The sequence below is a fragment of the Heterodontus francisci genome, chromosome 6 (genome assembly GCF_036365525.1).
Source record: "Heterodontus francisci isolate sHetFra1 chromosome 6, sHetFra1.hap1, whole genome shotgun sequence".
Lineage (NCBI taxonomy): Eukaryota > Metazoa > Chordata > Chondrichthyes > Heterodontiformes > Heterodontidae > Heterodontus > Heterodontus francisci.
In genome coordinates, this window is record NC_090376.1 from 61,438,312 (window position 1) to 62,508,134 (window position 1,069,823).

Here is a 1,069,823-nt window from a genome sequence, read left to right on the forward strand (position 1 = left end):
TTAGAAAGTTTAGATGTACAAAGGGACCTGGGTGTCCTTGCTAATAAGTCACTGAAAGCTAATCTGCAGATGCAGCAAGCAATTAGGAAAGCTATTGGTATATTAGCTTTTATCGCAAGAGAATTTGAGTACAGGAGTAGTGAAGCCTTGCTTCAATTGTATAAAAACTTGGTTAGACCGCACCTGGAGTACTGTGTGCAGTTTTGGTCCCCTTACCTTTGGAAGGATATTATTGTCATTGAGGGATTGCAACAAAGGTTCACCAGACTTGTTCCCAGGATGGCAGGACTGTCCTATGAAGAGAGATTGGGGAAACTGGGCCAGTATTCTCTAGAGTTTTGAAGAATGAGAGGTGATGTCATTGAAACCTACAAAATACTGAAAGGGATCAACAGGGTAGATGCAGCTAAGATGTTTCCCCTGGTTGGGGAATCTAGAACCAGGGGACACAATTTCAAAATAAGTGGGAAGCCACTTAGGACAGAGATGAGGAGAAATTTCTCTACTCGGAAGGTTATGAATCTTTGGAATTCTCTACCCCAGAGGGCTGTGGAAGCTCACTCATTGAGTATGTTTAAAGTAGAGATTGACAGATTTCTAAATACTAATGACATAAAGGGATATAGGGATAGTGCCAGAAAAAGGCATTGAAGTAGATGATCAGTCATGATTGTATTGAATAGCGGAGCAGGCTCGATGGGCTGAATAGCCTACTCCTGCTTCTATGTTATGTTCCTAATAGTGAAACAGACTCAAGGGGCTGAACTCCTATGTTCCTAAAAACAGCATCGCAAATTGACAGTCTTAAAATAAAGTTTACGAAAAGTTGGAAACTTCTCCTAATTCTTTTACTCTCTTCATTGCATGTTTTATTAACACTGATGAGTAGCATTCATAAATTCAATGATATAGATTGGCATTGCTCTGTTGTCTCCAGCATGATGCCCCTTTAAACATAGAAAAATAGGACCAGGAGTAGGCCATTTGGCCCTTCGAGCCTGCACCGCCATTCAATACAATCATGGCTGATCATCCAAACTCAGTACCCTGTTCCCGCTTTCTTCCCGTATCGCTTGATCCCTTTCACCCTCAGAACTATATCTAACTCTTTCTTGAATATATTTAATGATTTGGCCTCAACTGCTTTCTGTGGTAGAGAATTCCACAGGTTCATCACTCTCTGGGCGAAGAAAACCCTCCTCATCTCAGTCCTAAATGGCTTACCCCTTATCCTTAGACTTGTGATCCCTGGTCCCATGCCAGCGGGAACATCCTTCCTGCATCTAGTCTGTCCAGTCCTGTTAGAATTTTGTAGGTGTCTATGAGATCCCCTCTCATTCTTCTAAACTCTAGCAAATACAAGCCTAATGGATCCCATCTCTCTTCATAGGTCAGTCCTGCCATCCCAGAAATCAGTCTGGTGAACCTTTGCCACACTCCCTCCATAGCAAGAACATCATTCTCAGATAAGAATAGTAAAGCTAAATTTGAAAAAGCTTCTCCGTAAAGAACAGACAAAAACGTATATTCCAAATCACCGTACTTTGACGGAAAGAAAGATAATGTAAGGTTGGGTTGGGCGCACATCAGCTGCACGAGACCATGCACCTGACTTCTCTCTGGGGCATCAGTTCGGGGGGCCGCGCGGTGATGAGAGGCAGCCAATCAGGGAGCAGGAACGACAGGCGCGCGGGGAGGGGGCGGGTTGAGCCGTGTGAGTGCGCAGGCGGTCTCGCGAGATGTGGCGCTTGAGCGTGAAGAGAGAGACTGAGAGAAAGAGAGCGAGGGGCGAGTCTGCGGAATGAAAGAGGAGAAAGAGAACAAGGGGCGAGAGCGGCGAGTGGAGATCCAGTTCAGAGACAGAGAGGAAGGGGAGAAACGCAAAGAGAAAGATGAGAAAAAGGAGGTGCTTGCTAAGGTGTGGGCGGCGCTGTTCGCTTTCTTACCTCAAGCACGAAACCGTTTTTTTTTGTGGAGAGCGTTATGGGGTCTCCATGGTGACGTGAGAGTTAAAATCATAAGGCGAAGGAAGCGAACGCTGACGATGATTGACAGCTCGCGAGTCAACCTGAACCACAATGACCGCACGCGCAGCTGCAGTTGTTGCCCCCTCAATGCTGTTCCCTGTCTTTTTGGTTTGTAACCTGTTCACTGATAACTCGTTGCTTTTCATCACTGTCGGGTGATGCACATTCTAGGCATCCATCTACTCTAGATTGGTAGTGTAGAATTTTCCAACGAATCATTTGGAGAAACGAGCATTGTTCTTTTCATGTGTTTATTATAAACTGGCTTCATAACCATGATCACTTTAAGTAAGATTCGTGCATTTTTAAATCGTGTGACATGGGACGGGATCTGCCAAGTAAGTTCATTTACTGTGACGTGGTGAAATTCCCCTTTTAGAGAAAAACGGGAGAATCGCTTTTTCTGCAATTCATTTTCCTGTAACCTCACATTGCACGTTTCAAAGTCGAATTTCGCTGGCGGGTCATTCATTTATGGAGAAAAGAAAGCCCCATTTCTTTAAAATATTTTTTGTTTTCATCGATATTTTAAGACCGGCACGAACACAATGAGCCGAACAACCTCCTGTGCTGTAAATCTGTTTCTAGAGGTGCGCTTATGCACTGAAGATGTCAGTTTTTTGCGCATAACTTTATTAATTATTTTTAGACAAAAAATTTTTTACTGTTGCATGATTTGTTTGTAAATTTATAGATTGGTAGACTAATTATAGGTACATTTGTTGCAGATGGACGTGTGATGACAGCCTGCAGGAAGATATTTAGTTGTATGATTATAGTGATGTGTTCAACCACTAAGTGGCAATATTTACATGTCACTTGAACAGAGTATGTACAAACATGTTTAAACTTTTCAGGTATTCTCATGTTAAATATATGATCAGTACTGTAGATCTGCAGACTCGTCTATAGGAGGACACCACGGAGGTTTGACTTATCTTTCATCAGTAGCCATGTCATATTGGAGACCGTGGGTTGAATTTTATTACGCGTGGGGGCTCATTTAAATGGAGGGGGCTGAGCGGCGCCCGATGACACAAAGGGGGCAGCTGCAGCGCCACCACACAGGCACCGGCACCATTTTTAAAGGGCTTCAAGCCCTTAGATGAAATTTCAATGTATAAAGCGACCGTTTTGTTAATGTCTTCAAATAAAGGTCTGTTGACACCTGTAAACTCCCCCCGCCCTCCCACCAATGAATAAGCAGTCGGTTTTTTTCCATATGTTTCCCCCAAAAAAGTGACTTCTCACTCATGGAAACATAGAAAATAGGAGCAGGAGTAGGCCATTTGGCCCTTCGAGCCTACTCCGCCATTCATGATTATCATGGCTGATCATCCAACTCAGTAGCCTGTTCCTGCTTTCGCCCCATACCCCTTGACCCCTTTAGACCCAAGAGCTATATCTTACTCCTTATACAATGTCTTGGCCTCAACTGCTTTCTGTGGTAGCAAATTCCACAGGCTCACCACTCTCTGGGTGAAGAAATTTCTCCTCATCTCCGTCCTGAAAGGTTTACCCCGTATCCTCAGACTATGACCCCTGGTTCTGGACTCCCCCACCATCGGGAACATTCTTCTTGCGTCTACCCTGTCAAGTCCTGTTAGAATTTTATAGGTTTCTATGAGATCTTCCTCCTCATTCATCTGAACTCCAGCGAATATAATCCAAACCGACTCAATCTCTCTTCCTATATTAGTCCTGCCATCCCAGGAATCAGTCTGGTAAACCTTTGCTGCACCTCCTTCTATAGCAAGAACGTCCTTCCTCAGATAAGGAGGCCAAAACTGCACACACATTCCAAGTGTGGCCTCACCAATACCCTGTATAATTGCAGCAAGACATCCCGGCTTACATAGAACAGTACAGCACAGTACAGGCCCTTTGGCCCACGATGTTGTGCCGAACCTTTAACCTACTCTAAGATCAAACTACCTACATACCCTTCATTCTACTATCATCCATGTACCTATCCAAGAGTCGCTTAAATGTCCCTAATGTATCATCTTCTACTACCACCGCTGGCAGTGCATTCCATGCACCCACCACTCTCTGTGTAAAGAACCTACCTCTGACATCTCCCCGAAACCTTCCTCCAATCACCTTAAAATTATGCCCCCTGGTGATAGCCCTTTCCGCCCTGGGAAAAAGTCTCTGGCTATCCACTCTATCTATGCCTCTCATCATCTTGTACACCTCTATCAAGTCACCTGTCATCCTTCTTCGTTCCAATGAGAAAAGCCCTAGCACCCTCAATCTTTCTTCATAAGACATGCCCTCCAGTCCAAGCAGCATCCTGGTAAATCTCCTCTGCACCCTCTCTAAAGCTTCCACATCCTTCCTATAATGAGGCAACCAGAACTGAACACAATATTCCAAGTGTGGTCTAACCAGGGCTTTATAGAGCTGCAGCATAACTTTGCGGCTCTTAAACTCAATTCCCCTGTTAATGAAAGCCAACACACCATACGCCTTCTTAACAACCCTATCAACTTGGGTGGCAACTTTGAGCGATCTATGGACATGGACCCCAAGATCCCTCTGTTCCTCCACACTACCAAGCATCCTGTCTTTAAGCCTGTATTCTGCATTCAAATTCGACCTTCCAAAATGAATCACTTCACACTTTTCCAGGTTGAACTCCATCTGCCACTTCTCAGCCCAGCTCTGCATCCTGTCAATGTCCCGTTGCAACCTACAACAGCCTTCCACACTATCCACAACTCCAGCAACCTTCGTTTCATCGGCAAACTTGCTAACCCAGCCTTCCACTTCCTCATCCAAGTCATTTATAAAAATCACAAAGAGCAGAGGTCCCAGAACAGATCCCTGCGTAACACCACTGGTCACCGAGCTCCAGGCTGAATACTTTCCATCTACTACCACCCTCTGACTTCTATGGGCCAGCCAATTCTGTATCCAGACAGCCAACTTTCCCTGAATCCCATGCCTCCTTACTTTCTGAATGAGCCTACCATGGGGAACCTTATCAAACGCCTTGCTAAAATCCATATACACCACATCCACTGCTCTTCCTTCATCAATGTGCTTTGTCACATCTTCAAAGAATTCAATAAGGCTTGTGAGGCATGACCTGCCCCTCACAAAGCCATGCTGACTGTCTCTATTCAAACTGTGCTTTTCCAAATAATCAGAAATCCTGTCTCTCAGAATCCTCTCCAATAATTTGCCCACTACCGACGTAAGACTGACTGGTCTATAATTCCCAGGGTTATCCCTATTCCCTTTCTTGAACAAGGGAATAACATTTGCCACCCTCCAATCATCTGGTACTACTCCAGAGGACAGTGAGGACGCAAAGATCATCGCCAAAGGCGCGGCAATCTCTTCCCTCGCTTCCCTTAATATCCTTGGGTATATCCCGTCTGGCCCCGGGGACTTATCTGTCCTCATGTCTTTCAAAATTTCCAGCACATCCACCCTCTTAACATCAACGTGTTCGAGCATATCAGACTGTTTCACGCTGTCCTCACAAACGACCAGGTCCCTCTCACTAGTGAATACTGAAGCAAAGTATTCATTTAGGACCTCCCCTACCTCCTCCGACTCCAGGCACAAGTTCCCTCCACTATCCCTGATCGGCCCTACCTTCACTCTGGCCATCCTCTTGTTCCTCGCATGTGTAGAACGCCTTGGGATTTTCCTTAATCCTACCCGCCAAGACTTTTTCATGTCCCCTTCTAGCTCTCCTAAGTCCATTCTTCAGTTCCTTCCTGGCTACCTTGTAACCCTCTAGAGCCCTGTCTGATCCTTGCTTCCTCAACCTTAAGTAAGCTTCCTTCTTCCTCTTGACTAGCTGTTCCACATCTCTTGTCATCCAAGGTTCCTTCACCCTACCATCCCTTCCTTGCCTCATCGGGACAAACCTATCCAGCAGTCGCAGCTCCCTAAACAACCTCCACATTTCTGTCGTGCATTTCCCTGAGAACATCTGTTCCCAATTTATGCTCCCCAGTTCCTGCCTAATAGCATTGTAATTCCCCCTCCCCCAATTAAATATTTTCCCATCCCGTCTGCTCCTGTCCCTCTCCATGACTATAGTAAAGGTCAGGGAGTTGTGATCACTATCACCAAAATGCTCTCCCACCGAGAGATCTGCCACCTGGCCTGGTTCGTTGCCAAGCACCAAATCCAACATAGCCTCCCCTCTAGTCGGCCTATCTACATATTGAGTCAGGAAACCTTTCTGGACACACCTGACAAAAACTGCTCCATCCAAACTATTTGCACTAAGGAGGTTCCAATCAATATTAGGGAAGTTGAAGTCACCCATGACAACAACCCTGTTACTTCTGCACCTTTCCAAAATCTGCCTCCCAATCTGTTCCTCCATGTCTCTGTTGCTATTGGGAGGTCTATAGAAAACTCCCAATAAAGTGACTGCTCCTTTCCTGTTTCTGACTTCCACCCATAATGACTGAGTAGACAAACCCTCCTCGACGACCTCCCTTTCTGCAGCTGTGATACTATCCCTGATTAACAATGACACTCCCCCACCTCTTTTACCTCCCTCCCTATTCCTTTTGAAACATCTAAACCCCAAAACATCCAACATCCGTTCCTGCCCTGTGATATCCAAGTCTCTGTAATGGCCACAACATCGTAGCTCCAAGTACTGATCCATGCTCTAAGTTCATCACCCTTATTCCTGACACTTCTTGTGTTAAAATAGACACACTTCAACCCATCATACTAGCTGCAACTTTGCCCTGTCAACTGTCTACCCTTCCTCACAGTCTCTCTGCACTCTGTATCTGCCTGTTCAACAGTTACCCCATCCACTGTTCCGTAGCTCCGGTTCCCATCCCCCTGCCAAACTAGTTTGAACACTCCCGAAGAGCTCTAGCAAACCTCCTGCCCAGGATATTGGTGCCCCTCCAGTTCAGATGCAACCCGTCCTTTTTGTACAGGTCCCACCTTCCCCAGAAGGTATCCCAATGATCCACATAACTGAAGCCCTCCCTCCTACACCAGCTCTGTAGCCACATGTTCAGCTGCACTCGCTCTCTGCTTCTAGCCTCACTAGCACATGGCACCAGTATCAATCCTGAGATTACTACTCTGCTCGTCCTGCCTTTTAGCTTCCAACCTAACTCCCTATATTTGCTTTTCAGGCTTCTGTACTCGAATCCTCTCTCTATGAAGGCCAACATACCATTTGTGTTTTTTACTGCCTGTTGCACCTGCATGCTTACCTTCAGCGACTGGTGTATGAGAACACCCAGGTCTCGCTGCATATTCCCCTCTCTGTGTATAGCCATTCAGATAATCTGCCTTCCTGTTTTTGCTACCAAAGTGGATAACCTCATATTTATCCACATTATACTGCATCTGCCATGCATTAGCCCACTCACTCAACTTGTCCTAATCACCCTGAAGCCCCTCTGCATCCTCCTCACAACTCGCCCTCCCACCTAGTTTTGTGTCATTGCAAATTTGGAGATATTACATTTAGTTCCCTCATCTCAATCATTAATGTATATTGTGAATAGCTGGGGTCCTAGCACCGATCCCTGCAGTACCCCACGAGTCACTGCCTGCCATTCGGAAAAAGATCCATTTATCCCTACTCTTTGTTTCCTGTCTGCCAACCAGTTTTCTATCCATCGCAATACACTACCCCCAATCCCATGCGCTTTAATTTTACATGCTAATCTCTTATGTGGGACTTTGTCGAAATCCTTCTGAAAGTCCAAATAAACTACATTCACTGGCTCCCCCTCATCAACTCTACTAGTTACATCCTCGAAGAATTCGAGTAGATTTGTCAAGCATGATTTCCCTTTCGTAAATCCATGCTGACTCTGCCCGATTCTACCACTGTTTTCTAAGTGCTCTGCTATAAAATCTTTGATAATGGACTCTAGAATTTTCGCCACTACTGACGTCAGGCTGACTGGTCTATAATTCCCTGCATTCTCTCTACCTTCCCTTTTTAAATAGTGGGGTTACATTAGCTACCCTCCAATCTGTAGGAACTGTTCCAGAGTCTATAGAATCTTGGAAGATGACCACCAATGCATCCACTATTTCTCGGGCCACTTCCTTAAGTACTCTGGGATGCATACCATCAGGCCCTGTGGATTTAATGGCCTTCAATCCCATCAATTTCCCCAACACCATTTCTCTACTAATACTGATTTCTTTCAGTTCCTCTCTCTCACTAGCCCTGTGTTTCCCAACATTTCTGGTATGATATTTGTGTCCTCCTTTGTGAAGATAGAACCAAAGTATGCATTTAGTTGGTCAGCCATTTCTTTATTCCCCATAATAAATTCCCCTGTTTCTGACTGTAAGGGACCTACATTTGTCTTCACCAATCTTTGTCTCTTCACATACCTAGAGAAACTTTTACAGTTTTTATGTTGCCCGCAAGCTTGCTCTCGTACTCTATTTTCCCCTTCTTAATCAATCCCTTGGTCCTCTTTTGCTCCCAATCCTCAGGTCTGTTGTTTTGCTGGCAAATTCCCCTTGTAAGCCATGGTTTGGCTACCTTTCCCATTTTACTTTTGCACCAGACAGGGATAAATAATTGTTGCGGTTCATCCATGCGCTCTTTAAATGTTTGCCATTGCCTATCCACCGTCATCCCTTGAAGTAACGTTTCCCAATCCATCATGGCCAACTTACGCCTCATACTTTCTAGTTTCCTTTACTAAGATTCAGGACCCTAGTCTCAGAATCAACTACGTCACTCCATCTTGATGAAGACTTCTATCATATTATGGTTACTCGTCCCCAAGGGGTCTCGCACCACTTGATTGTCAATTATTCCTCTCGTTACACAATACCCAGTCTAGGATGGCCTGTTCTCTAGTTGGTTCCTCAATGTCCATAAAATCATCCCATATACACTCCAAGAATTCCTCCTCTATGGTATTGTGACTAATTTGATTTGCCCAATCTATATGCAGATTAAAGTCACCCATAATTACTGATGTTCCTTCATAGTATGCATCTCTAATTTCCTGTTTAATGCCATTCCCAACATCACCACTACAGTTGTGGGGGTTGTATATAGACCCCCATACCATTTTTTGCCCCTTAGTATTTCTCAGCTCTACCCATACAGATTCCACATCATCAGAGTTAATATCTTTCCTCACTATTGTGTTAATTTCCTCTTTAACCAGCAATGCAACTCCATCACCTTGTGCTTTTTGTCTGTCCTTCCTAAATACTGAATATCCCTGAATGTTCATTTCCCATCCCTGGTCACCTTGCAGCCATGTCTCCATAATCCTGACTATATCATACCTGTTTACATCTATTTGCGTGATTAATTCATCCACTTTATTGCGAATGCTCCACGCGTTAAGGCACAAAGCCTTAAAGCTTGTCTTTGTAACATTACTTGTCCTCTTCCCAATATTTTTCACTGTCCCCCTGTTTTGATTCAGGCCCTTGATTTCTCTGCCTATCACTTTTCTTATTCCCCTTACTGTCTTTTGTCTTTGTCTTTGATCCCCCCTCCTCTGGCTCCTTGCAAAGGTTCCCATCCCCCTGCCATTTTAGTTTAAACCCTCCCCAACCACTCTAGCAAATACTCCCCCTGCCACATCAGTCTTGGTCCTGTCCAGGTGTAACCTGTCCAGTTTGTACTGGTCCCACCTGCCCCAGAACCAGTCCCAATGCCCCAGGAATCTAAAACCCACCCCCTCACGCCATCTCTTCAGCCATGTATTAATCCGATATATCCAGCTATTTCTACTCTGACTAGCACGTGGCACTGGTAGTAATCCTGAGATCACTACCTTTGAGGTCCTACTTTTCAACTTCCTAGCTCTCTATATTCTGCTTTTCGGACCTCATCCTTTTTTTTTACTTATGTCGTTTGTACCAATGTGTACCACGACCACTGGCTGTTCACCCTCCACCTTCAGAATGTCCTGTAACTGCTGTGAGACATCCTTGACCTGAGCACCAGGGAGGCAACATACCATCCTGGAGTTCTTTTGCGGCCACAGAAACGCCTATCTATTCCCCTTACAATTGAATCCCCTATAACTATTGCACTCTCACACCTTTTACTCCTCCCCTGTGCAACAGAGCCAACCGTGGTGCAACGAATTGGGCTGTTGCTGCTTTCCCCTGAGAGGCCATTCCTCCCAACAGTATCCAAAGCAGTATATCTGTTTTGCAAGGGAATAGTCACAGGAGATTCCTGAACTGCCTGCCTAGTCCTTTTGCTCTGCCTGGTGGTTACCCATTCCCCTCCTGCCTGTGGGGTCTAAGCCTGCGGTGTGACCACCTCTCTATATGTGCTATCCACGATACTCTCCGCCTTGTGGATGCTCCACAGTGGCTCCAGCTCCAAAACCCCGGCTTCCAGGAGCTGCAGCTGGACACACTTACTGCACACATGCTGGTCCCGGGCACTGGAATTGTTCCCGGCTTCCGACATGGAGCACACCACGGCTTTGAGCGCTCCTGCCATGACTTAACCCTTTAAATTCAAGTAATCCTTCTGGAAGATCTTAATGTCCAATAATATAAGTTTATCTAGGGCTCTTCTTCCCTGGTCCTCGTTACTACAGAACTCCCTAAAAAAAAGCTCTTCTTACTATGTGTCTCACCTCGGAACTCCGTACGGAGTTCTGAAGGCACGTGAGTTGTGGCCAGTGGTTGTAAAATTGGCATGGGACAGCCGCCAGCGGCAGGTAAATTCATCTGCATTTAATTACTATCATTTGAATATTTTAATGAAGGCCCGACCACCAAGCGGCGGGGTGGGTGGGTAGCACCAAAGCCTTGCCGCCGCCGCTAATATCCGACAGGGCCTTCTCGGCGTCATGGGTTAAGGCGGGCCGCTCCTGTGAGCAGTTTACGGGCCTCCCCACCATGATCCATGCTGTTGAGGGGCTTGTAAAAAAATGTTTTTTTAATTCTTGCACAGGATGTGGGCGTTGCCAGCAAGACCAGCATTTGTTCCCAATCCCTAATTGCCCTTGACAACTGAGTGGCTTGCTAGGATGTTTCAGAGGGCAGTTGAGGACATACGAATTAGGAGCAGGAGTAGGCCACTTGGCCCTTGGAGCTTGCTCTGCCATTTAATAAGTTCATGGCTGAACTGATTACTCCACATTTCTACCTAACCCCGATAACCTTCCACCCTCTTGCTTTATCAAGAATCCACCGCCTTTTGAGGAAGAGAATTCCAAAGACTCACGACCCTCTGAGAGAAACATTTCTCCTTATCTCTGTATTAAATGGGCAGCCCCTTATTTTTAAACAGTGGCCTGAAGTTTGAGATTCTCCCACAGGGGGAAACATCGTTTCCACATCCACCCTGTCAAGACCCCTCAGGATCTTGTATGTTTCAATCTAGTCACCTCTTGCTCTTCTAAATTCCAGCGGCTACAAGCCTAGCCTGGCCAATCTTTCCTCGTAAGACAGTCTGCCCATTCCAGATATTAGTTTAGTAAACTTTCTCTGCACTGCCTCCAATGTATTCACATCCTTCCTTGAATAAGAAGACCAGTACTGTGCGCAGTACTCCAGATGTGGTCTCACCAATGCCCTGTATAGCTGAAGCATAACCTCCCTACTTTTGTATGCAATTCCCCTCGCAATAAACAATAACATTCTATTAGCTTTCCTAATTACGTGCTATACCTGCATACTAACCTTTTTCAATTCGTGCACTAGGACACCCAGATCCCTCTGCATCTTGGAGCGCTGCAATCTCTCACCATTTCGATAATATGCTTTTTTATTCTTTCTGCCAAAGTGGACAATTTCCCACTTTCCCACATTATACTCCATTTGCCAGATCTTTGCCCACTCACTTAACCTAATCCCTTTGTAGCCCATATGTCCTCTTCACAAGTTACTTTCCTACCTATCTTTGTGTCATCAGCAAATTTAGCAACTGTACCTTCGGTCCCTTCATCTAAGTCATTTATATAAATTGTAAAAAGTCGAGGCACACCACTCGTTACATCTTGCCAACCAGAAAATGACTCATTTATGCCTACTCTCTGTTTCCTCTTAGCTAGCCAATCTTCTATCCATGCCAATGTGTTACCCCCTACACCATGAGCTTTTATTTTCTGCAATAGCCTTTGATGTGGCACCTTATCAAATGCCCTCTGGAAACCTAAGTACAATACATCCACCAGTTCCCCTTTATCCACAGCACATGTAACTCCCTCAAAGAACTCCAATAAATTGGTTAAACATGATTTCCCTTTCACAAAACCATGTTGACTCTGCCTGATTACCTTGAATTTTTCTAAATGCCCTGCTATACCATCTTTAGTAATAGTGTCTAACAGTTTCCCTAAGACAGATGTTAAGCGAACTGGCCTGTAGTTTCCTGCTTTCTGTCTCCCTCCCTTTTTGAATAAAGGAGTTACGTTTGCTATTTTCCAATCTAACGGAACTTTCCCCAAATCTAGGGAATTTTGGAAAATTAAAACTATCTCACTAGCCACTTCTCTTAACACCCTAGGATGAAGTCCATCAGGACCCGGGGACTTGTCAGCCCGCAGCTCCAACAATTTGTTCAGTACCACTTCCCTGGTGATTGTAATTTTCTTGTGTTCCTCTCTCCCTTCCATTTCTTGACTTACGGCTAATACTGGGATGTTACTTGTATCCTCAGTAGTGAAGACCGATGCAAAATATCTGTTCAATTCATCTGCCATATCCTTATTATCCATTATTATTTCCTCAGACTCACTTTCTTTAGGACCAACGCTCACTTTTTTAAATATCTGTAGAAACTCTTACTATCTGTCTTTATATTTCTAGCTAGCTTTCTCTTGTACTCTAATTTTACCTTCCTTATCAATCTTTTAGTTATTCTTTGCAGTTTTTTATATTCTGTCCAATCTACTGATCTGCCTCCCATCTGTGTGCAATTGAAGGCTTTTTCTTTAAGTTTGACCACGGGTGGCAGGTCCCACCCTTGGAATTTTTCTTTCTCATTGAAATGTATCTATTCTGTGTATTCTGAAATATCCCCTTAAATGTCTGCCACTGCATCTCTATTGACCTATCCCTTAACCTTATTTGCCGGTTCACTTTAGCTAGCTCTGCTTTCATGCCCTCATAACTGCCCTTATTTAAGTTTAAAATACTAGTCTTGGACCCACTCTTCTCCCCCTCAAACTGAATGTAAAATTCAATCATATTATAATCGCTGCTACCTAGGGGTGCCTTAACTATGAGGTCATTAATTAATCCTATCTTGTTACACAATACCAGGTCTAGTATAGCCTGCGCTCTGGTTGGCTCCAGAACGTATTGTTCCAAGAAATTATCCCGAAAACATTCGATGCACTCCTCATCTAGGCTACCTCTGCCCATCTGATTTTTTCCATTCTATCTGTAGGTTAAAATCCCCCATAATTATCGCTGTGCCTTTCTGACAAGCTGCCATTATTTCTTCCTTTATACCCTGTCCTACAGTGCGATTAATGTTAGGTACACCACTTCCACAAGTGTCTTCTTGCCTTTGATTTCTCATCTCTCCCCAAACTGCTTCTACATCCTGGTCTCCTGAACTTGGGTCATCCTTCTCTATTGCGCTAATACCATCATTAATTAACAGAGCTACCCCTTCACCTTTTCCTAGCTTCCTGTCCTTCCTAAATGTCTCACGCTTCAATATTCAGGTCTCAATCTATATCGCCTTGCAGTCATGTCTCTGTGATGGGTATCAGATCGTACTTATTTATTTCTATTTGTGCTCTCAGTTCATCTGTTTTGTTTTGAATGCTACATGCATTCAGATACAGAGCCTTTAGTTTTGTCCTTTTATTCTTTTTGTATCCTCTAACCTTATCTGTTGATTTACTCCTAGATTTGTATGCTCTGTCCCTTCCTGTCACAGTCTGTTTATCATTTCCCACATTAATACCTTTCTTGCCTTGTCTCTACTCCTTGATTCGCCATATCTCCCCAAATTTGATCCCTTGCCCCCACTATTCAGTTTAAAACCCTCTCTACTTCCCTAATTATTGGCTCGCTAGAACACCAGCCCCAGCATGGTTCAGGTGTAGACTGTCCCAACGGTACAGCCACCACTTTCCCCAGTCCAGAGATTATTACCTTTTGAGGTTCTGCTTCTTAATTTGGTACCTAGTTCCTCATACTGACTATGCAGAACCTCTTTCCTTGTCTTGCCCTGCCTGTGTCGTTGGTACCTACATGGACCACGATGACTGGATCCTCCCCCTCCCACTGTAAGTTCCTCTCCAGCCCTGATTAGATGTCCTGAACCCTGGCACCGGGCAGGCAACACAGCCATCTGGCCTCTCTCTCTTTGCTGCAGAGAACAGTTTCAATCCCCCTCACTATACTTTCCCCCTACTACCACTACATTCCTTTTTTCTCCCTCCACTTGAATGGCTTCCTGTACCATGGTGCCATGGTCAGGTTGCTCATCCACCCCACTCTCATTCAAACAAGCTGAAAGAACCTCAGACCTGTTGGACAATCGCAAAGGTTGAGACCCCTCCATTCCTGCCCTCTGGGTCCCCTTACCTGCCTCAGCTGCAGCCATACTCTCCTGTCCCTGACCACTGACCAAATCAGAAGACCCTATCCTAAGGGGTGTGATTGCCTCCTGGTACAAAATGTCCAGGTAACTTTCCCCTCCCTGATGTGTTGCAGCGTCTTCAAAAAAACCTGACCCGGGCCCGACAGGACCACATCCGACCCGAGCCCAACACGGCCTGAGTCCTTCCATTTTTTTCCCGACCCGACCCAACCGTCAGTTAACTTACCTTCTGTTTTTCACTTTCTTGCTGATCTGCGCACACTTAAAATAACTGTAACAAGACCAGCTTTCTGGTGCAAAAATTAAATTAACATTGGAGCCACTTAACTGCGATAGAGCGTGTCCAACCCGGCCCGGCCCGAGCCCGAATGCCGGACCCAGAAGTGCGACCTGACCCGAACCCGACACATGTCATCGGGTCCCGTCGGGTTCGGGTCAGGTAGCACGCCTTTAGCTCGGATTCCAGTTCAATGACGCTGAGCCAAAGCTCTTCGAGCCGCAGCACTTACTGCAGATGTGTTTGCCCTGGATCACACTGGCATCCAGGAGCTCCCACATGCTACAGTCGTGACACATCACCTGTCCTGCCATCCTTAATGTGTTTTAATTAACTACTTAATTATTTTGTTCAATTATTTACTTTATTTTCCCTTTTTTTATATATATTTTATTAAGCTTACCACTATTTCCTTTACTATTTTAAACGTTAGGATTAGGTGTTGCTATGGGTCTGGAGTCACATGTAGGTCAGACCGGGTAAGGATGGCAGGTTTCCTTCCCTAAAGAACATCAGTGAACCAGATGGATTTTTGCGACAATTGTTGATAGTTTCATGGCACCATTACTGAGACTAGCTTTCAATTCAAAATATTTGTATTCATTGATTGAGTTTAAATTCCACCAGCTGCCGTGGTGGGATTGGAACCAGTGTCTCCAGGGCATTAGCCTGGGCCTCCAGATTACCAGCCCAGAGACATTACCACTACACTACTACTATGCCACCGCCTCCCTTGGTGTGTATACCACTCCACCCCTCTCCGCTATGGAGGTTAGTCACAGGTTTTTCACTGATTCACTTTTTCATTAGCACACTGAACACTGTTACAAATTCTAATCTGGGCAATAAATGGAAATATAATTTTAATTTTGTTTTCTAAAATAATTATGGTTTAAACATTTTATTACAGTGAATACAATTTATTATGAATGTTTTGTAAAAGTGTAAATTGTAAAGATCTGCAGGAGATATTTGCAAAATCCTGTTCCTTTTATAGTTTTTTTCAATGTATGTATGTATATTTCAAGTTTTTTTAAATCATTCATTTTTAGGGGTTTGTTGCTTTCAATACAAGACTAATATCAGTAGGATTAGAATTAGAGTTGGAGTCTTTGTGCAAAAATGTTAAAATAAACATTGATTCTTGTTTGTAACCGTAATACTTAAAGCATTTAGAAATTTTTCATTTTACGTTTATCGGGCATAGATGTTTCTAAAGAAATAAGTAACTGACTAACAAGTAAAATACTTTGTTGAAGAAACATCCAATTATCTTTCGTGCAAAATAGTGTAGTTTCCATAATGCAAGAACAGATCTGCCGAAGTGCTGCCACTGAATGAGGTTAGTGAATTTGAGGTGTTTAAAATGCTACGAATTTGATGTGATAAATATGGAGAAATTATTTCCTCCGCTGGTGGAATGAAGAACAAGAAAACAAACTTAAAATTAGAGTTAGATCATTCAGAAGCAAAATCAGAAAGCACTTTTTTACACCAAGGGTAGTAGAACTCTGGGATTCTCTTTCCCCCAAAAGACTGTGGATGCTCGGACAGTCTGTGCTTTCAGGCTGAAATAGATGGATATTTGTTAGTTAAGGGCATCAAGGGATATGGAGAAAAGGCAGGATATTGAAGATGAGGTTCAGATCAGCCATGATTTAATTGAATGTCGCCACAAGCTTGAGGGGCTGAATGGCCTACTCCTGTTCTTGTGTTTCTAATTTACCACTTTTTTTTCTGGAATTGGTTCAAATTGATATGCAGAAAAATGTTTATTCATGATTTGGAGAATCTTAGCAGTGAATATGCATGAATGTTTGGATGAAAATGCTTTATCTATTGCAGAACTCTTCTGTCTAAATGGAATGTTCCAAATTAAAGATTTTGAACATTGTAAAACTGAGGCATTTAACTTTCTCCTCTTTCAGGAGATCACGTCTTTGGGTGGTGGGAAAAGTGTGTATATGTACACAATTGTTTGGGACAAACTGGATGTAACAGAGGGTCTTTCCTGTCCATCATTGTTTGTATGTTTGTGAATGCTGTTAAGCAAAGAGCATGGATCTCTGACAGAAGGAGCATTGAAGTGAGGCTTACCTTTTCCAAGCATTCCGTTTTTTCATGTAGCTTTGCAGTAATTCACCAAGCTAACATTTTCACAACCTTTTTGCGAATGTTTAGAATTGTGTTCAAGATTGCATTTTGTACTTCTGCCAATTCTATTTCTACTATTATGTGTCAACCCCTATATTTGGTTGCAAAATGTAAACACAATGGTATAGGACAATATGTATCTCACCTCATCTATCTACTTTGCGCTGTGCAGTCCCTGGCCTTAATGTTAATAACTTTAGATTTTAACTGCAGCTCTTATTTTCTCTCTGGCAATAGGTGCTGGCAACAGCATGGGTGTGCTGGCATTCTGGGACAGGGGATGAAGTGGGTTGGTTTAGGGTGGGGTCTGCACCTGCCGTCAGGATACTTTTTACCCTTGCTATTAACCTGTTTTTTTTTCTTCCAATAGACTCCCTGTTCTACTTTGCCATTTTTTCATGCTCCCGATTCTAATTAACTATACCTTATTTAGCTATTCTCACACACACACTGGGCTGAATTTTATCTGGGCTCCGCGGCGGCACCCTTCAAACTCGGTGGGGTGCCCGCATTTGCCGGCTGCCGCCGAGCCGCCATGATATTAATCGTGGGGGCTCACTTCCATTGAGGCTGTGCGCCACCCGCCCCAATATTACGTTGGGGTGGGGTAGGGGTCACGGGCGGATGGTGGTGTAATTGCCAGCTCCGTGTTATGCGCCGGCACAGCTGCACCGTCATGTGCTGGGGCCCTATTTAAAGGGTTGCCAGTACAGCAGCTGTGCCTGCATCAAAGAAGATTCCTGGACGCAGTGTGGCAAATTAAAGGGGTACAACATTTATGGAGAGACAGCAGTGTTACAGGGTGGCACCATGGTTCAGTGATGCCTCCCTGACTGCCCTCCTTCAGGCTATGCGCGCAAGGCAGGAGGTCCTCTTCCCCAGCGATGGCAGGAAGAGGTGGCTCAGGAGGTGAGCAGCTGTGGTGCTATTTGGCATGACTGGGTTCAGTGCCAAAAACGAATGAATGACCTGCTAAGAAGTGCGAGAGTAAGAAGCAATGTCTCAGGGCTCCTTTGAAACTGGGTGCATCACAGAGTGCATATGTGTGCCACTGCTTTGCTGAAGAATAGGAGTTGGGCAAAGAGGGAATAAGCACCATGAATGGTGCAATGTTTGGCACAACTTACCCTTGTCCGATGCTCAGGGAATGGCACCTAGGTAAGTGGCTCACTCAGAAGTGCACACCAAGAACCCCCCACCTTTGTGGCCAGCAATTGTCTTTTGACATGTGTCGGCCTGTTGACATGCCATTGTTAATATTTGCTCCCTTGCCCTTCAGGCAAAGACTGCCCACAATTCAAGGGAGTCCAACCGCACCAGAGGTGCTTAGACTGACGGATGCCGAGGAGGAGGCCCTGCAGCTGGCACCAAGGCAGCAGGCGTGCTCATTCGGGCAGATTGATATCGGGCTCCAGGGTGAGCAGATGTCTAATTGATATTTCAGATGGGCACAGTGTACTGTTGGTTCGGTAATGCAATGCTGCTGACATCGTAAAGTGTGTGACAGCAGAACCGACAATGTCCTTTTCCCATTTTGTCTTCCAGGTGAAAGAACAGGGTCAAACCCACCTGGGTATGTGCCATCCGCCACCTCGGAGGAAGAGCCAGACTCCGAGGAAGCACCGTCCCATGACACTAATACACCTTCCACCAGCGCAGTTACTGTCACTTCGATGGGTATCCGTCCAGCCTTAAAGTGTGGGTCACAATCTGGTGAGAGTACTGTACACAGGCCCAAGCAGCTGACTGAGGCTGAGACAGCCATGGCGCCTGACAGTCGGAGGCCCCATGCTGAGCCCCAGGCTACTGATGACCCTTTGCTCTCGACAGACCAGGGCAGGCCGGAGCTGTTGCAAAAGTTATGGAGCGGACGATTTTAAAAAAAAAAATTCATTCATGGGATGTGAGTGTCACTGGCCAGGCCAGTGTTTATTGCCCATCCCTAATTGCCCTTGAGAAGGTGGTGGTGGGCTGCCTTCTTGAACCGCTGCAGTCCATGTGGGGTAGGCACACCCACAGTGCTGTTAGGAAGGGAGTTCCAGGATTTGACCCAACGACAGTGAAGGAACAGCAATATAGTTCCAAGTCAGGATGATGTGTGACATGGAGGGGAACTTGCAGGGGATGGTGTTCCCGTGCATTTGCTGCCCTTGTCCTTCTAGGTGGTAGAGGTCGCGGGTTTGGAAGGTGCTGTCTAAGGAGCCTTGGTGCATTGCTGCAGTGCATCTTGTAGATGGTACACACTGCTGCCACTGTGCGTGGGTGGTGGAGGGAGTGAATGTTTGTAGATGGGGTGCCAATCAAGCGGGCTGCTTTGTCCTGGATGGTGTCGATGCACCCATCCAGGCAAGTGGAGAGTATTCCATCACACTCCTGACTTGTGCCTTGTCGATGGTGGACAGGCTTTGGGGAGTCAGGAGGTGAGTTACTCGCTGCAGGATTCCTAGCCCCTGACCTGCTCTTGTAGCCACGGTATTTATATGGCTATTTCAGTTCAGTTTCTGGTCAATGGTAGCCCCTAGGATGTTGATAGTGGGGGATTCAGCTTTGATAATGCCATTGAATGTCAAGGGGAGATGGTTAGATTCTCTCTTGTTGGAGATGGTCATTGCCTGGCACTTGTGTGGCGCGAATGTTACTTGCCACTTATCAGCCCAAGCCTGGATATTGTCCAGGTCTTGCTGCATTTCTACACGGACTGCTTCAGTATCTGAGGATTCACGAATGGTGCTGAACATTGTGCAATCATCAGCGAACATTCCCACTTCTGACCTTATGATTGAAGGAAGGTCATTGGTGAAGCAGCTGAAGATGGTTGGGCCTAGGACACTACCCTGAGGAACTCCTGCAGTGATGTCCTGGAGCTCAGATGATTGACCTCCAACAACAACAACCATCTTCCTTTGCGCTAGGTATGACTCCAGCCAGCAGAGGGTTTTCCCCCGATTCACATTCACCTTCGTTTTGCTAGGGCTCCTTGATGCCATACTCTGTCAAATGCTGCCTTGATGTCAAGGGCAGTCACTCTCACCTCACCTCTTGAGTTCAGCTCTTTTGTCCATGTTTGCATCAAGGCTGTAATGAAGTCAGGAGCTGAGTGGCCCTGGCAGAACCCAAACTGAGTGTCACTGAGCAGGTTATTGCTAAGTAAGTGTTGCTTGATGGCACTGTTGATGACACCTTCCATCACTTTACTGATGATTGAGAGTAGGCTGATGGGGCAGTAGTTGGCCAGGTTGGACTTGTCCTGCTTTTTGTGTACAGGATATAACTGGGCAATTTTCCACATTGCAGGGTAGATGCCAGTGTTGAAACTGTAGTGGAACAGCTTGACTAGGGGCGCGGCAAGTTCTGGAGCACAGGTCTTCAGTACTATTGCTGGAATATTGTCAGGGCCCATAGCCTTTGCAGTATCCAGTGCCTTCAGTCGTTTCTTGATATCACGTGGAGTGAATCGAATTGGCTGAAGTCTGGCATCTGTGATGCTGGCGACTTCAGGAGGCGGCCGAGATGGATCATCAACTCGGCACTTCTGGCTGAAGATTGTTGCAAATGCTTCAGCCTTATCTTTTGCACTGATGTGCTGGGCTCTCCCATCATTGAGGATGGGGATATTTGTGGAGCCACCTCCTCCAGTTAGTTGTTTAATTATCCGCCACCATTCACGGCTAGATGTGGCAGGACTGCAGAGCTTTGATTTGATCCGTTAGTTATGGGATCGCTTAGCTCTGTCTATCGCATGCTGCTTACGCAGTTTGGCACGCAGATAGTCCTGTGTTGTAGCTTCACCAGGTTGACATCTCATTTTGAGGTATGCCTGGTGCTGCTCCTGGCATGCCCTCCTGCACTCTTCATTGAACGAGGGTTGGTCTCCTGGCTTGATGGTAATGGTAGAGTGAGGGATATGCCGGGCCATGAGGTTACAGATTGTGGTTGAGTACAATTCTGCTGCAGCTGATGGCCCACAGCGCCTCATGGATGCCCAGTTTTGCATTGCTAGATCTGTTTGAAATCTATCCCATTTAGCACGGTGGTAGTGCCACACAACACGATGGAGGGTATCCTCAATGTGAAGGCGGGACTTCGTCTCCACAACGACTGTGCAGTGGTCACTCCTACCAATACTGTCATGGACAGATGCATCTGCGGCAGGCAGATTGGTGAGGACGAGGTCAAGTATGTTTTCCCCTCTTGTTGGTTCCCTCACCACCTGCCGCATACCCAGTCTAGCAGATGTGTCCTTTAAGACTCTGCCAGCTCGGTCAGTAGTGGTGCTACCGAGCCACTCTTGGTGATGGACATCGAAGTCCCCCACCCAGAGTACATTCTGCGCCCTCGCCGCCCTCAATGCTTCCTCCAAGTGCTGTTCAACATGGAGGACTACTGACTCATCAGCTGAGGGAGGGCGGTAGGTGGTAATCAGTAGGAAGTTACCTTGCCCATGTTTGATCTGATGCCATGAGACTTTATGGGGACCAGAGTCGATGTTGAGGACTCCCAGGGCAACACCCTCCCTACTGTATACCACTGTGCCGCCACCTCTGGTGGGTCTGTCCTGCCGGTGGGACAGGACATACCCGGGGATGGTGATGGCAGTGTCTGGGACATTGTCTGTCAGGTATGATTCCGTGAGTATGACTATGTCAGGCTGCTGGTTGACTAGTCTACGGAACAGCTCTCCCAACCTTGGCACAAGCCCCTAGATGTTAGTAAGGAGGACTTTGCAGGGTCGACAGGGCTCGGTTTGCCTTGTCGTTTCCGGTGCCTAAGGCGATGCCGGGTGGTCCATCCGGTTTCATTCCTTTTTATTGACTTCATAGCAGTTAGATACAACTGAGTGGCTTGCTAGGCCATTTCAGAGGGCATGTAAGAGTCAACCACGATAGGGGAGTCTATCCACTCCATGACTTCTGCAATGTCGCAGGCATGTGAGCACCTGACATCATCTATTGAGGCGGCAGCAGCCTCGTGGTGACCCAGAATCAAATGATGCACTCAGACCTGCTATCCCTCGCCACTACCGTCACATCTATTGAGCAGTGGCTAGGCGCGAGGGGGACCAGTGGCATGAAGAATGCCCCTGCTTATGGTCGCTCCCAGGAGGGCAGGGGGGTTCCAATAAGCTCTGAGATGGAGGAGGCGAGTCAGCGGAACATATCTGGGGTCCCCCCTCCAAGTGATACCAATCTGGATGCTGGCCCCCCTGCCCCTCTACCTGTGAGTGACACTGTAGCAGCTGCGACACCTGAGGAGGGTTCTGTGATGATGCAGGATCCTCCCAGCCAGCTGGGGCCCTCCAGGCCTCGTGTGCACATAGGACGACCACCAAAGTCATCCACAGCCAAATGGCAATCTGATCAGCAGCCTTCCTCTAGTCAGGCTGCCAGTGCAGAGGTTGCACCAAGAAGGGGCATCCGCAAGCATTTAAAGAAGATACACTGACACAAATGGGAATGCACGGGTGTCACAGCAATATAAATACATCTTTCACTAAATGTTCCTCATCAACATGTGTGTCGTTTTCTCCATGCGAATGATGTGTGCCAGCATGTAACGCCAATGTCACATGCCTTTGCACTGTTGGCCCTTCAGGGGAGCCAACGTATGCAACAACATTATTGCCATGCAATCATTACTCATGAGCGTCTCCATGGATGCAGTGATGTGGACATTAGAGGCAGCAGCTGGATGAGCAAATGGTTTACACAAGGATGCTGCAGATGTTGTCTGGTGTACAGCAGGTGAGTGAGGGTGATATGTGGCTTGCAGAGCTTATGTCGGTTCCTATGGAGCGGACAGTCTTTGTCTGATAAGCCACTGCTGTACATCCCTAGCTCACTGCTAGTGCTGCGTGCAGAGCCTGGGTGCCATCTGCCCTCCTATGTGTCTTTCATGTTGTAGGTCCTCCGTCTCCATAGTCCAAGGAGAAATCCTGTTGACGTCTCTCCTAATCAGGCCAGGCCTGGCCCCTATTGGGTGCGTAGTTATGCAGAGCAGTAAAGAAAGGAGCTGGCCTTATATGTCCTATACCTACAGCTATTGGAGGTGCTCTTTCAGCATGCCGATCTCCTGCTCAATGGTGACTCATGTAGCTCAGTGGCTGGCGTTGTATCTCTTCTGCAGCAGTGATGGGGTCTCTCGCTGGTGTCGGGAGCCATGTCTGCAAAAGATAGCCCTTGTCCCCAAGAAGCCACCCCTCCACCTGAGCCAGTTCAGTGAACAGCGGTGGCTGGCGCAAGACTCTGATGTCATGGCAGCTGCCTAAGAAGCGGTCACACATTTACAGGACGCATCTGCGGTGATCACATACCAGCTTCACCTAGATTGAGAGGGCTCCTTTAATGTTGACGTCTGCAGGTGGTAGCGTGGCAGGAGGCCTGATGGCCACATGAGTGCAGTCTATGAACATTGCAACCTATGGTTCTCCGGTAATGGTGCCAAAACCAATGGCCCTCTGGCCTGGTTGTGAGAGTCCATCCTGAAGCGGACATACTCACTGGCCCTCCATTCCAGGGCATTGGTGATGCCCCTAATGCAGCAGTGCACTGCTGACTGTGTGACCCCACAAAGGTCTCTTGGGCCCCTAAAAAGCTGCAGGGGCATCCAGCTTGAGAATTGCTGCCACTATGAGGAACAAAGGCATGGGATGTCGACCGGAGCCCATGGACTGAAGGTCATCTTTGACCAGGGCACAGAGACGTGTCACCACCCTCTTTATATGCGCAATTGCCTATGACACCTGTGCTCTGACATCCGATGGCATGTTATGTGGGGCCTGTAGATGCATGGCAGTTGTAATGGCGAGCTTCCCCTGGGGGCTGCTGCTCACGACCGGGGGCTTCTATGTGGATTGCACCTGCCTGTTGATTTTGCCTCTGATGCATACGGATCCTCACGAGCAGAGGATCTCACAATGTAGGATGAACCATACCTATTTCCATGTGATAAATAAAGTTGAACCCTTCATGTATTCCAAGGTTCCTAACAGGACAGGGATTGGTGTTGACAGGTACATCAGCTGCTTTCCTGGATCAACTATGTGGCATGCCATGGCATTGCTCATCTTGGCCAAAACTCAGTGGCACAGCTTGACCACATCAAGATCCTACCAGCTGAATCGATTGCCCCACCATCCATATAACCTTAATGCTCCTGCCCTTTCTGGCACCCTCTCCACACACAGGGTGCCTAGTGTGCCATTGCTCCTTCACGAACACAAACAAACCCAGAGCATACACTGTTAACGGAGGGATGGTACACAGTGCCTCCCTTCATGCCTGCAGAGCTTTCCCTCCAGTAATCCCAGACTTCCTCCCTTTAAGAATGCAGAGTGGGACCCCTGTGTATTTCACCTCCCCCCCACCCCCCCTTCTCCCTTCCAGTATGCAGAGTGGAACCTCTGTAATTCCCCCTCCCTCCTCCCTTCCAGTATGCAGAGCAAGACCCCTGTAATATCACCCCTCCCTCCTTCCTTCCGTAATGCAGAGTGCGACCTCTGGATAACAGAACTTGCCTTCGCTGGCGACAACTTCTGCCTCTGAGGACCCGCCGGCTTTTCCAATCGTGAATGGGACAGCACATGACGGCTGCCTGTTCAGCGAAAAATCCGGAGGTGTCCATGGAGAGGTGGAGAGCTGCATAATCTGCAGAGGTAAGTACCGTTTAACATACTCTAATTGGGGTGCCGCTGCTGTGCGGCGTCGGGGCTGCTCTGAGGTCCGCCTGCCGCCGGTAATTTGCGGCAGGCCCTTCTCGACGTCGCGGGTTGAGGCAGGCCTCTCCCCGCAGGATTTTACCAGCCCCCGTGCCGTGACCCGTGGCATTGAAGGGCCGGTAAAATTCAGCCCACTGTGTCTTGTGTATGAGTTTTATTTCTTTTGATTTTTCTAATTATTCCCCTTTTTGTCTCACCATTTAATTATCTATTCCCCACCTAAGCATGTTACAGGTCATGAAGTTTCTTTTCCTCTGTATGTGGTCATTGTATGCTCCCTTATTCCCCACATTTTGTTCTGTTCTGTTTCTTTTTAAATCCTGTTCATCTGTGACATCAGCCATTTCGGAGGAAGGTTCAATGCCCGAAATGCTGATTTGTGTTCTTTTAGTGGATGTTACCTGACCTACAAGCATTTCCAGTGTTTCCTGCGTTTGTTTCAAACTTTCAGCGCCTTCAACATTTTGCTTTTTGTTCAATATTTAACTTTACTGTTGCAGAAATCTTCACACCTTTTTACTAATTCCTTAATCTGTTTAAAACTTGAGCTGTGATCTCGCAACTAATACCCTTTTGGGTAATTGGTTTGATTGCAATGATTGCGCCATAGCTGGATCAAATTTGTGCATGATATTATCGATGACAAAAAGTCTTCCAACAGTAATGTTAACCCTAAGGTTTCTCTCTCCACAGCTGCTGCCTTACCTGCTGACTGTTTCCAGCATTTTATTAGAATCACAATGATACAGCACAGGAGGTCATTCAGCCCAATAGAGCTCTTCAATAGAGCTGTGCAATTTGTCCCACTCCCTTGCTTTTTCTCCATAGCCCAGTAAGCTTTTTCCCTTTTAAGTATTTATCCAATTACCTTTTGATAGTTACAATTGAATCTGTTTCCGTCACCGTTTCAGACAATGCATTCCAGATCACAAGAACTCGCTGCGTTAAAAAAAAAAACTTCCCCATGTTAACCTGATTCTTTTGCTAATCACCTCTGTGTTCTCTGGTTGCTAACCCTTCTGCCACTGGAAGCAGTTTCTCCTTATTTACTCTTGTTAAAACCGTTTATGATTTTAAACATCTCTATCAAATCTCTTCTCCAGTTTCTGCACATCATTGAAGTCTGTCATCCCCGGTATCATTCTGGTAAATCCCTTCTGCACCCTTTCTAAGACGCTGACATCCTTCTTAAAGTGTGGTTCCCAGAATTGAACACAATACTCCAGCTTGAGTTCTAACTAGTTTTATACAGGTTTAGCATAACTTTGTACTCTATGCCTCTTTTAATAAAGCCAAGGATCCCATGTGTCTTCTAACCAGCCTTCTTGGCCTGCCACCTTCAAAGATTTGTGCACATACACCCACAGGTGTCTCTGTTCCTACTCCCCTTGTAGAATTCTACCATTTCGTTTATATTGCCTCCTTCTTTCTACTAAAATGTGTCACTTCTGTGTTAAATTTCATTTGTCATGTGTCTATCCATTTCACCGTTCTATGTCCTCCTGAAGTCAGTTACTACTTTTGAGTTTTGACATATGCAATCTTTGAAATTATGCTCAGTATATCCAAGACCAGACCATAAATATATATCAAGAGGAACAGTGGTCCTAGGGACACCACTGAATGTTTCACTGCAGTCTGGAAAAACAACCACTGCCCTCTGCTTTCTGTCTCTTAAGTAATTTTGTATCCACAGTCCCACTGTTGCTTTAATCCATGGGCTTTAATTTTGTTAAGTCTATTATGTGGCAGTTTTCAGATGCCTTTTTGGAAGTCCACATACATAACCGCATTACCCTCAGCCCCACACTCTGTTACTTCATCAAAAAACTCATCAATTTAGTCAAACACAGATTTAACAAATCTGTGCTGGCTTTCATTTATTAATCCCTATGTTTCCAAGTGCCACTTAATTTTGTCCCACGTTAATGTGTCTCAAAGTTTTCCCACCACTGACTTTAGGCTGGCTGATGTGTAGTTGCCAGGCTTATCCCTCTTTTTTCTAAAAAAAAAAGGGCTATAACATTTGCAATCCTCTGGTGCCACCCCCATACCTAAGGAGAATTGGAAAATTGTGGTCAGAGCCTCCACAATTTCTACCCAAAGGTACATCCCACCTGGACTGTTGAGTTCTCTACTTTGAGTGCTGCCAACCTTTTAAGTACCTCTTTATCTTTTTCTATCCAATCTAATATCATTACTACCTCTCTTGCTGCTATATTTGGCATTTTATGTTTATATTTCAGATTTCCAGTATCTGCATTTTTTTCTTACGTTAGACATGTATATTGTGTATGCGCCTATTTATCTGTTTAAGAGGTGTTTGTAACTTGTCTGCAAAGTTAGCTCTAAGCAATTTCGTGGAAGCTGAATAGGTTGTTTTTATGCTGCTGTCCGAGAGATACTACAAGTGCAGAATCCTGAAGTATGCATGCATCACAGCTAGTAGCAACCCTAACACTTGCCCAGTTTGCTAAGTCAGCACTAGGTGGACCCAGTTTAAAAACAAAATTGTCATTGAAGTAACCAAACTTATTAAATCCAAGTTTACATTGGGGTTACTACCTGCTTCTTACTGAAGATATCACCAAGCAAATGAGAAAAAGTTGTTGGAGAAAATTGAACTGGAGCATTGGCTTCTGAAAGGGGAAGCTTAATGTATGTGAGAAACAAGGAATGGTGGACGCTTACTCCTATATCAGCTTTGTTATTTTTATTTCAATAGTACTGAGAACAGTGGGGTTATTTTGTGTGTAGTCTTGTTAAAACCTGTTCTTGGGCTTTTGTTCCTCTTTCCCTACCCCAGTTTAGACAAAGGGTAGGAAAATAATGAAATGGCATAGAATGGTCGGTAAAGACCCTATACAAAATAAACTCTTCAGTTCTCAATGTTGGAGCACTGCATGGCAGTAAATGGGTGTTCAGGATTCAGTGCTAGACCTAGTGAATAACTTATTTTAATTTAAAAAAGAAACTAGAAAGGACTTTAGAAGTTTGTATTCTTTTTACTCACCCCAACATTTAAATTCCCTTTTAGCAGGAAAGTACTGTAAATCTAAATAAAGTATTTGCTTTGTTCTCTTTTCTCTCGATTTAATAATATGCTTCTGGTGGGTCATTCTATGTCCTAATAATCCTCTGTGCAAAAAAATCTACTAACGTCCTTCATTGGTTTGATGATTTTGAAATATATATCCTCTTGTTCCCAGCTCACTGACAAATGGAAATTATTTTTTATTTATTTTTACTTGTCAAAATCTTAATTTTAAAACCCTATATCTGTTCACGGCTTAACCTTTTATTGTACTGAAAAGAACCACATTTTCTCTTCGTGGGGGCGGTAGATTCATTCCGAAATTCTCATCAAACTTGAATAGGCAGTCACACCTGTCGGCCCAGTATAGTGAGTAAGATCGGTCAGAGAAATGCTATCCTAACTGTGCTTTGTATAGGCTTAGCATACCTTTTTGCTTTTGTACTTTAATTCCCTATTTATAAAACCTAGGAATTCATATATGCCTTTATTTTTACAGCTTTATGTATCTGACTTGCCATTTTTAAGGATTGAGGTAGCTGGACTCCTGAGTCACTGCTCTGTTCCTCTTATTTTGCCACATGGTGCATATTTGTTCTAATTTTTGACTGAAAATCTATCACCTCACCTTTTTCCATATTAAATTTCACATGACTTGTATCTACCCAATCAGGTAACATGTCCATCTGAAGTCACTAAGTCTTCATGAACTTTGATATTGTGGCCCCTGTATGCAAGTTCAAATCTTTTATTGAGAACATCAACGGTCCTAACACTGATCCATAATGGGAACCACAGTTTACATTTCCAGTCTGAAAAACACCTAGGGCTGAATTTTACCGGCCCCTCGACACCATGGGTCGTGCCATGAGGGCCGGTAAAATTCTGTGGGGAGAGGCCTGCCTCAACCCACAACGTCGAGAAGGGCCTGCCGCATATTACCAGTGGTCGGGGGACCTCGGTCCGGCCACCCCCCCCCCCCCCCCCCACCTCCGTCTGGCAGCTGGCCCTTCATCTGCATTTGCAAATTGACAGTAATCATATGTAAACAAACTTACCTGTAGGTGGCGGCCGTCCCACGCCGATATTACAGCTGCCGTTCGTGCTTCGCCTGCCTTTGGAACTCCGCATGGAGTTCTGAGGCGAGAACCTGGTGGACAGGGTTTAGGAATAAAATTTTCAGGGCTGGAGGAGCAGGGAAATCAATTTTTATTGAATGGGGGGATGGTGGGAAGGGGTTAGAGGCCAAATGTTCGAAGTTTGAGGGGGGAAAGTTCGGAAGGGAATAAAGTGTTTTTTGACAATAAGTGCCACTTAAATGACCATTGTGGGGGGGTTGGGAAAGGGTCTCAGCATCTTTATTAAATGTTAATAAAACATCTCGTTTACTGTACCTGTAAAACTTAATATTAATTCTAAGGGCTTAAAGCCCTTTAAAAATGGCACCTGTATGGTGACGCCATTGCTGGGGACATGGCAGCTGCCCCCTACATGTCATCAGGGGCAGCTGCTCCGCCCCTTCTATTTAAATGAGCCCCCAGACGTAATATCGTGAATGCAGGCACGCTGCCGAGTTCAAAGGGCGCTGCCACAGAGCACGGCACCCAAATAAAATTCTGGCCCTATTTTCTATCCTTTAAACAACTTCCTACCTATGCTGCCCCATTCCCTTAGATGTGTTTCTATTTTGTCACAGAAGTCTGTTACCATATGTAGGCCCAATTGAGTTGTCAAGGTGTGGCCTATTCATTATTTTCTATTAATACTGCTGAACAGCAGAAAACCTTTTGCAAATTGCATTTTATGCAACTTTCATGGTTTAGTATCACCAAATCTGCCGTTTAAATTTTATTTCTAAAGAAGAAGACACATAGAGCTGTCCAAGTAACTTGGTGTGTTTTTAAATAGGTATATGTAGCAATGTTTTACTGAATTTAAGTCCTTTTGAGAATAGAAGATTTAGTACCCTTTTTTCAAATTTTCTTTAAAATTTTGACTGTCTTTTGCCTGCGCCATTCATATAACCTGGTATCAAGTCTGGAGCATAATCCCTTGTGTCGAGAGGTGAAATTGGGATGCAGTTGATCTGTTCTAGAACTCCCCTTCATAGCTCCTTAAGTGCATTGCAGAATTTGCTTTACCAATGGGAAAACAAGTCCAAATCTTAATTTTTCTTGACACAATAACAGGCGCAGAAAGTGTATGTTGCATGGTGTGTAGCCTTGAAGATTTTTTTTTTGTTCCATGTTTTCTCATAATCTTAAAACATGACAAAGCACCTCTAAAAGCCAGATAAAAATCAGGTAACAGGTCCATAACTCACATTCTTAACAATCTGATGATATCATTGGGATGTTTTACCCTTATACCTATGAAATGTGTGGAGCAGGTATTCAGATAGAGTTAGTGGAGACAAAAACACTAGAGTCAGGGGAACCATTTGGATCTCTTTGGATAGATGAACTAAGATGGGAGGAATGGTTTTCCTCATCCGTTATTATCTTTTGTGAATATTGTACTTCCTGGAAAATTGCCCTCATCTCTTCCTTCATATGTTTGCAGGTCGTGATTCGGCGTTTACCCCCTAACCTAACCAAAGCGCAGCTAGAGGAGCAACTGCATCCACTACCTACGCATGATTATTTTGAATTTTGTGCTCCAGATATAAGGTATGAATAAGAATTAGATCCCCTTATAAATGTGTAGTATTGTTTTAAAAGGAAAAAAATACAACAACTTGCATTTATAAGGGGATCCAATAATACACTTATTAAGTAGTAATGAAATGTAATTTGTGAGTAAGAATGATTAAGTAATTCGAAATCGTGATTGTCATTCTTGATGCGGCGGTGCACTGCTGACTGTGTGACCCCACAAAGGTCTCTGGTGGGCCCCTGAAAAGCTGCTGTGGCGTCAGGTCTGAGAACCATTGCCACTATGAGGAACAAAGGCATGGGATGTCGACTGAAGCCCATGGGCTGCAGGTCATCCTTGAGCAGGGCACAGAGACGTGTCACCACCCTCTCTACACGCGCAATCGCCTATGACACTGGTGCTCTGACATCCGATGGCATGTCATATGGGACCTGTTGATGCACGGCAAACATAATGGCAAGCTCCCCTTGGGGCTGCTGCTCACGACCGGGGGCCGCCACGTGGATCGCACCTGCCTGTTGATTTTGCCTCTGATGCATACGGATCCTCACGAGCAGAGGATCTCACAATGTAGGATGAACCATACCTATTTCCATGTGATAAATAAAGTTGAACCCTTCATGTATTCCAAGGTTCCTAACAGGACAGGGATTGGTGTTGACAGGTACATCAGCTGCTTTCCTGGATCAACTATGTGGCATGCCATGGCATTGCCCATCTTGGCCAACACTCAGTGGCAGAGCATGACCACATCAAGATCCTGCCAGCTGAATCGATTGCCCCACCATCCATATAACCTTAATGCTCCTGCCCTTTCTGGCACCCTCCCCACACACAAGATGCCTAGTGTGCCATTGCTCCCTCACCAACACGAACAAACTCAGAGCGTACACTGTTAACGGAGGGATGGTACACAGTGCCTCCCTTCATGCCAGCAGAGCTTTCCCTCCAGTAACCCCAGACCCCCTCCCTTTAAAAATGCAGAGTGAGACCCCTGTAATGTCCCCTTCTTCCTCCCTTTAAGAATGCAGAGTGAAACCCCTGTGTATCCCCCGCCCCTCCTTCCAGTATGCAGAGTGAGACCCCTGTAATCCCCCCCTCCCTCCTCCCTTTAAGAATGCAGAGTGAGACATCTGAAAAGAAACTTGCTTTCTGCCGCGAAACCTTCTACCTCTGTGGACCCGCCGGCTTTTACATTGTGAATGAGACGGCGCGTGACGGCTGCCCGTTCGTCACAAAATCAGGAAGTGTCCATGGAGAGGCGGCGGGCTGCATAATCAGCAAAAATAAGTACCGTTTACCATATGCTAATTGTGGTGACGTCGCTGTGCAGCGGTGGGGTGGCATCGAAATCCCCCTGCTGCCGGTGATTTGCGGCGGGCCGTTCTTGAGGTCGTGGGTCGATGCGGGCCTGTCTCTGCAGAATTTTACTGGCCCCCGCGCCACGACCCACGCCATCGAGGGGCCCGTAAAATTCAGCCCATTGTTTTCCACGTTCCCTACATTACAACAGTGACTACACTTTAAAAATACTTCATTGGCTGTAAAGTGCTTTGGGACATCCTGAGATCCTGAAAGGCACTGTGCAAATGCAAGCTCTTTATTTTACATTGTACAGTCTCTGTGACTTTAGTGTCCTTTCTAGAACTGGTTGTCCAGAAGAGCACATAGGACTGTAATTGTGACCTAACTATTGCTTTGTACAAATCTTTTTTTTACTTGTTCTGAACAAATTGTTTTAAAAGATTAAGTACCTATTACAGTGGATGATTTGATCCTCACTGAACAATTTAGATTGCAATATTAGATTAATATCATAAAGCTTTTGAACAGTTTTCTTTGTGGATCAGGGAGAAAACTGAGAATTTACTTGGAAATGTTACCTGTTTTCATTAATCTTCCTCAATAGATTTAATAAGTTGGGTAAACTCCATGATGGTGTAGATCAGTTAGAAGCAGATGAATGGATTTTTTTTAGTTTATTATTAACAATAACATATGCCAGTGCCCCACGCTAGCGAGAGTAGAAATAGGAAGGTGGGGAGGATCAATGCGTGGCTTGAGGCTTGGTGCAGGAGGGAAGGCTTCAAATTCTCAGGTCATTGTTGCCAGTTCTGGGGCAGGAGGCACCTATTCAAATGAGACAGGTTGCACCTCATCAGGACATGGACCAATGTGCTCACTAGTGTGGTTGGGAGGGCTTAAACTAAATTGGTAGGGGAGCTGGGCACCAGCATATACAAGTAGAAAAGAGGAATAAGGAGTATAAAGGAGTGAGTCTGTTGGATAGTACTAGAGAAGGAAGTAGTACCGTATTAGATAGAAGCAAACTAAGGAGGAATACAAAGTCAGGTTTACAATGCATGCATGTAAACCCACAGTGTGGCGAATAAAATTGGTGAGCTGCAAGCACAAATAGTCATGTGGGAATATGATGTAGTGGCAGTGATGGAAGTGTGGCATAAAAATGGTGAGGGCTGGGTGTGTAATAAGATAGGGTAGGAAAAAAGGGAGGTGGGATGATGGTACTGATTAGGGAAGACATTGTAGTGTCAGAAAGAGATGATCTTGAGGGGACAAGGATAGAATCTATTTGGTTAGAGATGAGCAGCAAAAAGAGGATGATCACGCTATTGGGGTATTCTATAGACCTCCAAATTGTGAGAGAGGGATAGACGAGCAAATCTGCAGGGAAATGACAGAGATGTGCAAGAACTATAGAGTGGCGATATTGGGGGACTTTAATTACCCAACTATCGATTGGGATAATGGTAGAGTAAAGGCAAAGGAGGGGTGAAATTTTTGAAATGTGTTCAGGAGAACTTCCTTGACCAGTATATTCTCGGTCCAACTAGGAAGGAGGCATTGCTAGATCTGGTGCTAGAGAATGAGGCGAGCCAAGTGGACCCTGGGGGAACACTTGGGTAAGAGTAATCCTTGTATCATAAGGTTTAGATTACCAATGGAGAGAAAGGAACAATCTAAAGAACTTCTACATTGGAAGATGGCTAACTTCAATGGGATGAGGGGGGATCTAGCCAGGAGAAAATGGAACCAAAGATTGACAGGAAAAACTGTAATGGAGCAATGGGTGATCTTTAGGGCAGAGATGTTTCAGGTACACACTAGTGTTATGATCGCAGCGTGAGGAGTGCACTGTTTATTCAAGTCCCACTTCTCCACAGCCCACAACATATATTTAAGTTTTCCCACTTACCGAAACAGTCAATCATATACTCTATTTCACCCCAGAATAAAGCACACCAACCAGGTTTCTTTAATAAACAACAAAATTATCAGTTTATTATAAACCAAGTTTTAACCAATAATGAAGTAAGACACACACAAATTGAAATATTAAAGCCCCTTATTTATCCTAGCCCTCTCTCGCTCTCTTGCGCTCACACAAACACATGGGTTAACTGAGAAAAATAAAAGGGATTTTTGTTTACAGCTGTTACAAGAAAATAGAAGGAATTAAAAAAAACAACTTCGACTGAAAAGAAGGTATGGAAAGATGTCCTTTGTTGTGGTTAGGTGTCCCAAAGGCATGTCAATGGCTTTCACTGGGATCTTCCTAGAACAGTGCTTTCAGGTGATGTTGAAGATCAGTTTGGGTAGGCTTTCCAAGAGATGCAGCTACAGAGGCTCCAAATAGGTCTTACAGCAGGAATGCAGCAACATTCTCACACATTCGACTTGCAAGGTTCCTTCAAAAATGCAGGGTTTCTTCAAATACAGGAGGAAATAGGAATCTGAAACTGGATGCAAGATTGGTTTTTGAGAGAGAGAGTTGAGCTGTTTTTCTTCTGTTGCAGGCAGAAACACCAACTGTCCTTTTAACAGTTCAAATTGAAACTAAAGCTTTCCAGAAAGCAAGCCTCCTGACAACCATAAATCTTGGCTTGTTATTTCTTCGTAAACATCTCCCCAAGTCAAAAACAACCCTTGCTGGGTTATTTGAAAACTGGTGCCTTCCAGTAACTCTTTACAGTTCAAACTCAGTCCAAAACTTCTGGTCACCTCCCTTTTTAAAAAAAAAACACCCAAAGTTCCAGCTTCTATGGAATCCCTCTCAGTTTCAAAACACAAATTCTTAAATTTAACAAAAAAAAGGAAACACTCGTAACACTAGGTACATTCCAACAAGGGTGAAAGGTAAGGGAACCAAAGTCAGGGCTCCTTGGATGACAGGGACGATGGAGAATATGATTCAACAAAAAAAGATGGTGTATGATGCATGTCAGGTGAATTCTTCAAGCGAGAACCAGGCCAAATACAATAAGTTGGGAGGAGAGGTGAAGAGGAAAATATGACTGGCAAAGAGAGAACATGAGAATAGAATGACAGTTAACATAAAAAGGGAACCCAAAAATCTTCTCCGGGCATGTAAATAATCGGGTAGTAAGAGGTGGGGTGGGGCTTATTGGGGACAAGAGGGTAATTTATGTTTAGAGGCACAGGGCAGGGCTAGAAGACTTTGAAGAGTACTTTGGTGTTTACTAAGGACGAGGATGCTGACAAAATATCGGTCGAAGCGGAGATGGTGGAGGTAATGGATGAGGTGAAAATTGTTAGGCAGAATGTAATGGAAAGGCTGGTTATGCTTAGAGTGGATAAGTTGCCTGGTCTGGATGGCTTGCATCCCAGGTTGCTAAAGGAAGTGGGAGTGGAGGCAGCAGAAGGGCTTGCCATAATCTTCCAATCTTCCCTAGATACAGAGGAGATGCCAGAGGATTGGAGTGGCAAATGTGACACATTTATTCAAGAAAGGATGTAGGGACAATCCTTGTAACTACAGGCTGGTCAGTTTAACATCTATGGTGGGTAAGGTTTTAGAAACCATAACCAGGGAAAATATCAACAGGCACTTGGAGAGGATTGAGTTAATTAGGGAGAGCCAGCACGGAATTTTAAAAGGCTGATCATGCTTGCCTGATACAGTGGTGCAGTGGTTCACAGCTCTAGTGACCTGGGTTCAGTTCTGGGTACTGCCTGTGTGGAGTTTGCAAGTTCTCCCTGTGACAAGCGTGGGTTTCCGTCGGGTGCTCCGATTTCCTCCCACAGCCAAAGACTTGCAGGTTGATAGGTAAATTGGCCATTGTAAATTGCCCCTAGTGTAGGCAGGTGGTAGGAGAATTGAGGGAAGGTGGGGATGTGAGAGGGAAAAATGGGATTAATATAGGATTAATATAAATGGGTGGTTGTTGGTCGGCACAGACTCGGTGGGCTGAAGGGCCTGTTTCAGTGCTGTATCTATAAATAAATAAAATAAAAAATAAATTGATTTTTTTTTGATGAAGGGAAAGTAATGGATGTTGTCTATATGGATTTTAAGAAAGCCTTTGACAAAGTGCCTTATAAAAGGCTGGTGACCAAAATTGAGACTCATGAAATAGGAGCATCAGTGTCAGCTTGGATAAAAAATTGGCTTAAGGACAGAAAACAGCTAGTAGTGGTAAATGGTTGTTTTCAGACTGGAGGATGATAGACAGCAGTGTTCCCCAAGGTTCAGGACCACTGTTCTTTAAATATACATAAATGTCTTAGATATTGGAATACATTAAAATTTCAAAATTTGCCAATGATGCCAAACTTGGAGGTGTGGCAGAAAAGGATGATACTAATCAACTGTAACAGGGCATAGGCTAGCAGAATGGGCAGACAAGTGGCAGGCAGAATTTACAAAGAAAAATATGAGATGATGCATTTGGCAAAAAGGGATAGGGAGAGGCAGTACAGACTAAATGGTACAGTTCTAAAGAGTGTACAAGGAGAGTGGGTCCTGGGGTTCATGTGCATAGATCTTTAAAGGTGGCAGGACATTGAGCGAGTAGTTGACAAAGCATATGGGATCTTGAGCTTTATAAATAGAGGTATTGAGTACAAAAGCAGGGAGGTTATGCTGAACCTTTATAAAGCTCTCTGATTAGGCCACAACTCGAGTATTCTGTCCAGTTCTGATCACCACATGTTAGAAAGAATGTGAGGGTCCTTGAGAGGTTGCAAAGGAGATTTGCCAGAATAGTTCCTGAATTGAGGGATTTTAGCTACAAGATTATGTTGGAGAAACTAGAGTTGTTCTCCTTGGAGGAAAGGAGATTGAGGGGAGATTTGATAGAGGTGTACAAGATTCTGACCGGTTTGGATAGGGAAGACAAAGAAAAGCTATTCCTATTCGCTGTTGGTACAAGGACTATGGGACACAGATTTAATGTTTTGGGCAAGAGATGCAAGGGGGATGTAAGGAAGGACTTTTTTACGCAGCAATTGGTAATGACCTAGAACTCACTGCCTACAAAGGTGTTGAAAGCAGGGACGATGAATGACTTCAAAAGGAAATTGGATGGGCATTTGAGGGAAATAAATTTACAGGGCCAAGGGGATGGAGCCGGGGAATGGGACTGATTGGATTACTCTGCAGAGAGCTGGTATGGATTCGCTGGGCCGAATGGTCTCCTTCTGTGCCATTATTACTCTGGCATGCAGATTTTTAGAAATTTCTGGGGAGTTTTACTTGTCGATCACTTTTATTGTGTACATTTGGAGATTCAGCATGAGATTGTGAATTATATATTTTTATTTTTCATTCAGCCTTTACCCTCACCTGTTCTCTAGAGCTTACATCAATTTTAAAAATCCTGATGACATAATTCTCTTCAGAGACCGATTTGATGGATATATCTTCATTGATAATAAAGGTAAAGATGCAACAAGTTTCAGTTACAAATCAAACAATCCAGATTTCCTATTTCTTACAGGAAACTCCTGTTGCTCGTTAAACTCTGCTGCATTTCCTACAACGTCCAACAGACAGCAACTTGCACAATGACTTGCACCAAACAATACTAGGCTGGACTTTTATCTGCACAAAAATTTAACCTCTTTGAACCCTGGGTTTTTAATCATGTTGCCACCAGAAGTTCATACTTTTCATAATTGTTCAGTTCAGTGGGACTTGTTGAATTTATCAATGTCATGGGCTAGTGAACTGAAGAAAGATTAATGCTGAGTTTCAGATCAAGCCACATTGGATTTTAGTCTTATAAAGTGTATTTCAGTCTAGAAATTTGAAATGTCCCAATGTTAAAATATATCGCACATTGGTCAGACCGTGGAGACCAAATCTAAGTGTGATGTAATCTTAAAGACTAAATTGTCATTGGTTATATCTGTAAACCAGTCATATTTTGATTATTTCTATCACCTTGACTTTTGATCGAACACATGAACTGCTGACATGCATACAGAATAATTTTGGTTTAGTTGTAACTTTATATAAACAGTGAATTATTCTTGTTCCTGTGATTGTAAAACCTCCAGGCCAGGAATACCCTGCTGTGGTTGAATTTGCTCCATTTCAGAAAATTTCTAAAAGAAAACTGAAGAAGAAAGATGCAAAATCTGGGAGCATTGAAGAAGGTAATTATCTAAGACCTATATAAGCTGAAAGCCCACAGAATAGTAGAGCACTGTCAAGTTTGTACTTCAGACTTTCATGTTCAATCACTGCTGCACAGCAATCAACAAAACGAATAGAATGCTGAAATAAAAACAAGAAATGCTGGAAATACTCAGCAGGTCTGGCAGCATCTGTGGAGAGAGAAGCAGAGTAGCAGAATAGAATGCTGGTCTATATAACCAAAGCTATGAGTACAAATTGCAGAAACTGAATAATTCCCTAGCAGATCTCATCTTGACAACCGTGTACAGTTCTGAATACTGATTCATTAAGGAAATATTCAAATATTGGTGGCAATCAAAGAAGAGCCATAAGGCTGATCCCAAATATCAGAAAACTAAGGAGCAATTTGGTCTTTCCAGACACACAAGGAGGTGATATTATTGGATACATAACACAGTACATGGTGTAGAAAAGGTAAATCTTAAGGTTTAGCTTTGACGTAAAGTTTAAGAGTGGGACCAAGACACACAAGTTCAAATTAGTAAACAGAGTTCGGACTCCTATCAGGATGATCTTTTTCGCACTTTCATACAAATGATCAACATATGACATGGACTTTCAGGTGGAGTAATGGAGGCAAAACCCCTGGAATCATGCCATGATGAGGGACTGTAGGGTATTTCTGGACAGATGAGCAAAGAATAACCTTCTTCATCTGTACCCATCTTGTGAATTACTATATTCAATAAGATGTAAAATATTAACACTTGATTCTGACTTTGTCAGACTTATTTAAACTTTGAAAAGTAATTTCTCTAAAATATATTGCATAAAGAATTTTTAAATGCTTGTCAAGTTTTTGGGCTTTAGGCTAGATAATTCCTTAGTGGGATAGGAGGCTGTGCGAGGGGCATAAAATCATGTAGGAGGTGGGGATTGCTGTGCCCGTCCCCTACCCACCCCCACTGCTATTTTACCAGGGTGGGAGTGGTGGCAAATAGCCTGCCTGCCCCAGGCCAATTGAGGCCCTTAAGTGGCCAATTAATTGTCACTTATGTAATAAAAACAAGAAATGCTGGAACCACTCAGCAGGTCTGGCAGCATCTGTGGAAAGAGAAGCAGAGATAACGTTTCGGGTCAGTGACCCTTCTTCGGTATTGTCACTTATGGGCTGTTCTCGCCACCGCTGGTGTTTTACCAGTGGCAGACGGGCACTTCAGCACCTGAGGAGGCTACCTAGTAATGCATGACAGCCCCCTTGTAGGCTGTGTGGGGGGGGGGGGCCTCCTGATTGGGCACCCTGTGTCCCACGGAGCTCCTCCCTGCAGCACAGGCCACCCACCCACCCTGTTCTCCAACCCACCCCCACCTTGTCGGGGCCTAGCTGATTATCCCCGGAGAGGCCCAACATTGCCCCATTTATCTCTTTGAAGGGCGACGTCCTTTGCCCTCTTCTTGTTAGGTGCAGACCCAACAGTGGTAGTTGCTCCTGGTGGCTCTGCTAGGACTGAGGAGCTGCCAGCCAGGGATTCCTGCCTCAGAGGGGCGGAAGTCCCAACTGAGACCAGTTAAGGGCCTGGGCCATGTAACATTAGCAGCATGGCTTCCAGGCATGATAGAGGTGGGCTCGTCCCTGACTTTTCAGCTGGTGGGAGGGGTCACCGCCTCAACGTTAAATTCCAGCCAGAGAGCCCTTACTGTCTGCGTCAGCTATTGGAATGTTTTAGATCACACCATGTGATTCTTCTCTGTTTGAAAGGGGGACTGAATATTCACTTGTTAGATTGAAATGCAGGTGTGAACGAATAAATGGGTTTATTTAAACGATATGTAAATGAACAGTAAATAGTATAAAACAATGGATTTTGCATCTCACTATCCTTCTTGATATGGAAAATAATAGGGTTGCTACTCACTTATGCTCTAAACATAGACCTTAAAACATAAGTACACTTCTTACATTGTGAAGAAAATTGCAATTTACAAACTAGCCCAGTTTCTCTCTGGCTGCCACATTCTTAAAATATAGGGCTCTCTGTTGTTGCTTGAAAGGCTGATATTGACTCTCCCTCATAAGAGAGGTTTCCCAAATAAATATAACTTCTATTCCTTTGGCATTATACTGAAACAAAAGGGAATAGAAGACTGTTTTTCTCAATTACATCAACAACCATTCATAAAATATTCTACTTTCTTACCAATATTAAATGGATATACAACAACAGTGACAAAGCTACTTTGTGATTGACCATGATGAGTCTGGCCAATTAAACAATTAACACCTCAGAAATTCTATTCTAGTTTAAATAGCAACTGTTAAGACCAGGTGACAAAGGGGTCGAGGATTTCCTCTCAGCCTTCACCTAGTCTTACCATAACAGGGTTTTAATTTTAAACACACCTTGTTTTTAGCTCCCCCTTGGTGAATCCTTGTTCACTGCTTTCCAATTATAAGGCAAAGAAACCAGCACAAACTGGTTTTCTTAGGTTTAAAGCAGAAAGGTTGAAATTTATTAAACTTAAACTCTAATTCAGTAAACGCTTATGGATATACGACGCGCCCACACTAGCATGCATACGCAATATACACATGCAGATAGAGACAGAGCATAGCAGAAGAAATAAAGTGGAAAAGTTTGGGCAATATCTGAAGAGGGTTTTCGTTACGGATCTTCGGGTTCACTGTAGAGTCCTTGATTGTAGGCAGATCTTGCTTTTTGTTGGGGCCCATTATTATTAAACCTTGTTCACTGTAGGAGACTTTTCTCTCTTGGGGCTCATGTGTCTTCAGTGGATTTGGAGTTCCGTGAGAAAGAGATGGGAGCAGACAGGAGAGGCTGTGGTGAGCCAGCCAGGAGAGGCCTTTTCAGTCCAAGAGCAAACAGACACTCTCAGTTCAAACTGTTTGGACAATTCAGAAAAACCAGGTTGCCAAGCAGGCTAGTCACGCGACCAGCTGGTCTGACCACGTCTGTTTGTGGATTCAGCTATCCCAGCAGTCAACCTTAAATTGTGAGCCCCTTCACCTTCAATGTCTGGTGCTCAAAGTCTATTGTGGGTTAAATTGGATAAGGGAAATAACTCCTTTTGTCGCCATAAGCACTCTCTGTTATTATGCAAATGTCTTTCCAGCCAAGGGCCTAGTGATTGTTTTTAAACAAGTCCTTTCTTCACTTCAACAACAGTTTTCAAATCAATGTTCATATGACAAAATGAATATGCCTCATTCTTGGCAGGTGGGGGTCTAGCATGACACAACCCAAAACCAACATCTGATGTCTGACTTGGTGTTTTTTCTGTTGAGAAATATTCTGTATGATTTGGTGTTTTCTTGCTGCTAGCAAAACAATTTACAAATTAAAAAATCATCAGAGGCAAATATCCATTTTTGTAACAATACTATGTAGCAGAAACTGAATATCCTGCCCTATGTTTGTTAAAGTCTGAAGAGGGTTTGGTCAATTAAGGAAAAGTTACCATGGACATTTAGGATGTGTTTTACAGATTCCATCAAAGAACTTCAATGGGAATCGGGAGGGCTGGGGGGACTCTCCACTGGTTTGAGCCTAGCACAAAGGAAGATGGTTGTGGTTGTTGGAGGTCAATCATCTCAGTCCCAGGACACCACTGCAGAAGTTCCTCAGGGTAGTATCCTAGGCCCAAACATCTTCAGCTGCTTCATCAATGACATTCATTCCATCATAAGGTCAGAAGTGGGGATGTTCACTGATGATTGCACAATGTTCAGTACCATTCACAACTCAGATACTGAAGCAGCCCATGTACAGATGCAGCAAGACCTGGACAACATCCATGCTTGGATGATTAAGTGGCAAGTAGCATTTGCACCACACAAGTGCCAGGCAATAAGCGTTTCAAACAAGAGAGAATCTAACCATCTCTCCTTGATGTTCAATGGCATTACCATCGCTGAATCCCCCACTATCAACGTCCTGAAGGTTACCATTGACCAGAAACTGAACTGGACCAGTCACATAAATACTGTGGCTACAAGAGCAGGTCAGAGGCTGGGAATTCTGCGATGAGTAACTCGCCTCTTGTCTGGACTCCAAAATGCATGTCCACCGTCTACAAGGCACAGGTTTGGAGTGTGGTGGACTACTCTCCACTTGCCTGGATGGGTGCAGCTCCAACAACACTCAAGAAGCTCGACACCATCAGGGACAAAGCAGTCTGCTTAATTGGCACCCCATCCACCACCTTCAACATTCACTCCCTTCACTACCGATGCACAGTGGCAGCAGTGTGTACCATCTACAAGAAGCACTGCAGCAACTCACCAAGGCTCCTTTGACAGCACTTCCCAAACCCACAACCTCTACCACCTAGAAAGACAAGGGCAGCGGATGCTTGGAAACACCACCACCTGAAAGTTCCCCTCTAAGCCACACACCATCCTGACTTGGAACTATATCGCTGTTCCTTCACTGTTGCTGGGTCACAATCCTGGAACTCACTTCCTAATTACACTGTGGGTGTACCTACACCCCAAGGATTGCAGCAATTTAAGAACACAGCTCACCACCTCCTTGAGGGCGGCTAGGAATGGGCAATAAATACTGGCCTAGCCTGCGACGCCCACATCCCATGAACAAATAAAAAAAAAACTTTGGGCCTCTTGAGTGCATCCAGTCATTCCTGTATTGGTATGTGTTAATAGGTAGAGCAATAATTTGAGACAGATTTCAAAACAAATGTGTTATCCTGTCTGATTATATGTTTGGATTTCTGGTTTTTGGGTTAAATTGATTGAATTTCCTCCACCACCACCCATCAAAAAAATATTCGTATCCATGTGCATTAAGCACAAATAAAACTCCCAAAGTGCATTCATTAAATTTTATTCCATAATTTGTATGATTTTATACATATCAGATTATGTTTGAGCTTCCTGCAAAATAGTAGGAAAAGAAAATTACTGTTTGGGATCATTATTTCCATCATACTTAATAGCCGTCAATCAATGTGCATCTGCACTGAATAATTTGGCCGAGTAAGCTGAATAAACCTCAAGGACAGAATTTTAACTCCCAAAGGAAGACAGGTTTGTGTATGGTCAGAGTGGGGTGGGGGGGGTGGGGGTTATAGAGCTGAGAAGTGGCATGTCCGGGTTTAATCCAGGTGGATTTTGGCGTGGGGGAAACCTCCCTTGCAGCTGTCAGGTAAGTAATTAAAGAGGCAATTACGTCAGGATTTAACCCAGCATTCTGGTTTTAAAAGCTTGTGCAGGGGTTTCCCAAGCTGTGTACAGTCTGCCAGGATCAACAAGGCAAGAGCGCAGAGGGAGTGCTTCTTTAGTGAACCTGTCAGGCTGGAATGCCTTCAAATAGTGAAATGGAATAGCTGCAGCTATATCAAGGTGAGAAGCTGCTGCTCAGCATTCTTCTGAGTGTGCTCTTACTGCTTGACAGCTGATCTCCAACTTCTTGGAAGTCAGTTCACCTGCCTTGGACTTCACTCACCTTGATCTGCACTTCCCTACTGTCAGCCTTCGCCCCGACTTGGGAGCAGCTTATGCAGCTCTACCTTGTACCTCTGATGAGGAACAAGAGGAGCAGCACCAGCTGCTGCCTTCTCAGCCTCATGCCATTCCACAGGACAGATGGGCACAGAGATCCAGCTCAAAGGAGGCAAGACCCCTGACACAGGTTCTACAGGCAGAGGATCAGCACTCTCGACATGTATGAGCATCAGTGCTTCAAGAGGCTCAGGCTTTCACAGCAGGTTGTTGCTGACATCTGCAGCCTCCTGGACCAAAACCTGCTTCCCAGTGGAGCAGGTGGACACGCATTGCCAGTTATCAAGATGGCTGACACTGAAGCCACTCCCCCGCCCTCACCTCCCCTAGTTCTCTGCCTCCCCCTGCGGTTCTGCGCTCTCCTACAAGGAGAGAAATCAGAGTTGTGAGCGTGAGAAACGGAGTGTGTGGAGAGGAGGGAAGGACAACATTGATGGAGGGTGACTGAGGCATGAACGTGTGTTCACTGTTCAGATGGGGATGTGAGGGGGTGCCTGGAGAGAGGCACAAGTGGAGCTGAAAGCAGTGTTGGTTTGAGCAGTATGGTGCAGGAGAATGTTGTGTAAGTCAGAGTCTAGAGGCTGGCATCTGAAAATGTTTTGCCACTCACCTTTCCTGCCCACCTCAGTTCCCTGAACTTCTTGGGGTACTGACTGCAGACCTGAGGGACCACACTCTTGCTGCTCATTTCCTTGGCCACTTCCATCCATGCTTGCTTTGTTGCAAAGGTTGGCTTCTTCCTCCTGTCTTTGGAAAATATCACCTCAGTTTAGTCCCTCAGATCCCAAAGGAGAATCTCCAGTTAAGAGCCCGAGACCCGGGAGCAGGAGGGAAGTGGAGAGGGTGGTGCAGCCTTTCAGGTCTCCTTTCCTTTCCAGTGTTTCTGAAGCCTCAGGAATCAATGTACAGTTCAGCCATTCTGACCCCCCACCCCCTGCTGCTAAGGTCTCTTTAACTAGAAATCCTTCCTTTGATGGTTTTGGCACGTCAACCCACCCACTTTCTCTGATTGGGAAGCCTGGAAGCAGGATGCTAATTCTGTGGGAAAGCCCACTTTGATGACAAGCAGGATTCTGTCCCGCTACCAGCCTCGCAGCTGCGTGTACGTCTGTTTAGATAAAATACAGCCCAAAATGTCTGCACTGAGTTGTTGACAGCATGGGGAAAAGAAACTAAAATAACAAACCTGCAAATCTTATTGCTGAAATGTTTCCCTAATTGAGTCAGAGTCATTATGGCACAGAGTAAGGCCATTCAGGTCATTGAGTCCATTCTGCTCTCTGTAGAGCATTCCACAGTCCTGTTTCCCTGCTCCATTTCTGTAGCCCTGCAAGTTTATTTCCCTCAAGTGCCCATCCAATTTCCTTTTAAAATCATTGATGGTCTCCGCTTCTACCACCCTAGTAGGCAGTAAATTCCAGGTCATTACAACTCGCTGTGTAAAAAAAGTTCTTCCTCGCACCGCCCTTGCATCCCTTGCCCAAAACTCTAAATCTGTGTCCCCTAGTGTTTGTAGCATCAGCTGATTGGAACAACTTTTCTTTGTCTATCTTGTCTAAACCTGTCATCTTGCAGACCTCTATCAAATCTTCCCTGAATCTCCTTTGCTCGAAGGAGAAAAACTCGGTGATGGTATTTATGCACATTCACCTTCCTTTTGACACCTATCTCTGTGGGTTCTTGCCCTGGTGACTCTCGTTCTTAAAAATTACCTCAGGAGGATGTGTTACCCTTCTAAGTACTGTTTTATCAATATTTTGTTGTCACTAGTTTCTTCAGACCACATGTTTCCAATATCAGAGAGGACAGGCTAGGTATTTTACTCCAAGGTCACTAATAATTTTGGGTTTTTCCCAGATATACTACTTGGATTTGGTCACCACCACTCCCCTAAATTAATCTCCTATCCCCTAGAAGCCAGAATATGCTTTTGTTTGCCTAGGTAAACAATGGAAATACCCGTGAATGGAACAGAGAACCATTGCCGTTGTACAGTGACTTGCTCCAATGTGCCATGTGCTGCTACTTGATTTGAATTTTCACATTATCAGACTAAAACTCAGCCTTTAAACCAACAGAGAAATTCATCTAACACTAAACAGGTAAAAAGACAGTACTGAGCACAAGCAGTGTAGGTTACAGTAATTTATAAAGCTTGCTATGCTCAACATATCAAAACAAAGCTGGTTCTGACCTATATCTCAATGTTGAAAATGGTTGCTCACTTGTTCATGCTAAGCATTATCAGGGAGTTAGAATAGCTGAATAGCCAAGACCTGCTGGGTGGATGAGCAAACTAACCGTGGTACAGAAAGCCATTCAAGCGGGGGGACTAAATGGAAATGTAGTGGTAGTAGGGGACAGTATAGTCAGGGGATATAGACTCAGTTCTCTGCGGCCAAGAGCGAGAGTCCAAAAGGCTGTGTTGGCTGCTGGGTGCTAGGGTTCGGGACATCTGCTCAGGGCTGGAGAGGAACTTGCAGTGGGAGGGGGAGAATCCAGTTTTTGTGTTCCACCTGGGTACCAACGACATAGATAAGACTAGGAAAGAGGTTCTGTATAAGGAGTATGAGCAGTTGGGGGCTAAATTAAAAAGCAGAACCTCAAAGGTAATAATTACCTGAGTCACGAGTAAAGTGATATCGGGTTAATAAGATTAGAGAGTTAAATGTGTGGCTCAAAGACTGATGTGGGAGAAATGGATTTTGATTCAAGGGGCACTGGCACCAGTACTGGGGAAATTGGGAGCTGTACTATTGGGATGGTCATCACCTGAACTGTGCTGGGACCAGTATTATGGCGAGTCCTAAACTAGGGTGGTAAGCTTTAAACTCAATAATGGGGGCGAGGGATCAAGTGAGGGAAGATGTGATAATTTAAAGAGAGAGGAGGAGATAGAGCAAAATATCAATAATGATAATCAGAGTGTGCCAAGAAGCAGCAGAGTGTACATACTGAAGAGCGTGTCAGTAGATAAGGCTTGAGGTTGTGAACTAATGGTGGTGGGGGGGCGGGGTTGGTTGGTAAGTTCAGGTGAGGGGAGATTTCGAAATCCACAGAGAATGGTCAAGGCATCGGAACAGTACAGCGTTGTGGGTAAAGACAAGCAGAGTGGGACAAGAAGGAACAGAGCTTAACAAAAATTTTACATCAGCGAATAAGGTTATTGCAGGGAGTAGAAGTAAAAAAAAATGAAATTAGAGGCTTTTTTAATCTGAATACGCGAAGCATCTGCAATAAGATAGATGAACTAGCGGCACAAATAGAAGTGAATGATTTAGATCTAATCGCCATTACGCAGACATGGTTACATGGTGATCGAAGTTGGCAAGTAAATATTCCAGGGTACACAATATTTTGGAAAGATAGACAGAATGGCAAAGTAGGGGGGTAGCCATGATAGTGACATAAGGACATGAGTGAGAAGGGATCTGGCCTCCGAAGATAATGAAATAGAACCAGTATGGGTGGAAATTAGGAGTAGCAAGAATCAGAAAACACTGGTGGGAGTATTTTATAGGTCCCCTAATAGTAGTTATACCATTGGATAGAGTCGTCTTCTTTGGCCTCCTTGTCTCGAGAGACAATGGGTAAGCGCCTGGAGGTGGTCAGTGGTTTGTGAAGCAGCGCCTGGAGTGGCTATAAAGGCCAATTCTAGAGTGACAGACTCTTCCACAGGTGCTGCAGATAAAATTGGTTGTTGGGGCTGTTACACAGTTGGCTCTCTCCTTGCGCTTCTGTCTTTTTTTCCTGCCAAATGCTAAGTCTCTTCGACTCGCCACGCTTTAGCCCCGCCTTTATGGTTGCCCGCCAGCTCTGGCGATCGCTGGCAACTGACTCCCACGACTTGTAATCAATGTCACAGGATTTCATGTCGCGTTTGCAGACGTCTTTAAAGCGGAGACAAGGACAGCCGGTGGGTCTGATACCAGTGACGAGCTCGCTGTACAATGTGTCCTTGGGGATCCTGCCATCTTCCATGTGGCTCACATGGCCAAGCCATCCCAGGCGCCGCTGGCTTAGTAGGGTGTATATGCTGGGGATGTTGGCCGCCTCGAGGACTTATGTGTTGGAGATACGGTCCTGCCACCTGATGTCAAGGATTCTTAGGAGGCAGCGAAGATGGAATGAATTGAGACGTCGCTCTTGGCTGACATACGTTGTCCAGGCCTCGCTGCCATAGAGCAAGGTACTGAGGACACAGGCTTGATACACTTGGACTTTTGTGTTCTGTGTCAGTGCGCCATTTTCCCACACTCTCTTGGCCAGTCTGGACATAGCAGCGGAAGCCTTCCCCATGCGCTTGTTGAATTCTGCATCGAGAGACAGGTTACTGGTGATAGTTGAGCCTAGGTAGGTGAACTCTTGAACCACTTCCAGAGTGTGGTCGCCGATATTTATGGATGGGGCATTTCTGACGTCCTGTCCCATGATGTTCGTTTTCTTGAGGCTGATGGTTAGGCCAAATTTGGTGCAGGCAGCCGCAATCTTGTCAATGAGTCTCTGCAGACACTCTTCAGTGTGAGATGTTAACGCAGCATCGTCAGCAAAGAGGAGTTCCCTGATGAGGACTTTCCGAAATTTGGTCTTCGCTCTTAGACGGGCAAGGTTGAACAACCTGCCACCTGATCTTGTGTGGAGGAAAATTCCTTCTTCTGAAGACTTGAATGCATGTGAGAGCAGCAGGGAGAAGAAGATCCCAAACAGTGTAGGTGCGAGAACACAGCCCTGTTTCACGCCACTCAGGATAGAAAAGGGGTCTGGTGAGGTGCTGCTATGCTGAATTGTGCCTTTCATATTGTCCTGGAATGAGGTGATGATACTTAGTAGCTTTGGTGGGCATCCAATCTTTTCTAGTAGTCTGAAGAGACCACGTCTGCTGACGAGGTCAAAGGCTTTGGTGAGATCAATGAAAGCAACGTAGAGGAGCATCTGTTGTTCACTGCATTTCTCCTGTAGCTGGTGAAGGGAGAACAGCATGTCAATGGTGGATCTCTCTGCTCGAAAGCCACACTGTGCCTCAGGGTAGACACGCTCAGCCAGCTTCTGGAGCCTGTTTAAAGTGACTCGAGCGAAGACTTTCCCCACTATGCTGAGCAGGGAGATTCCACGGTAGTTGTTGCAGTCACCGTGGTCACCCTTGTTCTTATAGAGGGTGATGATATTGGAATGCGCATGTCCTGTGGGACTACTCCCTCGTCCCAGCACAGGCAAAGCAGTTTGTACAGTGCTGAAAGTATAGCAGGCTTGGCATTCTTGATTTTAGGAGTAATGCCGTCCTTCCCAGGGGTTTTTCCACTGGCTAGAGAATCAATGGCATGACTGAGTTGGATAGAGTATTAAACAAGAAATTATTGGAGCTAGTAACAAAGGCAATGTAATAATTGTGGGGCACTTTAATCTTCATATAGACTGGGACAATGAAATTGGAAAGAGTGGTCTGGAAGATGAGTCTGCAAAATATTTTTGTGACTGTTTCTCGGAGCAATACATTGTGGAACCAACTAGGGATAAAGCTATCTTAGATCTATTATTGTGTAATGAAGCACGGTTAATTAGTAATGTCATAGTAAAAGATCCGCTGGGAAATCGTCATCATAATGCCTTTGAATTCCATGTTAAGTTTGAAAGTGACATACTCCAATCATACACAAGAATCTTAAACTTAAACAAAGCCAATTACGTAGGTATGAGGGGAGAACTGGCTAAGGTAAATTGAGTAAATGGACTAAAAGATATGATAGTAAATGAACAGTGGGAAACCTTTAAAGAAACAGTTCAAATTGTTCAACAAAAATACATTCCATTAAAAAACAAGACTCAGCAAAAAGACCCATCTGTGGCTCACTCAGGAAGTTAAGTATAGTATTCGATTAAAAGAGGAGGTTTACAATGTTGCAAAAAAGAGTAGCAAGTCTGAGGACTGGGTGTGTTTCAGAAACCAGCAAAGGGCCACAAAAAAGTTGATTTAAAAAAAAAGGAAAAAATAAAAAATGAGAGTAAACTAGCCAGTAATATAAAAACGGATTGTAAGAGTTTTCATAGGTATATAAAAAGTAAGAGAGTAGCTAAAGTAAGCGTTGGCCCCTTAGAATCAGAGACAGGAAAAATTATCATGGGGAATTAGGAAATGGCAGAGGCAGTGAACAAACATTTTGTGTTTGTCTTCACAGTAAAAGACACAAGTTTCATACCAGAAACAGATGGTAACCTAGGGGCTAAAAAGGGTGAGGAAATTAATATCAGCAGAGAAAAAGTATTGGAGAAACTTAAGGGACTAAAATCTGACAAATCCCCGGGACCAGATGACCTACACCCGAGGGTTCTAAAAGCGATAGCAGCAGAGATAGTGGATGCACTAGCTATGATGTTCCAAATTTCCTTAGATTCGGGAACGGTTCCATCAGATTGGAAGTTGGCAAATGTTACATCGCTTTTCAAGAAAGGAAGGAGAGAGAAAACCGGAAACTACAGGCCAGTTAGCCTAACATCAATCATTGGGAAAATGCTGGAATCTATTATTAAGGAATTCTTAATGCTCTTAGAAAAGCACAGTATGATTAGAACAAGTCAACATGGTTTTACTGAAGGGAAATGCTGTTTGACAAATTTATTCGAGTTTTTTGAGGATGTAACTAGTAGGGTAGATAAAGGGGAAGCAGTAGATATACCTAGATTTCCAAAAGACATTCAAAAAGGTGCCACACAAAAGGTTAATAGGCAAGATAAGGGCTCACGGAGCTGGGGGTATTATATTAGCATGGATAGAGAATTGGTTAATGGACAGGAAGCAAAAAGTGGATATACTTGCCATAGAGGGAGTGTAAAGGAGGTTCACCAGGCTAATCCCTGGGATGGCGGGATTGTCTTATGAGGAGAAATTGAGGAAGCTGGGCCTGTATTCTCTAGAGTTTCGAAGAATGAAAGGTGATCACTCATGGGATGGAAAGGCCAGTATTTACTGCCCACCCCTGATTCTCCTTGAGAAGGGGATGGTGAGCTGCCTTCTTGAACTAAACTAAAGCAAAATGCTGCAGATTGTTGAGTTTTTCGAGAAGGTGACCAAACAGGTGGATGAGGGTAAAGCAGTGGATGTGGTGTATATGGATTTCAGTAAGGCGTTTGATAGGGTTCCCCACGGTAGGCTATTGCAGAAAATACGGAAGTATTGGGTTGAAGGTGATTTAGAGCTTTGGATCAGAAATTGGCTAGCTGAAAGAAGACAGAGGGTGGTGGTTGATGGCAAATGTTCATCCTGGAGTTTAGTTACTAGTGGTGTACCGCAAGGATCTGTTTTGGGGCCACTGCTGTTTGTCATTTTTATAAATGACCTGGATGAGGGTGTAGAAGGGTGGGTTAGTAAATTTGCGGATGACACTAAGGTCGGTGGAGTTGTAGATAGTGCCGAAGGATGTTGTAGGGTACAGAGGGACATAGATAGGCTGCAGAGCTGGGCTGAGAGATGGCAAATGGAGTTTAATGCAGAAAAGTGCGAGGTGATTCACTTTGGAAGGAGTAACAGGAATGCAGAGTACTGGGCTAATGGGAAGATTCTTGGTAGTGTAGATGAACAGAGAGATCTTGGTGTCCAGGTACATAAATCCCTGAAGGTTGCTACCCAGGTTAATAGGGCTGTTAAGAAGGCATATGGTATGTTAGCTTTTATTAGTAGGGGGATCGAGTTTTGGAGCCACGAGGTCATGCTGCAGCTGTACAAAACTCTGGTGAGACCACAACTGGAGTATTGCGTGCAGTTCTGGTCACCGCATTATAGGAAGGATGTGGAAGCTATGGAAAGGGTGCAGAGGAGATTTACTAGGATGTTGCCTGGTATGGAGGGAAGGTCTTACGAGGAAAGGCTGAGGGACTTGAGGTTGTTTTCGTTGGAGAGAAGGAGGAGGAGAGGTGACTTAATAGAGACATATAAGATAATCAGAGGGTTAGATAGGGTGGATAGTGAGAGTCTTTTTCCTCGGATGGTGATGGCAAACACGAGGGGACATAGCTTTAAGTTGAGGGGTGATAGATATAGGACAGATGTCAGAGGTAGTTTCTTTACTCAGAGAGTAGTAGGGGCGTGGAACGCCCTGCCTGCAACAGTAGTAGACTCCCCAACTTTAAGGGCATTTAAGTGGTCATTGGATAGACATATGGATGAAAATGGAATAGTGTAGGTCAGATGGTTTGACAGGTCGGCGCAACATCGAGGGCCGAAGGGCCTGTACTGCGCTGTAATGTTCTAATTCTAATTCTAAAATGCTGAAAATTTGAAAAAAAAAACAAGCAATGTTGGAAATACTCAGCAGGTCTGGCAACATCTGTGGAGAGAGAAAACCTTTCACATTTCTATTATTTGCCAGTTCTGATGAAAGGTCACTGACGTGAAATGTTAATTCTGCTTCTCTCTCCACAGATGCTGCCAAACCTACTGAGTATTTCCAGCATTTCTTGTTTTAATGCCTGCTTGAACTGCTTCAGTTCAGGTGGTGTAGATACACCCACAGTGCTGTTAGGGGGGATGGGTGGGGGGGAACAAGTTCCAGGATTTTGACCCAGCAACAGTGAAAGAATGGTGATTTAGTTCCAAGTCAGGATGGCATCTTGCTTGGAGGTGCACTTGCAGGTGGTGGTGTTCCCATGTCCCTGCTGCCCTTGTCCTTCTGAGCGGTAAAGGTTACTGGTTTGGAAAGTGCTGTCGAAGGAGCCATGGCAAGGTGCTACAGTGCATCTTGCAGATAGTACACGTTGCTGCCATTATGCACCAGTGTTGGGAGGAAGTAAATATTTAAGGTGGTGGATGGTGTGTCAATCAAGCAAGCTGCTTTGTCCTGAATGATGTTGAGCTGCTCGATTGTTATTTGAGCTGCACTCAACCAAGCAAATGGGGAGTATTCCATCACACTCTTGACTTGTGCCTTGGAGATGGTGGACAGGCTTTTGGGAGTTGGGAGGTGATTTACGCACTGAAGAATTCCCAGTCTCTGACCTGCTCGTAGCCACAGTATTTTTATATGGCTGGTCCAGTTAAGTTTCTCATTAATGGTATCCCCCAGATTGTTGGAGCATTCAGCGATGAAGGGGAGATGATTAGATTCTCTCTCCTTTGAATTGGTCATTGCCTGGCACTTGTGTGGCACAAATATTACTTATTTCCTCTGGTTCTCTTCTAATTACCTTAAATCCTTGTCCTCTGGTTACTGGCCCTTCCACTGGAAAACGTTTCTGCTTCTTTAGTCTATCAAAACCCTTCATGATTTTGAACACTATCAAATCTTCCCTTAACCTTCCCTTCTCTAAAAGAACAATTAGTCTCTCCACATAACTGAATCTTTCATCCCTGGTATCATTTTCGTCAATCTCCTCTGCACCATCTCTAAGGCCTTGACATCCTTCCTATGGTGTGTGGTCAGAATTGGACACAATACTTCAGTTGGGGCCTAACTAATGTTTTACAAAGATTTAGCATAGCTTTAATAAAAACAAGAAATGCTGGAACCACTCAGCAGGTCTGGCAGCATCTGTGGAAAGAGAAGCAGAGTTAACGTTTCGGGTCAGTGACCCTTCATCGGAACTGACAAATATTAGAAAAGTCACAGGTTATAAGCAAGTGAGGTGGGGGTGGGGCAAGAGATAACAAAGGAGGTCTAGATTGGACCAGGCCACATAGCTGACCAAAAGGTCACGGAGCAAAGGCAAACAATATGTTAATGGTGTGTTGAAAGACAAAGCATTAGTACAGATTAGCTGTTAATACACTGAATATTGAACAGCAGCAAGTGCAAACCTGAAAAAAAACAGTGGGTAAGCAAACTGAACAAACTAAGATGAAATGAACTAAATGCAAAAAAAAGATTGTAAAAAATGTAAAAAAGAATGTTAAAAAAAAAAGGAAGAAAAAAAAAATAACTAAAAATGAAAGTAAAATGGGGGGCTGTCATTCTCTGAAATTATTGAACTCAATGTTCAGTCCGGCAGGCTGTAGTGTGCCTAATCGGTAGATGAGATGCTGTTCCTCAAGCTTGCGTTGATGTTCACTGGAACACTGCAGCAATCCCAGGACAGAGATGTGAGCATGAGAGCAGGTGGGAGTGTTGAAATGGCAAGCAACCGGAAGCTCAAGGTCCTGCTTGCGGACTGAGCGGAGATGTTCCGCTTATTTTAGCATAGCTTTGTTGTTTTTGTACTCTGTACCTCTTTATAAAGCCTAGGATCCCGTATACCTTTTTAACAGCCTTTTCAACTTGACCTGCCAGCTTCAAAAGCTTGTGTACATACATCCCCAGTTCTCTCTGTTCCTGTGCCAGTTTATATTGTCTTTGGCCTGCCAGACGTATACTTATTCATGTAATTTGCAGAAACAGTCTGCCAAAACCGATACCAAATGTGTTGCACAGTGGCCAACAATAAATAATATACTAAACGAATGCATTGCTGTTAGCAATCACACAAAAGTAGCCTGATAAAGACTGTTCTAGCTGGGAAGAGTGGATCCAACTAAATAGAAGACCCCCAAGGTCCTGCTGAGACCTCACTAATCAGAAATCTGGCAAAATAGAGGAACTGAACCTCTGGTCTGCTATATATTAATGTTTCAGTGGGTAAAAAAACCATGTCACCTCTGATTGCTAACAGTTTGAGAAAGCAGCGATCACATATTAGAACTGTTCTATGAAATAGAAATTCATCGGATTTGAATGCCTACATAAACATCACAGGCTGATAGAGAAAGGTTGAATCGAACATTGTGTCAAATATAAGAACATAAGACATAGGAGCAGGAGTAGGCCATATAGCCCCTCAAGCCAGGTCTGCCATTTAGTAAGATCAATGGTGATTTTCTACCTTGTTACAGCTAGGTGAGGAGGGGGGGGGGGTCCTCAGGCAACCCTTTCGCCCTTCCTCTCTTTTGACTGTAACAGGGTTTATTCCTTTGTTAAAACAGTGGTTGTGCTTAATACCTCTGTGTTGTTTGATCTTCTTCCGCTAGTGTAATTGCAAAAGAACCAATCAGACAGGTTTTTTTTTTAGTTTAAACAAGAAAGAGGTAAGTTTATTACACTTAACACTAACCCAATTTAAAATGCTAAAAAAATATGCTACACATTCACACGAGAGTCACACACACACAAATAGATTACAGAGGAATAGATTTAGTGGTTGGATTAAAGTCCAGAATAAATGGAATTTCAATACATTATGTACGTCCTATTGCCCTCAGATGAAGTTGTAGTCTTGAATTCCTTGCTAGGCCACGTGCACAGTGGTTGGCTTTCTTCGCTCAGGGCTCCTGAAGGCAGAATGGGTTGTTGATTCTCTTCCCTCGGTTTGCTGTCTGTAGGCTTTGTGGAGTTCCCAGTTGCAGCCGGGTCTTCTTGTGATATTTTCTGGGGGGAGAGAGAGCCACCTGCTTTGTTGCTGTCTGTTCAGTTACTGCCTGTCTGCTGTCTGTGTGACAAAACATACAGTTTCTTCAGAGCTGCACAAGCAGTCACATGGTTCTATCAAACCCCTTTGTTTTTAATGAGGTTTTTTCTGGAATCTTCTAATGAAATTCAAGGTGCTACATGTACTATGGTGAGCATCCACACTTGGAGGGGGTTGCCTCTTTCAAAGTCAGTGGGTAATAATGGCCTTGACCGTGCTGATCAAGCCATTCTAGGTAATTCAATCACTTAGAGCAAGCCATTGTTCTGGTTGAGCTTTTAGACTTTTCATCTTCAGTTCAATCTCCCAGTGTTTCAAATGTAAATTGCAGTGGCCATCTTGGCTGCTAATTTTTTAAAAGTTAACTTGTAGGAATTTTTCATTAAAAGTCTAATACAAGTTTCCAACCAATGAAATTAATATTTCCCATTTGGCATATAGGGTTTTCCTGGCATCCCTGTACCACGCAGAATGAAGTGCAACAATGGAAGCATTTCATTAAAGGAGCAGAAAAGAAAAAAGAGGAAAACGCACATTCATTTTTATTCACTCCCAAATTCACTTACGAATCTTAGAATTGTTGCAGCTGGTTTTTCTCTGCAACCGCAATGCTGATTTAATTTCCTTTTTTCTTGGAGTTTGTCAGGGATGGTTGTGTTGTCAAAAGGGTTTAAAGTTTCTTTAGTATGGATTTGCAATACCCTGGGGATGGGCATCTCAAAAGACATGTGGTCGTTGGGGAAGCTTGAGGTCTGCAAATTTTCAGTGTTGTTTAAGGCCAGTTCTCCTGTAAGTACAAGCTTTAACCCCTCAACTGCTGCTTCTGCAACACGAGGCTTTAATCAGTCAGGTTCCAGCACCTTGACAATTTTTCTCCCTGTAGTGGTAATGGGTAATGAGTTGGTCGTAAGCCCCTGTGAGGTATCAGAAATTTCCTCTGGCCCCTTGTTCTTGCTGAATTCTGAAGTGAAATTGTGGGATTTGATTAGCTTTGGACTTGGGCCCTGATCTTTGGGTTCTGCAGTGCAGAGATCCACCCTGACCTCACTTCTAGTTTTCTGGTGAGTTATACAAGTGCTGTTGATTTTAGGGCATTTTTGTTTCCCTTCTCCCTTTACTGTGGGGAGGGTCTCTTTGCTAATCTGCCCAGTGTCCTCTGGGGCATTCCTGCCCATAGGTATCTCCAGCTTTCACTGCACTCCCCTGCAGTACTTTGACTAGGTGATGCATACCCTCATTGTTAATCTGCCTTTTTGGGAACTTTCCTTGTCCCTGCAGGTTTCTGTAAATGCTGTTAGCAGCCTTGGTAGGGTGCTTCTTTGGCCTGTATTTACATAGAAGGGTGTGGGGTCTAGTTTTTCCACATCTCAGGGTTGGCTGACCGGACAGTAGGGGGTTCCATTTGGGAATCCTTCTGGCCCTCCTTTAAACTGCCCTCACTGTCCTTTTTGTCCTCTTCCTCCCTAGCTGTCTGACAGACCTGTGCATGTCTGTCCCCTTTTGTTTATGGCAGGGGTCCCTCACAATCCAACAGCACTCTGCTGGAGGGTTCCCCAAAAGCCGGAATGGGAATTAGGGGTGTAGGTTTTACTGCAGGTTGGGGCTTCCCCACAACCTGGCACGTGTGGCAAGTTTTACAGAACTTCACCACATCTTTATGGAGTTTTGGCCAGTCAAAATGCTGTCTTATGCGGGTTTTGGTTTACCATACGCCGACATGTCCAGCCATTGGAAGCTCATGGGCCATTCTTAAGATTTCTTCACGGTATCTCAGCAGCCCCACTATCTGGTGAACCACTGTCCATGCTCTATCCGCAGGTCTGTGAGGAGGTCTCCATTTCCTCATCAGCACCTCATTCTTTACATAGTAGCACTCGGGGACTCCCTCTGCTTTAGTTTCAATTTGGGCAGTCTGTGCTAACCTCTTTAATACTGGGTCGGCTTGCTGAGCCTCAACTAGGAAAGATTTGTTTAACCCATTCCTTGGGTCTTCTAACTTCCCAAGGAAGGTTTCAGACAACTAGACAGTAGGGTCATCTGTCTGCAGTGCCAGTTCAATCTCCTCTGAGGGAGCTGGTTTGGCCATGGCTCAAGTCACCACACAGTCAGGGGAAATTCTGGGGAACGTGTCTTTGACCTCTTTCAATCTCCCTACCACTACTGGGGAAGCTACCATCTTTGCCCCCGCCAGATCATTACCCAGGAGCAGGTCGACCCCGTCCACAGACAAACTAGGAACACTCCTCACCGTCACCGGTCCCGAAACTAGGTCGCACTCCAAGTGCACCCGATATAAAGGTAGGGGAATACCCTGCCCTCCGATACCATTCACTACCACTCTTGCATTCACTGCACTGTCTGGGGGAAAGATCATGCCTTTTCTCAGCAGAAGGGATTTGGAGGTCCCTGTATCCCTGAGATGACCATGAGCTTGCATGCCCCACTCAAGGGGTATGGAGTTACACTCCCTTTGGATACAAAATCCTGATAACCCTCAGGGATCTTGTTAAATTTTCCCACACCTACAGCAGTATGTTTCCTGGGTCTTACTGCTGTTGCAATTAAAGTCACAGCCTGCTCTGCTGTGCTTTCCATCAGGGCCCCTTCTCTTGCACTGGTCCGGTGTGCCCTGATTAATCCCACAGGTTTTCCCTGTAATTTCCAGCAGTCAGTTCAGAGGTGACCTGCCTTGTTATAGTGGAAGCACACAGGTCTTTGGGTCTCACTCGTGCTCTCAGCACCATTTCTTTTTGCCTTGAGGAGGGCCCCCTCTATGTCCAACTTTCCTTTCTCATCCAGGGCTATTCGGGCTCCTGTCACCCTCCCACCTTTTATGCTTTTCGGGTTGGAGGGGGTGGCTAGTTGCCCCTGGGGTAAGGACTTATGTATGAGAGTGAATTCTCAGCCAGAACTGCGGCCTACCTGGCTTGTTGAACATTTTGTTCCTCTTCGTGGTTTTAATAGAAAGGGGAAGCAAGTTTTTAAATTCCTCGAGCAGCATCACCTCTCTGAGGTTTTCATATGTGGTTGTACCTTAAGGGCCTTTAGCCACTTGTCAAAAACCAGCTGCTTACTTCTTTCAAACTCGAGGTAAGTTTGATCAGACTGCTTCCGGAGGGTTCAGAATTTCTGGCGTTATGCTTCTGGTATTAGCTCATATGCCCCGAGGATAGCATTTTTAGTCAATTCATAATCTGATGAACTTTCATTTGGCAACAGTGAATAAATCTCTTGGGCTTTTCCAGTTAGCTTGCTTTGTAACAACAGCTCTCAGCTGGCCATTTCAACTGTCTTGCAAGCTTTTCAAGTGACAAAAAAAAGGTTTCCACATCTCCCCCTTTGAACTTTGGAATCAACTGGGAGAACTTTAAGAGCTGAGCACATGGCCCTGAGCTAGGGGTAGCTTCTACACTGGCCAAGCTTTCACTGGGGGGTACCATGTTTCCCCCGGGTTAATTCAAGCCGCCGTAGCTCTCTTCCTTCTCCTTCTGGAAAATTCTCTTTCTTCCTCTTTCTTCCCTCTCTTTTTCCCTCTCTTCCCTCTCTTTTTCCCTCTCTTCCCTCTCTTTTTCCCTCTCTTCCCTCTCTTTTTCCCTCTCTTTTTCCCTCTCTTCCCTCTCTTCCCTCTCTTTTTCCCTCTCTTCCCTCTCTTTTTCCCTCTCTTCCCTCTCTTTTTCCCTGTCTTCCAATTCAATTTTCTTCTGTTCTAATTGTATTTTAGCTAACTTTACCCTGTCTGTTTCTGACTGCAACCCTGTTTCTGAATCTTCAGGTTCCAGTGAAAAATGGTTGGCCACAAGTCTTAGGATTTCGGATTTCTTAGCTTTCATACAGAAAGTAATCCCAAACTGCCCAGCTACATTCCTCAAAATTTCAATAGATAGGGCCTTTAACTTGTCCCAAGTATCACCCTGGCTTGGGAAGGTACTGGCCTCGGATGTGGGCATGTTAGTATTCTAGCAGCAAAAACCACAAGAAAACCTGTACTGAAGTGTTTTTTTTTTTGATGGGGATCAATTTGGTTTCCCAGGTCCAATTTCTCGTTTGTGGGTTACGATCCCGGATGAGCCCCCAAATTTCTGTTGCGACCATGTGGGGGGGTCTCTGGCTCCCCTTTCGCCCTTCTTCTTGTTTGACCGCAACAGGGTTTATTCCTTTGTTAAAACAGCGGTTGTGCTTACCACCTCTGTGATTGTTTGAACGTATTCCTCTAACGTATTTGCAGAAGAACCAATCAGACAGGTTTTCTTGAGTTTAAACAAGAAAGAGGTAAGTTTATTACACTTAACACTCTAACCCGATTTTAAAATACTAAAAAATACGCTACTGTCATTCTAGGGCCCCACCTGCCAAGAATGAGGCACATTAATTTTGTCATGAACATTGATTTTAAACTGAGTGAGGGGAGGACTTGTTGAACAGATCAGCCATGGCTGGAAAAGATATTTGCATATTAACAGACAGTGTTTGGAAGGACAAAGCAGCCATTCCCTGACATTCAACCCACAGTGGACTTTTGATCACCAGACGTCAAAGGTGGGGGAGCTCATATTCCAGGTTGACTGCTAAGATGGCTGAAAACACAAACTGACATGTTCGAACCAGTTAGTCACTTGCTTAACCTGCTGGGCAACCTGAGTCTTTTGCATTTGTATAAACCGTTTGGGAAATAAGTCTGTGCTCTTGGACTGAGAAGATCTCTCGCCTGTCTGCTCCCATCTCTTTCTCACAAGCCTCTGAAGACACATGAACCCCAAGACAGAAAAGTCTCCTACAATGAACAAGGTTTAAGAAGAATACTAGGCCCCAACAAAAAGCAAGATCTACTTACAAGCGAGGACTCTACAGTGAGCTCTAAGAACCTTTGTTTATAATGAGTTTTTTTTCTGGAATCTTCTAATGAAATTCGAGATGCTACATGCACCATGTTGAGCATCCACACTTGGAGGGGGTTGCCTCTTTCAAAGTCAGCGGGTAAGAATGGCCTTGACGACTGTGCTGATAAAGCCATTCTAGGTAATTCAATCACTTCGAGCAAGCCATTGTTCTGGCTGGGCTTTGTTAGACTTTTCATCTCCAGTTCAATCTTCTGGTGTTTCAAATGTAAATTGCAGTGGCCATCTTGGCTGCTAGTTTTTTAAAAGTTAACTTATAGGATTTTTCCATTAAAAGTCAAATGTAGGTTTCCAACTGATGAAATTAATATTTCCTATTTGGCTAATAGGGTTTTCCTGACTACCTCAACTGTACTTTCTTACCCTATCCCCATATCCCATGATTCTCTTCGTGCATAAACATGAACAGACTGTTGAACACCAATTGGAAGAAGCACTGAGGGTAGCAAGGACACCGATCGTACTCTGGGTGGAGGACTTCAATGTCCATCACCAAGCACCACTACTGACATAACTGGCCAGTCCTAAAGGATATAGCTGTTAGACTGGGACTGCGGTAGGTGGTGAGGGAACCAACAAGAGGGAGAAACCTACTTGACCTCGTCCTCACCAATACAGATGCACCTGTAGGAGTGACCACCGTACAGTCCTTGTGGAGACAAAGTCCTGTCTTCACATTGAGGATACCCCATTGTGTTGTGTGGCACTACCACAGTAATAAATGGATAGATTTCGAACAGATCTAGCAACTCAAAATTGGGCATCTAGGAGGCTGCAGCAGAATTGTATTCAACCAAAATCTGTAACCTCATGGCCCAGCACATCCCCCACTCTACCATGACCATCAAGCCAGGGGATCAACCCTGGTTCAATGAAGACTGCAGGAGGGCATGCCAGGAGCAGCACCATGCATACCTCAAAATGAGGTGTCAGCCTGGTGAAGCTACAACACAGGACTACTTGCATGCCAAACAGCAGAGGCAGCATGCAATCCCACAACCAACAGGTCAAATCTAAGCTCTGCAGTCCTCCCACATCCAGTCGTGAATGGTGGTGGACAATTAAACAACTAACAGGCGGAGAAGCACCACAAATATTCCCATTCTCAACGATGGGGGAGCCCAGCACATCAGTGCAAAAGACCAGGCTGACATTTGCAACCGTCTTCAGCCAGAAGTGCCAAGTGGATGATCCATCTCGGCCTCCTCCTGTGGTCCCCAGCAACACAGATGCTCGTCTTCAGCCAATCCGATTCACTCCACTTGATTTCAAAAAATGGCTGAAGGCACTGGTTGCTGCAAAGGCCAAGGGCCCTGACAACATTCCGGCAATAGTTCTAAAGACGTGTTCCAGAACTAGCCGCGCCCCTAGCCAAGCTGTTACAGTACAACTACGACACTGGCATCTATCCGGCAATGTGGAAAATTGACTAGTTATGTCCTGACTGCAGAAAGCAGGACAAATCCAACCTGGCCAATTATTGCCCTATGAGTCTACTCTCGATCATCAGCAAAGTGATGTAAGGGGTCGTCGACAGTGCTATCAAGTGGACTTGCTCAGCAATAACCTGCTCACTAATACTCAGTTTGGGTTCCGCAAGGACCACTCAGTTCCTGACCTCATTACAGCCTTGGTCCAAACATGGACAAAAGAGCTGAACTCCAGAGGTGAGATGAGAATGACTGCCCTTGATATGAAGGTAGCATTTGACAGAATATGGCATGAAGGAGTCCTAGCAAAACTAGAGTCCATGGAAATCAGAGGGAAAACTCTCTGCTGGTTGGAGTCAAACCAAGCACAAAGGAAGATGGTTGTGGTTGTTGGAGGTCAATCATCTCTGTCCCAGGACATCACTGCAGAAGTTCCTCGGGATAGTGTCCTAGACCCAACTATCTTTAGCTGCTTCAAGAATGACCTTCCCTCCATCATAAGGTCTGAAGTGGGGATGTTCACTGATGATTGCACAATGTTCAGCACCATTTGCAACTCCTCAGATACTGAAACAGCTGGTGTCCAGATGCAGCAAGACCTGGACAGCGTTCAGGCTTGGACTGATAATGGCAAGTAACATTCGTGCCACACAAGTGCCAGACAATGACCATCTCAAACAAGAGAGAATCTAACCACCTCCCCTTGATCGCTGAATTCCCCACTATCAATGTCCCGGAGGTTACCATTGACCAGTAACTTAACTGGACCAACCACATAAATATTGTGGCTACAAGAGCAGGTCAGAAGTGAATAATTCACCTCCCTTCTCCCCAATGCCTGTCCACCATCTAGGCACAAGTCAAGAGTGTGGTGGAATATTCTCCATTTGCCTGGATGGGTGCAGCACCATCCAGGACAAAGCCATCCATTTGATTGGCCATCCATCACCTTCAACGTTCACTCCCTTCACCACCGATGCACAGTGGCAGCAGTATATACCATCTACAAGATGCACTGCAGCAACTCACCAACGCGTCTTTGACAGCACCTTCCAAACCCGTGACCTCTACCACCTAGAAGGACAAGGGCAGCAGATGCAAGAATACACTACCACCTACAAGTTCCTCTCCAAGGCACAGACCATCCTTACTTGGAATTGATATATCACTGTTCCTTCACTGTTGCTGGGTCAAAATCCTGGAACTCCCTTCTTAACAGCACTCTTGGTGGACCTACACCCCAAGGACTGCAGCAGTTCAAGAAGGCAGCTCAACACCACCTTCTGAAGGGCTATTTGGGATGGGCAATAAATGCTGGCTGAGCCAGTGACGCCCACATCCCATGAACGAATTAAAAAAAAAGACAGAAGCATGTATTGTTAAGTAAAATTCTATGTTATCTCAAAGGGATCACAATTTGATTCAAATTTGAATTCAATTAATCTGGGAATTAAAAAGCTAGTCTAATGGTGACCATGAAACCATTGTTGATTGTTGTAAAAACCCATCTGGCTCACTAATGTCCTTTAGGGAAGGAAATCTGCTGTCCTTACCTGGTCTGGCCTACATGTGACTCCAGACCCATAGCCATGTGGTTGACTTTAAAAAAAAAAAATGCCCTCTGAAATGGCCCAGCAAGCCATTCGGTTCAAGGGCAATTGGGGATGGGCAATAAATGCTGGCCTAGCCAGTGACGCCCACATCCTACAAACTAATTTTTTTAAATTCCTTTAAATATATATTCAAACTGTTTGCAGGAGCTAGGTTGTAACATTTTTGAGTTACTATCTACGAAGTAGACCTTTTTAATGGCAATTAGAGAATTGCCTAAATTTCTCTGTACTTTCTTTTGTGATTTTGTTACATCATTAATTACAGAGAAAACCAAACATTCTCACTTATTAAAAAAGGAATTTTGCATCATTTAAAATCTACTTTATGTTTGATTCAATAATTGAACATAGTTTTTTTTATGCATCTATAGATCCTGAGTACAAGAAGTTTTTGGAAAGTTACTGTGCAGATGAAGAGAAAATTGCAGCCAACCCAGAGACGCTTCTGGGAGAGATAGAGGCAAAGACCAGAGAACTGATTGGTTAGTCTGAAGCTGATTTTTAGGTTCTACTTCTGGCATAATTTTTTGTAACTTATTTTTCTGTCAGAAGCAAAGCTGTTTCATATATTTTTACCATATTTTTAGCTCATTGGCAATAGCTGGTCAGACTTGAGTTCAAACAAATTTGCTTGAGATGGTCCCTTACATGCATGCTTTGTATTTATTTTTTTCCAGAAAAGGTTTTGAATTATATGAGATAAGATTTGAAATCAAATCTCTTAACCACAAAGAGTGCAAAGACCTCTTAGTCCTTATGCTCTGCGAGGTAATCTCCCGCCCCCCCCCCAAGTTAAGCCAGATATTTGTTTTTTTTTCTTTGCTTGCTACTTTACATAGTTCACTTCATTAATTCTTTTGATAGATATTTAGTCAGATTTTTCTCCTTATAAATTGCTTCTCTATTCATGTAACATCTTGATGTATGCCTGCTGGAAATCTAGTACTGATGGCTGAGAGCTGTCGTTTTGGTGATTTCAGGAAAGCAGGTGTGCCCATGTTGCTTTAAATCTTTGAAGAAGCATTATTGGTGCTCATTAGTATTCCCTTTCAGCACATTTACAAATTTACAGGTAAGCATGATGAATGGTGATTTATAATATTTAGCAATTTTTCAATACTGTCTTCCTACAGTGACCGAACTAAAATCTGTAATTCACCAACTGGCCAATATATTTTTCCCACTCTGCATCCAATATACTGAGCTACTATACTGTTCACATGTTTTACATTTTTTTGCCTAGTCACAGAATCATACATTTGACCCATTGTGCCTGTACTACCTCTTTGAAAGAGCTATCCAATTAGTCTTATTCCACTATTTCCCCATAACCTTACATTTTTTTCCTTTTCAAGTATATATCCAATTCCCTTTTGAAAGTTACTATTGAATCACCACCCCTCCAGGCAATGCATTCCAGATCATAGTAACTTGCAGTGTAAAGAAGTTGCTATAATCTCATCTCTGGGTCTTTTGCCAATTCTATTAAATCTGTTTCTCTGGTTCCAGATCTTCCTGTCTGTGGAAAGTTTTTCCTATTTCCTCTATCAAAACCCTTCATAACTTTCAACACCACTATTAAATCTCTCCATAATGTTCCCCCCTCTAAGGAGAACAATCCTAGCTTCTCTAGTCTCTCCACATAACTGAACCCCTCACCCCTGGTACCATTCTACTATATATGAACATATGAATTAGGAGCAAGAGTAGGCCACTCGGCCCCTCGAGGGGGCTCCACCATTCAATAAGATCATGGCTGATCTGATTCTAACCTCAACTCCACATTCCCGCCTACCCCCAACAACCTTTCACCTCCTTGCTTATCAAGAATCTATCTACATCTGCCTTAACAATGTTCAAAGACTCTGCATTTTGAGGAAGAGAGTTCCAAAGACTCTCAAACCTCAGAGAAAAAAATTCTTATCTCTGTCTTAAATGAGCAACCCTTATTTTTAAACAGTGACTCCTAGTTCTAGATTCTCCAATAAGAGAAAACATCCTTTCCACATCCACCCTGTCAAGACCCCTCAGAATCTTCTATATTTCAATTAAGTCGTCTCTTACTCTTCTAAACTCCAGCAGATACAAGACTAGTCTGTCCAACCTTTCCTCATAAGACAACCAGCCCATTCCAGGTATTCGTCTAGTAAACCTCCTCTGCATCCTCCCCATGGTCTTGACATCCTTCTTATATTATGGTCCCTAGAATTGGACATAATACTGTAGCTTCAGACCTACCAAGTGATTTACGATGGTTTTGCAAGAAAGAAAGAAAGCAAGAGCTTGCAGTTATATAATATCTTTCACGACCACAAGTCAAGCCAAAGTACCTTACACCCAATGAAGTACTTTTAAAGTGTAGTCACTTTTGTAATGTAGGAAACACAGCAGCCAATTTTCCCACAGCAAGGTCCCATAAACAACAATATGATAATGACCAGATAGTTTTTATTAATGATGTTAGTTGAGTGATAAATGTTGGCTGGCTCATCAGAGAGAACTCCCCTGCTCTTCTAAGCAGTGCCATGAAATTTTTTTCTATCCACGAGAGGGCAGACAGGGCTTTGGTTTAACATCTCATTCGAAAGACGGAAGCTCTGGTAGTGCAGCGCTTCCTCAGTACTGCACTGGAGTGTCATTCTAGATTTTGTACTCAAGTTCCTGGAGTGGGACTGGAACCAAAACTTTCTGACTCAGTGAGCCAAGACTTGAAAACTGAACTTCCTTGCTTTTGTACTCTATGCCTGTACTTGTGGAGCCCCAGGATCCTGTGTTCTCTTTTAACAGCCATATCAACTTGCCCTGCTACCTTTAAAGATGTGTGTGAACTCTTTCTTGTTGCACCCCTTTTATCCATCTTGTTTATATTGCCTTTTGTTACGTCCGAGGCGGGAAGAGTGCACTGTTAATTCTATTTTCACTTCTCCACGGGTCACAACATATATTTAGGTTTTCCCACTTACCGATATGGTCAATCATATACTCTACTTTTCCCAAGATAAAACACACTAACCAGGTTTCTTTAACAAACAACAAAATTATCAGTCTATTATAAAGTAAGTCTTAACCAGTAATGAAGTAAATCATGAACACACAGATTGAAATTTTAAAGTTCCCTTTTTACCTTAGCCGCTCCACTTACTCACTCACTCGCTCACTCACTCAAATAAAAGGGATTTTTGTTTAGAGTTCTGTTACAAACAAAAAAACACTTGGGCTGAATACTTGCTCATTCTTGAAGAAAACAGCAGATGAGATATGTTATGTTCCAAAACTGGCATACAGTCTAGCCTCCGGATACACACAGACAGGTCACTGGGATCTTTCAGAACCGTTCTTTTTGGGTGGCATTGAGAATTAATTTAGCAGGCTTTTCTTCATTGGACTTCTCAAGGTCTTTTAGAGAGCTGCTGGAAAGCTGAGCTGGGTTGGGGTCTTCTCTCCTTCCTTGGGAATTCTCTTCTGCAGGCTTGACTTTATAAACATTCAGCAACAATCTGGTCTCTTCCTCTGTGACGCTTCTTCAGTAGGCTCGGTGCTAACTTTTTCTCATTCCAGAAGATAAACACTGACACTACAACCAAAAGGTTGCAAGTTTGCTGCTCTCTCAGGTACGCGCTGCTGCTGCTCCCAGGCTTGTCCTGCCAAGGGGTGCGCAACTGCCACTTCTCTGCCCACACCTTCCCCAGTTACCAGGGTTTCTGTTCTATGTTTAACTTGAGTCATGTGACAACCAGTAATATTGTTGCCAAACTAGTTCTTTCAGTGTCCTCTTGATGACCCTCTTGGGGAAAAAAAACTGGTCCTACATTTCTTCAGTGTGGCTATGAATTCCTCAAAAAATACTTTTAACAAAAAAAAAAGCACTTTCATAACACTTTCCTTCCAAAATGGATCACTTCCCCCTCTCTGCATTAAATTTCGTCCATCATGTGTCTGCCCATTTCACTAATCTGTCCAAGTTCTCCTGATGTCTGCTACTATCCTCCTCACTGTTTTTCAAGTTTTGTGTTATTTGCAATCTTTGAAATTGTCATCTGTATTCAAGTCTAGGTCATTAACATGTAATGAAAACAGCAATGGTTCTACTGCTGACCCCAGTGCACAACACTGCACATTTCCCTCCAGACTGAGAAACAACCATTCACCACTACTTTCGCTTTGTCGCTTAACCAATTTCATATCCATGCTGCCCTGTCTCTTTAATCCCATGGGCTTCAATTTTACTATGTGGCACTTCTTGAATGTCCATATTTGCAACATAAGCCACACTACCCTCATCAACCTCTTGTTTCATCAAAGAGGTCAATCGAGTTTGTTAAATGCGATTTATCTTTAACAAATCCATGCTGGTTGTTAATTCATTCTCCTTTGGCCTCCTTGTCTCGAGAGACAATTTTTATTTTTTTTTATTTAGAGATACAGCACTGAAACAGGCCCTTCGGCCCACCGAGTCTGTGCCGACCAACAACCACCCATTTATACTAACCCTACAGTAATCCCATATTTCCTATCACTTCCCTAAACTAGGGGCAATTTACAACGGCCAATTTACCTATCACCTGCAAGTCTTTGGATGTGGGAGGAAACCGGAGCACCCGGTGAAAACCCACGCAGACACAGGGAGAACTTGCAAACTCCGCACAGGCAGTATCCAGAATTGAACCCAGATCCCTGGAGCTGAGGCTGCGGTGCTAACCACTGCGCCACTGTGCCGCCCAATGGGTAAGTGCCTGGAGGTGGTCAGTAGTTTGTGAAGCAGCACCTGGAGTGGCTATAAAGGCCAATTCTAGAGTGACAGACTCTTCCACAGGTGCTGCAGATAAAATTGGTTGTCGGGGCTGTTACACAGTTGGCTCTTTCCTTGCGCTTCTGTCTTTTCTCCTGCCAACTGCTAAGTCTCTTCGACTCGCCACGCTTTAGCCCCGCCTTTATGGTTGCCCACCAGCTCTGGCGATCGCTGGCAACTGACTCCCACGACTTGTGATCAATGTCACAGGACTTCATTTCGCGTTTGCAGACGTCTTTAAAGCGGAGACATGGACGGCCGGTGAGTCTGGTACCAGTGACAAGCTTGCTGTACAATGTGTCCTTGGGGATCCTGCCATCTTCCTTGCGGCTCACATGGCCAAGACAGTTCAGGTGCCGCTGGCTCAGTAGGGTGTATATGCTGGGGATGTTGGCCGCCTCGAGGACTTCTGTGTTGGAGATACGGTCCTGCCACCTGATGCCAAGGATTCTCCGGAGGCAGCGAAGATGGAATGAATTGAGACGTCGCTCTTGGCTGACGTACGTTGTCCAGGCCTCGCTGCCGTAGAGCAAGGTACTGAGGACACAGGCTTGATACACTTGGACTTTTGTGTTCTGTGTCAGCACGCCATTTTCCCACACTCTCTTGGCCAGTCTGGGCATAGCAGAGGAAGCCTTCCCCATGCGCTTGTTGAATTCTGCATTGAGAGACAGGTTACTGGTGATAGTTGAGCCTAGGTAGGTGAACTCTTGAACCACTTCCAGAGTGTGGTCGCCGATATTGATGGATGGGGCATTTCTGACGTCCTGTCCCATGATCGTTTTCTTGAGGCTGATGGTTAGGCCAAATTCATTGCAGGCAGCAGCAAACCTGTCGATGAGTCTCTGCAGACACTCTTCAGTGTGAGATGTTAATGCAGCATCATTAGCAAAGAGGAGTTCCCTGATGAGGACTTTCCGTACTTTGGCCTTCGCTCTTAGACGGACGAGGTTGAACAACCTGCCACCTGATCTTGTGCGGAGGAAAATTCCTTCTTCTGAAGATTTGAACGCATGTGAGAGCAGCATGGAGAAGAAGATCCCAAACAGTGTAGATGCAAGAACACAGCCCTGTTTCACGCCACTCAGGATAGAAAAGGGGTCTGGTGAGGTGCCGCTATGCTGAATTGTGCCTTTCATATTGTCCTGGAATGAGGTGATGATACTTAGTAGCTTTGGTGGGCATCCAGTCTTTTCTAGTAGTCTGAAGAGACCACGTCTGCTGACGAGGTCAAAGGCTTTGGTGAGATCAATGAAAGCAACGTAGAGGGACATCTGTTGTTCGTGGCATTTCTCCTGTAGCTGGCGAAGGGAGAACAGCATATCAATAGTGGATCTCTTTGCTCGAAAGCCACACTGTGCCTCAGGAAAGACACACTCAGCCAGCTTCTGGAGCCTGTTTAAGGCAACACGAGCGACGACTTTCCCCACTATGCTGAGCAGGAAGATTCCACGGTAGTTGTTGCAGTCACCATGGTCACCCTTGTTCTTATAGAGGGTGATGATATTGGCATCGCGCATGTCCTGTGGTACTGCTCCCTCATCCCAGCACAGGCAAAGCAGTTCATGCAGTGCTGAAAGTATAGCAGGCTTGGCACTCTTAATTATTTCAGGGGTAATGCCGTCCTTCCCAGGGGCTTTTCCGCTGGTTAGAGAATCAATTGCATCACCGAGTTCCGATTTTGTTGGCTGTACGTCCAGCTCATCCGGTCTCAGTGACAACATTCTCCCTGGAGTACAGTTCTCGGTAGTGTTCCACCCAGCGGTCCATTTGCTTGCTTTGGTCAGTGATTGTGTCCCCTGATTTAGAATTGAGGGGGGCAATCTTCTTGATGGTTGGCCCAAAGGCTCTCTTAATGCCATCATACATTCGTCTGATATTTCCTGTGTCAGAGGCCAGCTGAATATGACTGCATAGGTGTTGCCAGTAGTCATTTGCGCAGCGCCTGGCTGTTCTTTGTGCCACGATTCTGGCAGCTTTAAGTGTTACGGATGTTAACTCGCTGGGGGCTTTCTTGTAGTTCAACAGTGCAATGCGCTTAGCGGCTATGACAGGTTCCAGCTCTTCAATGTGAGATTGAAACCAGTCTGCATTCCGCTTCACACGATTGCCATAGGTGGTCATTGCTGAGTCATAGATGGCGTTTCTGATATGGGCCCACTTGGTCCCTGCATCCCCTGTGGGAGTGTTTTGGAGGGCTTTTTCAAGTGAATTTAGAAACTTACGTAACAGCTGTGGATGAGAAATTCTGCTAGTGTTGATGCGCGGGTGGCCCTTCTGCTTGGAGTGATGCAGCTTCTTTGGTTTGAGGCTAACCTTGCTGCACACCAGGGAGTGGTCGGTGTCGCAGTCCGCACTGTGGAAGCTGCGTGTGATTTGATGGCTGTTTAAAGAAGCTCGCCTTGTGACGATGAGGTCCAGCTGGTGCCAACGACGTGATCTTGGGTGCCTCCAAGGAACCTGGTGACAGGGTTTCGTGTGAAAGAACGAGTTGGTGATGCAGAGGTTATGATAGGTACACAACTCAAGCAGTCTCTGTCCATTCTCATTCATCCATCCAATGCCAAAGTGCCCAAGGCAGGAGGGCCATGAGTCATGGTCGGTCCCAACCCTGGCATTAAAGTCCCCCAGCAGGAATAGGTGTTGGGGGATGCTGCTAATGATATTATGGAGTTCCTCATAGAACTGGTCTCTAGCTTCAGGTGGGGAGCAGAGTGTTGGAGCATAGATGCTGAGTAGGTGTACTAGACCAGAGGCAGTGAACAGTCGGTTGGACAGTATGCGTTCCGAGCCATTTGAGGGTGGCTCTATCATGCTGAGCAAAGAGTTTCGATGGCGAAGCCCGCTCTGTGCTGTCTTGGTTCTTCAGGATCCCTACCCTGCCAGTAGAAGGTGTAGTCTTGCTCTCTTAGAGGTCTGCTCGGAGGGAGGCATGTCTCCTGAAGTGCTGCAATGTCCACATTGTGTCTACTGAGCTCGTTGTTGATGATGGCGGTCTTCCGAGAATAGTTGATTTCTGTAAGGTCTTCCGACAGGCCAGGACACATAGTTCTGACGTTCCAGCTTGCAAAACGAAGGGCTGGTGACTTCTTTCCTTTTTTGGTCGTGCTGTTTGGTGTGGTGTTACAGTCCACTTGTCAGGCAATGACCCTGAGCTCCAAGCACCCATTGAAGCAGGTGGACTGTGGCGGGACAGAACCGTACTGACCGGGGGCTGCCCGTTTTTGAGGCGGGTGGTAGCTGTCCAGTGAGATGCGATGACCTCTCCCACCGACAAAGGCAACCCGTGGTGCCCAATCTCTACGCCAATTTATCTGGACTTATAACCCGTAACTGCTGCCTTCCGTGTTGATTTGGGCACTGTGAGCCGACTATGGAGTGACCTCTCCATGGCGCATGCCTGGGCGTATGTATGGAGGTTGTGAGTTCTGCCCAGTAAGTTCTGGTCCCGACAGCCGTCCCACGCTGATATTCCAGCTGCCGGCTGTAACTTCTACGCCTTCGGATACGCCTTGGGCACAGGGCTTAACATGGTGGCCGAGTCTATAACATTTAGCAACAGAAGAAGGATGGTAAAAGTGCAGCTGAACAACGTAGTAAGTGCACATTCCAGTCCTAATGAATGGTCTGTATTCTGTAGCCTCTTTTGTGATGTATAGAGCGGCCACATGGTCCCGGCAGCGGCTCTCGCTCACTCGGTGACTCCGCCCTGTTTCCACACAAACTTTCCACACAACTCTGGCTCAGCTCCCGGATCCCGATCCCAGTAGTAGTACACCATTGTAAAAGGGACAATGGTGGGAGCTGATGCAATGTTTTATTACCTGCACCCCCTCCCGCTCACCCCCCCTCGCACCCCCTTCCCCCCACCCTCCTCGCAGCCCCTTCCTCCCCACCCCCTCGCACCCCCTTCCCAGTTCCCCCCTTGCACCATCTTCCCCTCGCACCCCCTCCCCCTGCACCCCTCCCAGCTCCCCCCGCACCCCTTTCCCTCCACCCCTTCCCACCGCACTCCTCCTCCTCACACCCTCTCTTCCCCCCCACCCCCTTCCCCCCCACCTCCTCCCACCGGCATCCACCTACCCCTGTGTAGGGGCCCCAACAACCCCACTGCCTTGTGGGCGTCTCGGGCGAGACCAAGGCTAAGGGAGTAAACCCTAACAGAAAATCCGGAGTGGAACCCCGACGGCGGTCATGTGTCACCTTTGGCATGTTTCCGGCAGTTCCTGCAGCCATACTGGTGCCAAATGTCATGCTCTGCACTCCTTTTGACCCCACCAGGAAGGCTGAGAGGGGGGTTTTGACGCTTGGGCAACTCACAACCTTCATACGTGTTAATTCATTAACCTATGCTTTTCCAAGTGACAATTAATTTTATCATAAAATATGGTCTCAAAGTTTCTCCACCATTGACGTTAGGCTGACTGACATGTAGTTACTGGGCTTATCACTCCTTTTTTGAACAGGTGTGTAACATTTGCAACATTCCAGTCCTCTGATGCCACTCCTGTATCCAAGGAGGATTTAAGGATTCTTGCCAGTCTCTGTTATTTCCACTCTTACTTCTCAGCAACCTCAGATATATCCTATCCAATCCAAATGACTTGTCAACTTTGAGCACTGTCAACCTCTTAAGTACCTCCTCTTTATTTTTATCCTATTCAATTTCTCTACCCTCTCCTCTTTCACTGTGACATTGGCAGCATCCTTTTTTGTGAAGACAGATGCAAAGTACTCATTTAGTAACTCAGCCATGCCCTCTACCTCCACAAGCAGATTTTGCTGTTGATCTCTAATTGGCCCTACCCTTTATTTGGCTATCCTTTTACACTTTATATGTTTGTAAAAGACTTTAGTGTCCCCTTCTATGGCAAATATTAATCTTTTCTCATACATTCTCTTTGTCCCTCTTATTTCCTTTATCAGTTCTACTCTAATGTATTCAGCTTGCATTTATCGTAAGCCTACTTTTTCTGTTTCATTTTAATCTCAATATCTAGTCATCCAGGGAACTATAGCTCTGAATACCCTTCCTTACCCAATCATAGGAATGTGTTTACTCTGTACCCGAATGATTATCTCCTTGAATGCCTTTCAATGTTCATTAATTGTTTTATCTGTCGATCTTTGCTTCCAACCAGATCCCCTTTCGACTGAATGAAATTTGCCCTCTTCCAGTTGAGTATTTTCACCATTATTTCTTGTCCCTTTTCCATAACTACTCTAAACCTAATGCTATTCATTCTGTTATATATTTTATTTGGTAAAATACAGAAAATGATCAACCAAGCTAAGATTGGCAAAGCAGCTGTCTCAGGTTGTGACTCAGTCATTGGAAAACATTTCTTCAGAATTTTACAACTAAGAATTGGTTACCTTGGTTTGAAAGAGATATTCATGTTGTCAGATTGTAGCAACTTAAGGTTAATTGGACAGTTTGCGATACAACATCAAAGACCTTGAACATTTCCAACTCCTCAGCATTTGCACCATTAGGAGGTGGCAACATCAGATGGCAAGACAAGATTTCAAACACTGAGGCCTTTGCTCATTCTAACTTGTCAAGGATTGAAGCCATGCGAATCAAAACTCAATTGAGATCCTTTGCCCTCATTTGGAGGATGTCTGTAATGACAGGCTGCCCAGGATAACTTAAATATCAAAAAGAACTCATACGTTGCTTTGGAAGAGAGTTCAAGCATCATGAGATACTGAAAGAAAATGTAAAGAATTCAAAGATCACTGTGGAATCTTGGGAGCAACTTGTACAAAGACAAGTAACTGAATGCCATCCGTCAAGCCAGATGTTGCTTTGAGAGGCAATGTGTTGGCACTAAATAGGGTGGGAGGGGGTGAAAAAATAGTAAAATAAGCTGGCAACCAGATTGGAATAACAAACTTAGTGCTATAGGTCTCAGCCTTGGCTTTGTGGAGCACTCATCCCTGAACTGGAAAATCATGAGTTTAAGCTCCACTCCAGAGGCTTGAGCAATTAATTTAGGCTGACATTTCAGTGCAGTGCTGCTGGAGTGCTCCACTGTCAGAGGTTCTGTCTTTCAGATGAGACATTAAAATGAGACTCTGTCTGCTTTTGGGTGGATGTAAAAGGTCCTATAGTGCGACTTGAAGAAGAGGAGACATCTGTATCCTGACCAGCATCACTAAAACAGATTTTCTGGTCTTTATTTCATTGCTGTTTGTGGGAGATTGCTGTGCACAAATTGACTGTTGCCTTTCCTTATTTTACAACAGGGACTGCAGTTCATTGGCTGTAAAGTGCTTTAGGATACCGTAAGGTCGAGAAAAGTACTATATAAATGCAAGTTCTTTCTTAAATATAGTTGCATCTGCCTCTTTCATATTGGACTAATGAACCATACCCAGAACTCATGAATTGAGCCAAGTGACCCAAATGTGCCACACTATAACCTGATTGTGATGGAATTATCATCATTACATCAGACAACCAACTATATGTATGTTGAGAAGAATAGCTGTCTTTTCAGTAAATCGTTTGGCAGTCTGGATACCCACTGTGACCTTTGGCAGTATCAATCTATTAATTGCATACATAAATTTGTCTGCTGTAAACTAACCATTAAAAATATTGCACAGTTTAACCTGTGAACAAAGTTTTATTCATCCTCCTTCACTAGTTTCTTTAACAGTTGCATCATTTGAATTATGTGTGTTAATCTATGATTCTTATTTTTAAAGAGTGCAGAAAAAAGGGCAGAGAAATCGAATGAGAATAGATCGATCTAGTTAAGGAACTAGACCCAGCACAGGCACAGTGGGCTGGATGACATCCTTCTGTGCTGAAAATTCTATGATTCCTTTCAGTATTGGGTTCAGTAACTACTCCACATCTTGGTTTATATGTACAGCCTGAAATTTTGTTTTTTGCATTGCTAGTGGGTACAGACCAATTCCTAACACTGGAGAATGTCTATAGCCTGGAACTTAAAGGTGTAAGCAGAACTTGGAAGCAGCTGCGTGTCTACAAGAACACAGGTGCGCAGTTGCTTTAAAGTCACGATTGTGACTTGCTGAACTACTGCATAATCGCACTTGCTTCAGTATTGCCAGTTTGAGATCTGTTCCACAATGTAAGCTGGGTGAATTCAAAGCATCAGCAGTCTTAATTAACAGAATGGCTTCCTCACTGATGTATCTATTCTTTAAAAAATGAACAGCAATTAACAAAACCTACTGATGTTGAAGTTAATCAGAATTGATATGTTTTTGAGAGAAATACTAATGATGAGACTCCTTTAAGACATGTAATAGCAATATAGTTTTGCATGAATAGCTTGAAATGATTTTAAGCTGTGCCGACATATTTCATTTTAGAGGAGTGATGGTACAATTAGTTGGTTTAGAAAACTAAATTTGATTCCTGCCTTATTCCCAGCCAGGAGAACCACCCCACTTCTGGAGTATATTAAAAACAAGAAGCTGGAAAAACAGGTGGAACTTTACTTTATAAACTGTATTTATTGTAAACTTTAGTATTTCGTCCTAAAACTGGTATTTTACTCAATTGAACCTTGCTATATTCCAGCGAATCAGAGAGGAGAAAAGAGAAGAAAGGAGGAGGAGGGAGCTGGAAAAAAAACGTTTGCGAGAGGAAGAAAAAAGAAAACGTAGAGAGGAAGAAAGGCGTAAAAGGAAAGAAGCAGAAAAACAGAAAAAATTAGCAGAGAAGGAAAGAAAAGAAGAAATAAAAATTAAGGTTCATATCTTTGCAATAGTAGATTATTAAATTCACCAGCATCTTTTAAAAATATTGTTTGGCCAAAAATGTTGGGGTGAATTTTACAGACCCCCTGACGTCAGGGGTCATGGCGGGGGCAGAAAATGCCTCCAGCAGAGGCAAGGCCACGTGGCAGTCCCCCCACCGCTTGGCGACGGGAGTCAAATATAAATATGTTACCCTCACCCCTTCCCCTCCCTCCCAGAACCGCGACAGAGTTCCCCTTGTCCTCACATTCCACCCCACCAGCCTCCACATCCAAAGGATCATCCTCTGCCACGTCCAGCGTGATGCCACTACCAAATGCATCATACCCTTCCCTCCCCTGTCAGCATTCCAAAGGGATCATTCACTCCGCGACACCCTGGTCCACTCCTCCATTACCCCCATCACCTCGTCCCCTTCCCACGGCACCTTCCCCTGCAATCGCAGGAGGTGTAATACCTGCGCATTTACCTCCTCTCTCCTCACTATCCAAGGCCCCAAACACTCCTTTCAGGTGAAGTAGCGATTTACTTGTACTTCTTTCAATTTAGTATACTGTAGTCGCTGCTCACAATGTGGTCTCCCCTACATTGGGGAGACCAAACGCAGATTGGGTGACTGCTTTGCGGAACACCTCCGCTCGGTCTGAAAGCATGACCCTGAGCATCCGGTTGCTCTCCATTTCAACACACACCCCTGCTGTCTGTCCTGGGATTGCTGCAGTGTTCCAGTGAACATCAACGCAAGCTCGAGGAACAGCACCTCATTTACCGATTAGGCACGCTACAACCTGCCGGACCGAACGTTGAGTTCATTAATTTCAGAGCATCTCGGGACCCCCATTTTATTTTGTTTTTTTCTTTTTTTCTTTTTTCTTTTCTTTTAGTTTGTTTGGTTTGTTTCTACTGTGCCTGCCCACTGTTTTTTTCATGTTTGTGCTTGGGGCCATGCTGTTCATTTTTCTGTCAGTTAACACCCTCTCTACACTAACGCTTTGTCTTTCACCACACCATTAACATGCCGTTTGCCTTTCACCACACCATTAACATACCGTTTGCTTTTGCTCCATGACCTTCTGATCAGTTATTCTCTGTGACCTTGTGCTATCAACACCTTCTCTTTGGTTATTTCTTGCCTCACCCCCGCTTTACTTGCTTAAAACCTTTCACATTTCTATTATTTTTATTTAAGGAATAAATTACCTCTGGTGCCAGAGGACTGGAGAATTGCAAATGTTACACCCTTGTTCAAAAAAGGGTGTAAAGATAAGCCCAGAAACTACAGGCCAGTCAGTTTAACTTCAGTGGTGGGGAAACTTCTAGAAAAAATAATTCGGAACAAAATTAATAGTCACATGGACAAATGCGGGTTAATTAAGGAAAGCCAGCATGGATTTCTTAAGGGAAAATCATGTTTAACTAACTTGTTGGAGTTTTTTTGAAGAGGTAACCGAGAGGGTTGATGAGGGCAGCGCTGTTGATGTGGTGTACATGGACTTTCAAAAGTTTGTTGCAGTGCCACACAACAGACTTGTGAGCAAACGTATAGATCATGGAATAAAAGGGACAGTAGCAACATGGATAGGGAATTGGCTGAGTGACAGGAAACAAAGAGTAGTGGTTAATGGCTGTTTTTCGGGCTGAATGAAAGTTTGGAGTGGAATTCCGCAGAGATCAGTGTTGGGAACTTTGCTTTTCCTGATATATATTAATGACCTAGACTTTGGTGTACAAGGCACAATTTCAAAGTTTGTAATGATATGAAGCTTGGAAGCATTGTGAACTGTGAGGAGGATAGTGTAGAACTCCAAAAGGATGTAGGCAAGTTGGTGGAATGGGCAGACAGGTGGCAGATGAAGTTCAATGCAGAGAAATGTGAAGTGATCCATTTCAGTAGGAAGAACACGGAGAGACAATATAAAATTAAGGGTACAATTCTAAAGGGGGTGCAGGAGCAGAGGCACCTGGATGTATATGTGCATAAGTCATTGAAGGTGGCAGGACAGGTTGAGAGAGCAGTTAATAAAGCATACAGTATCCTGGGCTTTATTAATAGGGGCATAGAGTACAAGAGCAAGAAAGTTATGCTGAACTTGTATAAGACATTATTTCAGCCTCAGTTGGAGTATTGCGTCCACTTCTGGGCACTACATTTTTGGAAAGACGTGAGGGCATTGGAGACAGTGCAGAAAAGATTCACGAGAATGGTTCCAGGGAAGAGGAACTTCAGTTATGAAGATAGATTGGAGGTTAGGACTGTTTTCCTTGGAGAAGAGAAGGCTGAGAGGCGATTTGATTAGAGGTATTCAAAATCATGAGGGGTCTGGACAGAGTTGATAGAGAGAGAAACAATTCCTACTCGTGAAAAGATCGAGAATGAGAGGGCACAGATTTAAAGTATTTGGTAAGAGAAGCAAAAGCGACATGAGGAAAAACTTGTTCACGCAGCGAGTGGTTAAGGTCTGGAATGCACTGCCTGAGTATGATGGAGGCAGGTTCAATTGAAGCATTCAAAAGGGAATTAGACAGTTATATAAAAAGGAATAATGTGCAGGGTTACGGGGAGAAAGTGGGGGAATGGAACTGAGTGAATTGCTCTTTCGGAGAGCCGGTGCGGACACGATGGGTTGAATTGCCACCTCCTGCAGTGTAACAATTCTGTGATTCTGTGATTGTTGTGCCCCTACTGTCACTATGGCTACAATTAACTAACTCAGCACAGACAAAAAATAAACCTTGGCCATTCTTGGCTGCATTCACTGGATAATTCACTGAGGCATCCAGGAATGCTCTATTTTTATTAAGATATTCAGTTTCACCCTCTACTCATTTTTCTGTTTCAGTAATGGATCTAACCTGAAAAAAGCAGCAACCATGTTTTTAAAGAAAAGTCCTGCATTGGTCAAGGTTGTTTTGGGAATCATTCCTTGGGGGAAAAAAAAATTCTTAAAACAATTTGATAACTGTATTTCACACACAACCTTGCTTCATGAAAAATTGTTTCATAGTGTTTGGGGTACACGGTCAGAGGGACACGAGGTGGTGAAGGTATTAGAGGTACAAAATCAGAATCAGCTAGAGTTAAATTGATAATTGAATAACATTTCCTGATGTTTTTGCCCTAAACTAAATTACAGAGATAAAACACTGTTACCTGTTATTGTGTTGCCTATAGTTACATATGTCAAGGTGCTATAACAAGACGTTCTGTTTGAACCATGGGATTTTAGATTTTTTTTATTTGGGTATATAAAACTTAATGTTACATTTTGGATGCCTTATAAGTTAGATGCCCGTAAAGTTTCTTCCACAAGACTATTACAAAAAATATGCCTTACCTCAAACCTGAAACTTAACTGGAGAAAACTTCTGTTTTACATTTATCCGACAGACTGTTGTGCAACTATTGTGGTATAAATGTAACACACAGAGGAATTTCCTACTCTTGTTACTTTGCCAATGGTGCATTTTTATTTCCCTTATAAAGCCTTATTTTTGCAATACTGAGGATCTGTTTTGAGTTATGCAGTTTTGTTTTGTGGCTTCATACTTGCCAGAAACTGCAAGTTCATTTCAATTAGTCTCCTTGTCATCAGAGAGAAAGGCTTTCCATTTCAATCGTGTCTGGAGTAGACTGATCTCGTCCCTTTTGGGATCAAGCTCAGATTCCAGAGGTGAAAAGAGGTGTGCTAACTCGGTGAGCTAAGATTCGAAGGAAAAATGTATTCTGCTGAATTGGTTCTAATTCTGTTCATGGGAAAGAGAGATGTCTGTACACTTATTGGTGTCTTTTATTCTTTAACTCCTTTCTGTGCTCTGGAACTGCGGGTTAGAAACAGCCTTGGACTGAGGACAGTGGAATCTGGGTGGATTGCACCATTTATTGCAGTGAGTGGAATTTCACACTGCCATAAAAGGAGTTCCACACTAAGGACTGAAGGGAGCGGTGACAGGTTAAAAAAAAAATGGCAGGCCACAGTACAGGCTGCCCCTTTCCCCGCCCCCCACCCCCCCAAACAATCACGTGGTGGGGGCAGCCTCAGCAACGCCGTGAATGGCATCAACTGCTTCTGCACAGGTGCTGGCGCAATTTTTAAAGGGCTGCCAGACCTGCCACAAAAACTGCAGAGTTGAACCCAGTACCGACCCCACTACACCGCAAATAAATTCTCGCCCCGTTTCCCCGCTCCCAAAACACTTACATTACAGAGTTGCCCCCCCCCCCCCAAAACACTTAAATTGTCAAGCTGACTCCCTCCCCCACAACTGCACAAAGTGCAGAGATCACCCCTCCCCCCTCCCCACACTAAAAATGCAGAGTTGACCCTGTTTTGCACCCTGCCGCACCCCACCCCACCCCCTCCATTACACTCAAAATCCTAAATTGCCCCCTTCCCCACCTCAGTGGTGCAATCCAGACTGGAAAGCAAAGGTGCGTGAGTGCCACCTGTCGCATGGGAGATCCTGGACAGCCGGTAATATTGCAGGGAATTGTATGTAAATGTATTCATGAGATTTATTTAAATATTTAAAGTCAGGTTCTGTCGCCGAGCGGCCGGGGGGGCCGCCACAGATCCTTGCCACCACCGGGGTGATAGGGCCCGGCAATCCCAGCATCGGGCTCTGTGGCAGACCGCTGCCACTGCAGTCTTCCAGCCTCCCCTGCCACAGAGCAAGCTGCCTCTAGCCAGCAGTTCTGGAGCAGAAAACAGAGCAACAAGAGGTAACTAAGAAACTGATAAGAGTACACATGTCTCTCTTCTTAACCTTTAGATCTTCTGTCAGGTTGTGATGCGAAAACTGTAATAGTAGAAATAACATCCACTAGATGGAGTTAAGTGGAGTCATTGAAGTGATTGAAAATTTCACACAGAAAGCTACTATCAAGGCTGTATACTATGTCCCTTTGAGACAATGAGAATTATTTTGATCTCAACCTTGACAATGAAGCCCTGCACATGTTCCATGAATTGCCATAGTATTATCCATTTAGTGTTACATGCAGCGATTGATTTCCTCATATTACACATCACCATATGAAGAACCAGTATGATTCAATGGAAAGTTATCAGAAAGTGCTAAACAGTTAACAATTAGCCTGCTTCTTTCAATTAAAAAAATGAAAGATATTGACCTAAAATGAAGAATAAGCAATTTGTAGCTCTTAGAACCACTTTTTATAGAATCCTAGGGGATAACTTCTAGTAGAAATTGTAGAATGTTCTTCCCCTTTAAAATAAAAGGCAGTTGAAGCAAGGGATTTTTATAAGAAAGTCAGTTAATTGAAACTCTAGAGTAGTGAAGAGACTGTTGGATTACTCACTTCATTATATAATAAATGTATTTTATATTTCAAACTTTAAAGACGTGACTTACTGTCATGCTCTGCTGAAGTGAAATCTTATGGAAGCATGAAATAGTGCAGTACCTAAAAGCAATTGCCAAACAGGTTTGATGTTTGTTTCCAGGGTATGTCACTGAAAGTTTACCTAGAGCACACACTCTTGAAGGTTTGGGGAGTTGACCCTTACCTATGAACATGATCTAAGGTACAAGAGCCAAAATAATCTAGGGTAAGGTTTAAAATGGCCCAAATATCTAACAGTTTTATAATCTGCCTTTTATATCAAGTTATATTGTAATCTTTAGTTGTTGAAAAAGGCTGATAAAGAAGAGGAACAGGACACAGACAAATGGAAGGAGAAAGCAGAGGATGGTGACAATGAAAAAGGAAAGTGGGAAAAGCCATGCTGTCCAGGAAACTTGCAAGGAAAGCGGCCAGAGATTACACAGAAGGATGTCAAAGATAAGTGAGTTACAACAGCAGTTTTTATTATGCAACTGTATTTGTTCAGTCTTACTTTGCCTGCTGATCTGATACTTCACTGTGGTGAAAGTGAACACAATGATGTTGATCTTTTCATACAGTCTGGACATTTATGAACTAGTAATCCAGAGGTCCAGGCTAATGCCCTGGAGACACAGGTTCGCATCCCACCACGGCAGTTGGTGGAATTTAAATTCAATTAATTTTAAAAATTCTGGAATTGAAAGCTAGTCTCAGTAATGGTGCCATGAAACTCATCAATTGTCATAAAAACACGTGGTTCACTAGTGTCCATTAGGGAAGGAAATCTGCCGTCCTTACCTGATTTGGCCAACATGTGACTCCAGACCCACAGCAATGTGGTTGACTCTTAACTGCCCTCTGAAATGGCCTAGCAAGCCGCTCTGTTGTCAAGGGCAATTATGGATGGGCAACAAATGTTGGCCTTGCAAGCGATGCCCACATGAAAGAATTTTTTTTTTTAAAGTAATGCTTTCATTTGTTAACCTATAAAAATAATCTGAAAACTACTGCAGTTATTTTTTGAGGACCTCCTTTGCAATTGTGCTGTTAGAATAAACAATTTAGCATTACAGGCATGATTACATATATAGCACAATAGAATATGATTATGATTTCAACATTTTAAAGCAAACTGGAAAATGCAGTGAAGTTTTCTTTATTACCAAAAAGTAAAATTTTTATTTTGATTGATTGCTTTTTCCTCTACCACTTTCTCAATATCGTACTACTTTCTCAATGTTTGTTTTACAGAATAGCAATATAAATGTTATACGTTTTCATTTACTTTAATTTAAAAGGTTTTACTCAGAGCCCTGATTTGATTTGGACAATAGCTGTAGATACTTTCACTACCAAAAACACATAGATGTAAGAGTTAATGAGACAATTTGCAGATAATTTAGCCCTGTAAAGGAGATGAACAGATGACGGATAACATTTATTTTATAAATATAAAACAAAAAATTGCTACAATTATAAAATTACTAGAATTTTTTTGTTTACTTGCAACTAATCTGGAAATGACTGTTAATGTCAACAGAGTGATCTGAAAGACAACAAACCACATTAGAGTGTTATCATAAAATGCTAAACCATTAACAATTAGCCTGCAACAGTTAGTAATAATCTATCGTCTTTCAATTTAAAATTGAAAGTAATTGACCTGAAATAAAGAATAAGCAATTTGTAGCTCCTAGAGCTACTTTTTATAGAACCTTGGGGGATAATTTTAATTTTAGGAGCTGTTGTAAAATGGGAGCTATTCACCCAATTTTTCTTTCCACAGAAGTCAATTAATTCATTAATCAGTCTATTATTGTTATGGTTACAGTATAGCATTGTATTATAATTTATACAGAGGCATCTTTAGTTTTCTCACTTATGCCATAAATTGCTCACAATGCTGAAGCTTCACCTTGTTATAGAACTAGGTTCTGGTGAAAAATATCCTTCAGAATTTTAATATCGTATAGCTACTTTGTATCGATTGGGCTGTGTAACAAATGATCAAAATACTCTAAGATTTGCTAACTACCTTAATAGAATTATTAAAAATATATGCTATTGTAGGCAACCATGCAAAAAGACTAACTTTCTAATTTTTTTTTTTACATAGACCACCAAACGATAGTGATAGAGAACGTAGGGAGAGGGAACGGGAAAGAAGATTAAGGGAAAAAGAACGAGAACGAGAGCGACAGAGGCGACGTGAGGATGAGCGCAGAAAGCAAAAAGAGCGTTATGAAGTAGAGAGAGCTATGAGAACAAAAGAAGAAGAAACAAAAAGAGGGAAGGAACATGGACAAGAAAGAGAAAAAAAGGGAGACAGCCTGAGCTACATGTTCAGCACTGAGAAAATAGACAAACTGGGTAAAGAAGACAAAAATGATGACATGGGATCTAAAAGGGAGCGGATAAGGAATAAGGTACCTGTCACCATTTTTTCAAGCTACTATGGTGTTGGCAACATTAATTGGAGTGGATATTCAAGCCCCATGTTCTAAAACACTGAAAATTAACTACGCACATAAAATTAGACGTCAGATGTTTTTTGAAGCATGGACAAAATCTAGCATTAAACAGGTATTGTGTTGTACTTTTTCAATACACTGTATCTTTTTAAAGTACTACATTAAAATTATTCTTATTTAAGAGAGGGCAAAAAATTATTTTCTTCAAATGTTTCTTTTTGTTTTACTATGTTCAGTTTATTTTAAAACATTGATTTAAAAATTGATAGTCTTCCAGAAATGGAGTCATCATTTCAAAAGTTAATAAAAAAAACTCAAACAAATTTCCAAGTAGCAGTTTGTGAAGGTTCATGCCTGTTGAAAGATTTATTTTACTTCAGAGAAATTGACAGAAAGGAGCAGAGTCAAGTCCTTTTGTCCCAATGCCACTGAAATTTCTGATGTCAAGCTTCATGAAGTCAGCACTTTCAGGAAGATTTATTAAAATAATCATCCTCTGAAAAATGTTTGGTAATAGCAAGTGTTCAAAACATAACATTTTTTAAATAAAACAGTTGCATTTTAACTAGGACTTTTAAGTTTTTTTTGTTATAAGCAAGAAAGCCTCATTGTTTTTGGTACATGGATTTAGAGAACTGATGAAGGAAGTGACATATTTCTTGAAAGATTTTGTAATTGCACAAAGGTCGCCTCGATCATCTTTCTTAACCATGTACTTGATACCACAGGGGGGTTGGAAAGATAGTTCCATATTTATATCAACAGAATTCTAAGTTATTTCATTTATTTTTACATTACACTTTCAAGAGGTGCTTTTTTGAAGAATTATTCCAGAAGAAATACAAACATTGAGAAAAACATGGCTTTCAAATAGGCTGTGCCATTAAACAAATTTCTAAAACTCAAAAAAACTATAAACCAAACTAAATTAGAATTTGAAGGAAATGAAGAATCAATCAGAAAAGTTACAAAAGTAGTCTCAGAAAAAAAACTAGTTAATACAGCAATGAAAAAGAAGCTAGTGTGAGTGGAGCCTTAGTATGCACTCTGTCATACTCTTTAAGGCATTCTGTTTTTACACAGCTAACCAGGTTCATGTCAATACTTAGTCTAAATATGAATAGGTTTATGTGAATTCACTTTTTAAAGTTAACGAGTAACTGCCGCAGGTTTTCTGAGTACCTTAATTTGCACATTAATTTTTTAACTAAATTTGGCATAATTTAAATTCAATTTTGCTTTTTCTTTTGGCTGCAAAAATCTTTCTATTGTAGTGTGATTTTCAGAGTAGGGAAATTGGCTGCCATCTCCCAATTACTCCTGTATTTCACAGCGGGGCATTATTTTCATTATATTATCTGGTCCACAATAAACAGAAAAAAAAGTTTAAGTGGAAGACCCCATATGCGAGGACAGGAGCGGTTAGAAAAGGTACCAGACACTTCTGTGTGTGCCATAATACATAAGAATTACAAATTAATTTGATTCAAAATGTTTGGAAACCCCATAGCTTGTTTAGAACAGTGAGCATGGATTCAGGAAAGAGAGGTTGTGTCTTTTGAAGCTACTACTAACATGGCGCATAAGACAAATGCAGTTGGTATTACATTATTTGTAATTTTAGAAAACTTTTGATTAGTGGCTATGATAGAGTCATGGAACAGAGGACAAATTATGGTGATGGATAGAGTATTGACTTAGACATGGGAATACAGGGTAACTATTTTTGGTCAGACAATTGTCTGACACTGTAGAAACCCATCACCATGTTTAAAAGTCTTCAAAACAAGCGAATAAGGATTATTGTATTATACATTCAAGAGCAAGGAATCATAGGTAGTACTTAAGTCTGTAATCTCAGATATTTAGTGCTATTGTCAGAGATGACTCATTGCAATACCTTACTGGTGTTCTATTCAATTCTCACAGTAAGAGATGCAACTAGGCTGAGCCCTGGAGACTTCCAGGTCATACACATCAGAGGATAGGCCCTCAGTCTGGGATTGCAATGGTAACTGATTTTGACAGCCATTTCTGAGTCCTTTGAAAAGAAGGCAGGCCTCTTGATTGACTGAAGACCTCTGTTCAATTGTTTGGTGGGCAGGAATGACATCTTACAGACTAGTAGTAGCGGTTCTTAGTAAGGGGCAGTTAGACAGAATGTCTATCAACTTTATAGCCAGCAGCTGCCTGTGTTTTAAACCTGTCTATGTTTTTAACCAGGAAAATTTCAGCTAGTAAGTGGCCTTCTGTTTTAGGATCCATGTTTAGAGAGAAAGCAAGTTCTGTTTTTATTGTTTTGTATATCGAGGAGTGTATTGAACATTATAGTGCACTGCATCATTTGTTGGTTTGAAGCCTGTGTCTTAAATTAGTAAGAGTATTTATCTAGTCCATCAACCATAAAGAGAGGAGAATTCAAAAGAAGCATGTGATACCTTCCAGTAGTCCGTATAAGGAATAAGGGTTCTCTATTAAGATATAAAAACAAGAAATGCTGGAACCACTCAGCAGGTCTGGCAGCATCTGTGAAAAGAGAAGCAGAGTTAACGTTTCGGGTCAGTGACCCTTCTTCGGAACTCTATTAAGAGTTCCCTTATTAAGGGTTCTCTATTAAGATCATGCTGCAATTTATTTAGATATTGGACAGAAACAAATATGTCTTGAATTGCAGGAATGACCAGTGATGCTGAAAAAGAAGTATCTAGTGTAAAAATCTAAAAACTGTGACACAAAGTAGAACTGTTTAAACATTTTTTAGCCACACATAGCAACTTTTTTCATGCTGGTAAAAGTGTGGTGAGTGTGCAATTCAATGGTGTTCCATTTCTGGCTTTTTATATCAGATATTTCTCTTGGGTTCAACAGCATAAGCGAGTCTGTACTTCCTTTGTCTTCCGAATAAAAGTAGCAAATCCAGAGATAAGTAGATAACTTTTGCCACTGTATTCTAGCTTACTGGAAGCACCATGGCCATGAAATTCAGCCCCATAGCGCCTGGTTTTTCAGTGCCATGGGTGTTGTTTTGCCTCCAAAATGGTGTCTGCAGTGCACATGCCTCCTGGTGCTGGTCACGCCAGGCACCATTTTAGGGACAGTGTAGCAGCGCACAGGGGGCATTCACCGGAAGTATGCAGAGTAGGCAGATCGTGATGTCAATCAGTTTGTAACGCTGATTTGATGCCAGCAATGCCATTTCGGAGCTCAATATTCCAGCTAACGTCATATCGTAAAACATGCATAGTTGAATACACTTTCAGCAGCAGAAAGTAACCCCACCAGAGATATTTAAAGGGATCATTACTTTCAGGTTAGTTGCTGATTGATTTCGACTGGCTCTTTCTGCACAGCAGAAGTGTTTGGTGGTTTGCAGAGTTGTTTAAAGTTGCTGAACTCTACAGGGAGAGGTGTGGCATGTGCTGAAGGACTTTGTCCTGACTTCAAAGATTCTGCATAAGCCACCTGCTGTCAGACATTGGTGCAGTAGTTTGTATTCCCCTTGGATTATAGCATGACATGGAGAATGAGCAGAGGAGACACGGAGCAGGACAAGTTGCACTAAGGAGGGGGAAGAAGGGCTTTCAGCTGAAGGCCATATCCACCCAGAGTGTTCAAGGAGCACTTCCCCCTACCAGGATCTCATCGAGGAACAGCATGTCAGACATTTCCACTTCACTAAGGAGGTCCTCACTGAAATCTGCTACCTGCTGCAGACACAACAACCTCAGAGCAGGGCAAGGACCACATTGCCAGTGGCTTTGAAGGTGGCCATGAATGTTTAGGCATCTGGCTCCGTCTAGGCTGGACCAGGCGATATTTGCAACATCTCCCAATTCGCTGTCCACTATTACATAAGGGATGTCACTGAGGCTCTGTATTCCAAGAGAGCTGAATACATTTCATTCTCTTGCCAAAGAGAAGCAGATGGAGTGAGCTCATGGCTTTTAGGATTGCTGGCTTCCCCACGGTGCAGGGTGCCACTGACCTCACACGCTTTGCTCCCTGGGTGACATATGTTAACTCTGACATGTAACTCCAGAAGGGATTCCACTCTCTTGTCATCCAGCTGGCATGCAACCATACACAGCGTATCATGCTCGGTATCCTGGCAGCAGTCATGATGCCTTCACTCTGCAGCAGTCTGCTGTAATCTGCATTTGAAACACTGTGACAACAGTGTGGCCACTGGGTGACGAGGGCTATCCACTGGACATGGGACCCATGACTCCAGTGCACAACCCATGCACATGTGGGCAGTATGCATATAATGAAAGCTATGCTGCCACACAAAATGTGATCGAACAAACCATTTTGGTGCTTAAACAACGACTCCACAGCTGGGACTGCTCTTTAGGAGCCCTGCTATATTTGGCAGACCACATGCCAAGATTTGTGGTGGTCTGCTGCATGCAGCACAACCTTACCATCATGAGGGCACAGCCCTTGACACCAGCTATACGGCAACAGCTGAGGAAGAGGAAGGGAGGAGGCAACGAACACATCCCCTTTCAGACCAGGTTGTCCGTTATTGAGTCATCTGACTGCAATACCAGTGAACGCAACTCCATTTCCTCATTCACCGACAACGCAAACCTCACCTTTCCTCTGTTGCTGGCCATCACAGCATCTTCTTGGCCCCAGGACTAAAATAAAAGCAACCCCACACACAAAAAATTCCAAACTAAATTTATAAGTCAAACCATGCCATATTGCATACAAAAATTAACTAATCACCCTTGTGAATTCCATTAGTGCCTATCTTCCATGTGCCTGCCCTAGTGCTCCTGTGCAATGCTACCCCAGTGGCTGCAGCTTAGATGGTGGAAAGCTTCTACCTTTCAGTAGCGAAGACTGCAGATGGCCTTACAGGACAACCTTGAGAGCTCTGGCCCTAGAAGGCCAGCTTCACACTGCACCTTGGCATGGGCTAGCTGGCTGACAGGCAATAGTGAGGGCACTTGCAGAGTGGCACTGTTAGGAGTTCAAATGCTGTCATTCTGAGAGAGAACAGCAGGTTTGGACTCCATGGAACCACTGCCACTCCCCCAGGATGGCACCTCAGCAGTCCTAGCAATGTGTTGGAGCATCTATTGCTGGATTGCTGTGACACCCTGCAAGCCCCTTTGAATACTGGTATCTGCTGCTATGATGGCAGCAGTATCAGTTTGCGTGTCATAGAGTCATACAGCACAGAAACAAGCCCTTCGACCCATCGTGTCTGTGCCGGCCAGCAAGCACCTAACTAATCCCATTTTCCAGCATTTGGCCCATAGCCCTGTATGCTATGGCATTTCAAGTGCTCATCTAAATACTTCTTAAATGTTGTGAGGGTTCCTGCCTCTACCATCCGTCAGGTAGTGGGTTCCAAATTCTAACCACGCTCTGGGTGAAAAGTTTTTCCTCAAATCCCCTCTAAACCTCCTGCCCCTTACCTTAAATCTATGCCCCCTGGTTATTGACCCCTCCACTAAGGGGAAAAGGTTTTTCCTATCTATGCCCCTCATAACTTTGTATACCTCAATCAGGTCCCCCTTCAGCCTGCTCTGCTCTTTAAGGAAAACAACCCTAGCCTTTTCAGTCTCTCTTCATTGCTGAAATGCTCCAGCCCAGGCAACATCCTGATGAATCTCCTCTACACCCTCTCCAATGCAATCGCATACTTCCTATAGTGTGGTGCCCAGAACTGTACACAGTACTCCAGCAGTGGCCTAACTAGCGTTTTATACAGCTCCACCATAACCTCCCTGCTCTTGTATTCTATGCCTCAGCTAATAAAGGCAAGTATCCCATATGCCTTCCTAACCACCTTATCTACCTGTGCTGCTGCCTTAAGTGATCTATGGACAAGTACACCAAGGCCCCTCTGACCCTCTATACTTCCTAGGGTCCTATCATCCATTGTATATTCCCTTGCCTTGTTAGTCCTCCCAAAATGTATCACCTTACACTTCTCAGGATTAAATTCCATTTGCCACTGCTCTGCCCATCTTACCAGCCCATCTATTTCATCCTGCAATCTAAGGCTTTCCTCCTCACTATTTACGACACCACCAATTTTCATGTCATCTGCGAATTTACTGATCATACCTCCTATATTCACATCTAAATCATTAATGTACACTACAAACAGCAAGGGACCCAGCACCCGATCCCTATGGTACACCACTGGTCACAGGTTCCACTCGCAAAAACAACCCTTGACCGTCACCCTCTGCCTCCTGCCACTAAGCCAATTTTGGATCTAATTTGCCAAATTGCCTTGGATCCCATGGGCTGTTAGCTTCTTTACCAATCCCCCATGCGGGACCTTATCAAAAGCCTTACTGAAGTTCATGTAGACTACATCAACTGCTTTACCCTCGTCTAAACATCTAGTCACCGCCTCGAAAAACTCAATCAAGTTAGTTAGACACGATCTCCCCGACAAAGCCATGCTGACTATCCCTGCCTCTCCAAGTGGAGATTCATCCTGTCCCTCAGAATTTTTTCCAATAGTTTCCCTACCACTGATAGACTCACCGGCCTGTAATTACCTGGTTTATCCCTGCTACCCTTCTTGAATAATGGTACTACATTTGCTGTCCTCCAATCCTCTGGTACCTCCCCTGTGGCCAGAGAGGATTTGAAAATTTGTGTCAGAGCCCCTGTTATCTCCTCCCTTGCCTCACATAACAGCCTGGGAAACATCTCATCTGGCCCTGGGGGTTTATCCACTTTTAAGCCCGCTAAAACAGCTAATACTTCCTCACTTTCAATGCTAATATGTTCAAGTATATCACAATCCCCCTCCCCTATATCATAATCCCTCTGATCTCTACATCTACATCGTCCTTCTCCATAGTGAACACAGATGAAAGGTAATCATCTAAAACCTCGCCTACGTCCTCCGGCTCTACACACAGATTGCCACTTTGGTCCCTAATGGGCCCTACTCTTTCCCTGGTTATCCTCTTGCCCTTAATATACTTATAAAACGCCTTGGGATTTTCCTTTATCTTGTCCGCCAGTGTTTTTTCATGTCCCTCTTCGCTCTCCTAATTACTTTGTCAGCATGCTGAGCTTGCATGGCTTCAGTCTGAGCTTCCATTGCAGCACCCAGGTGTTGTGTGGCTTCTGCTTGTGCTGTGATGGAAGCTGAGACATCATTCATCAGATGCTGCAACATAGATGGGTCCCCAAATGTTCTCATGCTGTTGGCCGCCACCTCCATGCTGGAGAGGATGGGCTCCAAGCTCTGAGCAAAGTCTTGTACCGAGTTGGCTCCAAGGCAGGTAAGGGATAAGATCTTATGAGGTGCATGACAGTTACTATGAGGGAATTGATTACTGTTGAGGCCCTGCTAGGTCAGAAGCAAGCTATTGTGATAACACTTTACAAAAAGAGCTATCAATATGGAGCCAGGCAAAAACACACGCATTAGCTTAGCATTAATACCAGGCAAAATAGTGGAATTGATTATCTTGGTAAACTTGAAGATTACATGCATGAGTTTGACAGCCACCGTGGTTTATGAAGGATAGGATTCTGCCTGAATATCCTGAGATATTTTTGAGTAAGTGGCACCTGAAGTAGACTGTTTATAGCCTTACAGCATACGCTATCTATACTTCCAAAAAAAGCTTTAAATTCTGCATGAATGCTGCTATTTAAGTTTAATGCAAAGGGAATTTGAGGTAATGCCGAAGGGTAAGTAGAAATTGTATGAAGTGTAGGGAAAACAAGTGCTTACAAGTGAATTAATGATGGGGTAGAGAAATTGTTGAGTGGAGTGCCCCAGCACATTGTACTTTAGACCCGTAGGTGGAAAAATTAATCATTGTACCCTTTGTTTGGGTAGAAAATGGGTGCAAAAGGACCATTTTCATGTTGCAACATTCCTGACAGTTTGCACCTGCACCTGCCACTATATTGAAAAAGGCAATTTTGCAGGTGTCCCTACCATTTACCTTAAGCAGATGCTGACCATTGCATATGCAAATCCAGGGCCTAATGCCTGTTTGAGGATCCTTACTAGAAATTTATGTGGAGCAGAACAGGCGCTGTTTCAATTCCAAATGCAGCCTAACCTTAAATGGACTGCTGAATGCCCCAACAAAATTGTATTTTTAAAATACTTTTATGTGGAGTGCTGCTGCAGCCCCCCTCCTATTTGCCGCCCCACCCTGACAGCCCACGATTTACTTGAAGCCCACTGCTGGCGAGGCAGGCACCCCAAATTGATCCCGTGGTGTTGCAGTTGTATCCCGCCTCCCACAATTTCATTTCTCTTTCCTTTTATTTCTCATTTACCAATTTTCTCAACTTTCTTACGTCATTTTGCTTCTACACCAAGTTTCTGTGGCTGAAGGGCTTTCAGCTGACTTCTTTGGTCTCACTGAAGGGCATCCTTCTCTCTCCACTTTGTTGCCCGCTTTCTATAGGTACTTTCATTTCTCTGCAGACTCCTATATAATTCAGCCAAAGCCAGAGCTCAGGATCTCTGGCATTCATGAGTCCCTGCCTCATTCTTCCCTTGCAAATCGGGCTCTCACATGGATTGTTTCTTGCTGTGTTCCTATCCTAGTTCTGCCACTCGGCCTCTCAGTTTCTCTCACTCCTCACTTGTACCCGCAGTTTGTACTGAGCTGGGTTTTTCTCCATATACTCCCATTGCATTTTCTTTCTGTCCTGTCAAGCCTTTGATGCTTCTGCTTTTCATCTTTTTTCCCTTGTGCAAACTTCCCACTCTTGATTTCCTGCACTCCAACACATAGGCAGGTATAAAAGCAAAATACTGCAGATGCTGGAAATACTCAGCAGGTCAGGCAGCAACTGTGGAGAGAGAAACAAAGTTAATGTTTCAGGTCTGTGACCTTTCATCAGTTCGGACCTGAAACGTTAACTCTACTTCTTTCTCCACAGATGCTGCCTGGCCTGATGAGTATTTCCAGCACCCAGCACTTTCTATTTTTTTATTGCATAGACAGGTATCATGGGTTCCAGTTTTTTCTCATACTGGCTTTCCCTCCACTAAAATGTGTGCACAGCTGCTGTCAGTTCACAAGGTAAGAACTAGAATGGTGTACAATTGTTCCAGTTCACTTTAATCCATGTGATGAACGTTGGTTAGTACTTTCTTGTTTGTCCAGTGTGGTGTTTGCATCACTGTGAGGAGGCAGCCAAATATCTACGAAATAGAGTTATATAAAATAAAATAAAGTATTTAAAAGTGTGAACCAGTAGCAGATGAAATTCAATATTGATTTAAGTGTATAGTACACATGGGCAACATATTCTTTGGTGTTAAGTTAACTAATGGTGAAGTTAATAGAGACCAAAGAGTAGACATAGCTCTTAATTTGTCCAATAACTGTGGAGCAACAATTCGCATAACAAAGAGAATGCAAAGCTATATAGCCAGTTCAGTGACTAACAAGTCAGAGGGTGGCATGTTAAAACTAGTGTTCTGGTTATGTTGTGCTTTGAGTACTGTGTTCAGATTTGGTCATAGTTGACATTCAAGCCCTGGGAAGAATCATGAGGCTAATACCTTATGTCAGAGAAATGAGCTCTGACGAAAAACTGTAAATGCTTGAGCTATTCAGCTTTGAAAAGAGGTGGCTAAAAAGGGGTATCAAAAATACATTCCAATGAAGGATTAAAGTGCTAATAGCAGCTTCACAATAACTGCTTATTTTCTGTAAAAGGTTAATAATCGCACCCAAATAATTTTCCTTTTTTAATGGGCATCTGTTGTGTACTGGTGTTTCCTGTTCCATTGTACATTACCTCTCATTTATCCACATTCAAGTCCATTTGACTTTCCTTCGCTTATTTCATCGCTTAACCATTAATTGGACATGGCCATTCTTCCTTTTGCTAGTCACGACTACACAGCTTTGTGTCATCAAAACTTTTTATAGTTTTATCACAAACTCCCTCTCATACATCTTCTATGAACAGTATAAGCAGCAGAGGCCAAGAATAAAACCTATTCATTATTCTAGTTACTTTCCTCCTCCCCTTCCAACAAAAACTTTCATTTACATAGCACCTTTAATATGTCAAATGTCCTCAGAAGCAGGAGAAATGAAAATGAACGCTGATCTAGGAAGGAGAAAATTCGAATGGGTGACTGAAGTCTAGGTGAAAGATAAAAATAAAAATAGAAAACACGCGGCAGGTCAGGTAGCAAATGTGCAAAAGGAAACAGTTAACATTTCAGGTCAATGACTTTTCATCAGAACTGGAAGATGTTCGAGATGTTTTAAAGTAAGTGCAAAGTTGGTGAAAGTATGTGATAGGGTGAAGAGCAGGAGTGATAAAATGACAAAAGGGATGGTGGTGCAAGGCAAAAGAGGATGGTAATGGGACAAATAAAGAAGTAAAAAATGGGTCCAGTGGAAGTGTAAATGTTTACAGCAGATTAGCAAATGGAAGAGGGAAGCATGGAAAATATGTTAAATTGGAAAAGACTCCTGTGGCCCGAGAGGGTGGTGGAGAAAGGTGGGTAGACCCTAGAGGAGCGGACCACCCCACTAGCCCTGTACTGATAGTGGATTCCTCAACCCAAGCACCAACCTACACCACCTCCACTCCATGGCCCTGGTGCAGCCACCCTACATGACCAGGCTGGGAGGAGTTTGCACAAGGCAAGGTAGTTACCAGGAGTGAAGAACGAGGCATTTTTGACTACTGCTGCAGGGCTTCAGCAACTGGTCCTATGCTAAAAATTCCAAGGGAGATGAAAAGAGACTTATAAAAAGCACTTTTCCAATTTATCATATTGAAAATTTGGCAGCTCTCGGGGATGTTAAGGCAGTCAGGAAAGCTGTGACTTGATACAAGTATTGACAATATTTTATGTCATTATTTAAAATAGTATTAAATTAGGGATGCAGTATGGGGCAATGAGGAAAGATTGTAAGAAGATTTTTCAATGAATTACCACATGTAAGTGAGCTGTCCTGACAAAGAGGGTTGAAGAAAATAGAGCAGGGAGGCTGCTACTGAATCCATGTGCATAGAATCAACCACAAAGATCTTCCTTCCCCCTTTGATACAGATGCTGGTCACCTGCCCATTACCTGTTCTGGCACATATTAAAGATGGTGGGACATAAGACTAGCCAATTTCCTCTGTTCCCACCTCAGTGCCACTAGAAGAAGGAGACAGTCTTTTGGATGAGATATTAAACTGAGGCCTGGTCTTTCCTTTCAGGTATACCTAAAAGATCTCATGACACTATTTCAAAGAAGAGCAGGGCATTATCCCCAGTGTCCTGGACAATATTTATCCCTTAATCAACATCACAAAAAAGCAGATTATCTGGCCATTATCACATTGCTGTTTGTGGAAGCTTGCTGTGCACAAATTGGCTGCCGCATTGCAACAGTGACTACACTTCGAAAAGTAATTCATTGGCGGTAAAGTGCTTTGAGATATCCTGTGGCCATGAAAGGCGCTATACAAATGCAAGTCTCTCCTCTCTAGGGGGACTGTGGCAGCAGGAGACAGAAAGAAGGATTTTCTTTGACTGTTAGGAAGAAGAGCCTTGCAACTTTCTCTCTCCCAAACGCTCCAAGTGCCTGTTCCTTGGTTGCTGGGATCATTCAATATCATATAGGGGGGGGCAGCTTCCTTTTTTAAAACTGGCCCAATATATTTTAAGTGCTGCAGCGACTTTTCAACTGCTGCACTGTGTCTTTTTCCTCCCCACAGCAGTAAACACCCATTGAAGAGCGGCGATACCGCTGGCAGTCTGCCCTTTTATATATAGTTGAACCTGCTCCAGGAAAATGGGTTCGGGTCACAATGGGGGAATCACCCTGATGTCAAACCAGCAGATGGAATTCCTTGCCCAACGCATTTCCAGTAGCAGTTTTGTCTTCAAGAAAAATCCCTTATCCCTTTAAATCTCTACTACTAGTCTGACTTAACATATAAGCAGCCAAATATATTTGAGTTGCTTATACAAATCTTATCATGTGGCATCAAAGTCAAATAAAACAAAATCTATACTTTTGAATTTACTATCCCTTTTTCTTTACAAATCTGATCAATTGTGAGTTTTCATTTTTTTTTGTCATTTACAGTGTATTCAGACACAGTTTATTTTACAAATGTTGATGTTTAGAAGTCGTACAGTCTATCTTCTGGCATGTTTTGAATTTTGAAGATTGTTTTCTTAGCCATAGGAAGCAACACAAAAAAATCTTTAACAACGTTTTGCCTAAAATTACTAAAACTTCTTCGTTAAATTAATTCTCTTAGCATGTAAAATTATGACCTATACAAAGAGACTTTATGCTGTACAATTAAACTTAACATGATTGAGTATGATCGGGAATTTTATGACAAAGGTTTTAGCTAATAAAAGTCCAAGTGTACTTGCTGTTGGCAATGTTAGTGAACATCTAGTCAATTATTCTCTGATTTTTATTATAAAGTGAAGTGTTACCATATTAAGTAATCCCTTACAGCACACATGAAACCATGGAATGGAGAGCTGGAGCATTTAGATTTTCACAGCTGCAAAAACACTGAAAATTTAAATCGGGGGAAAAAATGGTTTCCTGTTCTTTTCATAGACAGACTGGTAATTTAGCCTTCAGATCGACAGATGACTTCAAAGTGTAATTTTGATGGCTCTGCTAGTAGTTCAATTTATTCACAAAATAATGATGTGCATGAAAGAACCATCTTATGGAGTTTCTCATGTTCCCATTCTTGAGATTACATTGTTACACTGTAAAGAAATGCAAGATGCAGTGCTTATAAAACATGTATCTCAATACAGCCACATGAGTTTTGCACTGTACCACTTTTTCTGGTTTTGGTTGTACAGGACCGTCCAGCTATGCAGTTGTACCAACCTGGAGCACGCTGCCGAACTCGTCTAGGATCTGGTGGAAAGACATATGACTGTTGCAGTAAATCCTCGGAAGACAGCATAGAGAGAAAGTATGAAGATGATGTTGGAGCTGGTTCTAAGAGTTGTGAAGAATGAAAGAGCACCAATTACAGTCGTCAGTTGAGCAGAACACTTATTACAGCACGAAGACAGATATGTACGCAAAGCATCACAATGTATAAAGGCCATCTGAGATAGTGCTGATTTTCTAGGTTATCTGATAAAAGTACTGTAATTTAATGTTAACAATTTGTCAACTGTAGTTCACCCAGTTTAATAAATTAGATAAGAGGTAGCTTTTATTTAAAGTGAAATATTGTAAAATAAACTAAATTCAGTTTTGCACCATCTTATATGAAGTAGCATTCTGATTTGCTGATGGTAGAACTGGTGAATAGTAGCACCAATCATTTTGGATAACTTCATTAGACAGGGTGCAGGATGTATGTTAAGATTCGCATACTAATGGAATATTAGTAATTTATAGAGTATTCTGAAAACAGTGGGATTTCACTCAAGTTGCCTACATATGATTGGGGTGCTCACTGTTACCAATTAAGTATGGAATGATGAGTCCACTTAAGTATATCTATGACTATTTCCCAAAACATGTGACCTATAAGAACACAAAGGGTGGAGGTATGTTATTGTTTTCCTGTTGATGTGAAATGATTGTAGATGTGCATTGATGCAGAAGTGGCATTTTGACTCTGGAGTCAGATCCTGATCTGGCTCTGAAACACACTGAGGCCAGGAAATGCAGAACTCCCTCCGAGGTACAATTTTGTACTGATTTGATCACATTTTCTGCATTCCAACTTCAACCTAGCATAAAGGAGCATTTTAAAAGTACACCAGCAGTGCAAAACTTAATGTATAACATTGTTATTCGTCCAAGCACAAATACCTAATGCTTCTTTGTGACTGACCTCATCATAGCCCACTGGGATGAGCATTTGGTTATATAACTCCAGCCTCCCGCATGCACATTCACTTCACAAATATCATAAACCAATAGTTGCAATATTACTTCAACCCAAGATTCACAATCAACTTTAAGCCTTTGAAAAGAGATTAGGGTAACAGATGGAATAGCATTTGAGCTGGCTGATTATGCCATGTTCATGATTCTCTTGCAGTATAAATTTGGAAAAAGATGCACATAAAAAGCACAAGCTCCATCTTTAGTGAAAGCATGTTAATACTTCTTCAACATGGTTGTGAAACATCTAAAATGGTGATTTTTGAACTCCGTTGGATAATATTGTACTGTATTGCTCCACAATTACCATTAGTGTTACAGAAATACTTGTGCCATCACAGTCCATCTTGGTTGCTGCCTTTATGTTATGTCTGTTATGCTTAGATTTCATTCGGCAGTATGGACTTTGTATTATCAAATTAGAAATAGGTATTCTGTTTGCGAGTTTCTTAGTATTCTGGTTTTAATATCAAACCATCTCCTCTTGTTCCATTGTTTGTTTTAGTCAGCAACAATAGCAATACGATCTATACATGGTATTTTCAATAAATTTGGAATTGAGCAGCTATATTGCACAGCTGTGTTAAGGTGTAAATATGTGATATGTAAATTATTTGATCCATTATGAACACTTAATTTATTATTCGATCAATGAGTATAGGTGTGTCTGTGAAATAATTAAATGGTATGATGATGAATCTGCTTCCATGAAATATGTGTTAATGGAGAAATGAGTTAAATAAAAACTGTTTTGGAAGATCTCATTTTTAGGCATGATTTTAGGAATGTTAATTGCTACTGTACATTCACTTCCATTTTAGATTACCTGTGAGTATATTATGCTCTGAAAAATATATTTTGCTAAGCTAAGCTGGGGAGGTATATGGTGAACATGATTTTTAACTTTACAAGTAAAACAAACCTTAATGTTCCAATGATACCCTTTGTTTAAAGATTAGAACCACACCTGCCTCGTCTCTGGATTTTCCATATTTTTATTATAACGCCTCCCCTTTTCAAAGCTCTTTCTTGATAACAAGATTGCCTGTTCATATTTGAGGAAAAGCAAATTCCTATTTTTTAGAATAACTAAATTAGGTTTAAGAAATTGCGATTGAGAATGGGAAACTCTGATGCCAGCAAATGCTCAAGGGAAAGATGGGTGATGGGCAGGACCAGTGATTTATGGAGAGTGACTATGTCAAATTCAGTTTCTACTGACTGGGATTCTGGAATTTATGCTGGTATTTTCCAAACTGCATTGAGCATTAGTACCCATTTACAATTAGGCTCACTGTTTCATGGTGATTGAATCAATGCAATCTTGTTTTTATTACTTGCAATTATGATTTATACTTGTGTTTTGTGTTCCTGTGATTCCATTCACTTCCATGAAAACCACAAATCAGTAGCCTTAGTGATGGATGTCATATGGAGAAAACATTTAAAAGATGTTTGGATACAAAATATTAAATTCTGTGATTAACAAAAACTGGCAAAAATATATAAGCACAAGCCCATTTAATTTGTCTGAATCCCAATTTCACAAATATGCACTCACATCATAACTGTGTAAATATTTCCATTCCATAGCAAACATTCTGTGGTCTGCGGTGAGGTTGACAATTTATGCTGAACTGTGAGAAATTTTGTGATATAGGTTCAAGCTTATTGGCAGTTGGGTGAACTTTGTATCTAATATGGAATTAATATTTAAATGATAAAAAAAAAACCCTGACAATGAAACCAGAAAAAAATAAGTTTTTGCAGTCAAACTAAGAAAATGCATGCTACAAATTATAACTACTTTTAGACTATTTAGATAACCTGATTGGAGTACATTGTTGAGATTCCAAATTCTCACCTGTTGTGCTTTAATGTCTCCAAGTATAAGCATTCTGTTTCACCATTCTGAAACTATTATGTAAAATACGGAATGAGAAAAGTCCATTGATTGCATCAAGTTCTTGCTTCAATTGTATAGAACCTTGGTTAGACCGCACCTGGAGTAGTGTGTGCAGTTTTGGTCCCTTTACCTTAGGAAGGATATTATTGCCATAGAGGGAGTGCAATGAAGGTTCATCAGACTTGTTCCCGGGATGGTGGGACTGTCCTATGAAGAGAGATTGGGGAAACTGGGCCTGTATTCTCTAGAGCTTTGAAGAATGACAGGTGATCTCATTGAAAACTACAAAATACTGACAGGGTAGATGCAACTAAGATGTTTCTCCTGGTTGGACAGTCTAGAACCAGGGGACACAATTTCAAAATAAGGGGGAGTCCACTTAGGTCAGAGATGAGGAGAAATTTCTTTACTCAGAAGGTTGTGAATCATTGGAATTCTCTACCCCAGAGGGCTGTGGAAGCTCAGTCATTGAGTATGTTTAAAGCAGAGATTGACAGATTTCTAAATACAAATGACTTAAGGGGATCTGAGGATAGTGTGGGAAAAAGGCTTTGAAGTGGATGATCAGCCATGATCATAATTGAATGGTGGGGCAGGCTCGATGGGCTGAATGGCCTACTCCTGCTCCTATGTTCCCTAAGTATATTCCTTCCACAGGTATGGATAATTTGCTCCATGCTAGACTTTTTACACTTCTGAGAGAGGTACCTAGCTATAAGCAAACTGCAAAATATCACCCTAATTTCCAAAGGTAATCTAACCAAACCTCAGGATCCACTCTAGCATCAGAGACTAAATTATTAATCCCTTTACTGGTTTCATTCTATCCATTACTTTTTCATTGTTCCAGCAGCACAGGAATGGATAACCAAGAATTTCCTGGAATGTTCAGTGTAGCTGGTGTAAGAATGGATTTGTAATATTTTTAAATGGAGGACATTAATGCACAACTGGCATACACCAGTTTTATGCAAAAACACCACTCTGTGAATTTCCTTGATAATTTGCATTGCTCCAGAGTTACGATCGCCAAATCCCACTTGGCTCTTTAACATTGCTCTATCTTCAGGTAAAGAATAAGAGAACACACGTTTCCTGCATTTATGCTGGTTTAGAACAGGTGTAAATTTACACCCAGAATTCTAGGAGCAGAGGACCTGTAATCACTATTTCTGGTGTTATATAGGGATTTCTTTTTATTTCTCCTCACTGAGACCAGTTCAGTATTTTCTGTATATCTGAATGAATATCAAGGCATCAGAATGTTATATTAAAAACAAAACTTTAATAATTACATTTTCTTAAACATGCTGTGCTTCACATGCATAAATGACATTTTTATGGCTTCAAACTTTAATTTTTAGAATATCAATAATATAAAGAGCGACTTAAGGAAGGTAGCCTCAATTGTTTACATGGATTTCTACTTGTTTCACACCTGTTTTTGCATTCTGGTGTATGGTAATGAGAATTTCATGAAATTTCAGTGTAAGTTGGCTTCGGCAAGATTGATGTGGAAACCAGAGTATATCAGAACAAGGAAATTTCAGGCCATCATGTTGGACTTCAAAGCTATACATTGATCTGATAATATCCTACAAAAATAGAGTATTATTTGATCATCCATGGCTATGGTTTCTCTGCTAGATGTTGATATGGCTTTCTTTTCCAGTTTCTTGACACAGCATTAATTGTTTTGCTGGTAGTCTCTTCTCTACAATCATTACTATGTACGATGAAAAAGTTCTTGTAATCTTGTTTGAGACTGTATTTGTATTATTCTTGTGGTTCTGTGATCACAACCTAAATTGAACAACTTGCTTAATCTATCTTACCCATTTTAGTATTGATCATAAGTTAAATACTAATAAAAATACGTTAAATATTTTAATTCTCTCTATAACTTGGAAGTTTTAGGCCCGAATCAACAATGTTGCTCTTCCCTGTACTATCTGCAATGCATCAATAATCTTCTGTAAGTAGGGCGCACAAAGGTTTATAGAATATATATGCAGCATTATGAGTGAGCTGTACCACCTTGAAGTAATCTGTTAAATATTTTACTCCTTTCTTTTCTTTTTGCAGGCTGTTAAAAGATGTTACCTGCCGAAAGGTAGGAAATATTATGCAGTTTATTGGGTTACTCTGTAATATTGCAGCCAAGTATGATGAAATAATAGCCTAGCCTGGAGATTCCATTTGATTTTTTTCGGTGCAATTAGACCAAAATCAGTGTAACCAGTGCAAAAGATTGTGGAATTTAAACACAGGCTTGTATTCGGCACAACTTGAGTTTCCAGAGTCTTTTGTGGTAGTTTTAAAAACATTGCATTGGAAGCAGGTCCTGCACACAAAATTGGCCATATCCCCAGGTTGAATTAATCACCATTGGAAGTTACCACTAATTGCACTTGTTTGCAGGCCTTTGGAAAGGCTTTAAAAATGAAGCGGCTTCTTTTGGGCGCAAGGACTCTAAAAGATGCATTTTAAAGCTTTTGAATGTGATATTCATTATAATTTACTAAGAAACTGACTAAGATACCCCAATATAACTAGAAAATATTTTTATGTAACTTTTAAAAGTGAATTTCATTAATTTAGAATTGTGTTATTCAGAGCTGTTGGATTGGCATTGTGATTAAAAAAGCTTAACTTTTGTGATAAACTTTTTTTCAGCTGTCTTAATCAAACTTCAAGTTCTCACTTATAAATATATGAAGGAACATTTTTAAAGCAAAATTTAAAAAAATACATTTTAAAACGTTGGATTGCGCTGGTTCATGGCCAATTGTGTTCGTTATGCGTTTGAGCGGAAGGTTGGAGGGGGAAGAAAAGAGTTTTCACAAAGGGGGTAATTTGAAACACAATTGGTAATTGCAGTCAAAGTGAAAACTCTACCCCAATGTGTCCTACCTTGAAGCTATTTTAATAGAAAGTAACACTTAGTGAAATGTATATTGGTGGAAGAAGGGTTGTATTATGAAACAATTGTATTGACTGAGCATAATTTAAAATGAGTAGATATAATGTGCTGAAAACTCACATTTTGCCCAGCAAAATCAGCAAAGTACTGAAAGATAGAACATGAGCGGGTGTTCTTTTTGATCCTTGAAGTCAGTAGTAACAGAACCCAAAAGAGCAAGGGGCTGAGTTTTCTGTCTGCCTCCGTAATGGTATATCTTTGGCAGAGTAAATGTCCACTCAGCCATATCCTCTCCAGGCCTTGCTTTTGGCCTACTTCCTGGTTTACTGGCAATTTTTTTAAAAATTGGGCAGACGAGCATTTATGGCACTAGTGGGGCATCTGCCTCGTGTGTGTGTGTGTGTGTGTATGGGGGTGGATGGAACAGGGTTGGGGAGGTAGTATCATTGTGACACCTTGCCAAAGCATTAGTGAACCAATGCGGCTGGAATTTTCCAAAAGATAGTTGGTCCTGCCGCTGGGACCAAAAACAGGTCCTGAGCCCACATGAACGGGCAGTGGGACCCTGGGGAAGATTTTACCGGTGGCGGCTTCTTAATTAAGGATGACAGCCGCCTCCTCGAGCTGCCGGCCCAATCAGAGGGCCGGCACCTTGGCAGTGCCACGGATGGAGGTGAATCTGCATGGGAAGAGGAGGACGCCTCCGTGTTGAGGCGCCTCCGAACGTCAGGGAAGTTATTTTTCTAATGTGTGGGGCCTAGCAGGCAGGTGATTGAAGGGGTGAACACTCCAGTGGTGGTGTCAGGGCCACGAGGCCAGCCTCTGCAGCTGGGGGGCCCCACTGTGGGCCAGGGAGCAGCCAGAAAGGAAGACACCGCCCCCCCCCCCCCCCCCCCCCCCAAAACTGCTGGAAAGCTTCCATGGTTTACCTGGTGGTTTTTCTACGTAGCGGGGGCTAGTACCATACCATTGCTGTTCCCGCCATTGACAAAATCCTGTGGTGGCAGGAAGACGTTGGGCTCCCCTCCCGATACCATCTGCTGCCATTTTACAAGGCCTCCCATCTCCCGGCCCATCTCCAGAGGGGTGGTAAAATCTGGCCCCTGGCCTCAGCATCATAAGACTTTACAAAGTGGTCTATTTGAAACATGCTGATTTCAGGGCAGAACTATTCATTGTATTAAGTAAATTGGCCATTTAAATTTTACTACCTCCAGTCCTAGGTCATTGGCAATACTATGCACCAGATATACTCAGGCATCCTTTGTGCCCAGAATTGTTTGGGAAATAATTTGTATGCTGTATTCCTGCCATTTGATTTTCATTATAATATGTCTGACCATATTTGAGAAAAAAATTGTATACCCAACATTACTTCAGATGAAGTTGTCTAGAAGTCAGCTCCAGATAGCATGAACAACGTTGGGAACCTGCCGCAGAAATATGATAATTCACGCCAAGAAGGAAAATATGATGGGTCGCCTCTGGCGAGCAGAAGTCCTGTGCAGATGCATTTTCAAGTGAACGACAGCAGAGGAAAATGTAAGCCTAGATATATGTATCTTCACACAAACCATTTTTCAAATCATTGTAAACAAAAATTAGTTGATGTCTTAATGGATTTCTTGTGGTTATGGTCACAACAAAAGGTTGTTAGTTCTGCAACAGTAACCTCTCTGAGATTCAGGCCTGCATGGTTGTAAACTATAAGCTTTAACATACATTAACTAATAGTATTTTTATACAACTGTTAAATAGGAATTACATCAAACGGCGGCCTCTTTTCTCCACAATGACCAAGCTGATCAGACTTGCGACCTTCGTGGGTTACCGTTAAGTAAAGAGGACTTCCAACTGTTCTATTGCAGAAAGCCAGTTGATGAAAGATAGAATTGTAGTCAATCCTTTACAAACTTTTACATTTATTTAGAGTTACACATTATAAGCATATACCTCCTAACCCAACAACCTCAGTTTTAGGGCGGCACAGTGGCGCAGTGGTTAGCACTGCAGCCTCACAGCTCCAGGGACCCGGGTTCAATTCCGGGTACTGCCTGTGTGGAGTTTGCAAGTTCTCCCTGTGTCTGCGTGGGTTTTCTCCGGGTGCTCCGGTTTCCTCCCACAAGCCAAAAGACTTGCAGGTTGATAGGTAAATTGGCCATTATAAATTGTCACTAGTATAGGTAGGTGGTAGGGAAATATAGGGACAGGTGGTGGATGTTTGGTAGGAATATGGGATTAGTGTAGGATTAGTATAAATGGGTGGTTGATGTTCGGCACAGACTCGGTGGGCCGAAGGGCCTGTTTCAGTGCTGTATCTCTAATCTAATCTCTAATCTAATCAAAATGCTGTGGATGCTGGAAATCTGAAACAAAAAGAGGAAATGCTCAGCAGGCCAAGCAGCATCTGTGGAGAGAAAAGAAAGTTAACATTTCAGGTCTATGACCTTTCATCAGAACTGGCAAAAGTTAGAAATGTAATAGGTTTTGAGCAAGTGAAAGGGGGGAGGGGGAAAGAACAAAAGGGAAGGTCTATGATAGGGTGGAGGGCAGGACAGAGTAAATGACAGAAGGTTTCATTGTACAAAGCCTAAGCGTTTAGTAATGGGACAAGTTGAGACAAAAGATGTGTCTAGATGAAGTGAAAATGGCAATATAGCAGCCAGCCAAACACAAAGTAAAGGAATTAAGAAACAAGTGTGGGGTGGTGGAAATGAACCAGCATATCATAATCTCTGTCCCCATTTTTATCTTTATATTTTTCCCCAGTCTCCCATCCTCCACTAAGTTAAGCTCATCAAAACTCTATCGCCCATATCTTATCCTGCACCAAGTCCTGCTCACCCATCACCCCATACTTGCTGGCCTACTGTCCCCCAACCCCTTCAATTTAATTTCCTCATCTGAGGCAAAGGCTTCAGGGTCACCCAGACGTAGACAGAGCCACATAAAACAGGCAGGCAGTCAGGATGGATAGTCCCCTTGACTCAGCACTGCCTAGACTTGTTGATGGTTACCTTGGCCAGACCTAGATGAGGAGGTCTTCTGACTTGCCTGCTCCCCTCTTCCACATCAGGTGGCTGAAGATCAGGAGTGTGAAACTGAAGTGCATTGTGAAGTTAGGGAGCAGTTCCCTACAAGTAGTGGAAGAGAGGCTGCAATTTCTCGCACTCTGCCTGGAGGGCAAGGAAGAGTGACCAGGAGCATCCAGTACAGGAAACCCTTCTAACACAGAGTGGAAAGGCACGGAGGGAATTTCCGAGATACTGCCCAGTTGCAAGGCAGAGGCTCCCGAGGGAGGTTTCAGGGCCTCACCGATGAGAAATTCCGTCCGAATGGGGTCAGCCCAGACAGGATCACTCCACGTGCTTAAGCTTCTTCAAGACGCCTAGTAGAGTTGGGGCTGAGCACAACCTTTAGTGCCCAGATGCTATAAGCTGCAAACATGCAGTAAGGCATCCTGCATGTAATTGCCACTTGCAACATCCAGCCCACTCCTTCTCCATCTAGTACGTCTACGACCCTGGTCACCTTGGCAGCCAGGGCCCTCCTTTCCATCTGCCTCCCGAACCCAATCCCAGGAGCTTCCATAGAATAAACTGGTGCCAAAGGTTGGCAGGAATAATGGTAGCTGAACAATGGGCTACCGTCAAAGAGGAGATAGTTTGGGCACAGTCAAGCTATGTTCCCTCGAATAGGAAAGGTAGGGTAAACAAATCCAGAGCTCCATGGATGACAGCAAAGATGGAGATTAAGACAAAGAAGAAAAGGTGTGCTTGTGACAGATGCCAGATAGAAAATATTATTGAGAACCAGGCTGAATATCGAAGGTTCAGAGGGGAAATGAAAAAGCAAATAAGAGAAGCAAAGAGAGAGTATGAAAAAAGACTGGTGGTTAACATAAAAGGGAATCCCAAAGTTTTCTAAAAGCATATAAATAGTAAAAGGGTGCTAAAAGGAGGAGTGCAGCCGATTAGGGACCAAAAAGGGAATTTGCGCATGGAGACAGAGCACATAGCTGAGGTATTAAATGAATACTTTGCATCTGCCTTTACTAAAGAAGAAGATGCAACCCAGGCAATGGTGAAAGAGGAGGTAATTCAGACACTAGAAGGGTTTAAAATTGATAAGGAGGAGGTGTTGGATAGGCTGTCTGTCCTTAAAGTGTATAAGGCACCAGGATCAGATGAGGTGCATTCAAGGATGCGGAATGAAGCAAGGGTGGAAATTCCAGAGGCACCGACAATAATTTTTTCAGTGTTCCTTAGTCTCGGGGTAGTGCCAGAGGACTGTAGAACTGCTTGTTCAAAAAAGGGTGTAAAGAGAAGCCGAGCAACTACAAGCCAGTCAGTTAAACTCCGGTGATGGGGAAAATTCTAGAAAGACTAATTTGGGACAAAATTTATAGTCATATGGGCAAATGTGGGTTAATTAAAGAAAGTCAGCATGGATTTCTTAAGGGAAAATCATGTTTAACTAACTTGCTGGAGTTTTTTGAAGAGGTAACAGCGAGGGTTGATGGAAGGCAATGCAGTACATGGACTTTCAAAAGGCAGTTGATACAGTCTTGTGAACAGTTACAGCTCATGGAATAAACGGCACAGTAGCAACATGGATACGGAATTGGCTGAGTGACAGGAAACAAAGAGTATTGGTTAATGGATATTTTTCGGGCTGGAGGAAGGTTTGTAATGGAGTTCCGTCCCTTGCTTTTCCTGATATACATTAATGACCTAGATCTTGGTGTACAGGACACAATTTCAAAGTTTGCAGATGATACAAAACTTGGAAGGATTGTGAACTGTGAGGAGGATAGTGTAGAACTTCAAAAGGACATAGACAAGTTGGTGGAGTGGGCAGACAGGTGGCAGATGAAGTTCAATGCAGAGAAATGTGAAGTGATACATTATGGTAGAATATGGAGAGACAATATAGAATAAAAGGTACAATTCTAAAGGGAGTGAAAGAGCAGAGGGACCTGAGTGTATATGTGCATAAGTCATTGATGATGGCAGGACAGGTTGAAAGAGTGGTTAATAAAGCATACAGTATCCTGGGCTTTATTAGGGGCACAGAGTACAAGAGCAAGGAGGTTATGTTGAACTTATATAAGACGCTAGTTTGGCCTGAGCTGGAATATTGCCTCCAGTTCTGAGCACCGCTCTTCAGGAAGGCCGTGAAGGCGTTAGACAGGGTGCAGAAAATATTCAGGAGAATGATTCCAGGGATGAGGAACTTCATTTATGAAGATAGATTGCAGAAGTTGGGAATGTTTTCCTTGGAGAAAAGAAGGCTGAGAGGAGACTTGATAGAGATATTAGAAATCATGAGGGGTTTGGACAGAGTAGATGGGGAGAAACTGTTCCCACTCGTGAAAGGATCGAGAATGAGAGGGCACAGATTTAAAGTAATTGGTAAAATAAGCAAAAGCAACATGAGGAAAAACTTTTCCATGCAGCGTGTGGTTAAGGTCTGGAATGCACTGCCTGAAAGTGTGGTGGAGGGAGGTTCCATCGAGGCTTTCAAAACGGAATTAGCCAGTTAAATGAAAAGGAAGAACATGCAGGGTTACGTGGAGAAGGTGGGGGAGTGGCACTAGGTGAAATGCTCATTAGGAAAGCCGGTACAGACATGATGGGCTGAATGGCCTCCTTCTGCACTGCAACATAGTGATATCTGCTGCTTCTGATGGGGTGGGGGGAAATGTTGGGTGACGGAGGCTCGGCTGGAAGCAATCATGTTCCAGCTCCTGAGAACATCCTGGTACAAATAGGAACTAGGAGCAGGAGCGGGCTTTTCAGCCCCTCAAGCCTGCTCCGCCATTCTCTAGGATCATGTTTGTGGACACAAGTCCACTTTCCCGCCTACCCCCGATACCCTTTGACTCCCTTGTTTGTCAAGAATCTGTCTACCTCTGCCTTAAAATCATTCAATGACTCTGCTTCCACTGCTCTCCAGGGAAAGAGAGTTCCACAGATTCACGACCCTCAGAGAAACAAATTCTCCTCGCCTCTGTCTTAAATGGGAGACCCCTTATTTTTAAACTGTGCCCCCTAGTTTCAGTCTCTCCCACAAGGGGAACATCCTTTCAACATCCACCCTCTCCAGTCCCCTCAGGATCTTATATGTTTCAATAGGATCACCTCATCTTTCTAAATTCCAGTGAATACAGACCCAACCTGTCCAACTTTTCCTCATAAGATAACCCTCTCATCCCAAAAATCAATCAAGTAAATCTTCTTTGAACTGCTTCCAATGCAATTATATCCTTTAAGTAAGGAAACCAAAACTGTACACAGTATTCTAGGTGTGGTCTCATCAATGCCCTATACAATTGTAGCAAAACATTTCTACTTTTATATTCCATTCCCCTTGCAACAAACCACAACATTGCATATGCCTTCCTAGTCACTTACTGTACCTTCATACAAACTTTTTTGTGTTTGTGTGCTAGGACACCTAGGTTCCTCTACATCTTACAGTTCTGCAATCACTCCCATTTAAATAATATATTGCTTTTCCATTTTTCTGGCCAAAGTGGACAAGTTCAGACTTTCCCACATTATACACCATCTGCCAAATCTTTGCCCACTTACTTAACCTATGTATATCCCTTTGCAGTACGTCCACATGTTACCTTTTTATCCATATTGCTTGTTACTTCCTCAAAGAGCTGTAATAAATTAGTTAAACGTGATTTCCCGTTCAAAAGAACCATGTCGACTCTACCTAATTGCGCTGAGATTTTCTAAAAGTCACATCTGGGCTGGAAAACGAGTCCTGAACCCGAATAGCCGCCAACTTCCGAACAAGTATTTGTTATCCAGCCCATCCAACACCATCATCTGAAAACGTAAACCCAAACTGTGCCATGATATTTCTTCTACCAGCCGACGATCTGGTTGTTTGGAATCTTCATCGTTTCTTCAAGCAGCTAAGCAGTCGCTCGGTGGAGGGGATTTCATTGGACGGTTGGGATTTACATTGCTAATCAGATGTTAATGTTGGGCCAGCCCTGCTGGTTGTTTTTGTGGTTGGAAGGAGGCGCTTCGACTTTGTCGGTGAAACGGCGAGGTTTTGGCGCCTACCGGTTCACTTGGTGTTTTCGGGCTCAGTCAGTGAGCGTCGAGTAGGGGAGGGCGGAGAAACAGACAGACGGAACTAGCGATCTCCGTGCCCGGCCTCCTCCATTTGCTATCGTGCGCGGCTCAGACATCGCCTGGGCCGATCGGCTTTGCTTCAATTTCTCGACTGTTAGCGGCCCCTGAGTTGGGGCTACACCGGGGACGAGGTGAGTGGGGCCGTGGGCCGTATAGTGCTATCTCGGTGCAGAGCCCGCTGATTTCCACCGGTAGCAACATGGCGGCCTGCCATCTCTCTTTCTCTCTCCCTTTCTCGCCTTGTATCCGGACCGTTTACTTCAAATGCAATTTAAAAAGCGAAGCGCGCGGGTGTGGGTAACGGTCATTCGCGTTATTTTTAAACCTTTTCACTTTTGTAGTCGACTCTACTTTAGTATTTTTAAATTGAGAAACTGGCGTAGAAGGGCCCAGGCCTATAGTAGAGGACAAAGCAAAGCCGAGAAGATGAGGGAAATCCCGAAGAAATAATGCCAAGTTCGAGTGTAAATACCCACAAAATGGTCGCCCCAGTGAAACCACGGACCTGGAGGCAAGGAACAGATTCACCTGCAAGCATATGATTCTTTGAACCCAGAGACAATCTTGTAAGATTTGCATTAATATAGCGCCTCGACACGTGTTTGAGCCGATCAGATGTCATTAGTTACTTTGTGCAGTGACCGTTGTAATGCAGGCAAAAGTCTTAAGTGGAGTTTTAAAAGCCTGTAAAGTGTAAGATGGAGGACTGAAGGAATTGAATTCTCCCATATTTGGGGCCCTGTGAGTAGCAGTCAAGTAGTGATATATTAATTTCAATATTTAACATTTGCATTGGTAGAATAATGTATTTGGAGTTTAGGAGGAATGGGAGGAAAAATTAAGACAAGTGCTGACCACATATTGATAAAAGGGTAACTTGTAATGTGGCAAAGAAATGGGAGGTGGAAGCAATGTGGTACCTATTAGAACACACATTTTTCAAGCATCCTGTCCATCTGTACCTGTAGTGTGTCAAAAAAAAACTCATCCCATTGGATTATTTTTGTGTTTTTGCCTATTTAACCTAGGAAAAGCATCAGGCAACTAAAAGGCTGCTATTAAGTTAAATTTAGCTCTCAAATCTAAATCTGTAGCATGATGAATTTTCCCATTGCTTCGACAGATGAATGTTCAGCAACGAGACTGGTTCTTTATCTAGCTTGGTAATGCTTGTGTGATAAACCAAATATTGATTTGCAGATCCAATTGCAAATATTACATATGACATCACTGTTGGAGGGGTATGTAAAGGCACTGATTTTGCAGCGTGCTTGCTTGCCTGCTCTGTGGGGAACTGACTCTTTTCTTAAATGTTGAGATTGCTTGATGACAGTGACCTCTCCATTTAGATCTGTCCGTGGCTGTTTTTCATGTAGTGGGATCCAACTCACAGGCTCTGAGGTTGGCTTTCAGAATGTCTTTGTATCTAAGTTTGGGACATCCTGTGGTTCAGGTTCCCCACTGTACAATACCCTCTTTGGTATGTAGGAATTCTCCATCCGAACCACATGGCTGACCCAGAAAAGCTAAGTTCTGATGAACTTGCTCTCGATACCAGGTATGAGGCGCCTTGCAAGAACTTTATTGTTGCAGATAGATCTTAATCTTAAGCAGCAAAGGTGGAATGCATCTAGTTGCTTTGTGATGCTGGTAGATTATCTATGCCTCACAGCCATAGAGAAGTGATGTGAGAATTGCGGCCTGGTAGACTTTGATCTTTGTTTTGAGACAGACTCCATGCTGTCTCCAAAGCCTGTGGATGAGTTTGCTTTTGCCAGACGATGGGTGATTTCATCATCCAATATGGTGGTGTTGGAGAGGATACTCGCTAGAGAGCGGAACTTCTGAACTGACTTGATTGTGACTATGGGGTCTTGGAGTTTGTGGTCAAGAGCAGGTTGGTACAGATCTCTGTCTTTTTCACACTTAATGTGAGGCTGAAACATTCTGAGACTTGGGAAGGCAGTCAACAAGCATCTGGATATCCTCCGGAGTGTGTGCTAATAGAACATAGTCACGGTAACCAAGAGTTCACTTAATAGCTGTTTTTGATCTTTGTGTGAACTTTGAGCCTGTGCACATTGAAGAGGTATTGTCTGTCCTGAACTGAATGTGTACTCCTATGTCGAGATCTTTGAGTGAATACAAGAGCATGGCCAAAAAGTAGATGGCAAACAGAACTGGAGCCATTACGCAGCCTTTCTTGGTGCCATTGGTGACAGGAAAGACATCTGATAAGGCACCATTCTGCATCACATTGACCATCATGAAATGAGCGGATGGCCCTGATCATCTTTTCAGGGCAGCCATATTTGTACGGCACCTTCCACAGGCCTTCATGTTTTACTGTGTAGAGGCCTTGTTCTGTTCGTGGGACTTTTCCTGAATTTGACGTGCCGCAAAGATCATGTTGACCGTTCCTCATCCAGCACAAAAGCCACACTGATTCTGAGTACACTGAGTCTATAAGATGAGTGACAATCCTGTTGAGAATAACCCTTGCCCGAATTCTGTGGAGAGAAGTGAAATACCTCAATGATTGTCACAGATGGACATGTTTCCCTTCATTTTGTACAGGTGAGTTATGGAAGCATCCTCGTTACCTTGGGGCACAATGCCCGGGTTCCAGATTAAGTAGAAAAGGCTAGTGAGTTTCCTAACCACGTAAGCCCCTCTGTACTTCAGGTGGTATGCTATCTGCTCCTGATGACTTACCCACAGCCAGTTGCTTTATGGCCTTGGTGACTTCGGCTTGAGATGGAGCGAGGGCAAGCTCATGCAAAACGCCATGCTGTGAAAGTGATTCAGTGACGTCGTCGCACACTGGATTCTTAGCTCAGGAGATTGGTCAGAACATTTTAACAAGGAGAAATCTCATGTCTGTTCATTAGGAGCTGATTGCCATCTGCTGCGAGGATGGTTACTGTACTGTTGGTTTTGGGGCCGTAGACAGCTTGGAGGTTAATTTAAGCATTCTGGTGAACCTTCAAAAGTCACGTGTTGGAAAATGTTTGTTTATGTAAAATCAGTGGGGATTGGCTGCTTGGAACTCCAACTTTGTGGTTCAACTGGCCAATCCCTAGTTAGAGCTGGGGAGGATCAGAGAGGTCAAGCCTTTAGCTTTCTGTCCAGCTATAAAAGGACATGCTAGTCTGCAGAGATCTGGTAAGGAAGTCCGATATAGTGAGAAAGAAAGAATTTCGCTTATATAGTGCTCTTTATGACTGTAAGATGAATACATTTGAGAAAAGATTTATGAGAATGGTTCCTGGGATGAGAAACTTCAGTTATGTGGATAGATTGAGGAACCTGGGGCTGTTCTCAGAGCAGAGAAGATTGAGAGAAAATTTGGTAGAGGTGTTCAAAATCATGAGGGGTCTGGACAGAGTAGATGGGGGGAAACTGTTCCCATTGGCAGAAAGGTCGAGCACCAAAGGACACCAATTTAAGTGAATGGCAAAAAAAACAAAGGTGACACAAGGAAAATCTTTTTTACGCAGCGACCTGGAGTGTGGTGGAGGCAGATTCAATCGTGGCTTCCAAGAGAATTGGATAATTATCTGAATAGAAACAATTTGCAAAGTTTATGGGAAAAGGCAGGGGAGTGGGAATAGCTGAGTTGCTCTTGCAGAGACCCATACAGACATGACAGGCTGAGTGGCCTTCTGTGCTGTAACAATGCTACGATTCTAAGCCTGTGAAGTATTTTGAAGTGTAATTACTGTACTAGGGCAGCCAAATTGTGTACTACAAACTCCTGTTTCTGTGCAGCATTACAAAAAAATGAGAAAAACGTGTTTGTGGAACAAAAACAGAAAACGCTGGAAATACTCAGGTCTGGCAGCATCTGTGGAGAGAGAAGCAGAGTCAACATTTCAGGTCTGTGACCTTTCATTAGTGTTTGTGGAACAGACTCGAGTGCCTAAATGGCCTAGTACTGTTCCTATACTCAGTTCACTGTAAATGTTCTGTTCATTTATGTGCGTGGTTTATAATTTGCCTTGTCTCACTGGAGACTCTATTAGTTTGTCCCACATGGGCTTCTCTTATCGTGTGTAAGGTTATGATAAGCAATTCACTAAACAAGGTATTTTGTTATTACAACCCCTGAATCATGCTATGGTATGACCAGATATTGAGAAGCAAAGGTAAACTCAAGATTTCAGAGGGTGTGGGTTCTGATTACAGGAGAGACCAGTGGCACAGAATCTGAGAGAAATGTGACGACCAGAAATTTGTAATGCATTTCGCCACCATGTGTTTGAGACAGAAATTATGCAAAGATTAGATTGGATAGATGGAAAGAAAATGTGTATATATATGGGAATAGGTGAGTAATTTATTTTAGTTTATTTATATGGGTGGAGGATATACACCAACATTGAAATTTGCAAACATTGGGTTAGCTTTCACATGTGCTAATGATACACTACCTCTCCACTACCACTCTCAACTCCGTGACCACAATCGTGCTCAAGTGATAAATCTTTCTCATCCATAATTAACATTGTTAGGACTGAAGTCATCCATTTCAGCTCCCTGCAGAAACTCTGCATCCTGATTCCATGGCAGGAATTTTACGCCCCCCGCAGGAACGGACATGTGGTGGGGGTGTCGTAAAATTGAGTGAGAGGCAGGGCGGGCCGCTCCTGATGTCTTCCCGCCCTTGCAGCAATTTTATGAGGGGCAGCGGCGGCGAGAAACGGCCCATCCGTCCCAGGCCAATCTAGGCCTTTGTGGCCACTTAAGGGCCTCCTCCCACCACTGCTGATAAAATACCAGCAGTGGGCGAGTGGCTCAGGCTCTCTGGGAGGCTGGCAAGTAAAACCTGGTGGCCCATGGAGGGCCCCTACGGCCCAACTGCCCCCACTACACAACACTCTTTATCCCCCTCCCCCACTTGCCTCGCCAGGGCTCGGCCGATTGTCCCCAGCAGGGTCCCGGAGACTTGCCTTGTTTCGGGGGTCGGCGTCACTCATGCTGCTGAGGCTGGGTGCAGTCCCAGCAGTGGCCATGCTATCAGTGGCGCTGCAGGGATTGAGAGCAGCCAGCCCGCTGATTGGCCTTGGGCAGGAAGTCCTGCCTCCAAGAGCTGCTGGCCAATTAAGCGCCTGGAGTGCGTAAAATCCTAGCATGGCTCCCCAGGCCTGGTGGAAGCATGCTCACCCCTGACTTTTTAAGCCAGTGGGCAGGGCCTCCTGCTCAATGTAAAATTCCAGCCAATTTCTTCCCTGGCTGTATTTTCAGGCTGAACCTGCTGGTATGCAACCTGAGCTGAGCTTCAATACCCAAGATCACGAGTTTCAACTTTTACAGGTCACACAATCTGTCTTGAATCCCATCAAAGTTGGAAGCCTTATTGCGCATTGTCACCTCGAGATGCATATTCTTGCGCTTGTCTCCAAACTTTCATTTTTCAAAATTGCAGCTTGAATAAAAACTCTGCCTGCATCTCATCTCACAGTAATTCCCCTATCCTGACCAACCTCTATTGGCTTCCCATCCCCCGACACAGTGAATTTAAAATCATTGGCTTCATTTACAAACTTACTTGGTCTCCTCATCCTAAATACAACCTCCTCCAGTCCTACTGTTGCCTCATAAACAAGTCAAAAATATATAGTTGTGGGGGTCCCAACAATTGGTATTTTAATGTTAGAAAAAGCTGGAAAAAATCCCCAACCTCAAATTGGGCTGTCCTCCTTTCTGGAGCCAGTGCTTGCCTTATAAATGATGTGCGAGCAACTCAGGAGAAATTCTGTGTATATGATGTCCACCATGAGAGTTTTAGCTTTCTTTCTATTTATACCCTAACATAGTAAGCCATTGGAATGTTGTAGAAATCCAACTGGTTCACTAATGTCCTTCAGGGAAGAAAACCTCTGTTTTCCCTGTGCAATTCCAGTCCCACATCAAAGTTGTATACTCTTTAACTGCCTTTTGAAGTGCCCTAGTTAAGTGGCAAATGAGCATTTAAAAATACATGTAATGTCTATATTTTTTAGCATCAGCAAGTAATAGAAAAATTTCACTCAGTCATATATTTTGCTTCAGTAAATTTTATGCATTTTCAGTCAGTGCTGTTATGTGCTTTTTTAACAATGCATGTACACGATAGCATCTAGCTACTGTACTTCAGATGTCACAGTTAGCGATTCAACGGCCATTTCTTCATAGGTTCTTCTCATCTAGAACCATAAATTTAATTTGCAACTACCCTCGCAAGTTTCTGTACAGCTAGATTTCCCTATTAAAGCTACTTCCTTACAAGGATTTGAGTATCAGATTTCAAGGGATAGAACAGGTTAGGAGTTAAACATCACAACCATGCTGCAGGGTATTCATAAACAATGCAATGGGAGTTCTGTTAATTATTTACAATATATTTGAATGTTTTGTTTACACGCTTCCTGTACACTTATTCTTTCACAGTTTTGTGTCCCTCTTCTCTCTTGCATGTATGTAACCCCTAGAACCAATATCTTTGACAGACTTAGATTCATGAAAATGAGTGGTAGGTGTTCTGAAATAAAAATACAAAAATGTTCAGGTCAGGCAACATCTGTCTGAGAAACAAAGTTAACATTTCGGGTCAGTGACCTTTTATTCAGAACTGTAAAAAGTTAAGAGATGTAACCGATTTTAAGCATGTGCAAAGTCGGGGAAAAGGGGAGGAAGAGGGACAAAAGGAAGGTTGGAAGGCGGGAGAGATTAAATGAGTAATGGAATGATGGTGCTATGCAAAAGGAGATAGTAGTGGGACAAGTAAAGAAAGAATGGGTCCAGAGGAGATGCAAATGAGAATGGCAGAATCGTCATCAGCACCTGCCATCTGAAAAAATGGGGCAGAGGTTATGATCTGAAAGTATTAAACTCTGTTGAGTCCAGAAAGCTAAGTGTCTAATCAAAAGATGAGGTGCTGTTCCGAGAACTTGTGTTGAGCTTCATTGGAACAGTGTAGGAGGCCAAGGATAGAGAGCTCAAATGGAAGATGGGCAGGGAATTAAAAAGGCTGGCAACTGGAAGCACACCTGCTAAGAACATAAAAGTTAGTAGCAGGAGTCGACCATTTGGCCCTTCGAGTCTTCTGCCACTCAACAAGATCATGGCTGATCTTGTTACCTCAACTCAACCTTCCCACGTTATCCACATATCCCTTAATTCCCTTAGTACCCAAAAATCTATCGACCCCAGTCTTGAATATACTCAATGACTGGGCATCCACAGCTCTGAGATAGCAAATTCCAAAGATTAACAATCCTTTAAGTAAAGAAATTTCTTTTCTCTTTGTTCTAAATGGCTGATTCCTTATTCTCAAACTGTGTTCCCATATTAGATTCCCCAGACAGGGGAAACATTTTCTCAGCATCTACCCTTTCAGTGCTCTTAAGAATTTCATATGTTTCAATTAGATCACCTTTCATGCTTCTAAATTGCAGGGAATATAGGCTAAGTCTACTGAGTTTCTCCTCAGAGGACAATTCCCCCAACCAGGAACCAGCCCAGTGAACCTTCATTGCGCTCTTTCTAAGGCAAGTATGTCTTCCTTAGGTAAGAAGACCAAAACTGCACACAGTACTTAGGGTGTGGCCTCACCAGTGGCCTGTATAATTGTAGTAAGACTACTCTTGTACTCCAATCCGTTTGTAACAAAAAGTAACGTACCATTTTCCTTCCTAATTGCATGCTGTATCTGCATGTTAACCTTCTGTGATTCTTGTACAAGGACTCCCACATCCCTCTGAATGCAAATATTTCCCAGTCTCTCACCATTCAAAAGTTACTCTGCTTTTTTATTTCTCCTACCCAAAGTGGATAACTTAACATTTCACCACATTGTATTCCATCTGCCAGGTTCTTGCCCACTCACCCAACCAGTCTATATCCCTTTGTTTTTGCATCCATGTCGCTGCTTACTTTCACACCTAACTTTGTGCTGACAGCAAACTTGGATGTGTTGCTCTCGGTTCCCTCATCTAAGCCATTAAAATAGATTGTTTCTGGACTGAATGGAGGTGTTCCGCAAAGTGGTCACCCAATCTGTGTGTGGTCTCCCCAGAGTAAAGAGACCACATTGTGAGCAGCGATTACAGTATACTAAGCTGGAAGGAGTGTTTCAGGCCCTGCTTGGTGGGAAGGGAAGAAGTAAAAGGGCAGATGTTGCATCTCCTGTGCTTGCATGGGAAGGTGCTGTGGAAAACAGGTAGGTGTAATTGAGGAATGACCAGAGGGAATGCTCCTTTTTGGAATACTAGGAGGGGAAGACATGTTTGGGGGAGGCATCACACTGTAAGTGGAGGAAATGGATCCATTGAATATGGAGGCTGGTGGGGTATAAGGTGAGGACAATGAAAACCCTGTCATGGTTCTGGGAGGGAGGGAAAGGGTTGAAAACGGGAGTGCGAGAAATGTGATGGAAATGGTTAAGGGCCCTGTCAACCACGGTGGAGGGAAAAGGAAAATGAATTGGAAGCACTGGTATGGAAGGTGGCATTGTCAAAACAGATGAGATGAAGAAAATGGGAGAATGGAATAGGGCCCATACAGGGAACTGGGTGGGAAGAAGTGTAGTCAAGGTAGCTGTGGGTCGGTGGGCTTTTCATAGTTATTGGTCACAACCTAGAAATGGGAGAGAGAGAGAAGTCGAGGAATGGAAGAATCGGAGATGGACCATGTGAAAGTGAGGGAAAGGGTAAAAATTGAAAACCAGTTAATGAAATGTTCCAATTTTGGGTGAGAGCAGAAAATGGCATTAATGTACCAGAAAAAGAGATTGGGGAGATTGTAATGATCCTGTAGTTTTTTTCCCCCCGGAAGAATGCGGTGTGCCTTTATGGATGAAAAAGGAGCAGTGCTGCTTTAAGGCAACAAGCTCCAGAGACTGAGTCAAAGAATGCATTCTAGACTGTGATTCAAAGAGTGCATTCTGATTGCCATAGGATACAGCCAGTGAGGACCAAAGACACGAGATACATTGTTGCCGATTGACGTTTGAAACTAGTTGAAAAACTGGCTTTTGAGACACACAGCTGGACCAGCATATACTGAAAGAAAAGAGAGCTCTCCCTTGGTTTATTTAAACCCGATTTGTTATACTCTCAGAATTCTGATGTCAAGCCAGATTAATTTCTTAAAAGAAAATAACCAAATTCCTTTAACTACTGAACTGTAATTGTTGAAATTCATTGCTGGAAAAGGACAGCATCAATTCAACTGCTAAATTAGACTACGGACTGTTCTACTGTTGAAGAACCTTTTTTTCTTCCCCCATCGGATGCTGTGAAGACTTGAAGCAACCTTGGACTGTTCCACATTGGAAGATTTCACTTTGGCAGGAGCGTAAATAAGCAAGGACTCTAATTTTTCTATTTTAAATGTTTATATCTTAGTAGTGTTTAAGAATTTAGTTTTTCTAATTAAACAGTTAATTTGTTGATCTAAAGACACCTGGTTTGGTTAGCCTCATTCAGGGATTAATAAATGGTACAATTTGGCTGGGTCTTTGATTTGGAAACTTTAAAAATTAAATGTTAGGTGATTTGTGGGGGGGACGGGACTGAATCAACAGTCTGTTTCTCCCACCACAATCAGAATCGTATATTTTAATTGGGGGCTTTGACTTGAGCGGTCGGTCGTAACATATGTGTTCTGTTCCTCCAGCGTCTTTTACATTTGCTTCAGACATCAATTCTGGCAATGCTCGGGAAGTATGTTGAAGTACAAAGTGAGCAGCGACCCGCTGCACCAGGACACCCCTTTTCTTTTACTTTGGCTTGGGAAATGAGCAAATGCTGAGCACAACGAAAAACTGTTCCTGATATTTTTGCTAGTTTCTGCTTGATTGTTCTTCAGAGTAATTTGAAAGATGGAGGATAGATTTTTTGAAGTTTTATTCTAGTGTTTATGTTGAGGGTTTTTTTAAGGGGCTGTGTGAGAGACAGTGGGAAAGAGAGAGAACAGACCCATTTCAAACATGGAAGATTACAAAAGTTGCAAATTTTGTTTGTCTCATTACTACAAGGACTGCAGTGTTTCAAGGAGAAGGCCCACAACCACCACCTCGGTAACTAAGATGGGCAATAAATGCAACCTTGCCTGAATTGCTCACATCCCAGAACAAGTATTTTTTTTAAAGTGGTATAATGTTCCTGTTTTATAGAGTCATAGAGAGATACAGCACCGAAACAGGCCCTTTGGCCCACCGAGTCCCCTCCGACCATCAAACGCCCATTTATACTAATCCTACATTAATCCCATTTTTCCCTCTCTCATCCCCACCTTCCCTCAATTCTCCTACCACCTACCTACACTAGGGGCAATTTTTGCAATGACCAATTTACCTATCAATCTGCAAGTCTTTGGCATGTGGGAGGAAACCGGAGTACCCGGACGAAACCCGGTCACAGGGAGAACTTGCAAACTCCACACAGGTAGTACCCAGAACCAAACCCGGGTCGCTGGAGCTATGAGGCTGCGGTGCTAACCACTGTGCCGCCCTCCACTGCGCCACTGTGCTAATAAATAAAAAAATATGGCTTGTATCTCATTTGTTGATTACACTCAAAAGAGCTGTTTTAGTTCATATATTAAATAAACAGCAACAAATCACAACTGAATATTTAGGAAACCTAGTCATCTTTAAATTTGCCATGAGCAACACAAAGTTTGGGGGTGGGATGGATGGTGTTGCGGGGGTGGACTGGGGTGGCCTAACATGAAATGTGCTGTAGACTTGCATACTAGATATATAATATGCCAAAAGATTGCAGATTGTTAGATATATAAAATGTACAACAACATGTTGCTTCAGCTGCTGTACCTTTGTATCCTGTTTCTTGCCATAATTTTCATCACATCCCTCGGAATAAAATATTGCTTACTTTAATCTGAAGGGAGTTTTTCCAAACTAAAGCAATGAATTTGTGCTGATGAAAGATTGTATGCATGTAAGATAACATACCTTACCATTTTTTTTTAAAGATATTTAAAGGGAATGAAAATCTGAAGTTGCACTTAGTACTACTTGTTTTTCTGGAGGGCAATAATATAGATACCAGAAATTTATTTGATGTTTCCCTGGCAATGGACAACCTCAGTTAGTGTTCTTCCATACTAGACTACTCTTGTGACATTACTGATAGCAAGAATCCCCAGAAGCAGCTCCATAGGAAATGGTAAGAATTATGATTTAAAAAATGGTCTGAGCCATCTAATCCCATTGAATGTTGCTACTTCCATGAATTATAAAATAGCTATGACAAAATGTAGGAAATACTGAAAAACATTTATAAGGAAACTAGGTTGACTTCAGGTGTAGTGCCTTCAGTTTCTTATTTGGCTCATGACTTCAGTTCCATGTTGCATCAAAATGATTATACTTGATCCCTGTTGGTCGTTAACGTGTCCATGCCCTTCAGTTATTTATGACATCTTTTTGATAGCTATTTATCCTGATGCATATAAATTATTAACTGTTAAGTAATGAATGATGTGCATTTTTATAAACAAAGGAACAATTTTGTCTATTTCAAGAACACTTTTATATCTAAAACTTAAAATTGATACAAAGTTGAAAATGTTTCTTGATCTTTTTCTTTTGAATTTTTAGATGGATTTTTTAAAAATATGCACAGCTATTGACTATGGCCAAATGTCAGTAATTCCATCTAGTGTCGTGCTGTAATTGTTTTTTTTCTGTTCCTGACTTATAGGTGAGCTCAACTCCATTGTGAAAATTGGAATAAGGCTGTCCTCTTCCATAGTATTATTCGTCAAGTGTATAGCTTGTGGTCTGAGAGTTGAAGGAACTCCGTACAAACTCGAAGCCATTCCAGAAAATAATACTTGGAGGGCGTAGACCTATGAACTATGTAAGAAAGGATTTGCAAAATTTAAAGAACAGCAAGTACACTCAGAGGACTAAAGACAGAAGACTTCCAGACTCTTATCAGTGTAGTAAACCATTTCAGACATAAAAGCACTATGGATCTACAAATAGCAACGACGCATAAAAAGGAATTTGCAAAACAAAATGAAGATTGTGCTGTTGAAGTTAATACTAAAGAGAAATTGGAAACAAGCCAACTCAATAATATTTCTGGATGTTTAACTTGTGTGCATTGTGATTTCAAGTATACTGATCATGAAACTTTGGAAACACATCTTGGTTCCATTCATCCTGAATTCTCTGATTTAACACATATTGTGGTTTATCAGAAAAGTGCCAAATTGTTTCACTGTCAGTTGTGTTTCTTCACAAACAAGGTGTACAGTAATGTTTACAATCATGTTACCACACAGCATCCAAAGTTGAGCAAGAATGAAGAAATGCTACAGACAAAAGAGCCCCATGAAGGAGTCACCAATGAAACTAGTAAACAGCCACGGGCTGCAAAGAGAAAATTAAAAGAATCCAAAGTGATTGAGGAAGAAAAACCTGTTAAAAAGCGAAGGGGTCGTAGAAAACGTACAGAAACAGCTTCAAGCACAATTGAAATACAGCCTATAAAACCTACAGAAACAAGTTCAAGCACAATTGGAGTACAACCTGTTAAGAGGAGACCTGGGAGACCAAAGCGTAAATTAGAAGAAACCAAAAGTAAAAGTGTTGATTTCAACTGTGAAAAATGTGGTACTCACTTCAATACTGTTGATGAGCTTAATATCCATAAGTGTCAGAAGAAAAAGCAGAAGGATGGCAATGCTCCACTGTTTGAGTTTGAGTATTGTGATTACAGTGGCCGTTACCCAATTCAATATGAATCCACTCGTAAGCCAACAGTTTCAAATAATCCCAAAGAAGCAGCAGTTTCACGCAAATCTGAAAAACCAGCAGTTTCGAATAGTCCTGAAAAACTGACAGTTCCGAATAATCCTGAAAAACAGGTGGTTTCAAATAATCCTAAAGAACTGACTGATTCAAACAATCCCAAAAAGTTGGCAGTTTCAAATGATCCTGAAGAGTCTTCTGAAGAAAAGGATTATGCAAAAAGTTTACAAGAAAATGTTAAGTATGTCAGAGGAACCTTTTACTGCAGTACCTGTAGATTCCATTGTAAAAGTAAAAGTAGTGCTCTATATCATGTTGTAAGGGTACACGACAAACCTTATCCATATCAATGTGGTGAATGTGGAAGATGTTTTGTTATGGACAAGGAGCTTAAAAGGCACATGTCTGTTCATACTGGAGAAGCTTATTACAAATGTTCCAAATGTGACTTCGAATCTGATTATGCCAGAGCCTTTAAGAATCATGAGAAGCAGTGTACCTCTCAGCAGAGAGAAGATAATTGTTCTGAAAATATTGGTGCTAATAAGCAGCAGAATATAGATCAAGAAAGAAAGTTAATCAGTTCAGAATCACCTTCAGTTCAGCCCCACAGTTCACATAAGGAAGAAGTACAGCTGCATGAGAATTCTTTTCCAAAAGCGGAATCATCAGAAGCAGGAAAAAAACATTTACAGCTGAATGTTGGTAAGATTCCGGTTTCAAAGTTGCAGCTTCTGGAACCTGCAGAGTGTGCGGTGGCTCATCAAGATTCTGCATCTTCAAAAGATAACATTTTATCTTGTCATGAATGTGAAATGACATTTGAAGAGCAGGATATGTACCAGAAGCACAAACTTCTCCATTCTCTACAAAAGCCACTAACCAGTGAGTCCACCCATGATGATGTGGCAACTGTGAGTGATGTTATGGAAAAAAATCATGCAGAATGTAAAACCTTCAACTGTGATAGCTGTAATGTCAAGTATCAGAGTGAAGAGGATTTACAGTATCATTTGAATATTCATAAACCAAATGTTGAAGGCAAATCTTTTAACTGTGAGATCTGCACCACCAGGTTTGAGAAACAAATTGATTTGCGTGATCACCTAAAAGTTCACAAACAAAATATTTCGAAGGCTAATCAATCTATTGCGAATGACAACCGAACACTTTACAAATGTCATTACTGCCCATATAGCACTTACCTGTTTGTAAATTACATAGGACATGTCAGGATAGCTCACACAAAAAATTTTCCTATTCATTGCTCATCTTGTGGAGATGGATTTCAGCTTCCTGCTGAGCTAAAAAAACATACGTGTCAGCAGACACGAGGTGGAAATGTCCTATCTAATCAGGGTAATGAATAGAATAACATAAAAATGTTGAAATGGAAAGGTGTTCCAGTTCCAGGTATTACTAATCCCTCATCTTCGTAGGCATAAACAATCTCTACTAAAATTCTTTAGTTTAAAAAATGCACTCTGGGCAAGGAACAAATGGTAGAGAGAGCAGTGTCCAAATCTGGATTGCCAGTCTTCTCTGAAGTCTTATAGAATCACAAGGGTGTGTTGCAAATAAACTTGTGAAGGTTTAAAAATACGTTGTTTGTTCACTGGCACCTTTATTTTCTTTACATGACCTGAAACAGTTGAAAATGTGGGTATATATTTTCTCCTGGTTGCTAATGTGAACAAGTAATTTGCTGTAAGTTTAAAATGGCATTCTCCAACTCTGACTAGGATTGACTTTCATGCATATTAGCAACTGGAAGACTATACACTCCATTGTTCATTGCTTATAAAGTTCTGTATGCATTGCTGGAGTGATGAGACTTCTAGCCAAATGCATCCTACCAATTTAATTGTCTACTTTTGTTTTCTCATTTCAATTTATGAGCAAGTATGACTGGAAGATTTTTCAGTTAATTGGCAATACATCATTTGTGCCTGGTTATGCTTCATGGCAAATTAGTGAATTTCCTGTACTTTAATGTTCTGTACGCAGTTGATTATCATATTCTGCTTTTCTGTGTTAGTTAATTGATCTTCCAATATAAGATTTTTTTTTGTAGAAACAAACTATTTAGCAAACTTTTTAGATTTCCTGTTTTCATATTAAGAAAAGGTTACAATGAAAAAATATGCTGAATTACCTAACGTGTTATACAATATGTGTGAAAACAAATTCCAGGCATTGCTACGTACACAGAAGCTTAACAATTCGCGAAGGGTTTAAACAGGTTGTTCATAAGCCTCTGGGACTTCTAAGTGAGGTTGCCAAAGGATTTTGTTTCCAATAGCTGTACAGGTGTTTGCTTATTGTACAGACTTTTAATTTTGTGTTGAAGTCCTCTGCTAGTTCAGTGTCTTTACTGAAGGTTACAGGTTTGCTTTCAGTTTTTGAAAAGATTATAGTTTAAATTTTTGTGTACACTAACAGTATTAGCCACATACTATTAAGAAAAATTGGTGCTGTATCTTGCAGAGATAATTTCAATATCTGCTCTTTTTCTAGCAGTGATTTGTCTTTTCAACTATAAATAAATACATTTTGCAATACATTTCTGTATGACTATAATCTTTAACAACAAAAACATAGATAATGTGTGTTTTGTTAACCTAATAAAATTTGAAACATGATATTGTACCATTGTTTGTTTAATTTATGGTGTTTAACTTGTAATAAGTGTGAGATCATTTGTTCTCTGGATATCCCAGCATATTGCATCCTAAGCTGTGTGTCCTACATGGCAAATTGCTGATATTGTTGGAGGTCGGAGCGAGGCACCGAGTAGAAAATGGGCACTTGTGTCTTTTTAGTGGTTATATATTGTCAGGTGTATTTGCTGATGACTTGCCCACAGTCTTGGGTGGATAATGTGGGCAGGGTCACAGTAGTCTTTGATGTTTCTAAATAGTCATGCACAACAGCATATTTATCACATAATGTAGAATTTTTTGCTGTAAAAAGTAAGTTCATATCCCTAATTTATTCACCAGGTATCTGCTCAAAGTAGCCAGACTTGCAAGTTTGTCTAACCGATGCATTTGAATGGTTTATGGCAGAAAGGAATTGGTGCCCATTTGACAGCAAGTTGGTTGTTCTTAACATGTGGCAGGATTTTATCCTGCCCTTTGAGACAGGAATGGAGGTTGGGGGGCACACAAAATGGAAGGGGGTGGCATCGTGTGGGGTGCCCAACATTGTCCTAGCCCCGTGCCATTTTATCTGAAGACAGCCTTCTTGCCCCAGACCAATTGAGGCCTTTAAGTGGCCACTGTAGGTCAGGTAGATGAGACCTGGGTGGTCTCCTTACGGGCTCTGGAGTGGGGTCCCTTCTCTGGGGCTAATCCATGGTCCCCAGAGGGCTCCCCCACCCCTCACCAGTGCTTGTCTGACTGGCCCCGGCATTCCTGACCCAACTTACCTGTATCCCGGGTTCGCCAACATCTTTTCTGCTTCAAGCCTCCTGCAATACCAGCAGTGGCCACCACTCCTGATGGTACTAAAGAGTTGCTAGCCCTCTGATTGGCCAGGAGCTGGTGCCACAAAGGGACAGCATCCCTGACAACGAGCTGTTAATCAGATGCCCAGTGTGAAATTGCATCGGGTGTCCGACAGATGGCCAAGGCAGGGTCTCCCAGCCACCACCTCATCACCAGGATGAAATCCCAGCCGTGGCTTCCAGGATTAGCCTAGTGCTAATATTCATGGCGATCTTCCGATATTAGAAACACCTCTTATTGAGAGCTTGCCATCTGGAACGAGAACTAACATCATCTGTCAAAGAATTTAGAAGCCTTTTAGTAGTTTAAAGGAACACCACAATCAAAATTGGTTTGGTACCCAATCTAAAATTTTTCAATTGCATAAATGAGAGGCCTTTAACAGAGCAAAATGGTCTAAGATGTACCAATGAAGCAGTAGAAGTGCTTCTGGAACAAGTTTAGGCAGAGGAACAGGACACTGGGCCATAGTGATACAATGACATGCATTTATGTGTCTTTAACGTCATAAAACGTTCCAAGACCGTTTACAGGAGTGTTTATAGAATAAAATTTGACACTGAGCCACATGGGATATTAGGTTGGTTCTAAGGAGCACTTTGAAGAAAGAAAGAGAAAAGAAAGATAGGGAGTGAATTCCAGAGCTTAGGGCCTGGACAGCTGTCAATGGTAGGGTGATTAGCATCTGGGATGCTCAAGAGGCCAGGATTGGTGGAGTGCAGAGATCAAGCAGCGTTGTGGGGCTGAAGGAGATTACAGAGATCAGGAGAGGTAAGGCCAAGGAGGGATTTGAAAATCAGGATGAGAATTTAAAAATTGGTTCCCAATTAAGTACTGTCTCAATGTAGATGAATGAATGGGATTTGGTGTGAATTTGGACATGGGCAGCAGAGTTTTGAATGACCTCATGTTTGCAGATGGTACAACATGGGAGGACAGCCAGGAGTGTGTCAGAATAATCAGGTCTAGAGGTAACAGACATAGATGACAGTTTCAGTACCAGATAAGCTGAAGTAAAGTCGAAGTTGGCCATTGTTACGGAGGTGGAAATAGGTGGTCTTAGTAATGGTGTAGATGTGTGGTAGGAGGGTCATCTTGAAGTCAAATAATACACCAAGGTTGCAAACAATCTGGTTCAGTCTCCATTACCAGTGAGAGGGCAGGGCAAGGGAGCATAGTTTGTGGGAGGGATCAAAGTCAATGGTTTCTCTTCCCAGTGTTTAATTGGAGGAAATTTCTGCTTTTCCAATAGATAATTGAGAGGAAGCAGCAAGAGAGGAAGGTGAGGTAGAGCTGGGTAATGTCAACAGGCCCTAAGGAGACCAGCATGGTAGCAGTGATGGGAGATGGCCAGGGCAGTTGATGCCAAAATGACCACCCAGCATACAGCAATTAGTGCCAAAAGGTGTTTTAGTGACCTCGACAGGGCAGCAAAAGTAGGAGTTAGCCATACTTACCAAGAAAGCATATCAAACTTTCAGCCAGGCGTGCCTTCAAATACACGGGGTGGGGGGCTTCAGCATTGCGTTCTTGCATTTCATTTCTTACATTGGAGCCTCCAACACAATAACATTGGCCCCATAAAGTCACCAAGGGCCAGGATCGCCTTTTGGTTTGGTTTTTCAAGAAAAAAAACATAGCATCTGTTAATCAGAAATCCTGTTGTAAATGGAAGATATATTAACATATGGAATATTACATCACCTTTGGTTCAGTTGATAGCATGCTTGCCTTGCAGTCAGAAGGGTGTGGGTTCAAATCCCACACCAGAGATTTGAGCACTAAATCTAGACACACTCCAGTGGATGACTGAAGATGTGCTGCATGTTCGGAGGTGAGATATTAAATTGGTGCACCATCTGAACTCTCCGGTGGACACAAAAGAACCCCTAGTACTATTTTGGTGAAGAGCAGTATCCTGGCTAATATTTATCAACAGCAATTTGTGTTTATATCATGCCTTTAACACAAAACAGTCCAGTGTGCTTCAAAGAAGTGTAAGCATACAAAATTTGACACTCAACCATGTAAGTTTTTAGTTTATTCATTCATGGGATGTGGGTGTCGCTGGCTAGGTCAGCATTTATTGCCCATCCCTAATTGCCCTTGAGAAGGTGGTGGTGAGCTGCCTTCTTGAACCGCTGCAGTCCATGTGAGGTAGGTATGCCCACAGTGCTGTTTGGAAGGGAGTTCCAGGATTTTGGCCCAGCAGCAATGAAGGAACTGATATAGTTCCAAATCAGGATGGTGTGTGACTTGGAGGGGAACTTGCAGGTGGTGGTGTTCCCATGCATTTGCTGCCCTTTTCCTTCTAGTTGGTAGAGGTCGTGGGTTTGGAAAGTGCTGTTTAAGGAGCCTTCGTGCGTTGCTGCGGTGCATCTTGCAGATGGTACACTGCTGCCACTGTGCGTCGGTGGTGGAGGGAGTGAATCCTTGATGCCATACTCCGTCAAATGCTGCCTTGATGTCAAGGGCAGTCACTCTCACCTCACCTCTTGAGTTCAGCTCTTTTGTCCATGTTTGAACCATAGCTGTAATGAGATCAGGAGCTGAGTGGTCCTGGCGGAACCCAAACTGAGCATCACTGAGCAGGTTATTGCTAAGCAAGTGTCGCTTGATAGCGCTGTCGATGACACCTTCCTTCACTTTACTGATAATTGAGAGTAGACTGATCGGGCGGTATTTGGCCGGGTTGGACTTGTCCTGCTTTTTGTGTACCGGACATACCTGGGCAATTTTCCACATTGCCGGGTGGATGCCAGTGTGTCAAATAGGACACCACAGTTGCGAATGGTCTCATTTAGCCTCAGACAATTGCTGGGGAGAGAGAGTTGGTGGCCAGGCAATGGACTTTTTGGCGGGGATTGAAGGCAATGGATTCAGTTATCCCAATATTTAGTTGGAGGAAGTTTCTGCTCATCCAATGCTATATTTGCCAGACAAGCTGTGTGACAAATCAGAAGCAGGCATAGGGTCAAGCGAGGTGGTGATGAGATATCACCAACGTACATGTGGAAGTTAAAGTAGTTTCAGACGATGTCTCCAAGGGGCAGCATACAGGTGAGAAGAGGGGGACAAGGATAGGTCGCTGGGGGGCTCCAGAGGTAATGGTACAGGAGCAGGAAGAGAAGTCATTGCAGGTGATTCTCTAGCTACAATTGGATAGGTCGGAATGAAACCAGGTGAGGGCAGTCCCACCCAGCAGGATGATGGCGGAAAGGTGTTGGTCAACTGTGTTAAAGGCTGTAGACCGGTCAAAAAGGCCAGCAAGGCTAGTTACAGTAACAGGATGTCATTTGTGACTTTGATAAGGGCTGCTTCAGAGCTGCGGCAGGAGCAAGAACATGATTTGAAGGGATTGCAGAAATGGTGACCACAGATTGGGAGGTGACAATACATTCAATACATTGGAAAAGAAAGGGAGGTTGGAAATGAGGCAATAGTTTTCAAGGACAGAGGGGTCAAGGGTAGGTGTTTAGAGGAGGGGGTTGATGACAGCAGATTTGAAGAGGAGGAGGACGGACCTGAGGACAGGAAATTGCTAACAATATCAGCTCACACGGTAGCTAGGAAGAGAAGTTGAGTACTCAGCTGTTTGAGAATAGGATTAAGGGAGCAGGAGGTGGGTCTCATGAATGATAAGCTCAGAGAGAGCATCAGGGAAATGGGAGAAAAGTTAGAAAAAAATCAGAGTTCAGGCTTCCTCAGCCAACATCATTAAAACAGATTATCTGGTCATTATCTCATTGCTATTTGCTCTGTGCAAATTGGCTGCCACATTTCCTGTATTAAAACAGTGACTGTGCTTCAAAAGTACCTAATTGGCTGTAAAGCACTTTGAGATGTTCCAAGGTTGTGAAAGGCACTATATAAATGCAAGTTATTTTTACTTGTTTCTCTTTCCCTTCCTGCCTTTCACTGTACCAGTGACCCAACATTTGATTTCTATGACAGCTTCAGTAGGGGATAGAACATTCAGTACAGGTAAACAAAGACTCACTAAAATCCACCTCCAGCAGCTGTCACTTACATAGTATCAAGATGTTAGTAGCGCATTTTGTCAGTTAGGTGGAAACCAAAATTTGTCATTTGCATAATTAATAAAATCAATTCAAAAAGAAGTTATCACTAATGTTTCTGCAAAGTCAATGCTCTGAGTTTACACTTCAAATTCAGATTAACAAATTTGACTCCCAAGCAGAAAATGTATTTGAGTTTCATCTTGACCTGTTGCATTAAGTTGCTTGGCTCAGCTGGATGAGTTTCAGATGTTCTAGGCCAAGGAACCAGATGATGCCTGAGTTGGAAATGAGATGTTGCAGGTTGTGGGTAATGGGGAAGATAAGACAGGCACTTCCCATCTTGCCTTGCTTAGGTCACATCTCTCACTGGCTGATCATACAGCAGAGTTGATTAGTAGCTGTGATGATATGTGTGGCCTGGACTGTCCTGATGGAGGCGATCGTATGGTAGCAAAAGCCTAGGAAAGCGGAAACACAAATTAAAACTTTTTTACCTGCAGTCAATGTTCTTACATATGTATATATACATAGACTCTATGTTCAGCAATTTTCTTTCTGTCTGAACTACAGACTATAACCATGTTTTCATACTAAATTAGGACTGTTACAACCATGGATCACATAGTACAAAATGTTAGAAGGAGAAAGTGAATGAAAAAGAAAATATTGATATTGTGTGAAATAGATTGTCTGCAACTTCCAAGGCAGGGCCCAGACTTCAGACCAATGCAACATTTCAATTCTTTTGATTTCTGGATTAACTCAATTTTGTAAGGACTAACGTCTTTCTCTCTAGTTCCGTCTCCTGCTTCATCATTGTTTTTCTCTCACTTGTCCTTCTTTCTCTCTTTATTCCTGTCATCCTCACCTTTATAAAAAATCACTTTCTTGCCTTTTCCTCCAATCAGTTGAGCTGTTTGTGCTGATTAAATTGATATGTAATCAATCACTTCTTAATTATAAACTCATATAAAAGTCTTGATTCTGCTGGATTTAGCCCTACCTCAATATCTAATGGTCTAAAACTTCCATCTTGAGCTCTTAATATTGCCAGATCCTAACAGAGGAGCTAATCTGCCTCAACGGCAAACAAAAACATTTCCCCTGGGCTTATAATAGAACGTACCTAACGTCCAATGCAGCGTGCTGAACTTTTTTAAGTGAGCATCTTTTGAGCATCTTCTGTTTTTATTTCAGATTTCCAGCATCCGCAGTATTTCACTTTCATTCTAGTAATGTGGGAGGGATTCCAGCGATTTAAAAAAAAAAAAGCGTTGTGCTAACCCACTGCAAAATGCAGCCCCAATGTGCCAATGATTTAAAATTCTTGATAAGTCTAATAATAAAACTCATCAAATGGAATTGGAAAGAACTCCACCTGGTTTCACAATCTTCATTGTCCATTAAATATCTCAATTCCCAATCCAGTAAATGCTTACAGTTAAAGAAAAAAACCTCTGATTGTTTACTACATCTGCAGTCTTGCCTGTACCGGACTGAGCTTGGACAATCACATTTTCACACATAAAGCAGTGTTAGTTACAAATAAGATAGTCATAAATAACACAATACTCATGTGAAACAGTGAATTGAAATAAACTGGTGGCCACATGAATACTACCCCTATTATATTTGTGTTCTGAAAACCTATTCAGTCGCAGATACCTCACAATGAGCAGCTGGTTTACACTGATCGACAGTTTGTTTTAGAAGAAGCATTTATCATACACAGTGCCAGTTAATTTATTAATGATTCTTCTGAGGCATTGCTCACTGACAATGTTTTGCAAGGAAAGGAGCATTATACAAGTAACACACACTTGCCGCTTATGTGCTAGCCAGTATACAATTTTCAATCCATTCATTTTAATGAGCAGAAAATTGTGGACTAGTGTAATTGTGCGGGTTACTGTAAAAAGGGAAGTGGAGCAGAGCTAGCCCAGGAAGGGGGTAGCATCCGATGTTCCTGGTTTTGAAAGGAAGAAATACTTTATTGCTGCTGGTCAACACCTTTCTCAAATACTAATGATTTATTATAGTATTAAGATAAACTACTTTGCTATTTGCCTTTTCTCTGATTTCATCCAGTTTTAAAAATGAGATTTTGACAGTCGGCAAGACAAATATAATTTGTGATTGGCTCAACAAATTATGAATATAAGGACAAAATATTCCCTCCACCCAGTATAACTTCTGGCAGAGGATAAGAATGAATGATTGTGGAGCACTTAACCATTGCTACAAAGCTCCTTCAGTGACCCAGTTGGTAAACTACACTATCCATTGTGTAACTCAACTATAGAGAGTAGACGTTCTTAGGTTTAGTCTCCAATCTATTATTTCAGCAAGGGTGCTATAGTAGGCCTTGGAATTTTATAAACAAAGAGACAAGATCATCAGCCAGAGTTATTGCCTCTGATTACTATCCAGTATTCACTGCTGGAAAGTGCACCTGTCAGAGTGGGATTGAACTCAGCTGTGATGCTCTCCAGCACGGTCAAGTAACTTGAAAATAGTCAATGTCTAGGTGAACAAATAGAATGGCCACCTGAGTGAGGTAATGCAGAGTGCTTGGTGCTCACAAAACCCAGCACATACTTTTGTCCAGAGAGGAAAAATTGTGAGGCTGGTGTTACACAAATGTGCTTCGTTGAATGATAATTTTCTTTAATCCATTGACTGGAGATCTGAATTTATATATTTTGTTGACTGACCACTTATGCATACTCCAGCTACAATCCAAGACCCTGTTGAAGGAAATCATCTGCATCGCTGTCTCCAAGAGATTCACCAACCAGTCATCTACCCATTCAAACTAAAAGCTTCAGGACCACTGAATTCAGCTGAATCACCAAACTCCACAGACTATTTGATGGATTCTAACTCAATCAATCTACCGTTCCCCACTCTGTAACCTATTTGTGTGTGTGAGAGTGAAAATTGGCATGTTGTTTATTATTTTACTAGTTCGGTTTAGGTACAATAAAGTAAACCTCTTTCTTTGTTAACTCAAGAAAACCTGCCCGATTGGATCTTGTTATGATCATAGCAAGTATGTAATCAAACACTGACTGAATTGGCCAGTACATCCACTTTAAGAAAGAATTAAACCTGTTGTTGTCAAACAAGGAGAGGGAAAAGAGGGAAGCCTTTTGACCCCTCCTCACTTGACCGTAATATGGGAATATTAAAAAATAGGAAAGCAGCCGACAGTTGTCTCCTCTTAAATCAACACTTATTTATTAGATTTAAAGGCTGATTTTAATTAGGATTTGCTGTTAAAATTTGGCAATAATTTGTCAATAATTAAAAGAGAGTCAATTCCTGGAAGGTGTCAATGGACCCCAATGCATCCAGAACGTGACGTGATTTTAAAAGGCAGGGTTGGAGACAGGGAGACGGAAATCCACACATCTCCAATTAAGTGATTGTTGAGCTCATTAAAAGTGTTCAGAACAGCAGTTTTAAATTTTCAATTGGTAGGCACGTGGAAAATGTAGTGTCTGCGACATGTCGATGCAGCTGTCATGAACACACGGGGAGCCGTGAGGGCTAATAGATGCACTGATCAACAAAGTAAAGAAGCAGATAATAAGCTTCTCAACAAGTGGCACAGATTTGCCATCGATGGAGCTAAGGGGCTTGTGTTTGTGACCAGTGATTAGTTGGACTCTTGAGAGAGATGTGAGGCTGCTGTCATCACTAGGGCAACAAAGGAACGTATGAACACTAGCTAAGGGAGTTGAGATGGAAGCAGGCTACTCTGACATTGGATGGAGAAGTGAGGAGGAGCTTCAGCAGATGCAACCTCCTGGTCAAGAGGAGGCCAGAGGAGCACAGTGAGGGGCTGTAAGGGGAAGAAGGAGCTACCCAAGACATCGGGTCTACCACCCAAGCATCAGATACCTGTAAATGACAGAGCACCAGTGGCGTAAAAGACTGCGCCTATCCAGGCACTTGGGCTGCACTCTGATCTGCAATGACCTGATGCCTGGTGGCCCCAATGGTAGGCACATACCTGCAGCCGTCGAGATCACCATCGCCATGAATTTTTGTGTAGTTAGGTCATTTCAGGGATCGGCTGCGGACCTGTTTGGCATCTCGCAGTTGGCAGCTCATCATCCCATCAAGCAGGTCATAGATGCCCTGTTCCGGAGGGCAGGGGACTATATCCATTTTGACACTGATGGGCCTGTGCAGGCACTGAGGACATTGGGCTTTGCCATCATTGATGGATTCCCTCAGGATCATCGATTATATCCACATAGCCAACAAGGCACTGACAGACCAGCCAGCCAGATTCCTGAACAGAAATGGCTTCCACTCAATGAATGTCCAGCTAGTCTGTGACCACAGTAAGTGCATCTTGCAGGTCTGCGCTTGGTTCCCAGGCAGCTGTCTCGATTCTTTTATCCTTCGAGAGTCCTAGGTGCCACACCTCTTCAGGCTAACATCCGACTCCATGGGTGGCTGCTGGGGGATAAGGTTATCCCCTGAGGAGGTGGCTCCTGACACCCATACGGCACCCAGACATGGATGCAGATAGGTGCTACAACCAGAGCCATCTCCTAACACAAAGCTGCATTGAACAGACCACTGGCATCTTGAAGATGCGCTTTTGTTGCCTTGACTGGTTGGGTGGAGCCCTCCAGTATACCTGCCAGGGTGTCTTCTATTGTGGTCATCTTCTGTACGCTGCAAAGCATGACTAAACAAAGAGGCCTGGAACTGGATGAAGAGCAGGGCCTGGAACACCACTCTTCCTCGGAGGAGGACAAAGACGAGGAAGAAGAAGAGGAAGAGGAGGACAAAGTGGATGCTCCAAAGATGCCTGACACCCAGGCATTGGAGTATGACCACTGAGGTCATCCCAGGTCTCACGGCAATCAGTATGCTGACATGGCCACAAGGGCCATAGTAATTAGGCAATGTTTCACTTGAGCACCTCTCAGCTCTATGACACAAGACTCTGTAACTCACCTTTCATCAGAGAGAGAAGTCATCCAGCAAGTACACACATCTGAAGAATCCCATTGAGAATACCCATAAAGTGAAACTAGCAGCATGGCACCTTGCCTTCCCGATGCTCCTCCTGTGGCTGAAGATGAGGAGGAGGCAGCCTGCTTCACTGTATCAGCATCTGCCTGAGATGCCTTTGGCTTCCATCCTTGTCGTGGAGGTGCCCGTGGAGTCTCCTTCACAGGCTACTGCACCTGTGTCATTGCAGGGGCAGCCTCTGTCACAGTGCATTGCAGAATGGATGATTCCTGAGTCATGGCAGGTCGAGGAGCTGAGGGATGACGCCGGTGCCCTCTGTGGGGCTGCTCTTCGATTTCCTCAGCCCTTTCGGCGCCCTTGCATGCTGGATGAGGCCAGCAGCTGGGATGCAGCTCGCATCCACTCAGACCACCTCTGCGCCATCAGCGACACTGAATGGTCTATGCTACATAGAGCATCACTCTTTCTGCGCATATCAATGCGCTGCTCCTGCATCCACTCAGAGTGGTGCTGCACATGTCTCTCCAAGAGCTTGGCCACTCTCTCAAGGGAGGAGCTCATGTGCTCAAAACCCTGAGTCATAACGGAGCACATGCACTGCATGGACCCCTCCATTGTCTGCCCATGGCTCCGCAATGCCTCAGGGATCTCTGACATTCAGGAACTCATCTGCCTCTGATGCTCCGTAAAAATACTTCTTGTTTGTGACACACAAGGTCCAGCATCTTCACCCAGCACAGCATGGCTGTGTCTGTCCTCCGTCCTCTGAGGGAGACCAGCCATAGCTGACTCTGCCTCACTCTCCTCCGCCCGCTCATGTGTGATGTGTGGCTCACCCAGTGCACCCCGTTCTAATCTTGATTGAGGCCCAACTAAGGTCAGCATGTCTGCACTGGTGGGTGGTGCAGAGGAATGATGTAACGGTGCAGGCTCTGGAACATCTCCCACCACCGAGGAGGCCGGCAACGACTGGGCTGAAATACTCTGCTCCTGCTCTGCTATTGGCCCTGTGGGAAACACAAGAAGGTGGTGATGAGAATTCAGGCTATTCAGCAGCCGCCTCAGTACAACTGACCCAATAGATGACAGCAGTTGTATAGCCGCAGTGCGCATTGGTCAGGAGTTACCTCCATGCCCTTCACTTAAAGATAGAGCTATCAAATAACCCTGCTCTTCACGGCTTCCCATCTTGCCATTGCCCACGGCCTAATGTGATGGCACCCTCACACTTTCCAGCACCATCTCCTGCTTTGGGGTCAGAGTGTGGAGGCTCGGCACACCACCACATGACCAAGACATTTCTCGGGAGTTGTGCATTCTCATATCCTGCAAGATGAGTAAAGAATAATTTATGGGTAGGCCAGCCTCCCTCACCTATTCCAGCATGACATACACATGAGCTGTTGCGCTCCTCAGTGATGCCCCCTTCTCAATTGCGCCCCATATGTGAGGGTTGCTGATATTTCACTGATACAACTGGGCGCTTGATCTCGCAATGTTAGGGAGAACTATGTGCTCTCAGTCTGCTCAGCACGTCTGCATGCTGGTGTATACAGAGTAGGAGACCTGTCACCCAGGTGTTGCTTGCCACTCACCCTTCCAACATAATCAGGTCATTGAATCTTTTCCGACACTGGACCCATGTCCTCCGTCGTCACCTCCACTTAGGCCCTCTTTGTGTTTCTCCTTCCAGACACCAGCAACAAGATCTCATAGAGTCATAAAGTCATAGAGTTATACAGCACAGAAACAGGCCCTTCGGTCCATCATGTCTGTGCTGGCCATCAAGCACCTATCTATTCTAATCCCATTTTCCAGCACTTGGCCTATAGCCTTGTATGCTTTGGCATTTCAAGTGCTCATCTAAATACTTCCTAAATGTTGTGAGGGTTCCTGCCTCTACCACCCCTTCAGGCAGTGGGTTCCAGATTCCAACCAACCTCTGGGTGAAAATTTTTTTCCTCAAATCCCCTCTAAACCTCCTGCCCCTTACCTTCAATCTATGCCCTCTGGTTATTGACAGCTCCACTCAGGGAAAAAGCGTCTTCCTATCTATGACCCTCATAATTTTGTATACCTCTATCAGGTCTCCCTGCAGCCTTCTCTGCTCTAAGGAAAACAACCCTAGTCTATCCAGTCTCTCTTCATAGCTGAAATACTCTAACCCAGGCAACATCCTGATGAATCTGCTCTGCACCCTCTCCAGTGCAATCGCATCCTTCCCATAGTGTAGCGACGAGAACTGTACACAGTATTCCAACTGTGGCCTAACTAGCATTTTATACAGCTCCATCATAACCTCCCTGCTCTTACATTCTATGCCTCGGCTGATAAAGGCAAGTATCCCATATGCCTTCCTAACCAACATATCTACCTGTGCTGCTGCCTTCAATGATCTATGGATAAGTACACCAAGGTCCCTCTGACCCTCTATACTTCCTAGGGTCCTACCATCCATTGTATATTCCCTTGCCTTGTTAGTCCTCCCAAAATGCATCACCTCACACTTCTCAGGAATAAATTCAATTTGTCACTGCTCTGCCCATCTTACCAGCCCATCTATATCATCCTGTAATCTAAGGCTTTCCTCCTCACTATTTACGACACCACCAATTTTCTCTCCTATCTGACTCTGCATCGGTTAAAGCCTCAAGGGAGGCATCAGAGAACCTTGGTGCCACCCTTGGATGCCGTCTGATCATCCTGCTGCCCCATCTCATCAATGAATGGCAAGCCCAGTCATGGCTGCCATTCGCCTTTTCAAAGGGGCCTCGATTACTGTGCCCACCTCCAGATCACTCCCAGCATCACTAATTGGGTGCCAAACATGCCCCCATGCTAATTAGGCCCTTTGCATATGAAAATCACGTCGCATCACTGACATGATGCAAGGTTGGGACCCGGAAACGATCCGGGCATCGGGTTCCCGACCCCAGGTTAAAAATCCAGGCCATGAACTCTATTAAAGGAACCCACAGCAATTAAGTGAAGCACTTTGGGAGAAACGTAGGCAGGCAGTATATCTAAGAAAAGAAAATTGAAATTAAGTTTCAAATTAAGTTACAAGTAAATATTAGTGAGTAGGAAGAATCTACAGGGAATCTATATTTAAGATCATGAAAACCTGGTTTTCTCTGGGCATATAAAATAATATTCTTAAAAATATGATATAGTATGAATAGAAAAATTCAGGAAAGTAAGATGCAAGTGAGGTTTACTCATGTACAGAGAAAGGATCACTATACTCAGATTAAGGCTGTATTACAATTGATTTTAATTTACAAGTAACCTAAATCTGCGATGTTATCAAAGCCATATCAGCACTGTTGCTACTAATAAGCTATTTTGTTTGATAAATAGTATTCATATGGCTGGGGAAGCAGTTATAGTTCAATGTCGAGGTTAACAATCCATTCAATGGCTTCAGCTGATGCCGTGTGAATGGTTGTGATGCCACCAGGAATGGATCTCTCAGGGCAAGAGTTCAATATGCGGGTGACAGTCTGACTTGGATGGCCAAAGTCACAATTTGAGTTGGTCCTCATGTTCCACTTGTGGGGAAAGTGGCCATATCTTACCCGGTCTGTCCTCAAGTGGTTGAAGGTTGTCCAGATTTTCAGTGAGAGGTTGAAACCTTCACCACTCGGATCAGTTACCAGTTTGCGGTTGGTGATGTTAGCAGTCAACCAGGAAGTGCACTCTCGAGAGGTGGGGCTGTTGTCGGTTTGCAGGGTGTGGAGTGTGTTCCAGTAGGGGAGATGAGATTTCAGGCAAATGCATGGGATTTTTTGGAGGTCCTGTATCAATGGGAGTGCTTCATTAGCTGTCAGACGGTGGTAATATCATATTATAATAGAATCAGAGGGCTGGATTTTGTTCCCAGCCCGGTCCGGTTCTGTGGCAGTGGGGCCGGAGAATTGGAGCGGCAGCTGCCACCACGAAGCCCGACACTGGGATTGCCGGGCCCGATCTTCCCGGCGGTGGCGAGGCTTCATGGTGGCAGCTCCGCTGCTCGGCGACAAGACCCTACTTTAAATATTTAAAAAACTTCTTTACATAAATTTAAATTTAATTCCCCGTGATCTTACCTTCAGTTCCCAATATTGAGCACTTTGTGCGGCACTCATGCACCTTCACTTTCCCATCCAGGAGAAGCTGGCGCCACCAAAGTGGGGAAGGAGACAACTCTACATGATATTTATGGGGAAGGGGTCAACTCTGCATTATGTTGAACTGTTTGCAGGGCTGGCAGTCTTTTGAAAATGGTGCCAGTACCTGCTCCTGCATCAGGTGACGCCGTGAACGGTGTTGTCAATTCTACCCCCGCCACGTGATTAGGGGTGGGCCGTTGTCAATATGTTAAGTGGCCACCCGCCACGTAATCACAGCAGCACGGTGACGCTGATCCCATGCGAAGCGCCTGCCATTTTCTGCGTCCGGTGACGGGCCAACAAAATCCAGCCCAGAAAGTAGATCAATCCCAGGAACAGAAGAAATGTTTCCTAGGCTGTTAAAAGAAGCAAGAGAAGAAATAGCGGAAGTTATGATCATTTTCTAATCCTCTCTGGGTACAGGTGTGGTGCCAGAGGACTGGAGGACAGCTAATATTGTACTATTCTTTAAAAAGGGAGAAAGGGATAGACCGAATAATTATAAGCCAGTCAGCTTAACCTCGGTGGTGGGAAAAATATTGGAAAAAATTCTGAGGAGCAGGATAAATCTTCATTTAGAAAGACATGGATTAATCAAAGACAGTCAGCATGGACTTTTTAAGGGAATGTCATGTCTGGCCAACATGATTGAACTTTTTGAGGAGGTAAAAAGGAAGGTCGATGAGGGTAGTGCATTTGATGTAGGCTATATGGATTTTAGCAAGGCTTTTGATAAGGTCCTACATGGCAGTCTGGTCACAAAGAACAAAGAAAATTACAGCACAGGAACAGGCCCTTCGGCCCTCCAAGCCTGCGCCGATCCAGATCTTCTATCTAAGCCTGTCGCCTATTTTCTAAGGGTCTGTATCTCTTTGCTTCCTGCCCATTCATGTATCTGTCTAGATACATCTTAAAAGACGCTATCGTGCCCGCGTCTACCACCTCTGCTGGCAACGCGTTCCAGGCACCCACTACCCTCTGCGTAAAGAACTTTCCACACATATCCCCCCTAAACTTTTCCCCTCTCACTTTGAACTCGTGACCCCTAGTAGTTCAATCCCCCACTCTAGGAAAAAGCTTCTTGCTATCCACCCTGTCTATACCTCTCATGATTTTGTACACCTCAATCAGGTCCCCCCTCAACCTCCGTCTTTCTAATGAAAATAATCCTAATCTACTCAACCTCTTTTCATAGCTAGTGCCCTCCATACCAGGCAACATCCTGGTGAACCTCCTCTGCACCCTCTCCAAAGCATCTACATCCTTTTGGTAATGTGGCGACCAGAACTGCACGCAGTATTCCAAATGTGGCCGAACCAAAGTCTTATACAACTGTAATATGACCTGCCAACTCTTGTACTCAATACCCCGTCCGATGAAGGAAAGCATGCCGTATGCCTTCTTGACCACTCTATTGACCTGCGTTGCCACCTTCAGGGAACAATGGACCTGAACACCCAAATCTCTCTGTACATCAATTTTCCCCAGGACTTTTCCATTTACTGTATAGTTCACTCTTGAATTGGATCTTCCAAAATGCATCACCTTGCATTTGCCCTGATTGAACTCCATCTGCCATTTCTCTGCCCAACTCTCCAATCTATCTATATTCTGCTGTATTCTCTGACAGTCCCCTTCACTATCTGCTACTCCACCAATCTTAGTGTCGTCTGCAAACTTGCTAATCAGACCACCTATACTTTCCTCCAAATCATTTATGTATATCACAAACAACAGTGGTCCCAGCACGGATCCCTGTGGAACACCACTGATCACACGTCTCCATTTTGAGAAACTCCCTTCCACTGCTACTCTCTGTCTCCTGTTGCCCAGCCAGTTCTTTATCCATCTAGCTAGTACATCCTGGACCCCATGCGAAAGTAAAAGTCCATGGGATCCAATGAAAAGTGGCAACTTGGATTCAAAATTGGCTCAGAGGCAGGAAGCAAAGGGTAGTGGTGGATAGGAGTTTTTGTGACTGGCAGGCTGTTTCCAGTGGGTGCCACAGGGCTCAGTACTAGGTCTCTTGCTTTTTGTGGTATATATCAATGATTTGGACTTGAATATAGAGAGTATGATTAAGATGTTTGCTGATGATACAAAAAATGGCCGTGTGATTGATAATGAAGAGTTTGCTGTAGACTACAGGAAGATATCAATGGACTAGTCGGGTGGGTGGAACAGAGACAAATGGAGTTCAATCCAGAGAAGTGTGAGGTCAAGCATTTGGGAAGGCTACCAAGGCAAGGGAACACATAATTAATGGTAGATGCTACAGACAGGTGAGAGATGATAGGGATGGTTTCCCCTTTTTCACTTCTCAAATGACTGAAGATGGCGATTTTTAAAAAAAAGTTTTTTTTAGCCCTGAGTGCTTTAATTATCAAGAACCGATAAATGACAGATTTTCTCATAAATTTGAAAGAAAGATAAAGTTTATTATACAACACCCGAAATATACGCAATAACACCCACTCTCACACTCGTATAGATACACATACCTCAAGAAACATAGAGATTATAACGATTATGTGCGTTAGACCTGATGATTTCAAGAGTTCTCTGTTAAACTTACTTTTCCTCAGGGTGAAAATGTGATACGATGCAGGCCCGTAATCTTTCCCTTGTTCACTGAAGAAAGACTTGGGAGCTACAGGAAGACGGATGCGCTGTTGCAGACTGCTCTTGTTATATTCCAGCCAAAGGTAAATGGCGAAGTCCTGATACAATTTCTCAGGTAGGGAGTTCAAGGTCAAACTCCAATCTCTGCTTATATGTAATTTAAAGATGGTGATCTTAGGCAGGGTCCTTCCTCTTTGCTGGAATATAATGGAATTCTCAATTTTGAACTAATAACTGAATTAATCAACACTGATTCCACTCTTGATTGTTCCAGAATGCGCTGCAACTTCACTCGTGCTTTCTCCTGATTGGTCAGTTTGATTCCGAGCCGCTTTGGCATGTCTTAAGTCTGTTTGGGTTTATTTCATAAGTTCATTATATAGTTCATAATCTCTCCTTATGTGAGCGTGACATAGGATACTGAAAAATGTGGAGGAACAGAGAGACCTTGGAGTGCATATTCACAGATCCTGGAAGGTGGCTGAACATGTAAATAAGGTTGTCAAGAAGGCATATGGGATACTTGCCTTTATTAGCCAAGAAATAGAAAATAAGAGCTGGGAGGTTATGCTGGAACTGTATAAAACACAAGTTAACTCACAGCAGGAGTACTGAATGCAGTTCTGGTCACTGCACTATAAGAACAATATGATTACATTAGAGAGGGTACAGAGAAGATTTACAAGGATGTTACCTGGACTGGAGAATTATAGTTATGAGGAAAGATTGGATAGGCTAGAGTTGTTTTCTTTGGAACAGATGAGGATGAGGAGAGACCTAATTGAAGTGTATAAAATTGTGAGGGGTTTAGATAGAGTGGACAGGAAGGCCCTATTCCCCTTGGTTGATGGGTCCATATCCAGGTGGCATAGATTTAGGGTAAGAGGTAGGGGATTTAGAGGGGTTTTGAGAGGAAATGTTATCATCCAGAGAGTGGTGGGGATCTGGAAGTCACTACCTGAAAGGGTGGTAGAGGCAGAAACCCTCATAACATTTAAAAATTACTTGGATATGTACTTGGATATGCACTTGGAGTGCTGTAACCTACAAGGCTACAGACCAAGAGCTGGAAAGTGGGATTAGGCTGAATAGCTACTTGTCAGCCAGTGGGAACACAATAGGCTGAATGGCCTCCTTCCGTGCTGTAAATTTCTATGATTCTCTAATGTTAGTATTGTTTAATCTTTAGGACACTGCTGCAAGCAACCTAGGAGAAGTAGAACACAATGGTAATTTCCTGATATATTATATTTTCCTTTTTGGTTCAGCTTACTTGAAAGAAAATTCTGTTGTGCAGAAACTGTATAGGGAAATTCCATGATTTTGGAGCAGTTTGCCAATGTCAAGTCAGTACTTTTACCCCTCATGTGTTCATGCGTTCTTAACAAAAGACATGACAGTTTTGGCACAGAAACAGAAGATGAACTATGTAGTCAGATGATCAACTTTGATGTACATATCATAATATTTAACTGACATCTAATGGAAAAGCAGTCAACAGAACTACAGAATATTTATTGCACCCTTAGATGAACTTATAAATTTGCATGCAACCCTAGAGCTCATATGGCAATTGTCCACCAGAGGGCAGAATTACTTTACTTATCATTTTGTGCTTACATTTCACCCAGAAATGTGCCATTCATCTCCAATAGATGCCAACAATCCTTCAGACATTTTATGTGAACCATTGATGTCTATAATGATCATTTCATAAAACCAAAACAAGAATTTGCGACAAGCAAAATCATGACATCTTATTTGTAAGTTAAAGGTAACAGTCAAACAAATATTTTCCGACACACGTAATATAATTCTCAATAAGCAAAATGATACATAAATAAAGTAAAGTACAATTAGTACAGTGCATAAAAAACAAAAATTACTTGGTTTTGGATGCTTCTTATTTCTAAAATAATGCAATTACAACACAAATATATGATTTAATGCGCCCACCCCACCCCCCACCCCCCAAAGCTTAGTGGATATATAAGTTGGTTTGGATTTTGCAGTCAGCAGCAAAAGAATGGCCCTCGCCTTTTACCTTGCTGATAATTGCCCACAGACTTTTCACAGGCTTGTCAATAGAGGTTTGCTTTAAGCTGGTGTCTTTTCCAGTGCAGCGCTCTCTGTATGGGATCTGTGGCATCAGTGAGGCTCTTCAAACAATCAGATTGAAGAATTCTTACTGAGACATGCGGAGTCCAAACCAGAAAGTATGAAATAGAAGCCTCTCCCGAACAGCACTGTGGGTGTACCTACACCACATGGACTGCAGTGATTCAAGAAGACAGGTTCTTCTCAAGGGCAATTAGGAATGGAAAACAAATGCTGGCCTTGTCAGTGACGGCCACACCCCATGAAAGAATTTTAAAAAGTACAGCAAGTGAAATAAAGACTGCAAAATACAGATGTTATTAAAGGAGAGCGATTAAAAGAGACACAAGTAAAATAAATAATTATTTTTTTAAAAATCTCCAACACTAATTTTCATAGGGAGAGACTCCACAATTGTAAAATTAATCTCTTAGGGTCAGAGAGGTTGTTTAGCAGTAGTTATCACTTAACAAACCATTAAAAACTCACTTCTGAATGCACCAGCCAGAACTTTCTCAGATGTTTCTAGTACAGAACTAGTGGGCAGGTGTAATCCAAATTTCATGCCGTTGCAGTCATTTCAATGCAGAGTTTATTGTCAAGAACTGCATAAGTGCATCCTATGGAGAAGCGATATATCCCTGACAGCAACTTTTGGATTTCCATGTTTAATTATGCATGCACGCATTCTTGAAGTTGCTGTCAGATTTCCTTTGCTATAACTGTGAGCACATTGCAAATTCTGGGCCATTATATGGTGCAGTGTGGAGTCTCTGGTTGGGTCCTGGTCTGTGCTGACTTAATGCATCTCAGCTGGACAGTGGAGGTGCTATAATTGGCCTCAGCATTTCTAAGATAGGGAGAAGAATATCATCCAGGGTTCTCACTATTCTTTAATCATAAACTACTTGTTCTGATTAAATGTCCAGTGAATATAGGATCAGGCTGGGTTGTAACACTAGCCAATTACCCATCGACACTGGCTATTTGGATACATGCATGAGGAATGGCCTCTTGAATGAAGTACAAAAGGTTGCAGGAACCTGTAGAATTGCACTATGAATAAGTGTTCACCTTTGTTGGGGAGAGGGTTGGAGGAAAATATGGGATCATCAGGGCTGGGCAAGCTATTGCATTTTCTGGCATAAAATTACCTTGGATCCATTAAAAGAAAGGGGTGAGTAAGTTTGGGGATGGACAGAGAAAACCTGTTAAAATGATGGTTAGAGGAGCAAAGTGGATTCATGAAATGAACATAGCTGAAGACATAAAATGTTACAGCAACAAATTCTTCAAGAGGACTGCTCAAGAGGAAGAAGATTTGAGAACCCTAAAGAATGACAATGAGGCTGAAAATGAAGATGAAATTAAAATAGAGAAGACACTAATAATATGCCCTTCATTATAGAAATATACCAACAATTTAACAGCATCGGCATCAATGAAAAAGGTGGTCTGAGACATGCTCCGGGGCTTACAAAATAAAGATGGGTGATTACATTCATCGAGCACACACAGTAAACTTAATTATCACTTAAAGAAAAATGGTACAGTTTCTTCAATAGAGTTAGACCAAGACTGTCCAAAAGGCAGCTCCTAAAACTCCTGTGAATTATTGCCTCCTTGATGCTTGTGCACAAACCTGACTGCTGCAGATTTGCACTTCAGCTCTTTAAAGTTCCTCAGCCTGGAGGATTGGGAAAGATCAAAATGGGCCAATTGTACCCCAGCATTTAGAATCTGATTCTTCCAAGGAAGGGATGAATGAAGGGATAAAGGAGGGTGGGAGGGGCCTCACTTTTTTGTGTCTGCATGGAGGTTTCATTTTGCAAGTTTCACATTTTGTGCTTGTGAAATTCTCACATTTTTTGTCTAAGGACCTAACATTTTGTAACGTGGGTTCAAATCATTACATAATAATATGCATTTATATGTAGCCTTTCAATGCCTCAAGATGTTCCAAAGTGATTCATAGCCAATGAAATGCTTTTGAATTTTAGCCATTGTTGTTACGCGGGTAAACGTGCAGACACTTTGTGCACAGCAAGGACTCCAGTAACAGCAATGGGATAAACAAGTCTGATTTAGTGATGTTGGTTGAGGGCTAAACGTTGACCAGGACACCAGGAAAATGCCCCTCCTGTTCTTGCAATAGGGACAAGGAGTTTTACACCACCTGAATAGGCAGATGGGGCCTTAATTTAAAGTCCCATCTGAAAAATAGCATCTTCATCAATGCAGCAATCTCAGCCTAGTTTATGCACTCAAAAAGCAGAATTTTCCAGCCCATTGGAGGTGGGTTTGGGAGTGAGTGGGGTGGAAAAGTCTTGGAAATTGTTGTCAGGTCAGGATCCCAATATACTCTCGCCCTCTTCTTGCTTTCCCCAAAGTGGCATTGAAGGCAAGTGGGGAGCCCCTAAGGTCTATTGGATAAGTAATTAATCAGTGCTTAAGGTTATTAAAAATCAATTATGAGCTGCAGTAACGTTGAATCCTGAATTTCCCAGGCAGGGAAAGGTTTCCTGAACTGTCATCAACTCACCACAGTCACTGAAACGAGTGCACAGCAGAAAGAGCTTCTTCAGTGAAACTGACAAGCTGAGAAGGCTTTGATCAGTGAAGCTGAAGCACTCCAGTCATGCCGTTGAGAGACTTCTGTTCAAAGCACTTTTTGTCTCAGAGTGCTATCATTGCCTGAAAGGTGATTGCCAATTGCTTGGAATGTACTTCACCTGTCTAGTACTTCACACCTTCAGCTGCACTTCCCTGCTGCCAGCCTTTAGCACAGCATGGAAGCAGTTTATGCAGCTCCATCTTCCACCACCTCTGAGGGGCTAGAACAGAGCCGACATCACTGCCAACTGTCCCAGCAGGAGCAAAGCAGCACCAGCTGCCTTGTCAACAGTCATATGCCCCTCCATAGGGCAGTTGGGATGAACATAGAGATCCAGCTGCAAGGAGGTGAGAACCTCAACACAGGGTCTACAGGCAGAGAGGATCAGCTCTCTCAACATGTCTGTGCACTAGTTCCTCAGGAAGCTCAGGGTCAGGCTGTCAGGACTGGTCACTGCTGATATCTTCAGAATCCTGAAACAAGACTTCCCTCCCAGTGGAGCAGGTGGGAACGTATTTCCAGTGGGTGACAATGTACCTGTCACGGGAGGACCACCACATTCCCAGGTACCTACCTATTGCCAAGTTGAGTGCTATTTTCTCCTGCAAGGAGAGAAAGAAGAGAGGTCTGTGTGTTCAAAATGGCTTGTGTGGATAGGAGGAAAAATGTCATTTATGGAGAGTCACTGCGAGACATGGGTGTGAGAGGGCAATAGGATGAAGGTGAGTGTGAGTATTGGCTGTACAGATGGAAATGTGAGTTGCCTGAAGGAGAGGAATGAGTGAAGCTGCAAGGTGTGTTGTCCTGAGGAGTGCTGTGCAGCGGAACGCTGGGCAAGTCAGAGTGTGGAACTTGGCCCCTGAAAGTAGTATGATATCCACCTGTCATGCCCACCAGAGGCCCTGGATCCTCTTGGTGCACTGTTTCCAAATTGGAGAGACCTGACTTCCTCAACAACTTATATCCATGCCTACTTGATTGGAGAGGTTGTCCTCTTCCTCCCATCCTTGGGAGAGCTCACCTCACTGCAGCCCCTGAGATCACACAGCAGGACCTCCAGGTAGGAGAAAGGGACCTGGGAGCAGCATTCCCAGGCCTCCTCTCCATTCCCGCCATTGCTGGAGCCTCACAAATCCAAGTGCTGGTAAGGCCTTGTAACCCATTCCATGGTCCCTTTAATTAGAAATCCTTCCTTTCACAGAATGGCTGCATCATCCCACCTACCCTCCCTGATTCATCGGGGTGCCCAGAGGCAGGATGACAACTGATTTGCTTTGATAAAGAGCAACTGTCAGGTCCACAATTGAGAGAATCGGGTTCCAGATCCAAAATTGGCCCCGCCCTTTCTGCAAGACTAAGGTGATTTGATTCCATCCAAACTCTCTAGACTTTTGCTCAAACCCAAGACCGTCTGACAGCTGAGAGTGCTATCATTGAGCCAAGGCTAAGGTCATCCAATGTGTAAAGCTAATGATCGGACTTCATCGTAGCATGTAACTATGTAAGAAGTGTAGACAGTTTTTCACGGGTCAAGTTTATGTTGCAGATTAGCAAGCTAGGGCAGTGACACTGAACCCAAAATAATATCTAAGGCAAAAGTATAACATAGGGTATGAAGGGATATGGGAGCTGTGATTTGTGAAGTATTAACATTAATTATGATGGAGTTGATGGCTGCTCGATATAATATAATATCCATATTCAAAAAAGGTGACAAAACAGACTTGGGCAACAACACATCTAGTTCTTCTACTCAAATTATGGGTAAAACTATGGAATTGGTTATCAGAAACAACTTTGAAGATTACATACATGACAATAACCTAATAAACAACAGCCAAGACAGCCTAAAAAGATCGGTACAATATATATCTATAGCCTCTGCTGGACAAATCATTGACATTAAGGAAATCCCAAGTAGACTGTGGAATTCCTTATAATATGATGTATCCAGCTTTCAGAAGGCTGATAATGTTCCACACAAACTTAAAGCCAAAGTAATGAAATGGAGAGAGAGATTAGGGATAAAAGATAAAAAGCTGGGAATAAATAGATGTTTTGTGGATTGGTAAGACATAGTGGCAAGGCTCGGGATCAATATTGGAACTTCTCTTGCCTGAGTGATCTGGACATAACCATGGGGAAATAATATGTAAATTGCTAATAATGCCAAATTAGAGAACTTAGCAAATTGAAGAAGAGTGCAGGAGGCTACAAGAAGACACAGATGAAAGACAATATATTTAATAGAGGAACAAACAGATCTAGTACTGATAGACAAGCCATTAAAAGTGGTATTGCAGGTGGAAAGAGGGTAAATGGCATATTAGAGCTTGAATAATAAAAACAGGTTGGTGATAATGAATCTGTACAAAATATTGGCTAAGCTATAGAAATATTGGGGCTGATTTTCACCTGTTAAATCAGCATTAATAGGACGGCAATAAACTTACCATGCCATTAATCCCAAATGTTCTGGCCACTGACATTTTTAAAGGTGAAAGATTTTGGACTTTTAATACCAGAAAACTAAAAGAATGGGTTAGAAACCCTGGATTGTTCAAAGAGCGGAAGTTGGTTAAAAGTATTAACAATAAAGGATAGAACACAGAATTGTTGACCTGACTGTTTAGAAGGCATGCCAAGAAGATTGAGCAAGTTTGAAAGTATTATTATTATTAACCTGACTCTTTAGAAGGCTAACTGAGGCAATGTACTTTCACAGCGATAAGGAGCAAGGTTAAAGATAAGAGGCTTTGAAAGTCTGTGAGAAGCTGTCATAAACATCTGATGCTGTAGCATCAGTTGTTTTGAACCATGGGAAGGAGAGAGTGGGGAAAGTACCAGAAGCTTATTTTTGCCAGTAATCATGGTGTCAAGCAGCCCCTGGGAGCACCATCCAATTACGGGCAAGTGTGGCCTGAGGATGCAGGAGGGCCAATCAGAGCGTCCAAAGTGAAGGGCGGCCAGCAGACCCACTGTGCACACTGTTTACTGCTGAGATGAATGGAGGAGAGGGCAGCAGAAGATGGAGGCGCCATACCCCTGACCGGATCAGCAGCTAATTCCCTATGCCCAGCACTAACCATCTGCAGGTGTCAAGCAAACAATTGCAAGAATTTGCCTGAATATGTCCTGAGGTTTGCCAATTTTGTCCTTTAAAGTGACCGTTTGCATATGAATTTGATGGCATTCCAACCTCCCACTCTGCTCCCTCCTCCTGTGAGCTGCAGATATAACCAGAGGTCCCACGCACAGCCAGCAAAATTCCATAGCCTTCCAGAAATGCCTGCTAATTACCTCCATAATTATCTTCATTGGCTTCCAGCCACTGTCAGGTAGTTGGCGTTACTGTGCAAAGTTGGTAAAAGTGTGAGGAGGCGGGAACACATCAGGGAGCCAGCACAAAGCATTTTTCTGCCATTTTACCAACGCCCCACCCGGTTACCTCTAAACCCGCCTCCAAGGTGCTGGCAAAATTGACCCCTTAATCTTTCCTGCCTTCTACCCTAACACAGACCTCTCCTTTTGTTCTTTCGCCTTACCCCCTGTGACTCCTTTCCCTGCCTTTGTACTTGCTTAAAAGCTGTTACATCTCTAACATTTTCCAGTTCCGAAGAAAGGTCACCAACTTGAAACGTTAACTTTGTTTCTCTCTCCACAGATGCTGCCTGACCTGCTGATACATATCTTTTATTCATTCTGGGAATATGGGTGTTGCTGCTGGTAAGGTCACATTTGTTGCCCATCCCTAGTCCCCCTTGAGAAGGTGATGGTGGGTCTTCTTCTTGAACCACTGCAATCCATGTGGTGACGGTACATAATAATGTTAAGAAGGAAGTTCCAGGATGTTGACCCAGCAAAGATGATTGGAACAGCAATATATTTCTGTCTGGATGGTGTGTGACTTGGAGGGAACTTGGTGGTGATGCTGTGTCCATGCACCTGCTGTCCTTGTCCTACTAGGTTGTGGAGGTCGCAGGTTTGGGAAGTGCTGCTGGAGAATCCTTGGCAAATTGCTGCAGTGTATCCTGTAAATAGCACACACTACAGCCAGGGGTGCACCATTGATGAATGGAATTGATTTTTACATTGCTTGATGGGGTGCCAAACAATCCTACTGTTAAGTCCTGGATGGTGTCGAGCTTCTTGAATGTTGTTCGAGCTGCACTTTAGCCAAATGGAGAGCATTCCATCACATTCTTACCTTGTCCTTTGTAGATGGTAGGGAGGATTTTGGGAGTCAGCAGATGAGTCACTTGCTGCAGAATACCCAGCCATTGATCTGCTCTAGAAGTCATGGCATTTATGTAGCTGGTCCAGTTGAGTTTCTGGTGAATGGTGACCCCCATCTGTTCAGCTGCATCTGCTATTTGCCCCACATTTCCCCTTTCCACCATCAAACCTTCCACCTGGCTCTCTCCTCCCTTGGCCATTTACCTCTGTCTTTCTCTAGTTTCTTTCCTACCTCCTCCCCTCATACCCTCACAGAGCTCATCTTGTCAATGAGACCCACCTCCTACTCCCTTAACTCTATTCCCACTAAACCACTAACCATCCATCTTTCTTTCCCGGCTCCACAGTAGCCGATATTATAAATGGTTCCCTCTCCACTTCTTGTTTAAGTTACTGAAAGCTAGTGTAATTTATTATCACTCATCGCTGCCTCAGCCAATCTGTTGCTGAAGCCCTCATCCATGCTGCTTTTACCTCCAGACTCAGCTATTTCAATGCTCTTCTGGCCGGCCTCCCATTCTTTACTCTCTCTAAACTTTAGCTCATCCAAAACGCTGCTGTCTGTATCCTAACTTTCACCAAGTTCCATTTTATCAGCCCTGTGCTCACTGATGAGACCCACCTCCCAGTCCAGCAATGTCTCAATTTTATAATTCTCATCCTTGTGTTCCAATCACTCCGTGACCTCACCTCCTTGCTATCTCTGTAACCGCCTCCATCCATATTACCCTCCAAGATCTCTGCTTTCCTCCAATTCTGGCTTCTTGTGCATCCACGATTTCCTTCACCCCATCATTGATAGCCCTGCCTTCAGCTGTCTAGGCCCAAAGCTCTGGAATTCCTGCCTAAACCTCTCTGCCTCTCTACCTGTGTCTGCTCCTTTAAGACACTCCTTAAAACCTAACTCTTTGACCAAGCTTTCGGTCACTTAATATCTCCTTATCTGGTCCAGTGCCAAATTTTGTCTGATAACTCTTCTGTGAAGCACCTTTGGATGTTTTGCTACATTAAAAGCTCAATATAAATGCAAGTTATTGTTGTAGTGCACACGTACCAAAAAAACATAATCAAAAAGGTTAATGGAAGAAGAAGATAAGAATGTTGGCCTTATCTTCAGAAGGTTGGAATACAAAAGTGAGGAAGTTATGCTTCAGTTTTTCAAAGCTATGCTCAGACTCCATTTGGAGTATGGGGTTGTACTTTGAGAGCCACACCTTAGGATGGATGTATTGGCATTGGAGGTGGTATGGCACAGATTTACCAGAATTATACAAGGTGGGACTCAATCAGTTAATGATGATGACCGGTTGCATAAACCTATTTTGTATTCCCTTGAGTTTAGAAAGTTGAGGGGTGATCTAATCGAATTATTGAAAATGATAAAGACATTTGATAGAATAGAGACAGAGAAGCTATTTCCTCTGATGGGGGAATCTAGAACAAGGGAGCAGCGTCTTAACATTAGAGCTGGGTCATTTAGGAATGGAATCAGGAAGCCATTTCTCACACAAAGGGTCATGGAAATCTGGAACTCTCTTCCCAAAAGGCTTTGGATGCTGGGTCAATTATAATTTCCAAGACTGAGATCAATAGATTGTTAGATAAGGTATGGATTAAATGCGGATAAATGGAGTTGAGCGTAAAAGTTTGGCTAACACTCCAGGTACCAAGGGAATGTTACGCTATCGGAGGTGTTGTCTTTCAGATAAGACTTTAAACTGTCTGCCCTCTGAGGTGGACATAAAAGATCCCATGATATTATTCGAAGAACAGCAGGGGGGTTCTTCCCAGTGCCCTAGCCAATATTTATCACTCAACCAGCATCACCGTATGTGGGATCATGATGATCTCAAATTGCTCTATTGCCTATATTACAACAATACTTCAAAAGTACTTAATTGCTTGGAAAGCACTTTGAGACATCCAGAGGTCATGAAAGGCACTATATAAATGCAAGTCTTTCTTTCTCTACATGAGGGCCCTTGCCAGTGACGCAGGCAGCTGTACTCGTGAAACTGGGAAACTACCCCTGCAAGCCTGATTGCCCCTTGCAGCTTGTTGGTAATATCCTGATGAAGCCCAATTTCACGTGAGCCTTGGTTTTCTTGAACATGCTCCCAGTGTTTTAAACAGCCTATTTCAAGCATGAAAATGGGCCGAAACAAACTTCAACCCCATGGTTTTTCTAGATAGAGGAGCAAAGTTGGCCCTCATGGATTTTCTCATCTGTATTTTTCATGTGATCTGGTGATAAGCTCTTTCTTTCTTTTCTTTCTTTTGGGCCTCCTTATCTCGAGAGACAATGGATACGCGCCTGGAGGTGGTCAGTGGTTTGTGAAGCAGCGCCTGGAGTGGCTATAAAGGCCAATTCTGGAGTGACAGGCTCTTCCACAGGTGCTGCAGAGAAATTTGTTTGTTGGGGCTGTTGCACAGTTGGCTCTCCCCTTGCGCCTCTGTCTTTTTTCCTGCCAACTACTAAGTCTCTTCGACTCGCCACAATTTAGCCCTGTCTTTATGGCTGCCCGCCAGCTCTGGCGAATGCTGGCAACTGACTCCCACGACTTGTGATCAATGTCACACGATTTCATGTCGCGTTTGCAGACGTCTTTATAACGGAGACATGGACGGCCGGTGGGTCTGATACCAGTGGCGAGCTCTAGATCTAATTAAAGCCTCAAGCAGAAGCAGAACACTGTTTCCTCAGTATCTATTGAGTAGTATTAGTCTGCAGAGTTAGCATCACAATATCAAATAAACCAACTGGACTGTCACATTGCAGAGTTTCAACTGAAGTGCATATTACATAGAACTTACAACAAAGAAACAGGCCATTTGACTCAACTGGTTTAGACTGGTGTTTATGCTTCACATGAGCTGAAGTTTTGCAGTGTTACCAGAGTTTTGTAAGGATCTGTGCCTCTTATTGCACAATGGAATACACAAATATTTATACTTTACATTGGAGTTTATAATAAAAGTTGTGTTAATTCTCAGGGCAGTTGTTGCGAGGATCTACTGTTGGCACAAAGCCACGCTAATCTTGAGTGCAGGATGCAGAAATCAGAGTATAAATTTGTAGACATACCTTCAACTTGCAATTGTGTATAGCCCTATAGTGTAAGATAGGTAGGTATTGATGTTTAGCTAGCCTACTTCTTTTCCTGGAAAAGAATTTTCATAAATTTTCAGAAAGGTGCAACAGTTCATCACCACTGTAATAAAATGTGATCTTGCAATGTCATGGTGTCTGTAAGTACAGCATTTTGGACCTTGAAGTTAGACTTTTCAAATATTGGTGTAGGGAGCCTAACACATTAACATAAACAGGTTAAGGTCCTTGATAAAATAGCAGACAAAAGAATTTCATACAAACATGTTTAATGGCCTTATGCCAACATTCAAAGAACCCAGCTTCACAGCATTAGTGTTCCTTCCAATTCTATATTTTGAGCATATTGCTCTACTTTTCAAGTCTCTAGTGTGCTCAATGTCTACAGTATTTTGCAATATTTTGATTTACTTTTCAAGTTAAAGCTTGTATACTATGTACTTTAACATTTATGATCAGTATTTGGCTCAAGGAGAAACATTCTGAGCCAAGGAAAATAACTTGTGGCTGCCTTTATGATTTATGTCAGTTGTCATGCAGCCCCCGCCCCCCCACCCCGCCAAGAATGAGGCACATTAATTTTGCCACATGGACATTAAGTTTCAAATTGTTGCTGGGAAGACGAGAAGGCCTGTGACAAAGGGTTGCCAGACCCCTGGTTGGAAAGACATTTTTGCATATTAACAGACAAAGTAGACAAAGGAGCTATTCCCTGCTCCAATTCAATCCACAAACAGACGTGGTTAGACCAGTTAGTCACATGACTAACTGGCTGTTGCAGAGTTTGAATTGAGAGTCTGCAGAAAGCAGAATGCCCCTGGACTGAAGCAGACCTCCTCTCCTGTCTGCCTGCTCCCATCCCTTTCTCACGGAACTCCAAAACCCACTGAAGACATATGAACCCCAAGAGAGAAAAGTCTCCTACAGTGAACAAGGTTTAAGGAGGATACTGGGCCCCAACGAAAAGCAAGATCTACCTACAATCAAGGACTCTACAGTGAGCTCAAAGAACCGTAACAACAACTCTTCAAATGTTGCCTCAAACTTTTCCACTTTATATTTTTTCTGCTCTTTCTGTCACTATCTGCAAATGTGTATCGCGTATGCATGCTAGCGTGGGCGCGTCATGTATCCATAGGCGTTGACCGAACTAGAGTTCAAGTTTAATAAATTTCGATCTTTCTTCTTTAAACCTAAGAAGACCTGTTTGTGCTGGTTTCTTTGCCTTATAACTCGAAAGCGGTGAACAAGGATTCACCAAGAGGGAGCAAAAAACACGGCGTGTTTATAATTAAACCCTGTTACCGTAAGACCAGGTGGAGGTTGAAAGGGACCCCTAGACCTCTTTCTCACCTGGTCATAACACAGTAGTTACAAGTACATCTTTATGTGAACATACACAAGGGAACAATGAAATGACCCAAATGTGGTTCTTAATGCTTGTGTGCTTTACTTTCTAGAACAAGTAATTTGTCACTAAAATACAGCTGTTCAACTTTTCATTTCACAATTTTTAGGTTTTAAAGCTAGTTCTCCTTTTGGATTCAGAATCACTGGTCACTCCCACAAACAGTTTGCACATACCCTACATTCCAGATTTCACCTTTTCTCCCCAAGATCTTGTCAAATGATAGTGCGAACCAGGGATTGTAACAGCTAACCCTTACTCTACATATCAGCTACTGAAATGTAGCATATGCCTTGTGAATTTTCTTTTTTTTAATGGAAGGCACAGTGAAAACATTCTATTAAGACAAGGTGCACCTTCAGACCATTAGTTGGTTTATTTACATAAAATACATATTGAACAATGTCGGCAATGAGAATGTACATTTTCTACCTTTCTTTGGTTATGAAAATTATAGAGACACAATTTGCTTTCTCTCTGAATATGTGCTCACATTCACTAGCTCAACCACTTGAAGCTAAACTTGTTTACACTTTTGAAAAGACAACATTTTGCTGCTAAACTACAATCACCCTGGTCTGGAAGAGAGCAAACTGGAGGGAATTTTATGCTGGCGTCGGGGGAAACCGATGCCAAGATCCCCGCATCGTTTCTTTTCCAGAAGGCCTGTCAAATTTAATGCCAATCAGGCATGTAAGTAGACAGTGGAGGGCCTTCCATAGGATTTAGGACCCCGTCGCCCAGAAGTCCCGCCCTTGAAGAGCTGCTGGCCAATCAGAGGCTGGCATTTTCAGCCACTGCTGTAGTTGCACCTACCGGAGGCCGAGAAGCTTCGCTGGAGCCAGGCATCAGATAGGACAGGGTGAGAGGAGTCTCGCGGGGTGGGGGGGGTCACGGGGAGGGAGTGGGTTGGCAGCAAGAGCAGGGGTTGGCCCTCAGCAGGCCCGTTGCCCCTTCCTGATGCCAGGTCCCTCGTTCAGGCACTAAGTGCCTTTGAACGAGGGCACCCCCCCCCCCACCCCAGCTGGAGCCGGAAAGCAGCTGCACTGTTTTTCCTACCACGCTTCCCGGGCGGCGACAGGGCCGCCTGCCGCATGGGTAATTTTAGGCTGTGGTGGGAAGAGGCCCTTAATTGGGGGTTAATTACCGACCTAAATTTCAGCAGAGGTGAGATGGTGGCAGCAACCACCACCACCACCGCCCAACCCGGTCATCATCCTGTCTGGTTTTATGCTCTCCCCGCCTCCAAACCCGTTGTGGGTGAGAGCATAAAATTCCACCCATTGTCTATTTCACTATGATTGAATGAAGACAAAGCAGATAATATTTCTTGATGATATTAAGATCTGATATGACCATTTCAACTAATAGACTACTGAGGCCTTCCCATTGCCCACAGCTGCAGTTATTTATATAAGTTAGTAGTGACTTTGCTGCCAAGTCTAGGGTTGACCTACTATGAACGCTCCCCCTCCCCAACTAAAAACCTTAGGTAACATTTTAACAACCTGCATGCCGATCCTTAGTGGTACAGAAATATTGCCCTGGAATTTTCTGGGCCATACTGCCATAGTAGTGGCACAATTATGACGAGAGTCATTATGACAGCCACTAGTATCCCAGGAAACTCTGGCGTTAGTAAGTAACACCACTGTTCTTGAAACCCCATAATTTGCTGGGACTTCTGACCCACTCCGTTGAAACAATCGCTGAAAGCCTCTAAAATTGATTATGACGCTCCACCCCCTGTTGGGGGCGGCACAGTGGCGCAGTGGTTAGCACTGCAGCCTCACAGCTCCAGGGACCCGGGTTCGATTCTGGGTACTGCCTGTGCGGAGTTTGCAAGTTCTCCCTGTGTCTGCGTGGGTTTCCTCCGGGTGCTCCGGTTTCCTCCCACATGCCAAAGACTTGCAGGTTGATAGGTTAATTGGCCATCATAAATTGCCCCTAGTATAGGTAGGTGGTAGGGAAATATATAGGGACAGGTGGGGATGTGATAGGAATACGGGATTAGTGTAGGATTAGTATAAATGGGTGGTTGATGGTCGGCACAGACTCGGTGGGCCGAAGGGCCTGTTAAAGTGCTGTATCTCTAAACTAAACTAAACTTGTAAACAGCAGTAATCCTGGATTTGAATTAATTTTCTTGCCGCTTGCAGGAATATTGTGAAATAAAGATTGTGCTGGGTTCAATGATTGCAAAGGTTAGTCCCAGGCACCAGAAAGAACAGGAAATTCCAAACCATTGTAAGTTTTTAAAAAATCCAACTCAAGCAATATATGGAAAATCCAAATGGAAAATACTGCGAATGCTGGAAATCTGAAATAAAAAAGAAAATGCTGGAAATACTCAGCAGGTCTGGCAGCATCTGTGTTTCTCTCTCCATCGTTGCTGTCAGACCTTCTGAATATTTCCAGCATTTTCTGTTTATTTATGGAAAATCCAATTTGCTATATTGCTTCCCTGTTTTGAAAATATCCCTTGAGTAGATAAGACACAGAAGGCACATTATTCTAAATGTGGTGTTGAACTGCTTCCTGTACACATTAAGCATCCCTTTCTGGGCAAGGATTCATTTCCTGGATAAAGTGTATTTAAAATTCAGATTGTGCAGTGCAGCATGAGCTTTCTCTCTGCCTTTCTCCAAGCCATCAAGTGAGATCCAGTGGCTGCAGCTCTCTCAGTGCCACCTGCCTTGTCTTGCCTAATATCCTCTGGACAGTCAAATCCCTAAAACAATTTCACAAGTCACTTGCCACCTCTCTGCAAGCCTCTACTGTGCTAACAGCCAATTCAATAAGTTCTGCAATTCAATAAGTTCAATAATACTGCATCCGCAGTATTTTGCTTTTATTTTAGTGTTTAATTCACTGCCACTTCTCTTCCAGGAATGCCTACCTTGAAGAAGTTCTGCTCTTCTCTCCGATGGGATTTTCGTTTGTCTCTTTTACCTTGTTCACCTTCATTGCTTTCTATTTCCCTCCTGGTGTTTGATAAGGTATCTACCAAAACTCGTTTTCACAGCCACATCTCCTTCCTCAGTGAATGTCTCCGGCTCCGACTGATTCCACGTGGATTCCAACTGCAGTTTCACCCATCATGCTTTGAAACCACCCAGGATCACAGGTATCTCCGAGAAATACAACGTTCCTCGGACTGCTACTCTCGCCGCATCCTGAGATCCACACTCAGTGCTATGCGCCGCCATATGCACACAATGGACCTCTCTCTCCAGCAGCACCATCTTACCTTATCTCAAATCTGTTCTACTCCGCAGTTTCATCTCATCTTACGTCTCATCCGACGCATTAACAAAAAACTTTTTTTCTTCCTTTCAGGTGTTAAGGAACGCAAGCTCCAGCAGCTGATGGGGACTAATGCCCCTCCAGATCCTCCTTTCACTTCCCTCTGACCCCACCCCTTCTGATCTGACCCCTTGCCGTGTATTCACTATACCCTCTGACCTCCCCCTCTCTGATGCTGAGCGTTCTGTACTCAGCAAAGGTCTCAGTTTTATCCCCTTACGCCCCCACCTCAATGAATTTCGCGCTCGGCATGACGTTGAGCTCTTCTTCCGTCGCCTCCGCCTCCGGGCTCACTTCTTCGACCAGGAGTCCTCCCCCCGACCAGCAGACCCATTCACCCGCCTCCAGCATTCTCCCTCTACCTGGACCCCTCTCCCTGGCCTCTTACCCGCTCTTGATCTCTTCATTGAAAACTGTCGGCGAGACATTGGTCGTCTCAATTTCTCTGTCCCCCTCACTCACTCTAACCTGTCCCCCTCTGAACTTGAGGCACTCCGTTCTCTCAGGTCTAACCCCGACATGGTCATCAAACCTGCAGACAAGGGTGGTGCTGTTGTTGTATGGCGTACCGACCTCTACCTTGCAGAAGCTCAACGCCAACTCACAGACACCTCTTCCTACCTCCCTCTGGACCATGACCCCACCACTGAACATCAAGCCACCGTCCAAAGGACTGTCACTGACCTCATCTCCTCTGGAGATCTTCCCTCTACAGCTTCCAACCTCATAGTCCCGCAACCCCGGACAGCACGCTTCTACCTCCTTCCCAAAATCCACAAACGGGACTGTCCCGACAGAATGTCATTGTGTCAGCCTGCTCCTGCCCCACTGAACTTATTTCTTCCTATCTAGACTCTATCTTTTCTCCGCTGGTCCAGTCTCTTCTCACCTACATCCGTGACTCTTCTGACGCCCTACGTCATTTTGACAATTTCCAGTTTCCTGGTCCCAACCGCCTCCTCTTCACTATGGACGTCCAATCGCTCTACACCTCCATCCCCCACCAGGATGGTTTGAGGGCTCTCCGCTTCTTCCTGGAACAGAGGCCCAACCAGTCCTCATCCACCAACACCCTCCTCCGCCTGGCTGAACTTGTTCTCACATTGAACAACTTCTCCTTCAACTCCATGCATTTCCTTCAAGTAAAAGGTGTCGCTATGGGTACCCGCATGGGTCCTAGTTATGCCTGTCTTTTTGTGGGATATGTCGAGCATTCTTTGTTCCAGTCCTACTCAGGCCCCCTCCCCCAACTCTTTTTCCGGTACATCGATGACTGTATCGGTGCCGTTTCCTGCTCCCGCCCCGAACTGGAAAACTTTATCAACTTTGCTTCCAATTTCCACCCTTCTCTCACCTTTACATGGTCCATCTCTAACACTTCCCTTCCCTTCCTCAACTTCTCTGTCTCCATCTCTGGGGATAGGTTGTCTACCAATATCCATTATAAGCCCACTGACTCCCACAGCTACCTCGACTACACTTTTTCACACCCTACCTCCTGTAAGGACTCCATTCCATTCTCCCAGTTTCTCCGTCTCCGACGCATCTGCTCTGATGATGCTACCTTCCATGACGGTCCTTCTGATATGACCTCCTTTTTCCTCAACCGAGGATTTCCCCCCACTGTGGTTGACAGGGCCCTCAACCGTGTCCGACCCATTCCCCGCACCTCTACCCTCACCCCTTCCCCTCCCTCCCAGAACCGTGACAGGGTTCCCCTTGTCCTCACTTTTCATCCCACCAGCCTCCATATCCAAAGCATCATCCTCCGCCATTTCCGCCACCTCCAGCGTGATGCCACTACCAGTCGCATCTTCCCCTCCCTTCCCCTGTCAGCATTCCGAAGGGATCGTTCCCTCCGCGACACCCTGGTCCACTCCTCCATTACCCCCACCACCTCGTCCCCGTCCCAGGGCACCTTCCCTTGCAATCGCAGGAGGTGTAATACCTGCCCATTTACCTCCTCTCTCCTCACTATCCCAGGCCCCAAACACTCCTTTCAGGTGAAGCAGCGATTTACTTGTACTTCTTTCAATGTAGTATACTGTATTCGCTGCTCACAGTGTGGTCTCCTCTACATTGGGGAGACCAAGCGCAGACTCGGTGACCGCTTTGCGGAACATCTCCGCTCAGTCCGCAAGCAGGACCCTGAGCTTCCGGTTGCTTGCCATTTCAACACTCCCCCCTGCTCTCATGCTCACATCTCTGTCCTGGGATTGCTGCAGTGTTCCAGTGAACATCAACGCAAGCTTGAGGAACAGCATCTCATCTACCGATTAGGCACACTACAGCCTGCCGGACTGAACATTGAGTTCAATAATTTCAGAGCATGACAGCCCCCCACCTTACTTTCATTTTTAGTCATTTTTAGTTATTTTTTCTTCCTTTTTTTTTTACATTCCTTTTTACATTTTTTACAATATTTTTTTGCATTTATTTCATTTCATCTTAGTTTGTTCAGTTTGCTTACCCACTGTTTTTTTCAGGTTGTTTTTCTTCAGGTTTGCACTTGCTGCTGTTCAATATTCAGTATATTCACACCTAATCTGTACTAATGCTTTGTCTTTCAACACACCATTAACATATTGTTTGCCTTTTCTCCGTGACCTTTTGGTCAGCTATGTGGCCTGGTCCAATCTGCACCTTCTCCTTTGTTATCTCTTGCCCAACCCCCACCTCACGTGTTTATAATCTGTGACTTTTCTAATATTTGTCAGTTCCGAAGAAGGGTCAGTGACCCGAAACGTTAACTCTGCTTCTCTTTCCACAGATGCTGCCGGACCTGCTGAGTGAATCCAGCATTTCTTGTTTTTGTTTCAATAAGTTCTCTGTCTGAAACCACACAAGTCCCCTGATTCTGTTCAAGTGGGAGAAGTCCAGAACTTCCTCCTGCTCTGACAGCGATTCCTACAGCTAACTGGATTGTACAATCGAAGTATTTTCCCCACCCTGGCTTCATCTCTATTAAGCAGTATGGATATAACCCCTTAGGTACTTACATCCATGGTTGAAGAGAACAGAATTTCTCTCATCTGCTTAAGCAAAATATTCTAGCCAAATTCCAGGTATTTCTGTAGTTTCCCAAGGTCCCAAATGTGAGTAACTCTTTCCTTCTCATCGTGGTGATTGTGTATTTGTTGTGGATGCACGATAGTGAAGAAATATCCTGTCTGCATCCTCTTCATAGGGCTGGATTTTGTGCTGGAGGTGGGGCTCCCGGCGCTGGCCGAAAATGCGGGGGGAGCTCCGTACCTTCCCCCACTCCCGGAGTCATCCCTAGCCTTTTTTTGTCAACCTCTGAGGAAAGTTTGTCAAAGTTTGTCCCTTTAAAGACTTGAAAGGGACAGGGATCTCACCTCCAAGAGCTGCCGGCCAATCACAGGGGCGGCAGCTCAGAAGTATTGGCAGCACTACCGGGAGTGGTGGCCACTGCCTGTACTGCAGAAGCCTCGGACCCAGGCCCAGCACCAGAACCCTGGAGAAGAGGAAGTGAGGCAGTGCCGCCGGGGCCACAAGTTGCCCATGGAGGAGGGAGCACCCCCCAAGCCTGCAGGAAGGATGCCTCATTTTACAAGGTCCCCCCAATGCTGGTAAGATCTCAGTGGCAGCGGGAAGTGGCCCTTAATAGGCCAGTTAAGGGCCTCAATTTGCCTCGGGCGGGAAGGTCATCGTTGGCCTATCCTGCCCCTGGGATGATCGCTGGGCAACAGGGAGGTGACGGGCCCTCTGTCCTGCCGCCTCTCCCGCCACCCACCTTGATTCTCCGTGCCCTCCAAATCAGGCATCCGATCCTGCCTTGTGGGGGTGGGGGGGGGGGGGCGGTGTAATATCTCAGCCATTGTGTTCAAATACAGATAACAAGGCATCTTTTTGAAGTCTATAATCACTGCACTATTAACTGTTTCATATCTCAGGATCTTACATGGTCTCCTGGACTGTGCTACAGAGACCAGCAGTTGTTGGTCTTGTTGCCCACCTGCTTTCATTTAAAATATCTAATGTCTCTTTTTGTAACTCATTTCTCAGACTGTTGGTGTTGCTGGAAAGGCCAGCATTTATTTCCCATCTCTAGTTGCCCTTGTCAAGGTGGTGATGAATCCTTTTCTTGAAGCGTTGCAGCCCATATGGTGAAGGTGCTTCCACAATGCTTTTAGGAAGGGAGTTCTAGAGGTTTGACCCAGCAAAAATGAAGGAATCGCAATATATGAAGTCAGGACAGTGTGTGACCTGGAGGGTACTTGGAGGTGATGGTGTTCTTGGGCACTTACTGTCATTGTCTTTCTAAGTGGTGGGGTTCATGGGATTGGGAGGTGCTGCTGAAGAATCATTCATGATTCACTGCAGCTAGTACACACTACAGCGACGGTACATCAATGATAGACAGTGAATTTTTAAGCACGTGGATGGGGTGCTAATCAAATAAACTGCTTCATCCTGGATGGTGTCAAGCTGCTTGAGTGTTATTACAGCTGCACCATGTTGGTAAGTGGAGGGCAGTCCAACATACTCCTAACCTATGCTTTGTAAGTAGTGGTGAAGCTTTGGGAAATCAGCAAGTGAACCACTCTGTGCACTTTACCTAGCTTTTGGCCTGCTCTAGTTTCCATGGCATTTGTGCGGCTAATTCACTGAGTTTCTAGTCAATGGTGACCCCCAGAATGTTGATGATGTGAGACTCGTTGATGGTAGTGTCAATGAATGTCAAGAGAAGGTGGTTAGACTCTCTTTTGTTGGAAAAGGTCTTTGGCTGACCCTTGTGCAGCACTAATATTACTTGTTGCTTATCAGCCTAAGCCTGCATGTTTTTGAGATCTTGCTGTTTTTGGTCAAGGACTGTTTCATTAACTGAAGACTTGTGAATTGAATTGAACACTGCAATCATCAGCAAGCAGACCCATTTGACCTTATAATGGAGGATAGGACATTGGTGAAGCTGAAGTTAGGTGAGCTGAGGACATTGCCTAAGGAACTCCTGGAGTACTGTCCTAAGGCTGAGATGATTGGTCTCCAACATCCACAATCATCTTTCTTTATGTCAGGTATAAATCCAGCCACTGGAGAGTTTTCCCCTGATACCCGTTGACTCCAGGAGTCCTTGGTGCCAAACTCAATCAAATGCTGCCTTGATGTCAAGGACAGTCACTTTCACCTCACCTGTTTGTGTCCTTTTATGTTATGTTTGACTGCATTGACTGAAATTCACTGTATTCGGGCTGTGCATGCGGTTCACCTGACCAAATACTTATGCAATGGTTTATTGATGCCAGCAAGGCCTTAAAGTGATTGGCAGCAAGCATAATGTAGATATACAAGAATGGTACCTGTTCTCCAAAGGTTAACCTATGAGGAGAGATTAAACAAATGAGGGTTGTATACCTTGAAATTTAGGTTAAGGAGTGATTTAATTGAAGTTTTCAAGATATCAAAGAGAATCGATAAGGTAGATTGGGAGAAAATATTTCTGCTAGTTGGGGAGTCTAGGACTAGGGGGCATAGTCTAGAAATTAGAGCCAAACTTTTCAGAACTGAAATTAGGACACACTTCACACAATAAGTCGTAAAAGTTTGGAACTCTTCTTTTCTGCAAATGACAATTGATGCGAGAACAATTGTTAATTTTAATACTGAGATTGATAGATTTTTTTAGCCAAAGGTATTATGGGATATGGAACAAGGGCCCCATGGTCTCTGGAATTAGGCCACAGATCGGCAATAATCTCATTGAATGACAGCAGAACTGGCTTGAGGGGCTAAATGGCCTACTCCTGTTCCTATGTTTGCTTAACTGATAAGAGTGTTTTGCGTTCCTGGTTGAGCAACCGTATATTTATTTCATCTGGAACCACTTGCAGAATTCTATTCCATAATGTTTGGAAGAACCAGATACCAGTCCCCACTTTCTCACAAGATTCAATTAACTCTGCATCAAGATTTTCAAGTATCCAGAAGATCTAATGATTTCCCTGAGCACTGCTTAAACTTGGGGCAGAATTTTCAGTATGGAGGCAGCTGGGCACGAAAATTTGTGCCGGAGTGCTGGTTTGCCGGCACCATCCCAGCCAAGCCATTTTTCCAGTCAGGATCAGGGACGGAAGGGCTACCCACCCACAAGTGATGGTCGCCAATTCAGGTACATTAATGGGCAATTAACAGAGGGCAATTGGAATTTTTCATTAGGCCTGTGGGCCCTGCCATGTCGGGAACAGGCCAGCTGCCTGGAGGCAGCCTCCCGTTGGCAGGCTGGGGTCGGGGGACCACTGCTCCTGGTGGGCTTTGAGGTCCTCCTTCCCTCCTCTTTATCTCTTACCTGAAACGGTCTCCTATTGGCCATCCAGCTTCAAAAACCGGCCCACTGTGCTTAATTGGACAGTGAGTGCGCCCTCTGGCCACTAATTGGCCAGTTCAGGGAAAATCACTGTCTGGTGACCAATGAGTGGGCTGGAGTTCTCAGGGGTCACCGCTTTGAGGGTTGCAATTTCTGTAAACTGCAGTGCTGGAAGAGAGCACAAAAACGCATGGTTCTGCTCCCTCCCGAGAACAACGTGATTGTGTCCATAGGAATCAATGAGTTAAAACTCTGGTGCGGACGAAGTGAATAACTGACATCTGTTATCACTTACTGGCTGCTATGTGAAGATGTTTTGTGTGCCAGTCGAGAAGTTGGGCGGTGTAGTGTGTGTGTGGAATTTTGGAACAAGCAAGGTCATTTATTGTTTGATTTAATTATTCTTGTCAAGCAGTTTTTTTTCCCACTCCCACAATCTGTTTCTCGTTTCGGTATTTGGAATTTGTCACGGTAATGTCCCAAGGTAATGTTTTTTCCATCTCGTCGAAATATATTTAGATTTTAAAAAAATTTTGTTGCCAATATTTAAAAAGTCGCATTTACCAAAAAAGGAATCATGCCTTTTTTATTGTCTCAATGTTGTTCAACTTAGAGTTTCTACAATTGACTAAAATAGTGAATGAATTGCAAACCAATGAAACAGAAATGAAAATATATTTAACCTCCCAGAATGAAGTAAAATATTTATAAAATAGATAATTCTAGTTTCTACAACTACGAGTATTTTATTTAATGTCTTGCATCCTAAAGCACTTCACAGAGAGACGCAAGGGTAAAAAGATAAAAAACTAAAGACGATAAACCGAATACCTAATAGCAGTAAATTGATGAATGTTCATGGGAGCCAGGACATATTGAGAACCGTCAGCAAAAGCAGCCGGGTGTCATATTAATAATGTAATATTTTGCATCAGATTTTTCACTCAGTTGCGGCATAATTGCTTTTCGAATACATTTTTCTTCATTAATATTAGCAGATTCAAAATACTGTGTACGTAGAATCACAGAATGACGCAGCACAGAAGGAGGCCATTTGGCCCATTGTGCCTGTGCCAGCTCTATGAAAAAGCATCTATTTTATTAGCAAGACCTGACCAGCTCTACAGCAACCTTTTCTGAGTCACGGTGGGTTTGGCTTTCCTTTGAAGTGCACAGTAATTCCTAAAGCATTTCCGTTGAACACCTGGAATGAAGTCCTGGAAGAAAGAGTGGCCACCCACTCACATCTACATAACTGATTCATGTGGGTGGCATGATTTGTACATTGGAAACTGGCACAGCGAGATCCCCACCCATTTTTACCTAAGCCCTTGTAGACTAAATTATGCATCCTAACGGAAGAGAACTTCCATAAATATCCAAACATTTATATATTTTTCAATAACAGGGCTGACTATAAAATATTTTGAGGGAAATTGAGGAGAAAAATATTTTGCTAAACAGTAACATCTGTGATTGATTATAGGCAAATAGCAGCAAAAGGGACAAAGGAACATCTGCAGCCTTTTAAAATTATAGTTACAAATTATATTTCCAAATGGTTAACAAATTAAACCAGTACTATAGCACTAAATAAATACATTTAAAACTCCTCCAAGCATTTGGATATTAATCATAACCGAGACCAGCTGTCTGCCATCGTTTGCAGTTTTTTTTTAACTGGAAGAGCAAGATAGCTAAGGTTTATATAGTAAACACTATTAAACAGGGACGTTATGTGCACAAACAGAAAGCTGAACTCATGTGGTACAAAGAGTGTTTTGTTATTTGCACTGTTTCAATGGTGACCTCACTCTGTGTCTTGCATGGAGTCAGCAATACTACAGTGATGTTGGCACCGATCATCAGAATCAAGCTACTAAACTGGTTTAATATATTCACAGGCAATTGCTATGTGTGGTGCATATGGATGTTAAAATTGTAACTTGGGCAGCTTTTTTTAGCACTTCGTCAAGTCGAAAAATACCACAGGAATAAGAAATAGAATTATCTGTTGGATGACGGGCTTTTGTTTTATGAAATATTTTAAAACTACAGTCTCTATTTAGAATATCAGGAGGAAATGTGTTCAGATTAACATTTCAAGTATGGACCCTGCTGACAAAGGCAAACTTGATGTGAAGCAGAAAATTATCTGGAATGTTCAGCAAGTTTACTTTAATGTCTGGTTAGAGCAAAGGGCGTGGGAAATGCGTACATGATTTAAGAGACGACTTTGTATGAGACAAGCTGTATGTCAAGGAAGCAGATATATTAACTCAGGAAAATTCACTGAATTGGCAGCACCATGAGTCGGTTCTGTAATAATTTCGGAGGGGAAGTATTTTCTTTGAATTTTTAAAGCTATATTCTGAGGCTACAGGAAAACATTAAGTTCCTGTGTTAAATCTCTGAACAGCTTTATTTCCCAAAAAGTTAAGCTTCCACGTCAAATATTGATACATTTTATTTAAACAAGAGTTAATAAAGCTGTTCACATTTCAAACTCGGCCCTCTCCCAAAAGACAATAATCTTCCACTGCCGTTGACAAAAAAATTAGGTTTCTGGGCATTAATTGGACAGATATCTGCTCATTTGGCCTGCTTCATATCTACCACATTTTATGAACGTTGGTGTCTGATGTCAGTGGTCCAGGAGTAATATTAAATTGGCATACCCTTTGAACAAAAGACTATAAATATAACATTGTCAGACTATTATGATCAAGCAGAAATTAATAGTTGAATTTATGTACATGTAGGATAATTACACAGAAGCAAATGACACACAGAAGTAACTAGAAATACAAAATCGCCCCAGTGAGTTTTAACCCCTCAGTCTTGCAAGTTTCATGTATTAATATTAAAGAAACAATTAACATGAACGCAAGAGACAACATCGTTGTAAAGAATTGGAAAGGTCAGAAGGTGCCTTGTTAATATCAATATATTGGACAATTATTGTTGTTTTCTTCCCCAACAGCAAGACAAAAAACTCTTTTCAATTGAAATGTTGTGATGCTCCACTGGCAGCATGGATCCATGATGAAGGCAGGTGTGCATCACAAAATTCAGCGACTTTCATTGTCTGATTTGTATGTCAAATTTTGGCTCCAATTAGATTCTCCGCATTGCTGAAGAGCAGTGATACCAAAGTAGTTGTTGAGTATACCATGTGGTTCTACTGTTTGGACCACTCAGGACGGGTGCTGTTGTACAGTCCAGCCAATGTAAGGTCATCACCATAATAATAAAAGCAAAATACTGCAGATGCTGGAAATCTGAAATAAAAACAAGAAATGCTGGAAATACTCGGCAGGTCTGGCAGCATCTTTGGAGAGAGAAGTAGAGTTAACGTTTCAGGTCAGTGACCCTTCATCAGAACTGGCAAATATTAGAAATGTATTACATTTTAAGCAAATAAAGCATGGGTGATGCAAGAGATAACAAAAGAGATGTTGATAGGACAAGGTCACAGAGAATAACTGACCAGAAGGTCATGGAGCAAAGGCAAATGGTATTTTAATGGTGTGGTGAAAGACAAAGAGATGGTGTTAATTGACAGAAAAATGAACAGTCCTGGCCCAAAGCACAAACATGAAAAAAGTGGGTAGGCACAGTAGAAACAAACTGAAATAAAATAAACAAAAAAGAAAAAATAGCTAAAAATAAAAAGGGGGGCCCGTCATGCTCTGAAATGATTGAACTCAATGTTCAGTTCAGCAGGCTGTAGCGTGCCTAATTGGTAAATTAAATGCTATTCCTTGAGCTTGCGTTGATGTTCACTGGAACACTGCAGCAATCCCAGGACAGAGATGTGGGCATGAGAGCAGTGGGGGTTTTGAAATGGCCAGAAACCGGAAACTCAGGGTCATACCAGGCCTGCTGAGTATTTCCAGCATTTCTTGTTTTTATTTAAGGTCATCACCATGTCTGATGTACTTTGTAACTTGAAAATCAGAAGAGGTGTGAATATGTAGCAGACTGAGCCAGATCAAAGCCCTTCATTTCTCCAGGAAGTAGCCTATTTAGAGGCAGTTGGCATGCAGGGAGACAGAGCAAAACAAAACTCCCTGATCAGTAACTATTTTCATATAGGATTCATTTTGCCATTGTGCTGTTGTAATTTGAAATTATACATATTGTAAGCTCTATGATACTGACACACAATCCATCCACCTAAGTTGCTCTGGTTCTGCCCATACTATTACTTGAAATATTTTTACTAGCTTATTCAAAAGAACACACCGCATACTAACATGAGGTAAAATGGCATAGATTTATTGGGTGCTTTTTACATACTCCTATTTTCTCTATGTCCGATGACTGTACTTCCCCTGGACAAGGTACTGCAAGGTCAACTCAATTTAACTCTATGACAAAGTGCTGCATTAGGAGGAACAAATGTAGGGTGCTGCATCCCTACTGGGATGGTTGTGACCTTGATCCCTTGGGCACAGCGTCATGCAACGTCCCTGTAACTTCTGAAATCACATATATCACTGTAGCCAAGTGTACCTGCCTGCTCTAACAACTTAATCCTTTGAGGGGCTTGGCTGGAGATGGAAATAGTATAGTCTCCGGGAAAGTAGACTGCAACGTTTCCCAGCTTCCCAGCCCCGACTACAGTGTTCGGCCTTTCAGCCCCAAAATCTGCATGAAGCAGTCTGTCACGTGTGCCTCAAATCTGGTTGAAGCCCGCAATCACTGTCCTTTCCAAATGATCAGTTTACCTATTGGGCCTGCCATCAGAAGAGAATAAAATGGTTTTGTAATATTTTTTGAGTTCACCAACAGCAGCCTACAGCATCTATCAGAAAATGTGTCAGTTTATCTAGCAGGCTGTGACAGATGCCTGTAACTGGATGGTCAAGGTCATTCATGAGAAAATTTGGTGCCAAACTTGCACCATTCCTACTTTGGGGCTTCCCTGAATATGTCACTCACTCCATGGTGCTTGTTTTTGAGTAAATCCCTAAAGCAGAACTACAGTGATGTCCAAAGTATAAAACTGCACATTTTCTGATAGATGCTGTAGGCTGCTGATGGTGAACTCAAAAAATGTTGCAAAATCATTTTATTCTCTTCTGATGGCATGCCCAGTAGAACATCAGGCCCTTGTGGCTGGTAAATACTGTGGGTTCACAGCCTGCCTTTGTGTTTTCCCCTCTTTCTGCTTTGTTGTGCTTCACTCAGTGCTCCTTCCTCAAATTAACTATAGTCTCTGGGCTGCTAGTATCTGTGTTGGTGCCAAGGGCAGATGCAATTCTTGTTGCAACATGCTGCAAAATGGTCTTGCTCAGATGCCACTCCCTCCAGCCTCCTTATTTTGGAATCGCTGTGCAGGAAAGGAAAAGAAGTGTGCATTAAGATACAACTTTGTGCGCTGTGTAAGTGAGTAACAAATGTAGCTTTTTCTGTGAGGATTGAGTAAATAAGCTAAATAAGAGAATGCAGATGATGTTTAATGCAGAAAAAATGTAAAGTATTGCACATAGGAAGAAAAAAATAAATATATAGACAATGAATGGTCTTGAACCAGCTAAGATGATGCTAAAAGAGACCTGGGAGCCTTAGTGACTCAATATTCAACATGCTCAAGCAATGCACACCAACAATCAACAGAGGCAATCGACTGTTGAGTTCCTTAGCCAGAACAGTAGAATACAAGTCAAAGTAATAAACACAAAAAATGTTGGAAATACTCAGCAGGTCTGGCAGCATCTGTGGAGAGAGAAACCGAGATAACATTTCAGGTCAGTGACCTTTCATCAGAACTGTCAACAGAACAAGTCAAAGTAAGTTGTGACCAAACTGTGTAGTACCGTAGTAAGAACTCAACTTGAGTATTGCATCTAGTTCCAGTTGCAGAACAGCAAGGGATATATTTAAGTTCTGGTGGAAGTGCAGACAAGAGCTAAGAGTATCCCAGTATCAAAGGTCTGAGTTCTGAGGAAAATGGAGAAACTAGAAAACCTGGAAAAGAGACCATAGTGATCTATAACATAGTCATGTGACTGGAAAAGGTAAACCCAGAATACGACCTTAATTTAAATAGCGTGAGTTGGACAAGGGGACCGAAGGCCCTGTTCCTGTGCTGTAATTTTCTTTGTTCTAATTAAAGGTAACTTTAGGACTGATAACATAAAATTCTTCTTTACACAAAGAGTGATTAATAAATGGAATAGACTTTCAGGAAGAGTGGTGAAATCTTTTAAGAAGCAATTTGTTGCTGAAATGAAGGGACGCTAAAATCTTTGGAAGGATGAACCAAGATAGACTGAATGGCCTTTCTTGTCTGAACTATTTTGTGATTTGTTTTATTTGAAAATTGCAACATCTGGGGTAGGATTTATGGAGGCCAATGGGGCAGGAACGGAGGTGGGCAGGCATGTAATTTTGCGCCACCAGCTGATGTGCTAGTTTACAGGCACCATCCCACCCCCAAGCCATTTTTGGGAAGGCCGGATCAGACGCAGAATGGCTACCCACCCGCAATTGGTAGGTAGCTTAAGGTAATTAAACGGCCAATTAAGGCAATTGATCAGAGGCCAATTGGAATTTTCCAGTCAGCCAGTGGGCCCCCTGCAGTGTCGGGAGCACGGCAGTTGCCTGGAGGCGGCCTCGAGGTGGCAGACCAGTGGAGGTGGGGGCAGTGCTCCAGGGTGACTTTGAGGTAGCCCCCCCCCCCCTCTAAGAAAATCAACCAGACTTCCTGCTCCTGATTACAATCCATGGAAGAGGACAGGATTTAGATTGGCTTCACGGGGAAAAACAGCTTCTTCACACTTACAGTTTAGACTCACAGAAGAAGAATGATCACTTGATGAAGTACATGAATATTGGTGCTTATTGGATATATTTTCATTCATAATTCCCCTGGTGCAATCTTCATATGGCAGAAGTGCATATCGTGAAACTGGGCACATCCCCCTTGCGATTTTCCATCTATTAAAATTAGGAACATAGGAGCAGGAGTAGGCCATTCAGCCCATCAAGCCTGCTCTGCCATTCAATACGATCATGGCTGATCATCCACTTCAATGCCTTTTTCCCATACTATCCTCATAGCCCCTTATGTCATTTGTATTTAGAAAACTATCAATCTCTGCTTTAAACATACTCAATGACTGAGCTTCCACAGCCCTCTGGGGTAGAGAATTCCATAGATTCATAACCCTCTGAGTAAAGAAATTTCTCCTCATCTCTGTCCTAAGTGGCTTCCTCCTTATTTTGAAATTGTGTCCCTTGGTTCTAGACTCCCCAACCAAGGGAAACATCTTAGCTGCATCTACCATATCTATCCCTTTAAGTATTTTGTAGTTTTCAATAAGATCACCTCTCATTCTTCAAAACTCCAGAGAATACAGGCCCAGTTTCCCCAATCTCTCTTCATAGGACAGTCCCACCATCCCGGGAACAAGTCTGGTGAACCTTTGTTGCAGTCCCTCTATGGCAATAATATCCTTCCTAAGGTAAGGGGACCAAAACTGCACACAGTACTCCAGTTGCAGTCTCACCAAGGTTCGATACAATTGAAGCAAGACTTCACTACTCCTGTACTCAAATTCTCTTGTGATAAAGACTAACATACCATTAGCCTTCCTAATTGCTTGCTGCACCTGCATGGTAGCTTTCAGTGACTTATTGACAAGGACACCCAGGTCCCTTTGTACATCTACACTTTCTAATCTCTTACCATTTAAGTAATACTCTGCACATCTATTCCTCCTACCAAAATGGATAACCTCACATTTTTCCACATTATATTCCATCTGCCACGTTCTTGCCTACTCACCAAGTCTTTCCAAATCCCCTTGAAGCTGCTTTGCATCTTCCTCACAACACACATTCTCAACTAGATTTGTGCCACCTGCGAACTTGGAAATATAACATTTGATCCCCACATCCAAATCATTGACATATATTGTCAACAGCTGGGGCCCAAGCACTGATCCCTGCGGTACCCCATTAGTCACAGCCTGCCAACGTGAGAATGACCCCTTTATTCCTACTCTCTGTTTTCTGCCTGTTAACCAATCCTTAATCCATGCCAGTATATTACCTCCTATCCCAAGTGCTTTAATTTTGCTAACCAACCTCCTGTGGGGGACCAAGTATATCATGTCCACCGACTCCCCTTTATCAATTCTGTTAGTAACATCCTCAAAAAAACTCCAACAGGTTCGTCAAACATGATTTCCCATTCATAATTCCATGTTGACTATGCCCAATCAGATCATTATTATCCAAGTGTCCATTTCTCACATACTTTAGAATAGATTCTAGCATTTTCCCAATGACTGATGTAAGGGTAACAGGTCTGTAATTCCCTGTTTTCTCTCTCCCTCCCTTCTAAAATAGTGGGGTGACATTTGCGACCTTCCAATCTACAGGAACCGCTCCAGAATCTATAGAATTTTGGAAGATGATCACCAATGCATCCACTATCTCCATAGCTCTTTCAACACTCTGGGATATAGACTATCAGGTCCTGGGGATTTATCAACTTTCAGCCCCATTAATTTCTCCAATACAACCTTCTTACTAATACTAATTTCCTTCAATTCCTCATTCCCCCTAATCCCTTGGATCTCTAATTCTGGGTGATTTCTTGTATCTTCCTCAGTGAAGACAGACTTGAAGTAATCATTTAGCTTTTCTGCCATTTCTCTATTTCCCATTATAAATTCTCCAGACTCTGCCTGTAATGGACCCACATTTGTCTTAGCCAAACATTTTTTACATACCTACAGAAGTTTATACAGTCCGTTTTTATACTTTTTGCTGGTTTACATTCATATTTTTTTCTCCCTTTCTTTATCAGTTTCTTTGATTCCTTTGCTGTCAATTCATTTTATCTTAGCATCTATATCCATATCTTACTAAGAATCCTAACAAATTATCAGCTTCAGAAGAGAAAGGGATAGAAAAAAAAACCCTTATTGTACTGATGCTTTCTTTATCTTTGTTATGACCAGGTGCGAAAGGTGTCTTGGGGCCTTTTGCTGACTTTACCTGGTCTTATTGTCACGGGGTTTAATTTTAAACACAATTGTATTTTGAGCTCCCCTTTTTGTGAATCCTTGTTCACAGTTTTCCAATTATAACAAAAAGAAACCAATTCACACAGGCTTTCTCAGGTTTAAAGAAGAAAGATGAAATTTTATTAAAACTTAAAATCTAATATGGTTCATACCTACTGATATACGACGTGCCCACGCTAGCATGCACACACAATATACACATGCGGATTGGATCAGAAAAGAGAAGAAAATATAAGGTGGAACACTTTGAGGCAATATCTTGTTACGATGCTTCGAGCTCACTGTAGTCCTTTTGTAAGTAATCCTGCTTTTTGTTGGGGCCTAGTAGTCTTCTTAAAACCTTGTTCACAGAGGAAACTTTTCTCTCTTTGAGTTTCACGTGTTTTCACAAGATTCAGTTCCATGGGAAAGAGATGGAGGCAGGCAGACAGGAGAAGAAATGTTCTCAGTCCATGAGCAAATGGCCTTCTCTTCCAATTCCTTTGTTGGGAGTTCAAATTCAAAAAAATTCCCAGGTTGCCCAGCAGGTTAGTCCTGTGACTAGTTCCTTATATGGAACAGTCTCTCCTGCGAGGTTTGTGGATTGCACCTTAGCAGTCTCTAGAACGCTTGCTCCCCTCACATTCAACGTCTGATAATCAAAAGTTCATTGTTAGTTGAATGAGTCAGAACATAGGCCTTTGTCCCTTGTTCCAACATTGTTGGTTACTATGGAAATATCTTTCCAGTTAGGGACTTGCAATTTTAAGTTTTAATATTCATGTGACAAAATTATGTGTGCCTTAATCTTGGCAGGTGGGGGGTTTGCCTGACACCTCCACACCCAGGGGAATAAAATGCAATTTGAAGAAAAACGGCGCATTTCATTACAGAGTTTGCGAGCAATATGAGATACAGAAAGAAAACCATGCCTTTCTCTCATTCATTTCCATTCATTCACCAATCTTAAACTTATTAAAACTGGTCTGTTCTGGGTGCCAGGGCTGCTTTACAAAGACTCTTGACTTCAGTGGATGGGTTGTTCCCTTTTCCTCTGCATGTGGGGGAGGAGTCTTTGTTACTCTCCCCTTTGTTCTCTGGGACACTCCTACCTACAGGTATTTTTGCAGACTTATCCTGTGACACTTCGACTCGGTGAGGCATCACCCTCATGGTTTCTCTGCCCCCTAGAGGTCTCTTTTTTTGTCTCTACAGGTTCCTATAAATGCTGTTAGCAACTCTGGTGGGGTGCTTCTAGAGTCTGCATTTACATAGGAGGATGTGGGGTCTAACTTTTCACATTTTTCTGGGTTGGTTGACCGGGCGGTAGGGGTTTTCATCTCGGATTCTTCCCAGACTTCCTTGAACCTGCCCTCTTGGTCACTTTTTCCCCTTCTCTTTCTAAACTTTTTCCAGCCATGTGCCTGCCTGTCCCTTTTGTTCTCGGCAGGGTTCCCTACAGTTCACCAGCCTTCTGCTGGAGAGTCCTCCTAACACCAGTACAGGACTTAGGGGTGCAGGTTTCACTGTAGGTTGGGGTTTCCCCTCAACTTGGCACATGTGGCAACTCCTGCAGTACTCCACCACATCTTTGTGGAGTTTTGGCCAACCTAACTTATGTCGGCCTTATGTCGGTTTTGGTCTTTTGTATACCGGCATGTACAGCCACTGTAGTCTCGTGGGCCCTTCTTAATATTTCTGCCCATTACCTCTGTGGCACCAGTAACTGGTGAACTACTGTCCACTCCTTGCCCTCAGGTCTGTGAGGAGAACTCCATTTCCTCATCAGTACCTTATTCTTTAAATAGTAGCAATCAGGGATTCCCTCTGCTTCACTTTCAGACTGGGCAGCCCGTGTTAACTCTCGCAATACTGGGTCAGCTTGCTGAGCCTCAGCTAGGAAAAATCCATTTAATTCATTCCCTGGGTCTCCTAACTTTCCAAAGAAAGTCTCGGACAGGCAACCCACTGGTCATTTGCCTGCAGTGTCAATGCAGTCTCCTCTGGGGGCGCTGGTTTGAACATGGCCTGATCCACTACACATTAAGGGATTCTGCAGGAGACCATCTCCTGCCACCGCCCTGTCTCTCTGACCTCCTGCGGTCTTTCTTTCACTACTGGGGAGCTACCACCGTCACCCCTGACAGATCATTACCTAGGAGCAGGTCAACCCAGTCCACAGGCAAACTAGGGACAATCTCTACGGTCACCAGTCCCGAAACTAGGTCACACCCAGTGTATAGGTACACTGCCCTCCAATACCATTCACCACCATTTTGGTATTTACTGCACTCTCTGGGGGAAAGGTCAGGCCTTTTCCCAGTAAAAGGGATCTAGTGGCCCCTGTGTCCCTGAGAATTACTATGGGCTTGCTTGCACCACTCAAGGGATATGGGGTTACTTTCCCTTCAAACACAAAACCCTGATAACCTTCAGGAATCCTACTAACTTTTCCTGCACTGGTCGTAATAAGCTTCCTGGTTTACACTCTTACTGCAGTTAAAGCCACAGCTTGTTTTGTGTTTTCCATCAGGGTCCGTCTGCATTGAGCGGATGTGTCCTGATTAACCCTACTGGTTTTTCCCTTTAGTTTCCAGCAGTCAGCTTTTAAATGCCCTGCCTCATTACAATAGAAGCACACAGGTCTCCGGATCTCACTCTTGCTCACAGCACCTTCCTTTTTGGCTGGAGGAGGGCACCCTGTGTCTCCTGCTTTCCTTTCTCTTGCAGGACTGCCTGGGCTTCTATCGCCTTCCCACCCTTTGTCCTTTTTGGTTTTGTGGGGGTGATTAGGAAAGGTTCTCCCCTGGGAAACCGACTTATAAATTAAAGCAAACTCATTGGCCAGAACGGCTGCTTGCTGGGCTCCCTGAACCTGCTGCACCTTGACTTGAGTTTTTAATTGAGAATGGGAGTTTTTAAATTCCTCTAACAGGATTACTTCTCTGAGAGTCCTATATCTGAGTTGTATTTTAAAGCCCTCAGCCATTGGTCAAAAGCCAGCTGCTTACTTCTTTCAAAATCCAGACAGATAAGTTTGATTGGCTTGTTTTTTGAGGGTTCTAAACTTTTGGTAATAGGCTTCGGGCACTAATTCATATGCCCTGATGATAGCATTTTTGGCCAGTTCATAATTTGATGAACTCTCATCTGGCAACAAGGAATAAACCTCATGGGCTTTTCCGGTTAGTTTGCTTTGCAGTAAAAGAGACCAGGTCTTAGCTGGCCATTTTGACTGCCTTGCCAGTTTCTTCAAAAGACACGAAAAATGCTTCCACATCTTCCTCATTGAATTTTGGAATTAATTGAGTGAGTTTTAGCAATCTTGTGCCCAGTCCTGCATTGTGCTCCTCCATCTTGGCTATGCTTTCACTAGGGTTAGACTGTTGCCCCCTAGCTAACTCAAGCAGCCTCAACTCTCTTTGTTCGCATTTTTTCTGGAATATTCTTTCTCTCTCTCTCATCTCTCTCTCGTTCCTTCTCCTGCCTTTCATTTTCTTCACGTTCCTTTTGGAAGGTTCTTTCTTTCTCCCTGTCCTGCCTCTTGCTCTCTTTTCCCTCTAATTCAAGTTTCCTTTGTTCCAATTGTAACTTTGCTAGCAGTACCCTGTCTGGGTCTGGTCGAACACTGCTTCTGCTTCTTCAGATTCAAGGGAAAAATGGTTGGCCACTAGCCTGAGGAATTCAGATTTCCTAGCCTTGCCATGTACAGTGATCACACACTGCTCAGCCATTTTTCTCAACTCCTCCGTAGACCGTGCTTTTGACATCCCAAGTTACTTCATCCTGACTTGGAGAGCTACTCACTTCAGTTGCAGACATGTTAATATACAATCACACACAACCACAAGAAAACCTGTATTGATTTGCTCTTTTTGATTGGGAACAATTTGGCTTCCCATTTCAATTTTCACTCGTTTGTGGGTAACAATCCGGACGCTAGCATACAATTTCTATTATGACCAGGTGCGAAAGGTGTCTTGGGGCCTTTTGCTGTCTTTACCTGGTCTTATTGTCACAGGGTTTAATTCTAAACACATTATATTTTGAGCTCCCCTTTTTGTGAATCCTTGTTCACAGTTTTCCAATTATAACACAAAGAAACCAATTCACACAGGCTTTCTCAGGTTTAAAGAAGAAAGATTAAATTTTATTAAAACTTAAAATCTAATACGGTTCAAGCCTACTGATATATGATGCGCCCACCCTAGCACGCACACGCGATATACACATGCAGATAGAAACAAAAAAAGAGAACAAAATATAAGGTGGAACAGTTTGAGATAATATATTGTTAAGGTGCTTCGAGCTCACTGTAGTCCTTTGGCAAGTAGTCTTGCTTTTCGTTGGGGTCTTCTTAAAACCTTGTTCGCATAGGAAACTTTTCTCTGAGTTTCACGTGTTTTCACAAGATTCAGTTCCGTGGGAAGGAGATGGAGGCAGGCAGACAGGAGAGGAGATGTTCTCAGTCCATGAGCAAATGGCCTTCTCTTCCAATTCCTTTGTTGGGAGTTCAAATTCAAAAAAGCTCCCAGGTTGCCCAGCAGGTTAGTTGTGTGGCTAACTCCTTATATGGAACAGTCTCTCCTGCGAGGTTTGTGGATTGTACCTTCGCAGTCTCTGGAATGCTAGCTCACCCCACCTTCAACATCTGGTAATCAAAAGTTCATTGTTGGTTGAATGAGTCAGAACATGGGCCTTTGTCCCTTGTTCCAACACTGTCGGTTACCAGGGAAATATCTTTCCAGTCAGGAGCTTACATTTTAAGTTTTAATGTTCATGTGGCAAAATCATATGTGCCCCAATCTTGGCAGGCGGGGCGGGGGGTTTGCCTGACAATCTTCCTTCTTTAAATTATAAGAAAATTGTAATATTTTGGCGTGGATCAAATAAATTATGATTTTAATGTTTTGAGAATTACAGGGTTTCTAAGTCCCTTATTTAAAAGCCTTCTTAAAATCCACCAGAAATGATTGCTGACTACGTCAATATAAATCTTTGTAGGGAGCAGATTAGTTCTGATCTTTCTGGTTAGCGTTGGCTGCAAATGGAATAACTTTGGAAACTTTAATCTCAGCCAGAGATTATGCTGTCAAACAGCTGGTCAGAATGTTAATCACAGACAGAAAAGGCATTGTCAATCTCATTAAGAACCTAACAATAGAAGAATGATGTAATTAATCAGCATTTAGTGGATCTCCAACAAGAGAGAATATAACCATTTCTCCTTGACATTCAATAGCATTTCCGTCGCTGAATCCCACACCATCAACATCCTGGGGTTACCATTGACTAGAAACTTAACTGGATCAGCCATATAAATATTGTAGCTACAAGAGCAGGTTAGAGGTTGGGAATTCTGCAGCGAGTAACTCATCTTCTGACTCCTCAAACCCTATCAGCCATTTACAAGGCACAAGGCAGGAGAATGATGGAATATTTCCCATTTGCCTGAATGAGTGTAGCTCCAACAACACTCAAAAAGCTGGACATCATCCAGGACAAAACAGCCAGCTTGATCAGTACCCAATCCACCATCTTAAACTTTCATTGCCTCCAGCGCTGGTGCATCATGGCAGCAGGGTTCACCCCTTACAAGATGTACTGCAGCATCTCACCAATGCTACTTCGACAGCACCTTCCAAATGTGTGACGTCTACCACCTAGAAGAGCAAGGCCAGCGGGTGCATGGGAACATAGCTACCTGCCAGTTCCCTTCCAAGTTACGCATCATCCTGATTTGGAACTATATCATTGTTCCTTCATTGTCACTGGGTCAAAATCCTGGAACTCCCTCTCTAATAGCACTGTGGGTGTACCTACCCCACATGGACTGCAGCAATTCAAGAAGGCAGCTCACTGCCACTGTCTCAGGGTCAATTAGGGATGGGAACTAAATGCTGGCCTCGTCAGTGATGCCCTCATCCCATGGATGAATTAAAAAGAAGTTTAATTAACATTCCCTAGATATTCCTAACAATTAAAGTAGATACACAATAATTGCATGTCAAAATCCCAACCAAACATAAAAGTTATTACGATAACAACAATTGAAATCCCATGTGGGAGATTGATTTGGAAACATCATAATAGGTATACCTGAAGAACATTAGCAATAAACATTGTTTGTATCTTCAGTTACCTTGACCTACTGCAGCTTTCCATTTTTATTTCATTAATTTTCTTTCCTCATCTCTGCTGAAAGTATTGATTCCTTATCTGAAATATGGCTGTACAGACACCTCATAATAAAGGATTCTCTAGGCAAGAGTGATCATAACATGCAGGAATTTCACATTCAGTTTGAGGGTGGGAAGTTTGGGTCTGAAACTAGTTTCTTAAACTTGAAGGCATTTATAAGGGTATGAAGGCAGTTGGCTAAAGTGGTCTGGGAAAGTAAGCTTAAAGGTAAGACAGTAGAGAAGCAGTGGCAGACATTTAAGGAGATTTTTCATTACTCTCAACAAAGATATATTCTATTGAGAGAGTCTATGAGAAGGATGCTCCATCTGTGGCTAACTAAGGAAGTTAAGGATGGTATCAAATTGAAAGAAAAGGCATATAATGCTGCAAAGATTAGTGGTAGGCCGGAAGATTGGGAAAATTTTAGAAACCAGCGGAGGATGACAAAAAAAAGGGAGAAATGAAGAGTATGAGAGTAAACTAGCAAGAAATATAAAAACAGACAGTAAACGTTTCTACAAATATATAGAAAGAGTAGCTAAAGTAAGTGTTGGTCTCTTAGAGGATGAGACTGGGAAATTAATAATGGGAAAGACGTGTTATGATCATGCGCTGTGATGTGGGTGGTTCCCACTGTGCAACTCCCCACCTGACCACAGCAAGTGTGTTTGTACTAGAGTTAGCCCCTTTGTGTTTTTTTTCAAACAGACAGCGACAGGTTTTCTTGTAGGTTTTAAAAAAAACAGTCAGTTGTTTATTGATCAATACACCCCATCCTGAAATTGTCGCAACCACATCCACTCACACACAAAGAAAAGACAGGGAAGGGAAAAAGGCTTTTTTTGGTGGTGGGGGGGGGGGGGGGGGGTGGGGGGAGAGGGGGGAGGTTACAATAAATCTGTTGAATTCTCTTGGAAATTAAGTTCTTGATGGATGCAGGCCCACACTGATTATACATTTCTCACTTGATTGAAGGTTCAATTGAAAATGATGGGTTACTTCTAGTTCTCACTGGTGCTTAATGTAGATGTTGGATTCTGCAGCAGGGCCGGCATGCTTTCTGGCTTGGCTGGAACACAAGCTGTTAGGATGTTGCTTTTTCTCTCTCTCTGGCTGTCTTTTTTTTTTAAGGCAAATCTGTTATCACTCATCTCCTATTAGGAGACACACTGGTCCAGAATGTGGTTACTTCACACCTCCTTTGTTTCAGAAGAAGACATGCAATTCTAGAATGTTTTAGGATAGGTGTAGGATGGGTTCAATTGACACCTCTAAGCTTTGAAGATTTGTCCTTTGTCTTTGTCAGACAGTTTGAATACACAAAAGGCCAATCGTTTTTTCTTCGGTGGTCATTTTGGACCATTGTTCACTTCTTAAAATAAAGGTTCAGTTTTTAAAGACAAAGTCCTTTTTTCAAACTCTTCAATTAATCCATGATTGTTGTATCATCACACTTCCGGTGGGCATGACAGAAGGAAATGGCAGAGACTTTGAACAAGTATTTTGTATCTGTCTTCACAGTAGAAGACACAAAAACCATCCCAAGTGTTGCAGAAAATCAAGAGGCAAAAGGGAGGAAGGAACTTAAAACAATCACTATCACTAAAGAAAAAGTACAAGGAAAACTAATGGGACTAAAGGCTGACAAGTCCCCTGGACCTGATGGTCTACATCCTAGGGTCTTAAAAGAGGTGGCTGCAGAGAATATTGAGGCATTGATTGTTATCTTCCAAAATTCCCGAGATTCTGGAAAGGTCCCAGTGGTTTGGAAAACCGCAAATGTAACATCTCTAGTCAAGGAAGAGGGTGGGGGGGATGACAGAAAGCAGGAAACTATAGGCTAATTAGCCTAACATCTGTCATTTGTTAAATGTTAGAATCCATTATTAAGGATGTAGCAGCAGGTCATTTAGAAAATCATAATACAATCAGGCAGAGTCAACATGACTTTACGAAAGAGAAATAGCATTTGACAAATTTATTAGAGTTCTTTGAGAATATAACAAGCAGGGTGGGTAAAGGAGAACCAGACGTTGTAGTGTATTTGGATTTCTTAAAGGCATTTGATAAGGTGCCACAAAGTTACTATATAAGATAAGAGCTCATGGGGTTGGGGGTAATATGTTAGCATGGATAGAGGATTGGCTAACTAACAGGAAACAAAGTAACAAAGTCGGGATAAATGGGCATTTTCAGGTTGGCGAACAGTAACTAGTGGAGTGCCCACAGGGATCAGTGCTGGGACATCAACTATTTACGATCTATATTAATGACATGGATGAAGGAACTGAGAGTATTGTAACCAAATTTGCAGACCATACAGAGATAGGGAGGAAAACAAGTTGTGAGGAGGACACAAAGTATCCGCAAAGAGCTATAGCTAGGTTAAGTAAGTGAGCACAAATTTGGCAGATGGATTTTAATGTGAGAAAATGTGAAGTTGTCCACTTTAAAGGAGTGCAAAGGAAACCCGACCGAACCCGAATGCCGGGCCCGGAAGTCCGACCCGACCCGGCCCGAACCTGACACATGTCGGGGTTGGGTCGGGTAGCAGGCCTTTACCCATGTACTGTTGTAAAGGCCTGCTACCCGACCCGACCCCGAAGGGATCTGACAACCCGGGCCAGGTGATGTCAGGACTGGGGTCGGGTTTCCTTTGCACACCTTTAGTCCACTTTGGCAGAAACAATAGGAAAGCAGCATATTATTTACACGGAGAGAGACTGCAGAATGCTGTGGTACAGAGGGACCTGAGTATCCTTGTACATGAATCACAAAAAGCATGCAGGTGCAGCAAGTAATTAGGAAGGCAAATGGAATGTTGGCCTTTATTGCAAGTGGGAATAGAGCATAAAAGTAGGGAATAAAAGCAAAGGTCTCAGTTTTATCCCCTTACGCCCCCACCTCAATGAATTTCGCGCTCGGCATGATGTTGAGCTCTTCTTCCGTCGCCTCCGCCTCCGGGCTCACTTTTTTGACCAGGAGTCCTCCCCCCGACCAGCAGACCCATTCACCCGCCTCCAGCATTCTCCCTCTACCTGGACCCCTCCCCCTGGCCCCTTCCCCGCTCTTGATCTCTTCATTGAAAACTGTCGGTGAGGCATTGGTCGTCTCAATTTCTCTGCCCCCCTCACTCACTCTAACCTGTCCCCCTCTGAACTTGAGGCACTCCGTTCTCTCAGGTCTAAGCCCGACATGGTCATCAAACCTGCAGACAAGGGTGGTGCTGTTGTATGGCGTACCGACCTCTACCTTGCAGAGGCTCAACGCCAACTCACGGACACTTCTTCCTACCTCCCTCTGGACCATGACCCCACCACCAAACATCAAGCCACCGTCCAAAGGACTGTCACTGACCTCATCTCCTCTGGAGATCTTCCCCCTACAGCTTCCAACCTCATAGTCCCGCAGCCCCGGACAGCCCGCTTCTACCTCCTTCCCAAAATCCACAAACGGGACTGTCCCGGCAGACCCATTGTGTCAGCCTGCTCCTGCCCCACTGAACTTATTTCTTCCTATCTAGACTCTATCTTTTCTCCGCTGGTCCAGTCTCTTCCCACCTACATCCGTGACTCTTCTGATGCCCTACGTCATTTTGACAAGTTCCAGTTTCCTGGTCCCAACCGCCTCCTCTTCACTATGGACGTCCAATCGCTCTACACCTCCATCCCCCACCAGGATGGTTTGAGGGTTCTCCGCTTCTTCCTGGAACAGAGGCCCAACCAGTCCCCATCCACCACCACCCTCCTCCGCCTGGCTGAACTTGTTCTCACATTGAACAACTTCTCCTTCAACTCCATGCATTTCCTTCAAGTAAAAGGTGTCGCTATGGGTACCCGCATGGGTCCTAGTTATGCCTGTCTTTTTGTGGGATATGTCGAGCATTCTTTGTTCCAGTCGTACTCAGGCCCCCTCCCCCAACTCTTTTTCCAGTACATCGATGACTGTATCGGTGCCGTTTCCTGCTCCCTCCCCGAACTGGAAAACTTTATCAACTTTGCTTCCAATTTCCACCCTTCTCTCACCTTTACATGGTCCATCTGTGACACTTCCCTTCCCTTCCTCGACCTCTCTGTCTCCATCTCTGGGGATAGGTTGTCTACTAATATCCATTATAAGCCCACCGACTCCCACAGCTACCTCGACTACACTTCTTCACACCCTACCTCCCGTAAGGACTCCATTCCATTCTCCCAGTTTCTCCGTCTCCGACGCATCTGCTCTGATGATGCTACCTTCCATGACGGTGCTTCTGATATGACCTTTTTCCTCAACCGAGGATTTCCCCCCACTGTGGTTGACAGGGCCCTCAACCATGTCCGGCCCATTCCCCGCACCTCTACCCTCACCCCTTCCCCTCCCTCCCAGAACCGTGACAGGGTTCCCCTTGTCCTCACGTTTCACCCCACCAGCCTCCATATCCAAAGCATCATCCTCCGCCATTTCCGCCACCTCCAGCGTGATGCCACTACCAGTCGCATCTTCTCCTCCCTTCCCCTGTCAGCATTCCGAAGGGATCGTTCCCTCCGCGACACCCTGGTCCACTCCTCCATTACCCCCACCACCTCGTCCCCGTTCCATGGCACCTTCCCCTGCAATCGCAGGAGGTGTAATACCTGCCCATTTACCTCCTCTCTCCTCACTATCCCAGGCCCCAAACACTCCTTTCAGGTGAAGCAGCGATTTACTTGTACTTCTTTCAATGTAGTATACTGTATTCGCTGCTCACAGTGTGGTCTCCTCTACATTGGGGAGACCAAGCGCAGACTGGGTGACCGCTTTGCGGAACATCTCCACTCAGTCCGCAAGCAGGACCCTGAGCTTCCAGTTGCTTGCCATTTCAACACTCTCCCCTGCTCTCATCTCTGTCCTGGGATTGCTGCAGTGTTCCAGTGAACATCAACGCAAGCTTGAGGAACAGCATCTCATCTACCGATTAGGCACACTACAGGCTGCCGGACTGAACATTGAGTTCAATAATTTCAGAGCATGACAGCCCCCCATTTTACTTTCATTTTTAGTTATTTTTTTCTTTCTCTTTTTTTTACAATTTTTTTTTTGTTGCATTTTTTTCATTTCATCTTAGTTTGTTCAGTTTGCTTACCCACTGTTTTTTTTTCAGGTTTGCACTTGCTGCTGTTCAATATTCAGTGTATTAACAGCTAGTCTGTACTAATGCTTTGACTTTCAACACATCATTAACATATTGTTTGCCTTTGCTCCGTGACCTTTTGGTCAGCTATGTGGCCTGGTCCAATCTAGACCTCCTTTGTTATCTCTTGCCCCACCCCCACCTCACTTGCTCATAACCTGTGACTTTTCTAATATTTGTCAGTTCCGATGAAGGGTCACTGACCCGAAACATTAACTCTGCTTCTCTTTCCACAGATGCTGCCAGACCTGCTGAGTGGTTCCAGCATTTCTTGTTTTTATTTCAGATTTCCAGCATCCACAGTATTTTGTTTTTATAAAAGTAGGGAAGTCTTGCTACAACTGTATAGGGCATTGATGAGACCGCACCGAGAGCACTGTGTACAGTTTTGGTCTCCTTACTTAAGAAGAGATATACTTGCATTGTAAGCAGCTCAGTGAAGGTTCACTAGGATGATTCCTGGGATGAAGGGGTTTCTTATGAGGAAAGTTTGAGCAGCTTGGGCCTTTACTCATAGGAGTTCAGAAGTTTGAGAGGTGATCTTATTGAAAAGTATAAGATTCTGAGGGGCTCGACAGGGTAGATGCTGAGAAGATGCTTATCCTCGTGGGAGAATCTAGAATTAGGAAGCACAGTTTCAAAATAAGGCATCTGCCTTTTCAGAGGAGATGAGGGGGAATTTCTTCTCTCAGAGGGTTGTTAATCTTTGGAATTCACTTCCCGAGAGAGCGGTGGAGGCTGTGTCATTGAATATATTCAAGGGTGAGTTAAACTAATTTTTGATCTACAAGGGTTATGGGGGGACAACCAGGAAAGTGGATTTAAGGCCACAATCAGATCAGCCATGATCTTATTGAATGGCTGAGTAGGCTTGAGGGACCGAATGGCTTACTCCTGCTATTTCCTATTTCTTATGACAAGGTCCGCCACTGTACCCCAATCAAGTAGCCATTATTTACATGAGTGACAGCAAGTGCTGGTAGAATACACAATTGTGGAAGATGTCACGACCAAGACTAATCCTATCTGCTCTTATTGTCCACAAACATGATTTTCAAGTAGAGATTATGGATAAATATCAGGACTGAGAACCTGGCCTTTGTCTACTTCCCTTAGTGAGGAGCACCAGGTTGAGATCAACTCAACGCAGCTCAAAAATGGGATTTTCTTGGCCTCCAATGCACAAAAATAAGAACGATTAGTAAAGAGCCAACAAGTTGTAGGTATGATGAATATTGTTAATCCTGAATTTGATGTAAATAGGGTATGTCATGCTGGGCCCCCATCTGCCATGAATGAGGCACATTCATTTTATCATTGATGAACATTGATTTTAAACTGTTACTGGAATGAAGAAGGGACTTGTTAAACAGATTAGCTGTGGCTGGAAAAGACATTTGCATATTAACAGACAGTGTTTGGAAGGACAAAGCAGCCATTTCCTGACATTCAACCCACAATGGACTTTTGATCACCAGACATTGACGGGGGTGGGGGCTCGCATTCCAGATTGACTGCTAAGATGGCTGAATACACAAACGGACATGGTTAAACCAGCTAGTCACATGACTAACCTGCTGGGCAACCTGAGTTTTTTGAATTTGTACAAACAGTTTGGGCAGAAAGCTGGTTGCTCCTGGACTGAGAGAATCTCTCTCTTGTATGTTCCCATCTCTTTCTCACAAGCCTCTGAATCCCCTGAAAACACATGAACTCCAAGAGAGAAAAGTCTCCTACAGCGAACAAGGTTTAAGAAGAATGATAGAAAGTTTAAGGCAGAGAAAAGGGCCACTTGGCCCATTGTGTCTGTGCCGGATGAAAAATGATCCACCCATTCTAATCCCACCTTTCAGCATTTGGTCTGTAGCTTACAGCACTTGAGGTACATATCCAGACTCCTTTTGAATGAGTTAAGGGTCTCTGCCTCAACTACCCTTTCAGGCCGTGAGTTCCAGACCATCACCACCCTCTGGGTGAAAAGGTTTTTCCTTGTCTCCTCTCTAATTTTTCTACCAATCACTTTAAACCTGTGCCCCCAAGTCACTGACCTCTCTTCTACGGTGAATAATAGGCCCTTCACCTCCACTCTATCCAGGCCCCTTAAAATTTTGTACATTTCGATCAGATCTCCCCTCAGCCTTCTCTGTTCCAAGGAGAACAACCCCAGCCTATCCAATCTTTCCTCATAGTTGCATTTTTCCAGTCCTGGCAACATCCTCGTAAATCTCCTCTGTACCCTCTCTAGTGCAATTACATCCTTTCTGTAATGAGGTAACCAGAACTGCACACAGTACTCAACTTGTGGCCTAACCAATGAGTGATACAGTTCCAGCATAACCTTCTTGCTCTTGTATTCTATACCTCGGCTAATAAAGGAAAGGATTCCATATGCCTTCTTAACCAACTTATCAACCTGTCCTGCTACCTTCAGGGATCTGTAGACATTCACTTCCTCTACACTTCTCAGTATTTTCCCATCAATGATCTATTCCTTTGCTTTGTTGGACCTCCCCAAATGCATCACCTCACACTACTCCAAGTTGAATTCCATTTGCCACTTTTCTACCCATCTGACCAGACCATCAATATCTTCCTGCAGCCTATAGCTGTCCTCCTCGCTATCTACCACATGGTCAATCTTTGTGTCGTCCGCAAACTTCTTGATCATGCTTCCTACATTTACATCCAAATCGTTAATATACACCACAAAAAGCAGGGAATCCAGTACTGAGCCCTGCGGAACGCCACTGGAAACAGCCTTCCAGTCGCTAAAACAGCAGTCAACAATTACCCTTTGTTTCCTGCCACTGAGCCAATTTTGTATCCACCTTGCTGCATTTCCCTGGATCCCATGGGATTTTATTTTTAACCAGTCTGTCATGTGGGACCTTGTCAAAAGCCTTGTTAAAATCCATGTAGACCACATCAACTGCACTACCCACATCTATCTTCCTTGTTACTTCTACAAAAAATTAGATCAAGTTGATCAAACAAGATCTTCCCTTAACAAATCCATGCTGACTATCCTTGATTAACCTGTGCCTTTCTAAGTGACAATTTATCCTGTCTCTCAAAATAGATTCCAATAATTTGCCCACTACTGAGGTTAGACTGACTGGCCTGTAATTATTCGGTCTATCCTTCGCTCCCTTTTTAAACAGAGGTAGAATGTCAGCAATTCTACAATCGTCCGGCACCACATCTGTATCCAGTGAGAACTGGAAAATGATGGTCAGACCTTCTGCTATTTCTTCTCTTGCTTCAACAGCCTAGGATATATTTCATCTGGCCCTGGTGATTTATCAACATTCAAGGATGCTAATCCCATTAATACTTCCTCACTCCCTATATTTATCGCACCTAATACTTCACGCTCTTCCTCCTTAACTGCAATATCTGTGCCATCCCCCTCTTTTGTGAAGATAGACGCAAAGTATTCATTACGAACCATACCAATATCTTCCGTTCCTACACAATGGTTACCTTTTTGGTTTTTTCTGGCCCTACTCTCTCCTTAGTTATCCTCTGACTCTTAATGTATTGATAAAACATCTTTGGGTTCACCTTGATTTTTCTTGCCAATATTTTTTCATGCCCTCTCTTTGCTTTCCTAATTTCCTTTTTGATTTCATCCCTCCACTTTCTATACTCCTCACGGCTGTCTGTAGAATACTGGGCTCCAATGAAAAGCAAGATCTACCTACAATCAAGGATTCTACAGTGAGCTCGAAGAACGATAACAACAACTCTTCAGATATTTCCTCAAACCTTCCTACTTTATTTTTCTTCTGCTCTTTTCTGTCTCATGCTAGTGTGGGGCGCGGCATGTATCCGTAGGCGTTAACCGAATTAGAGTTTAAGTTTAATAAATTTAAACTTTTCGCCTTTAAATCTAAGAAAGCTTGTTTGTGCTGGTTTCTTAGCCTTATAATTGAAAAGCGGTGAACAAGGATTGACCAAAGGGGGAGCTTAAAAAAAGTGTTTAAAAATAAAACCCTATTACAATAAGACCAGGTGAAGGCTGAAAGGAAACCCTAGACCTCTTTCTCACCTGGTTGTAACAGGTAGCTAAACAAAGGAGTCGATTTTTCTTTTATGGAAGACGTGGGTATGAAGTCTGCCAATTCTGGACGCACAGCTCCTGCTGGCAGATTATAATCTGGATTGGAAACATCATGTCTAACTGCTCACACCTTCCAAATAAAAATGTGAATGCAAAAGTAGAAGAACCTTGTGGAGCAAAAATGCATTTGACAGAAAGTTCTATTACATTATATTGCTATGCTGCTGGAACACTTTAAGCTGAGTTGAGTGTATGTTTCCATCAAGACAATGAAGTTCAGTGCTTCCATTTCTAACATCCAGTGCCAGAGGATCTCTGCCTCTCAGGTTAGGCATAGCATGGCCAGATGCAGAATGTAGGTCCTCTATTTTTTCTGCAATTCTGTGCATTAAGGTGAAGCAAAGTCAAGGTGAAAGATTTTTGTTCTAAGTCCCTTTTTAAAAACGAGCAAACGCCTCCCCTAAGTTTCTTAGATTTTTTTTCCCTTCCAAAACATTAATAGTATTGCCAATATTGAAAATATTAAATTGGATCTCCTACCCTTCTGGCTGCTTCACCAGCATTAATTAGAGACAGCACGTCTGCACATCCAACTGCGCTGTTAAAAGGAACACAACTTCAAATTAGCCCACGGCCCATCCAATTCTGGAATACAAGTTGATAAATTTCTAACCTGAAGCACAGTTTTCCATGGTTAGATGGCTCCAGAGCAGCACTGAAGCCAGTTCGAAGTCACGCCCCTTGCTACAATGGTTGATTTCCAGGTCGATTCCCCAGAGATAGGATAGCAAGGGAGATGAACCTATTTGAAGGCTCCATGTTGGCAAAGAAACTAAGTCAAAGCAAATTTAAAGAGTGTTATTTTCTTGTATAAAACAGGGATTATTTTGAAGAAAATGTAGATCCACCATATCTACCCTTCCTTTTAATCATTAACTCAGAGGAGCATCTGGTAAATGCACAATGAGCTCAGTGGCTTCCTCTTGTGCTGTAAATTCTAGCATCATATTATCACTTACTGCAGTAATGTGAAGGTTTCCATTTCTCACACCAGGCATCCATATGCCTTCTCTGAATGAGAATGCCAAATTAATACAGCTTTGATTTGTGGTCCTGTCCCAAAGGAAATTTGATGAGGTTACTCTCATTTCACATTGCCACACAAAAAGCAAAGAAAGGAAACTTTTGTCCCATTAATTGAGAGTGAATTCAAACTTATATATCAGTGCCAATCCATTGCATTATCTGGTCTCCCAAAATTAAGATTATTTCATGTCAATCATGATTTACACAGAACTTATTTTTTCAGTGTTTAATCACATAAAATAGCAACACGTTAGGAAACAAACCATATTTCAATTCAACAAAGAGATGAACCATTTCTTTTGTGCAGTCATGTTTACAAGTATAAAGTGCTATGGTGTTTTCAATGCAAAAGCAAACAAAAGGCATCCAGACCCTTTATCCATTTCCAAATTGAAAAATTATGCAGCATTCATTGAAGCAGAAATAAATATGTTTTTAGTACTTTTATCATAATCTTGCTGAATTATAGTATTTTAAATATCACATTATTGCTAATTCTGGGGCATAAATGGCTGATATATCAACAGTCTATACCTTTTGAAAATGTCCAGTTTTCGCAAATCTATGTTAATAGTTTTGTGGATGCTGTTTTGTGTGCTGTAGTGCTCTGGTGTACTTGTCCTGATAACTTATAGTTTGATCCATGCTAGTCACATGGGGCTAATAAGGTTGACACCCAAAAACAAAACAAAGCTGATTTCATACCAGCTTGCTTATTCTGGAAATTAGCCTCCCTCTGCTTTGTCATAGCCTGACTCTGCTGTTAGCCGTCTCCCTTCCCTCTCCTGCCCCAACACTGCACCCACTGTCCCTTACTGGCTGCTCATGGTCTGACTGCCACTCTATACCCAGATGTGCCAGACATCCCAGTTTGACCTCCTTTTCAGCCCACAAACAATTAAAGAGAATTTGTACTTATTATGCTCAGAGAAATCAGTGGTAGGATCTGGAACAGTCTTTTTTCCATTTCTCAGCATCAAAAACTCTCACCAGTTATGGTAAGTGCCAGATGTAGAACATAACTCAATCTACTCTTACCAAACAATATCTCCAACATTAGGAGGCACCTCATCCTGCAAAAATGTGGATTTGTAAGTTTTTCACATCAGCAATTCTTATGGTTCTCTGAATAACACTGCCAATCTGTGCCATGAACCCATCACCAGTAGTAATTCAGTTGAGATATCAGATTCATCATCCCTTTTTGTAGGAAATTTATATGTAGATGAAAAGTATTCCAAACCATGTTTTAACCCATGTCAGGATTATGTGACGAATGAAACATTTTGTGCAAGAAGCATGATCTGAAAAACATTTCAAGGGCTACTAAAGCAGAATGGCTTGTACTAAAAAACAAATGTCTAAGCTGCCAGACATTGAAGAACACAAGTTAATTGTTTTACATTGAGTAAAGAACTTTGCTCAGTGATACAAGCAACCCAGTTGAGTGTTTTGTGTAGTTCAGTTGAGCTAGTTTTTTGCAGTTCAATGACTATGAAAACACTGACACTAAGCTTAAAACTGTTGCATCTTTTAAGGCCCTAATAAACTAGAATTTGACTGCAACATTCCTATCTGACATACTCTAATCCAGCGGAAACATTTACAAATCACAAAATTCATCACATTAAGCCGCTGTTTCTATTGCATGGGAAATGCGGTACCAATTTTTAATGCACAGTAGATTTTAAAACAAGTCAATTTGCTTAATCTGAATAAAGGTTAAGGACTTATACTTTTCTCAAATCTATTACATTTTAACAATGAGATATGCGGTTTATAAGTTAACATAAGTAGCTCACAAGGCAAATTGAGATATATGTGAAAACTTTCACAGTTAATTCCTTTAGCAACATGACCTGTACAGGTATCTTTTATTTGATTATTGAATTTAATGTGCACCTCTTCCTAAATTGCATTTCAGCTTTGAAAATAAATTGCTGGTATTTTCAGGGCAGTATGAACATGTTTACTGCACCAACATTAGGTTCAACAACACGAAGAGCTTGATCTCATGTTTTTCCAGCAGCTGCACTAAGGGTAACTGAGAGTTCAACCATTTATTGGCAGCATACTTTGCAAATAAAGCAAAACTATAGGACTTCTCTGGAATTCAGCAGCAAATTAAAAGGACCAGCCTGACTATGGTTTCTCAGTACACCATGAAATGTAAATTTCCTACTTGCCCTCTCAAAACAGATTCCTTAAATCAAATTCATTACTATCGTTAAAACAGCGTAAAACTTTCACTTTATAGCATCCTCCTGGGGGAAAAAACAAAAATAGAGTTCTGTCAATATGTTTTCATCTTAAAAAGGGGCTGAATTATCCTATTACATAACCTATTTCATCAATTAGAGTCTTTAAGTATTAGAGTTATAACACTAGCTATCTTATCAAGCATAACTAATCATCATTATCACACTCGAAGCAGCATGTCTTGTGTTTGCAGCAGCTGGATTTTTATATTGCAGCAACCAAGAAGTACCTTTTCACTATATCAAGGCAGCATTTCAAAAATTAAACCCTTCTCCATTCTTTTTAAATCATTCAAATTATTTCCTATGTGATTCAAAATTACTTTCAACAGAGCTATCAGATTGATAGTTTGGAGGCACTGTAATGTCACCATGGGCCTGAAACTGATGGAGCCAGGTGTCACAATATAGATGTATATATACAGTATTCCAACACTATTACACTAATATTGACAACGTTCTAGAAATCTACTGTATTTTTCTGTTCGACCATAATATTCTCCAGTTTGAGTGAATGTATTATATTTCTAAATACTGTAACAATGATTTAAGAGAAGACAGCTATCAAGTATGACTCCCAGATCTACTGAAAAAGTGCAATTTAGTACTGTGATAATACTTACAGTCGGAGATATATACAAATAGATGATTCACAATAATTCATTGGAAGGCACCTAACAAATATGCACCAAATATACCCATTGCCCAGAGTGAAAAAGTTCAAGTCGGCACCATTGAATAACTGAATAATAAGTGTAGCGTAGTAAAAATATTTTAGTTTACTTTTTAAGTGTTATCACATTCGGCTCATCTCAGAATTCCTATAATCTTTTCTAATGGTTTTATCCAAAAATATTTGACTTTGGTCTGAGTTTCAACACACTTTTTGGATCTCTCTGATCGCCTGTTCCTCGAAGCGAGGGTGTAGTATGAATAATCTGTGTTTTAAATCTTATTCTATTGAGTTTTGTCTTTTTAGTCGAGTTTTTCCGGCTGACCGCTTTTGCAGGGGCGCCATCATAATAGGTTTCTTCTTCAAGAGCATTGGCCAATTTGTGTGTCAGGTTGGTAGGAAGAACTTTTGATAGTCTCCAACGGCCACTTTCATTCTGTAATGTGTTTTCGGGATCAGAGTTTCTAGATGCACCAATAAGATTCCTCAATTCTTCGGAAATCTCTTGGCCTAGGTATTGCCATGCCTTTTTACCACTGTAGTCCCTAATATCTACATCAGCGTCATAGGCACCAGTCAGCAGTTTCACTACTTCTGTATGTCCGTGCATGGCAGCCAAATGTAGAGGGGTGTAACCGCCACTAGATCGAATATTAATATTGATTGGAATGTCATGTTTTCCTGCATAATTGACTAGCATTGCCAGTAATTCCGGTTTACCATGTTTTGCTGCCCAATGAATGCATGTAAACCCCGTGACAAAATCTTTCCAAGTGATCAAAGTGGGATCAGCTGCCAGTAATGCTTCGAGGCTATCCCATCTGCCTTCCGAAGCATGCACCATCCACTCATGTTCCAAGGGATCAAGTGCTACTGATCCAGTATCTTCATCGTCCAGTTTTGAAGAAGTTAAAGAGGAGGAGTCGCTTTCATTTTTACTAGATCCCGAATCGCCTTGCTTAATATTTGGGAAGGCGACAGGGTTATTGTAAACAACACTGTGTCTTAGCTGAGGTGAACTGCTAATCATTAGTTCTCTGAAGTTTTTCCTACTCGATCTGGGTGTATATAACAAGCTTTCACTGTTTGGACTCGATGCATCGGTTGAGTTCTCAACTGTGTTTCCATCATCACAATGACTGCTGGACCGATTTACCGCAAGGCTGCGCTGTAAACGCTTTCGGGAAGATCTTCTTAAATTAATATCTGGGCTTGTCTTGACTTGAGTGGGTGAAAAGTTGCATTTAGATGCAAATAATAGTTTGTCATCCTTTGACTTAATATCGTGCTCTGCGGAGCCCACGTTTTCATTTTTTGGGGATTCTGGCATCTGCTTTGCAGTGCTTACAGTGCTCTTTCTGTTATCAGGATTTGAGATGTTTGACAAAATAAAGGCATCAGGAAGCAGATCCCCACCCTTCTTGGCACTCTGAACACCCTTATTGTAGTCTTGATTTGGCAATGTTTCGCCCAAATCAGTAATTAATTGAAAGGGCTCGGTCACCAATTTCGTTGTTCGGTAATGCTCGGTTTGGACTTGATTCCCCCTTTCTATCTTTATATCCGACACCAGTAGATTCTTATTTGATGAAGAAACGTGTTCGTTAGTGCCAATTGTATGGGAGTGCCGCGCAACTCGCCCATCTTCTTGTGCACTACGCCGGTCCATGGGTACAGCCTGATTATTTTCATTGCATTCTTCAAGACAGGAGTTGTCCAAACATCCATTGTCAACATCTGGCGGTGAAAGTACCGATTTAGACGAATCTGTCAAAGCTCCTCCACCTGCGCTTTGTTTTCGCGCTGATGACCCGATGTCGATTGCTCCACAATGCTTGTCACCATTTTCCATACCACCACCAGCACCATCATCGCCTTTACTGCCATGCCCCCTACCACCAGCAGCCGCTTCAGACCCATTGATCTGACCCCGGTACTTCTTCTTTAAACAGATGTACTTCACCCCGTCTTCTTGGACCACTAGCCCCAATTTGTTCACGAACTCTTTGAACAGTCCTCGAGCGTTTGCCTTCGTGTTGGGGTTGTTCAAAAAAATTGTGAAATGTTCCAGCAGCTCCGCACTCTTCACTTTCCCTCCTCTCGCCAACAGAAACTGCCACACGGCGTTCAAGCTAAATTCCGTTGCCATTACGATATTTCTTTCAGCAGCGCTTTTTCAACAGACGGGCTTGAACCTCTCAGACACATCATTGTACCCGCCGTCTTTTTTTTTTTCACTCTCGCTGGCTTGTTTCCAAGCTGCTGCTGAGTTACCGTGTGATAAGCAAGCAGGCAGAAACTCTCCCTTTCCGCCCCTCCCCCCTAGCAACCAATCACTGCCGGTCTGATACCGCCAATCAAGCACCAACCACCAGCGAAATAGGGGATACAAGGCGGTGAACAAGTACAACGGCAAAATATTAGATACGTCAGCAGTTTTGAGTGCGTTATTTTTTTATTTTCTATAAATTGTCACAGCCAAGATTGATTGTGGTTGTTTGTGTTTTTCAAAACTATTTTTTTGTGTTCGCATCTCTTTAATCCTCCCTCTTCAGTGTTTGGTAGAGCCCTGCATTGTGCCTTGATTGCAGTTGGAGCGAGCATCCGCGTTCCAGTTCCAACCGCCACCGGTTCATACCTGTCGTGCTGCAGCTCCAGCCCAGCAATGGCTTCGGCAGACATCGTTAGGCAAATGGTGAGCAGCTTTTTATTCGTTCATTTTCAACGCAGAGGCAATGAAACAATTTAGTTTGGGTGAGGTCACTGACTGGGAGTTTTCACTGGCCCGGGCGGGTCGAAGCGCAAATAGTGATTTTTGTTTAGTTGGATTTGGTAACTTTTTTTATTTGCTGGTGATCATGATTTAGTTGCTATTCATGGCGTGGGTAAAGTCTCAGCCGCTGTAAAAGGGCCGAGTTGTACAAGAGTTTTAGTGACTTGCACCCCAGCAGAGCGCATTCCACAGTCAGGGAGAGGAATTCGATCCAAGGGTGCAGCTCTGGGAGTTTTACCGACTCGTCCCAGTGAGGAGGGGGGAGGGGGATGAACACATTTTTAAAGCTTTGAATTTGCACTGTTGTTCAGAGATCTTGTACAATATTAGACGATATTCCCTTTCATGTGAGTTTTTTTTTGGGGGTGGAAATAAGTCGCCCACTAACTAACCAGTAGACAGGCTTCCTGATAAGTGACCGGAATGTTTCCGACAATTCTTAGATGAGGCGGTGTAGATATTCGTGTGGAATGTGGCTCTGGGGGATGGGGGTAGGTTCCATCTCCACTGCCCGAGTTGGAAACTGTCGTAAGTCATACATTAGGAATCCCAGTTTTTCATGGGTCTTTTAGCAAAATGTTCGTTTACTTTCAGTATCTCCCAGTCCACTTTCTGAAACGAAATACATCCGTTTAAAGTAAAGCAACGTTGTAGTCGTGTAGTTTCTTGGCTTGGTTTACAACTTCAGTTATGCTCCGTTTTTGCACCACCTCTAGTTTATTATGTAACTTGAGTGATGCTTGCATCCACTAAGAAAGATCTTGTCCTGACCCACAGTGAGTAGAGAGAGTTGCTTGTGTGCAGATGACATTTTAACTTTTTTCAGCGTGTTTGTCATTCACAAGATAGCAGACGAGGGAAGGGTTCTTTATCTTGTTACACGTACAGGGAACTTTTAAATAAAGGTCGTATTGATAAAATTTTTTATAATCATTCACGGGATGTGAGCATCGCTCACTACCATTGAGAAATGGTAGTGAACTGCTTTTGTGAACTGCTGCAGTCCATGTGGTGTAGGTACACTGTTGTTTGGAAGGGAGTTCCAAGTTTTTGACCCGGTGACAGTGAACAAACGATGATATTGTTCCAAGACAGGTTGGTGTGTGGCTTTTAGGGTAACTTGCCAGTGGTGTTCCCATGCGTCTGCTGCTCTTGTTCTTCTAGGTGGTAGAGGTTGTAGGTTTGGGTGGTGCTGTCGAAAGAGTCTTGGCAAGTTGCTGCAGTGCATCTTGTCGAGTACTGTTACTGGTGATGGAGGTAGTGGATTGGGCGCTGATCAAGCCGACTGCTTTGTCCTGGATGGTGTTAAGCTTCTTGAGTGTTGGAGTTGTGCTCATCAGGGCAAGTGGAAAGTGTTCCATCACACTCCTGACGTGCCTTGGAGATGGTGGACAGGCTCTGGGGGGGGGGGGGGGGGGTTCTATTATGGGTGTTTTTGTTTAGCTTAGCAATTGTTTAAAGTACAAGAGTAATTACTGTGCTAAATTATAACATTAACAAATTTGATTAGTCCGTTGATCAAAGCAGCGAGCAGCTGAGCCTTGATTTATTTGTTTTGTGCTTAATTGACTCAGCTCAGTTTGAACAGTGGCAGCAGTGTTGTAATTAGGAAAAATAGACCAAGGCTCTGATATTGGTTGTAGGTGTGATCCTTGCTGAAGTTGCATTTATGTTAACATGGTGAGGGGAGGATCGGGCTCAGCTCTGATGCCTCATTCCCTCAATTAAATTGTCTGATAGTCACTCATCAAGCTTGCATAAAAATGGATGACAGCATAACCTTGTCTCAGCCAGGGTGAGAGAATTTGGTGAAAAAGGAAATAAAGCTTTTGAGTTAAGATTTCTAGGAATAATGTTTGGGGTGTGACTGCAAGACATGAGAGATTTCAGATGACTGTTATGAGTGAAGCTTGTGTTGTCTATAAATTATTGTCTAATCCTGAAAATTAGGCATGTCTTTTTTAATGTAGTAAAGGCAACCATATTCTGTGTTCTTTTGACAGTGGCAGATATCATGTACAGAACACTGTAGTGTAGCATAATCTTGCATTTTACATTATGATCAAATGATCTGTAGTTGAGTTATTGAAAGGGAAGTGAAGTCTGGGTAGAGGACTCATTTCTTTCCTTAAACTTGGGCTTTTTTTCTATTTAGAGACTTGACATATCTAACTATTAGCATATTGACCATCATGTTAGACCAAAGTTATGATCTTATTTGCATCTGATGGAGCTGCACCTTGAAACTTGAGGGTTGACCCTGTCAGTTACATTCCTGTAGCAACTTGGCAGCAAAGAAATTGCTGTGATGCGTCATAGTTGTGATAAACTTTAGGCTTTTTAAGTGTCATGTTGTACATTTTGTACATTTTTCTATTTGCTTATAGTGAGTTGAAGGATAAGCTGTTGTACATTGCATGGCATACAATATAAGGGCCATTGATAATAGATGTGTCATTATGCAAAGTGCAGGTACAGTTAAAATGAAATTTTCAAAAGGTGCATGCTGGATGTTTGAGTGGAGTTTAGTGTTTTACAGGTAAGGGGGAAAGTTCAGGTTGGGAAGGTTGTAAAACATTATGAACATACGAATTGGGAGCAGGAGTAGGCCACTCGGCCTGTCGAGCCTGCTCCACCATTCAATAAGATCATGACTGAACTGATTACTCCACATTTCCACCCACCCCAATAACCTTCCACCCCCTTGCTTATCAAGAATCTATCTACCTCTGCCTTAAAAATATTTAAAGACTCTGCTTCCACTGCCTTTTGAGGAAGAGGTCCAAAGTCTCACGACCCTCTGAGAAAAAATGTCTCCTCATCTGTCTTAAATGGGTGACCCCTTTATTTTTAAACAGTGACCCTCTAATTCTAGATTCTCCCACAAGAGGAAACATCCTTTCCACATCCATCCTGTCAAGACCCCTCAGGATCTTATGTTTCAATCAGGTCGCCTCTTGCTCTTCTAAACTCCAGTGGATACAAGGCTAGCCTGTCCAACCTTGCCTCATGAGACAACCCACCAATTCCAGGTATTCGTCTAGTAAACCTTCTTTGCACAACTTCCAATGCATTTAAAGCCTTCCTTAAATAAAGAGGCAAATACTGTACACAGTACTCCAAATGTGGTCTCACCAATGCACTGTATAACTGTGGCATAACCTCCCTGCTTTTGTTTCAATTCCTCTCCCAATAAACAATAGAATTCCATTAGCTTTCCTAATTACTTACTGTGCCCCCATACTAACCTTTTGCAGTTCATGCACTAGGACACCCAGATCCCTCTGCATCTCAGCTCCGCAATCTCACGATTTTGATAATTTTTTTATTCTTTCTGCCAAAATGGACAATTTCACATTTTCCTACATTATACTCCTTTTGCCAGATCTTTGCCCACTCACTTAACCGATCCATATCCTTTGTAGCTGCCTTATGTCCTCATTGCAACTTACTTTCTTACCTAAATTTGTGTCATCAGCAAATTTTGCAATCAGACCTTTGGTCCCTTCATCCAAGTCATTTATATAAATTGTAAAAAGTTGAGGCCCCAGCGCTGATCCTTGTGGCACACCATCTTGCCAACCAGAAAATGACCCATTTATGCCTACTCTGTTTCCTGTTGGCTAGTCAATCTTCTGTCCATGCCAAAATGCTACCCCTACACCATGAGCTTTTATTTTCCACGATAATCTTTGATGTGGCACCTTACCAAATGCCTTCTGGAAATCTAAGTACAGTACATCCACTGGTACCCCTTTACCAACAGCACATGTTACTACTTGAAAGAACTCCAATAAATTGGTTAAACACGATTTCCCTATTAACCACGGATGGTGGGTCCTCCCCTTGGAATTTTTCTTTTGTGTTGGAATGTATCTATTCTGAAATATTCCCTTAAATGTCTACCACTGCATCTCTATTGACCTATCCCTTAACCTATTTTGTCAGTTCACTTTAGCTAGCTTTGCTTTCATGCCCTCATAATTGTCCTTATTTAAGTTTAAAATATTAATCACAGGCCCATTCTTGTCTCCCTCAAATTGAATGAATGTAAAATTCAATCATATGATCACTGCTGCCTTCACTGGGGTCATCAATTCTATTTCATTGCACAATACTAGGTCTAGTATAGCCTGCTGTCTGGTTGGCTTCAGAACGTGCTCTCCTGAAAACATTCTTGTGAACTCCTCATCTACGTTAACTTTGCTCATCTGATTTTTCCAATCTAAAGGTAGATTAAAATCCCCCATGATTATTGCCGTATCTTTCTGACAAGCTCCCATTATTTCTTCCTTTATACCCCATCCTACCCATGTGTTTAATGTTAGGGGGGCCTGTACACCACTCCCACAAATGACTTCTTGCTTTTATCATTTCTCATCACGACCCAAACTGCTTCTACATCTGGTTTCCTGAACTTGGGTCATCCCTCTCTATTGTGCTAATACCATCATTAACGCAGCCACCCCTCCATCTTTTCCTAGCTTCCTGTCCTTCCTAAATGTCATGTACCCTTCAATATTCAGGTCCTAATCTATGCCATCCTGCAGCCATGTCTCTGTAATGGCTATCAGATCGTACTTATTTATTTCTATTTGCATGCTCAGTTCATCTGTTTTGTTTCAAATGCTATGTGCATTCAGATAGGGCCTTTAGTTTTGTCCTTTTTTAAAAAAGTTATTTTTGTAATGTCTAGTCTTGACAGCTGATTTGCTCTTAGTTTTGTAAACACTGTCCCTTCCTGTCACGGTCTGTTTATCTTTTCCCATACTAATGTCTTTCTTGCCTTGTCTCTTTTTGATTTACCATATCTTCCCAAATTTGATCAGGGAAGAGTGAGTGCAGAAGGAATTGGTGGTAAGTGGGAGTTTGGGCTCAATGAGGATCAATGAAAGTTGGGGCTGTTGAATTTTGTGGTGAGATTGGTGAGTGGGAAGTTGACAGGGTAAGGACAGAGGAATGGAGGAAATGCATTGGGGCGCCAGTGCGAGAAATCTCAGCATTTATGGGCGTATTTGTTGAGTTTGTGAGAATTTGGGTGGGGTTGATGGGTGAACAAGTGAGGAATTGTTTGTGTGGGAAAATTGAGCTGATTGTCACAGGGTGTGCAAGTACTAAGAGTAATGGGAATAGTATGTGGGAGGGCATGTTACAGGGAGTCGGAAAGTGGTCCCAAGGTGTAGTAGAAGTGACAGTGAGGTTATGGGATTTAGGATTGCTGAGGTTTCATGATGTGGGAGTACTGAGGGGCTGGGGTGTAAAATTGAGGATGGTGGGACAGGTGTGTTGAGTATGGGAAGGGGTGTCCCATGGTTTAGGAGAAGTGGGAGAGCAGTCCAGAGGTGTTGGAGTATTAGGGAGGTTCTGGTGCTTGGAAACTGTATGAAGGGACTGTGATGTTGCGTGAGAGCTCCTCATGATTTGCGTCACTAAGCTAGTGTGGTAGTATGCTTGCGGTAGCATGCTGCCTGAGGCTGACCATTTTAACAGCTTCATCTTGGTGCCTGTCGTGGATCCTGCTGTTAATAGGGGCAGGTTTTAAATTTAGGTTTTTTTAATGTATTTTTTTTCCCTCACATCCTTGGGACTTTTCAAAGTAAGTTACAACCAGAGGGTAACTTAGACAAACAGCAAGCGAATGAATGACCAGATAATTTGTTTGTGGAGGCTTGGGGAGGAATGTTGGCCAGAATAATAAATAACTCCATATTCTTTGAATAGTTCCTTGTGACCTTTCAAACTTAAAAGCCCATTCTTGCTGTCAACCGGAAGAAGCTTTTCTCACGGTGGACATGAATTCCCTATCGGGGCTCACCAGTCACTTGATATTATCCCAATATCCTAACACACCCAAACCTTAGCCTAGTGTTTACTCCTGCACTCAAAAACCAAAAAAAGTTAGGTTCCAGCTCAGGAGTACTGGTGTTTGATAGTGAGGGATAACTATGGGATTCCCTGTAAGCTTAAATGATTCATAGTTCTACATATTTTTAAATACTAGGGACAGAGGAAAAGCAAAATTGTCACATCCAGCTACCAAATCTATGATCCCAGAAGCTGATCTCCCCAGCATTACCACACTCGAGGATTCTCACAGTTGATGTTTTCAGATCTGAAATTGATACTCTAGTACCACCAGCATTGTCAGTACCCAGAATCCCCCTCACACCACTGCCATACTCCACTATACTGCTTTGAGCTTGGAATCCTGTGTCTTGACTCCTGAAGCCCAGAACCCTTCATCCAGCGTTCTGATGCTCTGATCATCTGGTTTCTCCCAAATCCCAGGAAGGTGCCGGAAAAAATAAGGGAAATGAATAGAGAAGTCCAAGAGTGATTTTATAAGGAGTAACAATGTGCGCGTGTTTTTTTGAAAATACTTTTTTTCTGTCCATATTCCCCACGTGCACTTTTTCCTTTAGAAAATAGTATGATAAAATGTGCTCTGGACTCAGCTGCTCCCCTGCCTCCCCAAATTTCTGCTTTTACCTTAACACTCTAAGACTTCTCCTGTATCCCAAGGTGTTTTATAGGTATTTTAAGGGCAAGCGGATAACCAGGGAAAGAGTAGGGCCCATTAGGGACCAAAGTGGCAATCTTTGTGGAGCTGGAGGACTTAAGTGAGGTTTTAAATGATTGCTTTTCATCTGTGTTCAGTATGGAGAAGGATGATGTAGGTGTAGAGATCAGGGAGGGGGATTGTGATATACTGGAACAAATTAGCATTGAAAGGGAGGAGGTATTAGCGGTTTTAGCGGGCTTAAAAGTGGATAAATCCCCAGGCCCAGATGAATTCCAGGCTGTGTGAGGCAAGGGAGGAGATAGCAGGGGCTCGACACAAATTTTCAAATCCTCTGTGGCCACAGGAGAGGTGCCAGAGGACTGAAGGACAGCAAATGTGGTACTATTATTCAAGAAGGGTAGCAGGGATAAACCAGGTAATTACAGGCTGGTGAGTCTAACATCAGTGGTAGGGAAACTATTGGAAAAAATTCTGAGGGACAGGATTAATCTCCACTTGGAGAGGCAGGGATTAATCAAGGATAGTCAGCATGGCTTTGTCCGGGGGAGATCATGTCTAACATACTTGATTGAATTTTTTGGGGAGGTGACTAGGTGTGTAGATGAGGGTAAAGCAGTTGATGTAGTCTACATAGACTTCAGCAAGACTTTTGATAAGGTCCTGCATGGGAGATTGGTTAAGAAGGTAAGAGCCCAAGGGATCCAGGGCAATTTGTCTATTTGGATCCAAAATTGGCTTAGTGGCAGGAGGCAGAGGGTGATGGTTGAGGGTTGTTTTTGTGGTTGGAAGCCTGTGACCAATGGTGTACTGCAGGGATCAGTGCTGGGCCCCTTGCTGTTTGTAGTGTAAATTAATGATTTAGACGTGAATATAGGAGGTATGATCAGTAAGTTTGCAGATGACACAAATTGGTGGTGTCGTAAATAGTGAGGAGGAAAACCTTAGATTACAGGGTGACCTAGATGGGCTGGTAAGATGGGCAGAGCAGTGGCAAATGGAATTTAATCCTGAGAAGTGTGAGGTGATGCATTTTGGGCTAACAAGGCAAGGGAATATACAATGGGTGGTAGGACCCTTGGAAGTACAGAGGGTCAGAGGGCCCTTGGTGTACTTATCCATAGATCACTGAAGGCAGCAGCACAGGTAGATAAGGTGGTTAGGAAGGCATATGGGATACTTGTCTTTATTAGCCGAGGCATAGAATATAAGAGCGGGGAGGTTATGATGGAGCTGTATAAAACGCTAGTTAGGCGACAGCTGGAGTACTGTGTATAGTTTTGGATACCACACTATAGGAAGAATGTGATTGCACTGTAGAGGGTGCAGAGGAGATTCACTAGGATGTTGCCTGGGCTGGAGCATTTCAGCTATGAAGAGAGACTGGATAGACTAGGGTTGTTTTCCTTAGAGTAGAGAAGGCTGATGGGGGACCTGATTTGAGGTATACAAAATTATGAGGGGCATAGGGTAGATAGGAAGAAACCTTTTCCCTTAGTGGAGGTATCATCAATAACCAGGGGGCATAGATTTAAGGTAAGGGGCAGGAGGTTTAGAGGGGATTTGAGGAAAATAATTTTCACCCAGTGGTTGGAATCTGGAACACACTGCCTGAGGGGGTGGTAGAGGCAGGAACCCTCAATATTTAAGAAGTGTTTAGATGAGCACTTGAAATGCCATAACATACAAGGCTATGGGTCAAGTGCTGGAAAATGGGATTAGATCAGTGCTTGACGGCCAGCACGGACACGATGGGCTGAAGTGCCTGTTCCTGCTGTCAAACTTTGACTCTATATCTATCTGCCTCAGGTGTCACCGGGTTTCCCTTCTGGAAGTCAGCTGTGAGGAGGATGTAGAGTGTGCAGAAGGTTATAGGTCGATTTAACTGATTACACTCCATCGGCCACCTTGCCGAATGTGGGGAAGGGCAGGACTGGGTATTAAATATTTCTGGATGCAAGGTATTCAGGAAAGATGGGAAAAGAAAGGAGGAGGGGTGACAGTATTAATTAATGAGAATATTAGTGCTGAAGAGAGAGGATGTCCTGGAGGGATCAAGGATAGTGTTATGACCAGGTGAGAAAGATGTCTAGGGTTTTTTTTACTGTCATCACCTGGTCTTATTGTAACAGGGCTTAATTTTAAACAGTGTTTTGAGCTGCCACTTTGTGAATCCTTGTCCATAGCTTTCCAATTATAAGGCAAAGAAATGAGCACAAACAGGCCTTTTTAGGTTTAAAGAAGAAAAGTGAAATTTATTGAACTTTAAACTTAAACTCCAATACGGTTAATGCCTATGAATATACAACATGCCCACGCTAGCATGCACACGGGATGCATGCAAATAGGGACAGAAAAGAGCAGAAGAAAAATAAAATGTAGAGGTTTGAGTCAGTCTCTGAAGGGGGTTTCTTATTACTGTTTCTGAGTTTCCAGCTCGCTGTCGAGTCCCTTGATTGTAGACAGCTCTTGCGTTTCGTTGGTGCCCAGTATTCTTAAACCTTGTTCACTGTAGGAGACTTTTCTCTCCTCTTGTTCATATGTCTTCAGTGGTTACTGAAGTTGGTGAGAGCTAGATGAGAGCAGACAGGAGAAAGGTGTTCAGTCCAGGAGCTAACAGCCTTCTGATTTTCAAACATTCTGGCAATTTCAAAATTCAAACAACTCCAACAGCCAGTCAGTCATGTGACTAAAACAGGTCCGATCACTCCTTCTGTGTTTGTGGATTCTGCTATCTTAGTAGTGAACCTGGAATGCTAGCTCCTGGTAATTGTTGGTTGAATGTCAGGGCATTGTCCTTTGTTCCAGCACACTGTGTTGCTATGCAAATGTCTTTCCAGTCAGGGGTTTGTAATTTTAATTTTTAATTTTCATGTGGCGAAATAATAGCTTCAGTCTTGCCAGTTGGGGGGTTTGCCTGAGACCTCCACACCCAGGAGAATGAAATATGATTTGGGGAAAACCAGCACATTTCATTACAGGGTTTGCGAGAAATATAAGGTAAAGAAAGAAAAACCATGCTTTTCTCTCATTCATTTCCATTCATTCACCAATCTTAAAGCCTATTAAAATGTTTTTTTCTGGGTGCCAGGGCTGTTTTACTTTCCCCCTCTCTTTCTCAGGAGAGTTGGTAGTGGGCGGGTCTATCATGCAAAAACTTTTCACTTCAAGGGATGGGTTTTCCTTTTCCTCTGACTGCGGGGGAGGATTCTTTGTTACTCTTCCCTTTGTTCTCTGGGACACTCCTACCTGCAGGTATTTGTGCAGACTTGGTTGCAGTCTCCTGTGACACTTTGAGTAGGTGAGGCATCACCCTCACGGTTTCTGTGCCCCCTACAGGTCTCTTTGTCTCTGCAGGTTCCTGTAAATGCTGTTAGCAGCTCTGGTGGGGTGTCTCTAGAGACTGCATTTACGTAGGAGGATGTGGGGTCTAACTTTTCACATTTTCCGGGGTTGGTTGACTGGACAGTAAGGGTTTTCATCTGGGAGTTTTCCCAGACTTCCTTGAACCTGCCCTTTTGGTCACTTGTTCTTCTACTGGAGGATCCTCCTAACGCCAGTACAGGACTTGGGGGTGTAGGTTTCATTGCAGGTTTGGGTTTCCTGCCACTGTCCTGTCTCTCTGACCTCCTGCGGTCTTTCTTTCACTACTGGGGGTGGGGGGGCTACCGCCTTCACCCCTGCCAGATCATTATTTAGGAGCAGGTCAACCCCGTTCACAGGCAAACTAGGAGAAATCCCTATGGTCACCGGTCCCAAAACTAGGTCGTATTCCAGGTGCACCCAGTGTACAGGTACAGGCATACGGTTTCTCCCCGGGAAACCGACTTAGCAATTAAAGCAAACTCATCGGCCAGAATGGTCGCTTGTCGGGCTTCCTGAACCCGCTGCTCCTCTACACGAGTCTTTATTGAGAATGGGAGAGAGTTTTTAAATTCTTCTAACAAGATTTCTTCTGAGAATCTCATAGCTGAGCATGGATACGAAGCTGGCTGAGTGACAGGAAATAGTGGTGGTGAACGGTTGCTTTTCAGACTGGAGGAAGGTGTACAGTGGGGTTCCCCAGGGGTTGGTACTCGACCTACTACTTTTCTTGATATAGATTAATAACCTACACTTGGGGAGATAGGGCACAATTTCAAAATTTGCAGATGATTTAAAACTTGGAAGTGTAGTGAACATGTGAGGAGGATAGTGATCGACTTAATGAGGACTTAGACAGGACATGTAGCAGATGAAATTTTAGCACTGAGAGCTGCAAAGTGATGCATTTTGGAAGGAGAGGCAATATAAACTAAACAGTATCATACTAAAGTGGGTGTAGGAGTAGAGACAGCTGGGGGTATATATGCACAAATCATTGAAGGTGGCATGGCAGTTTGAGAGTCCTTAAAACACAGGATTTCATATGCCTTTTTATGTAAAAGCAAGGAAGTTATGATGGCCTCAGCTGGAGTATTGTGTTAATTTCTGGGTGCCGCATTTTAGGAAGAATGTCAAGGCTTTAAAGAGTGCAGAAAAGATTTACGAGGATGGTTCGAGGTGTGAAGGTCTTCAGTTACGTAGATAGATTGGAGAAGCTGGGGTTGTTCTCCTTAGGATTGAGAGGACATTTGATGTGGTCAAAATCATGAGGGTTCGAGACAGTAGATAGATAGAAACTGTTCCCATACCCTCTGGACTTGACTATTCCAATGCCCTCCCAGCCGGTGTCCCACAGTCTACTGTCTGTAAACATGAGGTGACCCAAGGTTCAGCTGCCCATGTCTTTACCTCGCACCAAGTCCTGTTTTCCACCCACCCCCGCCCCCTCCTTGCTGACCTGCATTGGCTCCTTGTCAAGCAATGTCTTAATTTTAAAATTCTCATACTTGTCTTCAAATACCTCCATGGCTTCGCGCCTCTCTATCTTTGTAATCTTCTCCAGCCTCATAGCCCTCCAAGATATCTACACTGTAATTTTGGCCTCTTGTGCATCCCTGATTTGGTAGGAAGAATGGAAAAACAAATAGTTTTTGAAGGACACGACTAGTAGTTGTTGCTTCTGAGGATCCTTGTATATGAATGACAATTAACATGCAGGCACAGCACGCAATTAGGAAGGCAAATAGTATGTTGGCCTTTATTGTAAGGGGATGGAGTATGAGTAAGGAAGTGTTGCTGCAATTTTATAGGGCCTTGGTGAGACCACACTTGGAGTACTGTGTATTGTTTTGGTTTCCTTAGCTAAGAAAGGACATGCACACCTAAGAGAGTGTGCACCAAAGGTTCACCGGATGATTGCTGGAATGAAAGGGCTGTTCTCTTGAGGAGAGATTGAGTAGAATGGACCTTCTTGAGTTTAGAAGAATGAGAGGTGATGTCATGGAAATGTATAAAATTCTCAGAGCTTGACAGCATAGTTGCTAAGAGACTTTTTTCCCTGGTGGTGAGGCTGGCACTAGTGGATATCGTTTCTGTATAGGAGCTGGCCGTTTAGTACTGAAATGAGAAATCTCTTCCCTGTGGGGTACAGAATTCCAAGAATCAAAACCCTCAGTGCTGTGGATGCTCAACCAATTAGTATATTCAGGACTGAGACAGATATTTCACTAAAGGAATCAAGGCATATGGGAATAGTGTGAGAAAGTGAAATTGATCTCGAAGTTCAGGTTAATCTTATGAATGGCAGAGCAGACTTGAGGGGCAGCATGTGCGACTCTTCCATTTCTTAGATCCTCATGAGGCCCATCACCCATTTGCTTGACTTCCTTACTGGTTCAACTCTTGACCACTGAACTATACTCCTTCTTGGTCCAGTGTTTGAGATAATCAGCTGCTCTTCTCAGGCACACCTTCTCCCCTATCATAACTGTAGTTACCCTGGTCCTTTTAAAAAGCCTCAACCATTCCATCGTCTTCTCATCTCTGGTTCCGCAATGTGCATTACTGCACAACTGTGTCCACCATTCCTTGTTTGAATCCCTTTTTGTCTACTTCCATTTTCCCCCTGCATCCTACATAAACTCCAATTCATCCAGTGCTCCACTAACCCCATGCTGATAAGTTTTTTCAGTGGCAAGCGAAAGTGGGTGAGGTAGGACTGGTAGGTGGACTGCTGAGTCTTTTGCCCCACCAATGGAAAAGTTCATGAATAACTAGAGTAGAGGACAACATTCAAAGTGTTGAGCAAAGTTTGAGATCGGAAAGTCTCTTCCTATCCCCACTGTAGGATAGTGGATATGAGAACAGATTTCCAAAGAACATGGATGATTTGGGATTAAATGACCCTTTTTAAATGGAGCTGTGAATTTCTCTGGAGAAAAGGGCGGCACAGTGGCGCAGTGGTTAGCACCGCAGCCTCACAGCTCCAGGGACCCGGGTTCGATTCCGGGTACTGCCTGTGTGGAGTTTGCAAGTTCTCCCTGTGTCTGCGTGGGTTTTCTCCGGGTGCTCCGGTTTCCTCCCACAAGCCAAAAGACTTGCAGGTTGATAGGTAAATTGGCTATTATAAATTGTCACTAGTATAGGTAGGTGGTAGGGAAATATCGGGACAGGTGGGGATGTTTGGTGAGAATATGGGATTAGTGTAGGATTAGTCTAAATGGGTGGTTGATGTTCGGCACAGACTCGGTGGGCCGAAGGGCCTGTTTCAGTGCTGTATCTCTAATCTAATCAAAAAAGGGGTTGAGCATTTATAGACATATGAACAGAACTGCTTGAGTTTGTCATGTTAAGTGAAAGGCCCAGGTGTTCTTTTGAAGTAGGGAAGCTGGTAATGGGGTGGGGAACCTTCATGATAGAAACTTGTAAAAGGGCAGTCTTTTGTTTGCAGGACTATTTTTTGCTTTGTATCTAACTGTTTGTATTCTTTGTAATTATATGCAGTATTAGGGAAGCTTGGTTTGTGATGGAATTACTCCTGGTAGATTCTTGTACACTATTCCATAACAGCGATTCTTGACAGCGTAGCTGGCCGGTGATGTCATCCGACTGCGCCAACTTGCGCACATGCACAAACGGGCGCCTGCTCTCTGCGTGTGCCCTGTGTTCCCCATTGCCAGAACCAATTGGCGCATGCGCGGATGACGTCATCGCATAAATTGCCAGGACTGGTACACGCATGCGCGGATGACGTCATCGCATAAATTGCCAGGACTGGTACACGCATGCGCAGATGACGTCATTGCATAATGTGGGTGAGAGAGCAAGCGGGGTGTGGGGGGAGGAGCGGGGAGAGAACTTGGGGAGGAGTAGGGAGGGAGCAGCCCAAGACCTTGGTGGTAGCGGTGGACCCGACCCGCACGCTCTCCCTCCTGCCATTGTGCGCTGCCAGGTGTTTCAGTTGCCTTTGTGTGATTATTTGAGCAGTGCCATTTTTAGTCCTGGCAGCTGCTGACGTCGCAGTCTTTGATGTTTTAGTGGCACAGGCGGCATTTGCACATGTGCTACTGTAGCGCCTAGTGGTAGGGTTGTCAGCAAACGCAGCCACTCCATAGCTGTGAATTTTAGAAAAACAGTTGGAAGCTGAGAATATTTTAATTGTTGACTAGCTATTGGATGTACTATTTTTCTCTCTCTTGCAGAATGAAAATGTCCGCCCACTTTCCTTGTCAGGCCATGTTGGATTTGATAGTTTACCGGATCAACTAGTTAACAAATCTACCTCCCAGGGATTTTGCTTTAATATTCTTTGTGTTGGTAAGTACTTGATGATTTTGTATTCCAACTCTCGTTGGTTGAGAGTGATCAAATAAGTGTTCAAATGATAACTATTTGATTAGGCGGATACAAATCTGCTATTTCCTATGGTGGGGGAATCGAGAAGAAGGGGGCACAATCCTAAAATCTGAGCAAAATTAAACACTTTTTCACATAAGTGTAATAGAACTATGGAGCTCTTCATCAAAAGGCTATGGTACCTGAGTCAGTAAAATTTTCAAGACTGATCGGTAAGGGTATCAAGGGTGAGTAAATGGAGTTAATCTACAGATCAGTCAAGATCTAATAGAATGATGGAACAGGCTCAAAGCAGTCTCACCCCTGCTTTCCCCTACCCCCATCCAATAGTCTTCAAACTAAGATGGCTGTTACTGGAAAAGGAAGGCACATCAAAAAAACTGCGATAATTAGAACCCCCCCCCTCCTGCCCACACAACTCTGGTAATTGCCCACACTTTCAGGAACAAGATTAATTGATCTCCAAGAAAGTGCAAAATTTGAGTAGTGCCAACAGCATCAAAGAAACCTGAAACTGTGATTCTAAACCGAAGCGCTGGGGGAAGAAAAGTTGGTAATCATTGATTCTCGCATCCATAAAGCATGCAAAGTCAATGATAGTTTGCATTCACAGGCCAAATGCCTGTGGGTATGAACAACTTTTTCTACAGCAACTAGTGGCATTAAAATTTCAAGACCTGATGAGAAATTATGAAGTGGCATTTGAAACCCCACCAATGTTTGTTTCCACAGCTTCGCTGATTTGTGGTGAAACTTTCCTATTTTTCCAAGCTAAAACTAAATTGTAAATTTACTGTTGATTTGGCATTGGGAAGAAAGAAAGTGGCTAAGTTGTATATAGTTAAACTGTAACAAAGTTAAGCCTTTGCAATTTGGAAATATGCTCACTCCTCCATTGCTTTGAGAAAATCTTTGCATACAAAAGGTCTTGATTGTCTTATCAGCGGAGAATCTGAGCTTTTCAGCTAAAATATGACATCTTGTTTTTGGGCAAAGTTGCTATTCATATGAACATCTAACTTTTATATCCATCTGTGCACACTCCACCCAATGCTACATCTCACATCCAGTCTCTGTATCTTGGGATCATTTACATTTTTAAGGTCCTCTGTCTCAAGAAGCAATATTTGGAATGAAGAGGAAAAACTTGCCCACCTAAGTTGAGTGAAATAGACTCTTCTTTCGCATCACACAGCATGAAAGAAGGGTGGTAACTGCAGACTTTGCATTGTTATCCAAGAGCAGGCCCCACAAAGGATGTAATTGCACTAGAGAGGGTATAGAGGAAATTTACAAGGATGATGCCGGGACTGGAAAATTGCAGCGATGAGGAAAGTTTGGATAGGCTGGGGTTGTTCTTGACTAAGTGGTATAGATTTAAGGTGATTGGAAGAAGGAAGAGAGGGGAAATGACAACATTATTTTTCTCTGTGAGGTTGGTGGGGGTCTGCCACTCACTGCCTGATGGGTGATAGAGGCAGGAACCCTCAACGCATTTAAAAGGTGCCTGGATGTGCACCTGAAATGCTGTAACCCGCAAGGCTATGGACCAAGTGCTGGAAAGTAGGATTGGAATGGGTGGCTCTTTTCCTTTGGTCAGTACAGATAGAATGTTCCAAGTGGCCTCTTTTTGTGATGTAAACTTTCTATTTTTCTATGAACTGTATGATATATTTGAGTGTCTGGTATCATTTGCTGCTGTGTTTTTGCCAGGTCCTTTGAGTCAATGACACATGATCAGACTCTGAAAATAGTGCCTTTGCCCAAAGCCTGTGCAAACATTGGCACTTTTGACAATGAACAGAGGAATGATGACTGTAGTGAATCACCGGTTGTGACTGATGCCAGAGACTTTAGTGATGTGGAACACTTGGCGGTGCAAAATCTGGAATCTGTTTTCTTACTGAAGATACATTAAAACAATTCCAACTGTTATACTGACCTGGGAGGATGTTTTAAAAATAAATATATTGGGTATGATAACTTAGTAATTATGGTACTGGACTGAAAATGCAGATTGTTCAAATCGCACCATGGAAATTTGTGAAATTAAATTCAATAAATGTGTTAATTTGTGGGTTGGAACAAGAAAATGACTAGAAGTTGCCAGATTGTCATTAAAAACGCACCCGGTTCACCCCTGTTCAAGGAAGGAAACCTGCTTCCTTTGGCTGGTCTGACCTACATGTGACTGCAGTCCCACATGATGTGGTTGACTTGCTTTATCCTCAGGATAAATAGAGATGGGTAATAAATATTGCCATTCCCAAAATAGATTAGTATTGATTTTGTTGAAATATGTAAAGTAACTGTAAAGCAAGTGTCTTGTTTTAAATTACTGTTGTGTAATATTTATTTTGCAAGTTGTGCAGCTTTTCTGAGAAATTAGGATTGACTATTCTCACGATCAGTGTAAAAACCCTAAATTCTTTTGAACTTAAAATTTTTTTTAAGACAAATGAACATATACCAAAATAAAGCTCCATATTCTGAGTTGGGTGAGATGGACAGCTGTTTGCTTTAATTACTGCAATGTAATGCATGCACACCTTAAACTTACTACAGCCCAATATCTTAACTTGCAATAGACTGATTACCCAAAGGAAAACAATGCTATATATAACTGCAGAAATAATATCCAAATAAATTGTCAAATACAGAAGTATAATGACCCAGCTGACCATGGGAACTGCAGTTTGAGACCCTGTTCTTTAGGCTATTAACCTGCTAGAATTCTGTTAGTATATTTAAGCAGATCACTAGGAAATACTGTTTCCCATTTGCAGAAGGAGTTACTTTCTTTAAAACAGTTGAAGTATAAAAGTGTGTATATATAGTAACTAAAAGAGTAACCTCAACTGGCTCGAAAGTGTTTTCCATCTGCCATTGTTATTTCTGTATGCCCAATTGATCCCCAATTATTCAGTAGGAATTATGATGTGACATTTGGATTACATCTAGCGTAGTTGTCCTCCATCCACTCTCTGCCCCAAAACACAATGCACTGTTCATTTTTAAAGGTCTAATCGGAATGTTGATACAAACAGCAGTATGTCATTGTGACTGTCAGGAATAATGAGGTTACATTGCAACATTCTGCCATTCTTTGAAGTCATTGTTCTAACAGCAGCTAGGCATATGTTAATTATCCACCTGTTTAATGTTAGTTATTTTAAAATAATTGCAATCAAATGTACTTGGATGATTTCTTAAAGGCTTGCTGAGTAAGTATGATGTGTATCAATGAACAATGCAGATGAAGGACTGATCAATTCAGGTCAATAATGCCCAGGTTTGATTGCTGTTCTCATCTGTCTAAGGTGACCTTGAGGCTGGGGTTGGGATGGTAGCAACACAACATTGCTGGTATAGTGTGGGAAAACGTTAGCTGTGATCTCTATTTCTCAGAGAGTAGACATATGAACACTGGTGGACAGGATCAAACTTGGGTTTGATGTCCCATGGGGGAATATTCTGTTTATATATGAGACTGTATGGAAGGAATGCCCACTTATTAACTACAAGCCGTGAGTTCTGCTGAACTCCGGTTAGATTAGATTAGAGATTAGAGATACAGCCCTTCGGCCCACCGAGTCTGTGCCGAACATCAACCACCCATTTATACTAATCCCATATTTCCCTACCACCTACCTATACTAGTGACAATTTATAATGGCCAATTTACCTATCAACCTGCAAGTCTTTTGGCTTGTGGGAGGAAACCGGAGCACCCGGAGAAAACCCACGCAGACACGGGGAGAACTTGCAAACTCCACACAGGCAGTACCCGGAATCGAACCCGGGTCCCTGGAGCTGTAAGGCTGCGGTGCTAACCACTGCGCCACTGTGCCGCCCTAAAATGCACAGGTTACTTTTCTCATGTATTATAAAGATTTTTTTAGACACGGGTGTAGGGGAACAGAAGGGCTTTGGAGTGAACGAAGGTAGCAGGACATTATATAAGGTTAAGAAGGCATACAGAGTACTTTATTAGCCAAGGCATAGAATGTAAGAGCATGAAAGTTTTATGCTAGAATTGTATAAAGCACTAGTTTGGCCACAGCTAGAGTACTCTGTACAGTTCTAGTCACCTCATAGGAAGGATGTGATTGCACTGGAGAGGGTACAGAGGAGATTTGAGGATGTTGCCTGGAATGTAGAATTTTAGCTGAGGGAAGATTGAAAGGAAGGGGTCAGTTTCAATGTCGGCTTGCAGGGCAGCCAGAAAGATAAGTTACATGGCCAGTGGTTTAGTGCGAATTGAGTCAAGGGAGTAGAAATTGGGTTTTGTGTATTAGATGAGCCTGTAGGAGGAGTGATCGGAGGGAGTGTAGATGTGGTCTAGTCAGATCTGGTGATGGATAGTTAAATCACTTGCATGCTAGATACATTTAAGTCTGCATCTTGGACTTGAGGGAGTGAAGATGGGGGCCATATCGGGGCTGACCGGGATGGGAGAGAATAAAGGTTTTTCTGATGTGCATCCAAAGTGAAAGAGTGGTTGAGCAAATCAATAATTGCAGTATCGTGGTGAATGGAAGGTCAGAAGGTGGGCAATTTGGAAGTGACTTGGAGAGTTTATTTTCTGGACGTATGTAGAAGGGTTGGGGCTGGCAGAAGGTAGGGAGATATGGGTTGTGCAAGAAATAGGTTTCTCTAGTTAAGGGAAGTTCCTCAGCAGCCTGCTTGAAATGGTACAGAGCAATGTTAATCATGTTAAGTTTTTCACCGAGCTCAGTATATGGCCAAGGACATCATGCAACTGGCCTTTGTGTAGGCATAGCTGGGTAAATGTAATTAAATGATCATGAGGTATCCACGAATCCCTAAAGTGTGTTATATAAACAGGCAGTTGAGAAAGGAAGGAAGGAAGACAGATTGAGGAGAGCTTCCCAAAGTGGATCCATGCAAGCTTTGGCTTAACACCTTAGTCAGCTCGAGATGTGACTGAAGAAGAAATCATTACTGCAGGCTGCAAAGATCAAACTTGACCACAAATCCCAGGCAGTGCCTCACATGTCCTTGAGGCCCTGCAGGAAAAGGTGATGGTGGATCCTGTTGGATGGTTCCCTGAGCAGACTCCTTTGGCAGAACGCCTCCTTACCAGAGCTTTCAAACAGGCACCAAGATGTAGCTTGGCTGATGGTGAGAAAGGCCCTCCCCGTCAAATCCTTTCTGCATTTTCTGAGTCTCAGCACCACCACACGCTGCCCTTGAGGCGACTGCAGTCGGGAAGAGACTGTCACCCACCTACTTATGGAATGTGTCTTTGCAAAGTAGGTCTGGAAAGAGATGCAGTATTTTTGTCGAGCTTCATTCCGAGCAGCTCCATAACACAGGATTCCGCTCTACTGGCTGTTCCCAAGATAAACACCAACTGCTGCTGGAGGACCATCAATTCTGTGAAAGATGCCCTTTGGTCTGCCCAGAACTTGCTGGTCTTCTGGTACAAAGAGCTGTCAACAACTGAGTTGCAGACTGGCTCATTCCAAGGTCTAGGGCTATGTGCTGAGGGATGCACTAAAGCTTTGGGCAGCTGCCACAGAGGCTCAATGGGAAAAAGTCACTGTCTAAGACCCTCTTGCCATTGTATACTGAGGGGCTGGAAGCTGTATAAAAACACCTCTGGCTGTATGCACCAGAGAATGTTTGACACGAAGTGTATATGTACATTGTAAATATAACCCTGTAATGGCAAGTGTAGTGAGGCACCTTGTACTTTATTGAAAGAAACTGATCTGCCTTACACTATAATGTCAAATTTGAACTGTTAAGTGATGTACTTAGAAATTTTATGAATTTATTTTTTGGGGGAAAATATCAAGCTATTGTGCCTCATCATTTATCCAATCTGGGGCTGGTAAACTGTTCTCACCTGTTAGTTTGTATGTCGACAATGTCTGTCCTGATTGCGTTGTATTTGCACTGTTGCTCCTCCATAAAACTGCTCGTCTATCCTTGACTGTTTGGGTAATCTGTGATCCTTGGTCAAATTTTAGTGGAGGCAGGAGTGGGATCACAGAAGCAGGAATTATACAGGCCTTGGTTTGAGATTTGGTCAATAGCATATGACCATCATTAAGATTTGGGTAGGAATGCTTAAGGAGGGGAGAACATATTGAATGTGAAACCAGGGGTTACATTGGCATGTCACAAGGAACAGTTGATGGCCTAACCGAGACAACAGGCAACACCTGAGACGATAGACATCTTAAGGATGTTGGAGTACAAGGGAGATTGATTGAGTTCTCGGCAAGCTGTTGCAGGACTGCAGTGATTGAGCTGGGGAGTGGGACTGACTGTATAGCTCCATGGAGAACCAGCATGAACTTGATGGGACCAATGGCCTTCTGTGGTGTAAGTGACTGTTTCTGAAGACGCCCAGAAATGCGCACTTAACCTAACATAGGCCGAGATGGACACAGTTGTTCGCCTCACGGTTAAATAAAACAAAAAACAAAGAATTGAAGGAACAAGTAGACAAGTTACAAAAGGAAAGCAAAGGTTGGCAGGAAAGCATTGTCATCTTGCAATGTTATGGTAAGAACAGAAAACATGTGACAAGGTGTTATTAGCTGAAAAAGGTGGAATAAATACTGGAACAAAATATTATTGGCAAAAAATACCAGACTCGGTGAAAAGTTAGATGCAAGGGGGCCTTTGAGGGAATCAGACCATCACCACCTCCCTGAAGCCAAACGTGTGTGACCTGCTAAAATCTGATCCCTTCAGGCACAAATTGGCCAACAGCAGGCAGTGGTGGCTGCTGTCTCCAAAACCAGATGGGGCGACTCAACCACACCCCGCCCCCATTACCCTGCTCCACCTTCTCTGACCAAGGACAGCAAGATAAATGAGAAAATGCTGGTGTATGTGGTCACTGAAGCCAGATCTGCCAAAGGTTTGACCAAGAGGGGGCCAGTAGGCAACCATCCATGACCATTGATGATTAGGGGAGACCACAACCACATGGGTTCCCTACCCCTGTTGAGGTCAGGGTGTGAAAAGATGACCTGGGGACCGTGAACATGGACACTAGTTCCCTTGACATCATACAATGGTGGCGAATTTTTGAGGCCACTCCCCTGGAACTAGAAAGGAACAAGCTTAAACAGGTCCTCCTGGGTGTGTATTCCTCAGTTAAAACAGGAAATGGGCCAGGTAATCCTGGGAAAGGGCACAGTGGTGGATATTGAGGCTGACCTGTGCAGAGCTCTGGGCAAAGAGGGCATCGACTTCCAAATCCTGGCCTGAATGCCTTCACAAACAAGCTGCTTGGCATTTTCCGGCACACAAGGGATGGTAGAGGGGACCACTTTTTTCCCCTGGGCTTCAAAACCCTCTTTGGACAGTCTCCAACCATTACCATTCCTGCATTGCAACAGTGTCTACACTTACAAAAAGTACTTCATTGGATGTAAGGCGCTTTGAGATATCTGGTGTTTGCGAAAGGGGCTATATAAATGCTTGCGGGCCCTGGGAACAACTGCGCACCCGTTGTGGAACTACTTTGGAGTAGAACCATGCTGATGTTCCCAGAGCATCCACTAAAGCTAAGGCAGCGCCTGTTGCGGCCCCGCTACCTAAATAGAGATCAGGACTGTCTAAAACTGCGATGGAGGCGGGTGCCCCGGTGTGCTGCTTTAATTGCTAGCGCCTGGGTTACTATGTCCATAACGGCTACAATAGGTGCACTATTGAGACTGACAGCAACAGTGAACCCTGCTATCCTTTGAGACAGATGAGTCCTGACGCTATCTAACAGCGGCTAGGGAAGAGAGAGGCAGCAACAGGGGCCATGCGGCTTAGCATGGAGGCATAATTGGTTGCCACGGTGCATTGATGACCTAGACAATTGGCTCAAGATCTCTAGTGACTCCAGCAGGCCCCTTGGAGAGGTTATTTCCCCTTTTTGAAACAATGGTGATGGGAGATTAGTCTGCACTGTTGATACTGGAGGCCGTCAACAACTAATGTTAGCTGAAGTCTCCTCCACCACCATCATTCACTGTCCCCACCCTGACTTGATGAAGGGCGTGCCCAGACTGAGACATAAGGATCCCTTCCCCTAAAGATAAACATAGACAATATGCTCAAAAGCTATTGGTAAGTAATTCATTATGCCAACAATTGTATCTGGATCCTTAAAAACGGACCCCCTAAAGTGGCACTCTATTTGCAATTGAAAAATCAGGATTATGGACCTGCCATCTCCAATGACCCAGAGGTACAGGCAATCCTAGAGTTGGCGGGTGTATTCGCAACCCATTATCGCGATTGTGGAAATATGACCAGACCCAAAGAAATTAACTGCTCCCGTGAAGCAGTACTCTTAGTACTCTTACCCAGCTGAGAGTATACCATATATTCGAGCCACCATCAAGCTACTGTTGAAACAGTGTTGCTTGCAGAGGCCAGTTAGAAAACCAGATGGCAGCTGGCAAATGACTATTGAGTACTGCATACTCAACTGGGTCACCCCTGGTGGTTCCCTGGTGATTTGAGACACCCTTTCTACTTGACCAGATTCCCAGTGGCATTACTGTCTTCTCCACTCTGGATATCTCTTATGGTCTCCTGTTTGCTCTAACGTCGATCATCACCTTGCCACCACAGACTGCATCCAACATATAACCCTTTGACTAGAACTATTGCAGCCGCTTTTGGAGCGGAACTGAAGGTCCATCTCAACTGGTGCAAGATTGTATCCCCTTTTTAGTTCTGGATCGGATTGTCTGGCGTCAATCCAGACTAGCATGTAGTTAAAATCATCCAGCATCTAACACTGCCCACCTCCAAGACTGCTCTGCATTCTTTTATTGGACTGGTGGGGTGGGGGTGTGTATCAGCAAGCCTTCATTCCTCAATTTGCAGCGATTGCTGCACCAGTTTATGAACTACTTAACGGTGATGGCAACCAGGTCCAACCCGGTTAGACTGAAGAGTGCATGGAAGCAATAATGCAGTTGAATCTCTCATCCAGGCAACATATCTTATCTCACCTAATCCTGTCAAGCCCTTCCACTGTGCAATATGCTGTTCAAGTTACCAGTTCTCATAGTTAGCATCGGCATTGTCAGACCAAATTTTATGAATGCCTTGCTCTCACTGTTATAGGCGCAGAATTTTTGCACGACCAGCAGTAAACCCTTGCTTCATGCCAGCTTAGTTTAAATCCTAGATGCAGTGTTGTGAGAATGAGCGGGGCCTATCTATGGAGGTAAAGTTAGAGAGAGGCAGCAACAGGGGCCATGCAGCTTAGTCTGGAGGCATAGTTTGTTGCCACGGTGCATCAATGACCTAGACAATTGGCTTAAGATCTCCAGTGACTCCAGCAGGCCCCTTGGAGAGGTTATATCCCCTTTCTGAAACGATGGTGATGGGAGATTAGTCTGTACTGTTGATACTGGAGTCCAGTTCCACAGAACCGCTCGCCAAGGGTAACTCGATGGTGGAAGCGGGGACCACAGAGAAAAGCCTGGCTGCTGTCCTATGCTAAGAAAACCAGGGCAGACTACTACTCATTGCATATGCACCCAGAATCTTAAGTTGGGGGCGGGGGTTTGTTGGTGCTGAACTCTGCTTGTGAAAGACACTTGTTTAGCCACATTCTATCACTTCATCTGTCTCTGTCTCTCTCTTGGCTGCACACCACCTTGCTTGCTGATCCCTTTTTTCCTTACAGCCTGCCAGTGGTAGGAAAGTTTTTTACACCCGTCGGAGTCCATAAGTCTGACCATAGAAAAACCACCTGAGCCTGCCTTTGTTTCTAGGTGTTAAAAATTGCAACTAGAATTTGCATTTTTAGAGCCCCTGGTTCCCTGTTTACGATCTAAGAGTCTGGGAGAGCGAAACCTGTTGTCCTTCAGGTGTTCACACCTTTCACTCTGCTTTTGAAAGTGTCTTTGATCTGGATTCCTTGTTATGGTAACCAAGCTTCCTGGCATGTCTCTGGGCAGAATTGGTGTGAGGTCACATGTTTCTCCACATCCATTTTACACTGCATTAAAGATCACCGTTTTTAAAACATAACCATACTACAAAGTCCAGCGTTCATAACAATGTCACAAGGTTTTTCACAAGGGCTCGTTATGTGGGCAAAGACATAATGTAACAGGTCTTTGTTTCGGCAAAGCTGGACCTGATAGGATGGGGAAGGATCCTCATGATCCACGTATCTAAACAAACCTTCTGTGAGAAGGTTTCAAGATGCCCATGCCAGAGATAAGTGAAGGAATGATCTCCTGGAACTGGAAGGGCTTATTTTGAGTATCTGTTCCCTTTGATTGGACAATTGAATGGGTAAATGTAATTAAATGATCATGAGGGTATCCACTGATCCCTAACATGAGGTATATAAGCAGGCAGTTGAGAAGGGAAGAAAGACTGATGGAGAAGAGCTTCCTGAAGTGAATCCATGCTAGCTATGCCTTAACACCTTGGTCAGCTCAACCTTAAGATGGATCCATGCTAGCTTCAGCTTAAACACCTCAACCAGTTTGAGAGGTGACCAAAGAAAAAATCATCACCAGAGGCTGCAAAGATCAAACTGTTCTGCATCGTCATCTGTCCGTCCGATCTGGGACTAGTAAACCGTTCTCACCTGTTACAAGTCATATGTCTACTATGTCTATCCTGATTATGTGTTTGTATTTGAACTGTTGGTCCTCAATAAAACTGTTTGTGACTCCTTGACCCTTTTGGAAAATCTGTGATCCTTGATCAAATCTTAGTGATGAGGGATACAAGATAATGATCGGAGATTGATGAGAAACCATGGAAAGATAGCAAGATAAAAGAGAGGATAGAAAAGTATATTTGTATGGTCACTTTTTAAATGTTACTGTAAATACGAATGTTTTCTGACAATGTCTTTTAGAAGTTAAATTAGGAGGACCCCTTTAGGGGTGGGTCATTATTCTCTGGTGGTTGCTGTGAATGTTTAAACATTTTCAAAGGATCCCACACAAGTTTGAAAATGCTGAGTTTATGGTGACTAAGTCCGTTTCTGTTTTAATTACATGAGATTCCAGGATTTTTACCAAATGTTTGAGGGATCGCATTACACAATTTTCCTCATTTTACAATTAGATGAGTTATTTTATGGGGATTGAATGAATCCAATTTTGTTCTAATTAAATGAATTTTTCCATTGGTGTTTTAGGGATTGAATTCAGTGATTTCTGTGACAATTCTAAATCAGTGGTAGGTCTTAGTGTTTGAATTAATTTGTCTGAAGTTTCTTGCCTTAAGATTTGTTTTTTGATCCACACAGATTTCATTTGGGCTTTTAAAAGTATTTAAAGTTGCATTAATGTATTTTACAGCTCCCTTTAGTTGGAAATGAATAGAATTTCCATTTATTTTTTAAAGTCTGTTTGTGACCACGAATGAATTCTTGTACAAGTTCATAAATTAACTGAAGAATTTTTATTATTAAAAGTGCAGATGACACAAAACTTGGCAGTATTGTGAACTGTGAGGAGGATAGTGATAGAGTTCAAGAAGACATAGGTTGGTGGAATGGGCGGTGGTGTGGCAGATGAAATTTAATGCAGAGAAGTGTGAAGTGCTACATTTTGGTAGGAAGATTGAGAAAAGACCATATAAAATAAAGGAAACAATTCGAAAAGGGGAGCAGGAGTATAGGAACCTAGGCATATATATGCACACATCATTGAAGGTGGCAGGGCAGTTTGAGGATGTGGTTAATAAGGCATATGGAATCCTGGGCTTTATAAATAGCAATATTGAGTATGAAAGCAAGAATGTTATGGTGAACTTACAGAAAACACTGGTTCGGCCTGAACTGGAGTATTGCAACCAGGTTTGGGCATCGTGCCTTTAGGAAGGATGTGAAGGCTGATGAGAAGGTGCAGAAAAAATTCAGGAGAATGATTCTGGGGGTGAGTAATAGATTGAAGAAGCTGGAGTTGCTCTTCTTAGAGAAGAGGAGGTTGAGGGATATGAGAGGGGTGTTCAAAATCATGGAGTCTAGACAGAGTAGATAGGGAGAAACTGTTCCCATTGGCAGAAGGGTTGAGAACCAGAGGACACAATTTAAAGTGATTGGCAAAAGAACCAGAGGTGACATGAGGAAAAACATTTTTACAAAGTGAGTAGTTAGGATTTGGAATGCAGTGCCTGAGAGCGTGTTGGAGGCAGATTCAATCATGGCTTTCAAAAGGGAATCGGTTAATTATCTGGAGAAGATTTGCAGGGCTATGGGGAAAAGACAGGGGAGTGGGGCTAGGTGAGTTGCTTTTGCAGAGAGCCGGCATAGATACGATGGGCCGAATGTGCTGGAACCATTCTCTGATAAATTATATGTAACATGCTGCATATAATTCTAGAGTATCTGTTTATATTATTGCAGCTAATTCCACATTTTTCTTTTTCTTCTGGAATTTCAGGAGAAACTGGCATTGGAAAGTCCACCCTTATGGATACCTTGTTTAACACCAGTTTTGAGAGTAGCCAATCAACACATTATGAAAACAGAGTAAAATTGAAGGCTCAGACATATGAACTACAAGAGAGTACTGCTCGCTTAAAACTAACCATTGTAAATTCAGTGGGCTTTGGAGACCAAATAAATAAAGAAGACAGGTAAGTGATTTGTAGAAAAAATTTCCCCTGGAGACTGTTGGGAAACATTTGTTAGTATTTGACTACAACTATAAAATGACTATAATTGTTTTCCTAAGTTAAATTTGTGAGATATTGTACCAGTAATATGAAAAATTGCAGAATCACGTCTTTTTGGTATATGGTAAGTAAACCTAATCCATCACCTGTCCTTTATTGTTCAATTCCATGTGGTTCCATTTATACCTGTCCAAAGATGCCCAGTACTTCCCCCAACAATAGCTTTTCTTCTTGCTGTCTGTCACCTTTGGAGATCCTGAAGGATATATTCTTGGTTTCCTCCTTTTGTTCATTTACTGTTTCTTGGTAATATCATCTGAAGACACAGGATCAACTTTCACATCACATCCAGCACTCCACTTGCTTCAACCCCATGACTGCTGTGTTGTTTGACAGCCTGTGCTACATTATCGTGGACAAGACAAAATTTCCTTTAACTGCACTATAGGAAGACTACAAATCTTAAGGCAAGAAATTTCTTAGACAAATTAATTCAATCATTAAGAAAGAGCACTGAGTGTAAACATGGTAATTTTCTGCCCTCAACATAAACTTTGCTCTCCTTTCACTGATTCCATCTCCCTCCTGGCCATGTACTCACGTTGGACAAGATACATTTGGCACCCTGCTCGACCCAGAACTGAGCTTGAAACCACACATCCTGTCCATCTAAACTGTTTATTTTCAACTCTAACATTGCTGGTCTCTGCCCCTACCTCAGCCCCAGCACTTAGGAATCCCTTATCCATACTCCCTTGTCACTTAAAGGTTCAATTTCTCTATTGTCCTACTTGCTGTCTTGCCATTCACTAAAAGCTGGCAACTTGTCCAAATATCTGCCACCTGTACACTATGCTGCTTACACCACATTAAACTTAAAGTTCTTGACCTCAAATCATTCCATCGTCTTGCCCCACCTTATCTCTACAATCTTCTCTAGTTTTGTATTCTCACCCATTCCGTTTCGTCCTCTGACTCTGGCCTTTAATGCATTGTGCCCTCCCTTTATCCACAATTGAATCATAGAAATTGATGGTAGATCCTTCAGTGGCTTCAGCCATACTGTCATTCTCTCCATCAACCCTTCTGCTTCTCTAATTATCTCTTCACCTTTAAAACCTACTCAAAAAAACCCTTTTTTTCCAACAGGTATTCGGTCACCTTTCCCAGCTGTCCCACCACAGTTTGCCATCTATTTCTTTATTTTGTTTTTATGCACCCAGGTTGAAGAAAATGGCGTCAATCCCATAACAGCTCACTGACTTCTGTTATTTGATTCAAGCCCCTTCCACCAACGTCCCCTTAATCCCCCAGCCTCTAATCTCCCAGGATGAACATAAAAGGAGAGAGAGACAACCCATTCAGGGGTTCAATCTCAAAAATTCCTAACCACCTGTTCATGCTTGGGTTAGGCAAGCACCTGCTTTCTCAGTTTGTAAGGGTGGCCACTGGTCCTACTTGATCCTATAGCCTCGTGTCATCCAATGGCATGATATTCATGCCTTTAATAATCTCCTGCATCAGATATTCTTTCCAGTGAGCCCAAATCCAAGGCATCAAGTCTGTCTTCATATCACAATGATCTTGGGTTGGAAATCCTCTTTGTTTCCCTTGTCTGCATCTTTTCCAAAATCAAAATGTACTTGTGAAGGTGGAGCTACTGAAACTGAAAGCAGTACTTTAGATGTGTCCCCAAGACCTGATATTATCATGTTATGGTGATAGTTTTTGTACTGAATTGTCTGGGCATTATAGCTTGGGATCCTATTTGCTTTGGCTGGATTCTTCTGGCACTCTGCTTCTAAATCTTCCCCCTCTGTTACTTATAACTTACATTGACTCATAATATTCTTCCCTCTAACTATACCGATGCAACTGCACACTTTTTTATACATTTAAACATTTTGCAAATCTTGAGCCCACTTCCCCAATATATGCAAATCCAGTTGCAATCAATTTTGCTCTTCTAGATTACTGACTCTGCCACACAATTTAGTGTCCTCTGCAAATGTAATCACTGTGCTGCCTGTGTCCACCTCCAGATTATTAATCATTACTCTGCTCATGATGGGAGCCCACTGAAAAGTTGTATCCCATTTTAAATGACTTACTGTTTAGGCAATTATATAATCAATTTTCTCATTTCAAACACCACTCTTTATTTCATGTCTAATTTTTTGGTCAATTATTGGTCAATCAGTAACCTTTGGTTACTGAGCTACTTGCCAGAATAAATGGAGCAAGTAGGGAGGAACTATCAAAACTGCTCAATTTTTGAATAGCCCTAAAGAAAACCATGCCACTTTCTCCAATCGCGCCACATAACTGAAGTCCCTCACCCCGGTATCAGCCTGGTAAACTTCATCTGTACCCCCTCCAAGGCCTTCACATCCTTACCAAAGTGTGGTGTACAGAATTTGCACTATGTTCCAGCTGAGGCAGTTTACAAAGCCATGTGCCCTATATGCTTTCTTAACTACCTTATCAATTTGCCCTGCCACCTTCAAAGATTTATGAATATGCACCCTAGGTCACTCTGGTTTTGTATCCCCCTCAAAATAGTACCATTTAGATTATGCTGCCTCTCCATAATGTATCTTCCAAAGTGCATTACTTCGCACTTGCCTTCATTTAAAAATGCAGCTGCCACGTGTCTGGCCATCACTAGTCTGTTTATGTCCGCCTGAAGTCCTCACTATTTACGTTGTATCATATGTGAACTTTGAAATTGTATTCCTATACCCAAGTCCAGGTCGTTATGTATAATGAGAAAAGCAATGGTCTTAAAACTGATCCTAGGAGGACCCCACTGCATACTTCACTCCAGTCAAAAAAAGATCCATTCAACACTGTCCACTAATATTCATGAAAGCCCACCGACTCCCACAGTTACCTCGAATACAATTCTTCACACCCTGCCTCCTGTAAGGACTCCATTCTCCCAATTTCTCCAGCTCCGCCACATCTGCTCTGATGATGCAACCTTCCACAACTGGGTTTCTGATCTGTCTTCCTTTTTCCTCAACCGAGGATTCCCCCCACTGTGATTGACAGGGCCCTCAACTGTATCTGGCTCATTTCCTGCACTTCTGCCCTCACTCCTTCCCCTCCCTCCCAGAACCGCGATAGGGTTCCCCTTGTCCTCATTTTTTCCACATCCAGAGGATCATCCTCTGTCATTTCTGCCACCTCCAGCATGATGTCACACCAAACGCATCTTCCCACCCCCCCCCCCCCCCCCTCCCACTTTCAGCATTCCGAAGGAATCGTTTCCTCCGTGACACTCTGGTTCAATCTTTCATTAGCCCCGACACCTCGTCCCCTTCCCACGGCACCTTCCCATGCAATTGTAGGTGGGGTAATACCTGCCTTTTTACCTCCTTGCGGAACACCTCCGCTCAGTCCGAAAACGTGATCCTGAGCTTCCGGTTGCTTGCCACTTCAACAAGCATCCCCCGCTCTCATGCCCACATCTCTGTCCTGGGCCTGCTGCAGTGTTCCAGTGAACATCAATGCAAGCTTGAGGAACAGCACCTCATTTTCTGATTAGGGATGCTACAGCCTACCGGAGTGAACATTGAGTTCAATAATTTCAGAGCATGACTGGCCCTTTTTCAGTTTTATTATATTTTATTTCATTTCATCGGTTTTTTTTTCACCATGTGCCTGCCTACTGGTTTTTTTCATGTTTGAGCTTTTGGCTAGGGCTGTTCATTATTCTGTCATTAACACTGTCTCTGCACTAATGCTTTGTCTTTCACCACACCATTAGCACACTCTTTATCTTTGCCCCATGACCTCTTTGTCAGTTAACCTCTCTGGCTCTCTTTCCTATCACACACCTTCCCTTTTGTTCTCTTTTTCCCTCCACCCCTGCTTTACCTCCTTAAAACCTATTACATTTCTAACCATTGCCAGTCTGATGAAAGGTCACCGACCTGAAACGTTAACTCTGCCTCTCTCTCTCCACAGATGCTGCCAGACCTGATGAGTATTTACAGCACTTTCCGTTTTTATTTCAGATTTCCAGCATCCTCAGTATTTTGCTTTTATTCCATTCACCACTGCTCACTGCCTGTCATCCCTTCACCAATTATATAACCAAGTCACTACTGTCCAGGTACTCCTATGTGCTTCTAATTTCTGAATCAGTCTGTTATTGGTACTTTATCAAATACCTTTTAAAAGTCCATATATATATCATCTACTGCACTACCTTCATCAAATGCCCTCTTCTACTTCATCAAAGAACTCAAATTGGGTTAGACAGGATTTGCCTTTAACAAATTTTGTTCTGGCTGCCCCTTTTAACCCATGTTTCTCAAAGTCAGAATTAATTTTGGCTTCAGCAGTGGTCTCTAGTAGTTTGCCTACCACTGATGTTCGACTGCTTGGTCTATAGTTACCAGGTTTATCCCTCTCCCCTTTTTGAATGGGGTATAACATTTGCAGTGCTCCAGTCTTCTGGCACCAATCCCATATCAAAGGAGGATTTAAAGGTTGTAGTCAGAGCTACTGCTATATTCATCCTAGCTTCCCCTCAGTAATTTAGGATGCATCCCATCCAGACTTGGTGATACTAACCTATTTAGTAATTCCTTTTTATCTATTTAATCCTATCCAATATCTGTCCTTGCATCTCTAGGATCACCTGAGATGTGTGCATCTCACATTTGTGTAGGAAATCCTCACTCACTGATCCTCAGGTTATATCCATGTTGTTGAATGATGCATGTCCCAACTCCATCCCATGTGTAATTTAAAATGAGAAAAACTGATTAAACAAATTGAATGTTGAAATGTGGCCTATTTCTCCCCAATCCTAACCCCCGCAGGCACGACTCTTCCAAGTAAATAAACTTTCTCTTCCAATGCCATGCTCTTTTTTTACGCCTTCCCCTCATCCCCACCTTCTGGCTTGGTAAAGAACTGTGGAACATTTTTATGTTAGGTGCTCTATTTAAATACAAGAAGTTTTTATTATCCGCCTCCTGAGAAATTGTCTTTACTGGAATCTTTGAATTAAATCAAAGTTTTAACTACAAGTGAAAATGAGACCTTTTGGATATATTGCTGTGGATCATAATCAATGATACTTTGGCTCTTAACTCCATACATACTCAGTTTAAAAAATGTAAAGATTTGCACTGATTAAAAGTTAGTGTAACTACTGCAAAAGGTGACCTCTTTGGTACTCACTGTCAATGCTAAGCAGTTGGCTGTATCATTGATTATGTACTAAGTTAAAAGTCCCTGTGTTCAAACGACAATATTTTAACCAATTGTATCACCTAATCCAAAATGACCAAGCAGCAAGCAATAGCAATGAAAAATTTATAATCTGCATATTCAGATTTTCATTGGCATTCATTGTCCTCTATTTCACTTGTTTACTTTTGGGTTTTCTTAGCTATAAACCTATCATTGACTACATTGATGCAAAGTTTGAGGCCTATCTGCAAGAAGAGTTGAAGATTAAACGTTCATTGCACAATTATCATGATTCCCGTATCCATGTCTGTCTGTACTTCATTTCTCCCACTGGCCATTCTCTTAAGTCACTAGATTTAGTGACCATGAAAAAACTGGATAGCAAGGTAGGTCAAATTTAGCTTTTAAGAATAAGGTTCTGTTGGGATGAAATTCTTGTTGAACATCATTGAAATTGAAGATGTTGTGTTACTCACTTTTTTCACACTTCCTCATTACTTTTGAGATAATATTTTAAAGGCTTGCTCGGGTCTGCAAAAAAAAAAACAGACCTGAGCCCGACACAACCACATCCGACTCGAGCCCAACCCAGCCCGAGTCCTTCCATTTTTTTTTCCCGCACCCGACCCGAACATCAGTTAATCTGCCTTCCATTTTTCACTTTCTTGCTGATCTGCACAAACTTAAAATAACTGTAACAAACCACCTTCCTAGTCCAAAAATTAAATTAACAGTGGAGACACTTCTCTGTGATAGAGCGTGTGCGACCTGGCCTGACCCGAACCTGAATGCCGGACCCAGAAGTGCAACCCGACCCAACCTGAACCCGACACGTCGGATCCGTTCGGGTCGGGTAGCAGGCCTTTATATTATTTCCTTTTATAATATAAAGGATTGGTGAGTTGATTACCTAATTCACCTGAGCCACAGCACTCTTACCTTTGAGTCATAAGGTGTGGGTTCAAGTCCCACTCCAGGACTTGAGCGCAAATATCAAAGCTGACACTCCAGTGTAATACTGCCGTGTTGGAGGTGCCATCTTTCAGATGATACATTGAACGGAGGCCTTGTCTGTCCTTTCTGGTGGACCTAAAAGATCCCGCGACACTATTTTAAAGAAGAGCAGGGGAGTTATCCCCAGTTTCCTGGCCAATATTTATTCCTCAATTATCACAAACATTATCTGGTCATTATTACATTGATGTCTGTGGGAGCTTGCTGTGTGCAAATTGGCTGCCACGTTTCCTACATTATAACAGTGACTACACTTCAAAAGCACTTCATTGGCGGTAAAGCGCCTTGGGATGTCCTGTGGTTGTGAAGGCACTATACAAATGAAAGTATTTTTTCTACCTCCTGTTACACTATGAAGTGATGTGATATTAATGCTGCCAGGCAGTTGCAGTTCTCCAACCCACCCCTCATAGAGTAACAACAAAATCCTACTTTACTTTTTTTAATCTCTTAAATTGGCAAATCCAATAATTTTAAAATAAGGAATGCATGTCCTTCTAATGTTAATGCTGGTATGTGTGCATATATTTGGAATAATACGTTTTGCACTAAAGGAACATTGCAGGAATAAATTCAATGAAGTCCTCCTGCAATCTACTACAGCACAGTAATTTTTTAAATAAACATCTTATATGTATTTGCTTTGCTGTTCAAATGTGCTGCCTGTGCTAGTATTTTTTTTGAACTCTGGAAGATGAAGCAACCTTTGCCATTTTATTTGAAAATTATGAAACTATGTGTAGAAGTCGTGTTGGAACAAGATACATTCTTGCTGGCTTTATCTTGCACCCATTTCCTCTTCAAAGGAAAAATCATATGTTATAAATGTGGCATAATTTATTTTTGCACAGAAGTTTCAAAAAACTCAAACATTTTCTATTGCTGTTCTGAAGTAATATTTCAGAACAATTTTGAATGCTATTTTTATTTGCCTTCTTAGTGAGTATCTAGAAAGTAATCTGATTTAAGGGATTGAGATGCATGGGAACAACAGCAAAGTGATTTATGTCTTCTGAACACTTCTGATTTAAATTTAACTGACTTCATTCTTTGCACTTGTATTGGAACTTTTTTCAGTGCAGGAGCTGCAATGTATTTATTTTTTTTCTGTGTACAGAGAATTAATGCTAACTTTATTGCTGAGATTTGGCAAGAAAGAATCTAATTGAATATCAAGAAATTGTATGTTATATAGGTCCTTTGTGACGTGATTTTTTGCTCACTTTGGGGTTGTCATAAGGGTTTGTTTGAAGATGGTCCTTCAGCCCATTTTGATTATAGAATAGAAAGAAAACAGAGTTGGTATTCTGTTACATTATCTAGCTGCTCTTAGATGAGTCCAGTATACTGACCTCAACCACCCTTCTTGGGAAACCATTTCATATGTTGATTTATTCTCTTCCTCCTTTTTTGTAAAATGCTTCTTGATATTTTTCCTAAATTTGACCTTCACAACCTCAAACCTGTGCCACCTTGTTTTCCTGCCCTGGAAAGTAACCTTAAAGTATCTGAAAGTAATGTTTTTGCATTACTTTCAATATCTATTAACTATTTGTCTGGTTCTATGTCTCTCCGATATGCCTCTTATTTTGGCTTAAGTACCCTATCTTATCAAATGGTCAAATATTGTCAAAGGTTAGGAAAGCTCTTCATACAGAAACTTAGTATAATATACTCTCCTAATTTGTCATTTTGTGTACATTATCAATGCTACATGTAGAAAATTAAATAACTTTTATTTTGCCCAACACTTCCAAGAAGCCACGTGGGGTGATGAATAAAAGTATTTATTAATAGCTACCAGCACAAATAGATTTAAAATGCTTCAATTGATTGTAAAACTGATTTGTAGGTGGCTTTCCTATCTTAGAAACTGGCTCGATCCATAATGGCCATTTTATCATTGTGCCTTTGCAAGTAATGATGTAAGGCCTGAAACATTGAGTACCCTGGTATTTCGCTGTTAGGTCGGATCCTTGTTGATGTAGATTTTCTTTTGTGCTGAAATAACTAGATTTTAGTAGAGGGTGATCAAAAATCTAAGATTTATTGCCTTTTTCTTAACCTCTTTAAAACTGCCAACAGAACTTGTAAATGCTGTTTCTCAATTTTTGATTTAATGAAAGTAATTAAAGCCTACTGTACAATAACATTTTGATTTTATAATGCCTATTACAATTCTGGGTCGAGTTCAGTGGTATCAGTTAACCCTATAAGCCTATGTGGTCTGAGTGTCTTGCTTTATTTGGAAGTTGACTCAAACTGACCGATATCTATTTGTATGGTAGCGTGTCACATTATTATCCCTTTTGTGTTCTGAACTGGATATTTGTATCATTTGCGCATGTGCTACTTCAATCTCCAAAGGCATACCAAGCAAACACTTGAGATGAGGGTTGATATGAACCATTAAGCTGTTTCATTTCACAGTGAGTGAACATACAGAGCAATAGTTATGATCAGTAGATTTAATTCAATTGATACTTGTCTTTGTGTAAGACAAAAATAATGAAATTGATTCATTTCCTCACATACATGGATTGTCTTGCTTGTCAGTAACAAATGGACTTCTTGCTTTCCTTGCACATTATGCTTAGTGTAGCTTTTTACTGGGGCTTACTGCTTTGCAGATATATGTTGCAAAAATCTCCATGTCTGTGTGAACTTTCTTGCTATGCACAGCCAGAAAGCTGAGGCCTGTCAGACTTTCTGCCAAGTGCCTTGGACCATTGATTTCCCAAGATATTGGGATCATAAGAAATAGGAGCAGGAGTAGGCCATTTGGCCCGTCGAGTCTGCTACACCATTCAAACAGATCATGACTGATCATCTATCTCTATGCCATTTTCCCCCTTATCCCTTGATGTCAGTAGCATCCGGAAATCTATCGATTTCTGTCTTGAACATGCTCAATAATTGAGATTCCACAGATTCCACCCTCTGAGTAAAGAAATTCCTCCTCATCTCATTCTTAAATGGCCTGCCCCTTTATTCTGAGACTGTGTCCCCTGGTTCTAGACTCCCCAACCAGAGAAAACATCCTATCCATATCAATCTTATCATGCCCTGTAAGAATTCTGTAAGTTTCAATGAGATCACCTCTCATTCTTCAAAACTGTAGAGAATACAGGCCCAGTTTCTGCAATCTCTCCTCTTAAGACAATCCTGCCATCCAAGGGATTAGTCTGGTGAACATCCGTTGCACTCCCTTTATGGCAAGTATATCCTTCCTTAGATAAGGAGACCACAATTGTATACAATACACCAGTCTCTCCAAGGCTCTATACAATTGCAGCAATACATCTTTACTCCTGTACTCAAATCTCCTTGCAACGAAGGCCAACAAACCATTTGCCGCCTTAATTGCTTTCTGCTCCTGCATGCTAGGTTTTAATGACTCATGAACAAGGACACCCAGGTCTCTTTGGACATCAACACTTCCCAACCCCCCTCCATTTAAGAAATACTCTGCCTTTCTGTTTTTTCTACCAAAGTGGGTCACTTCACACTTATTCACATTATAGTCCATCTGCCATGTTCTTGCCCATTCACTTAGCCTGTTCAAATCCCCTTGAAGCCTTCTTGAATCGTCCTCACAACTTACATTCCCACCTAGTTTTGTGTCATCAGCAAAGTTAGGAATATTACAATTGGTCCCCGTTTCCAAATCATTCATATAGATTGTGAACAGATGTAGTCCAAGCACTGATGCTTGCGGTACCCCACTAGTAACAGCCTGCCATCCTGAGAATGGCCCGTTTATTCCTACTCTCTGCTTTTTGTCTGTTAGCCAGTTCTCAATCCATTGCAGTATATTATCCCCAATCCCACGTGCTCTAATTTTGTTCACTAACTTCCTGTGTGGGACGTTACTAAAAGCCTTCTGAAAATCCAAATACACCACATCCACTGGTTCTCCTTTATCTATGCTACAAGTAACATCCTCAAAAAACTCCAACAACTTTGTCAAACATGATTTCCCTTTCACAAATCCATATTGACTCTGCCCAATCATAACATTATTTTCCAAATGTCCAGTTATCTCATCCTTCTTAATCGATTCTAACATTTTCCCTACTACTGACGTTAAATTAACAGGTCTGTAGTTCTCCGTTTTCTCTCTCACTCCCTTCTTAAATAATGGGATTACATTTGCTACTTTCCAGTCTGCAGGAACACTTCCAGAATCTATAGAATTTTGAAAGATAACCACCAATGCATCCACTATCTCTTGAGTCACCACCTTCAATACTCTGTGATGTAGCTCATCTGGTCCAATTAATTTTTCTAGTACTACCTCTTTATTGATACGAATTGCTTTCAGTTCCTCATTTTTACAAGTCCCTTGGTTCCCTAGTATTTCTGGGAGATTTTCTGCGTCATCCTCCTTGAAGACAGGAACAGAGTAATTGTTTAATCTCTCTGCCATTTCCTCATTCTCCACCACAAACTCTTCTGTCTCCATCTGTAGTGGGCCAACATTCGTCCTTGCTGATCATTTCTCTTTCACATACCTAAATAAGCTTTTACAATCCATCTTTATGTTTCTAGCTAGCTTGCATTCATAATCTCTTTATCTTTATCAGTTTCTTGGTCCTCCTTTGTTCGATTCTAAATTGCTCCCAATCCTCTAGCTTACCACTTTTTCTGGTGACCTGATAAGTCACTTCCTTTGACCTAATGCAATCTTTAACTTCTTTTGTTAGCCACGGTTGATTCACCTTGCCTGTTGGGTTTTTGTGCCTTAGAGGAATGTATATTTGTTGTAATACTTCTTTAAATACTAGCCATTGCCTGTCTACCATCAAATTTTTTGATGTATTTTCCCAATCCACCATAGCCAACTTGCTCCTCATGCCTTCATAGTTTCCTCTGTTCCGAGTTAAGACCCTAGTTTCAGAATGAACTATATCTCTTTCAAACTTAATGTAGAATTCTATCATATTGTGGTAACTATTTCCTAATGGCTCCTTTACAGAAAGGTTATTAACTAGTCCTTTCTCATTGCATAATACTAAATCTAAAATAGCCCGATCCCTAGTTGGTTCTTCAACATACTGATCCGGAAACCCATCTCGTACACTCTCCAGGAATTTATCCTCCACAGCATTAGTGCTAATTAGGTTTACCCAATCTATATGTAAATTGAGTCCCCCATTATTACTACATTGCCCATGCTACATGCAGCTCTAATTTCCTGATTTATACTGCATCTAACATTACCACTACAGTTTGGTGGCCTATAAACAACTCCCACCAATGTTTTGCTGCCCCTTGCATTTCTTTGCTCCACCCAAACTGTTTCGACACCTTGCTCCTTCAATCCAAGATCCTCTCTCACTAATGTACTGATCTTGTCCCTTTTATTAACAGTACTACCCCACCTCCTTTTTCCCTCCAAAATAACGAATATCCCTGAATATTCAGTGCCCAGTCCTGGTCAGCCTGTAACCACGTCTCCATAATGGCAATTAAATCATACCCATTTACCTCTATTTGTGCCTTCAAATCATCTACATTGTTGCAAATGCCGTGTGCGGTCAGATAGAGTGCCATTAACTTTCTCTTAACATTATTCCTCATTCCGATCCTATTTGTTTCATCGGCCCTTCAATTTCTCTTACTACGTTTCTACTTGCTTTCCTCCAATCTGAGCTCCCTCTGAGGTTCCCAACCCCCGACAATTTAGTTTGAACCCTCCCCAACAGCACAAGCAAATCTCCCTGCGAGGATGTTAGTCCAGGTGCTGCTAAGGTGCAACCCGTCCATCTTGTATAGGTCCCACCTACCCCAGAATAGATCCCAATGCCTCAGAAATCTGATGCCCTCCCCTCTGCACCAATTCTCCAGCCATGTGTTAAATCGCTTAATCCTCCTATTATGTTCAGTAGCACGTTTGCGCTGTTTATTGATAACCAAAGCAAGCTAACTGTATAATATTTAGCTTTGATGTTATTAAAGTCAGAATAATTTATTAGCATCTCAACTACCTTTCACTTCGGAATTTTTTTTAAGTTACCTAAATAAAGTCTCTTTAAAATATAACATTTTAAAGTAGCTTTGCCTGCTCCCAACCCCCAGTACTTTGTGACGAAAAACTAAAGGATTCCAAAACATGACAGTGCCGCTTAGATATACGAATAAAAGGCTACTGTTACCTGAAGTGTGGTGAGAACAGGTGCTGTAATGGATAGTTTTATTGTAGGTCACACCAAGCTTCAGATTTCATATGCACATTATACTTAATTGGTTTTAATCTTTTTATTGGATTATGTTGGTATTGGAAGAAAGGTGAACATGTATTCCTGCTAAGAGTTGTACTTGGTATTTAAACAGTTGTTTATTTTGTATAAGTTTCATGGAGTTTTGAAATTTGCTAATTTGAATTAAGGGTGGGGAGGGAGAAATCCAGTACATGTGAGTTTTTAAACATACTTGACTAAAGTAGGTAGTGTTAATTTCTATCAATTCCAACTTGTTTTTATAAAAAGCAACCATTTAAAAAAAAAAGTGTATTTCTGAAATGGTAACAAGTTAGTTGCAGACAGTAAAAACCTGGCAAAGCTTAACACCGTTGTTATTAGTCTGTAATCATTTTGGAAGGGAGTTCCAGATTTGTATTATGCCTTATGGGAAAAGTGCTTCCAGATTTCACTTCTAAAAGCCCTAGCTCTAATTTTAAGATTGATGTCCTTTTGTTCTGGATATCCTCACCAGAGACAATAGTTTCTCTGTAGCTATCCTATGGAATCCCTTTATCATGTTAAATACCTTGATTAGATCGCCTAACCGGTTAAATTCAAGTGCAGCTCGATGACAGAGTTTGGGGTGACCTTGGTTCTGGACTGGAGGCGATGCAGGTTAAACAGTTTCCCGCTTGTCCTGTACAGTAGATCTACTCTGGCAGGGCGCTTCATGGAGATGAGGTGTTGCGGCGAGGAAGATGGAAAAAAAGAGTGTTGGTGCGATAACAGCCTTGCTTGACCCCAGTTTTCGCTCTGATTTGGTCAGTGGCAGATCCGTTGGCAAGGATTACAACTTGCATGTTGTCATGCAGCAGGCAGAGGATGGTGACTAATTTCTCCGAGCAGCCAAATTTGAGGAGGATGTTCCATAATCTGTCCCAGTTGATAGAGTCGAAGGCCTTGGTGAGGTCAAAGAAGGCCATGTATAAAGATGGGAGTGTAGAATTCGAAACACACAGATCAGCCATGATCTTATTGAATGGCTTCTAATTTGTATGTTCGTCCATGGACACTGTACAGCAAACATCTCAAAGCCCTGGAGAGATATCACCAGCGGCGTCTCTGCAAGATCCTGCAAATTCTGTGGCAGGACAGGCGCTCCAATATCAGTGTCCTCTCTCAGGCCAGCATCCCCAGTATCGAGACACTGGTCATGGCTATTCAGTTACTTTGGGCAGGCCACATTGTCTACATGCCTGATGCAAGACTCCCAAAACAAACTTTGTACTCTTGAGCTTTGTCATGGCAAGAGGTTACCAGGAGGGCAGAGGAAACACTACAAGATGTCCTTAAGGCCTCCCTGAAAAAATGTGACATCTCCACTGATTTGGGAGACTTTCTTGCCCGGGACCGCCCAAAATGGCGAAGAAGCATCTGCGAAGGTGCCAGCCAGTTCAATCAATGTTGACATGCCCAGGGAGCGACCAAGCACAAACAGCGGAAGGAGCGTTCGGAAATTCGAGCATCACATCCACTCGCCTCATCAAACACCACCTTCTCCACCTGTGGCATAGTGTGTGGATCCAGAATTGGTCTATTCAGTCACCTAAGGATCCACAACCCTGGAGTCGAGGAAAGTGGTCCTCGCTCCTGAGGGAATAAAAACAAGAAATGCTGGAACCACTCAGCAGGTCTGGCAGCATCTGTGAAAAGAGAAGCAGAGTTAACGTTTCGGGTCAGTGACCCTTCTTCGGAACCTCGCTCCTGAGGGACTGCCTAAGAAGAAGATGACGACGACAATCCAAGTGTCTGTAATCCTTTAAATACTAGTATCATTCTGATGAACCTACACTGTATTCATTTCAAGGCCAGTATATCGTGCCTGAGGTTGGTGCCCAAAACTGAAAGGAGTACTTCAAATGGGGTCTGACCAAGGCTGTATACAAATGAAGCATTACTTCCTCATTTTTGAATGTTAACCCCCTTGAGATGAAGGCCAATATTTTATTTGCCTTTCTGATTACTTTTTATACCTGTGCACTAGTTTTTCGTTATTTATGTACATGGATACCTAAATCACTTTGTTCCTCCATAGCCTCTAGTCTCTCGCCATTAAGAAAATGTTTCCCTAAGTGAATAACATCACAATGCCCAAGTCTCTCGTAAATAAATGCTTCCATCTACACAACTAGCTATGCCTCTTAATGTAGTGTCATCTGCAAACTTGGATATACAACTCTCTTGTCCTTCATCCAAGTCATTAATCATAGAAATTATAGAAAGTTTAAGGCACAGAAAGAGACCACTTGGCCCATTGTCTCTGTGCCGGCTGAAAAACGATCCACCTATTCGAATCCCACCTTCCAGCAGTTGGTCCATAACCCTGCAGATTACGGGACTTGAGGTGCTTATCCAGACTCCTTTTGAATGAGTGAGGGTTTCTGCCTAAACCAACCTTTCAGGCAGTGAGTTCCAGACCCCCACCACCCTCCGGGTGAAAATTTTTTCCTCAACTCCCCTCTAATTTTTCTACCACTTTAAATCTGTGCCCCCAAGTCACTGGCCTCTCTGCTAAGGTAAATAGGCCCTTCATCTCCACTCTATCCAGGCCCCTCAAAATCTTGTACAATCAGATCACCTCTTAGCCTTCTCTGTTCCAAGGAGAACAACCCCAGCCTATCCAATCTTTCCTCATAGCTGCATTTTTCCAGTCCTGGCAACATCCTCGTAAATCTCCTCTGTACCCTCTCGACTGCAATTATATCCTTTCTGTAATGAGGTGACCAGAACTGCACACAGTACTCAAGATGTGGCTTAACCAATGATTTATACAATTTCATCATAACCCCCCTGCTCTTCTATTCTATACCTCAGCTAATAAAGGAAAGGATTCCATATTCCTCCTGAACCAACTTATCGACCTGTCCTGCTACCTTCAGGGATCTGTGGACACTCACTCCAAGGTCCCTCACTTCCCCTACACTTCTCAGTATTTTCCCATTATATATAGGGTGAAAAGCTGAGGCCTTAGTACAGATCCAGAGGAACACCACTTATTACATCCTGTCAATCACAGAACATTTGGTGTATCCCTACTGTCTCTTTCCCAACCATTTATTGCCTTGTATCGCAAAGTTACCTCCAATTCTGTGCACTTCAAATTTTGCTAAATATCTCGTGTGGGACCTTATCAAATGCCTTCCGGAAGTCCATGTAAACAACATTGTAGACTCTCCATAATCCACCGTGCAAGTGATCGGCCCAAAAATTTCAACTAGTTGTGTAGATCAAGTCTGACTAATCAATCCCCTCACACTTCACACTTAAATTTAATTCACCATTCGTTTGTTTGCTATGCAAGATAGAGGCCTGCTTTAGGTCGGAAAAAAGAACCCAATCCGAACCACTGTGGGCCTGAGCCCTACCTGGTCCGAGTCCCTCCGATTTTGCCCAGAGCCTGACCTGACCATCCCTTTACTTATGTTCCTGATATCAAACCTGTAAGAAGCTGCAGACCATGCGTAAGAAGTCAGAGTGACGTCACTCGCTCGCTGTGCAGACTCCGTTTCGTCCTGGGCTCCCAGCTCGGGTAAGTTTTTATTTTTAATACTTACCAGCAGAGCACTTATCACGTGTGCCCGACCCGACTCGATCTGGACTCTGCCCGACCCAACCCGAGCCCGAATGCAGGTCCTGGAAAATGGGCCCGACCCGACACGTCGTCCGGTTCGGATCAGATAGCAGGCCTCTGATGCAAGACAAACAGGTTGGCAGAGTGGGCATATAAATGGTTGATTTAGTTCGATATAGTCAAATGTGAGGCAATTGACTTTGGTAGGAGGTTTAAACACGTAGAAAGTCCTACAAGAGAAGGGGCGGTACTGGACCTAATCCTAGGGAATGAAGTGTTAGTGGGGGAGCATTACAGGGATAGTGACCATAACTCTAAGATTTAAGGTAGTTATGGAAAAGGACAAAGATGGACCGGAAATAAAGGTCCTGAATTGTGGGAAGGCCAATATCAATATGATAAAATAGGATCTGGCCAAAGTGGACTGGGAGCAGCTACTTGGAGGAAAAGTCTACATCAGACCAGTGGGAGTCATTCAAAAAGGAAATAGTGAGAGATCAGGGCCAACATGTACCAGTAAAGGTGAAGGGTAGGACCAACAAGTCCAGGGAGCCATGGATGTCATGTGATATAGAGGATTGGATAGGGAAAAAATGAAGGCTTATGGCAGATTCAGAGAGCTGTAAACAGCGGAGGCCCTAGAGGAGTATAGAAAGTGTAGGGGGGGGCGGTACTTAAAGTAATTAGGAGAGAGAAGAGGGGGCATGAAAAAACACTGGCGGGCAGGATAAAGGAAAATCCCAAGACATTTTATAAGTATTTTAAGGGCGAGGATAACCAGGTAAAGAGTAGGGCCCATTAGGGACCAAAGTGGCCATCTCTGTGTGGAGCCGGAGGACGTAAGTGAGGTTTTAAATGATTACTTTTCATCTGTGTTCGCTATGGAGAAGGACAATGTAGGTGAAGAGATCAGGGAGGGGGATTGTGATATACTCAAACAAATTAGCATTGAAAGGGAGGAGGTTTTAGCGGGCTTAAAAGTGGATAAATCCTCAGGCCCAGATGAGATGTATCCCAGGCTGTTATGTGAGGCAAGGGAGGAGTTAGCAGGGGTTCTGACACAAATTTTCAAATCCTCTCTGGCCACAGGAAAGGTGCCAGAGGACTGTAGGACAGGATTTATGATTATTTGGAAAAGCATGGTTTGATTAGAGACAGTCAGCATGGCTTTGTGAGGGGCAGGTCATGCCTCACAAGCCTTATTGAATTCTTTGAAGATGTGACAAAGCACATTGATGAAGGAAGAGCAGTGGATGTGGTGTATATGGATTTTAGCAAGGCGTTTGATAAGGTTCCCCATGGTAGGCTCATTCAGAAAGTAAGGAGGCATGGGATTCAGGGAAAGTTGGCTGTCTGGTTACAAAATTGGCTGGCCCATAGAAGTCAGAGGGTGGTAGTAGATGGAAAGTATTCAGCATGGAGCTCGGTGACCAGTGGTGTTCCACACGGATCTGTTCTGGGACCTCTGCTCTTTGTGATTTTTATAAATGACTTGGATGAGGAAGTGGAAGGCTGGGTTAGCAAGTTTGCCGATGACACGAAGGTTGCTGGAGTTGTGGATAGTGTGGAAGGCTGTTGTCAGTTGCAACGGGACATTGACAGGATGCAGAGCTGGGCTGAGAAGTGGCAGATGGAGTTCAACCTGGAAAAGTGTGAAGTCATTCATTTTGGAAGGTCGAATTTGAATGCGGAATACACGCTTAAAGACAGGATTCTTGGTAGTGTGGAGGAACAGAGGGATCTTGGGGTCCATGTCCATAGATCGCTCAAAGTTGCCACCCAAGTTGATAGGGTTGTTAAGAAGGCGTATGGTGTGTTGGCTTTCATTGACAGGGGGATTGAGTTTAAGAGCTGCGAGGTTATGCTGCAGCTCTATAAGGCACTGGTTTGACCACACTTGGAATATTGTGTTCAGTTCTGGTCGCCTTATTATAGGAAGGATGTGGAAGCTTTAGAGAGGGTGCAGAGGAGATTTACCAGGATGCTGCCTGGACTGGAGGGCATGTCCTATGAAGAAAGATTGAGGGAGCTAGGGCTTTTCTCATTGGAGCGAAGAAGGATGAGAGGTGACTTGATAGAGGGGTACAAGATGATGAGAGGCATAGATAGAGTGGATAGTCAGAGACTTTTTCCCAGGGTGGAAAGGGCTATTACCAGGGGGCATAATTTTAAGGTGATTGGAGGAAGGTTTAGGGGAGATGTCAGAGGTAGGTTCTTTACACAGAGAGTGGTGGGTGCGTGGAATGCGCTGCCAGCAGTGGTAGTAGAAGCAGATACATTAGGGGCATTTAAGCGACTCTTGGATAGGTACATGGATGATAGTAGAATGAAGGGTATGTAGTTAGTTTGATCTTAGAGTAGGTTAAAGGTTCGGCACAACATCGTGGGCCGAAGGGCCTGTACTGTGCTGTACTGTTCTATGTTCTACTAGCACAGATAAACCAGGTAATTAGAGGCCAGTGAGTCTAACATCAATGGTAGGGAAACTATTGGAAAAAAATTCTGAGGGACAGGATTAATCTCCACTTGGAGGGGCAGGGATTAATCAAGGATAGTCAGCATGGCTGTGTCCGGGGGCGATCATGTCTAACAAACTTGATTGAATTTGTCAAGGAGGCGACTAGATGTGTAGATGAGGGTAAAGCAGTTGATGTAGTCTACATGGACTTCAGTAAGGCTTTTGATAAGGTCCCGCATGGGAGATTGGTTAAGAAGGTAAGAGCCCATGGGATCCAGGGCAATTTGTCAAATTGGATCCAAAATTGGCTTAGTGGCAGGAGGCACAGAGTGATGGTTGAGGGTTGTTTTTGTGATTGGAAGCCTGTGACCAGTGGTGTACCACGGGGATCGGTGTTGGGACCCTTGCTGTTTGTAGTGTAAATTAATGATTTAGATGTGAATATGGGAGGTATGATCAGTAAGTTTGCAGACATCACGAAAATTGGTGGTGTTGTAAATAGTGAGGAGGAAAACCTTAGATTACAGGACGATATAGATGGGCTGGTAAGATGGGCAGAGCAGTGGCAAATGGAATTTAATCCTGAGAAGTGTGAGGTAATGCATTTTGGGAGGGCAAACAAGGCAAGGGAATATACAATGGGTGGTAGGACCCTAGGAAGTACAGAGGGTCAGAAGGATCTTGGTGTACATATCCATAGATCACTGAAGGCAGCAGTACAGGTAGATAAGGTGATTAGGAAGGCATATGGGATACTTGTCTTTATTAACTGAGGCATAGAGTATAAGAGCAGGGATGTTATGATGGAGCTGTATAAAACGCTAGTTAGGCAACAGCTGGAGTACTGTGTACAGTTCTGGTCGCCACACTATAGGAAGGATGTGATTGCAGTGGAGAGGGTGCAGAGGAGATTCACTAGGATGTTGCCTGGGCTGGAGCATTGCAGCTATGAAGAGAGACTGGATAGGCTAGGGTTGTTTTCCTTAAAGCAGAGAAGGCTGAGGGGAGTGCTGATTGAGGTATACGAAATTATGAGGGGCATAGATAGGTTAGGTAGGAAGAAACTTTTTCCCTTAGTGGAGTTGTCAATAACCAGGGGTCATAGATTTAAGGTAAGAGGCAGGAGGTTTAGAGGGAAAAAATTTTTCACCCAGAGGGTGGTTGGAATCTGGAACACACTGCCTGAAGGGGTGGTAGAGGCAGGAACCCTGACAACATTTTAAAAATATCTAGATGAGCACTTGAAACGCCATAGCATACAAGGCTGCGGGCCAAGTGCGAGAAAATGGGATTAGAATAGATAGGTGCTTGATAATTGGCATGGACCAAAGGGCCTGTTTCTGTGCTGTATAACTCTCACTCTTTGACTTAAGGAGAATAAGCAACTAACTGATACAAAATACTTAAATGTAGCAGTACAAGTTAACCAGGCTGGAAGTAGTGCAAATGAAGTATTGGTGTTTTGTTTCTGGAGGAATAGAATGCAAAAGCAGGAATATAATAATTTAACACAGACCCTTGGTTAGACTGCACTTTTATGGACAGCAGCCATTATTCCAAAGAGGATATTGAAGAACTGGAGAATGTGCAGGAAAGATTTGCAAGCATGCTACCAGAATTGAGTGGTTGCGACTATCAGGAAAGATTGAGCAGTCTGGGGATTTTTTTTTGGAAAAGAGAAAACAGGAGAACTGGTATGGACCTTTACAATTATGATTTGGAGCAATTGTTTCCACGTGTAGGTGAAGGTGGTATAACTATAAGATGGCTACTAACAGCTCAAATGAAGAATTGAAGAGAAATCTCCTTAGATGCTGTGATAAGAATATAGAACTTGCTGTTACCTAGAATAATTGAAGCTGATAACATTGATGCAAATAAGGCACAGCTTGAGGTATACATGAGAAGGAAATGGAAAGGGTTGTGAGGGCAGGGTGGGAGACGGTAATTAGAGTATTCGGAGTGTGGATTCTAAACACCAGCATAGACCAGTTTTTTTTTAAATTTAGAGATACAGCACTGAAACAGGCCCTTTGGCCCACCGAGTCTGTGCCGACCATCAACCACCCATTTATACTAATCCTACATTAATCCCATATTCCTACCACATCCCCACCTTCCCTCAATTCCCCTACCACCTACCTATACTAGGGGCAATTTATAATGGCCAATTTACCTGTCAATCTGCAAGTCTTTGGCTGTGGGAGGAAACAGGAGCACCCGGCGAAAACCCACACGGTCACAGGGAGAACTTGCAAACTCTACACAGGCAGTACCCAGAATCAAACCCGGGTCGCTGGAGCTGTGAAGCTGCGGTGCGAACCACTGCGCCACTGTGCCGCCAGTTGAAACAAATGGTCTGTTTTTGTGCTGTAGATTCTATGTAATTTTGCTTGTGACAGTGTTGAGTGATTCATTGGCTTACTGCAGAACAAGTTTGATTACCTGGATTATTGGATCAGTATCTGCCTGCAACATGTGTGTACGTATGCAGGGAATTGCTGGTATTGAATGTCTTTAAGTGAAAGCTTTGGCTTGAGACATGTAAAAAAAAAAATTACTTTATTAATGTTCCTGCTGTTTCTGAAACAGTATTTGTTTTGCATAAAATATGCTTCTCAAAATTATTGCATTAAGTGCAGTAAGTCTTTAAAGTGTAGCCACTGAATTTTGAAACCATATTGAATGTATATTTTTACAATGCTTAAACACCCATATAAAATCCCTTTTAATTACAACTTGACCTAGTAGCCACTTGAGTTAGAATTGCATATTGGAACTCCAAGTTGTATCATGGATAAAATATGTAGGATTTTGCTTGAGTTGTTCAATAAATTTTGCGGTTTCTGCAATGAAGTATTAATGAGCAGAGCCCTGTTGTTTCCCATTAGAAAGGAAAAATGAAAGCGCCCATTTCTACCTCCAAGCAGTCAATCGAAGAGCACTGGAGTGGAATCCTGGGAGCAGGGCACCTGCCTGAATTATTCTAGAGTGATCATGGGTTTGTGGGAACAATCAGCTGAAAAATTGGGCTTTTTTTTTTTAAGGGGAAAATAACAAATAAAGGAGCTGTTTGACAATTAATTTACTGCCAGAACAGTTCATAGTACAATAAAGCAGATATTCTGATTTTCTTTTAGTTCTGAATGTATTGGTGGCTATGATCAGGGAAAGATGTTGGTCTGTTTCAATCCACAGATTTTTAATTTACCTAATTTTATTTAATGCGAAATCTTTTCTTAATTATTTTTACATTGAGTGCTGGAGGTGATTGGAAGTATAGAGCACTGATCCTTATGTTTGGATATGTGAGAAAAGGATCTAGATGTTATATTGCACTGATTACTCAAGTATGAGCAATGCAGAGAAGCTGTAGCCAGCGTAAACAATACATTAGTTTGTATTAATAGGACCATTCAATACAAATCAAAGGACATCATTCTTCATTTATACAGGTTCTTGGTGAGACCACATTTAGCGTTGTGCATCTAGTTTTGGTCCCCCTGCATTAGTGGGTGACAGTGGCTGAAAGGTTCAGAGGAGAGCTACAAGAATGGTTCCTAGCTTTACAAAAACTTACAAAACTTTCTGATGGAAGGTCAACGTTAACCCTGTTTCTCTCTCTCCACTGATGCTGCCAGACCTACTGAGCATTTCCAGCACTTTCTATTTTTATTACAAAAACTTACGTTAGCTCATATAGGCTTAAGGAGCTTGATTTATTTACTTTAGAACAGTGTAAACTTAGAGTCAACCTGATAGCAGTATCTAAAAAAAAAAAATGAATGCTTGGATTGCGTGCCCATTGGTAGCTTGTTTCAGTATGACAGATTGGGGAGGACTAGGGAACTTGGATTTAAATTACGAAGAAGTAGGAATAGTCCAGATGATGGCTGGTTCTTTTCCCAGAGAGTAGTGAACCTGTGGAATGTGTTGTCTTCTTTTGCAGTGTGTGCTGACTCTCTGCATGCCTTCACAAGGAGTTGAGGTTACAATCAGATCAGCCATGATTTTATTGAATGGCGGAGCAGGCTTGAGGGGTGAGTGGCCTACTGCTGCTCCTAATTCATATGTTCGTAAAAGGGAGCTGGACTGGTTCTTGACTAAGGCAGCGCTCATATCAAATAGAAGATAAATGCATTAGCAGTTAACATACATATGGTCAATCTGATCTCTTGGACTGGTTTGGATCATCGAAGGAAGTCAAAGGAGTTTTCCAGATTCTCCTCTTTTTCCCCCCCCCCCCCCCCCCCCCACCATTTTTGGCTTGACCATTTTTCAGTTTGTTTTGCCTCTGAGGATATTACATGGTTTTGGGGAAGGTGGGTGGGTGGGGAATGTGGTTTAGTGGGTGGCAGCACTGGGTGGTGGGTGCAGTGATTAGGAAGTGTCCAGTCATGATGTTCCAGACATTGAGTGTGGGGCAGGCTTGATGGACCAACTTTTATTTTCCCTTGGCCATTAACTTTGTTTGTTCAAAAGAACGATCATAGCGGTATTTTGAAAGCTCATGGGAGGAAATAGAGTAGAGATGTCTTTTGAGATAATTCCAAAGGCAGGGGTTTGATGGCTGAAAGAACAGCTGACAGTGGTGGAGTGAAAGGATGGGGAGCAAGGATTAAAGCAATGTCAGATGAACAGATTATGAGTGAGAAAGTAAAGCTAAATGAGGTCATCATGGCATTTAAAGGTGAAGAAAACAACGATTGAAGTTAATTCATAAGGGAATGGAAGCATCAGATGCTAAGTATGTAGATGTGCTGTTTTGATCTTATTATAAAAAGGATGTAAGGGTGCTGAAGAAGGTGCAAGTCAGTTTACTAGAATGATATCGTAATTGAGAGGGCATACATATCTATTAGGAAAATAGGGTCTCTTTTCTCTAAGATTATGAAAGGCTTTAATACTCTAGACGTAGAGATGTTTTCACTTGTGTGCAAAACCAGAACTAGAAACCATGAATATAAGGTAGTCAGTAATGAATCCAACAAGGAATTCAGGATAAACTTCCTCATCCAGAGAGTGGTTAGAATGTGCAACACACTATCACACAAAAAATTGAGCCTGCTTCGCCATTCAAAACAATCATGGCTGTTCTTAGGATTCAGCTGACCCCGAGTGTCCCTCCTCTTCACCACCCCAACCTCTGACTACCTCACTGACCCCAGCACGTTAGCTGGTTCCAATTCTCTGCTTGATTCTTATATTTTCCCCCATCTTCAATACCTTTGTAACTAAAACAAAAGTGTACAATGAAAATGTAAAAAGATTTTTTTAATAAGGTTTGTATGATCTCCCACCATTCCTGACCACCCCAACCCCCATCCACCAAGTTTCTCAAAGCAGTGTCCAGATTAATGTTTTATTCCTGGTGACTCCAGGACAATCCTGGAAAGTTGCAATCCTAGCTGGAGGCCAACATTGGGTGTGAACAATCAGGTCTGCTTGTGATGCCCTCCTTGGTAGAACAAGACTGCTAACACTCAAAGTATAAGCTTGCAGGTGAAAAATGTATGAGGTTAGGCACCAAAGGGCAACCAGTACCCTTGTAACTATACTACACCAATATCAACAACTTACATTTATATAGCGCCTTTAACATAATAAAACGTCCCAAGGTGTTTCACAGGAGCATTATAAAATTAAGTATGACACTGAGCCATGTGAGATATTGGGTAAGATGACCAAAAGCTTGGTCAAAGATGTAGGTTTTAAGGATTGTCTTAAGGAGGAAAGTGAGGTAGAGGCGGAGAGGTCTAGGAACGGTATTCCAGAGCTTAGGGCCCAGGCAACTGAAGGCACAGCAACCAAGGAGGAGCGATTAAAATCCAGCATGCTCCAGAATTAGATGAGCGCAGATATCTGAGGATTGTGGGGCTGTAGGAGATTACAGAGATAGGGAGGGATGAGGTCATGGAGAAATTTGAAAGCAAGGTTGAGCATTTTAAAATCAAGACGTTGCTTGACCTGGAGCCACAGTACATAATATAAGAATATTAGAATTAGGAGCAGGAGTAGGCGATTCAGCCCCTCGAGCCTGCTCCACTGTTCAATACAATCATGGCTGATCTCAGCTCCACTTTCCTGCCTCTTCTCCATAACCCTTCAACCCATTTCTGATTAAAAATCTGTCGATCTCCTTAAATTTATCCAATGACCCAACATTCACCGCACTCTAGGGTCGTGAATTCCACAGATTCACGACCCTTTGAGAGAAGTAATTTCTCCTCATCTCTGTTTTAAACCTGCTACCCCTTATCCTAAAACTGACCTCTCGTTCTAGATTGCCCCACAAGAGGAAACATCCTCTCTACGTCTACTTTGTCAATCCCCTTAATCATCATGTATACCTCAATTAGATCTCCTCTCATTCTTCTAAACTCCTGAGAGTAAAGGCCTAAACTGCTCAGTCTCTCTTCATAAGACAAGGCCCCCATCTCTGGAATCAATCTAGTGAACCTGCTCTGAACTGCCTCCAATGCAACTACAGCCTTTCTCAAGTAAGGGGACCAAAACTGTATGCAGTACTCCAGGTGCGGTCTCACCAATGCCTTGTACAGTTGCAGCAACACTTCCCTACTTTTATACTCTATTCCTTTAGCAATAAATGCCAAAATTCCATTTGCCTTCCTTATCACCTGCTGTACCTGGAAACTAGTTTTCTGCGATTCATGCATGAGGACACCCAGATCCCTCTGCACTGAAGCACTCTGAAGTTTATCTCCATTTAGATAATTTGCCTTTCTATTCTTCCGGCCAAAATGGATAACCTCACACTTATCCATGTTAAAATCCATCTGCCAAATTTTGGCCCATTTATCTAATCTATCCATATCCAATTGTAGATTTATTATTTCTTTATTGCAACTTACTGTCCCACCTATTTTAGTGTCATCTGAAAATTTGGCTATAGTACCTTCTATCCCTGCATCCAAGTCATTTATATAGATTGTAAATAGTTGGGGCCCGAGGACCGAACCCTGTGGCACCCCACTAGTTACATCTTGCCAACCAGAAAAAGACCCACTTATCCCGACTCTCTGTTTTCTGATGGTTTAGCCAATCCTCTATCCAAGTTAATAAATTGCCCCTAACCCCATGTGATCTTACCTTGTGTATTAACCTTTTGTGCGGCACCTTATCAAATGCCTTCTGGAAGTCCAGATATACTACATCTACAGGATCCCCATTGTCCACTTTGCTTGTTACAGCTTTGAAGAACTCTAGCAAATTAGTCAAACACGATTTACCCTTCATAAAACCATGCTGACTCTGATGGATTGCATTTTGACTTTCTAAATGTCCTGTTATTACTTCCTTAATAATGGATTCTAACAATTTCCCAACAACAGATGTTAAACTAACTGGTCTATAGTTTAATAAAAGCAAAATACTGCGGATGCTGGAAATCTGAAATAAAAACAAGAAATGCTGGAACCACTCAGCAGGTCTGGCTGCATCTGTGGAAAGAGAAGCAGAGTTAACGTTTCGGGTCAGTGACCCTTCAGAACTATCGTTGAGAACTGGTCTATAGTTTCCTACTTTCTGCCTCCCTTTTTGAATAATGGCGTTACATTAGCTTTTTTCCAATCCACTGGAACCTTTCCCGTATCCAGAGAATTTTGGAATATTATAACCAATGGATCCACTATCTCCACTGCCACTTCCTTTAAGACCCTTAAGATGTAGGCCATCAGGCCTTGGGGACTTGTCTGCCTTCAGCCCCAATAGTTTGCTCAGTACTTTTTCCCTGGTGATGATTGTTCTAAGTTCCTCCTTTTTCTATAACCTCTGCATTACCTGGTACTATTGGGATGGTACTAAGTGTCCTCCACCGTGAACTGAAGCAAAATACTGATTTAGTGTCTCTGCCATTTCTGTGTTCCCTTCCATTAACTCCCCAGTCTCATCCTCCAATGGACCAACATTCACTTTAGCTATTTTCTTTCATAATTTACCTTTGCTCTTATTACTTTTTTAGTAACCCTTTGTTGATCTTTAAAAGTTTCCCAATCTTCCAGCCTGCCACTGAGCTTTGCAATATGGTATGCCTTAGTTTTTGTCTTTATGTTATCCTTAACTTCCTTGCTTAGCTATGGATGTTTTTTCTTCCTCTCTGGAACATATTTTAATTGGGATAAATTGAATATCTCCTTAAATATCTGCCACTGTTCGTCAACTGTCCTACCTTGTGGTCTTCCTGCCCAGTCCACTAGGGCCAAATCTGTCCTCATGTCCATATAATTACCTTTGTTTAACTCCAGAACGCTCGTGTGGGACTCCAGCTTCTCGCCCTCAAACTGAATTTGAAATTCTAGCGTGCTATGATCACTTTTCCCTAGAGGATCCTTAACAATGAGATCATTTATTAATCCCACCTCATTACACAACACCAAATCTAGAATAGCCTGCTCCCTGGTTGGTTCCACAACATATTGCTCCAAAAAACAATCTCTAATACATTCAATGAACTCTCCCTTGAGGCTACCCTTGCCAATTTGACTAATCCAGTCTATATGCATACTAAAATCACCCATGATTATTGCCGTACCTTTCTTACAAGCCCCCAGTATTTCCTGGTTTATACTGTGCCCCACTGCGGAACTATTGTTTGGGGACCTATAGATTACTCTCACCAGGGACTTCTTTCCCTTGCTATTTCTTATTTCTACCCAGACTGATCCTACGCCTTGCTCTCCAGTGCCTATATCGTTTCTCACTACAGCACTGATCTTTTCCTTCACTAACAAAGCTACACCACCTCCTTTTCCTTCCTGTCTATCCTTCTGAAATACTGAGTACCCTTGGATATTCAATTCCCAAGCCTGGTTTCCCTGCAACCACGTCTCAGTAATCGCCACTAAATCATACCCATTTGTCTTTATTTGCACTGTTAACTCATTTATTTTATTCTGAATACCCGACTTTGCACGAAGCAATGTTACAAAGATAGAAATAGGCTCTCTAGTGATGGCACACATGAGGTGGGAAACTCATCCCAGAGTCATATGTGACAGCAAGGTTGCGAACAGACTGGCTTAATCTCAGACTGTTGCCAGGACGAGGGATGGACTCAGTAGCTAGGGAATGGAGTTTGGAGTATGACCTATAATGGGTGACTATACTACAATGTGACGCAACACTTTGAAGACAGCGGGAGAGAAAGTGGGGGTGAGGGGTGGCACAGGATTAGACAGTGCAGAATATTTAAATGAGTTCGTAAACTTTCAGTTTTGCTGGGAGTAAATGGCAGTCCTAATAGTTTTGTAATGTTGACATTCGCTCCTCTTACTCCACAAAGACAGCAACTCACTGGCCCCCGCAGCTCCATTCCTCCTTGCAGCTGTCACCACTACTGATTTCCTTGCCCCTTCTTCATTTAACAGATGTCCGAGTTAGGGAAGAAGCTGCCAGTTTGTTCAGCTCTGTCCCAGCTTTATGTAATGGTATATTTTTCCCTCTTCAAAAATCTGACCTTTTTAAAAAAAAATCTGGAGGTTATTTATGGCAGACCCATGAAACCTTCTCGTGCACATTCTGGTTAAGAACTTCTGCCATAGACTAGCCTTGTAATCCCTTGAGTTTAAAGATCGAGGATGATCTTCTTGAGGTGTTTCAGATGATTTGATAGGGTAGATAAACTATTTCTTCTGTGGAAGAGAGTCCAGGACATGAGGCATAACCCTAAATTAAATTAAAATTAACTAGGCCATTCAGAAGTGATGTCAGGAAACACTTCTTCATACAAGGGTCGTGGAAATCTGGAACTCGCTTCCCCCAAAAAGCTTTGCAGCTCAGTGAATTAAAATCTTCAAAATTGAGATTAATAGATTTTTGTTAGATAAGGGTATGAAGGGATATTCTTTCCAACAGTACATTCAAGATCATGACAACTCACTGCATAAATTCTTTATCTTCATTTTCCCTCCTCCCCTGGATTTTTGGGCAATTATTCAATTTGTGTCCTCTGGTTACTGACCCTCTTGCTATTGGATACAGTTTCTCCCTATCTGCTCTATCAAAGCCCACATAATTTTGAACACCTCCAGTAAATCTCCCCCAACCTTCTCTGGTCTTATCTCTCCACCTGATTGATTGATTGTCCCTCATTCCTGGTATAACTCTGGTAAGTCTCCTCTGCTCCCATTCAAGATAATTTATATTCTTTTGCTTGTATTTGCATTTTTACACTTAAACTCTTCATGGTTTCAAAACCATTATGATTCTGATCAAGGGTCTGGCCACCAATGCAAATTAATAATCGGCCTCCATTCCTCTGGCTTAGAGAAAATCAGTTGGGGTTCTTGGACCTGATCACCGTCCAGTGAATTCCCTCCCTGTCCCTTGCTTGAAATGTCTAAGTATATTGTCTGATGAGGACTGAATGGGGCTCAGTATAAATGCACTTCAGTTGTGATGCAATAAAGTAGTCAGCTGTCACTTGCTTTTGAAGCTCGCATGAAGTTTGGTCGGTAGGGCATCTACTGGACCATTTGCATGAAACTTTACAGTAATAAAAATTTGGTTTCTGGAGAAGGGTGGAAAAACTTGTGGAGTAAATTGGTGAAAACCTTTTTTCAAATGTTAATTGACCAGCATTTTCATTGACTTTGATTTCCTGTATTTCTGTTAAATTTCTTTGACTTCAAGATGTTTGTCAGTAACGGTTTAATATATATATAATATATTGAGTGCTACTGAATTGACCTTTTAGATTGGAAGTCAGTTCATGAGGACAATTTATTAACACTCTAAACTGTAGAAACTAAGTGGTGTGTCTCATTAGCAGACTTAAATCATTGTAAGTCATCAAATTAGCAGTTGTTCCTGGGCAACTAATATTTAGAGAACTAGGTGTTGTCTTGTGTTCAGTAATGTTGAATAAAAAATGTTCTGTTAAATTTTCTTTTGAAATTGAAGATTGACTTTATTAAGTCAAATTCATCTTTTTAAGTTAAGCAGATCTATTCCTTTGATTCCTATAAAACAGAAAATGTTGCAAATGTATGGGCATCTAAAGGAGAAAGAAAATTTGAGTGTAACCCTCCATCAAACTTATAACCTGAAAAATTAATCCTCCTTTCTCTTTCAGAGAGTGAGCGTTCTGTTATACATCTTCAGATTTTAAGTATTTGTCGTTTTGTTCGCATTCAAGTTGCTGAATATCTTCTCTTGTCAGCAGTTTAGTTTCTGTGAAATTTGTTGCAGGTATATATTTCCGAAAATAGCTGGAAAGTGTATTTCTAGCTGCATTAATGTTTTGTTACATCGTAAGGATGTGATGGCAAAAGTTCTTAGTTGATTTATTTTTAAATTGTTTGGCTATGTAGATGCTGTAATTCTTATCTAAGCTTCCAATGATCAGGAAACACCTGTTACATTAACTATCCATAGACTGGAGTTGTATTCCTGTATTAAAATAAATATTAAATGGAAAGATTAGTTTTAAGACTTATTCAAAAAACACTGAGCTGGGAAGCAGATGGTCTAACACGTTTTACTTTCAAATTGGGCATTTTTGTCTTAGAAAAAAAGATATGCCAAGTCATGTATTTGCAAGCTGTAAATTGTAGTTGATACTGTGAAACTAAATTTGCTTCATGTCTAGACTGGTTATATAACCCAGTTAGAAATGGATACATTTGCTGTAGGCACTCCTAATAAAGTAAATGGTTAAAAACACAAAAATGGACGTACAAACACCTGATTTTCAGAATGGTTCCCTATTGTAATATTTCCACATCTAACATCGGCAATGATCAATAAAATTACAGGGAATTCGAGCTTTGAATGCTATGGAGTCAAGTATAACGTCTGCGATTGTAATATATTAAGCAGCAATGTCCATTTGAGATGAAAACAGTAACTGCTGGAAATACTCAGCAGGTCTGGCAGCATCTGTGGAGAGAGAAGCAGAGTTAACATTTCAGGTCATCCACTGATGCTGCCAGACCTCCTGAGTAGTTCCAGCATTTTTTGTTTTGCTTTTATTTTAATGTCCATTTGAGGTTTTGCGGAGTTGAGAAATGCCTTGTAAGTCTTTCTATGTTTTCAAAACATTCGCTCTACTTGTAATTCGTGAGTCAAAATGAACTATAAGAGAATAAAGTGACTCACTCAAAAGGTTGTTCTGCTTAATGGGGTTAATTTATTTGTACCCACGATTACAGATTTTAAACTGGCAAATTTAAATCGATTAGAGCAAAATTAAAATAGTTCCAGAAAATGATTACAGATTGTAAAAGTTCAGAAGGAAAGGTAAATAATAAAACAAAACTGCTTTGTTACTTTACCCCCACCAATTAAATGCATCGCCATTATCCACCTCAAATATTTTATTAACTGTTAGTCATACAATCATATAATCTGTTGTTGATTGTAGGTCCTCTTCCCGATGATCAGCCGGGCTCCCTTTCCTTGAGATTTTCTTTCAACAATTGGCTGGGGTCTCCTTCCCTTGACTGCAGTGCTAGTCTCGCACTACTGCAGCTGAGATCTCTGTGTTCAACCTTTTATACCCTTTTCCGGAGATGAGGTTGGTTTACTATATTGACGAGCCACACCATCCTATGAAGCTTCTTTTAAAAGTACAATACCCAATTATATTCTGAGCAGTTTGTTAAACCATATGGCTTGAATTTGCCCAGAAAGCTGTCCATCTCTTTTGCTTTCTCCAGTAATTTTCCATAATGAGGCCCCTTGTCAGTCTTCCAAAAAAAGATGTTTATACTTTGTTGCAACACTGCGCTTCCTCTTATCTAAGTAGTACCATCTTTCCAAGGCCTAGTGTTCATAAATTCAAAGCACCAGCATCTCTTGCTTGCCTGCATTATCTTTGTTGTTTCTCCTGGGAGCGTTTGTTTTAGTGTCTTGGCTCGGCAAGTTCAGTGGGTTTATTTTTGACTGAGATGAACGCAAAAGGTTTTGTTTTGAGTCCAGTTCCTTTTGTTGCAGGGCATGACGAGGAATATGGTCAATTTTTTTTTTGTGAATTTGTTTTAAAAAGGATTTTTTTTTTTGTCCTACAGCCTTGAATTCTATTATTTAATTTATTACCAATATCCTGAAGTTTAACTTCCCTTTCAGTTAGTTTTTTTTCCCAAACAGTGTGGATGAATTCTAGTATGACCATTTTCTTTTGTTTGCACAGGTAAACATCATTCCAGTTATTGCAAAGGCAGACACCATCGCCAAAAACGAGCTTCATAAATTTAAAATCAAGATAATGGGTGAACTGGTTAGCAATGGTGTACAGATCTATCAGTTTCCAATAGATGATGAAACCGTAGCAAAAATTAATTCAACCATGAACGTAAGTAATTTCATGCAAACCGTACTAGTGTTTAAAGCTATACTGAATTAAAGTGCATCAACCATTGAAGAAAACGTATAACTGTTCCAGTATTTGAATTTATAGTTGGGAGGGAAATCTTAGTAATTTGACTACATGGCACAAAAATACCTGCCCACTTTGAGCACTGCTTAACTAATTTGACTGGTTGAGCAAAATGTTCTGTCTTATCAAAGCATTATTTGTCAAATGTTAGCTTAAATACTTAAAAGTAATTTATATTTTAATATTTCTGTTAAACTTCAGCTATAGGTTGCACGTTGTTCCAAAATAAAACATGGCAGTGCTGGTGAGCCATCTAATTTTAAAAGGAATTTTAGTGCTCTTGTGTTGAATACAAATAGATTATCACACCCTAGAAGACTGTTCCTTTGCAGCTAGCTAGAATGCAGAGTTTTTTTATCTTGAAATTTAGGGCCATCTACCATTCGCTGTTATTGGAAGTACAGAGGAAGTGAAAGTTGGGAACAAAATGGTTAAAGCTCGGCAGTATCCCTGGGGAGTCGTACAAGGTAAGAACAGAAAAAAATTGCAAATAATCAAAAGTTTTGGCAAATACAACCTGGGAGAAAGGAAGAAGTTAACTGCATCCCAAGCCATTTAGCTTAATAGCTAAATTTAGCTAACTTTATGATTTGCTAGTTTTTATTTTGGATGTGCTGAAGATGAGATTGGAAGTAGAAGAGAAAGTGAATGCAAATTAAAGAGCAGAGTATTCGTAAACATTCGTAATAAGATAGATGAACTAGTGGCACAAATAGAGAGAAATGGTTTAGATCTAACCACCATTACAGAGACATGGCTACAAGGTGACCAAGGTTGGGAAATAAATATTCCAGGGTAAACAATATTTTGAAAAGACAGGCAGAGTGGGAAAGGAGGAGGAGTAGCCCTGATAGTAAAGGATGACATAAGGACAGTGGTAAGAAAAGATCTTGGCTCAGAACATCAGGAAGTAGAATCAGTATGGGTGGAGATTAGGAATAACATTGGTGGGAGTCGTTTATAGGCCCCTTAACAGTAGTATACCATTGGACAGAGCATTAAGCAGGAAATAGTTGGAGCTTGTAACAAAGGCAATGTGTGGGGGACTTTAATCTTCATACAGACTAGACAAATCAAATTGGCAAAGGTAGTCTGGAAGATGAGTTTGTAGAATGCTTTCGCAACAGATTCCGAGCAATACAAAAAAAGAACAAAGATAATTACAGTACAGGAACAGGCCCTTCGGCCCTCCAAGCCTGCGCCGATCCAGATCCTCTCTCTAAACATGTCGCCTATTTTCTAAGGTTCTGTATCTCTTTTCTTCCTGCCCATTCATGTATCTGTCTAGATATATCTTAAAAGAATCCATCGTGCCCGCATCTACCACCTCAGCTGGCAATGCGTTCCAGGTGCCCACTACCCTCTGCGTAAAGAACTTTCCACGCATATCCCCCCTAAACTTTTCCCCTTTCACTTTGAACTCGTGTCCTCTAGTAATTGAAACCCCCACTCTGGGAAAAAGCCTCTTGCTATCCACCCTGTCTATACCTCTCATGATTTTGTACACCTCAATCAGGTCCCCCCTCAACCTCCGTCTTTCTAATGAAAATAATCCTAATCTGCTCAACCTCTCTTCATAGCTAGCGCCCTCCATACCAGGCAACATCCTTGTGAACCTCCTCTGCACCCTCTCCAAAGCATCCACATCCTTTTGATAATGTGGCGACCAGAACTGTACGCAGTATTCCAAATGTGGCCGAACCAAAGTCCTATACAACTGTAACATGACCTGCCAACTCTTGTACTCAATGCCCCGTCCGATGAAGGAAAGCATGCCGTATGCCTTCTTGACCACTCTATTTACCTGCGTTGCCACCTTCAGGGAACAGTGGACCTGAACACCCAAATCTCTCTGGACATCAATTTTCCCCAGGACTTTTCCATTTACTGTATAGTTCACTCTTGAATTGGATCTTCCAAAATGCATCACCTCGCATTTGCCCTGATTGAACTCCATCTGCCATTTCTCTGCCCAACTCTCCAATCTATCTATATTCTGCTGTATTCTCTGACAGTCCCCTTCACTATCTGCTACTCCACCAATCTTAGTGTCGTCTGCAAACTTGCTAATCAGATCACCTATACTTTCCTCCAAATCATTTATGTATATCACAAACAACAGTGGTCCCAGCACGGATCCCTGTGGAACACCACTGGTCACACGTCTCCATTTTGAGAAACTCCCTTCTACTGCTACTCTCTGTCTCCTGTTGCCCAGCCAGTTCTTTATCCATCGAGCTAGTACACCTTGGACCCCAAGCGCCTTCACTTTCTCCATCAGCCTGCCATGGGGAACCTTATCAAACGCCTTACTGAAGTCCATGTATATGACATCGACAGCCCTTCCCTCATCAATCAACTTTGTCACTTCCTCAAAGAATTCTATTAAGTTGGTAAGACATGACCTTCCCTGCACAAAACCATGTTGCCTATCACTGATGAGCCCATTTTCTTCCAAATGGGAATAGATCCTATCCCTCAGTATCTTCTCCAGCAGCTTCCCTACCACTGACGTCAGGCTCACCGGTCTATAATTACCTGGATTATCCCTGCTACCCTTCTTAAACAAGGGGACAACATTAGCAATTCTCCAGTCCTCCGGGACCTCACCCGTGTTTAAGGATGCTGCAAAGATATCTGTTAAGGCCCCAGCTATTTCCTCTCTCGCTTCCCTCAGTAACCTGGGATAGATCCCATCCGGACCTGGGGACTTGTCCACCTTAATGCCCTTTAGAATACCCAACACTTCCTCCCTCCTTATGCCGACTTGACCTAGAGTAATCAAACATCTGTTCCTAACCTCAACATCCGTCATGTCCCTCTCCTCTGTGAATACCGATGCAAAGTACTCGTTTAGAATCTCACCCATTTTCTCTGAGTCCAAGCATAACATTCCTCCTTTGTCCTTTAGTGGGCCAATCCTTTCTCTAGTTACCCTCTTTCTCCTTATATATGAATAAAAGGCTTTGGGATTTTCCTTAACCCTGTTTGCTAAAGATATTTCATGACCCCTTTTAGCCCTCTTAATTCCTCGTTTCAGATTGGTCCTACATTCCCGATATTCTTTCAAAGCTTCGTCTTTCATCAGCCGCCTAGACCTTATGTATGCTTCCTTTTTCCTCTTAGCTAGTCTCACAATTTCACCTGTCATCCATGGTTCCCTAATCTTGCCATTTCTATCCCTCATTTTCACAGGAACATGTCTCGCCTGCACGCTAATCAACCTCTCTTTAAAAGCCTCCCACATATCACATGTGGATTTACCTTCAAACAGCTGCTCCCAATCTACATTTCCCAGCTCCTGCCGAATTTTGGTATAGTTGGCCTTCCCCCAATTTAGCACTCTTCCTTTAGGACCACTCTCGTCTTTGTCCATGAGTATTTTAAAGCTTACGGAATTGTGATCACTATTCCCAAAGTAGTCCCCTACTGAAAACTTCAACAACCTGGCCGGGCTCATTCCCCAACACCAGGTCCAGTATGGCCCCTTCCCGAGTTGGACTATTTACATACTGCTCTAGAAAACCCTCCTGGATGCTCCTTACAAATTCTGCTCCATCTGGACCTCTAACACTAAGCGAATCCCAGTCAATGTTGGGAAAATTAAAATCTCCTATCACCACCACCCTGTTGCTCCTACATCTTTCCATAATCTGTTTACATATTTGTACCTCTATCTCACGCTCGCTGTTCGGAGGCCTGTAGTACAGCCCCAACATTGTTACCGCACCCTTCCTATTTCTGAGTTCTGTCCATATTGCCTCACTGCTCGAGTCCTCCATAGTGCCCTCCTTCAGCACAGCTGTGATATCCTCTTTGACCAGTAATGCAACTCCTCCACCCCTTTTACCTCCCTCTCTATCCCGCCTGAAGCATCGATATCCTGGGATATTTAGTTGCCAATCATGCCCTTCCCTCAACCAAGTCTCAGTAATAGCAATAACATCATACTCCCAGGTACCAATCCAAGCCCTAAGTTCATCTGCCTTACCAACTACACTTCTTGCATTAAAACAAATGCACCTCAGACCACCAGTCCCTTTATATTCATCATCTGCTCCCTGCCTGCTCTTCCCCTTAGTCACACTGACTTCATTATCTAGTTCCTTACAGGCTTTTGTTACTACCTCCTTACTGTCAACTGACCTCAATTGGTTCCCATCCCCCTGCCACATTAGTTTAAACCCTCCCCAACAGCGTTAGCAAAAGCACCTCCAAGGACATTGGTTCCAGTTCGGCCCAGGTGTAGACCGTCCAATTTGTAATAGTCCCACCTCCCCCAGAACCGGTCCCAATGTCCCAAAAATCTGAACCCCTCCTTCCTGCACCATCTCTCAAGCCACGCATTCATCCTGACTATTCTTTCATTTTTACTCTGACTATCACGTGGCACTGGTAGTAATCCTGAGATTACTACCTTTGAGGTCCTACTTTTTAACTTGGCTCCTAACTCCCTAAACTCTGCTTGTAGGACCTCATCCCGTTTTTTACCTATATCATTAGTGCCTATGTGCACAATGACAACTGGCTGTTCACCCTCCCCCTTTAGAATGTTCTGCAGCCGATCTGAGACGTCCCTGACCCGTGCACCTGGGAGGCAACATACCATTCGGGAGCCTCGTTTTCGACCACAGAACCGCCTATCTACTCCCCTTACAATCGAATCCCCTACGACTATAGCCCTTCCACTCTTTTTCCCGCCCTTCTGAACAGCAGAGCCAGCCACGGTGCCATGGACCTGGCTACTGCTGCCTTCCCCTGGTGAGCCATCTCCCTCAACAGTATCCAAAACGGTATACTTGTTTTGGAGGGAGATGACCGCAGGGGACTCCTGCGCTGCCTTCCTGCTCTTTCTCTGCCTTTTGGTCACCCATTCCCTTTCTCCCTCAGCAATCCTAATCTGCGGTGTGACCAATTCACTAAACGTGCTATCCACTACCTCCTCAGCATCGCGCATGCTCCAAAGTGAGTCCATCCGCAGCTCGAGAGCCGTCATGCGGTCTAACAAGAGCTGCAGCTGGACACACTTCCTGCACGTGAAGGAGCCAGGGTCATCAGCCATGTCCCTGAGCTCCCACATTGAGCAAGAGGAGCATGATACGGGTCTGAGATCTCCTGCCATTTTTAATCTTAAGTTTAAACTTAGTTAAATGAAAAAGGAACGAAAAGTTTTTACCAATCACAATAAAACCAGAGAAATCGAAAAAGCCTTACCTTATAAACACCCCACCGAGTCCTTTTTTTTGGTTAGAGGAGGAGGGCGGGTGGGAGACACTACAAGTGTGGTGTCTCGGGTTCAGAAACCGCCCAAATATATAGTGTTTTACTTACCCAGCAGCCCCCTGGCCTCCGCCGAAAAACAAAAGGAAATTAAATTTACTTTCAAACTGACTTTTCCAGCTGCTCACTCGCTCACACGCTGCTCCCGAAAAAGCTGCTGCACTGAAAGGAAAGTTATTTTAAACCGCCCAAATATATAGTGTTTTACTTACCCAGCAGCCCCCTGGCCTCCGCCGAAAAACAAAAGGAAATTAAATTTACTTTCAAACTGACTTTTCCAGCTGCTCACTCGCTCACACGCTGCTCCCGAAAAAGCTGCTGCACTGAATACGTTATGGAACCAACTAAGGATAAGGCTATTTTAGCTCTAGTATTGTGTAATGAGGCAGCTTTGATTTTATTGGAAAAGATCCTCTGGGGGAACAAGTGATTATAATACAATTGAATTCCATATTAATTTGGAAAGCAACATGCTCCAATTCCCAACAAGATTCTCAAAGCCAATGACGTTGGTAGGAGGGTAGAGCTGGCTAAGGTTGATTGGGTAAATGGACTAAAAAGTGTGGCAGTAAATAAACAGTGGGAAACATTAAAAGAAACTATTCAAAATGTTTGAAAATACATTCCATTAAAAAAAATACTCACTAAGAAAGATCCATCCATGGCTTGATAGGGAAATTAAGGATTGTATTTGGTTAAATCTCGTAAACTTCGAACCGTTCTAGTAAATCTCTTCTGCACCCTCTCAAGGACCCTCACATCCTTCCTGAAGTGTGATGACCAGAACTGGACGCAATACTCCAATTGAGACCTAACCAGAGCTGCAGAGAGATCTAGACAAGTTATGTGGGTGGGCAACAAGGTGGCAGATGGGATATATGGGGCTGAATTTTACTGGCCCCTCAACACTGCGAAGGGGGCTGGTAAAATTCTGCGGGGCGAGGGCCCCCCGCCACCTGGCGGAGGGCCTTTCATTAGCATATATAAAGTAACATTAAACATATGTAAATAAACTTACCTGCAGGCGGCGGTCGTCCCACGCCGATATTATGGCTGGCGTTCATGCTTTGTGCGCCTTCGGAACGCCACATGGAGTTCCGAGGCGAGAACCTGGCGGTGGGGGGAGGAATAAAATTTTCAGGGCGAGAGGGGTGGGAGAGCAGGGAAAACAGATGTTGTTGGTTGTGTGGATGGTGGGAAGGGGTTAGAGGCCAGAAGGTTGGGGGGGAAAGTTCGGGAAGGGAATAATGTTTTTTCTGACATTAGGTGCCAAGTAAATGACCATTGGGGCGATTGGGGAAGGGTCTCCATCACAGAAATTTTTATTTGATAAACTTTCCCAATACTACCACTTTAAATATTAAAATTGTATGGAAGGGCTTAAAGCCCTTTAAAAATGGTGGCGGCGCCTGCGCCGGAAGCCGTTGCTGGGGACGCAGTGACCGCCCCCTTATGTCATTGGGGCGGTTGCTCCGCCCCCTCTATTTAAATAAGCCCCCGCGCGTAATATCATTGGGGCTTAGGGACGGTGCATCCGCGCGGGATGCATGCCGCCATTAGAGTGCGCCGCCGCGAACTGTGGCACACTCTTAAAATTCAGCCCATAATGTGGGGTCGTGTGAGGTTATTCGCTGTGGTAATAAAAACAGAAAAACAGAATTTTTTTAAAAGGCGTGAAAATTATAAATGTTAAAGTTCAGAGAGATTTGGTTATATTTGTACAAGGAACACCGAAAGCATGCAGGTGCGGCAAGCAGTTAGGAAGGCTAATGGCACGTTGGCCTTTATTGTGAGAGGATTGGAGTACAGGAATAAACAAGTCTTGCTACAATTGTATAGGGTTTTGGAGAGATGACACTTGGAGTACTGTGTGCAGTTTTGGTCTCCATAATTAAGGAAGTATAGAATTGCATTGGTGGCAATATAGCAAAGGTTCACTAGATTGGTTCCTGGGATGAGAGGCTGAGTAAATTGGGCCAATATTCTCGAGTTTAGAAAAATGAGAGGTGATCTCATTGAAACATACAAGATTCTGAAGGGGCTTGACAGGGTAGACACTGAGAGGTTGTTTCCCCTGGATGTGGAATCTGGAACATGGAGACACAGTCTCAGGATAAGGGGTTGATCATTTACGACTGAGACGAGAAATTTCTTCACTCAAAGGGTTGTGAATCTTTGGAATTGTCCACCTCAGGGTTGTGGATGCTCCATTGTTGAGTATATTCTAAGGGAATCAAGGAATATATATGGGTGTTCTATTCCAGGAAGCCAGTTGGTGAAGGATAAAACTGGACCCAGTCTTTACACGCTATTATAAGCATTTATTTACACAGTTACAGATTACAAGCAAGCATCTCCGAACCCAGCCACCACAGTTGCAGTCTATGCGTATTTATCGGGGTATAAGTGTTTCTGCAGTTAATGTCCACCACCTGCCTAGAAATAAACCATTGATATAGAATTAACAATGGGGAGCAAGCAGGAAAGTGGAGTTGAGGCAGAAGATCAGCCATGATTCTACTGAATAGCAGAGCAGGCTCAAGGGGCCGTATGGTCCTCATTATTTTTTGTGTTTACACATTATAGGCATGGAACTTTCTAGTAATCCACTCTCTAGTTGACAAAGCCACTTATGCTGGGCTTATTTTTTTCAGGCTTTTGCATAGTATGTTGGGTAGGATTAGCTATCATGCTTTTGTTCCCTCAAATTTTAGCTACATTGTCCTGGGGATCCCTCAATTTAAGTTTGAAAAGTCAACTATTCCCAGACCTTTGCCTGCACTACTACGTGTGCATTTTATTATGAGGGTAACACTCTGTCCAAAATATTCTACAATTTGAACTCTTTGTCTGTCATGGATAATCCACAACAAAGAAGTCAGCTGGGCAATATGTTGCCAGGTCTCCATGGGTGCTGCTCTAAAATTGGTTACTAAGAGATGAAAGCCCCCTTTAGTGTGCAAAGTCAGCAAGAAGACTTTATAGAATAGTTACAGTACAGAAGAAGGCCATTTGGCTTGTCATGTCTATGCTGGCTCTTTGCAAGAGCAATTTAGCTAGTCCCACTCTCCTGCCTTTTCCCTGTAGCCCTGCAATTTTTTTTTAGGTGGTTATCTAATTCCCTTTTGAAAGCCACGGTTGAATTTGCCCCCACCACACCCTTAGGCAGTGCACTCCAGATACTAACCACCTGCTGTGTTTAAAAAAAAAAAAAAACGGTTTTCCTTATGTCACCTTTGGTTCTTTTACCATTCACCTTAAATCAGTATCCTCTGGTTCTCGATCTTTACACCAATGGGAATAATTTCTCCCCATCTACTGTGTCCTGACCCTTCATGATTTTGAACATCTCGATAAAATCTCCTCTTAACCTTTCCTTCTCTAAGGAGAACAGCCCCAGCTTCTCCAATCTATCCATGTAACTGACTTCCCTCGTCCCTGGAACCATTCTGGTAAATCTTTTCTGCACCCTTTCTCATGCCTTCACATCCTTCCTAAAGTGCAGTGCCTGGAACTGGACACAATATTCCAGTTGAGGCTGAACCCATGTTTTATAAAGGTTCACAATAATCTTGCTTTTGTACTCCTATGCCCCTATTTATAAAGCCCAGGATCCTGTATACTTTATTAATCGTTTTCTCAATCTGCGCTGCCACGTTCAATAATTTGTGCACATATACCCCCAGCTGCCTCTGCTCCTGCACTCGCTTTAGAATTGTATTGTCATGCTCATGAGAAGTACAATGATGCAAATACAGAAACAAGCTGAAGAGTCATGACATTAAATTTTAAAATCACCACCTATCAACATCCTGGGGGTTACCATTGACCAGAAACTGAACTGGAGTAGCCATATAAATACCATGGCTACAAGAGCAAGTCAGAGGCTAGGAATCCTGCAGTGAGTAACTCACCTCCTGACTCCCCAAAGCAAGTCCACCATCTACAAGGCACAAGTCAGGAGTGTGATGGAATATTCTCCACTTGTCAGGCTGGGTGCAGCTCCAAAACCTTCAAGAAGCTCCACACCAAGCAGGACAAAGCAGCCTGCTTGATCGGCACCCCATCTACAAACATTCACTCCTTCCACCGCCGACGCACAGTGACAGCAGTGTGTACCATCTACAAGATGCACTGCAGCAATGCACCAAGGCTCCTTAGGCAGCACCTTCCAAACCCGCAACCTCTACCACCTAGAAGGACAAGGGCAGCAGATGCATGGGAACACCACCACCTGCAAGTTCCCCTCCAAGTCACACACCATCCTGACTTGGAACTATATCGCCATTCCTTGACTGGCTGGGTCAAAATCCTGGAACTCCCTTCCTAACAGCACTGTAGGTGTACCTACCCCACATGGACTGCAGCGGTTCAAGAAGGGAGCTCACCACCACCTTCTCGAGGGCAATTAGGGATGGGCAATAAATGCTGGCCTAGCCAGTGACCCCCACAACCCAGGAACGAATATAAAAAACAAAACGGAGGACAAATTGCGTGACCCATACCACCTCCTGCATTAAAATACACATCCATGCCTACTAGAACTAAAACCAATTAACCCTGTCTACATGGAAATGTAGCTTGTCATACATGGATGTGAGCGATATGCATAACGAGCTAAAACCAAGACATTCCACACTCTACATCTCCAGTTACCCTTCATCACAATCGAGTGTGAACAGCCCTCATAGCCCCATTTTGATAATATCAGGAACTAATACCTAAATCACATGGGCAAAGCTGGCACTTAATGAGTTTACCTTTAAAGGTAATTGTTTTGAAGAACAAAGGAGTTTTTCCAATTCAGTCATCAATTCATCAACATCAGACTGACTTCTGCAACCACATGGTCAACATTGAAAGCCATTTTTAATTACAGCATAAGGCTCAGAGTGACCAATTCCAGCTAACATTTGAACCCTGCTGAGACAAGTTGAAAGCTAACTGCAGTAGAGAAAAGAGAGTGCCTTTAAAACAACTCCACCTGTGAAAACTGAACGAAAAATATCAGCACTGTCTTCAAACTGAAGTGAGCCACCAGATGTCTTCAGCAAACAGGCCTGCAACTTTAAAACTTACCTTCCATGAGGATCCCACAGGTTTTTTTTTTCCTTTAAACAACAGACTTTTACACCATGGACTCGTAACACCTCTTACCCTTTACCTTCTGTCTTGCATGTGTTTGAGAGTAATTGTATGCATAGGTGGTTTTGTGAACATTTCGGTTGATTAATAAATATTTAATCTTCTGTTTTACGAGAAAACGTGTCACTCTGTTTATTTGCCAAGCAAAACATGGGGGCTGAAACACTGATTTAAGCAAAAACACTCGTCAGTTGAGAGGTGAACAGTGGAAATCAGTCATGCCATCACCCACCAGGTCATAACAATTGGGGGCTCGTCTGGGATTTGTGAAACATCAGATTAAACATTGACCTCTTATAAATTGACCTCTAAAACTGTAGAAAATTAAACAAACAGGTTTTCTCATTCATTTTTTCTCTACGGTGCTAGAAAAAAAAGTCATGGCCGCATTTAATGCTAAGGAACTTGTAGAGCAGGGAAACTTATCCCATGCCAATTAAATATTGAAGATTTTGATTAGATTAGAGATACAGCACTGAAACAGGCCCTTCGGCCCACTGAGTCTGTGCCGACCATCAACCACCCATTTTTATACTAATCCCATATTCCTACCAAACATCCCCACCTGTCCCTATATTTCCCTACTACCTACCTATACTAGTGACAATTTATAATGGCCAATTTACCTAACAACCTGCAAGTCTTTTGGCTTGTGGGAGGAAACCGGAGCACCCGGAGAAAACCCACGCAGACACAGGGAGAACTTGCAAACTCCACACAGGCAGTACCCAGAATTGAACCCGGGTCCCTGGAGCTGTGAGGCTGCGGTGCTAACCACTGCGCCGCCCCAAAAACCCTAGCTGCCCAAGTGGGAGTCACTTACAAGCAAAAGGCAAAGAAACCTGAAATAGTGAAGAATTTAACTAGCCATTTTAACCTTGCCCCCAAACCAGAAGAAGTAAGCATGGAATCTGAGTCTTTAAAAAAAAAAAACTAGCTAGAATGCAGTTGAAAAGAGAGGAACTGCAGTTTCAAAATGAGAGTACCAGTTGAAAAGAGGAGGAAGTATAATTGCAGAGGGAAAGACAAAGAGAGACAGCAGCGAAAAGGTTGAGTTAGAAGGGCTGCAAACACAGGATGAGAATGCCGCCAGCAATTCAAACAGTATTCCCAATCCAGAACAGAACTTTGACATTACGCGACACTCAAGACGAGTGTCAACATTTAATGAGGAGGAGGTTGAGTCTTATTTTATCTCATTTGAAAAATTAGCTAATAGACTAAAATAGCGAAAAGAGCATTGGACTATCCGCCTGCATGGCAAATTAGTGGGTAGAGCTTGTAAAGCTTTATCTCTATTCTCAGAAGAGAGTTCTTCTGACTACGGACAAACCAAAACAGCAGTTCTGAATGCATGTGAGTTAGTACCCAAAGCCTATCAACAGAAATTCAGAAATGTTAGGAAAAGACCTGCCCAGAATATCATTGAAATTTCAATCGCTGGATACGATCTCAAGCTAGAACCTTACTATGTAAATTTGAGAAAAGATTGGATAGGCTGGGGTTGTTTTTAGAACAGAGGAGGCTAAGGGGAGATTTGATTGAAATGTACAAAATTGTGAGGGCCTATTTACCTTCACAGAGGTCAGTGACTAGGGCGAATAGATTTAAAGTGATTGGTAGAAAGATTAGTGGGGCGATGAGGAAATACTTTTTCATCCTGAGAGTGGTAGGGATCTGAAACTCACTGCCTGAAAGGGTAGTAGAGGTAGAAACTGTCCACTCATTTGAAAGGTGTCTGGAAATGCACCTCAAGCGCCGTAACCTGCAGGCTACAATCCAAATGCTGGAAGGTGAGATTAGGCTGGATGGCTCGTTTTGTAGCCGGCGCAGATACGATGGACCAAGTGGCCTCTTTCTGTGCCCCTCTGATCTTTCTACCAATCTCTTTAAATCAATGCCCCCGAGTAAACTTCTTCTGATTCTATTAGATTTTTAAAATATTATTCCAGTTAATAAAATAACCCACATTGAGGAGCAGAGAATGACAAGGGTGAGAGAAGGCACTGCAGCAACGCACCAAGGCTCCTTAGACAGCACCTGACAAACCCGCAACCTCTACCATCCAGAAGGACAAGGGTAGCAGATGCATGGGAACACCACCACCACCTGCAAGTTCCCCTCCAAGCCGCACACCATCCTGACTTGGAACTATATCGCCGTTGCTTGACTGTCACTGGGTCAAAATCCTGACGACTATGAGCTTACTCATAAACTCTTTTCACAGGGTATATCCTTCCAAAATAATTCCCAGAAGTTGGGAAAGCGATTGAGATGGACTGTTAGTGACAGGAAATAAAAAGTGAGAATGTAAGAAGCCCTCCACCAGTACGGGAAGCAAATGCGGAGGGCAGGAATATATACCACAGACTTGTGTGTTCCCAATGCAGTAAAGCAGGGCATATGAAAGTTAAAGGAAAAGCCAATTAATTTTGTAGGAGTGCACAAGGCTAGCCAAGAAAAGGGTGCCCAATCTGGTAGTAAGGCACACCCGCTGTGGCCCTAACCATGGAAAGGAACCTCGAAAAAAACACTGCCGCAGGTATAACAGAAGTAGGGAAAAGTCCTGAAGGTTATCAGGATTTTATGATAAAAGGAAAAGTGTCCCAATATCCCTCTAGAGAGACAGGCAAACCCATTGTTCTGCTTCAAGGCATAGGGACTACTCAATCCCTCATGCTGGGAATTGAAATGACCTTACCACCAGAAAGCTTGCTAAAAGCAAAGGTTTATTTAGAGATACAGCACTGAAACGGGCCCTTCGGCCCACCGAGTCTGTGCTGACCATCAACCACCCATTTATACTAATCCTACACTAATCCCATATTCCTACCACATCCCCACCTTCCCTAACCACCTACCTATACTAGGGGCAATTTATAATGGCCAATTTACCTATCAACCTGCAAGTCTTTGGCTGTGGGAGGAAACCGGAGCACCCGGCGAAAACCCACGCAGACACAGGGAGAACTTGCAAACTCCACACAGGCAGTACCCAGAATTGAACCCGAGTCGCTGGAGCTGTGAGACTGCGGTGTTAACCACTGCGCCACTGTGCCGTTCTGATGAAAGGGATTGAGGGAGGATACATGTCTGCACCCATGTATTGGGTCCACTTGCAGTGTGACCTCACTTCTGGACTGGTTAGTGTTGGGATTTTTCCTAGTCTACCTGTGGCTGGAATAGACTTGTTACTCAGCAATGATTTGGCTGGAGGTAACGTGGTAGTAGCCCCAGTGGTCGTAGACCAGCTAAATGAGGCCAGTGAGGTGAAACAAATAGAGGAGGAAGTCCCTGGAATCTTTCCTGTGTGTGTAGTAACCAAGTCCATGGTCAAGCAAGCTCCCCCCGAGAGAACTGAGCCAGGAAATCAGTCAGATGCCCCAGAGGGCTGAAATGTTTTTGGAGATGTTATTCTTTCATGGGATATGTTGTCGCTGGCAAAGCCAGCATTTGTTGCCCATCCCTAATTGCCCTTGATAACTGAGTGGCTTGATAGGCTGTTTTCGAGGGCAGTTAAGAGTCAACCACATTGCTGTGGGCCTGGAGACACATGTAGGCCAGACCAGGTAAGGACGGCAGATGGGTTTTTACAACAATCGATGATCGTTTCATGCATTGCTGAGGCTAGCTTTCAGTTCCAGATTTTTAAATTAATTAATTGAATTTAAATTCCACCAGCTGCTATGGTGGGATTTGACCTGTGTACCCATGGCATTATCTTGGGTCTCTAGGTTACAAGTTTAGTGACATTACCACTACGCCACCATTTCCCCACAGTAGACTCTCCTTAATTGAAGCCCAGCAAGCACTGGCACATTCACAGAGCTTTGTCTCCAAGTTTAAACTCATGGACTGCAGCCTTCGTATCTGAGAGGGTTTGAGGTGTTCCTTTGCTACTGCACAGGCTTGGAAAAGTCTTTTCCAGAAGGTAGACACATAATTTAGTAATGAGGTCTCTCTCTTTGATCTAGAAACTTTTTTTTGATTAACTTTAGGGTGCCTCTCACCTTATGTCTGAAAATCAATTTGAAGGGGCTAAAACTTAAGGATTCATTGGGGGAATCCCTGGTAGCAAACAGCAAGAAAATTACTCCTTTGTCCTTTCAACATATGCTACACATGTTCACAGTAGTAATTAAGATATACATCTTTCATCTTCCAAGCAATTTCATGCTAATGGAGTCTGCATGCATTCTACTACACTGGTGTTTTACAATGTACATCCAGACCATTGACAATCATTCAACAAAGCAATTCTACAGCTTACACACTCTGATTTCCTATTATTGTAGGGGTTTTCACAACAATATGCTCGGAGCATAGTCTTTAGGGTCTGGTGGTACCTTTTCAGGGCCCCTTGTGGTTGTGGGTGATGCGCTGAAGATTTCAGCTGGTCAATACCAAGACTTTGTATGATCTCCTGGAACATTCGGGACATGAAATTGGTTCCCTGATCAGACTTTATTTCTCTGGGGAGTCTGTATTGGGCAAAAATTGGGTTAACCCCTCGACTACAGCTTTGGCAGTAATTGCCCTCATGGTTATGGCTTCTGGGAATTGGACGGCCACATCTAAGATGGTTAAAAGGTATGGATAACCTGACCTGGTTTTGGGTAGGGGTCCCACAGAATTGATTAGAACTCTACTGAAAGGTTCCTCAAAAGCAGGAATGGGGATCAGTGGAGCAGGTTTGATTGCAGGTTGTGGTTTCCCAACAACTTGGCAGGCTTGGTAGGTCAGACAAATTTTGAACCACATTTTTGTGGATTTGTAGCCAGTTAAAGTGTTGGCTAATCCGTGCCCGACTCTTTCTGATGCCCACGTGCCCAGCCATAGCGATTTCATGGGCAATTAGCAGAATCTCCCTCTGATATTTAGGGGGGGATACTACAATTTGGTGAACTACTGTTCACTCCATGGATCGCTGTGGGGGTCTCCACTTTTTCATTAGGATTTCATTTTTAAAATAGTAACGCTCCGGCAGTTTTTCTACCTCTGCCTCAGAATAGGCTGTCTTTGTTATCCTTTTTAAATCTGGGTCTGCCTGCTGGACTGTATACCTCCCCTAAATCTCCAAAAAATGTTTCAGCCTGCCAGACCTCAGTCATCTGACTGAATTGCTGGCTCAGCTCTCTTTGGGGGAGCTTGCTTGGCCATGGACCTGGTTACTACACAGGCAGGAAAGATTCCAGGGACCACCTCCTCTATTTGTTCCATCTCTCTGGCCTCATTTGGCTGGGTCTAAGACCACTGGGGCTACTACCATCTTACCCCTAGCCAAATCATTGCTGAATTGCATTACGACCGAGGCTGGAAGAGTGCACATTTGTCAGTTCTGAAAAAGGGTCACTGAACTGAAATGTTAACTCTGCTTCTCTCTCCACAGATGCTACCAGACCTGCTGAGTATTTCCCACATTTCTTGTTTTTATTATGGAAGGGTGCACTATCTGTCTTTAGTTACACTTCTCCACGGGTCACAACATATATTTAAATGTTTTCCCAGTTACAGATATGGCCAATTATATACTCTTTTTGTTTCAGAATAAAATACACCAACCAGGTTTCTTTAATAAACAACATTATTAATTTATTATAAAACAAAACTTATTCAGGAAAGATGCAAAGCATTATCTCTCATTGAAATATGAAAGTTCCTTTTTAAAATTAGCCACACACGCTTGCGTACATACACACAAACCGGTTAAAGAAAAAAATAAAGAAGTTTTCTCTGCAGAGATCTTTTCAGAAAAAAAAAGACAAAGAAAGTACTTTGGCCAAATACTTGTTAATTCTTGAAGGAAAAGGCGAAGATATGGAATGATATCAGTTGTCAGTTTATTCTTGCGACCCAAATACAGCTAGAAGGCAGTCACTGGGATCTTTCTAGAGTAATCCTTTTCACGTGGCGTTGAGGATTAATCTGTCAGGCTTTTCAAGAGAAATGTGGCATCAGGGATTTTAGCTCACACACTGGATTTTTCAGGGTTTTCCAAAGAAAAGATGAAATGGTCTTTAGCAGGCTGACCTCCAACTGACTCAAAACAGTATTCAAAAATGAAACCCACTGTTGACCACCATAAATCTTGACGTCACTTCTCAGTAAACAACTCCCATCGTCAGAAGGCACCTGCTGTTTACTGAGCTGAACACATGTGACATCCAGTAAATTTTTTTAACAGAAAGCTGAAAAACAGTTCCAGCATCTATAGAATCATTTCAGTCCTCCATTGAATCCATCTCCACAATTCTAAAATAAGAGTCCTTAAAATTTTTTTTAAATGGAAGCACTTTCATAACAATAGCAAGTTTATTCCGGTCACAGGTAGACTAGGGAGAATCCCTACAGTAACCAGTCCAGAAACAAGGTTACACTGCAAGTGGACCCGATGCAGGGGTTCAGAAAGGTATCATCCCTCAATCCATTTTAACAGAACCTTCGCTTTTAGCAAGCTCTGTGGTGGTATGGTTGTTTCTTTTCCCAACATGAGGGATTGAGTGGCCCCTGTGTCTTGAAGTAGGTCAGTGGGTTTTCCTGTCTCTCTAGAAAGGTCTGAGGACACTTTTCCCTTTAAAACAAAATCCTCATAACCTTCTGCCGCACCTACAGCGGTATTCTTTGTGGGGTTTCCTTATCGTGGTTAGGGCCACAGGCGGGTCTGCCTTGCCACCTGCTTGGGTACCCTTTTCTTGGTTAGCCTTGTGCACTCCTACAAAATTAATTGGCTTTCCCTTTAACTTCCAGCAGTCAGCTCTCACATGCCCTGTGTTACTGCAATGGGAACAGACAGGTCTATGGTATATATTTCCTGCCCTCTGCATTTTCTTCCCTTACTGGTGGAGGGCTTCTTGCATACTCACCTTTTTGTTTCCCTATCACTAGCACTCTTTTATTGCTTTCCCATTTTCTATCCTTTCCGCACTGCTAGGAATTATTATTATTGAGGGATTTTCCCTGTGAGAAGGCTTTATGATGAATAAGCTCATAGTTGTCTGTCATGGCGACGGTATCTCTCACCCTTGTAATTCTTTGCTCCTCAGTATGGGTTCTTATGTTAATTGGGATGCTTTTTAAAATTCCGCTAATTTTTTTTAGCTGTTTCCAACGATTAAAAAAATTATTAAATTTGGATTTAATGAATGATTACAAGGTTGCTATCATTCTTTGAATTTTAAGGAATGTTCCTCATTATTCTTTAGAAAGTTGAAACTAAAGTGTAATTTTTGGTATTAGGATGATTTTTTTTTTTTAATTTGAGGGAGAAATAAATTTTGTGTCCACAAATATGTAATTTATTTTCAAGACATTTTAAAATGAATCAAAATTAACACTTCAAATTTGTCTCAGTTGAAAATGAGAACCACAGTGACTTTGTGAAGCTGCGAGAGATGCTTGTTTGTGTGAACATGGAAGACTTGAGAGAGCAGACCCACACACGGCATTATGAGCTGTATCGTCGCTGCAAATTAGAAGAGATGGGATTCAAAGACACAGACCCAAATAACAAGCCAGTCAGGTACGAATAGTACTGAACAAGTATAATGTGAAGCAGCAATAACAATATTCTGTAACTGACCATGGTGCATTATTCCCCCTTGTCCTCTCTGCAACACCTTCATTGCAGTTATTCATAATATCCACCTCTAACATCTGTTATGTCCAGCTCAGTAGGACTACCTTTGCTTGATTTGATTCATGGCTATGTGATCATAACCAAAACATTTCCAACAATAGCTTCCCTTATATCCCATGTCACCTGGAGTTATTCAAGGATCCACCCTAGGTCCCCTTCTCATCCCTATTTTTATGCTGTTCCTTGGTGACATCTTCTGCAGACACTGGGTCAGCTTCTACGTGCATGCTCAGGACAAACAGATCTACCTCTCCACTGCCTCTGTGCTATCAGACTGCTTATCCAACATCCAGTCTTAGATGAGCTACAATTTCCTCTGACTAAACATTGTGAAGATCGAATTTTACACTCCAGCACAAAATCTGTAGCTACAAACTCCCAATTCCTTCCCTGGCCACTGTCTCATGTTGAACCAAATGACATCATGTTTAATCCCAAGTTGAATTTCTAACTCCATGTCCTCTCCATCATAAAAAGCACCTAGTTCCACCTCTGACGTGGTTTTGCCTTTGTTCCTACATCAGCCCTGCTAGCACTAAAATCCTTATTTATGCCCTTGTTACCTTTTTACTCCGTAACACCAGCATTTACTTGGCCAGCCTTCTATCTTCTAACCACATAAACCTCAGCTCATCAAAAACTCTGCTTCCCATATCTATCTACACCAAGTCCTGCTAATCCACCACCCCTGTCCTCGCTGACCTATTTTGGCTCCTGGTCTCCCAAAACCTCATTTAAACTTTTTCATCCTATGTTTAAATCCCTTCATGGCATTGCTCCTTCCTACCCTGTCACCTCTTTTCCTCTGACTCTTTCTTTGTATATCCTGTCTCCTTTAGTCCTACCATTGGCAGCTGTACTTTCAATCATCTAAGCCTAATACACTCGAATTCCCTCTCTCAACTCCTCTGCATCTCTCCCGCTCTTCCTTTCCTAAGATCCAACATTTTGAAGATTTTAGTCACTCCTCCTAATCTCTCCTTTTGGTTTTATATCAGTTTTTCTATGTTAAAGGCATTATATAAATGCAAATTGCTGCTGCACTTTCGTCAGAACATCTTTTGAACAACTGGGATACATCAATAGGGCATGGAGAATGTAGAAAAGGAAATATTCCAGTACTCTTTTATTGAATACTTTAAAGTTTAATACTGTTTAGTAAATTTGGAAAAATCTTACTAGTTTCAAATCCCATGCCATTATGGATCATTTCTGTAGTTTGATTAATTAACCCATAACCATTTCACAATGAATTGTGTGTGTGCGTGCGCACGTGTTTTGTAATGGGTGGTTTCAGGTGTGGTCAGGGGTTAAAACCCCAAAAGTGCTGGCAGGTCAGGAACCCAACATGATTCCATTCATTTTTCCGGCTCTAACCAGCATGCGTTGGAGGTGAGCGGGAAACCCCTGTGGAGCTGTTGGATAATCAACTTCACTATTTAATTGGTCAATTAGTTGTGGGTTTAACCCAGGATTCTGACCTTAAACAGCCAGCTAACGGGTTTTGGGTGGCCAACAAGGTGAGAACGCAGTGGGGAGTATAGGCCTGCTCAAGTGACAAAAAAAAACCCAACCCAAACCCGACGGAACAACATGGGACCAGAATCCGACCCAACCCGAGCTCGACCCGACCACCGCAATGTTCCCTTCACTTACCTTCTGACTCCCAATCTGCCGGAAGCTGTAGCATGAGTGTGATGACATCATAGAGACGCTCACTGCGCAGACTCAGTTTCCCTGATTGACGTCCTGGACTTGCAGCTCAGGTAAGTTTTTAACTTTTAACACTTACCTTGCTGTGTGTGTCCGACCTGAAACCAGCCTGACCTGACCCGACCCGAACCTTACACGTTGTCGGGACACGTTGTCGGGTCCCATCAGGTTCGGGTCGGGTAGCAGGCCTTTAGTGGGGAGTCTTCCATCAATGAAACAGGCTTGAAAGCCTTTTAAACAGTGAAACTGCATAGCTAGCTGCTGGGCTGCCTATGTTGAAAGGCTTGTGCTCACAGCACTTGTTCAGAGAGCCAGATTTCACTGCTTCACAGGTGACATCTAACATTTTGGAAGTCATTTCACCTACCTTGAACTTTACGCACTTTGATCATCTTTGCAGTCATCCTTCGCTGCAGCATGGGAGCAGCTTATGCAACTCCACCTTGGATCTCTGATGAGGAACAAGAGGAGCACCAACACCAGCAGCAGCATGAGCCGCTTTCTCAGCCACATGTTACTGAGAACAGTGGAGATGGAATTACTAATCCAGCTCGAGGGAGGCGGTACCCCAACTTAGGGTCCACAGGTAGAGGATCAGCTTTCTCAACCTGTCTGAGCACCAGTGGCTTGGTTTCACATCGGCTCATTGCTGAAATCTGCAGGCTCCCGGAACAAGGCCTCTTTCATTGTGGACCCAGTGGCATGCATTGCCAGTGCACTGGCTGTCACTGGAGCGCAACCCCTGGTTTTGTCTCCATGGTGCTGTGCGCTTTCTTAACTCTGCTTTCTCTCCTCGCAGGAGAAGACTGAGAAATGCATTATGTGGAGAGGAGGGAATGACATCAGTTGTGGAGGGTGACTATGAGCCATGGATGTGAGATGTCAATAAGATGAGGGCAAATGTGCGAAGTAGCTGTTAAGATGGAAATGTGAGGAGGTGCCTGGAGAGAGAGGAATGAGTGGAGCTGCAGGGTGTGTTGGTATGAGGAGTGCTGTGCAGGAGAATGCTGGGGAATTCAGAGTGTGGGGATTGGCATCTGAATGTGGGATGCTACTCATCTTTCCTGTCCCCATGGGGTCATTGAATCTCTTGGGACACTGTATCTAGGGTTCGAGGGACCACACTCCTGCTTTTTACTTCCTCAGCCACTTCCATCCATGCGTGCTTGATTGGAGAGTCTGGCCTCTTCCTCCTGTCTGGGAAACAGCACTTCACTGCAGTCCCTCAGATTCTGCAGCAGGACCGCTAGGTAAGAGTCAGAGACCCAGGAGCAGTCTTTCTGTTGGTCTCCTTTCCAGTCCTGTGATCGCTGAAGTCTCAGAAAGCAATGTACAGTTCAGCCATTCTTAACCCCTGCCAGTGTCCCTTGAAGGAGAAATCCTTTAACAGATGTGGGTCATCATTACGCCCACCCTCTGGTTGGGAAACCCAGAAGTGGGATACTAATGCCATGACTGAGTTGAAGAGCTATGGCAAAGCTCGCTTCATTGATAAACGTGTTCCCAACCCCACCACTGCAGCCCTTTTCCCCCGCAGCCCGCCCCCCCTCCCCCTCCACACTTGCTGGAAGTTGCTTTGTTATATTAAAACCACCCCATCACCCCTTGTCTTTGTGTATTGCGAATATATTACAATGGTATCTATGTGATCTGTTTTAAGGATTATTGATTTGAATCATATTATGCAGCATAGAAGGAGGCCATTCGGCCCATCGTGCTTGTACCAGCTGTTTGAAAGAGATAACCAATTAGTAGCACTTGCCTGCTCTTTCCCAAAAACCCTGGAAATGTTTCCTTGTCAAGTATATATACAATTCTTTTTTGAACATTACTGTTTAATCTGCTTCCACCACCCTTTCAGGCATTGCATTCCAGATAATAACGTGCTGTGTTTTTTCTTAAAAAAAAAAGAAAATTCTCCTCATTATCCTTCAGTTCTTTTGCCAATTATCTTAAATCTTTATCCTCTTGTTGCTGACTCTCCTGCCAGCGGAAACAATGGCTCCTTATTTGCTCTTAAAATTCTTTTCATGATTTTGAACAGAATTTTGAACATGATTTAATCTCTCCTTAACCTTCTCTGCTCTAAGGAGAACAATCCCAGTTTCTCTAGTCTCTCCACATAACTGAAGTCAGCCATCCCTGGTACCATTTTAGTAAATCTCACCTGCAAGGCCTCTCCAAAGCCTTGACATCCTTCCAATACTCCAGTTGAGAACTGAACTGTGATTTATGAAAGCTTAGCTTAAGTTCCATGTTTTCCTACTCTGTGCCTCTATTTATAAAGTCAAGGAGCCCGCATGCTTTATCAACAGCTTAATAAATTTGTCCTGCCACCTTTAAAGATATGAGCTCCCAGGTCTCTCTGTTCCTGCACCCCCTCTAAATTAGACCATTTAGTTTATAATGCTATTCCTCATTCCTCCTTCCAAAATGCACCACTTCTGCATTAAATTTCATCTGCCATGTGTCTGCCCATTTCACTAGTCTGCCTGAAGTCTGCTACTATCCTTCTCACTTAACTATGTTTCCAAGATTTGTCATCTGCAAGCTTTAAAATAATGCCCCCTATACTCAAGTCCAGTGCATTAATATACATGAAAAAGAGCAGTGGTTGTAACACTGACCCCCAAAGGACAACACTATATATGTCCCTTCAGTCTGGAAAAACAGCTGGTCACCCACTACTTTTTCTCTGCCAAATGTCACTGCCTCTTTAATCCCAATCGACTTCAGTTTTGCTAACAAGCATATCAAGTTGCACGTTAATCAGATGCCTTTTAAAAGTCCATATTTATGTCAACGGTATACCTTCCTAAACCTCCTTCGTTATTGTATTGTGCCATAAACCACTATGGTTTATGTTTTTCATTTGGCTCATTATGTCTATGCCGGCAATTTGTTGGGGGAAATACAAACTAATCCCACTGGCCCACCCTCTCCCTATAGCCCTATATCAACATCTGCTTTGAATATTCAGCTTTTCTCTTAAAAGGTGCAGTGGTTTCTGCCTCATCATTTTTGTGCCAAAGCTGTCCATGCTGCAACAACCATCTGTGTAAAAGTATTTCTCCCAACTTCCTTCCTGTTTGTGAATTACATATTGATGATCCCTTGCCACCGCCTAACAGATAGAAGTCTGGCTCTATTCACTCCATCAAAACTCTTCATAATAAAATCTCCATTAAATCTCTTTTTAGCCTTCTTTCCTCCAGTGGAAATGAAGAACGAATTTACATTTTTATAGTGCCTAAGGGCATCCCAAAGTGCTCCTCAGCTGATGAGTTACTTTTGAAATGTAGTTACTGTTGTAATGCAGGGAAATGTAGAAGCCAAATTGCACACAGTAATGCCCCACAAGCAGTAATATGATGAATGACCAATTAAGTAGCTTTAAATATGTTGGCTGAGGGATAAATACTGGCCAGAACATTGAGGGGAAAATCCCCTGCTCTTAAAGGATAGGACTTTCAGTCATATAGTGGCTTTCATGACCTCAAGATGTACCATAGTGGTTTAAAAGTGTATTTACTGTTGTAATGCAGGGAAAAGTGGCAACCAATTGGTATACAGCAAACTCAAGCAAAAGGCAGAGATAAATGACCAGTTAATTTTATTTAAGTGATATTCATTGAGGGATAAATATTAGCCAGAATACCAGGAAAGATTTCCCTGCTCTACTTAAATGAGTGCTATGGGATGTTTGCATACACCCGAGGGCAGAGGGGGCCTCGATTTCATGTCTCATCTGAAAGTCAGCACCTCTGGAGGTGTAGCGCTCCCTCAGAACTGCACTGAAGTGTCAGTTTGAATTATCTGAAAAATCTCTGGAGTGGGACTTGAACCCATAACCTCTGACATGGAGATGAGAGTGTTACCATTGAGCCAAGGCTAATGATTTTTTCTTGGAATACTGCTATGGAATTTCTGGGAGACAGACAGGGCACCTCATCTGGAAGGTGGCACCTCTGACAACGCAGGAGTACTGCATTAGAATATCAGCCGAGATTGTTCTCAAAACCTGGAGTGGAGCTTGAACCCACGACCCATGATTGAAGCGAGAATGCTACCCAGTGAGGAATACTGACACAGTACTCCTGGTATCTTGAGTCTTTCCTCACTACTATAGTTTTCCATCTTTGGCATCATCCTGATGAATATATGCTGCACACTATGGCTTTAATATCTATTCTATAGTGGCTCACCCAACAATGCACAAGATACTCTAATTTTGGCCTAATATTTTGTGTAAATTCAACATTACTTTTTACTGCTCTGTTCTATGCCCCTAGTTATAAAATCAACATACTGTTGTCGTTTATGGCTTTATCTGCGTACACTTGCGCTTAACTATATGAACCTCCAGTTCTGCTGTTCATCTGGACTCTTCAAATCTTTGCATTGATAGTATGCCCCTACAATGGACTGGATTTTACTGTAGAAATAACAGTGAGGAATTAAACACAAATCAGGAAGTTGCTGTCCAAATTGCGCTGCACCTCCGGAAGCTGTGCTGTATAGGTATCTTGAGAGATTTATCATTGGAAAGCTTAGCGCTATTATGATTGCACTATCAAATCTTCAACCACTCATTCGTTTGACAACTTAGTATTTTTTGAAGTCTAGATTACATTTAGTGAAAAGTTTTATTAATAGTGCATTAACAATCTAAAGTTAGAATTGAATTCTGACAGTTCTATATCCATTTAACTGTTAATTAGAAAGAACATCAATAAAGAGAATGGCAATGAATGTGGAATTATTTTGTGCCAGTTACCTCACTGATGTGCATTTAAATCTAATGTGCATGCAGTACAGTAGATTGTGCTAAATGATTACTTGTTCCAGTTAATTGCTGGTCAGGTAACAGTCATTGACTAAGAGAAGATAATCAAAGAATTAGTTTGCTTCTAACTGGAAACTTGTTTCTCGATCGGCACTGGTGCAAGCTGCAATCACCTGAACCAATCTGTGATTGCTAGTCTTGAGACCAAAATAAACAAAACTAATACCTATGACAACAGCTTTTAAATAATAAACACAATCCTGAAAAAATAATGAAATTCAATTGAACAAATGTGAATAGCAAAAAAGAAACCAAATTCTCATTAACTTTACTCCAGTGGTCTGAAAAAGACAGTCAAGGATCCCAGCCAAATCATCTGTAAAATCCAATTCAATATCATGTTTCCAATGATCTGCACCATCACCTGAATACTTCTATTGCTACATAATTTTTGCTCAGTGGGGAAAGCGAAACTAGAATTAAAAAGCCAACTAAAAGTATTATCATTGTGTCATTGTTAATCAAAACTGTGCCGATTTCATTAGTGACATTTACATGCATTTAAATCTAATGTGCATACAGTACGGTAGATCAAGTTAAATGATTACTTGTTCCATTTGTTACGACCAGGTGAGAAAGAGGTCTAGAGCTCCCTTTCAGCCTTCACCTGGTCTTGGTGTAACAGGGTTTTATTTTTAAACACACTGTTTTTAGCTCCCCCTTTGGTGAATCCTTGTTCACCACTTTCCAATTCTAAGGCAAAGAAAACAGCACAAACAGACTTTCTTAAGTTTAAGGAAGAAAAGTTGAAATTTATTAAACTTAAACTCTAATTCGGTTAACGCCTACAGATACACGATGCGCCCACATTAACATGCATACGCGATACATACATGCAAAAGACAGAAAAGAGAAGAACAATAAAGTGGAAACGTTTGAGGCAATATCTGAAGAGTTGTTGTTATGGTTCTTTGAGCTCACTGTAGGTAGATCTTGCTTTTCATTGGGGCCCAGTATTATTCTTAAACCTTGTTCGCTGTAGGAGACTTTTTTCTCTTGAAGTTCATGTGTCTTCAGTGGATTCAGAGGCTTGTGAGAAAGATGGGAGCAGACAGGAGAGGAGATCTCAGTCCAGGAGCAAACAGACACTCTACCTTCAAACTCTGTGTGGCCAGTTCAAAAGAAAACCCTGTAACGGCCAGGTAGTCATGTGACCAGCTGGTCTATCAAGTCCTGGCCCTTCTGGATTGTATGCTCCTTAGCAGGCCCTGGAATGCGCTTCCCCACCTTCGATGTCTGTAGTATGTAAATGTTTTTTTCCAGTCACGGCTGATCTGTTTAACAAGACATTTCCTCACTCCAACAACAGTGAGGTAATTAAACACAGACATCAGGAAGTTGCTGTCCAAATTGCCCTGCACCTCCAGGTATCTGAGAGATTTATCATTGAAACATGTGGAATGACGAGAGGTTGTTGTACTTGTGCGATAACCATGCCAGAAAATGTTAGGACTTGCCTTTTGGAGTGTAAGTAAATTTTTAATGGTGTGATAAGTCTTAATTATTGCCAGACAACCTCTCTGTCACTGGAAATTAACTTTTACATATGTCGAGTCTCATTCATCCAAATTTTATTTTGTGTTGCCAATTTTTAAAGAATAAAATTTTAATTTTGTTTACTTTTGCTTTATCTCATCTCTCAAACTTGTCTTACTTTTCCTTTTTTGCTTTCTGTACGTGATTGACATTTTCATGCAGCAAGTGGTTAAGGTCTGGAATGTGCTGCCTGAGAATGTGGTGGAGGCAGGTTCAATTGAAGCATTCAAAAGGGAATTAGACAGTTATATGAAAAGGAAGAATCTGCAGGGTTACGGGGAGAAGTCAGGGGAATGGAATTGAGGGAATTGTTCTTTTAGAGAGCCGGTGCGGACATGATGGGCCGAATGGCCGCCTTCTGCACTGTAACAATTCTGTGATTCTGATTCTGAATTAAATATTCTAAATGACACTTCTCAGCTCTAAAGGGAACAATCCCAGCTTCTCGAGTCTATCAGTGTAACTGTAATCCCTCATCCCTAGAACTATTGTAAATCTTTTCTGTATCCTCTCCAAAACCTTCCCAAAATGTGAGGCCCAGATTTGGACACACTACTCCAGCTGGGGCAGAACTAGTGCTTTGTATAGGTTGAGTATAAATTTCTGGCTTTTGTACTCTTTACCTCTATTTATACATCCCAGGATCCAATATCCTTTATTTACTGCGTCGTTAACCTGTCCTGTCACCTTCAAATATTTGTGCACAAGTACCTCCAGATTTTTATTCTTGCTCCCCCTTTAAAATTGTACCATTTTAGCTTGTATTGTCTCCTCTCATTGTTCCCACCAAATGTATTACCTCACACTTTTCTACATTGAAGTTCAATTGCCTTGTGTCTGCCCATTTCATCAGTTTATCTATGTCCTCTTGAAGCCTACGACTGTCTTCCTCTCTGTTTTCTACACTTCCAAGTTGTCATCTGCAAATTTCAAAATTGTGCCCTGTACCCCCAAGTCATTAATGCATATCAAAAACAGCAGTGGTCCAGTACTGAAACTTGGGGATTCCTCTGTATAGCTCCCTCCGGTCTAAAAAAAATAGCCAATCACCAGAGCTGTGTTTTGTATCCATGCTGCTACTGGCCCTTTTTATCCTATGGGCTTCAACTTTGCTAACAAGCCTAATATGTAGTACTTTATCAAATGCATTTTGAAAGTCCATACATTCAACATCAATTGCATTGCCCTGATCCACCCTCTCTGCCTCATCAAAAAAGTCAATCGAGTTAGTCAAACACTATTTTCTTTAAATCCATGCAGGCTCTAGTTTATTCGACCAAGCTTGTCCAAGTGGCTGTTAATTTTCTCCTGGATTATTGTTTCTAAAAGCTTCCGCACTGACATTAAACAGACTGCCTATCTAGCTTGTAATTGCCAGGTTTATCATTTTTTTTGAACAAGGGTTTAGCATTTGCAATCCTCCAGTCCTTTGGCATCACCCATGTCTCTAAGGAGCATTGGAAGATTGTGACCAGACCTCCTTCCTTTACTTCCCAACCTTACTTCCCTCAGCAACCAAGGATACATCCCATCTGGACCAGGTGACTTATCTAATTTTAAGTATTGTCAACCTTTCTAATACCTCTTATTTATCTATTTTTATCTCATCCAATACCATAGCAACCTCCTTGTTTACCATAGCTTTGGGAAAGTCCTCTTCCTTGGTAAACACCAATGCAAAGTACTCATTTAGTACCTCAGCATGCCTTCTGCCTCCACCAGTAGATCTCCACTTTGTTTCCTAATTGATTTCACTGCTTCTCTGACAATTGTTTTGCTGTTGAAATGTTTGTGTAGAAGACCTTTGGATTCCCTTTTATGTTTTCCAGTTCTTGTACTGTCTCTTTTGCTCCTCTTAGTTGCTTTTTCACTTGCCATCTGTACTTTTTATAGTCAGCCTGATTCTTTCTTGTGTTATCAAGCTGACATTTGCCATACACCCACTTTTACTGCTTCATCCTACATTGTAACTCCTTTGTCATGCAGGGAGTTCTGGCCTTGATTGCCTTCCCTTCTGCCTGATTGGTTTAGGAAATGCCCATTCACATGGGTCCCAGATCCCCTGTAGAGGGCGCTGTACCAAAATGTCTAATTACAGTAAGTTCCAGTGCAAAAATCCAATAGAAAATACAACTGTAATGTATAGCTGGTGCCGTTTGCCACTGAGAGCAAAGTCCAGCCCATTGCATTCTTCTCCCTGCATAAATATCAGCAGCTGAAGCATATCTGCTTAAATGTATCCCAACTACTTTTAATTGTTCTGCTTCCCAACCTGCTTTACATTGAAGTATAAAGCTCTGTAGGAGAAGGAAATGGAGGATTTTGGTGCATGTCATACATTGGAAAGCTTTCCTAATTATCAAATTTAAATCCATTCATCATTCATCTAACTCGGCAAATGAATGAAATTTCAGGTTTCAGCCTATGCAATTTCAAGATACCAACAATCAATGTTCGTTGAAACTTTTGACTGCTCAATTTTCTTTAATCTGGTTAAACAGGTTTAATACTCAACCAGCAAACATACTTAATAGAAACAACATATTGTGTATAATTGACTTCTATGCTTAAATGTAGTCCTGCATTGAGATTGCTTTAATAGATAGTACTGTCACGTGGAATATAATATACTTTAGCTGACGACTTAGGTGGTTAGATTGTGTGCATATTTTTAAACTATGATAATTTTGCTTGTAACTAGAATTTATACCATTATTCATCTTCGAGTCTTATTAATTGCCATCTTTAAGAGAGTGGGTTTTAAACTCATTTGTGTAGCAGACCACTGAAAGTATGGACCCACTGCTGATCCTAACTTCCAAAGGCCTGTCAGTTACCAAAAGAAAATCTGTGTTATTGCAGAAAATGTTTTTTGTTCATATACCAGCTACAGAAATAATGTTGATCCTTTAATAGTTAAGATTTCACAACATTTGAACAGTTAATATTGTTGTAAGTGACTTGTGCAAAGTCTTCTGTTTATGAAATTTTCTTATGAATTTTTGAATTTTCAAATACTTTATTTGGCCTTTAGATATAAGGAGTGATTGTAATATGAGTGGGTAATCGACTACAATTAGCACATTTGTATTACGGCTATAACTTTAACATCTGTGTCCAGGATTTTTTAAAAACAATTGGTTAATACTTTCTTCCAGCCTTCAAGAGACCTATGAAGCAAAGAGGAATGAGTTTCTTGGTGAGCTTCAGAGGAAGGAGGAGGAAATGAGACAAATGTTTGTGATGCGAGTCAAAGAAAAAGAATCTCAACTAAAAGAGGCAGAGAGGGAGGTACTGAAAAATTTGATTGCCGTAATACTAAAACTTGCGCAAAATCTGATTCTACATTATACACAAATGCAGTGTGATACCCAAGCATCGAAGCTAGTAGTTTAGGTTGTTACAATGAATCATTAACAGAACAGTTGAAAAGGGCTTGGCAAGCACTGTGTGAGGTTTTTGCAATTGGTTCAGATCCTGAAAAATTTTGCTTCTGTCATTACCCACTTTGTGGAATAGTGTGTGTTGGAGCAGATGTTTCATTTGCAGTATAAGTGAATACAAAAATTAGAATGTTTCTAATTACCAAATTAGAGTACAATATTTCTGCTGTACACAACATCTTCCTCCCTTGCAACTTTTTCTGAGAAGACCAAGAGCTCCAACATTGTTGCAACGCCATCACCCCCAAGTTGTACACCATCCCGACTTGAACATATATCACTGTTCATTGTCACTGAGGCAATATCTTGGAATTCCCTACGTTCCAGTCTTGTGGGAGCACATGGACAGCAGCAGTTGGTTGAGAGCAAGGAAATAGAAATAGGGAATGTAAACTGGTGTACTTGCAGCATGATATGCCACACAGAATATAAGTTGAAGGTACAAAACAGAACATTTTTTGTTAAAATTAACTTTTAAAAAATTAATACATACAGAAAAATACCTGTCATTAAGATATAATCTTGTGCAATGCAAATAATGGAGGCATTTGCTGGAAGTAATTAAAGCAGATTAGTACAGTGCAAATGAGGCAGGGCTAATATTTAAAAAAAAAAATTGCCCAAACTGCACAATGCAGATAAATCAAAGGTTCAGTATTGGCAGAAAATTGAATAACAGATTTTGTTTTAAATTGTCCCAACCTTTTTTTTGGCCATGGTAACAGTTATTAAATAGTGTCACTGGGATTTCAGTGAAGTGTTATGGTTGGTGTTGCTGGGTGGATGGCCAACAGCATTATGTATCACTGCCCTATTTAATTGTTTGAGAAACAAATGTGCTGGAATTTCCTTGGGTGTTCTCCCTTTAGGCTCCTATAACTTTGGCAGAAATTCAGTGGGAACTCTAGATTCACCTGTAAAAGGAATTCTGCCAATTTTCTGCTGAAGTTAGCAGCCAATTGGGAACACTCCCTAGCAAATTCTCGGCAGAAAACTGGAGGAAATTCAGCTTATTGCCACAGTAGTTTATTAAAAGAGAAAACAAATCTGCAACTGAGAATACGGAGAGATATGTACTAAAACAGACTTTTATTTCATAACAATTAAACTATAATGCACTGATTATGCAGTTTTTATTGCAAAGAGGTATAAAGATACAATGTAATAAAACGTCACCAAAAAAAACTTTGTCTCATAAGGGACTTGACCTGAAAGCTTTTGAAATCATTTTCTTTAAATCATTGAGGGAAGAATGCACCTTTATGGGTTAAGTGCAAATCTGAAGTATTTGTAACCTGAGTAATCTTCATTTGTTGTAATGAGTGAGAGTAATTCCACATGATAAACAGTGGACCAATTGCTCTTCAATAAATTATCAAAATGGCATCAGGTGAAGCAGTCCTGCAGCACTATAGCAAGAGCAAAGGGAAGCACGGTGCAAAATTGTGTGATGTCCTAAGCGTATTGCTGTAACTTACTGGACAGTTGCACTTTAAATTCCTGGTAACACGTTTGGCATATTAATTCTTATTGAAGTGTTTGTATATGTAAATTGTTGGATTTTGTACTCTGAAGGATTAAACCCAGCATTAGCCATTTTTTAAAAACAGGAAAAAAATAAACCAAATTAATTGTATTAAAATGTGCAGGGTTATAAAATTACTATTGGATTTTCTCTTGGGTGTTGTATTGAATTGACTTACTAGTCTGATGTATCTGGCAGTGATCTAATTTCTGTAAAAAGCTTATAGTTCTAACTCTCACTCTCAGAACTGTAGTGTGATTCTTTTGAGGTGTAATTGTAAATCTCTTTGTTTTGGTAATAGAAAGTGACAGGTTGCTAATTCAAGATGACTGTTAGGTGAATCATTGCATTTGAGCCTTTATTGTTAAACTTTGACCTAAATTTTAGAAGGTCTAAAATTTATTTATTTTGAAAATCTATTAATTTTTAACTTTGTTAGGAGTAGGGAAAGAGTGGAAAAAAATCTACATATGCACACAGCATCTGTGGAGAAGTCTAGGATTGTGGTATGCATCTTTCTTGCAAGGAATGTATGTATATTGTCCATGGTTTTACTTTGTAAACAAGACCCTGTACTAAAAAAAATGGGATTTGCTGCCATCTTGTGGAACCTGAATTTGATGATTTTTAAAAAACCTTTTGGCAGTTGCAAGATAAATTTGAACACTTAAAGAAAATGCACCAGGAAGAGAGAAAGAAATTGGAAGATAAAAAAAGCCTCTTGGATGAAGAGATGAGTATATTTAATAAGAGGAAAGCTGCAACTGAATTGCTTCAAGGCCAGGCATTCCAGACCGCACCACAAATGAATCTCAAGAAAGATAAGGACCGCAAAAAGTAGGTATAGTCTTGATGTAAACTGTGAAACTTTTGTAAAAAGTTTTTTTTCTATAATATTGGCAACAAAAATAGTAAAAAGCTTCCTCTTGCAAGTGCATACAAAATACTCCCAATTTCACTTAGCCATTCTTGGGAGAGTAGTTCCCAACAGAGAAGGAAAATTAAGATCTAGATTAGCAAGTAATATTGTCTAACACGCAAGAAGTTTTCTACCAGGTCTTTTTGGCAGGGGGTGGTGCATACTACTTAGGATTTAAAGGAAATGAATAAAAAAATAAAGAGAAAACTTTATCTCAAATTTTACATAATTGAGAACTGAGAACAAAAAATGTGAATGTGCTTGACAAAATGTTAGGAAAGGAAAACTAATCATTTGTAGGATACAATATCTGCAGAATGAACTAATTCAAATATGTATATCTGTCTGTAAGAACTAAATTTGAGCAAGCTAATGGGTTTCCATACATTCTACAGCTTTAAGATCTGTCTGCAAAATTTGTTCTCTGCCCGAGCACATCTGTGAATTGATTTCCTGCTGATACAATTATACATCAGGGAAAGAACTACAAAGTCCCATAGTTTACAGCAGTCAGGGAATAAGGTAAAACAACAGATCAATATGAAGTGGTACATTTTAAGGAAAGAGAACAGAGAATGGAACTATATTCTAAATAAAATAGAGCACAGTGACAACAAAATTGATGGTGAAAAAGCCTTAAAAAAAAAGGCAAATGACATTCTGGATATATTGAATGTAAAAGGAAGAAAGGGGATCTAAAATTTACACATCGGTTTTAAAATTTGCATGGTGGTTAGTTCAGAGTACTATTTGCACTTTTGGGCACCTCATTATAGAAGGAATAATGGCGCCATAACATTATAATATAGTTTCAGTGGCTCAAGAATAATGAGAGATCTGGAAAAGCTAGCCATTTAAGAAGGAATTTCATTTAAACAGTTGAAGAATATGAAACTTCAGGGAAAGAGCGAGAAAACAGGATTAGTGTAAACAGTTCTGGTGTTGGGCGTGATGAGTTGAGTGACTCTCCTCCAATTCTGCAATCATACGAGTTTCAGAAAAGTTCTACGAGTTGTCTTTTGGAATTTTATCTGTTTTCTTGTTGATAAATGTGGGTTATGTTTTGTACAGTAAAATGCACCATGACTGTTCCTGTCCTGCGTATGTGTATAGGTTTGCTTTATATTGCTTTAGGATTGAGAATGTTTCTATTTCAGACCGTCACCACATAAGAGATATGGTGGTCAATTTTTTTTTGTGAAGTGATTCATTTTGGTAGGAAGAACGAGGAGGGTACATACACAAATCAAAGAAGGTGGCAGGCCCAGTTGAGAAGGCAGCTAATAAAGCATATAGGATCCTGGGCTTTATAAATAGGGACGTGGAGTACAAGGAAATTATGATAAACCTGTATAAAAAACCGGTTCGGCCTCAGTGGAGTATTGTGTCCAATTCTGGCCACTACACTTTCGGAAGGATGTAAAAGCATTAGAGGGGGTGTAGAAAAGATCCACGAGAATGATTCCAAGGATGAGGAACTTCAGTTCCCTGGATAGGTTGGAGAAACTGGGTCTGTTCTCCTTGGAGAAGAGAAAATTAAGAGATTTCATAGAGGCGCTCAAAATTGAGGTGTCTGAACAGAATAGATAGGGAGAAACTGTTCCCATTAACAAAGGATCCAGAACCAGAGGACACTAATTTAAGGTGATTGGCACAAAGGGAGGTGGTGACCTAGTGGTAATATCACTGGACGAGTAATCCAGAGGCCATGGGTTCAAATCCCACCACTGCAGATGGTGAAATTTGAATTCAATTAATAAAATCGGGAATTAAAAGCTAGTCTGACGGTGACTGTGAAACGATTGTTGTAAAAACCCATCTGGTTCACTGATGTCCTTTAGGGAAAGAAATCTGCTGTCCTTATCTGGTCTGGCCTACATGTGTCTCCAGACCCACAGCAATGTGGTTGACTCTAAAATGCCATCTGAAGTGGCCTAGCAAGTCATTCGGTTGTATCAAACTGCTACGAAGTCTGAGAAAAGCAGTAAAACCAGATGGACCACCCGGCATCGACCTAGGCACCAGAAACGACAATGGCAAACCCAGCCCTGTTGACTCTGCAAAGTCTTCCTTACTAACATCTGGGGGCTTGTGCAAAAATAGGGAAAGCTCTTCCCACAGATTAGTCAAGCAACAGCCTAACATAGTCATACTCATGGAATCATACCTTACAACGTTCCATACACCACCAACACCATCCCTGGGTATCTCCTGTCCCACCAACAGGATAGACTCAGCAGAGGTGGCAGTACAGTGGTATACTGGGAGTCCTCAACCTTGACTCCGGACCCCATGGCATCAGGTCAAACCCTCCTACTGACTACCACCTACTGTTTCACCCCCCCCCCCCCACAATGCCCTTGGCTGATGAATTAGTGCTTCTCCATGGTGAACACCAATTGGAAGAAGCATTGAAGGTAACAAGGGCACAGAATGTACTCTCGGTGGGGGACGTCAATGTCCATCATCACCAAGAGTGGCTTGGTAGCACCAATACTGACCAAACTGGCTAAGTCCTGAAGAACATAGCTGTTAAGACTGGGGCTGTGGTAGGTGGTGAGGGAACCAACAAGGGGTAAAAACCTACTTGACCTTGTCCTCACCAATCTAACTGTCGCAGATGCATCTGTCCATGACAGTATTGGTAGGAGTGACCGCCGCACAGTCCTTGTGGAGACCAGGTCCCGTCTTCACATTGAGGATACCCACCATCGTGTTGTCTGGTAAAGGCCTGCTACCCAACATGACCCGACGACATGTGTCGGGGTCGGGTTGGGCCCCTCTTGCGGGTCCGGCTTATGGGCTCTGGTCCGGTTTGGGCTGGACACACACGGTAAGTGCTCTGCTGGTACGTATTGAAATTTTAAAAAAAAAAACCTACCTGAGTTGGGAGTCCAGGACGAAACTGAGTCTCTGCAGTGAACAAGTGACGTCTCTATGATGCAGCTTCCTGCAGGTTCGGTGTCAGGAGGTAAGTAAAGGGATGGCCGGGTCGGGCGTGGGGCAAAATCAGATGGCCTCGGGCTCGGGACCGCTGTGGTTCGGTCCAGTTCAGGTCAGGTTCTTTTTCCTGACCTGAGCAAGCCTTTAAAGTGTGGCAGTACCACCGTGCTAAATGGGATAGATTTCGAACAGATCTAGCAACTCAAAGCTGGGCATCCATGAGGCGCTGTAGGCCATCAGCTGCAGCAGAATTGTATTCACCCACAATCTGTAACCTCATGGCCCAGCATATCCCCACCCACCCCCCTCCACTCTACCATTACCATCAAGCCGGGGGACCAATCCTGGTTCAATAAAGAGTGCAGGAGGGCATGCCAGGAGCAACACCAGGTCAGCATGGTGAAGCTATAACACAGGACTACTTGTATGCCAAACAATGGAAGCAGCTTGTGATCAATAGGGCTAAGCGATCCCACAACCAACAGATCAGATCTAAGATATACTGTCCTGCCACATCCAGTCGTGATTGTTGGTGGACAATTAAATAACTAACAAGTGGAGGAGGCTCCGCAAATATTCCCCTCCTCAACGATGGAGGAGTCCAGCACATCAGTGCAAAAGACAAGGCTGAAACATTTACATCCATCTTCAGCCAGAAGTGCCGAGTGGATGATCCATCTCGGCCTCCTCCTGAGGTCCCCAGCATCACTTCGACAACACCTTCCAAACCTGCAACGTCTACCACCTAGAAGGACAAGGGCAGCAGATGCATGGGGACACCAACATTTGCAAGTTCCCCTCCAAGCCACACACCATCCTGACTTGGAACTATATTGCCGTTGCTTCACTGTCACTGGGTCAAAATCCTGGAACTCTATTCCTAACAGCACTATTGAGGATGTTGATAGTGGGGATTCAGCGATGGTAATGCCATTGAACGTCAAGGGGAGATGGCTAGATTCTCTCTTGTTGGAGATGGTCATTGCCCGGCATTAGTGTTGCGCAAATGTTACTTCCCACTTATCAGCCCAAGTCTGGATGTTATCCAGGTCTTGCTGCATATGAACATGGGCTGTCTCAGTATCTGAGGAGTCGCAAATGGTGCTGAACATTGTGCAATCATCAGCGAACATCCCCACTTCTGACCTTATGATGGAGGGAAGGTCATTGATGAAGCAGCTGAAAATGATTGGGCCTAGGGCACTACCCTGAGGAAATCTGTAGTGATGTCCTGGGACTGAGATGAAGCAAACAGTTGCTTCACCAAAGGCTGCTAGATAAGGTACAGGAGCCTTGGCTCACTTTCTCCACCCTGGCTGAGGGCAAAGTTAGACCAAATAGAGTTTGAACTTTGAATCCTGCTGATCTTTGACTCAGGAACTTACTGTTAAAATCAATGATTGGGCAGTTGCATTTAAAACTTTGTGTAGTACAGCTGGAAAATAATTTACCCCTGTAAACTTTAAGTGAGCTATTTAATTTTTTATTATCTTGAAAATGTGGTTCAAAAAGCAGTGTCTGCAAAACTGTAAGTTGATTTGTAATGCCTTGTTAAAATCAATTTATCAAACTATATATTCCTAATTATTTTTGCTTCTTTGCATTGATGTCTTCCAGCTATTAATGTTTTGGTTTGCTACATAATGCTGCACCTCACTATAAGGTAAGCATACTAGAATAACTACTGTGATGCCTACTTTTGTCGAATTTTGCAAATGCATTTAGCAGAAGCTATTGTAGAATATGTTTTATGGCAGAAACAAGTTTAAATAATAAGCTGAACATTTATTGTCTAAGGTAGAGAGAAATCTTTTGTTAATTAGTGGAGTGATATGGTGTGCTTTTTCTTGCCTCATAACCTGCCCCTCAGCATTCTGCACAGACTGACTACCACCTTAAATTTTAAACTCTGGAAATTTAAATCCATCTTGCTTCTTTAACTCCACCAGTAAATAAATATCTTATGTTAATGGCTAAACACAGACTTCAAATTCCTTAACTATGATGTTTAAAGATCAGCCAGACTTACTGCTTCAATTAATTGTACAAGAAAAGCTGCTCTTGACTTTAGTTATGTACTGCAGATCACAGTTGGTTATTGAAAAGTCTCTAATTAGGAAAGGTTTTGCATTTAAAAAGCACCTCATCACACCTCAGGTGCCTTAAAGCTGTAAAAGTACTGTTAAATAGACAAATATGGCAGCAACATTGCACACAGCAAGATCCCACAACAGTAATTAAATTAATAGCTTTTTTTGGAGTTGATTTGAGAATATTGGCCTGGACACCATGGAAAGAAGAGGAAAATAATTTGTGTAGTGCAGTTCTCAAAATGAATGTGCTGAAGTGCTTTACACTTCTAAAAGTACTTCAATGCTAGTATTAGCCAGAATGTCTGGAGAACTCCCCTGTTCTTCCTCGTAGTGCCATGGAATCTCTTGCATCTACCTGCAAGGGCAGATTGGGCCTCAGTTTAATGCCTCATCCAAATGAAGGCACCTCTGACAGTGCAGTGCTGCTTCAATACTGCACTGAAATGTTAACTTGGATGATATACTCAATCTGTAGATTGAGACTTGAACCCACAGTCATCAGATTCTGAAGCATAAGTTTTACCACTGAGCCATGGTTGACTCATTCATTATGTTATGCACACCTGACTAGCCAAACGGGGTCTTGGTTTAATGTTTTACCTGAAGTGCTTAAGATCTTTTGTATAGAATTGAAGCAGTGAAAGGGGCTGTTTTAAATTAATTCTCCCTTCTGATTCCCCGCCCCCCCCCCCCCCCCAATCATGACCATTAGTATGTCTCCGCTATCGCGGAATGATTAGCTGTAATGATGTGTACTTGTATTGAAAATATCAAAACGAGTTGTGTCAGCAGATGCAAATATATTGTGTACCAGTCAAATATTAATATCCATATGCATTTCTAAATTGGTGCATGTGTTACTCATTTAATGTAGAATAAATGACAATTAATTCCAATTGACAAACTGGTCTTTAAAAAATAAGTTAGGAATAATTTTCTTGGCATACCAAAGGTTTCAGCCTTTCTTGTGGTATATCAAATTGTAGGGAAGTTCTTTCAATTTATAGCGCACTCTCCATCCAAAAACATTTTTTCCCAACCTGCCCCAGATACCTCTCTTTTCCCCCCTCAGCAAGGAAAGATGTTCAACTTTTTGTTTCTTTCTAAGCTTTATTTTCTTTTGTGGTGGTTTCTTGCCCCCACACTCTTTTTTCACTTTTTTTCTAACATTATTCTAACAGGTTTTCCAGAAGTATGTAGTTGCTTTATAGGATAATTCATAAGTTGCAAAATATTGTTTAAATAGTACCTGAGGAGCATCTTTGCATTATTTTTCAGACATACTGTGCAACATTTGCAATTGTGTATACATTTTATTACGAGATGTGTGTTCTGTGTCAAGTTTCTTTGCTCACAAAATACTCATTAAAAATTCCTTCTCTGCCTCAAGTTAATATGAACCCAGAAGGCCACTTTATGCAATGTGCACACATCGCAAAGCTGAACAGAAAAATACCTGAACTTAAATAGCAGAACGGGTCATGGTAATGGATAGTGGATAATTGTGTAATACAACTTGACAATAGTAATGGAAGATGCAAATGCATGTTGCTAAACAAAGTGGACATTTGTGTGCACAGTATTTCTAAAATCTGGAAGATTATCGAGGGTTATTGAACTAGGTAGTGTAGCTCAAATTTTATTACCAGTTGCCATAGAACCCATCAGTCGTTTTAGCCTTGCTATCAACTTCCATCATGACATGTTACTTTGTGTGTTTTATGTTATGGATATAATGTAGCAATTGTCCTTTGCTGATGAATATTTTTATTGTCTAATCTACTTGGTGTACACCACCACACAGTCCGGATATAGATTTTTAAAATGAGCTGAATAGTTAACTTGTGGTGATGCTGATTTATGCTAAAAATTACTCTGAGGAGCTAACTCTCTTTTTCAATTTCAGTTCAGCCTTCATGTATTGGAACTTTTTTCAAGAAGATCATGTATGAGTGCTATTCTGATCATCAGCTAGAGCACTGCTATCCTACTACTTGCCTGCCATTTTCCCTCTGGATTGCTTGAATGGATGAAAACAGTGCATTAACCCATGGATGAATCATTCAGTTGGTGCCAAATGCACTGCCTGCATAGCTGTATAATAAGCCATATATTTAAACAACAAGGGTGCTAATCCTGGTTGTTGACACAAGACTTTGCCTAATTATTAAGTGTCTCTTTCAGGGAAATGTTTGTATTTATATCTCAGTATCTGTCTTTCTTAATGTGCCTGAAAATAATGAAATGCTAAGTTTTTTATTAATGCATACATTGGAGACCTTTTTTTATATTATGCATTTTTTGTTCTTTTGGAGATTTTCTCTAAGCCTTGACATTGAATTAAGCAGGTACTATGCCAAGTTTACTATCCTAAGCTAGGAGGAGCGTTTTGAAATTTAGATGTACTTGAGCATGCACAATCAAATAATCTTTTGAAGCCAAAAGTATGTGTATGCACATGTTGCACTTCAGTGGGTTAGAGGAAGCTTTCAGTTTTAGCAGGTTTCTGCAGGACCAATTTAATTTTACCAGACTGATCTTAGCAATACCATAGTTTTTTTTGCCAGTGGTGGTGTTCGAACTTAATGTATTACCATTGATGGGGTCAACTATGGAAATGATTTGTGTGAAGTGGATTTGCAATTTCAGATACAACTGGAAGATGCTCACTGGCAAAATGGATGAATAGAAAAGAGCACATGCCCAACACTAGTACATATGCTGTAGCATTATGATAATGCTGGCTGAATTTGAGATGGATTGAGTTTTAACAAAGTTTGTTGTATTAATATTACATAACGGCTAATTATCATTTGTAGTTGAGATGAAATTTTGGACGATAATGTTTAAAAACTTAAGATTTCTTAATTTTTTTGGTAGATGTATAAGAAATAAATATTTAATACAATTGCAGCAACATAACCTTTCTTGTATTTTAGAGATCTTTGCATTACTGATTCATAGCTTGCAGTAATACTGTGCACCAACCTGTATTTGTAACAAAATATTAGTATGTTATTATATGCTGAATACAGCCATGTTTTCAGAACAACACTCCATTATTGGCTGCTGTTACTTTTATCTATCTCACTAAACTTAAGTACAAAAGCCTCCCAAGAATTCACGCCATAGTTGCATTTCACATTTCTGTGATAATGTATAGAACGCACCAGCTTTTAGGCTTGAAGTTGTTCTCTCTCAATGATCAAAGCGAGCTAAATTATGCGCTTTTCTACTATTCAGGTGGCATTTTGATCTGCCACTGACTCCTTCCCCAAACAAATACCTTGGATGGAGTTATGTTCTATTGTATTGCTGTTGGCTATGGTTCACTAACTTTAGAAGAGAGTCTTACACAGAGCACTCTTGAGTTCAGCCTGTATATCATCAGTAATATAACTGCTTTAACAATTAAACTTTTCGTTGAACAGACTTTCTGGATGCATGGTTTTATTGGTATTCATGTCAAATCTTTAAATGAAAATTGTGACTCCTCCCCATGACTCGGTTGGTAATTGTACTGCATGGCATGTTGATGATCATTCAAAAGACTGTAGCTCGAACTCAATTAATATAAAAGCAAAATACTGTGGATGTTGGAAATCTGAAATAAAAACAAGAAACGCTGGAAATACTCAGCAGGTCTGGCAGCATCTGTGGAGAGAGAAGCAGAGTTAACGTCAGTGACCCTTCTTCAGAACTGGCAGATATAATAAATGTAAAAGATTTTAAGCAAGTAAAGTGGGGGTGGGCAAGAGATAACAAAAGAGAGGGTGTTGATAGGACAAGGTCACAGAATGGCTGACCAGAAGGCCATGGAGCAAAGGCAAACAATATGTTAATGGTGTGCTGAAAGACAAAGCATTATTACAGATGGGGTGTTAATGGACTGAAAACTGAACAGCCACAAGCGCAAACATACTCTGCCAGTCTAGCATCACTGAAGATCAGTTTGGGCTAGCTTTCCAGGAAAAATGTAGCAACAGGGGTTTCAGGCTGTTTCTTACACTTGCTTCCCAGTGCTTCTTAAAGAGATGGAAAAGTTGGCAGGCTTTTTTAAAGAAATGGAGCATGCTGAGTTGGGGTTTGCTCCCTTGGCAAGTTTTCTCCAACTGTCTTTTCAGAACACTGTCCACATCCCCCAACTCGCTGTCCAAAGTGAAACCAAAAACATCTCAGGAGTCAAGACTCCTGACTCCTATAAATCTTGACCCGTCATTTCTTTGTTAACATCTTACCCCAAGTCAAAAAAACTCCTGCTGGGTTATTATCTGAAAACAGTTGACTTCCAGTAAGGGCTTGTTTTTAGCCCTCCTTGATTCTTCCAGTAACTGACCTTTTTTAAAAAAATAGACAAAGGTCCAGCATCTATGGAATCCTTTTCAGTTTTAAATCCCAAGTCCTCCAAAAAAAAAGTTTAACAAAAAAATGGAAGCACTCCTAACAATGTGAAGAACCAGAAGACAACCATATCCCAGCAAGTCTGGAGATGCTGAAGGTACCAGAGAATAGACTAGATGAACCCTTTTTTTATATGTGAAAATTATACATCTTTGAAACAAAGCTTGAAACTTGCATAGTTGTAATTATACTTGGAAATCGAGTGGCTTTTATATATCATTATTAAACTACATACAATTTGACAGTATTAAGTGGGCATTATTTCAGGCAGTTTTGAATGATCTTTATATATCTATTAGTGATTCACTTTTCATAAATATTACACATTTATATCCTGCAAATGTGTTGACCTTGATTTTTGTATATATTAATAGCTGGCTGTTAACAAAACTGCAAAATGACAATTTATGTATTTAAACACCAAGTAAATGTGAATTTAAATAAAAACTCTGAGAATGTTCTAGAATTTGAAGGGAAGCCAGTTTTTCAAAATTCCTTTATTTAACCAATTCAATTTTTCTTATCAGTACAAAGAATTTTTTAAATCTGGTCTCAGGATGTGTGGTGCTTGCAAAGCACGTTTATTACCCCAAGATAGAAAAAATGTTTTTACAACTAAGTCACTTCAATCATCTTGACCCAGATTTTCCTGTCAATAATGGCAAAACGGTCAAACAAATGGCATTCAGATATGTATGTATAAATAGTACAACAACTTCAGACGCAGGACCGATGCGTGGTTACACTCAAACAATCCAAAGTTTTCTGAGTTGTGCCACTCTGCCAGTGGCTTTGCAAAAATGGCAATTCACTGTCTGGCTCACAATTGAAATGCATTGGATGGTGTGGAGTTGCTGTGTTTGCAAGCTAGTTACAAATTAAACTTGCCACAGAATGTTGTCTTGTCCATTCCATTTAAGTACCCGTTTAACAACATAATATTAACATCAAAAGTATTAATTAGTGCCAGTCAAACTCTTTGACACTGATAATTAACTATTATATGTGTGGAGTCTCATTCCTTCAGGTTTTAATTGTTGAGATTTTTAAAATGTGTCATTAAAAATGTTTTTACTTCTTCCTTTGTCTCTTTCTCAATCCAATCTTTCTTTCCCACTCTTTATTTCTCTTTCTGTACCTGATATGACATGCTAATTTGCACTTCCTTCGCAGTCCTTAATTTCATAACCCTTCAATCTGATTGATTAAGGAGTTGCTTACCCTTTTCACTCAGGTTCTAGATGCTCTGTTTTACTTGCTGCAATATTACCAGCCCGCACTTCCAGCACACTTGCAACACAAAAATTTTTTTAAAACTGAATGTGCAACGGCAAGTTTAACTAATGGCAGACACAGTTAGATGCCTGCTACAGCAAATTATGGCCCATGTGTCGGTTTGGAGGCCAACCTGGGTTAATGTAGAATATTCCCTTCCCTGAAGGTTATTGATGACCCAGTCTGTCATTTTTTTTCTGATGCTAGCCACAAATTCAGCTTTATTGAATTCACAACAATCTCACAACTTCCAATGGTGGGATTTGAAGTCATCTCTTGATTGAGTCCAGTACACTACATTGGTGAGATGGCAATAGATGGAAAGAGCTCTTTTTTTTATATATCTGCTTTCACAACCTCAACATGGCTGAAAGTGCTTCACAACAATTAAGTATTTTTAAGCCTTTTCACTGTTGTTAGGAAATGCTAGCAAATTTGCACACAAGGTTCCATGAACAGCAATGAAGTAAATGACCAGGTCATTTGTTTTAGCGAAGTTGGTTTTGAAATAAGTATTGGCTAGGATACTGGGAGAACTCCCATGCTCATCTTCAAATAGTGCCATGGGACCTTTTCTTGCCACCGGAGAGGGTAGATGGGACCTCTTTTTAGTATCTCATCTGAAAGAACGTACCCTACTGATGTATTCTCAACGCTCTGAAGTGGGGCTTGTACCTGCAACCTTAACTCAGATGCAAGAGTGCTGTCACTGAGCCAAGGCTGACATTTAAAACATTTTTTTAGGATTTGTGTGTGTGTATTTTTTCCCTTTATATACTTTTGAGAACACAGTTTAACCACAATTAAAAGATTAAAATGACCTACCCTCCATCATAAGGTCAGAAGTGGGGATGTTCACTGAAGATTGCATAACTTTCAGCACCATTTGCAACTCCTCAGATACAGAAGCAGCCCGAGTCCAGATGCAGCAAGACCTGGACAACATCCAGGCTTAGGCTGATAAGTGGCATGTAACATTCGTGTCATACAAGTGCCAGGCAATGACCATCTCAAACAAGTGTTGCGACCGACCGCTCCAGTCAAAGCCCCCAATCAACATATACAATTCTGATTGTGGTGGGAGAAACGCACTGTTCAATCAAGTCCCTCCACAGATCGCCTAACATATCATTTTAAACTTTCCAAATTAAAGAAAGACCCAGCCAAATTGTACTATCTATTAACCCCCGAATGAGTCTAACCAAGCCAGGTGTCTGTAAATCAACAAATTAATTGTTTAATTAGGAAAACTAAATTCTTAAACACTACTAAGATATAAACAACATTTAAAAATAGAAAAAAATTAGAGTCTTTGCAGATTTATGCTCCTGCTGGATGTGGAACAGTCCTAGGTTGCTTGAAGTCCTCATAGCCATCCGATGGGGAAAAAAGGTTCTTCAACAGTAGAACAGTTTGTGGTCTAATTCAGAAGCCAAAATAGTTCTCCTTCTCTAGCAATGAATTTCAACAACTAACAACTTGCAAACACTTTTTTTTAATGCATCAATTTGGCTTTAGAATTTATGAAGGATAAAAGATTGTCACAGTCTAACTTCCCTTCCCTTAGTTGAAATTATCAGACATCTCTGCTTTGGCTTGACATTTTAGAATTTTGAGACAGAATAATAAATAAACAGACTAAATTCTCTTCCTTCAGTTTTAATGATCTGAGAGCACTCCTTTCAGGTGCTAACACACAGCCATCTGTCTGTTTCCTCAGTTATAACAGGCTGTTTGCATTATACGCCAGTTCAAAATTAAATTGTAACATATGTATTTCTCAATGCTCAGTCTGAGTGACTATATCCAACGCAACGAGAATGGACCCTTTGAATCGCAGTCTCCGAATGGCTGTATCCTGGGGCAACAAAAATGCATTCTTTGACTCAGCTTCTGCAGCCTGCTGCCTTAAAGCAGTACGGCTCCTTTCCCAGCCTCAAAGGCACACCGCATTCTTCTTGAAAAATAAACTACAGGATCATAACACAAGAGAAAATCTAACCATCTCGCCTTGGTGTTCAATGGCATTACCATCACTGAATCCCCCACTATCAACATCCTGGAGGTTACCATTGACCAGAAACTGAACTGGACCAGCCACATAAATACTGTGGCTACACGAGCAGATCAGAGGCTGGAACTGTTCAGCACGTCTGGCAGCATCTGTGAGGAAAGAGTTCACATTCCAGGTCGGTGTGGAGAGAGAAACAGAGTTTGCATTTTGGGTTGGTACAGAGATGCTGCCAGACCTACTACTGAGTATTTACAGCATTTTCTGTTTTTATTCCAATTATATGATGTTTAGTGGTGTTATGGTCCTTTTGGGCCTTCCTTAAGGTTATGCACAATTTTGGCACTAGAGGGTGCCATGGTATCAGCCATCTTTAGTGGGGTGGGGGCTGGTATGGTGGGGTGATAATGGCTTGTTTCATGGGAGTCTATAAAGTGAACAGAAATATATTTTGAATGTCGATGAGGTGTTCTGAGCTTTTTATTTTATGAGAAATAATGTATCGTATTAATTCTGGCAAGATTTTATGAATTGCATAGACTTGCCAGTGGTTAATTTTTACATTATGGTGTGTTTCACATACACACACAATCCATCTACCTTTTTTAAAGCTGCTTCAATTACAGCCTCAATGGATTACTTATTTGATAAGGTGTTATATAAAGATAACGAGAAGTAGAATTAAGGGGAATATGATGACATAGATTGAGAAATGGTTGGAAGGGCAGAAAGCAAGTAGGAGTTTAAAAACAAGATTCTTGGCCTGTGAAGATGTGAGTGGTATTCCACAGGAGTCTGTGTTGGCATTGCTCTTGCATAGAAGAAAGAACTTGTATAGGTTCTGATAAAAGGTCACTGACCTGAAATGTTAACTCTGTTTCTTTCTACACAGATGCTGCTGGACCTGCTGAGTATTTCTGGCACTTTCTGTTCTCATTTGAGAAAGGACTTGTACTTCTCCCAAAGTGTTTCACAGTCAATGATTTTTTTGTTGCTTGCTGTAGTCAATCTTTTGCAGGCAGAACTAGTAGAATTGGCAGATAGGTAGCAGATGAAGTTTTGGCTCATCTATGTTGTTTTCTCTTCTATACCCAACAGCACATGAGGTAACCCATTCGTTTGATTGCTATTATAGTCAGCAAGATGCCTTTTTATGTGGACAGGTCATTAGCCTGACTGAGGGCAATGGCTAGATGCAATGGGGGTGGGGTGGGGGGGGGGGCGCTGGTGTTGTGTGGAGGGAGAAGTGGGGTTGCCATTCCTCTAATTTGGCACAAGTACTCCACTGGATGCCGGCTCAGTCTTGAGAGGCTGCATAGCTGGTCTGCTCGCTGAATTGATGTAGTTTAATGTAGAAAAAAAATATATGTGAAGGCCAGGGAAAGGAAACACACTTTAAATGCTAATATTTCAGTTAGCTTAGAGGAGCAGAGGACCTTTTTGTATTTATTTTTGTATTTAGAGATACTAAATAAGATGTGCAGATAGGTAATTGAGAAGGTAAGATCATAAAAAGGGAAACAATATCTTTAGTTTTGTACCCCAAGGCATAAACCTTAAGCCATAATCGGAATATTGTGTACATTTTGACACTCCATTATGGGAAGAATACAAAAGCAATAGACAATTTATAGAGTAGATTCATGAGTATGTTACCAAGGGTTGTATCGGTGGGGATGGGGATGGGGGGGGGCGGGGTGGTGATGAGAGTTCTTATAAGATTGGAGTATTTTTCTATGCCATTTTAAGTGCAATTTCTTGCATTCATACTCTAATTGGAAATATTCTTATGCTGTAGCGACCAGACCTGTAGAGTGTATTCTATATGCGGTCAACCAATGGTTAATAAAGTGTCAGGATTACTTTAATATTTTAGCTCAATATTAGCCTTCTAATACATCCTTTCTATCTGGATGCTCCATGATCTTATCTTCCATAAGGATTTCCATAACTTTACCCACAATGGATGTCAAACTCACTGGTATGGCAGTTTCCTGAGTCATTTTTGCCAATTTTTTTTTAAAGGAGTGACATCTGCCATTCTAGTCTTCAGGCACCTCAATGATTTCTGGAAGATTCATGTCAGGGTTCCTACAAGTTCCTCTCTTATTTCCTCAAGACTTCTTAGATGCATCTTATCTGACCCTTATTCACCTTACATTTGCACAGCTGTTCAGAAATGAAGCTAGTAGTAATGTGATTAGTGTCACAGTTTACCTCTGCAATGCCCTCCAGTTCTCCTTGTATAAACTGAGAGACAAAACTTATTTAGCATTTCTGCAGCTTGTATAGCATCATTTGTCATGCACTTTTATCTTCCAGAAAACAGACTGATGGATACTGTAGTGAGATCAATTGTAAACAAACAAATTAGTTTATTTTACTTAAAGTAAACGACTGATCAGAGCATTGTCTTCAGTAAAATTGAATTTATTTGCTATTACTCCTCATGACATCCGAGTGACACTAACTTTAGAATAGGACAGTATTCTGCTTCTGACTTTCAAAGTTCAATTTCACATCTACAGATTTACATTTTACGGAGGGAAAAAACAAAGTTTGCATTCTACCTCCTCCCCTGCTGTGAACATTGCCATCTTCATGGTGCAGTGAACATTACTACCTACTGTTAATATTTTAAGTTGACAGTAACTCATAATAAAAATTAACTCTTTTCATTGAGATGGGACATTCATCAGATCTTATGATTTCTGATTGCATACAAACATGAGGAAGGAAAGCTTTAAGATAAGTTGATTGCTTTTGATTGCATTTCACTGTACAAAAACTTTATAGAACAAATAAGACAAGTAAGATGCAGCTTTAAAAATTATTGGTGTCGGATTTCTGCCTATATACATTGGTGGGAGATTGGCAAAAAAAAACCTGTTGTAACTGTGTCAATGACTGTTGATGTTGTTTCTCTGGAATTTCTACTGATTTTCCAGCCAAGTTACGTTGGAGAAGCCCTGTGCAAATTTCAGGTTTTATTTAAACACTGATTTCAGTTAATTTTTGAGATAAAGAGACTTCCCCAGAGTGAATTCACGAACTGGTTTATTTGAGCCATCCTTGTGTTCTTGAAAAATTGCCAGGGTTTGGAAAAAGAACAGGAAATAAGGTTGAAATGATGAGGAGATTTTCTTAATTTCAAAAAATGGATACCCACAGGTGGATTTAGGATAGTATATTACTGTTTGTGGATGGGTTGTAAAGTCCAGCTATGATCTGTAACTTTGGTAGCTGTTTTCAGTTTGTTTGTATGCTCATAGTTAAAGTCCCTTTGTTACTATGGGCAACTGGAAGAGTGTTTGCACCATTCCAAATAGAGTTGCCAATATCATGGGGAAATGTGAAGAGTGACCATATTGTTACTACCAGGTGAGAAGGGGTTCCCTCTCAGCCTTTGCCTGGTTTAAAGATAACAGGGTTTAATTTTTTAAAACACCGTGTTTTCAGCTCCCCCTCAGTGAATCTTTGTTCACTGCTTTCCAATTGTAAGGCAAAGAAATCAAATCAGACAGTTTTTCTTACATTTAAACAAGAAAGGTGGAAGTTTGTTAATCTTGAACTCTAATTCGGTTAACGACTACGAATACTCGATAAGCCCATGCAGATAGAGACAGAAAAAGTAGAAAGAATAAAGGGGAAAAGTTTGAGGCAACATCTGGTAGTTATTTACGGTCCTTTGAGTTCAATGTGGAGTCTTGGTTGCCGGTAAGTCTTGCTGTTCGTTGGGGCCCAGTGCAATCTTTAACTTGTTTAGGAGTCTTTTCTCTCTTGAGGTTTACGTGTCTTCAGTGGGTCTGGAGGCTTGTGAGAAAGTGACAGCCAGCCAAGAGAGAGGCTCTCTTGTTCCAGTTGCAATCTGCAATCTGAAGTCAAACAGTCCTGTGTCTAGTTCAAAAGACCTGGACAAGCTGGTTAGTCATGTGACCAGCTGGCTTAACCACTCCTGCTTTCGTGGATTCTAAAGCTCTTGGTGGGGGGGGGGTGTAATGCTGTCTCTTACCCCGACAAGATGTGGATCACCATTGCCCAGACCAATCTCTGTTAATTGAATCAGTGAGCAATTCTTTTGTCTCTCCAAGCACTGTCTTTTAGTATGCAAATGTCCTCCAGCCAAGTGTCTGGTGATCTCTTGTAACACAAGTCATTTCTTCACTCCAGCAACAATTTAAAATTAATGTTCATATGACGAAATTGATATGCCTCATTCTCAGCAGGTGGGGATCTTCTTGACAATATCAAATATTATGTTAAAGAATAAAAACCTCAGACTGAACACACAAATTCTGGCCCCCTCTGCCTATTACTGCAATTCACTTGAATCATTGCAGTATTTAATGACTTCTATTCCTGATGTGAGAAAATAAGTCTTTTTAATGGCCTTAAAAGGGATGTAGGTCCTCGACATTATTGTCGACTAAACATTTATCCACTGTCTGCTTTCATAATCTGTTTGCAAGACATTCCTTTATCTGCTATTTTAAGAGGCATTAACTTGTTTATTTTAAATAAGTTATCACCTCTGTTAAGGTGGTGGCTGGGACTGTTGGCCACTGTTACTGCCAACCCCTTTCTAACCCCTTGTGCTTTAAGATTTTGGAAACGGAAAATATATGACATGCATAACATGTTGATCAACATTTAAAAGAATAAAGACAGACAGATATTTGGGTGAGCTCTTTTATCAGAAATAGATTCTAAGGTTTTGTTTTGATATTTGTGGTTATCCCTTTTAAAGCCCCTAAAAATAAAAAAAAGTTTATTTAAAATAATTACATCAGTGTATCTGCAATCCAGGTAAATCCCCACATAACAATGGACTACCATGACTATAGGGCAGGGAAATATGAAAGCCAGGTTTATCCAGTAAATTTACAATGAGCTGCGTTTATAAAAGGATTCAGTTCACAAATTAACATGATTTATCAAGGGTTCAGTTCCCAGTGAAAAGAGCTCGACTTTGTCAAATTATATTGAAGTAATTACAGCTGCTTTCTTTTTTCATACTTAAGATATGTGCAACTGGTATGAAATTATTTTACTTTTGAAAAGTAGAATTATAGTGAGTTCACAAATTGCAGCAATTGCACCACAAATGGAGCAAGAGTCAACATTTTGGGGCTGGGTGTTCTCCTAGGCCTTGCTATGCCTCCAACCTTCTTCAGTAATATGTAAATCCACCATAACTCCAAACCAGGCTATTATGTTCTTCAGCTCTTTCCAAACAATAACTGATGGAAATTTGCACTGCATCTTAGGTTTTGAGGTAAGTGTTTCAGTGCACTTTCAATCTAACTCCTGTGCCCACATGTCAAGCATATAGTCAGGGTTATTTTTGAGCTATTTGTTTTCTTGAGCTATATCAGCTTCTTTGATGCTGTTGGTCAGATTTTCTAGGTTGACATATTTACATGGGATGGATTTTACCAAGCCCACAACGTCGTGATCCAACCCAGACATATATGTTAACCTCGATGCCGGAAGGGCCGCCCTGATCCTCCAGGCGGCGGCAGCAAGGCTCCATGGCGGCCCACCCACCCCCCAATTGGACAACGGTACCACAATTTAAATATGCAAATTAATGAATTTACATACACTTACCTCCAATCTTGAGGGCCCGCCACGATCTTCTGTGCGGTGGCCGAAACTCCCGCGCCTTCAGATCCCCATCTGGGGAAATGTGGCGCCACACTGGTGGGGTGGGGGGAGGAGGTAAGTTTGTCAGTGCGGGAGTAGGGGGTGATTGGGGTCAAATAAACGTAACAGGTGTAGGGGATGGTGGGAAGGGATGAACGTTAAACTTCGTGCAGTTTGGCGGGGGAAGGTCAGATGTTAAGAGTAAGTGTTATGGGGGGAGAAGGACGAATAGTTATTGTAATTGTCATTGGAGTGAGTGGAAAAGGGGCATTAGAAATTTGTTTATTTAATTTTATGGGTTAGGACTTTAAAAATTTAAATTGGGCGGCAGGACTGGCTGTCATTTAGAAATGGCGCCAGCACCTGCACACAGGCAGCTGACGCAATTGCTGGGGACAGACAGCCTACCCCCCTTCACAAGATTGAGGGTAACGGGTGGCCCCGGATATTTAAATGAGCCGCCACACTTGAGATTGCGCTGGCTTTTTAGCGCAGGCTGTCATTTTTTGAGCTCGCCGCTGAGATCTTAAATTACAGCCCACAATTGCAGTTCCTAAGAGTGTGATTACAACATGCAGTGTATTATACCTTTACTCTGCTATCCGAGACTGTTGCTCCCTGTCAGCTATAAGGGTTCTAAGTGGAATAAATCTTGGACACTCTGTCTTGGTTTCTAGTGGCCTCGTCAGAAACCAACTATAATTCTAAACTAAGTATTATTCATAATTATCAATTTTACTCAAACAATCTTCTTCTTTGGCCTCCTTGTCTCAAGAGACAATGGGTAAGTGCCTGGAGGTGGTCAGTGGTTTGTGAAGCAGCGCCTGGAGTGGCTATAAAGGCCAACTCCAGAGTGACAGGCTCTTCACAGGTGCTGCAGATAAGATTGGTTGATGGGGCTGTTACACAGTTGGCTCTCTCCTTGCGCTTCTGTCTTTTTTCCTGCCAACTGCTAAGTCTCTTCGACTCGCCACGCTTTAGCCCCGCCTTTATGGTTGCCCGCCAGCTCTGGCAATCACTGGCAACTGACTCCCACGACTTGTGATCAATGTCACAGGACTTCATGTCGCGTTTGCAGATGTCTTTAAAGCGGAGACAAGGACGGCCGGTGGGTCTGATACCAGTGACAAGCTCGCTGTACAATGTGTCTTTGGGGATCCTGCCATCTTCCATGCGGCTCACATGACCAAGCCATCTCAGGCGGCACTGGCTTAGTAGGGTGTATATGCAATATATGGAATGAAATGTGGAGAAATTCAGGCATAACATCTGAGTTCAGGGTCGATGTATATTATTGGGAATCGGGAAACCTAAAGGGATCTAATCCCATGTCATGCTTGGCCTGGCAAAAGTGGACTAATTAACAGCAGTAACAGCCCCCACTTTAATGAGCACAAAACTTCACCAAAACTAACTTAAAAGGGACAGAAGTATATGCAAGTAATATGTCAAGGCACAAGTAGTTTTCTGCATGCATATAGTCAGTAAATAAGGCTTCAGGATATTATCAGAAATGAGTTATTTCACATAGCTGGTTGAAGCTCTTCTCCTCATTTCCATCTTCCACGGACAAGTTGTAGAACTTCTTGGTGAATTGGAGATGGATTTGAATACGAATTAATAGATATGAAGTTATGATTTATGAAAGTATTTAGATTCAATATCATCAGAGTTATTTGTAAAAATTGCTGCATAAAACATTTTATAAAATTATCAAACATGTTTCATTTTCTATAATTTGGTTCACAGCAGGAGAGGATTTATAAAGGGGAAAAGCATCATTAGGAAAAAAGGGCTATTTATACCTCAAATATTGTAACTATCCATTTAGTATTGTCTACCATCAGCATTGTTGCAAATGGGGATTTCAGGTAGCAGAGCAGTTCTATTTGAAAGTAAAGTAACAACATAAAATAGACTAAAAGGTATGCAATTTAGGATTTAAAACTTTTGGTTTAATAAATTATCTGCAAGTTGCTAAATTATTATATATTAAAAAATTATGGTATTAAATCACTACCATTCAAATAAATCAAAAGGTTCATCATTGAAGAATCATGAAGACAACAACAGATTCTAATCTTTGGAAAACCAGTTTTGAAAACAAAACCATATTTTTAAATATAATTTAAATTTCAGACTCATCACCAAAGGGAGACTGCTAACTTAGTAGTTCAATGCCATCAACTGAAATTTGCTAGCCTTTAAAGATTGTGTAGTTTTGGTATGCTTTGTGGATTGGAACAATTATTCGTAATACTTTTCTGAAATAATTACAGAATGGACTGTTCTATATTACAATATAGACAATTTGCTGCATTGCTGCACAAAATTCAAAGATTGTATTAGCTAGGTAACGTATCTTTAAATTACTTATTTTGCTTCTTAACATTGTCTGCAGAAACCTCTTGTGATAAGTCAACGTGATAGTTCCCTGGGTAGCAATGATTCAGTTGGCAGCAGTTTAGTTTCAGACAAATTGTCCTTGTGGCAAATATTAGAAGCTGGCTTGGAGGACTGTGGATAAATAGCTCTTGCATATAATTGTATTAAATGGTGACAATTTATTCTTTGCATTCCTCATTCATCCCAATATATTGTCTACCTTTAATAGATGAGGTACATTTGACATTATAGACTCAAATTACAACTCAATTATTGAACAAAAGGAAATAAAGCTGAGGGAAATAATTTGCAGTGAATTGGCATTTCACTGGAAAAAACTATGGGTCCTTACAACATCCTGGCTGTAGTACTGAAGACTTGTGCTGCAGAACTAGCTGTGCCCCTAGCCAAGCTGTTCCAGTATAGCTACAACACTGGCATCTACCCAACATTGTGGAAAATTGTCCAGGTATGTCCTGTACACAAAAAGCAGGACAAATCCAACCCAGCCCATTACCGCCCCATCAGTCTACTCTCAATCATCAGCAAATTGATGGAAGGTGTTGTCAACAGTTCTATCAAGTGCCACTTAAACAGCAATAACCTGCTCAGTGACACTCAGTTTGGGTTCCGGCAGGACCACTCAGCTCCTGCCGTCATTACAGCCTTGGTCCAAATATGGACAAAAGAGCTGAACTCAAGAGATGAGGTCAGAGTGATTCCCTTGATATCATGACAGCAGTTGGCTGAGTTTGGCATCAAGGAGCCTGAGCCAAATTGAAGTCATTAGGAATCGGGGGGAAACTCTCCACTGATCGGAGTCATACCTAGCACACAAGAAGATGCTTATGGTTGTTGGAAGCCAATCATCTCAGCCCCAGGACATTGCTGCAGGAGTTCCTCAGGGTAGTGTCCTAGGCCCAAACATGTTCAGCTGTTTCATCAATGACCTTCGCTCCATCATGAGGTCAGAAGTGGGGGTTTTCGTTGATGATTGTACCATGTTCAGTACCATTCGCAACTCCTCAGATATTGATGCAGTGTGTGTCCACCTGTAGCGAGACCTGGACAACATTCAGGCTTGGGCTGATAAGTGGCAAGTAACATTCATGTCATGCAAGTGTCATGCTAAAGAAGGGAATAATGATGAAATATGAAATAAACTTGAGGAGTTATGAAATAACTGTCAAATGTGGAACTGAACTACAAGACAATGGACATACTTGTGCCACAGACAAAACAGAGTAAAGGTCAGGTGATCCCTCCTGTATTGCTAATAAACACATTTGTATGTGAAAGATGAAATTTGTTAACCTCGTCTGAATTAACTTTGGGGAGAACCCATTGAAATTGAAAGGAGCCCATTGCTTCTTGATGGTGCTTATCTACAGGAATGAGCTCACAAAGACTTTTGTAGACTGACTGTCTCCGAAGCCAAGGCCAAAATAATAGGTGTGAAGTTAAACCAATTTATCTGAATGGACCACATTCAGACACCATCATGCAACAATGGTTCATATATACTGGAACATTGTATGAATCAACCCAGGGGAGAGAGCCCTCAGTCTCCTGACCGACACCACAACCTGTCAAGTTTCTACATTAAAAGATACCCCCACTGGAGAGAAGGGAGAACAGCCAAAGAAGGCCTTTTTCAACCAGAACAGCTGTGAGACAGGTTCAGCTAAACAGGAGCCCTGTTGGTAACACCTTTTAAGTACAGTGACTTTGGAACTCCCCACCTGCAAAAGTGAACCAGGATTTCCCCATCGGCTTCAGATTAGGGCTTAACCACATGGAGCCAGCAACACTTCATCCTTTTCAAGACAAAGAACACTCAGGCCTACACCATTGAAAGATTTCTTCCCCAAAAGCTTCAAAAGGTTTTCTTAAAACAACAAACTCTTTTCCCACATTTGGATTCTAACTGCATGCTACCACTCTTTTCCATCTTTTCTTGTGTGTGTGTGTGCATGTGTGTGTGTGAGAGTCAGTGAGATCGTGAACATTTTATATTTATTGTGTAAAATAAATATTTATCCTTTTATAACAACAAGAAAACCTGTAATTTATCTGTTTATTTGACCCTTGAAACACTCAGGGACTAAAACACTTTTTAAAACACTATCTGTGGTCAGTTGAGAGGTGAAAAGTGGAAGTCAGCCACACCACTTCCCATCTGTCCATGACACAAGTGCCAGGCAATGATGATCGCCAACAAGAGGGAATCTAACCATCTCCCCTCGACATTCAACAGCATTACCAATGCTGAATCCCCTACTATCAACATCCTGGGAGTTACCATTGACCAGAAACTGATCTGCAGCAGCCCTATAAATACTATGGCTACAAGTGTGGATCGGAGGCTGGGAATTCTGAAGCAAGTGACCCACTTCCTGACTCTCCAAAGCCTGTCCACCATCTACAAGGCACAAGTCAGGAGTATGATGGAATACTCTCCACTTGACTGGATGAGTGCAGCTCCAATATCACTCAAGAAAATCGACACCATGCAGGACAAAACAGCCCGCTTGACTGGCACCCCATTCACAAACATTCACTCCCTCCACCACCGACGCACAGTAGCAGCAGTGTGTACCATCTACAAGATGCACTGCAGCAACGCACCAATGCTTCTTAGACAGCACCTTCCAAACCCGCGACCACTACCACCTAGAAGAACAAGGGCAGCAAATACATGGGAACACAACCACCTGCAAGTTCCCCTCCAAGCCACACACCATCCTCTATAAGGAACATTCGTGCCACACAAGTGCCAGGCAATGACCACCTCCAACAATTGCCTAGCCAGCGACGCCGACATCCCATGAATGAATAAAAAAAAAATTAGGTCACCTTCTCAGCTTTCAAGAGAAAAGAGACACAGCTGTCAATTCTTTTCCTGTTATGTATGCCCATGCATTTCTGGTACTCTCTCTAGTGCCTCTATATCCTTTCTATAATATGGCAACCAGAATTGCATGCAGTACCCTAAGTCTGGGATTTTACACCACCTCCCCCAAAGACGGGATCAGAGGCAGGGGGACAAGGAGTATTGCAACGGGTGGTGGTGGTGGTGGTGGGGGGGGGGGGGGGGGGGGGGGAGGGGTGGGGGTGGATGGCCTGTTGACTCCCCGTCGCCCAGCAATTTTTCTGTGGGCGGGATAGGTTGACGACAGTCTTTCTGCCCACAGGTCAATTGAGGCCCTAAAGTGGCCTATTAAGGGCCTCATCCTGCTGCCTGTGGGATCATACCAGCAGTGGGGGCCTATGCCCTGCGGAAAGGACGCCTTGTAAAATGATGCGCCCTCTATGTGGGCTTGTGGGGGCTGAACCCTCCTCCCTGGGCAATTTGTGGCCCACGGAGGACCCCCAATGGGAACAACTTTAGCTCCCAGGGACCCCCTGCCCCTGGACTGAACTACCATCCCCCCACTGCCGCTCGCCAGGGCGTTCTATACTGGCCCTGGTGACCCGGCCTCACCTACCTCTGTTCCGGGGTTCCACCGCTGGGCCTGGGTCTGTGGCCTCTGCAGTACCAACAGTGGCCACCACTCTCCTCTGATTGGCTGGCAGCTTTTGGAGGCAGGATCCCTGTCCCTTTAAAGTCTTTGAAGGGACGGTGATCCAGCCTCCTAAAACTTTGAATCAAAAATACTGGAGGAACATTTCTGGGGGGGAGGGGGGCTGGCACAAAAAGGCAGAAGCGGGGTTCCCCCGTCTTATCTGCCTTTCCGGCATGGCACTGGGAGCCCTGCCTCCAGCACAAAATTCCAGCCCCATGTGTGGTCTAACCAAGGTTCGATGCAAGTTTAGCACAACCTCCCTACTTTTCAATTCTATGCCGCTAGAAATAAAACCAAATGCTTGGTTTGCTTTTTTTATGGCCTTGCTAACATGTGGTGCAATTTTAGTGATAGGTGTATTTATACTCCGAGATCACTTTGTTACTCTACCCCATCTAGACTTGCACTTTCCAAGTCATAAGTGACCTCCCAATTCTTCCTACCAAAATGTACTACCTCACGTTTATCTGTGTTGAAATTCATTTGCCAATTATTTGCCCATTCTGCAAGTTTATTACTGTCCTCCTGGAATTTGTTGCATTCCTCCTCAGTATTAACTATTCCCCCCAATGTGGTGTCATCCAAAAATTTAGAGATCTCTTGATTCCAAAGTCCAAGACGTTAATGTAAATTGTGATCAGCAGTGGTCCTAGCACTGTTGGGGAACACCAGTTCCCACCTTCTGCAACTCTGAATAACTACTTTTTATTCCCACTCTCTGCTTTCTGTCTTGAAGCCAGCGAGCAATCCATTCAGCCACTTGTCCCCTGACTCCACATTCTCTGACCTTATTCATTAGTCTATTATGGACAACTTATCAAAGGCCTTTTGAAAATCTGGCAGCTTCATTGATGCAAAGACTTGGTGTATTCAGAAGGTACGTGCCTTCACACCTTTTTCCAGAATCCAAATGCCTGCCTGGGAAGCACCTGATCAGGCACTCTGTTGATCTGCACGCCCCACCCCACTGATTCATCTCAATGTTCCCGATTTCCCCCCCCATCATGATGTCTCCGACCTCCCCACATCACCATCAGGTGTCCACACTGTCCTCCCATCACAAGACCTCGGACTGACCAACACATACACCCCCCCCCCCCCACTGAGGTTTCCAATTTCTCCTCTCACCACCACCACCCCAGGCCACCAACTCCCCACCCCACCATACCTCCAGACCTGTGACTCCCCCCACCAAGAGACCCCCCAGACCTTCCCCCCCCGACCCTGACAACTGGGATCGGCACGCGTCCTCACGACCCCCATCTCCAATCGACCCCATCCCAACCCCCACCCCATCCCTGAACGTATCCGCTGCTGTGGCCTACATTGACCAGTTTCCCGCCCAAATGGAGGCCCAGTCATCCAGTTTGGGCCTCTGAGTGGGGAACCAATCAGTGACATCACAGACATGCTGCGGCAGTGAGGGAATCCTGAAATGCAGGTTCCCCATGACCTTCTGACCAACCTGCTGCTTGCAGGTCAGCTAAGTCAGCTAAAAACTCCCTCCACTTTGTGTCTGAGAGGGTATCACAATAAGAAGGTATAGGCGCCTTGGATAAAAACAGAAAATTCTGGAAATACTCAGCAGGTCTGGCAGCATTTGTGGAGAGAGAAACAAAGTTAACATTTCAGTTTGATGACCTTTCATCAGAACTGGAATCTTGGGACCTGCAAGAAAAACGTCAACCTGTTAGCAGGCAACTGGCTGGACTTCCTTTCTGCCTGGAGAAGTATAGCATGCTAATGTAATTTAATATTTGCTTAATTAATGAGTTTTCTGTGTTTAACTTACTACAATTTCTGCTTCAAATATCTTTTTCATTCGTTTTTTATTTGGAGAGTTCTTTGTTATATGCTGCCACCCGTTAAATGATTTACTATCAGACGAAAAGGCTGGTGATTTATGGCTTGCAGTTTTTGTTGTATTTTACACAATGTTAATCAGCATTAAGTATAATACACACCTCATTAAACTGTGAACAATAATGGGTGCTGGAGGACTGAGTTATAACGAGATAAAACTTTGTTTTCCCACATCTATCATTCTAAATGTAAAACATTTTACATACTTTGGATTTCAGTTATGCTTTTAAAAGAAATGCTATAATGAAGAGTGCATGTTTCTGTGTTGATTTAAATATAGGTGGAAATGTTCTTGTTTTCCCAATATTAATACAGCCCAAGTGCTTCACTCAAAGAACATGTAGAAGTGATCCAGACAGAATTAATACCACAAATCACATCTGAGGGTGATTTAATCATATTTAACACTTTATTACTGTTGGACAAAAAGTCACAGAGATGTATGTAAAAAAAAAAAGCATTTTGTAAAAATGGATAAATGTTTTTTGTCCCCATCAAGAGTGCAACAATTATGGAAATTTATTAGTTTGGAAATTAATTGTAGCTATTTAAAAGTCATAAGGTGGCTTAGACAAATGTACATAAAACAAATTTTATAGCTCAGAGCATTTTGAAATGTATTTACAAACATGTGATTTTTTCAGTTAACTGATATTAGAAGTTTCAGCAAAATAATAAAGTAACTTAAATGGTTCATATAAAGAGCAAATTCCTGGTTGAATAAAGAGGAAATTTCTAGTTAAATAATCGTTGCATGCTTAATGTCAGTATTGTCCTTCCAATGCTTGGCTCTAATTATGATATATATTTTTTTCCTTTCAAGTGATGCTGAAACAGAAAATGTATCTGTTCTGGGGACCATCATTTCAAATGGTTACATGTAAGATACTTAACAGCATGCAAAGGATGGCTATGCCGTATAATATGTCAATGTGGGCAGGGCTTGGTGCTAACTGAGCCAGATATGCCATAGAACTTCCTTCTACAGAAGGATACACTCCGAAGAGTACCAAGTGAACGCATTTTAATACTGAAATGACTCCATTTACTAATTTAGCATTTACTTTCATATTTGCGTTTCATGAAGTTAAGGAGTATCAGTAGGCCTTGTATGTTTTTAGAAAGCAAAGCACTGAAAAAATGTCTGTTTTTGTTTCTGGAGACTAATTTTGGTTCATTATGTCAATAAAGTGTCAAAGACCTCTGGAGGGAGGGGTGCATACTTGTAAGTTACTGCGCTCAACCATTTGAGATAGCTGAATTAAAACATGCAAAGTTAATGTGACAAGGTTATTGAATGATCTTGGGTTAATGAGCATATATCTCTGCTGATGTTATCTCAGCTCAGTAATTCCTACAATCCAGATTCCTAATGATATCACCACATGTGCCTGTATAAACAAGAATGTTAATAAACCAAGAGAAATAGAAAATGACAAAAGTTGTTTTTACCTAACACTCTCATTTTTAAAAGGGTACAGATTGTGTACAGATTGTTATTATGTTCTTAAAGGAAGAATTCTTTTGTGGCTAAAAGTGATCCTAGGTTTTGAAGGAAAATGATGAGAAAGTTCAACTTTTCATTTAATTTGAAAGCAGTTCTGAGCTCTTTATCTTCAAATGAGTCGGAAATTGAATATAAAATAGTTGACACTTTCTTCAGTTACACTCATTATATACAATGCACTGTGTAAAGAATGAACTATACTCCATTGCAGAAACTTAATTAGTTGCCTTATGGCAAAAGTAAGTCATTCGCAAAGGTAGTGAGGATAACAAGACAGAGAAAGAAATATTACAGCAAGGACACCAGTCTACTTTGTTTCTATTAACTTGGAGGATCTTTAGAGGAAATTAATAGATTTTTTACTGTCCATTTTGATATTTGGAGCATAAATGTAACATTCTTAATTCATATTCTCAGCAGAATGGCTACTTGACGTGTTTTTATCTTATGTTGCGTCAAGATGGCTAGGACACCACTACTTAGTTAAGTGACCTATGTATGCTACGAAAAGACTGGGTGCAGTGTAAAATGGTGGTGTGATATTACTATCCCATGCATTCTGTCACAAGTATTATTTTACCAAAATTCTTAAAAATTCAAGCCGGACTTTATTGTTAATGATAGTAGTGTAATATTTACATGAAAACCCCTTAATGTTGAATTGCTGTTCCTCCTCGGTATATTTAACTACAGCTGAGATCACCTTTTCTGACTGAGTTGCAGACAGCAATGTTGCTATGGGACTGGCTGAGCAATGGTGCTGTGAAAAATAATCTCTTGATTGTTTTCACATTAATGCTACCCCTCCTGACATCTGTAGTAAGAATGCAAATATCTATTTAAAGGGGTACTGTCTTGATGAAAAAGGATTTAGCAAATCTTTCTGGGCAGGAAGAATATTCAAATCAGTTGTGCATCAATTTCATTATGCTGAGAGCATGTGCTGTACATCATTGCATTGTGGGCTTGCAAATAAATGACATAACTTTATTAAGTAATTCTTCCAGATGATTGCTCCTTTAAAGTCAGCAATATTACTGAGCTGGATGTATCTCTAGCTATTTGTAAAGTATTCCTGAGTATGTGGAATTGATGTAATAAATCAAATGATGAGTTGAGACATTTTTTCATTGCTTGTGGAAAAAATGGTACATTTCTGCTGGTTTTGGCTTGATCAGTTTGGTGAAGATTAAAATCAATTCATTGTTGAGAGACCATATTTATATCATTAGTATAGGGCATGTAATTCAATGTAACCATTGTGTCGTGTGCACATTAGATTTATCTTGATGAATTAGGTTCCTATATCTATTCTTACATCAGTTTAGACCTAATAATTTTAAACACTCTTATTTCTTCACTTATGACGAGCCAAGTATAAATAGAAGATCCTAATTTAAACCATACATTCAATGAGTCGCAGAAAATAGTGATAAACAGCTCAGCTTGCAGGAACATGTAAGAGGCACAGGAATCAATGCTGACTGTGTGACTTTGGCAAATCAGACTTTGAACATCCTCTTGGAATCTAGTGTAAGTATAAAGTACATGCCAACCATTGTGAAGTTATAATAATGGAAGTATCCGGAATTTTCCAGATGTCATGATAATAAACGTGAAGCATCCTTCCATTTCATTTAGTTGAATTCCAGATCCAAAACAGTCCCATTGTCCCAAGTTTCCTAAAGTCCATGTTTCTCATGGACAATATCAGGGAGCAGTGCCACTGCAGGTGGTAACCTAAACCTTCACTTTCACTTCTGCAATCAAGTTTCAGTTTTTATTCACTTCTCATCTGAATGCCAGCAGTTAGTAGTTACCATTAAGGTTCCAGGAAAGGGAACAGGCTGGTAAACAAAAGGTTGTGCTTATGAGTCTACTGGCTTACTGGTTGTCTGATTTATCTTTCGTCAGTCTAATTGTAAGCAGAGCATAGAACCAACCAGTGGAAATGGCATAATTGAAATATTTATCGTTTTTCAGCCAGAAGCCTGATTCTGAACTGAAATTCTGCATTTGGCAGAATAGGATTCTACTGTGCATGAGTCAAGATGGTTTAATAATATTGGCAATCAGACAGAATTACTGATCATTGTTCCACTTTAATGGTCAAAGAAAACAGCTACTACTATGGAGAAAATATACTTGCACCTACCACCTGCTCAGAACCTACGATGTTTAACCTTAGAAAATCACACTCCAAATACAGGAAAGTTTCTATGCAACTTAGACACTCCCTGATGTGATTTAACTTCATAGGCTACTGAGGCTACTATCCAGTATTATATAATGGCTGTGACTAGGCAAGATATTTAAAATATCTTGGTATAATTTTTTGGGGCAGCATTAAACAATGTGAATAATTATATTTAATAACTTACTTAATGAAATCAAACAAATTATATAAGATCAATCTCATTCCTGGACCTAGCTGTTGCATTACTGAGGTAATAGTTCTCACCCCCCTCTCCCCAACAATTTTCTCCCTTTGCTCTTGAATGTGCTGGTTCTTTCTTTTTGGGGTCCAGTTCTACAGGTACCAACAACCCTTCAATATCTCACTTAAGTATCCACCACTCCTGTGCAAATAGACGGTAAGTGTCAGAACCCAGTTCGATGCGTGCATACATGAACATATTCCAGCAGCAGCCATTGATCAAAAATGGAAATCCTGCCAGATTTTTTTCTATTCACCAGCCTAGACATTAATCCAATTATTGTATCCCAACTGTTCTCCTTGCAGGGAACAAGTCAGCATTGACAGAGGATCTAAGTGATTTACTGTAATAAATCACCACCTGTTATTGGGGATCTATAATCCACAAGCCGAAACTTGTGAAGTATGGAGTTTAATGCAATTTACTGATTGTTTCCTTATAAATAAATCATTCAGCAATGTTGATTGTCTAGTTTTGAGTAGCAGAACGCATTGCCATATGCTTGGCCAGTGATTACACTATTTTGCTGGCATCAAGCATGCTAAGTACATGTGCACTGGTCTTTTTGTAAGTCACAATGACAAACCTGTAGGATTTGGCGTGAATGCTGGAGCACTCCAGAATAAAGTGATCAATTTCCTCACTTCAATAGTGGAACTCAATAAATGGCACATTCATCACTCGATAGAGGGGATTCTTGTAGGTAAGCTGCAAATCAATCGATTAGAATGGAGAAATATGTTTGGAAAAGTGATGAGAATAGAAAGAAATACATCAGAGAACGATATGTCCTAGTCATCTAGGTAGCTACTAACTGGCAATCTTCAGATACATATATTTTTCGGTATGAATAGTATAATAGGCAACTAGCCTATTATTTGTATTTTGCTCCCCATTACAATTGTTCAATCAGAACATGCTTGTTTGCCTCCAACCTGTTATGACAGAGTGATAGCTTTCATTAATACTTTGCAATTTGAGAAAAAAAACCTCTTTAGCATACAAATACTGATAATAGATCAGTGACATTTTCTCTCCCTTGTGAACCTGCCATTAAGTCAGCTGTTTTCTGTATAGTCAGGCCAATCAATCCATTGTCATAATATGACCAAATTATTTTCAGTTGATTAATATGGTCTGCTAATCGCTATATCTTTACAATGTTTTTTATAGCTGCTTTGTCTGAATTAGACAAAGTCATCTGACTATTATAATTAAACTACAAGCAACAAATTATTCAACTGTTTGTAAATTGCATTTTTTTCTCTGGCAGTTGACAGCTCCAATCTAATCCAATTATTTTTTGGTTTCTAATTATTTGATAAAGAAGAAAACTCCTTATACCCTGTCAGAGAAAGCACCTCACATACAATCATTCATTATTTGTGCTAACATTACCAAATAAGTTATGGTGATATATCAAAATTCTATTTTTGTTTTTTAAAAAAACGTTCAGATTTATAATTTACACAATAGAGAATAAATGTACTTCAGTCTAATTTTAAATGCAAATGTACTTGTCTCTCTGTCTGTGGCTTCATGGGGAAGGCACTGCTTCAACATACTTTTGTATGTACATGTTTATATAGTAATGGTATTGTCAATGAAAAGTCATTATTACAGGTAGGTCTTTTCGATTTCTTTGGAAATGACAATGGCAGTGGATGTAAATTCTTGATTCCTGTGACTTTGTGCTTTATTGTTTATTCACTTGTATTTAATGCCAAACAGGCATGATAATCAGATGATAAAAGATCAGCTCTGGATAAGCACCAGGCTTCTTAGAAGCTTTCCACAAAACTTCCTGGGAATAAACCAGTTTTTCCATTTCGCTGTAATGTGCCTTTGAACCATCCATCTTCCCGCTTCTTGTGAACAAACACTATGTCACCTTCTTTGAGTTCGATTTCAGCTTCACTCTGAGGGGGATATGGGACAAGCACTCGATATCTACCAAAAGAAGAAAACAACATTTGATCATGACTCACTCTTGATTTGACAAATACTGCAGCACCAATATTAGTTCTATTACTTTCATATATTTAAACCAACCCTTAAACCCTTAACAACTTTTCCTATTAGTTCAGTCTGCCATTCTCATTTAACTATTTCCTAACCTAAAGATTTCACAAAATTTCTTTTAGTTTCCAGACGATATCTTGAATTCATTCTAGGGTCACTGGTCAAGAACAATGGTATTACTTCACAATTATTCAAACTAGTTTGAAGCACTCAGACAGCCAATTTCTTACGGAACTCAACTGCACAATTTGCAAAAAACATAATTTTGAGCAGAATTCTGATTTGTTTTCAAAATCAAATTCTAGATAAAGTCAGTAAAATTGAATATCATGTGGCGCACAATGACTTAACAATGAAGCCTGTGAACACAAAATATGTTCAGCAGTTCAGCATCATTGCAATTCTTGGAGACGGCTTGTATTAGAACAGTTATTTCACCCCGTAACCTGGATACAGATTCAACTCATAAAGGGATGATGATCTTGTTCTGACATCCAAAGTGAAACGAGGTCTTGTATTCACAAATTCTCAGTCTGATTGCCAATAGATGTGAATCCACATTCCAAAATTGAATGCATATTTATACCAAGTGAAAGTGACGACAGTTGTTCTTGGTTCAGGAGATCAGGATATAGAATTAGTTTGGGTGGAGATGAGGAATAATAGAGGAAAGAAGTCACTAGTGGGAGTAATCTACAGGCCCCTAACAGTAACCACAATGTAGTACCAAGTATACAAGATGAAATATTGGGTGCTTGTGATAAAGGGACGGCAATAATCATGGGTGATTTTAATCTACATATAAACTGGAAAAATCAGATTGGCAATAGTAGCCCTGGATGAGGAGTTCATAGAATGCTTTCAAGACAGTTTCTTCGAGCAGCATGTTCTGGAATCAACCAGACAGCAGGTTATATTAGACTTGGTATTGTGTAATGTGACATGATTAATTAATGACCTCAGAGTAAAGGCACCTCTAGGTAGCAGCGACCACAATATGATTGAATTTTACATCCAGATGGAAAGAGAGAAGAGTGGATCTAAGACTAGTATTTTAAACTTAAATAAGCCAACTATGTGAGCATGCAAGCTGAGCTAGCTGAAGTGAACTGGGTTACTAGGCTAGGAGATAGATCAATAGAGAAGCAGTGGCAGGCATTTAAGGGGATATTTCAGAATACTCAGAATAAATATATTCCTACTAAAAAGAAAAATTCTAAGGGGAAGACCCATCATTTGTGGTTAATTAAAGAAGTTAAGGAAAGCATCAAACTTGAGGAAAAAGCATATAATTGTGCAAAGATGAGTCGCAGGTCAGATGATTGATCAGAATATAAAGAACAGCAAAGAATGACTAAAAGGTTAATCAGGAGAAAGAAATTAGAGTATGAGAGGATGTAAAAATGGATAGCAAGAGTTTCTACAGGTATTTAAAAAGGAAAAGAGTAAGTAAAGTGAGTGTTGGTCCTCTAGAGAGTGAGAATGGGGAGTTAATAGTGGATAATAAGGAAATGGTGGATGAAATGAACAATATTTTGCTTCTGTCTTCATCATAGAGGATACAAAGACATTCCAGTAATAGCTTTAAATCAGGAGGTGGAAGGAAGAGAGGAACTTGGTGACAATACAATCACCAGGGAAGCAGTACTGAGCAAACTGATTGAATTGCGGGCTGACAAGTCCCCAGGTCCTGATGGACTTCATCCTAGGGTCCTAAAAGAGGTGGCTAATGAGGTAGTAGATGCATTGGTGTTAATTTTTCAAAATTTGCTAGATTCTGGAAAGGTTCCATCAGACTGGAAAGTAGCAAATATAACCCCTCTATTCAAGAAGGGTGGGAGGCAGAAAACAGGTAACTATAGACCAGTTAGCTTGACGTCTGTCGTGGGGAAGATGTTAGAATTGATCATTGAGGAGGTTATAGCTGGGCACTTAGAAAAACTCAAGATAATCGGGAATAGTCAGCATGGTTTTATGAAAGGGAAATCATGTTTAACCAATTTATTGGAGTTCTTTGAATAACATGTGCTGTGGATAAAGGGGAGCCCCATTGATATACTGTATTTGGATTTCCAGAAGGCATTTGACAAGGTGCCACATAAAAAGCTATTGCGCAAAGTAGGAGCTCATGGTGTAGGGGGTAAGATATTAGCATGGATAGAAGATTGGCTGACTGGCAGAAAACAGACAGTATGCATAAATGGGTCCTTTTCTGAGTGACTAGGATGTGATGAGTAGAGTCCCACAGGGGTCTGTGCTGGGGCCCCAACTTTTTACAATTTATATCAATGACTTAGATGAGGGGAGCGATGGCATGGTCGCTAAATTTGCAGATGACACAAAGATAGGTAAGAACATATGTTGTGAAGAGGACATAAGGAGGTTGCAGACCGATATAAATAGGTTGAGTGAGTGGACCAAAAATCTGGGAAAATATGAAGTTGTTCACTTTGGCAGGAAGAATAAAAAAGCACAGTATTACTTACATGGAGAACGACTGCAGAATTCCAGGGTGCAGAGGGATCTAGGTGTTCTAGTGCATGAGTCACAAAAAGTTAATATGCAAGTACAGCAAGTAATAAAGAAGGCTAATGGAATGCTATCCTTTATTATGAGAGGAATTGAAAATAAAAGTAAGGATGTTATTCTTCAGTTATACAGAGCATTGGTGAGACCACATCTCGAATACTGTGTGCAGTTTTGGTCTCCTTATTTAACCAAGGATGTAAATGCATTGGAGGTGGTTCAGAGGTGGTTAACGAGACTAATATCTGGAATGAGCAAGTTGTCTTACGAGGAAAGACTGGACAGACTGGGCTTGTTTTCACTGAAGGGGAGACTTGATTGAAGTATATAAGATCGTAAATGGGTCTTGAAAAGGTTGATGTGGAAAGGATGTTTCCTCCTGTGGATGAGTCCAGAACTAGGGGGCACTGTTTTAAAATTAGGGGTTGCCCTTTTAGGACAGAGATGAGGAGAATTCTCTTCTCTCAGAGGGTTGTGCGACTTTGGAACTCTCCGCCTTAGATGGTGGTGGAAGCGGGGTCTTGAATATTTTTAAGGCGGAGGTAGATAGATTCTTGTTAGGCAAGGGAATCAAAGGTTATGAGGGGTAGATGGGAATGTGGAATTCATAACACAAACAGATCAGCCATGAATTTATTGAATGGCAGAGCAGCTAGAGGGGCTGAATGGGCTACTTCCGCTCCTAATTCACACGTTCGTATGTTCTGAAGGCAAAGACGACACTAATTTATACCTCTAGGTAGGATGCAGGGATAAAGAAACTACAAAAATAATAGTTATGCCTTTTTTTTTAGTAGGCATCTACCTTTGAGATTAGAAATGCTGTGTTGATGGTGCAAAGCAATAAGAATTCAGAATGCTATTTACCCAAAGCCATAATGAATGCTGTCATTGCATGCTGCCAATGGTTCATTTTGACATGTGATTTTCTCCCCTCTCCATCGAGACAGTATGCAAATGCATTCTGCTGAGGGCTGGGGTTAGTTGTGGTAAGACAGATGAGGTCTGCTCCTTAGTTAGCTGGCAACAAAGGATAAGGCTAAGAAGAATTATTGGGCCAATGCTAGAGAAGACTTTATCCTGCAATACTCTCAACTTAATAAATATAAAAATTTAAAAAGGTGTTAACAATTAGTTGGCAAAAGGAGGTGGGCATACTGGTGCCCCCTCCTCCCTCCACTCAGAGATGGCATGTCCTGCTGTATCATGTACTTTCCCCAGCAATGAGGCTTAGAACTGGCAAAGTACTGATTGAATTAAATGACTCTTAAATGTCTGATCCACGAGCTCAGTGACTGGAACTCCGTAGTCTATATCTGGTTTAAAAAAAAAGTTTAATTTAATGCAGTATTCCAGATTACAATTTTGTAAAGCATTTACTATCTTGTATAACTCTGTAATAACACCTCTCAGATACCTCGGGGGTGGGAGGGTGAAATTTAACCCTCAAGGACTGGCGGGGGGTTAAAAATAAAAAAAGGAAAATCTGCCTCCAACTTTCAGTTTCATCGGAGGTGGGATGGGTGCAGGGGCAACTAACCTCTCTGGTGGAGGGTCGTCCATTAAAATGTTTTAATCTGGCTACATGCCTAATACTTTATCTCAGCTCCAGATTTAAAGCTGGCCGACTGGGTTTCCTGTTTCTCCACAAACCTGGCAGCTGAAAGGAAGTGAGAATGCCTGGATTGAACAGCACTGACTGCCTCTGGTCCAAAAGGAACAGGAGTGCTTCTACCTGACCCACCAAGCTTACCTGTTTCTATCACTGTGATGGGACCCTCCACCCTGTGGTTGGAACTCCTCCACGATGGACCCCACAATGTCAAACCCACCACCGGCGTCCAACCTCCCCCATTGTCAATTCCTCTCCCCTGATGATCAGCCTGTCCGCTCCACGCCCCCACAACCCAACACCCCCAACCCCTCACCAGGATGGCCGGCTTCCTCCCTCTTGACATCTGCTCCCTGGGTGTGGCCTAGTGTCAGAGCTCTACCCACCCAACAGCCAGCCAGCCTCACAACCTGCCTGGCTACAGCCTGGAAACAGATTAAAATTTAAAATACATACTGCCATTTAACTTGGCAGGACTTCTGGGTTTCCCGACCACTAAACTTTCACCGCCACCATGCCCCCAGCTCCCTCCCTGCCTCCCCTTTATTATCGGGAGCCTCCTTTCCAGACGCAAAACCCTATGTGTCTCTAAACTTTCTCATTCTCAAGGTCTAATGTTTTCCTGACTACCTTGCTGACCTGTGATTGTTCACTTACCAAGACTAATACTATTAACTCAGCCTCAAAAATCCCTTCCCTCTGTCTGCCCTTGTATGTGCCTATACCTTGCTCCCTAAGACTATGACCCTTGCACAGTAAAGATATCTAAAATTCTCCAACCTAGTTTTAATTCTGCCAGATTCTGCCCTTTCTTGCTTTTCTCATATTCCTATTAATGCCACTTAAAGAACAAAGAACAGTACAACACAGGAACAGGCCATTCGGCCCTCCAAGCCTGCGCCGATCTTGATGCCTGCCTAAACTAAAACCTTCTACACTTCCGGGGACCGTATCCCTCTATTCCCATCCTATTCATGTATTTGTCAAGATGCCTCTTAAACTTCGCTATCGTACCTGCTTCCACCACCTCCCCCGGCAGCAAGTTCCACGCACTCACCACCCTCTGTGTAAAAAACTTGCCTCGCACATCCCCTCTAAACTTTGCCCCTCGCACCTTAAACCTATGTCCCCTAGTAACTGACTCTTCCACCCTGGGAAAAAGCTTCTGACTATCCACTCTGTCCATGCCGCTCATAACTTTGTAAACCTCTATCATGTTGCCCCTCCACCTCCGTCGTTCCAGTGAAAACAATCCGAGTTTATCCAACCTCTCCTCATAGCTAATGCCCTCCAGACCAGGCAACATCCTAGTGAACCTCTTCTGTACCCTCTCCAAAGCCTCCAAGTCCTTCTGGTAGTGTGGCGACCAGAATTGCACGCAATATTCTAAGTGTGGCCTAACTAAAGTTCTGTACAGCTGCAGGATGACTTGCCAATTTTTTTAAAGTGCCACCACCAGACATGTATTACATTTTATGGGGGTGACACTCATCTTCGACAGGGGCACATAATGGGTGGTACAGGATCGACTGCCTATTATACACACTGCCAGAATGTTCTTTCTATTGAAGCCTTGGTTTATCATCTCACCATTTGTTGGCATTCAGTGTAATATACGTGTAGGGTACCCGCTCACCAAAGGAGGCTATATATTGTAGTGGAAGTGTGATGGGCTGAGCCATGGGAGCTATTGAGAAATCAGCCATTACTGTCCCTTTATGAGGGGGTCAAACCAAAAAAGTCACCTTTTTCTCTTTCGGGTTGCAGTCCACGATCTCGGTGTTTCCCACTTATATCAATTGATTTGCTTATTAGTCAGTAGGTCAGGGACATATGGAACTTCTGGTACTGGGCCTTGTTCAATCTTACACCGATGGGCTTATTTTGGGTGGGTTGTGTCTCCAATCCTTGAAAGGCTGACAAAACGGGCGATGTTATGGAGGTGGAGAATATGGCATCGGAAGCTCACCTCAGGGTCAAATAGGATGCCAAGGTTGTGAATGGTCTGGTTCAGCCTCAGACAGGGAGAGGGATGGTGGATAGACAACGGAGCTTGTCGTGGGCACCAAAGATAATTGCTTTGGGCTTCCCAATATTTAGCTGGAGGAAATTTCTGCTCATCCAATAGTGGATGCTGGAGAAGCAGTCATAGAATCATAGAAAGTTTAAGGCACAGAAAGAGGCCACTTGGCCCATCGTGTCTGTGCCAGCTGAAAAACGATCCACCTATTCTAATCCTATCTTCCAGCATTTCGTCCGTAGCCCTGCAGATTACGGCACTTGAGGTGCATATCCAAACTCCTTTTGAATGAGTTGAGGGTTTCTGCCTCAACTACTCTTTCAGGCAGTGAGTTCCAGACCATCACCACCCTCTGGGTGAAAAGGTTTTTCCTCATCGCCCCTCTAATTTTTCTACCAATCACTTTAAATCTATGTCCCCTCATCACTGATCTTTCTGCTAAGGTCAATAGACCCTTCACCTCCACTCTATCCAGGCCCCTCAAAATTTTGTACATTTCAATCAGATCTCCCCTCAGCCTTCTCTGTTCCAAGGAGAACAACCCCAGCCGATCCAATCTTTCCCCATAGCTGCATTTTTCCAGTCCTGGCAACATCCTCATAAATCTCCTCTGTATCTTCTCTAGTACAATTACATCCTTTCTGTACTGAGGTGACCAGAACTGCACACAGTACTCAAGTTGTCGCCTGACCAATGAGTCATACAGTTCCAGCATAACCTCCCTGCTCTTATATTCTATACCTTGGCTAATAAAGGAAAGGATTCCATATGCCTTCTTAACCAAATTATTGATCTGTCCTGCTACCTTCAGGGATCTGTGGACATTCACTCCAAGGTCCCTCACTTCCTCTATACTTCTCAGTATTTTCCCGTTAGTCATGTATTCCTTGCCTTGTTTGACCTCCCTATATGCATCACCTCACACTTCTCCAGGTTGAATTCCATTTGCCACTTTTCTGCCCATCTGACCAGACCATATCTTCCTGCAAACTACAGCTATCCTCCTTGCTATCTCCCTCTCTTGTTGGACTTGCTACATACTGGGCAAAAATGTTCTCCTGAATGCACCTCAAGAATTCTGCTCCCTCCATTCCTTTCAAACTAAAACTATCCCAATTAATACCGGGATAGTTAAAATCTCCTACTATTACTGCCCTATTGTTCTTGCACTTCTCAGAGATTTGCCTACATTCTGACAATTTAGAGATAGTGGAGGGGTCGAGAGAGGTGGTAGTGAGGTAGAGCTGAGTGGTGTCAATGTACATAGGAAATCTGGTGATATTTTTGGCTGATGTTGCTGAGGGGTAATATGTAGATGAGGAACAGAAGGGGTCTTGTTGCGATACTGTATTTGTCAGTATGCTAAGTATAAGCATATTTATATATTTATGCTAATACATATGTCATCATAGGAGGTGATGCAATACCACATGATTCAGTTCTCTTGCACAATAAGGGCTGAATTTAATGGGACCCCAGAGGTGGGGGAGCCCCACAGAATTGCGATAGGAGGTGGGGGGTGGGGGGGGGGGGGGGGTGCGGAGGGCCCGTTGCCTTTCCGTCGCACCAGAATTTAGTTGGAGGCGGGATAGGCCAAAGACGACCTTTTGACCCAGAGGCCAATTGAGGCCCTTAAGAGGCCAATTATCAGCCACTTAAGGGTCTCTGCCACGTGGGAAGGTCACCCAGTAAAACATGTCTACCTCCCTGTGGGCTTGGTGGGGTACTCCACTCTGTGGGCAATCAGAGGGCCCCCGGCAGAAAAACATCCACCTCGCTGAATCCCCCTCCCCCCATTTCTGGGGCCCGTCAGACTTGCTCCAGCGACCCCGCCTTACTTACCTTAAGTCCAGTTCTCCAGCGCTGGGTCTAGTTCCAAGGCCTCCTGCAGTACCAGCAGCAGATACCACTCCTGGTGGCGCTACCGATACTACTGAGCTGCTGGCCCTCTGATTGCCTGTCAGCTCTTGGAGGTGGGATCCCCGTCTTTAAAGGAACAGGGATCCCGGTGCTGGGCTGTTAATTGGCCTGGCGCTGTTAGATAGAGCCGGGGATCTCCAAATGGCTGAAGCGGGGGGTTCCACCGCCTTTTCGGCCAGGCGCCGGGAGCCCCACTGGCTCCACTAAATCCCACCCTCAGTTATCATGTGTAAGCTGAAGCAACAACAAGTCTCCATTAAAGTTCTGTGTTCAAAACCTTTACGCATGCCCTTCAGCTTAATTTGTATTAGTCTAGAAAGAGATAATACAACTTTATAGCAGTTGTAGTGAGTCAACAGCATTGATCAGCTGAAGACAATAACTCAAATCAGAAGCCCTACCTGTTTCAGCAGAGGATTCAACTATGTTTCCTAAACCATGAGGTTGTGGAAGCAGTGAAGCAGGCAATAAAATTTAGGATTGCCATCGGAAACGAAGCTCTGCACTGGATCAATACTTCTGGTTTATCTGAATGCTGACCAGAAGGATCCATCAAAGCTACGAGCTTGAAAATCAGTTTAGGATTAAAGTCAATTTCAGAGTGCACCGTCTGGAACTCAAGCAGTATAGACAGAAAGCCAATGAGATCTTGGACAACTTTGTTAACTGATTAAGAGAGAAAGCAAAAGAATGCAACTTCTCTGATACTGAACTCTCGGAATGAATTACAGAGTTGGTTATCGCCTCCACTCCTATTGTGGCGTTCCAGAAAGACCTCCTGGAAAAGTCGAAGGGACACAGTGTGGAGAGTATCCTACAGGACGGATGCAGATATGAGACAATTATCGTAGGGAGACAGTTTTTGCAAGCCTGAGGGTCCGAAATGCCTGTCAGTACAATATCCAAGGCACCAGACAAAACAAGGTGTGCAGTAACTGTGGGCTCTCCCACCAACCACGTAGATGCCCGGCATATGCAGACATGTGCAAGGCATGCGGGCTTAGAGGGCACTGGGCCAAACTTTGCAGAAAGTCCAGCAGTAAGAACGCGGGGAGAAGCCAAGGCTTGCACTATTCAAGCCGCAGAACAATGCCACCCAGAGGTGAAGGGAGGTGAGACACTTCCATGCATTGCCTAAAGCATAGACCCATCCATGAAATGGGGGAATGTCTGACCAAAATGGATGAGGTGGATCGAGGTGAAGAACCTACAGGTGAACTGCTATTTTACATGATCACAGGTCCATTCGTTAACAAAATGGAAGCTTTTGCAACATTCCAGATCGTCTGCCCCAATAAGGCTGAACTGCATTGACTGAGGGTGAAGATCGACACAGGTGCAAGTGCCAACGCTCTACCTTCTTGCATTCTCAATGGCATGTACCACAAGGCACGGAAGTCTGTGATCCAAACCACAGGCGTGAAGCTTATGGCATACAATGGCTCGATAATAAAGTGTCTAGGTTCCCTAGACCTGGAATGCAAGTACAAAAGGCCAACATGGTCTATTCAGATATTCTACATAGTGGATGGGTCAGGCCCAACAGTGGCAGGGTTGCAGACGTGCAATGAACTTAACATGGTCATCATCCATGAGCTGACCCAGTCAGAGGACCACAGCAGTCAAAACAGGTGCACACCCATTGGATTGGTACAAGAGGTTGTACCCGGACCGGTTTGACACGGTTGGGAATTTCCACGGGGAGGCAATCCTAAACCTTAAAGAAGGTGCAACACAATCGACCTGCCGCGAAAATGCAGCGTGCACATTCGAGAAAAGTTGAAGATGGAACGTGTTACGAGCGTGTTACGATCAGGTGAGGAGGGGTCCTGTCCCTCTCCTTGTTTGACCGCAACAGAGTTTATTCCTTTTTAAACAGTGGACGTGCTTACCAATTCAGTGAGCATTTAACCCTTTATGTGCTATGATCATAAAAGAGCCAATCGGACAGATCTTCTTGAGTTTAAACAAGAAAGAAGTTAGTTTATTGTACTTAAAATCAAAACCCCATCTTAGTCATAGAACAAAATACACTCCAACTTTCACACTCACACACACACAAGGAGAATCACATACACACACACACGGGAGAATCACACACACACACAAACACAAATAGGTTACAGGTGATGAAGAATAGTTTGGTTTAGAGTCCAGCTCTGCGTTCAAAACCTTTATGCCTGCCCTTTAGCTTTGTCTGCGTCAGTCTCCAGAGTTAGTGGTGCAGGAGAGGGAAGAGAAGTGATTCTCGGTCTACAACTGGATAGTAAAGAATGGAGCCAAGTGAGGGCAGTTCCACCCAAATGGATGATGCAGGAGTGGCGTGGTCAACCATGTCAAAGGCTGCAGAGAGGTCAAGAAGGATGAGGAGGGATAGTTTATCATAGTCAGTCACACAGGATGTCATTTGTGACTTTGATAAGGGTTGTTTCAATGCTGTGGCTGGATGGAAAGCCATTGGTTGACATCCTTCCATCTATGAAAGATGATGGACATGCAGCAAACAATCCATTTATGTGGGGTGTCTTCTCGGTGCACCTTTGCTGATCGCTATGAAGGCCATTCCTTGAGAGGCAGGTTCTGCCACAAATGCTGCACATGAGGCTGCCAAGTGATGCTGTGAGTTGTTGTTTTTGACGCTGATGCCAAGCTGCTGCAGCAACTGATCATCATGGCAGTGCACACCAGTCCACAGGATGTGACACCATTTCCCTCTTTCACCATCTAGTCCAAACTGGTTATAAGGCCTGTGTACTCAGAACCTGGCTGTATGGCTGTGAAACATGAGCAACTTCCAGCTACCAGGAAAAGAAGCTCAATAATTTATATCTTTGCTGTCTGCTGCACATTATGGGTATATCCTAGTGGGACAAAATCACAAATGTGGCAGTCTTCTCAAAAGCACAGCTCCCGAGTGTATTGGCACAAATCAAATAGAGGTGGTTTCGGTGGATTGGAAAGCCATGGGAGTGATTCAAACATGGAGTTGTGGGAAAGATGGGCATGTCTCTTTATGATGCAAATCGGTGTCCTATGACACCGTTAGGACCCTGACTGTAATTTTAAGGGACACATGGGCAGACCGTGCACTACGCAGACTCTGCCTATTAGTCCTGGTGACCAGCGACCTTAAATGAATCGCTATTGGTTGCTCCAATTGCTGCCTCAAAACTTTTTCCAATTTATACTTTTGTGGAGCTAGGAGAAGCAGATATGCTCCACTTGGCTCCACAAAGTACTAAAGGGTACTGCCATCTTGGGCTCAGCCCCTGGAATTTACTGGTGATCTGCCTGAAATTGAGATGGTCCAAAGCCAACAAACTGCTGTGGGATGTATGCTCAGGGTGTCCAATTTGCTGACTGCATTAAAATGAGGCTTGGGCAGGTAGCTGGTGTTCCTGAATGTTTTAATTTATCCTATTTGGTTTAATTCCCTTATCTACTGTTTGGGATATTTAAGAAAACAATTCTAGGAGAAAATCTTGTTTTGCTTTAATTTCGATGGTCCATAAAGGCTTTCTAACTTCCCCCACGTCCCCCCCAACCCCATGTTTCAACAATAATTGCATTTCCCACACCTGATTAGAGAAGAGGGGCGGGGGCTTAAAGAATTAATAAAATTTAGAGAAGTCAGACTCAGCACTCTTGTAAAATTTAGCTTTGTGTTGTCAAGGTTGCTTGGGGAAGGGGGCAGGATGGAAAGGAAGGGGAATGGGGAACGCAGATCGGGACACAGAGCCAAACAGAAGCCTTCTATTTCCCCTGGAAAGAAAGAACATAAAGGAACACTTCATAATCCTGGGCCACCAGTAACAATAAACAGAGGTTTCTGAGTAGGTTATCTAACTGCACTCTCACTCTGCACATGTGTGTACCATGGAAAACACATAACACTTTAATAATATAAATTAATGGTCTTCTCTTGCCCCCTTCTGTCACTGTGGTATTTCTTTTCTCTGCTAGCTCTCTGTTGCATCCCTATAGTGTTTTGTTGTAAGGTATGGGTCTGGTTAATGAACCTGTGCTACTGAAAACCTGAACATTTAAAAAACCTATTTCTACAACACTTCTTTTGCTCCTTTTAATGTTGATGTCTGAGGCTGTTGTGAAAATATTTATAGATTAATTTAAATGAGGGAAGCTTTTTTCCCTTGAATGTTATTCATTATAGAATCATAGAATGGTTACAGCAAAGAAAGAGACCTTTCGGCCCATCGTGCCCGTGCTGGCTCGCTGCAAAAGCAATTTAACTAGTCCCACTCCCCGGCCCTTACCCTGTAGTCCTGCAAATTCTTTCCCTTCAGGTGCTTATCCAATTCCCTTTTGAAAGCTGTGATTGAATCTGCCTTTTACATTTTAATATTTAAATTAAATTTAAATAATTACATAAAATTTAATAATTATATTGGAAAAAGGGTAGGGCCAAGGGCTGTGCAGTTAGTCCAAATGTTATGGGCACAGGTTAAAGATTTTGTAGAGTATGCATTTCTTAACCAATCCTACAATGAGTTGAGAGTGTAAAGAGCCAACTTGTTTTGCAGCCTCCAGAATTTTGGCCTGTCAACAGGTCATAAGGAGGCATGTAACAAGGCTTGCCAACTCTGACTGGAGGCATCCCTGGAGGTTTGATCAAATGATGGTCTGACCACATAACAGCTGACCATGTGACCTTGTATCATGTGATATTGGATAGCATGACATTTGATCACAGGACTTCTACAAATCCTATTGGATTTATCTTATAAAGGTTTAGTCCTCCATAATTGCAAATCTTTATTTGTAGATCTATTCTTGGCCCACTTCTATTTCTCATCTGCATACTACCCCTCCATTTATCACTCGAAAACCCAACATCTGGTTCCACATGTATGCTGGCGATACTCAGTTCGATCTCACCACCACCTCCTTGGACCCCTCAACTGCCTCTGATTTGTCGCACTGCTTGTCTGACATCCAATATTGTATGAGCAGAAATTCCTCCATCTAAATACTGGGAAAATTGAAGGCATTGGGTGGAATTTTCAACTCTTAGTTCCTGCTGAAACCTGCAGTGGGTCAGGAACCCAAGAGGTGAAGGAACGGGCTTTGCCATGGCTCTTTAACAGTGCCACAGCATCAGCACCCTGGTTCTATGTTCCCCAAATAATCAGAGAGAGCAGACGGGATCGCACATCGGAACTGTCAAAAGAAGGATTTCAAATTAAAGAGAACTCAGTAGGAGTCAGAAAGGCTCAACTATACATGGATCTTTGAGGCTGCAGCAACCACAGAACTGGAGAGGAGACCAGGGGGTGCTGCTCCCCAGGTCTCTCACTCTTCCCTGGAACTCCTTCTGAGGGGCTGCAGTGAGAAGATGTTTCAACCTCTTCAACCAAGAAGGTGTGGATGGAAGTGACCGAGGAAGTCAGCAGCAGAAGTGTGGTTATTCCAACATGGAGACAGCACCAAGAGGATCCAGGACCTCAGCAGGGTGGGAAAAGTAATTGATATAGTAATTTCAGGTTGCAAGCCCCACAGTCTGTCTTTCTCAGCATTCTCTTGCACATCACTCCTCAGAACATACCTTGCAGCTCCAATCATTCCTCTCTCCCAGGTCCTTCCTCACATCCCACATCTGAGAAGCCACCACTCACACATCCTATTTCCCTCTCGTACCCATGCCTCACAGTCACCCTCCACAAATGATGTCCTTCCCTCTTATCCACGCAAGCCATTACTAACACTCAAAACCCTCTGTTTCCTCTCTTTGCAGAAGAGAGCACACAACCTCAGAGAGAGGCAGAGACCCAGGGGCATTGGGGGGGGGGGGGGGGTGCGCAGTGTGGCGCTCCACTGCCAGCCACCTTGATGGCTATAGACAATGCATGCCTACCTAACCCACTGGGAAGGAGGACTTGTTCCAGGAGGCTGCAGAAGTCAGCAACGACCTGCCATAGAAACTTGAGCCTCCTGAGGCAGTGGTGCTCACACATGTTGAGAGAGCTGATCCTCTATGTGTAGACCCTGTGTTGGGGGTCTTGCCTCCTTGGAGCTGGATCTCTGTGTCCTTCCCCTTTGCCCTGTAGAGGGCATCTGGCTGAGGAAAAGGCAGTTGGTGCTGGTGTTGCTGCTGCTGCTTCTCTTACTGTTCATCAGAGGTGCAAGGTAAAGCTGCATAAGTGGTTCCCATGCTGTGGTGAGCAGCAGGGAAGTACAGCTGAAGGTGAGTGAAGTGCAAGATAGATGTAGTGACTTCAAAGATGTTGGCAATCACCTGTCAAGCACTGAAAGCACTCTCTGAGAAGAAGTGCTGTGAGCAGCAGCCTCCATGGCTGGAGCTCTTCAGTTTCATAGTTAAAAGCCTTCTCAGCCTGTCAGTTTCACAGAAACACTCCACACTATCCACTAGCCTTGGTGACCCTGGCGAATTGCTGACAGCTTAGGAAATAGGTCTGCTGGCTGCTTGAGCCAGAATGCAGGGTTAAAGAGACACTTAATTGCCCATTTGCATAATCCCCAACAGCTCCAAGGGGGGCGGGGCGGGGGGGGGGGTGTGGGTGGGGTTCCCTGCTTGCCTTCAAACCCGCCCGGGGGGGTGGGGTTCCCTGCTTGCCTTCAAACCCGCCCCCAGGTACAACCCTGAAGAGGGTGGGATGATGTCAAGATCCCAACCAGACGCCACTTTTCAGGGATTTAATTCCCCACTTGGACCCAAACCCACCTTCCCTTGCCTGTGAAAATTTCCCCATTATCTTTGGTCCCCGCCACAAACTCTGTTCCCTGTCCAACATTTCCATCTCTGGTAACCGTCTTGAACTAAACAAGATTGCTTGCAACCTTGGCGTTGTGTTTGACCCCAAGTTGAGTTTCCAACAACATATCCACGCCATCATCAAGTCTGCCTACTACATCCACCTCCGCAACAACGTCACTCAACTCTGGCCATGCCTCAGCTCATCTGCTGCTGAAACCCTCATCCATGCCTTTGTTATCTTTAGACATGGCTATTTCAATGCTCTCCTGGCCAACCTCCCATCTTCCATACTACCTAGATTTGTGCTCATCCACAATTTTGCTGCCCGTATCTTAACTTGCTCCAAATCTCATTCATCCATCACCCTTATGCTCGCTGTTCCAGGGTTCCGGGGCAGCTCAATGTTTCGGGGTACTGATGCTTCCGGCGTGACAGAGGTGGAGGTAAGAGAGGAGGGGGAGTTGCACTACTGATTAGGGAGGACATCACGGCAGTACTTAGAGAGGATATCCCGTGGGAACGTCCAGAGAGGCCATATGGGTAGAACTTAGAAATAAGAAAGGGGTGATCACTTTGATGGGATTATACTATAGGCCCCCCAATAGTCAGAGGGAAGTGGAGGAGCATATATGTAGGGAAATCACAGATAGGTGTAGGAATTATAGGGTTGTAATAGTAGGTGATTTTAGCTTCCCTAATATTGACTGGGACTGCCTTAGTGCTAAGGGATCAGATGAGGAAGAATTTGTTAAGTGTGTCCAGGATAGTTTTCTGAAGCAGTATGCGGATAGCCCTACTGGAGAAGGGGCTACACTCTGTTGGCCAGGGGTTGTAAGAAATACAGAATCAGTTACAAACTGCTGGGATTGTTTGACCTGTGCTGGAGCTCGGACACTGACCTGTGCTGGTAAAAACCAGTTTGAATTAATTACTTTATGAGACAAGACAAAGGATTGATCACAGGAAAAGGGCCTTATTTGGACATGGTGTGATACCGGGGTCTTTGGGCCTGGGCCAATTAAGAGAAGATGTTAACGAGGTGAGCAGGCTTAAACCAACTGGAAAGAGACAGCTCAGATTTGGAGAGATAAGAGGGAGGATAGGAAGAGAGCTTTTTGGGCATAGAGCCAGTGAAAACTCCGGAGATCAACCATCGTGGAAGCAGAAGACCCTGCGTGAGCAACGCGGCGACGACGTAGAAGAGAAAGAGAGAACGGAACGCCTGGCCAGCGTTAACTCTCCCTTTTTCGGGTAATAGCCTTTGTTTTCTGTGACTCGGTCAGGGAAAGGTCAGAGGAACCTAGTGGGTGTGCTTATGAATTCTAGCTAGTTTTGTTATTAACTGTATAACTCAGTTGGAGTTGTATGCTTTTGTCTAACTAAGTGTATAAGCCTTAATCTTACATTGTACAACAACGTGAATAAAGTAAATTGATAGTTAAAGAAAGGACTGAGTTCCTCCTCTTTGTACTAAGCTGTGGATTAAGCTGGAGGGTGGCTCTCCTGTAACCTGATATCCCAAACACTCAGCCTGAGCCTGAATTAAGAGGACTTCAGTCCCACGTGACGGCCAGGATCAAGTGGGTGCAGGGAATAAAGGGGACAAGGGGGAGTTGACTCCGCGCCACGGTTTACAATTCGACCTCCTCTTAGGAAATGAGGCTGGGCAGGTGGCTGATATGTCAGTGGGGGAGTATTTTGGGACCAGTGACCATAACTCTATTAGCTTCAAGATAGTTATGGAAAAGGATAGGACTGGTCCTCAAGTTGAAGTCCTAAATTGGGGGAAGGCTAATTTCGACGGCATCAGACAGGAACTCTCAAAAGTTGATTGGGAGAGGCTGTTTACAGGTAAAGGGACATCTGGCTTTTAAAAGTGAGATAGGAAGACTTCAGGGCCAGCATGTTCCTGTTAGATGGAACGGCAAGGCTGGCAAGTTTAGGGACCCTTGGTTGACGAGGGATTTTGAGGCTCTGGTCAGGACAAAGAAGGAGGCATATATCAGGTATAGGCAGCTGGGATCAAGCGAGTCCCTTGAGGAGTATAAGGGATGTAGGAGTACACTTAAGAAGGAAATTAGGAGGGCGAAAAAGGGCCGTGAGATTTTTCTGGCAGATAAGATAAAGGAGAATCCTAAAAGATTCTATAAGTATATTAAGAGTAAAAGGGTAACTAGGGAGAGAGTAGGTCTCCTTAAGGATCAGTGAGGTAATCTATGTGTGGAGCCACGGGAAATGGGCGAGGTCTTAAATGAATACCTCTCGTCTGTATTTACCATGGAGAAGGTCATGGAAGCTAGTGAGTTCAAGGGAGGGAACAGCGATATCCTGGAGCATATCAACATTACAAAGGAGGAGATGTTGGAGGTTTTGAAGCGCATTAAAGTGGTTAAATCCCCAGGGCCTGACCAGGTGTATCCTAGGATGCTATGGGAAGCAAGGGAGGAGATTGCTGGGGCCCTGGCAGAGATTTTTGTATCATCGTTCGCCACGGGTGAGGTACCGGAAGACTGGAGGATAGCTAATGTTGTGCCTTTATTTAAGAAGGGCAGCAGGGATAAGCCAGGGAACTACAGGCCGGTGAGCCTTACATCAGTGGTGGGAAAGTTATTGGAAGGGATTCTGAGAGACAGGATTTATATGCATTTGGAAAGGCAAGGTCTGATTAGGGATAGTCAGCATGGCTTTGTGCGTGGGAAATCATGTCTCACGAATTTGATTGAGTTTTTTGAGGAGGTGACCAAGAGGATTGACGAGGGCAGGGCAGTGGACGTTATCTACATGGCCTTTAACAAGGTCCTGCATGGTAGGCTGGAAGGTTCGAACACATGGGATCCAGGGTGAGCTAGCCAACTGGATAAAAAATTGGCTTGGTGATAGGAGGCAGAGGGCAGTACTGGAGGGTTGTTTTCAGATTGGAGGCCGGTGACGAGTGGTGTGCCGCAGCGATCAGTGCTGGGCCCTCTGTTGTTTGTCATATATATTAATGACTTGGATGAGAATGTAGGGGGCATGATTACTAAGTTTGCAGATGACACCAAAATTGGTGGTATAGTGGAAAGTGAAGAAGGTTGTCTAAGGTTACAACAGGATATAGACCAACTGGGAAAGTGGGCAAGGGATTGGCAAATGGAATTTAACGCAGACAAGTGCGAAGTGATGCATTTCGGGAAGTTAAACCAGGGCAGGACATATACAGTGAATGGCAGGGCCCTGGGGAGTGTTGTTGAGCAGAGAGACCTTGGGGTGCAAGTACATAGTTCCCTGAAAGTGGCAACATAGGTAGACAGGGTGGTGAAGAAGGCGCATGGCATGCTTGCCTTCATTGGCCGAGGCGTTGAGTACAAGAGTTGGGACGTCGTGTTACAGTTGTACATAACGTTGGTTCGGCCGCACTTGGAGTACTGTGTGCAGTTCTGGTCGCCGCACTACAGGAAAGATGTGATTAAGCTAGAGAGGGTGCAGAAAAGATTCACAAGGATGTTGCCTGGTTTGGAGGGCTTGAATTATAAAGAGAGATTGGATAGGCTGGGTCTGTTTTCCCTGGAGTGAAGAAGACTGAGAGGGGACATGATAGAGGTATATAAAATTATGAGAGGCATGATAGGGTAGATAGCCAGAGTCTGTTTCCCATGGTAGGGGTGACTAAAACTAGAGGGCATAGATTTAAGGTGAGAGGGAGGCGGTTTAAAGGGGATCAAAGGGGTAAATTTTTCACACAAAGAATAGTGGGTATCTGGAATGAGCTGCCTGAGGAGGTGGTGGAGGCAGGAACAGTAGCGAAATTTAAGAGGCATCTGGATGGGTACTTGAATGAGCAAGGCATAGAGGGATATGGAACTCATGCAGGCAGATGGGATTAGTATAGATAGGCATTATGGTCAGCATGGACGCGGTGGGCCGAAGGGCCTGTTTCTGTGCTCTATGACTCTATGACTTTCACTGGCTCCCTGTTCTACACCTCAATTTTAAAATCCTCAACCTTGTTTTCAAATCCCTCCATGCCTTGCCCTTCCCCAGTTGTTTAGCCTCCAGCCCTGCAAGCCTTTGGGATCATCATGATCCTATAATTCTGGCCTCTTGCACATCCCTGTTTTTAATTGGTCAACCTCTGGTGGCCGAGCTTTCAGCTACCTAGGCCCTAAGCTCTGGAATACCCTCCCTAAACCTTTCTGCCTCTCTACCTCTCGCTCCTCCTTAAGATGCTCCTTACCTAACCTACCTGTTTGATCAAGTCTTTGCTCATCTTTCCTGATTTCTCCTTCTGTGGCTCAGTGACAATAATGTTGTTATTCATACTGCTCCTGTTAAGCACCCTCGGACGTTTTACTATGTTAAATATATTTTGCAAGTTGTCGTTGTTTCGCACCAGCAGCTGTTGAATGAGAAGTTCCAAAAACCAGGGGGCAGCCCACGAGCAGGTGAAGAGGGGAAACCGAGGGCAAAGAAAAGGCAAATCCATTTTCTCCACTTCTCCCCACAAGCCCCCAGTCTCAGTCTCTTACCCCCAGCCTCCATTCCCCCAATCTCTCTCCAAGCCCAGGAGCCCCCAGTCTCCCTCTCTCTCCCACAAGCCCCTATTCCCCAGTCTCTTTCTCTCCTTAGAAAATAGGCGACAGGTTTAGATAGAGGATTTGGAGCGGCGTAGGCTTGGAGGGCCGAAGGGCCTGTTCCTGTGCTGTAATTTTCTTTGTTCTTTGTCCTGATACCCCATTCCTGTCTCCCAGTCTTCATTATTCTAGAGCCCCTCTTCCCTATTCCCCAGACTCCCACTCTCCCGAGCCCCTATTCCACAGTCAAGCCACCCAGCCCCATGAATTCAGGTCCTTCCCCGGTGAGTTCAGACACCACTCCCCCCCCTACCGATTCTAGGTCCCCTGATTCCTGTTTATCACCCCCCACCCTGCCAGTGGATTGTGGCTCTCTGCGGGTGACAGAACTAAACAGTAACCAGCAATAGCTCCATGGAAAAGGCAGGAAGTGATTCTGTTTAAAATTAAAGCATTTAACCTCATTCTGACTGCCAATGCCAGGCTAACTGTTCCTTATTATTAATGATACTGCACACAAGTGTATATTTTTCACATTGGTGCACAGCCATGTGAAATTTAAAATATGCCTCTCCCAGGTAGCCAGGAAACTCCTGGTCATTCTGGGAAGGTTGGGAACCCTACATGTGACGGCAGCTGGTGACATTATAATCAGTACTTTCCTATACAGCACAGCCAAGATTGGGAGATTACTGGAGTGGGAAAATTGAACTAACAACTCTCTGCTCTTTGATTTCATGTACTTGTACTCTATTTACACTATTAACACATCATCCTAAATGTCTTTAAAAACTGCCTGCTTGTTTGAAAGTTAAAACAAAATGCCTGAATTGTCAGTGAAGAATTCTCAACTCTACAGTGGGATCTTCTGGGAATTGCTGAAAAACAATAGAACCACCAGACTGCCGGATGACAAAGGAAGTTCGAGCGGGCTGTATAACGGGCAGACAAGCCACAACTACCTGTTTTGTGCCCCTTCTGAAGTTGAATTTCACCCCAAAGGCACAAAACAAGGCCTTTTACAGACATTGTATAAAATCACTGTTTCTGCACCTTATAATTTATGATAAAAAAAGATAGTGATGATCAATCTTTGGCTAAGTCACATATTTTATACACATTTACTTTCTGCCCTATTTAAAACAATAATGTGAAAGGACAGCAGAATGACAGCTGTGATTTCTTCCTGCAGGTATTAAAATGCCCTGGCTATTTTATCTTATTCATACTGAGCAAATTCCTACAGGAGAGATTCTGTAAAAATGACAGCAATGAACATCATAGGGGTACCGTTAACATGAAGCAGTGTCAGTAAAGAACAATCTCCTAAACCTCAGCAGTTGTAGATTACTGTAGGTTTTTTATATATATATGTGTGTATATATATAGTGGTATCATTACTAATGTGTCAGTCCACAGTCCTCCCAGATGTTACTGTTCCATTTCATTTGAGATAATCCATCTTATGTTATTGACTTGTTTTGCTTTGCAATTACATTTGCAAATGATATGTCAGAGTCCCTAAAGCGGAGAATCGATTATGCCTCGCTGTCAATGATGAAACCAATTGTTAGCCCCTTAGTGAACAGAAAATAGAGCTTGGAATCCATTTTAAGGCTCAGCAATGGAAGTATTCTATCATCTTGTCAGATATCTGACAACACTGTGTTCTTATTCTAATGAGACACCAGCCAGATATGAACAATTACACAAATTATGTAAATGAGGACAAAAGTCTGGTTATCTTCTGAGGCAATGCAATGCAATTACCACTGGGTCAACACAATTTTCCACTGCCAAGCAATTCTTTTCACATGATTCTCATATACTGTTGACCTCATTCCACTAGCCTACATAATTTACAACTTCCTGACAGCATTTGGGCTGTGTCGCTCTTTGTAACTTGAGTGTAATTGGAAAGTAATGGCAGCATTGAGATAACTGCTTATCATAATCAAAGGCAATGATGGATAATGTAAAAGGTACAATGTGCTGAGATGTTAGCAGCAGAGGTACAATAGGTGGGGTTACCTCCCTAATAACCCCTCTGTTTATTTTAACCAGTTCATGATGTGCATTTCTCATCACAAATCACATAACATGAATGACATCAAAAAGTCAGTACTGAGTGCTTTAGGAAAATTTCCAAGACAAGGCACAGAAAATTTTTCGTTAAAATATACAGGACGATGGTAACTGCTGGGGAATTGGCAGCCATATGAGCAGTCCACAAGGGATCAAAAACCAGTAACAGTTATGGATAAATACGCACACGAGGCAATTCAGGTGATCCTGGATGCTTCAAAGCATGTCCGAATTGAATTTTCATCCTCACCTTAATCTGCTTTGAAAAGGAGAGATCAGTTTCATTGGCCCATGCTTCATGACGTAAATGGGTAAGACATTCTGTTCCATTACCTGTGACATTGCTCGCTAAAGGTTATTGTCCATTAACTTCATGAGATGTAAGTACAGCAAACCATGCTCTAACACTTGAAGACTTTTCAGTCTTCAGACTCTTAGAAATGTGATGTGATGCATTTTGGAAGGAAGAATTTTCAAATTTGGCAGAGGATTAACTTTACAGCAGAGGCAGGTTATGGATAGATAAGAGTCAGACAGAACTATTATATAAACCTTTCCCTATATAGAGCCATGTTGGGATGAAAAAATTATAATTTCTATTAAACCGTCACACTGAAACATTTTATTTAGTTAAAGGCAGATAAATATTCAGTGAAGTTTCAGTCTTTTTAATTTATTATATACCTACCTTTCACAAGGCAATGGCTTCAGATCTGGACGGATTGCAACCATAGAAGAACACATCTGCCGTGTGGGTGGAGAAATGGAAAAGTTGGAATCCAAGGAGCCGGTTTTCCTGTGCAGTGGCTCCATTCCCATAGCCCCTTGCATTTCACTTTCTAAAGGGCAAGACCCAGCCCTGCCGTGGCTCGAGACTGGAGGAACTTCAGGACCCACAGCTCCTTGCATAGTATTCTCTGCTGCTGCCTGTTGGGAATCATGAGTTGGAGATACAGATGGAGGTGAGCGAGACTTCTTCTTTCCTGATGCTCCTGATAGAAGTTTTAAGAGTCCACTTTTCTTCTCTTTCTGCAAATTAAAAGAAGTCTTTTTGGAAAACTAGCCAAGAAAATATCAGGATTTTGTTTTTAAATCTGCTCTTTCAATCTCTTTATAAATTCAGCCTTCTGTTTGATTAATTACATTCAATTTTAGGCAGTTTGAAATTCCACAGCAGCCTTTTAATACATGGCTCTTCTGCTACAGTGAACTTGCAGCAATATGCAGTCAACCCAAATGTTGTAATCAGCAGTCTTGTAGCCTATTATATACATTACACACTTAACCAGACTAATTCAAGCTCATATATTACTAGCCTTAATAGGAATATAACAGGCACCATTAAACCCTGTGTATGTCAAACTGTTGCATATAAATAACTTCCCTATGTTAAAAGGACATAAAAACATGCAACTGAATAAGATATAGCTTGGATTTTACATTATCAAAACTATAGCTACACATCTGGATGTTGTTGATTGAAACTTCTTGCCCATATAACTGAATCCTGTTGCATGGGGATGGGTTAATAGCATCTAGGAGACAAATAAATATTATAGTCTTATGTTTGGCTATTACCACTTGCTTCCCTTGTTCTCCCATTCACCTATAACTCAACTTTTCACATGTAAGATGGGATGAGGTACAATATCCCTTGCGCAGCCCTGATCAATTTTGCATTTGCTGGAAAGCTTTGTAATTCCCATATCTAAAAGCAAGATTGGATGTACAGATCAAAACTAACCAAATAGTTGCAGCCAAATTTCATATCTAAAGTGTAGAGCTGAGCAAATGGAACAAAATTGATGAACCACATTGTCACACTGATAATCCATTGCAGTGGCAAAAGGACAGTGAATTTCTATCAAAACACTACTGGTGAGTATTGCAGGGCTCCTCGAGGGCATTCAATGCAGCAGACGCATTGTTTAAGCAATCCAATGGTCTCATGTATCACATTTTGTGATAGAATGGCTTTTGTTATATTCATGCTGCCCATGTGTGCATGGTTTGTGCACCGAAGACGTGAGCCATGTGGTCAGTAATAGCCCGCGTTGCCCAATAACCATTTTATGATTGGCGTGGTGGCTCAAATGCAGATGGTACAGCGGACTGCCTCAGAATGAAGGCAAGACACCAATAATTTACCCACATGTTATGCAGCCTATGGTCCTACACCAGCTGAATGCTCAGAATTAACAGGCAGTGCCTGCAAAGTGACGTGGTTGCAGTTAATAGCACCCTACACAAAGGGGAAGCCTGCAATCCTTGTGAAGCAGTGTGCTCACTTTTTCTGCTTTTCCCAAGCAAGAGAAAAGGAAATGTGTTCAGCTCTCTTGGAATACAAAGCCTCAGTGACCTCCCTTAGGCAACAGTGGACAGCGAGCCTGGATGCAGCACTGCTATCCATGCCCTGCTTTGAGGCTGCAGTTGTGGCTACAACAGGTGGTAGATTTCAGTGAGGACCTCCTGAGCGAGGTGGAGATGTCTGACACTGTTCCTCACTGAAGTTCGGGTAGGTGAATTGCTCCTGGAACACTCTGGCTTGATATGGCCTCCTGCTGAGAGCCCTTCTCTGTCTCCTCCTCCTCCTTCTTCCGGGTGTTTGTCCTGCTCTCGGTTGCCTCTGCTCATTCTCTTTATCAAGCTTTAGTCCAAGGGGGATGCAAACTACGGCACACATGTCTGGGAGCAAGTGGTTTCTGCAGAATGCTTGGAGTCATGACAAAGTCCTTCAGCACATTCCACACCATTTCCAGCAGATTTCAGCAAATTTAAACAACTCTGCAAACCACCAAACACTTCAACAATTGCAGCGAGAGCTAGAAGAAATCAATCAGCAACTAACTTGAAAGTGGTTGATGATCCCTTTAAATGGTACTGTTGTGGGGGGTTCTTCTGGCTGCCGAGCGCATATTCAACTGTGCGAGATTAAGAGAGTGCATTAGCTGCAGCGTAGAGCTTCAAAATGGCAGCGCTGTTGTCAAGTAAGTGTTACATGCTGATTAATGTCAAGACCTGTCTACTCTGCTTACTTTTGCCAGACACGCTTGCACACGCGCTAAGGCTCTCATCAAAATGGTGCCCAGCATGGCTAGCACCAGAAATGTGCACGTGCACGTGCACTGCAGACGGGCATTTTAGAAATAAAACGGCACCTGTAGCACCAAAAGACTGGGCTCTATGGAGCCAAATTTCGCAGCTCTTATGTTTAAAACCTAGGAACTAAACCCATTCTTTTGCTTTTATTTGATTTTATTGAAGCATTCATATACAGATTCAGAAATAGGATTTAATTTCTCAAAGTGATTCCTGACAATGCAGCGGCCTGCTGACGTCATCAGAGTGCACCAAGCTGGGCACATGCACAGCTACATCTTGCCAGGATGACGTGGCACGTGCGCGGATGACATCATTGCGCCATCTTCGTGCATGCGCGATAAAGCATCATTGGGTATCCAGCCCCCCTCACTCAGCTGGAGGAAGCGGCTGAATGGGAGACTTTGAGGCGAGTGGCCGAGAGGAGGGAGGTGACATGACCTAGAGTGAGCGGCAGGGGGCGGAGAGTGAGCGAGTGGCCGAAGAGTGGGGTGGCGCGAGCGGGGAACAATGAGGCAGGGAAGTGGGGGGGGGGGGGAGCAGTGAGATCTGGGGCGAGTGGCTGAGGGGGGGGGGGGGGGAAGTGGCCCGTGGAGAGGAGGGAGAGAAAGCGAGTTGACAAGGGGGCAGGAGGGCCAGTGGAGTGGGAGCTAGTAGCTGCATTCAGGTGAAATCAGTCCTCCTCAGTTATATAAACGAATCACAATAATGAATTGGCAGCACATTTTATACTCTGCCTGATTTTCGATCAGGGTGACAATTCACTCTTCCAATGGAAATTCAATCATAAAATTCCTTTTGTATTTAATAGGATTACTGGAATACTAAATGGATCCAAGGAATACAATTAGTATCCTACAACTTTTTCTTTTGGGCCTCCTTATCTCGAGAGACAATGGATACGCGCCTGGAGGTGGTCAGTGGTTTGTGAAGCAGCGCCTGGAGTGGCTATAAAGGCCAATTCTGGAGTAACAGGCTCTTCCACAGGTGCTGCAGAGAAATTTGTTTGTTGGGGCTGTTGCACAGTTGGCTCTCCCCTTGCGCCTCTGTCTTTTTTCCTGCCAACTACTAAGTCTCTTCGACTCGCCACAATTTAGCCCTGTCTTTATGGCTGCCCGCCAGCTCTGGCGAATGCTGGCAACTGACTCCCACGACTTGTGATCAATGTCACACGATTTCATGTCGCGTTTGCAGACGTCTTTATAACGGAGACATGGACGGCCGGTGGGTCTGATACCAGTGGCGAGCTCGCTGTACAATGTGTCTTTGGGGATCCTGCCATCTTCCATGCGGCTCACATGGCCAAGCCATCTCAAGCGCCGCTGACTCAGTAGTGTGTATAAGCTGGGGATGTTGGCCGCTTCAAGGACTTCTGTGTTGGAGATATAGTCCTGCCACCTGATGCCAAGTATTCTCCGAAGGCAGCGAAGATGGAATGAATTGAGACGTCGCTCTTGGCTGGCATACGTTGTCCAGGCCTCGCTGCCGTAGAGCAAGGTACTGAGGACACAGGCCTGATACACTCGGACTTTTGTGTTCCGTGTCAGTGCGCCATTTTCCCACACTCTCTTGGCCAGTCTGAACATAGCAGTGGAAGCCTTACCCATGCGCTTGTTGATTTCTGCATCTAGAGACAGGTTACTGGTGATAGTTGAGCCTAGGTAGGTGAACTCTTGAACCACTTCCAGAGCGTGGTCGCCAATATTGATGGATGGAGCATTTCTGACATCCTGCCCCATGATGTTCGTTTTCTTGAGGCTGATGGTTAGGCCAAATTCATTGCAGGCAGACGCAAACCTGTCGATGAGACTCTGCAGGCATTCTTCAGTGTGAGATGTTAAAGCAGCATCGTCAGCAAAGAGGAGTTCTCTGATGAGGACTTTCCGTACTTTGGACTTCGCTCTTAGACGGGCAAGGTTGAACAACCTGCCCCCTGATCTTGTGTGGAGGAAAATTCCTTCTTCAGAGGATTTGAACGCATGTGAAAGCAGCAGGGAGAAGAAAATCCCAAAAAGTGTGGGTGCGAGAACACAGCCCTGTTTCACACCACTCAGGATAGGAAAGGGCTCTGATGAGGAGCCACCATGTTGAATTGTGCCTTTCATATTGTCATGGAATGAGGTGATGATACTTAGTAGCTTTGGTGGACATCCGATCTTTTCTAGTAGTCTGAAGAGACCACGTCTGCTGACGAGGTCAAAGGCTTTGGTGAGATCAATGAAAGCAATGTAGAGGGGCATCTGCTGTTCACGGCATTTCTCCTGTATCTGACGAAGGGAGAACAGCATGTCAATAGTCGATCTCTCTGCACGAAAGCCACACTGTGCCTCAGGGTAGACGCGCTCGGCCAGCTTCTGGAGCCTGTTCAGAGCGACTCGAGCAAAGACTTTCCCCACTATGCTGAGCAGGGAGATTCCACGGTAGTTGTTGCAGTCACCGCGGTCACCTTTGTTTTTATAGAGGGTGATGATGTTGGCATCGCGCATGTCCTGGGGTACTGCTCCCTCGTCCCAGCACAGGCATAGCAGTTCATGTAGTGCTGAGAGTATAGCAGGCTTGGCACTCTTGATTATTTCAGGGGTAATGCTGTCCTTCCCAGGGGCTTTTCCGCTGGCTAGGGAATCAATGGCATCACTGAGTTCCGATTTGGTTGGCTGTATGTCCAGCTCATCCATGACTGGTAGAGGCTGGGCTGCATTGAGGGCAGTCTCAGTGACAGCATTCTCCCTGGAGTACAGTTCTAGGTAGTGCTCAACCCAGCGGTCCATCTGTTTGCGTTGGTCAGTGATTATGTCCCCCGATTTAGATTTGAGGGGGGTGATCTTCTTGATGGTTGGCCCAAGAGCTCTCTTCATGCCATCATACATTCCTCTGATGTTTCCGGTGTCTGAGGCCAGCTGAATATGACTGCATAGGTGTTGCCAGTAGTCGTTTGCGCAACGCCTAGCTGTTCTTTGTGCAGTACTTCTGGCTGCTTTAAGTGCTGCGGATGTTAAATCGCTGGGGGCTTTCTTGTAGTTCAAAAGTGCAATGCGCTTAGCGGCTGTGACAGGTTCCAGCTCTTCATTATGAGATTGAAACCAGTCTGCATTTCTCTTCGCACTTTTGCCGTAGGTGGTCAAAGCTGACTCATAGATGGCGTCTCTGATGTGGGCCCACTTGGTCTCAGCATCCCCTGTGGGAGTGTTTTGAAGGGCTGTTACAAGTGAATTTAGAAATTTTTGTAACAGCTGTGGGTGAGAAATTCTGCTCGTGTTGATGCGCGGGTGGCCCTTCTGCTTGGAATGATGCAACTTCTTTGGTCTGAGTCTAACCTTGCTGCACACCAGGGAGTGGTCGGTGTCGCAGTCCGCACTGTGGAAGCTGCGTGTGATTTGAACACTGTTTAAGGCGGCTCGCCTTGTGACAATGAGGTCTAGCTGGTGCCAACGACGTGATCTTGGGTGCCTCCATGAAACCTGGTGACAGGGTTTAGTGTGAAAGAACGAGTTGGTGATGCAGAGGTTATGATAGGTACACAACTCAAGCAGTCTCTGCCCGTTCTCATTCATCCTTCCAATGCCATAGCGCCCAAGGCAGGAGGGCCATGAGTCATGGTCGGCCCCAACCCTGGCATTAAAGTCCCCCAGCAGGAATAGGTGTTCGGTGTTGGGGATGCTGCTAATGATGTTATGGAGTTGTTCATAGAACTGGTCTTTAGCTTCAGGTGCGGAACAGAGTGTTGGAGCATAGATGCTGAGTAGGTGTACTGGACCAGAGGTGGTGAGCAGTCGGATGGACAGTATGCGTTCCGAGCCATTTGAGGGAGGCTCTATCATGCTGAGCAAGGAGTTTCTGATGGCGAAGCCCACTCCATGCTGTCTTGGTTCTTCAGGATCCCTGCCCTGCCAGAAGAAGGTGTAGTCTTGCTCTGCTAGAGAGCCACTCGCGGGGAGGCGAGTCTCCTGAAGTGCTGCAATGTCCACATTGAGTCTACTGAGCTCGTTGTTAATGATGGCGGTCTTCCGAGAATCGTTGATTTGTGTAAGGTCTTCCGACAGGCCAGGACACATAGTTCTGACGTTCCAGCTTGCAAAGCGAAGGGCTGGTACCTTCTTTCCTTTTTTCATGTTGTTTGGTGCGGTGTATCAGTCCACCTTTCGGGCAATGACCCTGAGCTCCAAGCACCCATTGAAGCAGGCAGACTGTGGCGGGACAGAACCTTATTGACCGGGGGCTGCCCGGTTTGAGGCGGGCGGTAGCTGTCCAGTGAGGTGCAATGACCTCTCCCACCGACAAAGGCAACCCGTGGCGCCCAGTTTCTACGCCAATTTATCTGGACTTATAACCCGTAACTGCTGCCTTCCGTGTTGTTTCAGTCGCTGTGAGGCAACTATGGAGTGACCTCTCCATGGCGCATGCCTGGGCAAATTTATGGAGGTTGAGAGTTGCCCAGTCGTCAAAACCCCCCTCTCGGCCTTTCTGGTGGGGTCCAAAGGAGTGCAGGACACGACGTTTGGCACCAGTATGGCTGCAGGAACTGCCGGAAACATGCCAAAGGTGACACATGACCGCCTACGGGGTTCCGCTCCGGATTTTCTGTTAGGGTTTACTCCCTTAGCCTTGGTCTCTCCCGAGACGCCCACAAGGCAGTGGGGTTGTTGGGGCCCCTACACAGGTGTAGGATGGTGCCGGTGGGAGGAGGGGATGCAAGGGGGAGGGGTAGAGGGAGGAGGGGGGGGTGCAGGGGAAGGGGGTGCGGGGTGAAGATGGTGCGAGGGGGGGCGGGCTGGGACGGGGTTGTGAGGGGGTGAGCTGAGAGGGTGGAGCAGGGAAGGGGAGGGGGGTGGAAGGGGGGTAAAGGGGGGGGGGAGGGGGGGTGGAATCTGGTGCAGGTAATAAGCCATTTCCTCAGTGCCCACCATCGACGTCCGGAAAGCTCATCCACGTCCTTCGGGAGGTGAAGCATCATTTGGCAGACTTAGAGGTGATTACATTTGCTAAGGGTTTTTTTTTGCAGTGGTTTAAATAAAGGCATGCAGCATTGCCGACAGTGCGCTGCAGATGCTCTCCTACAACTATATAGCATATTACTAGGCTTCCATCCAACTTAATGTCAGGTTAGTTTGCTCGACTGATCTAGCCATAAGCATTTCCTGTGATAGGTTGAGCAGCGCCATCTTTAATCCTGGCAGCTGCCTGAACGTCGCAAACACTGACGTTCCAGTTGAAGAACCTGCATTTGCGCATGTGCAAGTACTGCGCCACCTAGTGGTTGCGTTGTCAGCAAATGCAGCCTTAATTTCGACAAGGACTCAAACTCATATCATCACAGATGTATGGTATGCAGAGAATAAAAGATTTCTGGCAGTGTGTATATAGCTGGAACACAAGGGAGTAGTTATGACAAGTGTTCCAGTGGGTTAAGACACATGTGTTAGAGATTGCGTTGATTACTTTAACAGTCCTCTGTCGTTTTTTTACATTTGGTATATGGCAATTTTCAATCAATATTTTGGATTAAAAGTTCACCTTCTGTGGCTATTTTCACAAGGTTTAGGTGCGGAGTTTCACAACACATTATAAAAAAGGGGGAGCTTTACTAGAACATAAAATGTAAAAATGTAGTCAGGGGACAGGCAGGGAAATGTTTTGCTAAAAAGTAATAGATTGTGTTTTACTCATTTACTCTCTGTATCCTGTATAACAGTCTTAATCACGAAACTGTGCTAGGCTTCTGCAGAAAGCATAACCCTATAAAAAGGAGTGAGGCGAATACTTGATGCAGATTGTTAATAAAGTCTGAAAGGCATATTTACACCCCTGTCAAGTTATCAAAAAGACATTTGGAAGTCATACACGTGACATGACTCATGTAAAATAAAACACAATTCTGCTTCTTAAACACAATGGCACCATGCAAGACGGCTGCAAAAAAGGACATTTCAAACAGAGCAAATTAATTCCCTTCTCAAAAATAGCAATAAATTCTCCTTTAAATTTTCAGCCTGATATATATTCTGGTAACACATACTACCCGTTAGCATCTGCAGTTTAGGCGTACTGATCAATTACTCTCAACAACTGGTCTTCTGTAATTAACTAAAAGTGACCTGCTGCCCATCAAAGTGCTAGTTTTCTAATAAAATTAGGAAGATTGATGGACATGCTTCCACATGTTGAATGACCTATTAAAATAGATCATGAGAGGCCTAGTTAATTAAATGTTATATTCGTAAGTCGTATATTAACACATTCAGGACTCCCACTTTGGAACAGAAGGATGACTACAACTGAATTGAATTAAATGTAGTGAAATTCATAATCAGTTTCAGAATTTGCCTGTGCCATACTCATGTAGCTTTCAGCCCATACTCAATGCTGAAAACACAGACAGTTCCATTGTGCTTTTCTATTAGTAACAGTTAATTGCTGTTCTGTCCACTCTTCTATAGTAACTCTCTACCTCATTTATCAATTGGTTGTTAGATTAGCCTCTACATTACTAACATGTTATGACTTTTCTGTGTCCTGTGTGTTAGAACTATCTCAAATATAGCTTAGTCCCATTGAGGTTTGCTTAGTTACCCGAGGAGCTTGCACTTAGTATCTGGACAGGAAAGATCAGCACGGGACTTGAGCTGAATGAATAGTGATGACATACAGCATATACATTACCTGATAATGCCAAAAGCTGGCTGTGTAGTTTCCTCAAAACCACTTGAGGACATTATTTATGCTACTAAGATTCTGATGTATGATCACGACAAACTCACAGTTCTCGGAGCTGATTTTTCAAACCTCCTATATAGGTTGAGTTGTACCACTGGTTTTGAGCTGCTATAAAGCACTTTTGGATGCCGATGAATGCAAAATAACTTGGATCAGATCACCAGTCCCACTGTGCACTGCATTACGGAAAGAAGTGTGAGGCCATCTCGAGAAGGAAGTCTGACAATTCTTGGACTTCACATCAGATGTAGCAATAACTGCAGCACAGTACAATGTCAAATTTTAAAAGTTTCTATGCAATACAAAAATAGGCCAGGAACTTTTTTACAACTTAGTTTACAATGTTTGCAGGGGGCCAGCACTCCAGTTGCAATCTCTTCACATTAAATCGAACTGAAATTTAAAAGCTGGTGCATGCATGTGAAGAGCACTCATGACTGTAGACAAAGAGCAATGTAAGAGCTGGGAGCATAACTGAGGCCCACCAGCCCACATTAGGTGACTGAATTGTCCAATTCTGGATCCGCACATTCTGCCACAGGTGGGGCAGGTGGCGTTTGGTGAAGCGAGTGAATGGGATGCTCGAATTTCTGAACGCTCCTTCTGCTGTTTGCGCTTGGTCGCTGCCTGGGCATGTCGAAGTTGTTCAAACTGGCTGGCACCTTCGCGGATGCTTCTTCTTCAGATTTTTGGGACATTGGGACCGGTTCTGGGGGAGGTGGGACTATTACAAATTGGACGGTCTACACCTGGGCCGGACTGGAACCAATGTCCTTGGGGGTGCTTTTGCTAACGCTGTTGGGGAGGGTTTAAACTAATGTGGCAGGGGGATGGGAACCAATTGAGGAGGTCAGTTGACAGTAAGGAGGTAGTAACAAAAGCCTGTAAGGAACTAGATAATGAAGTCAGTGTGACGAAGGGGAAGAGCAGGCAGGGAGCAGATGATGAATGTAAAGGGACTGGTGGTCTGAGGTGCATTTGTTTTAATGCAAGAAGTGTAGTAGGTAAGGCAGATGAACTTAGGGCTTGGATTAGTACCTGGGAGTATGATGTTATTGCTATTACTGAGACTTGGTTGAGGGAAGGGCATGATTGGCAACTAAATATCCCAGGATATCGATGTTTCAGGCGGGATAGAGAGGGAGGTAAAAGGGGTGGAGGAGTTGCATTACTGGTCAAAGAGGATATCACAGCTGTGCTGAAGGAGGGCACTATGGAGGACTCGAGCAGTGAGGCAATATGGACAGAACTCAGAAATAGGAAGGGTGCGGTAACAATGTTGGGGCTGTACTACAGGCCTCCCAACAGCGAGCGTGAGATAGAGGTCCAAATATGTAAACAGATTATGGAAAGATGTAGGAGCAACAGGGTGGTGGTGATAGGAGATTTTAATTTTCCCAACATTGACTGGGATTCACTTAGTGTTAGAGGTCTAGATGGAGCAGAATTTGTAAGGAGCATCCAGGAGGGTTTTCTAGAGCAGTATGTAAATAGTCCAACTCGGGAAGGGGCCATACTGGACCTGGTGTTGGGGAATGAGCCCGGCCAGGTGTTTGAAGTTTCAGTAGGGGACTACTTTGGGAATAGTGATCACAATTCCGTAAGCTTTAAAATACTCATGGTCAAAGACGAGAGTGGTCCTAAAGGAAGAGTGCTAAATTGGGGGAAGGCCAACTATACCAAAATTCGGCAGGAGCTGGGGAATGTAGATTGGGAGCAGCTGTTTGAAGGTAAATCCACATGTGATATGTGGGAGGCTTTTAAAGAGAGGTTGATTAGCGCGCAGGAGAGACATGTTCCTGTGAAAATGAGGGATAGAAATGGCAAGATTAGGGAACCATGGATGACAGGTGAAATTGTGAGACTAGCTAAGAGGAAAAAGGAAGCATACATAAGGTCTAGGCGGCTGATGAAAGACGAAGCTTTGAAAGAATATCGGGAATGTAGGACCAATCTGAAACGAGGAATTAAGAGGGCTAAAAGGGGTCATGAAATATCTTTAGCAAACAGGGTTAAATAAAATCCCAAAGCCTTTTATTCATATATAAGGAGAAAGAGGGTAACTCGAGAAAGGATTGGCCCACTATAGGACAAAGGAGGAATGTTATGCTTGGACTCAGAGAAAATGGGTGAGATTCTAAACGAGTACTTTGCATCGGTATTCACCGAGGAGAGGGACATGACGGATGTTGAGGTTAGGAACAGATGTTTGATTACTCTAGGTCAAGTTGGCATAAGGAGGGAGGAAGTGTTGGGTATTCTAAAGGGCATTAAGGTGGACAAGTCGCCAGGTCCGGATGGGATCTATCCCAGGTTACTGAGGGAAGCGAGAGAGGAAATAGCTGGGGCCTCAACAGATATCTTTGCAGCATCCTTAAACACGGGTGAGGTCCCGGAGGACTGGAGAATTGCTAATGTTGTCCCCTTGTTTAAGAAGGGTAGCAGGGATAATCCAGGTAATTATAGACCGGTGAGCCTGACGTCAGTGGTAGGGAAGCTGCTGGAGAAGATACTGAGGGATAGGATCTATTCCCATTTGGAAGAAAATGGGCTTATCAGTGATAGGCAACATGGTTTTGTGCAGGGAAGGTCATGTCTTACCAACATGAGGAAGTGACAAAGTTGATTGATGAGGGAAGGGCTGTCGATGTCATATACATGGACTTCAGTAAGGCGTTTGATAAGGTTCCCCATGGTAGGCTGATGGAGAAAGTGAAGGCGCATGGGGTCCAAGGTGTACTGGCTAGATGGATAAAGAACTGGCTGGGCAACAGGAGACAGAGAGTAGCAGTAGAGGGGAGTTTCTCAAAATGGAGACGGGTGACCAGTGGTGTTCCACAGGGATCCGTGCTGGGACCACTGTTGTTTGTGATATATATTAATGATTTGGAGGAAAGTATAGGTGGACTGATTAGCAAGTTTGCAGACGACACTAAGATTGGTGGAGTAGCAGATAGTGAAGGGGACTGTCAGAGAATACAGCAGAATATAGATAGATTGGAGAGTTGGGCAGAGAAATGGCAGATGGAGTTCAATCAGGGCAAATGCGAGGTGATGCATTTTGGAAGATCCAATTCAAGAGTGAACTATACAGTAAATGGAAAAGTCCTGGGGAAAATTGATGTCCAGAGAGATTTGGGTGTTCAGGTCCACTGTTCCCTGAAGGTGGCAACGCAGGTAAATACAGTGGTCAAGAAGGCATACGGCATGCTTTCCTTCATCGGACGGGGTATTGAGTACAAGAGTTGGCAGGTCATGTTACAGTTGTATAGGACTTTGGTTCGGCCACATTTGGAATACTGCGTGCAGTTCTGGTCGCCACATTACCAAAAGGATGTGGATGCTTTGGAGAGGGTGCAGAGGAGGTTCACCAGGATGTTGCCTGGTATGGAGGGCGCTAGCTATGAAGAGAGGTTGAGTAGATTAGGATTATTTTCATTAGAAAGACGGAGGTTGAGGGGGGACCTGATTGAGGTGTACAAAATCATGAGAGGTATAGACAGGGTGGATAGCAAGAGGCTTTTTCCCCCAGAGTGGGGGATTCAATTACTAGAGGACACGAGTTCAAAGTGAAAGGGGAAAAGTTTAGGGGGGATATGCGTGGAAAGTTCTTTACGCAGAGGGTGGTGGGTGCCTGGAACGCGTTGCCAGCGGAGGTGGTATATGCGGGCACGATGGCGTCTTTTAAGATGTATCTAGATAGATACATGAATGGGCAGGAAGAAAAGAGATTCAGACCCTTAGAAAATAGGTGACATGTTTAGATAGAGGATCTGGATTGGCGCAGGCTTGGAGGGCCGAAGGGCCTGTTCCTGTGCTGTAATTTTCTTTGTTCTTTGTTGTTTGTTCTCCATTTTAAGGGGTCTCGGGCAAGAGATTCCCCTGAATCAGTGAGATGTCACATTTTTTCAGGGATGCTTTAAGAACAAACTTGCAGCATTTCCTCTGCCCTCCTGGTAACCTCTTGCCATGACGGAGGTGGAGTAGAAAGCTTGTGTGAGAGTCTTGTATCAGGCATGCGGACGATGTGGCCCGCCCAGTGTAACTGACTGGCCATGACCAGTAACTTGATGTTGGCTTGAGAGAGGACACTGGTATTGAAGCACCTGTCCTGCCACTGAATTTCTTGTGGAGGCACCACTGGTGATATCTCTCCAGGAACTCTTGGAGCAGGCTTTCAGTTACCTCTTCAAGAACACCCTGAAGCAGATCCACACGGCCTGCATCCAAGCTCGCCAGTTGGACATGCTGGTTATGTGTAGACTGGTATATTCATGGTGGAATAACAGAAATGTTGCTGAGTTGTCTGGCTACAGGTATCAGGGGAATTGGTGCAGGACCTGCCCTGGATGTTCACAGGCCTCTCAGATATGCAAAAGCTCTCAACAAAGAATACACCTAGATTGTGACAGCGCTGGACAAAATCTACAGCTCTGTGCGAGGGTTTGTCATTACTGCTAAACTGATACAGGGAGAGTGAATCAGTAAGATGTAATCGCTGAGGGAAATATATTTAAAGCAGATTGTAAACACAAATGAGAGTTCAGCTGGTGTTTATACTATTTGTATTCTTCATTTCCTGAACTCGGTCTGGTTATAGGTCCATGCTTGTATATCACTGTCATCTGCTTGTATGTGGTACAATTCAAACAAAGCAAGTCATGTTCAGATAATCTTCCTGCAAGGACATTGCTCAAACTGCAGCCTGGAGAGGACAGATGAAATTCAGCCAACCGTGACAACTAAGCCTGAATGACAAATACTCAAATTTACAACTCACTAATGGAGTTAATTAAGGGCTGCTAGATAGCAAAAGATTGCTGAAATGTCAAGCTAAGGGCCTCATCTGAAATTCAAGCATCACTGCTCCCTAATAATTTGATTTTGCCAGTTCCCTGTCGGGCATTTGGATGCAGGCACTGAGATAGAAATGTGCACTGTCTCAATAGAGTAGCTTTTCAAAAGAAAGGTGTAGGTGAGAAAGCGTAGGCAATTCAGAAGAAAAATAAAAGGATCAAAGCAAAAAGCATTTTATAATCGGTTTCTGAATCCCTTCTCTTTTCACCACTTTAGGTATTCAGTGAAAAGAAAATTGGAGCACAGCTGTTCACTTTCCACAGTTCAATCCTGAATACTACAGTGAGAATCATTTGGAAGAACGTGTAAATGCATTCAACGGTAGGTTGTGCTCAGAAATAATCCCAGGGGATCCTGGTAACCGTGGGCTGAAATTTATACTCCTGCCGCCGAAATTATTAAGTGCAGTGGATCATTTAAATAGCCGGGGCCAGTTGCCCCCTCCCCCCCGCCCCGATGACATGGAGAGGGCTGGCTGTCCGTCTCCAGCAATGGCATCAGCTGCCTGTGACCAGTCGCTGACATCATTTTTAAACGGCTTTGAGCCCTACCATTGAATTCAAAAATTTAAAGAGACATTGAATACAAAAAATTAAAAACATTTATTTTGCTCCTCTCCCACTCTCCCAATAACCATAGAATTAATTACTTGCCCTCCCCCCCAAAACACTTACTTTGTCCACCTGACCTTCCCCCCCAAAAGTGCATTAACTTTTAACTATAACCCTTCTCACCATCCCCTACACCAATGATATTACTTTGATCCCCCCCACCACCACACTGAGAAACTTGCCTTCTCCCCGCTCTCCACCAGTTTTCCGCCTTGGTTCCCTGGACGGAGACCCAAAGGTGCAGAGTGCTGGCCAGCAGCACAAAGATCACACCGGGACAGACGGTGGGAACGTAAATATCATAAATTCATTGATTTTAATTAATTTAAATATTTAAATGGTGGTCCCATTGCCGAGCGAGGGCGGGGGGGGGTGGGGGGGTGGTGCCGCCAAGAGGCCTCGCTGCCACCAGCAATATTCAGCCGGGCCACATGGCAGCTCTCTCCCAGAGGCATTTTCCGGCCCACCCCGCCATGACCCCCGACGTTGGAGGGGTAAAATTCAGCCCAGTGTGACAAAATTCAAACATATGGTAACTGCACTGCACTGCCAACATCTTTCCAAAGAGTTACCCAGAGGATGGCTAGAGGTTTAACCAATAGCACTGATAACAGCTCTTCCATGGGCTCAGGGACACCAAGAAGTGGAGAAAACATGCAACTATGCGGTTTATTGTGTTTCATCCATTTATTCTCGTACTTTCTATCGCCTCTTTATCAGCATATTTTCTCAAAATTATGATACCTTAGGTCGGGCAAAAGAGAAGAGGGGTACATGGCCCACTTTCAGGTCTCCAAATATTCCCACACTGCTGCTGAGATTAATTTTAAGTCAGATACCAAAAACTACACATAAAGGGTGCAGATTCTTTTTAACTAGGCCGCAGTTTAATGTCTCATCCAAAGGACAGCGCATCCAATGATAGAGCACTTTCTTATTTTTTGCACTGGAGTATCAGCCTAGTTTGTGTGCTCAAGTCCTGGAGTGAGGTTTGAGCACTGAATATTCTGATTCAGTGATGAGAATGTTACTAACTGATCCAAGCTGAGGTCACAGTAGTGACCTGAGCTCAGCTAACGTGGCACAGAACTAGGGCCTAAAAACATAAGGACCAAACATTGTCAGCCTCTGCTCCTGATCCCACTGGAGTGTCTGGGGTCATGGGAGGTCATCAAATTACCATACCAGTGGCAGGCACCCATGGCACAATGACAGCATCTTGGGCATTTACCAGAAGAGTGGGGTGTTAAAAATGAAACTGCCCTGCAGCTAGGGCAGAAGCTGACACCATTGACCAAGAAAATGCTTTAACTCTATCCCATCAGCCCCTTTAATAGAATGCTTGCCAAAATAAAATCATGCTGCAGAAATTTTGACTAATAGTTGCAGGCCTTAGACCACCCCCACCTCCCACCCCCACCCCCCACAATGAGCCACTTTTCTGTTGCTTTAAAGACCTGTCCACCAGGTTCATTGCAAGGTTCGGGGGCTAAGAGTGTTAGAAAGGACAGTGGAAACACCTCAAATAGAAATTCATCTCCTGGCCTCACTCCTTCCAAGGTTGGGCCCATGTTTAGGGATGTTAAGCATCAGCCATGTTCTGGCAGAAACCTGCAGCGGAGGCTGGGACGTAATGCATCTCGGTCCCAGCCGATTTCCCTGAGGCTATGATGCACTACTGACTGACTTACAGCAGTAGTGCACCGCTAGTCCAATGGAAATTCAGGTTCAGAAAATTCTGCAAGGTCTGTCAGCATCTGAAAACATTGGGTTAATTTTTCAAGTAGAAAGCTTTCTTTGTTAGATGTAAAACTAAAAAGCTTGGAGACCTCATTGATAGGATTGGTGAAAACGAGGAGGGGCGTTGGAAAATAGATAAAAGATGCTGAGACAATTGTGTTAAATACTAATACAAAGAGGTAGCAAATGGGATTAATAGTTTATGAATAGATTTCTTAAAGTTGAAAAGAGCTGAAAACTACTGAATAATATACAAAGGTCTTCTCAGTTCAGTTGTGGAAAGGTGTTACAGAGACAGAAGTTGAGTGAAACAGCTCCAAAATGGAAGGGCTCATGTTGAAATATGAACAGGAGGATTTGGCAGGAAAATTAGAGAACCAGCTGAGCTCCGAAACTGCCAAAATGAATGCTCATCAGAAGACAGAGTCCCTAAAAGGAATATGAGGCAAAGCTTCTGAAATTTATAAGATCCTGGTTGGAGCAGTGTAGGAGGCCAGAGGCAAAGAAAGGCATTAGCAGGAGAAAGGGAGGGTGTATTGAAATAAAGCACAGAGAAATTAGGATCCTTCTTGGCAGAATGGACTGAAAGGAGCTGTTCTCAAATGTGATCACCTATGTTGCATTATTAAGTTGAATTTGCATTTCCATTTTTAAAATTTTCATCTTCCTCACTTTTTAAACAATCTTGAGTGGCTTTTATTAGCCTATACTCTCAGGAAAGCAACACAATCCAAAGATTCTGGGCAGTACCTGTGCTTCCTTTAGTCTTATATCCAAGATTCTCCAGCAGAAAATTATTACTTTCAGTCCTTGAACTTAAACTGACTTTGTTTTTAACAGTCACATTTATAGAAGTGATTTTATTTGTCAGTCAGCTGGCATTTTCCCAAGATATTATCTAGAGGGCAGTTGGAAGTACTAAATACTAAAACAAGAACAGCCTCCCAGTTTCTGCAAATCCATTAAGAACTATGAGCACACAAGCTGCCATGAGAATTGCACAGGTTTCAATAGGCCCTTTATTTTAACTTGTTTGTGCGCTCTACAATGTACCACTGACTCCAAGTTCGATAACCAACCAGTAGTTTGGATTGATTTATTATTTTAATTTTCTTCATCCCTTCAAGAGGATGGGCAGGTTGGTGAGTGAGCTGCTTTAACAGACTAAGATAAGGCTGAAGCATTTGCAACAATCTTCAGACAGAAGTGCTGAATGGATGATCCATCTCAGCCTCCTCTGCAGTCCCCAGCATCACAGATGCCAGTCTTCAGCCAATTCGATTCAATCCGCGTGACATCAAGAAATGACAGAAGGCCCTGGATACTGCAAAAGCTATGGGCTCTGACAACATTCCGGCAATAGTACTGAAGACCTGTGCTCCAGAACTTGCCACACCCCTAGCCAAGCTGTTCCAGTTCAGCTACAACACTGGCATCTAGCCAACAATGTGGAAAATTGCCCAGGTATGTCCTGTACACAAAAAGCAGGATAAGTCCAACCTGGCCAATTACCGCCCCATCAGCCTACTCTCAATCATCAGTAAAGTGATGGAAGATGTCGACAACAGTGCCATCAAGCAGCACTTGCTTAGCAATAACCTGCTCAATGACGCTCAGTTTGGGATACCCCAGAGCCACTCAGCTCCTGACCTCATTATAGCCTTGGTTCAAACATGGACAAAAGAGTTGAAGGCAAGAGGTGAGGTGAGAGTGACTGCCCTTGACATTAAGGCAACATTTGACCGAGTATGGCATCAAGGAGCCCTGGCAAAACTGAAGTCAATGGGAATCAGGGGGAAAACTCTCTGCTGGTTGGAGTCGTTACTAGCATAAAGGAAGATGGTTGTGCTTGTTGGAGGTCAATCATCTGAGCTCCAGGACATCACTTCAGGAGTTCCTCAGTGTAGTGTCCTAGGCCCAACCAACTTCAGCTGCTTCATCAATGACCTTCCTTCAATCATAAGGTCAGAAGTGGGGATGTTCGCTGATGATTGCACAATGTTCAGCACCATTCGTGACTCCTCAGATAAAGAAGGAGTCCATGCCCACTTGTAGCAAGACCTAGACAATATCCAGGTTTGGGCTGATAAGTGGCAAGTAACATTCGCGCCACACATGTGCCAGGCAATGACCATCTCCAACAAGAGAGAATCTAACCATCTCCCCTTGACATTCAATGGCATTACCATCGCTGAATCCCCCATTATCAACATCCTGGGGGTGACCATTGACCAAAACCTGAACTGGAGTAGCCATATAAATACCACGGTACAAGAGCAGGTCAGAGGCTAGGAATCCTGCAGCTAGCAACTCACCTCCTGATTCCTCAAAGCCTGTCCACCATCTACAAGGCACAAGTCAGGAGTGTGATGGAATACTCTCTACCTGCCTGGATGGGTGCAGCTCCAACAACACTCAAGAAGCTCGACACCATCCAGGACAAAGCAGCCCATTTGACTGGCACCCCATCTACAAACATCACTCCCTCCACCACCAACGCACAGTGACATCAGTGTATACTATCTACAAGATGCACTGCAGCAACGCACCAAGGCGCCTTAAACAGCACTTTGCAAAGCCGCAACCTCTACCACCTAGAAGGACAAGGGCAGCACATACATGGGAACACCACCACTTGCAAGTTACCCTCCAAGCCACACATCATCCTGACTTAGAACTATATCGCCGTTCCTTCACTGTTGCTGTGTCAAAATCCTGGAACTCCCTTCCAAACAGCACTGTAGGTGTACCTACCCTACATGGACTGCAGTGCTTCAAGAAGGCAGCTCATCACCACCTTCTGAAGGGCAATTAGGGATGGGCAATAAATGCTGGCCTGGCCAGTGACGCCCACATCCCATTAATTAATTAAAAAAAGATAGCAGCAGAGAATCACTGCAAAGAGGGTATAGAAGTGGGAGACTTCATTACTGTTCTAGAAGTCATACCATTGGTTTTCCTGAAATTCCATTTCAGATATAGTAGCAGGCAAAGAAAAAAGTGTCTCTATGTCTATTTATATATTATTAAAAATCTTGCATATGAGTGTATTTTCCATCCAACTCCCTATCATCTGGACTTTGGAGACACTTTTGGGTATAGGGAGTACAATTTTGAAATTTGCAGATGATAGAAAACTTGGCCGCCAAGTAAACAGTGAGCATGATAGGAGCAGATTTCAGGAGGACACAGGCAGACTGGTGAAATTGGCAGACACATGTAAGATGCAATTTAATACAGATAAGTGCAAAGTGATGCACGTTTGCAGAAACAACATTGAGAGGCAGTCTAATCTAAATGGTACTATTTTGAGGGGGTGCAAGAACAGATGAACCTGAAGTGCATATTCACAAATCTTTGAAGGTAGCAGGGCAAGTTGTAAAGTGATTAAGAAAGCATATGGGATGCTTGTCTTTGTAAATAGGAGCATTGTATACAAAAACAAGGAAGTCATACTAAAACTTTACAAATCCCTGGTTAGGCTTCAGTTGCAGTATTGTGTACAATTCTGGGCTCCACACTTTAGTGAGGATGTCAAAGTCCTGGAGTGGGTATGGAGAAGGTTTAACAGGATGATAGCAGAGATGAGGGACTTCAGTTATTTAAAGAGATTGGAGAAGCTTGGATTTTTCTCCTTGGAGAAAAGAAGGTTAAGGGGAGTAATAATAGTGAGTGAAAATTCTGAGGGTTTTTTCCAGAGCAAGTAGCGAGAAACTATTTCTGCTGGCAGGTGGATTGGTAACCAGAGGTCATATATTTGAAAGAATTGGCAAAAGAACAAGGGGACAAATGAGAAATTTCTTTGCATAGAGGGTTATGATGATCTCGAATGCACTACCTGAAAGAATGCTTGCACAGATTCCTTTGGAACTTTTAAAAGGCAATTGGACATGGACTTGAAGAAGACTAACTTGCAGGGTTATGGGGAATAAGCTGGGATGTAAGACTAAATTGGACAATTCTTTCAAAGAGCCAGCACATGCATAATGGACTGATTGGCCTCCTTCTGTGCTGTAAGAAGCTATGAAACTGCTGGTATAAGGTTGCCCGTAGACCCTGTCATAAAGCAAAAGCAAAATATTGTGGATGCTGGAAATCTGAAATAAAAACAGAAAATGCTGGAAATAGCAGGTCTGGCAGCATCTGTGGAGAGAGAAGCAGAGTTATTATTTCAGGTCAATGACCTTTCAGAACTTATGAAAGGTCATCGACCTGAACTGTTGACTATGTCATAGATCCTGGAAAGTAGGTGGTGCAATTGACGGGGTTGCTGAAATCTCATATCCAACTCCTGTCATTGAGCAAATAACATAAGTTGTATTCATCAACAGACCCCAGGACAATTTATTAGTATGGATATAAAAACACATTATTTACATGAATTATATTCATTATACTGTACAATATAAACCATTTGCCTTGGAAACTGCATGTATATTGTTTGGGTGTTTACCCCAAACAAGTTATTTCACACAATTATCATTTGTTTTATGTAAAATAAAACCAGTTTCTCTGAAGCTATGTAACCCAGGCCTGGATCCCCAGGTGGGCCCCACTTCCACCAGGAAAAGGCTGATATGCCTGCTTTCACTGGGCATACCAGCGACTAGGACTACAGTGGGCCCTGTGAGGCAGAAATGTAGCTTAAAAAGTCCTATGGAATCCTCCACACTAAGGCATCCTCATTTGCAGCCCTTCCAGCACACACCTTCTGGAGTTATGGCAGGAATGTATTCCAAAAGGATTTTAGGCATCACTGTGCATAAGAAAACAGAAAGAAAAGATATCCCATCGAAAAACAGTGGGAGAATAAGAGAATTTTAATCTTGTATTTTGATAGATGGGGAAAAAAAATGCAATTACAGTGCTCAAAGGGTTGAAAATGTATTTAATATTCTCTTCAGCCTGGTTGACATGCTCAAAAAATTAAGGACACAGCAGCAACTAAATGCAAAAACAGGGATATAATTGATACCCAGGTGCAGAACACTGCCAAACAGGTTATAAAACAGAAGAGCGATGAACCGTGTGGGAGATAGTGGGCCAATGATTGTCAGTCCCCTTCTTCATTTGTCCCAGGAACAGAGTTATGAAAGTGTGATGTTACTCATGGCTGAGGTAATCTTGAGTCTTATTATTTCTCAGTATGCATTGTGTTCATACTTGAGGTAAAAATAAGGATATATAACATAGTTCAAAAATGACGAAACAGTAACTTTTAATTCTGGTGAATGCAATCATGCCTTATAACAGAAAAGGCGGAATTATGACCTAGCAAGCCACTCAGTTGTACCTAACCGCTACAAAGTCAATAAAAAAGAATGAAACCGGACAGACCACCCGGCATCGACCTAGGCACTGGAAACGACAACCCCAGCCCTGTCGACCCTGCAAAGTCCTTCTTACTAACATCTGGGGGCTTGTGCCAAAGTTGGGACAGCTGTCCCATAGACTAGTCAAGCAACAGCCTGACGTAGTCATACTCACAGAATCATACCTTACAGACAATGTCCCAGACACTACCATCACCATCCCCGGGTATGTCCTGTCCCACCGGCAGGACAGACCCACCAGCGGTGGTGGCACAGTGGTATACAGTAGGGAGGGAGTTGCCCTGGAAGTCCTCAACATCGACTCTGGACCCCATTAAGTCTCATGGCATCAGCTCAAACATGGGCAAGGTAACCTCCTACTGCTTACCACCTACCGCCCTCCCTCAGCTGATCACAGTACTCCTCCATGTTGAACACCACTTGGAGGAAGCACTGAGGATGGCAAGGGCACAAAATGTACTCTCGGTGGGGGACTTCAATGTCCATCACCAAGAGTGGCTCGGTAGCACCACTACTGCGAGCTGGCCGAGTCCTAAAGGACATAGCTGCTAGACTGGGTCTGCGGCAGGTGGTGGGGGAACCAACACAAGGGAAAAACATACTTGACCTCGTCCTCACCAATCTGCCTGCCACAAATGCTTCTGTCCATGACAGTATTGGTAGGAGTGACCACCGCACAGTCCTTGTGGAGACGAAGTCCTACCTTCCATTGTGTTGAGTGGCACTATCACTGTGCTAAATGGGATAGATTTCGAACAGATATAGCAATGCAGAACTGGGCATCCATGAGGTGCTGTGGGCCATCAGCAGCAGCAGAATTGTACTCAACCACAATCTGTAGCCTCATGGTCCAGCATATCCCCCACTCTACCATTACCATCAAGCCAGGAGACCAACCCTGGTTCAATGAAGAGTGCAGGAGGGCATGCCAGGAGCAGCACCAGGCATACCTCAAAATGAGGTGTCAACCTGGTGAAGCTACAACCCAGGACTACTTGCATGCCAAACTGCGTAAGCAGCTTGCGATAGACAGAGCTAAGCGATCCCGTAACCAACGGATCAGATCTAAGCTCTGCAGTCCTGCCACATCCAGCCGTGAATGGTGGTGGACAATTAAACAACTAACTGGATGAGGTGGCTCCACAAATATCCCCATCCTCAATGATGAGGGAGCCCAGCACATCAGTGCGAAAGATAAGGCTGAAGTATTTGCAACAATCTTCAGCCAGAAGAGCCGAGTTAATGATCCATCTTGGCCTCCTCCTGAAGTCTCCAGCATCACAGATGCCAGACTTCAGCCAATTCGATTCACTCCGCGTGAAACGACTGAAGGAACTGGATACTGCAAAGGCTATGGGTCCTGACAATACTTTGGCAATAGTACTGAAGACCTGTGCTCCAGAACTTGCCGCGCCCCTAGCTAAGCTGTTCCAGTATAGCTACAACACTGGCATCTACCTTGCAATGTGGAAATTTGCCCAGGTATGTCCTGTACACAAAAAGCAGGACAAGTCCAACCCAGCCAACTACCGCCCCATCAGCCTCTCAATCATCATTAAAGTGATGGAAGGTGTCATCAACAGTGCCATCAAGCGACACTTGCTTAGCAATAACCTGCTCAGTGATGCTCAGTTTGGGTTCCGCCAGGGCCACTCAGCTCCTGACCTCATTACAGCCTTGGTTCAAACATGGACAAAAGAGCTGAACTCAAGAGGTGAGGTGAGAGTGACTGCCCTTGACATCAAGGCAACATTTGACCGAGTATGGCAACAAGGAGCCCTAGCAAAACTGAGGTCATTGGGAATCAGGGGGAAAACCCTCCGCTGGCTGGAGTCATACCTAGCGCAAAGGAAGATGGTTGTGGTTGTTGGAGGTCAATCATCTAAGCTCCAGGACATCACTGCAGGAGTTCCTCAGGGTAGTGTCCTAGGCCCAACCATCTTCAGCTGCTTCATCAATGACCTTCCTTCAATCCTAAGGTCAGAAGTGGGGATGTTCGCTGATGATTGCACAATGTTCAGCACCATTCGTGACTCCTCAGATACTGAAACAGTCCGTGTAGAAATGCAGCAAGACCTGGACAATGTCCAGGCTTGGGCTGATAAGTGGCAAGTAACATTCGCGCCACACAAGTGCCAGGCAATGACCATCTCCAAAAAGAGAAAATCTAACCATCTCCCCTTGACATTCAACGGCATTACCATCACTGAATCCCCCACTATCAACATCCTAGGGGCTACCATTGACCAGAAACTGAACTGGAGTAGCCATATAAATACCGTGGCTACAAGAGCAGGTCAGAGGCTCGGAATCCTGCGGCGAGTAACTCACCTCCTGACTCCCCAAAGCCTGTCCACCATCTACAAGGCACAAGTCAGGTGTGTGATGGAATACTCTCCACTTGCCTGGATGGGTGCAGCTCCAACAACACTCAAGAAGCTTGACACCATGCAGGACAAAGCAGCCCGCTTGATTGGCACCCCATCTACAAACATTCACTCCCTCCTCCACCGACGTACAGCGGCAGCAGTGTGTACCATCTACAAGATGCACTGCAGCAATGCACCGAGGCTCCTTAGATAGCACCTTCCAAACCCGCAACCTCTAATGGGAACACCACCACCTGCAAGTTCCCCTCCAAGTCACACATCATCCTGACTTGGAACTATATTGCTGTTCCTTCACTGTCTCTGGGTCAAAATCCTGGAACTCCCTTCCTAACAGCACTGTGGGTGTACCTACCCCACATGGACTGCAGCGATTCAAGAAGGCAGCTCACCACCACCTTCTCAAGGGCAATTAGGGATGGGCAATAAATGCTGGCCTGGCCAGAGCGCCTACATCCCATGAATGAATTTTTAAAAAAATTATTTAGAGGAGATGAAAACTGCACTTGTAATATAGAATGCAAATTATAGTATGTATGATGCATCTATTTTAATACACAAATATATCACGTTTGTGTTGTTATCAGTGGGGAAGTATTCTGTTTCCACCATGGCACTCGAGTGACAAAGAATCTCCCAAGGTGGAAGCCACAAATTTTCTCAAAACTTAAATACTGTAAAATTAACCATTAAAGTAGCTATTTTCAGAGGTCCTTAATGGATTAATGGATACAAGTGCTGCATGGTTTAGTAGCTAGTCATACAGAATAGGTTGGATCCATGTTCAATCTGCAGTCTGTGCTAGGTGAGTCAACATTAGCCAAAGTGGCAATGAGAAATCTCCAGTTGGTTTAGTATCTTCAAAATAGCAAAGGATAAAATCAACCTGGGTGCTTTCGCCTGATAACCATCCACTTAAATTGTGAATGCATGGATGACAGTTCAGTAGGATCAGGCCCTGATATCATGTCCTTCAATTAAATGGCTGGCTGTCACTCGCTGTGTAGGTCTAACCATGTAGAATGGCTATTTAGGGTGGTGGCAGAGGACTATACACCCCTTCTAGAACTCTACCCTAATAGAAATCATTGGCTTCAGGGTAGCAGTAACACAAGAATAATATTTTCAGTTGCTACAGACATCAGAAATGCATATTTGGCAAAGAAACAGCAAATAATTCCACTAATGAGACTGAACCTGTGATAAGTGACTTTACCGTCAGTCTGCGAGTTATGCAGTCAGTCTTGAGTGTGGAAAAATCCAGTACAACCTGCTGGCCCTTCTCTAATTATCACATGAAAAATATAAGTTAGAAGAATGAAAGGTTAGATAAAAACCCACACAAAGAACAATCTACTGGTAAGTCTCACCCTCTCACTTTTCCGCTCTTCCAATTTGGGTGCAGCAGGTGCGGAGTTTGGACTGGAAGTCACTGAGGTACTCGCTGGTCCACCCATTGTGTCCCCATTCAAGTTGGCCGCATTAACATTTGGTGGAGTAATTGCTACAGCTGCGGAGGTTAGTGAAATAGTTGGTCTAGCACCAGGAGCTCCAGGGGATTGATGAACATGCTGCGGCGAGGTCATTGGCTGTGGTCGCACCACAGTGACTGAGGTACGGGTGGGAGGACTTTGTGTTCTTAGTGGTGGTACAGTTGCTGTCGGGCGGTCAAGTGCTTGAACAGCAGGATGGACTGCAAAGACAAAATGGAAGAGATAGTAAAAGGCTGAGTTAAACTGATGTGTCTGAGCACCCCTTGGTTTGTAAAACAGATTATTCAGGATGTTGCTTCCTCAGGTTATTTTCAAATAATGTAGTGCCCATGTTAATCCCACCACTGAGCACAGTTTAAAAAACAGCTTCTCAAAACACAAAAAGCAAAATGGAAGACTGTACACAATATCATACAGACTCCCACTGCGGATTTCCTACACAGTAAATTCCTGATTCCAAGCGAGGCTGACTGGGATCGTATCAGCCATGTGTGATGCAAACTTAATTGCTTAAATTCCAACATTCCCCCTTAAACATTTCCCATCCCTGGACAATAGAAAAAACAACTCACCTTAAGCAAAGGCATTCAAAATTCTTTAGTTAAATGTTTTGGGTCTTATAAAACAATTCAACCCTAAAAATTGACTCATAAAATGTCATATAATGTGACTTTAAAGCTGCTGCTGGGTAACATGGATATTCACAGGGGTATCTGAAATGTTGCACTCATGCTTTTCATGAAGGTAAGAGTCATTAGCAGCAGATGACAAGGGCATCACATCAAAGCAGCATTCATAATTCAAATTAAAAGAGTAAAAGTAACAACCAAAAGGCAAGAAAAGGATTGTTGCTCCCATGAGTAAACAAAGCCAGTTTTCTACATACATCTCCTTCTCTGTCTTCATCAACTGGCGCTGTGCCATAGCTTGCAGCTGGGAGCAGTTTCAAAGACCCAAGTACAACTCACATCCCTCTCCTGCATTACTATTCATCCTCTCCTTCTATCCACATTTTATAAAATATATAAGCAATATTATGTAACAATATACAAATTGAATAATAATCACCTGATAAATACAAGGTATTTTTTCCTTCTGTATTTCTAGAACTTTCGAAGGAATTTTTTTCCGAAAAAAACAAGTTACACTAGAAGAAAACATTTCTGTATTATTTTCTTTTTGTCAAAACATAAAATAAGACCAGAATCTTAAGTCTGACATAGGGTACTGTTACATTGGGAGCTCCTTCACTTCACATCCTTGAGCTGTCTGGAGGTAGCGTCCCCAGAATAGAAAATGAAACTGATTTTTGCAGTCAGTGGCAGCCAGTGAGCCTTATTATGAATGGATGGAATCACATAATTCAATCTCCAAAATGTTGTTTAAAAAAAAAAAAATCCCAAATTTCTATGTAATAAAATCAGGATATGCTAGAAACATGCAGCTAGGCAAGCAGCTTCTGGAAAGAGGGAATACTTGAGACATAAACGCAACATGAAGGAGCAAATTGCTTTGAACTGTATCATCATGTCACTTATATATGTTTTTGAGATAAAAATACACAGTTCTCTTCAAACAAAAAAAAGTTTGTCAAATATTTTCCTCAAAGTTAAAGTTGCCAAGTTAAATAATACAATGATGCAGCAGCACCCATGCTACTCTTTCATTGCACCCTGAGGTATCACCTGCTCATGCTCTCAAAACAGACATCAATAACTCCTCTCAAGACTTTCCTTTAAAAATATTTTAGAAAAATTGTGGTATCATGATATTAAACTAAATGCTACCAAAGCATTCAACTCAAAAACAAACATTTGAAATGTACTTATTGAATTTCAATACTGTCCCTGGGGCTGAGAGCTGTGGGACACAAGATTGCCCACATGACAAGCCCCTGATTTTGTTCAGGTTATCCACTGGAGGACAGTTGCGTGAGTCATCCAAGGAAAAGCTGTTTCATGTATCACTTATTGGTTGGGTATGCTGTGGTAAAGGTAGAGGTATACCTTTGTGAGGATTTGAGGAGAAACCTCCTTATCCAGAAAATGGTGAGAATGTGGAACTTGCTACACATGAAGTAATTGAGACAAATAGCATAGAGGTATTTAAGGGGAAGCGAGATAAGCGCATGAAGGAGAAAGGAATATGCTGATAGAGTTGGATGAAGTAAGGTGGGAGGAGGCTATTGTGAATATGGGCTGAGATATTGTGAGGCCCCCTGAGGTGGGATCGGAGGCAGAAGGACACTGAGTATTGCAATGGGTGGTGGAGGGGCGGGGCGGGGCAGAGTTGGGGCAGTGGGCCTGTTGGCTCCCTGTCGCCCAGCAATCTTCCTGGGGGTGGGATAGGCTGACCACAGCCTTCCTGCCCAGAGGCCAATTGAGGCCCTTACGTGGCCTATTAATGGTCAATTAAGGGCCTCTTCCTCCCACCGCTGGGATCTTCCCAGTGACGGGGGGGGGGGGGGGTGGGTGGAGGTGGTGCTTCCACCACGCAGGAAGGATGCCTTGTAAAACGACGCAGCCTTCATGTGGGCTTGCAGGGGGTGGGTGGAGGTGCCTCCTCCGTGGGCAATTTGTAACCCACAGAGGACCCCCACCGGGAACAACTTTACCTCCCAGGACCCCCTTCCCCTGGACTGAACAGCCACATCCCCAAACCCCTTGCTGAGGCCTTTCAGACTGGCCCCAGCGACCATGCCTCACCTACCTCTGTTCCGGGGTTCCACCGCTGGGCCTGGGTCCGAGGCCGCTGCAGAACCAACAGTGGCCACTGCTCCCGGTGGTACTGCCGATACTGCTGAGCTGCTGGCCCTCTGATAGGCCAGCAGCTCTTGGAGGCAGGATCCCCATTCCTTTTAAGTCTCTGAAGGAAGGGGACCTCGCCTCCTAAAACTTTGAATCAAAAAGACTGGAGGATTGCTCCAGGGGGTGCACGAAAAGGCAGAGGCGGGGTTCCCCCTGCCTTCTCAGCCCGGCGCTGGGAGCCCCGCCTCCAGTACAAAAGCCAGTTCATAAACACCAGCAAGAACCTGTTGGATTGGATGGCCTGTTTCTGTACTGTATATATGGGCTGAATTTTAATCGCCACCGTGCTCTGCGGCACCGCACTTTCAACTCGGCGGCCTTCCGACACAAAAGTGCTGCCGAGGAGCCCCCATGATATTACGCGCGGGGTCTCATTTAAATAGAGGGGGCGGAGCGGCCACCCCCGATGATGTGTAGGGGGCGGCCGCTGCGTTCCTGGCAAAGGTGTCTGGTGCGACTGCACAGGCGCCAACGCCATTTTTAAAGGGCTTTATGCCCTGAGAATTAATTTTAATTTTTACAGGTACATAATTCGAGACTTTTTTATTAACAATTAATAAAGATGTTGAGATCCTTCCTCAACACCCCTAATGGTCATTGAAGTGGCACTTAATGTCAAAAAATACTTTATTTCCCTTCCCGAATTTTCCACCCCAACCTTCCAACATTTGGCCTCTAACCCCTTCCCACCATTCACACAACCAATTAAATTTGTTTTCCCTGCTCCCCCACACCCCCGGCCCTGAAAATTTTACTCCCTCCCCGCTCCTTCACCAGGTTCTCGCCTCGGAACTCCATATGGAATTCCGATGGTGTGCGAAGCGTGAATGGCGGCAGCTGTCTGCTGCATATTTATATGAAGGGCCCGCTGCCAGGCGGTGGGGGGGCCGCACTGAGGTTCCCCCGCTGGCGGTAATATGCAGCGGGCCCTTCTCGACGTCGTGGGTTGAGGCGGGCCTGTTCCTGCAGAATTTTCCCGGTCCCCGCGCCCCGACCTGCGGCGTCAAGGGGCTCGTAAAATTCAGCCCTGTATATGGATGACGTTGATTACTACAAAAGCAACAAGCACTATACCCCATTTAGCCATTAGGCATTATATTTGGAAGGCAGCTTCAACGGTGTGCATTACTTACCCATCTGCATTGCATTGCGGGCTTGGTTGACAGTTTGCTGCCCTGAGTAGCGCAAGCAGTTGTTGATCTGCGGACTGGATGTGTGAAGCTGTGGCTGAACAGGAGAGATGGCAACAGGAGGAATGGGCCTCACACCATTATTCACAAGATTGGTTGCTGAATGGCCGGACGGCGAGCTTCCTTTCACAGTTTGGACAGCACCTCCTGGCACAGCGTTTTTTGACTGAGCCATTCCAAAGGGAGCCCTAAAACAAAACAGATACCACACAGTATTGAATTGTTGCACTCACAAACATTTTTACTTCTATATTTAAGTGACAAAGTTTATAGAAAAAAGAAAATAATTTTTCCTATATTTAGTCCTGATATCATCACTGCCTCCTTTAGGCAGCACAGTTTGGGCCATGAGTTTCTGTGGCTGCCCTTAATAATGTTGTGTGATCTGCTCATGCACCCACCTGGAGACGGGAGTCACATAGTTTCCAGGAAAGACACCAGACATTCCAGTTCTCAGTGAAGTGCCCTTGAACCATCCATCCTGACATTTCTCAATGACACGATACATCTCTCCTTTCCGCAGCTCCAGCTCATCTGCTTTTTGTGGCTTGTAGGCATACATGGCCATATATCTGCAGTTACAAAATGAGACGTGGAAAGTTAAAGTTCACAATCTTCACCCTGCTTTCTGCATTTGTCTATACATAGATCTCGCTGTAAATTAACAATTAATGCTATTTCCGATTTTAGAGGTGTGCTTCTGTGGTCCAAGACTGGGCTGCTACTTCTTCTTGTTCTCCCACTCCAGTCCTCCACAAAGATTAAGCAGTGGCCTAATAGAGAACGGCAAAATTCATTCAATTGGGTCAGTGAGATCGCAATTGAGACTGGCATTTAAATTCTCAAGCCTCCAAATTTGCAGAGTGGAGAATTGTAATATAACTGCTGTTTGGGGAATAAAGAATAATTGGTTAAAGGAGAAATGTTTTTCTCACTCTGTTATTCTAACAGTGTGAGAGCTGAACTAAAAATATGAAATATGCTTCCAAAAGTCCCCCAAGAAAAAAAAACTGCTGCTGCATTTTAGATGACATGTGTAAACAGGGTTTTCACTGCACTTCCAGCAAAGCTATGCTGACAGAGTGAGAACAACTCTGAGGAAATCCCTGGCAAATCTGTAATAAATGTCTTGCAACAGTCATATCTTTGCAAGAGCTTTACGTTGTGTAGTAACAACTTGCATGTAACATAGTAAAACATCCCAAGGTGCTTAACAGGACTGTCATCAAACAAAATTTTCCTTCGAGTCACATAAGGAGGTAGTAGGACAGATCAAAGAGTTAGGTTTTAAGGAAGTCTTAAAGGGAGAGAGAGAGGTGGAGAGTGGAGAGGTTTGGGGAGAATTCTAGAGTTTAGGGGCAAAAGCAAAATACTGCGGATACTGGAAATCTGAAATAAAAACAGAAAATACTGGAAATACTCAGCAGGTCTGACAGATCTGTGGAGATAGAAAGAGGGTTAATGTTTCAGATCTGGGAAAAGTTAGAAATGTAACAGGTTTTGAGCAAGTGAAAGAGGGGGGGGGGGCGTAAAGAACAAAAGATAAGGTCTTTGATAGGGTGGAAGGCAGGAGAGATTAAATGACATAAGAATTGGTGGTGCAAGGGCAAAGGGAGTGGTAATGAGACAAGGAAAGAAACAAAAGATAATATGCCTTTGGGAATTGTGAACAGCTTCTGTCTGAAAGCAAAGGAAAGGAAAAAAAGAAAGAAATGAAAGAGGAAAAAACGATCCAGCAAAGTAAAAGGAAACAAAATGGGGGTTACAATCTAAAATTGTTGAACTCAATGTTGAGTCCAGAAGGCTGTTAAAGTGGCTTACATTGTGCTTCATTGGAACACTGTAGCAGGCCAAAGCCAGAAAGGTCAGAGTAGGAGCAAGGTGGAGAATTGAAATGACAGGTGTTATGCCAATGTGTTTTGTTGAACAATAATTTTCTTTAATCCACTGACCGGAGATCTGAATTTATATATTTTTTAAAAGACATTTTTAAAAAGACAAGCTGCCAACAAAGTTATCCTTTCAGCTTAAATTGGCTACCTAATTTGCAACACTGTATCCTTCACTGCAATGCTTGAGAGGAGATGAAATGTCTGCTAATATCCCAGCAAGAACCAAGACCCAAGAAGTTTAAAGGAACTACCTATGCTCTCAGCAAGCAGAGAAATACTGCTGACTGCTATGTTTGAATGAATGAGTGACTGTCATGTGACAAGCCCCTCCCCATCTGTGGTTTTAAGGTGGTGTTTTTCTCTGCAGCAGAGGAGAAGCAACTGGACTCTGACAAGAGCAGACCCTAAGTGTGAGCCCCTCTCTCTCTCTCTCTCTCTCCATTGCAGCTTGAAAGCTTTCAAATCCTGCCTGTTGACTGACCACCTTTGCATACTGCGGCTACAATCAGAAACCCTGTTGGAGGAAATCAACCACATCGATGTATCCAAAAGACCAACTGAACCAGTCATCTACCTCTTCAAACTAAAAGCCTCAGGACCACTGAATTCAGCTAAAAGCCAGCCGAATCACCAAACCCCACAGACTGTATTTCCTTTTGTTTTATGGGCTCTAACTCAACCAATCTACCTTTCCCCACTCTCGTAACCTATTTGTGTGTGTGTAAACCTCCAGAGTGTATGTGTGAGAGTTAAAGTTGGTGCATTGTTTATTATTTTATTAGTTCAGTTTAGGTACAATAAAGTTAACTACTTTCTTTGTTAACTCAAGAAAACCTGTCTGATTAGTTCTTGTTATGATCATAGCAAGTATGAAATCAAACACCTAATGAATTGGCCAGTACATCCACTTTAAGAAAGAATTAAACCTGTTGTGGTCAAACACGGAGAGGGCGAAGAGGGGAGCCTTTCAACCCCTCCTCACTTGACAGTAACACAGTGACTGGAAGCTTGAGTTCACGCTTGCGGACTGAACAGAAGTGTTCCACAAAGCGGTTACCCAGTCTGTATTTGGTCTCCCCAGTGTAGAGGAGACCACATTGTGAGCAGTGAGTACAGTATACTAAATTGAAAGAAGTACAAGTACATTGCTGTTTCATCTGGAAGGAGTGACTGGGGCCTTGGAAGGTGATAAGGGAGGAGGTATAAAGGCAGGTGTTACATCTCCTGCGCTTGTATGGAAAGGTGTCGTGGGAAGGGGAGGGGTGCTGGGGGTAACTAAGGAGTGGGAACAGGGTATTGCAAAGCGAATGGTCCCTTCAGGATGTTGAAAGGGGACAGGAGAGGAAGATGTGTTTGGTGGTGGCATCACACTGAACATGGCAGAAATGGCAGAGGATGATCCGTTGAATACGGAGGCTGGTGGGATGGAAGGTGAGGATGGCTTTTCTGTATGTGAGCAATCTGACACTACAGGGTAGATTTTAACTTTCATCAGCTGGTGGAAAATTAGATCTGTAAAAAAAAAACCTGCCCAATTTCCAATAACAGGCGAGTGAGCTGCTACTGCCAGTTCTCTGGCAGTAAAAGTTAAAGGCTACTCCTAAAAGTTTTATATAACTTAAAGCTGGTCACTGCATCACAGCGGGGGATATGATGACATTGGGTTTTCGTTGGAGGCAGATTAGCAAAGGGAAGCAGGAAAAAGAGCTGGGCATTTGGTTGGAAGGTATGGGAACAGTGGGATATGATAAAAGGAGGCAGCAAAATGGCAAAAATACACAGGTGCTGTGAACAGAAGCAGTAACAGTTGGTAGGAAAGAGCAGGGGAAATCATGGACAGGTGGAGACTGCAGCAGAATGAAGGTTGTAAGCCTTTTTTAATTCACCTCTCCCCCCATGTTTCAGTAAAGGGCTTCCTCACGGTATGGAAGCCACATTCTTGGCTAAGATAGACTTTAAACTGTCTAAGTTTTCTGCACCTGTACTATGATATCATACAGAGTAATGCTCTTTCCCACTCGGGACCTACACCACAGTGCTGGGAGGAAAGGGTCAGGTGGTTGATGGGTCATCATGACCACAGCAAAAGGACATGGCTACTGCATGCATGGGAGTCGTAAGCCCCTCCAGCTCCCCACGTAGAGGTAGTGAAGTATTTCATTATCATTCACCCACAGAAGTAACTTGGAGAAAAAATAAAGTTTTTAAATCTTTTCTAAATCAACTGTGCATGTTAAACTTTGTTCCACCAATCTCTCCGATATTGGAGGACTCTGACCAGCTGGGTGATGCTGAAATTCCTTCACTACCCAAAGAGAGAATAGTGAGAGGGCTTGAGTCACTCATGCTGGTAAAGGCTATATTCTTTTTGCAGAACATTGTGCCCTTGTTGCTGTTATAAACACCTGCACTGTAAACAGGACAATTTTAACAGCAAGAAGACAAAAAGGTGAAAGTAAAAAACAACTTTGTGAAGCAAATCTGTACAGTAAAAGCCCCACAGTTTATCTCACAGCAGTTTTATTGCTCATGGGCATAATCCCATTGTGTGTTTGGAATGAAGTTGTGCTTTTGGAGCATGATGGCTGACTGGCTACTGTGACGATTGAGGTGGGAGGAGTGCACTGCTTATTCTAGTCCCACTTCTCCATGGGTCATATATTTAAATTTTCCCACTTACTGATACGGTCAATCATATCCTCTATTTTTCCCAAAATAAAACACACCAACCAGGTTTCTTTAATGAACAAAAAAATTATCAGTTTATTATAAAACAAGTCTTAACCAGTAATGAAGTAAAGCATAAACACACAGATTGAAATTTTAAAGTTCCCTTTTTACCTTAGCCCCTCACATTCACATACACACATACACCAGTTAACCAGAAAAATAAAAGGGATTTTTGTTCAGAGCTGTTACAGACAAAACAAAAACACTTGGGCTGAATACTTCTTCATTTTTGAAGAAAACAGCAGATGAGATATGTTGTGTTCCAAAAGTGGCATACGGCCTAGCCTCCGAATACACGTAGATGGGTCATGGCTCTTTTCAGGCGGCATTGAGAATTAATTTAGCAGGCTTTTCTTCAAAGACAGGAGACGAGATGAGTTGACACAGTGGACTTCTTAGGGTCTTTTAGAGAGGTGTTGGAAAGCTGAGCTGGGTTGTGGTCTTCTCTCTTTCCTTGGGAATTCTCTTCTTCTACAGGCTTGATTCTATAAACATTCAGCAAGAATCTGGTCTCTTCCTCCGTGACACTTCTTCAGCAGACTTGGTGCTAATGTTATCTCTTTCCAGAAGGTAAACACTGACACTACAACCAAAAGCTTGTGAGCTTGCTTCTCTCTGAAGTGCGCACTGCTGCTCCTGGGCTTTTTCTGTCAAGGGGTGCGCGACTGTCCCTTCTCTGCCCACATCTTCCCCCAGTTACCAGGGTTTCTGTTCTAGTTTTAACTTCAGTCATGTGACAACGAGTAATGTTTGTTGCCAAACTAGTTCTTTCAGTATCCTCTTGAAAAAAAAACTGGTCCAACATTTGTTCAGTTTGACTATGAATTCTTAAAAAAATATTTTTAACGAAAAAGAAGCACTTTCATAACACTACCGATAATTTAACAACTATGATTTGCCCAATTTGGCATTTATGTCTCGTGTCCACATGGCTCAGTCATAGTATTCTTGCCTCTGAGTCAGAAGATGTCCACTCCAGGACTTGAGCACAAAAATGTAGGCTGGCACTTCAGTGCAGTACTGAGGGGGTGCTGCACTATCGGAGGTGCTTTTGGATGAGTCATTAAAACCAAGGTCCAGTCTGCCCTCTCAGGTGGATGTAAAAGATTCCAAGACGCTATCTTGAAGAAGAGCTGGGGAGTTATCCCCGATGTCCTGGCCAATATTGATCCCTCAATCATTGCAATAAAGATTACTGCAATTGTCAAATTGCTGTTTGTGGGAGCTTGCTGTGTGCAAATTGGTTGCCGCATTTCCTATATTATAACATTGACTACACTTCAAAAAAAAGTACTTAACTGGCTGTAAAGTGTGTGAGTCACTGCAGGCACAAGTCTGTATCCCAAAGTCTCAGCGAGTTCCAATGCTAACTCATAATCCTTTATGCAAATTGACAGCCTTTGCTACCAAAACAACAGTGACTGCAGTTCAAAAGTAATTAATTGACTGTGAAATGCTTTGAGGCATCCTGAAGATGTAAAAGTTATTATATAAATCCAATATTTTTAGGCTTAAAAATTTCATTCCAACATAATGGATTAAAACAGCAGCAGATTCAATGTCTACTTACATTAATGTTCCTTAACCTTAGCTCTGCATGCTCATTAAAATCTCTGTCAACAAACGTATCACGCTGAATGATCATTTATATACAACTTTTGTTTTGGTAGTTAGACAAAGTAAGAGTTAGTAATATTAACCAACATGACTTTGAACTACAACTAGTCCTAGCCACAACATATTCCACCCAACCTGATCAATGTCAGAAAAGCAAAGATTTGTAGAGTATCAGCTTATGTATTTTAGCTGTTTCCCTGGGGATTCTGTAATATGACTTCTCATTGGCAGGGACTTTCATTGATATATACCGTGAAATCAGAATATTTTATGAAAGCCCCTGCGGGGATGTTTAGTTCAAAGTGTTTTAGTCTGATTCTCCACGTAATGTAAGTGGAATGAAACCCAATTGTGCTTGATTGGCCAGCAGAAACAGAATTGTTTGATAATTAGGTAGAGCACATGTGCTATATGCTGATATAGTGAGCTGTCATGAAATGAGATTAAATGTTTTTCTTAATATGTTCATCTTTAACATAATCCCATTCTGATTTTTTGTTTGAAAGGGGAGAAAAGAAGTTCTGTTCTTAGGTGCCACAGAATTTGTTGTGCTAACTGTTCAGACGTCCTGTTCTTTCAGCAGGTATGAGGGTTAAAGAGATGCTTCCACAAGTACCCAGTGCAAAGTGCAGCAGAACTGACAATCCATTAAGCAATGGAGTACATTCATTCCATATTCAGACCCGAGAATGAGAATTAATCATAGTTTTGGTAAGGACAAATCTTTCAGATGCACCTTTAATTTATTCTTGGTCAAGGAAAAACATAATTTGCAAGGGTTCCATATCCATTTTCTATCTTTACTATTAGACAATTATTAGGACTAAGATAGCTCAATCCTTCTGGTACACTTTTGCGGTAACTCTGATGGAAATGTGGTGAAAGGACCTGGAACAAGGCCTGGAATTTTCTTAGCTTTGGTCTATCAGGGGCCTGACTGAATGGTGGACAGCAATGCACCATTAGAAAAAGAAAGCTGGCTGTTTCAGGCAAGTGGCTGTTTACATAACCAAAATCCAGGTCTTGTGCCATTTTGCAAATGGGTTAACCAGCCGATCCTAAAGGAAGTGCTGGTGATCACTCCACAAAACAGTCCCAAATATTTATTTCTTTTCCTTTTGTGGGGCCAGAAGGAGCAGAAGTGCCAGCTCCTGGTCCCACAAAGCACTGCTGTTCCATGCTCACCCCACTCTGGGATCAGCTTCCCCGCTCCAGGCCTGAGCTCCTGGCTGCCTCTCCCACAATGTGTGGGCTGCAGCAAAGTACCCATTTGGTGTCCTCAGCTTGCGGGCTACATTCAAATAAAATTTGAACCTGAAAATGGTTTGGGCTTCCCAATGCCAGCTTCGCGCATGTTTGGGTCGGAAGTTGATGATTCCTGCAGAGCCTCCTTACACATTGTTGTTTAGGAATCTGCAGGAGAAAGTTTTTTTGTTTGTATCGTCTCCTTTCTGGGTAACAGTTTACCCTTCTCATTCTCCTCTGTTGAGGCACTATCCTTCTCTTTTCCAGTGTCAACTTGTCCTCCACAACAACAACAGCAACTTGCATTTATATACAGCCTATGACATAATAACTCTGCCAAGGTGCTTCACAGGAGCATTAAAAAAATTGACACCGAGCCACATAAGCAGATATTAGGTCAGGGGTCAAAAATATTGATTTTTAAGGAGCACCTTAAAGGAGAAGAGAGTGGTCGAAAGGTTTAGGGAGGGAATTCCAGAGCTTAGGACCTGGGCAGTTGAAGCCGTGACTGCTAATGCTGGAGGAAACAAAATCAGGGATTCGCAAGAGGCCAGAATTGGAGGAATGCAGAGGGTTGTTAGGCTGGAGCAGCTTACAGAGATAGGGAAGGGTGAGGTCCTGGAGGCTTTTGAAAAGAATTTTAATTTAAAGGCACTGCCTGACTGGGAGCCAATATAGGTCAGCGAGTACAAGGGTGGTGGTTGAAAGGGATTTGGCACAAATTAGGAGACAGGCAGCAGAGTTTCGGATGTGTTCAAATTTATGGAGGATGGAAGATGGGAAGCTGGCGAGGACAGTGTTGGAATAGTCCGGCTTAGAGGTAACAAAGACATGGATGAGGGTTTCAGCAGCGCAAAGGATGATGGTTGTGATTGTTGGAGGCCAATCATCTGAGCCCCAGGACATTGCTGCAGGAATTCCTTCGGGCAATGTCCTAGGCCTAACCATCTTCAGCTACATCATCAATGACCTTCCCTCCATCATAAGTTCAGAAGTGGGGATGTTCACTGATGATTGCACAGTGTTCAGTACCATTCGCAACTCCTCAGATAATGAGGAGGGGTAGGGCTGATTATGGACCAAAAAGGGGATCTATGCATGGAGGCAGAGGTAATGGCTGAGGTATTAAATGAGTACTTTGCAACTGTCTTTACCAAGGAAGAAGATGCTGCTGAAGTGAAACTGAAAGAGGAGGTGGTTGAGACACTAGATGGGCTATAAATTGATAGAGGAAGTATTAGAAAGGCTGTCTGCACTTAAAGTTGATTAGTCACCAGAACCGGATGGGATGCATCCAAGGATACTGAGGGAAGTAAGGGAGGAAACTACGGAGGCACTAGCCATAATCTTCCAATCCTCCTTAGATATAGGTGTGGTGCCAGAGGACTGGAGAATTGCAAATGTTACACCTGTGCTGATAAACCCAACAACTACTGGCCAGTCAGTTTAACTTCAGTGGTGGGAAAGCTTTTAGAAACGATAATCTGGGTCAAAATTAAGTCACTTGGACAAATGCAGATCAACGAAAGAAAGCCAGCATGGAATTGTTAAGGGCAAATTGTGTTTAACTAACTTGATTGAGTTTTTTGATGAGGTAACATTGAAGGTTGATGAGGGTAATGCAATTGATGTGGTGTACATGGACTTCCAAAAGGCGTTTGAAAAAGTGACACATAATAGGCTTGCCAGAAAAGTTGAAACTCATAGAATAAAAGGGACAGTGGCAGCATAGATATAAAGTTATCTGAGTGGCAGGAAACAGAGAGTAGGGGTGAACAGTTGTTTCTCGTATTGGAGTAAGTTATACAGTGGGGTTCCCCAGGGGTCAGTACTCGGACCACTACTTTTCTTGATATATATTAATGACCTAGAATTGGATGTCCAGGGCACAATTTCAAAAGTTACAGACGACACAAAATTTGGTAGTATTGTGAACCGTGAGGAGGACAGTGTTAGACTTCAAGAGTACATACACTGACTGGTTGAATGGGCAGACACACGGCAGATGAAATTTAATGCAGGGAAGTGAAAAGTGATACATTTTGATAGGAAGAACGAGGAGAAACAATATAAATTAAAGGGTGCAAATCTTAAGGGGTGCAGGAGCAGAGAGAGACCTGGGGGTATATGTATACAAATCATTGAAAGTGACAGGGCAGGTTGAGAAAGCAGATAAAAAGGCATACGGAATTCTGGGTTTATAAATAGAGCCATAGAGTACAAAAGCAAGGAAGTTATGATGAAACTTTAGAGCACCCGTTTGGCCTCAACTGAAGTATTGTATCCAATGCAAGGCGCTACACTTTCGGAAGGATGTGAAGGCTTTAGAGAGGGTGTAGAAAAGATTTATGAGAATGGTTGCAAGGGTGAGGAACTTTAGTGACGTGGACAGACTGAAAGAGCTGGGGCTTCTTAGAGAAACTTCAGAGAGATTTGATAGAGGTGTTCAAAATCATGAGGGGTGTAGACAAAGTTGATAGAGAGAACTTGTTTACATTGGCAGAAGGATCAAAAACCAGAGGACACCGATATAAGGTGAATGTAAAAGAACCAACAGTGACATGAGGAAACAATTTTTTACGCAGTGAGTGGTTAGGATCTGGAATGCACTGCCTGAGAGGGTAGTGGAGGTAGATTCAATCGTGGCTTTAAAAAGGGAATTGGATAAGCACCTGAAGAGAAACAATTTGCAGGGCTATGAGGAAAGGACTGGGGAGTTGGACTAGCCGATTTGCTCTTGCAGAGAGCCGGCACGGATATGATGGGCCAAATGGTCTCCTTTCTGTGCTGAAACCATTCTATGATTCTATGAAGCTGGCTGTGCCCACATACAGCAAGACCTGGACAACATTCAGGCTGGGCTGATAAGTGGCAAGGAACATTCGCACTACACAAGTGATAGGCAATGAACATCTCCAACAAAAGAGAATTTAACTATTTCACCTTGACATTCAATGGCCTTATCATCCCCCACCATAAACAACATGTGGATTCCCATTGACCAGAAACTTAGGGATGAACATTTTCACTGCAGCTGAGGTCCTGCTGATGGGGCCAAAAGTGGGATGTGACCCCCCTTTGGCCGATGGGGGGGCTCGGAGAGCATATTGCTGGTGGTGGCCAATTAAGTGTCTGCCACCGGGGCTGCCATCCCAATTAAGGATGGCGGCTTGCTAGCAGTGGCCATTGCTGAGGCTGCAGCTACAAGGAGATGGTGCCTCAAGCCTCAACGGCTGAGGTGTCCTCAAAGAGGGGTAAGTGGGGTTAGGGGACGTCGGGCCAGGCAGGCAGGCCCTGGCAATCAGGGGCAGGGGGCGGTGGGGGTGGGGTGAAGGCAGGCAGCGTTGATGCCACCGGGGTGGCGAATGGTATAGGGGAGCCTCTCCATGGGCCATTGTGTGCCCAAAAAGGAGGCCTCCCCCGCCCCCCACCCCCAGAGTCTGCAGGAAGGCTGTCAGGTTTTACTGGACAGTCTCCCCATGCGACGGCAGCTTCCCGCCACCGTCCCCTCCCCCACCACCCAATGCAGGCAAATAGGTTAATTGGCCACTTCAATCAGGCAGGTGGCTGATCTGCCATCTTTCCCACTGCTGGAAAAATGGCATGGCAATGGAAAAGCACTGGGCACCCATTTGACACCTTCCCTTGCCACTTTGCCAGCCTTCCCACCTCCCAAGCTGTCCCCAAAGGCCTGGTAAACTTCCAGCCTAGACTTCAGTTTGTTGTCGTTCTTCGGACTGAAGCTAAGGGTTCTGGTTAGGAGTGATAAAGAGGTCTAACCTTCACTTAAAGGGGAATTCCCTCTGGGGAAAATAAGAATCTTGCATTACTGTGGCTACAAGAACAGATCAGCAGCTGGGAATTCTGCGACGAGTAACTCACCTCCTGACTCCCAAAGTCTGTCTACGATCTAATAGAGCAAATGAGGAGTGTGATGGAAAACTCTCCACTTGCCTAGATGAGCGCAGGGCCCAAAACACTCAAGAAGCTCAATATCATCCAGGATAAAACATCCCGCTTGATCTGCACCCCATCCACCACCTAAAACATTCACTCCTTCCACCACTGGCACACAGTGGCAGCAGTGTGTATCATCTATAAGATGCACTGCAGCAACTCACAAAGGTTCCTTTGACAGCACCTTCCAAACCCGAGACATCCACCACTTAGAACATAGAAAATAGGAGCAGGAGTAGGCCATTCGGCCCTTCAAGCCTGCTCCGCTATTCATTATGATCATGGTTGATCATCCAACTCAGTACCCTGTTCCCACTTTCCCCCCATATCCTTTGATCCCTTTTGCCCCAACAGCTTTCTCTAACTCCTTCTTGAAAACATACAATGTTTTGGATTCAACTGCTTTCTGTGGTAGCGAATTCCACAGGCTCACCACTCTCTGGGTGAAGTAATTTCTCTTCATCTCAGTCCTGAATGGTTTACCCCGTATCCTTAGACTATGACCCCTGGTTCTGGACTCCCCCACCATCGGCAACATCCTTCCTGCATCTACCCTGTCAAGTCCTGTTAGAATTTTATAGGTTTCTATGAGATCCCCCCTCACTCTTCTGAACTCCAGCAAATATAATCCTAACCGACTCAATCTCTCCTCATACGACAGTCCCGTCATCCCAGGAATCAGTCTGGTAAACCTTCACTGCACTCCCTCTATAGCAAGAACATCCTTCCTCAGATAAGGAGACCAAAACTGCACACAGGTGTGGCCTCACCAAGGCCCTGTATAAGCAAGGCATCCCTGCTCCTGTACTCGAATCCTTTCGCTATGAAGGCCAACACACCATTTGCCTTTTTTACCGCCTGTTGCACCTGCATGCTTACCTTCAGTGACTGGTGTACAAGAACACCCAGGTCTCGTTGCGTATTCCCTTCTCTCAGTTTATAGTCGTTCAGATAATAATCTGCCTTCCTGTTTTTGCTACCAAAGTGGATAACCTCACATTTATCCACATTATACTGCATCTGTCCTGCATTTGCCCACTAACTTAACTTGTCCAAATCACCCTGAAGCCTCTTTGCATCCTCCTCACAACTCACTATGCCACCCAGTTTTGTGTCATCTGCAAATTTGGAGATATTACATTTAGCTCCCTCATCTAAATCATTAATATATATTGCAAATAGCTGGGGTCTTAGCACCGATCCCTGCAGTACCCCACTAGTCACTGCCTGCCATTCGGAAAAAGACCCATTTATTCCTACTGTTTGTTTCCTGTCTGCCAACCAATTTTCTATCCATCACAATACATTACCCCCAATCCCATGCGCTTTAATTTTACACGCTAATCTCTTATGTGGGACTTTGTCGAAAGCCTTCTGAAAGTTCAAATAAACCACATCCACTGGCTCCCCCTCATCAACTCTACTAGTAAACATCCTTGAAGAATTCTAGTGGATTTGTCAAACATGATTTCCCTTTCGTAAATCCATGCTGACTCTGTATGATTCTACCACTGTACCCCAAGTGCTCTGCTATAAAATCTTCGATAATGGACTCTAGAATTTTCCCCATGACCGCGTCAGGCTGACTGGTCTATAATTCCCTGCTTTCTCTCTACCTCCCTTTTTAAATAGTGGGGTTACATTAGCTACCCTCCAATCTGTAGGAATTGTTCCAGAGTCTATAAAATCTTGGAAGATGACCATCAATGCATCCACTATTTCTAGGGTCACTTCCTTACGTACTCTGGGATGTAGATTATCAAACCCTGGGGATTTATCGGCCTTCAATCCCATCAATTTCCCCAACACCAATTCTTTACTAATACTGATTTCCTTCAGTTCCTCCCTCTCACTAAACCCTGTGTTCCCTAACATTTCTGTTATGATATTTGTATCCTCCTTTGTGAAGATAGAACCAAAGTATGCATTTAGTTGGTCAGCCATTTCTTTGTTCCCCATAATAAATTCGTCTGTTTCTGACTGTAAGGGACCTACATTTGTCTTCACCAATCTTTTTCTCTTCACATACCTATAGAACCTTTACAGTCAGTTTTTATGTTCCCCGCAAGCTTACTCTTGTACTTTATTTTCCCCTTCTTAATCAATCCCTTGGTCCTCCTTTGCTGAATTCTAAACTGCTCCCAATCCTCAGGTCTGTTGTTTTTTCTGGCGAATTTGTATGCCTCTTCCTTGGATCTAATGCTATCTCTAATTTCATTTGTAAGCCATGGTTTGGTTAACTTTTCCGTTTTACTTTTGCGCCAGACAGGGATAAACAATTGTTGCAGTTCATCCATGCGCTCTTTAAATGTTTGCCATTGCCTATCCACCGTCATCCCTTTAAGTAACGTTGCCCAATCCGTCATGGCCAACTCGCGCCTCATACCTTTGTAGTTTCCTTTATCAAGATTCAGGACCCTAGTCTCAGAATCAACTATGTCACTCTCCATCTTGATGAAGAATTCTATCATATTATGGTCGCTCATCCCCAAGGGGTCTCGCACAACTAGATTGTCAATTATTCCTCTCTCATTACACAATACCCAGTCTAGGATGGCCTGTTCGCTAGTTGGTTCCTCAATGTATTGGTCCAGAAAACCATCCCCTATACACTCCATGAATTCCTCCTCTACGGTATTGTGACTAATTTGATTTGCCCAATCTATATGCAGATTAAAGTCACCCATAATTACAGATGTTCCTTTATCGCATGCGTCTCTAATTTCCTGTTTAATGCCATCCCCACATCACCACTACAGTTTGGGGGTCTATATACAACCCCCACTAATGTTTTTTGCCCATTAGTGTTTCTCAGCTCTACCCATACAGATTCCACATTGTCAGAGCTAATATCCTTCCTCACTATTGCGTTAATTTCCTCTTTAACCAGAAACGCAACTCCATCGCCTTTTGCTTTTTGTCTGTCCTTCCTTAAATACTGAATACCCCTGGATGTTCATTTCCCATCCACCTGCAGCCATGTCTCCGTAATCCCGACTATATCATACTCGTTTACATCTATTTGCGCAATTAATTCATCCACTTTATTGTGAATGCTCCACGCGTTAAGGCACAAAGCCTTAAGGCTTGTCTTTTTAACATTACTTATCCCCTTCCCACTATTTTTCACTGTGGCCCTGTCGATTCTGTCCCTTGATTTCTACACCTATCACTTTTCTTATTCCCCTTACTGTCTTTTGCTCTTGTCTTTGATCCCCCCCTCCTCTGACTCCTTGCAAAGGTTCCCATCCCCCTGCCATTTTAGTTTAAACCCTCCCCTTGTAGAAGGACAAGGGCAACAAGCACATGGGAACACCACCACCTCCAAGTTCCATTCCAAGTCACACATCTTTCTGTCTTGGAAATATTTCATGGGTCAAAATCCTGGAACTCTCTCCCTATCAGCACTGTGGGTGTACCTGCACCACATGGACTGCAGCGGTTCAAGAAGGCAGCTCACTACTACCTTCTCAAGGGCAATTAGCGATGCGCAATAAATGTTGGCTTTGCCAGCAATGCTTACATCACATAAACAATTTTTAAAAAACTATCTGAGGCAGGGCAGAGACCAGCAATGTTATGGAGATGAAAGTAGGCGATCTTGGTGATGGTTATGGTGGTTATGTGTTCAGAAGTTCATTTCAGGGTCAAATAGGATGGCAAGGTTGTGCACTAGCTACAACAGCAAAATCCTATGGATGCTGGAAATCTGAAATAAAAACAAAAAGTGCTGGAAATACTCAGCAGGTCTGGCAGCATCTGTGGACAGAGAAACAGAGTTAACATTTTCGGTCAATGACTTTTCATCAAAACTCAGCCCAGTTCTGATGAAAGGCATTCTAAGTGAAATGTTAACTCTGTTTCTCTTTCCACAGATGCTGTCAGACCTGCTGAGCATTTTCAGTTTTTATTTGTGAACTGTCTAGTTCAGCCGCAGACAGTAACCAGGGAGAGTGATGGAGTTGGTGCCTCGGGAACAGAGTTTGTGGCAGGGAATGAAGACAATGGCTTCGGTATTCCCAGTATTCATTTAGAGGAATTTCTGTTCATTTAGGTTTGAATGTCGGACAAGCAGCCTGACAATTTAGAGACAGTGAATGGCAGGTCAAGAGAGGTGTAGATGAGGTAGAGCTGGGTGTTGTCAACCTGCACATGGAACCTGATGTGTTTTTGGATCAAGGAATACCAAATGTAATGGTATACTCATAAGTCATATCAGTTTCTCAATTTCCCCAGACAGGATTCCCTTTAAGTGACAGGTTAGACCTTTTAAAGCACTCCTAACCAGAACCCATAGCTTCGGTTATTTGAAATAACAGCAGCACCAGATAATACGATGTGATAACTTCACAATCTAATCACACCAAATCTCAGTTCAAACATGGCACCATTATCATACATCCAGTAGAAATTATTTACAGACCCTTGAGCCTAACTGCTACAATTTGGACAATTGCTGTCTGGCTTAACAAAGAATGGGTTAATGAGAACATTGGTGAATGACCTCATTTGGTCCTCACTTGCATGGCTTATGCCACCTGATCTGTGGCTGTGCATTGCACTCCTGCCAAAGGGGGCACAGAAAGGTCAGGAGGGTGATGCATGGGCAAAACACAATCCTTAGTCAGTTTCACCTGCGTTCGCCACTTTCACGCAGATTTTTGGGCTTGCAATATCCAGACCACTGTGCTTCAATCAAAATGATCACTTACATATTGAGTGGTAGTTGGGTCTTTGATGCTGTCCCCTGGTCCCCGATGATAGCTCCTGGTCTAGGTCCCACTGCACCAGCAGCCGTGTTAGCATTAAGAGATGAAGCCTATGAAACATATAAGATAGGGTGGATTTAATACAAAAATCATTGATTAGGCATCACTTCCAAACCTTCATTGCCCTGAGCTACATAAAGCTAATGGGCTGCAGGTTGACAATTAAAAGGGCTAAAGTGACCAATTAAAGCAGCAGTGTCAATTTAATGTTATTATTACCCACCTACTGTATAGGGGCAACTCATGACGTCGAATGTACATATCAGAAGCTGGTGGCCATTCTCCCCACTATGTAAATACAGTTGGTTAGTCACCCGCCAGCTGCACATATTCCGAAATTCAGGGGAAAAAGTCGACAAGGCCTGTGATCGGGCAAGTGGATTGCGATGTGCAATTACCCTGCCCTTGGTCCCAATGAGGCAGGCAGTACGCAAGTTTAGCGCTGCCTGCTCATCATCATGATTGTGGTGTGCAGTCCAGCGCAAAACACGCTGCTGACTGGCTGCATACTCAGCAGAGGGCCAGGTATGTGTGTGGCCAGCACAATGCACAGCTAACTTGTACTTCTTAAAGTCGGCGTGCCTCTCTTAAAGGGGACGGCAGTCAGGGTACAGCAGCTGGTGCGACAGTCTCAGGAAGTTTTTGGTGGAAGGAAGAGGACTGCAAATAGAGCAACAGGTCGGCAAGAGGGCTTCCAGGTTCTCAGGTGTAGTGCTGGAGGCCTTATGATCAAGATTGAGGAGGATGATATAGGGTGTGTTTCCACAGAGGGCCAGGTGACCCTCAAGCACATGCTGCAGAGGGAATGGGAGAAGATGGTCAGGGAGGTGAATTCCCGGAGTCTGATCTTGAGGACCTGGCTGCAGTGCTGGAAAAAATTCAATTACCTCATTAAATGGTCAAGGTCAGTGAATACTCCTATCTACCACACCACCAGCCTCTCATGCTGCTCAATGCACCACAGCCCCATCACTCACCCATCAGCAATCGGGATTCATGTCTGACATTCAGATGCTCCACCTCGCTCTCCCACACTGCCAGTCTCATGTCCACCTTATGCAGCTTCCATTTACCTCCAGCTATTCAGTTATGACAGGCATATCACCCAAACACATTGCAACACACGCTGACATTCTCCCCTCTAGTTTGCAGGACAAAGTGGCAGATATCCACAGGGAGTAGCAGCGATGGGGCAAGGCAGCCCTGCATCTCCTGAGCCCTTTGGAGGAGAAGCTGCTCCATATTATGGGACCGGCAGTGACTAAGACAATGACATCTGGCGTCACTGAGAACATTCAGGATGACGGTATGTGCCTGCCTTATGGCCCTTTTCAAATCCCACCTCACCCTCATCCTATCTGGCATGAAGTGCAAGCTGCAGACGGTGTGACCATGGACCTCTGCTTTCCACCCCATCCCCTTCTCTCACCCACCCTTTGCCTTCTGCATTTATGTTTTCAGATACCCGAGATTTTCTGCCTGGCCAGCCACTGCAGTCTCGCCATGAATAGCAGACTAGGGGACACAGATTTGAGGTTTTGGGCAAGAGATACAGGGGGGGTTGTGAGGAAGAACTTTTTTTACGCAGCGTGTGGTAATGACCTGGAACTTGCTGCCTATGAGAGTGGCGGAAGCAGAGACGCTCAATGATTTCAAAAGGAAATTGGATGGGCATTTGAAGGAAATAAACATGCAGGGCCAAAGGGATAGAATGGGGGAATGGGGCTGACTTGATTGCCCTACAAAGAGCCGGCATGGAGTCTACAGCCAAATGGCTTCCTTCTGTGCCATAATGATGCTATGACTCTCGGATGAAGAAGCATTCTCACTTGATATGACAATCACAGCCACTAGCTCAGATGCTGGCAATGCACTCACCTTAGAGGGTAGTATAGAGTTGGGATCAGCATGTGTGAGAAACTGGGCAGAAGTGGGCTGCAGCCAGGCCAGGGGAGAAGGATAGCGCATGTGCCAGCTCCCCAGAGGTGAGGTTGGAGACGAGTTCTGCTGCACAGAACTCAGGTGAAGACATCAATGGGGCAGTGTACAGGAGAACACTTATAGGCGTGCACACAGAAATGCTTGGTGCATTAGCAGGCCTGCCACAGAGCCTTTTTCCACTGTCAAGTAGCAGGGAGAAGTCCTGCTCCAACTTGGCACAGGGCTTCTCTAAGAGCTTGGAGCCCATCTTTTCCATCGTGGAAGTGATGGCCCATTCCATGAGAGCACTTGCAGACTTAGTCACGATGCACTGTCTGGTGGCCGATATCTCAGCTTCCATTCTAGCACAGGCAGAAGCCACCCAATTTCTCAGTGTGCTGCAGTGGAAGCTCAGACTGAAGTCATGAAATCCATGCTTATTGCCATGCAGGCTCAGACTGCTGCCATCATGGCTGCGGATGCCAGTGCTCAAAGGGGCTTCCAGGGTCACACAGCAGTCCATCAATCTGTCCTCCAACAGATTACTAGGATTGCTGAGGTGCTGCCTGGAGGAGTGGCAGTGGCTCTGTGGTGCACAAACCTGCTGTCCTCTATCAGGATGACAGCCTTCATGCTCCCATCACTGCCATGCCACCAGTGCCCTTGTTGCTGTCTTTCAGCCAGTCAGCCCAGACTGCTGCCACTTGTGCCGAGGCCGTCTGGTCTGTGCTGGGCCTTCTAGGTCCAGAACTGCTTGAGGTCATCTTGTAAGGCCATGTGCACTCTCCACCACTGAAAATCAGAAGCCTTTCACCAGCCATGCTGCAGCCATTGGGGTAGCACTGTGTAGCAGCACTAGGCCAGGCAAAGGCAACCACAAGACAGGCACTAAGGGACTGCACAAAGGTAATTAGTTCAGTTTGTACATATTATTGGAAGTGTTGTTGGATAAAGTTGTTATGGAATGGTTTTTGGTGGTAACTTTTATTTCAGGATTTCGGCCAAGGGAACATTGTGATGGTCTGTAACAGAAGGGTGGTAAGGTGGGAAATTGTGGAGCAATGGTGATGTGGAGATGAAATTTCAGGGGAACAGGAGTCTGAGTAGCCGCTCATAGCCTGTCCGGAGCAAATGGGTCCCAGATGCAGAATTTTGCGGTTTCAGTCTTTTAGAGTCTGCTCAACATATGCTTTTTCATATAATCTAAGACTGCTTTTCTGGATATCTGTTAAAATGAAGTTTAACCTACTGCGACATGAATTGGGCCACTTCAGGTCTTTCACGAAAGATCGGAGATTGGCCATTTGGTTTAGAAATATCTGTTTATTTGAAAAACAAAATGTAGCATTGCAAGTATGAAGATGAGGTAGTAGCAGACTATTTCCAATAATTAAAGAGTCTAGAATGAGGAACTGCAAATACAAGGTGAAATATAAGAGAGCAAGGGAAACTTCTTTGTACAGAGAGTTGTGAAGAAGCGGAAGTCATTTCCAGGGTTAATGGTTGAAGCTGAAATTATGTCAATATTCAAAATTAGATTGGATAGCTGGATGAAGGAAAAGGGGTTGAAGGCAACATTCCCTCTAATTTTTTTTTGCTGTGTGCAGCCTGTTGATTTAAATGTGGGGGCCCTTTAAATTTTTTTTCACAGCCTCACACGCGCAGCAACTTAAAGGGCCAATGTCCTTGGCCTGCATGGAAACTTCCGGGTTGCCGCCTGGCCACATGAACATTGGCTGAAGGGATATGGGAATAGGGCAGGTAAACATGATTAGAACTATATGCTTGCGTGGAGGGTAAATGATTAAGAAGGACTAAGTCTGGAACCACTGAAGGGGAATTTTCAATATCTCCTTACAACTACAGTGTATGATCTCTATTTGTAATCTCCATGCCCTTCAACATTATTGTCAATTTCTTGCTTCTCCACTGCCTTTTCTCCATAGTCCACCTCTGTGATATTGTCCTCTTCTACCTGTCCCTCTGGAGCCAACACATCTCCTGCAATGGCTTCTCATTCTGCACAATCATCACTTCTTTCCCCAGAGCTGCACACAATACAAGCTGCGCATCAATGGCATTATCCATAAGTACAGGATTAGCTTCTATTTGTATGCCTGTGATATGCAGCTGCTTTTACTCTATCAGCTACTGTGCTCTCCACCAGCTTATCTGAATTAGAGTCATGGATCAGCCAAACATTTTCTCAGTTCAACATAAAAACATAAGAAACAGGAGCTGCAGTAGACCATTCAGCCCTTTGAGCCTGCTCTGCCCTTCAATAAGATTACGGCTGATCTTCTACCTCAACTCCACCTTTCTGCACTATCCCCATCTGTCTTAATTCCTCGAGTATTCAAAAATCTATCAATCTCTGTCTTGAATATACTCAACGATTGAGCATTTACAGTACTCTGGGGTAGAGAATTCCAAAGATTCACAATCCTTTGAGTGAAGAAATTTTTCCTCATCTCAATCCTAAATGGCTGATCCCTTATTCCGTGACTGTGACCCCATGTTCTACATTCCCCAACCAGGGGAAACATCCTCCCAGCATCTACCCGATAAGCCCTCCAAGAATTTTATACATTTTAGCACCATAGTACCAAAGAAAAGTTACGGCACAGAAAAAGGCCATTCAGCCCATCATGTCTGCGCCAGCTGAAAAAACTAGCTGCCCAATCTAACTCCACTTTCCAGCACCTGGTCCATAACCTTGCAGGTTACAGCACTTCAGGTGCAGGTCCAGGTATCTTTTAAATGAGTTGAGGGTTTCTGCCTCCACCACTGATCCGGGCAGTGAATTCCAGACACCCATCATCCTCTGGGCGAAAGAGTTTTTCCCCATGTCCCCTCTAATCCTTCTTCCAAACACCTTAAATCTATGCGCCCTGGTAATTGACATTTCCCCAAAGGGAAACAGGTACCTCCTGTCTACTCTAGCTAGGTCCCTCATAATTTTGTACACCTCAATTAAGTCACCCCTCAGCCTCCTCTGTTCTAAGGAAAACAACCCTAGCCTGTCCAATCTTCCCTCAAATCTACAATTTTCAAGCCCTGGCAACATTCTTGTAAATCTCCTCTGTACTCTCTCTAGAGCAATTATGTCCTTCCTGTAATGTGGTGACCTGAACTCCAGCTGTGGCCTAACCAGCATTTTATACAGCTCCAGCGTTACAACCCCGCTTTTGTATTTCAATGAGATCACGTCTCATTCTTCTAAACTCCAGAGAACATCGGCTGAATCTACTCAAACTCTCCTCACAAGACAATGCCCTCATTCCAGGAATCAGTCTAGAAAACCTTTATTGTGCTCCCTCTAAGGTAAGTATATCTGTCCTTGGGTATGGAGACCAAAACCGTACACAGTACTACAGATGTGGTGTCACCAAGGCCCATTATAATTGCAGTCAGATACTTTACTGTTATACTCCAATCCCTTTGTAATAAAGGCGAACATACCATTTGCTTTCTTAATTGCTTGCTGTACCTGCATGTTAACTTTTTGTGATTCGTGTACAAGGACACCCAGTTCCATCTGAATACCAACACATCCCAGTCTCTCACCTTTCACCTCTGCTTTTCTATTTTTCCTACCAAAGTAGATAACTTCACACTTCTTCACATTATTTTCCATCTGCCACCTTCTTTGCTACTCACTTAACCGATCTATACCCTTTGCAGCCTCTTTGCACCCCCTTAATGCTTGCATTCCCAACTAAATTTGTATCGTCAGCAAACTTGGATACATTCCACTCTGTCCCTACATCTAAGTCATTGATATAGATTGTAAATTGGACATCAAGTACTGATCCTTGCAGCACCCCACTGGTTACAGCCTGCCGATCCAAAAATGACCTTTTTATTCCTACTCTGCTTTCCGACTGTGAACCAATCTTTAATCCAAGCTAATATATTGCCCCCAATCCCATGAGCCTAATCTTGTGTAATGACCTCTTGAGTGGCAGCTTATTGAATGCTTTTTGAAAATCCACATTGCATCCACTGGTTCCCCTTTATCTACTCGGCTGGTTACAACCTCAAAAAGCTCCAACTGATTTGTCGAGCACGACTTCCCTTTCATAAATCCATGTTGACTCTGCTCAATCAGCTTATGATTTTCTAAGTGTCCTGTTACAATGCCCCTAATAATAGATTCTACCATTTTCCCTACAACTGATGTCAGGCTAATTGGCCGATAGTTCCCTGTCTCCTCTCTCTCTCCCTACTTGAATAGAAACATTATGTTTGCTAACTTCCAATTCACAGGGACTATCTACAGAATCCTGGAAATTAAAACCACTACCTCTGTAGCGATCTCTTTTAAAACCCTAGGACATAGGCCATCAGATCCAAGGGATTTGATGACTTTTAGTATCATTAATTTCCCCAGTACACTTCCTTTACTATTACTAATTTCCTTAAGTTCCTCACTCTTATTAGACCCTTGGTTTCCTCACGACTGACAGAATGTTTCTTGTGGCTTTTACTTTGGAAACAGATAAAGGGCAGGATTTTCCTTCCAGGTTTGGGAAACCGCGTCTGGAATATTTCCGGGTCCAAACCTGGTGGGGAGCTAGTTGCAGCCTGCAATGCTTGTGGAGGTGGGTTGCTAATTGGACGGAGGGCAGGTTGGGTGACCAATTAGCGGCCACAGGGGCAGGAATGGAGGTGGGACTGAAGAAGTGCAGGCCCCATTTAAACACACCCCGGCAGCCATTACTGTGACCACCCCCCAACCCACCCTCAATCCAATTAGCAACCCGTCTCCACGAGCATCGCAAGCTGCGACTAGCTGCCATTTCACTGAAAGAATGGATGCACCAGGGCTTCAAGAAGAGAGACAGAGGCCTGGAACCCAGGGCAGGGTTGCCCCTCAATTCTCAGATGCCGACATTCTGGAAGCAGTGAGGGAGATCCTCTTTCCGGATGGTGGCAGAAGGCCATCCTCCCAAACCAAGCTGTCACAGCTGAAGGTGATTGAGACTGTCAGCAGCCAAAGTGTAATCAGGAGGAACTGAATCCAGTGCCAGAAAAGGTTCAATGACGTTATTTGCTCTGGTAAGGTGGATGCAGTACCAGACCCTGACAACAGACCTCCAGCATACACTCGCGCTGAGGAGCCAGAGGACTCATGGTGCTGCTGCAGATGGAAGTAATGTGTGCCCAGGGTATTTACTAAACCCTCAGCAAGGCTCAGAGCCCTAGCACCGTTGAGGACTTGCCAGCACTGATAAACGCAGTTTCATACACCAATGAGCTGCTGGCAGTGGTTAGAGAGGCCTTATCTCTCCCTTTTTTGTCCTTGCAGGAGAAAGGGGACTGACAGGAGAAGGAGTGCCCCGTCTCCACATTGTGACTGCCATGGAGGGAGAGAGTGATGGAGATCACAAGATGGCCCTGCAGGAGCTAGTCAGAGAAGGAGAGATGGGCGACAGTGGTGGAGAGGGTAAAAATATATTGCAATCTGTAGATGAAGAGGTGGAGTACACTATTCCCCATCTGAAAGCATGCCAAAGACTCAGCTGCCATGGGAAGCCTCAGCATTGCGCAGGCTTCTGCACTCAAAGGCTAGTTCTCATGATCTCTTCTTGTGTCTCCCACAAGTTCTAAATTGGAGGGGACATGCCAGAGTCCTGCAAAGGCACTGGGTCACTCGCAAGAAACAGAGACATCACCGCATGTACCATCACATCATACAACCGACCCTCCACCAGCACAGATACACTCACATTGGTGGGCCCTTGCGTGTGATTAGATAGGGTGGCACTGGGTGATGAGCACATCATGATTGAGCAGGAGCAGGTGAGCGTGGTAGAGGCAACTGTGCACAGTCCCCCTCGGAGGATGGAAAAGAGACACAGCCATTCTCAGCTAGGTGCAGTAGCTGGGCCTGGGGAGTCATAAGAAAGGAGGCTCTACTTAGACCAGAAGTAACAGATGTGTAACCACATGTCAGTGTTCCCCGAGGCAGTGTAGGGTCATGGGCTGAGAATGGAGGAATCCATCCTGCCCATGTGCACCACCGTAGGTCAGGGCGTTGAGTGCATTTGCTCCTCCATTGAGACAGTGGCCAACCTCATGGAGAGCCATATGTGGTAGTACGGAGTACAGGCAGCAATTGCGACATTCACAGGATGCATGCCACACTATGTAGCATGGACCAGTAGGTGGTACTGATGGCATAGAGATGTTTAGTGTGGATGCCATTTGCACCCCAACTGCTGGTCTCCTCCAGCCATCTGGTGTGCCAGCCAAAGGCTGAGGCAGTCACCAAGGAGGATAAGGATGCCATGAGGGGCACCCTCATCATCTTCAGCCTCCTTGACCCCTCTGACTGAGGGAGTATCTGTGCAGCAGGGCCCAGTGAGGGAGGCTGTCCCTGCAATGATGTCGGTGCAGCAGCCTCTGGAGGTGCCCCCACTGGCACCTCCACGATAAGAACAACTGCCATGTGCGTCTCAGCTGCAAGCAGACAGAAGCGAGCAGGCTGCTTTCACCTCATCCGAGGTCACAAGAGGAGTATTGAGTAGAAGTGGCCGAGAGCAGACTGAGTCACTGGGGTTTGCTTCACCTGTAAATGTGCACTTTTCACTTTTGAACACAATGTAAATATAGACACATGATGCCAGATGTATGAGCTTCCATTCTCTAATGGTCAGACTGGAAAAGAGTGAAGAGGTGATGAAAGGAAGCAAAGGTACTTGAAGGGGGACCGTGAAACCTTTGGACAGGTCTGCATCATTCATTGGCGGTAATAGTGGATCCAATCTCTACGCCAATTGAGCTGGACTTATAACCCATAACTGCTGCCTTCCGTGTTGTTTCGGTCGCTGTGAGGCAACAATGGAGTGACCTCTCCATGGCGCATGCAAAATCGGAACTCAGTGATGCCATTGATTCTCTAGCCAGCGGAAAAGCCCCTGGGAAGGACAGCATTATCCCTGAAATAATCAAGAGTACTAAGCCTGCTATACTCTCAGCACTCTACGAACTACTTTGCCTGTGCTGGGACGAGGGAGCAGTACCACAGGACATGCGCGATGCCAATATCATCACCCTCTATAAAAACAAAGGTGACCGCGGTGACTGCAACAACTACCGTGGAATCTCCCTGCTCAGCATAGTGGGGAAAGTCTTCGCTCGAGTCACTTTAAACAGGCTCCAGAAGCTGGCCGAGCGCGTCTACCCTGAGGCACAGTGTGGCTTTCGAGCAGAGAGATCGACCATTGACATGCTGTTCTCCCTTCGTCAGCTACAGGAGAAATGCCGCGAACAACAGATGCCCCTCTACGTTGCTTTCATTGATCTCACCAAAGCCTTTGACCTCATCAGCAGACGTGGTCTCTTCAGACTACTAGAAAAGATCGGATGTCCACCAAAGCTACTAAGTATCATCACCTCATTCCATGACAATATGAAAGGCACAATTCAGCATAGCGGCGCCTCATCAGACCCCTTTCCTATCCTGAGCAGCGTGAAACTGTGTTCTCGCACCCACACTGTTTGGGATCTTCTTCTCCCTGCTGCTCTCACATACATTCAAGTCTTCAGAAGAAGGAATTTTCCTCCACACAAGATCAGGTGGCAGGTTGTTCAACCCCGTCTAAGAGCGAAGACCAAAGTACGGAAGGTCCTCATCAGGGAACTCCTCTTCGCTGACGATGTTGCATTAACATCTCACACTGAAGAGTGTCTGCAGAGTCCCATCAACAGGTTTGCGGCTGCCTGCAACGAATTTGGCCTAGCCATCAGCATCAAGAAAACGAACATCATGGGACAGGATGTCAGAAATGCTCCATCCATCAATATCGGCGACCACGCTCTGGAAGTGGTTCAAGAGTTCACCTACCTAGGCTCAAATATCACCAGTAACCTGTCTCTCGATGCAGAAATCAACAAGCGCATGGGAAAGGCTTCCACTGCTATGTCCAGACTGGCCAAGAGAGTGTGAGAAAATGGCGCACTGACACGGAACACAAAAGTCCGAGTGTATCAAGCCTGTATCCTCAGTACCTTGCTCTACGGCAGCGAGGCCTGGACAACGTACGTCAGCCAAGAGCAACATCTCAATTCATTCCATCTTCACTGCCTCCGGAGAATCTTTGGCATCAGTGGCAGCACCGTATCTCCAACACAGAAGTCCTCGAGGCGGCCAACATCCCCAGCTTATACACCTACTGAGCCAGCGGCGCTTGAGATGGCTTGGCCATGTGAGCCGCATGGATAATGGCAGGAACCCCAAGGACACATTGTACAGCGAGCTCGCCACTGGTATCAGACCCACCGGCCGTCCATGTCTCCGCTTTAAAGACGTCTGCAAACGCGACATTAAGTCCTGTGACATTGATCACAAGTCGTGGGAGTCAGATCGCCAGAGCTGGCGGGCAGCCATAAAGGCGGGGCTAAAGAGTGGCGAGTCGAAGAAACTTAGCAGTTGGCAGGAAAAAAGACAGAAGCGCAAGGGGAGAGCCAACTGTGTAACAGCCCTGACAACCAATTTTATCTGCAGCGCCTGTGGAAGAGTCTGTCACTCTAGAATTGGCCTTTATAGCCACTCCAGGTGCTGCTCCACACACCACTGACCACTTCCAGGTGCTTATCCATTGTCTCTCGAGACAAGGAGGCCAAAGGAGAAGAAGAATAGTGGATCTATTAAAGTCTGCGTCTTCAATGGAAATGCTCTCACAGGCAGGTGAAAGTGAGTTCCAGACCATGCCGTCCATGTGCCTGAATCAGATGATGCATGAAATTGACAGCATTCTGACAAGACCCTTGAATCCTGCGCCAGGCCTGGGCACCTCCCTGGGCACCTGTGTTCTGCATCGTCGTCCTCCTCCTCTTCCTCTGATGAAGAGCTGTGTTGCTCCAGGTAAAGACCTTCTACCCAACCCGAACCCGATGGGACGCGACGACATGTGTCGGGTTCGGGTTGGTTCGAGTCCATCTTCTGGATCCGGCTTTCGGTCTCAGGTCGGGTCGGGTCGGGTCGGGCCGAGTCCAGGCCAGGTCCGGTTGGGTTGGGCCGGACACATACGGTAAGTGCTCTGCTGGTAAGTATTGAAATTAAAAAACTACCTGAGGTGGGAGTCCGGGACGAAACTGAATCTGCACAGTGAGTGAGTGACGTCACTGTGACATCATCAAACATACGCTGCAGCTTCCTGGAGGTTCTGAGTATGAAGGTAAGTAAAAGGATGGTCGGGTCAGGCTCGGGTCGGGTCGAGTCGGGGCCAGACTAGGATTGGGTCGGGCTCGGGGCAAAATCGGAGGGCCTCGGGCCGGGCCGGGCCGGGTCGGGTTCGGGTCCGTGATTCAGTGGGTTCGGGTCGGATTCTTTTTCCTGACCTGAGCAGGCCTTTAGTTCCAGGGCCTCACCCTCTTCAAGGTCCACCCTCCTCTGGATGGCCACGCTATGCAGAGCGCAGCAGACCACCACATAGTGCGAGACCCTTGCAGGAGTGTACTGCAGGGCACCACCCGATCGGCCCAAGCATTGGAACTGCATCTTCAGGAGTCCGATGGCCTACTCCATGGTGGTCCTTGTTAATATCACAAATGAGGTCCCTGCACTTAAGAATTAACACCAAATTTTAAAGTTACATTCTTTTCCCTCAGGTTATTTTTGCAAATACAGTCACATCTAAAATCTTGTCTATGGGCAATAGATCTTTTGTTTTAGATCTAAAAACGAGCCACTCTATATTTTACCTGGGAGTTTTATTCTTGATAGTGGGGAGAAGGCTGGGGAGTAGCACTCGGTAAATGCTCCTTCGGAGAGCTAGCACAGACACGACAAGCCGAATGGTCTCCTTCTGTGCTGTAACAGTTCTGAGATTCTAGTAGAGGTCGACATATTCACAATTTTATGCCACTGTGTCAGTTCCAAGTGCTGTGCCATTACTGTATCACCCAAAATCAGGACCAAACAGCTGAATTTGACACTATTCTCCCACAACCCCCAGCTGCTTCCCTGTATTTTCCAACTTAGCTGCTATCCCCCGCATTCCCCACAGTTTCTCACAAATTTCAAACTAGTAAGATTTGTGAACCCACCACCCCGACTCCATGGCCACTTCTACAGCATCCATCTCAGGTTCCCTACTCAGTTCATACTCAGTTACATTACCAACCTTCCCTTATCCTCCAGCACTCTCCCCATCCTCCTTTGAAACCTTCATTTTTAGCTCATGGCCTTCAAAAAAAACCTCAAACCTGTCCATGCTCCCCAAAGGACTGGCAGTCTCAGACTCTTATCTCTCTGCCCTTGCCAAGCTCCACTGGCTCCCTGTGCTTCAACAAATGGATTCTCAGCTCCTTATCCTTGTTTTCAAAGCCCTCCCTGGTCCCATGCCATCCCCTATCATTTCCTCCAGCCATTAACCTCCACTCCAGTATTGGTGGCAGTTTATCAAACACTGCATCCCTGTTGTTTGGAATTCCCTTCCTAATTAACACCGCATTGACTTTTTCACAAATATCATGTCAAAATCAAATATACCTTTGGACGTCCCAGAATCTGAAAAAAACTCCTGTTAATTCACTTTTTCTCAGATATTCCCACATAAATCCAGTCACGGTACATTGGCAAGACATACACCTTAGCTCCCTATTCCCCTCTTCCTCGCTTTTGGCCGGATTTTCAAATGCCGATGGGGTTAGGACCCAGTGTAGGTGCGATTTAAAAATCACAGTCCCGGAGGTTGTCTCTGGATCCCGATGCCTCTGGGACAGTCTGTAATATTCAAAGTGCTGGTGGGAGGGAGGGAATGGGGAACCCACTCACTTCCAATTAATGGCCCATGAAACTCCTTCAGGAGCTTGTTAACGGGCCAGGGAGGTGAGCACTGCAGTTTTTAATGGAGATTTCGGTGAACTCAAACGGGTCTGGTGCACATTAGTGCACAGCTGTTGGGTTCATGGCGGGGCAAAGGAAAAGTCTTTTTTTTAACATTTAATATTATTGGGACCTCTGGTATCCTGCGCCGGAATGTGCCCAGCACTTCTGTTTTGGACATTTTCACTCTGACCCATCCCTTTATGCTTCTGGCCCTCTGAGGAGTTCTCCGGCAAAGCAGCGGCAGGCTTCATCATGGCTGCTGCTTGCCTGTGCCACTAGTGCCAGGTAGGCAGCTCCTGCCTCCTGGAGGCACTCGGCACCACTAATTGGGCACCGAGCTTGGATCCTGCCCAATTAGGGCATTAGCATTTGAAAATAGCATCACCCGAGCAATGCAGTGGAGGTGCAAGGAATTCATCCGGGCATTGATTTCCAACCCTGCTTTGAAAATCCGGCCCCTTGTTTCTCATAGCACTGATTTCAAAATCCTCAAATACACATCACTTTATAGCCTCAAGTACCCCTCCCTCTGCAAAGTCCTCTCGCTCGCAACTCCAAGTCTTCAAATTCCAGCTGGCTCAGTGTTCTCTTCCCCCACATCCCTGTTAAACCACTTGTGGCAAGGTTTTCAACAAACACTGCCTTGCAATCTGAAACTCCTCATTCCCTCTGCCTTTCCATATCTATCTCCGGGGATAATTTTAACTTTCAGTCGGGGTGGAAAACAGGCAGTTGCAGATCAACTATCATCATACACGCCGCCCAATTTTCCTTTCCATGTATCCACAACCGCCCATTCTGGTGAAAGTTTAAATCACTGCTGCACCTTTAAACACCTCCTCAAAAGTTATCTCTTTGTCTGTGGTCACCTTGCCTACCTCTTATTGTCTATTCTGTACCTTCCTTGCGAAGTACCTTCAGACATTTTTCTATGATAAAGGTGCTATGAAAGTGAAAATTGTTGTTGAAACTGATTAGTCATTAATTAGATATAGCAGTACTTCCAATTAAATACACCAATCTTTAAAAAAAAAAAATTCTAAAATTCCACCATATTTCTGAATACAATCTGTAATATTTTGGAATAGGCTTTGGAAGCTTATGTCTTGGAATTTTTGCATCAGGGCTAAATCGCAGTAGAAGAGGTTGTATTTAATTCCTGACAAGGTTTTATAGTTCCAGCTCTGGCACCAAGATAACACTTTAAAGTCAAGTAAAACTCTTTTGATAGCTTTCTGTTCATGTAGTTATCCATTGCCCAACTTCACATAGTCTAAAATATCTACAAGATGCAGTAATCCAAAGATTTTCATTTGTGAGGAATTATGCACACTTTTCCACAATTATTGAGAAAACGTTAAGCAAACCTGACAGCAGAGCAGCAATTCCATAACTCTCTGTATTCAAAAGAGATTTTTTTTCAAAAATACTCAAAGATGAAGCCATTGTCATCAATGATCAATTGTGAATTAAATTTACTCCCCCTTCATTTATATATTTTTAATTTATATTCCAAAATCATGTAAGGATTGTCTTATCATCTTTTTGTTTGAAGGGAATGGGTTGAAAGATTACATTGCACCATGCAGGCCTAGCTCCCAGAACCTTTTGATGCTCTGCTCTATATGCACAGCTATATGTTTCATAGGGGAGAATGATTAGGAGCCAGATACTTTGGCACCCTTCTCAAAAATAGTAAGAAAATAGTTGTCTGAATAGAAATGCAGTCACTATTTTAAAAAGAAAACACAACTATTCCAATGCTTTCCTAATTGGCCTTCCGTTGTCCACCCTCCATATACTTCAGTTGACCCAAATCTCTCCTTCCTGTGTCCTATTCCACACTGTCCCACTTACCCATAATGCCAACTTGTTAACTCCCAGTCTCCCAATGGCTCAAATTAAAAATTTTTATCCTTGTGTTTAAATTCCTTCATGGCCTCACCCTTCCCTATCTGTACAGCCTCCTCCAGCTCTACAATCCCTTCTGGACTCTCCAATCCTGATCCAGCCCCTTGTGCATTACTCCTTTCCATTTCTCTCCTCTCTGCGCCAACACTGGAAGCCATGCCTTCAATTGCTTCGGTCCCATGCTCTGAAATTCTCTCCCTAAATCTCTTTGCCTCTTTACCTCCCTCTCCTCCTTTGAGATCATCCTTAAAACACACCTCCTTAACTAAACAAAAAAGCAAATAGTGCGGATGCTGGTCATCTGAAACAAAAACAGAAAATGCTGAAAATATTCAGAAGGTCAGGCAGCATCTGTGGAGAGAGAAAAACAGAGTTAACATTTCAGGTTGTGACCATTCATCAGATCTGCGGACCTGAGAGGAGAGTGTTGCAGGTTCAGAGGGAAATAGGTTAGAGTGAGTGAGGGGAGCAGAGAAATTGAGACGGCCAATGTCATGCCGGCAGTTCTCAGTGAAAGGATCAAGGGAGGGTAAGAGGCCAGAGGGAGGGGTCCAGATGGAGGGAGAATATTGGAGACGAGTGAAAGGGTCCGCTGAGCGGGAAGATAGCTGCTGGTCAAAGAAGTAGGTGCGGAGGCGACAGAAGAAGAGCTCAGCATCATGCCAAGCTTGAAATCCATTGAGATGGAGGTGTAAGGGAATGAAGCTGGGTCCTTTGCTGAGAACAGATTGTTCAGAGTCAGAGAAGGTCAGAGGGTGTCATGAATACACGGCAAAGGGTGAGGTTTGAAGAAGAGATGGGGTCAGAGGGAAGGGGAGGTGAAGAAGGATCCAGAGGGGTGTTGGTACCATACGTTGTTGAACTTGTGATCCTTCACATCTGAAAGGAAGATAAAAAGTTTTTTGTTAAAGCGCTGGATGAGGTGAAGGATAAAATGAAGCTGTGGAGCAGGAGAGCTTTTAGATGGAGTGAGTCACTGCTGCTTAAGAGAGAGATCGAGAGTGCACAAGTGGTAGCCCATGGCATTGAGAGTGGATCTTAGGATGCTGCGAGAACAATGGTTCGAAGAATGCTGAATGTCTCAGAGATATCTGTAACCGTAGGTGGATCCTAAACATGAAGGGTGGAATTTCAGTTGGAATCTATGTGGAATACGTTGGAGGCGGAGACAGTTGCTGAGGAAGCAGATGTGGCTGTGAAAGTGAGTTTTTGTAGTTACCTGATCAAACACAAGAAGGGAGATAGAAAGCAATGAAGGTGGACAAGGTAGAAGAGACGGACGCATATCCCGTCAGAGAGAAGAGAACAACTTCAAAGTGGGCATTCTTAGAAGAGAAGTGGCAGTGAATTAAAAACTAATACAGGAACAAAATACTGCAGATGCTGGAAATCTGAAACAAAAATAGAAAATGCCAGAAATACACAGCAGGTCTGGCAGCATCTGTGGAGAGAGAAAGAGAGTTAACATTTCAAGTCATGACCTGTCATCAGAACTAAACCTCCTTCTATGACTCAGCGTCATTTTTTGTCCTAAGAATCTGTGAAACATATTAGGATGTTTTTATACTTCAAAGGAGCAATATAAATACAATTAGTTGTTGTTATATGATAAACAAGAAAAAACACTTTTTAAAAAGAAAGCAATTTTATATGATACTTGCAAGGCTTTATCCAAGAATACCTTAAATGAATATTCTAAGTTGGAGTTCAAGTTTAATAGGCTTTTCTCTGAATAACAAGCCTAGTATTTTCTCTGCCACAAACACCAAAATGTAATTTTGTATGATAAAGCTTATCTAGACTATGGCACAGAATTTTGTCGTATCTTCTCCCACTACTATGTTGTCATTTTGCCAGATTCGCAAAAACGGAGTTTCCATCACACTTCTGGCAAAGTTACGACAACAAAGTGGTAGCAGCTCTGAGGTAATTCCAGACCATGCAGTGAGTACATCAATAACTGCATCTCACCCAAAAAAGAGTGTCAGATAACAAGTCAATTACTTGCAATTGCTTTCTCAGTCACAGAAGACCTTCGCGAACAACTGCAATGGGATCTTTTTGAGCATCATTTTCTCAGCAAGATATCAAGACACACACTATGTAAACATGATGTACCTTATAAAGTAATTTTTAACAGAAAAAGGGAAATCTACATAGCTGGGCGGGTAGTTTTGTATTATTTTGTTGTTCCCAATAATGATAAACCCTGTTTAGTTAAATGTGACAGCCATCAGCTGGAAGGAAATATGTTCTAGTGAAGCATGACATAATTGTAAATGTCATAATGGGCTCTTTAAAATTATCCTCCACCATCTCTTGCTATGCTGCTTTATAACTGGGTTTATAGGCAGCCTGGAATCAGACATTTTGTGCAAAACTTTTCTATTTATTTAACATAATGAAAAATGCTGTTTTCAATCCACTATCTATTTATCTTGTGCCACCAGAAGTATGAACTGATCAAAATCAGGCTGAAGCACGCAGTATAATTCTTCTGCAACAAATGAGGCAGACTGTGATGGAAGTAAAGTTTTGTCATGCATCCAATAGGGAAACCTTCTATATTATACTTTCTGCCTTTAATACACAGTGCAATGGAAATTTAAAAACATGACTTTGATTGCCTGTATCTTGGGAGTGTTCTTTTAATTTTGTGAGCAGGGAATAGCCATTACACAATGTCTAAGAATATAAACAGTTTCCATGATGGTCAAGTGCTGTATGTGATACTGAAACAAATTGGTTATATTTCAGGCTCTTACTGTTTTGAAACTGTTTGAGTGCGTTGCAAGATAAGCATTTTATTGCTAATCTTTTATTATGGTTTTATGCAAATGTGTATTTTATGCTTCCGTGTAAATATATTACTTTAAAATAACTATTGTTTTAGCCTAAATGCAGTGCTTTGACAGTGTGCACAGGTAAGCATGGTAGACATCCCACATGATCTCAGGCAATACTGTACTTAAACACCGTCAGGAAGGACTCACTTTCCCAAGAGGGAGTGCAACAAAGGTTCACTAACTGGTTACTGGGATGAGGGGATTGTCCTGAGGAGAGATTGAGTAGACTCAATTTATATTCTCTGGAGTTTAGAAGAATGAGACGTGATCTGATTGAAACATATAAAATTCTTAAGAGGATTGACAGGGTAGATGCTGAGAAAATGTTTCCGCTGGCTGGGGAATCTAGGACACGAGGATCACAGTCTCAGAATATGGGGTCGGCCATTTAGGACTGAGGAGAAATTTCTTCAAAGACTCTTTGGAATTCTCTATTCCAGAGAGCTGTGGATGCTCAGTCGTTAAGTATATTTAAAATAGAGGTCAATAGAATTTTGGGTATTAAGGGAATTAAAGGATTATGAAGAAAGTACAGGAAAGTGGAGTTGAGGTAGAAGATCGGCCATGATTTTGTTGAATGGCAGAGCAGGATAAAAGGGCTAAATGGCCTACTCTAACTCCTATTTCTTATGTTTTTATGTATGTAAAGGGTAAATATTGGTGTTGTAAAATGTTATGTCATTCATGGAGGAATATGAATACAAGTTTCAGTTCATAGAAAATAGAATTTATTCTGTTTTGCTATGAATGTAGCTTGCAAGAAGGATGGAACAGAGGATAGAAGAGTTACAAAATTAGTCTCAAGTAATCTGAACAGGTATTAATGGCTGTCCTGTATTTATAACAGGGGTGACTACCTGTTAAAACAGTGGATAACACCAACAAAAGTCATTTCCAATGTATATTCCTGGAGACAGACATTTAGAAAATATTGAAAATGTCTAGCTCAATGAGATTTTTAATTAATTTTTAAAAATTTGTTCTATAACAGTGTGACATTTCCTACTTTCCAATCAAGCTATCCTTGTGACCTCTCAGAGACTGTCAATTAATTCTAAATTAGATACAGTTTTATATTCTGGACTTCTTGTAGGAGTTTTGCTCTGTATTCTACTTTCGCCAAGTTTGGGACATCCATGAACCACCACTAATGGAGAGACCCTACCCTCACTACCTTTCTGATTTCTACATATAGTTCACCCGAACATACAAGGCTTCAAATCAAAGAGTTTATGAATGAAATTTCACCTCTATAGAAGGCATGGCATGTATTACTCTTGAAAAGGTACTTGTATGCTTTGCTCAGGTTACTTTACCTGGGAAGGAGCACTAGATGACAAATGTGGTACGTCTCCAATCCTGGCAACAGCTCTGGGGTCACTGGAACTGATGAGAACTGGTGCACTGATTTCCATCGAGTGCCTGTTGTTGATGGCTTGGGAAGACTTGTGTGACATGCTGAATGAAGTGAAAGAGTGCCGTTTCTTGGCATTTTTCTTGCCATCAATACGTCTGTGAACAGCACTGGCAGCTCCAGCACTATTTACGGGAGAGCTAGATGCCGGACTTGCTCCTACATTGGTAGCAGCTGATGGAGCTGCATCAATGTTCTGTGCAACTGGCAGGCACTGTTTATCCATCTCAATCAGCTGTTTCGCAGTAGAATTAAGCTGCATGTAAAAATAAACAAAAGTAATTAAAGATCATTAAAAATGTATTGTTAACAAATCAATGTTCTCCTTCATATGTTACAAGTGTTTGAAGCAATCGAAGTGAAGTTACAGGGTGATGGTGTAAAAACAGGGGAATAGGATTAGTCTTGGATTGCTCCAGCAAAGAGCCAGCACAGACACAACAGGGATAATTTAAACCTCCCAAAAAAGAGTGGGTTGGGGTCGGGTGAGAAGTTAAAAACTTTTGAATTTCAAACCTGACCACGTCTGGTTTTAATGAAGGAGGGTCCTGGGATGGGTAACCAATCCACTCTCAGGAAGTGGGTCGGTCAGTAAAACCTTTTAAGGAGGCTGCATGTATCTATTTTAACAAGCTTTTCATTTTCAACAAATGTTGGCCGGGTTTTCCAAGCCTTGTATAACCTGGCAAATAAAAGGAGGCAAGAAGGACTAGATTCACTGTCTCTGATATGTCAGACTGCTTGTCTGACATTCAGTACTGGCTGGGCAGATATTTCCTCCAACTAAATATTGGGAAGACAGAAGCCATTGTCTTCAGACCCACCATAAACTCTGTTCCTGGCCACCAACTTCATTCCTCTCCCTGGTCACTGTCTGAGGTTGAATCAGACCATTCACAACCTTGGTGCTGTAGTTGACCCTTAGGTGAGCTTCCCACCACATATCCATGGAATCACCAAGCTGTTATATGTTTGTTGGTACGCTGCCATCTTAGTTAGTCAAGCTAGGAAGATTCTTAGTCTGGAGTAGTTAAATGTTAATTTTGTTACGCCAGCAGCAAGAGCAATGCACTGTCAATTCAGTCCTGTCACTCCACAGGTCGCAGCATATTATTAAGCTTTCACACCCAATCAGAAATCAGCCAAATTAAACACTCTAGTAACCCCATAATGAAACAGACCAAATCAGGTATCTTTAGACAACAACAAATTAACTATTTATTTTAAAAAACTAAATCTTAAACACTATTAAGATAAATCTATGTCTAAAGACCTTATAACTTCTTATTTTAATCTAACTCCCCATTCACACACACATTCAAAACGTTCCTGATAGATGAGGTCTTCTAATGTGGATTTGATGAAAATAGTCCTTCAGTAGACAGGCATTCAACTCTTCGACTGCAGCAAGCAATTAAACAGTTCTTTGAACGATGAGCACAGCAATACAACCGATTCTTGAAAAAGAAGGCATTTCTTCTTTACTTGGGAATTACTTTGGCTTGTAGCTTCTTGTAGAATGTTTGCTGAGAGAGAATAAAACAGCTTCTTTTCTCTTCAGTTCACCTCGCTGGAAAGACTCTCAGAACTAACTGGTCTGAGCAGGTTTCTGCCAGTTCCACACAGAATCAAATGGACACATTGCACCATGTGACCTCTCTCTCCTGCTGTCGCCCAAGGCAATAAAAAGGCAGCTTTGCAAACTGTGCCTCAGGAATTCCAGAATTTTCTCTCTCTTAAAGATGCACTGTTTTTAACAAAGTTTAGGGGCGGCGCAGTGGTTAGCACTGTTTCAGTGCTGTATCTCTAAATTTAAAAATTAAATTAAAGTCTTAAAGGCACACACACTGTTTTTAATCCGAGGAGAAAAATAATTACAGGTCCTTAACAATCTTTATTACATTATAACTATTTACACTTCACACTATTTATTTAGAGATACAGCACTGAAACAGGTCCTTCGGCCCACGGAGTCTGTGCTGACCATCAACCACCCATTTATACTAATCCTACATTAATCCCATATTCCTACCACATCCCCACCTTCCCTCAATTCTCTTACCACCTACCTACACTAGGAGCAATTTACAATGGCCAATTTACCTATCAACCTGCAAGTCTTTGGCTGTGGGAGGAAACCGGAGCACCCAGTGAAAACCCACGTGGTCACAGGGAGAACTTGCAAACTCCGCACAGGCAGTATCCAGAATCGAACCCGGGTTGCTGGAGCTGTGAAGCTGCGGTGCTAATCACTGCGGCACTGTGCCGCCCCGAGTCTGCGTGACTCCACCAAAAGACACGCTGCGTCAATCTTCCAGTCTCTCTCACATGTCATCTCTTACATCATGGTAGGAGGTATTCTTTATACTCTTTCACATTAACCCTTTCAGATCCTTATACTACATCTGCCACAAGTCTTTATCCAAATATATATTTACATACATTCATTTTTTCATTTACATACTACCCCATCTCACCACCCCCCCTCCCCACCACATCTTTGACTTCATAGATTCATTCTGTCAGGACGGTTCACAACTCTCCCTGATCTTACTGTCGTTCGATATGAAAGATTGGTAGTCTTTCTCTAATCTCTTGTATCTTGACTTGGACGGCCTTCATTGAGAATTGTAGTATTCGGTGCTTTCTAAATTTCCAGTTCAACATCTGAGTCATCTAAATGTATGACAGATAGACGTCTTTGATGTAAAGGAATAAGATTCCTTCTATTTCTTCTTGTAGTACCTCCTGAAGTTCTTAGTAAATAATATCACTACTGATTTTCCTCTTGCTGGAGAATTATTCCTTCTCTGACAACTTCGGTAGATTTCTGGTAGAGTATTTCCTGAACTACAAGAAAGCCCCCAGCGAGTTAACATCCGTAGCACTTAAAGCTGCCAGAAGCGCTGCACAAAGAACAGCCAGGCGCTGCGCAAATGACTACTGGCAACACCTATGCAGTCACATCCAGCTGGCCTCTGACACAGGAAATATCAGAGGGATGTATGATGGCATTAAGAGAGCTTTTGGGCCAACCGTCAAGAAGATTGCCCCCCTCAAATCTAAATCAGGGGACACAATCACTGACCAATGCAAACAAATGGACCACTGGGTGGAACACTACCTAGAACTGTACTCCAGGGAAAATGTTGTCACTGAGACCGCCCTCAATGCAACCCTGTCTCTGCCAGTCATGGATGTGCTGGACGTACAGCCAACAAAATCGGAACTCAGTGATGCCATTGATTCTCTAGCCAGCAGAAAAGCCCCTGGGAAGGACGGCATTACCCCTGAAATCATCAAGAGTGCCAAGAATGCCATACTTTCAGCTCTGCACGAACTGCTTTGGCTGTGCTGGGATGAGGGAGCAGTACCACAGGACATGCGCGATGCCAATATCATCACCATCTATAAGAACAAGGGTGACCGCGGCGACTGCAACAACTACCGTGGAATCTCCCTGCTCAGCATAGTGGGGAAGGTCTTCGCTCGTGTCGCTTTAAACAGGCTCCAGAAGCTGGCTGAGCGTGTCTATCCTGAGGCACAGTGTGGCTTTCGAGCAGAGAGATCCACCATTGATATGCTGCTCTCCCTTCGCCAGCTACAGGAGAAATGCCGTGAACAACAGATGTCCCTTGCTGCTGTTCAATATTCAGTGTATTAACACCTAATCTGTACTAATGCTTTGTCTTTCAACACACCATTAACATATTGTTTGCCTTTGCTCCGTGACCTTTTGGTCAGCTATGTGGCCTGGTCCAATCTAGACCTCCTTTGTTATCTCTTGCCCCACCCCCACCTCACTTGCTTATAACCTGTGATTTTTCTAATATTTGTCAGTTCCGAAGAAGGGTCACTGACCCGAAACGTTAACTCTGCTTCTCTTTTCACAGATGCTGCCAGACCTGCTGAGTGGTTCCAGCAATTCTTGTTTTTATTTCAGATTTCCAGCATCCGCAGTATTTTGCTTTTATTTTAGATGTCCCTCTACGTTGCTTTCATTGATCTCAGCAAAGCCTTTGACCTCGTCAGCAGAAGTGGTCTCTTCAGACTACTAGCAAAGATCGGATGTCCACCAAAGCTACTAAGTATCATCATCTCATTCCATGACAATATGAAAGGCACAATTCAGCATAGCAGTGCCTCATCAGACCCCTTTCCAATCCTGAGTGGTGTGAAACAGGGCTGTGTTCTCGCACCTACACTGTTTGGGATTTTCTTCTCCCTGCTGCTCTCACATGCATTCAAGTCCTCAGAAGAAGGAATTTTCCTCCACACAAGATCAGGTGGCAGGTTGTTCAACCTTGCCCGTCTAAAAGCGAAGACCAAAGTACGAAAGGTCCTCATCAGGGAACTCCTCTCTGCTGACGATGCTGCATTAACATCTCACACTGAAGCGTGTCTGCAGAGACTCATTGACAGGTTTGCGGCTGCCTGCAATGAATTTGGCCTAACCATCAGCCTCAAGAAAACGAACATCATGGGACAGGACGTCAGAAATGCCCCATCTATCAATATCGGCGAACACACTCTGGAAGTGGTTCAAGAGTTCACCTACCTAGGCTCAACTATCACCAGTAACCTGTCTCTCGATGCAGAATTAAACAAGCGCATGGGAAAGGCTTCCTCTGCTATGTCCAGACTGGCCAAGAGAGTGTGGGAAAATGGCGCACTGACACAGAACACCAAAGTCCAAATGTATCAAGCCTGTGCCCTCAGTACCTTGCTCTACGGCAGCGAGGCCTGGACAACGTACGTCAGCCAAGAGTGACGTCTCAATTCATTCCATCTTCGCTGCCTCCAGAGAATCCTTGGCATCAGGTGGCAGGACCGTATCTCCAACACAGAAGTCCTCGAGGCGGCCAACATCCCCAGCATATACACCCTACTAAGCCAGCGGCGCCTGAGATGGCTTGGCCTTGTGAGCCGCATGGAAGATGGCAGGATCCCCAAGGACACATTGTACAGCGAGCTCGTCACTGGTACCAGACCCACCGGCCGTCCATGCCTCCGCTTTAAAGACGTCTGCAAACGCGACATGAAGTCCTGTGACATTGATCACAAGTTGTGGGAGTCAGTTGCCAGCGATCGCCAGAGCTGGCAGGCAACCATAAAGGCGGGGCTAAAGCATGGCGAGTCGAAGAGACATAGCAGTTGGCAGGAAAAAAGACAGAGGCGCAAGGAGAGAGCCAACTGTGTAACAGCCCCATCAACCAATTTTATTTGCAGCACCTGTGGAAGAGTCTGTCACTCTAGAATTGGCCTTTATAGCCACTCCAGGTGCTGCTCCACAAACCACTAACCACCTCCAGGCGCTTATCCATTGTCTCTCGAGACAAGGAGGCCAAAGATTTCCTGTTATAATTAAGGGCTTGTTTCTTTCGGTAAGTCTCCTCTTTGTCTCGCGCTCTCTGATAATCCTTGCTTTGTAACCCTGGAAGTAATTTCTTGGGTAGAGTTGGAAGTTGCATTCATAATTTTCTTCCCATTAGGAGTTTGGATGGTGCTAATCCGCATAACAATGGAGTAGTTCCATAAGTCAGAAGTGCGAATGGGAAACCTTAAGTTTTCTTCAACATTGCTTTAATAGTTCTGACTGCTTGCTGAGCTTTTCCATGAGATTGTGGATACCTAGGAGAACCTGTTAGATGAACAAACACACATTTTTCTACAAAGTGTGTGAAGTAATCGTTTGCAAATTGTGGTCCATTATTGGGTACTATCTAATCAGGTATACCATGTGTTGCAAAGACTTCTTGTAAAATTCTAAGGATGGATTCAGTTGTTGTTGTGTACATGCATTTAACCTCGACCCATCTTGAGAAGTAATTGACTATAATTACTTAGGATCTTCCTTCAAAGAAGAAAAGATCCATCGCCAACCGTTTCCATGGTCTATTTATTTATTTTATTTAGAGATACAGCACTGAAACAGGCCCTTCAGCCCACCGAGTCTGTGCCGACCAACAACCACCCATCTATACTAACCCCACAGTAATCCGATATGCCCTTCCACCTACCAACACTAGGGGCAATTTATGACAGCCAACTTACCTGTAACCTGCAAGTTTTTGGCGGTGGGAGGAAACCGGAGCACCCGGAGGAAACTCACGCAGACACAGGGAGAACTTGCAAACTCCACATAGACAGTACTCAGAATTGAACCCGGGTCCCTGGAGCTGTGAGGCTGCGGTGCTAATCACTGCGCCACTGTGCCGCCCTAGTTGGGAATTGGGTCGAAATTAGAGGTCGTCTCTGATCCTGTCAGTGAACTGCACATACATCACAATTCAAAATCAGTTCTTCAATATCCTTCGGGATTCTTGGCCACCACACAGACGCCTGAGCCCATACTGTACATTTAGTTATGACCATATGGTCCTAGTGTATTTTCTCCAAGATACCTCCTTGGAGTGACTCTGGAATCACCAATCTGTCATCATATACCAATAAATCATCCACTATGGTAAAGTGTCTTCTGTGTTCAAAGAAGGTTTTCATCGTCTTAGCCTTGGGACTCTGTTGTGGCCAGTCTTGCTTGCAATATTAGCAGACATAGGATCATTCCTCATCTTACATCAGCGCCTGATGAATTTGTTTGAGTCTATTTGACCTTGCCAGCCATTGTGATGCAGTGACCTGTGAATATGACTCAATTTTGTTCATAAAGTTAATATCCTGTTGAGTAGGATGGTCGACTGTCATTCAAGACAATGAATCCGCTGTCGTTTGTTGCTTGCCCTGTACGTATACTGTTTCGTATGTGAACCTCATGAGCCTCAACCGGAATCTCTAGATCCGCGGTGGCATCCTAGCGAGTTCCTTTTCATCAAGTAAGGAAACTAGGGTTTTGTGGTCTGTCTCAATAATACCCTTTAACCAATAATGTAGTTTGAAAACTTTTCACAAGCCCAAGTGACTGTGGGAGCTTCATTCTCTATCATGGCGTAGCTCATCTCAGTGTCAGATAGTGTTCATGACATATAATAAACAGGTCTTCGACTTCCATCGAGCTGTTCTTGGAAAAGGACTGTCCCTATCCCTGTGGACGAGGCATCAGCTGTGATTGTAGTTGGAAGTGAAGGGTTATAATGGGCTAAAACATCTGTCGAAATCAGCATCTCCTTGATCCGTTGAAATGCTTGTTTTTGATGTGCGACCCAGCACCATGCCTGAGCTTTCCTCAGCAGTTGTCGCTACGGTTCAGTAAATTGGGCTAAGTTAGTTAGGAATTTTTCCAACTGATTGACCATGCCAGGAAACCGTTGAAAATTGTGGACAGAAGTAGGAAGTGGAAATTCACTGATAGCTCTCGTTTTTTGCGGGTCTGCCATTATGCCACGACTGCTGACAATGTGTCCTAAAAAACGAATGGACGTTTTTGAAAACTCACACTTCTCATTGAGTGCTAGCTACACCTTAGTCCTGCAAACGATTCAAAACTGCTCTAACCCTTAGGTTAGAATCGTCCATATGGCATATTACATCTTTAAGGCCCTGCAGAATATTCCACATAGTTCCCTGGAATATTTCCAGTGCTGACATGATACCAAATGGAAGACGGTTAAAAGAAAATCTTCAAAATGGAGCAATGAAGGTTGTCAATAACCTTGACTTCTTATCCAATGCAACTTCTTATCCAAAAGCCACTAATCATGTCAAGCTTTGTGGAGACAGTGCTTCTGGATAACTTTGCCAAATTTTCATCCAGAGGACATGGGATGGGCTTGCATGCCACAGCCTTAATAAGTTAAGTCTACACAAATACAAAGATCACTGTTTGGTTTAGGAACTGGAACCATTCCTGAACACCAATTTGTAGGCTCAGTAACAGAAGTGACTCCTATCCTGGTCATGTAACTGAGTTTCCATTGGCTGCAGAAAGCATGTGTATAGGCAATGCTCTTTGTCTGATAAGACTGTTACACTTGCTCTAGTGTTGAGTTTGTAATTAGTGATATGTCTGTTGACGTATGTCGGCAGACCAAAATACCTGATTCCGATCATTGATCTCGCCAAGAAAATGTTCGATTGCTCTGCAGGAGGAGGTTGTTTAATTTAGTTAACCAGTCTATTCTTAAACACTTTTTCTTTAGAATTTGAGGTAGTTGAGATTTTATTTTGGCACATTTTACTGAAATGCCCTATTTTTCGACAATAAAAGCATTCTGCTTTATTTGCAGAACACTGTTCAGGTCTGTGGGTACTTTTAGCGCCACATTGTTGGCAGAGTTTAATGATGTCTTTCACTCCTTCCCCCACCCCGCCCCAGTGTCCCTTTCGTCTTGGTGCCTCTTTTTTAGTCCTCCGGTGAAGGAATTGAACATTTGCTAGAGATTTCCTGAACCAAGGTCTTTCTTCCCCTCGCAGGATTGCTCTGTTGTTCTTTAGGACCTCAGCTTGTCTCACCAGCTAAATAGCTTTATCCAGGGTGAGGTCTTCTTTAGACTGCAAAAAATATGATAGGGAATCCATATTCACATCCTTCAGCTAGCCTGTAAAGGTCATTGATAAAAGCATTGATTGTTTTGCCTGGTTTCTAGACTCTTGTTGAATCTTGCACTTTCTAACATTTTATTGCTATGCAAGTTGAAATAAGAATCAAAAGCTTTTAAAACTTTGTTGAAGTTGGCAGATGCCTCATTAAGACCTTGTCTGGCAATCACATCATCAGCCATACTGCCAATAGAATATAACAGTGTATTCACTTGCTCTGCTTCAGACTGGCTGTCTATTTTCGATGCAATTCTATATCTGAGAAACTTTTTTCTCCATTATATCCAGTTTTGAATCTGATTGGGTCCCTCTTGATTTCGGAAACTCTCCACCATTCCCAATTTTTGATCCATGTTGCTTTATTTTATAGACTTTTCATTAGAGTGTTCCCCTTTAAGAAACTCTTTATTCAGGCTAGCTTGCCTTTATGGAGTTGGCACAGCTGTTTGAGAGTTCTCTACTGTTTTAATAGGCTGTTCCAGGGTTTTCTCCTGTCTTTGAGAACTTCAGTTTATTTGTTTATCTTCAGGCTTGTTTGCCCTATTGAAGTATTGCTACTGTGTTCAGAGTCATAGATAGATACAGCACTAAAACAGGCCCTTCAGCCCACCGAGTCTGTGCCAACCAACAACCACCCATTTATACTAATCCTACATTAATCCCATATTCCCTACCACATCCCCACCATTCTCCTACCACCTACCTACACTAGGGGCAATTTACAATGGCCAATTTACCTATCAACCTGCAAGTCTTTGGCTGTGGGAGGAAACCAGAGCACCCAGCAGAAACCCACGCAGTCACAGGGAGAACTTGCAAACTCTGCACAGGCAGTACCCAGAACTGAACCCGGGTTGCTGGAGTTGTGAGGCTGCGGTGCTAACCACTGCGCTACACAGTGTTTCCTGCACTTTTCAGCAGATCACACGCTTTTTGGGGGTTTCCCACCCTTTGCCCTCATGCTCCCTGAGTGAAGGATTGGGTTTTCTAGCACGATGCCTTCAGAAAATTACTTTAAGCCCTTCAAAGGCTTTTAACGCGATTCCTCAACCGTCAACACTATAACTCAACCGATTGCTGGAATTTATTTGAATCTGATTGGGTCCCTCTTGATTTTGGAAACTCTCCACCATTCCCAATTTTTGATCCATGTTGCAACCACACATCTGCTCTGTGGAGCAGCCTGTCTTTCACCATAGCTGCGGAGCTTCTCTCAGCCTCTTCTTGGTTTCTGCAGTTTTTTGGTGCTTTTTTCCAGGTCAGACCTTTTCAGCTAGTTGCTTCAAATTCTTCTTCTGGGCATAGGATGGTAAGAATTTCTGTCATTCTCGACCCTACCACTGATCACCATGATATTACATGTTTGTTCAGTACATTGCTACCTTAGTTAGTCCAGCTAGAGAGATTCTTAGTCTGGAGTAGTTAAACATTAATCTTTATTACATTATAACTATTTACACTTCACACCAGTCTGTGTGACTCCTCCAAAAGCCACACTGCATCTATCTTCAAGTCTCTCTCAAATGTGATCTCTTACATCATCATGGTAGGAGGTATTCTTTACACTCTTTCACATTAACCCTTTCAGCCCCTTATACTACACAAAACTGCCTACTTCCACCTCCGTAACATCACCTGACTCCATCCCATCTCAGCTCATCTGCTGATGAAAGTCTCATCTACGTCTTTGTTACCTCTAGACTTAACTATTCCAATGCTCTCTTGGCTGGCCTCCCATCTTCCACCCTAAGTAAACTTGAGTTCATCCAAAACTCTGATCCCCATACCTTAGCTTGCACCAAGTCCAATTCACCCATCACATCTGTGCTTGCTGACCTACATTGGCTCACAGTCTGATATTGCCTTGATTTAAAAATATTCAACCTTGTCTTTAAATCCTTAAATATCCTCGCCCCTCCCTATCTCCGTAACCTCCTCCAGCCCTCTAGCCTTTGAAATTTCAGCATTTCTCTAATTCTGTCCCCTTGCGCTTCCCCAATTTTAATCGTACCACCATTGGTGGCCATGCCTTCAGCTGCCTAGGCCCTAAGCTCTGGAATTCCCTCCCTAAACCTCTCTGCATCCCTACTTTTCTCTCCTCCTTTAAAATGCTCCTTAAAACCTACCTCTTTGACAAAGCTTTGATCATCTGTCCTAATACTAGCTTAGGTGGTCAAGTGTCAAATTTTGTTTGATAATGCTCATGTGAAGCATCTTGGAACACTTTACTGTATTAAAGGTGCTCTATAAATGCAAATTATTGTTGTTGATTCATGAAGTAGGTGCTTTTACAGCAGCTTGCAGGAGAAGCAGAAGTGTTTCCTCCAACCCAACAAGCGAAAGCTATAATCCCCACCACTATCATGATATCACCTGCCTCGACTACCATTTTACACCGCCACCCATGATGTCTCCCTCTCGACCACCATCCTGCACTCCCCCACCACCAACCACACTCTGCCCCATGTCACCCAGATGGCAATCTCTTCCTACATGCTCCTCTGCTGCTTCCTTCTGTAGGCTTTCCTGCCTGACTGGCAGCCAGCCTGTCAATCAGGTGGGAAACCTGGAGGAAAAAAAATTAAAAGATGTCCCGCAGTTAAAACCTTCAGGACATTTGGGAAAATGGTACCTCCAGGTTTTCCGTCCAAAACTCCTCCCCTGTGCCTCGAGCATGCGGCTCGGTAACTACCAGGGCCAATGGATCAAATTGGCCTTCTGCTGTGCAATAAACTTCTATATTTCTGCGAAGCCAAACTTGCCATCGAGTCCATAACGATAAACGTAATTTGTGTTTTTCCACTTTCTGATTATTTATTTTCAACTTTTGTTATTAACGATAACATTTATATCGCACTTTTAACATAGAAAATCATCCCAAGACATTTCACAGAAGTACAATCATAAATGCAGGGATGCTGAACCAAAGAATGAGATATTAGGAGGGGTGACAAAAAACTTGGTTAAAAAAGTGGGCTTTAAGTTGGGTCATAAGAGGGTGGGTGATGGAGAGGTGGCAGGGCTTGGGGAGGGAATTTCAAAGAATAGGACCCAAGCGAAGGCTTTGCGCCAATGTGGGGCAAAAGAATGGTGAATGCACAAGAGGCCAGAGAAATTGAGAAGCAGAAGGAGAGAAACAGAAATGAAGAAGAGTGAGAAAGAAACAAAAATTGGGTAGAGAGGGAGATAGATAGCAAGAAAGAGACTTTGTTTCAGGAGACTTACCAGTACCAACCTCCATAGCTAGAGGGGTGCAAGTGGCTTTGAGAATTTTTTGGTTCAGTCCAGTCCAAAAACATTTGAGAAGCACCAATATAACCATTAACACAAATGCTTAGACGTCTGACGAATGAACTCCTGACTTCAATTATTTCAGCGGCAGTGTGGCCCAGAAAATAGTGAGAAGAGAGACAGATGGTGCTGGAGGATGAGGGACAGAAGCCCTGGGGGGCAAGAAGAGTGAAGGGAGTGGATGCAGTTGATTGATTAATGATGATTATTGACTAAAATGATGAATAAATTAAGTTTAAACTCATGTATTCCCAATAATGGGTCACAGTGCAATGCAGTTACGCTTTAGTGATTTTATTCAATAGCCAAATGTTTACGACCTAATTTGCACTCTCTTTGCATTACAGCCTGTCACCCACAGGAGCATTAACGTTGTTGGCAGCACTCTAATTGGTACATCACTACTCCCATTAGAGGCAAGAACCATCTCAAGATATGGTTTTCAAAGACTCTTCCAGAAGCTCAGTGCCACCAGCACTGAATGGAAATGGAATGTAAATGTTTTTGGTCTGTGCCCCACGAAACAATTCTCACAGCCTGTTGTACCCCCTCTGTCTATGGAGGCTGGTACTGATGTAGAACATCACTTTTGCTGAGTCCACCCAGAACGTGTTTTTCCTTGTACAGATCTTCCTTGAGATTAGCGAAGGCCGTCAAAACAGAAAATTAAAGTTACATTCGGGACTTTTAAACAGCTGTTCTTGCTCAATCCAGTTGCTTCTTCCTTTCTATTAATACTGTCAAATTTCATTGCAACGTTGCTTAAATTCTGAATGTTATCTTCACTAGACAGGGAGTGGACTTGTATGTGATGACTTCAAAAGAAAACTTATTTGGCAGCAACCAAAAGACTTGCAGGTTGGTAGGTAAATTGGCCATTATAAATTGCCCCTAGTATAGGTAGGTGGTAGGGAAATATAGGGACAGGTGGGGAGGTAGTAGGGAACACGGGATTAGTGAAGGATTAGTATAAATGGGTGGTTGATGGTCGGCACAGACTCGGTGGGCCGAAGGGCCTGTTTCAGTGCTGTATCTCTAAACTAAACTAAACTAAGCAACTAGTATATTAAATCAGCCTTAAATCTCCTGCAGTGACAAATAGGCAGGAGGATAACTTAAATTATTTGGCGTGATGCTATTGTGATAAAATTTAGCCCATGGTTACTTGTCTGTCGGTGTGTAATCCTTAGCTGCATAATGACACAACTTGGTAGAATTCAGTACAAGATTTAAATTCTAGCTGCTCCTTGTCCTGCTGTTATAGAGTTAACTAACAAATCACAGATTGTTTTACTCAATTCCCATGATTTTGAAGCCTAACTTGGCAAGGATTCAGTACAAGTAGGCTGTAACTCCACATATCATTGTGATAAAAGCTAACTGTATGAAGCTTACAAATCAAACTGACACACTGCAATCAGTCATCTCCAGTGAATGCAGGAGGAGACTGCAGTCAAACCCAGATGATATTCAATTAAAGGCCCACTTACACCAGCTGGAGTCTGCAATGTGAAGTCATTACTCGAGTCAATGGAGCAAATTATAACTGCCAGCAGTATCTTGTGCAGCTGATGCTGTCCATAACCCTCAAGCTTTAAGGCAATGAAGATTTTTATTAGTAATACACCCATGAAGAGTTAGTATGGGAAGTAGCAGGCGATTTATGCCTCTGCTGTAAGCATTTACAAAAACGGAACACTATTTGCATATTTTCTCTTTTAAACTATTTCCTTCCTCTCCCTGTCTGGAGTCTCCTCGTGCCATGGGCTAACACCAGATGAGAACATGGAAAGAATCTACTTCCAGGTCTCGTTCACATGCTGTTAGGGGCTCCATAAGAGCAGCCCAGGCTGTCAGGGTTGACTTTCTCTCTCTTCCTATTAGAAAGAACCTGGCTTCCTGTTGGCACCTTGCCATGATGAAACAGATGAGATTGATAACTTACCATGCAAAGCGTTGCTTTTGGGCATGAACACTCTGTTCTACCAGACCATGGTGCAGTACATTCAGTTTGAATAAATGCGTCTGTTTTATACTTCTAATGTTTTCTCACACAGAGGTTGAAACCACTTCCTCTACAGTATTGTCAAGGCCAATTGAAAACCTCGATGGCTAGGTACAAGTCCAGTTTTCAGATGGATTTGTTTTACCTCTAATTTTTCTATTTCTTGTTCCAAAAAGGAAGTACTGTGAGTGCCTGGAAAACAGTCGTACCGTAATGCAAACTCTAAGTCAGCGCTACTGTGGAAGTTGACATAAATGCCAAAAAAATGACATTATTTAGCTCTCTCTTTGGTTGCATGCACTATTTGGAATGCTACTGAATGTTTAAGACCAAGGTGATCTCTATTCCATCTCAGGTCTGTTACAAGCTGGCTAAGCTTATCAGGGGTGATAGCATAATGGTTAGGTGTCTACATGAGCAATCCAGCAAACCTAACCAAATAATCCGGAGACATGAATTCCAATCCTACTCTGGCAGCCGAGAATTTAAATTTAGTTTATTAAGTAAATTTGGATTTAAAAACTAGCATCAGTAAAGGGGACCATTAATCTACCGGATTGTTGTAAAACCCATCTCATAGAGTCATAATGACATAGAAGGAGGCCATTGAGTCCATGCCAGCTCTCTAAAGGGCAATCAGTCCCATTACGCCACTGTAGCCCTGCATATTTATTTCCCTGAAGTGCCCATCCAATTACCTTTTGAAATAATTCATTGTCTCCACTTCCACCACCCTTGTAGGCAGTGAGTTTCAGGTCATTACCACTCGTGTAAAAATGTTCTTCCTCACATCCCCCTTGCAGCTCCTGCTCAAAACCTTAAATCTGTGTCCCCTTAGTCCTTGTACCATCAGCTAATGGGAACAGCTTTTCTTTGTCCACCTTATATAACCTGTCATAATCTTGTACACTCCTATCAAATCTCCCCTCAATCTCCTTTGCTCTAAGGAGAACAACTCCAGATTTTCCAACCTAACCTTGTAAATAAAATCTCTCATTCCTGGAACTTCCTCTGCACCCTCTCAAGGACACTCACATCCTTCCTAAAGTGTGGTGACCAGAACTAAATACAATACTCTACTTGTGGCCTAACCAGAGCTTTATAAAGATTCAGCATAACTTCCCTGCTTTTGTTCAAAATACTTCTACTTATGAAACCCAATGCTTTGATAACTACTCTCTCAATATGTCCTGCCACCTTCAGAGATCTATGTACATGAATTCCCAGGTCCCTCTGTTCCTGTACACTCTTTTGAACTGTGCAACTTAGTCTATGTTGCCTCTCCCTATCCCTCCTGCAAAAATGCATCATTTGACACTTCTCTGTATTAAATTCCATCGGTCACGTGTCTGCCCATTCTGCTCGCCTATATATGTCCTGTTGCAGTTGATTGGTATCATCCTCACCGTCTGCCACGCCTCCAAGTTTGGTATCATTGGCAAATTTTGAAATTTTACTTTGTATTCCAATATCCAAGTTATTTATGCATATCAAAAAAAAGCAGTGGCCCAGTACTGACCCTTGGGGAACACCATCCTCCAGTCTGAAAAACAACCACATACCACGCTTCGCTGTTTTCTGTCCTTAAGCCAATTTTTCATCCAAACTGACCCTCCTGGTCCATGAGCCTCAATTTTATTAACCAGTCTTTTATGTGGTACTTTGTCAAACACTTTCTTACAATCCACATAGGCGACATCCACCGTATTCCCTTCATCAACCTTCTCTATTACTTCATCAAAAAATTCTATTAGTCAAGCACGATCTGCCTTTTATAAATCTCTCCTAAATGAACTCAAACCTCTTCAAGTGCCTGTTGATATTTTCCCTGATTATTGTTTCTAAAACCTTACCCATCAATGATGTTAAACTGATCGGCCTGTAGTTGCTAGGAATGTGCTTATACCTTTTCTTGAACAGGTACTTGAGGGACTTGAGGTTGTTTTCGTTAGAGAGAAGGAGGAGAAGAGGTGACTTAATAGAGACATATAAGATAATCAGAGGGTTGGACAGGGTGGATAGTGAGAGCCTTTTTCCTCGGATGGTGATGGCAAACACGAGGGGACATAGCTTTAAGTTGAGGGGTGATAGATATAGGACAGATGTCAGAGGTAGTTTCTTTACACAGAGAGTAGTAGGGGCGTGGAACGCCCTGCCTGCAACAGTAGTAGGCTCGCCAACTTTAAGGGCATTTAAGTGGTCATTGGATAGACATATGGATGAAAATGGAATAGTGTAGGTCAGACGGTTTCAAAGGTCGGCGCAACATCGAGGGCTGAAGGGCCTGTACTGCGCTGTAATGTTCTATGTTCTATGTTCTATAGGTGTCACAGTTGATACTCTCCAATCCTCTGGCACCTCCCCCATATCTAGGGAAGATTGGAAGATTATGGCAAGCCCTTCCTCTATCTCCACTCCCACTTTGCTTAGCAACCTGGGATGCAAGCTATTCGGACCAAACGATTTATTCACTCTAAGCATAGCCAGCCTTTCCAGTAGATCTTTCCTATAAATATTTAACCCCATCCATTACCTCTAATATCTCTGCTTCTACCAATATTTTAACAGCACCCTCTTCCTTAGTAAACACCAATACAAATTACCCATTAAATATTCCAGCCTCGCCCTCCAACTCTAAGCATATATCACCCTTTTTGTCCTTAATAGACCCCACCCTGCCTCTTCCTACCCAGTTACTATTTACATGTCGGGAGAAGATTTTTGGGTTCCCTTTTGTGTTAACTGCCATTCTCTTCTCATATTCTCTCTTTGCCAGTCTTATTTTCCTCTTCACTTCACCTCTCAACTTAATGTATTTGGCCTGGTTCTCACTTGCTCCTTTACGTACCATATTCCTCCTTTCTACTCCTATATGCTGGTGCCCATCCCCCTGCCATTTTTGTTAACAGCCTCAACAACCACACTAATGAACCTTCCCGTGAAGACTTTGGTCCCAGTCCTGTTGAGGTGCAGCCTGTCCCTTTTGAATAGCTGCTTCCTGCCCCAGAACTAGTTCCAATGCCCCAAGAACCTGAAGCCCTCCCTTCTCACCATATCTCAAGCCACACATTGATCCTCCCTATCTTCCTATTTCTATTCTCATTCGCACATGGCACTTGGAGTAATCCAGAGATTACTACCTTTGAGGTCCTACCTTCTAACTTCCTCCCTAGCTCCTGAAAATCTGACCATAGGACGTCAATACCTGCTCTCTCTATGTCATTGGTACCAACATGTACCACAACTGCTGGCTCACTCCCTTCCCCCTGCAGAATATTCTGCACCCTCTCCATGATGGCCTTAACCTGGCACCAGGGAGGCAACACACCATGCAGCATTCACAATTACGGTTATAGAAATGCCTGTCTGTTCCCCCAACTATGGAATCTCCTATAATGACTGCATTGCTGTTCCCTCCTGTGCTGCCCCTTTCTCATTGGTGCCGTGGTCTGGACTGCACTCCTTCATGGTGTCGTCACTCTTAGTAGCCGCCAATGCTGAGTACCGGTTTGAGAGTGGTACACGGCCCAAAAACTCCTGCACTTCCTGCCTCTTACTACTCTTCCAAATGGCCATCCATCTACTATCCTGAACTCGCACGGCCTGTGGGGTGACCACCTCCTGGAACGTACGATCCAGGAAACTTTCATCCTCCCTGATGCTCCGCTGTGACTCCAGCTGCCCCACAAACTCAGAAATCCTGAGCTCGAGCTCAAACAGCTGGAGACACTCCCTACGCACGTGATCTACCAAGACACGTTTGGTGTCCTGAAGTTTCCACATGGCGCAGGAATTGCAAGCAATGGGTCTCAGCCGCCCTACTATGATCTAAGAAAAAATCTCCTCTCTTTTTAGAATCAAGTTAATACCTTGTATAGACTATTAATTTTAATTAATGCCTCTAGGTCTGCTCTGTGCTAATGCTCTTAATACTAATTCCCTTACTGTTATACTTAGCCTGATTGAAATTTATTAATTAGTTTAACTAGTTAAGCTATAAATGTAATACAGTGCTTTATAATTTCCTGGTCCTAGTTTAAAACACTGCCCTAGTTTTAGAATATAACCTAACACTCACGGACCAATCACCTACCTGCTGTCCTCTGACGTCACTCCTTAGTTTTTTTTGAAATACACCGATCAGGTCTGCGCTGTTTCCCCGCCCTCTCTCTCTCTCGTTTACTCTTCACTGCTGCTGCTAGTGTCCTGATCAGGTCTGCGCTGTTTCCCCGCCTTCTCTCTCTCTCTCTCTCTCTTTTATTCTCCACTGCCGCTGCTAGTGTCCTGATCAGGTCTGCGCTGTTCCCCCGCTCTGCCCCTCTTTTATCCTCTGCTGCTATTGCTGGTGCCCTGATCAGGTCCATCATAACTGCTGTCTGGCCTGCATGTGACTCCAAATACAAGGCAATGTGGTAGCAAATGGCCTCGCAAGCCGCTCAGTTGTATTCAAGAAGGTGGCTCACCACCACTGTCTTAAGGGCAATTAGGGATGGGCAAAGGACGCTGGCCTAACTAGTGATGCCCACATCCCAGGAATGAATAAAACAAAATTGGCTTCTGTCTTCCTGAGCCAAAGAGGGAGCAAAGAAAATAAATAATCAGCCGCACTTTCCTCTCCTGATGTCTATCCAGTAATGTTAGCCAGAAGTTTATGGATATTGGATGAGGGCAGGATTGGAAGTGGAGGAGCCAAAATTGGGAAAAGAAAGAAAAGTCGTGAAGGAGTAGGGTAAAAAGAAAATCAACAAGAGTCTGCACAAGATTCCCAATAGGAAGACTTGAGTTTGAAATTGGAGGGGTATGTGAAGATGGCCACAGGTCAGAAGCTGCTATCCTTCAGGTTGACAACATCCAAAGGAGAGGAGAAAAAGAATAAATGAGCAACAATGCGAATATCATTATAAAAATAAGGACCATATCTGGGTCTCTTTTCTCTTGAAAAAAGGCTGAAGGGTGACCTAATAGAGGTCTTTAAAATTATGAAATGTTTTGATAGAGTGGATACAGAGAAAATGTTTCCTCTTGTGGGGAAGAGCATAACTGAAGGCCATCAATATAAGATAGTCACCAAGAAATCCAATTGGGAATTCAGAAGAAATTTCTTTCCCCAAAGAGTGGTGAGAATGCGGAACTCGCTACCACAGGGAGTGGTCAAAACGAGTAGTATAAATGCATTTATGGGGAAGCTAGACAAGCATATGAGGGAGAAGGGAAAACAGGGTTATGATGCTAGCTTTAGATAAGGAAAGATAGGAGGAGACTCAAGTGGAGCATAAACGCCAGCATGGGCTGATTGGGCCGAATGACATATTTCTTTGCCATATATCCTATGTATGTAATCCCATGTAAAAGCTCCTTCGTTTGCAAACTTGATTAGAAACAGGAGAGAAAGGACTCAAAGAGCTTTAACATAAACTCCAAACACTTTGTTCTCCTCCATAACCTGGCTATAATACAATGTGCTTCTGAGCCAGTTATACGCCTCAGAGGAAAATATTAATCTGCTTCCAACTCAGAACTAAGAAAACTCCTTTTTGTACTTCTATGGTCAAAACCATATTCTTGCTGCGCTTCCACAGATTAAGCCTGTGCACAACAGAGATGTCACGCAATAGGCCAGATCTAACTGACCATTCACAATCCTATACATCGATCAGATGGACTGTCATAACTATTCCCAGCTGAAGGTTTGCTCAGACTTAAAAAAATATTTTCACAGTTTTATGTCTGGCAACCCCTCCCTCTCAAATTTTGGCACATTCCTGGGGATACATAGCAAACAATGATACACTCCCAGGCCCTCTGTTCTGATCTCATCAGAGGGCAACTTCCCAAAAGTAAATTATACTACCATTGCATTTTCTATTAGTGCATAGCAACAGAAATAATGTGAATCAATGAATACAACAGATGGACAGGAATCTGGTGACCTCGGGGACCCTGGGATCCTTTTCCAGACCCACTGAGGCCCAACAAACCCTGTTTGAAAATCTATGGTTTAAAGCACTTAACTGAGCTACAGTATGTACTAAAAAAAGCAGAAAGCTCAACTCACTGCTTTTTCCTTGGTTCAGTCTTTGATGTTTAGTAATGATACATCTTGCAAATATATCAAACAACTTCACTTTCAAAATCCATTTTCAGTTGTTACTGAAGAATATTTTAATAGACAGGCACTGTTTATTTTGTAAGATTATTTTTTGGCAGTAATATTGGTATAAGCAGCTACTTTATATCTAAAACCCTGCATGATGTATCAATATTCTATAACACCAAAAGGCTGCATTATCATTCCATGCGGGAACACCTAGTGCTGGGAAATATGCCATAATAATGCTACGGAAGAGAAAGGAGTGGGTTGCAACAAACTCCTAATTCACCTAATTTTTACTTTACCCTCTGGATGCCACACTGATATACACAGCTTCGATGAAAAACAATACTGTCACTCACGATAAACAGGAGGAACAGCTGGAAAACTGGAAAAGTGAGAACGGTGAAAAGAGATACCTTTAATTGATTTCAACTTGCAGGAACCAATGGTACTTCTCTAATCTCACTTACAAAGTTTCTATTTCTACATGATCAATAAAATATCTACATCACCACAGAATGTCTGTGGATAAAGGTCATGTGGTAACTGGTGAACTTTAATAACAACAATGTAGAAAAATGACTCAAGGCACTTCAGAATCTTTTCTGACCTTCTACACCAATAACAACTTGCATTCATATAGCACCCCAAGGTGCTTCACAGGAGTGATTATCAAACAAAATCTGACACCAAGCCACATAAGGAGATATGAGGATAGATGACCAAAAGTTTGGTCAAAGAGGTAGGTTAGTATTGTAGGAAATAAACTGAAAGTAGGCTGGCCAGCACCTAAATGCTATCGCACAATATTCACACAGACAACTTCTTACATCCAGGTACTGCTAATAGATTTACATTTAAAAGGGTGCCAGAATTTCCCCAGGCCTTGGATAGTGCAGTGTATTGCACAGCTCATTCACAGGGTAACTTCAATTTTATTAATGTATCCTTTAGAATTGGTAACCACTTTGAATCACAAGAATATTACCCAAAATGGAAATTTTAATTTTCTGTTGTTATTTTTAGATACAATGAAATGGAGATGCGCAAGGTGACACTGTACAGTCATGGGATGTGGGCTTGCATCCACGATCCTCCAATTGTTGAGTTACTGATTTCATTGTGGGCAGCCAGAGAGCAGAAGTCAGATACCTCCCCACAGAGAAAGAGGGATGTTTACAGGAGTGATACGCTGGGGGTCCTCACAGACACAAACCATCACCATGTTTAGGAATCTTCAAACTCAAGCTCCTGAGAATTCCAACAGGTAGAGAGTTTCTCTTTGCCCGATTATGGAGGGCACATCCTCACTTACCTAACTTGAAACAGCTTATACACAGGGTGGTAAAGCCAAGCGTACCTAGTGGGGGGATTGCTGGAGTTCAATCAATTAAAACAATACAATATAACAGCACAAAGAATTGATAAGCTTCCCACTGCTTGTCCAATCAGGGCCACACTACACATGTGAGCATTGGCTTACACAGGGTTATATGAAGCAGAAGAGGATGGATCTCAGCTCCCTAATGACAGGCCTGCCCCTCATAACAGGCTGGTCAATCATCAACAGTATTCTGGGGCTCGTCTGACTCATGTTATGACTTTACGAGTCTGACTTAGTTCTGAAATTTGACAAACAGGCATGCCATCTTGAACCCTTTGACTTTATTTCCCCCTTTCCACCCACCATCCATCTCCCAGAGAACTGTCACTAATTAGCCATTACACAAGTGCAGATTTAAGCCTTCTGGACGCACTTCAAATACCAGAAGCTCCATCTAAATGGCATGGTGAGCAGTACAATTCACTATAAAATGTGTAAGAGCATCATCACCATCCTCATTTATGATAATTCACTTCATAGCTTGGTCCTGGATCCTGATCACAATGAGGATGCCACAAGATCTATTTGTCTAATATTAAAAGTATTGAATTCCTCCAAAGTAAAAAGGATATAGATATGTTGAAGAAATCATTCGCTGCGATACAAAATGAGGACATCATAGAGAAGAACTAAGGTGCATCAAAAATCATACCTAACGAGTGTAATTTAATGGCCTGACTAATGCTGCCAGTGCCTGTATAGTCCTTATTGAGCCAGAAGGTGGGAGTGTGCACTGTAAGCGCCTGTTGGTGATGTTTTACATTGACTTTGCTTTTCTCAACAGAATAGCAGCCAGTCCAACAGGGCTGACCAGGGAGTGAACTAATTTATCAATGAGATGGGACAGTTCTGAATATCAGCTGAGGCTGTTTTCAGTATTCAGAGTGTCCACAAGGGAATCCAGTGATCTGGAGAATGGTAGAGTGGGAAGGAAGAGAAAGGAAGGAAAAATAAGGAGAAATGGAGAGTGTTTAAAAAAAAAGGAGAAAGAAATTTAAATTTTTTTTTTCAAAATGCAGTATACATATGCAGCTCCACTTAGACTAGACATGGATGTATCACAGGCCAGTTACTTGAGAAAACCTGCAAATCCCTAAGCAAATCAAAACAATAGTCTTCGACAATAAATTAACTGCTGAAGCCAGTTGCTACTGTCATTAAGAAACAACTGATTTACTAGCCACTGGAATCAGACCCACCGGCCGTCCATGTCTCCGCTTTAAAGACGTTTGCAAACGCGACATGAAATCCTGTGACATTGATCACAAGTCGTGGGAGTCAGTTGCCAGCGTTCGCCAGAGCTGGCGGACAGCCATAAAGGCGGGGCTAAAGTGTGGCTAGTCAAAGAGACTTAGCAGTTGGAAGGAAATAAGAGAGAGGCGCAAGGGAAGAGCCAACTGTGTAACAGCCCCGACAATCAAATTTTTCTGCAGCACCTGTGGAAGAGCCTGTCACTCTAGAATTGGCCTTTATAGCCACTCCAGGCGCTGCTCCACACACCACTGACCACCTCCAGGCGCTTACCCATTGTCTCTTGAGATAAGGAGGCCAAAGAAGAAGGATTTACTATGGAGCTTTATTGCTATAATTTGGAGTGCCATGATTAACGGTAGAATGCAATCATCTCCTGAGCTCTCTGTTTTTCTTGCTCTGCTTTCTTGTGCACCCCTTATTCCTTTGCCCCACTGTTGGGGTTTGTGCTTTAAAATGCCTAGGCCCCATGGAAATCTATCCCTTAAGCCCTCTGCCTCGCTGACACTCTCTCCTCCTTGAATTCCACTTCTTGTCCAAACATTTGGTCATCCCTCCTAATACCTCCTCCTTTGGCTCAGCATCCATTTTTTCCTTATATTCGGTGAAGTGCTTTGAGATGTTTTTTCAACAATAATTTTGTATGAATATGCAAGTCATCGTTGTTGCTAATGTGTGTTAGACAGATGAGTTGGAGATGTTGACTGCTGTGCAAATAAAGAAATATTTGTATCTGAAGCAAAAAAATGCCAATACTGATAAAATTTGCACTTAACAATTTGATATGCTGAACTGTCTACAATCATGGGCAAAAATGTGATGTACAACCAGCCCACCATAAGCAGAGCACATCTGTGAGAGTGGCTCTTCAGTAGATCACCGCTCAAATTTGTAGGGCCAAAGCAGAACAAATTGGGACTAACTCTGCATTAAATCATTAGGATAGCTTCAAACAGGGACTTTAAAATGCAGTTGGTCCCAATGGCAACATTCACAGCACCAGGAGTCTAGGAAGTCAGAACAGGCATTAAATAAGATATGCTGGCAGAAGCAACCCTTCAACAATACCGCTGGAATAGCACAAGAGTTTATAGTGTTGTCATTTCTAATACACCCAATTGAATAATTAGTATCATGATAATCCCATAGCATGTTGTCCAATGGAAAGATTGGAACAAATTAAACAATTTTTGTAAGTGGAAAAAAATCAACTCAATGCCAGACTAAATTACAGGATGTGGGAAATCAACTGGTGAAACATAATTATGTTCCAGTAAATACAAGATCTTGCAAATCTTTCTGTAAACAAACAAAAAAAATCTTCTGACAGGTCTCAAGCGGTTGTATTTTTAAAAAAATAAAACAAAACAAAAACCTCTCAGCAATTCTTTGGGCATTTTAAGGTGAATAAACTCTGATGAGTTGCTTCATAATACTACCCATATGTACTTCCAATGGAATTAAATTACACTTTCTCGTGTGTTTCTGATTATTTATTTTTCGTAAGGCTTGTGGGGATTCATGGGAATTAATGCATCATTTATATTTTGCTGTGTGATTTGCTTTAGCCATGGGAATTGCTTTCACTCCACTTCTCTGCGCATTTGTTATTTGCCGTTTGATAGCTCATGGGGGTATTTCCAAAAGTCTTGTGTTTCAACTTGACATTTTAATACATGTTATTTTTTGCTCTTCTGTGATATAAATTAGTGGACTATAGCTATTAAAATGATCACAATACTGACATTTCACCCCTCCCCCATAATTTCTTGGCAGAAAATACAGATGTTACTGCTGACTTCTCGATTTGAATTTGATGAAATTCAACTTCAAAATATTGTCTAAGGCAGAGGTTTCCAAATTGGTGGTTAGTGGTGGGGGGGGGGGAGAGGAGAACGGGTGTTGAAAAAGAGGAGGATACGCTCCCCATGAATGAGAAATGCCAAGGCATCCTCACATAACCAGAGGAATTGGCTCCTATGCACCAGAAGCAGTGGTCCAACTGTCAATGTTAGAAATCAATGGGAGTTCAAACATTTTAAGTGCTGTGCTGAGATCGCCCTTGCAAGGTGTATAGATTTTCTTTGATTTTAAACTTAAATTTGCTCAGTTTCTTTAAAAGTTAAAGATATTGAGGCTTTGGATTGGTGGGGAGAGGCTACATTGGTGGCAGGGTTTTTTTAATGGTTCATAGGATGTGGGCATCACTGACAAGGCCAGCATTTATTGCCCATCCTTAATTGCCCTTGAGAAAGTGGTGGTGAGCCCCCTTCTTAAACTGCTACAGTTCACAGGGTGAAGGTACACCAACAGTGCTATTAAGAAGGGAGTCCCAGGTTTTTGACCTGGCAACAGTGAAGGAGCGGCAATATACATAGAAAATAGGAGCAGGAGTAGGCCATTCGGCCCTTTGAGCCTTCTCCGCCATTTGTGATGATCATCGCTTGATCATCCAACTCAGCACCCTGTTCCCGCTTTCGCCCCATATCCTTTGATCCCTTTAGACCCAAGAGCTATATCTAACTTCTTCTTGAAAACATACAATGCTTTGACCTCAACTGCTTTCTGTGGTAGCGAATTCCACAGGCTCACCACTCTCTGGGTGAAGAAATTTCTCCTCAGTCCTGAAAGGTTGACCCCGTATCCTTAGACTATGTTCCCTGGTTCTGCACATTCCCACCATCGGCAACATCCTTCCTGCATCTACCCTGTCAAGTCCTGTTAGAATTTTATAGGCTTCTATGAGATCCCCCCTCACTCTTCTGAACTCCAGCGAATATAATCCTAACCGACTCAATCTCTCCTCATACGTCAGTCCCACCATCCCAGGAATCAATCTGGTAAACCTTTGCTGCACTCCCTGCATAGGAAGAACATCCTTCCTCAGATAAGGAGACCAAAACTGCACACAATATTCCAGGTGTGGCCTCACCAAGGCCCTGTATAATTGCAGCAAGATATCCCTGTTCCTGTACTCGAATCCTCTCGCTATGAAGGCCAACATACCACTTCCCTTTTTTATCGCCTGTTGCACCTGCATGCTTACTTTCAGCGACTGGTGTATGCGAACACCTAGGTCTCGCTGCATATTCCCCTCTCTCAGTTTATAGCCGTTCAGATAATAATTTGCCTTCCTGTTTTTGCTACCAAAGTGGATAACCTCATATTTATCCACATTATACTGCATCTGCCATGCATTAGCCCACTCACTCTACTTGTCCAAATCACCCTGAAGCCTCTCTGCATCCTCCTCACAACTCACCCTCCCACCCAGTTTTGTGTCATCCGCAAATTTGGAGATATTACATTTAGTTCCCTCCTCTAAATCATTAATGTATATTGTGAATAGCTGGGGTCCTAGCACCGATCCCTGCGGTACCCCACTAGTCACTGCCTGCCATTCAGAAAAAGACCCATATATCCCTATTCTTTGTTTCCTGTCCAGGCAAACAATTTTCTATCCATCGCAATACATTACCCCCAATCCCATGTGCTTTAATTTTACATGCTAATCTCTTACGTGGGGCTTTGTCGAAAGCCTTCTGAAAGCCCAAATAAACCACATCCACTGGCTCCCCCTCATCAACTCTACTAGTTACATTCTCGAAGAATTCTAGTAGATTTGTCAAGCATGATTTCCCTTTCGTAAATACAGGCTGACTCTGCCCGATTCTACCACTGTTCTCTAAGTGCTCTGCTATAAAATCTTTGATAATGGACTCTCGAATTTTCCCCACTACCGACGTCAGGCTGACTGGTCTATAATTCCCTGCTTTCGCTCTACCTCCCTTTTTAAATCGTGGGGTTACATTAGCTGCTCTCCAATCTGTAGGAACTGTTCCAGAGTCTATAGAATCTTGGAAGATGACCACCAATGCATCCACTATTTCTAGGGCCACTTCCTTAAGTACTCTGAGATGCATACCATCAGGCCCTGGGGATTTATTGGCCTTCAATCCCATCAATTTCCCCAACACCATTTCTCTGCTAATACTGATTTCTTTCAGCTCCTCTCTCTCACTAAGCCCTGTGTTCCCCAACATTTCTGGTATGATATTTGTGTCCTCCTTTGTGAAGACGGAACCAAAATATGCATTTAGTTGGTCAGCCATTTCTTTATTCCCCATAATAAATTCCCCTGTTTCTGACTGTAAGGGACCTACATTTGTCTTCACCAATCTTTTTCTCTTCACATACCTATAGAAACTTTTACAGTCAGTTTTTATGATCCCCGCAAGCTTGCTCTCGTACTCTATTTTCCCCTTCTTAATCAATCCCTTGGTCCCCCTTTGCTGAATTCTAAACTGCTCCCAATCCTCAGGTCTGTTGTTTTTCCTGGCAAATTTATATGCCTCTTCCTTGGATCTAATGCTATCTCTAATTTCCCTTGTAAGCCATTGTTTGGCTCCCTTTCCCGTTTTACTTTTGCGCCAGACAGGGATAAACAATTGTTGCAGTTCATCCATGCGCTCTTTAAATGTTTGCCATTGCCTATCCACCGTCATCCCTTTAAGTAACGTTGCCCAATCCGTTATGGCCAACTCGAGCCTCATACCTTTGTAGTTTCCTTTACTAAGATTCAGGACCCTAGTCTCAGAATCAACTATGTCACTCTCCAACTTGATGAAGAATTCTATCATATTACGGTCCCTCATACCCAAGGGGTCTTGCACCACTAGATTGTCAATTATTCCTCTCTCATTACACAATACCCAGTCTAGGATGGCCTGTTCGCTAGTTGGTTCCTCAACGTATTGGTCCAGAAAACCATCCTCTATCCATTCCAAGAATTTCTCCTCTACGGTATTGTGACTAATTTGATTTGCCCAATCTATATGCAGATTAAAATCACCCATAATTACAGATGTTCCTTTATCGAATGTGTCTCTAATTTCCTGTTTAATGCCGCTCCCAACATCACCACTACAGGTTGGGAGTCTATATAAAACCTCCACTAACGTTTTTTGCCCCTTAGTGTTTCTCAGATCTACCCATACAGACTCCACATCGTCAAAGCTAATATCTTTCCTCACTATTGCGTTATTTTCCTCTTTAACCAGCAATGCAACTCCACCGCCTTTTGCTTTTTGTCTGTCCTTGCTAAATACTGAATATCCCTGGATGTTCATTTCCCATCCCTGGTCACCTTGCAGCCATGTCTCCATAATCCCTACTATATCATACCCGTTTACATCTATTTGCACGATTAGTTCATCCACTTTATTGTGAATACTCCACGTGTTAAGGCACAAGGCCTTAAGGCTTGTCTTTTTAATATTACTTGTCCCCTTCCCACTATTTTTCACTGTGTCCCTGTTTGATTCTGGCCCTTGATTTCTCTGCCTATCACTTTTCTTATATATTTCCAAGTCAGACTGGCATGTGGCTTAGAGGAGAACTTGCAGGTAGTGCTGTTCCCATGCTTCTGCTGCCCTTGTCCTTCTAGGTGGTAGAGGTCATACGTTTTTAAGATGCTGTTGAAGGAGTTGGCAAGTTGCTGCAGTGCATCTTGTAGGTGGTACACACTGCTGCCACTGTGCACCAGTGGTGGAGTGAGTGAATGTTTAAGATGGTGGATGGGTTGCAGATCAAGCAGGCTGCTTTGTCTTCGATGGTGTCGAGCTTCGTGAGTATTTTGGAGCTGCATTCCTCTAGGAAAATGGAGAGTATTCTATCATACTCCTGACTTGCACCTTGTAAATGGTGGACATACTTTGAGTAGTTACTCACTGCAGAATTCCCAACCTCTGTTCTGCTCTTAGAGCCACAGTATTTATGTGGCTAGTCCAGTTCAGTTTCTGGTCAATGGTAACCCCCAGGATGTTGATGATGGGGGATTCAGCAATAGTATGCCAATGAATGTCAAGGAGAGATGGTCAAATTCTCTCTTGTTGGAGATGGTCAGTACATGGCACTTGTGTGGCATGAATGTTACTTGCCACTTATCAGCCCAAGCCTGAATGTTGTCCAGGTCTTGCTGCATGCGGCCATGGTCTGCTTCGGTATCTGAGAGTCGTGAATGGTATTGAACACTGTGCAATCATCAGCGAACATCCCCACTTCTGACCTTCTGTTGGAAGGAAGGTCATTTGCAGCTGAAGATGGTTGGGCCCAGGACACTACCTTGAGGAACTCCTGCAGCGATGTAAGCAGTGTCTATTCCCAATATTATAGTTTGCTATTGGTCCAGATGATTCTTGCTTGAATTGATATCTGCACTGATCTGCCATTTCAAATTAGTGTTCCATTTGCACCAGCGCCCCATAGCCCTCACATGCTATATAACGTTCGTGACTGTGACATTTGGTGTCCAACGTTTGTGAAGGAATGGAGTGATTTTTGAAGCGTAAAATAGAGGATATTACTCTCACGGAAAGAATAAATAGAGTTGGGGAAAAAAACAAGAAAATAAGATCCTTGTTAATTGAAGATAGGATTCACATTCATTGGTTCGGGTGGCAATCTATGACTCCAATGTGTTTTTGTGCTGAAATTCTTGCTCAGGATGGAATGAAAGCAACAAACTAAAACACCACTTGGAGACTAAATATCATGCCCTCAAAGATAGGCCATGACATTTTTTCAAATAAAAGTTCTTTCAAATAAAAGGACAGATGAAGGTAATCAAAGAAGTTCAATGGTTGTCTACTTGTAAAGCCTTGGCAAAAACTTGTGAATTTAGGGAGGAGTGTCTCATGTTTTTGATCAACTTGGAAGCACCACTTTACCATCATTTCCTCAACAAGCACTTCTTGGTTTTACTGAGCTAGTCGGCTGACATACTTGACAGGCTCAATGAACATAGTTGCAGGAGTAGGCCATTCAGCCCGGCGAGCCTGCTCCACCATTCAATTAGATCATGGCTGATCATATACCACCACGCCACTTTCTTGGGCTATACCCATATCCCATGATGTCATTACGGATTTCTGTCTTGAACATGCTCAATGATTGAGCTTCCACAGCCCTCTGGGGTAGAGAATTCCAGCGATTCATCACCCTCTGAGTGAAGAAATTCCTCCTCATCTCATTCTTAAATGGTCTACCGTTTATTCTGAGACCAAGTTCCCTGGTTCTAGACTCACCAACTAGGAGAAACATTCTATCTACATCCACTCTGTCATGCCTTGTAAGAATTTTGTAAGTTTCAATGAGATCACCTCTCATTCTTCAAAATTCTGGAGAATACAGGCCCAGTTTCTGCAATGTCTGCTTATAAGACAATCCTGCCATTGCACTCCCTCTATGGCAAGTGTATCCCTCCTTAGATGAGGAGAACAAAACTGTACACAATATTCCAGGTGCAGTCTCAGCAAGGCTCTATACAATTGCAGCAAGCTTTCTTTACTCCTGTACTCAAATCCCGTTGCGATGAAGGCCAACATACCATTTGCTTTACTAATTGCTTGCTGCACCTGCATGCAAGCTTTTAGTGACTCACGAACAAGGACACCCAGGTCCCTTTGGACATCAACACTTCCCAACTTCTCACCATTTAAGAAATACTCTGCCTTTCTGTTTTTTCTACCAACGTGGATAACTTCACATTTATTCACATTATATTCCATCTTTCATTTAGCCTGTCCAAGTCCCCTTACAGTCCCACCTAGTTTCATGTCATCAGCAAATTTGGAAATATTACATTTGGCCCCTGCATCCAAATCGTTTATACAGATTGTGAACAGCTGTGGCCCCAGCATTGATCCTTGCGGTACCCCACTAGTAACAGCCTGCCATCCTGAGAATGACCTGTTTATTCCTACTCTCTGTTTTCTGTCTGCTAACCAATTCTCAATCCATTTCACTATACTACCCCCAATCCAATGTGCATGCCATTTCTGAAGCTGGAAAAATTCAGCCCCTTGCCTGGGACGTTATTAAAAGCCTTCTGAAAATCCAAATACACCACATCCACTGGTTCTCCTTTATCTATGCTACAAGTAACATCCTCAAAAAACTCCAACAGGTTTGTGTCAAACATGATTTCCCTTTCATAAATCCATGTTGACTCTGCCCAATCATGTCATTATTTTCTAAATGTCTAGTTATCACATCCTTTATATTCTAACATTTTTCCTACTACTGATGTCAAACTAACAGGTCTGTATTACCTCATTTTCTCTCTCCCTTCTTTCTTAAACAGTGGGGTTACATTTGCTACTTTCCAGTTTGCAGGAACTTTTCCAGAATCTATAGAATTTTGGAAGCTAACTACCAATGCATCCATTATCTCTATAGCCACCTCCTTCAACACTCTGGATGTAGCTCATCTGGTCCAGGGGATTTATCATCCTTCAATCCAGTTAATATTTCGAGAAATACCTCTTTATTAATACTAATTTCTTTCAGTGCCTCATTTTCACAAGTCCCTTGGTTCCCTAGTATTTCTGGGAGATTTTGGTATCTTCCTCCATGAAGACAGACACAAAGTAATTGTTTAGTCTCTCCGCCATTTCCCTATTCTCCATTATACATTCTCCACCCCCACCTGTAATGGACCCACATTCGTCCTTGCTAATCTTTTCCTTTTCACAAACCTAAAGAAGTTTTTACAGTCCGCCTTTATGTTTCTTGCTAGCTTGCATTCATATTCTTTTTCTATTTCTTTATCAGTTTCTTGGTCATCCTTTGCTGGATTCTAAATTGCTCCCAATCCTCGGGTTTACCACTTTTTCTGGCAACTTTATAAGCCACTTCCTTTAATCTAATGCAATCATTAACTTCTTTTGTTAGCCACGGTTAATTCATCTTTGCTGTTGGGTTTTTGTGTCTTAGAGGAATGTATATTTGTTGTAGACTATGTAATTCTTTAAATACTAGCCATTGCCTGTCTAGTGTCAAATCGTTTCGTGTATTTTCCCAACCCACCATAGCCAACTTGCCCCTCATACCTTCATAGCTTCCTTTGTTCAGACTGAAGACCCTAGTTGCAGAATGAACTAAATCACTTTCAAACTTAATGCAAAATTCTATCATAGTATGGTCACTATTTCCCAAAAGCTCCTTTACAGCAACGTTATTAATTAGCCCTTTCTCATTACATACTACTACATCTAAAATAGCCCGATCCCTAGTTGGTTCTTCAACATACTGCTGCAGAAGCCCATCTCGCACACACTCCAGGAACTCATTCTCCACAGCATTAGTGATTAGGTTTACCCAGTCTATATGTAAATGGAAGTCACCCATTATTACTGCATTGCCCATGTTACGTGCACCACTAATTTCCTGATTTATACCATGCCCAACAATACCACTACTGTTTGGTGGCCGATAAACAACTTCCACCAATGTATGCTGCCCTTTGCTTAACTCTACCCAAAATGATTCTACATCTTGCTCCTTCAATCTAAGATCCTCTCTCACTAATGTACTGATCTCATCCCTTGTTAAGAGTGCTACCCCACCTCCTTTTTCTTTTTGCCTATCATTCCTAAATGACAAATATTCTTGAATATTCAGTTCCCAAACTTGGTCACCCTGTAACCACGTCTCTGTAATGGCAATAAAATCATACCCATTTACCTCTATTTGTGCCTTCAAATCATCTACCTTGTTGCAAACTTTGTGAGGTAAGATCTGGAACATTTTCATCATGCACAAAATGAGCTTTGCCAAAACTGTTTGCCATTGAGTAACTAATGTACTGCAAGACAATGCAACTATGTTCCTGACATTGCCTTCTGTTATTATAAACAGTGATATGTCAGTCCTAGAAGTTAATGATGTAGTTCTTGTCCATTTATCTCAGTTTTGCACAAAATTCAGCAAATATCCTCCTTAAAGTGAGGCAAATGAATTCCAAGATTTCATCTGGGTTTGAAATCCATTTACCGACGACTTCATAGCAAAGGCCAAGAGAATTTGATTGGCATTGCTGGTAATTTGAGCAATAATTTTAAAGGCATGCCTATTGAGCAGTTCTGCTCTCAATTCAAAAAGAGTTTACAGGTTTGTCCCTAAGAGCCATTGCATGCGACGTCCACTTCGCCTCAACAAATCTGTGCAAAGTGGGATTTACTTCATTTACTTACATCAAAACAAGCATAGATGCCGCTTCAATGTAGAGACTGATATGGGTTGAAATTCTCCAAAATCAAACTGAGGTTTCTCAAATTTATGTGCTACGAGCAAACAGGCAACCCTACTCACTGAGACAAAGGTGAAACATTAGGGACTGATTTTCAGGGCCCCCTGAAGTCAGGAATGGAGGTCGGGGAGGCCCCGGAAATACCGGCCTGGGCGGAATGTCAATTTCAAGATGCCGTTCCTGGCGCCGGCAACTATCACCTGGGCGGGGGTGCAGGGTGGGACAGGAATCTCACTCTCCTCCTAATGGAGGCCAATTAAAGATGTTTAGCAGCTCGTTCCAAGTTTGCCAAGGGTTTAGGTTTAAATTTTTCAAGGGACGGACAGGTTACCTGCACCTTCAGAAACTGACTAGCTGAGGGAGGCGGGTACAAAGTGGGGAGCCAGCCAAGGCTGTCCCAGGGCATCACCCTGGCCCCATAAGAGAGTCAGTGGGGCAAAGGTGGTCTGGACATTTGGTAAGGGTTGCGTTGCACAGGTGGCAGGCAGAGTGGTCACCCAGCGCCTGGGCATTGAATGAGGTTGGCATTCCCCTGGCATCATGGGGCAGACGAGTGGGGGGGAGGGGGCAAAGCTACCAAGGACAACTGGGCAGCCACCTGCCAGAAGGAAGGCTCCAGCTGGCAATGACTGTCAGATTTTGGGCCCAGTGATGATAAAGGGCAGCCCCCTCCACAGGGAGGGCAGAACCTCGGGCATCAGGAGGGCATGGGAGAGGAAAGAGGGGCAGGAAGGCAAGATGCCAAACCTTCAACACAGGATCTACCACCGAAGACAGAGCTATCTGGAGTTGTCCAAGAACCAGTGCCATGGGAGACTGCAACTCACCAGGCAGTTGGTCATAGAGATTTTTGCCCTCATCACCGAGGACCTTGCACCTCACAGCACTGGTTAGTGGTCATCAAAGTCACTGTGGCCTTGAACCTCTCTGCTTCTGGATTGTTCCAAAGCTCAGCTGTGAACCTTGGTGTCATCTCGCAAACAGCTGCACACCACTGCACCTCACTGGTAAATAATGCCCTCTTTGCCAGAGCACATTCATTTCACAAAAGACACAGCCTGCTGGGACAGAGGGCATTGATTTTCACCTCCATCGCTGGATTCCCCCAGGTGCAGGGCATCACCAATTGCACCCATGTGGCCATCAAGGCACCCAGCGACCGGCCTGTGAGATTCATCAACAGGAAGGGCTTCCACTCTCTCAAAATCCAACTGGTCTACGACCACAAGTGCTTCCTCCATGTTTGTGCGCACTTTCCTGACAGCTGCTACGATTCCTTCATCCCCCGCCGTCTAGGCTGCTTCAAAGCTTCATTCCAACCACCAAAATGCATGGGGTAAGGCATATGTCTTGAAGAGATGGCTACTCACCCTTCTGCAGGAGCCCCAGACAGAGGCAGAGAGGTGATACAACCAGTGCCACCTGCTCACTAGGACAACCATTGGACAGCCATCAGGCTTCTGAAGCTGCAATTCAGGTGGTGCCCTCCAGTACCCTCCTGCAAGAGTCTCGGTCATTATGGTGATCTGCTGCGCTCTCCACAACATCTCCAGAGAGATGTGCACCTTGAGGACGGTGAGGCTCTGGAAGGAGACAGCTCAATGGGGGAGCAGCAGGAGCAGGAGGTGAGAGAGAAGGAGGAAGATGAGGTGGAGGGAGATGACGGTGAACAGAGAGGTGCCCCTGCTGCACGACCAAGTGGCCTCCTCCTACCAGCCTCTGGGAAGAGGACCTGCCACCTCTCCCTCATGACCTCCAGGATTAGCTCCAGGTCAGCATCAATGAGCCAAGGGGCAGCTCTGCCACAGGTGCCAGGCCTCCGGCTACCCTGTGACATCTCTCTTCCCTCTGGTGCAGTGGAAGGCTTTGGCACAAACCGCAGCTCTCTCCCTCAGTTAACCAGCAACCTTAGTGACTGTTGCCATGGATGTATAAATGAGTCTCACACTTGATCTGACCCGCCTCCATTCCCACCCCCACTGGCTCAAAGCGGGCAGAAAACATATCTCAATACCAATTAAGGGCGTCCCCATGCAGAAATCTTAACTTTAATCCATTTCTCACCAAAAGTGGGTTTCTGACTCGAAAACAAACATGGCTCCTGTTTCCCACCTTGGTGGTGAAGATTCAGCTCTAAGCATTTTTTGATGTACCAATTATTTTCATTAGGATAGTAGTGCTACTGTGCTATTTATGTTACATTACATATCACTGAAGACAGAAAGTATCAGCCAAGAAAATAAATTCCTCTTGTTCTATACAAAAATACTGTTTCTTAGAAAGACGGGTCACACATGGGGAATGAATCTTTAAAAGGAAGTTCAACAAAATGTTTGGGAACCTCTTCTGTACAAAAAGAACAGATTGTTACAAGAGATTCTAGGATTATTCATTATTAGACAAATAATGAGTTCATGGCTTTAGCCCAATCACCTTCAGCTGCTTCAATCATATTCCCTACCATAAGTTTAGAAATTGGGGCAGGCAGACTAAGCTTCAGGTTGATGTCTCATCTGAAATATCGGGCTGAATTTTAAGATCGTCAGCGAGCTCAAAAAATGGCGGCCCGCCTGTGCGGCCACACGCCAAAAAGCTGCTGCAATCTCCCGCACAGCGGTTCATTTAAATGGCTGGGGCAGCCCATCACCCCAGTCACGTGGAGGGGGGGTGGTGTTGTCCATCGCTGGCAATGACATCAGCTACCTGTGCACAGGCTCTGGCGCCATTTTTAAAGGGCAGCCAGCTCTGCTGGCAAATTTAAATTTTTAAAGAAGTAACCCCCCCCCCAAAATTAAATAAATAAATTATAATGCTCCTTTCCGACCCCCCAATAACAATTACAGTAACTATTTGCCCTTACCCACACCCCCCCTTTTACATTTGACCGTCCCCCCACAAACTGCATAAAATTTGAAGGTCAACCCTTTCCACCATCCCCTACACCCATTACATTTATTTGATCCCAATGCCTCCCACTGGCACTGAAAATCCTACCTCCTCCCCCCCACCACCAGTGTGGTGCCGTGTTTCCCCCGACAGGGATTTGAAGGCGCAGGAGTGCCGGCCGCTGTGCCTAAGGTTGCGGCAGGCCCTCAAGATCGGAGTTAAGTCTATTTAAATATATTCATTTTATTGATTTGAATATTTTAATTGAGGTCACGTCGCCCAGTAGCGGGGAGGCCGCATGGAGCCTCGCTGCCGCCGGGAGGATCGGGCCAGGCCCTCACTGTTTTGATATCTGTGGTGGGCCTCATCCGGAGCCATCTTCAGGCCCTGCCTGCCACAGAAATCGACGCCTGGGGGAGAACAAAATCCAGCCCATGGTGTCTCTGGCAATGCAGCATTGCACTGAAGTGTCACTTTAGATTCTGTGCTCAAGGCCTAAAGTGGGGCTTGGACCCACAATTTCTGACTCAAAGTTAAAAGCAGCATCACTGACCCAAAGTGACACTTTATTGCAAAATAATTGGGAAAGGAAATTTCTATAGATTAGCAGCTGCTTATAAATCTCTCTCTCCTGCCCTTTAGGAAAGGTCAGGTTATCAACACCAGTAGAAACAACAGGAAATTATAGGCTTTCTTTCTTCTTAAAGATGATTTTACATTTGTAATAAAGTGTGGCACTTTGAAATGCGACAGATGCCTGATGGACACAAGACTTAAATTAATATTTGTTTTGATTTTTCCTTTTCAATTTTATTCCCTCAATCCTCCATAAGATAGCATATCATGTTAGGGTATGGTTCCACAAGCAGCAGCAACTCTCCAGTACCTTGTGCCAGCAGCAACTTCAGTTAGAGTAGTCAAGTTTGATCCTGTCCTCACCCAACCTACAGCTTTGTGTACTGCCAGCTCGCACCACTGGAAAGCAGTCAGGATCAAAACTTCTGGGCAGGTTTATCCACAGGTTTGACAGCAGTAGCACCTGCCCATGTGTGTTTTCTTTCCCCTTACCTGCACCCACAAATAAACAAAGTCTGGCATAACTTTCCCTCTGGGGAGAGGCTGAGTACAAACAGAGGCAAAGTGGTGAAGGATCTCAACTTGGGTTTTCTGGACACATTAAAATATCTCAGAAAATGAAGAAACACTCAGAAGGAAATGTCAACATGCTAAGAGGCTTTAAAAGACTCAATCTGCTTCTCCCCAAAGGCTCAGCAAGTGTATCCAGCAAATAACAGCCTGAGTTTAATCCGAAATCCATAATGAGTTAGCTTGTCTCAGCGGAGATGGCATTCGGGATGATATAATTGGCTGCTGTGCTCTTGGCCTAGGGAGAGGAAAATAGGCCTGGGTTCCTACAACCAATCACTATCCAACAACTCCTGCTGGGATTGCAGGAGTAGACTGCAGGTGAAGAGAGGATCATGGCTAGCACTGATGTCCCATGCTGTCAAAACAGCTTGCCAACACTCATGGTCAAAGCTCATACATAAATACTGGACAACTGGGCAAGGTACCAGAGAATAGTCAGCCTCTGTGAAATGGAACCACAGAAAGAAACCAGGAGAGAGGAGAAGATGGTCAGGGAGAAAACTGGCCAACAGAAAAAGACTCAATGTAATAGTTCAATTGCCAAATTGTATGAACTATTCCACCATTATTTACTTCTTAGCTCAGTGTTGAGGTCATTGGGTGAAGCATTTTTCAAAGTAGTATTTTCATTCAAAACATTGAGGAAAGTGGAGTCAATGCATTTCCTGCCAGACTCCCAAATTGTCTGAAGTGGTGGACACAGCTTTACAAAATGAGAGGGCTGGAACCTGTCCAGAATTATGGCAGCCGCTTATACTGCCCGACTCCATGCTATAAACTGTGTGTAAAACACATTGAAAACTTAACTTTGGCTTCACAGTCTACTCCTAATAACTCAAATCCCTTTTTGCATTAAAGAAATTGAGCTACCTAATAATTTGAATTAAGAACTGAAAATAACACAACAAATTCTGAATTTTGGGCTGAAAAAAGCTAAATCTTCAAATAATTCAGAGTTCCGCAATTCAAATTAAGAGTAGACTGTATATATTTGAAAAATGTTAATCTAAACATAGCAGTTTGATAAGAAGTGATTTCCTGTGGAAATGCTGAACTTGGCAAATACTTCAAAAAGTAAAAATGTGGAGGACTGTGGCTTTAATTGATACACAAATCACTGAACAGGAAATGAACTTTAGCCCTCCCACCCTTTTCCTCTTCAATTCCATGCCAAGCGCACTTTTCTATACTTCTCATTTTTCTGCACAAGACCAAACACCTCTGTCTTAGAGGATGGGAACAAAGTTACCAAACCTGCCAGAAATATTGTTTGCTATGGGCACAGAATTTCATGGTAATTAACTGCAGGTTATTTCTCAGTAAACCTGTAGAGATCATGGAATCGATTTTTGCTTTGCGTGGGCGGGCAGCGAGCACGCTCTACCTGATGAGATCAGTGGGAGGCCTGACCAATTTCAATAGTTGGGCTTGATTTAAATAGAACAGGTGCCGCTTATAAACAGCTGACCATTTGGGAGGACAGGCCCTCATTATGTGTCTGCTGGAAGACAGGAAGCATCAGAGGGGAATGTGGGGCAGTGGTAAACTGGGGTAACTCTCCCAAATCTTCTATTGATGGATGCAGTATAAATTGAAGCAGTATTGGATCAAGTTTAAATTGTGAGATGATATAAATAGCCACAACTCCAAGCTCTCTTTTACTCAACTGCCAACTGAGTTTTTTTTCTACGTGTGAATGACCAGTAGCTTCAATAACCAAGACGGTTCCAAGTGAACCAATTGCTCGCAGTAGTTTAGATTCTCTTCTGTAACTTTTAGTATGATGAAGATGCAATCAGGGCATGTCCAACAGGCTGCTGCCTCTTTCTTGCTCTGCCAGCAGCAGGAAAATTTGCCACTTTTAACTGGGTGACTCAGTCAGCGTGGGGATCCCTCCAGCAAGGCTTTTTTTTAATTCAAGAGTTTAAAAATGAATTACACTTGATTTATTACTTGTTCCCACTGTCTGGTCTCACTGTAGCTACACTGTCACAACATTTACACTTCAGCAGTCTCCTGCATTTCACGAATTCTGACAGGTGTACAACAGGCCCACGCTATGTGCAATTTCACAGTTGGATTGGAATGTGGAAGGTCATTCTCTCCTATAACAGTCATTTGAACCCAAAACACACCATGGGAGAAGATTTCCACAGGCCACTGTATATTAGCAGCACTGTAAATGCAGTGGAGGAGGAGCATCAGAGAGATTTCAAACATTGAAAAGGTAACTGTATAAATAAGTTGAATTATTTAGTGAATTAAGTAATTTTTAATGTGTTTATTATGTTCAAAACATTATTTGTAGCACTATGCTTTCTGGTTATTGATAAACCACATTGGCAACTGAGAGTATTTTCAAAAGATATGTTGAGTAAATTTGTTGGTTCGTATTCTCCGCCTTGCTGGCTATTTTATTGGAAGTTGTTTGTTATCTGCTGATTCTTGATAAGTAGTTTTTGTACATCCTTGATATTTATTGGAATATTCCTTATCTGTTTAATGGTGATTTGTTGCTGTTTTAAGATTATGAATTTTGGACTAATCAGATGCCTGTGTGACACAGAATTGTGCATGTGTGACCAAATGCGAAGCCTGAAATCTGATGGTCACAGACACAGGCTGACACAAGATTTTTACATATTAATCAGTAAAAATAAAACCAGTGTATGTCTTAGGAAACGTAACAAATATTTCAAAGTAAGGGTTAGAGAGCAGGAACACATTAGCAGTCATTTACTATTTCTACACATGATGAGATTCTATATGCACTTAGAGATTACAGCTGTCAGGAAGATTGAACATGTTGGGGACAGTCCAAAACTAGGGGCCATAATAGTTACTAATAAGTCCAATAGGGAAATGAGAAATTTCTTTAATCAGAGTGGTTAATGTGGAACTTGCTACCACAGGAGGTGGTAGAAGCAAATAACTTAGATGCTTTCTAAGGGAAACAATACGAGTAAATGAGAGAAAAGGGAATGGAAAGATAGGCTGAAAGGCTGAGATGAGGTAGATAGAATGGAAGGAGATGCGTGAGCTATAAACACCAGCACAGATTAGTTGGGTCTAATGGTCTCTTTCTGTGCTGTACATTCTACATAATTTTATGTAATATTTTAACAATTAAAAATGATATACTTTTCTCTATTAACACTGGCCGGGATTAAAGAAGAAGGTGATGGCCCCATCCATTGACTGGAAAGCCAGGGGCGAGCCCGCCTCCGCTGGTCCTGGAAGCCATGATGCTATTTTGCATGGTTCAGGCAATTGATTGCCTGAGGTTGTGGCTTCCGCCCCTTTGAGGCAGGATGCACTGCTTCCAAGAGCTGCTGGCCAATCAGAGGGCTGGCAGCTCTTCAGTCCCAGCAGTGCCACTGGGAGCAGTGGCCGCTGCTGGGACTGCAGCACTCACTGGACCCGGCCAGCGATGGAGGCTGGAGAATAAGGTTAACGGGCTCGTGGCTCGCCGGGGCCTGGCTGATTGACCCCCCTCCTTACTTGCTGGAGCCAATCATGAAGGTGGAGTCGGGAGATGTGGGGCCGGGGGTCTTCCAGCGGGGGCAACCGTGCGGCTAGGAGGGCCTTCTGTGGGGCACAGGATGCCTGATCAGGAGAGACACCCCCAGCCTGCAAGGAGGCTGCCAGGTTTAACTAAGTGGCCTCCTCAGGTGGCAGAGTGCCCCATCCGCCACTGGTAAAATACCAGTGGTGGTGGGAAAAGGATTGGCCTTAATTGGCCTAAGGATGGGCAGGCCGCCTGCCACCTCACCCGCCACGGGTAAAATACCAAGAGAGGCGGGTAGGCAACGGGCACTGCAGCCCTGCCACCCTACCTGGTTTTCAGCACCCTCCATCTCCCAGCCCGCTCCCGGGGGTGGGAGGTGTGCCTAAAATTCCGGCCACTATCTTTCCGTCTTGGTGGGAACGGTAAGAATTTGCAGTTAAAATAATTTCGCAAAGGGCATCATTGCCGCTCAATTCTCATCAGCCTCCACCATGCTTGGGTCCCCATTTAGGAGGCTGAGGTGCTCACTTGGCATGTAGGAGTCTTATTGCTATAAGTAAATCGAGGTCCTAGTCATCAGGACCCCGCAGTCTTTATAATAGTTACTAATCATCCATCACGGGTACCCCACTCAGTAAAGCCTAGACGGGAAGAAGAGGAAGCCCTCTAAACCAATCATAAACTTTCTTTAGTGGGGCCAGGAGCAGCTGGAGTGCCTGAGCCGTCCCCCATATCCCGCCCCCCCCCCGCCCCCACATCTTACCTTGGTGCTAGTGGTAAACTCTGGGCCCTGCGATTTTGACATGCCCAAAGCCAGCCTGCTGCCTGGCTCTCCCCATTTCAGGTGGGCAGCTGGCTGATGGAATGAAAATGAGGCCTTGGAGTTAATTTAGCCCAGGCTTCAAAATGATGACACCCTCCCACTCACCCGAAATCCACAAAATCCCACCAATATCTCCTCGATGAAAAATTAGCTGACTAACATGATCTTTGACCTTCAACCTCAGCCTCCAATCTCCTGAGGTGAAGTGAAAAAGCACAGCAAACCTCAACAAATCATTGTATTGCAAACTAATATAGGTTAGTGGCCATACTATTGACTCTGATGTGCAAAAGCATAGTTGACTGGTCACATAAAATAATTACAAATCAGACACTTGAAAACATAGGGTAAGTTGCTATTGTTTCGATAGACTCACCTCAACATACAAGAGAGGAAATATTCCAATCTTATCTCCCAACATTCCTTCTGCCCAGTTGTCATCCACCCTCCTTATGACAGTCAAAACTTCATCCTGAAAACAGAAAGGATACAAATGCTAAAATGGGTCCGCTGAATTTCACAATAACTATAAAAACAGTAGTGTCAATGAGGCTCAAGTATTGTGAAAATACAGTTTCTTTTGATTCATCAAAGACACTGGGCAGCATTTTATCAGCCACTGGAAAGTGGTTGGGAGGCGGAAGGGTGGGAAAATGGCGGCAAGAGGTGTTAGGAGGGTAACCTGGTGTGTTTATGCCTCCAGGGGATATTTCCAGCGGTGGAAATGACAGCAGCTTGGCCACCTGCTGACTGAAGGTGGGCAGCCAATTAATTGGCCTATTGATGACCATTTTACCACGCCACTGGCATTTTGCCAGCATTGCAACGGCCTCCTGCTGCATGGGGAGTCTGCCAGAAACATCATGGAGGTCTCCCAGCAGCTTCCCAGGGTGGGGGTGGGGGGAGCCTTCCTTTCCTGAGATTATATGGCCCAAGAAGCGGCCTCCCCGGTCAAGCACGTCAATAAGTTTCCTACAGCCCTTTGAGGGTGCCACAAGATGCAGGTTTCCTCTCGTTCTCCTTGCAGCCTCAGGATGGGCCACCTCCCTCGGAGGTGATGCCGACCCTCTGACTGGGCAGGCAGTGCGGAAAGCCAGCCCACCATCCCTAATTGGACAGTTGCCTGGCGGCGTCCTCTTAATTAGCTGCCACCAGTAAAATTGCCACCACGGTCCTGCTGATCACCCGCATGGGCTTGGGACCTGCATTTGGTCCCGAACCCACATTTGCTCCCGACATCGGGACTCACACCATGCCAGTAAGATCCCAGCCACTGTTTCTTTATGTGAAACTTGCTTCCATTCCTAAAGCTTGGTTTCCTTTATTAAACCAGAAACCTATTTTTGGCTTCATAACCTTTAACTTTATAAAGCCCAAGCCACTTTAAGAGTTCAATGCCTCCAGAAAACCATACAACTGTCTCTTTCTCCTGGCTAGGTCACCAGAGTAAGTTTGTCATTGGATAGATGGTCCCATCCACAATTTAAGGGCTGAATTTTCCCAGGCCCTTGGAGGCAGGTATGGAGGCAGGAGTGTGGTGGTGGTGGGGGTTGGGAAGGACACAAGCAAATTCTGAAAGAAAGGCGCAGGCTGGTTTGCCGACGAGTTCCCGCCTCCTGCCGCTTTTCTCAGGGACATCTGGGTCCCGTGCCAGCCATCCGCACGTCTGCGGTGGGATGTCAATTACGGTTGTTGAGTGACTAATTATCACACCACAAGGCAATTCTGCTGGCATCACACCGGCACCCCACTGTATCAGTACCCCAGCAACTAAGGGAAGGCAGCTTCTCAGCGGGAGGTTGGAGCTGCATGACAACTGAAGGAGCTTTAATGGTCACTGGCAGAAAATGGTAAGGCTGCTGTCTTCCCATGTCACAACCTTGCCATTGAGTGAGGATTTCCTGTAGACAGATGTCTCTATTATTATGGGACTAAAATGCAGTGGCAGCTGCTCTCCTGATATTGCCGACGCCTCCATTACTTCCCTGCCGCTCCTGCTGCTTTCCCCTCAACAGCACTAGAGACACCGTGAGGGCCACTGATCTCCCTTGCAGTGGCTGTGTTGTATTCACCTCCAACCTCCGGTACCCACCCGCCATCCCTAATTGGACAGCGAATGCAGAGGCAGCCTGGTAATTGGCCACTTCCCATAAAATTAAGTCACCGGACACACTGCAGTAGTGAGTGGAGTCAGGACCTGGAAATGGTCCCGCCTCATGAACATTTTCAAAGTTGGAAATTTTCAGCCTGAGGTCTCCGACCATTCTGTAGCAACCTTTCTTGTTCCTCTCTATATTAGCAATAGGACTTTAGTTTTTGCTCATGTGTGCTTTCCTCGTGTTGTTCTTTAGTTACAAGTAGCCACCCTGTACACACTTTTCTTTCCTGCATCCTTACTATGATGAAATCTGGACTCATTGCATTGTCTCCAACTCCATTTCATTCTTTCCTGGCACTTCAGAACTGTGGAACTCCACAACTCACTGTGTCATTCTTTCCTTATCTTTAGTCTTTTAAACCAATGTCACCTAAACACTAATTGCTTATTTAACTTATGTCTTTTAAGCCTTGCTGTGCCCTGCCCTGAGGGCCATGGCTTTTCAGTAATATGTCACGACTTTCACACACTATTAGAGTGGTGTAGCAAATGCCTTACAATGTGTGTAGGATATTGAAGGATATACTTGTCCTGGAGGGTGTGCAGCGTAGGTTCATTAGATTGATTCCATGGATAAGAGTGTTGTCCTATGAAGAGAGTCTGAGCAGAATGGGCCTATACTCTCTGGAGTTTAGAAGAATGAGAGGTGACCTCATTGAAGCATATAAGATTCTGAGGGGGCTTGACAGGGTAGACGCTGAGAGGCTGTTTTCCTGACTGGGGAGTCTAGAACTAGGAGGCATAGTCTCAGAATAAGGGGATGGCCATTTCAGACTGAGATATGGAGAAATTTCTTCACTCTTTGGAATTCTCTACCCCAGAGGGCTGTGGGTGCTCAGTTATTCAATATGTTCAAGGGATTTTAAAAAGTTCATGAAAGGAGCACATTTCCAGTTATGGGGAAGTGGGGGAGTAAATTGCTAATTAGTTTTGATTTATGATGTCCACATGCTACTGTTGTCTCCTCGAACTTGCTTAGGGAGTTAGAGAGGAATTTCCCTGAATTAGCTGCAGTTTTTGTTTTCTCTTTCTTTGCACTCCAGTAGATATTACAGAATCACAGAATTGTTACAACACAGAAGGAGGCCATTTGGCCCATCGTGTCTGTGCTGGCTCTCCATATGGTTAGCAAGTGTACTTGGGTGCACTCTTAACTGAATGGGGTGAACTTAATGGTCCTTACTTGCCATTCTTTTCCAATGGGGAAAATTCTTCACTTAGTGAAATCAAACTCAGCAATGAGCCACTTTTAAAAATGGGCCTCAGTTATTTCTAATAATTTATTTCTAATGATCTAAATTCACAATAGGAACTAACCCATTCATTATTTTTGTAATTCAATTCCTATTTGCCTACTAAGCACTTTGGAAAGAACTATTTGCTTAGAACTAGAGAAGAACGATAGGCAGGCAGATGACACAAGGCATGACATACTGCATAGAACAATAGAGCACCACCCAAAGCAATGGAGATGCTTTCCCATAGAGACAGAGAATGTGAAAATATAAAAAGCTGGATAGCGAGACCAAATGCCTATTTTAGGATTTTTAGCTGGCAATATTAAATTTCTTTCCAAACTAGCCACCAGCTCATTTCTACTTGATTTGCCTGGCATCTGGCTGGAGTGCAACTTTAAGCCAACTTTGATTTAAGATTTTTTTTATTCGTTCATGGGATGTGGGCGTCACCGACTAGGCCAGCATTTGTTGCCCATCCCTAATTGCCCTTGAACGGAGTCGCTTGCTAGGGCATTTCAGAGTCAGTCAACCACATTGCTGTGGGTCTGGAGTCACATGTAGGCCAGACCAGGTAAGGACAGCAGATTTCCTTCCCTAAAAGATATTAGTGAACCAGCTGGGTTTTTACAACAATTGACAATGGTTTGTTTCATGGTCTAGCTTTTAGGTAGCTTTTAACTCCAGATTTTTATTAATTGAATTCAAATTTCATCATCTGCCATGGTGGGATTTAAACCCATGTCCCCAGAGCATTGGTCTGGGTCTCCAGATTACTCACCCAGTGACATTACCACTATACCACCACCTCCCTGATTCATAAATATATAACACAATGATGTCTAGGATGCCATTATGATGGTGCACAACATATTCTGAATTGATCCAAGGATGAAGCATAAAAGTTTTTTATGGAGTGAAATGTAACTGGTGTGGAACCAGAAATTCATTGAGTCTGTACACACAAAAGAAGATAAACAAAAGTAGGAGCATAGTGTAAACAGAGTGTAACCTCAATACCACACTGAAACTTTGTGTGGAATTGAAGCTAGGCATACAGAGATAATATCTACAAGATGTAGAACAAATTGAGAGAGAAGCTTCTTCAGATATTTTGAAGTAAATGTGAAGTGGTTAAAAAATTAACCCAGTAGATTGGTTTCCCAAGACTGCATTAGTATCTGAACAATCAGTCACTTACATCTTTTCCATGTGTGAAAATATCTGTTATATTACCTTAGTTAAACTGACAATTGTTGGTTACATTGGTCCTGATGTTTGTCCAAATACTACCACTAGCTGAACTCTATGCTTGTAAATGGATCCCAGCAAAATCAATGTTGCATTCAAAGCTGGTTCTACCATGAGCTAAAGCTGACAGTGCTCTAAAATTCACCCAATTTACATTGCAGGACATATTTCACAGCACCAGTGGCAACCCAAAAAACAACATGTGCAGTTATTGAAAAGTTGTTTACATAATTTTCGACTTCCCCAATGTCAGAGAAAGGTCTGTCCTGGCCAGCAAAAACTAGCTTGAGAATGTATGCTGGTAAGTAGATCGTATAACATGGGATGTTAGATGGGTTGATTGATACTTGTTGAATTTTTTTACTATTACCATAATTTCTGTAAAACACAGGAGGACAAGTATTTTACTTATCTAACTTTTGAAGGAATACAAACATCTGCAGTAGTAATACAATATTATTGTTAGCTTGTTGAAAAAATTAATATCTTTGTTTATAGTGCTCTCCAATACCCCCCAGTGGGCAGAGATGCATAGAAGCTGAATAAATGTAAAACATCTCAAGGTTAAAAGCAAATGTTTGATACAACTATTAAATAATTATCTTACCTTTGAGAAAGTCAAACAGTCCTTGTCTTGTTCTTTATCCTTTACTTCAAAGTCATAAAGTGCTTTCCCCTGAGGAGGTGGCTGTGGAAGAGGCTTGATGCATTGAATATAACTAGCTGGGAAAAAGCCATGGGTACCATTAAGCTCGCCATGATACCAGTTCTCATCCACCTTACGTCGTAGAATGATGAGGTCACCTTTGCAGAACCTGAGATCTCCAGGTTCCTTCCCTTCATAGTTGTAGAGAGCCTTAGCACATGGTAACTGTGGAATACTCTGAAACCCAAAGCACAGCAATGATTAATGTTTACTATGGATGCACAGTAAATAGATACTGTAGCACTAAATAGAATTTCATACTTTGTACTGATAATTCCAACCTCCAAAAATAAATCATTTTTATTTTTATTTTCCTAAAACTTTTCCATTTAACTGGTTTTGCTGGAAAGTAATTAATTGGTGCTTACATCACAATAGAGTTTACCATGGCAGTAAGTGACTAATTTTACCCTCAAAATTCTGAACTGCCTTGATTCTCCACTAAAAGCAATGATTTCAAATAATACCACCAAATGAGCCACACTGCATCAGAGATCTGAATTAGGAATCTCACACAGGTTACTTAGCTCCAATTCAGCAAAACATATGAAGTGAAGTAAATTGGATTCTATTATTCTAACGTTTTGTATCGCAAAACAGTTACTATTCACGGCAAGTGTAGCGCACTGTACCCTCAATAAATGACACAAGTGACTGGAGTGACTCTATATGGGCTCTCGCTGTGCAGCCTGACTACTGTCAACTCCTCAGAACTATGGCAAAACCGGAAGATAGGGAACAGCTGGTCCATGTTACTTTCTGTCTGATTTTCTCTCAGACCAACCACAATATAACTTCATATTTAAAAAGAGAAAAATCCTGAAAATCTGAAATTAAAACATAGAAGATTCTGGAAAATCAGTACCTGAAAGAAATAAAAAGATAGCTTAACATTTACCCATCTAATCACTTTTTAGCTGCTGATCTACCCTGCTGTGTATTTTCAGCATTTTCTCTTATTGCTTATTGTATCTTTAACCTAATTTCTGTTCTGACTTGTATCCAAAATGAATCATGGTCTGAAGCAAAGCATGACATGATGTCAGTATCATGTGCATCAATATGCTGATGTCAACATCATGTTTAAATGCATTTTGTGGATTCAGAATTGGAAGCAGAGTCATTCCAGATACTGAAACCAAGGGCCAGATTTTCAAACTGGGCTTGGGAACCTCATGCTTCAGCTGTGTCATTCTGGCAATGCTATTTAGGAGGGAGATCCTTCTGGGCCAGTAGCACGACGAGGATGAAAGGAACCCTCTAGGAAAATGAAGGTCCGACGCTAGCACTGGTGCATTAAAAAACAGTTTTAAGACAAAAACAAATAACTTTATTTGGCCCTGCCACAACCCCGACAGCTGTGCACTAATGTGCACCAGACTGTTCAGATTCACCAAAATAGAGTTTAAAAATTCCATTCTGCAGCGGACAGGCCCCTGAATAAGTTGTCGGGATCCCAAGATGACCTCCGGGACTGTGATTTTGAAATTGTGCCCGCACTGGTGCTAACCCTGTGGCCCTTTGAAAATCTGGCCCCAGAAGTCAGTCTGAGATATGACCAACGTATCTTCTAATTTTTATCTATAGTGCGAGGGCCCTTTAAACTTTTTGTGTGGCCATGCACTAGCAGTAATTTAAAGGGGCTGACTTGTGCGCTACCTGTGCGGGAATCTTTGGGTTGTAGCACGGCCACTGGCTTACAGGGAACATTGTATTATTATCATGCGCACTTGTGTTATATCTAAAGGATAAACCAGAAAATTATGTGTATAAAGCTCTTTCAGGGAAAAGAAATAAAACTGGATTTCTCATTATAGATTTCATTGTTCCTAGTACTGGCCAAAACCATGCCATTGTGATTAACTGTACATGCTGTGTGACACTTTTATTACCGTTATAATTGATTGACAATAAAAGGCATTTTAAAAGCGTCAGCTATTTTTGCGTGTCCTCATTGAGTTGAGTCTTGGAGAATTAAACACTATATGACGTTTGACTGTATTGGGCCAGTTACAACATGCATTAGTTGCATGGCACAATTTTTCCCCACAGCTGCAATACAGTTAGAACCACCTAAACCTCAAGAGCATAGACACTACCATGAACATGACTTTTTCATTTCCAACAATTGTAATTCTATGGTTTCACTGTCAGAGCATTGAGTAGCAACTAGAACTGTAATGACTAGATTTAGTCTTTTGATAGGCTGTTGGTTAACATTCATCCACAAATACTATTACACATATAATTAAAAATTTTAGTTATTGCTTCAATGACTTGCTCAGATCGGTGAGGTTAAGTGGTCTTGACGAAGCTGTTCTATTGTTTTTCTTCATGGCTCCGCCTCTTTAAGGCAGAGAGTAGACAAGGCATTCAGTGGATTGCCTGAGCAGACTTGGTGCCATATACTAAATTATTGTGCGTAAAATTGACGATTGGCATGTTCCCGTGTGAAAGCCAGTCCTGAATGAGTGATAAAAGCAAAATACTGCGGATGCTGGAAATCTGAAATAAAAAGAAGAAATGCTGGAACCACTCAGCAGGTCTGGCAGCATCTGTGGAAAGAGAAGCAGAGTTAACGTTTCGGGTCAGTGACCCTTCTTCGGAACTCTGTGAGTGATGTTGATACACGTTTACAATGGTTGTGATTCATCTTTTGAAATGTCATTGTGACGGAAACCACACCGGCCAAATGGAAACATATTAATTTCATCATATGGAACGCTGCTTGACCCTTTTTTACTGGATATTGAACATTACTTGTTTAAAAGGACCACAGAGTTGAACAGCTAAAACATGGTTGCACATTTGCACTCCGAGAGACAGTGGCACAGCGAGACAATGGGAGTGTTCACTGATTCAGTTAGCGAGATGGGTTTTGTCAATAGCGGTGATCAAAAGACATTGAGAGCCACTGACTTTGTAAGAGATAAACCTCCAACCACCACCACCCCCCCCCCACCCGCAATGGAGTGTGACTGCAGAACTTTTGAAATCAACAATCCTCACAGATAATGCTGTTTCAAACAAAGAGCTGGTCACATAACTAACCTGCTAGCCAAACTGGGTACTTTTTGAATTGTGCCACACCAAAAGGGCAGACTGCAATTTGAAGACAAAAGAGAAGGAAGCTATCGTGCTGTCTCTCTCTCTCAAAAAGTCCCAGGGACCCATGGAAGCAACTTAAGCCTCAAGACAGAGGATCTCTTCAGCCTCCTGATACCAGCAAAACAAGTTTGAAAGTGTACACTGTGCCCCAGCGAGAACTGCAAGACTTAACTGCACTTAAGGACTTCACATCCAAGCTAAAGACAGTAATTGACTTCCATTTATTACTCCAAACCTGCCCCCCGTCTTTATTCTTTCTCCCACTCTTGTCACGAAGACTCCCCCACCTGCCAGGAATGAGGCATATTAATTTTGTCATATGAACATTATTTTAACCTGTTGCTGGAATGAAGATATGACTTGTTTAAAGAGTCACCAGACATTTGGCTGGAGGATATTTGCATACTAAAAGATGGTGCTTGTGGAGAGAAAACAACTATTCCCTGGTCCAACCCAAATGGATTTTGATCACCAGACACTGAAGGTGCAAGAAAGCTCACATTCCAGTGTCTGCTAAGATGGAGAATCCACAAACGCAGGAGTGGTTAAGCCAGCTGGTCACATGACTAACCTGCTGGCCCAGTTTTTTTGAACTACACACAGGACAGTTTGAATACAGACTGCAGACTGCAACTGAACCTGGAACAAGAGGGCCTCTCTCCTGTCTGGCTCTCTCTTGCTTTCTCACAAACCTCCAAACCCAATGAAGTCGCTTAAACCTCAAGAGAGAAAAGACTCCTACATCGAAACAAGTTAAAGTGTGCACTGGGCCCCAACAAATGGTAAGACTTATTTTTTAAACCAAAGACTCCACATTGAACTCAAAGGACTGTAAACACACCCAGCTACCGCCTCAAACTTTTCCCCTTTATTCTTTCTACTGTTTCTGTCTCTATCTGCTTGTGTGTTTATCTTGTATGCATGCAAGTGCGGTCATGTTGCATATTTGTAGTCGTTAACCGAATTAGAGTTTAAGGTTAATAAACTTCCACCTCTCTTGTTCACTAAGCAGGAGCTAAAACACGGTGTTTTTAAAATTAAACCCTGTTACGGTTAAACCAGGCAAAGGCTGAGAGGGAACCCCTAGACCCCTTTCTCACCTGGTTGTAACAGAAATTTGGGGGTGAGCGTCCTGGATTTGACCCACAAGTGAGGAAATTGCAAGTGAGAAGCCAAATTGATCCCAATCAAAAAGAGAAAAGATTTCAATATAGATTTTCTTATGGTTGTGTGGACTAGAATACTAACATGTCTGCGACTGAAGCTAGCAGCTGCCCAAGCCAGGGCACCAGAAGCCTATCACCTCAAGAAGCAGCTGAACAAACTTACCTGGAATTTGAGAGAAATAAGCAGCGGATTTTGACCAGTGGATGAGGGCTCTTAAACCGCAGCTCAGCAATGAAAATCTATGAAAAGTAATATTGCTAGTGGAATTTAAAAACTCTCTCCCACTCTCCATAAAGACACATGTAGAGGAACAGAATAGAGCCCGGCAAGCCGCAATGCTGGCTGATGAGTTTATTCTCATTTATAAGTCGGTTTCCCAGGGGAAAACCTTTCCGAATCACCCCCACAAATCCGAAAAGGACTAAGAGTGGGAAGGTGATAGAAGCCCAAGCGGTCCTGGGAGGGAAAGAAAAAAACAGAGACACAGAGGGCCCACCTCCAGCCAAAAAGGAAGGTGCTGTAAGTAGGAGTGAGACCCGGAGACCTGTGTGCTTCCATTGTAATAAAGCAGGGCATTTAAGAGCTGACTGGAAACTAAAGGGAAAACCTGTAGGGGTAATTAGGGCACACCCGCTCAGTGAAGGAGAAGAGACCCTGAGCAAGCTGTGGCTTTAACTGCAGTAAGAGTGAGAACCAGGAAGCTTATGGCTGCGTGCAGGAAAATTTAATGGGATTCCTGAAGGTTATCAGGGTTTTGTGTCTGAGGGGAGAGTAACCCCATGCCCCTCGAGTGGGGCAAGCAAACCCATAGTAATTCTCAGGGACACAGGGGCCACGAGATCCCTTTTACTGGGAAAAGGCCTGACCTTTCCCCGAGAGAGTGCAATGAACACCAGAATGGTGGCGAATGGTATTGGAGGGCAGTGTATGCCTGTACCTTTACACGACCTAGCTTCGGGAGCAGTGACCGTAGGGATTGTCCCTAGTTTGCCTATGGATGGGGTTGACTTGCTCCTAGGTAAGGATCTGGCAGGGATGAAGGTGGTAGCTTCCCCAGTAGTGAAAGAGAGACCACAGGAGGTCAGAGAAACAGGACAGTGGCAGGAGACAGTCCCTGCAGTTTCTCTGAATGTGTACTAAATCAGGCCATGAACACACCAGCTCCCCAGAGGAGACTGAATTGGCACTGTAGGCAGATGACCATGACGTCTGTCTGTCTGAGATTTCTTTGGAAAGTTAGAAGACTGCGGGAATTTATTAAATGTATTTTCCCTAGCTGAGGCTCAGCGAGCTGACCCAGTATTGCGAGAGTTAGCACAGGCTGCCCAGTCTGAAATTGAAGCACAGGGTATAGCTATTATCTAAAGAATGAGATACTGATGAGGAAATGGAGTTCTCCTCATAGACCTGAGAGAAAGGAGTGGGCAATGGTTCACTAGATAGTGGTGCCACAGAGGTACCGGAGAGAAATATTAAGACTAGTCAATGAGACTACAATGGCTGTACATGTTTTTTTTGTTGTTTTTTATTCATTCATGGGATGTGGGCATCGCTGTCTAAGCCAGCATTTATTGCCCATCCCTAATTGCCCTTGAGAAGGTGGTGGTGAGCTGCCTTCTTGAACCGCTGCACTCCATGTGAGGTAGGTATACCCACAGTGCTGTTAGGAAGGGAGTTCCAGGATTTTGACCGAGCGACAGTGAAGGAACGGCGATATAGTTCCAGGCCAGGATGGTGTGTGGCTTGGAGGGGATCTTGCAGGTGGTGGTGTTCCCATGCATTTGCTGCCCTTGTCCTTCTAGTTAGTAGAAGTCGCGGGTTTGGAAGGTGCTGACTAAGGAGCCTTGGTGCATTGCTGCAATGCATCTTGTAGATGGTACACACTGCTGCCACTGTGCATGGGTGGTGGAGGAAGTGAATGTTTGTGGATGGGGTGCCAATCAAGTGGGCTGCTTTGTCCTGCATGGTGTCAAGCTTCTTGAGTGTTGTTGGAGCTGCACCCATCCAGGCAGACTGAGGGAAGTGGAGAGTATTCCATCACACCCCTGACTTGTAGATGGTGGACAGGCTTTGGGGAGTCAGGAGGTGAGTTACTCGCCTCAGGATTCCTAGCCTCTGACCTGCTCTTGTAGCCATGGTATTTATATGGCTACTCCAGTTCAGTTTCTGAACAATGGTAGCTCCTAGGATGTTGATAGTGGGGGATTCAGCGATGGTAATGCCGTTGAATGTCAAGGGGAGATGGTTAGATTCTCTCTTGTTGGAGATGGTCATTGTCTGGCACTTGTGTGGCGCGAATGTTACTTACCACTTATCAGCCCAAGCCTGGATATTATCCAAGTCTTGTTACATTTCTACACAGACTGCCTCAGTATCTGAGGAGTCACGAATGCTGCTGAACATTGTGCAATCATCAGCGAACATCCCCACTTCTGACATTACATTTGAAGGAAGATCATTGATGAAGCAGCTGAAAATGGTTGGGCCTAGGACACTATGTACAATGGCTGTACATGTCAATATATGAAAAACTAAAGCCCGCATAAGACAGCAGTTTGACTGCCCAAAACTCCACAAAGGTGTGGTGGAGTGCTGTAGGAGTTGCCACATGAGGAGAAACCCCAACGTACAGTGGAATCTGCACCCCTAAGTCCTGTATTGGTGTTTGGAGGACCCTCCAACAGAGAGCTGGTGAACTGTAAGGAACTCCGCCGAGAACAAAAGGGGCCTGGCAAGCATAAGACTGGCAATAGGATAGAAAGGAAAGGAAAAAAAAGACCAAAAGAACAGGTTGAAAGGAAGTCCAGGAGGAATCCCAAATAGAAACCTCTACTGTCTGGTCAGCCCCGAAATGTTTGAAAGGTTAAACCCCACATTCTCCTATGTAAATGCAGATGCTAGAAGTACCCCATCAGAGTTGCTAACAGCAGTTACAGGAACCTGCAGAGATGAAGAAAGTCCTCAAGAGGGCTGAGAAACCATGAGGGTGATGCATCACCTAGTCGAAGTGCCACAGGGGACTGCAGCAAAATCTGGACAAATACCTGCAAGCAGGAGTGTCCCAGAGGACAAAGGTAAGATGAGTAAAGAATCCTCCCCCACAGACAAGAGAAAAGGGAACCAACCATCCCCTAAGGTGAAAAGCCCTTGCATGACTCATAAAAGCACTGAAAGAGAGTTCAGAGTAGAACCACCCACTGCTGACACCCATGAGCAATACTCCCACTTAGGGCTAAATAAATCTAACCCTCCCCCTGCAGACTTTAACAAGAACAAAGACATCCTAGGCAGTCATGGAAATGTGCAAACTGAAAAACTTCCCCAAAAAACCTTCCCTGAAAGGCAGAAGAAGGAAAGGTTAAAAAGTGTGCAACACAGGAATTTGGCAGTGTTAAAGGGTATTTATTTAAATACAAGGAGTACAGTATATAAAGCCGATGAGTTGAGGGCACAGACAGACACATGGCAACACAATATTGTTGCCATAATGGAAACTTGGCTTAAACAGGGGCAAGAATAGCAGCTCAACATCCCTGGATATAGAGTTTTCAGGCATGATAGAGAGGGAGATAAAAAAGGAGGGGGTGTAGCATTATTAGTTAAGGAATCAATAATAGCTCTGAGGAGGGATGATATGCTAAATAAATCAAACAAGGCCATATGGGTGGAGCTCAGAAATAAAAAAGGGGGCAGCTACATTACTGAGAGTGTACTATAGACTCTCAAATAGTGAGAGGGAGATTGAAAAACAAATGTGTAGGCAGATTTCTTAGTGCAAAACCTTTAGGGCAATAATAGTTGGGGATTTTAACTACTACAACATCAACAGGGATAGAAACAATGTGAAGGGCACAGAGGGGACAAAATTCTTGAACTGCGTTCAAGAGAACTTTTTTAGCAAGCACATAACAAGCCCAATGGGAGGGAGTGCAATTATGTCTCTAGCTGCGTGTGTTTATCACGTATGCATGCTAGCTTGGTTGCATCGCGTATTCATAGTTGTAGAGTTTAAGGTTAATAAACTTCCACCTCTCTTGTTTAAATCTAAGTAATCCTGTCTGATTGATTTCTTTGCCTTACAATTGGAAAGCTAGGAACAAGGATTCACTGAGAGGGAGCTAAAGCACAGTGTTTTTAAAATTAAATCCTGTTATGGTTAAATCAGGAAAAAGCTGAGATGGAACCCCAGACCCCTTTCTCACCTGATTCTAACACTCTGTAAATATTTGTGTGGGTGTGTTTATCTCGCATGCATGCTAGCACGGTTGCGCCGCATATTTTAGTAATTTTAACTGAGTTAGAGTGATAAGGTTAATAAACTTACCTCCTTCTTATTTAAACCTAAGAAAACCTGTCTGGTTGGTTCATTTACAATTACAATTAGAAAGCAGTGAGCAAGGGCTCACTGAGGTGAAGCTAAAAACAGTTTTAAAAGTTAAATCCTGTTACAGCCAAACCAGGAAAGGGGCAAGAGGGGACCCTGAGACCCCTTCCTCAACTGGTCATAACATCATTCAATCTGTACTGTCTCCGGCAGCACAAATGCACCCGCAAGCAGCGTGAGCATGCCAAGACAGGTGGAGGTGTCCCAGACATCGGAGTCCTGACAAAGGCTGAAGAGGAGGCTGCAGAAATTGCGAGAGAAGAGGGAGGCAGGACAACAGATGGCAAGGCAGGATCCTCAAGGATGAAGTGTCATCTTCAGTCTTGCAGCCATGTGTACACACCAGGGTAAAGTGTGTGAACTCATGTTCAGCTGATGCTTAATGTGTCTCTATTTGTGTCTCCACTGCAGGTGCTCACACTCAAGCCTCTGAACACCACGAGGCCCAAGATTCCTCCTCTGGGGGAGGAAGATAAAAGCAATGCCCCAGAGGGTGCACCATCACCTGCCTCTTCTTCCACCTGCACCAGCGCAGATACATCCACACAGTCTGCGGGGATCTTAAGATTAGAATCTGGGTCACAATCTGGCGTGCATGACACAGAAACGTCCCAGCAGCTGAGGGAGCGTGTGCCAGCCGGATCCCCTGACAATCGGAGGGCTGCTGGGACCAGGCCCCTGCTCAGCCAATGCTCATGATGATCCTCTCTTTGTTGCAATGAGAATTCTGCTGGATGTGCAGCTAAGCCATGTGGAAAGTATGTCAGAGATGCCTGAGGTCAGGCGTGGCTTTGCGCGTGCCATGGAGGAGTCCATGCAGGCCATGACGTCCCAGACATATGAGCGTATGGCTTCCTCAGTCGCAACTTGGGCGAGCTCCGTGACGGGTCTGGTTGAGCATTCGGGCTATATGTGATCTGACCTGCACTCCATCGCTGTTGCCGTGGGATCCATGCAGCAGAGTCTAAGCGAGAGGGGGGACGAGGAACCTGGACCTCCCTCTGGGTGCTCCTTCCCCTCACAGAGATAGGCAGGTGCCATCATGCACCCAGATGGAGGATGAGTGTATGCCTGCTGCCCCGGGGCCTTCCTCTCAGGAAACCCCTAGGTAAGCGGCGTTTTGTCCGCCCCCCCGATATTGAGCCCCTCATCTCCAGCAGGCGAGCACACAGGGGATAGTCAATCACCATTGCTGCAGACCCTCAGTAGAATGAAGCCATCATGTCCCGTTCCTCCAATGGATGCCCACCTCAGTCATACACAGCAACAGGGCTGTGCACTGAGCAGACTGCCTCCACCTCAGCTGCTAATGTCAGGGTAGGACCTAGACATAGTTGGTACAAAACGGAAAAAGAAACAGTTTTGAGCACCAACGTGGTACGGATGCTGTAAATATTGTGCAACTTTTCCGTAAGTTTAAATGCATAAATCATTTGCTTGGTTTCAGATGAAAAGGAAAATGTTCATTGGAGGCCTATGGCAGGAATGCATTGATGCTTGCAAAGCATCTCAGAAAAATGTCCAGTGTCCATTTATCATTGCTATTTAAGCCTTCAGTCTTCAATAATGGCTGTTTGGTGTTTGATGATTATTCACATTTTTCACTACTGACATGCCATACATTTGTGTTTCTGTGGTCACACTCTTACTTTGCTTGCAGTGGTGTGTTTTCGGTTCATCGTAGTTCACAAAAGATTTCATCTGCCGGTCAGAACAAAGTGCAGCAAAGCTTCTTTTAGATTACAGCAATGAATAAGACCTCAGGTGTATGTGAACATATGTGGGGAATTTTTATTTTTCTCCTACCAATGTTACTTGATGAAGTGGCTTATTGCTGGCTGAAACATGCAAATATGAGGTTCTTCCTGATGTCCCTTGCATGTCTCATAATGGCCCTCATATCTATAATGGCATTGTTGTCCTCCTCCTCACCCTCTTCATAGTCATCTGAGGAGGACTGGTGTTCCTCCTGTTCCTCTGTCTGCAGAATGTTGCCACGTCTAATTGCAAGGTTGTGTAAGGCACTGCAGACAACGATGATTCGTGATCCCCTCTATGGCGTGTACTAAAGAGCACCTCCAGACCGGTCAAGGCAGTGGAATCGCATTTTCACATGCCAATGGTGTGTTCAGTGATGGCTCTGGTGGATGTATGAGCAGCATTGTACCTCTTTTCAGCAGCACTTTGGGGATGACTTACTGGTGTCATCAACCATGTATAAAGGAGATAGCCCTGGTCACCCAGGTAGTTCCTTGAAAACTCCCGGCAGCTGAGAGTTTCTCAGAATATAGCAGTCATGACAGCTCCCTGGGAAACGTGCGCAAACATGTATGATTTTTCTCCATTTGTACGTTGAAAGAGTGGAAGCCTTTGCAATTCACAAATACAGCAGACAGGTTCCAGGGAGCTCTAATGGCCACATGAGTACAGTTGATCACTGCTTCCACTCTAGGGAACCCCGCGACGGTGCCAAAGGCTGCAGACCTTGCTGCCTGGCTGTCCTCATCTACAGGTAAGTAGATAAAATCATCAGCACGTTGAAAAATGGTATTGGTCACCTCTTTGATCCACCTGTGGATTGCAGACTGTAATATGCCACATACGTCACCCGTGGATCTCTGGAAGGACCCACTAGCAAAAAGAGAGTGCAGCAGTCACCTTGAGGGCAAATGGCATGGGACTCCCACCAAAGCCCAGCAGCTGCAGGTCACGCTGCAGGATTCTACAAATTTTTGCGACCATTTCACGTGACATCCTTAGGCATTGGCGGCATTGCCTCTCTGACATTTGAAGATAATTTGTCCTTGTCCTGAGGATGCGATGACATGCAAGTGTCCATCTTCGATAAGGCCATTCCTAGATGTTATCATTCGGAGCATCCTGACCATGTTCTGCCTGTTGCTGGCATTCAGGCATCATGTGTTGAGGGAAAAAAGCCCTCCTTAGTCTCTCCCTTTGCACTTCTTCCAGTGGTACTAGACAAATTGGGTGTATGAGACCCATGTCGCTGCGGTTTTTCTGAATAAATAAGCAGAGCGTTCCAATTCAGTCCTCTGTTGCCAGTCAGCTGAACAACTGAGGCAATGAGCAGTTCGCTTTTATTTGCCTTAGAATTGCAGCCAGGTGAAAGACAAACCACTATCATTTGTGTTCTCCCACTCTCCTTGCAACCGTTGAGGGGCAACGTGGTTTGGAGAAAATGGTGTGTGTAGAATTCAAGGCAAGCCTCCAACCTCTTTCTGCAACCTTCCAGTCTGAACCCATCACCCTTGATCCACCCAATGTTACCGTTACCCTTCCCTCCATTATCATTGAACCTCCTTCCATTACTGCGCACAGTCCATAGAATCATAGAAAGGTTACGGCACAGAAAGAGGCCATTCAGCCCATTGCGACTGCGCTGGCTGAAAAATCTAGCTGTCCATTCTAAGCTCACCTTCCAGCACCTGGTCCATATCCTTGCAGGCTACAACACTTCAGGTGTGTTGAGGATTTCTGCCTCCACCACCAATCCGGGCAGTGAATTCCAGACACCCACCACCCTCTGGGTGAAAAAGTTTTTCCTCATGTCCCTGTTAATCCTTCTACCAATCACCTTAAGTCGGTGCCCCCGGTGTCATAATCAATTTATTCATGCCATTCCTCCCCCCTGTTCCTACTCCCGTTACCATTGACATGCTGACTCTGACCCTTGATCCTCCTCAGAATATTATTGTAGAGTCCCATTCCTCTCCCTATGATGTTGTAGAATACTGAACCCTAAATCTTAGACTTTTCCCCTACAGAATCCATTTGTCCCCATTGACTGTGACCATTCCCCCTGCCAGTACCCTGAATTCACGCCACAGGTCCCAACCTTGATAGCACTCATCCCTCCCTTTAGGCCCCTCATGACTATATGTTCTCTGTAAAACTCAAATCGGCCCACCACCCCCACATCCAGCTTCAGCAGCAGTAACAACCACTACACACCCTGGACACTGCCCGCCTCCCTCACCTGCTCCTCCATGCACCCGACCACCCCACCTTTTCCTCCCTAGTTCAAGGGACTGCAACATGGATTACAAGGTCTCAACAGCAGTACCTGCCCCTGCTCCTCCATGTAGACACCCCCATGTCTTTGCCGCCATCCCCTGAGAAGATTTACCCTTGCTGGTGCCAAGCCTGGAGCTAAATATCCATTCCAAGGCTGGTGTTCATTTTGTCGATTAGTTAAAGAGAGAACAACACAAACCTGAGGCTCAACTGCACAAAGCCGACTGTTGCACACCACGTTGGAACAAACATGAACCAGGTGGCATGGGAATAGTGCTCACTGTTCACTTAATCTGGCACATAGGACTTAAGTGTAACTAAGTGTAGGATATTGAGTATTCAGGGCATGTAAATTAATGTAAAGCCACAACCTGCCACTGTGCAGGGGGAACCCGGAACGCCGCAAACACATTGTCGACTTAATTTCTCTAAAATATCCCACCATCGGGAATCCTACAAAACACTTCCCGCCTAAGTAAATCACCCCGCACGCCACCAAATCTGCTCTTGCACAGCCCATAAAATTACACCCACTGGGTGGAATCTTCTCCATCTCATCCCTGCTGGAATTAAACTCTGTGCCTTGCCGTTGCTCTTTCCCAGTGCAAACTAATCATCATCCCACCTCAGGGTTCCCTCACCAATCAGGGAGGGCGGGCAGCATGACTCGTCTATTCTGTCAAAAGGAAGGATTTCTAGTTCAAGGGACTGCAACATGGGTTACAAGGTCTCACCAGCAGTTGGACTTTTGAGACTGCAGCAATCAGAACAATGAAGCAGAGACCTGGGAAGGCTGGCCCCTGGGTCTCTCTCTTACCTGGAGGTCCTGCAGCAGGATCTGAGGGGCTGCAGTGACGTGAGGTCTCTCAAGGACAGAAGGAAGAGGACAACCTCTCCAACCAAGCAGGCATGGCTGGAAGTGGCCAAGGAAGTCAGCAGCAGGTGTGGTCTCTCCAACCTGGAGACAGTGCACCAAGAGGGTCCAGGATATCGGGAGGCTATAGCATGTTAGTGACCAAGCCCCACAATCTGATTTTCCCAGAATTCTCCTGCACAGCACTCCTCAGGACAACACACTTTGCAGCTCCACTCATTCCTCTCTCTGCAGGCATCTCACATCCCCATCTGAGTAGCCAACACTCACACTCATCCTCATCCTATTTCCCTCTTGCACCCATGCCTCACTGTCACCCTCCACAAATGTTGTCTATCCCTGCTATCCACACAAGCCATTGCTAACACTAGTAACTCTCTGCTTTCTCTCCTTGCAGTGACCCTGTGGGGCATGAGGGCAGCCCTCTAGCGATAGGCACCTTGTCGACCACTGGCAATGCGTGCCCACCTACAACATGGGGAAGGATGTCTTGTTCCAGAAGACAGCAGATGTAAGCAGTGACCTGCCGTGAGAGCCTTGTGCTCACATATCTCAAGAGAGCTGCTCCTCTGCCTGTAGACCCTGTGCTGGAGTCTCGCCTCCTTCCAGCTGGATCTCGGTGTCCATCTCCTCTGTCCTGTGGAGGAACATGCAGCTGAGGAGAAGGTAGCTGCTGATGTTACTGGTGTTGCTCCTGCTGCTGCTGGAGGTGTTGGCAGTGGTGTGGCTTCTGCTCTTGAACCTCAGCAGAAGCTGACAGCAGGGAAGTGCAGCTGAAGGTGAGTGAAGTGTTAGACAGGTGAAGTGCCATCCAAGAAGTTGCAAATCACCTGTCAAGCAATGAGAACACTCTCTGACAGAAGAAGTGCTTTAAAGAGCAGCCTTGCAATGGTCATGACTGGAGCTCTTTAGTGTAACTGATCAAAGCCTTCACAGCTTGTCAGTTTCACTGAAGAAACTTCTGCTGTGCACTCACCTCGGTGACCCTGGCGAGATGCAGACGCAGCATGGAAGCTGGTCGCTGTTGGGAAAAGAAGGAATTTCTGACTAAAAAGTCTCTAAATTGCCTTTTTTAATTACCTTTAATTGCTTTCCCGCCAGACCCAATGGGGTTCCCCGCTGAACTTGCAATCTGCTCTGAGGAAAGTCAGAAGAGGGTGGGATCATGTTGGGATCCCACCCCAATGTCAATTTCCAGGACCTCACCAGAAATGCTCTAGAATCCATCTCTACCTGGATGGGAAAACTCCGCCCACTGAGTCTGAGGAAATTACACTTTCTCTTTGCAACAGCAGAATTATACTCTCATTGGCTGAGCATTATCGTTAAATCAATATTCCGGCCTGTCAGCTGATAAACCCAATTCAATGCCGAGGCCTCTGCTGCACATCAGCAAACCACTGATGCTTTGTGATGTTCATTTAAAAAAGGGCTAGTTAACCAATCAGCTTTTCACTCAGTTGTGCAAAGAACAAATTCAATTTTATGGATAATTCTTCATTGCTTATTCAATAACAAATAAAATAAGTACAAATGAGTTGTACAACAATATTTTTCGCCCTATGTATCACCAGTTAGTGCACACAAACTATGGGTTGAGTTTTTAGGCCCCGATGGGGGCGGGCACGGAAGGGTGCAGCCTTGGAATTTTGCACCGCTGACCGATGTACTGGTTTCTTGACTCCATCCTGCCCCTGGATCATTTTCCCAAAGGTGGGATGAGGGGAGTGGGGGTTTCCCTCCACAATGATGGCCTGGAATCTAAGGCCATTTTTTAAGTTAAAGTTAATAAAGTTGGAACGGGTATCTCCATCTAGGGGCACCCTCGCTCTCATTTACCTGAAAAGACAGCCTGCTGCTTCTTCAGTGTTAAAAGGCCTCCTATTGGTCCTCCAGCTTAGAGAGACCAACCTCAGTCCTTAATTTGACAATGAGCCCACCCTCTGGCCAGTTATTCACCAAATCGGGGAAAATCACAGCTGGATGACTGTTCCTCACACTGTGCGGGCTTCTGACCCCAACATGACCAGGATGACGGGGCTCACCTCAAATCATGATGAACAGTCCCATCTCAAACAGTCTTTATTTTCTTTTTCAGATGCGAATCAACCAGCTGTACATTTCTAGCATTTTCTACTCTTACATTCTGACAATGGATTCACTTGCAGATCTTCTCTCAGGCACTAAAATCCTCAAGGATTATCCATAACTGTAATTGATTTTCACCATAATGTGAAAGTATAACATTCCAATGTTTCATCTTAAAAATGTACTGTAAAAATTATGTAAATTGGTCTTTCAGATATCTAAAAATGTCCCTGAAGCATTAATTATTCCACTTCCCTTACTATTTGAAAATGGTGACAGGTGGACGGGCTCTAGCTCTTCATTTAACTAAAATAAGGTCCAAGTAACAAATTTTTATAATATTCCGCTGAGGATTTCATTAACATTTATTGATTCCTTACACGTAGGACTGGATTTTGTTGAGATCCCGACATCGGGATCTGTGGCTGGGGGGTGCAGGAGACTGTAACAGCAGCGGCCCGCAAAGGAGTCCGACGCCCTGGGTGCTGGATCCGATCTTCCCGGGGGCGGTGAGGCTCCATGGCGGCCCCTCTGCTGCTGGGCGACAGGACCCAACTTTGAATATGTAAATTAAGAAAATGAATACCTATAAATAAAATTGTTAGCGATCTTGTCCACTACCCGGGATCTTCCGAGCAGCGGCTGGCACTAACGCACCTTCAGTTTCGCAGCCAGGGAAAGCTAGCACCACCGAGGTGGGGAAGGGGGTTGCATTACATTTAATGGCTCGCCACTGTTCTCCTTAGCATGATGGGGGCGGAGCACCTGCTCCCGATGATGTAAATAGGGCAGAAGCTCCGTCCCCGGCAATGGCGTCCGGTGACACTAAGCCAGCGCCATTTTCAAAGGGCTTCAGGTCCTTCAGTTTCATTTACATTTTTAAAGAACCCGTTTTAATAAAAACTGCAGAAATATTATAATTTAACTTTGAATCCCCTCTCCCACCTGCCACTGAGTCCTCATTTAATAAATTGACATATCCAACCAAAGAAACAACTTTTGATATTCTGAACTTTACCCCCCTAACATCAGCACCTTCCCGGCAGCAAGGCCCACGGCGTACCTCTCCCATAAAGATTTTCCGGGACCCGCTCGATGGCCCCGTGTCGGAGGGCTGGTAAAATTCAGCCCTTAGGATTTTCAGTGTAGTTGGGGGTTGTGGGGTGGGGTACAGGGTCAAATGTGCATTAATAGTGTAGTGGAGGGGAGGGCAAACAAGAAAAATGTAGGGAGCAGCAGCAACCTTCTTTGACCTCACAAAGGCCTTCAACTCTATCAACCAAGAGGGATTATGGAACATCCTCCCCAAATTGGGCTGCCTGGAGAAATTCGTCACCATCCTCCGCCTGCTGCACAACAACATGCAAGCTGTAATCCTTGCCAACGGATCTGCCACTGGCCCAGTCCGAGTGCAAACTGTGGTCAAGCAAGGCTGTGTCATTGCACCAACGCTCTTTTCCATTTTCCTCTCCGCAACACTCCACTTCATCTCCTTGAAGCTCCCTACCGGAGTAGATCTACTCCACAGGACGAGCGGGAAACTATTTAACCTACTTCGCCTCCATTCCAGAACCAAGGTCACCCCAACCTCTGTCAACGAGCTGCAGTACGCTGACAACGCTTGCGTATATGCACACTCAGAGGCCAAGCTTCAAACCCTCGTCGATACATTCACGGAGGCGAATGAAAGAATAGACCTTAAGCTAAACATCTGGAAGACAAAGATCCTCTGCCAGCCTGCTCCGACAGCGCAACACTGCCCCCCAACTATCAAGATCCACAGCGAACCACTGGACAATGTGGATCACTTCTCATACCTTGGGAGCCTCCTCTCAGGAAGGGCAGACATTGACGATGAAACTCAGCATTGCCTCCAGTGTGCCAGACATGCCCAGGGAGCAACCAAACGCAAACAGAATTTTGAGCATCTCATCCACTCGCCTCACCAAACACCACCTGCCCCACCTATGGCAGAGTGTGCTGATCCAGAATTGGACTATTCAGTCACCTAAGGACCTACAACCCTGGAGTGGAAGAAAGTCATCCTCGTTCCTGAGGGACTGTCTAAGAAGACGACAGTTTGGAGGGGAGTGGGGGGGGGGGTCAAGTCTTTTGGGTTGGCAGAAGAGGGCAACTATTATCTGTAAGTGTTATTGTTTGGGGGGGGGGGAAGGGGCAATATTTTTTATTGTGGTGCACTGGGGGGGTATTGTTTTAAATATTTAAATTTAGCGACAGGTCTGGCTGCCCTTTAAAATGACGCCAGTGAACAGGCAGCTGATGCTGATGCCGCATCGCAGAGCCCGCCCCCACCACACAATTGCAGGGGTAGTGGCCCAACTGGCGTATTATCTTGAGTCGCCGTGCGATAGATTGCGGTGGCATGGCAGAGTGCAGCCAGTTTTTTCGCCTGCAGCAGCACCCGGCTGCGAGAGAATAAAATTCAGCCCTAGGTTGGGAAAGATTCTTGTACATTTTCAGGCCTCGATAAACTACTGAAGTTCTAAACCTTAAACATTCTGAAAGTGCAATTGGTTATAAAGTCTTCATCAAAATTTTCAATGTAAGCATTCAGCCAAATGCTTAGAATGCAAGGAGTAGCTAAAGTTGCTGAGAATTCAGAGGCTGAAATAGGCTTCCAGAAGCAATGGGCTGTCACAATCTATTCTTTATTTTTTTCACTATGAACATCCAATCCCTCTACACCTCCATCCTCCACCATGACGGTCTAAGGGCTCTCCGCTTCTTCCTTGAACAAAGGGCGAACCAGTCCCCATCCACCACCACGGTCCTCCACCTGGCTGAACTTGTTCCCACATTGAACAACTTCTCCTTCAATACCACTCACTTTTGCCAAATACCAGGTGTTACTATGGGTCCTAGCTATGCTTGCCTTTCTGTGGGATATGTGGGACATTCTTTGTTCCAGTCCTACCCTGGCCCCCACCCTCACCTCTTTTTCTGGTACGTTGATGACTGTATCAGTGACGTTTCTTGCTCTCACACCGAATTGGAAAATTTAATCAACTTTGCTTCCAATTTCCACCCTTCTTTTGCCTTCACAAGTTAATCTCTGACAGCTCCCTTCCTTGATTTCTCTGTCTCAATTTCTGGAAATAAACTATCAACCAATATTCACTACAAGCCCACTGACTCCCACACCTACCTTGACTACACTTCCTCACACCTCACTTCCTGTAAGGACTCGATTCCATTCTCCTAGTTTCTCCATCAGCATTGCATCTGTTCAGACAATGCAACCTTCCATATTTGCGCTTCCAATATGTCTTCCTTTTTCCTTAACCAAGGAATTCCACCCCACCCTGGTTGATAGGGCCCTTGACTGTGTCTGATCTATTTCACAAACTTTGCTCTCACCCCTTCCCCTCCCTCCCAGAACCATGATACGGTTCCCCTTGTCCTCACCTTGCACCCCAACCAGCCTCTGCATTCAACGGATCCTCCCCCGCCATTTCCGTCATCTCCAGCGTGATGCCACCACCAAACACATCTTCCCCTCCCCTTTCAGCATTTCGAAGGGACCGTTCCTTCCACGATGCTGTGGTCCACTTATCAGTCACCCTCAACACCTCCTCCTTTTCATATGGCACCTTTCCATGCAAGTGCAGGAGGTGCAACACTGTCCTTTTCCCTCCTCCCTTCTCATTGTCCAAGGCTCCAAACACTCTTTCCAAGTGAAACAGCGATTTACTTGTACTTTCATTCAGTATACTGTATTTGCTGCTTGCAACGTGGCCTCCAATCCAAATGCAGACTGCAGACTGGGTGACCCCTTTGTGGAACACCTCTGTTCAGTCCGCAAGTGCAACCCCAAGCTTCCGGTCGCATATCATTTCAATTCTCCACCTTGCTCCCACTCTGACCTTTTGGTCCTTGGCCTGCTAGTGTTCCAATGCACTCAATGCAAGCTCAAAGAACAGCACCTTGTCTTTTGATTGGGCACTTTACAGCCTTCTAGACTCAATGTTGAGTTAAACAATTTTAGATTGTAACCTCTGCTCCCATTTTGTTTCCTTTTTCTTTGCTAGTTTGGGTTTTTTGTCTCTTGATTCTCATTTCCTTTTCTTTGCTTTTGAATGGCAGCTATTCAGAATCCTGCCATTCACACCTCCTTTAGGGACATCTTTTATTTCTTTACTTGCTCCATTACCAGTCCCTTTGGCCTTGCACCATGAAACCTTTTGTCATTTAATCTCTCCTGCCCACCTACCTATCAAAGACCTTCCCTTTTGTTCTTTTTCCCACCCTCCACCCCTTTCACCTGCTCAAAACCGATTATATTTCTAACTTTTCCCAGTTCTGATGAAAGGTCACAGACCTGAAACTTTGTTTCTCTCTTCACAGATGCTGCCAGACCTGCTGAGTATTTGCAGCATTTTCAGCTTTTAATTTCTATTATTTCTTCCGTTTGGTATAAAATATATCAGTAAAGATATAAGTTATAAGTAATAAATTGTTTACCAGTAGATTTCTTGTGACATTGAGTCATGTACCTTAGGTCTTTGTATATCTCTCATTCTGCCCTTTTTGTCTGTCTGATTGTCTACATTTTTTTTTTTGATTAGAGATACAGCACTGAAACAGGCCCTTCAGCCCACCGAGTCTGTGCCGACCATCAACCACCCATTTATACTAATCCTACACTAATCCCATATTCCTACCAAACATCCCCACCTGTCCCTGTATTTCCCTACCACCTACCTATACTAGTGACAATTTATAATGGCCAATTTACCTACCAACCTGCAAGTCTTTTGGCTTGTGGGAGGAAACCGGAGCACCCGGAGAAAACCCACGCAGACACAGGGAGAACTTGCAAACTCCGCACAGGCAGTACCTGGAATCGAACCCGGGTCCCTGGAGCTGTGAGGCTGCGGTGCTAACCACTGCGCCACTGTTTCCTTTGGTCCTGATCTCTCTCTCTTATAATCTTTTACCCTTGATATGTTCATGCAATTTTTCCCTCCTTTTACATATCATGCTTGCCCTCCCATTACAGCATTTCTTTATCCAATCTCTTTCTCAGATTTTTTGTGGTCATTTGGCCCTACCCAGGTCTATTAGCCCCATTCCTCTGGCTCCCTCCATCTTGCTCATTTCTCAGATGTCAAGACAAAGTGAGTGGGCAAAAATATGGCAAACGGAGTTTGATTTGGGGAAGTGTGAGATTATTCACTTTGGATCTGAGCAAGACAAGTTGGAATTTTTTAATGGTGAGAGACTAAGAGCTGTGAAGGAGCAAAGGGTTTTGGGTGTTCATGTACATAAATCACTGAAAGCTAGTGCACAGGTACAAAAAGTAATCAAAAATAGAATGTTGTTCTTTATTTCACGAGGGTTGGAACAGAAGTGAGTAAGTTATGCTTTAGTTGTACCTGACCCCCCCCAGACATTTAGTTATGCCTTGGTCAGACTCCATCAGCATTCAACTTTGGGCACCAAACCTCAGGACAGATATATTAGCATTACAGGGGATACAGCACAGATTTATCAGAATTATACAAGGGCTTGAAGGATTAAGTTATGAGGTCAAGTTGCATAAACTGTTTACATTCCCCTGAGTTTAGAAGGTTGAGGGGTGATTTAATTGAAGTCATTAAAATGATGACGGGGTTTGATACAAAACACTATATCATCTGGGGGCAGGGGGGTGGGGGGAGGGTGGCGGTGCGTGTGGTGATATCCAGAATAAGACAGCATAATCTTAAAATTACAGCTATGTCATTCGGGAGTGAAAGCAGGATGCATTTTTCACAAAAAGGGTAGTAGTATTCTGGAACTCTCACCCCCACAAGGTTGTGGATGTTGGGCATCTAATGCAATTTTCAAGAGTGAGCAACAGAATCAAAGGATACAGATCAAAGGCGGGGAATTGGAGTTAAGTTACAGATCAGCCATGACCTAACTGAATGGTGAAACAGGCTTATGGAGCTGACTGACCTATTCCTGTTCCTATTTGCCTTTTACTCTCTCTGTCTCTTCATGAGCTTTGCCTTCTTTGCACTGATTTCTGCCTCATTTGGTTCTCCTTATTCTTTTTCACCTATCCCCTGATCTTTTACACTAATCTCTCGTCCTCTCTTTCCCCCAACTCTGTCTCTTCTGGTCTCACTCTTCCCTGTTTATCTTGCCTCTCCTCCATTTATCCGTGCCCCCATACCTCACCTCTTCCTTCTTTCTATCGACCATCCTTCCCATCTCCTGTTTCTCCGGTCTCTCTCTCCACCCCCACGGCTTATTGCATCCTCTATCTTGACCTTTTCCCTCACCAACATTTGCAACCCAGCACCCCCCCCCTCCCCAGACATTGAGCTCTTTATTTTCCTTTGAACAGCAAGCCAGCCTGCAACCCTGCCCCTCCAAACAATTATTTTAAGAGCCAGAACAACTTAAAAAATAAACTGACTGCAGGATCGAAGGGAGCAGGCATGGTGCAAAAATGGCCCACAGGAACAAAGGAGGCCTGGTTGTGGAGGGAGCAAGGCCAGCCACATGAAACAAATTAACAAGGCCTGTGAAGATTAATGGAGCAGGAGTGACTGGCTGCAGAAAAACTTAAAATTGTTGATAGTGTTCGTATTTTTCTTAAATGGCCAACAGGGTTGAGGAAACAAAATGGTCTGCAAACTAAGAGACTTAATGGTCAGTGCAGGAAGGAAATGTTCAGCAGGGTCAAGTGGTGAATTAGACAGTTGCATGAAAAGGAAGAATGTGCAGGGTTACGGGGAGAAGGCAGGGAATGGAACTGAGGGAATTGCTCTTTCAGAAAGCCAGTGTGGACCCGATGGGCCAAATGGCCTCCTTCTGCACTGTAACAATTCTGTGGTAGTTTGGCCCAAGGCTAGAGGAAGGAATTAGGCATAGTGGTGGTAGAAAAATCTAAAATAAAGAAACTTTAAATATACCTGCTTTGGAAGGTTGCAGTAGGGCAATGTTTTAATTGTAACCAGAAGAGCCTCAGTAGCTGGACTATGGGACGGGCATTCTATAGCTCCACTTAGTGATGGGATACCCACAACTGCATAATGATAAAAAAACATAATTGTAAATGTTGACATGAACAAATTACTTAAAAAAAATAACTGGAAGTAAGGTTTGTGGACAGGAAGTACGTGCCATGCGCAATACTTTTAGTAACATGGACGTGAATAACATAAATCGCAGTTGAAAGGTCCAAGTTGTTCTCTCAACCTATCCCAACAAAAGCTCAGCAACTTTTGGAATGCAAATGACAGATGCATGAGAGTTACATCTGAGCTAAATTGCTAATGATCTGGAGAGCTCAAACATCCACATTCCAAGTTCATAGGGAGCACAGCTCCTCAGAAAAGTCAATTATAGTCACCAGTAGTGCCTGGGTTCCATCATAGAATCTGAAAAATCTATATAACACAAAATTCAAACCAAATTATGAATAACCTACAGCAGCTGTACAGAAATTCACAGCACTCCATTTGGCAGTACGACAGAATTCCACCAGATCATGCCTGCGGAATACTGTTGATGCATAGCCCGGGAGTCACTGACTCATCATGACAGGGTTAAGTAATCTTATTTTTAAATTTAAAGGATGAATTGACTGCACAATCCCAAGTGTGAGCCACCCTACCTTACAAAGGCAAGTCAGGGTGACTGTCCCTTCAGCTGCTGACAACCTGCCCTGCCCATGAATATGACTGTTTCACATTTCATTGGTGCAATGAACCTCTAGGAACTTCAAGGCCACACAGTTCATTGTTAAAGATGTGAGCAATACTCAGTAAAGTTAAGCAACAATGCAAATTGACTTAGGGTGCTGCATATTTAATGTGGTTTCAGACATCGTCACTTCCTTTTGTCAAGCAGTAGAAAAACATAGCTGATGAGACAGTACCTTATTAGTTCAACATCCCATGGTTTGATGAGGGTACATTTGAAATATTATATACAGCGTTGGCCCTTTTATTACATTAAGGGCATTGATGCACTGGAAAAGGTTTGAAAAATAGTGACGAAATTGATTCTAGATTTATGGCTCTAAATTGCAAGGTCAGTTTCACAGACGTAATTTTGTAATAAATAGAGAAAAGATTAGAATATAATGTATATAGGCTAGTCAACCTGGACTCCAAACCTGAACTAGAAGATATGACTGCAAAATTAACAAGTCACTACCAAGACGAGAGATCAAAAGAAATCTTTCTCACCATGCCTTGGATTTTCTAGAACACCGTGTTGATCAAAATAATTGGATAGCTCTCTGGGTAGGAGTGAAATTTGTGGCTGCAAGTATAATTATTATAGTGTGAGATAGTCTAATTATTTTGGGGGCACAGCAATTGCTGAGCTGCTAGGAACACACAAATGCCATCTTTGGTGTTCTAAGCATTAAAGATAAGTGGAATTGGCCTATTTTGGCCTACATATCATGGACTGGGAATATATGTCTACCACAAAACCAATCAGTAGGTAAATAGAGATAGGCAAAGATTTCTGGTAAATCTCAATACTCAGCTCTCAATGACATGACTCAAGAACGAATGATTTGAGAATGGGGACCTGAATGAGAAGCCTGCATCTAGTTACCAAAGCAAACATTTGTGATTTTTTTTTATTGCAGGTAAATGCTAATTTCTATCTCTAATATGAAGTGATACAAATTGGAGTGGTCTGGCTGATTTTTCAAATGATCTAATTTGAGTCAATTTCAGAACTTTGGAGTTCAGACTGACCTTAAAAAGAAATGGGAATAGGGAGGGGTGTTGGGGAATGTCCACAAGCGTTCAACCGATTTCCCTCCCTAACTTCAGTGGAAACCATGAAGAAACAGTGTAAACAGCTGCCATTTGCGTGGTTTCTCCAGAAGTTCTGCTTAAGTTACAGTGCGGAAACTGGTAGGATGAGCAACAATTCATCTAAATGAATCCATAAAATGAGGAAAATTTTTACCAATTTCTACCCCAATATATCTAACACAGCCAAGTGGATTGATATTTAGTCAGCTTCAGGGTGCATCGTTACAATAATGGATTGGATTAGTGACATCTTTTTGTAACTAATTTTTCAATAAATGGTAAAAATGGTTTACAGCAGTTATTTGCAGTATTACATCACAAACTCATTCAAACCATGATTAAAGAGATGTATTGCTTTAACAGTGTAACAGAACAGGCTTAATTAATTCTCATGAATGCTGAGTTTTCACATTATCCATCTTACTGTAAATATACATGTGGATGAATGGAGCTAGAGTGCTAGCTTAGCCAATGTATAGCAAGGGATGGCATTAGCGACAATTTACCAGCAATTTAACTCAGTCTAAGATGACCAAAGATCATTCAACATCTCCTCGTGTTGCAATGATTGAGGTGGAATGCATGATTATCATGCGGGTCGGGTGGAAGTAGGGGAGAAAGGGCATGAGCTTGTTATCTGTTTCAGTGGCAAATGGATGATAGCATCCAAATCAGCACTGGTGTGGGACCTTTTAAAATAGATCGGATTTATCCCAGTGCCATTTTGGAGCTGATAATCTCAATAGTTTGAGGTGGAGATCTATTTGCCAATATAAATGCAGTGGTAGAAAACCTGAAAGCTCACTTGCATTCATCTGTGAATGACAGAACTAAGCTGCCAGTGTCAAAGACTGTACGCAACTCTTTGACAGTTTTTCAGGTAACCACCTTGTCCTTCTTCAGAAAATGTGCTGGGCCAAGAGCATCTGTGTTACTCTGAAACAAGGCAAAACATAACCAGCCAGTATAATTTCCCAAGTTTTCTATTTAAAGCGCTGGTGGAGTTTTCTCAGTGTAGTAACAGAAATGCTCAGTACAACAGTATGTGACCTTTCAATTTACCCCCAGAATAGGATTTAGTCTTCCTTTAAACAATTTCAGAAATTGACTTTGGCTTTTGGTTGGGAGGCTATAGACAGTGCCCACAGTTCCCTGCAGGCTTTCAGGAGATTATGGATCAACCTAACGTATAATGTCAGATCCAAAATATATATTTTTGGTTGCATCACTTCTGTACTATAGGTGACTAATTTTTCATCATGACAACATTTGACATCTCCTTAAAAAGGCTGAAAAACAACAATGATGTCTTGTGACATTTCCTGGAATCGGATTCATGTTACTCTCACATGAAGTCATGGTACCACACTCAGAGAGACAGAGAAGACAGGAATCTGGGGTTGGCAGCCTGACAGCTTAAAGCAAAGTTTCTAAGGGAGACCACTCATTTAAACTTGGATTTTACATTCTTATTTGTCTTAATTTCAACCAGCTGGCTAGCTATTTGTTTATCCCCACAAGAGCCTGTGCAGTTTGATTGCATGCTGCAACAACTTAGCTCCAAGCAGTTTATCTTCATATCTGCAATCCAAGACTAATATTCAATGAAATAATTAGGAAGATTGTTCCACAAGGGTTACACTTAAAAGCTAGAAATGTAGGCCCCAAATTTCCTCGGTCCTATTATGCCAAAATTGACACCAGTTTCTGCACCAATCTTACTAATAAAATTTGCACCAGAATTTCCTGCAGAGCTCATTGCCAACAGTGTAAACAAGCACAAATTTTGTGTGATCAATAGGATCCCCAGGAAACTTGGTAGAGCATTATAAAAACATGGAACATATGCCATTTTTGGGAACGATCCTTGGGTTAAAGGCTTATTGCAGACTCCTTCTCCAATTAGAAAATTAATGGTACAGAAAGAGGCCATTCAGCCCATCATGTCTGTGCCAACCGACAAAGAGTTATTCAGCCTAATCCCACTTTCCAGCTCTTGATCCATAGCCCTGTAGGCTACGACACTTCAAGTGCATATACAAGTACCTTTTAAATGCAACAAGGGTTTCTGCCTCTACCACACTATCAGACAGTGAGTTCCAGACCACCATCACCCTATGGGTGAAAAGATTTCTCCTCAACTCTGCTCTAATCCTTCTACCAATTACCTTAAATCTATGCTCCTGGTTAGAGTCAGAGAGATACAGCACTGAAACAGGCCCTTTGGCCCACTGAGTCTGTGCTGACTAACAACCACCTATTTATACTAATCCCACATTAATCCCATATCACATTCCCACCATTCTCCTACCACCTACCTACACTAGGGGCAATTTACAATGGCCAATTTATCTATCAACCTGCAAGTCTTTGGCTGTGAGAGGAAACCAGAGCACCTGGCAGAAACCCACATGGTCACAGGGAGAACTTGCAAATTCCGCACAGGCAGTAGCCCAGAACCAAACTCAGGTCGCTGGAGCTGTGAGGCTGCGGTGCTAACCACTGCGCCACTTCTCTGCTAATGGAGCTAGGTCCTTCCTATCCGCTCTAAAGCAGTCCCTCATAATTTTGTACTCCTCAATTAAATCTCCCCTCAGCCTCTTGTTCCAAAGGCTGGAATTTTATGTCAGGGCAGAGGCCCTGCCCATCAGCCAGAAAGTCGGGGGTAAGCCCGCCGGGCCTGGAAGCTACACCATGATTTTGGGTGGCCCAGCCCTTTAATTGGCCTTGGGTGGACTTCCACCTCCTTGAGGCAGGATGTCCTGCCTCCGAGAGCTGTTGGCCAATCAGCAGGCCGTCAGCTCTTCAGTCCCAAGCAGCGCCACCGAGAGTCACACGGACTGCACCCAGCGAGAGGAGCCCAATGGGGGGAGGCAGTTCTAGCATAATCTCCCTGCTCTTATACTCTCTGCCTTGGATGATAAAAGAAATATCCCATATGCCTTCTTAACCTCCTTATCTGTGGACATGCACTCCAAGGTCCCTCTGTTCCTCTATGCTTATTAGTATCCTACCATTTATTGTGTATTCCATTGCTTTGCTTGCCCTCCCCAAATGCATTAATCTCACACTTCTTCGGATTGAACTCCATTTGCCACTTTTCTGCCCACCTGGCAAGTCCATTGATATCTTGCTGCAGTCTACAGTTTTCTTCCTCAATATCAACCACACAGCCAATCTCCATATCATTTGCAAATTACTCAATCATGCCCCCCTCACTTTTTTTAATGCTTTATTCAGTGTGTCTCCAGTGCTTCAACAGCAACTTCATTTTCACTCGGCAATGTCCACTGCAAAGAGGATTGGAGGAAGCAAGGCTGGCAGGAAGAGGACCTGAAACTTTTCAGATAAAGACCTGCAAGCTTTCTTCGAGGAGACAGAGGTCAGATAGGACTATCTCCTTGGGACCAAAAAGGCAAAGACAGCCTGAATCATGTGGCACCTGGGAGGAAGTAGCACAGGCATTGAGTGTCACTTCTAACTCCCAAGACGTCAGACCAGTGCAGAAAGAAGTTCAACGAGCTGACCAGAGCTGGCAAGATAAGACATATATCACGATCTCCCTTTCTTCCTTTCCTACCCTGGGCACCACCACACTCCAAACTCTCTTAAAACAGGACTCATACAACTCGCACTTCAGTTAAGGGACATCCCTATCACCAAATCCTAATCATACAACAACTGATCTCAACCTCCATGGAAGCTCAGACTGCTGCTTTCACGGCATTGGTTTCCAGAGTGTAGCAAACCTTGAATCGTGCCTTACAATCTCTGATTATGAATCAAAAGATTCCAGGATTTGGTGGCTGCCATCACAACACATATCCAGTTGATGACTGAGGGCACAGATCCAGGGCCAAATGGAATGGCAGTGGTTATAGTCCACTGCCCGATTCCGCTGACTCTCAGGATAATAACTCGCTGTGTAAAAAAAAATGTTGCTCATGTCACCTCTGGTTCTGTTGCCAATCTGTCTCCTCTGGTTACCAACCCTTCTGCTAATGGAAACAGTTTTTCATTGTTTTACTGTATCTCCTGACATGGTGTCTTACTCTCAAGCCTCCAACTTCTGCTGCTGCTCCTCTTCCTTGATGATACTGAATAGGGGTTTGCCAGTTGGGAAGGGCACAGTAGTTTCTTGATCCTTCTAGAAAATGGGGGTTTGCTGGCAGAGATCTGAAAAATCTGAGGCTGACAGCACTTGGGTTAAGTTTAGTGCTGATCTCGGTGACAAAATGAAATTAAGACAAAAATCACAATAAAGCTGCAGAAATAAAGCTATTAAGTTTGGGGACTGTTTCTAGGCTGACACTGCTCAATTAAGCTGATATTCTGTGAAATCGGGTCCTGACATGCCTTAATTTTTATGCATAATTATATAGAGTCATAGAGTTATACTGCACAGAAACAGGACCTTCAGCCCATCGTGTCTATGTCAGCCATCAAGCACCTAACTATTCTAATCCCATTTTCCAGCACTTGGCCTGTAGCCTTATATGCTATGGTGTTTCAAGTGCTCATCTAAATACTTCTTAAATGTTGTGAGGGTGCCTGCCTCTAACACCTGGGTAAGTATCTCAGGTAAGAAAAGTTTAATGTTTATTTCAAATATAGTAAGTAGTTTTTTTTTTAGGGCATTCTCTAGTAATACCAGCGTATTTTTGGGTAAATACAGAAACTTGCATGGGGGAGGTGTGATGTAAATGAACAATGGAGGCTTTTGGTGGACATATCTCAGAAGCAGCACTAACGAGTGCAGAAATTTGCATGTTGCAATCTTTCAGCAGAAAGCTGGCGAAAATCAGTTACACCTGTAGTTCCATGGGATAGACATAGTGCAACGCTGCTCTTAAACCATACTTAGACCAAGACGTCTCGGCAAATCATGGCCATAGTTTCTGAATGTGAACAAAACTCAAAGCACTTTTGCCTCCAATGTGATAAGTGCCAGAAAAGAAGTCCATTTACCAAAATAAACTGCAGCAATAATTTTGACTTCTTTAATTCATTTGCATGTCTTTATGTGTTTTCCTACTATTTTTAGTTATGGGTTTACACTACATATATCAAAATTGTAAAGACTTTCTTAATAAATATGCTTACAATTTCACTTCACATAATCCACAGAGCAAACAGAAAATTATAAAAATATTTATATAAGATTTCCACGAACTGACATTTTGAAATGAATATCTCTCTTTGATGTTAGTGGGCACTAATACTGTTTGTTTAGACTTTGAAGTAAGCTCCCTGATGCCTTTGGATCCTCCAGTGTGTATTTGTGCTGTGCTGTGCTGTGCAGTGCAGTAGTGCCAGGGGGCATAATTGGCCTCTGCACCCCTGGGATACAGAAAGGGAAGAAAACTGATCTTGCTCATGTTCTCCACCAGAATCCAGCTGGAAGTGGGCGTGGACATCAGATGAGGACAGGATCAGCTTTCACTAGAATGTCCCCATGGTCAGACACCTCACAAACACATCTCAAGGCTCCAAAGGGATTTTTTTTGTGTTATCATTGCCTGGGCTGTAAGCTGGTGGATCAATCGCTCATTTCAATTAAATGGATATCGGAGGGATTCTGATCTGGCAGCCGCCAACCTACTCAAGCATACCTCATCCTTTCTGAAAAACTACGTTCTTCACAAAATAGCCTCTAGGTATCTACAGTCACGAGCATTTCTTTGATAATCCATGCCTCAATACAAATCGTTTAAACCCATGGCGGTGAAATTCAATTATAGAACCTGCCTGATTTTCTGTTCCATTGAAGATACACTGCAGCCTGTTTTGCACATCAGCCAAAGCTGAATTTCACCCTCCACGATCCTGCTGTTCCTTTCCACTGAACCCCCAACGGCTGGCAATAATCTACTGACTACTAGCATTGCTCCTTTCGACTTAAATATGCTTCCATTCTCCAGTAATTGTCCGTTAAGTGGACAAACTTTCTCCCTTTATCAAACTATTAACCGCATGGGGTACAAATTAGATGTCATCGCTTCCATTGTATGGATGTAAAGCAGGCACAAGACGGCCAGTTTCGGGTACCAATATCCTGCACCTCAAGGACATCTGAAATATTGGGTTGGTTCACCTTTAAGCATCTCTGGTGGCTGCTTAAATGGCCTTGGCAGAAATTGCTTTGGGATGAGTGGAATGGGAGCTGGGGTTGCTTCACTCAGAAATCTTCAGTAGTGAGAACTCTAACAAATGGTCATTTTTGATAAACTTCCAAAATTAATTTTTCTGAATACAGGAGAAGACATATTTCCCTGATTCTACAGTGTCCCATTCAGCCCCCAGCCCTGCCTCCGCATTCACCCCTGTTGTCGCTCCCCCACCACCACCCACCCTCCTCCCAGACTTACCTTTGGTCAAGGCAAGTGGTCAGAAATCCGTCTTCTTCAAATGGGCCATCTGCCTGTAGAGACCTGAGAAGTAATAATGGCTGAATTTCAGGTCATCATTGGGCCCCTAGTTGGGGCCCATGAGCTGGCGCAGCTCCAATTCTGTAACGAAAAGCCAGTCCAGACAAATTTCTACCCCTGTGTGTGTTTGTGCCATGAAACTGACAATGTATGAAGTCAAAGACAAGGAAGTTATAATCAGCTCTGTATTATCCAAATTCAGACTACAAATTTGTTTCAGAATTCAACTTTTTTTGAATTCACACCCGTGGATAAGGACATTTTTCTTTTCCTTTATTGTTTGGTTTCTAGCCTTGCTAGTTCCTTCTTTAAAGCCATGCACCTCTTACAGTCAATGACAGGGCAGAATAAAATATGGTATTTTAACTGGTTTCCAAAAGAGCAGGCAAAAAAGGCAGCCACCTGCCACAACAAACTCAAATACCAGTCTCACCTGAGGTGACTTTGTTTGAGCCTCAAGATCTGACACAAAGTTACTGTAAATGATCAGGCAAGTTACACCTGGGTAATTTAATGACAGAAAATGATACAGTGAAAGTGTCATCCTGCCTCTTTGAGAAGATGAAACAGTGCAAAAATATTGTTATAAAATTCACACCGAGTACTTAATATGAGTGACAAATAGATTGGTTATAAATAGATTTTATTCAGAATATGTTTCTCCATAGAACACAGAATTGAAATGGTGAGTGGCATCCATTCATGCTAAATGTGAACACTCTCTGGTCATGCCTTCATATAAAAATCTTCTCATTATAACAAGAGGTCGCATCGAGAAGATGAGTACAAGTTGTTGTTGTTCCAACAGTTAATACATTTTCTGATTAGAAATAAAAAAGATTTTTACATAGTAACATCTGTTTCCTGCTTTCAGTTCCAAATCCAAAGACAGGTTTATCTCCATGTTGTAGATGTAGAATAATCATATGATATATAGGGTCTTAACTGCAAAACCTGGTAAATGATATGTTGAACTGAACTCTGCTGGAGAACTTATACCTTTTGTTTTAAATTAGTTTCCCATTTAAGTACTGAAAATATTGAACATTGCCAAGATTTTTAAAAGTTTGACATTAACTTTTCCCCATTTCCTTCCTGCCCATAGTTATCGCTCCATGCCATGTATTAATATCAGACAAGAATACATATGGAACCTGCATCTCTCTGAACTAAGTTGCTCAAAATGCATTAGGGGTGTCCAGAGTTCACTGTCTCCCTTTCCTCACTTGCATATTGTAGGGAAATGCTTGATGTCTGCTGGGAGCTTTCCCGCAACGCCACAGATAAAATCAGAAATTCAGCATTGTGAGGCAACTGGGTGCAAACTATGAATGGTTGGAATGAATGTTCTGACAGATGGGGTTTTTAAATTAGTGTAAGTACTGTAATGGCAATGTTAGGGTAGAGGAGGCATGAGCTGAGATGAGCTGAATTGTCTTTTCTAATCTCTGACCTTGCTTATGTACATTTGCTCCAACAGTGTATCTGTTTAACAGCATTTACTATTTCTGTTGTCACAACACTAGGCTCAATTTTAACTGTTGGGCAGCTGACCATCAAGCTGCATCGGTATTCAGCCCATCCCAGCAGTGTGCACAAGCAGTCAGCCCATCCCAGCAGAGTGCACCAGCAGCCAGTCCATCCCAGCAGACTGAAATAAAAGTTACCCCATTCCAGCAGAGCACATCAGACACCAGTCCATTCCATCATGGTGCATCAATAGCCAGCCCATCTCAGCAGAATGACCAGCAGCCAGCTGTTCCACCCTATATCTGGTGGCCTAGAGTGTCAGAAAAGGAAGTCTGGTGTTGGCGGTGGTCACAATCACAGGGGATGGGGGTGGGGGTGGGGGGGGTGGTGTTGGTGGGGCATGGTGGTGTAGGGAACCCTGATCCACCTAGCCCCATTAAAATATTATCAACAGAATATTAACGTTAATGGAGCAGCAAGTCTACTGACTCCATTTTGAGGCCATTATTGCCCCACTATCTCCAATTCAAGCAAGTTAAAATCAACCCAACTACTATAATCACAGAATCATTACAGTGCAGAAGGAGGCCATTTGGCCCATAATGTCTGAACCAGCTCTCCGAAAGAGCAATTCCCTCAGTTCCATTCCCCCGCCTTCTCCCCATAACCCTGCATATTCTTCCTTTTCATAGATCTGCCTAATTCACTTTTGAATGCTTCAACTGAATACAATGTTCTCAGATAGCGCATTCCAGACCTTAACCACTCGCCGCATGAAAAAAAGGTTTCCCTCATGTCACTTTTGCTTCTCTTACCAAATACTTTAAATCTGTGTCTTCTTGTTCTCAATCCTTTCACAAGTGGGAACAGTTTCTCTCTATCTACTCAGTCCAGACCCCTTATGATTTTGAATACCTCTATCAAATCACCTCTCAGCCTTCTCTTCTCCAAGGGAAACAGTCCTAACTTCTCCAATCTACCTTCATAACTGAAATTCCTCATCCCTGGAACCATTCTCGTGAATTGTTTCTGTACTCTCTCCAATGCCCTCACGTCTTTCCTAAAGTGCAGCACCCAGAATTGGACGCATTACTCCAGCTGAGGCCGAAATAGCATCTTATACAAGTTCAACATAATTCCTTGCTCTTGTACTCTGTGCCCCTATTAATAAAGCGCAGGATACTGTATACTTTATTGACTGCTCTCTCAACCTGTCCTGCCACCTTCAATAATTTATGCACATATACACCCAGGTCCCTCTGCTTCTGCACCCCCTTTAGAAATGTACACTTTATTTCATATTGTCTCCCCATGTTCTTCCTACCAAAATGAATCACTTCACATTTCTCTGCATTGAACTTCATCTGCCACCTGTCTGCCCATTCCACCAACTTGTTTATGTCCTTTTGAAGTTCTACACTATCCTCCTCAAAGTTTACAATGCTTCCAAGTACCGTATCAGCTGCAAACTTTGAAATTGTGCCCTGTACACCAAGGTCTAGGTTATTAATATATATCAGGCAAAGCAAGGGTCCCAACACTGATCCCTGGGAACTCCACGACAAACCTTACTCCAGCCCGTAAAACAGCCATTAACCACTACTCTTTGTTTCTTGTCACTTACCCAATTTCGTATCCATGTTGCCCCATTTTATTCCATGAGCTATAACTTTGCTCACAAGTCTGTTGTGTGGCACTGTATCAAATGCCTTTTGAAAGTCCATGTACACCACATCAACAGCATTGCCCTCATCAACCCTCTCTGTTACCTCCTCAAAAAACTCCAGCAAATTAGTAAAACATGATTTTCCCTTAAGAAATCCATATTGGCTTTCCATAATTCACCCGCTTTTGTCTATGTGATGATTAATTTTGTCCCGAAATATTTTTTCTATAAGTTTTCCCACCACCAAAGTTAAACTGACTGGCCTGTAGTTTCTGGGCTTATCTTTACACCCTTTTTTGAACAAGGGTGTAACGTTTGCAATTCTCCAGTCTTCTGGCACCACCTCGAGTTTAAGGAAGAGTGAAAAACTATGGTCAGTGTCTCACTTCCCTCAGTATCCTTGGATGCATCTCATCTCGTCCTGGTGCCTTATCCATTTTAAGTACAGACAGCCTATTCAATACTTCCTCTTTATCAATTTTAAACCCCTCTAGTGTCTGACTTAACTTCTCTTTCAACATTGCCTGGGTTACATCTTCTTCCTTGGTAAAGACAGATGCAAAGTATTCATTTAATACCTCAGCTTTTCCCTCTGCGTCCATGTGTAAATCCCCTTTCTGGTCCCTAATCAGCCCCACTCCTCCTTTTATCACCCTTATTATTTATATACCTATAAAAACTTTTGGACTTCCTTTAATACTTGCTGCCAGTCTCTTTTCATGCTCTCTCTTTGCTTCTCTTATTTGCTTTTCCACTTCCCTTTTGGACCTTCTATATTCAGCCTGGTTCTCAATAGTACTAAAATCAACTCAACTACTTTTGCTTGCGTTACTTGTGTGACAATGACATTATTTACGTACTAAAAATTATTGAAAGGTGAGGAGTCAAAGATCCACTGTATTGGCTATTATCATGATATTACTGAGTAAGCAACGTCTGTCAGGGAGAAGGTCGTTGCACAGGAAATTTAAGGGCAATTTTAATCCATGCTGCCTGGCGGTTAAGATCACCCAGGAATCTCACACCGCTCATGTCCCAGTCTCTTTACTCTGGCTTCAATTTTAACTTGCTCTTCTGTGTACACAAGAAGGACACCCACTGGAAATTGGGGGTTTGGGAGAGAGCCTTTCATAAATATGCAGATTGGGTTGTAATGATGTCATTGTCACCCCACTAGGTTGACTTGGTCCCAATAAGCATTTCTGACTTTCTTACCAGGTCAGTGGAGCCAAAACAGGCCTCAAATCCCTCTGTGGCCTGGCCTCTCCCTATCTCTGTAAACCCCAACAGCCTATAACCCTCCGAGATATCTGTGCCCATCTAATTCTGGCCTCTTGAGCATCCCAAATTTTAATTGCTCCACCATTGGTGGTTGTGCCTTCAGCTATCAGGGCCCAAACTCTGGAATTTCCTCCCTACACCTCTCCGCCTCTCTACCTCGCTTTCCTCATTTAAGGAACTCCTTAAAATCTACCTCTTTGACCAGGCTTTTGGTCATCTAACCTAATATCTCCTTTTGTGGCTCGGTGTCACTCTCTGTGAAGCACCTTGGAACATTTAATTATATTTATATAGCGCCTAAAATGTAAGTTCTTCTTGTTGTAAATAGGTAAATCATTTTAACTCTTTTGTACTTTCCTTGAGGCGCCAGGAGAAAGAGGAGTGCCGAGTTCTCTTATATTGGCTTCCTGCCACCCAACATTCTGCTCGCACCCACTGCTGCTTCTCGCCATTTTTGTGTAGAAAACTGACAAGGGGCAGACCAAGCCCGGGTAATAAAATCTCCTAGTCTCTCACTGCTGAGATCAGATGGTAACAGTAACCCTCACCCCCACACACTGCACTCGCAGCCCCCCCACTCCCCACCTAACACCGTGATTCTCACCCAGAATTAAAATCGGGGCTTATGGTTGTCAATTACATATTTACCCATCATTTTGAAGCAGGTGGCTAAACTTAGTGAGCAAAGTGAAGTGAAAAAGGTATACGACTTTGTACAAGCCACGCAGAAACGTGTAATCCACAATAATTAAAGGAATTAGCCACCTCTCCAGTAACCCTAATAAGCAAAAAGTAATCGGGTCACTGAATGATACCAAATCTATAAATAAAACCTCATGCTAAGCAGAAAAAAGTCCTGGGGTTTGGTTACAAACGAGGTTCCTAACCTTTTTGATGGGTCAACAGTGTAAGGGCACAAAGAGTTTTTGACCTCCTGACAAACACTGTCCTCATGAAAGCGATTAACAGACACTTTAATCTCCAAATTCTGCTGACAGCAGCAATTGGCAGCCAATCTTCCACTCTCATTACAAGGTGCCTTTGGTAAGCAATTTCTGAGGTTAGGTAAAAATACGTCACAAATACAGGAAGAGACAGAATTCAAACACGTCTCAGACATTACAGGGCAAATTAATCAGCATTTCAAATTGCTTCGGCATGCCCACCCATCTCCTGCACACTGCATCTAATATCGCAACATCCACTCTTACAGGTTACATACTGCAACAAATCTTGGCTCAGTTAGTAAATCTGCCATAATGTATATCAAATAAAGAGCCATAAGTCTTCAATTTGCAATATTTAAAAATGTAACCTTAATTTTAAACAAATTTACATTTTGATTCAAAACATGATCTTGAAAGAAGCCAGAGAATATTGCACATATATGTTCATAGAACATAGAAGATTACAGCGCAGTCCAGGCCCTTCAGCCCTCGATGTTGCGCCGACCGGTGAAACCATCTGACCTACACTATTCCATTTTCATCCATACGTCTATCCAATAACCACTTAAATGCCTTTAAAGTTGGCGAGTCTACTACTGTTGCAGGCAGGGCGTTCCACACCCCTACTACTCTCTGTGTAAAGAAACTACCTCTGACATCTGTCCTATATCTATCACCCCTCAACTTAAAGCTATGTCCCCTCGTGTTTGCCATCACCATCCGAGGAAAAAGGCTCTCACTATCCACCCTGTCCAATCCTCTGATTATCTTATATGTCTCTATTAAGTCACCTCTTCTCCTCCTTCTCTCTAACGAAAACAACCTCAAGTCCCTCAGCCTTTCCTCGTAAGACCTTCCCTCCATACCAGGCAACATCCTAGTAAATCTCCTCTGCACCTTTTCCAAAGCTTCCACATCCTTCCTATAATGCGGTGACCAGAACTGCACGCGATACTCCAGATGCGGCCGCACCAGAGTTCTGTACAGCTGCAGCATGACCTCGTGGCTCCTAAACTCGATCCCCCTACTAATAAAAGCTAACACACCATATGCCTTCTTAAAAGCTCTATTAACCTGGGTGGCAACTTTCAGGGATTTATGTACCTGGACACCAAGATCTCTCTGCTCATCTACACTACCAAGAATCTTCCCATTAGCCCAATATTCTGCAATCCTGTTACTCCTTCCGAAGTGAATCACCTCACACTTTTCCGCATTAAACTCCATTTGCCATCTCTCAGCCCAGCTCTGCAGCCTATCTATGTCCCTCTGTAACCTACAACATCCTTCGGCACTATCCACAACTCCACCGACCTTAGTGTCATCCGCAAATTTACTAACCCACCCTTCTACACCCTCATCCAGGTCATTTATAAAAATGACAAACAGCAGTGGCCCCAAAACAGATCCTTGCGGTACACCACTAGAAACTAAACTCCAGGATGAACAGTTACCATCAACCACCACCCTCTGTCTTCTTTCAGCTAGCCAATTTCTGATCCAAAGCACTAATTCACCTTCAATCCCATACTTCTGTATTTTCTGCAATAGCCTACCGTGGGGAACTTTATCAAACGCCTTACTGAAATCCATATAGACCACATCCACGGCTTTACCCTCATCCACCTGTTTGGTCACCTTCTCGAAAAACTCAATAAGGTTTGTGAGGCACGACCTACCCTTCACAAAACCGTGCTGACTATCTCTAATGAACTTATTCTTTTCAAGATGATTATAAATCCTATCTCTTATAACCTTTTCCAACATTTTACCCACAACCAAAGTAAGGCTCACAGGTCTATAATTACCAGGGCTGTCTCTACTCCCCTTCTTGAACAAGGGGACAACATTTGCTATCCTCCAGTCTTCCGGCACTATTCCTGTCGACAATGATGACATAAAGATCAAGGACAAAGGCTCTGCAATCTCCTCCCTGGCTTCCCAGAGAATCCTAGGATAAATCCCATCTGGCCCAGGGGATTTATCTATTTTCACACTTTCCAAAATTGATAACACCTCCTCCTTGTGAACCTCAATCCCATCTAGCCTAGTAGTCTGTATCTCAGTATTCTCCTCGACAACAGTTTCTTTCTCCACTGTAAATACTGACGAAAAATATTCATTTAACACTTCCCCTATCTCCTCCGATTCCACACACAACTTCCCACTACTATCCTTGATTGGCCCTAACCTATCTCTAGTCATTCTTTTATTCCTGATATACCTATAGAAAGCCTTAGGGTTTTCTTTGATCCTATCTGCCAATGACTTCTCGTGTCCTCTCCTTGCTCTTCTTATCTCTCCCTTTAGATCCTTCCTGGCTAGCTTGTAACTCTCAAGCGCCCTAACTGAGCCTTCACGTCTCATCCTAACATAAGCCTTCTTCTTCCTCTTGACAAGCTCTTCAACTTCTTTAGTAAACCACGGCTCCCTCGCTCGACAACTTTCTCCCTTTTTAAACTTAACCGATACAGGCCAGTGCCAAAAGGGATTTGGTCACTTTTAAATGCAAATGTTTTCTCTGGGCAATAAGATTTGAAGAATTCAAAAGCAGGCATAAATTCTCACAGGAAATCAGCCTTGCAAGCTTTCCTTCAGCATTCTAGATTGTTACATCCAAGAGTGCTAATCCTTTTTGTATTTAAAAAAAATGTCTATAGATGTGTGTATCTTTTTATTAGTTAAATATTTGGAAGAGGGGGCAGATAAACACAAACAGCAACCTTTAAGGGAATTGTGCTGAAATATAATCATTCACATCCAGTTCACACACACACACATGTCCAGAACTGTACTCAGCTTCTTCTTATGACTGCATGACCTGGAGCTATAGGATTTAAATTTTACATGTGAATCCATATATAACTCTAGTGAGGAGAAGGTATGGGGGTGGGTTAGAAAGAGTGTTTCAGGATAAGCACATGTCCACTGCACACTTGTAGGCAAATCCTATGTTTCTGTGTTGTTTACGTTACATTTTAAAAATATGGGGCTGAATTTTACCAGCCCCTCAGCGTTATGGGTCGTGGCAGGGAGGCCTGTAAAATGCTTGTGGGAGTGGCCTGCCATGACCCACAATGCTGAGAAGGCCCCCGCTGGATATTAGCGGCAGTGGCAAGGCTTCGGTGCAGCCCCTTCATTAAAATATTGAAATGAGGTTAATAAAAATGCAAATAAACTTACCTGCTTCCGGCGGCCGTCCCACGCCAATTTTACAGTTGCCACTGCAACTCGCGTGCCTTCGGAACTCTATATGGAGTTTCAAGGCGAGACATTGGTGGGGAGGGGGGAGGAATAAAATTATCAAGGCGGGAGTGGGGCAGTGGGGCGGGGGGGCGGAACCATGAAAAACAACCCTTATTGGCTGTGGGGATGGTGGAAAGGGGTTTAGGGTCAAAGGGAATAAATTCGGGGGGGGAAAGGTCATGAGTGAGAGCTCATTTTTTTGGGAGGGATAGGGCATAAAACTAAGTATTTATACATGGGGGGAGGGGGAAGAGAGAGGGGCAGGTTGGAGAAGGGATTGCAGGTGAGGACAAATCTTTTTTGAAATTTTTCTGGACCGGCACCTATAAGTATTTAAATCTCTCCTGAAGGGCTTGAAGCCCTTTAAAAAGGGCGCTTGTGTGGTGGCGCCGGACATCGTTGCCGGGGACGCTGCAGCCGCCCCCTCTATGTCATCGGGGGCAGCCGTCCGCAGCCTCCATTTAAATGAGGCCCCGTGCGCAATATCATGGGGGCTCTGCGGCAGCCACACAGTGTGGGCAGGCCACCGACTTCAAAGTGTGCCACCACGTTGTGCGGCCGCTAATAAAATTCAGACCATGCTTTTTAAAGATATAACAGTGAAAGACAGAGGACACCCGGTTAAGAAAGAGACATGTTTTTCCTAAGATTCTAATATTTAGTGTTGATGCTTTGTGAAAAACAAGGTGAGTGGACTTTTATGATTATCAAGTTTTGTTATAGGAACAAGTGTTTTTCTCTCTCTCAAAGAGAACATTTTTCATAACCACATTTAACCTGCTGCCCATTCATCAGGTCTGGATAAACCCAGGAACGTCCCACAGTAAAGAGAAAAAAAATCAGTCCCTTCTAGTGGCTTGGTAGGTACATTCACTGTGGGGTAATGCTGGCATATTTCGGGCAATAAGGTCCCAGCTTTGGTGACTGGCCTGTACTAAGGAAATTGATCTTAGCTGGGGTGATGGAGCCAGCATTTCAATTGGCCTCACAATCTCTGTTGCTGGTGAGGATAGGGGGAGTGAGAGAAACAGCCAGAAGGCCAGTGACCCTGCTGAGAAGTGTGCATGTGTTGACATCATGGGACTGCAGGATTATGTTTGACTGAGATGCCACCTATAGCTTAATCTCCTGCAGATTCACTATTTGGGGTCATAGATAAAGAATGACCAATTGGGTGACATACCAGACGGTTGTTGATGCCCCAACATACAACAACATCTTATATTTATATAGTGCCTTTAATGTAATAAAATATCCAAGCCAAGGCACTTCAAAGGAGCACTACCAAACAATACTTGACACTAATCTACATAAAAAAGGTATAGGACAGGTGACTAGAAGCTTGGTCAAAGAGGTAGGTTTTAAGGGGCGTCTTAAAGGAGGAGAGAGGGGTAGAGAGGTGGAGAGGTCAAGGGAGGGAAATTTACAGTTTTGGGCCTTGGCAACTGAAGGTGTGGCCACCAATGGTGCAGCAATTAAAATTGATGATGTGTAAAAGGCCAGAATTGGAGGAGTGCAGTGATCTTGGATGATTGTAGGGTGTTAGAGAAACTTCCAAGCCTGTTTGTGAGGAAGACACTGAGACTAGGATGCTTTGGTGGAGACTATTTATTGCTTGCCTCAGAACTTACTTCTCCACTCCTAACAACACCCAGCCAGTGCTTGCTGGCTTATTATATATACATTTGAGTACAATTAACTAATCAACACCCAACACCTGTTCACCCTATTACCTTCAACTACTAGATATTTAACATCCATCAACAGAATTAGACACTAACAGATTCCCCTCTTCTTTAAATTAAATACATATATATATATAAAACAAAAAAGGAGACAAAATAATGATACATTTTTCTTTATCTTACATTATTATACCATCAACCTTCAACAGCACCAGCCATTAACATACTGTATATTCCCCTCTTATTTTTAAACAAAGTGTCATGCAGGCCCCCACCTGCCAAGAATGAGGCATATTCATTTTGTCATATGAACATTGATTTCAAACTGTTGCTGGGAAGAAGAGAAGGCCTGTTACAAGGGCTGCCAGACACTTGGCTGAAAAACATTTGCATACTAACAGACAGTGCTTGTGGAGACAAAAGGACCATTCCCTGACACATTCAACCCACAATGGATTTTGATCACCAGACATTGAAGGTATAAGGAAGAGCATTCCAGAGACTGCTAAGTTGGTACAATCCACAAAAGCCAGGACTGGTTAACCATCTGGTCACATGACTAACTGACTGGTCCTGATTTTTTTGAACTCGCCACAGAGTTTGAACTCAGAAAAGACTGTTTGCTCCTGGAGTGAGAAGACCTCATCTGTCTGCTCCCATCTCAGAGTCATAGAGTTATACAGCACAGAAACAGGCCCTTCGGCCCATCGTGTCTGTGCCGGCCATCAAGTACCTATCCATTCTAATTCCATTTTCCAGCACTTGGCCCGTAGCCTTGTATGCTATGGCGTTTCAAGTGCTCATCTAAATACTTCTTAAATCTCTTTCTCAAATGCCTCTGGACCCACTGAGGATACATGAACTTCAAAAGAGAAAAGTCTCCTACATTGAACAAGGTTTAACAAGAATACTGGGCCCCAACGAAAAGCAAGACCTACTTGCAATCAAGGACTTTACAGCAAGCTCGAAGAACAGTAACCAAAACCATCTTCCGATATTGCCTCAAACTTCTCCACTTTTTTTCTTCAACTCAGTCTGTCCCTATCTGCATGTGTGTACTGCGTATGCATGCTAGCGTGGGCGCGTTGCGTATCTGTAGGTGTTAACCGAATTAGAGTTTAAGTTTAATAAAGTTCGACCTTTCCTGTTTAAATTCTAAGAAAACCTGTCTGAAATGATTTCTTTGCCTTACAATTGGAGCAGTGAACAAGGATTCACTGAGGGGAAGCTAAACAAAAACGATGTGTTTAAAATTAAATCCTGTTAAGACCAGGTGAAGGCTGAGAGGGAAACCTGGACCCCCTTCTCACATGGTTGTAACACAAAGAAAATACTTGTTTAAAGAATTACAAAGCGATCCAACATAAAAATATTTCCATGCTTCCCTAACTCATCATAACACAAGACAGCCCTCTTCGAGGACGTCCAACAATTTATTTGAACAAGCACCTCTCTTCATAAAACAATCTGACAACTGATGACTTGTGTCGACCCATTTTATTTTGGAAATTTCTTTTCTTTCAAAGATTTATTTTATACTCGCGAGATCAATCCTCAACCTCTTTTCCGTGACACTGTGTCGAATGGACATTGTCCCAGGGAGAATGGTTATCTATATAGCATTCTACAGGAAAATGTTTCTCCGATTGCCCTTTATAAAAAAAGAGTTCCTTAAAAATAGTCGAAAAATACATAACCATATCTAGTAGCTAAGGTGCTTTTTACTATTCTCTTTATTTTCTTCGATTCCCAGGCTGAAGGACAACATTTATCATTTCTTCCCACCAAAAATATAATGAGCCCTGCTGCGCTTGAATAACCATCAGGAAGATTAGCATGTGAGTCGTCACTAAAAATGAACAATTTCATTTCTTCTGGGTCACCCAATGCTGGAAATTCGAGTGTACATTTGTCTAAACTCAATTTCTTCAATATCTTATTCGCTATCATCACTTCCTCAGCAGTAGCATGTTTCAACATGGTGCTTAAATCTTATACATCATAGCAAGCACCCGACCTAATTTGTGTGCAGAACCAGTTTAATTGAAGCTCCTTAACTGGTCTGCTTCTTCTTTGGTTGCAGAGTCTTCCTTTTGAGGGGATCTGGCCCGATTTATTGGGATCCCATTAAAATTCTCTAGGTAAGACAGTTGATTTAGGGTTACCCCCAATTTAGTCTGCCTAATATTCAACCCTATATATTTAAAAGCTCCAGAAGCCCGACTTCCAATTTTAAATTCCTGTAGAACTTTATCTACCACAAATTTCTCAAATGTCACAGACTCCCCCCACATAAAATTGTCTACGTGCATCAAGAAAATGCCTGCTAGTTTTTCTTCACCGTACCAACAAAACATTGCCGGATCCCCTTTTAGCTGAATACAACCAGCTTTTAGTTGGATGGACCTAACTGCAAAATACCACACCCTGGATGCATCATTTAGCCCATAAACGCACTTGTTTAGCTTCCATAATTTCCCCTCTATATCTCCAGCTTCTTTTGTTGGCTTTAAAAATACCTCCATTTGAAAGTTCTCCCCTTGCAAAAATGCTGCTTTGATGTCAATGGACTCACATTCCCATGAGTGTGTCACTAAAAAGGCTAGGAAAATCCTCAAACTTGCTTTTCCTGCTCTTGGGGAGTCCACTCTAACTTCTTGGTCACCTAGTCATTCCTCAAATCCCCGAGATACAAGTCTGGCCTTAGCTTTATACGTACCATCGGGAAGTACTTTCTCTGTACAGATCCATCTATGGGACAATGTTGGTTGCCCTCTACCTGGCACCTCCGTGTATATACCAAACTCTCTCCAATTGTCAAGCTCTTTTTATTTGGCATCTTTTATCAATTTACCATCAAACTTGTTAGTAGCCACTAGAGCTTCTCTATCATAAGGGCTCCTACTTCTTGTGGCACTCCTCGTCTGCTCTCTGGTCCTTGGTCTTGTGAAACCACGACCCCTACTAGAGTTCCTATCCACCTTTCCATTATCTTGTCCACGATTACTTTTTTGTCTTTACTGTAAATTACCGTTGACAGACTGAATCTAGTCGCCATGTCTATAAAGTGTAGAAGAAAAATGTTTTTGTCTTTATCCCATACCTTCAAGTCCGTCACTACAATTTCATTGAAGTCCCTTGCTAATGGGAGACTCACTATGGGTCAGGATGGCGACCTCCTTTATTTTTTTTACAGATATCATACTTTTCAGTGTTATCCTTGATCGGTTTACTGTAGTCTTCATCTATTACCCCTGCATCTTTTAACAGAATCTTTAACCTATGACAAGATGGATGTGCAAACTATCGATGTAGTTTTGAAATAATTTGCCTTTTCTCCTTTAAATCTCTACCCTGGATGCCATTAACACCTCTTTAACACCATGCTTAGAAATGTTAGGTTTCGCTAAAGGAATACAATAATGTCTCGACTGTGTAAACTGCAAAGCTACAGGTTTCCCAAAGACAATCGCCTTATCATATTCCATATCCAATTACATCCAAGCCTTTTTCATAGACGGTTTACTTAGCAGCAAAGGCATTTCACTGGATACTGCATCTGTACTAATAAAATGGTTTACCCCTGCTATTTTACATAGAATTACCACTCTTTTTGGAGATTTCAATGTTGTCATCCCTAAACCTGAATTAGGTACAACTGTCATATTCTTTGACCTTACTTCAGTCTTCCTTACTTAAGGTATCCATGTAACACCTTAACCAGTCCACTCCACGTATTGTGGGCGTACACCCACTGTCTAGTACTGCACAATAGAACGAATCTGTGACTAGAACACTCAATACCAGTCTGAAGCTTCTCGGGACCAGTACAATTTCTTCTGATTGATCAGTAACGCCATCCTCGCCTTCCAAACCTTCCACGTAATGTGTCATCTCAAAAACCCTGTTATTCCTTTTTGGACAATGCAACACATAATGTTACTTCGAGTCACATCAGAAACACCTGTTGACCACCCCTTGGTTATTCCTGGGCTTCATTCTTCTTCCATAATTGCCCAATTCCTGCTGTCTGTTATAGCTGTCAAAAGGGTCTCTACCCTCATTCATTTTATTTGTGATTCTCTTTCTGTACTGATGTTTGGGCCCCATATTTGAATAGCGTTGAAATGTTGCTAGCATTGTATTCTCCACCTTCGGTGTCACCACTGAAGAGCCCAGTTGTGCCATGAAAGCGGCCGGAAAGGAATGTTTTCCCCAAAACTTTTTCAGGGCATCAGACATCTGATCAAAAAGCACATCTCTTTCTTTGAATCTAACTCTGGTTAATACCAAGAGCCTATCCATGTTCAATATCCTAGCACAATCCAACAATTTGAAGGCAAGTACTGATCTAGGAATTTCCAAGTAGAATCGCTACAATCTTGCATATAGTCGGTTAAACTCCATATATTCTGCTATGGAAGAACCCATCCATCTTTCTGAATTTATCAAAGTCCGACCAAGCCTCATAGACACTTAATAAGTCATCTTTCATATAAATGTTATCTATAAATTTTAAGAGATTGTCCAAATGATGAGCCTCTAGCTCTGAGAACACTTTGCCCTGATCTTGCTTCTGGCAGGAAGTGAAAGTGCAAGGGCTGTTCCTTGCTTCCTTTTTGGTAAAGATGTAACCCGTGTCCACAGATCAACCTCATTCTTCCATTGATCGCAAGGTTTGGTTTCACAAAACAGCGGTGGAAAAATCATATCCTGATACCTTACATCTGGTTTCAGTCACCTTTCTTCAAAACAACTCCAATTACAGCCTTCTCAAAACAAAACTAATTCTAATCTCCTGTCTGAAAACAAAATCTTAATCTCCAATCTTTACTTTCAGGCAACCATCCTCTGCTAGCAATGTTAGAGAAAATTCCAAGCCTATTTGTGGAAAAGACACTGAGACTAGGATGCTTTGGTAGAGACTGTTTATTGCTTGCCACAGGGCATACTTCTCCACTCCTAACATCACCCAGCCAGTGCTGGCTGGCTCTTCTTTACATGTACATTTGAGTACAATTAACTAATCAACACCCAATACCTGTTTACCCTATTACCTTCAACTACTAGGTATTTAACATCAATTAACAGAACTTATTAGACACAAACATAGGGTAAGGAAGGGCAAGGCCTTGTCTGGATTTGAACACCGTGATAAGTATTTTCAAATTGAGGTGTTGCCAAACCAGCAGCCAGTATAGGTCAGCGAGCACAGGGATGATGGGTGAACGGGACTTGATGCAAGTTGGGATATGAGCAGGAGAGTTTTGGATGAGGTTAAGTTTATGGATTGGAAGGAGATGGAGAAAACTGGAGAGGACAGGTCGGGGAGGTGCACAAATCAAGAGTGTACACATAAATGGATTGTCTCAAACATAATGTTAAATACACATGCCACCTGGAAGGGAAATACTGTCCCAGCACATATGTGTGCAGATCTGCAATATATTCCATTGACTACTTTATTCCAATGTTCACTATTCCACTGACTGGCTCTGCTGCAACGTCCAGACTTTCACCTTTGTCCACAGCCTCCTTTCCTTTGCTACCTGATGAAGACCATGCTGTTCTGGACAGCAAAATACAGAATGATAAAAATATGGCCCTTTTGTCTTGTCAGAACTCAATGGTAACTAATATATGAACTCACCAGGGCTTTCCGTGCCTGAGGTCAGCAGGGTGTGCCTGCCTCCATCGCGTGCTTTACAGCTGAGAAGAGGGTTACTCCAAACAAACAAGATCTTCTTTAAAACAAATGATGTGGAAGCTACAAAGCTAGAAATCACTGATGCCGAGTTTCGCGACTAACATATAATAGGAGTTCATATGAAACTTCCTTGTCAGCTATTTTAATGCGAACATTAACCTGCTGATTTTAAATGGGTATCTATATGATTAAAATTACCAACTATTTTTTCTGCATTGATTTCTCTTAACTTGTTGTTTATTTACTGTTCTGGATTTACATTGCAGTAATATATTTGGAAATATTTTAAAGAGGTATCCTTCTGCTGTATGGACAGCCATTATAATGCAAATTTCTATCTCGCCAAGCAGCAGCACACATCAATAGAAGTACCTAACCTGTTTGCCAGCCCTATAGTAAGGACAACACACAATTCCCTTCCATTTTCCTCACCTCCACTCTTTGTTCTCAAATTTTCTTTGTTGTGCTAACAGCCCTGATAGGAGGTGGGGAGGTGGGGAGTGGGGGGGACGGGAAACCCAAAAATACAGGTTTAACAGAGGAATTTAACTGCAGGCTCTGACTTGGCTTCCCACACGGCAGCCAGCCAGATTGAGAGGCAGGCTGGCTGGTTGCCAGGCGGGAATGCCCATTGTACAAGGCCGCAGCTGAAGACCAGAGAGGAAGGAGGGAGAGAGGATTGCAAGGGGGATGGAGGGGGGCGAACATTAGAATGGGGGGGGGGACAAGGCAGATCACTGGAGGGAGAGTTTGCAGGTGGGGGGAAGATATCAATTTGTGGATAGGGTGGTCTGGATATTACAGGGAGGGAGGCAGATCATGACAGGTTAACTTAGTAGGCCAAGAGGAAGCACTCCTGCTACCCCTGACCCACAAACAGTGCTGTAAAAGCACTTACCTGCTGGTTCAGGCAGTTCTCGCCTCCCTTCAGCTGTCGGATTTTCCGAACCCTGGGAAAGCTGGCCTGCAGCCATTAAGTCCAAGTGGATTCTAAAATCTGAGGCAAGCAGCCTCATTAGCAAGTTATGATGACTGACCCACCTCTCAAGAGCAGGTTCCTTGCTCGACAACCGCTACATCCCAGTTAAACCGGAAGTAGGTGTGTTTGTGGTGGGTTGGGGTTGGGTGAGTAATTTTAAGAATTTACCCTCCCCCCACCCCACCCTTGAGGGTTAAAATTTCCCCAATATGTCTACTAAGCTTATTAAAATAATGATTACCATATATTATTATACTATATAGGACCCAGCCAACTAAATCCCAGTCCAGCAAGTAGTTACAATCTATTATTAACTTGAGGGATTTCAACCTTTTAAATGATTTCTTATTGATCGGACCTGTTTACAATTGTACATGTTAATTATATGCTATCAACAGATTGTCTGAGGGCTCCAATTTAGGCAGCCAAATTAATCAGTCTGCTTGTCTGAATGAGCAAGCAAGACATGAATCACAGAAAGTTAGCATATGTCATCTGGCTGCCACACTGCTTCATTCTTTGCAGCCTCAGTCTGCTTGTAATCCTTTTTTCACATTAATAACAGCCCAGACTGGCACACAGTTTAAATTCATTTTAAGTCAATACTGTACTGGTTCCGAATGTCTGACTGCCTATTATTTGCAAAGGCAATAAGCTACATTTGTGCTACACTGTTCTAAACCAATGTGTCAAGAGAGTGCGTACAACGTTTAACCCTTTGAACACCAAAAAAGACAAATTATTTCAGGGAGAGTTTTAGGAAAATGCACTCAGCTGCTTAAGAGGAAATGAGACAAATAATTTTATACTGGAAGTTGGTAACATTAGGTACGGATATTTAAGACACACATAATATATCAGATATCCATGCCAACTGTAACTGAATTTTCAACCATTAATCGAGGCATTTGATTTAATGGTGTAAAGATGACTTTTGATTCCATATTCTGTAAAGAAAGGTGCCTGAAAACAGCCTACTGAGACAAATTTTCCTTCTCCAGCAAGGTGGCACGCTGTCTCCATTCAGTGCCAGCTCCACACTCGGCATCAGGTACTCAGTAGAATGGTAATTTTAAGCTCTATCACACAGCTCCATGTCTCTACATGTTGCTGCTCTATCCTCTAACATGAGACTTAAATAAGGGATCGGCTTGGATTTTGTAGTCAGCAGCGAAGGAACAGTGCTCACAGGCAGCTGCTCACATCTCATTCAGCGCGTGCTGTTAACCACATCGTTATTATCGACTCAAATTCTAGGCCATATACTTAAATGATGCAGCACAAACACATATAAACTTTAACACCTGCTGAGCTTATAGCATTGATGCTATTTATTGACATAAAATGAGGACTGATACAGGCAGAACTATGTAAGTATAATCAAAGGGCTGTTTCAGAAAGCTTACTACAATTATGGGCGAATGTCCAAATCTAACTTGTTCAGCGTCAAAATAACTTGAGACTGGTTCTTTAGTGTTTACTGACCTGGACTGATTTAACTAGCTTGCCACCTGGTACCTAAGTTGTTGTGGAGATTCCTTATTTTCTCATTAACATTTGAAATGTTCCTTTCAAGTATGTATATGATTTTAAATGCTTCTAAAATAAAGCTCAGATTATTAACTGTTCTCCCTAACATACCAAACAATCCCTTATGATGGAGAATCTGAAGTCCATAGGCATACAGGTGGTAACAGGTAGAGCTGCAGACTGCATAGAGATTAAGGAGGCAGCTATCCCAACACTTTCAAAAGGAGGGAGGATAATTTCAGCAGATGAAGTGACATGCTTTCACTTCCAAACTTGCTGAACTCCTTACTCTTCAGCTACAGTGACTGAAATTCCTATTCAAATGTTTTTCCACATATAAATATCAGTCACATATTCATGCAACCTCTCACATTTACAATTACTTGCACATGAAAGTTGACTTCCACACTGACTCACACTCATTTTCACCAATGGACAACCAATATCCAATGTTCAAATATTTGCACGCTCTTGCTAAATCAAAGGTGCACACTCACCAGGGCCCTCCTGCTTCAGAAATAAACAATATAAGCAAGTGATCTTCCAGAAAAAAAATCATGTGGTTATTCCTGTCACAACACTCCAACCAACTCTCCCACAAGCTCCTCACAGCCTTTTCTGATTTAGGAAAATGACGTTTGACAGAGAAGAAAGGAAATGTAAGCTGCCCAAATGCCATTAAAAACCTCATGCTGACACTTTCTGCTTTTTATATGTTGTACCCATCAATCTGCCCCCACTTCATCTCCCCTACATTTCAAGAAGCAACTCCATCCTTTGTAAAAATACCATGTGACCATATATTTAGCTTGATTCATCCAGATATGTAAAGTTTATAAATGGCAATAAAAAAAATGTAAGCTGCCACAGTCCAAAAACCATATCCATCACAGTTGTACAATTATTTCAATAATATTGTTTTATAGAGGCTTTACACAGTACGGTCTTTTCAAAGAGCAGTTTAATTGAACTGATCGTGGCAGGCTTGCAAGTCACAACCATGTTGGATATTGAAGTCGCTACTGGCAACAGATAAATGTCTCACTTCTACCCTGCTTGAGAATGACAACACCCTGGTAACAAAGATGCTGCCTCCAGTCCCTGTCAAGAAACTGTCAAAAACCTTGTTGTTTGCAAGTTGCTACAACTATGAGCCTAAAGCCAGCCAGTAATATTCAGCTGTAACTATAGGATTGTTGTCGCTATATGGAAAAAAAACATTAAAAAGACATGACTGATGTTCTTTCATCCAATGCTACTTAGTTTTCTTAAAAACAGAAATCTTATACTTTTATTGGAAACTTAGCTGAAGTATTAGTAAATTTACAGACTATTAATATGTGGATGGGAGTTAGAGGAAACTGGAACTGACAAAGTTTGTGAGGTTTAATACTGTGTTTGTGACCAAAAGGTCCCAGGTTCAATCCGATATGTAGTATTGCGTTAGCTGAACTCAGCCAATGTAGTGGAAAGGACGCTATAACTGGTCTCCTCTGTCCTAAGGTGAAAATGGATTGGTTAGGCGATCACTATTCAATTGGCATCTACTGCCAAGTGTGTGTGTGTGTGAATTAACAGTCGAAAACAGCATCAGGCTCTGCTAAAATTGTCCAGGCTCACATATGAAGAATGGCCATTTGCCTGTGGTATAGAAGCAACATCCTTGGAAGAGTCAAGGATGCAAGATGCTGCCCTGCTACAGATTGCTGATGTAATACTTTGGTATTCTTAAACACGCTGCCCAACATGGAATGGTGGTGTGGCTGATTTTGGACACAGTGGGCTGAATTTAATGAACTCGGCACATCCCCTGCATCATGTGTGCAGCTGCGCTGCTGTGATTATGCAGCGGGCAGCCATTTAACATAATCAAGGTGACAGTCACCCCCAATCATGTGGAGGGGCGGCAGGCGAGAGCCAATCACAGCGTCAGCTAATATCAAATCAAATGCTGGTGCCGTTTTTAAAAGCCTGCCAGCCCTGCATTCACTTCTGTCTTGCAGTCTACAGAAGGTCACTTTTCTGTTAGGCTTAGAAGTTCACAGCATAGAACATAGAACATAGAACAGTACAGCACAGTACAGGCCCTTCGGCCCACGATGTTGTGCCGAACCTTTAACCTACTCTAAGATCAAACTACCTACATACCCTTCATTCTACTATCATCCATGTACCTATCCAAGAGTCGCTTAAATGCCCCTAATGTATCTGCTTCTACTACCACCGCTGGCAGCGCATTCCACGCACCCACCACTCTCTGTGTAAAGAACCTACCTCTGACATCTCCCCGAAACCTTCCTCCAATCACCTTAAAATTATGCCCCCTGGTGATAGCCCTTTCCACCCTGGGAAAAAGTCTCTGACTATCCACTCTATCTATGCCTCTCATCATCTTGTACCTCTCTATCAAGTCACCTCTCATCCTTCTTCGCTCCAATGAGAAAAGCCCTAGCTCCCTCAACCTTTCTTCGTAGGACATGCCCTCCAGTCCAGGCAGCATCCTGATAAATCTCCTCTGCACCCTCTCTAAAGCTTCCACATCCTTCCTATAATGAGGCGACCAGAACTGAACACAATATTCCAAGTATGGTCGAACCAGGGCCTTATAGAGCTGCAGCATAACCTTGTGGCTCTTAAACTCAATCCCCCTGTTAATGAAAGCCAACACACCATACGCCTTCTTAACAACCCTATCAACTTGGGTGGCAACTTTGAGCGATCTATGGACATGGACCCCAAGATCCCTCTGTTCCTCCACACTACCAAGAATCCTGTCTTTAAGCCTGTATTCCGTATTCAAATTCGACCTTCCAAAATGACTATTAACTTTAACAATCATTCCCCCTAGGAAGAGTGGAGAGGATGGCAGAGGTTAGACAAAAGGTGGCCCCATGCTTCAGTGATGCCTCCCTGCTGATTCTCCTCCAGGTTGCAAGGGGAAGGCAGGAGGTTCTCTTCCTCAGTGACGTCTAGAAGAGTTCCTCCCGCCTGACCAAGAGGAGGTCAGCAGCCGTGGGGTTACCCGACGTAACTGATGCAGTGCAGAAAGAGGGTCAATGACCTCCTGCATTCGGCCAAGGTGAGCGCTATGTTCCAAAGTTCATTTCTGGGGTTTGGATGTTACTGGTGTGCGACATGGAGAGGGTGCTACTCCCATTGCAAAGACAGAGAGGTTATAACATCATCAAGACAGATGCATGGCTGCATCTGGGAAATGTGCCTTGTTCATAGCTCAGTCCCAGTGCATTCCATGACAGCGTGTGTCAGCATGAGATACACCAGATCCCCCAGTTGATGATGAGCGACCGATCCATAGTAGCAGAACAGTCAGGGTGAAACATATGAAAATTCAGAGTTTCACTATCCTTCCTCTTGCAGGACGAGGGCCCATAACAGGAAGGAGGTTGCCAGGGTAGAGGTTTCCCTGACATATGTCCTTTCAGCCAGGCCAAAGAAGAGGCCTCAGAACTAGCGGGGAGCCAAGGCAAACCCGCTATATCTGACAGGGAGACTGGAGTCCCAACGCATGACAGTGATTATTGCCATTCATCGAAAATTCATTAATGATGCAGAGCCACCTCAGGCATGTTTGCCATAATGGGATATGTGCAGCCTAACCTACACATGTTTGTGTTCTATCATGCAGGTCGGCATTCGCAGGTGACTGCAGCCCCAGAAGGACAACTGTCGAAAGAAGGCAGAAGACTATGTGCATGAAGGTGAGTCTTTATTGGATTATCATTGAGTATCAGGGTGACTGAAAGTGGGTCATTATGAGGTTGTCTCAACATGTCTGGCCTCCATTGCCATGTTAACATTTTCCATAGCTGCTTGGCCCTGTCTGTCCTCCGCATCCTCTTTGTTGGAGGATGTTTGTCACTCTGGGATATCTTGCTCATGTAAGGCCTCTCCCCTCTGTAGTACTAGATTGTAAAGAGCACAACAGACCACCATGATCCATGAGACCCTCGATGGGGCATACTATAGGGCTCCACCAGATTAATCAAGGCAGTGGAATCTCATCTTCAGCAGTCCAATAGCCTGCTCGATAGTCACTCGGGTGGAACTCTGGCAAGTGTTGTACCTCTCCACTGCATTGCGAGGGTACCTCACAGGCATCAGTAGCTATGTCTTCAACAGGTAGCCTTTGTCCTCGAGAATCCGTCCCTGAAGGTGAGCGGGGGGATTGAAAAGCTGTGGCACCTGGGACTGTTGAAGTATGGAGGCATCGTGGCTGGTTCCTGGAAAGCAAGCACACACCTGCAGGAAACGTTTTCGGTGGTCACAGACCAGTTGAACATTGAGTGAATGGAAGCCTTTCCTGTTGATGACAGCAGCTGACTGGTCTGTGGGAGCCTTGATGTCTACATGAGTACAATCTTGCACCTGGAGGAATGCAGCTTTGGCCCTGAAATGGATGGCCCTTTCGGCTTGACTGTCATGGTCGGTCTGATAGTCACCAGCACTCTTGAACAGGGCATTGGTCAGCTCCTTGTTGCAGTGGTGCGCTGCAGCCTGGGAGACCCTACACATGTTCCTGGTGGATGCCTAGAAAAATCCAGATGTGTAGAAGTTTAGTGCCACAGTAATCTTTAGGGCCACTGGTAAAGGGTGACCCTCAAATCCCATAGATCTCAAATCGTCCTACAGAAGGCTGCATAAGTCTGTGACGACCTCCCTGGAGAGCCATAGGCTTCGCTGACAGTGTCGCTTGGACATCTAGAGATAGCTGATTCGAATTCTGTATACTCTGTGGCGTACCTGGGCCTTTCTTGGACTAGCCGACTGCTTCTGTTCTTGTCGTGGAGCTTCAGGGTCAGGTGCAGCTGCCTCTTGGGCCTACCGCTGTTGGAAGCATCTCAACAAGCCAAGGGGATCCAAAAACACAGGCTGTATGAGATCCATGGTAAGTATCCTGGGGTCTTGGCAACAATGCTTTTCAATCTTTGCTCATCTGAATGCCTGATGTGCCGCAAGACTAAAGGTTACGGTTGGGCTACCATCTTTTCCAGCTGTGTTAGACACCACACACATAACATCATCATTCAAGATACACACAACTTAGACCCTTGCTGAGCAGCCCCCCCCCCCAATGCAGACAACCCCCTTGCAGAGCCCCCTGATACACACAGCCCCCTTGCAGACACTAAATCAGCAGAATAGCAATGGCTGTAGAAGCCCCACTTGCCCTATACTCTCCTTTCCTCCCTTCAGACCTAGGCCACAAGCCTTGGGCTCACCATGACTTTAATCAGAATGCTGTTGGTTCCTCAGGCTGACCGCGACTACTGTCTCAGTTGTGACCTGCTCTGCTCATTAACCTCTGGGGTTGCGCCACCTGGCCACAGCCAATCACCACACAGGCATGTGGTGCTCTCTGGGAGTTGTCATTCCGGATTACTGTTCCATCCATATGGACCGGGGAGCAGGGGGACTACATTTCCCAGCAGGAACTCACTTACTGAAGACAGCAGGGGTGGCTGATTGTCAGTCACAGAAATCTTTGGCAGGCTGGAAGAAATTTCTCATCCCTGAAGCTGAAAGCAAACGGCTGAGGGCAAAGACCGTACAGCAAGGAGGAGAACGGCCGAGTACAGTTTACATCTGCAGGCTGGATAGAAACCTTAGGCAGGCCGGATTTTGGCCCATGGGCTGTGTGTTGGACAACCTTGCTGTAGAACTTATAACCTGGTATAGTTAGTACCTAGTCCTGACCATCTTGCAGCCATGTCTCAGTAATGACTACCACATTGTACCCTCTAAATTGAATTTGTGCCTGCAATTCATTCAATTTGTTGCTTGTCCGCCATGCGTTTGTATAAAGAACGTTTATTTGGACCACACACTCTAACCCTTCCCATACTGCGCTATTTAAGAACTGTTGGATAACTTAGTAGGATTTACAAAATTAATGGAAGTGGCCATGGATTAAACCAACTCACTGATCTCCACTTGAACAAAATGGTGGCCGTGAACATTTTGGGGTTGTAAGAAAGTCAAGTGAGGGCAGGATAGGATTTCTGCTCATCAGTCTTTTGTGCCTCTGATTTCGCTGTAATTCACGGGGTTAGTTAATTTGCACTGCAATGGACTGGCTAGGAAGGGGGCGCAGATGCAAAGGGGTGGGTGGGAAGAGGGAGGAAACATTTTTCTTCAGGGTTTAACTGGAATCATAAGTCATAGAGTCATTTATGGCACAGAAGGAGACCATTCAGCCCATCGAGCCCATATCAGCTCTCTATGGAGCTATCTAGTCAGCCCCATGACCCTGCTCGATCCCTGTAGCCCTGTAAGTCCATTTCCTTCAAGTGGCCATCCAATTTCCTTTTGAAGTCATTGATTCCACCACCCTTGTGGGCAGTGAGTTCCAGATCATTACCACCCGCTGCGTAAAAAAAGTTCTTCCTCATATTCCCCCTGTATCTCTTGCCCAAAACCTGCAATGTGTGCCGCCTAGTCCTTGTACCATCAGCTAATGGGAACAGCTTTTCCTTGTCTAACTAATCTAAGCCTGTCATAATCTTGCACACCTCTATTAAATCTCCCTTCAATCTCCTTTGTTCTAAGGAGAACAACCCCAGCTTTTCCAACCTATCCTTGTATATAAAATCCTCCATCCCTGGAACCATTCTGGTAAATCTCCTCTGCACCTTCTCAAGGACCCTCACATCCTTCCTGAAGTGTGGTGACCAGAACTGGATGCAACACTCCAGTTGGGGCCTAACCAGAGCTTTATAAAGGTTCAGCATACCTTCCCTGCTTTTGTACCCAATGCCTTTATCTATGAAGCCCAAGATTCCATATACTTCGCTAACCACTCTCTCAATATGTCCTGCTACCTTCAAAGATTAATGCACAGGCACCCTGAGGTCCTTCAGTTCCTGCACACTCTGTGCCTCTCCCTATTCTTTCTGCCAAAATGCATCAGCTCACAATTGTCAGCATTAAATTCCATCTGCCACCTGTCTGCCCGTTCTGCTAGCCTATTTATGTCCTGTTGTAGGCAGTTCATATCATCCTCACTGCTTGCCACACCTCCAAGTTCGGCGTCATTGGCCAAATTTTGAAATTCTACTCTGTATCCCAAGATCCAAGTCATTTATATATAGCAAAAAAGTAGTGGTCCCAGCAATGAACCTTAGGGAACACCACTGTCTACCATCCTCCAGTTGAAAAAACAACCATTTACTACAACTTGCTGTTTCTGTCCTTAAGCTAATTTTCTTTATCCAATTGGATACTAACCCTCCCATTCCATGAGCCTCAATTTTGTTAAGCAGCCTTTTATGTGGCACTTTATTAAATGTTTTCTTAAAATCCAGATAAACAACATGCACCGCTGTCCCTACATGAACCTTCTCTGTTACTTCATCAAAAAATTCAATTAGATTAGTCAAGCATGATCTGCCTTTTACAAATCTGTGCCGGCTATCCTTAATTAACTCGAACCTCTCCAAGTGTCTGTTGATGTTTTGTCTGATTATTGTTTCTAAAACTTTATCCACCACTTCAGTTAAACTAACTGGCCTGTAGTTGCTAGGGCTATCCTTACACCCTTTCTTGAATAGGGGTGTCACATTTGCCCCTCTTCAATTCTCTGGAACCTCTCCTTTATCCAGGGAAAACTGGAAGATTATGGCAAGCCCCTCCGCTATCTCCATCTCCACTTCCTTTAGCAACTTGGGATGCAAGCCATCCACACCAGATGACTTATTTACCCTAAGCACAGTTAACCTTTTTAGTATTTCCCCCCTCAATTTTTACACTATCCATTGCCTCTACTCTCTCCACTTCTACTGATATTTTGTCAGATTCCATTTCCTTAGTGACTACTGATACAAAGTGCTCATTAAGTATATTAGCCTTGCCCTATGCCTCTAAGCATATATCACCCTCTTTGTCCCTAATAGGCCCCACTCCACCTCTTACTACCCACTTACTATTTACATGCCATTAGAAAATTTTTGGGTTCCTTTTTATGTTGACTGCCATTCTATTCTCATATTCTCTCTTTCCCAGTCTTAATTTCCTCTTCACCTTCCCTCTCAACTTATTGTATATGGTCTGGTGCTCACTTGAAGAAGTCACCTGATATGCATCATACTCCCTCTTTTTTTTGTTTCATCATAATCTCTATCTCCTCTCCCTCGTCATCCAAGAGCCCTGTTATTGGTTCCTTTACCTTTCGTCCTTGTTGGAATGTACCTAGTCTGTACACGAGGCATCTTTTCCTTAAAGATAACCCATTGTTCCGATACAGCTCTTCCTGTCAGTCTTTAGTTCCATTCTACCCTGGCTAGGTCCCTTCTCATCGCATTGAAATTAGCCCTCTTCCAATCTAGATGTTCGACCTTATTTCGTTCATTGCTTTTCTGCAGTACTAGTCTAAAGTTTATGATACAATGATCAATGTTACCCAAGTGCTCCCTGACAGACACTTTTCTACCTGGCCCACCTCATTTCCCAGCACCAGATCCTGCAATGCTTCCTTTCTAGCTGGACTGAGAACATACTGATCAAGGAAGTTCTCCTGAACACATTTCAGAAATTCATCCCCATCATTTCCCTTTACTCTAAAATTATCCCAATCAATATTTGGGTAATTAAAGTCCTTCAATATCACTACTCTATAGTTCTTGCACATTTCTGGGATTTCCCTGTAGATTTGCTTCTCTATCCCTCTCTCACTATTTGGAAGCCTATAGATTACCCCTGGTAATGTGATCAGACCCTTTTTGCTTCTCAATTCTAACCAACTGGATTCAGTCTTTCCCCTTTCTCCCTTTCCAACACTGCAATGTCTTCCCTGATCAGTACCCCACCTCCCTTTTCTCCTTCTCTATCTTATCTGAACACTTTCTATCCTTGTATATTAAGCACTTAGTCCTCGCCAATTTTAAGCTATGTTTCCATTATTGCCACTACATCAATTCCCATACTGCTATTTGTGCTTGTCGCTCATCAACGTAATTCACCACACTTTGTACATTTATACACATACATTATAATCCTGTCTTTGTATTCCTCGTGGTCCTTCTCAGTCCTCTCCCACCTAATATGGAACTACTTCCTTCTCTAGTACTGTCTAACACTCTCACATTATGCACCTTATTCCTCTTTTTTACTTCAATATGCTGGTGCCCATCCCGTTGTCAATTTAGTTTAAACCCTCCCCAACCACACTAGTGAATCTCCCCGTGAGGACATTGGTCGCAGCCCACTTTTAAACAGGTGCCTTCTACCCCAGAACTGCCCCAAGAATCTGAAGTTCTACCTCCTGCACCATGCTTCAAGCCACGCATTGATCCTCCCTGTCTTCTTATTTTTACTCTCGCTAACGTGTGGCACTGGGAGTAATCCAGCAATTTCTACCTTCGAGGTCCTTCCTTCCTAGCTCCTGAAAATTTGACTGTAGGACCTTAATACCTGTCCTTGCTATGACGTTGGTACCAATGTGTACCATAACTTCTGGGTCACTCCCTTCCCCCTTGCAGAATATCCTGCATCCTCTCTGTGATGTCCTTTACCTTGGCACCAGGGAGGCAACACACCATGCATGACTCATGATAATGGTTACAGAAATCATCAGCTAGAGAAGCAACTGGATATCTTCTTGACTAGGAGCCATTAGAAATTTGGATGTCTTCTCCAAAAAGACCTGGCAATCTGGATTGTCACATAACAACGGCATCATTACAGCTACTCAACAAAGTGGACGTTCAAGCTAAAGATTCATTGTTTTTGGTCAGGTACTCAACTGAACTTTGAGAAATCTGTTCCTGTCCAGGAAATCCATTGGTTCATAGATGGGGCTCACAAGGCAACACAAGTCCCATCTATAGACCCCAATGGGGGATCCAGCAACACAGTAGAACTGTTTCATAATTTCATGCTGTTGTCAACTCCTCACTCATACCTTCATATAGGCTTCAGGGATTCTAAGTGCATATGAATGGATATTGGTATCAACCTTGTCATATGCTGCAAGATGCAGATTTGCTCCCTTTGGGACCCTTCCATTAACAGGGTATTAAGAGGTCCCCATCGGGAAGCCCAGGCTGACTATTTTTTGGGGCGGTTGGGGTTGGGGGAGGTTGGTGGAGGGTTTGGTGGTGGTGGTACAAAAAGCTGCAGATATTCCCAATTTATGTTAGTTTGTAGAGCAGCTCACCAGCTCCTCGAGAAAAAAAATCACAGCCAGCCAAGATCTCAACCGAAGTTGACATACATAAAACTTCTTCATTAGTACACTGACAGTCTGCTTTATTTATGTGGGCATTGTTTATAGTCCAATAGCAGCAGTTTTTTTTTATTCATTCATGGGATGTGGGTGTCGCAGGCTAGGACAGCATTTATTGCTCATCCCTAATTGCCTTTGAGAAGGTGGTGGTGAGCTGCCTTCTTGAACAGCTGCAGTCCATGTGGGGTAGGTACACCCACAGTGCTGTTAGGAAGGGAGTTCCAGGATTTTGACTCAGCGACAGTGAAGGAACAGCGAGTAGTAACAACAGGAATCCGGACAAATAACAACATACTGCTATTACCTCCTGATTTGATTATATCCGCTAAAAAAGGACAGGTTCAGGAAACAGCTGCCTCTACTTCCAACAGAAATTCTGTTGGTGGCAAAATAGAGCTGGGATACCAATGTATTTACAAGAGAAAGAACTGAATTTCCCAGCCAATTAACTTTTAAGTAGTGAATCAATTCTAAGTTTGTCTGCTTGATGAAATAAATTCAAAATGCTTAAGTTTTCATTTTTAGTTCATTCAAACAGCCAATGAAGTACTTTTGAAGTGTAGTCACTGTTGTGTGCTGCATAGTTTCAGGCTGGTTAATGTGAGGCAAAATTTCACACAAATTGCCGACGCACTCAGAAAGGTCATAAGGATGGCTGGTGAGGGCAATGGAAAATTCCCATTACTGTAGTGTAGTAATCTTCAGAGGTTAATGTAAAGGTAAGTTGTTGGGCAAAACCAGGGAACTTTAGTTGGCATTTATTCCACAATATACCTGATCTACAAGGGACTGATGTTACTACAGGGTGCTCAAAGTGGAAAAGAGTTTGACTCTCACATTCCTCATTGCGGTGAATGTTGAATTTGCCAAAATATATACAGGATCAAGTTCAACTTCTGCGGAAGTACAACATGGGCTGCAGCAGATCATCACCTGTTATATATCCTGTCCAATTTTCAGTTCCATTAACGTTAATAGAAAGAAAAATTAGACAGGATGTATAACAGGCGGCTGATCCACTGCACACCTTTTTGCACCCCCACTATAGTTGAATTTTAGCCATTTTATTTTTTTTGATGTGTCCAGAATTGCATTATACTTTTCTATGAACGACTGGAGTGGGTGTGTACCTATTCCCCATCCTAGAACCAATCATTCCAAGGATATTCCAGAGATTGTGCCAAATATCAGTAACAGAAGTGAATAGTTTCACATTGTTGATCTCGCCTCATTCTTGCCAACCAGGTGAACAGAACCCTGCAGCAACGAGTGAAATTCAGCAACACAACTTCCCATTGAAGGGCTGCTGTTCTGCTGACGAATCTTGCATTTCCTTCTCTCTTATCATGTGAAACTCTTACCTGAAGGCTATAACAATGTAACTGCAATCGAGTTTCAGCTTTAACATGAGTTCATAATAACAGTTTCTAGCAGCTGACTGATTCCCAACTAATGCAGAAATCAAAATCCCCAGTACTGTACATCTCTAAAATTTTATAATCAGATTTCTGCATGCACCCTACATACATACGAACATTTGAATTGAACTAGGAGCTAGAGTAGGGTATTCAGCCCCTCAAGCCTGCTCCACCATTTGATAAGATCATGGCTTATCTGATTGTGGCCTCAACTCTACTTTCCTGTCTACCTGCTATAACCTTTGACCTCCCTGTCAATCAAAAACCTATCTAACTCAGCCTTAAAAACATTCAATGACCCAGCTTCCACTCTCTATTCTCCGCAGAAAAGAATTCCACAGACTAACGACTCTCTGAAAGAGAAAATTTCTCCTCATCTTTGACATAAATGGGAGACCCTTAATTTTTAAACTGTCCCCTGGTTCTAGTCTCTCCCAGAAGGGGAAACATCCTCTCAGTATCCACCCTGTCAAGTCCCCTCAGGATCTTATATGTTTCAATAAGATCACCTCTCATTCTTCTAAACTCCAATGGATACAGGCCCAACCTGTCCAACCTTTCCTCATAAGATAACCCCTTCATCCCAGGAATCAGTCGAGTGAACATTCTCTGAACTGTTTCGAATGCAATTTTATCCTTTTTTAAGTAAGGAGAACAAAATTGTATGCAGTACTGCAGATGCGGTCTCACTAACGCCCTGTACAACTGTAGCAAAACTTCCTTACTTTTATATTCCACTCCCCTTGCAATAAACACCAACATTCTATTTGCCTTCCTAATCACTTGCTGTACCTGCATACTAACTTTTTGTGAATCATGTACCAGGACAACATTCTTAGCTGATCTACTGCACTGGAGAATTGGAACCTGAGGGCAGTTTCAGATAAGACAAATTCAGAGCAGGGAACGAGAGGCAGAAAATTAGTGAGTGACTCTGAAAGACAGAAGAAGAAAATGTTAAAAAGTGTACAGCACAGGAATTTGGCAGTGTTACAAGATATTTATTTAAATGCAAAGAGTATAGCAAATAAAGCCGATGAGCTGAGGGCACGTGGTAGCATGATATCATTGCTGTAACGGAAAATTGGCTTAAAGAGGGGCAAAAATGGGAGCAAAACATCCCTGGATATAGAGTTTTCAAGCAGGATAGAGAGGGGGATAAAAAAGGAGGGGGTGTAGCATTATTGGTTAAAGAATCAATTACAGTTGTGAGGAGGGATGATATGTGAAATGACTCATCAAATGAGGCCATATGTGTTGAGCTAGAAATAAAAAAAGGGGCAGCCATACTGCTAGGAGTGTATTACAGACCCCCAAATAGTAAGAAGGAGATAGAGGAACAAATATGTAGGCAAATTTGTGAGTGCAAGGGCAATAATTGTTGGGGATTTCAACTACCCTAATATTAACAGGGATAGAAACAGTGTAAAGGTCATAGAGGGCACAAAATTCTTGAACTGCATTCAAGAGAACTTTTTTAGCCAGCACGTAACAAGCCCAATGAGAGGGGGTGCAATTCTAGATTTAGTATTAGGAAATGAAGCTGGGCAAGTGGATGAAGTAACAGTGGGTGACTATTTTGGAGATAGTGACCATAATACAGTTAGATTTAGCATTATTATGGAAAATGTCAAAGATAGAACTGGAGGAAAAGTTCTAAATTGGGGGAAGGCAAATTTTACGAAGCTGAGAGGTGATCTGATGAAAGTGGACTGGATACAGTTACTTGAAGGAAAATCAGTGGCAAACCAGTGGGATGCAGGGAAACACTGCCACCTGCAAGTTCCCCTCCAAGCCACACAGCATCTTGGCTTGGAACTATATCACCATTCCTTCACTGTCACAGGGTCAAAATCCTGGAACTCCCTTTCTAACAGCAACGTGGGTGTATCTACACGACATGGACTGCAGCAGTTCAAGAAGGCGGCTCAGCGTCACCTTCTCAAGGGCAAACAGGGATGGGCAATAAATGCTGGCCTAAGCAGTGACGCCCACATCCCGTGCAAGAATAAAAAAAAATTGGAAGGCATGTAGCTGATCTTAATGCTAATAACTTACGAACAAAAGCAAGAGAGGCCATTCTTCCCTCAGCACAATAGTTGCTTTAACATTGGCTTTTATTGTGGTTTGTTTTTAGAATGTCGATAACTGGTGATCTTAGCTGCCTTCTATATAGTGTCCATCAATGGCATTGATATTTGGATTGATCTTCATGTATCAACGTATTCACCAGTGCACCTAATTCTCCCGCAGCTCTGGGATTTCACTCTTTTGTTCCTGCCAATGAAATTTTTCTGCAGTTTAAGGTACCATGTATCACACAAATCATTTTGCCAGCATGAAGCATGGTGCACACCATAATCTGTAGTGCACATGGTAATCTGTATTTGACACCCGTCTGTTCTTTTTTAGCTGACAGTCCGCTTTATGAATGGGATGTATGTAAACCAAAAGTCTAATTTCCTTCAGGTTTGCCTGACTTTCAATAGGTTTTTATTCCATCAAGATTGTAGGGTTTTGAAGTAAAATATCAAAATGGAACCAATTTGAACAGTTCCTATAGATACAAGAACTCAAAATGAAATGAGGTCCTGAAGAGTAAGTTTAGGGAGCTAGGAAAGAAATTGAAAAGTAGAATCCCAAAAGTAGTAATGTCTGGATTATTCCTGGTGCCACATGCTAGTGAGTACAGAAATAGGAAGATAGGGATGAATAAGTGACTGGAGAGATTGTGTAGGACGGAGTGCTTTAGATTCCTGAGGTATTGGGACTGCTTCTGGGGAGATGTGACCTGTACAAGCTGGATGGGTTGCACCTCAAGAGGGTCAAGAATAATATCCTTGCAAGGGGTTTTGCTTGTGCTGTTGAGAGTTTAAACTAGCTTGGTAGGGGGATGGGAACCTGAGAGTAGATACAGAAGGAATAAAAGACAAGTTGTAAATGGAAGGCAGAAAATTAGTAAGTGGAAGGCAGAGGAAACAAAGGCTAGGAAATAGACAACAAGTGATTTTGGCAGTGCTAAATGGTATATACCTCAATGCAAGAAGTCCAGGAATATGGCAGATGAGCTGAGAGCACAGAGTGACACGCAGGAGTATGATATTATAGCTATTACTGAGACATGGCTGAAAGAAGGGCAGGAATGGAAGCTCAACATTCCTAGTTACAGAGTTTCAAGAATAGATAGAGTGAGGGGGGGAAGGAGGGGGGTCACAATATTGATTAAAGAAACAATTATAGCTGTGAGGCAGAATGATTTGATAGATCATCAAATGAGGCCATATGGGTTGAACTGAAGAACAAAAAAGGGCCAATCACACTACTGGGAGTGTACTATAGACCCCCAAACAGTCAGAGGGGGATAAATGAGCAAATGTGTAGCCAAACCTTTGAGGCGTGCAAAAACAATAGGACAGTAATAGTGCAGGGTGGGGGGGAGGTGGTGAGGCGGATTCAACTACCCTAATATTAACTGGGATAGAATTAGTGTGAAAGGCACAAGGGAGCAGAATTCTTAAAATGCATTCAGGCGAACCTCTTTAGCCAGTGTGTAGCAAGCTCAACAAGAGCCAGGGCAGTTCTGAACTGTTTTAGGGAATGAAGCTGGGCAGGTGGAAAGGGCATCAGTTGCGGAGCACTTTGGTGGAAGTGATCATAATTCAATTCAGATTTAGGGTAGTTATGGAAAAGGATAACGGTAGAACAGGAATAAAAGTTCTCAATTGGGGAAAAACTAATTTTACTAAACTGAGATGTGATTTAGCTAAAGTGGACTGGAAACAGATACTTGAAGGTCAGTCAGTACCAGATATGGGGGAGGCATAAAAGGGTGGGACTAACAAATCCAGGGCCCTCTGGATGTCAAGCAGCTTAAAGGAGAGGATAAAGGAAAAAAGGCAGGCTTATGACAGACCGAGGGCTCAATGTTGCAGAAAACCTGGAGGAGTATAAAAAGTGTAGAGTTGAAATTTTAAAATATTGGCAGGTAAAATCAAGGAAAACCCAAAGATTTTTTATAAATACATAAAAAGCAAGAGGATAAAGAAACAGTAGGGCCTGTTAGGGACCATAAGCGTAACTTGTGCGTGGAGGCGAAGGACGTTGGTAAGGTTCTTAATGAATACTTTGTGTCTATACACAAAAGAAAGGGATGACACAGGGAGGAGGAGTGTGAAATATTAGATGAAATTAACATAGTGAGAGAAGAAGTATTAAGGGGTTTAACATCTTTGAAAGTGGATAAATTCACAGGCCCAGATGAAATGTATCCTAGGCTGTTAACAGAAGCAGGAAAAAACATAGCAGAGGTTCTGACCATCATTTTCCATTCCTCTCTGGCTACAAGTGTGGTGCCAGAGGATTGGAGGACAGCTAACATACCATTGTTTGAAAAGAGAGAAAGGGATAGACCAAGTAATTACAGGCCAGTCAGCCTAACCTTGGTGGTGGGAAAATTATTGGAAAAAATTCTGAGGGACAGGATAAATCTTCATTTAGAAAGATTTGGACTAATCAAAGTTTGACTATGGCTGAATGTAGAAGGTCCAGAGGGGAAGCGAAAAAGCAGAGAGAGAGCATGAAAAGAGACTGGCAGCTAGCATTAAAGGAAATCCCAAAGTTTTCTATAGGCATATAAATAATAAAAGGGTGGTAAAAGGAGGAGTGGGGCCAATTATGGACCACATGGAGGCAGAGGGCATAGTTGAGGTATTAAATGAATGAATACCATGCAACTATCTTTACCAAGGAAGAAGATGCAACCCAGGCTATGTTGAAAGAGGGGGTAAGTCACAAACTAGAGGGACTTAAAATTGATAAAGAGGAAGTATTAGATAGGCTGTCTGTACTTAAAGTGGATAAAGCACTAGAACTAGATGAGATGCATCCAAGGATATTGAGGGAAGTGAGGGTGGAAATCGCAGAGGCACTGGCCATAATTTTTCAGTCTTCCTTAGACTCGGGGGTGGTGCCAGAGGACTGGAGAATTGCAAACATTACACCCGTGTTCAAAAAAGGGTGTAACGATAAGCCCAGAAATTACAGGCCAGTCAGTTTAACTTCGGTCATGGGAAAACTTCTAGAAAAAATAATTTGGGACAAAATCAACAGTCACATGGACAAATGCGAGTTAATTAAGGAAAGTCAGCATGGATTTCTTAAGGGCAAATCATGTTTAACTAACTTGCTGGCATTTTTTGAGGAGGTAACAGAGAGGGTTGATGAGGGCAATGCTGTTGAGGTGGTGTACATGGACAAAAGGTATTTGACACAGTGCCATACAACAGACCTGTGAGCAAACTTGTAGCTCATGGAATAAAAGGGACGGTAGCAACATGGATAAAAAATTGGCTAAGTGACAAGAAACAAAGAGTAGTGTTAATGGCTGTTTTATGCGCTGGAGGAAGGTTTGTCATGGAGCTCCCAGGGATCAGTGTTGGGACCCTTGCTTTACCTGATATATATTAATGACCTAGACCTTGGTGTATAGAGCACAATTTCAAAGTTTGCAGATGATACGATACTTGGAAGCATTGTAAACTGTGAGGAAGATAGTGTAGAACTTCAAAAGGACATAAACAAGTTGGTGGAATGGGCAGACAAGTGGCAAATGAAGTTCAATGCAGAGAAATGTGAAGTAATTCATTTTGGCAGGAAGAACATGGGGAGACAATATCGAATAAAGGGTACATTTCTAAAGGGGGTGCAGGAGCAGAGGGACCTGGGTGTATATGTGCATAAGTCATTGAAGGTGGCAGGACAGGTTGAGAGAGCGGTCAATAAAGCATACAGTGTCCTGGGCTTTATTAATAGGGGCATAGAGTACAAGAGCAAGGAAGTTATGTTGAACTTGTATAAGATACTAGCTTGGCCTCAGCTGGAGTGTTGCATCCAGTTCTGGGCGCCGCACTTTAGGAAAGACGTGAGGGCATTGGAGAGAGTACAGAAACGATTCACGAGAATGGTTCCAGGGATGAGGAATTTCAGTTATAAAGATAGATTGGAGAAGTTAGGACTGTTTTCCTTGGAGAAGAGAAGGCTGAGAGGTGATTTGATAGAGGTATTCAAAATCATGAGGAGTCTGGACAGAGTAGATAAAGAGAAACTGTTCCCACTTGTGAAAGGATCGAGAACGAGAGGGTACAGATTTAAAGTATTTGGTAAGAGAAGCAAAAGTGACATTAGGAAAAGTGTTTTCAGGCAGCAAGTGGTTAAGGTCTGGAATGCACTGCTTGAGAATGTGGTGGAGGCAGGTTCAATTGAAGCATTCAAAAGGGAATTAGACAGTTATTTGAAAATGGAACTGAGGGAATTGCTCTTTCGGAGAGTTAGTGCAGACACGATGGGCTGAATGGCCTCCTTCTGCACTGTAATGATTCTGTGACTAACATGGTTGAATGTTTTGAGGAGGTAACAAGGTGGGTGGATGAAGGTAGTGCATTTGATGTAGTCTATATGGATTTTAGCAAGGCTTTTAATAAGGTCCCACATAGCAGACTGATCACAAAAGTAAAAGCCAGTGGAATACAAGGCAAAGTGGCAAGTTAGATCCAAAATCGGCACAGAGGCAGGAAGCAAAGAGTAATGGTCAATGGGTGTTTTTGTGGCTGGAAGGTTGTTTTCAGTGGGGTTCTGCAAGGCTCAGTACTAGGTCCCTTGCTTTTTGTGGTACATATAAATGATTTGGACTTGAATGTAACGGATATGGTTAAGAAGTTTGCAGACAGTACACAAATGGACTGTGCTTAAATTAAGGAAGAAAGTTGGCCACAGCTGGAGTACTCTGTACAGTTCTGGTTGTCACACTATAGGAAGGATGTGATTGCACTGGAGAGGAGATTCACCAAGATGTTGCCCTGCTGGAGCATTTCAGCTATGAAGAGAGACTGGGTAGGCTGGGGTTGTTTTCCATAGAGCAGAGAAGGCTGAGGGAGACCTGAGTGAGGTATACAAAATTATGAGGGACATAGATAGGGTAGATGGGAAGAAATTTTTTCCCTCAGCGGAGGTGTCATTAATCAGGGGGCATAGGATTTAAGGTAAGGGGCAGGAGGTTTAGAGGAGATTTGAGAAAATGTTTTTTCACCCAGAAAGTGGTTGAAATCTGGAACACACTGACCGAAGGGGTGGTAGAAGCAGGAACCCTCACAACATTTCAGAAGTATTTAGATGAGCACTTGAAACGCCATAGATTAGAATAGATAGGTGCTTGATGGCCGGCATGGACACGATGGGCCGAAGGGATTGTTTCTGTGCTGTTTAACTCTATGACTCTATGACTGTAAAGTTGTAGACTGTAGGAAGCTATCAACGGCCTAGTCAGGTGGGCGGAACAGAGGCAAATGGAGTTCAATCCAGAGAAGTGGGCGGCACTGTGGCGCAGTGGGCGGCACAGTGGCGCAGTTGGGCGGCACAGTGGCGCAGTGGTTAGCACCGCAGCCTCACAGCTCCAGCGACCCGGGTTCAGTTCTGGGTACTGCCTGTGCGGAGTTTGCAAGTTCTCCCTGTGACCGCGTGGGTTTCTGACGGGTGCTCCGGTTTCCTCCCACAGCCAAAGACTTGCAGGTTGATAGGCAAATTGGCCATGGTAAATTGCCCCTGGTGTAGGTCGGTGGTAGGAGAATTGAGGGAAGGTGGGGATGTGGTAGGGAATATGGGATTAATGTAGGATTAGTATAAATGGGTCGTTGTTGGTCGTCACAGACTCGGTGGGCCGAAGGGCCTGTTTCAGTGCTGTATCGCTCTATGACTCTATAAGTGTGACGTAATGCATTTGGGGAAGGCTAACAAGGTAAAGGAATACACAATAAATGGTAGGATACTGAGAAATGTAAAGGAACAGAGGAATCTTTGAGTGCATGAGACAGAAAGACTCTATGAGATGGATGAACCATTTGTGACTAACTAAGGAAGTTAAGGATGGTATCAAATTGAGAACAAAAAGGCGCACAATGCTGCCAAGATTAGTGATAGGCCAGAAGACTGAAAATTTTAGGAACCAGCATAGGGAGAAATTAGAATATAAGAGTAAACTAGCAATAAATATAAAAACAGATAGAAAGTGCTTCTACAAATATATAAAAAGGAAGATAGTAGGTCAAGTAAATATTGGCCCCTTAGAGGATGAGACTGGGGAATTAATAATGGGAAACAAAGACATGGCAGTGACTTTGAACAAGTATTTTGTATTTGTCTTCATGGTAGAAGACAGAAAATGCATCCCAAGAATAGTAGAAAGTGGAGCAAAAGGGAGGGAGGAACTTGAAACAATTGCTATCACTAGAGAAAAAGTACTAGGAAAACTAATGGGACTCAAGGCTGACAAGTCCTCTAAACCTGATGGTCTGCATCCTAGGGTCTAAAAGGAAGGGGCTGCAGACATAGTGGATGCATTGGGTGTAATCTTCGAAAATTCCCTAGATTCTAGAAAGGTCCCAACAGATTGGAAAACTGCAAATGTTAATACCTCTGTTCAAGAAAGGAGGGAGACAGAAAGCAGGAAACTATAGGCCAGTTAGCCTAAGATCTGTCATTGGGAAAATGCTAGAATCCATTATTAAGGAAGTAGTAGCAGGACATTTAGAAAATCATAATACAGTCAGGCAGAGCCAAGATGGTTTTAGGAAAGGGAAAGCGTGTTTGACAAATTTATTAGAGTTTTTTGAGGATGTAACAAGCAGGGTTAAAGGGGAACCAGTAGATGTAGTGTATTTGGATTTCCAAAAGGCATTCGATAAGGTGCCACATAAAAGGTTACTGCACCAAAGAGGAGCTCATGGTGTTGGGGGTGATATATTAGTATGGATAGAGGATTGGCTAACTAACAGGAAACAGAAAGTTGGGATGATTGGGTCATTTTCAGGTTGGAAAACTGTAATTAGTGGCATGCCACAGGAATCAGTGCTGGGGCATCAACTACTTATAACCTATATTAATGACTTAGATGAAAAGACAGAGTATATTGTAGCCAAATTTGCTGACAATACAAAGATTGATGGGAAAGCAAGTTGTGAGGAGGACACAAAGAGTCTGCAAAGGGATATAGATAGGTTAAGTGAGTGGGCAAAAATTTGGTCGATGGAACATAATGTGGGAAAAACTAAGGGCACAGTTTCAAAATAAGGGGTCTCCCTTTTAAGACGGAGATGAGGAGGAATTTCTTCTCTCAGAGGGTCATTAATCTTTGCAATTCTCTATCCCAGAGAGCAGTGGAGGTTGGGTCACTGAACAAGTTCAAGGCTGAGTTAGACAGATTTTTGATCTATAAGGGAGTCAAAGGTGTGCGGGGCAGGCAGGAAAATGGAGTTGAGTCCATGATCAGATCAGCCATAATCGCATTGAATGGCAGAGCAAGCTTAAGTGGCCAACTGGCCTACTCCTGTTCCTATTTCTTATGTTCTTATGTTTATATTCACAGATCCCTGAAGGTGGCTGAACAGGTAGATAAGGTGGTTAAGAAGGCATACAGGTTACTTGCCTGTATTAGCCAAGGCAAAATATTGCAAGCTGCTGAATGAGTGGATTTCAATGAAGCACAGCATTGAGTGGCTAAAGCAGGATGCATGGAAAGTGTTCGTGCAGCTGCAGTGGCAATTCAGAGAGAATTGCAATAAACTGGTGAAGCAAAAACCTGCCACAATCAGGTGTGCATTCATTGACACAAGAAGACCTGATATGTGCCACCAGTGTAGCCAGCTTTCAGTCTAGAATCAGCGTCCCATCCTGGAGACAGAATGGATTCATCCAACTCTTCCTATGAGTTACCATCAGAGCTGATAGAAAGTATGAGCCGGAGAGACACTGTTAAAATAAATTGCTTTCAAATTTTTTCAACTAATGCTCTCTGGATTATGCTGCTGTACCCATTATTTTTGCTCCTCCTGTCCCACAAAAATAATTTAAGATATATCCCTTTGGCTATATTGCCGGTAAAGCTGATTGGAGTGTGTAACGCCCATCTCCAACCAGTCTTGTTCCAAAATGAAAAGTCACAGGACCCCAATTTCCAAATCAAGAGAAGCTTGCTGATTGAAACAGGCAGGTGGTGCTTTGGCCACCCAGCAGTAAGTCCCTGAAAAAGTGGCCAGAGCATCAGCATTAGCAGGGTGGTAAGGCTAATGGGGCAGTGAGGCACGTGGGATGGTAAGGTTACTGCATGCATTTTGAGGCCATTATCGTCCTGTTAACACCAATTTTGGTGGATTAAAATGGGCTACTCTGTGTGAAGAACTTCCTGATATCGATCCTAAAATTATATCTTACTAGTTGGAATCTGTGACCCTTTGTCCTCCTCCCACAGTTCTTCTAAAGTTGGTATTCCACCTTTACATTCCTAACTATCTTATATGTCTATAACATCAAATGCCTGGATTCGAGTTTTTCCTCATAACTCAAACCCTTCACACTAAGGATCAGTCTTGTGGACCTTTTATGCACTGCATCCAGTGCTTGAATGTCTTCCTTGTGACCTAAGAAGTGGAAACAGTGCTCAAAGTGCATTCTGACTAGAGCGCTATAGAGTTTAATTGTGACGTTCCTCTGACTTGTATTCCACTGTTTTGATGATATATTTCAACATTCTTCTGACTTTGTTAATTGCTGCTTTGCATTGGTTAGACATGTTGAGCATTTAGTCTGCTAAGAGTTGCTTTCAACTTCATCCTTTTCTATTTCAACACTATTTTTGGAAGACGTGTGCTCTTCACTTTTCCTTTCTATTTTCAATCCAAAATACTTCACAATATCAAGCAGCCAGAGACACTACACCTAAGGGTCCATTTATATTACAGTCATGCATTCTGTTAGCTGCACTTCATGATTTTAGATGTGTGAAAGGTAGCAACCCAACAGGATTCAGTACAACATCGTAGCTCCCAATCTAAAGCTGGTTCTCAGGCATTGATTTCATTAGTCCAGTTAAGCATCTGAAGTGCTGCTGCATGTTAAATAATTATTAATTTACATGCTTAATTATTGCTCTTTTTTTTATTTGTTCATGGGATGTGAGCCTCACTTGCTAGGCCAGCATTTGTTGCCCATCCCTAAATGCCCTTGAGAAAGTGGTGGTGAGCCACCTTATTGAACCGCTGCAATCCATGCAGCGTAGGTACACCCACTGTGCTGTCAGGGAGGGAGTTCCAGGATTTTGATCCAGCGACAGCGAAGGGACGGCAATATATTTCCAAGTCAGGATGGTATATCACTTGGAGAGGAACTTGCAGGTGGTGCTGTTCCCATGCATCTGCTGCCCTTGTCCTACTAAGGGCTAGAGGTTGTGGGTTTGGAAGATGCTGCTGAAGGAATTATTGCAATGCATTTTGTAGATGGTACAGACTGCAGCCACTGTGCACCAGTTTAGCATGGTGATGAGGTGCCGATCAAGGGGGCTGCTTTGTTTGAGATTCTTGAGTATTGTTGGAACTGCACTCAAGCAGGCAAGTGGGGAGTATTCTGTCACACACCTTACTTGTGTGATGTAGATGGTGAACAGACTTTGGGGAGTCTGGAGGTGAGCTGCTCGCCGCAGAATCTCTAGTTTCTGACCTGCTCTTGTAGCCCCACCCACTCCACAGTAGGATCAGTTTGTCCACACTTGGCAAGTAAGCCTCTGGGGGTACGAACAGCAAAAGAGACATCAGGAACTTAGCCTAGAGTATATCGGTGTTTATCTTATTTTTACTTATAACCAAGTCTCCCTTAGAGATGGTGAAGAATCCCATGGAGAACACTGATCCATGTTTTGCCATTCTATATACAGATCCTAACTGTTCCTCAGCCACAGAATTTAATTTTTTCATTATTCTCAATAGCCTATTCAATCCTGAGTAGAGTTTCTGGTCCACCACAAAGACTGCCTAATTCCACCTCCGTAAAATCACACACCTCCACCCCATCTCAGCCCATTTGCCACTAAAACCCTCATTCATCCCTTTGTCACCTCCAGACTTAAACTTCCTGTTGAAATTCCTCCATGACCTTGCACACTCCCTATTTCTCTGTCTGTACCTTAGACTCTGGTCGCTTGTGCAATTTTCCTCCACCCCCTTCCCCATCACCGTCCTGTTCACCCCACCATTGATGACCATGCCATCACCCATCTTACATCCATGCTTGGGAATTTCCTCCTTAAACCCTCAGCATCTCCATCTTTCTCTTCCTTAAAAACCTGCCTCTTTGACCAAGCTTTTGGTTATTCCTCCTAATACCTCCTTCCCTGGCTTGGCTTTTTTGTTTGTCCTGCCAAATGCCATGGGACAGTGTTCTATGCTAAATGTGCCATATTAATGCACCATATTAATGCAATTTGTTCTCAAACAAAATTGACCGGCATTTGTTCTTTAACGGAGCAAACCATCTTAAAGTGCTTCTCATTCAGGGTTCCAACCAAAGTGGAAGGTTCTACAAGGAAAGGAGTTTAGGGAGGGAGTTTCAGAGTGTGAGGGCGAGAAGGTTGAAAGCTCTCCACTGATTATAGAGTCGAGGGGGGCATGCACAGTACGCTAGAGTTGAAAGAGACAAAGTCAAAAGCAGGGTATAGCTACAGCTGTGAAGCTGAAACTGTCTGATATTGGTAAATACATGTGATTCGCGCACGTCCACACCTTTAACTTGGTAATGCTGTGATTCTGTACATATTTGTTCTATGTAATTCTTTGCACCCAAATACCATCAGCATTATCAGAGTTTAAAATCATTCAGTTTCAGTCTGGTGCTGGTGTTTAAAGCACATAAGCTCCCCTTAAAGATTTCAGTCAGCAGGTCATATCATTACCAGAGTATCACTACGATCTGCCTTAAATCCTTAACAGGCTGGGAAACACTGATAAAGCTCAAAGCGCTGCTGGTGTGACTCCTCAGCTATGTCTGCCTGTCTACCAGGCCTATCACAGCTGTTGGAGATAAGGTTAGCAAGCTCCAACAAAGTCTATTCAATTAATTGTAAGGATGCAAGATATTAAAATGCAGGTGGCTCCCAGACACTTTATTTGGATTTAAGCCACAAGGTTGAGACCATTGCTTACTTTAACCCTTTATATTGAGGGCTTATACTGGAAGTTTAGATTAAGCAGTAACTGGGGATTTATTCTGACAACTCTATTACTATCAAAATGTTCTACAGCCCCTTACATTCCTTTCTACAATAGAATAATCCACAGAGGCTCATGTTTCGTAGAGTTTATATGGTTCAGCTTAACAACCTTGGAGAAAGTCTCATTCGTGCATTGAGCCACCTCCCATCAGGCTTGTGAACTCCCATATTTAATCCCTGGCAAGTATTTCTCTTTAAAATAAACAAAATTGACTTTAAATCTAGAAAATGATCAAATACAGCAATATTATTGCTTTGAAATACTAGTTTGTTACAACATAGGATTAATTTATTTTACTTGGTAACTCATTTGGCATCTACTTCTGTCAGATTTATTACATTTTAAAACCCAATACACACTCCAATGACACAAGAAACTAAATAATGTGCTTCCTCAAATCATTTGCAACAGAACATAATTTCTGCAGTCATACATGGCAGCTGGCACAATTCTGTGATACACATGAAAACCTGATCAAAACTACTCCTTTATAGCTTTACAGTTGATTGATGATCATTTAATCATATTCACTAATTAAGAAGCGTGTACAGTATTCAAGTGCAGTTTTATCGACATTTTTCAGAGATTTATCTTTGCATGAATTGGTCTCATTCAGTCACTTTCCAGATTATTGGCTGCCTGTCCCAAACACTCCATTTTTTCATTCAAAAAGTCCTCCATTAGTCTCCATTAGTCTTCCAACTCCAGTTTCCTGTGGTTCCTCACTTCATTCTACTCCATCAAACAGAACTTTCTGCTGTCTTGGCTCTACTCTCTGGAGCTCTCTCTCTTAACCTCTTCCCTTTATTATTTCTCCTCGTAACTTCAGAAACTTCCTGAAAACTTACATTTTCAACAATTTATTCAATATAACTTGTATCTATATAGCACCTTTAACGTAATAAAGCACTTCTCAGAAGTGTTATGTTACAATCAGGTGAGAAGGGGTCTAGGGGGTCCCCTCGCAGCCACTGCCTGGTTTAACCGTAACAGGGTGTAATTTGAAAACACCATGTTTTTAGCTCCCCCTTAGTGAATCCTTGTTCACTGCTCCAATTGTAAGGGAAATAAATCAAATAGGTTTCCTTAGATTTAAACAAGAAAGGTAGAAGTTTATTAATCTTAAACGCTAATCCGGTTAACGACTACGAATATGTGACAGGACCATGCTAGCATGCATTTTTTTAATTCATTCATGGGATGTGGCCAGGCCAGCATTTATTGCCCATCCCTAATTGCCCTTGAGAAGGTGGTGAGCTGCCTTCTTGAACCGCTGCAGTCCATGTGGGGTAGGTACACCCACAGTGCTGTTAGAAAGGGAATTCCAGGATTTTGACCCAGCGACAGTGAAGGAACGGCGATATAGTTCCAAGTCAGGATGGTGTGTGACTTGGAGGGGAACTTGCAGATGGTGGTGCTCCCATGCATTTGCTGCCCTTGTCCTTCTAGTTGGTAAAGGTCTCGATAAACACATACGCAGATAGAGACAGAAGAAGTAAAAGGAATAAAGGGGAAAAGTTTGAGGCAATATCTGGTAATTGCAGTCCTTTAAGTTCAATGTGGAGTCTTTGGTTGCCGGTATGTTTTGCAATTCGTTGGGGCGCAGTTCACGTGTCCACTTGTTCCGATGTAGGACTCTTTTCTCTCTTGAGGTTTATGTGTCTTCTGGTGGCTTGGGAGAAAGTGAGAGAGAGAGGCTTCCTTGTTCCAGCTTCAGTTGAACACTGTCTTCTGAATTCAAACTATCCTGTGGCTAGTTCAAAAAACCTGGACCAGCCAGTTAGTCATGTGACCAGCTGGTTTAACCAGTCCTGGCTCTGTGGATTGTATCATCTTAGCAGGGCCTGGAATGCACTTCCTTACACCTTCAATGTCTGGTGATAAAAATCCATTTGGGTTAATTGGAGCAGGGAATAGTCTTTTGTCTCCACAAGCAGCGTCTCTTAGTATGCAAATATCCTTCCAGCCCAGTGTCTGGTGATCTTCAAACAAGTCATTTCTTCATTCCAGCAACAGTTTAAAATGTTCATATGAAAAAATTAATATGCCTCATTCTTGGCAGGTAGGGGTCTGCATGACAGTTATAAAGCAAAATTTAACACCGAGCCACTGAAAACGTTTTTGGGCAGATAACCAAAAGCTTGGTCTAAGAAGTAGGTTTTAAGGAGCGTTTTGAAGGAGCAAGCAGAGGCAGAGAGGCAGAGAACTTGAGGGAGGAAATTACACGGGATGAGAATTTTAAAATCGAGGTGTTGCTTAGCTAGTGTAGGTCAGCGAGTGCAGGGGTGATGAATGGACAGAATTTTGTGCACGTTAGGACATGGACAGCAGGGTTTTGGATGACCTCAGGTTTATAGAGGCTAGAATGTAGGATATCAGCCAGGAATGCATTGGAATACTCAAGTCTAGAGGTAACAAAGGCATGTTTAGTGTCAGACAGTTGCCAGGGAGAGAGATGGAGTTTGTAGCAGGGACTGAAGACAATTGTTTCTGTCTCCCAATATTTAATTGGAATAAATTTCTGCTCATCCAGTACTGGATATCATTTCAGTCATCATGGCTGGAACTTACTGTGACCCAGTGGGGTTACAGGACCGGAAATGGGTGGCGAAGGCCCTCCCGCTCCGACCTCCATGATTGTGCGTCAGCTGGCCAATTAGCAGCTGGCCGGCAGGGTTAACAACGAATAAGCATGCAGGGGTGGGAGGGTCGGCAGCAGCTGGGGCAGGCTGTGATCCAGAAGAAGGTGCTGGCGGCCTGTTTAAAGTGCCGCCAGCACCCGATATGGCTCTCAGACTTGGCATGTCATTACTGTTCAGTTCTGTGCATAATCATTAAAGATCAATCAACACAGCAAACCACCCTCCAGCCTATTAGGACCACCCCTCACTTGCCAGTGACCACAAAGGTGCCCACCGGAATACCCAGAAGCCTGCGTAACCTATTTGTGGCCATGGCAGAGGCAATAACCTGGGTTGCCCCACCGTTGTGATGACTCCCTGCAGGTACTCCTCCAAGCTGCTGGGGCAAGGTTGGAGGTCCTCTTCCCTTGAACCCGAAGGAGGAGACCACCCCAGCGAACCAGGCAGGACTGGACGGAGGTAGCAGAGTAGGTAAGTTGGGGGGCGGGGGTGGGGGTTGTACGGAGAACCTGGATCCAGTGCCACAAGTGGGTCAAAGATCTTATTCGCTTTACCAGGGTAAGTGACAAATATTAATCTCACTTGGGTCAGAAGCAAATGGGTAACAGTGCGGTTGCGGATGTTGGAATTTGGGAGCCCACCAGATGGAGGGAATAGCTGCAGCTCTGACAGGGGGCGCATGCCTGGCACAGCTGACCCGCACAAGAGTGCAGCTGAGTGCCAGACTAACATTTGCATGACACTGGCCCCAGAGGCTGCAACAGCAGCGTGTAGTGGGTGGTCTCTGTAGTCCAAGCATTGAAACGATTCTCACGTGTCTCCACAGGAGATGAAAATCCAGAGTGCCAGAGAAAAGGCACGGAACAGTGGTGGCATCCTCCTGATGGCTATTTTGATGCTAATGGAGGCTGATCCATTGCAGACAGTGAGGCCAGAGCACCTATGGAGGAAGGGGAGTCCTTCAAGCAACGGGCATAGTGGGGAGCAACGGACGAGCGTGAAGGATGGTCGCGCATTCCATGTTACAGACATGTGGCTGAGCTGCAGCCAACTCAGTGCTTCCATCTGGAGTGTTGCGCAGGGCTGATCTTTCTGTTTTCTCCAATAGCAACCAGGCGACACCTCCGGGGGACATCCATCCACCAAATGAGGAGGAGGAGGAGGGAAACTCAGCGGGTGCAGCATCACATTCTTGCCCCACACCTTCCACCAGCTCAGATACTGTTACCTCAGTGTGGAAATGCGTGGGTAGAGATTCGAGGGTCACAACCTGGTACCAGCACTGCACAAGTGCCAGACCAGGAGTTGGAGGCTGTGTCAGCTGAGGCCTCTGACTGTGGGAGACCAGGCGCACGCTGAGCCCCAGGCTGATGATGAGTCCCTGCAGTCGTCTGTAAGGCGCCAGATACTGGAAATGCAGCATGAGGTGTGTGAAGATCTGGCGCAGATTCCAGACGGTACATGCACCCTGGCTTGGATGGTGGAGGAGTCCATCCAGGCCATGAGTGCTGCCTTTTCCCTCTCGTTTGTGAACGTGGCCTTCTCAATGGAGATATTGGTGACTCTCCTAGAGAGCCACATCCAGCATTCCAGTCAGTGGATGCACGCATACCTGCACGCTATCGCTTTGTTGCTGAGCAACAAGAGATCAGTGGCATGGTGAGAGGGGGATGAGGCACCTGGAGTCTCCATCAGGTTCCCATCCTTCTCAGGTTAGCAGGGAGGAACAGGTGCTTCAGGACGACGGAGGCGCAACAGGAGTCTTCATTTGGGGCTCCACTCAGGGTGCTCCTGATGCTGACAGCAGCAATTCAGCCCTCTGTCAGTGACACCAGTGCTTAAGTTGCTGGCCAACAGTGGAGGCTCCTGCATCTGTTCAGGGGCCCTTCCGAACTCAGGCAGCCAGAGGATGGCTGCCAAGTTCATCCCAGGTTACGGGGAAGCTTGGTCAGCAGTCTTCCTCCACCACAGCAGCAGTGGAGGGGGAGCACCATGTAGGAGCACTCAAAAAAGATTTAAGAAAGCAGTGTAACTACACTTGGACTTCATGGGTGTGAGTTCAAATTTTGTGGCATGTGAATGGTGTAGTAAGACTTTACTAAATGTCACTTTTTGCTTATGACTGTCTCAATGCAGCAATGGTAGCCATGGCAATATGCAAGTGTGGGAGGTGGCGACTCAGCAGCTGGTTGGGGTTGACCATGGTTTGTGTGCTGATCAGACAGACCATCGGTGAAGTGTTAGGTGCTGATGAGTGAGTGGTTCTGGGCCTCCAGCAGATGTGAGTGGCTGCAGTGAGCCTGGAATTTGGATGGGATGGATTATGTGCTGCAGTTCAGGAGAAATGCCTTCCTGAGCCTCCCTGGTACCTAAATCTTGAGAGCCTCCAAGTGGTCCCACAGGCTGGTCAGGATGCTGCGGCTACTCTCAGCAGCCTCCTCACCCTCCCTGGATAAGGATGACTCGCACAACACCATGTCTTCAACAGCCAGGGCCTCCCCCTTCTGCAGCTGAAGGCGCAACAGACAACCCCAATTCCGGAGATCCTTGCTGATGCATACTGAAGGGCATGGTCCAGGCACCTAACTCTTATCTTAAGCAGACCAATGGTCTGCTCATTGGTTGATCTGGTAGTCACATGTCTCACGTTGTTGTGTTCCTCTGCCTCAGTCCTTGGGTTTCTCACCAGTGTGTTCAGCCATCTCTTCAGCTGGTAACCCCTGTCACCGAGTATCCATCCTTGTAGGCGCACAGTGGGGATGAAAAGCTGTGGCACCCGGGAGTGCCGGAGAATGTAAGCATTGTGACTGCTCCCAGGAAAATGAGCACATACCTGCAATTTCTGCTGGCAGTGGTCACAGACGAGTTGGATATTGAGGAAGAGAAATCCCTTCCAGCTGATGAAGGCCCTTGATTGGTCTATGGGAGCCCTGATGGCCAAATGCGTGAAAGTCTATGATTCCTTGCACCGGGGAATCCAGCCATGGCGCCAAAACCTCTGGCTCTCTCGGCCTGACTGTCCACATTGGTTTGAAACTTGATGTATTGGTTGACCCTCCTGAAGAGGGCATCAGTCACAACCTTGATGCAGTGACGTGCAGCTGATTGGGAGATGCTGCACATGTCTCCAGTGGAGCCCTGGAATGAGCCTGAAGGGTAGAAATTCAGGATGACTGTGACCGCGAGAGCCATCAGCATTGGATGGCCACTAATGCAAATAGAGCTGACCTCTGCCGTCATCATGTTCCACAGAGCTGTCACAGTTTCTCGGGATAGGCGCAGCATCAGAGGCACTGGAACTCTGACATCCGGAGGAACGTTGTCTGCTGTGGGTATAGCTTGCCTACTGGGTAGGCTCGTCTCTTTGCAGGTTTTTGTGCGGGTCTTCCCGCCTGGTCCACTCTGTGGCCTTCTGCCCCTTCCCCAACAAAAGGCTGTACCTGCAGCTGGCCAGCAGGTAACTGTTGTCCTTGGCCACCTGCCCACCGCTCCCTCCTTCTCCAGATCTCCTCCTCACCACAGAAGCCTCCTCCAGAATGGATGTTGCCCATAGCACCTGAGTTCTGAATATAAAATTATATAATATCATTCTAGTGGGTGCTGAGAGGACATGCAATCCCAAGATGTCCCTGGCAGGAAGACCACTTGCTCAAGTGGGCATAAGTGACCCGCCTTTCTCCTTTCACTCTCCTTTAATTTGAAGCCTGAACCTCACTAGTCTGACTCCTTCAGGACCCTGCATCTGCAGCTCCATTGCTGCTCATTTAAAGCTGCTGAGACTCCAATCCCCCATGTGGCCTGTGTGCCCATAAAATGCAGCGGGGCACAGAAAATGCAAGTCAACTGGATTTCCAAATACCTTAATTGGCCTTTATCGGATAGTGAGCAGAGTCCCCAACTTGCTTGCCATCTGCCGCACGTAAAATGGTGTTCAGGCGTGATGCCATCAGAGGCCTCAGTCAATGTCATTGCACGCCATTTTTCCTCTCCCCTGCCTCCAGTGATATCTGCATTTTGAAGGTAAAATTTCAGTTACCTTGTAAACCTTTACTGCTGCTTGGTGTCCATGAAGTTTCTTTGAATTATGTTGGGATGTTTTCCTACATTAAAGGTACTATATAAAAGCAAGTTGTAGCTGTTATTAGTTTATATTGTCTTTTCACTGTATCTTTTGTCTTTCTGTTTCTCTATAACTCATCCAATGCGATGCAAAGTCCACAACTTTCTTATCCAATTGTTCTTGGACTACAGCACATTATGTGAAACAGTAATGTGCAAGAATACAGGGTGAAGTGTACTTGGTATAAAAATGATAACACATGAGCTTTCCAAAGTGGCATGTGGAGGACTCTGGGAATTGTTTGCAAGAAATAATAATAATAGAGATTTCAAGCATGTGTCTTTTCTTGGAGATCAAAACAAAACGAGAGATCACAATGAAGGTGAGCCTATCCTAACATTCAAAGCAATAGTGAAAGCCATCTGTTAAGACTATTGTATATTTATAGTTTTACGAAAGAGATTTGCACTACTTAGCCAAGTCATGTTATCCATGTGAAAGATGCAACTTGTGACTTTAGCCTTGCTTATGTTTTTGACATGAACTTTTGCCTTAGGTATATGGCCCACAATTGAAAATCTCATACATAGTATTTGACCAATAGTGACAGCATAAATTTGGTCAGAATTGCTAGCATTTGAATTTTGATCAAACAGTCCATTTTTTAACAGGACCATCGAGAAAATTTCTATCCCATGAACCAGATATTGAAAATATTATTTTCTCCCTTTCATGCCTGAGGAATGAAGACACCCTGTCATCATCTAATGTCTGGTTATTGCTCATTAGATAACCAAGTTCCTCCTGATTTCCCACCATCTTGTAGTGGTGATGTCTCTGATTAGCTACAACAGATCTAAATTTATGTGCTCTGCCTTATTTTACACTGAACATTTCCAAAGGTACAATCCCATCCTCCCTGCCCCATCTGTGACCTGGCCCCATTATTTAATGGAGTTGGAAAAAGACAACATATTGCTATATGATGGTAGAAATTAGATGATGCACATTTCAAATAGGCGGAATCTCATCAAGAACACAGGAGGTGTGAAATCAAATGAGACGACCAGCAGTACCATTAACTGACATCAGCTAGGAGTGTCTCATGTATAAAGTTGGAATAATTGCCTCAATAATAGGCTTTGGAAGAAATGCAGCAGACATGTTGGTAAAACGGTGTGAAAATCCTACTCCAAGCTGGAAATACAAGCCAGAATGAAAACTATAAAGTACCGGCAGGAGTTGGAGCCTCAAAGTCAATTTTAGTTTTGCTTTCAATTTTGTTGGGAATCATGTTTCACATAAATTTTATACCAATACTTGTTGGTATTGCCGGTCATCGTTTTAAAGGTTTATCGTATTCTACACATTTTGTAGCATCAAATTCTTCTGTATTTGCGACTGATATTTTCAGCATGTTGTTTTTACACACAGCACACAAGGACTGAAAAGAAAGAAAAATAAAAACTTGGGCTTACATAATGCTGTATACTTTGTTGAACTGTTTTAGAACACTGCACACAATAAATTACTTTTTGGAGTGCAGTGACTATTGTTATGTAGATAAATGTTACAATGAAAACACTATATTCACTGATGTCAGTTTCCATCAGACATAGCATAGGTTTCATAAGATCATAAGAACTAGGAGCAGGAGTAGGCCGTCCGGCCCCTCGAGCCTGCTCCGCCATTCAATAAGATCATGGCTGATCTTTTCGTGGACTCAGATCCACTTACCTGCGCTCTCACCGTATCCCTTAATTCCTTTATTGTTCAAAAAGATATCTACCTTAGCTTTAAAAACGTTTACTGAAGAAGCGTCAACTACTTCACTGGGCAAGGAATTCCATAGATTAACAACCCTCTGGGTGAAGAAGTTCCTTCTTAATTCAGTCCTAAATCTGCTCCCTCTAATCTTGAGGGTATGCCCTCTTGTCCTAGCTTCACCTGCCAGTGGAAACATCCTCTCTACTTGTATCTTATCTATTCCCTTCATAATTTTATATGTTTCTATAAGATCCCCCCTCATTCTTCTGAATTCCAATGAATATAATCCCAATCTACTCAGTCTCTCCTCATAAGCCAACCCCCTCAACTCCGGAATCAACCTTGTGAACCTCCTCTGCACCCTCTCCAGTGCCAGTACATCCTTTCTCAAGTAAGGAGACCAAAACTGCACACAGTACTCCAGGTGCGGCCTCACCAGTACCTTATACAGCTGCAACATAACCTCTCTGCTTTTAAACTCAATCCCTTTAGCAATGAAGGACAAAATTCCATTTGCCTTCCTAATTACTTGCTGTACCTGCAGACCAACCTTCTGCGATTCATGCACAAGAACACCCAGGTCCCTCTGCATAGCAGCATGCTGTAACTTTTTACCATTTAAGTAATAATCCTTTTTACTGTTACGCCTACCGAAATGAATGACTTCACATTTATTAACATTGTATTCCATCTGCCAGACCTTTGCCCACTCACTCAATGTATCTATGTTCCTCTGCAAAGTTTCACAGTCATCTGCACACTTTGCTCTGCCACTCATCTTAGTGTCATCTGCAAACTTTGACACCCTACACGTAGTCCCCAACTCCAAATCATCTATATAAATTGTAAATAATTGCGGTCCCAACACCGATCCCTGAGGCACACCACTAGTGACTGATTGCCAACCAGAATAGCACTCATTTATCCCCACTCTCTGCTTCCTGTTAGTCAACCAATCCTCTATCCATGCTAATACTTTACCCCTAACGCCATGCATCCTTATCTTATGCAGCAGCCTCTTATGCGGCACCTTGTCGAAGGCCTTTTGGAAATCTAGGTACACCACATCCACTGGGTCCCCATTGTCCACCTTGCTCGTAATGTCATCATAGAATTCCAAAAGATTTGTCAAGCATGACCTGCCCTTCATGAACCCATGCTGCGTCTGCCCAACGGGACAATTTCTATCGAGATGCCCTGTTATTTCTTCCTTGATAATAGACTCAAGCATCTTCCCCACTACAGAGGTTAAGCTAACCGGTCTATAATTCCCCATCTTTTGTCTACCTCCCTTTTTAAACAGTGGCGTCACATCTGCTGTTTTCCAATCTGCTGGGACTACCCCAGAGTCCAGCGAATTTTGGAAAATTACCACCAGTGCACCTGCTATTTCTCCCGCCATCTCTTTTAGTACCCTGGGATGCATTCCATCAGGGCCAGGAGACTTAGCAATCCTTAGCTCCATTAGCTTGCCCAACACTATCTCTTCCGTAATAATGATTGTTTCCAGGTCCTCACCTACGTTCGTCTCTTTGTCAATTACTGGCATGTTATTAATGTCCTCCACTGTGAAGACCGATACAAAATACCTGTTCAATGCCTCGGCCATTTCATCATATCCCATAACTAAATTCCCCTTCTCATCCTCTAAAGGACCAACGTTTACTTTAGCCACTCTTTTTCGTTTTATATATTTATAGAAACTTTTGCTATCTGTCTTTATATTCTGTGCTAGTTTTTTCTCATGTTCTATCTTACTTTTCTTTATAGCTCTTTTTGTGGCTTTCTGTTGACCTTTAAAGTTTTCCCAATCTTCTAGTTTCATGCTGTTTTTGGCCACTTTGTATGCCTTCTCTTTCAATTTGATAGCCTCCCTTATTTCCTTAGACACCCATGGCAGATTACCCTTTTCTTCCAGTCCTTCCTTTTCACTGGAATATACTTTTGCTGAGCACTTTGAAAAATTGCTTTGAAAGTCCTCCACTGCTCGTCAACTGTCCCACCATAAAATCTTTGTTTCCAGTCTACTTTAGCCAAGTCCTCCCTCATTCTATTGTAGTCCCCCTTGTTCAAGCGCAGGACCCTGGTATTGGATTTTATCTTCACACTCTCCATCTGTATTCTAAATTCAACCATACTGTGATCACTCCTTCCAAGAGGATCCCTAACTATGAGGTCATTAATTATTCCTGTCTCATTACACAGGACTAGATCTAGGATAGCTTGCTCCCTCGTCGGTTCCATTACATACTGTTCAAGAAAACTATCACGGATACACTCAACGAACTCCTCCTCAAGGCTACCCTGACTGAGCTGGTTCGACCAATCTACATGTAGATTAAAATCCCCCATGATAATTGCCATACCATTTTTACAGGCATTAGTTATTTCTTTGTTTATTGCCCACCCCAATGTGATGTTATTATTTGGTGGCCTATAGACGACGCCGATCAATGACTTTTTCTTCTTAGAGTTTCTAATTTCCACCCAAATGGATTCAACCTCATTCTCCATAGAACCTATATCATCTCTCAGCACCGCCCTGATGTCGTCCTTGAATATCAGAGCTACACCACCTCCCTTACCTTCCTGTCTGTCCTTCCGAATAGTCTGGTACCCCTGGATATTTAACTCCTAGTCGTGACCAACCTGTAACCATGTCTCCGTAATGGCTACCAAATCATATTCATTTGCGATGATTTGTGCCGTTAACTCATCAACCTTGTTACGAATGCTACGAGCATTCAGGTAAAGTGCCTTTATGCTAGCTTTCTTACCCTCATGATTTCCAACATCTCTAATAATAACTCCTGAGTTATCCTTCCTTTCTGCTTCTTTCATAGTCTGCCTTGAACTTAAACCCTCCTGCACACGTTAACCTGCTGCTTACCTTTTTATTTACCATTATACTCCCTGTCGTTTTCCCTTTCCCTTCCCCCCGACTCACTAGTTTAAAGTCCTCGAGACCACCTTATTTATCCGTTTTGCTAGAACACTGGTTCCAGATCGGTTCAGGTGGAGACCGTCCCATCGGTACAGATCCCCCCGGTTCCAAAACTGATGCCAATGCCCCATGAAATGGAACCCCTCTTTCCCACACCACTCCCTTAGCCACATGTTTACTTCCCTAATATTCTTATCCCTAAGTCAATTTGCACGTGGCTCGGGCAGTAATCCGGAGATTATGACCCTCGAGGACCTGTTCCTTAATTTCGTTCCTAGTGCTTTATAATCCCCAAACAGGTCCTCCATCCTAGCCTTGCCTATGTTGTTAGTCCCAACGTGGACCACAACAACTGGATCCTCCCCCTCCCGCTCCAATATCCTTTCAAGCCAGTCAGAGATGTCCTGCACCCTGGCACCGGGCAGGCAACACACCATGCGGGACTCCCGAGCTGGCTTGCAAAGGATACTATCTATCCCCCTAATTATAGAATCCCCTATAACTACCACTTGTCTTTTTGCTCCCCCCTCTTGAATGGCCTTCTGCACCGTGGTGCCATGGTCAGTTGGCTCATCCTCCCCGCAGCCCTTTTCCTCATCCACACAGGGAGCAAGTATCTCGTACCTGTTGGATAAGGTCAAATTTCTTTTCTCTGCCCAAACAACATTCTGCTTACTTCAAATCCCAACCTGGCAAAAACAGCCCCTACAGTATATGTAACATTTTTCCACTGCCCACAGCCATTTTAATGACCTCGCTGAATAAGTTGCCAATTTGCAACCAAATCATGGGCATTTTTGTTTGTCAGCTAGGAAATATGTTTAATGACACAATCTCATTTGACACAAAACCCTTACAGCTAGCAGAAACACGAGACATCAGCCAAGGCTGGATTAGAACCTGGGTCAAAGAGCTAAAACAGCAGTGTGCCATCCATTTCTTCAAATAACATTATATTCAAGTTTACATAACTGATACTTTTGAATCTGTTTATGCAGACTATCAGGTTGACAATTCATTGTACATTAGGAAATCCATTTATATAGATCATTAATTACATTATATTACTCATTACGTGTCAGTTACATTAGAAATTTCAAATCCCTTTTACTAAATACTTCGTAACAGCTTTACATACACAGGCAATCTTTTCTGTATTTTGGTCCTTAGATGATGACAGAGAATTATTCAAAAATATTTCATCAGTCCAATTCATATCCATCCTTCTGTTTTCTGGTTCATTTATAGCTCAGCCAAGTTAGGGGATCCAGGAATACTGTTTTATAGTTATTGTTATGCCAACATGCTTTGTTGAATGATAATTTTCTTTAATCCACTGACTGGAGATCAGAATTTATAATTTTTTAAAAGACATTTTTAAAAGACTAGCTAAAAGGATGACTTTGTTGGCACTTAAGATGGCTACCTAATTTGCAACACTGTATCCTACACTGCAATGCTTGTGAGGAAGGAGCCGAAATATCTGCTCATACCTCAGCAAGAACCAAGACCCAGGAAGTTTAAAGGACCTACCTGTTCTCTTTAGCAACAGAGAAATACTGCTAACCACTATGTTTGAATGACTGAGTGACTGAAATGTGATAAGCCCTTTTCCTTCTGTGGTTTTAAGCTGGTGTCTTTCTGCAGCAGAGAGGAGAAGCAACTGGACTCTGACAGGTGCGGACCCAAGTGAGGGTCTCTCTCTCTCTCCATTCCAGCTTGAAAGTTTTCAAGCCCTGCTTGTTGACTGACCACTTCGGCATACTCCGGCTACAATCAGAAACACTGTTGGAGGAAATCATCCACATTGCTGTCGTCAAGAGACCAACCGAACCAGTCATTTACCCCTTCAGAACTAAAAGACCACCGAATTCAGCTGGAAGCCAGTCAAATTATCAAACGTCACAGACATGTACCCGTTTTTTCTATGCACTCTTACTCAACCAATCTACTTTTCCCCACTCTGTAACCTATTTGTGTGTGTCAACCTCTGGTGTGTGTGTGAGAGTGAAAGTTGGCACATTGTTTATTATTTTTATTAGTTTGGTTTAGGTGCAATAAAGTTAACCTCTTTGTTAACTCAAGAAAACCTGTCTGATTACTTACTTGCTATGATCATAACAAGAACCAATCAAACACCTACTGAATTGACCAATATATTCACTTTAAGAAAGAATTAAACCTGTTGTGGTCAAACAAAGACAGGAAAAAGAGGCAAGCCCTTCGACCCCTCCTCATTTGACCGTAACAATTACTAATACTAGAAGTGTTCAGCATTTATTAATTGTTGCATGTACACAACAGTCTTGATTTCAAGTGTGTGATTGTTACTCTTTTGATTTCATACTTCAAAGTGTCAAAAGTATGTAAAGAGAGCAAGAAAGGCAAGCATTTCACATTGGTTTCACCACACCTCTACTGCTGTTGAGCTGACACGCTGTTCCCTTGCTTCTGCCTTTGTGCATCTTCCAATGGTGCACTCCCCCCAGCAAAGGCCCCATATTAACTCCCTCATGTCATAAGGCCATAAACTCAAGCGCAACTGGCTTGACCTTATCAAGTTATTACCGTGCCTCAGACAGAGCTACAACCACCCCCAACTCCCTGTGAATTCCAGCAAAAATCAGTGCCTCCAGTAGATGAGACAATTGGAATAACAAAATAATTCTTCTACATTGCAAACTACAAATGGTGCTGTTTATTTTTAATTATTGTAATGGTGACACTTCAGGGCCAACTTTACAAGGTGGTGGTGCCAAGGCTCAATGGTGGTGATGTGTTGGAAAATTTGGCCCCTGATTTTAGGGTGGCACAGTGGTTAGCACCACAGCCTCACAACTCCAGTGACCCAGGTTCAGTTCTGGGTACTGCCTGTGCGGAGTTTGCAAGTTCTCCCTGTGACCACGTGGGTTTCCGCTGGGTGCTCTGGTTTCCTCCCACAGCCAAAGACTTGCAGGTAAATTGGCCATTGTAAATTGTCCCTAGTGTAGGTAGATGGTGGGGATGTGGTAGCGAATATGGGATTAATGTATGATTAGTATAAATGAGTGGTTGTTGGTTGGCACAGACTCAGGGGGTCGAAGGGCCTGTTTCAGTGCTGTATCTCTAAATAAAAAAATAAATCTCACTCACTCAATTTGTAACATACCCGCATTTCTGATGTTTTTTTATACTGGGCTTAATGAAGCTGCACTATGACATATGCAAGCCTTGCATACATTGAGTCAAATGAGTTCCTATGTTGAATTTCATGACTTTGGGCAAGGTTTGCTCCCAGGTAAAATGGGTGTTTGAACGGATCAATGGATCTGGCATCCTTTGGAGTGCTTCTCAAAGCAAAGTTTCAGTTGCTATTGAAGTCTATTTTGATAGTGCATTGAACATATTGTATACTTTTATTGCTTTCTATATTTTTGTTTTTTTGCTGAAGCCTTCAGTTTGTAAAACCACACTTTCCTGAAGTTTTGCCAATCAGTGCAGCAGTACACGTTGCGCATTAATAAAGTTGACAGGATGGGAAGCCCTTTGGCTGTGCTTGTAGAGGCTCATGAACTAGATGGGGAAGATCAATACACTAGGGGATGAATTCTTCAGATGCAAAGTTACCTGCCAAGTATGTTCTCTGCTATCAATACAAATGTGGATAATTCTTTGGGTGGTAATGTAAAATATCGGATCAGCCACCTGTTATACACCTCTCCTGATATTCATTTCCATTGAAGTCATGTATAAAGGTGGCTGATGAGATATTGTCCATTATACATTATCGCCCATAGTCAGTTTTACCCCCAGTGACTCATATGCAGGCTCTGCCACTCCTACTTGAGTATATCAAAAGGGATCTGTTTCTGCCAGCTCTGTCAGACTGCAGAGGCAGTAACTGAGTTATATCACCTACTGCAGGCTGACTTATTGACAACCTCAAGGTATAGCTTTTCCAGAACCTGTGAAAATCACTACACATTAAGCTTGCAAACAGCCACTGCAGGGAATGCCAGTCAGGTAAACCAGTTATCACATATTAGTTTGGCTCAACTGGCTTCACCTCTGTGTCAGAAAGTTGTGGGTTCAAGTTCCACTCCAGAGCACAAAAAAGCCGACACTCCACTGCAGTACTAAGGGAGAGTGGCACTGTCGGAGGAGACGTTAAACCGAGGCCCTGTTTTCTCTCCCAGGTGGACGTGAAAGTGTCCACGGCACTATTTTGAAGAAGAGTGGGGGAGTTATCCCTAGTGTCCTGGCCAATATTTATTCCTCAATCAATATCACAAAAACAGACTATCTGGTCATTACTATATAGGTATTTGTGGGATCTTGCTGTGCACAAATTGACTGCCATGTTTCCTACATTACAACAGGGACTACACTTCGAAAGTGCTTCATAGGCTGTAAAGTGCTTTGGAATGTCCTGTGTTCGCGAAGGTACTATATAAATGCAAGTACTTCTTTCTTTGAGTCCGTCGGTTGTGCGTTGAAGTCCAACTACAGACTTGAGCATATAATCTCTGTTGACACTACTGAGGAATTGCTGCATTTGCAATAGTACCATCTACCTGCTTAAATGTTTTTAAAAATCCTATAATGTCATGTAAATGGACGTCTCCTGATGTTTTGACCAATATTCCTCCCTTAACATCATATCTTTTTTATGGAACCTTTCTGTGTTCAAATTGGCTACTGCATTTGTCTGTACAAAAACAGTGAGCTGAATTTTGTTCTACTCTGCCTCCTAGCAGGGTCGGGGGGGGTCCTTCCTTTGGGGTCAATCCAGGGCCCCCCCGGAGGGCACCCCCATCAGCGATTGCCAACCCACCGGGAAGACTCCCCTCCCCAACCACCCCACCATCCTCCCCTGTCCACCACCGGGGCCTGCCTGAATGGTCTTGCTGACCCTGACCCATCTTAATTTTCCCAGGGTGTTCTCCTCTCTTCAATATTTCGGTGCCTCCTGCAGTACCGGCAGTGGACACTGCTCCCAGTGGCGATGCTGGTATTTCACAGCTGCTGGCCGTCAGATTGGTCAGCAGCTCTGGAGGTGGTTGCATCCCGATGGTGGGCAGTTAATTGCCATTAAATAGCTACAGCGATCCGACGAAGGGCCTAGACAGGTCCCACCCCCTCAACTCCCGCAAACCCCCCCCCACCACCACCTTCCGCCTGCCACCGGGACCCCTGTCACCAGAATAAAATCTGGCCCAGTGATTACTCTTCAAAACTAACCCATCAGTTGTAGTGCACTTTGAGATGTGATCAGGTCTAATAGAGATGAAAGTTCTTCCTTTCTTTCTGTTCATTCATGTTACCATATCTACTAGGGCAAACATGTTTATTACTTTCCAGTGGAGACTCCAGCCGTGGAAGACACAGACCTTTGCCCACCTAGCATGCTTCCCAAGAGTCCAGTAGTTACAAGTGAGATTCACCTGGCTATCAGGGCCCCACCTGTCAATTTGAATGTATAAATCAAAAGGAAGGTTTGTCACTCCACAAATGTTTAAGCAGATTCCGACCACAGAGTTGTGATTTTGCATGTTAATGCCCATTCTCTAGTGAACAGCATTCATACTGCAGCCTTCTACAATGCCCACAATATTTGAAAACTCCAAGAGAATGAACGGGTGGCTATTGGGAGACCAAGGCCTGGAATTTCCTCAGAGTTATTCCCACTCCGCCATCGTATCTTCACTGGATGTGGACTGGAAATCCCACTTACATAGCAACAGACACAATGAGGAACATCCCACCACCCAAAAAGCTATCAAGGGATGTCGATGCAATGATTTCAGTTGTTTGAAGCAATAAGGCAGGGTGTTACAGTCCAGCCAAAGTTTCCAAAATCATCACTGACTGGATAGAAAAATTAGGATGAGGAGATGGTCCAGGATACTGTTGGTCCACAGGAAGAGGATGTGTAAGAGGAGACAAGGAGATTGCTACAAAACTCTGTGATCGACAACTACATTGTACCACTGATTCACTCTGTTTTTCCAATTAAATCCAAAATGTTGTCGCGCCAAGAACATGTTGTCGTGCCAACATTCAGTATCCCTGTGCAGCGCTTATTATTTTTCCATGGTCCTGCCCAACAAACACTGCCCATAGCAAGTAGGAAAAATCTTGGAGTTACAGAAGGTAGGTCAGACTAACAGTGGTTAGTACATCAATTACTGCAGTTTCCTGGAGCTTGTTTGGTTGGCATCAGAGATGAGGGTGGAGAAATATAAAATTCTAATATTTATTTAGTACTATTGATAAATGAGCTCCAAGCCCTAAGCTCATGCTTTCCTTTGGTGACTCTATAAGGTGTGCTTACAAACATACAAAAAAGAGGGACAAGGAAAACTAACTGGCCCATCCACTCTTTCCCAACCTGGTGCAATCTATGTGCAGCATCAACCTACCCCTCATAATGTCCTGGGAGAGGCAGAAAAGGAGATAAAAACCCTTAGGCCAATTTGGAAAAAAAACTTCTGGGAAATTCCTCGCCAACCTCTGAAAACAATCAAGCAAAATCAGAAAACTGCAATAACTGATATATTCATCACTTCTAGCCTCACCAGCCTTCCTTCTACTTGCAGGAACTCAACCAGCTCCCATTTGAATTCCTATAGTGAATCCATACTCACTGCACTTTCTGGAAATCTCAGTTTGTACCAGAAATCAAAAAGAAATGAAGTACTTCCTGGAGTCTAACTTAAATCTATGTTTTCTAAATTTGTATCGGTAACCCAGTGCTCCCTTCTCTATCCAGCTCAACCATGCTATCCAGTGCTCTCCTGTCCAGCCTCCCACCTTGCACCCTCCATAAACTTGAGCTCATCTTAACTCGCACTAAGTCTCCTTCACCCATCACCACTGTGGTCACTGACCTATATTGGCTCCTGGTCTGTCGACATCTTGATTTTAAAATTCTCATTGTTGTTTTCAAATCAGTTCATGGCCTCGCCCCTCCCTATCTCTGTAACTTCGTCCAACACTATAACCCTCCAAGATCTCCGTGTTCCTCCAATTCTGGTCTCTTGCATATCCTTGATTTTCACTATTCCTCCATTGATGGCTGTGCCTTCAGCTGCCTCGGCCCCACACTCTGAACTTTCCTCCCTAAACCTCCGCCTCTCTACCTCTTGCTCCTCCTTTTAGATACCTCCTTATGTGGCTCGGTGTCAAATTTGTTTGACAACAGTCCTGAGAAGCACCTTGGGACGTTGTACTGTGTTAAAGGTGATATTTAAATATAAGTTGTTGCTGTTGTTATCTATCCAAACAGACAGCAGCAATTTTCTTGGGGGTTCTTCCGACTGGCATGTGTAACTTCCGTGGAAATTTGGCAGACACCCTGTTTACATGGTTTATCTGGCGTCTCCAAGTCTTCTGTCGGAGTTACAGTGGCCAATCGGGAAAACCCTAAAAGCAGTTTCTGCAGAATATCTATTTCCTTCATCAGTTTGAAGTCCTTAATTATATCCACCCAAAATCTAAAGTTTTCAAGTGAAAATAGCTCAGTTCTCTAAGCCAGTCATAACTAAGGCTTGGTATTGATCTAGTGACCTTCTCCAAAGGCTGAATATTGCCCACTGTGTGAGGGAACCAAAACTTGGCACAGATCTCAAGTTGATGGCTTACCAGATGGGCTAAGTATTGCATTTCTGCTTTTTTTATAATCACTATACATGCTAACGCCCCATTCACTTTCTCTAGTCTTGCAACACTGTTCATGAAACTTCCATGTTCACTGAATAACTACGAGGCCTCTATTCTACTTCTGCTCCTTTACGGGGTCACTCTGAATGTTATGCAAATTCCTTTAATCACCAAACCCTAAAGACATCCCACTGCATTCATCGACATTAAATGACATGTGCCACATCTGAACCCATTTCCCCCAGGTCCTTACTCCTGCACAAACCTCTGTGTCATCAAAAAGCTTAAGGATTGTACTCCCAATGCTTTCAGCCAAATCATTAATAAAAATGGTGAATAGCCGTGAGCCTAAGACAGATCCCTGCACGATTCCATGGCCCCTTTGCAGAGCTGCTACCATCAATAACCACTCTCTGCCTACATGAATATAGCCAATTTGCAATCCATCTTAAAATTTGATCACCAATCCCAAAGGACAAAATTTTACTGAACAGCCATCTGTGCAACACATTAGCAGAAGCGTTTTAGAAATTCAAATACACAATATCTACCAATTATGTGACCTTTTCCAAAAATCCAACCAAGTTGGTGGAGCAGGAACTAGTTTCTAAAAGGCATTTTTAAAATGGTCCAACAATCGTACAATACTGAAGTTTAATCTCTAAAAATTTGTTCAGGTAATGACATCACGTTAATGGGTCTATAATTACCAGATTCTGACTTGCTCCTTTTTTCAAATAAAGGCACCATATGGACCTCCCTCCAGCCCGTGGGAACATTCCCAGACATTAAGAATTTGAAAAATATATAAGCCAGTGGCTGACATGATACAGCTTCCATTTCCTTAAGTACTCTCGGATGAACACTATCAGGGTCAGCAACCAATCTGTCTTAAGAGCCCCAATTCTGTCAAGGGTTCATTCTGCAGCAACTTCAAAGGATTCAGCATGAGCATTACTGACTTATTTCTTACTTCTGGCACCTCAGCATCATCTTCAGTAGTGAAAACAGATGCAATGTAACCATTCAGCACTTTGGCCATAGCTTGGACTCTACCCAAATATGTCCTGTAGAGTCTCTCAAAGGCCTTTGCAGTCTTTGATCTCTCTTTATGACTCCTAATAGCTAAAAGAAAAGCCTTGCTATCATGACCATACCTATTCACAATCCCATTTTTCCATTGTTTTTGTCCTACTTCACAACCTCAGATTTTGTCTGAGTGTTCCTCAAGTGACGGGAGTAGCTGTAGTGGCAGGTTGATGTTGAAAGGACTGTAGCCTTGAATCTCTAGCTGCTGGAGCCATGTCCATGTCTAACACAGGGGACGTCAGTGCCTGGCACTTTCTCAATACTTTCAGGTGCCTGGCTACAGTAGGAGGATATACAGACACAGTAAGAGGGAGGCACCTTATAAGTTAATAAGAATAAGAAAATTACAGCACAGGAACAGGCCCTTTGGCCCTCCAAGCCTGCGCCGATCCAGATCCTCTATCTAAACATGTCGCCTATCTTCTAAGGGTCTGTATCTCTTTGCTTCCTGCCCATTCATGTATCTGTCTAGATACATCTTAAAAGACGCTATCGTGCCCGCGTCTACCACCTCCGCTGGCAACGCGTTCCAGGCACCCACCACCCTCTGCGTAAAGAACTTTCCACGCATATCCCCCTTAAACATTTCCCCTCTCACTTTGAACTCGTGACCCCTAGTAATTGAATCCCCCACTCTGGGAAAAAGCTTCTTGCTATCCACCCTGTCTATACCTCTCATGATTTTGTACACCTCAATCAGGTCCCCCCTCAACCTCCGTCTTTCTAATGAAGATAATCCTAATCTACTCAACCTCTCTTCATAGCTAGCGCCCTCCATACCAGGCAACATCCTGGTGAACCTCCTCTGCACCCTCTCCAAAGCATCTACATCCTTTTGGTAATGTGGCGACCAGAACTGCACGGAGTATTCCAAATGTGACCGAACCAAAGTCTTATACAACTGTAACATGACCTGCCAACCCTTGTACTCAAGACCCCGTCCGATGAAGGAAAGCATGCCGTATGCCTTCTTGACCACTCTATTGACCTGCGTTGCCACCTTCAGGGAACAATGGACCTGAACACCCAAATCTCTCTGTACATCAATTTTCCCCAGGACTTTTCCATTTACTGTATAGTTCACTCTTGAATTGGATCTTCCAAAATGCATGACCTTCCTCCTGTTACATTAGAGCTGGACACACCAGCTGGAAGAGCAGAACAGTAAATTGGGCATCTCTGATGTGGGAAAGCCCACTATCAGTGCCCTTTCCAAACAAGCTTAGTCTGTCAAATCTGGCATCAACAGACTCTTGTAAGGGTGTCCCAGGTCTCAGTGGCACCAGTCACAGCAGACATGAGTGAACAGAGGCCAGTATATGTTTTTTCAATGCTTTGGGCCCAGTCTGCAGATGACTGTGAGATACCATTTTCTCCGTGACACGTTTTGCATTTCTATAATTCCTCCCACAGGACTGTCGTGATTGTGGAGGCGCACTGCTGTACGTCTCTGCCAGTTACTGCAGGCTGCTCACGTGGATTTGAAACAATATTGTAAAGGCTTGCTTCTCCTGTATTAACTTCCATCTAAGGCAGGTTTAGTAGTATACCAATGATTTGCTGATAGAGTTGACGACAATCTAGCCAGATTTTCTTCCTCCTTTATTGTCACCTCCAATTGCTCCTCCTCACCTGTGAGTTGTGATTCCTCGGGTGCAGTTTCTTCACACTCACTCTCAAACTTTGAAGGGTGCTAATAGCTATGGGTAGGAAGAGAGCTTGACAAAGTCTGCTATGATATGCCAGGGTGTGTGCTATCACGTGGAGCAATCTAAGCAAGTGCATTCAAAGAGAGGGCACTAAGAGTCAACAACATGTAGGCCAGGGCAAATGAAAATGATAATGTCCATCGGAGAATAAACCATTTGAGTTTTTACAACAAAACTCTAGCTTTCATGGTCATGTTCTACTGGCAGCTCACAAATGATTAGATTTAGTGAATTCAATTGCACAACTTGGTATCATGCGATGTAAACCCACAGTCACTGGATTGCTGGTCCAGTACCACAACTGCTGGGCTTTTGTCCAACATCACACTTCAAGCCTGCTTCTTGTGCACATTTTCCATGTTTAGGAAGTATATTTAAGTGACTGAGGGGAGTCGCTTTGAAAAATCTAGTGAGGCCAGCCCACCACCCCAACCCCCCTTCACCAGGGGACCCATCTTCTTGCTCAGATGGATGTAAAAGATCTCATGGCACTATTTCAAAGAAGAGCAAGGGAGTTATGCCTGATGTCCTGGCCAATACTTATACCTCAATCAACATTACAAAAACAGATTATCTGGTCATTATCACATTGCCGTTTGTAGGAGTTTGCTGTGTGCATACTGGCTGACACATTTCCTGCATTACAACTGTGACTACAGTTCAAAATGTACTTCATTGGCTGTAAAGAGCTTTGAGACGTCCAATGGTCATGAAAGGTGCTATATAAAAGCAAGTCTTTCTTTTTCTTTTTTCAACTACTGCCAGCACAGGTGCACTCGATCCATGTGCTTACACAGCCCTGATTTTTTTTTTCTGTCTTGCTAAATCAGAGCTTTAGCGTATAACCCAAATGTCATTATAAAGCATTAAATCATAACCCTAATTCTGATTTGGACTACTAAATAGCCCAATAATAATTTTTTAAAATGTAGTGTTACAGCTGAGGTGGGAGGAGTGCACTATTTATTCTAGTCACACTTCTCCACAGGCCACAACATATATTTTAAATTTTCCCACTTACTGATACAGTCAATCATATACTCTATTTTTACCACAATAGAACACACAAACTAGGATTCTTTAATGAACAACAAAATTATCAGTTTATTATAAAACAAGTCTTAACTGGTAATAAAATAAAGCATAAACACACAGATTTAAATATTAAAGTTCCCTTTTTACCTTAGCCCCTCACACTCACACACACATACACAGGTTAACCAGAGTTAAATTCAGAGTTCTGTTACAGACAAAAAAAACTTGGGCTAATTAGTTGCTTATTTTTGAAGAAAACAGCAGATGAGATATGTTGTTCCAAAACTGGCATACAGTCTAACTTCTGAGTACACGTAGACGAGTCACTGAGATCTTTTAGAACAGTTCTTTTCAGGCGGCGTTGAAAAGTAATTTAGCTGGCTTTCTTCAAAGATGGGAGACGAGATGAATTGACACAGTGGACTTCTCAGGGTCTTTTAGAGATGCTGGAAAGCGAGCTAGGTTGCGGTCTTCTCTCCTTCCTTCACATCTTCAGCAACAGGCTAACTTTATCAACTGCTCACTCCAAAAGGTAAAACACACACTGATACTACAACCAAAAGCTTGTGAGTTTGCTGCCCTCTCAGGTGCGCACTGCTGCTTCTGGGCTTGTCCAATCAAGGGGCGCGCCTCACTTCTTCCCCTGTTACCAGGGTTTCTCTACTATTTTTAACTTGAGTCATGTGACAACCAGTACATTGTTGCCAAACCAGTTCTTTCAGTGTCCCCTTGATGACTCTCTTGAAAAAAAAATTGATCCAACATTTATTCAGTTTGTCTATGAATTCCTCAAAAAATATTTTAACAAAAAAAAGAATCACTTCCATAACAGTAGTTATTGAGATTTATTAAGTTAGCGATTCTGTGGGTTGCCAAAGTGGTGTTGAAACAGTGCTATAACTTGAATGTGGATTGTAATATGCTATAATTGCTTTATTTCCATCTCACATTCCTTTAAATGGTTCAACCACTTCATTGACAGTTATAGATCCCCATATTCAACCACAATAAAACCACAGGTCTGCCCAATCCAATTGAAAACATTTGCATTCCAGCAAAATGCTTATGTTTCTTCACTTTGGCAATGCTAAATTTTCTCCTCATCTAACAGTAGAATTAATCATGATGCCACCTTCTTCCACTCTCTGGGTGCATATTTTGTTTTATTTCCCTTCCGCTCCCCCCATCCCACATTTTCTCTTTTGGTCTCAGTATGGCACTGACACATATTGGAGTACTATTCCTCAAACAATGATATCCTCCAATATCTCATGCCTTTCTCCAATGATGAGCCTAGACACTGAATATGGACAGCCTATTCTGTGCAGGATCTCACATTCAAGTCTATTGCTGGTCTCACCTGATGTCCACAAATAGATACATTAGACGTCAATAGCGATCAGGATTGGGAGGAACTAATTTTAACTTCCTTGATTTGGCTGAACTGAGGCCAATTGTCCATCACTCTGACTGAGGTAAAGCTAACTCAGCTCGGACTGACAAGCAAACCTTGGGGTTTTTGTAATAAGTTTCCTGTAAGAAGAGCCATAATGCTAATTTCCACTGTTGAGGCAGTAAGTCATGAAAAAAGATGACAAAAACATGGTCACTTCAGCCTTGAAAGGAGATAACTGAGATGTATAAGATACTAAGTGAAATTGAAGAGGTTAATCCTTAGCACCAGTCCAAGTAAAGTCATGACAGCACAGCATGAGAACATAGGTACAAACTGGTAAATAGAATGATGTCTAGAAGAACTTCTTTACACAGGTACATAAATCCCTGAAAGTTGCTACCCAGGTTAATAGGGCTGTTAAGAAGGCATATGGTGTGTTAGCTTTTATTAGTAGGGGGATCGAGTTTCGGAGCCACGAGGTCATGCTGCAGCTGTACAAAACTCTGGTGAGACCGCACCTGGAGTATTGCGTGCAGTTCTGGTCACCGCATTATAGGAAGGATGTGGAAGCTTTGGAAAGGGTGCAGAGGAGATTTACTAGGATGTTGCCTGGTATGGAGGGAAGGTCTTACGTGGAAAGGCTGAGGGACTTGAGGTTGTTTTCGTTGGAGAGAAGGAGGAGGAGAGGTGACTTAATAGAGACATATAAGATAATCAGAGGGTTAGATAGGGTGGATAGTGAGAGTCTTTTTCCTCGGATGGTGATGGCAAACACGAGGGGACATAGCTTTAAGTTGAGGGGTGATAGATATATTTATTTATTATTTAGAGATACAGCACTGAAACAGGCCCTTCGGTCCACCGAGTCTGTGCCGACCAACAACCACCCGTTTATACTAACCCTACACTAACCCCATATTCTCTACCACATCCCCACTATTCTCCTACCACCTACCTACACTAGGGGCAATTTACAATGGCCAATTTACCTATCGACCTGCAAGTCTTTTGGAGGTGGGAGGAAACCGGAGCACCCGGAGGAAACCCACGCAGACACAGGGAGAACTTGCAAACTCCACACAGGCAGTACCCAGAATCAAACCCGGGTCGCTGGAGCTGTGAGGCTGCGGTGCTAACCACTGCGCCACTGTGCCGCCCAATATATAGGACAGATGTTAGAGGTAGTTTCTTTACTCAGAGAGTAGTAGGGGCGTGGAACGCCCCGCCTGCAACAGTAGTAGACTCTTCAACTTTAAGGGCATTTAAGTGGTCATTGGATAGACATATGGATGAATATGGAATAGTGCAGGTCAGATGGTTTCACAGGTCGGCGCAACATCGAGGGTCGAAGGGCCTGTACTGCGCTGTAATGTTCTAATTCTAATTCAAAGAATGGTGGAACAATCCTCCTGGTAGGATAGTGCAGGCAAAACCTCTGGAATCATTTGATAGACATCTGAGCACAATGATGGGGGAATTGTAGGTTTCTATGGAAGAATGAGCTGGATGGGCGAATAGTCTCCCCCGTCTGTGTGTGGCTCAGCTCCACATAGGACCATGTATTTACCACTAAGCCAACGGGGAACTTCCCAAATTTTGAATATTTGTTCACAGGAATAGCAGCATAAATTGGTTTATAAAAAACACTGTAAATTTCTAAATTGATTAATTTATGAGCAGCAGGGAGTTATAATAATCTTTACTGATGAAACTGACCTTGTCACTATCAAGTCAGCCTCACTTGTGAAAAGGCTTATCATATTACTGATGGCCATGATTTGTTGTTTAATTTGTTTTCAAAAATCACTTAAAGTAATTAGTACAATATGCTAAATGCTGCTGCAGCAGATTAGATGTTTCTCCAATTGCACTCGTGTTAGTAGGGATTAGTGGGACTTGTTAGAAAATGGTTACTGGAGAATTTCTCAAGCACCTCTAATTGCTGTTTATTCCTTGATCAATCCTCACAAAAATGCTGTCCCACATTTGAAGACAATGCAACATCCCTAGAGTTGATCAAAACTTTTCCTACTTTAGAACTTATTAAAATCTTTGGCAACAGAGGCAAAAGAATAAATTTATGGCATGACACACTGCTGCCAATCTGAGCAGCTCTTGCTTTTTGCTGTCAGGTCATCCAGGTTGTAACCAGTCACATGTACAAGAATTAAGCTATATTTAAAATGCAAGGCAATTTGAAATCTAATTCTGTTGATCCAAATTGAACCTGATTTACCTGGTGTTTATGCTTGAGTTAAAGTCTGACATTTATGCTCAGGTTCAATATTCAAAGAAGGTGAAGAATTGCTACCATTATAACCAGTTTATGGGCTGTGGCATTGAAAATCCCTTTGTGCCTTAAGACACACTCCAGCCCAAGGTGAATATCAGAGTACCATCAATTCTTCCCTCAACTGACAAACACATGTGCAGCAGAGATCAATAGACAGCGATCAAGAGTGGCAACCCTGGCTGACATTCCTCTCCTTAGCCCAGGGAAGCTGAATTTAGAGCTCTTACTGCTACCATGCCAGAGATCAGATAGCTCAGTACATGACAAAAATCAGACTTGTGATTTTTCTCAGTTACACATTAGTAAAAACCTACTAAGACTTATATAGATGCAAGTTGCTGTTGTTGAAGACATCAGTAGAGCTGACTTTAACCAAGCCACTGATTTGCAATATTCACAGAAAACAGGGTGGAATCTGTCCCCTGCCACCCATCAAACCAAAATATGAAAATTCCTTAATGTCATGTGATAAAAATATCATTTGACTTAGTCACCAGAAGTCTGTTTTTTGTTTTTTTGGGCCAAATAATAAACAGATGGAACCATGGAATGCGATCCCCAAAACACCAGCTAAAAATCCTGGTTGTAACACAAACAGAATTTGATTTATTAAGTCTCTGCAAAACAATGGCCTATATTTTCACTTTTACACTTCCCAGAGCAAAATGTGTTGGCAGGTTTGCAAAGATTGAGGTCATGAGTCTACTATCAGCGGCATTAACATAAACCTGCACCAGCGCAACTACCCAGTTATTGTGGAGCTGATTTGAAATTTGCAGTTGTTTGTAATGGCAAATAAATATTGGATTTCTGAGTGAAACATCAGCACTGAGTAACATTTGCTCAGCAGGAGCAATTTTTATTAGTCTTTGCCAACCATGGGAGGGGGAGGGTAAAGGGAACTTTTTGGGAGGAGTTGCTTCCTAGTTCCCTAAACCACACCCTTGGGAGACTAACAAAGGAATAGCATTGGTATGCATAACAATATTCATTTTGGTTCATCACCTTTGAGGGTAGCATGGATTAAGAAGAAGGAATTTGACTTTAAGCAATGGAACTGGAAAAAGTTCAATTCCAGCTGTATGACTTGCACAGAATTTAATAAACTAGATGAGGCTTGATTTCCCTAAAACCAAAAATACATCCAATCAGATTTCAACAGCAATGGTGCCATTGTTACAGCATCCAAAAGGGTTCAGAACTGCTTGCTAATTTCAAATTATTCCCTTAATTTAATTATATTACCGTGGAGTTAAACTTGTAGGATTAATAATCAATTGTTGAATCTGTGTGCCTGGGTCTGAACCGGAGCCTCAAATAAGGATATGAACTGTAACTTACTTTCACCAATTCTTGGCTGGGCTTTGGAGGGCAGAGCAGGTTGAATGAAATATATCAATTCCACAACGTATGTACTTTGTTTTTTTTTATTCTTTCATGGAATATGTGGGCATCGCTGGCAAGGCCAGCATTTGTTGCCCATCCCGAATTGCCCTTGACAACTGAGTGGCTTTTCAGAGGGCAGTTAAGAGTCAGTCACATTGCTGTGGGTCTGGAGTCACAAAAAGGCCAGACCAAGTAAGGACAGCAGAATTTTTTCCCTAAAGGATATTCGTGATGTGTCACAGCAGTAATGCTGCATCATTCGGTGCTTTGGCAAAAATTACAAAAACTTGCATAATGAGGCAAAAGAAGTGTGAATCTCAGATAAATTTGGGTGAATCACAATTGTCTCTCTGTGATCCCTGACATTCTACCACCAGTACTACTGAAGAGGGTCTTATTTCTGGTTTAGCCTCTAATTTCCACATGGAACTGAAAAGGCAGTGTCTCTATTGCTATGTCCAATAACAAATATTACTTTACACAACTTAAGCATGTGTCAATTTTGGCAGCATTCAACACAAGGATCAAAAACCATTATTAAAAGTCCGAATTATTCCATATTACCTTCTGAGGTTGATATGCTAACTATACACTATTTCACTTTTGGGTGATATTTTGTTGCTGTGCTCATAACTTCACTCCATCAGTGCATTCTGTTTGTGAGTAAAACATGTTAAACTCTACATCCTCCGCTCTGTACTAAATATTTTAAAAAGCGATTTCAGCACTCCATGAATACGGACAGGGGGAAAGATCAGCCACGGTTCACAATCATGATTGCTGGAAAGCGGCAACGTGTGACTATTGGGAGAGCACTGGATTGAATTCAGCTGGGCAAGTTGCCACACTCAAAAAGTTGGCTGATACCCAAGCCTAGATTTTCCACTTTTGGGTAGTTGATGCCAGAATATTGCTGGCAGCTTTTAATCAACTCAAATGGAGGTGTGCTGTTTGTATCCAATTTCAGTGGTTGGCACACAGCATCGTTACAGGTACAGCTGCATACAGTGTAAGGAGCTCACTGATGGTGGGAGCATGTAAACTGCATGTGGTAAAATATAAAGGGAGACAGACAATTGATGAGCAGTGCCATCGTTGGATGCCATCAATTTCACCAAAATTAAAGCTTTTGAAAAGTCTCAAAAGGCTCTCAACCCATTATCAGCCTTTGCCAAGCTGAAGGGGCACAGGGCTCAGATGAAATGGGCAAAAATGAAGGAATACTAAACTCACTATGCTGAGTCTGCAGCAAGTGACAGAGCAGCCCAGCATCTGACCCACTGTTTGCTGGGTGCTGAACTGGAAACGGTGCTCCGCTGGATTGTTCTCTGTGTTGCTCCGTGCACCACCCTCTCAGTATCATCATTACCATCATCATCACAGAATGCCTGCAAGGAAGTACAGCCAAGTTTCAGGCCACAGCTCACTGCACACACCAGCTGTATGCTGCATTGTAGCTGGGGGAATTCTTGCAGCATGTGGCACAGCTCTGCATCTGTTTCTCCACTGACCCAGACCCCGAGAAGACAATTTCCCCAGGCCACTGCAAGATAGCTGTGCCAGGGCCTGAGGACATGAGTGATGGCATCTTATCAGCTGCATCGAATTAGGTACGCTGGCTCTTGATCACCCTGGCATATCTTCTATCGTGCAATACTACAAGCATGATACAGTGGGATTGGGGTGCTTCCAAGAAAGTATGCAACACTGTGAGTTTGATGAGGCATTCACGTTACTTGGTGGTACCATTAGCAATGCTGCCCGTTTCATTAAGGGGTCAGGAACCTCCATCTGCATTGATCTTCTGCCAAAGCAAAGTACATGGTATGCTCTTGGATCCTTTCTTCTTCCAAATATGTCAGACAGCAAGATTTCCATTAGGAAATCCACTGGTGCCAGTAATGGTTCTGGGAAATGCAGAATAAATGACAATGAAAGGCTATGGGAACTTGAGTAGTACCAAGAAAATGAACAAAAGAAAGAAAATAGTTTAGGAGAGGCTGGAATACACTCAGCTTAAAATTATGATGCTTTTTCCATGATCTCCATTTATCTGCCATCTAGCAAGTGGCTATCACATGGCTGTGACTAATGTTTGACATACTACAGACCAGAACAGCAGATAATGGTGTACAGGTCCTACACTGCCATCCTCCACCCACCCCTAAATGTGTATTTTAAACAAAGCACCTGCCTGTTTGAGGGGGGTACTGCCACCCTGCCAGTCTCACCCATCGAAAACTACTTTGAGGTTAGGCTTGCCAACCCATGAGCATTGCCCTGAAGTCTCCAGAAATTGAAGATTAATCTCCAGGACATGGCTGCGAGCAACCTGTCTAAACATCATAGGGGCATTAAATAAATTGAGGGTTTTTTTGATTTCTTTGAATGCTTTCATTTATTAGTTTTTATAAATATTGGAGGTAGAAGAAAAGGTTGTTTGACTGGGTGGGGCATTTGGATGTGGGAGGTCATGCGATGAAATCTCCAGGAATATATCCAACCAGAGTTGGTAACCCTAACTGAGTTGCAGAGTGGGCATAATTCCATCTTAGTGGAACTTCTGCCCATTTTTCACTCCTAGCCTCTCAAAATCAGGAGGATCACATTGAAAATTCCTGGCTGTTGCAACTATGGTCATTTTATTTATTTATTTAGAGATACAGCACTGAAACAGCCCCTTTGGCCCATCGAGTCTGTGCCGACCATCAACCACCCATTTATACTAATTCTACACTAATCCCATATGCCTACCACATCCCCACCTGTCCCTATATTCCCCTACCACCTACCTATACTAGGGGCAATTTTTAACGGCCAATTTTGGTGGTGGGAGGAAACTGGAGTACCCGGCAAAAACCCACACAGACACAGGGAGAACTTGCAAACTCCACACAGGCAGTACCCAGAATTGAACCCAGGTCGCTGGAGCTGTGAGGCTGCGGTGCTAACCACTGCACCACTGTGCCACCCTATATATATGAAGAATGATGACTTGGGCAAGTATCGGAAGGTTGTCAGTACAGTAACAGAAAAGGTGAGGACAAAAGTGGAAACAAAAACTGGAAGAGCTTTCAGATCTATTTCCGGCATTTCTTGTTTTTATTTCAGATCTTGTGCGCTGGTCACTTTTATGTCTGGGACAGTAGTGCAGCAAAATGAGAATTGTGCAAACTAGTAACTGTGTCGCCACTCTTATGGCCAGAAAGATTTGCACCACAATGTAATTTCCTCGCTGTAAATGTTAAAAATAATGAACTGTATATATTAGAGTCAGAGTCAAATACAAATTTATATGCAAATCATACTAAGATGCTGTATACACATGTTCTCAGCACAGTCTACCACAGCACAAGACAATATCTACCAACATATTTTATCTTCTGCTGACAAGGAAGGACACAGTACAGCTAATTTAAGCTTTCCCTGGATGTAATCCATTCAGATCAGAAGGACAAATCTTTCAAGTAACTTAGAAGTATCATTTATCACAGGCATTGGTCATTAACAGGTTATCTGCAGCCAAAGGGAAGTCAGGCACAGCCTATTACCTATTCCTGAGGATGAATACATTTAGTCCAAGGTCAGACAGCCCACTACAGTCTTTGATAATTTATTTGGTAGATGTGAGGAGATTCACTGTATTCACTGAACAGCTACAGTGGGCTATGTTTAAGAAAAAGATTGTCAAGATACAGAATAAGCATATTCCACTAAAAAATGAATACACTCGTAGTTTCAGGATACCATCATAAACAGGTTAGAAAAAAATCAAAATAAAATCAACATCCTGGGTTGTACCACTGACATAGCCACAGAAGAGGAGGGCAGTGGCTGGGTACTCTTGTAATGAGTAGATCGTCTCCCAAACTCCTGCCGAAGTCTCTCCATCACCTACAAGGCTCAAGTCAGGATGATGAAATACTCAACACTTGCCTGGATGGGTGCAGCTGCAATAACACTCAAGAAGTGCAACAGCCTCCAACCTCACCCCTTCAAATGAACTCAGTAGTGATCATCTCCTTACTCTGTGTACAATGGCTGCAGTATGTACTATCAAAACATACAGTTGCAACTTGTCAAGCTTACTTTATCAGCGCCTCCAGAACCATTACCACTTAGAAAGTCAAGAGCAGCAACATCTTGGGCACACCATTACCATCCTGACTTACATACAGAGATACGAATTAGGAGCAGGAGTAGGCCACTCAGCCCCTCGAGCCTGCTCCGCCATTCAATAAGATCATGGCTGATCTGATTGTAACCTCAACTCCACATTCCCGCCTACCCCCGATAACCTTTCACCCCCTTGTTTATCAAGAATCTATCGACCTCTGCCTTAAAAATACTTACTCTGCTTCCATGCCTTTTGAGGAAGAGAGTTCCAAAGACTCACAACCCTCTTGGTCACTACTAGGTAAAAATCTACAACCATTATGAGAGCATCATTAGCACAAGGACTGCAATGGTTCAATGTTTATCACTCACCGCCATCTTTTCAGGGTAATTTGGGATGGCCAACAAATGCAGACTTGCCAGCATGGTCCACATCCCAAGAGAATTTTTAAAAAAATCTCTGCACTAACTTCCTGAGGTTATCTGCCTTAATTAGCTTTGCAGATTGAACTATGGGAAAATCCAAGTGAAAATAAAACAAATGCAGCTGCTTGTTTATACAGAGGACTCACTTTAATGTTCAACTTTGTCATTTTGACAGGCTTCAATCATCAATGAAAAAAACAGGGAACGTTCAATATTGTTTTCAAAATATTAATTCGTGAAAGAAGTTCAAGCACTCACAAAAAAGAGCTTCTGCAAGTACAAAACAAATTCGTGACAGCCACCGCCACAAGGAGACAAGGTAACAATTCAACAATTTCAATGCCCGTGCAAACATCTCAGAATCTCAAATTTAACAAACTGCACACTCAAAAGAGTTAATCAAGATTAGGAAAATGGAGGTACAAGAATAGATGAATCTGAAGAATAAAGAGAGAGAGAAAAGTGGAAACAGAGATGGTTCATTAAAATTAGTGAGCTGCAATATTACTGAAATTTCAGCATTACCTAATATCAAAGCAGTTTTCAAAGAATGACTATCACTGCAGTGACATATCGTCTGATGCAAATTTCAAACAGATAAATTCTGGGCAAGTGTGCCCCTGGACTCACACTTCAATCTTTTTAACATACATATGCTAGTTAAGTTGAGCTCTGCTCCATCAAACAGGAGATGGAGGGAATATTTAGGGAAAGTCTGCCATTTGAAACAGCATTCAAAACACACAAACAGCAATGCTGCACTTGTGACAATACCCAAAATGTAATGACAACAATTTCTAGCATTTCATGATAGAATGGCCAAGTTATTATTTTTTTATTCTTTCGTGGGATACTGTGAGATTAAGTTTGTTTCAGGAATTACCCTGAATCGTGAACTGTTGAAATCCAAACAACATTTCAAAAATAAAGGAGCATTAACGACATAGAGTTCCAGTGAGTTATAGCAAATAATTACACTAATCTGTAACATTTAATTGAAAGATGCTTGCCCTCAAGGGAGAATCATCTTTTCAGATCTAGCAAGATTCAATCCACTGCACGTTAATATGGCTAGAAACAGCAACATGTCCAAAACTACCCCTTCCAGCAATGAAGGTGCACCAAAGGAAGGTGGTTATTTTTGGAGCTGGCTGATGACACCACGCTTCCAATCTCAGCCTTAATAACTTCCAGTTTCCCTGGGACACTACCTGTTGTGATGCTGACCCACAGTTATACACAGCCTTAGTCTGTAAATAGAACATATTGAAGAATATTAGAAGTACTCATTCCATCCTCAAATAGGATCTATGCCAAAGAAGCATCCTCCTTTTTTCCTTTTTTGGACTTTTCCCCACATTCCTCATCTTTTACCTACCCTGGGCTACACTTGCTAAGAGCTATGTTATATCTAAAATGTATCTATTTGAAAACATTGCCTTGCATTTACAAGCACTGCTGCCGATGTGCAAGACCCCAGCACCAAGAGGGCCTTCCTACCACCTGAACAAAATTGAAGGCAGTCGAATGGCGACAGCAAACCAGCACAACAGCCAACAGTGTGAAATTACCTCCATTCCTGCGCCCAATATTGGGGTAAAAATTCTGCCCCCAACGTGCCCCATTGTAGCATCCAATTATTTCTTAAATGATTCTGAGGTTTTTGCTTCCACTAATCTAACTGAAGTTTATTCCACATGTTTATCACTCTTTGCCTGAAGAAGAATTTCATGGTATCAGTCCTAAAGTTAACTCTTTTTAGTTTCAATACTCATCCTCTACTTCTGTTCCCACAATTCAAGTAATAAAGTAATATTCTAACTTTTTTTAAAGCTTCACCTTTTCTGTACCTTTAACAATTTTATATTCCTCTGTTACATCCCCTCTCAGATGCCTTCTTTCTCGGCTGAAAAACTCAAGGGGTAGAAATTTGTCTCGGGCGGTAACACAAGACGGGTGATTGTAAAGGAACTAAATAGCAGGTGCTGCCTATAACAGGCAGTCGATCTAATAGTGCCCCCTCCCTCTCCATTTTGTGCCACTGTCCAAGTTGAATTTCTACCCCCAAGTTTCTTTAGCCTTTCCTCATTACAAAGATGCCTCATAATGAGAATTGGCTTTTTACCTCTTCTCTACATTACCTCCAATTCTAGAATGCCTTTTTTATTTCTTGGCGACCAGAACTAGATGCAGATATAGACAGAAACCTTTGTTTTCTATCATAACTGGGTTATGCTAACTTTGTCCACTTCAGTTTCTTTGTAATTGTGTGTGTGGATACTATGAACCTCTCCGAATCGACGGGCATTTTAAGTACTGCAATCTAATGAAAGAAATTGGTTTTAATCTGAAGTTATCCAGTTGATCAAAGAGCTGTGAACATTCGTTTCTTAGTGATTGCTGTTTACACTTTGTAATAGTTTCACCTTACCCCTCCCCTAGATTATATCAGTTTTGATGTTTTCCTCGATGGTGAGAAAGTGATTAGTGATCTGCCTAAGAGCAGGTCCTCTACTCATTTCTCCACTCCTTGCAGTCTTGCACTTTTTCTGCAGTTGCTCATAGGAGCCTCCCATTTTCAATTTCAAGCTAACGTCATCATTCTCTTTTTCTCTCTTGGTCTACATACCTCTAATCTTCCTTCAATCAGCTCCTTCAGCAAGTTCTCATGCCTTAGAATATGGCCAATCCAACCTTGTTTCCTTTTCCTGATGATATTCACTAACTATCTAGTCTCCTTCACTATCCTGAGAACTTCTTTATTACTCTTGCATTATCTCCAAGTGACTCACTCCATGCTTCACCAGAACTACATTTAATATCTTTCTAGTCTTTGGATGTCCACTTTTCTCAAGGTCCATGTTTCAGCCCCATACAATGAGACACTCCAAATCACAGTCTTGATAATTCTTAAGATCGCTTCTCATTCCTATACTGGGTAATTCTTTATCTTTGGAGAATGCATTCTTTTCCATTGCTGCTTTAGCTCTGATTTCTTTCTGGCAGTAACCATCTTCTGACAAGATGCTTCCCAGGTACTTAAATTGTGATACCTGTTCCAGCTGTTGACCATTTATCTTAACCTCTGCTATCCCACCATTATTTCTTCCAATTTTCATAACTTTCATCTTTTTTACATTAATTTTCATTCTGTAAGCTTTCACCACTTCATCCATTCTATCCATTAGTATCTGTAGATCTTCTGCTGTGCTAGCCATTATGGCCTGGTCATGTGCAAATCTCACTATCTTCACCAATTGACCTCCTACTTTGACACCTTTCTGTACTTCATCCAATGCTTCTTTTATTATGGCTTCCACATAGATATTAAAGAGCAATGGTGACAGTAGACAGCCTTATCTCACTCCAAGCCTGATTATAACCAGGTTTAATTTCACCAAATACTGTCCTGATTGTAGCAGTCTATCCCATGCACAGAGCTACAATCATTCTTTTATCTCTCCAGTCAGCTCTGATCATCTCCAGCACTTTCAACAGCTTTTGCCAGTTCACCTGATCGAAAGCTTTTTCATAATCCACAAAGCAGTGTAAACTTCTTGCTGGTATTCTGTGCTTCTTTCGCTTAATACTCTCACCACTGTTATAGCTCCACAACCCTTCCTAAAACCAAACTGATCACAGCTGACGGAATGGCTTGCTTTAACTTCCAATCTATTTAGTTTAGTTTAGTTTAGAGATACAGCACTGAAACAGGCCCTTCGGCCCACCGAGTCTGTGCCGACCATCAACCACCCATTTTATACTAATCCTTACACTAATTCCATATTTCCACCACATCCCCACCTGTCCCTATATTTCCCTACCACCTACCTATACTAGGGGCAATTTATAATGGCCAATTTACCTATCAACCTGCAAGTCTTTGGCATGTGGGAGGAAACCGGAGCACCCGGAGGAAACCCACGCAGACACAGGGAGAACTTGCAAACTCCACACAGGCAGTACCCGGAATTGAACCCGGGTCACTGGAGCTGTGAGGCTGCGGTGCTAACCACTGCGCCACTGTGCCGCCCTATTTGCTAGGATCCTTACCATTACATTGGTTGCATGTGTAATCCTTCTTCTCCAATGGAACCATTTTCTCCTCAAAACATCTTCTAGCCATTCTCCCTTAGGGTACATCTCCTTACACAAGTTAATCAATTCTCCTGTTGCCTTCTCTCCAAGTCCTTTTATCATTTCTGCAGGGATTCCATCACATCCTTCTGCTTTTCCTGGTTTCAGTTCTTTTATAGCTCTAATTATTTCACACTCCAGAAGGTCAGGTCCTAAATCATCCTGGGAAATGTCTTCTTCTTTCTCTGGTTCTAGTTCTGTTGGCTTGCCATTTTTGTCACATAGGTCTTCGATGGACCCTTTCCATCTATTCTTTATGTCCTCAGGTTTTAATAGCAGCGTACCATCTCGAATATCAATTCCTCTTTGTGCTTTTTACCTTTCCTTCCTCCAGACAATTCCTTTATTTTCTCATAGTGAATGTCCTTTTTTTTTGTAGTTTTTCCAATTCTCTGCATTGCTCTCCCTAGCAACTCTCTCTTGCCTGGTCAGTCTCTCTTCTTCGCTCACCTTAGAAAATACTAGCATGGTTAAAAGGAAAAGAGTTAGAACGCCAAGAGTCTCAGAAGAAATGCTGTAGAAAATGGACCAGAGAAGTGGAAGAACAAAAACACTGATGAAGGTAAATGGTGAGAAAGACTAAATAATAATTCTGACCAAATCTGTCACAGTGCTGCAGTCAAGTATTGGCAGCAGCTCACCACCATGATCTAAGAACTAATCAAACCTGTCTTGTCAGTAAGTTCCTGTCTGGACCCATCAACAAACTGTTAATAGATATTACCCTGCACCGGTTTCCCAGAGGCTTTATCTGCTTTCCACACACTGGTACTAAAAAGCCTATAGATCCACTTAAGTAATAAATATTAAAACAGCTGGTGATGTTATTCATTATCTGCTGCTGTCTGGCATTCACAGATCATGATTAATATAGAGCGATGTTTCTGGTAGTAAGGAAATGGCCTTACATAACTGAATGTCCAGTGTACTGTGTGGAACGATAATCCTCTCACCTGCCAAATCTGATGCTGGAAGAGCTCTGTGCCTTGGATATGAGGTTTGAGAATAAAAGTCAAATGTGGCTGGAACTCAGAAAGAAGAGGAAGCTAGAACCAGGCATTATGGACAGAAGTTTAACTTGGCCGCGGGTGGGGGCTTAAATCCCCAAAAGGTGGCATCGGGCAGGAACCCAACATGATCTGCCCACTTGCAAGGTTGATCTGAGTGGGTTTGAAAGTGAGTGGAGAACTCACCCCACCACCCCCTCCACCCCCAAGCTGTGGGGAAAGTCATAATATGCAAAAAGGTAACTAACTTTGAATTTAACCCCACACCCTGGCTTTAACAGCCAGCACACAGGTTTCCCGAGTTCTCTGCATCTCACCAGGGTCACCAAGGCGATTGCACAGTGGGAAGTGCTTGTTCAGTGAATGTGACAGGCTGGGAAGCCTTTAAACAGTGAAACTGAAAAGCTTCAGTGTTGCCTAGGATAGAGGCTCCTGCTCACAACATTTCTTCAGAGAGAGTGCACTCGCTGCTTGACAGGTGATTTCCAACTTCTTGGAAGTCAGTTCACCTGTCTTGCAATTCACTCACCTTGATCTGTCAACCTTCAACACAGCATAAGATCAGCTTATGCAGCTCTACCTTGTACCTCTGATGAGAAACAAGAGGATCAGTAACACCAACACCAGCAGCTGAAGCTGCCTTCTCCACAGAACAGAAAGGATGGCGGCTTTTCATTCCGCCGTTGCGGTCACTTCAGGGTCCTGATCCGGCACTACACCAGCAACACGCACACAATGCACTTTCAATATGAAAAATAGATAATTGGCCTAGAGTTGTGCTTGTCGCCCAATTAGCGGTGGCAAACACAGGAAGGAGGCAGACCATAGGTAGCAGCAGGCCCGATTTAAAGGGCAGGCAGCAGCCATTGATGAAATTGCTGTTCGTCCAAAGGATGGAAGAAGGAGCAGAGCAGAGGGAAGTGAGAAGGGAGAGACCCCCCCACCCCTCTCCACCCCGTGCCAGGGCAACCCCCTGTTTTTCTGACGTCTCATTGGAGGTGCTACTGGAGGCGGTGACTGAGCACAGAAACATCCTATTCCCTGCCAGTAGAAACAGAAAACCTGCAAGGTTTACCAAGAGGGCACGGCTGGAGGTGGCTCATGAGGTCAGCAGCAGAGGAATGGTGAGGAGGAACTGGGTCTAGTGCCGGAAACACTTCAATGACTTTCTCAGCTCTGGGAAGGTGAGTCTAAAGATTGAGCCAGACATCATGCCTGCTAGTCACAAGTCACCAGAATGCAAAAGAGAGGGGCATCCTGAGGGCACACAGAGTTCTTCTGACCATGGAAGAGATGTGCACTCAAAAACCTTGATGACCCATAAGCATAGATCAGAACCCTAGACAGGAGGCTGGAGTTCAGACTGTAAAAGCGTATGCAAATGGGAAGCTGTGAGTGGTGAGGGAGAAAGGCATTGCCATAACTGAATCTTTATTCACTGTGCAAACCAAGCAGGAGTTAAACGTCAGTGACGAGAGGGCACATCTGGATGGTGAGGTACCACAGCTCGATCGCTGATGCACTTTGAGGAGCTGGCCCCTTGATCTGGCCAGGGGGTCAAGCCACATGAACACTTGGGATGGAAAAATGAGGTTCTGCCGTAGGCAGGGTGAAAACAGCTCAACATCTCCAGGTACAGGGGATGCATGGCAATGCTTCCCGTGTAACAGATTGGCAATGCATGAGCTGTTATCTTATTATTTTAAGCAGCAAGAGCATCTGTTGACTGTCCTGATCTCTCATCATCATCTTCTCCTATGTCTCCCAGAGGGCCAGCCGCAGAGGGGCTGCAGCCCACACCACACCAAATTCCTAAGGAGTCAGAGGAAGAAGACATCTCAGAGCATGCACTATTACATATTTCTAGTGCGCCCTCCACCAGCGCAGATACTTGCACTTTAGTGGGCCCTTGCACATTATTACAGAAGGTTTTACAGGGTGAAGAGCACATCACATCAGAGCAGGAGCATGCAGGGGAGGCAGAACCGACTGTGGCCAGTAACCCTTGGAGGCTGGAGGGCAGGCGAAGCTCTGCTCAGAAGGGCAGACGTGCAGAGCCTAGGGAGTGACGAAACAGGCAGCTCTACCTGGAGGACCAGCGAGAGATGTGTGCCCACATGTTGATGTTACGTGAGGCATTGCAGTCATGGGATGAGGATGGAGGAATCCATTCATCTCATGTACTCCACAATGATTCAGTGCTTTGAGCACAAAAGCTCCTCCATCGAGAGAGTGGCCAACCTCACAGACAGCCATCTGTGGGATCACTCAGAGTGGATGCAGGAACAGCACACTGTCTTGAACGGAATGCATGCTGCCGTCTGTAGTATTAGTCAGTGGTGCAAATAACACAACAAAGCCTGGAGTGGATGCCAACTGCGCCCCAGCTGGTGGTGCCCTCCAGCAATCAAGGGTGTCATGAAAAGGCTGAGGTGGCGACAGATAGAGATGGGGGGGAGGGCCATTCCTCACCAGGCAGTGTCATCATCATCAGACTCCATAGCCCATCTGACAGATAAAGCATCTGTAGAATCACGCCCCATGAGAGAGGCTGTCTCTGCAGTGTTGCCAGTGCAGCAGCCTTTAGAAGTGCCCTGCCACCACCTGCCCCCAACCTCCCGGGTACCTCCACGCGAGGCCGAGTGCCACGGGTATCTCAGGCTAAGACAGGCACTAGTGACCAATCTGCCCCCATCCCATCCTCAGCCACAGGGTGAGCACCTCATAGGAGTGGCCCTGAAAGCAGGCTACTGTGTTGGTAAAGTCATTTAGTGGGTCACTTGGGTGTGTTTTCACACTGTACTAACAGTGTTGTCCCACTAAGGCAGACTTGTAGGCTTCAATTCATCATGGCGACAGCTACTATGAACCCTTGGATGCCCCTCAAAGAAGGCACTCAAGTCAGCAACAATCTGCCTGGAAGGGCGCAGCCTTCTGCAGTAATGATGTTTCGACATGTCCAAGTAGCTTCTCCTGTGGTGATAGACCCACTGCTGAGCATCTCACCTTCATTGTCTTCCTGCCCCTCATTCCTGACCCCTGCACCCTTGCTGCTCAGGGGTCTGCCTCTGCTCCTGGAGATGCTGCTCCTTGTCGCTAATTGATCCTATCTTGGAGTAATTCTTCTATGTCCTTCTTTCCTTTCTATTGGAAAGTGCAGTCTCCCTGAGCCCCACTCTCATGAATCCGTGAAGCCTGTAATCAGAGGCACCTGTTCAACCCCCGTGCCCCACCCAAAGCTGCCCGTTCCCCCGAAATGCCTTTGTCAACAGTAAGGAGAAATGACATAATTCTCCTGACTCTGTCCAACTGTTTGCCTGTGAATGAGGGCCTTTTCTGAGCCTTCCCTCTTTGATGGAGCCTCTTGCTGCTGTCTTGCTGTTTTGACTGGCTCCCCACTTGGTTTGCCCCTCCTCCTCCCTGTCATGGTTCAGACCCTGTGTGGATCCCATGCTTCCGAATGAAAATTCAAGACTGGCCCTTAAGGAGCTGACAAGAAACTTAACTGGCCACATAGCAATGTCGGGCTGGTTGGCTTTTCCGGCTGTCAGTGGTGCCTTTTAAATTTGGAGCGTGCCGGTTCTGTGTCGGGAGACTGTCACGCCGACGTGCGGGGCGGGTTTAAGCGCCCACCCACCCCCGATCCCACCCTCTCAAACAAACAGAAATCCCGTCCACAGATTCAGTTTCAAGGTGGTGAGATGCCCAACACAGGATCTACAGGCACAGGAGGATCAGCTCTCTCGACATGTAGGAGCACCAGTGCCTCAAGAGGCTTAGGCTTTCACAGCAGGATATTGCTGCCATCTGCAGAGTCCTGGACCAAGATCTCCTCCCCAATGAAGCCAGAGGGCATCCTTTGCCAGTGGCTGTCAAGGTAGCTGTCACTGGAGGAGAGTGTTGTGATTGGGAGAAACAAATTGTGTGAAGAGGAGGGAAGGACAACATTTGTGGAGGATGACTGTGAGGCGTGGGTGTGAGAGGACACAAAGATGAGGGTGACTATGAGTGTTGGCTGTTCAGATGGGGATGTGAGGAGGTGTTTGGAGAGAGAGGAATGAGTGGAGCTACAAGGTGTGTTGGTCTGAGCAGTGCTATGCAGGAGAATGCTGGGAAAGTCGAAATGTGGGGCTTGGCACCTGAAAGTGTTATGCCCCTCACATTTCCTGCCCTCCTGAGGTCATTGATCCTCTTAGGGCACTGACTCTAGGTTTGAGGGACCACACTCCTACTGCTCACTTCCTTGGCCACTTCCATCTACGCCTCCTTGCTTGGAGGGGCTGGACTCTTCTTCCCGTCCTTGGCAAGCATCACCTCACTTCAGGCTGTCAGATCTGCAGCAGGACCTCCAGGTAAGAGTGCAAGATCCGGGGGACAGCATTCTCAGATCACCTTTCCATTCCTGTGGTTGCACAGGAAGTAATGTACAGCTCAGCCATTCTGAGCCCTTCAGGGTCCCTTTAACTAGAAATCTTTCCTTTGACAGATTCGGTGCATGATCTTGCCCACTCTCTCTGATTGGCCGGTAACCCGGAAGCATGATGCTAATGCCATGGTTGAATTAACGAGCAAAGCTTGCTTCAATTACAAACAGGGCTGTTCAGTTCAGACTCTGTGCCATGTCAGTCAACATCTGCATAGAGCAGACAATTAATACTTTGGACTGATACCCTAGTTCAGAACTGAAAAATGAGAGATCAAAAAGTAGAATAATAGAATCAGAGAAAGTGGGTGCGGAGGGAAAAGCAGACAACCACAGAGAGAAAGTTTCAGTGGAATGATAGATGGATAATGTAGCAGATCATCTCACTCGAGTAATGGGAAAAAGCATTAAAGGAATGAAAGAAACAAAGAACAAAGAACTGCAGTAGAGAAAAGAGCAAATAACACTGGCATCTACCCGGCAATGTGGAAAATTGCTCAGGTATATCCTGTGCACAAAAAGCAGGACAAATACAACCCGGCCAATTACCACCCCATTAGTCTACTCCCGATCATCAGCCAAATGATGGAAGGGGTCGTTGACTGTGCCATCAAGCAGCACTTGCTTAACAATAACCTGCTCACTGATGCTCAGTTTGGGTTCCGCCAGGGCCACTCAGCTCCTGACCTCTTTACAACCTTGGTCCAAACATGGACAAAAGAGCTGAACTCCAGAGGTGAGGTGAGAGTGACTGCCCTTGACATCAAGGCAGCATTTGAGCGAGTATGGCATCAAGGAGCCCTAACAAAACTGGAGTCAATGCGAATTGGGGGAAAAACCTCCACTAGTTGGAGTCATATCTAGCACAAAGGAAGATGGTTGTGGTTGTTGGAGGTCAATCATCTCAATTCCAGGACATCAGTGCAGGAGTTCCTCAGGGTAGTGTTCTGGGCCCAACCATCTTCAGCTGCTTCATCAATGTCCTTCCTTCCATCATAAGGTCAGAAGTGGGGATGTTCACTGATGATTGCACAGTGTTCAGCGCCATTCGGGACTCCTCAGATACTGAAGCAGCCCATGTCCATATGCAGCAAGACCTGGACAACATCCAGGTTTGGGCTGATAGGTGGCAAGTAACATTCATGCCACACAAGTGCCAGGCAATGACCATCTCCAACAAAGGAGAATCTAACCATCTCCCCTTGATGTTCAATGACATTACCATCACTGAATTCCCCACTATCAACATCCTGGGGGGGTCACCATTGACCAGAAACTGAACTGGACCAGCCACATAAAGGCTGTGACCACAAGAGCTGGTTAGAGGCTGGGAATTCTGTAGAGAGTAACTCACCTCCTGACTCCCTAATGTCTGTCCACAAGGCACAAGTCAGGAGTGTGATGGAATACTCTCCACTTGCCTGGATGGGTGCAGCTCCAACAACACTCAAGAAGCTCCAGGACAAAGCAGCCCACTAGATTGACACCCCATCCTCCACCTTCAAAATTCACTCCTTTCACCACAGATGCACAGTTGCAGCAGCATGTACCATCTACAACATGCACTGCAGCAACTCACCAAGGCTCCTTCGACAGCACCTTCAAAGCCTGCAACCTCTACTACCTAGAAGGATAAGGGTATCAGATGCATGGGAACACCACCACCTGCAAGTTCCTCTCCAAGATCCTGGAACCCCCTTTCCAACAGCACTGTTGGTGTACCTACACCCAAGGGACTGCAACAGTTCAAGAAGGCAGCTCACCACCATCTTCTCAAGGGCAATTAGGAATGGGCAATAAATGCTGCCCAAGCTAGCGATGCCCACATCTCTTGAACGAATAAAAAAAAGTAAACATTTCCCAATTCTGATGTGGACACCTGAATTGCTCTGTTCTCTCCCAAAATGTTCACTCAGTGTTTTCAGCATGTTCTGTTTTAATTGCAGAATCTGAAGTTTTTTTGTTTCTTGTTTTATGGAACGTTGGGGATAGGGTGTGAAATGAAAAAGATTTGATATTAAAACAGAAGATATTGACAAATTACCATGGGTTCACCAGCTCTGAGAACAGCAGTAACTTGCATTTACATAGTGCTTTAATGTAGTAAAATGCCCCGAGGTGCTTCACAGGAGCGTTATCAGACACAATTTGAACTGAAAATCTGGAGAGAGAGAGAACAGGTCAGCAGGGAAGGTCCAGCCATCCCCTCCCTGCCAGCAGTGTGTTCACTCAAAATGCCACCCACCTGACCTCCCAGACCAACTAACCCATCTCATGGAGTGCTCTCTCTGCAGATGCTGACTGATCTGCTGTGTGTTTTGAGCTTTTTCTATGATGTTACTTTCGAATACTGAGTTTTGTTCTCTGTTAGTTTGCTGTATGCAAATTGGCTGTTGCGTTTCCTACATTACAACAATGACTATGCTTCAAAAGTACTTCATTGGCTGTAAAGCGCTTTGAGACGTCCGGTGTAAAGGCCGGCTCGGGTCTGCAAATTAAACCCGACCCGAGCCCGACAGAACCACATCCGACCCTGGGCCCGACCCTGCCCAAGTCCTTCCATTTTTTCCCGTGCCCGGCCCGACCCGACCTGACCTGACCATCAGTTAACCTACCTTCCATTTCTCACTTTTTTGCTGATCTGCACAAGCTTAAAATAACTGTAGCAAAATAACCTTTCAAGCCCAACAAGTAAATTAATATTGCAGCCACTTACCTGAGGTTGTGATGGAGCATGTCCAACCCGGCCTGACCCAACCCAAGCCTAAACGCCGGACCTGGAAGTGTGACCAGACCCAACCCAAACCTTACTCATGTCGTTGGGTCCCGTCGGGTTCGGGTCGGGTAGCCGGCCTTTAGTCCGGTGGTCATGAAAAGCATTATATAAATGCAAGTCTTTTTTTTTCTTTTCACCAGTAAGAGCTTCATGATTTTACCTTCATTCAATCTGATTTACATTTGGTTCATGTGCAGGACATTCAAAGAGAAAAACTACTGTTGTGATCAAAAAAAACAGAAGGCTACAGTAGAAATCTACCTTCACTGCTAATCTGAGTGCATATTGTTCAAGCTGAAATCTAGTTTGTGCCCATGAAAAAATTGAGAGTCCCGCACCCAGAGCTACAAATTATATTATTGCATTAAATTACAGTGGAAAATATTGATGTTAATCGATGGATATGAAGCGAGCCATACAGCATTTCATTTGGATGACTACCTTAGGAATAAATCCAATCCATACCTTTCTTTGCTCAGTTATGTATTGATCGTCTAATCCTCAAATATTTTCACAAAATTATGGATGAAAAGTAATCATTGTAATAATTTAATTTTATCAATTTTTCCTGCACTGAACCAAGCTGAGGCAGGTCAGGAATTTGACTCACCGCGTCAACTGTAACTTCATATGCCTGCTCTCTCTATGAAGCCACTCTTTACAGTTTGATGCCAGGCCAATGGATGGAGGACTGCATGCAAGAGTAATTCATCACTTGGAAGCTAAAGCCTGATCTGTCCGGCAGGAACGCAGCTCCGCTTGGCTGACCACAGATTGACGTTGACTTCAACTGGGGAGACAGTTTGAGGTTCTGACTGCCCTGTCATCTAGGCCAAAGGAAGGAGTGTCATGGGAGATTAAAGAAGGGAGGAGTAATGCAAAAGAAGCCTACTAATATCCCGGTAACAATCACATAAGAACTCCGATGAAAATGCCCTACGACCATTTTAGTAATTTTGATTTGATTTTTTTGATTTAGAGATACAGCACTGAAACAGGCCCTTCGGCCCACCGAGTCTGTGCCGACCATTAACCACCCATTTATACTAATCCTACACTAATCCCATATTCCTACCACATCCTCACCTGTTCCTATATTCCCCTACCACCTACCTATACTAGGGGCAATTTATAATGGCCAATTTACCTATCAACCTGCAAGTCTTTTGGCTGTGGGAGGAAACCGCAGCACCCGGAGGAAACCCACGCAAACACAGGGAGAACTTGCAAACTCCACACAGGCAGTACCCAGAATTGAACCCGGGTCGCTGGAGCTGTGAGGCTGCGGTGCTAACCACTGCGCCACTGTGCCGCAATGATCTGGTCGTAATGGATTAGTAGACTTTGTAAACATAGTGGGAAAATTTCTTCTGTTTGCTGCTTCTAGAGAAACCATAACATTTCCAAAGATTGGGTCTCTGTTTTCAAAATTAGTCTGGAATGGGCCTGAAGGAGGACAGAGATACATAACGTTACATTGTTTCTTTTAACTTTTAAAGTAATGCATTTTGATTTTTTAGAAAAATGGAATTTGGACCATGTTACGAGGTCACAGGACAACAGTCTTGCTTGTACTGTGTATTTATTGAACTGCCCATTGATGGATGCCTGCAGTGAGTGCCTCATGGTAGAGGTCACATGACTATGGCAAGCCAGGAGGCACATTAGTACAGTATTGCATTTCTATTCCAAACAGATCACAGGACTTCCAAAACACACTCAGATGGTTTTGTTTGCCAGTATGTTTGTATCATGAAACTATTTTACATCTTGACAAAAGCTCACAGATAGTCTTGTCAACATGCGAAGCCAGTTTAGCCTATTTCCTTGTGACGGATCAGGAGGGCAGTGAAAAACTGTGGGCGGGATTTTTAAAGTCCACTGAATGTGGGTGCGAGGGTGGGCACAATTTGAAAATTGTGATCTCAGAGGTCTGCACTGGGCCCCATCGCCTCCAGAACGCAAAGCCAGATTTAAAGGGATGCAGGAAGAGAGGGAATGGCAAATCCGCATGCCTCCACTTAAGTGCCTGTTGAGCTCATTATGGAGCTCATTAACAGGCTGGATGGCAGCAGTTTGGGATTTTTAAAGATAGGGAACAGGGAGAACGCCATGTGGGGAATACGTCAGGATGTACAAGACATGAACACTGTGGGGGCCATGAGGGCTACGGGAAGGGCTGATTAAAATAATGCTGAGGCACAAAACTGAGCTGAGCAGCTTCCAGAGTGCCACAGAGTAGCCATTGCTGGAGCTGTGAGACTTGCTTTTTTCAGTAACAAGAGGCAGGAATCCTGAGAGGGGCATGAGGCCGCTTGCATCACTGGACAGCTGGGAATGGCAGGGGAAGGTCTGGCAAACAAAGGAACCCCAGCTGAGGGAGTATTTCTTAGATGGTGAGAGGCTGGGAAGTGTTGAATTTCAAAGGGATTTGGGTGTCCTTGTTCATGAGTTACTGAAAGTTAACACGGAGGTACGGCAAGCAATTAAGAAGGCAAATATTATGTTGGCCTTCATTATAAGAGGATTTGAGTATACGAGTAAAGATGTCTTACTGCAATTATATAGAGCCTTGGTGAGACCACACCTGGAATATTGTGTGCAATTTTGGCCTCCTTACCTAAGGAAAGATAAACTTGCCATTGAGGAAGTCCAACAAACGAATTCCTGGGATTGAGGGATTGTCCTATGAGGAAAGATTAAATAGAGTGGGTCTTTATTGTCTGGAGTTTAGAAGAATGAGAAGTGATCTCATTCAAATATACAAAATTCTTACAGGACTCGACAGGATTGATGCAGGAAGGATATTTCCCCTGGCTGGGGAGTCCAGTACCAAGGGACACAGTCTCAGAATAAGGGGGAGGCCAGTTAGGACTGAGATGAGGAGGAATTTCTTCACTCTGTGGTGGTGAATCTTTGGAATTCTTTGCCCCAGAGGGATGTGGAGATACAGTCACTGAGTATGTTCGAGACTGAGATCAATAGATTTCTATATATTAAAGACATCAAGGGTTATGGGGATAGTGCAGCAAAATGATAATGAAGTAGAAGATCAGTCATGGTCTCATTGAATGGGGGAGCGGGCTCAAAGGGCTACTCTGTTAGTGTCTAATAAGTTCTGTTAATGGATGTTAAATACCTAGTAGTTGAAGGTAACAGGGTGAAAAGGTGTTGAGTATTGTTAGGAGTGGAGAAGTAAGCTCTGTGGCAGGCAATAAACAGTCTCCACCAAAGCATCCGAGTCTCAGTGCCTTCATGGAGTTTTCTCTAACATTGGTAGCAGAGGATGGTTGCCTGAAAGTGAAGATTGGAGACTAAGATTTATTTTCAGACAGGAGATTAGAATTGGAGTTTTTTTTTGAGAAGGCTGTAATTGGAGTTCTTTTGAAGAAAGGTGACTGAAACCAGACGTAAGGTTTCGGAATATGATTTTCCACCGCTGTTTTGTGAAGCAGAACCTTACGATCAATGGAAGAATGACGTTGATATATGGAAACGAGTTACGGCTTTACCAAAAAGGAAGCAAGGAATGACTCTTGCAGTTTCGCTTTCTGCCAGAAGCAAGGTCAGGGGCAAAGTGTTCTCGGAGTTAGAGGCTCATCATTTGGACAACGAGGAAGGTTTAGACAATATCTTAAAATTTATAGATAACAGTTATATGGAAGATGACTTATTGAGTGCCTATGAGGCCTGGTCAGACTTCGATAAATTTAGAAAAATGGATGGTTCTTCCATAGAAGAATATACTATGGAATTTAACCGATGATATACAAGGTTATAGTGATTCTACTTGGAAATTCCTAGATCAGTACTTGCCTTCAAATTGTTGGATTGTGCTAAGATATTGAACATGGATAGGCTCTCGGTATTAACCAGAGTTAGATTCAAAGAAAGGGATATGCTTTTTGATCAGATGTCTGACGCACTGAAAAGTTTTTTGGGAAAACATTCCTTTCCGGCCGCTTTCATGGCACAACTGGATTTTTCAGTGGTGACACCGAAGGTGGAGAATATAATGCTAGCAGCATTTTGAGGCCGTTCAAATATGGGGCCCAAACGTCAGTACAAAAGGAGAATCACAAACAAAATGAATGAGGATAGAAACCCATTGGACAACTACAATAGACAGCAGGAAGTGGGTTATTATAGCAGAAGGACGAATCGCAAGAATAACAAGGGTGTTGTCAACAGGTGTTTCCGATGTGATTCAAAGTATCATTATGCGTTGCATTGTCCAAAAAGAAATAACAAGGCTTTTGAGATGACACATTACGTGAAAGGTTTAGAAGGCGAGGATGATGCTACTGATCAATCAGAAGGAACTGTACTGGTCATAAGAAGCTTCAGTCTGGTAATGAGTGTCCTAGTCGCAGATTTGTTCAATTGCGCAGTACTAGATAGTGGGTGTATGTCCACGGTATGTGGAGTGGACTGGTTAAGGCGTTGCATGGCTTCTTTAAGGAAGGAAGACAGAGCTAAGGTCAAAGAATATGACGGTTCTACCTGCTTCAGGTTTGGGGATGACAACATGGTGAAATCACTAAAAAGAGTGGTAATTCCATGTAAAATAGCAGGGGTATCCAGTGAAACACCTTTTTTTTAATTTCCAAAATATACTTTATTCATAAAAATCTGTAAAAAAAATACATTCCCAAAGTTTAAAACAGCATCAAGTCAAAAAATACAAACAGTGCAAAGGTGATCAGTTTCCTTCTATACAATCATGAGTTGCCTCACAACCCTTCCATTTCACATTTGTCATGCCAATTACATTTTTACATTTACAGTGAAACACCTTTACTGTTAAGTAAACCGTCTATGAAAACGGCTCGGATGAAATTGGATATGGAACATGATAAGGCAAAACATTTTTCTTTTACACTTTATAGACATAGTGACTAGATTCAGTCTGTCAACGGTAATTTGCAGCAAAGACAAAAAAGTAATAGTGAACAATATGCTGGAAAGGTGGATAGGAACTGGTCTGGGAGCACTGGGTAGATTTCTAACTGACAATGGAGGAGAATTTGCCAATGATGAGTTCAGGAGTATGTGCGAAAATATGAATATTGTAGTGTTACGACGAGCTGAGGAAGGGTCATGGTCTTACCATAACAAGGTTAAATTTTAAACACACCATGTTTTTAGCACCCCCTTGGTGAATCCTCATTCATTGCTTTCCAATTATAAGGCAAAGAAACCAGCACAAACAGGTTTTCTTGGATTTAAAGAACAAAAGTTGAAATTTATTAAACTTGAACTTAAAACTCTAATTCGGTTGACGCCTACGGATACACTACGCGCCCAGGCTAGCATGCATACATAATACACACATGCAAATAGAGACAGAAAAGAGAAGAAAAATAAAGTGGAAAAATTTGAGACAATATCTGAAGAGTTTTTATTAAGGTTCTTCAAGCTCACTGTAGAGTCCTTGATTGTGGGTAGATCTTGCTTTTTGTCAGGGACCAGTACTCTTCTTAAACCTTGTTGGGGTTCATGTGTCTTCAGTGGATTCAGAAGCTTGTGAGAAAGAGATGGGAGCAGACAGGAGAGATCTTCTCAGTCCAGGAGCAAACAGTCTTTCTCTGAATTCAAACTCTCTGTGGCTAGTTCAAAAGACCCCTGGAACAGCCAGTTAGTCATGTGACCAGCTGGTCTAACCAGTCCTCGCCCCTATGTATTGCATCACCACAACAGGCCCTGGAATGCACTTCCCCACTCCCTCACTGTCTGTTGGTATGTAAACGTTTTTTTCCAGCCATGGCTGATCTGTTTAACAAGTCATTTCCTCGTTCCAGCAACAGCTAAAAATCAATGTTCATATGACAAAACCAATGTGCCTCATTCTTGGCAGGTGGGGACCTGCATTATAGTAGCAATACACACGGCAGCAGAAAGTCCTTTTAGTAATGGGATTTTTGAGAGAAATCACGCCATGATTGACGAAATGCTCTGAAAAAATTTAGCTGACCAACCAAATTGTAAATTGACGACTGCTATGGCGTGGGAGTACATGCAAAAAACATGCTTCAAATGGTGTGGGGCTCCAGCCCCTATCAATTAGTTTATGGCAGGAATCTGAAAATACCTTTGATAATGTGGGATCATCCCCCGGCTTTAGAGCGGACAACAATTAGTTCAATTTTTGCGGAACATTTGAATGCCATGCATGCAGGGAGAAGGGCATTTGTTAAGGTGGAGGTTTCAGAAAAAATCAGGAGAGCTTTGAGGTATTAGATCAGGACATCAGAGAAGAATTTTAATACCGGGGACATGGTGTATTACAAAAGAGAAGGGCAGAAAGAATGGAGAGGCCTAGGAAAAGTTATAGGCACTGATGGAAAAACGGTAATATTGCAACATGGCAACCAAACTGTCAGGATACATTCCTCACGACTTATTGGCACTGATTATACGTTGACAGTATCTGAACAAATGATGAACACTGATGATGCACCATGTACTTCACATGCAGATATGTCGGACCTTTACGAGCAACAGATTGTAGCAGATAATGGGCTAACAGAGAGTGGACCACGTGAAGGTGAAGATCAAGAGAAGGCCATTTATCCCAAAGGTCAACTACCAAAAGTTGGGACTAAAGTGACCTATATGCCAGAAAGGGCTAGTGAATGGAGGGAAGCCACCATTATAGGAAGGGCAGGAAAGTCCACAGGGAAATACAAACATTAGCTTAGCTGAATGTGCAAGTCAAGGGACAGGATACAGACCTACAGATTTGCAGAAGGAAGTGACAATGTGGAAGGCCAGAAAATGTATTGTAAGTTCAGACAGTGAGCCTGAAGATGATTATAGTCCAAGAAATAGATCACAAACTTGTGAAAGGAAGTCTGGTTGTAGGAGGGACAGGTCGAGTAGTAGCAGCCCAGAAAGGGATAGGAAATCTAGTAGGGGACATGGTTTCACAAGAGCAAGGATGAGCGCCACAAGAAGTAGGAGCCCTTACAATAAAGAGGCTCTAGTGGCTACTAACAAGTTAGATGCTAAGTTGGTAAAGGATGCAAAACAAAAAGAGCTTGACAGTTGGAGAGAGTTTGGCATATTCAAGGAGGTGACAGTTAGAGGACAACCAGCATTGTTCCATTGATGGATCTGTACTTAGAAAGTACTTCCTGATGGTACGTATAAAGCTAAGGCCAGACTTGTAGCTTGGGGATTTGAGGAATGACTAGGTGACCAGGAAGTTCGAGTAGACTCCCCAAAAGCAGGAAAAGCAAGTTTAAGGATTTTCCTAGCCCTTTTAGTGACACACTCATGGGAATGTAGGTCCACTGACTTCAAAGCAGCATTTTTGCAAGGGGAGAAATGTCAAAGGGAAGTATTTTTAAAGCCAACCAAAGAAGCTGGAGATATAGAGGGGAAATTATGGAAGCCAAACAAGTGTGTTAATGAGCTAAATGATGCATTCAGGGTGCAGTAATTTTCAGTTAGGACCATCCTACTAAATGCTGGTTGTATTCAGCTAAAAGCAGATTCAGCAACGTTTTCATAGAATCATAGATAGTTTAAGGTACAGAAAGAGGCTACTTGGCCCATCATGTCTGTGCCAGCCAAAAAACGATCCACCCATTCTAATCCCATCTTCCAGAATTTCGTCCGCAGCCCTGCAGATTACAGCACTTGAGGTGCATATCCAGACTCCTTTTGAATGAGTTGTGGGTTTCTGCCTCAACTACCCTTTCAGGCAATGAGTTCCAGACCATCACCATCCTCTGGGTGAGAACGTTTTCCTCATCTCCTCTCTAATTTTTCTACCAAACACATTAAATCTATGCCCCCTTGTCACTGACCTTTTTGCTCAGGTGAATAGACCCTTCACCTCCACTCTATCCAGGCCCCTCAAAATTTTGTACATTTCGATCAGATCTCCCCTCAGCCTTCTCTGTTCCAAGGAGAACAACCCCAGCCGATCCAATCTTTCCTCATAGCTGCATTTTTCCTGTCCTGGCAACATCCTCGTAAATCTCCTTTGTACCCTCTCTAGTGCAATTACATCCTTTCTGTAATGAGGTGACCAGAACTGCACACAATTCTCAAGTTGTGGCCAAACCAATGAGTTATACATTTCCAGCACAGCCTCCTTGCTCTTATATTCTATACCTCGGCTAATAAAGGAAAGGATTCCATATGCCTTCTTAACCAAATTATTGATCTGTCCTGCTACCTTCAGGGATCTGTGGACATTCACTCCAAGGTCCCTCACTTCCTCTACACTTCTCTGTATTTTCCTGTTAGTCGTGTATTCCTTGCCTTGTTTGACCTCCCCAAATGCATCACTTCACACTTCTCCAGGTTGAATTCCTTTTGCCCATCTGACCAGACCATCAATATCTTCCTGCAGCCTACAGCTATCCTCCTCGCTATCTACCAAATGGCCAATCCTTGTGTCATCTGCAAACTTGTTGATCTTGCCCCCTACATTTATGTCCAAATCGTTAATATATACCACAAAAAGCAGGGGACCCAGTACTGAGCCCTGCGAGCGCCACTGTAAACAGCCCTCCAGTCGCTAAAACACCCGTCAATAATTGCCCTTTGTTTCCTGCCACTGAGCCAATTTTGTATCCGTCTTGCTGCATTTCCCTGGATCCCATGGGATTTTATTTTTTTAACCAGTCTGTCATGTGGGACCTTGTCAAAAGCCTTGCTAAAATCCATGCAGACCACATCAACTGCAATACCCTCACCTATCTATTGTTACTGTGAAGAAAAACTAGCAGGCATTTTCTTGATGCACGTAGACGATTTTCTGTGGGGAGGGTCTGTGGCATTTGAGAAATTTGTGGTAGATAAAGTTCTACAGGAATTTAAAATTGGAAGTCAGGCTTCTGGAGCTTTTAAATATAAAGGGTTGAATATTAGGCAGACTAAGTTGGGGGTAACCCTAAATCAACAGTCTTACCTAGAGAATGTTAATAGGATCCCTATAAATCGGGCAAGATCCTCACAAAAGGAAGACTCTGCAACCAAGGAAGAAGCAGACCAGTTAAGGAGCTTAATCGGGCAGTTGAACTGGTTGTGCACACAAACTTGGCCAGACGCTTACTATGATGTATTAGAATTGAGCACCATGCTGAAACATGATACTGTTGGGGAAGTGATGATAGCAAATAAGGCATTGAAGAAATTGAGTTCAGACAAATATACACTCGAGTTTCCAGCATTGGGTGACCCAGAAGAAATGAAATTGTTCATTTTTAGTGACGTCTCACACGCTAATCTTCCTGATGGTTATTCGAACACAGCAGGGCTCATTATATTTTGGTGGGAAGAAATGATAAATGTTGTCCTTTAGCCTGGGAATCGAAGAAAATAAAGAAGATAGTTAAAAACACCTTAGCTACTGAGACACTTGCACTGATAGAAGTGCTAGATATGGGTATGTATTAATCAAGTATTTTAAAGGAACTCTTATATAAGGGGGCAATCAGAGAAAAATTTTCCTATAAAATGCTATATAGATAATCATTCTCCCTGGGACAATGTCCATTCGACAAAAAGTGTCACGGAAAAGAGGTTGAGGATTGATCTCATGAGTATAAAAAATGGTGGAAAGAAAAGAAATTTCCAAAATAAAATGGGTCAAGGCAAGTCATCACTTGTCCGATTGTTTTACGAAAAGGGGTGCTGTTCAAAGAAATTTTTAGATGTCCTCAAAGTGGGCTGTCTTGTGTTATGATGAGTTAGGAAAACGTGGAATTTTTTAATGTTAGATCGCTTTGTAATTCTTTAAACAAGTTTTCTTTTGTTGCTTAAAAAAAGGGAGAATTTACAGTCTGTTAATGGCTGGTGCTGTTGAAGGTTGGTGGTGTAATAATAAGATAAAGAAAAATTTATTATTTTGTCTCTCTCCTTTTTTATTTTATATATATGTATTTAATTTAAAGAAAAGAGGGGAATCTGTTAGTGTCTAATAAGTTCTGTTAATGGATGTTAAATACCTAGTAGTTGAAGGTAACAGGGTGAACAGGTGTTTGGTGTTGTTAGGAGTGGAGAAGTAAGCTCTGTGGCAGGCAATAAACAGTCTCCACCAAAGCATCATAGTCTCAGTGTCTTCTTCACAAACAGGCTTGGAAGTTTCTCTAACATACTCCTGGTCTTGTGTTCTTGTGATAGGTACAGGCTACTCTGACAATGGACAGAGCAGCCAGGATGAGCTTCAGCAGATGCAACCTTCTGGACAGCAGGAGGCCAGGGGAACACAACGGGGGGCTGCAATGGGAAGAAGGTGCTACTCAAGACAGCAAGTCTACCACCTAAGGGTCAGCTACCTGCAAATGGCAGAGACCAGTGCCGTAGGAGGCTATGTTTATCCAGGCAGACAGTCTCGGACCTGTGTGCTCTGATCCACAACAAGAGCTTCCTCCATGTATGTGCTTCCTCTCCTGGCAACTGCCATGACTCTTTATTCTCCGCCATTCCAGGCTGCCTCAGATCATTCAAACCCTCAAAGTGCATGGATGGATCCAAGGGAACAAGGGATATCCCTTGAAGACATGGCTACTGACCCCTCTAAGGGAACTTTAGGCAGAGGCACAGAGATGATACAACCAATGCCACCTGCTCACCAGCATTGTGCAGGCCATCCTGCTTCTGAAGAAGTGATTCTGGTGCCTGGCCCAGTTGGGTGTTTCCCTCCAATACCCTCCTGCAATGGTCTCTGTCATTGTGGTGATCTGCTGTGCTCTCCATTACATGACCTGCCAGAGAGGTGGGTACCTTGAGGACAGTGAGGCGCTGGAAGGAGACAGCACATCGGGGGAGGAGCAGAGAGTAAGAGAGGAGGAAGAGGAGGCAGAGGGGGTAACACTGAACAGTGAGGTGCCCCTTTTGAATGACAAGGTGGCCTCCTCCTGACACTGTCTGGGAAGAGAACCTCCCTCATTTCCCTCACAACCTCCAGCATTAGATCCAGGTTGGCATCAATGAAGCAAGGCCTGCCCTGCCCTAGTGCCAGGCCTCCAGCTCCCCTGTAACATCTCACTTACCACTGGTGCTGTGGAAGGCAGATCTCACCCTCAGGACACCTAGCAGCCTCAGCGATGGTTGTCATGGGAGTCTACATCAGTTGCACACTTGATCCAACCCACCTCCATTTCTGGCCCCACTGGCTCTAAGTGGACAGGAAACCTGTCGCCATACCTCTGCTCCACCCCCGATGAGCTGTCTCCTTCCACTGAAGGCGTGTTTCTGACCCAGAACCTGTTTTCCGCCTCTGTAATGAAAATTCAGCCCTACATCTTTGCTGCTGTTGGATAAATGCAACCCCATAGATTTATATTTAGTGGTGTCACTGGAGGGACCATCCATTGGAAGTCAATGGTACTACTGTAATGTTAAAGCACTTTAACTCATGCTTTCCAAGGATCTCAAAATCATGAAACTCCTTGGGCGAATTTTTCTTACAGGCTGAATTGTTGCCAGATGTGGGTCAGGTGAGACTTCTGTCTGTTGGTCCAATCCCACCAAGACTCTGAAATATTATCCTGGTTCAGAGTCAATCAGGTGTGCAGGACAGGCTCCCAAGTGGCATCACCATTCTCCAGAGGGAGTCTGCCACAGCCAAGGTGGAACTAATCATGGAAATCCACTAGGGCACCTGAATGGATGGTTTTATTGGTTTTGAAATGGTCCTACATTATTTTTGAATGCACACTGAATGAGCCCATCAGGCATACACCATGCATTTGGAGAGCCTGGAAAATGGAAAGGTGACCATCTCCAATCTTGCACCCAGTCTTCACACTTCCTGCCCATCAGTACCCCAACTGCTGTCTTTTTTCTGGTCATTACAACAGTGGCTATATTCCTAAAGTACTTAATTGGCTGTAAAGCGCTTTATGAGATCCGGTTGTCGTGAAAAGCACTATATTAATGCAAGTTTTTCTTTCGTTTCCTCCCTTCCATCTGGGACAGAAAGATGGCATCAGAGGAAAACTACCCAGATTACTAAGCTTCATCCCTCCATCGTGGTGGATTGGGGGATAGAAGGGAGGGAATGGGTGTGCAGCCATTGTCAGTGGGGTGGGTGGGGAAGGAAACTGTCAGTGGCCAATTTTGGGATGGGGATTCAGTAGTAGGCCTTCCTACCCCATTTCCCTCCAAAACAATGCTCCGGGACTGCCTGAAACACACAGATTCCCAGTAGAAAATCCAGCTTCTTTCCTATTATAACCTACAAGGTTTTGAAACTGAAGCCTGTAATGATCTAACCACTCATCTTCATTTATCTCATTTTCTCTCCTAAGGCAGGTGGTGTCCTGCACTAATGCCCTCAGCCCGTCACACGAGCTTCTCAATAAAAGTGAATAACTGAGTAGCAGAGTTTCAGAATCAGTGCCACCTTTCTTTAACCACACACGAACACATGTATATAATTCATCCATTCAGCAAACTGCCTAAGAGCTGTTTACAGCCTCTCACACTGGATATACATTGTTTTATTCAATTAGCTTGATATTACTCAATTAACAGATTAGCATGTTACTCTGTTTCACATTATGTTTTATCTCCTTCACATGGATATAATTTTGTTTGGTTAGACTGGAATAGTTCTTATATCTCACACTTAAAATAAATCTTCAAAGTCTAACACTGCTGTGAAATTCATCCCCTCAGGACACGTTTACTGGTTTTCATTTTTAAGAGGTGGTCAATGCAAACACATTAGGACTGTGGCATAAACAGAATACTTCTAACTAACTTGTAACTTGACAATCAATAAGAGACAACAGCCAATGACAGAACCCTTCACAAAAGCCAGGTTATCTGTACAATATCACAGTGATTTTATATCAGTATTCAGACGTCACACAGTTCTTTAATTATTCCAGCTCATTAAGATCCAGCTCACACTTTGGCTCCGAAGAGAGAAAAAAAATGATAGCATGGCACTCATTTCAGCACCATTGCATTAAAATTGTCTGAAAGATAAAATACTATATCTGCGGATTGTATATTTTATTTTCCAGAGGGTAGCACTGAGGTTATTAAAAAGGTTCAATTTTAGAATCTGTTTGATATCACAGTGTACTACAGATCACACTGAGGATATGACACCTTTATTTCGTTACACTGATTATTTAAAAAATTCTTATCAAAAAAACTGCAAAATGTGTGTAACATTTGATCCTTAAGTAGTTTAAAGGCTGGAACACTATCAAAGGAGTGAGTCTAACAATTAGTACTGCTTTTAAATATCAAACAATTAAAAGGATAACTGTCCTTTCACCCCTGGAACTCAAGATTAAACTTATTTTCAATCCCATTTTGAGAGGATGTGAGTCTACAGCATAGAACTGGTATATAATTAGGCATTAAATTAACAATCTCTGTCAGATATTATCGGCTGGTGCAGGAAATCTGTTGGTAGTTGGTGCAGAAAATGAAAATGTCATTCTCGTACAATAGGGGATGCTCTTCTGAGATAACATGACGATGCACAATGGGCTAGGAATTCCTCTGGTTTCTTTGTGTCGTGCATTTTAAATGCACTTGTGAAGCTTTCACTGCTTGCTACTTCTAGCGAGACAGTAAACAAGTTCTAAGAGAATGACCTGGATTTTCCCTGGCCCGCTGTAAACAAGGCAGCTTGATCCTGCTGGCAAACAAGAGCATTTTCCTGCTACTGAGACCTAATTAATTAAGCAGAGTGTTTTCAGGGCAGGAATCCCACTGCTGGTGGAGGGGTTGGGGGGGGGGGTGGGGTTGGGTGCGTGGTGACGGGGGGGTGGGGGGGGTGGGGGTGGGAGGGGAGTGCAGTACAGTCGAAGCACTTAGTAGGCTGCTGCAGCTTAAAGAGTTAGAAAGCAACCAGCTGTTAAGGAGACAGAGACAGACCAAAAACACTGAGAGCAGGATGGCAGAAAGTAGACCAAAATCGTGAGTCTCTGCTATAGTCAAGTCCACAAGGATTTCAGAAGCTTCCGTGGGGGTGATGTTGGTAGAAATAAGTTCAATAGGAGATAGCTTTTCAGCAACCAAGACAGGACGCCCCAGAAAAGGGTGGTGCATACAATCTGGAGGCTGGTGGGACAGGCTGTCAGTACCAGCACAATCACCATACAATTGGCAATATAATGTCTAAGCTCTAGAATTTCATCCCAAGCCCTCCCTGCTTCTTTGGATCTCCTCCCTTGAGAAGCTCCTTAGAACCTACATCTGTTACCAAGCTTCTGGTCACCTGTCGTAATATTTCCTTATGTGGCTTGGTGTCAGACTTTGTTTGATAACGCTCCTGTGAAGCTATTTGGGACACTTTACTGCATTAAAGGCGCTATATAAATGCAAGTTGTTGTTTCAATGGCTTCATGAGGTTGGCCAAGGTTAAGTGAAGGCACCACTGCTCATGCAGATCCTGGAATAATGCTGGAAGCATCACTCATATTCACACCATCCTCTTCCTCAGAGCACAGAAATACAGGAATTCCAAGAGGGAAATCCATTATTATTTATTTACAGTGCTATTCTCACTTTAAAATTATAACAATGACCTTTAAGTCATCATAATTGAGTATTGTGGGCTAATGGAAGTCACCTCCGATCTTGACAGCCCTTCAGGATCTCTGAATTCAGTGAGGTCTGGCCTACATGATGCTTCCAACTTACTGGACACCATCATGACCTTATAGTGGGTGGGGTGAGGGGGTAAGTAGGGAGTGGTGTGTGCAAAAAGACAGAGAGGAAATACCAGGGGCTACAAAGCCATGCTCCTTGCCTTCATCTACAAATGGTGGAGTGGGTTAAGGGCAGGCAGGTGCAGGCTACAACATGGTAATTGCAGGAAAATAATGGAGGCCAATTTGTGGAGTTGGGTGTTACAGGAAACCTGACTGCCTAGTTCTCTGAAACTGTACCACCCAAATTAGGACAGGTTTTTACAAAAGAAATTCCAGGCCAATATCCAAATAGAGGATATCTTCACAAATCCTTGGCTTGCTTTTTGTAGCAACCAGAGGAATTGCCATTCTGTTGCTGAGGCAGCATAAAGGGAGATTTATTTATGTTGTACCTGAACTGGAAGTGCTTAGTGCTGACACAGGTGTCAAAAATGATTGAAAAGTAAGGTTCTAGTCCCCTGCACCGACAGTTCATATAATAAAAACTGAAGTGAAATATAGTTAAGTTTAATATATATTTTAGTTTCAGTTGTTAAGATCACAACAGAAACTAGTTTGAAGGAATTAATGGGTAGCATCAATAAAACTCAAGAACTTCAGAAAGCTGGCTATTTTTAACACACTTGCTGTACAAAATGAATAATGGACTTGTATGTAAATTTAGGTTATCCTGTCATTCATCAATGTTCAGTAAGCAGCCGCTGCATCTCAATATTATTAGCTGATCCAAAATACAAGGTTACGCGCAGAATGATTTCCAAAGGAAACTGGATGGGTATTTGAGGGAAATAAACTTGCAGGGCTCTGAGGATAGAGTGGGGAAATGGGACTAATTGGATTGCTCTACAGAAAAGCTGGCAACGATTCGATGGGCTGAATGGCCTCCTTCTGTGCCACTATGACTCTATTATGGTAGAGAAGCTACAGATCTCATTCTCCTGGCTACTGAATCCTTGATTTCAGTAATGCTGCTATGTGAGGTGGCATGTGAAGGCCAGGCACTCTCACAAAGGGCAGGAAACATCACAAAGATACATGCATCTTAGGGATTTGGTTCACAGTGGCATTGACAGAGGTCACCAATTCTCTCGGATGTCGGCATTGGTTGGCCCAGGAGGACTGAGAGGTCTTTGGGAAAAAAACGAATGGATTCATGCCCTTGAGAAATAAAATGGAACATAGCACACCCCTCTCCTTTTCCATTTTACAGTGTCTATTTACGTGAATAAAAAACAAGATGGAGTTTCTCCAAATTGTTGGAAGGGCATGCAGGAGCTGCACACAGCCATAATTTGGCAGATAAGATGTATATTTTTGTGCTTGTATTTTATAAATGAAGATATTTTTGATAAACTGTTGAGTCAATCTTTACAGGCACTCAAAGATGGAAATACCTTCATTCACCAGTTGAATTTGTGATAGTTTCTGCAATGTAAACACTTACCCAATGATTGGGGACTACATTTTATTAGCTGTACGCTACTTAGAATGAAAACATCTACTGCAGAGCACATCAGGGATGCAGAAAATGTAAGGCAGCTCGAATCATATTATCTGTCTCCCCCTCCTCCCTGCTGAGAATCGATTTACACTCTGAGACGGCGTGAAGTGGGAAATAATAGAATGCAATTTCACATTCAGTTCCACCCTGTCAGTGAATGACTAAAGTGCAAGGTCTCACATCAAGGGTGATCGATTTCACAGGCAGCGTCCCACAGGGACTCCTCGCTTTACTCAACAGCTCTCAGACAGCTGAGAGCTCAGCTGAACTCCTGGACTAGACACGTACTCTAACAACAACTTGTATTTATATACTGTCTTTAATGCAAAAAAATGGTCCCCAAACACAATAGAGGTAGATAGAGAAACTTGATACTGAACCATGGTGAGAGAGAACAGAGGGTTGTGAGGGTGGTGGCAGGGGCGGAACGGCAGTAATCAAAATCCTGGTCAAAAAATGGGTTGAAAATACTTTTTTTTTAAAAAAGAATTGGAAAGGCAGAGAGGTTTGGGGAGAGAAGAATTAGACTTTTTATAGCATCTTTCACATCCTCAGGAATACCCAAAGCAGTTTACAGCCAATGAATTACCTTTGAAGTGTAATTGTTTTATAGGAAAAGGTGGCAGCAAGATCTCAAACAGTAAATGAGATGAAGAACCAGTTAAGCTGTGTTGGTGATGTTGTCTGACGGATGAATACTGGTCAAGAGGAGAACTCCCAGCTCTTCGTCAAATAGTGCCATATGATCTTTGATATCCACCTCAATGGGCAAATAGCACTTTAGTTTAACGTCTCATCTGAAAGATGGCAGCTCCAACAATGCAGCACTCGCTCAACACGGCCCTGAAGTGTCAGCCTAGATTATGTGGTGAACTAAAGTAGTGCTTGAATCCATAAATTACTAACTCAGAGTCCAGTTCTACCACTGAGTCAAGCTGATAGACATGAAAGAATAACATACTGTGGTCACAGTCTTAGAACACATTGTTTAGACTTTAGCCAGGGCTGTCTCAGTGCAGTGAGTAGAGTAGGAGCCAGGTTAGATCAATTCAAGCGAGGAGTTTTAAGAGTGATTGGCACATAGCTGGGAAATATAATATATTCAAGGACCTCGGATAGAAAATGAAGGTTAGAGGTCAAGGGGCACTTAGAGACAATGAATGGGTTAAGTTTTTTTGAGGACAGAGGTGATCAAGGGGTTTTGAAAGGGAGAGGGACAGTCTCCGAAGAAAGAAAACCAATAACAATGTCAGCTAGTATGTGGGCCAGGAGAGGAAGTTGAGTGGTCAGGGGTTGAGTGGGGAATGAAGCTTTCTGAGACTTATCCTGAGTCACGATAGGAAAAGTTAATAAGGGTAAAAGAAAATATCAACAGAAAAAGGAGCATTAAGAGGCATTTCAGATGCTAGCCATGAGTAAATGTTGAACATTGGAATGTTCTAGTACTGTGTATTGATGTTTAGCAGTTATAAAATAAAATGTGAAAACTCAAAGAAAAAGAAGGAAGCAAAGAGGAAGAGGAGAGACAGAGTAAAAGAGACAGGAAAAGAGTAAAACAGAAGAGAAAAAGAACATGACAAAGAAAGAAAAAATAGGAAGGAGTTGCAACCATGTGAATGATATGTTTATACTTTGCCAAATGATGCAGTATTGGCTGTTTTCTCACTAAGATACAAGTAGGAATGATGTTTCACTACCTTGCTATGAAGTTGGGCTCTATGTATGTAGTCAGTGGTGTGTCTCAATCGGGTTTATTTTCTAGGAGGGGCATGATCCCCTCGAAAATTTAGATTTATGTGTAGTATTTTCCAGCATTTTGGAGTAGACATTTTAATAAATATACATATATACTACATCATTAGAGAGAATATATCCCACAAAGTTGGACCAAAGCTATAATGGTGATTTATGTAAATTGTAGTATACGATGAACAAAGTAACATATTTGATTTTTGGCTCATCTGTCGCTCTCTCTGCACCACAATACATACATCTGCCTAGAAGTGATTGTTCCAATATTAGGTATGATATTCTCTGTCCACAATTGCTAATCCATTTATTTTGAATGGGTTCACACTGGCATTAAAATAGTGCAGAGAGAAATGTCATAGAATGCATTGAGCATTTGTCCACTAATAGTGCCCATTGTAATTTCTAAGATTTAGTCTCAAAATGAACTGCTGAAAACAGTTTCTAAAAGAAACTCTTCATTACAGGCCCATACATCTTTCATCACAAGATGCTTGTCCATAGTGCCCTTCTCTTGGGTGATTTACCACCCTGTGCTTTTGGAGCCAGGATCTGATGTACTTCTTGAAACTCCATGGCAGAAGCAGTGGGACATTCAGGCTCATAACACAAAATGTGCCATGTTTGAGGCTGTTCTTTGTCATTGCTCTTTATCCTTCATATCATAATGTTTCTGCACCTTTATTAATGTGCATCGCTTCAATATTGGGATTCATTCAAAACTAAACATGGGGTGGGAGGGTGAGAACAGGCATGAGTTCCACTGTGGGTCTAGTCAATCCCAAAGCATGCAAGAGTGAAAGGTATCCGATCTCAAAGGGGATTATTTATCGTTAAACATATGTCTATTTGCTCCTTTAGTATTCAGAGTAAAATTTCCTTCCTTGCCTTTCCCAGGCTTTGTAGCCTCTTTCATGAAGCAGCTGGATACAGCTCCAAGTTGCACTAGTACAATGGGTTGGGCACCCCTGCACAATCATACAGGTGCAGGGTACCCGGTCAATTATGGAAATGATCCCATCGATGCAATTCAGGGCAGGATTTATACTGCTGATTTATACTAATGCTTTGTCTTTCAACACACCATTAACATTTGTTTGCCTTTGCTCCATGAGCTTTTGGTCAGCTATGTGGCCTTGTCCAATCTACACCTTCTCCTTTGTTATCTCTTGCCCCACCCCCACCTCACTTGCTCATAACCTTTGACATTTCTAATATTTACTAGTTCCGAAGAAGGGTCACTGACCCGAAACGTTAACTCTGCTTCTCTTTCCACAGATGCTGCCAGACCTGCTGAGTGGTTCCAGCATTTCTTGTTTTTATTTCAGGATTTATACTGTTGGCCATGGTCAGTAGGGGGTCCTGGTCTGCTGAATACTGATGGCAGAAGAGACACTCCAGGAGTTTGGAGAAAGTATTCATATGCGTGTGGAAGATATGTTGATGAAGGCAAAGCACAACACATTATTTGATCCTCATTCATAAGCATTCAAATGCTCAGTATACCCTTGATTTCATGCTGCCCCAGTCTATCCTCCACTACACCCCTGCACGTACTCAAATACGTGCGTGGAGCACTATTCACTGGCCTCCCACTTCCAGTGTGACTTTTTTATGATTATCTTGTCATGATTTTTCAATATTAAAATATGACCTTCAGAACCGATAGGCAAAATGGAAAAGGGGTAGGGGCTGCCTTGATAATAAAGGATGAGATAAGGACAGTAGAGAGAAAGGATCTTAGCTTGGAAAATCAATTTGGGTGGATCTAAGAAACAACAAGGGGCAGAAAACAATGGTGGGAGTTGTTTATCGGCCCCCAAACAGTCGTTGTAGTGTCTGGCAGAGTATAAATCAGAAAATTAGGGGTGCATGGAACAAGGGTAATACAGTAATCATGGGGTCTTTAATCTTCATATAGACAGGGAAAACCAAATTTGAGGTAATAGCATGGGGGTGAGTTTATGGAACGCATTTAAGATAGTTTTCCAGATGAATATGTCAAGCAACCAACAAGGGAACAGGCTATTCTAGATCTTATTTTGTGCAATGAAGTAGTGTTAACTAATAACCTTGTACTAAAGAAGCAGCTGGGGAAGAGTGATCATAATATGATGGAATTTTATATTGCATTTGAGAGTGATTTAGTTAATTCCAAAACTAGGGTCTTAAATCTGAACAAAGCAAAGTAAACCATGTAGGAATGAGGGGTGAGTTGGCTAAGGTAGATTGGGAAATTAGATTATAAAATATGATAATAGATGGGCAGTGGCAAACATTTAAAGAATTATTCCATTATGCGCAACAATTATACATTCCCTTAAGGAATAAAATCCCCACAGGAAAAGTGGTCCAACTGTGTCTAACAACAGAGAGTTAAATATAACACTAAATTAAAGGAAGAGCCTTATAATGTTGCCAAAAAGAACAGTAAGCCTGAAGATTAGGAGGATTTTAACATTCAGCAAAGGGTGACAAAGAAATTGATAAAGAAGGAGAAAATAGGATATGAAAATAAATTAGCCATTGGGTGGAATTTTCCTAGGCAAAGGGAGGTGGGTTTGGGTGCGAGCGGGGAGTTAAATCTCCTAAAAGTGACATCAGGTTGGGATCCTGACATCATTGTGCCCTCTTCCGGGTTTCACGTAGACAGATTCCGAAGTGAGCAAGGAACCCTCTTGGACCCGTTAGGAAGCCAATTAAGATACTTAAAAAGCCAAGTACTGTCTTAACACTCAATTCTGAATTTAACAGCCAGGACTCCTGTTTCCCAACGTGTCAGCAACTCATCAGAGTCACTGAGGCGAGTGCACCATGGGGAGTGCTTCTTCAGTGAAACTGACAAGCCGGGAAGGCTTACACTGAAAGGCTCCAGCCATGGCCAGGTGAGAGGCTGCTCTCTCAGAGAGTGCGATCACTGCTTGACAGGTGATTGGCAACTTCTTGGAAGGCACTTCACCTGTCTAGCACTTCATTCACCTTCAGCTGCACATCTCTGCTGCCAGCGTTCACCGCGGTGTGGGAGCAGCTTATGCAGCTTCACCTTGCAACTCTGATGAGGAACAAGAGGAGCACCAACACAAACACCAACAGCACCAGCAGAAGCAGCAACAGCAGTAGCAGCACCCGCTGCCTTCTCTGCAGCCACATGGTCCTCCACAGGGAAGAGGAGATGGACACCAACATCCAGCTGGAAGGAGGTGAGACCCCTAACACAAGGTCTACAGGCAGAGGAATAGCTCTCTCGACATGTCTGAGCACCAGATTCTTACAGCTGGTCACTGCTGACAACTGCAGCCTCCTGGAACAAGACATATTGCCAGTGGCCAATAAGGTAGCTTTGAATGGAGGGCCACCCAAGCTTCAGCCCCTTGCCAAGGATGTGTGCTTTTTTCTCCTGCAAGGGGAGAAAGCAGAGAAGTATGAATGTTCATAATGAATTGTGTGGAGGATGGAAGGACAACATTTGTGGAGGGTGGCTGTGAGGCTTTTGCGCGAAGGCAATAGGCTGTGGGTGAGTGAGAGTGTTGGCTGTTCAGATGGGGATCTGTAGTGCCTGCAGAAAGAGGAATGAGTGAAGTTGCAAGGTGTGTTGGCTGGAAGAGTGCAGTGCAGGAGAAAGTTGGGAAAGTTAGAGTGTGGGATTTGGCACCTGAAAGTGTAATGCCACTCACCTGTCATGCCCTCAAAAATCCAATTGCTGGTGAGCTCTTGTAACCTATGCCGTGGTCCCTTTAGTTAGAAACCCGTCATTCTGCCCGACCTCTGTGATTGGTCTGGAAATCCGGAGGCAGGATGTTAATGCTGTGGCTCAGCAAAGAGGCTCAGCAAAGCTCACTCCAGCTGTCAATGGGTTCCCAACCCGTAAATGGTCCCACTGTTTTGCCAGGGACTAATTTTGGAAAATTGCACCCATAGCAACAGACTGTAAAAACTTCTATAGGTATGTAAAAAGGAAGAGATCAGCGAGAGTGAACTTGTGGCCCCGAGAGGCAGAGACAGGAGAAATTACAATGCAGAATAAGGAAATGGCAGACATTAAACAAATACTTTCTATCTATCTTCACAGTAGAGATACAAAAATATTTCGGAAGTAATGGAAAACAAGACTCCAGTGAAAATGAAGAATTTAAGAATAATAGTATTAGTAAAGAAATAGTACTGTATAAATTAGTGTGACTAAAACCATTAAATCGCCTGGATCATTAAAATAGGTAGCTACAAAGATAGTGCATGCATTGGCTTGATCTTCCAGAATTCCTAGATTCTAGAACAGTCCCCATGAACTGGAAGGTATCAAATGTAAACTCACTTTTTAAGAAAGGAGGGAAACAGGGAACTACAGGCCAGTTAGTCTAACATTAATAGTAGGGAAAATGCTAGAATCTATTATTAGGGATATGATAACAGGGAACTTATTAGGTTATAAGCTGATTGAGATAGGTTAAGTGAGTGGGCAAGAATGTGGCAGGTAGGATATAGCATGGATAAACATGAAGTTATCCCCTTTGGTAGGAAAAATAAAAAAGCAGAACAATTGTTAAATGTTGAGAGACTGGGAAATATTGGTATTCAGGAGAACCTGGGCATCCTTGCACACAAATCACAGAAATTCAGCAAGCAGGTACAGCAAGCAATTTGGAAACTAAATTGTGTATTAGCCCTTTATTACAAAGGGATTGGAATATAAGATTAAAGAAGTCTTACTGCATTTATAGAGGGCCTTGGTGAGACAACACCTGGACTACTCTGTTCTGTTTTGGTCTCCTTACCTAAGGAACGAGATACTTGCCATACAGGGAGTGCAAGAAAGGTTCATTTGACTGATTCCTGGGATGAGCAGATTGTACTATGGGGAGAGATTGAATAGATGAGGCCAATGTTCCCTAGAATTTAGAAGAATGAGAGGTGATCTCATTAAAACACATAAAATTCGTAAGGAGCTTGAGGGAATAGGCAACGGGAAGATGTTTCCCCTGACTGGGGAATCTAGAACACCAGATCACAGTTTCAGAATAAGAGTCCATCCAACTAGGACTGAGATGAAGAGAAATTTCTTCACTCAAAGGGTTATGAACCTTTAGAATTGTCTACTGCAGACAGGTCCGGATGATCAGTCATTGAGTATATTCAAGTCAGAGATCGATAGATTTTTGGGTACTAAGAGAATCAAGGTATATGGGGATGGTAGGGAAGATGTAGCTGATGTAGAAGATCAGCCATGATCTTATTGAATGGTGGAGCAGGCTTAAGGTACTGAATGGCCTACTTTTGCTGCTATTTCTTATATTATGAATGGCACTTAACCAGATTGTTTTAACTGTAAAGTCATTTACATTTTTTTTATTGGGACTTCACACCAGCTACATTTACACTACAGCAAGGTCAATCCCTTGCACTGTGAGACAACCTTCTCCTAATGATTTTGGATCCTGATGTTAGGCTGAAAGTGCATTTCCTGCAGTTATCAAGAAAAGCAACTCGGTCACTCACAAAAATGAGAGAAAATCAGTTACTCAAAGCAGCCATATAGGAACATAGGAAATAGGAGCAGGAGTAGGCCATTCAGCTGGTTGAGCCTGTTCCACTACTCAAACAGATCATGGCTGAGCATCTAACTCCATGCCATTTTTCCCACTGTCCCCATATCCCGTGATGCCATTAGTATCCAGAAATCTATTCATTTCTGTCTTGAAAATGTTCAATGATTGAGCTTCCATAGCCCTCTGGGGTAGAGAATTCCAAAGATTCACCACTCTCTGAGCAAAGAAATTCCTCCTCATCTCAGTCTCAAATGTCCTGCTTCTCACTCTGAGACTGTGTCCCCTGGTTCTAGACTCCCCAGCCAGAGGAAACATCCTATCCATATCTACCCTGTCACGCCCTGTAAGAATTTTGTCAGTTTCAATGAGATCACCTCTCATTCTTCGAAACTCTAGAGAATACAGGCCCAGTTTCGGCAATCTTTCCTGATAAGAAAATCCCACCATCCCAGGGATTAGTCTGGTGAATCTCCATTGCACTCCCCCTATGGCAAGTATATCCTTCCCTAGATAAGGAGACCAAATCTCTACACAATACTCGAGGTGCAGATTTATCAAGACATCTTTACTCCTATACTCAAATCCCCTTGCAATGAAGGCCAACATACCAATTGTCTTCCTAATTGCTTGCTGCACTCGTATACCGCTTTTAGTGACTCATGAACAAGGATGCCCAGGACCCTTTGGACATGAACACTTCCTGACCACTCACCATTTAAGAAATACTCTGCCTTTCTGTTTTTTTTACCAAAGTGGATTACTTCACATTTATTCACATTATATTCCATCTGCCATATTCTTGCCCATTCACTTAACCTGTCAAATCCCCTTGAAGGCTCCTTGCATCCTCCTCACAACTTACATTCCCACCTAAAATAAAAGCAAAATACTGCAGATACTGGAAATCTGAAATAAAAACAAGAAATGCTAGAAATACTCAGCAGGTCTGGCAGCATCTTTGGAGAGAGAAGCTGCTTCTCTCTCCACAGATGCTGCCAGACCTGCTCAGTATTTCCAGCATTTCTTGTTTTTATTACATTCCCACCTAGTTTTGTGTCATCAGTTATATTCCCATCTAGTTTTGTGCCATCAGTAGTACCAACAGTAATAAGAAATAAACTTGGATCAAAGCTTTTAGACCATTTCCTGAACTCGTGTTGTCTTGTCACTTTTAAAAAGGTTTATATTTCTCGCATAAGGCAACAGCTCAGGAATGGGTGTGAAACACAAATGAAAATCTTACATCTTGGATTTCCCCAGTGTTAACTGTTAATTGTTGTTCAAAATTAAGAAATCCTGAACTAACTAGGTTGACCCATGGAAAAAATAATGGCTTAAACTTTTATATATCAACATGCATAATATGAATTACTCAGCTTTCCCTGTTTGATCATTGCAATATGCTATTGACACATACGAAAATGAAATGACAAATACATTGGTTTGAAACATTGTTGAAAAGATTTGGTTATAAAATGCAATACCATTAAAGGACTGAGTTACAGGAGTATTCTCCACAACAAAACAGAACAGGAACTAACCAAGGACATGATCTTTTCGTACACTGTAACCCCTTGTGCTTTGTCACACCTCATTCCACACCCCCAGCCGCAGTAGTTACTCCAACATTGAATAAGCCTACAATTGCCTGAGTGTTGGTAACAAAGGCCGGATCACAGGGCAGCTCAATCCATTTTATTTCCGCACAAAGACCTTTTCGTGGGATCTTGGTTGGATAATCCCAGGCGTAAATCAATGGCAGACGAGAATGGCAGGTCAAACCAACTGCAAAAAGTACCAGTGACTGAAGGGCAGACGACCTTGAGCTAGAGGGACCAAAGAATTGTTGTAAAAACGTTGTTGTAAAATGTTGCCCTAACTTGACCCCACTACCATGGTCATGTTTCCCTGTAGTAAGTCATGCATAAATATTTTAAAATGAGATTTATAAAGTTGTATGGTATCTGGAACCAACCTCATCCCAATAAAACAGTTGGGTATAATCTATTTGTTCTGTTCTCAAAACTGTACCACTAATAACATAGAGATAGTGATTTTTATGGTAATGCACACATTTTTACATAAAAACCCATGAAGTAGAAATTAACGACAATCAGGAAACACAACCAGTACCAAAAACAAAACAAAACCACAGACAGAAAACATAAACTCAGACAGAAACTATAACCTCCATCGATAAATAAGCCATAAATTGCAAGCATGACTAGTAACACAATCACAACAGCACCTTACTTTTAGTGCTGTTCTTCAGATGAATGAAACTGTTTTTACTGCGTGCACGGCCTGTGCTAGCACAACCAGTTTGTAGAAGCATGCCTCATGAAAATCAAATGCAAAATGGCTGGGATTCACTAAGAGCAAGAAACAGCTATTTTCAATTGCTGGTTTTAGCAAATCCTGGCAGTTTTATATTTGGCTTGTATCCAAATGCATGAAAACCACACCAGCAGCACTGGTAGGGGTCGTGCATAATTTAAAGCAGCTTTGATGTCTCTGAATGCTTTCTCAGGGCAGAATTGGCCATTAAACAGGAAATAAAGAATTAAGGGAAACAGATTGAAGGCGCAGAGAGAGGTATGTTATTAGATGCAGGGGGAGAGGTAGCAAGGACAAGAAATTTTCAAAGACCCAAAGGGCAGGGGTGTAATTGCTAAAAGATTGAGCTGCAATGATGTCAATCAGACAAAGAGGGTGCGGGCTGGAATGCAAGGCTCGTGAACATTATCCCAATAGATTGAAGTGAGACAATGGAGGGATTCCAAAAGAGGTTTGCAGGGGCATAGGCTGTAGCTAGATGGGGAGGTCGGAGAAATTGATGGGTGTGCGGGTCTCAGTGTGAGCAAGGACCCAACTGAAGAGTTTGCTGAAATCTGAGAGTGTTAGAGGTGGAGAGGCCTGTGAGAAAAATATTTGAGAAATTTGAGTTAATGAAAGTGTGGAAGAGGGTTTCAGCAGGAGAGTGGGTGAGGCAGGGGTTATAAATGACCAATGTTCTGGATGTGGAAAGCAGCTTTGAAGGTGGGCTGGATGTGGGGTTTAAAGCACAGTTCAGGGGAAAACACATCAGCATAGCTAGATATAAAACTACAGCCACAAACACAAATGCAACCAAAAAATGACCACACTCAGAAATAACAGACAATACAACAGTGCAGAAGATTAGCGCTCTCAGCACATACATGAAGACCCCACAGTCTCAGCCATGCTGTGATAGGCAGGCACCACAGCATGGCAGCAAAGTCCAAGGGTTGGATTTTTGTTCTGGAGGAGGGGAAACAGGAACCCGGTCTGTTTGGGTCAAAACCCGTCTCCGGTGAGAAACTGATTCAGATTCAGATTTTCAAATGGCTAAGCCCTTAATTAGTATCGAAACAGGTTTCCTGTCCACTGAGAGCCAGTGGGAGCCGGAATGGAGGTGAGTCAAATCAAGTGTGGGGCTCATCTAGACGCCCACAGCAACGGTCACTGAGGCTGCTGGTTGTCCTGAGAGAGAGATCTGCCTTCCAAAGCACCAGAGGAAAGTGAGATGTCACAGGGGAACTGGAGGCCTGGCACTAGGGGGCAGGGCAGGCCTTCGCTTCATCATTGCTGACCTGGAACGAAATGCTCGAGGCCGTGAGGCAGAGCAGGGAAGTCCTCTTCCCAGATGGTGTCAGAAGGAGGTCACCTCGTCAAGCAGCAGGGGTACCTCTTTGTTCAGTGTTATTCCCTCTGCCCCCCCCCTTTTCCTCCTCCTCTCTTACCTCCTGCTCCTCTCCTGATGAGCTGTCTCCTCCCAGCGCCTCACTATCCTCAAGGTCCACACCTCTCTGGAGGGTCACGTTATGGAAAGCGCAGCAGACCACCACAATGACCGAGACCCTTCCAGCAGGGTATTGGAGGGCACCACCTGACTGCTCCAGGCATCAGAATCGTATCTTCAGAAGCCCGATGGCCTGCTCAATGGGTGGCCTGCTGAGCAGGTGGCATTGATTGTTTTGTCTCTGTGCCTCTGTCTGGGGCTCCAGAAGAGGGGTCACTAGCCATTTTTTCAAGGGATTTTCCTTGTCCCCTTGGATCCATCCACACACCTTGGGGAATGGAGTGAAGATCCGAAGTAGCCTGGACTGCTGGAAAATGAAGGAGTCATGGCAGCTGCCAGGATAGCGAGCACACACATGGAGGAAGCTCTTGTTGTGGTCGCAGACCATTTGGACAAGGGAGTAGAAGTCATTCCTGGTGATGGATCTCACTGGTCGGTCACTGGGTGCTTTGATGGCCACATACGCTCAATCGATGATGCTCTCTACTGGGGAATCTAGTGATGGAGGCGAAACTCACTGCCTTCTGTGCCTGCTCAGGCCCATCTGTGTCAAAGTGGAATTAGTCCCCTGTCCTCCTAAATATTGCATCCAGGACCTGCCTGATAGTATGATGAGCTGCTGACTGCAAGATGACACCTAGGTCTGCAGATGATCCCTGGAATAACCAGGTTGCATGGAAATTCAGGGCAACATTGACGACATAAGAACATAAGAAATAGGAGCAGGAGTAGGCCATTCAGACCTTCAAGCCTGCCCCACCATTCAATAAGATCATGGCTGATCTGCCCCAGACCTCAACTCCTCTTTCGTGCCAGCTCCTCAAAGCCCTCAACTCCCCGATATTTCAAATATCATTCAAATGTACATTTCAATAAGATCACCCCTCATTCTTCTAAACTCTAATGAATAAAGGCCTAACCTGTTTAGCCATTCTTGATAAGTCAACCCCTTCATCCCAGAAATCAGCCTAGTGAATCTCTTTTGAACTGCCTCCAATGCCAGTATATCCTTTCTTAAATATGGGGACCAAAACTATACACAGTACTCCAGGTGCAGCCTCACCAACACCCTGTACAGTTGTAACAAGACTTCCCTATTTTTAATAAAAGCAAAATACTGTAGATTCTGGAAATCTGAAATAAAAACAAGAAATGCTGCAAATACTCAGCAGGTCTGGCAGCATCTGTGGAGAGAGAAGCAGAGTTAACACTTCAGGTCACTGACAAGTCCCAAGCCGTTCATTAGCAACTCTCGCCTGTACATTCAGATAAGTAAACTAGAAGGGAGCATTTGATAGAATGCAAAAAAGTCCTGTTTTGACTAATTTATCTCAAATTCTTGCAAATTCCCAAAATACACAAAAACTGTTATGAAGTGCTGGGCAGACATAGTTCAAAAACAATATCCTTTTGTTTTCAACAGCCATTTATTGGGTCAGTCAGAAATATCAACAAACAGGTAGGAAAGCATAAAAAAGTGCCCAGAAGCACCTATTATACCATCACAGTAAACCATTGTGCTTTGCAGTGAGGTTTAAAACCAATCCCACAGTTATGAAGAAATCCAGGCTGCCACAGCTCTCTGATTATAAACTGAAAGAACTCTGTTAGAAGTAGTCAGGTTAATTCAAATACCCTCCTGGTACATATGGAGTAGGAAAATTACAAGATCCTTTTTTGTTTGAGTTAAAATCTATGACTAATAAATCTTAAATGCTCACTTACTTCCTATACAAAATACTGTACTCCTAATTAGGAGCTGGGCAATTAAGTACAGGACCAAGCTGTAATAGTACTCAGGTATAAAACTACGTTCAGTGATTAAAACCACACTGCTAAAAATTAAATTCAAACATGCTTAAAGCTGACATAGTCAAGGATGAAGAAACAAGAAGGCAAGTTTTACACTGACTAAATAGTGCACAAATGTGCATGTAGAACAACTCTTGCATCGTAACCATTCTTGGCTAACATTTAATAAATTATGTCTAGAGCTTAACAACACCAGCTTTCAATTATTAGATAAATCACAAATCATTACTTGACTATCTAGATGTGAGAAAAATGATTTGGAAAAACAAAAAGGATCATGCTAAAAAGGTTCTAGATAACCCAGACCCAGTACTATTCAGCTTATCCCTACTTCAAACTGTCCAACTGCTCACCCTCAAAATATGAATAAGGTTAATATGATGGGAATGTTTGTCATCTCCTCCTTGGCATGCTTCAGTGAAAATTCCAACTGAGAGTCTGCAGCCAGAATGGGATCATGAATGTCAAGACAAAAGAGCTATTTCCTGCAAACCATCTCCTGATAGTTACAACTAGTGGGGTTTTGGCAATCATTCTTTTTCAAGACTTGGACCAGATAGAGTAAAACTTGCTCATGCAACAGAAGAATATTGCTTGACAACAGCAGGGTCACAAAAACCTAAGAACAGCTGGAAGTAATCAGGGCTGGGGTTGACTGTTCCAGAATTAGAAATTTCATCCATTGTTGATGCAGATACACAGCTTTAGTTAAAAAAATAATATTGAGCATCATTCTATAGTTGAAGATAAACAAAGAGCTAGGAATTTAGGAAATTGTTGGGACAGGGGGGAAGACACAAAGTCACTTTGCACTGGATTAAACCAATATCATGCAATTATTCAATATCTAAAATTCTGGTCTCAGGCGTACCCTGACAGCATTGCTGTAACATTATAAGTAAAGCTTTTTTTTTCTGAGAGTGTGCTAAATGGTCCCAGTAGTTAAAGGGTTGAAACCTCAGGTCTCACTAAAGTCAAGGCTGCTACAAAAACAGAAAATGCTGGAATTGCTCAGCAGGTCTGGCAGCATCTGTGGAGAGAAAAGTAGAGTTAACGTTTCAGGTCGACAACCTTTCATCTGAACTGACAAAGGTTAGAAATGTAATAGGTTTTAAGCAAGCGAACTGGGGGTGCGGGGGGAGAAGAACAAAAGGGAAGGTTTGTGATAGGGCAGGGCTGAAGACATGAAATGACAAAAGGTTTCATAGTACAAAACCAAGTAAAGAAACAAAAGATGTGTCTGGATGAGGTGCAGTGTAGCAGGTGTCCGACACAAAGTAAAGGGATTAAGAAAGAAACAAGGCAGTGGGGTTGGGGGGGTGGGGGGAGGGGGGGGTTGGTGCAGGGAGAAACAAACCAACAAAAAAAAATGATTAAATGAAAAAAAGGCAAGAGTCCTCAGTGCTGCAAAAGGGAGGGTAACCTAACCAGAATAGCCTAGGGGAAGTTGGGTTTACAGCGGCCTTTGCCACTATGCTGAGTGTCCAGGGGGCTTGTGTGTGAATGGAGGGAGCTCTGCAGGGGGCTTGTGTATTGCTTCAATGAGCTTATAGTGAATGCATGGAGAGAGTAAGGGCAGGGCTGGCAGGCTTTTAAAGATGGCGCCAGCACCTGCTCCAACATTAGGTGGTGCCGTGATTTGGTGTTTCCATTGTCGCCCCACCATCTGATTGTGGGGAGGGGGGTGGGGAACGGCAGCCGTCATTATGCAAAATCGCTGTCCGCCACGTAATCGGGTGGTGCGGCTGCTAACGTCACAAGAGGGACTGCTGCCATTTTGCACACCCACCATTGCTCCTGGTGGCAGGATCATAAAATTCAGCCCCTTGCTTCTTTCTTAATGCTTTTACTTTATGTTCGGACTGTTTCGTGTTGTTGTATTAGTGTTTCAGGGCGTTCTAGAGAAAGTCTCAGGCTCAGGTAAAGGTTAACTCAGAACTGTTTATTATTTACATTATAATATATACACACTCCTCGAGCTACCTAAGCTAGCATCCTTTGTGCTGCTTCTTCTTCTCCAGGCTGTCTCATGTGACTGTTACATCATTCCTCTTACATTGGGAGGGGGTCTCTCTTACTGCCTTCTGTACTAACCCTTTACATCCCTATACTACACAGATGGCTGGTATACTGCCATTTACACCTCATCCAGCCACATCTTTTGTTTATTTACTTGGCTTTGTAACATGAAACCTTTTGTCATTTAATGTCTCCTGCCCTCTGTTGTATGGTCGCTTTAAGAGTGGTGTCCCTTTAAGAGCTCAGTATGCTAACGAGCTAAGTACCAGGATGTAGTCACGTGACTAGAAGCCATAGTCTCCATGCACTGTTACGACCAGGTGAGAAAGAGGTCTAAGGTTCCCTTTCAGCCTTCACCTGGTCTTACTGTAGCAGGGTTTAATTTTAAACACACTGTTTTTAGCTCCCCCTAGGTGAATCCTTGGTCACCACTTTCCAATTATCAGGCAAAGGGCCAGCACAAACAGGCTTTCTTAGGTTTAAAGAAGAAATGGAAGGTGGCTGAAAAACAAGCGGTCAGATGAGTCATTGTGCCACGATGGAGCAATCCTGGGGGAAAAAAGCCTTTGAAGAGTTTTTTTTCAAATTCATTTTCGAAAGGTTCCATGTGAGAAAAAAAGGGGAAAACCCTGAAAAGTGTGTGAACTGAAACAAAGTCCGATAGTGGAAAAAGCGCAGGAAACACCCGAGTCTCCAATAAAGCAGTCAAGCTGAAAAAAATCGGAAAACCGGTCAAGCATGAAGAGAATAAATAAACTCTAGCAAAATAAATAAAGGGAGAAACCCTTGAACTGCCCATCAAACAGCTGTGTAAACATACAAGCAAAGACTGAAAGAGAAAAAAACAGAGAACACTGTCAAGCACCTGCTCCACTCCATCAAATCAGCTTCTTAAAGGGGGAATAGTGCACAGTTAATAGAACAGTTTTCAAACAAGTTTTAAGCCATAAATAGGAAAGTCATAATAAGTACAGTGCTGAACGCAAACACAGCTGAACAAAGTTAAATACAGAGTAGAAAGCAAAAGAACTGCAGAAGGATGGATATCAAATTTCCCAGCATTAACTGATATCCTATCCGAGTTAAAAATGTTTAAACAAAGAATGCAGTTATGCTTCATGGACCAAGTGGTTGCAGAACAAGAGAAACAGACTGAAAATACTGATAGCAGTTGGAAATGAGGGGTTATACAGAATCAATACCTCTGGCTTACCCAAAGAGGACCAGAAAGATCCTGCAAAGATATGGAAAGTGCTAGAAGATCAGCTTTGGGTAACAGTGAACTTTAAAATTAATTGTCTGGAATTGATGCCCTATAGGCAACAAGTCACAGGAATCAACAGTGGCGCAGTGGTTAGCAGTGCAGCCTCACAGCTCCAGGGACCCGGGTTCGATTCTGGGTACTGCCTGTGTGGAGTTTGCAAGTTCTCCCTATGTCTGCGTGGGTTTCCTCTGGGTGCTCCAGTTTCCTCCCACATGCCAAAGACTTGCAGGTTGATAGGTTAATTGGCCATTATAAATTGCCCCTAGTATCGGTAGGTGGTAGGAAAATATATAGGGACAGGTGGGGATGTGGTAGGAATATGGGATTAGTGTAGGATTAGTATAAATGGGTGGTTGATGGTCGGCACAGACTCGGTGGGCCGAAGGGTCTGTTTCAGTGCTGCATCTCTAAAACTTAAAAAAAAAAAAATTCATCAGTAGATGCCGTAGTAAAGGCAACAAATGCAATTTTTCAGAAACTGAGCTGTCGGAGCGAATAATGGAGCTGGTGATTGTCTTAACACCTATTGAAGCATTTCAAAAAAAGACCTCTTGGGAAAAAGAGAGGTCACAGCATTGATGCGCTGCTGGAAGGTGGCAAGAAATATGACGCCATTGTAGCCGGACAACAACAGCTGCAAGCACTAGTTGTAGCTGACAGTATCGTCACGGTAACCAGGTCACAAAATGCAAGCTGTGTGGTAAATGTGGTTTGTCCCATTCACCACAACATTGTCCTGCATTTCAAGGTCTGTGCAAGGCATGTGCGGCAAAAGGACACTGGACCCACCTATGCAAGAAATCTGTCTCCAAAGACACAGACAGAAGTCACAATAGGACACAAACAAAAAGAATGCAGGCACAGCAGCATGGCAACAGCAGCAAAGAAAGCGCCAGAGACCTGCGTAAATGCAAGCCAATGCATGAAGTCCACAGCAAAATAGACCTGAGACAAGACTCAGAGTGGAGCGATTCTCAGCCTGAAGACAAGCAGGCATTTTACATTGTGAATCTGACACATTGTGTTGATGAAGTCAAACATCTAAAAGCTTTTGCTACTATGAATATCATGTGCCTAAAGAAACACACTCAGGACTATGACTGGCAAGGGCACTAGTGTAAATATCCTACCAGTACAAATCCTGAAGGATATGTACTGGGGTCATTGTAAATTAATGATACAACCAACAGCTGCAAAGTTAATTGAATACAATGAGTCACCCATCCCTTGCAGTGGCACACAAACAATGCAAGGCAGCTATGGCATGTCGGCATGGAAACCACAAATATTTTATTTGGTAGACACGAGCTGACCAGCAGTGGCAGGTCAGTGGGCGGCACAGTGGTGCAGTGGTTAGCACCGCAGCCTCACAGCTCCAGCGACCCGGGTTCAATTCTGGGTACTGCCTGTGTGGAGTTTGCAAGTTCTCCCTGTGTCTGCGTGGGTTTCCTCCGGGTGCTCCGGTTTCCTCCCACATGCCAAAGACTTGCTGGTTGATAGGTTAATTGGCCATTATAAATTGCTTCTGGTATAGGTAGGTGGTAGGGAAATATAGGGACAGGTGGGGATGTGGTGGGAATGTGGAATTGGTGTAGGATTAGTATAAATGGGTGGTTGATGGTCGGCACAGACTCGGTGGGCCGAAGGGCCTGTTTCAGTGCTGTATCTCTAAACTAAACTAAAAGACTACCAGCATGTAAGGACCTCAACATCGTGACTATCCACGAGATCTCCAAGGTACCCATTACAGAAGAAGAGACCAAGGGTACCCGCATTGAGTTGGTCCAGGACTTACAACAAATGTACCTAGACAGGTTCGATGCCATAGGAAATTTCAAAGGCGATGCCGTACTGCACCTCAGAGAGGATGCAATTCCGTCAGCGTGCACATACAAGAAAAGCTTAAATGAGAGTTGGTTGACATGGAACTCAATGGCATCATCCGTCGCGTGCAACATCACACAGACTGGTGCAACGCAATTACATGCATACTAAAGAAAGGATGTGATTGCACTGTGTGTATGTGGAGCCGGAGGACATAGGTGAGGTTTTGAACGATTATTTTTCATCTGTGTTCACTATGGGGAGGGACGATGTAGGTGTAGTGATGATGGAAGGGGATTATGATATACTTGATCAAATTAGCATTGAAAAGGAGGAAGTATTAGCTGTATTAGTGGGCTTGAAGGTGGATAAATCCCCAGGCTCAGATGAGATGTATCCCAGGCTGCTATGTGAGGCAAGGGAGGCTCTGACACAAATTTTCAAATCCTCTCTGGCCACAGGAGAGGTACCAGAGGATTGGAGGACAGTGAATGTGGTACCATTATTTAAGAAGGGTAGCAGGGATAAACCGGGTAATTACAGGCCGGTGAGTCTAACATCAGTGGTTGGGAAATTATTGGAAAAAATTCTGAGAGCCAGGATTAATCTCCACTTGGAGAGGCAGGGATTAATCAGGGATAGTCAGCATGGCTTTGTCAGGGGGAGATCGTGTCTAACAAATTTGATTGAATTTTTCGAGGAGGTGACTAGAGGTGTAGATGAGGGTAAAGCAGTTGATGTCGTCTACGTGGACTTCAGTAAGGCTTTTGATAAAGTCCCGCGTGGAAAGTTGGTTCAGAAAGTAAAGGCCCATGGGATCCAGGGTAATTTGGCAAATTGGATTCAAAATTGGCTTAGTGGCAGGAGGCAGAGGGCGATGGTCGAGGGTTGTTTTTGCAAGTGAAAGCCTGTGACCAGTGGTGTACCGCAGGGATAGGTGCTGGGACCCTTGCTGTTTGTAGTGTACATTAATGATTTAGACGTGAATATAGGAGGTATGATAAGTAAGTTCGCAGATGACACGAAAATCGGTGGTGTCGTAAATAGTGAGGAGGAAAGCCTTTGATTACCGGACGATATAGATGGGCTGTTAAGATGGGCAGAGCAGTGGCAAATGGAATTTAATCCCAAGAAGTGTGAGGTGATGCGTTTTGGGAGGACTAACAAGGCAAGGGAATATACAATGGATGGTAGGACCCTAGGGAGTACAGAGGGTCAGAGGGATCTTGGTGTACTTGTTTATAGATCACTGAAGGCAGCAGCACAGGTAGATAAGGTGATTAGGAAGGCATATGGTATCCTTGTCTTTATTAGCCGAGGCATAGAATATAAGAGCAGGGAGGTTATGATGGAGCTGTATAAAACGCTAGTTCGGCCAAGCTGGAGTACTGTGTACAGTTCTGGGCACCACACTATAGGAAGGATGTGATTGCACTGGAGAGGGTGCAGAGGAGATTCATCAGCAGGTTGCCTGGGCTGGAGCATTTCAGCTATGAAGAGAGATTGAAAAGGCTAGGGTTGTTTTCCTTAGAACAGAGAAGGCTGAGGGGGGACATGATTGAGGTCTGCAAAATTATGAGGGGCATAGATAGGTTAGATAGGAAGAAACTTTTTCCCTTAGTGGAGGGGTCAATAACCAGGGGGCATAGATTTAAGGTAAGGGGCAGGAGGTTTAGAGGGGATTTGAGGAAAAGAATTTTCACCCAGAGGGTGGTTGGAATCTGGAATGCACTGCCTGAAGGGGTGGTCGAGGCAGGAACCCTCACAACATTTAAGAAGTATTTAGATGAGCACTTGAAACACCATAGCATACAAGGCTATGGGCCAAGTGCTGGAAAATGGGATTAGAATAGTTAGATGCTTGATGGCTGGCACGGATACGATGGGCCGAAGGGCCTGTTTCTGTGCTGTATAACTCTATGACTTGAAGAAAAGATAGGTATTATAAAGATAACATATGTTAGGTCTGATGATTTGTAAAGAGTTTTCTGTTAAACTTGCTTTTCCCCCAGGATGAAGACTTGGTACAGTGCAGGCCTGTAATCTTTTCCCTTGTTCACTAAGAAAGACTGGGGAGGTTCAGGAAGACGGATGCACTGTTGCAGACTACTCTTGTTATGTTCCAGCCGAAGGTCAATGGCAAAGTCCTGATACGATTTCGCAGGTAGGGAGTTCAAGGCCAAACTCCAGTCACTATCTATATGTAGTTTAAAGATGGTGATCTTAGGTAGGGTTCTTCCTCTTTGTTGGAATAGAATGGAATCTTCATTTTTGAATTAATAACTGAATTAACCAACACTGATTCTGCTTTGATTGTTCCAGAATGCTCTGCCACCATCCTTTCTCCTGATTGGTTAGTTTGAATCCAGGCTACTTTGGCACACCTCAAGTCTGTTTGGGCTTGTTTCCTAAGTTCATTATATAGTTTATAATTTCTCCTTGCATGAACATGACAATCTGATGTAAGTGAAACAGACTTGGGCAATTTCAAGTCGGTTCCTATTGTCTGTGAACCACTAATTGCCATCGAACTGACAGTCTTGTTGAGGAGATATGACATGGATGGCTGGTAGGGGAAATCAAAATGTCACACTGTCGGTATGGAGGAAGGAGCTGTTTCAAGCCACAATATTGGGTGAATGCTGAAGGAGACTTTCCCTGCATCTAATTTGTGTCTGGCATTGTTTGTTTAGATAAACACAAAAAGGGATACATGACTGAGGTTAAGAAAAAGGATGAAAAATACATTAGGGCCTGAAATATAACCTGGTAGTGGAGCTAAATAAATTGAGAAAATTACAATTTTATAACCTATTCTAGATTACAAATATTGGTTTCCACATATATGTATAATTTAGTCTAGGTTCCTACAGATTTATTATCACTGATGATGATGAAAGTGATCTTATGCAACATAGTACAAAAGGAGTAATTGGGTGTCACAACATTTTGTAATAAAATGATGAAGTTGACATATATTAAGTTACATAGACTTGCCTGCTGCTATCAAAGTGTTTTGTCTAGACTGACAAGGAGCAAAGGGCTCAAATAGTTTTGGCAAATCTGATGCCATTTCGTTTCAATTCATCTTAATTTAATAATAGCTCTAAAACACTGACAAGCACAGGTTTAATTACATTCAGTTGAGACCCAGAGACTATAAGTGTCTCTGATATACCACTAAGGTGATCTTATTACCACCACCAGGCCACATGGCAGCAATTGAATTCCACTGTAACCAATTTCCGTACATTGTGTCCGATGAGGTTATTCTGAAATTAAAACAGGTTCATTGCTCTACTTCACTCTATCATGATGTTCATCCTATTCTTCCGCAAAATGCTTCTTTACACCCACCTTATCAAAAGACCTGCACCCACATTATTGCTCCCTTTCATGACTTTAAAACTTGAGTCATATCCCTTCACTTTAAATTTACTTTTCTAAAGAAAGTAAGTTCAACTCTCTCACTCTCTTCTAAACCTGAATTTATCTTAGTTGCTTTCTCTAATGTAAAGTGTACATCCTGAAAGTCCTGAATTGAATATAAATAATAGTTTCCAGTAACACTCTATCGTGATGCTGGTTTTACTCCCTTTCTAACCTTCACTCTTTAAATGCACAGGAAAGCCTGTGTTCTAAGACCAGTTGCATTTCATCTTTTTGCCATCTGAACACACTTACTCCACAGCAGGAAGGCACAATTTTTTTTTGTCTTCAAGAGTTACTCAGGTGTAGACCATGGAGACCCACAGGCCACAAAAAATTTTACATGAAATTAACTATAAATTTGCAGATTTGTCATTAACAAACTTAGCAGGCCAGGACTCTGATTTGAATACTCACTGTTCCTTTGGGGTCAGTGGGAGAGAAGCACTTTGTTACTAGCAGTTGTTATCATTAACCTCATCCTGAACGACAGGATACAATTTTTAAAATATCCATTGCTATATTACTGGATTAGTAAATACAGAGGGCTGAATTAATAATCCAGAGAACATGAGATCAAATCCTAAATTGGAAGTTTGAGAATTTGATTCCAGTTTCCAAAAAATCTGGAAATAAAAAGCTGGTATCAGTAAAAGTGCTCATGACTGATTCACTAATTTTCTCTAGGGAAGGAATCTTGCCGTCTTCACCCGCTCTAGGCTCCGGTCCCACACCAACAGGGCTGACTCTTGACTGCCCTCTTAAGTGGCCGAGCAAACCACTCAGTTGTATCAAATTGCTATGAACGGTTCAAGAAGATAGCCCAGAGCCCCTTCTCAGTTAGAGTTAGACAACAAATGTGTTTTTTTGCCAACGCTGCCCATATCCTGAGAATTCATTTCAAAAATAGATCATGCCTCTTCTAAGCAAGTTCTGTTGATGTTATAAACCTATCTGGACAGCACTGCACGTGGCTGCTTCCTGAAAAAAGGGATGGGTTTAATAGTCCTCCTGAACTCAAGGATTTCACTTATCAAAGACAAGGTGTATAACTATTTACTGTTCTGACTTGATAATCTGCTATATTTTTTTACCAGGAGTTTATGTTAGATTAATTAATAAATCATTATAGTTTCCCATAGATAGATATTGTGGACATATAGATATCAATAGGTGAGTAGATAAATTCATATAACACACACAAATAATACCCTTTGAGTTTCTAAATACTACACACAAGAATGTGCACAATATTAATTTTAATTTAAAATATGATGTGGAATCGCATAATCACATTCACCAGAGATTAAAATAAGCGTGTTGATTGAGTGACAAGGTGGGTTAGCAAACCACAATCCACCTTTGAGATTTGCATTTAAATTCAGGTCAGAGAGATGGGATGTATATCTCTTTGTCAGATGTAAGGGTCCTACATGAATTGAGCCTGGTCAATCTGAAGCTAATTTCCAGAGGACCTAAATTCTCAGTGCAAAACTAAGATGAATAAGCTTATAATGCCAAGGGTGACGATTTCGTTGAGTGATTTTTTTTTTTCATGGGAGCACAGGGATAGTATTGGGCCATACTGTCATTTTGTTAGCCATAGCAGTTCTAGCTCTTTAATTCCAATATCCTGTCTTCTCTCCATATCCCTTGATACAATATCCATTAGAGGTAATTTTCCAATTTCATGGTACTGGTGATGTCAGGACTGAATTTCCACTGTGTGCTACAGGCAGGCAAGGATCTCATGTGATAATGAGAACTTGAGGAAAAAAGACATTGGGATAGTGTCCTGTTCTGGGTGCCACACTTTAGGAAAGATGTGAAGACATTAGAGAGAGTGCAGAAAAGATTCACGAAAATGGTTCCAGGGATGAAAAAGTTCAGTTATGTAGATAGATTGGAGAAGCTGGGACTGTTTCCTTTGGAGAAGAGGTTGAGAGGAGATTTGATAGAGGTATTTGAAATCATGAGGGGTCTGGAAAGAGTAGACAGGGAGAAACTGTTCCCAGTGGTGGAAGGATCGAGAACAAGAGGGCACAGATTTAAGGTAATTGGCAAAAGAAACAATGGAGACATGAGGAAAAACTTTTTCACACAGTGAATGGTTGGAATCAGGAATGCACTGCCTGAGAGTGTGGTGGAGGCAGATTCAATTGAGGCATTCAAGAGGGAATTGGATTGCTTTCTGAAAAGGAAGAATGTGCAGGGCTATGGGAGAAGGCGGCAAAGTGGCACTAGGTAAATTGCTCCTTCGGGAGAGCCAGTGCAGACATGATGGGCTGAATGGCCTCCTTCTGTGCTGTAACAATTCTGTGATTCTGTTATAATCCCTTTTACATCTCTCCTGATTGACTTTATAGGAAATGAAAACATGAGTGGTAAATAGGCTGTTGGCTTGTTATTTACACTGTTGCACAAAGTCAAGATCTCACCCATTGTGTCCTCCTTGTCTAGATACTTTACAGTGGTGAAATTGCTCCTGTACCAAATATCCTGTTTGTTTTTCATGTTTCTATCTAATATCACTTCATTAAATTGTGTTTTCCTTCATAGTGTCACGTTCCTGAGAAGTGCAGCAATGAAAATATAGAACCAAACTGAAGAGTTAAAATAAATTGGAACAATTTTAAAGAGACTGGTGCATGAGCTATCAACAAAATGGAGGACAAGCCACATGACCCTCAACATCTCTTGCACTCAGATTTACATCTGTGTCTACAAAGGCTGAAAACCAATTAAGACCCATCTGCATGGAAATGCAACAGATAATCAAACTTAGATGTGAACTATCCTCAAACACAATGAAACAAGATCTTTCACAGACTTCATGAGCGGAATTTTATTGCCCCACTGCTGGGAGCGGTGGCAGGCAAAAAAAATGGCGGCCTGCACACACGTGCCATGTGCCAATCCACCGCCGCGATCTAGCTTGTGTCAGCTCATTTAAATACGCAAGACAGTCTGCCCCCCGCCAATCACGTGGCAGGGGCTGGCTCTGCGATGCCACGAACGGCGTCAGCTGCCTCTGTGCAGACGATGGCGCCATTTTAAAGGGCTGCCTGACCTACACAGTTGAACACGTACCCTCCCCCAGCCACTACACTGTAAATACATTTCTGACCCCTACCCCACAATACAATGAAAATAAACAGCTGTCCCATTCACTTACATTGAAGATTTGACCTCTTCCCCCCCACAACTGCACAAAGTCACCCCTTTCCCCCACCCCGCACACTAGAAATCCAGAGTTGACCCTGTCCCCTCCCCCCAACTTCAATAAAAATCCTGATACCCCTCCCCTAACTCGGTGACACCAGCCTTCCCTGGACTGGAAGGTGAATGCTTGTGAGTGCTGGCAGTCACACAGAAGATCCCAGACAGCCAGTAAGATCACGGTGAATGGTATTTAAAACTATTCATTTCCTTTATTTAAATATTTAATGTTGGGTCCCATCGCCAAGTGGCGGTGGGGGTGGGGGGAGGGGTGGTGGGTGCCACCACGGAGCCTCACTGCTGCCAGGAAAATAGGGTCCAGTAATCCCGGCATCGGGCTCCATAGCGGTTCGCTGCCACTCTGATTTTCTAATCACCGCCCCCCTGCCCCAGAACCGGACGTCAGGAGCTCAACAAAATCCTGGCCCACGTCTCTGAATAACCTCCATTACAATGAGATGTGAACCACCTTCATCGCCTCAGAATGCGGCCATCATACAGCCCAGGTAGGAGTGAAACCTGAAGTCACATGGGTGAAGCCAACCCTTGTAAAATTCACCTTAAAAGGTATTCATTTAGAGGAACATAGGGGGAGTCTTTTCAGGACAGGACTACATACAACAACGTGGCACATTCCAAGGTCCAGGACTACATGATGTGGGATGCACTAAAGCTTGGGGCAGCAGCTGCAAAGGTTCAATGGGGAAAGGCCACTGTGTAAGGTCGTCCCACCATAGTATACCGAGAGGCTGTAAACCATGTAAAACCCCTCAGGCTGTATGCACCAGAGAATGTTTTTGGAACGTAATGCAAATGTACATTGTTAATATAATCTGGAATGGCAAGGGTAGGGAGGCACCTCATATACTGTATGGAAAGAAACTGATCTGTATTGCACTTTATGAAATCTCCAATTTAAATTAAAACCTCGCATTTATCTGTTTATTTGGCAAATAAAACACAAGGGGTTAAAACACTAGTAACAAAAACACTTGCTGCGGTCAGTTAGGAATTGAACAGTAGAAACCAGCTATGCCATCATCCACCTGGCCATAACAATAGATACTGACTGCACTGAAAGAAATCCATTGTGTGAAGTGCATTGATATGTTTGACATGAAACGCATCATTAGTCAATACTCATGTAACACCATATGATTTACATATTTCTTGTTGTAAACAAAAATCATTATTTTCTCTCTCTTTGTGCACTGTGACTGTGGAGAAATTCTCTCATTATTCTTCCCCTTCTTTCATCATTCGGCTGTTCAAAGAAGAAGCATTTCTGACACATCTCCTTTGTGGTTTCTTTTCAAAAATTCCTATGGAACTTTGTTCCCCCTTTGATTTATTGCGCTGCTGGAATGGTGACAGACTGGCGCTTCCCTTTGGGGTGCTCAGAACGAACTACACTGTACATGCCTGTTTATAGGTGGACCTGAAATCTGATCTGTGCAATACTGTCAAGTCCATTCACTTAATTAAATTATACCTTTGTAGAAAAACTGGTTGGTAACAAGTTTGTTGCTGTTACAGACAGATAAATTATCTAAGTTAAAATATTATGGAAATCACATTTTTAACAGCATAGCTTGCTTATTTTATTAATATTGTCACCGCAGGTACACCTATCAAATATACAAAAGTTTGGAAATCTTCATAATTACAAAGAATTTACAACCAGGATATTTGGCCCAACTGATCTGTGCCAGTGTTTATGTTCCACACAGGCCTCCTCTCACTCCACCTCATCTAACCCTATCTGTATATCCTTCTATGCCTTTCTCCTTCATGTACTTATTAGTGCAATACAGTGTAGTTAGTGGTACCAGACCTGCATCAGCAACATAGGGATATGGACAGACTCCAACATCCAAAATACTTCAGAGTTCCAGTTTGCACTGGTTGTAGACGTACAACAACTTATATCTTTTTTTGTGGAATAAAAAAATCACAAAATATCTTTCTATTCCAGACAATATCTGAAAGATTGGATAATATTAGCCTTGGACCAGATTCCTGCAGTGAAATAAAAACTGAATACTCGATGATACAATGCTGTAACTGGTGGAGGGGTAGGGTGGGATAGGAGTGGTTGACTGTGGAAAGTAACAAGCCAGGTTTGAAAAGTGGAAATGGATAGATATTCTGCAGTTTGCACTGAAACTCTCATCCATACCTTCATCAAGCCTGGATTTAGAATACCAAGATTTGAAGTTTGGAAGCTTGACTTCGCTGATGCACTCAGTTGGCCTCCCAAACTCACCCTATATGAACTCTGAATCACTCAGATCTATGCTGCCTGGATCCTGTCCTGGAATAACCTTGGCCTTCCATATAGAAATACAAAGAAAGTAAAATGATCTGAGCAATGAACTTCTTCATTGTTAGTATATTGTCAGCTGGAAGAAAGCACAGATTCAAGTGGGATAAGGTCATCCAGGTCAATTATTTTTCTCCTTTGGCTTAAGCAAGAAGAGTTGGGAAAATCAAGTACACAAGGTCACACGTTCCATTTTCTACTGCAACTGTAAGCCAAGTCCTCCTGCTGTTTGAACCCTGAGGCTACCCAGAAGCATGTCATCTTGACAGACTTTTGATTTCTTTTAGTTTATGATTATAAGAAGGAATATGCAGACACGCTGAATAATTTACAGAATTAAGTCTGCTCTGATATCCTCAATCTAACAAGATTTGGTTTTTTTTTAAAAAGTCCGGAAGTTTTTAATCTCTCTAATGGTTAAAGAATGTGTGCATGGTTTTCTGCTTCGCACTTACCAGCCCATGAGTTTCCACCTATTTGCTTTCATGGGTGGAAAATCATGAGTTGAAAAGTACAAAAGCAGAAATCCTGGCTTGTATCTGATTGCAACGACACCTAATGGGGATGAATGTGAAAATTCAGATAGGGGACGGTATTTGTCTTCTTACCCCCTCAAAGCCTTTGGTATGAGGAATATTTTAGGAGTGAGATTTCTGATCAAAACAACAGCAACTTGTATTTATATAGCATCTTTTATGTAGTAAAAATCCCCAAGTGCCTCACTGGAATATTGTCAAACAAAATGTGACACGGAGACATTAGGACAGATGACCAAAAACTTGGGTCAAAGAGGTAGGTCTGCAGGAACATCTTAAAAGAGGAATGAGAGGTAGAGAGTCTGATTAAGTACAAAACCTTTTAAATAAATGGAGCTGTGTTTTTTCATAGGGAGAGAGCGATTTTCTAAAACCAAAACAAACCATGAGTGAGACCAAGAGGTATTTGTTCTTAAAATTACCTTCTTTCTTTAGGCAATGTGAAATTTTGTACCAAGAATTACAGGTAACTTATGGAATCCTTTGCTTTCAAACTCTTAATGAAAAGCATACTATAATCTTTTAATGTATAGCAACAACTGTGAATGACAGTACAGGTCTTCAGAGACCATATAAAGGGAGCAAGTCCAGGCACATGGGCTGCAGTGTCTCAGCACGCAGTTATGCAGCCACTTTTGCTTCAACAGGTTGTCTCACACACTTAGAGTTTGCACCAAGTGCAGTATAACTCCAGCCTCAGGTGAAGCCACTACTATGCAGCAAGTATAGTGGTAGATCGCGGAGGGGGAAATACCAACCCTTTCAAACACTGCAATATGTGTTCTATAAAGGGAATGTGAATCTCTGACAGGCCAAAGAAAAAAACAAGTTGCACCTCATTCACAAAGTCATACAGATTAAGCATCTGACAAAACTGAGCTGCTTTTATTCCTGTATATAATTAAACTGTAATTTTGCCTTGATGTACACTGAAACGTTAACTAATTTAATCTAAAGTATTTTTTCCTACTAAAAGCGTTGATCATGAATTGTGGAGAATGCATGGTATTACTAATTTGTTTTAATCTAAATGAGAGAAGCAGTCACACTGAGATACCCCAGGATTGGTGCCAGTCTTTGGCCAATTGTCAGAAAAGGATTTTCTGTGTAAACAGAGGCTGGTATTAGTGGCGTTTTGCACCATTTACAACAGCAGCCCTGACTGTCTAATGCAGTGTAAACACAATCTGACAGATGCTGCATCTTTGAAGTCTGTGTTCAAAGGATAAATAGCAGTGATCACATAGTCTTGGGTTGTTTTGAACGAAAGCCAATCATCTTTATTAGAACAGCTGCCATTCATTGTGGTGTGTTTACAGTGTGACATCTCCCCACTCATACCTGCACACACAGACTTTACATTGTGGTCAGCAGCTACTATCATACTGTGCTTTTAATTTCAGCTGACAAACTAACTCTATAGCAACACACAGAAAGAAGCACACTTTAAAAAAAAAATCCTTATGCAGTATCATGATTTCTGGAGAGTCTTTGAAATTTTTTTTTTAAATTGTGCATATATTTTGAACATTAAATCATTTTTTAAAGAGATCATCTTCATCGCGTTCACAAAGAATCTTCTCTGAAAACAAATCAAACCAGCTTTTCTGACACCAGTGTTGTCATGGGTTTCGTTATCTTAAGCAACACAATGAGGTGCATGGTTTCCAGTTTGTTGAAGATCTCTTGAAGGTTTATTAACAGCCAAATTAGTATATACAATACAGAGCAAACTATTTACAGAACCTTCGTCTAGTTGCAGAGTGACTATGGCTTCTAGTCACATGACTACATCCTGGTACTTAGCTCATTTGCATACTGAGTTCTTAAAGAGACATCACTCTTAAGACGATCATACAATAAATGTTCTGTTTTTGTTTTCGTTCCATGTACCCACTCAGTTTCCAGATTTCTATATCTGCCATTCTTTCAGATGCCTATTTAAGTTCTTGCTAAATGTTAATGAATTCCATTAGGTTTTTATGGCCTAATCCACTTGAGATGCTGCTTTTAAAGTCATGTGAACCTGTACCCCAAATCTCTCTGCTCTTCCACATCATTCAGCTTTCCCCTAAAGTATTATTACTCTCAATTTTTCAACCAAAAGGTAACACCTCACATGCACTGACACAGAATTCCACCTAACACTTTTTTGTCCATTTCACCATCTTAACAATATTCCTATGCAGTTTTGTTTGGTCGTCAGTTATTTTGTATGCCTCCTATTTTATCATCTGCAAATTTGATAACCAGTCCCTCTATTCCTACATCCAGTTCATTGATGTATGTAGTGAATAGAAGTGGTCCCACATCCATCCACTCTTAAAAAGAAACTGCTCTTAATTCCTACTTTCTATTTCCTCTCTTCTTAATATTAAGACCAATTTTCTACCTTCTCCTTACTTCTATACCCAACACCAACAACTTGCATTTACATAATGCCTTTAGAGTAGTAAAACATCCCAAAGCACTTCAAAGGAGCATTACCAAACAAAATCTGACACTAAGCCATATAACAAGACTTAGGATAGATGACCAAAAGCTTTGTCAAAGAGATAGGTTTTAAGGAGCTTGTTCCAGGAGGAAAGAGAAGTAGAGAGGCAAAGAGATTTAGGGATGGAATTCCAGAGTTTAGGGCTTTGGCAGCTGAAGACATGGCCGCTAATGGTACAGGGATTAAAATTGGGGATGCTCAAGAGCCAGAACTGGACTAGCACAGACACCTTGGAGGGTCATGGGGCTGGAGGTGATTACAGAGATAGGGAGGGGCGCGGCCATGAAGGGATTTGAAAGCAAGGCTGAGAATTTTAAATTTGAGGCATTGCTTAACCAGGAGCCAGTGTAGGGGTGATGGTTGAATGGAACTTGGTGTGAGTTAGGACATGAGCAGCAGTGTTTATGATGACCTCAAGTTTAGGGAGTGTAGAACGTGGAGGATGGTCAGGAGTGCTTTGGAATAGTCAGGTCTAGAGGTAACAAAAGCATGGATGTGGTTTCAGCGGCAAATGCGCTGAGGCAGGGTCGGAGTCAGGTCATGTCATGAAGGCAGAAATAGGCAGTCTTAGTGATGGTGCAAATGTGTGGTTAGAAGCTCATCTCAGGATTAAATATGACACAATGTTGTGAATAACCTGTTTCAACCACAGACAAATGCCAGGGAGAGGAATGAAGCCAGTGGCGAGAGAACAGAGTTTGTGGCAGGGACTGAAAACAAAGGCTTTAGTTGGAAGAAATTCCTGCTTATCCAGTGCTGGATGTCGGACAAGCAGTTTTGACTATATTAGTTCAAAATTCTATTGATTTTGTTGACTGCTGCTCTGCATTGGCTGTGAACACTTAAGACTTTGAGGTTTCTTTCAACTTCACACCATTCATTAAGTATGTCTGCCACCCATTTTAGGGTCAGAGACTTTTCCGTTCCTCTGTGGCCTCTTTTGGATGTGTTGTTAAACTAGGCCCCCATCTGCCCTCTTGAGGTGGACATAAAAGATCTCTTGGCACTGTTTCAAAGAAGAACATGGGAGTTCTCCCTTGTTTCCTGGCCAATATTTATCCCTCAACCAACATATGAAAACAGAACATCTGATTATTTATTTCATTGCTGTTTGTGGCATCTTGCTGTGCACAAACTTGGCTGCTGCATTACAATACGGACTATATTTCAAAAGTATTTCAGTGGATGTGAAAGATGCTACATAAATGTAATTTCATCAGAAAAAATGATTGCAAAGTGTTTATAATGGTACTGATCTGATGTCAGACCTTTTTGTAAGTGGTTTTAGAAAGGGCTTGTTTCCCTTTCTTGCCCCACCTCAGGCCATTGTTAATGGATTATGTCCATTCTCTCAGCACCCATATATTAACAACTATGACTAAAGGTTTTATGAGCAGAGCCTTGAGCAATAAGTCATTACAGCGCAGTGTCAATTACAAATCATTACTTAAAGCTCTTAATAGCATTATTACACAATCTGTATCGTACCTGTTAATTAAAAGCACATTTTCACTTGAAATTATACTCACATTTAATCAAGAATGTATTCATAAGACTGAATCATTTTAATCTTTCCCTTGATCATTTCTTGGGTCTGAAGATTACATCTTCAGTGTTTTATTTTACTGATCAGCTTTTCTTCATAGTGCTGGATTTTACAATCTCATAACAAATTCTTGGTAACTGGAAAATTGTTGTCATTAGTGACAATGTATAAAAACTCCTAAGGGGGCTGGTCTCAGCTAGCTTAGGGCTTATAAGATCAATAAATGCGACTGCAACATAATATATTCTGTACTGCAAGCATGGTTGGTGATAAGTCTATATAAAATGTAGTGAACAAGATTAATTCTACAGTCATCTTTTGAATGAGACTGAGATGCCAAACACAAACCTTCACCCAACTATATTAAAGTAACTCTATACATTTAGTGCAATAAATTAAGTGATGAGGATTGCATTTATCTTCACAAGGTCACAAGATATTTATGGATGAGAAAGGACATTCTGAGTTCATCTGTCGAGGATGATCTTAATGTTCGACCATTTCAACATCCATCTGGTTCTTAAATGATTCTAGGATTTTCACTTCCACTGCTCTTTTTCAAAATAGTGCCTTGGGACCTTTTGCATCACCTGAGAGAACAGAAGGGGCCTCAGTTTAACGCAGGGGTCAGCAGCCTTAACAAGAGGAGCCATTTTTAAAATTGAGTCAAAAACGCAATACCTTAAGAGCCGCAATGCTGTTACACAAAATGCCAATAATAATGAAAAGCAAGATAGAGACACATTTCAGCAACATTTTAAAGGTTTTTACAGAAAAGTTGTTAATTGAATGATACTTTCTCACAAGTACAATGTTAATAAAAGTTGAAAAAAACAAAACCAGCTGTTGAGTTACGATCAAAGTCGGGAGCTGCACAAGTCCTTAACGAGCCGCATGAGGCTCCGGAGCCATAGGTTGCAGACCCTGGTTTAACGGCTCGTCCAAAAGACAGCACCTCCAACAGCACAGCACTCCCTCAGGATGGCACTGGAATGTTAGCCCAGATTTTTGTGCTCAAGTCAAGACAATAAAGTGAGAAGGCTTCCACCTCCCATAGTTTTACACAGCCTGCATATTTTCCTTAAATGTAATTAAAGACATCAGAGAAGAAAACATAGTCAAAATCCCATTATTTACATCACCATATGCCACAGATGATGCGAGTCCTGCTCCAATACTGAACAAATGCTGGCTGTCTATTCTCCTCACAGATGCTGTTTGACCAGCTGAGGTCTTTTTCTGCTTTGCTGGAAGAAGGTGATTTGCTTCAACAAGGAAATGCAGCCAAACAAGTTTGGGAAGAGGCCCAAATAAGACTTGCAAATTATTCCAAGGCAATTTGTGTGCGGTAGAATGTAGTTGGACGGAATGGCTTCAGCACAGGGAGATGAGCCACCACCTTTGCGACAGTTTTCTAACAGGGCCCCCAGTCTCAACATTCATAGAATAATTTCAATGTTGGTTGCAATCATAAATATCTTCATTGTAAAGTATTGTAATGTTTATAAAATTGTTTGCTATGTGACACAGTACTACAAATCCTCATTTAAAAATGTTTTGCCTTTCACTGTGGTCAACGGTGTCTAGAAGCCATTGTCATGAGCAAATCTTCAAATCAACTGAGTAACACAGGGAGAGTTTGTATTTGCCCCTTATGGAGAGTACGTTCTGTCTTGCAGGAGTACACTGTACTTTACTAAGCCCAGAGTGCTTAGGTGCAGTTTGGCAACATTCATGGCTTAGATACCAGAGTGTGTGCAGAGGAACTGCTGGAGTTTAACCAGTCAAAACCTTATCTGCAAAGTTTATCTGCACTGAGCATTGGTGAGTTTCCTGCAATATATCCATGCTAAACGTATTGCAATATTTCTCATTTTTGCCATGAATCAACCTCACAACTTGGTCCCAGACCTTGCAAATGCACTGAAGCAAGTCCTTCAATGCATTCTGAGGAGCCCTAATCCATTAAGAACAACTATTTGGCACAAGTTTAATTTGCATTAGGACCTTTCTGTTATTGTAGAAAGATAAGAAAAACAAAAATGTCTTTTGCATCTTTTCAGTGTGGTCCTGAAAGACATTATCCAATCTAAAGCTGACACCCACTAGAACATCCAGGCCTCAAATGAATCTGTAATTAAGACAGGGTGCCCCTTGCATGTCCAGTGATTACCTTAGAGATTCTACCTTGACAGATGGGCCAGTGCAGGCACAGAGGGCTTTGGGCTTTGCCGCCATCGATGGATTCACTCAGGTTCTAAGGTTTTGTTCTGTACGAAGCTATGAAATGTCATTTAAAGTCAGATCAGCAATTAATGCAAAGTTCAAAGGTTAATAATGCATGGGTGTCCATCCTGTGGCCCCCAAGACAGCCCCTCAGCCCTGGCAATTCAACTACTGAAGCCAGGTAACTCAGTACTATTTGTGTTCATATTTCTTATCATAACCACTTCTCCCAATTTTTCAGATAGCAGGCACTGGTATTGGTTGTGCTGTTGCCATTTACAGCTGTTCTACATCATCTTTTGTTTCTTTATTTGCACCATTACCATCTCCTTTTGCCTCGCATCATTATCCCTTTTGTCATTTAATCCTGCCTTCCACCCAATCACAGGCATTCCCTTTTGTTCTTTCTTCCCCTTCATCACTTTTACCTGCCTCTGTACTTGCTTAAAACCTGTTACATTTTCTTCCAGTTCTGATGAAAAGGTCATCGCTGTGAAATATTAGACTAGATTTTCAAATCCCGGTGGGTGTGGGAGTGAGCGCGTGTGCAATTTGAAAATCGCGTTCTCGGAGGTTGGCACAGGCTCCCGGGACCTCTGGAATGCGAGGCAATTTTTAACGGGATGCCCAGAGGGAGGACACAGGAAGTATGGATGCCTCCAGTTAATTGGCAGTTGAGCTCATTGTAGAACTCAGTGAAAGGCTTGTCAGGAGAAATTTGTAATTTTAATGGCTGTGCACAGGGAAACCACCATGTCTGGAACACAGCAGGGTGTACAAGTCGTGCAAATGCAGGGGGCCAATAGGGCTGTTGGAAGGGCTGTCTAATATATTGTAGAAGCCCAACTGCTTAAAAAGTGCCACAGAGCAACCATTGCTGGAACTGAAAGACTGGCATTCGGCAGTAATAAGTGGCAGGAACCTGGAGCAGGATAGGAGGCTGCTGGCATCACTTGGCACCTGGCAGTGGCAGGGGAAGGCTTGTGTGCGAACCTGAGCCAGCTGGGGAGGTCAGATGGGAACAGGCTATTCCGACATTGAACAGAGCAGCCAGGGTGAGCTTTAGCAGATGCAATCTCTGGGCAGAAGGAGGCCAGAGAAACACAGCGGGGGGCTGCAAGGGGAGTAAGATGCTACCATAGGCACCAGGTCTTCCACCCAAGAGTCAGCTACCTGCAAATGTCAGGGCGTCAGTGCCGTAGGAGATTGCACCTATCCAGGCAGATGGTCGCGGACATTTGTGCTCTGATCCACAATGGCCTGAGGCCTCACGGCCCCTGTGGCAGTCCCTTGCCTGCAGCCATCAAGGTCACCATCACCCTGAATTTCTATGCAACCGGGTCACGCCAGGGATTTTCTGCGGACCTGGGTGGCATCTTGTAGTTGGCAGCTCATCACGCCATCAGGCAGGTCACAGATGCCATATTCCAGAGGATGTTGGAGGGAGGGAGTGGGGGGGGGGGCGGGGGGGTGGGGGGGAAACTACATCCACTTTGACACAGATGGGCCACGCAGGCACAGAGGGCTTTGGGTTTTGCTGCCATCGATGGATTCCCTCAGGTCCACGGGGTCGATTGCACCCAGGTACACCAACAGACCAACCAGTCAGATTGCTGAACAGAAAGGGCTACCACTCATTGAATGTCCAGCTGGTCTGTGACCACAGGAAGTGAGACTTGGAGGTCTGTGTCTGGTTCCCGGGCAGTTGTCATGACTCCTTTACCCTGTGAGAGTCCCAGGTGCCGCATTTCTTCAGGCCCACATCCAGACTCCTTGGGTGGCTGCTGGGGGATAAGGGTTATTCCCCAAGGAGGTGGTTCCTGACACCCATCCACTACCCAGACACAGATGGAGCGAGGAGCTACAACCAGAGCCATCTACTAACCTGCACTGAACAGACCATTGGCATATTGAAGATGTGCATCCATTGCTCTGACCGGTCTGGTGGTGCCCTCCAATACGAGGCAGCCAGAGTGTCTCGTATCATGGACCTGCAAGACAATATGAAGAGGCCTGGAGATGGAGGAGGACATGGAATGCCATTCCACCTCGGAGAAGGAAGATGAGGATGAAGAGGTGGAGGTAGGGTTCACTCAAGAGGTGGCCGGTGACTAGGCAGCGGAGGGCATCCGGCGATGCCACCCCAGACCTCAGGATGAATTCAGCAGCATTTCACCTGACTGCCTCTGAGCCTTTATGACTGAAGAAACGTGAAGTCACCTTCCAGCTTGGAGAGCTATCACTCTGCAAAGACCCACATCTATTAAGTCCCATTGCCAGCCAATACCATGGAGAATGAGGTTTTCACCTCCAACACTCTCCAGCATCACAAAACATGGAAACACAGCAATCCCAGGGCCCTATAGACCACCCCCCCACCCAACCCACAAGACTGCATCCTCCTTATGCCGTGAATCATCAATAACACACATGCCCGATTGATGAAATAAACAGGTGATATTGTAATGAAAACAAAAGAGCAAACAAATGTGGAGAACAGCATCCAGGTGACCCATTAAGTGAAATCAACAGTGTGGCACCTTTCTTTCCCTACCACTTCAACGTGGTGCTCCCCCTGTGGCAGAGGATGAGGTGGAGACAGCCTGCTCCCTAGTCCCTGCCTCTGGCTGTGGCTTCCGTCCTTGTCTTGGAGGTGCATGTGAGAGCTCTTCCACAAGCTGCCACGTCTGCATCATTGCAGTGGCTGCCTCTGTCACAGGGTCTTGGCACATAGATATTTCCTGTCGGAGGGGGCAAGGACCCGAAGGGTGATGTGAGTGCCCCCTCAGGTGTGGCCCCTTCATCTGCCACTTTGACTGTCTCAGCCCTTTCCTGGCACTCTTAGATGCTGGATGTGTCCACTGACTGGGATGCAGCTGGTAAACATTCCGAGCATCTCAGCACCATCAGTGAGACTGAGCAGTCGATGCTACAAGGAGTTTCACTCCTTCGGCACATATCAGCACGCTGCTCCTGCACTCACTCAGAGTGGTGCTGCATTTGTCTCTCCAACAGGTTGCCCAATCTCTCAATGGAGGAGCTCATGCTATTGAATCCCTGAGTCATGACAGAGCACATGTGCTGCATGGACTCCTCCATTGCCTTCCTATGGCTCCTCAAGGCCTAAGGGAACTCCAACAAATGGGAACTTATTTGCCTCTGGTTCTCGAGGAAGACCCGCCTTGTCTGTGACACGAGGTCCAGCATCTTTGCCCAACGAAGCACCGCTGTGTCTGTCCTCCATCCTGCGAGGGGGCCTGCCCATAGCTGATTCTGCCTCAGGTTCCTCCTCCTGCTCACATGTGATGTGAGGTTCATCCAGTTCTCCTCTTTCTACCCTATTCTGGGGCCCAACCGAGATGAATGTGTCTGTGCTGATGCAAGGTGCTGAGGTTTGATGTGATGGTGCCGGTTCCAGTGAGTCTCCTCCCGCTGAGGAGGGCAGTGCCAATTGTGCTTGTGTACTTAGCAAACCCTCTGCAACTGGCCCTGTGGGAAACACAAGAAAGTGGAAATGAGAACTCGTCCTACTCAACAATCGCCCCAGCACAACCATCCCCTTAGATGATAGTGGCCAAAGAACCACAGCACGCATTGGGCAGGAGTCTCCTCCATGCTCTTCACCTCAAAATAGAGCAATCAAATGACCCTGCTGGTCACAGCCTCCCATCTCACCATCCTCCACTGACTGACTGGTGCGAAATCATGGGCTTCATCCTAGGATCTTAAAACAGGTGGCTAATGCGGTAGTAGATATGTTGGTGTTAATTTTTCAAAATTTGCTAGATTCTGGAAAGGTTCCATCAGACTGGCGGGGAGGTAGAAAACAGGTAACTATAGGCCAGTTAGCTTGATGTCTGTCATGGGGAAGGTGTTAGAATCGATCATTGAAGAGGCTACAGCTCGGCATTTAGAAAAACTCAAGGTAATCAGGAATAATCAGCATGGCTTTGTGAAAGGGAGATCATGTCTAACCAATTTATTGGAGTTCTTTAAAGGAGTAACATGTGCCATGGATAAAGGGGAGCCCATTGAGATACTGTACTTGGATTTCCAGAAAGCATTTGACAAGGTGCCACATAAAAGGTTATTGTGTAAAGTAGGAGCTTATGGTGTAGGGGGTAACATATTAGCAAGGATAGAAGATTGGTTGGCTGGCAGAAAACAGAGTACGCCTAAATGGGTCATTTTCTGATTGGCAGGATGTGACGAATGGAGTCCCGCAGGGGTCTGTGCTGGGGCCTCAACTTTTTACAACTTATATCAATGACTTAGATGAGGGGAGCGATGACATGGTAGCTAATTTTGCAGATGAGACAAAGATAGGTAGGAAAGTATGTTGTAAAACATAGAAACATAGAAAATAGGAGCAGGAGTAGGCCATTTGGCCCTTCGAGCCTGCTCCGCCATTCACTATGATCATGGCTGATCATCCAACTCAGTAACCTATTCTCACTTTTCCCCCCATATCCTTTGATCCCTTTTGCCCCAAGAGCTATATCTAACTCCTGCTTGACAACATACAATGTTTTGGCCTCAACTGCTTTCTGTGGTAGCGAATTCCACAGGCTCACCACTCTCTGGGTGAAGAAATTTCTCCTCATCTCAGTCCTGAAAGGTTTATCCCATATCCTTAGACTATGACCCCTGGTTCTGGACTCCCCCACCATCGGGAACATCCTCGTTGCATCTACCCTGTCAAGTCCTGTTAGAATTTTATAGGTTTCTATGAGATCTCCCCTCACTCTTCTGAACTCCAGCGAATATAATCCTAACCGACTCAATCTCTCCTCATACGTCAGTCTCACCATCCCAGGAATCAGTCTGGTAAACCTTCGCTGCACTCCCTCTATCGCAAGAACATCCTTCCTCAGATAAGGAGACCAAAACTGCACACAGTATTCCAGGTGTGGCCTCACCAAGGCCCTGTATAATTGCAGCAAGACATCCCTGTTCCTGTACTCGAATCCTCTTGCTATGGAGGCCAACATACCACTTGCCTTTTTTATTGCCTGTTGCACCTGCATGCTTACCTTCAGTGACTGGTGTATGAGAACACCCAGGTCTCGTTGTATATTCCCCTCTCTCAGTTTATAGCCGTTCAGATAATAATCTGCCTTCCTGTTTTTGCCACCAAAGTGGATAACCTCACATTTATCCACATTATACTGCATCTGCCATCTCACTCAACTTGTCCAAATCACCCTGAAGCCTCTCTGCATCCTCCTCACAACTCACCCTCCCACCCAGTTTTGTGTCCTCTGCAAACTTGGAGATATTACATTTAGTTCCCTCAAGAGGAGGTTGCAGATCGATATAGATAGGTTGAGTGAGTGGGCAAAAATATGGCAGATGGAGTATAACGTGGGAAAAGGTGAAGTTGTTCACTTTTGCAGGAAGAATAAATTTAGCAGAGTATTACTTAAACGGAGAACGACTGCAAAATTCCGAGGTGCAGAGGGATCTAGGTGTTCTAGAGCATGTGTCACAAAAAGTTAGTATACAGGTACAGCAAGTAATAAAGAAGGCTAATGGAATGCTATCCTTTATTACGAGAGGAATTGAAAATAAAAGTAAGGATGTTGTGCATCAGTTATACAGGGTAGCATTGGTGAGACCACATCTCGAATACTGTGTGCAGTTTTGGTCTCCTTATTTAAGGAAGGATGTAAATGCATTGGAGGCGGTTCAGAGGAGGTTTACTAGATTGATACCTGGAATGAGTGGGTTGTCTTATGAGGAAAGGTTGGACAGACTGGGCTTGTTTTCACTGGAGTTTAGAAGAGTTGGGTGAGACTTGATTGAAGTATATAAGATCCTGAACGGTCTTGACAAGGTGGATGTGGAAAGGATGTTTCCTGCTGTGGGTGAGTCCAGACCTACGGGGCACTGTTTTCAAATTAAGGGTCGCCCTTTTAGGACAGAGATGAGAATTTTTTTTCTCTCGGAGGGTTGTGCGACTTTGGAATTCTCTGCCTCAGAAGGTCATGGAGGCAGGGTTATTGAGTATTTCTAAGGCAGAGGTAGATAGATTCTTGTTAGGCAAGGGAATCAAAGGTTATGAGGGGTAGAGAGGAGACTGGAATTCAAGACACACAGATCAGCCATGATCTTATTGAATGGTGGAGCAGTATACGGGGGCCGAATGGCCTACTTGTGCTAATTTGAATGTACCTATGTAATCCTGGTAATTTCCCGTGCTGCCTCCTCTATCGGTGTCAGAGTATGGAGTTGGACCACACCACCACCTGGTCTGGCCATTTCCCGAGCGTTATGGGCTTGCTTCTCCTGCAGGATAAGGGGAAAATGAGGCTGCCCTCCCTCATCTCTTCCAGCATGATATACACATGTATATCAGTGATGTTCCCTTCTGAATAGTGCCCCATATTGAGGGTGGCTGCCATCTCAGTGATGCATCTGGACATTTGATCTGAAAATGTTAGGAGAACTATGGACATTCTATGAGGTCAGCTTGTATGCATGCTGGTATTTACAGAGTTGGTGACTGATCACATGGGTACTGCTGGCCACTCACCTTACCAGACCTTATCAGGTCATTGAATCTCTTCCTGCACTGGACCCACCGTCCATCTGGTGGGCCCCAAGCTGTTGACTTCTGTGGCCACCTCCAACCACGACCCCTTGGTTTCTCTGGTGGAATTTCTCCTTCCAAACGCAGGGAAAAGGACATCTCTCCTGTCTGCCACTGCATCCATTAACGCCTCAAGGGAGGGATCAGAAAATTCTGGTGCTGCCCAGGGATGCCTGCCCAGGCCCCTTGATCTTCCTGCTGCTTCATACCTTCAGACAACAGCAAGCCCAACCATGGCTGCCATTTGCCTTTTAAAATCACCCTCAGTTTCCAGGTCCCGCCTCCAGGTAGCTCTCGTCACCTCTAATTGACTACCAAACTCGCCCCTGGGCCAATTTGTCCCTTTTCATTTGATAATAGTGTTGCCCCAGCAACACTGACATGGCGTCGGGTCGGGATCTGGAAATGTTCTGGGCGCCAGGTTCCTGACCTTGGAACAAAAAGTTCAGCCTGTTGACTCTGTTTCTCTTTCCGCAGTTGCTGCCTGACCTGCTGAGTATTTCCAGCATTTTCTGCTTTTATTTTTGATTTGCCCTGTTTGCATTTTGTGGGTCTGGGGATCCTCAATCAGTAGATCAAGACCGGTTAGTATCAGTGATTTAAGATAGCTAGAAATTGATGGAAACACAGATGGAAACTTTGTAAGCGGGATTTTTCACTGGAGTTACGCTGACCTTCCAGCGTGATCACAATGGATACAGGCACAAAATTAGGGGAGCATATCCAGCTCCCTGTTGCACTGCCACCGTTGGAATTTTCTGCTGGTAGTTATGGGGACGTAGGACGTCTCTTCCCTAATACAGGCAGGCATATTAAAATGGGATTTAATTTCTTTACCCCGCATTCTCACAAATCTGGATGTAATGGGAAAAGCCTACGGTGGCCATCTCACATAAATCACTACTCTCTCATTAACCAGGATATTCTTGGCCCATCAGAATGGTGAAGCGTAAAACAGAATTGAGGGGACATTCTCCAGCCCGTTACCTGAAGATCTTGGGATAATGATTGTGTAAATCTATAAATGCCGGCATGGACTTGATGGGCTGAATGGCCTCCTTCTGTGCCATAATGGCTCTATGTGCTGGATTTTCAAATGCCGGCAGGGTCAGGACCGGGTGTGGATGCGATTTAAAAATGACGGTCCTGGATGGTGTCTCTGGATCCCAACAGCTCCGAGACAGACTACAACTTTTAAAGTGATGACAGAGTGGAGGGAAAAGGGAAGCCATTAGCCCTCCAATTAACGGCCCATTAATTTCCTGGAGGAGGTCGGGACTGGAATTATCAACTTAGATTCTGGCGAACCCGAACAGTCTGGTGCACTTTAGCGCACAGCTGTCGGGTTCACAGCGGGGCGATGGGAAACTTTTTATCAGGTGAAAAATAATGGGGCCCTTGGGAATCTTGTGCCGATCATGTGCATTACCTTAGATTTGGATGTTTGCACACCGTCTTGTTGTTTTATGCTGCTGGCCGTCTAAGGAGCTGCCTGCTCTCTTCAGCAAGGCAGCAGCAGGCCCTATCAAGGCTTTTAACCCATGCATGGAATAATTTAACGTGCCTTGTTTTTCCCCTGCTCTTCAATCTGATATGACGACAACTTGCACTTGAGCCTGAGTCTCAGACATTCCAACATAGTAAGAGAATGCCAAGACTTCAAGCAGATACTAACACCAAAGCAACACATGTTTTACAGCCTACATCCAGATGAAGACAAGCCTAGCTTGGCGCACAGCCTCCTAAGACGACTCAGCCAACAGTCCACTTGTCTTTACTCCATCTGCAGCACATCAGTGTTAAGATCTGTTTGTGTTAAAGAGCTTAGACACGCAAGACAGTTACACAACACATGTAAGAGTCATCCCTTTATAACTTATTTCAGAATTTGTCTCCTTTTTCTTTCCTTGGTATAATTTAATGGTGTATTAACTATTAAAAAGGTGAGTTTCTCTACAGCTGATGACCATGATGTATGCACTCCACACATCCACAGTGGCAAACTAACAGAGAGCAGTAACAATGTCTGGTGTGTATCCTCAAGGTTTGAAAGGCTAGCAAAAGGAAGACACTGGAATTCGTGGAAATGCCACAAATACTGCAAACTATGCCGAAAATATGCAGCCAGGGAGCTGAGTCAATGGGCTACATTTTGCAAGCTCAACACCTTCAAAGATGGCGGCCCACACATGCGGGCTATACTCCATGGAGCCGCCGCGATATTAAACACAGCAGCTCATTTATATGGCCGGAGCAGACTGCCCCCCCCCCCAACCCCCGTTGACGTGGGGGGGGATGGGCGTTCCGTCCCCAGCAACGGCGTCAAGCACCGCTGCTGGGCTGGGCTTCCAGCCCTTACATTTAATTTACATTTTTAAAGTTACATGAGTGTTAACAATTAAATAAGGTTATCCTGATCCTCTTCCACCTTCCCCAATTACCATCAAATCTATTCCTTGCCCTCTCCCCCCCAAAAAAAACTTACCTTGTGCTCCCGACATTCCCTCCCCAAAGTTTATAAGCTATGAACTTTACCCCTTCCCACCACCCCCAGACCAATCGAAAACGTTTAACCCTGCTCCCCCAACCCCTGCCCTGAAAACCTACCTGCTTCCCCCTCCCAACCAGCGTTCTGCCTCGGATCTCCGAATGCGCGGGTGTGCCGGCCATCGCCACTAATATGGCACCGGGACCGACGGCGAGAGTGGGTAAGTATTTAATTCATTAGTCTAAATACATTAACATATTCAAATTGTGATGCCGCCGCCAGGAGGCGGGGGCTGTCACGAGGTCTCGCCGCCACTGGCAATATGGCATCGTGGCCCGTGGCGGGTCTCTCCTGAAGCCATTTTCTGGGCTCCCCATCAGGACCCCTGATGAGAGAGGCTGGTAAAATCCAGCCCAATGTTTCTCCACATGCAATCAAAAAGAGACAAGCTATAAAAAACTGCAATGAGTCACATGGGTCCTGTCCATGTGAAGGTGTCACTCATCATCCATTCTGCTGCCAACAGCAACAGTTAAACGTAAGAGCACAAAAAGGTTCATTTGATGTCTAGCCATCAAAATTGTAACTAAGATTTTAACTAAAATTGAAACTGTAGTATAGCTATATGATTGGATTGTTCAACCCATTTGACTTATTGAGTCCATGCTGGCTGTCTGTATCAGTCCCATTCCCCCCACTCTATCCCTGTAGCCCTGCAAGCTTTTTAGAATTAGAGTGATACAACACTGAAACAGGCCCTTCAGCCAACTGAGTCTGTGCCGACCAACAACCACCCATTTATACTAATCCTACATTAATCCCATATTCCCTACCACATCCCCACCATTCTCCTACCACCTACCTACTCTAGGGGCAATTTACAATGGGCAATTTACCTATCAACCTGCAAGTCTTTGGCTGTGGGAGGAAACCAGAGCACCCGGCGGAAACCCACACGGTCACAAGGAGAACTTGCAAACTCTGCACAGGCAGTACCCTGAACCAAACCTGGGTCGCTGGAGCTGTGAGGCTGTGGTGCTAACCACTGCACCACTGTGCCGCCCATTTATTTCTATTGACTATATGACTCTATAACAATGTCACAGTAAACATTATAGGTATCCATTGATGTAATAGTCATCATGTGAAATTTCAAAAGCCAGGTAAAACTTGGTTTCAGTGGCATTAAATCACTAATAATTGCAATTCATGTCGCCACTTTGATGTCTGGAAATTTCCAAATTAGGTGCAAACTCAAGAGTAGTCGATAAACTAATCAATGGATGTAAATGGCCTTGTCAAGGCAAAGGCAAGGAGACTGATGACATACAATCAGCTCTGAGTAAAAATAAGTGAAATGAATTCAATGAGGATATAAATCTAAGCTAATGTACGTTAGTACAGGAAACATGTATTTATGATGGATAAACGGAACAGAAAAAGTAAAAGCATTTGGTGTGATTATTAACTAAAACTGAAAATATCTAATCAACGTAAGATGAGTATATACTAGGCTAATAAAATATTATAAATGCATCTCAAGACCATCTGATTACACTGAAACTAGTTACTTTAAGCCTGTTTTACTGATTAAGCCAGCCCTATAATTTATATGGGTGGTTTCAAGCACAGGGGGAGCTATAAGGATGTTACTGGAAATCAAGTATTCGGAAAACATAATATTAGGAGGTTACACTTATAATTAGTTTGTGACACAGATTGCAATTAAGTTTAAATATATGAGGGCAGAATTTGTAAAGCTCTCCTGCTGGCACATGATCTTTTCAATACAAGCACAGGTCAGAGGTAGGAATACAACATTGTGGTTCTGATTCTGTAACTCACATTCACATCTAACAAATACTTCATATGACAAATGAATGAACAAACTTACAAAAGCAAAATATTGTGGATGCTGGAAATCTGAAATAAAAACAGAAATGCTGGAAATACTCAGCAGGTCTGGCCATATCTGTGGAGAGAGAAACAGAATTAACATTTCAGGTCAATGACCTTTCATCAGAAATGATGAATGCTTCCACAGCTGCTGAGTATTTCCAGCATTTTCTGTTTTCATTGCAATTATATAAAGTGCCTTTCACAACTTCAGGGAGTCCCAAAGCATTTCACAGCCAAAGAAGTTGTTTTTTTGAAGCGTCATCATTGTTGTAATGTAGGGAAAACTTGGCACATAATTTTGACACAGTAATATCCCACAAACAACATCTAAGTATATAACCAGATGTTGGTTGAGGGATAAATGTTGATCAGGGCACTGGGAGAACTCCCTGTTCTTCTTTAACTAGTATCTTTTATGCCTACCCAAGAGGGTGGATAGGACTTTAAAGAATTAAGATTTTCAACCAAAAGGGATGATTGTCACTTCTAATAGGTTGCATTTGCTGCATCTGGCCGAACTTGCTTCCCTTAGAAAAAAGGAGACAGAGAGGAGTCACAACCCAGGCTTTCCTTTAATTACTGAAAGGCTTACATAATATGGGTTTAAACAGGTTATTCAATTTAGAATGGGATTAAAGGTCATGTGACTAAGCAATGCTGGCGATAGCAGATACACTATGAAGCACTGTGGTTCCAGCTCTGGTCGATCAGTGGAAGTGTTGGTTGCGTGCAGGGTTAAATAAGGCAAACATTGGGTTAGTTCACTGGAGTTTTTGCAATGTGCTTTTGGGAGCTAAAGGGTTTGATTATCGTGGAGGTTTTGCCTTTGGCCCTTGGGAGGGTACTGTGCGACATGGTGCTTGCCCTAACACCACCATCTTAAAAGGAACAAACGTTGCTGTCAGTAACTGGTCGACTGCTATGTCCTTACAAAACAAATAAAGTTATATAATAAGTCTATTTATTTGCTCCACATCAAAATATATTGTGTACTGAATTCATTTTTATTTATTCAATCACTTGATGTGGGTGTCACTGGCAAGGCCAGCATTTATTGCCCATCCTATTTTGCTTTGATTCAAACAGAAAACTTGTGTAAAACAGTCAACGTACATACACTGATTCTGTAATCATATTTCCTTTCCCTCATTTTCAAAGAACATGCAAAAGATTGTCAACTTGCTGATTACAGAGACAACCCAATTCCCATTTCAACTGATTTGAATTGGAAATGAAAGTTAGGTGCTTTCTATTAACAAGTGGCTGATCTGCAACACCAGTTTAATGCTCAAGCGATAAGCTGAAAATCGACCCCTTATTTTGAATTTCATTGCAACCAGCTGCCTATCTACTGCCATTACAGAAGATGTATGTTAATCAGTTCAAGGGGCAAGTTCCTACAGTAAAATGTAAAGTGTAATGTTGGGCTAACGGATGACCAAATTAAGAATATGAAAATTTCCCCCCATTTTCTCTCCATTTATCCTCTTTTTTGAATGTGATGCTTGGGGTAGCATTTCACAGATGCTGGAAACCCTCCGGTACCTTGCTTGAGGGTCTATTTTTCATGTATGTGCCTGATCAGTGAATGTGGGCATCACATATGAGGTCAATCCCACACGTACATTCACCAGCAGGCGTTTACTAGTAGCAATCAAGAAACAGAACTCTAGTCAATTCTTGCCATCTCTTACATCAGGTTGCTCTGGCACTTTATTGGGTACAGTTGGCATATTGCCCATGACTGTGCATTTCTACAGACTTCACAAAGGAAGGCAGCCTAAATTTAGTATGTTTGAGGGTTCTAATAAAGTGGTTTGTTAGTAGATGCCATTGCCCTGAATATAGAACCTTCTATATAGATTTTTCATCTGAACGTGTTCCTGAAGTAACCATTGTACTTGAAAACATTGAGACCTGAAAATGCAGTTGCTCCCATACAATGTGTTTAAAGGACTGCTGTTTCCAAAAAGATACATCTATAACACTATTAAAAGTTCACTCTCTCAAACGATCAAACACTAATAAAAAAAACAAAGCAAATCTAAGCAAGGGTCATTTAAAACTGCATAAAGTTCTTTAGTCACCCTTGCCAATAACTATATTGATGCAAAAACATCAATGGGATTAAAAATTGTTTCCATCAGAACAGCAAAACTACTTGGCTATCCTGAACTGGTTCATTTGTTAAATGGTCAGAAGCCAAATTTTATGGAGATACAGAGATTCAGCACTCGTGCTCTCTCCAATTGGTAAAAGAGATGATATTATCAAAGAAAAACATTAGGAAGTACTGTCATTCTTTGCAATGTTTTTGTACTCAGGTAACCACATCATATGTTGCAGCATATTGCATAATTTATATAAAATTGCTGTCATTGCTAGAAAAATAAATTAATTGTCACCACATATTACTATTACAGTGCCTGTGATGAGCTCTTTAGTCCAGGACCTGGAGTCCAGATTCCAATATTTACTGTGGTCTTGCTGCGAGTAAAATACAACATAAGTTCACCCATCACTATAACAGCAAATTTACTGCAGCAATATAGCACGAATGGCATAAGAGAAATATTACACACTTTACTTATATTTCTTTATCCAGAAACCACTGGCCTTTTATATTGTTTTTGTACATTTATAACAGACATAATCCTGTCATATTTTCCTGCATCAGAAGACATTACAAATAATGACTGGACTTCCTACAAATTTTCTTCAATAATATCACTATTCTAATAATTGGAGAGTGCACAAATGCTGAATCATTGCATGTTCTTCAGTAACATTTGGCTTCCAATCATTAAAAAAAAATGTCAGACCTCTAGGTTGTAGAGTTTTCACTCATGGCTGTTCTACAGGCTTGCTATTCTGGCCAAAATATTTCAATTCTCATTGGTCCTGCATCAATGTAGCTTCTGGAAAGGGGGAATAAATCATTCCCTAGCAAATTTATGTTTGTTATAGTATTTATATTGCATTTAGTAAATTTTGCCTAAGATGCAAGTTCTTTACTTTTCTCCCCTCCATCCACAAAACCTTCCTCCTTTTTCTCAATTATTTGCCTGATTGTAAGATTTATTTGTCTCCTCTTATGCCAACCATAGCTCTGTAGTAGCACTCACGCTTTTGCACAGAAGGTTGTGGGTTCAATTACAGCACATAATCTAGGCTGACTCTCCAGGACGGTACTGAGGGAGGTGCTGCATTGTCAGAGGTGCTGTCTTTTGGATGAGATGTTAAAATCAAGGTCCTGTTGGCTTGCTCAGGTGGACGTAAAAGTACTATTAAGAAGAGCAGCAGAGCTCTCTCTGGTGTCCTGACCAATGGATATTGCTCAACCAACATCACTAAAAACCAAATGATCTGATCATTATCACAGTGCAGTTTGTGAAACCTTGCTGTGTGTAAATTACTGCCACATTCTCTACATTTGAAACAGTGACTACAGGCCCGAATTGAACCATTCAAAGCCCATCCACTAGCACATAGTTAAAATTGGGCCGACAATTCAAAAGTACTTTACTTCCCATGATGTATTTGTAGTTCTTGTGAAGTTATCATTAATGTAGTAGCATACCATGGGGTTTTCTCACCATTGACTCTCCGCTGACTAATATTTTATCAAATGGTTATTCGCCATGCTCCAGATCTGACTGACTGGGATGTAATGTCTGAACTGAGCAGCAAAGTCCTTCATGATCATCTCATTCCAACCCCAGTGCACAAGTTTAGAAATTTTATTTGAAGGATTAAATAGTTTAAAAAAAACTTTTTAGCTTTTTTCTTCCACGTGTGGCTCCCAGTTGTTATTTGTAAATGTTCTATCTTGATTTTATGCAAATTGTTCTTCACAGATCACCTATCTCAAAGAGAGCTTCCCAGTCTATTCTATCCGCCTGCAGGAGAAAAACAAATCAAGCTACTGCCACCCAAAACAAGTGTCACTAAAATATGCTAACTTGAAAAAGCATGCATCATGCAATCACCACCTTCATTACCCATTCACTCAGTGTTCAATGCAAAAGAAAACATGGATTATAATTGGCGCAGCACAGCCTCAACAAAGCTGAATTTAATCAAACAAGAAACCAGATAAACTCAGAGAACATATTGCTTAATATCTTCCTTTTTTAATGTTGGGGTTCTACCTGCCAACTCTCTCTCTACTGTCCAAAGTACTGGGAAGTCACTTTACTACTTCCTACAACTGTTAAGTCATTATAGCTAGGGCTGAGAACTGCATTGCACTGTTCAAGACAGCGAACTGGATTCTGTAAAAGCACAGCAAACTGGACAATGTGACATATTCAGTTCACTTTGTTAAGAGTAACGACATTCTAAAAGAGTTTTGTTTAATTCAGATCGACAACAGGCTTTTAAAATAGATCAGTTCTGATGAAGGGTAACTGACCTGAACCGTTAACTCTGCTTCTCTCTCCACAGATGCTGCCAGACCTGCTGAGTATTTCCAGCATTTCTTGTTTTTATTTCAGATTTCCAGCATCTGCAGTATTTTGCTTTTATTTTAAAATAGCATTTGTTTGTACAGAATCCTTACCACCATTTTGAAAGGTCATTGTACTGTAAAGATAGTTTGCTTCTATGCCATCTGTGAATCCATTTCTGTTCATGTAGTATAATTTTTAAGAATGAATTTAAATCCATAGTTACACAAAAGTATTAACTGCTCTTTACTGACAAATTACTGGTTACTGACTTACAGAAGTGACTTCAAATGTACAATCACGCCACAGCGATAGGGGTTATTTGACAATGTTTGAAGCTTTCGAGTCAACAGTTCATAAATACAGTCTTGAATGCAGTTTTGTTTTAGTCAAGAGAACCACTTTCTTTCATGTGATCACAAAGTTTCAATCCAAAGACAACAATTGGACATCGCACTAGTTGCTGAACTCCCCTGATGGAGACAGAAGTTGTTTTTTCCAAAGATATTCCTAAACTCAGAGGTTCCATCCACTTTAACAGTAACCTCTGATCACAGACATACCCACATGCCTGACTGATAGTACTAAAGGTAAACACAACAAACTTTAAATTGACATCTCTCAGTAATCAAAAAGCAGCCTCTAATTCAGTTTAAATTGAGTGTTTTCTGGAATATACTGTAGAATTAAATTAAAATGCTAGGATCTTGCAGCTTTAAATGGCTACACCTCAGTAATTAAAGGAAATTAGCATTCTTATCTTCAAAGGGAAATAATTTAGGGAAGTGCTTTGGAATTATAAAGCGACTGGAAATGTGAGGTTGTTATTGATAGAATATAAGATTCTGATTAGATTGCATTTGTCTCCAGGTAGACTGCATTGGGTGAGAATAGTTGTCTGTCTGTATGATGGGGAGGGGGTAGACACGTAAGACGAGAGAGAGATCAGAGGAGAGAGGGAGGGTACTGGGGGCAGAGAGATAGAGAGAAACACAGAAGAGAGGGAGAGATCCAGGGCAGAGTAAGAGGAACATAAAAGAGTGAAATTACCAGAAGAAAGGAGGGGAGGGGAGGATAAAAGAGAAGAGAGGCAGGCCAGAAAAGAGAGAGAAAACTTGAAAAGGAAGATAAAGAATGTGAATGCGTGAGTGAAAGAATCAGGCTTTGGGTCGGGGAGGATACGTGGGGAAAAAGGAGGATTGGGAGAGTGGTGACGGCATAGTTTTAATTTTTTAATGTACATTTGTGCTGATATCATATACAGCCCCCTCACTGCATTTGAAAGATGTATTTGGTACCCAGCTGTAAAAGGTTGGACATCCCCGACACAATGTTCATGATATAGTGTAATATAATATGTGCTGACAGCAACCTGTCATAAAAAGCACAGTGTCATATCAAATGTAATTTAAGAATAAGGGTTTGAATGTAATGAGGAAATCCACCAAATACAGAAAGCACTCCAGTACACATCAACTGGGTCAGTTCCAAGCAGCCTGACATTGTCTCAAAGCTCAGTCGATTTGTAGGCAAAACACAAGAGATCTGCTCTACTCCACTCATCTGAGAAAAATTTCTGCTATCAGCACAGTAGCTGTCAACTGATAAAAACTTTCACGATTGCACTGTGGTTTCAGGAGAAATGAAAAGCTCAGTAAAAGCCTGGCTCATCCTGGGAATCATGACATGATTAAATCTTCCACAGAGACTCGTGTAGAAATAAAATTGACAAGCAGTAATACAAGTATTCTGGAATCAGGTACTTGCAATCTTCACCTTTAAAGCCAGCTTCCAGGCTAGCGATAATTAAAAGTTACATTATAGCTGGGTTGACCTCAAATCATCTGTAACAATTTTAAGATGGCTAATGTAATCAGCCCATGAACCAATGAAAATGCATGGTATCAGGGCCAAGAAGTATGGAAGTGAGCTTATTACTTCATTTACCCTTGGCCACCTTAACATCATATGCAGCTTAATGTAATTTTTGTGCCATTTGCAGTGAAAGAGCTAACTGCATTTTACTTTAAGTGACTTTTGCCAAATATAATAATACTGAATGGCAAATAATATCTTAAACATCACTCTGGCAGGATTTTCCAGAACATTCCAAAACAAGATTGGGCCTGGGATATGGTGGAGATGGTGGATCCAAGCCTTGTACTGAAAAACCTGTAATGGCCTGTTGGGGAAGCGGTGATTGGGGCGTGGGCGGTGGTGGCTGCTGCGGGGGTGGTGGTGCAAAGCCTCTTCCCACCCAAAGCATGGCCATCTTCATAATACAGACAGGGGCGGACAGGGCGGGGATGGGGATAAGCACTACCTATGTTGGGAATTCCTGTGATTCGGGTCACAGCGTATGGTTGTTGAGGCTTACATGAGTTGCTTCCAATACAAATGTGGGCACATGAATTTATAAAGAAAATATATCACAATAAGGCAAGACTTAATCGAGGCACTGAATCACATTCGTGCATTCTAGTCCAATTATTCCTCATCCTCTAATCCCACCTCACCTGAAGATGATAATTGGTCTTCACTCCCCATGTGTGATGCTTCGGAAGATCAACTTTCCTATGAAAGCAGCAGCAGATTTATGGTATAACATAAATGTTGATTAAATATTCTGAGTTAAAGTTATGTAATTTACCTCATCTGGAAAATGGTTTCCAATACGCACTCTCCTAAAAAAAAATCTGAATTTTACTTAATGAGTGACTAAGCCATACATGGAAGGTTCAATCTCCAGGCTGTGATGTGTTACCTGTGGAGGTGCCTCAATTGTCCTTAGTACCCTGGGGTAGAGAGGGGAAAACTGGCTAGGGTTTCTGTTCTTCAACCAAATATTTCAAGCTATGGTGACTCACCACACCCCAGGAAATTTCACTTCCAGATTCTTCTTGTTTTCAAATCCCACATGGTCTGCTCCCATTAACACAAAGGTTGCTGCCACACTCTCAAATTGCCTCATTAAAATGAAGGATGAAACATCCTCATCAACTCCCATCAGCATTCACAAACGCCTGGTCTCAGATAAGTAACAAATCAAATAAATAAGATTTGCATTTATATAGTGCCTTTCACAACCTCAGGATGTCCCATAGCGTTTTACTACCAATGGAGTACTTTTGAAGTGTAGTAATGTAGGAAACGTGGCAGCTAATTTGAGCACAGCAAGCTCCCACACAAACAGTAATGTGATACTGACCAGATAATCTGTTTAAATGATGCTGACTGAGGAATAAATATTGCCCAGGACACTGGGGTTAACTCCCCTGCTTCATCGAAATAGTGCCATGGGATCTTTTATATCCACCCGAGAGACCAGTTGGGGCTTCAGTTTAAGGTCTCATCTCAAAGACGACACTTCTGACAGTGCAGCACTCCCTCTGTACCGCATTGGAATGTCTGCCTAGATTTTTGTGCTCAAGGAGGGTATTTTCCCAGGCAAGGGAATACAGGTTTGGGTGCGTACGGTTAAATCCCCGAAAAATGCATTGAGTTAGGATCCCAACACCATCTAGCCCTCTTCTGGGTTTCACAGGGACAGGATTGAAGGCGAGAGGGGAACCCCATGCAACTGAGAGGTATGTAACTAAAATATTCAAATAGGTCATTAACCATTGTTTTAACCCTCAATTCGGCCTTTAACAGCCAGGACACCTGTTTCCCGACCTGTCAGCAAATCAACAGGGTCACTGAGGCGAGTGCACAATGGGAAAAGCTTTTTCAGTGAAACTGACAAGCTGGGAAGGCTTTGATCAGTGAAACTGAAGAGCTCCAGCCACGGTCAGGTGAGAGGCTGCTGTTCAAAGCACTTCTCTCAGAGAGTGCTAAGACTGCTTGACAGGTGATTTCCAACTTCTTGGAACACACTTCACCTGTCCAGCACTTCACTCACCTTCAGCTGCAGTTCCCTGCTGCCAGCCTTCATCATGGCGTGGGAGCAACTTATGCAGCTCCACATCTTCCACCTCTGCTGAGGAATAAGAAGCGTGAAGCTACACAACCACCAGCAGCGCCATCAGTGCCAGCAGCAGCAAGAGCAAGACCAGCAGCAGCACCACCACCTGCCTTCTCCTTAGCCACGTGCCTCACAATAGGGCAGAGGGGATGGACACCGAGATCCAACTAGAAAGGGGCGAGATCAACTCTCCCAACATGTCTGAGCACCAGTGCCTCAGGAGGCTCAGGCTCTCAGGGCAGGTTGCAGCTAATATCTGCTGCCTGCTGGAACAATCCCTTTCCCAGTGGAGCAGGTGGGCACACATTGCCAGTGGCCACTAAAGTGACTGTCACTGGAAGCCCACACCCCGCCTCTCTATTTCTGTGGTTGCTGCAGCCTCAAAACCCCAAGTGCTGCTGAGCCATTTTCACCCATGTTGTGGTTCCTTTAATTAGAAATCCTTGCTTTGACAGAATTGATCTGTCTTCCCACCTGCCTTCCTGATTGGCCGGGGAACCCGGAGACGGGATGCTAATGCTACAGCTGAATTAAAGAGCCTCAGCATAGCCCGCTCCCTCTGTCAACGGGTTCCTGACCCGAAAATGGTCCCAAGGTTTGGCCAGGGACTAATTTGAGAAAATTCCACCCAAAATGGCTGGAGTGGGATTTGAACCCAGAACCTTCTGGTTAAGAAGTTGACACAAATCCATCCTGTTCAACCCTGAATTCAACTTCCTTTCCATCTTCTCAAATTACCAAAACTGCTTTCTTCCATTCCCACAACCATATCTGCCTCTCCCCTTCTGCCTCTGAAACCCTAGTCTAAATCTTCATCACCTCATGATTTGACTTCTCCAACTCCTCCTAACTAGCCTCGCACATCGACTCTGCAAAGCTGCAACTCATCCAAAAACACTATATTTCACATCCTCGCTCGCAGTAAGTCCCATAATTTCATCACTCCAATTCTTTCCAAGTTCCACTCACTAGTCATTCATCCAAGGTTCAAAATTCTGGTCTTTGTTTTCAAATCTATCATGGCCTTGCCCTGTCCTTTCTTAATGATCTCCTGCTTTATGTTCCTGCAGGCATGCTGTACTCCTCTAATACGGGATATTTCTTTGCATCCCATTTCCAATGCTCCACCAGTGGTGACCACATTTTCAGCCTCGATGCTTCTGCCCTGTGGAATTCTCTATCCAGTTCCCTCTTTACTTTTGAAAAGCTCTCCATTCCCCTTTGCTTTGTCCACATTCAATGTCCATGTTATTCTTTTCCTTGTCATTGTACATTATTAAGATCCTCCTACACAAGAAGCAATAAATATATAAATGCAACTTGTTCTTGTCTCACCCTAACTAACCTTAGCAAGTTCCTCCAGATTCAGTCTCCACATGCACCCTCCACTCTCTGACACCTTGTTCCTCATAATTCCGTGCTAACTCCTCTCCACCATTAATTCTCATCTTTTCAGCCACAATTGCCTACCCGCTGGAACTCCCTTCCTAGATCTGTGCAGCTGCTTTCAAAAACCTTTTCAGAACCCTTCTCTTCAAATGCCCATCCTATCCTATTTTCACTTTTTTCCTTCTTCTCACAGGCCACTGTTTTCCTCCTCGATGTAGAGCACTTGAGATGTTTTCCTTTAGATGAGAAGAACTATAGCAATGAATGTTGCTATTGATCACTATACAGCAATCACTATGGGAAGGAAACATGTCCATGTAGGCATTAAATGAGGACAGAGGCAGACTCAATTGTGATGCTTCTACTATTTAATTAGCCTGGGGATAATCAATGAAAAGACTCATACAGTAACACTGGCCACTTGGACAAGGTACTGAAGAGAGCTATCTTCATGGGAGAAGTGGAGCATCGGGGTGAAATTGGTGCAGAAAATTTTAAGGAAAGAGAAATTGCTTCATTCTGAGAGAATAAACTAAAGAATGTGTAGAATGTACAGGGTTTGCTGCTGTGGTTCAGAAAGGGTTAACCAAATGTCAATCGCCTTGTAATCAGCAGGATCGGTTCGCTGAGTGTACATGGCTAACATAGGGTATATGCATCAGATGCCTCAAAGTGATCCCAAACAAATACATTCAAGCCATGTCTTCCAGCCAAATCCCAGGCAGATCAACACAGATTGGCCAGTAGTCAAACAACATTTAGACAGGTGCTAAATTAATCAAATAATCAGATTAATTGATTGATTGCACCGAGCTAAATGCTGCTCAGATTCATGTCAATCCGTGCGTTGATCTTATCTTAAGCACATGACTATGCTTGGATTTCCAACAACATGAGAACTTTAACCCTGTGGATGACAAAAGATACTATTTCATGATCTGGAGTTCTAGTATGTTCCTTTATGATGACCTTTCGCAAAAAAAATCCTTTTTATTTTCCTATACAGCTGTAATTATGTATGTATACCACAGCTATAATGTTATCACAGCCTCCTACAAGTGCTTGTGGAGTTGCTCTCACCTAGTTTGATTGATTTTTCTGGGATTTCTTTCCCTTGCCCCATATTTCAAATCGTTTGGTTCATCAGTAAAATCCTCAAAACCAAACACAGTTCCAAATTTTCAGATTCCAACCTTTACCTTTCTGTCCTCCTCTCATGAAGGCACTGACCCATGTTGTGGTAGTTTCATTAATACCAGCAGCCTACAAATGCCTCATACAAGTGGCAAATCTTCAACAGTTTAGCCGAGGCAATGTACGCTAGCAGACTGTTAACTGGAGTTGGGGGACATGTAGACAAGCCTGTTCATGCCTTTTCCAGACATCCACACACACGTCCTTTCAAGCAGAGAATACTAAACAGTGATCAGGAGCTAGAACCTTGACTGACATTTCTTGCCCTCCCTAGTCCACGCCATGATAGCAAATTACAGCACTTCCTCTACACCCAACCTGAAATCAGCGCAGATCAAATATCAAAACTTAAAGTTTTCTTGGCCTTTATGGCTCTGTACCACATCAGGGCAATGCATTAGCCCACTTAATCTTCAACGGAATTTTTATAAAATCACGTTGGTGCCATAAGACAAAAAGTAAGATGGTATACTGATAACTCAATATGATTGCAATATAGAGCTGAGATGTAGGGTAGTGATTATGGCTGCCCACACAGTGAACTACAATTCATTCAATTTGAATAGATTTTGCAGCCAGTGCAACAAATAATTCTTCACATAAAATATGACCTGTGAAAACAGGATGCAAGTTGAAAGATCAATAATACATCTTTCTTTAAATTAATATCAAGCGATGCTTTATAAAATCTTAAGATATTTGCTATTTCTCCAGTGACTATGTTTACATAGAATCCAAAAAACACCCAACATTTTACCAAAACCTCTCAAAAATGTCTTTTGGATGAGGCATCAAACCAAGGTCCCGTATGTCCTCTCCGATGGACATAAAAGATCTCATGGCACTATTTTGAAGAAGAGACGGGAAAATATCTCTGCTGACCAATATTTACCCCTCAATCAGCATCACAGAAATTGATTATCTGGTCATTATCACATTGCTGTTTGTGAGAACTTGCTGTGTGAAAGTTGGCTGCTGCATTTCCTTCATTGCAACAGTGACAACACTTCAAAAGTACTTCATTGGCTGAAAGGAACTTTGGACTGTCCTGTGGTTATGAAAGGCACTAGATAAATGCAAGATTTTGTTTGTTTCCTTTTACTTTGTGAAGATGGAAAATCCCCAAATATCATACTTTTAAATACATTTCAAATATTTCCAAACAATCTCCAATATATTATACATCAGCTGAAGTGTCTCAGTATTAGAAAAATATACTTCAGAAGAGCTATGATTTAACAGCATAGAGGTATATATGTTTACAGTGTGCAAAGAGGTCATTCGGCCCATCTTCTCTGTGCTAGTGCTAGAGCAAACCAAAACTAATTCCAGTCTCCTGATCTCTTCCTATTTACCTGCATCTTCCTCGCCTGCAAAAATAATCAAATCTTCCCTTAAAAGACGCAATGGTCTCTACCACTGTAACAAAGCATGCCGTGCTCCAACAACCCTCTATGTAAAGAAATTTCTCTCAAACTTTCCTCTCACTCTAGATTTCCCCTTTCTAAATTGGGGCTCCCAAAATACACGCAGACCTCAACTCTCGTCTAACTAATAATTTGTAAAAATTCACCATTATTCCTTTAGTCTTGAATTCTATGTCACTATTTATAAAATCCAATTGGTTTATTTTATGGCTTTTCGACCTACACCTACACTTGTAGAGAATGATATATTTGAACCCCAAGGTTTCTCTGTTTGTCCACATCCATCAACATCTTCCTATTAAGTTTTTCTTTTGCTCAAAATCTATTGCCTCACTTATCTATGTTAAATTGCACCTGACATTTTTCTGCCTATTCTGTTAGCCTGCCTCTGTCTTCCTAAACTCGTTTACAGTCCTCCTCACTGTTTGCCAAATGTTATGTCATCTTCCTTTTAGGTCATCAACAAATTTCAAATTGTGTTCCCTATGCCCTAGTCCATATCATTAATTTATACAGAGAACAAAAGCAAACCCAGCATTGACCCCTTGGTTACAACAGTTCCAAGCTTTTGGAATTCTTCAATCAACTAAGTCAACAATGATAAGTCATTGTTTACTGCCCACCAAGCAACTTTCATTCCAAGCTGCTACATTTATCCTTATACCATACACCTAAAGTTTTCTAACAAGCTTCATACCTTCCAAAAATCCATATGTACTACAGGCCGTGTGCCTCCTAAGAAGAATGGGGCATGAGGGGTGGGATTAGAATATCAGCAACATGGTACTCATCTTGCACTGCACTTGCATTCTGTGCTAGTTTAACACCAATAACTTGCATTTATACAGCATCTTTAAGCATCCCAAGTAAAGCACCTCAAGGCACTCCACAGAAGTGTCATCAAACAATTGGAAACAAGGGGAGGTGGTGGCGTAGTGGTAATGTCACTGGACTAGTAATCCAGAGCCCAGGTTAATGCTTTGGGGACATAGGTTCAAATCCCACCACGGCAGATGGTGAAATTTGAATTCAATTAATAAATCTGGAATTAAAAGCTAGTCTAATGGTGACCATGAAACCATTGTCGATTGTTGTAAAAACCCATCTGGTTCACTAATGTCCCTTAGGGAAGGAAATCTGCTGCTTAGTCTGGCCTACATGTGACTCCAGACCCATGGCAATGTGGTTGACTCTTAAATGCCCTCTGAAATGGCCTAGCGAGCACTCAGTTCATGGGCAATTAGGAATGGGCAATAAATGCTGGCCTAACCAGTGACACCCACATTTCACAAAACAAATTTTAAAAAAATTGGCACCAACCCACAAAAAGAGAAATTAGGACAGGTGAGCAAAGGCTTGGTCAAAGAGGTAGGTCTTAAGTAGTGTCTTCAAGGAGGACAGTGGCGAAGGGAAAGAATTCCAGAGCTTAAAGCTTTCAACTTGGCAGCTGATGGCACAGATGCCTTTAATGGATGTGCAAAGGCCAGAATTGAAGGAGTAGAGAGATCTCGGAGAGTTGTGGGGCTGGAGGAGGTTACAGAGATTGGAAGGGAAGAGGCCATGATTTGAAAAACAAGGATAAGAAATTTAAAATTGAGGCATTGCTGCCTTGGGAACCAATTGTAGTACAGGGTGGTGGGTGAATGGAACAGTGCAAGTTAGGATATGTACTGCAGAGTTCTGGATGAAATGAAGTTTTCTGAGGGCAGAAAGTAGGAGTGCATTCAGCAGAGTATTGGAAAAGTCAAGTCGAAAGGTAACAAAGGCATAGATGAGGGTTTCAGCAGCAGATGAGCCAAAGTCGGGTGGAGATGGGGAATGTTATGGAGGTGGAGGTAGGCAGCCTTAGTGATGGAGCAGATATGGGGTTGGGAGTTCATCTCAGGATCAAACAGGACGCCAAGGTTGCGTCTTCTTCACTCTCAAGCAGTGGCCAGGGTAAGAGACGGAATCAGTAGCTAGGGAATCGAGTTGGTGGCAGAGTTTTCTGCCGAAGAAGAAAATGGTTCTGTTCTTCTCAATATTTAACTGAAGGAAATTTCTGCTTATCCAGTACTGGATGTTGGACAGGGAGTGCGACAATTTTAGAGACAGTGCAGGGGTTGAGAGAGTTAACAGTGAGGTAGAGCTTGGTGACGCCAGCGTACAAATGGAAACTAGCGTTGCGTTTTCAGATGTTTTGGGCAGCCAGGCAGGCAAGGACCTTACTAACATGCAAAAGTCAGAGTCTGACATCATTCCCAATATTATTTTATCCTGGACTGGGTGCCCTGACACAGGGCCATTGGCACCCGGGGTAGCTGGCATGAAAAAGCTCCAGGGCAAGAAGATGCCCAGATAAGTAAATATTTTTTTTAAAATTTGAAGGTCTCCTAGTGGGCCACGAGGAGCAGGGACTCCTTGGGCCTCTGCCCCAGCTTCTCCCCTCCCATACCTGCGATGTCACCCAGAGCCTCACTGGGTCTACTTACCTGATTACTGATGACAGTTCCCATGGGCCGCCTTCAGCATCCTCCTGCCTTGCACACCCCGTTCCTCCTCCTGGTCTTTCTTGCCAGACAGTCGGACCTGCACTAACCTACTGAGGTCCATGAGTTAAAACAGACCAGGCCTCACACCATCGAGCCCGAGGGATGCCTGCCACTCAGGCTGCTGGCCCAAACTTGCCTCCCACCCTAGGTTAAACTCAGGGACGACCTCTACAACATTTTCTTTATCAACCTAATCCACCAATTTTTCAAAATAGATTCCATTAAATTTGTCAAACATAACTTCATGCTGGCTGCCTTCGTGATCTGAATGCTTTTTAGTGAGTGTTTTCACCGTGGCTGTACAAACTCATCTAAGCTTCTGTAAGTGACATAAAATAGGCAGCATGTTCCAAAGTGCCCCCCTCCTGAAACAAATGGGAGGCACTTCCTGACTGGCTTTTCCGATCATCCACTGTAACTTCGATGTAAGATCTGTGGTAACCTCGCACAATCAGGAGAACTCATGCAAAAATTCTACCCCAAAGTCTCAAGTTAGTTGCTTTGCTGAATATTGAAAATAGAATTTGCCATGAGACAGCTTGGAATTCAGAATGGCACAAAAAGGAAATGGTTGAATATCAAAGGTCAGTCAGAAATTATAGACAGTTTGTCTCAATTTTTATTTATTCTGTCAAAATCAATTTGATTTTCACTGCCCAGGGACGTGATTAGTCATTTCAGCAAGAAATACGGTGAACACAGTCTTTAGGAAAGGATTACTGACAAATACCCGATTCCATTTTCATAGAAATATAACCAATCTTTCAATCCCTGGCCTGTACTGAGTTAGCTGATTTCACGTGGGCAGTAGTAGGCAGTTAACCTCAGTGTTCTTGGACTAGATAAGAAAAAAGCAAGCATGGTTGCCACTCCTGATTGCTATCTGGTGATCCTACTGTAAAGTGCATGTTGGTGATAAGATTAGGCTTGGCTGTTTATGTCCCCATAGGAATATGTGGCTCAAAGACAAAGAATGGACACTTTGGAAAGGTACCAAGAACTGCTGACATCTGTGGAACTGTCACTCACCATTAGTCAGCAGTTTCAGGAGAGGGAAGGAGAAAACTAGGGAAGGAGGAACCTCCCAAGACTGATAGTAAAATTTAGAAATTATTTTTCATTTCTTACACTAGAATATTCAAAAGCTGGAAAAAGGAAAAGCATGATCAGGGAAAATGCTGTTTTCCACACCACCACTGATTTGTTGAATATTCCCTGCCCTGCCTAGCCTCCTCCCGACCTACCACCCTATTACCATACAGAGATTTTGGGCTGAATTTTATGAGCCCCCCGGCGTCAGGGGTCGTGGCGGGGGGGTTGGGGGGGCCCCAGTAAATTTTTCCGGGAGAGGCCCCGCTGTATTTTACCCGCTCCCTCGAGGCCTTGGTGCGGCCCCCCTCGGCCGCTCATTTTAATATGCAAATGAGATTAAAATGAAAGCATAATTATCTACCTGGTAGCGACGGCCGTCCCACGCTGATATTCCAACTGCTGGCTGGAACTCCCATGCCTTCTGAACTCCATTCGGAGTTCTGATGCGTGACACTGGTGGGGAGGAGGGACGAGTGAAAATTTCAGGGTGTGGGGGGAGAGGAGAGAACTATTGTAATTGGTTGTGGGGATGATGGGAAGGGGTTGAAGGTCAAAGGTTCTGAAGTTAGGGGGAAAGTTCATGAAATGAAAACGCACATTTTTGGGGGGATATGTCACTGTAATACGTGAGGACTCGGTGGGGGTGGGGGGTGGGAGAGGAGAACCTAAGTTGAAATAAAAGTGTTCAGCAGGTTCTGGCGAAGTGATACCTTTAATTATTGAAATGAGATTGAAGAGCCTGAAGCCCTTTAAAAATGGCTCCAGCGCCTGCACGGTGGTGTCGGACGCCATTACCAGGGACGGAGCGGCCGCCCCCAATGACATAGAGGGGGCAGCCATTCCACACTCTCCATTTAAATGAGCTCCCACGCAAAATATCGCAGGAGCTCTGCGGCGGCCGCTCCGCGTGGGCGGGCTGCTCACTTCAAAGCATGGCGCCGCGATCTGCAGCGGCTACTAAAATTCAGCCCATTGATTCTCTTTCTAGTCTCCATATAGTCATAAGGGGCCTAAATCACTCGCCTTTTCAACCAGCATTACTCTCTCTCAGTGATCAGGGATTTCTAATGAGATACAGCACTAACCATATGCAATCTATAAACTGCCCGTCATTTGTTTTACTGAAATTCATAAAGAAAAGCAAAAGCTATAGCACTGGCCTTTTTTTTGCTTTTTACAAGGACCTCAATGACAATTCTTTTCAATTTAATTACCAGGGTTTTGCTGTAAGGTTACACTGTTACTCAGCTAATTCAGGAAGATAAAATGGAAAGATAAAGGGGTATAGGTAGAAAGAAATTTAGATAGGCAGATGGATGACTGAAAGGAAGAGAGTTTAAGTACTCAGCATCTCTATCATCTAGAAGTTCAGCAGTAGCATCTTGTATCACCCCAGTGACTGAGAGACTGAGAAAGTGCATTTCATCGTGGTGATAATTAGATTTTGATGTGTGAATAGTGATTCATAGTCTGGAACTGAATGAGCAAAGTGCACGGTCTATCCGTAACTGCAGCCGCTTACAAATGAGGCAAACACTGAAAAGGGATGGGTTTATTTTAATATCACTGGTTCATTGAATAAGATATTCATAACATCTGAATGAGCATTCTCCTCTCAATTATAAAAAGACTGCACAAATATCAATTGTATCTTCCCACCACACCAATTAATAGACTCATTTCCCCTTCCCAGTTTTCATTCACTAACAATCTATTATCGGTGAATGTGCTGTCATCAGCAGCCTCTGTAACAGTGACTCCCAACATCCCGTTCATATGACCCAGCACACATCAGGTATGTTTTCTTTTCACATACTTGTGGAGAAAAAAAGCTTCAAATTGCGACTTCTTCAGAAAAAAATTAAATGTTTCCACATCGAGGTGTACCATAGTAACATTGAAAAATAGTAATTGAGATAAAACAAAAAACAGAATCCTGGAAAACTGGAATGAAATTCAAAGATGCTGATCAATACAGTACAGGTAACAAAGGTAGGAGCTGCAAATAAATCCAACGCTGCTCCAATCTATCATTTTAAAAACAATTTGGAGAGCCTGGGCACATAATAATAAACTGATCACAAACACATCTGAACTTGTAGGTTGACATAGCTGGAAATGTCACTGCAGAACAGTCTGCACAGTTCATTACAGATAACCGATTATCAAGTCTGCTTTTTGTGCAGGTCAATAGTTAGATACATACTGCAAATGTCTGCCAGACTGAACACACAAAACCTTTTTTTGGGAACAAAGTTCTCTGTAGGAGAGTCATCACAATAAACACTTGTCCACATATTGCACAACTTAACTGATATTTCTGTACCAAAATAAGCTTGGCTCTGGGATCTGACAGCAGGTTTTTTAAATTTGCGTATGTAATAAGAAATTGAATTTAGAAATTAGACATCCACTAACTAAAATTAGGCAAAAATAAATGATTTTTGTCACAGTATCTACACCACAATCAAATCTGCTATACACAAATCAACTGCCAAAAAATCTATACTATGAACTTTGTAACCATTGGAAATGACGTCAAATATTCTGGACTGTTTCATGGCTTCTTGGAAACACCCCAAATGTCAGTTAGATCAACACTAGTGCTTTGCAAAACCGAAAAGCATCTTGTACAAGGAACAAAACCATGTTCCACTGTATTCTGTCACAACAGTCACTAATCTCAGTAAGATTTATTGACAAGTTACTTCTGTAAATATTAGTTTTTCTTGACAAGTTGATTGACTGGGTCGAAGTACATGCAGCAGGTAAGTGGAATATAAACTCTGCAACGGGCAGCAAACCTCTCGTTTCAAGGTTCCGTCATTTCATCTCGTTTCCCAGAGTGACAAACTCATCTCCTGCCTTTTCACAAGGCTTATGAAAATATGAATTGTTTGCATGTTTACAACTGCTCTACAGTGAAAGTGCCAATGGGAACGGGGTGGAATCTTTTACTCTGATCTTACATTGTGAAACCCCCTTCCATTGCCTGACACCAATACAAAGCTGGCTGCAAATCAATGAAATTAAATTGCACTAAATTTTAATGCAAAGTACCAGCCTAGCAGGGACTCACTAGAGGAGAATTAAAGGGCACTGGCAGGGGAAAAAAATTATGGGCTGGATTTTAATGTGCAAACATGCTGGGAGCTTTGGTGGGGGTGGAGGCAGTCACCTATACGTGTGGCAAACCCGGAAATATGTTAAGTGCATCTGTCAGTGTCATCTTAGCGCAGCTACCTCATTATCATTTTACTTCCAGGTTTTTTGTCCAATCAGTGACAGCAGCTGTGATGTGGGCCCGCATGACACAATCTCAACTCCAGTGTTTAATCCTAGCATGCAAGATGAAGAGTTGGGAGTTGGCTGTCTGAGAGCAAGAAGTGTTGCAATGGAGTCCAGAGGCGCAAAAGCTGGGCCTACTTCACAGGCGCCTGCCTGGATGTGCTGCTGGGGCTGTGAGAAGCTAGTGGGAGATACTGTTTCCTCAGAATCAGAGGCAAAAGGAGAGCTGCTCAGACAGAGAAGGCATAGTTGGAGGTTACGGATGAGGTCAGCAGCAGGAGCGCTCCTGGATTCAATTCAGCAAGCAGTTTAATAACCTAAGTAGGGCAGGAAAGGCGAATTGGTTGGTTTGCATCCTTCCATCTACGAAAGATGATGGACAATCATTTAGATGGGGTGTCTTCTCTTGGTGCACCTTTGCTGATGGCTGTGAAGGCCAATCCTTGAGAGGCGGGTTCTCCCATATGTGCTGCACATGAAGCTGCCAAGTGACACTTGTGAGTTGCTGTTTTTGACGTTGGCATCTGTTGTCAAGCTGCAGCAACAGGTGCAGCAACAGGTTGCCATGGTAGTGCACACCAGTCCACAGGATGTGTCACCATTTCCCTATTTTACCAGCTAATGACTCCCAGGTGCGACAGTCGACATCTAGGGACTTCATGTCACGCTTGCAAGTATCCTTGAAGCGGAGCTTTGGGTGCCCCACTGGTCATCTGGCCCCGGCTACCTCACCACTGGACCTTGGGTTCGCAACCGTCTTCCATCCTGCGGACATGTCTGATCCCCCGAAGCCGCCTCTGTTTGATTAATGCCAACACAGTTGGGAGCTCTGCCTTTGAGAGGACTGCTGAATTTGTGATTTTCTCCTGCCAGGATATACCCATAATGTACCGCAGGCAGTGAAGATGGAAATTATTGAGCTTCTTTTCCTGGTAGCTGTAAGTTGCCCATGTTTCACAGCCATATGGCAAGGTGCTGAAAATGAAGGCCTGATAAACCATCAGCTTGGTCTTAAGGTCAGCTTGGTGTTATCCGATGTGCGTTTCGTGAGTTAGCCAAAGCTGGTAGCTGCTTTCCCTGTGTGTGTATCGAGCTCTGCATCAAGGGACAGATTGTCTGTTACCATGGCCCCAAATAGCAGAATTTGCTAACCACTTCCAGTGGGGTGTTATTTAGTGCGAACAGGAATGGAGATGCAACACCTTGTCCTATGACCACGGTTTTCTTGAGGCTTATAGTCAAGGAAAGCAAGTTACAGGCATGGGAGAGACAGTCCATGAGTCTTTGTAGCCGAGTTTCCGTGTGAACGACTAGCGCAGCATCATCAGTGTAGAGGAGTTCACTGATCAGGACACGATGTGTTTTTGTCTTTGCTTTCAGTCTTGATCGATTGTAGAGCTTGCCGTCTGACCTAGTGTGCAAGTAGATCCCTTCCATATCTGCAGGGAAGGCAAAGGTCAGGAGAATGGAGAAGATGCCAAACAGAATGTGGGTTAGGACACAACCCTGTTTCACACCATTCTACCCCCAAAACTGTCGGAGGTGGAGCCATCAAACTGCACAGTGCAGTGCATGTTGTCATGGAAGGAGCGGATGAGACTGTGAAGCTTGGGTGGACAGCGAATTTTTCCCAAAATCTTGTACAGCCCTGCTCTGCTGGTGGTGTTGAATGCCTTAGGTGATATCTACGAAAGTAAGGTAAAGGGGTATACTCTGTTCCCTACACTTCCCTTGTAGCTCGCATATAGAGAAGATCATATCCACAGTAAATCTGCCAACATGGAAACTGCACTGCCCTTCTGGGTACACTCGGTCTGCAGGTAAATGGAGTCTTTTAAGTATGACTCTAGCAAAGGCCTTCCCTGTGACACTAAGGAGTGAGATGCCCCTGTAGTGGTTGCAGTCTCCTCTGCTGCCTTTGTTTTTGTATAATGTATAGTACGGTGCTACATTCATATACATCCTGCTGTGCACATCACCCCACCCCCTCACTGTCTTCTGAAGCCTAGTCCGTCACATCACTTCTCACACCCAAGAGACATAGTTGGGTTTCCACTGGCGACTTGTAGGTGCATTCATTCTTCTCTTTGTATCCACATTTGCATATTCCCATCTATCCAGCCACCATGGTCTGACCCTTATCCTTATGCAATGTTGTGCCTGTCCCTCACTGACTCCCTCATCAAATGCACTCCATTCATTGGATGAACACATGCCATTACTCACTCATATGTAACTTCTTTCACTTTGTACAGGAGAGCAGGGAACACTCGGGAGAGGGCAAGAACTGAAGGAGGTCCCCCACAGATCATGCAGCTGACAACTGCAGAGGAGGTGATACTGTAGATCAGTGGAGTTATGGGCATGCCTGGCTGTCAGAGATGGGGAGAAGGGGAGATCCCAGCTACCTGGCGACATAATTAAATATATGCCCCCCACATGCCATACATCACTCAGCCATACTGACTTGGTTTCAACAGCAAGTGAAATATGATCATTTGCATCATGATAATTTGCAACATTCCTACCATTGCTACATCTAATTCACGTCTTTTGCCTCCCACAGAGCCTTCACAGTGAACGTGGCTGGTGATGAGTCCTCAGAGGAGCTGAGTTCTTCTGAGGAAGCACCTTCAAAGGACTCATGCAGACCAAACACCAGCTCAGATACTCACACTTCAGTGGAACCATTAAGAGACATAGTTGGGTTTTCAACTGGTGACTTACACTTCACAAGTGAGCAAGAGTGGACAGTGGAGACAGGGACATTAGTGGAGTGTCTGCATCAGAGGGCAGAATCCTCTTCAAGTTCAGCTCAGATGCTGTACCTCAGATGCCTTCAACACCATTGTGCAGAAACAAGATGCTGCCTTTAATAGGTTGACAGATAGCCTTAGCCTTACAGGGCCTTACTGATCTGTACCAAAGTGATTTCCAGCATGGCGGCAGCAGTGAACTGAGGCTGAGCCATGAGAGGGATGATGGAAAGAGGGGTCATAGAAGGGGGGACACCACTCAAAGTGCTCCACTTCTCACTACAGCCCACCTCTCAGTCAGTAGCCCACATACTGCCTCGTCTCCCAATGGCCTAGTCTGCCTCTGCACAAGTGTAGGTGGAGCAATCTTTGACAGAGTCCTCATAGGATCCAAGGCCCAGAGGACATTGGCCAAGAACATCTCAGCAGTCAGAGCAGGGATTTGAGCAGCCTGTCTCTAGCTCTGCTGAAGCCATGGGGAAATATCAAGGCCGTACATCAGAGTAGCTAATTGGGTAAAAATAAGCAGAGTAGGTCAGGAAGGGATAGAGTGAGGAACAAAGGTAATAGGGCATTAGTGACTAAGGTGACATCAGGGAAGATTAGAAAAAAGTCAAAGCTAAAGGCACTATATATGAATGTGTGAAGCATTTGTAACAAAATAGATGAATTAATAGCACAGATATAAATAAATGGGTTTGATCTATAGCCACTACTGAGACATAGTTGCAGAGTGACCAAGGTTGGGGATTAAATTTTCCAGGATATTTGACTTTTGGAAGAGATAGGCAAAATGGAAATGGAGGATGGCTAGCCTGATAATAAAGGATGGGATAAAGAGAGAACCAATCTTAGCTCAGAAAATCAAGATGTAGAATCAGTTTGGGTGGAGCTAAGAAACAACAAGGGGCAGAAAACATTGGTGGGAGTAGTTTATAGGCCGCCTAACAGTAATTGTAGTGTCAAACAGTGTTTAAATCAGGAAATTAAAGATCCACGTAACAAGGGTAATACAGTAATCATGGAGGACTTTAATCTTCATGCAGACTGAGCAAACCAAATTTGCAGTAATAGTTCAGCGGGTATGTTCATTCAAGATAGGTTTCTAGATCGGTGTGTCAAGGAACCAACTAGGAACAGCCTATTTCAGATCTAGTATTGTGCAATGAGACAAGGTTAATTAATAACCTTGGAGTAACGGAGCCTAAGGGGAAAAGTGACCATAATATGATAGAATTTTGTTTGAGAGTGATTTAGTTAATTCCAAAACTAGAGTCTTAAATCTGAACAATGCAACCTACATTGGTATGAGAGATAAGTTGGCGAAGGTAGATTGGGAAACTAGATTAAATGATATGACAGCAGATTCACAATGGCAAACATTTAAAGAATTAATTCATAATTCGCAACAAATATATATTCCCTTAAAGAATAAAAGCCCCATGGAAAAAGTGATCCAACCGTGGCTAACAAGAGAAGTTAAAGATAGTATTAAATTAAAGGAAGTGACCTACAATGTTGCCAAAAAGAGTGGTAAGCCTGAGTATTGGGAAGATTTTAGAATTCAGCAAAGGATATCCAAGAAAATGTTAAAGGAAGAGAAAATAGGATATGAGAGTAAACTAGCAAGAAACATAAAGCAAAAACAAAACATAAAGTAAAAGTTTCCATAGATATGTAAAAAGGAAAAATTTGTGAAAGTAAATGTGGTTCTCTTAGACGCAGAGGCAGCAGAAATTATTATGGGGAATAATACAGACATTAAACAAATACTTTGTATCTGTCTTCACAGTGGAAGACACAAAAAATATTCCAGAAATAGTGGGGAATCATGGGTATTAATATTGAAATAGTACTGGAGCAATTAATGGGACTAAAAGTTAAAACAACCCCTGGACCTGATAACATATATCTTAGGTTTTAAAAAAGGTGGCTACAAATATAGTGAATGCATTGGTTTTGATCTTCCAGAATTCACTAGATCCTAGAATTGTCCACGTGGATTGGAAGGTAGCAAGTGTAACTCCACTATTCAAGAGAGGAGGGAGAAAAAACAGGGAACTAGCAAAAAGGAAGATGGTCGTGTTTGTTGGAGGCCAATCATTTCAGCCCCAGGCGTTCCTCAGGGTAGTGTCCTAGGCCCAATCGTCTTCAGCTGCTTCATCAATGACCTTCACTCCATCATAACGTCAGAAGTGGAGATGTTCACTGATGATTGTACGATGTTCAGTACCATTCGCAACCCCTCAGACACTGAAGAGGTCAGTGTTCATATTCAGCAAGACCTGGACAACATTCAGCCTCGGATGATAAGTGGCAAATAACATTTGTGTTATATAAGTGCCACACAATGACCATCTCCAACAAGAGAGAATCTAAGAACCTTCCCATGACATTCAACAGCACTACCATCGCTGAATCCCTGATTATCAACATCCTGGGGGCGACTATTGACCAGAAACTGAACTGGAGTGGCCACATAAATACTGTGGCTACAAAAGCAGGTCAGAGGCTGGGAATTCCGAGGTGAGTAACCCACCTCCTAACTCTCCAAAGCTTGTCCACCATCTACAAGGCACAAGCCAGAAGTGTGATGGAATACTCGCCACTTGCCTGCATGATTATGGCTTCAACAACACTCAGGAAACTTGACACCATCCAGGACAAAGCAGCCGGCTTGATCAGCACCCCATCCATCACCTTAAAAATACACTCCCTCTACCACCGACACACAGTGGCAGCAGTGTGTATTATATATAAGATGCACTGCAGCAACTCATTAAGGCTTCTTCGACAGCACCTTCCAAACCCACGACCTCTTCCACCTGGAAGGACAAGGGCAGCAGATGCATGGGAACACCATCACCTGCAAGTTCCCCTCCAAGTCACACACCATCCTGACTTTGAAATATATAGCCACTCCTTCACTATCTCTGGAACTCCCTTAACAGCACTGTGGGTGTGCCCACACCAGATGGACTGCAGCGGTTCAAGAAGACAGCTCACCACCACCTTCTCAAGGGTAATTAAGGATGGGCAATAAATGCTGACCTTGCCAGTGCCGTCCACATCCCATGAAATGAATTAAAAAAGGTCAATTAGCCTGACATTAGTAGTAAGGGAATTGCTAGAATATATTATTAGGGATGTGGTAACAGGGCACTTAGATATAGGACGGCCGGATGGTGGCAGGGCGTGGTGTAAAATGGAGTGGGAGGCTCCGGGAGGCCTTCCCGGCCTGCCTCTGCCCCACTTTATGTGCGTCGTGGGGGGGGGGGACGAGAAACGGGCCGGCCCCGGCCGCCCCAGACCAATCGAGGCCCTTAAGTGGCCTTCGTCCGCCTTCACGGATATTTTACCCATGGCAAGTGGGCGTCCGGTAGACGTGAAAGGCCGCCCAGTGATACCTGGCGGCCTTTCAGCGCACCGGGGAGGGGGGCCTGACAATCGGGCACATAAATACTGTGGTGGATGGGGTGCTGATCAAGCTGGCTGCTTTGTCCTGGACAAGTGGGACGCCCCGCTTCCCCAACCACCCCAAGGACCTGTGACGCTCCGGTTCCCCCCAAACAACCACCCTTGTCTCGCCGGGCTGCGACCAATCTGCCTAGCGAGGCAAACCAAACTTACCTTGGTCCTGGCTCCATGTCCTCGGCTGGGCTGCAGTCCCAGCAGTGGCCACCGCTCCTGGCGCTGCTGGGACTAAGAGCTGCCGGCCCGATGGTTGGCCGGCAGCTCAATGAGGCAGGACTTCCTCCCTCAAGTGGGTGGAAGTCCCGCCTCTGAACACTTAAAGGCCGGGGACCCGTAAAATGCGGGCCGGATCCCTGGGCTGGGTGGATGCGGGTTCGCCACCAACTTTTACATCGATGGCCAGCTTCCATCTGCCCATCGTAAAATCCAGCCCATAATATTATTGGGCAGATTTATGAAAGGGAAATTGTGTTTGACAAATCGATTAGTGTTTTAAATCGTCGCTTGGTAGTACAGAACTTGAGTATTGCTGAAAAAAGAGGCATGCTGTCTAAGCTTTTCATCTTGTACTCATCAAGACAGCTGAAAGAATGCCAAATTTCAAAGGGAGCAACAATTTAAATTGCATGAGAAAAGGGTGCAGGTCCCTGCGTGTGAATATGTATAGCTTCTAGCAAGTGTAAGTGAGCCAAATTATGGTCAGTTCTCTGCCTAATGCCAACAGCCAAAGGGACGTGCTGTTTGATACGATCCACCAGTCATTGGGACGTACAGCCTATTTACCTGGCATCGCACCAGCACTGGAATTCATATCCCACATTACTCATTTGCGTGGTAGGCAGAATGTCTTTTTGGCTTGATGGCAGCATACTGTTAGCGGAAAATGCCACTCATGTTGCTACTGCATAGTAACAGTGTGAAATGGCTAGCTTCACCTGTTGCTCAAATTTTTGTGACTCCTTACCCTTCCAGGGTAATTTGAGGTAGACTGGGCACTTTTCAGATCCGAAAGTGGTGGCCTTAGAATTACACTAACAACCAATTTGAGATTATCAGTCAAGCTCACAATGTAGCTCACATACGCCTGCTAGAGGTTATATATATTCATACGCAGGAAACTGTCCTCTGTTGGTAAAAGGAACTTGTCCATGCATTGCACCTTTTTTGAATTAAATAAAAGCATGGGAAAAATAGTACCCTGGTGCATTCTCCATGGCAATGCCTCGACCAGAATTGATTTGTAAAAGCAATTAGCACCCTTTTCTCATGCAGCATAAATTCTGCTCCCTTTGAAATTTGGCATTCTTGCATCTGTCATGATGAGTGCAAGATGAAAATCTTCAACAGAATGTCTCTTTTTTCAGCAACTAGAGTTTTTTGAGGTTGTAACTAGCAGGGTAGATAAATGGGAACCAGTGGATGGAGTGAATTTGGATTTTCGAAAAGCACTCAATAAGGTGCCACACAAAAGGTTATTATACAAAATTAGGGCTCATGAGATTGGGGGTAATATAATAACAGGATTGAGGATTGGCTAATGGACAGAAAACAGCAAGTAGAAATAAATGGATCATGTTGACAGGTTGTAATTAGTGAGGTACCACAAGGGATCAGTGCTTGGGCCTCAGCTATATACAATTTATATCAATGACTTAGATGAGGGGACCGCGTGTACTGTATCCAAGTGTGCTGATGATACAAAGTTAGGTGGGAAAATAAGCTGTGACGAGGATGCAAAGAGGGTGCAAAAGGATATAGACAGGTTAAGTGAGTGGGCAAGAATGTGACAGATGGAGAAGTGGGAAGTTATCCATTTTGGTTGGAAAATAGAAAAGCAGGACTTTTTTTTTTAAATGGTGAGAGACTGGGAGATGTTGGTATTCAGAGGGACCTGGGCGCCCTCACAGAAAGATAAAATGTACGTGCAGCAAGCATTTAGAAAAGCAAATGGTATGTTAGCCTTTATTAAAACAAGGATCGGCGAATACGATTAAAGAAGTCTTGCTGCAAATATATAGGGCCTCGGTGAGCCCACCTGGAGTAGTGTGTGCAATTTTGGTCTTCTTACCTAAGGAAGGATATACTAGCCTTAGAGGGAGCACAACAGGTTTCACTAGACTGATTCCTGAGATATGAGAATTGTCCTATCAGAAATTCTTTGAGCAGACTAGGCCTATTATTCTCTGGGGTTTAGAAGAATGAGAGGTGAACTCATTGAAACATATACAATTCTTAAGGGACTTGACAGAGTAGATGCTGGAAGGATGTTTCCCCTGCTTGGGGAATCTAGAACTTGGGGGCACCCAAGGGGTAGACCATTTAGGATGGAGATGAAGAGAAATTTCTTCACTCAAAGGGTTGTGAATCTTTGAAACTCTCTATCTCAGACAGCTGTGGATGCTCAGTCATTGAGTATATGCAAGACAGAAATCGATACGAGTTTTGGATATTAAGGGAATCAAGGGATATGGGGATAGCATGGGAAGATGTAGCTGAGGTAGAAGATCAGCCAAGATCTTATTGACTGGCAGTGCAGGCTTGTAGGGCCGATTGGTCTACTGCTGCTCCTATTTATGTTCTTATATTCCTAAAAAACAAACTTTTGCTTTTTCTCATGTAGGTCAATGGTTCGACTATTTTTTTGGAAGGCAAAGTAGAGTTTGGATTTTTCCAAAATGAACTGGTGATGTGAAAAACAGCCAACAGAGGTAGAATAACAGTGGACTGGCAAACCTGATTCAGGGCCTTCACTCACTGTAAATAAAACAGGTACACTTAAAGGGGCTCAAAGAAAACACTCCTACATGCAGCAGGAAATCAAAGTGCCTAGATTCATTAGCATTCCATACCAGAGAATGGGAATGAATGGAAATAAATCAGTCAAGTCTATACAAGGAGCTGTGACTTTTCCAACCCTACTCCATGCACTGTGCAAGCATAAGTTGCTGGTAATTTTCATTGAATCACCACAATATATAACAGTTGAGGCCATTAAATCTGTTATGTACTTAGCATTAAAGCCTTTCGTGCTCTAGAATAAATTATTTGACCTCTGCAGTGATCCATTCTGGCTTCCATTTCAGCCGTAGACAGTACACTACTGCAGCACTTTAAAGATTGGGACTCAAGTTAAAGCCTATTTTAGCTGTTTATTTGAAATAGCAGAATTCCACTGAGTCCACACATTGGATTCAATGTGGTGCTAACCCTGAAGTTCAGTGTAGGAGCCAATCTTTTATCGTATGAGCATCATGTAGTCTCAAAGCAGGTGCTGCTGGTTTAAAGTTGCAGAAAATGCAGCATTTTAATTGGTAGAAACATGTGACAATGAGGATCAAATTAGGTTAGCTCTCACTAGAAAGAATACCACAACACATTATTTGGAAGGCTTCATTGACTCTAGATTACTGATTATTCCCCGTTCCTCTTGTCCACCATTTAGGAATGATCACTGAGTAACAATGCCCACCAACCGACGGAATTGTCTACAAAAGTTAGCTTGCACCACTATGTCACTTCACAGCCTCTGACGCCTCCTAAAACTCTTGCCCTTGAACATGTCTCCATCTCTCCCAATATATTTCCTTCATTCCTCCTGTTCAGTGTTCACCATCCATCTTGTTTGCTTCCTTACATGAGAAGTGGTACATAAATATCTGCTTATCTTCACACCTAAGACTTATCCAGAAATAGGATATCCGAGGAAAGAAAACACCCGAGTTCAATTTGAAGAATCTTCTTGTGTTGTAAAAGACCAAAACATGACATAGAATTCAAATTTTTATACGTTGTAAATCTGAAAACTATGCACAGGATAAATTAAAATGACCTGATGAAAAATCATCAATTTGATGTACGGGTTATAACTAAAATGCAAACATTTTATTTTCTTTAAAGCTGCTGACTAACCTGCAGGCAATTCCATGATTTTCTGCTTTTGTATTGAAATTAAAATCAAACTCATTTGCTCCATTTAAGTTATTACCTTCTGTGCCTGTGCTGCTACCTGGCAGAGTCTTGTGTGCCACGGTTTCAAAGTAATACTCTGTTCATCATGCTGTTTAATCTGGGTGCCTACTTGGTGAAGGTCTGTGTATTTACACCCACAAGTTAGTCCTTACACCCTGGCCCCCTCAGATCAGAGGGGATATTCAAAACATAACTTAAAAATAAGTTACATTAAACTTACACTGGCCCTTGGTTAGACCACACTTGGTGTACAGTGAACAGTTCTGGTCTCCATATTATGAAAGGAAAAAGAGGCATTGGAGAACGTGCAAAAAAGATTTACTAGAATGATTCCAGAACCAAGGGGCTATACCCATCAGGAAAGATTGAACAGGCTGGGGCTCTTTTCTCTAGAAAAGACTGAGAGGTGACTGGATATTGGTCTTTAAAATTATTAAAGGGTACGGGAGAGTAAACCTAGAGAAGATGTTTTCACTTGCGGGGAGACCAGATCTAGGAGCCATAAATATAAGATACTCACCAATAAATCCAACAGGGAATTCAGGAGAAACTTCTTTGTTCACAGAGTAATTAGAATACGGAATATGCTACCACAAGGAGTAGTTGAGGCAACTGAAATGGATGAATTTAAGTGAAGCTAGATAAACACATAAGGGAGAAAGAATTAGAAGCATATGTTTATTGGGTTAGATGAGAAGGGTGGGAGCAGGCTCAACTGGAGCATAAACACTGGCATGGACCTAATGGGTTGAATGGTCTATTTCTGTGTTGCAAAAACAATGCAATTCTATGTAATGTAAATATATGTCAAACACATTTGTTAGCTACAAGCTCAAAGGGATAATGCACATCATGTGACTGATTTTCTTTCTCCCTCCTGTCACCTTACTCTGTAGTGACATCCCATCTGCTTCCTTGTGCATGGACTCTGAATATTTGTACTTGCTCCAGTACGATAGTAACAAAAAAGGGGCAAGGACTTCGCATAATGTGTCTCTGGAACCTTAGCCTATAGGACTTACACATAACTTTTTTTTTTCCAAACAGGGTACACAGTAGCATAGTGGTTATAACTCCAGAAGCCTGGATTTATGATTCAGAGGCATGAGTTCAAATTCCACCACGGCAGCTAGGGAACTTCAATTCATACAATTAAATAAAATCTAGAATAAAAAGCTTGTATCAGTAAATTGACCATTAAACTATTGAATTGTTGTAAAAGGCCATCTGGTTCACTATGTCCTTTACAGAAGGAAATCTGCCATCCTTACCTGGTTTGCCCTACATGTGACTCCACACCCACAGCAATGTAGTTTACCCTTAACTGCTCTCTGAAATGGCCTAGCCACTCAGTTGTAGTCAAGAAGGCAGTTCACCACCACCTTCTCAAGGGCACCTAGGGATGGGCAATAAATACTGGCCTTACCAAAGATGCTGACATCTGGCAAATGAATTAAAATGATGTTTAAATAACTGGTGGCAAAGTGTCACATTTAAAGTACTCTATCCAGTGAATGGTCCAAAATAAAGATATAATCAACAGAATATCCAAACTATTAGTTCAAACATCAGTATTACACTGATAATCCTCTCTCCCCCTGTGGGATTTCCAATTGTGCAAGTTATATATCAAATGAAACAAGATGATCATTTGAACATCGTTCCGTGCACCCACTTGAAAGGGGCAGAAGTATGCAGGGCTAAACTTCCGCCTACCATTAACCTCATTCCTAAATTCTGCTTCAATAGGGAGAGCCTGAGGCCTAAAAAGTCTTTTTTTTTAATTAAGACCCAAAAGGGAACAGCATGCCCATTTAACTAAGGTAATCAATCCCACATGTATCAATTATCATTGCTCTTTTCCCTTTAGTAGACCCACAATAGAACCAACACCTGTTCTTAGCAAGTGTAGATCCTTCTGGGGCAATCTGGGTAGAATTCCAAGGGTATCCCAGAAAGGTTGACTGCACCACCTCCCCCCCCCCCCCCCTAAGTTGTTCACTGACATTACGGGGGGCAAACATAAGAAGCACCCGCTCACCTGAGCACAATTTACTGATAAGTATTGGAGCCCAGCAGTTCAGAGTTCCCCAAATGATGGCCCCCTCCCTGGAATCATGCTCCACTCCACTCACACTCTAATCATTGAATGATACCTATGGTATCTGGAATTATATTTTCTGTATGATAAGGACAATAAAAGTCAGGCCAAAGTTTTTAATTAATGAAGATAAAGTGATCAGGAAAGGAAGCCACACTTTGAATAATTTGATGTTAAGTTAAAATCCCAGCTAATTAGAATGAAATCAATCTTTGAAGCATATTTGTAATTGCGAGCATGACACTCAGGGAGGGAAACTTTATTGTAAAGAGAAAGGTGGTTAACCAATCAAAAGCAGCATTCCACACAAAGAGAACTAAAACCATGGGGTTACAGAGTTAAACAACTAGAGAAATAGTCAGGATATGACTGACATTGAGCATATATCAGATGTGCAATCAGGAATGTGCTGATCGTGTTTAATGTTGTACAACTGTACAGACAATTGTGAATTATGCAAGTACATGTCCTGGATAAATCACTGAATTAGTGCTGGTGTAAATGTTACAACCACCTTGGTAACCAACGGTAAGCAATTTGCTCTCTTAAGTATGCTGAACATATAAACCTTTAGTTTAAAGCACTCAGAGGCATTGTTGTGGACACTCTCGCTTGTCCCGTTAGGCTCACTTTTACATTTGTCGGCCCAACATGTGATGGACATAGCTGCACTTGTAATGCTTGATCTCAACAACTACTTGCATTTATAGAAAAACGTCCCAAAGTATATTACAGATGCAATAATTCAAAAAAAGGACCTGTGCCAAATAGATAATTAGGAAGGGTAAATATAAGCTTGTTCGAAGAGGTGCATTTTAAGGAGGGTTTTAAAGAAGGAGAGGGCGCAAGAGATGCAGGGTTTGAGAGAAAGAATTCTAGAGCGTGGAGCCTAGGCATCTAAGGGTGGGACTGAAAAGGGGAATGACACAAGACTATCATCAGAGGAATGGAGAGTTTGAGAATGGGGGTAAGTTAAGAAGGGGTGAGGCAATGAAAATATTTAGACACGACAATGAGAATTTTAAATTTGGGGGTCCAGCAGGGAAGATAGGTGATTGGGACTTGGTGCAGGATAGGATACAGGTATATGGGTTTTGGATGGCCTTACATTTGCCCAGGCATGCGCCATGGAGAGGTCACTCCGTAGTCGCCTCACAGCGACGGAAACAACACGGAAGGCAGCAGTTACGGGTTATAAGTCCAGCTCAATTGGCGTAGAGATTGGGCGCCACGGGTTGCCTTCGTCAGTGGGAGAGGTCATCGCACCTCACTGGACAGCTACTGCCCGCCTCAAACCGGGCAGCCCCCGGTCAATAAGGTTCTGTCCCACCACAGTCCACCTGCTTCAATGGTTCAATGGGTGCTTGGAGCTCAGGGTCATTGCCCGAAAAGTGGACTGCAACACCGCACCAAACAGCACGAAAAAAGGAAAGAAGGTACCAGCCCTTCGTTTTGCAAGCTGGAACGTCAGAACTATCTGTCCTGGCCTGTCGGAAGACCTTGCACAAATCAACGATTCTCGGAAGACCGCCATCATTAACAACGAGCTCAGTAGACTCAATGTAGACATTGCAGCACTTCAGGAGACACGCCTCCCTGCGAGTGGATCTCTAACAGAGCAAGACTACACCGTCTTCTGGCAGGGTAGGGATCCTGAAGAACCAAGACAGCAAGGAGTGGGGTTCGCCATCAGAAACTCCTTGCTCAGCATGATAGAGCCTCCCCTCAAATGGCTCGGAACGCATACTGTCCATCCGACTGCTCACCACCTCTGGTCCAGTACACCTACGTCTATGCTCCAACACTCTGCTCCCCACCTGAAGCTAAAGACCAGTTCTACGAGGAACTCCACAATATCATTAGTAGCATTCCCAACACCGAACACCTGTTCCTGCTGGGGGACTTTAATGCCAGGGTTGGGGCCGACCATGACTCATGGCCCTCCGGCCTTGGGCGCAATGGCATTGGTAGGATGGATGAGAATGGACAGAGACTGCTTGAGTTGTGTACCTATCATAACCTCTGCATCACCAACTCGTTCTTTCACAATAAACCCTGTCACCAGGTTTCATGGAGGCACAAAAGTCCGAGTGTATCAAGCCTGTGTCCTCAGTACCTTGCTCTATGGCAGCGAGGCCTGGACAACGTATGTCAGCCAACAGCGACGTCTCAATTCATTCCATCTTCGCTGCCTCCGGAGAATCCTTGGCATCAGGTGGCAGGACCGTATCTCCAACACAGAAGTCCTCGAGGCGGCCAACATTCCCAGCTTATACACACTACTGAGTCAGCAGCGCTTGAGATGGCTTGGCCATATGGGCTGCATGGAAGATGGCAGGATCCCCAAAGACACATTGTACAGCGAGCTCGCCACTGGTATCAGACCCACCAGCCGTCCATGTCTCCGCTTTAAAGACGTCTGCAAACACGACATGAAGTCCTGTGACATTGGTCACAAGTCGTGGGAGTCAGTTGCCAGCGATTGCCAGAGCTGGCGGGCAGCCATAAAGACGGGGCTAAAGTGTGGCGGGTCGCAGAGACTTAGCAGTTGGCAGGAAAAAAGACAGAAGTGCAAGGGGAGCGCCAACTGTGTAACAACCCCGACAACCAATTTTTTCTGCAGCACCTGTGGAAGAGTCTGTCACTCTAATATTGGCCTTTACAGTCACTCCAGGCGCTTACCCATTGTCTCTCGAGACAAGGAGGCCAAAGAAAAAAAAAAGAAGAAAGTTTACCAAGGGTACAAGGTGGAAGGCTGGCCAGAACAGCTTTGAAATAGTTGAGTCTGGAGGTAACAAAGGGATGAGTAAGGAGTTCAGCAGAAGATCGGCAGAAATAGGGGCTGAGGTGGCCAATCTGACATAGGTGTAAGTAGACAATCCTTGTCATGGAAATAATGAAGCTCAAGAGCTCAGCTGAGGATCGAATAGGATGTCAAGGCTACAAATAGTCTGATTTGGTGTGAGAAAATGGCTGGGATGGGGAATAGCATTAATGGCAAGGGTATAGGGCAGGGCCAAAGAAAATGGCTTTAGTCTTACCAACATTTAGCTGGAAGAAATTGTTGCTTATCCAAGACTAGATGTCAGGCACGCAGTGTAATAAGCATACAAGTAGAAGGTCTTGAGTTCAAGAATACCAGCTCCAACATAAAATTTTATCCACATTATTGGGCTGCAGTTTTTCTGGCCCATTCTCTTTGACCTGCAGAATTTCATTTTATTGCTTTAGCAAATGGTACTGCCTGAGACACGTTTACCCAGTGTTCATTTAAATGGGATGTTCGAAGGAAAGCTTCAGCCATTATTTCATCGTAATCTTCTTTAAGAAAATTAGATTAAAAACCAGGTGAAATGAAGAGCCAAAAACCATTTGGCTCTTCGACAAATGATCAGGCACTAAAACATCATGAGGCACTGCAAGACTAAGCAACACACAACAACAATATCACTTCCAGCTGGCACCTGGAATAAGTGCTACATAATTCAGCCACTAATTGTTGACATCAAAAGGAAGGAAGATTAAAGTGTTACTGCTTGCAAACTTGTAATCTAATGTGCAATCTCTGTAAATTCACCTTGCAAACTTCTCATCAGGATTACAGTGAAAAAGAGAGGGGAGGAATTGTAAACAAGCTTCAAATACAGGCTTCCTGCATGAGAATGTGGATAGCAGCAGTATTTTTCTTTTCAATTAAAAAAAAAACTATAAATTGTAGCCAACATAAGAGGTATCATCATCGGCATAAAACGCTCTGTCTATCACACATTCAATTAATAAACCTGGAATTAAAAGCTAGTCTAATGATGGCCATGAATCTATTGTCGATTATTGTAAAAACCCGTCTGGTTCACTAATGTCCTTTAGGGAAGGAAATCTGCTGTCCTTACCTGGTCTGGCCGACATGTGACTCCAGACCCTCAACAATGTGGTTAACACTTACATGCCCTCTGAAATGGCCGAGCAAGTCACTCAGTTGTATCTAACCGCTAAGAAGTCAATAAAAAAGAATGAAACCGGACAGACCACCCGGCATCGACCTCGGCACTAGAAACAACAACGGCAAACCCAGCCCTGTCGACCCTGCAAAGTCCTACTGACTAACATCTGGGGGCTTGTGCCAAAGTTGGGAGAGCTGTGTCATAGACTAGTCAAGCAGCAGCCTGACGTAGTCATACTCACGGAATCATACCTTACAGACAATGTCCCAGACACTGCCATCACCATCCCCAGGTATGTCCTGTCCCACCAGCAGGACAGACCCAGCAGAGGTGGCAGCACAGTGATATACAGTAGGGAAGAAGTTGCCCTGGAAGTCCTCAACATTGACTCCGCACCCCGTGAAGTTTCATGGCATCTGGTCAAACATGGGCAAAGAAACCTCCTGCTGATTACCACCTACTGCTCTTCCTCAGCTGATGAGTCAGTACTCCTCCATGTTGAACATCACTTGGAGGAAGTACTGAGGGTAACAAGGGCGCAGTATGTACTCTGGGTGGGGGACTTAAATGTCCATCACCGAGAGTGGCTTGGTAGACCTGCTACTGACTGAGCTGGCCGAGTCCTAAAGGACATAGCTGCAAGACTGGGTAAGCGACAGGTGGTGAGGGAACCAACAACATACTTGAACTTGTCCTCACCAATCTGCCTGCCGCAGATGCATCTGTGCATAACAGTATTGGTAAGAGTGACTGCCACACAGTCCTTGTGGAGACGAAGTCCCGCCTTCACATTGAGAACACCCTCCATCGTGTTGTGTGGCACTACCACTGTGCTAAATGGGATAGATTTCGAACAGATCTAGTAATGCAAAACTGGACTTCCATGAGGCGTTGTGGGCCATCAGCAACATCAGAATTTTACTCAACCACAATCTGTAACCTCTATCATTACCATCACGCCAGGAGACCAACCCTGGTTCAATGAAGAATGCAGGAGGGCATGCCAGGAGCAGCACCAGGCATACCTCAAAATGAGGTGTCAACCTGGTGAAGCAACAACACAGGACTTCTTGTGTGCAAAACTGAGTAAGCAGCATGCGATAGACAGAGCTACGCGATCCCAGAATCAATGGATCAGATCTAAGCTCTGCAATCCTGCCACATCCAGCCATGAATGGTGGTGGACAATTAAACAACTAACTGGAGGAGATGGCTCCACAAATATCCCCATCCATAATGGCAGGGGAGCCCAGCACATCAGTACAAAAGAAAAGGCTGAAGCATTTGCAACAATCTTCAGCCAGAAGTGCTGGGTTGATGATCCATCTTGGCTTCCTCAAGTCCCCAGCATCACAGATGCCAGTCTTCAGCCAATTCGGTTCACCCTGCGTGATATCAAGATACGACTCAAGGCACTGGATACAGCAAAGGCTATGGGCCCTGACAATATTCCGGTAATAGAACTGAAGACCTGTGCTCCAGAACTTGCCACGCCCCTAGCCAAGCTGTTCCAGTATAGCTACAACACTGGCATCTACCTGGCGATGTGGAAAATTGCCCAGGTATGTCCTGTACACAAACAGCAGGACAAGTCCAACCTGGCCAATTACTGCCCCATCAGTCTACTCTCAATCAGCAGTAAAGTGATGGCAGGTGTCATCGAAAGTGTCATCAAGCAGCACTTGCTTAGCAATAACATACTGTGACACTCAGATTGGGTTCCGCCAGGGGGACTCGGCTCCTGATCTCATTACAGCCTTGGTTCAAACATGGACAAAAGAGCTGAACTCAAGAGGTGAGGTGAGAGTGACTGCCCTTGACATCAAGACAGCAGTTGACCGAGTATGGCATCAAGGAGCCCTAGCAAAACTGAGGTCAATAGGAATTGGGGGGAAACTCTCCGCTGCTTGGAGTCATACCTAGCACAAAGGAAGATGGTTGTGGTTGTTGGAGGTCAATCATCTGAGCTCCAGGACATCACTGCAGGCGTTCCTCAGGGTAGAGTCCTAGGCCCAACCATCTTCAACTGCTTCATCAATGACCTTCCTTCAATTATAATGTCAGAAGTGGGGATGTTCGCTGATGATTGCACAATGTTCATCATCATTCGCGACTCCTCAGATACTGAAGCAGTCCGTGTAGAAATGCAGCAAGACCTAGACAATATCCAGGTTTGGGCTGATAAGTGGCAAGTAACATTCGCGCCACACATGTGCCAGGCAATGACCATCTCCAACAAGAGAGAATCTAACCATCTCCCCTTGACATTCAATGGCATTACCATCGCTGAATCCCCCACTATCAACATCCTAGGGGCTACCATTGACCAGAAACTGAACTGGAGTAGCCATATAAATACCGTGGCTACAAGAGCAGGTCAGAGGCTAGGAGTCCTGCAGCGAGTAGCTCACCTCCTGACTCCCCAAAGCTTGTCCACCATCTGCAAGGCACAAGTCAGGAGTGTGATGGAATACTCACCACTTGCCTCGATGGGTGCAGCTCCAACAACACTCAAGAAGCTCAACACCATCTAGGACAAAGCAACCCGCTTGATTGGCACCCCATCTACAAACATTCACTCCCTCCACCACCGACGCACAGTGGCAGCATCTATAAGATGCACTGCAGCATCGCACCAAGGCTCCTTCGACAGCACCTTCCAAACCCGCGACCTCTACCAACTGGAAGGATAAGGGTATCAAATGCATGGGAACACCACTACCTGCAAATTCCCCTCCAAGTCACACATCATCCTGACTTGGAACTATATCGCTGTTCTTCACTGTCACTGGGTCAAAATCCTGGAACTCCCTTCCTAATAGCAATGTGGGTGTACCTATCTCACATGGACTGCAGCGATTCAAGAAGGCAGCTCACCACCACCTTCTCAAGGGCAATTGGAGATGGGCAATAAATGCTGGCTTAGCCAGCGACGCCCACATCCCATGAATGAAAAAAAACTCCACAGATGCTGTCTGACCTGTTTAGTGTTGCCAGCTGTGTGTTTTTCTTCCAGATTTTCAACACCAACAATATTTTGCTTTTATTGCGAACATTAAAAAAAAGGTGATCCACTGGGCTCAGTGGACAATCTAGTCACCCCCGAATGAGGTGAACCAAACCAGGTGTCTTTAGAAATCAACAAACTGTTTATTCAAAAAAAATTATATTTTAAACACAAAGATAAACCAATATCTAAAGACTTTATAACTTCTTATTTTAACAAAAACTATCTCCCGCATTCACATACCTATACTCGAACAAACAGTAGTTTGGTTTTTAATTAGCTGCCCGAAAAAAATAGAAAAAACAATAAAGTCTTTGCCGATTACTCTTCTGACGGTCTTCTAATTCAACACAGCCCAAGTTCACTAGCAGCCTTCCAAGGTCTGATGAGAAAAGGGTCCTTCCACAGACAGGGGTTCAACAGTTCAGTCCGGCAGTTGTAGTATTAAACTTTTTTTCAAGCGATGAACACAGCGTATGAATAATTTGTTATTTATTTGAGGAACTATTCTGACTTGAAGCTGTTTAGAATTTTGAGAGAGAAACTACACCAATTGACCAAGAGAGCTCTCCTTTCTTCCTTCACGTGCTGCAACAGCCTGTGTCTGTCTTTCTCTGCAAAACCAGTTTCAGCCAGCCAGTTTCAAAATCAAAATTGATACATTGAATATATGTATTCTCTCTCTGTATGGCTGTAACTTAGCGACCAGAATGCAACTTGGCTCACTGAGCTTCTGAAGAGATCTCTTAAAGATGCACTGACCTCTTTACACTCTTAAAGGTGCACCACAATATTTCCCGAGGAGAAAAATAACACAAGATCGTGATATAGTGTCATACAAATCTACAGCCATTTTCAGCAGAGAATGAAAAAATAAATCAGTACACATAATGAACAGCCAACTCACCACTACACCACATCAGGGCAGGTGATCCAACGTTGCAATGGAGGTAGTTACACCTGTTTAAGGGCACCATTATTTCAACTTAGCATGCTTTTTCAACTTAGCATGACATTGATGTTGAGTGAAGGAGACTGGGGCAACTACCCTGCTCTACTTCAAAATGGTACCATTGGATCTTTTACATCCACCTGAGGGGGCAGATGGGGCTTTGGTTTAACGTTTAATCTGAAAGGTGGCACCCTCCTCCCCCCTCAGTACTACAATTGGATGCCAAGATTTAACCCAAATAATTTTCCAATATTTTGCTTTGATAACTGTCAGAGACAGAAAATTTCATTGCTATGAGTTAATGTAACAAAACATGTTTAAACATGGGTCTCTAGTTACTGAGGCTTACTATGCAGACCTCAGCTGACAGCACAGGCGTCAGTGGTGGGAGATAATAGATATTTATATTCAATGGGTTACAATAACATTAAAAGCCAGTTTGGTTCTTTGATAATCAGTAGTGTACTAGGGAATGTAGTAAAAAGTTAGATTACCTACCACAATATGGTCTTCTTCATTCTTGGAAAAAATTCAACTGACCATTGCAAATAGCTTTCATTGAGAGAGTACTCACATTTTTACAGAATTTAGAGGAAGAATTTTGACTCAAACAGTGGTGCTAAATCAGATCACCACCCACTTTATGCTGCAGCTGATATTTAATTCCACTGACTGTAACGGAACTGAATATCAGACAGAGTGTATAATAGACGGCCGATCCAACACCACCCATTTTGCACCACGGCCCAAGACAAATTTCTACCCCTAACACCCTAATGCTGCCACGTTAGTCATTACAACAGTGACTGCACTTTAAAAGTACTTCATTGACTGTGAAGCATTTTGAGATGTCCCGAGGTCATGAAGGGCATGATATAAATGAAAGTCTTTCTTTTCTTTAGGTGATCTTTCCAACACTGTACATGAGACATTGTTCCAAATTATTAGAGGAACAATAGACTCGAGGAAAGGGCAGACACTTTCAGTAACAGCGTAAGCATTGTAGTAAGTAAACACTTAACCCTAATACCTCCATGCAACGTCTGCTCAGAGAGAGAATTCAGAAATAAGGAATAGTTTATGGAGGTTAACATTCATCCAATGACACAGACTTAATTTATTCAACCTTCATATGAAATTAAGATCCAAAGTAGAACAAAAAATGGTGGTGTGGCTTTGAATTCCTAAATTTTCATCCAAGCTTTCAGCACTTTACATCCCAAGGCATCAAATCAAGGCGACACTATCAGGTGAAAGCATGCAAGTAGCTCCAAATAGCTGCCCTGAAGGCAGCACTGAGAGAAAATTTCTACATGTTGGTCACAAAATGGTCACTCTGCAAGCAGAATGAGCTCTGGCATTGCGTAGAACATTGAAGTTTACAACAATTTGACCCATTGGGGAAGAAACTGGACTTTGTTGCGCCCATTATACGAATTTAAAACAGTTGCAGTGAGGGTCAATTTCAGGGACCAACGTCACAAGCCCCAAAATACATTTGAATGATGTCCAACCTGATACTTGGTCATGCAATTTTTCAGGGGCCTCCCTTATCCCCTCACATATGTAAGTGAGTGGCCTAACACGTGTTTCAGGTCCTCTCTGCTATATTCGATATCACAGAGCAAAGTAGGAATCGAGCCTGCTTTGCTTGAGGCTCCGAGGCAGTTGCTGGGTGACCACCGCCAAAAGGTTAAGTTTTTTTTTCAAATTACATCGTTAGTGGTGCTCCCCTGACCCCATTGTATCAAATCAGCCTCCCATTATCTTTCCATCCCCAGCTCCCAAGACTACCTTCAGGTCACTGCCTGCTAAGAATCAATAAGCTGCATTATTTCAATGGATGGTAAATATACCAAACAGCAGTCATGGTTGGACTCATTTAAATCAAAAGAAAGACTTTGGTTTTATATAGTGCCTTTTATGACTTCCAGACATCCCAAAACGCTTCACTGCCAATTAAGCAATTCTGAAATGTGGTCACGCTGGTAATTTGGAAATGTGGCAGCCAATTTTCATGCAGCAAGATCCCATTAACAGCAATGAGATGATAATCTGTTTTAGCCACGTTGGTTGAGGGATAAGTATTGGCCAGGACAATATATATTCACGTAACCATATAAAACAAAGAACATGCTGCACTTCCCTACATCAATGAGCCATCTTAATTGACATAAAGGAGATGACTTTTAATTGTTCCCCCAGCATTTATAATCTTTCAATCTCCACAAGGGCCTTTGCAGCTTTCTCTTTAAAAACCTGACTGCCTTCGTAGTGTTTCCTGGACTTCAACAGCCTTTGGCCGGTATTTTACGCCCTACCCAAAGAGCAGGCTGGTGGCGTGGTGGGGCGTAAAATGGAGTGGGAAGCTCGGGGGGCCCTTCCTAACCCGCTCCCGCCTCCGCCGCCATTTTACGCAGGGCAGCGGCAGCAGAAAACGGCCTGTCCGCCCCAGGCCAATCAAGGCAATTAAGTGGCCTGTTAACAGTCATTTAAGGGCCTTCACCCACCTCCACAGGGATTTTACCATTGGCAGGTGGGCGGCCCAGGACCGAGAAAAATTACCTATAAAATGTAGGCGGCCTTCTGCTGGCCCGGGGGTGGCGGGTGGGGGAAGGCCTTCCTGATCATGTAACCTGTGCCTGATGGAGGGCCGTCCTGATGTCCCAACCATCCCCAACGCACAACACGCCTCCCTGTCGCCCCAATCGAGAACCCTTGTTGATTGGCCGGCAGCTCCATTAGGCGGGATATCCTGCGTCAATGAGGTGGAAGTCCCGCCTAAGATCAATTAAGGGCCTGGGGACTGTAAAATCTGGACTGGAACCCCAGGCCTGGCGGAGGCAGGATTGCCACCGACTATTTGGTCGGTGGATGGCTCCCGCCCGACTAGTGCAAACTTCCAGCCTCTGTCTCTAGTTTTGTGTTTTTACCTCCCTCTGTGGGCTGGATTTTGTTCTCCCACAGGCGTCAAGTTCCATGGAGGGGGGGGGGAATCTGAAGATGGCTCCGGATGAGGCCTGCCATGGACCTCGAAGCCATAAAGGCCCGGCCTGATCCACTCAGTGGCAGTGAGGCTCCGTGGCAGCACCCGCCCCCCCCCCCCACCACCTCACTCACGCCGCTGGGCAATGGGACCGCAATTACCATATTCAAATCAATTAAGATGAATACATTTAAAAAGACTTAACTCCGATCTTGAGGGCCTGCCGCAATCTTCACCACAGCGGCCGGCACGCCCGCGCCTTCAAATCCCCGTCCGGGGAAACACGGCGCCACACTGGTGGGGAGGGATGAGGAGGTAAGATTTTCAGTGTCTGGGGGCGAGGAGTGGGGTTAAATAAACGTAATGGGCGTAGGAGTGATGGGAAGGGTTGACCTTTAAACTTTGTGCAGTTTGGGAGGAGAAGGTCAGATGTGTTTTGGGGGGGTGGGGGGAGGGGGTGGAGGGCAAATAGTTACTGTAATTATTGTTGGGATTTGGGAAAGGGGAGTTATAAATTTATTTATTTAATTTTAGGCGTTACTTCTTTAAAAATTTAGAAGTGCCAGCAGGGCTGGCTGCCCTTTAATAACGGTGCCAGAGCATGTGCACAGGCAGCTGATGCCATTGCTGGCGATGGACAGCCCGCCCTCTCCATGTGATTGAGGGGGAGGGCCACCCCGGCTACTTAAATGAGCCACCGCGCGGCAGATTCTGGCAGCTCTGTGCCGTGCGACCCTCTTTTTTGAGCTCGCCGCCAATCTCTTAAAATCAACACTGCTTTTCAGCAGGAATGGGGCACGCGTAAGACCAAAATTGTAACTTGCTGCCGTCTTCACACCCATTCCCATTTTGGTGCAGACCTTAAACTAGGAGGAGCCACATAACTATATGAAAATTGGGATCCTATGACATACCTGAGTTTCTCATGCACTTTTGATGGGTTAAATGGCCATGCTGCACAAGCACCTCCCACTACATCACAGCAACACAGGCAAACCAGCGTCTCACAAAGGAATTGCTGGAAGTCACTGAACAAAACAGATGATGCAGACTTTTTGGAGCATTTGATGGGCCAGGTTTATCATGATAGTTATCTACATACAAAAAATCCTCCTCATCTTTTGCTCTCTGCCGAATTGGCCTAAACTTCACCTGTAAGTTGGAACTGCGGATGGGTTCCCGGATTTTACACTATTTACCCTCAATTGGGGCTGAATTTTATTCTCCCACTGCCGGGAGCGGCGGCGGGCAGAAAAAAATAGCGGCTCACCTTGCAGGCCGTACGTTGCCATACCACTGCGATCTAGTGCACAGTGGCTCATCTGCATACGCTGGGTGGGCCGTCCCCCAATCTCGTGGTTCGTGTGGGCTCTGTGACGCCAGCAACGGTATCAGCTGCCTCAGTGCAGGCATTGGTGCCATTTTTAAAGGGGTGCCAGACCTGCGCAGTTGAAGCCTGTACCTCATCTCCCCGACTTCAAAAAAGTGATTCTTTTGCAAATTATTCAAGGTACTGATCAAAATTATTGCATTCAGAAAAAAAGATTTGATCTTTATATTTGGCTTCAACTTGAGGGAGGGGTGAGGGGATAGTCCTTATTTCTCATTATTATGATTTATTAAAGTTCTTATAACTTATTAATACTAATCAGCTCTTCTCAATTGTTTTTATTTCTCAAAATTCAGTTTTACTTAGGACAGTGTATGGCTTGTAGTTCGTGAGTACATTTTTAGTTTATTTTCATTGCACAAACATTTAATTGTTTTAGCTGTTTTGTTGCCATGCTGATATGATATAATGCAGGCTAGTTGAAGCCCCCCAATACAAAGAAAATTAGTGGCCACCCTGTTTCCCCCCCTCCCAAAACAGTTACATTTCTATGTGACCTTTCCCCCCACAATTGCATAAAGTGCAGAGGTCACCCCTTCTCCCCCACTACACTACACATGAACAGTTGACCCCCCTCACATTAAAAATCCTAAATTCCTCCTTCCCCACCTTGGTGGCGCCAGCTTTCCCTGGACGGGAAAGTGAAGGTGTGCGAGTGCCGGCCACCCGCTCGGAGGATTGCAGAGAGTTGGCAAGATCGCAATGTAAAGTACATTAATTTATTCATGTCCTTTATTTAAATATTTAAAGTTGGATCCCATCACTAAATGGCGGTGGGGGGGGGGGGAAGGGGGCCCACCATGAAGCCTTGTTGCCGCCAGAAAGATCGGGCCCGGCAATCGCGTTGTCGGTGCAATCTTCCAGCTCCCACCCCATCTCCCCCCTGCCACTGCCATGGAGCCCAACATCGGGAGCTCAACAAAATCCCAGCCTTGGTGTGCTGCCTATCAGCAATGGAAATCCTCACCTGTCAAATTTAAATGAGGCCCAATCTTCTACATGGTTCAGGCCTTCCACTGGTGATATCGAGCAGGAGTCCTGTTTGATCCACCCAGTGGGTATGAGGTGGGTAATGCTTACTGATACAAGCCAACAAATTGCTTATTATGTGTAGTCTGTCGGGAAACAACATCAACACTAGCTCTTTAGCATTGTAAGTGTTGAGTTGTTGGGTTTGTATTAGTAGGGTTGCAGCGCGTTTGAGACAAAGTCTTAGACTCTGGTAAAGGTTAACTAACAGCTCTATTATTATTTACAGTTACTATATATACACTCTCCGCAAGCTACCTAAGCCTATCTTCTCAAGCCTATCTCATGTGACTGTTATATCATCGCTCGTACAGTGGGAGGGGTCTCTCTCACTGTCTCCGGTACTAACCCTTTACATCCTTACACGACACGAAGTACATATTTTCTCAGAGCCTTTTTGTTAAAAACATGTAAACACTGCCCTCGAGTTTCTGCATTTTTGTGGCGCAATTCTCCCGATATCGGCTTAACTGGTGCAAAATATCACGGAATTCTAAGCGTGAATTGCGTTCAGCGCATCTCGGATTTCTACAATCTTTTGTGCTAGTTTTAAAAACAATGCTCTAGAAGCAGGCCACAAAACTGACCACACCCCCAGGGTGAATTAATCACCATTGGGAGTCGCCACTAATTACACTCGTTTATAAGCCCTCGAGAGGACTCGAAAGGTTAAGCTGGAATCTTTGGGCAGAAGGCCATGACAAGGTATGTTTTCAAAGGTTTTAATTTGTTTTGAAATTTACTGAGAAACTCACTACTGTACCTCAGTCTAACTAGAAAATAGCTTTATATATTTTAAAAGTCATTTTTAGTAAAGTCTAGTTACTCATAGGTGGTGGATTGACACTTAGTTACAATACTTATTTTGTGTGATAAACCCATTTTTATCTGTATTAATCAAACTCTCATTGTGCTGGTTCATGGCAGATTTTTGAGCTCGCTGACATTGCATATGAGTTTGAATGGAAACTTGAATGAAAAAACACTTTTCAAAATGGGCGCGAATTTGCACCAGAATCACCAATTGTGGCCAAAGGGGAAACAATGCTTTAAATAGATACGTATAAAGTTGATTAGTTTCTTCAAAACAAAACGATAGGTTTGGTGAATGCTTGTGGTTCTATCTACATAAAAGCACTTCCCTGATGGCTGAACCATTAACACTATAATGTCTTGAGACCTAAAACTCTGGAACAATTGTTTAATAACCGCCCTCTCTGCATTCCAAACAACATTCAGTGGTATATTGCCAAGCCATGCAGTGCACTAATCCTATGAGGCAAAGTGACACTGACAGCAGTCTAGTCAGGACTGAAATGAAAAATGGAAAATAATAGACAAATGGAAGACAATTCACAATATCATGTTCTCTATTATACAATATGGTACACAATAAGCTGATAAAGCTTCAAGTAGGTCTCCTCGTGAACTCGAATTAATAGTTGCTGATTCAGTGTTTGAAAGTATGACAAGGTTGCTGTAATGTCCCATCCTAGTTGTCATCACTGTGGACCAATGGATTAACCTCTTTTAGTTGGCGTAACAAGTCTGTAAGGCGAGATCCCATGAGTGCTTCAATTACTGAAAGCATGAAGCTAATTAGTTAAACTAGACCTTTCAAGAGCTGTGTTAAATGGAGGTTCTTTTGCAATATATCGGTACATAAACTAAACAGTGCCATTTTAAAGGGGGGCAGTAACTGAGAGATCTGGGGGTTTACATATATACGTCTTTGAAATTGATAAGATCATTAAAAAAGACCTCTACTTATAAAGCCTGCAGGGTTGGGCTGAGAATTAACATTGGGGATTAGGTTTGGGGTAAATCTGAGTTAGGGTGAGGATCAAAGTTAGTCTGAGGATCAAAGTTAGTCTGAGGATTAGGATGGGACTGAGGGTCAGGCTTAGTTTGAGGATCAGTATTAGGATTGATGGGATAGAGTTAGGCTGAAGGTTGGAATTGTACTCTGGGTATCCTATATGGATATAAAATCATCAAATAAAATCTTTTGCAGGCTCAGACATCAAAAGATCTCTGATGATTTGTCAATGGAGAAATGGATGCCAAGACCATGGGCTGAATTTTATAAACCCACCACCGAAACTGGCAGCGGGTGAAAAAAATGGCAGCCCGCCCGTGTGGGACGCACGCCAAACAGCCGGCACGATTCCAAGCGCGGCGGCTCTTTTAAATAGCCAGGGCAGGCTGCCCTCCCTGACCACGTGGAAGGGACGGGCTGTCTGTCCACTGGCAATGGCGTCAGCTGCATGCGCACAGGCACTGATGCCATTTTTAAAGAGCTGTCAGCCCTACTGGGAAATTTAAATATTTAAAGTGAAATTGAATTAAAATAAATAAATACATTTCTTTTGCCCCTCTCCCACCCCTCCCCAATAACAATTAAATTATTTGCTCTTTACACCCCCAAAACACTTACCTTTACAATCTGACCTCCTCCTGCAAACTTCAGCCCTTCCACCATTCCCTACAACCATGACACTACTTTGACTCTGTCCACCCCCCGCCACACTGATAATCTTACTCCCCCCACCTTCCCACGTGTTCCGCCTCATTTCCCTGGAACGGGGATTCGAAGGCGCGGCAGTGCTGGTCACCGGGGTGAAGATCGCCGCGAGAGATCAGGAGGCGACATGATATTAATGAATTCAGGTATTTTAATTTATTTAAATATTTAAATTGCAGTCCCGTCGCCTAGCGGCAGGGGGGCCACCACGAGACCTCACCGCCATCGGTAATATCGGGCCGGCCAGGCCCAGCTGACATTGAGGTCCGTGGCAGGCCTCATCTGGGGCCATCTTCAGGCCCACCCCCACCCCAGGCCCCCACCAAAGATCCCAACGTCGAGGGTTCCTTAAAATCCAGCCTGGATTGCCTGGACATGATCAAATTCTGAGATTAATCATCAATTTGTAGTTAAAAAACAAGAAAAGGTTGGTTGATAAACTAAGTGATAGACAAACACAGTCTATGCATAGGTTGTTGAACAATCACAGTGATCTACTGGATCGTCTTGAGCTAATATTGTAAACGACAATGCACTTTTTAAAAAAAGTCAGATATGAATCATATACTTAATACCTGAAAGTTAACATAATAATGGGGAGTCACACAGTCGTGACAAAAAGACAATTTTGTCATTAGAACGTTACTAAGCAAAACTGAAGTGAAAACACGCTTGCACCAACCAAGAGCTCTGGTGCAAGTTGCTCACCTTTTTTCCCAGCAGTTGCCTGACTGCCTGAGGTTTTAAAAAAATGTAGAATTCAGAGACATTACAAAAAACATCCAGCATAAAAGAAGAAAGACAGAAAGAGGGCACGTCAAATATGGGCTGTGTATAATTCAGTGATTTGTGATTGAACATAGACTAAAAGAATAACATCTCTCAACGTATATGCCTGGGGAAACTGAAGGTCTCCAAAAGCATGTCTGGTTTAGTTAAGTACTGACTAGGCAGGGTTATTTATGGTCCAGTGGTTTAATAAAAGAAAATATACAAAACAGTTACTTCAAAAGAGAGATAGACGGGCAGACCTCCCATAAAAGTGCATAATTCAAACAGTTAAATTGTAGAAATAGGAAAACAAAGGGCCTTATTTTAACTCTGTGCAAGTGGATGGGGTTGGAATGAGTTAAAATCTCACCCAAAGAATCATTCTTCAAAATACACACATTGATATCAAACATTGCTTTGCCAACGAAAGAAAGCGGAATGTGAAGCAATAGGAATCATCATTTAAATACTGAAGTTAAATAACATATAGAATAAAAACCTGCTCAAGATATTACCCAGTATCACGACTCCTATTAAACAGGTTTCAAGTTTCCATATTCTTGGTGATAAGAGTATTTGAATGCGATAACCTGTTAATTACCAGTTAAGGTTTCTGCATGAAGAAGTCTTAAGTATGGCATTGGCTGAGTGGAGATTATTCAAGTTGCCCTACCCTGTCTAGAGCAGTACAGTTACATATGCTGCCAATATTATTGAAACTTGGTTGAAGGTTGGTTGTGTGCAGGCCTTAAGTCAAACCACTGAATCGGCACTTGGAAACTTATGGGCTGATATTCTTATGTTTCAGTAAAAGTTTTCTAAACAAAAACATGAAAACTAACATGGTTAGAAATGTTCAAATCCCACTGCTGGATATATAGTTACCTTCGCATTCATTTTTAGCAAAATTTTCCATTTCATGTTGAGTGTGTTTAGCAGAATGGGGAGGCAGGGGGCGGGGGGTGTGCTTTCCTGCACTGCACTGGGGAGGAATCATACATTTTTGGAACACTGGGGGTGGTCCTCAGTCTGGCAATCGAGCTATAACTGGAGTCCTGAGGTTTTATATTACTGAAGGAAGATATGGAGTTTGGCATCAAAGAGATAGTTGTTTTTGGGTTCAGTAACACAGGACTGGGAATAGTGGGGTCTTGGATCATTAGGGGAGAGGGATTCAGTGATTTTTTAGCACTGCGTTTGGCAGAACATTGAGATTCTGGAATCTATCAGCACTGGGGAGAATCTTGGGACTGGAAGTATCGATTTATACGTTTATAGGAGGTCTATACAAATATTGAATATTAAGTGTTTTTGACTGGTTCCTGGAAAATAAACAGTATTTTACTTAATTAAACAAAATACCTCAACTTCATAGTCCATCTTGTGCATTTCTGCCTCTGTATCTCTGTCTCTGGAACAGTAAATAAATGCATGGCTTTAAGTGCATTCTTCTTGAATAAACTAATATATTTTTCTTTCAAGTCAATTGCAAAGAGCATAAACAATGAGCAGGTGGATTTTTTAGTCACTAATGTTTCTGCTTTTCTCTCTCTGGACCAATCCCTATCTTTGAGTGAAAATAGCAGAGTCCATAATCATTTACATGTAATCTTGCCTGTAAAAAATTGAAAATTTATTCTCATTTTGTTTTCAAATGAATGAAGAAACTGAGAAATCTTTTTACACCATGAGGAGATACCAACCGCCATGCATTGACAGAATAATACTGAGGCATAGTGGTAAATTCTGCAGATGCAACAACTCTGAAGCTCCACTTTATAGAAACACATTAATGAAGTTACTCACACACAAAAGACAATATTAAGTGTAAGCATGTTATTATTATTCTGAAATGTGTTTTTCTATTAGGTTAGAAACCTTATTTTAGTTGGTTGGCTGGCTGAAGGGAAAAAAACTCGGAGACGAAAAATTCACATAAATTGTTTTAATAATTTGACTGGCTTATTTAGGTCATCATCTCCTTTCTCGAAAAGTTGCATATATGATTGAATTACAATTATTAAATGTGAAGCAGAATTAATGCATTTGCATTCCAGCTAATTAGCTGAAAGAAATTTGCACTAAGCTTAAATAAATTAATGGGAAGAATTTGAATATCTGCCAATTTACACTGCAAGAATTTGAATATAAAAATGCTTATATAAGTGTGATGCTGGGGTGTAACAGAGAAGTGTGATGAAGTCATGTACTTAACATAACATTATATATTACCAGCACACTTCCCATGGCGTTGCTCATGGTGAGTCAGCAGACTTGCTGTCTTATATCAACAAAGGTATTTATGCCAGAGAGAGGAAAATATTAGGGCTGCTGATTACTGACATTCTGAATACTATCATTCCAACTACTATCAACAAACACAAGTAATACTTAGAGCCTTCAAAATTTCAAAAAACAATTTAATTGAGAGAAAACACTATAGAATGACTTTAACTTTGGAAAGGTGAAAAACTGGGGATAATTGAATTGGCCACCCGTTATATTCATCCAGCCAGACTTTACTCTCCATTGATTTCAATATCTGACAAATCTACATTTCCAAATTAACACAAACAGAAGAAAACGAGGCAAATACTTAAAGACCATTCTGTTAACACAACAGAAGGCATTTAGGTAAAAGCAAAATACTGCGGATGCTGGAAATCTGAAATAAAAACAAGAAATGCTGGAAATACTCAGCAGGTCTGGCAGCATCTGTGGAGAGAGAAGCAGAGTTAACGTTTGGGGTCAGTGACCCTTCTTCGGAACTGGCAAATATTAGAAATGTCAAAGGTTATAAGCAAGTAAGGTGGGGGTGGGGCAAGAGATAACAAAGGAGGTGTAGATTGGACAAGGCCACAGATTAGCTGACCAGAAGGTCATGGAGCAAAGGCAAACAATATGTTAGTGGTGTGTTGAAAGACAAAGCATTAGTACAGATAGGGTGTAAATGGACTGAAGATTGAACAGCAGCAAGTACAAACATGAAAAAAAAAACAGCGGGTAAGCAAACTGAACAAACTAAGATGAAATTAAATAAACATACAAAAAAAAAATGTAAAAAATAAAAAATAACTAAAATAAAAGTAAAATGGGGGGCCCATCATGCTCTGAAATTATTGAACTCAATGTTCAGTTCAGCAGGCTGTAGTGTGCCTAATCAGTAAAAGGGATGCTGTTCCTCGAACTTGCGTTGATGTTCACTGGAACACTGCAGCAAGCCCAGGATAGAGATGTGAGCATGAGAGCAGTGGGGAGTGTTGAAATGGCAAGCAACCGGAAGCTCAGGGTCCTGATTGCGGACTGAGTGGAGGTGTTCCACAAAGCGGTCACCCAGTCTGCGTTTGGTCTCCCCAATGTAGAGGAGACCACATTGTGAGCAGCGAATACAGTATACTACATTGAAAGAAGTACAAGTAAATCGCTGCTTCACCTGAAAGGAGTGTTTGGGGCCTGGGATAGTGAGGAGAGAGGAGGGCAGGTATTACACCTCCTGCGATTGCAGGGGAAGGTGCCATGGGAAGGGGACGAGGTGGTGGGGGTAATGGAGGAGTGGACCAGGGTGTCGCGGAGGGAAAAAAGAACAAAGAAAATTACAGCACAGGAACAGGCCCTTCGGCCCTCCAAGCCTGCGCCGATCCAGATCCTCTATCTAAACATGTCGCCACTTTCTAAGGGTCTGTATCTCTTGACTTCCTGCCCATTCATGTATCTGTCTAGATACATCATAAAAGACGCTATCGTGCCCGCGTCTACCACCTTCGCTGGCAACGCGTTCCAGGCACCCACCACCCTCTGCGTAAAGAACTTTCCACGCATATCCCCCCTAAACTTTTCCCCTCTCACTTTGAACTCGTGACCCCTAGTAATTGAATCCCCCACTCTGGGAAAAAGCTTCTTGCTATCCACGCTGTCTATACCTCTCATGATTTTGTACACCTCAATCAGGTCTCCCCTTAACCTCAGTCTTTCTAATGAAAAATAATCCTAATCTACTCAACCTCTCTTCATAGCTAGCACCCTCCATACCAGGCAACATCCTGGTGAACCTCCTCTGCACCCTCTTCAAAGCATCCACATCCTTTTGGTAATGTGGCAACCAGAACTGCACGCAGCATTCCAAATGTGGCCGAACCAAAGTCCTATACAACTGTAATATGACCTGCCAACTCTTGTACTCAATACCCCGTCCGATGAAGGAAAGCATGCCGTATGCCTTCTTGACCACTCTATTGACCTGCGTTGCCACCTTCAGGGAACAATGGACCTGAACACCCAAATCTTTCTGTACATCAATTTTTCCCAGGACTTTTCCATTTACTGTATAGTTCACTCTTGAATTGGATCTTCCAAAATGCATCACCTCGCATTTGCCCTGATTGAACTCCATCTGCCATTTCTCTGCCCAACTCTCCAATCTATCTATATTCTGCTGTATTCTCTGACAGTCCCCTTCACTATCTGCTACTCCACCAATCTTAGTGTCGTCTGCAAACTTGCTAATCAGACCACCTATACTTTCCTCCAAATTATTTATGTATATCACAAACAACAGTGGTCCCAGCACCGATCCCTGTGAAACAGCACTGGTCACACGTCTCCATTTTGAGAAACTCCCTTCCACTGCTACTCTCTGTCTCCTGTTGCCCAGCCAGTTCTTTATCCATCTAGCTAGTACACCTTGGACCCCATGCGACTTCACTTTCTCCATCAGCCTACCATGGGGAACCTTATCAAACGCCTTACTGAATTCCATGTATATGACATCGACAGCCCTTCCCTCATCAATCAACTTTGTCACTTCCTCAAAGAATTCTATTAAGTTGGTAAGACATCACCTTCCCTGCACAAAACCATGTTGCCTATCACTGATATGCCCATTTTCTTCCAACACTCAGTATCTTCTCCAGCAGCTTCCCTACCACTGACATCAGGCTCACCGGTCTATAATTACCTGGATTATCCCTGCTACCCTTCTTAAACAAGGGGACAACATTAGCAATTCTCCAGTCCTCTGGGACCTCACCCGTGTTTAAGGATGCTGCAAAGATATCTGTTAAGGCCCCAGCTATTTCCTCTCTCGCTTCCCTCAGTAACCTGGGATAGATCCCATCCGGACCTGGGGACTTGCCAACCTTAATACCTTTTAGAATACCCAACACTTCCTCCCTCCTTATGCCGACTTGACCTAGAGTAATCAAACATCTGTCCCTAACCTCAACATCCGTCATGTCCCTCTCCTCGGTGAATACCGATGCAAAGTACTCGTTTAGAATCGCACCCATTTTCTCTGACTTCACGCATAACTTTCCTCCTTTGTCCTTGAGTGGGCCAATCCTTTCTCTAGTTACCCTCTTGCTCCTTATATATGAATAAAAGGCTTTGGGATTTTCCTTAACCCTGTTTGCTAAAGATATTTCATGACCCCTTTTAGCCCTCTTAATTCCTCGTTTCAGATTGGTCCTACATTCCCGATATTCTTTCAAAGCTTCGTCTTTCTTCAGCCGCCTAGACCTTATGTATGCTTCCTTTTTCCTCTTAGCTAGTCTCACAATTTCACCTGTCATCCATGGTTCCCTAATCTTGCCATTTCTATCCCTCATTTTCACAGGAACATGTCTCTCCTGCACACTAATCAACCTCTCTTTAAAAGCCTCCCACATATCAAATGTGGATTTACCTTCAAACAGCTGCTCCCAATCTACATTCCCCAGCTCCTGCCGAATTTTGGTATAGTTGGCCTTCCCCCAATTTAGCACTCTTCCTTTAGGACCACTCTCGTCTTTGTCCATGAGTATTCTAAAACTTACGCAATTGTGATCACTATTCCCAAAGTAGTCCCCTATTGAAACTTCAACCACCTGGCCAGGCTCATTCCCCAACACCAGGTCCAGTATGGCCCCTTCCCGAGTTGGACTATTTACATACTGCTCTAGAAAACCCTCCTGGATGCTCCTTACAAATTCTGCTCCATCTAGACCTCTAACACTAAGTGAATCCCAGTCAATGTTGGGAAAATTAAAATCTCCTATCACCACCACCCTGTTGCTCCTACATCTTTCCATAATCTGTTTACATATTTGGACCTCTATCTCACACTCGCTGTTGGGAGGCCTGTAGTACAGCCCCAACATTGTTACCGCACCCTTACTATTTCTGAGTTCTGCCCATATTGCCTCACTGCTCGAGTCCTCCATAGTGCCCTCCTTCAGCACAGCTGTGATATCCTCTTTGACCAGTAATGCAACTCCTCCACCCCTTTTACCTCCCTCTCTATCTCGCCTGAAGCATCGATATCCTGGGATATTTCGTTGCCAATCGTGCCCTTCCCTCAATCAAGTCTCAGTAATAGCAATAACATCATACTCTCAGGTACTAATCCAAGCCCTAAGTTCATCTGCCTTACCTACTACACTTCTTGCATTAAAACAAATGCACCTCAGACCACCAGTCCCTTTGCGTTCATCATCTGCTCCCTGCCTACTCTTCCCCTTAGTCACGCTGACTTCATTTTCTAGTTCCTTACAGGCTTTAGTTACTACCTCCTTACTGTCCACTGACCTCCTCATTTGGTTCCCATCCCCCTGCCACATTAGTTTAAACCCTCCCCGACAGCGTTAGCAAAAGCACCCCAAAGGACATTGGTTCCAGTCCAGCCCAGGTGTAGACCGTCCAATTTGTAATAGTCCCACCTCCCCCAGAACCGGTCCCAATGTCCCAAAAATCTGAACCCCTCCCTCCTGCACCATCTCTCAAGCCACGCATTCATCCTGACTATTCTTTCATTTCTACTCTGACTAGCACGTGGCACTGGTAGCAATCCTGAGATTACTACCTCCGAGGTCCTACTTTTTAACTTGGCTCCTAACTCCCTAAATTCTGCTTGTAGGACCTCATCCCATTCTTTACCTCTATCATTGGTGCCTATGTGCACAACGACAACTGGCTGTTCACCCTCCCCCTTTAGAATGTTCTGCAGTCGATCTGAGACATCCCTGACCCGTGCACCTGGGAGGCAACATACCATTCGGGAGTCTCGTTTTCGACCACAGAACTACCTATCTACTCCCCTTACAATCGAATCCCCTATGACTATAGCCCTTCCACTCTTTTTCCCTTCGGAATGCTGACAGGAGAAGGGAGGGGAAGATGCGTTTGGTAGTGGCATCACGCTGGAGGTGGCGGAAGTGGCGGAGGATGATCATTTGGATATGGAGGCTGATGGGGTGGAAAGTGAGGACAAGGGGAACCCTGTCACGGCTCTGGGAGGGAGGGGAAGGGGCGAGGGTAGAGTGCGGGAAATGGGCCGGACACGGTTGAGGGCCCTGTCAACAACAGTGGGTGGGAATCCTCGGTTGAGGAAAAAGGAAGACATATCAGAAGTGCTGTCATGGAAGGCAGCATCATCAGAGCAGATGCGTCGGAGACGGAGAAACTGGGAGAATGGAATGGAGTCCTTATAGGAGGCAGGGTGTGAAGAAGTGTAGTCGAGGTAGCTGTGGGAGTTGGTGGGCTTATAATGGATATTAGTAGACAACCTATCCCCAGAGATGGAGACAGAGAAGTCGAGGAAGGGAAGGGAAGTGTCAGAGGTGGACCATGTAAAGGTGAGAGAAGGGTGGGAATTGGAAGCAAAGTTGATAAAGTTTTCCAGTTCGGGGTGGGAGCAGGAAACAGCACCGCTACAGTTATCAATGTACCGGAAAAAGAGTTGGGGGTGGGGGCCTGAGTAGGACTGGAACAAAGAATGCTCGACATATCTCACAAAAAGACAGGCATAACTGGGACCCATGCGGGTACCCATAGCAACACCTTTTACTTGAAGGAAGTGAGTGGAGTTGAGGGAAAAGTTGTTTAATGTGAGAACAAGTTCGGCCAGGCGGAGGAGGGTGATGGTGGATGGGGACTGGTTGGGCCTCTGTTCAAGGAAGAAGCAGAGAGCCCTCAAACTGTCCTGGTGGGGGATGGAGGTGTAGAGAGATTGGACGTCCATAGTGAAGAGGAGGCAGTTGGGACCAGGAAACTGGAAATTGTCAAAATGGCGTAGGGCGTCAGAAGAGTCATGGAAGAAGATGGGAAGAGACTGGACCAGCGGAGAAAAGATAGAGTCAAGATAGGAAGAAATAAGTGCAGTGGGGTAGGAGCAGGCTGACACAATGGGGCTGCCGGGACAGTCCCGTTTGTGGATTTTGGGAAGGAGGTAGAAGTGGGCTGTCCGGGGTTGCGGGACTATGAGGTTGGAAGCTGTAGAGGGAAGACCTCCAGAGGAGATGAGGTCAGTGACAGTTCTGTATTTAGGGATCATTAGAGACTTCTTACTCAATTAAAATAAGAAACACTCTAGCCCTGTTATTTACAGGGTGGTGGGAGGGTGCGAGGGAGCACATAATGCAGGGGAAACCCAGCAAGGCCATAGACATGAATGTCTCTGCCAATTTAATGGCAGGACCTCATTCTAATATTTTTCTTACATTTCCTGCCCAGCAACCAGTCAAATTGACAGGCCAACTGCTAGGTGGGAAAACAAGCAGCAGGAGGCCAATCAGATTGCAGGGCAGGCTGCAGATCAGGAATTGAGTTATTGCGGATGGTCGTCATAGGGGTGAGGCAAGGATTCTTTGAGGGGCAGGAAGAAGCACTCCTGCTCCTCCTGGCCCACAGGGAGTTTCATAAAAAGCAAATACCTCTGGAGTCAGCAGCTCCAGCATCCATTTTCCTAGCCCTGGGTAACCTAGCTGGTAACTATTAAACTTAAATGAGGCTCACAATTGCTCTGTGGGAGCCTGATATAAATATGTTAATGAAGTGTGCCGCCTCTCCAAGATGGCGGGTTGGGGACACGTTCCTCATTTTTTTTTAGGGCTTAACTTCCACCCATCCTCTTCCCGCCTGTTGTGGTGGGTGGGGCTAAAGTTAGATTTGATATCAAAGCCTCTGTCACTCTGAATTTAATATACTTTGTGGTGTTTATATGTGTGTAATCAGTCGTTTATTTGTGCACACAGATACAGCCTATATTGGAAAGCAGCATAGCTTTTGTCTTTTAAAAAATCAATATTAATTCTATTTGTATAAACATTTTGAAATGCATCCTCTAGCTTTCCTTCAATTAATTTGCGAAAGCTTTTAAGCAGAAGCAGCGAGAAGCTAAAGAGAAATATTATATTAGATCTGGTTACACCAAAGGAGATGTTTGGCACCGTGGCAGCACTCTCACATCTGACTCAGAAGGTTTTGAGTTCAAGCTGCATTCCAGATAATCAAGAAGTGTGAGGTGATGCATTTTGGGAGGACTAACAAGGCAAGGGATTATACAATGGATGGTAGGACCATAGGAAGTACAGAGGGCCATTGGTGTACTTGTCCATAGATCACTGAAGGGTCAGTGAGTTCCGAAGAAGGGTCACTGACCCGAAACGTTAACTCTGCTTCTCTTTCCACAGATGCTGCCAGACCTGCTGAGTGAATCCAGCATTTCTTGTTTTTGTGTCACTTATATAGATTACTGGTCACTTATGTTATTGCTGTTTGTGGAACCTTGCTGTTCCAAAATTGTTTGCTTACAATATAATAGTGACTACACTTCAAAAAATACTCGAGGACATGAAAGTTGTGATACATGCAAGTCCTTAATTTCTAGGGAGTACCCTTCCATCAGAATCTACAGACATTGTCACTTCCTTGGAATGTAACAGAAGGGCAATGTTTCAGTAAGGAGGCATCGAAGCAAGTGTGTGTCCTATTACAACAGACTCCTAAACATGCCCTAAAACACAAAAACAAACAATACATACTTTGGAACAATGGATTTGATATCACAAAGTTGTTTTAACTACGCACATTTATATTTACAGTTTGTGCTTCTTATTAACACTAGGCCCACCTCTGGTGCCTCTCTGTAGTTTTCTTCATCTAATCCTGGTGCTCTGCCAAAGTGCTGCCTCGCTGCATTGTGGTTTCATGAGAATTTTGGAACTGAGGTGACCCTCCTGTCAGGACTTCTAAATCCCAAAAGGATTTTCAGCAGGCGTCACTGCTAGTGTAGTTGCATGGGGAGCACGGCCTTGACACCTACAGAATGAGCATTTAGGGCAGCTGTCTGAAAAGGTCACATGAGATGTCATCAAAAGAGTGAATGGCCTCATGAAGATGGATTCTGAGTTTATCACTTCTTTCAAATTTTGGACCAAGTACCCGTTGATTAGCAGGTAGGCAGACCTGGAGAGATGGCGTTCCAAAGCTTTTGGAAATTAGTTGGCGTCAAACTCCCCAAATGATCCCAAGACCTGATAACCAGTGATCAAATCATCTATATTCAATGCAGTTACAATTCTGGATGCCTCCTGGGGAGAGGGGTGATAGCTCAGGGGTCGGCAACCTATCCGTATATGAACACCAGTACCAATGGAAAAAATTTTGAGGTCCATGGTTTCCATCCAGCCCGCAAATCCTCTGTGACTGACAGCGGGCTCTCCGGGTGATGGGCAGTTTGCGACGCAGGCATGCCGGGATCGGCCACCCCTGCTGTTTTTGCGCGGTTCAGGGAGTGAGCGGGAATGGATACTGCAGGGAAGAGGGAGAGAGAGGCTGAGGGGAGAGCAGGAAGCGGGCCAGCACACAGCCAGAGGCGCGGCATGCCCTGAGGGGAGCACACTGAGAGTCAAGCAGCACTTTAAACAAGCACTGGCAGGTGGAGCAGAGGGGGGAGAGAGAGAGGGTGGAGGGGGAGAGAGATAGATACAGAGAGGGGAGAGGGATGGACACATAGGGGAGAGAGAGAGGAGTGGGAGAGAAAATGATCAAGATCACTCCTGACAGATGGACATCTATCTGAATACTCCGCATCGCTACCATCAAGTGTGCGGGCAGACATTCACTATTTGTGCAAGCAAAAACAATGCCAGGTATCTCACTAAATAGAGAGAAATGGGTTTTAAATCAGATTGTGTTTTGATGGCATTAGTTTTGCTTTGCACTTTATATACAGATTAATTGCCCTTCATGTCTGTGGCTGAGTCAATAATTTTGTCAAATGTCTGTGGTGCAACAAGTTGGTGCCTATCCCTGGTACAAATGCAGATGTTTCTGGTCCTGCCACTCACTCCAGGTGATGCTGGCAAGTGTTGAGTCCTTTTCATATATTGGCACTGAGGATGGCATTGGATTCCACTATAATTCCTGCAATGTTCCCTTTAGATGGTCCTGAGAGCCTCCATCAGAGTGATGCTCGTTCAAACCCATGAAATCTGAGTCGATCGTCGCTGCGGTCAGAACTGTCTTCCACAGAGCTTCTACTCACCATTCTTGGATTCTGTTTCACCTCTAACTCCTCTGGCACCCTAAGGAATTGTGTCTCACCCAGTGACAAACTCTCATCAGAACTATCCACTCCCCTCAGTGAATTTCTCTGGGCTGCTGAGTGAGAGAAATGGTGAATGATGGAGTGGGTAAGGATGGAGATGTGGCATCGTGCTTTGGGTTATGTAGAGGAAAGATAAATGAAGAAATGTTATAATATTAAGTGAGTTCCATCAGACCTTTTTGTAGTTTTTGACGGTGTTCAATAATGTTACATTCTGTTGTGTTTGGGCTCCCGAACCATTACACAAAATAATGTCACCATGTCAGTTGCCTTAGAGACAGAGCTGAGAAGACTCAATGGTGAGTAAGTATAATGAGTTTAAGTGTGTCAGTCAGACATGACAGTTGGTTGTTACAGAAATAACATTATGGAACAGTGTGACACTTACAGGAAATGTGTGCAACATGCAAGACTTTAAGGGGGAGAAATGTGTTGGCATAGTTTACCTATATTCCCTGGGGGCAGGCAGTGCTGTGGGCCACTACCTGGGCAGCCCGTGTGGCGTTCTTCATTCTGCTCAGGCCGCACAGGTAGCATCCCATGGAGCTGCCTGCCCCCGAGGAATTGAGGCAAATCTGGTAGCACTGCTGAAAGCAGCTCTACCTGAACTAATTTCTCCCCCTCAATGTGTGGTTTTACATTTTTTTTAAAATTGAATATACGTGTGTGTGCGCGCAACACAGACTATATATTACAGGCACCTTCACATTGTTTGTTTCTGCATGAAATCTTCCTCTGTTCTTAGATATTTCTAAAATAAGTAAATGCTGAAATACTAATAGGATAACTATTGATAAATTCCAAATTCTAATTTCTGTGCAGGGATTAGAAATTAATTCTATGAAAAAAATCAATAAGGAAAGATAAAGTGCATCCAAAGATTAACATCATTTGATAGAATAATCAGACATGTTTGTACAAACTCAGGACCACGGTCTGACTCCAGATAAGGTTTCTATGGATACCAGAGTCTCAATTCTAAACAGCACAGAACTGTTTTAAATTAGTGATTCACATTTAGTTTCAATGGGATGCACCAATTTACGGTGGCTTAGTATTGATTAAAATCAAAGACCCAGGTTTACTGTTTAAACATGTGCTGGGAGCCCTTACAGCTCAACCAGAAAACAGTACAATAACCATTCCAAATCAGTATCTTAAACTCCATGGATTAGGGCTCTAAACGATAGGCAGCTTTAAAGCGAATTGCTCTGCCCAAGAAGTAATAGCTCTGTATCCTGTCTCCGGCAACATTTATTTCTTGATCCAACTTTTCCTTAAAGGAACCATTCTATAGATTTTATTTTTAATCACTGGAAGCGTTTTGCATGTATTCCTGTTCCTGTTGACAATTCCTAATTAGTGAGCCACTGGCATTCTGAAAAGCAAGACAAGTTGGATTATCAAAATTGCAGATCAGTAAGACTATTAGTTCCACTGATTTACAATCAAATGGGCCCTGATGCAACTGATGAAAATCATGAGGGCTAGCAGCAGTTTGAGTAATTCATCATGTGAATCCATGAGAATTGTCATCAGTTTTTGGTGTGGTGAATGGCAAAAGGATAAAAATGAATACAGGAAAACTGGAAAGGAAGAAGATAATTAAACCAAAATGATAAAGGTCATTATTCCCAGGTTTTCAGTACAGTATATTCACCCTTGTGAAGGGTCGCTGAGACAGCTGTAGCAGCAAGGACAGCACAGAGAGGTCATATGCAACACAATAACCTCTCTGTCTATGGGTAGATGACAACTATGTTTGAACAAGGTGTAAAGAAGGGAATCACAAACACTGGACAATACCCCACACCTGACTGATCGTACTTTCCAGATTGCAGCCGCCAAATTGTTTCAAATTCATTTCAACACACAGCAATGTTCTAAAAAAAATGCAACAATATGATGTGGTACACATATTACATATAATACAAACACAATGCAAAATAACCTGATATACATTTGTAGAACATATGAATTAGGAACAGAACTATTGATCACCCAACTTCCCCTTCTGGTCCCCATGAGAGCTGATATTGTAAACGGTTCTCTCTCTTAAGGTGTTGCCCCTCTCTCCTTTAAATGCCATCATAACCCCTCACTTTAATAAAAAACAACAATAGACCCCACTGTCCTTGCAAACTACCGTCCCCTCTCCAAAGTATTTGAAAGTCTTGTCGCCTCCCAAATCCATTCCCATCTTTCCTGGAAATCCATATTTGAATCCCTCCAATCAGGTTTCCCCCCCTGCCACTCTACCAAAACAGCTCTTCTCAAAGTCACAAATGACATCCTATGTGACTGTGACAAAGGTAAAATTTCCCTTCTCGTCTTTCTCGACCACATGGTTGACCACACCAACCTCTACCAATGCCTCTCCACTGTCGTCCAGCTGAGTGGGACTGCTCTGACCTGGTTCCATTCTTATCTATCTATTCCGATCCAGAGAATCACTTGCAATGGCTTCTCTTCCTGCTCCCGCACCGTTACCTCTGGTGTCCCCCAAGGATCTATCCTTGGCCCCCTCCCATTTCTCGTCTCCATGCTGCCCCTCAGCGACATCATCCAAAAGCAAGGCATTAGTTTTCACATGTATCCTGATGACACTCAGCTCTAACTCGACACCACTTCTCTTGACTCATCCACTGTTGCTAAATTATCAGACTGCTTATCCAACATCCAGTACTGGATGAGCAGAAATTTCCTCCAATTAAATATTGGGAAGACTGAAGCCACTGCTTTTGGTCCCCACTCCAAACTCCGTTCCCTAGCTACTGACTCCATCCCTCTCCCTGCCAACAGTCTGAGATTAAGCGAGTCTGTTTGCAACCTTGGTGTCACATTTGACCCCGAGATGAGCTCCTGACCTCAAATTTGTTACATCACTAAGACTGCCTATTTCCACCGAGATAACATCACCCGACTTCACCCCTGTTTCAGCTCATCTGCTAGAGCTCTTCGGGAGGGTTTAAACTAGTTTGGCAGGGGGACGGGAACCGGAGCTACGGATCAGTGGATGGGGTAGCTGTTGAACAAGCAGATACAGAGTGCAGAGAGTCTGTGAGGAAGGTTAGACAGTTGACAGGGCAAAGTTGCAGCCAGTATGATGGGTTGAAGTGTGTCTATTTTAACGCAAGAAGTATCAGGAATAAGGGTGATGAACTTAGAGCATGGATCAGTACTTGGAGCTACGATGTTGTGGCCACTCCAGGGACCCGGGTTCGATTCCGGGTACTGCCTGTGTGGAGTTTGCAAGTTCTCCCTGTGTCTGCGTGGGTTTTCTCCGGGTGCTCCGGTTTCCTCCCACAAGCCAAAAGACTTGCAGGTTGATAGGTAAATTGGCCATTATAAATTGTCACTAGTATAGGTAGGTGGTAGGGGAATATAGGGACAGGTGGGGATGTTTGGTAGGAATATGGGATTAGTGTAGGATTAGTATAAATGGGTGGTTGATGTTCGGCACAGACTCAGTGGGCCGATGGGCCTGTTTCAGTGCTGTATCTCTAATCTAATCTAATCTAAAAAAATTACGGAGACTTGGATATCACAGGGGCAGGAATGAATGTTGGATGTTCCAGGGTTTAGATGTTTCAAAAGGAATAGGGAGGGAGGTAAAAGAGGTGGGGGAGTGGCATTGCTAATCAGGGATAGTATCACAGCTGCAGAAAGGGAGGTCGTCGAGGAGGGTTTGTCTACTGAGTCAGTATGGGTGGAAGTCAGAAACAGGAAAGGAGCAGTCACTTTATTGGGAGTTTTCTATAGACCCCCCAATAGCAACAGAGGCACGGAGGAACAGATTGGGAGGCAGATTTTGGAACGGTGCAGAAGTAACAGGGTTGTTGTCATGGGTGACTTCAACTTCCCTAATATTGATTGGAACCTCCTTAGTGCAAATAGTTTGGATGGAGCAGATTTTGTCAGGTGTGTCCAGGAAGGTTTCCTGACTCAATATGTAGATATGCCAACCAGAGGGGAGGCTATGTTGGATTTGGTGTTTGGCAACGAACCAGGCCAGGTGGCAGATCTCTCGGTGTGAGAGCATTTCGGTGATAGTGATCACAACTCCCTGACCTTTACTATAGTCATGGAGAGGGATAGAAGCAGACGGGATGGGAAAATATTTAATTGGGGGAGGGGGAATTACAATGCTATTAGGCAGGAACTGGGGAGCTTAAATTGGGAACAGATGTTCTCAGGGAAATGCACGACAGAAATGTGGAGGTTGTTTAGGGAGCACTTATTGCGACTGCTGGATAGGTTTGTCCCAATGAGGCAAGGAAGGGATGGTAGGGTGAAGGAACCTTGGATGACAAGAGATGTGGAACAGCTAGTCAAGAGGAAGAAGGAAGTTTACTTAAGGTTGAGGAAGCAAGGATCAGACAGGGCTCTAGAGGGTTACAAGGTAGCCAGGAAGGAACTGAAGAATGGACTTAGGAGAGCTAGAAGGGGACAGGAAAAAGTCTTGGCGGGTAGGATTAGGGAAAATCCCAAGGCGTTCTACACTTATGTGAGGAACAAGAGGATGGCCAGAGTGAGGGTAGGGCCGATCAGGGATAGTGGAGGGAACTTGTGCCTGGAGTCGGAGGAGGTAGGGGAGGTCCTCAACCGAGGATTTCCCCCCACTGTGGTTGACAGGGCCCTCAACCGTGTCCGACCCATTCCCCGCACCTCTACCCTCACCCCTTCCCCTCCCTCCCAGAACCGTGACAGGGTTCCCCTTGTCCTCACTTTTCATCCCACCAGCCTCCATATCCAAAGGATCATTCTCCGCCATTTTCGCCACCTCCAGCGTGATGCCACTACCAGTCGTATCTTCCCCCCCTTTCCGTCAGCATTCCGAAGGGATCGTTCCCTCCGCGACACCCTGGTCCACTCCTCCATTACCCCCACCACCTCGTCCCCGTCCCAGGGCACCTTCCTCTGCAATCGCAGGAGGTGTAATACCTGCCCATTTACCTCCCCTCTCCTCACTAACCCAGGCCCCAAACACTCCTTTCAGGTGAAGCAGCGATTTACTTGTACTTCTTTCAATGTAGTATACTGTATTCGCTGCTCACAGTGTGGTCTCCTCTACATTGGGGAGACCAAGCGCAGACTGGGTGACCGCTTTGCGGAACATCTCCGCTCAGTCCGCAAGCAGGACCCTGAGTTTCCGGTTGCTTGCCATTTCAACACTCCCCCCTGCTCTCATGCTCACATCTCTGTCCTGGGATTGCTGCAGTGTTCCAGTGAACATCAACGCAAGCTCGAGGAACAGCATCTCATCTACCGATTAGGCACACTACAGCCTGCCGGACTGAACATTGAGTTCAATCATTTCAGAGCATGACAGCCCCCCATTTTACTTTCATTTTTAGTTATTTTTTCTTCCTTTTTTTTAACATTCTTTTTTACAATCTTTTTTTGCATTTATTTCATTTCATCTTAGTTTGTTCAGTTTGCTTGCCCACTGTTTTTTTCAGGGTTTTTTTTCAGGTTTGCACTTGCTGCTGTTCAATATTCAGTGTATTTACACCTAATCTGTACTAATGCTTTGTCTTTCAACACGCCATTAACATATTGTTTGCCTTTGCTCCGTGACCTTTTGGTCAGCTATGTGGCCTGGTCCAATCTGCACCTTCTCCTTTGTTATCTCTTGCCCCACCCCCACCTCACTTGCTTATAATCTGTGACTTTTCTAATATTTGTCAGTTCCGAAGAAGGGTCACTGACCCGAAACGTTAACTCTGCTTCTCTTTCCACAGATGCTGCCAGACCTGCCGAGTGATTCCAGCATTTCTTGTTTTTACTTCAGATTTCCAGCTTCCGCAGTATTTTGCTTTTATCCTTAATGAATACTTTGCTTCAGTATTCACGAGTGACAGGGACCTTGTCGTTTGTGAGGACAGCGTGAAACAGGCTGATATGCTCGAACAGGTTGATGTTAAGAAGGAGGATGTGCTGGAAATTTTGAAAGACATGAGGATAGATAAGTCCCCGGGGCCAGACGGGATATACCCAAGGTTATTACGGGAAGCGAGGGAAGAGATTGCTGCGCCTTTGGTGATGATCTTTGCATCCTCACTGTCCACTGGAGTAGTACCAGATGATTGGAGGGTGGCAAATGTTCTTCCCTTGTTCAAGAAAGGGAATAGGGATAATCCTGGAAATTACAGACCTGTCAGTCTTACGTCGGTGGTGGGCAAATTACTGGAGAGGATTCTGAGAGACAGGATTTATGATTATTTGGAAAAGCATAGTTTGATTAGAGATAGTCAGCATGGCTTTATGAGGGGCAGGTCATGCCTCACAAGCCTTATTGAATTCTTTGAGGATGTGACAAAACACATTGATGAAGGAAGAGCAGTGGATGTGGTGTATATGGATTTTAGCAAGGTGTTTGATAAGGTTCCCCATGGTAGGCTCATTCAGAAAGTAAGGAGGCATGGGATACAGGGAAAGTTGGCTGTCTGGATACAGAATTGGCTGGCCCATAGAAGACAGAGGGTGGTAGTAGATGGAAAGTATTCAGCCTGGAGCTCGGTGACCAGTGGTGTTACGCAGGGATCTGTTCTGGGACCTCTGCTCTTTGTGATTTTTATAAATGACTTGGATGAGGAAGTGGAAGGCTGGGTTAGTAAGTTTGCCGATGACACAAAGGTTGCTGGAGTTGTGGATAGTGTGGAGGGCTGTTGTAGGTTGCAACGGGACATCGACAGGATGCAGAGCTGGGCTGAGAAGTGGCAGATGGAGTTCAACCTGGAAAAGTGTGAAGTGATTCATTTTGGAAGGTCGAATTTGAATGCAGAATACAGGCTTAAAGACAGGATTCTTGGCAGTGTGGAGGAACAGAGGGATCTTGGGGTCCATGTCCATAGATCGCTCAAAGTTTCCACCCAAGTTGATAGGGTTGTTAAGAAGGCGTATGGGGTGTTGGCTTTCATTAACAGGGGGATTGAGTTTAAGAGCCGCGAGGTTATGCTGCAGCTCTATAAAGCCCTGGTTAGACCACACTTGGAATATTGTGTTCAGTTCTGGTCGCCTCATTATAGGAAGAATGTGGAAGCTTTAGAGAGGGTGCAGAGGAGATTTACCAGGATGCTGCCTGGACTGCAGGGCATGTCTTATGAAGAAAGGTTGAGGGAGCTAGGGCTTTTCTCATTGGAGCGAAGAAGGATGAGAGGTGACTTGAAAGAGGTGTACAAGATGATGAAAGGCATAGATAGAGTGGATAGCCAGAGACTTTTTCCCAGGGTGGGAAGGGCTATCACCAGGGGGCATAATTTTAAGGTGATTGGAGGAAGGTTTAGGGGAGATGTCAGAGGTAGGTTCTTTACACAGAGAGTGGTGGGTGCGTGGAATGCACTGCCAGCGGTGGTAGTAGAAGCAGATACATTAGGGACATTTAAGCGACTCTTGGATAGGTACATGGATGATAGTAGAATGAAGGGTATGTAGGTAGTTTGATCTTAGAGTAGGTTAAAGGGTCGGCACAACATCGTGGGCCGAAGGGCCTGTACCGTGCTGTACTGTTCTATGTTCTATGAAACCCTCATTCATGCCTTCGTTACCTCTAGACTTGACTATTCCAATGCAATCCTGGCTGATTCATTCCTGAAACATTCTACTCTCTGTAAACTTGAGGTTATCCAAAACTCTGCTGACTGTATCTTAATTCATGCCGAGTCCCATTCCACTATCACCTCTGTGCTCGCTGACCTACATTGGCTCCCGGTCAAGCAATGTCTTGATTTTAAAATTCTCATCCTTGTTTTCAAAACCCTCCAGGGCCTCGCCCCTCCTTACCTCTGTAATCTCCTCCAGCCCCACAATCCTCGAAGATATCTGCACTCCTCTAATTCTGGCCCCTTGTGCATCCCTGATTTTAATCGCTCCACCATTGGTGGCTGCACCTTCAGTTACCTAGGTCCCAAGCTCTGAAATACCCTCCCTACACCTCTCTGCCTCTTCACCTCACTTTCCTCCTTTAAGACACTTCTTAAAACGTACTTCTTTGATCAAGCTTTTGGTTACCTAACCTAATATTTCATGATGTGGCTCGGTGTCATATTCTGTTTTATAATGCCCGTGAAGTACCTTGGAACGTTTTATTGCATTAAAGGCACTATATAAATGTAAGTTATTGTTGTAGAAATGCTAGAAAATTAAAAACTTGGTGGGGAGAGGACGTATCTAAATAAATACACACACACACTTCATAAGATACAGCAAGGTTATGGATAGAACAGGTTGTTCAACATTCAGGCTGCAGTCCCAGTGGAGGTGATCTTTTCTGTGTGCAGTCATACATGTGAGTAGTTTGTCAGTCCAATGCCAGTGGCTTAGTGGAGTGAAACCTGCCAATATTAAACTGTCAAACAGTGCCTGGCAGCCAGACAATGAGGAGACTGGTCACACAGATTCAACGTGAGCTGCCAGCACAAACTGCTCCTGCCACGGATGACTTAATAACTAATTACTCACTGGTCACCACAGTCTACCACGGGAATCACTGCAGTGTTAAAATTATCTTCTGAAAATAGTCATTATTCTTCTGAATTTGCTGCTGGTTGCTTCTGGATTCAGCATTAGTAGAGAGACTGGCCAGAAGAGCAATATTCAGTATGTGATAAATGCCTGCATTTTTGAGAGGGGTTTAAGAGTGGCCCAAGCAATGCAACATTGAGAATTCATTTTAAAACTGCTCATCTGTAACTATTTACAATAAAAATCCTAATGGGTTTCTTGGTAAATAGAGGACCTGAAAAATAAAAGGGACTCTATAATAAGAGGCTCATGCGCATCCCACTAAAGAATGTACAGTTACACAAGAACACAAGAATACAAGAAATAGGAGCTGAAGTAGACCATATGACCCATTGAGCCTGCTCTGCCATTCAATACTATCATGGCTGATCTTGGGTTTCAATTCCACTTTCCTGCCCGCTCACCATATCCCGTGGTTCCCTGCGAGACCAAAAATCTATCTATCCCAGCCTTAAATGTATTCAACAATGGAGCATCCAGAACCCTCTAAGGTAGAGAATTCCAAAGATTCACAACCCTTTGAGTGAAGTTATTTCTCCTCATCGCAGTCCTGAATGATCGGCCCCTTATCCTGAGGCTGTGTCCCCGTGTTCTAGATTCCCAACCAGCGGAAACAATCTCTCAGCTTCTATCATATCCAGCCCCTTCAGAATCTTGTATGTTTCAATTAGATCACCTCTCATTCTTCTAAACTCCAGAGAATATAGGCTCAATTTACTCAGCCTCTCAACATAGGACAATCCCCTCATCCCACTGACCAATTTAGTAAATCTTCCCTACACTGCCTCCTGTGCAAGTATATCCTTCCTTTAATGTGGAGACCAAAACTGCACACAGTATTCCAGGTGCAGTCTCACCAAAGCCCTGTACAATTTTAGTAAGAATTCTTTATTCCTGTACTCCAATCCCCTTGGAATAAAAGCCAAGATGCCATTTGCCTTCCCAATAGCCTGCTACACCCTCATGTTAACTTAGTGTGTTCCTTGTATGAGTACCCCCCAGTCTCTCGGAAAATCAACACTTACCAGTTTCACACCTTTTAAAAAATATTCTTCTTTTCTATTTTTACGACCAAAGTGAACAACTTCACACTTCCCTACACGAGAGTATCAGAGATAAGGGTTCTGTAGAACAGTGGCACATAATACAATCTGCTAATTCTGTCATTTAAGAATGCTCCACAAATGCAATTGGTATACAATTAACTAAGCATTTTTGTCCATGTTATAATGAACAGCCTATATACGAACATACGAATTAGGAGCAGGAGTAGGCCACTCGGCCCCTCGAGCCTGCTCCGTCATTCAATAAGTTCATGGCTGAACTGATTACTCCACATTTCCACCTACCCGTGATAACCTTCCACCCCTTTGTTTATCAAGAATCTATCTACCTCTGCCTTAAAAATATTCGAAGACTCTGCTTCCACCGCCTTTTGAGGAAGAGAATTCCAAAGACTCATGACCCTCTGAAAGAAAAACTTTCTCCTCATCTCTGTCTTAAATGGGCGACCCCTTATTTTTAAACAGTGACCCCGAATTCGAGATTTTCCCACAAGGGGAAATATCCTTTCCACATCCACCCTGTCAAGACCCCTCAGGATCTTATATGTTTCAATCAAGTTGCCTCTTACTCTTCTAAATTCCAGCAGATACAAGCTTAGCCTGTCCAATCTTTCCTTGTAAGACAGCCCGCCCATTCCAGGTATTAGTCTGGGAAACCTTCTCGGTACTGCCTCCAACGCATTTACATCCTTCCTTAAATAAGGAGACCTATACAATGCCCTGTATAGCTGAAGCATAACCTCCCCACTTTTGTATACAATTTCCCTCGCGATAAACAATAATGTTCTATTAGCTTTCCTAATTACATGCTGTACCTGCATACTAACCTTTTGCAATTCATGCACGAGGTCACCCAGATCCCTAATAAGATGTATATCCTCAATTATAGCTTGAGTTTTAATCAGTTCCTAATTCTAGAATAAAATGTTCTAGTACAGAAATTATAATCATAATTTTTGCTGGTAGAGAAGCATTCCTGTGTACATCTCTTATGGACAGCTTAGACCTAAAGTCCTGCAGACTGGCACCAGCATTATTTTGTGTGATGCAATTTGGTCCTTGACTGATGTGCCCTGAAAATAAATGTTGACACCCTATTTAAACGAGACTGTGCCACTGTCTGCCAACTTTGGTGCCCATTTTAACTCTTTATGAGCAAGTGATGTGACCACAGAGAGTGCTCTGAAGTAACTGGCCTATTTTGTTTCTATTGTAGTGACCCGGTTCCCATCTCAACAAAGGAAACAACTTCCATTAATAATGTGCTTTTTCCAACACATTCCACAGAGGAAAAAAGAAATGGACATCAAGGGCTGGATTTTCAAAGCCCGCTGAGTGTAGGGAGGTGAGTGTGATTTGAAGATCGCATTCTTGCAGGTCAGCATTGGGACCTGCCGCCTCTGGAATGCATTGCCATTTTTCAAGGGACACTGGCAGTGAGGGAATGGGCCGAGCACATGCCTCCAATTAATAGCCTGTTGTGCTCATTGAAGAGCTTACTAACAGGCTTTTCAGCAGCAATTTTTAATTTTTAAAGGCTGGGAACATGGAGGATGCCAGTGGGGGGAACACGACAGGGCATTCAAGAGGCGAACATTGCGGGGAGCCATGAGGGCTATGGGAAGAGCTGACTGAAAGACTGCAGAGGACCAAAACAAAACTCAGCTGTTTCAAAAATGCCACAGAGTAGCCACTGCTGCAGCTGTAAGACTTGCTTTTCTCAGTGATGAGTGGCATGAACGCTGAGAGGGACATGAGGCTGCTGGCATTACTTGGGTAGCTGGGGTTAGCAGGGTCTGGTGAATGCACAAAGCCCAGCTGAGGGAGGTCAGATGGGAACAGGCTACTTTGACATTGGACAGAGCAGCCAGGATGGGCTGCAGTAGATGCAACCTCCTGGACAGCAGGAGGCCAGGAGCACAGCGGGGAGTTGCAAGGGGAGGAAGGCGCTATCCAAGACAACGGGTGCCAGCCCGTCAGCTACCTGCACATGACAGAGCGCCAGTGCTGTAGGAGCCTGCGCCTATCCAGGCAGATGGTCTCTGTGCCTGTCTGGGGCTCCCATAGAGGGGTCACCAGCCATCTCTTCAAGGGATTTCCCTTGTTCCCTTGGATCCATCCATGCACTTTGGGGGATGCAGTGGTGCTGAGGCAGCTCTGAAGTAACTGGCCTATTTTGTTTCTATTGTAGTGACCCGGTTCCCATCTCAACAAAGGAAACAACTTCCATTAATAATGTGCTTTTTCCAACTGGCGGAGGATGAAGGAGTCATGGCAGCTTCCAGGAAAGCGAGTGCACACATGGAGAAAGCTCTTGTTGTGGTCGCAGACCAGTTGGACGTTGAGGCAGTGGAAGCCCTTCCTGCTGGTGGATTTCAGTGGCTGTCACTGGGTTCCTTGATGGCCAAAATGGACATAATCGATGGTGCCTTGCACCTGGGGGAATCCAGCGATGGAGGTTGAACCCAATGCCCTCTGTACCTGCACAGGCCCATCGGTGTCCAAGTGGGTGTAGTCACTGCCCTCCTGAAAATGGCCCTCCTATGTACTCTGATTCACACTGACCTGAGGCCTCACGGCCCCAATGGCAGTCCCCTACCAGCAGCTGAGAGGTCTTCATCGCCCTAAGCTTCTATACACCAGGTTGTTCCAGGGCTTAGCTGTCAATCTAGGTGGCATCTCGCAGCTCATCAGGCCATCAGGCAGGTCACAGATGCCATTTTCAGGAAGGCAGTGACTTTGACGCAGAGGGCATTGGATTCAACCTCCATGACTGGATTCCCCCAGGTCCAGGGCATTTTCGCTTGCGCCCATGTAGCCATCAAGGCACCTGGCGACCGGCCAGTGAGATCCAACAAAAAGAAGGGCTTTCACTCCATCAACATCCAACTGGTCTGCGACCACAACAAGAGCTTCCTCCATGTGTGCGTTCGCTTTCCTAGCAGCTGCCATGACTCCTTCATCCTCGGCCAGTCCAGGCTGCCTCGGCACTTCACTCAATCCCCCAAAGTGCATGGATGGATCCAAGGGGACAAGGGAAATCCTGTGAAGAGATAGCTACTGACCCCTCTACAGGAGTCCCAGAGAGAGGTACAGAGGTGAAACAACCAATGCAACCTGCTCAGCAGGCCACAGGCTAACCATTGAGCAGGCCATCGGGTTTCTGAAGATGGGATTCTGGTCCCTGGATCGGTCGGGTGGTTCCCTCATATACCCTCCTGCAATGGTCTTGGCCATTGTGGTGGTCTGCTGTGCTCTCCATAACATGGCCCTCCAGAGAGGTGTGGACCTTAAGGATAATGAGGCCCTGAAAGGAGACAGCTCATTGGGGGACAAACAGGAACTAAGAGACGAGGAGGAAGAGGTGACGGAGGGGGATAACACTGAACAACCTCAGCTGCATGACAAGATGACCACTTCTTATCAACCTCCAGGAAGAGAACCTCCCTCCTCTCCCTCATGGCCTCCAGAATTAGATCCAGGTGGGCATCGATGAAGCAAGGGTCTACCCAATCCCTAGTGCCAGGCCTCCAGCTCTCTTGTGACATCTCACTTACCCTTGGTGCTGTGGAAGGCAGGTCTCTCCCTCAGGTAACAGGCAGCCTCAGTGATGGCTGTCGTGGGAGTCTACATGAGCCCCACAATTGATCTGACCCACTTCCATTTTCAATCCCACTGGCTCCAAGTGGACAGGAAACCTGTCTCCATACCAATTAAGGGCTTACCCATTTGAAAATTGCAATTTGCAGCAACTTTTCACTGGAGGCTAGTTTCTGAGCCAAAACCTGACCCAGTTCCTATTTCCTGCCTCTGTATTGATAATCTATCCCCAAATCTTTATGGTGTAGGGATGGGATGGGGGGGGGGGATCTTAAAAAAATTCTAAGGAACCTTTCAAAGACAGGGAGGAAACTGGAGAGGCAGAGTAGTACCAAGATGGTTGGAGGCTCTGCCACCAAATGGTGTAGCAGAGGGAGTGGGAGATGCATAAATGATCAAAGTCAGAAAATCAGAGGGAACCGGAGAGGATATGAGATGCAAAGAGATTACCATAGATAAGGGCGATGAGGCCATGGACAGATTTATGGAAAAGCAGAGAACTTTACATTTGAGACATTTTGGGACAAGAAACCTACCTATGTCAGCATGCATGATGGTGATGGGACGGTTAGTGAGGGGCAGAATGCAAGCAGTTATGTGCTGTGTACTCGCCTTGGATTCACTGGTGAGTTTCAGGAAGCCCGGGAAACCAATGGACGTGACGTTGAAGTGAAAATAGCGTGTTAGAAACAGTCATTGAGCGACTAGCATGTGGAAGTTGACAACTTGCCTCTCCCAAGGGAGTTGTGTACAGGTCGCCTCATGCACTGGAGTCAAAGGTGGAAGTCGGCAGATTGGAGCCAGCTTCCAAATGCACTGTCAGTTTTGCCAGCTTTAACCCCACACCCATCCCCACCCCCAAGCCCATGTGCACTCCATATTAAAATTCAGCTGAAAGTTTCTGACACATAGATGCAACATAATTGCTCAATGCTTGTAATAACAACTCAGTCTAGCCTGATAAATAGCTTTCTCACCAGGCTTATTTCAAATCAGCAAATAAAAAAGACATTTGCTGCAATTGCTGGAAAATTGGCTATCTAGTGTTCTATTAGTGCAATTTGTGTTTTAAGTCATTTTTTAAAAAAGAGTTGGTCAGAAGAACCTCTCATTATTCAATTCAAAATTCCTACAGCTTCCTCCTTTCCTTCTGGGCCAATTGTTTATGAAAATCCTTTTCTGGTATTTTTAAAAATATATCAGTTCTGAAATATGTCCCATTCTGGTCAAAGTGTGTGTACTATTCTTCTATATGATCATCTCATATTGTACATTCTTCAACAAACAAATCGCGACTACTTAATTTTAATTCAGGCATTTTCAGGCTTCAAATTGCATTATTGTTAGAAACAATTGGCTGGAATTTTACATGACAGTGGAGGCCCCGCCCACCGGCTTAAAAATCAGAGGCAAGCCCACCTCTGCTGGGCCTGAAAGCCACTCAGCAATTTTGTGTGGCCCAAGCCCTTAATTGGCCTCAGGAGGGATTTATGTCCCTCTGAGGCAGGAAGACATACCTCCAAGAGCTGTCGGCCAATCAACGGGCCAGCAGCTCTTCAGTCCCAGCAGCACCACCGGGAGTGGTGGCCACTGCTGGGACTGCACCCAGCGTGAGGAGCAAAAGAGATGCCTGAAAAAGGTAAGTGGAGTTTCAGGCCTCGCTGGGGACTATTGGCTGTGTCCCAGAAAAGGGGGTGGGGGCCGATCAGGAGAGTGGGGGGAGGTGCTCCAGCAGGAGCGGCTTGCACTGCTGGGGTGGCCCCCGGTGAGGCACAGTGTTCCCCATCAAGAGGGCCCATTCCTCCCCAGCCCACAATGAAGCCACCTGGTATTCTCAGCTGACGGTGCCCAATTAATTGGCCACTTCAGGGCCTCAATTGGCCTGGGATAGGCGGGCCATTTGCCCCCTCCCCCACTGAATGGCAGTGGGGGTGGGTGGGCGACGGGAACGGCACCCCTTACCTCCCACTCGATTTTAGGCCTCCCACCCCCGCCTCCAGCCAGCTCCTGGATTTGGGGGTGGGTGTGGGAGTAACGTTCCAGCCAATTAATTCAGAACCTCTTACTTATTCTCGCCTGGTCATCCAGGTACAATAACCTTAATGTTTTCCTTTTTTTGTTAGTGGGCAAGGGTGGGCACTTGGACAGAGGTGAATTTGTTTATGCCCATCACACCAGAGAAATGTAATACTTTTCCACTTTTGCATCTCGTACTTTCAGATCAAGCATTGGATGGCCTTGGTGTAAAGTTCCCTCCGTTCTGCCCAATAATGTGCTTTAATCTTGGAAGAACACCAGCATGACAATCCTCTGTTTCACTCTATCTCTGAGTGGGACACCAATTCTAACATGCTATCAAAGACACACAGCAGATAGCCATCTCACTTCATACTGCAGGTGGGGAAGGACCAAGAGGCAGCACTGGGTTAGATCGTACATCTGAAAAATCAACACCGTGACCGGGGGTAACAATGTGGTAAAAATGTATAGGCGCACACACGTACACATAGTGCATTTAAGGAAATAAAATACGGTTGGATTGAAATTCTACTGTTTCCAGAGAGTAGTTTAGGTATAGTGTTGGATAATGTATCAGCAGGTGACAAGATTGGGATTCTTGGTGATATATTTGCAATTAAAGCCTATATAAATGAAGGTATGTCATGACATAGCAGAGAGGACTTTTCATACATTAGACAGAATAGGTACATTGTTGATGGGATCATCTATATTAGCCTGGCTTTAGCAACCTCCAAAGGTGATTCAGCAGCAGGATCTTCTGATTGCTCCTGCTCATCTTGATCATTTCCTTGTTGTGACGGGCTGTCCTCTTCCTGTGGATGCTCCATAGTTATGGCTTGCTGGATGAAACAGACTAATAATGATCCTGGAAACTTTGGCCAGGCTATATTTTAGGAACCCCCTGATATGCCAATGCATCTGAAGTATTGCTTTAGATGCATAGATGTGTTCAATAGGATTCTGATAGCTGCATGATTCTCATTCTGTTTTACTGAATTTTAATGGAATATGTGTTTGCTGAAACAATGTATTACTACTTAGTAACTTGACAACAAGGAACAGTATAAATTCCATAGTCAGATTTGAAAGACGACAGTAACTATAGCCCAGTATATTATGCTATAAATAAAAGCCTTCTTTACATCATTAAGAGTAGCGCACACTATTATAAAGAAAACATGTCTGACCCTCAATCATTAATTTTAAATTTTCTGCTGGTTTAACAGTTTAAGCACAGTATGCAAAGCCCAACAAAGCTGTTTTCACATTGTAAAAGTTAACTAAGAATGTTAAATAGATTAGCTACTGAGGAAACTAACTTTTAAGCTAAAAAGGAGACTGCGGCTGTATTTCAAAAAGGTTTAAATTTCACTAGTTTTCTCACAAACACAATTCTTTGAATCTTCTCACTGCTGCTGAAGGCCCCATCCATGCCTTTGTTACCTCAAGATTCGTCTATTCCAAATCTCTCCTGGATGACCTTGTATCATCCATAAATTTGAGCTCATCCAAAGTCTGCTGCCTGTATCCTAACTTGCACTACATCCCGTTTACTCATTACCCTTGTGCTCACTGACCTGCACTGGCTCACAGCAATGCCTCAATTTTAAAATCCTTCTCCTTGTTTTCAAATATCTCCATGGCCTCTCATGCCATCAGCTGTGGCTCAGTTGGTAACACTGTTGCCTTTAAGTCAGAAGGTTGTGGGTTTAAGTCCAACTCCAGGACTTGAGCACAAAAATTTAGGCGGATACTGCAGTGCAGTCCTGAGGGAATGCTGCACCATCAGAGGTGCCTTCTTTTGGATGAGATGTGAAAACTGAAGCCCAATCTGCCCTCTCAGGTAAAAGATCCTGTGACAGTATTTTGAAGACGAGCAGGGGAGTTAGCGCCAGTATCCTGGCCAATATTTATCCTCCAATCAACATCACAAAATGCCAATTATCTGCTCATTATCACATTGCTGTTTATGTAAATTTGCTGTGTACAAATTGACTGCTACGTTTCCTTCATACAACAGTGACTACGCTTCGAAAAGTATTTCATTGGCTGTAAAGCACTTTGGGATATCCTCAGGTTGTGATAGGTGCTATATCAGGCCTGTACAACATACAGCCCGCGGGCTAGGATCTGGTCTGCCAAAGGTTTCCGCCCGGCCCGCGGCTGTAAACTGTACCCGGGGACATTCCTCATCCTACCCAGGAGTCCGTGACTGCAGATGAGAAATTCTGCATTGTCAGACTGGTTTTTAAAAAAGATCGCAAGCCAGTTTCACAGCTGACAGATCATTTTTTTTTTTAAAAGGCCACCAGAAAACCCTGAATCTGTCCCAAGTTCAAAAACTGCTGTTCCCGAAGTCAGGATCTGTCAGCTGTGAAACTGACTTGAGACTTTTTTAAAAAGCTGATCAGCTATCTGCTGAGCATTCCTGCTCTCTGCTACTGTCAGAGAGAGAGAGAGAGAGAGAGAAAGGGGGAACAGAGAGAGAGAGAGAGAGAGAGAGGGAAAGAGGGAACAGACAGAGAGAGGGAAAGGGAACAGAGAGAGAGAAGGACAGAGAGAGAGTGGCAGAGAGTGAGAGAGAGAGGAGGACAGAGAGAGAGAACGGCAGAGAGAGTGAAGGAAAGGGGGCCAGAGAGAGAGGGGCAGAGAGAAAGAGAGGGAAAGGGGGATAGAGAGAGGGGCACAGACAGAGAGAAGGGGGACAGAGAGAGGTGCAGAGAGAGGGAAAGGGGGACAGAGAGAAAGAGGGCAGAGAAGGAGAGAGAGAAAGGGAGACAGAGAGGGGGCAGAGAGAGAGGGAAAGTGGGAGAGAGAGAGAGAGAGAGAGAGGAGGGCAGAGAGAGAGGGGAGGAAAGTGGGTCAGAGAGGGAGAGGGCAGATGGGGGTGGGGGGGGGGAGGAGAAACAGAGAGAGAGAGGGGAAAAGAGAGGGGGGGGACAGAGAGAGAGGGAAAAAGAGTGATCAAGATCACTCCTGACAGATTGACATCTATCCAGAATACTCACATCACTACAAGAAGCGTGTGGGCAAACACTGACTACTTGTGCAAGCAAAAAAATGCCAGGTATCTCACTAAATCAGTGTCCAATATAGTGACCTGAAAGTAAGTCAATAAATTAGACTTCTCATTTAAAGCTTCTTCACAAAAATGTACCTTTGTTGTTTTGATAAATTATGATGTAAATTTTAATGCCTTTAACTTTCTGAAATTGTCTCACCGCCCCCCTCCATGTAAGATAAAAATTGTAATGTGGCCCCCACACGCGAAAAAGTTGGACAACCCTGTGTTATATAAATGCAAGATTTTTTCTCTTCTCTCTATCTCTGTACTGTCCTACAACCTTCTGGGTTCTCTGTGCTCCTCCAATTCTGGCCTTTTACGCATCCTCAGTTTTCATCACCACAACATTGGCAGCTGTGCCTTCAGCTGCCTAGGTCCTAAACTCTGGAATTCCCTACCTAAACCTCTCTGCCTCTCTCACCTCCTTTTACAACACTCCGAAAAATGTAGTTGCTGTCCAAATATCTCCTTATGTGGGTCAGTGTCAAATTTTGTTTATTTACGCTCCTGCGAAGTGCGTTGAGGTGTTTTACTATGTTAAAGGTACTATCTAAAAGAAAGTTGTTGTTGTTGCCATTGATAAATTCAGTTAGTGACTGCATCTTTACATCACTAGAGTGATTTCATGTAATATACTCGAGGTAAAACAGCATCAGGCTTGACCTGTGCTCCATAACTGGCTGTAAAATTTACACAAAATATTCAATTGTGAGAAAGGTCATTATTATCTATGAAGTTGTAACCCCTTCTTCTCTGAATGTACTGACCCTTTACTTGGCGGCAGTTCCACAGATGAAGGCAGCTCTCCAGTACCTTGCCCTAGCAACCGTTCTTCACTTGTAATCGGAGATTGTTTCCCATCATCCCTGCTGAATCTGATCCTGCCTTCATCTGCAGTCCACATGTTCCAGCAGGACTCTGTAATCAGAGACCAGTTGAAGGAATCCTGCTTGTTTTTTCTCCTTCTGTAGCCCAGAGGCACGGACATTAAGTTTCGCGTCCCTACTACCTTCTCAGCTAACTCAGCACAGACTGTAAATCCAATCTGGATCAAGGAAAGCAGCAAGATTATACTTGATCCAGATTTGGTCTGTATGGCTCAATACTACATCTGGTGGTGCATTACCCCTAAGACATCAGAAAGCATTCTGCAAACTTTGACAACACAGCTGCAGAGTACAATATAACAGTAGTAATTCCATTCTTCCCAGAATATGGAATCCGCACTGAACTGGGCTCTACCCCATTTTCTAGCTCTTCCTGGCACTTATGCTGGAAGATGCACCAAGGGCTGAAATTCCATTCCACATTCTGCTTTATTTTTCTATTCCCATTATAAATTCCTATGTCCACATTTATAACAGAAACTGCCTATGTAAACTTGTTCCATTGTGATTATACCCTCCATATGGTGGTGGCCATGCAGCTCCTCCACTTGGGGGAGGTGCTATTACGGGGTGACTAGATTTACATTTCCATTCTCAATGTGGACAGAGGAATTTATAATAGAAAAAACTGGCTTGAAGTTTATACAAATTCAAGAGTTTTAATATATTTCGATAAAGAACTAGATACAAAGGGGTAAATTTAGTGAGCTGGAAATAGGCGCCATTGTGGCTATTTTGCATAAAGGAGGCATGTGGGCCACCAGTCATGTGATGGGTGTGGGAGGCAAGATGCCGAATACAGCGTCAGATGACTCCAGGGCAGGTGCTGGCGCCATATTTAAAGCCCTATCAGTCCTGCTTGCATTGCTTCCTTGCATTCACTTGCTACTAGCTGCTCAAAACTGTGACCAGTTTTGCAGAGACTCTGGACCCCTCAATCCCCTCAAGGCAGACCCTGCAGGATGGCCGAGCCAAGACACAGGGTGACCCCATGGTTTAGTGATGACTCCTTCCAAATTCTGCTTCAGGCTTCAAGAGAAATGCAGGAGATCCTCTTCCCCAGCGATGGCAGGAACAGGTCTGCCCACCTGACCAAGTAAGCCTGGATGGAGATTGCTGAGGAGGTCAGTAGCTGTGGGGTCACTCCTGAACGTGGGTACAGTGCCGCAAGAGGGTCAACGACCTCCTGTGTTCTGTCAAGGTGAGTGTTCCACACCTCTCTTTTTCGTGATTGCAAGTGGCTACTCAGGAGGAAGCAGGACATGGGGAGGGAGGCACTAAAACGGCGACGGCAGAGGGGGTTAGGCATCACCTCATCCTGACAAATACATGGCTGCATCTCGGCCACCCCCACTTAATTCCCTTGAGCGCGGACGGGAGCATGAGCTGATACCCCAGTAAGCGACGAGGGGCTACCACGTTGATCTCTCTGTGAGGCATGACTATTTCCATCTTTCCTTTTGCAGGACAAGAGGACCCACAGTAGGAGGGAGTCAGCCCGACAGGCGGAGGCATACTGGATCTCAGCACAGCCGAGGAAGAGGCATTAAAATTGGCAGGTACCACTGGGTGGCCGCGCCATATCCGATGAAGAGATGGAGTCTCTGCGCAAGAGAATGAGAATTGGCTTCCATTGACATACACAACACTTCTGGAGATCCATATCACATATGGATGCCGAGATTTGCACAGCCTAAGCCACACACGTTTTTGTTCTCTCTTGCAGGCCGGCATCCGCAGGAGAGTAAACCAGCAGGGGGTCATCTGTCCACGTCTGAAGAGGAGGAGCACTCAGGATGCACCGTCCCATGATTTTCCTGCACCTTACTGGAGAAAGATGCAAGTTCAGGGCTAGGGCAGGGGGTCTTCGAGAAAGTTTGGTCTGGTGGGCTAGTGGAAGGGAGGGAAGCAGCAGAGGTAGCTGACTGAATGGTCTCAGTCTTTATGATAAATAAGTCCATGAGCTCCTTGCAGTTGTTGTTAGAGGTGAGGGTAGAGGAGGCAGGGGTGAGTGGTTTAAGAAGATGGTTTGCAGCAGATAAAAGCTGGGATTATCTTTGCTTTCCGAGAATTGAGCAGTTTTGGTCAAAGCGAGCAGGACCCAATAGTGCTTTATGTGGTTTAGCCAGATCTGGCAGTGAATGGCTAATCCAATTGTCTGCCATATTTGTTCAAGTCTGCGTTCCTTGGACTTAAGGCAGCAGAGGTGAGGGCCATACAAGGGGAATGTCAAGGGTGAGAGGGATCAATGGTTTTAATACGGACTATGGCATCAAAGGTGGACGTGAGGCTGTAGTTGAGCAGATCGGTAGATGCAGAAATGTTGGGGTGAATGGAGGGCTAAAGGCTAAACAGTTGGAATTTTGAAACTGCAGTTGTAAACTGAATTGGGAGAGAGTCTTTTCCAGGGGCAGGCACAGAATGAAGTAGGGTTGGGAGGGGGATGTGGGTGGAGACAGATACAAGGAAGTGAGCAGAGATGGCTTTAGCTGTGATTGACATGATGGGAGTAGTGAGGCCACGTGAGAGGGCAAGGTCAAAAGGGTGGCCATGAATCTGAGTTGGGGAGTTTATATAGAGGGAGAGGTTAAGAGAGGACAGGAGGGCAGTGAACTCAGAGGAGAGAGAGCATGATCAATTGAGATGGAGGTTGAAATCATCGAGGATGAGAAGTCGTTTGGAGCAGAGATTAAGAGAGGAAGGCAGTGAAGAAATCTTGGTGAGGAAATTTTTATCATTCTTAGGTGGGCCCTAGAGAACAAGGATTTTAAATGAGAGGTAAGAGGGGCGGAGAAGCTCAAAGGAGGAGAAAGTACCATTGGAGTCAGGGACAGACCAAAGGTGTGATTTGGCGTTAAGAACCATGCTGCCACAGTGACAGCCTGGGCGAGGCAATTGGGAAGGTACAACCAGGCAGGGAGGCTTTACTTACAGCGAAGGCGTCATCACTCCTCAGCCAGGATTCCATCAAGGCCATGATGTTGATATAATCATCCACAATAAGCTTATGGACGGCAAAGGCCTTGTTCATAAGTGAACAGACACTTTGGAGGGAGATGCAGAGTGGGGTGGTGACAGCTGATCCGCTGACAGAATCCACAGCATCAACACTGGGAGGGGTGAATTGGATGGGGAGGAGATTGGCAAGATTAGACCCAGCGGGCGCGCTGGGCAGGAAGTTCAATGAGAGTGTAGAACTGGGCAGTTGGGGTTGCTGCTCGTAGGAGAGTCTCAATGGGCCCTTAGGAGAATGCTAAGGAAAGCACAGAGGGAAGCTGTAGTCTTATATAAGAGGGAGTCAAACCTGGGATGGTGGCAGGAGAGTAAGAAAGTCAAGGATTGCTGTCGGGTTGGGGAAGGAATTTGGGAGGGCAGAGTTGCTGAGAGGGGAAAAATAAGAGAAGGCATTACAAGAAGAGAGAAGAATTTAGGAGAGGTGAAGAGAAAAGACAGAATATGAAAACAGAATGGCAGTCAACATAAAAGGCAACCCAAAGATCTTCTGTCGGCATGAAAATAGTAAGTGAGTAGTAAGAGGAGGGGTGAGGCCTATTAGGAACAAAGGTTAATATATGCTTAGAGGCGCAGGGCAAGGCTAATATACTTAATGAGTACTTTGTATCAGTGTTCACAAAGGAAATGGAAGCTGACAAAATATCATAGGAGCAGAGAGAGTCGAGGCAATGTATAGGATAAAAATTGAGGGCGGAAATACGAAAAGGTTGGCTATGCTTAGGGTTGATAAGTCACCTGGTCCAGATGGCTTGCATCCCAAGTTGCTAAAGGAAGTGGGGATGGAGATAGCGGAAGGGCTTGCCATAATCTTCCAATCTTCCCTGGATATGGGGGAGGTGCTGGAGGATTGGACAGTGGCAAATGTGACACCCTTATTCAAGAAAGGGTGTAAGGAGGGTCCTAGCAACTACAGGCCGGTTAATTTAACATCAGTTGTAGGTAAGGTTTTAGAAACAATAATCAGGGAAATTACCAACAGACACTTAGACAGGTTTGAGCTAATTAAGGATAGCCAGCATGGATTTGTAAAAAGTAGATCATACTTGACTAATCTAATTTGATGAAGCAACAGAGAAGGTTGATGAAGAGAATGCGGTTGGTGTTGTTTATATGGATTTTAAAAAGTATTTGATAAAGTACCACATAAAAGGCAGGTTAACAAAATTGAGGCTCACGGAATAGGAGGGTCAGTGTCCAATTGGATTAGAAATTGGCTTAAGGACAGAAAACAGTGAGTTGTAGTAAATGGTTGCTTTTGAGAATGGAGGATGGCAGACAGTGGTGTTCACTAAGTGTCAGTGCTGGGACCACTGCTTTTTTTGCAATAAAATCTTGGAATACAGAGTAGAATCTCAAAACTTGGAGGTGAGGCAAACAGAGAGGATGATATGAACCACCTGCAACAGGACATAGATAGGCTAGCAGAATGGGCAGAGAGGTAACAGATGGAATTTAATACTGACAAGTGTGAGGTGATGTATTTTGGCAGAAGGAATAGAGAGAGGCAATATATACTCAATGGAACAGTTCTAAAGAGCGTGCAAAAACAGAGGCACTTGGGGGTGCATGTGCATCGATCGTTGAAGGTGGCAGGACATACTAAGAGAGTGGTTAGTAAAGCCTATAGGATCTTGGGCTTCATAAATAGAGGCATAGAGTACAAAAGCAGGGAAGTTATGCTGAACCTTTATAAAGCTTTGGTTAGGCCCTAACAGGAGTACTGCGTCCAGTCCTGGTCACCACACTTTAGGAAGGATGTGAGGGCCCTTGAGAGGGTACAGAAGAGATTTACCAGAATGACTCCAGGGATGGAGGATTTTAGTTACAAGGTTAGGTTGGAAAAGCTGGGGTTGTCCTCCTTAAAACAAAGGAGATTGAGGAGAGATTTAATAGAAGTGTACAAGATTATGACAGGCTTAGATAAGTTAAACAAGAAAAAGCTGTTCCCATTAGCAAATGGTACAAGGACTAGGGGACACAGATTGAAAATTTTGGGCAAAAGATTCAGGGCGAATATGAGGAAGCAGTTTTTTACGCAGTGGGTGGTAATGACCTGAAACTCACTGCCCACAAGGATGTTGAAGTGGAGACAATCAATGACTTCAAGAGGAAGTTGGATGGCCACCTGAGAGAGAGAGACTTGCAGCGCTATGGGGATCGAGCCAGGGAGTGGGACTGCCTGCATCAGCTCCATGGAGAGCCGGCATGGACTTAATGGGCTGAATGGCCTTCTTTGTGCCATAAATGACTTTATGACTCTAAAAGAAGTAACAAAGGGTAGAAAAAAAGTGGAAAAGAAGTGATAGGCTCGGGTACAAAGCAGCAGCCAAAACAAGCACATAAATGGACACAGGGAAAACTTGAGTTACATAGGCCTGGTTATGTAGCAATTGTTGGGAAACATTTTTCCTGATAATAAACAGAGAATAGGCAGGAGACAATAGGAGGAAGTGCAGAGTTAAAGTCAGAGGTCCCATGGTGAGATAAATTTGATTTAGGCATGGTGGAGTCGGCATGGAGCATTGACGAGCTGTTGTCCAAGATCGGATACGGGAGTGGAGGGCAAGTGAAGTCCAGAAGCTACCTGAAGGGCAAGAGTATCAGAGGATACACTGAGGAAGGTATGTGTGTCAACATAAAGATCCAGGAGCTGTGCAGAATCTGTTGCAGGGCAGAAAGAAAAAACACTGGCGAAGTTGGAGCCCACCATAAGACCTAGAGGCAGCAGAGAAATGTACTTCATTCAGCCCAGTAGCATGATGCTCCAGCCCTCCAATTCTCTCCTCAGGCTTTGCAGCAACTGTAGCTGAGAAATGGAACGGCAACCTTCTCCCAGAGATTTGATAATGGTACTAGGTTATGTTCAACAGTACTCTATGGATGATGCTTGCACCATATTTCTCTCTCTATCAGGAGATCCCATAACAATGCAACTGAGAGAAGACGACCAGTGGAAGATTACATTGTTCCCAAACCTCCATGGCCCAAAGGGTTGTGTAGATTTTGCATGTTCTAATATAAACTATTACCCTTACCGGAACATTGGGTTGCCCAGAGTCTGTAAGTTACTGTGTTATGGAGTAAAAGTTCACAAATTCTCCTCTTTTGATTCTCCACACTCTGAGTCCTGGTGTCAGGTCTGACTCGAGAAAGGTAAGGTGCTTCATATTGGATGGCGAAGTAAACTTGTAGTCAACCTCTTTCCCTTTCAGACATTTCTTGCCAACTTATGGGTCGCATGTCTGCTCTCTCGATGGATAATACTGTACATTGTAGGCAAATCTAACCAATGGAGAGGAGCAGTTTTATTTTTAAAAAGTTGGGAGTGAGGTGAGGGATGGGGATGTAAGACAAACCAAGCAAGAACAAAGGATAAATGTTAACCATTTTTTTCAAACTAAGAGCAATGCATTTTAAATGGACCTTTTATTTGTCAAAGTTGAATTAAATGTGAATTAAAAATTAAAAAAACTAAAGTTTCGTAGCAGAGAAACAGGGTCCAATTGTCAGTAAAATTATTCAAAGGAACTTCTATATTCAAGGCATCATAAATTCTTATACTTCACAGAAAAATGGTACAAATCTGATGAAAAACAGTCACAAACCTATGAAAATTGCACTGTAAGCCTGATCACCTTGTGGACTGGACTAGCTCAGAGAGAAGGGATTGGATTTCTAACTGGAAGCTTTCACAATTATGATTAGGAAACATAATGCACACAAAAAAAGCAGCAACAGAACACATTTCATAGGAGCACAGGGATAGAAGTAGGCCATTCAGCTCCTCAAGCCTGTTCCGCCATTCACTGAGATCATCATGACTGATCTGCTACCTAACTCCATATACCTGCCTTTGTCCCATATCCCTTAATACTTTTCAATAACAAACATCGATCTATCTCAGTTTTAAAACTAACAATCGATATAGCATCAATTCCTGTTTGCGGAAGAGAGTTCCAAAATTCAACCACCTTTTGCACGTAGAAGTGTTTCCTAGTTTCAATCCTGAAAGGTCTGGCTCTAATTTTTGGACAATGCTCCCAGGCCTGACTCCCTGACCAGCAGAAATAGTTTCTCTCCATCTACCCTATCTGTTCCCCTGAATATCTTGAAAACTTGGATCAAATCACCCCTTAATCTTCTAAATTCCAGGGAATTTAACCCTAGTTTGTGCAATGCCTCCTTGTAATTTAACCCTTGGTGTCCTGGCAAATCTATGCTGCACTTCCTGAGGCCAACATATCCTTCCTAAGGTGTGCCCAGGACTGAACACAATATTCCAGGTGTGGTCTAAAAGGGGCTTTGTATAGCTGTAGCATAACTTTATATGATGAGAAGAAATGACCCAATATTATGTAGATAATGTGAATACAGGCACTTCAAATATTTTATATTTCCTCCTAGGTGAACAGCGAGAAAGCTGACAGTGACACAGAACTTCAGCACACTGCAGCTAGTCTTAGCATTCATTACCAAAGAATTAGCACAACCTTCTATATCACAAATAAACCTATGCCAGCCACTTCCAGGAAATGCTAGGCAGAATTAACTTTTTAAAAGGTAATTCCACCAGTTCAGGATCTTGCAGGATCACCATACATACACAGAAAAGACACAACACAGCAGGGTAATGTTCATCTTCACCACTTCGGGAGCGACTTAGTGGAGCTGATCACCCACCCATTTTAATTTCCAAGGGAAATTGGTTTAACCAATTGGACCAGTTTGCCACATAAGTGGTGAAAATGATAATGACCCCAGTGACACCGATCTACACACTCACCCGACCTAATAACTTTGGTGGGAGCATAAAAAGAGCAATATGGGATCTGTTTCCCCTTTACACACTTTCAGTGGAAAGTCAGGTAGGGCATATAACCGGCAAGCAGAGTGAATAACCAGCAGGCGGGGGTGTATAACCAGTGGTTGATACCGTATCACCCATTATTCATCGCAGCCAAGGTTGGTAGACCCGCTCACCGACAGAGACAAAGAAACACAAACACGAAGACAATGACGCACATTTTAGACACCTCATTTGTAGCTCAGATCATCGCAGAGTTGCATCTCTGCATGGCTCTTCACATTTATATTGCTAAAACTAGCTCCACTATCCTGAAGGCAGGATATTTTGCAGGAGGCAGCAGTAATGTTACGAGATGCATGGGATCAAGGAGCGAAGGCTGTCCCCTTTTAGTGAGCAGTGAGCATTGGAACTCCTAGCAAGTTTAGATTTTGGATCATAGTCTGAGGCTGATCTCTGCCAATCTGGAGTTCCAGGTGCATTTGCTGATTTCAGGTGGTTTAGTAATCAAAAAGACAGCTGCAGTGAAATCATCATGCAAATTTGACATGCTTTTGGAATGCTAAATGAGTTATTAAACACAACCTAAATAAAATATATTAAGTATTGTGATTTCAACAAAGAATTATCTGGCACTTTAGCCAGCTCATTCCTGCCTGCAGCTTTAGTTCATTTTAGCTCAATGTGGTGTCTGATCCTAAATTCAGTGCTTATTAATAACCAGAGTGCAAACCTGGGTTGGGCAGATGAGACAACCCACACAAAAATATTATGGAATTTACACTAGAGTTATGGTCAGTCTTGTATACAGAACTGTGAAATCTTCAGACAAGCTTTCAAGAAGCACTCAAACATTTGTGTTGCACTTTTGGATTAAAAATGCACAACTTCTTTTTTCAATAGTTTAAGGATAGTAAATTGCAAGTAAGAGATGTAACATCTTTTGCCGTTAACTTGAAGGTAATATTTTACTTTTGGTCACAAGTCCACACAGGCGTTACAGTAGTAACTACTTGATATGCGACACAAAGATTTGGTGTATCATTGCAGTGTTCGCAAATTAATAAGTTTGTGTCTATAAGTCCACCAGTGAGTTCCTAATATGACCAATGCATGAAAGAGATGTTCACACAAATTGAGGAATTTGTCCCTTTACAACTCAGTGGGGTAGAATTTGACTTGTGCGATAATAAAAGGGGTGATACTGAATCAGCAGTCTGTTTTAGATCTCTCCCTGATTTTTATTTCTACTTGAAGAATTTTCCGTGCATGTTACTGAAACATTTCTTAAGATTTCAAGGCAAGGAGGTTTTGGGAGTTGGGACTTGCCTAGAAGAGGATGATATGAAATAAGAGGCAGAACAATCTAGGATAAGGAGGTTTAAAATGAGCCAAAAATGTTAATAGGGAGATTCTTGGCAGAAGGCAAGCACTTCTCCAAGAGGAGGAAGGAATTTTTTTTAAAAATCAGATTGGGGGGTGGGGGGGGGGGGGGTGGTGGTGTCACTCTTATACACGTGCTTCCTCCCACCTCCTCCTCCTTTCCTGCTTCATATCCAAGCACTGCAGAAGGGAGGAAGCAGATCACCTGGTCACACGATCAGTCAATGGAGCGTCATGACGAAAAAAAAATACTCACTTTAGAGCCTAAGCTCACAAAGCAATCTCAAATGAATAGAGCAACCTTATGGTGCTTTTTCATAAAAACTCTGTCTCGTGGATTGAGTGCATGTTTTACCACCGCAACCAAAGACCAGTCTAATTAATTCCCTTTGTGTTATCCTCTCCTCACATCATTCACGAGGAATGCCTGAGTTTTTGGATCCTCTCACATGGTGAGGTACCACTGGCTAGCTGTCCCTGATTTCCAATGCAGTGTGTAAGGTTCCTTACCACAGATAAAGACTTGGAAAATCTACCCTATGCATTGGTCCCTAGACAAGGCTGGATGACTCCGCATAAACAGGTGAAAAGAATTTAAATTTCAAACTTTTTCCCTAAAAAAAGGTCATTACTGCAATCTTTCATGATAAAATCTGCCTTATCTGTTCTGCTGTCAGCAATTAACTCTCCATCGCTGTATAAGTGCACAAGTATCTGAAAAATCTGATTCTTGGATGGTTAGAGCTTTACGATAATAGCAGGAAGAAAGCGCCATCCCTCCAGTAAATATACCACAAAATCGCAGTTCTAATGACATTCAAAAAATACAAATCATGTGGCTTTCTGTGACAATGTTACTGAACACCTCCTTCCCACAAGTTAAAGTAAATGGACATTTAGCATTTCAATAGAAAATATTAACATTATTGATTCATTCTACGAACTCTAATGCAACCACATTTTTAACAGTACCTATACCCTTGATGTTTTGCTATAAATAGATGGTTGGACTATTCTCTATAGTGTGCAAGAGTACCCTTCATATTTAATTACATCATATCAATTTACTAAAAGATTAACTTTTCAAAAAAATCTGAACATACCACAAACCTTGTTCTACTTGTGCTGACATAATGACTTCTGATTTTTTATCGTGTGCTGAAACAGATATATCTTTCGGAAACATCTAACTGAAAACCAAAACAAACCAAGCATTGGTTGGATTGCTTCCTTCTTCCTTGCTAATAAGAGTTATGAGGATAGACACTAAGTAATGGGTGCAGACAACAACTTGGCCAACTTCAAGGTGAGCTCACTAATTTCAGTACCTCAGCCAATTTTATGTTTGTACCCACTTCTAAATGTAATATACCATTGGAGAACTACATCCTCCCCCTGCCTAACAGAAAATGGTGCCTACTTTTCTTTCTTTTCCTGTTCTCTTGACTCAGAACAACGCAACTCTGATTTTGAATTCTTTTGCTGCGCACTGATTTGTTAAACTAACATTGATTTTCTGGCTCATTGTCAGTTTAAGATTTCAACTGTCAAAATCATTAAATATATATTTTTCTAAACTTATCTTCATATTAGATCTTCATAATAAATGACACCGTGTGGCAAGCTGTTACAAGGTAAGAAGTATTGAATGTTTTATTGCCGTACAGAGCTGCTGATGATGGCAGCACAGACCTTAGTGACAGGTCTAAAAGGTAAACAAGAGTGCACAAGAGGTGGTTTTCATTGGTGGCTCCCGAGGCAAAAATGCAAATTCTTGCTTCCAGGAGCACAGCTTCCAATGCGCTCGGTTGAAGTAACCTGTGCAGGATTTATCAGCTTCACCTAAACAAAACCTGGGGCTAATTTCGTTACCAGGAGAGTAATTATTGCTGCTGGCAAGCTTCAAACTAATATGCCAAAGGGAAGAGAAAGAATTAGATGAGGATCCAGGAAAGAAGACAAAAAGTGACAAGATGTGCATGAAAGGTAATGGAAAAACAGATCAGGAGGAGGGCGGTCTCAACCTGTCCTGCCACCTTCAATGACTTATGCACATATACAACTAGGTCCCTCTGCTCCTCCATTCCCTTTAGAATTTTACCCTTTATTTTATATTGTCTCTCACCTATCTGCCCATTCCACCAATGTCCTTTTAAAGTTCTATACTATCCTCCTCACAGTTCACAATGTTTCCAAGTTTTGTATCATCTGCAAACATCTACAAAGATGTTTTTGGAGGCCTATGGCAAGAACACAATGATATTTGTGAAGCATCTCAGGAGATGTCCAGTGTCCACATCTCATTGGAATTTGAGCCTTCACTCTTCAATGATGGCTGTTTTCCTTTTGATAATTATCAACTTTTTCCAATACTGTCATGCCTTACTTTTACAAACATATGAATTAGGACCATTTGGCCCCTCGAGCCTGCTCCGCCATTCAATAAGATCATGGCTGATCTGTTTGTGTCTTGAATTCCACACTCCCTTCTACCCCTGATAACCTTTGGTTCCCTTGCCTAACAAGAATCTATCTACCTCCGCCTTAAAAATATTCAATGACCCCGCCTCCACCACCTTCTGAGGCAGAGAGTTCCAAAGTCGCACAACCCTCAGAGAAAAAATTTCTCCTCATCCCTGTCTTAAAAGGGCGACCTCTAATTTTAAAACGGTGCCCCCTAGTTCAGGACTCACCCACAAGAGGAAACATCTTTTCCACATCCACCTTGTCAAGACCGTTCAGGATCTTATATAGTTCAATCAGGTCTCTCCTCACTCTTCTAAACTCCAACCTTTCCTCATAAGACAACCCTCTCATACCAGATATCAATCTAGTAAACCTCCTCTGAACCGCCTCCAACGCATTTACATCCTTTCTTAAATAAGGAGACCAAAACTGAACATAGTATTCGAGATGTGGTCTCACCAATGCCCTCTATAACTGAAGCATAACATCCTTACTTTTATTTTCAATTCCTCTCGCAATAAAGGATAGCGTTCTATGAGCCTTCCTTATTACTTGCTGTACCTGCATACTGACTTTTTGTGACTCATGCACGGTTTTCTCTGGTTATAACAACGCTGCTTGCAGTGGTGTGTAGTCGCATTCATTGTAATCCATAGATGATTTCAAATGCCAATCCCATGAAAATGCAGCAACACTTCCTTAAGATTGCAGCGATGAATAAGACCTCATGCAAAAGGGAATTTTTGTGGGGAATTGTTATGTTTCTCCTCCCAATGTTCCTTGATGATGTGACTTATTGTTTGCTGAAATGTGCATAAATTAGGTTCTCCCTGATCTCCCCTGCATGTCTCCCCATGGCCCTCAGATCGATCGTGACTGCATTGTTGGCACTGTTGTCCTCCTCCTCACCTTCTCATATTCATCCTCATCTGAGGAGGACTGGTATTCCTCCTTTTCCTCTGCCTGCAGAATCTGGCCACATCTAATTGCAAGGTTGTGCAAGGCACAGCAGACAGCAATTATTTGTGACACTCTCTGTGGCAGGTACTGAAGAGCCCCTCCAGACCAGTCAAAGCAACAGAATCGCATTTTCAGCATGTCAATGGTGTGTGGGGCTCTGGTGGATGCGTGTGCAGCATTGTACCCTCCCTTCAGCAGCACTTTGGGGATGATGCACTGGTGTCATCAACCATGTACAAAGTGGGTAGCCCTTGTCACCCAGGATCCATCTGTCCACTTAGACTGGTTCCTCGAAAACTGCTGGTAGCTGAGAGTTCCTCAAAATGTAGGAATCATGACAGCTCCCTGGGAATGTGTGCAAACATTCATGATCCTTCTCCTGTGGTCATAAACCAGCTGTACCTTTAAAGAGTGGAAGCCTTTGCGATTGACAAAGACAACAGGCTTGTCCCAGGGAGCTCTAATGGCCACATAAGTACAGTCAATCACCCCTTGTACTCTAGGGAACCCAGCCATTGCATCCCTCCCCCCGTTCCTACTCCCATTACCATCGACATGCCAACTCTTACCCTTGAACCTCCTCATATTGAACTGATTTGTTGCCGAGTCCCGTTCCCCTCCATATGAAGTTGTCAAATATCCACCCATTAATCTTGACCTTCTCCCCTACAGAATCCATTTGCCTCCATTGACTGACCGTTCCCTCTGCTAGCCAGCCCCTCAATTTGCCCCACAGCTCCCCAATGTTGACAGCACTCATCCCTCCCTTTAGGCGCTTGCCAAATATTTTCACACAGTACTGATCTAATCCAGCCACCACCCCCGCAGCCGGGGGGGCTTCACCATCAACATCAATCATTCGACAACCTGGACACTCCACTCCACCCTCCCCTGCTGTTCAATGCACCCGATCAGCCCCACCCTTCACTCTCCGACTACCCCCCCACCGCTCCTCTATGTACCCGATCAGCCCCATGCTTCCTTCCCCGACTACCCTCCCTGCTTCGTCATGCAGTTCCCCCCCCCGTGCCTTAGCCGCCATCCACTGATGCCACGCCTGGAGGCAAACATCCATTCCGATGCTGGCATTAGTTTAGCGGATGAGTTAAAGAGATAAGAGCACAGTCCTGAGACTCAACTGCATAAACCTGACTGCTGCACGCCATGTTAAAACATTTGTGAACTGAGCGGCACAGGAATATCACTCTCCGTTCACATAATCTGGCAGGTAGGACTAAATTGTAACTATGCGTATGGTAATGAGTATTCAAGTTATTTAAATGAATGCAAAGCTGCAATCCGCCACCGCGCTGGGGGAACCCCAGAACGCCACAAATCCACCACCCACTTAATTCCTCTAAAATATCCCGCCATCAGAAATCCGAAAAAACACCTCCCGCTTAATTATATCACCCCGCACGCCACCGGATCCGTGGCAGACAGCATAAATCTCCCCCCAATGTCACCCCTAATGCAGCCTTAGTGTTCAGAGTGCTGATGTATCTGGTTGCTGTTTTTTCCCCAGTATTCTCAGGAGACATTCAGCAGGCAATGTCTGATTGAGAAAAGGTTCTTAAGTTTACATTTAATCTGGGCCAAACTAAAGTGATCTTTCCGGCCTGCAGTGCCATCGACCGTTGGTAGTGTGCCGAGTGCGTGGCGTATCTAAATAGCAGGAAACAAGGGTGTTAAAAAGCTCATGAAGCTTAACCCGAACAATAAACAAAGGTCAAGATCAAAAGAATACCAGAAGGGCTAATATAAAATCAAACCCCAGGTGAACTATGTCAGCACAGCACCGGTCATCTGTAGATAAAGTTTTCATATAACACTGAGCCGCTGGTATGGTATTGCATCAGACCATATAAAACTACTTTTTAGCTCCTACTTTAGGTTCTCTAATCCCTTTTCTATTCCATCCATACCCTCAAATAACACAAAAAATTTCCACGTGTTTTCAAGTCTCTGCCAAGATCGATCATGCCAGCCACTGAAGGGCAGTTTAGGTCACTCACCACGTCAGGCACCAGCTCCTAGTATCACTGAGGTCAGGAACTTGCCAAAACTAGAATGGAAGCTTATTCCCAGAGATCTGTCAGCCTGAGATAGCAGCACCATGAAAACACTCATCCTGGCACCTTTTAAAACCTGCTGTTTTTCTGTACAGAGCGACAGTTTGGGATTGTCCCATCTGTTTTTAATCATATGATCAGCCAATCTGAAATGACATTAGCCAGATTTACAGTCATCAGCTGGCTCATTAAGTTCCACCTAACACCAGGAAACATCCGACACCAAAATATCCTCTCAATGGACTTCAGAAACGTTACAGTAGAACTATTCAGATCCCAAGGCTAAATTATTTTACTAGTAGATTATCAGATATGTTTGAGAGTGTTCACTCAATGGCTTGAAAAACCATTCACCATCCTCCAAGCATTTTCATTTCAATTTGTTAAATGACAGAAACATAGCTCAATAATTTGTCCTTTGACTGATATTCATTACTTCATTCCTTTCTAAGGTTCTGCAAACATTTGAATAGGGCTAATTTCATACTTCTGGGGATGGCAGAGTGGTTTGTTGGTACTTTCATGGGAGTGGATAATGTCACCCTGTACCTGCCAAATTGGGGCATACTCCTGTGAGGATGTCCAGGATTCTCTCAAGGTCTTTTTACATTATACAGCAGTTGTCGAATGGGTCACCAAAACAATATCACTATGCCACTGTTTACGTATTTGTTCCCTCCACTAAAATGTGCACCCACTGGAGACTGATTAAGTAAATGCTGACCTAGACTACAGTTCACGTACTTTTCCCACTTTTCTGAATAAGCTCTAATTGTTTACGGGAGAGCTGAGGCAATGAACAATGTACAAGATTCTTCTTCTGCACATGACAAACATACAGACCTGCTGAACTGGCTTAGCAAGGTTATTTTTATTTATTTTTTTTGTATTTTATTTATTTATTTAGAGATACAGCACTGAAACAGGCCCTTCGGCCCACCGAGTCTGTGCTGACCAACAACCACCCATTTATACTAATCCTACATTAATCCCATATTCCCTACCACATCCCCCCCATTCTCCTACCACCTACCTACACTAGGGGCAATTTACAATGGCCAATTTACCTATCAACCTGCAAGTCTTTTGGCTGTGGGAGGAAACCGGAGCACCCGGCGGAAACTGACGCGGCCACAGGGAGAACTTGCAAACTCCGCACAGGCAGTAGCCAGAACTGAACCTGGGTCGCTGGGGCTGTGAGGCTGCGGTGCTAATCACTGCGCCACTGTGCCACCTCTAAAAAAAAAATTTAAAAAAATAAAAATTTACTGGGGAACATCCATAAGCTAGCAGCTGACAGCACTCACAGAATGCAAAAATGCCTTCTGCCTCTCCTTTTCCTTGCCTAACAACATATCTCAGTGCAAGAGTTCTACTGTTGGTTCAGATTTGATTATTTCCAGGTTGCAATCTCCCAGGACATACTGTTGCTTCAAATCAAGAAGTGAGCGTTAACGGAATCTTTGGATATCCTGGGGACAGTAGAAGGGTGAATAGAGTTTTCTGATAGCTTTACATCATCAGCAAGTAGGACTTTGTTGAAGAGTTTAAAATGGATTACCAGAAATGTAGGTCTCCTGTATTATGGAGTTATACATGTTATTTTGTGCTGCTTGATTAATCATATCAGGATCAACAACCCAGAATTCACAATAACTGTGAATATTATTAGCAAAGCCTGTACAAAAACCTTCAGGAAAGGTGGTTCACCTTTGAGGGGTGCCAAGCATAGATTTTCCAACCCAGTGTCTAGAAATGATGCTTAAACTTACAATCTTGCAGGTCGCACTCTCACCTCTGGTTCAGAAGGTTGGGGCTTCAAGCCCTCTTGAAGACTCAATTGAAGCTGACACTTCAGCCCAGCACTGAGGAGGTGCTGTATTTTCACAGATGCTATCTTTCTGATGAGATACTAAACAGAGGCCCTATCCAAAAGATCCCATGACACCTTGGCAGAAGGGATAGAGAGAGGCAATATAGACATAATGGTGTAGTTCGAAAGAGTTTGCAGGAACAGAGGGACCTGGGGGTGCATCTTTGAAGGGGGGAGGAAATATTGAGAGAGTGGTTAGCTAAGCAGATGGGATCCTGGGCTTCATAAATAGAGGTACTGAGTAAATAATCAGGGAAGTTATGCTGAACTTTTATAAAGCTGTGGTTAAGCCCCAACTGGAGTATTATGTCCAGTTCTGGTCACCACACCTTAGGAAAGATATGAGGGTCCTTGAGATTTACCAGAATGTTTCCAGGGATGGGGGGGATTTTAGTTACAAGGTTAGGTTGGAAAAGCTGGGGTTGTTCTTCCTGGAACAAAGGCAATTGAGGGTAGATTTGATAGAGGTGTACAAGATTATGACAGGCTTAGGTACATTAGACAAAGAAAAACTGTTCCCGTTAACTGATGGCACAAGGACTAGGGGACACAGATTGGAGGCTTTGGCCAAGAGATGCAGGGAGAATGTGGGGAAGAACATTTTTATGCATTGAGCAGTAGTGACCTGGAACTGGCTGCCCACAAGTTTGGTGGAAGCGAAAGCAATCAATGACTTCAAAAGGAAATTGATGAGCACTTGAAGGAAATAAACTTGCAGGGCTACGGGGGATCGAGCCAGGGAGTGGGACTGTCTGGACTGCTCTACAGAAAGCCAGCATGGACTTAACGGGCTGAATAGCCTCTTTCTATGCTGCAAATGATTCTATGACTCTAAATGACTTTATTGAAGAGAATAGGCAGTTCTTTCAGAGTCCAACATTAATCCCTCAAGCAATAGTGCCAAAGCATTTATACAAACATAAAAAATGGGAGCAGGAGTAGACAAGTGATCAGTTAATTTGGTTTCTGAGGCTGTTGTTGAGAGATGGTTGTTGGCCTAGATAATGGATTCTAGTATCTATAATGCTCTAGCAATGATGCCTTGCAGTTTTATCTGGAATTTTCCCAGTCAGGCACCAACTCAGGTTATAAAGAGAAGCTGAGTTAGCCAGCTTATCTCCTTTCAGTATGAGGCTGCGGTTTCCTGGATCCGTTTGATTTTGTTTTCTGTTGCCCAAAATGAAACTATCATTTGTTTTCATATGGTGTATGGCAATGGTGCCATGATCTAGATCAACAGGAAAACTGCATTCCATGTTCACAGCTCACTCTAGGCCTCAATGACATGTTCAACATAAAGACCTGAAGCACACGACAACAATCATATTGCAGAAGTTTTTCTTCCAAGATGCTGGATTTGGGGCTGTGTGAAACGGTGTTAATATATATAAAATTTCTACTCTTTTATATATCTCCTCAAAAGGTTGCAAATCCAATGTCACTAAACAGATGATCTCGGCATTATCTCACAGTTTGTGGGACCTTGCTGTGCACAGATTGGCTGCCTTTCCTACATTACAACAGTGACTACAGTTCAAAAATATTTCACTGGCTGTAAAGTGCTTTTGGACGTCATGAAAGGTTCAATATAAATGCAAGTCTTTCTTTTTTATATAGTAACTTGCCACTCCATAAACAACTGTTAGATACATAGTTCATCTTTTTAGCTCCACACAAACCGTGGGAGCAATTTATATCAAACAGAAATTTTTATATGAAAATTTCAATTTGTTCGAATTAACTCCACTCAAAGGATGGTTCACCAATTTAGCCCCCTTTTATACTCTGGACAGATTGCCAGGGCTCATGTCATTGGTCTTTGTGGGAACTTGCTGTTTGCTGATTGGCTTCCACAGTATGCATACAAAGTGACAGTAGTCTCAGTTCTGGACTAATTAATTAGCTATGAAGCATCTGGATGCATTCTGAGGATGTGAAAGAAGCTATGTAAATACAGATTTCTTTTCAATGGCTCAGTGCATGGGTGCATTTATTCACTGCCCCATCATCAGAGTCTGTCTCCCTATTTTTGACCTCCCATCTGTGTGCTGACCTGATGAGTTCTTGGAAATAGTTAAATGTTAACCTATTGATCTACGTCATGGTTAATGTCACAATCGTTCCTGAAATTAGGCTTCATTGTAGCCCTCAGCAAAGTGCCCTTCCTCCACAGTCAAACAATCTATTCATGGTCACTGTCTAACCTCTAATGGCCATTTAGATAAAGCTCCAGAGGCCAGTCAGCACCTGAAGAATTGTGCTGCAGCAAGAGTCAACATTTTCAGGATAGAAGGGGGAGAAAATTTAGAAAATCATCTCCCAGCAGCAATAATCCTCCAGCTCAAGAGCATCCTGTCCTGGTGTTTAATAGGAGGTGATTTTGGACAATGGGTAATACAGAGAATGTTACACCTCAAATATTTTATAAGCTCTCCTACTAAAAATTTCAATGAAAATCTATAAGTAGCAAGCAGCATTAGTGAACAAGATTTCCTCAAGGAAAGTGCACTAAATCCCAGTGGAAGGGGCTTTCAACTTGACCTTCCCTGGAAGTGCACATAGTCTGGAGTTCCGGGGATAATCCCATTAGATATGACTTAAGGGCATTGCTAATAGCAAAGTATGAAACTTGATGATTCTCAGTGAGGGAGAGTGGAGCTGTAACAGCTTTGAAGGAAGAAAGGAATTAGAATGTGAAAAACATGCTTTTAAATCATGTATTGGAATCTTTAGTAATGTGGATTAGACAGGAAGTCTGATGCAAACAATTTCTTGTAAACACAGACAACACTAGGATCCAGACTGAATAGACTAAACAGTCTGATGACAACTTCCCAAACATAAATCCATTTTAGTAACATGAAATGGTTTTTATTCAGTACCATGAAGATAATTTCTAGTGAGAATGACATTAAAACCTGCACAGACATCCCCACCATATCAAGGGCACATTAGAGGAGGTGCTCTTGGCATCTTATTTTCTGAGAACTATTTTCACATCAGTCACTCTTTGTGTCAGAATGGATCCAAGCCACTTTCTCTGTATACAACAAGAGTTTTTCCTGGAAGAACTGACAGGGAGATAGGTTAGCATTACTCATGCGGAAACAAGCACGTTAAAACTTGGCTCCCATTAGAATTGAAGCTCTGCGATAGACTAATATCACATGCACACACACCTGGAGCAACTCTTGTGTAAACCTGGAGAAAGCCACACAATAACAGAACTTGGACATAGGGGTCAAGCTGCATAAATACATTGGAATCCCCGCAAAATGGTGATATTACATTGTCCCATCTCTGGCATCTCCTTCTGCCTGGAGACAGTACACAAAGATTTGGTGCTACAACTGGCTTCAGCATTTGTGGCCTAGGAGAGAAAAAGCATTGACCAAGGTTCCTCTTGCTGATCGATATCCAATGATTACTACTGAGATGTGGATATGTAAGGAGGACATGATCCACCTTGGCTCCATGGTCAGATAGTTTGCTGATACTCAACGTCTAGGCTTACACATAAACAATGGACCACTTGGGAAAGATATTACCAGTGCATCTGGAACCATACTGCTGCATGAGTCAACATGAGAGGAAGAAACTGCCACATTGGTATGCAACCCAACGACGTTTTTTTTTCTCCTAGTCAAGAAAACACTACATGCCAAATGAGAAATACTAATTCATCGATTGGAAACTTACATTAAACTTTTAATGGAAAAATCCTACAGTTAACTTTTTAAAAAAAACTGACAACCAAGATGGCCACCACAATTTGCATCTGAAATACCAGGAGATTGAACTGGAGACAGACACAAGTCTAACAAGAAACCCAGTCAGGACAATGCTTTGGCTAACTGAGCAGATTATCCAGATCACCCTCATGAGCGGGACAATCAAAGCCCTCTCAAGGCATTCATAAGTGGAGACGTCCGTCCAGGAGGTAAACACTGACTATACCACCTGAGAAATGTTTTGGGTTTTAGACTTTGGACCTTATTTAAAACACAGGGAATTGAGAGAACCATGTGACCATCTCCCCAGGCTATCTAAAACTGGGAGTTTTGTTACACATCGAGAGACAAGGAGTAACTGAGATTGCAGCAGCAGAGAAGGCTGTGATTCCCTTTCTCTCTCTCCAGAAAACATCACGTTTGAAAACCATCTACGACTGTGGACCCTCCAAGCCTACAGACTGCCACAGCCAGAGACCAGGGGAAGAGAGCCTACTACAATTCGGCCTCCAAGAAAACCCTGAGCAAAGCAGACCAGCCACAAAATGCACTTTGACCAGCCTCAGACTTCAAGAATACAATTCCGTCTGGAAGACCACCGAATCATCCAACCTCAGACTGTATATTTAACTTTTATCTATTCTAGACTTTAATCCAACCAAAAAAACCTACCTTCCACTTTGCAATCTATTTGTGTGTGTATGTGATCCTTGTGTGAATATGTGCATGAATGTGTAGCGTATTTTTTTTATTATTTTAGATCGGGTTTAGCCTGTTGAGTATAATAAACTTAACTCTTTCTTGTTTAAACTCAAGAAAACCTGTCCAATTGGTTCCTTCATGATCCAGTTAAAGGTAAAACACTCAGAGGTAGTAAGCATAAGAACTGTTTTTAAAAAAAAGGAATAAACCCAGTTGCGGTCAAATAAGAAGGGCAAGAAGGGCGACTGTGACCCCCTCCTCACCTGGCCGCAACATCCTTTACTGATATTATTTAATGTATACATAGCTCTAAATGTTTCAATTACTAGAGAGTATTCAGCTATTTCCTTCAGACCATAATCTGCCTGTTGATTTTTAATGGAAATGATGTATTGTTAATTCCTGGCATTCACAGCAATAAACATTTAGTTTCTCATTGTCACTCCTGGCTACACAGTAAGAAGTATTAAGTCTAAAAGCAAGACAGACTGGAAAAGCTCTTTGAGGTGTCGGGTAACTGAGTACCTGCTTTTCTAACACATAAATGGAATAGCGATGCAATATTTTGAAAGGTCTCCCAAAACCTTTTCACATTTTCCATTTTGCAACTTGCCAAATCAGAATAATGGTTGTTCTGTTTCCTTTTTAACTACGGTATTCAACAGTTACATCTGGTACACTGTTAAAAAGGAATGTTATCTTCCATGCAATTTTTTTTGTTGCTTTAGATCCCTTATTTGTGTTTTCTTACACTCTTTAAGTCTCTTTCCATCATAAACCCATTTCCTTACTTAAGAGAATAACCAGCTAACCATTTCCCAGACGTCTTTTAGTACTGAGTGGTCTTCTGTACAGCTGAATTCAAATTATTTTAAACTTTCCAATTCACCAATAAAAATTTCTTCCCTGAATGGACTGTGAGAAAGATGTAATGACATGCCTCATAATGTAAACAATTAATATAACTAAGCCAACGTCTGCACACCACAGGAGCTTAATCTATCAAAAGACCTGGCAGAGAGGCTGTGATGCTGCACCAGAGCACAGTCATTGAGCATAGGCTCTCACTTGTGATTTCCAATAGAGTGAACTGCCAATCTCAGCCATACTGGAAGATAGGAGCTATGGGGAGACCACATGCTTCAAAAAGAGGGGAAAAAAATTCTTCCTCATGATAGGTTTCAGAGGTGCATTGGCAGAGATCTGAGAATAGGTTACGCACACGCCCACTCAGCTACGAATGATGTGTGACACAGGGAACCACAACTGGGGAAAGGGAAGGAAGGTGGTTTTATTCACGTATATAAAAAAAAAGGAAAAAACAGTTTGGATATTTAGGATGGCAAATTAACCTGGCACTGCATTCAATGAAAATGTCCATAATATGCCTTGTGTCTCAAAACATGGAGAAAGCAAATCCTCCAACGCAGTCAAAATGATATGATGATGTAAAGTGGAATTTTTACAGGCAAGGGGAGAGGTGGGTTGGGGTGTGTGGATAAGAGCCAGAATAAGAGAGACCCTTTCGATCAGGTCTGGTATGGCGGAAAAGAAACAGAAACAAGATGACAAGGGAAAAAGAAGTTCAAAGACTAAAAGCTGCAAGAAGAAGCACGCTCCCCCAGGCAGAACTAATACAGGACATATATAGCTCACGTTAGTCTGTAAATCGCTGCCTGAATTTATTGCATTTATATTAGTAATCTGGATCAGACTTTGTCTCAATAAAGCAGATTTACAACTGAATATTTTGTCACGTCTGTTCATGTACCAGTTAGGGGACGAATCCTACAACTGATTAATTTTACAATACGGCGACTGCGACAGGACGTGACCAAGTTGTGAACTCTTTTTGAGAGAAAGGAAGAATCTCGAGATTAGCAAGCCTGGCCAATATGTGTCTTGGGAGGGGAACCTTATTGGAGTGTGAGGACCTGTTGGATCCACTGACAATTGAAGGCATATACGATATATATATATATATATATATATATATATATATATATATATATAGTTATGTCATCTAAAGACGTCAAACGGGACTTCGAGGAGAGATTTGCTAAGCTACCTATCAATGAAATACAGGAGTTAATGCCTGGATGCTTAAATGTAGATGATCATTTACATGATCATAGGGAAGTTATAGAGTTTATTCAGGCAGGATAGGTCAGAAAAAGTTAAAGGTCGAGAAGGCAAGGAACCTTCTGACTTATGGCACACACATCAGCGTTTTGCGAGATGATGAGATTATTAACCAAAAGGGGATTAAACGACAGAGTGATTGAACCAGCAGGTCCAAGATTTGTAGCTGTGTGGCCAGCGTATGATCGCTTTGCTGCAACAGCGGCATATCTCTAGTCTAAATGCTGGTGCAGTCGCGATTGATGCTCAAGGGACTAAAACCAAATTGAAACATCAAATGGAGACGAATGAATGTTTAAGAAAGGAATTGACTTAGAAAGGTGATAAACAAACCTCAATGGGAGGCAACTCACTCAGTGTTGCTTAAAGATTTTTGAGCTATTAGGAGAAATTAGGAAGACACAGGCAATTGTGTCTGTGGTAAACATGGCAGACATTGTCCCATCCCTTTGCGCGGGCAGTGGAGAAAAAGACTGGGGTGTATTGGAGTATGAAGCTAAGAGGTACGAGGCTGAGAAATACAAGGTGCCCAATGCTCAGGGATTGCGATAAATGCCCCAATCAGTGACGGTCACCGTCATCTCCACTCAGCACGACAGAAAAGGACAACAGTTAAACACCCAGTTGGTGTTAAATCCCTTAAAACCCTCCGAAACAGAGGGCCTGGCCTGAGACTTGGGTTCCGATACATAATGGAGGTAATCCAATCACTGAATCGGCATTGGGCTGATTTTAGGCACGGCCATCCTGAATTATAGGACGGTGACCTTAAACAAGTTAAGATGAGTATAAAGGCTAACTTTGATGCCAATATTTGACAGGCAGCTGTCACCTACGATGATATTATTCGAGTCTCTCTCATCCATTTGAGTATTTGAAATCTGAATTTAATGGTATTGTGCAGCCAGACCTTACAGGGAAAAGACAAGACCCCTAAGCCTTCAATAACCCATTGTACGACCCATATGAACGATCTCATGCCATACGTCACAGAGCACAAGAGAGGGACCATGTACAATTCAAAATCATGTTCATTTTCAGTTGCAGCCATTTGTTAAAACAGCTCTGGAATAACAACCCACCCAGACCAGCAGTGGACGGAGATAATTGAGAATGCCAATCGGGCATATGAAGTGGTGAGACCACCTAACAGTGGACACTCCGAAGACTGCACCCCAAAGAGAGCCGTAGCCATTGTGCAAGAGGCAAAACAGAATCCCGAGAGGGGGCAGACAGGACCCTATTATAATTGCAGTAAAATGGGACATATGGCTAGGGACTGCCACTCTCCTTTAAAGGGACCAATGTTACACTACACTAAAGGCCTGCTGGGGTATACAATTTAAACCCGACCCAGGCCCGAGTTCTTTGTTTTTTTCCCGCGTCCAACCCGACTCGACTCAACTACCAGAAATTAATGACGGTTACTCTTACTTCTCTTTCCCTCCCTGACCAAAAGGCAGCACTGCCACTGTGTCCAACCCGGCCCGGCCCGAAGCCGAATGCCAGACCCGGAAGAGCGACCAGACCAGACCCGAACCCGACACATGTCGTCGGGTCCCATCGGGTTCAGGTCGGGTAGCCATGCTCTACACTACACCCCTTGCCCAGACATAAAACCATCTGGTGTCAAGCCAAGGTTACACCAATTGATCACCCTCATGACTACAGCGACCACTACTGGAGAAAGCAAAGAAATGCAACCAGTGTGCAGTGCTTTTCAAGCCACCCCATCTGTGCCACCCCTGTAGGGAGTGTCCGCACAATGAGGAAAGCCAGACCCTCCAAACAGTAAGGGTTCCGACTCAGTAGTCACGGACGACCTGTGTTCTCTGTTGTCTTAAAGGGGCACCAACGACAGATCATGCTAATTGACACAGGATCTGCCGTCACTATCATACACACCCCACGCCCTGAAAACCACGCTGCCGCTTTGACGGAAATGAGACAACCTGAGCCTACATGGGAGAGGCTTCCCAGTTGCAAATGGGAGGTTTGATCTGGGAGCTCCCGTTGCCCGCTTTTATAGTCAACCTGGATGGGAGTGGAATTTTGCGAACCAACGTACTGAGCCAGTACAGTGCAATAATTGATTTTAATAACAATTGCTTGTGTCTGGTTTCATCAGCTAAAGGAAAAGGGAGTACTGTCGAAATCTCGGATGCTCATTCCATTTTTGCAATTAAAAAATCATTGGCCTATGATCCTCCGGGCCATAAGAATGCTAGGGTAGCAAAATTAATTCAGAAACATCTCTCGGCATTCACCATTAGCAAGCACAATTGTGGTCGAATGGTAGGGGAAGAAGTTATAAATGGGCCTCCACATCCATTTGTCAAACAACATCCCGTCCCTAGAGAAAGCCACCCTAACGTCAGGGACACTATCCAATCCCTCCTCCAACAGGGTGTTGTTAGACCAGGCACTTTTACTACCAATTCACCTATTTGGCCTGTAAAGAAACTGGATGGCAATTGGAGATTTACCATCGAGTACTGCAGCTTGACTCTGTGACATCAGCCTGCTCTCCAGCAGTGAGGGAAATGCCGACTCTTTTATCACAGATTCTGACTGGGTCCAAATATTTTTCTACATTGGAAATATCGAATCACATGGGTTTTGGAGTATCCCAGTTAGGAAAGAGGATCAGTACATGTTTGCGTTTACGTTTAAAGATCACAGCTACACTTGGACGTGTCTGCCCCAGGGCTTTCATAATGCCCCGACTATTTTCCATATGCGTATGGGGCAGGCCCTCAAGGAATTTCCGAGGCCAGATTGCCTGCTGCAGTACGTGGATGATCTGCTTCTGGCCACCACTACTGTGGATGAACATTTATCCCTCCTGGACGGGCGACTGACCGTACTGACCCAAAAGGGCCTCAGTCAATCCACACAAGGCCCAATTACTAAAGTAACAAGTTACTTTTCTGGGGGTATTCAATTCACTGGCTAGGAAGACCCCAAACAGCCACAAAGTTGATGTTATCCAATGGCTGCCGCTCCCTGTGTCCAAAACGGCACTCCTCTCCTTTCTGGGATTGGTAGGGTATCAGAGAAATGTTATTCGGGATTATTCGCCGAGCTGGCAAAACCACTTTATGAATTAATTAAAGGAAAGGATGGCCATATTCACACCGCCTGGTCAAAGTCCCACAGCGATGCAGTAGCCAAACCTAAAATAGCCGTCATGCAAGCAATCTGCCTCATCGCTCCTGACCTGAGCCAGACCTTCTGCCTCTTCCAGAAGCAGATGAATAGGCTGCAACCAATTGCCTACGCTCTTCGGATTCTCAGAGGCGTTCAGAGAACCGACACACCTTGCAAGTGACACCTACTTGTGACATTTTGAGCGTCATTTTACCAACATTACGGTCTGCAAAGCCTCATTTTATATTCCCCTCACATGTCACAGAATCATTACTGTGCAGAAGGAGGCCATTCGGCCCATCGTGTCCGCATCGTGGCTCTCTGAAAGAGCAATTCCCTCAGTTCCATTCCCCAGCTTTCTCCCTGTAACCCTGCACATTCTTCCTTTTCATATAACTGTCTAATTCCCTTTTGAATGCTTCAATTGAACCTGCCTCCACCATGTTCTCAGGCAGCGCATTCCAGACTTTAACTACTCGCTGCGTGAAAAAGTTTTTCTTCATATCATTTTTACTTCTTTACCAAATATTTTAAATCTGTGCCCTGCTCTCTCGTTCTCGATCCTTTCATGAGTGGGAACAGTTTCTCTCTATCTACTCTGTCCAGACCCCTCATGTAATTGAATTTGTTGATGAAACCATGGGAAGCACTGATCTCTTCACAACAGATTAGTAAGTGGACTCTTACATTGCTGCAATGGGACATTGACATCACACTGCAGCAGACCACACTCTTGCCCCAACTTCTACAATATGAAGGAGACTCACACAAGTGTACACCACCTTTATTGAACTTTGAATCACATCCAGTTTAGAAGGAACCAATCACCAACGCTCCACAGCTGTATATAGATGGATCAGTGTATTACATAAACGGTTCGTCTCACACTGGCTTTGCTGTTATTTTACCCAAATGAGTGATCCAAGGCAAATGTATACGCCATTCCTCCCAGGATGCGGGGATTGCAGCACTCTTAACTGCCGTGGTGGAAATCTCTAACCGGGCCGTGAATATTTGATCTGACAGTCCCTATGTTATCAACACCATGTTGTCCCTTCCTCTATACCATCGAAATGAATACTGTACCATGGACAGTAAAGCCCTCATCCACAGGTCCTTGCTCAGGCTGTTCTGGGCATCTCAAAGCGCAGTCAGCCCTGTTTCATTGGTAAAGTGCAGGCCCATAAGAAGGCAGATACCCACGGTGCAGGGAATGCCTGGGCTGAGCGGGCAGCTAAAGATGCAGCCCTATCGGGCGACCCCTATGACCCTATTGACGCACTGCAAGTTCCCATTGCCACTTGTTCCCCTGGTTATCCTATTGATCTGGTGTCATTATAACAGCAGTCCTCACCCTATGCTGTAGTGATCTTCTGGCATGAACAGGGCAAACCCCTACCGCAGCCCATTTCATGAGCCTCAGACACATTGCTGGCCCCGACCCCTGATTTTGACACCCAGCTTCTGATGTTACACAATGTAGATGCTTTCCTGGTAGCATGCGTTCCTCCTGCAGTAGGGGAGGTACTGTTATTTCTTTTCTACTCTCAACCCGTTAGTGGCCACTATTGAGCCAATGCAACTTTTCATAAGTTCGCTAAAGTGGTATGGTGGCCCAACGTGAGGAGTACTGTGGATTCTACAGTCTCATGATGGTTGGCTTACCTGCAACATAATCCTTCCCCCAACACAAACCAGGCCCTCCTCCCCACTGCCGAAAGGATCCTAAACGCATTTGCAGATTGATTTCATCGGCCCCTTGCTTAATACCCATGGGAATTACATCTTCATCTTGGTTGTGGTGGATCAATTTACCAAGTGAGTGAGGCCTTCCCTTGCCACTCTAATACTGCACTCACTGCTGCTAAACTCCTATGGAATAAGGTGATCTGCAGTGCAGATCTGCAGAATAAGGAGTGCCAGTACAGGTCCATAGCAATCAAGGGTCATATTTCATTTGCAGGAAATAATAATAAAACAATGCAATAACTCACCTATGGGAGTGGCAGAAAGGGGCATTAGGACCCTGAAAACAATACTGAAGAAACTATGTGCAGATCACCCCACTCAATGGGCCAGTACCTTACCGATGTGTTTAATGGCGATCCTTTCGACCCCACACAAAACAATGGGACTATCACCGTATCGAGCCCTGACTGTGCACGAAATCAAAACCCCTGGACACTTGACATTGCCATACACGAGCCCTCTGTTACAGGAATCATGTAGCTCTAGGTGGTTAGAGCAGGTGATAGAATATGCTAATCAGATGAATCAATTTGCAGCACAGAGGCTGGGGGAGTCAAAAAACAGATCAAGAAATATTTTGACTAAAGGGTGAGACCATTTGAATATCAAGTAGGGAACACAGTTATGGTCCTAAATTATGGCAAAAGGAACATGCCTTTGAGCCTGAATGGAAAGGGTCATATCCAATAGTGGACCGTGTGAGTCCCGCAGTCTATTTGATCCAGTTCCAGGGAAAAAGGGATTCTAAGTACACCAAGTGGTATCATATTAATCAATTAAAACATAAATACTCCACTGATCTGTTACAGGGGGCCGCTACCCACTCCAAAGGCATTAATATTTGAACTAATATTTGACTTTTCATTACAGTTGACTCTAAAGCCGGATCTGACAAGTGCCCTAGTTGAATAACTCAGGAGGGTAGTAAGAGGGGTCCACTCGAAACAATTGGTATAACCAGCTTTAATGGGTCTATACAAATTGACATAACATATGTAAGGGCAAGTTTTGCCTCACGTGACCCAGGCAAGGGTACTAAAACAAACCTGACCAAGATGGTGCCAGAATTGCGAAAATCAATGGTAATTGTCCAAGGGATACAACCCTTCCCAGATTAAGCAAACGTTTTGCTGGAGAAATTTCTGGAGGAAGGATGCAGGGTTGTATGTATGTGAAATGGTAAATGAAGGGTGAAATTACAGAGATAATAATACTTCAATACAGGGTTTAATTTAAAAATCATGGAGAAGGAAGAGGTTCAGAGGAAGACACGACCCGAGACCGTATGCCCATTTCATGAAGAAGGGCCAAATAACGGGTCGATTGTCATCCCTACTAGGATGGTGTTGTATCATGATGTCCATCATGAGGTAGTCGCAGTAATGCTAAACTTATGAGACATAGAGCTGCCAAAACAACTCATCTTTTCCACAGAATATTACAATGCGTATTAAATGAGTTCCGGTTAAGGCATGGGGAGAGCCATGGGGGACAGTATAAAGATCAGATTTATGAAAGGATGGAAGGAGAGTGTCATAAAAGAAGCTTGGTAGATGATGTCACCATAATATTGAATACTGGAACTTCCTTGGTGAAATGTCTGTATCTGGCAATCTTAGATAGACAAATTCAGTATACAGAACCAGGAGCTGGGAGATGATCAGATCAGGACCATTCATTTCCTGGACATAGTGAAACAACTAGATTTTTGCATGCTGGAACTATAAATGCTGTTATTTGAGAGAGAACTACTTCAAATGAGGCAGCCTGCAACAACGTATGTATCATGTATGGGGTCTGGTCAGTGGAAGAGGCGCAGGAAAATTTACAACTGATGGGGAGAGAAAATGTTTCCACATGGGTTGAAAATAAACACCTAGATGCATTTGGCAGGTATCACAATAACAAATCTTTGTGTGCCCTACAAAAGTTCACCCAGTGTACCCAGTCAGACATGACTGTGGAGAAAATTCGAATCTCACAATATTGGGTCTGATTTTGCATTTCTCAATGATATCACCAGGCCAAATGCCATCACCAATTTATCGATTAGAGAATATTGGTGTTATGAGAGGAAACATACATGTACAATACTACCAAAACCACACATATATAATTAACAGTAACGGACTGTGGATAGGGACAGAAATGACGGGTTGCAAGAAAGCTGAAGAGACTGCAATATGTTCACATGAAATAGTACCTACTGGTGAATCATGATGCAGTTTCAATCAGACTGAGGAGGTCATTAACTGTACAATGATAGTCTTAGGAGAAGAGTTTTTTGGTACCTTGTCTGCATATAGAAGAAAATATTGTGTGACCACAAACCAACAAAGCTACCAGTATAGGAATTTAATATGTGCAATTTCTGACAGAACCTTTTGCTTTAACCCTACCCAACCTGTAAGGATAGGGACATGAGAATAGATAAATATATACACACACAGTAAGATGGAGAGCCCACAGATGAATGACCCCTTGAAGTACAATATGCATAAGTATGTGGAAAAATTTGGTGATGACATTCCACCCCTACCCCCACAACTGGATAAGTTGAAACTGGCTACAGAACGATCCCAAAAGCATCATTTCCGGTATCAGCAACATACCCATATAGTCCAAAACCAAATCATCTCCATCACAACCACTCATTGGTGGGACATTGGTTCCAGTATTCAGGTTCACCCCTGGACTAGGTTAGTTTCTCATCTTTCGGTATTGGTACAGTTGGTCATCATTATATATTTGCTGATATTCGCATGTCAAATAAAGCAGCACCCATAACGCACCCAGTGTATAAGGGAAATGCAAGACTTAGTGGAAAAGACTAAAATAGTGAGGAGTGGATAAGAATATCTCCCCCTCAATTTTAAGAAAATTGAAGCTACTTAAAGAATTTTCAAAATATAATAAGGTATAAACACAGAAGTAGGACAAACTATAAACAAACGTCAAGCTTTAAAATACTTGCACAAGCTAAAAACACAGATGTGCTGGGAGCCGCTAGAGATAAGTGACTATGGAATGCAACGGATTAAGATAATAGGATGTTGAAACAATGATGAATGCAGAAGTTGTGATAGATTACGTGTACACATGCTCAGGCGAGTGCAGTCCACGTGAACTCGTGTATGATTGGTCAAGAAAGGCATAGGTCCGATTACAATTGGACTCTTCAGGACATTAGTTGGATAAGAGCCAGAATAAGACAGACCCTTTCGATCGGGTCCAGTACGGTGGAGAACAACCAGAAACAAGGAGACAAGAGAAAAGCAGAGGAGTTCAAAGACCAAAAGCTGCAAGAGAAGATGTGCGGTCTCCCGGCCAGAACTTATACGGGAAGTATATAGCCCGCGTTAGACTTTAAACTGCTACCTAAATTTACTGCATTTATATTAGTAAACTTATTCTGACTTTGTCTGAATAAAGCAGATTCACAACTGAATATTTTGGCACATCCCTTCCTGTACCAGTAAGCAGGGGGGGCAGGGGGAGGTAGGAGGGGCAGCCAACTTTACAACCGATTACACAGAGATGCAGCTCCACGGAGGCGAGACCCTCAACACAGGGTCTACATGCAGAGGACCAGCTCTCTCGACATGTGAGCACCAGTGCCTCTGTAGGCTCGGGCTTTCACAATAGGTCTCTGCTGTCATCTGCAACCTCCTGAAACGAGACCCCCTGTCCACTGGGCCAGGTGGGCATGCATTGCCAGTGGCCGATAAGATTCCTGTCCCTGGAGGGCCACACATTCCCCCATCCCAGGTCACTCCCTCTTCCCAAGGTTGTCTGCTCTCCTGCAAGCAGGGAAAGCAGAGTTATGAATGTCAGTAATGGCTTGTGTGGATAGGAGGAAAGATAACATTCATGGAGGGTGACTGTGAGACAATAGGATGAGGGTGAGTGTGAGTGTTGGCTGTTCAGATGAGGATGTGAGGTGCCTGGAGAGCAAGGACAGAGTGGAGCTGCAACTGCGTTGTTCTCAGGAGTACGGTGTAGGAGAATGCTGGGAAAGTCAGCGTGTGGGGCTTGGCATCTGAAATTTGTTATCCCACTCACCTCAATTGCCCGCTTGAGGCCTTGGATCCTCTTGGTGCACTGTTTCCCTGTTGAAGGGTGCACTGTTTCCCTGTTGAAGGGAGCACACTCCTGCTGCTGACTTCCTCGGTCACTGCCATCCACGCCTGCTTGCATGGTCAGATTGTCCTCTACCTCCCATCTTTGGGAGAGTTCACCGAACTGCAGACCTGCAGATCCCACAGCAGGACCTTTAGGGAAGAATGTGAGACCTGTGGAGCCGCCTTCCCAGGTCTCTTCTCCATTCCTGTCATTTACTGCAGCTTCAAAAATCCATGTGCAGGTGACCAATTGTAACCCATGCGGGGTCAATTTAATTAGAAATCCTTCTTTGAACAGATCCAGCAGGTCACCTGCCTACCCTCCCTGATTGGCCAGGAACCCAGAAGCAGGATGGAATCCACTGGAAATTCCAATGGGTTCCCAAGCTGCTAGTGGTCCTGTCATTTCACCATGGACTAAGTTGGGAAAATTCTGCCCATAATCTTCCTGAGCTTGATAATGAGAAGAGTGGGAGGCTTACTTTTTCCCGACTTGCTATCACCTTTTCGGACAGAGGACAAATTGTGGACATTTGGATTAAGTTAATTTTACAATCCGTCATCGACTGAAAGTGGGATGCAGTGTAATAACAGACTAACTGATAAACCTAAAGGGATTATATTGATAAACGATCATTGTATTTTTAAATGGAAACAATGATATAATAAAGTAAACTGATTTGATAAAAATTACAGTAATTCTGTAGTTAGGTTAAAATTACAGGTAAGAAAAATTCCAATGCACCAACAAGCAGCATACACCTTCTTAATATCACAGTGAATATTCGTGCATATCATATCATGGTTTTGAAAATGAAATTTTTTTATTCCAGACTGTACCCTAACAACTTATGTAGCCTGCCTGGTTAAGCTTCCCTGGAGAGTGGAATGCTACATGTGTTTCACACAGACCTCTCACTATGTGGTTTGGCAATAGTTCAGCTTGTTATTATACACTACCATATTCCCTTTTAACCTCCATTTCCTGAATGAGTTCGGGTTGAATGTGGCAATAGAAGAATATTTATATAATTGAGGGGCTCTGGTGAAAATGCTACTGAACGTCTTTCAAGCTTTCATTACAATCAATACTAACCCTGTTTTTCGCAGACTTCAGTCCTCAATGCACATGTTGTAGCCTTAGCAGGTTGCCAGGGTTACCAAAAGCCTCATCAAGTGCAATCCTAGAGCTGATTAATTTAAAGAAGGTCAAAGATCAGCAATGATCATTGCTTCTCACACAGCGGGATCAAATTGGACTGTGTTATGCTCACTTTGGGCTGAATTTAATGAGCCCGTCGCAGATTCCAGCTGCGGACCCGGAAATGGGCGCCGTCCCCGCTAGTCACGTGGGCGGCCAGCCCACCGCAATCACCTGGTGGATGGCCAATTGTAATAATGGAGGCAGGGTGTATGAGATCCATGCCAGGTGATCATGGACCTCCAGAGCACTGTCATTGCAGAGACAACCCTGCCTTGGCAGTTGTCCCTTTTCTATTTCTCTTGGAAGATTTCCTGATGGGCTTCAGTGCCCACCCTTTCTGATAGCCAACCCTCTCACCCAACAGTTTGGCCACCCGATACAGCCACCCAAAACTAAGCCCCCCGAGACCTAGCTCACCCAGTAACTCCCACCCGAGACCCAGCTCACCCTGTAACTCCCACCAGAGACCCAGCTCACCCAACACTCCCACCCGAGACCCAGCTCCCCCAGTAACTCCCATCCGACACCCAGGTCACCCAGCAACTTCTACCCGAGACCCAGCTCACCCACTAACTCTCACCAGAGACCCAGCTCACCCGGCACGTCCACAAAAGCCAGCTCACCTAGTCACTCCCACCCGAGACCCAGCTCATCCAGTAACTCCCACCAGAGACCCAGCTCACCCAGCACTCCCACCCAAGACCCAGCTCCCCCAGTAACTCCCACCCAAGAACCAGGTCACCCAGTAACTCTCACCCAAGACCCAGCTCACCTGGTAACTCTCACCCGTGACCCAACTCACCCGTGCAGGGTGCACAGAACTGTCGGCCGACAATGGCCTCTGCTCCCTGCTCTTCCCCGATACAGTGCTGGTCATGGCTGCTTACCCGTCATGGCACTGAGGCCTCGCCTCGGTGCCGTCAGCTTTCAATGGTCAGCGATCCGAAGGCATGCAAGAGCTGCTCATCATTCACTTAATTCCAAGCACTCCACTGAATCGCTTACAATTACATGTTGATATATTATAACCATATTTTCATTCCTGTTGCGTTGGGCATCAACGCCACCTTGGTGCTTTCCCGCCACTGACTAAATCCAAAACCAACGTCATGACATTGAAATTCCAGGTGGACGTGTTCAATGCTGTTCTCCGCTCCTCCCTCCCCCCATGCCTCCATTCCCGCTCTAAATGACCGCATTAATTTCAGCCTTTTATGTGCATAAAATGGGTGCAACAAGTTTCAACTTCAGGGACTATTCTTCTGCATCTCAATATGTTCGACCCAATATTATGTTGGGCTATTTTTCAGGCAGATGTTTAAAATGGGCGTAAGCCTCCTTACATATCTAAAGGAGCAGCTTAATACCTGTGTTAGCTCCACTTCTGTGAAATTGGATTATAATCACTGCAGCAGGCTCTGGACTTGCTCTGCTCAGGATTCTTCAGCTGCATTGTCCACCACCAAAAGGTTAAGTATCACTTCTTTCTTTAATTGGTTCCTGTGAAGCAGAGATAATCTCTTCCCTCACCCCCAACCCCCGCCCCCACCAATCACCATCTCCATGATTGCTTGCGATGCTGCTCAAACGCCACCCCACCACCAGGACTTAGTTTAGAAATAGGAGCAGGAGTAGACCATTCAGCCTTTCGAGCCTGTTCCACCATTCAATGAGATCATGGCTGATCTTCTACTTCAACACCATTTTCCTGCAGTATCCCCGTAACCCTTGATGTTTTTAAATATGTAGAAATCTATCAATCTCAGTCTTGAACATACACAATGATGGAGCCTCCACAGCCCTCTGGGGTAGAGAATTCCAAAGATTCAGCACCCTCTGTGTGAAGAAATTCCTCCTCATCTCAGTCCTAACTGGCCTCCCCCTTATTATGAGTCTGTGTCCTTTGGTTCTAGACTCCCCAGCTGGGGGAAACCTCCTTCCTTCATCAACCCTGTCGAACCCTGTAAGAATTTTCTATGTTTGAATGAGATGACCTCTCATTCTTCTAAATTCCAGAGAATAAAGGCCCAGTCTATTTAATCTTTCCTCATAGGACAATCCCTCCATCCCAGGAATTAGTTTGGTGAGCCTTCGTTGCACACAGGCAGCTCACCAACACCTTCTCAAGGGCAATTAGGGATGGGCAATAAATGCTGGCCTGGCCAGTGTCACCCACATCCCATGAATGAATTTTTAAAAACTCCCTCGATGGCAAGTATATCTTTCCTTAGGTAAGGAGACCAAAACTGGACACAATACTCCAAGTGCAGTCTCACCAAGGCTCTATATAATTGCAGAAAGATATCTTTACTCCTGCACTCAAATCCTCTTGTAATAAAGGCCAACATGCCATTTGCCATCTTAATTGCTTGCTGTACCAGCATGTTAGTTTTCAGTGACTCATGAAAAAGGACACCCAATCCCATTGAAGTTCAACACTTCCCAGCCTCTCACCATTTAAGAAATACTCTGTATTTCTGTTTTTACTACCAAAGTGGATAACCTCTCATTTCTCCACATTGTATTCCATCTGCCAAATTTCTGCCCACTAGCTTAGCCTCTCCAAATCCCATTGAAGCATCTTTGCAACCTCCTCACAACTCACACTTCCACCTAGTTTTGTGTCATCTGCAAACTTGGAAATATTATATTTAATCCCCACATCCAAATCATTGATATAGATTGTGAATAGCTGGGGCCCAAGCACTGATGCTTGCAGTACCCCACTTGCCACAGCCTGCCAACCTAAAAATGACGCATTTATTTCTACTCTCTGTTTTCTGTCCGTTAGCTAGCTCTCAATCCCTGCAAGTATATTCCCCCCCAATCCCATCTGCTCTAAATTTGTTTACTAACCTCTTAAGTGGGACCTCTTCAAAAGCTTTCTGAAAATCTAAATATACCACATCTTTATCTATTCTGCTAGTTACATCCTCAAAAATCTCCAACAGGTTTGTTAAACAAGATTTCCCTTTCATAAATCCATACTGACTCTGCCCAATCCTACCATTATTTTCTAAGTGTCCTGTTATCACATCCTTTATTATAGATTCTAGCATTTTCCCTATGACTGATGTTAGACTAACAGGTCTGTAGTTCTCCATTTTCTCTCTCCCTCCTTTCTTTAATAGTGGGGTTACATTTGCTACTTTCCAATCTGCAGGAACCATTCCAGAGTCAATAGAATTTTGAAAGATGACCACCAATGCATCTATTATCTCGACTGCCACCTCTTTCAACACTCTGGGATGTAGATCATCAGGTCCAGGGGATTTATCTACCTTAAGCCCCATTAATTTCTCTAGTACTCTTTTTTTACTAATATTAATATCTGCAGTTCCTCACTTACACTAGTCCCTTGATTCTCCATTATTTCTGGGAGGTATTTCGTATTTTCCTCCGTGAAGACAGACACAAAGCATTTGTTTAGTGTCTCTGCGATTTCCTTATTCCCCACTATAAGTTCTCCTGACTCCACTTGTAATGGACCTACATTTGTTTTTGCTAATCTTTTCCTTTTTACATACCAAAAGAAGCTTTTACAGTCTGTTTTTATGTTTCTCGCTAGATTACTCTCATATTCTATTTCCCTTTTCTTAATCTTTTTGTTGGTCCTCCTTTGCAGAATTCTAAAATGCTCCCAATCCTCAGGCTTACCATTTTTTTTCACAACTTTATATGCCTCTTCCTTTGTTCTAATACAATCCTTGATTTCTTTCGTTAGCCACGGTGGGAACACTTTCCTTGCTGGGTTTTAGTAAATTAAAGGAATGTATTTTTGTTGTAAACTATGTATTAGTTCTCTAAATGTTAGTCATTGCCTGTCTACTGTCATACCTTTTAACATAGTTTCCGAATCCACCATTGCCAATTTGTCCCTCATACCTTCATAGTTTTCTTTGCTTAGATTCAAGACCCTAGATTGAACTACATCACTTTCAAATTTAATGTAAAATTCTATCATATTATGGTTACTCTTTCCTAAAGGCTCCTTTGCAACAAGATTATTAATTAGCCCTTTTTCATTGCACAATACTAGATCTAAAACAGCCCATTCCTTGGTTGGTTCCTCGACGTTCTGCTCTAGAAAACTATCTCGCATACATTCCAATAATTCATCCTCCACAACATTAGTACTAAAATAAAGTTTACCCAGTCTATATGTAGATTGAAATCCTCCATGATTACTGTACTACCCTTGTCACACGCACCTCTAATTTCCTGATTTATACTGTGATTTACATTACCAATGCTGTTTGGTGGCCTATAAACAACTCCCACCAATGTTTTCTGCCCCTTGCTGTTTCTTCGTTCCACCCAAACTGATTCTACTTCTTGATCTTTAGAACTAAGGTCATCTCTCACTACAGTACTAATGCCCTCTTTAATTAACAGAGCTACCCCACCACATTTCCCCAGCTTCCTGTCCCTTCTGAATGTCACGTACCCTTGGATATTCAGGCCTAAGCTTTAGTTTCCTTGTAGCGATGTCTCTCTCTAATGGCTATCAGGTTATACATGGGAATTTCTATTTGTGTTGACAATTCATCTATTTTATTGCAAGTGCTGTGGGCATTCAGATACAGATCCCTGAATTCAGTTTTTTTTTTAAACTGTTTTTGTAAACTCTGGCCCTGTCTGCTGGCGCACTCTTAAGTTTGCAAGCACTGTCCCTTCCTGCCATACTCTGATCATCATTACCTTTATTGCTACCTTGATCTATTGTTTTGCCATTTCCCTTTAATTTACTCAATCTTCCCCGACATGATCCCTTCCCCCCTCTATTTAGTTTAAAGCCCTCTCTACTTCCCTAGTTATATGACTTGCTAGAGCACTGGTCCCAGCATGGTTCAGGTGAAGTCCGTCCCAACAGTACAGTCTCCACTTTCCCCAGTACTGGTGCCAAGGTCCCACAAACCAGAATCCACTTCTTCCACACCAGTCTTTGAGCCACACATTAGTCATCTCTCTAATCTTATTTACCCTATGCCAATTTGCACGTGGCTCAGGTAATAATCCAGAGATTATTACCTTTGAGGTTCTTCTTTTTAATTTAGTGCTCAGCTCCTCATACTCCCAATGCAGAACCTCTTTCCTAGTCCTTTCTATGTCTTTGGTACCTACAAGGCCCACAGCCACTGGATCCTACCCCTCCCACTACAAGTTCTTCTCCAGCCCTGAGCAGATGTCCCAAACCCTGGCACAGGGCAGGCAACACAGCCTTCTGGACTCTCGCTCTTGGCTGCAGAGAACTCTGTCTATCCCCCTGATTATACTGTCCCCTACTGCCACTACATTCTTTAAATGAGGTCTGAGGCCACATTTCAGGCATCCCAGTTTGGGTACGTGATGTGGCCATGCCATCACGTTTGCACCCAAAACAGAGTGCCAACAAATTTCTACTCTGTGTCCGAGAATAGAGGGCAGCTAGAAAAGTACAAGTATTACAATTGTATTCATGTTTTGATTCAAAAACACTCTAAGTTGGAGTTTGCACGTTTCAATTTCACAATATTCTTAAGAGGAATTTAAACCGCTGTTTTGGGATAGCATGATGGCACACCATTTTGGCGTTCCAACTTATCAGTCATCTGATTCTTACTAACTGTTTCAACAGGGACTTTGCTCATTACTTGGGGTAAGGGAGACTGAGTGGTCATTAGCAATAAGCAAGGATAGATAAGGAATCACTGTGGAGCCGGATTTGTCAATAGAGATACCTGATTAGGTACCAGTGATGTAGAAATGATGCTTCATTTCTACAGGGCCTTGATCAGACCCCCTTTGCAGTACTGCATTCAATTCTTCAGGAAGGATATACTGGCTTTGAGAGGGACAGCTCAGTTTCACCAGAATGATATCAGGACTTAAAGGGTTAAATTATGACAGGTTGCATAAACCTTCGTTTGTATTCCCTCCCCTAAAACAATGCTACATAAATTCAAGCTATTAAAGGTTGCTACATTACAATAGTGACTACACATCAAAAGTACTGTACTGGCTGTAAAGCACTTTAGCATGTCCTGAGGTTGTGTAAGGCATTATGTAAATGCAAATCTTCCTTTCTTTGAAAAAACATGCCCCAAGGTGCTTCACAGGAGTGTTGTCAGACATATTAGGTCAGATGAGCAAAACCTTGGTCAAAGTTTAGATTTTTAGATTTAGATTTAGAGATACAGCACTGAAACAGGCCCTTCGGCCCACCGAGTCTGTACCAACCATTAACCACCCATTTATACTAATCCTACACTAATCCCATATTCCTACCACATCCTCACCTGTCCCTATATTCCCTTACCACCTACCTATACTAGGGGCAATTTATAATGGCCAATTTACCTATCAACCTGCAAGTCTTTGGCTTGTGGGAAGAAACCGGAGCACCCGGAGGAAACCCACGCTAACACAGGGAGAACTTGCAAACTCCACACAGGCAGTACCTAGAATTGAACCCGGGTCGCTGGAGCTGTGAGGCTGCAGTGTTAACCACTGCGCCACTGTGCCGCCCCTTAGGTTTTAAGGAGTGACTTAAAGGAAGAGAGAAAGGTAGAGAGGTGGAGAGGTTTAGAGAAATGCCTCCAGAGCTTAGGGACTAGGCGGCTGAAGGCATGGCTGCCGATGGTGGAGCAATGACAATCAGGGATGTGCAAGAGGCCAGAATTGGAGGATATGGATGTTGAGTCAATTGAAACTTTGAAGAATAAGATTGGTAGATTTTTGTTAGATTATGCTATGAAGAAATATGGAGCAAAAGCAGAAAAAGAAAGTTGTGGTACAGGTCACAATTGAGCAGCAAAATAGGCTTGATGGACTGAATGACCTATGCCTGTTCCTAAAAGGCACCTGCATTTGAACCGAATGGCTCAGCCCCACTCTCAGATACCTGTCATAAGTAACAACGAAAATTTCCCAAGCCACTTCACAGAGGCATAATCATTAAAAAAGATGCTGAGGCAAAGAAAATATTAGGAGGGGCGAGATAAAGTTAATTAAAAAGTTGGGTCTTAAAAAGGAAAGGGAGGTGGAAAGGTGAAGAGACTTAGAAATGGAACTCCAGAGGGTATGGCCTAGATGGTTGAAGCCACAGCAACCAATGGTTGGGCAAAGGGTAGGGTTTGCACAAGAGATCAGAATGGAAGAAACATGAGGTCTGGGAGAAGAGCTGTCACATGGGGGGAGGTAACAGAGATAGGGAGGGGTGAGACCATGAAGGGAAATAAACACAAAAAGAATAATTTTAAATTTGCATCTTTGTAGGACTGGAATCCAATGTAGCAGAGTATGGGCAGGGATGCAGGAAAAGCGGGCCTTGTTGTGGTACAGGATAGGGGCAGCGTTTTGGACAAATTTAAGTGTATGGAGAAACAAACGGTTGTGTAGAAGAGCACTGGAATATCGAGTCTGGAAGTGGCAAAGGCATGGCTGAGGTAGAGATGGAGGCTGGCTATGTTACAGAATGGGCATGGCCTGTTTGCATGCTGAAAAGTAAATGTGGTCAGAAGCTCAGCTCCGGTTGAATAGGATGCTGAAGTTGCAAACAGTATAGCTCAGCCTCAGACAGTGGTCAGAGAGAGAAAGATGGAATCAGAGGCAAGAGTACAGAGTTTGCGATGGGGGCCAAAGACAATGGTTTTGGCCTTCCCAATAGATAACTGAAGAAAATTGAGGATGTCCATGTAGCAGTATGACAACACAAAGGCAATGGAGGTGCCCCAAGAGGTAGTGGAGAGGGAGAGCTGGATGTTGTCAGCGTATATGTGGAAGTTGATGCCATGGACTGAATTTTACGTCGCCCCAGCGGGTCAGATGGTGGCGTGGGAGCAGCATAAAATTGAGCAGGAGGCTCCGGGAGGCCGACCCACCCCGCTCCCACCTCTGGTCAACTTTATGGCGGTTGGGCGGTGGGGGGCGGGAACGGCCCGCCTGCCCCAGGCCAATCAAGGCCCATAAGTGGCCACTTAACAGCCACTTAAGGGCCCTCGCCCGTCTCCACGGGTATTTTACCCATGGCAAGCGGGCGTGCTGGGGACGTGAAAGGCCGACCAGCGATAGCTGCCAGCCTTTCTGTGCGCCGGGGGGTGGGGGAGGGGGTGGCTATGGCAGTCGGGCCGCCCCCATCTCCCAACCCACCCTGGGACACAAGAAGCCTCCTCCCCGGTGAGGCACACCCAACTTACCTTCACTTATGGCTCCATCTGGTCAGCTGGGCTGCAGTCCCAGCAGTGGCTACATACCCGGAGGCACTGCTGGGACTAAGAGCAGCCGGCCCAATGATTGGCCAGCAGCTCAGAGGTGGGACCTCCTCCCTCAAGTGGGTGGAAGTCCTGCCTCGGGACAATTAAAGCCCGGGGACCCATAAAATGTGGGACTGATCCCTGGGCTAGGCGGAAGTGGGTTCACTACTGACTTTTACGTCGGTGGTGAATTCCCATCCGCCTAAAGTAAAATCCAGCTCCATGTCTCATTAATATCACCAAGGGCAGCATGTAGATGCGGAAAAGGAGAGGGCCTAGGATAGATCCTTGGGGTTCTCTGGAGGTAACAGTGCCAGTGTAGGAAGACAGCCATGGCTCAAGATGCACTGGCTATGATTGTTTAGATAAGAGTGGAATCAAGTGAGAACACAGTCCCAGTGAGCTGGAGAAAAGAGGAGGCATTGAAAGAGGATGGTGTAGCAAACTGAATCAAAGAGGTCAAGAAGGACAAGGAAGGATAGCGCACCAGGTCACAGTCACAGAAGGTATCATATGTGATTTTGTTTAAGTCTATTTTTGTGCTGTGGTAGTTGCATATCTTCAAACAAGCAGGGCTATCTTTTGCATTTGAACCTGGTTTTAACAGGCAGTAATGCAACATTTTTGTCATATAGAGAAAATATGAATATGCCCAGAGCACATAGTCCCATCCCATAAATGGCCTTCGAGCATTTCCTGCCAGTTCAGAAATCAGCTTAATTTGTTTTAAACTCATTTCTATTTCTAAACATTAAATTGATTGCTCAGCTCAGAATAGAATCTAATTCTGGTAGTTGACTGTCATTTATTTATACATTTGTCAGCTCTATGTACATTTGAACCCCTAATGTTAGTTAAATGGCAGCTTTAACTCTCAAATCCCCAAATCACATGATTGCAAGGTGGCTCTGAGAACTTGCACTCATGACTGTCAAATAAAATGAAGTGGTCTCTTACTAATCACTCTCACAGCTGTGGTGGGCCAGCTGAGAGGCTGTGAAGTATTTTCCCAAACTACCCACACCACCTTCTGCAGCAGAAACTGTCAAAGAAATTGCATTGAACTCCCCCAACAAAATCATTCATTTTCAGGACAGGTGTCCCTTTTCTTCCTGGGTACTGATAGTAAGTGAAGTTCAGTTTGAGGAGGTGCTATTTACATTGCAACAAGGCAACTATTTTTTCTGAGCATTTGTTACAAAACGAAACTATGATAGTAAGAGCACATCGATTGTAAAAGTCAAAATTGCTGTATCATCGCAAGTCACAAAGCACTAAATGATTGCTTATTCATGTCTTGATCCATTCCAAGCCATTCTGTCGAAAAAATGTCACTGTTGATTTGAGCGCATCAGCAAGTTGTTTGGAAAAGAAACTCGAAATGATGTTTGACTCCTCAATATGAAATTCTTTACTCTCCAAATTAATCTCTTAATCCCTTCTCTGACCGACACATATGTAATCACCATTCATCCCAGTTACTTGGGTCAATAGTTAAATTTGTTCTGAATTTGTTATTTCATCTCCACATTACATGAATGCAGTTTTTTTTATTTGTTTTCTTAATAATCCCTCACTTTTTAGACATTTTTCTGACAAATTAGGTTGGACAATAACGGGGCTTCCCCCCCCCCCCGAATTACTAAATCGATCATTAACCTTTTTGAAAGCCACAGGGTCACTTTCATCTATAATCAACCCTGTAATATCTTAAAGGCATTTGTTTATTGCAGGAATCCATTTACAATCTCTCAGTTAGGATGGGATATTATCAAAGTTCTTTCATAAAAGACATCACTGATGACAGCTGCCAAAATCTATGACTTATGACAAGTTTTTGAACAATAATGGATATCTCTGAGTATTACATGATATGACTACAGTTGGGGGGATCATATTACGTCACGAACTATGAGTGAAGCTTAATACCAGTCATCTGACTCCTTTATAGTTTTTAATAAAGGTATAAAGTTTCTTCATTTTGCTTTTCCAGACCTTTATGAAGTTAATTTCTGATTCTGCTTGCAGATGTTCCTTGATATCGGGCCTGAATGAACCCCTCTCCTTCTCGGTCGGTAGACTGTAAATTAAGGCCCAAACAACAGAACTTTTGAAGGTCACAAAAGACAAATAGATGACCCCAAGTCCATATTATGAGCATCACTGGCCTATGGATCACCAAATAATTTTTTTAATAATACACGCCAATCACTAAATAGTAGTTCAGAAGGCAAGCAATGATAATTTCAGAATACAGAATTTATTCCGTGAATGAGAAAATACTAACTATCAAGGTCTTCCTCACAAGTGGAATAAATTCTCTATTTCTAGTTGATCACTGAATTTCTACTTAAACCATGAATTTAAACATAATTAAATTCTGCCAGAATCTGCCAGACCTGCTGAGTGGTTCCAGCATTTCTTGTTTGTATTTCAGATTTCCAGCATCCGCAGTATTTTGCTTTTATTAAGATATCAATAATAGTTGATTACACTACAGAAGTAGTGTACTTTTCTCCTTGCATGTATTTTATTGATTTATGCATCAGTATCTCAGTCCCTACACTTTGAATTTACAATATTAGCCAGGCCATCGTGGGGACATGTCAACTGGAGGGTGGGCACCTCTGCACGAAGTTGGGGGGGGGGGGGGAAGACAAGTCAGCCTGAACCACCCTCACCTGCAAAACAAACAGGATGAAGTCCACAGCACCAGCAGTCAAGACAAACAGAACCACTGCTTTACAATATAAACCAGACATCAAAGGGTTGTGACTAAAGGCAATTACATGTACAACCATACTCTCTCATCTGAAGGCAGGCAGAACAGAGAGAAAATACAAACAGCCACTCCCTCATAAAAACAAGTAATATAATTCTTTATATTTTACTCTACAATATTGTTAGAAACTGGCTGTGATATTAGAAGAGCTAAAAAAGACATATATCTCTGGAAAGCTGCAATACTCAAAAATATTCAAATAAGGCAGCAGAATACCAATGAGTGTAAACCAGAGTTGCCTGCAGCCTCTCTCTCATCGAAATGCTGATCCTTGCAGCACACTGACATGTTATAAATGACACCATTACAGGTTTCACTTCTGACCAGAGAAAGGATTTTTCAATATGCAGTTGCAGCTTTTGAAGGCTACTAAAGATACAGAGCATGACACTGAAATAAGCTTGAGCAGGAAGAAGCTCAATTTAAATTATATGTGTCATGTGCATTGCACCATTCTAAATGAGACCCAATGTGGGCAGATTTGAGACTTTTGAAATTCCCCGATCAACCTAGCCATTATTCATGACAATCAACTCTGCCGGTGAACTGTGACTTCATATCTTTTTGATCTGAATAAAGGAGACTTGGGAAAAATATGCTGAAGCCCTGCCAGCAACAAAAATATAAATCTGATCATTTCAATCCAAAATTACATAATTAATTACTGCCAACACGGTCCTTCCACACAAAAACAACTGAATCGAGTCTAATGGTATTGCACAAAAATTCAATTGAGAGTTCGACTCTAAAGAAAAGTTCCATTGCACTATATCTCTTTTAAAAAGTGCTTCAAAATCCAATTCATAATTAATGTTCTAAACATTATCACAACCTTCTCAGCCAATCTGGATAATTTGAATTTTTCACAGAATGTAGTACAAAATCTCCCCCTCTGAAAAAAATCACAGATAATTCCTTATGATTTTATTAAGGCAATAAAAGAGGCTCAACATGACTTTAAAAAAAGATGAAATCAAGTTCTTTATTCATTGAACCACCATGGCATTCATTGTACATTTTTCATTAAACTGGAATTTATGCCAAAGCAACTTAATATATTTTGGCTTCTTTCTAAATCCCTTTATTTGTCTACCTCATGAGTCCAGGGTGTTCATTACAGAATGATTTTGGTATCAGTTGGTATAAAAATGCATTTATCAGATTACGCTGCCTGAAATCAGAGAGGCTTGCTCTGTATCACTGGGCAAGATATGTGAGAACAAAAATCGGTGAAGTTGAGACAAGGAATAATGTTCTGGGAGAACAAATGCCATAAGAGGTATCCTCAACTCTCAAATCCAACTCTCAGCTCCAACACCAGAGATTGTGGTTATGTGGCAAGAGAGAGGTTGACAGGGGTATTATCAGTAATATTCACAATTGCCTCCTGTACCTTAAAATAATCCAGGAATACAAAGACCCACTGCTTATCACTGGGGTTGCCTCACTTTGGCTACAAATTGCAATTCATAGGAACAAGAGCAGGCCATTCAGCCCGTTGAGCCTGCTCTGCCATCATTCAATCAGATCATGACTAACCTGTACCTCAATTCTATTTACTCACCGTCGATCCACATCCCTTCATACCTTTCCCTAATAAAAATCTGTTGATCTCTGTTTTGAAAATGTCAATTGAGCCAGCATCCCCAGCCAATTCAAAAACAGTAGCTGTGATGAATAGTAGGGGCAACACCGAGGGATCCAGTAATTATAATACAATTCTGCCTCATTGCAGTTATGGATGTCAATTTGCACCACTGTAAAGCCAACATTTCAGGCACTTCTTGATCACAAGATACCAGTTCAGAATGTCTGAATAATGATAGCATTTCAGAGGATGAATGCTGGGAAAATTCAGCAGGTACAGTACTGTGGATGAGACAGTACCTGAAGTGAGATCCAGCAATCTCTGATCTCAGTTGATATGATGCCTTGCACATTAAATACATTTCAACTAGTTACATAATTAATTACCTTCTGAAGTATAGTGATTGCTGTTATGTGGGCAAACTAAGCATCCTTTGCAGCTTTGAAAATAAATATATCTATTTTTTAAGTCACATTTGGTAACATTTTCTATACATAAAACTGAGGGTGGATTTTTAATCTATAGTGATCTGGAATAAATTAGGAGGTATTAGCAGACAGATTACTCACATCCCCATAATCCTACTGCATGAAGTAAAAGACAGCATTCCTAAAACTATTCCCACTGTCACAACTCAGTAGTTTTAGTAACTACCCATCCATTGATGGCCATAATGAAAGATGCGGCATGTTATGTTGGAATGGGGACCTTGGCAGATGAAAGCATTCAGCAAATCATCTCCAATTGAAGCATAAGACACGTTGGAATGTTCATTATAACCACAAGGATTGTGCTGTGACTTTGGTTATTTTGTTGACATGTTCAATCAGTACTTAAAGAAGAAGAAATTCAAACACAGCTGAATGGCAGTTTTTATGAGGCAGCATTGACTGCTAAGGCTGACCCAGACTTTGTTTTGATCTTTGTAATAAAGAGATGACTGGCAAGGCATGCAAATGTCAGTGAACTGAAAGATCCACTATGTTGGTCGAAGCTTTCCAAGTACAATAATTTAAACAAAAACAGCTGGTGGCAGGGATGCTATAACTGCCTTCAGTGACCTAAGACTAGATCTGTGTGTCAGCCAGACTTCCTATTCTTGCTCATTGCTGTGTGCTGGAAAGTGTATATGTGTAAATGTCAGGTGAGGGCAGGATCAGCCTTGGTGTGATGTCTCTTGATAATCGAAAAACCTGCTGATACTTGGGCCCAGGTCTTTTGAAAAAACAGGCATAAATTGGCTGAAGTATATTGGGAATTGGTCCAGGAAATTGCCACATGAGCTCTCAGCCATTTAGTGCTCATTCATGTTTCTGAGGTTATTTTCTTCAGGCATCAACAGCACCCACCATTTCAATAGGTAAGAGAATCTGAATAACGTAATACTGACCTTCACAAAGTTCTCTGGCATCCCACAAGGATATAACTACTTCATTAACCATTATAAAATGAGCATTCAGAGTTGTTAGAACCTGAGCAGTTGATTAGAGCATTTTTTTAAAAAAGCCTTTTCTGAAGACTTCAAGAAGAATTTACTCATTATGTTTAATTTATGTTTTTATATATATTTATTCTCGTCACATAGGTGTTCAGGTAACTTTGCAGCAACTATTGCTTCATTGACATTTTGATCCCAATCTAAATAATGGTAGCACAATGGGTTTCCCCGCGTGAATTCTCCTGTACTTCTGTTTTTTGGTGGAAAAATACGATGATCAATAGAGAGTTGCAAAGGAGGTTAAGCTGCACCAGTTGCACTCTATGCCCAACCATCGGTACCATTGCACCTACTTAGAACATTCAGAGTTGCAATGCTTGAGCAGAGCTTGATTCATAAAGGAAACTGTGACTGAGTTGTGTCACATCCTTCAAAGTGACCTGCAGCCAAGATTGCATTACATCCTTAACTTGTATGCCTCTGGATCAAAGCTGCCATTGGAAACATCACCCACATTTGTAAATCTGCAGTACATAAATGTACAAAGCAACTGATGAATGCCTTGGTTCTTTGAATAGTTAATTTATTCTTTTTTCCTTGTGGACAATTGGCAACAGCATGAAACGTGCATGCAATTTTGCAAAATGACAGTATTCTCAAAGGCCATGGGGATTATAGATTGTACCACGTGTCCCTACATTATTCCATTGCATAAGACCACTATTTACATGAATCAGAAAGGATTCTATTCTCTAAACATTCAGCTGATTTCCAACCTGAAATACGTTCTGGGTCAGCGCACTACAGGTCTTACAGATACTCTTCTTGCATTGCCCCCACTTTCAATCAGACCTTTACCTGATCAGAAAACCTACCCTTCACTGTTGGGGTTCACTCAAACAAGGGTCACTTAAGTGAGGTGCTGGATGCCTGCTAATTCCTGCGGACTAGTCGTTCAGTATGACAGATGTTACAATCAGGTAAGGAGGGGTTGCAAGGCTCCCCTCTTGCCCTTCCTCTTGTTTGACTGCAACAGGTTTTATTCCTTTTTTAAACCGTGGTTGTGCTTACCACCTCAGTGACTGTTTTACCTTTTACCTTTGTTGTGATCGCAAAGAACCAATCGGACAGGTTTTTAAGTTTAAACAAGAAAGAGGTGAGTTTATTGTACTTAAAAAAACTAAACCTGATCTAGATAAAATAATAAAATGATGCTACACTTTCACTCACACATGTACATGAGAATCATACACACAAATAGAATATAGAGTGATAAGAAATAGTTTGGTTCGGATTAGAGTCCAGAACAAGTAAACATTAATACACAGTCTGTGGGGTTGGATGATACTATTGTCTTCCGGCCGAAGTTGTGATCTTGAAGTCTTTGGCTGGTAGGAGTGCTAATTGTGGCTTGCCCACCTGGCTCAGGATTTTCTTGGAGACAGAATTGTAGGTGGTTTTCTTCCCCTGGGGTCACTGTAGTCATTTGTAAGCTTGGATGGTCCACAGTCGCAGATGGTTTTTAAACTTGTGATGTTATCTGGAGAGAGAGCGATGCACACAGTCCCACTGGGGCTCTGCCTGGTTCGCACATGAAGCCTGTCTGCTTCAAGGTCTTAGTAACTTATCTGCTGTGTAACAAAACTCCTATTTTTACACAGCCTGGGGAGATGGTCACATGGTTCTCTCAACCACCACCCCCCCCCCCCCCCCCTTTGTTTTAATGAGGTCCAAAGTCTAAAACCCAAAACTCCTCTCAGATGGTATTGTCAGTGTTTACCTCCTGGAAGGATCTCTCCACTCATGAATGCCTCATGATAGCTTTGAATGTCCCACTAATGAGGGTGATATGGATAGTCTACTCAGTTAGCCAAAGCATTCTTCTGGATGGGCTGCTTGTTAGACATGTGTCTCCAATTCGATGTCTTGGAAGTTGAGGTATTTCAGATGCAAATTGTGATGGTCATCTTAGCTGACAGTTTTTTTTAAAAAGGTAACTGTCGGATCCAGAATGACAGACAACATTTATGAAGGGAGGGGAGAAAAGTTGGGGATGGGGGAACTACATTAGAAAAAGATCTTATTTCTGGGTTTCCTTGTTCTGAGCAGAATTAGTAGAAGGCGAGCTTTGTGATTAATGCACATAAGGTTTTGTTGATTAGCAGCACAAATGGCCTGAAGGGAGGCAGCTCAGTCACTGATGAGCTGAAAGCAAATACTGTCTGCTCTGTTGTTTCCAGAATATTATTTTTATTCAGATTATAAGCAGTTTTAGCAGACCAAAAATTACTAACAAGGACCAAATGTTCAAAATAAATCCATATATGTAAGTATCATTTAAAAGGGGTATGAAAATGGGGCAGTGGGAATGATTGAATTTTTAACTAACACTACAGCTGTTGGCTGAAAAATTATGACTGATATTAAAACTGCTGAACCATGTTATCACCTGGGTACATTTATACTCCTAGAATCACAATCTGATCCAGATTCCAACCAGCAACACAAATCTGGGTTAGTCTAGACATTAATCCCTCAGCAGAATTACCTGACCTCCATTGTGCAAGAAGGTACTGCCTCATCTCAGAAAACGACACAAACATTGAATAATTTATGCATAAAGTGCATTTACAGAAAATAGAAAACAGCTTCCTCATATCCTGAGCTTTAATCCTAATAAATGGGTATCTGCAGCACTCAGCAGCCAGCACGAAAAGTCCTGCCATCTTTATTAGCAGGTCATCTCATGAACACAAGTACCATACTTCGATATTACGACCCGGATTTTGCAATGGTAATGATGGTCAAACAGTCAGCATTTGCCGTCATTACGCCAATGAAACTGACAGAAACTTTAGGAATCTTACCGAATGCTTTTTGAAAATCCAAATACACCATATCTACTGGTTTTTCTAGCTAGTTACATCCTCAAAAAACTCTAACAGATTTGTCAAACATGATTTCCCTTTCATAATGCCATGTTGACTCTGCATAATCATATTATGATTTTCCAAGTGCCCTGTTACCACTTCCTTAATAATGGATTCTGGCATTTTCCTGATGACTGATGTCAAGCCTGTAGTTTCCCATTTTCTCTCCCCTCCTTTCTTGAATAGCACTGTTACATTTGCAGGGAATAGGCCATATGCTGGTCTTCTTGGCTATGATTTAGTATCCACTGTATACAGAAACTGCCTTTTTAAAAATGTATGAAAACATGAAGCAGAATGGTGAAGTTTAATCTAGACAGAGTGGTGAGGTTTAATCTGGGCTCAGTGAGAATTGTCTTAGCCCTGCTGTTCAACCATTACAGTGTCATTCACATCTATGTTCTGGTTTAAAATCATTTCTTTTTACACCAACTGTAAACCATGACAGCACCAAAGCATCCATTGTACAATCAGCATCACAAGTCATAAAGAGTGTGTGTGAAAAGTGCAGTTTTATATTAGCTGTCCGTATGCAGTCACTTTCTAGCATTTTGGAGAACACAAACCTGGAATTCATCATCTGCCAGAATATCTGCTAAACACGGGCATTTGAGAGGCTGAACATCTGACATTAAGCACTGAGCACATGCATGCTGATTGAGTCCACTATGATTTTACAATGAGTATTGCTCCAAACAGACTCAACAGCAGGATTTTTATCACAGCACAGTTAGATGAAAATTCGTCCAGCGCGTTTATTGAACATGGTGTTTCTTGTAAAACAGCAGCAGACTCAATCCATCCAATGGCATCTTTACAAATAAGTCATGGTTTAGGGCCATCCCTGCAGCAGCATTTGGCTGCATTTGTTTCTTGCTTAAAGCACAAAGGTATTACAGGAGTTCACTTTAAGACCTGCAACTTCACTGTACTTGTTAGCCACGATTGAAATCTTGCTGCTTACAGGATGTATTCCTGACTTGAGTTCTAAAAAAACCCTAAACTCTCTTGTGAATTTCACATTAATTTCAAAGTTGATCAGTCAATAATTCCTGTGTACAGTACTCCTTAGTAAAACAAAAGGATTATATACATTCAAACATGCAAAGATGCAAATTTTATTGATTAGTTGTTGTTGCTAGTTAAACAACAGATCTCGACTTGCCCTGCAATGCAATATCAGCCGAACATATCTGTACACGAATTACACATTGCTTGGAAAACTGTCAGGTGGCAGGTGGGCATGAACATAAATATAATCTGCTCAACCCCAACCCTTTTCTTTCCCCATCTGCCAAAAAACAGAGCAGCAAAATGGCTAAACTGCTTGAAATGTTTAACACTGTTCTAATTTTCCATTTTTATTTGACAGATTGTTGGTGTGCATAAATTGCAATCTTTGGGATTCTGCCACCCGTGATAATTCGGGTATTTAAAAGGGACTCTGATTAAACAGATGCCTAACAATTTCATAAATGATTGGGACAAAGCATGGATTGTCCTTTAGGATCAACAGTGCTCTTGCCACTCTGCAACCGGTCACTGTAGGACAACTTAGGAAGGCTTGGGATGGCCTTCAGCATATTACAGCAACGCCCCACCCCAGCCCCCACCACCCCAAAATGTCAGTGAAAATATCATTGTAAAGTCAAAGCATGGTAACAAAATTAGCTGCTGAATTATTGCAGCTGCCAGGGCACCATCAACTAGATTCAGCATTCCTCACTAATTTCCAATATCACAAGCTGCATTGTTCTATCCACTTTATTATTTAAATACACACTTGCATATTCACACACAAAATACACTTGTTATTGATGCAGCATGCATCGTGCACCATGCCACCAGCAGGCTGCAGGCATCAAATAGGCACCCAGTTGCAGCTTACCAGCTATGGGCTGGTGCAATATTGCACAGCCTGGAACATGGCCCAGCTGGCATTGAAGTAAGTCCATCAGGGCACAATCAAAGTAGTTGCTGGGGGTGGGATTCTGGGTTGAAAGCAGCTGCATTATTCTAGTAGAGCCCAGAGAAATCTTGCTGCTCCTCCTGACCCCACAAAAATAATTTTAAATGTATAGTTTTGGTTCCTCTTCAGCTGTACTGCAATAAAGACACTCCAGTCAAAATGATAACTGGGGTCCTTTTTTTTTATACTTTCATGGGATGTGGGCGTCGCTGGCAAGGCAAACATTTGATGCCCATCCCTATTTGCTCTTGACTACTGAAGAAGCCATGGCGAGTTGCTGCAGTGTCATGCAGGCCCCTAACTGCCAAGAATGAGGCATATTAAGTTTGTCATATAAACATTGATTTTAAACTTGCTGGGAAGAAGAAAAGGCCTGTTACAAGGGCAGCCAGACACATTTTCATACTAACAGACAGTGCTTGTGGAGAAAAAAGCACCATTCCCTGACACATTCAACCCACAATGGATTTTGATCACCAGACATTGAAGGTGTAAGGAAGAGCATTCCAGAGACTGCTAAGGTGCTACAATCTACAAAAGCCAGGACTGGTTAAACCAGCTAGTCACATGACTAACTGGCTGGTCCAGGTTTTTTTTTTGAACTAGCCACAGAGTTTTTGAGCTGAGAAAGACTGTTTGCTCCTGGAGTGAGAAGACCTCTCCTGTCTGCTCCCATCTCTTTCTCACAAGCTTCTGGACCCACTGAGGACACATGAACTTCAAGAGAGGAATGTCTCCTACATCAAACAAAGTTTAAGAATAATACTGGGCCCCAATCAAAAGCAAGACATACCTACAATCAAACACTTTACAGCGAACTCTAAGAACAGTAACCAAAACCATCTTCAGATATTGCCTCAAATTTTTCCACTTTATTTCTTCTGCTCTTTTCTGTCTCTATCTGCATATGTGTATCGCATATGCATGCTAACATGGGTACATCGCGTATTCATAGGTGTTAACCAAATTAGAGTTTAAGTTTAATAAAGTTCAACCTATTTTCTTTAAACCTAAGAAAGCCTGTCTGGCTAGTTTATTTGCCTTATAATTGGAAGTTAGTGAACAAGGATTCACTAAGGGGGAGCTAAAAAAATCGATGTTTAAAATTAAACTCTGTTACGGTAAGACCTGGTGAAGGCTGAGAGGGAACCCTAGTCCCCTTTCTCACCGGGTCATAACAAATGCATCTTATAGATGCCATTGTGTTGTGCATTGGTGGTGGAGGGAATGAATGTTGAAGGTGGTGGATGGGGTGTCGATCAAACAGGCTGCTTTGTCTTGGAGGGATCAAGCTTCTTGAGTGTTGCCCTCATCCAGGCAAGTGAAAAGTATTCCAGCACATTCCTGAATTGTGCCTTGTAGATGTTGGGCATGCTTTGGTGAGTCAGGAGGTGCAGAAAACCCAGCCTCTGACCTGCTCTTATAACCACAGTATTTATGTGGCTTATCCATTTAAGTTTCTGGCCAATGGTGATCTCCAGGAAGCTGATGGCAGGGGATTCGTTGATGGTAATTTCACTGAAAGTCAAGGGAAGATGGTTAGACTCTAACTTGTTGGAGATGGTCATTACCTGGCACTCAAGAAAGGTGCGAGTAACTGCCCTCAACATCAAGGCAACATTCGATCGAGTATGGTCAGTTAGTAGCACATACCCTATGAGTCAGAAGGTTGTTAGTTCAAGTCCCATTCCAGGACTTGAGCACAAAAAACTAGGCTGACACTCCTGTGCAGTACTGAGGGAGCACTGCACTGTCAGAGGTGTCATCTGTCATTAAACTAAGTTTTTGTCTGCCCTCTCAGGTGGACGTTAAAGGTCCCAAGGCACTATTTTGAAGAGGAGCAGGGGGGTTATCCCTGGTGTCCTGACCGATAGTTATCCCTCACTCAACATCACAAAAGCTTATTATCTGGTCATTATCACATTACTGTTTGAGAGATTTTGCTGTGCACAAATTGGCTGCTGCGTTTCCTATATTACAACAGTGACTGCACTTCAAAAGTGTTTCATTGGCTGTAAAGCACTTTGGGGCATCTGGTGGTCATGAAAGACACTATATAAATGCAAAACTTAATTTTTTTTAATGGTACTGCCACACTTTGAGATTTGAATTTTTTGCCCTACTGAGAGGATTTGGAATAAACAGATAGATTTAAAGGGTGTGTTTTAAACCTAAGTATTTACATGCACAAGTTCCAGAAAGGAATTGAGATGAAAGGTGATATAAATGCGAATGTGCTAGGCTTTGAGGTTATCTCTTTAAAGGTTGTAAAGCAGAAGCAATTTGTTAGCCTGTCTCAGTAAACACTTCACACATGTGCTGGGAGGGCCCTTGACCACGGCACTCAGCCAGGATTGTCGTGACACAAGCCCTCCTCTTGGGTTGTGAGCACAGGGAGCTAAAAAGCAAACATCAGGTTTTTAAACAGAAAGCTACAAGGACAAGCTGTGGACAGTGTGACGGAAACCTCACCTGCCAAAATGAGACATGTTAATTTTGTCATATGGAACATTATTTTCGAACTGTTACTGGACTTGAAATAACTTGTTTAAAAGACCACAATAGTGGCTGAAAACATGGCTGCACATCTGCATTCTAAAAGACAGTTGCATGAAGAAGACAATGGGAGTACTCCCTGATTAAATTAGCCAAATGGGTTTTGTCAATAGTGATGATCAAGAGACATTGAGAGTCTTTGAGCCAGCATTCCACCACCACCAACCCCCCTCTCCACTGAGTATGTCTGGTAAGCTTGGTGCAATCCACACATCTCGCAGGCAAGGCTGCTGCACACAAGGAGCTAGACACATGACTAACCTGCTGGCCAACCTGTTTTTTTCCTAATTGTGCCTGACACAAAACAGTTTTGGAAGAGACCGCAACTGAACTTCAAGAAGAGAGCATCTCCCTCTCTCTCTCCATCACACAAAGTTCCAGGGACCGACAGAAGTAATTTAAGCCTCAAAATAGAATACCAACGAAATAAGTTTGAAAGTGTGCACTGGGCCCCAACGGGAACTGCAAGACTTAACTTCAATCAAAAACTTTACATCCAACCCAGAACCAGTAACTGAATTCTATCTATTACTTAAAACCTTTCCCCTTTAATTCTTTTTCTTCCTCTGTCTCTAGTTGCATGTGTGTTTATCGCTTATGCATGCTAGTATGGTTGTGTCGTATATTTTTAGTAGTTTTAACTGAATTAGAGTTTTAAGGTTAATAAACTTACACCTTTCTTGTTTAAATCCTGGAAAACATGTCTGGTTGCTTTCTGTGCAATCACAAATAGAGAGCAGTGAGCAAGGACTCACTAAGGGGAAGCTAAAAAGTGTTTTAAAAATTAAACCCTGTTATGACCAAACCAGGAAAAGGCTGAGGGGGAGCCCTAGACCCCTGACTCACCTGGTCATAACAACAGACTCAGAAGGTCAGAAAGCCATTGGGGTAGTTAGAGGTTATTGGGGGTGGAATTGGTCTTCAGCAGTTGGACAAAGTGAGCGAATCATTGGCTTCAATGTGAAAGAATAATGTGATGGGTGTGAATGGGTTGCCTTTTTGTTATCACTGTTAGCGCCACCATAGGAGGATCAATATCATTCCCAATTTCTTTTGTTAATGGTCCTATGTGGAAAAAAAGCAAGAAGTTCTCAAGTGTCATAGCCAATATTCGTCCCTCAACAGCTAACACAAAAAATAGATCCTTTACATTTATCACACTGTCGTTTGAGGAATTTTGCTATGTGTAAAATGACTACTGTGCTTTGCATGTTCATATGGCATGATCTTGTTCACTATTTTACTTTAAATGGATTAATATCTTCTGTAAGGTACCGACAGAGGAATATCCTCTCAATAAATTTCTAGGCTGCAAAGTCTCAGCTGCACATGACACTAGTGAAGGGTAATGAATATCATCCCTTTTTGAGCTACTTAATGCATTTGTCATCCTCCTAAACTTAGTGATCGATCAGAATTAACTTAATAAAACTAATTCACATCAGCTTGGTGTGAAACTCCAATTGAGATGCCCACAGCTATATGCCAAGGAGATGTGGAAAATATAATCTAGGAGGTTGTTTATTCTGCATCAAAGGTGAGTGGTTGCATATGTGGTACAACCTGAGACCTTAACTGAGATTTGTCTGTTCCATAATGCTTTAGGTCATTTTAAAAATCCATTCTAGCGAGATAAAATTAATGATGCATGATTCAGACGGGACTCCATGGGCAGGTGCAGTTACAATTGAGCCCCTGATCTCTACTTCTGCGTGCAAGACCATTGATGATCACACAGTAATGTATAACACTAGCAAGTTGTGACATATCACAACAACTTAACATTGGCCAAAGTAGTTTGTAAGCAGAAATTCATGATGGCAGAGTCTCTTTAAGAAACATTGATGTTTATAGGGAGGGAGCAGAGGCAACATTTAGTAGCTGGAAGACCCAGAAATACAGAAAACACAGAGGACCTGCCATAGTAGAAAACCGCAGCCAGGGCCCAAAGAGGGGTGCAGGGGTGGAGGGAGGGTGGAATCGTAGTGACAAGTAGATCGCAACTGGGAGGGTGGTGGTGGAGAGATTGTGGGGAGGGCATAGGAGATCGCAAGGAGGGGAGAGGAGATGCAGGGGAGAGAAGATCGCATGCAGGGGTGAGGAGATCCCGGGAATAGGGGGAGATTGCGGGCAGGGGCAGGAGACCGCAAAGTGGAGGGATTGAAGGGAACCGAGGAAATTGAGGGAGGAGATTGCGGGGGGGGGGGGGGGGGGTGGGGGATAGAGATCGAAAGAGGAATCAGATAGAGGGGGAAATCAGATAGAAAGGTCGACACTGGTTGTTAATCAATGCTCATTCCAGCAGAGTCAGTCAATTGTTATCAGCTGAGTAAACCCTAGCTGAGTTTTCCCTCCCCTGCCCGGGAACTCTAAAACCAACTGTAACAATGCTACTGTGATAATAAGAACAGAAAGTGCTGGAAATACTCACAGGTCTGGCAGCATCTGTGGAGAGAGAAAGAGAGTTAACGTTTCAGGTCTGTGACCTTTCATCAGATGATGAAACATTAAACATTATTTCGTGCTTTGTTCCTATTTTTATTTATCCAGTGTGAAATGATGACATTAATTGGGGCACTGGCTGTTTACCCAACTGCCCGACTTCATGCGTGCAATGACTAAGATTCTGCACGTTGACAGATCCAGTGAGTCCCCCAAACCAGTTCCCAAATTACCTCATCAGCACTCACTGTACCCAACTCTCAGTTGGAATTCACAGTTTCCATTTGGGAATGGATTAAAAGAGATAATTATCAGATATTAAAGATAAGATCCAGGTCATTCCCTTCAAAAATTAGATAAATACTTAGGAATTCAGTGCTGCCAGGCTGACTGCTGCTGCTCTCCTGGCCCAAATAGCAGAATTGCAGGGAGCAAGAGAGAAAACGGAGAACTACAAACCTGACATCAAGTAGTAGGGAAAATGTTAGAATCTATTATAAAGGATGAGATAACTTGACACTTGGAAAATAATGATTGGGCAGAGTCAACATGGATTTGTGAAAGGGAAATCATGTTTGACAAACCGATTGGAGTTTTTTGAGGATGTTACTTGTAGCATAGATAAAGCAGAACCACTGGATGTGGTGTATTTGGATTTTCAGAAGGCTTTTGATAAGGTCCCACACGGGAGGTTAGTAAACAGAATTAGAGCACATGGGATTGGGGGTAATATACTGCAATGGATTGAGAATTGGTTAACAGATAGAAAACAGAGACTAGGAATAAATGGGTCATTCTCAGGATGGCAGGCTGTTACTAGTGGGGTACCACAAGGATCAATGCTTGGGCCCCAGCTGTTTACAATCTATATAAATGATTTGGATGTAGGGACCAATTGTAATATTTCCAAATTTGCGGATGACACAAAACTAGGAGGGAATGTAAGTTGTGAGGAGGATGCAAAGAGGCTTCAAAGGGCTTTGGACAGGCTAAGTGAATGGGCAAGAACACGGTAGATGGAATATAATGTGAATAAGTGTGAAGTGATTCACTTTGGTAGAAAAAACAGAAAGGCAGAGTATTTCTTAAATGGTGAGAGGTTGGGAAGTGTTGATGTCCAAAGAGACCTGGGTGTCCTTGTTCATGGGTCACTAAAAGCTAGCATGCAGGTGCAGCAAGCAATTAAGGCGGCAAATGGCAAGTTGGCCTTCATTGCAAGGGATTTGAGTACAGAAGTAAAGACGTATTGTTTCAACTGTATAAAGCCTTGGTGAGACCGCACCTGGAGTATTGTGTACAGTTTTGATCTCCTTATCGAAGGAGGTATATACCTGCAATAGAGAGAGTGCCACAGAGGTTCACTAGACTAATCCCTGGAATGGCGGGACTGTCTTATGAGGAGAGATTGCAGAAACTGGGCCTGTATTCTTGAATGTTTTGCGAAATGAGAGATGATCTCATTGAAACTTGCAAAATTCTTACAGGGCATGACAGGGTAGATGTAGACAGAATATTTCCTCTGGCTGGTGAGTCTAGAACAAGGGGACACAGTCTCAGAATAAGAGCCAGGGCATTTAAGACTGAGATGGGGAGGAATTTCTTTACTCAGAGGGTGGTGAATCTGTGGAATTCTCTATCCCAGATGACTGTGAAAGCTCAATCATTGAGTACGTTCAAGACAGAAATCGATAGATTTCTGAATACTAAGGACATCAAGGGATATGGGATAGTGGGGAATAATGGCGTGGAGGTAGATGATCAGCTATGATCTGTCTTAATGGCGGAGCAGGCTCGACAGACTCAATGGCCATCTCCTGTTCCTATTTCCAATGATCCTCTGATCCTATAATTGCCGGGAAAGAAAGTTCTAGCAGGTAACAACTACTTGGATTATCTCCTGGATGAACAGCTTGCAAAGGATGAATTTAAAATACTCAATTGCTTTTGAGCTGTTTTAAGCAGAACTAAATTCTGATTTCTATGATGGATAATGGGAGTACAGGTTGTTGAGATTCCACTAGGTTTGTTCTAAAGTATTTTCTCTCGACTACAAGTTTCTCCTTTCCTCTCCTAAATCACTTGCTCATTTTGGGACACCACTGAACAGACACTGAATTCCCTCCAGTACCTGGCCCAAGTAGATATTCTTCTGAATTCAATAATTTCAGAGGATGACAGCCACCCACCCCATCCCCCACTTTTTGTGTTTAGTTATTTTTTCTTTTTTTCTTTGGTTATTTTATTTTAGGTTTTTTAGTGTGTTTAGTTTGTTTCTACTGTGCCTACCCATTGTTTCTGTTTTTTTTTATTTTTAATGTTTGTGCTTGGAGTGCCATGTTCTTTTTCTTTCTTTCTTTTGGGCCTCCTTATCTCGAGAGACAATGGATACGCGCCTGGAGGTGGTCAGTGGTTTGTGAAGCAGCGCCTGGAGTGGCTATAAAGGCCAATTCTGGAGTGACAGGCTCTTCCACAGGTGCTGCAGAGAAATTTGTTTGTTGGGGCTGTTGCACAGTTGGCTCTCCCCTTGCGCCTCTGTCTTTTTTCCTGCCAACTACTAAGTCTCTTCGACTCGCCACAATTTAGCCCTGTCTTTATGGCTGCCCGCCAGCTCTGGCGAATGCTGGCAACTGACTCCCACGACTTGTGATCAATGTCACACGATTTCATGTCGCGTTTGCAGACGTCTTTATAACGGAGACATGGACGGCCGGTGGGTCTGATACCAGTGGCGAGCTCGCTGTACAATGTGTCTTTGGGGATCCTGCCATCTTCCATGCGGCTCACATGGCCAAGCCATCTCAAGCGCCGCTGACTCAGTAGTGTGTATAAGCTGGGGGTGTTGGCCGCTTCAAGGACTTCTGTGTTGGAGATATAGTCCTGCCACCTGATGCCAAGTATTCTCCGAAGGCAGCGAAGATGGAATGAATTGAGACGTCGCTCTTGGCTGGCATACGTTGTCCAGGCCTCGCTGCCGTAGAGCAAGGTACTGAGGACACAGGCCTGATACACTCGGACCTTTGTGTTCCGTGTCAATGCGCCATTTTCCCACACTCTCTTGGCCAGTCTGGACATAGCAGTGGAAGCCTTACCCATGCGCTTGTTGATTTCTGCATCTAGAGACAGGTTACTGGTGATAGTTGAGCCTAGGTAGGTGAACTCTTGAACCACTTCCAGAGCGTGGTCGCCAATATTGATGGATGGAGCATTTCTGACATCCTGCCCCATGATGTTCGTTTTCTTGAAGCTGATGGTTAGGCCAAATTCATTGCAGGCAGACGCAAACCTGTCGATGAGACTGTGCAGGCACTCTTCAGTGTGAGATGTTAAAGCAGCATCGTCAGCAAAGAGCAGTTCTCTGATGAGGACTTTCCGTACTTTGGACTTCGCTCTTAGACGGGCAAGGTTGAACAACCTGCCCCCTGATCTTGTGTGGAGGAAAATTCCTTCTTCAGAGGATTTGAACGCATGTGAAAGCAGCAGGGAGAAGAAAATCCCAAAAGGTGTGGGTGCGAGAACACAGCCCTGTTTCACACCACTCAGGATAGGAAAGGGCTCTGATGAGGAGCCACCATGTTGAATTGTGCCTTTCATATTGTCATGGAATGAGGTGATGATACTTAGTAGCTTTGGTGGACATCCGATCTTTTCTAGTAGTCTGAAGAGACCACGTCTGCTGACGAGGTCAAAGGCTTTGGTGAGATCAATGAAAGCAATGTAGAGGGGCATCCGTTGTTCACGGCATTTCTCCTGTATCTGACGAAGGGAGAACAGCATGTCAATAGTCGATCTCTCTGCACGAAAGCCACACTGTGCCTCAGGGTAGACGCGCTCGGCCAGCTTCTGGAGCCTGTTCAGAGCGACTCGAGCAAAGACTTTCCCCACTATGCTGAGCAGGGAGATTCCACGGTAGTTGTTGCAGTCACCGCGGTCACCTTTGTTTTTATAGAGGGTGATGATGTTGGCATCGCGCATGTCCTGGGGTACTGCTCCCTCGTCCCAGCACAGGCATAGCAGTTCATGTAGTGCTGAGAGTATAGCAGGCTTGGCACTCTTGATTATTTCAGGGGTAATGCTGTCCTTCCCAGGGGCTTTTCCGCTGGCTAGGGAATCAATGGCATCACTGAGTTCCGATTTGGTTGGCTGTATGTCCAGCTCAGCTTATACTTTACAGTCTATTCACACCCTCTCCGTACTAATGCTTTGTCTTTCAGCACACCATTAACATACCGTTTGCCTTTGTTCCATGACCTTCTGTTCAGTCATTCTCTGTGACCTTGTCCTATCAACGCCTTATCTTTTGTTATCTCTTGCCTCATCCCCCGCTTTACTCGCTTAAAATCTTTTACATTTCTAATATTTGTCAGTTCTGAAGAAGGGTCACTGACCTGAAATGTTAACTCTGCTTCTCTCTCCACAGATGCTGCCAGACCTGCTGAGTATTTCCAGCATTTCTTGTTTTTATTTTATATTAGATATTCTTCATGTGTGGGCCTGGACCGTAAGCGTCAATTAGCTGAATGAAGAAGTTCAAGCTCAATCCAGTCCTGGTTTCACACATCCTGTATGGGTCACTGTATAGCAAATCAGGAGTGAGAACACTGTCCAATTTTTCCCTCCCTAGTCAAAGAATGCTGTGACCAATTATCATGCCCCTACCGTCAATTGGGCAACTCAAAACAGATCAAGGATAAAACCTAGAACCTTCCTCATCTGAATCCCAGCAGAACTGTGCAAGGCGATTTGGCAACAGCTGTATCAGCAGCTCACATACAGGATTATTTTCCCTTGCTGCTTTGTAAAAGCAGATTAGTGCAGACTTTCTTTCACTGTAATGAACCTTCTGAGGATCAGGAATTTTTCATCAGTTTCAATCATGATGTGTTTTGCATTTTTACATTTCTAACAGCTAAAGTAAGCAACCAACCTCCTGCTCTCAAACTGTCATGAGCACAAACAAAGGCAATAACTACAGTACTGAAACTATTTGAGACCTTCCTGTTCACCCAATGACCAGGCTTCAAGTAAGTAATAAATCAGAAACTGTATACATTCTCCAACACATCAAACCTCATTCAGACTCCCTTACTATAAGTTAGCAAACCATCACAATTTAACATTTACCACACAGAAGGAAAACAATCACAACCAAGTGAAACAGAATTCATCACTGCACTAACTGTTAAGAGCCACATCCTTTTTACAGATCAAGATAGGCCATCTTTAGATCCAAGTTTTAAAAATCCAATGGTCACACCATCCACTGTCAACTATGTCGCTCTTCACTGAGCAATAGATGTATTCAGAGAAAATTCATTTAAAGATGTATGCTAATTATCATATAGTGTTTAGATTCCCACTTGGTTACTGGCTTCAGCAACACAGCTTTTTGAACCAATTTTATCACCATTGCATGACGTACTGCACTGGTGCCAGATGGCAAGTGATGGGGGTTGGAGTTTCAAGCTACATAGTAACAGTTTCTTGGAAGAGGAGAAGAAATAAGGGATAGCTGTAAGAAGTAATATTTCATCCTAATGGTTGTTCAAACAAGCCAATACAGAAACCTTATCATATCCCTTCAGAAGACATTGAAAAATGTCCTGAATATGCCAGAGGAATTTAGAGCCTGCTCCACCTCATCATCAGCAACAATTTGCAATTTATTTAGCATCTTTAACATAGAAAGCGTTCCAAGGCACTTCGTAGAAGTATAATCAGACAAAAATGGGCGCAGAGCCAAAAAAGGATATTAGGAGGGGTGACCTCCTGATTAAAGAGTGGGTTTTAAGGAGGGTCTTAATGGAGGAAAGGTGGAGAAGCTGGGAAGTTTAAGGCAGGGATTCCAATGTTGGAGCGAAGGGAGGAATGCCAAGAGCCAATGGGAAGGAATTCAGTTCTGGGGGATTGTGTTACAGAAACAGAAAGAGATGAAGCCATGAAGGGATTTAAAACAACTATGATAAAGTTAAATTAGAGGAGTTGGTGGACCAGGAACCAATGTAGGTTAGTGAGGACAAGGGTGGTGGATGAGTGGGGCTTGGTGAAGAACAGGATACAGACAGTAAAATCTTTGGATAAGCTGTAGTTTATGGGTAGTGGAGGATGGGAAGCTCTCCTCGGAATCAAATAAGGCACCCAGATTGCAAGCCTGGTTCAACCTGAAACAGCAGGGAGATGGAGTCAGTGGTGAGGATATAGAGATTGTGATAGGGGCAATGGCTTTGACCTTCCCAAGGTTTAGATGGAAAAAATAGCAGATCATCCAAGAGTGGATATTGGACAAGCAATTTGGTAACACCCAGAGGCAGTGGAGGGGTCAAGACATGTGTTGGAGAGGTAGATCCAGGTGTCAGCATACATGTGGAAGCTGATGCCATGTCTTTGGATAAGGTCACCAAGGGATAACATTTTGATGTGGAAGAGTAGGGGGCCAAGGATAGAACCTCGAAGAAAAAGTTCTGCATATAAATACTCCTTAATTTTCAAAAGGTAATCAAGCAAACTGTCAAGGTATTCTACTGTTTTTTCCCTTTCATAAGCAGCCTGAGACTATACAGACACAATCAGCCTTTTATCTGGGTTGTGTGTAGTGGGAGAGTGGGAGTTTTCCACCATTGCATTTAATCCAGAAGTTAACGCACAGCAGCAAATGCCTCCTAAAATGAAGTTGCCATCCATAACCTGAATACTGCAAAGTGCAAAATCAGCAATGTGGAACAGTCAGCTGTACAGCATAGCCAAGTCATGTACTGCAGTCCCTTTATGTAGTTATCGATCCAAGTCGCTTCATAACATGTACAACTACTGCTCAGCTGCAAAACAATTTCAATTTGGCAATGTATCTGGGCAGTTAAATGTTTTTTAATCATTTTGTCATTACAAATAACTTCAAAAATAAAACTGAGACTCAATATTCAGCATTATGTGCATATTGTACTTAGACATCAAGGTCAATAAATGTAAGCTACCCTTTAATGACATATAATACTGAATACAAGAAGCAACTGAACAGTTTAATTATAGCAGTTATGTAACTTTCACTTCTAACAACAATCTTGGAATACAGAGTAGAACCTCAAAATTTGCTGACGACACCAAACTTGGAGGTGCAGTAAACAGCGAGGATGATATGAACTGCCTGCAACAGAGCATAGACAGGTAGTAGAATGGGCAGAGAGGTGGCAGATGAAATTTAATACTGACAAGTGTGAGGTGATGCATTTTGGCAGAAGGAATAGGGAGAGGCAATATATACTTAATGGCACAGTTCTAAAGAGTGTGCAGGAACAGAGGGACCTGGGGGTACATGCACATAGATCTTTGAAGGTGGCAGGACATATTGAGAGAATGGTTAGCAAAGCATATGGGATCTTGGGCTTCATAAATAGAGGCATTGAGTACAAAAGCAGGGAAGTTAGGCTGAACCTTTATAAAGCTCTGGTTAGGCCCCAACTGGAGTATTGCGTGCAGTTCTGGTCACCACACTTCAAGAAGGATGTGACGGTTCTCGAGAGGGTGCAGAGGTGATTTACCAGAATGGTTCCAGGGATGGAGGATTTTAGTTACAAGGTTAGGTTGGAAAAGCTGGGTTTGTTCTCCTTAGAACAAAGGAGATTGAAGGGAGATTTAATAGAAATGTACAAGATTATGACAGGCTTAAATAAGTTAGGCAAGGAAAAGCTGTTCCCATTAGCAATTGGGACAAGGACTAGGGGACACAGATTGAAACTTTTGAGCAAAAATTGCAGGGGGAATATGAGGGAGCACTTTTTTAAACACAGTGGGTGGTAATGACCTGGAACTCAGTGCTCACAAGAGTGGTGGAAATAGAGACAATGACTTCAAGAGGAAGTTGGATGGCCACCTGAGTGAAATAGACTTCCAGGGCTAGGGGGATCGAGCTAGGGAGAGGGACTGACTGCATAGCTCTGTGGCGAGCCGTCATGGACTCGATGGGCCGAATGGCCTCCTTCTGCCATAAATGACTCTATGACTCTATTAAATCAAAATACCAAATGACCAACACCTGCATGATTGAAATATTTTCAGAAAAATTGACATAATGCTTTACAAAATTAGTGACAAAATAGTGAAATAAGTATGTTCTTAAAGTTGGGATAACATTTCATTTGGCATCTAAAAATTTCTTCTAGAATCTCAGCAAGCAATACCCTTCCTGCATATCATCAAAATGCCGCATGGATTCTGGATATGTGATCATAACCTAGTAAACAAAAGCATGGAATCCTGCAACTGCAAGACAGAAGAAAGCTTCTATCCACAGGGAGAAAGCCTTTCAGTTTTATTAGTGGCATTTTTGTGTCCTCTCCCCCAAGTCTTGACCTCCATACAGCCCAGGATGATGATTCTGTTCATTTAAAACCACAATCTAGATCCTATTTCTTGACATCATCACAATTAATCCCCATTTACGTAGGCAATCTAATCAGTCTGAAATAATTGCATCCAAACAACTCCAAAATATGGATTTTATTATCAATTGCAGGAATGCAGCAAGCCTCAATTAAGGTAAGATTACTGAACAGATTACTCAAACAAATTCAAACAGATACACCACTGCTGCCAGCCCTGCTCCAATGGTCAGATTCACACATAACAGTCCATCTGAAGTAAGGGATGCTCGTTGTCTGAGTCAATCAGCCTGCTGAATACAATCAAGATGGACGCTACACAAAGATAGTAGCACAACAGTGAACAATACAATTGCTTACAGATCTTATCCTGAAATATTTATGGATAAATCTCAAAATATCTAGCCCAAGGTAATTAAGAAATGGCTCAATAATATTGCAAACTGACTAATCTACAGCTCAGTGGGAAGAATAGTTTCCAAATCTTTAAGTGGACAATGGTATCAATCCTTCTGAGCCAGGGGTGGAGGGAGAACTACCTACTCAATTTAATTCTCATCATGAATTGGTTAACACTATGAATAGCCTGTTCTAGGCTTCCCCGCATAACTGAATTTTGTGACATTAGCCGAAAAATCTCATCCAATAGTTCAGCCGATTTATCCCACAAGTAATGCAGTCATATAATATTGACAGATTTCAGTTTTGATCCCTGATCTATAAATTAGTTGATCTCAGATGGAGCAGTAATTACCGTGGTACAGTTAGTTCCTATGCCAAAAGAGAGGAAACGGAAATTGTTAGGTTCCTACTTCAGATCACTAACCAAAAACTGGTGCGAGAAGTGTGTGTGTGTATGGAAGTGGTCCTCCCACTATGAGCAGGATCAGATTTTGCTGCAACGTTCGCTATGATCAAATAGTTTGCTGACAATTACTTTCTAGCCTCGTACTACACTTGGAAAAAATGCCTGAGAGCAGCTGACATCTTTGCAACTAGCAGAGTTAAGTTATATCCCAAATACAATCTGGCACTTTACCTATAAGTGTACCAGATAACAAAGTTATCTCATCGAAATGCCAAGAAGACAGTACTGTATTCCAAGGTATTTAACAGAAGTTTTTTCCACAAGGAAAAATAGTATTCTGTGTAATTGCTTCAGAAAAGTTACTGGGCACAGTCCAGCAACATGGTCTGAAACATGGAATTGGTGTGGTGCATATTCTAACATCAAACGATTTTGTAAGGCATTTCTCCAGCATAAAATGTTATTTCAAACTGAGTAACAGCAGACAAATAAGGCATGAGGCCCCATGTCATTACAAAACCCAAAACAAATTTTACAAATTTGGACCATGAGTATTTAAAAATAGATTCTAGTATGCCATTGCACTACAGTATCAGATGATGTAGATGGTAAAAATAATGGATGGGGAAGCAAAATGGATAACAGGAAGTAGAGAAGTAGTAAGCAAAATTGGAAGGCAGACAAGATGAAGGCAAACATCAGATAGGATCGGAATGAGGAATAATATTAAGACAAAGTTAAGGGCACTCTATCTGAATGCACACAGCATTCGCAACAAGGTAGATGATTTGAAGGCACAAATAGAAGTAAATGGGTATGATTTTAATTGCCATTATGGAAACATGGTTCCAAGGTGACCAGGACTGGGACTGAATATGCAGGGATATTTGTCATTTAGGAGGGGTAGGCGGAGGGGTAAAGGAGGTGGGGTAGCGCTGTTAATAAGGGATGAGATCAGTACATTAGTGAGAGAGGATCTTAGATCGAAGGAGCAAGGTGTAGAATCAGTTTGGGTGGAGTTAAGAAACAGCAAAGGACAGCAAACATTGGTGGGAGTTGTTTACAGGCCACCAAACTGTAGTGGTAATGTTAGGCACGATATAAATCAGGAAATTAGAGCTGCATGTAACATGGGCAATGCAGTAATAATGGGCAATTTTAATTTACATACAGATTGAGTAAACCTAATTAGCACTAATGCTGTGGAGGACGAATTCCTGGCGTGTGTGTGAGATGGGTTTCTGGAGCAGTACATTGAAGAACCAACTAGGAATCAGGCTATTTTAGATTTAGTATTATGCAATGAGAACGGGCTAATTAATAACCTGCTGTAAAGGAGCCATTAGGAAATAGTGACCACAATATGATAGAATTCTACATTGTTTGAGACATATTTTATTCTAAAACTGGGGTCCTAAATCTGAACAAAGGAAACTATGACGGTATGAGGGGCAAGTTGGCTATGGTGGATTGGGAAAATACATTAAAAGGTTTGACGGTAGACAGGCAATGGCTAGTATTTAAAGAAGTATTACACAGTTTACATCAAATATACATTCCTCTCAGACACAAAATCCCAACAGGAAAGGTGAATCAACCGTGGCTAACAAAAGAAGTTAAGGATTGCATTAGGTCAAAGGAAGTGGCTTATAAGGTCGCCAGACAAAGTGGTAAGACAGAGGATTGGGGGCAATTTAGAGTCCAACAAAGGAGAACCAAGAAACCGATAAAGAAAAGGAAAAGAGATTATGAATCTAAGCTAGCTAGAAGCATAAAGGCGGACTGTAAAGGTTTCTTTAGATATTGTGGAAAGGAAACAATTAGCAAGGAAGAATGTGGGTCCATTGCAGGCGGAGACAGGAGAATTTGTGGTGGAGAATGAGGAAATGGCCGAGAGACTAAACAATTACTTTGTGTCTGCCTTCAGAAGGAAAACATAGAAAATCCTAGAGTATTGAACCAGGTGGCTATAGAGATAGTAGATGCATTAGTGGTTATCTTTCAAAATTCTTTAGATTCTGGAAGGGTTCCTGCAGACTGGAAAGTAGCAAATGTAACCCTACTATTTAAGAAGGGAGCAAGAGAGAAAACAGAGAACTACGGATCTGTTAGTTTAGCATCAGTGGTAAGGAAAATGTTAAGAATCTGTAATAAAGGATGAAATAACTGGACACTTGGAAAATAATGATATGACTGGGCAGAGTCAGCATGGATTTGTGAAAGGAAAATCATGTTTGACAAACCTGTTGGAGTTTTTTGAGGATGTTACTTGTAGCATAGATAAAGCAGAACCAGTGAACATGGTGTATTTGGATTTTCAGAAGGCATTTGATAAGGTCCCACACAGGAGGTTAGTAAACAAAACCAGAGCACATGGGATTGGGGGCAATACACTGCAATGGATTCAGAATTGGTTAACTGACAGAAAGCAGGGAGTAGGAATAAATGGGTCATTCTCGGGATGGCAGGCTGTTAATAGCACGGATCAGTGCTTGGGCCACAGCTGTTTACAATCTATATAAATGATTTGGAAATGGGGACCAATTGTAACATTTCCAAATTTGCAGATATGCCAAAACTAAGAGGGAATGTAAGTTGCGAGGAGGATGCAAGGAGGCTTCAGGGCGATTGGACAGGCTAAGTGAATGGGCAAGAACATGGGAGATGGAATATAATGTGAATAAGTGTCAAGTGATACTTTTGTAGAATAAACAGAAAGGCAGAATATTTCCCAGGGTGGAAAGGGCTATCACCAGGGGGCATAATTTTAAGGTGATTGGAGGAAGGTTTCGGGGAGATGTCAGAGGTAGGTTCTTTACACAGAGAGTGGTGGGTGCGTGGAATGCGCTGCCAGCGGTGGTAGTAGAAGCAAATACATTAGGGGCATTTAAGCGACTCTTGGATAGGTACATGGATGATAGTAGAATGAAGGGTAGGTAGTCAGTTTGATCTTAGAGTAGGTTAAAGGTTCGGCACAACATTGTGGGCCGAAGGGCCTGTACTGTGCTGTACTGTTCTATGTTCTATGTTCTATGTAACAATGGGGATAGTAAGCTTTCAAACTACATTTTAAGAGCACAATGAAAAGTGAACTGACAGCTTTAAATTAGTGTTCACCAATTAAATACAGAACAGGCAAGTGTTTGGACATCCCAGCAGACAAGACAGCATGCTCTCTGTATGACTCAAATGACACAAATAATGAAATGGGTCCATTATTCCTATGACCAACACATCACAATCACTAGAAGCAGACGCTGGTAGCTCTGCCACTAAACAATAAATTATGTGCCCTATAACCTAGAGACAGACTAGTGTGTGCTTTTGATCATATTACTAAGATTAATACCTGCATGTTCTCTCTAAAGTATCCACTAAAAGAAATTGAACAAAATAATAATTGAAATGTACTTTAAGAGCAATGTTGCATGTAAATAAATTCTGAATTTCAAGGTTTAAAATGTGTGTTTGTCATATATACATGTCATTTGCCACAGCATATGAAAGTCCATGTAGAAACATATATAAGTCTATAAAGAAGCATTCCTCCCCCCGCCACATTTTTCACATCAGCTTGCATTGAAAAGTATCAGCTGAATGTAAATGAGACAAACCAAAAGCGACAAAAGCAAAATACTGTGGTTGCTGGAAATCTGAAATAAAAACAGAAAACACTGGAAATACTCTGCAGGTCTGGCAGCATCTGTGGAAAGAGAAACAGTTAGCTGGTAGAATCTCACCGCCTAAGTCTCTGAAGTGACAGAAGATCCATTTCCGGGTCGGGAATCTGAACCCCCGATTAGCGGGCCTTCAGGTTGCTCTTTCCCAGAGCCAATCAATTAAGAGCCCACCTCTGGGTTTGCCATCCAATTAGGGAGAGCAGGCGGATGACATCAGCAATCTCTATTTAAAGGGACTCGGGCAGCAGTCAATTGGCAGCACTGTGTGGTGTGCTTTATTCAGTCGGAGGCAGGAAAGAGGAGCAGAATGAATGGAAGGCTTGGAAAAGCTGCATCTCACCTCAGGGAAGTGGCCCTGGAGGTGATCTTGGAATCAGCCAGGGCACAGAGAGAAGTGCTTTTTCCAGAGGATGGCAGGAGGAGGCCAACCAGCCTCACCAAACAGGCTTGGCTGGAGGTCACAGACATGGGTCTAGTGCCGTAAGTGGTTCAATGACCTCCTGAGGTCCAGCAAGGTGAGTGCCCTGCAACTCTCAGCTGGCAGCCAAAGTCTTTCACCGGCTTAGCAGTCTTTAGCACAGATACCATCTCAGCCCCACGCTTTGCAGCCGCACAAAGGCTCCTCCTTAAGTCTCCATCTCAACAGACAGCACTGACCCACAACCTGCTGCCCTCTCACTTCCCATCTCACAGTGACCCCCTCAAATATCTTACCTCCATCCTTAGCAATCACTTTACTGTTCACGATCCTAACTTTGCCTTTTCTCAATGCAGGAGAAGAGAGTCCTCAACTGCCGGGAGAAACAGAAAAGCAGGAGTGGAGCTGCATCCTTGGCCATCCCAATGGTGATGGAGGAGGAAGCCCTGGAGATAGGATGGCAGTAGTACAGGCCATTGCTGATGGAGAGATGGGAGTGGCCCAGAGACCTGGTGACAGCATTAGATATCACACTGCTATTTGGCATTGACCTGTCAGTCATGTTGAATTGATGGCACCAATATATTAGATGTCATAATCTGCACTATGCTTGGGTGGGACCCTATTTCACCTAATTACATCACTAGCGCATGTCTTTCATCTCCCACAGGTGCATTGCCAGAGGTGCAACAAGAGACGAGGGAGAAGGCAGTGCAGTCTTCAAAAGAGGAGCATTACTCTGAGGAAGCACCATTACATGACTCATGCATACCTTCCACCAGCGCAGATACACACATCTTGATGGGTCACACATCGCAGATAGATAGAGTAGCACATAGTGAGGAGCACATCACAGATATTTATGCTCATGACCACCTCCATTGAAAGAACGGCCAACCTCATGGAGAGTCACACGCAGCAGGTCAATGAGTGGATGCCCACAACAATGGACAGCACACTATGGCAGCAAATTTGCAAAGCACTGATCACACAGTCACCTTGATGGCTGAACACTACATTAAAATTCAAGTGCTCTCACACACTTGGTTAGCAGGAAAATGCAGGTGGGCCCTGGAGAAAAGAGGTGAAACAGGGATGATGGCAGTAGGGTTCTTCTCAATGTGTTCCCAGATAGGTCAAGGTACCGGAAACGCATTTTGAGCATGCCAAAGGGTTGTTCTATTGTGGCCCTTGTGGTAAGACGGCTCTAGTTGTACCTCCCCTGTGCCTCTGTGGTGGGGTTCCTCACTGGGATTAACAGCCAGGTCTTGAGTGAGTGCCCCTTGTCTCCTAGGAGCCATCAACTGATGTTGGCTGGTGGAAAGAAGAGCTACGAAACCTAAGATTGCCAAAGAAAGAACACATCATGGCAGCTCCCTAGATACTTGGCGCACACTTACAGTATCCTCCTGCGGTGGTCACATACCAGCTGCACAATGAAGGTGTGAAATCCCTTCCAATTCATAAAGACCCCTGTTCCAATGCTGCATGGAATGCCACTTGGGTGCAGTCTATCACACCCTGAACCTTTGTAAATCATGCGAGGGGGGTGAATCCGACAGCTCTCTGGGCTTGACTGGGCACATCTGTCTCAAAGTTAATGTAGTTTAACGTTCTCACAAACAAGGCATCAGTGACTTGGCTGGTGCAGTTGTGGGCTGCAGATTGCGAGATCCTACAGATATCAGCAACTGAGCCCTGGAATGAAATTGAGGGCTGTGGTCACATTAACCACCCCAGCAGTGGGTGGCCACCTGCTCCTATTGGCCTTAGGTCTTCCTCCAACAGGTTTGCGACCACCTGCTGCGAAAGCCACAGCCTTTGGATGCACTGCTGCTCAGAGAGCCTTGGCCTAGAGATCCTGTACTGAGGGTATTGCCTCCTTCTATGTGCTGCCCTGTGGTCATCCCCTTTGTTCCATCCAATTGCATGTGGCTGTTTAGAGTGCTGCAGCTGCTGCTCCTTTTGGAGTTGCTGCCCCTGCCACTGTAGATGCTGAGGTGGAGGATGCCGCACCTCCTCCTCAGTGGTCCACCCAACGTCAGAGTTAAGTGGGCCCCATGGCACTGTGCAGTCTCACAGGCGAGAAGGTCACTTGCCCTCAGAGGTGTCCAAGCCACTTCAAAGAAGTGGCACCAAGTTGCTGTCCCCACACAAAATCACTGTGTTTAGTCTGAAGGTCCAGCTCCAGTCAGCACAGGCATTCGAATGCGCCTGACCTCAGGCCTGCAGGTTTCACCCGTTATAGTCTGCAATCATGTCAGTTTCAGTCTTCTATGACTTCCTGCTGTGCCTTCTCCAACCTACTGAGTTGTAGACACAATGGGCTGAATTTTATAAGCCCCCCCTGACGTCAGGGGTCGTGGCAGGGTGGCCCGGAAAATACTTCCGTGACAGGCCCACCATGGGCCTTCACAGCAGGAAGGCCCCACCACATTTTACCGGGGCAGCCCCCCCAAATGCTCGGCGGGGGAGTTTTCATTTTGTTATGATCCTCTAGTTTTTTTTCTTTTCCGGGAAGTATGCGGTGTGTCTTTAAGGCTGGAAAAGGATCAGTATTGCTTTAAGGCAACAAGCTCCAGGGACTGTGATTCAAAGAGTGCATTCTGGTTGCCCCAGGAAACAGCCATTCAGAGAACAAGGACAAAGATACAATGTTGCCGATTGCTTTTTGAAAATTAACTAAAAACTGGCTTTGGGCACAGACACAGACATGAACATAACAGAATTCTCTGATAATTTAAACTGAAGGAAGGGAAGTTAGACTGTGCCAATCATTTATCCCTCAAAAATTCTAAAGCCAAATTGATTCATTAAAAAAAGTGTTTGCAAGTTGTTAATGGCTGAATTCATTGTTGGAGAAGAAAAGCATCACTTCAACTGCTGAACAAGACTACGGACTGTTCCACTGTTGAAGAAACTTTTTCTACCCCCGTCGGACAGCTGTGAGAACTTCAAGCAACCTTGGACTGTCCCACATTGGAAGATTTCAATTCGGCAGGAGCGTTAATCTGCAAGGACACTAATTTTTTCTATTTTAAAAATGTTGTTTAGATCTTAGTAGCATTTAAGAATTTAGTTTTTCTAATTAAACAGTTAATTTGTTGATCTAAAGACAGTTTGGTTAGCCTCATTCGGATAGTACAATTCGGCTGTGGTTTTCTTTAATTTGGAAAGTTTAGTGATATGTTAGGCGATCTGTGGAGGTGCGGGACTAAATCAACAGTGCGTTTCTCCCACCACAATCAGAGTCATATATTTTGATTGGGGGCTTTGTCTTGAGCGGTCGGTCGTAACAATTTAAATAAATGTAAATACATGCAAAAACACTTACCTTGTCCCGACAGCCGTCCCACACTGAATTTCCAGCCAGTGGCCGGAACTCCCATGCCTTTGGATCTCCGTTCTGAGATCTGAGGCATTACACTGGTGGGGAGGGGTGGGGGGGGGTGGGTGAGGATTGAATTTTTCAGGCTGGGGGTTGGAAAACCAACGCAATTGGTTGCGGGGATGATGGGAAGGGGTTGAAGGTCAAAGGGAATAAAGTTCGGGGGAGAAAGGTCGTGAGTGAAAACATTTTTTAAGGGTGATAGGACAAATAATAAACGTTTTACTCATGGGGGGGGGGCGGGTAGGAGAGAGTATTGGAAGTGTGGGTATAATTTTATTTAAATCTTTTGCCAAACCTGTCCCTTTAAAAATTAAAATGACCCTGTCAGGGCTTGAAACCCTTTAAAAATGGCGCCGCACCGGACGCCGTTGCTGAGGATAAAGCACCGGCCCCGAATATGCCCCCTCCATGTTAATGAGCTGCTGTGCAAAATATTGTGGCGGCTCTGCGGTATATATCTTGCGCTTATGCCGTGCACTTTTTGAAGCTCACTGCCACGAATGGCGGCAAGCTAATAAAATACAGCCCAATGTTTCAGGTTGATGACCTTACATCAGATGATTTGTCAGAATTTTGTGGAAACGGCAGGGGGGGGGGGGGGGGGCCACCGCCAGGGCTGAAAACAGGGTGCGATCCCGCTTCAGCAAGCGGCAGGACCCAGGGCCGCTTTTCTCCAGTGGCAGCCAATTAAGTGGCTGCTGTCCTTCTGCCACCAGGGGCTGGTGGCCAGTGAGGCAGTAGCGCCCACCGGGAAAGGTGGTGGTTGCTGAAGCACGCAGGAGACCTGGGACATACAGCAAGTAGGTGAAGAAAAAAATGTAGATAATCAAAGGGCTGAGTGCTGGAGGGGAAACCCCTCTGGGGAAATCATTGGGGCCACGGGGGCTACCATCCCTGTCCACACCAGCTCTTTGTTGCATTAAACATCCCCCCTCCCCCAAGACTGCTGCTGGGAGGCCACCTCCATTTAGCTGGCAGCCTCCTCACGTGGCGGGGGGTGGGGGGGGGGGGGTTCATCCCCCCCATTGGCAAGATGCCGACGACACCATAAAATGTCCCTCAATTGTGCTTTTAAGTGTGGAAACTGACTCCCTGCCTACTTGCAGCAGGCAGCCTGTCTGCATCCAGTCCTGCTGTTAGTAAAATGCAGGACCCATGTCAGGGAGCCGATCTGGTGCAGCTCCCCACAATTTTACCAGCCTCCTTCCCCACCCCCCATTCCCCCCAAATGCCTCCCAGCTCATTTCCCAGAGACTGCTAAAATTCAGCTAACTGTTTTTCTCTCTCCACAGATGCAGCCAAATCTGCTGTGTATTTCCAACATTTTCTGTTTTTAAACCTGGATGTTAACAGGAAAGTCATTGTATCCCTGTCCTCCATCTCGCTCAACATATGCTATCACTCATCCACACATTGGCAAATGGTACCTATTGTTCAAACCCAAAAGACAGTGTGAATACATCATGTAAGCACACCTTAGTGTTACTGTAAATAATTTGTGTGCTGAACTGAAGCTGGTAGTTTGAAGCAATATCTGCAAATATAAACTGGCCCACCCATTGTCACCTGAGTTCCTCATACACATCTGTTTCCCTAGAAGGAAAATGGTGGGGGTGGTTCCCTGAGGACCAGCAAACCATAGCACTTTATTTATGAGTCGGTTAGTTCCCAGCTTCAGTATCCCATTTCATAGGAAGCTTTAGTTGATTTCAAATGCACCAAATAGCCATTTTCTAACTGAACTGGCAGAAATTTAACACCTGCCCAGAAAGCTGTATAGTTACGGGAAGATCAATATTTGTAAATTATAGTACTGACTTGTTTGTCAAATTGATATGGGATACTGCACGTTTAACATTCTGTGTCTGAACCTAAAACTGTTCACTTTTTAAAAATTAGATGTGCATACATATTGTCACAGGCACGAATATAACTCTTTCCTGGAAGATCAGAAGGAACATACACAAAACTACAGAAAACATGGCAAGAAGCTGGAACACCAAAGGGGAAAGAAGTCAAGCAGCTTTGACTGAATTCATTAATTGAAAGGTGAGTATGTGAGGAGGTCTGGATAGTTCATAGTCCCCGTGGAAATGTTAAATAGTCCAAAATCAGAAATTCCTCTTTTCTAAGATTTGATTCACGGATTGAGACCCAGATTTACGCAAGTCTTCCTCTCAAACCTTTCGTACATCACATAACCGCACCAGATAATCTATACTCTAGTACAGACAAGTAAAAAGAGCAATGATTCCACCAGTACACTACCTTTCCTGGAGAACTCCGGTTAGCGCTTGTGGGATGATCCTTCAGGGTTGTCCCCAGAGATGAAGAAGCCGGGCATGCTGCACTCCCCGAGGCTAATGACCCTGGACCAGAGGTAGGGGCTGACCTCCCATTCCTCGGTCTCTGTTTAATTCCATCCAGTAACCTCACCAGCAGGATGTTAGCAGGCAGGTCATCCACGCCGCAATCCACCAGGATCCTGCATTCGGGACACCGCAGTTCGTTCCTGGAGCTGACGATCTTTTCCAAGCAGCGTTTGCAGAAGGTGTGCTGACAGGGCAGCACCTTGGCCGTGGTGTCCAACCTTTCCAAGCACACAGAACACTCCAGCAAGTCCAGCAGCGAAGACTCGTCCATCTTAAAGCATGGATCTGGGGAGCAGATTGGGACTGAGATGGCTTCTTTACTCGTTTACATTACATTTCCTGCCAAACCAGAGGATGATGGTCTCTGACAAACTGCATTTTTCCTTAATTTGTTGAAAAAAAGTCAGAAGCCACTAACAGCAATGTGCTGCATGTAACTGGTTACAGTCTGCTCGTACTGGCAGCTTGCGGTACGCCTACATCTCCGCCAGCTCTTGCCACACCATCACATCTTTTAATTCATCTTTAAAGTCCAACACTGTTGCAGCCCGGATCTCCCGTGCAGGCAGATTCTCTCCTTTTTAGAAGCTTGAGTAGTTAAATCACGGGGATGCAACATAAATACTAATGTAAAGAAAAACGAAACAAAACGGATCGGACTTGCCTGTCCCAAGAAAAGCAACAATGTACCTTATCCTGACACTTTCCGATCTGGTCTGATCCGTAGGTCTTTAAACAGTCGCACAGGCCCACGATTCCGTTTGGAATTGTCACCAGAATTCCTTCTTTAACCCAATTAATAACTTTTTGTCGGTCTTACAAAAATAAATCAAAGCAGCTCGGAATAATCAGACAGCCGGTCACAATTCCGATCGCACAATAAATCAAATCCTTCAAACACAATAGTTAAGTTTAAATGCTTGCTTCCTTTACTTTTTTTTTCAACAAGACAGTAATCTTTAAAATAACGAAATGAAAATAGTTGCCATGTGAGTAACGTTTTGCCCATTGCAGGCAGGGCGATGCATGGCTTTGCCTTCAGCCGCGCTGCGCTCTTGGAACCTGCAGTATCGATTCTAATTGGAAACAGGTCAGTTCTAGAACGTCACCGCAGCAACATTCCGACCGCGATCCCGCTCACTTCAAACTCCTCAACAACTCGGCACTCCTGGACTCGCTGGTGACCGCTCGGTCCCAAACCTCTCTGCAAAGAAGCAGCTGGATAAATGCAGTAACAGTGTCAAGAAGCCGCTGTGACGAGCGGAGCCGCCGCCATCCCTTCAAGATGTCAATTTCCTCCCCCAGCCGCCGTGTGGATTTCTGCTTTCCAGCCCCCAGGCAGCGTCAGAGAGGGACGGAAATGCGTTCAACTGCAACCATCCTAAGCAGAAGAGAAATGCTTCAACACGTCGCCCTCTCGAGGAGAGAAGGCAGCTCTGCAAACCAGACATCTCCACCCGCTCAGTTAGCACAAAAAGTTCTCTAACAGATCGGCAAAGCTTTCTGCTGGAGTAATATCAAGAGATATCCGCTCGTATTTGTTAAGTAACGTTGGCTTATTGTAATGTCTTGCTGGTTTGTACCCAAACCCATTAAGATTTTTTTTTAAACTGCGTGCTTTTTTGCACAGTATTATAACGTTTAGCGGAAAGTCCTGAAACACTTGACCTACAAAGAACTACTTTTGAAGTGCATTTAATGTTATGTAAGCAAACGTGGTAGCCATGTTATCCACAGCAAGATTCCTCTGTAGAGACTGAGCATATATTTTAGGTTGACATTCTAGTTGAGTACTGAGGGTGTGCTGAACTGTCGGAGGTTCCAACGTTAATTCCTGGGATGAAGGGGTTGTCTTATCATAGAATTGTTATCGTACAGAAGGAGGCTATTCGTCCTGTCAAGTCTGCGCTGGCTTTCCGAAGGAGCAATTCACCTAGTGCCACTCTCCCACCTTCTCCCGGTAGCCTTGCCCATTCTTCCTTTTCACATAATAATCCAATTCTCTCTTGAATGCCTTGATTGAACCTACCTGCACCACTAATCACTGAATTAATAATCTAAAGACCCAGTCTCATACTCTGGGCACACAGCTTCAAATCCCACCACCTGGTGAAATTTAAATTCAATTAATTAATAAATTCAATCAATTAATGAAAATCTGGAATTAAAAGCTAGTCAGTAATGTTGACCATGACATTATCGATTGTTGTAAAAACCCATCTGGTTCACTAATGTCCTTTAGAGAAGGAAATCTGCCATCCTTGCGTGCTCTGGCCTACATATGACTCCAGATACACATCGATGTGGTTGACTCTTAACTGCCCTCTAACAAGCCATTCAGTTGTACAAAAACCATTACACAAAAATTGAAAAGGAATAAAACTGGACGGAACACGTGGTATCAACCTAGGCACCGGAAACCCAGCCTTGTCAACACTGCAAAATCCTCCTTACTAACATGTGGTGGCTTGTGCTAGAATTGGGAGAGCTGTCCCGCAGACTAGTCAAGCAGACATAGTCATTAGAACACAAAGAACAGGAGTAGACCATATGGCCCATTGAGCCTGCTCTGTCATTCAATACAATCATGGCTGCTCTTGGGCTTCAATTCCACTTTCCTGCCTGCTCGCCATATCCCTTGCTTTCCTGAGAGACCAAAAATCTATCTATTCCAGCCTTAAATGTATTTAACAATGGAGCATTCACAATCCTCTGGAGTGGAGAATTCCAAAGATTCACAACCTTTGAGTGAAGTAATTTCTCCTCATCTCAGTCTTAAATGATCACCGCCTTATCCTGAGACAGTGCACCTGTGTTTTTGATTCCCCGACTAGTGGAGACAAGCTCTCAATGTCTACCCTATCCAGCCCTTTCAGAATCTTCTATGTCTCAATGACAGCGTCTCTCATTCTTCTAAACTCCGGAGAGTATAGGCCCAATTTACTCAGCCTCTCATCAGAGGACAACCCTGTCATGCCAGCGACCAATTTAGTGAACTTTAGTGTACCGCCTCCAATGCAAGTATGTCCTTTCTTAAATGTGGAGACCAAAACTGCACACACCACTCCAGATGTGGTCTCACCAAAACCCTATACAATTGTAGTAAGACTTCTTTAGTCCCGTACTGCAATCCCCTTGCAATAAAGATCAACATGCCATTTGCCTTCCTAATTGCTTGCTGTACCAACATGCTACCTTTTTGCGTTCCTTGTACAAGCACACCTAAGTCTCTTGAACATCGGCACTTACAAGTTTCTTTCTTTGGCCTCCTTGTCTCGGGAGACAATGGGTAAGCACCTGGAGGTGGTCAGTGGTTTGTGGAGCAGCGCCTGGAGTGGCTATAAAGGCCAATACTAGAGTGACAGACTCTTCCACAGGTGCTGCAGATAAAATTGGTTGTCAGGGCTGTTTCGCAGTTGGCTCTCCCCTTGCGCTTCTGTCTTTTTTCCTGCCAACTGCTAAGTCTCTTCAACTCGCCACACTTTAGCCCCGCCTTTATGGCTGCCCGCCAGCTCTGGCGACCGCTGGCAACTGACTCCCACAACTTGTGATCTATGTCACAGGACTTCATGTCGCGTTTGCAGACGTCTTTAAAGCGGAGACATGGACGGCTGGTGGGTCTGATACCAGTGGCGAGCTCGCTGTACAATGTGTCCTTGGGGATCCTGCCATCTTCCATGCGGCTCACATGGCCAAGCCATCTCAAGCGCCGCTGTCTCAGTAGGGTGTAAAAGCTGGGGATGTTGGCCGCCTCGAGGACTTCTGTGTTGGAGATACGGTCCTGCCACCTGATGCCAAGGATTCTCCGGAGGCAGTGAAGATGGAATGAATTGAGACGTCGCTTTTGGCTGACATACGTTGTCCAGGCCTCGCTGCCGTAGAGCAAGGTGCTGAGGACACAGGCTTGATACACACGGACTTTTGTGTTCCGTGTCAGTGCGCCATTTTCCCACACTCTCTTGGCCAGTCTGGACATAGCAGTGGAACCTTTTCCCATGCGCTTGTTGATTTCTGCATCGAGAGACAGGTTACTGGTGATAGTTGAGCCTAGGTAGGTGAACTCTTGAACCACTTCCAGAGCGTGGTCGCCGATATTAATGGATGGAGCATTTCTGACGTCCTATCCCATGATGTTCATTTTCTTGAGGCTGATGGTTAGGCCAAATTCGTTGCAGGCAGCCGCAAACCTGTCGATGAGATTCTGCAGCCACTCTTCAGTGTGAGATGTTAATGCAGCATCGTCAGCAAAGAGAAGTTCCCTGATGAGGACTTTCCGTACTTTAGTCTTCGCTCTTAGACGGGCAAGGTTGAACAACCTGCCGCCTGATCTTGCGTGGAGGAAAATTCCTTCTTCTGAAGACTTGAACGCGTGTGAGAGCAGCAGGGAGAAGAAAATCCCAAACAGTGTAGGAGCGAGAACACAACCCTGTTTCACGCTACTCAGGATAGGAAAGGGGTCTGATGTGGCGCCGCTCTGCTGAATTGTGCCTTTCATATTGTCATGGAATGAGGTGATGATACTTCGTAGCTTTGGTGGACATCCGATCTTTTCTAGTAGTCTGAAGAGACCACGTCTGCTGACGAGGTCAAAGGCTTTGGTGAGATCAATGAAAGCAATGTAGAGGGGCATCTGTTGTTTGCGGCATTTCTCCTGTAGCTGACGAAGGGAGAACAGCATGTCAATGGTCGATCTCTCTGCTCGAAAGCCACACTGTGCCTCAGGGTAGACACGCTCGGCCAGCTTCTGGAGCCTGTTTAAAGCGACTCGAACGAAGACTTTCCCCACTATGCTGAGCAGGGAGATTCCACTGTAGTGGTTGCAGTCACTGCGGTCACCTTTGTTTTTATGGAAGGTGATGATATTGGCATCGCGCATGTCCTGTGGTACTGCTCCCTCATCCCAGCACAGGCAAAGCAGTTCGTAGAGTGCTGAGAGTATAGCAGGCTTAGCATTCTTAATTATTTCAGGGGTAATGCCGTCCTTCCCAGGGGCTTTTCCGCTGGCTAGAGAATCAATGGCATTACTGAGTTCCGATTTTGTTGGCTGTACGTCCAGCTCATCCATGACTGGCAGAGGCTGGGCTGCATTGAGGGTGGTCTCAGTGACAACATTTTCCCTGGAGTACAGTTCTAGGTAGTGCTCAACCCAGCGGTCCATTTGCTTGCGTTGGTCAGTGATTGTGTCCCCTGATTTAGATTTGAGGGGGGCGATTCTTCTTGATGGTTGGCCCAAAAGCTCTCTTAATGCCATCATACATTCCTCTGATGTTTCCGGTGTCTGAGGCCAGCTGAATATGACTGCATAGTTGTTGCCAGTAGTCATTTGCGCAGCGCCTGGCTGTTCTTTGTGCAGCACATCTGGCTGTTTTAAGTGCTACGGATGTTAACTCGCTGGGGGCTTTCTTGTAGTTCAGCAGTGCAATGCACTTAGCGGCTATGACAGGTTCCAGCTCTTCAATGTGAGATTGAAACCAGTCTGCATTCCGCTTCACGCGTTTGCCATCGGTGGTCAAAGCTGACTCATAGATGGCGTCTCTGATGTGGGCCCACTTGTTCTCTGCATCCCCTGTGGGAATGTTTTGAGGGGCTTTTTCAAGTGAATTTAGAAATTTTTGTAACAGCTGTGAATAAGAAGTTCTGCTCGTGTTGATGCGTGGGTGGCCCTTCTGCTTGGAGTGATGCAGCTTCTTTGGTTTGAGTCTAACCTTGCTGCACACCAGGGAGTGGTCAGTGTCGCAGTCCGCACTGTGGAAGCTGCGTGTGGTTTGAACGCTGTTGAAAGAGGCTCGCCTTGTGAGAATGAGGTCCAGCTGGTGCCAACGACGTGATATTGGGTGCCACAGGGTTTATTGTGAAAGAACGAGTTGGTGATGCAGAGGTTATGATAGGTATACAACTCAAGCAGTCTCTGTCCATTCTCATTCATCCTTCCAATGCCATAGCGCCCAAGGCAGGAGGGCCATGAATCATGGTCGACCCCAACCATGGCATTAAAGTCCCCCAGCAGGAACAGGTGTTCGGTGTTGGGGATGCTACTAATGATATTATGGAGTTCCTCGTAGAACTGGTCTTTAGCTTCAGGTGGGGAGCAGAGTGTTGGAGCATAGATGCTGAGTAGGTGTACTGAACCAGAGGCGGTGAGCAGTCGGATGGACAGTATGCGTTCTGAGCCATTTGAACGTGGCTCTATCATGCTGAGCAAAGAGTTTCTGATGGCGAAGCCCACTTCATGCTGACTTGGTTCTTCAGGATCCCTACCCTGCCAGTAGAAGGTGTAGTCTTGCTCTCTTAGAGAACCGCTCGCAGGGAGGCGTGTCTCCTGAAGTGCTGCAATGTCCACATTGAGTCTACTGAGCTCGTTGTTAATGATGGCGGTCTTCCGAGAATAGTTGATTTCTGTAAGGTCTTCCAACAGGCCAGGACACATAGTTCTGACGTTCCAGCTTGCAAAATGAAGGGCTGGTACCTTCTTTCCTTTTTTTATCGTGCTGTTTGGTGCGGTGTTGCAGTCCGCTTTTCGGGCAATGACCCTGAGCTCCAAGCACCCATTGAAGCAGGTGGACTGTGGCGGGACAGAACCTTATTGACCGGGGTCTGCCCAGTTTGAGGCGGGCGGTAGCTGTCCAGTGAGGTGCGATGACCTCTCCCACCGACAAAGGCAACCCGTGGCAATCTCTACACCAATTGAGCTGGACTTATAACCCGTAACTGCTGCCTTCCGTGTTGTTTCAGTTAAAATATTCTGCTTTTCTATTCTTGTGACCAAAGTGAATAACTTCACACTTCCCTACATTATACTCCATCTGCTGTCTTGTTGCCCACTCACTTAACCTGTCTATATCTCTTTGCAGCCTCTCTCCTCCCCATAACTTACCTTTCCACCTACCTTTATATCATCAGCAAACTTAGATACATTACTCTCTGTCTCTTCATCTAAGTCATTATTATAAACTGTAAATAGCTGAGGCCGCAGCATTGATCCTTGTAGCAATCCACTATTCACTGCCTGCCAACTTGAACATATCCCATTTATGCCCACTCTTTGCTTCCTGTCTATTAACCAATCCTCTATCCACACTAATATATTAACCCCAACTCCATGAGCCATTATCTTGCCTATTAACCTTTTGTGTGGCACTATCTCAAATGCTTTTTGGAAATCAAGGTATACTGCATCTCCTGGTTTCCCTTTATCTACCCTGCTGGTTCCATCCTCAAAAAGTTCAAATAAATTTGTCAAACAGGATTTCTCTTTAGTAAAACCATGTTGACTTGTTCTAATCTTATTGTACTTTTCTAAATGAATTGTTAAGACCTCCTTCATAATAGATTCCAGCATTTTGCCAACTGGCCTGTAGTTCACTGTTTTCTCTCTCCATCCTTTCTTGAGAAACAGTGTTACATTTGCTAACTTCCAATCTGATGGGACCATTCCTGAATCTAAGGAATTTTGGAAAATTATAGCTAGCGCATCCACTATCTCTGCAGCTATCTGTGTGTCGGCCATCTGGTCCTGGGGATTTGTCAGATTTGAGTCCCTTAAGTTTCTCTAGTATTTTTTTCTCTGCTGATATTAATTTCCTTAATTTTCTCACTCCTTTTAGAGTCTTAGTCATATTCATTGAAACATACCTTACATCCAATGTCCCGGACACCACTATCACCATTCCTGGGTATGTATTGTTCCACCAGCAGGACAGACCCACCAGAGGTGGCGGCACAGTGGTATACAGTCAAGAGGGACCATGCGCCCCATGAAGTCTCATGGCATCAGGTCAAACATGGACAAGGAAACCTCCAGCTGATTACCAACTACCGCCCTCCCTCAGCTGATGAATCAGTGCTCCTCCATGTTGAACACTACTTGAAAGGGTGGCAAGGGCACATAATGTACTCTGGGTGGGGGACTTCAATGTCCAGCACCAAGAGTGACTCAGTAGCACCACTACTGACTGAGTGGGCCAAGTCCTGAAGGACATATCTGCCAGACTGGGCCTGTGGCAGGTGGTGAGGGAACCAATGAGAGGGAAAAACCTACTAGGCTTTGTCCTCACCAATCTACCTGTTGCAGATGCATCTGTCCATGACAGTATTGATAGGAATGACCACCACATAATCCTTCTGAAAACAAAGTCCCATCTTCACACTCTATTGTGTTGTATGGCATTACCACTTTGATAAATGGGATACATTCAGAACAGATCTGACAGCTCAAAACTGGGCATCCATGAGGTGTTGTGAACCATCATCAGCAGCAGAATTGTACTGAAACACAAACTGTAACCTCATGGCCCAGCATATTCCTCACTCTACCATTACCATCAAGCCAGGGGATCAAATCTGCTTCAATGAGGAGTACAGCTGAGCATACGAACATACGAATTCGGAGCAGGACTAGGCCACTCGGCCCTTCGAGCCTGCTCTGCCATTCAATAAGTTCATGGCTGAATTGATTGCATGCCAGGAGCAGCACCAGGCATATCTAAAAATGAGGTGTCAACCCAGAGAAGCTACAACACAGGACTACCTGCATGCCAAACAGCAGAAGCAGCATGCCATAGACAGAGCTAAGCAATCCCACAACCAACGGATCAGATCTAAGCTCTGCAGTCCTGCCATATCCAGCCGCGAATGGTGGTGGACAATTAAACAACTAACTGGAGGAGGTGGCTCCACAAATATCCCCATTCTCAATGATGGGGGAGCCCAGCACATCAATGCAAAATAAAAGGCTGAAGCATTTGCAACCATCTTCAGCCAGAAGTGCCGAGTGGATGATCCATCTCGGCCTCCTCCTAAGGTCCCCAGAATCACAGATGCCAGTCTTCAGCCAATTCGATTCACTCCTCATGAAACAGCTGAAGTCACTGGATACTACAAAGACTATGGGCCCTGACAACATTCCGGCTGTAGTGATGAAGACTTGTGCTGCAGAACTAGCCGTGCCCCTAGGCAAGCTGTTCCAGTAAAGCTACTACACTGGCATCTACCCGATAATGAAGAAAATTGTCTAGGTATGTCCTATCCACAAAAAGCAGAGCAAATTCAATCCGGCCAATTACCGCCCTATCAGTCTACTCTCGATCATCAGCAATGGATGGAAAGTGTCATCGGCAGTGCTATCAAATGGCACTTACACAGCAAAAACCTGCTCCCCAATGCTCAGTTTGGGTTCTGCCAGGGCCACTTGGTTCCTGACCTCATTACAGCCTTGGTCCAAATATGGATAAAAGAACTGAACTCAAGAGGTGAGGTGGGAGTGACTGCTCTGGAGATCAAGGCAGGGTTGACCAAGTGTGGCATCAGGAGCTCTATTGAAATCAATGGGAATCAGAGGGAAAACTTTCCCTTGGTTGGAGTCATTCCTAGCATAAAATAAGATGGTTGTGGTTGTTGGAGGCCAATCATCTCCACCCAAGGACATTGCTGCGAAGTTCCTCAGGTTAGTGTCCTAGATCCAACCATTTTCAGCTGCTTCATCAATGACCTTCCTTCCATCCTAAGGTCAGAAGTGGGGATGTTTGCTGATGGTTGTATGATGTTAGGCGCCATTTGCAACTCCTCAGATACTGAAGAAGTCCGTGTCCAAATGCAGCAAGACCTGGACAACATTCAGGCTAGGGCTGATTAATGGCAAGTAACATTTGCACCACACAAGTGCCAGGCAATGACAATCCCCAAAAGAAAGAATCTAACCATCTCCCCTTTACAGGCCATGGCATTATCATTATTGAATTCCCCACTATCAGCATCCTGGGGGTTACCATTGACCAGAAACTGAACTGGAGCAGCCATATAAATACTATGACTACAAGAGTAGGTCAGAGACTGGAAATTCTGCAGTGAATAACCCACCTCCTGATTCCCTAAAGCTTGTCCACTATTTACAAGGTGCAAGCCAGGGGTGTGATGGAATACTCTCCACTTGCCTGGATGAGTGCAGCTTCAACAGCACTCAGGAAGCTTGACACCATCCAGGACAAAGCAGCCAGCTTGATCGGCACCCCATCCACCACCTTAAACATTCACTCCCTCCATCACCAATGCACAGTGGCAGCAGTGTGTACCATATACAAAATGCACTGCAGCAAGTCACTAAGGATCCTTCGACAGCACCTTCCAAACCCATGACATCTTCCACCTAGAAGGACAAGGACAACAGACACATGGGAACACCACCACCTGCAGGTCCCCTTCCAAGTCACACACCATCCTGATTTGGAACTATATCGCTGTTCTTTCACTGTTGCTAGATCAATATCCTGGAACTCCCTTCCTAACAGCACTGTGGGTTTACCTGCACCAGATGAACTGCAGTGGTTCAAGAAGGCAGCTCACCTTCTCAAGGGAACTTAGGGATGGGCAACAAATGCATGGCTTGCCAGTGACCCCCACATCCCATGAAAGAAATAAGAAAAAAATAACAGATCCTAGCCACTTGCTGCATGAAAAAGTTTTCCCTCATGTCTCCATTGCTTCTTTTGCCAATTACCCTAAATCTATGCCCTCCTGTTCTTCATGCTTCCACCAGTGGGAAGTTTTTCTCTATCTACTCTGTCCAGACCCCTCATGATTTTGAATACCTCTATCAAATCTCCTCTCAACCTTCTCTTCTCCAAGATTTGTTGATCTGTTAATTGTGTATCAATTATTTAATTATATGCAGGTGGCGGGTGTTATTACTTGACCACTTATAAGCAGACACTTACTGAGACTGGTGGAGGTTTTTGAGTGAGGGGATACATGTTTGTAATCCTTTTACTCTGTACAATAAATGTGAAACTAAGTAAAGACAGGCTCCAGCATCATCCTTCCACACAAACTTTCTGGAATTTGACATGGTAGCAGAGGATGGTTGCCTAAAGCTGAAGGTTGGAAACTAGGAATTTATTTTTACATAGAAAACTAAAATTGCACGGGCTATTATGGAAAATATGGCAGAAAGCAACTGTAAATTATCAAGGTATGATTACCCTCTGATGTTCTCTGAGTCTGAACCATGTGACCAGTGGAAGAATGAAGTGGATATGTGGACACAGGTAACGTCCCTACCAAAGAGGGAACAAGGTATGGCCTTGACGTTGTCACTTCCTACCAACAGTAAAAACAGAAGTAAAGTGTTTTGTGAACTGAATGCTCATCAGTTGGATATTGAGGAAGGGTTGGATCTTCTGTTAGAATTCTTGGATGAAATTTACAAGAAAGATGACCAACTGAATGTGTATGAGACATGGTCAGACTTTGATAGATTTCGGCAAACAGATGGTTATTCAATGAAGGAATACATCATGGACTTTAGCAGACTCTATAGAAGATTGAGGAAATTGAATTTGGAGATCTCTGGTTTAGTGCTAGCATTTAAATTGCTAGATTGTGCTAGGGTGTCGCATATGGACAGGCTCCTGGTTCTAACTAGGGTTCAGTTCTTGGAAAAGACTCCCTGTTGATCAGATGTCTGCTGCCTAAAGAATTCCTGGGGAAATAGTCATTTCCTGCAGCCTTGGTAGAACAAACAGGGCATTCTACAGTGACACAAATAAATGAGGACTCAATGTTTACTGAATTGCAAAATGTTCCAGATAGGGGATGTAGGCATAAGTACATTTGAAGAGTTGAAGACAAGAGGAATGAGGATGAAAATAACTTAATTGAGTTTTTTTTTGAGTTTTTTGAGGAAGTAACAAGAAGGAATGATGAGGGAAGTGCAGTGGATGTGGTCTACATGGATTTTAGTAAGGAATTTGACAAGGTCCCACACGGCAGACCGGTCAGTAAAATGAAGGCCCATGGGATATAGGGGAATGTGGCAGGTTGGATCCAGAATTGGCTCAGGGCCAGGAAACAAAGGGTAGTAGTCAACAGATGTTTTTATGAATGGAAAGCTGTTTCCAGTGACATTCCACAGGGCTCAGTGTTGGGTCCCTTTCTGTTTGTGGTATATATAAATGATTTGGACTTAAATGTGGGAGGCATGATTTGGGAAATTTGCTGATGACACAAGGTTAGCTGTGTAGTTGATAGTGAAGAGGGTAGCTGGAGACTCCAGAAAGGTATCAATGGTTTGGTTGAGTGGGTGGAAAAGTGGCAAATGGAATTCAATCCAGATAAGTGTGTGGTAATGCATTTGGGAAGGGCAAATAAAGCGAGGGACTACACAATAAACGGGAGGATATTGAGAGGGGTAGAAGAAGTGAGAGACCTTGGAGTGCGTGTCCACAGGTCCCTGAAGGTGGCAGGATAGGTAGATAGAGTGCTGAAGAAGGTATATGGAATGCTTTCCTTTATTGGCCGAGGAATAGAATTCAAAAGCAGGGATGTAATGCTGGAACTGTATAAAACACTGGTTAAGCCACAGTTGGTGTGTTGCATACAGTTCTGGCCACCATATGACAGAAAGGACATAATTGCTGTGGAGAGTGTACAGAGGAGATTTACAAGAATGTTGCCAGGGCTCAAAAGTTGCAGCGATGAGGAAAGATTGGATAGGCTAGGGTTGTTTTCCTTAGAACAGAGGAGGTTGAGGGGTGACCTAATAGAGGTGTACAAAATTATGAGGGACCAAGATAGAGTAAACAGGAAGGACATGTTTCCCCTAGCGGAGAGGTCAATTACCAGGGGGCAGAGATTTAAGGTGATTGGTAGAAGGATTAGAGGGGACATGAGGAAAAACTTTTTAACCCAGAGGGTGGTGGGTGTCTGGAACTCACTGCCAGGAATGGTGGTGGAGGCAGAAACTCTCAATTTTTTTAAAAGGTACCTGAACATGTACCTGAAGTGCTGTAGCCGGTAAGGCTATGGACCAGGTGCTGGAAGGTGGGATTAGATTGGGCGACTAGTTTTTTCTGCCGGCAAGGACATGGCCTGAATGGCCTCCTTCTGTGCCGTAATTTTTCTATGGTTCTGTGGTTCTATGAAAGCACCTTTAGAATGTCTGACTATTACAGAAGAAGGCTGAATGGAACAGGAATCATAGGCGAATGAATCCCAGGAATGCACAAGGAAAAGTTAATAGTTGCTTCAGGTGTGACTCAAAGTATCATTATGCAATGCACTTCCCAAAACGGAGCGGCAAAGTCCTTGAAAAAACACATGACACAAGAAAATTCTAAGGCAGAAGAGGAAAATAATTGATGACTCTGAATAAATTGTACTAATCACAAGGAGTTTTAGTCCTGTAATGAATGTGTTAGTTGCGGATTCGTTCAACTGTGCTGTATTAGATAGTACTTGCACATCGACAGTATGTAGAACAGATTGGTTACAATGTTATCTGGGTTTACTCAGTAGTGAGGATCAATGCAAGGTAAAGGAGTATAAAAGTACTACCAGCTTTAGGTTTGGTGATGCCAACGCATTGAAGTCACTGAAGAGAATAGTAATTCCATGTAAAATAGCTGGAGTAAGCCACTTAATCAGTACTGATGTAGTCTCTGGCGAGATACCTTTATGTTGAGTAAACCTTCAATGAAACTTGATATAGAGCATGGGAAAGCAATTGTTTTTAGAGTCAGTGAATTTGCAGTTTACCCAGTTAGGGCACTATTGTATCCCCTTAACAAAACCTAGTCAGAGTGTTAGAGAAGTATTTATGGCATCTGGTGATAAGAATTAGAGAGATAAAAAGTAAATTGTCTTAAAGTTACACAGACAATTTGCTCACCCTGCTTGTCAGAGATTAAAAACCCTGCTAAAGGATGCAAGGGTGATTGATGAAGAGTATACGAGGATAATAGAAGAGATTAGTGAAATTGTGAAATCTGTAAAACGTGTCAGAGGACACCGTCGTGTCCATTGGCAACAAACTTTAACAAGGTAGTTGCATGGATTTAAAGGTATGGTTCAAAGTTAAGAATATTTTCATTCTGCATTTTATAGACCTAGCAACTAGATTTAGTCTTTCTATGATAATACATAGCAAGGACAAAAGGGTAATTATAGGTAAAATCATGCAGCAATGGATAGGGACTGGACTTGGGGCACCAGCTAAGTTTCTGACTGATAATGGAGGGGAATTTGCCAATGATGAGTTCAGAGATATGTGTGAAAACATGAACATTATAGTTATAAATACTGCAGCTGGAGGTCCTTTCAGCAATGGGCTCTGTGAAAGGAAAGGAAAGTGATGGATGAAATACTGCATAAAATCTTAGCTGACCAACCAAACTGCAAGTTGACAACTGCCCTGGCATGGGCAGTTCATACAGATAATGCGCTTCAGATGGTTGGAGGATATAGTCCCTATCAATTGGTCTATGGATGAAATCTCAAATTGGCTTCTGTACTGTGTGACAGTAGATACTACAATTAGTTCAATTTTTTCTGCACATTTGAATGCTTTACATACTAGGAGATGGGCTTTCATCAAGGCAGAGTCTCTGAGAAAATCGTAGAGCTCTGAGGCATTGTATAAGACCATCTGAGGCAGAATTTCATTCAGGAGATTTGGTGTATTATAACAGAAAGGGTCATAAGGAATGGAAGGGCTCTGGTAAGGGAATAGGTCATGATGATAAAACAGTAGTTATCAAGCATGGAAATCGAACTGTTAACTTTCATTCCTCGCGATTAATTGGGGTTGATTACAAAATCTCAGAATCTGAGCAGCTAATAGAAGGAAACGAGCCACCTTGTACCTCAAATGCTCATGTGTTTTGCGATGAAGGTCCTGAGGAACAGAATACAGATAGTAATGTGAGCAATCATGATGCTCAGGAAAGAGCTATCGCATCCAAAGGACAATTGCCTCGAATAGGTACTTCGGTGACATATTCCATAGGGATGCAACAATTGTGAGATGTGCAGGAAAACCTGCTGGCAAGTTTAAATATATGTTGAATGTTCAAGATGAAGGCCAGGAAGCAAGGTCCATGGATTGGAAGAATGGGGTGAAAGAGTGGAGAGTAACAAATTGCAGTGCAAGTTCTAATAGTGGGTCTGGAAGTGACTCTTGCATAAGGAAGCGATCACATACTGGAGAAAGAGCCTCTGATAGTGCGTGAGGGAGATATTATAGCAGTAGTCCTCAACAGCAAAGTGCTAATAGAGGCTCCAGTTTGAACAGATTCCACAATGAAATGAAGGCTAGAGAGCAGTCTCAGAATAGAACTAGAAACCAAAGTCCTTGTGACCATTAAGTTTTAGTGGCTGCCAGTAAACTTGAGGATAAACTAATAAGAGAAGCAAAACATAAGGAATGAGAGAGTTTGGAGTTTATTCTGAGGTACCAGATAGGGACAGCCAGCCTTGTCACATAGATGGATTTGTACTGAGAAAGTACTTCCCAATGGGACTTATAAGGCTAAAGAGAGGCTAGTTGCGAGGGGGTTTTGAAGAGCAACTAGATGATGACGATGTTAGACTGGCTGGAAAAGTAATCTTGAAAATCTTTTTAGCTTTTTCGGCCATATATTCATGTGAGTGTAGATCCATGAACATAAAAGCTGCATTTCTGCAAGGTGATACTTTTCAGAGAGCAGTGTTTCTGAAACCATCTAAAGAGGCAGCAGATGCAGAAGGGAAACTATTGAAACTGAACAAATGTGTCTATGGCTTTAAAAATGATGCTTCCAGAGTGTGGTATTTCTCGGTGAGATCAGTTTTGTTGAAAATTGGTTATGTTCAACTAAAAGCAAATCCTGCGATGTTTTATTGGTGTCATAAAGGGAAACGTTCAGGCATCTTCATGATGCACAGTGATGATTTCTTATGGGATGGTACTGCGGATTTTGAGAAATATGTTATTCATAAGATTAAGGCAGAATTTAAGATTGCGAGTCAGGCTTGTGAGGCCTTTAAATATATTGGTTTAGATATTAAGCAGACTAGGTCTGGAATAACTTTAAATCAGCAGCCCTATTTCGAGAGTGTTACTCCCATCCTGGTAAATTGTGTTAGGTCATCATAGAAAGATGATGATATATCTGAAGCAGAGACTGAGCAATTGCGAAGCCTGGTGGGTCAATTAAACTGGTTGTGTGTTCAGACTAGGCCTGATGCCAGTTTTAATGTGCTGGAGTTAAACACGATGATGAAGCATCCAATAATTGAGAATGTTTTAAGGGCAAATAAAACATAAAAAAATTAAATCTGGAGAAATTTATATTGAAGTTCCCATCCTTGGGTGACCCAAAGAACATGAAGCTAATAATTTTTAGTGATGCTTCACATGCTAATCTTGCTGATGGATATTCGAGCGCAGCTGGCTCCATAATATTTCTGATGGACGAAAATGGGAAATGTTGTCCTTTAGCTCGGGAGGCTAAGAAAATAAAACTGGTTGTTAAAAGCACTTTAGCTGTGGAAACACTGGGTCTTGTGGAGGCAGTGGATATGGGATTCTATTTGTCAAATATTTTGGGTGAAATTCTGAACAAGGGACATACTGAAGATAGGATACCCATTGAATGTTATGTGGATAATCATTCTTTGTGGGACAATGTGCACTCTACAAAAAATGTGAGTGAGAAAAGACTATGTATTGACCTTTCTGGATTGAAACAAATGCTGGAGAGAAAGGAAATCTCCAAACTTAAATGAGTAGATGCAAGTCATCAGCTATCCGATTGTTTCACAAAAAGAAATGCTAGTGCAAAGAAATTGTTAGGGGTGCTGGAGGAGGGCATCTCACATACTTTGTACATAATATAGAATTTATTTTGATTTATTTTGAAATGTTGTTTGGGCATGTAAATCTAATTTTTCTTATAAAAGAAAGAAGGGAATCTGTTAATTATGTATCAATTGTTTAATTATATGCACGTAGAGGTTGTTAATTGGGGACTTACTTGACCACTTATAAGCAGACACTTACTGAGACTGGTGGAGGTTTTTGAGTGAGGAGCGACATGTTTGTAATCCTTTCACTCTGTATAATAAATGTGAAACTGAGTAAAGACAGGCTCCAGCATCATCCTTCCACAACAAGCTTTCTGGAATTTGACAAGAACAATCCCAACTTCTCCAATCTATCCATGTAACTGAAGTTCCTCATCCCTGGAACCAGTCTCGTGAATCTTTTCTGCTCTCTCTCAAATGCCTTCACATCTTTCCTAAAGTGTGGCTCCCAGAACTGGACACAATACGCCAAATGAGGTCAAACCAGTGTTGTATACAAGTTTAACATAACTTCCTTGCTTTTGTACTCTATGCCCCTATTAATAAAGCCTATAATGCTGTATGCTTTATTACCCACTTTCTCAACCTGCCCTGCCAGCTTCAATGACTTATGCACATATACACCCAGGTCCCTCTGCTCCTGCACCCCCTTTAGAATTGTACTCTTCATTTTATATTGTCTCTCCTTGTTCTTCCTACCAAAATTAATCACAACAATTCTCTGAATTAAATGTCATCTACCACCTGTCTGCCCATTCCACCAACCTGTCTATATCCTTTTGAAGTTCCACACTATCCTCACAGTTCACAATGTTTACAAGTTTCGTATAATCTGCAAATTTTGAAATAGTGCCCTGTACACTAAGGTCAAGATAATTAATATATATCAGGAAGAGCAAGGGTCCTAGCAGTGACTTCTGGGGAACTCTACTACAAACCTTCCTCCAGTCTAAAAAACATCCATTACCCACAGAGAGGCCACTGTTAAGTGGGACAGAATAAAGATAGATCCCGTACCCCAAAACTGGGAATCCATGAGGCACTGTAGGCTATCAGTAGCAGAATTGTATATCATGATAATCTGTAAATTCTATTGCCAGCACATGCCTCACTGTACCATCACCAGGAAGCCAGGATGTGAGCCCTTGTTGCAATGCAGGCTCAATTTTGGCAGCCCGTCACAGGTCCCAGTGGCAGCACCAGAACTGAGTGTTGTTGCAACATCTCAATTGTATGTCTGGCCGACCTTTACCACACAGTGACCAAATGATCATAACTGACCTGTGGGGCCCATCCTATTGCATGACGGGGCAAACTATGAGGCATTGATGGTGATGCCATCTGACAAAAATGCAGGTGTAGCGCCATCTTTAAAGCACTGCCAGCCCTTGTACTGCTGCCTTTCACTGATGCAGTGAATCTGGAGTTCTGCTGGACCCCTCTATTGCTGCTGTTACTCCTGGACCCCTGTACTGCTGCTGAACTCTCCTCCACTGCTGCTGCAGTAACTGCTGGACTTCTCTACTGCTGCTGTTACTGCTGGACCCTCTACTGCTGGACCCCTCTACTGCTGCAGTTACTGCTGGACCCACTACTGCTGGACCCCTCTCCTGCTGCAGTTACTGCTGGACTCTCTCCTGCTGCAGTTACTGCTGGACCCTCTCCTGCTTCTGTTGCTGCTGGATCCCCCTACTGCTGCTGTTACTGCTGAACCCCTCTACTGCTGCAGTTGCTGCTGGACCGTCTACTGCTTCTGTTGCTGCTGGATCCCTCTCCTGCTTCTGTTGCTGCTGGATCCCTCTACTGCTGCAGTTACTGCTGGACTGCTCTACTGCTGCTGTTACTGCTGGACCCTCTCCTGCTGCAGTTACTGCTGGACCCTCTCCTGCTGCAGTTACTGCTGGACCCTCTACTGCTGCAGTTACTGCTTGTCCCTCTACTGCTGCAGTTACTGCTGGACCCTCTCCTGCTGCAGTTACTGCTGGACCCTCTCCTGCTTCTGTTGCTGCTGGATCCCTCTACTGCTGCTGTTACTGCTGAACCCCTCTACTGCTGCAGTTACTGCTGGACTGCTCTACTGCTGCAGTTACTGCTGGACCGTCTACTGCTGCTGTTACTGCTGGACCTCTCTACTGCTGCTGTTACTGCTGGACCTCTCTACTGCTGCAGTTACTGCTGGACTGCTCTACTGCTGCTGTTACTGCTGGACCTCTCTACTGCTGCTGTTACTGCTGGACCCTCCACTGCTGCAGTTACTGCTGGACCCTCTCCTGCTGCAGTTACTGCTGGATCCCTCTACTGCTGCAGTTACTGCTGGATCCCTCTACTGCTGCAGTTACTGCTGGACCCTCTACTGCTGCCGTTACCGCTGGACCCTCTACTGCTGCTGTTACTACTGGTCCCCTCTACTGCTGCAGTTACTGTTGGGCCCTCTACTGCTGCTGTTACTGCTGGACCCCTCTACTGCTGCTGTTACTGCTGGACCCCTCTACTGCTGCTGTTACTGCTGGACCCCTCTACTGCTGCAGTTACTGCTGGACCCTCTACTGCTGCTGTTACTGCTGGACCCCTCTACTGCTGCTGTTACTGCTGGAGCCTCCTCTACTGCTCCTACAGTTACTGCTGGACCCTCTACTGCTGCAGTTACTGCTGGACCCTCTACTGCTGCAGTTTCTGCTGGATCCCTCTACTGCTGCAGTTACTGCTGGACCCTCTACTGCTGCAGTTACTGCTGGACCCTCTACTGCTGCAGTTACTGCTGGACCCTCTACTGCTGCAGTTTCTGCTGGATCCCTCTACTGCTGCTGTTACTGCTGGACCCTCTACTGCTGCAGTTACTGCTGGACCCTCTACTGCTGCAGTTACTGTTGGACCCCTCTACTGCTGCTGTTACTACTGGTCCCCTCTACTGCTGCTGTTACTGCTGGACCCCTCTACTGCTGCGGTTACTGTTGGACCCTCTACTGCTGCAGTTACTGCTGGACCCTCTACTGCTGCAGTTACTGCTGGACCCTCTACTGCTGCTGTTACTACTGGTCCCCTCTATTGTTGCTGTTACTGCTGGACCCTCTACTGCTGCAGTTACTGTTGGACCCTTTACTGCTGCAGTTACCGCTGGACCCTCTACTGCTGCTGTTACTGCTGGACCCCTCTAGAGCATAGAACATAGAACAGAACAGCACAGTACAGGCCCTTCGGCCCACGATGTTGTGCCGAACCTTTAACCTACTCTAAGATCAAACTAACTATCGACCCTTCATTCTACTATCATCCATGTACCTATCCAAGAGTCGCTTAAATGTCCCTAATGTATCTGCTTCTACCACCGCTGGCAGCGCATTCCACGCACCCACCACTCTCTGTGTAAAGAACCTACCTCTGACATCTCCCCGAAACCTTCCTCCAATCACCTTAAAATTATGCCCCCTGGTGATAGCCCTTTCCACCCTGGGAAAAAGTCTCTGACTATCCACTCTATCTATGCCTCTCATCATCTTGTACCCCTCTATCAAGTCACCTCTCATCCTTCTTCGCTCCAATGAGAAAAGCCCTAGCTCCCTTAATGTTTCTTCGTAGGACATGCCCTCCAGTCCAGGCAGCATCCTGGTAAATCTCCTCTGCACCCTCTCTAAAGCTTCCACATCCTTCCTATAATGAGGCGACCAGAACTGAATACAATATTCCAAGTGTGGTCGAACCAGGGCCTTATAGAGCTGCAGCATAACCCCGCGGCTCTTAAACTCAATCCCCCTGTTAATGAAAGCCAGCACACCATACGCCTTCTTAACAACCCTATCAACTTGGGTGGAAACTTTGAGCGATCTATGGACATGGACCCCAAGATCCCTCTGTTCCTCCACACTACCAAGAATCCTGTCTTTAAGCCTGTATTCCGCATTCAAATTCGACCTTCCAAAATGAATCACTTCACACTTTTCCAGGTTGAACTCCATCTGCCACTTCTCAGCCCAGCTCTGCATTCTGTCAATGTCCCGTTGCAACCTACAACAGCCTTCCACACTATCCACAACTCCAGCAACCTTTGTGTCATCGGCAAACATGCTAACCCAGCCTTCCACTTCCTCATCCAAGTCATTTATAAAAATCACAAAGAGCAGAGTGTGGCGTTTGCAAGTTCTCCCTGTGTCTGCGTGGGTTTCCTCCGGGTGCTCCGGTTTCCTCCCACATGCCAAAAGACTTGCAGGTTGATAGGTAAATTGGCCATTGGAAATTGCCCCTAGTATAGGTAGGTGGTAGGGAAATATATAGGGATAGGTGGGGATGTGATAGGAATATGGGATTAGTGTAGGATTAGTGTAAACGGGCGGTTGATGGTCGGCACAGACTCGGTGGGCCGAAGGGCCTGTTTCAGTGCTGTATCTCTAAACTAAACTAAACTAAAAAGAGGTCCCAGAACAGATCCTTGTGGAACACCACTGGTCACCGAGCTCAATGCTGAATACTTTCCATCTACTACCACCCTCTGTCTTCTATGGGCCAGCCAATTCTGTATCCAGACAGCCAACTTTCCCTGAATCCCATGCCTCCTTACTTTCTGAATGAGCCTACCATGGGGAACCTTATCAAACGCCTTGCTAAAATCCATATACACCACATCCACTGCTCTTCCTTCATCAATGTGCTTTGTCACATCTTCAAAGAATTCAATAAGGCTTGTGAGGCATGACCTGCCCCTCACAAAGCCATGCTGACTGTCTCTAATCAAACCATGCTTTTCCAAATAATCATAAATCCTGTCTCTCAGAATCCTCTCCAATAATTTGCCCACTACCGACGTAAGACTGACTGGTCTATAACTCCCAGGGTTATCCCTATTCCCTTTCTTGAACAAGGGAACAACATTTGCCACCCTCCAATCATCCGGTACTACTCCAGTGGACAGTGAAGATGCAAAGATCATCACCAAAGGCGCAGCAATCTCTTCCCTCGCTTCCCGTAATATCCTTGGGTATATCCTGTCTGGCCCCGGGGACTTATCTGACCTCATATCATTCAAAATTTCCAGCACATCCTCCCTCTTAACCTCAACCTGTTTGAGCATATCAGCCTGTTCCACACTGTCCTCACAAACGACCAGGTCCCTCTCACTAGTGAATACTGAAGCAAAGTATTCATTTAGGACCTCCCCTACCTCCTCCGACTCCAGGCACAAGTTCCCTCCACTATCCCTGATCGGCCCTACCCTCACTCTGGCCATCCTCTTGTTCCTCACATAAGTGTAGAACGCCTTGGGATTTTCCTTAATCCTACCCGCCAAGACGTTTTCATGTCCCCTTCTAGCTCTCCTAAGTCCATTCTTCCTGGCTACCTTGTAACCCTCTAGAGCCCTGTCTGATCGTTGCTTCCTCAACCTTAAGTAAGCTTCCTTCTTCCTCTTGACTAGCTGTTCCACATCTCTTGTCATCCAAGGTTCCTTCACCCTTCCATCCCTTCCCTGCCTCATCGGGACAAACCTATCCAGCAGTCGCAGCAAGTGCTCCCTAAACAACCTCCACATTTCTGTCGTGCATTTCCCTGAGAACATCTGTTCCCAATTTATTCTCCCCAGTTCCTGCCTAATAGCATTGTAATTCCCCCTCCCCCAATTAAATATTTTCCCATCCCGTCTGCTCCTGTCCCTCTCCATGACTATAGTAAAGGTCAGGGAGTTGTGATCACTATCACCGAAATGCTCTCCCACCGAGAGATCTGCCACCTGGCCTGGTTCGTTGCCAAGCACCAAGTCCAACATAGTCTCCCCTCTAGTCGGCCTATCTCTCATATTGAGGCAGGAAACCTTCCTTGACACACCTGACAAAAACTGCTCCATCCAAACTATTTGCACTAAGGAGGTTCCAATCAATATTAGGGAAGTTGAAGTCACCCATGACAACAACCCTGTTACTTCTGCACCTTTCCAAAATCTGCCTCCCAATCTGTTCCTCCATGTCTCTGTTGCTATTGGGGGGGTCTATAGAAAACTCCCAACAAAGTGACTGCTCCTTTCCTGTTTCTGACTTCCACCCATAATGACTCAGTAGACAAACCCTCCTCGACGACCTCCCTTTCTGCAGCTGTGATACTATCCCTGATTAACAATGCCACTCCCCCACCTCTTTTACCTCCCTCCCTATTCCTTTTGAAACATCTGAACCCCGGAACATCCAACATCCATTCCTGCCCCTGTGATATCCACGCCTCCGTAATGGCCACAACATCGTAGCTCCAAGTACTGATCCATGCTCTAAGTTCATCACCCTTATTCCTGACACTTCTTGCGTTAAAATAGACACACTTCAACCCATCATACTGGCTGCAACGTTGCCCTGTCAACTGTCTAACCTTCCTCACAGACTCTCTGCACTCGGTATCTGCCTGTTCAACAGCTACCCCATCCACTGATCCGTGGCTCTGGTTCCCATCCCCCTGCCCAACTAGTTTAAACCCTCCCGAAGAGCTCTAGCAAACCTCCCGCCCAGGATATTGGTGCCCCTCCAGTTCAGATGCAACCCGTCCTTCTTGTACAGGTCCCACCTTCCCCAGAAGGTATCCCAATGATCCACATATCTGAATCCCTCCCTCCTACACCAGTGCTGGAGCCACGTGTTCAGCTGCACTCTACTGCTGCAGTTCCTGCTGGACCCTCTACTGCTGCAGTTCCTGCTGGACCCTCTACTGCTGCAGTTACTGCTGCACTCCTCTACTGCTGCAGTTACTGCTGGACTGCTCTACTGCTGCAGTTACTGCTGCCCTCTCCTGCTCCTGCAGTTACTGCTGGACCCTCTACTGCTGCGGTTACTGCTGGACCCTCCTCTACTGCTGCTATTACTATTGGACCCCTCTACTGCTGCAGTTACTGCTGGACCCCTCTACTGCTGCAGTTACTGCTGGAACCTCCTCTACTGCTCCTGCAGTTACTGCTGGACCCTCTACTGCTGCAGTTACTGCTGGACCCTCCTCTACTGCTGCTATTACTATTGGACCCCTCTACTGCTGCAGTTACTGCTGGAACCTCCTCTACTGCTGCAGTTACTGCTGGACCCCACTACTGCTGCAGTTACTGCTGGAGCCTCCTCTCCTGCTCCTGCAGTTGCTGCTGGACCCTCTACTGCTGCAGTTGCTGCTGGACCCTCTACTGCTGCAGTTACCGCTGGACCCCTCTACTGCTGCAGTTGCTGCTGGACCCTCTACTGCTGCAGTTACCGCTGGACCCTCCTCTACTGCTGCTATTACTATTGGACCCCTCTACTGCTGCAGTTACTGCTGGAACCTCCTCTACTGCTGCAGTTACTGCTGGAACCTCCTCTCCTGCTCCTGCAGTTGCTGCTGGACCCTCTACTGCTGCAGTTACCGCTGGACCCTCCTCTACTGCTGCTATTACTATTGGACCCTCTACTGCTGCAGTTACTGCTGGACCCTCTACTGCTGCAGTTACTGCTGGACCGCTCTAGTGCTGCTGTTACTGCTGGAACCTCCTCTCCTGCTCCTGCAGTTACTGCTGGACCCTCTACTGCTGCAGTTACTGCTGGACCCTCTACTGCTGCTGTTACTGCTGGACCCCACTACTGCTGCAGTTACTGCTGGAACCTCCTCTCCTGCTCCTGCAGTTGCTGCTGGACCCCACTACTGCTGCAGTTACTGCTGGAACCTCCTCTACTGCTCCTGCAGTTACTGCTGGACCGCTCTACTGCTGCAGTTACCGCTGGACCCTCCTCTACTGCTGCTGTTACTGCTGGACCCTTCTACTGCTACAGTTACTGCTGGACCCTCTTCTACTGCTGCAGTTATTCCTGGACCCCTCTACTGCTGCAGTTATTCCTGGACCCCTCTACTGCTGCAGTTATTCCTGGACCCCTCTACTGCTGCTGTTATTCCTGAACGCCTCTGCTGCTGCTGTTACTGCTGGACTCCTCTACTACTGCAGTTATTCCTGGACCCCCCTCTACTGCTGCACTTATTCCTGGACCCCCCTCTATTAGAATATTACAGCGCAGTACAGGCCCTTCGGCCCTTGATGTTGCGCCGACCTGTGAAACCATCTGACCTACACTATTCCATTTTCATCCATATGTCTATCCAATGACCACTTAAATGCCCTTAAAGTTGGCGAGTCTACTACTGTTGCAGGCAGGGCGTTCCACGCTCTTACTACTCTCTGAGTAAAGAAACTACCTCTAACATCTGTCCTATATCTATCACCCCTCAACTTAAAGCTATGTCCCCTCGTGTTTGCCATCACCATCCGAGGAAAAAGACTCTCACTATCCACCCTATCTAACCCTCTGATTATCTTATATGTCTCTATTAAGTCACCTCTCCTCCTCCTTCTCTCCAACGAAAACAACCTCAAGTCCCTCAGCCTTTCCTCGTAAGACCTTCCCTCCATACCAGGCAACATCCTAGTAAATCTCCTCTGCACCCTTTCCAAAGCTTCCACATCCTTCCTATAATGCGGTGACCAGAACTGCACGCAATACTCCAGGTGCGGTCTCACCAGAGTTTTGTACAGCTGCAGCATGACCTCGTGGCTCCGAAACTCGATCCCCCTACTAATAAAAGCTAGCACACCATATGCCTTCTTAACAGCCCTATTAACCTGGGTAGCAACCTTCAGGGATTTATGTACCTGGACACCAAGATCTCTCTGTTCATCTACACTACCAAGAATCTTCCCATTAGCCCAGTACTCTGCATTCCTGTTACTCCTTCCAAAGTGAATCACCTCACACTTTTCTGCATTAAACTCCATTTGCCATCTCTCAGCCCAGCTCTGCAGCCTATCTATGTCCCTCTGTACCCTACAACATCCTTCGGCACTATCCACAACTCCACCGACCTTCGTGTCATCCGCAAATTTACTAACCCACCCTTCTACACCCTCTTCCAGGTCATTTATAAAAATGACAAACAGCAGTGGCCCCAAAACAGATCCTTGCGGTACACCACTAGTAACTAAACTCCAGGATGAACATTTGCCATCAACCACCACCCTCTGTCTTCTTTCAGCTAGCCAATTTCTGATCCAAAGCTCTAAATCACCTTCAACCCCATACTTCCGTATTTTCTGCAATAGCCTACCGTGGGGAACCTTATCAAATGCCTTACTGAAATCCATATACACCACATCCACTGCTTTACCCTCATCCACCTGTTTGGTCACCTTCTCGAAAAACTCAATAAGGTTTGTGAGGCACGACCTACCCTTCACAAAACCGTGCTGACTATCGCTAATGAACTTATTCTTTTCAAGATGATTATAAATCCTGTCTCTTATAACCTTTTCCAACATTTTACCCACAATCGAAGTAAGGCTCACAGGTCTATAATTACCAGGGCTGTCTCTGCTCCCCTTCTTGAAAAAGGGGACAACATTTGCTATCCTCCAGTCTTCCGGCACTATTCCTGTCGACAATGACGACATAAAGATCAAGGACAAAGGCTCTGCAATCTCCTCCCTGGCTTCCCAGAGAATCCTAGGATAAATCCCATCTGGCCCAGGGGACTTATCTATTTTCACACTTTCCAAAATTGCTAACACCTCCTCCTTGTGAACCTCAATCCCATCTAGCCTAGTAGTCTGAATCTCAGTATTCTCCTCGACAACATTTTCTTTCTCTACTGTAAATACTGACGAAAAATATTCATTTAACGCTTCCCCTATCTCCTCTGATTCCACACACAACTTCCCACTACTATCCTTGATTGGCCCTAATCTAACTCTCGTCATTCTTTTATTCCTGATATACCTATAGAAAGCCTTAGGGTTTTCCTTGATCCTATCCGCCAATGACTTCTCGTGTCCTCTCCTTGCTCTTCTTAGCTCTCCCTTTAGATCCTTCCTGGCTAGCTTGTAACTCTCAAGCGCCCTAGCTGAGCCGTCACGTCTCATCCTAACATAAGCCTTCTTCTTCCTCTTGACAAGCGCTTCAACTTCTTTAGTAAACCACGGCTCCCTCGCTCGACAACTTCCTCCCTGCCTGACAGGTACATACTTATCAAGGACACGCAGTAGCTGCTCCTTGAATAAGCTCCACATTTCGATTGTGCCCATCCCCTGCAGTTTCCTTCCCCATCCTACGCATCCTAAATCTTGCCTAATCGCATCATAATTTCCTTTGCCCCAGCTATGCTGCAGTTATTCCTGGACCCCTCTACTGCTGCTGTTATTCCTGAACCCCTCTGCTGCTGCTGTTACTGCTGGACTCCTCTACTGCTGCAGTTACTCCTGGAACCCGTCTACCGTTGCTGGACTGTCCTCGACTGCTGCTGTTGTTCCTGGACCCCCCGTTACTACTGCTGTAACTCTTGGAACCGCCCCCCCCCCCTACTGCTGCTGTGACTCCTGACCTCCCTCTGCTGCTGCTGTGACTCTTGGAACACCCCACTGCTGCTGTTGGACTCCCCTTTAGTGGTGCTGCTGCTGGACCTCCCTGTCCCCCTGCACCAGAACGGCAGACCGAACGGACAGGATGGGAGCCAACTGGGACCACGTCCAAAGCAAGACACCGGGTGGCCCCATGATTTATTTTTGCCTCCCTGAAGATTCTCCTCCAGGCTGCAAAGGAAAGACAAGAGGTCCTCTTTCCAAGGGATGGCAAGAAGAGACCCTCCCACCTGACTAAACAAGGGTGAAGGTCAGCAGCCCTGGGGTTATCCCCTAGAGCTGGGTCCAGTGCCACAAGAGGGTCTACGGCCTCCTTCATTCCGTCAAGGTGAGTCCTCCATACCCATCTCCTCTTTGGGGCTTACATGTGGCTACATGGGAGGAAGCACCACATGGGGCATGAGTGACCACAAAGGTGGTGGCAAGGGGTAGGCATGAACACATCTGTCAGCTGCATGGCTGCATCTTGACGACAGGCTGCCTTCTTTCACAACTCACCCCCATTATGTCACCTGAGAGCAAATGTGGGGAGGAGCCATTTGGGAGATCCCATCAGGGGTGCCAGGAGCATAAGTGTCCTGTTCTTCTTTGTGCGAGGTCCAACTGTGTCCCTCTTCCCGCTTGCAGGAGAAACTGGTCCATAACTCGAGGGAGACATCGCGGACTGGCATTGGGGTCCCTGATGTGTATCCTCTGACGCCAGCAGAGGAGGAGACTCTGGAGCTAGTGGGGGCCCAGGGCGGCCATGCAATCACAGATGGTGAGACTGGAGTGGCTGCACAAGAGAGTGAGGATTGTGTTCATGTGTCCTCCACCACACTTCTGGAGATCCACATCATCTATGCTTGGCATGAGGAGACCTGAACAAGCTAACTCACAAATGTTTGTGTTTTCTCATGCAGGTCATGACACATCGGAGGCAAGCTTAACTGCTGGGATAGGGGGTCTGTTGTTGATCTCTGAGGCAGAGGAGGGACAATCAGAGGATGCACTCTCACATCATTCCCCTGCACCCTCCACCTGCACAGATACTCTCACATCATTGGGTATGACTGGGTTTAGATTCAGGGTCACCAGCTGGTGAGAGCACCACATACATGCCTGAGCAGCTGACGGAGGCTGTAACAGCTGAGGCCACTGACAGTCGGAGGACTGTGGGAGGCCAGGCCCATGCTGAGCCCCAGACAAATGGCAAGCCTCTGGTGCTGGCAGCGCAGAACATGCTGGAGTTGCAGAGAGAGGGAAGGAAACATCTGGCAGAACTGCCAGAGGCAATGTATGACCATGAGTGGACGATGGAGGAGTCTATCCATGCCATGGGTGCTGTCATATGTCAGGCATGTGAGCACATGACTTCCCCCATCGAGAGTTTGAAGACCCTCCTGGTGAGCTAGATCCCACAGATGTGTGCAGACCTGCACACCATCACTTTGGCCATGAGCTCAATGCAGTAGTAGCAAGGTGAGAGAAGGATAAGGTGCCTGGAGCCTCCACTAGATCCTCGTCCATCTCAGATTAGCAGAGAGGTGCAGGTGAGCCTTGAAAGGAAGGAGGAGTCTGCCCACCACTTCTGGGGGCTCCACTCAGGTCATTCCAAGTGTGGTCAGCAGCTCCTCAGTCCCTCCACATGTGAGCCCAATTCCAGCAACCGGGACGAATGAGGAGGCTGCCTCACCTGTGCAGCAACCCCTTAGCCAGCCGGGTCCCTGCAGGAGACTTCAGGCAGCCATAAAACGGCTGTCAAAGTCATCCCAGGCCAAGGAACAGCCCAATCAGCAGCCTGTCTCCACCTCAGCTTCCAGCGCAGGGGTCGCACCATGTAGATGCACATAGAAGTGTATAAAGAAGAGCACCTAGACACACTTGGGGCTTCATGTGTGTATTAATTGTGGCCTTTGCATTGGTTGCTACAATTGTACGAATAAATGGAGGTCAGATTCATTGCTGTAAATGGCTCGAACTGTCATTGCTGACTTATGAGATGCAACCTTCACCCTTGCTCCCTCAAAGGGCTGCCAGAGTAGGCACAGATTGCACTTGGTCACCGCACTGCAGCCTCACAGCTCCAGCGACCCGGGTTCGATTCTGGGTACTGCCTGTGTGGAGTTTGCAAGTTCTCCCCGTGACCGCATGGGTTTCCGTTGGGTGCTCTGGTTTCCTCTCACAGCCAAAGACTTGCAGGTTGATAGGTAAATTGGCCATTGTAAATTGCCCCTAGTGTAGGTAGGTGGTAGGGAATATGGGGTTAATGTAGGATTAGTATAAATGGGTGGTTGTTGGTCGGCACAGACTCGGTGGGCCAAAGGGCCTGTTTCAGTGCTGTATCTATAAATAAATAAATAAAATAAATGGTCAGTGTCTCAGTTGTGTCGAGTGCATAGTGAATCTGGGCACTAGAGTACAATAGGAATGCATCGACAGGCGGAATACAGTGACGTGAGTCTTTATTAAGTTCACTTTGAGAGGCCATCATGGTGGCAGGAAGTGGGTATGTAAGAGATTGTGTTGTGCCTCCCCTGCACGTCTCTCAATGGCCCTGGCTTCTGGTGCAATGGGTTCAAGACCCAGTGCTGCCTGCTCAGTAACCTCCTCCACATCCTCCTCGTTGGATGTCCTCTTCATGCAAGGTCTCTCTGCTCTGCTGTGCTAGATTGTGCAGAGCACAGCAGACTACCACAATATCAGAGACCCTTGCTGGGTCATACTGCAAGGTTCCACTAGATCAATAGAGGCATCAGAATCTCATCTTCAGCAGCCAAATGGCCTGCTCAATGGTCGTTCAGTTGACCCGTTGTAGGTGTTGTAGCTCTCCTCTGCTGCAGTGTGAGAGTTCCTCACAGGTGTGAGTAGCCATATCTTCAATGGGTAGCCCTTGTCTATGAGAATCCCTTCCTGAAGGCGAGTGGGGGGACCTGAAAAGCACCCCAAGTATGTAGGCATCGCGGCTGCTTCCCAGGAAGCGGGCACGCACCTGCAGGATGCGCTTTTAGGAGTCACAGACCAGTTGTACATTGATAGAATGGAAACCCTTCCTGTTGATGAAGGCGGCTGGCTGCTCCATGGGAGCCTTGGTGGCCACATACGTATAGTCAATGACACCTTGCACCTGGGGGAATCCAGTGATGGCCCCAAGCCAGTGGCCCTCTCCGCCTGACTGCCAATATCAGCTCAGTATTGCACATAATCACCGGCCCTCTTGAAAATGGCATTGATCACCTCTTTGTTGCAGCAAGGGGCTGCTGCCTGGGAGACCCCACACGTGCCCCCGGTGGATCCCTGGAAAGAGCCAGACGCGCAGAAATTGAGTGCCATAGTGATCTTCAGGGCCACAGGCATTGGATGTCCTCTGAAGCCCATGGGTTGCAGCTCATCCTGCAGCATAGCGCATAAGTCAGTGACGGCATCCCTGGAGAGCCACAGTCTTCACTGACATTGCTGCTCGGACATTTGGAGGTAGCTGAGATATGTCCAGTCCACTCTCTGGCGCAGTTAGGCCCTTCTTGGCGTGGCCGGCTGCTGCTGCTCCCCTATTGGAGCTTCACGGGGTGGGCTCAGCTGAATCCTGGCCCTCCCTCCCTCTGAGCAGCTGCTACGTGGCATGGAAGTCCACAAAGACTAGGTCTATGAGACCCATGCCAGTTGGTCTCTGCCCCTCTTGTGCACTGTGCTTGGACCTTCCCCTTGCTACTCCCCTTTGAAGACACACTAATGCTCCTCAGCTCCCACCCTTGCAGAGAGCCCAGCAGCCGAGACTGTGCCCACTCCACCCCTGCACCTGAAACTGTGCCCACCTTTGCAGAGAGCCCAGCACCCGAGACTGTGCCCACCCCACCCTTGCATTCGAGACTGTGCCCTCGCTTGGATAGAGCCCAGCTCCCGAGCCTGCACCCAGCCCACCCTTGCACATGAGACTGCCCAGCCTTGCAAACAGCCCAGCATCCGAGACTGCACCCACCCCACCCCTGCACCTGAGACTGCACCCAAGCTTGCAGAGAGCCCAGCACCGGAGGCCGACAATGGTCTCCCAACACCACCACCACCACCACCACCACCACCACCCCCCCGCCATCTCTTCCCGTATCCACTGCTCACCATGGTTTCCTTCCTGCAGCTGCATGGAGGTCTCACCTTGGCGCTGCCACCTTTAAGAGGCCAGGGATTTGAAGGCATGTGATCCCTGTGCATCGCTGACTAAATTGGAAACCACCCCATAAAAAATTGTCTTCAATACAAATGCTTTCTAACTAGCTGTTTACTAATGCAAATTGCAATTCCACCTTGTTGTGGTGGCAACACCGCCTTGGAGCTTTCCCGCCGCTGTCAAAATCCAGAACCAGTGTCATGACTTTGGGTTTCTGGGCAAGCGTGTCCATCCTGATTTTTCGGCCCCCTCACACCTCCAGTCCCACTGCTGCTGGTCTGATAAAATCCAGCCTGCACAGTGTAGAAGAGCATACCAGGAGCAACACCAGTTAAAGCTTAGAATGAGGTATCGACTTCGTGAAGCTACAACAGAGGAGTATCTCCATGCTAAACATCAAAAGCAACATATTATAGATAGAGTGGTCACACCACCAATGGATCAGGGTGAAGCTGTTAGCTTAATACATCCACTTGAGAGCAGTCGTGGCAAATCAAGCTTTGAATAAAGGCCCACATTGTCCCGATTAACCTTCTCTGCCTGGCTGAACTTGTTGTTGTCTCGAACAACTTCTCCTTTCACTCCACTTACTTCCTCCAAGTAAAAGGTATCAGTGGGATGCAGGGAATTCTCTGTTCCAGTCCTACACCTCTTTTTTTGTTACATCGAAAACTATCGGTACCACTTCCTGCTCTCACCATGAGCTGGAATATGTCATCAACTTTGTGTCCAATTTTCACCTCTTCCTCACTTGCACATGGTCCATCTCCAACTATTCCTTCCTCAACTTCTCTGTCTCCATTTATGGGGGTTGGCTGTCAATCAACATCTACTATAAACCCATCAACTCCTACAGCTACCCTGATCACACTTCATCCTGACCCTGCTTCTTGAAAGGACTCTATTCCATTCTCCCAGTTTCCACATCTTTGTTGCATCTGTCCTAACGATGCTATCTGCCACACCAGTGTTTCCAATATGTCTTCCTCTTTCCTCAGCCAAGGATTCCCCTTCTCTGTGGTTGGGCCCTCAACTGTGTCCATCCTATTTCCCGTATTTATGCTCGCACCCCTGCTCCTCCCTTCCAGAACCATAATCGAATTACCTTTGTCCTCACCTGCTACCTCATCAGCCTCCACATTCAACGGATCATCCTCTTCCATTTCTGCCACCTCCCCTTTCCACATTCCATAGGGATCATTTCCTCTGCGACACCCGAATACACTCTTCACTGACTCCCAGTACCCACTCCCCTTCAGACAGCTTCCGTGTAAATGCAGGAGATGCAACACCTGCCCTTTCATCTCCCTTCTTACCATGCAGGATCCCAAATACTCCTTCCAGTTGAAACAGCAATTGCACTTCCTTCAATTTAGTATAATGTATTAGTTGCTTACGATGTGGCGTCTCGATGTTGGGGAGAGCAAACACAGATTGGGTGACCTCCATTCAATTTGTGAGTACGACCCTGAGTTTTCGGTCGCTTGTCATTTTAATTCTTCTCCAACTCCCACTTTGACATTTCTGTCTCCTATATAGTTAGGAACATAGGAGTAGGCCATCCAGCCCTTTGAACCTGCTCCACCATTCGATAAGATCATGGCTGATCTGGTTGTGACCTTAAATAAATTCAATGACCCAGCCTCCACTGTTTTCTGGGGAAGAGATTTCCACAGACTAATGAGCCTCTGAGAGAAAAAGTTTCTCCTCATCTCCTTCTTAAAAGGGAGAGCTCTTGTTTTTAAACTGTGTCCCCTAGTTCTAGTCTCCTCCACAAGGGGAAACATCTTCCCAATATCCACCCTATCAAGTCCCCTCAGGATCTTACATGTTTCAATAAGGTCACCTCTCATTCTTCTAAACTCCAATAGATAAAGGCCCAACCTGTTCAACCATCCTTCATAAGATAAGTCCTTCATCCCAGGAATGAGTGAATCTTCTCTGAACTGCCTCTAATGCAATTATATCCTTTTTAAAATAAGGAGAGCAAAACTGTCCACAGTACTCCAAATGTGATCACACCAAGGCCCTGTACAGTTGCTTCCCCACTTTTATATTCCGTTCCCCTTGCAATAAACACCAACATTCCATTTGCCTTCCTAATCACGTGCTGTACCTGCCTACTAACTTTTTGTGATTCATGTGCCAGAACATCCAGATCCCTCTGTACTACTGACTTCTGCAATTTCTCTCCATTTAAATAGTATACTGCTTTTCTATTCTTCCTGCCAAAGTGGACAAGTTCACATTTTCCCCGCGTTATATTCCATCTGCCAAATTTGTGCCCAGTCGCTTAACCTATATCCCTTTGTAGATTGTTTACCTCCTTTTGACAACTTACTTTCCTATATATCTTGGTGTCATCGGCAAATTTAGATACTGTACATTCAGTCCCTTCATCCAAGTCATTTATATGGATTGTAAATAGTTGGGGCCCCATCACTGATCCCTGTGGCACTCCACTAGTTACAGCTTTCCAACCCGAAAAGACCTATTTATCCTTACTCGCTGCTTCCCGGTGGCTAACCAGTCCTTTATCCATATGTTACCCCCGACACCATGAGCTCTTATTTTGTGTAGTAACCTTTGATGTGGCACCTTATCAAATGCCTTTTGGAAATCCAAGTATACCAGATCTACAGGTTCCCCTTTATCCACCTTGCTTGTTACTTCCTCGAAGAATTCTAATAAATTAGTTAAACATGATTTCCCTTTCACAAAAACATGTTGACTCTGCCTGATCCCATTATGATTTTCTAAGTATCCTGCTATAACCACCTTAATAATGAAATCTAGCAATTTCCAATTTTTAAAAAATTCATTCATGGGATGTGGGCATCGCTGGCTAGACCAGCATTTAGTGCCCATCCCAAATTGCCCTTGAGAAGTTGGTGGTGAGCTGCCTTCTTGAACCGCTGCAGTCCATATGATGTAGGTACACCCACAGAGCTGTTAGGAAGGGAGTTCTAGGATTTTGACCCAGTGACAGTGAAGGAACGGCGATATAGTTCCAAGTCAGGATGGTGTGTGACTTGGAGGGGAACTTGCAAGTGGTGGTGTTCCCATGCATTTGCTGCCCTTGTCCTTCTAGTTGGTAGAGGTCACGGGTTTGGAAGGTGCTGCCTAAGGAGCCTTGGTGCATTGCTGCAGTGCATCTTGTAGATGGTATACACTGCTGCCACTGTGCGCCGGTGGTGGAGGGAGTGAATGTTTGTGAATGGGGTGCGAATCAAGCAGGCTGTTTTGTCCTAGATGGTGTTGAGCTTCTTGAGTGTTGTTGAAGCTGCATTGATCTAGGCAAGTGGAGTGTATTTCATCACACTCCTGACTTGTGCCTTGTAGATGGTGGACAGGCTTTGAGGAGTCAGGAGGTGAATTTCAGTTCCAATGATGCTGAACGTAAGCTCGAGGAACAGCACCTCAACTTTTGATTAGATACTTTATAACCTTTCAGACTCAGCACTGAGTTCAACAATTATAGATCATAACCACTGCTCCCATTTTTGTGGATAGCATATGCTGGTAATGGTTCTGCTGTTGCCATTTGCAGCTCCTCTGGATAATCATGCGTTTCTTTACTTTTTCCATTACCATCATTTTTAGTCTTGGTATCATTATCCCTTTTGTTATTTAATTTCTCCTGCCTTCCACCCTATCACGGAGGTTCCCTTTTGTTCCTTTTGTCCCTGCTTTCTCTGCTTCTGTACTAGCTTATAAACTGTTATATCGCTAATGCTTCCCGTTCTGATGAAACGTCATCAACCAGAAACATTGTCTCTGTTTATCTCTCTGCAGCTGTCTAACCTGCTGAGTATTTACAGTATATTCTGTTTTATTTTAGATTTGCAGCATCCACAGTATAGGAACATAGAAACATAGGAGCTGGAGTGGACCATTCAGCCATTGAGCCTGCTCTGCCATTCAATATGATCATGGCTGATCATTCACTTCAATACATTTTTCCCACATTATCCTCATATCCCCTCATGTCATTTGTATTTAGAAATCTGTCAATCTCTGCTTTAAACATACTCAATGACTGAGCTTCCACAACCCTCTGGGGTAGAGAATTCCAAAGATTCACAGCCCTCTGAGTAAAGAAATTTCTCCTCATCTCTATCCTAAGTGGCTTCCCCCTTAATTTGAAACTGTGTCCCTTGGTTCTAGACTCCCCAACCAGGGGAAACATCTTGCCTGCATCTACCCTGTCTATCCCTTTAAGTATTTTGCAGGTTTCAATTAGATCACCTCTCATCCTTTGAAACTAGAGAATACAGGCCCAGTTTCCCCAGTTTCTCTTCATGAGGCAGTTCTACCATCCCGGGATCAAGTCGAGTGAACCTTCGTTGCACTCCTTCTATGGCAATAATATCCTTCCTAAGGTAAGGGGACCAAAACTGCACACAGTAATCCAGGTGCGGTCTAACCAAGGTTTTATACAATTGAAGCAAGACTTTGCTACTCCTGTACTCAAATCCTCTTGTGATAAAGGCTAATATACTATTGGCTTTCCTAATTGCTTGCTGCACCTGCATGTTAGCTTTCACTGACTTATTGACAAGGACACCCAGGTCCCTTTGTACATCTACACTTTCTAATCTCTTACCATTTAAGAAATACTCTGCACATCTGTTCCTCCTACACCAAATTGGATAACCTCAAATTTTTCCACATTATATTCCATCTGCCCCGTTCTTGCCCACTCACTAAGTCTGTCCAAATCCCCTTGAAGCTGCTTTGCATCTTCCTCACAACAGACATTCCCACCTAGTTTTGTGTCAACTGCGAACTTGGAAATATTACATTTGGTCCCCAGATCCAAATCATTGATATATATTGTGAACACTGGGGCTCAAGTACTGATCCTTGCGGTACCCCACTAGTCACAACCTGCCAACCCGTTTATTCTTACTCTCTGTTCTCTGCCTGTTAACCAATCCTTAATCCATGCCAGTATATTACCTCCTATTCCATGTGCTTTAATTTTGCTAACTAACCTCCTATGGGGGATTTTATCAAAAGCCTTCTGAAAATCCAAGTATACTGACTCCCCTTTATGAATTCTCCTAGTAACTTAAAAAACTCCAACAGGTTTGTCAGACATGATTTCCCATTCATAAATCCATGTTGACTATGCCCAATCAGATCATTATTATCCAAGTGTCCATTTATCACTTCCTTTAGAATAGATTCTAGCATTTTCTCTACTATTGACGTAAGGCTAACAGGTCTGTAGTTCCCTGTTTTCTCTCTCCCTCCCTTCTTAAATAGTGGGGTGACATTTGCTACCTTCCAATCTGCAGAAACCATTCCAGAATCTGTAGCATTTTGGAATATGATCACCAATGCATCCAATATCTCCATAGCTACCTCTTTCAACACTCTCGGATGTATATTGCTTTTGAACTAATGGAAGGAAAAACAGTAATTTGGGTACAGAAAGTCACCTTCCCATGGCAAGGAAAGGAAGGGCATCCAAATATAGAGCTCTCTGGATTACAAAAAGTGTAATGATTAAAATGAGACAGAAACAGGAAGCTTATGATAAATGTAAGATTCATAATACAGTAAAGAACAAAACTGAATATATAAAAAATGGAAATCTAATAAAGGGAACAAGAGATGCAAAAAATGAATATGAGAATAGATTAGTGGATACCATAAAAGGGAAACCAAAAGTTGTTTATGAACATATAAATAGTAAAAGAATGGTAAAAGGAGGAGTGGGGCTGGTTAAAGATTTATGCTTGGAAGCAGGGGGCATGGCTGAGATACTAAATGAGTACTTTGCACCCGTCTTCACTAGTGAAGAGGTTGCTGCTGATGTAGCAGTAAAGGAGGAGGTAGTAGCAATAGAGGATAAAATTAGCTGAAGTGGAAATACTTAAAAGGTTGATGTTGAGAAGTCAACGAGTTCAGATGGAATACATCCTAAGTTACTGAGAGAAGTAAGTGTGGAAATTGCAGAGGCTCTGGTCACAATCTTCTAATCCTTTGATATTGGGGGTGGTGCCATAGGCCTGGAGGATCACAAATGTTACACCCCAGTTTAAAAACAGGAGAGGATAAACCTGGAAACTACAGGCCAGTCAGCCAGTCAACATTGGTTATGTAGAAACTTTTGAAGACAATAATCTGTGACAAAATTAATTGGCATTAGGAAAAATATAGGCTAGCACAGATTGGTTAAAGGTAACTTGCGCTTGACTAGCTTGATTGAGTTCTTTGATGAAGTAACTGAGAAGGTTGATCAGGATAGTATGGTTAATGTCATGTTTATAGACTTTCAATAGGAGCTTAATGAAGTACCACATAATAGACATGTTAGAAAAATTAAAGACCATGGATTAAAGGGACAATGGCAGCATGGATACAAGGAACATAGGAACAGGAGTGTTTCTTTACTCATTCATGGGATGTGGTCATTGCTGGCAAGACCAGCATTTATTGCCCATCCTGATTGCCCCCAAGAAGGTGGTGGTGAGCCGCCTACTTAAACCGTTTCAATCCGTGTAGTGTAGGTTAGCACTGTTAGCGAGGGAGTTTCAGGATTTTGACTCAGCGATGATGAAGCAATGGTGCTATATTTCCATGTTGGCCTGATCTGTGGCTTGCAGCGGAACTTGCAGGTGGTGGTGTTCCCATATGCCTGCTGCCTTTGTTCTTCTAAGCCATAGAGGTCACAGGTTTGGAAGGTGCTGTAGCGCATCTTGTAGATAGTATACGCTGCAGCCACAGTGCACCGGTGGACGGAGTGCAATGTTTAATGTGGTTGATGGGGTGCCAATCAAGCGGGCTGCTTTGTCATAGAGCCATAGAGTTATACAGCACAGAAACAGGCCCTTCAGCCCATCGTGTCTGTGCTGGCCATCAAGCACCTATCTTGGATGGTGTCAAGCTTCATGAGTGTTGTTGGAACTGCAATGATCTAGGCAACTGAGGTGTATTCCATCACACTCCTGACTTGTGCCTTGTAGATAGTGGAAAGGCTCTGCGGAGTCAGGAGATGAGTGACTCACTGCAGAATTCCCAGCCTCTGACCTGCTTTTGTAGGGCTGAATTTTACCAGCCCCAGGTGGTGGCAATGAAGCGGGGGGGGGGGGGGGGGGAGGTGTGGGAGGGGCCAGTAAAATAGCGAAAAGCTGCATCAGGATGGCTCCCTGCACAGTCCTGCCACCAGGAAAGTTTCACGGAGAACGGCAGCCGATTTGTTTAATTAAAGGTCCAATTACAGGCCATTTTATGGAACCACTGGCATTTTGTCAATGGTGGGATGACCCCCCCCCGCCAACTCTTGCCGCGTGAAGAGGCCGCCAGCTTCATGGAGGCGGTCTCCCTGTGGCAGCCTGGGGGGCCATCAGAACCAGATGCTCCATGGCTCAAAGAGAGGGCCATGCGCACAAAAGGCAGCCCGCACAACCTCAATGATCCCCCCATCCAGAGGGATTTCCCCTCTGTCCCACAGGGCCTACAACCCACAGTCACTCTAAAATTTTAATTTTCAAATACCTGTCTGAGGGCGCCTCTATTTTGAGACCCTCTTACAGTCTTCAACCTGCATCAGCAGCACCCACTTCTCCTGGTGACACTGCTGAGGTTTCAGAGTTGCAGGACCTCTGATTGGGCCAGCAGCATCAGGAGCCTGCCCGCTGTCCTTAAATGGATGGCGACCCGCAGGCAGCCAATTAGGAGGCCGCTTGTGGTAAAATGGCTGAGCCAGTCCCACTGCTGGCAAGAGCAGGCTCAGGACCTGGTTTTCGGCCTGATGTCAGAGTCCCGAAGCCGCAGTAAAAATCAAGCTGCAGTCATAGCATTTATGTGGCTGGTCCAGTTAAGTTTCTCGTCAATGGTAACCCCCAGGATGTTGATGGCGGGGGATTCAATAATGGTAATGCTGTTGAATGTCAAGGGAAAGTGGAGATAGTCATTGCCTGGCATTGCTAGGTGTTTATTATAGACCCCCAGATAGTCAGCGGGAAGCTGAGGAGCAAATATGTGCGCAATTCGCAGAGGTGTGTAAAAATAATAATAGGGTAATTATATTAGGTGATTTCAACTTTCCCAACATTAATTGGGATAGTCATCGTGTTAAGGGCTTAGATGGAGTGGAGTTCTTAAAATGTATATAGACGAACTTTTTAGCTCAATATGCAGAGGATCCAACAAGGGAGGGTGCAGTGCTAGACCTAATTCTGGGGAATGAAGCCGGACAGGTGGTTGATGTGTTGATGGGGGAGCATTTTGGTGATAGCGACCACAACATGGTACAATTTAAGCTTGTTATGGAGAAAGAAATAGACAAGTTGCAAAAAAAGGTTTTGGATTGGGGGAGAGCGAATTTTAGTAACATAAGGCAGGATCTGGCCAGGGTAGACTGGAAAGAGTTACTTGTCGGGAAATCTACAGAAGAGCAGTGGGGGGCATTCAAAAAGGAAATGGGGAGGGTACAGGCCCAACATGTTCCCTCTAGGGTAACAGGTAGGAGCAACAAGCCCAGAGAACCATGGATGACCAGAAACATTCAGGGTACGATGAGAAGGAAAAGAGAGGCTTTTAGCAAATACAAGGAGAGCAAATCAACGGAAGCATTAGTGGAGTACAGAAAGTGTAGGATGGAGCTTAAGAAAGCAATTAGGAGAGCAAAGAGGAGATATGAGAAAGCTCTGGCTGGTAAAAGTAGGGAAAATCCCAAGATATTCTATAAGTATATCAATGGGAAGAGGATAACCAGGGAAAGAGTAGGACCCATTAGGGAACCAAAGGGGGAAATCTGTGGGTGGAGCCAGAGGACATTGGTAGGGTGTTGAATGAATACTTCACATCTGTCTTCACCCAAGAGAATGAGGATGTAGATATGGAACTCAGAGAGAGAGACTTTGAGGTTCTTGAGCTAATTGTCATAGGGAGTGGCAAGGTATTGGAGGTATTGGCAGGCTTAAAAGTGGACAAATCTCCAGGTCCGGACGATTTGTGTCCCAGGATGCTGTGGGAGGTGAGGGTGGAGATTGCAGGGGCTCTGACCCTAATTTTTAATTCCTCTCTGGCCACGGGGGAGGTTCCAGAGGACTGGAGAACAGCTAATGTGGCCCCACTATTTAAGAAAGGTTGTAGAGATAAGCCAGGGAACTATAGACCAGTGAGTCTCACGTCAGTGATAGGGAAACTATTGGAGAAAATTCTGAAGGAGAGAGTCTATCTCCACTTGGACAGGCAAAATTTGATTAGGAATAGTTAACATGGCTTTGTCAGTGGGAGGTCATGCCTAACAAATTTGATAGAATTTTTTGAGCATGTGACCAGGTGTGTAGATGAGGGTAGTGCAGTTGGTGTAGTTTACATGGATTTCAGCAAAGCCTTTGACAAGGTCCCACATGGGAGACTTATCAAGAAAGCAAATGCACATGGGATACAGGGTAACTTGATAAGGTGGATTCAAAATTGGCTTAGCTGTAGGAGACAGAGAGTGATGGCAGACGGCTGTTTTAATGACTGGAAGCCAGTGTCCAGTGGCGTACCACAGGGATCTGTGCTGGGTCCCCTATTGTTTGCCATTTATATAAACGACATAGATGACTATGTGGGGGGTAGGATCAGTAAGTTCGCGGATGACACAAAGATTGGCTGAGTGGTTAACAGTGAGGTTGAGTGTCTTGGGTTACAAGAAGATATAGACGGGATGGTCAAATGGACAGAAAAGTGGCAGATGGAATTTAACCCTGAAAAGTGTGAGGTGATACACTTTGGAAGGAGTAATGTGACATGGAAGTATTCAATGAATGGCCTGACACTGGGAAGTTCCGAGGAACAAAGGGACCTTGGCGTGTTTGTCCATAGATCTTTGAAGGCAGAAGGGCAGGTTAATAGGGTGGTGAAAAAGGCATATGGGACACTTGCCTTTATCAATCGAGGCATAGATTACAAAAGCAGGGAGGTCATGTTGGAGTTGTATAGAACTTTGGTAAGGCCACAGCTGGAGTACGGTGTGCAATTCTGGTCGCCACATTATAGGAAGGATGTGATTGCACTGGAGGGGATACAGAGGCGATTCACCAGGATGGTGCCTGGGATGGAACATTTAAGCTATGAAGAGAGAATGGATAGGCTTGGGTTGTTTTCGCTGGAGCAGAGAAGACTGAGGGGTGACCTGATCGAGGTGTACAAGATTATGAGGGGCATGGACAGGGTGGATAGAGAGCAGCTGTTCCCCTTAGTTGAAGGGTCAGTTACGAGGGGATACAAGTTTAAGACAGGAGGTTTAAGGGGGATTTGAGGCAGAACTTTTTTACCCAGAGGGTGGTGACAGTCTGGAATGCACTGCCTGGGAGGGTGGTAGAGGCAGGTTGCCTCACATCCTTTAAAAAGTACCTGGATGAGCACTTGACACATCATAACATTCAAGGCTATGGGCCAAGTGCTGGCAAATGGGATTAGGTAGACAGGTCAGGTGTCTTTAATGCATCGGTGCAGACTCGATGGGCCACAGGGCCTCTTCTGCACTGTATTATTCTGTGTGGTGTAAATGTTATTTGCCACTTATCAGCCCAAGCCTGAGTGTTGTCCAGGTCTTGCTACATGGTGGTATGGACCACTCCATCATTTGAGCAATTACAATTTGAACTGAACATTGCACATTCGCTGATGATTACACAATCATCAGTGAACGTCCCCACTTCTGAACGTATGATGGAGGTAGGACATTGATGAAGCAGCTGAAGATGGTTGGGCCTAGGGCACTACCTTGAGGAACTCCTACAACTATGTCCTGGGGCTGAGATGATTGGCCTCCAACAATCCCAACCATCTGCCTTTGTGCTAGGTAAGACTCCAATCGGTGGAGAGTTTTCCCTCCGATTTCCATTGACTTCAATTATACTAGGCCTCCTTTATGTCACACTTGTGGTCTAATGCTGCTTTGATGTGAAGGGCAGTCACTCTCACCTCACCTCTGGAATTCAGCTCTTTTGTTCATGTCTGGACCAAGGCTCGAATAAGGTTTGGAACTGACTGGTCCAGGTGGAACCCAAACTGAGCAGCTGTGAGCAGATTATTGATAAATTTCACTTGATAGCACTGCCAATGACATCTTACATTACTTTGCCGATGATTGAGAGTAGAACGATGGAGGTGGGAGGGAAAGAAGGGTCCAAAGTTGGATTTTTCCTTTAATATGGACAGGATATACCTGGACAGTTTACTGCATTGTTGGGCAGGTGCCAGTGTTGTAGCTATACTGGAAAGGTTGGCTAGAGGTGTGGCTAGTTTTGGAGCACAAACCTTCTGCCTGACGGCCGGGTGATTACTGTATCCAGTGTGCTCAGCCATTTCTTGATATCATGTAGAGTGAATCGAATTGTCTGAAGACTGGCATCTGTGATGGTGGAGATCTCAGGAGGAGGCCGAGTATGCCATCAGTGGAGTTCCCCAGGGAACTTTTTGATAAATATTAATGTTCTGGACTTGGCTGTATAGGGCATAATTTCAAAGTTTTCAGACACCACAAAACTTGGAATGTAGTTAGCAATGAGTAGTTAACAAACTTCAGAAGCACATAGACAGACTGGTGAAATGGGCAGACACATGGCAGATGAAATTTAGCGCAGAGAAGTATGAAGTGGTACATTAGAGTAGGAAGAATGAGGAGAGGCAATATGAACTAAATTATGCAATTTCAAATGGGGTGCAGGAGCAGAGAGAACTGGGGGTGTATGTACAGAAATCTTTGAAGGTGGCAGGACAAGTTGAGAAAGCTATTAAGAAAGCATAAAATATCCTTGGCTTTATTAATGGAGGCATTGAGTAGAAAAGCAAGTATGTTATTATAAACCTTTATAAAGCACTGGTTAGATGTGAGCTGGACCATTGTGTTCAGTTCTGAGCATCACACTTTAGAAAGGATGTCATGGCCTTAGAGAGAGTAATAAAGAGATTTACTAAGACAGTACCAGAAATGAGGGACTTCAGGTATGTGGAGAGGCTGAAGTTGTTCGCACTACAGCAGAGAAGGTTAAGAGGAGATTTGATAGACGTGTTCAAAATCATGAACGGTTGGGTTAAGGAAATAAGGAGAAACTGTTTCTAGTGGCAGAAGTTTCAATAACCAGAATGCACAGATTTAAGGTGATTGGCACAAGAACCAGACGTGACATGGGAAGCATCTTTTTACACAGAAAGTTGTTGCGATCTGGAATGCACTGCCTGAAAGGATGATGGAAGCAGAGTCAATCGTGACTTTCAAAAAGAAATTGGATAAATACTTGAAGGAAAATAAAACATTACAGGGCTATTGGGAAAGAGTAGGGGGAGTGGGATTAATTGGACAGCTCTATCAAAGAGCTAGCAAAGACAACGTTGGCTGAATGGCCTCCTGTGCTATATCATTCCACGATTCTTTGATTCTTAGAGGCTCCGTGAACATCCTTATCCTCAATTATGTTGGAGCAGAGCATGCATGCAAAGAGAACATTGATGTGTTCTGCACCCTCCTGAGGACCCCAAATCATAAATGTTTATTCCACACTGGTTGAGTGCACTGGACTGCAGCAGAATAATGAGCAGCTCTATCCACAACATGACTCTGAGCTTCCGGTCGCTTGCCATTTCAACACCCCGCCCCCGCTCTCATGCCCACATTTCTGTCCTTGGCCTGCTGCAGTGTTCCCGTGAACATCAACGCATGCTTGAGGAGCAGCACCTCATCTTTCGATTAGGCACTCTACAGCCTTGCGGACTCAACATGAGTTCAACAATTTCAGAGCATGACTGGCCTTTTTTTCATATTTTTCTATTTTTATTATTTTATTTTTTAAACCATGTCCTGTTTTTCATGTGGACAGAGCTGCTCATTATTCTGCCACTAATACTCTCTCTGGACTAGAGCTTTGTCTTTCACCACAAGCATTAACATGCTCTTTGCCTTTGTCCTGTGACAGCTTTCTTATTTAACCTCTCCTGCCCTCTGCCCTAACACACACCTTCCCTTTTGTTCTCTCCTCCACTACCACCCCCTTTCACTTGCTTAAAACTTAACTCTTTTCTAACCTTTGCCAGTTCTGATGAAAAATCACAGACCTGATACATAAACTCTGCTTCTCTCTCCACAGATGCTGCCAGACCTTCTGAATATTTCCAGCACTTTCTGTTTTTATTTCAGATTTCCAGCATCTGCAGTATTTTGCTTTTATTATAAAACTGTTGGAGGTGCAGTGACTTCATTTGCAGAGAATTGGGTGCTATACATGTGTCCAATCCTAGTAAATGACCGGCAAACAGTAGACTTGTTTGTTGCAAAATGTACCATAGCTCTAAAACACCAACATTTGAACTGGGTGATCAGTAGCCTGAAGCAGAGTGCTGTAATATTGTGAAAACTAAATTATGTGCTAGTCCTAGAAAGGAGCTTGAACCAGTTACCTTATGACTCAGAGGAAAGGATATTACCAATTAGTCAAGGCTGTCACCAGCCTCTGCCCTCGTTGTGTAGCTACTTTGTTTATATGGCCAGTCCAATTAAACTTCTATGATTCTGAGCAATTGTGACCCCCAAGATATTCTTGGTAGAGGGCTCTATAACAGTGGTGTTGTTGAAGGTCCTGATGAGGAGTTGGGTGTTTTTTGATTGGAGATGGTCATTGCCTAACACAGTTATTGTCTGCTATTTATAAGTTCAAGCCTCAATGTTGTCTAGATCCTGCTGTAGGCTGGCATGGGCTGCTTTACTATTATGGGAGGAATTGGAGCCCCAGGGGCGCAGGGATCAGTAACCCGTGGCTGTGGAGTCACTTTAACATCCCAATTACCTCTCCAGTTGGATTGCGATTGCATGAAAACAGCCTAAAAAAATTAAGTCAAGAAAATGACAAATCAAAAACTAGATGGCAATACAATTTTCCTTACTGAGTTATTCAATTGCTTAATCAAAAATTTAGTTTCTATGCTTTTGGGCATCAAATAGCATTCTTAGGGATTATTTTGGAAAATATATGGTAAATCTGGTCTTAAAAAGATAAATTAAAAGTTCAAACCGCCCTTAACAGTGCAAACTCCTAGTTGTTGACAGTCTAACATCTATGAATTGAATCGTGATATAAAGGATTTAGCATTTACAATTATTTAATGCTGGAATTTACTAAACTATATAAAGGATATCAGGAGAAATATCACACACAGTGAATTTATCTCACTTGCTGAAGAAGTAAGAGTCATGTTTTTATTGTGGGGATAAAAGGCCAATCAGTATGCTGCACTTTACTGTTTCAAATTATTATTTTAACAAAAAACATTGTGTTCTAAATAAACCTGTTTGTGTGATATAGCTATACCATGGTTTGGAGAGGGCTCACAAACCTCCAAACTACTCATCTACCTGATTCTTGAAGCATCACCAGCCCCTCATGTAGCAAAGCCTGCAGATCATGCATTGGACTTACCAGCCATCTCAGAACCCATCGTACCAGAGTGGAAGCAAGTCATCCTCGATCCCGAGGGACTGCTTACGAAGAAGGGGGAGAACATCATGATTATAGGTAATGCCTTTGATTCGAAGAACAGGTTTTATGGTTGCAACCATTATTGTTTCTAATTTAGCTGAGGTGATAAATTATTCTGAATGTGCTATTAGAAGTTTTCTAATCATGAGAATCAATAGCCGTAAAAATTATCTTTATTCTACAAATCTTAAGTTAAAGTTTGTTTTAAAGATTTTACCGACAAAATGAGAGTAAAAAAATTCAATTTATTACAAGATCTGTTATAAAAACACAGAAAAAAGCATTCTTTCAGTTTTATATATAAATTTATTTTTTTTATTCAAAGTGGAAATGTGCTCTTTTTCCGTTAAATTAATGTGGTTTATAATTTTTACATTTTCTTTTCCTTTTTCTTTTTTAATGTTTAACACATATTCACACTAAAACATTAAAATAACACAACTTATATGCAAACACTTTAAATAAAAAATAAATTGATGCCCAAACAAGACCTTCCAGTGATAAGGCACTTGAATAGCCTTAACAATCAATATCACAAGATGCAAAAAAAAATGTTTTTATATGCATATACTTCTGATTTTCAAAAAATGTTTGGTTGCAAAAATATTAGTAGGGAAAAAGGGGTTATAAACATCACATTTAGGAAAAAAAGCATTCAATTACAGAAAGCTAAAGTGTTGAATTGCATTGAAATAGCGAATCATCGAAGGTGAAAATAGTGACTTTAGCTTAGAGATGACTAGATTTTGTTTTACTGCCAAGCCACACAGGACTCGCATGTGCCTGATATGGGATGAAATGTTTCATGTTAACAAAAATCGAATTCTGCCCAGCAATTGTTAGCGAATCTCAAAACTTTTCTGGAAAATATCCAGCTAGAAGTGAAAGAAACGTGCCGTTATGATTCACCAGGAAAAATTTGATAAAACCAAAGGTAAACTTAAGATTTGAGTTGCATCAAGACTCAAATTTGAAAACAAAAATAATGGTTTTTACCTGATCCTGGGATGTAGAAACTGGATTTTTTCCTGACCTATATACAAGATTGAAATTAAATGAACTGCAGTAGTAGCATTCTAATAAGCGTCAGGGAGAAGTTGAAGCAAATGACTTCTTACAGCATCAAATAACTGCATAATATTCCTTAGATTTTCGATAAACAGTTTTTTCCTCTTAAGATATGCTCATGCCTTTCTCCATTCTTGAACTTTTTTTCATCTTGCAGCTCCCAATAGTTTTTATTTGAGGCATTTTTTAAAATAAAGAAGATTCTTCAGGTAAAAAAGGTTGCCGACCCTTGTTCTAGTGGGTGTCGGTTTTAGATTGGATAATGTTTTTCAGGAGCACGCTGAAAAGATGCAAAAGACACCTGTATTTTCTTATCTTTCTTTGATGACAGCGAAGTCCTAATGCAAATTAAATTCCAGGCTGCCCAATCCTCCTAACTTTACCTCCAGAAATCTTTGGGTCAGTTCATTTCAATATTGCTGGGTGGGGGAAAGGTGCAGGTTTCAGTAGTAATTGGATGCTAGAACTCGGAGGCCTAGAAAGTACATTCAGCTCAGCATCCAGAATTTAAATCTGGACTGCTCTTCAAACAGAATCAGCCTGCAGAAATTTCCAAGTATAGATCAAAAAGGTGCCAACAACAACAACAACTTGCATTTAAATAGCACCTTTAATGTAATAAAATGTCCCAAGGCACTTCACAGGAGCATTACCAAGCAAAATTTGACACCGAGCCACATATGGCAATATTAGGGGAGATGGCCAAAAGCTTTGTCAAAGAGGTAGTTTTTAAGGAGCAATTTAAAGAAGAAAAGAGAGGTAGAGAAGCAGAGAGGTTTAGGGAGGGAATTCCAGAACTTAGAGCCCAGATAGCTGAAGGCATGGCCATCAATGATAGAACAATTAAAATTGGGTATGCTCAAGAGGCCAGAATTAGAGAAGTGCAGGTATCTTGGAAAGTTCTGAGGCTGGAGGAGATTACTGAGATAGGAAAAGACAAGGCCACAAGTGAGAAGAGAGTCTGAAACTTCTTGGAGAATGTTGTAAATATTGATATAACTGAAATTATGCATGGGGAGTTGGATGGAATAATGGAAAATGGTGGCAAAAGTGTGCCGATACAGCAGCCAGAACTGTTTCAAAGAAAGTGGCATACATAGTGACTGGCAACATCCTTAGCTTCTGGATCCCCTCTCCAACACAGAATAGGTTTAGTGATGTCACATGATCATAATCCAAAGTGAATCACCCTGTGAACGATAATCTGTCGTAACACCTGTTCATGGAAGGTTTCAATTAAATAATCATTCTGCATTTCACACATGCCCATTGAAGCCTCACTATATCAGTGGGAATCCTGTAAGGAAGGTGATGAGAATTCTGAAATAGTTACAAATTAAAGAGCCTGTAATTGACAATATGAGCATCATTTTATCATGCAAGGAAAGGTTGTGCCCAGTTCCCACAAATGACAGATTCCAGGAGCTGGATTTTAAGGAGACCTCGACGTTGGGATCCATGGCGGGACGGGGTGTGGGGGCCTGAAGATGGCCCTGGATGAGGCCCGCCACAGACCTCGCGCCGACAGGACCCGGCCCAATATCACCGGTGGCGGCGAGGCCTCGTGGTGGCTGCCCTGCCGCTCGGCGAGGGAATTGCAATTTGAATATTTAAATAAAGTAAAATAAGTGAATTAATTAATCTCATGTCACCTCCTGATGTCCCGCCGCGTTCTTCAGCCCGGTAGGCGGCATTGCCTTGCCTTTGGATCCCCGTCCAGGGAAATGAGGCTGAACACTTGTGGGGAAGGGGGGGAGGTAGGTTTATCAGTGCAGGAAGGGGAGAACAGGGTCAAATTAGCGAAATGGGTGTAGAGGATGGTGGGAAGGGTTGTAGTTGAAAGTTTGTGCAGTTTGGTAGGAAAAGGTCAGATGGTAAAGGTAAATATTTTTTGGGGGGGAAGGGCAAATAATTAATTTAATTGTTATTGGGGGGGGGTGGGAGAGGGGCAAAAGAGATATTTTTTTTTATTCCAAGCGCGGAGGCTCATTTAAATACCGGGGCGGGCCGCCCCCTCTACATGATCGGGTGGGGGGGGGAGACGACCTGCCTCGGCTATTTAAATGAGCCTCCGTGCTCGGAATCGCAGCGGTTCTTTGGCATGTGGCCCGCACGGATGGGCCACCATTCTTTCACCTGCTGCCAATTTTGGCAACAGGCTTACAAAACTCAGCCCCTGGAGGTGAATGCAGCATGAGGAGGCAAAGCAAACTGAAACTCAACTAATATTTTAAGGGGTTCTGATTTAAGGTCATCAACCTGAAACATTGGGCTAAATTTTATGGGCCTCCTGGGACAGGAATGGAGGTGGGGGGGCCCATAAAATTGCATGGGAAGGCGAAAGGTTAAGTGCCCGTTGCCTTCCTGACCCCTTCCAATTATGTCTAGGGTGCGGAAGGCTGAACACGGTCAATTAGTGGCCACTTAAGGGGCTCTTCCTGCCTCCACCTCCATTTAATGGAAGGCAGAGTGGCCTGTCACCACGGGGAGATGCCTCCAGATAAAACACGGAGGGCACACCCCCCCCCCCCCCACAGCAACAATGGCCGCACCTCCAGGAAGACTTCCCCACCCTCACTAATGCCACCCCCATCCTGTCACCAGGGCCTGCCTGAATGGCACAGGCCACCCTGACCCCACTCACGGTCCCAGGGTCTTCATCGCTCATCACTCCTCTTGGACAGTTCCAAGAGTTTCTATATCTTTTCCATAGAATGTAGAGGTCTCCTGACACATAACTGCATTGACATATTGATCTTCTGGGTCTATGCACTTTGACAGTTTGGTATCTTTAGGAGGTTCTAGAATTCCTGTGTGTTTCCTTTCAGGGAAATTTCCAAAACAAGAAACAGGATTAGAATTTTGTTTGCGTCTGTTTTTGCACCCGGACTCAGCACTGCAGAAGCAACAGGCGCTTAAATCGAGGCCCTCAGAATGCCAAAAACTGGTCCTCAGGCCTCATCTACATATTTGGGGTGAGCTGCCAGTTGTGTCTCCACAAGCAGCTCACCTTACCTGAAAAAAAAGGTCCAAACATACCAATTTCTACTCACAGACCCCAGGGAGACTTCCAAATGAAGCTAGATGACTCAAAAATAAAGAGCAAAAAAAACCCAAAAGGAAGTAAAGTTGTGGGTCTCTTTTTGACAACACAATGAAGCACAGCAATTCACCTTTAAGATCCCAGTTTCAGCCTTCCTCAGCTGCTGTTCCAAGTTGTCAATTTTATAGTGACATAAGTTAGATCGATAGATCCAAGGCTGTAAGTGATGGAATTGAAGACTTTTGACGTTTTCCTGGCCTAAACCCAACATTTTCACAACTGCATCTTAGCTTGGGTAGATTCACCTTACATCCGTCCTCACTTGCAATCTAATTTTATTTCTTAATAAACTTGATTCCGAGCTGTAAGCCTGAGAATGTTTTCTTTCAGAGTGTTATTTATCCATCAGTTGGACAGACTAGAGTTTACAATTCATTTCCAATACACACATAAATGGTGAAAGGATTTATGGTTCATCCTATATTTTGCAATTCCAAATTATTTCATGCAAAAGATCACATTTCAGTATAAGGGGAGCATAGGCTTGCCACAGAAGCAGTTTTTTTCCCCTGCCACAGAAGCAGTTTTTAAGAAAAGGTGTATGGACCGTACACAATTTGTAACATCCTTAATTGCACTTTAACTACCCCAAGGCTCAAATTTCACAATGCATCATTGCTGGTCTCCCAAAATCCACTTACACAAATTTCAACTTGTTCAAAGCCCTGCTACCTGCGTCAGCGTTCCCTCTAAGCTATGCAGCTGCGTGGCCATGCAGCAATCCAGAACACACCATGCAGACAACACACAGGCCATGTACAACCAACCTTTAAGATGTGTGCATGTGGGACCAGGCAGCAATCTTAAAAGGACCACACAATGCAACAATTGGGCAGTGTACAGCAAAGAAAAATTAGGGAGAACATTGAATTGTATCCTGTGTTGCACTAAGTCCCTTTCACTCATCATACTGAGCTGCTGAGCTCACTGTACTCAAATGTCTCTTCATCTGATTTCTAGCCTTCCTGTCTTTCAAAGCCTTCACAAGCCTTACATTTTTCACTTGTACATTCAGTTGTATTCGGTTTGTCTCTCTCTTATATGAGGCGCCTTGGGTCATTTTATTACATTAAGGGTATTGTAGAGATGTGAGCAGCCTGTGAGAAGGAGTTGGTGTCATTATTAACCTAATTTGGCTACCTATGCAATCACTTTTCTGGCTTTGTGATTTTATGCTTTAATAGACAGATATGATGTTTTGATTTTTGTCTAATTTTTCCTTTGCATTTTACAGTTGTTTTCAGGTCAGTGATCTTGAGGTAACTATACAATAATAATTCACCCTTTTAACAATGCCGACTCATGCCTTAGCACAGCTATGTTCTGTTGCTAAAGTGGTTTTGGCAGTTATAATAAATCCTTTGTTTTCTGTATTCTACAATGAGTACAGAAAGTTACGGTTTATGCTAACATGGTCTCTGAGTTTTCAGCATTAATTTCCACCAGCATAACAAAAAAACGTGTAATTATAGAGCGCCTTTAACATAATAAAACATCCCTAGGCACTGCACAGGAATATTATTAAAACAATATTTGACACCGGCCACATAGCATTATAGCATATTATCAAAAGCTTGGTTAAAGAGGTAGGTTTTAAGGAGCATCTTAAAGGAGAAGAGAGAGGTAGAGCTTATATTGTTCCTTCACTGTCGCTGGGTCAAAACCCTGGAACTCCCTTCCGAACAGCACTGTGGGTGTACTTACCCCTCATGGACTGCAGGGGTTCGAGAAGGCAGCTCACCACCACCTTCTCAAGGGCAATTAGGGATGGGCAACAAATGCTGTCCTAGCCGGCGACGCCAACATCCCATGAATGAATTTTTAAAAATACATTGTTTTAGATACATTATATTACTCTATAGTATTTAATGTAATTTATTATAATATATTTTCCAGTAATCCATTGCTAGATAAAATCCATTGCTGGATAAATAAAATGGTACTCATAGAGTATTGTACTGTTCTGATGGTGAGATATGCAAGTCCTAAATCACTATCACATTCATTACCCTTACATCTGCCTTTATTAGTCTCAGCATGACTGTCACATAATGGTAATTAGAGTAGAAAACACACATAATTATTTAAAGACAAACTATAAATAGGAGACTGAGTTGGCACACTGGTGTTTTGTACCTGTGATTCGATATTAAATTGACATTCTCTTTCAGTGAGACCATGGTGAGAAATGAAAATGTCACACTGCTTTCAGTAGGAACGATCCTTTGAGGTTAAGATTAAGACACAGTAGGAGAAGAATTTTGTTGCTTTATGCAACAAAATCATAAGCACATTTTTTGGGTGCATTTTCACAATCTCTACACATAGCAGCCAGCTGTTCTTTCCATAATGTCAGGGTACAGAAAGGAAACTTTGGCCTAATTTTACCAGCACGCTGCGCTCCGCGGCAGTGTGCTGTGAAGACAGTGGCCTTCCGACCCGGAAGCGCCATCGCAGAGACCCCGCAATATTACATGTGGGGGCTCATTTAAATGGAGGGGGAAGAGCGACCACCCCCAATGATATAGAGGGGGCGGCCGCCGTGCCCCTGGCAGCGGCGTCCAGTCCCACTGCACAGGTGCCCACACCATTTTTAAAGGGCTTGAATCCCTTCAAGAGACATTTACATTTTTAAAGTGACACGGTTTCAATTCATTTAAAATAAAATTTTATTAAAACTTCAAATCCCCTCTCCCACCACCCCCCCCCCCATGCATAGCTAATTAGTTTTATACCCTATGCCCCAAAAAAGTAAGTTCTCACTCACAACCTATCCCCCCGAACTTTATTCCCTTTGACCCTAAACCCCTTCCCACCATCCCCACAGCCAATGAGGATTGTTTTTACCGCTCCCCCCACCTCCCACCCTGATAATTTTATTCCTCCAGCCCTCCTCACAAGTGTGCGCGAGTTGCAGCCAGCAGCCATAAAATTGGCGTGGGACAGCCGCTGGCAGCAGATGTTCATTTGCATGTTAAGTGAGCTCATTTCAATATTTTAATGAAGGCCCTGTCGCCAAGCAGTGAGGGGAGGGTGGGGGCTGCACCGAAGGCCTCGCGGCCGCTGCTAATATCCAACAGGGCCTTCTTGGCATCGTGGGTCATGGCGGGTCGCTCCTGCAAGCATTTTACAGGCCTCCCCACCACGATCCACAACGGCGAGGGACTGCTAAAATTCAGCCCTTTATGTTCAATGAATGACAAAAATGGAAATGTGTTTGGTTTTCCAGCACTGATATTTTTTTCTTCGGTAAACACAAACCCATTCCTCCAAAAGAAAGCTAACAGTTTTTACAAAGCTAGTAAGAATACAAACAGACCCAATTATAGAGAATGGGCACAACCATAGGTGGTACTTTGGGATTGGGTATTAGCACTACCTGGCAGTCAGTCAGTTCAATAAATCTCCATTAATTATCTACTAATGAACATCAATGAGGATGTCATTTTAGCATTGCCTGTGCTTGCTGCATCACTTTATCAATGATGAGTAATAGTCTATCAATGTTTCATACACTGATTGTCTGGTGGCTATGACTAATTCTTGACACCGTTCTACATTCCGAGTATGTCATTTAAATTTAAATACTAGTATTGCCTACATTTTCTTAAGTGGCCATACACCCTAAATGGTTTACTAATAGGTATATTGTAAGAGCACACAGATTTTGGCATGGTAACTTAAAAGGAAGTTAAAAAAAAGTCAAGTTCCCGTCTACGTTTAAGATCCACCCATTGAAAAATCTCTACTTGAAATTACGCCATGGGATAATAGATACAAACTTTGAAACACAATCACAATGTGATTAAACCTGAGCTGAAATTTGAACCCCATATCCTCAGCATCACCAAGATCACTTATTTTTCTGTCTGGACATTGCCTTCACCCTTACCTCAGCCCATTGCTGTTTTTCCATGCTTTTTTACCTCCAATTTCTGCAACATTCCTCAAACATCATTGGATTCCTATCTGTTGGCCTTCAGTCTGTCTTGGAATAAGTCCCTCTCACACAGTACACCATCCTGACCGAAATTCATTGGCTCCTTATCTCCAATGTACTGAATTAAAAATGTTTTTCCTTAGTTAAGAACATAACATAAGAACATAAGAAATAGGAGCAGGAGTAGGTCATTCAGCCCTTTGAGCCTGTTCCGCCATTCAATGTGATCATGGCTGATCTTCTACTTCAACACCATTTTCCTGCACTATCCCCATAACCCTTGATATTTTTAATATGTAGAAATCTATCAATCTCAGTCTTGAACATACTCAACAACTGAGCCTCCACAGCCCTCTAGAGCAAAGAATTCCAAAGATTCACCACCCTCTGAGTGAAGAAATTCCTCCTCATCTCAGTCCTAAATGGCCTGCCCCTTATTCTGAGACTGTGTCCCCTGGTTCTGGACTCCCCAGCCAGGGGAAACATCTTTCCTGCATCAATGCTATCAAACTCTGTAAGAATTTTTTATGTTTGAATGAGATCACCTCTCATTATTCTAAACTCTAGAGAATAAAGGCCCACTCTATTTAATCTTTCCTCACAGGACAATCCCTCCATCCCAGGAATTAGTTTGGTGAACCTTTGCTGCACTCCCTCTATGGCAAGCATATCTTTTCTGGTAAGGATGCCAAAACCACACACAATAATCCAGGTGTGGTCTCAACAAGACTCTATATAATTACAGTAAGATATCCTTACTCCTGTACTCAAATCCTCTTGTAATGAAGGCCAACATACCATTTGCCTTCTTAATTGCTTGCTGTACCTGCATATTAGCTTTCAGTGACTCATGAACAAGGGCACCCAAGTCTGTTTGAAATTCAACACTTCTCAGCCTCTAACCATTTAAGAATTACTCTGTATTTTTGTTTTCCTACCAACGCGGATAACCTCACATTTCTCCACATTGTATTCCATCTACCAAATTTCTGCCCACTTGCTTAGCCTCTCCAAATCCCCTTGAAGCGTCTTTGCACCCTCCTCACAACTCACACTTCCACCTAGTTTTATGTTCATCTGCAAACTTGAAAATATTACATTTAAATCATTGATATAGATTTTGAATAGCTGGGGCCCAAGCACTGATGCTTGCAATACCCCACTAGTTACAGCCTGCCAAACTGAAAATGACCTTTTATTCCTACTCTCTGTTTTTGTCCGTTAACAAGTTCTCAATCCATGCCAGTATATTCCCCCCAACACCATGCGCTCCCATTTTGTTTATTAACCTTTTGTGTGGGACCTTATCAAAAGCTTTCTGAAAATCTAAATATACACATCCATTGGTTCCCCCTTATCTATCCTGCTAGTTACATCCTCAAAAATCTCCAACAGGTTTTTCAAACAAGATTTCCCTTTCATAAATCCATGTTGACTCTTCCCAATCCTACCATTATTTTCTAAGTGTCTAGTTATCACATGCTTTATTATAGATTCTAGCATTTTTATTATGACTGATGTTAGGCTAACAGGTCTATAGATCCCTGCTTTCTCTCTCCCTCCTTTCTTAAATAGTGGGGTTACAATTGCCACCTTCCAATCTACAGGAACCATTCCAGAGTCAATAGAATTTTGAAAGATGACCACCAATGTGTCTACTATCTCTACAGCCACCTCTTTCAACACTCTGGGATGTAGATCATCAGGTACAGGGAATTTATCTACTTTAAGTCCCATTAATTTCTCTAGTACTTTTTTTTACCAATATTAATATCTTGCAGCTCCTCATTTACACTAGTCCCTTGATTTTCTGTTATTTGTGGGAGGTTTTTAGTAGTTTCCTCTGTGAAGACAGACACAAAGTATTTGTTTAGTTTCTCTGCCATTTCCTTATTCCCCACTATAAATTCTGCTGACTCCACTTGTAATGGCCCTACATTTGTCTTTGCTAATCTTTTCCTTTATACGTACCTATTGAAGCTTTTACATCTGTTTTTATGTTTTTTGCTAGTTTACTCTCATATTCTTTTTTCCCTTTCTTAAACTTTTTCTTGCTTCACCTTTGCAGAATTCTAAAATGCTCCCAATCCTCAGGCTTACCACTTTTTTGGCAACTTTATACACCCAGTTCTTTGCTCTAATACAATCTTTGATTTTATTCATTAGCCGCGGTTGGAACACTTTCCTTGCTGGCTTTTTGTGCATTAAATGAATGCATTTTTGTTGTGAACTATGTATTAGTTCTTTAAATGTTAGCCATTGCCTGTCCACTGTCATACCTTTTAATGTAGTTTCCAATCCACCATTGCCAATTTGCCCCTCATACCTTCATAGTTCCCTTTGCTTAGATTTAAGACCTTAGTTTCTGATTGAACAACATCACCTTCAAACTTAATGTAAAATCCTATCATATTATAGTCACTCTTTCCTAAAGGCTGCTTTACAATGATTATTAATGAGCCCTTTTTCATTCATAATATTAGATCTAAAATAGCCCATTCCCTATTTGGTTCCTCAATATACTGCTCTAGAAAACCATCTCGCACATGTTCGGGGAATTCGCCCTCCACAACATTACACAGTCTATATGTAGATTGAAATCCCCCATGATTACTGAATTACTCTTGTTACATGCACCTCTAATTTCCTGATTTATACTATGATTTACATTACCACTGCTGTTTGGTGACCTATAAACAACTCCGACCAATGTTTCTGCCCCTTGCTGTTTCTTAGTTCCAGCCAAACTGATTCTACATCTTGATCTTTAGCACTAAGGCCATCTCTCACTACAGTACTAATGCCCTTTTTAATTAACAGAGCTACCCCACCACCTTTTCTCAGCTTCCTGTCCTTCCTGAATGTCATGTACCCTTGGATATTCAGGTCCCAGTGTTCATTTCCTTGTAGCCACATCTCTAATGGCTATCAGGTCATACATATAAATTTGTATTTGAGTTGACAATTCATCAGTTTTATTGCAAGTGCTGTGGGCATTCAGATACAGATCCCTGAATTCAGTTTTTTTTACTGTTTTTGTGAACTCTGGCCCTATCTGCTGGCACACTCTTAAGTTTGCAATCACTGTCCCTTCCAGCCATACTCTGATCATCATTAGCTTTATTGCTAAATTTATCTATTGCCTTGTCATTTTCCTTTAATTTACTCAATCTTCCCCTATGATCTCTTCTCCCCTCTATTTAGTTTAAACCCCTCTCTACTTCCCTAGTTATATGACTCGCTAGATCACAGTTCAGGTGAAGGCTGTCGCAACAGTACAGCCTTCACTTTCCCCAGTACTAGTGTCAGGGCCCCACGAACTGGAACCTACTCCTCCCACACCAGTCTTTGAGCCACACATTCGTCTCTCTAATCTTATTTACCCTATGTCAATTTGCATGTGGCTCAGGTAATAATCCAGAAATTATTACCTTTGAGGTTTTGCTTTTTAATTTAATGCCTAGCTCCCTTATACTCCCTATGAAGAACCTCTTTCATAGTCCTATCTATGTTGTTAGTACCTACATGGACCACAACCACTGGATCCTCCTCTTCCCACTGCAAGTTCCTCTTCAGCCCCGAGCAGATGTCCTGAACCCAGGCACCGGGCAGGCAACACAGCCTTCTGGACTCTTGCTCTCAGCTGCAGAGAATAGTGTTTATCCCCCAACTATTCTCTCCCCTACTACCACTACATTCCTTTTAACTCTGCCCATCTGAATGGCTTCCTGTACCATGGTGCCATGGTCAGTCTGCTCATCCACACTACAGCCCTTACTCTTGTCCATACAAGCTACAAGAACCTCGAACTTGTTGCTCAATTGCAAGGGCTGAGGCTCCTCCATTCCCACCTTCTCAATCCCCTTACCTGCCTAACCCACAGTGACACCTTTCTTCCCTGATCACTGATCAGATCAGATGACCCTATCCTAAGGGGTGTGACCGTCTTCTGGAACAAAGTGTCCAGGTAACCTGCCCCCTCCTTGATGCATCGCAATGTCTGCAGTTCGGCCTCCAGCTCATTAAATCTGAGTCGAAGCTTCTCAGGTTGCAGACACTTAATACAGATGTGATTGCCATGGATTACCATGGCATCTAGGAGCTCCCACATGCTGCGGCTGCAACACATCACCTGTCCTGCCATCTTTATTGTGTTAATTAAATTAAATTTATTTTTAAAAATTAATTTATAGTTCCCCTCTTCACTAAACTCCCTCACTCACCAAACTCCCATCTTCACACTCAGTGCTGACAAGCAGCACTCAGAGCCCCTGAATTTATACTCTCTGGAAAACAATGATGAGTCAGCTTTGCGAGATCTCTGCTAGAGCTCAGAAAACAGTTTAAGCTAGCTACCTAATTAACTAGTTGCAGCTGCTCTCAAAGAGCCGGTATATCCCCATTTAAAACTGAAAGAAACTGAACTTGCCTCTTAACTTAAACAGTAATTTTTAGTTAATTGCTAAATGTAAACAAAAACTAGACTTTAAAGAACGATTATCCCTTAAGATTTGATCACTCACCAAACTCCCTTCTTCACACTCTGTGCACTCAAGCAGCACTCAGTGCAGACCCCTCTCCCCAGCAAATGGCATCGTCTTTCCCAACCTCACCTTTTGATCCTCTAACTCTGGCTTCTTGTGCTCCACAATTGCTTTCTGATTCTTCAACTATGTTGCCATAATCTCTGGAACTCCCTCCCTAAACCCCTCTCACTACCCATTTCTCTGTTTTCAAAGTCTTCTCATGACCCATTGGACTGAATTTTCTCAAGGGCATCAGGAACCCAACATTGAGGTCATTTTTGGGTCCCGAACCCACCCAGCCTTAGTTTGTGGGAGATAACAAATTAGTAGGTCAACTCCACATTTGCCATTCAATTAGGGACAGTGGGCATCAGATGGATGGAAGAGGGCAAATCAAAGGGGCTGAAGGGAGGGCCAGCTGGCAGCCCCATTGGGAAAGTTGAGTACTGCTCAGGCAGATGGAGAGCGAGAGGGCGCCACAAGATACAGCCACTCATCACTGGTCCGAATAACATGCAAAAACTAAGGGCCAGAACTGTTAAGGGCATCAGTCTGCAGGGGAACACCTCCAGATGAATGCATTTGGCAGTGAATGTGCCACGTACAACTTTGCCACTCCTTTATATATAAATGGGCAGAATCATATAATGACGCTCCAACCTCCTGCTGCAAAGCTTCCTCCAATGCGTTTCAGGACTCCTGACACAGCATGGGGCCCATGCAATGCTGGCAAACTCGCATTCCTATCAGAAAACCAGTAATGGAGGCCTTAACAACCTGAATAGGGTTCCCACCGTGGACAGGCGGCTTGCCGGCAGGGCCCCAGCTCCTGGGAAGAGCGGCTATAGATGGGGACATGTGGGGGAGCTGCCTAACTCGCCCAACACATTTTTCCACAATTTTCTCAGCAACCGCAACCCCCTCCCCACCCCCACATCTCCAGACCCGTCTCCAAAGGGCTGGGAAAATTACCTCCATTTTTCAATGATGCTTTTAGTTGCCTCTCTTAACTCTTCTATAACTGGGAAAAACACCTTGGTACCTTTCCTTCACTAGAAATGTGCTTTGTAAATCCAAGTTGTTGCTGTTTAAAATAAATGGATTAACAATGTCACTGAAATAGTTCATAAACACATTAAGATTTCATTGCTATATCTCACAAATAAAATTAAAATTTATGTAACTGCCTTCTAATTAATTAAGGCACAGAAGCAGAAGGGAAATCAAATGGGTAGATTCAAGCCACCAACTCTCAGATTGTTTCACTAAAAGAATAGTATGTATGAAGAAATTGTTAGGGGTCCAAGAGGAGGGTCACCTTGCAATGTAATGTTTTGTACAGAAATTGGAAGTTTTTTGATTTTTTTTTGACATTTTGCTTGTACATATAAACTCTAATTATCATTTAAAGAGAAAGGAGGGAATCTGTTAGTTATAGAGTCATAGAGTTTTACAGCACAGAAACAAGCCCTTTGGCCCAACGCGCCTGCGCCGACCATCAAGCACCCGTCCAAAACTAATCCCACTTCCCTCCACTTGGCCCGTAGCTTTGTATGTTATGACATTTCAAGTGCTCATCTAAATACTTCTTAAATGTCGTGAGTGTTCCTGCCTCCACCACCCCTTCAGGCAGTGTGTTCCAGATTCCAACCACCCTCTGGGTGAAAATTCTTTTCCTCAAATCCCCTCTAAACCTCCTGCCCCTTACCTTAAATCTTTGCCCCCTAGTTATTGACCTCTCTGCTAAGGGAAAACATTTCTTCCTATTTATCCTATCTATGCCTCTCATAATTTTGTATACCTCAATCAGGTCCCCCCTCAGCCTTCTCTGCTCTAAGGAAAACAGCCCCAGCCTATCCAGTCTCTTGTCATAACCGAAATGCTCCAGCCCAGGCATCATGCTGGTGAATCTCCTCTGCACCCTCTCCATTGCAATCACATCCTTCCTATAGTGTGGTGACCAGAACTGTATACAGTACTCCAGCTGCAAGTAAGCAGTAAGTAATTAAGTAAGCAAGCAGTTGTATAGCAACTGAATATTTAATTGTGTTCAGATGGTGAGAATTAACTGGGGATTCACTTGTGACCCTGGGCTGAATTTTTCAGCCTGCGGGCGAAATTGGCGGAGGGTGAAAAAAATGGTGGCCCAAAAGAGCTTCTGCATTCAAATAGCCGGGGTGAGCCACCCACCCCGCCCCCCCACCCCACAACGGGGGGGCCGCCACGAGGCCTTGTCGCCGCCAGTAATATCAGGCCAGCCCTGCCGGCGTCGAGCTCCATGGCAGGCCTCAAATGGAGCCATCTTCAGGCCCCCCCGCCACGGATCCTGACGTCAAGGGCTCCTTAAAATCCAGGCCCCTGTATCTGGCTGTTGGGCTGGAGGTACGCATTTGTAAGGGAGTGAAAGGTTACCGGGGGTAGGCGGAATGTGGAGTAATAGTTCAGCCATGAACTTATTGAATGGCAGAGCAGGCTCGAGGGGCCAAGTGGCCTACTCCTGTTCCTAATTCATGTGGTCGTATGTATATTCGTAAGTAAGAAGTTGGTGAGTCTACTGTTCTGTTTTGTTTTTAAGCAGTAAGGTTTATTATATTACCAAAGTTTAAATTGCCGTTGTAAGTGCTAGTGAGGAGAGCCATTAATTAATACATTAATTAAGTGAATAATTAATTAGTAATTTAAAACACAATAGCAATGATGTGTTGCAGCTGCAGTATGGGGGATCTCATGGACACTAGTATGATCCACAGCAAACACGTCTGCGGCTTGAGGAACTTCGGCTCAGAGTTAATGAGCTGGAGGCCGAGCCACAGACACTGCGACACATCAGGGAGGGGGAAAGTTTCCTGGGCATTTTGTACCAGGAGGCGATCACACCCCTTAGGATAGGGTCTGCTGATTTGGTCCATGGTCAGGGACAGGAGGGTGTGACTGAGTGAGGCAGGTATAGGGACCCAGAATGTAGAAGCGGAGGAACCTCAGCCTTTGCAATTATCAACAGGTTCGAGGTTCTCTCAAAATGTGTGGATGAAAGCGGGGCTGCGAGGTGGATGAGCGAACTGAGCGTGGCACTGTGGTACAGAAAGCCATTCAAGCGGCGGGAGTAAATAGGAATGTAGTGGTAGTAGGGGATAGCATAGTCAGGGGGATAAACACAGTTATCTGCAGTTGAGAGCGAGAGCCCAGATAGCTGTGTTGCCTGCCCGGTGCCAGGGTTTGGGACATCTGCTCAATGCTGGAGAAGAACTTACAGTGGGAGGAGGAAGATCCAGCAGTCGTGGTCTTTGCAGGTGCCAACGACATAGGCAGGACTAGGAAAGAGGTTCTGTTGAGGGAGTATGAGCAGTTAGGGTCTAAATTAAAAAGCAGAACCTCAAAGGTAATAATTTCTGGATTATTACCTGGGCCACATGAAAATTGGCTTAGGGCAAATAAAATGAGAGAAATGAATGTGTGGCTCAAAGACTGGTGTGGTAGAAGTGGGTTCTGTTTCATGGGGCACTGGCACCAGTACTTGGGAAAGTGGAGGCTGTACTGTTGGGGCGGTCTACACCTGAACCACGTGGGGACCAGTGTTCTAGTGAGCTGCATAACCAGGCGGTGACGTAGTGGTATTATCACTGGACTAGTAACTCAGAGACCCAGGGTACTGCTCTGGGGACATGGGTTTGAATCCCACCACAGCAGAAGGTGGAATTTGAATTCAATTAATAAATCTGGAATTAAAAAGCTAATGTCTAATGATGGCCATGAAACCATTGTCGATTATTGTAAAAACCCAGCTGGTTCACTAATGTCCATTAGGGAAGGAAATCTGCTGTCCTTACCTGGTCTGGCCTACATGTAACTCCAGACCCACAACAATGTGGTTGACTCTTACATGCCCTCTGAAATGGCCTCGCAAGCTACTCAGTTGTATCTAACTGCTACGAAGTCAATATAAAAAGAATGAAACCGGGCGGACCACCCGGCATCGACCTAGGCACTGGAAACGACAATGGCAAACCCAGCCCTGTTGACCCTGCAAAGTCCTCCTTACTAACATCTGGGGGCTTGTGCCAAAGTTGGGAGAACTGTCCCACAGACTAGTCAAGCAACAGTCTGACATGGTCATATTCATGGAATCATACCTCCCAGACACTGCCATCACCATCCCTGGGTATGGCCTGACCCACCAGAGGTGGTGACACAGTGGTATACAGTGGGGAGGGAGTTGCCCTGGGAGTCCTCAACATCGACTCCGGATCCCATGAAATCTCATGGTGTCAGGTCAAACATGGGCAAGGAAACCTCCTCCTGATTACTACCTACCACCCTCCCTCAGCTGATGAGTCAGTACTTCTCCATGTCAAACACCACTTGAAGGAAGCACTGAGGGTGGCAAGGGCACAGAATGTACTCTGGGTGGGGGACTTGCCCATCACCAAAAGAGGCTCAGTAGCACCACTACTGACCGAGCTGTTGAGTTCTAAAGGATATAGCTGCTAGACTGGATATGCGGCAGGGAACCAACAAGAGATAAAAACATACTTGACCTCATCCTCACCAATCTGACTGCCGCAGATGCATCTGTCCATGACAGTATTGGTAGGAGTGACCACCGCACAGTCCTTGTGGAGATGAAGTCCCGCCTTCACATTGAGATACCATCCATCGTGTTGTGTGGCACTACCACCGTGCTAAATGGGATAGTTTTGAACAGATCTAGCAATGCGAAACTGGGCATCTATGAGGCGCTGTGGGCCATCAGCAGCAGCAGAATTGTACTCAACCACAATCTGTAACCTCATGGCCCGGCATATCCCCCAATCTACCATTACCATCAAGCCAGGATACCGACCCTGGTTCAATGAAGAGTGCAGGAAGGCATGCCAGGAACAGCATCAGGCATACCTCAAAATGAGGTGTCAACCTGGTGAAGCTACAACATAGGACTACTTGAGTATCAAACTGTGTAAGCAGCATGCGATAGACAGAGCTAAGCAATCCCATAACCACGGATCAGATCTAAGTTCTGCAGTCCTGCCACATCCAGTCGCGAATGGTGGTGGGCAATTGAACAACTAATTGGAGGAGGTGGCTCCACAAATATCCCCATCCTCAATGATGGGGGAGCCCAGCACATCAGTGCGAAAGATAAGGCTAAAGCATTTGCAACAATCTTCAGCGGAAGTCCCGAGTTGATAATCCATCGCGGCCTCTTCCTGAAGTCCCCAGCGTCACAGATGCTAAAGTTCAGCCAATTCGATTCACCCCGCGTGATATCAAGAAACGACTGAAGGCACTGGATAGTGCAAAGGTTATGGGCCCTGACAATGTTCCGGCAATAGTACTGAAGACCTGTGCTCCAGAACTTGCCGTGCCCCTAGACAAGCTGTTCCAGTACAGCTACAACACTGGCATCTATCCGACAATGTGAAAAATTGCCCAGTTATGTCCTGTACACAAAAAGCAGGACAAGTCCAACCCGGCCAATTACCAGCCCATTACCTACTCTCAATCATCAGTAAAGTGATGGAAGGTGTTATCAACAGTGCCATCAAGCAGCACTTGCTTAGCAATAACCTGCTCAGTAACGCTCAGTTTGGGTTCCGCCAGGGGCACTCAGCTCCTGACTTCATTACAGCCTTGGTTCAAACATGGACAAAAGAGTGGAACTCAAGAGGTGAGGTGAGAGTGACTGCCCTTGACATCAAGGCAGCATTTGACCGAGTATGACATCAAGGAAACCTAGCAAAACTGGAGTCAATGGGAATCGGGGAAAAATCTCTGCTGGTTGGAGTCATACCTAACGCAAAGGAAGATGGTTGTAGTTGTTGGAGGTCAATCATCTCAGCTCCAGGACATCACTGCAGGAGTTCCTCAGGGTAGTGTCCTAGGTCCAACCATCTTCAGTTGCTTCATCATTGACCTTCCTTCAATCATCAGGTCAGAAGTGGGGATGTTCGCTGATGATTGCACAATGTTCAGCACCATTCGCGACTCCTCAGATACTGAAGCAGTCCATGCAGAAATGCAGCAAGACCTGGACAATATCCAGGCTTGGGCTGATAAGTGGCAACACAAGTGCCGGGCAATGACCATCTCCAACAAGAGAAAATCTAACCATCTCCTCTTGACATTCAATGGCATTACCATCGCCTAATGCCCCACTATCAACATCCTAGGTGCTACCATTAACCAGAAACTAAACTGGAGAAGCCATATAAATACTGTGGCTACAAGAGCAGGTCAGAGGCTAGGAATCCTGAGGCGAGTAACTCACCTGACTCCCCAAAGCCTGTCCACCATCTACAAGGCACAAGTCAGGAGTGTGATGGAATACTCTCCACTTGCCTGGATGGGTGCAATCCCAACAACACTCAAGAAGCTCGACACCATCCAGGACAAAGCAGCCCACTTGATTGGCTCCCCATCTACAGACATTCACTCCCTCCACCACTGACGCACAATGGCAGCAGTGTGTACCATCTACAAGATGCACTGCAGCAACGCCCCAAGTCTCCTTAGACAGCACCTTCCAAACCCATGACCTCTACCACCTAGAAGGACAAGGGCAGCAAATGCATGGGAACACTAGCACCTGCAAGTTCCCATCCAAGTCACACACCATCCTGACTTGGAACTATATCGCCGTTCCTTCACTGTCGCTGGGTCAAAATCCTGGAACTCCCTTCCTAACTTTACTGTGGGTGTACCTACCCCACATGGACTGCAGCAGTTCAAGAAAGCAGCTCACCACCACCTTCTCAAGGGCAATTAGGGATGGGCAATAAATGCTGGCCTAGCCAGCAACACCCACATCCCATGAATGAATTTTAAATAAATACTGGGGGTAAGGGATCAAATTTGGGAAGAGATAGTAAATCAAAGAGGCAAGAGAGAAAGGTATGAATATGGGAAATGATAAACAGACCGTGACAGGAAGGGACAGAGAGTAAATTAGCAGATAAGGCTAGAGGTTACAAATATAATAAAAGGACTAAACTAAAGGCTCTGTATCTGAATGCACGTAGCATTCGTAACGAAACAGATGAGCTGATAGTGCAAATAGAAATAAATAAGTACGATCTGATAGCCATTACAGAGACATGGCTGCAGGATGACATAGATTGGGACCTGGACATGACATTTAGGAAGGACAGGAAGCTAGGAAAAGGTGGAGGTGTGGCTCTGTTAATTAATGGTGGTATTAGCACAATAGAGAGGGATGACCTACGTTCAGGAAATCAGAATGTAGAAGCAGTTTGGGTAGAGATGAGAAATGATAAAGGCAAAATGTCACTTGTAGGAGTGGTGTACAGGCCCCTTAACAGTAACCACACTGTAGGACAGAGTATATAGGAAGAAATAATGGCAGCTTGTCAGAAAGATACGGCGATAATGATGGGGTTTTTAAATCTACATATAGACTGGAAAAATCAGTTGGGCCAAGGTAACGTAGATGAGGAGCTCATAGAATGTTTTTGGGATAGTTTCTTAGAACAGCAGGTTCTGGAGCCAACCAGAGAGCAGGCTATAATAGACCTGGTATTGTGGAACGGGATAGGATTTAATTGATGACCTCATAGTGAAGGCGCCCCTAGGCAGCAGCGATCATAATATGATTGAATTTTACATTTGGTTTGACGGAGAGAAGAGTGGGTCTCAGACTAGTATTTTAAACTTAAATAAGGGCAATTATGAGGGCATGAAAGCAGAGTTAGCTGAAGTGAACTGTTAAATTAGGTTAAGGGATACGTCAACAGCGATGCAGTGGCAGACATTTAAGGAATATTTCAGAATACACAGAATATATACATTCCAACAAGAAAAAAATTCCAAGGGGAGGACCCACCACTCATAGTTAACTAAAAAAATTAAAGATAGACCTGGATTCTATAGGTCCGCCGCTGAAATTGGTGATGGACGAAAAAAATGGCGGCCCGTACACACAGGCCGCACGTTGCGGAGCTGCTGCAATTTCAAATGCGGCGGCTCATTAGCATGCTCAGGCGGCTGCCCCCCAATGACGTGGAGCGAGTGGGCTGAACAACACTGTAAACAGCATCAGCTGACTAGTCATCAGGTGCTGGCGCCATATTTAAATAGCAAGCAGCTCTGCCGTCAGACAGAATCGACTTGAAAACCTTGTTGCTGGAGATGAGAAGCCAGCACAGGAGCTGTTGAACTTCAGTGTGAAACTAAGACCCCAGCAAAGCACAGGAGATGGCACAGGTGTGAGGAAGGGTGGCCCCACGGTTCAGTGATGCCTCCCTGCTCACTCTCCTCCAGGTTGCACAGGCAAAGCGGGAGGTCCTTTTCCCCAGTGATGGTATATGAGGCCCTCCTGACTGACCAAGCAAGCCTGGATGGAGATTGCAGAGGAGGTAAGCTGCCGTGGAGACACCCGCTGAGATTGGGTCCAGTGCTGCAAGAGGATGAATCGCATTCGTACGGCAAAAATAAGTGGCATTATTTTTTTGCAGCCCCATCTGACCTGGGTTTGCCCACACAGAGTGGTACATGGGTGCCACTGCCATGTCAACACAGGGAGGCCGGGTGGGGAGGATTGATGCCACATGGTGGCTGCATATGTGAAAGAACTCGCCCTCATTTGTACCCCAGAGCATGACACCCACATGCCAGGCTGAGTCCGTATTTACACACTGATTGACCCCACCTTTTGTTGTAGCGCCCGGTTGTGTAAAGTGTCATGTTATTGTTTGACAATGTTTTACATCTGCATCCTTGCTCTTCCAGGCAAAGAGGGCACGCAATGCGAGGGAGTCCTCCAGGACTGGAGGAGTGGTGCTGGACATCTGACCACTGTCCCAGGCTGAGGAGAAGGCCCTCGAACCACGTGGCGGTCAGGGAGGATGTTCCATTTCAGAAGTGGAGCTTGAGTTCCCGGATGAACATTCATTTTTTTGACAAATGCAATGTTTATTCGAAACATTTCATTTGTGGACATAATGCTGTCATATTTGTGACATGTACACCAATAAACCTAAAACTGTGCTCTTCACATTGTATCTTGCAGGGCGACGCTCTGAGGTGGCATTGGAGGCCCTGTAGAGTGCCGGCACCTCTGAGGAGGAGACAATCTCTGAGGATGCAGCGTCCCATGACACTCCCGCACCTTCCACCAGTGCAAAGACACTCACCTCGGTGAGAATGCATTCAGCTTTAGAGTCTGGGTCACAAGCTGGTGAGAGCATCACACACACGCCCGAGCAGCTGGCTGAGGCTGAGACAGCTGAGGCCTCTGACAGTCGGAGGACTGTGGGTGGCCAGGCCCATGCTGAGCCCCAGGTTGATGATGACCCTCTGGTTTCGATAGCACTGGAATGCTGGAGTTGCAGGGAGAGGTAAGGCAACATTTGGCAGAGATGCCACAGGCCATGTGCAGCCATGAGCAGATGATGGGGGAGTCCATCTAGGCCATGACAGCTGCCGTCCCAGGCATATGAGCGCATGGCTTCTTCCATGGAGAGGATGGCTGCCTTCATGGAGAGCCACATTCCATAGATGCGCACTGACCTGCAAACCCTCGCCTTGGCCATGAGCTGGATGCAGCAATGGCTAGCGAGAGAGGGACCAAGGGCCTGGAGAGTATCTCTGCTTCTGGTCCTTATCGGGAGAGCAGTGAGGTTCCTATGAACCTTAAAAGGGAGGAGGTGAGCCAGCGGTCTATATCTGGGGTCCCCCCTCGGGGTGATTCCAATGTGGATACCGGCTCCTCAGCTGCTCCGCCGGTGAGTCCAGCTCCAGCAGCCATGACATCTGAGGAGAGCCCTGCACTGGTGCAGGAGCCCCTCAGGCAGCCGGGGCCCTCCAGGCTTCAGGCGCCCAAGTCATCCAAAGTCAAAGGACGTCCTGATCAGCAGCCTGCCTCCAGTCAAGCTGCTAGTGCACAGGTTGCATTGTGAAAGAGCACCGGCAAGCGGCTAAAAAAGACACCATGACACATATGGGTTATCACGGGCGAAACGTATATGTATTGATTACTTCTCATTAAATGTGTTTCTCTAACAGGTGTTTCCTTTTTCCTGTGTGAATGGCACATGCCAGCATGTGCCGACTATGTCTCCTCCCATTACATCATTGACCTGAGAGAAATGCCAATGTATGGAACAACATCATTACCATGCCAGTGAGCGTGATGTGGCACTGCACAGCTGCATTCACATGGGCAATAGCTCAGTCATCTGCTGCCGGTAATGGTGGAGACATAGATGTCACAGATACAGAAGACTGCCTACCAGATGAAGCACGGTGATGTGTGATGTGGGGAGCATATTCTGCACCTCAGTGTTAGTGGAAGGGCTCATCAGTAAGGCATTGCCGAGCATCCCTTGCTCTTTGCTCGCTCTGTCTGCGATGCCTCCATGATCTTCGTCCTCCCATGCTCATATGCTGCTGCACCTCCTCTGTGTCCTCATCGTCCGAGGATGTCTCCTGCTCCCGTCTCTCATCATCTTGCAAGGCCTCCCCCCACTTGATTCCAAAGTTGTGCAGAACACAGCATACAGCAACAATGCACACAACCCTTTCTGTTGTGTACAGCAGGGTCCCAGCCTATCCAGGCAGCAGAAGCGCATCTTCAGTATGCTGATCGCTTGCTCAATGACAGCTTGTGTCGAGCCATGGCAGACGTTGTATCTCTCCTCTGCATCGCTGGTGGGGTTTCTCACCAGCGTCAGGAGCCATGTTTGCAAGGGGTAGCCCTTGTCCCCAAGAATCCAACCCTGCATCTGAGCCAGTGCAGTGAAGAGCATTGGCATCTGGGACTGGCGCAGGATGAATGAGTCATGGCAGCTGCCTCGAAAGCGGGCACACGCTTGCATGAAGCGTTTCCTGTGGTCACAACCTAGCTGCACATTGAGTGAGTAGAAATCCTTTCTCTTGAGGTTGGTTGTCCTACTGGAACCTTGATGGCCACAAGCATGTAGTTAATGACCCCATTGGGACTCCCGCAATGGCCCCAAGTCCAACAGCCCTTTGGGCCTGACTCTCAGGGTCTGTCCTAAAGCAGATATAGTCATCAGCCCTCCTGGACAAGGCATCGGTGACCTCCCTGATGCAGCTGTGCACTGCTAACTGTGAAAAGCCACAGAGATCGCCGGTGGGTCCCTGGAATGATGCAGAGGTGTAAAAGTTCAGAGCTGCGGTGGTTTTGAGGGCCACAACCATATGGTATCCAGCAAAGCCCATCAGCTGCAGGTCATCATTCAGCAGGGCACAGAGATGCGTCGTTGCCTCTCTGGACGTCCGCAGTCGCCTCTGACACTGGCAATCAGACATGTGCAGGTATGTCATGTGGGGCCTGTAGACCTGCTGTCTTCTCTGACATTGAAAACACCTTGGTGGCTGCTGCTGCTCGTTTCCGTGAGCTCCCACGTGGACTGTGCCTCCCTCCGCCTCTGGCGGATATTGCACCTTACAGCACTTGGATCAAGAAAGACAGGATGGACCTGCTCCATCTGAACGCTGCAGGTGAACTTGGTGCCTTCAGTAGGTCATTGGCACCTATCAGGCCAGACAATGATGTACATTGGTGCTTCAGCTGCGTTCCGTCATCACCTATAAGGTATGGCATGACATTGCCCTTCTTAGCTTTGCATGAAAGCAGGGCAGCATGAGCACAGTCATGTTACTGACGTTGCGTGGATGCAACCATTGGCCACATGACCTTCTACCCCATATCATTTTTGGTCCCTACCCCACAGAAAGGGGTCATGGAGTGCTATTGCTCCCCCCTCCCCCAAACAGCATTGGCCGATTGCAGGGTCAGCCCCCTTCACCCGCTGCCAAATGTTAGCTGGCGTAGAGTGGCTCCCTTTATGGTAGAAGGGCATGGGGTACCTCCCCTCTTACATGTAGAGTTATATCCCGGACACCGCAGACCCCCACCCACCTCCCTTCTTTCATGCAGACTTATAACCCGGTCATTGCAGCCCTGCACCCACCTTTGCCTGCTCTGAGGACCAATGCTTCACTGCCGCCAGCTTTTCACAGACATCAAAGTGAAGGCACATGAGTGCTGCACATCCAAGTGAAGATCTCAACCTGCTGCCTGAGTCGCTGCGGTCTGCATATTGATGAATGGTAAGTGCCCATCTGCATATTGTAATGCAGGTCCCATCACTGAGCGGTGGAGGGGCGGGGGGGGGGATGGTGCGGGTGGTGGGGGGCGGGTGCTGACACGAGGCCATGCTGCCACCGCCGAGATCAGGACAGGCCCTGCTGGTGTCGAGGTCGGTGGCGGGCCTCATCCAGAGCAATCTTTATGCCCCACCCCCCCCCCCCCCCCCACCACCGTTCCCGACGTCAGGGCCCCTCTAAAATCCAACCCATAGTATCAAACTTAAAGAAAAAGCATATAATTGCACAAAGATGGGTGGCAGGTCAGAATATTGGACAGAATATAAAAAACAGCAAAGAATGACTAAAAGATTAATAAGGAGGGAAAAATTGGAGTACGAGAGAAAGCTAGTTAGAAATATGTAAACAGATAGTAAAAGTTTTGATAGATATTTAAAAAAGAAAAGAGTTATACGAGCATGCGTACATATGAATTAGGAGCAGGAGTAGGCCATTCGGCCCCTCGAGCCTGCTCCACCATTCAATACGATCACGGTTGATCGGATTGTAACCTCAACTCCACATTCCCGCCTACCCCGGATAAGCTATCACCCTCTTGCTTATCAAGAATCTATCTACCTCTGCCTTAAAAATATTTAAAGACTCTGCTTCCACCGCCTTTTGAGGAAGAAAGTTCCAAAGTCTCATGACCCTCTGAGAGAAAAAATTTCTCCTCATCTCTGACTTAAATGAGTGACCCCTTATTTTTAAACAGTGACCATCGTACTAGATTCTTCTAGAAGGGGAAACTCCTTTCCACATCCACCCTGTCAAGACCCCTCAGGATCTTATATGTTTCAATCAAGTCACCTCTTACTTTTCTAAATTCCAGCAGATACAAGCTTAGTCTGTCCAACCTTTCCTCATAAGACAACTCACCCATTCCAGGTATTAGTCTAGTAAATCTTCTCTGAACTGCTTCCAGTGCATATATATATATTCCTTAAATAAGGAGACCAGTACTGTACACAGTACTCCAGATGTGGTCTCACCAATGCCCTGTATAACTGAAGCATAAACTCCCTACTTTTGTATTCAAATCTCCCCCCAATAAACGATAACATTCTATTAGCTTTCCTAATTACTTTCTGTACCTACCTACTAACCTTTAGCGATTCATGCACTAGGACACCCAGATCCCTCTGCATCTCAGAGCTCTGCAATCTCTCACCATTTAGATAATATGCTTCTTTTTTATTCTTCCTCCCAAAATGGACAATATCACAACTTCCCACATTATACTCCATTTGTCAGATCTTTGCCCACTCACTTAACCCATCTATATCCCTTTGTAGCCTCCTTATGTCCTCTTCACAACTTACTTTCCTACCTATATATAGTAAAAGCAAAATACTACAGATGCTGGAAATCTGAAATAAAAACAAGAAATGTTGGAAATATTCAGCAGGTCTGCAAGCATCTGTGGAGAGAGAAGCAGAGTTAATGTTTCAGGTCAGTGACCCTTCATCAGAACTGGCAAAGGTTAGAAATGTAATAGGTTTTAAGCAAATAAAGCTGGGGTGGGGCAAGAAATAACAAAAGGCAAGGTGTTGATAAGACAGAGAGTCACAGAGAATAACTGACCAGAAGGTCATGGAGCAAAGGCAAACGGTTTGTTAATGGTGTGTTGAAAAATAAAGCGTTAGTGCAGAGAGGGTGTTAATAGACAGAAAAATGAACAGCCCTGGTCCAAAGCACAAACATGAAAAAAACAGTGGGCAGGCACATGATAGGAAAAATGAATGATGAAACAAACTAAAATAAAATAAAGCTAGGCTTGTATCCGCTGGAGTTCAGAAGAGTAAGTAATGACTTGATTGAAACATATAAGATCCTGAGGGGTCTTGACAGGGTGGATTGGAAAGGATGTTTCCTCTGTGGGAAGATCTAGAACTAGGGGGTCACTATTTAAAAATAAGGGGGCGCCCATTTAAGTCAGAGACGAGGAGAATTTTTTCTCTCAGAGGGTTGTGAGTCTTTGGAACTTTCTTCTTCAAAAGGTGGTGGAAGCAGAGTCTTTGAATATTTTTAAGGCAGAGGTAGATAGATTATTGATGAACAAGGGAGTGAAAGGTTATCGGGGATAGGCGGGAATGTGGAGTTGAGGTTACAATCCGATCGGCCATGATCTTGTTGAATGGTGGAGCAGGCTCGAGGGGCAGAGTGGCCTACTCCTGCTCCTAATTCGTGTGTTCGTATGTTCGTACAGTATTAGATAGTATTTACAGCACAGAAAAAGGCCATTTGGCCGAATAGGTCTTTGGCAGAGTTTATGCTTGATTTGAGTTTCCTCCTTGTCTTTCTATTTTGTCTCCCTCATGACTTATCTAGCTTCCCCTTAAAGGCATCTATGGAGATGCCTAAGTGAAGAAATTCTCATTTCAATTGCTGGTTACATCTATGTGTACTTAATCAGTTCGAATTTAATTAAAGGGGAAATATGTTCCACTGGTTGTCACCTAATTCTATGTAACCTTTTGACTACTGGTAAGTTAAATAACAAATTGCATTCCACAAAAAGAGAGTTCTGTTCCTGGTAACGTCATTAACTGTCCTTGTCAATGGTGATCAATCACTATTTATAAAATCATAGTTAATGGGGTCTCCCCTACAGTCTTCTGAAAACCACAATACTCAGTGTGAATCCAAGAGTAAAAGCTCCACAAGGAATACAGCATGTTAAGCGAGATTCCATAAAAAAAAATACTCTGGGAGAGCACTTGAAGTATTGGGCTGCATTTTATCTGTTGCAGCTTGGGAATTTCAGTAAAGTAGCCTGATGGAGATAAAAAATGTGATATTCAACAAAACAAAAGCATATTGAACATATCTGCACTGCTTTTGAACTGTTCCCATCTATTGCCTACAGCAGGGGTGTCAAACTCATAAAAACAGATTGTAAAGTTTCTAAAGGTAAGTAAAAAGGAAGAGATTAACAAAAGTAAATGTGGGCTCATGGGAAGAAGAGATCAGAAATTATAATGGGGAAGAAGGAAATGGCAGAGGCATTAAACAAATACTTTGGATCTGACTTCATGGAAGAAGACACAGAAAAAATTTCAGAAATAGAATAGAATCATAGAATGGTTACAGCACAGAAGGAGGCCATTCAGTCCATTGTGTCCCTGCCAGCTCTCTGCAAGAGTAAATCACCTCGTCCCACTCCCCCACCATTTCCCCCTAGCCCTACAACCCTACAATTATTTTCTCTTCAAATAATTATCCAATTCCCTTTTGAAGGCCTTGATTGAATCTGCCTCCACCACACTCTTGGGCAGTGCATTCCAGCTCCTAACCACTCACTGCGTAAAAAAGGTTTTCCTCGGCGGCACAGTGGCACATAGGGCGGCACAATGGTTTGGTGGTTAGCACCACAGCCTCACAGCTCCAGCAACCCGGGTTCGGTTCTGGGTACTGCCTGTGTGGAGTTTGTAAGTTCTCCCTGTGACTGCGTGGGTTTCCGCCAGGTGCTCTGGTTTCCTCCCACGCCAAAGACTTGCAGGTTGATAGGTAAATTGGCCATTGTAAATTGCCCCGAGTGTAGGTAGGTGGTAGGGAATATGGGATTAATATAGGATTAGTAAAATGGTTAGTCGGCACAGACTTGGTGGGCTGAAGGGCCTGTTTCAGTGCTGTATCTCTCCATGACTCATGTTGTTGTTGCTTCTTTTGCCAGTAACCATAAATCAGTGATAAAAACAGAAAATGATGGAAATATTCAGCAGGTCTGGCAACATCTGTGGAGAGAAAAACAGAGCTAACCTTTCAGGTCTGTGACCTTTCCTCAGAACTGGCAAAGGTTAGAAATTTAATAGGCTTTGAGCAAGTGAAAAGGGGGAGGGAGGGAAGAAGAACAAAAGGGAAGGTGTATGAGAGGGCAGAGGGAAGGAGAGATTAAATGACAAAGATGTCACAGAACAAAGGCAAAAGGAGTGTTAATAGCTGTATTAGAAGACAAAGCATTAGTCCACCTTAAATTAGTGTTTTCTGACGCTGGATCCTTCTGCCAATGGAAGCAGTTCCTCCCTATCTACTCTGCCCAGACCCCTCTTAATCATCTCCAAGGAGAACAGTCCCAACTTCTCCAACCTATCCACATGACTGAAGTTCCTCATCCCTGGAACCATTCTTGTGAATCTTTTCTGCATCTCTCCAATAAGAAGAAAGAACAAAGAACAGTACTTCTTAGGAAGAAGGGTCACTGACCCGAAATGTTAACTCTGCTTCTCTTTCCACAGATGCTGCCAGACCTGCTGAGTGGTTCCAGCATTTCTTGTTTTTATTAAAGAACAGTACAGCACAGGAACAGGCCATTCGGCCCTCCAAGCCTGCGCCGATCTTGATGCCAGTCTAAACTAAAATCTTCTCTACTCCCGGGGCCCGTATCCCTCTATTCCCATCCTATTCATGTATTTGTCAAGATGCCTCTTAAATGTCGCTATCGTACCAGCTTCCACCACCTCCCCCGGCAGCAAGTTCCAGGCACTCACCACCCTCTGTGTAAAAAAACTTGCCTCGCACATCCCCTCTAAACTTTGCCCCTCGCACCTTAAACCTATGTCCCCTAGTAATTGACTCTTCCACCCTGGGAAAAAGCTACTGACTATCCACTCTGTCCATGCCACTCATATCTTTGTGAACTTCTATCATGTCGCCCCTCTACCTCCGTCGTTCCAGTGAAAACAATCCGAGTTTATCCAACCTCTCCTCATAGCTAATACACTCCAGACCAGGTAACATCCTCGTAAACCTCTTCTGCACCCTCTCCAAAGCCTCCACATCCTTCTGGTAGTGTGGCGACCAGAATTGCATGCAATATTCCAAGAGTGGCCTAACTAAGGTTCTATACAGCTGCAGCATGAATTGCCAATTTCTATATTCTATGCCCCGACTGATGAAGGCAAGCATGCCGTATGCCTTCTTGAATACCTTATCCACCTGCGTTGCCACTTTCAGGGATCTGTGGCCCAGATCTCTCTGCCTGTCAATACTCCTAAGGGTTCTGCCATTTACTGTATACTTCCCACCTGTATTAGACCTTCCAAAATGCATTACCTCACATTTGTCCGGATTAAACTCCATCTGCCATTTCTCCGCCCAAGTCTCCAACCGATCCACATCCTGCTGTATCCTCTGACAATCCTCATCACTATCCGCAACTCCACCAACCTTTGTGTCGTCCGCAAACTTACTAATCAGACCAGCTACATTTTCCTCCAAATCATCTATATGTACTACAAACAGCAAAGGTCCCAGCACTGATCCCTGCGGAACACCACTAGTCACAGCCCTCCATTCAGAAAAGTACCCTTCCACAGCTACCCTCTGTCTTCTATGACAGAGCCAATTATGTATCCATCTTGCCAGCTCACCACTGATCCCGTGTGACTTCACCTTTTGTACCAGTCTCCCATGAGGGACCTTGTCAAAGGCTTTACTAAAGTCCATATAGATAACATCCACTGCCCTTCCTTCATCAATCATCTTTGTCACTTCCTCAAAAAACTCAATCAAATTAGTAAGACACGACCTCCCCTTCACAAAACCATGCTGCCTCTCGCTAATAAGTTCATTTGTTTCCAAATGAGAGTAAATCCTGTCCTGAAGAATCCTCTCTAATAGTTTTCCTACCACTGACGTAAGTCTTACCGGCCTATAATTTCCTGGATTATCCTTGCCACCCTTCTTAAACAAAGGAACAACATTGGCTATTCTCCAGTCCTCTGGGACCTCACCTGTAGCCAATGAGGATACAAAGATTTCTGTCAAGGCCCCAGCAATTTCCTCCCTTGCCTCCCTCAGTATTCTGGGGTAGATCCCATCAGGCCCTGGGGACTTATCTACCTTAATGCTTTGCGAGACGCCCAACACCTGCTCCTTTTTGATAACGACATGACCCAGACTATCGACACTCCATTCCCTAGACTCATCATCCACCAAGTCCTTCTCTTTGGTGAATACTGATGCAAAGTACTCATTTAGTATCTCACCCATTTCCTCTGGCTCCACGCATAGATTCCCTCCTCTGTCCTTGAGTGGGCCAACCTTTTCCCTGGCTACCCTCTTGCTCTTTATATACGAATAAAAAGCCTTGGGATTCTCCTTAATCCTGTTTGCCAATGACTTTGCATGACCCCTTTTAGCCCTCCTGACTCCTTGCTTAAGTTCATTCCTACTTTCTTTATATTCCTCAAGGGCTTCGTCTGTTCCTAGCCTTCCAGCCCTTACGAATGCTTCCTTTTTCTTTTTGACTAGGCTCACAATATCCCTCGTTATCCAAGGTTCCTGAAACTTGCCAAACTTATCCTTCTTCCTCACAGGAACATGCCGGTCCTGGATTCTAATCAACTGACATTTGAAGGACTCCCACATGTCAGATGTTGATTTACGCTCAAACAGCCACCCCCAATCTAAATTCTTCAGTTCCTGCCTAATATTGTTATAATTAGCCTTCCCCCAATTTGGCACCTTCACCTGAGGACTACTCTCATCCTTATCCACAAGTACCTTAAAACTTACGGAATTATGGTCACTGTTCCCGAAATGTTCCCCAACTGAGACTTCGACCACCTGGCTGTGCTCATTCTCCAATACCAGGTCCAGTACGGCCCCTTCCCTAGTTGGACTATCTACATATTGTTTCAAGGAGCCCTCCTGGATGCTCCTTACAAATTCTGCCCCACACAAGCCCCTAGCACTAAGTGAGTCCCAGTCAATATAGGGGAAGTTAAAATCACCCACCACTACAACCCTGTTGCTTTTACATCTTTCCAAAATCTGTCTACATACCTGCTCCTCTATCTCCCGCTGGCTGTTGGGAGGCCTGTAGTAAACCCCCAACATCGTGACTGCACCCTTCCTATTCCTGAGCTCTACCCATATTGCCTCACTGCATGACCCCTCCGAGGTGTCCTCCCGCAGTACAGCTGTGATAGTCCCCTTAACCAATAATGCAACTCCCCACCCCTTTTACATCCCCCTCTATCCCGCCTGAAGCTTCTAAATCCCGGAACATTTAGCTGCCAATCCTGTCCTTCCCTCAACCAAGTCTCTGTAATAGCAACAACATCATAGTTCCAAGTACTAATCCAAGCTCCAAGTTCATCTGCCTTACCTGTTATACTTCTTGCATTGAAACAAATGCACTTCAGAGCACCAGTCCCGCTGTGCTCCGCAACATCTCCCTGCCTGCTCTTCCTCTTAGTCTTACTGGCCTTATTTACTAGTTCCCCCCTCAGTTATTTCACCTGCTGACCTACTGCTCTGGTTCCCACCCCCCTGCCACACTAGTTTAAACCATCCCAAGTGACGCTAGCAAACCTCGCAGCCAGGATATTTGTGCCCCTCCAGTTTAGATGAAACCCGTCCTTCTTGTACAGATCCCACCTGTCCCTGAAGAGATCCCAATGATCCAGATATCTGAAACACTCCCTCCTACACCAGCTGTTCAGCCATGTGTTTAGCTGCACTATCTTCCTATTTCTAGCCTCACTGGCACGTGGTACAGGGAGTAATCTTGAAATTACAACCCTAGATGTCCTATTTTTTAACTTTCTACCTAACTCCCTGAACTCCCCCTGCAGGACCTCGTCACTATTCCTGCCTATGTCGTTAGTACCAATGTATACCACAACCTCTGGCTGCTCACCCTCCCCCTTCAGAATGCCCCCTGCCCATTCAGAGACATCCTTGACCCTGGCACCAGGGAGGCAACATACCATCCTGGAGTCTCTTTCAAATTCACAGAAGAGCCTATCTGTGCCCCTGACTATAGAGTCCCCTATAACTATTGCTCTTCTACGCTTTGTCCCTCCCTGCTGAACAACAGAGCCAGCCGTGGTGCCACTGCTCTGGCTGCTGCTGTTGTTTTCCCCTGATAGTGAATCAAGGAATATGGGGACTTCAGACCACCAGTCCCTAATCTCTTCATATCCTTCCTAAAGTGTGGTGCCCAGAACTGGACACAATACTCGAGTTGAAGCTGAACCAGTGTTTTATACAGGTTTATCATACCTTCCTTGTTCTTGTACTCTTATCCCCTATTTGTAAAGCCCAGAATCCCGTATGCTTTGCTAACCTCTTTCTCAACCTGTCCTGCAACGTTCAATGATTTGTGCACATTTACCCCTAGGTCCCTCTGCTCCTGCACCCCCTTTAGATTTGTAACCTTTAATTTATATTACCTCTCCTCGTTCTTCCTACAAAAATGAATCACTTCAAACTTTTCTGCATTAAATTTCGTCTGCCACATGTCCACCCACTTCACCAGCCTGTCTATATCCTCTTGAAGTCTATCAATATCCTCCTCACAGTTCACAATACTTCCAAGTTTTGTGTTGTCTGCAAATTTTGAAATTATGCCCTGAACACCCAAGTCTAGGTCATTGATATATATCAAGAAAAACAGGGATCCTACACCAACCACTGGGGAACCCCATTATATACCTTCCTCCCATCTGATAAACAACAGTTCACACCTATTCTCTATTTCTTGTCAGTCAGCCAATTTTGTATCCATGCGACTGCTGTCACTTTTATTACATGGGCTCTAGCTTTGCTGACACTTGTTATGTAGCATTTTATCAAATACCTTATGGAAGTCCATATACACCGTATCAACCCCATTACCTTCATCAAGCCTCTCTGTTAACATAAGAACATAAGAAATTGGAGCTAGAGTAAACCATTGGGCCCATTCAATATGATCATGGCTGATCTTGGACTTCAACTCCACTTTCCTGCCCACTCCCCGTATTCCTTGATTCACTGAGAGACCAAAAATCTGTCTAGCTCAGCCTTAAATATATTCGATGATGGCACATCCACAACCCTCTGGTGTAGAGAATCCAAAAGTTCACAACTCTTTGAGTGAAGAAATTTCTTCTCATCTCGCAGTCCACTACCTGCCTCAACAGCGCCCACCTCTTCTGGTGGGGCTGTCCAGTGCTACAGGCCCTCTGATTGGGCCTCCTGTTTTAGAAACTTACCGGCTGTCCTTAATTGGACAGTGAATGCGGAGGCAGCCTGTTAATTGGCCACCTCCCAGAGGATTCCAACCTGGAAATGGTTCCAACCACGGAAATTTTTCAAAGGGCATATGATTCCAGCCAATGTTTCAGCTGCTCATCAATTCTGCCACCTCTGCCAGTTGTGGGAAACACCTTGCCTGTAGATCTTCCTACCAGAAGGGAAAAAGCTCCCTCCTCCTGCTGACCTCCTCCACCAATAACTTGAATGCAACATCAGAAAACCAGAGGGTTGGGTGGAAACCTTGCAGCTGCCAGCTTCATCAATAGTTGCTTGCAGTCAAAGTGAACTTTCTCTTTAAAGAGTACAGACTGCCTTTCAGTGGGGTCAGTGATGTGTGATATTGACACACCCCAATTAGGCAAGTTGCCAATGAGTAGCACAAGTAGTACTGGCAGGTTGCTCTCGACATGTAAATTAGGCAGAGAGACCAGCTTCGGATTTAAGTTACATCCATGTGATTGGGCGCTGAGCATGACAACCATTCTGTTCTCTTAGCCAAAACATATTTCTACCCCATTGTTTCCATCACACACAATGGGGGAATTTTATGCTCACCCCCCGCAGCGGGTTTGGAGGCAGGGAGAGCATAAAATCAGGTGGGATGGTGGCAAGGGAGACCCCCGCCTTCACCAAAATTAAGCATTTGAACAGCCTTCCCGCCCTGGTGCCAATTGAGACCCTTAACTGAGCAATTTATGATTAGTTAAGGGCCTCATCCCAATGCCACAGAAAATAGCCATGTGGCGGGCAGCCCTGTTGCCGCATGGGAAGCACGGTATGAAAAACTGTGCGAGTTGCTTCCCGGCTCTGGGGCAAGGGTCGGGAGGGGAGAGGGGTGAATCCCTCATTAAAAGGCACTTAGTGCCTGAATGAGGGACACAGCATCTGGAAGTGGGGCCCACTGAGAGCCACCCCCTGCCCCCCCCCCAGTCCTTGCTAACACTGGCCTTCCCCCACAACCCCCACCCCATGAGACCCCTCCCACCCTGACCTACCTGTGGCCTGGTCCAGCATTGCTCCTGGACTTGGGTAGTTGCTCCACTGGCAGCAGCCACTGCCTCCACCGTGGTGTTGCTCAATGGAGTGGCAGGACATCCGGGGGCAGGCTCCTTTGTCCCGTGGAAGGCCAGCCGCTGTTCCCTTAAGTTCCTAATTGGCACTAGATTCGGCGCATCTTCAGCAGAAGATGGGACGCAGGGTTCTCAGTGTTGCTTTTTCTGGCCGTCGAGACCCCATTGCCATCATAAAATCTCGGCCAATATTTATTTAGTTGATTAACATTTGTTTTCCTTCTTACCTTATTATTTTATTAAAATTTTGCATTATATAGCAATAGTTACATCATACGAGTAAACAAAAAAGCAAGCGAAACTACAAATAAAGAAAAAAATTAACATCACCATATATACAACAGGATAGCAAATATGGAATAATAGCAAACTTAAGTACAGTCAAACACCTGGATCAAAATTAAAAAGTCATCAACGGTAATGTCTAAAGATCATATAAACGAGACCATAAGAGTCTCAACAAAGACTGAACTGAGAAGAACCATAGGAGGCCTGAAACTGGCAGGGATTGCAGTAGCAGGTGAGAGGGAAGGTCTGCAAAAGATTGTCCAACAAAGAGGAAACATGTACTTGGGGTAGACAAGCTCTCATGCCCTCATAAAAAAATCAGAGTTGAGTGGGAAACAAATAATATGGAGAGGGATAAGGAAAAGTGCAGCAAGTACTAATTTCCACCTTCTCCCTCTCCCCTCCCCTTACAGTTAGATGCAGGAGAAATACAGAAGCTATGAACATTTTATTTCTAACCTTAAAAAGTTGACACTTATAAGTTTAGGCCAGCTTCAATTTAAGTAAACATGCACACGATTGACAGTAAAGAAGCCATTTTTTGAACTCATGAATGAAATGAACAAAACAATGGAAGGAATTTTCTGAACTTAGCCCCTGCCAAAACGGCGGGACTGTTAGTGGGTCAGGAACCCATTTGATTCCGTGGCGCTTTTTGCCAAGACTCTTTAACTGATCCACGGCATTAGCATCCCACCTCCGGGTTCCCCAACTAATCAAGGAACGGGATGATGCGCCAGATCTGTCAAAAGAAGGATTTCTAATTAAAGGGACCAGGGTGTGGGTTACAATGGCTCAACAGGACATGGATTTTTGAGACTGCAGCTACCACAAGAATGGAAAGGAAACCTGTGAAGGCTGCTCCATGGGTATCTCACTCTTACCTGATGTGGAATCTGAGGGGCTGCAGTGAGATGGTCTTGCCCCAGGGCGGGAGGAAGAGGACAACCTCTCCAACCAAGCAGGCATGGATGGAAGTAGCTGAGGAGGTCAGCAGCAGAAGTGCGGTCTCTCCAACATGGAGACAGTGCACCGAGGACCCAGGAGCTTGGTACGACAGGAAAGGTGGGTGGCATAATGCTTTCAGGTGCCGAGTCCCACACTCTGACTTTCCCAGCATTCTCCTGCACAGCACTCCTCAGAACAACACACTTTGCAGCTCCATTCATTCCTCTCACTGCAGGTGCCTCAATCCCCGTCTGACTAGCCAACGATCACACTCATCCTCATCCTATTGCCCTCTTGCACCCATTCCTCACTGTCACTCTCCACAAATGTTGTCTTTCCCTGCTACCCACACAAGCCATTGCTAACACTCACAATTCTCTGCTTTTTCTCCGTGCAGAGACCCATTGGGGGAATAGGGGTGCATGAGGGTGGCTATGTGTGCCCACCTGGTCCACTGGGAAGCAAGTCTTGTTCCAGGAGGCTGCAGATGTCGGCAATGACTTGCCATGAAAACCTGAGCCTTCTGAGACACTGATGCTCAGACATGTCAAGAGAGCTGATCCTCCGTCTATAGACCTTGTGCTCGGAATCTTGCCTCCTTCCAGCTGGATCTCTGTGTCCATCCCCTCTGACGTTTGGAGTGGCATGTGACTGAAGAGAAGGCAGTGGCTATTGGTAGTGGTGGTGGGGTTGCTGCTGCTCTTGTTCCTCATCAGAGGTGCAAGGTGAAGCTGCATAAGCTGCTCTCATGCCGTGGTAATGAAGTGAAGTGCTGGACAGGTGAAGTGTCAAGCTGTGATAGCACTCCCTGAGAGAAGAAGTGCTATGAACAGCAGCCTCTCAGCAGGCCATGGTTGGAGCTCTTCAGCTTGTCAGTTTCACTGAAGATGCTCGTCCCACTGTGTACTTCATTCACCCTGGCTGGCTGCTGACAGATCAGGAAACATGTACCCTGGCTGTTAAATCCAGAATGTAGCTTGAAAGCAGTACTTAATAAGCTATTTAATTGGCCGGAAGTTTAGGTCAGGCTGCAGGCCCCACCCACTGGCAGAAAAAGTCAGTGGCGAGCCCACCTTCACCGGGCCTGGAAGCCACGCTGTGATTTTATGTGGCCAAGGCCCTTAATTGGCCACGGGAGGGACCTACACTCCTCTGAGGCAGGAAGCCCCGCCTCCAAGAGTTGCCAGCCAATCAGTGGGCTGACAGCTCTTCAGTCCCTGCAGCACCACTTGCAGCAATGGCCACTGCTGGGACTGCAACAAAGCCAGGACCAGCAACATGGACAAGGTCCCAGAATGTAGGTAGGTGTGTGAGGCCTTGCCGGGGACAATTAGCTGGACCCCGGCGAAGCAGGGGGTGGCAACGCTCGAGAGGGAGAGGGGAGGTGCTCCAGTGGGGACGACTTGCATCATGGGGGGGATCTTTCATCGGCCACAGGGTTCCCGATCAGGAAGGTCCCCCCCACAGCCTGCAAGGAGGCCACCAGGTTTTACTGGGCGGCCTTCTGAGCTGCTGAACTGCCCGCCCACCATTGATAATATTCCAACAGCAGCACAAGGAGGCCCTTAAGTGGCAATTAATTGGTCACTTAAAGGTCTCAATTGGCCTGGGGCGGGCCACTGGTCACCTCCGCCGCTGCTTGTAAAATTGCAGCAGGGGCGGGAAAGCAACACGAATAGCACCCCCACCTCCCACTCAATTTTACGTGCCCCCGCCTCCAGCCCGCTCCTGCGGGGGGTGTAAAATTCCAGCCATTATTTTAATTACTTAGCTGACAGCAGCATGGAGGTTTCCCCACTCACCTTCAATCCCACCCTGGTGAAAGAGGGTGTGATGGTGTTGGGCCTCGAATGCACCCAAATCTGCCTCCCCTTGCCTAGGAAAATAACCCCCAATTTTTCTACAAGGTCACTGCATAATGAGGCCACAGTTCAGGTGGGTTAGCAATTACATTTAATCACATTAATTATTGCAAGGTAGTGTTTAATTTTTATTTTATTTTCAATGTTTTGTTTTGAAGCTAGTAGCATTTTTGCCCCAACATTTTGTTTGCTAAGGGCCTTTTGCTAAGGGTGTTTATTTTTTAAATGTGCTTGTTCAAGTCAGTTGGACTGAATCAATTAAGTTCTAATTTTGTTAAAAATGGCAATGACCAGGTTGAGCTTGTCCTTGGTGCAGGCTCACCTATACCAGCAGTTCAGTGGGGGAACAACAGCACATTTGAATATTACTGGAAAAGTAAAAACATGGCTTGTGGAACACTTTGTTGGAAGGATGTTAAATCCAACAGGCAGAAGCTACAGGTCACTATTAAAGGGGAGGCTGTGATAATGGCAGAAAAGTGGACTAACTGGCTGCAATACCACAGCCAAGGCAAGTGGGCTACACTGTTCCTTTGGCATTGAAAAATTAGAGATCCTGTTGTAGGAAATGCACCATAGGAATATGGTCCTCTTTAGGACTGAAGGAGCCCCCCTTCAGCAAAAGCACAAGTGCATGCTGCATAGAGGGTGTGTGGCTACCTAACCAATGCAGTTGCACAGCTCCTTCATACCTGACTGCAAATGAAGGATAAGTTTGTTCATATCAGGAGTAAGTGATTTCCTCTCTTCCAGCCCAGGGAACCCCTCTAGTATTAAGGGGTGAGGGTTCCAATGAAGTCAGCATCCATGGATATGGAGTTTAGCTTTTGTCTCCTAACAACCATCCCTCCAGTATGTCTTCCTTTCAAATAATGTGGTACCATGCACTGTTGTACAATAAAGGCATCAGGATCTGGGATAAGAGCCAATGTTCACAATTATGCGTCTGTGGCCACTTACTACCTGTAACTCTGGTCATATAGGCTATTGAGTTGATATGATATAATGTCCACATCGGTTCCATGTGGTGGAAATTCCATGTCCTAGAAAACTTATTTTACCTTCCCAAAAGGAAAGTGTGGAAGATGTTGCTCATTGCAGACTTGCCTGAGACACAGGTATACTGCAAACTGCCTGATGTGGAATGACAGAGTAGGAAAGTCGAGACAACTACAGGAAGAGGGAGACACAAATTTTCTTATGATCTTACAGAAATCTTCTTGTAAGTTTGGGTGTATAGTGAGATGGAGAAATAAAGAGGGAGGGCGATCCTGTTGAGAGGTGCAGACTGAGAGGGAGGCACTGTTTGGGGGATGTGTTGGGAGAATGCAGAGACCCTCTGAAGGAGTAAAAAGAGATACACTTGTGAATGAAAAAGCTAAAGATCTGTTAACAGGGACAGAGAAAGAGACAGAGACTCTAGTTTTTTTTAAAATTCTATCATGGGATGTGATCGCCACTAGCAAGGCCAGCATTTGTTGCCCATCCCTAGTTTCCCTTGAGAACGTGATGGTGAGCTGCCTTCTTGAACCACTGCAGTCCATGTGGTGCAGGTATACCAACAGTGCTGTTAGGAAGGGAGTTCCAGGTTTTTCACCCAGTGATAGTGAAGGAACGGTGATATAGTTCCAAGTCAGGATGGTGTGTGGCTTGGAGGGAAACTTGCAGGTCATGTTGTTCCCATGCATCTGCTACCCTTGTCTTTCTAGGTGGTAGAGGTTCTGTGTTTGGAAGGTGCTGTCGAAAGAGCATTGGCGAGTTGCTGCAGTGCGTCTTGTAGATGCTACACACTGCTGCTGCTGCTGTGCACCAGTGGTGGAGGAAGTAAATGTTTAAGGTGGTGGATGGCATGTTGATCAAGTGGGCTGCTTTGTCCTGGATGGTGTCAAGCTTTTTGAGTGCTGTTGGAGCTTCACTCATCCAGGCAAGTGGAGTGTATTCCATCACACTCCTGACTTGTTCCTTGTTGATGATGGCCTGTATTCTCTAGAGTTTCGGAGTATGAGAGGTGATCTCATGGAAACCTACAGAATACTTAAAGGGTTAGACAGGGTAGATGCAGGTAAGATGTTTCCCTTGGTTGGGGAGCCCAGAACCAGGGGACACAATTTCAAAATAAGGGGAAGCCCCTTAGGACCGAGATGAAGAGAAGTGTCTTTACTCAGAGGGTTGTGAATCTTTGGAATTCCCTACCCTGGAGCGCTGTGGAAGCTCAGTCATTGAGTATGTTTAAAGTAGAGATTTACAGAATTCTAAATACCAATGACATAAGGGGATATAGGGATAGTGTGGAAAAAAGGCATTGAAGTGGATGATCAGCCATGATGAACTTAGGGCTTGGATTAGTACCTGGGAGTATGATGTTGTTGCTATTACTGAGACTTGGTTGAGGGAAGGGCATGATTGGCAACTAAATATCCCAGGATATCGATGCTTCAGGCGAGATAGAGAGGGAGGTAAAAGGGGTGGAGGAGTTGCATTACTGGTCAAAGAGGATATCATAGCTGTGCTGAAGGAGGACACTATGGAGGACTCGAGCAGTGAGGCAATATAGGCAAAACTCAGAAATAGGAAGGGTGCGGTAACAATGTTGGGGCTGTACTACAGGCCTCCCAACAGCGAGCGTGAGATAGAGGTAAAAATATGTAAACAGATTATGGAAAGATGTAGGAGCAAAAGGGTGGTAGTGATAGGAGATTTTAATTTTTCCAACATTGACTGGGATTCACTTAGTGTTAGAGGTCTAGATGGAGCAGAATTTGTCAGGAGCATCCAGGAGGGTTTTCTAGAGCAGTATGTAAATAATCCAACTCGGGAAGGGGCCATACTGGACCTGGTGTTGGGGAATGAGCCCGGCCAGGTGGTTGAAGTTTCAGTAGGGGACTACTTTGGGAATAGTGATCACAATTCCGTAAGCTTTAAAAGAGTGGTCCTAAAGGAAGAGTGCTAAATTGGGGGAAGGCCAACTATACCAAAATTCGGCAGGAGCTGGGAATGTAGATTGGGAGCAGCTGTTTGAAGGTAAATCCACATTTGATATGTGGGAGGCTTTTAAAGAGAGGTTGATTAGCGTGCAGGAGAGACATGTTCCTGTGAAAATGAGGGATAGAAATGGCAAGATTAGGGAACCATGGATGACAGGTGAAATTGTGAGACTAGCTAAGAGGAAAAAGGAAGCATACATAAGGTCTAGGTGGCTGAAGAAAGACGAAGCTTTGAAAGAATATCGGGAATGTAGGACCAATCAGAGAAAATGGGTGAGATTCTAAACGAGTACTTTGCATCGGTATTCACCGAGGAGAGGGACATGAAGGATGTTGAGGTTAGGAACAGATGTTTGATTACTCTAGGTCAAGTCGGCATAAGGAGGGAGGAAGTGTTGGGTATTCTAAAAGGCATTAAGTTGGACAAGTCCCCAGGTCCGGATGGGATCTATCCCAGGTTACTGTGGGAAGCGAGAGAGGAAATAGCTGGGGCCTTAACAGATATCTTTGCAGCATCCTTAAACACGGGTGAGGTCCCGGAGGACTGGAGAATTGCTAATGTTGTCCCCTTGTTTAAGAAGGGTAGCAGGGATAATCCAGGTAATTATAGACCGGTGAGCCTGACGTCAGTGGTAGGGAAGCTGCTGGAGAAGATACTGAGGGATAGGATCTATTCCCATTTGGAAGAAAATGGGCTTATCAGTGATAGGCAACATGGTTTTGTGCAGGGAAGGTCATGTTTTACCAACTTAATAGAATTCTTTGAGGAAGTGACAAAGTTGATTGATGAGGGAAGGGCTGTAGATGTCATATACATGGACTTCAGTAAGGCGTTTGATAAGGTTCCCCATGGTAGGCTGATGGAGAAAGTGAGTCGCATGGGGTCCAGGGTGTACTAGCTAGATGAATAAAGAACTGGCTGGGCAACAGGAGACAGAGAGTAGCAGTGGAAGGGAGTTTCTCAAAATGGAGACGTGTGACCAGTGGTGTTCCACAGGGATCGGTGCTGGGACCACTGTTGTTTGTGATATACATAAATGATTTGGAGGAAAGTATAGGTGGTCTGATTAGCAAGTTTGCAGACGACACTAAGATTGGTGGAGTAGCAGATAGTGAAGGGGACTGTCAGAGATTACAGCAGAATATAGATAGACTGGAGAGTTGGGCAGAGAAATGGCAGATGGAGTTCAATCAGGGCAAATGCGAGGTGATGCATTTTGGAAGATCCAATTCAAGAGTGAACTATACAGTAAATGGAAAAGTCCTGGGGAAAATTGATGTACAGAGAGATTTGGGTGTTCAGGTCCATTGTTCCCTGAAGGTGGCAACGCAGGTCAATAGAGTGGTCAAGAAGGCATACGGCATGCTTTCCTTCATCGGACGGGGTCTTGAGTACAAGGGTTGGCAGGTCATGTTACAATTGTATAGGACTTTGGTTCGGCCACATTTGGAATACTGCGTGCAGTTCTGGTCGCCACATTACCAAAAGGATGTGGATGCTTTGGAGAGGGTGCAGAGGAGGTTCACCAGGATGTTGCCTGGTATGGAGGGCGCTAGCTATGAAGAGAGGTTGAGTAGATTAGGATTATTTTCATTAGAAAGACGGAGGTTGAGGGGGGACCTGATTGAGGTGTACAAAATCATGAGAGGTATAGACAGGGTGGATAGCAAGAAGCTTTTTCCCAGAGTGAGGGATTCAAATACTAGGGGTCACGAGTTCAAAGTGAAAGGGGAAAAGTTTAGGGGGGATATACATGGAAAGTTCTTTACGCAGAGGGTGGTGGGTGCCTGGAACGCGTTGCCAGCGGAGGTGGTAGACGCGGGCACGATAGCGTCTTTTAAGATGTATCTAGACAGATACATGAATGGGCAGGAAGTAAAGAGATACAGACCCTTAGAAAATAGGCATCATGTTTAGATAGAGGATCTGGATCAGCGCAGGCTTGGAGGGCCGAAGGGCCTGTTCCTGTGCTGTAATTTTCTTTGTTCTTTATGATCGTATTGAATGGCGGAGCAGGCTTGATGGACTGAATGGCCTACTCCTGTTCCTATGTTCCTATGTTTCTTTGTTCCTGTGACAGGCTTCCAGGAGTCAGGAGGTGAGTTACATGTCGCAGAATTCCCAGCCTCTGACCTGCTCTTGCAGCCACAGTATTTATATGGCTGGTCCAGTTCAGTCTCCGGTCATGGTAACCTCCAAGATGTTGATGGTGGGGGATTCAGTGATGGAATGCTGCTGAATGTCAAGGGGAGATGGTTAGATTTTCCCTTGTTGGAGATTGTCATTTCCTGGCACATGTGAAGTGCAGATGTTACTTGCCACTTATCAGCCCAAGCCTGAATGTTGTCTAGGTCTTGCTGCACGTGGACACAGACTGCTTTAGTATCTGATTAGTTGAGAATGGTACTGAACATTGTGCAATCATCAGTGAACATCCCCACTTCTGATCTTATGATGGAGGGAAGGTCATTGATGAAGCAGCTGAAGATGTTGGGCCTAGAACGCTATCCTGAGGAACTCCTGCAGCGATGTCCTGAGGCTTAGATGTTTGGCCTCTAACAACCACGACCATCTTCCTTTGTACTAGCTATGACTCCAACCAGTGGAGACTTTTCCCCCTGATTCCCATTGACTTCAAGTTTAATCGGGCTTGTTGATGCCACACTTGGTCAAATGCTGCCTTGATGTTGAGAGCAGTCTCTTGAATTGCACTCCTTTGCCCACGTTTGGACCAAGGCTGTAATGAGGTCCGGAGTCAAGTGTCCCTGTCAGAACCCAAACTGAGCATTGGTGAGCAAGTTATTGCTGTTTAAGTGCTGTTTGATAGCACTGCCGACGACACCTTCCATCACTTTGTTATTGTAGGGAATGGGGAAGGAATGCACTTTTAAAATTTCTTCAGAGCTGTCACATTTGCTACCATGCTCCGCCTCCCTTTCCTCTCAATCATAGCCCCCTGTTCCTACCCAGGTTTGCCCAATATCATTGCCCCCTCCCTCCACTCCCTCGCTGCCCAGGCCTTGGTCTCCAGTTTCTCCATCATAGCCTGTGCATGTTGCGTCAACACCTGGATAGCCTTTGCTCACCTGTCCCCCAAGTTTTGTGAAGATATGTGAATAAAGAAACATATGCTCGAGGAATACAGAGCAAGTGAATGACAAACAAGAGAAAGAAGACAATAGGAAGGAAATCTTACAGAAAGAGTTGGTGACGAAGAGATACAAATATAACAATGAAGCATGTGAGAGGAACAAAGGAAGATATAAAGTAAAAGACAGAAAAACAGAGAGGGAGAGAAAAAATGGATAATAGAAAGACAGCCACAGGAGTGAGCTGTGCTCGGGGAAATTAACGAGTAAATTGGGTTAGATATTTATTTTTATCCACACTCCAAGCTTCTCTTTTGGTCAATGCAGTACAACAGATCTTGTATTTTTATCTCACCTTTCTTTAGCTATGCTCTCTGCCGGACAAAAATAATCTATACAATGTTAGTTATCATGTTATCAACGAGTGCGCCGTAGTATTCGCCTCTACCCTACAGAGGGCGCGGGTTAGTTGCTGCTCTCCAGCTGTTGAAGATAACCCTCCAGATGTTGCACCCTGACGTCAGGAAAAGGAGGAGGAGTAAATGTATTGAAAGTTGAAGAGACGGGGAGAAGCCGGAGCGCAAAGATGGATTAGCAAAAGTGACAATTACCTGCGGACAGAGGCTAGTTGGCTTATAGCGCCGTCAAACATTATTTACAAAATCCCAACATTTTCTTTTCCCTTATATTGTTGCTTGGTGATCCAGGGGGAAAAAGTTTGTTGCTGCCGGCCTCAAAGTGTTGGCTCAGGTATGTTCCTCGAATTCCTTGGCTTTGCACTGTTATATGTGTCCTTTCACAGTGTCTAATGATTGTAACATTTTGTATCTGGGTGGTGAGAATTGGAAGGTTATTGATAGATAGGGAGCCGTCACTTTAAGAAATATAGGTTGTATTAAACTGGCAGCTGTTTCAAAATCACCGTCTTCGCAACATTTTTTACTCTCTAGCAACGAAAGGGTATTTAACGATGTCGGCTTATTTTATTTGAAGTAATGAATGAGAAAAGGTGTTGAGCCTATTAGCATTGTGTAAGTGCCGTTTTAACACAGCTTCACAAATCATATACCGTTTTTTGTTATTTTACATTATATATAATATAGCCAAATCTCAGAGAAAATAACATTTAACCCTTTAAATACCAACTTCAAATTCAACTATCCTAATATTGTATGTTAATCTAAGCCTTAAATATCCGCAGGATGTTTGGCATATTTTTTTTTTAGTTTTAGTTTTTAGTTTTAGAGATACAGCACTGAAACAGGCCCTTCGGCCCACCGAGTCTGTGCCAACCATCAACCACCCATTTATACTAATCCTACACTAATCCCATATTCCCACCACATCCCCACCTGTCCCTATATTTCCCTACCACCTACCTATACTAGGGGCAATTTATAATGGCCAATTTACCTATCACCTGCAAGTCTTTGGATGTGAGAGGAAACCGGAGCACCCGGAGGAAACCCACGCAGACACAGGGAGAACTTGCAAACTCCGCACAGGCAGTGCCCAGAATCAAACCCGGGTCCCTGGAGCTGTGAGGCTGCGGTGCTAACCACTGCGCCACTGTGCCGCCCATTTTAATGCATAATATTATGCAGAATCCAGCATATGTTTTGATAATTGAAACTTTAATTGACTATGGTCTATTTTAAATAAATCATGAGCATATAAACTAATACTGCCCTTTTAAAAAGAGTAAATTTCAACCTGTGCACTTTGCAAGCGCAATATAATTATTTAAAATAAGGTATTGCTTTGATTAAAGTAGACAACTTTCATTTGTTTCAATATGGTTTGACCCCAAATTGAAATCCATCAGCATATGGACTTTTGGTGAAAGACCACTGAAACATCCACCTGGGATAGAAATTCAGCTGCTATCTGAACATTAAATAGATGAATGGCTTGGGTACACAGACACAGAAGAAGCAGAGGTATTGCCATTGTTCCACCTGAAATAAAAGCATTATCCAACTGACCAAAAATCTCCTCTAAGTAACTGAAAATCTGCAGACCATGAAGGCAAGGGTCAAACGATGAGTGGTTACTAGATAGAGAATGGTATATTAACAAAAAAATGACTGAAAGTTTGATTAGTCTGATTGATCAGTGAATGAATTGTAAAATGCATATAGTGCTGTACTGCCAAAAACAAAAAGCTTCTTGTTCAAGTTTTTCACCAATCATTTTTAATAATCACCTGGATACGAAATGCAGTAAAATAGGAACATAGGAGCAGGGGTAGGCCATTCAGCCTGTCGGGCCAGCTCCACCACTCAACCAGATCATGACTGATCATCTATCTCAATGGCACTTTCCCGCGCTATCCCCATATCCCTTGATGTCATTAGTATCTAGATATCTATTGATTTCTGTCTTGAACATGCTCAATGATTGAACTTCCACAGCCCTCTGGGGTAGAGAATTCCAAAGGTTCACTACCCTCTGTGAAGAAATTCCTCCTCGTCTCAGTCTTAAATGGCCTGCCTCTTATTCTGAGACTATGGCAGGAATTTTTCATTGTGCAGGAGGCCCCGCCCACCAGCTGAAAAGTAGGTGGCGAACCCAGCTCCGCTGGGCCTGGTGAACCAGGCCAGGATTTTTCAGTCCCCAGGGGCTTAATTGGCCTTGGGTGGGACTTCCACCTCTTTGAGGCAGGAAGTTCTGCATAATGGAGCTGCCAGGCAATCAAAAGGCTGGCAGCTGTTAGTCTCAACAGCACCACCAGGAGCGATGGCCACTGCTGAGACTGCACCCAGCCATCGCAAACCAGATGAAGGATGGCCCCAGAAGACAAATAGATTTTTAGGGCCTTGCCAGGGACATTTGGCCAGGCCCCAGCGAGGCAAGGTGGGGTCAGTTAGGGGGCAAGGGGAGTGTTGTGCCCGCCCCAGCCCGCACGAAGGCTGCCTGGTTATACCTGGTGGGATTCCTAAGGCTTCCGGCCACTGAGGATAACATACCCACAGAAGTGGGAGGAGGCCCTTAAGTGCCAGTTAATTGGCCACTAAAGGGCCTTGATTGGCCTGGGGCGGGCAGGCCGTTTCTTGCCATTGCCCCACATAAAATTGTAGCGGGGGCGGGAGGTAGTCAGGAACAACCCCCACCCCGCCTCCCACTCAATTTTATATCCACCCTGACTGCCAGCCTGCTCATTTGGAGGCCATAAAATTCTGGCCTATGTCCCCCGGTTCAAGACTCACCAGTCAGGGGAAATATCCTACCTACCTGTCACACCCAGTAAGAATTTTGTAAGTTTCAATGAGATCACCTCTCATTCTTCGAAACCCTAGAGAATACATGTTTATAATCCATTATATCTGTACAAGTGGCGTTTAGTTTATGAATGGTAATTTTTTCCGGTTGTCCACTTTCTAATTTTTTCTACCACCATTTTCTGCAGTTTTAAAACAGACCCAAAATCTAACAGGCATGAATCACCATGGTGGGAATTTTATTCCTTACCCCACTGAGTTCCCTATTTCAGGCATGTCAGTTTTGGGAGGTGTCAATCAGAAGCAATATTCCCTATTGAATAGGGGTGGGGAGAGAGGAAGAAAAAGAAAATCACAGGGATTGTTTTCCCTCATATGACTCTCCATGGCTGTTTGAAAGTGATTTACATGGAAATCTGGGAGCAAGTCCAAATTATAATTGATGTGTAATCCAAAGGGATTAGAAGCAGGACAAAAACATTGGAAAAAAGATAACTATCTTTAAAAAAAAATCTGTTAAATGTTCTAAATGGAATGGATTCAACTAAATTAAATTTCCTGGGCCGGAGTTTCAGATTTGGAGAGCAGAAATTTTGGAACTCTTAATTCAGACAAGAAGCTCTGAGACTAGGGAAGAAAATCTGAGACATGAAATTCACTACATAGCATAAATCAAGACAAAATTGTGTCAATTATTATTAAACAGTGTACTAGTTACACTTTTTTCCTTCATATGTAACAGATTATTAAATACCATGTCTTTATTTTGAGATGCACCACCCAAGTGTAATCATTTCCAGAAGGATAATAAAAAGCAGAATAACATTTTTACAACCCAATTAAAAATTCAATCACTTCTATTAAACCTGCATTGTTGGATGCTATTACAAATGGTATTATAAAGTTGTCTACTTTATACCTGCATTATAACTAACACCAGGAATTTTAGCATCTAAAATCTTTTTCTTGGATCCATATTAAAATGAAGTGAGAAACTGAATGCAAGTTCCTTACATGTTCTGGTAGTACTTTAAAATTCTGTAATTAGACTTTCTAAAAAGATTACATTTCAGAACTTCAAATCAAGTGGTATTTTTAAATGTACTTTCGACTTTGAAAATTTTATTTTAATAAGAGTGACAGCTACATAATTATGAAGAAATAGATAAAATATTGGCTTATTACCTATTGCTTCATATTGAACATAATTTGAATTATGTAAATCTAAATTAAGACATTTTCATGTTTATATTTACTTCATTGTCCTTCATAGAAGTATCTGCAGTAAGTGAAATACAACTTACAGCAGGAGCTGATCAGTTTCCAACAAAGGAATAGTTAAGCACAGTTAAGAAAATAATTTTAAATCACAGAAATAGAGTTACAAAACATCCAACACATCTGCCTGTAGGCATCTCTAGTACTGTACTTTGAAGAGTAGGAGGAGGTGCTGTGCACATCTATGTGCTTTAGAAAAAACACTTTCCTTGCCCTTTATTGCCTATATTTCCAGTTGATTCCCTAGTGCTGCATCCGTCCACTTAGCTGTGAGGGTGGAACAATTGGGACCACAGGCATTTCCATGATTACTTTAATGTCACCTCATGATAAGCATTTACATGAGACTGGTTTTAGGAGAGAAATCTGAGAAAAACAATCTTTCAAGTATATCCCCAAGGTAGAACCATCCACCTGAGCAAAATTCTGTCTATTGATGTAACTTAATCAGGTGAAACTGGAGCTTCAAACCATGATCTGCTGATTGGGAGCCAGGTACTGAGCAGCCTGAAATATGAACATACAAACATATGAACTAGAAGGAGTGGGCTATTCAGCCCCTCGAGCCTGCTCTGCCATTCTATAAGATCATGGCTGATCTGTTTGTGGACTCAACTCCACTTTCCTGCTTAAAAAATTTCTCCTCATCTCTTTCTTACATAGGAGAAACCTTATTTTTAAATTGAGCCCCCGAGTTTTAGTCTCTCCCACAAGGCGAAACATCCTTTCAACATCCATCCTGTGAAGTCCCACAGGATCTTATATGTTTCAATAAGATCACCTCTCATCCTTCTAAACTCCAGTGAATACAGACCCAACCTGTCCAACCTTTCCTCATAAGATAATCCTCTCATCACAGGAATCAGTCGAGTGAGCCTTCTCTGAACTGCTTCCAATGCAATTATATTCTTTTTTAAGTAAGGAGACCAAAACTATTCACAGTCTAGATGTGGTCTCACCAATGCCCTGTATAACTGTAGTAAAACATCTCTACAGTTGACAATAGAAAGTAGGCATTATTTTGGGGAGTGCAATTTTGGGTATTTTTGTCTCCTTTTGCTGGTTGGAATCAATTGTGTTGATTTTCATATTAAATTATTAAAATAATATGCATGGGGAAATAGATAAAATCACAGAGCATGTAATCCCTAAAACACCACCAAATCCTGGAATCCTGCATAGGTAAATTTGAAGTAGACTTTTTCAATCAACATAAATCGGTGGCAGAATTGCAGAATGTGTTCCCCAAAACATCGATAATAATCCCAGAGTCCCAATTTTATTTATTCAGTCCATCATTTGTTGAATTTGTTATCATTCTCTTATTCTGGAGTAGGCATCAAGCCGCAGAAACAAATAAACACAGATTTTGCAAGATCTTAGGTTTAATTGCATTCCAATTAGTCAAATGATCGGAAGTTATCTTTCATCAGAAACACAACTGTGACATTTTCAATAGTATTGCTGCCACAATGATTTGAACATTGCCTTTAATTTGGCTGCAGTATGCATTCTAGCAGGTTACATTTGGCAAAGCGCCTTTCCTCATTAATGTAAAATTATACATTTTCTTTTGCAGTTTAGCTCCTGTTGTTTCTTTGGACAATCCAAAATGCTAAATTCCATTCGGGTATTTTCTCACAAGCAAGTCCCCCACATGTATTTTTACTCAGGTTTTATCCAGATTGAACAATGCAATGCTTCCGTCTTCGCACTCATCACTATGCCAATTTAATTAATGCACATGTCACACATGGATTTTCTTCCCCAGAGAAAGCAACTTGAAATTAACTTTAACAAGATTTTCATTGTGATGTCTCTCTCCTCGTGATTCATAGCTTTAATACTTGGAAAAGGGCAGGCAGTTTTACCATGAAGTTGGATATTATTATGAATTAGGAGCGATGTTTGTGGTTGCTTTAGTTGGGTATGGACAGACCGGTCCAATGAAGACTTTGGTTACCAGCTAGAAGGAAAGATTTATGAAGAAGCACGGTTTTGTGACCCTGTTGAAGTTGAATTCTGCTCCTGTTGTCTCTCAACTCTGTCAATGAAATAGAACGTTTTTCATTTCAGCCAAGAAAATTGCAACAAAATTCACCTTACAGCTCCAGAATCACCTGGAATGTCACCGGTTTGATTCCTGGCCTGTGCTAAATTAACTGATCCCTGCCAGTATGGCAGCAGGAGCACAATAACTGACCTCACTGTCTCTGGTTAGGATGAGAAAATTGGCTAGCGTCCCTGTTCCTGATCATTGTTCAGTAATCCTGTTGGAGGAATTCATGTGTGTGGGTATCAGGAGAGGACAGGAATGAAGTTTGCTGTAACATTTTTCATGGTCAAAGAGCCTGTTAATAGTCACAGTCAAGGCTCACTCATAAATAATGGACACTTGAGTGAAGTGTCAGTGGATGTCCATTGTCCATTGTGCCTCATATCAGTGAGCAGCATACCTTCAAGATAAGATAAGAAGGGAAAAGATTGGCAAAGTAAAAAGATCGATTTGGCCACATCATCGAATGATTGAAACTGAATTGGAGCATGTTTTCAACCAACCAGGGTCTACGTTTTAGATGGAAACTGACAAAAACATTAAGAGTGTTCAAAACTTTTATTCTTCTATAATAAAATATAAAATGAATTAGATTAGATTATACAGGGAAAGATAAAAACACACTTAAAATGTATAAAAACAGAATATTTTTCTTTATATAAATGTTAATTTTTATATAAAGGGTTTCTCTCTCTTTCATATATATATAAATACATATGAAGAAAAATATTTGTGCAGAGGATATAGGACAAATATTTGAAAATAATATAATTATAAGATATGGGAAAAGGAGAGGGAATGGAACTAAATGGAAAGCTCTTTCTTAGTGGAACAGGTATGTTGGGCCAACTAGCCTCCTTTTATACAGTAGAATTCTATGGGATAAAATTGGGAGGTTTTCCTGATTTTACCAGGATTTCAGCGATGGCCTGCCAAAGTTCTGGCAGGTGATTAGGCAAATAGTTATAGAAATCTTACCCTTATGTTTCTAAATAAAGAAGGAGATTGACTAGGAAGAAAAACAAGAGAATTATGGATAGCATATATTGTGTCCAAGAAATTATTTTGTAGTTTGTGCTATCAACTGTAGCATTAGGATTTATTTTGCAAGTAATTCTAATAACTTTAATAATGATAAACAAAAACAAAACCATAAACTTTTAATGTTTTTTTTGGTTTACAAAGATAAAAATTTGTAAGATGAGAGAGGCCATTCTGCCCATCTAGTTCATACTGCATACTCATCATCCTTCCAAAGTGCCTCCATTATAGTATCTTACTGTTCCTTAAATGATTCCAAAGTTCTGTCCAGAAATGTGTTCCAAGTATTAAGCATCCTATTTCAGAAACACAAAATGATGCAAAGTAAAGTCCTGAGAGCAACTTCTGACAAAATATAAATGGAGACATCATCTGAAAAATCCATATGAAACAATCACAAATAATTTCTTACATTAGTTGCTCAACAATAATCATTACAACAGTGAAAAATATTTCAGTTTCTAATCATAATTAGAAAGTAATTGCCCTATGAGCATTTTTCTGTGGTTTTGGAAGTGGCTAAATCCTTTTGACTGAAAGTCTGTAATTCAGATATTAAGTCCTCGCAGAATTATCAGTAGGATATTTATATGAAATGGTTGCTCTAGTTTTTAAATATTATTGATTATAAAGATGGCTATCTATTGATCTTGTTCATAGACATTAAGATCCCAGTGTGGAGCAAATATTTGATCTCATTAATCATAGTGTTAAGGATACTTCCAGTTTTTAGTGTCTTATAATTTATTTCCAGAGGCAACAAATCTGTGGTTGAATAGAAAAAGACATGTCACTGCAAATAATTTGAACAACCATGACCGACTCAGTTTGCAAAACCATCAATCTTCTCATCTTCAAACAGTAGTACACATTCCAGACTTGCAAGCAAGTACCTTTGTACATAAATTTGCAGGCTAGAATATGATGAAAGTCCGGAGGTGTATGCACTTAGTCTGATAATGAGGGTGAGGCTTGCATTAGAGCAATTTGGCCAAATCCATACTTCCTATGACATGGTTAAAGCACTGAGGGCGCTTTTTGAGACAACAGTTCTATTTGGAATTTGTGGTTCATTTCAAGAAGAAATCTAACAATTAATTATACACACTTTAAAGAGGAAAAGAATCTTTGAATACTTAAGCATGTCTGTAATTAATAGTAATCAAAAATAATGTAGACAGACCAATTTCTTTCATGTGTGATAGTGCTTCATGCATTTCCTCAATTATTAAGTTCAAAAGACAGATGTACAAAGAATAGATTATACTATACATACTTAATGTGGTTAAAAAAAAATACACTGCAGGTAACATTTGTAAGCAATACCGTTAAAAGTAATACAGATGGTTTTGTAAAATGACTGAAAAAGGAAATGAACTGCAAATAAATATTTAAATATTTCCAAGTTAGCAAAAAAATTAAATCCTTTGTATAATAACTTGGATGTGCTTAGCAATTTACTTTATTAAAAAATCAAACCAACAGAATTCCAGGTACCTGTTTGTTGAATCTTGTCAACATTGCTCTATCACATTAGAGAAATGCCTTTTAATTATAGCCCCCAATGTTGGCAGAATATACTGGTTTTTCTATTTAGCTTTAAGATTCTCCAGACATCAAAAGATTTCACATTTTCCTTTAGGGCAGAAAAATCTTAGTCCTATACGAAGGTTTTAGGTTTCACAGACACTGGAAAAGCTACTAATTTCAACATTGGTGCTTATAACATATTTATTAGATAATTTATCCTAGAAGTTCAGTGTCAAAAGAGATTTTGAATAGAATTTTGTTTTACTTTTTAAAGAATGCATATTGTGCTGTGGAGCCCACACTGATACATTTGCTCTCTCATGTTTAATGGGCTGGAAATTGGTAGTTTATTCAGTGCAACGAAGTGCAATTGCTTCACCTGACAAAGTAACATTGCAGGTCATTTGCTATCCAGATGGGAGAAAGTGTAACTGAAATATATAAACAAAAAGAAATAGTACTAAAGCTACCCTTAGCAACATGGTTGAGATTAGGGTCATACTGGGTGGTATTTTATGGAAGCAATGGGGGGCTCAGCTGCAGGCTTGAGAGTCGGCAAGAAACTCTCATTGGCTCGTCATACAATGGGCCTTCCCCAAAGCAGACAATCGGGCACTTGAGGGGCCACTGGTGGGCCGGTTCCCCCCCACCACAGGATCAGGGCCCCAGGGCAGGAAGTCCCGCCCACTGAGAGCTGCCAGCCAATCAGAGGCCAGCAGCTCTTTTGCTCAGCAGTGCCACCAGTGGTTGCTGCTGGAATGACACCACCGGAGGCCCAGGATCATGGAGTGATACTGGCCAGAGTCATAGAGAGATACAGCACTGAAACAGGCCCTTCAGCCCACTGATTCTGGGCTGACCAACAACCACCCATTTATACTAATCCTACATTAATCCCATAGTCCCTACCACATCACCACCATTCTCCTACCACCTACCTACACTAGGGGCAATGTACAATGGCCAATTTACCTATTAACCTGCAAGTCTTTGGCTGTGGGAGGAAACCAGAGCACCCGGCGGAAACCCACGCGGTCACAGGGAGAACTTGCAAACTCCACACAGGCAGTACCCAGAACCGAACCCGGGTCGCTGGAGCTGTGAGGCTGCGGTGCTAACCCTGAGAGGTAAATGATGGAGGGAGGGGTTTTGTGGGGTGCAAGTTGTGGGGGAATTGGTGTAGGGGGGGTCAGCAGCAAGGGCAGAGGATGACTTTGAGTGGGCCCCCCACTTCCCAATGCTGGGGAATGAGGGACCCCCCCATCCACCAACACCACCAGGGGGACCAGAAGGAGTCCCGCAAAGGTTTGCATGTTGTGCTCCTTATCTGATGACAGGCCCGCTGCCCCTGCATTATTACCAGTGGTGGTGGGAAGAGGCTCTTAACTAGGCATTTATTGCCCCTTATGGACCTTAATCGGGGCGGAGTGGGAGGGCCATCCACAGGCCTTCCCGCTGTGGACTTAATCGAGGTGTAGGCAGGAAGGTGGCAGGGTTCCCAATCGCCAGCACCTGCCCGATTATATGCCTTCCCAACCTCAAAACACGTCACGGGAGAGAGCATAAAATACCACCTAGAAGGGGCCATTCATCCCATGATGCCTATGCCAGCTTTTGGAAAGTGCTGTGCAAGTTTAGTCCTACCCTACACCACCCCACCACCCCAGCTTTTTCTCCATGACACTGCAAATTAGTCCACTTCATGTGCATGTTCAATGGTCTTTTGAAAGTTCCTTTGAATCTGTTTTCACCCCCTTTCAGGTAGCACGTTCCAGATGTTAACAACCCTGGGCTGGATTGTATTTTCCCGCTGCCACAATGCCACGATCTAGCGGGTGGCGGCTCATTATAATATGCAGGGCAGCTGCCCGCTGCCCCAATCACATGGTGGTGGCAGCCTTGGTGATGCCGTCAACGACGTTGCCTGTTTCTGCGCAGGCACTGGCATCATATTTAAAGGGCTGCCAGACCTGCGTTGACAGATGACAATTGACCCCGCTCCACCCACCAACTCCACTAAAAATAAATGTTTGGTGCTCAGTTATATGCAGTGATTGGAGAAGCTGGGATTGTTCTGTGACTGTAGAACTTTAGCTTTCTTTGTCTTCCTAACATCCCTGTAGTGTTTAACATGGTCAACCATGTAATCCCTAAACCATCGCAATGCTTCTCCCAATATGGGATGGCTCCATTCATAGCTATGCGAACATAGACAGCAATAATTTCTCTTCCTTCCCCTGCACTATTGCCTCTCTAGTTCCCCAAGAATCTATTCATGAACCCTTTCTCTTCCTCATCTAAATGCAAGCTCTCACTAACACCATCATATGCATGTGGTCAGATGCCACATGTATGCTAATGACACCCAATTCTACCTCTCCACCAACTGAGACTGTCATTCATGCCTTCATCACCACCAGACTCAACTACTTCAGGGGGATCTGGGAAGAGAAGGTTGTGGAATGTAGAGGAATGGAAACATTAGTGACACAAGTAAAACTGAAGGGTGAATAATATCAGAGTCAAGGGCAAAGGGAAGAGGCAGAAAGAGAGGAGAATGAAGAAAGATAGCAGAGTGCAGAAAAATGATTAGAGAGGAAGGATGAGGCAGGTGAGTGTAAGAATCAGTAGTTCAACAATAGTGGAGTGAGGGGCTGGGAGGAGGGGTGGGAAAGGAAGAGAGGAAGTTGGTGTACAGGGCACAATTTCAGAAATTGTGGATGACAAAAACTTGGAAGTATTGTGGAGAGGATAGTGATAAACTTCAAAGGACATAGACTGGTGGGAAGGGCGGACAAGTGGCAAGTGAAATTTAATGCAGAGAAGTGTGAAGTGATTCATTTTGGTAGGAAGAAAGAGGAGAAACCACATAAAATAAAGGGTACAATTCTAAAGGGAGTGCAGAGGCAGAGGGACCTTAGGGTATATGTGCACAAATCATTGAAGGTGGCAGGGACAGGTTGAGAAAGCAGTTAAGAAAGCATATGGGATCCTGGGCTTTATAGATAGGGGCATAGAGTACAAAAGCAAGGACGTTATAATAAACCTGTATAAAACACTGGCTTCAACTTTAGGAAGGATGTGAAGGCATTAGAGAGGGTATAGAAAAGATTCACGAGAATGGTTCCAGAGATTAGGAGTTATGTGGATAGATGGGAGAAGCTGGGTTTGTTCTCCTTGGAGAAGAGAAGATTACGAGGAGATTTGATATAGATGTTTAAAATCATGAGGGGTCTGGACAAGATAAATATGGGGCAACTGTTTCCATTAGCAGAAGGTTCAAGAATCAGTGGATACCAATTTAAGGTGACTGACAAAAGAAGCAACGGCGACATGAGGAAAAGGTTTTTTAGACAGTGAGTGATTCGGATCTAGAATGCACTTCCTGAGAGTTTGGTGGAGGCAGATTCAATTGAGGCCTTCAAAAGAGAATTGTATAATTATCTGAAGAGAAAAAATTTGCAGGGTTACGGGAAAAAGGTAGGGGAGTGAGACTAGCTGGATTGCTCTTACAGAGAGCCAACATATCACAACAGGCCGAATGGCCTCCTCTGTGCTGTAACGATTCTATGATTTTATGATTCTAAGAGGGGCGGGGCATTTTGAAGAGAAGATGGGTATGGGTCAAAGATCATCAGAAGTGCAGCAAATTGAACAGGTTCGGGCATACAGTCAGTGCTTAGGGCACAGCAGCATTTAGAAGAAAGGCAACAGACTTATATAGGGTGCAGGGCAATAGCTCTGTCGGTGTGAGACAGAAATGTCAGGGCAAAGACACTGCAGAACACGTATGAGGGAAGGCAGGTACAGCAGCACCCTCTTCAACATTGCTTTCCACTACTGCCCTGCACCTTGGCCATGTGCTTCCCTCTATTACTAAATAGAAAGAAAAAATAACAAGAAAAAATCGAGGATTAAGGGAGTTATTTTCAACTTTTGTCTGACCACCCATTTTCATGGCGATGAGTGCTCAGATTCAATTGAATTTGACAGGCGAGCAGTATATGCCAAATAGGGGTCCTGATGCAGCTCACTGCTCTTTGGCCTCTGAAGATTAGCCGCTGGGACGCCAGCAGAGGACCACAGATAGGTGCTCGGGTTGGATGATGGGAGGGGTGGGTGCGATGGGGGCTGCAATGCTGAGTAAAGGTAAGTCAGGGGTTGCACTCCTTCATTTTTATAGCTGTTTCCTGATTGGAAGGGCTGTAAACATGGGCAGAGCACTGGAGTTCCAAGCTCCATTCATTGCAAAAATTTCAATCATGTTAAGATTTATAGAGGAGTCTTGACTTTTGGAATGTTTGTAGTTTCACTTTGAATTGTGACAAACTGACAGTTTTTGCCTACCAAAGAACACCCAGCTGTCTCTCTCTCTCTCTTGAAAAGAAACCCTGCATATAGTGTGTCAGTTTCTTATTTCCAACTGTATTTGAAGAAACCCTGTGTGGGAACTGAAACCTTGTTGCCGCATTTGTGCTGTAAGAACCAAATGAAGCCTCTGTAGCTGCACTTCTTGGAAAGCCTACCCAAACTGATCTCCAAAATCGCCTGGAAAGGACTGTTCTAGGAAGATCCCAGTGACAGCCGTCCATACGCACTTGGGACACCAAACCAAAACCAAGGACAAGTATTCAGTCTAAGTGTTTTGTTTTTGTTTTCTTTGTAACAGTGCGATAAACAATAATCCTTTTTATTTTTCCTGGTTAACCAGTGTATAGATGTGCGCGTGTGTGTATGAGGGGCTAAGATAAATAAGGAGCTTTAATATTTCAATGTGTGTGTGTATGTTTACTTCATTATTGGTTAAGACTTGTTTATTAAAGAAACCCGGTTGGAGTGTTTTATTCTGGGGGAAATAGAGTATATGATTGATTGAATTGGTAAGTGGGAAAATTTAAATATCTGTCATGACCTGTGGAGAATTGGGACTAGAATAAACATTGCACTCCTCCCGCCTCGGTCATAACACTAGTACCCAGCTGAAACACACGCTAGTGCCCTTGGGAGATCATATTTAAATGAAGTCTGTGCCAACATTGGCATTTTACTAAGTGGGAAGGGAAAAGTCAGCAGCTCACAATTAAGGCATGATAGAATAATCACTTTTGCACAATGAATGTTAATGGCTTGAACAAAAAAATTTTATATGAAGCATCACATGTCAGATATCAAACACCCCATGAACCCCAAATGTATCTGGGTGCTTTTCTTTATATGTTTGCGAGTGCTTATATGAAGTGTGGTCCCAGCACTAGCAGCTGGACTGGAGACAGGCTGCTGATCAGGCTGCCACTTGACCTGGGATGACTTTGGCGGGCGTCCTCTGGAGGGCCTCAGCTGCCTGAGGGTTTCCTGCACTGGTGCAGGACTCTCCTTAGAAGTCGCGGCTGCTGGAGTTGGGATCACTGACAGAGGAGCTGAGGAGTCACTCACCATACTCAGAACACCCTGAGGGGAGCCCCCAGCTGTGGAGGTCAGCCTCTCTTCCACCCTTTTAAGGATCACTGGTGCCTTCCTGCTCACCAGACAAGGACAAGGAGATGGAGAAGATTTCAGGCACCTCGTCCTTCTCTCACCTTGCCCCTGCTACATTGAGCTCATGGCCAAGGCGATGGTTTGCTGGTCTGCGCGTATCCGTGAGATCTGGCTCTCCATGAGGATCACCAACCTCTCGATGGAGGAAGCCATGTGCTGACATGCCTGAGACATAGCAGCAGTTATGGTGTGGATGGACTCTTCCATCGTCCGCTCATGGCCGTGCATGACCTTTGGCATCTCGCCAGATATTGCCTTACCTCTCTCTGAAAATCCAGCATGCCCTGTGCTGTTGCCACCAGAAGCTCGTCATCATCCTGGGGCTCAACATGGGCCTGGCAACCTAGACTGTCAGAGGCCTCGGCTGTGTCAGCCTCAGCCAGCTGCTCGGGCACGTATGCGGTGCTCTCACCAGCTTTTGACCCTGACTCTACAGCCGAATGGAAACCCACCGAGATAAAAGTATCTGAGATGGTGTGAGGTGCAGGAAAGTCATGGGACAGTGCATCCTCTGAATGCTCCTCCTCCTCAGAAGTGGACAGCTGTCTTCTTCTGGTTGAGCCTCCTGCGGACACCAACCTGCATGCGAGAACACAAATATGCGTGGATTAGGCTATGCAGATCTCATCATGCCAATCATGATTTGATTTAGATTTGATTTAGAGATACTGCACTGAAGCAGGCCCTTCGGCCCACCGAGTCTGTGCCAACTATTAACCACCCATTTATACTAACCCTACACTAATCCCATATGCCTACCACATCCTCACCTGTCCCTATATTCCCCTACCACCTTCCTATACTAGGGGCAATTTACCTATCAACCTGCAAGTCTTTTTGGCTGTGGGAGGAACCCGGAGCACCTGGAGGAAACCCACGTAGACACAGGGAGAAGTTGCAAACTCCACACAGGCAGTACCCAGAATTGAACCCGGGTCGCTGGAGCTGTGAGGCTGCGGTGCTAACCACTGCGCCACTGTGCCGCCCCAATCATATGTGATGTGGGTCTCCAGAAGTGATCTGTATGTCGATGAAAGACAATCCTCACTCTCTTCGCGGAGACCCCAGTCTCTCCATTAGATATGGCGTGGCTGCCCTATGTTGCTGCCAATTCTAACGTCTCTTCCTCAGCTATGTGAGAGGCTGAAGATCCAGAATGCCTCCGCTTATTCGGGCTGTTCCCTTCCTGTTGTGGGGCCTCTTGCCCTTCACTTGGAAAGATGGAAATAGTCATACTTCACAGAGAGGTCAACATGACAGTTCTGCTAATGTCAGCCCCTCGTCCCCCACTGGGCTTTCACATATGGCTCATGCTGCCGTTTGCTCTCAGGGGAGTAAAGGAGGGGCGGTGAGCTGTGAAAGAAGGTGGCATGTGGCTGAGATGAAGCCAGGATGAAGTGATGCCTAATCCCCTCTGACATCGCTGTTGTAGAGCGTCCTTCCCCATGCCCATTTCCTCCAGTGTAACCACTTGCAATCACTAAAAAAGAGAGGTGTGGAACACTCACCTTGGCAGAACGCAGCAGGTTGTTGACCCTCTTGTGGCACTAAACCGTTGGATCACCCTGTGCTTTGGCTCAGCCATTCTGCGGGGTCCACCCTGGGGGATTTGAGGGGGGGTGGGGTCCAGAGTCAATGTAAAACAAGTCGCAGTTTAGAGCAGCTAGCAACAAATGAATCCAAGGAAGCAATGTAAGCAGGGCTGGCAGGGCTTTAAATATGGAGACAGCACCTGTTACGGAGTCATCTGATGCCATATTTGGCATCTCACCTCCCACCCTGTCACATGATTGGGGGGGGCCACAAAATGGTTGCCCATCACATGGCACCCATTTCCGTGCCCGCTGCAGGGAACCGTAGTGGGCTTACTAAATTCAGCCCTACAAGTGCAAAGCCATTCCCCAGCATGGAACAGATAAAGAAAGAAAGAACTGGCATTTATTTAGGCTGGCAGGAGATTTGGCGACAATCTTGGAGGAGATTCGGCGGCGGCACTGAGATTGGCAGCATGATTGGTAGAGGTGAAGGAGGGAAATGTGAAGCTGTATCAGGAGCCCCAACAGAAGCTCAGAAGACACAATTGGCCTACAAACTACATACTGAATGTCCCTGGTCTAAGCGCATATGTGAAGAATGTCCAAATGATCAAAGGGCATCCATCATACAAAATGAATCCAAGCATAATGGGGCAGATCTTATGTTGCAGAACGTTAGTTTGTCAGAAAATCCCTTGATGCACATTTGTCTGCCCGATGCAATTCTTAGGCTAGCCTTTAAATGGGCACCCAGCATTCCCAGGCAGGAGACTGTTTAAATATGTGAACTGGGATTGTATGCTGGCTGTAAGTCTCTGATTGCAATTTTCATGGAGAAATGGAGAAATGGGCATAGGATGCTAAGTGCTTGCTAGTCCCAGTTTTTTCCAGGCATTGAGTGATTTACCAGCTATCCTGTTGGGGACTGCTCAAGAGATATCAGTTTTTCTTTCTTAAAAAAAAGCTCATGTTCCTCCTGAACCCCGGAAACATTTTCCAGCCTATTGTCGGCATGCTCTCACTTCCCCCAGGATCCACTCCTCCTACAAACAAGCCCGGCCTGCCATTTGACTTCATACAGAATCCAGCTGAGTTTCTACTGCAGCTGAGGTGCCCATTTGGTTCCAGCAGCTCACTTGTAAAATTTAAATGAGGGCTGAACCTGAAAATGGTTTGGGTCACCCAACCCTGACCTTGGGTGAGTGATAACCTGCCATTTTTAGGCCGAATGTGAAAAATTTTCCCATGGAAGGAAGAGAGTTGGAAAAGAGAGAAAAGAAAGTGAGATTTATTGAGTGGTGCTGACTTTCAGGTTATGTTCAGTCAGCAGAATGAAACATACTTCAACAGTATTTATCCAAGTATTTGAAATATGACCATACTTAGAGTTTGTGGCTTTGCTGTTCCATGCTACTTAGTGTGCTGCAATATATAAGATTAAATCAAATGAGATTTAATGTTTAATCGGCAATAGTTATTCTGCTTTATTATATTCCTACCAAAATTTGATCAGTAACAACTGGAAATAATAAAATAATCTTTCAATTATATTACTGTAGTTGGGCATAGTTTTGAAGCACAGGGAGAGACAGGACATTGGACAGACAGCAAGGCAGTGGGGTTTCAGTTTGCTGTAGCAAAGAACTGGCCTAGACATGATGGGCTTTCTGTAAGGCAAATTTCTGTGATCCATGGAAAAATTCATTGCTTCACCTGCAGAATGTTCTAAATAATTAGAGGCATGAATTTATTTTTACAGATCAATAATTAATGATAATTTTTTTTTTCTGAATGGATGCAGCAGAGTTCCCTTACAAAATAAATCAAGTATTTGCAAGATTGCTCCATATGATAATTGTTTATGCTTTATTGATATGTTTATACAGGCAGATGGAGAATGAAAAGCTCTGAGTTCAGATTATATAAACAATACTGTAGACAGATCTCAAGAGCAGCAGTAAGAATTGTTGTGGAGACATTTTTCCCCCTCTCTTACCTCCCATTTCATGATCTTGTGCCTGAATACATGGGATCAACTGGGCACAACAAGCACAGGAAAATCTGGTAGAGACATGCACAAGTTCTTAATTAATGGATGGAAATTTGGACCGGCTCTCTCACAGGCATGTGCTCCTCCCCACCCAATTTTCCTATATTCATTATGCCCAAACAATGCAATATCTCCAGCGCAGGACCAGGGAAATCTATCCTAATAACGCTTGCTTGGGTACAATTCCAGTAATTCCCAGCACCTTGATCAAATGACCTACCCTCATATGTGAATCCATGTATTGAATACTGACGGGTTATTCCATAGTAACAATATGACAGCTAAGCCTGACATTCACACATGCATACTTCCAGCAATTGGTCATGGCTGATTTTTCTCTTTGTTAGCCAATGTTGCAAAGGTACCTCATCACTACATTTTAGGTCAATTTTTTGTGGGAAGAGATAGAAATTTAAGTCCACGGAAAGTGTGGGGAGGGTGGGGAAATGGCTGTTCTGAGGTGAAATGAGTGATTTGGAAAGGGGAAAGGGCAAAGTGTCTGGGCAGGGGAGATCTGCACTTGCCCTTTTGGGGTCTGGAGAATTACTGGAATTGTACCTGAGCATGAGTTATTAGGCTAGTCTTTCGGTTTATGTTAAGTTTATGTTTATTCAAGTTTCTCTTTCCAAAACAGCTGGTAGGGAAGTGAGACTGCAGCATGTTAATGAGACCTCGCCATTAAAATCGGCGAGACCTCTTGCTGCTGCTCCTGGACGGGCAGACGACTTGCCAGCCCACTTTACTGCTCAGCAGTTAAAATCCCCACTCTTGTATCAAGCATAGTCATATTATGGCCTATGTTTAATAATAGCTTGCTGAAATACTGTCGCCTTGTACTCAACGTTTATTGACTAATACGATGTTGGTTTCCCTTTCCAATTTTCTGTGTAATATTAATTAAGTGTTTTCATATTTAAACAAAAACAACGGAGGAGAGTGAACTTTATGTTTCTCAAGATGACAGATATCTTTGATACAGAATGGAATAATATTTCTCTTTTGGCACTTAAAGCAGGTACAGCATGGGCTGGATTTTAAGCAGCTGGCAGGGGTCCCGATGCTGGGCCATAAAGGGGAACCCTGACTCAGCCATTTGGGGGACTCCCAGCTGCATCTTATGGCATCGGGTAATTAACTGCCCCCGCAGGACGGAGACCCCACCTCCAAGAGTTGCCGGCCAATCAGAGGGCTGGCAGCTGAGCAATCCCAGCAGTGCCACTGGGAACAGTGGCCACTGCTGGTACTGCAGCAGTCACTGCACAAGGAGCAGCCATGGAGCCCTGGACTGCAGATAACTGGGAGGCGGTCTCATTGGGGCGAGTCAGGCAGGCCCACAGGCGAGGGATGGGGTGTGGTGGGTAGTTGAGGGCAGGGGGGTAGGTGGTGGCACAGGGGCAACCTTTGCCGCTGGGGGCCCTCTGTGGGCCACTGATTGCCCATGGAGGAGCACCCCGCACCCCCCCCCCCCAACCACCAGCCCACCAGCCCATATGGAGCCGCCTGGAGTTACTGGGCGGCCTCCTCACATGGCAGAAGAACCCTCCACCACATGTAAAATGCCAGTGACGGTGGGAAGAGGTCCTTTAGTGCACTCAGGGGCCTCAATTAGCCACTGGGCGGGAAGGCCATCCTTGGCCTTCCCCAACCTAGACAAAATTCCATGGCATCAGGAAGGCAACAGGCTCTCCATTCCCTGTTTTCCTTCGCAGCTTTATGGGCACCCCTGTTAGCCTTCCCTTCCCTACAGGGCTCATAAAATTCAGCCCCACATGTGCACCTGCATGCAGCATGCTGGCACATGCAGTTTTTTCATGCTTTTAAAACATTTTCCTTGTCTAATTTTATACAGTTAAGTAGAGCAGTCACAATGATAAAAATGCTTTAGTTGCAGTACAGGGGAGCGGGAGGAATTGTGGGTGAGAGGAGTCATGTTTCTGGGAATCACGGGAAGGTTACTTTGACATGACCACATAACTAGCCAGGATAAAATGGAACCAAAGATTGATTGGAATAACGGACCAATGGATGATCTTTAAGGAGAAGTTGCTTCAGGTACAGGCGAGATACATCCCAACAAAGGCAAAAGATAAAGGACCCAATGCCAGAGCTCCTTGGATGACAAGGGAGATAGAGAATATGATGAAACAAAAAAAGAGGGTGTATGGTGCATGTCAGGTGAATTTTTCAAGTGAGAACCAGATCAAATACAATAAATTGAGAGGGGAAGTGAAGAAGAAATTATGACTGGCAAAGAGAGAATGTGAGAATAGAATGGCAGTTAACATAAAGGGGAAACCTGGCTTGTAAATAGTAAGCAGGTAGTAAGAGGAGGGGTAAGGCCTATTAGTGATAAAGAAGTTGATATATACTTAGAGGCACAGGGCAAGGCTAGAATATTTAATGAGTATTTTGTATCAGTGTTTACTAAGGAAGAGGACGCTGTCAAAATATGGTAGAAGCGGAGATGGTAAAGGTATTGGATGGGGTGAAAATTGAGAGACAGGAGGTACTGGAAAGGCTGTCTATGCTTAGAGTCGATAAGTTGCCTGGTCTGAATGTCTTGCATCCAAGGTTGCTAAAGGAGGTGGGAGTGGAAATCGCGGAAGGTCCTGCCATAATCTTCCAATCTTCCTTAGATAGGGGGGGAGGTGTCAGAAGATTGAAGAGAGACAAATGTGACATCCTTATTCAAGAAAAGTGTAAAGACAATCCTAGTAACCACAGGCCGGTCAGTTTAACATCAGTGGTGGGTATGGTTTTAGAAACAATAATCAGGGACAAGATCGATCGACACTTGAAGAGGTTTGTGTTAATTAAGGATAGCCAGCATGGATTTGTCAAAGTGCTTGACTAATTGAATTTTTTGATGAAATAACAGAGAAGGTTGATGAAGGTTTTAAGATTTAGATTTTAAGAAAGCGTTTGACAAAGTACCACATCAAAGGCTGGTTAACAAAATTGAAGCTCATGGAATAGAAGGGTCAGTGTCCAATTGGATAAAAAAAAATTAGCTTAAGGACAGAAAACAGTGAGTTGTTGTCTGTGGTTGTTTTTCAGGCTAGAGAATGGTAGACAGTGGTGTTCCCCAAGGGTCAGTGCACTGCTTTTTTGAAATGTATAAATTACTTGGATACTAGAATACAGAGTAAAATTTCAAAATTTTCCAATGATACCAAACTTGGAGGTGTGGCAGACAATGAGGATGATGCCAATCAACTGCAACAGGACATAGATAGGCCAGCAGAATGGGCAGACAAGTGGCAGATGGAATTTAATACAGAGAGATGTGAGGTGATGCATTTTGGTAGAAGAGATGGGGAAAGGTCACATAGACTTAATGGCACAGTTCTAAAGTGTGTGCAGGGACAAAGGGACCTGGAGGTTCATGCGCTTAGGTCTTTGAAGGTGACAAGATATATTGAGAGAGTGGTCAGCAAAGCATATGGGCTCTTGAGCTTCACAAATAGAGGTATTGAGTACAAAGGCAGGGAAGTTATGCTGAACCTTTATAAAGCTGTGGTTAGGGTACAACTAGAGTATTGCGTCCAGTTCAGGTCACCACACTTTAGGAAGGATGTGAAGGTCCTTGAGAGGGTGTACAGGAGATTTACCAGAATGATTACAAGGATGAGGGATTTTAGCTATAAGGTTATTTTGGAGAAGCTTGCGTGTTTTCCATGTAGCAAAAGAGTTTGTGGGTAGATTTGATAGTGATGTACAAGATTATGACAGGCTTAGATTAATTAGACAGATTTGACTAGGGTAGATAAAGAAAAACTGTTCCCATTATCTGATAGTACAAGGACTAGGGGACACAGATTTAAGGTTTTGGGCAAGAGATACGGGGGGAGGGGGGGGTGTTTGTGAGGAAGAACTTTTTTATGCAGCGTGTGGTAATGACCTGGAACTTGCTGCCTATGAGTGTGGTAGAGGCAGAGATGATCAAGGATTTCAAAAGGAAATTGGATGGACACTTGAAGGAAATGAACTTGCAGGGCGATGGGGATAGAGTGGGGGAGTGGGACTGACTGGATTGTTCTATTGAGAGCTGGCATAAACTCAATAGTCCAAATGGCCTCCTTCTGTGCCGCAAATGACTCTATGATCTGCAGCATCACTAAGAACAATAATTTCCTCCTCTCTAATATTGCCCCACTTGGCCTCGACCTCAGCTCATCTGCTGCTGGAACCCTCATCCATGCCTCTATATTGATTATTCCAATGCTGTCCAGGCCGGCCTCCCACATTCAACTGTCTGTAAATTTGCAGTCATCCTGCTATCCTTGTCCTTACTCACACCCAGTCCCATTCACCCATCATCCCATGCTCGCCGACCTACATTGGCTCCCTATTAAACAACGTCTCGATTTTAAAATTCACAGCCTTGTTTTCAAGTGGCTCCATGGTTTGCACCCACCCCGCCCCCCACCCCTCCCCCAACCAACCCCTGAACATCTCTGTAATTTCTTCCAGTCCCACAACCCTGCAACATATCTGCTCTCCTCTAACTCTGGCCTCTTGAGCATGCCCAATTTTAATTGCTTCACCATTGCTGGCTGTGCCTTCAGCTGCCGAGGCCCTAACCTCTGGAATTCAGCCGCTAATCCTTTCCACCTCTCTACCTTCCTTTGCTTAAGACACTCCTCTTTGACCAAGCTTTTAATTATCTGCTTTAATATATCACCTTATGTGGCTTGGTGTCAAATTTTGCTTTGTACCCCTCCTGTGGGACATATTATTAAATACAAGCTATTGTTCACTTTTTATCATAAATTGTAAATATGCTCTTTATATAATGAAAGAAATCTCCTTCCTCTGTTTTTATTTTGCTGCTCTGTTTTGCCGCTCAGGCAGTTGTATCTCGCTGACTTCATTTTCCAGCGGCAGGTTAATGAAACCCTGCCATTAAATGAAATGGGCACTCACTCAGCCACATTCACAACTGGGAGTTGCAATCGACACCCTCAAATCACATCTGTTGGAAATCCATTAAAATAGAGTCATCGGGCTGAAATTTATAGTCTTGCCATCAAAATCGACAGTGGGTGAAGAAAATGGCAGCCGGTCCTTACGGGCCGCACATCGCGAACCTGCCACAATATCAATCACGGTGACTCATTACCATGCCCGGCTCGTGCCGTTCCCCCAATGATGTGGCGAGGGCGGGCTTGACACCGCCGTGAACAGCGCCAGCTGACAGGTCAGCAGATGCTGGCACCATATCTAAATGGCAGCCAGCCCTGCATTCATTACAACTCTGCATTCAGTGCTGTAGCTGAACACAGAATAATCTTTCCAGAAACCTCTTCACACCAAGGTCCCTGCAACTTTGAGGAGATGGCAGAAGTACAAGGAAGGGTGGCTCCACGGTCAGCGATGACTCCCTGCTCAGTCACCTCCAGGCTGTACGGGCAAGGCGAGAGGTCCTTTTCCACAGTGATGGTAAGAAGAGGCCCTCCTGCCTGACCAAGCAAGCCTAGGTGGAGATAGCAGAGCAGGTTAGTAACCATCTGCCGGGACTGAGTGCAGTGTCGCAAGAGGGTGAACGATCTCTTGTGCTGCACAAAAGTAAGTGGCACTTTGTTGCACGGCTTCACTTAACCTGGGTGTCCCCACACAGAGTGGCACATGTATGCCACTGCCATGTCAAAGACAGGGAGGTCGGGCAGGGAGGAATGATGCTACATGAATGGCTGCACATACGAAAGAACTCTCTCTTGTTTGCTTCCCAGAGCATGGCACCTACATGACAGGCTCAGTCAATAGTACAGACCAAGCTTCCTCCACCTTTGGGTTCCTGTTGTGATATGTGTCGTGTTGTTGCTTTGCAGTGCTCAATATCTGCCTCCTTGCTCCTCCAGTTGAGAGGACCCGCAATGCGCGTTAGGCAATCAGGAGTGATGAAGGTGTTGCAGACATGCATCTGCTTACAGAGGCTGAGGAGGAGGACCTGGAACTAGCAGCCATCCATGTGGAATGTGCCGTTGCGGAAGTGGAGCTCAGGGTTCTGGGTGAACAGACAGCCATTTGATATAAACAATAATAACTTCAAAAATCTTACTGTTTGAGACAATGCTGTCATAATCGTTACATGCGCACCATAAAGACTGACAGTGTGCTCTTCACATTGTATCTTGCAAGTCAATGCTCCGGATCTGACCTACAGGCCCTGGACTCCTCCCACACCTCTGAGGAAGAGACAACCTCAGAGGAAGCAGTGTCCCATGACACTCCCGTACCTTCCACCAGTGCAGATACAGTCACCTCGGTGCGAATGCAATTGGCCTTAGAGTCTGGGTCACAAGCTGGTGAGAGCACTGCACACATGCCCAAGCAGCTGACTGAGGCTGAGACAGCCGAGGTCCCTGACAGTCAGAGGGCTGTGGGTGTCCAGGCCCATGCTGAGCCACAAGCTACTGATGACTCTCTGTTGTTGACAGCACATGGTATGCTGGAGCTGCAGCCGCAATCATGGCAATATCTGGTGGAGATGCCACAGGCCAAGCGCAGCCTGGAGCAGAAGATGGGGGAATCCATCCCGGCCAGGACAGCTGCCATGGCCCAGGCATTTGAGCGCATGGCTTCATCTATGGAGAGGACAGCAGCACTATTGGAGAGCCAGATTCTAATGCTCCGCGTTGACCTGAAAACCCTGCTGCAGCCATGAGCTGGACGCAGCAGTGGCAAGGCGAGAGAGGGACCAAGGGCATGGAGACTGTTCCTGCCCCTGGTCCTTCCTGGGAGATCAGCGAGGTTTATACGAGCCTTGAAAGGGAGGAGGTGAGCATGTGTGCCTTATCTGGGGTCCTCCCTCAAGATGATTCCAATGTGGACACTGGCCCCTCTGCCCCTCCGCCGGTGAGTCAAGCTCCAGCAGGCACAACGTCTGAGCAGACTTGTGCAGTGACGCAGGATTCCCCCAGCCAGCTGAGGCCCTCCAGGCCTTGTGTGCACAGAAGACAACCGCGAACGTCATCCACAACCAAAGGGCAACCTCATCAGTAGCCTTCCTCCACTCAGGCTGCTAGCACAGAAGTGGCACAGCAAAGGAGCACCTGCAAACATTTCAAAGACATTGTGACACAAATGGTTCTGCATGGGTGACACTGCAATGTATAATGCAAACTCACTAAATGTGCTTCAATAACATGTGTGTCATGTTTACTGTGAATGACGTATGCCAGTGTTTGCCGATCGTGTCTCCTTCCATTACATCATTGGCCTGACAGAACTGCCAATGTATGGAATAACATCATTGCCATGTCAGTGTTACTCATGCGCATCTCTACGGATGCAGTAACATGGACAATGGCTCAGTTTGCTGCTGCCAGTAATGGTGGAGACAAAGATGTTGCAGGTGCAGACTGCTGCACAACAGGTGAATGAGGGTGGTGTGTGGTGTGTGGAGCACATGGTGCACTTCAGGGTCTGGAGAACTGTTGATCAATAAGGCGTTGTCATGCATCCCTTGCTCGCTGCTCGTCCTGCATGTGCTGCCTGGATGCTGACCGTCCTCCTATGCGCATTTTGTGCTGCAAGTCCTTTGTGTCCTCATCATCCAAGAAGGAGTCCTGCTCACATCTCTCCTCATCCTGCAAGGCCTCTCCCATATTTAGTGCAAAGTTGCGCAGAGCATAGCACACAGCAACTATACGAGCTACTCTTTCTGGTTCATACTGCAGGGCCCCACCCGATCTTTCCAGGCAGCGGAAGCGCATTTTCAGCATGCTGATCACCTGCTCAATGGTGGCTCTTGACGCACTGTGACAGGCATTGTATCTCTTCTCTGCATCACTGGTAGGGTTGCTCACCAGCGTCAGGAGACATGTCTGCAAGGGGTAGTCTTCGTCTCCAAGAATCCATTCTCGAACTGAGCCAGTTCGTTGAACAGCAACGGCACCTAGGACTGGTGCAGGATGAAGGCGTCATGGCAGCTGCCTGGAAACTGAGAACAGACTTGTATAAAGCACTTACGGTGATCACATACTAGCTGCACATTGAGGGAGTGGAAGCCTTTTCAGTGAGGTATGCAGCTGGTCGCCCGGCGGGAGCCTTGATGGCCACATGGGTGCAGTCTATGACCTCTTGCATCTGTGGGAATCCTGCGATGGAGCCGAAACCAATGGCCCGCTGGGCCTGGCTCCCAGGGTCCATCGTGAAGCGAACATAATCACTGGTCCTCTGGTGCAGGACATCGGTGACCTCCCTGATGCAACAGTGCACTGCTGACTGTGTCAATCCACATACGTCGCTGGTGGGTCCAGAAATGATGCAGAGGCGTAGAGGTTAAGAGCTGCTGTCACTTTGATGGCCACCGGCATAGGATGTCAACCAAAGCCCATCAGCTGCAGGTCATCATTCAGTATTTCACAGAGATGTGTCACCTCCCATCTCGACATCTGCAATCACCCCTGACACTGGCGCTCAGACATCTGCAGGTATGTCATGCGAGACCTGTAGATGCGCGGCAATCTGTAGTGGTGCGTTTGCCTTAGGGGCTCCTGCTGCTCACGACTGGGGGCTTCCATGTGGACTGCACCTGCCTCGTGGTTCTGCTTCCGGTGAATATGGCTTCCCACGGCAAGGGGGTCAGTGAATACAGGCTGTACCATCCCCATCTCCAAGTTGCAGTTAAACTCGGTTCCTTCAGTACATCAAAGGCACCTAACAGGGCAAAGAATGATGTTGATTGGTAATTCAGGTGCATTCATGCATCAACTATATGGTGTGCATTGGCTGTCTTAGCTTCCACTAAGCATGACCACATTCAGATTGCTGCAGTTGCCTGGATTGTCCCACCAGTGACATTACCTTTAACTGCCTACCATTTGTGGGCCCCACCTCACACAAAGGGTTCCTGGAGTGCCAATGTTCCTTCACTCCCCCAAACATTCAAGGGCACAAAGTGGCCCCCTTAAAGGAGGGAGGGTATACGGTGCCTCCGTACACAAATGCAGAGTTGTGCCCCCAGTAATACCATCCCCCACCCACCTCTACATGAATGCAAAATTGAGAACCATCTTGCAACACTCACCTTCACAGGCTCTGAGCAACCTCTATTCCGCCAGCTGTTATCAGTTGGGAATGGAAAGGCACATGAGAGATGCCTGTTCAGCTGAATATTCGAAAGTGATTGAGAACTCGCAGCGGGATGCAGAATTCAGCATGGTACGTACCTCTTTGCATATATAAATGACGATCCCATTGCCGAGCGGCGGGTTGGGGGTGGGGCCACCATGAGGCCTCGCCGCCACTGGCAATATTGGACTGGGCCCTCCAGGCATGGGGTGCATGGTGGCCCTTTCCAAGAGGCCTTTTCTGGTTCCCCCTTCCACTACGACCTCCGATGTCGGGGGAGAGGGTCTGTAAAATTCAGCTCATGGAGTCATTAATGGCAGAGAAGGAAGCCATTAGGCCCATCGAGTCCATGCCAGAAAATATTAGGATTAATTTGAGTCTGGTTTTGTGCAGTTCTATTTTTTATTGTGGTAGACGAAAACAAATTGTGCTTTTATTTCTGATTTGCCACAACAACTGAGGTATTAAACTCCATCAACACATGTTCATTGCACTGAATTCATCACCGTGCTAAAAAGGAAGTTTCGCAGCTCTGTTATTCAAAATGGTTGCCTTGCTAAACAGCTTGAAAGCATATGTTTTGCACTGCAAAATGATGTACTGCATTCAATATACTTAATGTTTGCCACAATGGTCAAATTTTTAAATTGATCCTTTCTGCTGAATCTACTCATTGTTTACAATGTAAACCACATTTGATTGAACATAAACTGGGAATCAGTCATCTAAAGTAATAAAAGAAGTGTGGTTTAAATGATTGCTAATATCACAAGTGTTCCCTGACATGAAACTCAGCTTCTGCATCAATCTTTGCTGGAACATCAAGGGGGCTAACCTCAATAGCCCCCAAAATCAAGCGTGAGATCACAATGTGTGATTGGCCTGCACTTGTTCAAAGTGATGCAGGCAGAATGCAAATTTTGTGCTGCCTGCTAATTACAATGATTATGGCATGCAGCCCAGTGCTGACTGCACACCTCAGCAGCAGGTCCACATGTGAGCGAGGCTAGTACCACTTAAAGCTACCCTGTACAGCTTAAAGCCAAACTACAACTCTTAAAGGCGAGGTGCATTCTGGCTCCAGTCAGGGCTGGAACTGATTACAAAGGAGCTGAAGGCTTTCATTTTATGCATGCTGCGCATGCATGCGTGGGTTGTGCACGAGAGTCATCAGACATGTCATCATGTCATACCAGGAACCAAAAGCAGCATTACATTAGAACATAAGAAACAGGAGCAGGAGTAGGCCATTCAGCCCCTCTTACCTGCTCCACCATTCAATAAGATCATGGCAGATCTGATTGTGGCCTTAACTCCACTGTCCTGCCTGTTCCCCCCTAACCCTTGACTCCCTTGTTGATCAAAAATCTGTCATACTCAGCCTTGAATATATTCAATGATCCAGCCTCCATTGCTCTCTCGGGAAGAGAATGCCAAAGATTAACAACCCTCTGAGAGAAGAAATTTCTCCTCATCTCCACCTTGAAAAGGAGACCCTTTATTTTGAAACTATGCCACCAGTTCTAGATTCCCCCATGAGAGGAAACATCCTCTCAGCATCTACCCTGTCAAGCCCCCTCAGAATCTTATATGTTTCAATAAGATCACCTCTCATTCTTCTAAACTCCAATGAGTATAGGCCCAATCTGCTCAACCTTTCCTCATAAGACAACCTCTTTATCCCAGGAATCAGTCTAGTGACCCATTTCTGAACTGCTTCCAATGCAAGTATATCTCTCCTCAAGTAAAGAGACCAAAACTGTACGCAGTACCCAAGGTGTAGTCTCAGCAACAGACTGTACAGTTGTAGTAAGGCTTCCCTATTTTTATACTCCATCCCCATTACAATAAATGCCCACATTCTATTTGCCTTCCTAATCACCTGCTGTACCTGCATGCTAACATTTTGTGATTCATATACAAGGACACCCAGATCCCTCTGTACCACAGCATTCTGCAGTCTCTTTTCATGTAAATAATATTCTGCTTCTCTAGTCTTCCTGCCAAAGTGGACAACTTCATATTTTTCCATGTTATACATCATCTGCAAAGTTTTGCCCACTCAGTTAACCTATCTATATCGCTTTGCAGATACTTGGTGTCCTCTTCACAGCTTGCTTTCTTACCTACCTTTGTATCGTCTGAAAATTTGGCTACAATACACTCAGTCCCTTCATGCAAGTGTAGCCTATCCCTACTACTGGTCCTGGTCCGGAGGTTTACTCCGGATATCAACAACTCAAGATTACCAAATTAATGCTCACACATAGCACACATAGTTTATTCAGCGTTTCAAAATCTTATCTTCAACAGAGATTATACTCACGTCCATGTAAGCTAGGTTACTTAGGATCATCCGAGGGTCAGAACGGAGCAGGTGATCAGTCCTCACCTTCGCTTCTCCAAGTAGTTGATCAGACTACTTAGTCCTGAGCTAGCTAGCCAGCACTTTGGAGCCTGCTTTCTTATATCATGTTTTGTGCATGCTGCCTGCGTGATCAGCTTGGGATGGGCTGGACCTGACTACCCGATGTACAGTGATTGGTTGGTCAGCTGTTGCTAACACTGTGGGTGCGCTACGTCAGCCACAGTCAGTCAACCTTTCACCAGTTTTGACATCTACTTATTTTTGATAGCCTCATCCCTCAAATTTCAACCACATTGCATAGCTAGTTCTCCATTTTCCAGCCCTTGTCTGATAACAAAGACTTGCAGGTTGATAGATAAATTGGCCATTGTAAATTGCCCATAGTGTAGGTAGGAGAATGGTAGGGAATATGGGATTAATGTAGGATTAGTATAAATGGGTGGTTGATGGTCAGCACAGACGCGATGGGCCGAAGGGCCTGTTTCAGTGCTGTATGACTCTATAACAAGACAGTAACTTCACTCTGTCGACCTCCGGTCACCAAGCAACCAGCCCACACGGTGTGTCTGTTACAAATTTAGCAGTGAGTTTCGATGTGATTTCATCAAACCTCGCAGGTGTTAGTACATCCACTTCCCCTTTACAATTCAGTTACACCACATTGCTGTCTCAGCACATTCCTACTTCCTTGCTGTGGACTTGTTTAAACTTTTAGCCGCTCACATTATTTCCCCAAGTAACAGGTCACATACAGTTCACGGGTTAGATGGTGATCGCCTACAGAGCTCCACCCTTTAAACCTTACCTGTCCCCTTCAGGGTCCAGTTAGGTTTAGATAACACCTTCCAACTCGTGATCCTCCAACCTTCCCCGAGGAGTCCCTTCTTGGAAAACCTCATGTATAAGTGCTTGCTTTTCCTGTTTCTTAGTTTGTCGCCCTAGTGACAGAGGATGATGAGGAGGCAGAGCAACACCACAAGCTGAGCCATAATCAGAACATGTGGGAATATTCTGATCCAGGGGTGAACTTGCACATTCATTCCCCAGTCCCACATGTCCTCCCACCAGGTGGTCACCTGTATTACCTCAATGTCCCGTTGCACTTGCCCACTCCTTTGCTGGAGGGTGTAATAAATCTCATGCACTCGGTCCAGTCCTTTTCTAATCCCTGTCATATGCTTGGGCAATGGGGTTATGGGGTATGAGAATTGGCTAACAGACAGTTCCAGATCGTCCCTCAAACTTTCAGTGGCATTGAGGACCACTACCTCTCGCCTGTGTATGTCCACCAGTTCCACGGGCCTATCCTTGAGGGTAGCGTTGGGGTAAAACATACTGTACTATTCTCTAGGAGGCACTGTATCCTACCATGCCAGAATGATGTCTGGGAGGTCGGCACACAATATTTCCCCTTACTCATGTAAGCCAACCAAGTTGGACTCAACCGCTGATACTGCCTCCGTAGTGCAGTTAATTGTAGCATTAAAACCACAGAATGCTTCCTCAGTGGCATAGACAGGATGTGAACACACTATGGTCAATTATCCCATACAATATTCTCTCTATGACATTCCCAACATTACTTTCCTAGAGCGGACCGCATAGGGGTGAATGTGATGATACACAACATGGTGTCCTTCCCTCATTACTCCAATGTTCTCTACCCAGTATACATCCTTCGATGCATGATTCACAGTAATAATAGGTATTGCCAGTACCATTCCCAACAACATTCCCCCCTTTTCAATGCAGTTATTATTAGTAGCATACATACATGTCAATCCCCTGAGTTGGCAACCGGTCAGATTGGTGGGTTTGGAAACCAAATTCTTAACCTGATCATTACTGATCCTGAGGGGTACCTCTCCTTGGTGAATTTGCCTCAGGTTTTCCTAGGTCTGTTCGACAACCCAACTACCATAGGTAGAACAGCTGTTGTTCTTAGCTGCTCTCTTTCCTGACTCCTCCACTTCCCTAGACAATTTATTGATTGTTTTCGTATGATCCTCCACGGTGGGCACCAACAATTTAACCCATTTGGTCAGTCTTTGGGCATTCTGGAACTCATCTGTTCAGATCTTTTGTCTGTCCTTTAGAATTTCTTAACGCTGAGTGCTGAGGGTGCTAACCTTTTGGTCCAAATTGGCTATGTCTAGGGTGTTTACTACTCCTGTCCCAGTATTAAAACCTGTTATTACATCATTCACCAATCCTCTTTTACTCCTTCTCAAATTTCCTCAAGACCCTCGTCTCGGCCACATGTCTCCAAGCCCAGTCTCTCTCCGGAGCTCTGGCCTGGGATCCCTGTACCTGGGTTTCCTGTTTGATCACTTGCTTCACCAATCTTTCATATATTCTAGTCAGATTTGAGCATCACAGGGGTAATCCCAAATCTGAGATGTTTAGGACTGCGGGTACCAACTCATGGTGTACATTATCATACAAAACTTTATTCGTTTTTGAAAACACTAGTCCATTCTCTGGTCCAGGGCTTAATGCTGGGCAAGGGGAATCAGTTAATTGCGTCCGCAGTGTTTTGCCTTTACTCGTTCCTGCCGATACACAACACTATTATCGGTGTTACCCCTCCCGTTCTGGGGAGGATCAACCCACACTCTGGTCTTACGCACTTAACTAGGACTTTACAGTCACTCTCACTGCAGTGCTGTCTCACGGAGAGCAGGAGGGGGTATTCATCCTAAGAGGGGAACCTCGATCTTGTTTCCCTCTGGACACTCGACACATACCCATTGCCCGATGGTGACGTTTACCACAGTCGTACTGGTTGTGTCCATATTGCTCTGGTAGTTGCTATCTATATGCCATCTGAGCCTTGGTTACTACAGCAATTTTCTTTGCGCTTCATATGTCCTGAACATCCGCCTAGCCCCAATCCCAGTGTTATCAGTATGATGAGTAGCATTCTGCAAGATATAATGGCCCTCTCCAGTTGTCACTGATCAGCTGTGATTAATTCTGCAAGACAAAATATTTACACATTGCTCTTTTACTCAAAGGCCTTGCCAGAGGGGTTAGAAATCCATAAAGAATTCAGCCCAGTGCTGCAGCTCTCGCCATGTTCGGTTACTTCGACAGGACCTTAAAGGTCGAAGGGATATCCTGCCCACAATCGGTTGGCCACCGACCTCTTGTCGGTCCCAATGGGGTATTGGAGGGACGTCCTCTTCTGACCCTTCTGAGCCGTTATCATTGTCATCCTCGTCCCAAACTAATGGACTTATTGAGGAGTCAGGTTCCTTTCGGGGTGTGCTACTAGCCACCTTTCCCGTCTCATGGGTTGGCAGATGCACTTTCTTCATTTGGTTAATGTGGAACCATTTAACACATTTGGGCAATTGGATGGTATAAACCATAGGACTGACCTTGTCCACAATGTGGTATGTGCCTTTGGACAAGGGTTCCAATACTCTCACCCTTGCATAGTTTCTTACACGACCTGGTCCTCAATGTCCCATTCTTGGGACTTTCCTGGCATCAGCAGTAACTTGTTCTGCCAATGCTTCATCCCAATATTACTAGCCGCACTTTCATGCAACAATTGCAATTGGTTCCACAGATCTCGGGTGAATTTATGTTTAGTTACCACCTGGACCTGCTGTTCCCTCAGTGTGGGTATCAACAGGTGGTGGGGTATGCACGGGCCTCCCCATCACCAATTCATGGGGGGGAATACCCTGTCTGTTGGACTTCTGTCCTCTGATATACATGAGGACCAGGGGCAATACTTCATCCCATCGCTGGGACCGTCCCTCCAACTCTTTCCGCAGAGCTGTTTTAATGGTTCATCCGTTCCACTATCCCCGATGAGTGGGAGTTGTGACACATGCCATTTGCCTTCTATCCCCAGCAATTTTAGAGTTGCCTGTAACACCTGTCCAGTGAAATGACTTCCCTGATCCGATTCCACTGTATCAGGCAATTCCCATCTCGAGAACATCTCCTTGACCAGAGTCCTAGCAGTCCACAAAGCTGTGGCTAACTTACAGGGGAAAGCCTCCACCCATTTGGTGAAATTGTCCACTAATACCAGGCAGTGATTATTCCCCTTTTTGGTGGTGGGTAAGGGTCCTATAAAATCAATCTGGATTGACCGCCAGGTACCCTCCACCCTTCGGGTCACTCCCAATTCTGCCTTCCTTTTCTGGGGATCTGGGTTATTCACCAGGCATATCAAACATCCCTTCACATAATCCTCTACGTCTGATCTCATCTCTGGCCATCATCCTACTTGTTTAATACGTTCCCAAGTTCCCTCACTTCCGGGATGTCCCGTGCCAGGGCCTCCGTGGGTTAACTGCATCAGTTCCTGTCAGTACCCTTCGGGCACCACCCACTTGTCTCCCTTGAATAGCATGTCTTTCGTCACCATTATATCACTAGCCTGCCATGGTCCTTCCAGTTCCTTCCCTTCTTCTTTTGCCCTGATGATAGCCTTCAAAACTGAATCCTTATGTTGAACCTCCTTAAGATCAGGGGGTAAAGGCACTTATGTGACCTCTTGCTTGCCTGTTATGGCCACCACCATTCCAGATTCAAAGGGGTCCCAAGGACTACCCTTTTCGGCTCCCTCTTTTGCCAGTTCATCAGCCCTCCTGTTTCCTTCCCCATCATCAGATTCACTATCACTTGTGTCCACCACTTCTCCCATTGCACATCCCTTAGTCCGTTTCAGCGCTTCCCTCAATCTGCACACCTTTTCCTGGCAAGAACCATGATTTCCCTCTCAATACTGACTTTGCTGTTTCTCCTTAACCAGGCACTGGTATGCAACCTTTAGGTCAGCGCACTGTCCCTCAGCCTCTTCCTTCCTGCAGCATTGAGTGTGTGCTTCCTCAGCCCAGGAGTCACTCTGGCACAAACTGTAGTCGGTTACACCACTTTTCATTTTCAACCTCATGCTTTTCTAAATCCCTTGTCGCTCCTCTTCCAATTCTTTTAGTAATCTATTCACTATCGCTCTCTCTCCTCTAACTTCTATCTTAACTTCTGCATCTCTTCCTGGTCATTTTGTTCCTTTTGCTGATAAACCATCAGTCAGATGGCCCTTTCTATGACTGACTTCCGAGTGAACCCTTCTGTCCACTCGGCCGCCTCCGGTACCGGGTCCTCACTTTGGAGGATGGTCTTCACCCATTGCTCCTTGAGGACCACGTTTTTCCCTATGTAACCTTGTACTAACGCGTCCATGGTTAGTCTAGTCATTTCTTTACCTTCAACCTCCTGACTGGCTCGCCAAATAATCTGTAGCCTATCCCTACTACTGGTCCGGAGGTTTACTCTGGGTATCAACGACTCAAGACTACCAAATTAATGCTCTCACATAGCACGTTTATTCAGTGTTTTAAAATCTTATCTTCAACAGAGATTATACTCATGCGTCTACATAAGCTAGGTTACTTAGGTTCATCTGAGAGTCAGAACGGAGCAGGTGATCAGTCTTCCCCTTCCGATTTTCCAAGTAGTTGATCAGACTACTTAGGCCTGAGCTAGCTGGCTAGCACTTTGGAGCACACTGTCTTATACCCTGTTTCGTGCATGCTACCTGCGTGAACAGCTCGGGATGGGCCGGACCTGACTACCTGATGTACAGTGATTGGTTGGTCAGCTGTTGCTAACGCCGCGGGTGCGCCAAGTCAGCCACAGTCGGTCAACCTTTCACTGGTTTTGACATCTACTTATTTTTGATAGCCTCATCCCTCAAACTTCGACCACATTGCATAGCTAGTTCTCTGTTCTCTTGCCCTTGTCTGATAACAAGGCATTACTTCACTCTGTCGACCCCTGGTCTCCAAGCAACCAGCCCATATGGCACGACTGTTACAAATTTAGCAGTGAGTTTAGACATGTTTTCAAAACACTTCCCCTTTACAGTTCTGTTACACCACATTGCTGTCTCAGCACATTCCTACTTCCCTGCCGTGGACTTGTTTATACTTTTAGCTGCACACATTATTTCCCCACGTAACAGGTCACATACAGTTCATGGGTTGGATGGTGGTCGCCTACACAAGTCATTAATATAGATTGTAAATATGCAAGGCCCCAACACTGATCCCTGTGGCAGTCCACTAGTTACAGTTTGCCAACCTGAAAATACCCCATTTATCCCAACTCTCTGTTTCCTGTTAGTTAGCCAATCCTCTATCCATGCGAATGTATTACCCCCAACACAATGAGCTCTTATCTTGTGTAGTAACCTTTTATGTGGCACCTTATCAAATGCCTTTTGGAAATCCAAATACACTACATCTCCTTTAACAACTCTGCTAGTTACATCCTTAAAGAACTCTAATAAATTGGTCAAACACTATTTCCCTTTCATAAAACCATGTTGACTGTGCCTGACTGTATTTTGCTTTTCTAAATGTCCTGCTATTACTTCCTTAATAATGGATTCTAGTATTTTTCAAATGACAGATATTAGGCTAACTAGCCTACAGTTTGCTGCTTTCTGTCGCCCACCACCCCAACTTTCTTGAATAGAGATGTTACATTTGCAGTTTTCCATTCCGCTGGGACCTTTCCAGAACCTAGGAAATTTTGGAAGATTACAACCAATGTATCCACTATCTCTGCAGCCACTTCTTTTAAGATCCTCGGATGTAGGCCATCAGGTCCAGGGGACTTGTCAACTTTTAGTCCCATTGGTTTTCATCATTTTTTTCTCTAGTGATAATGATTGTTTTTAAGCTCCTCCCTTCCTTTTGCCTCTTGATGTTCTGCTATTCTTGGGATGCTTTTTGTGACTTCTACTGTGAAGACAGGTACAAAATGTTTGTTCAAAGTCTCTGTCATTTCCTTCTTTTCCATTATTAACTCTCCAGTCTCATCCTCTAAGAGACCAACACTTTCTTTAGCTAGTCTCTTCCCTTTTATATATTTGTAGAAGCTTTTACTGTTTGTTTTTATATTTATTGCCAGTTTACTCTCATACTCTAATTTCTCCCTCTTCTTTTTTAGATATCCTCAACTGGTTTCTAAAATTGTCCCGATTTTTGGCCTACCGCTAATCTTTGCTCTGTTATACGCATTTTCTTTCAATTTGATAACCTCCTTAACTTCCTAAGTTAGCCACAGATGGTGCATCCTTCTCATACAGTCTTTCTTTCTCAATGGAATATATATTTGTTGAGAGTTATGAAATAACTCCTTAAATGTCTGTTTCTCGACTATCTTTACCTTTGAACTTATTTTGCCAGTCCACTTTAGTCACTTTGTCTTCATATCCTTGAGATTACCTTTATTTAAGTTTAAGACACTAGTTTCAAACCCAAATTTCTTACGCTCAAACTGAAAGTGAAATTTTATCATATTATGATCACTCTTGCCGAGAGGATCCTTTACTATGAGGTCATTTATCAATCCTGTCTCATTACACATCACTAGGTCTAAAATAGCCTGCTCCCAGGTTGGTTCCAGAACATAGTGTTCCAAGAAACTGTCCCTAATACACTCTATGAACTTATCCTCTAGGCTACCTTTGACAATTCAATTTGTCCAATCTATAAGAAGATAAGCATCACCCACAATTATTGCAGTAACTTTCCTACAAGCCATTATTTCTTTCTTGATTTATATTCTGTCCTACAGTCTAGCAACTGCTGGGAGGGCCTATAAACTCCTCCCACCAGTGACTTTCCTTTGCTATTTCTTATCTCCACCCAAACTGATTCTACATCTTGATCTTCCGAGCCACGATCATTTCTCACATCCTTTATTAACAGAGCTACCCAACCACCTTGTCCTTTCTCCATATCCTTCTGAAATGTCAAATACCTTTGAATATTTAGTTGCCAGCCTTGGTCACCTTGCAACCACATTTCTGTAAGGATTATTATATCATACCCATTTATTTCTATTTGTGCCATAAATTCACCTGTCTTGTTACAAATGCTGTGTGCATTCAGATAAAGAGCCTTTAATTCTGTCTTTTTACTGTTTTCCCTATTCTGACCCTATTTGCTGGTGAACACTTAAGTTTGTACGCTCTGTCCCTTCCTGTCACACTCTGGTTATCATGACCTATATCGCTACCCTGCACTATTGATTGCCTTGTCCTTTCTCATAAACTTTCTAAATTTCCCCTCATCTGAGCCCTGAACAATCAACCATGATTGTTTTGAATGGCAGAGCAGGGGCAGGCTCGATGGGCCATATAGTCTACTCTTGCTCCTATTTCTTGTGTCCTTGTGTCCTTGTGTCCTCCCCCACCTCCACTATTTAGTTTAAAACCCTCTCTACAGCCCTAGTTATATGATTCACCAGGACACTGGTCCCAGTGCAGTTCAGGTGAAGGCCATCCCAACGGTACAGCTCCCTCTTTCCCCAGTGCTGGTGCCAATGTCCCATGAATCGAAACCCATTTATCCCACACCAATCTTTGAACTACACATTCAACTCTCTGATCTTATTTACCCTATGCCAACTTTCTCTTGGGTCAGGTAATAATCCAGAGATTATTGCCTTTGTGGTTCTGCTTTTTAAATAAGCCCCTAGTTGCTCATACTCCCCCAGCATTGAGGCGATGTCCTTAACCCTAGCACTGGGCAGGCAACACAGCCTTCAGGACTCATATTCTCAGCTGCAGAGAACAGTATCTATTCCCCCTAACTGTACTAGCAGTCTAGCTGTCCAAATAAACTTATCAGTATCTTACCTAAGAGCAGCTAATGATCCCTTTTAAATATTACTATAAATTATGCGCTCCAGGCTGTTCCTGCTCATGTTTTCTGTGACTGATGTAGAATTGTTTAATAGGTCACCAGAGCTATTGAAAAGGCCTAAAACTATTTGTATGCTTAATTAATAATGTGCATTATTTCAGGCAGAAATGCCGGGTCCCGCGTTCAGGCAGTCAGTGCCTTTGAATGAGAGGACACATTCCCACCCCACTCCACAGCTGGGAAGCTGCCCACACAGTCTGTTGTGCCGTGCTTCCATGCAGCGACAGGGCCGCTCACTGCACAGGTAATTGTGCCTGCCGTGGCAAGAGGACCTTAATAACGGGTTGGCTACCCAGTTAAGGGCCTCAATTGGTGGTGGGGCGAGAAGGCCGTTCACAGGTCTTCCCACCCCAGACTAAATTTCGGCGGAGGCGGAATGGTGGTGGGGTCCCCCCGGCACCATCCCACCTGATTTTATGCTGTCCCCACCTCCAAACCTGCCTTGGAGGTAACATAAAATTCCACCCTGAGTTTTTAATATTTTAATATCCCACCTGACCCAAACCCACCCATTTTGGGGGTTTAAAATTCTTCCCATCATATCCACCATGTAGAGTTTCCTGTTTTGCAGTTTTGGCAATGAGCTGTTCCTAATTGCTTTTGTTTCAACCAGGGTGGGCTACTTGTCAGAACTTGCTGTCTGGCATTCTGTTTGCCTTTTGCAGCTAGTTAAATGAGAGAATTTAAATTTTCTACACTTCAGGAAGCTGCAGTGACAGATAGAGTGGTTACCTGGCACACTGGAAGTTTGAGTTCACTGATTTAACTGGCTGCAAAGAATAACTGGTTGCCAAGTTTCAGCAAAGAGCCCACTCTCACAAGGCAATGGCTGGGAAGTATTGAATTCCCACGATTAACTTTAATTAAACTTTAATGAAGCTATTCTCAGGCAGAAATCATTTGGAATATTTTGCATTGACAAGATATTGGGGCAAATTTTACAGATCCTCCGACATCAGGATTGGTGGCGGGGCAGGGGGGCTGGAAAATACCTCGATGCCGGGAAGGCCTGGACTGATTTTGCCGGTGGCGAGGCCTCGTGGCGATCCTCCTGCCGCTCGGTGAGGGGAGTCAAATTTAAAGATGTAAATTAATTTACATAAAGGAATAAGTTACCTTCTCGTTCCTGCTGTTTGTCCCGGTGCGATATTACTGCCGGTGGTTGGCACTGCTGCACCTTGGGATCCCCGTCCAGGGATCTGAGACAGAACAGTGGTGGGGAGGGTGGAGTTGGTATGTTTTTCAGTATGGGAGGGGGAAGCAGGGTCACAGTCATCTCATTGGTGTAGGGGATGGTGGGAAGGGGTAAAGTGTAAAGTTGATGCACTTTGGGGGGAGAAAGGTCAGGTGCACAAGGTAAGTGTTTTGGGGGGGGGGAGAGGGCAAGTAATTAATTATATCATTATTGGGGGCATGGAAGAGGGGCAGGATAAATGTATTTAATTTTTAAATATCACTTCTATAAATATTTAAATGTAACAATAGGGCTCAAAGCCCTTTAAAAATGGCGTCGGCGCCTGCGCAAAGGCAGCTGACACCATTGCCAGGGATGGACCTCCCACCCCCTCCATGTCATCAGGGTGGCGGTCCGCCCCGGCTATTTAAATGAGCCACAGCACTTAATATTGCGGCTCCGCGACGTGCAGCCCACGCAGGTGGACCGCCATTGTTTTCGTCCGCTGCCGATTACGGTGGCAGAAGTATAACTTCCAGCCCATTTAGTTTGAAGAGTACATGTGTTATAAAAATCAGAATATTCTTCTAATTCTTCCTTATATTAATCACAATGATTTTCCAGTATGTGCAATAAAATAGAAATTGTAGAATATTGTATTTGAAAGTTAGTAAAGGTGCAGGAAACATTATCTGGAAATTTGATTGTAATTTTATGGTGCTGTCGCAGAAACACTTGGCACTGATTTTTGTGTAGTATTTCATAAGTTCAACGCTGCAAGAAAATAGTGACTTTCAGACATTCTAGAAAATGTCTAGAAGAGGTAAGGCAGTGATAGTGGTCTACTGTTGATTTTTCACTCACCAGTTTGAAACACCTATCCTTCACAAAAGTACATCAGATCAACTGAATTCTGAAGTGTTTCACATGACAATTTTTAAGTATAGAAAAATACTAAATCAAATTATCTTAAGATGGGATTTTTTAATTTAACTATATACTGTATTAATGGAAGAGCATTAATGTTAATTTTCACAGTGACTATGTTTTCTTTTGTTCACTGCAAACACAGACATTCTTCATCCTGAGGTACACAGGATGCCGGGAATATAGTGGCTAGTGAGAAATGCTTGTGATAGTTTGACATGTTTGTTCACTGCTGTCAGTATCACCTGCAAGGATAATGAACCTGGCAATGACAAATGCCTAATCCACTTAATTATATTGAATAAACCCCTAAAACCAGTAATAATTATCTGTTGAGGTGCCTCTTATTCTGTAGGCTGCCAATTTACTTTTGATATTTAGATATCATGATTGTACAAGAAAAATGTGGCACAGTCAATAAGTTAGTTACTATTGGTATGTTAAATATATGTTTGTCTGTCTGCTTATGTTCTTAGGGAGTTGCAATGGCATTGCTCAACAGGAACTGGTTCATTAGAACCAGTCATGACTTGTTGGCAGTTATTACCTTCTACTGTACAGTGACATTAGAGTAATTGTGTTCAAATCTTTGTAATGAGAAATTATTGCTTTTGAACAGTGATATATGGTGAGGTGCAGATAATTTAATGATAAGAATACTATTTTCCTAGATTTGAGGACATCAAAATTTGGTGGTGGAGCACCTGTTTTTCATGTGCAAAATGGATGCATAAGCATCCAACGTAGCAGGTAGGAGTGCACCGCCCAGCATACTGGTAAAGGCAGAAAAAGAGGTATCTGGGTCCCGCACCTGAAGCAGGAATTAGACCATTTGAATGTACAAATAGGAGACCTACGCCTGTTGGAGGTTCCCTGTGTAATGCAAAATTGAACAGCCCTGAATGCAGCTGCCATCAGGCCTGCTGCTTCCAGAAAAGCCGAGTCTACATACTGTCTACCCAGTGGTCCTTAAAAGGACTGCTGGAGGCTGCTAACAAAGGTTAAGTTTATTCTTAAACTACATTAGCAGAATGTAAAGCTGGGAGGTTGGGGGGTGTAGTGGTAAAGTCTGGACTAGTAATCTAGAGTCCAGTTTAATGCTCTGGGGGACATGGATTCGAATCCCACCACAGCAGATGGTGAAAATTGAATTCAATTAATAAATCTGGAATTAAAAAGTTAGTCTGATGGTGACCATGAAACCATTGTCAATTGTTGTAATGTCCTTTAGGGAAGGAAACCTGCTGTTTTTAGCTGGTGTGGCCTGCATGTGACTCCAGACCCACAGCAATGTGGTTGACTCTTAAATGCTCTCTGAAATGGCCTAGTAAGCCACTCAGATGTCAAGGGCAATTAAGGATGGGCAACAAATGCTGGCCTAGTCAGTGACTCCCACAAACAATTTTTTTTTTTCAAATCTTGTCCTTTGTCGACATTATTAACTATAATTTTGAGTCTGTGTTTTTGTACATCATTTTTCTTCATTGGCCTTTAACAAGATCTTAAAAGCAATGAACAAGCAAAAATATATTTTTATTAATTCTGTTTGAACATTTTAGGAAGGGAACAAGGCTCAACAATGCAGGAATGGACAAAAAGTCATGATACTCCTTTCTGCGATTCTTGTTGTCCAGTTACTTGTACTATTTTTTGTTAAAATTAATACTCAAGAGGAAAATATGCCCCTTCTCTTTGATTACCTGGTTGCTTCAGATACTGCCAAATCAAGGACCCTGTCAGTAGAGGTCCCGCCTAAAGAGAGCTGCCAGCCAATCAGAGGGCGGCAGCTGTTTAACTGAGGAGCACCACTGCGGAGGCGGTGGCTGCTGCCAGTAATGGACTCACCCGAGGCCCTGTACCCAGGCCACAGGTAAGTCAGGATGGGAAGGTCTTTGTGGGGTGGCGGTCGTTGGGGGGGGGGGAGGATGTAGTGGGGTCAGCAGCAAGGGCGGGTGGGTAGCTCCCACCGTGCCTTTGAGCAAGGGACCCCCCCCATCCCGGAGCTGGCAAGCAACCCACACATTAATTGCCCACTTAAGGGCCTCTATTGGCAGCAGGGAGAAGGCTGTTCACAGGCCTTCCCACCCTGGACTTAATTTGGGTGGAGGCGGGAAGGTAGTGGGGATTCCCCACCACCACCTTGGCACCCCCCTTCCCCCCCCCACCCCCTGATTATATGCTCTCCCTGCCTCCAAACCTGATGTGGGGGAGAGCATAAAATTCTCCTCCATGTTTCCCATATTTACATGCAGTCTACCCAACAGTACCAATCTACTCTGACTACAGAAAAAAATGGAAAAAAAGAGCACTTTCTCCAATTCTAATGCTGATTTTAATGAATATTTCAGTGCGACTAGACTTGGTACTTTTTTATTCTTTCATGGGATCTGAGCATTTCTGGTAAGGCCACCATTTGTTGTCCATCCCTAATTTCCCTTGTGAAGGTGGTGGTGAGCTGCCACAATAACACTTCTTCCCCTCAAGTTTATCACATTTAGTGCACCTATCCTGTCACATTTGTTGAAATGGAGTTGCGAGATAGAAAAAAGTAGTAATACTTTTTTTTAAATGGCCTAGTTATAAGTAGAAAAATACATTCCTATATGTTTCAAAACATTTTACTTTTATTCCCTTTCTGTACAAATATCACCAAGTCCAACCTGCTCAATTACAATGGAAGGAATAATAGAATGTGCTTACATTTTAAGGTATAAAGGGATTGAAAATACATTTTATTCATATATTTTGATGAATGTGTTACAGGTGAACAAATAGAAAGATGTCGCATTATAGGCCACCCCTGTGGACTCGGGCTTTTTCTTTTGTATTGGTAAGTATGGAAGCTACATTTAGATATATTGAGTGAGAATGGCTGGTGTACAATAATTTGTGTTCATGCATTTTGTGTCCTTGACTTCCAAATAATAGTCAGGCTATAAATTCTAGAAATCTATTATTCAGAATCCAATCCTTTCAAATCCAAGCTAATCAGCTGATCTCTATGGGCCCAACTGGAAATACTGCCATAATTTTAAAAACCAGGAGACTTGACAGCCTTGCTTGTTCAAGAGGTGGTGCTACTACCTCTCTCAGCCTGTCATAAAAAAACACAACTAAAGGACTGGCCATTTCCTCCAAGTAATGTAAGAAACCGACAAGAAATAATTAGGAACGTATAAAACAAAATACTTTCATCTTAAGAAAGTTTTCTAAATAGTATTACAAATAGAATATCTGTGAAGCCTGGTATCTTTCAGTATCATTCAGATGTGTAGTATTTTAGCTTGTGTCAGACATGTAATATATTGCTGTATTAAAGAAATGGACAAATTAATAACACATTTAAACAGAAACATGACTACAGTAAGTATTAGAAACCACTCTCCAGGTCTTGTAATACTTATGAACAACACCACAATAGTGGGTGTAAAACAGAAAGAAAAGGAGGAACTTGTGTTTATATAATGCCTTTCACAACCATGGAATCCCAATGTATATTCACAATCAATGTTACTTTTGAAGTGTCATTCCTATTTTGCAGGCAAATATGACATCCAACTTGTGTACAGCAAGATTCTACAAACAGCAATTAGATAAATTACCAGTTAATTTGTTTTGATGGTATTCATTGAGGAATGAATGTTGGCCTGAGCAGTAAGACAACTCCCTGCTCTTTTTTGAATTGTGAGGTGGGATCTTGATGGCATCTCTGCCAATGCAGTGCTTCCTCAGTAATGCACTACATTACTAGTAGGGTATGAAAAAAGATTGTCTTTCATGCTTAGGAATTGTCCCCATACTCCACCACTGTTTATAAATTATGATCTTGAAGAGAAAACATTGATGAGATTCACAATACATTTAAATGTCCTGAGGCAACATTTTAGGAATGAAAAATGTGATACTGTTAAATATGAGTTTAGTGTATGGGAATTGTTTTTTACAGATTTGCACTTCTAGCATGGAACTTCATCTGGCAGAAGTAGGAATTTGTAGAATTTACCCTTATATTAACTGTAACCGCTCTGCATTACAACAGTGACTATGCTTCAAAAAGTATTTCATAGGTAACAAAGTGCTGAGGACATCTCAAGGTTGTGAAAGGCGTTCTATAAATGCAAGTCTTTCTTTTTCTGTATCAGATCTTGACTTCTCATGCTGCACCTGTTTAACTGATAACAAATAAAAAAATGGATTTCTTTGTAAATGAAACTTTGAAGGACTTAAATTCAAGCATTTGCAAAACCAAAACCAAATATCCAATTTGGGCAGCTGGTTGAGAAGAGAGTCTCTGAGAGCTTCAGTGAATGTGGTAACACTCCCTCTAGTTATATGGATTGGAAAACACATGTATTTGGAAGCAAAATTACCCCACCACCATGCATGAAAGCTGCCCCTTATTTTAAGAGAAACACAAAGGGTCTTTGCCAGTAGCAGGAAATGAGCTGATCGTGAATCAGCAGCTCATTTTATAACATGCAGAATTTGCTTTTCCATTGAAGTCTTTTTTTCCCCAAAAATATACTTAATTCATAAAATTTGTTTAAAAAATTACAAAACAATTCAAATTGGATATTTCAGAAAGTGCAATAAAGATCAGTTTCTTTCAATACAGAACATGAGGTGCCTCACAACTTTTGCCATTCCATTTTATATACAATGACATTTGCATTACATACCAAAGACATTCTCTGGTGCATACAGCACGGGTTCCAGCCCCTTGGTATTCTATGGCGGGAGGACCTTACACAGTGGCCTTTCCCCTTTGAGCCTTTGTGGCATCTGACCCAAGCTTTTGTGCGTCCCTCAGCAAGTAATCCTGCACCTTGGAATGTGCCAGTCTGCAATGCTCTTGGACAACTCTTTGCACTGGGAGACCAGCAAGTTTTTGGCAGACCACAGTTCATCTTTCTCTGAGTTGATGGTCCACCAGGAGCAGTTGATGTTTGTAAAGCAGGTGGTGTGCGGCCCTGGGAATAGCCCGTAGAGCACAAAGTCCTGTGGTACGGATGAACCTTGACAAAAACCACTGCATCTCTTTCCAGACCTGCTTTACAAAGGCACATTCCAGAAGGAGTTGGACAACAGTCTTTTCCCCACCAAAGCCACCTCGAGGGCAGTGTGTGGAAGCGGTGAGACTCCAGGCATGCAGAAAGGATCTGGCGGGGAGGGCCGTTCTCACCACCAGCCAAGCCAAGATTTGGTGCTTGTTTGAAAGTTCTGGTGATATGGCATTCTGCCAAATGTGTTTGACAGTCTGCACGGAATCATCTAACAGGATCCACCATACGAGCATATAAATTAGGGGCAGGAGTAGGCCACTTGGCCACTCGAGCATGCTCCGTCATGCAATAAGATCATGGCTGATGTGATTGTAACCTCAACTCCACTGTCTCGCCTACCCTCAATAACCTTTCACCCCCTTGCTTATAAAGAATCTTTCTACCGCTGCCTTAAAAATATTCAAATGAACATACGAACATACATACGAATATATGAATTAGGAGCAGGAGTAGGCCACTCGGCCCTTCGAGCCTGCTCCACCATTCAATAAGTTCATGGCTGAACTGATTACTCCACATATCCCCGAGAACCTTCCACCCCAAATTCTGCTTCCAAAGCCTTTTGAGGAAGAGACCCTCTGAAAGAAAAAATTTCTCCTCATCTCTGTTTTAAATGAGTGACCCCTTATTTTTAAAAAGTGACCCCTAATTCTAGATTCTCCCACAAGAGGAATCATCCTTTCCACATCCACCTTGTCAAGACCCTTCAGGATTTTATACGTTTTAATCAAGTCACCTCTTACTCTCCTAATCTCCAGCATATACAAGCCTAGCTTGTCCAACCTTTCCTCGTAAGACAACCTGCCCATCCCAGGTATTAGTCTAGTAAATCTTCTCTGAACTGCTTCCAATGCATTTCTTTTTCTTTTGGGCCTCCTTATCTCGAGAGACAATGGATACGCGCCTGGAGGTGGTCAGTGGTTTGTGAAGCAGCGCCTGGAGTGGCTATAAAGGCCAATTCTAGAGTGACAGGCTTTTCCACAGGTGCTGCAGAGAAATTTGTTTGTCGGGGCTGTTGCACAGTTGGCTCTCCCCTTGCGCCTCTGTCTTTTTTCCTGCCAACTACTAAGTCTCTTCGACTCGCCACATTTTAGCCCCTTCTTTATGGCTGCCCGCCAGCTCTGGCGAACGCTGGCAACTGACTCCCACGACTTGTGATCAATGTCACAGGATTTCATGTCGCGTTTGCAGACGTCTTTAAAGTGGAGACATGGACGGCCGGTGGGTCTGATACCAGTGGCGAGCTCGCTGTACAATGTGTCTTTGGGGATCCTGCCATCTTCCATGCGGCTCACATGGCCAAGCCATCTCAAGCGCCGCTGACTCAGTAGTGTGTACAAGCTGGGAAGCATTTATGTCCTTCCTTAAATAAGGAGACCAATACTGTACACAGTACGCCAGATGTGGTCTTACCAATGCCCTGTATAACTGAAGCATAACCTCCCTACTTTTCCCCTTGCAATAAATGATAACATTCTATTAAGCTTTCCTAATTACTTGCTGTACCTGCATACTAACCTTTTGCGATTCATGCACTAGGACCCCCAGGTCCCTCTACATTTCAGAGCTCTGCAATCTCTCACCATTTAGATAATATGCTTCTTTTTTATTCTTCCTGCCGAAATGTACAATTTCATATTTTCCCACATTATACTCCTTTTGCCTGATCTTTGCCCACTCACTTAACTTAGCTATTTGTAGCCTCCTTATGTCCTCTTCACAACTTACTTTCCTACCTATCTTTGTGTCATCAGCAAATTTAGCAACAATATCTTCGGTCCCTTCATCCAAGTCATTTATATAAATTGTAAAAAGTCGAAGCCGCCCCCCCATCACTGATCCCTGTGGCACATGACTCGTTACATCTTGCCAACCAGAAAATGACCCATTTATGCTTACTCTCTGTTTCCTGTTAGCTAGCCAATCTTCTATCCAAGCCAATATGTTACCCCCTACACCATGAGCTTTTATTTTCTGCAATAACCTTTGTTGTGGCACCTTATCAAATGCCTTCTGGAAATCTAAGTACAATCCCCCTTTATCCACAGCACATGTTACTTCTTCAAAGAACTCTAATAAATTGGTTAAATGATTTCCCTTTCACAAAACTATGTTGTCTCTGCCTGATTACCTTGAATTTTAAGGTGCCCTGCTATAATGTCTTTAATAATAGCTTCTAACATTTTCCCTCAGAAAACTGTTAAGCTAACTGGCCAGTAGTTTCCTGCATTCTGTCTCCCTCCCTTTTTGCTATTTTCCAATCTAATGGAACCTTCCACAAATCAAGGGGATTTTGGAAAATTAAAACCAACGCATCAACTATCTCACTAGCCACTTCCTTTTGGACACTAGGATGAAGTCCATCAGGCCCCGTGGACTTGTCAGCCTGCAACTCCAACCATTTGCTCAGTACCACTTCCCTGGTGATTGTAATTTTTTTGTGTTCCTCCCTCCCTTCCATTTCCAGATTTACAGCTATTTGTGGAATATTACTTGTATCCTCTATAATGAAGACTGATGCAAAATACTTATTCTATTCATCTGCCATCTCCTTATTTTCCCTTATTAATTCCTTATTAACTCCCTTTCTACAGGACCAAAGCTCACTTTGTTAACTTTTCTTTTTAAAATATCTATAGAAACTCTTACTATCTGTCTTTATATTTCCATCTAGCTTTCTCTTATACTCTCTTTTTTCCCTCCTTATCAATCTTTTAATCACACTTTGCTGTTCTTTATATTCTGTCCAATTGTCTGACCTGCCACCTATCTTTGTGCAATTATCTGCTTTTTCTTTAAGTTTGATATTGTCTTTAACTTTTTTAGTTAACCAGGGATAGTGGGTCCTCCCCTTGGAATTTTTCTTTCCCGTTGGAATGTATTTATTCTGTGTATTCTGAAATATTCCCTTAAATGTCTGCCACTGCATCCCTATTGACCTATCGCTTAACCTAATTTGCCAGTTCACATTAGCTAGCTCTGCTTTCGTGCCCTCATAATTGTCCCTATTTAAGTTTAAAATACTAGTCTTGGACCTATTCATCTCTTCCTCAAACTGAATGTAAAATTCAATCATATTATGATCACTGCTACCTAGGGGCACCTTTACTATGAGATCATCAATTAATCCTATCTTGTTGCACAATACCAGGTCTAGTATAGCCTACTCTCTGGTTGGCTCCAGAATGTGCTGTTCTAAGAAACTATCCCAAAAACATTCTATGAACTCCTCATCTCGGCTACCTTTGCCCATCTGATTTTTCCAGTCTATATGTAGATTAAAATCCCCCATGATTTTTGCCATCTCGTTTTCCCACAGGGTTTTGAGGAGGTTCCATGATGGATGTGGTCAAAGGTGTTCTTCTGTACAAACTTTTTCATGAGGCACAAGTGGTATGGCACAGTCCAACTGTATGCAGCGTTCGCGGCAATGTTGCCAGACCCATCCTTTGCAACACTGGGGATAGATAGAACCACAGCACGTTGTGACACTCGGTGTTTGTGTACCGCGGGTCTACGCACAGCTTGATGCAGCCACAGACAAAAGTGACCATCTGGATGAGGGTGACGTTGAATACATTTTTTCCCCTTTAGAGGTTTGAACATCATGTCCTTGCAGACATAGTCTGTTTTCAGTATCCAGATAAAACAGAAGATGGCTCGGGTGAACGCCATGCCACAGGAATGGGGTATGGGCCAGACCTGTGCCAGGTACAGTAACACTGAGAGCACCTCACACCTGATGATCAGGTTCTTAACCACATGACCAGTTTCTGTTTCATCATGGTTGCTCGCACCTTCCAGTTTTTGGCGCATACCCCGACCCCTATGAACCATATCCCCAGTACCTTTGGGTAGTCTGACCTGACGGTAAAGAGGACAAAGGATTAGTCAGCCCAGTTCCCAAAGAACATGGCCTCACTCTTGCTGCAATTTACTTTGGCTCCCGAGGCCAGTTTGAACAGGTCACAGATGCTTATCAGTCTGCGAACTGTGAGCATGAGATTGCGATATCATCCATGCACAGGGAGGCTTTGATCTGAGTGCCTCCGCTGCCTGGGATTGTTACCCCCCTTATGCCTGCATCCTTCCTGATGGACTCAGAAAAACATTCGATACAGCAAACGAACAAGCCAGGGGAGAGAGGACAGCCCTCTCTAACTCAAAATTTGATCAGAAAACTTTCCGATTCCCACCCATTGATTGTGACTGTGCTACTGATATTTGTGTAGAGTGGTTGGATCCAATTGTGGATTCCCTCACCAAACCCCATTTTGGAGAGCACATCCATCATGTAGGTGTTTGATATCCTGTCAAAGGTCTTTTCCTGGTCCAAGCTGATGAGGTAGGTGTCCACTCCCATGTCCCGTACTTGGGCAATCGTATCCCTGAGTAACGCTGGGCTATCAGACATCTTCCTGCCGGGTACAGTACAGGTATGATCAGGGTGTTTCACCAACTCCAGAGAAGTCAATAGAGGAGAAATTTGGATGTGGTGTAAAACGAGCTGCTGATCCACTATCAGCCTGTTTCCTGCTACTGGCAAGGACCCATTTCATGCCTAAAGTGGCTGGAAAGTTTACAAAATTTATTTACCTGATGTTTGGTCTAAAATAGTTTAATTTGGACCACTGTGGTTTCTGAATTCAGTTTAATTTGTATTGCTATGACTGTACGACAGAAAAGAAATGTTGTGAATTCACACTTCCATCGCAGTGCTGAACCTGTCAGGAGCACGTATCAGGAATGAAGGTCAGCAGCCCCTGGATGATTTTCCTTAATGGATGGAAAATCCTGCAGGTTCCTGCTGACCTCTGTGCCAGAATTCCCTATAAACACTCCTAGATGGCAAAGTTACATGCTGGGAACATAAAATTGCAAAAGCATCCTTTAAATGCCCAGAAAAATGAGAATTTATTTGACTGTTGCACAAATTTCGCTCTTCTAAAGGATCCTTGCCTTTGAGCTCCCTACAAGTTGCGCTATTCAACTTCCTCACTGTTATCTGTGCCTATTTTAATTTGCAGGCCAATCTCAAACAATAACCTTCTCTATAATTCTATATAACTAACCCTGATTGTCACCCAATGGATGACATAAGGACATTAGTGAGAAAGGATCCGGCCTCAGAAGATCATGAAGTAGAATCAGTATGGGTGGAAATTAGGATTAGCAAGAATCAATAAACACTGGTGGGAGTAATTTATAGGCCCCCGAACAGTAATTATACCGTTGGACAGAGCATTAAACAATTAATTATTGGAGTTTGTCACAAAGGAAATGTAATAATTGTGGGGGACATTAATCTTCATATAGACTTAGACAATGAAGATGAGTTTGTAGAATGTTTTTGGGACCATTTCTTGGACCAATATTCTGTGGAACCAACTAGGGATAAAGCTATCTTAGATCTAGTATTGTGTAATGAAGAAGGGTTAATTACTAATGTCATAGTAAAAGATCCACTGGAAAATAGTGATCATAATGCCATTGAATTCTGTCCTAAATTTGAAAGTGATATACTCCAATCACAATCTTAAACTTAAACAAAGTCAATTACGTTGTTATGAGGGGAGAACTGGCTAAGGTAAATTGAGTAAATAGACTAAAAGGTATGGTAGTAAATGAAAAGTGGGAAATCTTTGAAAAAACAATTCAAAATGTTCAACAAAAATGCATTCCATTGAAAAACAAAAACTCAGCAAGAAAGACCCATCCGTGGCTCACTCAGGAAGTTAAGGATAGTATTAGATTAAAAGAAGAGGCTTACAATGTTGCAAATACGAATAGCAAGTTTGATGATTTGGGAGTGTTTAGAAACCAGCAAAGGGCTACCAAAATGTTGATAAAAAGGAAAAAATAGAATATGACAGTAAACTAGCCAGTATATAAAAACAGATTGTCAGAGCTTTTATATAAACAGGAAGAGAGTAGCCAAAGTAAATGTTAGACCTTTAGAAGCGGAGACAGGATAAATTAAGGAGTTGAGGAAATGGCAGAGGCACTGAACAAATATTTTGTATCTGTCTTCACAGTAGAAGACGTAAATTTTATACCAGAAATAGAGGGTAACCTTGGGGCTAAAAAGAGTGAGGAAATTAAGGAAACTGATATAAGCAGAGAAAAAGTCTTGGAGAAACATAAGGGACTAAAATCCAACAAATCCCCAGGCCCTGATGGCCTACACTCTAGGGTTCTAAAAGAGAAAGCTGTAGAGATAGTGGATACGCTAGCTATGATTTTCAAAAATTTCTTAGATTTGGGAACAGTCCCATCAGATTGGAAGTTGGCAAATGATACAATGCTTTTCAAGAAAGGAGGGAGAGAGAGAAAACAGTGAACTACATGCCAGTTAGCCTAACATCAGTCGTTGGCAAAATGCTGGAATCTATTATTAAGGAAGTCTTAACAATGCACTTAGAAAAGCACATTCTGATTAGAACATGGTTTTACTAACAGGAAATCCTGTTTGACATATTTCTTTTTGAGGATGTAACTAGTAGGGTAGATAAAGGCGAACCAGTAGATGTAGTATACCTGGATTTCCAAAAGGCATTTGATAAGGTGCCACACAAAAGGTTAATAGACCAGTTAAGGGCTCATGGAGTTGGGGCTAACATATTAGCATGGATAGAGGATTGGTTAATGGACAGGAAGCAACGGATTGGGGTAAATGGGGCATTTTCAAGCTCGCAGGCAGTGAATAGTGGAGTGCCACAAGGATCGGTTCTGGGCCTTAGTTGTTTATAATCTATATTAATGACTTCGATGAAGAGACAGAGAGTAATGTATCTAAATTTGGTGATGATATAAAGGTAGGTGGAAAGGTAAGCTGTGGAGAGGACACAGAGAGAGGCTGCAAAGAGATATAGACAGGTTTAAGTGAGTGGGCAACAAGATGGCAGATGGAGTATAATGTAGGGAAGTGTGAAGTTATTCACTTTGGTCATGAGAATAGAAAAGCAGAATATTTTTTAAAAGCTGTGAAACTTGTAAGTGTTGATATTCAGAGATACTTGGGTGTGCTCGTACAAGGAACACAGCAAGTAAGCATGCAGGTACAGCAAGCAATTAAGAAGGCAAATGGCATGTTGACCTTTATTACAAAGGGATTAGAGTACAGGAATAGAGAAGCCTTGCTACAATTGTACAATTGTTTTGGTGAGACCACATCTGGAGTACTGTGTGCTGTTTTGGTCTTCACATTTAAGAAAGGATATAATTGCATTGGAGGTGGTACAGCAAGGGTTCACTAAATTGGCCCCGGGGATGAGGGGGGTTGTCCTATGATGAGAGGCTGAGTAAATTGGGCCTATATTCTCTGGAGTTTAGAAGAATGAGAGGCAATCTCATTGAAACATGAAAGATTCTGAAGGGCTGCATAGGGTCGACACTGAGAAACTGTTTCCGCTGGTCGGGGGAATCTAATACACAGGGGCACAGCCTTAGGATAAGGGGCCAATCATTTAGGACTGAGATGAAGAGAAATTACTTCAGTCAAAGTGTTGTGAATCTTTGGAATTCTCTATCCCAGAGGGTTGTGGATGCTCCATTGTTGAATATATTTAAGGCTGGGATAGACAGATTTTTGGTCTCTCAGGGAATCAAGGGATCTGGGGAGCAGGCAGGAAATTGGAGTTGATGTCTAAGATCAGCCATGATTGTATTGAATGGCCGAGCAGGCTTGAAGGGCCATATGGTCTACTCCTGCCCCTATTTCTTGTGTTCTTGATTTCTGCAGGCTGATCATTACCATTTTCATTGCCACTTGGTGGTTTTCCAGGACTTCAATGAACTGTAATTATAATATATAATTTCACCAACCACTCATAGCAAAAATATTTTTTTAATAAAAAACAAAACTTTTTAAAACCATCGCTAGAAAAACATGTGGTATAAATAGAATGCATTATGAATTTTATTCCATAAAGGTTATTTAGATGGGTTTAATTGAGAAAGGGTGACTTTCTGGTTTCCCCTCACACTAGGCCACCCTTTAAACAGTTGTGTATTTGGCAAATAAGCTGTCAAGAAAACAAGCGTTATTGGGCAAGATTTTAACTCATTCAAAACCCATTCACATACGCAGAATTAAAATCGAGCCCATCATATTTTTACAGGTCTGCAAGATCTAGTTTGATTGGATATTTCATTAGAATGTTTTCCTATGTTAAAGGCAATGTATGGCTGAAATTAGTGACCCCTTCTCGGGTCCTGGCAGCAGACCCGGAAGTAGGTGCCATCACTGCCTGTGGCGTGTGTGGCTGGCCGACCGCGATCACATAGCTGGCAGCAATATACTATAATGGAGGCGTGGGGCTCATCCAATTACATGCCAGGTACGGTGATTGCAGCATCAGATGACTCCAACACAGGTGCTCGCACCATATTTAAAGTGTTGCCATCCCTGCTTGAACTGCTGCCTTTCAGTAAGACAGTGAAGCTGGAGTGCTGCTGGACCCAGCTGAAGATGTGTTGGAACTCCTGGACCTCCCACCCCATCCCACTCCGTACAAGGGTGTACCATTGTTGGGATGGAGCGGGAGCAGCCTGGCACCATGGCTGAGGCAAGACGCCAGGTGGCCACGGTTTGCGATGCCTCCCTGCAGATTCTCCGCCAGGCTGCAAGGGAAAGGCGGAGGTCCTCTATCCAAGGAATGGCAAGAAGAGATCCTCCCGCCTGACCACACAAGCCTGGATGGAGATTGCAGAGGAGGTCAGCAGCCATGGGGTCACCCCGCGCAACTGGGTCTAGTGCCGAAAGAGAGTCAATCACTTCCTTTATTCTGCCAAGGTGACTGCTCCACACCTCTCTCCTCTTTGGCTACGCAGGAGGGAGAGCTACATGGGGAGAAAGTGACCACAAGGTGCTGGCAAGGTGGTTAGGCATCACTACATCCTGGCAGATGCATAGCTACATCTCAACGACAGGCCACCTTCTTTCACCTGAGAGTGGATGTGGGGGGGAGCCAAGTAGGAAGCTGTATTAGTGGTCGAGGGGCTGACACTAGCATCACTGTTCTGTTGCTCTTCCTGTGACATCTTACTGTAGCCCTTTTTCTACTTGCAGGACAAATGGGCACATAACTCATCCAGGGAGACCTCAAGGACCAACGGAGGCATATCAGATCTCTGGCCTTTATTGTCAGCTGAGGAGAAGGCACTGGAGCAGGGCAGCCCAGGGCAGCTGCTCAATAGCGGATGGTTATACAGGTGTCTCCGCACAAGGGAGTGAGGATTGTGTTCATGGGTCCTCCAACATACTTCTGTAGATCCACAACACGCATGGTTGGCATGAGGAGATCTGAACTACCTAACCTCTGAGGAGGAGAAGCAGTCAGAGGACGCACCGTCACATCATTCTCCTGTACCTTCCACCAGCACAGATACTTTTACCTCAGAGGGGAAGCCTTTGGGGTTAGATTCAGGGTCACAATCTGGTGAGAGCACTGCACAGGCACCCGAGCAGCTGACAGAGGCTGTGGCAGCCAAGGCCACTGACAGACAGATGACTGTGGGTGGCCAGGCCCACGCTGAGCCAGGCTGATGATGAACCTCTGGTGTCGACAGCATAGGGCATACTGGAGTTGCAGGGAGAGGTAATTAGGAATTGGCAACAAATGCTGGCCTTGCCAGCGATGCCCACATCCCATGAAAGAATTTTTAAAAAGTAAGGCAACATCTGGCAGAGCTGCCAGAGGCAATGTGCGTCCATGAGGGGATGATGGAGGAGTCCATCCATGTCATAAGTACTGCCATGTCTCAGGTATGTGAGTGCATGGCTTCCTCCATTGAGGGGTTGGCAACCCTCCTGGAGAGCCAGATCCCACAGATGTGCACAGACCTCCATACCATTGCCTTGACCATGAGATCAACTCAGTAGTGGTAAGGCGAGAGAAGGACGAGGTGCCTGGAATCTTCTCCAGGTCCTTGTCCTTCTCTTGTCAGCAGGAAAGTTCAATTGAGCCTTGAGGAGGCTGACTTCCATGTCTGGGGGGTCACTCTGGGCGCTTTGAGTGTCGACTATGGCTCCTCAGCTCCTCCAACAGCGAGCCCTGCTTCAATAGTGCGACGACTGAGTAGAGTTCTGCACCTATGCAGCAACCCTCATGCAGCCAGGGCCTTCCAGGCCTCAGGCAGCCAGAGAACGGCCGCCGAAGTCATCCCAAGCCAAGGAGTAGCCTGATCCGCAGCCTGCCTCCATCCCAGCTGCTGCTGCAGGGGTCACAACTCATAGAAGCACTCGTAGACATATAAATAGAATACCAATATGCACTTGTAGTTTCGCTGGTGTATTACATGTGCCCTTTTCTTGCTCTCTGCACATTTTTCATAGAGTTCACATTCATTGTTGTGAAATGTTCATTCTTTCATGCCTGAATTGTAGGATGCTCCCATCAGCCTTGCTCCCTTGATGGGCTGCCAGTGTTGTCATAGGCTGCCTTTGGTTAAGATGTGCCAGAGGGTGTGGTGCAGCTGGGTGTGGTGGAGCTGGGTGCTAGGAATGGATTCAAGATAGAAAGGAGGTGACAGGTAGAATACAGTGAGATGAGTCTTTATTGAATCCACATTGAGAGGCCTTCATGGTGGCAGGAACTGTGTATGTATGAGATTGTCTCTTGCCTCCCCTGTGTGTCTCTCAATGGCCCTGGTCTCCACTGCAAGGGAATCATTATGCAGTGGTGCCTGCTTGTTATGCACTTCCACATCCTCTTCGTCAGACTGGCGATCAATCATGTCCTCTTGATGCAAGGCCTCCCCTCTCTGCAGTGCTAGATTGTGCAGAGCACAGCGGACCACCACAATATGAGTCCTTTGTAGGGGCAGACTGCAGCACTCCACTGGATTGGTCCAGGCACCAGAATTGTCAGAGCCCAATGGCCTGTTTGATAGTCACTCTGGTGGACCCATGGCAGATGTTGTACCTCTCCTCTGCTGCAGTGCGAGGGTTTATCAAAGGCATGGATAACCATGTCTTCAATGGATAGCCCTTGTCCCCGAGAATCCATCTCTGAAGGCGAGCGGGCGCCAGAAAAGCTGTGGCACCTGGGACTGTCAAAGTATGTATGTATAATGGCTACTTCCCGGGAAGCAGGCACACGCCTGCAGGAAACGCTTTCAGTGGTTGCAGACTAGTTGAAAGTTAATGGAAGCCCTTCCTGTTGATGGAAGATGGCTGGTTTTTCTGTGGGAGCCTGGATGGCCGCATGTGTGCAGTTGATGACACCTTGCACCTGGGGGAATCAGTGATGGCCCCAAAAGCTGATGACCCTCTCTGCCTGACTGTCATAGTCACCTGCCCTCTTGAACAGGGAATTGGCCACCTCCTTGATGCAGTGATGGGCTGCAACCTAGGAGACACATGTTTCCGTGGTTCCCTGGATAGAACCAGACGCATAAAAGTTGAGTGCCACAATGATCTTCAGGGCCACAGGCATTGGGTGTCCACCAAAGCCCATAGGTTGCAACTCATCCTGCAACAGGGTGCATAAGTCGGTGACAGCCTCCCTGAAGAGCGGCAGTCTTCACTGACACTGCCGTTTGGACATTTGGAGGTAGCTGAGGCAAGTCCGGTACACTCTCTGGCACAGATGGGCCCTTTTTGGCATGGCTGGCTGCTGTCACTCTCCTTTTAGAGATTCACGGGTGGGTGCAGCTACATCCTGGGTCTCCCTTCCTCTGAGCTGCAGCTGCACACCACAGGGGTCCACAAATACGGGCTGTATGAGATCCATGTCAGCTGATCAAATGCTCTCCAGAGTGCTATCTTACAGAGACTAACTTGCCTTGGCACCCTTCCCTTTGCTACTCCCCTCAGAATACGTGCTCATGCCCCTCAGTGCCCACACTTGCAGAGGGGCCATTACCTGATACCATGGCCACTGGACCCTGTCACCCGAAAATGAGGCCACCTAGCACTGTCACCTGATACTATGGCCACCTGGCCCTGTCACCCAAGAATGAGGCCACCTGGCCCTGTCACCCAAGAATGAGACCACCTGGCCCTGTTACCCGATACTATGGCCACCAGGCCCTGTTACCTGAAAATGAGTCCTCCCTGCAGAGTGCCCAGCACTGCAGGCTGACAATGGCCTCCACTTCCCCCTCTTCCGCTATGCAGTGCTCCACATGGCTGCCTTCCCATCGCAACACTGAGGCCCCAATTGAATTGCAATCAATTCCCTGCAAATATATTGAAACTGCCCAGCAATTTAAATGGCAGTCCTGCCGCATCGGGGAAGCAACATGCCTCCGAGCTTTCCAAAATTTCACCAAATAAATGCATGTTAAAAGCATTCACCTGCCTTTTTGAGAAAGCAGTGACATGTGTTATTATCATCACAATGGTAAATTTTCAATGGTGTTGTTGAGGTGCAATCATGTTTTCAACACAATTTCGCTATTGTATCCACTATTGTATCATTTATTTTGCAATGCCCTTTAATAATTTCCAGTAAGCTCTCAAGTAAGACAATCAATTCCTTCCACACCAGATATAGCTATTGGAAAATACTTAGAACAGAAACTTTTACAGGCATATCAAATCAGTCACTCATAGCTTGGATTGTAGTCATATAAATGCAAAATTAACAAGGTGAACTGAGCCTCTGCCAGGATTCAAGTCTATTCCCTGAGGCAACTGTTTTACCAAAGTTTCATTTGTCTGCAGATTACAGGTAATATCTGTTTTAAGCCAAGGTGCTTTGTGCCTCCAGAAGTGGAGACAAGTTTAGATATAATTTACCACAACAATGGGTATTAATTCAGCACTAGTTATGGGGAAGTTATTTTATTTCTTGAAGTTTACTTGCTTGTGGAAATAAATACTTAAATTAATGTTAATATTTTGGTACTGGGAATATTTAACAATCTATTAACGATTTATCATTGAATGTCAGGTGTCCTTGATCTCTTCAGTGATTGCTGACTACTCCTCAGAATGTGAGGAAAATGAATACTTTAATCAGACCACTGGTACTTGCCATGCCTGTCCTCAGTGTCAGTCAGGCGAAGAACCTGTTTCGGTAAGTTGAATTTAGAAAAAAATGATGCTTTTCTATGACTAATGTTTTAAGTCTCATCCACAGACAAGCGCAGTAATTCAGGACTTCAGAATATTGCTGTAAAACAGGGCAATAAACAAGAGTCTTGAAATTGTGAGATCGAACTCTGGTATAAAGTCTCACTTGGTGGGAACACAATTCAGAAAGTCGAATGCAGGGGTCAATGCACCCAATTTGCTGTTGCTTTTTCCAGCCATCGATTATCTGATTTGTATTCTCTTCAAGTAAGAATGAATGGAGTCTCTCAAGTTAAGGGGTTATGGCTACATTTATAAATTATAGTTGTTATGAACAGTGGTTCCTATTGTTTTACTTCCAACTTCAATATCACAGAAGTAAATTCAGTCTCATATTTACACTTTGGCATCATGATCCCTTCAACTACATCAAGTACGAAAACTCATGAACTAATCAGCCATCAATGACTTTCTTGACAACAGATTCTAAGACAAGCCTGTGGATCATCTGCGTTGTGTCAGTGCCATCAGTAATTGGCTGAGTCTAAAGATAATGAGACAACTGACATTGTACACCATGATTTTCAAAACATCTTTGATAAGGTGCCATATAAAAGGTTAAATGCTACTTAATACAATAGAGTCCTGAGGGATAGCAGACAGATTTTGGGTTGGATAAGGAAGTGATTGCATTTTTGTAGCAAGAAGGGATTTATTAATGGAAACTTTTCTGCTTGGGACCAATGACTAGTGGATTCTCACAGGGATTAGTATTCAGATCTTTGTTTATCGATTTTTATCGATGCTCCAGATGAAGGAATCAGGGGAACTGTCCACAAGTTTGCAGATGGTAGAATTGCAAACTTCAGGCTGGTATGTGGGAAAAAGACTTAGATGTGAATGTGTGTGAATCTTTGAAAGCTCACATCTGGTGCCGTGAGGTTATTGCAAAAGCAAACCGAGTGTTAGGATTTACAGCCTAAAGAATTAAATACAAAACAACTATTATATTGTCTTTGTATAAGACCTTGATTAGGCCTCGCTTAAAGGGCTGAATTTTACTCACCCTCCGATGTTGGGGGTAATGGCGGGGGATCTGGAAAATTCTTCTGGGATAAGCCCGCCACAACCCTCGACGCTGGCAAGGCCCCATTGCATTTTACTGGCGGCGAGGCCTCGGTGCAGCCCCCCACTTGTTCGGTGGTGAGGCCTGCATTTTAATTTTGAAATTAATTTAAAAACATGCAAATTAACTGACTTTGTCCCAGTGGCCATCCCACGTTGATATTCCGGCTGTCGGCCATAACTCCCGCGCCTTCAGAACTCTGTTCGGAGTTCCAAGGTATGACACTGGTGGGGAGGGGGGGTGAAGTGAAATTTTCAGGTCGGGGAGGGAACAGGGAAAACACTTTGGATTGATGGGGGTTTGGTGGGAAGGGGTTAAGGGTTAAAGTTATTAAATGTCGAGGGGAAAGGTCGGGATCTGAATAAAAGCTTTTTGGGGGGGAATGGGCTATTAATGAATTGATTATTCCTTGGGGATGTGGGTGAGGGGAGTGATGATGTTATTTAATGTGTTACTTTAATTTTACACATTCATTCCGTTCAAAAATCCAAAATTCTTCCAAGGGCTTGAAGCCCTTTAAAAGTGGCGCTGGCAGCCATTGCCTGGGACGGAGTGGCCGCCCCCTCTACGTCATCGAGGGCGGCCATTCTGCCCCCTCCATTTAAATGAGCTCTTGTGCAAAATAATGGAAGCTATGTGGCAGCCGCTGTGCGATATTTTGCAGGCCGCTAACTTCAAAGCACGCTGCCGCGATTTGCGGCACTACTAAAATTCAGCCCAGAATGTCAGCTTTGGCCTCTTCAAATAGTGGGTAATATTGAGGTACTAGAAGAGGTTCAAAGGAGGAGAATTCGATTGATACCTAATTGAAAGGTATTACCACAATACTAATGTTATAAGAAATGCAAAATTATATTTATGGCAACATTCTGAAGTCCAGAGCTTGACAAAATTTGTTTGAAGTTTTGTAAATGGATTTGAATCTGTCCATGTGCATGGCTGTTTCAGTTAAGTTGCAGAAGGTGGATTAAGGCACATGAGTATAATTTATGCAGCACAGAACTAAATTATAGGAGTTATTTCATTTCACAGAGAACTGCTGAACTCTGGAACAATTTGTTGACCTGCAGCCAGTGCAGATTCGCTGCAAACATTCAGACATTGACTGAACAAGTTCCTGACTGGTCGCCATAACTATATATGGAAGGTGGTGGAATATTGGGGAATCTGTCTCCCAGTCCATACTCTCCAGGAACTTGTTTGATTGCCTTTGGTACTGAGAGAGGAATTTTACAGCTTTTTTTCTAAATTGCCTGAGGGCTTTTTCCTCTTTTTTGCCTCTCCCAAGAGATTGCTGGCTGTCAATAGGTTGGGGGACCTGGTGGTGGTTGGGAGATGGTGTCATGATGTGCATAAGTTGCACCATGACAGTGTGGGACATGCTTGATGGGCCATTGGGTCTTTACTGTCCTTTATTTTTGTATGTTTGCATATTGTGTTTGTTTTATTTAATGCAATATGAGTAGAATGTGGAACACCCCTGCACTATTCTAGAATGGTAGGTTGTAGGTTCATCTCCATGACTTTCCACATGAGGAGTTGCCAATCGCAGCCTCATTGCTGTATGGAGGTGATAACCGGACTCCAGGAAATATAGAGAGAATAACAGAATAAATTATTCCTACACACTCTGCAGTAGTGACAAAAGACTAGAAACAGCCAGAGAATAGTGCAAATTCCAGGAACATCTTAAGAATCCAGGAGGAGAATTTTATGTAGTCTGCCACGGCAGATTTGGTGGCATGCAGGGTGATATAATTAGGTGGGGGGTGTTTTTCCAGATTCCTGATGGCAGTATATTTTAAAGGAATTAAGTCAGCGGTGGGTTTGTGGTGTTCCAGGGTTCCCCCAGCTCGGTGGTGGATTGCAGATTTGCATTCATTTAAGTAACATGAATACTCATTACCCTACAATTTATCCTACCTGCCAGATTAAGTGAACGACGAGCGATATTCCCATGCCATCCAGTTCACGAATGTTTCAACATGGCGTGCAACAGTCGGATTTGTGCAGTTGAGTCTCAGGACTGTGGTCTTCTCTCTGTAACTCATCCACTAAACTAACTGCAGCATTGGAATGGATGTTTGCCTCCAGGCTTGGCACCAGCATCTCAGGGGATGGCGGCAAAGGCATGAGTGGGGGCTATATGGAGGGTAGTTGGGGAGGGAAGGGTGGGGTTGATCAGGTGCATGGAGGAGCAGGAGAGGGTGGAGTGCAGCATCTAGGTTGCTGAATGGTTGATGTTGATGGTGAAGATGCATTTTGTTGGCTGCAGGGGTAGTGGGTACGTTAGATCAGTATTGTGTGAAGGTATTGGCAAGGGCCTAAAGGGAGGGATGAGTGTTGTCTACATCGAGAAGCTATGGGGAAAATTGAGGGTACTGGCTAGCAAAGGAAACAGTCACAGTCAATGGGGGTAAATGGATTCTGTAAGGGAGAAGGTCAAGACTAATGGGTGGGTATTCTATAGCTTCATATGGAGGGGAACAGGACTCTGCAACAATTGTCAGTTTGATGTGAGGAGGTTCAAGGATAAGAGTCGGCATGTCGATAGTAACGGGAGTAGGAACAAGGGGAGGGATAGCATGAATACATTGATGATTACACAATGCATGGTAATGGGGGGGAGGCTCGATGGTAATGGAGGCAGGTAATGGTAACATTGGGTCGGTCGAGGGTGATGGCTTCAAGCTGGAAGGCTGCAGGAGGAGGTTGGAAGGTGGGGAGACTTACCCTGAATTCCATGTACACCATTTTCTTCAATGATAATGGAAACCACATGGATACTTAAGGATCGCAAGGAGAGTGGATGGAGGCAAACGACAGTGGGTGTGTCTTCTACCTGGCTGCAATTTGAAGGGAGCTGTTCATTGCCTTGATGTTTCAGCTGACCAGCAACAGAGGGCTGAATCGCCATGCTCTGCTTATTTAGTGTTCTGAAAAGCCAGAGCGACATAGGTCTCATGCACCCTATTTGTTTAGTTCCATGGGAAAAAGAACAAAAAGAGAGACTAAGGAGGGCTGTTTTCCTTCAACTCAAAATGCTTGAGTGCCAGCAGCAGGCAGAACAGGAAGGTGAGTGTTATATGTTTGGTTCTGCATGCTGCCACCGTATTGAGTCCATCCAGAGAGGTTCTTAGACTGTAGTATTTAAACATTAATCTTTATTTCATAACAGTTATATAACTCCACACTAGCCTGTGTGACTCCTTCAAAAGTCATGCTGTATCTGTTCTCGAGTCGCTCCCACATGATCTCTTAAATCATCATGGTGGACGGTATTCTTTACACTCTCTCAGATTAATCCTTTCAGACCCTTATACTACATTTCCCCCCAGGTTTTTATCCAAATATATATTTTCATACATCACATTTTTATTTACGTACTACCCCATCTCCCCCCAAGTCTCTGACTTCAAAGATTCAATCTGTCAGGAAGCTTCACAACTCTCCTTGATCTTGTCATTGTCAGATGTGGAAGATTGGTAGTCTTTCTCTGATCTCTTGTGTCTTGCCTTGAATGGCCTTGGTTGAGGTTTGTAGTATTCGGTGCTTTCTGAATTTCTGGTTCAATATCTGATTGATCTAAATGTCTGACCAATTGACGCCTTTGCTGTAAAGGAATAAGATTCCTTCTATTTCTCCATATGGTATCTTTTTGAGCTTGTAGTATATAAGATCGCTGTTGATTATCCTCTTTCTGGAGAATTACTCCTCTGTTTTGGTCTCTTCTGCCCTTCTGACAACTTTGGTAGCTTTCTGGTACAGTGCTTCCTGTTATAATTATGGGTTTGTTTCTTTCGATACGACTTTTCTTTGTCTTCTACTCTCTGATAATCCTTGCTTTGTAACCCTGGAAGTAATTTCTTAGGTAGAATTGAAAATTGCTTTTGAAGTTTTCTTCCCATTAAGTGTTCTGATGGTTCTATTCTGCATAATAATGAATAGTTCTATAGGTCAGTAGTGCTAATTGGAAGTCTTGGTTTTTCTTCAACATAGCTTTAATGGTTCTGACTGCTCACTCAGCTTCTCCATTTGATTGTGGATACTTAGTAGAACTTCTTAGATGAACAAATCCACATTTTTCCGCAAAGTGCGTGAAGTAATAGTTTGCAAATTGTGGTCCATTATCGAATTCTATCTGATCAGGTATACCATGCTATGCGAAAACTTCTTGCAAAACTCTAATGACTGATTCAGTTGTTTTTGTGTACATCTGTTTAACCTCGATCAATCTTGAGAAGTAATCAACTATAGTTAAATAGGATTTTCCATTAAAGATGAATAAATCCATTGCCAACAGTTCCCATGATCTAGCTGGGAATTGAATTGAAGTTAGAGGTTCTCTCTGATCTTACCTGTGAACTGCACATACATCACAAAACAAAATCAGTTCTTCAATATCCATCAAGATTCTTGGCGACCACGCAGACACTTGAGCCCATGTTCTACATTTAGTTATGACCATATTTTTTTTTTCCAAAATATACTTTATTCATAAAAATCTGTAAAAAAAATACATTACCAAACAGTTTAAAACAGCATCAAGTCAAAAAATACAAACAGTGCAAAGGTGATCAGTTTCCTTCAATACAATCATGAGTTACCTCATAACCCTTCCATTTCATTTGTCATGCCATTAACATTTTTACATTTTACAGCAAATGAAAATTTTTCTGATACAGTTCGAGGGGTTTCCCATGGATCCAGCCCCTCAGTTCAGCTTGGTGGGGGGACCTTACACTGTGGTCTTTCCCCATTGAGCCTTTGCTGCGGCTGCCCCAAGCTTTAGTGCGTCCCTCAGCACGTAGTCCTGGACCTTGGAATGTGCCAGTCTGCAACATTCGGTCGTGGACAACTCTTTGCGCTGGAAGACCAGCAAGTTTCGGGCAGACCAAAGGGCATCTTTCACCGAATTGATAGTCCTCTAGCAGCAGTTGATGTTTGTCTCAGTGTGCGTCCCTGGGAACAGCCCGTAGAGCACAGACTCCTGTGTTACAGAGCTGCTTGGGATGAACCTCGACAAAAACCACTGCATCTCTTTCCACACCTGCTTTGCAAAGACACATTCCAGGAGGAGGTGGGCAACTGTCTCTTCCCCACCACAGCCACCGCGGGGGCATTGCGCGGAGGAGGCGAGACTTCGGGCGTGCAGGAAGGATCTGACGGGGAGGGCTCTTCTCACCACCAGCCAAGCTACATCTTGGTGCTTGTTTGAAAGTTCTGGTGATGAGGCATTCCGCCAAATGACTTTGACGGTCTGCTCGGGGAACCATCCGACAGGATCCTCCGTCTTCTTTTCCCGTAGGGCCTTGAGGACATTCCGTGCAGACCACTGCCTGATGGATCGGTGGTCAAAGACGTTTTCCTGCAGAAACTGCTCCACGAAGGATAGGTGGTACGGCACGGTCCAACTGCATGGAGCATTCCGCGGCAATGTGACCAGGCCCATCCTTCGCAACACCGGGGACAGATAGAACCTCAGCACGTAGTGACACTTGGAGTTTACGTACTGGAGGTCTACACACAGCTTGATGCAGCCGCACACGAAGGCGGTCATCAGGATGAGGGCCACGTTGGGTACATTTTTCCCGCCCTTATCCAGAGGTTTGAACATTGTGTCCCTCCGGACCAGGTCCATTTTAGATCCCCAGATGAAGCGGAAAATGGCTCGGGTGACCGCCACAGCGCAGGAGTGGGGTATGGGCCAGACCTGCGCCACGTACAGCAACAACGTGAGCGCCTCGCACCTGATGACCAGGTTCTTACCCACAATGGAGAGAGATCGCTGCCCCCACATGCTCAACTTGTGTTGTACCTTGACTACTCGCTCCTCCCAGGTTTTGGTGCACGCCCTGGCCCTTCCGAACCATATCCCCAGCACCTTCAGGTAGTTTGACCTGACGGTGAAGGGGACAAAGGATCGGTCAGCCCAGTTCCCAAAGAACATGGCCTCGCTCTTGCTGTGGTTAACTTTGGCTCCTGAGGCCAGTTTTAATTATGACCATATGACCTTGGTGTATTTTCTCCAAGATCTCTACTCTGAGTGATTCTGGAATCACAAGTCTCTTGTCATATACCAACATCCACTATGGTAGTGTCTTCTGTGTTCGAAAAAGATTTTCATCCTCTTAACTTTGGGACTCTGTTGTGGCCAACTTTGTTCGCAATATGAGCGGACATAGATGCATCCTTCATCTTGCCTCTGCGTCTGATGAATTTATTGGGGCCTATTTGAACTTGCTGGCCATTGTGATGCAGTGACCTGCGAATATGGCTCAACTTCATTAATAAAGTTAACATGCTGTTGAGTAGGATGGTTGACCGTCACTCGAGACAATGCATCTGCTGTCATTTGTTGCTTGCCCTGCATGTATACTGTTTTGTAGGTGAACCTCATGAGCCTCAACCAGAATCTCTGGATCTGTGGTGGCATTCTAGCGAATTCCTTTTCATCGAATAAGGAAACTAGGGGTTTGTGGTCTGTCTCAATGATAACGTTTAAGCCAATGATTGTAGTTTGAAAATTTCTCACAAGCCCAAGTGACTGCGAGAGCATCCTTCTCTATAAGATGAAGGTCAATACCAGCTCTTCTACTTAAGAGTGAGAACTCCTGATTTATTAGAACATACAGTATTTCTAATATCTGCTTTCCCTTGTACTGAAGTGTTGCCTGTAACTTTCCCTTTACTTCAAGTTCAACCCCTCCAGGGCCATGCAACTGAGTTTCCGTTGGTTGCAGAAAGTGTGTGGAAAGCCACGGATCTGTTTGAAAAGACTATTACACTTGCTCCGGTGTCGAGTTTGAAATTAGTGATATGTCTGTTGGCATATATGTCTGCAGACCAAAATGCCTATTCGGATCATTCATCTCACCAAGAAAATGTTTTGATTGGCAGGAGGTTGTTTAACTTTGTTAACCTCTCTATTCTTAAATGTTTTTCCTTTAGAGCTTGAGGTAGTTAAGATTGTATTTTGGCACATCTTACTGAAGTGCCCTATTGTTCTGCAATAAAAGCATTCTGCTGCCCCAGCAGGATATTGTTCACGCCTATGGATACTTTAGGTGCCAGATCGCCGGCAGGGTTTAATGGCATCTTTCGCTTTCCCCCCCACCCCCACCAGTGTACCTTTTTTTCTGGTGCCTCTTTTTCAGCCCTCTGGTGAAGGAACTGAACACTTGCAGGAGATTTCCTGAATGAGGGTCGCTCTTCACGTCGCAGGATTGCTCTGTTGTTCTTCTGTCCTCAGCTTGCCTCACCAGCTGAATAGCTTTATCCAGGGTGAGGTCTTCTTTAGACTGTAAAAGATCTGATATGGAATCATCTGCAACACCCACAACAACACAATCTCTTGCCAATTCATCTTTAAGATCGCCATACTCACATCCCGCTGCAAGCCTGTAAAGGTCATTGATAAAAGTATTGACCGTTTCACCCGGTTTCTGGACGCTTTTGTTGAATTTTGCTCTTTCTAAAATCTTGTTATTCCACAAATTGAAATAGGAATCAAAAGCTTTTGAAACTTTGTTGAATTTGGCAGATGTTTCATTAATACCTTGTCTTGCAATTATATCATCCGCTATGGCACCAATTGAATATAATAACGTATTCACTTGCTCTGCTTCAGACTTGCTGTCTAACTTAGAATGCAATTCTATATCTGAGAAACCTTTTTTCCCATAACACCTAGTTTTGAATCTGATTAAGTCACACTTGACTTTTGAACTCTCCAGCATTCCCTATTTTTGATCCATGTTGTTGTATGGACTTGTTTAGAATGTTCCCTTTAAGAAACTCTTTTTTCAGGCTAGCTTGCTTTAATGGAGTGCAACAAATGCTTTCAAGTGTCCCCTGCTATTTTTAATAGGCTGTTTTAGGGTTTTTCCCTTTTCTTGAGAACTTCACTTTGTTTGTTTATGCAGCTTGCCTAATGGAGTTGACATAGGTGTTTGAGAGCTCCCTGCTGTTTTAATAGACTGTTTTAGGGTTTTCCCCTTTCTTTGAGAACTGCAGGTCATTTGTTTTGCTTCTGCAGGCTTGGCTGGGTTAATGGAGTCTCCCTGCTGTATTTGGGCGTTTCCTGCGCATTTTGGCAGTTTGCACACTTTTTGGGGGTTTCCTGCTCTTTGCCCTTGCATTCAACCCAAGTGAAGGATTGGTTTTTCCAGCTTCAGAAGATTACTTTAAGCCCTTCAAAGGCTTTTTACTGCAATTACTCGACCGTTGGTACTATAACTCATTCAATCAATGGAATTGGTTTGCAGGCAGTCACGCTTCCGTTCTGTGGAGCTTTTCTTAACCTCTTAAGGTCTGCAGGTTTTTTTTTCTCTTTTCAGCTAGTTGCTTTAAATTTCCTGTTCTGGGTGTAGGATGGTAGTTGCTTAAAACTTTTTCTTCTGGGTGTAGGATCCACTACTGATCACCATATTATATGTTTTGTTCTGTATGCTGCCACTGTATTGAGTCTAGCCAGAGAGGTTCTTACACTGTAGTAATTAAATATTAATCTTTATTTCATGACAACCATACACACTCTATACTAGCCTGTGCGACTCCTTCAAAAGCCACATTATATCTGTTCTCAAGTCTGTCTCATAAGAGCTCTTGCATCATCATGGTGGGTGGTAAACTTTACACTGTCTCAAGATTAACACTTTCAGACCCTATACTACAGTGAGGATGCTCCAAATGATAACATTGAGGAACGGCCTTATCAAAGATGGGCACTGGCGCATGATTGCATCCTCAGGACAAGGACAAATTACCTTCAAATGTCAGAGAGGCAGAAATGCCTCAAAAAAAATTCTTCAAATGCCAGAGATACCTAAGGATGTCATGTGAAATGGTCACAGAAATTTGTAGGATCCTGCAGCATGACTTGCAGTCACTCAACTTCAGTGGGAATCCGAAGCCACTTGCCCTCAAGGTGACTGCTGCACTGAATTCTTTCTCCAGCGGCTTCTTCCAGGGATCCACGGGTGGCATATGTGACATCTCGCAGTCTGCGACCCACAGGTGCATTAAGGAGGTGACCTTTATCGACGTGCCAATGATTTCATCTACTTACCTGTAGTTGAGGACAGCTAGGCAACAAAGTCTGCAGCTATCGGCACCATCACTGGCTTCCCTAGAGTGCAAGGGTTGATCAACTGTACTCATGTGGCCATTAGAGCTCCCTGGGACCAGCCTGCTGTCTTTGTTAATCACCAAGGCTTCCACTCGTTAAACATACAGCTAGTTTGGGACCACAGGAGAAGAATCATGCATGTTTGTGCACGTTTCCCAGGGAGCTGTCATGATTCCTACATTTTGAGGAACACCCAGCTACCAGCGGTTTTCGAGGAACTGGCCAAAGTGGATGGATGGATCCTGGGTGACAAGGCTTACCAACTTTGTACATGGTTGATGACACCAGTGCGTCATCCCCAAAGCACTGCTCAAGAGAGGTACAATGCTGCACACGCATCCACCAGAGCCATCATTGAACACATCATAGACATGCTGAAAATGCAATTCCGTTGCTTTGACCAGTCAGGAGGGGCTCTTCAGTACACAACACAGAGGGTGTCACGAATAATTGTTGTCTGTTGTGCCTTGCACAATCCTGCAATTAGATGTGTCAACATTCTGCAGGTGGAGGAACAGGAGCAACACCAGTCCTTCTCAGAGGAGGATGACTATGAAGAGGGTGAGGAGGAGGACAATAATTACAACGATGCCAACATTGATATGAGGGCCATGGAGAGAAATTCAAGGGACATCAAGGAGAACCTAATTTACACACGTTTCAACCAACAATAAGCCACATCATCAAGGAATGTTGTGCGGAGAAATATAACAATTCCCCACTGAAATTCCCTTTTACATAATCTATCTTAACGAAGCATTGCTGCACTTTCATGTGACTGGCATTTGGAATCATCAATGGGCTACAATGAATGCGATTGCACACAACTGCAAGCAGTGTTAAGTTATGACCGTAGAAAACAAAAGTAAGGCATGACAGTATTGGAAAAAATTATTAATCATCAATTGGAAAATTGCCATCATTGAAGTCTGAAGGCTCAAATTCCAATGAGAAATGGACACTTGACATTTCCTGAGATGCTTTGCAAACTTCATTGCGTTCCTGCCATAGGCCTTGAAAAAACCTCTTTGTACCCATCTGTAACCGAGCAAAACATTACCAAGAGTGGATCAAATTTTGCATGAAATAAAAATGTTTTAATACATCTTTGTAATTGTGACAATGTGCCACATTCATGTTTAAATTTCCTTTTTCTCCCACTACGTCTAGGTGCCACCCTGGCATTAGCAGTTGAGGTGGAGGCAGTCTGCTCAGTGCGCTGCCCCATTACTGTGGATGACTGTGGCGGGTGTCCTCTGGAGGAACGCAGCCTTGATGGCTCCATCCTACTGGGGGTCTGCAGCAATAGTGATTGAGAATCCCCTGTGCGCTCACCTGCTAGAAGTAAGGGGTCAATGTCGGGGGGGGGAGGACAAGATGCCGATCACCATGGGGGTGTCCTGAGAGGAAGGCCCAGGGGCAGCTGGCATGCGCTCCTCCATCTGTATGCATGATGGCACCTGCCTGTCTCCATGAGGGGCAGGGTCACCTGGAGGGAAGTCCAGGTTCCTCGTCCCCCTCTCGCTTAGACTCTGCTGCATGGAGTCCACGACAGCAGCGATGGAGTGCAGGTCAGATCGCATATGGCTTGATGCTCAACCAGACTTGACACAGAACTCACTAGACTCTCGACTGAGGATGGAATATGCTCAAATTTCTGCGACATGGCAGATATCATGACTTGCATGGACTCCTCCATGGCACGCGCATGACCTCAGGCATCTCCGACATATTTTCCACATTGCTTTGTTGCACATCCAGCAGAAATCTCATAGCAACAAACAGAGGATCATCTTGAGCATAGGGCTGAGCAGGGGCTTGGTCCCCAGCAGTCCTCCAATTGTCAGGGGGTGGACCTGGCTGGCACATGCTCCCTCAGCTGCTGGGATGTGTTTGTGTTGTGACCACCAGCTTGTGACCCAGATTCTAATCTTAAACCCCCTGCGGACTGTATAGATGTATCTGTGCTGGCGAAGCTGGAAGCAGAGGCAGTTGATGATGCACCCTCTGGGGCACTGGCTTCTTCTTCCTCCCCAGAGAAGGATTCTTGGGCCACCTGCAACAAAGACACAAACAGAGACACTTTAAGCATATGCTTCACACGAGTTCATACAATTTCCTTTAGTTTCCACCTATGGCTACAAGAGCAGAGATGACACTTCATCCTTATGCCTTGTGGATCCTGCCTCACCATCTCTACTCACCCTGCCTTCCTCCTTTCTCGCAATCTCCGAAGCCTCCTCCTCAGCTGTGGTCAGCAGCCTTATGTCAGGGACCCAGCCTCCTGTCTTAGCATGCTCGCGTTGGTTGTGGCTTTGTTTATCCTGCAACAGACAGTGCAGATTTAATGACATGGCAAATGATGCATCGCAACCATTGCATACATGCATCAACATCACTCATTCTGCAGTGGCTTTCGCACGACACATCCAAGCACATAAACAATGCCAATGTTCATCCTGGTACAACATCATTTAGTGAATGGCACCAAGGCTGCTCAAGTATTCCACTGCATTCCTTGTGTACCCTCTGCCTTAAAGACACAGAGCCATGGAAAAAAAGAATGGAGCAACTTTGCCAAGATCATTTACCTTCGCTGATTTGAGCATGTCATTGATTCGCTTGCGGCACTGCACCCATGTTCTATGAGTGACCCTGTGGTTCGAGTCCTCCTCTGCTCCCCCCATCCCGGCCGCCTTGGTGAGGTGGGAGGATCTTACTCCATCTGCAGGGAAGAGGACCGCCTGTCTTTCCCTGATAGCCTGGAGGAAAACCTGCAGGGAGGCATCACTGAACCATGGGGCGGGACACTGCCTGCTGCCTGACATTTGATTCACTTTGGCTGAAGGAAAAATAAATGAAATGAAGTTGGTGGTGACATTCACAAAATAAGTGAGGCAAAAAGAAAGAAATTAGTTATATGTAAAGCAATGGACCAGATTTTGCTGTAGCAGGGCATAATAGTGTCTGCCATTAGTTGCACTTGCCTCTGCACCCTTCAGCTCAAAAACCTTTGCTGAAAGTGCAAGCTGATAACAGTGCAGTGAGGGAAACATGGCATCTGGGACTTGAGTGAACAAGGTAAGCAATAGTGTATCTCCTTAACCAATGAGATCTAATTATTTGGAAATTAACAGCAGCGGAAGGATTAAAAAGGTTGATTTAAAGGGGGGAGAATTCACTATCGAACCAGGTACAGAAAGAGAGATAAATAGAGGGAAAGAAAGATTGGATTAAGAGAAAAGAGCTAGCAAGGAAAAGTGAGCAAAAAAATTTACATTTAAAATTTGACATTATTTAATCCCCTAAAACAATTCACAACCTGAAGGAATGAGACTCCAAACTTAAAATAGTTCATTTCAGTGCTAGAGAGGTTGAGTGACAGTCATATCGTTAAAAGGGTACTTGCGCTTGTAACTACAGCCCTAACAATCTGCAGCAGGTTTAGTTTGTATCTACTGTGCACATACAGTAATTTCACAACATTCAATGCATATCAGTGATGAGGCACACAGTGAGATGCCATTTTTGCAAAACTAAAAGCAGCTCAGCACAACTCAGACCGCAGCTTTAAGATATTCGCATTTCATATTGCCCCTCGCTTTTAGTTGCTGTGCCATTGCATAAATAATGGCAGGTACCAATGTGACCCAAAGTTTTATTGCTACTGAAGACACAAACAAATTTCATTCAAGTCAAATACAGTGCTAGATCATATTTTTATTGTGCTGTTGTTGGGAAATTATATGAAACCATATGAATTGTGGTATTATTACTGTTCAATAATATGTAATATGGACCCTGTAGTTTTAATTTTCTCCCTCGCCTACCCCAATTAGCACTAGTACAGGATCACCACATTTCTCTCACTAACTTGTCTCAGCCCCTAACAGGGTCTGACGTCATGGTGGGCTTGATTTATTTTCCAGTTCTTTAATGTCAACTCCTGGATTCATGTGTGTCTTTTGGAATGTGAGGTGTGCAAGTGGTGGTGATGGGGGGGGGTGGGGGGAGGAGGGGGGACGTAGAATAGTCACTTAAAACTCAACTGTGTGACAAATTGAAAAAAGAATCAGCAATGTTGAGACAGTATACCAGAAAAGTAATTGAATTACTAAAGAATATGCCTGTATTGAATCAAATTAAAAACATCCCAAACCAAATCAAATCGTGTTTTAACAGCATTGTACTACACATCTCCTTTAGCATCTCTGTGATGTAGAAAAAAATCTAAATCTTCCTTTCTCGATTTCACTATCATCAGTGCCACATATGCAGAAGAAGCATGGATATTCGCATACCACTATATTTTAGAGGTATATCTGGTAACATAATTCTTGCATCACACTGCTACAGTACTGACCTTTGCCAGTCAAATCTTTAAATACAAATTGCCTACAGCCTCTATTTCATTTTTTTTTTAGAACTGTGGATATGGAGTTAAGGATGAATCCTATGGTTGCCACCCTTGCCAGAATGGCAAATTCTCAAAAGGTGTATATCAGATCTGCAGAAGACATAAGGATTGTGAGGGTTTCTTTCGAGCCACTGTCTTGACGCCAGGCACTGCAGACACTGATGCAGAATGCGGACCTTGTATCCCGGGGTAAGTGAAGTTTATTAAAACTTGCTGTTCTTTCTGGGAACCTAGCAATCCAATCCAGACAAGTATTGGCATCGTTCTAAACTTCTGAGATTTATTAGGGAATAAGAACATTCTGAAAGCCATACTTGGTGGTTCTGCAGTGGGTGGTTAAATCATTTGCTTCATATTCTTGTCAAGAACTTCAGTTGATTTATTAGTCACAAGGTATTAATTTTTTCACCATGTATATAATATGTATATCATTAATCTATTTTTCACATAAGCTTGAAATAGTAGTAGGGGCGTTGGAAGGAACTGATCCAATTTCAGTTTCTTGAAGTCAGATTGAAAATGCAAAGTAGGCTACCTCATCATTATGGTGACCACACAAAGGAATAGAGAGGGATCTACCATACATGCTCGCAAAAAAACCATAGAAATTTAGTTTCAGCCATGAGTCATTCTTCACATGAACTTTGGAAAAAGGATAGTGAACCCTTGGAATATTTGATCAGATATGTCAAATATTTTCTTTTTCCTCCTGTTCTCAGATTCATGTCAATCTGAAGTTTGCAGCAATCCTAAAATTAGCTTTTGCTTTTTTTTCATTCATCCATGGGAAGTGGACATCGCTGGCAAGGCCAGCATTTATTGCCCATCCCTAAATGCCCTCGAGGAGCTGTCTTCTTGAATACAACTGAGTAGCTTGCGAGGCCATTTCAGAGGGCAGTTAAGAATCACATATAGGCCAGACTAGGTACGGATGGAACATTTGCACTTTAGTGAATCAGGTGGGTTTCATGACTTTCTGCCAGTTTCACCGTCACCATTACTGATACAAAGACAGGGCTAAATTGTGGCGAGTCGAAGAGACTTAGTAGTTGGCAGGAAAAAAGACAGAGGCGCAAGGGGAGAGCCAACTGTGCAACAGCCCCAACAAACAAATTTCTCTGCAGCACCTGTGGAAGAGCCTGTCACTCCAGAATTGGCCTTTATAGCCACTCCAGGCGCTGCTTCACAAACCACTGACCACCTCCAGGCGCGTATCCATTGTCTCTCGAGATAAGGAGGCCCAAAAGAAAGAATTACTGATACTAGATTTTTATTCCAGATTTATTTAACTCGTTGAATTTAAATTCCCCAGCTGTCATGGTGGGATTTGAACTCATGTCTCCAGACCTTTAGTCCAGGCCTCTGGATTATTAGTGCAGTAACATAACTATTATGTTACCGTTCTCCCATTATTGATATGATCGAAAACTGAAGGATTGAGAACAACCATCTGATATTTGTATTCATTTTTTTAAGGGTGAAAGTCAAATCTGATGGGCTGAATTTTAAAAGCCCGCTGCCGAAATAGGCGGCAGGTGTAAAAATGTGTGGCCTGCATGCACAGGGCCCATGTCGCAGAGCCACCATGATTCCAAACGTGGTGGTACATGACCATGTCCGGGGTGGCTGCCCTCCCCCCCCTCCCTTGATGACATGGAGGGGGCAGGCAAGCCATCCCCGGAAATGGCATCCGGCGCCAATGCGCAGGTTCCGGCACCATTTTTAAACGACTTGCAGCCTTCAATGAGCATTTAAATTTTATAGAGACAGTGACCTTTAAGTTCATAAAAATGAATAAAATTAGCTTTCCATGCCCTCTCCCACTCCCGCAAAGACATTACACATCATTCCTACCATTTCCCCCCCGGAATACTTACTGTTACAATTTGACTTTCCCCCACCCACAATGTTCGGAACCTCTGTCCTTTACCCTTCCCACCACCCACCTGACCAATCTGAAGCATTTTAACCCCGATCCCCCACTCCTGCAAGGGGAAAATCCCTCCTCCCCCCAGGTGTCATGCCTCGTTTCCCCGAACGGGGATTTGAAGGCACGGTATTGCCAGCCGCCGTAATGAAGATACCAACCTGCTGGCAGAGTCGCTGTGGCCTACATATTCATTAAAGGTAAGTACCGATTTGCATATTATAATGCAGGTCCCGTCGCTGAGCAACCGGGCGGCCGCCATGAGGCCTCGCCGCCGCTGAGATCGGTATGGGGCCTGCCAGTGTCGGGGTCGGTGGCGGGCCTCCTCCGTTGCTATCTTCATTTCTCCCCCGCCACTGTTCCCAGCGTCGGAGAAGCTTTAAAATCCAGTCTGATGTACTTAAAAATTACTGATACTATATTTTTATTCCAGATTTTTTTAACTTGTTGAATTTAAATTCCCCAGCTGCCATGGTGGGATTTGAACGCATGTCTTCCAATCTCCATATATGTGTGTTTCAGCTTAGAAATATTAGTGTCTAAAATATACACGTACTTGGACAGTGAAAAACAGCTTGTATATATCCCTCTTACTATACTTGACAAAACCTTTGTTTTTTTAACAAATACTTGTTAATTCTTGAAGGAAAAACAATAAGATATGGAATGATATCAGTCATCCCTTTTCTGGCATCCGAAATACACGTAGACAGCTGTCACTGGGATCTTTTGGAGCAGTTGTCTTCAGGCGACATTGAGGATGAGTCTGGCAGGCTTTCCAGGAGAAATGCAGCATCAGGGGTTTCAGCTATCATGCACTGGATTCTCAGGGTTTCTCAGAGAGGTGGAGAAAGGATGAACTGGTCTTCTCTTTTAGCAGGCTGATTCCAACTGACTCAAAACAAGCCAAAACAAAACCAACTCTTGACCACCATAAATCTTGACACATCCCTTCTCTGTCAACAACTCCCATAATCAAAAGGCTGTTTACTTAGCTGAAGACATTTGACTTCCAGTAAGCGTTTTTAAACAAAGTCCTTCCAATGACCTTTTTTTAAAAAAAGAACAAAGTCCAGCATCTATGGAATCACTTCAGTTCTCCAAAGAAATCCATTTCCACAATTTTAAAACACAAGTCGTCACAAAAATCAAAAAAAAAGTGCATTCATAACATTGTGTCCTTCTCACAGTTTACTTTCCCACCTAACTTTGCATCAACAACAAACTTCGATGCATTGCACTTTGTCGCCTCATCTTTCTTTTGGGCCTCCTTATCTCGAGAGACAATGGATACGCACCTGGAGGTGGTCAGTGGTTTGTGAAGCAGCGCCTGGAGTGGCTATAAAGGCCAATTCTGGAGTGACAGGCTCTTCCACAGGTGCTGCAGAGAAATTTGTTTGTTGGGGCTGTTGCACAGTTGGCTCTCCCCTTGCGCCTCTGTCTTTTTTCCTGCCAACTACTAAGTCTCTTCGACTCGCCACAATTTAGCCCTGTCTTTATGGCTGCCCGCCAGCTCTGGCGAATGCTGGCAACTGACTCCCACGACTTGTGATCAATGTCACACGATTTCATGTCGCGTTTGCAGACGTCTTTATAACGGAGACATGGACGGCCGGTGGGTCTGATACCAGTGGCGAGCTCGCTGTACAATGTGTCTTTGGGGATCCTGCCATCTTCCATGCGGCTCACATGGCCAAGCCATCTCAAGCGCCGCTGACTCAGTAGTGTGTATAAGCTTTTTTTAAAAAAGAACAAAGTCCAGCATCTATGGAATCACTTCAGTTCTCCAAAGGAATCCATTTCCACAATTTTAAAACACAAGTCGTCACAAAAATCAAAAAAAAAGTGCATTCATAACATTGTGTCCTTCTCACAGTTTACTTTCCCACCTAACTTTGCATCAACAACAAACTTCGATGCATTGCACTTTGTCGCCTCATCTAAGTCATTGATATAGATTATAAATCTTTATAATCTAGTGAGTTGTTGTGATGTGAATTGCATAGAACTGTCTGAAAAGATCGTGGAAGCAGAGTCAATAGTCACTTTCAAAAGAGAATTTGGTAAATACTTAAGGAAAATAAATAACAGGAAGAGCAGGGAGTGGGATTAATTAAGAGCCAGTACAGGCACAAAGGGCTGAATAGCCTTCTTCTCTGCTGTATCATTCTATGATTGTATGAACCTATTGCCTGAATAATACCCAATTGCAAAATCTATCCTACAATGTTTAAGCAATTATTTACATATTCACAATTTACAATGCAGGTTTTAGAGCCTTTATAGCTATTTATACACAAAGAAACATAAATCCTATTCCCCAACTAAGGTAAGTCCATGCATTAAATAATTTCTTTGGCATACTAAATCTTTCTATAATTTAGAGACACAAGTAAAATTTGTTATATCTTTAGTTAGAATATCTTGTGCCCATTTTGACATTGCGATTTATAACTTTCTAAAAGAAGTTTCAAATTTCCTTTAAACTACTCTAAATTTAATTTCTCCTGCTGCCTGTTTCCCAGGCTTTAGACTAATTGTCGTGTGTCCTGTTGTCTTTTTCAGTTCTGCTTGATCAGAACCTTTTAATTAATTTTTTCTTTGTTCTAGTATGACAGTTCCCGTATCCTTCTGTGCCCTCTGACATGGTTTTAATTCTACTGTATTTTTCCATATCCCCTCAGAAATGTGGAGAGATTTTAACTTAGGGTCGCCTTAATGTAGGTGGTGGGAGAAGCATTCACACCATCTGCCCACCCACCCGAAATTCTTGCTGGCAAGCTCAGGCTTCATCAGTTTAGGCCCAGTGAGCAGCAAACACTGTTCCAACATTTTGAAGCAGCTCACATGTTCGGAGGCAGCAGGAATTCTAGCAGCTACTTACAGAGCAGAGCCAGAAGTAGCGAAGGGAAGGGATTGCAGACAGGTCAGCAGTGGGGTGGATGATTTTTGTGAGGCCGGAAGGAGCAAACATCATACTTGGCTCTTTCTGATGACCTGCAGGGGCTCCTTTAAGAACCAATGCCTGGTACTAATAGGTGGAACATCATCCTTCCATTCAAACTTCAAAAATGCACTGGGCTCCTACATGTGCCACTGGCGTGTTACAAGTAAGCTCTGACCTGTAACAGGTGGGTACATTGCTTTCCCATGTAAAAGCATCAACAAAAATGCCAGTGGGCAAATTAGAGCAAGAAGGGGCAGTAAATATTATGTCACAATTTTTGAATATTTCCCTGTTCCTGCCAGTCTGATATCTTCATAATTGGGGCAATGGTCTTTTTCCTCATATTGTCTCATGTCACCTGAACATAGGGCTGAATTCCATATGTGGGTCCCGAACCCAATGGTGTCTGAGTCCCGCCTGCCTGCATGATCTTCCTGGAAGTGACCAATTAACAGTCCACCTCTGGGAGACCCTTTCAATTAGAGATGACAGGCGGGCTGTTCAGGTGGGAGGACCAATCAGAGCACCAGAGGCTGGGAAGGGGTTGAGGGTCAAAGTTTAGAAAGTTCGGGGGGTGGGGGGAAAGTTCGGGATCGCAAAAAATGCATTTTGTTGGGGGAGAGGGCAGTTTATATATTGATTACTCATTGGGGGTTGGGAGAGGGCATTCAAAGTGCAATTAAAATTGTAATTTTATTTTCTGAGGACCAGGACCTTTAAAACGTTCAATCTAACTGAAGGGCTTGGAGTCCTTTAAAAGTGGCACCTGCACAGTGGCGCCGAATGCTGTTGCGAGGGACAGAGCGCCCGCACCCTCTACATCATCCGGGATGGGCACTCTGCCCCTCCATTTAATGACCCATTGTGCGAAGTATCGCGGCGGCTCCGCGGCGCAAATCCCACGCCTGCATCGCACAGTTTTTGTAGCTCTCTGCCAACACGGCGGCAAGCTGTTAAAATTCAGCCCATGATCTTTTTCCTTTGATAGCTTGGTCTGATTGTCTTCCTTCTGCTGTATCCCTCTCCCAGTATCTTCTGCCTCGATCTCTACTACTGCTGTTTAATTGCTTTCACTGCTTCATTTTTTTTTGGACTTCTCTGCCTGGATCTTTCACTCTATATATTTCTCTTTCCATACTTCCTTGAATTACTGTCCAACCAATGTACCAAGTCTTTTCATATTTCAGCATTGCACCCAACATTCTCTTGAATTATCTTTGAATATTTAATGTTTGTAGAGATTCTGCCATTCCAGGAGTAAAAATATGAATATTTGAGCTGACTTTGTTTCTACATTACTGGTCATCATTTAGATAATAAGCCCATATTCAATAGCTCATTTCCAGTCTTCTTGTGTCTTGGCTCTTTCACAACAGTGATTTGGACAGTAATCAAGCTATACTGCAGTTGAGCTGTTTATAAATTGCTGTCTGAAGCAGAAAACGTACACCATCAAGCTTTGGCCTTCCACACATTTGTGGTCTGGCATCAGTTCTAATACCACTAACCACAAGTGACTCCTAATGCTTCTCATTTCATTTATTTAGACTGATCCAGATACATTAGAGAGTTGGAAACAAAAGAAAATATTTCACCTAAGAGGCCCTGACTTTGAATCAACTGACGTTCAAATTTGATTATTATCACTGAACACATTTTGGTCACGGTTGTTAGATAGAGCACTGATAAAATAGTTCATCTCGGAAGGAGAAATTAACTATACAAGATAAATGAATATTGCCTCCAATACAAGATTGCAATAGCACTGGCGACTAAAGTTTTTGATTCCTGAAAATCCATTCTCAGATATCATCTCCATGTGTGGATAGTACCACAAAAACTAAATTGCTACAGATTAAAACAGACAAAAAGATCTAATCCAAATTATTCCCACTATCTCAGCACTATTTCTCTTACTATTGTCATGCTAGGCCCCCACCTGCCAAGAATGAGGCACATTAATTTTGTCATGAACATTGATTTTAAACTGCTATTGGAGAGAAGAAAGGACTTGTTAAACAGATCAGCTGTGGCTGGAAAAGATATTTGCATATTAACAGACAGTGATTGGAAGGACAAAGGACCATTCCCTGACACATTCAACCCACAATGGACATTGATCACCAGGTATTGTTTGTAAGAGGAGCATTCCAGAGACTGCTAAGGTGTCACATGACGAACCTGCTTGGCAACGTGGGGTTTTCTGAATTGTACAAACAGTTTGAACTGAGAGTTTGCTCCTGGACCAAGAAGGTCTCCCCTGTCTGCTCCCATCTCTTTCTCACAAGCCTCTGAATCCACTGAAGACACATGAATGCCAAGATAGAACAGTCTTCTACAGCGAACAAGGTTTAAGAAGAATACTGGGCCCCAACGAAAAGCACTATCAACCTACAATCAGAGACTCTACAGTGAGCTCGAACAACCATAACAACAATTCTTCAGATATTGCCTCAAACTTTTCCACTTTATTTTTCTTCTGCTCTTTTCTGTCTCTATTTGCATGTGTATATTGCGTATGCTAGCGTGAGTGTGTCGTGTATCCATAGGTGTTAACTGATTTAGAGTTTTAAGTTTAATAAATTTCAACTTTTCTTCTTTAAACCTAAGAAAGCCTGTTTGTGCTGGTTTCTTTGCCTTATAATTGGAAAGCAGTGAACAAGGATTCACCAAGGGGGAGCTAAAAACACGATGTGTTTAAAATTAAACCCTGCGGTAAGATCAGGTGAAAGATGAAAGGGAACCCGAGACACCTTTCTCACCTGGTCGTAACACTATACTAGATCTTTAAATTAGTTGAATCTAATTGACTATTGTTGCAGTAACATTATTTTAGTCATTATTGAGAAAAGGTCATTATTCAAAGGACTGACAATTTATTTTAATCAAAAGCAGTTAATTATTTATGATCAACCATTATGATAGATTTTTTAACAAATTTGGGTATCATATAATGGATCCCATAAACACTCTGGTGCATACTTATTTGGAAAAAAAACTTATAATTAAGTGGCCCCAAATAATCCCTCCTTATAGCTGAAATAAAAACAGAAAATGCTGGAAATATTCAGCAGGTCTGGCAGCATTCATCAGTTCTGATGAAAGGTCATCAACATGAACCGTTAATTCTGTTTCTCTCTCCACAGGCATTTTCTGAATTTATTTCAGATTTACAGCATTCACAGTATTTTGCTTTGCTCCTTGTAGCTCTTTGATTAAAAAAGGAAATCATATAAAGCAGTACAGAAACCTTTTTTAATCTTTAACTCTGCTTATGTCAGTTCAGACTGCTGGCTTGCTTTACAATGTGCTCAGCACCAATTGCTGATTAATCAATATCCATAAAATCATCTGGTCAGTCACAAAGAACAAAGAACAGTACAGCACAGGAACAGGCCATTCGGCCCTCCAAGCCTGCGCCGATCTTGTTGATACATATGAATGCTTTTGAGAACCTTCAAATTTGTTACTCAGTAATGATTTCCACTTAACAGCATAGCTTTTTTCCTGATCCCGCAGTAATACATTACATAAATAAGATTATAGTAGAACTTTAAATATCTAGACAACTTGGGGCTGGAAGGATGTTTAAAATTTTGAAGGGGGCTGAAACTTTAGTAGTGTAATGATATTATATATCATGAATTATTTTAATTTAAAACTTGAATATTTTTCCCTCCTATGGTAATTTTTTTCAGTCCCTGCTCTTCCACTCTTGAAGGCTTTACTCCCTTCCAGTGTTTGATTCATGAGGTATTTTCCATTGGTTAGCATAGATATTTAGCACTGGTGGACTATTTAATGGCAAGGGCCTTAACTGTTGAGTGTGAATCTGGACTTGTCAAACACCTACAAACTTGTAAGGAACACTAGTTAGTGATCAAGAGCAGGAACTTTCATTGATTTTCTCTTCCCTAATCCAACAATTACTTGTATTAGACTACTTTATGGATTGGATAAATGAAAACAATAACTTGCATTTATATAGCACCTTTAATATAATAAATTGTTCCAAGGTGCTCTACAGGGGTGTAATGAGACAAAATCTGACATCCAGCCAAAGATAGGAGACATTAGGACAGCTATCCTAAAGATTGGTTCAACAGGTAGGTTTTAAGGAGCATCTTAAAGGAAGAGAGAGAGGTGAATAGGCAGAGAGATTTAAAGAGGGAATTCCAGATCTTAGAATCGAGACAGCTGAAGGCACTGCTGCCAATAGTGGAGCAAAGGATGTTGGGGCTGGTCAAGACAGATGAGGCAGGACAACAAACTGTGATCACCATTAGAGAAGATATCACTTACGACCTTGAGAAGAACAGTTTCTATATTGTAATCGCACAGAAACCAGTTTACAGGGTCTCAAGCAGAGAAAGATAGGAGAGCTGGGTGCATAGTTACGTTGGAAAGGGAGGGACGATTTAAGATGGGGTGATAATTGAAAAGGGTCGAGTAGTTTAAGATTTTTTTAAGGAGGGAGTGACAGCTACTTTGAAGGAGAAAAGAATGATACAATAGACTAGAGACAGTTGATGATAGAGGCGGACAATGGACTGAACAGGGGCTAACACGTGGTTAGAATTGCAAGGGAAGGGAGTGAGCGAGATGTTGGATTACACAGATAAGTTCTTTTAGAATAAAGGGCAGATGGAAAAGCTATTAAGTAAAGGTCAGGTAGGAGCATGGTTTGAGAAAAGGAAGAAATATGGGATCAAAATAATGGGATAAAGGGGCAGAGCTATTTCTGCAGATACTCTTGAAATTGGTAGTGGAGAATAGGATGTTGGAGTTACTTTTATTTTCCAATTTTGGAGTAGGAGGGGGATTTTGGCAGTGAGTGGGAGCAGCAATTAGTTTCAATAAGACTTGGTGGTCAACAATTAGGCAATCGCATGTCAGATACATTTGAACTAACAACTCAAGGATTTGAAGCCATGGAGGGAACTGTTAAGCCGGGGGATGCTAGAAATCTGAAATAAAAACAGAAAGTGCTGGAAATGCTCAGCTGGTCAGGCAGCATCTGTGGAGAAACAGAGTTGACGTTTCGAGTCTGATATGACTCTTCTTCATATCTAAATTGCCCCTATTATAGGCAGGTGGTAGTGGAATTGAGGGAAGGTGGGGATGTGGTAGGAATATGGGGTTAATGTAGGATTAGTATAAATGGGTGGTTGATGGTCGGCACAGACTTGGTGGGCTGAAGGGCCTGTTTCAGTGTTGTATTTCTAAGTAAAATGCATCACCTCACATTTCTATGTATTAAATTCCATCTGCCACATGTCTACCCTTCTACTAGCCTATCTGTGTCCTATTGCAGTCAATTGGTATCATCCTCACTGTCTGCCACGCCTCCAATTTTGGTATCATTGGCAAATTTTGAAATTTTACTCTGTATTCCAATATCCAAGTAATTTATATATGTCAATAAAGCACTGAATCTTAGGGAACACCACTGTCCACCATCCTCCAGTACTGAGTAGTGGAACCTATTGAATTTCTAATGTTTGTATATACTTTTTTTTTCTTCTTTGGCCTCCTTGCCTCGGGAGACAATGGGTAAGCGCCTGCAGATGGTCAGTGGTTTGTGGAGCAGCGCCTGGAGTGGCTATAAAGGCCAATACTAGAGTGACAGACTCTTCCACAGGTGCTGCAGATAAAATTGGTTGTCAGGGCTGTTTCGCAGTTGGCTCTCTCCTTGCACTTCTGTCTTTTTTCCTGCCAACTGCTAAGTCTCTTCGACTCGCCACACATATTATAATTATGTTTAGTTGTGATTGGTGTGCACTGGCAAAGGATTTTCTTAGCAATTGTTGTTCAGTAATCTTGACATTTCTTTAATTTGTCCACTATTTCCTGTGAGGCACTATTTTGTGCTGCGAATGCTTTGTTAACATATATATGTGATCTTTATTTACAGTTACTATATACTGGACAACAGATCAAGAAACACCTATACAAAGGTTTGCCATTCCTGTGCACTGGCACCTCCTAATACAAAAGAATGTGAGTCACCTCTCAAGCATGTAAATATTAAAAACATTATTTGAATTTTCTCTCCTCCTTTACTGTAATTTGTACTAAGCTACAATTCCACAGACCATTTGACCAAAATTAACATCACAGATTATTCTAATTCTAGCCCAACACTGTAGCCTCGGAGAGCTGAGGTTAAATGTAACTATGTCATTGTCACCATGCCCATGGCTGACATAAGCTAAATCCCCACAGACCTGGAATCAAACCCGGAACCTTCCTGATTTGTATGGTTCAACAGCACACCAAGGAGGTGCAATTAACTACAGGTTAATGACCTAGGGTGCAATAATTTATTTTTATAATTATGATTTTTGGGTCAGAAAAGAGTCCTTTATATTTAAGAACTTGGTTTTGAATTCAATAGAGAGGGGATGAAACTCCTTCTTACTGTTAAAAAGGTAAAGGGGAAACAACTCGAATTCATAAACAAAAGCAAAAATGCACAGAAAGTCAGTCAACTAGAATGAGAAAAGAGAAGTTAACATTTGGGGTAACCCTCATTAGAACTATTAACATTCGAAGAAAGAAAATGACATTAAAGAGAAAGAACAGGCACTACAATCACAAAGAAATAAATAATGGATTGAATGATCTTGTTACGACCAGGTGAGAAAAGGGTCTAGGGGTTCCCTCTCAGCCTTTGCCTGGTTTAACCATAACAGGAATTTTATTTTAAAAACACTGTTTTTAGCTCCCCCTCAGTGAATCCTTGTTCACTGCTTTCCAATTGTAAGGCAAAGAAATCAATCAGACAGGTTTTCTTAGATTTAAACAAGAAAGGTGGAAGTTTATTAATCTTAAATTCTAATTCGGTTAATGACTACGAATACACAACACATCCAAGCTAGCATGCATATGCGATAAACATGCACGCAGATAGAGATAGAAAAAGTTTAAAGAATAAAGGGGAAAAGTTTGAGGCAATAGCTAGGTTTTATTTACGGTCCCTTTGAGTTCAATGTAGAGTCTTTGGTTGCCGGTAAGCCTTGCAGTTTCGTTGGGGCCCAGTGCATGCTTTAAAACTTGTTTCGATGTAGGAGTCTTTTCTCTCTTGAGGTTTAAGTGATTTCAGTAGATCCTGAGATTAGTAGAGAGAGAGAGGCTCTCTTCTTCTAAGCTCAGTTGCAATCTGCAGTCTGGCCCCAGCTGTCCTGTGAGCAGTTCAAAACCAGACCTGGGCCAGCAGGTTATTCATGTAACTTGCTTTTTTAATAAACTCCTGCATTTGTGGATTCCAAAGCTCTCGGCGTGGGGAATGTAGTGCTGTCTCTTACACCGACAAATGTGGATCACCATTCCCCAGACCAATCTCTGTTTATTGAATCAGTGAGCAGTTCCCATTGTCTTTTCCTAGGCGACTGTCCCTTAGAATGCAACTGTTTTGCCAGCCACTGCTGATCTCTTTAAACAAGTCATCTCTCCACTCCAGCAACAGTTTAAAATTAATGTTCATGTGACAAAATTAATATGCCTCATTCTTGGCAGGTGGGGATCTTCATGACCATTTGCAAACTGCTTAAATAGAAAACTGTTAGACAACATAAAAAAATCAATGCGAACATTAAAAAACAAAACAAGGTGCTATTCATTGAAGCTATAAAAAAAAAGATGGTAGAGACCTACACAAAGGAAAAGGTGAGAAACTGAAAAAATTGAAAAGCCAGAAGAACCATGAAGTTTGCAGACACAGCAAGTCAAAAAAGAACAGAACATGTTACAATCAATGGATTGCAAACCAAGCAGGTTCTGCAAAGGGCAACTGATCCGCTCCACCAGAATACTGACCAAAATTATCTTAATAAAACATCAGTCCTCAAAAGAGAAAAAATAAGCAGGTACATCCTACATAAGTGTTGGCATTGTGTTCTGATAAAGGGTCAATATCCAAAATATCAATCCTTCCAGATATTTTTCTGTTTAAAATTGTTGGCTTTAAAAATTCCCATTTATTCAGGTTTTTCTGTGCCATACCTTAACCAAGCGGAAAGATGGCCCTGCTCCCAGGCCTCTGTAACCGGCCAGGTAGAGATGTGAAAGAGAGCGCAGTGAAATCTGACCTTCTGTTTGGTGCATCATACACACAAGCACACACACAACCCACTACTCTATTAGTAATCTCATCTTAAGTATGAAGAAATTTTACATACGCTCCTGTTTGAAAGAAAGGCTGCTCATGACAATTCTGACTGTGCCTCACTTAATCATGTCAAGGCATTCTAATTCAAAGACCAGTTGGGAATGTATCAAAACACAAAGTTGCCATATGTATGAATTAAGTAATTCATTGAAGAAGATATAACTTAACAGGCGTTAACAGTGGCAGATAACTAGTGTTTATTGCAATATATATTAACACCAAAGAAAAAACAAGCAAGAAACTTGTTTCAATTGACAGTGCACTAATTGGGCTGAATTTTATGATGGAGGTTGAAGTCCCGCCATTGGGGCAGAAAGCAGGAGGCGACCCCGCTTCGGCCAGCGCCAAGGCCTGAGGAGATGTATTCCCGGCGGGAGCCAATTAAGTGGCTGCAACCTGGGCTGCCGTCCCCATTAAAGATGGCGGCCAACCCCGAAGAGCTGCCGGCCAAATCAGAGGGATGGCAGCTCAGCAGCGCCACCACTAGCAGTGGCCAGTACTGAGGCTGCACCTGCAGGATGATGGCACATTGATGGCCGTGCACCCTCGAAGAGTGGTAAGTGGGGTCTGGGGACACCGGGGCCAGGCAGGCAGACCCTGGTGATCGGGGGCAGGGGTCACTGAGGGCATGAGGTGCTGTTGCTGTGGGGATGACCATTGTCGCTGGGGTCCCCTCCGTGGGTCATGAAGTTTCCAAAAAGGAGGGGCGACCCCAGCAAACCACTGCTGGGCCACCGGATTTCACTGGATGGTCTCCCCATGCGTTGCTGTCCCCTCCCCCGCCTTTGGCAAAATGCCCACAGAGGTGGGAAAGAGGCTCTTAATTATCCACTTAAGTGTCTCATTTGGGCTCCCGGCAGGCTGCACGTCTGCCAGCATTTCTGATGCTGGCAAAATGGCATGGACCCTGATGCCTTCCCATGCCATTTTGCCAACCTTCCCGCCTTCCTGCTTGTCTCCAAGGGGCTGGTAAAATTCTGGTCATTGTTCTGCTATATTGAAATCTTGGAAAATGCACACATTTCTTTTTTTAAAAATAAAAAGGATGTCTGAAACAACACTGAAAATAAAAGCAAGATGTGCCAAATTATTATCTCTGTGCTTTAGCTTTAACAAATTTGTAAAATTCTTTACAAACGAGGTGTTTTGTAATTTGTTAAAATTAAAAATTGCAGAAGAAAATATCGGAAAAGCTGCTGTTTGATAATAAATCGGTCTGTACATTCTAAACATAGAAAATTGTTAAAAGTGTTAGTATCAAATTTTAACTAGCGTATGGTAATATTCATGTTATTTGAATGTTCTGGTAAAGAATAACACTATTTCAGCTTCTGGAAGATGGAACCAACCTATCATTAGATCTCTTCTGTAGTATATAAGTGCATGTACACTGTTACTTTCTGATAGCTTCTATATTTATTCAATTAATATTTTAATAAATTATTGTATAATCATTATTCTGACTCATTTTGAAAGCTATCAACTTAGATATCATTTTTGCCCAAAAATATGTGATTTGAAGTTCATATAGTATATTCAATAAATTGACATTTTCTTTCCAAATGTGTTTAACTGTTAAAAATGACGGTTGCAAAATATATATGAAATAATTGAACATTGCATTTTCTGTCTTGATTTTATATTAAAAGTAGTTGATAATCCCTATTATTGTTTCATAGGCTTGGGCATTACTTTATCTTCAAGTATTTCAAGCAGTACCTCAGCCATCAATGCAAACTCACCCATTCTACAAGAAACTCACAAAGGTATGACATCATGTTAAGGATGTTTCAGTATCCCATAAACTGACAACTTTGAGCTTGAAATCTTTTAAAAAGTATACATATTCTGGAGGGCTGTTGAGTTGGACGTTCAACGGCAAAGTGCATTTATGCAGGAAGATCTCTCAGGGCACTTTATAATGAAAAAAAAAGGGTGGATTTGAGGAAGAGAGAGGGGAATGGCAAGGTTGACTTGGGAACTGAAGATACAGCTGAAGAGGAAGGTTTTTACTTTTCAACACTAAGTATTGCAGAAACCCAGCCAGTTAAAGCTATTTTAAAGTGCTAGTGACCTGAAAATTTATGCTAGTATTCTGTGTTCACTTTATGTATCTTTTATACATTGGTGAAGTTCCCTCTTTATTTTTTTTCTATCTGGACTGTAGGGCTTCCCTAGTCTTTCCTCAAAGCTAATTTTTTTTATACTGAGGATTATTCTTGTTGGTTTTCTCTGCAGTCTCCCCAGTATATAAAAGCCCCTTTGAAGCATGGTGACCAAAACTATATGCAGTGTTCTAAGTATGGTCAGACTAAGGCTTTGCAAAACCTTATCATGAATTCCATAGGCTTACATTGCACTGATATAGCAATGTGTTCCAACATTCTATTTGTTTTAAAATTGCTTGTCTACGTTTGGAAAGATGTAAAGGTAACAGGGTTGTAGTGGTGGGTGATTTTAACTTCCCCTATATTGACTGGGACTCACATAGTGCTAGGGGCTTGGATGGGGCAGAATTTGTAAGGAGCATCCAGGAGGGTTTCTTGAAACAATATGTAGATAGTCCAACTAAGGATGGGGCCGTACTGGACCTGGTATTGGGGAATGAGCCCGGCCAGGTGGTCGAAGTTTCAGCAGGGGAGCATTTCGGGAACAGTGACCATAATTCCATAACTTTTAAGGTACTTGTGGATAAGGATAAGAGTAGTCCTCGGGTGAAGGTGCTAAATTGGGGGAAGGCGAATTAAAACAATATTAGGCAGGAACTGAGGAATTTAGATTGGGGGCGGCTGTTTGAGGGTAAATCAACATGTGGGAGGCTTTCAAATGTCAGTTGATTAGAATCCAGGACCAGCCTGTTCCTGTGAGGAAGAAGGATACGTTTGGCAAGTTTCGGGAAGCTTGGATAACACGGGATATTGTGAGCCTAGTCAAAAAGAAAAAGGAAGCATTCGGAAGGGCTGGAAGGCTAGGAACAGTCGAATCCCTTGAGGAATATAAAGACAGTAGAAAGGAACTTAAGCAAGGAGTCAGGAGGGCTAAAAGGGGTCATGAAAAGTCATTGGCAAACAGGATTAAGGATAATCCCAAGGCTCTTTATACATATATAAAGAGCAAAAGCGTAACTAGGGAAAGGGTTGGCCCGCTCAAGGGCAGAGAAGGGAATCTATGTGTGGAGCCAGAGGAAATGGGAGAGGTACTAAATGAGTACTTTGCATCAGTATTCACCAAAGAGAAGGACTGATGAGCCTAGGGAAGTGAGAGTAGATAGTCTCAGTCATCTCATTATCAAAAAGGAGGAGGTGTTGGGTGTCTTGCAATGCATTAAGGTAGATAAGTCCCCAGGGCCTGATGGGATCTACCCCAGAATACTAAGAGAGGCAAAGGAAGAAATTGCTGTGGCCTTGACAGAAATCTTTGCATCCTCATTGGCTACAGGTGAGGTCCCAGAGGACTGGAGAATAGCCAATGTTGTTCCTTTGTTTAAGAAGGGTAGCAAGGATAATCCAGGAAATTATAGGCCGGTGAGCCTTACATCAGTGGTAGGGAAATTATTAGAGAGGATTCTTCGGGACAGGATTTACTCCCATTTGGAAACAAACAAACTTATTAGCGAGAGGCAGCATGGTTTTGTGAAGGGGAGGTCGTTTCTTACTAATTTGATTGAGTTTTTTGAGGAAGTGACAAAGATGATTGATGAAGGACCAGGGCAGTGGATGTTATCTATATGGACTTCAGTAAAGCCTTTGACAAGGTCCCTCATGGCAGACTGGTACAAAAGGTGAAGTCACACGGGATCAGAGGTGAGCTGGCAAGATGGATACAGAACTGGCTCGGTATAGAAGACAGAGGGTAGCAGTGGAAGTGTGCTTTTCTGAATGGAGGGATGTGACTAGTGGTGTTCTGCAGGGATCAGTGCTGGGACCTTTGCTGTTTGTAGTATATATAAATGATTTGGAGGAAAATGTAGCTGGTCTGATTAGTAAGTTTGCGGACGACACAAAGGTTGGTGGAGTTGCGGATAGTGATGAGGATTATCAGAGGATACAGCAGGATATAGATCGGTTGGAGACTTGGGCGGAGAAATGGCAGATGGAGTTTAATCCGGACAAATGTGAGGTAATGCATTTTGGAAGATCTAATGCAGGTGGGAAGTATACAGTAAATGGCAGAACCCTTAGGAGTATTGACAGGCAGAGAGATCTGGGCGTACAGGTCCACAGGTCACTGAAAGTGGCAACGCAGGTGGATAAGATGGTCAAGAAGGCATACGGCATGCTTGCCTTCATCGGTCGGGGCACAGAGTATAGAAATTGGCAATTCATGCTGCAACTTTTCAGAGCTTTAGTCAGGCCACACTTAGAATATTGCGTGCAATTCTGGTCGCCACACTACCAGAAGGACGTGGAAGCTTTGGAGAGGGTACAGAAGAGGTTTACCAGGATGTTGCCTGGTCTGGAGGGCATTAGCTATGAGGAGAGGTTGGATAAACTCGGATTGTTTTCACTGGAACGACGGAGGTGGAGGGTTGACATGATAGAGGTTTACAAAGTTATGAGCGGCATGGACAGAGTGGATAGTCAGAAGCTTTTTCCCAGGGTGGAAGAGTCAGTTACTAGGGGACATAGGTTTAAAGTGAGAGGGGCAAAGTTTAGAGGGGATGTGCGAGGCAAGTTCTTTACACAGAGGGTGGTGAGTGCCTGGAACTTGCTGCCGGGGGAGGTGGTGGAAGCAGGTACGATAGCGATATTTAAGACGCATCTTGACAAATCCATGAATAGGATGGGAATAGAGGGACACGGTCCCTGGAAGTGCAGAAGGTTTTAGTTTAGGCAGGCATCAAGATCGGCGCAGGCTTGGAGGGCCGAATGGCCTGTTCCTGTGCTGTACTGTTCTTTGTTTTTTGTACGTTGATTTGTCATTGAAAATGATAAATCTACTGTTACTCCCAGCTCCCTTTCTAATTTCTCCTTTGCTCATTCTATTCCCTTCATTGTCACCCATTACATTGCCCAATAGGTAAATCATATTGGTCAGTATTAAAATTAATTTGTAGTTTATCTGCCCAATTGCACAACTGATTTAAATCTTTCTCCAAGTTATTAACAGCACTGTCTGTACCTACTGCTCTCCCTATTTTAGTACCAGCTGCAAATTTAATAAGCTTTGATTTGCTTTCTGCATTCAAGTCATTTATGTAGAGGAAGTAACAGGGGTCCAAGCAATGTCCCGTGCCTTTCTCCATTCAGCACCTCCCGCTCTGTCCCCAGAGTGTGGCACTGCATCTCTACACATGCTAACATGATTATCAAAGTAATAATCACAAATAGTACAGTAACGTTTTCCAGAATTAAAGCATCATCACAGTATGTGGATTCAACTTAATATGATGTAGCTCAGCTGGAATTACATGCTTATAGCCTTCACTGGGTTCAACTTAATCTAAGAACCCTCAGCTCAGCAGCATAATTGATAGTAATGTATACATAAGAACATGCCTGCCCTGCCATTCAATAAGATCATGGTTGATCTGTCCCAGTCCTCAACTCCTCTTTCGGGCTTGCTCCACATACGCCTCGACTCCCCGAGATTTCAAAAATCTATCTCCTCCTTAAATACATTTAGTGACCTAGTCTCCACAACTCCCTGAGGTAGAGAATTCCAGAGATTCACCATCCTCTGAGAGAAGAAATTCCTTCGCATCTCAGTTTTAAATGTGTGCCCTCTTATTCTGTAACTATATCCCCTGTCACGTGTTATACATGTTATTTAGGTCTATAGTATTATTAGCAAAAAGGCTTATGATCGCATTGCTCTGGAAATGGATAGACGATTGAATCTAACATGAATCCTGTTCCATAGTGACCTGGTTATGTTTATCTATTTCTCTGCAATGGAAACACATCCTTCAATGAGCCATCTGCAACCCAACTTTTTGTTTCTGGTTCCTCAGGTCTTCTGCTTCCATTTTACTGTTACTGAAAATACTGGTCACACTATCCATTTGATATCTCTGAACTGAGCTGAATGCTCTCAACTTTCTAGTTCTTATCTTGCACATTCATAATTTGTGAAGAAAATTCAGTTACTTATGTATTTTTTCTTAAATTCTGCCTTTGTTTAGTAGATCATGCTGGACAAGGACATCTGGGTACTGCTTTGATAATTGCCATGTCCACCATATTTATAATGGCGATAGCCATTGTTTTAATTGTTCTTTTCTACATTTTAAAGACAAAGTCTTCTACCCAGGGTGAGTATGATCATGTTACTGTTATGTATTGTACTCAGGAAATAAACTGTTCTTTAAATGTAGTTTTTATTTTGACAAAAAGCTAAGTATACCACTCTTGTATTTTAGCCTGTTGCAGTAGCCATACTGTAAAAAATGTTGAAGCTCAGATCAACGATCAAGAAGACAAGAAGGAAGTTCAAGGTAAAAGAAGTTCATTATCTACTTTAAGCCTTGTCCTAAAGCATCCATTCATTTCAAAATTTAATACCCAGTGGAGGTTGAAAACTAGTCTTAGTAATGGTGCCATGAAACTGTCATCGATTGTGTAAAAAAACTATCTGGTTCACTAACTTCCTTTAGGGAAAGAAATCTGCCATCCTTTCCTGGTCTGGCCTACATGTGACTCCAGACCCACAGCAATGTGGTTGACTCTTAACTGCCCTCTGAAATGGTTTTGCAAGCCACTCAGTTGTCAAGGGCAATTAGGGATGGGCAACAAATGCTGGCCTTGCCAGTGACTCCCACATCCCATGCAAGAATAAAAAAAAAGTATAGAGTTACAATAATTAAAAATGATTCTGATTCTGAGACTTCAAAGAAAAGTTTGGGATAGTATTGATTCCCTTGACATGCCTCTGACAACGCAGCTCCAAACAATATACTTTTTATTTATATATTTTCTCCTGGAATATATGTAAAATTCTGAGATAGCTGGATTTTCCACTTTTTGAAATTAAGCACTGATTCACATCAGTACAAGTGCTGTATTTTAAAGCATTACTCCTTATGTTTTTCTTCTATACTATATTGCCTTTTTCTTTTGTGGGATTTCCCTCTACTAGATAGCCACCCGCCTTCCCCAGCTGACAGGGTAGGTTGGAGACCTGTGATACTGTTCTCTAACTCATTAGGAGGTGTTTGAGAGGAATTGGCCCTCTAATTTTCCTTCGCTGCCTGCAGCCTTTCAGTGCCTTCCTACAGTGCTAAAGCTGAGATCAGGAACTCCCGAAGCGTCATATTTTGAATGCATCCTTCCAGTCAGTGGCACTGTACGTTGAAACACGAAGACAGTACTTTTTGAAGTGTTATATTGAGATATATAATGTTGCTGTACCCCAAGGCTTCTCTCTTCATCTATACCTTTCAGGGCTTTGCCTTTAAGCGTATACTTCCATTCCATGCTTTTTCCTCCCAAATTGTATTACCTCACACTTATCGGCCCAGACTTTGTGGTACTAATGGCATTTGCCATCATTGCTCCTCTGAAACTGACAGTAACTACCAGCATCCATACATGCACAGATAAATGCAGAAATCCAGATGTTGCTGCCACTGAATCTATGTTTCCCCATAGGGTGCACTGCTGAAGCTTCCCCAGTCTGCATTCAAGTAGAAATCACTGAACTGATGAAAACTCTCCATTTATGCTATTACTCTTGCTGTAAAAACTGTTGAAAAAGTTACACCTCATTGAAATGAAGCAGTCACAGCTGGACCCCTCCCTGTCTTCAGTACCGGGAGCCTTCCCTTTATCAATACTTCTATCCCCATGTACGCTGATAATTCAAACAGAACGGTCAGCTCCTGATGGAGAGGAAGGTTGGTGAATGGTAATAAATTGAAATGAGGTGTAATTAGAGTTTTAATGGCATACTAAGTTCATAATTACAACTGAACACCTTCCTTGTCCTTGAAAAACTAATTTTATATTTGTGGAATGTCAAATTTCTCCATTATGATAAAAGAGTTCACATTTTTAATTTGTTTTTTAAAAGTTGGTTTATGATATTTCAGCTTCTATTGTAATCCCATCTGTACGTCCCAATTCTTTATTTCACTGTAAAATGTAATTAAAAGTGCAGGGTATCAATGCATTTTGCTTCCTTGCGGAGATCCCTTGATTTGGTGCCAGATTCAAACTGACATTGAGAAAGGGAAGTCCATGCCACAGAGATCTTTGTGAGTAACTTTCTTCAAGGTCAGCAGTGAGCATTGTTGCTTCACCGTTACCTGTGATATTCAGGCCATTCACGTTAAATAGTATACACCAGAAATTCTCAACCTTTTAGCTTCTGAGGCCCCTCTCGAAAGGGAAATTATGCTTAACAAATCTACTAGAACTCTTCAAGGATGTAACTAGCAGAGTTGATGAGGGGGAGCCATTGGATGTGGTTTATTTGGACTTTCAGAAGGCTTTCGACAAAATGCCACATAAGAGATTAGCATGTAAAATTAAAGCGCATGGGATTGGGGGTAGTGTATTGCGATGGATCGAAAATTGGTTGGCGGACAGGAAACAAAGAGTAGGGATAAATGGGTCTTTTTCCGAATGGCAGGCAATGACTAGTGGGATACCGCAGGGATTGGTGCTAGGACCCCAGCTATTCACAATAAACATTAATGATTTCGATGAGGGAACTAAATGTAATATCTCCAAATTTGCAAATGACACAAAACTGGGTGGGAGGGTGAGTTGTGAGGAGGATGCAGAGAGGCTTCAGGGTGATTTGGACAAGTTGAGTGAGTGGGCTAATGCATGGCAGATGCAGTATAATGGGGATAAATAAGAGGTTATCCACTTTGGTAGCAAAAACAGGAAGGCAGATTATTGTCTGAATGGCTATAAACTGAGAGAGGGGAATATGCAGCGAGACCTGGGTGTTGTCGTACACCAATCGCTGAAGGTAAGCATGCAGGTACAACAGGCGGTAAAAAAGGCAAATGGTATGTTGGCCTTCGTAGCGAGAGTACGGGAGCAGGGATGGCTTGCTGCAATTATACAGGGCCTTGGTGAGGCCACACTTGGAATATTGTGTGCAGTTTTGGTCTCCTTATCTGAGGAAGGATGTTCTTGCTATAGAAGGAGGCGCAGCGAAGGTTTACCAGACCAATTCCTGGGATGGTGGGACTAACGTATGAAGAGAGATTGAGTCGGTTAGGATTATATTCGCTGGAGTTCAGGAGAGTGAGGGGTGATCTCATAGAAACCTATAAAATTCTAACAGGACTTGACAGGGTAGTTGCAGGAAGGATGTTCCCAATGGTGGGGGAGTCCAGAACCAGGGGTCATAGTCTAAGGATACAGGGTAAACCTTTCAGGACTGAGATGAGAAGAAATTTCTTCACCCAGAGAGTGGTAAGCCTGTGGAATTCGCTACCACAGAAAGCAGTTGAGGCCAAAACATTGTATGTTTTCAAGAAGGAGTTAGCTATAGCTCTTGGGTCTAAAGGGATCAAAGGGTATGGGGAGAAAGCGGGAACAGGTTACTGAGTTGGATGATCAGCCATGATCGTAATGAATGGCGGAGCAGGCTCAAAGGGCTGAATGGCCTACTCCTGCTCCTATTTTCTATGTTTCTCTCCCATGTTACAAAATTGTCACAGACCCAGTGTAACACAACACAGGTACATTTCTGTATAAAAATTTGTTATAAACTTAAACATGTATATTTATTATTATTTTTGTTTCACTTACTTAATGTGAAACTGTTGCTGGTGCTGAGCAACAATTCTGTCAAGGTGTGGTAATATCTTCAACAGGCACACGCGCATGTCATGGTCAATGTTCATCCTGGCTCAGTACTTTATTTTCATAGAGTCATTGCTGAAAATCCAGCTTCACATAAGTAGGCTGTACTAAATGAGGCAGCACTTTCATTGCTGCAGCAGAAGCAGTGCTGTATTCATTGAAGCAGTCACAGCCGGACCCCTCCCTGTCTTCAGTACCGGGAGTCCTCCCTGTATCGATACTTCTATCCCCATGTACAGCGATAATTCAAACAGAACGGTCAGCTCCTGATGGGGAGGAAGGCTGGTGGATGGTAATAAATCATACCCAATGCAGTCACAAAATTAATATTTTATTATTGGATCTAAGCAGCATAAAAGTGTAAGCGGTTAAGTTTTAATGTTGAATTTTGTAAATGAGTTGCTGGCTCACAACAGAGGTGAGAGGTCAGATGGGCCATATGACTAGTATGGAGCTGACTGTGATGACTGCGGTTGGTAAGAGTTGATCTGATCTGGTGGCTAGATTGATGGTGGTGGGAGAAACCGAAGGCAGATGAACCCCTTGAGATCTTCTCGTGGACCCCTGGAGGCTGCAGACCCTGGGTTGAGAGCACCTACTATGCACCACCCGCAGTCAACACTGGTAACGGGGTCAAATAAACATCATGGTGTAGGAGATGGGAAGGGTTGTAGTTTAAATTTGGTGCAGTTTGGGGAGGGGGAAGGTCGGCTAGTAAAGGTAAGTGTTTTTGGGGGGGAAGGGCAAATAATTCATTTTATTGTTATTGGAGTGGGTGGGAGAGGGGCAAAAGAAATGAATTTATTTAATTTTATTCAATCTATCTTTAAATATTTAAATAAGCCAGTAGGGCTAACAGCCTTTTAAAAATGGTGTCAGTGCCTGTGCACAGGCAACTGACGCCATTGCCGGGGAGGACAGCCCGCCCCGTCCACGTGATTGGTGGGGCAGCCCGCCCCGGCTATTAAATGAGCCGCCGCTCTTGAGATTGCAGCGGCTCCTTAGCATGCGGCCCTCATGGCCAGGCTGCCACTTTTGAACAGCGAGCTTATAAAATCCAGCCCAGAGTATGGACTTTCTGCTAAGTTGTGCTTTTTTTTAATGCAATTTGCTTGATGTTGGCCAAACCAGTGCAGATTATGTCCAGGGCAAAACAATTTTCCATGATCTTTTGTGCCAGTTTAAGAAACATTGCACTAGAAGCTTTTCCCACCCATAAAATTGGCCATGTCCCCAGATTGAATTAATCATCATTGCGAGTTTCCATTAACTGTGCCTGTTTGACGGCCTTCAGGGAGGCTTTTAAAATTAAGGTGGGTTTTTGGGGTTTTGCGCAAGGATACAAGTATGCACGTTTTTAAAACTTTTGAATATAATTGGTTTTAATTTACTAAGAAATTGACTACAGTACATCAATATAGCTAGCAAATGAATATTTTTTAAAGTCATCGAAACAGGGCAGGATTTTAAGAGCACGCTGCTGATCTTGGTGGCGAGTTCAAAAAATGGCGCAACACCCGTGCAGGCTGCATGTCAAAGAACCATCACAATCTCCCACCCAGCGGCTCACTTAAATGGCCATGGCGGCCCGCACCACCCCACCCACCCCCAGTCACATGGAGGGGGTGGCTGTCCATTGCCAGCAATGGCGTCAGCTACCTGTGCGCAGGCGCCATTTTTAAAGGGCAGTCAGCCCTGCTGGCACATTTAAATTTTAAAGAAGTAACCCCCCAAAATTAAGTAAATAAGTTTCGAATGCCCCTTTCCCACTCCCCAATAGCAATTACAGTAGCTATCTTCCCTTTCCCCCCAAAACACTTACCTTTTGCATCTGACCTTTCCCCTCCCCAAACTGCACAAAATTTAAAGGTCAACCCTTCCTACCATCCCCTACACCCATTACGTTTATCTGACCCCGTCCCCCACCCCTGCACTGAAAATCTTACCTCCTCCCCCCTCCTCACCAGTGTGGCACCGTGTTTCCCCGGATGGGGATTTGAAGGCGCGAGAGTGCTGGCCACCATGCCGAAGATCTTGGTGGGCTCTCAAGATCGCAGTTAAGTCTATTTAAATGTATTCATTTTATTGATTTAAATATTTTAACTGAGGTCCCGTCACTCAGCGGCGGGGGGGAGGTGGCTGCCACGGAACCTCGCCGCCAGCGGTGGGATCGGGCCGGCCCTCACGGCATTGAGGTCTGTGGCAGGCCTCATCCAGAGCCATCTTCAGGTTCCCCCCGCCACAGAACCTGACGCCTGGGAGAGAACAAAATCCAGCCCATAGAATGGTTGCAGCAGAAGGAGGCCATTTGGCCCGACATGTTTGTGCCAGTTCTCTGCAACAGCAACATAGCTAGTCCCACTCCCCACCCTTTCCCTGTAGCACTGCAAATCTTTTCTCTTCAGGTGCTTATCCAATTTCCTTTTGAAAGCCCTGATTGTATCTGCTTCCACCACACTCTCAGGTAGTGCATTCCAGATCATAACTACTCACTGCCTAAGAAAATTTTTCCACAAGTCACTGTTGGTTCTTTTGCTAATCCCCTTAAATCAATGTCCTCTAGTTCTCAACTCTTCTGTCAATGGGAACAGTTTCTATCTACACTGTCTAGACTGCTCATGGTTTCCAACATCTCTATCAAATCTCCTCTCAATATTCTCTTCTCTAGGGAGAACAACTTCAGCTTCTCTAATCTATCCATGTAAGTGAAGTACCTTATCCCTGGAATCATTCTCATAAATCCTTTCTGCACCTTCTCTAAAACCTTCACATTCTGCCTAAGATGTGGTGTCCAGAATTAAACTGAATCAGAGTTTTATAAAGGTTCATCACAAGTACAACAACAACTTATATTTATATGACGCCTTTAACATAATAAAACATCCCAAAGCATTTCACAGGAGCATTATAAAACAAAATATGACAACAAGCTACTTAAGGAGATACTGTGCTGGATTTTGTGTTCGAGGAGGGGCTCCTGGTGCCCGGCCAAAAAGTCAGGGGAAAGCCCACTTCTGCCTTTTCCTGGGTCGCTGGGGCCAGCCGAAACGCCACAGCAAGGGGGGCTGGGGGGATGGTCATGCAATCCGGGGTGACAGGGGGTCCTGGGGAGTAAGGTTCCTGGTGGGAGTCCTCCGTGGACCGCAGATTGTCCACAGAGGAGGGACCCCCCAACCCCCAGGCTCGCAGGGAGGGTGCCTCTTGTTGTTACAAGGCATCCTCCGCGTGTGGCGGAGGCATACCCACCGCTGGTAAGATCCCAGTAGCAACGTGAAGAGGTCATTAATTGGCCATTAATTAGCCACTTAAGGGCCTCAGTTGGCCTTTGGACAGGAAGGACGTCGTCAGCCTATCCCGTCCCCAGGAAGATTGATTGGCGACGGGGAAGCGACAGGCCCTCTGTCCCCTGCCCCCTCGCCACCCATCATGATACTCCATATCCCGACCCCCCCCACCCCCTGCACCCCACGGCCACATAAAATCGTGGCCATTAGATCAGATAACCCAAAGGTTGGTCAAAGAGGTAGGTTTTAAGGAGTATCTTAAAGGAGGAAAGTGTTGTAGAGAGGTCTAGGGAGGCTATTCCAGAGCTTAGGGACTAGGCAACAGAAGGCATGGCCATCAATGGTGGAGCAACTAAAATTGGGGATGCTCAAGAGGCCGGAATGAGAGGAGTGCAGATATCTTGGAGGGTTGTGGGACTGGAGGAGATAACAGAGACAGGAAGGGGGTGAGGTCATGGAGGGATTTGCAAACAAGAATGTGAATTTTAATATCAAGACCTTGCTTGACCGGGAGCCAATGTAGGTCAGCGACACAGGGGTTATAGGTGAACAGGACTTGGTGCGAGTTAAGGCACGGGCAGCAGTGTTTTGGATGACTTCAAGTTTATGGAGGGTAGAATGTGGGAGACCAGCTAAAAGTGCATTGGAATAGTTAAGTCTAGAGGTGACAAAGGCATGAATGAGGGTGTCAGCAGCAGATGAACTGAGACAGGGGCGAGGTTAGGCGATGTTACAGAGCTGGAAGCTCTTCTTGGGGTCATATGTGACTCCAAAATTGTGAGCAGACTGGCTTAATCTCAGACTGTTGTGATAACTTCCTTGCTTTTATACTGTATGCCTCTATTTCTAAAGCCTAGGATCCCATATGCCTTTTTAACCACTTTCTCAACCTGCCCTACCACCTTCAACGATGTGTGCACATACACCCCAGATCTCTCTGTTTCTGCACCCCCTTTAGAATTGCACCCTTTATTTTGTATCACCTTGCTTCATTCTTCCCACCAAAATGTATCACTTCGCGCTTCTCCGCATTAAATTCCATCTGCCACATGTCCGCCCATTCCACCAGCCTGTCTATGTCCAATGAGGTCTATCACTATTCTCCTCACAGTTCACAATACAAACATACAAACATACAAATTAGGAGTAGAAGTAGGCCAATCGCCCCCTCGAGTCTGCTCTGCCATTCAATAAGATCATGGCTGATCTGTTTGTGTTTCGAATTCCACACTCCCATCTACCCCTGCTAACCTTTGATTCCTTTGCCTAACAAGAATCTATCTACCTTTGCTTTACAAATATTCAATGACCCCACCTCCACCACCTTCTGAGGCAGAGAGTACGTCATGTGGTTGTCCAGGACACAAGAAATGTCCTGGAGTTGCCACATGGAACAGGACGTGTATCGAATGGGACTGAAGTGCCCTCCCGTGCCTCCATTTACTGGATGACTAACTGAATTTATGAGAAATAAAACTTAAGACTTCGAAAACAAATTTAAGATTTAAGACCCAGTTTACTTTTTCTACTTCCTTATCTTTGATTTTAGATCCTTACCTTAAAACATAGTGTCCATACTGAGCTGAGTTCCTTCAGGTTCTGCTGCTCCTTCCTCTCCGCACTGACTCTGACTTCACTCTCCTAATGCTTGTGCTCCCTCTAGGCTCTGGCTGCTCTTCCCACAAACTCCTCATCTCTGGCCTTTCTGACTTAAAAAAATAATTGATATATTTCCATAGCTGTGTGCCGGCGCGCGCTAAGGTTCAAAAGAGGGAAAGAACGACTTCTGGTGACCTCACGGGAAATCTGTAAGCTAATTGGTTGGGTAAATAACAGCTGTTAGTGCCTGTAAATAGCTGAAAAAGCCAGGGCAGAAAGTTTTTGGAAAAAAAACCTCAAAACCTACCTTATAGGTGATAAAGTTAGTACTACTAAAGTGTGTTTTGTTTTATTAATTAATGTAATTTATTAATAATTACTAGTAATTATTACTAATTTATTTATATAGTAAGTAGTGGTTTTTAGGGAATCCAGGTTCCTGGTGTAAATAATCTCAACGTTTTGAGTAATTTAGGGGAGTAAATTTAGGGTAAGTCATGTCAAGGCAGCTCGGCAGCGTGGAATGCTCCTCCTGTGCAATATGGGAAGTCAGGGACACTTCCAGTGTCCAGGGCGAACACGTGTGTAGGCAGTCTCTCCAGCTGCAGCTACTCGAAATCCGCATTTTGGATCTGGAGTGGCGGCTGGGGACACTGTGGAGCATCCGCGAGGCTGAGATCATTAAGAATAGCACGTACAAGGAGGTGGTCACACTGCAGGTAAAGACTGCTCAGGCAGAAAGGGAATGGGTGACTGCCAGGCAGAGTAGAAGAACTAGGCATAATAATAAAAGCAAAATACTGCGGATGCTGGAAATCTGAAATAAAAACAAGAAATGCTGGAACCACTCAGCAGGTCTGGCAGCATCTGTGAAAAGAGAAGCAGAGTTAACGTTTCGGGTCAGTGACCCTTCTTCGGAACTGAAGTTCCTCAAATGAGAAGAAGAACTAGGCAAATAGTGCAGGAGTCCCCTGGTCCATCTCCCTCTCTAACAGATATTCCACTTTGAATACTGTTGGGCAGGATAGCTTCTCAGGGGAATGCAGCAAGAGCCAAGTCTTTGGCACCACAGGTGGCTCTTGCCGCACAGGAGGGGAGGGAAAAGAGTGGGAGCGCTATAGTGATAGGGGATTCTATCGTAAGGGGTACAGATAGGTGTTTCTGTGGCCGCAAATGTGACTCCAGGATGGTATGTTGCCTCCCTGGTGCTCGGGTCAAGGATGTCATGGAGCAGCTGCAGGACATTCTGAAGGGGGAGGCTGAACAGTCAGAGGTTGTGGTTCACATTGGTACCAATGACATAGATAGAAAGAGGGATAAGGTCCAGCAAGAATTTAGGGAACAAGGTAGCAAATTAAAAAACAGCGCCTCAAAGGTTGTGCTCTCTGTATTTCTAGTGAGTAGAGGAATAGGAGGACAGAGCAGATGAATGTGTGGCTGAAGACATGCTGCAGGAGGGAGGGCTTTAGTTTCCTGGATCACTAGGTCTGTTTCTTGCGAAAATCGGACCTGTACAGGTTGGACAAGTTGCATCTGAACCGGAACGGGGCCAGTATCCTTGCTGGGAGGTTTGCTAGTGCTGTTGTGGGGGGGCTTTAAACTAATTTGGCAGGGGGATGGGATACAGAGTGGAGGTACAGTAGGGGGTGATGCACAGCCAAATATAGAAGAGAAATTAAGTCAGTCTGGAAGGCAGAGCAAATATAGACCTGTTAAGACACAAGCAATTAATGAAAGGCTGGATTGCATCTATTTTAACACAAGGAGTCTTACAAGTAAGGCAGATGAATTGAGGGCATTATTTAACACATGGGAATATGATATTATTGCGATCACAGAGACATGGTTGAGGGACGGTCAGGACCGGCAGCTCAATATTCCAGGATATAGAATCTTCAGAAGTGACAGGTGGGGTGTAAAAGAGGAGGTGGTATTGCACTGTTGATCAAAAAGTCAATTACTGCAGTAAGGAGGGATGATATCTTAGAAGTTCCTCAAATGAGGCCACATAGGTAAACTTAAAAACAAAAAGGAGCAATCACTTGGCTAGGAGTATACTACAGGCCTCCAAATAGTCAGGGAGAGATAGAGGAGCAGATATGTAGGCAAATCTCAGAGAAGTGTAAAAATAATAGGGTTATAATAGTAGGGGATTTCAACTTCCCCACTATTAACTGAGATAGATTTAGTGCAAAAGGCTTAAAGGGGGCGGAATTCTTAAAGTGCATCCAGGAGAGCTTTTTGAGCCAGCTTGCAGAAAGTCCCACAAGAGAAGGGGCAGTACTGGACCTAATCCGAGGGAATGAGGCCAGACAAGTGGTAGAAGTGTCAGTAGGGGGGCATTTCTGGGATAGTGACCATAACTCTAAGATTTAAGGAAGTTATGGAAATGGATAAAGATAGACCTGAAATAAAGGTATTGAGTTGGGGGAAGGCCGATTTCAAACAAGATCTGGCCAAAGTGGACTGGGAGCAGCTACTTTTAGGAAAGTCGACATCAGACCAGTGGGTGTCATTCAAAAAGGAAATAGTGAGAGTTCAGGGCCAATATGTTCCCATTCTCGGAGAAGACTCGGAGGGCGAAGTTCCGGACCGGTAAGTATAAAAAACTTACCTCGGGGATTCGTGGCCTACATTCTCAGAGAAGACTCGGAGGGCGGAGTTCCGGACCGGTAAGTATAAAATACTTACCTCGGGGATTCGCGACCTACATTCTCGGAGAAGACTCGGAGGGCGGAGTTCCGGACCGGTAAGTATAAAATACTTACCTCGGGGATTCGCGACCTACATCCAGGGAGAAGACACGGAGGGCGGAGTTACCTCAGGTGGGGGAAAAAAAACTGAAAAAGTGACGTCACAGGAGAACTGTGACCTGATTGGCTGGTAGGGAATCTGTACCGAATTTGAAAATAAAACTGATAAAAATTGATTAAAGCACTAATTAACTAATTAATAAGTAGAGTAACTAAACCAGAGGGAGGAGATTATTGTATTTAGATAGCATTTAGTATTTATTGTAGAAATCTAGCACTAGGGACCACATAGTTAAGTGTATCATAATTTAGTAAGGATTTAATAAGCATTTATTTATTTTAAATTAATTTATTAATTAGTGATAGAAATGTCAGTCAGAGGGGTGAAGTGCTTCACCTGTGAGATGTGGGAGGTCCGTGACGCTTCCAGGGTTCCGGGCAACTACATCTGCAGGAAGTGTACCCAGTTGCAGCTCCTCACAGACCGCATGGATCGGTTGGAGCGGCAACTGGATGCACTTAGGAGCATGCAGGTGGCGGAAAGCATCATAGACAGGAGTTTTAGAGAAGTGGTTACACCCAAGGTGCAAGCAAATAGATGGGTGACCGCTAGAAGGGGCAGGCAGTCAGTGCAGGAATCCCCTGTGGCTATCCCCCTCTCTAACAAGTATACCGTTTTGGATACTGTTGGGGGGATGGCCTATCAGGGGAAAACAACAGCAGCCAGAGCAGTGGCACCAGGCTGGCTCTGTTGTTCAGCAGGGAGGGACAAAGCGCAGAAGAGCGATGGGTATAGGGGACTCTATAGTCAGGGGCACAGATAGGCACTTCTGTGGACGTGAAAGAGACTCCAGGATGGTATGTTGCCTCCCTAGTGCCAGGGTCAAGGATGTCTCTGAACGGACAGGGGGCATTCTGAAGGGGGAGGGTGAACAGCCAGACGTTGTGTCATCGGTACCAATGACATAGGCAGGAAGAGTGATGAGGTCCTGCCGGGGGAGTTTAGGGAGTTAGGTAGTAAATTAAAAAACAGGACCTCGAGGGTTGTAATCTCTGGATTACTCCCTGTGCCACGTGCCAGTGAGGCTAGAAATAGGAAGATAGTGCAGCTAAACACGTGGCTGAGCAGCTGGTGTAGAAGGGAGGGTCTCAGATATCTGGACCATTGGGCTCTCTTCAGGGACAGATGGGACCGGTACAAGAAGGACGGGTTGCATCTAAACTGCAGCGGCACTAATATCCTGGCTGCAAGGTTTGCCAGCATCACTCAGGAGGGTTTAAACTAGTGTGGCAGGGGGGTGGGAACCAGAGCAGTAGGACAGCTAGTGAAATAAATGAGGAGGACATAGTAAATAAGGCCAGTAGGACTAACAGGAAGAGCAGGCAGGGAGATGTTGCTGAGCACAGCGGGACTGGTGGTCTGAAGTGCATTTGTTTCAATGCGTGAAGTATAACAGGTAAGGCAGATGAACTTAGAGCTTGGATTAGTACTTGGAAATATGATGTTGTTGCTATTACAGAGACTTGGTTGAGGGAAGGGCAGGATTGGCAGCTAAATGTTCCAGGCTTTAGATGCTTCAGGCGAGATAGAGGGGGATGTAAAAGGGGTGGGGGAGTTGCATTACTGGTTAAGGAGAATATCACAGCTGTACTGTGGGAGGACACCTCAGAGGGGTCATGCAGCGAGGCAATATGAGTGGAGCTCAGGAATAGGAAGGGTGCAGTCACGATGTTGGGGGTTTACTAGAGGCCTCCCAAAAGCCAGCGGGAGGTAGAGGAGCAGATATGTAGAAAGATTTTGGAAAGATGTAAAGCTAACAGGATTGTGGTGGTGGGTGATTTTAACTTCCCCTATATTGACTGGGACTCACTTAGTGCTAGGGGCTTGGATGGGGCAGAATTTGTGAGGAGCATCCAGGAGGGCTTCTTGAAACAGTATGTCGATAGTCCAACTAGGGATGGAGCCATTCTGGACCTGGTATTGGGGAATGAGCCCGGCCAGGTGGTCGAAGTTTCAGTGGGGGAGCATTTCGGGAGCAGTAACCATAATTCTATAAGTTTTAAGATACTTGTGGATAAGGATAAAAGTAGTCCTCGGGTGAAGGTGCTAAATTGGGGGAAGGCTAATTATAACAATATTAGGCAGGAACTGAAGAATTTAGATTGGGGGCGGCTGTTTGAGGGGAAATCAACATCTGACATGTGGGAGCCTTTCAAACGTCAGCTGATTAGAATCCAGGACCAGCATGTTCCTGTGAGGAAGAAAGACAAGTTTGGCAAGTTTCGGGAAGCTTGGATAACGCGGGATATTGTGAGCCTAGTCAAAAAGAAAAAGGAAGCATTTGCAAGGGCTGGAAGGCTGGGAACAGACGAAGCACTTGAGGAATATAAAGACAGTAGGAAGGAACTTAAGCAAGGAGTTAGGAGGGCTAAAAGGGGTCATGAAAAGTCATTGGCAAACAAGATTAAGGAAAATTCCAGGGCTTTTTATACGTATGTAAAGAGCAAGAGGGTAACCAGGGAAAGGGTTGGCCCACTCAAGGACAGAGATGGGAATCTAGGTGTGGAGCCAGAGGAAATGGGCGAGGTGCTAAATGAGTACTTTGCATCAGTATTCACCAAAGAGAAGGACTTGGTGGATGATGAGCCGAGGGAAGGGAGTGCAGATAGTCTCAGTCATCTCATTATCAAAAAGGAGGAAGTGTTGGGTGTCTTGCAAAGCATTAAGGTAGATAAGTCCCCAGGGCCTGATGGGATCTACCCCAGAATACTGAGGGAGGCAAGGGAAGAAATTGCTGGGGCCTTGACAGAAATCTTTGCATCCTCATTGGCTACAGGTGAGGTCCCAGAGGACTGGAGAATAGCCAATGTTGTTCCTTTGTTTAAGAAGGGTGGCAAGGATAATCCAGGAAATTATAGGCCGGTGAGACTTACGTCAGTGGTAGGGAAACTATTAGAGAGGATTATTCGGGACAGGATTTACTCCCATTTGGAAACAAACGAACTTATTAGCGAGAGGCAGCATGGTTTTGTGAAGGGGAGGTCGTGTCTTACTAATTTGATTGAGTTTTTTGAGGAAGTGACAAAGATGATTGATGAAGGAAGGGCAGTGGATGTTGTCTATATGGACTTTAGTAAAGCCTTTGACAAGGTCCCGCATGGCAGACCAGTACAAAAGGTGAAGTCACATGGGATCAGAGGTGAGCTGGCAAGATGGATACAGAACTGGCTCAGTCATAGAAGACAGAGGGTATCAGTGGATGGGTGTTTTTCTGAATGGAGGGATGTGACTAGTGGTGTTCCGCAGGGATCAGTGCTGGGACCTTTGCTGTTTGTAGCATATATAAATGATTTGGAGGAAAATGTAGCTGTTCTGATTAGTATGTTTGCGGACGACACAAAGGTTGGTGGAGTTGCGGATAATGATGAGGATTGTCAGAGGATACAGCAGGATATAAATCGGTTGGAGACTTGGGCGGAGAAATGGCAGATGGAGTTTAATCCGGACAAATGTGAGGTAATGCATTTTGGAAGGTCTAATGCAGGTGGGAATTATACAGTAAATGGCAGAACCCTTAGGAGTTTTGACAGGCAGAGAGATCTGGGCGTACAGGTGCACAGGTCACTGAAAGTGGCAACGCAGGTGGATAAGGTAGTCAAGAAGGCATACAGCATGCTTGCCTTCATCGGTCGGGGCATAGAGTATACAAATTGGCAAGTCATGTTGCAGCTGTACAGAACCTTAGTTAGGCCACACTTAGAATATTGCGTGCAGTTCTGGTCGCCACACTACCAGAAGGACATGGAGGCTTTGGAGAGGGTACAGAGGAGGTTTACCAGGATGCTGCCTGGTCTGGAGGGCATTAGCTATGAGGAGAGGTTGGAAAAACTTGGATTGTTTTCACTGGAACGACGGAGGTGTAGGGGCGACATGATAGAGGTTTACAAAGTTATGAGCGGCAAGGACAGAGTGGATAGTCAGAAGCTTTCTCCCAGGGTGAAAGAGTCAGTTACTAGGGGACATAGGTTTAAGGTGCGAGGGGCAAAGTTTAGAGGGGATGTGCGAGGCAAGTTTTTTACACAGAGTGTGGTGAGTGCCTGGAACTTGCTGCCAGGGGAGGTGGTGGAAGCAGATACAATAGCAACGTTTAAGAGACATCTTGACAAATACATGAATAGGAAGGGAATAGAGGGATATGGGCCCCGGAAGTGCAGAAGGTGTTAGTTTAGGCAGGCATCAAGATCGGCGCAGGCTTGGAGGGCCGAATGGCCTGTTCCTGTGCTGTACTGTTCTTTGTTCTTTGTTCTTTATAAAGGTGAAGGGTAGGACCAACAAGTCCAGGGAACCCTGGATGTCAAGTGATATGGAGGATTAGATAAGGGAAATAAAGGAGGCTTATGGCAGATTCAGAGGGCTAAAAACGGAGGCCCTAGAGGAGTATACAAAGTGCAGGCAGGTACTTAAAAAAGTAATTAGGAGAGCGAAGAGGGGGTATGAAAAAACACGGTCGGCAAGATAAAGGAAAATCCCAAGGCATTTTATAAGTATATTAAGGGCAAGAGGATAACCAGGGAAAGTGTAGGGCACTTTAGGAACCAAAGTGGCAATCTGTGTGTGGAGCCGGAGGACGTAGGTGAGATTTTAAATGATTACTTTTCATCTGTGTTCACTATGGAGAAGGACGATGTTGGTGTGGAGATCAGGGAGGGGGATTGTGATATACGCGAACAAATTAGCATTGAAAGGGAGGAGGAATTAGTGGTTTTAGCGGGCTTAAAAGTGGATAAATCCCCAGGCCCAGATGAGATGTATCCCAGGCTGTTATGTGAGGCAAGGGAGGAGATTGCAGGGGCTCTGACACAAATTTTCAAATCCTCTGTGGCCACAGGAGAGGTGCCAGAGGACTGGAGAACAGTGAATGTGATATCATTATTCAAGAAGGGTAGCAGAGATAAACCAGGTAATTACAGGCCGGTGAGTCTAACATCAGTAGTAGGGAAACTATTGGAAAAAATTCTGAGGGACAGGATTGATCTCCATTTGGGAAGGCAGAGATTAATCAAGGATAGTCAGCACAGCTTTGTCGGGGGAGATCATGCCTAAGAAATGTGATTGAATTTTTCGAGGAGGTGACTAGGTATATAGATGAAGGTAAAGCAGTTGATGTAGTCTACATAGACTTCAGTCAGGCTTTTGATAAGGTCCCGCATGGGAGATTGGTTGGCAAGGTAAGAGCCCATGGGATCCAGGTCAATTTGTCAAATTGGATCCAAAATTGGCTTAGTGGCTGGAGGCAGAGGATGGTGCTCGAGGGTTGTTTTTGCGATTGGAAGCCTGTGACCAGTGGTCTACCATAGGAATTGGTGCTGGGTCCCTTGCTGTTTGTAGTGTACATTAATGATTTAGACATGAATATAGGAGGTACTATCAGTAAGTTCGCAGATGACATGAAAATTGGTGGTGTCATAAATAGTGAGGAGGAAAGCTTTAAACTACAGTACAATATAGATGGACCGGTAAGATGGGCAGAGCAATGGCAAATGAAATTTAAGCCTGAGAAGTTTGAGGTAATGCATTTTGGGAGGACTAACAAGGCAAGGGAATATACAATGGGTGGTAGGACCATAGGAAGTACAGAGGGTCAGAAGGACCTTGGTGTACTGGTCCATAGATCACTGAAGGCAGCAACACAGGTAGATAAGGTGGTTAGGAAGGCATATGGGATACTTGCGTTTATTTGCCGAGGCATAGAATATAAGAGCAGGGAGGTTATGAAGGAGCTGTATAAAACGCTAGTTAGGCCACAGCTGGAGTACTGTGTACAGTTCTGGTCGCCACACTATAGGAAGGATGTGATTGCATTGGAGAGGATGCAGAGGAGATTCACCAGGATGTTGCCTGGGCTGGAGCATTTCAGCTATGAAAAGAGACTAGATAGGCTAGGTTTGTTTTCCTTAAAGCAGAGAAGGCTGACGGGGGCCTGATTGAGGTATACAAAATTATGAGGGGCATAGATAGGGTAGATAGGAAGAAGCTTTTTACCTTAGCGGAGGTGTCAATAACTGGGGGCATAGATTTAAAGTAAGGGGCAGGAGGTTTAGAGGGGATTTGAGGAAATTTTTTTTCACCCAGAGGGTGGCTGGAATCTAGAACACACTGCCTGAAGGGGTAGTAGAGGCAGGGACCCTCGCAACATTTAAGAAGTATTTAGATGAGCACTTGAAACACCATAGCATACAAGGCTATGGGCCAAGTGCTGGAAAATGGGTTTAGAATAGATAGGTGCTTGATTGCCAGCATGGACATGTTGGGCCGAAGGGCCTGTTTCTGTGCTGCATAACTCTACTCTATGACTCTCAGTTTATACAATTGCCTTAGCTTCAAGAGAAAAGAAAAGTATGTAATACTCACCCAACCAATTACCTACCTGCTGTCCTGTGATATCACTCCTTGTTTATTTTGGTTCTCTCTCCACTGCTCTTTATGTCCCCGCGTCTGCTCGCACTCTCGCTGCTGCTGCTGCTGGCCTGAGGCTTGGGGTCACTGCCGCTTTACATCCCCACCTCTGCTCCTATTCTTGGCACTGCTGCGGTTGGCCTGAGGCCTTGAGTCACTGCTCCTTTATAATCCCGCCTCCACTCCCGCTCACACCGCAGATGGTCATTATTAGTTATTTAAAATCAGGTTACTCACGTGTGGTGGACTAGACACTCTATTTTCCTTTTTAATATTCGTTTGGGGGATTTGGGCGTTGCTGGCTAGGCCAGCATTTATTGCCCATCCCTAATTGCCCTTGAGAAGGTTGTGGTGAGCTGCCTTCTTAAATCGTTGCAGTCTTTGGGGTATAGGTACACTAATAGTGCTGTTAGGAAGGGAGTTCCAGGATTTTGACCCAGCGACAGTGAAGGAATGACTATATAGTTCCAAGTCAAGATGGTGTGTGGCTTGGAGAGAAACTTGCAGGAGGTGGTGTTCCCATGCATCTTCTGCCATTGTCCTTCTAGGTGGTAGAGGTCACGGGTTTGGAAGGTGCTATCGAAGGAGCTTTGGTGAGCTGCTGCAGTGCATCTTGTCGATGGTACACACTGCTGTCACTGTGCGTTGGTGCTGGAGGGAGTGAATATTAAAGGTGGGGGATGAGGTGCCAATCAAGCAGGCTGCATTCCTGGATGGTGTCAAGCTTCTTGAGTGTTGTTGGAGCTGCACCCATCCAGGCAAGTGGAGAATATTCGATCACACTCCTGACTTGTGCCTTGTAGATGGTGGACAGGCACTAGGGAGACATGAGGTGAGTTACCGCAGAATTCCTAGCCTCAGTATTTATGTTGCTGGTCCAGTTCTGTTTCTGGTCAATGGTGACCCCCAGGATATTGGTGGTGGGGGATTCAGTGATGGTAATGCCATTGAACATCAACGGGAGATGGTTAGATTCTCTCTTGCTTGATATGAGCATTGCCTGGCACCTGCGTGGCACAAATGTTACTTGCCACGTATCAGCCCAAGCCTGGATGTTGTCCATGTCTTGCTGAATATGGACATGGGCTGCTTCAGTTGCGAATGGTGCTGAATATTGTGCAATCATCAGCGAACATTCCCACTTCTGACTTTATGATGGAGGGAAGGTCATTGATGAAGCACCTGAAAATGGTTGGGCCTAGGACACTACCCTAAGGAACTCCTGCAGTGATGTCCTGGGAGTGAAATGATTGACATCCAACAACCACAACCATCTTCCTTTGTGCTAGGTATGACTCCAACCAGCGGAGAGTTTTCCCCCTGATTCCCATTGACTGCAGTTTTGCTAGGGCTTCTTGATGCCATACTTGGTCAAATGCTGCCTTGATGTCAAGGGCAGTCACTCTCACCTCACCTCTGACGTTCATGTTTGGACCAAGGCTGTAATGAGGTCAGGAGCTGAGTGACCCTGACAGAACCCAAACTGAGCATCATTGAGCCGATTATTGCTGAGCAAGTGATGCTTGATAACACTGTCAACGACCCCTTCCATCACTTTGCTGATGATCAGGAGTAAACTGATGAGCGGTAATTGGCAAGTTGGATTTGTCCTGATTTTTGTGCACAGGACATACCTGGGCAATTTTTCACATTGCTGGGTAGATGCCAGTGTTGTAATGTTACTTGAACAGCTTGGCTAGGGGCGCGGAACGTTCTGGAGCACAAGTCTTCAGTACTATTGCTGGAAAATGCTTATTAAAAATGCTTATTCTTCAGCTGTATTAATCAAACTACATCAAGTTACCACTCCTAAATCTATCAAGGAATATTTTTTAAAGCGTATTGATTTTTTAAATTACATTCTAAAACATTGCCTGATTGCAGCTTCATGGCAGATTTTAATTTTAGGAATATCGAAATGAGTTTGAGTAAAAATTTGAGCAAAAGAACTACTTCTCAGAACTACCACAGTATTGAGTGCAATTTGCGCCCAGATTGTTGACTGGCACCCAAAGCAGAAACTCTGCTCCCTCACTGTTTAATCATTGATGTTCATACGAACTATCATTTAACTTGAATCATTTTTTTTTTGACAGAAAACGTTGTAATATTCTCTGAGAAAGGTGAATTTGATAATAAACTGAAGGCAGTTCCACCTAAGACTGAGAAAAGGTAAGTCAATTTTCACTGATTTCAGTGATTTATATATCTTTTGTTAGCCTAAGGTTTACAATATTAACAGTAAAGATACAACGCCAGTAATGTGGGGATTTTCACGGACGATTGCACAATGTTCAGCACCATTTGCGACTCCTCAGATACGGAAGCAGCCCATGTCCATATGCAGCAAGACCTGGACAACATCCAGGCTTGGGCTGATAAGTGGCAATTAACATTCGCGCCACACAAGCGCCAGGCAATGACCATCTCAAACAAGAGAGAATCTAACCATTTTCCCTTGATATTCAATGGCATTACCATCGCTGAATCCCCCACTATCAACATCCTGGGGGTTACCATTGACCAGAAACTGAACTGGACCAGCCACATAAATGCTGTGGTTACAAGAGCAGGTCAGAGGCTCGGAATTCTGTGGTGAGTAACTCACCTTCTGTCTCCCCAATGCCTGTCCACCATTTACAAGGCACAAGTCAGGAGTGTGATGGAATATTCTGCACCTGCCTGGATGGGTGCAGCTCCAACAACCTTCAAGAAGCTCGACACCATCCAGGACAAAGAACCCATTTGATTGGTACCCATCCACCACCTTAAACATTCACTCCCTTCACCACTGATGCACAGTGACAGCAGTGTGTACCATCTACAAGATGCACTGCAGCAACTCATCACGGCTCCTTAGACAGCACCTTCCAAACCCGCGACCTCTACCACCTAGAAGGACAAAGGCAGCAGATGCATGGGAACACCACAACCTGAAAGGTCCCCTTCAAGCCACACACCATCCTGACTTGGAACTATATCGCTGTTCCTTCACTGTCACTGGGTCAAAATCCTGGAACTCTGTTCCTAACAGCACTGTTAGTGTACCTACACCCCAAGGACTGCAGCAATTCAAAAAGGCAGCTCACCACCACCTTCTCAAGGGCAATTAGGGATGGGCAATAAATGCTGTCCTGGCCAGTGACACCCATATCCCATGAACCCATGAACGAATAAAAAAAACTGATACAATTTTAATAAAGATGTTACCATTAAGAAAGTACACGAAGGTAGTAGAAATAAATTTTGTTTTATATCCATTTGAGTCGGTAATGACTCACAGTTGTGTTTTAAATACTTAGAAAAAAAACTCCAAGCTATAATGACACATATATTTCTTTCCAAATATTTTATCCCCATTTCTGTCAGACAGACACATTTGTCCGATTTAGAATACAGTCCAAGGCTCCAGTTCTAAATTTTGAAATAGATTTGGACACTCCTCCAACTCTACAGCCTTCCCAGTTATCTTTACTCGCATACCAGAAAAGCATCTGGTGCATAATGCTCACTCAGCAGCACTAAATGGCTGCTGACACCCAAACAGTGTGGCCCTGGTGCTTATGGCACATCATGAGATGTACCTGGAGTTTCCACAAAGTAAATTGTGAAAATATTCTAAACTCACTTTAATCAGGGAGATCCATTCATTTGTGCACAGGTGTATGTAGCACCATCCTGTATCATTGCCAATGCCTCACAATACATGGGCAATGCCATGTATATTTTAAACATCTGTTAGTATATTTCTATAAGGTATTTTGAATATTTTTGTTCTATTATGTATTTCAATTGAGAGTACTGAGCATTCAATAGCTATGAGAAGTCTGGGTTGGCTAGTCCAGTGTATGGATAGGGCACAATATGGGAGATACCAAAAATAAGGGGGTGGGACTCATTCAGATCTCTGTGAGACTCTTAGGGCTGGATTTTAAGAGCCCACCGCCGATCACGGTGGCGAGCTCAAAAAATGGTGGCCTGCTCGTATGAGCCACACGCCAAAGTGCCACCGCAATCTCAAGCGTGGCAGCTCATTTAAATAGCTGGGGCAGCCCACCACCCCGTTCCCCCCTCCCCCCGCAATCTCATGGAAGGGGCGGGCTGTCCGTCCCTGCCAATGGCGCAGCTGCCAGTGTGCAGGCACTGGCGCCATTTTTAAAGGGCAGCCACCCCTGCCACCCAATTAAAATTTTAAAGTCCTATCCCCCAAAATTAAATAAATAAATTTCTAATGTCCCTTTCCCACCGCCCCAATAACAATTACAATAACTATTTGCCCTTCCCCCAAAACACTTCCCTTTTACATCTGACCTTCCCCCCCACCACCCCGAAACTGCACAAAGTTTAAGGTTCAACCCTTCCCACTATCCCCTACACCCATTATGTATATTTGACCCTGTTCCCCACCCCGCACTGACAAACTTACCTCCTCCCCCCACCCCACCAGTGTGGCGCCGCATTTCCCCAGACGGAGATCTGAAGGCGCGGGTCTGCCAGCTGCCACACTGAAGATCACGGCAGGCCCTCAAGATCGCAGGTAAGTCTATTTAATAATTGTATTCATTTGAATATTTAAATTGTGGTGCCATCGCCCAGCCACAGATCCTGACGCCTGGGGGAGAACAAAACCCACCTCTTAATATTTCTTTAGTAGTACACTGATATAACAACATCAGTCAAGGATGCGAAAAGATCATTTGGCATATTTAAGCTCAGTACTCTGGTGCACTAACTCTCCCATTATAGCAACTAAATCTGTTTTGAAGGACTTCAATATTTTAGCCTTGACTACCCTTTTATTACTATTTGAATAAATGTCAAAGCTGGTTACAAGATTTAGCTGATTACATTTAAGCATAGTGCTTAACTTCTACATAGAGATGCAGAATAAAGAATATTTTTCAGTGCATAGATAAATCTTGATGTAAATTATATATTTTGCACAATATTTCCTGTTGTATTCATGTTGACAATGTGTTTTCTTCCCCAGTGAAAATGATGCGTCCTCAGAAAATGAACAACTTTTGAGTCGAAGTATGGACAGTGATGAAGAAGCTGCATTAGACAAGCGGGGAATGTCTGATTTATGCCTCCTATCACTGGTTCCTTTAACGAGAGATAAATCATCAAACAACAAAGCCACAGGGGTAAGGCTTTCCAGATGAAATAAAATGCAGGTGGGATCTGGAAATGTTATGTATTGCTTTGGACACATATTTGAAAAGGTTGAAAGAGTCACTACACCAACTGTCTTACATTAACTCATCCACTATGAGATATAACATTTGTTCCTATTTCTACTCCTTGTCCCAGAAAGATGAAAGCTTTATTAATGTTTTACAGATAATACATTACACCAAGGCCCTATCTGCCTATTCCGATGAGCATAAAATATCCCACATCTCTATTTGAAAAAAAGCAACGAGCTTATCTAGTATCCTGAACAACATTTATCCTTCGACCAACACCACCATTTATATTTTCTGCTGTTTATGGGACCACACTGTTTGCAAATTGGCTGCCATATTTGCCTATGTAACAACAGTGACTATCTTCATTAGCTGTTGAGCACTTTATAACATGCTGCGGTTGTGAACGACACTCTATAAATGGAAGCTCTTTTGGCCCATTTTGCAGAGTAGATGAAGGCTATCACAAGTGATGCCAATATAACTCTTGGTATCAAAGTGACAAATTCATTGCCAAGGAATGAAACACTTTTCTATTTTTTGCATTCAGTGTCAGCATCAGGAGCTTTCAGGTCGGGTACAATATGGGTTATATGCATAATATAGCTCCCCTTATACTGTCCCAACAGGGCAGCATAACCTACTCTGTATTGCTTCTATAAGAACATTTCCATTCTCCACACTAGCTAGCCTTTTGTCTCTATGTGAAATTGCCAATTCATGCACAAAGCCATATAAACATATTTAATAAATAAAAAACAAAAAGTTTCATTCAGATAACTTGACCCGGGGCACAGAGTTCACAATATTCTTGATGCCATTTTTCCTTAAGTGTGTGTTTACGTTTTTTATATTCTCATTTCATATTTCTGTACAGTGGAATAGAATAGAATCTGTGGTGTAAGCAGATCATATTAAAATACTAACATGTAGAAGTTTGCATTTCCAGCATTACAATTAATGCACTAGAAAATTAAGTTTTTACTCATTCATGCTCAGGCTGTGGGGATCACAGGCAAGACCAGCAGTTATTGCTTATCCCTAGTGGCCCCGAGAAGGTCATGGTGGGTTTTCTTCTTGAACCGCTGCATTCCTTGTGGTGGTGATTTGATACAAATGGCTCGCTATGCCACTTAAGAGTCAACCACATTGATATGGGCCTGGAGTCATATGTGGGCTAGACTGGGTAAGGACAGTAGGTTTCCTTCCCTAGAGAACATTACTAAATCAGTTGATTTTTATGACAGCTTTATCTTTTACTGATACCAACAGGCTTTTTATTCCCAGTGTTTTTAAAAACTGAATTGAAATATTCAACTGCTATGGTGAGATTTGAACTCGCATTCTATTGGATTTTAAGTCCAGGCCGCTGATTTATGAGTTCAGCAACATAACCACTATGCTGCCCTATCCTATATTGTGTTGAGTCTCACTGGCAACAGAAGTGGTGGTGGACCTGGGTGGATTCTGAGCGTAACGACTGAGGAGTTAAAGTGGGGGAGAGAGATGCAGCCCAGAGACTCACCGGCAGAAGTGGTGGCGGACCTGGGTGGAGACTGAGTGCAGCGACTGAGAAGCTAAAGCAGGGGAGAGTGCCTCCAGTGAAATCACCAATAACAAAATCACGTCCGCAAAACAGCTATAGTGATGTCACAACCAGGGAAGGAGCCAACTAGTGAGTAGCTGGTAAGTGTTTCTAGTTAATGGTCTAGAAAGTAAAGGCATGGCAGGGAACCTCAGCCCCATGGAATACACATCATCTGCCATGTAGGAAATTCTGGATGCTTCCCATGACCTGGACTACCACATGTGCAGGAAGTGTTGCCAACTAGAATAGCTCAAGCTCTGGGTTTCGGAGTTTGAGTTGCAGCTGGAATCACCAAGGGGCATCCACGAGGCTTTGAGAGCTTCGTGGATAGCATGGCTGGAATTTTACGGTGAATGGATGGGAGCCGGACTCCAACGTGAAAGTCGGTGGCGAACCCACTTCCGCCTAGCCTGGGGATCCGTCCCGTATTTTACGGATCCCCAGGCTTTAATTGTCCCGAGGTGGGACTTCCACCCACTTGAAGTGGCCACTGCTGGGACTGCATCCAAGCCGACGGGGAATTAAAAAGCCTGTTGGTATCAGTAAAAGTTAAAACTGTCATAAAAATCAACTGATTTAGTAATGTTCTTGGAAGGAAACTTACTGTCCTTACCCAGTCTAGCCCACATGTGACTCCAGTAGGTAGGTAGGGGCATGTCTTACCAGGGGGATTGGTCCTTCCCTGGTGAGGCTGGAGTGGTCCTTTGGGGGGAGGGGGTGTCCTGGGTCCCGGGGGTGGGTTGGGAGGCGAGGGCGGCCCTCAATCGGGCACCCTGTGCCCGACTGCCATGCTCCCCCCCACCCCCCGGGGCGCGGAAAGGCCTGAAACTATCGCTGCCGGCCTTTCACGTCCACAGTACACCCACTTGCCACGCGTACAATACCCGTGGAGGCGGGCGAGGGGCCACTAATGGCCACTTAAGGGTCTTGATTGGCCTCGGGCGGGCGGGCTGTTTCCCAACACCCGCCCCACTCCCTGCATGACTGCCGTAAACTTGTCCGGAGGCAGAATCAGGGCGGGTAGGCCTCCCGGAGCCTGCCACTCAATTTTACGCCACCCCCATGCCACCATCCGACCCACTGGGACAGTGTAAAATTCTGCCTCATGTTTCTGGAGCTGGTCACCCCACAGCTTAAAAATCTGTAGGCAGAGAGAGAATGGATGAGCTCCAGAAGGACAAGGAGGGCCAGGCAGAAAGGGCAGGGATCCTATGAGTGCACCTTGCTCGCCAACAGGTATTCAGTTTTGAATACTGGTGGGAGTGATGGTTCCTCTGGGGAGTGCAGGCAGAGTCAAGTCCACAGCACCATGCATGGCTCAGTTGTACAGGAGGGGAGAGGAAGAAGAGTGGAACAGCAATAGTGGAAGGGGATTCGATAGCGAGGGGAACAGACAAGCGCTTCTATGGCTACAGACGTGACTCCGAGATGGCATGTTGCCTCCCTGGTGCCAGGGTCAAGGATGTCACTGAGAAGCTGCAGGATATTTTGAGGAGGGAGGGTGAACAGTCAGAGTCGTGATCCATATTGGCACAATGACATAGGCAGAAAGAGGGAGGAGGTTTTGCAGGCAGAGTTAAAGAGCTAGGAGAGAGATTGAAAATCAGGACCTCAAAGGTATTAATCTCCGGATCTCTGCTGCCACGTGCTAAAATAGGAAGATAGAGCTGATGAATGCATGACTGGAGAGATGGTGCAGGAGGTGCTTTAGATTCCTGGGACTATTTCTGGGGGAGGTGGGACCTGTACAATCCCGAAAGATTGCACCTCAACAGGGTCGGGACCAATATCCTCGCAGGGGGTTTTGCCAGTGCTTTTGGGGAGGGTTTAAATTTGCTCGGCAAGGGCATGGGAACCTGAGGGCAGATTCAGAAGAGAGTGAAGAAAAGTTGGAAATGGAAAGCAGAAACTTAGTAAGGATGTTTGGAAGGCAGAGGAAACAAAAGCTAGAAAATAGACAACAAGGCCGTTTGGCAGTTCTAAATGATATTTACTTCATGCAAGAAGTCTGGGGAATAAAACAGATGAGCTTATGGCACAGATTGACATGTGGGGGTATGATATTACAGCTATTACTGAGACATGGCTGAAAGAAGGGCAGGAGTGGCAGCTCAACATTTCTGGTTACAGGGTTTTCAGACGAGATAGAGAGGGAGATGAAAAAGGAGGGGGGTTAGTTTGCAATATTGATTAAAGAAACAATTATAGGAGGGATGATTTAGTAGAAGAATCATCGAATAAGGTCATATGGGTTGAACTGAAGAACACAAAATGGGCAATCACATTACTGAGAGTGTACAACAGACCCCCAAGCAGTCAGAGGGAGATAGAACAGCAAATATGTAGCCAAATCTCTGAGAAGTGCAAAAAAAGGGCAGTATTGGGGGGGTTTCAACTATCCTAATGTTAAGTGGGATAGAATTAATGTGAAAGGCACATAGGGAACAAAATTCATAAAATGCATTCAGGAGAACTTTTTTAGCCAGTACGTAGCAAGCCCAACAAGACAGGGCACGGTTCTGGACTTAGTTTTAGGGAATGAAGCTGGGCATCAGTTGGGGTGCACTTTGGTGGAAGTGATCATAATTCAATTCAGATTTAGGGTGTTATGGAAAAGGACAAAGATAGATCAGGAATAAAAGTTCCCAATTGGGGAAAAGCTAATTTTACTAAACTGAGATGTGATTTAGCTAAAGTGGACTGGAAACAGCTGATTGAAGGTAAATCAGTGCCTGAAATGTGGGAGGCATTCAAGGAAGAGATAGTGAGGGTTCAGAGCAAGAATGTTCCCTTAAAGAAAAAAGGTAGGATTAACAAATCCAGAGCCCTCTGGATGTCAAGGGGCTTAAAGAAAGGATCAAGAAAAAAGGGCTCAATACTACAGAAAACCTAGAGGAGTATAGAAGTGTAGGCGTGAAATTAAAAAGGAAATTAGGAAATCAAAGAGAGGTAATGAAAATGTATTGACAAGTACAATCAAGGAAAACCCAAAGATTTTTTATGACTACATAAAGAGCAAGAGGATAAGTAAAGAAAGAATAGGGCCTATTAGGAACCATAAGCGAAACTTGTGTCTGAAGGCTGAGGACGTTGGTCTGGTTCTTAATGAATACGGTGTGTCTGTTTTCACAAAAAGAGAGGGACGATGCAGACATTGCAATCAGGGAGGAGGAGGGTGAAAGATTAGATGAAATTAACATATTAAGAGAGGAAATATTAAGGCGTTTAACATCTTTGAAAGTGGATAAATCCCCAGGCCCGAATGAAATGTATCCTCGGCTGTTAAGGGAAACAACAGAAAATTATTGGAGGCTCTGACCATCATTTTCCAATCCCCTCTGGCTGCAAGTGTGGTGTGTTGCGACCAGGTGAGAAAGAGGTCTAAGGGTCCCTTTCAATCTTCACCTGGTCTAACTTTAACAGGGTTTAATTTTAAACACACCATGTTTTTAGCTCCCCCTTGGTGAATCCTTGTTCACCATTTTCCAATTATAAGGCAAAGAAACCAGCACAAACAGGTCTTCTGCGGTTTAAAGAAGAAAGATTGAAATTTATTAAACTTAAACTCTAATTCGGTTAACACTTACAGATACACGACGCGCCCAAGCTAGCCTGCATATGGGATACACACATGCAGATAGGGACAGAAAGAGCAGATGAAAAATAAAGTGGAAAAGTTTGAGGCAAATCTGAAGAGGGTTTTTTGTTACTGTGCTTCGAGCTCACTGTAGAGTCCGTGATTGTAGGTAATTCTTGCTTTTCGTTGGGGCCCAGTGACTATTCATGTGACTAACTGGTCTGATCACATCTGTTTTTGGATTGAGTTGGAGTAGGAAATAGTTCCTTTGTCTACAAGTGCTGCCTGTCAATATATAAATGTGTCTTTCCAGCCAGGGGCCTGGCAGCCCCTTGTTACAGGCCTTCTCTTCTTCCCAGCAACAATTTGAAATTTAATGTCCATGTGGCGAATTTAATGTGCCTCATTCTTGGCAGGTGGGGGCCTGCATGACAGGTGCCAGAGGACTGGAGAACAGCTAACATTGTAATATTGTTTAAAAAGAAAGGGATAGATTACAGGCCAGTCAGCCTAACCTCGGTGGTGAGAAAATTATTGGAAAAATTTCTGAGGTTCAGGATAAATCTTCATTTAGAAAGACATGGATTAATCAAAGACAGTCAGCATGGATTTGTTAAGGTAACATCGTGTCTGACTAACATGACTGAATTTTTTGAGGAGGTAATAAGGAGGGTCGATGAGGGTAGTGCATTTGATGTCATCTATATGGATTTTAGCAAGACTTTTGAAAAAGTCCCACATGGCAGAATGGTCAGAAAAATAAAAGCCCATGGGACCCAATGCAAAGTGACAAGTGGATCCAAAATTGGCTCAGAGGCAGGAAGCAAAAGGTAATGGTTGATGGGAGTTTTTGTGACTGGAAGGCTGTTTCCAGGGGGTTCCACAGGGCTCAGTACTAGGTCCCTTATTTTGTGTGGTATTCTTTTCTTTTTTTTTTCTTTCTTTCTTTCTTTTGGGCCTCCTTATCTCGAGAGACAATGGATACGCGCCTGGAGGTGGTCAGTGGTTTGTGAAGCAGCGCCTGGAGTGGCTATAAAGGCCAATTCTGGAGTGACAGGCTCTTCCACAGGTGCTGCAGAGAAATTTGTTTGTCAGGGCTGTTGCACAGTTGGCTCTCCCCTTGCGCCTCTGTCTTTTTTCCTGCCAACTACTAAGTCTCTTCAACTCGCCACAATTTAGCCCTGTCTTTATGGCTGCCCGCCAGCTCTGGCGAATGCTGGCAACTGACTCCCACGACTTGTGATCAATGTCACACGATTTCATGTCGCGTTTGCAGACGTCTTTATAGCGGAGACATGGACGGCCGGTGGGTCTGATATCAGTGGCGAGCTCGCTGTACAATGTGTCTTTGGGGATCCTGCCATCTTCCATGCGGCTCACATGGCCAAGCCATCTCAAGCGCCGCTGACTCAGTAGTGTGGAAAAGCTGGGGGTGTTGGCCGCTTCAAGGACTTCTGTGTTGGAGATATAGTCCTGCCACCTGATGCCAAATATTCTCCGAAGGCAGCCAAGATGGAATGAATTGAGACGTCGCTCTTGGCTGGCATACGTTGTCCAGGCCTCGCTGCCATAGAGCAAGGTACTGAGGACACAGGCCTGATACACTCGGACTTTTGTGTTCCGTGTCAGTGCGCCATTTTCCCACACTCTCTTGGCCAGTCTGGACATAGCAGTGGAAGCCTTACCCATGCGCTTGTTGATTTCTGCATCTAGAGACAGGTTACTGGTGATAGTTGAGCCTAGGTAGGTGAACTCTTGAACCACTTCCAGAGCGTGGTCGCCAATATTGATGGATGGAGCATTTCTGACGTCCTGCCCCATGATGTTCGTTTTCTTGAGGCTGATGGTTAGGCCAAATTCATTGCAGGCAGCCGCAAACCTGTCGATGAGACTCTGCAGGCACTCTTCAGTGTGAGATGTTAAAGCAGCATCGTCAGCAAAGAAGAGTTCTCTGATGAGGACTTTCTGTACTTTGGACTTCGCTCTTAGACGGGCAAGGTTGAACAACCTGCCCCCTGATCTTGTGTGGAGGAAAATTCCTTCTTCAGAGGATTTGAACGCATGTGAAAGCAGCAGGGAGAAGAAAATCCCAAAAAGTGTGGGTGCGAGAACACAGCCCTGTTTCACACCACTCAGGATAGGAAGGGACTCTGATGAGGAGCCACCATGTTGAATTGTGCCTTTCATATTGTCATGGAATGAGGTGATGATACTTAGTAGCTTTGGTGGACATCCGATCTTTTCTAGTAGTCTGAAGAGACCACGCCTGCTGACGAGGTCAAAGGCTTTGGTGAGATCAATGAAAGCAATGTAGAGGGGCATCTGTTGTTCACGGCATTTCTCCTGTTTCTGACGAAGGGAGAACAGCATGTCAATGGTCGATCTCTCTGCACGAAGGCCACACTGTGCCTCAGGGTAGACGCGCTCGGCCAGCTTCTGGAGCCTGTTCAGAGCGACTCGAGCAAAGACTTTCCCCACTATGCTGAGCAGGGAGATTCCACGGTAGTTGTTGCAGTCACCGCGGTCACCTTTGTTTTTATAGAGGGTGATGATATTGGCATCGCACATGTCCTGGGGTACTGCTCCCTCGTCCCAGCACAGGCATAGCAGTTTATGTAGTGCTGAGAGTATAGCAGGCTTGTGTGGTATATAATCAATGATTTGAACTTGAATGAAAGGAGTATGATTAAGAAGTTTACAGACGATACAAAAATTGGCTGTGTGGTTGATAATGAAGAAGAAAGCTCTCGATTGCAGGAAGATATTAACAGACTGGTCAGCTGGGCAAAACAGTGGCAAATGGAGTGCAATCCAGAGAATTGTGAGGTAATTCATTGGGGAACAAGGTAAGGGAATGGACAATAAATGGTAGAATACTCAGAAATACAGAAGAACAGAGGGACCTTGGAGTGCATGTCCACAGATCCCTGAAGGTAGTTAAGGTGGTTAAGAAGGAATACAGATACTTGCCTTTATTAGTCGAGCCATAGAATATAAGAGCTGGGAGGTAATGCTAAGGCTACAAACCAAGAGCTGGAAAGTGGGATTAGGCTGGAGAGCTACTTGGCCTCCTTCCATTCTAATTCTATGATTCCATAAATGGAGACGTGTGACCAGTGGTGTTCCACAGGGATCCGTGCTGGGACCACTGTTGTTTGTGATATACATAAATGATTTGGAGGAAAGTATAGGTGGTCTGATTAGCAAGTTTGCAGATGACACTAAGATTGGTGGAGTAGCAGATAGTGAAGGGGACTGTCAGAGAATACAGCAGAATATAGATAGATTGCAGAGTTGGGCAGAGAAATGGCAGATGGAGTTCAATCAGGGCAAATGCGAGGTGATGCATTTTGGAAGATCCAATTCAAGAGTGAACTATACAGTAAATGGAAAAGTCCTGGGGAAAATTGATGTACAGAGAGATTTGGGTGTTCAGGTCCATTGTTCCATGAAGGTGGCAACGCAGGTCAATAGAGTGGTCAAGAAGGCATACGGCATGCTTTCCTTCATCGGACGGGGTATTGAGTACAAGGGTTGGCAGGTCATGTTACAGTTGTATAGGACTTTGGTTCGGCCACATTTGGAATACTGCGTGCAGTTCTGGTCGCCACATTACCAAAAGGATGTGGATACTTTGGAGAGGGTGCAGAGGAGGTTCACCAGGATGTTGCCTGGTATGGAGGGCGCTAGCTATGAAGAGAGGTTGAGTAGATTAGGATTATTTTCATTAGAAAGACGGAGGTTGAGGGGGGACCTGATTGAGGTGTACAAAATCATGAGAGGTATAGACAGGGTGGATAGCAAGAAGCTTTTTCCCAGAGTTGGGGATTCAATTACTAGGGGTCATGAGTTCAAAGTGAGAGGGGAAAGGTTTAGGGGGGATATGCGTGGAAAGTTCTTTACGCAGAGGGTGGTGGGTGCCTGGAACGCGTTGCCAGCGGAGGTGGTAGACGCGGGCACGATGGCGTCTTTTAAGATGTATCTAGACAGATACATGAATGGGCAGGAAGCAAAGAGATACAGACCCTTAGAAAATAGGCGACAGGTTTAGATAGAGGATCTGGATCGGCACAGGCTTGGAGGGCCGAAGGGCCTGTTCCTGTGCTGTAATTTTCTTTGTTCTTTTGTTCATATTTGATAGTTTAAGAGAGGATATTTCCTGTCACACTGTTGGTTCCAGGATACATACGAACAGGAATTTGGGGCAGGATCTTCCCTCCAGGGTCGGGAAACTGGCTACGGGCCCTTCCCTGGAGGGAGGTGATCACGGCAAGCAATTTTCGTGGAGACAGGCTGCTAATTGGTTGGAGGGCAGCCAATTAATAGCCATGGGTGCAAGATGGAGGCAGGACTCTGCAAGTGCGAGACCCATTTAAAGACATCAAGGAAGCCATTACTGTGGCTGCCATTTGACTGAAAGAATGGTTGCACCAAGGATTCAGGAAATGAGGCAGAGGCCTGGCACCCGGGGCAGGGCTGCCCCTCAATTATCTGATGCTGGCCTAGAGGTCCTCCTGGAGGCTGTGCGGGAAAGGAGGGCAGTCCTCTTTCCAGAGGGTGGAAGACGTAGGCCTACCAGCTACAAAAAAAAGCTGGCATGGCTGGAGGTGGCTGAGACTGTCAACAGCTGAAGTGTGGTCAGGAAGAACTGGATCCAGTGCCTTAAGAGGTTCAATGACTTTTTTCACTCTGGCAAGGTGAGTGCAATGCCAGATCCTGATGACAGGATCTGGGTATTCAATCTCCAGCATACACTCCAGCTGAGAAGCCTGGGAGGAATGTTTTCCCAGGATGCTTGCTGACCTCTTCAGCAAGGCTCAGTGTCCTCGTGCTGTTGTGGACCTGCCGGCATTGATACATGCAACTTCTTATTATATGAGCCACTGGCATTGATTAGAGAGTCCAATCTCTCTCTCTTTTGTCCTTGTAGGAGAAAAGGGCACACAATGCCAGAGAGAGGGCTTTGGCAGGAGGAGGAGTGCTCCATCTACACATCGTCACTGCAGATGCAGGGCCTTGGGAGCCACAGGAAAGAAGGCTCTACTTAGACCAGCAGCAACAGATGTGTTCCCACATGCCAGAGTTCCCAGAGGCAGTATGGGGTCATGGGCTGAGAATGGAGGAGTCCATTTAGCTCATTTGTGCCACCATAGGTCAGGGCTTTGAATGCTTGTGCTCCTCCAGTGAGAGACTGGCCAACTTCCTGGATAGCCATATGTAGCAGCACTCTGAATGTATGCAGGAAACGTGCACTGACATGCACAGAATCCTTGCAACGCTCTGCAGCATGGACCAGTCAGTAGCACTAGTAGCGCAGAGATGTTTAGAGCCCTAACTGCTGCTCCCCTCCAGCCATCAGGACTGCCAGCCAAGGGCTGAGGCAGTCACTGAGGAAAGTGAGGGTGCTGCCTCTGACAGGGCACCATCATCATCATTGGCCTCCTTGGCCCCTCTGACGGAGGCAGCATCTATGTAGCAGGGCCCGGTGACTGAGACTGCTCCTGCATTGAAGCAACGCACTGCAGCAGCTTCTGGAGGTGTTCCATTGGCACCACCATGACGAGAACAACAAACATGTCATAGAGTGATAGTCATAGGGTGATACAGCACAGAAATAGGCCCTTCGGCCCATCGTGTCTGTGCCGACCATCAAGCAGCTAACTATTCTAATCCCATTTTCCAGCACTTGCCCCGTAGTCTTGTATGCTATGGCGTTTCAAGTGCTCATCTAAATACTTCTTAAATGTTGTGAGGGTTCCGGCCTCCACCACCTCTTCAGGCAGTGTGTTCCAGACTCCAACCACCCTCAGGGTGAAATAAATTGTCCTCAAATCCCCTCTAAACCTCCTGCCCCTTACCTTAAATCTATGCCCCCTAGTTATTGACACCTCCGCTAAGGGAAAAAGTTTCTTCCTATCTAACCTATAAATGCCCCTCATAATTTTGTATACCTCAATCAGGTCCCCCCTCATCCTTATCTGCTCTAAAGAAAACAACCCTAGCCTTTTTAGTCTCTTCATAGCTGAATTGGTGAATCTCCTCTGTACCCTCTCCAATGCAATCACATCCTTCCTATCGTGTGGTGCCCAGAACTGTACACAGTACTCCAGCTGTGGCCTAACTAGCATTTTATACAGTTCCATCATAACCTCCCTGCTCTTATATTCTATGCCTCGCCTGATAAAGGCAAGTATCCCATATGCCTTCCTAACCACCTTATCTACCTGTGCTGCTGCCTTCAGTGTTCTATGGACAAGTACACCAAGATCCCTCTGACCCTCTGTACTTCCTAGGGTCCTACCATCCATTGTATATTCCCTTGCCTTGTTTGTCCTCCAAAAATGCATCACCTCACACTTCTCAGGATTAAATTCCATTTGCCACTGCTCTGCCCATCTTACCAGCCCATCTATATTGACCTGCAATCTAAGGCTTTCCTCCTCACTATTTACGAAACCATCAATTTTTGTGTCATTTACGAAGTTGCTTATCATACCTCCTATATTCACGTCTAAATCATTAATGTTCACTACAAACAGCAAGGGTCCTAGCACAGATCACTGTGGTACACCACTGGTCAGTTATACCTGCTATCCTGTGAGAATGTACATAAGACATGATGGGATGAAGTCAAAGTGGAGACTGTTGAATTTGCTAGCTTGATCTTAGTAGGAACTCAAGGGTTAATTAAGTTAAAAGTATTAAATAGTCAATTCATTTGAGGCATTGGTTTTTCCAATAATATTCACTGGGATTTTAGTGCTATTTTACTGGAATTCTATGTAACCTAACCTACGTGTAATCTTGAATCTTGTAGTGTATGTGTAATGTTTAATTTCTGAAAACCATATAGAGTAAAGCTTAAGGTACTCCAACAAACTCAAGAGTGTTGGCATTTATTACCTTATCGGGTCAAATCTGTAGTTAAGTTGGACTAGACTTGTGAATAATTGTTTTTAAGTTGTTTTTCCTACCGTACTAGTGTAAATCGATTTGCAGCATCCCATCATATAATATACTTTGCTGTCTATATTGTCTGAATACAGACATAAAATAGCCACAAATTTTACGATTTATGCAGTGGCAGACAGGTGAAGTGTTTATTTTGTTTGTGATTTAACTCGACCCCGAATGATAACCAACATGGTGGGAGAGAGTGATAGACAGAAAGGGACAGAGGTGGAGTAACAGAGAGATAGGGAGAGATAGAAACGGAGAGCGAACAGAGAGATAGTGAGGGATAGAGACAGAAGCAGAGAGATAGAAAGTGCCAGGATACCCTGAGACATTCAGAAGCAGGGGGACGGGGAGACAGGCTGTGTGGAGACCCTGGGGTGACGTTATAGAAAGACGGGTAGATGCAGGTAAGATGTTTTCCCTGGTTGGGGAGTCTAGAAACAAGGGACACAATTTCAAAATAAGGGGGAAGCCACTTGGGACAGAGATGAGGAGAAATTTCTTTACTCAGAGGGTTGTGAATCTTTGGAATTCTCTACCCCAGAGGGCTGTGGAAGCTCAGTCATTGAGTATGTTTAAAGCAGAGATGTGCAACTCAGCCACAAGCAGAGACAAGTGAGCAGGCTGCCTCCACTTCATCCGAGGCCACAAATGGAGCACCGCATAGAAATGGCCGAGAGTGGAGGACACCACGTTGGGCAGAGCACTGAGTGGTTCAATGGGGTTTGTTTCACTTGGTAAATGTGCACTTTTTTACTCTTTGAACACACTGTAAATATTGAAACATGACGCCAGATGTGTGAAATTCAATTCCTTAAAGGCAAGACTGGAAAAGAGGGAAGAGGTGGTGAAGAGAAGCAAAGGTCTTTAAATGGGGACAGTGAGACATCTGGACAGATGCGCATCATTCATTTGGAGTAAGAGTGGATCTTTTCAAGGCTGTGTCTTCAATGGAAGTGCTCTCACAATGAGTTCCAGACCATGCAGTCCTCCTGGGTTAGAAGGACTCAGCTGAAAGATGCCTGGATCAGATGTTCCCTGACGTTGACGACATCCTGACAAGACCCTCAAGTCCTGCGCAGTGCCCAGCCACTCCTGTAGAGCCAGAGCATCTCTCTGTTCTGCATCTTCCTCCTCTTCCTCTTCCTCTAATGAGCTGTGTCATTCCAGGGCCTGCTCCTCTTCAAGGTCCACCCCTCTCTGGAGGGCCATGTTATGGAGAGCACAACCGACCAGCACAATGCGCAAGACCCTTGCAGTAGTGTACTGGTCCGGGCACCAGAAACACATGTTCAGAAATCCAATGGCCTACTCGATGGTGGTTCTTGTGAGCAGATGGCTTTGGTTGTAGCACCTCTATGGCTCCACCTTGGGGTCATGTAAAGAGGTGAGTAGCCATCTCTTCAAGGGATAACCCTGTCCCCTAGAATCCATCTATGTAGTTTGGGGAGCTGGAGTGATGAGCTGTGGCAGCCTGGATTGCTGGAAGATGAAGGAGTCATGGCAACTTCCAGGAAAGTGAGCGCACACATGCCAGAAGCTCGTGTTGTAATTACATACCAACTGAACATTTAGGGAGTGGAATTCCTTCCTGTTGATGAATCTCACTCGCTCTCTGTGCCTGCAAGGCCCTTCTGTCTGAAATTGGATTAATGTCCAGCTTTCGCAAATAGTGCATCAATGACCTGTGAGTTGCAGTGGTGTACAGCCATTTATGGCACAGAGTGAGGCCATTCAGCCCATCAAGTCCACGCTAGCTCTTGAGAAGTCACCAAGGTCTGCTGCTAATCCTTGGAAGGATCCAGAAGTGAAAGAGTTCAAGGCCACAGTAACTTTGACAGCTATTGGCAGGGCATGGCGAGCAGTGCTGCAAGGTGTGAGGTCTTCCACAATGAGGGCACAAATCTCTTTGACCATCTGCCTGGATGGATGCAGTCTCCTGCGGCACTGGTTCTATGACATGTCCAAGGAGCTCCATCTTCAGCAGTAGATTCTATGCTGAGGGTATGGCCTCCATTGCCTTCTTGCCTCTCATCCCTCTCCTCTGCCCTCCTCATGCCTGGGACTCTGCCTCTGCTGCTGAGGAAGTTGATCCTCATCAGCAGTAGACGCAATATTTGAGAATCATGCTCCCAATATCATCTGCTGCTTTCCTTGTACTCAGCTGGACTCCCATTTAATGTCTGGAAGCCAAGCCCCCTCCTCTTATGCCCCCACAACGCCAGGAGGATCACAACCCCCTGCACTGCCCCAGTGTGTACAAACTACTCTTCCTCCAACCTGTGCACAATGTGCTAAGGGCTCAGTGTTCCTCTCAGCCAAACCCCCCTCTTATGGACCCACCTAAGTGGATGGTGTGGCCATGACTGGCTCCCTGCTGTGATGTCACCTTTATACACCTTGTCTGTCCCTGATTGTCTTATGAGGAGCGATTGAGGAAACTGGGCCTGTATTTTCTAGAATTTCAAAGAATGAGAGGTGATTTCATTGAAACCTACAAAATTCTTACAGGGTATGACAAAGTGGCTATAGATAGGATGTTTCCCTTGGTTGGTAGGTCTAGAACTAGGGGACATAGTCTCAGAATAAGGGGTAGACCATTTAAGACTGAGATGAGGAATTTCTTCATTTAGAGGCTGGTGAATCTTTGGAATTCTCTATCCCTCAGGGCTGTGGAAGCTCAATCATTGAGCATGTTCAAGACAGAAATCGATAGATTACTGGATACTAATGACATCAAGGGATATGGGGATAGCGCGAGAAGGTGGTACTGAGGTAGATAAACAGCCATGATCTGACTGAATTGTGAAGCAGGCTCAACGGGCTGCCCCTATGTTCCTATCTAGTGTGCAACCCGTGTGCCCCCACCAAAGTCCCAAGCTGGCCCTTAATGAGCTGACAATGAGCTCGTTAACTGTATTAATTGGCCTGATTCCCAAATTGGGTCAGTTTCCAGGGCCCTTCCCCCACCCTGGAGTAAATCACCAGCAGCAGGCATAGCAACGTGGAGCCAGCATGAGGGTCAATGGTACCACTTTTAAAACCCGCCCACCTTTGTTTCTGCCCCCATGGGGACCCAAAAATTCTGCCCTTATTGTCTGTTTGGTTCCATTGGTAGAATGGTTGGGGTCAGTTATAGGTTCCTTATCAGTCCCACTTGAGTCCACCACAGTAATGATATGATCAGAAGTTTTGTACTTTAGATGACAAGTTAAAACCAAGGTCCTTTCTGTCTATTCAGTGGACTCTAAGGATCCTATGCCATTATTTGAAGAAGGGCTGGGAATTCAACTTTTTTTCACATATATTTGATCTTGGGATATGGGCAACATGGTAAAGCTGGATTTTTATCACCCATACCTAGTTGCCTTAGAAAATATTGATAGCCCTTCTTGATCTGTTGCAGTTCTTCTGATGAATGTTCCCCTGGTATTCCTGGGTAACATAAATCAACTAGTGTCATCAAAAAAACAATTAACCAGTTAGTCATCTCATTTTAATTTGTAGGACATTGCTGGCACAGAATGGCTCATACATTTGCCTAATTAATCACAGTTGTTGCACTACAAAAGCAATTTATTTGTGAAGTGATTTTGAGATGCTTTGACAGTATGATAAGACATTATATAAACACAAGGTAGGACATAGCCTGATTTTTTTTTAGGCTATTTATAAACACGTGCTAGAAACGTTGTCACGACTGAGGCGGGCATAATGCATTGTCAATTCAGTCCCACTACTCCACAGGTCATGGCTTATTATTAAAGTTTTCCCACCTACTGGAAATTAGCCAAATTAAACACTTTATTAACCCCCCGCCCCAGAATAAAACAGACCAAACCAGGTATCTATAAACAAAACCAAATTAACTATTTATTAATAAACTAATCTTAAACGCTATTGAGATTAGCCTATGTCTAAAAGACTTTATAACTTCTTATTTATCCTAGCCCTAATGCACACACATATACATTCAAAAACCAACAGTTAACCAGTTTAAAAATAATGTTTCAGGAATAAATAAGTAGCTGGATTGTAAGTCTTTGTGAGTTACATTCCTGGTTGGTGAGGTGTTCTAGAGTAGAACAGTCAGATGCCTCTCAAAGTCTCCAAGCGAATTCGACAAACAGACCTAAAGGGATAGGCGTTCAAAGCACTTTGGTTGCAGCAGGCTTTACACAGTTCTTTCAATGAGGAGTATAGCAACAAGTCTATTTGGATTTTAAAATTGGTAGTTTTTCAGTAGAAACTTTACTGAGAATTTACTGAGGCAGAGACCTCTTAGAGTTTGGAAGTAAAAAAAAAAGGAATTTGCTACATCCAACAATACAAATGCTCTTTTCCCCGAGGTTTTTCCTGTTTAGGCAATAACATAGCCTATAGCTCATGTAGATGTTTCTGCTGAGATATAGACCACTTCTTCCTTCAGAACAAGCTTCGCTGATTTCTGGATCAAACTGGTTTAAGCCAGTCTTCTACACACAGTCAAAAGTTACAATACACCATGTGACCTTCTCTCGCTCTGCTGTTGCCTAGGAAATGGGTGCAGCGGCTGGCACATTGTGCCCCTTAGTTTTTAAAGGCACACTGTTTTTAAACAGAGTCTTAAAGGCACACTGTTTTTAAACAGAGGAGGGGGAAAAAAACAGTTCCATGACAACATTTACTAAAGATTTAGGTGTATGAAATAGGGCAGTGGCATAACATAGCGCAACACCAGCCCTGTAATACAGAAATTCACTCATCAGCTAAAAAGAAAACAACTTGCATTTATATAGTACCTTTCATGACTTCAGGACCACATGCTCACCACCCTCTGCATAAAGTAGTTAAATCTAAATTGCTTGCTCATATTTCCTCTTCAAAGCTTGAGCGAATGTCCCTTGGTTCAAGAGTTTGGGACAGCTTCAAACATATTACTGAGACTCAATTAATGTATTCCTTTAAGGATCTCAGGTATTTTTGCTGAGCCTCTTTTTTCAGAGTACAAAATCGTATACTCTACATTGTTCAATGTACTCTTCATTGTAAATATGTTTGGTTGACTTTTCTGCACTGCCTGTAATACCTAGACATTTTTACAGCAACCAAGATTGTACAAAGGACTACATGTGTGATTACCAGCGCATAAAAACCTATGCGGTACAACCTTCACACTAATGTGCTTTTTTTACACCTACCAAAGATTAATAGTACATTTATATAGAGGCACACTCGACCAGTATTTGGTTCACAACCTAAATGCTTATTTCTTTAAACTGAAAATGGGTTTTATTAATTTTCCAGATACAGACACGAAGGGAAAGGATACTTGAATTGTGCAAGAAAGTGTGCAGTTTCACAGAAGGTAATGCAACAGGAATGTATTGTTTGCAAAATTTTGCAAGTCATAAATTATTTTCAACTTTGTGAATTTTCCCTAACCCAAAGTACTACAGGTTGAGAAAAATATTAAAAAATTATAAAATAAACTTACTTTTGAAATCACTTAATTTTCTAACTAATAAAATCTACTTGGAAGTGCAACTGAATTGAGCTTTGTATGTTAACATGGTTATTGAGAGAAATAGCTAGTTCTAATATAGTTGGATGTATGAAATGCACTGTAATTTATTTTAAATGGTTCATTATGTTGCCAAATTTCTATCAGAAATTTTCATTAGTCTTTTATCCTCTTCTATATTTTGGGATTTATGATTCAAGAAAAATGGAATTTAATTTTTCCTCAAAATTTGTGTCAATTCATATCTGGATAAATTCATATGGTCAAAATGGTAGATGCCATATTGCTCATCCTGTGCAAATATAGTTTACTGCTGAGAAATCCAAACCTGTTGGTCCTCAGTACAATTCAGAACATTCATTTGATGCGTTACATAGGGATGGAGAGCTTTGATTACTGAAAATCTCACATATACTGTATAAATACATCAGAATAAAGCTACTGGGTTATTTTATTTAATTCCATGGATCTCTTTTAATAATTTTAGGTGATCCCAGACTATTTTTGCAAATCTTAAAATACTGAGAAACTGTAGTTCTAGATGCAGGAGGAGGTGGCAGAACACTACCTTATTCCTGAAAGTCTCCTAGCTATTCTGAAGCTTTTATTGTACAAGTGATATATTTTATTTTTAATAATTACTGTAATTCATACTTTCAGGGCTCAGCCCTACAGAACTGCCTTTCGACTGTCTTGAGAAAACCAGCAGAATGTTGAGCTCAACCTACAGCACGGATAAAGCTATTGTAAAAACATGGCGTCATCTGGCAGAGAGTTTTGGGCTGAAGAGGGATGAAATAGGTGGAATGACAGATGGAATGCAACTCTTTGACCGTATAAGCACAGCAGGTTACAGCATCCCTGATCTGTTGACCAGACTTGTGCATATTGAAAGGATGGATGCTGTAGAAGCTTTGTGCATGGATGTTCTAGAATGCACACAAGGTACACCGATAGCCAATCCTGCTATCTTACCCAAATGTCCAAATTTGTAGTCAGTGCCTAGCCATAAATACCATGTGAAGTATTGTTTGAGAGTACTGAATATGACTTTTGTTTATCTAAGAGTCCTAGGACCAATGAAGCAAAAGACAATAGTGAAATTCTGGAGAGAGGTTCTGTATTCAAGCTTCTTAATTCTTATTCAGGATCCTGATAGTTATGCTTTGTGTTATTCTTTTCATGAAAGGCATCTTATTAAGGGACAATTTTAAAAGATCAGGAGCAATTTGACCAAGTTAGTTTTAGAGTACCAGAATACAGACTCAAGCCTATTCAATATGTAGTGCAATAAACACAAGAAAATTAAGCAAAACATGCTGACATGCCAAACATCCTGACCTGCTCCTACACATCTCCCTAAATGATCTAAGAATAATGACTTGCTTTCTGATGGTATTTCCCAAGGCATACCTGAGCCTGAGTCAATGTAGGGGCCTAAATAGGGTTAGATCTGGGACCTACTAGTGAGTTTGCTTATTATTAGAGAATGATCAATTAATTTGTGCAGCAAGAGGAAGCTTAAGAGGCAGCATACCTGTCATTTACTTACATCTATCCTGTTGAAAGTTTCTAAACATATTTTAAACAGCAATCAAAACAGCTAATTTTTGATTTACATTTTTTAAGATTCTTTTGTATTCATAAATGATTGCACAAAATTTATTACTTTGTAAATCTCATGCTGAAGCAAGTTATTTTAAAGTGCAATGTGGACATAAAATGCATGAATTTTATTTCTGATGTGAGATTTGCTAAATGTGATACAGGGATTATACTTTCACATTATTGGCCTGCTGCATCTAAGTAAATTGTCACCCTTAAATCAATGTAACAGAAGCCCCATAGGAATATGCTAGGTGTTAACTGTAACTGTGTTTTGCCTGATGAATATAATATTTTAAATGAATAATTACATCATATTTCAAATAACAGCAGCAAAAATTATATTCAGGGAAGTGTTGACAAACCTGATAAAAACCTGACATCGGGTGGTTTGTGAAAGCATAAATCTATAGTGCTACTTTATGGTAAACATTTAATAATGCTGAAGTCTTCTTAATAGGATACAAAGAAAAGAATCAGTGATAGATTTTAAAATCTATAGATCCTGCTCTACTGTTACTATACAGTAACAGTATAGCTACAGTGTAAAGCTGATCATTAGTGTTTGTCTTTTCACCTATACATTATATTTTAGGCACTTAAAATGTAAAATGTTGGAAAATTCATTAATGTTTTAGTAGCATAAAGAATCTCAATATTCTGACAGTCAACATACCTGCTAGCAGAACTTCCAATGCAAGGAAATAGTAGGAGAGAAAATTAGAATCAAACAGACAAGTGACAAATCCATAGAGCTTGGTTCATTTTTAAAATAAAATACATTAAAATAGTATCCATTTTTAAATGAAACTGACAGACTGGGCATATCTGCTGTTAGTTTTGAGAGCTGTATATTTGAAAACACAGTTGTAATTTCTATTGGTTTTTTCCCCTTCCGTCGCAAAGGGACCTATCAGTATTACACATTCAATTTTCCTTACTTATCACCAGTCCTTTTTGTAAGTAGAGCACATAGAAAATCATGGAGATGAACTTTCAAAATCTACTGAGCTGGTCGCCTGTAAGCCATGTAAGCAGGATACATTCTGCAAGTTTGTTTCATGCTTATCTTAACATGACACATTTTTCAAGGAATAAACTATATGTATAATTTATTCAAATGTAGATAATTTGTAATATGAAACAACAATAAATAAAATCTTACAAATAAATGTTCAATTTATTGACTTTGATCCAAGCCCACTTACTATCAGTATAATACAGAAACTATACTATCAACCAATAAAATTAATCTCAGTATCCCTAATGAGATAATACACATGAAAATGCAACTGTTTGTTGCTTTGTGCCATCATGTATTCTTATAATGGTAATAGTAAATTGGATTTTTTTTAAAATAAAAACTTTTTACTTTATTTTAACATCAAAGTTTTTAGTCAAAGATTCTATCATGTAGTGATCTGGAAATAAGAGGTTCAAAAAGGTAAACAGAATATTAACATTTCAGACCGCACACCATCCTTCACAGCGATGACCCTCCTAGGACTCTTGCCTTCTATTCATTTAAGGTATCCAGTCAATATGTATTATAAAGAATGGAAAGAATCTTGAGGCGTACATTTCAGTCAAAACAAGTTATTTTAAATCCATATATCCAATTAGAACTCCACATTTATAATGTGTTAAATTCCAGATAATATATATCTTCAAAAAGACATTAGCAATTCAGACAGAACTCACAGATGAGTGACAAAGATGATTCTGAAACAAAGAACATTAGTTTATGAGGAAAGACTTATGGAACTGAGATTAGCTGGTCAAGAAATTCTGAGTGACACGAATCACATACTGCTGTACAGGTACCAAACACTGTCCAGTTAAACATTCAGGGCTGAATTTTACTGGCCCCCCGAGACCACAGGTCGCGGCACGGGGGGTCGGTAAAATTTTGCGGGGAAAGGCCCGCCTCAATCTGTGATGTCAAGAAGGGCCTGCCGCAAATTACCAGCGGCGGGGGGGACCTCGATGCAGCGCCCCGCGCCACACAACGGCAGCATCCCAATTAGAATATGTTAAATGGTACTTACCTCTGCAGGTTATGCAGCCTGCCGCCTCTCCATGGACACTTCCTGATTTTACTTTGAACAGGCAGCCGTCACGTGCCGTCCCATTCACGGTTAGAAAAGCCAGCGAGTGATTGGAGGCAGAAGGTTTCATGACAGAAGGTAAGTTCCGTTTTCAGGGGTCTCACTCTGCATTCTTAATGGGTGGAGGGAAGGTGAGATTATAGGGGTCGCAGCTCTGCATTCCGAAAGGGAGGAGGGAGGGGGTCTGGGATTACTGAAAGGAAAGCTCTGCAGGCATGAAGGGAGGTACTGTGTATCCTCCCTCTGTACACAGTGTACGCTCTGTGTTTGTGTTTGTTAAGGAGCAATGGCACTCTAGTCACTCTGTGTGTGGGGAGGGTGCCAGAAAGGGTAGGAGCATGAAGGTTATATGGATGGTGGGGGCAATCGATTCAGCTGGTAGGATCTTGATGTGGTCATGCTGTGCCACTCTGAGTGTTGGCCAAGATAGGCAATGCCAAGGCATGCCATATAGTTGACCCAGGAAAGCACCTGATGTACCTGTCAACAACAATCCCTGCCCTGTTAGGAACCTTCGAATACATGAAGGGTTCAACTTTATTTATCACATGGAAATGGGTATGGCCTATCCTACATTGTGTGATCCTCTGCTCCTGAGGATCCCGATGTGCCAGAGGCAAAATCAACAGGCAGGTGTGATCCACGTAGAGGTCCCCTGTCATGAGCAGCAGCCCCCAAGGGGAGCTCGTCATTATGGTTGCCGTGCAACTACAGGCCCCACATGACATGCCATCAGATGTCAGAGCACCAGTGTCAGAGGTGATTGCGCATGTAGAAAGGGGGGTGACACATCTCTGTGCCCTGCTCAAAGATAACCTGCAGCTCATAGACTTCGGTGGACATCCTATGCCTTTGGTCCTCATAGTGGCAGCGGTTCTTAAGCTTGACACCGATGCAGCTTTTCAGGGGCCCACCAGAGACCTTTGTGGGGTCACACACTCAGCAGTGCACTGCTGCATAAGGGAGGTCACCAATGCCCTGCACCAGAGGGCCAGAGAGCATGTCCGCTTCAGGACGGACTCTCACAGCCAGACCCAGAGGGCCATTGGTTTTGGCACCATTGCCTGAGAACCATAGGTTTTAATATTCATAGACTGCACTCGTGGACATCAGGCCTCCCGCCAGGCTACCACCTGCAGACACCACCATTAAAGGAATCCTCTCAATCTAGGTGAAGCTTGTATGTGATCACCACAGATGCTTCATGCAACTCTGTGACCGCTTCTCAGGCAGCTGCCGTGACACCTGACACATGCACCAGTCCCGGCTGCCAGCGCTGTTCACTGAACTGGCTCAGATGGAGGGGTGGTTTCTTGGAGATAAGGGCTATCCTTTGCAGACATGGCTCCCAACACCAGTGAGAGACCCCATCACTGCTGCAGAGGAGAGATACAATGCCAGCCACTGAGCTACATGAGCCACCATTGAGCAGGAGATCAGCATGCTGAAAGAGCGCTTCCAAAAGTGCGCTGGAAGGCTAGGAACAGACGAATTTCTTGAGGAATATAAAGACAGTAGAAAGGAACTTAAGCAAGGAGTCAAGAGGGCTAAAAGGGGTCATGAAAAGTCATTGGCAAACAGGATTAAGGATAATCCCAAGGCTTTTTATACATATATAAAGAGCAAGAGTGTAACAAGGGAAAGGGTTGGCCCGCTCAAGGACAGAGAAGGGAATCTATGTGTGGAGCCAAAGGAAATGGGCGAGGTATTAAATGAGTACTTTGCATCAGAATTCACCAAAGAGAAGGACTTGGTGGATGATGAGCCTAGGGAAGGGAGTGTAGATAGTCTCAGTCATCTCATTATCAAAAAGGAGGAGGTGTTGGGTGTCTTGCAAAGCATTAAGGTAGATAAGTCCCCAGGGCCTGATGGGATCTACCCCAGAATACTGAGGGAGGCAAGGGAAGAAATTGCTGGGGCCTTGACAGAAATCTTTGCATCCTCATTGGCTACAGGTGAGGTCCCAGAGGACTGGAGAATAGCCAATGTTGTTCCTTTGTTTAAGAAGGGTAGCAAGGATAATCCAGGAAATTATAGGCCGGTGAGCCTTACGTCAGTGGTAGGGAAATTAATAGAGAGGATTATTCGGGACAGGATTTACTCCCATTTGGAAACAAACAAACAAATTAGTGAGAGGCAGCATGGTTTTGTGAAGGGGAGGTCGTGTCTCACTAATTTGATTGAGTTTTTTGAGGAAGTGACAAAGACGATTGATGAAGGAAGGGCAGTGGATGTTATCTATATGGACTTCAGTAAAGCCTTTGACAAGGCCCCTCATGGCAGACTGATACAAAAGGTGAAGTCACATGGGATCAGAGGTGAGCTGGCAAGATGGATACAGAACTGGCTCGGTCATAAAAGACCGAGGGTAGCAGTGGAAGGGTGCTTTTCTGAATGGAGGGATGTGACGAGTGGTGTTCCGCAGGGATCAGTGCTGGGACCTTTGCTGTTTGTAGTATATATAAATGATTTGGAGAAAAATGTAGCTGGTCTGATTAGTAAGTTTGCGGACGACACAAAAGTTGGTGGAGTTGCGGATAGTGATGAGGATTGTCAGAGGATACAGCAGGATATAGATCGGTTGGAGACTTGGGCGGAGAAATGGCAGATGAAGTTTAATCCAGACAAATGTGAGGTAATGCATTTTGGAAGATCTAAGGCAGGTGGGAAGTATACAGTAAATGGCAAAACCCTTAGGAGTATTTACAGGCAGAGAGATCTGGGCATACAGGTCCACAGATCACTGAAAGTGGCAACGCAGGTGGATAAGGTAGTCAAGAAGGCATACGGCATGCTTGCCTTCATCGGTCGGGGCATAGAGTATAAAAATTGGCAATTCATGCTGCAACTGTACAGAACTTTAGTCAGGCCACACTTAGAATATTGCGTGCAATTCTGGTCGCCACACTACCAGAAGGACGTGGAGGCTTTGGAGAGGGTACAGAAGAGGTTTACCAGGATGTTGCCTGGTCTGGAGGGCATTAGCTATGAGGAGAGGTTGGATAAACTCGGATTGTTTTCACTGGAACGACGGAGGTGGAGGGGTGACATGATAGAGGTTTACAAAGTTATGAGTGGCATGGATAGAGTGGATAGTCAGAAGCTTTTTCCCAGGGTGGAAGAGTCAGTTACTAGGGGACATAGGTTTAAGGTGAGAGGGGCAAAGTTTAGAGGGGATGTGCGAGGCAAGTTCTTTACACAGAGGGTGGTGAGTGCCTGGAACTTGCTGCCGGGGTAGATGGTGGAAGCAGGTATGATAATGACGTTTAAGAGGCATCTTGACAAATACATGAATAGGATGGGAATAGAGGGATACGGTCCCCGGAAATGCAGAAGGTTTTAGTTTAGGCAGGCACCAAGATCGGCACAGGCTTGGAGGGCCAAATGGCCTGTTCCTGTGCTGTACTTTTCTTTGTTCTTTGTTCTTTGTTCAATGCCTGGATGGATAGGGTGATGCCATGTACTATGGGCCGAAAAGGCTCTTTGCTGCTTTGCACGACTATGCACCCAATAGGGGCCAGACGTGGCATGATGAGAGACGTCAACAGGATTCCTCCTCGGACTATGAGAACACTGAGAGCCGACAGCATGAAAGATGCATGGGAGGGCAGATGGCACCCGGGTTCTGCACACAGGGCTAGCAGTGAGCTAGGGATGCACAGCAGTGGCTTATCAAAGACTCTCTGCTCCATAGGAACCGACATGAGCTCTGCAAGCCACACATCACCCTCGCTTACCTGCTGTGCACCAGTCCACATCTGCAGCATCCCTGTGTAACCCATTAGAGGCAGCAGCTGACTGAGCCAATGTCCATGTCACTGCATCTGTGGAGACGCCCATGAGTAATGGTGGCATGGCAATGATGTTATTGCATATGTTGGCTCTCCTGAAGTAGAGCATGGCTACCCGACCCGAACCTGACGGGACCCGACGACATGTGTTGTCTTCGGGTTGGGTCGGGTTGCTCTTCCGGGTCCAGCATTTGGGCTCGGGTCAGGTTGGGCCGGGTTGGACACAGTGACAGCCAGGACGTCAAGGCGGGAAACACTCTGCACTTGTCTGCAGTGAGAGATTCCATCCAAGGTGGAGCACAACCTCTTTAATATAATTAACTTTATCCCGGTGGTCGGGTCAGGTCAGATCGGGTCAGGTCAGGCACGGGACAAAATGAAAGGACTTGGGACGGGTCAGGCTTGGGTCAGATGTGGTTCTGTCAGACTTGGGTCGGGTTTCATTTGCAGACCCAAGCAGGCCTTTATCCTGAAGGGTCAACGGTGCAAAGGGATGTGACATTAGCGCTACATGCTGTCACACATCATTCGCACAGAGAAAAGGGCACACATGTTGGTGAGGAACATTTAGTGCAAGACGTATTTACATTGCTGTGACACTCGTGCATTCCCATTTGCGTCAGTGTTTTCTCTGTGAATGGAGAGGTTTCCTCTTCTTGGTGCAACCTCTGTGCAACAGCCTGACTGGAGGAAGGCTGCTGAACTGATTGCTCTTTGGTTGTGGATGACTTTGGCACTCATATCCTGTGCACACGAGACCTAGTGGGCCCTGGCTGGCTGGAGGAGTGCTCATTCATCCCCTTCCAACATTGGACCCTTTGACGGCAGATGGCACCATGGCTATTCACCTCCTCTGCCATCTCCAGCCAGGCTGCCTTGTTCAGGCTGCCTTCTTACCGTGGCTGGGGAAAAGGACCTCTCACTTTTCCCACACGGCCTGGAGGAGAGTGAACAGAGGAAGCATCGCTGAACTGTGGGGCCTCCCTCGAGTACCCCTCTGCCATCCTCAGCTTTTGGTGTGGTCCTTTAAATGCAAAGGTGACTCCACAGTGTAACTGCTCTAACTTCTGGCTGCCAGGTTTGTCTTGCATATGTTTGAAAACCAATGCAGGACTAGTGAGGAAATCTATGCTGCTGTCATGTCTTTTCAACGATTACATATCAACGCATATTCACGAACACTTTGCTTCTGCAGCAGCTGATCATAATTATTGGTGTAATATTTCTAGTTGGCAATGCAGCTAGAATATGAACATATTTTCCTTTTTTCTTTACAAAGATCATTTAATTGAGTTACATGTATTTTCACATAACCACTAGCGAAATGAATACGGATTCCAAATGCATATTAGTCTGCGGCTTTTCACAGTCAGATGATTAGATGCCCATAGTATGTAGATATTCTTCAATTATGGTTTTATTTCTGTTATGTATTTGCCTTTTATGGTACATTTAAGTCTCAGGTCCTGGAATGTGTGAAATTAAAATTATCGACCCAGATGCGGAACACCTACAAGAAGGAATGTTACACTTGAGTGGAAGAAGACAATCGCAACCTCACAGGACACTGGGACACAGCAGGTTAAGTATGTGGCAGCAAAGCAGAAAGTGCTGGGGAAACTCAGCAGGTCAGGCAACATCTGTGGAGAGAGAAGCAGGGTTAACTTTTAGGTCTGTGAACTTGGTCACAGACCTGAAAGTTAACTCTGCTTCTCCCTCCACAGATGCTGCCTGACCTGCTGAGTTTCTCCAGCACTTTCTGCTTTGCTGCCAGATTGACAGCAGCCCCAATCTTCAACAGTGAGGTAAGTATTTCTTTGACAACTGTCAGGAAGCAGGTGCTGGGGCGCTTTAAATAGGGCCCCAGCACCTGCTGCACAGCTGTCAAAAGGTTCCTCACTGCACCGGATGTCCCGCCTCTCCTCACGTAATATGGGAACGGGTGATGGGTAGCACGTTGCAGTGATGCTCATGAGCTCCCGTGCGTAATATCGTGGGTGCTTGGCGGCCGCCACTGAATGTGGGCACGCCACCAAGTTCAAAGCATGCCGCCATGGAGCAGGTAGCTCGAATAAAATTTCAGGCCATGATGTGCTCCAAACATCTGTGGCTCAGAGTGTTTTTGTGCACTCGATTATCTTTTTGAGACGTCATAGAGAGATACAGCACTGAAACAGGCCCTTCAGCCCACCGAGTCTGTGCTGACCAACAACCACCCATTTATACTAATCCTATGTTAATCCCAGATTCCCTACCATATCACCACCATTCTCCTACCTACACTAGGGGCAATTTATAATGGCCAATTTACCCATCAACCTGCAAGTCTGGCTGTGGGAGGAAACCGGAGCACCCGTCGATAACCCACGCGGTCACAGGGAGAACTTGCAAACTCCACACAGGCAGTACCCAGAACCAAACCCAGGTCGCTGGAGCTGTGAGGCTGCAGTGCTAACCACTGCGCCACCCCAATGTGTGTGCTCAAATCTGCTTTCTATCAATTTGAAACTAGCAATGTAGCTGCAGACTCGAAGGCAGCAATAAGTGCACAACTATATAATATTTAGAGATCATAGTCCAAATCAGGACCAAAAATGTTAAATGTATTACTATTGCAGCACACTAGGCATTCTGCACTAAACCATGAAAATTAACATAATTCTGGGGATCCCTGTTAAATTAAATGTTACCCAATGTTTTTGCCTCAAGTTTTTAATTTTCACCTGGTACATTCTTCTCAGTGTTAAGACTAAGCCCGAAAGTCTCAATTTAGTCCACAGTCAAATCTAGCAGTGTTTTTGTATGTGTGCCTTCCTGCACACCATTGCATTGTTCATGAGCTCTATGCAGCAGTGGCAAGGCGAGAGGGGAATGAGGTCCATGCCCCTTATGTCAGCAGGGAAGTATAAATGTGCCTTATAGGGGGCAAGGAACAGCTGTCTCCCGATTCTGGTGTCTCCTCTCAGGGTGGTCCTGGTGTGTGTAGTAGCTCCAAAACCCCTCTGCCAGTGATGCCAGCAGCTACATAATCCCCGATGACAGAGGGGGTCCCTGCACCTGTGCAGGAAGTCCTCAGTGTGCCAGGGCCCTCCAAGCCTCAAGCAGCCAGAGGACAAAGGCCAAGGTATTCCCAAGCCATGGGGTAGCAAGGTGAGCAGCCTGCCTCCACCTCAGCTGACAGCGCAGGGGGAGCACCACATAAGAGCACCTGGAAAAGATTTAAGGAGAGCACCTAGATATACGTGGGGTTCACGGGTGAATGTTTAGTCTGCATGGAAAGGGCTGCATTTGGTGTCACGCACAGTAAAGAAGCACTATTATGTCACAACATCTCCCTCCTTTCATTAATGCCCTTTGGGATGTCATTTAAACCTTGCCTCTGTGAAGCGGCTGGAAACGAAGGACCAAATCGTGAGTGCTCAACGCTTCAGCATTGCCACTGTGCGATGTGCAGCTGGGCACAGGGGTATGGAGTGCGAAATGAAGGAATGCAACAACAGGGCTGCATAAAGATACAGCTTCATTGCAGCAGCTATCAATGGTCGTTAGGGTCATAAGAAGCGTGAATGTATAAGAGCGTCTCGAGCCTCCCTTGCGTGTATCTCATGGCAGCTCTCCTGTTGTCCCTGGGGGCCTTCATCTAGCACTGCCCGGGCAGTGTTCTCCTCTGCATCTTCATCATTGGAGGAGGCATCGAGAACCATGATGTCCTCATTGTATCAATGTACCCCCCCCCCCATCCCCCCACCCTCTGTAGTGCCGGGTTGTGCAGTGCACAACAGACCACCCACGATACGTGAGACCCTCATTGGGGCATACTGAAGGGATCACAAGATTGATCCACGAATGGAATCTCATTTTCAGGAGACCAATGACCTGCTCGATGGTCACTCGGATAATCCCGCAGCAGGTTTTGTACCTCCTCTGCATTCATGCATGGGTTCCTCACAGTGGCCATGTCCTCAGTAGGTAGCGCTTGTCTCCCAGTATCTATCCGTGAAGGCGCGCGAGGGGCTGGAAAAGCTCTGGCACCTGGGACTGTTGAAATATGTAGGCATTGTTGCTGCTTCCCAGAAACTGTGCCCAGACCTGCATGATTCGTTTGCGGTGGTCACAGACCAATTGCACATTGAGCAGAGGGAAGCCCTTCCTGTTGATGAAGGCTGCTGGCTTGTCTGTGCGAACCTTGATGGCCACATGCACGCAGCCTATCACACCCTGCACCTGGGGGAATCCAGCCATGGCTCCAAATCCAATGGCCCTCCCAGTTTGACTGTTTGGATCAGTGTGATAGTGCACATAGTCGCCTGCCCTCTTGAACATGGCATTGGTGATCTCCTTGATGCACCAATACACTGCAGACTGTGAGATCCCATACATATCTCTAGTAGATCCCAAGAAAGATCCTGAGGTGTAGAAGTGCAGTGCCACGGTGACCTTCAGCGCCACGGTGACCTTCAGCGCCACTGGCAGTGGGTGTCCACCATGTCCCATGGGGCTCAGCTCATCCTACATCATGATGCACAGATCAGTGATGGCCTCCCTGGAGAGGCCGAGTCTTCGCAGGCACTGCCACTCTGACATCTGCAGGCAATTGAGCCTCAGCCCGTAGACACCCTCTGAAGGGTAGCTTCTTCTGCAGGAAGCTGTTGGCGTATCCCTCTGCACCCTTCTCCGGCATCCAGACGCTCAAGCTGGCCCTCCTGGAGGTTCCAAGGACGCTGGTATCCTGCTGTCAGAGCCTGGATCTCCCTCCTTCTCTGCTGCTCCTCCTCTTCAACAGGGGCCCTGAAGCCAAGGTGAATGAGGCCCATGTTGCATCACCCTGTGTTGCAAGACCTTCACAGCCAACGGTCCCCCTCACCCCTTCCCCTCAGCTGTCATCTCGGAGGAGATGACATTTGCCCGATGGGACACTAGCATGCCTCCCACAAAGTGCAGGCACCTTTGCCCCCACTTCTCAGATCAATTCCCGATGACCTCTCTGCTCCACACTTCCTGGCAATCGACACTGCCTCACCCAATGGCTTCCCCTTGCAGCCAGAACTGAGCTCCGACCTCCTTGTTGCCTTTTTTAAGCAGGCGAGGCTCTAAAGGCCCGGGGTTCCCATGCGCCATTAGCTAAATGCAAATTGGAGAATAAAATTGCTGTTGGTTGGGCTCTTAACTACCTTAATTACCTTCACACTCCTTGGATGTGTGAAGTCCGCCCTCCATGTTGACCACTGGCAGTAAAATGTGAATGGGTCATCATGATATTGGACTTCTGGTCCAACATCTTCTGTCCTGATTTTGTGATTCTCCACCGCCACCCCCCACCCCCACCCCTGCTCCTGTCCCCAACATTCCCATAAAATTAAATTCTTGGAGCTCCATAGTAAGCATGATTGGGATGAGGAAATGAGAAGCCCTTAACCTTTACATGTTTGATCTCTGTCTTGCAGGTTCGGGTCAAGCCAAGGCACAAACAGCCCAAGAGATCGGGACCCAGCTGGCCACCTCCGAGGAGCGGGAGAGATCCTCAGAGGTTGCAGCATCACATCATTCCCCCGCACCCTACACCAGCGCAGATACTCTCATGTTGATGAATATGAGTTTGCAATTAGCTTCAGTTTCATAAGCTGGTGAGCACATCAATGATATACCCGAGCAGTTAACAGAGCTGTGACAGCTGAGGCCAGTGACAGCTAGAGGACTGTGGGAATCCAGGGTCATGATGAGCCCTGGGATGATGACGTGCCTTTGGAGTCAGCAGCAACATGGCAACTGCTGCAGCTGCAGCAAGAGGTAATGCAATATTTGGCAGACCATCCAGAAACTATGCGCACCTATGCGCAGATGATGGAGGAGTGCATCCTGGCCTCAAACGCTGCAATGTTTCTGATAGGTTTGTGCTTGGCTTCCTCTGTTGACAGATTGCCAACACTCATGAAGAGCCAGCTCCAGCAGACCACTCAGTGGATGCCAAATATGCGTGCAGACCTGCATGAGCTCAATGCAGCAGTGGCAAGGCAAGGGGGGAGGGGGAGGGGTGCACGGGGTGCTTGGATTCTCCACCAGTTCCTCCTTCTCAGGTCAACAGGGAGGTATAAGTGGGCCTTGCAAGGGAGGAGAAGCGGCTGACTTCTTCTTTTGGGAACTGCTCTCAGGGTGCTCCTGGGGGGACAGCAGCTCCTCAGCCCCTCTGCCAGCGACACCACCACCTGAAGAAGCCTTGATGACAGGGTGGGATCCTGCAGCTGTGCTGGAGCTCCTCAGCGTGTCAGCGTCCTCCAGGCCTCAAGCAGACAGAGGACAATGGACAAGTTCATCCCAAGCCACAGGGTAGCATGATCAGCAGACTGCCTCTACCTCAGCTGCAGGTGCAGGGGTAGCACCTCATAGGAGCACACATAAAACAGTTAAGAGGAGCACCTAGCCGTATTTGTGGTTGATGGGTGATTACAATCTGTAGATGTTAAGCCTCATTTCTGTTGTTCACCTCAATAAATCTTTCACTGTTGATGTTTCTCATTATACTTCTTGATGCCTTGTGAGATCTCAACTACATCCTTACTCCCTCAGTGGGCCTGAAGCAGTGGACTAAGTTATGTCTGTTCAGCTCCTCAGCCTTGCCACTTGCACTGTGCACCTGGGTGCTGGGTGATGGAGAGCAAAAATGAAGGGGACAAATTAAAGGCAAGGCTTTCTGGCACCTTTCCAAGAGATTCAGAGGAACAAAGGAAATAGGAACAGGAGTCGGCAATTCGGCCAATCGAGGCTGTTCTGCCATTGAAATAGATCATGGCTGATCACTTACCTCTACACCATTTTTCCCCACTATCCCTCCATGTCATTAGTATCCAGAAATCTATCGATTTCTGTCTTGAACATGCTCAATGATTGAGCTTCCACAGCCCTCTGGGGTAGAGAATTCCAAAGATTCACCACCCTCTGAGTAAAGAAATTCCTCCTCATCTCAGTCTTAAATGGCCTGGCCCTTATTCTGAGACTGTGTCCCCTGGTTCGAGACTCACCAGCCAGAGGAAATATTCTGTCTACATCTACCCTGTCACACCCTGTAAGGATTTTATAAGTTTCAATGAGATCACCTCTCATTCTTTAAAACTCAAGAGAATACAGGCCCAGTTTCTGCAATCCCTCCTCAGAAGACAATCCCACCATCCCAGGGTTTAGTCTGGTGAACATCCGTTGCACTCCCTCTATGGCATATATCCTTCCTTAGATAAAGAACAAAGAACAAAGAAAATTACAGCACAGGAACAGGCCCTTCGGCCCTCCAAGCCTGCGCCGATCCAGATCCTCTATCTAAACATGTCGCCTATTTTCTAAGGTTCTGTATCTCTTTGCTTCCTGCCCATTCATGTATCTGTCCAGATACATCTTAAAAGACGCTATCGTGCCCGCGTCTACCACCTCCGCTGGCAACGCGTTCCAGGCACCCACCACCCTCTGCGTAAAGAACTTTCCACGCATATCCCCCCTAAACTTTTCCCCTCTCACTTTGAACTCGTGACCCCTAGTAATTGAATCCCCCACTCTGGGAAAAAGCTTCTTGCTATCCACCCTGTCTATACCTCTCATGATTTTGTACACCTCAATCAGGTCCCCCCTCAACCTCCGTCTTTCTAATGAAAATAATCCTAATCTACTCAACCTCTCTTCATAGCTAGCGCCCTCCATGCCAGGCAACATCCTGGTGAACCTCCTCTGCACCCTCTCCAAAGCATCTACATCCTTTTGGTAATGTGGCGACCAGAACTGCATGCAGTATTCCAAATGTGGCCGAACCAAAGTCTTATACAACTGTAACATGACCTGCCAACCCTTGTACTCAATACCCCGTCCGATGAAGGAAAGCATGCCGTATGCCTTCTTGACCACTCTATTGACCTGCGTTGCCACCTTCATGGAACAATGGACCTGAACACCCAAATCTCTCTGGACATCAATTTTTCCCAGGACTTTTCCATTTACTGTATAGTTCACTCTTGAATTTGATCTTCCAAAATGCATCACCTCGCATTTGCCCTGATTGAACTCCATCTGCCATTTCTCTGCCCAACTCTCCAATCTATCTATATTCTGCTGTATTCTCTGACAGTCCCCTTCACTATCTGCTACTCCACCAATTTTAGTGTCGTCTGCAAACTTGCTAATCAGACCACCTATACTTTCCTCCAAATCATTTATGTATATCACAAACAACAGTGGTCCCAGCACGGATCCTTGTGGAACACCACTGGTCACACGTCTCCACTTTGAGAAACTCCCTTCCACTGCTACTCTCTGTCTCCCGTTGCCCAGCCAGTTCTTTATCCATCTAGCTAGTACACCCTGGACCCCATGCGACTTGACTTTCTCCATCAGCCTACCATGGGGAACCTTATCAAACGCCTTACTGAAGTCCATGTATATGACATCTACAGCCCTTCCCTCATCAATCAACTTTGTCACTTCCTCAAAGAATTCTATTAAGTTGGTAAGACATGACCTTCCCTGCACAAAACCATGTTGCCTATCACTGATAAGCCCATTTTCTTCCAAATGGGAATAGATCCTATCCCTCAGTATCTTCTCCAGCAGCTTCCCTACCACTGATGTCAGGCTCACTGGTCTATAATTACCTGGATTATCCCTGCTACCCTTCTTAAACAAGGGGACAACATTAGCAATTCTCCAGTCCTCCGGGACCTCACCCGTGTTTAAGGATGCTGCAAAGATATCTGTTAAGGCCCCAGATATTTCCTCTCTCGCTTCCCTCAGTAACCTGGGATAGATCCCATCCGGACCTGGGGACTTGTCCACCTTAATGCCTTTCAGAATACCCAACACTTCCTCCCTCCTTATGCCGACTTGACCTAGAGTAATCAAACATCTGTCCCTAACCTCAACATCCGTCATGTCCCTCTCCTCGGTGAATACCGATGCAAAGTACTCGTTTAGAATCTCACCCATTTTCTCTGACTCCACGCATAATTTTCCTCCTTTGTCCTTGAGTGGGCCAATCCTTTCTCTAGTTACCCTCTTGCTCCTTATATATGAATAAAAGGCTTTGGGATTTTCCTTAACCCTGTTTGCTAAAGATATTTCATGACCCCTTTTAGCCCTCTTAATTCCTTGTTTCAGATTGGTCCTACATTCCCGATATTCTTTCAAAGCTTCGTCTTTCTTCAGCCTCCTAGACCTTATGTAAGCTTCCTTTTTCCTCTTAGCTAGTCTCACAATTTCACCTGTCATCCATGGTTCCCTAATCTTGCCATTTCTATCCCTCATTTTTACAGGAACATGTCTCTCCTGCACGCTAATCAACCTCTCTTTAAAAGCCTCCCACATATCAAATGTGGATTTACCTTCAAACAGCTGCTCCCAATCTACATTCCCCAGCTCCTGCCGAATTTTGGTATAGTTGGCCTTCCCCCAATTTAGCACTCTTCCTTTAGGACCACTCTCGTCTTTGTCCATGAGTATTCTAAAACTTACGGAATTGTGATCACTATTCCCAAAGTAGTCCCCTACTGAAACTTCAACCACCTGGCCAGGCTCATTCCCCAACACCAGGTCCAGTATGGCCCCTTCCCGAGTTGGACTATTTACATACTGCTCTAGAAAACCCTCCTGGATGCTCCTTACAAATTCTGCTCCATCTGGACCTCTAACACTAAGTGAATCCCAGTCAATGTTGGGAAAATTAAAATCTCCTATCACCACCACCCTGTTGCTCCTACATCTTTCCATAATCTGTTTACATATTTGTACCTCTATCTCACGCTCGCTGTTGTAGTACAGCCTGTAGTACAGCCCCAACATTGTTACCGCACCCTTCCTATTTCTGAGTTCTGCCCATATTGCCTCACTGCTCGAGTCCTCCATACTGCCCTCCTTCAGCACAGCTGTGATATCCTCTTTGACCAGTAATGCAACTCCTCCACCCCTTTTACCTCCCTCTCTATCCCGCCTGAAGCATAAGGAGACCAAAACTGTACAAAATACTCCAGGTGTGGTCTCATCAAGGCTCTTTACAATTGCAGCAAGACATCTTAACTCCTGTACTCAAATCCCTTGCAATGAAGGCCAACATACCATTTGCCTTCCTAATTGCTTGCTGCACCTGCATACTAGCTTTTACTGACTCATGAACAAGAACATCCAGGTCCCTTTGGACATCAACACTTCCCAACCTCTCACCATTTAAGAAATACTCTGCCTTTCTGTTTTTTCTACCAAAGTGGATCACTTCACACTTATTCACATTATATTCCATCTACCATGTTCTTGCCTATTCACTTAGCTGTCCAAATCCCCTTGAAGCTTCCTTTCATCCTCTTCACAACTTGTATTCCCACCTAGTTTTGTGTCATCAGCAAATTTGGAAATATTACATTTGGTCTCCACATCCAAATCATTTATATAGATTGCGAATAGCTGTGGCCCAAGCACTGATCCTTGTGGTACTCCACTAGTCACAGCCTGCCATCCTGAGAATAACCCATTTATTCCTACTCTCTGATTTCTGTCTGTTAACCAATTTTCAATCCATGGCAGTATATTAGCCCCAACACCCATGTACACTAATTTTATTTACTAACCTCCTGTGTGGGCCTTCTGAAAATCCAAATACACCACATCCACTGGTTCTCCTTTATCTATGCTACAAGCAACATTCTGAAAAAACGCCAACAGGCTTGTCAAACATGATTTCCCTTTCATAAATCCGTGTTGACTCTGCCCAATCATATCATTATTTGCTAAGTGTCTAGTTATCACATCCTTTATAATAGATTAAAAACATTTTCCCTACTACTGACATCAGACTAACAGGTCTGTAGTTCCCTGTTTTCTCTCTCCCTCCTTTCTTAAATAGTGGGGTTATATTTGCTATTTTCCAGTCTGCAGGAACCATTCCAGAATCTACAGAATTTTGAAAGATAAGCACCAAAGCATCCACTATCTCTATAGCCACCTCCTTCGATACTCTGGGATGTCGCTCATCTGGTCCTGGGGATTTATCAACTTTCAATCCAATTAATTTTTTGAGTACTACCTCTTCATTAATACTGATTACTTTCATTCTAATGTCTCTTACGTCCCAAGGGTCACAGGAAACGGCTATGTATTAGGGCATCCCAAGCCCCCCTTGTGCACATCTCATTGGATCTTGCTTGTGGTCCTAGGGGTCACTCATCTTGCATCATCTGGTCAGCTGGCTCCTCCACATCCTCATCATCAGGGATGACGTCGTGATCAGCGATGTCCGTATTGTTCAATGCCTAATGCCTCTGCAGTGCTAGGTTGTACTGTGCACAGCAGGCCACCACAATATGCAAGACCCTCGCTGGGCATACTAAAGGGCTCCATTGGACTGGTACACACATCCAAAATGCATCGTTAGAAGGCAGATGGCCTGCTCGATGGTCGCTCAGGTTGACCCTGTGGCAGGTGTTGTAACTCTCCTCTGCATCCGTGGCTGGGCTCCTCACAGGTGTGAATAGCCATGTCTTTAGTGAGTAGCCCTTGTCTCCCAATATCCATCCCTGAGGGCGCATGGGGGGGGGGAGCAGTGGATGGCTCTTAAAGCTATGGCACCTGGGACTGCCGAAGTACGTAGGTGTTGTGGCTGATTCCTGCGAACCACTTTTGCTGGTTTCAGGTCAAGTGATCATTGATGGATTAGAAGCCCTTCCTGTTGATGAAAGCAGCTGGCTGGTCTATGGGAGCCTTGATGGCCACATGCGTGCAGTCAATGACACCTTGCACCTGAGGGAATCCAGCAATGGCCCCAAAGCCGATGGACCTCTCCACCTGACTTTCCGGATCGGTCTGGCATTGCACGTAGTCACTGGCCCCCTTGAATAGGGCACTGGTTACCTCCTTGATGCACCAATGGGCCGCAGACTGAGAGATCCCACACATGTCCCCAGTGGATCCCTGGAAAGAGCTGAAGAAATAGAAGTTGAGAGTCACGATGATCTTCAGGACCACTGGCATTGGATGTCCACCAAATTTCATGGGTTTCAGCTTGTCCTGCAGCATGGTGCAGAGACCAGTGATGACCTCCCTGGAGAGCCGCAGTCTTTGCTGACATTGGCACTCGGACATTTGGAGGAACTTCAGCCTTGGCTGGTACACTCTGTCCAGGAGATAGGTTCTTCTGCATGTACGTGGTTGTTGGCATGCCCCTCTGTGCACTTCTCCTGCATGGCGATAACGATGCTGACCTTCTTGCTGGTTGCGAGGTTGGTGATGTGCCCCACCAGAGCCTGGACCTCACTTCCTCTAAGCTGCCCCTCTTTCTCAAGGGGGCCACAAGGCGTGGGTGGATGAGGCCCATGGCAGGCGTCTGGTCCTGACACCTTTTCCCACCTTCGGCCAACATCTGGCAGTTCCTGTGCGCGCCATCCTTCCTGCCAACACAGAGATCCAGCACTTATCCCTTGTTTCCTTGCCATTCCCAAGTTCCTCGCCACTTCGTTTCACCAGGCGGGGCTCTGAAGCACCATGGTCCCTGTACCCCATTGATAAAATTAGAAATGCACAGGGACAGTGTGGGGATAAAGAGGATGTACTCTAATTAGCAGGATCTAACAAGTATGTTCCCCAGTGGTGTTCTGAGGCCTTAACTTTTCACAATATTTATTAATGACTTGGATGAAGGGATAGAGAGTTGTATATCCAAGTTTGCGATGATGCTAACTTAGATGGCACAGTAAATAGTACGAACATACATACAAACATACAAATTAGAAGCAGAAGTAAGCCAGTCGGCCCCTTGAGCCTGCTCCACCATTCAACAAGATCATGGCTGATCTGACTGGAACCTCAACTCCACTTTCTTGCCTATCCCCAATAACTTGTCACCCCTTTGCTTATCAAGAATCTATCTACCTCTGCCTTAAAAATATTCAAAGACTGTACTTCCACCGCCTTTTGAGGAAGAGAGTTTCAAAGACTTACGACCCTCAGAGAAATAATTTCTCCTCATTGCTGTCTTAAATGGGCGGCCCCTTCATTTTAATCAGTGACTCCTTGTTCCAGATTCTCCCACAGGAGGAAACATCCATTTGACATCCACCCTGTCAAGACCCCTCAGGATCTTATATGTTTCAATCAAGTTGCCTCTTACTCTTCTAAACTCAAGTGGATACAAGCCTCGCCAATCCAACCTTTCCTCATAAGACAACCCGGCCATCCCAGGAATTAGTCTAGTAAACCTTCTCTGAACTGCTTCCAACGCATTTCCATCCTTCCTTAAATAAGGAGACCAATACTGTACACAGTACTCCAGATGTGATCTCACCAATGCCCTGTATAACTGAAGCATAACCCCCCTACTTTTGTATTCAATTCCCCTCACAATAAACAATAACATTCTAGTAGCTTTCGTAATTACTTACTGTGCCTGAAATTCATGCACTAGGACACCCAGATCCCTCTGCATCTCAGCGCTGCAATCTCTCACCGTTTAGATAATATGCTTCTTTTTTATTCTTCCTGCAAAAATGGCCAATTTCACATTTTCCCATATTATACTCCATTTGCCAGATCTTTGCCCACTGACTTAACCTATATACATCGCTTTGTAGCCTCCTTCTGTCCTCTTCACAACTCACTTTCCTACCTATCTTTGTGTCATCAGCAAATTTAGCAACCATACCTTTGGTCCTTTCATCCAAGTCATTTATATAAATTGCAAAAAGTTGAGGCCCCAGCACTGATCCCTGTGGCAAACCATTCGTTACATCTTGCCAATTGATCCATTTATGCTTACTCTGTTTCCTGTTCGCTTGCCAATCTTAGATTTCCAAAAGGCATTTGATAAGGTGCCACATCAAAGGTTATTGCAGAAAATAAAAGCTCATTGTGGGGGGGAGGGGGTGGTGGTTGGTGGTATCATATTGGCATGGATAGAAGTACAGAACATCCACCGGTTCCCCTTTATCCACAGCAGGTTACTTCTTCAAAGAACTCCAATAATTTGGTTCAACATGATTTCCCTTTCACAAAACCATGTTGACTCTGCCTGATTACCTTGAATTTTAAGAAGTGCCCTGCTATAACATCTTTAAAAACAGCTTCTATCATTTTCTCTATGACAGGTGTTAAGCTAACAGGCTTGTAGTTTCCTGCTTTCTGTTTCCCTTCCTTTTTGAATAAAGGAGTTACATTTGCTATTTTCCAATCTAATGGAACCTTCCCCGAATCTAGGGAATTTTGGTAAATTAAAACCAACGCATCAACTATCTCACTAGCCACTTTTTTTAAGACCTGAGGATGAAGTCCATTAGGACCCGGGGACTTGTCAGCCCGCAACTCCAACAATTTGCTCAGTACAACTTCCCTGGTGATTGTAATTTTCCTTGAGTTCCTCCCTCCCTTCCATTTCCTGATTTACAGATATTTCTGGGATGTTACTTGTGTCCTCTATGATGAAGACCGATGCAAAATACTTGTTCAGTTCATCTGCCATCTCCTTATTTTCCATTATTAATTCCCCAGACTCAATTTCTATAGGATCTGTTAACTTTGCACAGTGGCGCAGTGGTTAGCACCGCAGCCTCACAGCTCCAGGGACCCGGGTTCGATTCTGGGTACTGCTTGTGTGGAGTTTGCAAGTTCTCCCTGTGTCTGCGTGGGTTTTCTCCGGGTGCTCCGGTTTCCTCCCACAAGCCAAAAGACTTGCAGGTTGATAGGTAAATTGGCCATTATAAATTGTCACTAGTATAGGTAGGTGGTAGGGAAATATAGGGGCAGGTGGGGATGTTTGGTAGGAATATGGGATTAGTGTAGGATTAGTATAAATGGGTGGTTGATGTTCGGCACAGACTCGGTGGGCCGAAGGGCCTGTTTCAGTGCTGTATCTCTAATCTAATATTCGTTTTAATATTTCTAGCTAGCTTTCTCTCATAATCTAATTTTTCCCTCCTTATTAATCTTTTAGTCATTCTTCGCAGTGCAGATGGGTGCAGGAATTTGCAAAGATAGAGGTTAAGTAAATGGGCAAAACTATAGCACGGAGTTCAGTGCGGGAAAGTGTGAAGTCATTCAATTTTGAACTAAGAAAACTAATGTTTTCTGAATGATGAGAAACTAGGAACTGTAGAGAAGCAAAGAAATTTGATAGATGATGTATGCAATTCAAGAAAAGCTACTGGGAAAAAAAAGGCTATAGAAATGCTGGCCTTTTCTTCATGAAGGCTGGAATACAAAAGGAGGAAGTTCTGCTTCAGATGTATAGATCCTTGGTCAGATGCAATCTAAAGTATTGCCTTCAGTTTAGGGCACCGCACTTCAGAGAGGAGATATTGATCTGGGTGGGGGTGAAGTGCAGATTTACCAGAATTATACCAGGACTCAAAGGGTTAATTTATGAGCACAGATTATATAAGCTTGGCTTGAATTTGCTTCGGTATAGGAGATTAAGGAGTGATCTGATCAGAAAAACAACTTCCTTTGGTGGGAAATGTCAGAACGAGGGGATGTAATCCTAAAATTAGAGCCAGTTCATTCAGCACTTTCTCCACACAAAAGGTAGGAGAAATCTGGGTGGAATTTTGTCACCAGTGAGGAGGTCCTGATGCGAGGTGCATGGTGTGGCTGTGAGGGCAGACGGTGAAAGATGAAAAGAAATTTTATTGGGACCGCCTAATTAACAGCCAGCATGCATGGGAGCTGGTCAATAACGGGGAGTGGCTGGGAGAGGTCCTGGCACTTGAGAAAGAGGCACCATATTTGAAGGGGAGGCAGCATTCTGTTATAAGACAGCACAAGGAAAGAAGGCAGAAAAGAAAGCCAGACAAGGGTAGCGGTAGCGCAATGGCAGCTGCTACAGGACATGAGACCCACCGCAACTTGCAGCGCTCACCTCTTAAGACCCTCACTCCCCTTACATGGCATAAATAAGATTCACCTTGGAATGACCCGTCAATTTTTGTGCCTTTGATGTGTTTGCCAAATTTGCCTAGCCTCCAGCTTGTCATGCCTGAGCTGTATTCACTCATGCCCTCCCTGTACTGCAAAGCTGTTGCTCACAATTACTGCCAACTGCATCCAAAACTGACCTGTTGTTGAGCTCCTACCTCCTTACAGCTGGTGAGCCTCTGAAGCTCTGTTCTTGGGTTGGAAATTTACCTGGCCTGTAAGAGCAGGATCAGCGGTGGTAAAACGCGGGCAGAACACGTTCAAATGGAAGTCCAATGTCGTAATGTCGCTTCTGACTTTTACATGTGGTGGGAACCATGGAGAGCGGACTTCATACTCTGAAGCGGTGGGACATCAATTCAGATAATGTAGCTGCCAATTAGCTTGAATTTTATGGTGCATTTAGTATTTTAAGAATGGCATATGGGAACCATGAGGCCTCAGAGCCTTGCCTGGTTGAAGAAGATGGCTAGGAGGTAAGAGTTCAGCACTGTGTCTGCCAGGCAGCTATATTGAGAGGCAACATGCAATTGAAAGGAGGATGGGAACAGGGGCCATTGCCCAATGGCGGCAGAAGCAGGATAAAGGTGCTATCACTAATGCGGGGTAAGGCTCGGAGAGGAACAACTATGAACATGCCATCACTAATGGGGGTTGTGGTGGTGCCTTCTGCAAGGGATACAGAGGGGCAGTGACACTTGCTCCCAAAGGAATAGTTTTGGGGGACGTGGGCTGCCAAGAACACGCAGGAGAAGAGAAAGCCCGCCTGGCATGGGACTGATCTACTCAGTCTTCATGGCACCACCACCCCCCACCCCCCCAACCCCCCCGAGGAGGAGGAGGATCAGCACAGAGGGAGGGAGGTCCAGGCACCAGTGGGGCCACTGCAGGAACGACAAGAACAGCAAGAGAGCCACCATCCGGGTGAAAAGGCCGAAGCAGGCCTCATAGTATAGATTGTAAATTGTTGAAGCTCCAGCATTGATCCACTAGTTACAGTTTGCCAACCTGAAAATGCCCCATTTATCCTGACTCTCTGTTTCCTGTTAGTTAGCCAATCCTCTTCCAATGTTAATATATTACCTCCAACACCATGAGCTCTTCTCTTGTGCAGTGGCCTTTTATGCGGCCCCTTATCAAATGCCTTTTTGGAAATCCAGATTCACTACATCTACTGATTTCACTTTATCCACCCTGCTTGTTACATCCTCAAAGCACTTTAATAAATTTGTGAAACATGATTTCCCTTTCAGAAAACGTTGTTGACTCTCAGCAGGTCCGGCAGCATCTGTAGAGACAGAAGCAGAGTTAACATTTCAGATCTGTGACCCCTCATCAGAATTGGCAAAAGTTAGAAATGTAATAGGTTTTAAGCAAATAAAGCGGGGGTGGGGCAAGAGATAACAAAAGGCAAGATGCTGATAGGACAGGGTCACAGAGAATAACTGACCAGAAGGTAATGGAGCAAAGGAAAATGGTATGTTAATGGTGCGTTGGAAGACAAAGCGTTAGTGCAGAGAGGGTGTGAACGGACAGAAAAATGAACAGCCCTGGCCCAAAGCACAAACGTGAAAAAAACAGTGGACAGGCACATGGTAAGAAAAATGATGAAAAAAACTAAAATAAAATAAAAACAAAAAAAGAGAAAAGAAAAAAATAACTGAAAATAAAAAGTGTGGGGGGTGGGGGGGGTGGGGGGCGTGGGGGTGCGTGTGCCTGTCATGCTCTGAAATTATTGAACTCAATGTTCAGTCCGGCAGGCTGTAGTGTGCCTAATCGGTAAATGAGATGCTGTTCCTCGAGCTTGTGCTGATGTTCATTGGAACACTGCAGCAATCCCAGGACAGATATGTGGGCATGAGAGCAGGGGTGTGGCAAGCAATCGGAAGCTCGGAGTTATGCTTTCAGACTGAGTGGAGGTGTTCCGCAAAGCAGTCACTCAATCTGCGTTTGGTCTCCCCAGTGTACAGCAGACCACATTGTGAGCAGCGAATACAGTATACTAAATTGAAAGAAGTACAAGTAAATCGCTGCTTCACCTGAAAGGAGTGTTTGGGGCCTTGGTTGGTGAGGAGAGAGGAGGTAAAAGTGCAGGTATTACACCTCCTGCGATTGCACAGGAAGGTACCATGGGAAGGGGATGGGGTGTTGGGGGTAATGGAAGAATGGACCAGGGTGTCATGGAGGGAATGATCCCTTCGGCATGCTGACAGGAGAGGGGAGGGGAAGATACGTTTGGTAGTGGCATCACGCTGGAGGTGGCGGAAATCGCAGAGGATGATCCTTTGCATGTGAAGGCCAGTGGGGTGGAAAGTGAGGACAAGGGGAACCCTGTTGTGGTTCTGGGAGGGAAGGGAAGGGGTGAGGGTAGAAGTGCGAGAAATGGGCCGGACATGGTTGTGGGCCCTGTCAACCACAGTGGGGGGGGGGGAATCCTCGGTTGAGGAAAAAAGAAGACATATCAGAAGCGCTGTCGTGGAGGTTACATCATCAGAGCAGATGCGTCGGAGACGGAGAAACTGGGAGAATGGAGTGGAGTCCTTACAGGAGGCAGGGTGTGAAGAAGTGTAGTCGAGGTAGTTGTGGGAATTGGTGGGCTTATAATGAATATTAGTAAACAGCCTATCTCCAGAGATGGAGACAGAGAAGTCGAGGAAGGGAAGGGAAGTGTCGGAGATGGAACATGTGAAGGTGAAAGAAGGGTGGAAATTGGAAGCAAAAAATTGATAAAGTTTTCCAGTTCGGGGCCGGAGCAGGAAATGGCACCAACACAGTCATCAATGTACTGGAAAAAGAGTTGGGGGAAGTTAGGGTCCAAATTACAACACAGAACCTGAAAGGTAATAATCTCTGGATTGTTACCTGACCCATGTGATAATTGATATAGGGTCAAGCAGATTAGAGATGTTACCACATGGCTCAAAGGGTGGTGTGGTAAGAAGGGGTTTTGATTCATGGGGCACTGACACCAGTACTGAGCAAAGAGGGAGCTATTCCGTTGGGATGGGCTCCACTTAAACTGGGCCAGGATCAGTGTCCTAGCGAATTGTATAACTAGGGCTGCGGATAGGGTTTTAAAATAAAAGAGGTGGGGGGAGGGGTCAGTGAAGGGAGGCTCAAGGAAAATGTTGCGGTAAGAGAGCAGTGGAGTGATTTGGGTAAAGGCAGCAAGGTCTGTGGCCTTCAGCACCATCACTGGCTTCCCTAGCATGCAAGGGTTGATCGATTGTACTCATGTGGCCATTAGAGCTCCCTGGGACCAGCCTGCTGTCTTTGACAATCGCAAAGGCTTCCACTCTTTAAATGCACAGCTGGTTTGCCACCACAGGAGAAGAATAATGCATGTAGGAACACCAGTCTTCCTCTGATGAGGATGACTATAAAGACGGTGAGGAGGAGGACAACAATGACAACGATGCCATCATTGATTTGGGTAAAGATAAGCTGAATGGGACAGGAAGAAGCAGAAATATTAATGGTAACAGTGCATCAGTGAATCCATACATAGAATAGTAGCAAAAAAAATTAAAGCTCTTTATCTGAATATGCAAAGCATTCATAATGAGATAGACAGACTAGCTGCACAAATACAGTTTAGATCTAATTGCCATTAAGGAGACATGGGGCTGGATTTTATGCTGGGCGGATGGGAGCTGGCCACCAATGTAAAAGTCAGCGGTGAACCCGCTTCTGCCCAGCCCAGGGATCCCTCCTGCATTTTACGGGTCCCCGGGCTTTAATTGGTCCGAGGCGGGACTTCCACCCACTTGAGGGAGGAAGTCCCGCCTCATTGAGCTGCTGGCCAATGATCGACCCAGCAGCTCTTAGTCCCAGCAGCGTCACTGGGAGCGGTGGCCACTGCTGGGACTGCAGCCCAGCCGAGGACATGGAGCCAGGAGTTTAGATCAGTTTGGTTTGCCTCGCCGGGGAAATCGGGCGCTGAGAGGCCGCCAGCTTTCACTGGGTGGCCTTTCACGTCTCCTGGGCGTCCGCTTGCCATGGGTAAAATCCCTATGGAGGTGGGCGAAGGTCCTTAAGTGGCCATTATGGCCACTTAAGGGCCTTGATTGGCCTGGGGCGGGTAGCCCATTTCTCGCCTCCAAACCTCTCCCCCCCCCAAGCCCACTCAAAGTGGGGCAGAGGCAGGAGCAGGTCGGGAAGGCTTCCCGGAGCCTCCCGCTCAATTTTACATCAACCCCCACCCCCCCAGCCCCGCCACCATCTGGCTTGCTGGGATGGTGTAAAATTCTGGCCTTGGTTACAAGTTGATCAAGGTTGGAAAATTAATGTTCCATGGTACACAACATTTTGAAAAGATGGGCATAATGTAGATAATCTACAGAACAGATGGGAAACTGTTCAACCTACACTGTCTTAAATCCAAAACCAAAATAACTCCAACCTCAGTCGTCGAGCTTCAGTTTGCAGTTGATGCTTGCGTATGCGCTCATTCTGAAATTGAGCTCCAGATCATTGTCAACTCCTTCTCCAAAGCATATGAGAATGGTTTCTCACAAAACACGCGTAAAACGAATTTCCTCTTCCAACCAGCTCCCACAGCAGAACATCTCCCCCGTCAAACAAGATTAATGGCAATATCCTGGAAAATGTGGATCATTTTCCATATCTTGGGAGCCTCCTTTCGGCGAAAGCAGATATAGACAACGAGGGAGAGGGGGGGAAGGGAGAGGGGGGGAAGGGAGAGGGGGAAGAGAGGGGGGGACGGGGGGGAGGGAGAGGGGGGGAAGGGAGAGGAGGAAGGGAGAGGCGGAAGAGAGGGGGGGACGGAGGGAAGAGAGGGGGGGACGGGGGGGAGGGAGCGGGGGGAAGAGAGGGGGGACGGGAGGGAGGGAGCGGGGGGGAAGAGAGAGGGGGAGGGAGAGGAGAGGAGAGGAGGGGGAAGAGATGGAGAATGGGGGAAGAGATGGGGGAGGGAGAGGGGGAGGGAGAGGGGGAGGGGGGAGGGAGAGGGGGAGGGGGGGAGATGGAGAGGGGGGGGAAGAGATGGAGGGGGGGGAAGAGATGGAGAGGGGGGGGAAGAGATGGTGGGGGGGGAAGAGATGGAGAGGGGGGGGAAGAGATGGAGAGGGGGGAGGAAGAGAGAGAGGGGGAGGAAGAGGGGGAGGAAGAGGGGGGAAGAGGATGGAGAGGGGGGGGAAGAGGAAGAGGGGGGGAAGAGGAAGAGGGGGGGAAGAGGAAGGGGGGGGAGGAAGAGGGGGGAAGAGGAAGAGGGGGGGAAGAGATGGAGAGGGGGGAAGAGAGGGAGGGGGAGGAAGAGGAGGAGGAAGAGGAGGAGGAAGAGGGGGAGGAAGAGGGGGGAAGAGAGAGGGGGAGGAAGAGGGGGGGAAGAGAGAGGGGGAGGAAGAGGGGGGAGGGGGAGGGAGGGGGGGAAGAGATGGAGAGGGGGGGAAGAAAGAGGTGGAGGAAGAGGGGAGGAAGAGGGGAGGAAGAGGGGGGGAAGAGAGAGGGGGGGAGGGAGGGGGGGAAGAGATGGAGAGGGGGGGAAGAGAGAGGGGGAGGAGGAGGGAGAGGGGGGGGAAGAGATGGAGAGGGGGGAGGGAGAGGGGGGGAAGAGATGGAGAGGGGGGAAGAGAGAGGGGGAGGGAGAGGGGGGAAGAGATGGAGAGGGGGGGAAGGGAGAGGGGGGGGAGATGGGGGGAAGAGATGGGGGAGGGGGGGAAAGAGAAGGAGAGGGGGGAAGAGAGGGAGAGAGGCGGGAAGAGAGAGGGAGAGGGGGGGAAGAAAGAGGGGGAAGAGCGAGGGGGAGGGAGAGGGGGGGAAGAGATGGAGATGGGGGGAAGAGATGGAGATGGGGGGAAGAGATGGAGATGGAGATGGGGGGAAGAGATGGGGGGAAGAGATGGGGAGGAAGAGATGGGGGGAGGGAGAGGGGGAGGGGGAGGGAGAGGGGAGGGAAGGGGGGGGGAAGAGATAGAGATGGGGGGAAGAGATGGGGGGAGGGGGAGGGGGAGGGAGAGGAGGGGAAGAGATGGAGAGGGGGGGAAGAGAGGGGGAAAGAGATGGAGAGGGGGAGAGGGAGGGGGAGAGAGGGGGGGTGAGATGGAGGGGGGGGTAAGAGATGGAGGGGGGGGAAGAGATGGAGAGGGGGAGGGAGAGGGAGAGGGGGGAAGAGATGGAGAGGGAGAGGGGGTGGGAGATGGGGGAAGAGATGGAGAGGGGGAGGGAGAGGAGGGGAAGAGATGGAGAGGGAGAGGGGGGAAGAGATGGAGAGGGGGAGGGAGAGTGGGAGGGGGGAAGAGATGGAGAGGGGGAGGGAGAGGGGGAGAGAGAGGGGGAGGTGGAAGAGATGGAGAGGGGGAGGGGAGGGAAACAGAGAGGTGGTAGGGGCGGGGATAGTGAGTCAGACATACAGACACAAAAAGGGGGACAGAGGGGGGAGAGAGAGTCAAAGACTCATTTACTTACGGCACAGAAGGAGACCATTCTGTCCATCGAGCCCATGCTATCTCTCCATGGAGCTATGCAGTCAGTCCCACTCCCTGGCTCAATCCCCATAGCCCTGCTAGTCTATTTCTCTCAGGTGGCCATCCAACTTGCTCTTGAAGTCATTGATCGTCTCTACTTCCACCAGCATGGGCAGCGAGTCATTACCACCTGCTACATAAAAAAAGGTTCTTCCTCATATTCCCCCTGCATCTTTTGCACAAAACTTTCAATCTGTATCCCCTCGTCCTAGAGGGGAGGGGGGAGGGAAGAGAGAATGAGAGACACACACAGAGTGTGACGAGAGGGGAGAGAGAGATCAAGGTCTCTCCTGAAAGGTGGACATCCATCCAGAATGCTCTGCATCGCCACATCAAGTGTGCAGACAAAGATTGACTACTTATGCAAGAAAAAACAATGCCAGGTATATCACTAAATCAGTTTTCAATATAGTGACGAGAAAGTAAATCAATAAATTAGGCTTCTCATTTAAAGCTTCTTCACAAAAATGCACATTTGTTGTTGTTTTTATTAGTAAGATAAATTTGTAATGCCTTCATCTGTCGAAATTTGCTCACCGGCTCCCTGGGCCGAGCAAAAACCACAATGCAGCTCTCTGCCCGAAAAGGATGGACAACCTTGTTTTAGAGGAATTAAGTTGGTGGTGGGTTTGTGGCGTTCCGGGGTTCCCCCAGCATGGTGGCAGATTGCAGCTTTGCATTCATTTAAATAACATAAATACTCATTACCCAATGCATGGTTACAATTTAATCCTACCTGCCAGATTAAGTGAACGGCGAGGGATATTCCCATGCCACCTGGTTGACGAATGTTTCAAAGTGGCGTGCAACAGTCAGATTTATGCAGTTGAGTCTCAGGAGTGTGCTCTTCTCGAATGTAACTCATCCGCTAAACTAACGGCAGCACTGCAATGGATGTTTACCTCCAGGCTCGGCACCATCAAGGGTGAATCATCTCTGGGGATGGCGGCGACGGCATGGACGGGGGCTACATGAAGGAGCAGGGGATGGTACTCGGGGAGGGACGGTTGGGGCAATTGGGTGCATGGAGGAGCAGGGGAGGGTAGTCAAGGAAGGAAGGGTGGGGAGTGGAGGAGCAGGGGAGGGTGGAGTGGAGCGTCGAGGTTGTTGAATGGTTGATGTTGATGGTGAAGTTGCATTTTGTTGGCTGTGGGTGGTGGGTAGGTTAGTTCAGTACTGTGTGAAGATATTTAGCAAGGGCTAAATATCAATGTGAGGAGGTTCAAGGATAAGAGTTGGCATGTCAATAGTAATGGGGGTAGGAACATGGGGGAGGGATGGCATGAATACATTGATGATTACACTGTGCGCGGTAATGGGGGGAGACTCAATGGTTACGGAGGGAAGGTTAACGGTAACATTGGGTAGGTCAAGGGTGATGGGTTCAAGCTGGAAGATTGCAGGAGGAGCTGGAAGGTGGGAGACTTGCCCTGAATTCCACATGCACCATCTTCTCCAATGATAATGGAAACCACATGAATACTCAAGGATTGCAAGGAGAGTGGAAGGAGGTAAACGACAGTGGGTATGTCCTCTACCTGGCTGCAATATGAAGGCAGATATAAGGGAGCTGTTCATTGCCTCGAAGTTTCAGCTCACTAGCAACAGAGGGCTGAATCGCCACGCTCTATTTATTTACTGTTCAGAAAAGCCAAAGTGACATGGGTCTCATACATCCAATTTGTCTAGTACCGCGGGAAGAAGAACAAAGAGAGACTAAGGAGGACTCTATTCCCTCAAGATGCCTGAGCACCAGCAACAGGCAGAACAGGAAAGTGAGGATGCTCCGAATGATAACATCGAGGAATGGCCTTATCGAAGACGGGCATTGTCGTGTCATCGCATCCTCAGGACAAGGACAAATTATCTTCAAATGTCCGAGAGGCAACGCCAGAGACGCCTATGAATGTCACGTGAAATGGTCACTGAAATTTGTAGGATCCTGCAGTATGACCTGCAGCCGCTCGGCTTCAGTGGGAACCCCAAGCCACTTGCCCTCAAGATGACTGCTGCACTCAATTTTTTTCTCCAAGGCTCCTTCCATGGATCCATGGGTGACATATGTGGCATCTCGTAGTCTGCGATCCACAGGTGCATCAGAGGTGACCAATGCCCTTTTTTGACGTGCCAATGATTTCATCTACTTACCTGTAAATGAGGACAGCCAGGCAGCAAGCTCTGCAGCCTTCGGCACCATCACTGGCTTCCCTAGGGTGCAAGAGTTGATCGACTGTACTCATGTGGCCATTACAGCTGCCTGGGATCAGCCTGCTGTCTTTGTCAATCACAAAGGCTTCCACTCTTTAAAGGTGCAGCTGGTTTGCAACCACAGGCGAAGAATCATACATGTTTGTGCATGTTTCCCTGGGAGCTGTCATGACTCCTACAGTTTTCGTGGAACATAACAATTCCCCTCAGAAATTCCCTTTTGCATGCGGTCTTATTCATTTCTGCAATCTCAACTAAGTGTTGCTGCACTTTCATGTGATTAGCATTTGGAATCATCAATGGGCTATGATGAATGCGACTACACACCCCTGCAAGCAGTGTTAAGTTATGACCATAGAAAACATAAGTAAGGCATGACAGTATTGGAAAAAGTTATTAATTATCATTCACGAGTGAAGGCTCAAATTCCAATGAGATTTCCTGAGCTGGAGATTTCCTGAGCTGCTTTGCAAACATCATTGTGTTCCTGCCATAGGCCTCCAAAAAATTTCTTCGTATCCATCTGAAACCAAGCAAAACATTAGCAAGAGTGGATCAAATTTTGCATGAAATAAAAATGCATTTATATTTTCAATCATAATAATATGTACATCACCTAGACCACCTTCATGATCAAAACCCTTTCAATTTCCTTTTTCTCCAACTATGTCTAGGTGCTACCCCGACATTAGCAGCTGAAGTGGAGGCAGTCTGCTCAGTGCGCTGCCCTGTTGCTGTGGATGACTGTGGCAGGCGTCCTCTGGAGGAATGGGACCTTGATGGCACCATCCTACTGGAGGTCTGCAGCAATGGTGCTTGAGTATCCCCTGTGTGCTAGCCTGCTGGAGGTAAGGGGGTCAATGTCGGGGGGAGGGGGGGGTGGGGGAAAGGACAAGACGCCACTTACCCTGGGGGTGTCCTGAGAGGGAGGCCCAGGGGCAGCTGGCATGATCTCCTCCTCCAGCTATGTGCACAATGGCACCTGCCTGACTCCCTGAGGGGAAAGAGCACCTAGAGAGTGGTCCAGCTTCCTCGTCCCCCTCTCGCTTAGACTCTGCTACATGGAGCGCACGGCTACAGTGATGGAGTGCAGGTCAGATCACATACGACTTGAGTACTCAACCAGACTTACCATGGAGCTCACCAGACTCTCGACAGAGAAAGCCATAGGCTCAAATGCCTGGGGCATAGCAGACATCATGGTTTGCAAAGACTTCTCCTCCATGGCATGCGCAAAGCCACGCATGACCTCGGGCATCTCCGACATATTTTCCATATGGCTTTGCTGCACATCCAACAGACTTCTCGTCGCAACAAACAGAGGATCATCATGAACATGGGGCTGAGCAGCGGCTTGGTCCCCAGCAGTCCTCCAATTGTCAGGGGACCCGGCTGGCACGTGCTCCCTCAGCTGCTGGGACCTGTTTGTGTTGTGACCAAGATTGTAATCTTAAACCCCCTCTGCAGACCATGTGGATGTATCTGCGCTGGTGGAGGTGGAAGAAGAGAAAGGTGACGGTGCACCCTCTGGGGCATTGGCTGCTTCTTCCTCCCCAGAGGAGGATTATTGGGCCACGTGGTGTTCTGCAACTCGATTGAGGGCACTTGCAGTAGAGACAGAAACAGAAGCATTTTAAACATGTGCTTCACATGAGTTCACACAATTTCCTTCAGTTTCCATATGTGGCTGCAACAGCAGAGGTGAGACTTCCATATGCCTTGCGGCTCCTTCCTTGTCATCTCTGCTCGCCCTGCCTCCATCCTCTCTCACGCTCTCAGACGCCTCCTCCTCAGCCATGGTCAGCAGCCTTATGACAGGGACCCATACTCCCGTCCTAGCAAGCTCACGCTGCTTGTGACTTTGTTTATCCTGCAGCAGACAGTGCAGATTTAATAACATAGACAATGATGCATCACAACCATTGCATACATGCATCAACATTACTCATTCTGCAGTGGCTTTCACAAGACACATACAAGCACATAAACAATGCCAATGTTCATCCTGGTGCAACATCATTTAGTGAATGGCACCAAGGCTGCTCACACATTCCACTGTATTCCTTGTGTACCCTCTGCCTTAAAGACATGGAGCCATTGAAAAAAACAGTGGAGCAGCTTCGCCAGGTCCTCTTACCCTCGCCGATCTCAGCAAGTCATTGGTGCACTTGTGGCACTACATCCATTTTCTAGGAGTAACCCCACAGTTCGAGACCTCCTCTGCTACCTCTATCTAGGCCGCCTTCGTGAGGCAAAAGAGTCTTCGCTTTCCATCTGCAGGGACGAGGACCTCCCACCTTTCCCTGACTGTCTGCAGGAGAACCTGCAGGGAGGCATCACTGAACCGTGGGGCGGGACACTGCCAGCTGGCTGCCATTTGATTCTCTTTGGCTGTAGGGAAAATAAATACTTTGAAGTCGGTGGTATCTTTCACAAAATAAGGGAGGCAAAAACATTTTTATTTAAGTAAAAGTTGCAACTTAAGTTATTCTGAAGATACTTACATGAAACGAAGGCTGCTGGTCCTTGAGGCTGCAAGCACAGAATGTTTTATATCTGTGGCGATCATGGTGCTTGGGGCAGTGATGATGGGTTCCACCAATGAAAGGCCGCCCCGTCCATGATCGCACGTATTCCCGTGCCCATCGCTGCATGGCTAATTTAAATACAAATTTGCATGGGAAACTGGATTTGTGGCAGAATTGGAAGTAACAACAACTTCCGGTCCCACCATTGGGAATACCATAGCACTCATAAGATTCCACCCAGAATCTCAGATGAGGAGTCCTTCGAAATGTTCTCTCCAGCGAGCACTGACTGCTTCCCTTTCCTTGATGTTGCTCCTCCATGCTTGGGTCTCAGCAGGGTGGGCCCTTGAATGCTTGTGCCATAGATCGCCTTGACAGCGATGAAGAAACTGTGTATGTCATTTGTGTCAGCAAGTTGATGGATCTCTCACGCTCTTTCTATCCACTTTTTAAATTTTTTTTTTAATTCATTCATGGGATGTGGGCGACGCTGGCCAGGCCAGCATTTATTGCCCATCCCTAATTGCCCTAGAGAAAGTGGTGGTGAGCTGCCTTCTTGAGCCGCTGCAGTCCATTTGGGGTAGGTACACCCACAGTGCTGTTAGGAAGGGAGTTCCAGGATTTTGACCCAGTGACAGTGAAGGAACGGCGATATTGCTGCCCTTGTCCTTCTAGTTGGTTTGCCGTTGTAGTTTCTGGTGCCTAGGTCGATGCCGGGTGGTCCGTCCGGTTTCATTCCTTTTTATTGACTTCGTAGCGTCCCAGGTTTTATGCTACACTGCTGCCTTCAGGAGTAGGATTGCTGCTTTACCTTGGATGTGTGGTGAAGTTTTCAGTCAGCAAAAGCTTTGCTCTTACACTCTGAGCTCCTGGATTTCTTAGTCATTCTTGTCAAACCAGTCACAATGCTTCCTGCTGAAGAAGCCAAGGACTTCTTTGCAGATGCTTGTTATGGTGGCCTAAAGGGTTGACCAGGTACTAATGGCACACAGTGGCTCCTGGTGGTTGGAGGTAGGCAGTAAGGCATTGACTGAGAAGGGCTGCTTTAGCGGAATCTTTGAGGCCTTCAATGTTAATTTTCTTGTGGCATTGCTTTTGTTGCTTCCACTGCTTGGGGGCTTGGCTGTTCGAAATGGTAGATCGGATGAGGTGGTGGTCAGTCCAGCAGTCGGCACAACCTGACATGCTGTGGGCGATATGGACATCTCTGCGGTCCCTCGCTGAAACGATGATGTAGTCGAGTAGGTGCCAGTGTTTGGACTGTGAATGTTGCCATGAGGTCTTGTGTTTGTCTCGTTGGAGGAACAGGGTGTAAAGTTATGACAAGGTCACGTGCAAGGCATTTCGTAAACAGAAGGACTCCCTACCAAAGAGAAACGAGGTATGGCTTTGACATTGTCACTTCCCACCAGAAGTAAAATCAGAAATAGGTATTTTGTGAGCTGGATGCCCATCGGTTGGATACTGATGAAAGTTTGGACCTTCTACTAGAGTTCATGGATGAAATTTACAAGAAAGATTATTTATTAAATGACTATGAGGCATGGTCAGACTTCGATAGATTTTGGAAAACTGATAGTTATTCAATGGAGAAAGATATCATGGACTTTAACAGATTCTATAAAAGATTAAGGAAATTCAATTTAGAGATCCCTGGTTCAGTACTAATGTTTAAGTGCTAGTGTTTAAGTGTTGGATTGTGCTAAGGTGTCACATAGACAGGCTTCTGGTTCTAACTGGTGTTCTGTTCTCGGAGAGAGACTACCTTTTGGATCAGATGTCTGCTGCCTTGAAAAAATTCCTGGGAAAACAGACATTTCTGAAGCCTTGGTGGAGCAAATGGGACATTCTGCAGTGACACAAGGAAAGAAGACTCAATGATTGCCAGATTCTGAAATGGTCCAGATACTCTACGCAGGTGTCAGTACAATGGAAGGGTTATAGACAGGTGGAATGAGGATGAAAGCACCTTTAGCAGATCTGGCTATTATATTAGAAAACAAAATTGAAACAGCAATAATAGACAAAGAAATCCCAGGAATGCCCAAGGAGCAGTTAATAGGTTCAGGTGTAACTCACAGTGACTCATTCGATGAACTGCCCAAAGCATAGAGACTGAGGCCTTGAAATGACACATGATGAAGAAAATTCCGAGGCAGATGACGAACATAATGTATCGGAACGAATAGTACTGGGCACATGAAGCTTTAGTCCTGTGATGAATGTGTAAGTTGTAGATTTGTTCAACTGTGCTGTGCTAGATAGTACTTGCACTTCAATAGTACATGAACAGATTGGTTAAAATGTTATCTGGATTCACTAAGTAGTGAGGATCGATGCAAGGTTAAGAAGTATAAAAGTACTACTTGCTTTAGGTTTGGTGATGACCTATGAAAAAGGCATAAATGAAACTTGACATGGAGCTTGGTAAGGCAATTATTTTTGGCAAGTCAGTAGATTTGCAGTTCACCCAATTATCTGGTTAACAAAAACTGCTGTTTCTCATCAGAATGTTAGACAATTATTAATAGCATCAGGTGATAAAAATCAGAGAAAAAAAGCAAATTGTCTTAAAGTTACATAGACAATTTGCTCATCCTACTTGTTAAAAACCCTGCTAAAAGATGCAGATGTGGTTGTTGTTGAATATATGGGCTTAATAGAAGAGATTAGTGAGAAGTGTGAAATCTGTAAAAAGTATAGGAGGAGGCTGCTACATCCAATTGGGTTCTGACTTTAACGAGGTAGTTGTCATGGATCTAAAGGTATGGGACAAAGACAGAAATATTTTCTTTCTGCATTTTATAAACCTGGTATCCATATTTAGTCTTTCTACAATAATACCTAGTAAAGACAAAAGTGTGATTACAGTCTAAATCATGGAGAAATGGATAGGGACCAGACTTGGGGCACCAGCTAAGTTTCTGATTGATAATAGAGGGGAATTTCCCAATGACAAGTTCAGAGACATGCGTGAAAACATGAACATCATGGTCACGAATACTTCAGCTCGGTGTCCTTTCTGCAATGGACTCTGTGAAAGGAATCATGCAGTGATCGATGAAATGTTGCATAAAATCTTAGCTGATCAACCAGACTGCAAGTTGACAACCGCCTTGGCATGGATGGTTCATTCAAATAATTCACTTCAGATGGTTGGAGGGTATGGTCTCTATCAACTGGTCTATGGGAAAAATTCCAAATTGCCTCCTGTGCTGTGCGTTAGTCCTCCTGCTCACGAAGGTATTACAATTAGCTTCATTTTTTTGCACATTTGAATGCTTTATATGCAGGGAGATGGGCTTTCATGAAGTCTGAGGTCTTGGAGAAAATTCTGAGACATGTATAAGACAATCCAAGACAGAATTTATTTCAGGAGATTTGGTGTATTATAAAAGAGAGGGTCATAGTGAATGGAAAGGCCCTGGCAAGTTATGGTAAGACAGTACTTAGCAAACATGGTAATCAAACTGGTAAGGTTCATTCTTCATGATTAATCAGGATTAACTACAAGATTTTGGACTCTGAGCAGCTGATAGAAAGAAACGAGGTACCTTGCACCTCAAATGCTCATGTATTTTGTGATGAAGGTCCTGAGAAACACAATATGGTAGATCAAGGGCTGAATAGGGATAATGTGAGTGATCATGATGCATATGACAGAGGTTTCAGATAGGACAAATTCAGAGCAGAGAACGGAAGGCAGAAAATTAGCGAGTGAATCTGAAAGACAGAAGAAGAAAAGGTTAAAAAGTGTACAGGACAGGAATTTGGCAGTGTTAAAAGGTATTTATTTAAATACAAGGAGTATAGCAAATAAAGCCGATGAGCTGAGGGCACAGATAGACACAGCTGAGCCACCCCCATGCTGCTCTGGTCATATCTCTCGCTATACTCTCTAAAGGAACCCTCTCTCTCATCGGTACTCTGAACTGAATACCAGTTAGAAAGTGGGATTCCCTCTGGGAACTCCTGCACTACCTGCCTTGTCCTTCTTCTCTGTCTGGCAGCCTCCCAGTCCCTCTCTGTCTGCGCTCTCTTAAGCTTCAGGGTGACCACCTCCTGAAACGTGCTATCCACATATCTCTCATCCCTGCGAATGCACCTCAGTGACACCAGCTGCTCTTCAAGTTCCAAGATTCAGTGCTCGAGTTTTTGCATTTGGGGGCAATTTCTGCACATGTAGTTGTCCAGGACATGGGTAGGGTCCTGGAATTCCCACATGGCACAGGATGTGCATTCGATGGGTGTGATCAGCCCTGCTGTGCCTCGAATTATTTATTTACTGCACTAAAATTGGAAGTTAAATAAACACAAAATGGTTATAAATCGAATGAACAAATGAGTAACCACCTATTGACTACTGGTGTTTTAGCTTCTACTTAGTAGATAGTCTTAATTGTTAGAGAAAAAAAGAAAAATCAGCAGCAAAAAGAAAATAGGCAAGTAAGAAAATACCCAACAGATACTCACCGACTAGCTCCCTGTTTGTTGTTCCTTATGCTCCGCTTTGATCTCACTGTTTCCCAGTGAACTCTCGCTTGCGCTCTCTCTCTCTCCCGGAATAGGATAGTGCTCACCAGCCACTCACTTGTTACTTATTATAACTCCTTAATATTTTAATAAATACCAGGATTGAAATTCCCGAGTTTAGATAAGAGTGAAATGGAAAATACCGACCAGACAATCACTTACCTGCTCTCCTCTGATGTCACACCTCGATTTTTCTTTCTGATCAGGTGTTCTGCTGTTGGACATGAGATGTTCTCTGCTGCTGTGTCTCTGCCATGTGTCTCTGCTGCTATGTCTCTGCCGGTGGTTCCTACGCTCTTTTTAAACTCCTCTCTCCCAATGTGCTCTGCTGCTATGTCCCTGCCAGTGGTTCTCTGTGCTCTTTTTAAACTCCTCTCTCCCAATGTGCTCTACTATTGTGTCTTTACTGATAGTTTCCACACTCTTTTTAAACTCCTCTCTCCCGATGTGCTCTGCTGCTGTATCTCTGCCGATGGTTCCTGCGCTCTGTTTAAACTCTTCTCTCCTGATGTGTCTCTGTTGCTGTGTCTCTGCTGGTTGTTACCACCAGGTGAGAAAGGGGTCTGGGGTTCCCTCTCAACCTTTGCCTGGTTTGGTTGTAACAGGGTTTAATTTTTAAAACACTGTGTTTTTAGCTTTCCATCAGTGAATCCTTATTCACTGCTCTCTAATGGTAATGGCAAAGAAATCAGCCAGACAGGTTGTCTTAGATTTAAACAAGAAAGGCGTAAGTTTATTAACCTTAAAACTCTAATTTGGTTAAAACTAATAGAAATACGTGACACGACCATGCAGGCATGAATATGCAATAAATAAACAATCAAATAGAGATAGAAAAGGAGAAAGAATAAAGGGGAAAGGTTTGAAGCAATAGCTGGAGTTCATTTACTGTTTGTGGATTAGCTGTACAGTTTTTTATTGCAGTTAAATCTTGGCAGTTCTCGTTGGGGCCCAGTGAGCACTTTCACTTGTTTAGCTGCAGTCTTCTCTCTCTTGAGGTTTAAGTGGCTTCAGTAGATCTAGAAATTTGTGTGAGAGAGGTGGGGAGACAGCGGAGTGACCTTCCTTCTTCAAATTGTACACTGTTTTCCAACTGTTCTGTAAGCACAATTCAAACAACTCCAAGTTGGTCGGCAGATTAGTCATGTAACTAGTTCCTCATTTGGAACAACCTGCCTGGCGATGTTTGTGGATTGTCCATCTTAGCAGACACCCTCAGTGGGTGGGTCGGGGTGGGAGAATGGAATGCTGTCTTTTTACACATTCAATGCCTTTCGATCAAAATCCATCTGGTTAATTGAATCAGGGAGCAGTTCCATTGTCTTCTCTAGGCAACTGTCTTTTAGAATGCAAATGTGTACAGTCACGCCTCCAGTGGTCTTTTAAACCAAGCCACTTTCAGTCCAGGAACAGTTTTAAAATTAATGTTCCATATGACAAAAATTAATATGTTTCATTTTGGCAGGTGTGGTTTTCATGACACGGTGGTTCCTGCACACTTTTTAAACTCCTCTCTCCTGATGTGCTGTGCCGCTGCGTCTCTGCTGGTGGGTTCCCACCTTCTTCTAAAACTCCTCCCTCCCGGTGTGCTCTGCTGCTTGGACATGTCTGGCCACAGAGTTTCATAATAGCAATTTGCTGATGGAATATTGATGGACTAAATGTTTAGAAGGGTTCTCCGACAGGGACAAGCTGATTCAGTATGCAGATGACTTTGTTACTATTCACAAAGACTCCTCACTGAAGGAGTTGTTGCAGCTCCTAACGTGATGTAGGTTGAAGGGAAACCCTAAAAAGGCTCAGATAAGGCAAATATTTGGGGCTCAAACTGTGACCTGGAGACAACAGCATGAGGCAAAAAGGAAAATGGTACATGAGTTACCAATACTGGAGGATGTTTTAGCTTTAAGATAATTTTTAGAACTGATGGCATATTGCCATGAGTTTATAGAAAATTAGGCAGGTATAGCTAGACCTTTGTATACATTAACACGGATGTCAGCCAAATGGGAGTAGACAAGGAATGTGAGAGAGCTTTTAACACACATAAGGAAAAGCTGCTAACAGGCCAAGCTTTGGGAGCAATAAACCCAATGCAGAATTTCTAGCTAGAGTGTGGAGCCATGGAATCTAGTTTAAGTGCACTTTTACAATCAGCCCGTGGGAAACTTAAACCAGTAGCATATGTTTCTTGGACATTTACTCTGGTAGAAATGGCATACTCATCGTGTGAGATGATCTGGAACCATTCTACCTTCTTGGGTAGTTGCATCACATATACTATTGGGCTAGCTTTTTCCATAATATTATAATGAAACTGTACAAACCCTAATGGAAAGAGCAGAAGGGACTGTTACAAACATGATAATATGGTGGAGCATGGAAGATGAGGGTGTACCTACGGTGATACAGCCACAAGGGCCACCAAGCATCAGTCCTAGAGTGAACCTTTGTTTATTTTATTTTACAGAGAAAAAGGGAAAAAGGGGAAAAGAATGAAGAGTGTGTTAGCGCTTCTCTTGGGATTGGTGTGGTGTAAAAGTGTGAACTCCAAAGTAGATTGGCGCTCATCAATGGTCACCTACCAGAGTAAAACAGCCGAAGCTGAAACATACTCTCAGGACCTGTATTTTGCATGTCCTTACGACAGTAATAATAGCTCTGAAAAAGGGGCAACAGGATGCAAGGGTAACTTAGCTTTGGTAAAGGTCATAAAGATAAAGGAAGGAAGATGAATTTGTGTAAAATGTAGCTTTGAGTCGTGTGGAGATGGTAACAAGTGCACATGCTTGCACCAGGAAAACATGGTAACCAATGATGATATAGTCTACTGTTGGCTGAAGCGGAACAAGCAATACGAAGGCAGATATTAATGAGAGTGCAGTGCGTTTGGGAATAATGTAACAGGAAAAAGTGCGAGTGAAGAAGAAGTAAATCATCATACTATAATAATGTATCAGTTAAAAATGGCACTAATGAAAACACCAGAATTAAAACAACAATAATCTCCAGAGTGTCCAAAGCCAATACCAGGACATAAAAATTGCCTGGTATTGGTCCCAAAAATCAGCTTTTATATCAAAATGTACTTCATCAGATAATTCCAATTATTTTGAATTTGACCGAGGCAAGATTGCCGAGCTGGTGTAAAAGAGGCACCGGAAAGCTTATAGATAAAATGCGACGATGAGATTTTTGGAGGGGACAATGGAGATTCATGGGAATCCAATGAATTGAAAAATCATTCCGAAGAACTGGAGCAGTGGTCACAACCCAAAGTCTACAAGAAAAGAAGAAGAGATGGAGTTTGATACTGATATAGTGAAGGGAGTCAATATGGCAGGAATAGCTTAGAATAGATTAGATTTAGTAACAATGAATAGTGAATTAAAGAAAGCTAAGCAGCAAATCAAAAGTATCTTCCAGCAAAACAATAATTTAATGTATCAACAACTATATGAGGACCTGATAATAACTCTCCACTTAACAAAACTTACTAATCCTATTTTAAATACTGCTAGAAAGGTGGATCAGCTCATCAAGGAAGATTGAAATGCTAGCACAGAGGCAGCTTAAAATGTATGAGAGTTGTTTAGTAGAACAAACCCACCACAGTTTAGAGAAATTAGAGGAGGGATATGCATCTGATTGGATTAGCAATGAACATTTAACATAATTGACAGATTATGAAATTTCACCGAATGTGAGTATATGAAAATTAAGAAAGTTGATTAAGGCTCAAGTAGTTTATCACAAATGTGATAGTCCTGTTAATGATACAGTGGTAGGAATAGTGTTGAAATTCCCCCTCATAACTCCACTCCATCAAGGATGTCCCCTATTTAGAGTAGAAAACATTGGGCATGTACTCTATGGGAGGTAAATAGTAATGGAGCGCCAAGACAATGCTTCTGATATTGCCTATAATGCCTCCGCAAGTGGAGCGGATAGATGGATTCCAACAGACCTGGTGGGATGTCAGCAAGTGAGAGAGGCAGAAAGTTGACCTTTTAGTTTTCAAGACCATGAAGGATCAGCATGTGGATTCTCTGGGCAGAGGGCAAATTGTATCATGCAATCTACATCAGGAAGACATGGAGTTGTTAACTCTGGTTATAGAGCACAGTGGCGCAGTGGTTAGCACCGCAGCCTCACAGCTCCAGCGACCCAGGTTCAGTTCTGGGTACTGCCTGTGCGGAGTTTGCAAGTTCTCCCTGTGACCGCGTGGGTTTCCTCTGGGTGCTCCGGTTTCCTCCCACAGCCAAAGGCTTGCAGGTTAATAGGTAAATTGGCCATTATAAATTGCCCCTAGTGTAGGTAGGTGGTTGGGGATGTGGTAGGGAATATGGGATTAATGTAGGATTAGTATAAATGGGTGGTTGTTGGTCGACACAGACTCGGTGGGCCAAAGGGCCTGTTTCAGTGCTGTATCTCTAAATAAAAAAATAAAATCTACAAGGTGAGCCCACTGGACTGCATGGTCATTTATAAAAAAAAACTTTGGTAAGGCCACAGCTGGAGTACTGTGTGCAATTCTGGTCGCCACATTATAGGAAGGATGTGATTGCACTGGAGGGGGTACAGAGGCGATTCACCAGGATGGTGCCTGGGATGGAACATTTAAGCTATGAAGAGAGGTTGGATAGGCTTGGGTTGTTTTCACTGGAGCAGAGAAGACTGAGGGGTGACCTGATCGAGGTGTACAAGATTATGAGGGGCATGGATAGGGTGGATAGGGAGCAGCTGTTTCCCTTAGTTGAAGGGTCAGTTACTAGGGGACACAAGTTTAAGGTGAGGGGCAGGAGGTTTAAGGGGGATTTGAGGAAGAACTTTTTTACCCAGAGGATGGTGACAGTCTGGAATGCACTGCCTGGGAGGGTGGTAGAGGCGGGTTGCCTCACATCCTTTAAAAAGTACCTGGATGAGCACTTGGCACTTCATAACATTCAAGGTTATGGGCCAAGTGCTGGCAAATAGGATTAGGTAGACAGGTCAGGTGTCTTTAATGCATCGGTGCAGACTCGATGGGCCGAAGGGCCTCTTCTGTGCTGTATTATTCTGTGATTCTGTGAGAGGGAATGGAATGTATTGTGTAACTACAACTGTAAAATCTTTTATTTATGGAAATAATTTGCCATGTCCAGTTGTACAACCAAACTTTTGCATTGAGCCTGTTAATGTGGTATTGATAGGACATAGGATCCTACAATCCTTACACCTAGAATAGGAAAATGGTATTGATGGATCAAACCCACTTTCTAATTTGAACATGGAAGAATTTGTTTGTAAATTTGGTTATGATATAGATTTATTTGAACCCAAAGTTCAGATTAAAATAACTACATTACTGAATGATCTTGATGTAACCCTGCATGTATTGTGGGAATTTTAAAAAAAGGCAAAGACACACAAACATTAAAATTATCCCATGGTGGAAACAGTTATGGAATTGGGGAACTACAGTTGAAATAAATCCTTGGATAAGAATAGTGTCTCATGTATTGGTCATAATTCAATTGATCTATTTGCTATGTCTGTCAATGGCGGAGAAAAGATAGTGGAAGAAGAGACAGCAAAAGTTAATGTGTGAGGTCTTGGTTCAGCAAAAACAGGAGAGTTGGTTCAAAAGTGACTGATTCCCTGAGCATTCAGTACATCAGACATTTGGGGGTGGACTCTTGTAGCCAGGACCTGCAGCAAGAACGCATTTAACTTGAGGTAAACCGACATTAAAGGGTTAAGCAGCTGTATTGCAAAGGCAATAAAAGCAAAATACTGCAGATGCTGGAAATCAGAAATAAAAACAAGAAATGCTGGAACCACTCAGCAGGTCTGGCAGCATCTGTGGAAAGAGAAGCAGAGTTAACGTTTCGGGTCAGTGACCCGAAACGTTAACTCTGCTTCTCTTTCCACAGATGCTGCCAGACCTGCTGAGTGGTTCCAGCATTTCTTGTATTGTAAAGGCAGTTTTGTAAACTGACCAACCATAAGAAATTGACCAAGTTTTGTAATCCAGCAAGCCTAGTTAACCAACAGGACTTTTTAATGAACTTTTAAAACAAGCAGTGAGATGACCTGAATGCAGGAGAAAATTATGCATACAGAGACACGGGACACAATTGACTGACTTTATGAATATGCTAACCAAGGAAGTAGCTGGAACAATCAGACCACACAATGACATGTGTTTGTTTAAATTTAACTGACTGTCCTGTACATTGAACTCCTGTGCTCAGGCTGTTAACAAGACTTACAAATCAACACAACATGTCATGACCATGGTTCCACCAAGTCTGGATCAGTTCCCTCATCCTTTGGAAATGTTAATATCAAAGTTGTTGCTGGAGTAAAATCCATTCACCCACCTTTCAGAATATTGATAAGCCCGGAACGTTTCCCCATCAATACATCTTTGTGTGATAATGGTTGAACATCCAATAGAATGAGGGCATTTTCTTATGTGATAATGGACTATTTACTGACCCAGGATGGGGACAAGATTAAGATGCTACAATAAACAAAGTGATTCATGACAACGCTTCGTAATCGCCGATGTCATCAGGATGCGCTGCGGTGCGCACATGCGTAGACGGTCTCATGCCCTCTGCGCATGCGCCGCGGTCCGGCTTGCCAGGACCGTTTTGCGCATGCGCAGACGACATGGTATGCACATGCGCACACGGTCTCCTGACCTCTGCGTATGCGCTGCGGTCCGGCTTGTCACGGACGCTTTGCTACTGCGCAGATGACGTCATCATGTTACGTCGTCTTCCACGGGCAACGCGCCAGGTTGGCCTCTGCGCATGCGTCAATCTTCGGATATTCACGCATGCATCAAAGCTTTGGCGCGACTTTTTGAAAGTGGAAGGAGGAGAGGTTTCGTCGAGCATTTTCTCGCATTTTATCTGAATTATTTAGTCGTTTTGGAGACTTGCTTCATTTTTATTAGACACAGGAGATTGCTCCAAGGTAAGTTGCTCTGCCTTTGTAAGTTGCTTTGAAAACATTTCCATTGTCTGGGGCACTGCATGTTCTCCAGTCCCTCTTGTGAGTTGCTGTGTGCAGGCAGTACATGTGCTGCAATGTACCATCTAAACGGTCACTTTCGTTTCACTGCAGAACTTAAAAAGGTGTGCACAACAGTAATTTCAGTGGATGGACGGAGGCAAGCTCTGACTCTGATTTGCTTTATTTCTTTTCATGTAAAACATGCCGTCAAGAAAACAATCCTTGAGACTTAAGGTCAGCATTCAAGCAATGAAGGCAACTGGATCATGCTGCAGAGCTCGTCACGATGTGGAAAGGAACATTGCATTTATGGATGAATTGGGAATGCACATTGGGATGCGCTTGGGGGACATTCACCAAGAATAGACTGAGCTCAGACTCTTGTGACTTTGCCTTCTTCACATGGACAATACAGTAGTGGAACAGAGAGCCAAGCGTTCATTCACCACAAGGCTCTCCAGGAACAATCTCTTTAGCTGTGCATAGCAGAGACTCGGCCTGTCTGTCTAACGGGAATGCTGGAAACACAACACTCATGTATCCATGCACAGCAGTGCCTCGGATGCTTAATGAACTTAATAAAACTTCTCAATAATTAACCCCAGAATTGTTGAGGCTTTGTTTTGCATGCTATTTCCCCAACTTTGCAACTGCACTTCAGATATTCAACAGTGGTGGAGGTAGGGGGGTAGACGGAGGGGTGGAGGTAGGGGGCTAGAGGGAGGGGTGGAGGTAGGGGGGTAGAGGGAGGGGTGGAGGTAGGGGGTAGAGGGAGGGGTGGAGGTAGCGGGGTAGAGGGAGGGTTGGGTGAAGAGGGGGATGGAGGGTTGGGTGAAGAGGGGGAGGGAGGGGTGGGTGAAGGGGAGGAAGGGAGGGGTGGGTGAAGAGGGGGAGGGGAAGATGGAGAGGGGGGAGGGGTGGGGAGAGCAGGGAGGGGTGGGGAGAGGGAGCATGCAAAATGCAGGGACCAGACAGTTGCAATGCCTGAAGTACTGTGGAGAAGCAACTGGATTGGGCATCCGCAGCTGGAGGGAACGGTTGAATGGAGAGGGCCGGAAGCGAGAGGCCGTAGAGAGCTGCGGGGAGCGAGTGTGCCAAGACCTTGGTGTCGCTGGGTCCAGGGACTGGCCGGTAAGTCTTTTGCTGTTGTGTTTCTGGCGCATGCACAGAAAAAGGCACCCCTCTTCCACTCCACTGCTCCCCCCCACTCTCCCCCACCCCACCACTCCCCCGCCACTCCCCCCCTCTCTCCCCGACCCCCCCACTCCCCCGCTCTCTCCCCCCACCCCCCCACTCCCCCCCTCTCTTCCCACCCACCCACTCCCCCCTCTCTCCCCACCCCCCCACTCCCCCCCTCTCTCCCACCCCCCCACTCTCCCTCACCCCCCACTCCCTCTCTTCCCCCCCTCCCTCCCTCTCTTTCCCCCCTCCCTCTCTTTCCCCCTCCCTCTCTTTCCTCCCTCCGTCTCTTTCCCCCCTCCCTCTCTTTCCCCCCTCTCTCCCTCTCTTTCCCCCCTCCCTCCCTCTCTTTCTCCCCCTCCCTCCCTCTCTTTCCCCCCTCCCTCTCTTCCCCCCTCCCTCCCTCCCTCCCTTCCTCCCCTCCCTCTCTTCCCCCCCTCTCCTCTCTTTCCCCCCCTCCCTCCCTCTCTTTCCCCCCTCCCTCCCTCCCTCTCTTTCTCCCCCTCCCTCTCTTTCCCCCCTCCTTCCCTCTTTCCCCCCCTCCCTCCCTCTCTTTCCCCTCCCTCCCTCTCTTTCCCCCCCCTCCCTCCCTCCCTCTCTTCCCCCCCTCCCTCTCTCTCTTTCTCCCCCCCTCCCTCTCTTCCCCCCTCCCTCTCTCTCCTTTCCCCCCTCCCTCCCTCTCTTTTCCCCCTCCCCCCCTCTATTTCCTCCCCCCCCTCTCTCCCCACCCCCCCACTCCACCCCTCTCTCCCACTCTCCCCCACCCCCCCACTCTCCCTCACCCCCCACTCCCTCTCTTTCCCCCCTCCCTCTCTTCCCCCCCTCCCTCCCTCTCTTTCCCCCTCCCTCTCTTTCCCCCTCTCCCCCCTCCCTCTCTTTCCTCCCTCCCTCCCTCCCTCTCTTTCCCCCTCCCTCTCTTTCCCCCCTCTCTCCCTCTCCTTCCCCCCTCCCTCCCTCTCTTTCTCCCCCTCCCTCCCTCTCTTTCCCCCCTCCCTCCCTCCCTCTCTTCCCCCCCCTCCCTCCCTCCCTCTCTTCCTCCCTCTCTTCCCCCCTCTCCTCTCTTTCCCCCCCTCCCCATCTATTTCCTCCCCCCCATCTATTTCCCCCCCCCTCCATTCCCCCCCCCCCCCCACCCGACACCCTCAACGCTGCTCTCCCTGGCCCCCGCGCTGCTCTCTCACTCCGGTCATTGTATACTGCTTCGTGTTCGTTAGGTTTCCTCTGTGTGATTCTTTGAGCAGCGCCATCTTTAGTCCTGGCAGCTGCTACAGTCGCAATCTGTGACGTTTTCGTGGCACATGCTGTATTTGCGCATGTGCCAAAACAGCGCCACCTACCGTTCGCGTTGTCAACAAATGCGGTCTCCAATAAAAGAGGGGGTGGGGGTGGGGAGATCCATCAATCAATTGTCATGGGTATGACCCTTGTATTATAAAAAGGGTGTGTTTAGGGACAAAACTTCAGCAACTTGCAAGGGAACTGCAGAAAGATTCGATCACCCGTACAGATGGGGGCCGGAAGTATACTGGAGTATGCTCCTGGCCGGCAGCATGTCAGAATCCATGAGGAAAGGCATCATCACCCTCATCTACAAGCGGAAGGGGGAGAGGGCAGCAATCAGAAATTGGCAGCCCGTCTCACTGCTTAATGTTGACTACAAGATTCTGTCCAAAGTCATAGCCAGTCAAGTCTGCTCTGGAGTCGGTGATCCACCCTGATCAGACCTGTATTGTACCCGGCAGGAAGATCTCTGATAGTCTCGCGCTACTCAGGGATACGATCGCGGGACAGGAGGGTCAACACCTGCCTCATCAGCCTGGACCAGGAGAAGGCTTTTGACAGGATATCGCACACCTACATGATGGACGTGCTTTCCAAATTGGGGTTTGGGGAGGGAATCTGCAATTGCATCAAACTGCTCTACACAAACATCAGTGGCGTAGTCTCAATCAATGGGTGGGAATCGGAAAGTTTCCCGATCCAATCTGGAGTCAGACAGGGCTGTCCTCTCGCCCCGGTCTTGTTTGTTTGCTGTATTGAACCCTTTGCTGAGTCTATGAGGAAGGATGTGAGCATAAGAGGGGTGACAATCCCAGGCAGTGGAGGCACTCAGGTGAAAACCTCCCTGTACATGGATGATGTCGCCGTCTTCTGCTCAGATCCGCTGTCCGTGCGCAGACCGATGAGCATCTGCGACCAGTTCGAACTGGCCTCGGGAGCCTAAGTTAACCACGGCAAGAGCGAGGCCATGTTCTTTGGGAACTGGGCTGACTGATCCTTTGTCCCCTTCACCGTCAGGTCAGACTACCTGAAGGTGCTGGGGATATGGTTCGGAAGGGCCGGGGCGTGCACCAAAACCTGGGAGGAGCGAATAGCCAAGGTACAACACAAGTTGAGCATGTGGGGGCAGTGATCTCTCTCCACTGTGGGTAAGAACCTGGTCATCAGGTGCGAGGCACTCACGTTGTTGCTGTACATGGCACAGGTCTGGCCCATACCCCACTCCTGCGCTGTGGCGGTCACTCGAGCCATTTTCCGCTTCATCTGGGGATCTAAAATGGACCGGGTCCGGAGGGACACGATGTTCAAACCTCTGGATAAAGGCGGGAAAAACGTACCCAACATTGCCCTCATCCTGATGACCGCCTTCGTGTGCAGCTGCATCAAGCTGTGTGTAGACCTCCAGTACGCAAACTCCAAGTGTCACTACGTGCTGAGGTTCTATCTGTCCTCGGTGTTGCGAAGGATGGGCCTGGTCACGTTGCCGCGGAACGCTCCATCCAGTTGGACCGTGCCGTACCACCTATCCTTCGTGGAGCAGTTTCTGTGGGAAAACACCTTTGACCACCGATCCATCAGGCAGTGGTCTGCACGGAATGTCCTCAAGGCCCTACGGGAAAAGGAGATGGTGGATCCTGTCGGATGGTTCCCCGAGCAGACCACCAAAGTCATTTGGCGGAATGCCTCATCACCAGAACTTTCAAACAAGCACCAAGATGTAGCTTGGCTGGTGGTGAGAAGAGCCCTCCCCGTCAGATCCTTCCTGCACGCCCGAAGTCTCGCCCCCTCCGCAACATGCTCCCGCGGTGGCTGTGGTGGGGAAGAGACGGTTGCCCAACTCCTTCTGGAATGTGTCTTTGCAAAGCAGGTGTGGAAAGAGATGCAGTGCTTTTTGTCGAGGTTCTCCCAAGCAGCTCGGTAACACAGGAGTCTGTGCTCTACGGGCTGTTCCCAGGGACGCACACCGACACAAACATCAACTGCTGCTGGAGGACTATCAATTCGGTGAAAGATGCCCTTTGGTCTGCCCGAAACTTGCTGGTCTTCCAGCGCAAAGAGTTGTCCACCACTGAATGTTGCAGACTGGCACATTCCAAGGTCCAGGACTACGTGCTGAGGGACGCACTAAAGCTTGGGGCAGCCGCAGCAAAGGCTCAATGGGGAAAGACCACAGTGTAAGGTCCCCCCATCAAGCTTAACTGAGGGGCTGGATCCATGGGAAACCCCTCGAACTGTATCGGGGAAATTTTCGTGTGCTGTAAAATGTAAAAATGTATATGGCATGACAAATGAAATGGAAGGGTTGTGAGGCAACTCATGATTGTATTGAAGGAAACTGATCATCTTTGCACTGTTTGTATTTTTTGACTTGATGCTGTTTTAAACTGTTTGGTAATGTATTTTTTTTACAGATTTTTATGAATAAAGTATATTTTGGAAATAAAATTTAAAAAAAAACTCGTACAGATGGAAAGATGCTCGGCTGAGTGATCACCAGGGTGAGTGGTGTTTAAAATTACAAAGAGTTAAAAAGAACAGGGTATGAGTACTGTTTGAAGTTAAAGGGAACAGTGCATTGACGTTTGTATTATCTGTAGTATAACAGTAAAAAGAATACTGAGCTGTGCATCTTGGCCATTTTCCTGTCAGGTTCAGGTCGGATTCTGGAATCACCTACAGGCTGTACATAGTAGAGTGCCGTAAGGATCAGTGCTGTGGCCTCAGATGTTTATAATCCATATTAATGACTCAGACGAAGAGGCTGAGAGTAATGTATCCAAGTTTGCTGACAATACAAAGCTAGGTGGGAATATAGGTTGTGAGGAGGACACAAAGAGACTGCAAAGAGATACATACAGGTTAAGTGAGTGGGCAAAAAGGTGGCAGATGGAGTATAATGTGGGAAAATGTGAGGTTATTCAAAATAGAAAAGCAGAATATTTTTTAAAAGGTATGAAACTTCTAAATGTTGATGTCAGAGAGACTTGGGTGGATTTGCACAAGGAACATAGAAAGTTAGCATCCAGGTACAGCAAGTAATTGGGAAGGCAAATGGCATGCTGGCCTTTATTGCAAGGGGATTGGAGTACAGGAATAAGGAAGTCTTAAATAAAGAGAGAAAATGCTGGAAAAACTCAAAAAGCCATCAGACCTGAAACGATAACTCTGTTTTTCTCTCCATAGATGCTGTCTGACCTGAGTATTTTCAGCATTTTCTGTTTTTATTTCAGATTTCCAGCATCCACAGTATTTTGCTTTTGGAATAAGGAAATTTTGCTATAATTGTAGAAGGTTTTGGTGAGACCACATCTAGGGCAGTGTGTACAGTTTTGGTCTCCATATTTAGGGAAGGATATAGTTACATTGGAGGTAGAGAGTCATAATGGCATAGGAGGAGGCCATTCGGCCCATCGAGTCCATGCTCACTCTCTGCACAGCAATCCAATCAGTCCCATTCCCCGGCTCTATCCCCATAGCCCTGCAAGATAATTTTCCATCAAGTGCCCATCCAATTTCCTTTTGAAATCATTCATTGTCTCCACTTCCACCACCCTCATAGGCAGTGAGTTCCAGGTCATTACCACTCGCTGTGTAAAAAAAAGTTCTTCCTCACATTCTCCCCTGCATCTCTTGCTCAAAGCCTTAAATCTGTGTCCCCCTAGTCCTTGCACCATCAGCTAATGGGAATAGCTTATCTATCCAAACCTGTCATAATCTTGTACGCCTCTATCAAATCTCCACTCAATCTCTTTTGCTCCAAGGGGAACAATCCGGGTTTCTCCAACATAACCTTGGAGCTAAAATCTTTCATCCCTGGAATCATTCTGGTAAATCTCCTCTGCACCCTCTCAAGGATCCTCACATCCTTCATAAAATGTGCTGACCAGAACTGGACGCAATACTCTACTTGTGGCCAAACCAGGGCTTTATAAAGATTTAGCATAATATCCCTGCTTTTGTACTCAATACCTTTACTTATGACGCTCAGGATCCCATATGCTTTGTGAACTACTCTCAATATGTCCTTCCACCTTTAAAGATCTGTGCACATGAATCTCCAGGTCCCTCTGTCCCTGTACACTCTTTAGAACTGTACCATTTAGTTTATGTTTCCTCTCCCTAACTGTTTTGTCAAAATGCATCACCTCACATTTCTCTGTATTAAATTCCATCTACCACTTGTCTGCCCATTCTGCTAACCTATCCATGTCCTTTTGCAGTTGATTGGTATCATCCTCACTGTTTGCCACACCTCCAAGTTTGATATCATTGGCAAATTTTGAAATTTTACTGTGTTCCAATATCCAAGTTTCAAAACGAGCTGTGGTCCTAGCACTGAACCTTGGGGAACACTGTTGTCTACCAACCTCCAGTCTGATAAACACTCTAAAATGAAAACAAATTACTTCAGATGCTGGAAATCTGAAACAAAAACAGAAAGTGCTGGAAATACTCAGCAGGTCTGACTGCATCTGTGGAAAGAGTAACAGAGTTGACGTTTCGAGTTGGATATGACCCTTTAGAACCCTCAAGTGCCCATACAATATCCTTTTGAAATCATTCATCGTCTCCACTTCCACCACCCTCATAGGCAGCAAGTTCCAAGTCATTCAGGGGTGCTGAAGAAGTCATATCCAATTCAAAACATCAACTGTGTTTCTCTCTCCACAGGCACTGCCAGACTTGCTGAGTATTTCCAGCACTTTCTGTTTTTATTTACCATGACTTGCTGTTTTCTGCTCTAACTCAAATTTTTTTTAAATCCAAGCTGACAGTGACCCTCCAATTCCATGAGCCTCAATTTTGGTAACCAGCCTTTCATGTGGTACTTTGTCAAAGACTTTCTTAAAATCCATATAGACAATATCCATTGCTTTCCCTTCATCAACCTTTTCTGTTGCTTCATCAAAAAAATCAATTAGATTAGTCAGGCATGATATGCCTTTTACAAATCTATGCTGGCTCTCCTTAATTAAATCAAACATCTAAGTGCCTGTTGATTTTTCCTTGATAAACCTTACCCACCACTGATGTTAAACTGACTGGCCTGTAGTTACTAGGAATGTCCTTGCACACTTTCTTGAATAAAGGTATCACATTTGCCACTCTCCAATCCTCAGGCACTTCCCCCATATCTAGGGAGGATTGAAGATTATGGCAAGCCCTGCCACTATCTCCACTCCCACTTCCTTGAGTAACCAGGAGACAAGCCGTCCAAACTAGGCAAGTTATCCACTCTAAGCATAGCCAGCCTTTCCAGTACACCCTGCCCATCAATTTTCACCTCATCCACTACCTCTACCATCTCCACTTCTGTCAATACTTTGTCAGCATCCTCTTCCTTAGTAAACACCAATATAAAGTACTCATTAAGTATTCTAGCTTTGCCCTGCGCCTCTAAGCATATATCACCCTTTTTTTCTCTAATAGGCTCCATTCCACCTCTAACTATCCGCTTACTATTTCCATGCCAGCTGATGATTTTTGGATTCCATTTTATGTCACAAGAGTTTTGCTTTTTTATTGAAAGTTTGTAATTCTGTGTGTTTTTAAAAACTGAGAAAGAGGACTTTTCTCTGTGAACATTGAATGCTGAAACTTGGTGTTTGAGCTGAGTGGGACAGACTGCAAGACACCTGTTCCAAACAACTCAACAGCTCAACTGGGAAATGACAGGAAGATTTATGACTGTCACATGACTTGATTGTGGGTTTTAGTTTCACTTTGGCATTGTGAAAGAAGTGTGGGCCGGACCAGCAGCATGCAGTGAGACCTGGCTGGGACCTATTTTGCCGACCAGAGAAAAGACCTACTGTCTGTAAAAGAAGACTTGCCTCTCTGGGAAAAAGAAATCTTACATTTGAGATGTGGCTGTGGTCTGCCTGGAGAGAGGTAAAGACCCCTGGAGAGAGAAAAGACCCAGAAAAAGAGGAGTTGCTACACTCTGTGGAGGAAAACTGCTTTGCAGAGAGGAAGCCTTGCATTTGAAAGGTAGCAGATTCCTATTGTCTCCAGTCTCTGAAAAATCCCTGCCTCAAGAGTGAATCCTGTTGCCTCTTGTGTTTTGGGAGTTCCTGAAAGCTCAAGAAAGCTTCTATTGCTAGACTGCTACTTCAAAACCCAAGTAGACCTGTTACTACACCCTTTGCTGAAAGATCTGTGTGACGCCTGCTGCAGATGAATTGCCATGAATGCCTACCCATCACAGACTGTTCATCAACCTTGCCTGGAAAGACTTAGAGTGGCATCTGACTATTCGACTCTAGGACACCTCACCGCCTCAGAAATATCCGATCAGATCATGACAACCCAATTATTTTATTATTCCTAAGATACAGTTGTAAAGGCGTGGCTAAAGTGTGGTGAGTCAAAGAGACTTAGCAGTTGGCAGGAAAAAAGACAGAAGCGCAAGGGGAGAGCCAACTGGATAACAGCCCCGACAACCAATTTTATCTGCAGCACCTGTGGAAGAGTTTGTCACTCTAGAATTGGCCTTTATAGCCACTCCAGGCGCTGCTTCACAAACCACTGACTACCTCCAGGTGCTTACCCATTGAGTCTCGAGACAAGGAGGCCAAAGAAGAAGAAGACAGTTGTAAACCAAAACATCTTTTTCCCAGGTTAACCTTTCTTTTTTTGAATGTATGTATGTGTGCATGAGGGTTAGGAAGAATAAAAAGTTTTAAAAGAATCTTTTTCACATATAGAATTATCTCATTATTGTTTAAGACTTAGTTTATTAATAAATTGTTAATTTTGTTGTTGTTTAAAGAAACCTGGTTTGGTGTGCTTTATTCTGGGGGACAAATAGAGTGTTTAATTTGGCTACTTTCCGGTAGGTGGGAAACTTTACTACTATGCTATGACCTGTGGAGTAGTGGCACTGAATTAACACTGTGTTACTCCCGCCTTGGTCGTAACAACTGCCACTCTGTTCTCAAATTCTTTCTTTGACTGTCTTATTTTCCTCTTCATTTCCCCTCTCAACTTATTGTATTTGGCCTGGTTCTTCCTTGAAGAATTCACCTGACACGCATCATACATCCTCCTTTTTTTTTGTTTAATCATATTCTCTAACTCCCTCTTCATCCAAGGAGCCCTGGCTTTGGTTTCCTTACCTATTGCCCTTATTGGAATGTATCTAGTCTGTACCTTAAACATCTCTTCCTTAAAGGTCACCCATTATAGTTTTCCTGTCAATCTTTGGTTCCATTTTACCCGGGCTAGATCCCCTTTCATCTCATTGACGTTATCCCTCTTCCAATTTAGAAGTTCTGCTTCATGTTGTTCCTTGTTCTTCTCCATCACATCTAAGATACAATTATCACTCTTACCATGTGTTCCCCCCACAGACATTTAGTCCAATTCATTCCACAGCACCAGATCCAAAAATGCCTCCTTCCTAGTTAGAACGACAACATGCTGGTCAAGACAGTTCTCCAGAACACATTTCAGAAATTCCTCCCTCTCCTTTCCCTTTCCTCTAGCATGATCCCATTTGATATTTGGGTAATTAAAGTCCCCCAATATTATCACTCTGCACATCTCTGTCATTTCCCTGCGGATTTGCTTCTCTGTCATTATTTGGAGGCCTATCGAATATCCTCAGTACCATTGTCCTTCCCTTTTTGCTTCTCAACTCTAGCCAAATGGATTCTGTCCTTGCCCCCTCAACAACATCTGCTCTTTCCCATACTACAATGTCTTTCCTAATCAATATTGCCACCCCACCTCCCTTTTTTCCTCCCCTATCTTTTCTGAGCACTTTGTATTCTTGAATATTAAGCACCAGTCCTCATCATTTTTAAGTTTTATGTTTCCGTTATTGCTACAGCATCATATTCCCACATGGCTATTTGTGCTTGTAGCTCACCAATCTTATTGACTACACTTTGTGCATTTACATACATGCATTATAAATCTGTCTTTGTATTCCTCGTGGTTCTTCTTGGTCTGTTCCTTTCTAATATGATACTACTTCCTTCTCTAGTACTATCCAATGCTCTTCACTCCTTTATGCACCTTATTTCTCTTTTCTACTTCTATATGCTGGTGCCCATTCCCCTGCCAATTTAGTATAAATCCTGTCCAAACAAACTAGTGAACCTCCCTGCAAAGACATTGGTCCCAATCCTGTTGAGGTGCAACCCACCCCTTTTGAATAGGTGCCTCATACCCCAGAACTGGTCCCAATGCCCCAAGAATCTTAAACCCTCCCTCCTGCACCATGCCTCAAGCCATGTATTAATCCCCCCAGGTTCCTATTTCTACTCTTGTTAGCGCTTAGCACTAGGAGTACAGCAAAGGTTCACTAGATTGGTTCTTAGGATTAGAAGGTTGTCCTATGATGAGAGGCTTGGTAAATTGGGGCTTTATTCTCTGGAGTTTAGAAGAATGAGAGATGATCTCATTGAAACATACAATATTCTCTAGGGACTTGACAGGGTAGACACTGAGAGGTTGTTCCTCCTAGCTGGGGAATCTAGAACATGGGGACACAGTCTCATGGATAAGGGGTCAATCATTTAGGACTGAGATTAGGAGCAATTTCTTCACTCAGACGTTTGTGAATCTTTGGAATTGTCTTCCCCTGTAGGTTGTGGATGCTTCATTGTTGAATATATTTAAGGCTGAGATAGACAGATTTTTGGTTTCTTGGGGAATCAAGGGGTATGGGGAATGGGCAGGAAAGTGGAGTTCAGGCAAGTGGTTGGCCACAATTGTACTGAATGGTGAAGCAGACTTGAGAGGCTGTCTAGTCTACTCCTGCTCCTATTTCTTATGTTCTTATATTATCATCCACTCAGCACTTCCATTTGCATGCTGGGCTCCACTATTATTAGGATGGGAATGTTCATGGAGCCTCCTCCTCCTCTCATTAGTTGCTTATTGCCCACAACTATTCATAACTGGATGCAGCAGAACTTTGATCCAATCCATTGGTTGTGGGATTGTTTAACTTTGTCTATAATATACTGCTTCCACTGTTTAATATGCATGTAGTCCTGTGTTATAGCTAGATCAGGTTCACGCTTTATTTTTAGTTATGTCTGGTGCTGCTCCTGGCATTATCTTCTACACTCATTGAACTTGAATCGATTGCCAGGCTTGATGGTAATGGTAGAATGAGCAATATGTAATTAGATTGTGGTAGAATACAATTCTGCTGCTGCTGCTGATGGCCTAGTGCCTCATGGATGCCCAGTTTTGAGCTGCTAGATCTGTTCTGAATCTATCCCTTTTAGCACCATGATGGTGCTACACAAACCGATTGAGGTTCTCCTCAGTGTGAAGTTGGGACTTCATCTCTGCAAGGACTGTGCACTGGTCACTGCTACCAATCTGGTCATGGATAGATGCATCTACAACAGGTAGATTGGTGAGTCTGAGGTCAAGTAGATTTTCCCCTCTTGTTGGTTCTCTCACCACCTGCTGCAGGTGACGTCTAGCAGTTATGTCCATCAGGACTCAGTCAGCTCAGTCAGTAGTGGTGCTATTAAGCCTTTCTTGATGACAGACATTGAAGTCCCCCACCCAGACTACATTCTGTTCCCTTGCTGCTCTTAGTGTTCAACATGGAGGGGTAGTAATTTATCAGATGAGGGAGGGCAGCAGGTGGTAATCAGGTTTCCTTTCCCATGTTTGACCTGATGCCATGCCATGAATCTTCATGGAGTCGGGAATCAAAATTAAGGACTCCCAGAACTACTTCCACCTGGCTGTATACCACTGTGAGGCCACCTCTGGTGAGTCTGGCCTGCCAGATGGCAGGACATACCCAGAGATGGTGATGGAGGATTCTGAGGCTGATGGGAATGATTCGGAGAGTATGTCCACTTTTGCTTGACTCATCTGTGGGACAGCTCTGCCAATTTTGGCACAAGTCCCCATGTCAGTGAGGAGGACTTTGTAGGGTCATGTCCGAATCTGATGCCTCGGTTGATGCCAGGTGGTCCAACCAGTTTTATTGATATTTTGTTGTGGTTTCAGCGGCTTAAAAAAAAGCATCAAAATGGCAGTCATGGTTTGAAGTTGTTGAACTCATGTTGAGTCCAAAGGGCTATAGAGTGCCTAATTGGAAGATGAAGTGCTGTTCCTCAAGCCTACGCTGAGCTCCACTGGAACACTGCAGCAGGCCAAGGACTGAAATGTGTGCATGAGAACAGGGTGGAGATTCAAAATGACAAGCAACCGGAAGCTTGGGGCCACACCTGCAGACCAAGTGGAGGTGCCCTGCAAAGCAGTCACCCAATCTGTGCCCAGTCACCCCAATGTAGAGGAGACCTACATCTATGATGTTTGAAATACAGTTGAACTTTTTTCTTATTTACTGGTTGTATTTTCTTCCAAGTGCTAAATAGGGAAAAAAACTAATGAGAGTAAAAGCAGGGACCATTTAAAGTTAGTGAATGGAGGAAAATATAATTATTCAAGATGACTCAAGCCCATATTTCAAGACTATTAAAATGATCTAATATAGTACTACTTCCTTCTCTAGCACACTCTTCACTCCTTTATGCACCTTATTCCTCTTTTCTACTACTTTCTGCTGGTGCTCATCCCCCTATTTAACACTATTAATGATAAAACTCTAATCTTTGTTCTAGGACCCTATCCCAATATAAAAACTGATCTTTGGAAAACAACTCCTGTGAACGTAAAAATGCACGTGGGCTATTCAAAACAATGTGCATTTATATAGTGCCTTAACCCAAGAAAACATTCCAAGGTACTTCGCAGGAGGGTAATCAGACAAAAATTGACACTGAGCCAAACACAGTAAAATCCTTACATGTGAAAATTTGATTGAAGATATTACTTCTAATCTCTCTGCTGCAAATGAGACTCCAAAATGTATGAATCCTTTCCTTTTAAAATGTTAATTATAGCCACTACTTAAACACCAGAAAAATGGTCCTGGCAACAGGGTCCACTCCTCGAGTTTAATAGCAGCACCAGAACTGTTGGAAAAGCAAGAATAGAATTTGTCAGGAAACTATATGAAGACAAAGTGAAAAATAATACACAAGGGGCTGAATTTTACCAGGCCCTCATGTCGGGGGTCGTGGGGGAGGGGCGTAAAATTCTGCTGGGAGAAGCCCGCTTCGACCCCCGACATACTTTTCCAGTGGCGGCGGGACATTGGTGTGCACCGCCCCCCCCACCACCACTCGACGGCAGCACCCAAATTACCACATGTAAAGTGCTACTTACCTATACTGATAATGCACCCCACCAGCCACTCCACACTTCCGCATTTCCCGCTGTCATGTGCCGTCCCGTTCATGAACATGAAACCCAGATGGGCCAACAGTGCAGGTAAGTCTGGGATGATTGGGGTCTCAGCTCTGCACTCTGAAAGGGAAGTGGGAAGGGGTCTGGGATAATTGGGGTCTCTGCACTCTAAAAGGGAGGTGGGAGGGGGTCTGGGATAACTGGAGGGAAAGCTCTGCAGGCGTGAAGGGAGGTACTGTGTACCATCCCTCCGTAAGCAGTGTACGGTCTGCGTTTGTTAGTGTGAAAGAGCAATGGCACTCTGGTCACCCTGTGCGTGAGGAGGCTGCAAAAAAGAGTAGGAGTGTTAAGTTTATATGGATGGTGTGGGCAATCGTTGCAGACGGTAGGATCTTGATGTGGTCATGCTGTGCCACTCTGTGTGCCAAGATGGGCAATACCATGCCACACCACATAGTTGATCCATGAAAGCACCTGATGTACCCATCAACACCAATCCTGCCCTGTGAGGGACCTTTGAATAAATGAAGGATACAACTTTTATTTATCACATGGAAAAGGGTCTGCCTCATTCTAGATTGTGTGATCCGCTTCTCCTGAGGACCCATTTGTGCTGGAGGCAAAATCAACAGGTGGGTGTGGTCCACATAGAGGCCCTCGATCGTGAGCAGCAGCCCCCAAGGGGAGCTCACCGCGCATCTACAGGCCCCACATGACATTGGATATCAGAGCATCAGTGTCAGAGACAATAGTAGAGAGGGTGGTGACACGTGTCTGTACACTGCTCAATGATGACCATGGGCTTCGGTGGACATCCTATGCCTGCAATCCTCATAGTGGCAGCAGC

At 43.8% G+C, this 1,069,823-nt stretch overlaps 6 protein-coding genes across 22 annotated transcripts; 4 read left to right on the forward strand and 2 right to left on the reverse strand.

The window, feature by feature from the left end:
• Positions 1-1,755: 1,755 nt before the first annotated feature.
• Positions 1,756-103,308, forward strand: upf3a (UPF3A regulator of nonsense mediated mRNA decay). 7 transcript variants are annotated; one of them, XM_068033778.1, is made up of 12 exons: positions 1,756-1,918; positions 30,298-30,404; positions 36,985-37,091; positions 37,714-37,812; positions 63,068-63,178; positions 74,401-74,499; positions 74,900-74,955; positions 75,050-75,220; positions 80,875-81,035; positions 82,692-83,001; positions 100,912-100,939; positions 103,130-103,308. In XM_068033778.1, the coding sequence occupies exons 1-12, from the start codon at positions 1,802-1,804 to the stop codon at positions 103,141-103,143; spliced, it is 1,380 nt and encodes a 459-aa protein (XP_067889879.1). In that variant the 5' UTR covers positions 1,756-1,801; the 3' UTR covers positions 103,144-103,308. The 7 variants fall into 7 exon arrangements, with proteins under 7 accessions (XP_067889879.1, XP_067889876.1, XP_067889874.1 ...); XM_068033775.1 differs by lacking the exon at positions 103,130-103,308 and having other exon boundaries at positions 100,912-101,452; XM_068033773.1 differs by lacking the exons at positions 100,912-100,939; positions 103,130-103,308 and adding an exon at positions 95,873-97,790.
• Positions 103,309-108,358: 5,050 nt separating this feature from the next.
• LOC137371338 (zinc finger protein 271-like) lies at positions 108,359-124,320 on the forward strand. Of its 8 annotated transcripts, XM_068033768.1 has the most exons (5): positions 108,693-109,040; positions 112,681-112,788; positions 116,349-116,441; positions 119,890-120,083; positions 120,621-124,320. In XM_068033768.1, exon 5 carries the CDS (start codon positions 120,892-120,894, stop codon positions 123,046-123,048), a length of 2,157 nt encoding a protein of 718 aa, XP_067889869.1. In that variant the 5' UTR covers positions 108,693-109,040; positions 112,681-112,788; positions 116,349-116,441; positions 119,890-120,083; positions 120,621-120,891; the 3' UTR covers positions 123,049-124,320. The 8 variants fall into 8 exon arrangements, 7 of the variants coding, with proteins under 7 accessions (XP_067889869.1, XP_067889867.1, XP_067889871.1 ...); XM_068033766.1 differs by lacking the exon at positions 116,349-116,441; XR_010975206.1 differs by lacking the exons at positions 116,349-116,441; positions 119,890-120,083; positions 120,621-124,320 and adding an exon at positions 117,849-119,877 and having other exon boundaries at positions 108,359-109,040.
• A 40,214-nt stretch (positions 124,321-164,534) lies between these two features.
• septin10 (septin 10) lies at positions 164,535-294,583 on the forward strand. Of its 3 annotated transcripts, none has more exons than XM_068033782.1 (12): positions 164,535-164,559; positions 195,072-195,211; positions 209,375-209,489; positions 221,942-222,137; positions 227,587-227,773; positions 253,826-253,987; positions 254,442-254,538; positions 271,847-272,015; positions 283,386-283,518; positions 285,842-286,032; positions 290,675-290,720; positions 293,057-294,583. In XM_068033782.1, exons 1-11 carry the CDS (start codon positions 164,550-164,552, stop codon positions 290,679-290,681), a joined length of 1,407 nt encoding a protein of 468 aa, XP_067889883.1. In that variant the 5' UTR covers positions 164,535-164,549; the 3' UTR covers positions 290,682-290,720; positions 293,057-294,583. The 3 variants fall into 3 exon arrangements, with proteins under 3 accessions (XP_067889883.1, XP_067889882.1, XP_067889884.1); XM_068033781.1 differs by lacking the exon at positions 164,535-164,559 and adding an exon at positions 165,270-165,339; XM_068033783.1 differs by lacking the exon at positions 164,535-164,559 and adding an exon at positions 194,943-194,958.
• On the reverse strand, positions 189,812-194,843 carry sowahca (sosondowah ankyrin repeat domain family Ca). Its single transcript, XM_068033780.1, has one exon. The coding sequence runs from the start codon at positions 194,663-194,665 to the stop codon at positions 192,686-192,688; it is 1,980 nt and encodes a 659-aa protein (XP_067889881.1). The 5' UTR covers positions 194,666-194,843; the 3' UTR covers positions 189,812-192,685.
• An 18,168-nt stretch (positions 294,584-312,751) lies between the features above and the next one.
• On the reverse strand, positions 312,752-787,758 carry LOC137371342 (E3 ubiquitin-protein ligase SH3RF3-like). The gene is made up of 10 exons (XM_068033784.1): positions 786,325-787,758; positions 451,308-451,583; positions 446,433-446,528; positions 404,982-405,335; positions 386,092-386,198; positions 370,340-370,510; positions 369,882-370,126; positions 365,819-366,141; positions 340,399-340,739; positions 312,752-318,192 (listed from the first exon to the last, which is right to left on the reverse strand). The coding sequence occupies exons 1-10, from the start codon at positions 786,697-786,699 to the stop codon at positions 318,024-318,026; spliced, it is 2,457 nt and encodes an 818-aa protein (XP_067889885.1). The 5' UTR covers positions 786,700-787,758; the 3' UTR covers positions 312,752-318,023.
• An 88,884-nt stretch (positions 787,759-876,642) lies between these two features.
• Positions 876,643-1,011,841, forward strand: edar (ectodysplasin A receptor). 2 transcript variants are annotated; one of them, XM_068032866.1, is made up of 12 exons: positions 876,643-876,838; positions 919,389-919,455; positions 934,588-934,713; positions 949,390-949,571; positions 960,171-960,256; positions 964,106-964,192; positions 968,551-968,679; positions 968,788-968,862; positions 988,380-988,455; positions 991,274-991,430; positions 1,008,881-1,008,941; positions 1,009,758-1,011,841. In XM_068032866.1, the coding sequence occupies exons 2-12, from the start codon at positions 919,405-919,407 to the stop codon at positions 1,010,090-1,010,092; spliced, it is 1,365 nt and encodes a 454-aa protein (XP_067888967.1). In that variant the 5' UTR covers positions 876,643-876,838; positions 919,389-919,404; the 3' UTR covers positions 1,010,093-1,011,841. The 2 variants fall into 2 exon arrangements, with proteins under 2 accessions (XP_067888967.1, XP_067888969.1); XM_068032868.1 differs by having other exon boundaries at positions 968,554-968,679.
• Positions 1,011,842-1,069,823: the final 57,982 nt, after the last annotated feature.

Excerpts from the sequence above, each read along its gene's own strand:
- sowahca (XM_068033780.1), bottom strand. The coding sequence starts at position 194,665 with ATGGCAACGGAATTTAGCTTGAACGCCGTGTGGCAGTTTCTGTTGGCG.
- LOC137371342 (XM_068033784.1), bottom strand. The coding sequence starts at position 786,699 with ATGGACGAGTCTTCGCTGCTGGACTTGCTGGAGTGTTCTGTGTGCTTG. Across the intron at positions 405,336-446,432 it reads TTCCTCTCTTGTATGTTGAG|CTTAATTCTACTGCGAAACA; the intron begins GTGAGTCTATCG and ends TTTTACATGCAG. Across the intron at positions 340,740-365,818 it reads AAGAGCGGAAAAGTGAGAGG|AAAGAGAAGAAAAGTGGACT; the intron begins GTGAGACTTACC and ends TTTAATTTGCAG.
- upf3a (XM_068033773.1), top strand. The coding sequence starts at position 1,802 with ATGAAAGAGGAGAAAGAGAACAAGGGGCGAGAGCGGCGAGTGGAGATC. Across the intron at positions 63,179-74,400 it reads AAAGACCAGAGAACTGATTG|TGGGTACAGACCAATTCCTA; the intron begins GTTAGTCTGAAG and ends TTGCATTGCTAG. Across the intron at positions 81,036-82,691 it reads CAGAAGGATGTCAAAGATAA|ACCACCAAACGATAGTGATA; the intron begins GTGAGTTACAAC and ends TTTTTTACATAG.
- septin10 (XM_068033781.1), top strand. The coding sequence starts at position 165,285 with ATGAAGTCCTGGAAGAAAGAGTGGCCACCCACTCACATCTACATAACT. Across the intron at positions 253,988-254,441 it reads AAATTAATTCAACCATGAAC|GGCCATCTACCATTCGCTGT; the intron begins GTAAGTAATTTC and ends CTTGAAATTTAG. Across the intron at positions 272,016-283,385 it reads CCAAATAACAAGCCAGTCAG|CCTTCAAGAGACCTATGAAG; the intron begins GTACGAATAGTA and ends ACTTTCTTCCAG.
- LOC137371338 (XM_068033768.1), top strand. The coding sequence starts at position 120,892 with ATGGATCTACAAATAGCAACGACGCATAAAAAGGAATTTGCAAAACAA.
- edar (XM_068032866.1), top strand. The coding sequence starts at position 919,405 with ATGTCGCATTATAGGCCACCCCTGTGGACTCGGGCTTTTTCTTTTGTA. Across the intron at positions 934,714-949,389 it reads CAGGCGAAGAACCTGTTTCG|AACTGTGGATATGGAGTTAA; the intron begins GTAAGTTGAATT and ends TTTTTTTTTTAG. Across the intron at positions 960,257-964,105 it reads ACCTCCTAATACAAAAGAAT|GCTTGGGCATTACTTTATCT; the intron begins GTGAGTCACCTC and ends ATTGTTTCATAG.